The following is a 1,132,547-nucleotide window of genomic DNA, read 5'->3' as shown; positions in this document are numbered from 1 at the left end:
GTGAGCGAGCAAACAAACCAGACATTTTCTGTTTACTAGTTTCCTGTACAAACTGAAAACCTGTGGTTAATAGCTTTGAAACCAGGATATTAAGCCTTGTTTTGAAGATGGATTAATAACTTGGCTTGTTTTGAAGACATTAACCATAGTTTCCTGGTTCAGATGAAATGAAAAACTATATTTAATGGAAGGCTTCCTGGCTTGTGTGAAGAGGTTGTGTGCACAGCCAAAAAGCTTGTTCAAGTGTTCGGTTATAAAGCTGAGATATTACAGTCTGAACACAGCATCCTTGATACTTTTTTAAAAAATTGCTCCTATGGGGACCATCTAATGTAGTAAAATCTGATTATAGCATTAAGTTACAACATTTTTCAATTAAATCATACCTGAGTTCTTAAACATCCTGGGTGCATGTCTTGCAGACTGTGACTATTTCCTTGATTTCACTCCCCCCCCCCTTTCATTTAGTTCTAAAATGTCAACTGACAATTTAGAGCATTCTTCAAAAATCAGTGCTTGGGTGTGGATCATTCCACAGTACCCTGAATTAAAGACTAATGCAAAGAATGAGGTTATATTAGGGTGATCATATGGAAAGGAGTACAGGGCTCCTGTATCTTTAACAGTTGTATAGAAAGGGGAATTTCAGCAGGTATCATTTGTATGCATGCAGCACCTGGTGAAATTCCCTCTTCATCACAACTGTTAAAGCTGCAGGAGCCCTGCCCTCTTTTGTATCTGGTCACGCTAGGCAGGACACATGCAGTTTTAACCGTTGTGATGAAGGAGCTGCACGCATACAAATGACACCTGCTGATCAGCAGATCTTGTCTCATTCCCAATAAAGCTTTAATCACAGCATGTAGGCCTCTGTCTTCTGTGGTCTAGGAAAGCACTACTAAAACATGGCAGCAGACAGACAAGATCTGCTGAGCTTACTGAGGCTCTGCCCTCATGCCCTCTGTACTAGAGTTCAACTTCCAGTCTCTTTGCAGTCCCCTGATAAGATGGAACTGCTGTCTATTCTAACAGTTAGCTTGGTCATTGCCATTGGTGATGGGCCCAAAGCTGCAGCCTCCTTCCCTCCTGCTCCCGATGGTGCTTAACAACCAAGGCAGCCTGCCTCAGGCACTCTCCCTTCAGGCCCAGGATGGACAGCCAATTCCAGATAATGGCTGCCAAAGCCTGCTAAGTCTCTCTTCCTGCCCAAGGCATGCTGGGAGTTGTAGGCCTAAGCCTAGGTCCCTGAATAACATTAATCTTTGAACAACTGATGTGTGGTGGGAGACAATTGAAGACCGAGGCTTCTTAGTTGTGGCACCCTGCTTATGGATTTCTTTTTCCCAGGCAGGCTTGCCTAGTGGCTTTCCAAGGCCTTTTAACTTAAGATTTTTTTATGTTGCATTTTTTCCCCTAACTAAACCATAACATTCCAAGACAGATGCAGGAATTACTGAATAAATTTTATGAATATGATGTAAAAGACTGACTATATCATTGAAACAGAAGAGTGCCTGCAGGATTGACTGATAGCTGAGGCTATAATGGAATAGTGGGTGGTGTTAGTAGTAGTTGGGAGGAGAACAAAGACAGTGAGAGGTCAGGAAAGTGGGGGCTGAGTTACGACTGAGAGATGGTGATATGCATATTTTCATATATGTTTAGAAATTGATATTTTGCTTGAAAATATGTTCATATATGAAGCTTTGACAGATTTTTAAAATCAGATTAGTGTAGAAATGACACAATTGATGTATTAGCACATTTGAAATTGACATTTGCCAAAAATAAATTGATCTGCCTATCCCTATTTTCTCATGGAGATGGAAACCTGGGTTGGCAGCTGGCTGATCAGCACATTCTTCTTCCCAAAACCCTATTGAAAAGCCTTTGCTTGGAACATTGTGTGCTTAAACTAATAGACTAAATCAATTATTTTGACCTGCTTAAGGTTTGTAGGTATTAAATACCAGAATGCCAGTTCTCAGACCTAGATTAAGACATTCTTAATGTGTACCTTCTATAATCAGGAATTCACAACAAATGTTAATTATACTCTGGCTATGACCCATTTTTCAGGTAGTTTGATATTTGTGACTCAAAATTGTAGAAATAAGTACCAGAAATATAAAGGGTTTTTTTTCCTTTTAATTTGTTTTATTCAGATACAAATTGAAAGCAGTTGATGAATGGAGCACAGCCCCACACTTCCTCTGCCTCCTCTCCCTCCAAAAGTCTATGATCAAGAGGAGAAACAGCAAGAGAAAGATAGCAAGTTATAACAATGACAGATAAGCATCATGGTTCAGACCTCTGCTTTCTGGCAGCTGAAGGGGAAACCAGACCTACTCCCTACTACCAATAGGCCTGTTCCTCCTGTATGCAGTTACTTTATAGATGGTTATACTACCATCTTTAGGGTGATAGTGCTGCTGATAAATGCAGGAAAGAATGCTTTGTAAACATATGTGCCACCCGCAGCATCCATCACTGGAGCCAAAAGAATTTCAAAAAGGTCGCTAACACTTGGGGAAGTGGTGGGTCCTCTCCAGCCATTCTCATCTCTTCTAAACAGAGGAGCTCTACTGCTATTTTAGAGCACGGCAGCCAATATTTCCAGCCTAGGTAAGCCAGTAAATTAACCTTTCAAGGCAGCCAGAATGTGCCGAGTGTTTCTTTAGAACCTCACATTAAGAATCACAACAGAACTGAAATGAGTGAATATCACCACACAACAGAAGCTTAGCCTTGTGTAGTGTTCTAAGAGGGGAAAGTAATGGGGGTGGGGGGTGGGGGACTGCCTCTGACAGTAATCAAGCCAGGATTTTAAAATAGTTTTGGTACTAAAGCAAAACTAATTTTATATCCATGTACAATCTCCAACATTTCATGATCATATTGTAAATACAGGAAAGGGAATCAAAAAGAAGGAATCAGAGGTACTTTAAATTCAAGTGAGTTGGTGGATGCTTCCACCACCACAATGTTTTTATTAAATAGCAGCCACCGTATTTTTAATACGGAATAGAAAAATACCTGACAAACAAAGGTTATGCTTAATGAAGCCATGCCAGTTCATTTCCTTACAGGTAACCGTGAATGGCCTTTTGAGTTGAGTAAGCACCTCTCTTAAACCCTCCTTTACTCTAGATATTGAAAATGTCCGATTTCATCTTCTGTAATATTACTGTAACATTTGATGGGCTCTTGCAATTTCTAGAACACCACCATATGGCAGAGGTGTGATTTGTTTTTAATAAAGAACAATTTTGGAACTTAAAAGCAGTAATATGTCTGCTTGGAAGCACTTATATTGGAGATAAACTAAAGCACAAGTATTCCATCTTGAGAGCTTGTACGCCCAAGTGGCATAGAACATGTTCTTCAAGGCTAGGGAGACGGCTATCAGACAGGTATCTGCATTATTTTATGCTGGTATCCACTTCACACTACAAAAAGGGGGACAGAAGCAAACAAGATTAAATTCTCTCTAATAATGGAGAGAACTTATCAGAATCAAGCACCTAGAAGGGCTTTTTACTATTCTTGCTGAGCCTTTGGCCTGTTAACATAAAAAATAACCTTCAATTCCTAGGAAACACTGCATCCCTTTCCTGCAGGTACTCTTGCACTGAGAGAAAGCCTGACTAAAGCTATTAAGGCCTTAATGATGACCCGTTTCTTGATCCCGCTGCAGAAAATCCACTCTGCTCCAAGGCTGCACAGAATGCGAGGGTGGATGGGAGGCAGGGATGTCAACAAGCACCTATGAAAGCTGGTAGCCCGAGGCTCTCCAAGGAGCTCCCCTCCCCCCACAACACAAATTGGCAGAGTTAGCTTTTTTGTCTTGTTCTTTTTTTAGAGTGATAAGATTTCAAAATCTTCGTCTTCTGAATCAAAGAATCTTTCCAGTCTGTCTGCATCAGAAGAATCTGCAAGACAAAACAATGAAAAAGAGGGTAACCATTATTAATTTAACCCTACTCATATTCTTAGAGACAGTTATCAAATCAAGAACACAACTGGACGGAGTTTGTTTCAGGAGCCAGCAGGAAATAAAAGTATTGCTCAGGCAAGAAGAGGGGGAAATTGATCAGCAACACACCTAGGCCCATACTTGGTATACCTAGGAGACGACACTGATGGTAGCATATTTAAGATTATGTCACAATGCTGTATCCTTACATTGAAATAACTACATTCCCTTGCATGCTACACTTGCATAGGAGTACAATTTACACTACACAGACTTCTAGCTTTTGTTTTGAAAATTTGAATGTGTGGCTGGGTATATTAATAGTGATATGCAAGTCTATTCTTCCTCTTCCATGTGCAGAGGAAACAACAACTTGGTTATATTGGAGTCTTCAGTGCAAAGAGGGCAGTTGTAAATGGATGACAATAAGGCAGACTCACTAATAGTTTGCTAAGGACGATATCACAAGGAAAGATTTGGGTACCAGGTAATTTAATAGATCTGTAGTAAACTATTTCACCTTAAAGTTATTTTTTAAAATGTTCATACATTTCTCTGTTTAACCAAACTGCTAAACTAAATAAGGGAAGGGCTATAGCTCAGTGTGATAGAGCACGTGCTTTGCATGCAGAAGGTCCCAGGGAGAGGAGAGTCTCTAATACGCCGTATCCTATGGGCTCTCCAGTCCACTCCCTGCCTACTGAAAGGTAAGTCAGCAAGACAAGTTCAGAGGCCTGTCTCGCTGCTTTTTGCATTTTAAACAGAGGAACAAAGGTGAAATCGCTTCTGTCCCCGTCCCCGTCCCCCCTTTGGCTCTTGACAGCAAGGTATAAGGTAAGTGGAGGGCTCTGAACTCTTATCTTGTCTATCAGGAGCACAACCCACAGGATAGACTAAGGGAGATTAGTGTAGCAAATAGTAATAGCATTTCTGCGAAGGAAGATGTTGGGTTCATTCCTGCTAATGAGAGACTATCTCAATGGTCACTATATTGAATTTGCACAAGAGGCTCCATTTTGTCAGTGTTTCTGTACAGGGCTGACTATTCCAGAACTGCAAATGAAGTTAACAATAATCTCACTGGGTTTTTAAATGCCCAGCGCCTCATGTACACATCCAGTGCTGATCCTCAGACAAAGCAGATGCAAAAGCTATCACAATAATTATGCATTGGGAGTAACAAAAAATCCATAAGCTCTGAAATGCCCCCTTACTAACCCTTTTAAAATGGCCAAATTGGTGAGCATTACCTGGAGTGAGATTCAAAACATCAGGGCTAGAGAAGTGCGAAGGCTGATGTTCTACTAGCTCAAACATTGGCAAGGCTCCTCTAATCAGTGACAACTGTTGGAAGAGAATGGAAATGGGGTATGTTAGCTGGGCATTTTTAATCAAGGTGTCTGTTTAACTTGTTAATGCTGGACTGACACACTTTCACTACTATGTCACAACTTCAGTTATCAGTATATTTATTTATGTATTACATTTATATCCTGCCTTTTTTCCTCCTCAAGGAATCCAAGGCAACATACATAATTCTCCTCCATTTTATCCTCACAACAACAACAGGTAGGTTGGGCTGAGAGTCTGTGACTGGCCCAAAGTCACCCAGTGACCTTCCATGGCTGGGTGGGGACTAGAAACCGGATCTCCTGACTCCCAGTCCAACACTCTAGCCACTACACCATAGATTATTTTAAAATCAGAAATCTGCCCAATTTGGTGAGAGGGTAGGCACTGGCAGTAAAATTCAACTTCCTTGGAATTTCAAGGGATGGGAATTGGCATTTGTTTTTGTTTGTTTCTAGCCCTTACAATTGCAAAAATATGCTTGTGTTTAGGGGCTAGATGGAACTACTTAATAAGATTTGTAGTGGTTTCAGAAGCCCTGTACACTTCCTTTCACCTCCCCACAATTAGCAGAACAAAATTATGCACAAGAAAAATCATGCAAATGTATTTAAGCACCAAGTACAATAGCTATGCTTATGAAATAGGAGCAAAAAGTTCAACCAGCAACACACCCAACTACTTTGAGTGTCCTAACTGGATAAATGGAAATGACTATTCATATGAGATCTGAAGCCCTTAATTCACATTTCTTTTCCTTCTGGATTCACCACTCCCTCCATTTTTCATTTTTTCCTATTTATTTGAAGTCCTGAAGAAGAAGGGAGGCAACTATTTCCTAACAAGTTACCAGATGCAATAGTTACAGAATGCCCGATGTGTCTTTTAAGATAAATGGGGGGTTTCAGGCATTGTTACTGTATTTGTATTTTCCAGATCTGTCTTTTCTAAATGCTGAGAAACCAGTTTCTTAAAAGTGCAAACCTGTAAGAATGCTCACGACCCTCCTAAAGCACAAGAACTGAGAACCAAAACTATCATACCGTTTTGACCAATAGTATGCTTTTTTGTTAGAGTTTCCATCCCAGTGGCCTGTGGTGCAACCTGAAATCTCTTTTTCACCTAGTACAGCCTGCATTGTACCACCAGCATTCTTCCACTAAATTTTACAAACTGCAAACTTTGGGGACTTCTCCATCATGCCCAGCTCTTGCTCTGCTCTCCCCATATCTACCCCAATTTTTATTTTTTTACGCAATATGCAGCCTGAAGAAGAGTTCTGGGGTACTCAAAAGCTTATTCACACTTTGTGAAATTTTAGTTGATTGTAAAGGTATCACTGCCTCTACTGAACCAACACAGCCACCTATAATCTTTGTATGCTTACTGTTGTCTTTCATTCTGGGGTTTTCTTGATGATACCACCCCAAGTGTGGAACAATCTCCCCTGGGCTGCTTGCCTGGCACCCAGTTTGATGAGCTGAATGTGCCAGGCAAAGATCTTGTTATCTGCCAAAGCTTTTAAATGGCTGAAATCCAGAGAAAGTTTATCTTGCTTAAAAGCCCCACTGAAATCAATAGAGTTAGCTGTGACTAATTTATGTCCCATTAATTTCAGTGGGAAATAGCAAGAGGGTGGAGAAGGTGTGAGGCTCTCCTGATGTTAGGCCTGCAACTCCCATCAGTCCTAGACAGCACAGCCAGTGGTGAGGGATGATAGGAGTTATAGTCCAACAATATCTGGAGGGCCTCACATTCCCCATTCCTGACTTAAAATGTGACTAATGCTTTAGATTTAGGCCAATGTTCAGTAACGTCCCTGCTTCTCTTTTAGGTTTTATTTGTTATTTTAGTGTTACTGCTCTTTTTATATTTTGACATTTTATGGATTTGTATATTAAAGCTGTTGCTAATTTGTTGTCATCTTTTGAAATAAATAAATAAATATTTTTATTTCATTTTTGTTCTAAGGGACATATTGAGCTAATTTATTGTTATCTTACAGTGTGTTTACTTAGAAATGAAATACGTTCCATTTTATTCAGTTGGGCTTGTTCTCAAGTAAGCATGCATAGGATTTTGTTTGCAAGCTGCCTTGACTTTAAAAAAATGATAAAAGTGGGATAGAAAATGTTAAATAAATAGTTGAAAAAATATTGTAAGAGGAATTGCACAAGAAAAGCAGGGAAAGAGAATACAATACATTTCTCCAGAGTATTACAAACTGAACATTCATCTATCCTAATAGAGCAAAACACTAATGTCTTAGCTACCAGGAAAAGGCACGCCTCAAAACAGGTCAAGCAAGGATGATAATGGCAACACAGGACTTGAGATTAATGCTGTACTTATTCATATTTATTAGTATGTACTATTCAAAGCTGAATTCATGATTTATACATTTTAAAGGCAATATCTTATTGTCCTTTTGTACAAGGACCTTGCTCAATACAAACCTTCTTTATTTGCCGGCACCAGTCATTGAAGTCTTCCTCGCTGTTGCAGAAGAAACCCTGCAAAAAGAAAGGCAACATTTTTATTGGCCTAGAATACCTAAACAGAAAGTGCTTGGAAATAATGTTTAATATAAAGTGAATATATCTTCAATATTTTTTCAAAACCAGCCACATTTCAAAAGCTAGAAGATTAGTACAGGAATGTGTTTGTTCTATATGGTGAGAAGATGGAAGAGACAAGTCAGCACAACACCAGTGTCCTTCTAGGGAGAGGAATCAACTAGGAGCAAATAAAGGTTGTCCCAGATCACAGCCCTCAGTTGACCTGAAAGTGAGCTGCAGACACACACGCTCACCACTGCAATCGAAGGATCAAGTTCTGCAATGCTCATTCTGCAGGGTGGATGCTGACAGTGGAAACTCTCATCGGGAATGTAGCAACTGTCCATGGGCTCCACTGCAGGCTGAGTAGTGTGTGGATCGAGATAGATTAGTTCTTCACCTAAACAAAAATAGACAATGAGAAATTATATAAAAAAGGAAATACAATACTGAACTTCCCATGGGAAGAGAGCAGATCATGTGCACACTGTTAGATCAAGACTGGGAAAGTCACAGACGTCTTAGACACTCACAAAAGGACATATTGAAAAATTGCACAAGGAGGTAATCCATGGTGGATCACTCAGTATTTCCCACAATTAAGCCTGGATCTAAGCAAAGAGGATACATAGAGATTGGTCCTTTAGCAAAGTATTTTTCTTTAATGGTGAGGTGTGCCGTATGATGTGGCAGTGCACATCTGATACAATGCTGTTCTCTTGGTAGGCTTAGAGTGGCAGTGCAAACTTTTAGCTAGGTAACTCACTGATGTACTCAGTATACATGCTCCTGGGGATAACAGTTACTCACCTACATAGCCAATGAAGTAATGAGCACTATTAGGTTTTCCTCCAATGACTCCTAAGGACTGAGGCATCATAAAACAGTGCTAGAAAATAACAGATACACAACGAGTCACATAGCAACCAGCAGAAATTAGAGCAGCCATCCAAGGAGAGAGGAATACATAATTAGAAAAATGGGAACACACACTGGCCTGCTGAACATTCAGAGGGAGGGAATGTGGCTTACTGGCAGCACACACTCAGCATGCAGAAATTCCCAGGTTCAATCTCTGGCATTGCCAAGTAGAGCTGGAAAGAAGCCTGTCTGAAACCCAGGACAGCCCCAACCAGTCAGTGTTGATGGTACTGGGCTGGATGGGCCAATAATCTGACTCGTTTTAAGGCAGCTTCCTAAGAGCCATTTTGAGGACAGAGAGCTGTTACACTGCATACCCTTTTCAAAAAAGAGCAAGGTAAAAATGACTTAAAGTAATCTGAAAACTCGGGTGAAAGATAACTGACAAATACTGTCATAAAACAATGACTACACAAGCTCCATAAATATAAAACTTCGCAGCACAAGCCATGCATAATTACTCAGAACTAACCCCAACTGTTTTCAAAGGGGCTTACTCTCAGTGGCATATACATAGGACTGCAACCTTACTCATAAAGGGAGAAATGTAAGCACTTGAATGATTAAACATACGTAATTAAATCAAACATGCATTCTACATAGTTCACTGAAGCAGGTATCGAGACGACTCTCCATCCAACCTTAACTGCTCAGCTCACGCAGCTCATACACACTAAGCCTGCAAACACGATCGCTCCATCTGTGACAATCTCCAATATCCCAACTGAATTGCCACAAGTGGTTCATGTGTTTCAGACAAATTCACCCTTACAACGGAGCATGAAATTGGTCCTGAGCAGACCAGCACTGACGACAGTAGATTATTACAGACAATAGTGCTAAACTGTATGGAAGTATGTATAAACTGGTAGATTTAATAATGTGGAAGACATATCTGGAACTGGATTATATTAACTATCTCAGTAGTTCAAATTATTTGACTCCCCTCCCTCCCTACCTTCAGGGTTTCAATATAAGCTTCATTGATGTCTGTGAGCCCAAGGCGAAGAGGTATCAGCAGCACTAAAGGTTTCCAGAGCAATAGCCTGTCTGTACATTCTGCTCCATCTGGATACCCATTAGAAAGTATGTCTGATTCTGCAACAGGAAATGCTGAAGCTCCAGGACATGGACAGCTGAGCCTGCACAGCCTTCCTACCAAGACATAAGCAGAAACGGTCTCAGCAGAGGTGTCAAACAACTTCTAGACATAGAATACTCTAGAGTGCTTAAGAGAAACTGTTTGTGAAGGTCCCATCAACCCTTTCCGTCACCCTATCTGCTGCAGATGGAAGCAATTCTCCAAGGTATCAGGCAGACATCTTCATCAAAGAGAGAGTACACCTCTACAAACAACACAGTCATACTTACTTATCTCCTCCATCACAACAGTATTGTCCATGGCTATGTGTACTGCCAAGGAGCTCCATGTATCAAAAGTGGCAAGTTTTCTAGAGGGGGGAGAAAGAAAAGTTAGATGCAAATGCGTTAGAGAAGAGACACTGCAACTAAATCAGGGATTTAAAACTGTCAGGAGGTCTAGAGAGCTGCCTGGCTGTGATCACGTTGCATAGGTCAGAGTCTAGTTATGTAGTACAATATCAGATGGCAGCATCCCAAGTCTCACCTTTCATATTATTATGCAGTATTGCACAGGCTTTTACTGTTCTTATTGTTCCCAGTGTGTGCATATATGCAAAAGTTCTGCTAAAGGGTCAGAAGCCAGAAGGGGTCTAGGCATGTCTCCCAGGAAAAAATAATGTCTACACAATGCTGTCTAGTTTCCTCACAGCCTTTCCCCCCTCTATACATATATGGGGCAGTATCCAATGTTAGTCCTGTGTAGAGAAACCCACTGAAATGAATGGGACTTACTTTACTCAAGGCTAACATAAGCCTCATTCAGTTCTATGGGTTTGCCCTACATAGAACTACCCATGGACTACAATCCCATTCATTGCTTTCACTAAAACACCTACTCCTTGCAAAATACATATTTTGACCTGGAATAAATTAGAATTGTATGTCGTGATTTGGAGAAATGTATTCTGATCATATAATCCAAGTTTTCCAATTGCAAAATATTCTGATTCTTGGTTCAGTAAAATAGCTTCCTAGCCTACAGTTTCATAAACCCAGGTGCTGAACAGAATACTCACAAAATGAGCATCACAGGATCATTCCCATTCCCCTTTACCTCAAAAATGCCCAAGAGTATACTTGCAGTTGAGACACAAAAGGAAGTGTTTGCAGAAAAGGGATATTTCCAAGGTAAGGAAGCAGTATTGTTAATTGCCAGACTCTGTCGGAAACCCAGGAAACACTGTCCCACAAACATCACTCTACTTCACTATACCGTATTTCTTCGATTCTAAGATGCACTTTTTCCCCTAAAGTAACAGCTCTAAAAATTGGGTGCGCCTTAGATTCGATGGCGCCTTAGAATCGAAGAAATATGGTAAAATTGCTTTGCTGGCTGATTGGAGCCTACAGGGCGCCCCGTGCAGCTCCGGCCCTCGTCAGCCGCGCCGGGACGACACAAGAGGCTCCAAGAGTCAGGAGGCTCACCCCCCCCCAAGCACCGGATCCCCCCTCCAGCCACCGCGCCGGGAAGCGCGCGTCCCGCCTTGAACCCCTCACGCCCGCGGAAAAACCTGTTCTGCTCCACCTAAGCTGCTCTCACGCGGCAGCTCCATTGTCTCTCTCCTCCGTGCAGGCAGGCAGCCAAAAGAGGAAGTTCCTGCAGCAGCCGCAAGCCGGGACGAGGAGCTAGGAGGGTAAGCGCCTGTTTTTTGCTAACCCCTAAGCCCCTCTCAGCCCAGTGGCGCCAAAATCCAGCTGCCCAATAAGAATTGGGCAGTCTCTCCCGTTGCTCTGCCTGCAATCACTTCCTCACACCCAGGCTATGCCGTAGTCCTTAAAGTGGAGCTTGCTCAGTGACAACTAGGGTTTTCTGTTGGTGGTACTGAAATTAGTGTGCATCTTTTTTCCCCAAATAAACAGGTCTAAAAATGGGGTGCGCCTTAGATTCGATGGCGCCTTAGAATCGAAGAAATACGGTATTAATCATTCAACAGTCAGAGCATCATGGGCATGTAAAAGGCTCCCGGGATACCTCACTCCTTAGGTCTTCTCAGTGCTGGCCCCATGGTTGTGAAACACCTTTCCCAGAGAGACTTGCCTGGCATCTACATTATAGTCTTTTCAGCAAGAAGTGAAGACCTTTTTATGTCAACAATACCGGGCTAGAAGGGCAGAGTCTGACTCAGGGTGCCGGTTCGCATGATCACCATCTGTTGTGGTGCAGGTCTTAACATATTTGTTGTTGTTGTTGTTTATTCATTCAGTCGCTTCCGACTCTTCGTGACTTCATGGACCATCCCACGCCAGAGCTTTCTGTTGGCCGTTGCCACCCCTAGCTCCCCCAAGGTCAAGTCTGTCACCTCCAGAATATCATCCATCCATCTTGCCCTTGGTCGGCCCCTTTTCCTTTTGCCTTCCACTTTCCCTAGCATCAGCCTCTTCTCCAGGGTATCCTGTCTTCTCATTATGTGGCCAAAGTACTTCAGTTTTGCCTTTAATACCATTCCCTCAAGTGAGCAGTCTGGCTTTATTTCCTGGAGTATGGACTGGTTTGATCTTCTTGCAGTCCAAGGCACTCTCAAAATTTTCCTCCAACATCACAGTTCACAGCTCTGATTCTCAGGACTGAGGCTGGAGCTCTGTCTCTGACCTCAGACTTGGGAATCCAAACTATCCTATTGCTCCTCAGACGCTATCTAGGGGCCACAGGATTGCTCTCTAATTTTATGGTTTCAATTTGTTTACTTGTAAACTGCGCAGAGTATTTTTTTAATTTGGTGTACATCAATATGAAAAATAAATAAAAGGATCTAGAATAGCTGTGAAAATGTGGCTAAAATTTCTGCCTGTCCTGTCTTTGTGCCAACAATTTGATTCATCTTATACAGACCATCCCTACAGCACAGGCCCAAAGACTCCACAATTCTCAACATTCCAAAGGGGACACAACATTCCAGAGACATATCTTGAGTCGTGGGCCTCAAATGCATGATTCACCTTTGACTGATGGGGGCAATTCTCATTTGGAAGGAAAATGAGAAAGCAGCACTGAGCAGATTCTCCATGATTTGTCACAACAGAGGAGGGAAATCAACCTTTGATTCACTATGCATGAATACCTCCAAACAGATTTGTGAACTAAAGAATACCCATGAGAGTTTTGAACCACCGAGCACTTACTTGAGTACTTGTGCAACTGTGTTTGGTCCATACCACTGGCCTATGGATTTTCCCTCTCCGACTCCCATCTGGGCTGCAACAAACAAATTGTAATTGGTCCACAATATTACTCAAGGCCCATTCTGTACCAGTATGGGTACTTAACTAAATTGAACAGGTACTGAGGGTTTGCTAACACTCCGAAGCCAAAACCTCATTAAAAATAATTATGAGATGTCTCAAACAACAGTCTTTTTACCCAGCTAAGAAGGTATATTAGTAGGCTTTCGAGAAATGCACTAATCACTCTTGGGGTAAATGGGAAAGCTTTTGTACTCAGCAAGGATAAGAGGTTTCCAGGGACATCAAGAAAAGTATAAAAAAGGTAAATTCACAAGACCATTTTCTCCGACTGAGAGGTAATTTGCAGCTGCCAGAGAAAGAGAAACTTACAAAGAAATCAGTCTAGTAAAAACATCCAACACTCCCTGGCATCAGACATATAAACAACCAATTTAAAAAACAATGTTACCTCCATGAGTTGGCTTAAGCTGAATACCTGCTGGACCCTTTGTCAAGACTTTGTTTCATGCGAAACTCAGCACAAGGGTAGTAGCCAAGGGCAGGGGTGCAGAATCAGGCCCAGGGGCCCAACTCCAGCCCTCTGGCAGTGCTCCAAAGGCCCCACCCTCTTCTCTTGGCTCCACCTCCTTCCCCCTCCCCTGACCATTGATCTATTAATGGTTTGTTGACTTTTGTGCAGGGTTTTCCCCATTCCAAAAATGTTGAAAGGCCTCTCCTAAGGCTTAGTTACTGGCAGGAAGGGTTTTAAGCTGAAATATGCCAGTAGTTTTGGTATTTTGGCCCTGCTCCTTTTGCCTCCAGACCACTGGAAGGTAGCCTCTGAAAGCTTCTCCCAAATGAAATTTGGCCCTTGGACTGAAAGAGATTCTGCCACAGTGGGATAAAAAAAAGAAGCATTCCTAATAGCTCTCCAATGATTTTATTTCTCAAGGAAAAAGGGGCTAAAGTGTTTGAAAGGTTTTTCTTAATATGCTTTTATTCAGCGTGCTTGCCTCTGAGCATATGTCTTTCTACATTCTGAAAAACAGATACGCCAAGAGTTCTTATTTATACTGTTGCAGATGAAGATTTAATTCACTGCAGACTATTCTGTTCTGTAGAATAGGGTATCTTGACTCCAGACTTCTTCTCTGGCACAACATGTAGAATATTCATTAGGAAATGAATATAATCTACCGCAATTACACATACTCTAGTATTGATTGCATGAACTATGAGGGTAAAATTCAGGTGACACATGCATTTGCAAGAATTAAATTGCAGTTCTGTATATGTTTTTGTGGCAGTAAGTCACCCTGAACTCAATGGGGCCTATTTCTGAATGGACATGTATAGGATTGCACCATTATTGAATTAAATGTTATTCTGAAATGGCTGCCTTGTTCCACAAAATAGGAGATCTGGATCACTGCCATCACCATGTTTCCTTCTTTTTCAAGATGTATACACTGGCCTTTCCTTCTAAACGGCAGAAACAATATATGCTGTTTTGTTCATTCACAATAAATGTGAGGCACCTTTTTGCTTTCAGTCCAGGGCTGCATTCCTTTGGGGCCAAGTGTTCAGAGGCCCCATAACGGCAGTGGGTGGGTCTGTGACTAGTAGTGGATGGGGGCAAAGCTGGCAGCCGGCTGCATCAGAGCCAAAAGTGGGCAGGGATATTCCCTTATTCTTTCTGCCACACCCTTCTCTCTTCCCCTCCACATCCACACCTTCCCCCAAGTGGTTTGAACCTTCCTTTGTGACCCCCACACTCACTGCTGCTCAGCTGTTTCCTGCCATTCAGCTGTGCAGTGCAGACATAGGAGACATGTCAACCTCCCCCTGTGATCTCCCCCCTGCCCCCACTCAGCTGGATGGCAAAGAGAGGACTAATCAGCAAAGTGGGAAAGTTCTGCAACTACACAGCCTGTTCCCTGCAGCTCATCTTTTCCCTGCCCAGCAATCTCCCATCCCACATTGCTCAGCTGATTAGTAGGAAATAGTTGAGCAGCAGGGAAATGGGGCCAAGCAGTAGAGAAGGGACCTCGGAGGAGAGGCTGGCAGGCTGGTTGGGAGATTCCATTGGCCAAGTCTAGCCCCTGGGCCACCGATTCCCCATCCCTGATTTACAGCAACAGAGACTGGTGTTAGTAAGCATGAGTTTACATCAGAACATCCCAGGTTCTTAACATTTAGAAATGGTACATTTTAAGTAGGCTTCTTTGAAAAATGAAACCAGAAGAATCTACTACTGACAGAATATGCCAAGGAGCCACTTCTATGAACACAGTGTAGGTAACCATCTTACCTATTTGATGGATTGAGTAGTAGCTGTCTTTTTTGTCAATGAAGGCATTAAGAACATTGTAATAGTTGTCCGTCTGTTTCTTCCCTTTCAACCACCTCCAATCTGAGACACAAAAGGAGATGCTTTAAAACCATGTTCTCAACTCTGCACTTTATTTGTTTTAAGAATGTAAGAAGAAGGATCAGACCAAGGGCCCATCTCATCCAGCATCTTGTTCACACAGTGGAAATGTACAAGTAAGACATCAGTGCAACACCACCCTGCCTCTGATACTGGAGGAAATATATAGCCATCAGGACTAGTAGCCATTGATAGTATTACCTTCCATGTATTTGTCTAACCCCCTTTTACAGTCATCCAAATTGGTGACCATCACTACATCTTGTGGTAGGAAATTCCACAGTTTAACTATGCACTGTGAGAAGAAGTATATTCTTTTATCTTTCCTGAATCTTCAACCAATCATCTTCAAGAGATGACTGTGGGGTTCTAGTATTATGAGAAAGGTAGAAAAATGTCTCCCTATCCACTTTCTTCACACCATGCATAATTTTGCATACCTCTTTCATGACTCCCTTTACTCACTTTTTTCCTAAGATAAACAGTTCCAGACATTGTAACCTTTCCTCACAGGGAAGTTGCTCCACCTCATTGATCAATTTAATTGGCCTTGTCTGCACTTTCCCCAACTCTACAACATCCATTTTTTTAGGTGCAGTCAACAGAAGTCTGGTTATTTCCTCGGCCACCATTGGTTATTTTGCCAGCCACAGAGTTGCAAAGCAAGGGTGGTCAAAAAGGTGGCTGCCACACTAGTCCTGGCTGGATAGATTTTCAGCGGCAATGGCAAGTGGGATACTAACGGGAGGACTGAGGAAGGGGAGTGCAGGAGATGAATGAATCAACTCAGCATGGACTCAACACTGATCCTAATCCACACCAAGTTTGATTATTATCATGTTGTGTGGGGAGTATCCCTTAGATAAACAACTGTCAAGTTTATTATTACCCCACCACTGACTATCCTGTGGTTCGAATGCAGCCCATGTCATGCAGTTCTTGACAGCTGTTTTTTTAAAGGACATTAAATTATTTGTACACACTAACATATCCTGTCCTCTCACTATCATTGCATTTGACTTACCTCTGCCTAAGTGCTTGCAAACCATGGCCTGAGCAAAGATCATCTGTCCACACCTTAACATGCAGCCCCAACCAGTGTCAGATGTAGGACCTGTTCCCCCTGCAGCCAGCAAAAAAGAGCACAGAAACCAAGCTTTTAACCAAGTGTGCGACAAGTAGTGTGAACCAATAGGAAGTGTTTTTTTTTTGTATACCTGGACAGGACTTGGAGGACCCAGAAGCCAGGATATGGCTGCAACCCTATGCACACTTATCAGGGATTACACCACACTGAACACAGTGCGACTTACTCCCATATGAACACACATTAGATAGCACTGCATCGCACTGAGCCCTACCTATACTCCTGCCTCCAGTGTTGTGTTGGTGCCTCCAGCTCAGTAGACTAAAGGCAAAAAATCAAAACAAATGAGAAATTTAATATATAAAGAAAAAATACTTTATAAAACTATTGTTATAAAATGCAAACACCCTGGATGTGATACAAAATAGCTTGGGGAAATTACACTCCTTTATAACCATTTCAGAAGTCACAACAGAAAATCCCGAGAAGTCTGTTATCAGATGTTTATACCATATCTATTTCCAACAGATAAACCATCTAATCCTGTGATACTAGGGGGGAAATGACAACTTCTGGATGCATAGACTGAAACCTTTACATTCCATTGTCATTCATTTTTGCCTATCCATTGGATTAGTTTTTAAAAACATTGCACAGTTATATTATATGGAAGGTATCTCCTTCCTAAGAACTGTCTCTATCCTCATCATTCTTAGAATTACCACTTTGGCTTCCAGTATTCTTTGAAAAACTAACAACCTTGAAGGCAGATGCCAAGAAATGTAAGCTTAGCTCTGTTTTGTCAGTCACTTTTTAACCTATATGTAGATGTGCAACAAACAAGAGAAGCAGAAAGGCAGGCTTCCAAACAGCATACAGACTCCCTTGCAAAACAAATTTACTTTGTATTCTGCAATTTCCATACTTGTTCATATTTCCTATGTTCAAAGTGGGAGCATATTTCCTTTTTTCCCTATGAATGCTGGGAATGAAATCAAATATCAGCAACATACCAGAAGCAAATGTAAATTCATTTTCTGAACCTAGACAGCCAAACACCAATACATTTCTACACACCCCAAATGTTAGAATGGCCTATCAAATACTGGAGGGCAAACCAACACAAGACTGTTGGCTTTACTAGGCTATAGCAAAATCAGGTATTCAAGAAGAAGCCAGCCTCATTTACACTATTATCTGGAAAATTAACCTTGCTGCTTACCAATGGCTGGAAAGTTTTTTCTGTATGTGAACCAAAGACGAGAGGTCACGTCCAACAGGATCTCCTCTTTCTCTAAACAATTGAAAATAACACATATCAATATCCTTTCAGAAAATGGCATCATGCTAATTCAATGATACTGTCATTGACTTAATAAGCCAAGTTATCAGGAATAAGAAAATGTTCACTTTTAGCTAGTCCCATCAAAAATCTGGGCTGCAGACTAGAAAAGGCACAGGACATACTATTACAGCATATGTGTGGATGAACACTTTTTAACATTTCAGCTTATCTTGGGCACCTTTCATTCTCAACTTTTAGGTTCCAGAGACCAGAATTATATAGGGATATAGGGAAGGAGGGTACTCTCTAACATCCATATCTGAACAATGACTGCTTTCTTTTTTAAAAAAATATATTCATTAAAGCACATGGGAGTAGTTGAGAAAGGGGGGAAAAAGAAAGGCAGGGCTGTTAGAATAAGATGAAGACTACATTCATCATCCCATGTCAAAGCCTACAAAGAGAAAATGTGAGATAGCAGGGTTCATGGCAGCAGACTGGAATATTTATAGCTCTTCAAATTACTTAAAATACTTGCAAAATAAATACCTGTTAATACACTATATTTTTTCCCCAGGATCCAAACAGGTTCTTTGGTCTCTGGGAAGTCTTCATACTCAAACCTGAGAGTATCATACGTGAGGGTAGCTGTTCAAAAACAAAGAACACACAAGATAGTCACCAGCAGCTTTTAAGGTCTCTGCCCCATCCAAACACAAAAGATGCAGAGAATAACAATATAACAGAAGACTTCTGGATGCTAAACAAATAATTAATCAAATAAGAATTACTCAGAACTGAACCCAAACAATCTCTTTCTCCTCTCTAGGTTCCATCACACCAGCAATTTAATGCACTCTCGCCATGCCTGGTGTGCGGTTTTGCAGCATGGTACTCACATGATGCTGTGCCTGTCCTGCAGACACCCTACCTCTTCCCCAGCGTTTTCTGTCTTATCCTAGAACGAGGAAAGTCTGGATTATTTTCCTCAAGTGCATTTAATGCACCTTGAAGCCTCCATGGAGTGCTGTTCTCTCACTTTTTCCTTTGTTGGGGGGGGTGCGCTTTGAAAGGAGAGGGTGGGGTGATTCTCCTCCTCCAGCACTCTGTGTAGAACGTCCAAATGAATGGACTTTTTACTGGTCCAACCCCACCCTCATTGCCCGTAGCTCCCTCATTTTTAAAGATAAAGAAATGAAACTTCGGACCTTGAGAGCTCTTAAGTAGAGCTTTAGCCATGCAAAGTTTGAATCAGATCGGTTCATCCCTTGATTTTTTGGGATTTTAAATTACCCCCCCCAAACTATTTCCCTGATAGTCCACCAATGCAAAATTCCACCTGTTTGTATTTGTGAATGATCCATTTTCCTTTACTTTGATAATGCAAAGTTGTGCATCTCCAATTCATAAAACAGAGATCTGCTGGTTCCCTTACTCAAGAGTAAATCCCATTGATTTCATCTGTGTTTACATCCAAATCATACTAAAATCTGTTGCATGCTTACCTTTGAGTAAACCCCATTGAACAGAGAGACTTACTTCTGAGTAAACATGTATAGTACTGACTTTTAATAGTGTGATCACTCAGCAGCTTTTTTTAAATAGTCTAAAACAGCAACCTGGAAAGAAGTGCTCTGCAACCATATGCTTACTTCTGAGGTCTTCTGTTTACTCAGAACTCTCTCTGAGTAAATTATCTAGGTATCCGACCCACACCCCCAAAATGACACACACCCTTTACAAAAATAGCTACCACTTTAGAACCAAACAGCAATCATCTTCTCAAAAATGTATATGCTGTTCAGGTAATGAAGGCACTGAAATCCAGCCTTCCCCAAATGCTGGTTCTAGTATAGGAGCTCTGTTCTCGGTCTGCTTCTTGCTGGCAATCTGTCCCATCATTCTTATTGCTACTTGGAGGTAGCCCACGAAGTAGGAGAGCCAGCGAAATGTAGGAATCTTTGTGATTTGGTAGCTAAAGTGCCACAGTAACATTGGCTAAAACCTATTCTAAACAGCTGAACAAAGTGATGCTTTCTGCAGCAAGTTTATTCACGTTGTTGTCATGTGCTATGAATCAAAGATAATGGGATCCTCTGATATATTTTATACCTATAATCGAAGGACCAGATATTTAACTGCTGAATGGCATCATAACAAAATGAAAAACCTTCGCAAACCTGGTGCCCTCCAGAATATATTGGGCTATAACTCCAACCATCCTCCGCTACCACGGCCAATGGTTGGGGATTGAACAGCTCGACAAGAAGCCTCAGGACCAGCAACAAAACGCACACAGATTGCTCCATGTCAAGCTGGATCTTGTTTTTCCACCGCATACTCTCAAGTGGAATCCACTGGTTTTCAATTAGTGGATCACGCCAAAGTCACCCACTGCCCTTTTGTTTGTTTCGGGGTTTGTATGTGTGTTTTTAAGAGGGGTGGGGAGATGCAGGGACTGATGGGAGCAAAGAAGGCTTGGCAGGGGGAAGTACATAGGGTAAAAAATAGAACTGGGTCCCATGTTAATGCAGGCTGAGGTTTTAAAAAAAGGCAAGACCACAATTTTCCTCAAGTGAGAAGGTTGGAGTATTATTTAATTTTGAAAAACCACTGCCCCTTCAGGGATTCAGATTGCAAGGAAGGCTCCTTTCTCCCCAGAAGAAGACTATTTCTCATCACATTATGCATACACAGGCTGGATCCATTTTGGGATTCATGCTTTGGAAAGCTTCACAGTGCAATGGAAGAGCCATTCACCTGCAATTTATGTTAATCCCACCTTATGCAGCACTCATCAAGCTTCATGTAAACCCTCCGGCAGGAGAGGGGGAAGTGAATCATGCTTTCTACTACAGGTGCCACCATTGTCGTAAATATGAAGGACAGAATACCTCCAGCCTTCACTACTCCTTTCCACATGTCCCTATATTTTTGCATTTTTCTCTTAGAATCACTTATCTCAAACAGACTGCTCCAACTACCCTTCAATCTTCTGTAGAGCAGTCATCCACAACAATTCCTAGCAAACGTAGCTTTGTTTTCCCTTGCTTCACAATATAATGCCATTAGACATTAAACTATATGACAAACTAATCTTGCTTGGGATCTCCCACCTGTCTAAACACCACAGGTTAAGGCATGTCAGGAAAAGCAAAGTGAAACCTAATGAGAAAATGACTGCATGGGTATTATTTCTCTCCTGATACACAGGTTACGAAGCTGCCATACATAGCATTTTTATTAGAAGCAAAATCAGTACTCCCATACTTGTTTCTTATATTACATTTTACTTATTTCCCCAATGTATTCATAGCCACATTAGAAAAAATAATATCAAGTAGTCTTGAGTAGTACACACAGAGTATCGCAAGTAGCAAGAGGCTAAATCCCATACAAAGAGAAAATTCTAGGCCCCCTTAATAATAACAAAAAAGACTAGAGACCTGTGTGGTATCCTCACTTTTCTTATGAGTTGGAACTAGTCAACAAGAATAAGTTAGGCTCTGAAGTAAACCTGCACCTCAACATCACATCTGTCTCTTGTTTGCCCTCATTATTTTATAGTCCAAAAATCAATAGATCTCCAGATCACACATTCAGTTCAAATTTCACATGCTCTGCAACCTCGCCTTAGAGGGCATCATGTCCTGTGGGCCTTGTGATTCTGTCTGATATTTTATGCAAGAGGTTCTGAGAAATGCCTGCTGAGCCTTTTTCAACAAAGCCATAAATACCTAAAAGTAAATTAAGAAACAGTTCAACTTTCCACCTTGATTCAGACCCATCAGGTCCTTGCTGTGAAGCCTTAAGCATGCCACATCTCATACAATTACAGTATACATGTAGTACATTTCAACATACAAATCACACAGCAGTGTTGTTTTTTCTTTGCTAAATACCAGGATCAACACAGAGAACAAATGACTTGAGAATAGAATCTGCCTAAGACGAGCAATGACATTAAAGTGACAGGTACGTTAGAATGTCTTTAAGAGAAAGAAGAAGGGCAGTTTATTCCGTGCAACAATGACCTAACCCACATATAGCTTGAGAAACAGCAATACATCTCTAGGCAGAGCGCTAATATTGCAGGTACCTGAAAGATACCAAACCCTGTTCATTAAAGAAAAAGAAAAAGAATCTTGGGAGTCATTCCTATTTCTAAAAATGTTATAATTTATTTGATAAAGTTCTGTCAATATTTTTGTCTGAACAGTCTAGTTGTTATGAGTCCCTTTGTTTTACACCCCCCTCTATCTTTTCTACTTTCCCATAAAAAAAAGAAGAGAAAGCAGTCTCCGATCGTACACTGATCTGCAATGATCAGTGAAGTCAGACAGCCGAGAAGAAAGAAAAATCCCATACGCTTTAGGCCCTATAACAACTTGTAATTCAGTTTGCTAATCAAGTAACCCAGTTGATTCATGCAGGTTCTTTAGGATAATTAAGTAAAGGCACAATAAGTATGCTTAGAGAAAAAAAGGTCCTACATCTCCCAGCATTCCCCAGCAGCCAGAAAGTCCTATGGCCATTTTTTCTGTCTAACATAGGATTGCACCTTAAGCAGAGTTGCTTAGCCGGTCTGCATTACTGCTAAGCAGTGCAGCAAAGGACTTTGAGGGCCTCTCATCAGATCCTTCTTATCACAGTTAGTTAGAGCATCACCTAACTACCAGCTTTGTGCATGTATTATTATTATTATTATTATTTATTTATTTATATAGCACCATCAATGTACATGGTGCTGTACAGAGTAAAACAGTCAATAGCAAGACCCTGCCGCATAGGCTTACATTCTAATAAAACCATAATAAAACAATAAGGAGGGGAAGAGAAAGCAAACAGGCACAGGGTAGGGTAAACAGGCACTGGGTAGGGTAAAACTAACAGTATAAAGTCAGAACAAAATCAAGTTTTAAAAGCTATAGGAAAAAGAAAAGTTTTTAGCTGCGCTTTAAAAGCTGCGGTTGAACTTGTAGTTCTCAAATGTTCTGGTAGAGCGTTCCAGGCATAAGGGGCAGCAGAAGAAAATGGACGAAGCCGAGCAAGGGAAGTAGATATGATTGGAACCACAGGGCAGCTAGATTTTCTGTCATTAAATACCACCAAGACTTACTTTCCTTGCTAAACCATGTGCAGACAATGTAATGAATGAACTGACCTGGCAACCCGATTCTAAATACATTGATAAAAAAAATACTGCATTTCCTAATCAGCAAGCATACCCATTAAGCTACATGCCAAGAACTGCTCTGTGTTAAAATGTAGCAGCCATTGAAATATTGTGGCCAAGAAAGTAGTATGTTGTTAACCAGAGGGCAGAAAGATGAGCTCAGGAATCACAGACACATGGTTCAGATGATTAGTTTATTGTGGCAGCTGTGGAACCTTTCACCACATGATCACTGGCTCAATTTTGACCTTGGACATTGATATTAAGAAACTGTCGCTAGATAGTGATGGTCTCATGACTGACTTATGATTCCGAACAAGAAGTACTACCAAAAGTGTGCTTTGTTTTATTTTGATGGTTACATAAAAGACAGACCACTAGAAATGAATGGGGCATCCTCCAGAACCATATTCTGTAGATCAAGATGAGAGACTGATTTGTTTACATAGTGATTGGGTTTGGACGGCATACAAATACAACCTCTGCTCAGTAGTTGTCAATGTGAACGTGGTGAGTGTGGGTTATGTGAGGGTTAAACAACCCTCACATAACCCTAAAACAGACCATGGGTTATGTGAGTGCTATTTAATTCTTGCATAACCAATGCTCATCAGGTTCACATGACACAACAACCCCCAAGCAATAGTTGCATATTCAAAATGGTGGCCCAAGTGCTCTGCATGCACCACAGCTTCACTGTGGCTTAAATTACCCGTGGTAGGCTGTCATGTCATGCAAACAGCCCCACTGTGAAGCTCTGTCTATACATATAAGAAATTAATGCTGACCTGTAGCAAATGTTTTCCTCATCCCATACCACACAGCACGTTCATAAGACAAAAGATATCCTGAAGCAAGCATCCCATTCACATTGCCACTGTGATAAATCTGAGTTATGGAGCCCATAACATCTGGGTTATGGGGCCAAAGTGTTTACAGACATCTGGCAACTTTAACTCAACAAGTATACACTATATGAGGAAGAGTTCAAATGAAGTAACTATGGCAATGACCTGGTTCATACAACATGATCAACCATAGGGGGTTGTCACCATGGGCTGTTTTAGAGTAGCACATTGTGACGTCTGAACCCAGAGCATTTTTTGTTCATCATGAGTTGCTTTCCGTGAACAAGCCACTCTGAGAATCCATGTGACATCTAAACTGGGCAGGGTGTTTGAACCGGGCAGTGCATCTTCATGATGGGTTATCAAGAATAGCTAGAGATCCACCTGGCAAGAGTGGTGAAAACCCCTGCCATTCCTTGCAATCTTGCTAGTGCCAACCCCATTCTCCCTCATCCCTTGTCCGTGCCCTCCACCATGTGCTCCAAAAATCAAGAAAAAAAGAACACCAGAGTGCCCCAAAGACGTTCAGAAATTCTTAAAAAATCAGTCTTGTGCAAGTGCGCACATTTGAAAGTTCAGTGCTATGAAATTTGCATAATTTCCCCTCCACTTTACTGCTCTGCCATTGAATTTGCATGTCTTTACAATTTGCATATATTTACCAATCCCCCACACTCCCTGCTCTGCCTTAAATTTATGTATATTTATCAATCCCACTGCCTGCCCTACTTCCCTCCACTGTTTACCTTGAAATTTGCGCATCTTTACTGATCCCCCTCATTGCACTGTAACCCATATGTATCTTGCAGCTAGCAATGGAGAACAGTGGAGGGAAGCTACAAGTACAGGAGAAGGGGCTTTTCAGACAGATGCAATTGCTCTGGTAGTATGTGAAACAGCCTTTCTATTTGTTTTTGAAAGGTGTTCGCTAGCAAGGCAAACAGGGAAGAATAAAATTGACAAGAGGGGGATATCAGTTTACTGGGCTAAATAGTGGACAGGAGGTCTTGCGTTCTTGCACACTTACGGAAAACTCCAAATAAAATAATAATAATAATAATAATAATAATAATAATAATAATAATAATAATAATTTAAGTTTGCAAACACATTACTGCATTCATAAGGGCTTAGAAAATTATATGCATCTCACAATCTGATAGGGGAGTTTTCCTCATGAGCTGGCAAGCTCAGGGACCAATTGCAGAAAGGGTGCTCACATAGGGAATGAGGAAACGGAATTTCTGCTGTAAAGGCACCTGGGATACATGTCTGGAGTGGCAGGAGAACTGAGGGGGAAATAAGCCATGGCAAGGCGTAGAGCAGCCAATCATCTGTCAGGAGTAACTAGCAAACTACCAACCTACTGTGGCTTATTCTCAGAATGGCTTAGCTTGACATTGCATGTCAAAGAAAGGTCAAGAAATTAACTATAATGAGGAATTGCCACCACACTCCTAGAAATGGTACATGATTCTTGACACACTCTATGAAACATCAGCAAAGCAATATGAACAAACTCAAAAGCTCTTTGAAACAAACCCCTACTTTTAATATACTGTAGATCCACAGTAGCCCCTAGCAGGGCCAGTTGGCACCTTGCTGGGCAACCTGAATAGTTTTAGCTAGCCTTATATCTTCCTTTTTTGTCTTCCAAAATGCATACAAAATTCCTTTCCCCCCACTTGTTTTTTTGAATAAGCTGACTTGTTCCAACCCCAAAAACAAAAGGAGGAGAGGCATCCAATACAGGTCAGAAAAAGGGAGAAACGGGACAACCCATTTCTCTCTTTTTCTGACTGGTTCCAACCACCTTGGGCTTTTGAGTTGTAAGGTACCATCATTAAGAAGGTGGTTCCAGCCACTAGGTAATTTTCTGGTTTTCTGGCTAGACCACTGACAATAGAAATGGAGGCTATCACAGTATAGGACCTATCTCTGCAAAGGGGCAGCCTTTTACTGATTAGAGGTCCCCATAAAGAGTCCCTCAGTCCTTCTAGAACGTTTCCTATATATCATCCACCTGGAAGCCGGATGCGTTCTTTCTCACTCTCTTTCTCAGCCCATCCTTTCTACAATAAACTCAGCAGCTGAGTTTGGACAACATGCTAATCAACGGTTGATTTCCATTTTGCTCCTATTACCGCACCCCCATTGATTAGCATGTCGTCCGAACCAGCATATGGTCTAGGATCCAAAAGTATCGTCAGGTTGGTAATGTGACTAGATAAGTCAGACTGGCTTATTTTATTTGGAATTCTGTGTATATCTGTGATTGCTGCCTCCCTTGGTTTCCCTCCCCTCCCCAGAAAATAAATGCCATTTTTATAGTGGACATTTGACTGTTGTTTTAAAAGGGATTTTTCATTAAACTCTTCCCTACACAAAAGATTGCATGGTTACAAAGCTACCTCTTGTGTTTGAAGATTTTAAAAAGAGTTTGGGTAAACTTGCTATTCCTAGGTTTTGGGAAGGAAAATCCAAAGCGCCTTTCTTTTTTTCTTAGGTCTGGGCTGAAGGGAGAGGACTTTGGCAACAGCGCTCAGAAACTCCCCAAGCAGCTGGACAGACCAGGGTGTGTCAGGAGGTTCATCCTGATTGGTGCCAGCCTATTGGAAATTATTTTCCTGAGGAACCCTTGTAAAGAAGGGGTCCAAAAAAGAAGAAAAATTATCCCCCCTCCAGGACTTGTAACACTCTTGTTCTACCTGTTTTGTAACTTCCACACCTGGAGTGGAAAGAATACAGTCTCTTAGTAACATAAAAATCTTAATCGTACCTTGATGAAGGCAGTCAAAGATCAAAGCAAAACACACCACAAGTGTTTCTCTAAAGCCTGCTACAATAAAGCAAACGACCCCAATTACTGAGCCACCGCTTCACTATCTTCAACAGCAACTTCAGGGGCAACTGGTCCTTAGCAACCAATGTTAAATGGAGCATTCATCATAGTTCCCTTTTCACAAAACTAAGCAAACTTCAGGCTAGTTGCAGCGCATTGGAGATATAACCCAGCTCATAAAAGTAGTAGCAAAATATGACTGAGATAAAATCAGAACCTAGAAAACTCAAAAGACTATTAATCACAAAATGCAACAAAATGTCTATTTACATGGGGTAATAATTGTTAGAGTAGACCTATTGAAATGAATGGGACTTCAATTAGTCATGTAAGCCCAATTATTTCAACAGGTCTACATGCAAGCAACCAACAGAAAGCTAGAAAGAGCAAAACTCTATAAGGCTGCAGTCCTATATTAACTTACCTGGGCATAAGCATCACTGAACACCGTGGTACTTACTTCTGAATAAACATGTATAGGAGGGGAGCTTTACATTTTTGCCAACACTGCAGTCCTGATTAGAATTGGGTAAGAGGGGGCACATCTGTTTTTTAAAGGCACACTAAAGCTAAGAATGTGCTGCTGGCAGTGCTTTCCTTTTTAGGAAGGCATCCAGTTCATACAATTTTAATTTGCTGTTTTGATCAATTTCTATTGTTTGAATATTTTTAAATTTTTGATTGCTGTTGCATTGTGGTTTTCTGCTGCTATCTTTGTGCTTTCTGTTATGTTGTAAATTGGAATGGTGGATTTTCATAGTTCAATTATTGACTTTGTTGTAAGCTGCCTACTATAATGTCTACTAGGATTCCTCAGACCAATAGGATATATATGTTTTTAATTAAAAAAACAACAACTTCTTGTCTGGTCTGGTCCTTAGATGTGAAGCTCACTCAACAGTATTGGGGAAGTCACTATTTTTCAGCCTAACCTACTTCACAGAGAGATTCACTCTGAACTCCTTGAAGAAAAGGTAGCAGAACACAAATGTAATCAATAGTGGATTGCACCAAATATAAAGCAAGGAAGACCCAACAATTTGACCTGAACTAGAAAAGCTTCTTCCACAAGGAGAGTCACTAGTAAGTGATCACTGACACAATTCTGAGTTGTTTACGAGCATTCATATCAGACAACAGTGAGGAGCACAGATTTGTATAGTTTAGCAGCCATACATTTTGTACCATGATTGATCTGGAACAGTTGATTATCATGTGACAACTGATCACATGACACTAAAGAAAAAGAAAAGAAACCCTTGCAGTTCTGTCAAACACTAAAAATCAGTTAACTGTGATATATATGGGGGCTTTCAATACAGGTTAGCACAATACTTACTGCAGCATACTCAAAGATAATGTATTTGGATTTATTTCTTAGTTATCTCGTTTAGACAAAACAACCAGCAGCTTCAGCTTTTATAAAGAACATCATACATTTTTTTTTTCATCTGAGGAAAACCAGGGAGTGGATGGAGAATGAAGACTTTACCCCATTCAACATCTTATTCTTTACCATTATCACAGAGATTTTTTCGGTGTCACTTTGACAGACAAAAACATTAGGATCAGTTGTCAGACAGCCCTTACACACAACATGCCAGGTCCAATCCACCGCAGCTACTTATGTAGGAAAGCAATACAAACATTTGTTCCTCAGCTAGAAGGCCATAAACAAGACATCTGACATGAAGTTCCACTGATCTTTTGAGTTCTTATCAACTTTATAAAACTTTACCCCTACATAATGTCAATAGGTCAGGGCACCATGTGGTGATGAAGCACCAGCACTGTAGTCTGTAAGCCACACCGTCTGCTCAAGTTAAGAAAGAAAAGAACATGCTGGCATGAGCAGTGAATGCATAAGAAACATACAATGCCATGGCAGCTCTCTGTATTTGAAAAAGAGAGAGTGGGAGGCGAAGTAGCACGTTGGCCCGACTCTTTTTGACAACTTTACCCAGCCACCACCTCTATATACGAAGCGCGTCTCTTTTAGATGCCACCTCTTAGCCCCACGGAAAAGACCCTTCTTCATCCCACCCCCTGCCCCCACACTGAACAATCCTCTCACCCAGGCACAGAGACCTCTCGCTAGCCCACTCCGCAATACAACCCTCTCCTGACAAACCGTCCGACCCTCTTTCCTTTCGCACACCCACTGCCCTCAGCCCCAAATACAAAGAACCCCCCACTTCTGCCCCCCCCCGAGTAGCCTTCCCACCCCAGATATTTCCCCCCCTTCTCACCCGCATCCATCCTGCCCCCACTGAAGCGTCAGGGGCGGCCACGGCTATCTCCTGATAGACACAGATCACCACAGCGGCGCACTCTAGCCTACTCGTCCTGTCAACCCGTCTCTCGTCCAATCACAGAGCGCCTCACCGCCCATGTAAGTGGCGGATAGGTCAGTTGAAGAGGTCAACAAGCTCCTCTGCGCTGCACCGCTTCCTCCTGCCACTTGGGAGATGCCATTTTGCTGTACGGAGAGAGTGCGACCGTCAAACAGGCTCATTTAGGTCCGACTTCTCATTCTACTGAAGTGGGAAGAACTTTTTGCCCTATCTCCACTTTATGTTCCTAACCCCTTTGAGCCGTACAACTACCACAGGGTACAAAAAGGGCAGAGGCGGAGGCTGCCATCTTTCTGTACGGAGTATTCAAGCGCCACCCCCTTTCCCAATATGGCGTCTCAATTTGTTTACGTCAGAGTTTTATTCTAACGATGTAGGCCCTAGCAGAGATCAGCCCTGTCTGTCTTTAGTTCTCACGAGAGCGAATTAGATGGCGAGGTACAAAACAGTGGGGGCGGGCGCTTGCAGTTTACATAGCCAGCGCTGCTGTGACCAAATACTGTTTGAGGGCCGCCCTATTGAATGACAGCTCTTTCCGTACGGAAGTTAGACTTCAAGGAGTGGCGAGACTGCTGCGGTGACTTGACTGGCTTCGCCATCTTGTTGTACGGATGAAGTAGGGGGCGGGGAGAGAGAGGGGGTGGGAGAGGCAGGGCCGCCCGCGCGGCCTCCAGAGATGGTGATCTGTTGCGCGGCGCTGAATTGCTCCAACCGGCAGGGCAAAGCTCCCCGGGGTCGAGCGGCCGTCTCCTTCCACAGGTAACCAGGGGGAGGGGAAGAACCGCTCGCACCTGGTAGGCGAACCGAGCCGTGCCCATCTCCTCTTCCTCGGCATAATACGGCTTCTCGCACCTTCTCCGCCGGGCAGACGGATGCAGAAGCCTCCCGTCTCCCCTCCGCTCGCAGTACTCTGACAGATTGCTGCGCCCCAAAACGACACGGGCTGCCCCTCCTCACGTACCTGGGCACACTCGCTTTTGGCCACTTGTACTCCCCCATTTGCCTCACCTCCGTCTCTCCCTGGCAGCCCGAGAAGAGCGAGCATCCCATAGACAAAAGGGACCCCCCCCCTTCATGAAACCCTTTTATCCCCCATCCTGCTACTAACGCACATCATGTCGCCTAACCGGAGTTTAATTTTAAGAGAAAGGAGCCAGAGCTGTAACTTCTCTGAAAGTCACACCTTCTTCTTCCTTGGCTGTTCGACGTCATTTCTCTGTGAGGGGAAGGCAAAGCACTCTGTACATGCTTCGTTGTATGGTGACTTTGTCTTCTTCATCTCCCCCTCCTCCCACGTTTAATGGCAGAAGTCTAGCCCAGAAAACAGGTTCTTAAGCTACGTCTGACTCAGAAATAAGCCCTGCTTTCAGGTGTGTGTGTGCCTGTATCACACACATTTCTGTCAAAGTTCTTGAAATGGAGTATATCCATTCCTTGGAGAAAACAACTTGCAGTCAGGTGGTTAGTGGATGACTTGGTGAAGCAGTGCCTTTCATAGGCAGATGCTTGCTGAGTACTGCTTTTCCTGTAGGGTGCAAGCTAGTCCTGGCTGTGCTGTTGTGAGAGACGTGGCATCCTTGCCAGCCTTTGCAATAGATGGCTTCTCTTCTGGAACTCCAAAGACAGGTAGAAGAAAAGTTCCTTTCTGTTGGCGATCCTTAAAAGAGGACAATCTCAATGATAAATAGGGATTTTCTAGCATATCCTGAAGCACACATCCTTTTTGCCCTTTTTCTACTGGAGAAATGCAACACTGTGAGCATATAAACATTTTAACAGCCTTCCTTGCCTGTCTATTAGGGCTAATTTTGATACAGTTTACATGGTGCTAGTAAGAAATGTAATTAGACCTCCTCTGACTTTGTAGTGTCCGTTATAACAAATGTGTTCACGTTCATCTTTAAACTGGGAAATGTTGCAAACAAGATAAGATGAACAAGATATGTCATGTCTGTATATTTTAACATTTTTACTTTTCTGATAACATACTAGAGAAGCTCAAGTATTGGGGGATTTGCTTTAGAGTATGATGTTAAAAAGTTTTTGATACTGCTGTTAAACTTAATTTTTGGCAAAAGCTGTGAATAATGAATCCGTGTACAAATATTCTGTAGTACCACAGTTATTCTATACCCATGCATTTAGAAAATGAAAATAGCCAAATAATGAAAGTATGGAGAGTTTGCATAACTAAATTGAGGAAATAAGTATTGTGTGAAGATGAAACTAGAAACTGTCTTGCAAGGTCCATTTAATCCAGCATTCTGCTTCCAACAACAACCAGTCAGAAGCCTCTGGTAGCTCCCAAACAGATGTTCATGCCCTGTTTTTCCCTGGCATTTGGTACTTGAAACTTAATTCCCTCTGAAGGTAGAGGTTCCATTTAGCTTTTGTGGGTAACAGCTTTTGATAAACCTGTTCTCCCATGAAGATTTGGTTTTGTTTGTTTTTTGCCTAGCACTATATCAATTCTGAATCTGCCTGTTAGTATGGGGTGTGTTATATAGTAGCCGAGGAAGCCCACTTATTTTGAATAATCTGATTTTGGGACGTTAATCATTTCACTGCAGGCAGAGACTTTGACAGGTGAATTTATTCTGTTGGTATGACCAAGCCTTGAGTCAGCAAGAATGCTGTCTTGGCAAAACTAATATTTCTAGCTGAAACTACTTTGTGCCTGTTTCTTACATATAATTTTGCCCACATATCACTTTTTCTTTTTGTGTTATAATATTTGCAGAGTTAGATATTATAAGTTGCTGTTCTGTCTGTGAAGGTGACTGAAAGTCTATATTATGTATTTTCCTGATGATGTAGGAAACTTGTGATCCTCCAGCTGTTTTGGGCTACAATTCCCATCAGTCTTAACCTAGCCAATAGTGAGGGCTTATGGGAGTCCAGGCCAAACCATCTGAAAGGTCACAAGTTGCCCCCCCCCCCCCCCGCTTTAGATGGTCCAGGAAAACCATAGAGCTGATTGCCTGATTTTAATTTCCATCTGTCCAGCATTTCTTTGGTAGTAGGGATTCCAGAGGGTAAAGCAATGGCTATAACTATGTTTTATTGTGTGGTAGAGGGAAAAGTACCACTGGACAGGTGATAGATGAGAGACAGGCTCTGGTGCTATTGAAAAGTATAAAATCTTTAATAGTTCTTTTTGTGTCAAAGGCTCGACGTTTCGTATTTTAACCAAATCCTTCTTCAGTAGCTGACGCTAGACACAGGCTGCTGTAAAACAACCTCTTCTTGTATATTAGCAAATCTTAGGCTTTTCTTTCTCCAAGGTGTTCTGTGAACGAACTGCGTTGTGCCGAAGAGTTCTTTCTCGTGTCTAGACTTGTCATCATGAGAAAGAACTCTTCGGCACAACGCAGTTCATTCACAGAATGCGTTGGAGAAAGAAAAGTCTAAGATTTGCTAATATACAAGAAGAGGTTGTTTTACAGCAGCCTGTGTCTAGCGTCAGCTCCTGAAGAAGGATTTTATTAAAATCCAAAACGTTGAGCCTTTGACACAAAAAGAACTATTAAAGATTTTATACTTTTCAATAGCACCAAAGCCTGTCTCTCGTCTATCACCCATAACTATGTTTTGTCATTTCAGACAACATGCTAAAATGTAGTTTGCAGGTTGATAGCAAATCACAACATCATTTCAGACATCATGCCAAACTATAATAGTACGACTGAATAAGCCCCACTGAACATAGTAGGATTTACTTCTGACTAAACATGCATAGGATTATACTATCACTGAGGCAAAGAAATACTTTTTTATTATCTAGCTAGTCTGCATCCAGACATCAGTTTCTGTTGTAGCTGAAGTGGTACTGAACTGGAAATGGGTGGAAAAATGAAAAGCTGCCAAGTAGCATAGGAATTTGCACAATAGTCAATCTGATATTTTTACTTGTGGTAGCTCCTGGTGATCAGTTCCCAGTGCTAGTGATTAGCTTTGGGAATTGGCATAGTCCCCATCTAGCTTGCCAGTGTGTCAAGTGTATTGAATCAGTAAACCTGACACATTAATATTGTTTATCTAGAAGTATCTTTGTGTTGGGCCAGAAATTTTGGAATATTTTATATGTTGCCTTATATCCTCTCTTTATGGTTTGAGAGAGTCCATTTCACAATGCATGTTAATGGATTAGAGAGCCTCTTTCATTGTGGACAACTTGCCAATACAGCAGAGTCAGACACAAAGTTTTTCCGTTCATCACATTTGTACTCTTAACCCTATAGTCCTGGTCAGTATCTAGCACTTAACAATGCCCATACTTAGAATTGAACAAGGGCTGAAGTGTGAGTCTGTGGCTCCACCAGCAACACTTGGTGTAACTGCAAACTCATTCCTGCCTGAACCAAGCAAAAGACTCTCTTAACTTCCTCTTTCTCAGAATGACCTTGTCAGTCTGCCCCGTGCCCATTTCTATTTGCCCACATATCATCGCTCTCTCGCTCTTGCTCTCTCTCACACACACACACACGCACACATCAATAGCTGAGGTATCTAAGTGGAGGACTCTGGAAGAGCCTCTGTTGCTATTCACACTACTTTGGCAAGGGAAGCCCTCTTGTTTGTCACTTCAGGAGAAAGCTGCTGAAGGAACATAATGTGAGATATGGGTGGTCTTTGGAATCATAGAAGATTTGGGAGCCACATACAGCTCTCAGGCCTCCTCTCTGTAGATCAGGGGTAAGCGGGAGTTTTTGACTGGTGTAATTAAGCTGTAGCACAGTTAGTTGCTAAGCCCCCATGCTTTAAAGTCTGCTGGGGAGATTGTGGGTTGTATCTATCGTTGTTCCTATTTAGAGGATACCCATTGAAATGAATGTGGCTTAAGTTTCTCTTGACTAACTGAAGTCGTATTCATTTCAAGGGACTCCTTTAAGTAGGACTAACACTGGATGCAACCCTATAATTATGGTACCCTTGCAGTCTAAATTTCAACAAGAAATTACCAGTGTTTGGACTTTATCTGTGATGACTTTACTGTTGGACTTTCACTGGTAAGCTCCTCTGGCCAGCTCTGCAGTGTGATCTTATACAGAGAAAGTTGAGTTGGAGCCCCTTGGAAATGAGTGAGTGTAACTAGCTTTGTACAAGATTGCAGCTTTAGAAGAGCTTTTGGCTGCTAAAATTTTGATTTAACTCTGCTGGTTAGGTTGCAAAGGTTGTTAGCAAGTGACTATATGATACTATATTTTAGATGTCATTAATTTTGGAGAACTGTATATTTTTATAATAAGCTGTTGCACTTGCTTTGGGTTAGTCAAAAGGTATTACGTTTTAAAAAATGCATATAGGTCCAAGGTTCAAAACCAAAATGGACCAACATCCTTGTGAAATTTTGATTTTAGAAAATGTAGTAAATGCTGTATATTTTTGTACTTGGGGAAATTATCTACCAGATTGTGTATTTCAAGTGTCTTAAGCTTAGCTCCATATATCAACTACTTTGATTTGTTTTTTTAAAAAAGGATACATTAACCTTTCCCCCTTTTATACTGTGTTAAAGGTTCCCGTTAAAGGACTCAAAGCGACTGATCCAGTGGTTAAAAGCAGTTCAGAGGGACAACTGGACTCCCACCAAGTATTCCTTTCTCTGCAGCGAGCATTTCACTAAAGACAGTTTTTCAAAACGTCTGGAAGACCAGCACCGGCTGCTCAAACCCACAGCTGTGCCAACCATTTTCCAGCTTTCGGAGAAAAGTGGGGATAGCAAGGATTATGTCAAAAGGAGGAGAAAAATAGCAAGCCAGACTCTGCAAGGAGATGGCATTCAATCAAAGGAAGGAAGTGGTGAGGTAGTTGAGAGAATCTTATCTAACCAAGACTTGATAGTGGAAGGAGCTAAAGAAATGGAGCAAGTGACTCTTCAAGCTGAAATTGGGTCAATGTCTGAGCAAGGAGAGACTTTCCAGGTCCAGCTTGAAGGCTCCCTCAGAAGGATGTTGGCAGATAACCTAGTCACAAAGGTAGCTCAGAATAAGCCAGAAAAGCATTCTGTAGAGGATTGTTCTGAAACGGTTATCCATCCTGGGAGTCTGAAAATGGATAGAAGTGGTGTATCCGAGGATGACTTCACACCTCCTGTATCTGGTGCATGCAAATTTATTGGCTCCCTTCACTCTTACAGCTTCTTCTCCAAGCACAATAGAGAGAGGTCATCTTTTCCAAAGGAGCAACTAGAAAGGAAAAGGTTGAGAAGAAGCATGGAACCAAGCTGTAGTAGCAATACTGTGGAGCAGGACACTAGTTTAATGGAAACCTCTTCTACTTCCTCTCTTACTGCTGTCCCTCAGAAACCTGCCCAAAGCATGTCTGCATCCCCTGCGGATCTTACCCCTAAACCAGCAACAGAAGCTGTTGTAGGCCAGAAGGGAGAGACTGATGCCAACCCCATGTCAATTAATGAGGTCATCATGTCTGCCTCAGGAGCCTGCAAGCTCATTGACTCCCTCCATTCATACTGCTTCTCCTCTAGGCAAAGCAAAAGTCAAGTGTGCTGTTTGAGAGAGCAGGTAGAAAAGAAGAATGGAGAGCTGAAGCAGTTGAGACAAAAGATCAGCCGCTCTGACAGCCAAGTTAGAAAGCTGAAGGAAAAACTAGATGAACTGAAGAGGATCAATTTCCCTTTCCTGAGCAATCTGCTATCCCAGGACTGTGGTTAGTATTTTCTGCACTCTCGCAGCTGAGACAAATTGATACCAGAATTTTCAGTGATTTAGTTAAATATAATATACTGTCTCCAAACACCTTTTCAAGGTAGCTTACCTATTACTTCCCTCTCTGCATTACATTATTGGGGATATAGCTCCAATTGTTGGAAAATGGAAAAATCTTGCGAACTCACATCTAATGTTATTGAAACACTCCCTCTCTTTTGTAACACACACACATACACATGTATGCACCCACACACCATGCGCCAGTGCTCTAAAATTTGGTGAAAGGGGGAGTTTGCTCTTCTTAGAACAACAGATATTGATGGGGGATGTTAAATTATTACCATTACAGCCTGCAGGCAAACGATAAATATGCCAAATTTCTTTATCTAATTTGAAAGTTGCCTAGAGATGAGGTTTATCACCTCATTTTCACCTCATTTCTCTTCTTGGTGTGTGAATGTATATGTTGATATTCACCATGCCCAAATACAGTTCAGTCACCACTTGAAATGCAACTAGAATATTGTAATTATATCTCAAATAGAATGTTTTGTAGAACTTGTTCCTCAAGCCCTAGGCATGTGGCCATTTCTTGGGTACAGGAAGCAACTTGTGCTGCTACAGTACATATTCAGTAGTATACATTTTGCGAAGACCTGGCAAACAAGGTGATCAGGCCTGTGTGCGTGCACACTCTTAAACCCTCAGAGCAATGACGGGGAAGGACCAAAACCTGCCTATCATCTTTGTCTGGGTTTGGGACCAAGTTTTCCCTTAGATTTACTTGGAACAGCCCCCTTTGACATTTATAGGAGAAAGTAAAGAAACGGTAGGCAGGCACAGTTGAGGTGGGGACAAAACTCTTTCTTTGCCTCAGATATTGGAGATACCTAAGGGGTAGGTTTTGCCCCGAACTCAATTATATTGCTACTTGCTTTCAAAGAAGTCAGTGGGAGCCATTTGACTTTAGGGGTAAAAGAGAGGGAGGCATGTTGTACTTAATACCCCTGGCCAGATCGTGTTGAAGACATTTAGAATTCATATTAAAAATGCATTCACCACCACAGGGTTATAAATTGTTGCAGTGGCCATTCTGATTTATGTAGTTTCTGAACAGTTTTTTTAAAAGATAAAAGATTTAACTGTGTTGTGTCTTCTGCTTAGAGGAGCACAGTACATATTTCTGCTTGTGAATTATGACTTGACTTATTGATTACTTTGTCTCACAAGAATAAAAGAAACAAAGGGCACAGCTGTGTGTTGGATATGTAACTTCCCCTGATAGAATACCAGTTTCCTTTGTTAGATGTCATCTGATTTGAGATACTTGGGACCTGCCTTCACCTCTCTGTAATTTTCCCCACCCCTCTCAGGTGCTCTGTTCAATATCAGAAGTCTTGCTGCTGCTCTTGCCAAGTGAAGCTCAGGGGGTGTCCACTAGAAGCCAACCTTTCTCCTGATCACCAATCTTTAAGCTAAAATATGCCAGTATTTTTGGCTCTTCCCCTTTTGTCTCGCTCACCAACAAAATTTGGGCACCAAGATTTTTTCCAAAATGCAGTTGGGCCCTCAGGCTGAAAGAGGTTCAACACCCCTGCTCTAAAGAAATGAGCAAGTTGGATTTCTCTAGGAGACTCCACTAACTTTTTAAAAAAAAAATGTTGAGGTTTACTAATTTGAAGTATAATTTTTATAACTTTCCTTCTCTTTTGCCTTTGCCTTCGATTCCAGGGCTCATAGTAGTGTAATCTAAACCTGAAGGTTTGTCTCTGCTGATTATTCTGTAAATATGTATCTCATCCTCAGTCTATGAGAGGGTAGTAGAAGCTAAAAAGAATTATTAGTCACAATAACAGTGTGTGCCACAGTTGTATGTCAATTCTGTACAATTTGCTTAAACAAAACTACAAATCCCAGAAAGCACTTCAATGACCTTTGTATGTAGTCCCAAGGTTGTTTCCTCTCTTGCCTTACTAGATTGTTTCACAGTGTTTCCTGGAGTCTAGGGAAAGATTAGTGATTTAGAGTGAGCAAGCTAAAATAATCTTACAGGATATGGCCACCAACGAAACAAATACAGGTACAGTCTAAAATTGTAAAAAAAAAAAAAGTTTTATCAAAGTACTAAGGTTTTCTGAAAGTTTAGATTTGGGTTCCATTTGAGCTCTTGTTTTGTGTCTTTTGAATGATTCTGTGGGGATCATGTGCTTGATCTTTTGTCTGTCAAGAGATGTTATTTCATCAGAGAATGGGGCAGATGCACTTGGGGACTTTCATTATTGTTCAGTTTGGGGCTGTTTGCTCATTAATTGCCCCTTGGATTGTATCTAGAATGAGAGACCTCTGCGTTTTGCCTTTCCTCCCTTGCACTTTTCAGCATAAGTAGAAGATGACAAGTAAAGTCGAAGATCCTGGATGCTTCCTGTTCAGTTCTTGATTTCTATTTGTGGTGTTGGGAATTTGGCTGACTAACACTCTATTCCATTCTCAGGAGCAGCGTACAAGTGAGTGGTCTCTTTGTGCTATTCAAGATGTACAAGCCCTACATTTTTTAGGCCTTACAGGATAGCAGTACACACACCCCATGCAACTTCTGAGGACTTAAGATGCGCTAGAACAAGATATTCAAACCATTTCTATATCTGTTACTATTCTATCGCATTTTAGTACTAAGCACAGCGTACTGTCTGCAGAGAATCTATTCAACAACATTTTAGAGGAATGGGTGTGTGAAGTTGATATCTCAACTGAAATTGTTTACACTTGTAATGTTCTTAATATGTTAATTTTTAACCATACCAATGTGTGCTGTTCTACAGATTCCCATTTCAAAAAAAAAAACCAAGTCTTTATAAAACAGTAGGAGAGATTGAGGTTATTGATAAAAGGATAAAAATTCATGTAGCCATCTTAGTCTACACAATTCACAGGTTTAATAAAATATTTCGTTAAAACCAATATATAGGTGGTACTTGAGCAGTGTTTACAATGTGATATGGGAGTTGCACAAAATTGTATTTAGCATGTACTATATAAGGCACAAAGACTGAACAAGGAGATGTGATCCTGTGTTTCCCTGTCTGTTCAATAAAGGGGGTTATTAGTCAATAACATTTTTTACTAGCTAGGCATCTTACATATTGCAATTATTTGCACTCATGTTCTTTTTTCAAATCTTTATACATGCCCAGGATGAATAATGGGTTGAATCATGATCTTAACCTTTGGGTTAACATGCTATGATGTGTCTGCCCATAGTATAAAACTACGGCCAAAAGGATACTATCTTTTTTGCAATCGAATTTTGCTTTTCAAATTGGATGTGTTGTGAGTTTGTCATAAATATACACTTGTAAAGGATTAACAGAAGCTTTGCCTGTGTTTTGAGATGAGGGGCCTTTTTCAGTTAGTGTAATAATGTATATGAGAGGACTAGCAGTGACCACTCAATCAGATTTTGTTCTAGTTTAATGATAGTACAAGTCAGCCCATGCAACAAATAATTGCAGTGTAGAGTGCATCTGTTCAGGTTTCCAACAACTCCATGTTTTTCCCCTCTCTTTTTTCTATATTTGGGAGGGAAGATCAGGGGAGAGGGCACACTTATGTCTAATCCCTGCTATTAAGATCTTTGTTTTCTCCATTGATGTCTATAGGCAACTGCCCTGGTGACACTTCAAAATAGCTTCTTGGTGTAAATCAAGAAATGGCTTATCCTAACAATAGAAAGTTCTGTTTACCCTTTTTATCTCTATGTGTCCTTTCCTTCATCCTCCATGTCCAGCCACTCCATTCCGTTCCCCCTCCCACCCAGTTGTCAGGTTTTTCCTCACAGCCTGTTCAGCATTCCATGACACTGAGTTATTGCTCTGTTTTGATGCGTAGGATTTTCCCTCAGTTAAGGTTGGTTAAGATTTTCTGTACCCCTACAAGCCTCAGAATTGCACCCATTTGTGCAAGAACGGTGTGTCTTGGGCTACAATTGCACTGCATGGCGAAATTGAACTGGTATTAGAAGGAACAAGTGGACCCAGCAACAAAATGTAATCTGGAATGTTCAAGGCCCCAGTCACTCCATTCCAAGAGTTAGCATTCTGTGCCCACTGAGCATGCTCAGTCCTTATAGGGCTGCTTTTGTTCCCCTCTCTGTTCATTCGTTCGTTCTCTCTCTCCCTCTCTTTGGGGGTGCGGAGTGGACATGGTTATGCCCAATCCCAGCTACAAAAGTATTTGATGTTTCCTCCATTGATGTCTATGGGCAGCGCTCTTCCTTCCCTGGAAACATTTAAAAATAGTTTCTCAGAGTGAATCCATAAGTGACCTATCCAGACAATTAGATGATTCTTCCTACCTTATAAGGTAGAGGTGTGTGTCTTTATCGTCCTGTTCCAACCACTCCATTTTATTTCCCCCTCCCACCCTGTTTTCCCACCTCTCACTCTCTTAACATTTCATGCCATTTCATTAGGGTGCTGGTTAGTATAGATTTTTAGCTCCCTTAGTATATATTCTTTTCTGAGGAGTTGGCTGATACCTCTGTATTGTGCGTAGGTGGGTGTAGTTTTGGCTCCAGGTCCACATACATGGGAAGCCTTGAATCAGTATTTGTATAAGTGATCATTCTAGATAACAGAGGTAACAAAAGAAGAGAAAATTGTATGAGCCTGCATTACACCCTCTCAAGGAAGTTGATTTTGAATTTCAAAGATGTTGATTTGAATTGCTGCAATATGATTTGATCCACTAGGTGGTATCAAAAAACAAGTCTTCAGCCTCTTCATTTGCAAGCTTGGTTGTTGGTATTCATCTTATGAACTGATCGATTCTTAGTTCACGAAAGCTAATGGTATAAATTTGTTAGTTCTTCAGGTGTCACAAGACTCTTTATTCTTAACTGCATGTGTTCTCCAGGGAGGAAAGATCAAACTTTTGTGAGCTTTTACTAATTTTTGAGTAGAAATGGTACCTTGCCATGACATCAACACAAATTAACACTTACAATGATAGAAAGAAAAGAGATTTCCTTGATCTAACCTTGTGAAGTGGCCTTTTTAAAATAACAGTACCAGCTATTGATCCATGGGATGATTAACTCTAAATTTATCTAATTTCCTGGAACTGTAGCCTTTCCCCACTATGTATTGGGTATATTGTATACATGCTCTTTTCATACTTTTAAATGCCCCATCAAGTAGTGTTCTTTAAGGTGTACAAATGAAATACCTGTACTGAAATTTACTTTGCTACGTATTTCAGAGTGACTGACATTCACACAAGGATTTTAAATCCTTTTTCAACACCTTTTACTTATGATATAGCATGGTTGATGTCCAGGGCCACCACAGGTTTGATGGAGCTCTATGTAAAGTGTCCTCAAGACATAGCCACCCAGCACCAGAAAAAAAATACTTAAGGGGATCCAGGGCTGATGCCAGCCCTGTAAATGTTTTTTGGGGAAATTTAAATTTTGATTACTTGGTCTTCATCCAGATTTTCTGTACGTGATTTAAAAAAATGCCACGGAACTGTAGAAAATAGGTGTGACAGCATAATCATAAATTGCAATATTTAGTAGCGATAAACCACTCTCTTCATAACTTTACACTAAAGTTTTCATTGATATCCTGGCTGTTTTCATTGATATCCTCAACATCTGTTGCCATGTTCCCAGAACTTTATCTAGTGGGTTTATTAAAGCGTATAGCCAGAGTTTCTCTATTGTACTATAGATATGTAGCTTCACCAGGGAAGTGCTCTGAAAAAAGGCCATATTTGCCATACCAACATCTAGATAAAATTTGCATCATAATCAAGAATGAGAACATCCAATGCTACTAGGATTTAATTAAGAATAATGGAAGGCAGGTGTTCATGCAGAATCTCATTATGTCAGTATTTCATATTGGTAATAAAACCATTGATGTTTTGATCTATAATCTTCCTTTTTCCTATTAAAATATCCATCACTCACCTTTATAGTCCTGGTTCACGCATAACAGCAGCATTTGATGGCAAATCATGGATTAATTAATTAGCCGACGATCATAGAATTGAAGAGTTGAAAGGGGCCTATAAGGCCCATCAAGTCAAAACCCCTGTTCAATGCAGGAATCCACCTTAAAGTATATGGGAATGCTTTAAGGGAATGGGAATGATTTGCGGGAATGTGCACTGCACACAAGTTGCTTCCAATTTATTTACTTTTATTTATTTATTTGTTTATTTATTACATTTTTATACGGTTCATAAAAATTAAAACCATAATAAAACAACCAACAGGTTAAAAGCACAAATACAAAATACAGTATAAAAAGCACAACCAGGATAAAACCACGCAGCAAAATTGATATAAGATTAAAATACAGAGTTAGAACAGTAAAATTTAAATTTAAGTTAAAATTAAGTGTTAAAATACTGAGAGAATAAAAAGGTCTTCAGCTGGCAATGAAAGGAGTACAGTGTAGGCGCTAGGCAGACCTCTCTGGGGAGCTCATTCCACAACCGGGGTGCCACAGCGGAGAAAGCCCTCCTCCTAGTAGCCACCTGCCTCACTTCCTTTGGCAGGGGCTCACGGAGAAGGGTCCCTGTAGATGATCTTAAGGTCCGGGCAGGTACATATGGGAGGAGGCGTTCCTTCAAATAACCTGGCCCTAAACCGTTTAGGGCTTTAAATGTCAATACCAGCACTTTGAATTGGGCCCGGACCTGGACTGGCAGCCAATGAAGTTGTAAAAGGACTAGCCTAATGTGATCTCACCGGCCAGTCCCTGTTAGTAAACGGGCTGCCCTGTTTTGTACCAGCTGAAGCTTCTGGACCATTTTCAAAGGCAGCCCTTTTGCATCAACAGCCTATGAACTGTTAGCATGCTGATCAAACCCTGACACTTTGGGTTATTCCTGGGTTAAACAATGGGTTAACTTTTTGAACCCCAGTGGTGGTAGGTGACATGACTGGAACCAAAACAGGCCCACTGAAAAACATGGAGAAAACATGAGCAGGATCTTTCATTCAGTAACCAGGTTCGCACATAATGCTAGCCCATGGATTAATTTGAGATGATCAAACAGGCCATGGTTTGTTTTCTCATTCCCTGGGTTGTTTATTTCCCACCTCCTTCAGCTGCTCCCTCCATATATTCCAAAATCCTTTGCAGTGCTGTAGTATGGGCATGTAGAGTAGCTGGGTGTTATATGTAAACCGCCCAGAGAGCTTCGGCTATGGGGCGATATATAAATTTAATAAATAAATTGGGTGGGTTTTTTACCATTTTTGCCTGCCACCTTTGTAGCCTTGCAAAACAACCTACATGGGTTCATATGTAATAACTCATAATTTAAACAATCCAGAGTTCACAACCCAGCAACCTACCATAAATTCTCTTTCACTTAAATAACCATGGGTTAGCATTGTGAGCTAATACCAAACAATGGTTTGGCATTTATATCTGACCTAGTCCCTTGAGTAGAGGCTGAATGTAGCATGCCTTATCGGGTCTCTAAAGTGTGATTACAACTTCCTTTGGTTCCACTGGCCAACTCCTGCCATGATTAAGAGGAGAGGCTTATGTAATTTAAATCTACCTACTAGCAATTTAAGTATATTGCCTCCTGTCTGTGGCAATAGAGAACAATGGTTCTTTCTGTCTAACAACATTTTTTGTATTTGAAGATGATTATCAAGCCTGTCCTTAATTCCTCTAGACTAAATGTACCCAGTTCTTTGGCATATGGCATACTTTCCGCATACTTTATTGTCTTTATGAATCCCTTCTGAATGGAATCAGATCTTTTCACAATGCCTAGAATAAAGGACACACAAGCTTGCTTCTGACTTTGCTGAATATGACCATAGGAAAGCTGTCTTATATGAGCCAGACAATTGGTCCATCTAGCCCAGTATTGCCAACGCTGACTGGCAGTGGCTTTCCACAGTTTCAGGTAGGGTTTTTTCTAGCTCTACCTGGAGATGCGGGGAATTGAACCTGGGACCTTCTACATGCCTAGGAGGTGCCCTGCCCCTCCCTTTCAACTCTCATTGAGCCTAATAGAAAGTGTAAGTACATGGGGTCTTTTGCAAACAATGTGATGGGGGATGGTCCATGGACTCTAAGAATTTTTAGGCCAGCATATAGTGCTTATTTATTTTTCACTGATGATGATGATAATGAGCTCAGATTGCCGATCAAATTCATCATTAATAAAGGGCTAAACTACACCTTACTTGAGAATTCTAGGATCAGATCTCCTGACAGTTTTGGGGGTCTTTATTTAAAAGCGGTGTCAAAGGTGAGGCTCCAAATCTGATCGGAACAGCAACATTTGGTGGGTGGGGTTTGACCCTTTCCCCAGTGCTGTTTTCTCGACCGAAACCCCTCTACCCCCATTCCCCCTCTAAACACGTCTGTTACTCCTATTTCGGGAAATGCTGTACCTGTATTATTTCCCATTCAACAGTGAAAACATTAGGGAGTTGTTTTGTAATTTGGATTGGGGGGAAAGGATCCAGGATAAAGGTCCAAATACCCCCTTCCCCAGCTCCAGTCTGCAGCTTGGTTCTGAGTAGGTAAAAAGTGGACTAAGAGTCAATGTGCAGCTGTCTGGTCAAAAGAATACTCTTATGTTCCTACCCTAGTTTGTGATACAGGAATTTTATTTTGTTTGTTTCACATTTTTAACTTATCTCATCCCAAAGCTTGTATGTGAGCAAAGATAAGTGAAAAACACACATATACATACGTGTGTGGAAGTGTGTGTATATGTAACAAGTATATGGTGGCGAATTAAAATTGTATTAAAACAGCTAAATTGCACATTGTCAGAACATCCAATACTGCTACTGACAACCATGGATACCAAATGCTAACACAAAATGGTTTGACATAAGGCCCAAAATGGTTTGACATAAGGCTCTGGTAAAATCTAATTTTAGTTGTCAAAATTTGGCGCAGTTTGATATTCTCAAGTCTCTGTCTTTCTGTAGAAACCCCGCAGTTGAATCCTGTGATTAAACCTCTCTCCTGGATGCTGGGCACCTGGCTGTCGGACCCACCAGGAGAAGGTACCTTCCCTACAATGAAGCCCTTTGAATACCTCGAAGAAGTGCACATCTCTCATGTGGGGCAGCCCATGCTGAATTTCTCGTGAGTTTCCTTATTTTGGAGCTCTTTTTGAGATGGCTATGCCTTAATTCCCTATGTAATTTATCAGATGACACTGCCTGAATTGTCTGTTTATTCTAAATTGCTTCACTGCCTGCCTGTCTAGATATCAGCGAGATGAAAACTAAAAATCAATTAAAACATAACATTAATAAAGTCAGTACAGTAGAATTTAAAACACATTTCAGAAACAAACTCCCTAAGCTAGCTGTCTTTTTTGGCTGCAACTAAGCAGCCAAACAACCGTTGCCACACAGGCCAGGACTAATTTAGTTGTCTTTGTTAGCAGTGTAGTTAGATGTAAGTATTTAAAGGCCTCCCAGTTACTGCCTTCCAATTAAATCTTGAACATAACTGGGAGGCAATATCCTCCAGGTACCCACCAGTAATTCTAGTCCACGATATCCAAACCTGGGTTCCCAGGAGGTTCAAGAAACTGAACAGACAAATCAATATTTTAAAAGCCCTTAATAGTCTTGCTTTTTCCCCTGCTTCCCATTCCTTCCTTCCCAGAAGCAAAAAAAATTACTATAATAATAATAATTATAATATATTTATTTATTACCCGATTCTCCCTCTGGATTGAGGTGGGGAACACCAACACAATATTATACTATGCATTTTAAGCAGGCTAGTTGTTGTTGTTTTTTAAAAAAAATAGCTTTCTACCAAACAAATTGATAACAGGGTAACCCATCCTTCATCAGCCTGCTTCCTTGCCTGCATGGAATTCCAGGTGAGCTGTTAAATACAAATCTATCATGGCAACAATGGCTGTAGGTTGGATTTGGGAACAGCAACATGGAACAACTGAGGTTGTATGTCTGTTGGGGGAGAGTGCTGGTGGGGGCGGGGGTGTGATACAGGAGGTTGGGTTTGAAAGATTAATTGGGGCCTTCCTGGTAGCTTGAGGAAAGGATGTTTTTCCAGAGCCAAGCAAGAGTGGACATGAACAAAAGTGTGATATATTTCCCTCTAAGCCTTTCAAAGTATTTATGAAATATGATTAGTTTTCCAGTTCTTTTGACATGTGGTGTGTTGACAGACATTTATTTACCTATAAACAGAAAAGGAAATATAATATTGTTTTATGTTTTGGGGTTTTTTTGTGTGTGGAGAGACATTTACCTACAAACAGAAAAGGAAATATAATACTGTTTTATGTTTTTTTGGGGGGATTCTTAGAATTTTGTGCAGTGGAGTATAATGTATTTAAAATTGCAGAGAAGGTTGGAAGGGTGTTATTGCTGTGTAGGTGTACAAACATCTCCCTGATTATCCCACTTATACATGGAACTATTTTCTCAAAGCTGTTTGTTTTTACTCCTAGCTGTGTGTTACAAAAACTAATTTGTAGTCTTTAAAAAGCAATCAATTCAATGTGCTTTGGAATGCACTCTGCAACATGACTGTGCTACATCTTTAGGTCTTTCTGATAAACTGCTCATGGATTTTTCATTCATGGGAAAATGTTTAAGTCCTGTAGACCAGGGGTGGGCAGAAGGTAGATCTCCAGAAGTTTGGGACTTTAACTCCCAGAAGCCCTTGCCAGCATGACCAATGGTGAGGAATACTGAGAGTTGAAGTCCAAAACATCTGGCGATTTACTTTCTGCCCACCCCCTACTGTAAACTGGCTTGAAGGGGGAAGATGGTAAACTAGCTTGAAGGGGAAGATGGGTTTTAAATTATTTTCCTATCTCCTTAGGGAGCAACCACTCTGGCTTTATATAGTTTGGAAGAAATGCAGTGTAGGAACCTGTTCTCTCTATCCCCTGGTGTTTGTACAGTTTTGTACTACCTAGCTTGATGAAGAGTTCTGGAGAACTCAAAAGCTTGCACAATTTTTTGTGGCATTTTAGCTGGTCCTAGTAAAGGGACTGCCTAATTGAGCATTTTGATTTTTTTTCCCCTCATGGACCAGCATGGCTTACTGTTTTTTTGTTTTTATCTTACATGTACCAGATGGAATAAGAAAGCATGGGAGAAAGCATGCGTTTCTGCCCAGAAGGCATTTGGATCAAATGTGTCGAACCACCATATTCTGCTAGTTTTATAGATTTAAAACTGGATAAGATGGTCTAGAAAGATTTCAGTAAAGAAATCTGCGAAAATGGGGGTTTTTGTGTCCAGGAAAAAAGGCGCTACCATTACTCTGCAGTGTCTGTTACAGCTCAGTATTCCTGTAGCGTAACTGTTACTTGTCAGAATATCTTGTCAAAATATCTGTCAAGTAACTTATGGGACAGGCAAACATGCAGTACTTAGCCAAAAGAACAGTCCTAAGTTCCAGGAATAGAAAAGTTTTTCCAAGACTCTATCTGTCTTTAGTCATGGCAACAACATTCCTACACGTGCTTGAGCTTCTTAGATGGAGTGGAGTGAGTTCTAGTTTTTGTGAACAATTTGTTTATAGAGTCATGGTAATATCAGTATCTTCATATCCTTACAGATTCAACGCCTTCCATCCAGACACCAGAAAACCAATGCATCGAGAATGTGGATTTATCCGCATCAAACCAGACACTAACAAGGTGGCCTTCATCAGTGCTCAGAACACAGGTACTAACCCAATTATATTATTCTGTGTGTGTGTTTAAACCTGGCTTTTCTAAGAGTGGGCAGAAAGTACTTTGTTGCCCTACCTCCTTTTGTGTTATAGACCAATAATGGGTGTGTGTGGGTGTGGGTGTGTGGGTGTGGGTGATATATGGGAACTGCGTACAATTTTGTGAATTGTAATCTCTTCTTGATCCAGGTTTGGTAGAGGTGGAGGAGGGAGAGGTAAATGGCCAGGAGCTTTCTATAGCTTCCCACTCTGTAGCAAGGATCTCGTTTGCCAAGAAACCCCATGTAGAACAAGTGAGTATGCTTAAGCATAATTTAGCTGATAATTATGACAAATGGTCTAGCTTGTTGATAAACTGTACAAATACATACTCAGCGTCCTGTTGCCTATGCAAAGAATTCTATGAGTTAATTCTTTTCTTTCATAAATTATCATCGAAAGTTATCTGAAATAATGCAATACAACTTACCTAGAGATGGCATTTCCACCATTTAATCCCCCATGTGATTATTCCTCAGAAAAACTTATGGTTTGGGCCAACTCAAAGGTTCTATACATTTGTGGCTATTATTATAAACAATGGGCAGAATCCAGTGGAGCACAAATGTCTCCGGTGATTCCCTTGAACATCACTGATTCCCATCTGCAAGATTCAGCACTTCCGGAATAACTAGAAACGAGTGAAAACCCTCATTTCCGGAACAGGGGAGGTTGGTGAAGCTCACATAAAGGAGCTCTGCTGACCTGTCTCAATCGAAAAAGCGCTAAACAGCTGTTCTGCAAGCGGTGGGTCCTGCTCAGGCGACGGAATTGGCAGGACCCACCAATTGCACAACAGTATAGGGCATGTGTGCAAGGGAATCAGCGGAGGCATAAGCACCCTTTTGGATGATGCCCAATGAAGTGGCTCTGTACTTTACATACATGGTTTGTTTCAGAAGCAGGGGATTGATTATATGCCAAATAACAAAGCTACAGTGGCTGTTTTTGTTTTTAAATTTCATAACCTCAACAAATTATCTGTTTGTTTTTTGCAATTTGATAATGAATAATATCCGAGGTTTGGACTGTGAAGAAAACGTTCTCTCATTTTTTTTTAAGCCAATCCAAACAATAAATTAGGTTCACTGCTTTAGTGCATTATGAAAATACAAGTTAGTTGTTCGCTCTTCATCATTAATGGCTGTTTATGGATATGACTATTGCTTCCTTAGACAGACTTTTACTTTTATCCATGTGCCTGTTCATAGTTTTTGTAAACTTTGGTTTGGCTTTGTCTTATTTGGAAGGAGGTGTATCCTCTAATACTTGTACATTTTATAAAGCAGATAAAGTAGTTTAGGATAATCTACCTTACAAAAGGTCTAGTAAGGGATACTGAAAAAATGTATGTGAAGTACTTTCAACACTTGAAAACTATATAAATGTTATTGAAGTGATATTGTTTTATTTTAAGTTATCTTCATCCAGTTTACAGATCTTGAGTTATTGTAATATAGATTTACACATGAAGACAATATACATAAACTCATTTCTACCAAAATATAACAAAGAAGTTAGTACAATGTCAAAAAATGTATGTCTAAACAAAGTTTATTGTATATATTAACAATAGCAGATGAGGAATGTGACATCCATATTTCAAGGGAGAAATTAAAGACTTAGCACATTAGCTAAGTACTTGGTTTCATTCAGTTCTAACCTAGAAGTTCAAAAGAGACATCAATGTAGGAGATGCATATTCAATAAGATTGTATCTAAATTGCGGGAAATGTATTGATTTCAAGAAGCCTAAGCACATTAGCTGTGTTTGGGTCCGATTTCTGTTGGCACTCTCCCCTGTGTTCTCTGTTAGAAGGAGTGATGATAGTAGCCTTGTCTCATGCATTTATATAGACCCCTGTTCAGATGACACACTAAGCCATGGTTAGGCCACTAACCCTCTTGCAGAAAATGGTTCACACGACACTCTGAGCCATCATTCTGCAGTTCTTATCTTTATCTCTCCTACCAAGGGCTTAATGGCCCCAAATTTAAAATGGCACTGATCCCACAACAGTATGAAATGTAGGAAGTTTGGTTTCTGCTTTGTGGTTACTCATACACATGCAGGACCTTTTTGTCTTCCTTCTTACCAAATGAATATATTTGCTCTGCTAGCCTCTCTAATGAGGAGACCAAAGATTACCTGGTGAAGAATAATACTTTAGACCTTAAGCATTGCTACCAGCTGGCAAAACCTTTTACTAAAAGAGTCATATGCTTTTCAGAAATCTAAATAACCTGAAGAGGGATGGATGGATGCAGGGGGGAAAAAGGAGAGGAAAAATCTCATGAATGGAATGCTAGCAAGAATTCGGAAAATTTCATAAAAGGGTGAAATTCTTACTTGTTCATGCTTGTCTGCAAGGCGTGTCTAGAGCCAAACACATCAAGAGAATGAAATTAAGCATGCAAGAAAAATATTGAGGATTCTGAGGGGTATTGTTTTTGACCTCTGGTGATTCTGGAATCTGCAAAACCTATTGAGAATTGATGAGATTGCTTATATGTGCATCCATCTAACAATCATTCAACATAGTATTCAAAAAAACTATAATGAGGCCAGGCATTGTGAAACAACTTAGTAAGTATACAATATTTAGATGGCCATTCAAAAAAGATAGTAGCCTATGTTCCCCAGATGTCCCAAATGACCTCGTGCATACTGGCCCCTCACACTGCGTATTTTTTTTTTGCTGTTGCCTCCCCACAATCCCAGAATACACAAAGATACTTTTAATATCTATTAAGATCCTATGTGTTCAGCCTTCCACACTTAAGAGATGATTTACAAACATTTCCATCCTCTTATATCCCTGTTGCTTATAACTGTCAGTTCCATCATGCTAAAATATTTTTGTATATTTTGTACCATAAAGCTAATTTAATTTATCAAGACTTTTAATCTGTGTTATGTAAGCAGCCTGGTTCAGCAGCTATGGCCTCTCCTAGACAGGGATAGCTTGGTCACTGTGGTACAGGCATTAGTAAAACTCAAGGCTGGATTACTGCAATGCACTCTGTGTGAGGTTGCCTTTAAAGCTGTTCCAGAAGCTTGTCCCTCTTTATAAATCTTTAAGATACACCACACAAAATAAATCCATGCTAAAATTAGATAAACTTCCCATAAGGGTGAATGTGCTAAAATCTGCCCAAACCCCACAACAAAGGCAGCACCACATTTTCAGAGGTTGCTTTCAAAATATGTTATCTGTAAAGCATGGTACATACCAGTGTGTGAAAGGGTTATTGTACTAAATAGCCTGATAAATCAAGAACATTCTAATCTTAATCCATTGCTAACACTGCAATAAATAACAAGCTTCTCTGTAGTGGCAGCGGTTTGTTTATATCCTGTTACATCCCAAAGGCTTTGAGTGGCTTACATAAATATTTTTTAAAATGACATTTAAAAAATCTCGTTCTTGCTGAGTGGAAATGGATTCCCAACATCCCTTCTTCCTCCAACTGGTGACAGGGGCCTTTTCCATCAAGGACTTCTAGAGACGCTAGTCAGCTGACCCTTTCTGTTCTTAATGGGTGAGTGGGAGAAGGGAGCTGACTTCAGGACCTGTCCGTCTTCTGGCCCATAGACTCTGCTGGTGCTGAGCTGATTTTCCTATAGCTGGGAGGGAGAAGGGGGGAGAAGCATCCCAGTATCTCCTTGTCCTTGTCTCTGCAGCCACAAAGCAGTTTAACAATTTTTGCTCTAGTATTCCTGGGCACTTAATTAAAAATTGCAGTTTTCAGGAGTTTGTTTTAAAAAGGGGAAATGTATTTTGTTCCATAGAGACCTCTTCATACATAGATAAGAAATAAATCTTACTGATGAGCCTCGTGCTTCTTCACAATATTTGGTGTAAAATAACTGCTCCATTACCTTTAGGGCGCAATCTTATGGGCTTGGAAGAGTGTCCCGGAGAACATAGGATTTTTCAGAGTCCCCCTCCCCAGGCTGTAGACTTTGCTATGACCTCAGAAGGGGGGCTCTGTGTTCTGCTTCCTCCTCTACCCCCCCCTTCGCATCTTGCAGCTGCTGCAGAAAGAACTGCAGTGGCTGCTTCCCAAAATCACCAATGTAACCTGAGGAGAGGAAAAATGGGGGCGTTCCTGTAGGCAGGGAGGGGAATGAGGAGGAGAAGCCAGGATATGTTCTATCCTGTGGTCTCCCCAGCCCCACTAGACAGCCTCAGAGGCCATTTTCGCCCGTGCATCCTCCTTTTAATTCCCCCTCCCCTAGACAGTTTCAGAGGCCCATCTAGTGGAAAATCTCTTCTCCCATCCCGCAAGCAGTAGCAGCCCAGACCAGGAATCTTGAAAGCCTCTGAGTTTGGAGGCTTCCATCTAGTGGGCAGTGGCCCAATAGGACTGTGCCCTTAATTGGGTTGTATTCTGTATTAGCCTAACTTAAGCCCTGTTCATTTCAATGGGTCTGCTCTAAGTAGGACTAAGACTGAATACTACCATAAGAGGTTTTTTTCCCTGTTTTGATTGCTCTAAAAAAATAAAATGGTAAATAATTCTTTCTGCTGTTCTTTTGAACAGTTCCATTCAACAACCTTTGTCAGTGTTTCTTGGGCTGGGTTCCTGCAATCCCGGATATTTAATTTCCACGCTTTTTTAAGAATGATGGTAACTATGGTAAAAGGGCAAAGGACACTGATGAACATACACAAAACCTTGGATTGTGTGCAGAAATCTTTTACTGAAAGATGTGGAAAGGCCTCGCTGCAGACCAGTGCCAAGATGTACTCTAATTACATTGCCTTGTTGAGTGACCATGAGCTGCTTGATACAAGAGCCTGTGTGTCCAAAGCTACTGAATCTTAACATGTTTTCTGCACCCTCTCCTGTGAGAGAACGTAAATCCAATTCTCCACTGAGTTTATTTTTTATGACTATTATAGCATTGTAATTCCCTGTTTTTGGATTTTCGTACTCGGTTTAAATATGTCTTGACACATTAGAAGCAGGAGTAGTTTTCGGAGGGGACACAATGCCCAGTAGAGAGATCACAACTATTTGTCAGTGTATTTGTTTTCTTTTACTGTTTGGCATGTGTGTTGTTTTCCATTTCCAGTCCTGTTGCAAAGTTGAATCATCTCTATTTTGAAGCATGTATTCAGGCTCTTCCACTCTAGGCCAGCTCTTCACAGAGCAGGAACAATATAACACACACACCCTTTATTTTAGCAGTTTACCGTTTACTGATTTATACAGTATATTTTAGCAAAAAGGTGGATTTGAACAAGCTTTAATATTTTGCTCATGGAATTTTGCAAAGATGCCCAACTTGCTTCCCAGTCCTGAGGAAACAGATTTATTCAAGCCCTTTCATCACAGTTTTCTTTGTTGTTTGAATTCTTGAATTAGAAACAGGATCAAATACTGAGCCATGTGTTTTCTATTCTCCCTTAGATTACTAGAAAATTCAGGCTCAATTCCGACGGAAAACTAGAACAGACGGTCTCCATGGCAACCACTACACAGCCAATGACTCAGCACCTCCACGTTACCTACAAGAAAGTGACTCCTTAAAACAAAGAATGGTTTCAGCACAGAAGCATGGTGGCCTGTGTGGAGAGCTAGGATGCAAAACACAGTGACTTTACATATCTGGCAGAATTTGCAATTGCTGAAGGATTTTATTCTGACGTTTCTGTAATGGTAAACCTAAAAAGAAATAACCCTAATGCCAATAAAAAAGTCTTTATTTTTAAGGGTGTGGCTTTGAATGGTATTATGATGCATTAGAAATAACTTGGTCACTCATTAATGAAGCTTCCAGAGTTTATTCTTTCCATTGTGTGGAGTCTTTGACTCACGCACTCAGTCTTTGAGTTTCCCTTTTGGTGATTCCAGTGGTTTGCAAATAATATAAATGGTTGTGGAATTCCCTAATTAAATGCAGGCTAAAACTCGAACCTGTTAATAACTGTATGAAACTCGCAGGCTAGAACAACAAAAATCTTTCAAGTCTTCAGCCATCCCCAGAAAGATGCTGTCTCTTCTTATTTGCTAATTCCTTGGGTCATGATGAGAACTCAGAATATACATTAGTTATATAACCAAAGTTCTGTAGAATACAAACAATCAGTTAAAGTTCTTTCCTCTAGGGTTTTGTGGTGGCAATATGCACCTGAGACAACGATGGTGATAAAAACCGCAGCGCCAGTGTAACACAATATCAAAAATATTCTCACAGTTGGGGGGAAACCGTTTGATAAATATCAGACAACTTGCAATAATGGACAGATTTATGCTACATTTTGTTTCTTTGTTACATTTATACTCCGCCTTTCCATAACGAACACCCAAAGCAGGTGGCAACTACAGAATCCACAATAGAAATATAACCAATCCACATAATAAGTAATATCACAATGAAGCAACATAAAAATCAGGTAAGTTTCATAATGTCCCTTTTCCTCACCATTGTTCCCTATAAGTGTGTTCCCTTTCCCTTCTCCCCCCACTTCCCAGCCAGAAAAAAAACTTTGATCAAAGATGGTAATTCACTATCCCTGACAAATTTTTCTAACTGCTTTGAGAGGGAAATGTTTGTGACCTTGTACAGTACTGAGGACCTCACAATACCATCTCAAGGTCACTTTCTTCCTCTCCCCCTCCTCCCCTTTTGGCTTACCAAATCAAATATGTACAAGAGGAGGAAATGCAGGGGAAACTAAAATGAAATATATCAAGGAGTACTAGTATAAAGGCAAACACTCAGTTTATTCCCTATGTGTGTATTTTTAAGCTGTTGGTTCTGGAAACTAAGCATAACGCTCACCAAAATAACTGCTGATTCATAGTTGATGCACCGTTTATTAAATACCATGTACCAACAAGCTTGAAGCGGAACAAGGCCCTTAGGCGGAGGGAGGTGACTTTTAAATCAGATTGATCCATCTCTAAAGTCTAGCAGATTATAAATTGTTAGGATTTTGAATTTGCATATCTATTGCCTTGTTTCCAATTGTCCCACCAACTGAAAGTGTTCAGCTATCTAATCTGCAATATAGATGAGCAGATAGTCTGGTCAACCACATACCCCTTGTCCCCTATTAATAGCCTTTTGTAACATCAGGAGTGATTCTGGTGAAAGCAGTCTGATTTGGAGGCAAATTCATATGCTGAACTGAAATATGAGATTGAGTTGCATTACAGCTGCCCATGCAGTGTGTCTCTGCGATTGCCTTAAATGCAGCTCACACATACGCACCTACTACAGAGCTTCTACAAGTGGGCTATAGTAGCATGGTAAATGTGGAATATATTCCCAGCAGGGCACAGCCGCATGTTCACTCAATATGTCCAGGTGTGGGTCAACTCTAATCTACATTTTTGCTTCTGCATATTAGTTTGATCAGATGAACTCACCACTGCCTCTGCCCTGCTCAGGCTCTGAGGTATCATACCTCTTGAATGAAATAAAATCCTTAAGAATGAATGCCAGCAGAATTGAGCAGTTGCCAAGGGGGAAAACCTTTTTGTGCTGGTTGATCCAGTTACTCTTTCGTGACCATCAGCAGGAATAGTAGACCTGCTAGTGCCCATGTGCACCAGATGGTTAATGGAGTCTGTTATACTGAAGTATCCCTCCATATGCTTTGCAAAATTACATACTTGTACCCAGCAGTGTAGATTAGTTCTGACTAACCTGCATATGGGATGAACATGTGAAACCTCAGGAAAACGGTACTACAACATTCTTGATTAGAAATGTCTTAACGTGTTTTTTTAATGAGTTGGAAATTTAAATTTCCTCTAGACCTTGAACTTCATTTCTCTACCCTTCACCCCCATTTCTTATAGTGGGTGATTCATTCCTACACAGGAAACTATTAACAATGACAAATGATTACTGCCGTTTCTTTTAATGAACAGGAAATGTCAGTATATTTCATTATGCCTGCTTGAAAGCCAAGTAGGCTTAATGGGGGCTAGCAGCCAGTGGTTGGAGAAAGGATGCTGAGGTGATACTGAACTGCAGTAATAAATCTTTGTGAACATTTTAAAATGTTGGGGCCAAGCTAAATGTGACTGGATCTCTTGATGTCTTTTCCTTTTCTTAAAAACAGTGGTAGGACCCACTGATTTGAATTGGCAGGGCTTAGCTTGGGGGAGGGGAGATTTCTTTCAGCCCAAGGGATGAATAAAATTTTGGAGATGCTCTCAGGCCACATTCTAGTAGTGGGTGGGACCAAAAATATGGTTGGGGAGGAAACCACCTCAGCAAATTGTAGCTTAAAGCTCTTACATACCAGGAACTAAGCCTTAGTGGCTTTTCAGCCTTTTGGAATGGAGAAAAACTGTACAGAGGCCAAGAAATCACCAAATAAATGATCAGTGGTGGTGGAGACAAGGAAGTAGTTCTGTTTGGTCTGCAAGTTTTCTTCTCTGGCTAACAGCAACCATGTGTGTGAGTTCAATAAAAAAAGATTGCATGGAGGAAAGGGTTAACCCATTCCCATCTAAATCCACTCTTTGCCCCATAGCTGCTTTTAGGAAAAAAGAAATGGACAAGAGACCCAGTCACTGCTCTCCTGTAGTTTTGGTCCTTACAATAAAATAAAGAGTGCTTAATGTAGTTGGGTCCAATCAGTGTTCCATCGAAGGAGATTGTGCGTGTCTGTCCTCTCTTCACCTGCTGTATACAGTTGTACCTAATAAGAGTCATGGCTCAACTGCAGCTCTTTTTTACCTAGTTGCGTTGGCTTAAAAGGGGCCCCCCATGGGTGGTCCAGTGAAGAGCATTTTGATTGACTCTGGATATTCCAAGTTCCTTCTCAGACCTTGCTAGGCCGCTCTACTTCCATAGCCCATCTGGAAAGCAGAAGCACTGGGTGTTTTTTCTCTCTTTGGTGACAAATTATATGTGATGCTGAATCATGTGTAACTGAGATCCCCCTGCCGCAATCATGAAATCTTAAGTGGAAAGGAGTGGTGGAAAGAAATTTGATATCTGAGTCTTCTCTCTTCTTGCAGTTTTTCGGATGAAAATGGAATGCCCCCTTAGCTCCCTGGTCCTTACTGCAAGGCCCACAGGGCACTGGTGGCTTGCATAAGCTCTTCCTTCCCACATCTCTCTCCCCCTGCTTGACTTGACAGGAGCATTAGGTGGGGTGAGTCTCCTACTCCCCACCAGCAGAACCTGCTCTCGCTGTGCTCTTTCCCTTTGCTGCTGCCACCACCACTGCAGCCACTGCCATGTTTCCCACCACCCCCTACCTACCTATCCACCCTGTTGCCGCCACCCAGTCTGCACATCACCTCAGAGTGAGCTACCAGGCAGTCAAGCTCTGTGAAGAGCTGCATCAGCCAGAGAAACTCTTCAGAGAGGTGGCTACGGCCCAAATGCCTGTCTCTGAGGGGTTCTTCCTTAGAGCCAGGCTTGGTCTGGTTCAGCCAACACGCTAAACCATTGTGTTTAACCACAAAATGGTTAAGGGAATGCAATGCAGGAGGGACGGAGGCTGGGGGCAGGAGGGAGACAGAAATGGTCAGTGGGCAGGCAAGATAGAAGGGAGACAGACCTGGCAGGGAGGGAACGGGGGGGGGCAGTGGTTCTCACACATTTCCCCACCCCCTAAAGTAGTTCCACTTGAAAAACCATGGAGTCCATTCCTCTGCTTTTTGCTGCGTGATTCATGGGGAACCTGTATCTTTTCTCCTTCCCTTGAAAAAGAATAAAAGTGTTTGGGGAGGCAGTTTGCAGCAACTTCCAGAAAACCAAACTGCAGCAAGTGAAAGTTTTAATCACACACACACACACACACACACACACACACACTCTTTCACTTTAGATTGCATCCTTCAAGGCTGCATTTTGGGGAGGGGAAAAACATGTGGTAGGGACAGAATTACATGCAACTCAGCGCTAGAAATAACATGAGATCAAAGAGGACTAGTGGCATGCACGAATTAATTCTATGGTATTGCAAGCAATGAAGAGACTGCCAGAAATGCACTTCTATGAGGCAGAAAGAGGAAAGTACCAATTGATTTGTGTTTCTCTTTCCCCTGCTTCTGGCAAGAGGTAACACACGACTTCTGCATGTCATCTTGGGTGAGATGTCAGCAGGAGGCCATGGCTCTCACGGAAGGGAGGTGCTAGAGTCCATACTCTGAGGGTTACAGTTGACTCATGCCACTCCTACTTCTGCTTCCCCCATTTCTAGGGGCCCATGAAACAGCTCTGTGCCTTCAAAAGAATGAAGGTTTTGTTGAGTGGTTCTCCTTTTCTCAGTTCCCTTTGAACTGCAAACTAGCTGTAACACCACTATTAGGACTTTAATGAGAATTTGTTTCTTTGTTTACTCCTCCTGGGCTGGACTATTACTTTAGCTAAAAAGGAAAAGAAGTAACAGAATTACAGCTGAAAGCATTCTTTCCTACAATGTTTTCTCTCTTTATCCTGTATACAGTTCATGGAATATTTAACTGAATTTATTATTTACCACATCAGAAACAAAAGTCACGCATTGACTATGGTAAATGCACAGCAATGGACACAATTCATCGATGACTTTTTCTGTTCTCCTCCTGCGGTACAATTTGCTATTGGGATCTCCTGCATTCCACATTGATGTCCTTATTTATTTTATTTTATACATTTCTTAGGCACCTCTCGAGACTGCAATCTTCTCATGTGCCAGTTAGGAAATCTCTTCTGTTAAAATTCTCAAAATATTGATGCAAAACTGTGTTCTTTTCTTCCGCTACATAAAAGGCTTTTTAAAATTTACTCCTGATCTTCTTTCCTTGATCCCTCATGTAGGGAGATCTGCCATCCCTGCCCCACAATCCTTGTCTGGTTACCTTAAGCAGAGGGTGCCGTAGTTGTGGGGATTCTATAACTTAGAGGAGAACCATGAATTTCATCCTATTGGAAAAATCTTCCATTTTACATTATTAACCAGGTGATCAAGGACACAACCTTTAGAGGCGGCTGGGGGAAACTGAGTAACTGAAAAACAAAGAAGCAGATGACATACTGCGGTTTTCTTCTTGATAGCAGCTCCAACTAGGATTCTTTACTCCTCTTCTATGCATAAAAAATGTGACACAATTTGATCAAGAGAGAAAAATAAATAACTGAATGGCAAGCCCATCAGCCTCCTGAGCATGATCCCAAGCCACTGTGAAAGTACAGAGGGTGCTTGCTGCAAGAAGCAAGCTGAAGAAATGTCTCCCGTTGCTGAGGAAAGGAGTCTTTGCACTTAGGCAACTGGGAAAAGCCAGAAGAGCAGACAGAATGTCTGTTTGCCCGGCTCTCTTCCTCTTCTTGTTTCTTCCCCTTCTCTGTGTCAGCTGTGCCCATGAAGGAGAAGATGGGGCTTCACTGGGAAGACGGATGTCATCTTTCTGGTAAGAGCACAAAGAAGATGGCCTTCAGGAAGTGGCCAAAACTACAAACGGCAGCCACAAGCCAATGGGAGCGAAGGTTGGGATCGGTATTCACCACGCATTTTGTTATGTCGGTCTAGAGAGAGAGGAAACAAAAACAGAGCATCAGAATTGTGCTACTCTTGGCCCAGTGTTTCATATGTAAAATTCAGTGCCGCAACCTGGGTTCCAATATGGCACCCCCTTTCCCTTCCGGTTGACATTTCCCTACAGCAACTTTTCCCAACCTGCTGCCCTCCAGACGTTTTGGACTTCAACTCTCATCAGCTCCAGCCAGCATGGCCAGTGATCAGAAATGCTGAGATCATAGTCCAAAACATGCAGAAGGTACCAGGCTGGAGTGTTCCCCTGGCAGCCACCACTGGATACTGGTTCTGAAAATTCCACATCCCACCTGAAAATCCTAAAGTCCAGCAGACCTAGATTAGGTGACCAAGCTGCAGTCTGCAGGACCTCCACCAGCATGAGCACATGTCATACAGCCAAGACCCACAAAGCCACAGGTTGCTTGCAAGTATCTTTTTGGGGTAGAGGGAAGAGGGTATGGACAGAAGAATGGTATATTCAGCTGCAGCAACATACAGTTCTAATTTTTAGCTTTTAAAATATTTATATAATGCTTATTCCCACCCCCTTAAATTTTACTCCATAGTTTCCAACACGTGTTTAGCTGGTCCTAATCTGATGAAATATTTCCTAACACAGTATTATGCATCGCCACATTTGGGCTGCAATCCTAAACTCCTCCCTTCTTGGGAGTAAGACCCACTGAACTCAGTGGAGTCTGGTTCTGAGCAGACATGTCTAGGATTGTGCTGACAATGAACAGCTCCTAAGCAACTGGCTTTCAAAGCGTATTTCACCCCATGCAAGACTTTAAAATTTGGCTAGGGTTGCTCTGCTCAGAACTGTCTGGAAAAGTTTTCAAACCACTCTGAGAACTGAGGAACAATTGCTGTGCATTTCCAGTCAAGATAACAAAATGAATCACGAGGTTTTTCAGAAATAGATTCATAGAATCATAGAGTTGGGAAGGGGTCATTCAGGCCATCAAATCTAACCTCCTGCCTCAGTACAGGAATCCAGTTTAAAGCATCGTGGCAGACGGCTGTCCAGTCTTTGAACAACTCCAGCAAGGGAGGGCCCAGCACCTCCTTCGGCAGTTGATTCCATTGCCTGACTTCAGCATCAGTGTTGCTCACTTTCCTTTCTGAATACTGTCCAATAAATGTCACCATTGGTTGTTTTTGTTCCTACCTTTGCGCTTTCCTGCTCTTTTCGTACCTACAATCACATACCTACAAGGACCACTTCACACATTACAGTTTCAGCCTGGACATGCTAAAAACACACATCATGATGTGTAATTTGAAGGACATGTACACAAACATCATTGATGTGTACTCACATATCAGGTGGACCATGACTGGCCAGGATTCCCCCCAGTGTCTTTAATAGCATTAGGTGACCATATAGAAAGGAGGACGGGGCTCCTGTACCTTTAACAGTTGTATAGAAAAGGGAATTTCAGCAGGTGTCATTTGTATGCATGCAGCATCTGACGAAGTTCCCCCTTTATCACAACAGTTAAAGCTGCAGGAACCCTGCACTCTTAACCAGAAACAAAAGAGGGCAGGGCTCCTGCAGCTTTAACTGTTGTGATGAAGAGGGAATTTCACCAGTTTCTGCATGCATTCAAATGACACCCACTGAAATTCCCCTTTCAATACAACTGTTAAAGATACAGCAACCCAGTCCTCCTTTCCATACGGTCATCCTAAATAGCATATATGTTTCTCTCATAGCATGTACAGCAGCAGTCCTGAGCTTGCCTTTAAGCAGGGGTGACCAACCTCTTTCAGCCCGATGGCCAAATTCCCATTTCAGAGAAGCTCTTTGGGGGTGGGGCATTCCAATGGTAAACAAGGCCAAAAATACCCACAGATTTTAGCTAAAAGTTCTTACTGCCAGTAACAAACTTCAGGAGATGCATTTCAACCTTTGAGAATGGAGGGGGGGGGGCGTAATGGTGCAACAGGCAGGAAACCACTAAATCGATAGTTGAGGGGAAAGAGGTGTGGTCATCAGGAAATCCTCAGAGGGCTGGATTGGGGCCTCAGAAAGTCCAGACTTGGTCCTCGGGCCTGAGGTCCTATGGCCCTCCTTTAAGGTATGAGGACTGGATTTATAGAACAGGTGGTAGCAGGTCAGGAGCAAATCAGGTTATTGGAATTGGGCTGAAAACCTGGCGGCAAATATAGCCAGGGTTGCTGCAGGTCAGTCACAAAGCTGTAGGGAGATGTAGAGCTAGCGTAATCAGGATCACTGCAGGGCACGGGCCGATAGAAGAGTTGACTGGCAAAGCTCCTCCATAAAGGGGGAAGTTTGCTCAGTGCTTGGCTTCATTAGCCTGCTGGCAGCTCATAAGGTCATTCTGCTATTATTTATTTCAACAGTAGAGGCAGGTGGCTCCAATGTCAGTGGAGCAGTGAATCCGTTCTGGGTTTCAGTCAGAACTCTACAGGTGCTATCTAAGACGCTCGCAGCTTGGATAATTTCTTTAGAGTTCTGACCGAAATGCGGAACGGATTCACCGCCCCACTGACATCGGAGCCACTGCTTTTTGAGAATATTTCTGTTACTTGCACATTCACTCTTAAGAAGGGTTTTAATATGCACTGCTGCTTACCCAACCGCCTCTCCTCTTCATCCACGTCACCAAGGTCTTGCGTACAAACTCTCCCAAGCAATCCACAATGGTATGGACCATGGCAGGCTGGGCGTGTCTCACACAGTCCACAGCGAGGCCAGCAGCCACAGCATAGAGAGACACGACCTTACCCCATGTTATGCCTGCAGGAAAGGGGGGGGGGGGGAAGTTTCCACACATGGTTGGTACAAAGTGGTGGGAGAAAGGTCCTGATGCAATGCTAGGCAATTATGTCGGGTGGGCTGGATCCAGATGTAGTTATACATAAGTGAAGTCACAACCAACTTCAGTCCCATTGATTTCAATGTGTCTACTCAAAGCATGACAAAGTCTGGATCCATCCCTATAGTTTGTGGGGAGGGCATACATTTTTGCATCTGGAATGGTAAGCTGTCATAATTGGTAATGGCATTATCTCCCCCCCCCCCCCTCTCTTCCCACCCCCATATGAAAGCAGAGAATGCTTGGGCTAACATAGGACCCATCTGTACCCAATTGTGTTGTTTATATACAAGTTAATTATTTCCAGATAGTCTGGCCCAAGTCCACGGATGATCTAAGTATTATTTAGTGCACTCTGGAGGAACTGTGGAATTATGTTCAGTGCTACTTACCCATTTGATGCCAGTATACCAACATTTTACTGCCCAGGTGGAGATTGGCACAGAGGATTGAAAAGCAATGGGCATTGGAAATGACCCTTCTAAGGGTCAAGCTAGATGAGATACCATTCCAGCAATTAACAACCTAGATAAGATGCCATTCAAGCAACTTGCAGGCACAGGCTCCCAATCAGAATCAGATTAATGCCGCTTGTATGTATGTGTGTGTGTGTGTGTGGAGGGGGGGCAGGTGGCATTAACCCTTTGCCCCCTGTTGTTGCCCTGATCTGAACTGGGGGCCCCGCACCAATTTGCCCTGGGTGGGAGAACTCCCATTTGCTCCAGTTGGAGCTTCTCCCCACCCAATGTAAATAGCAGGCATGGGAGTCTCCCAATCTGGATCAGCACTGCAGTAGAGGCAAAGGATTAAAAAAAACCCCAAAAAAACCCAGACCAGGTGGGTCCTGATCTGGATTGCCAACAACGCCCCTCCCCACCCCACCCCAACATCTGCAGTCATTCATGCAATTGCAAATGGTGTCACATCTAGTTTGGACTTTATCTTCTCGTTCAATAAAATATCATTCCTGAAAGTACCCATGATCACCTCATTCAATTTCCTGCTCAAGTCCATTTCAACAACTTATCTAAAGTAGACCAGATAACTCCAGATGTTCTAAACCAAACCCTACGCTTAGGGCAAGGCACAATTCCCTTCTAAAACCCATAATCTTTATCCCCAGAGTTTTGCGGTAGAAATAATATATTTTATCATCAACGTTATTCAGACGTTGATGATAAATCTGGTGATGGGCAACAATGTTAGATTGGTTTATTCTCAAGGGCTTATTTAGGGTGTTATCACAGAATGCAATCTGTATTTCCCCACAACTTAGAGAAGCGACTAGAATAAGCATTGTACTTTAGGAAGGTTTGTACAGTTAAATAGACTAGAAATGGAAAATGTGGTTTTGAAAGTAAAAAATGAGGAATGTCTCTCAACAGTGGTTAATATTCCAGCCCAACTTTTCCATAGTTTCTTGTTTACCAGTTTTAAATTTAAACAGCATATAAAATTGCAACAAAGTATGCATTAAAACAAATATTAGAAGGAGGGACTTCCAGAACTGTGTGATTCCAGAGAAGAAGCCAAATAAAACCCCACTTCAGCATGAAGAATGTGGTTGAAGGGAGCAGCAATGAGAGGAAAGAGCTTTGGCTAATTCTCCACTTATTGGTGTGGACAGAAGGATGAGGTGTGTAGCAGAGCAAGACTACAAAAATTCCGCTTGTACTTTACAGTGGAATTCCAACAACTAGCAGCCGTAGGAGCCCTCCATCTGGAAGAGCCTTGACTGACAGAGGTGTTTTCCCCATCACCTCCTATTGGATCATTTTAACTGGAGATGCCAGGGACTAATCCTGGGGCCTTCTGCATTCAGATGCTCTATTGTAACAGCACCCAATCCATGAGCAATGGTCCCTCTCCAGCTTTCCAAAACCATGAGGCATTTTCTACATGAGGCATTTATTGCACACTCATGATTGGTCATTCATGGAAGTTTGCGGGTCTTTTACATGACATCGTCAACTTCCAGAGCATCTCCCATGCTTTTTGAGCTTTATTTCACTTTTTTAAAGATCGGGGATAAAGCAAAAGGAAAGGTTAATGCGACATATTGACAGTTTGAAATGTCGCCATTGCACTATAACTGAGACACTAAATGGCGCTGTAATGAAAGAGATAGAGCATTGCCAAGAAATGAAGTTTTCAATTCAAATCAGGTGTCTGCCATGTAAAGATACCCATCGTAGTCCCACAAAAGAAACGGGAACCAAAAAGCCATGGTAAGGATACAGGATTTCTGCCTGGTGTGGTAAAGCCCTTTATGGTAGGTGGACCTAATTTTAAGAATGATTAATGCTACTGCAGAACTTCCTTCTCCCCTGAAGTTGGAATCTGGATAACTTCAGCTTGCACTGGACCTTGCTTGTCCCTTTGGTCTGCTGGTGGGGACCAAAGTCAGGGCAACACACGCTGCCGCCCTCTCCTGCTGAATTCAGGAGCATCCCAGCCAGGGCTCCATGACATTTGCATGCTCTCTACGCAGTGCTACAATGTAGAGCTAGCTTGACCATACAGGCCAACTATTATTAATTATTATCATCATATATATATATACATACATATACATACATACACATACACACACCATCCCATAGCCCAAGCTCTCTGGGTGGTTTACAACTATGCCAGTGTCCAAAGCATGTATGTTCAAGGGAGGGTGCCAGGCCTTCTAGAACACTCTATGAGTCTATGCTCTTGCACTGGGAAACGTCACACGCACAAATATAGGGAGAGAGAAAGAGAGAGAGTTCTATAAAGCCCTTTAAAACAATCTTCCTCAACATTGTGCCCCCCAGTTGAACTGAACTGTAATTCCCATCATTCCCATGGCCATGTTGGCTGGGAATGATGGGAGTTGCTGTCCAACACTTCTGGAGGGCACCAACTTTGCTAAGTCTGCTTTAAAATGTCACAGGGCTCTAGTACACACACACACACTGTTGATGGCAATGTCATTGTCACTCTGCCCCTATACTGCCCTGCCCAAGGTGATAAAATCCTTGAGCCAGCCCATCTGCTTGCTTCCTTAATATGCTATGACAGATTAATACTATATCATCAATGCACAGTTAAACCATTATCAGTTTTGTCATTAGCTGCTGCCTACACTCTACAGAGGTGAACGAGATGCAGGCATCAGTACCTGGCAGGGGAATGGAATGCGGTTCAGCCAGCTAACCTGGCCTGCAGCGAAGCTTCCTGTGTGGCAGCCTGGACAGAAATGCCCTCTGGGAGAGATTCCAATCATGTCTATCTTCCTACTAGAGCTAACATTAAGCATTCTTCCCCCCCACCCCACATTGTGATCTCAGAATTGGGCAACTCCTGGGGCCCTCCCATTGGAGCTCTTCAGTGCAAATAAATCGTGGGCAGAAACTGGATAGTTTAGAGTGACCATGTGCCCTCTTTTACAGAGGACTGTCCTTTATTTGAAGGCCTACCAGAGAGGACCATCCTCTGTTTGAAGGAGTCCTTTAATTGAAGGACTGTCCTCTCCTGGTTCAAAGCATAAGAACATAAGAGCAGCCATGCTGAATCAAACCAAGGGTCCATCTAGTCCAGCACTCTGTTTCTCACAGTGGCCAACCAGCTGTCGACCATTGAACCACAAGGGACATGGTGCAACAGCACCCTCCCACCCATGTTCCCCAACAACTAGTGTATATAGGTTGGCTGCCTCTGATACTGGAGGTTGCACTTAGTCATAAGGACTAGTAGCCATTGATAGCCTTCTCCTCCAGGAATTTATCCAACCCCCTTTTAAAGCCATCCAAATTGGTAGCCATCACCACATTGCTGGATTGGTGCTCATCCACAGTTGTCATCTGAACAAAGGTCACCCAGTCCATGGTCTTCCACACTATGGTAAGATGTACTGGTTGTTATTTAACTTATAATAATTATTTCTAAATTTTCATCTATACATAGAAATTAGGACATGCAGATTTTATACAAAGCACTATGCTCTTTTTTTGATGATTCTGAAGTGGCCGCTCTACACTAAAGGAGAGCTGGTACCTGGAGCATGTTCTCCTCTCCCATCTAAGTTCACAGCAAAGAGCAGGGCTCTTATCTCTCTCTCTACAAAACTAAGAGATCAAATTACAGGAGTAAAGAAACAAAAGACAGCTATGCGCAGACTGATGTTCCCAATACCTTTTGAACATGATTTTTTTCTCAAGGAAGTATTTATGCTTCTCCTTGGAGATTGCTCAAGAAAACCTTCCTGCTACAGCTCACCAAAGCAGGGGGCCTTTGAGCAGCATTCAAAGCAGCTGACTTTGTTTTGGGATGCAGAATATCTCCCTGTTAGATACCAGCAGCACCCACTCCCTTTACAGAGCATGATGAATGCTATTTATTTAATTAATGTCTAAGATTTATAAGCAGATTTTCAGCAAATGCTCCAGAGCACCATACAATTAAAATTAAAATGCAATAAAACTCTTTATCCAAATGTTATACTCCTGAGATAGCACACCTATACGCACTAAGTCTCATTGTACTCAGTGGGGCTTATTTCTGAGTAGGCACGCATAGGATTTCAATGTAAGCATATTTACTTGGAATGAGCTCCAATGAAACCAATGGGACTTGCTTCCAAGTACATGCGTTTAGGGCTTGGGCACAAAACTGCTGATGTCACAATGTGAGAACACACAGAAGAGGTCCCTGATAACATGGTGTTTACAAACTCTCCCTGCTGTCAATAGGGACCAAGTTCCTGGTACTTGATTCAAGGATAAAATAATAATAATCAGCTCACAGCAACAGTAAAAGGAAATTAAAAAAGAACCTGCGTATCTGTAAAGCAGGGGTGGGGAACCATCCAGAGAGCTTCGGCTATGGGGCGGTATATAAATGTAATAAATCAAATCAAATCAAACATGAAGCCCTCCAGATCATCCCTAACCATGCTAGCTGGTGCTGATGGGAGTTTGAGTCCAACAACAACTGGAAGGCACCCCTGCTATAAAGGAAGGAAGGATGCTCTAGTCTAGAAACAATAGGACAGCACATTATAGCCAGCATATTTAGCATGGAAGATAAAGATTACAGACAGCTATTTACACATTGTGGGGGAGCTACAGAGGTTTCCTGCTGTGCCCTTACTGTGTAAGCGAGCTGGAGAAAGGAGCTGCTGTGCTAATTATAAGGGAAAAGCTCACAGCATTGCAATTTGACACCCACAAATGCCCCAACTCTGAAGATATTATAATGATTTTAAGTTTCACAAGAAAACAAAAACAACAACACAGGTGTAGGTGTTCCAGTTAAGGTGCAAGAAGAATGCTCATGGCAGGTTTCTACTTACAACTCTCTTTGCAACAATTCTTTTGAATAAAATTCATACCCAGATGCCTTCTCTACTAGGAGCCACAAAGAGGGTTTCCCTCTATAACACCCTACTTGTTTGGAAGTAAGAAGACTTTAAACATTACCAGTTCTTCTTGATGGTGTTTGGTGGTTCTCCCACTTGCAAACATGTGAGAGCCACTGCCTTATTTCCAAATGCTGTAATCTGTGTATACTCATTAGCTGCATTTCATATTTCATCAGAAAAAGACAAACGCAATGTAATCCTATACATGCTTACTCAGAAATAAGTCCCACTGTGATCAGTGGAGCTGTCTGTCAGGTAAGTATGCACAGGATTGCAGCCTAGAAAAATCAAGGATGCCTCTTCAACTTAGTGGAGCAGGGATAAAGAGCAATGAACATTTCAAAGATGAAGTGGGGAAATGGACATACCATTTTTGTACAAGCGAACCACAGATTGCAAGGAAGTTTAAAGTAAGACAACAAAATTTCAAATATTGTAATACAGTATGCAAGATGTGGTACAGAGCCCAATACCATTTTTTTAAAAAAAGACTAGATGTTAAACTCACCAATATAAGTGCAGCAACATCTATGAAGGATGCTCGTTAAATATATATATATCCTCTTGCTGTAGATGTTCCAAAATAAGATTGCTGAGAACTAAAAGCAATCAGCAAGGGACTAGAGTTCTGGATTAATGCCCTGTGCTCTTAAGTATATTCTTAAAAATCCTTAAGGATGTACAAAAGGTTATTCTTCCTTAAAACATCCAATAACTGGAAAAGTGATAACAAGCCTAAATGCTGACTTGATCCTTTAATGCAGCAATCCTATATATACTTACTTGGGAGTAAGCCCCATGGATTCAATAGGACTTGCTTCTGAGTAGACATGCATAAGATTGCACTGTTAGGCTGTTCATACATTCCAGATAAATAGTCAGAGAGACAAGACAAGGAATCATACAGTCCATATAGGATTTACATCCTACAGTCCATATAGAATCCTACATACACTGGGCCCAATTCAAAGCAAGTTAAATGCACTATATCCGACTGAAACCAATGGCACCAGTTAGTTGTTACTAACTTATAATCTATCGCTACCAATAGATCGTAGGCTGAAAAATTCTATTTGGAATTAAGCTCCAACTAATTCAGTGGGACTTAGTGATGATGATGATGATGATGATGATGATGATGATGATGATGATGATTTACATTTATATACCACCCCATAGCCGAAGTTCTCTGGGCGGTTTACAAAAGTTAAAAACAGTGAACATTAAAAAGAAATATACAAACTTTAAAACCATAAAAAGCATAAAATACATATTCAGAGCAAACACGTAGGGGATTAATTCAGAGCAAATACATAGAGGATTAAATTTAAGTCACTACTTTAGCTTGATCAGAGCCAGAACTTGCTCATAAAGATGTATTATTCTGCATATGCCTCCTTTATCATGCCTTCAGCATCTTTCCTCCATCTTCTTCCAACATTCCAGAGTACACATTTTGGGGCTGTTTGTCTGACCAGAACAAGGGAGCTCAACAGATGGAGTGCAGATAGGTTGCCCATTTGTTTGCCTGCCTGCCTCGGCCACCCACGTACAGCAATCTGCATCTCATGTAAACGCCATCAATTCAGATTCCAATGGGCCAAAAGCAAGCTGTTCTCTTTACAACTGCAGCCAAGAACACAATAACTTCTTTATCTTTTATGTGTGTGTGTCATGCTCGCAAAACCAAGTAAATAAGAAAAAAGCCCAGAGAAAGAGAGGAAAAGCAGCAGGGAGCCGTCTCTATACATCAGCCAAGGGACCTAGCAGCTAGATGAAAGCCAGCTGTGGAGCTGAGGTATGTAAATGCTCAACATCCCAGAAGAGAGAGAATAAATAACCGCCTGGCCGGAGGCCCCCTGCATCAGCCTCCTGCTGGAAAGCCTCCAGGAATCCATGTGGGAATAAGTGTTTGGTCAATCTCTGCGCTCACAAAACCACACTTCCTTTAATGACACAAATAAGTCTACCCACTTGATGATCAAAGGGCACCACTCTTCATTCAGACCTCAAAATAAATTGTTGATGAGCCCTATGACATGGTAGTGATGGTGGTGGAGATGGAACCAACACCTTGCAGACACAGCAGATGTCATCCTCCAATACTGTCCTCTTACTATTTAGGAACCTAGGAAGCTGCCTCCTATTGAGTCAGACCACGGGTCCACCTTGCTAAGTCTATTCCAGAAGGGCAGCCGCTCTCACAGGCTTCAGGCAGGATCCTTTCCTAGCCGTACCTGGAGATACTGGAGATCGAACCTGGGACCTTCTGCGTGCAAAGTCGGTGCTCTGCCACTGAGCTACGGTACCTCCCTTTGGTAGAAAGTATCTGAATGAAGACTCAGAGCTTGCTAAATCCAGTATTACTTGGCAGAGTTTTCACTTGGCAAGAGGTAGAAGGAAGGAACCTCCTCAAGTGGCCGCAAAGGAAGCTCAGGGCACTGTTCATTGCCCCCTTGTCTCAGGACAGAAAGCCTTTGGGAGCTATCTTACCCCAGGGCACAGTGAGATGGCTCCCCAAAGGTGCCCATTTTAAAGCACTTTATTCTCTAGGCCACCCTTGGGCCAACCTCCTACTCAATGCAGGAATCCACCTTAAAGCATACCTGACAGATGTCTGTCCAGCTGCCTCTTGAATGCCTCTAGTGTGGGAGAGCCCACGACCTCCCTAGGGAACTGTTTCCATAGAGTACCAGACATTCGCAGCTTGGAAATGTGAAGCTTTTTTTAAAAAAAAAAGAAAAAAGAAAAACCTCCCTTAGCAGTGGCTTGGCTTGTTTAACAACGTCCAGACTAAACAAACACCTTCCTCAAAGTTTATGGCTTTGAAAGCAAGCAGCTCCCACAGACTTTACTCAGAAGTTTTAGATCAAGCCCAATATTCAAGATTTGCAGTACAAACACAGGAAGAGAACTGCCGCCACTCTTGAATTTATAGTCAAAATCATCCATGTGGTTTCTCAATCACAGCATCATATATTTAACGCTCACCAAAAGAGGCAAAAAAGCAAATCTACCCACATGCCATTCTTAAACATCCTTCTATTTACATAGTTGGGATAGTGGAAAACACTGCAGGTGCAATTCAATTACCTGTAAACAACCCAGAGTTTCCAGGTTCACACATCATGAAGGAGCCCAGGAACAGGGGGTTCCCGAGTTGTCGAATAAAAGCGAAAATGATGAGCCCACACTCTGAGTGTCCCTGCAATTCCTGGATTAAACAACCCAGGAATTGCCACTATGATGTGCAAACTGGGTCTGTGTATTATTAAGCCAAAAAATAAATGCATGTACGAGGAACTTCACATCTGACACAACAGCTTCGAACATAGAAGCAGACTCTCAGTCACCATCTTTGCCATTTTGATGCCCCCCCCCCATTTAAGGCTTCAGTCCTGTGCACACTTACCTAGGAGTAAGCCCCATTGAATACAGTTGGATTTACTTCTGGGTAAATATGCACAGGGATGCATTGTAAGTTTGCTCATATAACTGTTTTCTGGAAGAAAAACAGGGAGGATGTTGTATTAAGCATTCTACCAGTGAACATTTTAACATTAAAGTCAAATTCCTGGGGGGAGGGGGGACCTCCCTGCAGCTGCATTCTGTCCTCTATCGCTGGATCTGTGGATCTGACCTTGGAATGTCTGGCTCAGGCACAGCTGGCGTATGGTTTGCTAGCTCTAACATTAAGCCTCCTAACTGTTGCTTGGATCTTGCCAATAAAGCCCCAGCGTCTCCTCCGATGCAAAAGAGGGTGGGGCTTGCGCACCAGTAATAGTTGTGTAAAAGAGGAAAGCATAAGTTACAAATTTTCCTCTTCCACACAGTCTTTAAAGGCAGACCAGCTCTGTTCTCTTTTTACATCTTGTGCACCTCAAAAGCCAATATGGATCCTTAGACTAACAACAAGGGGAATGGCAAGTACTAGTCACTTTTTAGGAGTTGGTGAGTTTTGTACAAGAGGGTAGAAAGTAAGCCTGAGTCACCATGTTACTCTAGAATGACTACCGCATCTTTCATTTCTGCTTACGATAGATTCAAGGAGACACTCTGAATTGCCAAGCAGATGGGAAGAAACCCCTAGCATGTTCCTGCCTCCCTCTGTCCGGCTAGGCCAGCAACTGCTAGATGAATTCAACCACAGAAACAAATGAGGATAAGGTTGATTCTTAGTTCCTTATTCAACGCAGAACTGCATGAGCAGCCTAAAGAATTAAAGTTTACATGCACCTCCACCCCATAATAAGCTTCGGGCTAGCTGCATCATCCATTCACCACCAGGTCTCCTTCAAGATGCATCCTCCATGCCACATGCCTAAAGGGGGGATATTTCTCCCTCTCCCACTGCAGAAGAATAATTTGCAGTGGAATCCTGGGGAACACACAATTCAGACAAGCCCTAAGGTTGGCTAGCCACGATATTTTCACAAGACAGGAGGCATCTCAGGAATTTCATGTATTTTAAGAGGCAGAAATATGTGTATTTATCTGAAGGCATATACACACACGCACGCACGCGTCTATTTTGGAGAGCTACCATGCAGAAACCATCCACAATTTGCACGTCTTCTCTTCCCAGTGTTATCCTTCAAACATCACACTTTTGTGCAATGTGGTTGCGACATCTCTAAAAGCAAGGTCATGTCTCATAGAAAATGGAGAGAAGCCCCAACTCACAAAACTTGCTAAACAGTTAGAGGAATGAGCAAGGGGTGCAGAAGCAGCTGCTGACTGGGCTAAATTCTTTTGTTTAGTCAAAATCAGGTATTTTGCTTTTTTACTCAATAGTTTCCAAACTTTTTGTTTTGTTTTGACTGAAGAGCCTCAGTGACTTTTCAGCACAATCCTATGCATGTTAACTCAGGAGTAAGCCCCACTGTTTTTAATGGGGCTTAATCCTGGCTAAGTGTGCATAGGATTGCAGCCCCAATCTTTGTTCAGAAATAATACAGCATCTGCACACACACACCCAGCAAGAGCACATTTTACTCTCCCTTGCTTCTTACACAATGCAATGCTTCCCCGATAGGCGAGAACACAACATTAATCTTTCTGTTATTAAATAAGTACTGAAAGAGTTAACATATAGTAAACTTCAGGATCTTTAACCAGTCAAAGTTGGTCCAATGGGGAGGGGGAAGTATCACTGTATCTACTTTATAATTCAGAATTTATGCTTGTCAAATCAGTGTTTTATTTAAACCTTAAAAAGAAGTCTGCAGTGCAATTATGGAAAAAGAACGTAGCAATGGCAAATCAATATACCTAAGTTAAATTGGATACCCAAAAAGAGGCTCAAGTGATGACACCCCTACAAGCGAATTCCAAGTCTTAGGCTTTGTTGCTGCGTTACCCTCCATAGCAGAAGAAACAGACCCACTGAATGAAGCAATAACTTGGAAGTTAGGAGTGTGTTCAATCCAGGAGCCAAGAGAAGAAGACATCAGAAAAACCAAAATAGATTTCTGTGTAGCAAAGGCCATAATTGCTGGGAGTATGTAGCAATCCAAAACTTGAAATTAAAGAGATTCCCTTATTCAGAGAAAAGGGGAGAGGCTGAAGGATCTCCTCACCTGGTGAGGTGTAAGAAAAGAAAAATGCACATAGGCTTGTGTTAAATCATTAGTGCTGCATCCACTGCCAAACTGCTTACAGCCAGGATCCTTTGCCAAGTGGGCCCCACCTTACAGGCTAACCTAAAACATGCCTGTGCTTACACACACCTTGCTTTGTCTCATTTGTCCTTCCCTCACCCATAGTGTGGATTGTAGTACAGCACCTGAAGAAAAGATCTGAGTTGCCACTGCCAGAAAGGCGTCTGTCACCACGGTTTCTGAGTGCAGCGAGATGTTCAGTTGTCGCGCAACGTTCCGATAAAGGTTGGGCCTAATGTACTCTAGCTCATCACCTAAGAAAACAAACACAAGATGTTCGTATAAATAATTTGTATCCCACTTTTCAACTGAACACTCATACAAATTCCTAAGGACACAAAAAACAAAACCCACAACACAGTTGAATCAAACGGCACAACAGAATCTAACACAGTAGCTAAAAACACACCCATTATTTCATTAATAGGATAAATAGAAAAAGAGTCTTAAGCCAGTGCCTAAACTTCAGTAGAGACAGGCCTGCACCAGGGAAGGTTTTCCAAAGCGAGTGTGCCACTACTGGAAAGGCCCTGTCTCCTGTCATTAGCATCCCGCTTATTGATACTGGACCCAGAACAGGGTTTCAAATGTGGATCAGGCCCATAGCCAGCCTGAAAGTTCTGGAGGGGTGGCGCCCAAAAAGTATGGAGAGGGCAGTTCATCTGGTTTGCAGGCCTTTTAAAAACAAACTTGTAAACTGCTCCTTAATTATTCTGGCTTAGTTTCAGTATGGTGCAGTTGACTCAGGTATTTTAACACCTAAATTTAAACTTTCCTGTTTTTATTCTGTATTTTAATCCTATATCAATCTCTGCAGTCTGGTTTCATCCTGGTTGTGCTTTTTATATTGTATTTTGTATTTGGGTTTTTAGATTGTTGGATGTTTTATTATGTTCTTAATGGTTTTAATTTTTGTGAACCGCCCAGAGAGCTTCAGCTATTGGGTGGTATAAAAATGTAATAAATAAATAAAAATAAATAAAATAAATGTCATAAGAACATAAGAAGAACCATGCTGGAGCAGATCAAGGGTCCATCTAATCCAGCACTCTCTTCACACAGGCAGGGAGATGACCCAATCTAGTTCAGTTATAGTGTACAGCTGCAACTATCTCAGATCAGACAGAAGCTCACCAATGAGTGCTTTAATACCATTAGTACCAACATTAAAACAGCCCAATTAACTGTGGTTCTCACCCTTGCCATCAGTGTGATCCTAATTCCAGAGCCAATACAACACATGGACCTGCTCCCTGTTATGAAGTCATGTTCCACCCCAGTTCTTCCATCCATGCCAAGGGGGGGGGACCAATGCTGGAGCAGCATGCTTCTCCCCCCACCCCTAAAACTAGAGTTGCATTTTACGAAAAGCATGTTTTAATAAGAGTTTTAGTAAGAAATTAATTATTACTCCAAACATGCATCTTCCTCCACATGTCTGTCTTCAGGCAGGCAATTACTCTTTTTGTATTCTCTGGGTATGTACATTCATTCACACATCCATCTCCATAATGTGTGTGTTCCAAGCATATACCGCTGTATATTTGTCTTCTATTACCCACAGTTTGTAAGTAAATGATAAATCAACATACCAATAAACCTACAAAAAGCCCCAACAAACAGATCTTGACAGGTTCAAGTACTCCACCTAAACAAGGCTACTGACTAAATATAAACATGTGGTTATGAATGTACATAGAAAGCAACACATAATACATTGAAATGTAAGAGCTGTGTTACTCTGGCCTTTTCCTTGAGTGTGCATGATCTACTGCGGGTTGAAGAGTAGCTTCAGTTATTGGGCAGTATAGGAATGAAATGAAGAAATATATGAACAGAGACATGGCTGTTCAGCATTTTCTAAAAGATATAGATCAACCTTCCCCATTCTGGTGTCCTCCAGACGTGTTGGACTTCAACTCCCATCAGCCCCAGCTAGCATGGCCAATGATCAGGAAAATGCTGAAAGTTGTAGTCAAAAACATCTAGAGGGCACCAAGTTCCAGAAGGCTGGGCTAGGGTACAATACATAGATCACTGTTATGGATGGAATTGGGTAATTGGGGTGATTCCACCCCCCCAGTGTTGGTCAAATAGTAAATCACATTCACCTGTTTCTGTGATAGACAGCAAAAGACAATCAGATCCAGGATTCATCCTCCTCTCATTCTATTATTTAGAAAAATGATGAGGACAGTAACATAAAAGAAATGGGAGACATGCCCAAGGGCCCTCAAAAACTGGCATTGGAAAGGACTCTCAATGAGCCCGCTCCCTCAGTGAGCCTACCTTCGCCACCACTGTTGTCACCATCTGCTATGGCTCCTCCTCCTGTTTCTCATCACTGCTAGCACTAGCATGCTTGACAGGCAGAGAGCCAATGAGCAAGCAGGCAATGGCACCTACTGCTCCTTCTTCTCACCACCATGGTTGTCTGAGTGAAAGATGGTGAGGAGCAAGCTCAGGGAGTTCTTGATAGTGGACTCCTACTGGGGTGTGGACCCTCGGCAGGTGCCCAACCCTTGACACCAGCCCTGGATACATGAACATGATACTTTTTTACACTAGTTTGTTTTCTGCTGTGCAGGTTTAACGTTTTATTGCCTCCACTGGTTACTGAATTTCATTTATTTATTCCTCTTGTAAGCCACTCAGATTCTTTTCTGGATGAAGAATGGGATATTAAATGTTTAAAATTACAACTTTGGCTTCAGAATGTGTCCTCAGAATTATGCTCTTGTATTGCCTCAGAAAGGGTTAAGGTTTGGGGAGGGGCTTTATCCTCCCCCAGACAAGATGTGGATAACTCGAGTGTCTCATCACTTTTGTGGGATACACCCTTTTGCAACGCCTTGTCAAGCTTGCAATAAAGTTGAAAAAGCATTTCATGGGCTGGGAGGGACATGACAGAAGCCCAGGGCCTGCCTGAAGCTGTGAATTAATTAGGCAGACTAAATGTGTCACCAGCTGTTTCACACTAATATGGACATGAGGTGTTAAGATCTGGAACCCTCTTGACATTTCATGTTCTTTCCTGGCTTGGCTGACTTTCTCAAAGCTCAAGCTCAAGCCTGCCTTCGGCATCAAGTGTACTCAGTCAGCATTTTTCTTGATCTCCTGTCATTCCCAGAGAAGCATAGGAGAAAGGCAGCATCAAACAGCAAGAAGAGCCACGTCCAATGTCAACTTTCCTATTCACACATTTTGAAAAAATCAGCGGGAGCAGAAGAAGATGGAAAGTGGCCAGAGACATATGTCTTCGGGCATGTCTACACCAGTTGATATCCTGGGGATCGTCCCAGGATCATCCCTGTGCGTCCACATGATGCACAGGGGATCCTGGGAGCAGGGAGGGATGTTCTCTCCATTTCCCCAGGATATCGGCAGGCCCTTTTTTCCCAGCTTTTCCCATGGTCCCAGAATGATCCCGAAGACCGTGGGTGGTGTGGACGCCCATCCCGGCTTCTTCCCTCTTCCCCACGAGTAGCGGGGGTCATCAGAGGGAAGGAGCCAGGACAAGAAGAGTCCAGGGCCATCCGGGGGTGGGATGGGGAGCAGGGTCAGGGCTTTTTTTAACCTTAATTTTTGCTGGAGTGAGCCACAATGGGTGCGATGCCCATGTGGATTGAGGGAGAGGATCTCGTGATCAGCATATTGCGAGATCCTCCCTGCTCCCTCCCATAGTGTAGACATGCCCTTTGTTGCAATGAGGGAACAGTCAGAGGCAAGGCTCAAGATGTGCGAACTCCCAGAAGCGTTACAAGAATTATGAGAAGGGGTGTAGCTCACTGTTTACAGGCTTTACATGCACAAAGCCTCTGGATCAACCCTTGAGAACTCCAGTAGGGCTTGAGAAGACTCCAGACTGAAACCTTGCAGAGCAACTGTCAATGTAGACTAACAAGCCAATGCCCTCCAGATGTTTTGGACAACAGCAGCCACAACCAACAGCCAATGATCAGGGATTATGGGAGCTGTAGTCCAAAACATCTGGAGGGCACAGGTTGCCTATCCGTGGTGTAGACAGTACTGAGCAAGAGGAACCAATGGTCTGAGTTGGAATAAAGCAATCTCCTACTTTCCATATCTAATTGTTAGCATGTTACAAAGACTAGTGGCTACAGCCACCCTGATCCCTATGCTAAATGTGCTTTCAAAGTGCAAGTAAGGAAATAAAATCATGATGAAAGTGTCCCAAGTGAGTGTGCTTATGCTTGTGGCCTAGGCTTCTACTATTGGGTATAGTTCTAGGATTGTTTTGCAGGATTAGTTCATTGAGTAAAGTCAAAGAATGTGCATTTTATCCTCCTTTACTGTATTGTTGTCTGTGCGTCTTCCCTCAAGGTAGCACTAGTGTTACATGGTTTTACATCTCCACTTGCCACAATGTATTTATATCAGGGTGGGAAGCAGAGCACCATGCTTCTTCTAGGCAGCATATTCATTTCTGTTGTGGGTGCTCTATGGAGCATGGCTCTGCACATGTCATGAAGGGCATATATTGCAGCCTTCCCCAATTGGAGGAGACTGATAAGCAACACAATTCCTTCTTTGTTGCACAGCCATCACTCTACACAACTCCAGCAGAGGAGCACACAACTGAGCACTTTTTAAACAAAAAGCTGGCAAACACTGGCCAACAATGCTTTGTCACCTTGGAAGCTTTCAATTTGGAACATTTTTGTTTGAACTTTGCCATGCATCCAACCAGATTAATAAAGCACTCTCTGCCCCTGCCAGCCATTATACACAAGATGGTTCTCGTACACATGGTCATAGATACCACACACTGTCATTGAAAAAGGACTTGCAAGGGCACTGCACAAAGATTATAAACACATTTGGGAGTAGTTTAATTAATGATGCAGATAGGACTCATCTGTATTATCCTCAGTCTTTAAGGAACAATGATTATTACATATTTTGGCCTCTTCTTTGCTGCAAGATAAAGCCATGAAACATGGATAGCCAGTGTGATCTGTGCCCAATGACCATGTTGGCTGGGGGTGCTGGTAGTTGCAGTCCAACACATCTGAAGAATGTTAGGCTTGGTATGTATTTACAAAAGGCCCTGACTTTTGTAAATATGTAATGTCTTTCTCCCACTGAATACTCTCCCAGTTGGGACCTTGATTTCTTTTTGGTACTAAATCAAAACATTCCTTTTTTGCCCAGGCTTTTTAAATGTTAAATGTTTTATTATTAATTGGTTCCTTTGTTTGATGGTGGAATAATTTGTATGCTTATTTTATTGTTAATATATTTTATTTTTTAAAATTAATTGGTTTTTATGTTTGATGGTGGAATAATTAGCATGCTTCTTATTTTATTGTTAACATATTGTATTTGTCTTTTCATATTATGTACACCACTCCAGGGCTCATTGTGGATGAAGGGTAATTTATCAATTTTAATAAATAACAGCACTGAACAAATGGAACTTGAAAGCCTACAGTTTATTCATCCCCTCTAGCTGGTTAAGGATTGCAAAAAGCAATTAAGCACTTGCCAGTTACGTAATCTTCTGGCAGCCTCAGCTAAGCCAATACTGAAGCAGATGAAACACCAGAAGGTTTTGGAGAAACCTGCAAGGAAAACATTTGACCCTCGGAAGGGCTGAATTGTTCCATGTGATCTGATAAAAAACAAAAGGAAGTGTGGTGCATACATGCACAGGCCTGATAAGAGGGGACGTTATTTGCGAGGGAGGAGCTCTTTACACAAGGAACGTGGGATTCCTTTTGAGAAAAAGAAAAGAGGAAGTCAAGGACAGCTGCTTCCTAATCGAAAAACACATCTGGTGTAAAGAAAGGATGGGGCATAGTGTAAACTCATAAGGATGAGATATTTGCTCTGCATCCCCTCCAACCACTAGATAATACTACGCAATTTGGCTTCAATTCTTTCGTTCTTTTTTGCGAAGCGCACCACCTAAAATTAATCTCTGGCTTTGCTAATATGAAAACTATGTTTGTTTTACTTCTGCTCTCTGCAGTGCCTACTCAGGACCCTGTGACCAGCTTTGGACGACATGCCACAGCTTGTTGGGGGTTATTTAATGCATAAGTTGCAGCACATACAGCTACCAAACTGCATATCCAAACCACCCTTAGGGGTCATTGTGTTGCATGAATCTGGTGAGTGTCAGTTATGTGAGGGTTAAGCATCCTCGCATAACCCTAAAACAGATCATGGGTTATGTGAGGGTTATTTAGCCCTTGCGTAACACATGCTAACTGGGTTCGCGTAACATGATAACCACAAATGGGAGCTGCAAGTGCTGTAGCCTCACTGTGGGTCAACTAACCCATGATGGTCTGTTGTGTCATTTGAACAGCAACTACGTGTCTCACCCAAGGCAAGGGACAGATCGGAGTTACAACTGGCCTGGCCTTTGTTTTCAGAAATGGGGTTCAGCCATTGCTTCTTTGTCCCAGAATACTAGGTGTAATCCGGTACCGGCAACATCTACCAGTAAACAATGCATTCTGTCTGCAATCTGCTCCTCCTTGGGCCTGAGTCTTTATCACAGACTTCATGGCCAAAACATCTGGCCTAATTTTTGTAGTATGTTCTCCCCAGCACTTCTCCCACTGTCTGCCCCATGTGTCGCACCATCTAACTTCAAGTCAGTCCTCTTCCAGGTTCATTGGCTGCCAGTCCAAGTCCGGGCCCGATTCAAAGTGCCGGTATTAACATTTAAAGCCTTAAACGGCTTGGGGCCAGGCTATCTGAAGGAACGCCTCCCCCCATATGTACCTGCCTGGACCCTAAGGTCCTCAGGGGTCCTTCTCCGTGAGCCCCTGCCAAAGGAAGTGAGGCAGGTGGCTACCAGGAGGAGGGCCTTCTCTGCTGTGGCACCCTGGCTGTGGAATGAGCTCCCTAAGGAGGTTTGCTTGGCACCTACATTATATGCTTTTAGACGCCAGGTGAAGACCTTTTTATTCTCCCAGGATTTTAACAGTCTATACATTAATTTTAACCTTGCTGTTTTAAATTTGTATTTTAAATTTTTATTTCTGCACTGCTGCTGATTTTATCCTGGTTGTGCTTTTATATTGTATTTTATATTATGGTTTTATACTGTTGTTTTATACTTTGAATGGTCTTAATTTTTGTGAACCGCCCAGAGAGCTTCGGCGGTTCACCACTATATTGGGTGGTATAGAAATGCAATGAATAAATAAATAACTTGATGAAGAGTTCTGGAGAGCTTGAAAGATTGCTCAATCTTTTATGGCATTTTGGTTGCTCCTAATAAAAGTATCAGCCAACTGTGGATTATGCTCTGCATAAACATCATAATTTTGTTACTCTGCTTGGAGTAAAAGTGCCTACAGTTCTTATTCCTAAACAGGCATGATGAAACTGAGAGTGATGAAACAAAATAGGAGACGGCTTGGGTGCAGATGGAGACGAACTGCTGGTAGATGCAATCAAATACTGGTAAGTGCCTATGGTAAGCTGTATTCAGGGGCAGTGAGGGCAGCAAAATAAAAAATAAAAAATACTTTGCTTCCACTGTCAAACCATCAATCTGCCTCCCAGTGGAGCTTTTCAGAGTTGTCCGGGGGCTTTTCTATGCTGGCCCCAAGGATGTGGTAGAACCATCTGAGGCCCGCTGTAACATATTTACTAGGTACTTCCAGAATAAATTCTTTGGCATCTGCCAGGACTTAGACTTCAGTATTATAGCCATTGAATCAAGTGAGGCATCCAAAGCACAGCTTTTCCCGACACGAACCTACCCATACACTACACTCAACATCCAAGGTCCTCCTCCGGGTGACTACTCCAAGGGAAGCTCGGAGGCTGGCAACAAGGGAGAGGGCCTTCTCTGTGATGGCCCCCCAATTATGGAATGATCTTCCCAATGAGGCCAACATGGCGCCAACACTGTTATCTTTTCAGCGCCAGGTCAAGACTTTTCTTTGCTCCCAGGCATTTGGCCTGGCTGAGAGTTTAAAAATTGTTTTATATTTTTATGGTTTTCAATTTTGTATATTGATTTTTAATGTCCAGTTTTTTAATCTTTGTAAACCGCCCTGAGAGCTTCAGCTATGGGGTGGTATATAAATGCAATAAATAAATAAATAAATTATGCATAAAATTTAATCAAACTGATTTTTTGACCTATAGCTATCACTATCAGTTTCAGTCTCTGCTTCAATGGCAGTGCCCCCTAAAGGCAGAAATGCATGTTGCTCTTGCATTTGAGAGTTGTAGTCTGTTTGCAACCTAGCACTTGCTTGTCCTCAGTGCACAGAAATTGTAATAATCTCATACTGTACATAGTTTTTAGAAATTATTTGGAGAAGTAAATATATGAACACCTTATCTTAAACATTTTATTCATCATGCTAAAATAAAACATTCCATAATTTATTTTTCCTTAATTGTATAAGATAAGGCATCTATATCTGCTGTTTTAGAATAAGTCTACTAGAAAAAAACATTACTTATTTAAATTGTTTTAGCTGTTTACATTGTTTTAACTTTTCTATGTTAAAATTTATTTATTTATTTATTTATTACATTTCTATACTGCCCAATAGTCGGAGCTCTCTGGGCGGTTCACAAAAATTAAAAACATTCAAAGTATAAAACAACAGTATAAAACCATAATATAAAATACAATATAAAAGCTCAATGAGATAAAAACAGCAGCAATGCAAAATTACAAATTTAAAACACCAAGTTAAAATTTATTTATAGACTGTTAAAATGCTGGGAGAATAAAAAGGTCTTCACCTGGCGTCTAAAAGCATATAATGTAGGTGCCAAGTGAACCTCCTTAGGGAGCTCATTCCACAGCCAGGGTGCCACAGCAGAGAAGGCCCTCCTCCTGGTAACCACCTGCCTCACTTCCTTTGGCAGGGGCTCACGGAAAAAGACCCCTGAGGATGACCTTATGGTCCAGGCAGGTACATACGGGAGGAGGCGTTCCTTCAGATAACCTGGCCCCAAACCGTTTAGGGCTTTAAATGTTAATACCAGCACTTTGAATCGGGACCGGACCTGGACTGGCAGCCAATGAAGCTGGAAAAGGACTGGTGTAATGTGGTCTCGTAGGCCAGTCCGTTAGTAAGCGTGCTGCCCTGTTTTGTACCAGTTGAAGTTTCCGGACCGTTTTCAAAGGCAGCCCCACATATAATGCATTGCAGTAATCCAAACGAGAGGTTATCAGAGCATGGATAACTGTAGCTAGGCTATCTCTGTCCAGATAAGGGCACAGAAATTTTCAGACTGTTTTTATTATGTTGTATTTTGTACTTTTTATGAATTGTTGTAAACCACCCAGAAAGCTTTGGCTATGGGGCAGTATAGAAATGAAATTAACAATACGATAACCACACTTGAAAGACACTGTATAGTCCTGGTCACCATATCTCAAAAAGGATATGGCAGAGCTAGAAAAAGTGCAGAAAAGGGCAATCAAACTGATCAAGAGGCTAGAGCAACCTTTGAGGAAAAGTTATTTTTTTGGGGGGGGCTTTTTAGCTTAGAAGTGCAAAAAAAAAAATATGCATGATGAAGAGAAAGCAGATAGAGAAAAGGTTTTCTCCTTCTCTCATAGAACTCAGGGACATCCAATGAAGCTGAAGTACTTTTTCCACAGAGTTCATAGTTAAACTATGGAATCCGCTGCCACAAGATCTGATGATGGCCGCCATCTTACACACCATCTTACAAGGGGGTTGGAAAAATTCAAGGAGGACAAAATTATAAATGCTACATGGCTGTATAATACCTCCATGATCAGAGGCAACATGCTTTTAAATACCAGTTGCTGTGGAACAACAGCGGGAGAGAGCTGTTGCTCTCTTGTCTTGCTTGTGGGGATTCCCGAGAGGCATCTGGTTGGCCAGTTGAGAAACAAGATTTTGGACAAGAGAGGCTTTTGGTCTGTCCCAGCAGGACTTTTCTTATGCAAAAGGTATTGTGGATATTCTTAGCTTTTTCCTCACAAAAGAGCAGCCATGGGACACTTCTATAATAGGTATACCCTAGAGCCAGGAATAGACCTACCCCTAGCAATATTACACTTCTGTCAACGCTGTACCACTGGAATGTCTCCATGTAATTGCACTTCTGCTGACTGATAACAAAAACATTCAAAAATTAATACTAAGCCTTCTGAAGTAATCTTGGTGGAGTAAGTGCCAGGAATCATCCTTGACTCCAGGCATACAAGGTGTTCCCCAGCCATTCTTACCAGGGACGGAACAGGTTTGACTTGTTACACCAGTTGGCGGGGCTGCAAAAGCGTGGGCCTCCGTGCTTCTGACACATGATTGGGAAGCAGCAGGAACAGCAGTTTGGCTCTGGTAACCTTATAGGATTGTTTATGACAGTAAAAGAAAGAGTGGAATTGGGAGCAGGGAGAGAGCAGGAGGTGATGTTTCCCTCAAGGTTTCTGTTAATGTTTTAGTTTCAAGCAGCATTGCTTAGATGGAATGCCAAGTTTTTGTACTCATCAGCCAAGTCCTAATCATAACATAACAGCCAGGACAGTTGTCAAGGAGATACCTTCAGGATTCGCAGCCACATTTGCTAGCCCTTTGAAACCACTCACCACCCACATAATGCACGGAATGCAAGTTCCACACCTGGCCTCACTCCTGGGCAGAAATAATGTGGAGAGGGGGAGAAAAATATAGGAGGAACTACAGAGAGAAAACCGAAAGTAGAAAAAGGAGATGAAGAAGATAACAGCTAGGGACAAGAGAACCAGGAAGAATCGGCCCGAAGAAAAAGGAACACAACCCCCACTGGAGAAGATAAGAAACAATTCAGGAAAGAACTAGAAACTGCTAGCAGCACAGGGTGCTACCCACCATACCCCATGGTCTTGGGCCCTCAGTTCTAGAACTATCAGCCTGGAGAGAAGGTTTTGAAAGCAAACCAAAAATTAAAGCCAGTTGTACAAAGATGCAGAAGCATACATTAAACAGGACAACTATTCAAATTAGTGTTTCCCCAATGGTATCATGATCATAGGAAATTATATGCATAACTCCTTGTAAAAGCTGCCAAACAAAACGGCATACTCCAAAAACCTCAATTTAGGCAAAGTAGTTCATCCTGTAACCTCCTCTTCCTCCTCCACCCCCCCCTCTCTCAGATAATGATATTCTCTCGAAGATGGATATGTCACTGGATATGAGAGATCTAGATCAAGGCCATGATGGACCCTGGTGCTAACAAGCTGTAGTGGATCCTCTACTCTGCCCCAATACTGAATTCATACATGACATTTATGCAGGCACACAAGGTCAAAGAAAGCTATTTTATGTTCAGTAATGCAAAAACATTTTTACTATATATTTCAGTGGAAACCACCTTCCATGGGAAACAAAAGGTAATACTAGCGCTAGGGAGAGAACTCAAATACAAGCGTAAGCTTCCTCTTTTACAACATACAGTACAGACACACAAAAAACACATATAAAATCTCTGTCTCGCACACACACACACAAACTCAAGAGACACTGACTCATTTAGACTAATAGCTAAACACCACACACAGACATACACATACACACACACACACACACACACACACAGAGAGCAGCGTTGGTAAGGGCCTTTCCCGCCTGAGGAAGTACCAGCTAATTCCTCCCATTCCTCACTAGATGACCTTGGGCCAATCACTACCTCTCAGCCTAACCTACCTCACAGGATTGTTTTGAGAATAAAAATGGGGAGATATTTAGCTCTTGGAGAAAAGGCAAAACATAAATGTAATAAAATAAAGGAAGAACGAAGCTATACTGAAAAATGTAATTGTCTTACATTGTTCCTGTTCAGATGACACACTAAGCCATGGCGGTCAAGCATTTTGGGCTAACCCGGTACTGTGGCTTAGTATGTCATCTGAACATGGTCATTATGGCTTAGTGGGTCATGTAAAACCATTCCTAACCATGGTGGCTACATAACCATGGTTTAAACACACTCACTAACCATTTGCTGCAAAAGGGTTAGCGGCCTAACCATGGCTGAACAGACCCACTGTGTTCATAATAAGGCTTCCTAGCATGTTAAATGGCTAACTATGCACTGCATGCTGCCTTACTATGTGCACATGTTTTACATCTCAGCAGGATCAACACCAAAAATTTAAACATGCAGAGGCAAAACAGTGCCATCCATAAGCACATAGTATGCTGCTGTTTATTGCTCACTCAGTTTTTCTGCCGCCCCCAGACTGTGGAATGGCCTGCCGGAGGAGATTCGTCGGCTTCATACTCCCTCTAAGTTTAAGACAGCCATGAAGACTAGTCTTTTACGGCAAGCCTACCCAGACAAATTTTAAACCTAAGAATTTTAAAATGTCGTGATTGTTATTTTAATATTGTATTGGTTTTATATGCTCTCTTAACCAGTTTTCTGTATTATATTGTATTTAATGTTGTTCCCTGTCTTGATCCAGAGGGAGAGGTGGGTAAGAAATAAATATATTATATTATTAATTATTATTATTAATTATTATTCTGTAAGCATAAATACCAGGACAAATTCTTACCATTGTACAAAACCCCAATTGGCCAGTAAACATTAGGTGCTGCCAGACAGGAAAGCTCCCAGCACTAATAGCCTTTCAAGGAATTGTGCAGATTCACAGCCTGTTTTTCAACACATTTTTCTACTAAGGAAAAAGACATTGGAAGCAATGGGGGGGGGAGGAACAGAGGGGCTACAAGCTGAAGAGAACAACTGGGGCGGGAGGAAACACCAATAAAATTCTGAGAATGACACAGGGTCATTCCACAGTAAAAGTCTTGTCTGGAAGCACCCTAAAGTGCCTCTTCAGGTATTGACTACTTCAGCCTTTCCCAGCCTGGTGATCTCCAGGCGTTTTGGGCTTCTACTCCCATCTGTCCCAGCCAGCATAACCAATGGTGAGGAATTCTGGGAACTGTAGTCCAAAACATCTGGAGGGCACCAGGCTGGGGAAGCCTGGGGTGGCAGCTGTCAACAATAACAGCAAAGCCCAAATATGAGAGAGAGAAGGTTGTTCAGACGATCAAGCAGGGGAAACAAGGGCAGCGTCAGCTGTTTTGCCCACGCATGCTGGTGTGCAACCAGAACTACCCGAAATACCCACACTGTAGGTTGCCGTGTGGTCAGAGTGCGGCATGGGCATTGTACATTTATGCCCACTCTACAACCCCTACAACAAGCCCACCCCTACCATGGTTAATTTTTGTGAAGTGCCTAGAAGGCTTCAGCTATTGGGTGGTATAGAAATGTAATAAAGAATTCTTTTTTAAAAAAATACACCCATGCTGCGTGCCGGGTTCAGGAGAAGCAGCAGGGGTAATTAGGGTAATCCCATTTGTGCGACTGGCACACACAGGAGAGGGGGATACAACTGACACTGATTTGTTTCTCCCACTTTATGGCCTGAATTTTGGACACTGAGTGGTGAGTATGGGGAGGCTGCTATGCTAAAAGAATGATTTCACAAACAGAAAGCAAACAACAGCAGATAGCTTGGGACATTTGGGAAGTGGGGTGCAGCTATTCTGCCTGCCTTAAATTTTATTTATTTTGCATTAATTACATTTCTGCGACAAATGCATAACAATGAACAGGAAAGTCCTTACTTCAGCATTCCTCACGTTCACCACCAGTCATAGTTAAGGCTAACTAAAACTCAAAATTTACCAGTTGCAAAAGCAGATGCAAAACTAATCTATGATGGGCAGGTGTGAGAAATCTGGCTGTCCCCCTCCCCATTTCTACGACACAGCCCTGACCAAAGGACATGCCCAGAAAAGTCTGAGACACCGTAGCCACCCAAATCTGCACTATTACACATCCACGGCTAAACTCATCCTCTTATCTCCCCCTGCTCACCCCATATAACAATGTACAACAAAGTGTCTTGCAGCCATTCCTACCTCGCAGGGCTGGAAGTGCACATACATGCTAGGCAAATATCAGTGAGCTTCCCATCCTGAAAGAGCTTTGTTTTACATGCATTTAGGCTGGATGCACAGATGGTTTTTACAGAAGGGTACAGCAATGGTATGCTAGGGACAACATTCCCTCTGGTGTACACATTCATTTCTTTTTGTCCTGCTACTGTCCCTGAGCAAAGAGGTTTTGCAGGTTTTTAAACACAATTAACTACAAATGTGTCTGATCCGGATGACAGCAGAATGAGCGTATAATCATACCATCTTCACTACTCTCAAGAAAATACTGTCTTGTCTCCAGCCACTGAAGTAAGTTACTTAGTAAGTCTGGAGTAACTTACTGAGGCTGTATACAGTTGTGCATGGAAACAAAAGTCGGTGCAGCACTGCAACATTTTTTTTGCTGCAGGTTAGGCTCTGCTTCCTCCTGCCTTTGCTCCTCACAGACTTAGTTCCAAATAGACACACATACGTAGTTCCAAATGAAATGTTGACTGTCACTCCCATATCACTTCCCTCACTCCCATGCTTCAAGAGGGTTGTCCATTTTGTACTTCAAAGTACTTACATAGTTATTTGATCAAGCATTTGTTGATGCATCATCATCATTATCATTGTCATTATATTTTAATTATTATTTTATCATCACCATTATTTTATCATTAATCATTTAAATATGCTCCAAGAAGAGGTGGAGATGGCTACATGATTATTATTATTATTTATTTATATAGCACCATCAATGTACATGGTGCTGATTAGCACATCTGATCTGCTTTGTGCACAGCCCTGATCTTTATAGTTAACAAATAACTTGGCCAACCAACACTGCAAACTGGATAAACAAGTTGCCCATGTACTCTGTCTGCAAGAAAATGGTACTTCCGCAGTACCACGAGAAGATGATACTGTTGAAGTGCACTTACTGCTGCCTAAAATGCATTAAGTGCATTTCTACAGTGGGCTCATCATAAAAAATACAGTATGGCTGTACAGTGCTCTCTTCTCAAGTACACATGGATAACTGGGAAGTCTAGAAGTCTGGGCTGAGCATACTACGCTCTTGTTATTCTTAGCCACATAAGACTGCACCACTGTGTGAACAGAATGCTGCACTAGATGGTCTGATCCAGCATGGCTCTACTTATGCTCACCAGATGACCAATTTTAGAGAAATATGAACAGGCACCATTCACTTGAAACTAAAAGGGGACTTCCTGACCTCTAATTGAGCCCCACAGTACAAAACATTTCCCCCTAATCCAGTAAGGAATTCTAAGAATCCAAGTTCATATTCTCACAGAGACAGTAGCAAAGCAATCCTGGGGTGGGGTGGGGGGAGTATAAAGTGCTTCCAAAAGCCCTGTTGATTTGCACTAGCAAATGTGGGTGTGGCAGGGAGAGGAGACCTTTTTTTTAATGTTTCCTCTAGTAATGGGAAGGGGGAATTTCATTATGCAGATCACAGCCAAGGGCCCTGATCCTGAGGGCCTGCAGAGTTTTGGATGGGCTTTGAACACACAGGATCCAAAACTGACTGTGCACCCACCCACCCCGAAGATTCTGTTTTGGGGCCTTATGCTAGCTATCACCTGCAGGAACAACAATACCTTTCCATGGGCAAAATTGGGCTACTGGGGGTACACAGAGTCCCCTGCCAGTAAGTGAGCACCCTGACACACACATCTTACCCCCTCTCCCAGCCAGTGGACCTAGGGATTAAGATTGCTCTGTGACAGCTGCTGCACTTACCTAATCTTAGAAGGATGTTGGACACTTCTGCTAATTTGCCCCCAGGAACAGGTGCACTGTGCTCAGGTTTGTTCCAGCCAATTCCGGCCCGAATCAGCCTGGAGTGGATGTAGTCTCTACAGAGCACCTTGGCCTGGGATACAAGCTCCTTGTCAGTGGGAGTCCGATCAAACACTTCCATCACCTCTGCAGCAAAGACGGAAGACCGGCGCAGTACTTCCATCTTCATCGCCTAGTCCCACGCACACAGGGTGGAGCCGTCATGAGGAATTCCCTAGTGGGAGGCCTTGAGAGGAAATCTTCAGCCGGACAGCATTTCACTGCAATTGTGATTCACTTGCACAAATGGTCTTTTGAGCTACCTAGTCGATAAAGAACAATCAAGAAATCTATGACTAAAAGAAGAACAATAGCTTGAAATAGCTTGGAACTCATTACACAACATGAACTGGATAACATTTTTCACCATTGGATCATTCAGTGCAGAATCCATAACAGAATGAAATATGTTAAAATTATTGATGTGTGATGTATTTGTTTCTTAAAATTTTCTCAAATATTTAAAAAAGAAAATTGAAATTTTCTCAAATGAAGTATTTAAAAAACAAAATCAACTGCAGCAGTTGATGCAGTTGATTAGCAATTAACACTATTTTATGCCAGAAATTGATTTACAGCACAATCCAATGCATTTTTATTCAAAGTAAGTCTCTCTGTGTTCAATGAGACTTACTCCCAAATAAGTGTGCATGACTGCAGCTTTACTGGCTCTTGCAAAATAGAAGAAGACAAACACCCCAGAACACAAATCATCCCCTGCAGATTTCAAGACCCCTGTAAGAATAATGGGGATGCAGACATGTAACATTTTACAAGTCTAATTCAATTTCTCCCCAGATCCCTTAGCCCTTTCAAGAATCAGCTGTATTGACATAAAGTTTTACAAGACCAGACCACTAGAATCTGGAAGTAATATTGGAGCCAGACACTCCCATCTTGTTTTGTGCAAAACAGAAAAAAGTCAGCACAGATGAAATCAAATCCCAGTGGCACTAGCATGAGAAAAATGTGCACACTCGATTCCATTACCCACTTAACCAAAACATGGCTGTCTGAGAGAGAAGGATCACAGCATGTCTGCATAACTTCTTCACAAAAACAGAAACAGCCACACCAAAGGACATCCTTGGAGTGATGGTGCTGGCAGGGACCCCAAAGGCTGTTTGCTTGGTGCAATACAGACACTGAATCTTTTATCTTTATCTAAAGGAAGAAGACGTTATTGCTCACATTTATAGCATCTGTGAGACAATGTAATTTTAAGAAACTGAGTCCTGTAGGATTGCAAGTTACACCTACAGTCATCTCTATAGTCTCCCAGCACTGAGCCATGATTTAGCAAACCCCCTCCAAGCAGTCCTAACAGAAAAACCCGCATAATAACAGATCGAAGATCTTGGTTTAACACAGAAAAGAGCAAAAACGCTCAAGTTTAATCCCTAGCATCTCCAATTGAAATATGCAGAAGAGCCCTGTTTTAGACCGTGGACAGCCACTAGAGATAACTGGACCAAGATGGACCAACAGCCTGACTTGACAGCAACCTTAAATCCTGACACCAGGGTCCGAGGAACCACAGAGGTTTCGCACAGGACAACGGAACAAATTGGAATTACCCCAAATGTTTCTGGCAGCAAACTATGTCACATGTTACAAAGCATCGAACCTGTAAAATCTTATTTTTCCAGCCAAGCAGATACTGAGAAAATTCCTTTTCAGTCCCCAACAGAACAACCTCGAGCATACAAAAAACGACCTTAGCCAAGCCTACATACACACGAGTCCTTAAAATGAGGGTCATAAATAGTATAATTGGGGCATCAAATAACCGCTTGTAATTTCAGCAAAAACCGCGGGTGACCAACAAAATAACTTTTTCCTTGAGGCGTAAGGCGTTTCCAGACAGAGGGATCCTAGCGCTACCCATCCCACCGGTTACACGTGGAAGACAACATTGCCTGGAACACCCATAAAACTCCGCAAACGAGGCAGGGCAATGGCACGATCGAAGGGAAGCCCCCAAACACATGGAGTTAGGAGGAGCCTAACGAGGCACCCACATCAGCCTATTCAAAATATGGCGGGGGCGGACGAGCGGCCAATCCAAACCGTACAGGTTTCCCCGCTCTTTACCTTCCCGTGGCATTTCCACCCCGCAATGATCTGCAGATGGCTTCTCACGCCCTAAGCCCCGCTTGCCCCTTGCCCAGGGCCCCGGATGCACAGAGACCACCAAGGCTCTTCGCTTTGGAAGTTACGCTCAAGCGCGCCCCAGCCACAGCCCCGCTCTTCTCTGCCGTCCGCTCTTGTTCTGCTCCCTTTCAGAAAGAGGAACGCGGCTTGCTGTAGCCTTGTAAGGAAAATGAATTATCGACGAGGAGGAGTTAAATCTCGTCCGAAAGACTCTTCCCGCCCCTTTCCCTGCACTCTTAAGGAGGCGCCGCGCGAGCTGAGCTGCTCGGACTGAAAACGTGCTGTTTTTTGGAGCTTGTGGATGGAAGCGCCGGCGGGCCACTCCCTGGAAGTATCCTAAGTCCACAGCCCTGGGGTGGTGGTTGTTTTTAAAGTGGTCGCTTCAAAGAAGAACTCTTTATAGAGCAGCAAAAACTGCCTCCACCGTTCTCAGCGTTATAGGGTTGTGATCTGATAAACAACAATGGCAATAGCAGTAACAGCAGTACACATTCCAAGAAGGCCAATAATGAACTATCAAGTGGAGATGACATTTTGTCATTGTTGGCTTCTACTCCATGTGGAACAATGAGATAGGCACAAGAACCTCCTTATCATTAAATGCCACACAGAATTTGATGGACGCAATCTCTTTTCCATTGACATAGCAAAAAAAAAAGTGTTTGTTTTTGGCTTATTTAAAGTGACATGTTACACAGAAGAAAAGAAAATGACACAATGAAGGCAGAAATAATGAAAAGAAAGGAAATCCTCTCTTTAGAAAGAGAAACATGCAGTTGAAAAAGAGCTTCCTTCTTTGGTTGTGCTTGATACATATATGAAGAAAATATTTAGATTATAAAGGCATGCCTAGAAACACCCTGTGCTGTTCAACATTTTTATAAATGACTAGGATGAGGTGTAGAAGGGATACTTATCAGATTTGCAAATGACATTAAGCTGGGAGTATTAGCTAACATCATAGAATACAGAATCAAGATCCAAAATTTTCCTCACAGAGTAGTTTCTGTGAGGTAACGTCTAAGTGTTGAGCATGTTGTGTAAGTCAAATGGTAAACATGCCAATTAACTCAATTTTAATTCTAGGTTGTAACACAACAAAATGCAGACAAGTCAAAGGCGGGTGAATACTTATGCAAAGCACTGTACAAGAAATTAGCAGTTTTGATTTTGAAGTGTTATTTGAATACAGTATACTCAAAGTATTTAATTCTGAAAGATCAAATATTTCTCAAGAGGTAGTTTGGACTTTTTCCATTTCAGGCTTTGGAAAAATTGGGGACGCACGTTCTCTCCTGCCCTTCCCATTTTTTTCTGACGTTTCTTGGGCCTTCACAGCTTTTGACATGACCAAGAAAGGAACCAAATGGAATTGTATAAAAGTCTGATGTGCTGATAATGGATTTTGGAGGCAACCGTTGCTTTCCCAATAGCTCTTTTCTCTGGAATAGTCACCCTTTGTTCATTTTTATGGAAAATCCAGATATAATTGCATTCCAGCATTTTCTGTACTGTCCTTCTATATTCTTTTAGACGTGATTTGTGGCCACTTTAAAAGTGGAAAAGAAATATTCATTAAAATACAATGGAAGCGAATTTTGAAAAAAGAAAAGCCATTCCACCAACTAGAAGGACAGGGGGACAAGATCCCACCACTGGTTTAAAGGGTAAGGGTCCCAATTCGGAGCTTTTAGTGTGCAAAAAAATCGTTGCCACCCAGAAATAGAAAAGAGCCATTTTGAGCCAGAGAGGTTTTCCCCATTTTGGTACTTTGAACTGCCATCCTGCTCTTAATATTTCACAAATCTTCTTGAAACATGCAGGGTATGTAAGACCAGCATTTCTTTCTGGCAGGTCTCCGTTTCAGAAAGATTGGTGAAACATTTTCCATTTTATGAACGTCAGAATGACCCACCCCCAATTTCGGCCTTAACATGGTGGAATGCTCTTTTCACTGATTGCCTAGCCTATAACACAGGGAAACACTCCCATGTTTCCCTGTAATACTCTGAACATGCCAGATCTCTCCTTTCTCATTTACACTGTGTAATAAAGGGAACCCACACTGCATATTTGTTAATATGAGACCCTACAGAGGAGTGGATCACAGTGACGGTTGAACACAGCACTGTGGCTGATGTTGTTGTGCAATGTAGTTGAAATACTCCCCATATGACTGGTTGGAATTCAGGTCCTGAGGGGGAAGGTTGGCCACCCACATGGCTCTAACCCTAACCAAGTATAAAGCCGCCAAGATTCCTAAGAATGTGACTAGATAGATCAGATGAATCAGCTTCTCTTCAGGGTAGTTTCTCCCACTCCCTTTTAAAGGCAAAGGGGCACCCTGTTGAGTGAATAATATGAATGTGAGAAAATACATGAAAGGAGAATATTGTGATAAGCAGACAAAGCAAATGAATACATTTTTTGTGGAGAGAAAACAGATGGTAGGGCTCCAGAAGTGGCTCTGGGGGTTATTTCCCCCCTCAGAAAGCTGCTATCTTTCATTTCAAAAGCTGGCCTGGGGAAAGTAATGTGAAGGGCAGGATATAAATCACAAAATAAAAAAGATAAATAGGACCTCTTATTTGTATGTCCTGCATAGGGTGTTATTTCTTAGCTTTCTAATATACCACATAGGCCAAGCAGAATACATGGATGCTTTCCATGTTGTACTGTCAATTCCCTCCCAGGAAAGGGTAATACACAGGTATAGAAAACAGGCCCACAGAGAACTATTATGATGAGAGTTGTAACCCAAAACTTCTCGTGGGCCACAGGTTGCCCACCCTTGCTTTACAATATCATGCAATACAAAAACTAAAAACAGAACAGGGATGCCAGACATAGGCACTGGATTACTTCAAGTTTCAACCCCATCTCCTGGGTTTCTAAAAGCTGAATATCTGAATATGAGATGGCTGCATCTAGACTCTAGCATGCATGCGTGTATATGGATATGCATGGACACAAAATGTCAGTGCATTGCTTCCAAATATAACTGCTTAGCTGCATTTGGACAACACAATAACTCATGATGGGTTAACTAAGCCATCATGGGTTATCGTATCGCCTAGTAGGAGTTTTTTTAAAACCCGTGTTATCTTATTTCACAAAAATAACTCACTCGGATAACCCATGGTCTGCAGACAGGGCCGGTGCCAGACTATTTTGCACCTTGGCAAGGTGAGCTACTTTCACCCCCCTCCAAAAAAATGCCAACTTTGAGTTTTAAGAACATATGTTTCCTCGAAAAAATAAGAAGCACAAAACTTGAAACTGCTAAATTTATTTTAAAGTGCAAGAAATACATCATGCCAATTATAGCAAACAAATTGGAAAGGAACGTCTATGGGTCTAAAATGCATTATTTAATAGGAATATCTTTATCATCCCCAACTCACACACGCGCACGCACACACACTCAGCATCACTCACTCCAAACAAACACACTCACGAACACATGCATTCACTCAAAGACCCCATTCACCCATACATTCTCTCTTTCTCTCTCTTCTGGGCACGTTCTGGAAGTCTGAACGTGGAGCCTCCCCACCCCCACCCCCACCCCCACCCCCACCCCAGCGTCCCTGGCTTCGCTTCGGCTGGACGGGCGCAGGGCGCCATCTCGGCCACCCAGGCCCAGCTGAATCCTCAGGCCAGGCCGGCTCACAGCTAATGCGCGTGAGTGCTGCGCTGTGCCCGGTGCCCCTCTTAGCTTGGCGCTCTAGGCGGCCGCCTGAATGGCCTCTATGGTAGCACCAGCCTTGTCTGCAGAGTGAGTTATTTAGGTTATTGTGTCATGTGGTGGTCACAGTGGGTTATTTTGGCTGGCTACAGACTGTGTGGCAACAGCAATCAAAAAACAGCTGCCCCTCTACTGTTTGCTGGCTTACTGATTAGGAACACGTTAAAGGGACCAAGCCAGCAGTGTAGAGGAGGCAGGCTAAGAGGTTTGGTCCCGATATTGCAAACCCCCAAGGTGTTAAAGGCATCTTCCCTTTTTAGCACATTTGAGATTTTCACTGCTTTTAGAGTTAGGGTGCTGAGTTTTCATAGTGCATTAGTGCCTCCTTAGTGGAAGAGGCTGGCTATGAGATTTGGTCCCAATCCTGAAAATCCCCAAGGTTTGCTAGCACTTCTCCCTTTTTGGTGCACTCAGGGTTTTCCCTTCTTAGTGAGTGATCACAGAGGTTGATGGATTTAGGTGTTTTCTGACTGGAGGAGGCTGTGTATGAAGTTTTGACCCAATCCTGCAAACCTCCAGCACTTCAGACTGTAGCAGGACAGGGGAGGGAGGGGTGAGTCAAATTACATAGAGTAGCTTATTTGTCTGATCATGTGGGGGATATCAGTAGCTTATTTTCAAAATGAACTACTGTGAGTATCTTATTAACCCATCATGGCTTAAAGTGATGTCCAAACACAGCCAGTAACTATTTACAGACGTGTTTGAGTTGCAGCTATTTTACTACAATCAGCCAGCCAGATCTGTTGTGAAATGGGCAGAGCAATTCTGTTGGTGGCTGGGCGATCCAAAGGTGGAGGAACCACCTTATCTAAATCACTGCTGGGCTTGAGCTGGCTGGGCAAAAGGGATGGAGAAGTGGCATTTCTCTCCACTGCTCCCTCCGCTTTACGGATTTTTTCTTTTGCCATTTCTCTCCTATTGGTTGCAATAAGAAGGAAATTGCAACAACAAGGAAAATGATTATGCCAGCTCCAGGGCTGGGTCCAATTTTCCAAATTCTGGAGGCATGTCTTGGGAATGTAAAGAAGGCTATAGATCCAAGCTTTCCCCAGACATCAGAGAGGCAAGAGCCATGGAACATTCTGCAGTGACTGAGAGGGGATTTGCAAGGTCAAATCTCTCTCTCTCTTTCTCTGAGGTCAGACATATTTCTCCACCCTTAGAGCTCCATCACACCTATCATCATGTTGTTCTATCAATAGTAAAAAATCCAAGTATATTCAAATTGACAAGGGTACAAGTCACAGCTGACCACTGTCTGCCTTACTGTTTGTAATAATGCATTGCTTTAACAATACAAGCTTCAAAGGCTATTACAGGAATTAATATATGATCACATCACAATTTTAAGTGGATCTTTATGCTGACGATATTTTATTCTACCTTCACAAGAAGCTTTAAAATCTGCGAGTGATTTTTTAAAGATCTTGCGATGTAAAATAAATGCATTCAAAACAGAGATTATTAGTTTAGATGTACAAGTGACACCTGCTGAAATTCCCTTTTCTATACAGCTGTTGAAGATGCAGGAGCCTGGTCCTCCTTTCTGTAGGGTCATCCTAGGAAGACAAGGCTCAGTTAAATAGACCAGAGGCCTGACTTTGTATATGGCAGCTTCTCATGTTGCTGTTGAATTCAGCTCTTGAATTTTACTTTATGGATGGGCAAGACCGAAGTGCAGTGGAGGCTGGTGGCTCCGATGTCATTGGGGTGCTGAATCCACTCCGTTGTTCAGTCCAAAGCAGTCAAAACTCTAAAGGAATTCTCCAAGGTCCTCTTTAGAGTTCTGACTGAAATCCAGAGTGGATTTCCCGTCCCACTGATATCAGAACACATAAGACCCATACTGGCTCGCTTGCATTAGCTGCTTGTATGTTTCCAAGCCCAATTCCATGCCTTACACAGCTCAGGACCACAAGGGAGAGGGCCTTTTCTGTGGTGGCTCCCCCAATTATGGAATGATCTCCCCAATAAGGCCCACCTGGCACCAACATTGCTATCTTTTCTGCACCAGGTTAAAACTTTTCTCTTTTCACAAGCATTTAGCAGTATGTAATGAGCTTCATTGATTCCGGATCTGTTTTTATAGTTGTTAATAAAGTTGTTTATAGTTGCTGTTATTAGACATATGTTTCTGTGTATGTTGCATTTTTTTGCGTTTTAAAATTTTGTATGATGTTTTTAATTGTTTTACTCTTATGTAAAACACCCAGAGAGCTTCGGCTATGGGGTGGTATAGAAATAATAATAATAATAATAATAATAATAATAATAATAATAATATCATAAAATGTCACTCCAAAAGTTAAATATTCCTTGAGTTTAGAGTGTGGGCTTACATGGATGATAAACCAGCAAGATATTTAGGATTTTGGTTGTCTGCAAATGTCTCAAATCTTTGGTCTCAGCTATGTGACAGTGATAAAATCTATTAATATAGATCCTTTTAAAAGTTCTAAGTTATGTATTTCTTGGCAAGGGCATATAGCCACAGTAAAAATGAATATTATTCCCAGAATTTTGTTTCTATTTGAGAATGTCAATTAATATTCCTAGGTCAGATCTATAAAACTTACAAAATACGCTAATAGATTATATCTGGGAACGGGGGCGGGTGGGAGAATCAAGAATACCTGTAGTAACATTGGAAAAATTCTATGATGCAATCCTATGCATGTTTACACAGAAAAAAGTCATATAACTCCCAGCATGGCTGGCTGGGGCATGCTGGGAGTTGTAGGACTTTTTTCTGTCTAAACATGCATAAAATTGCATCCTAAAGAAGGAGATCTACAGATTCCAAATTTAATAAAGTACTATAATATATTCAATTAAAAACGATTGCCCAACGGGATATGCCTTGTTTTATTATAGTACTACATTGCAGTAAAATTCTATTACCAATACTCCTGAGAAAATTCAATAGTATAGGTGTTTTAGTTCATCCAAACTGCTTTATTGAGATCATAATGGCAACTTCAAATAATCTTAAAAATATTTTGCCACCAACACATCTCTTACGTCATCTTTTATTTTTTAATGGACACTTTAAGTTTGGGGGAGAACAGTAATGCAGAAAAAGAATACCTGGTGAGGTTTTTGTTATTAGTAACGGGAAGTTCTTTAGATAAAAAGAAAGGAAATTGTTTCAAATCTAAGCAGGAAAAATTGTTAGGACATAAAATGCTCTCCAGGTCTGGCTTTGTCACCTTGCACCAAACATAAGAGAGAATTTTTATGAAATCATGTACGAATGGTACTTGATTCCCTATAATTTTTGAGTAAAAATTATATTAATGTCAACAATGTATGCTAAAAGTGTGGATTTTTGAGCTGATTTTGAGCATATTTGGTGGACTTGCCAAAAGACTGCAACGTTTTGGAGTCAATTAAATATTTGGAGTGATTTCAATGATGGTACATTTGAGTCTAGCCTTAGATCCCCTGTTAATCCTGTTAGGTTATTTAGAGCAGTTTGCTTATCTGACAAGTCCTACTGGGCTGAGGATTGTAGCAAAATAATCACACTGGCCAATATGTCTTGTTTCTGAAAATAATAGGAATTTATCTCCCCCCCACCCCTGAATATTGAAGATGTTTTCACACTTTGAGGGTGTCAAATTGAACACTGCCTAAGCAGGTTGACTTTGCTTGTGATTTTCCAGAAACCAGTTAAGACCTTTTGGGTTTTCTTTGACAAAATGATTTGCTGGGTTATAGCTGCTGTGGATTAACGTATTTTGATGCTTGGTTGTTGTTTTTAACTGTTTTGATATTGGTTTTATTCTGCCATCGTTAATTTTATTTTAAGTAAGCTCCCCTAACAATCTGTTTTACAAGTTAAAAGATAGAACATTGTAAATAGATTAATTTAATTATACTACACACACACACACACACACACACACATATATATATATATATATATATATATATATATATATATATTAAGTATCAGTGTGATTGTGTGTGTGTTTTATTGGTGTAGCATCTGGAGCAATTGTATTGGGGGAAAACAACCCTCCACCGATGCACTGTTTTGCCCCAGAGAGAAATAAGTGGAGTTCTGAGTGTGCGAAACCCCTCTGGGAGGCTGAGAATGAGGAACCAGCTCCAGACTCACCTCTCCCTTGTTTGCATGGGCAGCAGCCTCAGGGAGAGGTGTGGCGGCCGCAGCAGCTTTTCTTGATGGGATGTACTGGGCTTCTTGGCAATCTGAAGTCAGGTAATTACAGTATTAATTTTTTCTACGTGGGCAGATTCTTTAGCAAGTGCCTAGGGGGCATTTCCAAAAGGTCACTGCACAGGTGTGCATCCTTGCTTTCAGTGAGACAAGCAGACAACTGTGCTGTTAGATGGTGATGCCTTATTGCACAAACAATCTAATTAGAGGCAGCACTGAAAAGAAAAATAAACTACCTAGGAAGAAGTAGGGTATGAGATTAAATTGTGTTCTAGCATTCACTGTGATCACATTGCCCCAGTAAAGTAGAGCCACAATGCTCCAACATATATTGAACAGAGTTGAGAGCCGAAAAAGAAAGCCTACTCAGTACGTTCCTCCGCATCCTCCTCATATCACAAACCTTTTGAACCATTTCCACTGGTTGAGTCTTACATGGAAGAGGTTCCCAGTGGGTTACATGTCCCACTGAGTTCATTTCTCATCCACTATCCCCAACTGATTCTCAGTTTCAAACAGTTTTCGCTATGGGAAATCCTGCTGCACCTAACTGTAGGAATTTGAGCTCTCTAGAGAAGCAGAAAATAACAATGATATTGTTCAGAACTCTTTGATTTGTGGATGGGTGGCAGTTGCAGCCTCAACGATGAAGGGCACAGAGAGACAGGCACCAAGGGAATGGCAAACGTCAAAGAATTGGGATAATGCTGATGAGAGACCACTGCCACCTGGAGGATAGAAAAAAGCAAAACAGGTGAAAGCGGGTATTCTAACCCTAGCAGGAACGCAACGATTAAAAAAATGGTTATCTGCAATGAACGTTATTCATCTGTTCGACAGTGGAGGGGTTACATTCCAAGTTTCATTTTGCTACCTCAAACATTACATTTCAAAGCAGCATGCTTATTTATAAATTTGGCCATAAACCAAAACCCATCTCCACCCACCCACCCCCTGAAATATTCCAGAGAATGGCTATGAGTAGTACCCAATGTTAGTCCTATCTGGAGTAGGACCATTGAAATGGATGGGACTTAAGTTAGTCATGACTAATTTAAGTCTCATTCATTTCAATGGGCCTACTCTACGTAGGACAAACATTGGATACTACCCTATGGGCTGGTTTGGGGCTTCCTACTAAGGACATGATGTCCACATCTAATGTCCACATCTAAGACTGGGTCAGGAAAAGGAGAAATGGGTTCTCAGGATGAAAATAATTTATTTTCACAAAGCGCGATGTGTTTCAGCCTGTCTTTTATTCAAAGGCCTTCCTCAAGGGCTGTAACATTAATAATACAATAAATACATTATGATAACAGATAATAATAAAATATGTTTTTGTTATTAGGTTAATTAGGCACATTGCCACAAGGACCTATGCCCAGATGTAAGTTTTTAAATCTTTTTAACATAACAAGGTGCCACTAGGGTCTATGCATATATAGTATTAATAAAATCATATAAAACTGGTTTCTAACAAAAGTATAATGTACAAATTCTTACTTGTTAAAAGATAGTGCTTGCACATTTCCTCTAGCAAAGTAATTGTCTCCTGTGATATCTATGGCGACTGAAAAGAGTGATCTTCAAATCCATCTTTATATTCTTAGTTTGGGTTTTTTGGGTCTCTGCTAGGTGTTTCTATGTAATTGTGATAAATCCAAGGTCCCATAGTGAGACATTGCTGCTATTGCAGAGGAGTGTCTGCAAATAGTTCCTAAGTCACAGAAGTGGTAAACATTTCAGATCTTCATTCAGGCCACTCAGATTCAGAGTTTTTAATTTCAGAATCCACTCTATTTTCCTTCTTAGTACTTGTTTGTCATCCTGTGTATTAAGTCTATTCAATGCCCAACATTTTAAATCTGCGTAGGAATGCTATTGTTCTACAAAATGATTTACTAATGGAGCATCTGGTCTGTTGTTTTGTATGTTGCTCAAGTGCTCTCCTAGTTGTCTTTTTAGGATGTCTGATTGTCTAAGATTAGCATGTTAGGGCATAGTTCTCCAAACCTGGCCACCAAAAGCTTCGTTATATTCCCCTTCTCACCTTCCATCAAACCACAGATATGAATATTCTGCCATCAGTTGCCATTTTCCACATCCTCATGTTCCATATTTTGCAAAGAATGTGGTCAATCAAGTAGTTGCAGTGTTTTTGACCAGTCCTCTTGTAATTCACAATGGAGTTGTTGAAATAGCACTCTCAGGTTGTCATCCTCCTATGAAGCCCTGCTGGCTTTTGGCTGCTTTGAAGTCTTTGTCAAAATGGTGCCAAAACGGTTGTGGCAATATCAACATTTATTATAAGAAGGGCCAAAGTGTCCCTGGGATGCGACATGGGTTTTAACATGGGGTGTGATCAAAGCTCCACTTCCTGCCTCTTCACAAAATGCAGAGGGAGACATTTAACTCCCCATTGCAAGCTGTGTAAAGGTATTTTATGGTGGGTAGAGGCAGGAGCATGTTGGCTCATTTGTCTTGACATAGCAAGTACGGCAGGCAATTCAAGCCCTTGCCTCATCACACACAGAACCCAGACTCTGCTCAAATGGTCAAACTCCAGTTCCCCAAACTTTGAATCTCTCATAGATATCACGGTAGGATAACCCCCCTGAGAAGTTCTTTTTCCTATTTATTTTGCACATCTGCAAACCTCAGGGGTTCCCCATTTCTGCTGACATCTCCCTCTTGTATGTGGATGGTGCTCTTTGAACTACACTTGAGGCACTACCGGTGGAGGGATCCTAGCACTAACAATTGGAAGATATTGTGCAGCTATTCTGTCTTTTTTCCTTAACAGGTTTTCTGCAGCAGGAAAAGATGGCGGGGTTACAAGATTAGGAAGATGGTATCTCGAATCACCATAACATTCTGTGAATTAGGCAGGATGATGGTGCCCTAAAAACCTAATCTAGAAGCACCCAAGGACTGCCCCTTTGACAACTGAGATTACTATTAGTATATCTGACACTAAAGACCCAGTGCCAAATGCTATCTATTTCGATTCTCAGCAAGGCAGCATATATAGAATAGCAATTGCCTACCACTGTTATAAAACACACCACATTCTGTTTTAAACTTGGTAATTTAGGGAAATTCTGTTTTAAGCTCAGTAAGAATTGAGTCTCTGTACAACCAAAGGGTAAAAATGGTTGTACTGAGAGTGGGAAGTGAATGTGTTGCCATAACAACCAGTAAAAAATTTTTTAGCCTCACTAGGAATTATGATGTCGGGCTTCTTAACTAGAGACAGAAAGATGAAAAAGCAATTGTTTAATTTGCCTCCTGGATTTATACGCTTATCACAAAGAAGTGTGTTATTTTATTTGTAGTTATGGTGCTCCCCGGCAAAGTTGACCCCACAGAAAGTTTGGGAAGAAGTAGGTCGTGTAGTGGAGGCAATACTCACAGGCAGGCAGCTCCGGCACTTTTTTATTAGCAGGGGTAATTACATCATCTGACTTTCCTGTTCTCTCTGAGCTTAGCTGCAATCCTCGCAGTAGTTGGGAGGAAATTATATTTTCCCCTGTTTTAATGAAAAGCATTCTGGGGTGGCTTGGTCTGGAATGGGCAATGAAGACCCATTCCCTTTGCAAAAGACTTGCTCCTGGTGGAGAGGAAAACTGCTAGAACTTATTTGTTCATACTAATCAAGACAGCTGCCTGAATGTTCGGACTCTTCTTGGGTGCGTGGCTATGGGGACTGTCATGATGAGCCCCTGCATTTCAAAATTTACCACTATACCATTTAGCAGGTCCAGCAATTGAGCTGATGGGAAGAGCCATCAGCAAACCGGTAGGAGTTGTATATCCAACCCAAGATCAAGAATAATAAGCCAGGGAACAGCAGCAGCAGCAGATCAGTCCTCCAATATCTCCGTCCTCCAATATCTCCAGAGCAACTGTAGAGAGAAGACCACTTTTTTCAACAGATTCTTAGGTCCAACCGAGTGTTTTCATCACCCCTGGGCAATGAAGACATCATTCCCTTTGCAAAAGACCTGCTCCTGACGGAGAAGAAAACTCCTGGAAGTGATTTGCTGATATGAAAGGACTATGTCATGTCACTGTCCTGTGCAATTTCGAGCACAATGTAAAGTGTATTCTATGAGCAGCCATCTGAGCATGGAATTTAGTATGGGATGCTGAATTCAGTATCCAAGCAATTTAAATTTTCATTTGAAAAATATATTTTTAGCACTTATGGTGTTGGGTGAGGGCAATTTGTGGTCCTTCAGATGTTTTGGCCTACAGCTCCCATGAGCCTCATCAGCATAGCCAGTGTTGAGGGATGATGGCAGTTTTAGGCCAAAATATCCAGAGAGCCCCAAGTTGCCCACCTTATGGCCTTGAAGGAAGGCTTGAAAATATATGGGCAATATCTGGTGCCAATTGAGCAGGACTTCCATAGGTCAGTGAACAGACATCTAGGGGCGGGGAGAAGATATGTGATGCAAACTATTACAAATATATGCAAATTTGATTACTTTTCATAAATTACAGAGATAATAATTTGCAGCTTTAATGGAATAGAATTTGAGTTGTGGTCAGACCATGGTACAGAATTTAATTCATTTATTCATCCATTTATTTTTGATCAGTTACATTCAGTCCTGTGCTGTGTAGTCACTAAATACATGTAAAGGCAGCATTTATCTGCATCCATTACAAAAGCTAAGAACCTTGTTTCTTTACCTATTATAAATATAGGGAACTTTAAAACATATGTCAAACATATCTGCTTCTGCACTTTGGATAGCTCTTTTAGTTCTGACTGTAACCCAGAGCAGAGTCACCGCCCTACTGACATCAGAGTCACCAACCTCCACTGAATCCATTTTTTTTCCTCTTCAAAACTGGGCCCCTGTTTTTGCTCAAACATGCATTTGAGGATCCACTTTTTAATCTTTACCATATGTTTCTGCAGTGGTAGTTCTGCTTTTGCCACGCACTTGAGGTTAAACTGTGACCAAGTAGCTTTTAACCCATCAATTAATCACCACATATACCAACCCCATTGAAGCTTAAACCCCGTTGAACTCGATGGGACATTTTTGAGTAAATGTTTTTAAGGTCCAGCAGTCACTGAGTTAGACATTGTGTGCGCCATTGGTGTGCCCTCTCATGGCAACTATAAAGAATGGCATCCTGACATGAAAACATAGGACACCATCCATTATTTTGTATGAAAACTATAATACAACTGATACAGGATTGGTAGGGGGAAATGGCAATATAAGGATTTCTTAAGATTTTGGACAATGCTCATAAACTGTTCAGTACATTTTAGAAGGAGTATTAGAAGAAATTAGATTTAAGGTCCTGTAAAGGGACCGCCAGATCATCTCATTTAACTCAGTGTATGCAACTATCTACTACTAAAGCGACATTTGCACTAACTCTTTTTCATCCGGTCACTTCCAGATCTATGTGTAATCAACTCTATTTGCATAGTAACCCATACATACCTTGCATATTTCTGGTATCATCTGGACTGTCAGAAAGGAAGGAAGGAAGGGATCAGAAAAGGTGTTGAGTTCAATGGGCACCATCAAGGGTTGGTGTCAGCGTGGGGTCACAGCATAGCAGAGGGTCACATCTCTCTGCTATAATTCCTGCCCCCATAAAAAGGAGTTTTGTGCAACACACAGCCTATGCTGTTATCTCCACTTTTACATAAAACTCAAATGCAGAATGGAGTAACCTATGCAGCAATATGTAAGAAGCAATTAATAGAAGTAAATTAAATATACGCTCAGTCATGTCGCTTATGAGGTGGCTGGCATATCTGTACAGCACCAAGTACATTGATGGTGCTATATAAATAAATAATAATAATAATAATAATAATAATAATAATAATAATAATGTTGAGCCCATGGGAATTTCCATGCATTTTCTTCTTTTCACTTGAGCAATCTGACCCCACCCACGCCCCCGTCACCTTCTGTAAACCGAGAACCAGTAAGACCAGCCAAAGCAGTTCTGTAAACTGAGAAACAGCCACACCAGCCAAATACCCACCTTTTATGATTTATCTAAACCAAACCGAGCAAGCAAGGAGTGTTATCTTTGGAGGCTGTACAGATTAAATTGCCCGCTTGCTTGTGTAATTCAAATGCTTTCAGCAACACCTTTAAATTTAAAATATGCCATCTCACCTATTCTATTAAACTAAAACATTATATTAATTTAAGGCAATTAACAGGACAGTTCTAGGCATTTTTGCTTGGATATAAATTCCATTGTTTTCAGTGGGGTTTATTCCCAAGTAAGTGTGTTTAGGATTGCAGCCTATGCACACTTACTTGGGAATAGCTGCCACGTAAAATAATACGTTTTACTACGAAGGAAATGTGTTTAGAACAGGGGTGTAAATGTGCCCAAACTAATGGGAGATTTAGCTTATTCTAGTTCCTTTAGGAGTGACTCAGACATTCAGAATGCCTAATAAATACTTAAGAATGTTGATTGTTTTATTTTCACGCAACATTTGTAGGAATTGGTGGACCAGCCCTTAAAACAGACATTTGATATAGGGCAGGCAACTGAATTGAGAGAGCTAGGGGGAAACACCACCACAATCACAATGAGGCAGATGAGATCGAATGCGATTCGGCTTTACGCAAAATCAGTATCACTCAACCTCGCCACCAGAAGGGAAGACAACACATAGTGAGAACGCTCTCCTTTCTTTCCTCCGGGGCGCTGAGGACAAAGCCTAACAAACTACCTTTCCCAGAAGTCCTCGCTTTCCCAGACGCCTGCCCTCGTCTACTCGGGATGTATGACGGTTATTACAGTCTTTGGCTCCCACCATCCCACCGCGAGAGGTGGAGCGCAAGAACTACCTTTCCCAGAAGACCAGGCGGCGAGCTAGATTCCTGCGCATGGTTGTTCACATTCCCCTCCCTGCCTCCCCTGCAGTTACTGTTCCCGAGTTCAGTATCCTGGGCTGGTGCGCGCGGAGCTAGGATGGGGCGGCTGGGCGGGACGGAGCCTCGGGGTGCAGGTGAGGGGCGAAGAACACCCGGCGCCTGGCTGGTGTCTGGCGGGAGGGTGGATGGCGCTGGGGGCTAGGCTGGATGGCTGGCTGGCGGAGGCGGCGCCACCACCGTTGCCATGGCAGGTGTATCTGGAGGCTGGGTGGAGCTGTTGTCGGGGTGTGGGGGGGAAGGAGGGCAGAGGGCAACGTGGACCCGGGGCATCTTCTATTGTCTGCACCCTTTGAAACCGGGCTGTGTCTGCCATCCCCAAACCATTTGCTCCGGATTAGGCGCCCATCTCTTTGTAAGATCTTCAACTGCTAGGAAAGAGGCTCCCATTGGGTTTTTTCCCCCTCCCCTCCTCCTTCCCTCTCGTTGGCTCTTCCATCTGTGTTAGCATTCATTTTTGCGAACTGAAAGCTCCGTGGCATGCTGGATAAGCGGTTCTTTAGCAGCGGGGCTGGAGGTGGGCGATTTGTGCATGCACTGGAGAAGTGATTGCTGTAATCTGGACTGGTTTTTTCCTTTCTTCAAAGGATTAGGGTGCAATCCTATGCATGTTTAGACAGAAAAAAGTCCTACAATGGCTGGGGAATGCTGGGAGTTGTAGGACTTTTTTTTCTGTCTAGACATGCTTAAGATTGTGCCCTTAGGGACTTGTCCACAGTGGGTTTAGCCACGAGCAGTAGATTCCCTGTTGTGCTTTCCTTGAGCTTCACTCCTTATAGCAAAGTTATCTTCACTTAACCAAAATTAAGTTTTGGTTGCCTGCGATATCTCTGTTTTAGCATGCGATTACTAAAGGGTGAAACGTAAGTGTCATTATTATTAGATGATGGCACGTTTATTCAGCCCCTCCTCCAAGGTGCTCTGGGTGGTGTACCTGGGTATGGGTTACCCCCATGTCATCTGCACCACAAGCTGGTGAAGTAGATTAGCCTAAGAGAGCCTAACCTGGTCCCAGGTTACCCAGTCACACTTAAAGAGTGTGAATCTCGTTGGCCAGTAGAGGGTAGAGCTGTTGAAATCATTATTCAGCATTTATAGTGCAGTGGAGTGAAGTTCACAGGAGACTTACAATTCTAAATGGTTGCATTTTTGTGTGTGTTTTTGTCCTAGATTAAGTGATCCACAGAAAAGGGAGCACATTTCTCATTACTGTGAAAGAAGATTGGTGCATGGGTGTAGTACTGAAGTTCAGCCATGGCTCACTTGAGGGAATTTGCCAATCAGGTAAGTGAGAATTGGAGGTTATTCCTAAAGCAGACAAAATTAAACTGAAGCACCCAAGCAAACGAGCCTTCCATGTTGTATGAGAACTTGACAGAGATGCATATAGTTTAAATACATTCCCAATAAAGTGATCCTGGTTGATAATTGGCCAGTCTCTGGATAGCATCAGGAGTAGCAGGATTGGCTCTTTTAAAATTAGAATTGCAAAGATGTCATTTCTCTCTGCAGCTTGTTTTCTTGATAAAGTTGTGGGAAAGATGGGAACTTGCAGAAGATAAGTCCCTCATCTCTCTCCAAGGAAAGCATGGCCAGAAGTGTGTGTGCTACCTAATTGTGCTCAAGTGTGGAATTTGGTACAAAACTCAGTATCCTTAGAATCTCGGCTGTCATTTCATTTCTGGTTCTTGTGTCTTGATCGCCTTGGAAATCTCAGACGCGGGAGAACGTAAGAACATAAGAAGAGCCATGCTGGATCAGACCAAGGGTCCATCTAGTTCACACGGTGGCCAACGAACTGTCAGCCAGGAACCCACAAGCAGGACGTGGGTGCAACAGCACCCTCCCACCCATGTTCCCCAGCAACTGGTGCACACAGGCTTACTGCCTCGAACATTGGAGATAGCACACAACTATCAGGGCTATTAGTCACTGATAGTCTTCCCCAGGAATTTATCCACCCCCCTTTTAAAGCCATCCAGATTGGTGGCCATCACATCGTATGGTAGTGAGTTCCATAATTTAACTATGCGCTGTGTGAAGAAGTCCTTCCTTTTATTTGTCCTGAATCTCCCACCAATCAGCTTGATGGGATGACTCCAGGTTCTAGTATTTTGAGAGAGGGAGAAAAATGTCTCCCCATCCAAGATATTTCCTTGCTGTTTCCTATGGTTAAAACACAAATACATATACACTTGATAACTAATTCATATAGGACACAAAATTTAGATGATGCAGAAAAAACAGGGTAGTGAGCACATTAGAAATGGTGCAAAAGGTGTCTAGGGAACAGTTGAGCTTTCTATCACAACTGGATTTACAGTGGGTATTCTATGCCTCTGTGGTAGTAAGGCACACTCTCTAGTTGACATCAATCAGATAATTGATCTGATAACTAGGGCATGAAACCATTTCCAACTCAATGCTTACAAAAGTAATAGTGCTTAGATTTTGGCTTTATTCAAGCTGTTCTATAGTGACAAAATCCAGACGGGTAGCCATATTAGTCTCTTGCCACAATTTATTTGTTACATTTATATCCTGCCTTTTCCTTCAAGGAGCCCAAGGTGGCGTACATGAATCCCCCTTATTTCCATTTTATCCTCACAACAAGGTTGGTTAGGATGAGAGTCAGTGACTGGCCCAAAGACACACAGTGAGCTTCATGGCTGAGTGGAGTTTTGAACTTGGGTCTCCCTGGTCCTGCTCAAGGCTCCTGCAAGACCAAATTGATTCTCTGGATGTTTCACCCATTCTCTTTGCTAGGCTGCATCCCGCTACAGTGGATTTTAGATGTGCCTTTTTCCTTGGCGAATATTCTTGCCTCTACTAGTTTTTATACTAGATAACGCTTTCCTTGGATCCTTTTGTCACCTTTTCTTCAAGCATATGAGAAGTTGTTTACTTCCTCTCCTCATTCTTCTGTGCTCCAGGTGTGTGCTCCCTGCTCTTTCCCCTCTAGCACTCACATTTTGTTTCCTATATTTTGTGTGTGTGTTCATTCATAGGCCTGTGCTATTTGGGTGTTGCTGTGGAGACGCACAGATGTTTGTTGTCTTCACAACAGAATAGGGCAAATAACACTATTAGTGCGCAAATCAGGTGTGAAGTCTGCAGTTTGGCGGCATGTGCAGTCTTTGTAGGGCAAGTTGTTTATCTCTTTTACCCTGTCCAAAAGTTTCTTAACGGGATCTTATCAGTTTAATTATGCATGATAAGAGTAGTTGTCTTTACCTCTGATTAAAATCTCAGGTAGAGCAGAAACCGAAACAGGTGCGGTTCTTGTTGATGACACATTTATAGGGGAGTTTGTACTATAACTTCTCAAAGCAGCACTTTGGAATAATGTGCGGAAAGCTCAGAAGCAGGAAAATGTGTATAATTTTCCTGCTTCTGAGCTACATTATATGCTTTTAGACACCAGGTGAAGACCATTTTATTCTCCCAGCATTTTAACAGTCTATAAATAAATTGTAACTTGTTTTAAATTTGTAATTTTGCATTGCTGCTGTTTTTATCTGGTTGAGCTTTTATATTGTATTTTATATTATGGTTCTATACTGTTGTTTTATACTTTGAATGTTTTTAATTTTTGTGAACCGCCTAGAGAGCTCCGGCTATTGGGCGGTATAGAAATGTAATTAATAAATAACTAATAAGGAAGAAAGTGTATAGTCTTTCCTTCAAAAAAGAACTCTTAATCAAGAAAAGCTGAATCAGTATATATTATTCTGAAAGCTAATTTGCATGTTTGGGTATGATTCTGCCTCTCTGGTTTCATTATTACTGTAAAGATTTGTACTCTGGTTTTCAATCAAATGATCTCCGAGGTGTGGTTTACCACTATCTTGGTAGTGGTGTGGGGCAGGATAATAAAGTCTCTCCCTAGCTCTCTAGTGTTACTACTGCCATTGTTCTTGTGGGGCCTTTGGCAATCTCAGAAAAATAGCAAACCTCCCCCCCTCCCTAAGTGTGCTTCTAGGCAGCACTGGAGGTAACTGTCATTGCAGGTTGAGGCTTCGCCTCTCTCAGCCAGATGGAATGCAGCTCTTGCCTCTTCTCTTCGTGATGAGGCAGCCAGAAGAGAGGCATGTGTGTGTGAGAGAGACAGCAATATTAAATCCTCTTCCCAGCTTTCTGGAAGGGTAGCCATGTTCGCATATTGCAGAAAAGCAACGAAGAGACTTGCATCACCTCAAAGACTAATCAATTCATTCTGGCATAAGGTTTCATGGACATTCACTTCATCAGATGTATGTGATGAAGGAGGTTACAGGCCACAAACTTAGTTAGTTTTTAAGGTGCCACAAAATTCTTTGTTTCAACTTTCTGGGGACCCTGCTCCTTATGGGGCCTGTGGAAAGCCCATGAAAAATAGCATCTGAGTACTGGGCAAAGAACTGCAAAAATGGGTCCTGGGCAGAGAACTGCAAAAAGTAGGGAATCCTCATCCTGGACTACTGGGACTCCTAGTTATCACCTTTCCCCCACCAGCTTCAAAGATTTTACCTAATGTTGCCCACACATTTTTCATGTTTATCTTTGCATAAGAAAGGCTAGAAACTTTCCTTTTAAACACTGAGACTCAACAAGGCTGAATTCTGCAGCCTTTCAGATTATGTTCATAAATGTTACCAGCTGTTTTCCTCCTTCTGCAGGATCTTTTAAAAGTAAAAAATGTTTAATCTGAGATTCCATTATAGGAAATGCATGCACTTTTGTGCTCTCTCTCAATTTACTTCTAATGGCAAGCCATAATTGTTCCTGACTTAAACACCCATGCTTTTCTGTCAGTATTCACCCTGGCAGTGTTGGGTAAATGTGCTTATTCAGTCAGGTTTTTGCATCAACTCACCATTCATTCAGTATATTGGGAGGATGAGACAGAACAAGTTGAACTCACCATACATTTCCATTCTTGGGTTTTTGGGGGATGGAACAGTCTTTACTTTTAGGAAGGACCTCCTCTTGGTTGACAGATGAGGCTTTCAGAAAGAATGACACCAAGGGGAGGGGCTTCCCCCTCAGCTCCCGGCCCAAAAGAAAGCCCTTTAGCCTTGGTGTGTGTGTGTGTGTTTGTGTGTATATACACACACTCACCACACCACACATACAGAATAAGAAAAACATTCAATAGTATAAACCCATCTAAGTGAAAGACCAACACCACATCTAGCAAATTCCGTACATTATGTATGCTTTGGAGAAGTACCGTGTTTTGTCTGTTGGGAATGCTTATCATTTTTTATTGGATGATCCTGAGTTGTCATAATATGGAAGAGAGAAACATCTGTATCTGCTTCCTCCATACTATGATCATTTCTTAGGATTTCTTGGATGCCTTAAGATTTGTCGGGTACCTTTATAGTGCAAGGTGAGTCCTTTGCTTAAATCATAAGATGATTTTAACAGAGGGCGAGCAGTTGCAGGCATAGGTGTGTGTATGGGGCATGCCGGTGTGCCCAGGCACACCCTAGCATCTCCAGAGTTTCTGGAAAGTGTGTATTTCCCCCCACCATGCTAATGGCAGCTGCCTACCCTGCCCGCTGCTCCAATTGGCCACCATTCACGTGTTGGGGGAAATATGCACTTCCTGGAGGCTCCGGAAAGTGTGCTTTCCTGCCCTGCCCAGTGCTCCGATAGGTGCTTAAAGGCCCTGATTGAACCAGTTGGGGGGGGGGGCAGGAAAGCGTGCTTTCTGGAGCCTCTGGAAAGTAATTCCCCCAGGCATGCTAATAGTAGCTGCCATTAGCGTGCCCATGGGAACTGCACACTTTCCAAAGGCCCCAGAAGTCATGCTTTCCCACCCCTCAGTGCTCTAATCAGGGCCTTTAAGGCCCTTTTAACACAAGGCTACCTTTTAAGGCCCCGATTGTAGTGGAGGAGGGGAAAGCACGCTTTTCGAGGCCTCCAGAAAGTGCGGATTTCCCCCCACTATGCTACTGGCGGCCACCACCACTCCTGCTTGCCTGTGGTTATAGGGAAAGCACTATTCAGCTATCTAGAATGTTAGGATGTGTTTTGGGAGTTTGACTATCGCCTTTTTCTTTTTTCACCCCCCTCCCATTTATTCCTGCTGACTCAGCACTCTCGAGTTGATCCAGAGGAATTGTTCACCAAGCTGGAGAGGATAGGTAAAGGGTCATTCGGGGAGGTGTACAAAGGAATTGACAACCGTACCAAGGAGGTGGTAGCTATCAAGATCATTGACCTTGAAGAGGCGGAGGATGAGATTGAAGACATTCAGCAGGAGATAACAGTACTCAGTCAGTGTGACAGTCCCTACATCACCCGTTACTATGGCTCCTACTTGAAGGTAACTGAAGCACCCAGGGCAGTCTGGATTGCAATGTCTGTGGGGCAAATGACTAATGAGCAATGTCGCAATGTATGTACTGAAATGTGTTTTGCCAGTGGGATTTGCTGCAAGATGGAGCGTTTTGTTTTGTTTTATTCAATTCTTTGGAACACTTTAAGGATACCAGTGTGTCAAAATAATTTACTATTGCAACATAAAGGATCAGGCTACGTGATCAGGACAAACATATGGTGCTACTCTTGCTAGACATGTAGCTTCAGCCTATAGTTGAGGATCACATATTTGAATACTTCCCTATCTCCCTACACACAAGTAGATGTGTAAGGGAGAAACCTAAGCTACAACCCTTCTTCCCAACATGCCAATTCTCTGTATGCAGGAGTTTTCCGTAAAGGGAAGCATCGAGACCTGTGACTTCATCACAACCACCTGCAGCCTTAAATGAGGCTGTCTGTCTAGAGCTGTACCATGTAGTTATTCATGCACTTTATCTTTAGCAATGACCAAAAAATGCCATCAAAATGTGGTTCATGGTATTACTGGACTGCCCAGGTCTCATTCTGGTACTTGGGGGCTGTACAAGGCTGAGAAATGTATCTCACTACTTCTAAAGCAAACCCGGATGAGCTTGGGAATCAATTTAATCTCAAAATGGCTTGCATTGCCCTCACACATCAACTTGTCTAATTCACAGGGCACCAAACTGTGGATAATCATGGAGTACTTGGGAGGTGGCTCAGCACTGGATCTAGTAAGTATCTTTGTTGTTCAGTTCTGCTGCCTTACCGACCATTCAGCCTGGAATATACAATTTAAGTGAATTCAATATTGGTTCCAAGAGCTATGATTTCAACTCCTCATTCGGAACTGCCATACTCTGTAGACTCTGAGGAGTTTTATTCAATATTTGAGTCAAGTAGCTTATGTATGAACATCTCAGTTGCCCCCCGCTGTACTTGGGGTGGGTATAGTCTCTGTTCCTGCTTCACTTTATATATACATGCATATGCAATTGGCTTGTGTTACATTCCTCTCTCTCTTTTCCCCCAGTCAGCCACTGTACCAGACATCCAAGATTAAACTTTGTTAAGCAGGGGAGACTGGGCAACTTTTCTTGTTGTTAAGTTTGAATTCTTGAAAGCAACTCACTTCCTGACCATCTTTCTACCCTCTTCTTGCAGCTCAAGCCTGGCCCCTTGGAGGAGACCTACATTGCTACCATCCTGCGAGAAATTCTAAAGGGTTTGGACTACCTTCACTGTGAGAGAAAAATTCACAGAGACATCAAAGGTCAGCCTTGTAAAGTACATGTCCCTGTTCGTTTTGGCCAGTTCACCTTTGAGACCAGTGGAACCATGCCTGCTGTTTGCTTGCACTGATATTCTCAGGTTGGGAATAACTGAGGAGTCAGGACTCTGGCACAAATCTATGCACCTACCAGAAGAGTCTGAAGAATACCAGCTCTGAAGAATTCCAGAGAGTTATTTTTATGACTATTTTATATTTCATTGCTATACCACCCAAAAGCTGAAACTCCCTGGGCAATTTACAACAATTCATAGGATACTAAAATGCAGCATAAATGTATAGCATAAAATACAGCACAAAAATGTACACATACAAAATGTAAAACTATTTAGATAGCTAAAGACAGTTTCAATAAAATACTAGACCTGTTTAGACGATTGACATAAATGTCTTGTCATATGCCATTAAATGCCTGGGAAAAGAGGGCAGTCTTAACCTGGCGCTAAAAACCTGGCAGTGTTGGCCCCAAGCAGGCTAAGCAGGGAGTTCATTCCATAGGAAGGGGGGGGCCTCCACTGAAAAGGCCCTCTTCCTTGTCACCACCCTTTGAGCCTCCTTCAGAGGAGGCATTCAGAGGAAGTGTCTGGGCAAGTTGAAGTTGAGAATAGCGCTCTGTCAGGTATTGTGGTCCTGAGCCATGTAAGATTTTCTAGGTTAAAATCGGCTTTGAAACATACAGGCAGCCAATGCAAGCAGGCCAAAATTGGTCTTATGTGCTCAGACTTTCTTGTCTCAGTTATTAATCTGGCTGCTACATTTTGCATAACCTGCAGCTTCTGAACAATCTTCAAGGGTAGCCTCACATAGAGTGCATTGCAGTAATCTAACCTGGAGATTACCAGATCATAGGTTACTGAAACCAGGTTGTCCCTATCCAGATAGTGGTGTAACTGTGCCACCAGCCGAAGCTGGTAGAAGGCACTCTGAGCCACTGAGGCCACCTGAGCCTTCAGTGATAGAGATGGATCCAGGAGAACCCCTAAGCTACAAATCTGTTCCTTCAAGGGGAATGCAACCCCTTCCAGAATAGGTTGAGCACCTTCCATCCAGTCAGAATAACCACCCACTAACAATTTCTCAGTCTTGTCTGGATCAAGCTTCAGTTTATTAGCCCTCATCCAGTCCATTGTTGCAGCCAGGCCCCACCTGATGAAGATGAAAAGGAGAAGTAGAGCTGCATGGCAATGCACTCCAAAACTCCAGATGACCCCACTCAGTGGTTTCATGTAGATGTTAAATAGCATGGAGGACACAACTGACCCTTGAGGAGAGCTATGCTGGAGAACCCATGGGGCCGAGCAATGTTCCCCAAGCACCACCTTCTGGAGCTGGCCATCCAAGTAGGAGTGGAACCACTGCAATGCAGTATCCCCCACTTCCAGCTCAGACAATTGCCCAAGAAGGATACCATGGTTGATGGTATCAAAAACCACTGAGAGATCAAAGAGAATCAACAAGGTCACATTCCCTTTGTCTCTCTCCTGACATAGGTCTTCATACAGAACAACTAAGGCTGCTTCTATGCCAAAACCTGGCCCTGAACCCTGACTGAAATGGATCCAGATATTTGGTCTCATCCAAGAGTGTCTGGAACTGGTTGGCCACCACCCGCTCAAGGACTTTGCCCAGGAAAGAGACATTTGCCAATGGCCAAAAGTTCTTAAGATCGTACGGGTCCAGAGAGGATTTATTCAGGAGAGGTCTCACCACCACCTCTTTCAGTCAGCTCAGAACCACTCTCTCTTGCAAGGAGGTAATAATTACCTCCCTTGCCCAGGCATCTGTTCCCTCCCTAGGGGGTTTTATAAGCCAAGAGGGGCAAGAATCCAATATGAAAATGGTCACGTCCTCAAGTTCTACAAACTAAAACACATCCAAGAAAACTGGACCAGGCTGTGCTCCAGGAACCTCACCGGATTCACCTGCAGTAACATCAGAGTCTAAGGCCATGGCGGGTGCAAGAGATTTTATCTTGGAAGTGCTTAGCCAGTGTGTAACAGCAGGCCTCAAATGGGCCCAGTGTTCTTAGGGCCAGCATGTAATAGGTTCTGGAAGACCCCCAAAAGCTCTGCTGGGTGGTATATGGAGGATTAAATAGAGGCAGTGAATATTTTTCCCCTTGCCTCACTGACATAAGGAGTGTGGCCACAGGCACTCTCCAGGGTTCGATTAGGAGTTTTTCTCCCCCTGCACTCAAACTTTCTCCTGTTTTGTTTCATCGCTGTCAGCTCTGAGGCGTACCACAAAGAGCCATATGAGCTCTACTACCGAGAGCAATTGTGGCAACTGTCTAGGTAATTTCTGCATTCCACAGATTGACCAGGGCTTTGACAGGAGCACCAGCCATATCAGATGGAACACCCACGGCCCCACAGCCTCTCTCTAGGCTCATACTCAAGCCCTAAAAAAAGGAATCAATCCACCAAAAAGCCAGGCAGAGGAACAGGGTCCAGGTCCTGCAGGGCTCACAGCAGGATGGTCTCTTCAGTTGGCCAACTTAAATACATCACTGTTTTTCACTGGGATTTGTAGTGTGTTTGTACCATGTACTTTATAGCTCTTATGTTTGATGATCTCTTTTTATAAAGGCCTTGAAAAACAATAAAAGCCAGGGTTAATGCCCCCAAATGCTTGCCGTGGTATTTCCAATATGATAAAGAAAATGGAAGCAGCAAAGCAGGAGAGGAGATTGAAAATAGAGACCGAAATGGAGTTGAACAAGACTTTGTCGTTCACACAGGGCAACAACATAATCCCACTGAACTAGTTTGAAAGCATAAGTCTGCCTTGCCCAACCTGGTGCCCTCCAGATATTTTGAACTACAGTTCCCAGAATTCCTGCCCATTGGCCATGCTGGCTGGGGCTGTTGGGAGGAAAGTCCAACATCAGAAGGGCACCAGGTTGGGGAAGGCTGGCATAAGGGATTGGGCTGAAGTGGGGAGAAGGCTGAGCCACCTTTCTGCATGTGCTTTGCCATAATTTGTGCGCTTGCCAAAGGCACTGATCCTGTCTCCCCCTTGTCCCACCTGGGAATTGATACAAAACTGTTTTCCAGGCCTTCAGAAAGCCACCTTGTTGCAAGAGAGAGCTTTGTCCACCGCTTTGATTCAGGTTCCTCTCTGACTTTTTTGCATGAACAGCTGCCAACGTACTACTTTCGGAGCAAGGGGATGTGAAACTAGCTGACTTTGGCGTGGCTGGCCAACTGACAGACACTCAGATCAAGAGGAACACCTTTGTTGGGACTCCATTTTGGATGGCACCCGAAGTCATCAAGCAGTCAGCCTATGACTTCAAGGTGAGCTGAGAGGAGCTAGCGAAAGCATACAAGTCCCATCGGCTGGAATACATGTCATGTTATCTTGTCAGGTGATTGCCCTGCGCGTTAGGAAGAACAAAAGACACATATAGATGTTCATCTCTGAGAAGTTGGTGCAGGCGTTCCCACGCAAGCACAACCCACGCATCATAGCCTCTCGGGGCATGTGCCTGCTCTTGTTTTGCTTCCTCTGTCCACATCAGTGGTTTGAATGCACTAGCTGACTCATTCTCCCACCCCAGCCCAAGGGACATCTTAAAAGAATTACTATTTTTAAAAAGAAACCATTCTGATAGGACTTGAAGTCAGTGAGCATAAAAAGCTTGCTAGAGAGAATAAGGTTGATTACAGGACTACTTATTAAAAAAATAGAGAATCTGAGGTGTGCAGCAACTCTCCACTTCTCCTTGCTTTCCAATGGCCAACGCTCTTGAACTTCACGATTGTCTTCACTTTTAGTCAATCTTGGCTGAATAAAACTATGGATTTGCCGACCATAAATAACTCGGTCCTTTTGTTTCGACACAGATTAGAGAGGCGCCCACACGGTAACACACATTTGTCACACACACAGTTGCACACAGAAGCATTCAAGGAAGCATGTAAATGATTCTCTAGATGACCCCCCGTTTTCCTGTGAACAGGGACCAAAGCAGCATGTCTATGCAGTGTTGGCCTCTTTTGTGCCAGGCTAAGGCAGAGTGTCCTAAGTTCTTTCTCTTTCATTTGTCTTTCAGGCAGACATTTGGTCCCTTGGCATTACTGCTATTGAACTGGCAAAGGGAGAGCCTCCGAATTCTGATTTGCATCCAATGAGAGTTCTCTTCCTGATTCCCAAAAACAACCCTCCGACGCTGGAGGGACACCACAGTAAGCCCTTTAAGGAATTCGTGGAAGCCTGCCTTAACAAGGACCCCAGATTTGTAAGTCTTCTTCCTGCCTCCCCTTGTAAGCAGAGCCTGGGCATTAGGGTCAGGGATCGCTTGAGAGTCAGGAAACTTGACAACCGCCAGTTAGCAGGAAGCTTAGTGCTGGACCTTTGGAGACGAACCAGCAGGAAAAGGCACAGCAGGCCAGAGTCCTCTTCCAAATAGAAAGACTCCTCAGAAACCCACAGTGGCTGCCTACCTTTTTTGTTATGGCTTCTGCCAGCTAAAGCACCTTGTCTTGTCTTCTGTCTTTGCGCAGAGGCCCACTGCAAAGGAATTGCTAAAGCACAAATTTATCACGCGTTACACCAAGAAAACGTCATTTCTCATGGAGCTCATCGACCGGTACAAACGCTGGAAGTCAGAAGGGCACGGCGAGGATTCCAGCTCGGACGACTCAGACATGTATGTCTTCCTTGTTCTTTTGTTCCGTCCTCTTCCCCCCCTACCCCCGGATTAAGATAAATCACACGTGAGTTGTTACCGAGAAAGGTCTCTGCATAGCATAAATTGAGCTCTGGACAAATAACATCTGTGAAACCTTATTTTAAGGTAGAACTAATAACAGTTGGGGAGGGGAGATGGGAGCAAAAACTCTATAAGTTGCCATGGCTGTTTCCATTTTTTTTAAAAAAGATAGCAAAAGAGAGCCGCGGAGTAGGAGTACCCAGTTCTGGGGATTGAGTTGGGCATCTACTGGGGAAAGGGGGTGCGCTTTGCGTTTGGTACCAAGTGCATTGTAGTCCCTTGATATCTTGGTTGGGAAGTGGCAGACACTGAACTAATTGTGAAAAAGTGGGGTTAAGCTGGACACACCAGCAATTGGGGAAGTCCTGTGCCCCCCCCCCCAAAAAAAAAACCACTCTTGGCCTGCGCATAGCTTCCTATACTCAATACTACCTTTGGATATGACCTCTGTACCTCTTTTATTTCTAGTGATGGAGACGCAGATGAGCGAGATCAGGGACCCATCTGGACTTTCCCACCAACCATTCGCCCCAATTCCTTGAACAAGCTGCACAAAGGGATGCCTCATCATGGGTCCCAGAAGGTCAGTTTGATTCCGGTGCAGCTGAACAGAGTCCCAAGCTAGTGGGGGGTCGGTCTAGGGAAATTTTCAACCATGGCCCTGATATTACAACTCGACGTGATTTGGCATTTGGGGCCTGTGCTTACTCTGCCCTGTTCTTTGTTAACTTCAAAGAGTCCCTTTTAAGTAACCCAGCTCTAATATAGGATCTTTGCAGAGAATGGTAATGCTGCTTGTAATTTGCTACCAGAAAATAGCATAGTACAGAGGTAGACAACCTGGTGCCTGCCAGAAGTTTTTGACTTCAACGTCCACAATCCAAGCCAGCATGACCAATTCTGAGGGACTAAGGGACTTGTAAGCCAAAACATCTGAATGGCATCAGTTTTCCCACTCCTACTATACAATTATGCTCCCAAGAGATAGCTTGCTATTCCTACCAACGCTGGAGCCAGAGCGGGAGCTGCTGAGAGTCTGCAGCAGAAACGAGAAGATTCTTACACAACCCGCTAACCCACCCAATGTAGGTTGTTGTTGAAGTTTGAGTTATCGTGTCATCTGAATGCAGCACTTTTTCTGCATGGTGAGTTATGTTGTCTGAACACAGTACACTTTTTGCATGGTTGATTGTTAACCAAGCAGTGTAGCTTGGTAACCATCCTGAACTACTCAACAACAAGCGGTAGGTTTTTAAGGAGGCTTTTTTGAGAAAAATAGACCACACTTCATGGTTAGCGAGCCATCCTGCAGAAAATACCCTGCATTCAGACAACATAACCCACCCTGCGGGGAAAACACTGCGTTCAGACAACACAATAGTCCATGGTGGGTTAGCATGTTTTGTGAACCCAGTGGCTGCTGTCTCCACTTTGCTTGCCAATAGAAACGCCAGTCCTTTTACAACTTTATTGGGTGCCAGTCCAGGTCCGGGCCAGATTCAAAGTGCTGGTATTGACATTTAAAGCCCTAAACAGTTTGGGGCGAGGTTATTTGAAGGAACGCCTCCTCCCATATGTACCTACCCGGACCTTAAGATCATCTACAGGGGCCCTTCTCCGTGAGCCCCTGCCAAAGGAAGTGAGGCAGGTGGCTACTAGGAGGAGGGCTTTCTCCGCTGTGGCACCCCAGCTGTGGAATGAGCTCCCCAGAGAGGTCCGCCTGGCGCCTACACTGTACTCCTTTCGTCGCCAGCTGAAGACCTTTTTATTCACTCAGTATTTTAACACTTAACTTTAACTTAAATTTAAATTTTACTGTTTTAACTCTGTATTTTAATCTTATATCAATTTTGCTGTGTGGTTTTATCTTGGTTGTGCTTTTTATACTGTATTTTGTATTTGTGCTTTTAACCTGTTGGTTGTTTTATCTTGGTTTTAATTTTTGTGAACTGCCCAGAGAGCTTCGGCTATTGGGCGGTATAAAAATGAAATAAATAAATAAATAATAATAATAAAAAACTCCATAGACAAAGAGAAAATAACTGGTTGAAAAGATGGCTAAGGGGGTAACATTGATAAGCAACCTTCCTTTTCCCCTTTTCTAGCCTGTTGAACCCATCAAGAGGCAGCCACGGTCACAATGTCTCTCTACTCTCGTACGTCCTGTGTTTGGAGAGGTGAGGCGATGGCAGCGTCTGACTTCTTTTCATATACCAGCCTGTAACATGTGAACGGTTTTGCTGAGTAACTGTGGATGTTGGATTAGAATACGATAGGAAGCATCAGGGGCAGAAGCTGAAGAATAGGCTGTGTGTGTGTGTACACTCCCATAGTGCAATGCATTTTCTGCTTTTCTGCTCATAGTCCTTTGCTTGCAATGCCTTCTCAGTTTCTGCCAGTGCTGCCAAGCCATGCACTGTAATGCTACAGCTCCTCCTGTTTTCTGCCCCCTTCTCGGTATTTGGATGACAAATGGCTGTGGCTCACAAATCTAAACGTGTTCAAGCCAAACTACATGTGACCACGCAGCCATGAGTATTCACACACACGCACACACCTGCTCCACTCACACCTGCTCCTCCCCCGCCTTACCTTGCTGCACTCTGTTCAAGCAGTTCAAGCTTGCTGGGCTGGGAGAAATGTGCTTGAAAGAAAGGAATGCAGAGGCGGCGGCTGGATTTTGCTTCCCTCTGTGCTTAGGAAAAAATAGACCTTCTCCTCTGCTTTATGCATACAGTTGTGTGAAAAAGAAAGTACACCCTCTTGGAATTGTATGATTTTACTTATCAGGACATAACAATCATCTGTTCCTTAGCAGGTCTAAAAATTAGGTAAATACAACCTCAGATGAACAACAACACATGACAAATTACACCGTGTCATGATTTATTTAACAGAAATAAAGCCAAAATGGAGAAGCCATGTGTGAAAAAGTAAGTACACCCTTACTGCTTCCATAGGAATTAAGATGCTAAGTAGCAGACAGGTGCTGCTAATCAAATGCCTGTGATTAACTGATCATCAGCAAGTATGACCACCTCTATAAAAGCCAAAGTTTTTTTCAGTTTGCTGGTCTGGAGCATTCAGGTGTGTGTTAACACAATGCCAAGGAGGAAAGACATCAGCAATGAGCTTAGAGAAGCAATTGCTGCTGCCCATCAATCTGGGAAGGGTTATAAGGCCATTTCCAAACAATTTAAAGTCCATCATTCTGCAGTGAGAAAGATGATTCAAAAGTGTAAAACATTCAAGACTGTTGCCAATCTTCCCAGGAGAGGACGTCCCAGCAAAATCACCCCAAGGTCAGACCGTGCAATGCTCAGAGAAATTGCAAAAACCCCAAGAGTTACATCTCAGACTCTACAGGCCTCAGTGAGCATATTAAACGTTAAAGTTCATGACAGTACAATTAGAAAAAGACTGAACAAATATGGTTTGTTTGGAAGGGTTGCCAGGAGAAAGCGTCTTCTCTCTAAAAAGAATGTGGCAGCACGGCTTAGGTTTGCAAAGTTGCATCTGAACAAACCACAAGACTTCTGGAACAATGTCCTTTGGACAGACGAGACCAAAGTGGAGAAGTTTGGCCATAATGCATAGCGCCACGTTTGGTGAAAACCAAACACAGCGTATCAACGCAAACACCTCATACCAACTGTCAAGCACGGTGGTGGAGGGGTGATGATTTGGGCTTTTTTTTGCAGCCACAGGACCTTGATCGCTACCACAAGGTACCATTTGAATCGAGATTATGTATCTGTGGTCAACAACAAGTAGAAGACATAGCACACTATATGTTAACTTGCCCTCTGTATAGGGACCCAAGAGAGAGAGACTCTTGAAACCGCTGCTGACATATGGAGGCATGAATGACCAAGCAGAAACAGTTCTCTTCCTCCTTAGCGATACCAACAGTTTTGTCACTCATAAAGTGAACCTGTTTGCACTGGCAGCGAAAAAGATTAGGAAGAGAGAACTAGATAAAATTGCTATAAACTGCCACGGAGACTCAGAGTGCTGAGCGAAATGAGAGCTTTAGTCACAGTGAATTTAAGGTTGCCTGTATGGTTCTCTTGGTTATTTTAAACTGTTGTGTACTTTTATACTTGTATGCTTTTTTATGGATGTATTTGTCATGGCCTTCGGCTAGCACAATAAACTGATGATGATGATGCCACAGGACCTGGGAACCTTGCAGTCATTGAGTCGACCATGAACTCCTCTGTATACCAAAGTATTCTAGAGTCAAATCTGAGGCCATCTGTCCGACAGCTAAAGCTTGGTTGAAATTGGGTCAAGCAACAGGACAATGATCCCAAGCACACCAGCAAATCTACAACAGAATGGCTGAAAAATAAAAGAATCAAGGTGTTGCAATGGCCCAGTCAAAGTCCAGACCTCAACCCGATTGAAATGCTGTGGCGGGACCTCAAGAGAGCTGTGCATAAACAAATGCCCTCAAACCTCAATGAGCTGAAGCAACGTTGTAAAGAAGAGTGGGCCAAAATTCTTCCACAACGATGTGAGGGACTGATAAAGTCATACAGAAAACGATTACTTCAAGTTATTGCTTTTAAGGGTGGTTCTACAAGCTATTGAATCATAAGGTGTACTTACTTTTTCACACATGGCTTCTCCATTTTGGCTTTATTTCTGTTAAATAAATCATGACATGGTATAATATGTCATGTGTTTTTGTTCATCTGAGGTTGTATTTACCTAATTTTTAGACCTGCTAAGGAACAGGTGATTGTTATTATTTCCTGATATGTAAAATCATACAATTCCAAGAGCGTGTACTTTCTTTTTCACACAACTGTAGGTAGACAAATGAATGCACATAGCTGTTCCATGACATTTAGTCTGTCTCTTGCATATCCTGCTTTTTGAAGCTGAGGATGCAAGAAGCTGCCAAGTGTTGTGTGTATGTAATGACTGCAATCCAGCAAAGCTCATAGACTCACACACCACAGCTTTCCCATTAATTGTTGTAAAAAGTGGAATTACTGCATGCTTTGGGTTTTTGTCCCATAGTTCTTTAGTTCAATACAAAACAATACTCTCTTAAGGAGAAAACAAATTAAGCAGTTGGTACCAATCAAGTCATGTAATAGATGCACGTATGTTGTAAACCTTTAGGCTACTGTGAAGGCTTGTTTGGCTTTATGGTGGATGCTCTTCTATGCGCTCCAACAAAAGTCATTTCCGTCCACCAGGGGGACTAAGAATACACATTGTTCTTCTCCCAGACTGTTAACATTAAACTATGCCTTGTTCTACATCCTGATGATGTGGGAGGGAGCTTGAACTCGGCAAAGGACAACTAGTTGATCCCTGGATTACAAGCCAGGCTTTGTGAGGACAGGTCAAAGCCATTTAATTTCCACAGCTGATGAAGGGGAGAGTTATTAAGCCAAACAAGCTTTCATTTATAAAATGATTGCTCTTATCAATAATGGCTTTTGCTTTCAGCTTTGCTTTAAAGCTAGCTATGCTATCTCTAGAGAAATTCTTATAATGCAGCCTGACTGGAGCTACAGTCTAAATTTCATCTACAGTCTAAACTCCAAGAGTGTTACTGAAACATAGTAGGAGATTCCAAGGAAAGCGGGTGGGAAACCCATCCTATTATGACTGAACTATATATTTTTAATGGAACTCAGCTTTGTATTACCTAATGAATATTATGTTTGCATTGTTATACACAAGTTGGCCTAGACTTCTGCCCTAAATTCCAAGTTTAGGGCTGCAATCAAAGAGTTGGATCCAGATTTAGTCATACTTAAGAGCAGACCCGATGAAATCAATGAGGCTTAAGTTAGTCATGACTGAGGGCTGAATGTAATATTAGTCCTACTTCAAGTACAGCCATTGAAATGAATGGGACAAGTTAAAGTAACATTGGATACAACCCCAAGTCTAGATCCAGCCTAAAATTTGCTATCTAAACTTTGCTAAATGGTCTTGGTTGCAAAATGTGTTTGGCAATTGTTTTAGTCTATGGAGAAAGAAAATATAGGGTGTTCTGGGCAGGGGTGAGGTGGGAAACAATAAGTGCATAGAGTAGGAGTACTATAAAGAGGGGGAGTGATGGGGAAATGGACCTCCTGCTCCCTAGCCCCTACGTGCTGTAACCCCAATAGATAATGTTGCTCTCTCTAGCGGTCGCTTTGATTTTGTTTGAACGCTTTAGTCAAACAGCATGCTTAGATGGAGTTGCCAGTTTCCCAGGGGCACTGGCCACTGCATAACCTCTTACATGAAGCAAACAACTGGGTGCATTACAGAGTAGTGTTGGATGGTTGACTGCTTACTCTGACAAGTGTTGCCAACATCCACAAGGCTGTTCAAGAGAAAAGGAAACTCACACCCTGTTCTTAAACCCATATATGAAAGTAAATCTCAACGACAGCAAGTAAGCGAGCTCAGTATTGCAGCAGTAAGCCCTGTGGAGTTGTCCATGTTCTAGAGCAGGGGTAGGTAGAAGGTAGACCTCTGGGTCATTTGCAGTAGAACAGCAAGGGGTTCGGATTCTCAGCTGTTTAACAATGGCAGCAGTAGAATGACTTTTTTTCATAGAAATTAGGCTGCTGAAATGAGGAAAGCTTGGGGTAACCAGGAAAGGACTGTGAGCTCAGGTCAGTTCTAGTATTGAAAACAAGTTCATAGGCCCAGAATGTAATCAGAGACATCCTGTTGTTTAATTCTGAGTATACGTCTCTTGCACCTGGCTGCTGGAACTTAAGAATCTAGGAGTAAACAAAGTGGATCTGACAAGCCTGAAGCCTGCTCACTCCTGTTGTTATAGGCATGCAATTGGAAAAACATACTAATTTATAACTATGCCAATGAATGCTGTTGGCTCCAACAAAAACGAACGTTAATAGCTCTGTGCTGCTGCTTAGACCTTTCTACTGTTCCAACAATTTACTAACTCTTAACTTCTTGGCAGCTCAAAGACAAGCACAAGCAGACTGGAGGCAACGTAGGAGCCATGGAGGAACTGGAGAATGCTTTTAGCTTAGCTGAGGAGTCTTGTCCAGGAATCTCTGATAAACTGATCGCACACATGGTGGAGCGAGTGCAAAGGTGAGTGCTGAACACTGTTGATCTGACCAGATGTAATTTTGGTCTGGAGGATGAAGAGGGAGGCATAGCAGAAACCAATCCTATACCCTTCCCCAGTGCATATTCTGCTTGTGATACTGCTTAGTTTGGACCTAAGATAGAACTCTGTTTTGAACCTCAGACTCTCTTCTAAAGTCTGGTATTCAGGTAGAATGGTGAAATCCAGAACCAGGAAGTGGCCATTAATCCGGGTCAATTAATTCCAGTTAAGCACGATCTTCGATATTTGGTCTAAGGCCATCATTTTGAAGAAAGCTGGTATGGGGATGACAATGAGAGCTCACTAGGAAGAAACCTAGCAAATTTCCTTTGTTCTCTTTGTCCCTCAGGTTCTCGCACAGCAGGAACCACCTGACTTCAGCACGCTGAGGAGTTTGCTCTTGATTACTCAAAAAGAGGGTGACTCCCCTCCCCCCCCAGCTCCATATGAACTGCATCGTGAATCCATCACCATCTGCTGTTGGATGTTAACATTGTGCTATGGATTCCCAGACATTTCAGAGCCTTTGTGTGTGTGTTTCATGACCACCTAGGTTGGGATTTGCAATACAAATGATCATGGACTGCTTTGCAGAGCCCTAGGAGGGTAATTTCTACCGTGTATTTCATGGAGGTTTTTAATCATATCCAATTTTTCTCAGGTCAGACCTTGTTTCAAAGCAAAATCCTGACTGCTGGAAAAATGGAAATCCTTAGGCAAAAACATTCCAAAAGGGAAGTGGGGACCGGGGCAGCTCCCTGCTCTGACTAGGGACGAAGTATATGTGAGCATATACTTGGATCAGCAAGGAGCGGCCACCCAGTGAGATGGGCATATATGCTGGTGCTACTCGAGGGTTTTGTTTCAAGTTTCTCCTCAGCTAATAGAACAAGAAGATTGAGGCTAGCAGTTGCTGAGAAAAGTGAAGCTTGCCTCCTCTTTCTCCTGTCTGTCTACTTGCCCCCTTTTTTGAGGTAGGTTTTGACTGCTGCTGCATTCTGTTGACATTGGCTAGAGCTTGGTGTGAATGTGCTCCTACTCTGCTTAGTATCTTGAGTACGAACACACTCATACCAAGGCTCAAATATTTTGGCAGAGTATTATGCACTTGTTAAAAAGGGAAGCTAAATGCTTAATTACTCCTGCAGCTTAGAGAAGGGGCAGGGGTCTAACTAAAGTCTTCAAACGTTGTAGAGATTAAGTGATATTTGGCTTCCAATTAATCTGAAATATGTGTGGTGCCAACAGCTGGAGAAAGTCATAGCTGACATTCTCAAAACATAGCCCATGTTTCTCTCTCAATTCTTCACCCCATTTTAGACTTTTACTCATGTCCAAATTGCTAATGGGCATGATCTCTGATTCTGGCTGAGAAGTACCCTATCATACCTTAATCATCTGAGATTCCAACTAGTTCTTCCTCTGGAGCAGCGACAAGCTGAAAGAAATCATTTGGAAGTGTCATTTCCTAAATGTGTAGACTCAGTCAGTGGTATGGATGCCTTCCTTTGAGAAAGACATCTTCCAAGCTGCGTCTGCTGCTTCTCAATATTGCTTATGGATAGCTGAGTAGAGAACATGGGGAGGAAGATGAAGAATCCATTTACCTTTACTGTTATCCTCCAGGACTGCTTACAAAGCAGATGGGAACATTGAACAAAGGGAAAACAGGAAGCTGCTACTTTGTGCTATTTATAAAAGGTACCTTGCATTAGCTCACACAATGTCACCCGAAAGCTCTTAAACGTGTCTCCAGTATTCAAAGCAACAATGTCTTGGTTTTCAAATGAGCAATGAGAGGGATCTGCCACTTCCAATAAAATTAACTTGTCAAGTAAAAGCTGACTGGGTGCTTATTTATACACAAGTGTTAGAAGTACTGAGCCAAGATTAGAGTTTCTTCAGGGGAATAGAAATGGACTAATATTGGTGGACCTAATGCAATGCAATACTTCAATTACACTGATTAAGGGCCAGTATTATTTTTTCCAAAGCTCATATCTTCACCTCTTCTGTGGATGATCTTTTGTATTTTGCTCAGGATATGACCTGGATTGAGTTGTAGGTCAGCCATGGCTCACTAGTGGTCTCAAGTAAGTCAGACAACAATTAGTGTGACCTGATCTCTCAAGGCTATGAACAAGGAAAGAGTGACCTACTAGAATCATAGGAATAAGCCAGACTACCATCTAAAATGAGGCAGCGTGACTACTTTTGAAGGAGCTGAAGCCCTTTTTTCCATATTGACTATTCACAAAAAGGTAAGAGTTGGCTAGGTTCTGACAGACTACTTCCTGAGCCATATGTAAGTATCTACAATAGTTTATTTCCAAAAACAGACACTAATAAATAAAAAACACAGTTAACTTATATTGAATGGCCATTATAGTAGAGAAGAAATCTTTAGCACTTTGCAGCTTATCAATGAAGATGTCAAACGGAAAACATGAAATCTTCCCTTCGCCCTCTACGTAGGAATCCAACCCCAACCCCCTTCTACCTAGAAGATTGCTCTAGCCCTATGTAACTTTTGAGTCAATTCTGAGAGTAATGAAGAGGGGACTGTACCTGAATCTTGCCTCCTTCCATACCCCATACTGCAAAACACATTGTTTGATATATAGTGTTTTCACGTCAGACTGTTTCCTTTAAAGCACGCTACCCAACACCACACTGTTGCTTAATATTTTATAACATGATAAATAAACTTTGATTAACATCATCCATCTTCAAACCAGCAAACTACTTTCCACCTCTCTCTCTAAGGGCAACATAACAAACGATGTTGATCTGGGCCACAGAAGAAGCATAAAACTTTATAGCCAGGGCAGGTTTCTCAAGTCCATTAAACCCCCTGCACCCCACTGAATAGGCTCTGCCTCCATGACTTAGGACAATGGCACTAAGGGCAGACTATTGTGAGTGGGATTTCTGTTATCCCTATCTTGCAGTTCAATAGTACTTGAATTAGATAAGCCAACTAAATTACTGCTAATGTGCTTTTAAAGATATGTCTGCATCAATTCTTACACTGTCCCTGACTATACCCCAGGCTTGTCCTGTCACTGTTTAGTCTTCCACTTCTTGGTTCCTTTATGTCAAAGTATAATTAATGAGGTACTGACCCTTCCACAAGCTAATCATCCCAAAACTCTGCCTTTAATTGCTGCTTCAAGGTTGTTTTGTAAAGTAAGTTGATTGTACAATCATGCAGCAAAACATTTACTTTTGCTAGTGGTGGGAAGAACAGGGTCTGGTTATATCTGAAAGTGCTTTTCCTTACTCATAAAGTTGTCTGTGCATATTGATAATTTTAAAAAACAAAGATTGGCCAGAGCAAGTGCTGCTCAAAAGCTCAGGAGAAGCATACATGTACAGGAAACCTGTGGAGAGCAACATCAGGATAGGACAGAGAGAACTCAGAATATTAACTGCAATAGGGGCAATAGTGCAGACATACTAAAACATTCTCGGCTTTGCATTGATCAGACTAGTCTATTGGACTATCAACCTGTGGAAACCTTTTCTCCCATGCCTCCCTGTCTCCTTGCAAACAAAAAACTACCGTGTCAACTTTGGGAAAGTAAGAAGGACACAGTTGCTATCTGGCAATTTTCTGAAGCACTCTGTTGTACAACATGTAGAAAATCCATCTTAATATTAAGGTGAACATAGATTGTAGCATGTGCGGTTGGTAGGCTGAAAGAATACATCACATAAAGGTTATTTAGCCAGACTGAGCATTAACAAGCTTTAAGAAACCACTTGAAAGCCAGAAGACAAGGTCAGCCAAACACCACCAACAGCTGCTATTCCTGTAGTTTTTAAAAAATGCTGTGTGCCATATATAAATCCAGCAGCCACTATTTTTCCATGAACTAAGTTCTTCAGAGGCTTTGCAGTCCGTTTGGATGAGAGACCTCTTTTCATACTGCAGCAAAATCCAACATCTTCCATGAAGCAGGTAACTCAGCCCCAGCAGATGGTTTTTCTTTTTACTATTATCAAACTCATCCTCCTGTTCCCTTTTCCCCACGTTGCAAACAATTAACTTACAACAGAGACCCAGCTCTGCTTGTTTCAGTTTGTCATCTTGTCCTTTTCATCTTTTGGGATGAGGAGGCTGGATCTCCCAGGGGAACTTGTAGCTCTCTTTATCACTTCCATCCACCTGACAGGTGAGAAAAAAACAACACTCAAGACCTTAGGCTAAGTATCTGTTCTTTCACTGTTTCATGCAGTAGTTTTTGGTAGGAATATTAGTATTTCACATTCCTTTTTACTGAGCTTTTTAGTAAGTTTGTTGCAAAGAGGTACCACAATATCCCAACAGCCACACATTTCCTTTGCAGAGATCCGTACAATAATCCTAAATTCATTAATCTTATGCAGGGGAGGGTTAAAGTCACCCTCCCCTGCATCCTTATACATTTACTAGGGGGCTGGCAGTTAATATTCCTCTATTTTGTGAACCGCCCAGAGAACTTCAGCTATTGGGCGGTATAAAAAAAGGTAATAAATAAATAAATATTGCACTGCCTCTTGTAAAGTGTGACCCAGATGAACCTAAAAGGGGTCACAAAATAACAAAATGCCGGTGTTCCACCAGGGTGATTTAAAAAAATTCCCTCATTTTCCTGTTGTTACAGAGTAGTTTTAGGGGTTTATATAAAAACCCTTTGTGAAAAAAAAATCAAGGAGATTTTACTGTCTCATACGACATAGATGGAACAGGTAAGACTCGGTGGAGTCAATGGGCTACTCATTTGCGAATTTCCGTAATTGTGTGTTTTTAATGGTGAAAGACACATCAAAATTGGAAAATAAATGCAAAAAAATAGCCATGCTGGATCAGGCCAAGGATCTATCTCATTCAGCATTCTGTTCACACAGTGGCTAACTAGTTTCCTGTGGAAACTTACAAGTAGGACATGAGTTCAAGAGCACACTCCTGCTCCTGTTCCCCAGAAGCTGATACACGTAGGAATACTGCCTCCAATACTGGAGATTGCATATAGCTGTCGTGATTAGTAGCCATCGATAGCCTTATCCTCCATTAAGTTGTCTAACCTCCTTAAAGCCATTCAAACTGGCGGCCATCGCTACATCTTTTGATAGCAAATTCCATAGCTCAACTATGCACTTTCTATTATCTGTTGAACATAACTTTTCAAAGAAACTTTGCTGCATAAGCTAGACATCTTCCATCATGATAGCATCTTCACAGGCATGGTGTATGGCAGGCAGGGGTGCAGTAACTCTGGCTTGTGCAGCCTCTTGGGATCCCACCAAGCCCTGAGGGCATCCCCTCAGTATTATCAGGAATGGAACAATAGAAATACAACACGTCTGTAACTCTGTGAAACAACTATGGGATAATTATAGACGCTGTAACCCAGTGACCTCTTTCAAATTGTTTCTAACTCTTTTAAACAATAATGTAACTCTCAAGCCTAGCAACATTAATTTGAGTTGTATGTGTCTATCATATACAGGGATTGCAATTTCCTAAAGCTGACTCCTCTCTGACATTCCAGCAGATTCCTCATTGTTACTAGAACAGTGAACAGAAAATATCCATGAAAGGGCAACTTGCAGCTGCCAATTCACTTTGCAAACTGGGTCCAAGAAGCACACTCACCTCTCAAAAGTGTACTTGCTCTCAGCCCTGAAAAAATATACATGAGACTTAAACTGCAGTTTGAAGACATAATCCTTCTGAATGTCATCTGCCTCCATGGGGATGCTGACTGCGTAACCAAGGAGTGGTAAACTGGCCAATGGATAATCATCCTGAAAAACAACCAAGTTTGTATTTATTTAGTAGAAGTTTATACCTCCATTCAACAAAGGTTCCCAGGGTGGTTTACAAAATTATAAATAAAACATCCTATCTGTTAAAAAAAACAGCACAAAACATTGAGTTACATTATGTTATAAGTTGTTCATATATTAAGAAAAGCCATCAATTCTCAGTCAGCACCTAGATACCAGACAGAGAGAACAAACCAATTCTATTTATACTTAACTGCGTAGCCTAACTAAAGCCATGATTGGGAAACCCCAATTCTTCCCTGGACTGGCCCCATGCATTTTATTTGCAATTTCCTCCAGTGAGGTGCCTTTCAGAAACAGCTTGCCAGCAATCACCAGTTACAGAAAGCCTTCTGTTCATTTTATGATCAATATTAGCTTCTCGTGGGCTGGCAGTAGTGAAAACCCTTACAAGTGAAAATTATACTTGCTACTTCTATCCTTCCAAGAGGGCTTTAATATAAATTAATGTAACAGTCTCGATGCATTCACAAGACGCATGAAAATATTGTTTCTCATTTCAATATGTGCCTAACCCCATCCTGGGTGTGCTACACCCATCTTACCTGGTGTGTTTTGTAGAAGAACAGACAGAAGTTAGTAAAAACAACCCATAGCTTCTGCCAACCATTACTGTTCTTGAATTTCCTCAGGAGGTACCCTGATAACTGGTTCTAAATGGAAGAGGGGGAAATATGGCATGAGAACCTGAGATCAGTAGTCATTCTCCTTAACAGTTCAATAAAAAAACAACTATTGGTATTGTGTATTTAAAAACAGGTTGCTGTTCCTAGGGTTCCTAATCCCAATAAGACAAGGATTAGGAATCTGTCGCCTAGCAGGTGTTTTTGAACTGCAACCCCCATCACCTTTAGCTACTCTGGATACGGTTGATAGGAGTTGCAGTCCAAGAATATCTGCCCATTCTCCACCACTGCTCTAAGAAATGGAGAGACATAAACTATATAAACACTTACTGTTTCAGAGCCTCTTTGCATGTTTACATATTCTGTGCAAAAAGAGCACAAGTTATGTTTCTATGGTGAGATTTCATTTACCAGTTCATCAAAGTGCATTATTTTATACTTTGAAAACTCCTGGATTTCTCCAGACAGTGAACCAGTTGCTAATATGGTTATCATAAGGAAATGCAGGTTGCTTACCTGTAACGGTAGTTCTTCGAGTGGTCATCTGTGCAGTCACACAACAGTGGGCTCTGCGCCTGCGCGGAGTCTCGTTCGGGAAAAACTTCTATAGCTGAGGCATTTTAGGCGGGAACCCCTCCCCTACGCTGTGAGTGCGCATGCGCAAAGAGGGGGTTCCCGCCCCATTTCCTCAGTTCCTGGAGACCGACATGGTGGGCTCGGAACCGAGAGATTTCTCGGTATCAATGGAGACATCGACACCGAGAGAATGTTTTCATTACAATATCCATATAAGGACATCTACCTCAAATGAAGGATGTCAGTGAGGAGCAAAGAAAAGATTTAGTTATAGAACTCATCGACACCAAAGAGGGGGTGGTTGGGTGGGTTGTGTGACTGCACAGATGACCACTCAAAGAACTACGGTTACTGGTAAGCAACCTGCATTTCTTCTTCGTGGTCTCTGTGCATCACACAACAGTGGGAGATTAGCGAGCTGACTTACCGGAGGTGGGTCGGTGTCCTATGTCAATATAGATGATAGAACAGCCCTCCCGAAAGAGCAGTCGGCTCTGGCTCTTGTATCCAAACGATAGTGTTTAATGAAAGTAGATGGCCTCGACCAAGTTGCTGCACGACAAAGATCTGGAATGGGAACGCCTTTTCCAAATGCTGTTGACGTTGACATCGCTCTGGTGGAATGAGCTTGGATTGGCGTGTCCAGAGAGAGTCCCGCCACCTGATATGCCAGCGTGATGGTATCAACTATCCATGCCGAAAGTCTTTGAGATGTGATGGGCATGCCCTTGTGTTGTCCAGAGTAAGAAACAAATAAACGAGGTGATTTACGAAAAGATTCTGTTCGTTGTTTGTAAAAGGCTAGAGCAATTCGGACATCCAGTGTGTGAAGGGTGATCTCCAATTCTGAAGATGGGGAAGGAAAAAATGCAGGCAGGATAATGTCCTAATTTAAGTGAAAATCCGAAACTATCTTAGGAAGGAAGGTCACATCCGGTCGTAACACAGCCTTATCTTTGTGAAAAATTAGATAAGGAGGATCGATCCGGAGAGCTGCACTTCGGGCAGTGGTGATGGCTATTAAAAACGCTGTTTTGAAAGAGTGGAGTCAGAGGTCTGTCGTAGCTAGTGGTTCAAAGGGTTTTGAAGTTAAGGATTTCAATACTACTGAAATACTCCATGCTGGCATTCGTGAACGGATTGGAGGTGCTAGGCTATTAAGCCCCTTTAGAAAATGTTTGGAAAGAGGATGTGAAAACACAGTAGAACTATCAATATTGGAACGAACCAATGATATAGCTGACAAATAGACACGTATTGAGGATGTAGATAAACCTCTTTCAGACGTTAGTAGAAACATTAAAATTTGGTGTATAGTAGAAGAAAAAGGGTCAAAACTGTTGTCTTTGGCAAATGCCGAAAAGGAAGCCCACTTGCGGTTATACGACCTTCGAATTGATGGTTTTCTAGCTGCATCAAGAATGTCCTGTAACCGGGTGGAAGTTAGATCTGGGGGGACAGTTGTATCCTCCAAGCTGTTAACCGCAGCGTTTGTAAGTCGGGATGTCTGACTTTGCCGTGCTGTTGTGTCAGTAATGTTGGAAGTAACGGGAGCCATTGGTATTGAGTCCTCGATAGCCGTAGAAGTGTGGCAAACCACGTTTGTCTCGGCCACCATGGGGTGATCAAGATGCAGTTGGTCCTGTCGGCAAGAATTTTGGCGATCACTCTGGCTATGATGGGAAAAGGAGGGAATGCATAGAAGAGGGCGTTTGTCCATTGAAGTGTAAAAGCATCGCCCTGTGAGTGTTTGCCTAGACCTGCACGACTGCAAAAAGTTGGAACAACCTTGTTTGTTTCTGTGGCAAATAGGTCGATGTCTGGGGTATCCCATGCATTGAATATTGTCCTGACAACTGTTCTGTGTAGTTGCCATTCGTGTGCGAGATGATGAGAACGGCTTAGGAAATCTGCTAGTGTGTTTTCGGTACTGGCAATATGGATGGCAGTAATAGTAATGTTTCTCGGGATGCACCAGTTGAAGATGTTGATTGTCAATTTTAGAAGACGTTCTGATCTGGTGCCACCCTCTTTGTTTAGATATGCGACCACTGTCATATTGTCTGAGGTTATCTGGGTGAAGTGTCCCGTAATCTCCGATTCGAAGGATGTGAGCGCTCGTTGAACTGCTCGAAGTTCTAAGAGATTTATGTGGTGTTTGGTTTCTTTTTTGGACCATCAACCCTGAACGGTTAGTGAGTCTAAATGTGCTCCCCAACCTTTCATTGATGCATCTGTCGTCAGTATCCTGGTTGGTTGTTTCTGACTGAAAGGGATGCCCTGCGTCAAATTCTAGAACGTGCCTCTTGGGAGAGGCCCGCAGACTGAAGCCAAGCATGGCAACGGAGCGCTATAGTTCCTGTTAAGGTCTTTGCTATACAGTCGACCTGGTGTCTAGAGGTATGTCTTTGCTGACGGGAAAGCTGTGACGCTTCGGAATGGAAGAGTCTAGCCAGATGTTTCTTATCTTCAGGTAAGTGTTCCATTAATTTTCCCATTTTGTCCCAAAGAAGTAGTTGATAACCAGACATAGCTGCCTGGTAATTCGTAACTTTTAGTGCTAGAGAAGACGAAGTGTATAATCTACGAGCGAGAAGGTCTAAACGACGTCCTTCTTTATCTACAGGGGAAGAATGTTGATGTCTACTCTTACCCTGGGCTGCCTCGACGACTATCGAATTCGGTGGTGGGTGTTGGAACAAGAACTCGACATCAGACTGCTGGATCTTATACATACCCTCCAACCTTTTGGAAGTTGGCGGGGTTGTTGAAGGTGATTTCCATGACTGTTTTATAGTTTCAAGTAGAACCGGTAACATAGGTATGGATACAGGTTTTGTTGTGTCTGAAATAATCGAGTCGAAAACTGGGTCTTGTATAGTGGATGTAGACTGTTCCACCTGTAGACCCAAGGCCTGCGCCATTCTGATGACCTGATCTGAAAAGTGTCCAAGGTCTTCTGATGGAGAAATACCCCCTTGTGGGGCAACCTCTATATCAGGAGACACCATTGAAGGGTGTGCCGAGGATGATGAGGATGAATCAGAACCGTATTCATCCTGACCTGATGTTGGGGAGTTCACTGGAGCAGTTGGTATTTGCATGAGTGGAGCTGGTTGAGGTTGCAATAGCGCAAGAGCGTCAGGGGCTAGTGCTGTGGGCGGTTCGAGTTGCATTGGTTGTGGTCGTGTACTCGAGTCAATGGGTCGATTAGAGCGAGGATCAACGTGAAGTTGAGGATTAGAAATTGTAGCCGATGGTCTGGCTAAAGATTCCATAGGTGGTTGTTCACGAAAAGGCCGTTCTCGACCATAATGGTCTTGAGGAAAATTTTCCTAATGACCTTCGTAAGGTCGTCGGTAATATGGGTCGCGTTCCCAATATTGATGTCTATGGGGGCTTCATTCCCATCTGTCCATGCAGTGTGGTGAACGGGATCTATCCCTTGATCAAACTGAGCTATCATAATAGTAGTATCCTCTCCCGGAATGAGTGGAGAACATCGAGTCCAGGGAGTCATGTCTGTAACGCCTATCCTGAGGTTGCACCTGTCTAGGCGGTATAGGTGCTGGCAACAGATCTCTGATTTCGCCTTCCGATGTCGACGTTAGCCTTTGTTCACGCGCTGAGGCTAGATGTATTGTCGGTATAGGGGACAGTAGTAATGGTGGCGGTGGAGGAGGTGGTAACGTCTGTGTCGGTATTGGCATCGAAGCCGTGGCTTCGGTTGTCGAAGTTTGAGGTTGTGGTAAAGGGTCATTTGTCGGTACCGATACAGGTTGTACGGAATCGTCCATCGGTATCGGTCTATTAGGAGTCGGAGGAGGAATAGACGGCCAAGTAGGGTTCGACACACTCTTTTTAAGAGATTTTTTCTTTCTCTTTTTGTTTTGCTCCTCCGAGCTCATGGCAGTATGTTTTGCCTTTTTAGCTTTCTTTGTTAATTTTTTAGCAATCGAAAGCGTAATGCCTCTCCCTGGCGTAGCAGGCAATTCAGGTTGTTGTGTTTCAGCAAGTAATGGCGAGTTTGGAGAGGTTTCAACAAGCTCCATAATAAAGGATTTCGACGTAGATGGCTTGTCGACTGCTTGTAATGCTTTACTCCAGAGGACAGCTTTTAGTCTGTCTGACCTATGTCGCCGTGTTTGTTTAGAAAAAGCTTGACAAAAACGGCAGGTATGGACGACGTGGGCCTCACCTAGACACAAAAGGCAGAAGGAGTGCCCGTCGGATGGAGGGAGCTTACTCCTGCAATTTTTACATTTTCTGAAGGGCGCCTTGAGGGCCATGCGCCCTTTCGGGCGGTCGCTGTTCGCGAAAGAAAAAACAAAATAATGAAAATAAGAAGAAGAATAAAGTAGAAATATAAGATAGATAGAAAGAGAAGAGAAGAAAATGCCTCTAACAGTAGTTTGTTTTTATTTTCTACAGAGAATTTCCCAAACGATGTCACCACAATGGCGGTCGAAAGAGAACTGAGAAAATGGGGCGGGAACCCCCTCTTTGCACATGCGCACTCCCAGCGTAGGGGAGGGGTTCACGCCTAAAACACCTCAGCTATAGAAGTTTTTCCCGAACGAGACCCCATGCAGGCGCAGAGCCCACTGTTGTGTGATGCACAGAGACCACGAAGAAGAACATCGGTGTGTGTCTCAGGCACATCCAAGACATTCTCTGTGATGGAATTAATGACTTAGCGAAACAGACTCAACACCCCCTCCATGACAACATCATTTTGAACTTTTTATTTATTTTTCTTCAAAAAATTATTTGGGACTTTGTGCTCTCCACCACAAAGCTATAACCTTGGAGTTCTCAACCAGCTTTGTGTTTGGATGGTGTGTGTTTTTAATCACAGAGACCAGCAGTGCTATCTTTCTGCTGTTTTTGTTTTTTTTGTTTTTTGTAAAGTTATTTGAGACTCCACTTCTCTTGTATGTGGAATTCACAACCAACCAGGTTTTTAATTTTTATCCACTGGAGCAGGGCTACCTCTTCCCTTCCCATCCACATCTATTGTGCAGACAGGTCATTTCACGATTTCCTCTGGATCAGGACTTCTGGGAATACCACATAAATGAAATGCCATTAGAATCATGATTTGTTTGATTGTACAGAGAGGCTCTAAAAGGAGACTTTTCCAGGGTCTCCCAGGAACTACAGTATTTCTTCAATTGTAAGACGCCATCGATTGTAAGACGCTCACTAATTTCAGTACCACCAACAGAAAAAAAAAACCTAAGACACACCACAATTCTAAGACGTACCCTGTTTTTAGAGATGTTTATATGGGGAAAAAAGTGTGTCTTAGAATTGAAGAAATACGGTAATGTAATGTCCACTCATTTATTCACTTTTTTTATAGAGTGATAATTTTCCCCCTGTAACTGCATACATGCTACATTTCTACCCTGAATAGGGCTAGAATAGTAATGAATGCAATTATTCCCCAACGAATACTAATCATGCTAACACTTGTAGCACTGCTGTGAGAAGAGCACAGATTTAAATTCACTGGCTAGTTAAATCCTCTTTTTTCCAGTTTGTCCCCTGGTCCAACATGCTAAGAACTAGTAAGCGACACAGAGAACCTGAATTCTGTTAATGAGACAATGCAAGTGAAAGACAGACAATGTGAGAAAGAAAAGCACAGGGTAAAGAGAATTAGGAGAAGGCAAGGCAGAATACACAACAATGCCATATGTAAGGTAACATACTAGTAAACCGAAGCCTAAGCACACTGGGGGGGGGGGAAATAGTTTGCTATGATCAGGGTAAATTAAACACAGAATAAGAAACAATAAGAAAAGGCATTGTGTATTCAGAGTTGATGTTGTTTTGGTATGATATATCAAAGAGATTAACTGGGCTGGTTTTCACAATAGACTTAAAGCATTTCTTACCATTGCCTCAATATTTGAGATCCTATTTTCTGCACACTAGAACAATGTTTAGGAGAAAGCTATAGTGGAGATGCTACAAAGAGGAAATGCTGATTTACACAGGTCCTCCTATCAATACCGAGTGTGGTAGAAGCAGCTTTACCTGAATCATGCACAGATAGTCAGACAGGGAAAGGCTCTGGTTCCGGTACCAGCAAACATGGGTGATTGTGTTGGGCCGTTGAGTCTGGCCCAGCAAATAGCGAGGAGGAAGCTCTGGAGAAACAGCAAGAGAGCAGAAAACTGAGCAGAGGAGAGAGGGCGCAGGACAGAGAGAGACAAAGAAAAAAATTGAGTTTTAGAACAAGAAAAGACAGTATTTGAAAAAGTCTGTTAAAGAAATAGCATGAAAAAAGAAAAAGGGATGACGACGCCATCAGCTTCACGGTTGGTAAATCTTAAGATCATCAGTGCAAGGGGTCATAGTGCTTTGTGGAGAAAGCAGGAAGATTAACCAATTTACCCAAGGCAGGGGTAGGGGTCATCTTAGAGGAAGAATTAGTCAGCGGAGAAGATTATAGACGTTTGGTTTCAGAGCCCAAAAGCTAGTTTCCTCTATTAGCTTTTTGTGTGAAATGGCAGCCATGGATATTGAGGTGGTCTGTTTAACTGCTCAGTTTTAATTTGTTTTGCTATATTGAAAAACAATCAAACCTAAACCCTTCTAAGAACGAAGTTGAGGCATGTAGGAAAACACAACAAATAGCCTCAACAGGATTTTTTTTTTTGCTTATTCTGGCTGACAAGAGCATAAACGGCAGTGCAAGACAGAAGAATAAAGGCTAAGAAAGCCATTACTTCTATAGTACTTTTTTCAAGTAACTGTGTTCCTTACAATTTCTCTCTCATTTAGCTCAACAAGGTCTAAGGATGAAGCCTTGATGCGAAGTCAGGACTCATTAAGGCACTGTGTGCCTCAAGTCCAACAATGAATGAATACAGAGTTCTTTGACAAAATGTAAGGTTGTGCTACAATTGTAGATTGGAGTCTAATTGTCTCCATGTTAACCTTGCCAGTAGACCACACTTTTATGTATGATGCAGTCAGTTCTGTATCAGCCTGACAAAAGACTTACATGGTAAATCTGAACTACCAAAGCCACAGCAATGTGGATTTAGTGGTGGCTAGGAGGCCACATTTAGGTTCAGTACTTCCTGAGTGAACATAGCCAGCCAATAATAATCCTGTCCAAAATGTACATGTTCCATAAAAATCAAACCGTTGGCCCTTCCTTTTAAAGCCAATAAATACCGTGATGTGTGGAAACATCCATAAATCACAGGTGGATGATACTTTTAGTTTGGGAGCTGCACCTGCTTGTTCATCCCTGGCCAATGGCTGGTTGGCCACTGTGTGGACAGAGTGCTGGACTAGATGGATCCTTGGTCTGATCCAGCATGGCTCTTCTTATGTTCTTATGAATCCAACTCTGTGCATATAGGTGTGTTCATTTGTTCTCTGTTGAATGCAAATATGCATATACATGCAGGTGTTCTTTTCCCTCTCCATCTGCACCAGTTTGGCAGGGAGGGCTGATGGAAGATGTTTCTCTCTTCCCAATAGCAGTTTTCTCCATGAAAGGGCTTTCTATATCCTGCACAAAATATCTTTTAAGGCAGATGCTGCCTATTTCCCTTAGAATACCCATGAAGAAGGGCCCATGGGAGGAGAGGGTTGCAAAAGCCAGGCAGAAGTGAGGAGCCACAAGTTGAGCCAGAATGTCTGATGTTCCCCAACCCAGCCATACACATGTGCAATTTCTTTAAAAGATAACCGTGTCAGATTATAAAGTTACATCTCAAAAATGCTACCATGTGAATGCTATCCTGAAGCACAGATCCTCTCTTCCAATTAAGAATCTGGGGTAAGCATAAGAAAGCAGAACACCATGCAAATCCAGGCTTTGATAGTCCAAGCACATGCCAAAGGTCAGAAGAACAATGTGCAAGACCATACACAAAATCCGGAGGAGAAACTTGGTATCTCAGGAGATGGTTTTGGGGTTTTCTCTTTTTAATTTTCTTTCCTCAAAGCACCCCTTTGTTGAGAACACAATGGAAGCATGCACACATAAAGTACATGTTCAAACATTTTGTAGTCACTCAAATGCTCTCTCTCACATGGCCACTGAAATTATTGACAGCAATGAGGGGAATGGAGGTTAAAACACATGTACACAGTGCAGAGAAACCAGCCACCATGACAGAGTGGAAAATGAAAGCGGTGTGTGCTCCGCTGCTGCTGGGTACCTCGACGGCCACACTGTGATCAGTCATGGAGACACTGGTGTTGCGGTACCAGCAGACATGCATGGTAGTGTTGGCACGGTGGTGGCTCTGCCTGTCCAGGGAGCTACGAGAAGAATGTATGTCCTCTTCGGACTCCTGTTCTAGAGAAACCTCATCTGAGGATCCTGAGGGAGGAGAAGGGAGCAGACATTTAACAGACTATGGTACATGGATAGTGATAGCGGCAAGGATCCAATAGTATAAGAGCACCTTTCTCTAACAAAAGGAATTAGCATGCACGGGTTACTCTGCTTTGGCATCCGTGGCCTTCACAATCCAGAGTTTCTTGTAGGATATGACACTTCATAGGCATTACATAAGGGGAAAAAATCATAATGTAATATGTGCAAGTATAATATGTTTACTTGGAAGTACCTTAGCTGGATCTGATTTGTAGTGAGGGAGGAGGCATCTAAGGAGTAACTAACTGTGACCAGAGGAATGCAATAGGGTGCTTCAGTGCCGATGTGGTGGTGGGACCCCACAGATAAAGGAAGCCAGTCAGAAAATCAAGGGGAAAGAAAATCTATTCAACAGCTTCCCTAATTGGAAAGTGAACTGGGGTTTACAGGGATGGATACTTGCCAATGTAAAGGGTGGAAAAGGAAGATCACACACTACAAAATTCATTATTATTACTTTAACTGCTAGAGGTTCTTATTTGCCAAGCCTGCAGTATCCGGAGCATCAGGAAGAATATGGAAGTTTATTTAGTCAAAACATTTGTAGGCTGCATAATCTATATCAGTGGTCCCCAATGTGACACCTATGGGCACCCACAAAACTTTTTAATTCCCCCCCCCCATTTTTTAATGGATATATCCATTAATATCTGCATATATCCATAGCCATAAATAAATATGAAATGCATACAATTCTAGCAATTATACATAGGCTTCAGCAAAAGAGGACCAAATATCCAACCAATCCATTTGAAGGTAGCATCTATATGCCACCCATTCAACTAATGAAAGCATTGTAAGGTCCTCAAATCCACTGCATTATAGAAGGTGTATGTTTAGCCTTCCAATGTTGTAATGTCAGCCTTTCCGCTGTTAATAGGGTGCGGAGAATTCATTTACGGTAACCACTTGTTAATTTCCATGAAACAGGTAAATAATTTAAAGGAGTATGTACATCAGTTAATATTAAAGACTATTCTAATATAAATATATGTTTTTAAAAGGCATTACCTGTATTCGAACGCCAGCCATTAGCCAAATCATTAAAGAGACTTTGTGATGTCCAATAGACGTGAAACAAATGTTTTTTGCTGAATAAGATGCAGCCTAAGATCCACAGACATGACAAGTAGACGTCAAAGTGGTAATCCAATGATTAGGCAATTTATGGTGGCGCCTGCAGGACTTTTTCAAATTCCCAATGTGCCTACTGGTCCAAAAAGGTTGGGTCCCCCTGATCTATACTATTTCAACCCCCAAAAGCAGGCAGAGTGCACAAGTAACCAAGAGTCACAAATCATTAAGTCACACGTTTCTACTCACTATTTGAACGATTGCATAGGGAATTTTCTAGAAACATGTCAGATTTCTCAGTGATTTTCTTAGCCATTTCAATTGCCATGTTTAGATCTTCCATCCACTTCCCCATTTCCAGACGAGTGCTGAAAAACACAGACAGGACTGATGGCTACGCATAATGCTTTTGGAACTCAGTTGTAGTATGGCTCAGGAAAGGCATAGCTTGACCCGAACTTAGAGCAATTCCAAGTGCTTCCATAAATTCCCTCTGGAATAACAAAGCTTGCAGTCAATGTTAGCATTTTGGCAACTACAGAGGTTGATGTCAACAATCTTATTTTCCACACAGATTCAAGTTTGAAAAACCACATTTCAGGATCTTTTCCAATTTCTCTGGAAAAAATCTGAAGTCACGTAAGGACGAAAAGGAAAAACATACTACTGCACATTAATGTATCTCAACAGTCAGGATGTAGGATGCTATAATCTCTTCCTGGTTCTTCTTGGCTGGAAGCACCACTCCAGGCAGAGTATGGGGGAAAAGGGAGTGGTTTTGCCTCAACAGGTTACTGTGGCATGACTTGGAGCAGCAGGGTCTCCCAGTCTTCCTTGCTTAACCTGGAGCAGAGTTGGAGAGGCATATGCATGCATACACACATACACACACACACACACACACACACACACTCTGGTGGGTGAAATCTGTTTTAGCACTTATTTGCATTCCTGCTTTTCATAACTGAATATCAGAAAACTACTTACCTTGCTGCCACTACTATGGTTTTTTGAGCTGAATAGATTGTGAAGCAATGAGGGACAGACCACTCATTTTCACTTTCTTCCACCTGCAACAAGAGAGACTTGCCTCATCACTCACTGAGCAATGGTACACACATCTATACTGTGAATGAAAAGAAATGGCCCGACAATGGTGACAAATCTGCACATCAGCTACTTGTAAAAGCTTCAGCAAATTCACATCTATCTAGCTTCTAGTAGGAAAACTATCAGCTATAATTACACTGCCACTTCAGTAACTGGTAACTGCATAATAGTCACAGCACTCACTAGGTTATTACTCACCGGAGGATCCAGGACTATCAACTGAAAATCAAACACAGACATACAAAAAAGTTCCATTAAGGAGTGAGAGAGAAGGGAATGCCTTGCCTTAGTGTGGAACACCAATTAGCACCTCCACCTACCAAACAGCAACACCACAATTAAATGTTCTGTTTCTTTTTTTCAACTCTGCTGCCAGAAAACTGTCAGTACTTGCTCTTCTAACTAACACAGTCTAGCACAGATGCTTACGTATATAACAGTCTGAAGGAAAACTTCAGAACCATCAAGAAAACCTGACTAGCAAAAATCACTTAAAAGTTCAATATAAAAAAGAGGATGCTCAGGTTAAGATGACATGTTTTACTATTTTATGCTTGGTTGCTATATGAAGAATGTCTTACCAGCATTCCATGTAGAGGGAGATGACCGTGAATTTTGAACTGGTTGGTACCCGTGACTCCTTTGCTTGTGTAGAGCAACATATCTGAAAACTGAAGCATGGAAAGGTTTTTTCAAATTAAAATTTACCACACTCTTTAGTTATTTAAAAACAATAACAACAACCCTTCTCTTGTTATAGCTATATTCACTTTATTTGTATTCCACTTTTCAGTATACATTGCACTTAAAGTAGTCCACAACAAAGCGAGACAAAGACATAAACAAAAAATACACATGCCATCATTCACTATCTGTACTGTCTCCATATAAAAACAACATTTGCTTATTTCCATTCAAATTACTTCTCTAATTTAGCTTAGTATTGACACAGCTTTTTAAAAACCAATTTTATTCTCATTATATAAATCAGGATTTTGCAAACGATTATTGTGATTTCTCATTGTAATAGCACTTTTCAGTTAAAAACAAGTTATTTCCAGCCAGTACTTAAAATTACACAAGAACAGAGAAAATACGTTGACCTTTCCTGTGTATAATTAAGTCCAAAGATTCTGAACAGATGGCAACATCCACTATTGTAAAGGCCTCCAAGGTACATCAATGTACATTGATGGTGCTATATAAATAAATAATAATAATAGTTTTCTAGGAGCCCACTAAGAAATAGATACCAACAATGGATGAAAAACAGGAGCACAAATTACTTGATCACATGAAAATCAAGGAAGTGCCATCCTCTCTCCATCTCCTGACCCCACTGGCATATAGAATCTGGGCTTGGGGGTCAATGCTTGCAAACCCCTATGCCCATATCTCAGGAAACACACTGTACTCAAATGTGTATTTATATTTTTGTTGTAAAACAGACGAATTCACACAAACAATCCTGCCTTCCTCAGCAAACTGCAGGAGAGAATCTATAGGAATCGGGCTTTTAGCAAGGCCAATCCTCACACTATTCCAGTAGGGCAAACTCTGGAAAGACCGTTGTGAGTCACAATTTTGAGCAAAGGCATCAACTCACCAGAAAGAACATCCTTTGCTGCAAGCCCTTTTTGGTCAGCTTGTATAAGCAGCCTTCCCGGATAAATTCCTGTGGAAAAATTATACAAGGTTTAACTTTTCTCAAAGTAGATCATTTTTCATATAGCACCCTCAATCAGCCCTTTCATCCCCATTCTCAATCCAAAAATGAATGCCCTACGATAGGATGAAATAGTTGTCTCATGTATATGAGACAACTTCCTTTATAAGAAACCCATTCGCAATAGTTTCCAATGTTCTTTACTGATATAGCACACAACTAGGCTTGAAAAATCCCAGGAAGAAGCAGGTATTGTTTCCTCAGGATTTCTCCATGGTGAGAACATGGACAGACAGCTCAGCCATGCATTCATCCTATGCTGGTCATTGTCACTTCTATGGACCAGCATAGACTGAAGCACTGAAACTATGTTCCTGATCCCCTAAACAAAAGCCCTTCAAAGAGCCATTTCTCATACTAGGTTTTAAGAACCATGTTGGCAAAACAATCTCCATTAAGTATACATAAGTATAAAAATTCAGAATGGTTAGATGTGCATGTTTCAATGTTGAGATCTACTTTTGGCAATAGCAACTTGGCCTTTGCCAGCCCCAAAATAAAGTACTAAAACCTAAATCCAACATCCTATAAAAGAGGCAAGGAAAAAGCAAATTCGGAAATGTTGCTTAAAATACAGAGGGCTTAAATGTAAACTGAAAAAAAGACTGCCTACTCTGCCAGCTGCTACCAGGTTATCAATGCCAAGCAGGTCGTGCTGTAACTCTGTGAGCTTCTGGAAATTTTCCAAACGTATCAGGCTGTTTTGAAGCTGTGATGTCATTTCTGTGATTTCCTTCAGTGCATCTGCAGAAAAACAATACCCCAAACCATCAGATCAAAGCAGCACAGACAAAACTACAGACCTTAGTTTATCATCAATTAAAATACTGTAGAACCTGTTATAGAGTTCCAATATTATCTTTGAAATAAAGTCTCACACAACAATCAAGCCTATGAGATTCAGCTGAGAAACATTCACCTTGGACATGTTATATACTTCGATTACTTAGTAATTACAACTTGCAAATCTAAAAACATTTTCTAGGTTAACTAACATTTTGAGGAAGGTTTAGGACATTTGTTTGAGAGTAGATCTCTTTACAACTCCATAATCCTTATTTAACTTTATTTGTGAGAGATTATATGGCAACGTGTGTTTGCATGACTGATATAAACAAACTACAGTTAAGTATGTCAGCCTACTAATTTAGCAGTGGTTTTTTTTCATCCATAGCAAATAAATCCCTGGATCTAGTCTGAATGCTTCAATCTTTAGTTAGTTTGGGCTCACTGGTCTTGATATGGTCCTCCTATTTCTTTTGGAGGTGTTTTTTAAAAACGAAGTACTGCTGTTAAATCACATTAAATCAGTTAAGACAGCACTTTTAGGAGACCAATTAAGTTCAAAACAAACATTTCATACATGAATACCGTATTTCTTCGATTGTAAGACGCGCACTAATTTTAGTACCAACAACAGAAAAAAAGCTTTGATTCTAAGAAATAATAAACGCCCCGCGATTTTAAGACGCACCCTGTTTTTAGAGATGTTTATATGGGGAAAAAGTGTGTCTTAGAATCGAAGAAATACAGTACCACAAAAAATTCAATTTCATAAACCAGAAGTCCAGATGCATTAAAAAACTACAATTTTCTTGCCAGTTTTGAAGCTGTTAATTTAGCACTGATGCCTGCATCTAGTACACAATCCATATTATGATGATTTTTAAGGGGCTCAATACTCACTAGTCATACTTGGAGCAGACTCCCACCCAAGGCACTGTATTCAGTGCATAAGCACTACTTTTTCCTATAGGAAAAATGGAGTCCTAAATGTACTTATTTAAGAGAAGATACCATCTTGGAAATGTTTGGTAAGTAGGCAGGCTATTCAGAACAAATATAACAATGTTGTTTTAATGTAGCCTCAATACTTCAGAATTACCCAAACATCCCACAGTAAGAGTCAGAAGGAGCGGTTTATACTCTGTACTATAGTATCTAGTTTTGTGCTCAAAATAAATTCTGCAAACTCAAGGATTTTTACTTTGACATAATTATTAGACCTTGTGTCCAAGAATAAGGTTCTCATATTGCTCTAATCTATTTTGCAGGGGTTGGAGGAAGACAAGGAACACATGGGCAGAGAATTTGGAATTAAGTACAGAATACAAGCCCAGGGATTGGAACAGGGGACTGAGTAATACACTGAAGCACTACTCTGTGTCTACTTAAAATCCTCTCCAACCTTAATCTGTCTTCTGAAACTGTGTTATCCACATCTGCAAACTGCCCTTAGTTTTCCATTCATGATTAGAGATCCTGAGAGTGGCCAGTTTTACCCACGGAAGAGGGACAGGGAATTTTGCTGGGCACTGATGCTCCGCCCAAAACCCCCTTTTTTTTTACCTACATTTCTTTAGTCACAGCTTCTGTTTTAACCACAAGGACAACAAACAAACAAAAACAAAACAAACAAAAACCTTAGAAGTTAAGGCTGAGACTGCTAGGAAGGTTGAGACTGTTATTCATATTCCATCCTGGGAGGTAGAAGTTTTTAAATTTACATTTTACAGATGGGACAGAGAGAGAAATATGTGAAAAGCAGCATCCATGTCCAACGCTATTGAGCTAGAATAATATTGTTCTTTTAGCCTTGACAACCAATTTTGCACCATATATTACATCTGCAGAATATACATGGTCTTATCTATAAGAACAATGCGAAATCCCAATCACCAAACTGCACTACAACGTGCCAAGCCTACAGAAATGAAAACACTGGAATTTTCTCGAAGTGTGTTGTCTGGCAGTACCACACTGCTGGCTATGGAAAAACTGCAATATAGTCTTCTAAAATGGGAATATATGACAGAAAGTTAATCAAGACAAGTTCACACTTGTATGGTTATAATGTAATGAGTGCAATAGCCAAAGGTCTAATTCCACAGAGCTTTCACATGACCTCAAACTCAATACTTTCCAGTGAGAAGTATTCACATGCTCAACTATAAGCAAGCTGAGCAATGTGATGTCAAGGGATGCACATTAATGAATGCATCAGTCTTTGGCTACTGCACAACATAGAATGAGAATACAGAAAATGTCAACCAGGCGGTTCGCAGCTATCTGCCTTATCCATCACTCACTCCTGCAGTCGGTGTAGTCTCGATGATCTGGTACGTAGTGTTTGCAAAGTCTTCCCAGGATCAGTTTGTAGTGCATTAATCTCTGGATGGGTTTGAGCAGGAAGGTGTTGAGTGGCAAATAACAAACCTTCTGGAGTTCAAACTCCTTATAAACCATTTCCAGTTTCTTAATGCGCTTAGTTGCTTTCTCTAGTTCTGTCAAGACTTCATCATGTTTTTGCAGGTAGCTGGTAAATTCCTGTGGGATCACAGATACGGCCATGAGAAGAGGCACAGAAATATTTCATACATATTCTTGATCCGCTAAAGCGGCTGATCCAGGCTACCTGCAATACTGGACAAATTACAGAGGAAAACAAGAAATGCCCCCATTTTGTTTTTTAATGATATCAATTGTAACCAACTTTCAGTCATGTTTATTCAACCAATAAACACCCAAAATTTGGCAACTGTCAACATTCGCACACAAAGATTGGTTGCTTACCTGTAACTGTAGTTTTTCAAGTGGTCATCTGTGCATTCACACATTCAGGAACCTTCTACAGTTCAGCAATTTTTGGCAGAAGTCACCCCTACCATCTCAGTGTATATGTGGTCTCACCACTTTCTCTCAGTTCCATGTGTACGGGTGATCCCACCACAAACCCAAAGAAGATCTCGAATCTCAGCAACAAACAGGAGATGGTTGGTGAGTTGTGTGAATTCTCAGTTGTCCAAGCAAAGAACTATAGTTACAGATAAGCAACCTATCCTTCTTTGTGGTCTTTGTGCATCACACATCTCGATGATTAGCAAGCTAACTTACTGGTGGAGGATAGGTGTCTCAAGCAAGGACTGAAGAAAGAACCACCCAACCAAAGGAGGCCCATGTCCTAACATCCAATATATAATGGCGAGTAAAGATAGATTATTGTAACCATCTAGCAACATGGCAAAGGTCTGGTATCAGAACACTCAAGAAAGCTGTCAACATCTACACAGCTCAAGCAGAATGTGTCCATACTTGCTCCAGTAGCAAAAGTCCTATGAGCTCATAGGAGAGTCAGACTACCTGCACCAGAAATGCTGAGAGGAAAGGGGGCAGGGCTCATGCTCTCCCTCATACCGCAAGCATGCGGGGTGCACTCACTCATAACACAAGCAGGTGGAACAGTCAGGTATTGGGCTGGAAGATCATACCATCATTCTGCCCTCCCTCCTCCACATAGATGCTACATCTCTGCTTCTGTCTCAAAACCTCCACCACTGTGTCCTATGTCAACAGATACTCCTCCTCCATTGAGGTCCTCTCCACCCATCTGCAACTCTGCAATCTCTGGCTTTGTCTAGTGTTCTCACTGGGATAGCGGAGGCGAGTTCTCACCAAAAATTTCTGAACTATAGAATTTACCGAATGATGTCCCACCAGGTGCAGAGCCCATATCTGCAATGCCCAGAGACCACGAAGAACTTAATCTCAAAAAAATTCTGTGAATGTTTGAGAATTCAAGAGATACAACTGACAATTAAATGTCAAGATTAACATGCGTATGTCTGAAAAATAGGGAAATTTTCAGGCACCACAAAATTCACCCATGTTTAGCAGCATTCAGATGTGATTGTCAACATTCACTAAATCTCAGTTGTTCACTATAACACATACTTTAAGGAGGTGGGGGAACAAAAGGAAGACATTCCATGAATAAGGCAAAACAGGTTGCTTTGTACGTGGTACCATATGGATTAGACTCCTGGGCAAGGCCTATTTATCACTTGGTAGCATTTTTTGATTATAACAGAAACCCATGTCGAAGGTTCTTTGGGTAGAAATTGCCAATCATTTGTGGCTTAGACAGGATACACACTACCTTTACCATTAGATAGTTTAACGAACAAAAAACTACTCCAAGTAAAACCCTTAGTTCTATATTAATGAGAAAAACTGAAAATGGAGGAACAGACGGGTTCATGGAAGTTATTTATATTTCCAAACCTTTAAAGTATGCATATTTCTCAGCAGGACATCACCAATCCGTTGATAATCTCCTTTCGTGGAAGGATTGGAACGTCCCTCCCTACAATCAAATGTGAGAAGTTAGGTTCTAGGGAAAACTGAAACCTAAAATTGTTTTCCAGAGACCGCCAATATTACACACACACACACCCCAGAAACTGAAGGATACAAATTGTGAGTATAAAAGAAAATAAATTGCACCAAAACTCTGTTTCTAGCCATTTTGTAGCAAACTAACCATGTAGATCATGCTGATGTAATTATACGTAATAACCACAAAAAACAACAAAAGAAGAAGAGCAAAATGTTAACACAATAAGATGGTCTATACTTATATTTTCAAATATGGATATATCTGCAAGTGCCAGGTTTTAAGCACACAATGAGCGCATGCACACCATACTTCGTTCCTTTTTACCACTCGGTACTCTCTATGGAGTACTAACAGCTTCTTAAAATGAAGGAAAGGAAGCCAATGCAGACTAGAAAATCTTAAATTAGCATGGAATAGTAAGGAAGAATCATCAATTTTTATTCTCATATTTTAATTCTCTCATAAGATGTAAACCACATGCAAAAACCAATATGAATTCCAAAAACACAATGGTTTTCTTTAAGAATATGACCCTGTTCAGGAGCTAAACATTATGGCTTAGCATGTCGTGTGAACCATTCCTACGGTGGCTAGATAACCACAGTTTAAATATGCACACTAATCATTTGCTGCAAAAGGGTAAGAGGCCTAACCATGGCTTAGCATGTCATCTGAACAGGCCCTATATGTCAGTGGTCCAAGGAATGTCAGTGGTCCAAGATATTGTCTTTGGACAAAATTTTACCCGATTAAAAATACAAGTAAGGAAATATTCAGTCTTTGATTTCTATATGCCTCGTTTTCTAATTCTAATAGTTTCTCCTACAAATAGAACCCTTATTCAATCTCTGGAATGACAGCACATTTAGAGTCTCTGTAACATAAGGCTGGGCCACAAATCAACTTCTCAGCTGATTAAATGAAATATATGTTGCTTAGTACCAGAGGAAAGGAGTTTCATAAGAGAATATGAGAATTCAGGAATCAAACGTTCACCTTCACAATGCTCTTAATGCTTACCAGAGTGCTAGCCGCTGCTCAAGCTCTTTCAGAAATCCTCTGTGGAACTCATAGATAGGGTCTATGTTAGAGAAGAACAAGGTCATAAGACCTTCAGGCATGGCATTCTCCTTGACAACTGCACTGCGGAACCACTGCAGAGGAAAGATAAACAAGGAATAGATGTTTGGCTTCCTTTTCCCAGTATCAGCAGGCATCAAAGAACCCAGGGGAAAAAGCTATTTGCCCTACAAATAAATGGACAGACATATGAGTTAATTACCTCCCCTAAAGCACTGTGATCCTGATATAAATCCCAACCCCTCAAAACTCACAGCTGCTTTTATAATTAAAAGGCCACAGGAAATGCGGTTCAGGAATCTCCAAATCATGCCTAATTTGGCCCTAAAAACCAACTAATATTTTGGATTATCACCCAACCAAACTAATAAAGTTCCACTGCAGATGTTTACTCACTAAAGGAACAGTTTAGGATTGAGGATGGGCAAGATGACTCATGAAATATTTCTGCTGTGACTTTTAGTGCTAAACAGAGAACTAAATACTATTTGCATATTTTGGATGTATGCGAAAAAAGTAATTTATAGGGTTCTTTTAAAAAAGAAGCTGCAATTACTAAACTACTGTGGAAGAACCTTGATAGGGACATTTACAGATAGCAAAATTTGCAAACAAATTCACCAAAGCAAAACAAAAAGGTGTCAGGGAAGATGGAGGGTCAGAACAATGATCAAACAGGAGATTTTAATTCCTTCCTTGCAGCAGTAACAGCAGCAGACTACAGGAAAACACAGTTGTTTCAGAAGCGGACTTATATATACAATGATTAAAATTACTCTTCAGGGAGAGAAAATGAGTTGTAATAGGTTTAAATAACTTACTACAGTCAGGACTTCTAGGTCTTTTAAATAAGTTCGTTCAGTAGCGAGAATTTCTTTTGCAATGAAATACGCTTTATCTGCTGGGTATCTCTGAAAGAAACAAGCAAATCCCAAATAAATGAAAGAGAAAATGTTTCTTATTAACCATGAACTTGGCTAAGCTATAGTAAGACTCCTTGAAATGACCAGATGTAGCAATATAGCAGATAGCTGAAATCATGCTCTCCTGCTGTGAATGGCTTTTAAAGTTTCTTTTTAAAATATTTGAAGCAACTGTGCCAAAATGTATTATTTGGGAAACTAAATCCTGAACCTCAGCTGTGAACATGGGTTTCATTAAACCACAGCATGGCCCTAATCCAGAACTAACTGCTTGCTCTATGCTACTACCTGTATATAGTAGATATGAGGCATCATCACACGGGGAAAATTGTGTTTGCTTACCATCGCTTCTCTGCCACACGTCTGTCCCTCATTACTTCCTCTTTCAAAAGTAAACGTGCACGTGGCCCATTCATTGGGCCGTTTTGATCATGCTGCTTCTCCTGCACATAGCAGGAGATAGCAGCAACTTCTGTCTTTAAAAATAAGTCAGACTTACTGGGGCGAAGAGTGCTAGAAGGCGTGGGAGGCAGACGATGTCATGAGAGGGACCCATGAAAACCCATACGTGTCCAGTAACAACTGTGCAATAAAATGCTCGTCTGATGGAGCCCATGGTGGCTCCTAATTCACAGATGGAATACAAGTGGGAGTCACACTGATGGGAATCATGCTGGCTGGACTGCATCTAGATGTGTATGGAAGCTCCATCCTTTTGGTACTTCCATGAAGGACTCCTGATCCAGTTGGGCGGCTTGGCAAAGTACAGTTTCCCCCCTTCCCTCTGTTCTCCACTGTATGGGTAAGATGACAGGGGGAAAACACTTGGAGCGATGCTGTTACTATATGGCAGGGGTCTGAAACCTCTTTCTGCCCGAGGGCCAAATACAATTTTAGAGAAGCTCTCAAGGGCCAAATTTCAGGAGCGGAGGTGAACGCAAAGGCGCAGGGACAAACATTCCAGCCTATTTTAGCTTATATTTCTTACTGCCAGTCACTAAGCCTTAGGAGAGGCATTTCAACATTTTAGAAAGGGAAAAAAAACTGTGCAAAAGCTGGGAAACCACCAAAGGACCAGTGGTCAAGAGAAAGGTGCATGGCCATTTGGGGAAGTCCAAAGGGCTGGATTGGGACTCCAAGTGAGCCAGATTTGTCTCATGGACATGAGGTTCAACACCCCTGCTATATGGGAAAAGGTAGCGGAAGGAATGTTCCTCTCCTTTCTCTTTGTTTGGCCCATGCAAGAGTGGCAGCATTGCTCCTAACAAGGTTGTTTCTCTGCAGTAATACTGCTTTGAATGGCTTCCATTACTTAACCACTTTGAACATATGGAAATAGAAACACGAGTACAGAATTCACAAAGTGGCTTTTCAATACATAATCTATCCTTCAATAAGGAACTAGGCCACCGCCTTGCATCTTCCTATATGATTTTCTATAGAAAAAACCCTCTTTGCACAGGAATCAAACTATTTAAAACTCCTGGATTAAGATTATGAAACATGACCCTAACACATAAAAACCAACCCTAAACTTTCCCACGTTCAGTTAAATGGAACTAGAAACATCTCCTAGTTTTTGCAGTGGGGAAAATATTTGAAGCAACTGTGCCAAAAATGTATTATTTGGGAAACTTACAGAAACTCCTTTTCTGTAAGGCTAACTCCCCCCACCCCTGCTTAGTTTTCAGGACTTTTGCCTTTTGTTCTGAATAGTTTCAGGTGTACCCTGGTTGAATAAACATGAGTAATCAACATCAATGTTAATTAAGGTAAATTGCCCAAGGGTTGAACTGAAATTGCCAGATAAACAGCAAAAACTGGCTCATCCCCACCCTCTCCACAAACGTGTGTCAAAAAAAGATGAGAAACTTGTTTTTGAAAAGGAATGGTCCATTATTAGACTCCAGCGGAGTATCTGGAGTTGGATTTAAAATATTCTATGACTTTATATCTATAGTTTTACTTTTCTTTACACAGATGATGTTTTTGGGGGTAAAAAGAGGCACTAAGTTCATATCTGGTCATGAAATGAGTAGAAGAGAAGGCTTATTCCTTTTAGCGGTTTAACATCCTTGCAAAGTGTAGAGTACTTAGTTTCTCATGAATACATTTGTTGGAAAACCATGCAGAGAGAAAAAAAAGATGTGCGAAACAGTTGTAAGACAAGTTTCTTTGCAACAGAGCTACAATATGGCACAGGGAAGCTTAGACAGTAATAACACCCAACACAGAAAATAGCAACCCAAGCTGAAAATCATGCAACAAGCAGGGAGCAGAAAGTGCACTCCTTGTTAATGAGACTCCTCTTCCCCTTGACTTACCTTACGTCTTACTTCATCCTCTTCTTCTACCCTGGCGCCACCAACGTCACTCAGAACAGGACTCAAAAGGGGAGATGAGCCTTGGCCAGGAGCATTCATATTTGCATGGAATGGGGGGTTCAAGGTCACTGGACTCTTCATTTTAAAGGAAGACAGCTGAGGACCTAGGTATCACATCAGGAAGGAAAGAGGGAAGGGACAGAAAGAGGTTAAGGATTGGTTTGGCTTTTAACAGCATACCAGCCATATAACAAAACTTCATTGCACGTGCAGGCACTTGCCAGCCCCCAAATTAAGAAACTAACCCTCAAATATTTTTTAAACAATCTTTGAAAATAGCAGGTAGGACTTTCTGGAGTTCAAACTGAACTTAGATAAGAATTCTGACTTCTTAACAAAATGAACTTATTAACTGCCATCAACACAACTTCCTACGTTCTTTTAAAAGATAATGGGATAATATGCTGCTTTAACATGTTTCCTTTGGAGAATTACAGATCTCTCTACCATTGGCAAGGGAATAGGACAGATCAATAGAGATACAACGCCCATGAAAAATGGGGAACAGGAAGCAGGAAAGCCAGTGTAATGTAGTGGTTAAGAGTATTGAACTGGAACTCAGGAGATCCGGATTCTAGTCCCCACTTGACCGTGAAGCTAACTGGGTGACTTTGGGCCATTCACTGATTCTCAGCCTAACTTATCTCATAGGATTGTTGTGAGGATATAGAGAGCATGATATGGGTTCCTTGTGAGAGGGGAAAAGGCAGGATAGAAATGTAATAATAAATAAATGGGCAAGTCTCATGTTTTCAGAATACAGTTGATTTCAGAAGTTATACATCTTTAGCTTAGTTCACATGTGGTCATTGTATTCCCAGAAATATGCTTCTGGGAATACAATGACCACAGGCTGCATTCCCTTCCTGACTCTGTAACTGTGTAGGAGTGTTGAGCTAAGCTATCCACACTATATGCAATTTCCTTGACTGGCTTGAAACCACATTGCATCATTAATTGGGTGGAGATGGCACTTTCATTTGTCGAGTAGCTTTTGAGGGTGTGTTCGGACAGCCACAGCATTAAGGTAATTGTCATGTAGCAAGGCTTGGGGCTGGGGGAGGCAAGGAGGTTGTCAAAACAGTATCGAGCATGAGTCAAGTTTCCAAGCTAGAGTAAGTGTTTCAGTTCTTTTAGTTTTCTCTGGAACAAGCAAACAATTGAACAAAGTGCCAAGCGTTGTTCTGTACACAGAAGGTTTCCCAGCTCTAATATATTGAGCAACTAACTCCTAGAACCCTCATTTTGCAAGCAAATACCATGTTCAATTTCATATACTGGGTTTATAAAATATCTAGCAGGAAAACACTGGTGCAGATCAAAACTGTAATTTTAATAGTTTTGGCCCCTTAGCACTATCTGCTCCTCAGAACACAACATTCCTAATTAGGCTTTTCATATTTCATTGTCAAAACAAAACAGCTTCATTAAATTAATTTTGAAACTTCCTTATAAATGACTTTTTTAATTTTATAATTAAGAAATCTTTCCCACAGATAGCACCTACGTTGTCACCAGTAAATGCTCCCATAATATGTTGCCACTCCCACTCCAAATTCCATTCTGTGCAGTCTCAGCAAACTAGCACAAACCTCTGTGGTCTAGCCAAGATTTATTCTTAATTCCACTATTTTATTATTTTTAAAAGTCACGCCAAGCTGTCAAATAATGTCCACCCAAAGAGATCTTGTGGCATGGTAATGAACAGGCACGCAATGCTTTTCAACGCTTATTTTAAAAGCAGAGATTAAGAAGTTGGAGGACAGCCAGCTGCAAGCTTTCTGCTACTCCACAGAAAGGAACTGACTGCTGGTCTTTTGACTCAGGAAGCAAAGCCGTTTAAAAGTCATGAATGCAGCAAGAAAGGGGGAGGCAGCATGAAAAGGAGAGGAAGTTTCCCAGTGCATGTGTTCACACTGACTAACTCAGGAAGCTAAACAGTGTTACACTTAGTCACCTGGAAGAGATTCATAGTATCAGGGATGAAGTTAACTATTAACACTCTTCAGCCAAACCACTGTATATTGTATCGGCTCATGCAGTCCCTCCCACCTTCTTTTTAGTAACTATTAAGATCAACAGCATAAGAATTTGCTGGCATTTGTTCCTTTGAAGAAAAGCAATTTACTAGAAATCTGCTTTACAATTGAAAAACAAGGAAGAGGAAGAAACAAGCAAGTGCCAGGCAGTTTGCAATTGTCCCAAAGTGTTCAGTATCCCTTTAATTCTAATAGAAAATGCTTCTACCATTTTTTAAACATGAAATCTGAAGGTGCTGCTTTAAACTTTTACAGCTAAAATGTTCTGTTCCTTGCATATATGGGTAGGATGTGAGTAGATGGTACACAGTATATTGTTGTCACAATTGTAGAAAACACTGAGGTGGAAAAATCTCTCGAAAGAAAGTTTACCACTGAAAGCAGTGGCACATGTTGTCCATTAGCAACACTAAGGTTTTAATAGATGTATGACAATAGGATGTTACACTTTAAAACATGGGGTGGTTTTGAAATTTGATACAAATCAGCATGAAAGCTTAAATAGATTAAAATGCTTGTTCCCAGAATTGATCAGTTACTGTAAAATGCTTCCTGCAACCAGGGAGAAAACTTATAGAAGTATTTTGCAGCCTGCCCTGTTAGAAACTGACCGTGCAAGAATTTAGGAGAGAATTTAGAAGGGATGTCATCTCTATACTTTGATACAGCTCACAAGTCTCTTTCCAGAGAGAATGGTGTTTAGAGTGAGTGGAAGCCATTGATGTGAAGGCCTAGCAGGGGTTGTGAGGACCAGTATTTTGTGTTGACACTTCAATATCCTATTTCACAATTTGTGACATCTTTTTTGTGTGTGTCTATAGGCAATATCCCCTGGACATGTCAAAGCTGCAGTCCTTTACCATCTCTGTACTTCCAGAGAGGATTGCGCTTTGAAGCCGGAGTTTCAAGTAGGTTTTCAGTTTTATACACACACAAATCATGTATCAGAGAAGTGGAAATATAGCTGTACAAAACTGATGAGAGTTTAACACCTTCAATTTAATATACACCTGTCAATAGTTAAAAGGTGGTGGTGGAATAGAAGCAAATGTCTTAGTTCTCTTTTGACAAACTATATTCCAATGTATTCCCTTGTAAAGTACTTGGATAAGGCAAACTACTGCTAAGTAAACTGCTTTTCTTTAAAAGCAGGCAAGTTTCAGTAGTACAATAGATTAACAACGTACTTTCTACATTAGTTTAGGTCACAACAAATAATAAAAATCTACTTGGTAGTTTTTTTCAATGGATTCAACTCTCTGGGCAAGATTTCAGTGTCCTGGTTCACACAATCACTGTGGCTTGTTTAGGCTATGGTGCATGCCAGGCAACATTTGCCTAATCACCCACCCAGATGCAGCTTGTTGTGTCATATGAACAAACATGGCTTGTTGGAGAGAGAAACAACCCTCAAATAACCCAATAACAGTCCACGGGTTTAAGCCATGGTGACTGTGCAAACTGAGCAATAGTTCCAACTATGATTCCACTGAAATTGATGAATAATGGCTAGAAAATTCAAAGTGCTCAGATCTTGGTTAGAGATCTTGGCTACAGCAATGCATGAATGTTAGATAAAGTCAACATTTTTAAATGACTAATTATTTAGAAAATTGAGTAAGCCCTCTTAATGTGCTTCCACTACAGTTCCAAAAATGATACACCCACAGTAACTAATTGCTTCTGAAAACAGAGGGCTGGGTAGCTGTATTTTGTATATACACAATCTCTTCTTTCAAAATGTAATGTGATGGCTTCTCAAAAAATACAAAGAGATAGAATTCCAGACCTACACACATAGCTTAATACCAAAGAAATCAAACCATATCCAACTGTCTCCAGAAGGAAATGAAGGGTCTGGTTTATCAGACATGGGTTTTTTTTTGCACACTATTTTGAACAGGAATTTGTTTTCTAAGAGCTGCTCATTCTCTCCCCACCCCCACCTCAGTGTTTTGAGTAAGCAAAATTAATTTTAGCAGGGGTAATGGGATTTGTAATGGGATTTCGCTATTGGGTGGTAAAGATAAATTTGACAAACAAACATCACCTTAACATGAAACAACCAGGTGCTCTGAACTCCAGTTCTTTACTAGAGGTTTAATGTGGAAGAGTACGGAGACAGAGATGAGCATGAATTCAAACATCTACTATACTGAGAATCTTTTGAGTTTCATAAGGAGTACCAAATTTTTGTCTGAATCACATTTGCAGAATTAAAGCAAGTGCTGATGTAGTGTAGTGGTTAATAGCCTAATGTATGAGTCAGTAAGTCCCTGGATCAATCATCAAACTTAACTCAGCCATGAACTCTACTGCATGGCCTTATGCGAGGCACTTTCTCTCAGCCTCAACCCTCAAGTGTAATAAAGGGATAATACTAGCCTACTTACAGAATAATTTAAAGAATGACTAAGGTATTATGCAACATGCATTGATACCACATAGAAGAACAGCTAAGGAATGCTACTGCTACTAATTTTGACTAGAAACAGGTACTAAAATTCAATGACAACAATCAAAACTGTCAAATTTCTAAAAAGCAGCTTTATGTTTTCACAAAATTAACATTTTAGTATTAGTAAAGCCTAACTGCAGCCTATTCAATTATTCTTTTAAAACCCTTTTAGCCAAAATTTTGTTGTATCATTAGAACTATATGAAATGTCAAATTCTTAAGTTTGGGAACTTGCAAAAACTGCTTCAAAATTTAGCTTTAATGTTATGGTATACTTAAGGTATACACACATTTTATTCCCTTGAAAAACATTTCCTTCTACTATTTCCCCTGTCTCCACAACTCTATTGTAAAAAATAATTCCAGAACCTACTAAGAGTAGTCATAAATAGCATACCTCCAACTACCATATCACAAAATTGAGGCTAAGAAAGAAAAAGCTAGGATCTCTAGCAAAAATGAAGGAACTATAACCTCAAAAATCTTGTTTCTTTTATCTAATTGTTTGTAGATGTTCACACACTAGTAAACTAAAATATATGATGTGTGTAAAAATGCCAAGGGAAACATTTTACTTACCTGTAAGGGTAATTTGTCAAGAGCAGGTTCTGTACATTCATGTTCACAGAACAGTTTTGTAGTGTCGTTCCACAACATAATGAACACATACATTGAGGCACGACTATGAAATAACATTTTAAGGAGTAACTCCATATTATAAAGAGAACACACTGTGTATTTCATTGCCCAAACACTGACAAATCTATTTTTATTAGCAAAATTATATAAAGATGCCCGAAAACACAAAGGGTGTATGATTGACACTGAAAATATAAAAGGTTGGTGTATGACTGAAACTGGATGCAACTGTACTACACTGACATCAGTGTTACTCCTAAGGATTAATCTTTTGTGTAATTATATTTTTCAGACAGTACTAAGGGCAATTTAAATCACAGAGGTTCTGCTGCTGTGGTAATATACTATTCCTTACATCAGGCTACACTTTAAATTGTCAGAACAACTACAAAACAATGAACTACAAAACAATGTCACTGAAAGGCAACAAAAATAATTCAGCCTGAGGGCTAATGCTTCCCAATAGGCATGCCCTTAGTGACATCACATAGCCAAATCTGAATGGCTATATAATTACATCAATGTTGCTAGGAAGGCAGCTGATTTTAGCACACAAACATGGTGCCGAAGCTGTATCCAAGTGGGGCTGTGCAGAGCCCACAAACAAGTGCTACCACTGCTTGAATGATAAATACCACAGGGGCCACATCACACTTGAATATGTTAAACCTGTGTTGGAGACATTTTGTTTCTGCATCATGTATTCTAGTATTATAGCTTGCATTGTGAAACCAAGAAAAAAAAAGGATGAAAAAGGGCAAAATAGTTAGGAGTTTAAAAATACTGCATTTTTTTCAGTGGCAAGTTTCAAGGACTTTTGATCCCAGAGCTTTGCTAGTAAGAAAGGGGGGGTCCAACTATATGCAGTTCACTGAGCAAATTAAACTAGACTTTGAAAAATCAACAAAAATAGCCAAGTACAAAGAACGAAGGAGCAACTTTAAACATGAGGCCACAAAAATAATTGGATATGCAGAACCTTTTACAAGTGTAATAATTTGCATAGCCTGTTTAGGTTTTTTTTTGGTGTCCCTATCACCTAAGCTAAATGCAGATCACTTTCACAGCTCTTTCTGCATTAATAAAACCAAGGAGATTTTTAATTGTGTATGTGAATAATTTTAATAGAATGTAATAACTCCAAAATAATGATTTATGCTCATAGCTGACTTGTTCTAAAACGAATTATCAGAGAATAAAATGTCTCAAGAAAAATTATCTTGAAAATGTCTCAAGAGAAAGTATTCCATGACAAGTTGCTTACTTCAAATGTCTACTCTTCTAAAGATCACATAGCAAATCAGGAAAAGGCAACCTAACAGAATCAATAGTAAGTCTTCTTTGAAACAAAACTGTAAACATGAAAAAATGCTAAAAGAATATTGTCGTTCATATTGAATACTTCCTTATTTTATTGTATAAACAATTTCAAAACTATTCGTACAAGTTTGTAGATATATCATCAATAATTTCAACAGAAAACAAAATGTGTATAAAAACAAACATTTATGGTATGAAAATGATCATGATCAAAAAGACGTATTAAGGAATTCCAGTCCAGGAAATGTAGTTCTTTCCTGAATATGTAAGCACCAATTTCACTAAATAACTGCTCATACCAAGGCACAAATCATTTGGTACATAAAATTGTTATATATACTTCCTGTATGTTCTGAAGGCCATCTTTTGCAGTTTGTCACCAGAGAATCTGTTATGTGTCCCACGTACTGTAGCTATAACCTGACTCTGAATATGGAGTTTTGCAAAATGTTCATTATGATCTCACCGATATTCATTTTAATTACTGATGAATCACTGAAGATCGAAAGCATAGGAATATTGTTCATTATTAAGTGGATGAACCCTCTAATACCCCACAAATAAGGTGTGAGTGACTTAGCTACAGTTTAAGGTAAGCAAGTGGAATTGCAAAAAGCTCACAATGTTAATTTATTCAACATGTGCACACAATTATATATGCTGTATTTATTGAGAGGGAGGTTTAATATAAAGGAGTAAGTGACCAACGTGAAAATCAGTATTAAGACTTTTGCTGTCTAAGCTTTACTATTGGATATAGTACCTGAAATATTAAGACTTCATAAATGACAATAATGGGAATGAATTACCAACAGGTTTTGAGCTAATACTCTCCCCAAAGGGTGAAGAATACACACATATACCACCTATGTATATATCTGATAGGAAAGTTATTAGTGTTTAAGGTTAAAAATGTGTTTAAAGTGAACCTGAATGCAAAGAAGTATCTCACTACTCAATCCAAGTGGTAAACAATTGCTAAAAAAGCAGTTTACTATAATAACTAATTCTATATTTGATTCTACAAAGGATAACCACCAGAGATTTTGCTGAGGTACTTCTGCGAAAGATTAACTACAGCTCTTAAGCTGCAAAACACACATCCATATTCCACCAATCAACCCTTCAAATACTTTTAATTGGGGCAAAATAAATATGTTTAAATGCAAATGAATACAGACCTATAATAATGTAAAAAAAAGATTGTTTTGAGTATATCTAATTAAACTCTGAAGTATTTAATACTACCTTCCCATGTACCATAAAGTGCAGTCAAATACTTTATCAGTGTACAATGGAGCTAAACTCAATTTGTATGGATGTTTCTACAACTATGAAAATTACTACCTATCATGTACAGATCTTTCATCTCTCCTGGCTACCTCAAGTTTTTTCATGTCAGAGAAACATGGTGATTTTCCTCCTGCCTGATTGTTAACCCTGAGGCAATCAGCTGCCATTTACTATAAACTGCTCACATGCAGCCTTAAAAAAACAAAAAAAACTGCAATTCTAGACACATTTTTCTATTTAAAAATTAGGTTTGTACTTAAAAAAATGTCCAAAGTAGTAAAACAAGACTCAAATTTAAAAGCTTAGCAGAATAATTTAGGGCTGGATCCACATTATAACCACTGGAATCAATGGGACAAGACAGTCATTATTCATTTAATTCCCACTGATTTCAAAACGTCTACTCTAAGCATAACTCCATCTGGATCCAATCCTCAGAATATTGCAAGATGCTACTAGGATAAACAAAAATTGTTTCTGTGGCATAGGCAGTTTAAGATTAAACAGCTCTTGAACTATGGTAACTTCCTTTGAAAAAGGCAGTAGAATATTTATGGAGACCAAGAAGGTACAACAGCTCTCCCTCTTTTTCCTTGGAACAGAATAAAAGGAACACCTTTCTATATGATCACTTAAGTTAAGGCCTTCCATGAGTTCTGCTTTTGAGAGGGAGTGTTAACCTCTTGCTCTTTGTAACGACCAAATCAGCATTTCACTGCCCACTCCACTGCCCACATTCTGAATTCTCTAATAAAGCTAGTGAAGAAACAAATGAGTTTGTCCAACATATGTATTTCCAGATCTGCATATCAGAACTGATTTTGACTAACATAACCTTATCAGTACACAGGTACACAGTTTGAAGATCAAACAGATGTTGTGCAAACTGCATTTTTTTAATCATCTCACTAATAATAATTAATCATTTGGCACTTACCTAAAGCTTGTGAGTTCGGGGTTCTGTCTCATATGGGGCATGTAGTCAATTTGATATGTTAACAGTAAAAACTATTTTTGTTATAAAATGTTAAATGCTAGAAGTTCATAGGGAAAAGACCTTCAAGTCCCTACAATTGATTTCTTAAAAAAAAAAAAAAAAAAAGAGAGAGAGAGAGAGAGAGAGAGAGAGAGAGAGAGAGAGAGAGAGAGAGAATTTCTTCTCACAGGCAACATTTGTGTATGCCGATTCACGTCTGAATTCTTGGCATAAGAACTACATGCTTGTGATTTTTTAAAGACTTCTTACTGAATTGATTCAGTTGATAGAATTGAATAACCAACTCCATTTCATTTTGGGGAACTACATAGCATGCATATTTTGTTCAAGTCCTGTATTATTAAGTATGAGACTGTTCAAATCCAGATCATAGAAAACAATTTCCAGAAGGGTCTGAAAATATTGTCCGTTCCCAACTGTCCCAAACGTTTTCAATTGGCTGCTTGTGTATAAATCTGTTATCCTTGAAAAGAAGCAGAATTTTCAGAATTGATTTGAAAACTGTGCCTTTCTCATGTAAGCATTTAGTAACAGAAGCTGTTTGTAGGAATTGAGCATGTACCATCATAGTCAGTAGATCATGATCAATGCCTAGCCTACATCACCAGAGACGCATGTATTCCTCCAGTTTAAACTATTTACACAAGTAAAGCCCTTTCTGTCTGGCCTAGTAATCCAACTTTTTAAAAAAGTGTTCCTCTTTTTTCTGAAGTGTTTTTATGGCACTTTTATGATACTTACCTCCACAGGTATAAGAGAAGCAATCACATAATTAAAATCTAAAACGAACTATGGAAAGCCAAGTGTAGTCGATTTTCACACACCTCTATGTAGCACAGACTAGCCTTACAGAGCACTGGTGCTTCTCTTTGAGGAATTAACTACTAGAGAGGCAGAGATGTCAGATTTAAAGGAAATGCAACAGCCAAAGATTGCATTCTATGGCATGTACTTAACAAGTTATTATCCCAAGCTAATGTCTAATATAATATTTCAAGCACAAGGACTGTGTCATAACAGTTATTACAACTACTAGTGAGAACAAATCATGTATTTTTAAAGCTCAGAAACAAAAAGCAAACTAACAGGTAGCCAAAGGTAATAAACTCCATTTAGTGAGCTGCACACTGATAATAATAATCTAATAAAAATTTGGTCAGGAAGCCTATGCAAGTATTTTTAAAAGTATGATAGGAATCCAGAGTAAACAATTATCACAAGGTATACAAAACAGAAGCACTCTGCTTAGTGTTTATTTTTTAAAAAGAAATCTAATAAATTCATATATTGCACTCTCCTTTTATATAGACAGAGTTAGGAAATTATACCACAAAGCTACACAACCCTAATTAATTGCCTAAAGATAAAATCCTTTCAGACATAACTTTGACAGTATTTTAGTTTATTTCTTGTACAAAGTTTTGAACCCCATTCCCATGTTTATCAGGAGACCTAGGAGAACCAAGTTCTACAACTCTCTACCACTACAACACAGTATCACTTTAAATATTAATCATGTTATATGCTGCCTTCAGACTGGAACTTGTGCATTCACATTCATCCAACATTCATAAAGGTCATTTCCTTGAAGCAGCACAACTTTATAATAAAAGTTGCAGCAAGCATTTTCTTCTATCAAACAAACCTTTATGTAGATTCAGTTAAGTTATGGGCTTCTTTCTGCACTATAGCTGATTAAATTATAATAAAACTGCTACGACAAAGCACAAAAATAAAGTCAAGTGCCCTTTCAAGACATTTAGTGCCCAACTGCTGCAAAACAGTAAGTGGTTTGTTACTAGTAAAGTGTGCCTACATTCTGAATTCACAGTGACGCCCTACATGCAATAGGACGATGCATACAGGCTCTCTAAAACATCAGTTCCATTTTCATTCTTGAAAGCATGCAGATTTTTCTTGTATAGTTCAAAGTCCCTTCTGCTCAACCTATATCCATCTTGATTCCAAACATGCTACCGCTACTTTTGCTTGTTGCCCATTGATTATCAACCCTTAGGTCACTGTATTATGGTATCGGGGCAATTGTTGGCTGTGCCAGATTAAGTTCAACAAAGCCAGATGCAATGAATCTCCCACACTAGAGGCATTCAAGAGGCAGCTGGACAACCATCTGTCAGGGATGCTTTAGGGTGGATTCCTGCATTGAGCAGGGGGTTGGACTCGATGGCCTTGTAGGCCCCTTCCAACTCTGCTATTCTATGATTCTATGAATGCCAGCTGAGGTGCACTGTCTTTTACCACAGATGGTCTAATAATCTTCTGTTTAAAACATACTGTACATTAGTAAACTTACAGTGCCTACACTTCAATTTACAATTTATTTATGATGCCTTGAACAAATCAGAAGTATGAGGATCAAAAAAGGTCAGCTAAAACATACAGATTTTAAAAAATCCAATCACTGGAATGAATCAGGCAAGAAATAATCTACATCCTACTTCTTTTAAAATCTGATTCTAGATAGCCTAATTTAATGTACCATATCAACCAAAATATTAATGGTTTGTGTTTTCTGTTTTGTCTTCTTGGGAGAGATTCTTCAAATTATTCTGAAAATCAAGAGTGAAATTCTCTCCAGTAGCTTGAGCAAAGGGATTGCTGAAAAAGAGGTTTATATCTAATGGGGCTGCAGTTTCTGAATCCCACGAGTCATCAGAACTACTAGAGTCTTCTGTAGTGGTAGGAGGATAGCTCAGCTGTTCCAACTGGTCAATAATGTCAGTGAACTGAAAAGCTGAGCTAGACTCGGAGCGAACTGAATATGCTGGAAAGTTCACCATAGAACTAGCTTCAGAATGATTAGCAGAGCTGTAAGTGGGTAAAAATGATGTGCCATTTAATGTCAAATTGTTGAGAGAACTACTTTCAGATTGGTTGTTAATTAGTGAACTAGTTTCAGAAGGACTCAAAAGACTTTGCATTCTGCTTGCCTGAGCTTTAACCTCAAATAATTCCGAGGTATCTGATGGCTGCTCATTCCCATTAAAATCACTCTCTCCTTCAAATTCAAACTCATCATCCATGTTATCATCTACTGCTTCTATGGAATATCTGTCAGGACTTGACTGTGAAGATGGCATATTTTGTTGCAGAATTTCTTTAGTTAAAGCAGGTGAATCCATGAGACATTTTGACAGATCTGATTCCGGTAAATCTAAACCACCATACAAATAAGAAAATGCTTCAGACCCTCCAGCAAAAAAGGAGATTTCTGCTGGATCATCATCAATGAACTCTTCTGAAACCTGAAGTTGGGAGTTAACCAGTTTTACAAGTGGGGCACCCCTACGTTGAGGCTGATGCAGTTTAGCAGCAATAGCCATACCTGTGGTAAAATCATCCTCATCATTGTCATTTTTATAAGTAATCCTGCCTTCTTTGTCACACTTTTCTACTGCTACATCTAAACCACAGCTATTCTCAATATCAACACAAATGGGGCTGCAGTTTTCTGCAACATTACAAAACCCAACACCTTGGAATGACTGGAGCATTGGTGATCCAGGCTGCTGTACCACTTTCTTGCCTGTTTCTTCCGATATCCCACTATTTCCTTCTGCTGACAAGCTCCTTGTATGTGATATTCTGGGCTCCAAAAAGAATGGATCTCTCTCTGTGAAAGTGGGCAAGCTGGCAACATTTGTAGATAATACATTATCCGAATGGAAGGAGGCATATGTACATGCATTAGGCCCAGGGGGTTGTAACCCTTCTGTAAATGAGACACTCTGGGGAGAAAAGAAGAGAGATTGTTATTAAATCAAGTACTTGAGTACACATCTAAACAGATAACATGTACTATTTGTCTATAGGGTCAAGAAATGTATTTGGTGAAACATGAGTTAGATGTTTTACCAAGATGCCTTGCATGACCTGACAGTCAGGACTTGGAAACTCATCCTTGCCTATTTCCAGGATTTATAGTCCTACCTTGGCACTTCAGAATCTACCCTTGCAGATATGGTGCAATGCAAACATTAGCCCATGTTCTCTTCTACTGTAATTTCTATAGGAATATAAGAGCTAGTTTTATGTCACTACTACATTCCCTATATTTAGGAAATTCAGATTAATTTTATGTCTTTATCCTAATGGAAGAAATTAAGATCAATATTAAACACATAAAAAGAGCAATGCTGGATCTGACCAAAGGCTTAACTAGAGAAGCATTTTGTTCCCACAGTGACCAACCAAATGCCTATGGAACGCCCACAAATAGGCCATTAATGCATTAGTAACCTTCTGCTCATACTTCCCAACAACTGGTATTGGGGCATACTGCTTCTGATACTTAGAGGTAATATATTGTTCCAGAGGAGTTTCAGAGATACTGGCTCTCTGACATGTGCACTTGTGCACGAAGTATTTAATTGGCATTACCATCACACCTTGGCTCAAAAATTTATTTTGATTCCGAAAGGCATAGAAATGCTGCCAGGAATGTTGTTAAGGCTCTGAACTGGCCATAAAATATACTTGCTTCCTCCTTAATTAGGAATTGGTCCCCTAAGGAGGATAGAGAACCAAGCCGCTATCAAAAAGATACACAAACTCTGAATCTCACTTGAAATTCCAAGGCTCTCTGCCCAAATCGATTTTTAACCAAACTGTGGTGGCTAAGCCTCCATTCAGTTTTCCCACTATTGCACATCCAAATGGCTTTATTTTAGATGCCTGTGGACAACATGGTGCATCTTGTTGTCAACAAGGCAAGTGATGCTTACACACTATGTTTTTTAAAAAAATTGTAACAAAAATTGTCTTCCATTGCAAAGACTGTGAGAAGCCTTGGTGACCATCCCCTGGGTTGAAGGTACTACTGCTGAATGCCAGGTCAGTGACTGAGGGGAAAAAATACCATCTAAAATTTGATCCTGGATAAGTGTGCTGACTTGGGCGGGTATTCACAAAATAAATCCAACAGTGACTCAGCTCAGACAACACGTTAGTCAACATAGTGTGAAAACCCCACTCAATGGTTGAGTTTTTAAGGTGCACTCCCCACACATGTTCTAACTTTACCATTGTGTGAGTGTGGGCTGCCACGGAGTTGAGCAAAATCCATCGCGATGTTTGATTGACAATTCCTCTGCCCTCTCTCCTCTCCCGGTCCTCCCAATGGTTTCCCATGTGAAAAAACAATCCCCCATGAGTTGTGGTGGCTCTCCTAGAGCAGCACTCACTCCTTTTGCCGCTCTTGCCACAGAACTCTGTAGCCAGTGGGAAAAGTTAACTCAATGCATTAGAAAACTCCAAGGAGTGCACCACACAACACTCAACACAACAGTTGTGCAGGAACTCTCCTCTGCACAGCGTAGATATTCTGTGTGGAGCATTTTCCAAATAAAACCTCCACTGTTGAGTGGAGTTCCCCGCCAAACATCACATTTTTCTACAGTGGTGTAAAAACTCCACCATGGAGTTCTAAAACCACAGTTGAGGAAAATGTTGTCTGAACTGAGCCACTAAGTCTTATTAAACATAATTGAAGTTTTTTCTTGGTAGACATACATAGGATTTTGCTGTAAGGCTGCATTGCTATACACACATAACCAGGGGTAAAAGCAATTGAAAAACAGTTGTATTTAATTCTGATAGACATGTATAGGGTTGCGCCATTAATAAACGCCAGCAGATAGCTGTGTTAGTCTAATGCAGCAAAAACAACAACGGTCTTGTAGCACCTCACAGTTTACAATTCTTCCTCTTCACTACCGCCTTATGTACTGTATATAAAACTGAAACTCCCCATAATACTCCATATGTCTGAAGAAATAGGATATAGTTCATAAAAATTTATGCCAGAATAAATTTGTTAGCAGGCCCACGGCTCTGCAACAAATAAGTTTATTTGATATGTAAGCCCTGTCCATAATAACTGCTCACTGATAAGAAATACTCTGAAATATTCAGGACCACAAATTGGTCTGGATCCAAAGAACTGCTTTGTTCCAAGAGCCCCAGGGAAGTCTCAACTTGGACTTCTAAAACAGCAGCCCCAATTTCACTTGACACAGCTCCTTTAAAAGTAAGGGTTTTGGGGAGGGGGTCATAAGCAGTTTATGATATGCATAGAGGTCTGCTATTCAAAGAAAGAAAGAAAAGTTAAGGAATTCCACAGGGCATTTTCCCAAGGCAAGCCTGCTTTAGAGCCATGAATAACTTGAAAAACTATGACTTACTACAAGCTACATGGTACACACTTATTTAACAGGACTACCAGAAATGGGAAAAATGGAAGAGGGCCAATGATTAAAACACACACACAACACATTTTTGAAAAAAGCAAAAACTATCACTACAGAGGTTGACTTTTGTAATCTTTCTGTTATTGTTATTTTAAAAAGGTTAATTTCAGGACTAACCTGTTTGGGTGGATCAACATTCAAATTGTGAGCAGACATTCTAGTTTTGCTATGCCTCCTGTAAACAAAGAATATGCTATAAGAACCTGAGAAATAACCCAAATACATCATCAGTTATATACAAAAACTAAGTGAAAAAAGTGGGGGAGGGGGAGGTTGTCCTTTGGCAAGATGCTATCCCTCAGCCTAACCTACTTCATAAGGTTATTGCAACTATATAGGAAAGAGTGCTAATAAAGATTTATAGTAGTAAGTAGGTAACGCTCAGAATGATATCATCATAAATCAAATGAGTTTATCTATGAGAAATTATTCTTGATTAAAAATCAGAATTGCAATTAGAGAGAGTAAAGCTGGTCAAGATATGTACTATGCACATCTAAATTTTCATACCAATGCTTAACATACTGAGTAGAATTTGCAGGTACATTTATTATGATGGGGACAATCTGACCTCCTTAGGGAGGGAGTTCCACAGAAAAGGCCCTGTCCTGTGTCCCCATAACTTCTCTTGGAGATGGGACATGTTAACATGGCGTCTGGCGATCATATGAGAGCAGGCTGTCTTTCAGGTATCTTGATAACAAACTGTTTAGGATGTTAAAGCATGGGTACACAATTTTTTCAGTCCCAAGGGCTGCTTTAGTGTCTGCTGAGGTGGTAGTGACCACGCATGTGCACAGACATACACACTAGCACTCCCACCTCCCATCCTGACACTACCCCTATAATCCACATACCCCCATACACAATCCTCACATACAGCACAACTAACCACACACACACACACACACACACACACACACCATGAGGTGGGGAATAGAGAAACTCCAGGCTCTGACAGATTACTTCCAAGGGAATGCAGTACATGTTAAACTGAGTGAATCTGGGAACAATGGCTAGACCAGGCCTATATCCTGGGATCATCCTTGTTTATCCAAATGACATACAGGGGATCCCGGGAGCAGACAGGGACGACCCCTCCATTTGCCTGGGATAATCCTTAGGTCTAGCGAAGGCCTCTGGGGGTATAAATAAAGATTGCTAGGGAAAAAAACATGACCTTTGATTGACAGCAATGATATATCCTGTACGTGAGCAGAATTTCATTAATATAGAACAGACTAAGGAAGACACAAAATAGCCTATAAAGGTACATTAAATGTTCTTCACTTATAAAATAGCTTGTTACCTTTCATATGGAATTTTTTTCAACCCACTCTCTTTAACATAATCCACCAATTGTTTCTGTGTACGCCCACTGCGAAGCAATAAATATAAATGTTACCAAAAATCTCAAGAAAAGTCCACACAATTCTGGGTTTGGAGCAAAGAAATTTTGTACTTGAGGAATAAGATCCTAAATCTTTAATTTAAAAAGAATTACTTCAAAAGTTTTTTCTTGTTTTCATTTTTCTGTAGCAAAATGAACTGGGTTATATTATACCTGTATCTGAAAGATGAACCTCTGCTGAAGAAGACTGCTTTTGACTTTGGTTTTGGCTGGTCAAATAGCCTGAAGAAAGTGTGATATTCAACACATATTTTCCAGAAATTCTTGCACTCATCTCTACTGCCCAAAAGAAACTCCAGAGTATCCTGGTATGGACCCTAGAATTGAAACACAATGGTCTTAAACATACTAGCTACCATGTAACATAAGTAACTCCCATGGTTCAATGCAGGCATAGAGAATTTGTTGTAGAGCATTCATTAACTCACACCACAAGCTAACCCACCAAGTGGGTTGCTGTTGAACTGTGGGTTATCATGTTGTCTGAACGCAGTGCATTTTCCGCAGGGTGGGTTACCATGTTATCTGAATACAGTGCCTTTTCCACAGGGTGGGTTATCGTGTTGTTGGAATGCAGTGCTTTTTCTGCAGGGTATGCGGGTTAGGAAGTTGTCTGAATATGGCAGGTTTTCCACAGGGTGGTTTGTTAACCAAGCTGTGTGGCTTGTTAATTGTTATGACTAATTCAACAACAACCCATGGGTTCTCAAGGTGACTTGGTCGAGAAAAATAAACCACACTGCATGGTTAAGCAACCCTGCGGAAAACGTGCTGTATTCAAACAAGAAGTTAATGCACCATACGGAAAAAACACTGTTCAGACAACACAATAAACCATGATGCATTAACGTGTTGTGTGAACCCAGCCACTGGCTAGAGAGGGAACTGAACATTTGAAAAAAGGTTTTGCTACAAGCAAACGACCTCCCACTCCTATTTCTTGCTATCACAATTAAGACATAACAGGACAGATTGTTTGGGCTGGTCTGAAGTATTACTGAACAAACAATTAAGGCAAAATTTACCTGGAAGGAATTATTGATTAGTACATGAACAGAACCCCAGTAGTTGTGAAATAAATGGAATGTCACAGCGTTGAAAATGAGTTCGCAAGTGTTACAGACCCACAAGCATTTTTACTAGCCCATCAGGTCATAGGAAGCTGACTTACTCTGTCCATCTAATCCAGTATTGTTGACACTGATTGGCAATGACTCTTCCAGGGTTTCAGGCAAAATACCTGAAGATTCTGGGAATTTAAATTTCTAAATATAAAGCATATGCTCTACTGCTAAGCTACAGCCTTTTGTCGTGCACACTTATGTTATACACTTTTTTGACATAATAGCTTTGTGTGTTGGAGTGGGATGGGGTGGACAAACACTCTTCTAATTTATAAAAGCTTCCTTATTTGTTTGTTTGGAGGTGATTCTCACTTATCTCAGGTGGCTTTTTATAGGCATGGCATGCAATGAACATGATAACACTTTGAAATAAACTATATTTTCAGCTGTCAATGACAGAATCTTAGACTAGATGAATCAGTCTTTTAACACTGAGCTACATTTCTTTTCACAGCTGTGCTTGAACAACCTCAATTGCACAAAAACTGAGAACCAGCTTTTGAAGGAAGGTCTACTAAAAGTTCTAAAATACAAAGTTATGAAAAAGTAAGCACCAAAACTATGTAACACCCTTAAATAAGGGTAGGACAGGACCTGAAGCTAGATACAAATTTCCCCTATTCCTTCCTCCCATGTGCAGTTAGAATCAGAATGGCAGGACACCATCAATAAACCTGGTAACAACACAAAGCACAATGATAAAAAAGTAACTTCCTTTCTCTTGAAATTGAGCTGACTGTTATGCTGATCTGATAATGCATTATTTTTCTCATTCCAAATATTCTCCTCTAAAGTTGACTGTGTCTCCAATCCCATATTTTATAGATTATATAGAGTTGTATTGAATGACATAATCCTTAACAAATATAATCTGAGGTATGTATCCTTTATTAGCATGCAAACCTGACAAGTCCTGGGAATAACTGGTTCATGTGAGGAAAACTGTATACATTTCAATTTGGAATTGTGGAAGAGACATTATCATGGAAGTGCTTACATGAACCTCTGGGTGAAGTTTGATAAGGAACCGTTTTCTCTTGAAGCTTATTTTTCGGACTTTGGACCAGTTGAAAGTATTGATTTTTGTATTACCCTACATTAAATACAATAAAAATAAATAAAGAGATGTACATAATAAACATGAATAAATACAATAAAATAATGTACAGAAACACCACCAACTCTATTTTCTAAGTAAATTCTGTTCTTTGGATCCGAGTTACAAACACATTTAAATTCTTTAACTTTTAAAATAATAAGACTTTAAAAGAACCATACAATATATCTACAGGAATTTTCATGGAGAGTTAGGAAGTTAGGAGTTGAGTTACAGAAAATGCCTAAAAATTGTATGTTTGATCTTTTTTCACACCCTAAGGCCCCCAATGTTCTTTCTGCCTTCCTTCCTGAATGGGCAATTATGGTTTATCTTTGAATCACCCCTGCCAACTTCGTGATGCCGATGAGGCCACTATGTCAATTTCACAGGCAATATCTATAAATGCTTGACCAAGTCCTATGCAAAGAGTTCTTCAGTTGGAGTTTTCCATGTTGTTCATTTGCCAGGAAGGCAGAGAGAGAGATTGCTAATTCCAAGTTCAATTATTGTTGCAGCATGTAAGAGAAGTTATCTGTCTATGTTAATGATTAGGACAACATTTTTGTCTATATGAATTGACTACAATAATACATTCTGTATATTTTGTGAATATATAAAGCTGGGATGGTTTGTTTCAAGGGAATTCCAAATAACCTATAGTATCTCACCCCACACCCCTGCTTTGGGCCTTAGCCAACTTACTGTTGAGTGCTACTGCTCTACACTGATTAGGTGGTGGTGGTGGCAGCTAACAATTCATTTGAACAATTCGATTACAGGTTTAATTTAGTGACAAAGGTTGAGCACTCAGACACTCAATTAAGGCTGGCTTTTCTTGTGATCCTAGGGGGTGACAAGGTACAGATCCAGGTAAAAACTTCCTGAGATTTCCCAGGGTATATTACAGGAATATTTATCTCTCTCTTGCCTTTGCTCATCTAAATATACAAGAAACTGTGTATTTGGGTCAAGCCCTAGGTTAATTTCTTTCTGTTTATGAAGAAAGGAACATGATGTGGCTGTTGCCAAATGATGTAAGAAGTGAAATCGACACTGTTATGAGAAAGTATCTTTTCCTAGCCTCCCTTCTGCAGAGTAAGGCCAGATCTACACCAAGCAGGATAAAACACTTTGAAAACGTTTTGAAAACTGTATATGTTCTGTCTCCTGGGCCCCAACAGTTGTTAAAACTGTTATAAACCGTTTTAAAGCAGTAGTGTAGATCCTGCCTAAGTGAAAGAATAGCTACAGCCATGTACAAAAAACAGTCACATTTCAAGCTTAAGCACCATCCCAACATGGTGCCTGCAAGTGACAATATGCCCAGGATGTTCACCAGCACATGTGCAGCTTAACTCCCCTTCCTACTAATTCCACTGAGTTGTTCAGGCTCCTACCCAGCCCACTACTGCCTCCAACAGCACCAACAGAAACCCACTCCATAGACTTTGACCAACTAGAACAAAGAGGGGCAAGACATAGCTAGGATATCCTCCAGTAATGTTGTGGAAGCACAAGTAAAGTTACGGTGTGCTGCTCTTCCAACCAAGAAAGTTCACTTTCAAGAAGACATCTCCTGTTATTTCTTTCTTCTTTCACTTCACATTGCTGAACTTTTTCTTTCACCCATGACAGCCCCTTTCCATTGCTGTTTTTCTAGCTTTTCCAGAAACTTTATCTGACTCTCTGCTCCTCCCAGCCCTTCCCTTGCTGTTTCTCTGCCACTACCACCCCTTTCCCTCACTGTTTTTCTCCCCTTCCAGTCCTTTCCTTGATTTTCTCTGCTCTTCCATGGCCCTTTCTCTCACTGTTTCCCACCCCTTCTAGGCCTTTCCCTGGCTTTTTCTCTGACACCCCAGCTCATTCCGAAGCATGGGATCTGATGGTTGGACAGGGGCTGAGAAGAACAGAATGTCCAAGCCTGAGGAAAGCCAGGGAAGAAGTAAAAAGAACATTTTCTTTCCTATGGAGTGGGGGGATTTAGGGCTGGAGAGAGGGGTGGATGGGATATATACAGAACAATTCCTTGTAGGTTTAGTTCAATGGGAGCAGAGCCATGCAGCTGAGCTCAATGGGACCTACTTCCATGTAAGCTTACATAGGATTTCAGCCTTAAAGAGGAAGGATGGGTGGATAGATGAGGACAGGAACTAGTATGTAAGTGAACATATATGAGAGAGAGAGAGATGGCTGTGTCTATAACAAGGGGTGGATAATCTTTCAACTTCACCAAGACTTTCGGGCTCAGTCCCAACCACTTGTCTGCTACGGTTTCTTGGGCAAGTTATTTGTCCTTTGTCACTGGCCATTGCCCCCTGTAGACAATTTGTGGTGGTGATCATGACAGTTTTTCAAATTTCCTAATATGCCCATAGGCTGCCCCAAATAGTTGGAGACTCCTATTTTACATCAACATTGGTCACTTAAGGAAAAGAGATATGGCTACATTTGTGCTGGAATATTCCTCCCCAAATCAGGCGCTGTCTTAAAACTCCATCTCTTTTTGGCTTTCAAGGCCGGGAAATGAGACTACAACTACTCCACAGCACAGTTTCACAGCACAGTAGGATAACCATACTGATATCACATACTTTCCTCCACCACCTCAAAAGGCCAGGATAAAGAGATGCAACAATGACCTAGTGCTCCATCTGAGTAGTTGTCACTTAGGTCTTCAACAGTGAGCATTACATTGATATCTGGGTTGAAAACACTGCAGTAGCAAGGAGAAGGTGCTGCCTTTCATTCAGGAGCAACTGCTTCCTACCCTAGTGCACGCATATGGCTATTCTTATCTCTGGGATAAAGTAGGCATCCTGTCCGCATAAATACAAAAAAAATCACATATTAAATATTGCTTTCCTACCTGGAATACCAGTACACCCATGTGTGAAACAGCTAAGTTAATTTTTGTCCCCTCACGGTCAGATGCCAGATGAAATCTCATGCCATACATCTCCAATTTCCGAGCTATTTCAAGTACCTGGAAATCTGATTCAGCAGGTGTTTGGCCCCTACAATAATCAGAATAAACACAGAAAAGCTAGTAATATTATTATTATTATTTAAAAAAACACAATCTGAATTTTTAAAAAACTATAATCCAGCAAGGTCAATCGGATTACATCATGAAAACAGCCACTGAACCACACTGTCATTCAACTTGATTGTGCCAGACCAAAGGAAGAAACTTGTTCTTGGTAGAGCAAAAGGTTATTCATTTTGAAGATTTATAACCTGGCCTTCAATCAAATAATTCTCAAGGCACCTTAAAGGAACTAAAAACTCACACATACACCAACACAATCCAGCTGCCTTTAGCCTCTGGCTGATGAATGGGGATTGAGCATGCTTCCCTTTGGATAAGAATAAAAGAAGAGCCATGCCAGATCAGACGAAGGGTCTATCTAGTCCAGCACTGTGTTCACACAGTGGCCAACCAGCTGTTGACTAGGGACCCACAAGCAGGGTGTGGTCCAGAAACCACGATAGTTCTTCTGTGGTGCAAGTGTGATGGAACTGTTTCTGTACTATGATGTCTTACCTTTATTCTTCCTCTGTACCTTTTTTCTTTCTCTGTTCCTTTCCACTCTGTCTCCAACCATCTTTTCTTATATTATCTCTCTGCCCTAACTAACTCCTTTGCTTTTCTTGTCCCAACTTCACCATCACATACAACAACAATTCTATTCAGCCTGTGTCTTTGTACACATGACTATAGCTGCCTTACCCCAAGTCAGACCATGGATCCATATTGTCCAGCATTGTCATCACTGATTGGCAGTGGCTCGTTAGGGTTTTTATTATTATTATTATTATTTATTTATTTATTTATTTATTTATATAGCACCATCAATGTACATGGTGCTGTACAGAGTAAAACAGTAAATAGCAAGACCCTGCCGCATAGGCTTACATTCTAATAAAATCATAATAAAACAATGAGGAGGGGAAGAGAATGCAAACAGGCACAGGGTAGGGTAAACAGGCACTGGGTAGGGTAAAACTAACAGTATAAAGTCAGAACAAAATCAAGTTTTAAAAGCTTTAGGAAAAAGAAAAGTTTTTAGCTGAGCTTTAAAAGCTGCGGTTGAACTTGTAGTTCTCAAATGTTCTGGAAGAGCGTTCCAGGCATAAGGGGCAGCAGAAGAAAATGGACGAAGCCGAGCAAGGGGGGAAGTAGAGACCCTTGGGCAGGCGAGAAACATGGCATCAGAGGAGCGAAGGGCACGAGCGGGGCAATAGTGTGAGATGAGAGAGGAGAGATAGGAAGGAGCTAGACAGTGAAAAGCTTTGTAGGTCAACAGGAGAAGTTTATATTGGATTCTGAAGTGAATTGGAAGCCAATGAAGAGATTTCAGAAGTGGAGTTACATGGTCAGAGTGGCGAGCCAAGAAGATGATCTTAGCAGCAGAGTGGTGAACAGAAACCAACGGACTGATGTGAGAAGAAGGAAGGCCAGTGAGAAGAAGGTTGCAGTAGTCCAACCGAGAAATAACCAATGCATGAACAAGAGTCTTGGCAGAAGAGACAGACAAAAATGATCGAATCCTGGCAATATTATACAGGAAAAAACGACAGGATTTAGCTACTGCCTCAATATGAGGAATAAAGGAGAGCGAGGAATCAAATAGAAAGCCAAGACTACGAGCTTCCTTGACTGGAGTAAGTGTAACATCATTGACAGTAAGAGAGAATGAGAGATGAGGAGAAGGTTTAGGAGGAAAAACAAGCAATTCAGTCTTTGCTATATTAAGTTTCAAACGACGATGAAGCAACCAAGCTGAGATATCTGAAAGACATGCCGAGATACGATCGTGAACATCAGGAGAAAGATCCGGAGATGAAAGATATAATTGTGTATCATCGGCATACAGATGATATTGGAGGCCATGAGATTGAATAAGATTACCCAAGGGCAACATGTATAAAGAAAACAACAACGGACCAAGCACCGAGCCTTGCGGAACCCCTACTGAAAGGGGAAAAGAAGAAGACGAGCTGCCATTAGCCAACACGCTGAAAGAGCGACCCGCTAGATAGGAGGCAAACCAGTTATAGACAGAGCCACAAAATCCAAGGTCATGAAGGGAATCTAAAAGAAGATCGTGATCAACCGTGTCAAAAGCTGCAGTTAGATCAAGGAGAATAAGAACGGAATAATGGCCTTTAGACTTCGCAGTAAGAAGATCATTGGTAATCTTAGTAAGGGCTGTTTCAGTGGAATGCAAAGGACGGAATTCAGATTGAAAAGGATCCAGAGCAGAGTTACTAGAAAGAAAATCAAGACAACGAGAGTAGACCACACGCTCCAGGATCTTTGAAACAAACGGCAACAAAGAGACAGGTCGGTAGTTAGACAGAGATAGCCTATCAAGAGTAGGTTTCTTGAGAATAGGAGAGACTGTAGCATGTTTAAAAGCAGAAGGAAATGAACCAGAGGACAGAGAAAAAATAATAATATGAAGCAAGGAAGGGAGGATAGCAGGGATAAGATTAATAAAGACGCGAGAAGGAATCGGATCATGAGAACAAGTGGAAGGCTTCGAAGAGCGCAGTATTGTAGACAGTTCATCAGCTGAGACCGAAGGAAACGTAGAGAAATTTGCAGGAGGAACCGACAGATGAGGAACAGGAACTGGAAGAGGAGCAGAGCTGGCCAGATCAGAGCAAATAGTTTGGATTTTAGCATTGAAAAAAGAGGCAAAGTTATTAGCAGACAGAGAGGCGGGGAGAGATGGTGGATTAGGCTTCAGAAGAGAATTGAAGGACGCAAAGAGCCGCTGAGGATGCCTAGCATTTGACTGGATCAACGTTGAGTAATACTGCCGTTTGGCCAATGAAATGGCAGAAGAGAAAGAGGAGAGTACAAATTTGTAATGGACAAAGTCCGCCCAGTCCCTGGTCCTACGCCAAAGGCGTTCAGCTGCCCGGGAACAAGAGCGAAGGTAGCGGAGGAAAGTGGTGAGGCAGGATTATTTCCTAGCTCTACCTGGAGATGCTGGGGATTTTGCATGGACTTTCTGCATGCAAAACAAGTGCTTTAGTACTGAGCTATGCCAAAAAAAAGCAAGAGCAGCTAGACAGGCTGGACAAAGCCAATCTTATGAGAGGAAATAATGAAAGGAATGTCCATCTTTAACTGATAGGGAACTCAATGTGTATGAATATGACGGATCCATTAATTTGTTTTTAAGAGCCAGTTAAGTGTAGATTTAGCATGTTTGTGTTTAGATTTAATTGCAATTACATTATTCTTAAAAACAACAAAAAGCTTTTAAAAATCTGATTTAAATTTTAAAATCGGGTTCATTTAATTTATTTTTGAAAATAATCCGCCCTGCTCTAGGGACATTGTTTTATTCTGTTTGAACCTCACTCTGGATGTTCTACCGTCCCTGGGACTACATGACAACTGAAAAAAATCTCACACTCACACCCACCTATCATTTGCAATTGACTGGTGTCATCCTAAACACTGTTGCGCTTGGGCCTGCCTTCTGAATGACAAAGACTGTACTATCGTAGCTGTAGTTGTTCACAGGCATCAGGATCTCTTCAACTTGCCAGAGCAATCAAGTAACACCTCCTTGATAAGTTATTAGTACGTCAGCTCTGAAGTTGCATGCAACAGTGATTCCTCTTGGTATTCTGCCTGTCTTAGTACCAAAAGCCAAAGTTGTTACAGATTCCTTGTTGCCAATTCCAATTCCCTCTGTTACATATTTGTTTCATTTATTTAAAATATTTTAAAGACTTTGGAGCGGTCAACAGCAGATAGGATAAAAGAATAAAAATTTAATGTTAAAAATTACTATTTTAAAAAAGAAACAACGTTTTGATAAAACCGAGTTCTGGTAAAACTGCAGCAGGTCACTTAAAGAAGGCTTCCAGAAATAATGTTATGGAATGAGGACTACTATGGGGTGTCCTGTTTTATTCCCAATCTTTCCCACCATGATTAGTGTGAAACTGGAATTTCACACTAATTTCAAAATTCTTCCCTTTAGCATGGCAGCACTCAAACAGCGCTCATGCATGTAACAGAACACCATGGTAATTCCATTATGTCTGAACACAGCAATTATGTGGCCATAAATACCAGTCTTCTAGGCTATAGAAATACTTATTACAGGTTAAAATTGTCAACTTCTGTATTCTATTCCTGTGAAAAGAAGAAATTGCTGCCTAAAAATAAAGCAGCATTTCCTTACATCTTCAAAAGATACAATATTTCTGAAGTGGGAGAAAACAGGAATTATGTCAAGTGACCCACACTATGCAAACAACTGTTTACAAGTGTAAAGCAGTTTCAGAGTAATTATCTTCAGATGTTTTCAGTTGACTAATCCTCACTGACTGGCCTGAAAACAATCTGGTCTAATTCTGTTATCCGCTAAGCAGATAAATCTGCTTATCCATCCTACAACCAGGGGGAGGCCTATACAACATGTTTGAGGCAATGACACAGGACAAGCAGATGCAGTCCCATATCATCATGATCACACGGAGGCTAATACGTGAAGGGGCTAGAGAGATGATTCAGTTAATACAAGGGCACTCTCTCTAGAGTATGTATGTGTGCACACAAATGCAGCAGCTCTCACAGACTGAGCTACTATTCCCCTCCTACTGGTTTCTGCTGTAAACTTGCTATTTTACTTTGGGGATAAATCTCCACCCTGGACAGTTCATCTGCCAATTAGCCAGCACTTCCCCTTTTTGTTTTTGCCTTCAAAATCCCCACATGACATATATTGGGCAACCTCACCCTCACATTTCTTTCCTTTTTAAATGGGATTTTAGAAACCAGATTTTCTACTGAAGAGAATATCTCTGCCATATCCTTTAATTTTTCTAATAATCTAAACTGTCACAAGGGGGGGGGAATTGGAGGCATAGTTTGGGTGGGCGCAAACATGATCAGAAACATGGGAACCCTGAAACGCAACATTTTTAACTGTTGTAACTCAGCTATTAGTCAATGAAATGTTCTGAGATTTGTCCAGATTATACTACTCACCAGTTTAGATTAAATTTGCCAATCTTCATACAACAGACCAATGGGACAAAAATCAACCATCTTAACATACACCACCAAGAAAACCATCCTTCTATTATTACTTCAAAGCTACTTTTTCAATAAGGCATGGCAATGTGTTAAATAGCAGACATTAAACATTCCTTTTCACTTACATGTGCTTCCTGTGAAATTCAAGTATTTTTCCTTGCAGCCTTTCCTGATGTGGGAAATATCGGTTGTTTTTAAGGTGCTCTTGGTCCCCTGATTCATCAAAATCTCCTATTTCCGCTGTGATACAAGAGACAAATGTATTTAAAAGAAATATTATTACATATTGCAACTGTTTCCATAGACTTAGCAAACAAATCCTTAAAGGTATTTTCACTTACAAGAACTACATTTTCGATTTCCTTACTGTTTACTCCTAATTCCAGATCATTTATTAACAAGTTAAAAAGCACTGGTCCCCAAACTGATCCTTCATGGGACCCCACTGTTTATATCTCTGTTTTGTGAGAAGTGCCCATGTATTCCTACTCTCTTCTTCCTGTTCTTTAACCAGGTACCGATCCATAAGAGGACTTTGTATCTCATGATGGCTAGGTTTGTTCAAGTTATCTTTGGTGAGAGACATTGTACAAAGCTTTTTGAATGTCCAAGTATGTCCAAGTGCTGTCAAATTCAATGAAGCAATTATGTTTGCCCAGTAGGCACAACATGGCAGCATTTCACTTTTTCTTTTAAACAAGGAAATTTCTAAAACATGATTGATAAAAGCAAGTTGAAAGAGAAAAAAAGTCACATTTCTTCAGGATGTATGGAGATTATTTGAAATCATGATTATAGAAATAACAGAAATAGATATTTATTTATCTGAAGCAAATAATAGTTGTTTTTCAGGACTATGCCAGCACAATCACAAGAAATGCAAGAAACAAAGATTAAAATTGCCACATTAGCAACCACACAGAATACTTTAAGAAGCTGCTCTCGGATAACCTAATTAGAAACTCAGATTAATGGTAATATTGAAGAGGAAAACCTTCAAGACTCACTTTAATGCTTGTACATAAGACAGAAGTTAATATGAAGTGAGTGCCACACCTTAGGGCCACCCCTGAGAAGTCCTTCTCTCTTGTGTACATCAATCTGATCAATTTTAATAGTGAGCACTTAGATCTTAACATATGGGCAAGACTGAAGTAAATGTGGGCCTTTCAATTATCTTGGTCCCAAACCATATACGGCTTTGCATCCAGCAATTTGAACTGGGCCCAGAGGCTTACCAATAACCGGAGTAGCTGGCTCTAAATCAGATTTATGTTTCAAACTTCCTGGCTCCCTCCAGCATTTGGAGAGCTGCATTTTGTATGAGCTGCGTTTTGTATCTGCTGCAACGTCCAAACTAAATTGAAAGGCAGCAGTCTACTTTGGAGGTAACTGGTGCATTGGTAACAGAAGCCAGTCTGACTGCTCCATATGGGGTCTCAGCTGGCACACATCAGAGCTTGTAAAAGGCTTTCCTGGCTGCACCCATTACCTGCAACTCACCAGACAGCAATCCCCAAACTGCACAACAGTATTTTAACAGGAGTACAACCCACTATCCAGACCTGCTGACTTCCCAACCTAGAAAATCTCTGGCTTTCTCGGATTAAATTTCAGCTTGTTCTCTCTCATCCACCCCACTACCACATACAGACATTGTTTCAAGAGTTCCACTGCCTCCCTTGGATTCTTAGGTGGTAAAGAGGTAGAGTGCTGCCTGCATACTGGTGACATTGGAGTCCAAACCTCTGGATGATTTCTCCTAGCAGTTTCATATAGATATACAACAGCATGAGAGATAAAATAAGAGACTTGTGGCACCTCACAAGCCAAACACCATGGGGCAGAATAGAAATCACCAAAGTACTACCTTATGGTACTGAACATCAAAGCAGGATGGGAACCATTTTAATACTATGCCATTAAACCCAGGCCAGACAGATGAAAAACTACTGCCAGTTTCCAATGGTGTCATTCCACAAACTAAAACAACTATCAGAGCTCTGCTAAATCTTTCCATTGCACAAGTGGTTGCCCATTACGCTTGCACAACTGGCAGTGCGAGCAATTGCCCAATGGACTGCACAAGAATTACGTGCAATGGGTTGCATAACAGGTTGGCCAAAAGTTATGTGCAACAGGTTGCACATGCATAATGTACAACCGCTTGTGCAACCATGCTTCCACAAATGTAACTTTAGGCGGATTCTTCTTTTGTGCATAGTTCAGAACCTGGTTTCCACTAGCACAACATCATTTGTAATAATGGAGTGACACAGTTGGATACTGCCCCAGGATACATGACCAATAGTGTCAAACATTGTGAAAGGTCCAGAATGACTAAGAGGGCTGCAGTCCCACCATCCACTCCCTGGCATATGACTATCCAGAAGGGTAACCAATCTCAAAACCAGATTAGAATCCAGATTGGACTGGATATGGGTAATCACTTTCTTCCAAACTGCCTGGAATTGAGAGTCCACCATTCTCCAAGTCCTTTCCCCAAAAGGGAAGGTTTGACACTGAATGGTAGTTCTCCAAGTTCAAAGGGTCTAAAGTTGGTTTCTTTAGTAAGGGTTAAACTACTGCTTCTTTCAAGACAGGAGGGATCATAACCTCCCTCAAGGAGGAATTAATTTCCTCCGAAGTCTCAAGTCTTCAGCCCCACCAGGATTCTTTTAATAACCAAAGATCTAGGAACAAGTGGTTGGTCTCAAAATTCTAAGCAGCTAATTTCCATCCTCTGGTTAAACAAGCTGAAAACTATTCAGTTAGAATGTATCTCATTATTATTTACATCATTTGGTAAATAGCATTTACAAAAGCAAAACAATAATAAAAAGATAGTATTTGATAAGGTATATATGTCCAAGAAGATGTTGGTATGGTTAATGAACGAAGTCAAGAATGTTTTAGAGTAAAAGGTCAAGGTTTTCCTTTTAAAAAAATCAAAGTTCTTCAAAATGAAAAAAGATACGAAAAAGTAAAAAATTCTGGCAAAAGAAGTGCAAGTCAACAATAAAGCAAGCAGTATAAACTATTCCAGAAACAGAGAAGTAATAACCAGGAAGGTTGATGGACTGCTAATTTAGCAAAGAAATGAAATAAATGGCTAGGGCCAGGTTACCAGAAGGAACATCTTCCAAGATTTACCTGCCATCACATAAAGATCATAATCTAAGATTCTCCTTCAGGTGCCCCTGCCAATGAGAGCCTTTCAATGGTGGCAAAAGAAAGGGCCTTTTCTTAAGAACTTAAGAAGAGACATGCTGGATCAGACCAAGGGCCCATCTAGTCCAGCACTCTGTTCACACAGTGGCCAACCAAATGTCAACCAGGGACCCACAAGTAGGACATAGTACAACAGCACCCTCCCACCCATGTGCCCCAGCAACTGGTGTATATAGGCTTACTGCCTCTGATACCGGAGGTAGCACATAGCCTTCTCTTCCAGGAATTTATCCAACCCCCTTTTAAAGCCATCTAAAGTGGTAGCCCTGACCACGTCTTGTGGTGTTTAACTATGTGCTGTGTGAAGACGTACTTCCTTTTATCCGTCCAAAATCTCCCGTCAATCAGCTTCATGGGATGACCCCAGGTTCTAGTATTATGGGAAAGGGAGAAAACAGTCTCCACAGTATGCATAATTTTGTACACTTCTATCAGGTCTCCCTTTAGCCTCCTTTTTTCCAAGCTAAACAATCCCAGCTGTTGTAACCTTCCCTCATAGGGAAGATGCTCCAGTCCCTTGATCATCTTAGTTGCCCCTTTCTGCACTTTTCCCAACTCTACAATATATATATTTATTTTATTTATTAATTTATTGCATTTTTATACTGCCCAATAGCTGAAGGTCTCTGGGTGGTTCACAATTTTTTTTTACGTGTTTTCAGTTATGACATCCCATTTGTGGAATGCTCTCCCCAGTGAGGCTTGCCTGACACCTATGTCATGGACTTTGCAGTACCAGGTGACTACCTTTAAATTCTCCCAGGCATTTTAAGAGCTATTTTTAGTACTCTATCTTGTTACTGGTTATAAATTAGTTTTCTGATGTTTTAATGGTTTAAATTTTTGCTGCTGGTTTCATCTTGATTTTATTCTGCACTGTCTTTATATTTTGTTTTAATATTTGTACTGTATGCTTTTAACGTATTGTACAATGCCTCATCAACCATCTAGAGTTTTTGAGAGTATTAACAAATATGTAAATAAGAGGTGAATCAGCAAAACTGAGGACATGACACACTTTCTAGCTAAGTGTCCAGTGTATGTCGAGCTGAGGAAGCAATACCTTGTGCCCCTGATTCCCGGGTTCAACCACATGCCACCTAAAAATGTAACTCAGATATTATTGTTAGGCTCTGATCATTATATATCGTTCAGGACTGCAAAATTTGTACAGTGGGCGCTGGAGGTACGGAAGCTTCTGTTTGCCATATAGGATTAAATTTTACTAATCTTACTTGCGGGCCAGTACTGGTACTGCAATTGAGCCTACTATCAGTTTTATATTACTAGCTTGTATTCTTCTTCTGATTGTGGTGTGATGGAGTATGGATATGCTATTATGTTATTATGTTAATATGTTATTTTGCCACTTTTATTTGTTTGCGAATGGCCTAGTTGGCTAACAAGCAATAAAGATTCAAAGGAATTATACAAATGATAATGAAACAACTAAGGACAAAGTTTCGGTTTGCCTGACAGATGAACAAAAACTTAGCTATTTATATCATAAAGCAATTTGAACCAAAGAACAACATTTCTGCATATATGGTTACCAAATGAAACAGGAACAGCACCAAACACACCAATGGCAATCACTGTATTGAGCAGGATCCCAACTTACTTCTCTGCTCGTGGAAGAAGACTCCACTCATGAAAGTAGTCTTTCATGAATGCAGGCAGTTTTCTGTGAGTTGACCTCTCTTTCCATGAGCACAGCAGCATGTTTCGATCAAACCTATTTATTTAACTGCATTTAGTTATTAACTTGATAGGCTTCCTTTTCATTCACACATTGACAAAACCAAGAGTTGTTCTGATTCAGCAAACTTATTGAATCGTATGTAGTTAGACTATACCATATGTAATTCCATTATCTTTATTTCTGAGCATTTCTGAATTACTAAAATATAGTTATATGCGATTTTTAATACTAACACTGCAGAAGGTGAGATATGAGGAGTGCGGCTGTGTTGTCATTGCAGGTAAGTCGTTCCTCTGCTAGGTCTCTCTTGATCTGCAATGCAAACAGATACCTAAAAGAGAAGAATCAATAATATAATGTTCTGTTAATTGGACTGTGGTATATTATTCATTCTAGCAGGAAGGAGGAGTTCAAATACTAGCTTTAGCCAAAGGTAGCACCAGGAGACGCAAAGTGGCCCATGCAGGGTCCTATAAGCCAGTTAGCAACTGCATACCTACACAATACTAATGTTGAAACAGTTCACACAATCATGGCATGGTTAACAAGCCATGGTGACTTGTTAACCTCACTGCACATGTGACCAGATTTCCCTAATCCCCCTTGATGGCACAGCTTGCCATGTTGTCCAAATCCGAGTTGCATGGCTTGTTTAAGGGGGCAGCAACCCATGGGCTGTCCTTCGGTTATTTGAGAGTTGCTACCCACCTGCCCCCATCCCCACAACCAGCCATGCACAACAGGGGAAGTAAGCCATTGTCAGTTATTTTCCTTGTTGCAATCGTGTAAACCGGGTCCAATGCCTCTGAGTGACAGCAACAGGAGAGGGAATAGATCTTACCCCCAACTTGTTGATCAATGACAGTCATTTACTACCATCACCTCACCTTGCTAATTATTACTGTCCTAGGCATAAACCACTACCAGGCACAGGCTAGAGAATATTTCACCTACACCAAGTCATATAACTACACTAATTTTAAGGCTAATGGGCTTTATAGCAAGAGTAGCTAGGACTCTGCCCACACTGCATAATTCAGTGTCAAGTTGCCTCAACGTAAATGAGGTCTAGTTATAGCCACCACAACCATTTCAACTTACATGTATCTCAGTGAGTGGCTTTTGGTTTTTCATGGAAGAAAAAACAACACAAAAGCTTTCTAGTTAAGCAACATAATTAAGTAAACAAGCATCCAGTACTTTTAATGATTTTGTGGTGCTATATAGCAGGGATGGGGAACCTTGAGTCCCCCAGTTGTTGTTGGACTACAACCCCCATCATCCCTGACCATTGGCCATCCTTTCTGGAGTTGATGGAGTATTTGATATTCCCCATCCCTGCTATGTATATCTTTAGACACCATCCTACACAATGCAAAATGTTTCAAATCTTCCACAGTTCACCATAGAACATGCACATTCCCCCATTTCCCTTGCCTTGACAGAAACTATGAAAAATACACTCTTCCAATACAACAGTTCCCCTAGATCCTGTAGTCATACACAGCAGTCATTTAGGAAAGAGGAAGTACAAGCAAACTCAGAAAGTGAGAAAACAGCAACTGAAAAACAATAGACATAGCTGGGAAGAAAAACTGACAAACATTGAGATTCATTAATGGAAAGGTATATGCAGTTGGGCAGAGGAAGGCAATACTAGAAATATAAACAGCACAACTTGGCAGAAACTCAGGTATGAGAGACCTGGAGGTGAGTATACCTGCAAGACAACATGTTATTGAGTCTCAGGAAAGACATAGAAGGAGAATACATTTCCTAGGTACCTTACGATCAAAATATGCACAGAAGGCAGCACTACCAAACAGAGGCATAACAAGATAAATTGTGGGATGGGAGAGAAATCAAAAAACTATTCTGGAATTAGTGAGAACAAACCATGGGCTTCAGGGTAATTTGTAAACCACCCCAGCCACACATCCTTGCCAACTCTGGATGTCACAAGAACCTGTGCTTGGCAAGGTAATTAGGCGGCTTGCAACCAGCACATGTGGGGAGGGAAAATAAGCCACCATGGCTAATTTTCCTCTATGATTGTGTGAACCCGGCCAGAATCTAGTGCATCGATGTACTGAAATAATATTGATATACAGAAATAACATACAGAACTGTGCCTTGCTACCCTAAAGAGCTAGAATTTGTAAACTATGGAAATCTTATGTATATTTGCTCAGAAGTACTGCCATGTTTAATGGGATTTATTCCCATATATGTATATACAGGATGACAGTCTGAATTTTGTTCCCAAGGAAACTATTGCACAAAGCCACTTAAATAAGTTATTTTTCTCTTGGGAGAATTTCTAAAGCTTGACAGTTTGACCATATTCTTAGCATATCAATTCTCTTTGCATGCAGCTGAAGAAGCATCATTGCTACTAAATTAGATTAGGGGGGAATTTATGCCATTCAAGGCAATACCAAAAAAAAAAAAATAGAACCCACATCAGCTTGGGAAATAAATCTCCCAGGTCTCTTGACTTTAAAGGTATTTAATTAATTCTTATCCCCTATTCGTACTGTAAATCATTAGAATAGAGAGATTCTTTACCTGGTATACTCCTCTTGCAATTGGCCAGGATCAGGAGGAAAGAACTTTACAGCTAGACGAAGCATTGTATTCTTTGGTCCTATAGGAAAAGTTAAATCAATATATTCTAATACCATTTACTATTATAGTATAAACATTCAAACTGAATTGTAATTGCCAACTTTCAAAGTGAGGTCACAGGAATTAGGCATTTATATTGTCAATAGTTGTAGCTGACCCAATGACCCAGTGCTGTTCTTACAGCATCTTCTATAGGTTTGCCAGAGCTTGGGAGACCTCTACAATGAGTACTTCAAACTTAGAAGCAAGTGAGCAATAGGATCAGTACACAATATTTCAATGCCAGTTTGGCTGGCTTGGGGCAAGGCCAAACACTTTGCCTGAAAACAGCATATATGTACAGGAAGCATTAGAAGTCAACAAATATCCAGAAAGATGACAAGGAAGGCTTTACTACTGAGCTATGAATTGTGTGAATAAGCACAGAAAACCTGGTCTGTTGTGGCAGCAACAACCATGCAGTCATGTAAGAACCCTTAACCACTGGATTAGGAATCATCTGCCCTGTGCTTGGAGTGGAGTGTGTGTGCGTGCGTTTGTGTGTGTACGTGCTGGGGTGGGTGGGGGTAAAAAAGAGAATAGGATTCTGAATACACCATCGGTGGAGGTGTGTATTACATATGCAATGTTTTTCCTACTGACAGTGTAACCAAACAAAATTGAGGGTGCACACAGACAAAGCAATAGTGGAGACAGGTTTCTGAGTCTGGAACCATCTGCTGTCTACTCTGGGCTGCAAATGCTAAATGAAAGATAGTTCTCTTAGGCTTTCCAAAGAAATTGGAGACAAAGGAATTCTGAACAACAGAATTCATTTTATATGCTATCAAAGTTTAACAATATACAGATATTGGCTCAGTAACCACAACACATTAAAGTCAAGAGATGCTGGGAACAGATCACAACAATTGCTTACTGTACCGTTAATGAATACCAGCATTTGAATTATCTCAAGAAAGGACTTAGTGTTCTTTAGCCAATCTAGATTTTTAAAGTATATGGGAGTTTCATGAATATGTTGTTATCTGTAGTAATTTACAAGAAAACAAACTAATTTCCCTTGAACCACATGAGAAAGCATAACAGCAAATGCTTAGTAACTGCTTCCAGAACACCATTCCCCTACAAACAAAATTCAAGACCTTAGTTGTAATATTGCATATCTGATTACTTATCTGAAACTAGTATCTAACAAGTCATGCTGCTTTCTGCCCCCCCACATTATTGTGAAGTCACATTTATATAATGCCTTTATTAAGAATTTTTCCCATTAACGGAATTGTGTAAAAGGATTCCTTCAATATAGAAAAAAGACTGCTATATAAAAATCTCTAGAATTCTAGTCTTAACCAGTTCTAGTATCTTTTGGTCCAAAATGAAAGGCAAAATGAATGGATATTATCAGACCATACAATTCTGTCAGGCTAATAAAATATCATCCTCATACTTTCTATTTCTAATTGTTTTGGCATTTCCCACATAATATCAAGACTCTACATAATAACAAAATACTTCATGTTTTCTGCAGAGGTGTAATTGTAACAACTGTTCTGTATGAGTAATACTATCTACTGGTAATTCAGGAATTAGCAATTTTTAAAAAGGAAATCCTAAAGAACCCAGAATGTAATCAGTGAATTTCACAAATGAAATCACTATAATATAAATTCAATAATTGTGGGTTCCTATAATGGAAACTCTCTCATTTATGGTCAGATGTTATATACAACCGAGTGAAAACAAATCACATGCTATAATTTAGAAAAGAACACATGAACAGGACTAAAAAAACCCAGAAGTATCATTGTGAGCCTGAATATCTTTAACTGAGTAGTCCCAGTATCTCCAATTTAGGCAACTAAAGTTGAGGATTCCTAGCACATCTTACAACTAATTCTTTACTAGTAATCCATTCACTGAGAAAGCATCCCATTAGCTTCCCAGTAAAAAGAGGCAAACCACTGAAATATTATGTTTTTAAAAAGTATTACAATAGCAAATATGAATAGCTTAATACTGCAAATCTTTAAACTGGTAAATCAAATATGCAAAGAACAAATTTCCCCAATATCAGGTGATTGTAAGAACATATAGAGAACTAAAATCAAAGAGATACTACATCCACATGTTTAATTTTTTAATAGTTTTTAATGCTTTATGTGTGTATGTTCTGTGTTTTAGAGTTTTAAATTTTGTGTACTTGGTTTTATCTCAATTTTAGAATTTCTGTAAACCGCCCAGAGAGCCCTGGCTATGGGAGCGGTATATAAGTGTAATAAATAAATAAGTAAAATAAATAAATACTAGCCCTGAGGAATACTGATTCAATCCTGAAAACACCCTAAGCAGCATCCATCAAATTCCATCACTGTAGTGGAGTATAGTCAGCAAGATACATATACAATCAGCTACAAGCCCATCCTTTAGACCACATAAGACATCTGAAATACAGGGAGGAATATACACTGTCCAAGGTACCAATGTGTGTGGCTGCTAAAAGCTACTAATTAGCAAGGGGCAAGGGATTAAAATAATTAATTAGGGCAAAAGCTGGGAGGCCGAAGAATATTAGAACAAAGAGTAAAGTGATCTATTGAGTGTGGGAAGCTAGACATATGCGGGCACATAAAGAAACTGAAATGGGACTTTATGCGATTCATGAGGCGATCTAAGATGGCTACAGCCAGAAAAGAAATGTTAGTCTGTGGAACAGCTTAATATTTTATTTATTTTAGCATACGTTTAAATGTTTTGTTTAATTTTGTTGTATTTTTATTTTAACTGCAAGTCACTTTATTACTGTAAGAAGTAATTATTCCTGCAATTTGTTGTATGAGAGTGAGTGGGAATTTCATTTGCAAAACTGCTTTAAAATAGTTCCAGTCTTTTTTTTCTTTTCTTTTCTTGCCTTTTCCATATGAATAATCTTCAATCCTACTGCTTAAAGTATTCACAATGAGGCTTTGTGACATGCATGTTTGGTTGTCTTTGCTTCCTTTAAGTCTCTGGAACATAGTCTCTGATAATAGTAGCATAACTAAAAGCTGTATACTCCACCTACAGTTTAATTTTGGAAAGAAATTGTGTGGGAAATGTATATATACTTACTTCGTATTTGTTTAATTGTAGGTTTCATAGGCTCAAGCCAAATCTGAATAAGAAAAAAGAGAAGTTAGATAAATAATTAGATAAACTCTGCAGCAATATAGAAACTCTATAATAATTCTAACAGCTGTAAACATTGATGGTGCTATATAAATAAATAATAATAATAATAATAAACCAAATCCTCCGTGCATCCCCAGTTCTGTTAAAACAAATATTTTCACTAAACAGTAAACCTCAAATAAGTCTCTAAATATACATTACAAAAATATAATGAGGAGTGGTATAAGGAAAGGAGATTAGTTTCCCAAGTCAATGAAGGGTAGTAGTTTCTAGTTACAGCAGAGCACGTTTTGGATGACTCTCAGGGGTGGGGGGGACCCTATTATTTATATGGACACTTGGGCCATGGAGTCCACCACCCAAGGAACTTACAGAAATTCTCTCTGGAGGTTTTAAAGGGAGACTGAATCTGTTCTAGATAGCTATGGTACAAGGAATTCTGACAGTGGCAAAGAGTTAACTAAATTACTCTTGGGTCCCCTTTCAATTTATGAATGTATATATTCATGCAAGCCTCAGGAATAACTTCAGAGGCTTTTTCAGCTGCTGGGAAAGCAGCTGGCATGCCACCAGAGTCATTCACATAAATCTTTACTATAAGGCACAAAGAATTTGTACAACTGGGAAGCTCTTTGCTTTATAAAAAGCCTACAACTCTTCACCTAAATATGCAGATTCTACCATCAAATTAATCACACAAAGCACATTTCTGCTATGTAGTCAGACACAAAACTTTTTAAAAAAACCCACATCCTGCAAAATTATATTTTTACAAAGTTTGTTGTGTTGGGAATACTGCAACCTCATCTGCATGTTACTGGGAGGGGACAGAGTTGCATTTAGTTAGTACATGGAAATTTTGACCATAGCCAGCCTACAATGTGGTTTCCTGTGATTTCTTCCTTTTGTTCCTCCCCTTCCTTTCTGACCTTCACCATTGCTGGGAGCATGTGTGTTTGGTCTCTTGCTCCCGCCTGTGTAATGGAACACAAAACAGACTGAGCTAACTTTTTTGAAACTCTATGCTGTACCTGCATTTTTATGCAAGAATATTTGTGAGTAAAACTATTTTCTCTTTTCTTCATTAAAGAAGGGCGTGGTCTGCTACATTGTTACAAAATAACCCTGTGTGCATGTGGGACTGGTAAACACCTGTTCTGTTTTGCCTTTTTGTTTTTCGATGCTAATTGCATTTCTAACAGGAGGCATCATTACTAAATAATCCTATCATGTTATTGGAGTGGGGGATCCAACAGCTCTAAGAGACAAATGCATTTTTAGAAATCTACACCATGATCACTGAGTACTACATCCAGATGCCACCTGATGAAGACTAAGTCTCTCACTAAGTGCAAGGGCTCCTAACTTCTATTTTTAATTAACCATCTACCACTCTCATCATTCCTAGCCACCGTGGCCAATAAGCACCATGTTCATGCAAAGTGGGAAGTGTTTGTTTCAAAAATGGAAGGAGCAGAAAAAGAGCATTCAACAGAGCTGAGTAGGGCTATGATTAATAGAACAGCTAAGCCACTTTGATGCAGCTTTTCTTGTCTGTAATATACTCCTGTTTTCTCACATTAAAGGAAAATTTGATGCAATTTCAACTGTAATAGATTCACTGAAATCACAAAGCTAAAATGGAAATCCATTCAAAAGATTTTACATTCAGATGAAGACATGTTACATACCCAATATGACTGCATGTTCTGGAACTCAATTCCGAAGTAGTCAGATTCAACCAAATTCAAACAGTTAAATACTTCTGTCAGCAGTTTCTGGCCATAACATTTTGACTGGGAAAATAAAAGCAAGTAAAAATGTGAAGCTGGGCTGGTCACAACTGAGGAAGAAGATATAAATATTTAAAAGTCAATCGTTTTCTTTTCTCTCTCTTTTTTTAATACAGCAGAAAAAGAAATAAGAAGACATTAGCTCTCAATAATATAAGCAGATATTCAGCACTCATATCGTAATTATATGCATTAATATAAGCATTCAATATATGTGAATAGGTATCCAAAGGAGACTGACAACTAAGGATATATGTTCAAATGTAGAGAAAGCAGCAAGATCCTCAGACCACTGAATGATAGATGTTCATCCGCCCAAGCTTGCAATGTAAGTCACTTTGCAACTATAAGAGCTCTCAGAACCCATTTTCACTGTTCATCTGTTAGTCTCCATGTTGCAGGAATATAATTTAAAAGCATATGTGCATCTACAAGTCTCAAAAAAGAATCTAAAACAAAAATATCAGCAATAACCTCCAACCTAAAAGAAGCTACCAGAGCACATCCATATCATGTGCCTCAGCAAGGCATAATCCACATTACATTGCCAGTATCTAGCAGAACTAGCCAACATCTTCCTACCAAAGTGCTACATAGTTCAATATACAGGCAACATCCATTTTTGCTGAATTAATCTCAATTTTAATTCTAGAGGAGGAGTAGATATGGAATCTAAGGCAACTTTTTATTGTTTAGCCTATATAGGGTAATCTAGTTCCCTATTCCACTCAACACTAACATTCTGGACATTTAAGGGTGCAATCCTATTGAGACGGTAATAACCTTCCAAACTCAAGAGATATATTCACCAGACATGGGTTGTTATAACATCTAAACCCAGTGACAGTGGGTGGCTGGGGTGGTTTATAAACCACCATGAAATCCATGACTTATTCTAGGGTTTCAGGGTGGTTTGAGAACCACCCCAGCCACTCATCCTTGCCAGGTTTAGACAGCACAACAAGTTGCTCCCAGTGACGGTAATCATGCTAATTAAGCCACCATGTCTTATTTTCCCTCTGTGGTCATATGAATCCACCCTGTGTGTGCACAGCTGTAACTCAAAATATTCCAGTAACCACTTAATTCTAATTAACATAAGGAAACTCAGTCATCTTATTAATATAAAGAATAAAACTGAAAAGAAACCCATTTCCAGAATGTACTATACATAACACGCAGCAAGCTTTCCTTCAGACATCACAACTAGTTCCCCACAGACAATAGGTGTGAAAGACTTACTTCAATACTGTGTAAATGTATTGGGGTAACCTTAAATGCTAGAGAGATGCCCACCAGGTTGTGTGAATGTTGTTAAAGATGGAGTCTAGGCTCAGTGAAATGGTGCCAACGTCAGTTGCTCTTCCTAGTTGATTCTTCCCCCTCTTTTTTCTTGACTCTCATTTTCCCCCTCTCTCCAAACCTTGTGGCTCTTACCTCTAAGCTTCTCAGGTTCTATACTATGATAGTTGTGTTCCTAGATAGTAGTTGTGCAGGTTGCTTCTTACTTTTGTACTACCCACATTCAATCCTGCTGATTTCTTCAGTATGAGCAGTGTTGAGCATAGAGGCCAGGCTCTCTCCCATTAAAAAATGCAAGAGGTTATACATTCTCCATACATAGACTGGTTTCACATGATCAGCAGGTAATTAACAAGCCATGGTGGCTTGTTAATTATGCTGCATGTGCCGGTCAAATGCCAGAGGGATTTGTATAATTATCCTCAACAGCATGGCCTGACATGTCATGAGAACCTGGCCTAGTTCCTAGCTAACTGGAAACAGCAAAATTCAAAGAGATACGCTTCAGGATTGCTAGTAAATTCATAGCAAACAATTTTGAAGCACAAACTAAAACCTCATCTCATTCATTACTATTAGTCTGATTTTAAAGCTGCTAGATACCAAGGCTATGAAAAAGAGGCAAGATAAGTCAGTAAACTCATGGCAAAGAATACTTAAAATGAGCAAGAGATGAGGTAATCTCTTTTACTATGGCTTGAATCCTAAAATATGTTAAGTGAACTTCAGTAAGTTCACAGAAGTTTCTTGCCTCATCCCACATTGTTCAGGAGGGTGCCCCCAAACCTCTGGAGAGCCTTTTCAGAAGTTGCAAGGTGGAAGTAAGGATGGGAAACTCCCCTTCTGTGAACTTCCTTTTTAACGTATCTTAGAATCTAAGCCTATATCTTTATTTGACGGAGTCTCAACTAATAGTTTTATGGAGTCCAACAGCAACTGCAGGGCAACAGGTTCCCCACCTGTAGTGTAATTGGGTATGTTAAAGTGTTTTCTCGACACCCTGTTAAATTACAAATATCTTGTCACTACATTCCTTGTATTATATCAAAGTCTTATTATATTTTTGAAAATATCGTACAAATCTTTTAAAGCACACTCTCTTTATATATATATTTTTTCTTGAAAATCTGTGGGGAAGAAAAAAGACCGAGGGGACAGGAGCAGGCCGAGGAAACATTGGGGCCTGCTCCTGTTGGACTCTTCCCCCACCCCCACAGGGCAAACTGCCATCTTGGCCCTGTGGGGAAGAAGAAAGACCGTAGGGACAGGAGCAGGCCGAGGAAACATCAGGGCCTGCTCCTGTTGGACTCTTCCCCCACCCCCACAGGGCAAACTGCCATCTTGGCGCTGTGGGGAAGAAGAAAGACCGTGGGGACAGGAGCAGGCCGAGGAAACATCAGGGCCTGCTCCTGTTGGACTCTTCCCCCACCCCCACAGGGCAAACTGCCAGCTTGGCCCTGTGGGGAAGAAGAAAGACCGAGGGGATAGGAGCAGGCTGAGGAAACATCGGGGCCTGCTCCAGTTGGACTCTTCCCCCACCTCCACAGGACAAACTGCCATCTTGGCGCTGTGGGGAAGAAAAAAGACCGAGGGGACAGGAGCAGGCCGAGGAAACATTGGGGCCTGCTCCTGTTGGACTCTTCCCCCACCCCCACAGGTCAAACTGCCAGCTTGGCCCTGTGGGGAAGAAGAAAGACCGTGGGGACAGGAGCAGGCCGAGGAAACATCAGGGCCTGCTCCTGTTGGACTCTTCCCCCACCCCCACAGGGCAAACTGCCATCTTGGTCCTGTGGGGAAGAAGAAGGACCGAGGGGACAGGAACAGGCCGAGGAAACATCGGGGCCTGCTCCAGTTGGACTCCCCTCCTTCGGGAGCAGGACAATCCCATCAGCCCTTTCTCCAGTCCACTTAATTTCTCTCTCTCTTTACCTCTTCCCTCCTGAACTCCTTTTCCTTGTGTGTCATGTCTTTATTAGACTGTAAGCCTGAGGGCAGGGACTGTCTTTTTTGCTAAGTGTAAGCCGCTCCGAGAGCCTTTTTTGGCTGAGGAGCAGGGTATAAATATGATAAATAAATAAATAAATAAATACTTTATTTCCAGAATCTATTGCAGCAAAAACAGCAAAAAGCCTTGTGACACCTTGAAGACGAAACAAATGTACTATAGCATAAGGTGAGGGCTAGAGTCCACTTCAGATGCATAAACTCCTAGACCCTGTGAACTAGGCCTTAAGGTATGGCAATTTACTGTTATTGTATTTTAGTTCATAAGAACATAAGAAGAGCCATGCTAGGTTAGACCAAAGGCCTACCTAGTCCAGCATTGTTCCCACAGTATTTTATTTATTATTACATTTCTATACCGCCCAATAGCCGGAGCTCTCTGGGTGGTTCAGTAGCCAGGCAGATGCCTATGGGAAATTCACAGGCAAGAAAGGACTGCAAAAGCACCCATCCATTCGTATCCCCAAGCAACTACTATTGAGAGGAATACTTCCCCAAATACTGGAAATAATATATAGTCATCATGACCAGCAGCCACTGATAGGCTTATTGTGGATCACTGCATCTTGTGATAGCAAAGATGTGTTGCATGAACGCATACCTCCTTTTATCTGTCCTCAGTCTCCCACCATTCAATTTCATTGGATAACCAGGTTTCTAGTTTTATGAGAAGGAGAAAACATCGCCCTATGCACTTTCATCACACCATACATAATTTTTTACACCTCTACCATGCCCCCCTTACTTGCCTTTTTTCTAAGCCAAAAAGCACCAAATGTTTCCTCATATTGGGTGGTTGCCTTTCCCTGCACCTTTTCCAGCTCTACAGTATCTTTTTTAAAGTGCAGTGACTAAAACTATACACAGCATTTCAAACGTGTTCACAATATAGTTTTGTATAATGGCATTATGATATTAGCAGTTTTATTTTTTTATTCCTTACTCAATGATTCCCAGCATAGAATTTGCCTTTTTCATAACAGGTACACACTAGGTTGACATTTTCATTGAGCTCTCCACCACAACCCAAAGATCTCTTTCAAGTGAGTCATTGCAAGCTTGGACCCCATCAGCATATATGTAAAATTACAGTTCCCCACCCCTCAAGGTACATCTCTTTGCACTGGCTCATACTGAATATTGGTGGAAGGGACATTAGAATTACCATTCTAATGTCCCTTCCACCAGTTTGGAGAGATCCTTCTGGGCTCTTCGCATTTGTTTTCCGTTTTAACCACCTTTAATAATTTGGTGTCATTGGCAAACTTCACCACCTCAGTTTTCACCCTAACTCCAGAACATTATTTTTATCTTGAATAACACTTTCCACCAATTTACTCAGAATTGATGTTAAGCTAATCACCCTGTAATTTCCTTAATTCCTCCTGGACCACTTCTTTAAAAAATGGATGCTATACTGGAAACTTTCCAGTCCTCTGTTACTGAGGCCTATCTTAGGGAAATGTTATATATTTTGATGGTGTGGAAAATGCATTTATGAATATATTTTAATTCTTGATTTCTTATGAGAGTATCTTCAAGTCAAACTGAAACATGCAAGTGGATGAAAAGAAATCCTGTCCTAGAAAGCCCACATTCCAGTGGTTCTGTGCAGTATAAAGTTTCTAAAAGTCTATCTTGATCTTCTAGACTGATCTATTCCGGCAGGCCTATCCAGTGAAATTTTAGAATGTTTTAAGGATATTTTAAAGATGTTTTAATCATGTGTGGTATGTTTTTAATCACCTTTTAATGTGTATCTTATATCATGTTTTTATACTGTTTGTTTTATACTTTGAATGGTTTTAGTTTTTGTGAACTGCCCAGGGAGCTTTGGCTATTGGGCGGAATAATAATAATAATAATAATAATAATAATAATAATAATAATAATAATAATAATAGCAGCTCCTTATTTTACTAGGTTTGAAGTACAATCTATGGGATTGTAGGTGGCTACTAGGAGGAGGGCTTTCTCTGCTGTGGAACGAGCTCCCCAGAGAGGTTCGGCTGGAGCCTACACTGTATTCCTTCCCTGGCCAGCTGAAGACTTTTATTTTCTCAGTATTTTAACACCTATTAACTTAAATTTAAACTTTGCTGTTTTAATTCCATATTTTAACCTATATCAATTTTTGCTGTGTGGTTTTAACCTGGTTGTGCTTTTTATATTGTATTTTGTATTTTTGTTTTTAGATTGTTGGTTGTTTTTATGCTCTTCATGATTTTAATGTTTATGAACCGCCCAGAGAGCTTCGGCTATTGAGCGGTATAAAAATGTAATAAATAAATGAATGTTAGGAGTAGTACTTGAATAATGTAACTTTAATCTTACAATGGTAGAACAATGTAAAGAAGAGTTGGCAAAATCAGATTAGCAAATGAGCCAAAATAAGACATTCCTGTTGAAGCCTCTGACCTTGAAATAATCTTATGGGCTTTCTGCATTATCATGATTGATATACATGCTTCTGCTACATGGGTACAAAGTAGATGGCTTTGTAGAGTTAATATGTTAGTCACCTCTCTTAGCTTACGTCTGTAAAATCCATTTTAAAATAGACATTCTACAATAATAAGTGGTCTCTCTAGGCAGTTTTTGACAAGCCCTTACTTAGCACTTTAAAAATTACATGGCTATTTATAATTCGAGGTAATAATTTCCCTCTAAGTACTGAAGATTCTTCAAATAATGCTAACACAGAAATGAATGTTGACAGCTGCCAATATAACCTTTTAGATTGCTTAGTAAATGGCAAATTTTACTTTAAGTACAGGAAAGACATTTCTTGTTGGCTATAAAGCTATTAAGTAATAAAGGCAGGAAATAGGAAAATTAAGGACTTGAAACTTGCCCTGATGAGGGTGTATTTATTTATTTATTTATTTATTTATCATACTTATACCCCGCTCCTCAGCCAAAAAAGGCTCTCGGAGCGGCTTACACTTAGCAAAAAAGACAGTCCCTGCCCTCAGGCTTACAATCTAATAAAGACATGACACACAAGGAAAAGGAGTCAAGGAGGGAGGGAGGGAGGAGAGAGAAAGAAAGAGAGAGAGAGAGAGAGTCCAGCAGGAGCAGGCCCCGATGTTACTTCTGCCTGCTCCTGTCCCCTCGGTCTTTCTTCTTCCCCACAGGGCCAAGATGGCAGTTTGCCCTGTGGGGAGGGGGAAGAGTCCAGCAGGAGCAGGCCCCGATGTTACTTCTGCCTGCTCCTGTCCCCTCGGTCCTTCTTCTTCCCCACAGGGCCAAGATGGCAGTTTGCCCTGTGGGGGGGGGGGGAAGAGTCCAGTATAAAGGATGATACAACAGTACTTAAATATTATTCTGTGTAATGCAAATATTATAGGTTTTACATATAGTATTTTTTTTCTCTTTAAATACTTCAGAGAATTTATCTTGTTCCCGGGCAGCTGAACGCCTTTGGCGCAGGACCAGGGACTGGGCGGACTTTGTCCATTACAAATTTGTACTCTCCTCTTTCTCTTCTGCCATTTCATTGGCCAAACAGCAGTATTACTCAACGTTGATCCAGTCAAATGCTAGGCATCCTCAGCGGCTCTTTGCGTCCTTCAATTCTCTTCTGAAGCCTAATCCACCATCTCTCCCCGCCTCTCTGTCTGCTAATAACTTTGCCTCTTTTTTCAATGCTAAAATCCAAACTATTCGCTCTGATCTGGTCAGCTCTGCTTCTCTTCCAGTTCCTGTTCCTCATCTGTCGGTTCCTCCTGCAAATTTCTCTGCGTTTCCTTCGGTCTCAGCGGATGAACTGTCTACAATACTGCGCTCTTCGAAGCCTTCCACTTGTTCTCGTGATCCGATTCCTTCTCGCGTCTTTATTAATCTTATCCCTGCTATCCTCCCTTCCTTGCTTCATATTATTAATTTTTCTCTGTCCTCTGGTTCATTTCCTTCTGCTTTTAAACATGCTACAGTCTCTCCTATTCTCAAGAAACCTTCTTTTGATAGGCTATCTCTGTCTAACTACCGACCTGTCTCTTTGTTGCCGTTTGTTTCAAAGATCCTGGAGCGGGCGGTCTACTCTCGTTGTCTTGATTCTAGTAACTCTGCTCTGGATCCTTTTCAATCTGGATTCCGTCCTTTGCATTCCACTGAAACAGCCCTTACTAAGATTACCAATGATCTTCTTACTGCCAAGTCTAAAGGCCATTATTCTGTTCTTATTCTCCTTGATCTAACTGCAGCCTTTGACACGGTTGATCATGATCTTCTTTTAGATTCCCTTCATGACCTTGGATTTTGTGGCTCTGTCTATAACTGGTTTGCCTCCTACCTAGTGGGTCACTCTTTCAGCGTGTTGGCTAATGGCAGCTCGTCTTCTTCTTTTCCCCTTTCAGTAGGGGTTCCGCAAGGCTCGGTGCTTGGTCCGTTGTTGTTTTCTTTATACATGTTGCCCTTGGGTAATCTTATTCAATCTCATGGCCTCCAATATCATCTGTATGCCGATGATACACAATTATATCTTTCATCTCCGGATCTTTCTCCTGATGTTCACGATCGTATCTCAGCATGTCTTTCAGATATCTCAGCTTGGTTGCTTCATCGTCGTTTGAAACTTAATATGGCAAAGACTGAATTGCTTGTTTTTCCTCCTAAACCTTCTCCTCACCTCTCATTCTCTCTTACTGTCAATGATGTTACACTTACTCCAGTCAAGGAAGCTCGTGGTCTTGGCTTTCTATTTGATTCCTCGCTCTCCTTTATTCCTCATATTGAGGCAGTAGCTAAATCCTGTCGTTTTTTCCTGTATAATATTGCCAGGATTCGATCATTTTTGTCTGTCTCTTCTGCCAAGACTCTTGTTCATGCATTGGTTATTTCTCGGTTGGACTACTGCAACTTTCTTGTCACTGGCCTTCCTTCTTCTCACATCAGTCCGTTGGTTTCTGTTCACCACTCTGCTGCTAAGATCATCTTCTTGGCTCGCCACTCTGACCATGTAACTCCACTTCTGAAATCTCTTCATTGGCTTCCAATTCACTTCAGAATCCAATATAAACTTCTCCTGTTGACCTACAAAGCTTTTCACTGTCTAGCTCCTTCCTATCTCTCCTCTCTCATCTCACACTATTGCCCCGCTCGTGCCCTTCGCTCCTCTGATGCCATGTTTCTCGCCTGCCCAAGGGTCTCTACTTCCCCCCTTGCTCGGCTTCGTCCATTTTCTTCTGCTGCCCCTTATGCCTGGAACGCTCTTCCAGAACATTTGAGAACTACAAGTTCAACCGCAGCTTTTAAAGCTCAGCTAAAAACTTTTCTTTTTCCTAAAGCTTTTAAAACTTGATTTTGTTCTGACTTTATACTGTTAGTTTTACTCTACCCTGTGCCTGTTTGCTTTCTCTTCCCCTCCTTATTGTTTTATTATGGTTTTATTAGAATGTAAGCCTATGCGGCAGGGTCTTGCTATTTACTGTTTTACTCTGTACAGCACCATGTACATTGATGGTGCTATATAAATAAATAATAATAATAACATAAAAATTCAGAAATCTATGGTAGTTATGATCATTTGAAGATAAATTATATTTCTCTAATATGCTTCTGCATTGACTAATTGTTGTTTTATTGGTTTGTATTTTTATAGAATTTCAGTGACTGACAGAGGACACTTAGGCCCAGTTTGCATGAAAGAACCACCCAGTTGTTGTTTGTAAACCCTGGGTTGTCGTGAACAAGTCAGCATGCTAGTCACTGCAGCTTGAGCGTCCTTGCTTGATTCCTATTGCCAGCAGCAGTGGCTAAACAACTGAGGCACACTCTGTTCCTTGGCTCTTTATCGTGATGTCCAAACACAGAACTCTCTCTTGTCTCTCCCCTGACAATCCACAGTTGGAACTCAGGGTTTAGGCGCTTCCACTGGCAGGAGGAGCTAAGGGAAAGCACTCAAGCCACAATGACTAGCATGCTGGCTCATTCACAACTCAGGGAAAAAACCCAGTGTTATTGTTGCATGTGAACTGGGGGTTAAGGTGTTTGACTCATGGGAAGGTACAGAAAACAGTTTGAGAATTGAGAAAGTAGTCACGTGATCTGTAAAGTCCCTTAGATTGGTTTTCCTTTCTCAGAAGTGGATCTATTTTTTTTTTTAAATTTTTTTTACTACATGTATTATTTTTGCACTATTACTACATGTATTAGAAACATAGTAAGCTCCTTTATACTGAGTCAGACTCTTGGTCTACCTAGCCCACTACTGTCAACACTGACTGGTTGCAGCTCTCCAGGGTTTTAGGCAGGGGTGCCTTTCTGCCCTATCTGGAGATGCTGGAGATCAAATCTGGGACCTTCTTAAATGCAAAGCATGTGCTCTACGACTGAGGTAGAGTCCTTCCATTGCAGTATTACTATTGCACTATTCAAATCTGGGTTCAGGCCTGCCTTTGGGATGGAAACAACCTTGGTCGCCTTGGTATGACTTGCACTGCGGAATGGGCAGGGGAAGTGCAACCTAATCAGCAGTTTTTGATATCATCAACCATGGATCACTTATTTGTGTTAGGCATAGGATGCACTGTGTTACAATGGTTGTAGTCCTTCCTGGATGAAAGATCTCAGAAGGTAGTATTGGGGGACTTCTGCTCCATCCCATGGCCATTGGCCTATGGGTGCCACAAAGTTCCATCTTGTCTTCTATACTTTTCAACATCTACATAAACCACTGGGGGAAATTATTTGGAGGTTTGGACTCCATTTTTATTATATAAAAATGTAATAAATAAAATAAATAAATAAATAAATAATAAATAAATCAGATCTAGCTTCTGAAACCCTGTTAGATCTGAGGAAGGCACTATGCAGCTCAGCTTTTGTTTTAAATGTACTTAATAGAAATTCTCATTCTGTTATTAATTGAAATTGATGAAAAGTATGGAATCTACTTCTATTCAAGTAGAATTTGCCCATAATTATATTAGTGTATAAATTACAATGTGTTAGGAAATCTGTAGGCAACTTCACTGAAACACTGTAATTACATATTTAATAAAAGGGTTAAGCAACTGAAGAGAATCCCATCCACATCTTCAACATTTGAATTGAATGGTGCACCACAGGTCAGGATCAAACAAAACTGGAGAACATTCAACGTGCCCAATGGAATAAAGAGACAAAGTCTCAGGATGTTGAAAAAAATATTACTTTCATTCCAAGGTGCATCCCTGTGCATTTCAACCCTGAATAATATATATGGGCCTTCTTCAGGGGTCTGTATTTCTAAAAATGCCTAGCGAAATCTCTGAAAAAGACACTCTCCAAGATGAATCCTGAAATGCACGGGGCTACTCCTTTGAATATATCTTTTTTTCAACATCTGAGTCTTCACCTCTTTATTCCACTGCAGCGCAGGTCAGTCAGTAGGCTGGTCATATTGAGTTTTTATTTGTGAACTCCAGGCTGCATTCTTCTGGTATTAAAGCAGTAACAGCTAACAGCTGTAGAGATATTTGGGTCACTGCTCAAGAATGCAAACTGTGCTTGGAATGCATGAAGGTGTATTTAGAAAAAGAACTTCATACATTTAGTGAACTAGATGTTGATTACTGTAATGCTTCTAGAAAGGTATATCACATGTGAGTCTTTCTGTTAACTTCTAAGCCCATAAGAACAGCTGTACTGCATCAGACTAAAGGTTGGGAAGCCCACAACAGGACTTCAATGCAAAAGCACTCTCTTACTTGTGTTCCCCTGCAACTAGTATGCAGAAGCAAACTGGAGGTAATATATACTCAACTTGAGAGGGGTATATATGGAGAGTGCTGTTGAACCATGTCCAGCTTGTTCATCCCTCACCAATGGCTGGTTGGCCACTGTGAAAGAGTACTGGACTAGATGGACCCTTTGGTTTGATCCAGCATGGCATTTCTTATGTTCTTATGACTAGAAGCCATCTCCATGAATATGTCTAATCCCCTTTTAAATCTGTCCAAGTTGGTGGCCATAATTACATTTGTAGTAGTGAATTCCATAGTTTAACTATGCACTGTATGAATAAGTCCTTCTTTATCTGTCTTGCTCAACTTCACTGCATGGCCTCAGGCTCTAGTATTATAAGAAAGGGAGAAACACATCTCCTACTATTTATGTTCTCCATACTTGGGGCAGTATCCAATTGGGGAGCTTGTGTATGGCCAACTCAACTGGTCACAGTCTGAACGGTCCCTACTTCTTACAGCTGCGATGTAGTACTTCCGAGGTTAAGCCTCAAAAGGAGCAGAAACACTTGTTTCTGGAAGGCAAGACCTGCCCTTTCCAGAAATGAGCATTTTCACTATTTTTGGTGTTTTACCTCGGGAAGCACTACATCACAGCTGCAAGCAGACTGCAACCGGTGGGTCTTGCTGCATGTACAAGGACCTAATTGGTTACTTACCCATGCATAATCTTATATCTATTGCATGCTGCCCCTAGTTGCCTTTTTTTTCCTACGCTAAACAGGCCCCCAATGTTGTAACCTTTCCTCACAGGGGAGTTGCTCTAGTGCCTTAATCATTTTGGTTGTCTATTTTTTCCAGCTTTGTAATATCCCTTTTAAGATGAAGTTATCAGTACTGTACACGTATCCCAGTTGTGGTGGCCTCACCACAGATTTGTATAAGGGCATTATGATATTAGCTGTTTTATTTTTTAATTTGATCCCAAACAAGGGATTTGCCTTTCTCACAGCAACCACAGAGGGCAAGTTAACATATAGTGTGCTATGTCTTCCACTTGTTGTTGACCACAGATACATAATCTCGATTCAAATGGTCCTGTGGCTGCAAAAAAAGCCCAAATCATCATCCCTCCACCACCATGCTTGACAGTTGGTATGATGTGTTTGTGCTGATATGCTGTCTTTGGTTTTCACCAAACGTGGCGCTGTGCATTATGGCCAAACTTCTCCACTTTAGTCTCGTCTGTCCAAAGGACATTGTTCCAGAAGTCTTGTGGTTTGTTCAGATGCAACTTTGTAAGCCGTGCTGCCACATTCTTTTTTGAGAGAAGAGGCTTTCTCCTGGCAACACTTCCAAACAAACCATATTTGTTCAGTTTTGAATCATCTTTCTCACTGTAGAAATGATGGACTTTAAATGGTTTGGAAATGGCTTTATAACCCTTCCCAGATTGATGGGCAGCAGCAATTGCTTCTCTAAGCTCATTGCTGATGTCTTTCCTCCTTTCTTCTAGAAATCTTGAAGAAAGGACACCAGAGAGTATCCTGAACATGTTCACAATTTTTTTATTTTTAATCTGGGCTTTGCACAAATGCGCAAGAGTGAATGTCCACTAAGAGTAAATTTGCATAATTTCCCACTCCGTTTTTGCTTTGCCTTGATATTTGTACATTTCCCCCACAGTTTTACTGTTTTGCCATATTTGTGTATATTCAGCGATCCCACTCACTGCTCTGTAAACCTCACATACAGTCGTGTGAAAAATAAAGTACACCCTCTTGGAATTGTATGATTTTACATATCAGGACATAATAACAATCATCTGTTCCTTAACAGGTCTAAAAATTAGGTAAATACAACCTCAGATGAACAACAACACATGACAAATTACACCGTGTCATGATTTATTTAACAGAAATAAAGCCAAAATGGAGAAGCCATGTGTGAAAAAGTAAGTATTTGACTCATTTATTTGCTGTGCTACTATGTACTTCAAAGATAGTGCTTGTACATTTTAAATTAAACAAAAATTAAGAGAATATCTTTAGGGGATCTACCTTCTGTTTCAAGAGGGGGCTGTCAATGCTTAACAAGGTAGTATATGATGTCTGAAAATGAGGTAGAGGCACTTCAGTAGGTAGAGCTCATTCACAAAAAGTGCCTCTGCCCAATTTTCAGGAATCCCCCTTTCCTATCAGTGCTCCACATGACAGCCTACACCAATCAACAAGGCCCTCCCAACTGTGTAACATTTTTGGGGGGTTAGAGGAGCTTCCATGGAGAGAAGAGGACAGGATATTTGCTTCTTCCAGCCCGGTTGGATATGTCTAAATCTAGATCCAACCATAGGCACTTCATTTTCACCTGATGACAATAATCCATCCTAGGCAGAGGGCGCTGAGAAAGGATGAAGAAGAATGGCAGTGGTATTAATGAGATTACGATGAGTGACAGTAGTTTTCACCACTCTTGATGGCTGATTTTCTAGCCATTCCTGACAACACAAAATAAAATTGCCCTTCCGGATGTCACAAAAAGCCCCCCTAAAGAACTCAACTACAAACCATGGGTTTTCAGGGTCGCTTGTTTGCAAAAAACAAACCAGAATGGAAAAAAACACTCCGGGTTCAGATGTCACACTAAGCCACCCTGCAACCATTCACGATAACAACCCACCATTGCTTAGCGTGACTTGAGAACCAGGTCAATGCCTCTGCAAGATATATTGATTGGGTTCACATGATCGCGGAAAGGAAGATAAGCTTATTTTACTGGCTGTGCATGCCATTCCCATGCCTGGGGAATTTGCACAGTTACCCTTGCTGACACACCTTGCCATGTCATGCAAACCTGACAAGCGTTGTTGTCGTGGTTAACAAGCCACCCAGAACTCATAGGCTGCTTTAGAGTTCTGGGGTAAGTAAGCTATGCAAATAAATGTGCACCCACAGATAATTCATGCAAGCAGTGTATCCTTACCCCCTATCAGGAGTGTTCCTATTCAGAGTTCCAGCCAACTATACCCCACTTCTGCAATAGCATATGGTTTTAGGGGCTCTAGCAAGCCAATGTACTCACCCCCTTGTTTTCCATTTTTCTTTTCCAACTGATGCTCCATGGGTCTTAGAGCCCAAGAGTCAGTCACACTGGGCTATTTGGAGAAGTGGGGGGAGTGCTGCTCTCCTTTGGAATTTTGCTTTCTTTTTCTGTGGCTCTTTTTGTTTTGTTTTGTTTGTACTTCTACAAACCTCAGGATTCCCATAAGTATGCTTATATTCATGGCTGTTTCTCAGTTTCTCTGTTTTGGCTCCATTTCTGTTGGCACAGAGATATCAAGTTCACTGTTTGAGGGAATGATTATATAATTTGAGCTTCAGCTGTACAAAGAAAAAAGTCATTAATTTGTCTGGTCATGTGGAAACCCTTGGATGAGCATAAATACCTTATTGGTGCCCAGCCTTTGACATCAGTTATAACATACTAGATAGTAGATACAATGATATAAACTAATTTGAGTTTTTCTAGCTTTTAACACAGGACAGTCAGAGTTCACTGCCCACAGAATATTTTGTACTTTGATACTATATTATTAGCAGGTTGACATCACCATCACCTGCCCATAGGAAGGACAGGCAAGACTGCAGGTGTTCCTATCAAGTTCTGGTCTGAGCAGGAGCCCAAGGGGTGTATAGCCAGACAGCTCGAATGATGTAGGACCCACAAGAGCTCCTAGTGAGCAACTTGCCCTGACAAAGTCTGAATCCAGACTGAAGACTTTTATGCTTAAGTTCAGAAACTCCACTCCCACATTCAACCCCCTTCCTATAAAATGGAAGCATTAAAATGAAAGCATTAAAAGGACAAGCGTCTGACCTGGTGCTTAGCACTCCACCATGTCTTCAAGAGTTCATGCTGGGAAAGCTGCCAGCACTGGCACATCGACTCCATGGAATATGGAGCTCTTGGTGAAGGGTGTGCTGGCTAGGCTCAGGGTCCAGAGACATTTTCCCAGGCTCAGGGTCTTGGGCTTGAGGGTCTCTGGTTCCACACTAGTGTTTGTGCCTGGAAATTACTTCATTGACACTACTGGTTCTTCACCCTCTGAGTCCATGTACAGGTTATTCCTGGATTCCAGGATCATGACAATTCCAGACAAACCACACCTTGGCTTCCAAGACTATGCTAGAAGCTCTAAAAAAAACCCTGAAAGGACTAACGTACAACTTGTCGTGGTAAGAGCTCTACTGCCATGTTTTCCCCAAGTCTTCTAAAAAACATCAAAACCTGAAAGCAGTGTTTGTCTCACATTCTCTCTCAAACACACACACACAAGATCCAAGAATATGTTAAAAACCAATGAAACTTCAACATTAAGAGTTTACTATAAAACTAAATCATGAATATTGCCAATTACACTCTCCCTTAATTATGAGAACTATTTGGATATTCAAAATTTTCTAGAAATTCACATACTCAAGCAAGCCATTTTCATGATAGCCATGGTACTACAGTTGACATTTCCACTCTACAATTCCAACAGTAATTAAGTTAAAAATTACAATATTGTTCACAAGCTTATTCTTTTCCTCCCTTTCACCATCAACTCAATAAAGTAAAATTGTCAGCTTTACAGTTTAATCTTGTTCACAAATTGTTCTTGTGAACAACGTTTTTCATTTTGGTGTTTTATGATGCTATTGCAAGTCACTGTGGAGGCAATTAGTAGGATAAAACAGCAGGATGAGAATAACAGAAAACAAGAATAAAATAATCTGAGGACTCAGTAGCACAGAGATTGCAACTTTATTTTAGTGCTAAACCAAATACTTATAGCATTTTCACAGTGCCTTCAGCAATGTGGAATTATTCTGGAAGCACTATAATCCATTATGTAGAAGACAATAAAACAGCTTGAAAAATATACATGTATTTAACAACTTTAGATACTAGATTTACACACACACACACACACACAAGGTCCTGTGCTTCCTTAAGGTGTTTCCACTGGGATTACAGAAAGGAAGCCAGACAGCATGCCCCTGTCTGCTGCAGGCCAAATTATGTATCGGGATGTGAAACTGGCAAGCAAGGAGAAGAGGGGGTCATAGTTCAGTGGCAGGGCAAATGCTTTGCACGCAAAAGGTCCCAGGATCTTTCCTAAGCACCTCCATGTATGACTAGAAAAGACCCCAGTCAGAAATCCTGGAAGACTACTGCCAATCAGTGTAGGCAATACATCAATGGTCTGACTTGATATAAGGCATCTACATATGTCCTATGAAAAGCAGTACAAAAATTAGGTACTGGGGATTATGGCACTATGGCCCTTTGCTAGAGAACAGGTTTAATTACCCAAAAACTACTCAAGTATTATTAACTTGCAGAGTCCATTCTAAGGAAATTATATTAACAGTAGCAAAGGAGTTCCTTCCTCAAGGAAAAGCAAGCACTACCTGAAACCCAACTCCTACTTGGTATGACAAGATCATGGGAGGTAAAATGTTAGTTCTCAAACTAACTTTCCTTAGTTTCAAAGGAAAGTCAAACCATTAACAAAATGACAGGCTTAACAATATTGCAGACCAAATAACAGGGGGAATGGAAAGCCAAAATTACTTTTTTTAGCAAGAACCTGTAATATCCACAGCCATGAATTACTAACTCTCTTCTGAGGGCAGATAAAAATAAGCTCAAGTCAGTTTACTGGCCATATTTAGAGTATTCAGAGTCATGACAAACATCTGGCAATGATTCTTTCTGGAATTTTGTCTATTTTTTCCTTCTCAGGCAAGGGACACTGACTATGCTTAAAAGCATTCAAATACTTGTAGTATAGTATTTAATAGGATTTGAAAGAGCCCATCCTCCCACATCCCTCATTTTTAAAGCCATTAATACTTTCAATGTACAGAAGTCGTTTCAAGAAATAATAAAACTAATGCATTATGGAAGAACAACCAAAACAAGAATCAGAATAATAAAAAAGATTGCCTCTGCCAGAAAATAAAACTTAAAAATTAGTTTCCTTCCTTCTTTGGGAGCAGTTAGAAACACAGGGCATTTGCCAAATGCTGTCCTAAAATGTAGTATGCAGATACTGTCAAACAGTAACTTTCCAACACAATTGCCTCCTACAAGATTTCCAAGTAAGTCTGTAGATGAAATTATTTTCATATTTTTTTCTCCCATTGCTCTTTTGAACAGAAAAGTTATTTTTGTTTCAACCTAACTGCACAATTTTGTTTGTGTATTCATGACTTTTACATCTCCCTCTAGTTAGCAGCTGTATTTGTCTGTGAAACCACAGGAAATCACAGCCTAGCGCAAGAACTTCCAGATTACTTCCTGTATAGCTCAATTTTTTTTAAAAACTTCTAAAGTCCCAAAAACGCAGCTGATTTTAGGCCTCAGAATGTGGTGAGTCATAGTCAATTATATGCAGATTAGATTTCAAGTAAATTTGACAGCTAAATACTGACCTAAGATGACAACAGCTAGGGGTGTGCAGGGCTGTTGTTTTTTGTCCAATGCCTATAGAAAGTTGCATAAAAACCATGCAGACATGATAATAAAACCTAAACATCCTAAACTAAATTAATAAAATGGGAAATACTTGTTTAAAGTTTCCTTTTAAAAAAGTCAAACTATGGGATTAGGACCCCATCCGGAGAATTTCCTGACAAGCCAGGAAATCTAAAAAAAAAAAAAGTTTTGCAATACTTCAAATACAGAACAGTAGGTTGGATCCAAACTTGGCTCAGCAGAGTTTCACTGGTGCTGGAGAAAGGAGGTGGGCAGTGATTCTGGCAGTTTGGGGGTCCCTCTGGAACAGCTTCAGAGATGGTGCTAGAAGCTGTAAGAGTAGAGGGAAGTGGAAAAATATTGCTACCTCACCCTCTTTCTCCAGCATAAAGCCTCTGCTAGATCGTGAATACTGCCACAAGCAGAAGAAGTCCTTCCATTTGTAGAGGGACAAGTCTGGATCCAACCCAGTACATTTAACAAATCAAAGAAGAATGCTTTGGCAATTATGAAAAAAAAACCCTATGAGAATTGTTCTAATACCCAATACTTTTAAATAAATTTAGGAATGTTTTTTCCATGCTCTTCATGTGAGTGGAAGATGTTCTCTTCAACCAACTGCGTACATGAAGCACTTGCACCCCTGATGACATGTCACTTACTATATTTAATCAAGCAGGCATTAAATAGTCACCTCTAAAGAATCCCCTCATCTACTCATAGAAGTCTTACAAATCACTATTTGGAAGGTGGGTTTTACCTAGGTTCACAAATTGTTTTTAAGAACATAACCGGCTTTTATTTTAATAAGAGTTGATTACTTCAGAGGAAGAGGACTTAAATCAGGAAAAGAAGATGTGGGTGGGGAGAGAAGAATCCACACCAGACACAGTTATAGAACACAAGTAAGAGGTTCTTCCTCTACCATAGCACATCTGAAAATGCAGGTAACTGATCTGCATCAAATAGTGGAGGCATTCTTTATTATGGTAACCAAGCCAAACAACCTACACCTAATGACACATTTGGGAAGCACCTGATGTGGGAAAATATTAAGTCACACATCCAAGATAAAATCTGTACTTTTTGATTGCAAAACTAAATGTGACATACATTAGATCTTCTATCAGTAACTTTAACCAGATGCTACTTAGATGAAGTGTGCAGGAGAACTTCACATAGCAACATTTTTGGACCTTTGAACTGTACATCCATTTGTAATCGAGATTTATCTTACATGTGAGGTAAAACATTACCTACAAATTAAACCCTGGAAGAAAGCTGACAGGAGCTGGGAAGCATCCGTGTCGGGTTAAATCATCTGAAGGAGACAAATATGAAAATGTTTTTGATTGCCCCAATGTAGAAAGGAAACAAACAGGCCATGAATACAGAATAGAACATGATAGTCAAAGAAGCTAAAGTGCCACAGTGAAAAATGGACACATCAAAGACAACTGGGGAGGAACACCATGTACAGGTGATGCTATGCAAATACTAGAAGCCTCTGAGCCAAAATGGGAGAATTGGAGTGCTTGGTTTTAAAGGAGAACCTGGACATAGAAACCTGGTGGAACCAGTGAGATATGGTCATCTCTGGATATAAACTCTACAGGAAGTACAGGGAAGGGTGTACTGGGGGTGTTGTTGCTCTGTACGTCAATGAGGGCATAGTGTCAAGTAGACTAGAGCACCTAAACAGGGCAGAAGTGTTGTGGGTGGCAATACAGGGCTGTAAAACTAATTTAGCGCTAGGAACATGCTATCGTCCCCCAGACCAAAATGCTCAGGGTGACCTTGAGATGGAAAATGAAATCAGGGAGGCCTCCAAATGAGGAAACGTTGTAATAATGGGTGACTTAAATTATCCTCACATTGACTGGATAAACACATATTCCACTCATGACAAAGGGGTTAAATTTCTTGATGTCCTAAATGACTGTGCCCTAGAACCACCCAGAGAGCTTCAGCTATGGGACGGTAAATAAATGCAAGCAAGCAAGCAAGCAGTTGGTCATGGAAATGACCAGAAGGGAGGTGATCCTGGACTTAATCCTAAGTGGTGTTGCCCAGGACCTAATATGAGATGTAAATATTGTTGAACTAATCAGCTGCTAGTGCTCATTGCTATGTGCTACTTCCAGTATCTGAGGCAGTAAGCCTATGTGCACCAGTTGCTGGAAAACATGAGTGGGAGGATGCTGTTGCACCATGTCCTGTTTTGTTGGTCTCTGGCTGACAGCTGGTTGGCCACTGTGTGAACAGAGTGCTGGATTAGGTGGACCGTTGGTCTGATCCAACATGGCACGTCTTATGTTCTTATCAGGAAAAAAAATCTGCTCTTCGATATTGAGAATAATTGCTTAATGAGGATTTAGTATTATCTCTCTTCCCAAGAGAAGCTACAGAACATATTCAATCAGAAAATTCACAATAGTATACAAGTGTATGAGAATTCCTATCCTTTATATCAGATGGGGGAGCACATGGACTCCGTGGACCCTGCACCACGAGCAGGAATGCAGGGTGATAGTCACTCCCATATCTGCTGAAGTTGCCTACCTCTGCTTTATATTTATGAGCAGTGTGTGGAGGTGTGAAGATCAATTGGCTTTAACTAAGGAGTATATTGTCTCTATCCTCAAGACTACACTGCATACCAATGCATCTTCTTCCAGCCTCTGCAACGTGAAGAAATCTAATTTCAAATGGGGATGAGAAGGGAAGACTCACACCACGTTGCCTCTTCTCACCTCTTCCTTACCATTAGTCAAACACAAAAGGTGAACAGAGAAGCATTCTCTCCCACAATCCTCCTTGGGATTCCAAACACTAATGACCATCCCAAAACAGGGACACCTGACAATACACCATCTTCCTAGGATGCAGTGAATTATCTCCAGTATGCCTGTTTACATGGCCACATACAGACTATATGTGGTGTACACACAATTCAAACATGGTGGTAATCAATTTTTAACTCCCATGCGTAAAGAGGTTCAAGAGAAACAATAAATAAATCAGAGGCTTGATTCAATCTGCAGATTCCTGAATAGTACTTTCATGTGTGGTTCTTATATGCCTCAAAAGCATATCTCTCATTGGAATAGCTAAAGACCTTTTAACCTGGTTCAAGGTGCATTTTGTTTATTCATTCCATCTCAAATCCCTTCTCCAAGAAGTACCTTAAATTCTAGTGAATGCAAACATAATATCTAAAGCTTTACTGAAAGCTTACCTCAATATCAAGCACCTCCACAGTGTTGTCCAAAAGCTTTATCTTGATCTGTAAAGACCTCTCATGTGTTTTAGTGGGCGTTGATGCAATGGCAGAGGAGAGGTTCAGTCCTGGTTCCAGAGTACTAACTCCAGAATTTTTCTGCACTCCTAAACGAGAACCCGGAGTCTGCAGTACTCTGTACGTGCCTTCTATCTCCCCCATTTTTCACTATCAAGTGATAATCCAATGACCTAAAAGGGAAAATAAAATAAAGGAATAAATGCTTTAAAAACAATTTTGAGAGGGGGGGGGATAAATGAGCACACTATGCACTTGCACAAAAATGTGATGCTGGTGCCTAGCTCTCAAAATATTTTTTCTAGACATGAATGAAGCACTGTTCACTCACTGGCCAACCAAGTGAGGCTATTGGCTTAACACCTATCCAGCTTTGAACTAGTTCAAAACTAGTTCAGAACATAGTAACTCTACTGAACATTGGGATATTGAAGGAAAGCTTGGTATACACGTTCAGGATTTAATTCTATGCTTCGGGTTTAAACACCAGCTCAATCGCCATAACTATTCTCAAGGGAGCCAGAAAAGACACAACACAAACAACAGTAAAATTATCTTCCCTGAAGATTGGCAAAACAATCCAAAGTGAGGTCAGTGAGGAAAGAAGCAATAGATCCACCACTGTATCCCAAACTCTGTTGGCTTGCACTGGCATATACATGCTACATAAAAAAAAATCCTATGCATTGGATGATGTAGGGTCCAAGAATCAGGCCCCTTGGGGGGGATACACAACTACTCCCCCCCCCCCCGCAAAACAATTTGCTTTGCCGCTTTCTTCCAGTGGGAACACTGCTAGCGATTGTTTTCTGCAAGCAGAAGTGGGCTGCTGGGACATATGGAACCTGCCCCTGTGCCAGTGAAGCTCTTCTTCACTAGCAAAGGAGCACAGACTCTGCCCAATACTAACCCTCTCCAGCGAGCTGGCTCATGGGGTTAGAATTCCATTCTAAGATACTTATTATGAGTTACACTATAACAGTGTTCTCAAAGCAATGAACAGTAAGTAAAAAATTAAAAACAAAAGTCTATATATGATCAGGCTAAACACTAACACCAAGAAGTAAATAGCAGAACTATACTAATCTGAATTAATACAATGAGCACAAATAAAACACTAATAAAACAACTTGATGTTGTGCAGACTTCTACTGTTACTTTCTACTGTTAGTTTTACCCTACCCTGTGCCTGCTTACCCTACCCTGTACCTGTTTGCATTCTCTTCCCCTCCTTATTGTTTTACTATGATTTTATTAGATTGTAAGCCTATGCGGCAGGGTCTTGCTATTTACTGTTTTACTCTGTACAGCACCATGTACACTGATGGTGCTATATAAATAAATAATAATAATAATAATAATAATAATAATAATAATAATATAAAACGTATATTTTTATCAATACTTCAATAATATCTACAGAAATAAACTATTACAACATTAAGACAAGAAAACTTTTAAAAGCCTGTGAGAATAAAAATGTATTTGGAATCAAAATGTTATCAATATAAGCATATGTGAACCTCTCAGGAGAGAGCACTCCATAACTGGGGAGCTACACCAGAGAAGGTGCAGCCATCCTCTGAGCTTCTGATTGAGAAGGATTTCAGAGAAGGATTTTTGTTGATGATTCTAAGTTGCAGGTAAATACATATATGTTATTTTTAGATAGCATATAGCCAATCCATGGGCTGCATGCAGTGTTTTGTGGGCAAGGTCTCTCCTGTGGCCCACCAAGTCCTAGCCGCCCACCTCTCCCCCTGCCCAATGCTGATTTGCAGCCACCACTGGAAACGAAATATCCTATGCATTGCGTTGGAGAGGACAACACTTCAGCAGCTGCTCTCTCTGTTGTGGAGGAGGTTGGGAGTTATGCGTGTGTATGCATGTGCGCAAAAGACAATTGTATCGGTGGGGGGAGATGTGATTGTCTGAGGTGAGAAAAGGCTGTGTTGCAGAATGAAGTAGCAGGTTGATATACACAGAAAAGGGAAAGAGAACAAATAAACATTCGATTTAATTAATGAGACTTCCTGACAGCAACTAGAATAAGTCAGTATATGCAACTCTCAAAACTGAAACATACTTGTTCCAGCACATTGCATTTTGCTTAAAATTATTTGAGATAGTGGTATATAAAGTTAATAGGTATAATAAACAAGTTAAGATCCCTTCAATATGGCACGTCATGAATACTGCCAACCTCCCTCTTGATGCATTCATGGACTTAGGCTAGTCAATGCCACTGTTTACAGCATTTGCAAAGATTGCTCTAGTGGGGATTGATACAAATAGGTGTATCTATTTCCATCACTTGATGCTGTTGGACTGTAACTCTCATCAGCCCCAGCCAGCATGGCCAGTTGTCAGGGATGATGAGAGCTGGAGTCCAACAACATCTGGAGGGCCACAGGTTTCCCACCCCTGATTTAGAGCAAAAATAAGCTGTTATACCCTTACAGACAAAAAATTCAAATTCAACTTGACTTGAAAACTAGTAACTGGACAGCACCTGCACTGCAACAGCCAGATCAGGACCACTCATTTCAGTTATCCATAAGGTATAACACTTGCAGGGCCCTAGGACAACAGAATAGTGATCACATTATGAGTGATAAATACAGTGTGAGTGCTGAAGTAAGCAGTAAAATCAATGAAATTTTATCAGACATTGAAGTTTGTCCTTCGTAATTTCTAAACATCTGAGCAGCTTTTAGCAGCACCTTCCATGACTGAACTGCAAGGACATAAAGAAAAGCACTCTCAGTAGCAGTTTTCTTGCCTTTATTCTTTCAGAGGTCAGTTAAGTCCAGGTCTATCTTCTGAATCAATTAAGTTAGGCAGGTGTATTGTAATTAGAGGAGAGAGAGCTTTAGTGCCTCTTTAAAAAAATTGTATTTTGCTACCCACCCTATGCCTTCTAATAAAGGCAGACTAATATAAGCTTCGAAATTAGTAGCTAAGACAGAATCAAAGTCCTTAGACTAAAATAAACTGCTATATATAAATAGTAAGAAGTGCTTGTAAATTCCGCTGTTGCGGTCCTCAGCAAAGAGCACACAACTGTTGCAGACAAAAACTCTGGGATAACTAATGCATGTATTTTTGTGCCAGCCTTACATGAGACTGGGGAAGGAGGGGTGGAGAAGAAGTACAAGATGGAAAGTTAATTTTCAGACACTGTCTTATCTTATCGACCAGACTGATTTGGGTCATATTTTTAAACTGAAGCTTAAGGAGTATAGATGTACAGAAAATTTTGAAACTTTGAAAAAATTCAAAGTTTGACCTTTCAGAGCCAAACAGTATGCTTCCATACCCTGGCCAGGAGTCTGAGGTGGTTGGGTAACTACAGCTCCCACATAGCTCCATGCACAGGCACGCAGGGAGAAAAACACAAAGGCAGAGACAGAGGGAGGGCCTTGGGCTTTGTGAGTTGACACCCCCCCCCCGTCAGAACAGCCATATTGGCAGCAGGGATGGTGGCAGAGGTGGCGGCGGCGGCAAATGCTCTGAGGCAGCAGCAAAGGACAAAAAGAAGCAACTTTTACAAAAACCGGGTTTTAAATTGTAGACAAAGTGGGAAGGAGGTGGACTTGAGCAGAAGAAGCAAATTTTGTTCAGTGGTGATGGGTGTGAGGAAGCGAGGGCCAAAAGTAACTTCCATACAGTTCTGGCAGACTGACATAGTGAGAGGCATGGTGGCATGGGCTTTAACCAGTCTATATAGGAATTCAGTAGCGTAAGGCTTATTACTCAAGATGTATGAGACCAATTTTACTCATTTTTGTTTCAAATTGAAGCTTGAGCCATGTTGATGTGCAGAAAAAATGTAAACTATGAAAACCACCAATACTGGGTACGTTCAGACAACACAATAACCACCCTTGTCTTTCTAGTCCACTCCATGGATGACTATTAGCACGTTGCGCTTGACGACATGCTAATAAATCATCCGTGGAGTAGGCTATAAGTGCAGGGTTCGCTATTGCTCGACCTCTCCCCCACTGAATGGCAGCGCTGGTTCCCGCTAACCTTATCGTGGCACCACCGTTCTATGGGGAGGGGGGAGAGATGCTCCTCTGCCTCCTTCTTGCTGTCAGTGGAGGAGACCCGTCCACCGATTCTTGCTACAGCGGCACAGAGGAAGACATGCCACGGCCACTGCCATGGCAACAAGTGGCAGTCAGGTCTCCTCCACTGGAGGAGATCCATTTGCCGAGGAAGGAGGCAGCAGCGCAGAGCGATATCATCCGCTGTCAGGAGATGAGATTGCTCCATGCTGCCTCCTTCCCCAATGGGGTCATAGAAACAAGGAAGGGGGTGGCTATAGCAACGGTTGCTATACCCTCCCCTTCCTTCTTTCTATGGCTCCGCCAGGGAAGGAGAGGACACAGAGTAAAATGACAGGAGATGGTATCCCTCTGCAATGCCTCATTCCCCATTTGCACATATGCCAAGGAAGGAGAGAGACACTCTCAGGAGAGTCTCTCCTGACAATGCACCCCCCCCCCCAGTATAGCAACAAATTGCGTTCGCCGCAAAGTGTTGGCGACTGGGGAAGCTAGGAGCTCCTGCTACTCTCAAGCAGCGGTAGGAGTTCCTAGCATCCCTTGTCCCCAGCACTGTGCCCGTCCCAGGAAGTGCGTGGAGAGCTGCAGATTGCGGCGCCCCACCAAGGAACGGCATAATTGGTGGCTCCCCAAGCGTTTCCCAGACAGGATTATTTCCCCTGCCTACAGAGCCCCGCTGGGCAAGAGCGGCAGGGGGTTCTGCCGCTCTTGCCTCGCAACCCTGTAGGCATGGGAAATAATCAATGGAGCGCACTACACAACACAATCAACAGTTGTGCAGATAATCAACTCTACAAACTGCTGATTATTGGTGTTGGTTATTTCTGGGAAATAAACCATGCCACAGTTGGTTATTTCCCCGACAGATGACACAATAGTCAATGGTGAACAATTTAGTCTGCCGTGGACTTTTTAATCAACCGTTGACTATTGTGTTGTTCAAACCCAGTCACTGATACAAAACACTTTGCAACATAATTGGTTAAAGGAGGCTCTCAGAAATATTTATAAAGCAGCTTCACCAGCCTGGTACTCGCCATATGTTTTTGACTACAAATCCCAACATTCCTCAGCCAGCATGTCATGTGATCTGGGATAATGGGTGTTATAGTTCAAAACATCTGGCGGGCATGAGGTTGAGGAAAGTTGCTATTACAGAATCTCCACCATCATCCCAACCCGGCAAACAAAAAATCCATGGGTGCAACTGGTGCACATGCAAACGCAAATTTGGACTTGGAAATGTCTCTACACAGCAATGCTCACTGAGGTGCCAATGAACCTTAATTAATTTTATGTATAAGATGTATATCTTACTCTGAATGGTTTATTACAGAAAACAACAAAATGTCATGTACAAAACACAACCATCAAGGGTAACGAACAAAAGATGAAATATTCCAGCTAAAAAACCTAAACTCAATTGAAAAAGTACGTTAAATTAAAATGGTTTTCACCTGCCACTTGAAAGCCAGTAGGGAAGATTTTAAGTTAACCGCATAGGCAGAGTTCCACCCAGAGCCTATAGGACAGGACAGGCACACAGATGCAATGAGTGTGACTCTTAAAAGCTATACAAAGAATTAGTCAATCAGTTTTGATCCCTAGTAGTCCAAGTATAATACAAATTGACAAGATCAATGCATGAGGAACAGTGCAAGAGAGGCTGGTACACTAACTTGGCATTTCTTTTTTGTTATACCTTTCCCACTAGTTCCAGTTTAGCACTAACGTATGAAACAAGGCACAAGGGAAGCTACAGCCTGGACAATCCTTCCAGCATGTTTTACATACTGCATTTTTCTATATGGAAAGAGTGTGAAATTCACATATACATCATCATGTATAATCATTGTACACAGAAATATATCACTGTATACAAGAACTGCCCACAGCTTCACAGCACATATACATATACAAGCAGGTTTCATGCTATAAATTCTTATGCGGAACTGCTTTCTTTGCAGCAAGCCTATAACTTATGATGTGGCCTTTAGATCATAATCAAGCATATATGCAAAACTCTAAATGGTAAAATGAGCTAAGTTGAGCACGTAGACGCCTTATTACAGTTAAATGCTATCAAACGATGGATAGCAAGGCGTACATTTTTAGAAATAATTATCTGTGCATAGAGTTAAGCAGCTACAAGCTTTAAACATAGTGGGCAAGTGTTCTGCAAGCATTCTGGAAGGGCATTCCCCCCTCCCCCATCAAACATACCATTTAAAACCAACATCTTGGAAAGACTGGCGTGCTTGCACCAAATCTATCATAACGATAGTGGCATGCGCCAGGTTTGCTAAAAACCACAATCGGGGAAGCGCGATGCGTCTTTATATATTAGCAAATTAGGAAAACACTTGAACGGTTCAAAAGGCAATAAATAAATAAATAAATAATCAGACACTACCGGGAGGTTGTGATAAAAAAAGATTCTGACGGAAAACTCTTGAAAAAGTCGCTACAAAGCTCCGAATCTCTGAAATACCGCCAAATTTTAGTCCTGCGAGGTGCCAATGTGCTCACAGCCACAGAAACCCCCACTCGACACCTATCAGGAAGGGACCCGGTGCTGCTCGCCCCGCCCCGCCCCGCCCCGCCTCGCCCCAGGGAGCGGCGGGGGACGAGAGGAACGGCCGTGTTTTTATCCCGAGCGAAGGGTCGGGTTTTCCACACCCGGCCGACCTGCGTCCAAGGCCACGAACTCTTCGAAGCCGCCGGGAGGGGCATGGCGAGAAGCGAAGGGGCTCCTCGTCCAGGCCCCCTCAACTCGGCTCTGAGGGGAAGAGTGGGCGCCCGTTCCGACCTCTGCGGGTCCGCGTCGAGGGCACGCCGCATCGCCCGCCGCCCCTAGACCGCTCTCTTTGGCCCCGCTCAGTCGCGCCCTCACCTCAGGACGACACCTCAGCCGACGACGACGCGTCTCGCCGCGCGCCCGCTGCCTCGCCCGCTCGCGCCTTCTCTGCTTTCCCCCCTTCGCCCGCCTCGGGCGGCCAACGCCATCGCCGTCACCCCCTTGCCAGACACGCGCCTCTCATTGGCTGTCGCGGGCTTCCCGGGGCGGGGCTTCAGAGGCGCTCTTCCACGAGCCCGAAGTCAGCAACCGCGGCGGTGGGCGGCGCTTGCATAGTCCGCGTGCCACGCCCGGGGAGAAAGGCGGCTCGGGCGGCTCACAAATGCGTGGCGCCGGAGTCGTGACTTCTCCAGCCCGGCGCCCTAAACCTTGCCCCAGCAGGCGCTGGAGAAGAGTAATAGCGACAAGCCCCGGGCCTCTTCCAAAGTGAATGTTAGGAGCGGCGTTTTAGTTGCGCGTGGTGTACGCGTCGCTTGTGAATGCTGTTAATGCGGGATGCATGAACAGAAGGCAGGAAAGCGATCTCTTCAGACGAATGGAGCCAGGGAACACAACGCACACAGCATTTTAAGCGCTTGAATTAGCAGAAGAGATAATTAAAAGGGTCCTTCCAGAGGAGGAGTCCTAGCGCTAACAAGGAGGCACTATGTTCTTTCCTTTTCCTTAACGGATTGAGTTCAGGAAAAAGACGGAAAATGGGGAAACACAAGAGTGTTTCCAGACGGAGGAGTCCTAGCACTAAGGATCACAAGGCTTTTTACAGGGATTGACCATTTTTAACGGATTTCTGCTGTAAGAAACAAAACACGGAATTCGTGGAGGGGAAATATAGGAGGGTTACAAGTGCAAGGTCTGGACTTCCCGTAGAATTGCATGAAAGACAATAAAAGTCTCACCTGGAAGTACCCTAGCTCACCACCATTTTCTTCGTTGTCCCAGGGTGCTTCCTAGCACTGCCAGGCAAACGCAGTATACAGCTATTCCATCTTTCCTTCTTTATCTGACTTTTGTAGAAAATAAAAATAGAAGATGTGTTAGGAAAATATGGGAGGGCTAAAAGTGGAAGGCTACGTTGTCTGGAACATTTGTAAAAACCCATGAATAAGGCAGAGCATTGCATGCTAAAAGCCCCATCTGGAAGCACCCCCACACTTCACCTCTTCTGTGAAACTTGACTGAGGTCAAGCTTTTGTTGTAGGCAGCAGAGGGAGGGGGATAATGAGGGAAATCCGAGCTAGTGAAAGTGGCACTTCTTGTTATGAGGAAAGGGTAGAGCCACTCCCAAACGTGCACAGCTCTGTGGAAAAAATGGAAATGGACTAAAAATTAGATTCAGATAAAAACAATGCATGACCTATCTATATATTTTTTAAAACTGATACAACAAGCATATTTACACCTGCATTTCTCTGTCTTTCACACATGTAGAAAAGAGGTTCACAGCACTTGGGGTGGCACCTGTCAAATTCGTCAATGTGGTTTTATATTTGAATTACTGGTGGAAGAAATTTAAAAAAAAGTTTTACTGAGAAATTTATAGGAATGAATTGCCTTCCAGGATTGGATCAAGTACGTCATAATGGTAATGGTCATGTTTTCGCCCCTGGCATCTGGTGGTATGGGGTATGGAAGTCACAAGGGCCTTGCTGTACAAACTATTTATTTCACATTAAAAGCATGTTTGACCGTTGTAGAACACAGTACACATGTACTGTTGCAGAGCTGTGATTTTTCTGAGCACTCAGTTGTATCCAGGGAAATGCAGTAGGTCTCCCAGCCAAAGCTTTCTTTGCTACTGTCACTGCCATGTGGAATGCAGTTGTGTGAGTTTCATGGATAAATATACGATCCACAATATAGCTGCACAAGATCTCTTGACTGGCAGCACTAGGAGCCATTCATCCGAAAACACCCTAAAATTTCTGTGAGTACAGCGATCCGTTGGATTTGTCCTGTTGCAAGAGCTTCTGAGAAAATATTGTTGGTAATATTCAGGGGATGTGTCTCAATGGAAGCTAAGATGGCCCAAGACATGGGTCAGCCTTCTCCAATCTGTCCCTCCAGATGTTTTGGATTATTATTATTATTATTATTATTATTATTATTATTATTATTTGTTACATTTATATACCGCCCCATAGCCAAAGCTCTCTGGGCAGTTTACAAACTCCCAGCATCCTTTAGCATTAGCCCTAAGCAGGAGTTGATAAGAGGAAGTCCAAAACAAGTGGAGGCCACCATGTTGGTGAAGGCTGGCATAAGTGATGGGCAGAGATGGCTCTTCCTTATTTCCTACCCGAGACCTTGGGGAGGAGGCAAGCCAGAACTGCGCACAGTAGGAAACGAAGAAGATGGTAGTTTGGTGGGGGATGAGACACAGGCAGTGTGGAAGAGAGAAGCTTCAGCTTTATGACAACATCTTTATGGTGGCCTGAGCTTCCCTAGACGTGTAGTGGGGAAGCAGTATTTCTTGGTGTGTTATTGTTGGTAACCTCCATGATTTCCTCAACTTACATGGATTATTTACACACAAACACATCACAAAATGCCACAAGCCTCCAGGATAATGCTTGCACCCCTGGAGTTCTCACCACTTGTAGAATTAGGGTGCACAGGATATAACCCAACAGTATCCAAATGTGTTTACTTATTGTAAGTCCCATGAATTCAGCTGGATTTATTCCCAGGTAAGTGTATATAGGATGACAGACCCAAAAACCCAAAAGAAAAAGTTAATAGAATGATGCAGGATGGGTGGAGAAGGAGCAGTTGCCTTGCTCCTTACTAAGTACATCACAAACAATATCCAGCAGAACATTTAACCATATTTTAAGAGTAATAAAAAGGAGTGTATTAACTCAGGGACATTTTGTATTTCTGCAAATATGCTTTATTTCTTTTGAAAATGCACTATCCTTATACTACCTAAAAAGATGTAAAAAAAATGTGTGCAACAAATGCAAAAATAAAACTACAGCCATATTTATTTTGTTGAAACAGACAATGTGGAAAGAGCCTTTTTTTGCTCAAATATGTAGCATTTTTCTTTTAGGATTTGTTTTAGTTGTCGGATGAGTACACTGTCACTAATCAACTCACGTGTTAGCATGCATGTCTACTAAATTTAAGTTACTGCAACTTACCCATCCTATTTTCAGTTTCTTGATGTGCAATAAGCTTTATAACCATAATTAACTAAAACCACAATCCTACGGCAGCCACCTGCCTTGCATTTGTACTAAATGGGCAACTTTGCCCATCTATCAGCAACACTTCAGAGGGGAAGGGAAGGAGTCTGTGGAGGCCATAAGAAAGGTCATATGGCTGCCACCCCAGTCTCCTCCCCTCCCTACCCCCTGGGAACACCCCCTTTTCCCATCTCTGCACCCCATTCCCGAGCATGGAGATGTTGCCAGAACCATGTGTGTTACAAGGGGGCAGGGAGTGCAGTTTCTGGGCTCCGAGGTTGTAACCCTGTAACCCTGTTTCTAATCTGAGTCTAGAAACCGAACAATCCTATGTATACCCCACAGATGCTGTTGGGGGGGCATAGGATTGCTCCCTGATTTATTTTTAATTTTGTGTATTTCCTTTTGAATTGGCCTTCCACTCGTGAGTGCCACTTCATCTAAAAATACAAGAACAGCAGTAAAAACCACAAGCAAGCATGTCTTAGTAAACAAGTTCAGTTACCCACTAAAGTTATAAAGGGAAGTGGCCAATCTGATATCCAGCTAGAGAGAGTTTGAAAAGTGTGACCACCACAACAGAATGACCCATTCTGATCTAAGATACCACACAAAATGAGCAGAAATGAAACAAGGCCTCACCAGAACATTATTTTTACGGAGATTGCTGTCCTGCCTTTCCACTCCAAAAATAGTGTTCAAGGTAAATATATATATCTACACACAAACAGCACAAAAACAATTTACAAACAATAGCAGCAACCTTTTTTTAAAAAAAACTTTCCCCCAGGAAAGCAAACCAAAATTAACTAAGAGCCAGACAAAAGTCTTGCTGGAACAAAAACGTTTTAAGCCTAGAACAAATGAGATGGGGCAAGACCGATCTCCTGGGATAAGGGGTTCTAAAATCTGGGGTACTGCCACACACAAGTCAATGCAACAGAAGGTGCTCTCAAGTCTGAAGTATGCAAAACCCAGGCCACTGAGCTTCAGCTGCTTGATTTGGATCCAGGGTCCAGAAGCAAATTAACAGAGTGCAGCCTCCTCAACGTGGGAGCAACACAAACTCTTCTATATACTCCAGCCACTGGGTTCCAGGCTAAATTAACCTTCCAAACTTTTAATTTAAGGCCAGTTCCAAGCATGTTATATTAATTGATGGAGAAAAGAAGCAAAATCACCTGAAACAAGCAGTTATGGCACCAGCCAAAGCTAGAAAAAGAGATAATCTTGGTCACCAACACTTGCAAATCAAGGCAGGATCTAGGAGGACCCCATAGTGTGACCCTGCTTCCCTCACGGACAACTTATTGGCAGAAGTGTGCACCTAGTGGAATGTTTTAAAATTATGAGCAACATATCTGTTCTAATCCAACACACACACACACTTACGTGCCTGGTTCACATGCAACACTAACCCATGGTTTATTTAAAATGTGGTTTGTTGCCCTACCAAGGTTTGTGTGGCAGACGATCAAACAAACCATGGTTTGTTTTCTCAGCCCCTGGGTTGTTTGTTTACCTTCTTCAGCCACTCCCTCCTTGTATCCCAACCACCTTTGAGGTACTGCAGTACTGACATGTAAAGAGGCCAGATTTTTTTTTTACCACTCTTACCTGTTGCCTTTGTAGGAAGTGCTTCTTCTCACAGAGCATAGTTAAACTATGGAATTTGCTACCACAATTTTTAGTGTTAGACACCTTCTTGTTGTTGTTTATTCGTTCAGTCGCTTCCGAATCTTCGTGACTTCATGGACCAGCCCACGCCAGAGCTTTCTGTCGGCTGTCGCCACCCCTAGCTCCCCCAAGGTCAAGTCCGTCACCTCCAGAATATCATCCATCCATCTTGCCCTTGGTCGGCCCCTCTTCCTTTTGCCTTCCACTGTAAGACACCTTCTTACAGGGTTTTAAAAGGGGATGAACAAATTAATGGAGGACAAAGGTATAAATGGTGGCTCGAGTAGTCATGATGGCTATATGCTACCTCCAGGATTAAAGGCAGCATGTTGTGGGGGAGGTATAGTCTTCCCAAGTTGAATTCTAGTTGCTGTGGGCTATAGGCTCCCCAAGAGGCATCTCGTTGGCCAGTGTGGGAAATAGGATGCTGGAGACCAGATAGGTCTTTGGTCTGCTTTTATGTTTCAAAACTGGAAGGAAAAAACCCTAAGCAAAGTCTCTGACCATAAACATTTACAAGAGAGGTAGGATGATATGCACCTTCAAAAGTGAACATTATGCATTGGCTTGCTGTAGCTTTTATGCCTATGGCTGATTAACAATGAAAATGAGATACATTTGTAAGAATTAGATTCATTTGAATTGTCAACTCATTCTGGGATGGTCATTATTGTCTTTTTAATAATACAGATAAAAGACAGGAATCCTGACAACATTTCTGAACTGTTTTATTATAACTTGTCTGTGTATGGGCTCCATCACACCAGTGTTTTATTGCACTCTCGTCATGCCTGGTTTGCCATTTTGCAGCGTGGTACTCACATGACCTCGTGCCTGTCTTGCAGTCTCTTCCCCTCCATTTTCTGTGTTTTCCTAGAGTGGGGAAAGTCTGGTTTATTTCCTCCATTCAGGATTAAAGCGCCCTTCCGCCCCCATGTTTTGCCATCCTCACACTATGTCCTTTGTTGGGGGCGTGTGCTTTGAAGGGAGGTCTTGCTGACAAAATAGGAGGGTGGGACGATTCTCTTCCTCCCGCATGCTGTGTCGAATGAATGGGCTTGTGCTGACTCAGTTGAATGGACTTTTGCTACTCCAACCCCACTCTCATTGTCTGCAGAAATGGCACCCAGCCGATGAAATGTTAAGTAGGTGAAACGCTAGACAACGAAGCCAGAGCGAGGGGGCAAGGCACTTGTCCCTCACAGTGTCCATCATTGACAAGAACCAATGAACTGGAGGGGTAAGGAGAAGGGGTGGAGTGGAGTGGGAGAGCAAACAAGTGAAAAGAGATTTCACATCTACAGTAGCAATACCATAAACACATGTGAAAGGAACCATTAGTGTGACATGCTAATGAAATGGAGGTGGAAATCACAGAGGCAAACCAGGAAAAAAAGAGTAGATGTGATGGAGCCCTATGTGGGTCACAACTTTTAAAGAAAAGGTTTTGGAATTGTATATAAATAGGATGACCTGATTGTATCTCTTAAAAACAGGACTAACAGCCATATAGTGTGTGCTTGCTTTGTTTTTATCTGAGATTGCTGCCCCTCCCCAGCCCAACACACAATGGGCTACACCCATTACAGCATGCTGATGGCTTTTTAGCACTATCAGGAACAGATATAGCAAGCTTTTAAAAAATCAAGCCACCGCCCTGGAAAACTACATATTATGCTAAAGGATTAGGGAAAGACATTGTCAGAGACACCTAGGAAAAAGGGATAGTCATCCACAACAGGAAGAATGTTCCAATTTTTTCTTTATAAGTACTATTTTCCCCAGTCAGGTATGGATGGATTCATAGCCTAGAATCAAACTCAGAAAATAGGCACTGAAATAGGCACTATCCCCTGGAAGTCACACATTTAAAACAACAACGAAGATAATGTCATATTATCCTGATATCATCGGATCTCTCCACCACTACGACTCCTCTGCCTGGAAGCACCCTTAGTCTAGGAACATGTAACTCACCTTGTCATCATGCCTTTCCTGTCCCCTTAGGGAGGGGGTGTCTTCATCATCATCATCATCATAATTTCTTACCCACCTCTCCATTTTGATTGAGGCGAGGAACAATAGTAAATATAAAATACATAAAACTGAATTAAAACATAATATACATTGTCAAAACATCCTAAAAACATTCTAAAAGCATCCTAAAATTACACTGGATAGGCCTGCCAGAAGAGATCAGTCTTAATAGCTTTCTTAAATGCTAATAGACTGTTAAGTTGATGAGTCTCCTCCGGCAGGCCATCCCACAGTCTGGGAGCAGCAGAACAGAAGGTCCTCTGGGTAATATCTGTCAGCCTAATTTTGGCTGACTGAAGTAGATTCTTCCCAGAGGACCTGAGTGTGTGAAGCGGATTGTATGGGAGAAGGCGATCCCACAGGTAGCCTGGACCCAAACCATGGAGGGCTTTAAAGGTGATAACCAACACTTTATACTTCACCCAGAAACTAATTGGCAGCCAGTGGAGTGATTTTAATGTTGGTGTAATATGGTCACCCCTAGATGTACTGGTGACCAACCTGGCTGCCATATTTTGAAGTAGTTGAAGTTTCCGGACTAGGCACAAAGGTAGCTCTATGTAGAGCACATTGCAGAAGTTGAGCATGAACATCTAAACTACAAGCTCCTATGGCTAGGGGCCTGTGACTTTGCTTCCTTAACTCTGTGAACCACCAACTATTTTGGAATCATCATCACTCTAAATTGGATCATACTACCTCCCCACTCCCACCCAACTTCATCAGAACACTGGTGCCACTGTTGATAGACTGCTGGGCTAAATGAATAGTTTTGATTTATGGTGACCATATTGGAAATATTACCATTTTATTGTCTTGTCCCAATCAACTTCATGAGATGACTCTGGGTTCTAGTTTTATAAGAGTGAGAAAATGTCTCCTTATTCATTTTCTCCACACCATGCATAACTTTATAAATCTCAGTTATAGTCCCTACTCCCTTCCACTCACTTTTTTCTAAACTAAAAAGTCCCAGAAATTGGAGTCTTGTTTCAGTGGAGAGTTGCTCTAGCCTCCTGAATATTTTGGTTGCCCTTTTCTGCACATGTGCAGCTATAAAATATCCTATTTGAGATGCAGCAACCAGAACCGTACACAGTATTCCAAGTACAATCATACCATAGATTTGTATAGAAACATAGTGTTGACAGTTTTGTTTTCAAATGCTTTCTAATGATCGTTAGCATGGATTTCACCATCTTCATAGCTGCCACAAACTTGGACAGTATTTTCATGGAGCTATCGGCCACAAAACTAAAATCTTTTTCCTGGCTGTCGTCATCAGCTCAGACCCCATCAATATATATGTGAAATTAGGGCTTTTTGCTCTAATATACATCATTTTTATACATGCTTACACTAAAATGCATTTGCGTGTTATTACACATCCACCCAGCTTGGAGAGGTTTCTTCGCAATCGTTTTGTTTTTACCACCTGGAATTCACACTCTTGGCCACCTTACTGTGCATCCCTAATGCTAGGTCATTTATGAAAAACCTTTAAAGCACATCCCTAAGTATACAATTTCTGTTAGGTCACCCCTATCCACATACTTGTTGACACTCCCAAAGAATTCTAAAAGATTAGTGAGGTAGAAGTTAACCTTTGCAGAAGCCATGATATTCTTCTTCAGTAAGACCTTTTCAATATGATTGATAATTTTAGCCTTAATAATGCTTTCAAGTTTCAACCAATTTACCTGGAACAGATGTTAAACCAACTGGCCTGTTATTTCCTAGAGTCTCTCCTCTTCCCTTCCCCCCACCCTGCATCCCACTCCAATCCCTGTTTAAAAAATAGTTTTACATTGACTGCTTTCCAATCCTCTGGTGTGAAGTCTAATCTCAGATAGCAGTTAGATGTTTTTGTTAGAAGATTAGCAATTTCATTCTGGGGTTCCTTGTGAAGTCTCAGATGGACGAAGTGATTCAAGTTTGTTCAATCACAAGCCATAGAGGGTGTGGTGTGGAGTAGTGGCTAAAGTGTTGGACTACAACTTCAATCGCAGCTTTTAAAGCTCAACTAAAAACTTTTCTTTTTCCTAAAGCTTTTAAAACTTGATGTTGTGCAGACTTTATACTGTTAGTTTTACCCTACCCTGTGCCTGCTTACCCTACCCTGTGCCTGTTTGCCTTCTCTTCCCCTCCTTATTGTTTTACTATGATTTTATTAGATTGTAAGCCTATGCGGCAGAGTCTTGCTATTTACTGTTTTACTCTGTACAGCACCATGTACATTGATGGTGCTATATAAATAAATAATAATAATAAATAATAATAATAACTGGGAGTTGGCAGATCTGGGTTGGCCATGGAAACCCACTGAGTGACTTTGGGCCTCTTACAGACTCACAGGGTTGTAGTTGTGGTGATAAAATGGAGAGGAGGAGGATTATGTACACTGTTTCTTGGGTTCCTTGGAGGAAAAATGGCAGGATATAAATGCAATAAATAAAGAGAAGTTGAGTGAGGGTGACCGGGAAATTCCAAGCCCCTCTATATAATTCACAACCTTCATGATTTTAGAAAAGAAGTATCTAAACTTTAACTTATGTAAGGGAAATGTGCAACCCGTGTTCTGCCCAATTGCTGGTTAAGGACTTGGAAATGTACTCTTAGCTTTTTGTATCATGGCTAATTTAAAAGCACTGGCATAATTAACAAATACTTGCCACTTTAATAGTTTTGCTTGACCAAAGTGACCGATCAATTCTAGTGTGAAGCACTTTCTTCAGCTTCTCCCTCCTCTCAAATAATTGGTACCTGCAGTCTCTGGCTTTCGTAAGCAGTGAGATTTAGCTTTGTGCTATATAACCTGTGCTTCCTGGTTGATACTGCAACTAGTGTAATAATACCCTTCTTAAGTGCTGAGGCCGCTGTCTGGGGCAGACCTGCACAACTTGTTACCCACCAAGCTAAATGTAGCCTATTAGTTATGTACTGTGGCCTGCCAGGTACTTGATAATGTCTCTTGTTTTTACTGTCCCAGGTAGACAGGAAGAACCCATGCTTTATTGTGCTCCTTGTGGGCCACAGTATTATTATTATTATTATTATTTATTTATTTATTTATTTATTTAATTAATTATATAGCACTATCAATGTACATGGTGCTGTACAGATTACACAGTAAATAGCAAGACCCTGCCACATAGGCTTACAATCTAATACAAACAGTACACAAGCTTTTGTGCTGCATTCAACTTGGTGGGTTAACAAATTATGAAAGCCACATGTAAATTGACCATTTGTAATTTTGCACCAACGTGAACAAGTCTGTGTTTGTTTGGGCTATAAATGTTGTTCTCTTTAAAGCATGGGGTGGGCAGGAGAGAGGGAGGGAACTCATAGGAGCCATTCGTGGGTGGGAGGAACAAAGCATTAGAAAGGAAGAATTCCTTAGTTATGGAGTAGGAGAGCAGTAAAAAAACCTAAGAACTTCTGGCAGCAGCATGCAATTTTCAGGTACTATTATAGTAATAGAATTCCAAAAGCCTGGAATAGAAATTCTATATACAACTATGCACCTGCGCACGCACACACACACACGGAATAGAGCATATCCAATCTGTGCAGGGAAAATAATGCATAAAAATAATGGATAATAAATATTTTATATATTATTTGTGCTAACACTGAAATCGTCCTGACACTCAGCCAACACAGAATTTTCATGGAACAACTTCTCTTCTCAAAGCATCGGCTCATGCTTTCGTTGCTTCTTTTCCACAGAAACACACATAAATATTTTGCTATTACAGCATACATGTAATTGTGCGCACATAGCTACTATACATGTAGTTTCCTGCATGTAGAAGATATTTACATAAATTCTGCATCCCAAATTATACCCTTTCATTAATATACAAAGTTAAAATGGCAACATTATTATTATTATTATTATTATTATTATTATTTATTTATTTATATAGCACCATCAATGTACATGGTGCTGTACAGAGTAAAACAGTAAATAGCAAGACTCTGCCGCATAGGCTTACAATCTAATAAAATCATAGTAAAACAATAAGGAGGGGAAGAGAAGGCAAACAGGCACAGGGTAGGGTAAGCAGGCACAGGGTAGGGTAAAACTAACAGTATAAAGTCTGCACAACATCAAGTTTTAAAAGCTTTAGGAAAAAGAAAAGTTTTTAGTTGAGCTTTAAAAGCTGCGATTGAACTTGTAGTTCTCAAATGTTCTGGAAGAGCGTTCCAGGCGTAAGGGGCAGCAAAAGAAAATGGACGGAGCCGAGCAAGGGAAGTTATGCTCACAGATGTACATTATGAATAGATTTGCATGTTACACTTGCCAGTATTAATAAGTTGGTTTGTGTGTGATTTCTCAAGGGGGTGTCCCCCATTTCAAAATGGCCCCCGGTGCAGAATTTTTTAGACATCAAACTTCCTTAGCATAAGATGAATGTAGCCTGAACACTAAGTTAGGATTGGCTTAACCGTGCTTGATTTATAAGTTGCAAACATTATTTTACTTATATAGATTTGACATGACCTATAATGGGCTCTAAGATGGGGCAGGGGAGAAAAAAATTGCATCTTCAGTTTGTGGTAGTCTATTACTATCACCAAATCTGAAAATAAAAGGGCATGTTGTTTGCCAGAAGTGAACTATTTTTTTTTTGTGGGTTCTCCCAGCCTAGTATAGAAATGTTAACACCCTGTCATTTTCTCTGTTTAAGAAACTGCTGTTAGAGTTCCTGCCCACATGAACCAATGTAATTTTTTGAGCTCAAAGAGTATAATAAAAAATTACTAAAGTTAACATTACTCGTGCCCAAATGCCCAATTTAGCATTTCCGTAGGACCCGCACGAAGAGCTGTCCTGCTTGTGGCAGCAGTTCCCCCTTCCCTGGCATAGCAGCTCCATGTTCTTGAAGAACAGCCAAGAACACAATCCCAGTTTTGTCCACCACTGCTCAATTCACATTAAAGAGGATTGTGGTGGCATTTAAAAACAAGGAAACAGCAAGAGGGGAAGACATGGAGCTGCCCCAAACAGAAGAGAGAATATTCTAAGGTGCCTGAAAAAACCCCATTTTATTATGCCCAACGTGATTTGGAAAGGACTTTCCTTCATCAGGAGTCACTTATCTTTCCCCAAATGGGTCACAAACACATTCCCAATGCTTTTTAAGGAACACTTTAAGACAGAAGCATTGGAAAGCTTTTTTTGTTTTGTTTTAAAACAAGTTTCACTTATTTTTACATTTCTTTCCACTATCCACAGTCCAACAGAGCTAGTCCACTACTATGCAGTGCTTGCAGAGTGCATGTTTGTATATGGAGTATCACACTATTTCAGGACAGGGCTTTGCAGGATAGGGACCAGGTTAACTTTGTGGGACTCTGTCACTACTGTGACTGGTTGACAAAGGAAAGTAGCTCAAAAGACAGAATGCTCAGTTAGCAGAACCAATGTCTGCACTTTCTGTTGGACTCCAGAACCTGTCTTCCTTCTGCGGCCCAGGAAGTGGTCATATACGGCCATAGCCAGTCATCTTTGCTACTTGCCCCCACCCCCATTTCAGGTGGGGCTTCAAAGTAATAAAAAGAAAACCAGTGATTTTTTTCATACCTAATAGAAACTCCTATAATCTAGAGTGAGCTGAGCCGGTCCAGTAAGTGAAGTTTAGGGAACTATCATTTGTGGAAAGCACAAACAGTCACTGCTCTTAAAAAAATAAACACCCAAAGCAGCTTATGCAGACTTTTGCATGCTCCAATACATGTAAACACACACAAACCACATCCAGTGGGGCTAAACCCAAGCAAGTATCTGAGAGAAACTGGACTGTACCATTACAGACCTCTTAAAAAGTTACATTCAGCAAATCACTGGGATTAAGTGGTAGAGAGCTCTTTGATTACAAGCGGCAAGGGGACGCTTGCACCCCTTCTAGTGACTTTAACACATGCGTGCAGATCCCAGATCCATGCTTGCAGCCCCTAGCAAAACAGTGTGTTATAATGAATCACCAATGGGCAATTTATGTCATACTAGTCCGAATGCAAATATTTATTTATTTTTACACAAACATATAAGGGGTAGGGGTCATGGAAGAAGTTGAGACTATCAGTGACTCCAGAATGAGAGAGGATGCAAATGCAAAGGTATGAAAATTGGCAGTGTATGAAAAGGGGAACAGGAAAACAAAATGGAAAACAAAGGAACAAAATTTAATCTGTAAAGTTGGGAGAGATAGAAAAGCCTCCCATTTATATACATTATATTATAGTTGAACATAAATGTTGTTTATCCTTTAAGCCATCAACATGCAAGATAACAAAAGGGCCTATGTAAAAGGTTTTCTCGAACGGCATAGTGGAGCACACAATGACATCACCTACTATTATTCAATGCACCCCAAATGATATGTATTCTATATTAGCGAAAAATTGGAATTAAATATTGGGATCAGGGTCATTGTTATGCTTTTGATCAAATAAATACATTATTGCAATCTAATTTATTTGATTTTAATCGTACATCTTGACTCCTTATAAACAGGCTTGCTGTTTCAGCTAGTTCCTACATGAAAAACTTCACTGTTCAAACATACTGTGTTCAGATATTTTGGTACATGTTCACACACATACTTGTTCTACCACTTCTCTTTCATCAGTTTTCCAGTCCAAACAGGTTGTTTCTCCCTAAAGGATCAGTTTACAGCAGACGGAGCTAAGGAAACAATGCAAAAATACCTGCTGAGGTGCTCAAAACTAGAGATAGTTAACAGACTAACACAGCAAATAGCTGTTACATTGAAGCCCGTCCAACAACAGAAAAGACTGTTGGTCCTGTGAGCAAAGGAAAGCGATGATATATCGCCCTCTAGCGGGAAGAATTCCTGACTGCACGACACCAGATTAACAATGGAATTATGCATGTTTACTCAGAGGTTAAGTCCCACTAGGTTGAATGGGGTTTTCTCTGAGGTACATTTACAAGCTACATTTGAATTCTGGCATTTGTATGTGTTATCTGTATTTGTTTCAGGCTCCTCCTCCACCACCACCACTTTCACATGGTGAAGGTGCACTGCAAGCTGGAGGAACAAATCCAAAATGGGATGCTTCCCATTTTGAACCAGACAGCCACATTCATATCATTCGGTATTTGTTTCAGTACTTTACTTGGGCTCCCCAATCTGAAACAGTAAACACATACAGGAGTTTTTTTGTTCTTTTTTTGTCTTGCCCTCTCTTTATCCATTTCATTTTTCTTCTTATGGTACAACACAATCTGTGTACAGCACAAATATACTTAATTAGCTGGAGATTATACAAGAATGTATGGGGCGGACAGTCCTTCTCAAACCACGATATTAAGAACAGGGAACAAAGCCATTCACAAGCCTACCATGCGGGACCCATGCAACTTCTAAGTTCTCAACATCACCTTGGATGTGATGTGGAGAACAATGGGGTGACATCTGTCACCCCACTGATCGCTAGGGTTCATTCTATTGTCATCCGAACCAGCTCCCTATGAGTAGCCACACATGTTGACAATAGAAATGCTCCAGTGGTGGTTTGAAAGAAACTTTACTTTAGGGATAAGTAACTTTCCATCCTAGGATAGAATGACTCAGTTCAGCTATATGGTCAGCAACCCATGAGGCAGGGAACAAAAATAAGGAAATAGAGGAAGGAGACAGGAAAGGGGAAAGCAAGCATCCCAGTAATCCCCTCCCACATGGTTCAGGTACACATTAACTCTTTAGCTCCAGGTTTAGTGACCTGTAGCCCGAGTTCTGCTAACACATTCCACTGATCAGACTGGCTATGTGGGTGTCCTTTTCCTCCTTCACAGCACCATGTGTGTCCCTCCTGAAGCTGCGTATTCAGTGGAAGAGGACAACCACACCATAAGTATGCTGTTAATGCTAAACAGTCAGATACTACTAGGCTGGAGAGGTTAAGCAGAACCTGCACTTGGAATCCAATTTCTTTGTTTCCTGTTGTCCAAAGTGCAAACTACAGAGAGTTCAACACTGCATCATGAAATTGTACACAGTACTTTGTTCAGCATACAAATAAACACTCCAGAGAGCAAACTTACCTTTCTGATTCATATTAAACTTGGAAGTGCTTCAATAAATTCTCTTAATTTCCTTCCTTTGCTTCAGCACATTAGTTATTCCTTGTTGTGCCAGATTGGCTGGGGTGGAATTTAGGGAAATCTGGTCTGGGAAATGCTATTGAAAGCCTACTTGGCAGTGGAAAACTCTTTTACATATTAGGAAGAGTAATCAAGCAGACTTAATTCAAGTACTTTTAAGTAATCTTAATCAATTGTGATTCCAAGCTCTCCCCAGTTGCGAAACAATAAAGAGGTCTGCTATGTAATCCACAAAGCTTTACTCAGCAAATAAACATCCCTTCACACCTGAAGGGAGTGAGAATGCTAAGAGCTTTCCTCTAAGCTTAATTAGGCTAAATTAGGCTATTGTTCTTTCAACTAAAAGGGGCAGTTTCTCATGCAGTCGGAGCTACTTTAGCTCAGGAAGGGTCTTTTTGGAGAAGTCTTTGGTGAGTGGCTAGCTTGGCAGATTGCCTCTCACCTGCTCTCAACTCCGCTCACTTGATCCTGTAGCAGTCTCTGTTAACTCTGAAGTCCCCTCCCCCTCCTCTCAGGGACTGGGGGTGATGCACTCTGAGTTGTTGGTATTCTCTCAGATAAGCTCTTGGGAAGATTCCACCTTGACTCCTGAAGAGTCATGGAGGATCTCTTCCCCCAATTCCTATCTTGGCGGGTAAATTTCTACTCCTCCTCCTCCTCCAGATTCTGAGTCTTGACTGACCTCCTGAAACCCCTTCCCCCACATTAGTGAGAACAAGCTTGATCCTGACATAACCTATTATTTGAAGAGTGACATTTTATTTCCTTCTATAAATAAATCCCTTAATAAACATCTCAATGTAGTTAATCTTGAAGTTTTCTCTAGTGGTGGTGTCAAACCAATACCTACATCATAAGAACTGGGCTACTGAGTTAGTTTTAGGTACAAAGCAGGGGTAGGCAGAAGGTAGATCTGATCTACTTGTAGATCTCTGGCTGATTTGCAATAGATCAGCAAAGATTTCTAACTCCCAATTACTTAACAGTAGCAGCAACAAAATTACTCTCTGCAGTCCTAAATAAGAAATAAAGAAAACCTGTCCAGGAGTGGATTTTTGTGTAGATGGATTGTTAGCTCCATTATAGCTGCAACATTCACTAACAGAGAAGCATCTTTGGGAACTTTATAAAAAACTGTTGCAGGGAGTTGCATAAACCCAATCTTCAGCATTCTTTTAAAATTAACACAGGTGGGATAACCAACATTCTGAATATAAATGGACATTGGAATCTAGCAAGCCCTGATGTTTCAGTATCAACAAGTACTCCAGCATTTTAGATAACTGGAAAATTGGATACTCACCATAAGGCAGGGATCACATGACCAAGACTCTTTACCATATTCCACATTCTAATGCTTCAGCTATAACAATCTATGAGCCATAGTAGTGGCTATGATGGACTTAGCTGTGTATATAATAGCATCCTGTGTCACAGTGACCAAAGAATAAGTTTTATGGAGTTTGACCAACCTTCTGAACTGAATGTTTTTAATTAATTTTTAATGTGTATTTTATATAATGTTTTTATACTTTGAATGGTTTTAGTTTTTGTGAACTGCCCAGAGAGCTTCGGCTATTGGGTGGTATAAAAATGCAATAAATAAATAATAATAATGCTATCCAGATCTTTGTTATTCATGAGATCTTCCAGCTAGACTAGTGAGGCCCTTGCAAAAAAAAAAATCTATGCAGATGAAACCGTAAGATTAGGGTAGCTGCTTATGCAAGGCTGTGTTCCAGCACCTGTCTGATTGTTAAGTGGAGTGTCTCTGTTACAGCCCCTCAAAGGGCCTCTATTGGAGCATCTACTAATGTGGTTTTACATTTTTGAAAAATGATGGCTTGTGCCCACTTTAATTTCTTAGGAAAGTGAGAGGGAACTGAGCCTGAAAAGGAGTGCCACCTCTCTCTTTTGTGGTGCCATTTTCCTTTATCATGAGATGGCATCAAAAATCACCTTTTCCTTTCATTTCAGAGCTCTGAAGAGCTGAAGTGATAGGCTCAGGACATTGAAGCCTAGCATGGTAATCACCAGTTCCTCATTGGTAGAAGAGGGTCCCCCTCTGATGGTTATTACAGGTGTTGCGGCATAGAAACTATGAGGTTTTTTGGGTGTGAAAGAACACAATCACAAGAATTAACAAACTTTGGGGGCTTCCCCAGAAAGACCTGCCTGTTTAAAGAGCCTCAAAACATCCTTGGGTCTCCTGACATGACTCTTGTGTGTAAAGAGAATCCATTTCCTCTTCTGCCTGCAAGTCTGAAATTGCATCAAGGCGACAGACAAAATGGCAGCTCCCAATTGCTCCTGAAAAAAGATGTTGATTGCAGATAGCCGAATTGGGTGAGCCCTGAAGGTGGACTAGGCTGGCCTGGGCAGGTGTAGCAGAGCTGCAATGGTGTTCCCTGCTGGCATATAATGACTTGCCTGTCAATTGCAACGGCAGGGGAGATAGCCAAAATTCTCTCCAGGTGGTTCGCTAGAGCTGGAACAGTGTCTGCCCTCTAGAACATTAAGGATACATCTAATTCTCTCTTTCCAAATGCTTGCCTTTTTTTAGGCCAGGACCCAAGGAATTCCATGCACTGGAGACCAGGTCAGAGCAAAAAGGTTATAAGGAAAAAGAGTGGGTTTTTTTAAGAGAAAAGAATTGTGAAAAAAGAGATGGTTAGAAGAAAAAACACTTTTGAGGAATTGGGTCAAGAAAAGGTCTAGGAAAAAAATAAGGTAAAAGACCTGAAAAAAACTGAAAGAAGCAAGAAGAGTGATCTCTCTCCTATGCAAAGACAGGGAAGGAATAAGAGGTAGGTAATTAACTCTCTCTGTGATTTTAAGACAGCTTTGAAGACTAGCCTTTTTCGGCAGGCCTACCCAGATGAATAAAATGTGTTGATTCTTGTACTAATGTTGTTCCCCGCCTCAATCCAAAGGGAGAGGTGGGTGAGAAATATTTTTTTGATGATGTTGATGAAGAGGTAGAGCTAGCATTTCCAGGACCAAGGCAAAGATCCTTGACCATGCAATCCTTCCCTTGCCCTGGGTATTGGTGGAACTAACTCACACCAACTAAGGAAAATGTTTTCTCTAAAGACATGTGGTAAGGTGAAGTGCTTTTGATTACTGGGAATTAGGTTTGTTTGTTTTTAAAACTCATATTGTCATGAGTATTATTTGCAAAGAACCATCTTTAACTTGATGTTAACTTCAACTTCATTAAGTTACTCAAAGAATTCAGCACACATACAAATTATTATTTATGTTTATTAATAATCTTGGCTAATATTAGTACAGGAAACCAATGTTAAAGTTATCTTATACAAAAATTAGCCCTTTGAGTATCCAAATATAAAAAACCAGTAAAAGTATAATATACTTGTAAAATTTTAACTAGATTGAAGAAAAAACTGTTCTGAAAGCTCTGTAAATTGGCAGATATCCTAAAGGAGGACAAAGGATCAGTTATTCCCATTCTTCTTCAACACCAAATATTACAATGGGGTTTATTGCAGGGGAAAAAGTACAGACGTGTTTTTAGAACTATGCCAAGCACAGAGCAGGAAAATATTTTTCAGTCCCATGAAACCTAGGCTTCACATTGTTCAAAAACATTACACTTTAATCAAAAGAAATATGGAGTAATTTATAACTGTTTAGTAACAAAAACTTCGCAATCTGGATGGGTACAAGCTATCCTAAAAAGCCAAGACAGTTCAAAATGCAATTCCACAGGTAAAGACCATACTATGTAATAAAGATCTGATCATAGCAATCAACACACACATGCAGATGAACTGAATAGTTATGAACATATGAATTTTAGTTCATTTAATAAAAACCAAGGTATATATTATGTAGGATTATGTTTATACTCACTATTTGGCACTGACATTTAAGTTTTCACAGTTTTTCTAATACAGTTAATTATCTCAGTGTTGTATGGTTTATTATAGCAATAACCTCATATATATAACACCCACACTGGTGTGAAGATGTTTCTAGTAAAATAGTTTGCTGAATTATGCAATTTGTTCAAAACAAATAGCATAATTTAACCCCAAGAATATTTCTATATACTGCTATATGATGCCATAGAAGGCGCAAAAAAGATTTTAGCTGCTACATTTAATGAGGGGAGAGAAAGAGATACCAACCCAAAAAGTTTGCTCCATTCAGATTTTAGCAAACTGTTTGTTGACGGATTTTAAAACAAGCTTTGCTTTTGCTTAGCATATGAAAATTCTTTGTTGGATATAGATATCTGTGAGCAAGACACTCCTGCTCAGGAAAGCAGGGAAGGAAAGGAGATGGCAATTTCCCTCAATTCACTCTATAGCAACTTACTCCTCCTAAAAATCTGCTCCAGAGGGTTTGGAGACCCTCTGGAATAACATGGAAGATGGCATGAGAGGCTGCAGAGCAAGGGAGTAATTCGCAAAAATGGGCCCTTTCCTTTTGTGGGGTCTTTGCCAGAGTGCAGCCTCTTCCATGAATGTCTGCTCTAAATCTAATGCCATATGTTTTTGCATTTCTATTACTTTCCCAAACGATTCTGTATATTCAGATACATTTCATTTCTCACTAATAAACATGCGAGTTCTGCTTTATTTCTTATTTAAGATCAGCTGTGGCCGTTTTTGAAGAAAGCCTAAAAGCTTGCATAAAAGCAGCAGCTCTTACCTGGCTTAACTTTTTATTTTGAGTTTAAGTGACAATAATTTAGAGACAAAGGTCTCTATGGGTGCAACCTTATGTGATGTGCCTTAGGCACTCATAAGCCTCCGAATTTGGAGGCCTGAGTATCCTATGCAGAGTAGGAGGTGCCTTGCGCCTCCTGCTCTTCATTTAAGACAGGCTTTTTCACTTGTCTAGCAGAGTCTTCAGGGTGGGGGAGGGAAGGAGGCTGAGGCAGCCATAGGAGTTATCATATTGCTGTCCTCTGGTCCCCTCTCCCCCTCATCACCAGGAACTCACCCTTTTCCCTATCTCCATGCTCCGTTTTTCGAGCGTGGAGAGACAGACGGCATGGTTCACTCTACACCAGCTACAAGGGGGAGTGCGGTTTCCTGGCTGTGTCCTAGGTCCCCCAGACATTGTCTAAGGGGCATAGAATTACTCTCTACATTACAGTATTGAGAATTAAGTTATAATAAGGAAAATATATTTAATGATTAGAAATAGTTATCATAATAATGTAACAGTATCCATATTCAGTCTTTTGGCACTGGAGTGTAAACCATTTTAGTAAATTGTGAAACAGCAGTAGTTGAGTTGAGCAGTCTGCCAAACAGAGAGACAAAAGATAGGCAAAGATTTAAGAACACAAAATTGTGTTATCAACTTTTTGCAGCTCTACTGCTTCAATCTGAATGTTACTTTAATTATGGCAATGCAAACAGTTCAGAGCAAGCTCTTGATACCACTAGAAAACTAAGAATATTAAGCATGGCTTTAAGGACAAACAAGCATCTGTGATCTTAGGGCAATTATGTTATCTCTAAGGAAAAAGCAATTCAATGATTAAGTTGGGTCACTCCATATGAACTTTTTATTTTTTTTTAACTTCAGATGTGTGCGTGCGTGCATGCATACACATACATATACATACATACACTCACACACACATATGGACCCCCACAAAGCTAGTTCAAGTGGGAACTTTTTCTTCTATCCTCTTAGAGTGGAAATTATTAATAATTGCTGAAACTAGTTAAAATTTAAAGTGACTCTGTTTCCTGCTTGTTCAAGTTCAATGCAAGTGCCCAAGTGGTACCAACCATTCTTCAGGCTATGGCAACTCTGACCACATGTTTGTGGGTGTGTTTTGGTCCTATTTCTTTTTTTAAAAAGATATGTCCCTGAAGATGTGATCGTATTTGCTTTCTAAACTGTACCATGCCTTTAATGCTTCTATTGGTTTTTCTTAGTTCAGACACACAAAAAGTACATATGTGGTAGTTACTTGATACAACTATCATGCAATTTGGGAAAGGCTCAGGAGTGTTACAGGCACACTGTCCTATGGGCTACTAAATATAAGGAAAAACGGCACTGAAAAATTGTCACTTAAATTGCTCTTGGACAGCCTACATGCAAGTAATTCCATCCTAAGGCCCAAATGTTCACTCAAGACATTCTTCATAATCTTCCCCAGCAAAAACTCCTATCACTGATCTTTCATGTGAGCAAACAACATTGGATACTTGTAGGGATGGTGGTTTGAAGTAGCTTTTGCTTGGGTGCACACACATGCCAGCCATGTTAAGTATCAGGGAAGGCAATGGAGAAAACCCAAATCCCATAGGCAAGTTTTGGATGATGGAATTGCAGTTAAAAAAAAGATGAACTCTTCAGTGCAAATAAGAAACTCAAAATAGTGGTAGTAATCCATACTATTCAATGACTATTAGGTTAGGAAAAATCTTAGTATTTGTGTAGCCAGTGTAATAAAATCAGCTCAGTAAAAGAGTAATAACTGTCAAAGTTAATAAATCATCACATTACATCATAAAATTGAAATATTGACCAAGTTTAAGTTATATACAAAGTAGGCATTACATAAATGACCACAATGTATTTGCATGCTGAATGCAAATGGACCTTCCAAGTCACAGCAGGATAAAATGCGCCACTGCATCAAAGGTCTCAAATGGCTCCAATTAACGGAAGTACCTGCCAAAATGAAAAGGAGAATATTGAGAAGCCCTACTATTATCAAACTTACACTTATATTTTGAAAATGAGCTGTAGTGCAAATATGAATTTAGACATAACAATGAGCCAGCTTCTCAGCCACAGATCTTTGAAACATCAATGCCAATAGTAAGTTCCCCCTACAAATATCACTTTAAAAATAGCATGGCATGATCTCATACCTACATATACGTAGCTTATTTATTATATATGTATTTATTACATGAATTTACTTACTTCCCAGGATGCTATCAAAGGAAAAAAAACACTCCATAAAATATAATGGTAGTAAAATAATTACTAGTCATCTATGACCATAATGGCTGGGTCACCCATCATGGAAAGCCTGTATGAAGAAGTGAGTCTTGAGCAGATGTCTAACGATCAAGACTGAAGACACCTGTCTAATACCCACAGGGCAGGTGCTGCAATGCTAACATAGGTACTTCTGAGACAAACCTCAGGAGTAGGTGGCACCATCAAAAGAGGACCACAAAGACCAGGCGGGGACATATGGGATGAGACGATCCCTAGGCTAATGTGGTCTCAAGTTTTTTAGGGCTTTATATGTTAACAGGGCCTTATACCTGGCCCAGTAGATTACTGGCAGGTAGTGCAGTTTTTAAACAGAAATGTAACACATTGCTGAGAAGAGGCCCTTGTTAATAGCTTCTCAGCTGCATTCTGCACCAGCCAGACCTAAGAGTTGCTCCACACAGAGCACATTACAATAATTCAGTCTTGAGGTTACCAATGACTGAACCACCATGTTAAGCTATCACAGTTCAGTAATAGCTGTAGCTGGTGAACTAGCCATAGATGGTCAAAGGTGCTCCTAGTCACCAAGGCCATCCAAGCCTCAAATGACAAAGATGGATCTAGGAGAACCCCAACCTTCTGCATCTATTCCTTCAGGGAAGTGCAACCCCATCCAGGACAGGCAACTGGGTTATTTCCTGGACCCGTGACCCCCACCTATCCACAGCAGCTCTGCCTTGTCAGGATTCAAACTCGTTTATTGGTCCTCATCAAACCCACGTGTCCAAGCACCATGACATCTGATTCAGATAATATGGAGAACTAGAGCTGGGTGTCATTTGCACACTGATGGCACCTTGCTCCAAATCCCCGGATGATCACCCCCAATGGTTTCATATAGTTATTAAACAGCACTGGGGACAGGATAGTGCCCTGCTGCACACCACAGCACAATTGCCCTGTAGCTGAAATGTACTCCAACACCACTCGGACTGACCCCGTATCATGAGCAAAGCCACTGCCTTTGATACCCATCCCATGGAGACTGTCTAGGAGAATACTATGGTCAATCGTATCAAAAGTCACAGAAATAAAATAAAAGAGTTTCATTTCCCTAGTACCTCTCTCAATGAAGAGCACCCAACAAGGTGACTGTGATAAGATGCCTTTATAGCTGTTATTGTTATGTAATGTTTACTTTGCATGGTCCCTGTGAAGTTACAATATATTTGAGCAGACCTGAGGCCTTGCTTTATCACTGTTAAGTCTGTGTAGTTAGTGTGTTCAGTGATATTCTGGAAGAAAAACAATCACTTTGAATATTGTTAGATGGGGCCTGGATCAAGTAAACTCAATTCTGATTGGCTGGGAATTCTAGATAGGTGGAAAAGAGAGGTCGGGAAATGACAGTTTAGGAGCTATAGTTGATGGGAGTTAGTCAGTCTGTGGAAGTCAGTGAGGGAGGTCTGTTGATTGGTGTGTGGTGTTTTAAAAGAATTAGGAGAAAGCTGAGGGAAAAGTGAATAGCTAAGGCCTATATAGAAGACATTTCTTCCATCACTGCTAGAGGGAATCAAATGTTTACGAGACAAAACCTGCTGTTGCCTACAGTATTTTATACTTTCTCCTATTGACTCATTCCCACAAACCCCTCCTTTTACCCTTCTTCTCGACCAGCTTTCAAGACATTGTTTGTATTTTCTAACTGGAGGTAGAAAAATAATTTGCCCCCTCTGCAACAGTTCTTGAATCCTTCCTTCATACAATGTGTTGCAAAATAAAAGAGAAAAACTCCTATTTCTCTATAGCTTTTAAATTTCCCTTCAGATGACACATTGTGCACATCTTTCTTACCTCACAAAGACACTCTCTATGTCAATTACATGCACTATGACACTACTTCAGAGACAGATATACAGGATCAAATTGTTTGTGATGCAGAACTAGAGGGGAAATTCATTATATGGATCTCCTAGGATGAACAGCCAAGTTTGCAAGGCTGATTAAGTATTTATCACATTTCTAACAACCTAGATCAGGGAAGGCAGAACCGGTAGCCTTTCAGATGTGGGTGGAATACAACTCCCATCAGCCCCTGCCAGCATGTACAATGGTCAGCGATGTTGAGAATTGAAGTCCAGAACAGGGAGACATGCTAATTACAAAAAGAAAAACAAGTGACGGAGTCACAAATTGCCTATTCATTGTGTTCTTTGCCAGCCCCAAACATTTCCCCAGCTCTGTTCTAGACAGTTTGTTACTATATAGTGCTATTCGGGCATTTTGTACTTGAATAGAACAAACACATTACGAGAGAGCCCCATCCTTCTCCATCATTGCATTTGTCACCCTCTACTTGTGGAGGTTGGCAGTCTGAAGCGAAGAGTCTCCTGCATCCATTGAGTCTCTCCATGAGAGTAAGAACACTGGAAGCTTACCAAATAATTTAAACTTTGTGCCCATGGGTCATACTGCTGTCTCCTTCACCTCTCTGCATCTGCATCTGTGCCTGCATCCTCGCAATCATCTCTTGCATGCGACGGAGCTTAAAAACAAATACAAATTGTTACCGTCTTCACAGTACTTCTCTTTTGCAATATGGTACCTTTGTAGTATGGTATAATGGAGGGTATGGCATGCTGTTCTGTTCTACATTCCCCATTACGGTAACATACCGGACCAAAAAATAAAGCAAATAGTCTCAAAAAATAAAGCAAATATGCCCTTACTTGTAGCTGATTAAGCTTAGTTAATTTGAATCTAGCATTTAAAGCTTGCAGTCTCAATGATTAAAGCTGTAATAATGGAAATTTCATGTATGCTCTGGGGTTTGAGGCCCCTGAAAGCCCACTTCTCTAATGGAGGACCACACACCCTGTGACCAATCCAAGATATTCATCTTCTGTGTCTTTGGGCTGGGAATTCACAGAGGCAGTGCATGGGTACTATGTGGTTTGCAGGTCAATGGCCCAAGACAAACGCGACTGCTGTGGTTTCCTTGGGCTCTTGAGGGGACAAAGAAAAACATCAGTTAATAGATATTAAATATATTTTAAGGGGGAAAATCCTTACTTCAGCTTCCTTTTCCAGCAAGATTTGGTCTTTATTAACTTCCTCATCTTCTACCTTCCTACATTTAGAGGGAAAGGAGGCTTAATTATGACACAGAAACAGTTTTATCTCTTTACAACAAAGAAATTTAATTTGGGGAGGGGGAACCCTATTATACATATACTTATATATACATATTTCTATGAACGAGATTTAGTGAACCACTTTCCTGAACTTGCCATTTAAAGGTATTTTATACCACCAGCCAGTATTTATTTTAAACAAAGTGTCAAGATTTTAAAAAGGACTTTGGAAATACAAAAAAAATTGTTCAGATCCAGCTGCGTGAAGGTTGAGATGTACATGTATTAAGCTCTTAATATCTGTACATAGGAGACTTCTTCACAGGGTCTTTTGAAGTCTATACAAAATGTTTCCAGGGTGTTAATGATTTCAGCCACAAAGGGCACAATCCTATCTGGATAGTCAGCAGCCTCCAAACAATGAGGCTGCTGAATATCCAATGCAGGGCGGGAGAAGAGCGGAGGCTCCAGCTGCACTGCAGTTCTACTAGATGGGCCATTTCACCCTTCTAGCAGCAGCACCCTGGAGGCGGAAGAGAGGAGGCTGGGGCGGCCATACAGTATGTCGTACAGCTGCTGCCTCAGTCTCCTCGCCTCCCTGCCTCTGGGAATGCTGCCTTTTCCTCGTTTCCACACTCTGTTTTCCAAACGCAGAGAGGTAGTCAACATGGTTCTCTCCATGTTGGGTGCAGGGAGTGTGGTTTCCTGGTTCCGACCTCAGAGTCAGGAAACTATCCTATATCGCTAGATCCTGTCTCGGGTGGGGGATAGAGGATCGTTCTCTAAAGACACTTTTTTGTACTGTGCACAACTCAGGCCCATGCCATATTTGTCTACAGGATAGCATAAGTAGGGAGAATGGGGATTATTTATTGCATTTATTAATTTATTACATTTTTATACTTCCTAATAGGTGAAACTGAAATTTTGAAAGTATTTTTAAAAATCAAAAAGTATAGTCCACTGTCAGTTCAGATTCAGGTGGGGATGCTATTGCAGAATAGCAGAGACAGAAATCACCTGACCTAATTTCTACACTTATGTCCACTTATACATGTACAATGTTGAAAGTAGTTCACATAGGGCTCCCAGTGATCTTCCATCCAGTCCCTGATTAGGTCTATGCTTGCCATCAGAACTCCCAGATTTGTGTAATGTATATTCCATTTAAATGTTCAGGCTTATGTAACATATATTCCATTTAAATTCAACTAAACTAAACAAAACATAAAAGGTTCACTATAGACCAGTGGATGCAGTGCCCATGGAGGAATCCTAAGGGTACTTAAAAGAATTCTGTTTTCCCCCTCAGCACACACAGTCACTCAGCAAGCCAAGCTAGTTCAGACAATTGAGCATGCATTTCTTGACCAAGCAGAGTAGAGAAGAACTAGACAGGAGTAAGGGAAGTACGTACAAACTTCCCATAACCTGTTCGGACTAAAATAACCACGTGTAATGTGACAAATGGTATTTTATGTTATTGTTTATATGTGTATCGTTAAGTGTTTGGTTCAGAGTTGGATTTGCTGTGGCCAATTCTTTTCTTTTTCAGGAAATGGCTAAGTGGGAGGGGGAGTTAGAATGGTGAGCAGTATGAATGGTGCTGTCCGATTGGTTGATTTGAAAGAGAGAATAAGAGGGGGAGTGAAGTGACAGTTTGGGAGAATTAGGAAAGTGGGGTTATAGGATTTAGAGGTGGTTAGTATTCCCTAGGAGGTTGAGGGAGGTAGATTTATGTGTACAATTTAGAACAAAGTGTTTTTTAAAATCTATTACTTATGAATAAATTTCACTCTTATTTTGTTATTTCAATGTCTGCTCAGTCATATGCATTACTTCAGTTGGACAATACACTAGTACACTCACACACAAATTATTATTTAAAAGAAGGATTAGTGTCCCCTCATTCTTTTTAGAATATAAAGAATAGGGTGCTGGCAGCGAAGGAGAGGTTTAAATAGATGTCACAGAGGCTGGTGACGCCACATGTACATGCCCAGAAGCAGGGAAGCAATGAGGACTCAATTGTACACTCTGGGGATCCCTTTCCATGTACAGGCACTGCGTCCACAGCAAACCTGACTTAGTCAATTGTGGTGTTAGTTCTTCAAAAAATTATATGATTTCATTTATCAATATGAAACTTGATAAGTAGTTACTGCTTGGGTTTGGCATTTAAGTTACGTATTTAAAAATCTGGGGAATTAAAAAAAAAAAGCTTGCATTATATATATAGTCACTGTCTGCACTAGTTATAATTTAAGATGCTGGTTCTGACCTATAAAACCTTAACTGGTTTAAGACCTGCTGACCTTCGAAAACACTTCCTCCCTATAGTTTACTAACCTATTAGATCAGCTGAAAATGCCCATTTGATTCTATCAACTATGAGCCAGCTTTGGGAAGCAAGGACAAAAAGGCATTTGTTCTAATTGCTACAGAGCTGCGCATCTCAATGAGTCCCTGCATTGGATATTCAGCAGCCTAAGAGCATTTAATGTCAAATCCAGGAAATTTTCAGAGATGTTACAACATTTTCTTACTGACTTTTGACAGCCATGGCTAAACTTTAAACTCTGCAGGACTTTAACTTATTTAAGACCAACATTATTTTTAAATGGGAATGCTGATCCCCAATGGTGGAGCAGACTATATATATTTCTCTTCCATGCAAAATTCTGAAACACTAGTAAACAAGTGAGAAAGCAAGGCCACAAGCCTTGATATACCTGCTCTGTATGTAGGCTGGTTCTTGCAAGTGAACTGCATGATGGGATTAGAACGATGTATGTGCCATAATGCTGAAACTGCTTAACTGGAAGGAAATGCTTATTTGGAATTTGTAACTGTCAAGACCTTTTGATACAGTATAAGTCAAATAAACTAGCTTGATAAGGAAGACTAACCATCCAGGTCAATTTCACATTACAAAAAGAGCTATGGGCCATCTGTTGATAAGGTATAATGAAAAAGTTTTCTTTGATCTGTCTTTGTTTTGCTTTAGAGTTTTTCCAACTGCTAATTGGTTAAGATGCTACGGTGTATAAATATACCTGCTTTTCACACTGCCAGGAGAGAAGTTCTTTGTCTGTAGGACTCCCTCCATACAGCTGTATTACGCACAATAAAACAGAGTTGCTTTACAACCAAAGTAGATTTTTATCCTTGACAAGTTATATGCATGCAAAAAGTTAAGATATCAAAACAGAAATTCAATAAAATCGTAGTCACAAACACGAGGTACCAACCTGCCACCTTTCTTAAGTCTTTCAGAACGGAAGTTCTCATAATGAAGGTCTTGAGTCACTTCCTGGAGATCCTGCATGTGGGTACTGGAATGAAAGAAGCACCCCACATTCATAGTTAAGATGACCAATGTCATTTTAGATGCCAATGCTATATGAGTTGTTGTTAGGTGTTTTATAAGTGTTAAATAAGAACATGTTCTAAGTGTTGTGTTTGTGCTATGTTTTCTGTGGGAAAGAACATGGGATGAACTAACACTGGATTAAGTATGGAGGTAAAGGTAATATGCTTACATTAACATTGTTCTTAGTTTCAAGAAGTCATTATGCTCCGGGTTCTCCACTTCAACAACTCCCCAAGGATAGAGGCGACCTCTAACCTTTTTACCTTTAGCTTCAATTAGCTGATTGGATCCCACAACACAAAATGGAATACTGGTCTGGAATTTAAGAGGATTAAAAGTTATAACCATATATTGCTACTTTAAGGAAGTATAAGATACTCCATAGCAACCACCACCATCTCAAGTAATTCAACAAGGGAGTCAACGACTTCATTAGAGATGGGATCTTATTTATGATTACATTTATATCCCACTTTTTTCCTCTTGCAGGAACTCAAGGTGGCTTACACGTCTCCTCTCCATTTTACCTGCACAACAACCCTCAGATTAACCCGAGTCAATAGCTGGCCAAAAGTCACACAGTGAGCTTCATAGCCAAACAGAGACTAGAATGAGGATCTCCCATGAGCTAGTCCAACATTCTAACTGCTACAGTACACTGGCTCCCATGAACTTAGGAACATGAGCTTCAATAAGCAAATAATGTTAAACTTACATTCTGAAGACAACTGTGAACAATCTAGTAAGAGGACTGCATAAAGCAATGATCTCCATCTTTATTTTCTGCCCAATTAATAGACTTTACCTTCAGAAGTCTGGTCTGTTCTTTAAAGTCCTCATCCTCATCTGATTCAGCATCAGGCAAGTGATAAATCTTGATGCTATGCTCTTCAATTTCATCCAGAATCTGAAAGAAAAATACCCCAACAAAATACATGGGGAATATGGGTTGAGATCCAAAGACTGCAAGCACAACAGGCCTCATGCCATTATGCTGCAAAGCAGCTCCTGAAGGTCAAGGATCCTCTTGAGGAGGATTCAATTGGCACAAAGGGGTGCAGCTGGAAAGGTCTGAAACCCCATCTTCTTACAAGCACTTTACACATGTGCAAAGGGCTGTTTTGATTCCAAAGCCAATATGCACGCCAAGTTTGTTGCAAGGTAAGCAAAAGTATAGGGCACAGAATGAAGGCACATGCGTTAACCCAAAGTTCACACTGTGTCCATAAAGCAATACCCAACCAGGCCCATAAATTTCATTTCTTTCTCCTTGATTGCACCAAACATTATTTCATGAAGTATCACAAAAAACTCACCCTTTTCTTCAGCCTTTCCCGCTCCTTCAGAGTAAGAGTATCAGCTTTTGCAATTACAGGCACAATATTCACTTTGTTGTGTATGGCTTTCATGAACTCAACATCCAAGGGTTTAAGACTAAAAGATTAAGTGTTTATAGCATTTAGACTCTCAATTCCTTTACAAACTGATTCAGTCAGTCAACATAGAAATGTACATGTTCTGAAAACATACAGGAATTGTCAGATAAAACTATTTCTATTACTTTTTGTTATTTATCTTATTTTCCATTTATGTTTAAAGGAAATAAAATGTACTTTAGTATTGATTAGCTATTTAAAACAACAACACTTAGAACACACAAAGCTTAGGCCACTATATAAAACATTTTTTGCCACAAATCTATTAGTACAGTACTTACCCATGACCAAATGGGGAAATAAAATAGAAGCAGCAGTGAACTCGATTATCTACAATATGCCGTCTGTTCAAGCCACTTTCATCATGAAGGTAGCGCTCAAATTGCTCATCGATATAGGAAATAATAGTCCTGAAACTGTTAAGTTAAATATGAATCAGGCTTACTAAATCATAGAACCAGGCTTCATCACAAGACAATTTGTTAATAATTTCTGCAGACTTGATAACCGAAACTTGTTGGGCTTTTGTATAATAAAATTTTCCTAAAGTGTCCTGTACATCTTGGATGCTCACCCACCTTGAACCCTCATTTACACAGGTCACACTGCAATGGAGAAATCAGTTTTTGAAAGTGGACTCAGAGGAAAATGATGGTGGTCATGATCACAAGTATTTTCCCCCAGTCATGCCCAAAGCTGACATTTTTTTGAAAATACTTATATCCCATGTGTGGTAGTTTGTTAACAAAACAACACATACATGCACATTGTAGATGCCTAGAAGCTGAGAACATTTTAAAATATTTCTGACTAAAGATAATCTATCAATGATATAATTTACACTGGTTGCTTTCCAGTGCCTTGGGGGGGGGGGGTGGAAATTCAATTTCAGGAATTCCTAACACTAACTGTTAGAAGCATAAACAAGTTAACATGTCCACAGAATACATACCAATCTCGAGAATTGATGGCATCACCATATCCTGGTGTATCTACTACAGTTAGACGGAGCTTTACACCCCTTTCCTCAATTTCAACTGTTGAAGCTTCAATCTGCACAGTTCTTTCAATTTTCTCTGGAAAGGCAACAAAATTTGATTTCAGAAGACTGAAATACTGAGTCTTTGAAACAAGATCAAGAATTGTCACAAAACAAATGCAAGCTTTTGAGATCTTAAGATCTCATCAGGCAGTATGTTACAAAAAGCAAGGGGGATGAAGTCATGATTTCTACCTGGTCAGAATCTTAAGATGAATTAGGGGGAAAGCATTTGCAGACAACTCAAATTGGGCTCTAACGAGTGATATGATAGTTTCAGGTTCCGCCTACAGCTGCCCCTAGGACCACTGTGAACTAAAAAAAAGTAAGCAATGACTAATTCCCCAATTTTTAAAAATATAAAATCCAGGTGTTACTCAGAACTGGCTCCATTCTAGGGTTCTTCAATTGGTAGAAAACAAAAGTAGAGGGAAACTAGGCAGCCTTCCTATTAACATAGCCTGAGATAATTTTAGATACTGAACTACATAAAAAAGTAAATAGAAGTTAAACTTATTAGCTTTACTTAACAAATATTGGAAATGGAGAGATGGCTTCCATAAGACAGTTTTCAAATGTGTAAGAGTCTACAAAAAGGGTGGGCAACATGCAGCCTGCCCCCAGCCTGTAGTGCAGCCATCACTCCCCTCCCCCCCCTCCTGAAACTTGGTGATGCAGCAGCACCAAAGCAACTGGCGATCTGCTACCAGATTTCAGTGCTATAAATAATGGAGGCTTTAAAACTAGTTAAATTTGGTTCTTTTCAGCTTCCACTGTTTTGCACTGTTGAAATTTGGCAGCAAACCACCACTAGCTTTGTGGTTGCAGCAGGGGTGCAGCTTCTGGGAAGGTTGGGGGTGGGAATTGGCCTCCAGTTATCCTTCACAAAAAAGCAATAGGTGGGTTAGTGACCATGAAATAATTAAACAAAAATGGAAGAGGCAGCCATTGCTAAAAGCCCCCACTATTTATTCATGGGCCATAAAAGTTCCCTATCAGATGTGTAAGTGTACATTGAGATCCAGAAAGAAGCCAAAGAAAAAATGATACCAAAAACACATGTTTACCAGCTGCTCCTGGGATTATCCGTTCTGGATAGAGATCCGTTAAGAACAGGCTGTTTATTAGAGTAGATTTGCCCAATCCAGATTCACCTATGAATAAATATGAAAAAAATAATCATGAGCTGTTAGACATATACAACCAGCTAACTCATTTTTTGAGAAGTTCATTCATGAACCAAATGTGCTTGTACCTTTCATTATGTATTTTGTTGAAATTATGTTTGAAATTATGTAGGTAGCCAACAGTTTGTGTCATTCATGGTTATAGAGCATTTCTTCTAAATACAATTAGGAATCGCAGAATTATCATGTCATTCTTTTCTTTTTTTATGAGCCCCTCAACTATAAACTGCAGAAAACTCAAATTCTTAATATGAAAGGATATTCAAACTGAGTCTTGTCAACTTTGCGCAAGTTATTTCCCTCTGTAACATTGTATTCGTACATAGATTACATGAAGTCAAGTGTGGCAACCAACTTCACAAGTAAGATAAGAAAACATTATTCCACTATATTCTTAAAGTCATCAATCAGGATTTGTCAATCACTCATAATATAATTGGCATAATATTGTGCAACTGAGCTATAAACACTCCCATAAATTCAGATGTATGTTTGCTAGTTCTTGTGAATAACAAATAATTTAGCTATAATATCTATACGGCATCTTCAAGACACTGATGGTGCATTTTCCCTAACCTCTACTTAAAAAAAAAAAAAAAAAAAAAAGACTATAAAAACTACTCTTACCAACCACCATAAGAGTGAATTCAAAGCCTTTTTTCACAGATTTCCGATGAACCTGGTTTGGAAGGTTTGCAAATCCAACATAACCAGGAGTCTCTGGATTTGTAAACTTTTCAGCAGGCTGTTGCTGAAAAGAAAGAGATTACATTTAAACAAGATAATTCGTGTAGGTACTATTACATTTCTCAAGCTTATTTGTTCAAGGAATAGTCACTCACTTCCTGTTCTACTCTCTACTCGTCCCCATACAGCTCTTTTTCTCTGATACCGGCATGCACTGAATGTCTTTCACTTCAGCCTCAAAGCTGGTCATTCTTATAAGATTAATAACTGATTAAAAGCAATTTAACTTTACATGCTTAATGGAAAACATGTCTTTGGAATAGTTTCAGTCCAAGGATATAAAGACACATTCATGTTTCCTCAAAGAATTAAAGCATAACACTGAATATTCATTAGGTGATTTTTTTCCACTGACCACATTGCCTTAATGATAACCATTTTATTAGATTTTCTGATTTAATGTAATCTAGGGTAGCATCTAATCGGACACAAGGCTAACGTAAATTATGTTGCACTAGCATAAAGGGTCTCCAGCAAAAGAGCAAGACAGCATGATGGGTTTTCTAGTGAATCACATTGTGTCACCTAACACTATGTTGTGCTGGAGGTCCCTTACCTTAGTGCAACATAAAATACATTTGTGCTAGTGTCTAATTGTCAAAAATACAAAAGCTATAACAAAATGGAAATATATAATATTTATTTTCACATTTTTTGTAACTGTCCAATTACTAATTTAATTAGGATGCAATCCTACACATATTTAGACCAAAAAAAATTCTACAACTCCCAGGCAGCATGGGAACCTGTCTAAACATGCATAGGATTGTGCCCTTAATTAGTATATTAATGAAAAACAGATTTTCTTACAACAGTTAATCCTGAAGTGATCTTATTATGTTATTTGAACATAGTGCTATAAATTGATGTAGAATTAGCTAATTATTAAAAACAATGTTGAAGCCTACCCAGAAGAGGTCTGAACATAAATAAACATTTACAACTGATGGTACAATCACGATGCTTTACTGTATAGGTCAGATGCAAAAGTGTAACATATTCTTTGAACTGGCAATTTTTCACTATTGTTTATGAGAAAAAGTAGTTGCATTTTAACCTAAGAAGATCTAGGCATGCTTTAGTGGTATAAAATTGATGCAAACACGGAGAGAAAACAAGCAAACCACAGAAGAAGAAACTAATTTTGCAAGATGGTTCACCTGTATAAATATTGACTAAGAAGGGCAGAAGCCTACTCCTTGCATAATTTCACAAGCATTTTCTTTCAGAACAAGTATGTGTACATCTATTCATGTCAGTGTAGTTCAAATGTTCTAGAACATTTGTATTAAAATGACAATATGATCTACAATACAAATTATATACAAATCAACAAATATACAAACTACTAACTTAGTCAAAGACACTCCTTACCTTGGACATCTTTATGGAGGTTCAATCTGTTAAAAAAAAATCAGCACATTATGTGCTAGAATAGGTACTATTGTATATGGTAATTATATTCAAAGCAAGGCTTTTTGGTGCAATAAAATGCCTAGTTTTTGTCTAACAGCCTTCTTTTGTACAAACCACACTCCATACACACTTATTCACGATCACGTTTTACTGAACTCAATGGGACTTATTTCTGAGTAGACCAGAATAGGCTTGGGCTGTCCTACTCTTTGGTTGAGTTCAGAGGACAGGCTAATAGGAACAAAATGGAAAACAACCATTGATTAGCGTGTGAACTCAGCTTTTGTGGGAAAAGCAGGGCCACTGAATGAGTGTAAAGCACAGGAGGGCATCAAATTAGTATCAATGGTTGGGTTTCCTGCAGCACAATCAGCAGGAAGCAGGCATGGATGGGAGCATATCTGACCAGAAGAAGGGCTATACCTCCCACTTCGTTGCTCACTTCCTTGAAATGTCACCAAAGTTCAAACCTTCATCAAGTAGTGCAAGCCCTTTCTCTTTACGGTGGAAATAATCAGTTGGGGGCTACGCCAGAGAAAATAACTGAGTACAACCTGGCCTCTTTTTATTTTGTGTTTTCTACCTTGTTTAAAAATAGGTTTGTTAATAACTACTTGCTTTGTTGCTGTGGGGAGTAAAAATTGCTTTGTGCAACAGATAAGAGGGCTAGGTCACAAATGACTGAACACTGGTAAGGAAGCAACCTAAGTTAAGTTAAAAGTTTTTGTTGCCTAGACAATTTTGTGGGACTTATTAGGGAAGTAGTTTATAAGATCTTTAACTAATTGGGGAAACGGTGGGGTCACAGACAGCATTAGAAAAGGGCAGGTTGAATATATGATACAAATGCTATTTTATGTTTATGTATTATGTTTCTTTTATTTTTTTGTTAATTGTTGTAAAAGTTAATAAAAAGAATTTTAAAAAAAGAAAAAAAGAAAAGGGCAGGTAGAGGAATTATAGTGCAGAATTATAGTACAGCTGTGCACCTCGGCTAATTCTGTTGCAGTTGTTGGAGCCAATATGAAGACAACAGTAACTAGTGCTTTCTAAGGGAACCCTGGAAATGAGTGGAAACGCTTGTTTCCTTTCCTTTCTGATTGCTACTATGTTCTCAATGTGCTAGCAGTACATCCCACTAGCATTGGGGGCAGCACTGGATACTGCACAAAAGTTATACTTCGCCTTCACATAAGGGCAAAGAAAAAATCTCACTACATAAACAGCTAACTGTGGTTTCCAATCATAACTTGCAGATCATTGACAAACTAAGTTTAAATTTCAGATGATACTGTAAACTATTGTTTACCTCAAAACGAGTTAGAACACAGGAAAGTGTTTCCTGCAAGATGAATCTAGGTTGGATAAAAGCAGAAAAAAGTTCTCACACAATTTTAAAATTTAAGTTAGATATTTAAAATTTAAGTTGGATATTTTTAGATTTCAGCTTTAATAACCAGATTTAAAATGCAATCTCTTAAAATTAAAATTGTTACTCATAAATGTATGAAAGGTTACTCTTCTTTGTAATGAATTGTGGGGAAAAGATCTTACTTATCATACAGCACTATCATATACTTATTATTATGGCTTCATATTTGGGTCTTAGAGCATAGAAATTTAAACACACCATCTTAAGGTTGCATAAAATCTATATTCTGTTTTAAATCAAAATGAGTGTATAGTTATAACAATGTATTTTTATTCAGGAAGTATATCAACATTGTAAGGAAAACTGTAATTTAAAAATATAATTTAGAGGCAGCTGGACAACCATCTGTCAAGTATGCTGTAGGGTGGATTCCTGCATTGAGCAGGGGGTTGGACTCAATGGCCTTTTAGGCCCATTCCAACTCTACTATTCTATGATTTAAATTCCCCACCCTACCTCCTGGCAATACCTTTCAATCACCTTGATTTGGCCCACTATGCCCAAGCCTCACTCCAGGCTGATATATATACATGCTGCCCTTGGGCAAGCTTATTCAATCTCACGGCCTCCAATATCACCTGTATGCCGATGATACACAATTATATCTTTCATCTCCGGAACTTTCTCCAGTTGTCCACGATCGTATCTCGGCATGTCTTTCAGATATCTCAGCCTGGCTGCTTCATCGTCGTTTGAAACTTAACATGGCAAAGACTGAATTGCTTGTTTTTCCTCCTAAACCTTCTCCTCACCTCTCATTCTCTCTTACTGTCAACGATGTCACGCTTACTCCGGTCAAGGAAGCTCGTAGTCTCGGCTTTATATTTGACTCCTCGCTCTCCTTTACTCCTCACATCGAGGCAGTAGCTAAATCCTGTCGTTTCTTCCTATATAATATTGCCAGGATTCGACCATTCTTGTCTGTCTCTTCTGCCAAGACTCTCGTTCACGCACTGGTTATCTCTCGGCTGGACTACTGCAACCTTCTTCTCTCTGGCCTTCCTTCGTCTCACATCAGTCCGATGGTCTCTGTCCACCACTCTGCCGCTAAGATCATCTTCCTGGCCCGCCGCTCTGACCATGTCACTCCACTTCTGAAATCTCTTCATTGGCTTCCAATTCACTCCAGAATCCAATATAAACTTCTCCTGCTGACCTTCAAAGCTCTTCACGGTCTAGCTCCTGCCTATCTCTCCTCTCTCATCTCACACTATTGCCCCACTCGTGCTCTCCGCTCCTCTGATGCCATGCTTCTCGCCTGCCCAAGGACCTCCACTTCCCTTACTCAGCTTCGTCCTTTTTCTTCTGCTGCCCCTTACGCCTGGAACGCTCTTCCAGAACACTTGAGAACTACAAACTCAATCACTGCTTTTAAAACTCAGCTAAAAACTTTTCTTTTCCCTATAGCCTTCAAATATTGAATTTGTTCTGACTCTATACTGTTAGCTTCACCCTACCCGGTGCCTGTTTACACTTCCCTGTGCCTGTTTGCATTCTCCTTCCCTCTTTATTGTTTACTACAACTTATTAGATTGTAAGCCTATGCGGCAGGGTCTTGCTATTTACTGTGTTATCTGTACAGCACCATGTACATCGATGGTGCTATATAAATAAATAATAATAATAATATAAACTATGGCTTAGCCTTATATCTGAAGCTACTAAGTAATAAGTTTAAACTATATTGAGAGCTAGTCCAGTCCTGTGAATTAGTTAATTTAGTCCAATCTAGTTTGAACTAATCCAATGATTTCAAGAAATGAGATACACAATTCAAAGAGTTCAAGAAATGAGATATGCTCCTCTGCAATTTCATTTATGTGTTTTTCTAAAAAGTTTGTGTTCTTAGCAGTCTTATATTACCAACTGCTAAATTAAAATTTCACATGAAAGTAGATGTTATTCTATTATTCAAAAAATGAATTGAGAACATAGAATAGATGCTAGAAAAAAAGATCATTGTAATCTTTAGTCATTGCCCTTGGATGGCAACTCTAAAGTTACTAGTTGTTCAGTACAATGGTACTTAAATTAATAAAAATATGTAAGGTATTTAATGGCCAAATTAAAGGACATGAGTGATGAAGAACATCCTGAACACTATGGGCCTTTCCAGACCTTTTTTTTAATGGACAATGCCTTCTGACCATGTGTAGCGCTTTATCCCTGTGTAACGGAAGAGACAGAGGCAGCTTTGTTGCCTTTCAATCTTTTTTTCTTCCTTTCCCTTTTTTAAATGCCATACCATAGGAAACATACTCCCAGTGCTGAATACAGAGAAGCATAGCCTCCCACAAAGCAGGAAGAAGTGTTCTTAAGTGCCAGGCAACCAGAATGGAATAAGTAAACAGGGGAAGGGAATTATGACACTCTTTACAATAGATGCCTGCAAACCTAGAGCAATTGCTATAGATCAAGGATATTGAACTCTTTTCAGAATGAGGGCTAAACTCAATTTTGGAGTTATCGGGAGGCACAAATACAAAATACCAGTATATTTTAGCTTAAAGCTCTTACTGCCAGTAAGCAGCGTTGTTATTGCAGGGTGAGAACATCATTTACCCCAGCAACGTTAGTTTTAAGGGCTGGGAAATGCAGTTTTTCATGCTAATACGCTAGCTGGAAGAATGTCATCCCCTCCATAAGCGAGTACTGTACATCCTATGCAAATACACCTACGTCTTGTCTGGTAAGGCCCCGTATGTATCTCTTCCTAAGCAGCAGCACACACACATACTCTGAACCTCCAACCGGAAATCTGTCATTATACAGACAGCTGTTCTACTCTCTTCTGAAAAGGCATTTTTCAAGTTCTCCACATATGAGGGGCGAAGGCCTGTCCTTCCCGCTAAAGAGGAATATCTACCAACTTATGAGCACTGAGGAATTCTAGTAGAGCCCTCGTTTCTCATTCAAACGAGCTCGGAGGGGTGGGGTTCCCTTCTCCGAACACGCGTGCCGCGAAAGCATTTCCTTTGAACACGCCCCTCTCCCCAAGGCCCGGGCCCCCGATGCAGGCAGCGCGTTTGTACCTCCCGTCGTTCATGATAACCTGAACCGCAACACACCTACCCACACACCTTCAGCTCGGAACCCCCTTCCCCCAAATTGTGTTATCGCATTTTCCTTCCCACCCCATCCCAGTGTGCTGATCTGTTAGCTCTCTCAGCTTTGGTACCTGACACAGCTTCGGTTGCCATCCCTTCGCCCACCCCACCCGTCCCGCGTTTACCCACCCCCCGGCCCCACTGCCATCTGCTTTCTCATAGATCGGGCCCAAACCGAAACCAACACCCTTCCCCCCGGTTCTGGCGAACAAGGGGGCTGGGAGGCATCGGGAGGGCCTAAACTTAGAATGGGCGAGGAGCAGGATCGTCCCGCCCGAAGCAGGGTTTTTCACAGAGAAACCCCGCCCTTCTCTCGGTGGCTTTATAAACACTCTCCCAGGAAGAAGCCGTAACCACCACCACCACCACCACCGGGTTGCCCAACCCCAAAAGAAACCGTCTGGCAGGCAACGCCTCACCTGGTAGCCGCCCCAAACTCCTGACTAAACCGCCGCAATCTTCGAACCCGCCCAACCGCTTCACAGAGTTCCGCAGCGCATGCGCACTGGCGCCTCTCTTCGCGGTCTGTCTCCACCCACAGCGTGAGGCAAACACATCCCTCCTCCGCCCAGCAAAAAATACATTTAAAAAAATGCCTCGGGGCCTTCGCACGCGACAAAAGCGTCAAGGCGGCTAGTAACAAAAGCGCGTGCGCAACCCACTCAACACTGCCCCCGGTTGCTATAGCGACACTAGAGTGCCACGATGGGGGAGGAGTTTCCCCCCCTTATCTTGGCGGGTCACGCATAGCCCCTTCTTTCCTTTACCAAGATGGCGGCAGGCCCTTCGTATTCGGCATAGCTGTGTTGCGAGCCCATGCGAGGTAAGAACGTAGGTCTCTCGCCGTCTGAACAGAACATAAGGAGGAGACTAGTAAACTATAGATTGAAAAATTGCTATTTTCACTCAGCTTTTACGAAGGTTTTGTAGATAGAGTGGGATCGTTTTAGCGGAACAGGGCCTCAAGCGCGGGAACGCTGCGCTAACCCTCATTAGTAACTCTATGGTTGCTTCAACTTCAATAGGCTTCTGAGGGGCACGTGGTGTCCCTTGTGGCAATCTCACCCAGTACCATAGAGATCGCGGGAATGAGAGGTCCTAGAAGTGGTTAACCATGAGGGAGATTCTCTTCCTCGATTCCTTACGTTAAATCTTGCCCTGTTTCCCTTCCCTTCTGTAATTCACCACAAACAGCAGACATTTCAAATATCCTCGGACCTCAGTTTTCCAGCCCCTGGAAACTAGCTCCGTTGCATAATACTTCGCATTATATGGTGTCCAGATACAAAGGAAGACAGGGCTTAAACATTTTAAACGGTATATCACTACTACGAATTATGAATGAATTTAATGGCTACGCAACAGGGAATTGCAGCATTTATCACTTATGCTTGACAAACCACCTAGTAAAATACCGCAGTTTAAACACCTGTAGGTCCTATTTGTATTTGCATCTGGCCATCCTATTTATGGGATATTGCAAACCCGATATAATTTCTGCCCATTGATGGGTTTTATTTTTGGTTCTGAACAGCCCCTTTACCTGTTTTGTGTTGAAACTACTAGTGAAAGTGAATTCTTATAATGGTGACATTGGCATGGGCTGATTGGAAGCAGTGTTGTGACTTCCCAATGTGCTACAAATTACAGATTTTATCGTTTTTTATATATTACTTATACACTGAAGATTTTTAAGATGCATTGTTGCAGTTTGGTGTCATAGGTTAACACCTATTCATCACCAATAGGTTATGAATTAATACAGGAAGCAGAGAGTTGAAATAGATGATTTTCACAACAAAGGGACATAAATATTGTCGAGGCTCTGTAAATGGACAAGAGAGTTTTACTCAGGGTGCAATCCTATGGCAATATCCGTAAGCATCTGAACTTGGAGGTTTAGAAGCATCCTATGTAGAGCGGGAGGACCAGGAAAGATGATCTTCACCACTGTGCTCTGTATTTTGGCTAGATGGGCTCTTTCACCTGGGCTGGTGTTGGAAAGAGAGGGAAGGAAGATGGGAAGGCCTCAGGATACATCATATCCTAGTTCCTGTTCCCTTCCCGCCCACCGGCACATCCTCTTTACTCTTCTTAGAGGTTGCCTTTGCGACCTTGGAGAGGCAGCCTGCACAGTTCTCTCCACACCTGCTGTGAGGGAGAGGGGAGCGGAGATTCCCGGATCTGTAGCCAGAGCACTGTCTTCAATCTCAGATCCAGGAATCCGAGTTATCCAATGGCCCCTCAGATTCAGTCTAGGGAGCATAGGATTGCTCCTTTTATTCATAAATAATTGGGAATTGGAGTAAACTGTGAGGGTAGCTATTTGCAGACATTCTTCAGAATGGTGAGATCTTAAACCAATGGTGAATATATATATATATATATATATATATATAAAACAATATGTGCGTTAATCAACTCACAAATGCAAGGATGTCTTATCATCCAAAACTGTTTTGTGGATAGTCACTGTAAATAAGGTAATTATTATCATTGTTATTTCTTCCTGCATTTCAATTCCTTCAGAACTCACTGTTTACAGCATGGTTCTTCTTAAGTTCTTACAGTCTTTGAAAAAAACCAAACCCAGTTCTGTATGTAATAAGGAAAAAGATAAATTCAAGTGTTTGAACAAAATCTCCCCCTCCCCCATCAAAATGTAGACTGTAAATTCTTTTGCAGAATTAATCCTCACACATGGCCACCTTGAGGCCCAGTATTGGGCAAAAGGCGGGAATAATAATAATAATAATAATAATAATAATAATAATAATAATAGAGAACAGAAGCTGTGCTAGCTCCTTCTCTCCTTACTGGCATGTGTATAAAAGGAGGTCCATGTTCTCTTGCAGTTTGCTGCCTGTGGCCTTCCAGATGTTTTGACCTTCAACTCCCATCTTCTCTCACCATTGGCTATGTTGGCTAGGGCTAATGGGACAAGTAGACTAAAATATCTGGAGGGCCAGTAGTTGCTCGACCCTGCTCGACCCAGTTGGCTGCCTGAGACAGATGGGCTTCACACTGCCTTGTTCTAAACCCAGGTCTATTGACAAAATCCAATGTGCTATGAGCTAGAAGCAAGAGGATTTGGTTAAAAAAAAAAGTACATTTTTATATGCATGAGTATAAAATGACTTCTGCAGGAGACTCTTCATACTGTCTCATAGTACTGTTCCCCTGATGAAGAACTTACTCTACCTCAAAATGTGTTTGCTCCCATTTGATCTCCATTGATAAGGTGCTATTTTCTTGCTGTGTTGCAGTCTAATGCACATTAATTGGGAGTTTGTCCTACTGAGCTTGGTGGCATATCTAAGCAAACATGCATGGGATTTGGCTATTTTTATACTACTCAATATGTTCAAAATGCAACTGATGTTTAATTGGTAGTACTTGAAAAAATATCTGGAATCTTCTGCTTCATACTAAACTGTGGTCACCTAAGTAAATCAATATTCTTCCTAATCAGATAGTTGAACTCACATTATCTCATTTGTTTTTGCAAATTGCACAGCACTGATTTTTTTCTTAAATACTTGTTCTGTCACTTATACTTGTTCTGTGACTTCGCTGCTCTTAAGCAATGCATATAGCTTAAGCATATATCATTAATTATATATTTCAAATGAAGAAACAGTCTAATATTAAATTTGGTTAGATAATGTACTACTTGGAGCAATCATATCTCAGCATAATAAGCCAAGATATGAATGAGCCTTTTGCCCACACATGCAGCACATTTGCTCTTCCGTTCAGAGCTCAAGCAATCAAAATAGGAAGTATAAAATTAAACATAAACAACAAAGAGTCTTGAGGCACCTTAAAGACTAACAAATGGATTATGGCATAAGTTTTCATGGACTGTAGCCTTCAGCTGTATGATGAACTAAACATTGCTTACCATTTTGTCTAAATCAGGCAACTATAATTGCCAACTTTGGAACAAGCCAGGATATTAAACCATAGTGTGGTTTAATGTTCTGGCTTGTTCTGGACTTGATAACCATAGTTTCCTGCTTTGGATAAAATGGGGAACTGTGGTTTGTTAGAATTTGCTCATGCGAGGAAGGGAAGGGAGCGTACAACTCCCCTGTTAAAATAGCTCCACTGGCTTCCACTCTGTTTCTGGGCACATATCAAAGTGCTGATTATGACCTATAAAGTCCTATATGGCTCAGGTCCAGGTTATCTGAAATACCGTATTCTCCCCTACTAGCCTGCCCTGCTTTGAGATCTTCAGGGAAGGCCCTTCTCTAAGTCCCACCACCCATCACAAGCATGTCTGGTGGGAAGGGGGGAGAGGGACTTCTCTATGGTGGCTCCAGGGCTCTAGAATTCACTTTTCAGGGAAGCTAGACAGGCTCCCTCCTTGATGTGCTTTTGGAGGCAGGCAAAAACTTTTTTGTTCCGGCAGGCCTTTGGCGAATAGTCTGGACTTCTATGCACAGGACTCTTAAAATTGTTATGTATTTTAAATGTTTTAATATTGAAGTATATTTAATTATATTTTTAAACTTTTGTATATTTCTATTTATAGGTTTTAACTGTATATGTTTTAATTTTGTAAAGCCGCCTTGAGGCCCAGCATTGGGCAAAAGGTGGGATACTACTACTAATAATAATAATAATAATAACAACAATAATGGTGATGGAGCTGCAAATGTAGGCAAAAGTGTCCTTTATATCTTGTCTTTTTAAGGTAAAATATGATCATCTGAACATGGCCAATCACTTCAATGACTGAAGGAATTCTTAGCTTCTTCATTTGGAAAGCTGCCTTTCTCTTGATATGCTTCTAGTAGCAGATTTCGTGTACAAGGTGGTGTCGTAGATGAGACATACCTTGCCCAGATATCTCTTCAGTGAAGAAGTCTAATAATTAATAATAATAATGTTTATTTATTTATTTATTACCCGCCTCTTCCTTTGGATCAAGGCAGGGAACAACATTAGTATAACAAATTGACTCATCTTAAAAATTCTTGGTTTCACATTCATCTGGGTAGGCTTGCTGGAAAAGGCTAATCTTTAAAGCTGTCTTAAATTCAGAGAGAGAGTTAAGTTTACGAATCTCCTTCGGCAAGCCATTCCACAGTCTGGGAGCGACAGAAGAAAAGGTCCTCTGGGTAAAAGTTGTCAGCCTAGTTTTGGCTGACTGAATTAAGTTCTCCCCAGAGGACCTGAGTGTGAGGAGCGTAAAGATGTGAAGGCTTGGAAAAAGCTGGAAAAATTTGGGGGGAAACCAGGGTTTTTTCTCATTTTTTTCCAAAGCCTTTTTTGTTTTCCCCCCGAAATATTGTAAAAAATGAAGAAAAATTGATTATGGGATGTTTTATTTTAGCATGATGAATAAAATGTTTAAGACAAAGTGTTCAGATATTTACTTCTCCAAATGATTTCTAAAAACTATGTATAGTATTAGATAATTACAATTTCTGTGCACCGAAGACAAGCAAGTCCTAGGTTGCAAATTGAGGCTACAACTCTCAAATGCAAGAGCAAGATGCATTTCTGCTTCTAGGGGGCACTGCTATTGAAGCACAGACTGAAACTGATAGTGATAACTATAGGTCAGAAAATGAGTCTGATTAAATTTCATGTATATTCATTGAATCTTGGGCCCCTCTTTTTCTCATTTCTTTTTATGGGAATGGGTGCTTTATGTCTGCTTGACACTGTGGAGGATTAGCGGAGCCATAAATAATTTTGTTTGTTACTAATGTTGATGGTTTCCTCTGTTGTTGTTGTTGTTGTTTTAAATTATTTTTTGCCTGTTAATAAACTGGCAAAACCAAAGAGGTTCCTTACAGTTCAGGTGTTCCTAACAGTTCAGGAGCTTGTAACTCCATTTGTTACCAAAAAGGTGTTTTGTTTTGTTTTAAGTAAATTCAGTTTGTAATAATTGTTTGAATACACTGTACTTTTAATATACCAAATGTAATAATTTTATGCCAAACCAACTTGTACATAATTACATTTTATGTTCCTAAAGTAACAAAGTGACCTTCAAGCTGTAAAAAGTGCTAATATTGCATTATTCCAATTTTTCCGGGCCGGGGGTGGGGGGGAAGGAAAACAATTTTTTTCCTATGGCTTCAAAATTTCCGGAAATTGTACATCTCTAGCGGGGCAGACTGTATGGGAGAAGGCGATCCTGTAGGTAACCTGGACCCAAACCATGTAGGGCTTTAAAGGTAACGACTAACAATTTGTACTTCGCCCAGAAACTAATTGGCAGCCAATGGAGTGATTTTAATGTTGCGGTAATATGCTTAACCCTAGATGTACTGCTAGTGTCAGCTGGGACCAAAGTTTCTCACTTCTGACTACCAGTGTATATTACTTGAGAGAACATATTTGCACAACCCAGATCAAGCAGTTAGATCTCACTGACAAGAAAGCTGTATCATTTGGCATGGGCATACAAATATTGGCTTGGATTATGGTATTTGTGGTAAATCACCAACTTCTCCCTTCTCCCAAGGCCTCTGGCATTTGCCAGAGAAAGAAAGGGAGTGTGGGTGGGGTCCTCTCTTCTTGTGCTGGAGTATGGAGAAGATAAATGGCAGGAATCTCACCTTCTCTAATAAAGCTCCTGATACTTCTTTTGCCAAAGTGCAGCACAAACAAGAGCTCAGGGGAGGAGACTTCTCTTTGTTGTGGGGTGTCCTGCAAGTGTATTTATGCAAGCCTGAAACTTGGAATATTGATCAAACCTAACTTCACTATTTGAACTAGACTAGGGATGAGTAAAAGGTTGACCTGGATCTACTGGTAAATCTTTGGGAGATTTGCAATAGATCACCAATTCCAGTATATCTCCCAATTGTTTAACTTCAGCAATAACAAAAAAGATGTCCTACTCTCAATTAGGCTATTGGGATGGAAGAAAGCTGGGGAACGAAGAGTGGATTTTTATGTGATATGCTCAGAGGTATTGTCCTTTAATTCTAAGAGTATGTTTCCCCGGCCTTAGCTAGACCTAAGGTTTATCCCAGGATCGTCCAGGGGTCATCCCTGTTCATGTAAATGACACACAGGGGATCCCGGGAGCAGGCAGGGACAACCCCGGGGTGATCCTGTGATAAACCTTAGGTCTAGCTAAGCCCTCCCCCAGACACAACTTATAAGCACAACTTTATTCTCACAAAGATTGGGTGAATGTGATAATTGTTCTTTCAGATGGGTTTGGTTCACATTGGTGTATACAAATCTAAGCTTTAAAAATGTTATCATGAACAAGCTTGGCAAGGTTTGATAATGTGATGGCAGAAGCTGTTTTTGCTTCCTTGTGTCTGAATTGGGGAACTCTGGTTCAAAAGTGACCTTTTGGAGCTTATTTTTTTAAAAGGTGCTAAGAGCATTATGACTGTCACTTTACCTTCCAAAGAACTCCTAATTGCACAGTTTTGCTTTTGGTAAATTGACAGTTCAGACTTGCTTTCTCCCTGGACCTTGCTTGCTAAAAAGCTGGCATTCCCTTTTTAAGTGCACTCACCTGAGATCTGTCATACCTCGTAGATAAGATATCCTGTCTATAGTGTCATTCTGTAAATGGCAAGAGCTTTTCCTGTAAGGAGAAAATTGGGGTGAACAATGGGAAGTCAGTCTTACTGAAATTGTTGCATCCAAAGGGAGGGTAAGCAGGTCAAAACAGACCTCTTGTCTCCCCTGAGATTGCTTCTTTATCCTCCTACAGGATGTGTCTGATCTTGATGTGTGGGGGAAGCACAAGTTATGACAGGCTGTCCTCCCCCTTTTGAAAACTAATTCCTGCTGAAAACATGCTGTGACACCTTCACACAACCAGAAATTCCTCCTCTAGGAGTAGAAACAATGTGATGTGATGGGGCCCTTCCAAATATATTTCTTCTCCTGCGTGGACTTGATGGCACATTCAGTCTCATTTCATATTTCAATATGGATTTTGAAGAATATGAAATACTTGCTTAAATGTTAGAGATGTTTTTCATACAGGCACAATCTAGAGGATGAAACCTAATAACTTCGATAGATTTGTGTGGTTTTCTCTGAAGAACGTTGCAGCATGTTTAGGGAAGACATTACAAGGGAACATTTTGTGAACCGCCCAGAGAGCTTCGGCTATTGGGTGGTATAAAAATGTAATAAATAAATAAACATAGTCAACCAGTTTGGACAATTGTTCAGGTTTCATGGTTTATGAAACTGGGAATGAGTGTCAGCCCAAGTGCTGCTCCCTCCTTCTCCCACCACACATCAGTTTGGATACAAAGACCCTGGCGCACATTAAGCCAACGTTCTCTGTTATGTCTGAACTGAGGAACTCTGGTTCAAAAGTGGGCAGTGAAATGGAGATCTGGTGGTTAAATGCCAACAGAGTTTCAAGAACACGTACCTGCATCCTTGCACTGACAATAGAAAAAAGCCCATAAGTACTCTTTGTTTGAAAGAGAATACAACAACCTTCCCCAACCTTGGTGCCCTCCAGATGTTTTAGACTACTGTTCCCATCATCCCTTGGCTGTACTCCGGGACTGATGGGAGATGTAATCCAAAACATCTGGAGGGCATCAGGTTGGGGAAGGCTGGTTTAGAGTTGCTGTTGCTATTTGGAAAGGTGGTGGTATTCTTTCTGTGGGTTTTCAGAGTCTCTGTAAAGTAGCATGGGAGAACTTGCTGCAACAATATAAGTCCCAAGATTGTTCTATTTGCGGTGCAGATAGGCAAGTGACTAGAATGGCCTGAACACCCTAATGATATGGTTGTGTATCTAGCACCACCCTTTGTGCCCCATAATTTGTGCTTTACACACTAAAAAAAATGAAGGTGTAATATATGTGAAATGCTTTGAATAGAATCATAGAATAGTAGAGTTGGAAGGGGCCTATAAGGCCATCGAGTCCAGCCCCTGTTCAGTGCAGGAATCTACCCTAAAGCCTACTTGACAGATAGTTGTCCATGTGCCTCTTGAATGCCTCTAGTGTGGGAAAGCCCACAATAATTAGGTATGTAGTATTAACATTACTATACCTGTCTTTTTGGATTGAAAATGGAGCTGTAACATTGATTAGAATTGTTTTTTTTAGTTTTATTGATATTAATAGAAATAGTGGTCTCAGTCACTGAGGCTAAGATAGAAAAGATTTTGAAACAGTTAGCAAGTTGAAAATATTGACTAGAATTAGATAACATGCTATGGTGCCTGTGGGTGCCAGATCATATATACAACCTGGCTTGGGGGTTGTTGTGTCATGCAAATCCAGCAAGTGTGGGTTATGTGAGGGTTAAATAATCCTCACATAATTCTAAAATAGACCTTGGGTTATGCGAGTGTTGTCTAACCCTCACATAACTCATGCTCACTGGGTTTGCACGACATGACAACCCTTGTATTGGAATTGCATATTCAAAATGGCAGCCACATGTACTTGAAAAAAAACTCACAGTGGGCTGTCTTGCTGTGTGAACAGCCCCATTATTGTATTAATCAGTAACAGAATTCAGACTAGAATGTAGTTGACAATTCTTGCTGAGAATGTGGCAAGATATTGAGTATAGCTAGATTGTACCTTAACATATATTTATAAATTGTGTTTTTGTTTACTTGGGGATTCTGCTGAAGACTATGTCGTACTACATGGAGCAGAAGAGTAAATCATGCTTTTAGAAGAAGTAAATTGTTTATTGTATACCAAGCAATATGAAAGGATGAACAAGTTCTTTATGAAGTTTTAGTCTGTTACTTATGCCCAGCTCTTCACTCTTCTGTTCTCAGTTCCTCCCAGTTTTATATATTCTGCAGATTTGGTAAGCCTACTATCCACTTGTTTCATCTATTTTACAGAAGATGCTGGAATACAGTTGGAACTAACTCAGAACATTGTTGGATCCCTATTTCTGTCTGACATTGATCCATTTATTGCTGATTTTTGCACTCATTTGCTAAATCACCTCTCTGCCCAACCTTCAATAGCCTTGATGCACTGTTATTGGTGGACTGGCAGGACATACATTAAATAAAAATAAATGTTTAAGTAGACAACATGTACTGAGGTTTCTTAGAGAATGTCTTGTGGGAGTAGGGGTGCATTTTTAAGCACACTTACTAAGCAATAAGTTCCATTGAATTAACTGAGATTTATTTAGAAGTTCACATGCTTAGGATCAGGAACATCTTGTAAGAACGTAAGAAGAGCCATGCTGAATCAGATTAAGGGTCCATCTAGTCCAGCACTCTGTTCATACTGTGGCCAACCAGCTGTTGACTAGGAACCTACAAGCAGGACACAAGTGCAACAGCACTCTCCTGGTCATGTTTCCCAGCAACTGGTGTACATAGGCATACTGCTTCTGATACTGGAGCTAGCACATAGCCATCAGGACTATAGCTTTCTCCTCCAGGAATTTATCCAACCCCCTTTTAAAGCCATCCAAATTGGTGGCCATCGCTACATCTTGTGGTAGTGAGTTCCATAATTTAACTATGTACTATGTGAAGAAGTCCTTCCTTTTATTTGTCCTGGATCTCCTACCAGTCAGCTTCATGGGATGACCTCTGGTTCTAGTACTGAGACAGGGAGAAAAATGTCTCCTTATCCACATTCTCCATGCCGTGCATAATTTTGTAGACATCATGTCTCCCCTTAGAATCCTTTTTTTTCTAAGCTAAACAATTGCAGCTGTTGTAACCTTCCCTCTGTACACAGTATTCGAAGTGTGGTCACACCACAGATTAGTATAAACCCAGTATGATATTGTAGTTTTATTCTCAATTCCTTTTCTGATTATGCCTAATATGGAGTTTGCCTTTTTTTTCTTTTTTACAGCGGCCGCACACTGGGTTGACATTCCGCACACTGGGTTGACATTTTTATTGAACTGTCCTCCACCACAACCCCAAGATCTCTTTCTTGGTCAATCAACAGTGTCCTGTTAACCATGAACAATAGTACTGTTCTGCTTGGTCCTGGTTCTGAAATTGTATTCAGCTATATGTATCTCAGTTCAAGAAGTATATTGTCTAATTTGGATTTTTTTTAAAAAATATGAGCTTCACAAATGATAGGGTTTGTGAGAAACGTATAAAGAAGCTGAAGAATTTGTTTGTTGGGGTTAACTTGGACTGAGAAAAAGTGATGCATTGGGAGCAGATATGGTGACAGTTCTGAAATGCTTTAGATGTCAGAACAGGATACATAATTGTTGCCCATCTGCTGAAGTTAAGAGGCAATGGGGTTTTTTTTGGACTTGTGGGAAGATTTTGGTTATTATTCTATTCTGTGATTGGCTCTTCTATTACTGTAGCTTTGTTACTTAACTGCTGACAGGAAAATTTATAGTTGAAAATCAGAGACAACTGCTTAAAGCTTACCCGTTTGGTGCGGCATAGCCTATCACTGTGCCCCCTACACACAGTTCTTTTAAAGGGCACTATTTTCTCTAACTCCACGTACAGCCTGTGAAATGCAGCTGCCCTCGATATATGTTCCGCGCAAATAGCTGGGTTGTGCTGACAAGGCATTCCAAGGTAGCTATCTAGGTTTCTGCCTGCTGTGTGTGACTTGGGATTCTAGGAAAACAATTTTAATTTGGAGAGAACCTCGGGGAGTCCTCGATTAAACTGAACACGTGTGTATTTGTGACTTTGGCCTGCGACTCCCTCCTCCCCAGTACGTTTACTCAGAAGCAACTCCCAGTGAGTTCTATGGAACTTATTTCTGGTGTAACGGGGAGCCGGATCTTTCTCATATTTACGACAAAGTCCTACTAAGTTCTCACTCCCAAGGGGTACTTCCGAGTAAGCATGCACAAGATCGGGCCGTTTTCCTGGTGTGTGTGGGGGGGGCGGGGGGGTTAGTTTCTCAGCGTCTCCTTCTGCTACGAATGGGGAGAACTTGCCCTGATCCGCTTGGCAGGAGAGAGAGATGGCTACTGCTGCTGCAGCTTATTCCAACTCCTCCGGCGTGTTCCTCTGCGCTGCAGGGAAGCGCGGCTAGCGGGACTCGGTCAGACGGTGGCGTAGCGTTACGAAGCGCCGCTTCCACCCTTTCCAAGCCCTGCGGTTGCTGGCGGCTGGGCCGGGCCTTCCTACGAAGGGAAAGGGAAGGGGCCCGGCTCGTCTGACGTGTGAGCCTGCGATTGGCGGCCTCTCCCCCTTATAGCAGACGGGAAGGTGCCTCGCCGCTTTCCCGGGAGCGCTTCGGGGCTTCTCCAGCAGAGCGAGCTAAGCAGACACGGGCCGGAGTGAGTGCCACGTACGGGGCAATCGGGCGGGCCGACGGGGAGGAAGAGGATGTCGGGTCACGGTGTCGGCGGGGGGGTGGGTAAAGAGGCAGGCGATCGCCGCGGGAATGGGACGTACGGAGAGGGCAGCGGAGCCGGGTCTATGCCCGAGAAGAGGGGGGAGGGAGGCGGAAAAGGGGGGGCGGGGAGGGAGCCGATTGCCGACGTGGAGGCAGAGAGGAGGCGCTGGTACCGGCTGCCCTTCGGTGTCCTCGCCTGCAGAGCTCCCCCCCCCGGCTGGCTCGCTCCCCCCCCCCCCCCGGCTGGCTCGCTTCCTCCCTCCCCCCCAGCCTTCGTAGATGGAGGCTAATCCGAGCGGGCTGCACACTTAGCGCCCGCGCTCTGCCTCGGCGGAGGGGAGAGGCGAGGCGAGGGGGCGGGGGAACCGATCGGGCTACGTGTCACAGCCGCGCACCAGCCGATCTCCTCCCCCTCCCGACTCAGCCGCAAAAACTTTGCACTAACTTTCCTGGCCAGGCTCTTCTTGCCTCCTCCGAGGAATGGTGAAGGAGGAAGCCCCTTTCCGGACCAGGCGCAATCTAGGCTTCTGACCTGAAGGAGCCATAAGAACAGGCCGGTGGAGTGGGGGGAGCGGTAAGAGAGGCTTCTCTGTTCTCTCTCCCTCCCCCTCCAGTTCGGAGCAGGGCCCCAGACAGCATTCCTAGTCCTCTGGCAGGAGGCAAAAGGGGCGCGCGGACCTCAAGCCTGCTAGTCCAATCGCCCTCCACATTGCTGGTTCTCTAGGGGGTGCGCTTGGCAACATCTCTGGGGAGGGGCTCCACCTTCCTCCCCTCTTCAGGCTGCCCCACCCTCTTCACCACACCACCAAGAGAGAGAGAATGAGCAAGTAGGTAGAAGTGGTGGATCCCATCCTGTGGGTGGCATGGCAGGTAGGGCTGGGGCCAATGGTACTGCCCAGAGAATGTGTGGGAGCTACCACTTCTACCTCTTAGCATGTTCATGCTCTCTCTTTTGCTCTCTCTGAGCCCAGTCTCCACCATCGTGAACCCCAGAGGGAGAGCACTGAGGAAGTGGACAGAAGTGTCTGTTCAAATACCGTCCTTGTCATCAAATTTGCTTATCTGTACCTTCCCACTGGGCAGTGCATCTGTGGGAATTGGGCCCAGCGATTTGAATCCTTTCTACTGCACTGTCCACAGAGAGAGAGTTATCATAAGTAGAGCCATGCTGGATCAGACCAAGGGTGGCCAACCAGCTTTCGATCAGGACACGGTGCAACAAGCAGGACATGGTGCAACAGCACTTTTCCACCCATGTTTCCCAACAATGTTTATATGGGCTTTCTGCCTCTGATACTGCATGCAATATTGCTGCTCCTGTATTTGGGAAGCCATGCTGGACCTAATCCCTGGGTCAAATTCCATTTGACACTGTGAGTGTTCTGCTGCCCTCTGGCAAGCAGGTCAATTTCGCCAACCTCCATACATCTTTGAATCAGAATCATAGAATAGCAGAGCCGGAAGGGGCCTACAAGGCCATCAAGTCCAACCCCCTGCTCACTGCAGGAATCCACCCTAAAGCATCCCTGACAGATGCTTGTCCAGCTGCCTCTTGAAGGCCTCTAGTATGGGAGAGCCCACAACCTCCCTAGGTAACTGATTCCATTGTCGTACTGCTCTTAACAGTCAGGAAGTTTTTCCTGATATTCAGCTGGAATCTGGCTTCCTTTAACTTGAGCCCGTTATTCCGTGTCCTGCACTCTGGGAGGATTGAGAAGAGATCCTGGCCCTCTTTTGTGTGACAACCTTTTAAGTATTTGAAGAGTGTTATCATGTCTCCCCTCAGTCTTCTCTTCTCCAGGCTAAACATGCCCAGTTCTTTCAGTCTCTCTTCATAGGGCTTTGTTTCCAGACCCCTGATGTATGTATGATGTATATACATACATCATGAAATCTCCATTCATCATGTATGATGAATGGAGATTTCCACCACATCCTAATTTGGGGCAGGCTGAAGGTTGTTTGGCAGTGGTGTAACCAAGGTGCTAAGGAGCCTTGGCCATCCAGATCGTAGTCAGCTCCATCCCCCTCCTACTCCCACTCGCTTTTCTTCCTCTGAAGTAGGAAAGGTGGAGGGGTTGGAAGTGTTGCACACAACGGCTTGGAGGTGCAGCTTGGAGTTTCTTAAAGCAGTGGTGCCCAGCTGTCTATCCTGCCTATATTTCCCATGGGAAAAACCTGTGGGGGGGGGCATTGGCACTCAGGGTGCCCTCAAGCAGTAGCATCCAACCTGGCACATTCTCCACTAGTCAGCATAATAGATTGGGGGCGGGGAACTACATTTTTTGGCTTGGCTAGCAAGGCAAGCCAAAGAACGGTAGATCACTGATCAGTCTTCACCATTGCATTCCTTGAAAGGGAAAGTATATATGAACAAACAAAAAGGATGAGGCAGCTTCTCCTTGTGTGAGCAGTTGATGCCTGTGCTTTCCTTCTGGGCACTGAAGGGGTACGGATTGGATCCTGCAGGTCAGATCCAATGTAAGCCTATGCGGCAGGGTTTTGCTATTTTATTGTTTTACTCTGTATAGCACCATGTACACTGATGGTGCTATTTAAATAAATAATAATAATTTCTGCAGCACTGCCTAGAGAGAGGGCAAGTGGGCAAAGGCCCTAGCTTGTGTGCACCGTCTCTGGTCCCAAATCTCCAGGGCCCAAATCACCATGCTGCCCAGAGAGAGGCTGAGCAAGCTTCCTCTGGTTCACACACACTCTTTGGGCTGCTCTGCTGGCTCAAATTCTCTGCCATGCCACCCAAAAGTTGTCTCCTTTTGCTCACGTATGCTGTCTGGGCAGCACCACAGACCTACTTCTTTTGATTGTACATCCAGATGGCTGCTGAGTGATTGGAGGCAATGGCAGCTGTTTCTAGCAGCTACCACTTGTCTGCTTTTGGGGGTATGCAAGTAGCAGCCTCCCCTGCACCTTTGTAGCAGCTGGTTGAAGTTGGTGGCTTCTTCTGAGGTGCTGGGTCCTCACTTTAAGACGAGGCTGCCAGGAACTTGTAAAGCATTGGTTTTATCTCTTTGGCCCTTTTATGTGAGCTTCTGTACCTGTTGGCAAACTCCAGATCGCACACAAACAGAAATGCCCTGTAATGGACAAACTGTAACTTTCTGTGGGCTGCCTGCTGCTCTGAAGTTTATATGGGCACTTTTCCAGAGATTATTGCAAGTTGCTCTGTTGGAGCCAAGGATTTTGAATCACTCAAAAGCACACATGCCTGTAGTCTTCATGGAAACTTCACTCTTTTCTTCTTTTTTGTTCCCCGCCAGCCTTTTTGAGATTGGCTTTGCCCTGCAATTCGTGAGTAGTCTGTCAGTACACCATTGCTGTCCCAGCAGGACTGTGTTTCCCGGAGCGGTGGGTAGGCCTGTCAGAGTAGGGCAGGCTTTAATTACAGGCCTTGACCTTGTTTCTCAGCACATGTAAGAAACAGTGAAGTAATGGCCATGAATAAAAGCAAGGCCCAAGGAAATGGCGAAGGAGGGTTACAAAATTTGTATTCTACTCTTTAGAACAATGAGAATGAGGGAGGTTGACTCACAGAGCAAGTCTTATCACTCAAAATTGGATCTTATGCAAAAGTAGTGTCAGTGTCTGTCATGTAGAAGCCTTGCTGCGCTTTTGAAGTTCTTGGGCTGGGTGTTGTCTAGCAAGTAAGGGGTGTGTGTGTGGCAATAAGAAGTTAGGATAACATTGTGAATGACCTGGATGCAAGGGGAGATGCCTTAACTATGATCTTGGAAGTGCTTTCATGTCAATGGACTAATCACAGTGCTGAAGGCATATTTCAGCTTTTGTAGAATCAGTAGGTATTGGCTTCTTGAATGATAGGTTTGATTTGGGGATGGAAAACATTTGGTTTTTCTCCTGGTCTATCTCTGTGTATTTTTTCCTCTTCTTTTGTAAGTTTGGTGGAATCAAGGCTAAGGTTTAAAATACTACATAGAGTGCATCAGTAGGTATTTGTGAGCTGAGAACCTGCTGGTGGGTGATCTGCTAAGAATATGTGATAGAATATGTTGGATCTTTTGACTCATGGTCTTGTGTGAGACCATTCTTGCAAAACACTTATTCTCTAATATTCCAGTATATTTTAAGCTTTTCAAAGTTTTTTATCTGTTTCTCAGAATATTCAAGCCAAAAACCTTTGAAGGTTTAAGTTCTTAGTGTATAGATCAGGGGTGTCCAAAGTCGTGCCTCCCAGACACCCAATTTTTATTTTTTAAAACATTTTTTAAAATATACGTGCATTGGTTTTTATGAAATGCATGCAACTTTCTGATTTATATAGGCTTCTATCCAGATTCAAAGGGTTAAGGAAAAAGACAATTTTAACAAAGTTCTGTCACATAAATACAATTCAACAACAGTATTAAACAAAGTGCACTGGCATCTACTGTATACATCTGATTGCATTAATGTTATACAAGAATACCAAAAGCGAAATTAAAAAAGCAGGTCAAATGCGTTTCGACACCGGGGTGTCTTCTTCAGTGACCACTGCAAAGATTGAAACATACAAAAACACTCATTTTAAATACTCTACTAAGGGTGAAGAGAATAGCAGAAAGAGATGTAACCCAAATTGAACCAAATATTTTAATGTATTGCATAGTGCCTTGACCTACCAGGCTTCACACAGCTCTTTTAAAATGTATTTGTACAGGCTGACTTAATAGAAAAGCCCTGAAATGGGTAGTCAATGTCACTCCCGTCTGTCCAATAGAACAAGCCTCCTGTGGGTTACAAAGAATTCATATTCCAAATGGTGTATATTACTAAAAAACTTCTACTAAAGCTGTTAAAAAGCTAAAAGAACAGAGGCACATCAAAGTGGACCAAATACCCAAATAAGTATCCATTTGAAAGTGGCATTTATATACCACCAAATATTTAAAGTGTAAGGTCTTCATCCATTGCATTATAGGAGGAGATTGTTTATCCTTCCAATGTTGTAATATTAGTCTTTTAGCTGTCAAGAGGCCACAGAGAATCCGTTTATGCTGATCATTTGTTATGTCCATGAAGCAGGTAAATAAAAGAGTGTGTACATCAATGGATATTAAAGACTGTTCCAGCACAAAGCCTATCTGTGTAATAACCTCCTTGCAAAAAGAAAAAACTGCTGGACATTGCCAAAACATGTTTAAAAGAAGCATTAGCTGTATTGCACTACCAGCAATTAGCTGAATTAGACAGTCCCTTATTAAAGAGATGTTGTGATGTCCAATAGACATGAAACAAAAGTTTTTTGAAATAAAATTCAGTCCAAGATCCATAGATACAACAGGTCGAGACCAAAGTGATGATCCACTGATTAGGCATTTTGGGGTGGTGCACACAGCAGTTTCTCGAATTCCCAAATGTGCCGATGGGTCCAAAAAGGTTCAGAACCCCTAGTAAAGATCTATATGCTACTGATTCTCATCATCTGTATCAGAAATGGGTGGGCTTTGGGAATCCACTTCGTTTTTTACTACAACCCTAAGATTCACTAACTGGAACCTGGTGCAAAAGGCATACACTTAAGAATTAAAGAATTACGAGCCCAGGAATTTGTTTTGGGAATGAAGTTACAGTGCTACACAAAAATCCACACCTGATTAACCTAGCCTTTCTTCATTTGAGCAACACAAGTTAGGTTGGGGGATCATTTTGTTTTTCTATTTTTAAACAATTGGGAGTTGAAAATCCTTGCCATTGTACTACAGATCACCCAGAGATCTACGAGTAGACCCAGATGGTCCTTCTGCCCACCTTGATATGTATTATAGACCTAGTAGATTATCTTGTATCTTTCTCATTATATAGCACACAACCTTAACACATTTTTTAAAACAAAATCTGTACTTTAAACTAATGGAGGGCCTCCAAATACCAGTGCCAGCAGTGGAAGTCAAAGAGGCTGGGTGTGCTATAGAGCAAAGCTCCAGATGTGCCTGCTATCTTCTTTCCCAGAGGAAGATGGCGTGCACACCTGGAGCTCCGCTCTACAGCACAGATGGCCTCTTTTTAAAGTTAAATACGCACAAGACATTGTAGTGGCCAGTGCTGCTATTTGGGGGTCCTCTGGGCTGTGGGGCCTTGGACCAGCGCCCCATGGTCCAACCCTAGTGGCACCAGTGAGCCTGTCTGCTGCTAGCCCATCTTTCCTAGTTTTCCCTTGTGTTAAATTACAGATTTACAAGTGAATTATTGCTATTCTTATCCAGACCAGATTTAGCATGGTTTATATCACAAATAGTGATGGTTATTGAACTGAGTACCTTTGCATGTCTGGTGCATGATTTAGAAAAAATACTTGATGCAGTTAGAAAATTTCGGTTAGCTCTATGGTAGAGTCCTGCAGATCAGAAATGGTGTTTTGTTTTGGCGTTGCTGATGCTGATGGACAACTTTAATAAAAAAGCCCTCAGATCATAAAACCCTGCCTAAAAACAAATAAGACTTGGCTTTTTCAAGGTGTTATGCTTGTAGCTGCAGCGGACAAATAAAGATTGCTGTCCTCATGTCATTTCTATAGCATTCTTCAGCATACATTCAGGCCCTTCATAGTTTGTAACTCTTCTTGGAGGGTTACTAGCCCTTTAAGATTATCCTTTCCCTTCCCCCTCTGAAGCTGTGAATGGTCGCTGGTACAGGCAGTGCTGAGGTGGCATTTGTGAAAATTACACTCGGCTCTGTGCTGACACTGATACTCTGCAGAACACGTCTGAAGTTTTTCCTCTCTGAATAACAGAATGGTTGGGAGATCAACCTACACTTCTCAGGTGTAAACACGTACTAATTTTTAAATGATTTTGGGGAGGGGGGCATCAGGGAGGGAATGGCCAACGTTTAAAAAAATACTTTGTACTTAGGGAGAAAGGGTTTTTACATTTTTTCACATTTCAGAACAACACAATTTTTAAAAAATAATTTATTATTGCATTTATATCCTGCCTTTTTTCCTCCAAGCATTCCAAGGCATCATACATAATCCTCCTCCTCTCCATTTATCCTCACAACAACCCTGTGAGGTAGGTTGGGCTGAGAGTCTGTGACTGGCCCAAAGTCACCCAGTGGGTTTCTATGGCTGAGTGGGGACTAGAACTCGGATCTCCAACTCCCAGTCCAACACTTTAGCCACTACACAAGACTACCTCCTACCCTCTGTTCTGACCCTGTACATTAGGTATTGATGTTTACAATGTAATAATAAAAATAAACTGTATGCTTCCTTGATAAGTATACTCTTGCAGATATGTGGTTGAATAGAATTGGCCCTTAATAGAATACTTGTTTAACATACCAGGCTTCTGCGAATCTTATTTTTTTCATTCAGTATCTGATTTTTGACTCCTATTTTTGTGAAAGCATATTTCTTATGAGTGTCCCAGAGTTTGTATATTTGTTCCATTATATTAAATGTTGTGATCTTTCCAGTGATGAGTAGTCAACATCTGTGTTGTAGTCACTGTAACCTGGATCAATTTTAAATAATTGCATGAAGAAGAAAATAACACAACACCTTTTTGAGGGGATGAAATTCCTACAGGAGGTTTATATCCTTTATTTATTGATGAACCTGTACTCAGGTGTTCTGAATGACAGAGCATGCCCACAGATGTACAAATCATTTCCAGTTTTCCACACTGCCTCCAGTATTAGAACTCTTGTTTACAACTATATTGTATACTTTCTGAGGTAAAATACCAAAAATACATAACTTGGGGTTCAGTCCTGAACACCACGGGTGCTGAATGTCTTTCAGTCCGAAGGTCCAAATCCTATTTCATAGAAGCTCTTGGGACCAGCATTCCAAAGTAAAAGAGGTGGAGCCAAAATGCCAAAAACTACCAGCGTATTTTAGCTTAAATCTACTGCCTTAGGAGAGTCACTTCAACCTTTTAGAACAGGGGAAAACACTGCACAAAAGTGAAGAAACTATCAAACAATTGGTGGTCGGGGGGGGGAGGGGGGCTAGGGGAAGGGGCATGTCCTTCTGGGGCACTCTGGGAGGTCGGATTGGGGCTCTGGGCCTGAGGTTCTCACCCTTATGGTACACTCTTACCTGAGCCCCAATGTACTCAGTGAAGCTTAATGCTGAGTAGGCATTCCTAGGACTGCACTGTTAAGAGTAATGTGATTTTTTTAAGGTTATCATGACCTCTTGCATGACAGCAGGGGAACCAGACCAAATGGCTGACCAACTGTGATGTGGCAAGGTTTTTTTTGTGTGGTTTTGGCTAATGACCAGTGTCTCTTTTGCATAATCAAAGCTTCCACCCTCTCAGCACCTGCTTAAAAGCTTTCTCCTTTTAAGATAAGTTTTTATGAGAGAAAACTCAAATGTGGATGGTCTGTAATTTAGGATGGATAACTTGTGATGTATAGACCCCAATTAATCGCATGTGGGTAGAAAGGTTAGCAAGTCCAACCTTTGGGAGGGAGAGCTCCTATTTTATTAACATGACAATAAGCCTGCAGCCTAATCCTTCACATATTTAAGCACTATTAGCCCTCTGAGAACAGTTTTGAGTTGGCATTTAGCCATGTTGACATTTTGGGGCTGGCAGAAGTGCACACATAGCCAAAGGGAATGGAGTGGGGAGGCTTATTGGAATTATTAGGTTTGGGGGAAGTACTGCCAGACAGTTTATAGAGGAGGTGGTGGTTGACATTACAGAGCAGCTATCCATGCTGGCTGGGGATGACGGGAGTTGTAGTCGATACATCAGGTTGTAGATGGCTGTTAAAGAAAATGGAGCTATGGCTGTCTAGAAAGGAGACAGACATTTTTCTCCAGGTTCTGTTATCTTGTAGTTGATGCACAGGGGCTACCTTGCCTAGCTGTTGAGTTCAGACACTTCATTAACATAATAAGTAATGAAATACTGGGCTTTAAGAGGAAACCTGATAGATGGAATGGTGGTACCTATGAGTGCACAAAAGGGCATGCTCTCCAGCACTACTGGCTTTTGTTTTTCTAATGACTTCATACTGAACATTGAAAGCAAACCTATACAACTTAACCGCCCAGAGAGCTTGTGAACCGCCCAGAGAGCTTCGGCTATTGGGCGGTATAGAAATGAAATAAATAAACTGCATGGCAGAGTCAAATCCAAATTTGACTATATAAAACTTTTTTAAAAAGCACATTTTAAAATAGTCCTGTGTTTGCTTTTTAGTTGTGGTTGTCGCTTTCAAATGCCTAGAGTAAACTTTGATATGAGGACCAACAGAGTTCCTAAGGTGGAAGGCCACGTGTAAAATAAAATATTTGCATATGGCATATTGCCATAGTCCTCAACAATTTATTTAAATATTTATAGATCGCCTTCTAGAGTAAAAAACCCTCGCAAGGCAGCTTTTCAACACAATATCGTTAAAAACCAGCAATGTTAATTGTATCATGGTGTTATCTGATAGCTAATGTAGGAGGGAGTTCTTGCTCCTCAATTGTCCTCAGAGGCAGTTCCAGGCATAAAAGAAAGCAAGGAGTGGCTAAACTTCAGGCTTATAGAACCTTTTTCTTTTACTAAAACTTGTGATCCACTAACCGGAGCCTGGTGCAAAAGTCATACACTTGGAATTTTAAAAATTGGAATTGTTTTGTGTACCAGGTCTGAACAGATCTCACAGTCCTTCCATACAAAAATCCACTGATGGTTATCCCTAGCCAGGGATAAGTCAGCAGTGTAATTTAGGATGGTGGAGGGAGTAATCTTGTTTTGGCACCATTAAACAATTGGTAGTCCAGGAACTCTTACTGATCTACTGCAAATCACCCAAAGATCTAGTATATATAGATCTATCTTCTGCTCATCCCTGCAGTAGGGTTTGAGGGAATAAAGTGGGTGGTGCTGTATGCATGAATACAGCACCAATATATATATATATATATATATATATTGACATATGAGAGCAGAATAAGGAGTTTGGGCTGGACTTGAGTAGGCAGGAAGGCAATGTAGGAACATTACATGGCCAGAATTACAAAATAGGTGACTGATTTAGTGGCAGAGTTCTTGACAGTGGTGGAAGAGACTGGATAACTACAGAGGAGAAAGGTGCATTACTTTAAGACTTGCAACAGGAGTGTGAACCAATGTTTTCGCCAAGGGGACAGAAGGGAAGACCTATTTTTTTACACACAAAAAAGCTGCCCCCTGCCCCCACTGCTGCCAAATTTATTGCAGTGGCCAAATGTACAGTAGTTTTGCAGTAGCACATTCCTTGCTTACAGGCAAAATCGCTGTAGTTTTTGCCAGCAGCATGGTTTCAGTGGCAGGAAATACCATGGGGCCACTAAAACAGGGGTCTTTGTGTTGCCCACCTCTGTTGTAAAGTGATGGAATTTGGGGAACAAAGAGAGAAAAGAGTCAAAGAAAACCAAGCCTATATGCTGATTCAAAAGACTGGTTGATTATGTCAACAGATACAAAAAGTACACAGGGCTTCCTTCTTTCTCTCCCCTATCCCAAATTGTTTACAGCCCCCATCTGCAATTAGTTTTCCAAGAGGGCCACTTCGAGTTGCCGTTGATGGAAGACCCATCTCTCTCAGTTAGACACCCCAAGTCTCACTGGCATAACCACATGCTCCTCTTGCCTCTGGATTGGCAGCTGGAGGACCATTTGTCTACATGGGGCCAGATTGGGCTCTGGGATTGCCAGTTTCTGTACCTAGCCTACATAATGCACCTGCTACTATAGTTTCTCTGCTTCCCAAAAACTACATCCCAGCAGCTTCTACTAACACCTTAGGTCAATCTTTTGCTGCTCCCTGCCCTCTCCCATTGCCTGAGCCCCCTGCGGCGCTTCTGTCGTCTCCCCATTTTCTAAGCTCCTGTACCTTCATCTCCTGAGCTCTTTTGGACCCAGTTGTGGTTACGAAAGGGAAGAAGAAAGAGCAAGTGACTTGGAGCCATTGCTCTATACATTTTGACATATGTAATAAATATGGTATCCCAGAAGCCTCAGGCGGCATGGCCAGTGGTCAGAGCTTATGGGAATTGTAGTCTGAAACAACTGGAGAGCTCCAGGTTGCCTACCTGTGTGATATACAGTGTTTCTGAGATGGACAGGCAAAATGGAGGCTGGGCCAAAATGGAAGGATGAAAGTCTTTGGGAAGGGACACATACTACAGATTAGCTGTAATTAATCTAGCAAGATAAAGGTCTAGTTCTTACATGCAGCCAGCTAAGTAATAAGCCTGTGTCTAACTGTACCATTTGAGACTACAGGTGGAGGCTCCCATGATGGAATGTTCCTCAGTACACTTCTTTTCTTTCTTTTTTGCTGCACATAAAAGCAAGGTGTCACGGTTGTCTCTCTGATATATGTTAGCTTTCTCTCTCTCTCTCTCTCTCTCTGTGTGTGTGTGTGTGTGTGAGAGAGAGAGAGAGAGAGAGAGAGAGAGAGCATTCTAACATCTTATTCCTCACCTGTTGCCTGAATTGGTTCAGTCCAGGCACAATTTTATTACCTCTTCTGCTGATTGTGAGAACTAGGCCAGAAACACATGAACTTGATTGTATGATATCTTCATAGTGGGACAACCATATCTGCTTTTTAAAAAATTAACATTTATTAATGTAACACTTGATGTGCATAATACTTCAGAGAATAACAATAGAGTCTAAATGTAATTTTAATGCATAGCTTTTATCTGAAATATGTTTAGGAATTTTACTCTGATTGTCCAAAAGAGGTGTGTTAAGTTTCAAAAGTTTGCAAAGAAACAATTGCGAAAGTATCTGAAGGCTACCCAGTTGTGGATTTATTCTAAATGAGATGAAAATTTCTTTTGTCAGGATTGTGATGGTAAGACACTTGCTGTTTATGAAAAGGAGGCAGAAAACGTCACAATAAGCAGAAATAGTGGGTGAGAGAGTAAAATACACTGCAATCCCATTGATTAACTTGGTCTCCAGTTTAGAATACAACTCTTTTAAGGAATCACTTTAAGTCCTACTGTGTTCAATAGAGCTTACTGTAGTAACTGAGTTGGATCCAGATTTAGGGACGTGCAACTGGACTAGTGGAAGCAGACTTCCTTATACCCCTCCTCCCTGCACCCCACTGAAAATGCTATACAGAAGGTTGGGGGAGCCTGGTGAATTGGATGAACTGTGGTAGAGGGGAGATCCCCGACAATCATGTGGAAGCATTTGCCATGAGCAGAGCCCTTCCATTACAGAAAGGCAGATCCAGGATCCACCCAAGTGTGTTTAGGATTGCAGCCTCAATAATCGTAACATGAGGCTGCCTGGGTGAAGTGTGTTACGCAGTCTTAGGTCTTTTAATTTTGCGGAGAGCAAATTGATAGGGATTGGGAATGCTTGTTCTGTTTGACCTTGTAGGAATCAGCTGGATGCCGAAGTGTATGCTATTTCATTTCTTCTTGTAGTGCATTTAATGCCATGTAATAGCTTCTATTAACAAAACACCAACCCTTCAAATTAGTACAGCACATAATTTGCCCTTTGTCATTGAAAAGACTGTTGAAAATCTAAATTATGCCTAGAACTGTGGTTTGCTTTTGTCTTTTGAACGCAAATAATTTCTATAAAAATAACAGGAGTCAGTTGCTAGAGGCCAATTTTTAAAATGTATTGAAGCTTCTATGTACCATTTTCCCCCATTAGAGTTTGTGAACATAAGAAGAGCAATGCTGGATCAGACGAAGGGTACCATCTGACTGCCTACAGGAAACCCACAAGCAGGACATGAGTGCGGCAGGAAATGAGTGTAACAGCAGCCTCCCACCCATGTTCCCCAGCAACTGGTGTACCTAGGCATGCTGCCTCTGTTACTGGAGGTAGCATATAGCCATTGATAGCCTTACCCTCCATGAATTTGTTGCCTTTGAAAACCATCCAAATTTGGTGGCCATCACTACATCTTGTTGGTATTCAGGTCTTAGATTTTCACAGGAAATCTAAGTGCATATATCTCCTACTCCTTCCACTCTCATTTGAGGCTTTTATGGTCGTATGCCCAGTTCTGCAGTCCCTTGAGTTCCTCTTTGTTGTTTTCTTATATCCTTGCTCTTGAGATTTCTGTCCTCATACATTTTTGTGGTGCTGGTTGAGCCTTATGACACTGCAAAGTAGATTTGAGGATTGCCAGCAATGAATGCTCTGAATTCAGTGCCCTCTTCCACCTTTCATCTCCTTTGTTCAATAGCCATCACAATATCAGTCATCCTCTACCTCTTAGAACTTCCTTTTTTCCATGTCAGAGGAAAGGGAGTTCATATGCATGTGAAGTATCTCTCCCCATCTGCTGTAAATGAAATAAACAGCACAATCCACCAAGATATTTTCTGTCACAAACTCCATTGACAGAAGCAGTGTGAGAGCATTACTGTATCTTCATTTTCTTGGGTCTTTTACAGAAGAATATTGTGGTGGGCTTAAAAAAATGAACTTTCTTTCTGTATGCCTATTCTAATTCTTCCTGCTCTATAGTTCTTTGGCTAAAATGGGAAATAAGTGAGCTTGAATGATGTCTTGTCTCAGGGCGCTGTAACCTCAGAAGTCTGATCCTCCACTTGCTGATAATCTCAACTTCTGATCCTTGAAGCACGCTTCTTCTTTTTTTGGTTAAATAAAAAAAGAAACACCTCCCACTATCATACTTAGCAGTAGCCAAGTTTCCAGGAATAGTTAGCTTCTAGCTAGTACAGTATAAGATATTTGGGGGAATCCCTGCAGTTGTTTTATTATAAACAAAACCATGTCTAACTTTTTTATTATTACAAAATTTTAAAAGATCTACTTTTAAACAAACTGAAAAGGCTTCTAGTATTCATAAGGAAAGGAAAGTTAGAAAGTGGGCTGGTGTAATACAATTAGAAATAGCATGTAAAGCTATGAAATGTTGGGGTTTTGTTGTTTTTTCTGACAGTTATTATAGTAGCTACTAATGACAGAATCTTAAAGCTTTTGGTCACTGGAACTGCATAGAAAAAGGAACTGTTGAGGGAGAGAAAGCTTGTTGCACAGGAGCAGCATGGCCTTCACCCTAAAATAAAAATCAAGACAAGGCACAGAGTCACAGATAACATGATTGTGTTGCAAAAGTAGAGTTGAATGGGTGTCTCAGTTAAGAGAGAAGTAATGCTAACTATTATTTACCTTTTTGCTATGTCACTTGAGGATTTTAAGCGAAGAGTTATTTGACCCTCCTGCTGGATTAAGATAAAATGTAATTCTGAATCTCCACTATCTGAAATCTGCCAGTTGTAGAACAGGAAAAAATCCATACAAAGTACAAATAAAAAGAAATTTAGATTAGTTTTTTTAAAAAAAATTATAGTAAATTATTTTTAAACATAGCCTTTAAAAATGAAGGGAATTTGAATTGAATACAGCCATATTAAATCCTTCTCTTGTAATTTCTTAAAAACTGTATTATGACTAGCATATACATTGAGTTAAAATTGCCCTTGTCTAAGTATAAAAGAAGGAGGGGGGGTCCCCAGTTGGGAGGGGGGAAATGGAAAGTCATGAATTGTATTTTTATGAGATTTCTACTACACCCACAGAGTAACAAGAATCTAGGAAATACCAGATTATGTATTACCAGGATCCCCATATGTGTGATATTGGAGGGCAAAGAATAGAGCTGCACTAAACTCTTGAGCTTTGTTATGTGTTTATTTCCAAATAATGAGTATATCTGATAACTCTGCTAAATAGCATTTTTCGTCTAATTGTAAAGTTCTATGTTGTCTAGTAACTACTATCCCTTGCTTATGGGAAGTTATGAATACTGTCCAGTCCTGTGCATCTCTGCTCAGATATTCACTTTATTCACTGTATTTTGCTTCCAAATAAGTATGCATAGGTTTTCAGCCTTTGCCTTAAAGTAAATTTAGGATATAATCCTATGCATGTTTAGACAGAAAAGGGCCTACAACTTCCAGTATCCCTCAGCAAGTCATGCTGTCTGAGGGGTGATGGAAGTTGTAGGCCTTTTTTCCTGTCTAAACATGGATAGAATTGCCCTCTTAATTTCCTTGCATGCGTAGGCTGAAATAATTCTGCAGTGCCAATGGGCTGTGTTCTTAAAAGTTTTGAATTATGCCCCTTGGTTGTATTTAGTTACAAACCAATATGTTTAAATTGTTTTTATAGTAACCAATTAGTATACATGCTTGCAAAGGAAATACATGGATTTTGAAATGGGAAACATTATTTGCATCAATAATTGAAAACAGTCCTTTTTTGCTGATTTCAGCATGATTGAAATCAATTCACCCTGCAATATTTTGGGGTTTCTTGCAGCACTTGTATACACTTCAGAGAAAATGTTTCCTTTGCTAAAGCCTGATAACAACTCAATCAATAAAATTATTATAAACTTAAAAAAACAATCATTTGTATTTGGCAGTATACCAGTGGAAGTAACAGCAATGAAGACAACAACTTTGTCACTAATTTTGGCCTGACATCCATTATATTAATGTAGATTTATGATTAGTTTAATTGGAATGTGTGCACATTATATTATTCTATTGTGGGCCCTAGTACTTGATTAAACTGGCTGCCCTTTCTAGATGTAACTTCCCATGGAGCCAAGTTAGTTTCTTTTTCAGGTACCTGAATATTCCATTATAATTCCTTTCTGCTCACAGCCAGCATTACCTTGCACTCTTTCTGGAAGATCATACAAATGAATCAGTGATGACTTCCCCTCATTTGAAGTCAGGTTGCTTCATTTTTAACTTATCTGGTAGCTTGAAACTCCCTTGTCCTCTAGCACCCTCTTTTAAGATATAGAAGACAGACTTAGCACTGTTATGTCATGTTTTCAAACAGAAACAATCAGGGAAAGCTAATGATGTTTCCCCAAGTCTTGTCTTTAAAATGCACACAGAGAAGCATGGAAGAAATGACTGAAGATGCGGATTTCTGTGATTCTGGAATGGCCATGCATAAATCTGACACACAAAGTTGGCCAGCTTCCATGCACTTTGCCTGTTGTCTGTTTCTGACATTAATTCTTCATGTCTTTGTTCATTATCTCAATGAATAGCTCAAAAAAATGACTTCAGAGTTGCCCTAACTTCTTTAGAATTCTAGCTTTCCCATGTGATTTGCGGCTATTTCACCTCCAGTTTCCCAGCTACCTGTCCTCGTCCCTTATAAATCCTCAATGTGTCCAATAATATTTGTCTAACCTCTTCTAGAAGAGTGCCTCTTTCTAGCTTCAGCTATGTACAGCAGCATTAAAGATCACAGGTCTTCTCACTTAATAACCTTTGAATGCTGCTTCATTTTGACCAACTGTCTGGGTATACAGTAGTGCCTTTCTTTCTGTTCATTGCACCTTGGGTTTCTAAACCCTCTTTTTTTCATCCAGTGAAAAACTAGTTTCCTGCCATTGTCCTCTCTGATATTACAGCTGTTGCTCCCTGCTTCCCCATTATCCATACCCTTCCTGCTGAGAGTGGCTCATTGTCCAGAGTCCAATGGAGAAGACCCCAGTCAAATGGCCTTGTAGCCTTTTTTTTTACCAGTCACCAACCTTGAATTTTATTTATTATTTTTATGACAAACCTTTAAGCAGTGCTACCTTTTGATGCAGAATAGTTATTCTTTCCGCATGCCTACTTCACTCACAGCTATTTTCTGTAGTCTAGAAGCTTCACCCGATCCCTTCTTTGTACTGCGAAGGAAGAAGTGTTGTCCAGATACCTGTGTTACCCCACCTCCACTATCCCAGTGATTTGTTTCTATATTTTTAATGTATCACAGTGCTATCATCTTTGGTGAACATCCTAGTATTTAATTGATTCCATGGTGGATAGGATATCTTAAAAGCCAGTCTTTCTTTGTTGCATTTGTTTGCTTATAAAGAGGAATATTTGCCTGTATCATCAGACAAGGTGTATTAAATCTCTGTTAGACAATTATTTAACTTAATCTTTTACAATTCAGCTTTTCACCATTCTGCATGATGTAGTCAGAGGATTGTATTTTTATTTTAAATTTATTTAAATTTAGTTTTAGGCCCACTTTAAGGGTAGAACCCTCTCAGTTTTCAGTGGTAGTCTAACTTAAGTCCCATTCTTTGCAATGGATCTACTCTAAGTAGACATTAGATACAACCCAGATATATTCAGTGCTTGTAAGTAGAGAGAAACTGACGTTTCCATCAGAACCAGTCCCCATTCTGTCTTCAGTTACAGTGCCATCCCTTTCAGGGCACTGTGAAGTCAAAAAGGTGGAGTTCTTACATGTCTTTTGCTCAACCCAGCCTAAACCCAGGTGTGGAGTGTAGGTAGTATGTTTGGTGTCTCAGATTGACTGAGAGTACTGTTCCTGCCTCATTAGAAGTGTTTGCATGCAATGCCTTGCTTGTTTATAATCCGTTTTTATTCCTCCCACTCCACCACTTCTCAATCTTAATAGTAGCTGCCACCAGTTTTTGATGTGTGTTGTCTCTTGTAATTTTATAATAAAAAATGCTTTGTAAAAGAGTAGGTCAGTTTTTAGAATTTATTAACCCTTGACATCTTGAATTTATTACTAGAGAATGCATCAAGTAACCTAGTAACTCTTTACTAGTTTGCTAGCAACAGCCCTTTCTGACCTGACATGAACTTATGAGGATACCCTTTATTTCTCTAAATTAATGACAAAGCAGTAATTCACTCCTGGAGGATTTCTATTTTGTTCATAAATACACTGTCTCGAGTTTCTGGTGTTAACTGCTATGCAAATCTGTGCAGCTTCTGTGGGCATGATGAAACCAGCAGCTGTGCTGCAAGGTTACATTCCTGTCAAGCAGGCACTGAATGAGGTTATAGCACCCAAACTTCTTGACTTGAACTAGGCCTTTCCGGAGCATAGCTTAGAACACTAAACTCGTACCGAGCTAATGGGAAGGTCTAAAAAAAGGAATCAGAGCCAGAAAAACTGTTCAGTCATGTGGCGCCAGATCACGTATGAAGAAGGGTGGAAGTTACATGATCGATCATATATCGGTATGCTGCTGATTGTGTTAATAAGGGGAGCACCGCACAACTATTCTGACTTTGCAACTTGCCGAGGCTGTTGGTCCTGGTTAAGCCTGCAATGCCAGCGCCTTTCCCCTGAAACTCTATAGTGTTTTATTAAAATACATTGGAAAGGGTGTTGCGTAGTTAACATGCTGCTTCCTGGCCATATTATTCCACTTGGGGTTACAGGGCAGATTTGTTTGTTCTACAGGTCTGAGCAGTGGCCACATGTGCCAACAGAAGTACTTTCTATTCCACAGAAGGGCAGATGCCACATTGTTTTCCTATCAAGCCCTGCTATCTGAGGTAGTGACACATCTTGAATAGTGACATGAATATTCAAGTGTTGGCTGTTGCAGAGAACATACTCCTCTAGTCTATCCTGGCTTAACCTTGTGGCAAAACATACAGCATACCCCAGTTTTCCACACAGTAAACCAATTACTGTGATCAAGTATATACCTTCTTGATTACTCTTTAAAATCATACAGTTTTATATACCAATTCCAGGCCCAGCTTTATGTCCTAATGGCGCCCATACCTGATCCATGCAAAGTTTGTGGCAAGCATGTTGGCCCGGCCCAAATGTATGGATTTGCTTTAAATCTTGTTCTTTTTAAGCTCCCAACCTTGTCCCTTGTTTTCCTTCTGGAGAACTAAGTACACACTCAGGTGACTGAGTTGTGGATTTCAGATTTAGTTTAAAAGGTAAGGGAAATGCCCGGACACTACAGCTTCTTTCAGGACATTTTTCCTTGGAACAAATGCTGTTGCTGCAATGCTCAAAGTAGATAGTAGCCCTACCCATGAACACTGATTAGACACTCTCCCTTGCTGCTGTTTTGCAAGCTGTTTTGAGCGAGTTTTCCCAGTGGCACAGGTATTTGCAGTTAGACATCTGACTCCCACTGAAATCCTGTAGGGATGTTTGGAATCTAAAGGCTGCACAACTTTCTACAAAGAACTGTAATCTAGCTTGGAGCTGTTATCTCATGTAGAAGCAGGTAGTGTTTCCAAGATGTGATGTACACACATATGTGCCCAAGTTGAGTATTTGCATGTCTGTGGGTATTTCATAAAGCTTTGTATGTTCTCAGATTGTGATTTTAAGAAAGTGCCTGATTTACCCAGCCTCCACTAAACTACATTCCTATCTTCTGACTATGTCAGTTTTCTTGGCAAGTTTTTAATTTGTTAGTTTCTCTCTGTGTGTCACACAGTTGGAGATGCTTTTACAGCATTTAAATTCCAAATTCATATCCCACATCTGCTACTAATCTACTGCTTCTTAGCCTAACTTAGGGTAGTTGTGTGCAAGAGTATGAGCCCAGCCAAAGTTCATAGGCCAGCGTTCCCCAGCCTAGTGCCCTCCAGATATTTTGAACTACAACTCCCAGTATTCCTGGCCATTAGGCTGGGAGCTGATTGGAGTTACTGTCCAAAACAATTGGAGAGGTCTAGGATGGAAAAGTCTTCATGGGCAATCAATTGATGTTTGCAGTAGGACTTTGAGATAAAATATGAGATAATGCCTTACTGTTTGCTATACTAGAGCACGCATGACACTCTGACAGAAAGATTGATTTATTTAGAAAACAAAACCTTAAGTGACACTGTTATAACCTCTGTTTAGACAGATTTGTGATATTTGTCCTTCTTTTGGTCTAACACCCTGTAAATAGCAATTTGATTTATCCAAACTTTGGCTACGCTCCAGAGACATTATATGTGGGTTAGTTGGTTGGGGGGCTGCACACAGCTGGAGCTTTTGCTAAAAGCAAAGGAGATTATCCTTTCTGACTAAATTGAGGTTTGTCTCTTCAGCTGTGACAGAACTGGATGAAAAGGAAAGCTCTGATTGCATAGTTCTCAATATATTTTTGGTGATGTTTCACTCATAGAATTCTCTTGCAAAGGAAAGCCACACAATTTGCCCATTTAGATGTGCTTTAAAAACACTTCTGTTTTGACAGGATTTTGAACTCTGGGATACTGAAATGTGGGTGAACTGATACGTTGCCGCCTTTTGTGTGTGATAATTTAAAATATAATCTTGTGATTTTTACTGTATTCTTTTGTGTGTGGTGGTGGACAACTCTTGTTGAAAGGCAAATTTGAAATTTTATTTATACGTTGGGTCCTGGCTCAGATTTACCAGGGGGATTTCCAGGCCAATGAGATAATTATATTATTATATTTCTGATAATGGAATTTTAGCTCTCTTAGAGCTGAATAACTTTTTTTCCCCTTTCTGAAAAGCAGAAGCTGGCAGGCTGACAAACAGGCACCTCACAGGACGGACTTTCTGGCTACTGACCATTTAGCTGGTAAGTTTACAAATCTGTGTGGTGGAAAGTGTTGTATGTCAGACATTTGGCCCATAGTACTTTTGAACATGTGGTTTTTGTAGTGCCCATCAGTCATGCATGGACTTGCAAGTGTACATATTATGATCTCCCAATTACTTGTACCTCAGGGTGGTTTTTAAAGGGGATACACAGTGCACCTTTGTATCCCGGTTATTTTAACAGTATTCTAGTTTGGATTTAAACTACAAGTTCCACCATTCTGCAAGAAAAACTTTGCAGAATGTGAAACATTGTAGCAAAAAACTTTGACCATAGTTCTTTGGTCAACTTCTTTGACCATATTGCGGAAATAATAATAATAATAATAATAATAATAATAATAATAATAATAATAATATATTTCTTACCTGCCTCTCCCTTTGGATCGAGGTGGGGAAAAACATTAAGTACAACAATACAATAGTTTACCATATATGGATTGTCTTACTGTACTGAATACAGAAACCAAAGACTAATAGCTTCACATTTTTGTGTCTGTTTTAAAACAAGTATTTTAAGACTAGTAGTTTTACCCTACCCTGTGCATGCTTACCCTACCCTGTGCCTGTTTGCATTCTCTTCCCCTCCTTATTGTTTTACTATGATTTTATTAGATTGTAAGCCTATGCGGCAGAGTCTTGCTATTTACTGTTTTACTCTGTACAGCACCATGTACATTGATGGTGCTATATAAATAAATAAATAATAATAATAATAATAATAATAATAATAATAATAATAATCAAATGCCCTATATATTGCACTGGAAATGACTGGGACTACATAGTGGGCTAAGGTTCCTGCCCAGCACTGAAAGTGGATTCCAGCTTTGTTTAATGTGATTTATTCCTAACATTCTGGTAACTGCTTAGTGTTAACTCATACCTTGAATGCTCTGGTCCCCTTGTAAAAATTGTTGCCCATTGTTGTTCTTTTAAAGTACAAGAAAAAGTGATAAAATAATGAAAGGGAGAAATTCTACATAGATTCTTAAAATGCCTGTACTAGCTTAGAAAGAAGATAATTAAAGGGAATAGAAAAGAGAGATATAATAGCAGAGAGAAAGTGAAAAAGGATTATAATTTAGCTGGATATTGCCTAATTCTTATAATTAACAAGCAGCAGGGCTGAAAAGGAAGCACCTTTCACATAAAACACAGTCAGCCTGTTCCATAGGATATTTGAAGGCCAGCCTTGTCTAATTGGATTGAAAGTAGTGCTGGAAAGTTTTATGGAGTATAAGGCCTATTAGCTATCTTTTACTTCTTGTTGTCAGAAATAGGAAATGGATATTATTTGGATTGCTGATTGCAAGAAGCTTGGCAGGCATATCTGAAACTGGCTGTTGTTGTCAGATTGGCTAAGGAATTAGAATAATAATTTTATACTGTAATATTATGGATGGAGTGTCCTTTAGCTAAAAATATTGTTTCACATACAGCACTGTTGGTCATGAAAAAAAGAGCCTGTGGTAGAGGCTATAGAATTGTGGTAGGATAGTAATTGAGTCTATGAGAAATGGCCAAAGACCTTAACAATTGATATATAGTAAAGGATAGTTTTCCATACAGCCCTGGCATGTATATAGCAGGGTCTTGCACATACATCTCTATATGCTTATGGTCCTGGTCACGTTGACGGTTCTGTGCTTTGGGGAGCAGGGAACATTTGAGGCCAAAGTTCATTCCCATGCCCTGTTGAATGTAAAAGCTATGTGCTGAGGCTATGTGAGAACTGAACTAGAGTTACATCCGTTATAGCACAATATTTATGGTAGATGTAGCAGAGACACACTGATTTTCCTAGATGATAGCATCCTTCACTTTACGTTTTGTGACGCTACTTACGACGCTACTTTCCACCATTAGCTGACATTCCGCCATTATAGAAACTATTGCAAATGTTGTTGTAGCTTTCTGTCCTGGACCTTTAAGGCTGTTGGAGGAGAGTGGTGATAGCAGTTCAGTGCTATTTCTAGACAGAAAATAAGTGCAGTCATCCTATTGCAGCCATCTTTCCCAGCTTTGAAAAGTCTTCTAGGGGCAATACAGTACAGCAGTAATACAATACAATGCATCAATCTCTTGGTGGGTTGGCTGGAAAGGATACCATGACACCACTTGCAGCCCTGGGAAAGTTTGTTGTGGCTAGGAGGAGGTGATACAATTGCCTGCTCAGCCAAGGGCACTTTATTACATATGCCAGGCGAGTGGTCACTTGTGGTACTTCTATTTCAATCTAGCTTTCCCTATTTATATATGTATTTATTTATTTTAAATATGCCATAGTGACTATCAATGTGGTATAGTAACTAAAGTGTTCGACTGGGATTCAGGAGATCTTAGTTCTAGTCCCCACTCGGCCATGGAAACCCACTGGGTGACTTCGGGCCAGTCACAGACTCTCAGCCCAGCCTACCTCACAGGGTGGTTGTTGTGAGGATAAAATGGAGAGGAGGAGGATTATCTTCCTTGGAAGAAAAAAAGCGGGATATAAATGCAGTAATAATAAATAAATGACACCTTTCCTTTCCTATAACCAGTGGCATACCCGGATTGTGTGTGGGTGGGAAATCGACCATGAGCTCCGTGGCAGTTTTGACGCAGGAAAGTTTTGCTGAACATCGCAGCGGACTTGCTCAGCAGCAAGTGAAAGGTAAGACAGCAAGACACGTTTACTGTAAAATCACACTAGATAACTCCTGCACAGAAGCTGTTCCTTTGGCTACTGCTTAATTCCTTAATCTTCCTGGGAGCCTATTGTTCCATGATACTTAAATGGAACAATAAAATACTCGTGGGCATTGGGTTAACAACAAAATTGGTTCAGAATATAAATTACTAAATCTGTAAATGCTTCCCCCTAGATTCTCTGTCAACACATAGATGCCTTTTCTTTACTTTTTTTGCTGAGCTATGGCCCCTCCCTTTGCCATCTCTGTGTACTGGACCCTATTCATTCATCATCTCTCCATGTGGCATATTTATGTACTCTAGATCAGGAGTGGGTCACTTGTGGCCCTCTAGATGTTTTGGCTGACAGCTCCCATAAACCCTCCCATTGGCTATGCTGACTAGGGCTGACGAGAGTTGTGGATGAGAATACCTGAAGAATCACATGTTCTAAATCCTATGGATTAATGTGGGGCTAGATTATTGGCTATAAGATCCTCACTTAGAGCAAGGGGCTTGACTAAGCTACCTTTGGGTCCTTTCTAGCCCTATTATTCTATACTTGTAGCCTTATCACAGTACCATGTCCAGCTACTCAAGCGATTAAATATTTGTTGTTCTTCTCTGACCTTCAAAGTGCTGGGTTGAGCAAAGTACAGTGTATGAGCAGAAGGCCTGATTGCTCACATTTTTATTCCATTTAATTATTCTTCCATACTATCCAGCCAGCTGTTCTTATCAAGAGAATATAAAGACAATAAAAAAACTTTATGTTGCCACAGAATAGTATAAATTACAGCAGATATAGATTGAATAGTAAATGGAATTTAATAAGTGTGATCAAGTAGCAGGGCAGCTTATCAATGGAATCTCAGTCAGTGCATGACAACTATGGGAAGGTATCATAAATGAGTTGCAAAGACAGCCAAGGAGTCATCTAAGTCTATGGTGCAGCATAGCTGTATTAGTGGGATCAGTTTGCAAGTGAAAGTAGCTCATTCCTGACTAACCTCCCGCCCTAGTAAAATATTAACTAAACAAGCAGGGAAAAATCAATTGGTCCGGTTGTAGCTGCTGGTCTTCCATTTCTTAATAGAAATATCACTTGCCAATTCAGCAAACATTTTGAGTTCTTGTATTCAACTGCTAGTGTTCGTAAATAGCTTGGAGTTAATTCTCAGAGGGGCAGTTCTGACAGTAGAGATAATTGAGTGGATAATCTGTTTGTTCGTTATGACAAATATGCATGCCACACGATTCTGTTGACTGTAATGAGGAAAAGGTGCAATGTGCAAGGGTACCGGGCATATGATAAAGTCTGATTTCTACAAGAGATGTGGGCTTCCTTATTTTTATATAGTCAGGAATGACCACTGATAGCATGGCAAAGAGAAAGTAGATTCATTTTGATTCAGTGATTCTAATAGTGTGTGGCCTGCATTTTCTGCAATCAAACCAGAGAATGTTAAATTTGGGCAGGGGGAGGGGGGTATTCCGGTGACCACTGTCTGTCCATAAACTCCTTGGTTTCCTTGCTTGCTCCACTCTAGTTACAGCTTTAAATGCTGAAGAAGAGAATGATCCTCCAACCTACAAGGATGCCTTTCCCCCTCTTCCTGAGAAAGCAGCGAGTTCAGAGGCCACCCAGGAACCTGCTGGTGCCTGGAGCAAGATTCGACCAATCAAGGCTTCTGTTATCACCCAGGTGGGTACAAAGATGATTCCCCCCTGCACTTGTTTTCCTACCCTCTGTATAAAACAAAGATCAGGCGTTTAAAATTAAACTTATCTCGGTGTAACCTCTGAAGGTTGATGTTTTTCATTAACCCTGCCAGCATGATATTGCAGGGAAGAAAGTGTGGTAAGCAGGAGTTCTGATTGACTAGGCCTAAAGACTTTGCTTGGAAAAGGGCAGCATATGCCTGACCTTGCAGTTTGGGAGAATTCTGTGGGTGTAGAATGAGGCATTCGCATATACTGGCCTCATTCAGTGACTGACATTGTAGCCTGAAATGAGATCCTGCCGCATGACTTCTGTGTTAAACTAGGGGGGCATGCAGAGTACCTGACCTCTGAAGGTAAATTCAATCTGAAAAGTTAAATCTCTTTTTTGTAATGGCATAGAAGCTGCCCTTATTCACACAGTTAATGTGGTTCCCAGAGCTTTGACAGTGCAATGCTACACATGTGAGTGAGTTCAGTGGGGCTTGCTCCCAGGTAAATGGATCTAGGATTGCAACCTAAGTTTCTTCATTATAGTCTTGCCTGCTCAGCTTAAGGTGTGTGTGTAAATTTTTAGTTCTTTCAAGTTGAACAAAACTTTCTTTTACTTGAGCAGGTGTTCCATGTACCGCTGGAAGAGAGGAAGTACAAGGACATGAACCAGTTTGGAGAGGGGGAGCAGGCCAAAATCTGCTTAGACATCATGCAGAAGACGGGGGCTCACCTGGAGCTGTCTCTTGCAAAGGATCAGGGACTCTCGATCATGGTCTCTGGCAAGCTAGAAGCAGTGATGAAGGCTCGGAAGGAGATTGTAGCTCGGCTTCAGACACAGGTGACTGTCTTAGTCCTCCTTTCTTCTCCTTGTATGACCTTCCTAGGGCATGGAGAATTCAAGGTGTGGGTGCTCATAAAGCCTACAGTTGTTTTTAATGGCCAACTCACCTTTGCGCTGCATCTTAAGGCTGCAACAGGTAGGCTGGAAGGATGCCAGAATTAATCAAAATAAGGTTCAAAAGCTAATTATAGCCCATGCCTTTGATCTGGGGCTCTTCACATACTTTGCCAGCAACCACTCTAAGGCGAGAAATGTCTTTCCAGAAGCACAAACCTGATGATGCTTATGGGTGATGCATTTATTGCTGTCTTTTTTACAATGGTTGCGAGATACATTGGGCTTATTTTTCATAGCAAAAGGGAGGGATGCAAAGTATGTGTGTTGGGGGAAGCGAGGAGGTTCTTCGAGAGGAGCAGCGTTCCTGAGGGAAAAAATGGATCGGGACTTCCCTCTTTCTTGGCAAAATATGTCTCAATGGTAGAGGAGGGATGCCACTGGATGGACGGTGGCAGACATAATGGGGGCAGCAGTGGGCAGAGAGTCCTGAGGGCAGGGGGTGAGAGTGCCTTTTAGGCAAGGATCTCACTCTGCCTCATGAGAGAGCTGACTTTGCTACCTTTCACTAAGTCTAGACCAGGCTTCCCCAACCAGGTGTCTTCCAGATGTGCTGGATTACAACTTCCATCATCTCCCAACTATCATGGCCATCTGGAGGGCACCAGGTCGGTTTAGATGTTTTAAAGTGAGAAACCTCTTATTTTTAACAGTAGTTCAGCAAAGGAATGAACTGCTCAAGGCACTGTGGCTTCTCCTTCCTTCTGAAGTTTTCTAAAAAAACAAAGTTGCCACATTCTTGCTGTTTAATTGTATTAGTGTGAAGTCTGAAGACGAGAATGCCATCAAAGTTTTCTTAATGTATTTTTGTGGAAAGGTGTTTTTTTAATGTGGAACAATATTTGTCCTAATGTACAGGCTAATTCTCAGTGCTTTGCCCCGGTCTCAAAATCATAACCAGAGGGATTTCTGCCTAGATGCAAGTTGTAGAAGAGAACACACTGGAAAATCCAGATGGGTAGCGTCATTGTGGTTTCTCTGGCTTCCCATGGAGAAGATCATACATACATGTGTCCTCTTGGTAAAATGCCCTAAAAGTCACAAGGAGTGGTGGCCTGAAGAGACAAAATATTTCACTTGAAATATGTTAGAGTTATATTCATAAATTGAACATCTAATGAATATAAGCTAGTAACGAGCCTTGTGTGCATCATTTTGGGCTTGCAAAACCGTGTGGAGTCATTTCATTTCTCATCTACTTCATAATTCCTCTTTGTAAAGCTCTATTAGTTTGGTCAAATGAATGAAACAGTAATTTCTCCCATCAGAACGAGTGTGCGTGCAATTTACGGTTACATGAATAGTGATTTGCACACTTGCATGTCATCTTCCTACGGGCCAGTTGATTACTTTTTCTCTCTCTTTTTAATCATATACTGTGCCTTCATCCAAAAGAGGGTTTCAGGGTGGTATATACAAAAACTAGATAATTATTACAATAATGATAGCACAAAACCTAATATAAATACATTAAATATTAGAGGCATAGAAACTATTTCACGCCATCACAGGTTTGATCAGGGCCTCATCTCCAGGGCTTTGTAGCATCTTGATCAATTTCATAAGGCCCTCTGGCAAAGGAAAACTTTTACTTTGGCCAAGTATTGGTAGCCCACTCCAAATGAAATTTTAAGAGGTTCTGAAATGATGTAACAAATAGTCCATTCAACGTAATTGTGCTTTAACTATGTTAAAATATTAACCTTTAGAGCAGGGGTGCAAAAAGTACAGTCCGTGGACCATAAGCAGCACCTGCAGACCCCCAGAATATGGTGCTGCTGGAAAAGTGTGACAGGGTGGGAGGAAGAAAAACGCTCTAGGAACAGGCTTTATGGTTCCTGCCATAGAAGACTTCTTCCTTGAGTGTCTCTGGAACATCCTAAACTCTAGGGTAGTACTTGAAGGTTCTGCCAACTTCTGGGGATGCTCTAGGAACAAGGCTTCCTTGACAGGAACCATAGACTCCTTCTCCTCCCCTCCCAAAAAGGATGAAATTAAGTTGGGGTGGCTGGGAGAGGAGGGGGGTTCATCTTAATGTTGTGACAGGGAACAGATGTTGCTGCTGCAAGACCAAGTTGTGTTGCTGCTGGTGTGTGTGTGTGCACGTACATGCTGGTATGTGCAGCCTCCACCACCCTAGCAGACACCCTTGGGGCAGAAAAGGTTATGCACCCTTGGTCTAGATCATATGATCAGACTAGTTCATATATCAAGTTTTTCTGGATTGTTTCACTTCAGATTGAAGTCTGGAAGGTTTTTTCTTTCATTAATCAAGATTCAGAACGTCAAAGGAAGTTAGGGATTTGCATGTTTGAGTGCTTCCTCTCCCTCTTCACCCCCCCAAAACCATCCCCTGAATCTAGAAAAATAGTGTATTAGTGAGAGACATTGAGGCTGAACCTAATAAAACTGAATGGACAGAATGTGTGCATGGGAGAACTAGGCAGGGGTTTCTATTTATTTTTAATATGTGGGGAGAAGTAAAAAATGCAGTTCCCCCACCTGTAACATAAAGTAGTACAGTTCAGAAAAATCTCCATTTGGTTCTGCTGAATGTATGGACAGTTCTCCAGTCTCTCATGGTTGTTTACAATGGTGAACTTTGGCACATACAGTTTTCCCCCCACTGCTGGTTCATTATATGGTGGGAGAAGGTGCATCTTTTGAAATTCTCCCCTCCATCATGGCATTGAAGATAGAGAAGCACGGTCCACTACTGCATTGGCCAGTCCAACCTTTAAGGTGATAGAGATACATCTGTGTTATGAAAATGGACCTGGCTTGCAGATTCATCCTACTACTTGATCTTTGCTGTAGGCTTCAGCAACAGTGGGCATTCCCAAGGAGCATCACCGCTTTGTCATTGGCAAAAATGGAGAGAAGTTGCAAGACCTTGAGCTCAAAACTGCCACTAAGATCCAGATCCCCCGGCCAGAGGACTCCAGCAACCAGATCAAGATCGCCGGTACCAAGGAAGGGATTGAGAAGGCTCGACATGAGATCCTGTTGATCTCTGCTGAGCAAGTAAGCTGCATTTTCTCCTTCATTGCCTTTGGGAATTTGATTTAACAGCCCCTTTTTATCAACAGCAAAATATCTGAAAGAGCTTCAGCTATTGGGCAGTATAGAAATGTAATGAATGAATGAAGCGAATGAATGAAAGCAAGTTTCATTATCTTCAGTTACACTTACGTCTGAGCAAACATGCTAAAGGTCAGAGCACCTAGATGGTTTGCCTACAAAGCTATGTAGGGCCTAAGTCTAGATACACTCTTTTCTATTTCTGCTTTGTTGTGGGAAGACACGCAAGTCCAAAAACACTGAGAATCTGGCTCTGTCCAATACCCTTTCGACTCCTAATCTTAAACTGTTCCGATGAGGGATTTTTAATGAATTGTTTTATGTTTATGTATGTATGTATTTGCTGCAATTCCGGGATAATCACACTGGCACTTTCAGCCTCCTCAGACATCTGCATGTGACAGGCAAATGCAAACACTGCCCAAGAAGTGTCCAGGAGCACGAGAAAAGAAAGACGAATGGGGCGGGGAGGGGGGCACGTCTACTATCCCATTTACTGTGCCATTACGAAATCATTTGGTTCATGTGGACCATTAAGATTAAACACTGTTGCAGCTGCAAGATATCTGTATCACATTGTTCTCTACTCCCCACCCCCCCCACCCCAATCTCCTTGAGTTCCTGGACACTCTGTTCTGAATTCCCTCCGTCTTCAAGGCCCTTTCTTTCTCACACTCCCCAGCACTTCTAACAACCTTGCTCATTCAGGCTCTGTTTTTAACAGACCACATATCTCCAGCCCAGCCTGGTTATACAAGATGCCATAGGCATGGAGGAAAATAAAGTTTCGGAATTTGGATATGCAGAAGCTGCAGGCATATCAACATCAGATTTGAGAGCTTTATACTAAGAAATGTAGAAATTTCATTAAAATGTAAGGCTAGGCATCCTTTGCTACTGGCTTCACAGTACACCTTTTTCACAGTGCCTTAGGCAATACTGTATTAAATTACATATATGTTTGATTTTATTTCTCAGGATAAGCGTGCAGTAGAGAGGTTTGAAGTTGAGAAGGTGTACCATCCGTTCATTGCTGGTCCTTTTAACAAGCTGGTGAGCGAGGTCATGCAGGAGACAGGGACACGCATAAACATCCCACCTCCCAGCGTCAACAGGACTGAGATAGTCTTCACTGGAGAGAAGGAGCAGCTGGCCCAAGCAGTGGCTCGTGTTAAGAAGATCTACGAGGAGAAGGTATGGTTTGCCGTAGTCTCTATGCAGTGGCATATTGCATAGGCCAGCCAGAGAACTTCCCAGAGCAGTTCTCAGGACTGTCAAGTGCTCTCCCTATCCCTGCTGTAGAGATGCTTCCTGTCTTTCCCCTCTGATTTGTGTTGAGTTTGCCCTTGCTTAGTTTTCTCTTCACCTCTTCAGATGTGAATTGGAACACAGTGAGTGTTCTCATTAGCATTTTTCCTTCTGAAGCTTTGCTGCTGATGCTCTCCTTTAGAATTAGTCTGAAATTCCCGGCTATAGGATCATCAGTTCATGCATGCATTTTTGGTCACTGGCACAAAAGCATAAATGCAGAGCCGCTGGTCATTTGATTAGCTAACCAATCAAAATTATATAGTGGTAATAGGAATCTAGTACTAAAGTACATGCAGATATGGTCTCCCTCTGTGTGCGTCTCTTTCTCTGTCATATATTAAAAATATGGAAGCCCTGTTCAGGCACTATATTTAGGAGTAAGCTGAACATGCAAGCAGGCCTGTTCTGAGTAGCTTCACCCCACAACTTTGCTCACAGCAAGTAATCTCGCCCTCTGGCATTCACACGTGTAGGGCAGGGAGGACAGTTCCATGCATACAGCTGTACATGTGCAAACTCGAATATGACCTAGAACCCTGCATGATCAGCTTCCTTGCACTGTATAGGTGGACATCTGGGGGAACGGCTACTTGGCAAGAGCCACATTGGGGGCGAAGCTCCTTGTTGCAGCCCCACTCATGTACTTACCTTACTGTTAAATATAACACCTGAATAGCACTAGAGAAAGGAAGGAATCCAGTCTTACTATATTACTTACTTTATCTTATTATATTTTAAGGGTTTGTACTGCATGCGCAGACCAAACATTTCCTTTGCGTGCCTGCCTGTCCCTGCTCTGCCTTTACCTGGGCCAAGAGTTTTCCCCCAGCTCTGTCTGGTGACTCCTACACACACACACACACACACACACATTTTTCCTGAACCTTTGGAATTGATGCTCCAGCTCCTTTCTGCCCCCAGAAAAAGAAGACTACCACCATTGCCGTGGAGGTGAAGAAATCCCAGCACAAGTACGTCATCGGCCCCAAGGGGAACTCCCTGCAGGAGATCTTGGAAAAAACTGGAGTCTCGGTCGAGATCCCACCCACTGACAGCAGCTCGGAGACTGTGATACTGCGTGGCGAACCTGAAAAGCTTGGGCAGGCACTGACTGAAGTCTATGCCAAGGTAACCAGGATGCAGCTCAGCTAGGTCTTTGTGGAATTTCCCTTTTTAATTCTTTTACAAATACTAAATCATTAGAATTGCTATGTTGTTAAAGTGTAACCGTTCAGAACAAATATAGTGTGTTCAGCTTTACTGTAAACTTCCTCAAACGCTGCATAAAAATATAATAGGTAGCCAAAACCAATACTACGATGGTCTTTTTGTGTAGTTGTGGCTTGCCAGAGCCTGCACCTTCTCGTTTGAGAGCTTGCTTGAGAATGCTGCAATGAGAATTTTGGATTGGGATAGGAGCTAGAATGTTCAGTGCCTGTCATTTGGGGTAATACATATTGCTCATGGAATCTTACAACTCTTCCTTTCAACAATGTCTTTTCTAGGCCAACAGTTTCACAGTCTCCTCTGTCTCTGCCCCCTCTTGGCTTCATCGTTTCATCATTGGCAAGAAAGGGCAAAACCTGGCCAAAATCACCCAGCAGATGCCAAAGGTATGAGATACTGAGAGTGGCATTTTTCACATTAACAGTGGGTTCAAGGCATTGCTAAAGAGCAGTGGCTCTCAAAATATCCATGCATGTATGTTCCCTATAGCTGTAAAATGACTTAGAATTTGAGGGCAGTCATCTACAAAGAGCCTTGTCTTATCCCCCACTCCCCCAGAAAGAAGAGAGAAAATGAGTTGAAACCTTTTCAGGAAGAGTGTGTGTGGCTTCTTATAACAGCTTGCAGCAGTTCTGATACATGAGCTTTTTGTGGGGTTTGTTTAAACACCACAAGCCGTTTTATCACAAATAAGACCAAATTACAGCTAATAATATGGCAGCTAAAAATCTGTGAAGGCTTCTACATTTAAATGCCACCCAAAGCTTGGGTACATTTTTCAGGTGAATTCCACAGACGGGGTGCCACCACAAAGAGAGCTCTGTCCTGCATAGCCACCCACCTCTCATCTGAAGGTGCAGTTATCCAGAGAAGGGGCTCAGCAGATAATTTTACTGGTCAGTTGCCTAGGTTTCATTCATTTTCAGCCAGTGGTTAGGTCCTATTTCTGTGAAGTCTACCCCTCCCATCTCTAGAAAATATCTATACAAGGGATGCATTGAAAGAAACATATTTGCTTGCAGGAGAAAGTCACACATGCTCCCCTTCTATTACGTTGATCCCTCTTCAGTAGTTTTCATTTTGCTGCTGAATTTTCTCTCTTGCAACAAGGTTCACATAGAATTCACTGAAGGAGAGGATAAAATCACTCTGGAGGGACCCACCGAGGATGTGAATATGGCTCAAGAACAGATTGAGAGCATGGTCAAGGATCTGGTGAGTTGATAAGCCATAACATCTGATTGTGTAGCCACCCTCTCAATGGAGGAGGTTGTCAAAAGTTGCAAATACAGCATAGCTTTGTCTTACAAACCATTACTCAGACGGTCAAGTCTTGGATCTTTGCTTCCTATTTAGAATAAATATGCAGGTTAATTTTTGTTTAGTGGGATTTACATCTGGTATGCGTGCTTAGGACTGCGGTCTCGGAGACAAAAGGCGACTGTTAAGTTTTTCAATGGAATGACCATCAAGAGAACAAAGAACTGTGTTAAAACATGTTCTGGGTAGAGCAGTGGCGAAACTGCTGGGTGTCCCCAAGCTGTGTGCTTTCTATTCAGGCTTGAGCTACTTAGTTCAGTTGAACATCTGGATTAATGGTGGCTAGTTATCTATTGTATTGTGGCTGATATTGCTGTCCTGTTTTTTTATTATTATTTTTATTCGTGGGCATACTGTTGCTCCTGATTTTGGCTGATTATAGACTGTTCTTTGTATGTAGATCAACCGGATGGATTTTGCAGAGATCAATATTGACCATAAATTCCACAGGCATCTCATTGGAAAGAGCGGAGCCAACAGTGAGTTAAATATTTTTCATTGGCAAAATGTGTGCAAAATTAATATTATTGCTATTATTATTATTATTATTATTATTATTATTATTATTTTATTTATTTATATAGCACCATCAATGTACATGGTGCTGTACAGATTACACAGTAAATAGCAAGACCCTGCCACATAGGCTTACAATCTAATAAAGTTGTAGTAAACAATAAGGAGGGAAAGAAAATGAAAACAGGCACAGGGAAGTGTAAACAGGCACTGGGTAGGGTGAAGCTAAACAGTATAGAGTCAGAACAAACTCAATATTTAAAAGCTATTGCTGTTCCCCACTTGTACTTATTAGATAGAAGCTGCCTAGAATTTCATCTTTTCTCTCTTCTCATTCATGTTGGTCTCTAGAAGCAAGCTGTCACGGAAATTAAAATGGGAGCCCCTTATTGAGAAACAATTTGTTCCTAGTTAGAGAGGTTCAATATGTGTGGGAACTTTGGGGAAATATAACTTGGAGACATCACTCTTCTCCCCCCATCCCCCACTTTCCCGGTTATTTTGTTGTACACAGAAGGCAGTATCCAAAGCCGGCAGTCCACCAGCTCTCCATAGGTGGCACAAGCAGGAACGATCGTTAGCTTAATGCGAAATTAACGCTTCCTAGAGCAACCCCGGAAACTAGCATTTCTGGAATGAGGCAGGTCGTTGGAACTCCCTTCTGCAAGCTCTGCTGGCTTGTTCTGTTCCAGAAATGCTAGTTTTGGGCAGGGACGCCCTCTTCCCAGCAACACCCTTTCCCACAATGCCTGGCTCTGAGGAAGGAGCCCTCGAGCCAGGCATCTGGGTGGGGCCGCCGCTCTGAAGAGCTGCTCTGGCCACATTTCCACCCAACCCAACGTGTGTCTACAGAGCCCTTGGCTACCCTGCATAGTAGGAGGTTTCAGCGGCGGCAGCAATAATGCCACAGGTAGGTAGAGGGGTCAAGAGGGGCGGTGTGGGAGGGAGGGAGGGAGGGAGACAAGGCAGGCGGGGCAGGGAGGGAGATGTGGAGGGTATGGGATTGGGAGGGAGGGAGGGGGTTTGGGAGGGAGGCAGATGGGGGGAGGGGGTTGCAGCAATGGCAGCCAGAAGCAGCATATGAGCTTTCCCACCTCAGGAGGTGAGGTGTGAGAATTTCTGCTGGCGTTGCTGCAGCCCAAGTAATCTTCTTGTTCTGACACTCTGAAACCTGTATTGTAGAAGACTTGCAGTGGACAGGTGTTCTTAGCAGGATGTTTTTATTTACAGTCAACAGGATTAAGGATCAGTACAAAGTGTCCGTGCGGATCCCTCCAGACAATGAGAAGAGCAATCACATCAGGATTGAAGGAGACCCTCAGGGAGTTCTAGAGGCCAAGAGAGAGCTGCTGGAACTCGCATCACGTATGGTAAGCTGTGGAGAGCTGGACTGTGTGGGTGAATAAAGGGCAACATATACAAGTCTTCTACAACCTGGTGCCTTCCAGATGTGTTGGACTGCAATTCCTCATTCCCAGCCAGGTTGGGAAGGCTGGCATGTACTTCCAGCCTGTTGTATTCATCACAGGGACTATTTTTTGCAATATTTTTCAGGAAAATGAACGCACTAAGGACATGATCATTGAGCAGAAATTCCATAGAACGATCATTGGGCAGAAGGGTGAACGGATTCGAGATACCCGGGATAAATTTCCAGAGGTAACAAAAGACTTTAAAAGCCCAGCACAAATGTTATGTATTTTTACATGTATAGATAATCCCGCACTTGCAATGGATCTCCTTTGAGTTTCTCATTGAGGTCACTGGTGGGTTATATACATTTCCAACACATCCCTCTCCTCATAGGCTGGGCTGAAGCTGAAACAGGCTTTGCTGCATCTGCAGTGAAACCCCCTCTAGTGTCTTTAGATTTAAAAAATGATCCTTGAGATATTAGGTTTTCTCTCCCTGCCTCCATCCTGTAGGCTGGAAAAAAAGCAAAACCAGAGCTCGTTGGGGTTCTGAGAATTCCATGGCAAACCTCACTTTGAGTTGAGTCTGTATTGGGTTGCAGGCTTTTCTTCCCCTTGCAGAAATGTGTGTGCACTTAGTATGCATTTCCCCCCCAAAATGTATGCATTTTTGTGCACGTGTTTCAATTGTACACATATTTTCCTATTGACTCAAGGATGTGTGCACATCTTTTTTAAAAAGGGGGGGTTTTCTGTGTTCTTTCCAAAATGTACACATTTTTTTAATGCCATGTTGTTCCTTTCCAAATTGCATTGCAAGCTTGGAAAGGTACAGATTTTCAAATGCAAATTGAGTTCAAGTTCACGTTCTGTTCTGGGAGGTGCGAATTGGATAAATTCTGGTCAAAAACAAACAAACTGAAACAAATTTCTTACCCACCCACCATATAAGAAAATGGTCAAGATGTCATAGAATCATAGAATCATAGAATAGCGGAGTTGGAAGGGGCCTACAAGGCCATCGAGTCCAACCCCCTGCTCAATGCAGGAATCCACCCTAAAGCATCCCTGACAGATGGTTGTCCAGCCGCCTCTTGAATGCCTCCAGTGTGGGAGAGCCCACAACCTCCCTAGGTAACTGATTCCATTGTCGTACTGCTCTAACAGTCAGGAAGTTTTTCCTGATGTCCAGCTGGAATCTGGCTTCCTTTAACTTCAGCCCGTTATTCCGTGTCCTGCACTCTGGGAGGATCGAGAAGAGATCCTGGTCCTCCTCTGTGTGACAACCTTTTAAGTATTTGAAGAGTGCTATCATGTCTCCCCTCAAACTTCTCTTCTCCAGGCTAAACATGCCCAGTTCTTTCAGTCTCTCTTCATAGGGCTTTGTTTCCAGACCCCTGATCATCCTGGTTGCCCTCCTCTGAACACGCTCCAGCTTGTCTGTGTCCTTATTGAATTGTGGAGCCCAGAACTGGACGCAATACTCTAGATGAGGCCTAACCAGGGCCGAATAGAGAGGAACCAGTACCTCAAGTGATTTGGAAGCTATACTTCTATTAATGCAGCCCAAAATAGCATTTGCCTTTCTTGCAGCCATATCGCACTGTTGGCTCATGTTCAGCTTGCAATCTACAACAATTCCAAGATCCTTCTTGTTTGTAGTATTGCTGTATGTCATATAGCAATAATATTGCTATAGTATTGCTATATGTCATATAGTATTGCTATATGTCATATAGCAATAACCAATGTAAGACCCTGTCTTAGAGCGCAGAGGAAACCTGGGTGGCCTGTGGATTCCACAGTATGGAACTAGTCACCTGGAAGTCAGCTGCCTTTATAACCTTGCCTTGGGTTGGATATTTCTTTCAGGTTATTATCAACTTCCCAGATCCATCACACAAGAGTGACATTGTCCAACTTAGAGGACCCAAGAACGAGGTGGAAAAATGCACTAAATACATGCAGAAGATGGTGGCGGATCTGGTAGGAGATGATTTCTTTGGTGTTCACCCTTTTGCCACCCCTTAATTGCATCAGGATTGTAGATAACCTTAATTAAGAAATTGGTGCACTATATAACATTGCTAGTTGAGATTTCTTTACCGATTTTATAAGCTGTACTAGGCTCTTAAAAGCGTATCTAGTGTTGAGCCAAAGCCATCAATAGACCTTTCCTCCATGAATTTGTCTGATCCCATTTTAAAACCCAACTAAGCTGCCCATCGCTACATCTTGTGACAGCGAATTCCAAACATGAATTACGTGTTGAATGCATTTTTTCTGAACCCCAAAGCTTTAAATGCTCCACCTTAACACTCCAGCCTTTTCTTGTAGGAAAATGCTCCTATCCCCTGTTTGCCGTTCTCCAGTTTGTCAGTGCCCTCTTTGGGATGGGCTGACAGTTTGTGTACATTATACGGGCCTACTTGTGAGAGTTGAGAGACAAAAAGAGGGGTACAGAGAGAGAGAGAAATGGGGAAAATGCAGGTGCATTTGCATTTGCTAATACGACTTCATATCTATGGTTTACTTATTGCATTATTGTTGTTTTCTTTGTAAGGTTGAAAACAGCTATTCTATTTCTGTCCCCATCTTCAAACAATTCCACAAGAACATCATTGGCAAAGGAGGTGCAAATATCAAAAAGGTGAGACTTCCTTGACTGTTCTTATTGCCCCTGTTTTTTTCGTCGTCCCTCCCCAGCCCTCCCGAACATCCCTACCAACGAAGCTTCACTTTCAGTACTTAGAGCTGCCTCCTGTTCGGCCCAGGAGGCATTCCACGCCTGTCCCTTTAAACCTTTCATTGTCACTGTAGATCCGTGAAGAATGCAACACTAAGATCGATCTCCCAGCAGAGAACAGCAATTCGGAGACTATTATCATCACGGGGAAAAGAGCCAACTGTGAAGCTGCTCGCAACCGCATTCTCTCCATCCAAAAAGAGTTGGTAAGAGAAGGAACCCTTCTGAGCTCATTTGAAAGTGGTTCAAGTGGAGTCCAGTATATCTGATACATTACTAATGTCAGTAATTAAAAAGAAGAGTTGCCTGCAAGTTGATTCAGTTCCCTTAAAGCAGGGGTGGGGAACCTCTTTCCGCTCAGGGGCCAAATTCAATTTTGGAGAAGTTCTTGGGGGCCGCATTCCAGAGTGGGGAGGAGCCGGAAGCCAACAGGCTGGGGCCACACACACACAGAGCATATTTTAACTTAAAGCTCTTGCCGCCAATAACTAAGCTTTAGGGGAGACATTCCAACCTTTTAGAATTGGGAGAAAACTGCACTAAAGCTGGGAAATCACCAAGCGATTGGTGGCTGAAGGAAAGGGGATGGGGCTAGAGGCAGGGATTTGAGGCATCTGGGGATCTGCAGCCAGCTGGATTTGGCCCCCAGGAAGACGGGATTTGACCCACAAGCCTCACGTTTCCCACTCCTGCCTTTAAGGAACTGCAAGTCTCTTGGGTGTTGTTGTTTTTGTGGTTGGGGACGTCTCCTTTTATTGTGCCACTTTCCAAGGATTCCAGGTGAACGGCCATCTAGAAATCAAAAATGTAAAAAATTAATAACTTAATTCACATCACAGAGATGCCCTTCTTCCATTCCAGTCATAAAATTAAAAGGCCACTTGCATAAGATTAAAACCCTCAACTGCACCTGTTAATCTGAGTTGGCAAAACTCATCATACATTATGTTCGGAAGATGTTTAGGCTTGTTCTTTGACAGACCTCCAGTTCAACCTTGCCTAACTTGGTGCCCTCCAAGTGTTTTGGACTACAACTCCCTTCAGCCCCTGTCAGCATGGCAAATGGACGTGGTGATGGGAGTTGTAATCCAAAACATCTGGAGGGCACCACTAGGAAGGAATTCTGTAATTGGGAGAGTACCCGCCCAAAAAGCCTGTTTGAAAAGTTAGCAGTTCTGAGAAATCATAGATCACTATTCCTTTGCGAGAGTGATTTGTGGTGATAACTTTGTGGGAGGCTTGCATCAATTATTTATTGATACGTTTAAATCAGATTGTTTTTAGATTATGAAGAAGCTTTTCTCAAGGGATTTTGTTTCATTTAATTCCATGTACCAAATATATTATATTAAAGAACAGCTGAACAATCTCTACCTATGAAGATCTTGTTGACTGATGGGTCAGTAATTAGGTTGGTTAAATAAATACACTAAAGTAAATATGCAAAATGAACACTGAACTGGAAACCTTTCCCCCGTGCCCTGTGCAATGCACTGTATATCTAAAACATGTTACTTTGTCTGGAGGAGGCACTGCCTGCTTTAACTAAATAAAAGCCTCTGAAGCAAAAGGAATTATCGTATTGATTGGCAGGTAGAAAGGGGGAGCACCTGCCTAACTGTGCAGCCAACCGAATTTTATGGCTAATCCATTTGATCTTTGAGGGCGAGCGAGCAGAGATGTTTGAGGACGTATTACTGAACCGTTGTACTTCAGTGATTCTCTCCCCCTGCTCCTCCCATCTCTTTCACAGACAGTGGAGAAAGGTGCAGCCAAACAGGCCTTTATGTGTGCTCAGCATACAGTGAATTGGAGATCTCCCTTATACGTCCCAAAAGATGGGAAAGGGCAGGATATGGCAACTTATTACATGGCCTTCCTCTTAAAGCTGTAACCCAATTATACCTCTGCATAACTGCTGTTGCTCCTCTTACTGTAAGGGAAGGCTGTCCAGTAGAACTCTGCCTTGAAGCAAAGAGGAGAGCTGCGGTGGGAATAATGCTGCCTGATGCATTCAGGGACTGTCACTTGCTGACGGGTCCAGTCCCTTCCTCACCCCGTCAGTCTGAGCTTTGCATGAGAATACAGTCATGTGAAAAAGGAAGTGCACCCTCTTGGAATTGTATGATTTTACATATCAGGACATAATAACAATCATCTGTTCCTTAGCAGGTCTAAAAATTAGATAAATACAACCTCAGATGTAGAACAACACATGACATATTACACCATGTCATGATTTATTTAACAGAAATAAAGCCAAAATGGAGAAGCCATGTGTGAAAAAGTAAGTACACCCTTACTGCTTCTATAGGAATTAAGATGCTAAGTAGCAGACAAGTGCTGCTAATCAAATGCCCGTGATTAATTGATCATCAGCAAGTATGACCACCTCTATAAAAGCCAAAGTTTTTTTCAGTTTGCTGGTCTGGAGCATTCAGGTGTGTGTTAACACAATGCCAAGGAGGAAAGGTATCAGCAATGATCTTAGAGAAGCAATTGCTGCTGCCCATCAATCTGGGAAGAGTTATAAGGCCATTTCCAAACCATTTAAAGTCCATCATTCTACAGTGAGAAAGATGATTCAAAAGTGGAAAACATTCAAGACTGTTGCCAATCTTCCCAGGAGAGGACGTCCCAGCAAAATCACCCCAAGTTCAGACCGTGCAATGCTCAGAGAAACTGCAAAAAACCCCAAGAGTTACATCTCAGACTCTACAGGCCTCAGTGAGCATGTTAAATACAATTAGAAAAAGACTGAACAAGTATGGTTTGTTTGGAAGGGTTGCCAGGAGAAAGCCTCTTCTCTCTAAAAAGAACGTGGCAGCATGGCTTAGGTTTGCAAAGTTGCATCTGAACAAACCACAAGACTTCTGGAACAATGTCGTTTGGACAGATGAGACCAAAGTGGAGATGTTTGGCCATAATGCACAGCACCACGTTTGGTGAAAACCAAACACAGCATATCAGCACAAACACCTCATACCAACTGTCAAGCACGGTGGTGGAGGGGTGATGATTTGGGCTTGTTTTGCAGCCACAGGACCTGGGAACCCTGCAGTCATTGAGTCGACCATGAACTCCTCTGTATACCAAAGTATTCTAGAGTCAAATGTGAGGCTATCTCTCCGACAGCTAAAGCTTGGTTGAAATTGGGTCATGCAACAGGACAATGATCCCAAGCACACCAGCAAATCTACAACAGAATGGCTGAAAAAGAAAAGAATCAAGGTGTTGCAATGGCCCAGTCAAAGTCCATACCTCAACCTGATTGAAATGCTGTGGCAGGACCTGAAGAGAGCTGTGCATAAACAAATGCCCTCAAACCTTAATGAACTGAAGCAACGTTGTAAAGAGGAGTGGGCCAAAATTCCTCTGCAACGATATGAGAGACTGATAAATTCATACAGAAAACAATTACTTCAAGTTATTGCTGCTAAAGGTGGTTCTACAAGCTATTGAATCATAAGGTGTACTTACTTTTTCACACATGGCTTCTCCATTTTGGCTTTATTTCTGTTAAATAAATCATGACACGGTGTAGTATGTCATGTGTTGTTGTTCATCTGAGGTTGTATATACCTAATTTTTAGACCTGCTAAGGAACAGATGATTGCTATTATGTCCTGATATGTAAACTCATACAATTCCAAGAGGGTGCACTTTCTTTTTCACACGACTGTAGATGGGGCACTTCCTTAGTTGAGCATGAGGAAGAGAAGCTCGTTGTCCCCTTCCTCTTATCCCTCCAGGCTAGGAGAAGGGGGTGGGTGGGGAAAGGCGTTCACGTTTTCTCTCTCTCTCCCCCTATGCCTCATAGGCTAACATTGCAGAGGTGGAGGTCTCCATCCCTTCCAAGCTACACAACTCACTCATTGGTGCCAAAGGCCGTTTCATCCGTTCCATCATGGAGGAGTGTGGTGGGGTTCACATCCACTTCCCCACGGAAGGCTCGGGGAGTGATACAGTCACCATCAGGGGCCCTGCCCAGGATGTCGAGAAGGCCAAGAAACAGCTCCTGCAACTGGCAGAGGAGAAGGTGAGAAGAAATGGGGGAAATGCAGGTGCATTTGCATTTGCTAATCCGACTTTGTATCTATGTTTTACTTATTGCATTGTTGTTGTTTTCTTTGTAAGGTTGAAAACAGCCTTGTAGGCCCCTTCCAACTCTACTATTCTATGAGTCTATGAATAGCTTTGAATGCCTGGCCAGAGCACCATGTTTATGCTGAAGTGTTGGTAGAAGGTACTAGAGCAGCCTTCCCCAATCTGGGGGCCTTGAGATGTGTTGAATTTCAGCTCCCATCATCCCCAGCTGGGTTATTGTGCACGTTGGGATGGGTGCTGGAATTCTCAACTGACATGGAGGGCACCCTTTTGGGAAAAACTGGTTCATATTATTTCTATTACCAGCAAGGACTGGAGAGTTGGTATGTATTAATCATGGCGAAGTACAGTTAAAGTTACAGTATTTATATTAAGGGCTGGGCCTAGGATACCTTAAGGAGTGTCTGCTCCTGGGCAAACATACACATACGTTGACATCTTCCTCTGACATCCTGCTTCCTATTTCCCCCCCCCCCCCAATTGGGTGGTAACACAGGACAGGGCCTTCTTTATGGTGAGACTGAAGTCCAGGAGCGCCTTCTCTAAGAAGCTCTCCTCCCTCCTTATTGGGTTTTAGACACCAGTCCAAGTCTTCTATCTTTCCAAAGGCTTTCAGGCTGCTTTGATTGCCTCCCCCACTCCCTCTTTTTCTGATGCTCTGTTGAGTGTGGCTACTAATTAGCTTTTATTGGGAGTTTATAGGCATTAATCTGCTTATTCTGCATGTTAAAGAGGATGCTGAGACTAGTGCGTGTTAGTTTTTAAGGCCTATGATTCATGAAGGCAGTTGGCACAACTGCTGTTAATAGCTATAGTCCATGATAAACCAGGCAGCCATTTTCAGCTGACAGTTCAGTGTGTGATAGTGGGGTGCAAACTCAGTTTTAAGTGGTGTAATGAAAGATTTTTGCTACTCAGATTAAAAGGACTTTGTTCCTACTTGGTAAATAGGATATTTGAGTCATCCTCATCTTGTGTTCCAGGGCTATGGATTTCAGTCACTATGATCCAGTGAACAGAGTGTACATAAGAATGTAGGAAGCTGCCTTATACTCAGCCAGGCCATGAGCCCATCTAGCCCAGTATTGTTGACACTGGCTGGCAGCAGCTCTCCAGGGTTTCAGGCAGGAAATTTTTGAGCCCTGTCTGGGAAGGCTGGGGATTGAATCTGTGACCTTTTGAGCTATGGCCCCTGCAACAGAGCCAGGGGCCCTACTTGAAAGGAGGTAGACTACGTTCAAATCCTGTTTAATCTTTTAGTAACTGTAGGGTTGTCTCTCAACTCGTAATATGTGAGGTGTTCTCTCATACAGTGGGAATGTCTACAGCAGGGGGATGGAGGGGGAGGATCTTGTGATATGCTGATTGCGAGATCCTCCCCCTCAGTCTACACGTGGTGCACAACGTCCCAGGAGGGTTATCCCAGGATCATCCCTCTCTGCCCCTGAGATCCCCTGTGCGTCATGTGGATGCACAGGGATGATCCTGGGGTGATCCCCGGGAGATCCTATGATCTAGACATGCCCTGGGTCAAGCTAGTGTTGCACCTCCCTTAGCACTGTGTACCCTGGCTGGTATTGACACTCCAGGGTCCCAGGCAGAGGTCTTGCCTAGACTTGCTTCCCTAAAGCAATTGAACAGTAGATGCCAGGCTCGAACCTGCAAAGCCTGTGCGCTCTACCACTAAGCTACTGTGCCTCCCTAAGTTTGTTCTCTTTCTGCTAATAACTGACCCACCAACCCTGAGATAGTGAAATCCTCTCTGGTACCTTTATGTGACTATTGAGGTGGGGGTTCCCCCTAGCAGTGGAATCGTTGCTTTAGTAACTGCATGCTGAGCATATTTTAAAATGGAAAGGGAGGTAACCTGAACTTGTTCGCTCCTTCCTTCCCTTGGAGTCTTGTCTACATCTGGAAGAATATGTAGTTTGTCTGGAATTTTGGTTTCCTTTGATCCCTTCAGAGTAACTTCCTGGAACTTGACAGGCCCAAGCTTCATTTCATTACTCAGAGCTGACTCTCTGTTTACTAACCAAATAAACACCATTCATATGTAAGTCCTTAGTACTGGTTTTTTTTAAAAAAGAGTTATAGGCTTAAAAAAAAATAATCTACAGAACGAGTGCATCTCACTAGATGGAGTTTAATCACCTTGAGTTTAGCCCTGTCAAGTTACTTGTGATCAAGTGGTCATTCGGTGCCCCCTGTCTCACTGTACTATGTCAATCCGCTTGTCCGTTTAGCCCGGAGAACCAGATCTCCGCCAAAGCCAATTCATAATAGCAGCCCAGGAGCTCAAAGCGTACTTTGCTTTGGCATACTTCCTTCCCTGGGATTTACTTCTAGCAGACTAAATATTTCGCTTTGATTTTAATACGTTTGGGTGATCCTCATAACAATTGTTTGAGATAGGTTAGATTGAAAGAAAGTACCTTGCCTAAGGTCAAAGGCAGTGTCATGGATAAGCAGAGATTCAAACCCAGGCCTCCCAGGTCCAGTTTCAGCACATTCACCTTTTACACCACTGCTTGGGGAAGGGCAGTGACTCAGGATAGAGTATAAGTTTTCCATGCAAACATTCCCAGTTTCTGTCCCTTGCATCTTCAGATAGGAAGAATTCAGGTCCAATACCCTAGAGAGCCATTGCCATTCAGTGTGGACATGACCGAGCTAGATAGACCAGTGGTCTGACTCAATATAAACGAGCTTCCTCTGTTCCATCATATTTTTATGATTGTACCTTTAAACAAATTATTGGTGGCACAGTATGAGCACAGCTGCACATGGCATGGAGGAATTGCTGTAGAGTCCAGTGGAATCTTATCTGACAAGCAGAATAAGCTGATATAGGCAAACATCTTTAATTTAGCATGATTTGTATGTATAATTAATTTGGCTTTTCCCAGAGTAGAATTTCATTTCTTGTCCAAGTATTTGCAGTTCTGGTCTTATGGATGCCTATTGCTTACTCCTACCTTGAATTTTCTAAATTAAGACTTAACCTGATTTATTCTGAATGTCCGGATTCCAAAGCTCTTTTATCTCCACAAATATGCACTTATGGAAGAGTAGGCATCTTGGTTTTATTCCAGAAGTAATAACCCCACCCCACCCCCAAAAAAAAGAATTTGGAGAGGCATGTAAGTGTGTTATAGTGGTTAGCATGTTAGACTAGGAGTCGGGAGCACTGGATTCTAATCCGCACTTGGCTATGAATCTCACTGGGTGACTTTGGGCCAGTCACTGATTCTCAGGATAATATAGCGAGGAGGAAGACTCTGTGAGCCACCCCTCGAGTTCCTTGCAAGAGGAAAAATGGTGGGATATAAATGTAACAATAAATAAAGCAATTCTTCTGCATTGACTTTTATTTATTCCTTCCATGTAGCAAACCAAGAGTTATACTGTAGACTTGCGTGCCAAGCCAGAGTACCATAAGTTCCTAATTGGCAAAGGTGGTGGTAACATTCGCAAGGTGCGTGATAACACTGGTGCCCGGATTATTTTCCCTACCTCGGAGGACAAAGATCAGGAACTGATTACAATCATGGGAACAGAGGAAGCTGTCAAGGATGCCCAGAAGGAGCTAGAAGTGCTCATCAAGAACCTGGTGAGAAAGGGATTGTTTACTTATTTATTCTATAGGAAATGTCTTTGGATGCCGACAGGGACCTAAGTGAATACCATTCCTCTGGAAAAGCCCAGCCAGTGATATGCCCTTGTGTGTTTGCAGGACAATGTAGTTGAAGACTCCATGACAGTGGACCCCAAGCATCATCGGCACTTTGTCATCCGGAAAGGGCAGGTGCTCCGGACCATCGCAGAGGAGTATGGGGGCGTGATGGTCAGCTTTCCACGCCCTGGCACACAAAGCGACAAGGTCACCCTGAAGGGAGCAAAGGACTGTGTTGAAGCGGCAAAGAAACGCATCCTGGAGATCATTGATGACTTGGTGAGTGTCTGTCTTAGATGGGCTGTCCATGGGCACTGCTTGTATTCTTGTCCAGGTATGCTGATGCACATGCCTACAAAATGCCCAGTTATACACGCTCAGAGACCTGAGAAACAAGCCCATTGGGTGCGTTTTGACCTTCAGGTAGGAGTTCTGAATGTCTAATTACAGCCAAACCAGCATTCTGGCTGTGAAGTACAAGAGCCTGTCCTGCTTGGGTTCACTTCAGGTAACCCTAACGTGTCTTTCCTTGGGATGAGGAAACTTCAGTCTACCTTATTCCTATTATGTGTGAATTTCAGCTTTGACTTAATTTTTATTTATAGTGGGATGAGAAGTGTAGCCCTTAATTTGTATGTCTTGACATTTAATGAACAGAAAGGACTGGTGTTGAGTCTAATTTCTCTTTAGAGTTTTATGGTAAAACGTCCCTCACCTCTTATTCAAATCTCTAAGGTATGTTGGAGAGAGAGACAGAGAGAGAGAGATCTTAGAAGCAGATGTCCTTTGTAACATGGAAGCCTTGATGCTTCCGGTCTGCTTGGTGACACATGCTTAGTGTCATCCTGTGTCCATGACTCCAAATCTTGAAAACCAAATAGTTTACTCTTTCAGCTTGCAGTTTGTCTGTCCTTGTAATGGATATTGTGCATTCCTCAGAAGCTTGATCTCTGTGCCTCTTTAAAGTATGTGAAAGGAGGGGTGGTGGTTATTAGGTTAAATTAGACTTCCTTGTACAAAGTAGTCTACACAGATTGTTAATACCTGACAGAACACCTTTCCCAACATGAACCTACCCGTACACTGCGCTCAACATCTAAGGTCCTCCTCCGAGTGCCTACTCCGAGGGAAGCTCGGAGGATGGCAACAAGGGAAAGGGCCTTTTCAATGGTGGCCCCCCAATTATGGAATGATCTCCCCAATGAGGCTCACTTGGCGCTAACATTGTTATCTTTTCGGCGCCAGGCCAAAACCTTTCTCTTCGCCCAGGAATTTAACAGCATTTAACAACATATGCTAAGTTTGTTTGTTTTTTAATGGACCCCAGAACTGTTGTTGTTTAAAATGGATACTGTTTTATACTGTTGTTTTTATATTTTTGATGGTTTAAAATTTTGTATACTTTTTAATACTCATTGTTTTTAACTTTTGTAAACCACCCAGAGTGAGCTTTGGCTATGGGGCAGTATATACATTTAATAAATAAAATAAATAAATATCAAAATACAACATGTTTGTCAGGCAGAATAAATTACTGGCCGAATGGATTCACCTGGGCCCTTTTGCAGCTAGGTTTGCATTGCATTGTATTTTCCAGGGGGGAAATTAGTTTGGGGAATCACATTTGTACATCTCCCTTCTCTCCATACTTGTAGGAAGCCCAGGTGACAATAGAATGCACCATTCCTCAGAAGTATCACCGCTCTATTATGGGCCCTAAAGGTTCCAGGATCCAACAGATCACCCGTGACCATGGCGTTCAGATCAAATTCCCAGACAGGGAGGAGAGCACAGGTACGAGATCTTCCATGCCTGCCTGTAATGGCAGGTGTCCAGCGGGGTGTGGAACCTATATTTATCGGGTTGAATGGTGGACCAGACATTGGTATAGGAAATCAAATAAACTTGGACATGACATGGAAGGTGTCTATTATATTTTTAATATGGGATAATGATAAGAGATATTTCAGAAATGGCCTTCCTGCTATCTGCCCAAACTAGGATTTTATGGTGACATCGTTTGCAAGACACTACAGCCCACCATGGCATAATTTACCAGCAGGGACTATTGTCTTGTGCTGAGTGCCCATGAGCGCCATTTTTGCATGGCACCTGGCTTGCCCTGTTGTGTGAACCTAGGTGGCAGTGGTACTTTGAGAATTAGACAATCCTGAAATAATCTGTGGCTTGTTTTAGAGTTATTTAAGGGATGTCTAACCCTCAAACAACCCCCGCCAGCTGAGTTTGCATGACATGTCAAGCTGAGTGCCTGTGGGGCGGGCGCCTTGCAAAAACAGCACCCACTGGTATTGCATATTGGTGTTGCATATTGCAACAGCCCCACTGGTAAATTAAGCCACAATGGGCTGGCATGTTGTGAGAACCAGATACAATCCATACTCTTACATAACGTGGAGGCAGCAAGTTACATGATAGGTGAGAACGTCAAATGAATCAATCAGAATTTTAGTCAATGTTTTCACGTCTGTGGTCACAGCTCCCACTGCAGAGCAGGCCGCGCAGGAAAATGGCAAAGAGAGTGGAGAAGGGAAAGAGCTCAAAGAAACAGATCCTAACTCCCCAAAGAAATGTGACACCATCATCATCTCTGGTCGTCAAGAGAAATGTGAGGCGGCAAAAGAGGCCCTGCAGGTAAGTGAGATGGATGCTGGGTACCTGTAGAATCCTGTGGACTGCCATGTCCTGAAAAAAAGCCTGCGCTATAAAATAATCCACCCATATTTGCTCAGAGAATCACAGAGTTGGAGGGGGTGTCGGAGATCATCTAGTCCATCCCCTGTTCAGTGCAGACTGTAGGCAGCGCAGGATGCAGATGCAGCATCCATGACAGATGGCTGCTGAGGCTCTACCTAAATGCTTCCAGCTAAATGCTTCCACCACCTCCAAAAGTAGTTTGTTCCATAGATGACTCACTCTGTTAGGAAGCTTCTCCTAATATTTAGCTGCAGTCTGCTTCCCTCCATCTTCCATATAACGGCCTTCCAGATATTTCAAGGCTGCTATCATTATTTATTTATTTATTTATTTATTTATTTATATAGCACCAACAATGTACTTGGTGCTGTACAAAATATACAAATAAAACAGCGATACTCTGCCTAGAGGCTTACAATCTAAAATCACATTAAAATCATGCCTTCCCTTAATCCTCTCATCCCCAGGCTAAACATACCTAGCTCTTTTAACCATTCCTCATAGGATTTGGTTTCCAGACCACTCACCATCCTGGTTCCTCATCTATGGATGCGCTCATAAGGACCTGTTAATTGTGCAGGGCTCTAGAAACGTAGCTGCATTGACAGCATTACAGTATTAAGTAATGTCCACGGGCAAAAGGAAGATGCCCAGTTGGGTAGAAGAGGCGTCTAATATTGACCTATTGACATAATGAACAGTGGAGTATGTTATGCAGCCTATTATGCACTTACATCCTAGATTTCCTGCATTGAGCAGGGGATTAGACTCGATGGCCTTATAGGCCCCTTCCAACTCTAGTGTTCTATGATTCTATGTTAATTTGCCTTTTGGGTTTGGTAGCTTCCCAAGTTGCTGGGAGTGAGAATTTACTCGATATATTCTGGATTGAGTGAAACTGGGACTAGGCTTTTCCAAATTGATTCATATGAGTCTACGTTCTGTAACTTTCGCACTTGCATTTCAGGCTCTGGTTCCAGTTACCATTGAAGTAGAAGTCCCCTTCGACCTTCATCGTTTCATCATTGGTCAGAAGGGTGTTGGAATCCGGAAAATGATGGATGAGTTTGAGGTGAGCAGAATCTCATTTCCTCTCTTCCTTTGGAGAACAGATTGGTTGATCCTTCCTGTTCTGCTTGCAGGGGAAACCAAAATTTCCAAGAGTTGCCTTCCTTGTGAATTATTTGGGAGCCAGAATAAGAATGCTACTCCTGTGATTATCCAAAACTCTGCAAGACCATGGATAGCTTTCAAACACCAATTTCCTGGCATGTGCTCTCAAAGCCCTTTGAGATGCCCAGTATTATCATTCCTGTAGCCCAGGGGTATTTTATATTGCGGAGAACAAGAATAAACAGGCTAATTGACTAACGCTATATTTAAGCCCTTTTATTTTGTTATCTTGAGCACTTGGGAGATGCAATCCTTTGAAGCAATGGCGATTGTAAACATTGTGGGTGGCTATGAAGGTGCTCTCTTATGCAGCTGGTCTGAAGGTGTAATGATCACTTGTCTGGATTTTTTAGGTCAACATCCAAGTCCCTGCCCCAGAGCTTCAGTCTGACATCATTTCTATAAGTGGGCTGGCTACTAACCTTGACCGCGCCAAGGCCAGGCTTCTAGAGAGAGTGAAGGAGCTGCAAGCTGAGCAAGAGGACCGGGTATGTGTTGGGCCAGGACCACTGTGAATCCTGCCAGTTTCTCCCAGCTGCCTCGCTTTATTAAAACAATAACATTAAAGAAAAACATAAAGCTTCAATTTTTTATTTTTTATTTTGGTTATAATTTTTATTAACACAATTAAAATACATCAACATCACATTAAAACAATCAATCAAAGAGAACAAAAGAAAAAGAAAAAGAAATATTACATAAATTTGCTCAACAACATTTGTAATTTATCATTATTCATAATCAAACAATACAATTGCTCCCCTTCCCCTTTTGGGATCTATTCCTGCTTCCAAAATCTCATTACTTCTTCTGGTGGTGGTTTTCCACTTCCCTTAGAGAACACATATACCAGGAACTGTTTCCAAATTCCCTCAAATTCATTCGTGTTTGTTATGCCTCTTCTTACTTTAATATTACATGTCAATTTATCATTAATGGCAATATCCCAAATTTCCTTATACCACTCTTCAATACGATAATCTCCTTGAACCTTCCAGTTCCTAGATATAATTAATCTCGCTGCTGTCAGCAAATTTGTTATCAATTCTTTAATTTCTTTATTACACTTTAAATCTCCATATAATGATAGTAATGCCACTCTAGGTGTCTCTTCAATCTCCATGCCAACAATTTCTTTTATCTCATTAAACACCATTTCCCACAATTTTTGTACATATTCGCCTTCACATAAAGCTTCAATTAAGGATGTTGCGGTAGGAAGAGGCTCTGCGATTTTGGCAGCAACGTTATGCAGGATGAGTCACTGCAGACAGTGTTTTAGGGCTGTGAGGGGCTGTGGTGGGGGTTCTGGAAAGGAGGAAAGTTCCTGCCATGTAGACCTTAGCATTGTCTTAGCACTGCCTCTTTCAGAAGAACGTGACAATGCACCCTTGATTGAAATACCGCACCATAGACCAAAATATTGTTTCTGAAGTGTGAACGTTTGAGTCTGGGCAACCAGATGCAAGGAAAAACTTGGTTTGGGTGCAATCTGTAGTGCCGGGAATGAAGAAAAAAGGAGAGGGAGAGCAAGAGGGACTTCATAATTTGAAGCATCTTTCAGCCAAAGTCCAGGAGAACTAGGAGCTGATTTCCTATGGGAATGGATTTAAATCAGAGGCATGGTTCACAACGCAGTATGCAAGGGGATTTTAAGATTCAAGGAACTCTTTCTCAGATCAGATGTTCTAAGCCATTTTTTTAAAAAAGCAAAGAAAAAGAAACACTTGTTCAAGTGATGTGTTAAGCCCTTCTTCACCGACTCGTTGTTTTATTCATTGTTTCAGTGAACGAAGTTCTTGCAGACTAATAGGTTGCAACTTGGATTAGCATTTCAAGTTACACAGCGGTATGCTAGGGGGAAATTAAGTAGTAATGGGGAAGCTTCCTTGGAAAATATAAAAAAACAGTTGTAAGGCATGAAAATCTTTAGCACATGTTGGAGCAGCAAGAACAGAAGACACACAATCCTTACATTATCAAAGCTGGAGACAATTTTAGGATGAACCATACATAACATGAAGGCAGGGAGCTAAACTGAGTGGTGGTACCTGGTGGTTGGAGACCTTGGTAGTGTGGTGCCATCATCTCTCTAGATATTGGAAGCTGACAATTTCTTTCATTTATTTGAAATATTTTATGCTGTTTTCCAAGGCAAAGAATGTGAGCAAGGTAGAATTATAAAACAATAAAAAGCAAAATACTTAACTAAAGCAACAGCATTTAAAATTAACAGCAACAGTAAAACTCCATTTATTCAGCATCCACTCATTTAAAAGTAGACTAGAACATCCATGTCTTTAAGGCCTGTTTAAAAACTATTAGGGAGGGAGCCAGACAGGCCTCCCATGGTAGGATATTCCCCAAAATGGGGCCACCACAGAAAAGTCCAAATCTTTTGTGCCTACCAACCTAATAGATCTTACCAGCAGGCACATGAGCAGGGCCTCCATGGTTGAACTTAGGGCCTGGGCAGGTGCAGGTCATCCTTCATAGATGACAGACTTCAAAACCTCATTTGTGAACTCCCCTATCAGTGAGCTGCATTTGGTATTTTCCAAAGTTGTTATAAATTAGCTTAGTGAGAGGCAGCAGTTACGTAGATTTTTAAACATGTTCCTCTTGGTTATCCTAGGCCCTGCGAAACTTTAAGCTGACTGTTGCTGTGGACCCCAGATATCACCCTAAAATTATTGGCAGGAAAGGGGCTGTGATCACTCAAATCCGCACAGAACATGACGTGACCATACAGTTTCCCGACAAGGATGATGAATCCCAGGTGAGGAGTCGTGGGGGCGTATGGACTTGAATCCAAAGAATGGAGGGGGCTTCTCTTTGCACTGTCCATGGCGGTCTTCCTGGCAGCTTTGTCAGGCAGTTGGCCATTGCTTGCCAAAGAGGCTAGTTTGTGTGCTGATGTCTAGAAGAGCTTGCTTCTAACTGTCCAAATGCCCCCCTCAGGCCCAGGATCAGATCACCATCACTGGCTACGAGAGGAATGCTGAATCTGCCCGAGATGCCATCATGAAGATTGTCGGTGAACTGGAGCAGATGGTATCTGAAGACATCACTCTGGACCATCGCGTTCATGCCCGCATTATTGGAGCACGTGGGAAAGCCATCCGCAAGATCATGGATGAATTCAAGGTCAGTCAAGTGCACATGGTGTTTGATGAACAAGGACAGGTAGATGTACTTATTTGATAGTGGTAGTCAGGATGTTTGTTCTGCTGCATCAGACGATTGCATGCAAGAAACCCTGGTATTGGGTTGGTTGTGCAAAGAAGGGCAAGACCATGTCTGACTGACATACGATTTGAGAAGGAACGGAAGCACAGTGCCCTTCCACTCTTGCTTTCAGGAATAGCTACGGCTAAATTACTGGCAATTGGAACAATGGACCAAAAATTGGGTAAGAGAAAATGGAGAGTGTAGAGAGATGACAAAGTTCGAGAAATTAATTGATAAAAAAGAAATTGATAAGGGAGAGAATACAGTGTCAAAAGGTTTAATTAGTCAAATATATAATATACTACTGGAGAAAGGTTCGTTGGATAGTGTAGGAAAATCGGTTTGGGAGACAGATCTGAAGATACAGATAGGACAGCAGGGTTGGGAAGGACTATGGAGACAGAGAGTGTTGAGAAATATGTCAGTGAGAATAAAGGAGAATTATTATGAAATTTTATGGAGGTGGTACCTAACCCCGGTTAGATTAAACAAGATTAATAATCAGCATTCAGCAGATTGTTGGAGGGGCTGTGGTGAAAAAGGAACGTATCTTCATATGTGGTGGGAATGTAAATATGTGCAAAAGTTGTGGAAGATGGTGTTTTTAGAGATTGAAGAAATTGTTGGAATGAAAATAGAAGAAACACCAAGAGTTGCATTACTCTCACTGCAAGAAGACTTTAAATGTACTAAAGAAACTAAGGAATTGATAACGAATTTGTTGACAGCAGCAAGGTTAATCTTAGCTAGGAACTGGAAGATTCAAGGTGATTATTGTATTGAAGAATGGTATAAAGAAGTGTGGGATATTGCTATTAATGATAAATTGACATGTAATATTAAAGCGAGAAGAGGTATAGTAAAAACGAATGATTTTGAGGGAGTTTGGAAAAAGTTCCTAGTATTTGTGTTTTGTAAGGGAAGTGGGAAACCACCAGCAGAAGAAACTATGAGTTTTTGGAAACAGGAATGAGATCCCGTGGTGGGGGGTGCACTTTTATGTTGAGTATGATTATGTTAAATAGATTAAGCGTGAATATTTGATATAAATGATATTTTGAGTTTATGTATTATGTTCTTTTTTTTTGTTAATTGTATTGATGTAGGTAAAAAGTCAATAAAAATTTATAAAAAAATAAAAATAAAAAAATAATAAAAAAAGGAGTAGCTATGGATGGCGGTCTGAACAGGACAGTCAAAATTCTGATCATTCAGTTTAATCCCCCTTCATAGGACAGGGCTTCCACTCGATCAGTGCACAGTATGTAGGGCTCTATTTAATTGTTGACTTGTGCAGCTGCAACTATGAATAGTCCTTCCTTTACATGGGAACCCGAACACCTTCAACTGGGCCTTCTTATTTTCTGGTATCATCTTAATCTCACTCACTCTGTGCTCTTTGGGTTATTGAGGGAAGGAAGCCCCAAAGAGATGAGAAGACCTCTTAAATTGCCACTGTATCTGAAATCCTCGGTGTCATTGCAGGTGGATATCCGTTTCCCCCAGAGTGGAGCTGCTGACCCAAACTGTGTGACTGTGACTGGGCTCCCTGACAACGTGGAAGAAGCCATTGATCATATCCTGAACCTGGAGGAGGAATACGTGAGTGTTGTACTAGGTGGAAGAATGGCTTTAGAACTTGACAGTGGCAAGAGAGATGATATGTGGAACATACCTTGCCAGTTTGTGCCTCATATCAAGAAAATGCTGCTCCTGTTGCTACTGCTTTTCTTTTTTAAGAATAAGAAAGGATGATTGCGTTGAAATAAGCATCTCTAACTAGACTGCACTTGTTTGTGTTGTGTGGTGTTGCAGCTGGCTGATGTAGTCGACAATGAGGCGATGCAAGTCTACATGAAACCACCTGCCCATGACGAAGCTAAGGCTGCATCAAAGGGATTTGTGGTGAGAGATGCCCCTTGGACAGCAGGCAACACCGAGAAGGTAGGTTGCTGCTTACTGACTATTTATTTACAATTATATTTCTAGGCCACCGTTGACGATGGAGCTAGTTACTTTTCACTCTAACGCAATGGCAAGTGGTTCTGCTGTTCTGGAGTAGGCCTTGGGAAATCAGCCCTTCATTTATGAACGTAGGACTCCATCTTTTGTGAAAGTAAATGCTAAGGCAGGAATGTGTGTAGTGCATGGGCTGAACACGGGTACAGGATGGACTGTAGGAATCCAATGCACATCTGACCCCTGAAAAAAATACTAGACAATTGCATCTTTGGAGGAACTTCTTTCAGGCATCCTAGTTTTATTGCCCATCTGCCCTACCCTGTGGCAAATCTCTCTCTTCCCCTAAATTTTAAGAAGTTTTTGCATAAATATGCAAGAAAATAAGTTAGGTATTTTTTAATTTGTGGTGTAATTTACCTGGGTACTTCCTCTTCCTCCCTCCATTTAGAACCACCAGGAATGTTGCAAGCTCAATCAGCTTGTTTCTACTTAATGCTCCTATAGAAGTCTGTGGATCCTAGTCCTATATCTGACATTAAAAGCAGGCACCTTGCATATAAGTGAGGCAGTTAACTCATTCTTGAATGCATGTAACAAGTTGTGTGTTTTTTTAAAAAGCTTCACTTGATAAAAGTGGCGTTACTATCCTTGGAAAAATCTGCACTTTCTTTAGCATAGTGAGTGAGCCACTGCCTTGCAGGTTTATCGTCGTTGATGCATTATTCAGGGCTGGTAGTGGTTTGATTTCTAGAAACACCACACTCCTCTTCCTATACAGCCACTGATGTTATACAATACAACAATAGTACTTGTGTGAATTACAGCTTTTCCTTTTGTTTCCCTGCAGGCCCCTGACATGAGCAGTGCTGAGGATTTCCCAAGTTTTGGAGCTCAGGTGGCCCCCAAGACTCTACCCTGGGGTCCGAAGCGATAATGACTTGGAAGCAGCAATCTTTTCCAGCCACCTGCCACGAGGTTTCCTTTCTGAATTCTGACCTAGTGGCTGGATCTAGTGCAGATTGCCCATGGGGGTCTCTTAATGAAACTAGAGTGCTACCCCCTTTTAAGGTTCTCTGTTATCCCTGTGCTTAGGCCTCAGTATGCTTCAGTTTGACTCCCCCCACCCTTTCCCCCCCCCCCCTTGCCCTGGAAGAAACTTTCCATGTTGATTCCAACCTGAAATACATAATTTTTTCTTTCAAATTTCAGCCTCTCCCTTTCATGTTGGCCATGGTGTAGTAACCAAACCTCCCAGGTACATCTTACAAAGCACTCTAGCCTCCATTAGGAGATCTCCTTACCGCAGCTAGGAATCTTACTTCCTGTCTCTCAACCTCAGGAAACACATTTCCTTGACTTTCTACAAAGCCAAAATGTTTGCTCTTCCCCTCTCCAGCCCTGTTTCTCCAAGGCCTTACCTTTGTAGAGTGCAATCAACTCCCCCCTTCAACTGCCAAAAACAAAACACAAGATTCAACCCCACACCCATCTAATACTGCTATTAGAGAGGAGAGGTGAGAGGCAAATTGGCCAGAATGGATGAGTAGAGAGGGAGGTTTAAGCCCTGGAGTTGGAGGCCCCAGAAAGCACTGACAGGTCCATGGCTCTCACTGCGCTAGTCTGCAGCACTGAGCATACCAAAAGTCTTCTGCCGTTGGTCTGAGTATTGAATTTCAGCTCATTACCAGTGTTTCCCCCCCAGCTCCCATCACTTTTTTGTTTGCTTGTTTGTTGTTCCTTCCCAACAGTAGTAACGGCTGTGAGGAGCCAGAGAACTGACAGTATTATTGGGTCTAACAGAACTTGGTTTAACCAAAAGTGCCCGTGGTAGCATGCCGCAGAAGACGGCGGGTGATGAGGGCAGTGTTAAGAGAGTGCATTGCCCTCCACGCCCCCCACAGGCTTGATAGTGGTGGCATTTAAGTACCAGGGTTAAGGGTGTGTCTTTTGCTTTTTACTATTGCCTTCTTTCTACCTCAAGCCAGTATGACAGTGGCCTGCTTCTTCAGACAGCCCCCCTTGCTTCCTGTTATCATGACTATTATTCCTCCGTGTGAAGAGGACTGTATGTGTGGCTTCAGCCAGGATATATGGCCTCAAATTTCCCCTCCAACAGAGATGGATCTAACCGCTGCCACGTAATTTGGCCTGTCGTCCCGTGACAAAGGTTAGGCCTTGGAGGGAGGGAGGTAAAGGAGCGGCTCTCACTTAAATGGAAGAAGCTGATTGCAGTTGTCTTAAAAGTGAAGCCTCTTTGGGGCTGCGGGGGAGAGAATACCTACATTCAGCAAAAGCCTTCTGTAAGTCTGGCAGCAAAATGTTCTGTCCTGTTGTCTCAACACCAGTAGTTGCTGCATTCTAGCTGCTGCCATGTACCAATATAAGGCTGTTTGTATTTCAAAGCTGCTCTTCCAGCCATTACATGGTATCTGTCTCTCTTTCTCTTTCTTTCTTTCTCTCTCTCTCTCTCCTGCCGAAGGTGCTGGTGGCAGTGCTGGGTCTGGTGCCAACTCTGCTCTCTGCCTATCCCCCTCCCCTCCCCTCCCCTCCCAAGAGCTTTTCTGAGCCATTGGCTAGGATCCTAGCCCCAGGGTCATTTTATGCCCCATAATCCATACCGGGAAATGGTCTGCAAAGCTCTTGCCTTTCTAGACCACTAGCCCAACAGGAAGGAAAAGCCTCTCACTTTTCAGTGAGCCCAAGTGACGGGGGGAGAAATCACAATTTCTCTATGGTTTATTCCACTTGGGGCAGGTCAAGCCCTATCACCATCTGAGCAGGAGACTGAAACAGGGTAGTAGTGTTTAATGTCTTGCCAGTGGTACCTGGTGTCTGAATGTCACACATCACTTGCACATGTGTTTTAGGCTTGAACTGCCATTGAGCATGGCTCTAACCCTGCCATTTGTTCAAACTGTTGAGATTACTCCACCCACCCACCCTCTGTCCCCCGTAGTGTGCAGCAGATGCTCTGTGGAGGTGTGCTCCATGTCCTCTTAATGTCTTCCATATTATGTTTCCATGGCAATGATCCCTTGGCCTTAACTTTGGAATTTGGAGATTATATGCAAAACATGTATAAAGGCTCATGAGTATGGATGACACTGGAATTTTATAAATTCTAAAAAATAAAACCTGAAACAGCTTTGAGTGGTTATCTTTTATTTTTTGCATCCTTTATCGAGGGGAAAAACCCAAGTCACTCTAATTCAAGATTCCTACCTGCCTTTCTATTGAAATACTGAACAGTTCTTAATTCTGACTGTTCTAGATTCTTCCAAACTGTAATATATATATACCTTTTTTCATATTAGACATTGACAGGCTCTGTTCATTTGCTGTCAGCAGGGTTACTAGTCAAGCATGATTAAGATCACAAATCTCTGGTATATGCCACATGGCTGAAACCTGTAGCTTCCAGCTAATGCACACCCAAATGGATGTGCAGAAGATGGTTACAGTCTTGTATTGCTTTCGTTGGAGGAAGGGGAAAACTGGCTTCTTGTGAAAGCACTTGTTCTCAGCTACACACCTGTCCCCTTCTCAGTCAGTGATCTATATTAAGCTGGTCATCACATGGTAAGCAGACGATACAAGTTCTAGTAATCTGCCCTTGGCACAGCTCCAAAGGCACTAAGGTTAAGGGAGCAGCTCTCACTCCAATAAGCTGTCCTATAGTGTTCCGGATTCTAATCTCTTCATTTCTTGTACCTAACCACTATTTCACAAGATTCCCCCCCTCTCCCCAAATGGTAAACAGGAGTGGAGCATCGTGCTAATCTATACTCACTGCCAGACTTGAAGACATTCTAAATATCTACTGAAGTCTTTCTTTTATGGCAATGAAGGGGGAAGAGGGACAAGGTTCTTCACTTACGAGCGTGGCTGCAGAGCTGGTGACGATGCTGCTTAGAATAATTTGTTGTCAATGCAGCTCTTGTACTTCCACCAGTGCAACACTTTTCTTCACAAAGTCCTTGAAGCAGCTACACTGATAGGTGGCTGGATAATGGTTTAAAGTACTGTTATACAATGTAGCGCAATGGAACACATTTAACTTAGAAGGCTGACACTATTGCACAAGCTGTGCCATCCTGTTCTTTTCTTCCATGAAACTTGCTTCGCCAGAAGCTTGGTAACTTGGCCTGGACCAAACATGGTGTGTCTCTTTCTTAGTCCTGAGACTCCCACTATGGTGCCTTCTCTACCAGAGGGGTTGGCTTTCTCACATCTATTTCTTCAATGAGGGCCTGTTCCAAAGAAGAGAAAAGTTTAGACACTTCGAGGTCTTCATCTTTTTATACCACCTGGACCTGCATCTGCGACAAGAGTTTTGCATCTGCAAGGATTCTTCTTAATCATGGTCCTTTTAAGCACTTTACAGTTAAATTCGCTCATTTCCGAAACCACAGTTTAATGGCATTTGATATATACAAAAGCAATGAGAACTTGCAATTTAAGCAAAGAACTCACTCTTTATTCCAAAATACATATTAGGCCAAGCAAAATGTCAAAAAACAGTGTGCAAGTTTTCCAATTCTCTAGAACTCTTATCAGTTTAGATGATGGCCAAAGTGGTGGTAGGAGGGTGGGGGTGGGGACTGGCTGGTGTGGAAAATATAAAAACCAAAACTGCTTCCAAAATTGTTAATTGGAAAGGGCAAATTCTAAGTTTTAGTTGATAAATTACCAGTTAAAGCCTAGAATACGGACACTAAGACTTCCCAACGCAGTGACCAGGAAACTGGTTAATTGAGTAGTAAGGCACCATGCATAACTTACCTGGCTCGCTACAAATTAATAATTTGTTCTTTACAGAATTTGAAAGGTCTCTTGCTAAATGAACAAAACACATATGCACAGGTAGAGAAACAAGGCCTGCAGTTAAGGTTCTTCTGTTGAAATGCTGCTGAATGCATTCCATTCTTGATATCAAGCTTTTTCCAGAAACTGCCTGTTTCTTTTGCATCAAAAAGACTTTAAACTGCTCCATTTAGCTAAAATTTCAAGTTCTTAGCACTTACTAGCTTTTTTAAAAGCTCCAACATAGATGATTGTTAGTTACAAGAAAATCACTATGATGTAAACATAAATAATAAAAAGCAAACAACATAAAATGAGGTAAAACAAGGCCATTCAGCAAAAATATGTGTAGGATATAGGGGCACTCATGCTTTTGGGTATCTAGACATTGGTTCTCCATCATATTCCACAAGTCACTGTGTGGCTATAGTAATTTGGATTCCCTGCTTAAAACCAATGGCAGGAAGCAGGGCGTGGTGGTGGTGGGCATAAACAGGCAACTGAAGGACAGTGATATGGGTCTGTAGCAGCTGCAACCTAGTTTTTGTCAGGATTAGTCTACACAGAAAACAAATAAGGGGGCAATGCATGTTTCGATAGAAAAAAACTCCCTCAACTCCCACCATTCCACAATGAGCCATGCTGGCTACGGAATGCTGGGAGCTGTAGGACTCCTGTCTAAATATGCATAGGATTTCGCCTTAGGTGTTAATTTCCACTCATACAAATTCAAATTCATATATATATATATATATATATATATATATATATATATATATACACACACACACACACACATTTAGACCTGAAAATTTACCTTGTTCTCTGCTAGAGCTTGCTTCGCTAGATACTGTTCTCGTTTTACTTTTATCTCCACCACTTCTGGGATGTCAGGCACCATCATATCTATCATACGTGCAATGAAGAAAACCACATGCTAGGAGGAAGAGGCAAAATGGAGGAGGTGGTCAGTGGCTCACCTTACCATGAATGGGAGCAGGCAAATCAAGAAGCTAACAGGCCACAGAAACCAATTGCATGTATGGCCCGGAGGACTACATTTCCCACCACCAACACTCCCCTGCTCTGATTTGACATATCCAGCAGAAAGGTGGTTGGTTTGGTCTTGTTGTTTTTACCAAAATTGGTCAAGGATAGCCTAAGAAAGCTGAAATGTGGTAACCATATGTACCTTAAGATGCTCCCTGCTTACTAGACCAGTCTGAAAACGCAACACCTTTACATATACTAGTCAGAAACAAATAGTTGATCTCATAATCTAGATAAGCACAGAGCAAGCCAACATGGGATAGAATGCCAGGCTGTATTCCCATTTTCCCCTTGAATCAGCAGACAGGCCAATAATGTGCATTTGTAGTTGTCAAATGCAAGCCACGTTTACTAATTCACAAATGCAAACAGGACCCACTGCAGGTTTGTACAAATCTGCATTAAGTGAGTTTGGAACTTATTCATACAACAAGGCACAAGCTAGTGGCATGTTTTGCAAGAGTCAGCGACTGTCACTTGAACTGGATGGAGCAATAACCTCATCCAGTAATGATGATTTCTTTATGCAGCATTCTTAGGGCACACTCCTCTGCATGTTTAGCCAGGAAAAAAAGTCCTACAACTCCCAGTATGCCTAGCTGGGGCATGCTGGGAGTTGTAGGACTTTTTTTCTGGCTAAACATGCATAGAAGTGCAGCCTTCCCTGGTATTTGTGATCCATTTCTGGAATTGCTTGTAGGAAATACATTAAATTGATTATTCTTACAAGAAAATTATTTGGTACAAACTTCTAATATTTTTTTTAAATGGTTGAGCTTTTTATTTTTTAAAGTGTATTTTTTTATCTATTTACATGCATTTTATTAATGTTTTTAAATTGCCCCTGAAGAAAGAAACAGCGGGCAGTATTCTATTCAGCACTAATTTAATGTAAATTACGTTTTGCTAACATAGAATCATAGAAATGTTGAGTTGGAAGGTACCATTAGGATCATCTAGTCCAACCCTCTGCACTGTGCAGGAAAAAACCAATTCAACCATCCATGAGAGATGGAGAACCCACAACTTCTGGAGATAGACTGTTCCACTGTTGTACAGATCTTACTGTCAGGAAGTTTTTCCTTCTTTTTAATCTAAATCTAGGTAGCTGTAACTTATACCCATTATTTCAGGTCCTAATTTCTGTGGCCATGGAAAATAGTTCTTGACCATCTTCTAACAAAATTCTATGAACAAAATGATAAGCAACCTCTACCGCAAGGCCAGTGGTGTTTGCTGGCACAATGGGTTGTCTGTAGAAGCCTGTCATGCCAGCAAATGCCATCGGTGTGCCCTAGAGGTTGTTTATGCTAGTGCAATGTAATTTATGTTAGCGCTAATGTCAAAGAAGATACTGCTTTCCGTTTTACCAAAGGTTTTGTGCTTGAATAAATTTTGGCAGTTCCTTCCCTGCTCATATGGGGCATTCAGTGCCCCCCCCTGTTCTTTTTTTTTGTTTGTTTTTAGCTTCTAGTAGTCCTACATCCCAGCAATGACATCACATACAATTTGGATCCATGACAACAACAATAACTAAGAGTGAGGGTATGAATTAATTTGGTTTGCCTTCAATGTCATACATCCAGATTTGATTGGCTACAAACCATGTCATTTACTAGGATGTAGGACTATTTTTAAACACACAGAAACAAATGACACTAAAGCTGTGGACAAGTGGAGCTACGAACAGATCAGCTCGGAGGCCTTTCAAGAACCATTAAGTCCTGTGCAACCCCTATTCACACCAAAAATGTAGTACAGCCTCAAGTAGGGCTACTGTATATGTCAAATATTGTAATGGTTGGGTGGATGGGAATAAGGGACATAAATGTTGAGAGAGTGGCTTTATGGGGATCTTTGGAGGGAAACGTACCTCAAATACAATTATGAAGCCAAGACGGATTGCCAGTAGGTTCCAATAATCTAATGAATACCTGCCACTTTGTTCTCTATAGGCTCGGTACCTGTAGAGAGAAGAGTTGCAATCTGAAGAAGTATGCAAAGTAGCCACCAAGTGGCCAGCGTAACCATCACATTCTTCTAGGATCCAAATTCATTTTTTTAATTGCTTCTCTTCATCTCTTGCCATAAACAACCATGGAATTCCCTTTCGTTGACCTGGTGCAGACTCAGTAGAGCAATTGCAGTTACATTCCAGCTGCCACTTTAGGGATTAATGCAATATAACTTCTCTTTACCACTTCAGTATAAGCAAGGCAAGAAGAAGCCAAAGATAAGGGTTTCCAAGGCTGCAATTCTATACACACCTCTCAAGGAGCAAGCCCCACTGATCTTACCTGAGACTTGGTTCCAAGAAATCATGCATCGTATAGGACTGTGCATATCACTGTATTTGGTTTAAACCTTTTAGTGAATCTCAACTTAAATGGTATATTAAGTCACTGCGCACATATACCAAGGGTTGGTATGTTAAAATCGATACATCCAGTAATTCAAAGTAGTGAGGTGTGTCATTCCATATGCAACAGGCCAAGATCCATTCTTACAGACAAAATCAACCCCAAATTCTCATAACATCTGATCTGAGAAAACTTACTTTGAACCTCAAATCTATTTTCTAGAAGCTACTTTTGAGATTTACCCTATAAACTTTGGAAGCAATGGTAGCTGTCCTATATCCCTCATCAGATAGGGAGCTAAAACAGAAGGCTGTGAGATCCTACCTGCATGTGATATTCTGCTGCTCCAACACAAAAGATTTAGGGGCATAAGCCAGAGAAAAATCAACGTAGCCCTGCAGATCACTGACACGAGTGTACTGGTAATACAGCCGAGGAAGGAAGTCAGAAGTGAATGCAATCAGGAAGGCCTAAAAGAAAGAGGAGCAAATTCAGTCTCTTGCATACTAAAGCTGTTTACTGTGCCAGTTCTTAAGGGACTCTTAAGTGGAGGCTGGTGGCTCTGATGTCAGTGGGGTGGTGAATCCGCTCTGGGATTCGGTCAGAATTCTAAAGCTCCTTTAGAGTTCTGACTGAAACCCGGAGCAGATTCACCACCCCACTGACATTGGAGACAACAGCCTCCACTGGTGACCCTCTGCTAATTCTTGGCACAGGACCCATGTTAAGTTTCTGCAAGAGTCTTAAGAACATAAGAAACTGCCTTACCAAGTCTGACCACTGGTCCACTCATCCCAGTATTGTCTGCACTGACTGCCCATGGCTCTCTGGGGTTTCAGGCAGGAGCCTTTCGCGGTCCTACCTGGAGATCTTTTCCATGCAAAACCGGTGCTATGGCCCCTCCCTTTTCAATTAGAACTTCACTGTTGGGGCTTTAGTCATTTGTAATTGGTATTATTAGCCACCCTGTGAGAGTAGATACTCTAAAGGGTGGGGTATTGGACCATTGGAACATTGATGGTGCTATATAAATAAATAAATAAATAAATAAATAATAATAATTAGACAAATCAGTAAAAATCCACTGAGGATTTCAGGTTACAACAATTCATTATTTTCTACTGCCATGCTCAGGCTAAACCTGCCTTCTAGCCCTGATGGCTTCAATTACTCGTGGAAAAACAAAGTTGGCTGCATTTGCAACAGTCTTGTCGATTGCAGCCTGTCTGCTTTGTCTTAGAACATAACATGTGGGTCCCACCACAGAGCCATCAAGCATTAAACTCACTCTTTTCAGCATAGCACTACCTTGGTTGTTTCTTGGTCACAGTACAAGAAGCCACTGGCTAATAATATACAACAGAGCCGGGGTGGGGGGCCATTCTAGCCTGAGGGGGCCAGATTGATTCCCAGGTCAATCCCTAGGGGCTGGATGACATCAGGGTCCTTCCCTCCCGCAGCAGACTCACCTTCTGATGTCATTGGGCTCCTTTCTCCAAGTTGAGAGACGCAGAGCAGTTGGCTTCTTGTATCATGGCCAAGAAACAGAACCAAGATAGGGCAATGCAGAATGGAGCGTGCTTAGTGTTTGACAGCTCATGTTATGGGACAAGTAGACAGGGTGCAGTTGACACAATTGTTGGAAATGAGGCCAACGTCATTCCCTCCCCCCAAAGAAATTGAAGCCCTCAGGGCCAGAAGGCCTTTTCTCTGCACAGAGGAAGGGACACCCTGCTCAATACTCGAGATAAGGAGCCGTTATCACTCTGCAGGGAAATCCCACTCGCTATCTCTGATCAGTCATCAGAGATGAGAGTGGGGTTTCCCTACTCAGCACTAGGGAAAGGTTGCCTTTCTCTAATGCTGAGCACTGGGCAGAATCTGGGAGGAAAGCTGGTAGGCCGGATGGGGAAAACCCTTGGGCCAGATTCATTCCAGATGTTCCCCATCCCAAGCAAAGAAGTCCTTAGACCTACTCCAGCTGGACTGAATCAGCCCCCACCAGCCGCTGCCACCACCACCAACAGGTACCAATTGCCCTAGGGGAAGGATACCAACAAGTAATTTTTCAATATTTTGTTATTGTATTTTACTTGGAAGCCACATTGGAAGGCTTTGTATCCTTAAAAATTAATAAATAAAATTAATAAATTAATAAATATACACAACAACTAGCTGAGTGGGTGTGAAATAAGACAGAAGAGAAAAAGAGGCCCCCACCCTTTTTGTATTTGTAATGTATTTATTTACTGGGTTTCAATATTGTCCAAGAGCTGAAGCTCTCTGGGCAGCTGACAAAACAAAGGTTAAAACCTTAACATAAATTAATGCAGTAAAACAACGTAGTATCTAAAACCAATTTAAAAAGCCAACGATTACATCCAACCACAGAGAATGGCAGCAGTGCAAGGATCTGAAAAGCATCAACACATTTTTCAAACTGAAAGCCTGGGAGAATAAAAAGGTCTTCACCACCACATCGGGGCAAGGCAGGCCTCTCTCTGATGATGGCATCCCACAACCAGTGACCAACACTGAAAAGTCTCTCTCCTCTCTAGTAGGCACCAGCCTGCAACAGACTTGGGGGAAAACAACCCACCCATCTTAAGAGACCTCTAGGCCCAGGCAGACAGGAGGGTTCTCCTCACCCAGAGCTGAATGGGGAAATGCAGGCAGCTCCCTCTTCAATGCTTTCTTCTGCTGAATTGTGGCATTGCTGGGAGAGCTGGGACAGATCTCTCTCCCATCTCTCTTGGTCTGCTGCTGCTCTGGGATGGGCATAAACCTAGGGGGAAATATCCTTCTCCATGCAAATAAACTACTTGAGTGAGCAGTAACCCCAGGCAGTTGTCCTATTCAGTAACGTGTGAACGTGCTCTCAGATGGAACATTGTCCATTGGAAAGGGCCCAGTCTATTCTAGCACCACCAAGAGAACTGGAACTGGCTCATTTTGATTTCATCTTAAATCCTAAACCACCTTGGAAAAGGAAGCCACCGATGAGTAAACACAATCCATCGTAAGCATCCTTGGAGGCCAGGGTAATAATCTAGCTACAGACTTTGTAGGATGGAGCAGTAGTTCCCAGTAAGGGACTTCAGTCAAAGTAACCTCATTGGGAGGCTGTGCTTTAATTGCTTAGCCTTTGTGCCAGCACTACTCACGTTGCTAATGACTGCCAAGTGCGTGATGACCTCCAAGATATGGAACCAGATGCCAATGCCTTGGGCCCGCTCAGCAACCGGGCGCCGGTACTCACAAACAAACTTATGGGCATCCAAGCGAATTTCCACCCAGTTGTTGAGCAAGGCGAACAGAGGTGCCAACGGGCAGGCAGCCACAAAGATGGTGATGAAGCCAAACTGCAGGACTGAAGGAGGGGAAAAAGAAGACATTTCACCAACCAGAGGCTGAAGGAAGGCGAGCACAGAAAAATCTTATGCGAATAAGGTCCCGCTGGTGGTCCTGCATAAAAAGCAACAAGACTGGGAAATGTTCTACTCTGACCTTCCCAAACTTGGTACCCGCCAAATGTGTTGGAATTACAACTTCCATCATCTCCAGCCAGCATGGCCTATATTCACAGGCCAGCTCCTCAAAGAAGTTGATTAGAGCTCAAGAAATCAGCATAGCTGCAATGGTTTCACAAATAGGGGAATGGTCTACCATCTGTTTCAAAATCTCAAGCAGCTCAGCTTTTACTGAAGATAAAAGCAACCAGGATTTTCTTTTTAGCTCCCAGCATAGCAGAGTATTGGCAAAGTTTGCATTGTGAAGCAATAAATTGACAGTATCCCATACTGGATCTGGGGACAACGAGCACGCTGGAGTATTCCTGTGTGTGTATATCGTGGGAGAGATGGCAAGACGTTCGCCCCATTCAGCGCTCTGTCTCTCTCAGGCTATGCCTGCAGTAATGCTAATCCACAGCTCTGTATTGCATGGGAGGAATACTGAGGCAAAAGTAACCCGTGTGAGTTGCGATGAAGGTCAGCCCGCCTTTTATCATGAGCAGCCCTGGCCCACGCCATACCATTACTGTTATTAGAAGGCACAATGTGCATTTCTCCTCCCATGCTAGACCTGTGGGAGCCACCAGTGCAGTTACAGACTGAATCCCTGTCTTGTTTTGTTTCTGCAGGAGACCTCCAATTTTATAATATGAAGCAGGCATAAGAACTGAATATTATTTAGTGTACTTTTGCTATCTGTGTGTGTTTTTAGTGCAAAATGCTGAGTTCTTCTCTAGAATGAAGAACAGGAGACATACACACCCAGAGAGAGACATTGGACTAGAGATATCTAACTGCCATTAGATACATCTCTGGATTCTGGGATTGGACACAAGTTACAGAACTTCACAGTTCCCCCATGACAGTGCCACATATTTTGGGAAACTGCTGACGCTGGTGTGGAAACGCTGCATAACTGCATTTAAGACAGGAGGCTTTTAGACATTAAGAAGAAGAGAAGAGATCAGACTGGATCAGACCAAAGGCCCATCTAGTCCAGTACTCTGTTCGCACAGTGGCCAACCAGATGCCTGTGGGAAACGCACAAGCAGGGCATTATACTCATTCGTGTGGAGTGCAGCCATAGGGCAGAGATGGGCAACTTGTTGTCCTCCTGATGTTGTTGGACAGCAACACCTATCACCTTTCGCTATGAACTAGGCTGGCTAGGCCTGATGGGACTTGTAGTCCAATAATATCTGGGGGGGGGCACAAGTTGCCCACCCATGCCATAGAAGACATGGGAGATGTAACATTCCAGTCACCCTAGCACAATAATTTATTTTGTAATCACTAATCCTGTGACCGCTGCAATACATCTAGCAGAAGTGTTCAGTGAACTGTCCTCAGTGACTCATCCCTTTTTCCTTCTCCCAGATGAGTCGTACCCATTTCCAAGTATTCGTCGAAAAGCCCGACATAGGGCAGCAGTTCATAATCACTCTCCCAGTGCTGCTTCACGAACGTTTCTTGGCCCTCCTTTTTCCTTTTAGAGAGACCGCCTCGTTTATGCCACCATGTTTTCAACTTCCTGTGGAGAGCAGAAGATCATGGTTACGAACATCCAGGTCATTTCCTTTTCTGGTCCATGAGGCGGGACCAATTAGTGGCTGCCTTGTGCACCCAGACCAGGCCTTCCCTGACGTGGCAACCTTGGGATGGGTTGGATTACAAATTCCATCATCCCCAGCCACATCTTGAGGGGGCCAGGTCAGGGAAGGTTGCCCTATAGGAAGTGCACCCTGAAGACACACATGATCTTGGGCTCTAGATAGAGGGTAGGACAACGTAAGGGTAGCAGCAGCAGCTCCCACCCATTTCTGACCAAGGTCTGTGAAGATGGATATGGGATTTGGCTTCCTCTTCAACCTACACATTGTCCAGGGAGTTAGAACATTCCTCCCTACCTTGAGCTGTCAGCAGTCTCACACCTGGTATGGCACTGAAAGGCTGATTCTGCAGCAGCACTCCAATTGCCCCCCATTTGTAGCACTGGATCTGCTGTGGGCCAGAGCTGATGCAAGATGGGATGGAAAATGAACACTACTTGATTCAACGCTGGGCTGCTGCAGACCCTAGAAGAAGCTCGGTGAAAACGGTAGTGCTTGGGCCAGGAGAGGCTGTACCTAAAGCTGTGACTGCCCATTTTTTTGTCATCTAAAGCATTGACCTGGTTCACACAATCACTGTAGCCTTATTTAAACCACTGTGAGTTGCTGGGTCACTTTTGTTCATTCAAGCTTTGACTGTGGCTTGTTATGTTGTGTGAAGCCAGCGAGCATAGGTTGTTGGCACAGTTATCAAACTACCTACAATCCTAAAAACAACTCATGGATCGTGGGTAGTTTGTTAACCATACTAACAACCCACCATCACTGGGTTCACACAACATGGCAAGCAGTTGCAGCTTGAATATGCATGGACCACTAAGCCCCAGGAGTAAATTAAGCCACCATGGTTTAGCAGGACATGCAAACTGACCAGAGCGGAGTGCAATGTCTTGACCCGAACACAATATGCCAAGGTCACCCACAGACAAGCGCCTGCTGCATTGGCAGAAGCTTCCCTCGTCTGGGTCAGATAAAATATCAGATAAATAAATATTGAAGCTGGCTGCTAGTCTGATCTGCAAAAACAGAACTGGAGCACTGTGAAAACTTGTAAGTTCAAAGCACCTAGGACTAGAAACGAGCCGGGGGAGTAACCCACTCTTGGATCACCCCCTAGCTACTGCAACTAAAGAGAAAGATGTTTCAGAAGTTTTGGGCAATCTCTCTCTCTCACTGCCAAATATGATTTGTCCTCATTTTCCATGGCTACACAGATGACACTGAATGGACTATTGTGTGTGACACTGGCCAAATCTGGGTGTTTTTAAGTACCATGACTCTAACAGAGTACTCTATTCCCAGTCATCCAGCTCAAGCCTCTTAAGGTTTAAAATACATAGTATTATTACCACTAGCCCCTACTGTCCCAGCTCTCTTGGCCTCTTGGACTATTTCCTGTTCCTCATATGACTAAATCAAATAAGGCATATCCCCCATACCCTGGCTATATGACTAAACTATTGCATACAGTCACTCTGGCAATGACCCAGAGAAAATCCCCTGCGCTGAGCATAATTTTCACTATTCCAGCAAAGCACAAGGTCACTCACGGGATGAGGATCTCCTGTATGTTGTTAATGACTTGCTTTCCCACCATAATGATCAGAAGCTCCTGGGCAAGTTCAATGAGGCAGCCACCTGGACCACACTGGACAAAACAGAAGCATAATGTATAGTATGTGGCAGACACTCATTAGCAGTCCCTCAAATCATGCATTGGAGATGGAATATGAAGGCCTACATGATGGAATGCCACTCCATGAAAGAAAGCAAAACAAATATGACACAGAGAAAACTAGAACGTTTCTCCCTGGAATCTAGGATTTCTATATGCCAGGATAGGGATGCACAAGAATTTAGTTTATTTTGCAAACATGCCACGTTTGCAACCCCAAACGCAGATGTGAGCATGTTCTCCAAAACTTTTGCAAATTCTGAAAAATGCCTCCGTGTTTGAAAAAATGCATTAAAAAATACACATATTTAAAAATGTGTATCTTCGGGGGGGGGGGGAGTTTGAACTTTTGGAAAATACACAATTTTTTGCCAGATTTCTCTATGTGTTTTTTCCTCTTCTTCTCGCAATTTAATAGTTTTAATAGTTTTACTGCTTTTAAATTATATATTGTTTTAACTTGGTTTATGGTTTAATTTGTGCTGTGTATATTTACTGCTTTTATACTGTATGCTTTTATCTGTACGCAGCCCTGAGATCTTATTGATATAGGGCGGGATATAAATGTTTTAAATAAATAAATAAATAAATTTGCCTGTTCATGCAAAACGAACAGAGTTTGCAAACGAAGATGGAAAATGGAGACAAACATTTTAGCTTAAAGATTTTACTGCCAGTAACTAAGCCTTAGGAGAGACTTTCAACCTTTCAGAATGGGGGAAAAAACGCCTGGCAGTCAGGGGGAAGGGGCGGGACCAACTGGCAGAGTGATCCCTGCCCTACGCTCTTGAGAAATGCCCTATGGTGCACCACACCTATCTCAAAGACTTCCATCTCTGCAGAATATTGGAGAGGGCAGGATGGAACCTGGGCTTCCCACTGAATAGATGGAGCAAGAAGAGGGGATCTTTTTGGCCTTTGTGGAGAAAGTATGCTCTCAACACTGAGCTTGAGGCTGACATATGGCTGGAGCCAGCTGGACCCTATTTCCTTAACAAAGAGAACTCTGTGTTTTGTTTTGTTTGTTTATTACAGATCAGTTTTATCCCCCACCCTTTAATCAGCCACGTTCCATATAGTTTACTTGGGGTGAGATCCCATCCCATTTCCTAGTCTCTGCCGAGATACTCACATCCTCATTGCGGATGCCGAGCAATTTGTTGTAGTGGCCTGGGTAGCCTACAAACCTGAAGAAGAGAAGGAGGAAGAGAAGATTGAGGGGAGACCTGATAGCACTCTTCAAATACTTGAAAGGTTGTCACACAGAGGAGGGCCAGGATCTCTTCTCGATCCTCCCAGAGTGCAGGACACGGAATAACGGGCTCAAGTTACAGGAAGCCAGATTCTGGCTGGACATCAAGAAAAAAATTCTGACTGTTAGAGGAGTACAACAGTGGAATCAGTCACCTAGGGAGGTTGTGGGCTCTCCCACACTAGAGGCCTTCAAGAGGCAGCTGGACAAGCATCTGTCAGGGATGCTTTAGGGTGGATTCCTGCATTGAGCAGGGGGTTGGACTCGATGGCCTTGTAGGCCCCTTCCAACTCTGCTATTCTATGATTCTATGAGGAGGAGGCAGTCAATTGCAATACTTGGCTCTGGCTTTCTTTACTACTGGATTAAACACCCGCCCCCTCCTGCCGCACTCGCACATCGTGGGACACCGGGTGGCGTAGTGGTACATTTGGAAGTGTAGGTGATCATCATGACAGCCCATGTAGCCACTCTTCCAAGGAGAGTCCAAAAATGCAGGCAGCTGTATTGATCGATATCAACAAACCAATTCTAGCAGTTTTCACATCCACCACGAGCAGCTCTTTCATAAAGCTAATGGCTCAAGACCAAGGGCACCGCAAAATACTTTGTATTACAACAGGGAGAGCTCACAACAATATATCATTGTTTTACTCTCGTTTTATACCATAATTTTAAACGTTTAAAAGTTTTATATTATGTTTTATCACGTTGGTGTGTTTTAACTGTTGTAAAACACCCAGAGAGCTTCAAATATTGGGAAGTATGCAAATGTAATAAAAATAAATAAAAAATAAATTAACCAATGCCATTGCTGGGGAAATCCATCCCACACCCACCCCAGCTACTGAGAAGATTGCTCAGAATGAAATCCTGCATCAGTGTCCCTGTTAAACAAAAAATGCTGGTGGTCCATCTTTGTGAATCCTGGCTCCACTACACCACTGAGGACACCACCCACAAAAACAACAAGTTGGTAGAGGCCATGCCATCTACTGCCTCACCACCAGAACAAAGCTGAATCATTCAACCTGCTGCCCCAAATGACTCACCCTGGACAATCCAGGCTTGAAAGTGTCTCAGGGCTTCTCTACATTAAAGCAAAAATCCCGCACCCTTACTAGGCTTTCTTCTTGTCGAGTGTTTCCAGGATTACAATCAGCACAATACACATGCTTCCCCTTCCCCCCCTTTTTTGGCTGCTGCTTTTGTGGGGAAGTTTCATATATTCCATTTATACAGCCAGCAGATGGTGCTGCAACATTACAACAATATTGCGCTATCTGGATTACACCAGCTCTTTGATGGTGGTGTATATTAGTTAATGCATTTTGGGTGAGTTAAATCATGGAGGAATAAATGTAAAAATGGTGGAGAAGCACTGGAGGATGACAACGTTGTGAAAAGGACCCGCAAACGTCAATGAGTAACCAATCTTGATTGCACTACGTAAGCTCTGTGTGAAGGAGCCCATAAGCATAGAAAAGAGCAAAGTATTGAGGGATCCTGAGTAGAAAGAGGTTCAAATGGCTCAAGCAAGTCAAACCACACATGTGCAGGGTGTGGGGACAAAGCCATCTTCCTCCAAACTATGCACTTCCTTCTAAATATTGTGCCATTACTACTCTTTTATTTCTTAGCTTTATAATATTGGCACAAAACATAAACAAGAGAGATAAATAAGGGGAAAATCACATAGTGAGCAGTACACTGTGATCCCAGCTTGCTTCCTTTATGTTTAACACTCATCTCTACAGCAGTGGCTGGACTGAATCTGGGCCACTGCATAACGCACCATCCAGAAAAGAACTGTACAGCTCTCCTTTCAAATCAAGGGAGGTGGAGCGTAGTTCTGACATCAGATTAAAGATTTTCTGTCCAAATTCCTTCCTGTATAACTGTCAGTGGAAGTTATATGTGTGCTCCTCTTCAACCCAAGCCTAAGATATTAAAATCAATGCACACCTCTCTTGCAGACATTTTCCAATTCTCCCGCTAACTTTTTGATAACTGACATGAATCAAGCCTTTATCCCAACCCATTTGCTAATTTTCATTGGTCAAAGAAACAGAAGCTACCACACGAGATGCGAACCTCTGTGTATCATTTTATTCCTGGATCTAGACCCAATCCACACAGTGTTGCTTCTTTTCTTCTGTGTTCTAGTTCACCAAGGGATGAGTCCTGTGGTGACATACCATGGACGAAAGTCTTACAGTCTAACACTCATGCAACCTCCTGAATTGGGTTTACCAATAATGCACCTTTCCCAGCATGGTCTGATCCCCTCCTTAAAACCGCTCCCACAGCTCTCTTTGGGCCAAAGTACGAGTGATGATAAATGCATCATTAGCGATCATGTCAGGGATGTTTATGTATGTATGTATGTATGTATTTAACTAGCTAGCTTAATAGCAGGCATGTGAGGGACATTTTTTTAGGAACCAGAGCATTTCCCTCCCTCCACTGCAATCCCAATGAAAATCCCTGCATTGCTATTAGCCTTGGCGGAGGTGGGGAACTCTCATTGACCCCAATGAACAGAAACCAAGGAACCTCTAGAATCTCTGCAACCCACTAGAATCTCATGTTTCATTTTGAAGCAGCATACATGAAAAGAATCCTACTGGCACTGTAAACAGCAAAATCACACAATCACGCGGAGACACTTTGAATTATCTCTCTCTGAGGTGTAGCAAAATTGTATGGAACAAACCCCAGTGGCCCTTTTAAGAGAAAGGCTGCTTTGGGAGGGAGCAACTTAAAGCAGATAGATACCCAGGGAGTGTTCAACTATCCCCTACCTATCCATTCTTTGCTCCAAATTGCTCCTCCCACCCACCCCGAACCTCATGGAGTTTCAAATATGTCTTCAAGAGGGTGCGGTGGGCTTTGTTGCACACACTGATATGTAATATTTAGTTACTAAATAAGAACTCCCTCCTGGGTTTCTCAACTTCAAATGACCCCATCTTGAAGCAGGCTTTTTTTTTTAAAGGCCAATGAGGTTTCGCTATTTGTGCTTAATGTTTAGTTATGCCTGAAGACAGCGCCTTTCCCCCAAATTTGCATCCTGCGATCACTGAGATCCAGGGCTTTAAATCATCCTTTATACAGATCACAAACATCGCAAGCTGTAGCTAACTTATTTGACACATGCAGCCCCCAAGGCTTGTATATTGAGTCTGACCTGTAACAACAACTCACCCAGGATTCACATTGCTATACTGCATTGGGGCAGTAGATGGCCACAGTACTACACTTTTCTCCATCACTCACAACACTAATGGATTGTAGGCAGGACTGCTGCTGAATCTGCAGCTCTGGTTCATCTAAGCACTGTTCCAGAACTGCTAGCCTGGTCACATTAGGAAAATACTCACATTTCCACTGAACCCAGCTACTGATGAGGAGAGGGATGGTGGAGCAAGCAAGGCCAAATCTACACCAGCAAAGCAAAACCTGCAGGCCCTCCCCTTCCCACCCTGACCTTCTTGAGCTCTGCCCCCTCCTTAGTAGCCTAGAAAATGGTAAAGTCATCCTGTACCAACACAGAGTTTGCTATTGCCAATGCAGTGTGATGACATCATAGGTTTGTGCTAGGGTTAAAGGGCCATTTTGGTAAGCATGGCATTGTCTGGGACAAACCCCTATAGTCTGACGTAGCTCAACAGCGCCATCTAGAGTGTTTGGGTTTTCAGAACCCCGCTGTGAGGCATGAACCTGCCTACATCCTGGCTTTTGTCTCTGAATACCCGTCTAAATCAGGGGTGGAGAACTGAAATTGGGTGTGGGGCCAGATGCCCCCTCCATAGCTCTCCAAAGGCATGATGATATCAGTGTACATGTCCATAGCAAGTCATATCATTGGGTCACGGCTGAAGGACCAGCTCGGTGCACCAGTTGACGAGGGACTCGCCTTCACCTGCCCCACACTTTCCCCCATTGGGGAGGAAGCAGGGCAAGCAAAGCTGCTCTGACTAAGGCACCAGGTTTTATGTTATAAAAAGGGCCTTACAGATAGATAGGGTATTATAAAAATGCATGCATTTAGTTGGGGCATCCTATTTCTTTGGTACAGATATAAGGCTTTCAAGCATCTCTATGCCACAAAGGAGCGTTGCTTCCACTTTGAGTTAGAAAAGCTGGCCATCCCCAAAACAACTCACCTGCCCTTAAAGAAGGCAATGTAGATGGGAGAAGAGTAGAAATTGATGAATTCAAAGACAAACACCTTAAAGGTGAATGCATCTTCAAACATGGTCTGGGTACGATGCATCTCTGTGGCAGAAAAACATAAAATAGATGTCATGGGAATGGTGGGTGCCCTCCAGGCCTACCTGGTGATCAACCATGCTGGGGTGCATCCTTAATGGCTTATCTGAATAAGATTCTAGATGGCTCAAATCCCACCCCCCCACCCCCACGCATAGTCTACAAGTCACAGGATTCTAATGTACATTGTGGGTTACACGTACTTTGTAGAAAGAATCTGGAATTTAGTTCTGATTTAAGTCCTGCTCACACATTCCTGCTACACACAGGGCTATTGCATGGAGGGCAGAGTGGGGCAGCAACATCTTCCCCGCCCCGCAGTCTGCAAAAGGGTGCCTGCTCGTGTGTGGTTGGGACACCAGCACAATTGGCACTCCTGATACTCCAGTGTGCCTATGCATGAGGAGCTGCTTGCACATAGGTGCCCGTTTGCAGTCATTCATGCTCAATGTGCAGACATGGGGGGGGGGGGGCAGCGATGGAGCCATGAAGCAGAGCTCTGCTTCAGCCTACTAAAATTTCTCCTTATCCATTCTTTCTTCCTCTGGCAGTTTTGAAACTAGTTTATCAGGTCCTCCTTTCACATAATAGCAAATGGTAACGCAACTGCTGGAAAGCATTTTCATGGAGGTTTTCCTGACCACAATATTGATGCTTGCAGAGGTGAAGCATACTGTGGTCTAGTAAGACCACTCCTATTCCTGCTCTGTTTACAACTTTTTAGGATGAATTTTAAATGGTTCACTAATTGTCCACATTCCAACACCAGATAACCAGAAAGTGTAGTAGTCTAGGCACATAGTTTTGCAGTGCTCTATTTTTTAGAAAGCTAAGAGGGATCAGAAAAAGGGGCTTATAGATTCACGAAATTCTGTCCCCTATAATTAAAGCACTGACCTATCTGTAACTTTAAAACAACATATATACAAACAAGTAGGCAACTTTAGGCAAGAAACTGGTAACTCTTCCAGTTACTATCCAAGGGGCTGTCTATAGGTGTGGAAAGCCCCACGGTGGCCGCACATCTGCAGTGCGCCGATTAGACAATGCAGGAGCAGCTTCGCAGCCACTGCAGGGCTTTCCTGCAATGCTGCAATTTGAAAAAGTCGGGGCTTTATCTTGACTTTTTCAATCATAGTCATTATGTTGTTCCAAGGCCAATCTGGGGGTGGTGCCTGGTGGAAGGCAACTGGTGATTGGTTGCTTTCCACCAGGAAAAGGGCGGGGGCAGCTCTGGTTGCCAGATGGCCACCTAGAAACCCAACACTGCCCTGGGAGAGGGAAAGCACAGGGTTTGAGAGGGAGGCAGTGTCAACCCGGCGCCGTGAAGATAGCCCCCAAGAATCATGGACCACTTACTGCAAAACAGGCACCTGTATTAAAACAAACTACCCATTTGTATCTTTACTACAACACGGGGCATAGATGGGGTAATGCAAAGGAAGTGGGAGTGACAATACAAACTTTATTGGTTGACAGTAAATTAAAACAGCACTAGCGGGGGGGGAGTATTTTGGAAACTCACAAATTGTGGGCAAATTCATTATTATTATTATTATTATTATTATTATTATTATTATTATTATTATTATTATTATTATATCCCACTTTTTGCCCAATGCTGGGCCTCAAGGCAGCATCACAAAAATTAAAACATATACATTAAAAACCTATAAATAGAGATATACAAAAGTTAGAAGTATATTAAACATGTACTTAATTCTTAAGAAACTCTTGAGCAATTCTGATGTTGCTGAACAGAGACTGTCAATTCCTTAGACCTGTTTTCGGATTGGGAAACTTACTCCATTGACACCTAGTGTTCAGCTAGTGTTCAGCTATTTAAAATGCATTTAATGCAATGCTGAAATTGCAGAGGAGCTGAAGAGGCCTGCCCCCCTAAACACCTGCTTTTTAGAGGGCTATGGGGATATGCTTTGGCTATAAGTGGGGGGAGTTGGTCTTGTGGATTTCACTGAAGTTCCCATGTCCTTTCTCCTATAACTCAAGCGTTAGTTTTATGTTCTTGTTTCAAGAAGTCAGGGCGTGAGGCTCAGGACCTGCTCTAGCGCTCCCTAATGCAGCCCACTTACCCCACTTGGTCAGGAAATGTGCCAGTGCGATGTATATTTTGGAGAGGATGAGGATGAAGAAGAGGTTCACCACTGAGCCTGTGATGCTGGCAATACGAAACGCCTACGGGAGGCAAAGGGGAGAGAATGTGAGGTCCAAATGCAGATGGCACAACAAAGCCAGTCTGCAAGGGAGCCACACAGGTGTCTTACCGAAGCCACGATGAGGAAGTGCCCAGACCTGGATACGATGATGGTAATGATGGACCGGTAAAGGATGATGGAAACCAGGAACATCACCACCACAGCAATCTGCAGACAGAGCCGGGCAGAACAAACAGTAATCATGCAATTCCAGTTCTATTATTATTATTATTATTATTATTATTATTATTATTATTATTATTAGTATCCCGCCTTTTGCCCAATACTGGCCCTCAAGGAGGCCTTACAAAGTTTAAAACATACATTGTAAAACCTAGGGGAAAAAATGTACAAAATAATAATAATAATAATAATAATAATAATAATAATAATACATAAACGTTTAAAATACACAACAAAATTATAAGTCATTAACATAGATGGAGGGCCAGATTATTCTCCAAAGGCCTGCTGGAACAAACAAGTTTTAGCCTGCCTCCAAAAGCCCATCAAGGAGGGAGCCAGCCTAGCTTCTCCGGGAAGAGAGTACCAGAGCACTGGAGCAGCCACCGAGAAGGCCCCTCCCCCATGTTCGCACCAAGCTTGCCTGTGAAGATGGTGGGACTGACAGAAGGGCTTCTCCAGAAGATCTCAAAGCACGGGCAGGCTCATAAGGGAGAATACGGTCTTTCAAATACTGTGGGATGCATGTGGTCCTAGGGCTGTAGGCTGCCCACCCCTAGGTTAGTGTCTGGGATTTCACAAAAATGTAGTGTTTCTAGTGAATGAGTATCTCACTGCGGCTTTGCCTGATCACAGCAAGAGCAGACAACATGTTTTCTGTTGACAGCTGCATGTCAGCGGGGGATGGAGCTGAAACGAACAGTAATGAGGGCCAGAGCCAAAATGATTTGGGGTGTGTGTCACCCCCTTTCCTTTTCTGCCAACTCTTTTTCATTCTCTCCTGCCACCCCATTTTCTCTCTTTCCCTGTTCCTTCCTGCTCAGCAAGCTACCAGAGAACGGACAGGTGCCTCTTGGCCAAGGTCAAAACTGATCTCATCAAGAAGCCTTTGGAAATTAAACTGTGGGATGCATGTGGTCCTAAGGCTGTAGGCTGCCCACCCCTAGGTTAGTGTCTGGGATTTCACAAAAATGTAATGTTTCTTAACGGCCACGGATGTTCGTCTGAAAAGGCAATTCATCTGCAGGGGTAGGGGTCTGAGACGAGGGATTCAAAGACTGGGGCTGTTCACATGACAAGACAGCCCATTGAGGGTTATTTAATCTACGCTGAGGCTGCAATGCATGCAGGGCACGTCTGAACGCCATTTTGAATAGTCAACCCCCGCTCAGGGATTGTCATAACATGTGTACCCGGTGAGCATGGGATAATGCAAGGGTTAAACAACTTGAGGTGGGGTTGCATATGCAATTTGGCATCTGTGGGTGCTGTGGCTCATCGTGGGTTAAATAACACACATGGGTTATATAACACAGAGAGATCAAGGTTTTGAGAAATTTCATTCTTGATGGACATCACAAGTGCACCAGGCCCCATAATAACACAGGACAAGCCGCAGTGTGTCCAAACCTGGTGACTGCCTGTGAGAATCAGCCAATAGCTATGCTGGGTAGGAATTATGGGAACTGCAGACCAACACATCTGGAATGTATCATATTGGGGAAGGCTGCTTTAGAGTGTTTGAGGTACTACACAGATGTTATTAATCCTTACAAAAGGACTGTAAAAGGCTGAACCAGATGTTACCAAACCAGTCTTGTCCTCTTAAATTAGGGGTTCAGAATCTCTTTTAGAAAAGCTCTCAAGGGCCGGATGCCAGCAGTGGGCAGGACCAAAAGCAAAAGGGGGCAGGGTCAAAACTCACAAAAAAAGACAGAAAATACCAGCATGTTTTAGTTTGAAATTATTACTGCCAGTAATTAAATCTTAGGAGAGGCAATGCATCCTTTTAGATTGGAGAAAAACTGGTCTGGACCTCTGTCTGTCCAAGGACTTTTAAAATTGTCATTTTAAATGTTTAAATGTTTTAGTATTGGAATAAGTTTAATATGGTTTTAACTTTTGTGTATCTCTATTTATAGGGATTTTTTGTTCATGTTTTAAATTTTGTAATACCGCCTTAAGGCTCAGCATTGGACAAAAGGTGGGATATAAATAAAGATAATAATAATAATAATAATAATAATAATAATAATAATAATAATAATAATGGGAATCCACTGGTGGTTGTGGGAAGGGGGCATAACCTTCTTTGGACTCCCAGAAGACTAGATTGGGGTGTCTGGAGGCCTAATTTAAGCTTCTGCTCTCCTGTCTTAAATAGTCCTTCTTTGGCAAACACAGAATCACAGGATTGGAAGGTACTCTGAGTGATCATTTAGTCCAACCTGCAATCTTATAACTGCATTTTACCTTCTTGTTATCCTGTAGTTCTCCTATATGCCCTCCCATGAGATGCAGCTGGGGGTAATAGTGCCATGTCTCCACTCCCACCCGAGCTGCTGCTTTTGGCCACAGTCATTCAGGAGGAACAGGAAGAATGGCTGTGCCTGAACTTCTAAAATTAACTCCAAGGCATGCACCTTCTGCAACTTCCAGATAAGTGTTCCCCCCCACCCTCCACCTCAGCTGCTATGTTCTCCAAAGGGCTATGGATTTTACTCCTATCGCCTTCTTGTCTGAATGAAGATTAGCAAAGGAAATTGTGATTAAATGGGTATTCGCTAAAGGAACCTTTAGGCCTCGAGACTCAAAGCTTCGCCATGCGATCGATTTATTGCACCCTCATGATTGGCCATTCACGGAAGTTTGCAAGTCTTTTTCATGCCATCATCAACATGCCTCTCCCACTGTTTTTAAGTGGGAATCTGCCATTTTATAACCCCCCGAAAATGCAGTAATAAATGCAAAACGCGCTATAAAGCAGCGCCATGTGCTGGCAGTAAAAGTGAAACATATGGGAAGGAACCAGCAAAAGCAAGGTGGTGGGGAGCGCATGTATTGTGCTGACCCTTAAACCTGCGAAGACGCTGGAAATCAAAGCCCTGATAAGGCTGCAGGATCTTTGCTACCCATGGAGAAGCCCTCAGCGTTATCTGACAGCTCCACCCCCAAACAACAGCTCCCTCACCATCATGATGATGATCATTGATCCAGCAATGATTCTCTTGAAACGATTCTTCTTGGGGAAATAGGGTTCCTCCTCTCCAGTGATGGGATTTCTAGTTGTCATGGGAGCCATGGCAGTGAATTGGGGTCGTGGACGTTCCTATAAGAGAGAGAAATCTGAAGTGTACTCTATGTCAGTTTTGGATTTTAGTTGTGCTTAGGGGTCCCCAAAGCCAGTACCTCAATATCTTCAAAGTCTGAACAGTCCCAGCGGTGCGTCAGGGTAGCATTCATTCGCTTCCAGTACTCGAGGAAAGTGACTGCCCACAGAGCCATGAAGATGCTGAAGAAGACAGTCCCTCCATGGTCAAAAAGACGACCAGCCTGGGGGAAAAAAAACCCCAAACAGACAGGAATTGCAGTTGAATATGGGCCAAGACACACCCCCTCAAAAAAAGGGAGGTAGTTATATTATGCCCCCAAAATAATTAGTTATATTGTGCACTAAAACAACCACCAAATCCCAAAAGTTATGTTAAGTCATGTGAGAGGCTGAAACAAATTGTTTTAAATGTGACAGCTACCAGCACATGGTGAATATTTGTTGGGATTTCCTCCAAACCACGCACACAAGTGCACACACACACATATTCTCAAGGCAGGTAGCGTGGAAGAAATTGTCTGTACCAAATGGAATCCTCTAAACCAAGCTCCTTATCTTGGCATATCCTGTGTAGCAGCTTTCAGTAAGAAGATGGAGAGGGAAGTTACTCATTCTCAATAGGCACAGTTATGCAAAACAGGGGAGGATCATAGCTCACTGATCGGGCACGTGCCCTTGATGACTTTGTTGTATGCTGGTCTTAAGAACATAAAGAAGAGCCACACTGGATCAGACCAAGGTTCCATCTTATTCAGCATTCTATTCACACAACGGCCAACCAGCTGCCTGTGGGAAACCCACTGTGTTCTTGCTATGCCTATGTTGGTTTGTAGTGGAAGATCTTGAATGTGAGGATTTGTTATTAGAATAATTTGAGTCTTGGAGATGACTTACCCCTGTCTCTTTCTTTCTCTGTGTTTTAAAGGTTTTTTAAAGACCTATGTTGTTAACAATTCAATGCACTTTTAGTTAGATGATCCTTTGATTGTGAGACTTCTTTTTTTCTCTTTTTTCTTTTTAAAGAATGCTGGGATTTCCTCCTTGCCACCACCACCACCACCTCCGTCCTCTTTAGCTATGTTATGTCCCAAACCTGGCAGGGTTTTGCCCCCACAGGAGGACGGAGGAACTACAGTAAAGAAACATATGGTATGTCTGTTGCTTCAAATTGAGCACACACTGGGGGTATCATCTAGCACTCTGGTGGCTTTAATAACGTGTTAATAAAAGTATTACATGTTTTTAATCGGAGCGTTTCTTCACAGCTATGTACTGTACCTTAAACATTGTGCAGATGGAGGAGAGGTTCCAGTAAGGGCAGACTTTGCAGAGTGGGCACATCTGGTATTTACCACCGCTGGTACAGATCTCTTGTCTGTAGTTCATATGGAGAACAACAATAAAGGTGGGGGAAAGAGGACAGTTAACCCACCAGACTGACTCCTAGCTTCTCTTCTGAACTCTTTTGCTTCTTTAGCCATTGTTTTTCTGTTCCTAAGAGTGTTTTTCCTCCCATTTTTGCAGGGATAAGTGTAACCGCCTTAGGCCCCACTTAACTCTGGCTGCACAGATATCAGGTAAGTAGCAAAGCCACCATTCACATCCTGTCTCCGAGAAGCACATTTCCAATGAGCCTTGTGGATCTAAACAGTAGAAATCTGATTAGTCAGGTTATTTCACGCTGGCTCGTGGGAAACTTGGGATCCTTCCAGACGGAGGGCTCCTAACACTACCAATCAAAAGGCATTGTGCTGCAATTCCATCTTTTTTCCTTAATGGGTTTTCTGCAGTAAGAAAAGAGATGGAAGCAGCAGCGGGAAAACACCGGAAGGTTACAAGTGGAAGACAACATCATCTGACCGCCTCCATAAAATTATGCAAATAAGCCAGGGCAATGTCACCATAAAAGCCATGTCTGGAAGCATCCTTGAAAAGACACACACTGCTCCAAAACTGTGTGCAATGCCCATGTGAAAAAGGCGGTGTCACCAAACCATCTAGCTTGATCATAGTTCCCCTGAGCACAGAAGTGAGGAAGGAGGAGCAAGGAAAGAGTTGACACTTACGTAGGGATGTCATCAAACATCATAAAGATGCCTATTATGAAGACGAGTGTCCCTACAACAGCTGCTGGTAAAAGCCAACCAGTGTAGAAACCTAAAGGAAGAGAGAAAACGCATATTAGAGAACTACAGAACCAAGGTCTCTTCTGTCTACCTCCAGTTGTTGGCCATCATCAGTCTGCTTGCCACAAAGCATGAACTGAGTTTCAGCCATTTTGTGGAAAAGAGCCATCCTATGAAAATGCCTATATTTCCTGGAAAAAGAACATCAGGCAACAAGGTTTCTACAACTCAGGATGGCTCCAAGAAACAATACTGAACAAAGTTCTTAGAATATTTAGGAAAATGGTACCCATTACATACTTAGCAAGTTCTCATAACATCCTAACTGGAACCTACCCAAATTAAGAAACAGGTTTACGAAACTTGTTTGAAATAGGATGGATAAATAGCAGTTACTGGGAAATGGTCCCTAAGATAACAATTTTGCCTCCTATACACACACAGAATGGATAAACATAGGGGACCTGAAGAAGAACTTTGCATTCAAAAACACCATCCTTTGAAGAAGCCAAGTTGAGAGAATACCTTTTTGGAGTCTGAATGCATAGCTGGCAATTAGCAAGGAAGATTTCTGGACAACTGCAGTGATATATGTGATTGGAAACTAGCTCAATAAATTAGCTGCAGTAGTTTAGCAATACAAACTATGTCCATAAGTGATGACCGCTGGCCTTAGTGCAGGCACACCCACCCACCCATTGATAACACAGTGCCAATTCAGAACCACATGACCTGGGTGGGACACACATTAGTTACAACAAGGAGCTTTTAAATTTCACAATCATACTTGATTTCTCTTGAGGAAAGGAGGACATATGAACACAACCTATTCGCACAACCATTAAGAGCACTGCATCTGAGAAAAAAGTTCTTGACAACATAGAGAAAAAAACTAAACATGGCAACCATCATGTCCATAGTGAGCTGGTCATGTGTGAGCTCGGAAACAGGCGTCATTCAACACTCAAGCGCATTAAGCAAATATCGAAAATGGGATACTGAGCACCGAACATATGAAGCTGCTGTGTCTTGGCAGATCATTGTCCTCCTATCTAGCCCAAATCTGTAGAAGTTTCTCCAAGACATCAGGCAGGACCTACTACCTGAAATCCTTTAACTGGAGATTCCAGGGCTTTCCACAAGCTAAACTGTGCTCTGACAACAACCTGGCCCTTTCCCATTATACATTCACTTTGAAGACGACTGTTCTGCTATTTTGATTTTACTTCTAATACATAGAAGTTTGATGGAACAGTGCATATAAGGGGAGCAAGTGGGAAACATAGGTTTTGAGCAACACTGCAGTTCTGGAATGTTATTTATGGATACTGAAAAGATATGCTATCAGAAGTAAATCTGCACTTTAGACACCAGGCCCCCATCTTTACAGCGGTGCTTTGGCGCCGGGAGTCACCTTGCTCCTACACTTGCGTTCCTGCACGGCATCTGCATGGGAAGGAACACAAGTGCAAACTTCCCTGGTCTTTAAAAGTAAAAAAAAACAGGGGTGGGGAGAGGAGAGGAACATGGCCGTTCCTCCCCCTATTTTATTGATTATATCTGCGCAGCTGCACAGATACAGATAATAAAAATAAAAAACAGGGGGAGGAACAAGGCAGCCAGAGGCATGAAATGACGGCATGAAAAAGACTTGCAAACTTCTGTGAATGTGAGGAGGCAGGGACTCGGGGCGAACTACCTCTCCTTCCTTTGGCTGACCATTCATCTCCCCCCATTTTTTAATTTGTATTACCTGTACCTGTGCAGTTGCGCAGATACAGACAATAAAAAAGGGAGGGAGGAATGGCCCTATTCCTCTCCTCTCCCCCCCCTTTTTATTTGTATTTTACTTTTAATCGCACGGAGCTACCCATGGTGACCAATCAGGGGGCGCCATCGGCTCTGCTGCCAAAAAAGTCGGGGTAAGTGCCCAACATTTTTGGAGCAGAGTTTCCAGGGTTTGCCCCTGGATGGCTTTGCAATGTAGATGATGTGCGTCATGTAGATGATGTGCTGCTACTGCGAAGCCACCCTGGGGCAAACCCTTCGTGTAGAGGTGCCACAGAGGCTGCCCTCATGGTGCCGAGTTGGCGCTGCTCCAATGCCAAACCCTGCTGTATCACTGCTGCGGGATGGCAGAGAATAATCCCCACTGGAGGAGGCAGTGCGGGCTTTCCAGTGGCCATTAGGTTTGCTGGGCCCGCCTCCTCTCCCTCATGCAGCTTCCTGCAACGAATGGGAGGTTGTCTTCTGCCCAGGAATGTCCCTGGCGCAGCACCAGAGCGAGGACAGATGGCAGAAGAGCTGTGCTGACATCACTTGGGCAGGAAAAGTTGGGGTAAGTCCCCAATTTTTCAGCTGCGGATCTTCAGCTCTTTGCCCTGGGGTGTCTCTGAATTAGCGGAGCATCATATAACCAATGAAGTGCAGATTCAGAACCACCCCGGGGCAAAGACAATATATAGGAAGCCCCCAGGTTTAACCACTGAAAGACTTCAGCAGCACATAACAAAACAAAGCAAAGTTTTACTTTGTACAGCACCATGTACATTGATGGTGCTATATAAATAAATAAATAAATAATAATAATAATAATAAGCAATCAGAAACGGGTCAGGAGGGTGTTTTACCACAAATGAATATTGTAGGCAATCACTGATCTCCTCTCAGATCCTCAATGCTCTGCTTGTTATCAGAGTTTGTTGAAATGCACCTTTTGGCCAATTTGTAGAATATCCTAACAGTCTTCGTGGATTGTCACCTCCCTGCCTGTAGAGCCAGGAGGAGGAGTAACTTATTTAAAGATGACCTCCTCCACTGAGAGAGAAGAACCAAAGTACCACTGTGGCCTTGATAGCTCAGTTCAGACAACACGTTGGTCAATGCAGTGAGAAAACTCCACTCAGCCGTTGAGTTTTTAGGAGGTACTTCCCACACAACATGTTCTAACTCCACTGTTGTGTGAGTGTGGGCTACTGTGGAGTAAAATCCATTGCGACATCTGATCGACAGTTCCTCCACCCTCTCTCCTCCCCTGGTCCTCCCGATGATATCCCATCAGCCATTGCTGGAAAAAACCCAATCCTGGCGGCTCTCCTAGAGTGGCACTTGCTCCTTTCGCTGCTTTTGCCAGGGAACTCTGTAGCCAGTGGGAAAAGTCGACACAACGGAAAACTCCACAGAGCCCTCCACAAAATACGCAACGTAATGGTTCTCCAAGAACTCTCCTCTGCACAGCATGGATATTCAGCATGGGGTGTTTTCCAAAAAAAAAAAAACCCTCCACCATGGGGTGGAGTTTTCCCACCAGACAACACATTTCTCAATGGTGGTGTAAAAACACCATGGAGAAATGTGTTGTCAGAACTGAGCCAAAGTTTGAGATGTAGGGAGAGGACGCAAGGCAGCTTGTACTCACCGAGCCAGGCAAAGTAGAGAGCAATCTTCTCCCCATAGTACCTGCGGATGTGATCTAAGGGCTGGTACTTCTTCCACTTACTCCACTGGGCCCAATAGTGGAAAAGAATCTGTCTCTGGTTCAGCGGAGGGGGAGCCATCTCCTCTGAAGGCATCTTGTAGGGACCCTTTGGGCACAGAGAATACATTTGTTTAGCAAGTGTGGTATTGTACATTAGCACAGCCTTCCACAACCATGCTGGCTGGGAATGATGGGAATTGCAGTCCAATACACTGGGAGGGCACCAGATAGGGGGAGGACTCTTTTAACGTATCTTTATGAAATACAATAATGGATCGTTTTTAGCATTCATAAATAGATCAAGATTAAAATGTATTATCATGAAATACTTGCTCATTCGTAACAGCAAAAATAGTTTAGGAAGATTGAGACTGTTCACTCTTACACAAAATCATAGATACATCCCAAAACTAAACTAGAAGAATATGATTTGTCTGTTGTAGGACTTCTTTTCTGTCTAAATATGCATAGGATTGTGCCCTAAGTGATGGAAAAGTGGGAATCTAGTCAGATGCTCTACCACACAGACAAAGTTATTCATGAGCTCTAATCCAGGGTTCCCAAAATATGCCACATCAAATCTTCGGATGTGTTTATAAAGCAAACAGTTAATTAGGTCCCCAAATACAGCAGATCTCAAATTTTGGAAGCCCAGTGAGCCCTGCGAATCTTTATCCTGTTTGAAGGGCAGAGCAATGAAAGGAAAAGGCAAGCCAAACAGGCCTGATGTTTTAAGGCAGGAATGGGAAATGTGTAGCCCTCCAGAAGTTGGAAGACAGCAGCTCCCATCAGCCCCAGTCAGCATAGCCAACAGCAAGGGATGATGGGAACTGCAGTTCACCAACATCTGGAGGGCCACCAGTTCCCCATCCCTTTTTAGGGGTATAAAGAAAGGATCCCAGGGAGGCAAAAAGCCTTTTTAAAAGAGTGTAGTGCATTGATCCTGAGTACTGAGCGTCACCACTGACAGGGACTGAGCATCTCCACAGCGATGACCATGTTGCACTAACTGGAATGAGGCACTGGCTCTCCACTCCTGCAACAGCCCTCCCCAAGCTTGTGCCCTCCAGCTGTTGCTGGGATGATGGGAGTTCAACACATCTGGAGAGCTACGGTTGGGCTGGGCTGCCTGATAGCAATATAGAGACCTACAAGCATGGTGTGGTGAAAGCTTCATGCATCCTAGAAAAGGAGGGTCCTGCCCTGGTAGCAAGCCTTCTCCCCCAGTTAGGCCTGAACAGTTGCTATGTATCCTATCTCTGCAGTATTGGGCTAGATCAGCCTTGCCCAAGCTGGTGATTTCCAGATGTGTTGGACTACAACTCCCATCACATTTACTGGGGTGTTGGGAGTTGCAGTCCAACCCATCTGGAAGTCACCAGCTTGGGGAAAGCTAGATGGAACAATGTACAGCTGCTCATACAGGACAGCTGTACAGCCTATTGGTGTAACTATGGCCGAGGTATTCCTATGTATCCCAGCTGAACGCAGAGAGGGCAGAATGCTTGCCAACTTACATCGTGCAATGGGAATGCAGCTGTGAAGACATCCTCATTCAGCAGCCTTTCTATCCCAACATGCCCTGCCTTCGGGTCGCCGTATGATGTGGTGGCCAGGATCTCATAGAGCTGAAGGGAAGCAGAAAGACGTTCCAGAGAGTTGCGCTTGAGTTCCAGAGAGTTGCGCTTTGACTTCCACAGTTAGCAGCCATCAGCCTAACCGTATTGTTCTAAATCTGAGCCTTAAGGTAAGTCTGCAATAGCATTGCTCCACTATTGCGCCACTATTGTTTTTAATGTTTTGCTTTCTACCATACAATATGCAACACTGTGGTTGGCTATATAATCACACTAGCTGATATACCCAGCATTGCCCGGGTCCCTGAATAACGTGTATTTGATAAAAAAAAAACAACCTAAATATAGCTGTGACTTCTTCATCTTTAAGCTGGTAGGAGAGTTTTATTTTTACAAGAAGCATAGGGAAGCAGCTCTGTGTAGGTTCAAAGGTTGAACACTCAGTCCTTGAGAAATAGATCCTTCTTATTAACACAATTTTCCTTTTATTCTCACATCGTAATTTACTAACTCAACCAAAATAAAAAAAAACTTCTATCAACTTAAAGATGAATAAGTCACAGAAATTTCTTATTTATCAAATAAACGTTATAAACGTTATTCAAAGACCTGAGCAACGCTGGGTATATCAGCTAGTATGATTATACAAAGTGTTTTCTCACAAAGACTAGTAAGTCTGGCCTCCCACCCAAGGCATGCTGGGAGTTCCGCCAAAGGCATGCTGGGAATTATAAGAGTAAGCCTATGTTTATTAGCAAATTCTTTAAAAATACTTTAAACCAAAACATTCATGTTCTTAGATTTTTTCCGGTACATTGTACTGCCAGACCTATCAGTGTGCCAAATTTCTAATTTCTAACTCATCTGGAAGTAGGTAAACATTTCTGGACATACAAACCGGCATACATACCTTCAGCTTTATAGGTATAGATGCTTCCTTCTCTCACGATCAGCAGTCTAGTTGTTCTTTAATTTGGAGGACAAGGTTCACACTTTTCTTTTTCTTTTCATAATGCCAAATTATCACCTCCTCTACCTCACATTCAGGAAAATTCTATAGATCATCATACTATACAATGTCTGAGGAAACTGTTTTTTGTTTTTGCTTTCAACCCCAACTCTCAATTTTTTTGAACTTTCTTCTTCTTTGGTTTCCCACTAACTGCAGTGCAGCTTCTATGCCTACGCATATATGGTGAAATTCATCAAGCCCTAAGCCTCCATGGTTGGTAACTATATTGGTTGGATGGCTAAGCCTGTCAAGGTCACTCAAGAAGCAGACAAGTCCCCCTGCATACTATTTCCAGGCCTGCATTTGCCTCACCCTGTGCTCCGGACTTACTATTCTGTGCCGTTGTGTGCTGCTGAAGAAGGTGTCATGGCGATCACTCCCAAGAAACCTGGAAAGAAAACTTTACTGAGAAACATGAACCTCAGAGCCCGTAAGAAGGGAGGAGGGATGCTTCCCAGCCCAGGCTTTGTTCTCCACTGGCCACACCTAGGTATTCTTTCCACACACCAACTTACTATTGATATTGGCACAGTCAGGGAGAGCTCTGACCTCTGGGACCCAATTTTGAAGACAGGAAGAAGTACCACACTGAAAAAAATCTGTAGTTCCGCAGAGGACTGCAGAGATCATTAAAGGATTATGGACACTACTATTATTTTAGTAGGACAGGCAGGAACTCATGAACTAATCTTCCCTGCGATATTGTTACTGTAGATTCAAGAGGAATGGGATATTGAGCAGTGTTATAGCGGTTGGGTTCAACCCTTCAAAATGTATCATTACACCACTGAAGTATAATAAGAAAGGAGGAGGAAAATGGATGCTAGTGGTTGTGGTGTATGTGACAGACAGACTATTCCAATTGGGGGAGAGGGGAGATTAAGAGACAAGGACTAATTCCAAAATCTTACCAGGCTAATTTATTTGCCTTAAAATGGCAGGTGTAGTAATCCACGGGGAGGTCAGGTACCTCATCAAAAAGCAGATTATGAATGCCCAGTTTAATCAGAATCCTGTGAGACCAGTTCATGAGGCCAGCCTGATTGGGCGCAACCTGGGCATAAAGTCACAGAGAATTATGTTAGGCCGGAGGGCACATGGTCAGCACTCTGCATACAAGTGACACAGGAAAGGGAAATAAGGCACATCAGGCAGCCTCCCCCATTCTGGGAAGGCTAACATACATACAAACAAGCAGGAGGTGACAAAACGTAGAGATCTGTTAAGACCAAGAACAGAGGCAGAGATGCACAAAAGAGTTGAGGCAGTTATTTGTTTGTTTGTTACATGTATATCCTGTCTTTTCTCCAAAGAGCCCAAGGCAGTGTACATCTTCTTCTTCCTCTCTATTTTATTCTCACAACAATCCTGTCAGGTAGGTTAGGCTGAGCGTCAATCAGTGAGCTTCATGGCCAAGTGCGGAACAGAACCCGGGTCTCCTGAGTCCCTGTCCAATGCTCTAACTGCTACACCACACTGGCTCCGCACCCATTGCATTCCAACTGTATTTAACGTAATAGATAAAGCAGCTATTTTCTTCACCTGTGTATCAGCTGCCTGTGTGCAGTTAATTTGTCTCCAATCTTCAGTTAATTCAACTACAAAGGATGGAAATTGGATGTGTGTGTGCGCAGGGGAGGGTCAGTGTTAGAATCCCCTCTGCTCTTTCAGAAAAATAGTGGAGGATTGATCAGTTGCATCACTTACCCTGACCAATCCCGCAAAACAAACAACCCACAGATGCTTGAAGAGAGCGCCTATGCGCTTCCCTCCAGCCTCTGGGAAATGTCCCTGGCAATAGAGGAGACCACATAGCGGCTAGCCCTGAGCCCGCTGGGTGTTTTGCTCAGGGGATGAGCAGTCCCTTACCTAGAGAGAAGTGGGCAGAATGAAAAGGGTGGAGAGAAAGAGAAGGTTTAAGGTTCCCTTCTTCCCTCCTGCCTATTTCACCCACCCTTCACAGATGATTGTGGGTCCCCACTTGTTTGAATCTAATCTAGAGCAGGTCTACAAATTCTCCCTAGCTGAGCTGAAATAGTAGAAGTGAGGCAGCAGGCTCACAGTCACCAGTATCTGACCACCATCTGGAAAAAAACAGAATCTAAAGGCAAACCTAGACATCGCGTTAAGTGTGTGAAGGCATTTTAACATGTCTTGGTTTTACTTTAAAAATAAGCTGGGTGAATCAAGACTAGGGAGCTGTCTTCATGGCGGTGAGTTGAAACCGCCGCCACTGCCCTCTTCCTGGTGGAAGGCGACCAATTGCCAGTCACGTTCCACCACGGACCACCCCCGGATTGGCACCAGAATAGCCCCGGAGAGACATCAGAGGGCAGAAGAGCCATACTGACGCTGCTCCCATTGAAAAGGTCAGATTAAGTCCACGACTTTTTCAATGCACATGCGCAGCTTTGTGGGAAAGTTCTTCGGTGGCTGCAAAGCTGCGGTTGTGTCACAGACATCGTATAACTGACGCAGCACAGATTTGCAGCCACCATGGGGAAAGCCCTAGGTCTGTGGCAGTGGAGGAGATGGAAAGGAGGGATCAACCCTTTCCCCTGATGCTGCAGACCCAATGAACTCCCCCCACCCCCAGCAACAAAAACAGCCACTTCCCTTGAGAGGGAAGCTGCCATTACCCCACCCAGGGGAAATACCTGTTTGGGGGTTGGAAGAGTTTTCACTGGTACCGTAACTTGGTGGAAGGGGTTCTACCCACCCTGCCCACATGCCACAGTCCCAATCTTGATTATATACACACTCCTGGCAGCTGTCATTTTTAAAGTAAAAACAAGACACATTAAACGCATTCATGAATTTAATGTATTTCCCAGTTTGGCTTTGAGGCCAGATCTACATGCCACTTCAGACTGCAGGTGCGTGCGTGTATGCGTGTGTGTGTGTTTAAACCACATTTTAAAAAAACATGGCAGGATTTAGTAAACAGCCGAGTATAAACATATAGGGGGATTCCACATGTCGTACTGAGGGCGCTTCCATGCGCCCCCAAAGCGATCGTGTAGCTTGCCTGGAGAAGAGACGAGGAAGAGGCGTCCTTGCCGCTGCCGCCGCCACCCACCTACCTCCTCGCCGGCCGGGTCGGAGAGCTCGGCGGAAGAAGGCGGCCTCTTCCTCGTCTCTTCTCCAGGCAAGCTACACGATCGCTTTGGGGGCGCACTGGGGGCGCCCTCAGTACGACGTGTAGAATCCCCCTTAGATGTCACAGAAAAGGTTTCTTGCATCTATTTCTCTCCAATTCAATAGTTCTTTTTGTGGAGCCCTTTTTTTTATGGAACAACATCTAAATATATAGTCACACCACACACATCCATTACCACCAAATGCAAACTGGGGGCAGAGAATGCCCACCTCCCCTGCTACTAGTTTACACGAAAGCACAATGTACAGCCTAAGTAGAGAGCAACACTTGAGCCAACAGCATTAGGCTGAGTAACATCCTTACCTGCAAAGGAACCCGCAGCCTGAGATCTTCAGCGTAATAACAGAGCACACTCCAGGGAGCACTCAGCAAGATAAAGTGCACCAGCTTCTTCTCATACTGGGCCACATGCTAGAATGGGAGGAGATGGGAAGAATCAGGATCAAGCAGCTACCTGGAGTTGCTTTAATGATAAGGTGACCAAATGGAAAGTGGGACAGGGCTCCTGTATCTTTAACAGTTGGGTAGAAAGGGGAATTTCAGCCAGTGCCATTTGTATGCATGTAGCACCTGGTGAAATTTCCTCTTCATCACAACAGTTAAAGCTGCAGGCACCCTGACCTCTTGACCAGATACAAAAGGGGGCAGGGCTCCTGCAGCTTTAACTGTTGTGATCAAGAGGGAATTTCACCAGGTGTTGCGTGCATAGAAATGACACTGGCCGAAATTCCCTTTTCTATACAACTGTTAAAGATACAGGAGCCCTGTCCTCCTGTCCATATGATCACCCTATTTGATGCATATCCCCTTGCAGAGCTGTAGTAACTCCCAGAGGGAGAAGTAGCTTTCCCATGGCACTCAGCAATCCCCAGTGCTTAGGCACAGACATATCCTCGCTACTGCAACAGGCCTGGCGATAGTTCCTCTGCACGACTGTGCGCTGCTGTTCCCAGCTCTATTTATGGCCCAGTTTATTTATTTAAAATGGCTAATATTGAGCTGAAATTAAGCTTGATTCCTTTTCTCCCAGTGTGAACTGGGAGCGGGCAACTTATGGCCCTCCAGATTGTGGCCCTCCTTTTGGCCTACAGCTCCAATTATCCTTTACCAATGGGTATGCTAGCTAGCACTGATGGGGGTTGCAGGCCAAAATATCTATTAGTCTACACATTGCCCACCCCTGCCATAAAGATAGAGTCAGGCACACATTACTGGGAGACACATGGCTGCCAGCAGTGCATGGGTGGGGTGGGGGAGGAATGTGTGAAATCATATCACTGTGTTGGTGTTTTTTCTCCCCGCACCTGCTCTACTTCATTGGAAGGAAACATAGGTGGCCACGTGGCCTTTTTGAAAGCATCCTCTATTTGAAAGAGTGTCCATTCCATGTCCAGTTTAAAGATCAAGAACAGTAAGAAGGAGGCCAACCACAGTTAGCACTTGGACAGTAAACCGAGCAGGCACAAAGGAAACCTGCTTACAGACTTTCCCCTGTTGAGATGTATTTCTGTTTAAAGTAATTATTTATAAATTTGCATCTATGCATCTCAATTACTACATGCAAATGTTAGCCAAGTCTGCATCATCTTTGGTCCTCTTTTTGTGTGAGGCATTTTCTTCTTCTTTGGCAATGGATAAATTCCCACCCTACGCACTATAATGCGAAGATGGGTGCTTCCAGATGAAGGGCTCCTAGTGCTTACAGTCAGAAGGCACTGTGCAGCTATGCCATCTTTTCTCCCTTAATGGATTTTCCACAATAAGGAAAAAGACAAAAGAAGAAGTGGGAAAACACGGGAGGATTCCACGCGGATGGCAACAACATCTGTCCTCCACCCCTGGTAAAATGTAATGAATGAGGCGGGGCAACGGCATGTTAAACTCCTTGTCTGGGAAACCCAGCCTGTCACTGGGAGGCTATTTTTCAGTTACACCTTATCAGGGAAGCCTGAGGGTGAAATGCAGGTCGCTAGCATCTATGCTACTATTATTGTCCTGTAATGTGTAATTTGGACGTCAAACAATACTTTATATTGTTTGAGGCCCAAACTATACATTACAGGGCTAAATAATTAGCTGGAAGCCAACAGAAAGCCAGTTTTTCAACAGATGAGCTCTTCCTCAGACTGCATACACAATTGCTATTGTTCTAAGTCATGGTGATAACCATGGTTAAATTTAGCGGAGACAAGTTATGGTGTTTACCAAGCTATGCCGGGGTGGGGTGGGGTGTGTATACACTATTAACCCTGTAGGGTCTGCGCAGTTACACTACATTGTTTAAATGATGCAGCCGCCAACTCCCAGCCACACTGTGATTTTTACCTTCGAAACCGTGCTTTCTTGCAGTCTTTTACCACGATTTTTCTGTTTGCTCCGATGCTACTATGTTGTTCCTCTCATCTGTCAGTGGTGACTTCAGTTCGGGGGCATTCCTAGGAGCGGTTCCCAGTGCAGGGTAAAACTTGGGCGGGCTTGACAAGCAGGATGGCAGCTGGACAGCCATGCTCCCTCCTGCCATCTAGACTTAGCATCCCACCCTGCAGCAGCGATACTGCAGGGTTTTTTGGGGGGTTGGGGGGGTTGGGAAGCAGCTGCAAATTGGTGCTGTATAGGAACCCCCATGATCAATCTTTACAGTTATTGACTGCAGATTTATAAATGGAAAAGTGAGTGGAAGCGTAGTTATAGTGAGGCACAGGCCTGGCGGATGACGTTTAGGGAGACCACTGAAGGCAAATTTGATGGTGCTACATAACTATTGGAAGGGAATTACCTGTTACAGGGAAACATGGGTCTTCCAATCCCAGGTTTGTCTCATAATGGTAATGCACAAGTATTTGCAGGGGAGAATCAACAGGCAAGGAGAGCGGGTGCTTAACCCTTTCCCTTGCACATATCTCCACAGCATTTTTTGAAATCCTGGTCTTTCCCCAGAGAGGGTTTAACGAAAAGAAGGCAAAACGGGGGAAACGAGCCTGGAGGGACATTTGCTAGGAGGAACTGGCAGGCATGGGAAGGAATAAGCAGGAGATACTCACCTGCATGCATCTCCTTGACCCTAAACTGGTGTTACCCTAGCAAGGCCTTTTCCACAGTGGCACCAAGGGCTTGGAACTGCCTTCCTCGGGAGGAATGTTCTGTTCCTTTCTTGTGAAAAGTTAAGGCCATTTTAGGGCAATTTAGGGCTGTTTGATTTTCTGTATTAGGGTGATTTGGTTTTGCTGCCAATTGCATCAGTTGTTTTATTGCCACTTTACTTGGCGTGTGTGTGTGTGTGTGTGTGTGTGTGTTTTAAATGGTCTCAGTATGTTTTTCAAAATGCACTTGGGTTGATTTGGTGCAAAAGGTGGGGTATCAATAATTTAAGAAAATAAATATATAAATGCAGGTTTGGAACCTAATATTTGCAGAGATAACGTGTTGTCCCCTTATGGTGCGGTGCCTTCATATTCAGCCTTGTAAGTTGTCTAAAACCTCCAGAATTTTGAGCAGTGGAAGGAAAAACCCTGCACCCTTACCATTTTCTTCTTCTTCTGGGGTCTTTCTGGGTTGACTATGGCTCCTTCAGATGGTGACCAACAGTGGCTACATGATTTGTAATTGAAAACTTCACCTCTTGGCAAAGCTCCATAAAGTTAAATGAAATAGTGCCATCTAGTGGCATGTGAGATCCCGCAATAATTTTAAACCGTGCATTATCTCTGATCTTTTTCAAAGCAAGATTTCTGGGGGAAGGCATGGGAGACATCCTGGAGGTTATGGAGTTATGTAAAGCACCCACAAACTTCTATGACTGGCCAATCACGAGCATGCAATAAATTGCTCATGTAGAGAAGCTCAATACAGTGAAAAAGCTAAAGCAACACTATACACACAAAAACCAGAGTTTGATTACCTTTTCCATCCTGATGCCTGCAATCTGGAGTTTATTCAGAAACTTCTCTCGCCACAATTTGTGCATTTTAATCATTCTCTTTTGCTTAGGTTTTGAATTCCCATCCTCTTCATTTTCTCCCCCCAAATCCTGACAATCTGATTCCCATACAAGGATAAAGTCTGAGACAAAGCATACAGAGAGTACAAACATTACATTGGCAGTTTTCTCAGCAGTAACCAAAGTTGGAGATTAGTCACCAAAGGGGAATCCAGGACAGTGGGTTCTACAGGAAGGGTAAAAAAGGACCAGGAAAACTCTCTGCACTTCCTGACACCTTTTCCTGTTGCCCAACCAGAGAACAGAAAATGCCCAGAAAAACTAATCGTCTATACAAGAAAAAGTACAAAGGGAAAGGAAACCAGGGCAATTGAGTCACAGCTCCCAAAAATGTACTGCATTTCAAACTACAATTGTTTCAGGTCAGGTGTATTGTACTTGGGATCTGCCTAGATACCATAATAATAAATACTTTCATGTGTGTGTGTGTGTGTGGGGGGATACTAGACAGTCTCCTGATTTCCTCCTCACACAGAAAATATAGAGTAGTTCTTATTAAATCTTGAGATTCTGAGAGATATTATATAAATACCAAACACAGAGCAAGATTCTAGTCCTCATTATAAAAATAAAATAAAATCTTGAAATGCATAGGTGGTTTCTGCTGCAGACTCAGGACTATACAACATATTATCTTTGTATGTGTGTGGTCACAGCTCTACGTTTGCCAAAATAAGAGGAAAAGGAGGAGGGGACACTTACAGCAGAGGCTCAATGGGTCAGATGGAGGAATGTGTTTAATCCCTTCCCACACCTATTGATTCTCCCCTGCAAATGCTATCCCCTATAATCCCCTTAATAGGATGGGAGCCAGATGTGGCCCTCATGGGATCCTAATTCAGCTCTCTCGGGTTCCTATGATGGCCACACACTTTTTCCCTCAACCACCAATTGTTTAGTGGTTATCTGAATTTTGCAGAGTTTTTTCCCCATTCAAAAAGGTTGCAATACTTCTCCTAAGGTTTAATTACAGGCAGAAAGAGCTTTAAAGTAACATATGCTAATTTGTTTTGTATTTTTGGTCTCATCCCTTTGGTTAGTTCTGCCCACCGCAGGCATGTGGCCTCTGAGAGCTTCTCCCACACTGAATTCAGCACTTGGGTTGAAAGAGGTTTCCCATCCTTGTGCTGTGGTTAATTTTCTCCCAACCAGGCTCACTTATGGTTTGTGGGCCTGCCTGAGAGGGGGAAAAACATTTAAACTGGCTAGGGTGGTGTTGGTTTTGCAAGAGAGAATCTGTTGGTTGGGAAAGGGTTAAGCACACAATTGCACCTATTGATTCACCCCTTCAAATACTCTCTCCAGCCCTTGCATGGGTAAAATGATATATGGAGTTTGAAATCTAGTTTGTCTCTAAGCAAATTCTGGCAGTCAGGAATAGAAATTCCTGTTCAAGAAAATAACTGTGCTCCTGAACACTATTTTATTTTATTTTTGAACTTGTAACCAAAATAACAGAACATAAATTCACAATTTTGCAAAAGATAGGAGCCATATAATACTAGCTACTTTGCCCAACGTCCGTGAGACAAATGATGAGCTCTCAGGACAATGGAAAGGATGGTGTCAGGAGGCAGAATCTCTTCAATGGTATCTTTTCAAAAGGAATGTTCTGCCAGCTTGGGTGTTCTGTGGTGAACTATGTCCTTACTTACCTATCCTGGATGTCTCATCACTGAAGAAATTTGCAGTGCTCTTCACAACCCGGACCGGGGGTGGTTGTTTGTTCCACTAAAAACCAAAAGCTAAAAGTCAGTAGGAAAGCAGATGGACTCAGACTTCTCACCTGTGCAGAAGGAAAGGAAAAGAACCTCTCATTCAAGCACTTGAGTCATTGCTGACTCCTAGAGGGACGCCTGCTTTCGCTGATGTTTTCTTGGCAGACTCTGTAGCGGGGTGGTTTGCCATTGCCTTCCCCAGTCGCAGTTACCTTTCCCCCAGCTAGCTGGTACTCATTTTACGGACCTCGGAAGGATGGAAGGCTGAGTCGACCTGAGCCGGCTGCTTGAGAACCAGCTTCCACTGGGATCAAACTCAGGCTGTGGGGAGAGTTTCGGCTGCAGTAACTGCCGCTTACCACTCTGTGCCACACGAGGCTCACCTGTGCAGAATCAACTGGCAAAAGAAGACGAAAGCAGAGCCATTGGACAGTCTGTCACCCCTTTGCCAGAATTACTCACTGCTTTATCCCTGAGTAGGATCTCACACAATGGCACTACTCAGGTCTCCACAACTATGAATATTCTCACAACGAGGACCTCGTAGCTGGCCAAGTCCCACTTGTGGAAACAAGGCACTGGTCAATGAAGGCCCATTTTGTTGCCTGAAGCAGAGCACCAAATGGCACACACACACCCAGCACACACACACACACACACACACACACACACACACACACCCATCAGGCCAATGCTTTAAGAAGACTCACTTCACCATTCAGACCTAAATTCTTGTCTATCCATACCCCACCCCGCCCTGCTTCCACAATTTCCAAAGCCTAAAGCAGCCTGTTTCCTGGGGCGGCCATTTATTCATTGCCAGAAAAGAGGAACTGCTTCACCAAAAAAAAGACACAGATCTACATAAAATCTGCATATCTTAATTTATATGTACAGATGCCCATTCAGAAATAATGACTAACATTGAAAAAGAAGTACAGTACATCTCACCATAGTGGGGAAGAAGTCTGTGGCATGCGTGCCTGCTCAGCCTGCTGTCCAGGTCCTAACTCTTGGCGGGCAACGTCAAGGCCCCTGCTGCTCTCCCTTCTTGTGGTTCATTATCTTTAAACAGGACTTGGACTGGGCAGCCCTTCAAAGAAAGGACTGTCCTCTATAAAGCAGGACCTAAGACTACCCTGCTGCTCCACCTTGCTGCACACAGTAGATCTGCTCTTGCTACCAATTAGTTGTTGTGCCCAATTAGAAATCACTTTATGCAACCCCATCAAAATCTGTCAATTGTTCTGCCTTCTTCCCCAAGACAGAGAACCTAATTTGAATAATATACAAGTCAAATGTAGTAATCATGTAAATTATTCTAACCAGCGGTTTGCGGCCACCAGAAAACAGGGGCGTCTTATACCAGATCAGATATCACAATGCTGGTTGGTGAAGGGAGGGGTTGTTCTGCCCTAATATCCTTTCATTGTGTGGGCCAAAAACAGCTTCCTCCAAACTCCTGCTCCCTTCCTTTCCAATAGTTATGGATATTCCAGGAGATGTGCCAATTGTTTTAAAGACAACAACCTTTCCCAGGAAAAATGCAGAAACAAGAAAAGGACAAGCGGTTGATGTAACCAAAGTTCTGGGTGCAGCTGGCGGAAAGATAAATGAGAGAGGCTGGGAAGCATTTGGGTACTACCAAAATTATAAATAGTAATCCCAGAGGTAGCTGTGGTTAAGCACAGTCTCTACTGAAGAGGTTTGTTCTGATAAACTAATTTCTGCTTTAGATTAATTGCAGTTTAGCATGTTGTCCACACCCTAAATTGTGGTTAATATTAACTATGGTCTGTTGAAACAAGAAACCTACATAAACTATGGTTTTAAGCTGTCTTATTACAATGGATCTTAGTTAAGATTAAACATGGTTTGCCTGAGTTTGAACATCACAATAAATAAATGAAAGCTTCTGAATTCTAGAGAGGTTCATCAGTTGCCTATGTTGTACTCCTCTTGGCGCCTTTTTACTTTCCCAGTATTTTAACATTTTAGCACCCTAGTCTTTTAGCTCTGCTGTTTTAAATCTGTATTTTTAATCTCTGTATTGCTACTAGATTTTATTCTGGTTTTATTTTATTTTGCAGTTTTCATCTTCCATATTTTATATTTTATGCTGTGCCTTGTAGTTTTAATTTTTGTGAACTGCCCAGAGAGCTTTGGCTATTGGATGGTATTGAAATGGAATGAATGAATGAATTAAATTCTTCCTCATTGCTGCACCTGAGACCCACTATGGCTCATTGTCAAAACCATGGTGTGGCATTACGTCTGAATAAGGCCAATGTTAGTAGAAAGATGGAAAATCTAGCTTGTTCAGGCAGTCCTTAAGCAGAGCTCTTCTGGGATTATTTATAATTCCTGTATTATTCATGTGCACCTACTGCACAGATACTTCAGAAAACTTCAGAAGAAGTGGCCTGCAAGCTGGGCAACCACTGTAAAGGGTTGGCACTAACAAATGTTTACTCCATATTCCCAAATCAATCTGTAAACTAGTGCAGAGTTTGGTCTAGCTAGTGAACTCAGAGGCTCACAGCCCATTTTCTGAGCAAGTAAACTCTATTTATTATTATTATTATTTATTATTTTATTTATTTATATAGCACCATCAATGTACATGGTGCTGTACAGATTATACACAGTAAATAGCAAGACCCTGCCGCATAGGCTTACAATCTAATAATGTTGCAGTAAACAATAAGGAGGGAAAGAGAGTGCAAACAGGCACAGGGAAGTGTAAACAGGCACCGGGTAGGGTGAAGCTAACAGTATAGAGTCAGAACAAACTCAATATTTAAAAGCTATAGGGAAAAGAAAAGTTTTTAGCTGAGTTTTAAAAGCTGTGATTGAGTTGGTAGTTCTCAAGTGTTCTGGAAGAGCGTTCCAGGCATAAGGGCAGCAGAAGAAAAAGGACGAAGCCGAGTAAGGGAAGTGGAGGTCCTTGGGCAGGCGAGAAGCATGGCATCAGAGGAGTGGAGAGCACGAGCGGGGGAATAGTGTGAGATGAGAGAGGAGAGATAGGCAGGAGCTAGACCGTGAAAAGCTTTGAAGGTCAACAGGAGAAGTTTATAGTGGATTCTGGAGTGAATTGGGAGCCAATGAAGAGATTTCAGAAGTGGAGTGACATGGTCAGAGCGGCGGGCCAAGAAGATGATCTTAGCGGCGGAGTGGTGGACAGAGACCAGCGGATTGATGTGAGATGAAGGAAGGCCAGAGAGAAGAAGGTTGCAGTAGTATCATTTTACCTTGGTAGCAGCATTATTTCTTTAATTAAAGGATTTATATCCTGCCTTTCTATCTGTAAGGCCATTAACTGCATATGCACCAGATTACTACTACTACTACTACTATTAATAATAATAATAATAATAATAATAATAATAATAATAATTTGCCTAGGTTGTAACAATACACTGCCTAGATTTTCTATGTGTAGCTGTGTGCCTTTCACAACTCAAAAAACAACAATTGTTTGCCTACCTGTGGAACCTCAAGAAAGCTCATGGCTAGCGTCCCACGCTTGTCATCCTGTGTATTCGGCCCAGAGCACTTGGCATCCTGTGTATTATGCTCAGGGTTGTTGGCTAGGGTTTCATAACTGGACAATGGTACCTTTTTCTCAGAGCCTAAGGCTAAAGTTTCATAAATGTACTCTTTAGTTTTTGGCTCAGAGCTCGTCTTTAAGCTTCCATAAGTGGTCTCCTTGAGATTCTGGTCATCTGTGATCAAGTTGTCATCTTCTTTGTTCTTTCTCCGTTGCATCTCTATTCTTCATGCCACAGACAAGCAGGGCTCTTCTGGGATGTCTAGGAGAATATAGCAACAGCCTGAATTTGCATCACAGCACCCAGCATGGCTGCTGCAAGAGAAGAACTCCACCCCCTCCCCTCAGGTGGACATGGGCTAGCACTCTTTCAGATTCAACTCAAATACTGCTACTACTACTGCTCACAGATCTGCTTCCCTGACTAACTAGTCCAGCTGCTTCCAAAGGCAGAAGAATGTCCCTGTAAATTCATACAAGAAAAGTGAGGAGAGTTTACTGCAGTGCAAGCAAGCCGTTGGGTTTGAGACTGACTCTGCAAGGACAGCAGGGGAGACACTGCTTCCTCCAGTGACATCTAAAAGAGGCATTATTGTAAAAGTAACCTCAGATACACCCCCTTGCTTAACACTTCACTTTGTATGGATGCAATTTGGAAAGTAAGAATGAAGGAAATGGCCCAGTGTAGTTCATGCCGGAAGAGTCAATATGACAACACCACACCACAAGTCCTGAAACAGCTTGCTCATCCCTCCAAACTGGTATTTCCTTTAGGGTAATTGCTAAGCAAACTATTAAGCTAGATATGGATTTGACTTTCAAATATCAGGAAGTAGGTTAAAAGCTTGGGTGAATAGCATGTTTAGACCTATACCAATCACTGTGCAAATTGGTAAAAAAAAATCCTCCAAATAAGTAATGAGAAACCCAACAGGACTCTGTCGGGGTACAAATTTCACTGCATAGTTTAGCACTGCAGGGGTACTACAGACAATGAGCAAATTCTCTTCTTGAAATCTCCTAACACATATCCAATCCAGTGAGTGATATACAGAGGCAAAATTTTGCTAGACTATTTTTACATAAACAAAATGAAAGGTGTATTCTAGGACACTTTATAGAACACGCAAACACACATGCACACACACACACACCCCTCTCCGTGTTCCTAGCTCTTTTACACCTTGGTTTTAAAATTCAAATTGGGAGCCTAAATTAGAAACGGCGGAAATGAAAGGAGATTTCAGGCATGTGATAGGTTCCAGAATTTGCCAGCTGGCAGCACAGTTGAGGGTGGATAACAAGGGTGACTGAGCAGTACAAACCTGTCTGACCAGAAATGAGCCAGGGAAAGTACAATAGACCTGTGGTTATTGGCTCCATTACTTCAAATGTTAATTTCCGCATTGACTGGAGTATGAAATTAGAAACAAAATGTTGGTCTCACAGGAATAAAGAGATGCTATACAGTCCAGCCATCAGGGCAGGAATTTGGGGGTATACTCCCAGGGATCCATTTGGCAGAATGAGCAGGAGGGCCCCCAAATGCAGCAGGGCTGGCTTACCACATTTTGAAGTAATTGATGGTAATAGATATTGACTGGGTTCACACAACACACTAAGCCACACTCAATGGTTGTTGAACTGTGGGTTAGCGTGTTGTCTGAATCCAAGACATTTCCCACAGAGTGGCTTGTTAACTTGTTATTTTTCTTGAACAAGCCAACTTGAGAACCCATGGCTTGTTGTTGGGTTGTTCAAGGTGCTTAGAAGGCACACTGCATGTTTAACAAGCCACCCTTTGGAAAATTTCCTTGGTTCAGACAACACAGTTCAACAACCCACACTCAACAACTAGGTGTGGGTTAGCGTGTTGTGTGAACAGCCCCAGAACCATCTAAAGAAGATGACCCAAAAAAACCATTACATCCAGAGACTAAAAATACCCAGCTGCTCTACCAATGTCGCATTGTGGAATTATTAGGTGGAAGCCTCCTGGATGAATTGACATCAAACCTGAACTAATATTTTCTTTTAACCGTATGGAGGGACTTCTTGAATAGGTTTTGACCTCTAAAGTAGACTTCCCAAAGATGGAATCCAGCACCAGTGTTAATCCCTTTCAAACTGATGTGAACTATTTGAAAATAGTTATTTTAGGGTTCAGCAACTTGTGCAGTCCAGATGTTTTGGTCTACAACTCCCATCATCCCACACCATTGGTTATGCCATCTAGGGCTGATGGAATATGTAGGCCAAAATATCTGGAGGGCCACATATTGCCCACCCCTGAGTTATTTCCTTCCACTTTCTCTGGATTGTCACATACTAGGGCCGCAGTCCTACACACACTTATTATTATTATTATTATTTATTTATATAGCACCATCAATGTACATGGTGCTGTACAGATAACACAGTAAATAGCAAGACCCTGCCGCATAGGCTTACAATCTAATAAGTTGTAGTAAACAATAAAGAGGGAAGGAGAATGCAAACAGGCACAGGGAAGTGTAAACAGGCACCGGGTAGGGTGAAGCTAACAGTATAGAGTCAGAACAAACTCAATATTTGAAGGCTATAGGGAAAAGAAAAGTTGTTAGCTGAGTTTTAAAAGCAGTGATTGAGTTTGTAGTTCTCAAGTGTTTTGGAAGAGCGTTCCAGGCGTAAGGGGCAGCAGAAGAAAAAGGACGAAGCCGAGTAAGGGAAGTGGAGGTCCTGGGGCAGGCGAGAAGCATGGCATCAGAGGAGCGGAGAGCACGAGCGGGGCAATAGTGTGAGATGAGAGAGGAGAGATAGGCAGGAGCTAAACCGTGAAGAGCTTTGAAGGTCAGCAGGAGAAGTTTATATTGGATTCTGGAGTGAATTGGAAGCCAATGAAGAGATTTCAGAAGTGGAGTGACATGGTCAGAGCGGCGGGCCAAGAAGATGATCTTAGCGGCAGAGTGGTGGACAGAGACCAGCGGACTGATGTGAGACGAAGGAAGGCCAGAGAGAAGAAGGTTGCAGTAGTCCAACCGAGTGATAATCAGTGCGTGAACGAGAGTCTTGGCAGAAGAGACAGACAAAAATGGTCGAATCCTGGCAATATTATACAGGAAGAAACGACAGGATTTAGCTACTGCCTCGATGTGAGGAGTAAAGGAGAGCGAGGAGTCAAATATAAAGCCAAGACTACGAGCTTCCTTGACAGGAGTAAGCGTGACATCGTTGACAGTAAGAGAGAATGAGAGGTGAGGAGGAGGAAAAACAAGCAATTCAGTCTTTGCCATGTTAAGTTTCAAACGTTAAGTTTCAAACCTGTGAGTAAGTCCTATTTAATGCAATGGGACTTACTTCTGAATAGACATACATAGGTTTGCACTGCAGAACAACTAGAAATAGGAAGCACATCTCCACTACTGACATCAACTGGCATAACAGACGTTCTGCTTCTCAATGAACCCTGGGAATTGTAGTTCTGTGAAGGGGGATGGGCTTGGGATCTCAAACAGAATTCTCAGTAATCACAGACTACAATCTCTAGCATTCTTGGTGTGTTGGGAGGAGGTCTATGATAGTTAAACTGCTAATGCACTTGCAATATAGATAGGGCAATGAGACGCAATTCAGGAAAATGCAAGAGAATATATTTTGTACCAAGTCTTTCTGTCTCTCTCTCTCCTTTCACCAGCCCAGCAACAAAGAGGTATGGGAGAGCAGCTGTTTAAATGAAAAGAACAACATACTGCCATTGCACATACATTAAAAAGCTTTCTGGTTCACAGTCTTTTACCCCAGTAAAGTTTTCTTTGGGAACATATGGTGGTGGTCATATACTCAGGGTCTAAGGGTGTCTCTACAGTAAGGAAAAACCCCACATTGTTATCAGGCTTTTCCCCCTCTCGGGTCTTTCCGTGTTTATTATGGGCTCCTTTAGATGACAACTACCGGTGACCACATGATTTGTAATTGAAAACTTCCCCTCTGGACAATGCTCCATAAAGTTAAAATGAAACAGTGCTATCTGGTGGCTGTATTATAGCACAATGCCAGCTTTACACACTGGGGATATCCCACGATAATTTTAAATAGTGAACTATCTCTGATCTTTTTAAAAGTGAGATTACTGGGGGAAGGCGGGGAAACGTTCTGGAGATTGAGGGCAGCATGAAAATGACCTGCAAACTTCCGTGAGTGGCCAATCATGAATGTACAATAAACCGCTCATATAGAGAAACTTTAACCGACCTGATTTGGATTCTGGAAGGATTTCTCTAGCTCTATCCTTCCCCTGCAGCCCCCTGCTCAAATTAATTTAATAATCTGTCTGGGAAATTTTATGCCTTCCTTGCCGTTTGTGGCATACCTCACTTGCTTGAAATTTTGGTGATTGGGGTGAGATAACAACACATGTTATATGGAACTATGATGCTATCAATGCTTTACTGTGGTGCACCTGGAACACAGGAAGCTGCCATGCATCCATCTAGGCAAGCGTTGTCAGCACTGACTGACAGCAGCCCTCTAGGGTTTTAGGTAGGAGCTTTTACAGTCCTACCTGGAGATGCTGGGGAATCGAGCCTGGGACCTTCTGCAAGGAAAGCATGTGTTCTACCACTGAGCTATGGCCCTTCATCCCTTCCTGCTCTCTAGTAGTGGTACAAGAGGCCGAGGTTATATAAGGTGCCGACATACGGATGGGTTCCTAATTCTATAATGCCGGAAAAAATAGATGCATAAGGCAAGGAATCCAATCAGGAGACTGACTTGGTGTTTTCCAGGGTGCTGGCAAGTTTTCAGTTGAGGACAGGGTGTGTGAGGTTGGGACAATGTAGAACCTTTGGAAGTAGTGGCAACAAGGAGGCAATAGAAGGTTAAAAACCAGTCATATAGAATGATGCCCCTGCCCACACTTCTGCGCCTTGCTCCATCCCAGTTTACATATGTTACGCTAAAGAAGCATTTGCGTATAAATTACCTGACGGGGGTTATTGCATCCACTTCCTTTTCACCTCTGTTGAGTGGCTATCAGATGGCAGCTCCATTTCACAGTTCCCCAGGAGATTCCAAGGGAATACAAAGAACGCCAAACGTAGGCTTCCTCTCCTCTTCCTGATGACTTCTTCCCCCTTAATTTCAAAGACAGCAAAATGTCACTGGTCTGCTCTTCCACTCTGACACGCTTCACCATCCACTCTGGCAGATTGCTGCTTTGATAAATACCTCGGTTATGTATGCATAAGGTGGAGGAATTTGAAACTTTCCGGAAGGTTCCCAAGAGCATTCCTGTTTAATGGCTTTTAGCAGATCTTGGCCTTTGTTTGATATGAGGGTGTGGATTTGCAGATCTGTGCATAAACGTAAGCAGCCACATTTTATTTTTAACCAAATCTTTCCTTAAGGCAAATATTTAAAGGGAAAACGCATTTATGGAAAGGAGAGGAGGAATAGCCTTCATATGCTTTGGCCAATGTAAAAGAAGAGGGTTGGGGGAGAGAAGAAAAGAGGGGGAATGATTCTTTCTGAAGCCATTGGATGCCTCCTACTGCCCTTTCTTCCCTAATATGTCCTTCCACTGACAAGATTATAAATCTGCAGACAGGGCCCATTCCACTTGCGTTTTTGTACAGAGGTTTTAGGCATCATCATCAACAACAACAACATCATCATCATATGTAGGAGAGCCAATGTGGTGCTGGACTGGGAGTTGGGAGATCCAGCTTCTATTTTATTTATTTAATTTATTAAAATATTTACATCCCACCCTATATTCTCAAGGATCTCAGGGCAGCGTACAGATAAAATCACACATATAAAATAGAACAATAAATATACAATTCTAAAACAAATTAAACTATTAATATGTTAAAACCAATATGAAATTTTAAAACAAGCCATCAAAGCCTTTGTTAAAAAGCCATATCTTAACCTGGCACTGAAATAAAGCCTGTGCCAGTTGGGCCTCTAGCCCCCACTCAGCCATGAAAACTTACTGGGTGACATTGGGCCAGTCACATACTCTCAGCCCAACCTAACTCACAGGGTTGTTATTCTGAGGATAAAATGGAGAGGAGGAGGAGAATTAGGTATGCCACGTAAGGTTCCTTGGAGGAAAAAACATGGGAAATAAATGCAATAAATAAACTAATAAATTTTATAATAGGAGGAGCCAGTGGAGGCAGGTGGCTCCAATTTCAGTGGGGCTATGATTCCATTCTGGGTTTCAGTCAGAGCCAGCCAGACCTCTAATTGAACTATCCAAGGTGCTAATCCCATTTGGGGAATGAGGTTAAGCACCTTGAATAGCTCCCTTAGAGTTCTGGCTGCTTCTGACTAAAACCCAGAATGGAATCACAGCCCCACTGAAATGAGAGCCACCAGCCTCCACTGGTAGCAGGAGCAGCAGCAGTAAATGTAGGCACAGCTCCCAGTTCCTCCTAGCATGGCCATGTGTCCTACTTTACAGAGGACTGTGATTTATCTGAAGGGCTGTCCAGTCCAAGGCTACTTTTAGAAGAGGCTTGTATGGAGCAATCACCCAGTCCCCTTCATGGAACTTTACAGGAGTGGGAGCTGACATCTTCAACTTGGAGCCCTCCCACGTTTTCCCACTGTGTCACTTTTTTCCATACCTGGGAGGAAAAAAATCCATTAAAGAAGAAAAGACAAAATAGCTGCATAACACTTTTAGATTGTCAGTGGTAGGAGTCTTCCTGCTTGGAGGCAACCCAAATCCAGTTTAAAGATAAAATAACCATAAGAAGGGGAGAGCATCAGGGCTTTGAAGTTGTCCACCTGCTGTTAGCACCTGGACAGCAGATTGAGCAGGCACATAGGACGCCTTTGCAGGCCGCAAAACCCTGCAGTTTTGCTGCTGGTGGGTGGTGGCACATAATCCCCATAAAGGAGGCAGTGTGGGCTTTCTGGCGGCCATTCCTCTCACTGGGGACTGCCTCCTGCCCAGCTTCAGGAGCCTAATCAGAGGTTGCCTTCCACCTGGGAACGCCCCCAGCTTGCCGTTGGGAGTGAGGACAGATGGTGGAACAGCTGTGATGACTTTGCTCCAGTGGGAAAAGTCAGGATAAGTCCCCAGCTTTTTCAATGTGGAGCTTCATCTTTTTGCCCTGCAGCAGCTGTGAATCGGCAGCTGCATCATATAACTGACGCAGCACCAATTCGCAGCCACTGTGGGGCAAAGCCAACATTTAGACAGCAACCAGGTCACAGTCTTCCCCACTATTGAGAGAAGTATTTCTAGGCAATTAATAGAAATTATTTCTGAATTGGCATGTAAGTTATAAATAAGCATATAGAAATGTTATGCAAATATATGTCCTCTTTGTCAGTGATGCATTTCCCCTTTTTGGGCAGTGCATGTAGCTTGCCTAATCCTTCCTTTCATTCCCTGCTCAGCCCATCACCATTTTTAATAGTTTTATTAAAAATAGGGGAGGGGGGGCTGGGATATTGCGAGGCTGTGCACAACTAGAAAAAATGCTTACGAAGGCAATGCACTAGTTTCTAGTACTAGTGGCAACTACTAGGAGGTGCAGAGCAACTTCCAATATATTAAAATAATTGGAATTTATCAACAAAGCAGAGGGGGAAGACATAAGGGCGAGAGTAAAACAGGTAGGTTTTGATAAGTCAGCAGTTCTGAACAACAGAATTATGCCTTTCTGTTCATGAGCTAGGGTGACCATATGAAAAGGAGGACAGGGCTCATTTATCTTAGAGTGACCAGATACAAAAGAGAGCAGGGTGCCTGCAGCTTTAACTGTTGTGATGAAGAGGGAATTTCACCAGGTGCTGCATGCGTACAAATGACACCTGCTGAAATTCCTTTTTGGATACAACTATTAAAGATACAGGAGCCCTGCCTTCCTTTTCATATGGTCACCCTATCTTAACCCCACAAGATCAAACTACTTCCTTTAATGCACTCTTAAAAACCACTTTGGGGGGAAGTGAACAAAATTGCAGTCCTAAACAAATTCTGATACCAGTGGATCTTAACTTCCATATAAACACGCTTCTAGAATAGGGACATAAAACTGTAAACATCTAGTCAAGCCTTCTTCAACCTGCTGCCCTCCAGATGTTTTGTACTTCAACATCCACCAGCACAGCGAATGATCAGGAATGCTGGGAGCTGTAGTCCAAAAGATCTGGAGGGCATCAGGCTGGGGAAAGCTCATCCAGGCAGTTCTACACTCCTGTAATCCTAACTACTATAAGGATTATGCATTTGTCTCACTGTGCTTACTTGGAGTTCAGAAAGATAAATTATTACTATTATATAGGAAATTTAGGACAGAAAACTATAGCGATTTTACTGAAATTCTGTAGCTGCAAGCTGGCAAATTTAAAACCAGATTTTCCAAATTACAAACTGCATCTTAACTACCTAGACAGCTGTCTCTCACACAGAGCGTGGTTATAGCCTCACCTTCTGCTGCTGACGTGAGAGTTCTAATGCCATCATCTGTGAGATCATAATTGATGGAAAGCCTGGCATTAAGAGGAATCAATTCATCAGCTCTAAAGCCAGCAAAGCAAGCCCAGAACTCATCTTTTAGACTCCTGGAAAATCCTTTTAATGGGATCCTGACCAGCTTCTTTAAGTGAGAGGTATTGGCGATCGATTATAACTAGAAAAGCATCATAGGGTTCTGAAGCCAAGAATGCTTTATTTCAGCCTTCCCCAATCGGATGCCCTGCAGATGTTTTGGACTACAACTCCATGGATTCCTGACCATTGACTGTGCTGGTTGGGGATTATGGGAATTGAAGTTAAATAATCTGCAGGGCATCAGGTTGGGGAAGGCTACTTTGTTTCAAAGAAACAGGGAAGGATTAGGAAAGCTGGAGTGCTTATTTTTATAGGGTATGCTTTTGTCACTCCTGCATGAACCTTGAGGAATCTAATAAAGATTTGTGTCTAAATGTCAAGTAATCAGGTTTCAAATTAGAGCATTTTCCCTAATGCCTTACCTAAACCTACACTTCATTAGTTCAAACCCATTTTCCTTGCCTCCCTGTCGCCCCGCACTGTGGTTGGTGTCATTAACTGAACATCCCCTTATTTCCAGAAGAATGTTGGCTTCAGTATACACACCCTTTATTTTATTTTCTCCTGCCCATTCCATTGGCCTTTCTCCAAACAAGTTGTCTTCTCCCTTTTCAGGCTTAAGTGCATAGTGCATGGTGGTATACGGGTGCCACAGACACTGCAGAACAATTTGGAGTCAGAGTCTGTCCACTTTTGACAATGTGGAACAAACTCTAGCTGATCACTAAATTAGGGTGACTATATTTGGGAAACCAAAAAAGAGGACACCTAGTGTGTGTGTGTGTGGGGAAGCAGCTTTCTGAGTCCTGCAGAAAGTACGTTATTCCCCCGCCACCTTAAAGAACCCGATTGGAGTGGAGGAGGGGAAAGGATTTCATTCTGCACCACCACTATCCACTCCAATTGGGGCCTTTTCTATAATGTCCACGAATGACCCACTTTCCCCTTTAAGACCTCAATTGGAGCTTGGGGTGGGGGAATGATGTGCCTCAAGAAAGCATGTCACTCCCTCCTGCCATGCTAATGGCAGCCTTAAAGGGGAAGGTGTGTCATTCCAGGACATTATTGAAAATTATAGAAAATCCCCCCTGACACCATGGAAAGAACAAAAACCAGGACAAATCCGGGGAAATCCTGACAGTTGGTCACCCTAACTAAATATTGCAGTATCAATTGATGCCAAATTGTCAGAACTGAAACCTCTTTATCCTCAAAGCCAGTAAAAATAATAAATTATTCACCTTGATCAGTTGTTGTTGTTGGTTTGTGGGTTGTTGTTTTTTGGAGGAAAGCATTGCCACTCTTCAAAAGAGCCAGTGTGACATAGTATAGGGGTGAGAAGAAAGTAGATCTTCACATGTTTTGCACTTCAATTCCCAGAAGTTCCTAGCAGCATAGCTGATGGTCAGGAATGTTGGGAGTTAAAAGATGCTGGTAGGGACTTCTGGGACCTGAAGTCCAAACCATCCGCAGATCTACCTTCTGCTCACCCCTAGTATGGTGAATACAGAGTGGGATGTGAACTAAGGAGGGTTGGGTTCAAATGCCTGTGCAGCCATGACATTAACTTTAGACTGCATTCAGTTCCTTGGAGAGCAGAACATTGGATACTTACCATGAAGGTTCCTTCTGATTTGGTGTGATGGAGGTATCTATCTAGCTCCATGTGACCTAGGTAAGGATCATGTGACCTAGAGTTCTGTCTCTAGGCTTGGTGCTGCTGGACTCCACCCAGTTCTGTTCCATGATTGCGCTTGAAACAAAGTACAGACTCTGGACGTGTACCAATAAGTAGAACTAAGTGAGACAGACAGAAAGTCAGATGGAAGAGGAAGTCAGGGACACTTAGAGTTTGATTGAAGGAAAACTCTCCCAATCTTGAAGTGACACAGCAGTCAGTGACTCAGCACTCTCAGGAGTCAGTCAGGGTTGGAGAGAAGCTAGGTAGGAGAGTATATGTTTGTTTGAGGCAATAAAGGTTTTAGTTTTATACGAGTGCATTCCTCATTTGCAACAAACCCATCTTTGAAACACATAGGATCTTGGCAGAAATTTCCTCCCCAACTGGGCCTAGTGCAACCTGAAGCATGGAGGAGAGATTACTAGCATATCTGTAGTTCTTGGCTATGCCATATGTATGACAGCTACTCATTAAGCAGCAGTTTGGATGCTTCCATCACACCAAAGCTGAAGGAACCCTCATAGTGTCTAATGTTCTGTTTAGTATGAGGGAGCATCCAACAACAGGATTTGCAAACGCTACCCCAATGTCTAGTGAGAGTAACAGTGGCTGAAACAATGGAGGAGCAGAAATGTGCTGTAGCATTCCTCTCCCAAAGGTTGCCTCTAAAGAGGCAAGTGTTTGAACTGTGGAGTTTAGTGAAAATACTAGGTGGGGTTTATGTAGCATTCCTATATATTTCTGCCAAGGAGTGTGTGAGTCTATAGAGCTGGAGATGTGTGGCTGCTGAACTGATAAAGAAGCTGTGATGAGATTTCAGCAAGTACAGGGCTTCTTATGTTGTTTGGCAATACATGCTTTAAGCCATCTGGCTACGGTAGCCCTTTCCCCCAGGGAAGTGGTGTAAAAAGGAAAAAAATAAGGTGTCGTGTGTCTGAAGGGCTTTGTGCAACTTTGATTACTCGTCCCTATGGAACACTTCATTCCAATAGCCTTTGGCTGATATAACTGTGGCAAGGAAAAACCAGCTTGAGGAAGAGAAGTCCTACAAAATGGTCTTTAGCAGTTCAAATGGAGGCCTTAGCCCCATGCCAACATTTACCTGTTTGCATGTAGGGCTAATGTACATAGAGGTGTGTGAGCGTGCATGTAAGCCTCAGCCCCATCATCCAGTTAGACCATCGCATGTTATTTATTTATTTATTACATTTTTATACTGCCCAATAGCCAAAGCTCTCTGGGCGGTTCACAAAAATTAAAACCATGAAGAGCATAAAAAGAAACAATCTAAAAACACAAGTACATTCACCTGAATATGTTTACAGCGCTCCCACAACAAGGCATGGTTCAGGATCAGCTTCAGCGCGTTCACCAACTACGGCCTTGTTCTGGACAGGGATAGCTTGGCCACTGTGGTACAGGCGTTAGTAACCTCGAGACTGGATTACTGCAATGCGCTCTATGTGGGGCTGCTCTGGAAGCTGGGGCTAGTGCAGAACGCAGCAGCTCGGCTGTTACTGCCAGCCACCTCTTTTCAGCATATAACTCCTTTGCTAAGGGAATTGTACTGGCTGCCTATTGGCTACTGGGCCAGGTTTAAGGTTCTGGTACTAGTGTACAAATCCCAAAACAACTTGGGACCAGGATACCTGAGAGAGCACCTTCTCCCTTACCAAGCTGCCCGCTCATTGAGGTTGTCAGAAGGCATGTTTCTGGTGGTTCCACATGGACCTGTGGTCTGATTGGAGTCCACCAGAACAGCCTTCAGTGTGGCAGCCCCCTTTCTGTGGAACTACTGCCCTGGAGGTCAGACAGACGCCAACACTGCAGTGTTTCCAGCACTTCTGGAAAACAGTCTTATTCCAAGAAGCATTTCTTGACTGACACCCAAGGTTTTTATTGGCATTTTGTGTTGTTGTTTTTTTAGTATAATGGTGCTTTAACGTTTGTATCTTTTACTGTTTTAATTCTCATGTTCGCTGCTTCGGAATCTGTTTCAGATATGGAGCAGTAATCAAATTTTGTAGATAAACTCTGCAAGCATGTTCAGCTGAATGCTTTTACAAAGCTCTTTCCAGATTTTCATGCTCAATGCACAAAGGTCTAACTGGATACTGGGCATGTGGGGGTGCTTGGATAGAGCTCCTGTGTGTGCCCACATCTCCCTACACACAAGCAGGTGAATGCCTGCATAGGGCTCTTGTCAATATCTTAAGGGCCAGGTCGAAGTTTCAGGAGAAAATAAGAGAGCAAAAGCAACTGAGAGTAAAACCTGAGAAGAGAGGAGCTGAATAGCAGAGGAAAAGTACCGGGCGGAGTACATCAGCAGCACCAGGTCACATGATCCCTGCTTTCCTGGGCAATAGGGTGAGTTAACCCACTGTTGTACACCTCCTGTCACCAAACAGAGGAGGACTAAGGGCCCTTTCAGTTGCTGTAATGTACTTTTAACACGTGATGCCTTCCAGGATATTTGTTGAAATAGATGTCTGTTAATGTCAGGTATAGGTACAAGGCCGACCTTGTACCTGGTAGGTAGATCTATTAGGAAATAGTTTGAGAATTTCAGATGTCTCTGCAATCTTATCTCTGTTAGAAGTTCCCACAGGATCTAGCTTGCTTATTCCCTGTTGTGGCCTTGAAGCTGCTGGTTCTCTGGAACATGGGAGTGTTTGGAAAGGAGGGGGGCACTCTTGGAAGCTGTCACTCAGATTGTAGCATCACCTTGGTGGGTTGTGCCGTCCTGCCCTGTTGGCACATGGGCATGGTTTACAGGTCAGAGGACCTGTCAAGTGGCTTTGAATAGGCCTTAAATGCTGGTGCAAAGCTGAGAAAGCTTTGCTAGGTTTCATCTCTCGATGCAAGGCCTGACCTCCCTCCTGCTTCGGATTTCATCTCTGGTTGGGACTTTGAAAGCACTCTACACATGGATGCTTTGCTATTTGGACTTTGAATATCCAAGAACTGTGCCATGAAAAGTGCTGTGAGGCTTTTCATAGACTCGGTCTTGCATTTACTGTGGATTGTGTGCGTGTGGACTCAGGTGGCAAGAAAGCTTCCCCAGAGCTAATGTTACGTGCAGGGGAGTTCCCGGGCCTGAGATGTTACCTTCCCTGTGGTCATGGTAACCAGGGTCAGTTCAGTTGTGGCAGGCTGAGATTGACTGGTGCGTGATCTATCTTCTCTGCCCAGCTCTGGTGGCACAGAGCATACCCCTCCCTGGGATTTTGTTTTAGGCTGTGGCCATGTCCCTTGAGGTGCCAGCTTCTGGAGAAGCTCAAATTGATGGCTAACACCCCCACCCCTGCCCGAGTGATCGCCTTAAGGATCGTATCAGAAAAGGAGCCTAAAGCTTTCTAACCATCATTCAACTTTCAGTGTGTTTTGGAGACTGTAACCTTTAAGCCTGTCTACCATGTGATTTCCTTAATAAAAGAAGTCTCATTGATGTGTCTCGTGTCAGCTTGCCAGCACATGTGAATACCAGAGGGAACAGGCACAAACACGGCAGTTAATCTCCACTGCTAGCATGTTCAAGACGCATTGTTATGCTGAACATCCTCATGAAAACAAGTGTTGGTCTCAAATTTATGCCTATCTTGGGTCAATTACTCCTATAATCGGCATCTTTTCTGCCTACTGGAAATAGATATTTATCTTTCAACAACTTAAGCCTTATTTGTTAGAGATATTATGCTCCATCCTACCTAACTCATAATTGGTTCACAAAATTAGTCATAGTCCAGTCCTTAACAGGATTGTTCATGTATCCTCCATTCTCAAAATATTAGTACAAGGTGAATTCCACACGCCGACTGTGTAGCTTGTTCGACCATGTTTTGCAGAATGCAAGCTGCTGTTATACAGCTGCATAAGAGATGCACAATGTGTCAACGCATGGGAACTTCAAGCTGCTAGACACCATCCCACAGGAATACAGGTTTGGTTATCAGTTATCTGGAATGGTAAATAGAGGCATATGGAACATAGGCATGCTTGTATAATGAGAAGAACCAGGATGTGATTAACGATGTTTTCCAGTGCAAATATTGAGAGGTGCAAGCAATAGTCCTGCTCTTATGCTGTGAATGAGAATTTGAGCATCGGCTGGCAGAAGCTATTAAACTAAGCAATCCAGTCTGGCTTACATCTAGTTGTCTCTGTGTTCATTGGACAAGTGATGACTGATGGTCTCCCTGTCCTCAGTACAGTAAAGGGAATAGAATGAAAGATTGCTCTACTCTCCACTACTAGTAAATCTTAAAGTCCAGGGGTACCTGTCACTTTACAGAAAGACGATATGCATCTCTGAACTTGCTTTTTGGTTGACCAACAGAACAGACACCGTAATGACCAGGAAATCTCACACGTTAAGATTTAATAATAATTATAATAATTATAGTAATATTCAAAAACAACAAGAGTGTGCATTATATGCAAGGTCTGATATCAGTGCTCTTGGTTGGCCGTTTGCTCTGCCAGTGTCAGTGGGCTGAAGACAGAGGGTGCAGTGTGGATAAAAATCCCAGCTGTGACACTCTGAGAGGAAGGAAGGGGAGGGGGGAAAGGGAGAGGAGTAGGTTCAGAACCGGACAAAGGTGGCATCTATCTGCCGGACGGACGGAAGGGCCAGCATGATTTTGCGTCGGTATTGAGGATCTTTCTGGAGGGGGTTCCGCTCTAGATAGACCGTTTCCAAGTTCTTCGCTCCTTTCAGTTCGTCCAAGTCACTCCAACACTCAATGAGGTTATCATTCATCTGGGAAACACACACAGCAATTTTTTTAAAGAGGCAACGCAACAGCTATCATCCATGGACGCCAGCCTGGTGGCATTTAACCCACGCTCATTTCATTGCAAAAGAGAAAAAAGCAGCGGAGTTAACATGCTGTTCTGCTTTCCCAATATCCCATAGGTTTCAGGAGAAACCAGAAGCACAAATGAGTTCCTATCTCACCAATAATTAAGCTTAGAAAAAATGCTTCTATTGGTTGTAATGGAAGTTAAATTCTAAGCATAGCCGTCATGCCAAGGTGATGGCGGTGATGGGTTTCCAGGGGGTTTGCAGTGGGAGAGGGAAGGATTAACCCTCCCCTCCTTGTGTGATGTGACCCAAAAAACCACCCCCTCTACCTCTGTTTCCAGGCTCCCTCCATCTCCTCCACTCTGCCCAGTCCTTGCTCCATCCTTCCCCACCCCCAAACCTCCCTATTCCTTCCTGCCCCCCATTTCTACCGTCGTCCCTAATCTCTCTTTCTCACCTCCTCTGCTCCATTCTCCAGTCCTCACTTCTTCCATCCACCTAACCAATATTTTGAACCTCCACCCCAAATGGAATTGTGTTCTAAGATATTTTGTTGGAGATAATAATGATTAACGAACGAAGATAATGAATTGAACAGGAATTCTTGGAGCAGGCTCTGGGTGGGAACTGGAAAGTAGGGGGCAATTTGCCCTTGGCTTTCTTTTCAATTAGTGTTCTGTCAAATTTTTGAAACTCTGTTTTGGTGTAAATGTTGCCATTTTCAGGGGTGGGTGGAAACACTCATTTTGCACATTTTCTCATACCTTTTCACTGCTACAACAAGTTAATTATAACTGAAGAGGAACAACTGATTTGGGATGATTAGAGGTGGGGTGCAAGTTAAACAATACATTTTATTTGGTATGATTTGGGTGAGAGAAATTACTTGGCTGACTTTGCCTTCTGTGAAATTTTAAATATCCTAGTAACTATTCCAAAAGGTGTGCATAGACATAAATTAGCACATGCAAATTTTATGTAGATTTGTGTCCTATTGGCCTGTGCCCTGAATCCTGTTAAGTTCCCCACCCCCACCTCCATTTAGTATCAGACTTACCCAAAATTCCTGGAGTTCTGTTAGATGGGTGATATTTTCAATCTTTTTGATCCTGTTGGCTGCAATGTCCAGCATTGTAAGTTTATTCTAAAACAATTGTAGAGAAAACGTTAGTCTCAATGTTCCTTGCCTTTTGGCATTTTTATTAGGAGTTAAGGGACATGCCACATAGCAATGCATTCTGTAATCAGCTGCCATCCCCATCATATAAACTTGATTGTTGGCATCCAAATACAGAGACGTCAGGGTAATTTCTTCAACTGGTTGGGAATTAACTTAAAGGGCAAGCCAATTTGGACTGGAATAGTAAGACGAAGAGGCCAGGCACCCATTCCCTGGAGAGGTGCAACTCCTCCCCATATTAAGAAAGCACAAGCTATCTCCCAAGATAATTCTAATAGCTTGGGACTCCTTCAATATTGTTTTGTATAAGCAAGTGTGGTTAAAAACACGATGTGCCTGGATTGTGGGCAATGGTCACCACACAAATTCTTCGAGACTCTGAGTGTATGCAGTACAGCTTCACTGCCTAGCGGTTGTGCAAATGACTACCAAGGGGGGGAAGCGTGGCACCATCCAACCCTGTTGAGAAGGGGCACAAAGCCCTGGTGAACTTTGACTCTCCCTCCTTTGCCTCCGTATTCCAGTTCTTGTCAAATGACATTACTTCTCCCTTTCCAACAATTCAAAAATTCATCCCACGCCCCGGTTCTCTCCTCTTCTGTTATCTCACCTTGTTCTCTTCACTTCTATCTAGTACTCTGCTGCCAAAACTATTCTATTAACTTCAGAACCTCCCATGACCTTGCCAGCCTCCCCCTCTCTGCTCCTATAGCCAGACACATCCCTGCCTGGGTCTTTCACTTATCTAGTTCCACCACCCTCAGCAGTGCAAACGTTGCCTCCTCCCCTAAATGACTCCCTGCTCTTCCTTGCAGCTCCTTAGGCATGAAATGTTGCCCAGAATGCTGCAGTGGTGTTGCCTATTCTTCCCTTTCCTCAAATATCTCCTCAAACCTCCCCTTTTCCATGACGCCTTTGGCACACAGCCCAGGTCCCAAATCCCCAAAGCATGCCTTTCCAAACCTGGTGTCCTCTAGCTGTTTTGGACTACAACTCCCAGCATTCCTGATCATTAGCTATGCTGGCTGGGGCACCAGGTTGGGGAAGGCTGCCCTACTGTAACTAAGGCTACTTATGTGTAACTTAAATAAATGCATATTCTCCATTTCCATCCTTTTCCTCTGTTGTCTCCCTTGCGTCCGTATCTAGATTGCCTCTTGGGGTAAAAAGCTGTCCGCTCATGATTTGTACATGGATGGCACCAAGGACACGAAGACAAACAAAGAGCAGCTCACATTGTTTTCCAGTCCCTCAATGACTTCTATGCCATTATGGCTAAGGTACAGCTCCCGCAGGTTCCCCAGATTCTGCAGCCCTTCAATCTTGGTCAACCGATTGCTCTAGAGTAGACATAAAAACTGGGGTTATGTGATAAAACCAGACCTCTTAGATGAGAATTTTACACACACACCCCGAAACAAGCTACACAGGAGATTCGTTTATATGACAAATGCTATCTCAGAGTTGCACAATATCACACTGGGAAGTCACATTAAAAAGCTAGTATATGTGTAATTCCAATTTCAAAAGGTATAAACTATGACTGCTGCAAAGCTTATAGAAGGAGGAAAAGCAAAGAAGTTAAGTGATGTCATGAGTAATAGACAAAATGGGAAGTCCAGGACTGGTACCTGTATGCTGAGCACTGTCAAGTTTGTCAACGCATCCAAGTTCTGCAGCTTAGTGATTTTGTTCTTTCCTAGAAACAGGCTGTCCAGGTTAGTCAAGGTATCAATATTCTGAATTGCCTGTAAAATGACCACAACAAGCAACATTACAATCCTTGATGCTAGTAAGCAATTGACACGACACCAAGTTGTAACAGTTTCACCAGTAGACAAGACTGCAGCACAGCCAGCAAACCCGTTGCCTCACCCACTCCCTCATCATGATTTTGTCAATTCAAGGTGCCCAGAAGGTTATTCAGATCAGAAGTCCCATGCTACATGGCAGGCTATTTCTACTTTGCACTAACCAATCAAGCTGAATATATGTAGTATGCAATTAAGGTATGAGCAACTTCCCCATATTTATTAAGCTAAATAGCAACTTTCACATTTCAAGCCTGAGTTCTTGCCTTTGACCCTGTTCAGATGACACACTAAGCCATGGTGGTCAAGCATTTTGAGCTAAACATTATGGCTTAGCGTGTTGTGTGAACCATGACTTAGCCTATCATATGAACCATTCCAAACGATGGTGGCTACATAACCACTGTTTAATCATGCTCACTAACCATTCACTGCGAAAGGGTTAGTGGCCTAACTGTTCAGTGTGTTGTCTGAACAGGAAGTCTGGAAGTCACAAAGAGTCTTTGTAAAGGGATAAGGAATTGTTTGGCCAGCTGATTCAAAACATTAACATAATGTGCATTGTTAATAATGAAACACTTTGGGAATCCATGTGGAATCAGAGCAATGAGATAATAACTCCGTAGCAGAATACTTAAAGCAATGTCCTGGGGGTGGAGTCAGCACAGTCATCTTAAAAAAATAGTATCTAGGGTTAAAAGTATTTTCCAAAACAGGGTATTTAAAGACTACTCTGCTTGGATTTTTTTTTCAAGCTCACCTTGTTTGTCTCTTAAATTTCCACTTTAGATCTTTCATCATGAATTGTTAGCTTTTAGGTAACTAGTTCCACCACTCTATTTCACATTTCTTGTTGCTCATCAGTTTACTGTATTGTTACACTCCATTTGTGTGCTTGGAAGAGCTACTTGCTGTGATGTATTTGCTTCTTCCATTTTAAAATGTTTTCTGGGGTTATTTTTAGAAGGGGGAGTAACATTTTGTCTATAAATCAGGGAGGTAGCAGAGAAAAGGGTTTGAAAACTATATGGGCATGCACTCTCTCCTCATACTTAGGCTGAGTTTGAAAATCAGTGTTGCAGTCACAGCAGGTGTAACATGATCTGCAACACTTTTTCCGCTTTGTGTCTTGATATGGCTGGTTTCTCCGCTGCATCCAGCAAGGATCCTTACCAACTACCAGAGAGAAGATAATACGTACCCTGATTCGATTAGATCCCAGCTCTAACATTTGTAATTGCTGTAAGTTGCTTAGGTTCTCAATTTTGCTGATTTTGTTGTTGACCAGGAAAAGTTTCTTTAATTGAGTGAGCTGATCCAGCCCTTCAATGTGCCGTAGAATGTTAAACGAAATATCGAGGATCCTAAGAGGAAACCAAGGAAATTATTTCAAAACTGAGAAAAACAGTCTTGCTGAACATCCATCACATTTGTACCCCATCCTTCCTCCAAGGAGTTCGAGCTGCTGTACATGTGGACCCTGAAATGAAGCTACATTATTACAAATCAAGTCAAGGTTAGCACATTCTACCCTTTAATGTGCGTTAATATATTTCCTAGTTTCACTTACCCTCGCAATCACATTTAATGAGTTATTACTTTGCTAGGGAAATAAGACAGAGATAATTATCTCAGGCAGTTCATGGTGGAGCTTCGGTTGGTATACACGTCTCCTACGCAATCTGAAACATCAAGTGGGCCATGTTTGCAAAAACAATAGATTCCCGTAAGTACACATATTGGCTAAATCTGATTATGTTAGATTATGATTAAGGAATCTTAACTACGGCTTGGTAAGATGTTAGACTTAAAAATACCATGGCTTGCAACTGGCCAGTTAAGCGATTAACATGATTTGAAGGAGATTTGTACACCATGGTTTGTGCTAAGTATGCTTGGTACAATATCTGAACTAAAAGCTATAGATACAGCCATTACTCCAGTTCCAAACAACATAATCTGGGATGGGAGATGTATGGCCCTGCAGAGGCAATGTTGAGGGACAATGGGAGTTGCAGTCACCAACATCTGGAGAGACATACATTTCCCATCCATGACCTAAGAACTGAAGTGTTGAGCAGGTGGAAATTGGGGCAAATGACCATAGCTTGCTTGTATGTTTGGAAGCTCAAATCTAAGCTAAGATTAGTACAAGCCATAATTCAGCATGATGTCTGAATAAAAACATTGTCTTGCATGTAGCATCCATGGAAGCCACAGTAAGGAAAACTCTGTGACCCAAGACTAAACAAACCCACTTGTTAAACAATGCTAGTCATTCTCAAACAGATGGAAACTTATCTTGCCAGTATTAAATGAACGTCACTGGCTTCCAGTCCAGCTCCTGCCATTTCCAAGCACAATTCAAAGTGTTAGTGCTGACCCTTACAACCCCATACAGCATAGGGAATGCCTGCTGTCATAACAACCTGCCCATGTATTGAGGTAATGTCTTGAGGCTCTCAGTAGTGGTGCCCCATTTGTGCATTTCCCTCCTTCAAGAGGCCCAACAACATTCATGTGGTGCCAGGCAAAGATGCTTTTAATTTTCTAGGCTTTACATGTATGCCTCTTTAACATGTTGTTATTATTAGTGCATTTGAAGGGTGGGTTCAAGCTATCCTAGAAAGTCCACTGAAGGGCACCATATAAATTTTAAAATAAACAACATGCATGTGCACAAACACACACACACACACACACACACACGTATACACACAGCTCAGCAGTCACCATGAAGGAACACTAGATTTTCCCCACTGACAGTTCAAATGGCTTCTTTGTTTTCTGTCCAGGTACTCACTCAAGATCTGTCAGAGCTTCCAAGTTCTCAATCTTTCGAATCTGATTGTCATAGAGATCCAGCTCTTTGAGACTTTGTAACTGTTCCAGGTTCTCAATGCACTTAATCAAGTTCTGACGGAGACAAAGAGTCTAACAGGCGGAGAGAAGATAACCAGAGATGAGAAAACAAGGATGTGCAAGCCTCATTCCTAATAGGTGCATAGGTAAAACAGCTTTGAAATTTAGTTCCGTACTAGAGGTTGCTGCCTCTTGCTACAATCATTTGCTCTCCCGACCCTCCTAATCTCTCCCACCAGAAGGCTCCTGCAGCAGCCAAAATGTCCTACTGTGAGGTTTCATTTATTTTTTTAAAAAAGAGGTTCGAACCACGGATCTCCCGTGTTGCATGTAGTTTAGCCCACAGAGGAATGCTATTACTCAGTGCCCTCTCTCTCTCTCTCCTCCAACCACCTCGCTCCCAGGTGAAGAAGTTAGAGCACCATGCTACATTCCCCTAGTTAGACCTAGGGCTACCATGCACATACGCTCTCATGCAGCACTAGAGGATCTATTCCTGCTCAACCAAAGAGGGTTCCTTAGGATTCTCACCTTCACTTTCTTCAGTACCTCAAACCCCTCAATCTTGCCAATTCGGAAATGATTCAGATCAACATCCTGGAAGGCAAAAGAGCCATAAGCGGTCTTAACACTTATGCAAGGGTTGATTTCAATATTACTTCTAAACCAGCATGAAGGTAGGTAGGCTTAACAGGGCGCAGACCTCAAGTGGTCTCTCAAAACAAGCTTTATAGCTGATGCGCGCAGAAGAGCTGGCGGTAACTAAGGTAATGGAAATGTTTAGAGCACAAGACCGTTTGCTGTGCAGGGCCCAGATGTCTTCCCTAAAGGAAGGACATCTGTTCTGGGGCTATCACAACTCTGAAGCACTCATACAGGAACAATGGGTGCATGCAGGTATACCTTGAAAATCGGACTTGCCCTTGTCCCTCTTATGGGACAGGTCCAGCTTCTACCCACCTTGGCTGTGAAAGACACACCGTGATTTCAACACCAATTCAGATAACAGGCTATTGCCCCCTCCAATCTCCCAGCACAATTTAAAAAAGATATTATTGTTATTAATAATAATTCCGGTCTCGTGTCAGATTTTATACATATTTCCATTGTACAGTCATTCATATTAATATTCTAATCAAATACTGTAAGGGGGGAACTGAAAACAACCACCCAACGAGGACCAAGTCTGCTCAGTGCTCACAGAACGCAGCGGCTGGAAACCTCAAGGAGCATCCCACGGTTCGTTGCTGTTCCCACTTGTCAAGCATTTCCCCTTTATTTTTCTTTTTATCCAGGCACAGTGCAAGTGCTGTTATCTCAATGGTAGCTTAGCCTGATTTGAGAATCCTTTGGGGATGTGTGCCGACTGCATTAAGTTGCTCTTCAGCATTTATAAAGACGGACAGCCCCAGTGTCCCGCTTCTCCATTTTGGAGAGTGAGGCGCAGACACACACACAGTAGATAATATGAACCCTTTATGACCTGGCTCGCATGATCCGGTGGGGGCTCATGGGGTGTGTATGTTGAACTGATAAGCTGTGGTGCATGTGGGTGACATTTTGAATATAAAAGCCCAGATATTCAAACCTTGCATAACCCTTAGTTTGTTGTAGGGTTATGAAAGGGTTGTTTAACCCTCAAATAACCCTCAGTGGCTGGGTAATCCCCCTCAGGACTGCATATCCAAAATGTTGCCCAGCATCCTCTGGGACTCACTGGGGTTTAATAACCCGTAGTGCTATGTTGTGCGAACTGGCACATTAAATTCTGTAAATAGACTCTTCAAGCAGAACTCTTTGACCTGCTGACTAATCAAAATTTTCCACCTTAGCATGGATTTTAAAAACCTGTTGACAGCACAGATCTTCAAAGAAAAAAGGGAAAAGGCAGACACCTACGCTCCCTTTGGAATCAGCTTTTTCTCAGCAAAGTGTTTTGGTTAGGGTTTTTGTGTGTGTGTGCCTTTGAAGCTCTCTAACCTAATTTTTCAATTGCGGTGACTCAGCTTCTCTCATACAAAATATTTTGCCCACCATGCCTAGAATTCAGCTTCTTCTTTTTTAAAAAAGATAAATACATTTTAAAACGCTCAATAACTCATGAGAAGAAATGCTTGATAACCGAGATTTTGGAGACCTTTCCCCAGATGTCTTCACCTGTGGGCTGGTGCTCTTCCCATGTATCATCACAATCTAGCAGTGAAATCTACATTACCTCTGCTTCTGGATCCAGGCTAATCGTCTCCATATCCACCGGTGTTTCTGCTTCAGCTGCAAGAGAGCGAATACACCTTGCATTAGCCCATGCCGCTCATCAAATTGAAAGCCAATCTGCAAAGTCAGCTTTCCCACAAGAGAAAACATACCTTAAGGGCAGAGGGAGCATCTGAGGTATTCAGACTTTACTACAGCAATGCAAACCTCACAGACGTTCTTCTAAGCTAAGGGTCACCTGGTCAGCAACACGTGGCTATCGCCTGACATACAGTGCAAGAAATTGGCAATGCACCCTTGGGAATTTTACATTCACAACGTTGTGTCTCGATGGCTAAAGGATGCCTGCCAGATGGACTAATCACTGACAGTGCACAGAACATGCTGTTATAAGAAATGTTAGGTTACTTGTGCGCTTCGGCCATCTTCTCCATCTTCCACAGTGAAGAAAGAGCCTGAGCACTTTGGGTAACATGGTGCAGTGCTCATAGCGGTAGTAACAAATTCTAGTGGCAAAACACTAACCCCGTTCACACAGCATGGAAAGAGTGGTTAGTTTGGATTTTTATCAAAGTACAACAGGCCATGGATTCTGGGTGGTTTGATAACCACCCCAACCAACCACGCTCTTCAGATCTAGAAGTCAGGACAGCCCACGCCCAACGAGGGTAATTATGTAAATTAGGCCAGCACATGAAGGGTAGTTAACAAGCCACTATGTCTTATTAACCAACTCAACATCGAGCAAACCGGCCCACTGATTTGTGTGTCTAGTCGCCTGAAGAACTTCATCCGGAAACTCCTTGCCTAAAAGGTAGCCAAATATACTTGCAAGCCATCTTGCTAGTTCTCGCATTTCCATTAGAATACACTGGGGGCCATGCCCAGAATGGGCTGGGTATTGCTAGCTAGCAGGTGAAGAAACAGTTTCACCACTTCAGTGTTTAAAAAGAAGATCCTTGCTACTAAAAGCATTCTAAGAGTGTGCACGCAAATGGAGATGGGCCCAGAGATTTGCTCTAAATTATTCATACATGCTCTCCTCTTGGAAGGTGGGTAGATTTTTCTCCCTCGCACATTATTGAGCAACATATACAAAATTATGCAGTCTAGCACAGAGGATTTGCAGAAATCTATTGAACAATGCACTATCCTCCTTTCTTGTGCAGGTCTCCTATAAAACTCTGCCCAATCTCTCTTGCTATACCTTCTGTTTGAAACCCCCTTCCAGAACTCGGACACAGTGCCACCTCTCTCCCTCTTCAAATCTTTTCTCTGCAAGCCCTTTGGCTTCACTCTTAATCCACAGACACACACAAGCTTAGAAACATAGCAAGCTGCCTTATACTGAGTCAGACCATTGGTCCATCTATACCAGTATTGTCAACCCTGAGCGGCAGCAGCCCTACAGGATTTTAAGTAGGAACTTTTCCAGCCTTACTTGGGAGAGTCCAAGAATTGAACTAGGAACCTTCTGAATGCAAAGCATTTGCTTTACCACTGAGCCACAGCCCCTCTTCAGCGCATATAACTGGATCGGCTCAGTGTCTTCCATCATTACCCTTGCCTCTGTCTTCCCTCCGATCCTTCTGTTGTTTTCCCACCACAAATGTATTTCATAGGTTTCTTGGGACAGGGATCTGCCCTTTTTGCTCATATTACTGAAGGGTGAGGAATATGTTGACAACCTGAGAACTATGGTAACAAAAGCTATTTGGAAAGCCGGCAACATTTTGCCTGGAGAAAACTGTCTCAAGTGCCCCTTTCCCATTGGAAATGCATATGGGATTTGCTCCGCCTTCTGAGTCTTGGCAGGTCTTGAGCTTACACGTTCCATCGGCCCTCCTCTGGCACAGCTGCAAGGAGATCAGAAGCTTCTACTTTGCAGCCACACTATAGGAAACGAGGGGAAGGCGTGGGCCCAAGTCCCTTTGACCCATGGGCACATTTGGGAATTTGAGGAGCTGCTGCGGGTACCACCACAAAACGCCTGATCAGTGGATTGCTGCTTTGGCATCTACACCTGTTGCATCTATGGATCTTAGGCCAAGGCTTAAGCAAAACCTTTTTTTCACGTCTGTCGGACACTGCAACATCTCTTTAATAAGGTGGTCTAATTTGGCTAATTGCTGGCAGTGCAATACAGCCAATGCTTCCTTTAAACATGTTTTTGCAATGTCCAGTAGCTTGTTTTTTTGCAAGGAGGTTATTACACAGATAAATTTTGTATTGCAAAAGTCTTTAAGATTCACTCATGTGCACGCTCTTTAAAATTATTTACCTGCTCCATGGAAATTAACGGTCAATGTAAATAGATTCTCCATGCCTTTTTGACACCTAAAAGACTGGTATTACAACACTGAAAGGATAAACACCTCCTGTAATGCAATAGACTGAGGTCCTTACAGCGCTTTCATTATTTGAATGGGTGGCATACAGATGACATCTTCAAATGGATACTTATTTAGATATTTGGTCACTTTTGTTAAAGCCTATGTGTAACTGCTAAAAGCTGTATGCTTTTCGTATGGATATATATCCATGTATGTAAATTTAAAATATGAAATAAATAAATAAATAAATAAATGTTTTGTGGGTGCCCGTGGACTCTATGTTGGGGACTCCTGCACTAAACCATTGCTTAGCACTACATGCAAAGAGGCCCAGTGTCTTTTGGCATCATCAGCAATTACACCAAAACTAACCTACACAGATCAGCTTGCACATTTAACAACCAAAGGTGAGGAACCTCTCGTGCAAGCACTTGAGTCATTGCTGGCTCTACATTAAGGGGGAGTGGCAAAGGTTGCCATGAAGTCAGAAGCAGCTGGCAAAGTTACTGACCAGAAATGCAACTGAGTGCAAGTGCAAGACAAGGGGAAGGGACACATTCTATGCTTTGAGAGAAAGAGAGAATACAAACCTAATTCTGTTCATTATGGAAGGAGTTGTACACCTTTGGGTGACATGACCCCATACATTTCCCACCATTTAGTTGGCATGCCCTACAGAACTGAAGGCTCTTCTCTGCTCTCACTGCCTTTGGTGGAGAAGTGAATGATGGACCAGAAAAGGGTTTTTTTTCAGTTGCGGTGCCACATTTTTGGAATACCCTCCCCAGGGAAATACTCCTAGAACCTTCATTGTTAGATTTCAAGTGCCAGGGCAATAACATTTATTCTCTTGTGCCTTTGGCTGATTTCTTTTTAACTGGTTTGATCTGCTTTAGCTGGTGGTGGTTCTGCTGCAGTTATTTTGTCCTATATTCATTTTATGACACAATTTGTATTGTGATTATTTTATTGCAAGCTGTTTTGAACAGGCAGGGCAGAGCACAGAGACAAGAGTCCTAAGGAATGGAGAAAAGGACCAAGCAGGGACCAAGGGAAAGAAAAGTGGGGCAAAGCAACTGGGAAGGTAAGTTGAAGCTAGCCCACCCCTACCTGCTCTACTTCAGCCAACTTCTGTGCCCAACATTAACACACACACTTCCACCATTAGAGGACCATTTCAATACTGATAATGTATTCCAATCATATTGGTTAGATAATGGTCAAATTAAATATCCGCTGTCATGATTATTCAGTTGCCCAAGCCATCAGTTTTCAAGTATGTCAGGTCTTCCTGTATTTTGGGGGTGAACAGGATAGAATTCCAAGTCTAGAAGCCAAGATTCACGGTGAAAATATCATTCAATTAATATCGGGAACATGTACAAAGCTGCCACCTGCCTACCTTGCTAATTTGAACTTACCATACACTCATGATCAAAAACAGTATGAAGTCATGATCAAAATGGTTGTCACAATCTGTTGGGAAGTCAGGTGACAATTTTGCCACCATGTGGTAGAGGCTGAAAGCAAGCTCTTCCTGTGAGCGCTGCAGAGACAGGCAATGTACAATAAAAGGACCCAGAGTATCTGAATGCCAAAACTGCATGTGAGCAGCTGATGAAATAAAGGCTGCAAATAATTCTCAGCCGAAACAAACTGTTTGGAAGAAGTAAGCAACTGCACTGAACAAACAGCTAGATTATAAACCCTCCAGTGAGGATTAGAAAAACCAAGAGAGTTCTTGACGATGAATACAAAAAGAGTTCTCCATGTAATTGTGAGCTACCTCATTATTAACAACAGTCTGAGCGGCTGTTTCAGTTGGCTCAATTGCTCTCGGTCTCATCTATTCTGGCAGAGTAATTTGTTCATGAAGCTCCTGTCAGAGTCACTGCCAGGCAATTGTTGCCATTAGGCCCAAATTGAGAGCACTTGCTACCAATTCCAGAGAATGATCATGCTCTTTGAAAGAGGCCTAACAGGATAGGCAAGTTGGCAGGGAAACATCTGTTTTCTACAAAGATCCCTGAACAGAAATACACAAGTTCTGAAGACAAGTCTGAACTACAGGCCTCCCAAATCCCAGTTTGAAGTCTTTCCTACTAAGCCTAGTATTGTGTCTTTCCATTGTGCATATTTAAATGGTGTATCTGCCATATTAACAGCATGACCCCCCTCCGATATTCTAAAGAATAAGACTCTCACTGTCCCATACAATAAAAGCCATTTGAAAAATGTTCAAGGACCAAGAGATGTTTCCTATGCCGGAAAAGATACTTACTTGCTTTGACATTTTAACAAAACTTCTATTAATACCTGGGTTCCTAACACAGTGGTATCTAACACAATTGCTTTGGACTGGAAAAAATATATTCCATGCAATAATAAAGAATTTAATAAACAACAGTGAGATAGCAAATTAATAAAAGGTGCATCGGTGTATGTACGCCTATGAAATGTGCAATAAACAAATATTCTTAACCCATGTTTATGCTTTGAACAGCTGTGGGTTTAATCTCCACTGTTTTCTTGATCTTTCTGTTCTTCCATGAGTCTGCAGGACACCCAATGCATTTCAGAACCTGCAGTATTCAGGGATTCTGCTCACTCCAGTCTTGAATAACAGGTGGCTGTTATAAATGCCCATGTGTGTCTTTGCCTGAAAAGCCCAAAATTAAACTCTAAAGGAAGATATTCTTACCCCTGAATTGTGTATTCTTGGGCTTCTTAGTTAAAACAGAATACCAGTGAAAAATTCTAAGGATACTACCTGCAAGGGGCCGCCCAAAGCACCTGCACTATATCAGAGGGAGAGACTGAAGCAAAAGCTTTCCCCCCTGCAAAGCATGATGTTCCTCAAAATAGGCATAGGCTAGCTCAACTTTTGGGGGAAGATAATCAGGTTTATTCATTTCAAATGGTTATATACATCAATATCTCCAAATCCCTCTGACCCAGGGAGTTAAGTGATGCTTATTGTTAAAAGGCAGGATAGAATAGGCTATGCATATATTAACATGTTCATGCCAAGAGCTAAGGATGCATATAAATAAATTCAAACCAAGCATAAAGATTTGGCTGACACTTCAAAACATGACACATGAGAGGCGAGTCCCTCCTCTCTTAATGGCTTTGACTCAATCATCAAAAGTTCTGGATAAAAAGGCAATATTGTAGCTGTGACATCAGTTAGAGGGTTGTTCTACTATTCCAATTTTGAAATCTTATTAATTTCATTACTATGCTTAGGGTACAATCTTATGAATGCTTAGACAGAAAAAGTCCTACAACTCCAAGCATTTCCCAGCCAACAATTTAGGACTGCACCCTAAATTAGAAAGGAAAAAGGGTTAGAAGACTAAAAATGCCAAGTTCTATAGTAGCCTCACGTGAGTGATACACACTGGAGATTACTTAAGTTAGAAATACTGAAATCAGATGTTATGAGAAAATAGTGTATAACAGCCTTGCATAAGAACAAAAATATTATCGGCCCCTTGACCTGCATGGCCCTGTGTGTCATAGGATGGACTGAAAAAGTACCTGGGCAATCTATTCAATAGGGCCAAATTTACACCAAGCAGGGTATGATACTTTGAAAACAGTTTGAAAACTGCATATGGAGTGTGTCCTGGGCCCCAGCAGTTGTCACTACTGTTGTAAATCGTTTTAAAGCAATAGTACTATAGATCCTGACTTGGATGGAATGGTTGAATGTCAAAGTTAGCCAGCTAACTGCTAGGTTATTGAATTACTTTCACTAAATTTTAAATACTGTGTAGCAATATCCCATTTGACTTAAATCACCCTGTGAAGTTCAAGAACCTTATCACTACAGGAACCCCTCAAGTGCACTTTTCTTTGAGTATGTGGGAAACCGCTTAGCTCAGCCTTTCCCACCCTGGTGATCTCCAGATGTGTTGGCTACAACTCCAAGAATCCAGCTATGTGGCTGGGGGATTCTGGGAGTTGTAGTCCAACATTTGGCGATCACTATGTTGGGGAAGGCCAAACTAGTTCATTCCATCTGTGGTTCATCCAGATTCAGTATCAAACACAATGTAAGGCATTTGATTATTGTGTACGGTAGTAGTGCTCAGCACCAGAACAGCCATTTCCAGTAAGATTTTACAGTTATGGCTTGGAGTAAGAGGAAAGAGAAATTAAGATCAACGAGAGACTACTCTTAAATAATAAATAATAATAATGTGCACGCATACACACACACACACTTCTTCTATAGGAACATCAATAGGACTCTCTTGAGTCTACAGACTCATATTCATACAGCTTCAGGCCACCATTGCATATGAAGTAGATGTCACTCCATACCTAAATGGTTCCTCTAACCCTATCCTATTCCTGCTTCTTCAGTACATTGAGACTAAAGGGATTTGATTTATTGTTTAATCTAATACTAGGACAAGCGGCCAGACACTACAAGACTTTAAAGTAAAAAAATGTTATGGTGACCTAAATACAAGAAAAGAATTTTTTCAGGTTAACCATAAACATCTTTTGTCTTGGATTGCAACTGCACTTCACATTTTAGATCAGATTTTTAAAATAAGAGTTTTTAAAAACAGAGGACATTTAATGGTGTTCATATGACAGTAGCATGCCCAGACACTGCTCTTTGCCTCTAAGAGAGACATGCTCAAACACATATCCTTTTAGACTTCATAAAAATTCTCTAACAAGGCAATTAGAGGTCTTAAGCTTGAATTTTAATTTCAACAATGGTGGTTTTTCCATGTTCAACAGAAATAGAAGAAGAAAAAGTCTTGCTCATACAAACTAACCAATAGCCCAGCATGTTTAAATCGTGGGTGGGCAAGTTGTAGACCCAAACATCTGGATGGTCACAATTCCCATCAGCCCTAGCCAGTATAGCCAATAGTGAGGGATCATGGGAGTTGTAGGCCAAAACATTTGCAGGGCCACAAGTTGCCCACCCACTGGATTTTAAAATTAATTTATATAATCTGTTTTCTATTAAAAAGTGCACAGGTTCTCATTATATCAAAGAGCTACAGCAGGTACAAAACCCAACAGTCAATTGTTGTTAACTCAAAACACATAAAAGCACTACTAACTTGCAGGGTACAAACATAATGCAATATAAAAATAACACTCCTAAAACCTAATGCTATAGAACATTTATAGTTGCCTTTTAAAGCTTGAGAGATGGTTTTGGTGGGTTTCCAATTGTATGTCAGTCTCATTACATGAAATTTCCCTCTCTGGACAAGTTTACCTGTTGAGTTCTCCCCATTCTGCTCATCCCTTAAACTCTGTTGACTGAGGTCTGCTACAATGCAAACTGTGTGCTTCTTCCCTTCATCATCTCCTGACTCTTCAGACTCAATCCTCCTGTCAACTAAGTAAAAGAAACACACCATAATTACATCTATTTCAGAAAAAAAGGATAGAGGCAAACAATGAAATACATATAAATTACTAATGACAGTAAAGCTTCTATATTCAGAAAATAAGAGCAGTGCAGTCTGATTCTATGCATGCTTACTCAGAAGTAAATCCTACTGAGTTCAAAAAGGTTCACTTCCAGATAAATGTGCACATATTACAGCCTTAGGCCAAGTTCCAAAGAACAAGAGAACATGTTGGAAGGCTAGATGTACTGACATACCCAAGTTAAATCAAATGCTAACAAACTTACACATGCCTGAGGGCCTAGTTGACAAGTAATTCCTTGTAATTTACCTCCAACTGCCTCCTAGCAGACTCAGGCTCCCAGCACAGAACCATCTCACACACACCCAGCTGCAACACCTTTTTGGGATTGGGAGCTTATGTATGTTTTAAACTTTGTAATACCGCCTTGAAGCCCAGTATTGGGCAAAAGGCGGGAAATAAATAAATAAATAATAATAATAATAATAATAATAATAATAATAATTTCCCCCATGGATCCAGCTGGAGGGCTCAACTGCAGTGTATATTTAGTTGCAGGGCCATTACGTCTGAACTATAGCTGATTAATAAATAAATTTATCATAGAAGCCTTTACAGGCCCAGCCCAAGACATTTTGTTACCCATGGCATCTCCCTATTCCATGTAAAAGCCAATGAGACTAGCAGTTGAATGAATCTTAACACTGGTGACACATCACACTGTCTGTCACCACACCTGAGACCAGCAAGCTAATTTAGGCTACACTCTTTTCACTCTTAGGCCACCATTTTGCTTCTTAGTATAGCCACCATCATGAAAATCTACAATCCTATACTCACCTACTTAGGAGTAAGATCCACTGAACTCAATGGGATATATGTCTGAGTAGACAGAAATGTCTTAAACTGCCCACCTTTAGATGGCCATATTATTATTTCAGTTGTGAAGCACAAAAATAACATTTCTCTTCTCCCCTTCTCACCACCATTCCATGCTTTACAACTGTTTCTACATTCCTGATAGGTTAGAATAACCCCTCCATACAGTAACAACAACAACAATAATAATCTGGGCATGTATAGTTTCATATTTTAAACTCAGTTAAATCATAGCACCATCATGAGTACAGGAATAAATTGTAGTTTGCTTCTACTGTCCTAATGCAAAACACATGTACATGCAAATAAGTACCATTTCATCATAACAATGTACATGCCTGGCCAGCCACCCCCAACTATAGCATCTAAAAAAGAAAAGAAAAAAGATCAGCCCTGGTATGCCCATACTGGCACAGGTGCTGATCCCAGGCCAGTTAGTTAAATTCTGAGTGGTAATTTGCAGGGGACCCCTGAGGTCCAACCCTGGCTGCACCACTGCCAGCAGTCCATATGTTGTTACCTAAAGCATTTCATTGTTCTCTTTGCAATGTAAAGCAAAGCAGGAAAACACTGAAGTTGAAGCAATAGAGAAGAAAATAAAAGGCGGGGGATGAAATGCAGTTTTATGAGTCAGTAGCAGCTTAAACTGCCAGCGTCAAGGAGTCTTACAGCCACTCAGTGGTACCACTCGAGCGGCTGGAAGGCAGAACAGACGCCTCTTCTTCCAAAAGATGTATCCTATTTAAGATGACCGTCTCTTATTCCGAAACATCACAACCCATAAAGAGGATGGCAGATACACCACTTCTTCCCGTATGTCTCACCAGAGCATAACGGAAGTCGGGCGGGGGGATAAAATAAATAGGGAGGTGGAGAGATCTGGCAACCTACAGGAGGGTAAACAGGGTGGACTTGGGTGTCGACTGCGATTAAAGGTGGCTACAGTTGCCTCGTCTGTTTGAGAAGCACCCACAGCCACCACCCCCGCCACCAAAACAACACCATCACCAGCCGTCTGCAACGCATACCCAGCGCTTCCACCCAACACCCCGAAAACAGATTCCTCGCCAAGACATCGGAATCCCCTTCCAAAGCGCCCCCTCCTACATAAGGCCAGCGCCCACGGCTTCCGAGCCGCAGCCGCCCCCAACTCGCCCACACTCGCCGTTGCAGGCCTGGCCCGCCCTAACCCAGATTCAGACCCCGCGCGCTACCACCGGCCTCTCACCCTCCATCATCTCCTGCGCGCCCTCCCCACTCTCCGACTCAGATGCCGTCGTCGCCATAATGCTTTGCACCCCCTCCTCCTTCCGGCATCGGACGCAGCGCCCGGAACAGCCAATCAACACCCCGATCGCAACCTCCTCCAGCCAATCATAGGGTCAGCTTCGCCGCAGAGGCTCCCATGGGAGTCCCTGCGCCTGCGCGTAAGCTCGAGGCCTCTTGGGAAATGTAGTTTCTCTCAGGGACATTGGCAACTAGCCAGGGAAATACTGGCAAGAGGATCTCAGGGCAAGCGGACATCACCCCAGCATTGCTGACTGGGAAGTTGCAGCGACGCCACAAACGCATTGTCATTGCCACTTCTTGATTGGAATGAAAATGCCAGCTATTTTTTTTTTAATTCAGGACTAGATTAGTTGGCAAAAAAATAAGGTGTGCTGGATGGTGTGTGTGTGTAGAGAATTAGGGTGATGGAGGGAGGAGAGCCAGCCTACATCTTTTCTTTCATTCACCCCCATCCTCGGACTGCTTTGGAGGAAAGATGCTGCTTGCTCTTCCTGTTCCAGATACTCGTGTTTTGGTGGATGGCGTTGTGTGTGCAGTCTATGGGTGCATCTGATTTTCTCCAATTTCTCACTATAATGTTTTGTGTGCGTTCCCCCCCCCCCCCACTAGACGTTGGCCTTATATGTAAAATGCATATAACTATAGATAAAGAGATATAAGAAGAGCCCTGCTGGGTCAGATCAAAGATCCCTTTAAGGTACAATCCTATGCATGTTTAGACAAGAAAAAGTCCTACAACTCCCATAGGCTGTGGAATGCTGGGAGTTATAGGATGTTTTTCTGTGTAAAGATGGATAGGATTGCACTCTTAGGACAGCATTTTGCTTCTTAGGGTAGCCGCCATCCTGAAACCTACAGCAGTGGTTTAACTAATAGCCCTTCCCTGCTGTTGTGTCCCCACCCCACTCCACCCGCCTGCACCCCAACAACTGATATTTAGTGGCATTACTGTCCTTGAATATGGAAGTTCCTCATGTCCGATAGCTGTTGATAGATTAATCCTCCATGAATTTGTTTCCTTCCCTTTTAAAAGCATTGAGGTTTGTCACTATCCCTTTTTCTGGCAGTAAATTCCATAAATTAATTATATGCTGTGTGAAATTTTCTCTTTCTTTCTTTCTATAACCCTTAGCTTTAATGCTATGAGAGAGGGAGAAAAAACTTCTCTCTGTCCAGTTTCTCCATACCATGCATAACTTTTATAAACCTCTATCCTATCCCCTATTAGTTGTCTTTTGTTGAAATTAATAGACCAAAATGATTGTAAGGAAGGTGTTCCAATCCCTTTCTATTAATCCCTTCTTAGTGACTAGTTGGGGGTTAGGGCTCTTCAAAAATGGCAGATAAGTCACTTTCTCTACTCCAGACATGATGATAATGCAGATTATAATGTATTAGAAATATTTGGGTGACAGGGACAAAGTTTTAATATATCAAGAATATGAGCACATTGGCTTTTAAATTTTCCCCCCAATGCCAATAGCATACTTCCCATTGGAGTGGATGTGGTTTTCAGATGTAGAACAGTAGTGATTGTAGGCTGCAATCCCATACTCACCTACCTGGGAGTAAGTCTAACTTCTGAGTAGACATGAGTAGACTTGTGCTGTCAATGGTGAAAAGTCACCATTAAAAATACATTTGATGATATTTTATGAGCAGGGCTGCCTGTTATGTAGAGTAAGCTGTCTTACTGTCACAGGGGTTTCTGGTGCAATTCGTTTGGCTATGCAAGAGGTAGCATAAGAACCAAGAGTCATATGCTGTTTCTAATACAGCAGGCATCCTTTCGAATAGTGCCACCCAAGGTAGCTGACTAATCTGGCTGTATAATTAAATTGACCTCTGCTGAAGGAGAACTTTTAGTTGAGGTGTTAGATAGTAAAAAATTGAAATGTTCTGATAAGAAGGTCCACTTTTGAAGGATATATATCAGTTTTATGGTTGGTTTTGGATAGAGAGCCATCTTAGAAAATGCAAAGATTCAATACGTATTGATATAAAAATAGGAACCTGTTTTGTTTTAAAGTTTAAACTGCTCTATATCATACATATGGATGTGTGTTTAGCTGTTTCTGTGGAATTTGAGATCAAGGAATCTGTTTGTGAATACTGATATGTTTTTAATAATGTTTAATTTTTTAAAAAATTTTTAAAGTGTGACAAAATTGTGCATTCAAATAGGAGCAGAGGAAGCTGCCTATGGTCTGGCATAGGAAGTCAGATCATTGGTTCACCTAACTCAGTGTTGCCTACTGTGACTGGCAGCAGCTCTCCACGGTTTCAGACTGGTGTTTTCTTCAGCTCTATCTGGAAATGGCAGGGATAGAACATGGGAGCGATAGCCTTTTTGGGTGTTATAGACCTCTAAAAATCAAAGAAATGACACCAGAGACACTAATGGCACAATCCTGTGCATGTTTAGACAGAAAACAGTCCCATAACTCTCAGCATTGCTGGGAGCTGTAGGGATTTTTTTCTATCTATACTTGCATGGGATTGCATCCTAAAATGCTTTAAACTGGTGAGTAATTCCACTCTGGAGGATGACAGTGAGAAACAACCTGCACCTATACATTGCTCATTTTGCATCCTATGTCATGATACAAATGATAATGATTTGTGCTGCCATACAAATAAACACTAATGAAGCACATTAGGTAATGCAAGTTATGTTACTTTGGCCAGCCATCACAGATGACTACCCTCATTGATTTCCAAGGCTTTTACAAAGGCCACTGTAAAATGGGGATGAAACTTTTCTTTAAAGAAAAGCTAGCAGGCACAGTCCTATACATGTCTATCCAGAGGTGAATCCCATTGAGTTCAATGGGATTTACTGAAGTAAATGGGTATTGGATTGCAGCATAATCGGCACAAAAGTCTACATTGCAGTACAGTGTGCATTGTATTAAAATGTACAAAGCTCACATCACACAACTACACAGAATGTAGCTTCAGGCTACATAAAAGGATTTACTTTTCTACAGCTGATGACAAAAATGTAAAGAAGAAATTACCTATTGATCTATAGCAATAATATTGGTAATGCAATGAGGCAAGCTTGCAGAGAAAATTACAATAAAGTCATACTAGTTGTGATTCAAATTGCAAAAATGATTAGATGGGAAGTGGCTGAACATAATAGCATTTTTAATGGACAACTTGAGAATGGTTGTCAAATCAAATCTATAGCCAGAGGCCTGCTTGCTATCATGAATATGGATCACACACTGAAAATGATGACATTATAACTAAACTGGCTTTCATTTCATTGCTCCCTGTTTGTGAAGTCATTAGTCAACTGGAAGCTATATATATTTAATTAGGGCACATGTTTAGACAGAAAAAAGTCCTACAACTTGGAGTAGTAGGACTTTTTTTCCTGTGTACACATCCATAGGATAGCATCCTTTTAAAATTTATTTTAGGGATTTATACCCTGCCCTTCTATAAGTTTTCAGGGTGGTTTCCCCAAAATTAAGTTAAACAGAACAAAACAGCTGCCTGCTTAGGGTTTCCAAGTCCAGACCTTAAATAAGAGGGGCACTTGAACTTCTTAGACTTGCATAGACAAGAGAATTTTGCCAGGTGTGAATTTATATTTGTAAGGTCTTTAAGCAAAAATAGTTGGCTTTTCAAAGTATCACATGTACGTTCATGGTATTATATTTTTTAAAAAACACAACAACAACATATTAAAAGCCCACAATTCTAGTTAACACCTCTCTGGTGGAGGCTATGCAGGAAAAATCAAAGGAAAGAGAGGAAGGCCTAATCTACACCAAGCAGAATATAGCACTATGAAAGCGGTATATGGTATGTGCCAATGGGCCCCAACACTTGTCAGTGCACTTTAATACTGCTATAAAGCAGTAGTGTGGCTCCTGCCTTTTATATACCGCTTTCGTAGTGCAATGTTCTGCTTGGTGTAGATTAGGCTGAAGTGGAAATTAAGTAAATGGAAGCTGGAGTCTATTGAAATCAAGCACAGAGAAAGGAAAGATTTTTGGGGTGGTTAAGTGATCAGGATGAAAAGAGGTGCAGGTGCTGGATATTCAGAACTGCATGAAGTATGGGAGGTAATATATTGGCCTGACCAAAAAGTACACCGTTGAGCCTTTAATTGGGTATGTACAGGGACCAAACTCAACTTCAATGGAGCTTACTCCCAGGTAAACTGGTATAAGATGGCACTCTTATGACGGCTTTCCCCAACCTGGCGCCCTCCAGATGTGCTAGACTACAGCTTCCATCACCCCCACTCAGCATGGCCATACTGGCTGGGGATGATGGCAGTTGTAGTCAAACACACCTGGAGGGCATTGAACTGGCTGACTTAAAAAAAAAACCTATTGGGAAATTGTGGTTGTTTTAAGTCAGCCTTCCCCAGTTTGATGGCTATAAATTATCAAGACAATCCTACCGCTGTTTAGTAAGCAACAAGAAAGTAGATACATACAGATAACTTTATGAAACATGGCATCGTTACTGGCTTTGCTTGCAGAAACAAACCAACCTTGCTGCACAAGCACGTGGAAGAATCCGAAGGGAGCAAGTGTCTCAAATGAGAGACAAACGGATGTTCGAGTTTATTGATGCCCTAATAGTGTCCAGTATATACGTTTATGTTTTGATTTTCCTTCTATCCATGTTTAGTTGTAACTTGTTATCAAAACAACAATACCCAATCAAAATTATATTTTTAGAAAAGGTAAGCGGCAGTTACTGCAGCCAAAACTCCCCCCACGGCCTGAGTTCGATCCCAGTGGAAGCTGGTTCTCAGGCAGCCGGCTCAGGTCGACTCAGCCTTCCATCCTTCCGAGGTCGGTAAAATGAGTACCCAGCTAGCTGGGGGAAAGGTAACTGCAACTGGGCAATGGCAAACCACCCCGCTACAAAGTCTGCCAAGAAAACATGAACGAAAGCAGGCGTCCCTCTAGGAGCCAGTAATGACAAGTGCTTTGCACGAGAGGTTCCTTTCCTTTAAGTGTGTTTACTTCTTTAGGAAAGGAAAGGAACCTCTCGTGCAAGCACTGAGTCATTACTGACTCTTGGAGGGACTCCAGCTTTCGCTGACGTTTTCTTGGCAGGCCTTATAGCGGGGTGGTTTGCCGTTGCCTTCCCCGGCTGTTATTACCTTTCCCCCAGCTAACTGGGTACTCATTTTACCGACCTCAGGAGGATGGAAGGCTGAGTCAACCCGAGCCAGTTGCCTGAAACCAGCTTCCGCTGGGATCGAACTCAGGTAGTGAGGAGAGTTTTGGCTGCAGAAACTGCTGCTTTACCGCTTTATTTGCGTCCTACGGTATTCTGTATATAGGACGGGTATAAATTTAATAAATAACAACAACAACAACACAGCGAGACAATCGCCCAAATGTGTGGAATGTCTATTTTGAAGAGGAAAGGAAATTTATAATAATAACAACGAATGATTGTTAAGAAACGTTTCCCCTGGGCAGCACAATGGTATTCCCAGGCAGCCGGCTCCCTCCCCGTCGCTCTAGAGATCGCGTCCTTAGCAACCGTTTGCGCGGGATTTTTCTCTTTTTCCTTTTGGTCTTCGAGCGTTGGGTGAGCTCCTCCCCTCGAAATTGGTTGGCTGGCCAAGATGTCGGTTACCACTTCCGTCACGTCTCTGTGGCTCTTGACGCAACTGCGGCTGCCCTTCCCCGCCTCCTCGGGTCAACCCGCGGCCGGGCAGGCAGTTGGTGCTGCGATTTCGCAGGAGCAGAGCGCTTGGGGGATGAGCGAGAAGGAAAACGCGGCCGCTCAGCCCTCGAGCCTGTTTGCAGCACCACCAGGGACCAGCTCCGGTACATAGGATGAGATAGCATGGGTGCCCCTGACCATGTGCAGAGTGCGTTTCCCTCTCTGCCGGGTAACCCAAAGTTTAGCCCGGCTTTCCGATAATTTCTGAAGACCTCTCGTTGTTAGGAATCAACTACTGCATCCCAAGGAGGGCGGAGCGGGTTTTGCAGTGGAGGGAGGCTGCCCACCTACCTAACTCGGGGTTAATAGAGCATAGCCGTAGTGTCAACCACTCTTCCCCAATGTCTGGCTAGGTCTCAGCTCCTGGTTAGTTCTCGGTTGGCAAAGGAAACTGCCAGCCAGCTTGGCAAATAAGTCAATGTGAAACTAGTGGCGCTTGTGTGGACTTGGCTGCTGTTTGCTTGAATGATTACCTTCTCTGTATTTCCATTAATAGCATTTGTGTTTCTCCTGGCTTTTTTTGTGTCCACCTTAGCTCTGTCCCCCTGTTTCAGTAGTACCTGCTTCCCATTTTCCCCACTCTTCCTTGTCCTGCAGAGTGTTCTCACCGGCACCATCTCAGTTTGCTATTCAGCTCTCTTTATGTCCTGCCTCCCTTTTACCAATATCTGAGGGTGCTTCCAGGTGGGCGGCTCCTAAGGCGTTATCAATCAAAAGACGTTGTGAGGGTATTCCGTGTTTCCATCCTTAACAGGTTTTTGGCAGTAAGAAAAAGGACGGGAGAAGCAGTAGGAAAATACAGGAGGATAACAAATCGAAGGCAACATTGTATGGAACCTCCCCACCCAAATAGCATTACATGAATGAGACAAGGTGATTTCACAATAAAAGCCTCAACTGGAAGCATCCTTTGAGTCTGGTTAAGCCAAAGTGAATGAGATACTCAGTCTTATATCAGGCTTGCTTCTTCTCTTGCCATTACAGATGCTGGATGTTCCAGGAGGAAATACTCTAGTTTAGGCATGACCATGGCAGCCAAGGAGTGTGCTTCCTCCAAAGAAGCCCTTGCAGGCTCTTCATTAACTTTGACCCTACCTGAAGTCTGTGAAGAGTTGAGCAAGTCCTTTCCCTGGACCAACAAGAAAAGGATGAGCGGCCTTTCCAGGCTTTGCAGGAAGAAAACGTCTTTGTCAGGTGATTACTTGGCATGGTGGGATGTATGTATTTGTTAATTGAACAGAGAGGAGTCACTTTCAGGTTCTTCAGCTTGTTTTGCCAGGCAGTTGAATGAAGGCGTTTTTGAAAAAGCTATTGGAAAAGGGGACACTAAAGGAATAGGAACTATAGAGATAATTGATTGGAAACCGGGGCAGGAGCAGATCATAATGACTTTTGAATTGTGGATGTGTGTATACGGCTGTTATGACCCCTTGTTAGATGCTGACCCTTGTTCATCATAGAATCATAGAATAGCAGAGTTGGAAGGGGCCTACAAGGCCATCTAGTCCAACCCCCTGCTCAATGCAGGAATCCACCCTAAAGCATCCCTGACAGATGGTTGTCCAGCTGCCTGACAGATGGTTGTCCAGCTGCCTCTTGAATGCCTCTAGTGTGGAAGAGCCCACAACCTCCCTAGGTAACTGATTCCACCGTCGCACTGCTCTAACAGTCAGGAAGTTTTTCCTGATGTCCATCCGGAATCTGGCTTCCTTTAACTTGAGCCTGTTATTCCGTGTCCTGCACTCTGGGAGGATTGAGAAGAGGTCCTGGCCCTCCTCCGTGTGACAACCTTTTAAGTATTTGAAGAGTGCTATCATGTCTCCCCTCAATCTTCTCTTCTCCAGGCTAAACATGCCTAGTTCTTTCAGTCTCTCTTCATAGGGCTTTGTTTCTAGACCTCTGATCATCCTGGTTGCCCTCTTCTGAACACACTCCAGCTGATCTGCATCCTTCTTGAATTGTGGAGCCCAGAACTGGACACAATACTCTAGATGAGGCCTAACCAGGGCCGAATAGAGAGGAACCAGTACCTCACGTGATTTGGAAGCTATACTCCTATTAATGCAGCCCAAAATAGCATTTGCCTTTCTTGCAGCCATATCGCACTGTTGGCTCATATTCAGCTTGCGATCTACAACAATTCCAAGATCTTTCTCATTTGTAGTATTACTGAGCCAAGTGTCCCCCATCTTGTAACTGTGCATTTGGTTTCTATTCCCTAAATGTAGAACTTGGCATTTATCCCTATTAAATTTCATTCTGTTGTTTTCAGCCCAGCACTCCAGCCTATCAAGATCACTTTGAAGTTTGTTTCTGTCTTCCAGGGTATTAGCTATCCCACCCAATTTTGTGTCATCTGCAAATTTGATCAGCGTTCCCTGCACCTCCTCGTCCAAATCATTAATAAAAATGTTGAAGAGCACTGGCCCCAGGACTGAGCCCTGCGGCACCCCACTCGTTGCCTCTCTCCAGTTTGAGAAGGTTCCATTGATAAGTACTCTTTGAGTCCGATTCTGTAGCCAACTGTGAATCCACCTAATAGTTGTTCCATCTAGCCCACTTTTAGCTAGTTTGTTAATCAGAATGTCATGTGGTACTTTGTCAAAAGCTTTGCTGAAGTCAAGATATATGACGTCCACAGCATTCCCACAGTCCACAAGGGAGGTTATCCTATCAAAAAATGAGATCAAATTAGTCTGACAGGATTTGTTCCTAACAAATCCATGTTGGCTTCTAGTAATCACTGCATTGATTTCAAGGTGTTTACAGATTGACTTCTTTATAATCTGCTCCAGAATTTTCCCAGGGATGGATGTCATACTGACTGGTCTGTAGTTCCCAGGTTCCTCCTTTTTGCCCTTTTTGACAATAGGGACAACGTTAGCCCTCCTCCAGTCGTCCGGCACCTCACCCGTCTTCCATGATTTTGCGAAGATAATAGACAAAGGTTCTGAGAGTTCTTCCGCTAGCTCTTTCATTACTCTAGGATGCAGTTCATCGGGCCCTGGAGATTTAAACTCATTCAAGGAAATTAGGTGTTCTTTGACCATTTGTTTATCAATCTCAAACTGCAATCCTGCCCCCTCAACTTCTGCTTCACTTTTTCCAGGGGGGTCATAGACCCGCTTTTGGGAGAAGACCGAGGCGAAGTAGGAATTGAGCACTTCAGCCTTTTGTTTGTCGTCTGTTATCAATTTGCCATCCTCATTAAGCAGTTGAACCACCATTTCTTTCCTCTGCCTTTTACTACTCACGTATCTGAAGAAAGCCTTTTTATTGCTTTTAGCATCCCTCGCTAATCTCAGCTCATTCACAGCTTTAGCCTTCCTGACGCCATTTCGGCACTTCTGCGCCACTTGTCTGTACTCTTCTTTTGTAGCCTGGCCTTCCTTCCACTTCCTATATGTATCCCTTTTTGTTTTCAGGTCATCTCTAAGCTTTTTGTGGAGCCACATTGGTTTCCTCTGTTGTCTTCTATCTTTTCTCCTTGTTGGAATTGTTTGTAACTGTGCCTTTAAAATTTCATTTTTTAAATACTCCCACCCATCCTGCACTCCTTTTCTTATTAGGCACCCTTGCCACGGGACCTTACTTATTATAGTTCTGAGTTTATTAAAATCAGCTTTCCTAAAATCCAGAGTACGTGTATGGCTATGCTCGACTTTTGTCTCCTTCATAATCAAGAATTCAAGTATGACGTGGTCACTTTACCCCAGAGTTCCCGTAACTGCCACTTTATCCACTAAGTCATCCCTATTGGTCAATAACAAGTCAAGGATTGCCGATCCTCTAGTTCCTTCCACCACTTTCTGTAGGAGAAAGTTATCACCCATACATGTCAGGAATTTCTTGGAAGGGCCGCTTTTGGCAGTAATGGTCTCCCAACAGATATCAGGGTAATTGAAGTCCCCCATCACTACTACATCACACTTCCTTGAAACACTGGCAATTTGTTTCTCAAAAGTTTCGTCCTCGTCTTCTCCTTGATTGGGTGGTCGATAGTAGACTCCGATTGTCATATTCTTTTTATTCCTAGCCCCATTTATTTTAATCCAGACGCTCTCGACGGGGCTCCCAATCTCATCCGCCTGTATTTCTGTGCAGGGATAGGTATTTTTAACATATAGTGCAACTCCACCTCCCTTTCTATTTCTTCTGTTCTTTTTGAACAAGTTATATCCTTCAATTGCTATATTCCAGTCATGGGAGTCATCCCACCAAGTTTCAGTTATACCTATCAAGTCGTATTTGCCTTCATGTAATAAGAGTTCAAGTTCATTCTGTTTGTTTCCCATCAGATTTGTGACAAACTGCTGTTACTACTTATGTTTTTTCCTTCCTCATAGATGAAATCTTTTCTGTAGGTATTCAGAAATGTTGATATTCTCTGTAGGTGGCCTGTCTTTTTGAGACAGTAGTCCAAAGAAACTGAGCCCGCTCTTATTAACTCTGTCCCGTTGAACTAGGCAAGCATTCCTTCCTAATGTTTTTCTTCTTAGAGTGTGCCTGAAAAACAGTGCTTAGTCCCTTCACTGTAACTTTATTAACATTTTGGGACCTGGCAGTGTTGTTTGATACTGTTTGTAAGTTAAACTATTTTTTTTAAACTATTTAAGTTTTAACTGTGGTAAGTTTCAGCTATTTGTGGTTGTCCTGAAATCCCTCTCAGATATTTACTATTCAGATGATTGTAGAAGTTTTTGTTTTCTTTCTTTCTTAGAAAATGGATGGAATTCCTATTGCTTATCTTCTTTGGCTGCCCAGAACATCTGTACCAGCAAACTTCGTAGCTCTTGGACTCATTTGGAATCTGCTTCCCTCTCTTGTTCGATATGCAGCTCCTCTTCTTGTTCTCTCTCAAATACCCTGGCCTTGGGAGAATCTACTCAAGCCCCGCCAATTGCTGTGCGAAACCCAAACAAAGCCATATTCACTGTGGATGTCAGAACAACTGAGGTAGGAATTAGCTTTTGCACAGTGTGAACTTACATTCCATAATGTGCTATGTGTGTATGTAGAGGTCTGCTAAGAGCTCCATCACACATACTTTTTAAATCGGGTTTTCATCCACGGTTTCCCCCTGTTTCCTTAGCGAGTCGAGCGCTGGGCACTTTCATGTCTGTGCGTTGTTGTGCTCTTTCAGCTCATGTATCTTTTCACCTGGAGCGCTACTATTCCGGCGAAATCTCCTGCCTATGTTCTCCTTTCCCCTGCAGTTATTTTTTAATTTTTTAAAAATCATTTCTTTATTTCTGCCAAATACAATAGTACAGCAGCTGGAAATTGTGCCATTACGGTAAAACAACACACTATATCTTCCCTTAAGATCATATTAAACAAACTCCAAGGAAGGGAGGTTGTTCGTAGGAAGCAGGAGGGAGTGCATGGGCTGAGACTGTTGCTGCCCCTTGGCTAGGGAAAGGTTTACATGGGAGGAGGAGTGAAGGTTTGTTTTGCTCATACCAGGCAAGGTGAGTGTGCGATAAATCGCTGGTGTGATGGAGCTCTATGTATGAAGGTCTGTTGTAATTGCACAATATGTTGCAATAATTCATTTGTATTATATCGAGGGGAGTTTTTATTTGGTACAAGTTTTGTGAGAAAAGTCCAAACAAACCAAAGACAGAGAATAACATTGTGCTCCTTATATTCACTTTTGATTTTGGAAAAGAGGCTCTACCCCAAGTTTTTTTTCCAAAATGGAACTCCGATGGATTATTTCTTTTTCTTTGTTATTACATTGTTGCATGTGGTTTGTGGTAGAAACAACCTTTGTCACTGTGCAGCTGGCTGTGTCTGAAAACTGAAGATCAAAATGAGGCTGGATGTAGTTTGGTAATAACTATATTTGGTATGCCACTTTTGTTGTTAAGAGCCAATTAAGTAATTATTCTTTTAACTAAAGATTACTGCCTGGTTTGAGAGCCCATAATATTGTTGTTTGCTGGTTATTTGCTTGTTGGCATTTTAGCTTGAAGCGCTTACTCAAGGCAAGTTTGTAAACAAAACTATAATGCTGTGGTAATGGAATGTTAACTCTAAGGCAATCCTATAAGACAAAATTATAGAACTATTTGAGTAATACATAGAGAAGACATCAAAGAAAATAGTATATCAGAAGGTAAATTGTGAAGAAGTAATTAGCAGGCTCTGATCATATATCTTGGGCACAAAGTAGAAAAAATTAAAGCTGCCCCATTCAACTGAGAGCCAAACTATGCGCCTTAATGCATCATTAGCAACTATGTTTTCTTTAAATACATATATTTAATAGCAGGTTCGGTAGAAGAGAAATTCCATTAACCTTCCTTGTTCTTCTTAGATTCTAGTTGCAAATGACAAAGCCTGCAAACTTCTTGGTTACACTACTCAGGAAGTAATTGGCCAGAAATTGTCTCAGATGATTTCAAAATCGAATTGGGATATTATGGAAGCACTGAAGGAAGAACATGTTGGTACTGAAGAACATGGAGCAGTAGTTCCAGGAACAGTGGTGTGTGAGATAGAAATATGTGTGCTACCGTTTAAGTATAAGTGTCCTGAACATTATACTATTGCTTATACACGTGTTAAATAACCACAAAAGAAATGAATAGAGATCTATAGGAATCCTACTTGTGTCAATATCAGGCTGCTTTTGCTCAAATTTAACTAGGAAATATTTTAAAATTTGCTTGATTTTTAAACATCTAAAGCTGTAATTGCAGAAGTAAAAGCATGCTTGTTTGCTTGCATACTTACGTAACCAATGTAGTAAAGATGTTACATTTACTATGTTTAGCATTTCTGTGAAATGGTAAAATTGGTTAGTATGTATATGTGTATATAGGTATATATTGGATAGTGTTGTTTTTTTTACTACAATCAGTAATGTAGGGTGACCCTATGAAAAGGAGGACAGGGCTCCTGCATCTTTAACAGTTGTATTGAAAAGGGAATTTCAGCAGGTGTCACTTGTATATATGGAGAACCTGGTGAAATCCCCTCTTCATCACAACAGTTAAAGCTGCAGGTGCCCTGCCCTCTTTTAAATCTGGTCACAGTATAGCTGCAGTATAGCTCCTGCAGCTTTAACTGTTGTGATGAAGAGGAAATTTCACCAGGTGCGACATGCATACAAATGACACCTGCTGAAATTCTCTTTTCGATACAGGGGCCCTGTCCTCCTTTTCATATGGTCACCCTAAGTAATGGCCAGAATCACTACTGAACATGTCTGAAGATACATTCTTAAAGAATAAGCTGATTGCTCATGCTATGAATTTATTCAAATAAAAATACAAAGGTTTATATAGAAACTGGCACTCAAAGTCAGTTGCTGGACTGATGAAGATTTAAACTCTGCAAACTTAACTATGTATTTTATCAATAGGTAGATGTTATTTCCCGTAGCAATGAAAAGATCCCAGTCTCTGTATGGATGAGAAGAATTAAAAGCCATTGCAGTCATTACTGTGTGGTTGTTCTGGAGCCTGTGGAAAGACTGTCTGCCTCTGTTTTCTTCAAAAGCAACGTGAGTAAAATTACAAAACGATGGTGTAATTTAAGCGAAATAGCAGCTGTACCTATATTAGGAGTTATTGCAACAATTTTGATTTTCAAATCGCACATGAAGCAACAAACATGCCAGTCAACTTTGTAAAAAAAAAGAAGCTTATTTGATTATTATTTTTAACAAAATATTTGTATGGCACTCATGAAAGTGGTGATAGTATTTTATTTTATTTTTAAAAAAAATTAGGCCACAATCCTATGCATGTTTAGATGGGGGGAAAAAAGTCTTATAACAGCCAGCCATGCAAACATGCATAGGGTTGTGCCTTTAATGTGTTTATTGTAACTTACTATCTGCCTCCATGGAGGTTTATTGTAAGGCAAAGGTATCAAATATTTTAAATAAAATAAACATGAGAATTAAATTTTAGAAAATAAGGAATCCATATGGAAGTTCAGCATCCATCTTAAACTGGGATTTTATTAGGCTCCATCTGCTGAATCACTGGCCAGCATTGTCATTGCATCCCTTGTGTATATTTTGGTCATTTTACCTTTAATACTTTCAGAAACTGATGTTTTAGAATGAAGTACTCTGCAGTTATAACATGAACCTAATACTATGGAATTCTCATTTTAAGGGAGAGATTACTTCCTGTGATGCCCTTTTTGCTAATCTCCATGGCTACTCTTCATCAGAAGACATGATTGGTCAATATATAACAGATCTGATTCCTTCTATTCAAATTCCTGCACTCGGCAAGAAAATTCCAAAGGTACCATGGTATGAATTACCGACAGCTGTTTTCTTAAATGTTGCTTGGGTACTCGATTTCTGCATAGGCTGTTTCTTATGTATAACTCCCAACTTTATGATAGACATTTGAAAGCACCCAGTCAGGGAGAGCCAATTTGGTGTCATGATTAGAGTTTTGGCCTGGGAGTGGAGAGACCAACGTTCTAGTCTCCAGCCATGAAGCTCACTGGATTAGTTTGGGCCAGTCGCTGACTCTCAGCTTAACTTACCTCACAGGGTTGTTGTAAGGATAAAATGGAGAAGAGGCTTATGTATGCCTCCTTGGTGGAAAAAGGGTGGGATATAAATGTAACAAACAAATCGAACTTCATCTGGTCAATTTCCTGGCTGTTGCCAATGAACACTTTATTTCTTTTGATTTGTATTGCCATGTCACTATTGTCATGTGACTTCTTGTTTCAGAATATGAGGATTCAGAGATCTGTTGGCCGAGCCAGGGAGGGAACCACATTCCCTCTTAGCCTGAAGCTGAAAGTGAACTTCCCTGTTGAAGAAGTTGTCCCAGTAACAGATAACTCTGTGCCAGTATGTGATGCTGAAATTTTACAAGATGGCTCAACATCCTTACCCATAGATGGTACATCCTTACCCATAGATGGTTCTTTCTCTGCTACCATCTGGGTGTTCACCACCATCAGTGGGCTGATAACCATTCAGGCAGATGGTACAATTTATGGAGTCAACAACACATTTTCATTGATGCTGTTTGGCTATGAGAAAAAGGAACTGCTAGGGAAGGTAAAAGTTTTTATTTACTTTATCTCTAGATACGGACCTGTGTGTCGTTAGGAAGTGTTACTGTTTTGCTAGACTTGGAAATAATATCCACTCCACTGCTGAGTGCTGTGGTGTTAGACTGGCCATTTGATAGATGGGCAGGGGTATAATCTAGAGCAGAGGCCCAAATTCCATTTCAGAGAACCTCTCAGGGCCTGCATTCCAGTGATGGGCCAAGCCAAAGGCAAAAGGAGAAGTGTCCGCAAAACTGAAAATACCTGCTTATTTTAACTTAAAGCTCTCACTGCCAGTAACGAAGCCTTAGGAGAGGCATTGCCACCTTTGAGATGGGGAAAACACTGCACAAAAATGTGATGGTAGTGGAAGGGGCCTGGTCTTTTGAAGACTACCAGAGGGGCAGAGGTTGGCTGCTGGGAATATTTGCAAGAAATATTTACTGTACCTCCTGTCAAATAATTGGAAAAGCTCACTTTCAAGCTTTTGGCAGCAATGCATTTTACAATGGGGGTTGTCTGCATATTGGACAATAATTATTATATGTCCCTAAATTATATTGGTATTGATCACTACAAAGTGAGGTGGAGAGGATCAATATTATCTTGCTTCATTTTGTATTCTAGAACATCACATTCCTAATTCCTGGCTTTTACAAGTACATGGATAGAGTTAATGACTCTTCTTTACGACTTCCACAGTCTAGAGGAAGTTATAATGTGGATGCAGAAAATGTGGGCTCCTCCAGTGCCTTTAAAGGAATCCACCTGGATGGCTGTGGTACAGTGCAAGGTACTGAAGGTAAATTGTAAGAGGTGGGTGGGTGGGGAAACTAAACATAGAACTAAGTTTTAAAAATAATAATTGTGGGTTGCATTTGACTTTATAGTAGAAACTGCAAAAATAAAAAGATGCCAACTTGAAATGTTTACACTACAAGAAATGCTTTGCATTTGATAGATGGTGCTAAACTGAAATCATTCATCTGAAATCTGGTTTAGTTTGTTGTCTCATGGACCTTGATATTAGGATTTGTAATCACAATGAGATACGGAGCACTGTGAAGTATAAAAGTTTTCTACTGGAATCTAGCATCACTGCAAATGTATAACATAAACACAAGTTTTGCATTTCCTGGTCTTTGGGCTTTTAGTCATAGTAAAAAATAATAACTCTACCACCAGATACCTGCAGTGTCTCTGAATAAAAACCTACCACACTCTCTTCAAGCGTCTTTATTTGCATTGGGAGGGTCTTTTAAATAACATGTGTATCCAAAATCTTTTGCCTGACTAGGCAGTCCCCATTTCTGGGCTTCTAAAGCAAGGCTTTCTCGGGGATATGTTGGACCAAGATGGAATGAATACCATGAATTGTTTACAAATTTCCTTTTTCAGAGTTAAGTTATTTAATACTTCATGTGAGTATACAGTTTTGTCACAGTAGAAGCTACCTTTTGGTAATTCCAGGAAGTAAGGATAAAGTTAATTGAATTTTCCATCGTTTGATTCCCATAGAATCAAAGCTGAGATGTGTAGCTCAGATTGCTTTTTTAAAAAGAGCCAAGAAAATAGAGGTAACTAGTTGTATTTGTCCTCCATTCTAGAATTATTGGTCAAAATTAACGTGAAGAGAAGCATACAATCTATGGAGCCTTCATCTTCTGTCCCAGATAAAATAAACAATCTGAATTAGGTGAGCTTGTCCGTCCCTGAGCAAATTCCCCTCTTTACTTAGGAAGGCCTGCTAAGACTTCAGGATCTATAGCTTTAGTTAATCATGGTAGGTATTTTAGGGATGCCTGGAATGTTACAGTGGGCCTTTTCAGACAACACGCTAAGCCATGGTTAGACTGCTAACCCTTTTGCAGAAAATGATTAGTGAGCATGTTTAAATCATGGTTATGTAGCCACCATGATTAGGAATGGTTCACACAACATGCTAAGTTATGGTTCACATGACACACTAAGCCAAAATGTTTAGCTCAAAATGCTTAACCACTGTGGTTTAGCGTGTCGTCTAAACAGGGTCAATATGAACACATAAATGTTAAGACATACTTGCTAATTTTTTTAACATTTAACGTTCTTTTTCTAACCTTGCATATCAAACAGATAAATGCTGTGGACAGCCATGTAGTCATTAAAATGTCTAACATGTGAAGCGGCCCTTGGAGTCCTCCAGAGCATGGCTTGTTGAAAGAGCTGTTGCATACTGCTGTTTTGTTTCTTTGATCCAGGTACCAGCATGTTCCTTACTGCAGCTGTGGCTTTGCTGGGTCTCCAAGAACAACAGGAATTAACAAGGCAGAAGGAGACCCAGCTGGAAAGTGGGAGTAGTTTGCCCTCTTTTCCGTCATCTCCTTCAGAGGCATTGACATCACTGAATGGGTAGGTTTTACATGCTTGAGGAAGAGGTTTTGACAGTTGCAAAAGTCGATTAGGTATCCTAGTGGCTGTCTAAACCCCTGGAAACCCCCTGGTGGGTGTGCAGTGGCGTGGTGTCAATTATATGATGACGCTGCAGTCGCGCACTCACCTTGGGGCTTTCTGCTGAAGCTGTGAGGAAAAAAAGTTGGGGACTTACCCCAACATTTTTCTCCAGAGCGAGGTGAGGACGCGCAAGACGGCGTCAAGACAGCCTCAAAGCCTTGCTCCAGAGTTGCAGCAGAAGTGTGGTCGGGGGGTGCCTGAAGGCGACCTGTGATTGGTCGCTTTCCACCAGGAAGAGGAGGAGCAGCTCTGGTCCCCAGATGGCTGCCCAGAAGCCCTGCGCTCCCTCCTCATTGTCGGGATTACCCGACGCTGGGGGAAAGTACGGGGTTTCCGAAAGACTTGGTGCCAATCCAGCGCCGTAAAGATCCCCCCAGATGCCACTAATATTACACTAGAAACAGCTGGATTAGGGGAACATTTTGGGGAACCTATTTTAAAAGATGCTTCCTCATTCAACACAACATAACCAGTAACTGTTTTGTTTCACAGCAGAGACTATACACCTAGCAGCCATGCCCCAGCCCCTGATAAAGTCCTTTCTTCTGAGAGTCTACATGGTGGAGGCTGCTCAGAGACACAGATGACAGAACCTACTAACTGTCAGCAGTATGAAACACATTCTCTGAAAAGGTTTCATTCCGAACCATGTGTGTTGGAAGATAGAACTAAACTGCAAGACAGGAATCTTGCCAGGTGCGCTTTTGACCTAGTTCAGGAAGAAGATGACCCTTTGGATATCCACAGTTCTGGTTCACCAGATGAAATCATGAAGTGCCAGTCGGTCACTGCAACAAGGAATGCTGGAGCAGAGTGCCGTACGAGGAAGGAAACTGAGCTGGAAACTGGGGGCATCCTACCCTCTCTTGTGTCATCTCCTCCCGAGGCATCTACATTACTGAATGGGTAGGTTTATGTGCATTGGGGCTGAGGATTTGAAGTTCAGTGGTGGCCAAAATTGTGGACACTTTTTGAAATTTCATGTTTTGCAACTTTGCATGCTCATAGAAAATGTTCTGTTTCATGAAATTCAAATGTTTATATATATTTAATGCTGAATTCAATACAAAAAACAATGCAAATAACTGCAGTAGAAAAAAAGTTATGCTTACTTTAGTCTAAAAACACACAAACGTGATTCAGTGAAGACGCGGATTGGAATTGCAAACCCTACTGGCCAATCACAGTCCTTATTCTGGGGACCAATTACATGGAAGTAGCTGTGATACATCATGTTACAAGTTGGGGAAAGTCAGTTTTGCTGTTTGTTCTGTAACTGAAGCGCAATTGGAGATTGTGTGAATATTTGAAGTATTTCTCAAATTAAAAGTGTGCGTACATACATCATAAATAGAGCAATGGTACCAAAGAAAAGAGTTGATTGGACACCCAGGAAAAGGAGCAGGATTGTTGTATTACGTGAATCAGATCTTTCAATTGATATATAAATATTTGAATTTCGTGAAACAGAACATTTTCTAAAAAGCATGCAAAGTTGCAAAACATGAAAATTTCAAAAAGTGTCCACAATTTTGGCCACCACTGTATATTGGGCAGCCAGCTGCCATGGGTGTTCAGGACTGGCCGTCTTGTTAAAATATTTGGTGTTGCTGCGTGGTTTTATCCTGGTTGTGCTTTTTATACTGTATTTTGTATTAGCGTTTTTAGTTTGTTGGTTGTTTTATTATGTTCTTCATGGTTTTAATTTTTGCAAACTGCCCAGAGAGCTTCGGCTATTGGGCGGTATAAAAATGTAATAAATAAAATAATAAATAAATAAATAAATAAACCTAGCTGGCTAGCAACAGAGCTAAAAGACCTCCCCATACTGCTTCCCTGCTCCATATTGTCCTCAGCATTTTGAAAGCATGTTTGTGAGGCTGTGACTTAGAAGAAAGAATGGTGTCAGGCTCCTAAAGTGTGTGCATTTGCACATAATGTATAATTAGCCCCTTCACTTCAGTACTTTCATATATCTTCTCACATACCTGGAAACTGGATAAGGAGTGCTGCAGGTTTAATTAGGATATTTCCTATGTTGCTAAATGACATCCCTCCTTTGGGGTAATACTTTCTTCACACTGATGAGGAGTACTTTAATGATGGTCTTCTCAGACTGAAAGGACAAAAACAGCAATCAATTTATCTAGCACTTAATAGCTTTACAGTGCTTTTGGTTACAGTCATAACAAATGCTACAGTCTTTCTTTTCTTCTATAGAAGTAACTAGAAGCCTGAAAAATTAGTAGGGAGACATCCCATTGACTTCAATGGAATTTGATTGCATTCTAAAACTGTGATCCTATACATGTGTAGGAATCAGTAGGGCTTCTTACTTTGAGTAGATGTGTTTAAGATCAGGGATTGCACTGTTTTACTTCCACGAAAATGTATTTGTGTTTAAGGTGTTATATCTCACTGATTTCAGCAGGACTTGCATTCAGGCATAGGGGGTCAGTTCATACGCATAACTAACTGCAACCTCAAGTAATGGTTAGTATGTGTGAATAAGCTATCACCGATCAAACCTTCATAGACAGACGTTTTCTATCTCTTCCTGTCATCTTGAACAATATATTTCAATGGAGGAAATTTGTGAGTCATCATGTAATGTCGATGCTAGTGTGGTGAATTCACTCTAAAGTGCCGATCCTAAGCATTTACTTAGGATATCATCCAAGATGCTTCTTTCTAACATGATCCTACTAGGATTGTTAGCAATTCTTGTCTAAGGAGATCCTAAGTTGGAATTGTTGTGCCCATGACATTCCATGCCATCATGGAAGAATTCCTATTACAGCATTGAACAGGGGGGTTGGACTTGATGGCCCTTCTAACTCTACTATTCTATGATTCTATGAAACAAAGGGATTGCTGCATTTTATTTAAATTTATATTTCAACTTTCACCAAAAAAAAAAGGTTTCAACGTTGCTCATAACATAAATAATCCAGAAGAGAAAATAATATTAAAACTATAAACCAGTAAGATATATCTTAATCAGAAGTCAGTATGCATTCTCCCAAAAGATTAAAGAATTAATCTGTGATAGAATTAAAATGTTGATTCTGTTTTGACTGTATTTTAATTGTTTTGTTTTTGTATTGTGTTTTAATTAATATTCTGCTTTAATTTATATTTTTATTATTGTTCGCTAACTTGAGCACCAGTTTTGACAAAAGTGGGATATAAATTTAATAAAAATAAAATTGTCTAATAGCTCTTCTAAAAAGGGCCAATAATATGGACCTGGGGTACTTCCTTTTGGGAGGAAGTTTCACAGTGAAGGTACCATCACCTAAAAAAACTTTGTCATGTGTACTGACCTAGTGTCAGAAGGTGGTAGTACCAGAAGATCTCTCAATCTTGTAGATATTTTTGATGATACTTTGTTCTGTTCATTTTTAAGCTTTTTTGTCCATTTTTTATTCTGTTTAATTATATTTTCTGTTATGGTTATTTTATTTATTTATTTATTACATTTTTATACTGCCCATCAGCCGAAGCTCCCTGGGCAGTGCACAATTAAAAAAAACTATACAATACCGTACAATAAATTTAAAACATTAAAAGTTTAAAAGGCAATATAAAACTAGCTGCATTAGAAACCAGGGAAAGCCTGCGTAAAAAGGTATGTTTTCAGGAGACGTTTAAAAGATATTATGTTTTCCGCCTCCCGGACCGCACAAGGGAGGGTTTTCCAGAGGGTGGGTGCTACCACAGAGAAGGCCCGCCACTAAGGTTCTACATGGCGTCATTCCGTTCATTTCGGAATGGCCAGTAGGGTCTCCTCTGAGGATCATAGTTGTCGTCTGGGTGTGTATAAGGGAAGGCGGTCTGCTAGGTATCCTGGTCCCAAGTTATTTAGGGCTTTGTAGGATAACAACATAACCTTGTAGGTGGCTCAATAGCTAACAGGCAGACAGTGCAGTTCTTTTAACCTAGGTTTTATATGAGCAGAGGTAGGTGTTCCCGTGAGCACCCTAGCTGCTGTGTTCTGCACTGGCTGCAGCTTCCGAACCACACACATGGATAGCCCCACATAGATCACATTACAGTAGTCTAATCATGTGATTACCAGTGCATGAATGACCGTGGCAAGGCTATCCCTATTCAAGAACAGGCAAACATCCCAATTCCCAGACCTGGAAACCACCAACCCACAAGGCCTCTGTCTTATTGGGATTCAGTTTGTTGGCCCTCATCCACGCCAGAACTGTATCCAGGCACTGGTTCAGGACGTGCACAGCCCCTGCTTCAGATGTTCCAGAGAAATAGAGCTGGGTGTCATCAGCATAACGATGACAGCTTGCCCCAATCTGATCTGCTCCCAACGGCTTCATATTGATATTAAATAACAGTGGGGAAAGGATGGTGCCCTGAGGCACCCCACAGTTCAACTGCCATGGGGCAGAAGTACATTCCCCCAATGCTATTTTCTGGAACTGACCCCACAAGTATGAGCTGAACCACTGTAAAACAGTGTCGCCAACCCCCAACTCATGGAGGCGTTCCAGGAGAATACCGTAGTCAACGGTATCAAAAGCTGCTGAGAGATCAAGGAGTAGCAACAGGGTTGCACTCTCCCTGTCCCTCTCCCGAAGAAGGTCAACCATCAGGGTGACAAAGGCTGATTCCGTCCCAAAATCAGGCCTGAACCCAGACTGGAATGGATCCAGATAATCAGTTTCATCCAAGTACGCCTGCAGCTGAGATGCCACCAGTCTCTCGAGTACCTTGCTCAAAAATGGGGTATTGGCGACTGGATGATAGTTATCATAACTCTCTGGGTCAAGGGAGGGTTTTTTCAGGAGTGGTTGCACCACTGCCTCCTTCAAGGCAGCAGGGACCACCCATCACACAGTGATGTGTTCACCACTCCCCTGATCCAGTCAGTTAGCCCCCTGCAGCTAGCTCGAATAAGCCATGACGAGAAAGGTTCGAGAGAGCATGTAGTGGGTCGAACAGATGCAAGTGTCTTGTCCACATCTTCAGGCTCCAAAAACCGAAATTGATCCCACAAAACAGGATAAGACAGACAATGCACTGGACACCTCAACAGACACTGAATCAATAGCAGCATTCAAGTTAGCATGAAGGTGAGTGATTTTAATACTGTATTTCTATGTTTGCACGTCTATGTGTGCATAGTCTTATTCACACATTTGTATGCTGCCCTGAAATTCTCTGGATAAAAGGTGATTAAGAAATGTTTTAAATAAAACAAACACAATAATGAAGGGAAGATAATCACTTATTCAACATAACATAACCAGTAACTGTTCTCTTTCACAGCAGAGACTATATGCCTAGCAGCCAATTGCCAGCCCATGATAAAGTCCTGCCTTCTGAGAGTCTACATGATAGAGACTGTACAGAGACAAAGACTGCCAAACCTCTTAACTCTTCACATTATGAAGCGCATTCTCCAAAACGGTTTTATTCTGAACCATGTCTGTTAGAAGGCAAAACCAAATTGCAAGATCGGTGTCTTGCCAAGAGCAGTTGTGACCTCGTTCAGAAAGAAGAAGACAACCCTTTGGATATACACAATTCTGAATCACTGCATGAAGTCATGAAGTGCCAATTGGCTGCTACATCTTTGGGAAGGAAGGGTTCTATCTTGGGCAGTCCGAGTCCTATATTAGAACATGGTTTAGGATTTGAGACAAACAATGTGCCTTGTGATGCTATCCACATGTCATTTGGGACTCCCACACTAGATGAGCCAATGTACCGCAAAGCATCTAGTCCCAAACAAATCCATGGGGTGATGGATCACCTGCCATGTGGAAATCTGATGAGTGGCAGTAAAAGCATCAACTTTGAATGTATTACACCAGAAAATCCAGCAAATGATTCAGCAGCCTTCCTGCCTGATGAAAGTAGCGGTAGCCCTCCTATCCCTGCAGGTTCCTTAATACCTTGTGATGCCTCTGCCATTATGGGGGGAAGGAAGTTGGGTGAGGAAGTGGATTCTGTTTGCTGTGGCCTGATGGGCCTGACTCTGAAAGTTAGTGGAGAGGGGAGTTCAGACTCATTTGCTGCCTCGGGACCAGTAAAGCTTTCTTTGTTAAGTGAGGAAGATCTCAGTCAGGCAAATAATGCATCTTCAAATGATCAAGTCAAGTTCCTATCAAGTGACGATTCTCCAATATGCTGTCAGAAGAGCTTGCTCTCTAGTGAGAATTCAGGATATGGTGACATAGATTTCTCTACATGCCGTGCTTCGGAGGATGAAGGTACTGCAGGGCGCATGAGGGATCCTCTAGAAATACATTCACCAAACAACGATGTTCAGTCCCAAGAAGAATTCATGCCATCAAAACAGCAGAACATGGCACAGGTGACGTCAACTCCTGTGAAGCTAGAAGCTATGCTGTCCCCAGCAGCTGCTTTGAACAGTGAGATCCTTGAAGGCAGCTATTCAGGAAACTGCTACCACAGAGATGGTTCCCGACTCAGTAAGTTGGAAATAGTTGTTACTGCTTCCCCCTTGTGTTTTTAATTAATTGGACTCCCCCTTCCTTGAAAAGGTTTCAAGAAAGGGATGTTTAGTGCTAGCATAGTAGGAAGGAGATGATAAGGTAAACCTGTGGACACAAGATTTTGAATAAACTTGTGGTTTAACCCATTGTCCATCCAGGTTTACAATGGAAAACAAAAGTAGCCACAGAAAATATTAATGTGGAATTAGAGAGATACTTGATTGGCAGTAAAACTTAGGACAGAAAGCTTTTGGAAGCCTTCAACATGCGCCTAAAAACTTTAGGCTAAAGAAACCTCTTTCAGGCTGAGGATTCAATGTTGTGGAACATAGGAAGAGTCATGCTGCTGGATCAGACCAAGGGTCCCTCCAGTCCAGCACTCTGTTCACACAGGGGTCAACCAGCTGTTGACTGAGGAGCCCACAAGTAGGACATTTGTGCAACAGATCCCTCTTGCCCATGTTCCCCAGCAACTGGTGTATATAGCCTTAGTATTCTTGGGGGTTACATTCTAGGGGTGGGTGGGAGGGACTGCAAGCAAAGGGGTGGGGACAAAATACAAAACCCAAAGTTGCTGGGGACCCCCCTCCCAATGATCAGTGGTTGGGATAAAGAGTGGCGTGTTCATCTAGGGATACCTGGAGGGCCAGATTGGCCCCTGGACCTGAATTTCCCCACCACGGGGTGGTTGGTTATCAAACGGCTTGACAGTCTATGAGTTGAACAGCAGGGTACTTTGAAAGCCAAAACCATGGTGTTCTATCATGAGTTGCTTTAGAATTCTATTAGCCCTGTTCAGATGGTCTTCTGACCATGTTCAATCAACACGCAAGAAGAGGATGTGCTTCAGCCCCGCTCCTCTTCGTTGTTGCATCCATTGCCCTGTATGTGTGCAGGGTGGTGGTCTAAAGAGGAGAGCTTCCTGTATCCATGGATGCTCCCCACAGGATTAAATCGGGTTCTTAATCAGGTGGAGAGGGTCCATGGACACAGGAGGCTCTCCCCTTCAGACTGTTCACTGGATGCAACAATGGAGAAGGGCGAGGCTGAAGCACTCCCTCTCATCGTGTGTTGATTGAATAGGGCCGTTATGTTTAAGAATTTAATCAACTTGCCATTTAAGATTCTACTGGATGTTATCTATGTTCTTCTATGAGAGTCAGGCCAATTGGTTGCATTCTGTTTTTTAAAAAAAATTCTTGTATTTTAATGTGTTATTTTAATCAGTTTTAATTGTGTCTCTAAGCTGCCTTGAGTGCTGTCTTTGGGTAGAAAAGCACAAATCCAATAATTAAATAAGTAACTGATGAAGCTCCTTTACTCATTCTTTAATTTGCTCTTACTTAAGCCACTCTTGGGCATGTATTGAAATTGCCAAGAAATGGTTTTTAGCTACTCTGTTAAAATCTTCTGCACAATATTTGCAGATTTAAAAACCTTGTCCTGGGCTAAGAGTTATACTTTTGGGGGGGTTATTTTTGCAGGCATCCTCTTTGAAGTGAAACGTGTGGAACTGCACGACCCTGCTGCTCTCTTCTGTATTTGGGTTATGAGAGACCTCTTCCAGAGCCAGAAAGAAGCAGCAGCAAAGACACATTTACTGCTTTCCAGTTTGGCCAATTCTTCCCAAACACTAGGTGATGTTTCTGCGCTTAGCTTGGCAGAAGTAAGTATACTGGGTCTTCTGTCCATTTAATTCATGTCTTAGGGTGACAGAATAATGGTGAGCAAATAAGAATGCAGCCAGTTGGCTGGTTGGTGTGTGTATGTTTTCCGCAAATAACCTGCTGCTGTTATTCACATGAAGATGGGACGCGGTCCCATATTCCTGGTGGTTGTTTTTAATGCAGATGTTTATCTCATTCAAAAGGCCTAAGGTTCTTCTTGTGTTGTTCTTTTTCGTGGCTGTTGAACTGCCTCTCCTCTTTAATTATTGTACTACATTTATTTTTTTAAAGTAACCTGCACTATCGCACGCATGCACCCACTTCCACAGATACTATGTTTATTTTCAGCTGTTAATTAGTTCTAGCAGAAACTAACTTAGGCTCTGTCCTTCCTTCCATTCATTTGTCTTCCCTGCTCTGCCCACTACTCTGATATGGAAATGAGCCGTTTCTATATCTGCAAATAAAAACACACACACAAATGAGTCTGGAAGCAAAAAGCAAAACATGCCAAACCCATTAACGGGCTCCTGGGAGTGCCCTCAGTATGCTGGTCCATGCTGTACAGGATCAGGCAAAGATCTCTCCACAGCCCATATATACTGGTTGTCACTACCGTAGGGGCAATCCGGCACTGGCGCAACACCAGAGACCATGTAAGAGACCTCTACCTTCCTCCTGAGTGGAAAATGAGCAGGAGCGTGGTGAGAGCAATGATTCTCCTTTGACCCCCTTGTTTTTGTACCAACACAAGGCTCCATCTTGGGAGGACAAAATCCAGACCACCAGAAGGCTGTGCAAACCAGGGAACATAACTGTTACAAGGTAGCTTCTGTGAGCTTCAAAATGACTCCATTTTGAAGCGACTCAAAACCCCACCTACATACTGAGAGCATTCACAGAAGGCCTAGGTCAAGTAATAATTTCCTGATAGACTTCTTCAAATGCATTCCCCAGAGACATTCTGGTTGCTGACTTGGAGCTGAGCAGAAGCAGGGAAAAGCAGCTGGCCCAGCTCAAGGAGGAGCTAGAAAAGTAAGCCAGATTCCCAGGGAGCGAGCGAACAGGGAACGAGCGAACAGGAAGAGCAAACAGGAGTTTGGCAGGGGGAGTTCGGCAGGGGAGGCCAAGGGGGAGGCCTCTAAAAAATAATAATAATAATAATAATAATAATAATAATAATAATAAAAATAAATAAAATAAAAATAAAAAAGAGGTGGGGGAAAAAAGAAAAGCATAAAGAGAAAAAAAACCCCCCCACAAAACCACCACCAAACAAAAGCAAAAAAAAAACCCCAAAAGATTACTTTCCCTTAAGACATCCTCATATAGTTGTGTACCTTCAGAGAGGACACAACAAAGCAAAGGCAATTCTACTATAATCAAAAAGGAAAAAAACAAAAGCAGAAATCGACATTATGGATGGAAAGGAGTCCCTAGAGGTAGTGACCTGCAAAGGGTGTGCAATGTTCGTGTTTCTGCCTGAGCTCAACATGGCGTACACCTGCAACAAGTGCAAGCTGGTGGCACTTTTGGAAGAAAAAGTGAGAGGACTTGAGCAGCGAGTGTCCACCCTCCAAGGAATAAGAGAAGTCGAGGAGTTCTTAGACCGAACGGTGGAACTGCAACAGCAACAAGAAGCACATGAGATTGAAGAACAACAGCCAGCTGAAGCAGAAGTGGAGTATGCTGAGGGGAGGAAAGCCAATGAAGAGGAAACTCCCTGGAAAAGAGTGACAGTTAGAAGAGGAATTAGAGGGCGTTCTGCACCAGTGGAGCCATTGCAGTTAAGCAACCGCTTTCAGCTTCTGGAGAATGAGACTGAAGGACAGTTTGCAGAGGAAGAAGTACAGGAGGCACCATGCAACAGTGACCAAGAGACAGAAGGTAGGTCAACCAAGAAGAAGCAAAGAGTAGTCGTTGTGGGAGACTCCCTGCTGCGTGGGATTGAAACCCAAGTATGTCGTGAAGACCCATGGACTCGCCAGGTGTGCTGTCTCCCTGGAGCACAGATTAGAGATGTGACTGAAGGGTTACCGAAGCTCATAAAGCCCACGGACACATACCCCTTTCTTCTCATCCATGTGGGAACAAATGATGTCGCCAAGCAGAGCTACAAAGAAATCATTTCAGACTTTGAAGTTCTGGGAAGGAAACTGAAGAACTTTGGGGCCCAGGTAGTTTTCTCATCCATCCTCCCGGTTCTTGGAAGAGGATTAGAAAGGGAAAGAAAAATACTCCGGATGAACGACTGGCTTCGAAAGTGGTGCCGTCGTGAGAGTTTTGGATTCTGGGACCACGGGCTACGCTACTTGGAACATGGACTGCTGGCAAGGGATGGGTTGCACCTCACAAGGGCTGGAAAGAATGAGTTCGGCCACAGCATGAAGAACTTCATCAGGAGGGCTTTAAACTGAATCTTGCGGGGGTGGGAGACGTAAATTTTGAGGCAACAATGGATGAAGGCCAATGCACCACAGTACAGAGAACAGCTCCAACAGAGTCCCAAAATAGTGTCTGCAACAAGGTAGGAACAAAGCCAGACTATAAAACACATGGTCTTCGATGTCTATATACTAATGCCCAGAGCATGGGAAACAAACAGAATGAACTTGAACTCTTATTACATGAAGGCAAATACGACTTGATAGGTATAACTGAAACTTGGTGGGATGACTCCCATGACTGGAATATAGCAATTGAAGGATATAACTTGTTCAAAAAGAACAGAAGAAATAGAAAGGGAGGTGGAGTTGCACTATATGTTAAAAATACCTATCCCTGCACAGAAATACAGGCGGATGAGATTGGGAGCCCCGTCGAGAGCGTCTGGATTAAAATAAATGGGGCTAGGAATAAAAAGAATATGATAATCGGAGTCTACTACCGACCACCCAATCAAGGAGAAGACGAGGACGAAACTTTTGAGAAACAAATTGCCAGTGTTTCAAGGAAATGTGATGTAGTAGTGATGGGGGACTTCAATTACCCTGATATCTGTTGGGAGACCATTACTGCCAAAAGCGGCCCTTCCAAGAAATTCCTGACATGTATGGGTGATAACTTTCTCCTACAGAAAGTGGTGGAAGGAACTAGAGGGTCAGCAATCCTTGACTTGTTATTGACCAATAGGGATGACTTAGTGGATAAAGTGGCAGTTACGGGAACTCTGGGGGAAAGTGACCACGTCATACTTGAATTCTTGATTATGAAGGAGACAAAAGTCGAGCGTAGCCATACACGTACTCTGGATTTTAGGAAAGCTGATTTTAATAAACTCAGAACTATAATAAGTAAGGTCCTGTGGCAAGGGAGCCTAAAAAGAAAAGGAGTGCAGGATGGGTGGGAGTATCTAAAAAATGAAATTTTAAAGGCACAGTTACAAACAATTCCAACAAGGAGAAAAGATAGAAGACAACAGAGGAAACCAATGTGGCTCCACAAAAAGCTTATTGATGAACTGAAAACAAAAAGGGATACATATAGGAAGTGGAAGGAAGGCCAGGCTACAAAAGAAGAGTACAGACAAGTGGCGCAGAAGTGCCGAAATGGCGTCAGGAAGGCTAAAGCTGTGAATGAGCTGAGATTAGCGAGGGATGCTAAAAGCAATAAAAAGGCTTTCTTCAGATACGTGAGTAGTAAAAGACAGAGGAAAGAAATGGTGGTTCAACTGCTTAATGAGGATGGCAAATTGATAACAGACGACAAACAAAAGGCTGAAGTGCTCAATTCCTACTTTGCCTCGGTCTTCTCCCAAAAGCGGATCTATGACCCCCCTGGAAAAAGTGAAGCAGAAGTTGAGGGGGCAGGATTGCAGTTTGAGATTGATAAACAAATGGTCAAAGAACATCTAATTTCCTTGAATGAGTTCAAATCCCCAGGGCCCGATGAACTGCATCCAAGAGTAATGAAGGAGCTAGCGGAAGAACTCTCAGAACCTTTGTCTATTATCTTTGCAAAATCATGGAAGACGGGTGAGGTGCCGGACGACTGGAGGAGGGCTAACGTTGTCCCTATCTTCAAAAAGGGCAAAAAGGAGGAACCTGGGAACTACAGACCAGTCAGCCTGACATCCATCCCTGGGAAAATTCTGGAGCAGATTATAAAGAAGTCAATCTGTAAACACCTTGAAATCAATGCAGTGATTACTAGAAGCCAACATGGATTTGTCAGGAACAAATCCTGTCAGACTAATTTGATCTCATTTTTTGATAGGATAACCTCCCTTGTGGACTGTGGGAATGCTGTGGATGTCATATATCTTGACTTCAGCAAAGCTTTTGACAAAGTACCACATGACATTCTGATTAACAAACTAGCTAAAAGTGGGCTAGATGGAACAACTATTAGGTGGATCCACAGTTGGCTACAGAATCGGACTCAAAGAGTACTTATCAATGGAACCTTCTCAAACTGGGGAGAGGCAACGAGTGGGGTGCCGCAGGGCTCAGTCCTGGGCCCAGTGCTCTTCAACATTTTTATTAATGATTTGGACGAGGAGGTGCAGGGAACGCTGATCAAATTTGCAGATGACACCAAATTGGGTGGGATAGCTAATACCCTGGAAGACAGAAACAAACTTCAAAGTGATCTTGATAGGCTGGAGTGCTGGGCTGAAAACAACAGAATGAAATTTAATAGGGATAAATGCCAAGTTCTACATTTAGGGAATAGAAACCAAATGCACAGTTACAAGATGGGGGACACTTGGCTCAGCAATACTACAAATGAGAAAGATCTTGGAATTGTTGTAGATCACAAGCTGAACATGAGCCAACAGTGCGATATGGCTGCAAGAAAGGCAAATGCTATTTTGGGCTGCATTAATAGAAGTATAGCTTCCAAATCACGTGAGGTACTGGTTCCTCTCTATTCGGCCCTGGTTAGTCCTCATCTAGAGTATTGCGTCCAGTTCTGGGCTCCACAATTCAAGAAGGACGCAGACAAGCTGGAGCGTGTTCAGAAGAGGGCAACGAGGATGATCAGAGGTCTAGAAACAAAGCCCTATGAAGAGAGACTGAAAGAACTGGGCATGTTTAGCCTGGAGAAGAGAAGATTTGAGGTGAGACATGATAGCACTCTTCAAATACTTGAAGGTTGTCACGCAGAGAAGGGCCAGGATCTCTTCTCGATTCTCCCAGAATGCAGGACACGGAATAACGGGCTCAAGTTAAAGGAAGCCAGATTCCGGCTGGACATCAGGAAAAACTTCCTGACTGTTAGAGCAGTGCGACAGTGGAATCAGCTACCTAGGGAGGTTGTGGGCTCTCCCACACTAGAGGCCTTCAAGAGGCAGCTGGACAACCATCTGTCAGGGATGCTTTAGGGTGGATTCCTGCATTGAGCAGGGGGTTGGACTCGATGGCCTTGTAGGCCCCTTCCAACTCTGCTATTCTATGATTCTATGATTCTATGAAAGGTAGGGGTAAAACTAAGCAGAATATGAATGCTGGATGACAAGAGTTTTATCTGGCCATAGACATGCTAATGTAGCCCTGTTGCTGAACTCCAGGCTGCATCAAGTACAGCCATCATCCCAAATCACCCTCTTTTGTTCCCATAGCAAGTAGATCTTTAGATAAGATCACACACACACAAAAACCTCAAGTTAGGGGGAAGAAAGAGGCTAGCTCTCTCTCTTTAGAACCAGAAAACACAGAGCATACTACACATCCAGCTTGTGAGAGCAAGCTGCCATGAGTGAGTGCTTTGCCTGGCTGTATTCTTTTCCTCTTCACCTAAGACCAAGAGTTGCAACGCTCCCCAGTTCTGGTCTACAGGAAAGGGCTGCAGCCCAAGGAAAGGTATACTGCCTTTAAAGATCCCCTCTACTCTTTCCCCTGCTGTCTGTGTGTGTATGCTCTTAAGTTTCAAAAAGTCTATTTTTCAGACTTGAAACTGCTTTTAAGCTTCTACTTGCTCAGCTAATTTCCCCAAAACTAGCTTGTGCCTTTGTATTTGTTTCAACTTCAATAAATGTGCCATTGTGGCGTTATCCCCTTCAGTGCTGTAAGTTTCTTGAATAAGAATCGCCTTACTTAGCCACAGACGCTCTATTGCCAATGTCAAAAGATTCCTTATAAGTGGATGTAAGTCTTATTAGAACGTGTGCAAGTTTGTACATGGGTCTAATGAGAGCACATCACGTAACATAACATTAGGGTTAATTTATACAAAATATTAAGCAAGCTGTAATTAAATGAGTTGACCAGTTATTACAGCAAAATGGAGGCAGATATTTCCTAATGTAGAGCATGTGAGGATGATTTTTATATATTTTTTCTCCTTCAGAATGTACTTTTCTCTATCAAATGTATTAGTACACACTCCCCACTTCTCCAAGCATCATAATTTTCGCTTTTCTGGGTTTGGTTCCCTTTGTAAGGCATGTTAATGGGACAATTTCGTAATTGTGTTTTAAACTGTTGGGTGTTTTACTGTGGTTTTAATTTTTGTGAACCGCCCAGAGAGCTTCGGCTATTGGGCGGTATAAAAATGTAATAAATAAATAAATAAATAAAATAAAATGTAAGGCATTTTTGTAATATTTGGATTTCTTTACAAATATACAATTGAGAACTCCTACTGAGCAGCACATCTATGGCTCCACATCAGATCCCCAGAGCAGCCACCCCTCAAAGTGGCCTTCTAGAGCTCAAAGCTACCTCTCTCATCTCATCCTCACCGATTCATTTTTTCATACACACACACACACACACACACACACACACACACACACACACACGTGTGTGTCTGTTTATATATATTGTGTGTATACATTAGATCTGCTTCCATTCATTATATACACACATTATATATACATTATATCTCTCTCACACCCACCCACACAGACATATTTATACATATTCTCTGTGTGTGTGTCTGTACGTATATTACACCATCCTAAGCTAGGAGAAAGAAAGATAGGCACCCTACTTAATGATTTCCTCCATTCCCAACACCCAGTGACATTCTAGCTCAGCGTTCTGCAACTTGGTGCCCCCCAGATGTGTTTGACAACACAATGTTGGGAATTGCAGTCAACACATCTGGAGAGCACCCAGTTCGAGAAGCCTGCTCTAGCTATTTCCTGGCTATTCTGACCAGTTAACAAGGAATCTCCCTAACCTAAAGAATGATGCCTAGGACTGGCTGGCAAATTTGGCCAGTGTTGGAATTGCCAAGTTGCTGGCTCTGGTATGTTTGGTCACACTGGAGCAAGTTTGCCAAAACTGGAAATTTGTTTTAGATTATCTAGGTTTTTAAAATCATGTAATTATTAGTTCTAATGAGCAACCTGTTGGGTAATAAGGGTTAAATGTAAGAATTAATTTGAATTTATTCTAAATATATATTTGTTGTTGTTTATTCGTTCAGTCGTTTCTGACTCTTCGTGACTTCATGGACCAGCCCACGCCAGAGCTTTCTGTTGGCTGTTGCCACCCCTAGCTCCCCCAAGGTCAAGTCTGTCACCTCCAGAATATCATCCATCCATCTTGCCCTTGGTCGGCCCCTCTTCCTTTTACCTTCCACTTTCCCTAGCATCAGCCTCTTCTCCAGGGTATCCTGTCTTCTCATTATGTGGCCAAAGTACTTTAGTTTTGCCTTTCATACCATTCCCTCAAGTGAGCAGTCTGGCTTTATTTCCTGGAGTATGGACTGGTTTGATCTTCTTGCAGTCCAAGGCACTCTCAGAATTTTCCTCCAACACCACAGTTCAAAAGCATCTATCTTCCTTCGCTCAGCTTTCCTTATGGTCCAGCTCTCGCAGCCATAGGTTACTACGGGGAATACCATTGCTTTAACTATGCGGACCTTTGTTGTCAGTGTGGTGTCTCTGCTCTTAACTATTTTATCAAGATTTGTCATTGCTCTCCTCCCAAGAAGTAAACGTCTTCTGATTTCCTGGCTGCAGTCAGCGTAAATATATATGTGGGTGCAAATAAAAAAATAATCCACAAATGGAAGACTGGCTTAAATTACCTGCACAGTAATATATGGGGGGATTACAGGTTTTAATACCTTCCTGTCTGTGTGTCTTCCTTGTTTTGCTACCTCTTTTGATTATACACACGTTGATTAAGTTACTCAGATTTTGTAGTGCGTCTCTGTCTGTTCCTTTTTGCTGCAGTTGATCAAGCCAACACCCTTGCTTGAGAATTCACGAAAAGCTGAAGAATTAGAAAGACTGAGGGCTTGTGAGGGAGACTACGGAAAGAAATATGACACTCTCGCGCTCGTAGGCAAAGGAGCTTTTGGATTTGTCTGGACAGCCAAGTGCAAGAAGGATCAGAAGGAGGTGAAAGACCAAAACCTTACTTCTCAAATACTTTCTTAATGTATCACTCATTGATAGTCTTTTTGATTTTGAAATAAAGTGTCTGCAGTTTCCAAAAACATTCAAGTTTCTTCATTTTAAAGTTCAGTTAGGAACATAGTTATTGATGAGTATAATTTAATGCTCCTGTCAAATTATGTTTCTTGGCATTATGCTTTTTATTGGTGATTTGTATATTGTGCACTCTAAAGAGATTATGTTCAGGATAATTTCTTAATATCTGTTACAACTCTAGATGAATGTGAATGTAATTGGTATGTTAGAGGTGTCAATTCATCTCCTTTTCTGCATGCAGAGAACAGGAATCTCAGCCTTTTCTCCTTCCCAATAAGACATCTGCATACTTTAGTTGCCAGGGGACATGGCTGCTGCTTTAGGCGACATACCTAGGGCTGTATAGTGCCTAGGTAATATTCCAGTATCAGAGTCAGTAAGCCTATGTACATCAGTTGCTGGGGAACATGGGGGAGAGGGTGCTGTTGCACCTGGTGTCTTGCTTGTGGGTTCTGGGTTGACAGCTGGTTGGCCACTGTGTGGACAGAGTGCTGAACTAGATGGATCCTTGGTCTGACCCAGCATGTCTCTTCTTATGTTCTTAATATTCTTCAGGCTGCCTGGCAGGCTCTGCCCTATTCTGGCAGCAAAATCCTCTGAAGGGAGAGGTGGCACAATCCTTTTCATGGAGGAAAGGATATCAATGGCTACTAGTCATGATAGCTATAAGGAACACAAAAGGGAGGGTGGTATTGGTTTCATGTCCTATGATGCTAGCCACCGTGCAAACAGAATTCTGGACTAGATAGGCCTTTGGTCTGATTCAGCATGGCTCCCTTCTTATGTCCTCGCCTGAGATGAACAGTAGTGGGCAGAAGATAGATCTGGATCTCTGGTAGATTTTAGAATCATAGAAGTGTTGAGTTGGAAGGACCCTATAAGGCCATCGAGTCCAACTCCCTGCTCAATGCAGGAATCCACTTTAAAGCATACCTGACAGATGGCTGTCCAGCAGAATCTTGAATGCCTCTAGTGTGGGAGAGCCCACAACCTCCCTAGGTAACTGGTTCCATTGTCGTACTGCTTTAACAGTCAGGAAGTTTTTCCTGATACCCAGACAGAATCTGGCTTCCTGTAACTTGAGCCCATTTTTCCGTATCCTGCACTGTCTAAGTGATTTGCAGTAGATCAAGGATTTCTGAGTCCCATTTGTTTGACAATAGTAACAACAAAGAGGAAGAAAGCTGGTGTGGAAGTAGGATTTATAGGAGTAGATTTATATGTGGAATGACTGAGCTCCATGCTAGCACAGTAAAGAAATTTCTCAGGCATCCTCTTTCCTAATTCTAAGGATATGACTGTCCTCTTGAGCCATTATTGTAAATTGGGTTTTAGTTGATGGACTTTGGGTTCCTAGTAAAAAAAAAAGTACATCTCAGAAGCTTGAAATCTGCCCACCTCTAGGGCAGGAAGATGTTGATCTGCATGTTCAGTAGAAATAAAACAGCAATAGCACAGAAGGACAGAAAACCTTATATTTCTTCTCCATGAGCCCTGTGGAAATGGATGCATTCCTGTGTGTAGTGGAGTTGTTAATCTGATTTGTCTGTTACCAGTTAATGCCTGGGATTAGCACCTGTTTGGAACAGGCTTAAATTGATCTGTAATGGGAATTGCTCAGGCTGCCTATTGCAACAAACTGTTTTAAGCTGGAGTACTTGGATATAAGGGGATCAGCTGTGTTGGAGTCAGTAGGATATATAGTCCAATCCTCTCTAGCTGCGGGGCAGTGGAATAATTTGCTGCAGCTTTCAGTTTGTCTTTTTGTTTCTTTTTTGGCTAGTCAGAAACGCATGTGAGCACATATGCGCGTTGATTAAAACACAGCACTTAATGGAATCGTGATGTAATGGCAATGTTAGATCAAGATTCCATTATGCCCTGTGATTTAATCCATGGACGTGTGTCTTGGAAAACAATAAAAGGGACGGGGGAGAGGAACAAAATTCAAATTGCAGCAAGCTACATGTGCAGTAATCTGAACAAAGATTAAAAAGGTTAAAAAATGGAAGTTGGGGGGGGCTTGTTGATGCAATGATGCCACTGCAAAACAAGGTTGGGCAGTTTGGAACCTTAAAATCTTGGGAGAAATGTAGAAGGGAAGAGCTTCATAAGTGTTCCTGGTAACATCCTGTGGGTGGGTGTGGGGGGAGGGGCGAATGGGGCATAACGGCTCTCCCCTCCCATACTTGTCATGAAAAGCCCACAGACTATAATACATAGATCATTTGTAGCTTGTGGGCCTCTAAAAATTACCCCTTAGAATAATGTGTACTGTTGCACATCCACTGTATTTAAGTTGGGGAGAAAACACCAGTAATGGCAGCTGTTGCCCCGGTGTTTGTTTCAGGGAGTTTAATAACGTCTTCACCAATGCTGAGACTCTTAAGCTAAATACTTTGAGCTGCTGTCTCTCTGCAGTAGCTCATAGTGATCAGGTTATTCATTGGCTTAAACCTAGATAATCTGATGTAACTGAATTGTGAAATGGAAACCTGAAACTGAAATGGGTATTAGTATAGTTTGCTTTTCAACTATCTCTAAAACCCCTCCCTCCAATTTCTAATTTATCCCACTAAACAGCTTAGAGGAGGAAGAAATGCAAGTGTACCCAGAGCAAATCTTCAGTATGTGAAAGCAGAAATGTTTGTCCACAGCTATTTAAACAAAGCAGCTATAAAATATGCACATATTTGGGCTGTCAAATATACAGTTGAAACACAATCTTTTAACATCCATCTGCTCTGATCTTAATTCATCTGTTTTTAAAAGTAGCTTTCCTGTCCCAGTTTTGCCTGCTTAATATTTTTTATCCCTTTGCTTTGTATCATTCACAGGCTGTAGTGAAATTCATTTGGAGAGAGAGGGTATTAGACTACTGCTGGGTAGAAGATCCTGAACTGGGGACAATCACTCAGGAGATTGCAATTCTGAGAAAGCTTCAACACCCCAATATTATTAAGGTATAGTTCACTGAGGTGTAGTTCCTGCTCAATCTGTAAAGTGAGTTCCCTTTATGTTTGGATGTTGGAGCAAGAATTAGTTTTATTTGGCATTAGCAGTAGAAAGTATAATTGGATGGCAGCGATTTGCCATATATGACGATCACTACAAGTTTTTATCTGGTGTCGATAGCTGTCCATACAGTAAGGCCCATGCAACAGAAGTAATATATCTCAGATGTTAAGATTCCCCCTTAGTTTCCATTGTTCCTGATTATCTGGATCCTTTTTAGTCAGGGTTCAGGCCAGGGTTTTGCACAGAAACAGCCTTTGTTACCCTGTATGATGACTTGTGTCAGGAGGAAGACGGGGGTACGTGACCCTGTTGATTCTCTTTTACAGCTTGGCAGCTTTTGATACCATCAACCACGATATCCTTTTGGGATGACTATCTGAGGTGGGAGTGGGGGTGTGTGTGTTACTGCATTGCAGTGGTTCTGCTCCTCATTGGATGGATAGCTCTTGAAGGTGGTGCTTGGTGAATACTGCCTTGTGGATTTTCCAGAATGGAGTTCCACAGGGGTCAATTTTGTCGTCCATGCTATTTAACATCAACATGAAACAGTTGAGTGCAGTTGTCCAGAGTTCTGGAGCATGTTAGCATCAGTATGCTGATGACATACACCTCTGTTTCTCCTTTTCATCTTCATAAGGTGAGGCTGTGATGTGCTAGATAGGTGTCTGGTTGTGACTATTTATTTATCTATTTATTTATTGTATTTTTATACCGCCCAATAGCCGAAGCTCTCTGGGCGGTTCACAAAAATTAAAACCATGAAGAACATAATAAAACAGCCAACAATTTAAAAACACAAATACAAAATACAGTATAAAAAGCACAACCAGGATAAAACAACGCAGCAGAAGTTGATATAAGATTAAAATACAGAATTAAAACAGTAAAATTTAAATGTAAGTTAAAATTAGTTGTTAAAATACTGAGAGAATAAAAAGTGATAGTTCACAGATGCTGTTATTGGGTAGTTCTGACTGGATGGAGGGTTTCATTCTGTTCTGGATGGGCTTGCACTCCCTTGAAGGAGCAGGTTCGTAGCTTGGGGTTCTCCTAGAATCATCTTCGGCACTTGAGGCTCAAGTGGCCTCAGTGGAACTGAGTGCTCTCTACCAGTTTCTGTTGGTGACCCAGCTGTTCCCCTATCTGGACAAGAATAACCTGGCTTCAGTAGTCTATGCTTTGGTAACCTCCAAATTAGCTTACTACAATGCACTCAATATGAGGCTGCCCTTGAAGCTGCAGCTTGTGCAAAATGTGGTGGCCAGATTGATAGTGGGGATCAGAAGATATGAGTATATAACACCAATTCTGGCTGCCTGTATGTTTCCGAGTCCAATTCAAGGTCCTGGTTTTGACCTTTAAAACCTTACATGGTTTGGGACCACAATACTTGATGGAGCGCCTCTTCCAGTATGAAGCTATGTGTATACTACAATCAATATCTGATGCCCTTCTCCAAGTTCCTCTTCTAAGGGAGGTTCAGAGGATGGGAACAAGGAAAGTGGTCCCCCGACCCCGACTGTGGAATGCTCTCCAAGTGAGGTATTTCTAATGCCAGCAGTGACCCGATTCACACATCACAGTGGGAAATTGTGGCTTAATTAACCCAGGATTTCTGAGGATGTGTGTTGTGCATGAGCCACTTCGTTTTCATAAACAGCCTACAAATACCCCATTCGAAGGTTGCTCAGTGTGACAACCAATGCCAGACACTCTAGGTTGTTGTTGTTGTTGTTGTTGTTGTTATTATTATTATTATTATTATTATTATTATTTATTTATATAGCACCATCAATGTACATGGTGTTGTACAGAGTAAAACAGTAAATAGCAAGACTCTGCCGCATAGGCTATGGGTTAAATAATCCAGAGTTATGTACAGCACCATGAAAACTTGATGGCGCTATATAAATAAATATTATTATTAATAATAATAATAATAATAAAGTTAACTACAATTTGTTGTTAGCTTAATTCTTGGTTGTTTAACCCAAAAAACAAAGCCATGATTTGGCGCCATGATGTGTGAACTGGACCATGGTCACCTTTTTGATAGCAGGTTAAGATTTTCTTCTATTCCCAGGCATTTGATGACATATGGTGGAGTTTTTTAGTAGGTCCTGGCAGTTTTATTATGAATTGTTTTTAACTTCTTTTCAAACTGTTATAAATTTTTGAATGTTAATAAATAATAAATAATGTTTTATTACATTGTGAATAGCTTTTATTATATTGTGAATAGCTTTGGCTATTGGTTGGTATAGAAATGTAAGAATGAATTAAATGAATCTTCTTGTTAGTTCTTGATTAGGGGATTATTAGGGGATGTCATACCTACATTAATTCTCCTAAAATGTAAGATCAAAATGTCTCAACAATTATCTAAGGGTTATAATATAGCTGGGTCATTTCATTTCTTCTTTATGGAGGGATAAAGTGGAATACAGAATTTGTGACGTTCTTTTGAGAATCAGTCACATGGCACTCTTTGTCACTAGGTACTAGATGTATTTGAGAATCGGCAGTTCTTCCAGCTAGTGATGGAGAAGCATGGACCAGGCCTGGATCTCTTCACTTTCATTGATAGTCAGCCTGATTTGGATGAGCCTTTGGCAAGCTACATATTCAGACAGGTGAGATTTAGTGGAAATGAAATCTGCAAAGAGATACTTGAAAGAAATGGATCTGCACATTCTTAGCTGATAAGGTAATGGGAAAAGCTCTCCTGATGCAAAATAGCCATGGAGAATTATGGTTTGAATTTTGACCCATGGTGGTGCAAATGGTTAAAGCCTCCCCCCCTTCCCTGGATGTGGGGGCCCTGTAACTACTGTTTACTTTAAAAAGAAAATGATGCCGTTACTAATTGTGACAACATATGTAAATCTGTTTTTGGCCATGTTCACCATGCATTTATCAGCAATGCTTGGTAACATTTAGGGAGAAAAAAGAAGTAACTTAGTGGTAGGCAATGAAACAGCAGCTTAGTTTAGACAACACATTAGTCAATGCAGTGTGAAAACTGCACTCAGCGGTTGAGTTTTTAGGAGGTACCCCCCCCACAAACACAACATGTTCTAATTCCCCCATTGTGTGTCTGTGGGCTACTGCAGAGTTGAGTAAAATTCAACTGCTTTTAAATTATATATTGTTTTAACTTGGTTCATGGTTTAATTTGTTTTTAACTGTGCATTTTGATTGTTTTATACTGTATGCTTTTATCTGTACGCCGCCCTGAGATCTTAATGATATAGGGCGGGATACAAATGTTTTAAATAATAAAATAATAATAATTGCGATGTTTAATTAACAGTTCCTCCACCTTCTTTCCTCCCCCGGGTCTCCCAGTGGCATACCATCAGCCATTGCTGCAAAAAACCAATCCCAGGAGCTCTCCTAGAGCGGCACTTGCTCCTTTCGCTGCTCTTGCCAGGGAACTCTGTAGTCAGTGGGAAAAGTTAACTCAACGCAACAGAAAACTCCACTGAGCTCGCCATACAACATGCAACGGTTGTGCAGGAATTCTCCTTTGCACAGCGTGCATATTCACCATGGAGTGTTTTCCCCAAAAAAACCATGTCCACCATGGCGTGGAGTTTTCCCGCCTGAGAACTGCATGTGATGGTGGCTCATCCCCCCCCCCCCCCATAGAGAGAGAGAGAGAGAGAGAGAAATTGCCAAATGAACATGGGTATTATAAGATTTGATTATTCCTCATAAAGAACAGAGGTACTTTAGCATCCACTTTTTTTCTTGTAGAAGTGTTTATATGCATATGTTAAGTTTCAATCTTATACCCACTTATCTGGGACTAAGCTCCATTGAAATCAATGAGACCTATTTCTGAACAGACATGTATACTAGTGCATTGTGAGTTGCCGAAATCTAAGCCTGTGATGAACTACTATTCCTTCCCAAATTTTGTAAATAGTGCTTCTAATAAGATATAATATGGCACTTGCCTTTTGGGCTGTAGCATTGCAATACCGGCTCACTTTCAGTTTGTACTATAGAACTCTCAGGAAGGGAATTCGTCATTGTCGTCATCATCACCATCAGTTTATTTGTATACTGCTTTTTGATGGTAAATCACTTTGCCCTCAGCAACAAACCTTAAACTCCTCCTAAGCACTGAGGGTCTCTAGATAAATTGCAGCAGCAGGAGCAACCTTTGTAGCTGGGTTAGTCAGGATCTCACCCTTTCGTGCAGCTAGATGGTCTCCGCAAGTAGGCTGGACCCAAACCATGTAGGGCTTTAAAGGTGATAACCAACACTTTATACGTCTCCCAGAAACTAATTGGCAGCCAGTGAAGAGATTTTAAAACTGGTGTAATGTGGTCACCCCTAGGTGTACTGGTGACCAGTCTGGCTGCCATATTTTGAACTAGTTGAAGTTTCTGTGTAGAGCGCATTACAGAAGTCGAGCCTTGAAGTTACCAGCGCGTGCACTACCATCTTTAGGTCTTCCGAATCTAGGAAGGGGCGCAGCTGGCGTATCAGCCGAAGCTGATAGTAGGCACTCCTGGCCGTCGCATCTATCTGGGCTGTCATTTGAAGCGACGGATCCAGAAACACCCCCAAGCTGCGAACACAGTCTTTCAGGGGGAGTGTAACCCCATCCAGTACTGGTTGGCACACCTCCAAACCCAGGTTATGGCTTTTGACAGCAAACACCTCCGTCTTGTCTGGATTCAGCTTCAGTTTGTTTTTCCTCATCCAGCCCATTACCGCCTCCAAGCATTCATTCAGAGGAGACACGCTATCACTTATTATCACCCCAGCTTACTTCATAGGATTGTTGTAAGGATAAAATGGCAGGCAGGGGTGATATAGGTCACTCAGAGCTCCTTGGAGAAATGACTGGATAAAAAAAATGAAATAAATATTCTGCCCAATTACTATAAATAACAGTTTTTATATCTTCTTAACTAATAAAATATCTTTTAAAATCAAAACGCTGAAAGAAATTTTCTAGGCATTATAAATTACTGTTTTTCAAGCTACAATTAGTGAATAAGTAAATTACCTGCAATGGTGCCCATTCTGATTTCTGGTCCTGTCTGATCTCTGGCCAGCTGGTGTCTGCCGTGGGCTATCTCCGTTGTAGGAATATCCTGCACAGAGATATCAAGGATGAGAACATCATAATCGCTGAAGATTTCACTATCAAGCTGATAGACTTTGGCTCGGCTGCTTACCTGGAACCTGGCAAGCTGTTCTATACCTTTTGTGGAACAATTGAGTACTGCTCGCCAGAAGTGCTCTCAGGCAATCCGTATGTATGAGTTTGAAATAAAACTTCTATGCCTTTACAACAATATTTTGGGTTGTTGAGGGCAGGGCCTATAGAACAAACCCAAGAATGAAGTACAGAAAGAGTGGGAGAGTTCAGATCTTCCTATCTTGGATTAATAAGTGTGTGTACAACCAGTGGGCTGACAAACTAGGATACTTCCATTAACTAGAGTATCCTGGTTTAGTTTATGGATAATATTCTTGGAATGAACCAAGATATTAAGTCATGGTTTGAAGTTGGCATAATATCCTGGCTCGTTCCAGAGGTCTTAACTATAATTTCCTGGTTCAGATAAAATGGAGAATTAATTAATGAGAGACTCCCTGGTGTATTTGCTTGCTTGTGCAAAAGGAAAAGCAAAGGGTCTGCATGCTTAATAAGCTAAGATATGGCCATCCAAAACCGATCAGTATCTTCTTTATTGTCATCTCCTAACTCCTTTTGAGGCCTCCATGATCATTGACAGATGTGGTTTCTTTTGTTTGCATTAGTCTTTTACTTGAATGTTGGGGGAGCATTATGGACTTGAACTAGGTATTCCTCCACAGGTATCAGGGACCAGAACTGGAGATGTGGTCACTTGGCATTACCCTTTATACCCTCATCTTTGGAGAAAATCCTTTTTCTGAGCTGGAAGAAACCATGGATGCTGTACTAAAGCCTCCTTACAGTGTGTCAGATGGTGGGTATTTTGCTAAAGAATTATAAATGCAAAGGAGACGAGAGAGGCCATAGGCTAGGTTTTCTGGGCAAGACAACTTGAGCTTGGTAGAGGGACTTGCACCTCATCTGCACCATCTAAGGTGTGTACTTGGCAGGTGGTGGTAAAGCTTGGCTCTACTTCATTTTAATAGCCAAGTAGAAGCTGTCCTTGGAGAAGAAAGTAATTACATAAGAAAGAAGCTGTGTGTGTGTGTGTGTGAGAAAAGCTTTTGAAATGAGATGAGTGGATGTTGAATTTCATATTGTTCAAGTTGATGAACTTGTACTAACTCTGCTTAATGTAACTAGAACAATTGACAGGTAAGCTGGAGGCCAATCCAAAAGCTACTGACGTTTTTCCTCCTTGCTCTCCTCAGACCTGATGGATCTTCTGTCTGGGCTCTTGCAGCCTTTTCCAGAGGATCGCACAACTCTAGAAAAAGTAGTGAAGGATGCTTGGGTGACGCAACCTGTGAACCTGGCTAACTACACATGGGAGGAAGTATTTGCCACTGGCAAGACAGGTATGAGGACACGGTTCTGAAACCTACTTTCAAAGTTTTCTTTGAATTTCTAAATAAGCATGAACTACAAGGAACCCTATAAAAGGAATGATTTCCCATTCAACATAGTTGTTCATTTCAAATAGATCTGTATGGCTGTTGGACAGTGCAGGCCTGTGCATGTCTATTCATAAGTAAATCTGACTGTGTTCTGTGGGGCTTTAGATAAGAACTGAAGGAGCTGTGCTGGATCAGATCAGAGACCTATGTAGGCTAGAATTCTATTCCCACAGTGGCCAACCAGATTCCTATGGGAAGCCCATAAGCAGGATGTGAATGCAGCAGCACTCATATGCTATTACAGGATTTCAGCATTAATCTGGGGCTTTGCTGTTGAAGTATGTAATGGCTGCTGAACAATATTTGTGGTTCAATATTTATTAACCTTCTATTTCCTTTTTACATAGAAAGCAAAATGCATTCTGCTGGCTGCAGTCATGGAGGCATCTGGGCAGTTCCAAGCCTGGAGAGTGAACAGAGTTTTCATGATGATGCCATTTATCATGAGCTGGCTAATTCCAAGCCAGCTGGAGCTACCACTTCTGCGGAGCAAGAACCATCAACCTCTTTTCATATTCAGGACTAGTGAAATCTGTACTTGTGACACCTTGCGTTTCCTTAGGCGCTAAAAAAAATTACTATAAGGACATGAATTTTGATGTACTTACTGGTTATGTGCTGTAGAGTAGTGGGATCACACAGTTCACTTTGCCCTCACATCTACAGACTTTCTAGACTCTCACATGTGTACATCTTGATTTTCATAGTGCCTATTTGCAAAAAATCCAATATACATAGGCTCAAGCTGCAGGATAGATATCCTACTAAAAATCCAGGAATCAACCACATGATTCAAACCTGCATATTGGATTTTTTGTCTACAGGCACTATGCAAATCACACACACACGCATACACACACACACACACACATTTGGCAGCCCTGGAGACTAGATAGCAGGCATTCACAATGGACAGGGCAGCTAATCACAATCCGACTTCACTACCATGCATAGCTAGTAAGTTCATCTGAGTTAGCCATAAATGTTAATTTGGTTGTAATTACTGATCACAACAGAAGCCTTCATTGTCAGAGTAGCTTAGATTTACGAACTGATTTTAGGTAATTCCAATTAGTGTCTTAGATGTAGTTGTTTCACACTTCAGGCAAGTTTGGATCTTTTTGGAATGGAGGCCAGAAGCAGTGTCCTTTCGTGCCTTTCTTCTCACTGGAATTTGGGGCGTGTACGCTGGGTTGTTCTTTTTTCCTTTTCCTTTTAAAGATAACTGTGATTTAACTATGTGTTGGTGAAACTGACATCTGACTATTGCTGTTCCTAGGAAGGATTTCCTGTGACTTTAAATCCCTCCTGTTGCAGAAGATCATCCTACCATTTGAGACTGATTCATAGACATTTATAGCTAAGAAAATGATCAGCTTGAGCCTAAAACATTTCTTGGCTTCTCGGGTGAACCTGCTTCTGAGAAGTCCACATATTTTATAGCTGGTAGTTCTAAATGTGAGGTCCATATTCCTCTGCCTATCAAGAGAAAAGAAACTTTTTCTAAACAGATACGTTTTATTCAGTGATTGCACTTGAAACTGAAGGTCCTCTCCTACAACCAGCAAAGAGCCCAAGTCAGACATTTATACTATGATTTCATGGTTTGAAGACCCTGCAGAAAGAAGCAAGCATCAGAAAGTTCATATTCAGTTGCTTTGGCACATCTCCCCATCTTTTTTTAAAAATATATTTTATATAGATTCTGTGGATGAACTGTGAAATGTTAAAATTGAGAACAGCTATTTTTATATACTTAAAACTACATTTTATAGTTCTCTTTTGAACTGTTCTTGGAAAATAACATTGTTTTTTCAGGTGAGTTGTACTATAGCACAACACAGAATCATTTTCAGAACTGGCTGTATTTCTGGATGATGAAGGATTACCTTTCTGAAAAGAGTTGGTACACTTGTGTTTGGCTGTAATGCATTAATATAACTACCTTAAAACATTATTTGCAGAATAAGCCTTACTGCTTTTTTTAATTTACTGGACCACAGTTTAAAAGTTGTTTCTGCGGAGCACATTTCCAAATGCTATATTGGCTGTACTGCCTTTTCTTTCATCTTGAAGGAAGCTATCAGACAGTCAATACAGTACAGAAGAAAATACATGGAAGAGTCATATTTGCTCCATATATTTGTGTATAGCACAGGCCGGCTGCTTGGTAGCTACCTTCAAGACAATATGAACAATTAGTTCTACCTCTTAAAAGAAATGCACTTCTTTCTTGGTATTCATTATTGTGGGTGGGCAATAGTTCCTGGACAAACTGTCTACTAATGGTCCTACATTATAACTCTAAAGAGGTGTGTTTTGGAAAATTATTGTAGAAAGATACAAGTTAAAAGTAATCCAAGAAAGCCTTACTGGATGCTGCTTCCCTGGAGCAAAATGATTTTGACTTACTGTGATTGTTAGATATTAAACTAAATAGCCAGGCTAATCCTGTGTCTTGAAATTTTACTGTAGGCTATATTTTAAAATGAGAATATTTTAGAATAAAAAGTATGTTGTTGATCACTGTGGTTTCCATCTTAATTGTGCTGCATCTGAACAGAAGAAATGACAGTATTTTAATGTGTGTGCATGGACATACATGTGCACACTATAGATTTTTGTTATTGTGTTGCCAGCCTGGTTACTTTTTGTGCTACCTCACATTTTGCTCTCTAGACCAGTGGTTCCCAATTAGCTGAGAACTGCGGACCCCTTGTTTTTCAAATGCCAAGCCATGGACCCCCTACTTTTGAAAAATGTATTAACTCTATGGTAGTTACCTGTGCGAAGCATTTTTTTTTTAGAAAATAAGGGCTAGCCCCTAATAAGCAAAGGATTTTAGGTATACTAAAAAACATACCATAAAATCTGTGATATTACCATGCAAAAATGAAAATGATTTAGTTAGGAATGTAAAGACGAATTTAATTTTACTAACGTCTAGTTTACAATTGAACAAATTATGACTTGTCTAGCTGCTACTAAATGTAAATATGATGGGTGAAATCATGCCTCTTTTTGTCCTGAACAATCCTTTCCACATCTGGTTCAATATTTCCTACTTTTAATCTCAAATCTGAATCAACATCGAGACGATTTCTATGCTTGTTCTTCATGTAACGAAATGTCAAAAATGTTTGTTCACAAAGATATGTGGAACAAAAGGGAACTAGATGTTTCAAAGCTTTTTCACCTATCTTCTTATAATCAGGAAAAACCTTCACCCAGAATTGGTCCAGTCTATCTTTGAAAAATGATTCCAATGAACCATCACAAGTCAAGTCAACAAGTGCATCTTACTTGTTGGGGGAAGGGACATTTCCCCACTTTGCTTGCCCTTCAGGGAAAACAACAGTAATGGGGGCAGGGGGAACCACCGGGCTCTTGTGAATAGGACAGAGTCTGCCTGCCTGCAGTGAATGCTGGAAGTTGTCTGGGGGTTGAGGAAAGCAGCCCTTTCTCTTCCAGAAATAAGTTCAGAAGATTTCCTTCCTGACCCTGAAGAAGTTCTATCCCTTCCTTGAGAAGAACAGAAGTTCACTGACAAGTACAGAATCTTCATTTCTGTGTCCATGTTTCTAGAATATGGGGTCACTTGTTAACCCAAACTAACTTTTTCTGTGCAATGTCCTTAGTAATGTAATGGCCATTTATTTATTACATCTTTATCCCACCCTTCCTCTCAAGGGTAATTGGCTCAAGATTATTTTATTTATTACATTTTTATCCTATCCATTCTACCATTTTATCCTCACAATTGCCCTGTAAAGTAGGCAAGGCTGAGAAAAAGGGACTGGCTCATGATTGCCCATTGGGCTTCATGGCTGAATGGGGATTTGAACCAGGTCTCCCTAACCGTAGTCCAATAATAGTGCTGTTCAGATAACATTAAACCATGATGGTTTAGCATTATCAGCTAAACATGGCTTTGTAAGCTGTGTGAACCATGGCTTAGTGTATCGTGGGAACCATTGTGGCTACATAACCATGGTTTAAACATACTAACCACTTGCTGCAAAAGAGCAGCCTAACCATGGCTTAGCATGTCTGAACAGGCCCATTCTAAATACCACTTTCTCTGTATAGTTGTACCCTTGTACTATAATCAATCATATATAATATCACATTGATTCCAGCTTAATGTTAAATATGCTGCTTGTCTGAACCTGTGCTTTAATTGGGGTCTATTTGACCTTATATTTTATTAAGGTGCTTTTGAGTTAGTAGTTCACAAAACAGCATGTGTGGGAAGAGAAGTAGTTTGGTTATAATCAGTGGTATCAGAAGCAGCAGGTTCTGACATAACCATATTCCGTAAAGCATTTATAATAGCATCCATTGATCTAGTAATAGGAAAAGGAACAAATAATTCTAGAGAGGTGGCTTCTCTGACTATGCTGTTTCATAGAAATCCCCATATAACTTCAATAAATTCAGTATATCTGGTTTATACCTGTATACTAAAGTAATCAACAGCTACCTAGATAGGATAGGAAGTGATCTAGTTCATTGTATATGTTTCTATGCTTCTTGGTTTATTGGCTAAGATCAAGTTGTCCACGTTGAGTCTAAGAATACATAGACTGAAGTGCAGACAGTTTGTAAATTAATTAATGCAAAGTTGGCTGCAAGAAAGACAAATGCGATTTTGGGCTGCATTAATAGAAGTATAGCTTCCAAATCGTGTGAAGTACTGGTTCCTCTCTATTCAGCCCTGGTTAGGCCTCATCTAGAGTATTGTGTCCAGTTCTGGGCACCACACTTCAAGAAGGACGCAGACGAGCTGGAGTGTGTTCAGAGGAAGGCAACCGGGATGATCAGGGGTCTGGAACAAAGCCCTATGAAGAGAGACTGAACCAACTGGGCATGTTTAGCCTGGAGAAGAGAAGATTTGAGGTGAGACATGATAGCACTCTTCAAATACTTGAAGGTTGTCACGCAGAGAAGGGCCAGGATCTCTTCTTGATCATCCCAGAATGCAGGACACGGAATAACGGGCTCAAGTTACAGAAAGTCAGATTCTGGCTGGACATCAGGAAAAACTTCCTGACTGTTAGAGCAGTGCGGCAATGGAACCAGTTACCTAGGGAGATTGTGGGCTGTCCCACACTAGAGGCATTCAAGAGGCAGCTGGACAACCATCTGTCAAATATGTTGTAGGTGGATTCCTGCATTGAGCAGGGGGTTGGACTCGATGGCCCCTTCCAACTCTATTCTATGATTCTATGTTCCACATTTATTGCAGGGGATCTCTCTGTCTTTTTTCCAGGTAGTAGTCTGGTTCTAGAAATAACACTTCTTTTCAAGTACTCACATCACCACATGTTCCTACTGAGCACACAAAATGTGATGGTATCTCTTTAATGTCATCTGTGAAGCGGCCTTAAGATTCTACGGGAGAATAATCAAGCACTTCGTAAAGTTCAGTTTCCGCTGTGTCGATCTTACCGGGCTCAAGCATTTCACGGCATAAGGGCAGATCGAACAATCGGCCACGCAGCGGAACGTTCCTTTCAGCACCCGTTTCTGAGGAGGAGAGTGTTTGGGTGAACACCTTCCTCTTCTGTCCCTCTATCTCGCCTAGGAGAGGAGCTGCGCGGGACGCGAACATGGAATTGGGACGGCTGTGTGGGCAGGTGGGTGAGAGTTTATGTGCATCTCCCAGCGCGAGTTTGTCTGCTGAAAATGCAGGTCGGGGTCGGGGTGGGGGACGGCGGCGGCAGCGAGCTCTTTCCATACCCCGCAGACAGTCGCGGGGCGACAGCGAGAACTGCGCGCTGACCCAAGAATTACTTCGTGTCTTGAGCCTCGTTGTTTTGGTAGGCCGACCCGAAAGGCATCCCGGCTCGTTGCTGGCCCAGCTGGAGACAGCTCTACTCGAGTGCATGGCTCTCGGACCCCTTTCTCTTCCCTCACATTCCCATTTTGGTGTGCAAAAGATTGACCATATTTAGCTTTTTTTAAAAAAAATCTTAAGTAATAAAAGAAAAGCTAAGAGGGGCAGGGAGCCTGGAGGCACCATAATGGAGACCCCAGATTTACAGTAATGGTGGCAGAAGAGTGGTCTTCAGATATCACACTTTCTCAAAATTCCCCGTGCCCACTGACCCCAAAATATTGCGGACCCCTGCTGTAAATAGTGGAGGAATTGGATTAAAGTGCAGTTAACCTGCATTGTGATTTTGAAAGCACGCAAAGAGACTGAGCTTCATGGGAAGGTGAGGACTGCTTTGAAGCTGATGCTTTGTTAGCGTTACCACACAGACATATGAGATTTCCTCTTTCAAATAGAACAGTGTACCGCTATGTTCTGAGATGCAGCGGCAGTGCCATCGCGGAGCACCACAAAAGAGACAGCTTCTCTGTGTTGTAACAGTAACAAAAAGTGTATCTTTAAAATAAGCATCTGAAGTATTGCTGCTTGGTGTCCGATAGATAGCAAAATGTGTTTTAAGATTTTAACAAAACCAAGAGCTAGTTTTTCATATTGCGTTTGGGGTGTGTGTGTTTTAGTTTTATACCATATTATAAAAACAGAAATACATCAGTAAATTCTGAAATTCCAGTAACATTTTGCAAGATTAATGAATATTTCAATTTCCTGTACTCTCAATAACCAACTTTACATTTAGTGGTTGTTAATATTTTGGTTGCTGTAAGTAAATTCCAAGCAAACTCCTAATGTTTACTTACTCTTTTGCGTATTCTAATAATTGGATCTTAATAATATTGTTATCTTAACAATAACTTTTATTGTTCTTACTATTTGTTCCTCAAAATTTTACAGCCTTAGTAGGATAATCCTCCCATATGTGGTAAAATTGTGCATTTTCTTCTTGGCAGCACCAATATTGTTCTGTTCCATGCCTATACATCTTAAATACCCATACAGAAATAAAATGCTATATATAATTATACTGGTTCTCTAATGTTTGAGCATTGTGATAATACTGCTCCTCCAATAATGTCATACATTTACTAATTGTCTCCAAATGTATTATATAATAGTAATATATTACATTAGGGAATTTAAAACTTCGCTTTCCATACAGTTTTTGTAATGTTGCTATAACAATGCTGACCTTTTTTTTAACCAAAAAAATCCACCATCATTTTTTGGCCATCACTAAAGATTATCTATTGAGATTCCAATTCTTACATTTCTTATAACATACAGCAATCTAGGCAGAATATTCACTTTTAAAATTACCAGTCTTCCCAGCCATCCAATGTATCTTTTTTCATTTTGGCTTTTCAAATATATTTTTACAACACAGCTTTTGTAAAACTCATTGCCTTTGTTTGTGACTACTAACCAGTTCAGCCCTAGTATATGTGCATTGAAAATTGTAAGCCCTTTTTAATAGTTAGAATCTTAGTCCCTGCTCTGCAGAAATGTTATCTGCATGGTGTGAAGCACAGTGGTTTCCCAGTCTGGTAGACATCAGTAATGCAAACAATGAGTACTAATCACCACATAATCATACTTCCAGTTACAGGGTTTGAAGTACATGATAAAATGACTCTGGGATAGAGTGGTTTTATTTTCTTCAAGCCCTCTTTGGTCAGCTAGTTCCTATGTCTGATCATCTCTCTACAACACATTCTTTTGTAATATGTTGGGTTTTCTTGTCTATTGCCATAGGTCTTACAGAGGCACAGTTTTGTCCCCCTTGCCTGTCACTGTATCCGGTCAACTTCTTGGAAACCATCACCTGTTGCCTTTATTTGCTCTCTTCAGTATGTGGCCTGCAGATTGACTGGTTCCAGTTCTCCTGAACAAAATGAAGCACGCTTGCCTCCATGTAGCTCTAAAACAGACAGCAATGAAGGTGCTCAGCAGCTTCTGGAGACTCTCACTACTTCCCTTGTAGAGCAGGAGGGGCCAGCTGGTGTGGACCACTTGAAGCTAGGAAAGGTAGCAAATTCATTCTTGGACATGGGGCTCAGCCCTGCTCAAATAATGCACTTGTTCAGTTTACAGCCCAAACTGCCACTTCAGTCCAGGTTGGCTGTAGTTTCAGAGCTCCTCCTCTTGGGTTTAAGTCCGGACACCACACTGAAGGCCCTACAGAAGAGCCCTGAACTGCTGAGAATGTCAGTAAAGCATCTGAGGGACCGTACAGCTCTTCTGAGAAGATTCAGCTTTGAAGAAGGTAGTGCTATCTGTATTTTATCTAATCATTGACACGATTCACATGTAACAGAAATTCCTGGATTTGGCTTGGCCAAGCGTGAGCACTACCTTCTGCACACTCATCATTTCTGCTGTTATCATGCCATCCGAACCCAAGAACTCCAGGTTGTTTAGAAATTAAACAACCCAGAGTTAACCCAGCAATAAATCATGGGTAATTATTCAGTTAACTCTGTTGTTTGACCTCTAAATAATCCAGAGTTCCTGGGTTCAGGCGTCAATATAATGGCCCAGGATTGGTCCTGGGTTGATGGAAGTGATGAGTGCTCAGGATGCAACTCGCTCACTTGATCACAGCAATTCCAGGGTTGTTTTATTGCCGTTATGTGCAAACCAGATGAATATTGTACTCAATTGTATTCCCTGAATCATGTGGTTGAGGCCTCATTTGCTTATATTCAGTGAGCATTATCTTTAATTTCCTGGTGGAATAAGAGACAGAAAAGCAATTATTTAGGAAAAGGTGCAAATTAAGTTGTGTGTGCAATGATAGGAAGCACAGCTGCTTCATTCAGATAGAAATATGTTTGTGGATCAGTTTCTAAATCCACATCATTGACTACATCATATATGTAGGTGTCCTTTCAAAGAAGGGTTGTATCCTGCTCTGAAGATTTGACCCACAACCTTTTAGGTGAAACATAAAGGGCTAGTCCATATGCATTCCTTAGTGCTCCATGTTGTTACAAATTAAACAGAAAGGGGAAAGTTTGATTAAAATGATTGAAATAATGGATTCATTTTTTAAAAATGCTAGCTCAATACGTGTCAGAAATGGATGGAAAAACATCAGATTTTTTTGCCATTCAACCTCATGCTTATCAGCATTTGTTTTGTGTGAAGAGATTTAGTATTCCTTTCTCTCATTCAGGCTGTATTTTTTTCTTCAATGCAGTTCAAGTGTATAAAGAAAAAACTATATTTTTGCTTCTTTTTATTTGCTCCTCAGTATGCCCTTTATTTCGATATTTCTCTTGTGTATTTGTAGTACTTACAAATGTGAATGCACAAAGATCTGTGCATAAAGAACAATAAATACCACGGCCACCCTGGAAATGTGTTTACATTGAAGGGCAGGGTATACATTCATTAAGTAAAGAAATAGAAGGGGAAAATATACTGCATGAAATAGCAAATTAGGATGCCTACTCATAGGATGCTCCACGTCAGTGGCTTGAAAGGGTAATGTTCCTCAGTATATCTGCTCGGACTTCACAAAGAACATTTTAGGAAAGTTACTACCTAAGAAGAGCCACGCTGGATCAGACCAAGGTCCATCTAGTCCAGCACTCTGTTCACACAGTGGTCGACCAGGGACCCACAACACGCCCTCTCACCCATGTTCCCCAGCAACTGGTGTATATAGACTTACTGCTTTTGACACTGGAAGTAGCACATAGCCATCAGGATTAGTAGCCATTGGCCTTGTTCAGACAACACGCTAAACCATGCTGCTTAACCACAAAATTGTTAAGGGAATGCATTAACCTTAATATATTCCCTTAATCATTTGTGGTTAAAGCAGCATGGTTTAGGATGTTGTCTGAACAGGCCACAGATAGCCTTCTCCTCCAGGGATTTATCAACCCCCTTTTAAAGCCATCCAAATTGATGGCCATCTCCATATCTTGTGATAGTGAATTCCATAATTTATGTGCTATGTGAAGAAGTACTTCTTTTCTGTCCTGAATTTCCCACCAATCAGCTTCATGGGATGACTCCGGGTTCTAGTATTATGGAAGAGAGAGAAAAATGTCTCCCTGTCCAAGCTAAAAAATCCCAGCTGTTGTAACCTTCCCTTATAAGAGAGACACTCCAGCCCGTTGATCATTTTAGCTGCCTTTTTCTGCATGTTTTCCAGCTTTACAATATCTGTATTTAGGTGTGGTGACCAGAACTGTACAATATTCTAAGTATGGGTCCACCATCGATTTGTATAAAGGCAGTATGATACTGGCTCTTGAGCAAGCTATTCCCACAATATTGGGATGTGTTAAGCCTGGAAGTGGACATTGCTTTGGATAAGCAGACTACATTGGCCCTGGGATCTTTCCTGGGGATGGGGTGAGGGGAAGCCCTACCCAGTTGTTATGTGTGTCTCCTCTTTCTTTAACAGTGGGACTGAACCATGTGGCAATACATTTTCCAAGTATCTTCACTTTGCCACAAAAGAAAATTGAAGGCGTAGAGCGTCTCCTCAGGGAAAAATGCCTTTTCACAGTGCAGCAGGTATCGAAAATTCTTCAAACATGCCCAAATATCCTGCTAGAGGAGTTAAACGATGTGGAGTACAAATTCCAGGTAATGTATGTTGCATTATATTTTGAGAAAGTTTTTTTGCTGATATGGATGGCTATAATCGGTTTCCATATGGTGTGGTGCATCCCCCGCCCAAAGTATATTAGCTGGCATTGCTCAGCTTATGAATCCAGTGCCTGAGATTCCAGTAGCCCCCCCTCTCAGCTCTTGCACTGACAAGAGATATGGTTTAACAGGAAGTTCTGTTTTTGCAGAACTTGACTGTGCTCTTAACACTTGGGGGGGGGGCAGGAAAGCCTTCTCCAAATACTGACAAGGCGATACAGTAGCTAGAATAAACTTGCCTTGTGCTTCCCATTCATCTGCTTGTTGCCAAAATCTGTCACATGGACTTTGGTGAATGTACTCATTAAATTTCCTCTATCATCTAGCAGAACTGTCTTTGAATGTATTGTAGTAAAGGCTGTGGCTTCATATTTTTATTTTTTAGTAAGGCTTGTGTACTGATGTTTAGATTTTACTAATCCTTTACTAACCCCCTCCCCCTCCACTTTCTATCAAATATTCCCAAACCACTAAATCTTTCACTGGTGCATCCTATTTGTTGTAACAACTTCTGAAGAATGCAACAAGTAAAGGTTCTGAAATGTAATTCAGACAATAATACACCCACAACTCTTGGCTCACAATCCAGTATCACGTTAAGGGTACTTGGACACTGATTTCAATAGACTTAAGTATGTTTAAATCTGTGCAGGATTGTGTCCTTGGCATAGAATATTAATAATAGTTTATTAAAGAGTTGATTCCTTCCACTTAATAGGACATGTAATCAGAACCATTCTTTCTCAGTTTGCCTATTTTAGAATGGGAGTTCAACAAAGAGAAATAGTGAAAGCGGGTTATTTCCAAGCATCACTGGCTGAGATAAAAAACCGGGTCATTTTCTTGGAGCGCTTGGGACTCTATCAAACTCCTGATAAGAAAGGACAGACCCAGGTTGTCAACCCCAAACTGAAAGGCATCATCAGAGCCTCTGAAAGTGACTTTGTGGCCAGAATAGCCTGCTCCACAGTTGAGGAGTATAAGGTCTTTAAGGAACTGTTGGCCCGTGAAGAAGAGCAGAGGTGGAAGGAAGAGGTGGCAATGAAAAGTGAACTCTCAGATTTGGAGAGTGATGGAGAAGATTCTGATCCAGAATAACAACATGAAATTAAAAATCTGAATGTCTGTTGCTGATGGAATCAACTCAAGTCTCCAATTGACTTTTTGGGGGAATTAAAGTGTATCATCTGTATAACATAGATATGAGAAGCGGAAGGTGGTTAATATGGGTTCCAAAGAAGTTCAAGTTTGGAGTTAATAACTGGTTCTGATCAACTTAGGGGAGATATAAAGATAATGAAACCCAGAACATTTGCTGCCTGTTTTGTCATTACTTCGTCTGGCTTTTTCCTTTGGAAGCTCTGCACATTTAGGATTCTGTGGGTAAACTGGAGGAAGTTGTTTATCTTATAGATATAAATAAATGCTTTAATTAAAATACTTCCAGTAGTAAATTTTGGTTCAGCTTCTGATATATGCAAGTGATTATCTTTAAACCTTTCGAAAATGTCAACAGGTATATGGCTAATAACCCAACACCTGCCCTGGTAAGGACTGCCTGTAGTCTCCTGCTACCATGCTTCTATTATCTCACGATGTACCTGGGAATCACCCCAATTTATTCCCTTAATTGCTGTGACCACCCCTGTCACTGTCAGAATTATGATAGCTTTTCCCTTTGAGGTACAGGCTGCAAACTAAAATTTCTGATGATGGGAAGGACAAATCAAATTGGGGCTTTCAGAGCAGAGAGGTCTGTATTGCAGATTTTGTGAAGTACAGCATAGAAAAGGATTTATGGGAGAAGAAATGTGGGACCAGGTGAAGTTCCTAACCAGCAGTCAACTCATTTGGGTAGAAGACAGATTTTGTTGATAGTTTGAGGCTGCAAAGTGGTTAAACATGTGGTAAAGAAACAGGATTCCAGGAATCTTCTCATATTCTTAAATAAAGCAGACTGGCTTTTAAATAAATTGTAATTTTAATCTAAAATGCAAAAACAAAATAACTTTGAGAGAATAAAATCTTTTTTGTTTTGTTTATTGCTGCATTACATATGCCTCAATCGGGCTATAGAATACTGGCTTGATACAGACTCTTTTCTACCTTAAGACTGTGTTTGGGGGGCGGGGAACCAGTGTCACTGTGTGACAGACAACAAACTGACTATGAATACCTCTCTCTGCCTTTAAAAGCAGCTGCAGCTGCTTTTAAAGAAGCTCACACTGAGCTTGGAAAAACATTCCACCATCTTTTGTATCTTGGAAGTTGTATTTGTAATGGTGAGATGGTCTTGGCCTGTCCCCAAGCCAGTTAAACTGGAGTAGTTGAATTTAAGTGACTGGAAGTGGGAACTGCAAAAAATGTTGCAGTATGGAATGCTGCTCTTCCAAATTCTAGTCACTTTATTCCATCCGCCATCACCACTGCTTGGGCTACCCCAATAGTCCGCATTCTGTGGCCACTGAGCATTCTCAGTGTTTTAGGAAACTCCCCCCCCCCCCCAATCTTTTAGGGTATTTTTTTTCTAAAGATGTTTCATGGTTCTGCAAGCCTTGGGGGTTCTCGAAGACTGCTGGTACCTTTAGTGTGTGGGTTGGTCTGTTTTGGCTGTGTAAGCAGTGGCACTCGCAGTCTGAACATCAGAAATGGAGGAAATTACAAGCATTCTCTACTTGTTAATGGGATATGAAAATGCAGACTTTTCTGCTGCTTCTTCTGTTCATTTGTATTGGTATGATTGACTTCTCAGAGAACTCAGAATTTAAAATGCCAGAAAAAAATTAAACAGCAGTTTTAAACAGTGACCCTGTTCAGACGCTGTGCTAAGCCATGGTGGTTAAACATTTTGAGGTAAACATAGCTTAAGTGTATAGTACGAACCATCTTAGCGGCCCGAAGACAGCTTAAACCATGGTTTTAACCATGGTGAATAAGGCAAAAAGCCTTATTCACCATGGTTAAAGCGGCAGTTTAAGGTGTTTTCTGAACAGGGCAGTGTGGGGTGTGAACCATTCCTAACCATAGTGGCTACATAACCATGCTTTAACCATGCTCATTAACCATTTACTGCAAAAGGGTTAGTGGGCTAACCATGGCTTAGTGTGTTGTTTGTGCAGACTGAAGGAGGGAACCCTCCAAGTACCTGAACACAAAAGCACTGCTAAGTCGGAAGACTGTGATGTCTTTTATCAAAGCCTGACACGTTTCTTGTTATAAAAAAAACTTTCTCAAGGGCACTCTTGGAGACTCTACTCAAGGTACCTCTACTCAAGGTAAAAAACAACAACCAAGTTGCACAGTACACATCCCTCAAAGGATGTGAGAAAGGGTTTTTTATAACCCAAAATGCATTGGGCTTTGAATAAAAGCCATCACAATCTTCCAACTAGCAGTGCTTTTGTGTTCAGGCACTTGGAGGGTCCCCTCCTTCAGTCTGCATGGTGTTTTAGGGCCTTCCCACCTCGTTTGTTTGGCTTATAGTGTTGTGTCTGCCTGCCCCCTCACTCCTCCCCTTAGTCCATCCAAGCTGATCCACCTTCTTAAAGAGTCCTCCTTTTTAAAATTCTGCTCTTTAAAGGTGCCTCCCCCACAAATAAGAAATCCAGATCTCAGTTTCTTTCCATAAAGGCCAAATTACAGGCTGCCCAATTAAATACTATAAATCAGGGGTCCCCAACCTTTTTGGACCTGTGGGCATAGTTAGGAATTTGAAAAACTGTGTTGGGTCACTACCACAAAATGGCTCCCTTGGAGGATGTGGCTAGTGACATAATGGCTGCCACGAGGGCCTGGCTAGACAAAAGTGAGCTGAAGAGGTGGGGGTGGGAGGACAGAAATAGTGAAGGTAGATACTGGGAGAGAGGGGGAAATAGTAAGGTAGAGGGGAGAGCAAAGCTAGAAGGAGAGAGGAAAAAAAGGCAAGGGATGGAGAAGGAAGAAAATGAGTAAAGAAAAGGGTTGTGGGGAGAGCGAGCAAACGGGAAAAGTCTATGTGGGTGGAAAACTGGACAGGGTCAAAATGTAACTCTTTCCTTCTCTTCCTGCCTGTTAACTGCTGAACTGGAACAGGAAGGAGGCCACTGTGTGAACAGAGTACTGGACTAGATGGACCCTCGGTCTGATCCAGTATGGCTCTTCTTATGTTCTTATGAGGACCTGGTGCCCTCATGTTGTTAAAGTTCGTATTAAAAATGCATTTCTGAAAGTGGCAGGGAGCGGACAGCTGGAGGTCCCAGTGGGCACTACGTTGGGGATCCCTGCTGGAAGCAGCAATGGAGAGAGTGCAGAGATTCTGGGTCAGTTATCCCCTTATATCCCAAGTGTACTTTTCCTCCAAGCTGTAGTGAGAAATGCTATGCAGTCCACAAGATTTCTTGTGGGGTGGGGTGGGGGAAATTCTTTAGCTACCCCCACAAAACCAAATGTAAATAACTGCAACTAGCACTTAGGAATGAACCTAAGCATTTTTTGGTGGCCTTTAGGAGTAGGGATCATTAGAACCATTTTGTTCTACTTCTGGGAAGGGTGTGTTAGGGTTGTTGTTTTTCCTGCTGGGAATTGTATTCCCTTTGCAATATGTTCCCCTTCTAACTATATTTACAACTCTCAAAGTCTGCCAGGATGAGTGCTCCAGGCAACAGGGCTGCTTTTTCTACAATAACCAAATGGCCTGTTAGAGCCTCACCGCTGCTTATGAAATAGTAGTTTCAAACTATAACAAACTCTGGTTGTATTAATTTATAAAATATACAGTATGTATATTTGCACAATCTTATATTTTAACTAGTCATACAAACTCTCAAAAGCTAGGAAATATTAAGGCTCCTTGAGTGGCTGGCCATCCTTAGGTACTGTAGCAAATAAACACCTGGGAAGACGGATGGAAGAGATCTGTCCTTTTTTTCTCCTTTGGCATTAAAATTTCTATCTTTTAACAGGCAAAAGAAATGCTTTACCCTTCAAAGAAGTAGAGGCAGTTTAGAAGGGTTTTAATCATTTCTACTTATCAAGGCATGGTGTCCTCTTAGTTCTATAAAACATGTCCAGAGGCTGTGCAACTAAAAGCCTGCTTGATTTGTTTTTAGAGTATGAATATAGACCGTCACTGCTTCTTCACTAGATTAACTTTTGAAATGCTAATAATTTGTTAGCAATAGTAAGGCACTGAGGATAGCTGGCTGGCAAAATGATTTGTCCTTAACAATCTTCTTGCAAAGGGAGGAATGAAGGGGGGGGGGGGAGAATTAGATAGTCTCTTTTTAAAAAGCCACAGTGTTGCAAATAGGAATATTTTACAGTTGTGATCGGCTTTGAACTTCAAATTTTATGACGGTGTCGTTCTCCTTTTGGTTATAATCCAGAACAACAATTTTTTCTGAGCTAGTTTTTCTTTAAGGTGGTCCATTCGCCTCAGATGATATAACCAACATCACCACTGGTAACTTTGAGTCCTACCCCTTGCTGCAAGTGGCCCACAAAGGACTGCAGTCCTGAGAAACTTTTCTAAAATGATACTCATCTTGCATTAAAATTTCAAGTGCTATGAAGGAAAGGCAAGTGGGCCCTTACAATCCTGTCAAAGAGAGGGGGATATGGCTATTTGGTGAACGCCTCCTGAACAGGACAAACGGGGAAAAGGTCCACAGCTCTTGCTAGCGAGGTCCCCCTTTTTTCAATCCAGTTTGCAGAAATGCTGAAGGTTTTGGATCCTATGAGGAAAAAAAGAAAACATGAAGGCAAGAATCTGGATTGAGTGCCTGCACAACCACTTGTGAAATGATATTCCTGTTTTCCATTTCACTCCAAAATGGTTGTGTTTTGATAGCAACTGCATTTACTTCCCATTCATGTTTACAGTAGAAAATTTGTAGCAAACCAGTATGAGAAGGGATAGATGGGCATCAACGTTCCTGCAGTAAGCAGGTCCTTGCTAGTCCTAAAACAAGTAGAATCCTGGTGGAGAACTCTGCTGGGACCCATCAATGGAAGGATTGATGGGGGTATCAAACTAAACTAAGGGCTGTTTCTGACTTTTCAAGCACCATCACACAGGGGAAAACCATGTTTGCTTACTGTCGCTTCTCCGCCTGCGCGTTTGTCCCTCTTTACTTCCTCTTTTGAAAGAGGAAGTAAACAATGTGCCCGTGGCCCATTCAGTGGGCCGTTTTGATTGCGCTGCTTCTGCACACAGCAGGAGATAGCGGCAACTTCTGTTTTTAAAAATAAGTCGGATATGTTGGGGTGTTTTTTGTTTCGTGAAGAAGGCTAGAAGGGGTGGGAGGCATGCAGGAGGCAGACAATGTCAGGAGAGGGACCTGTGAAAATCCGTGGGTGCTGAGTATCAAGCATGCAATAAAATGCTTGTCTGATGGAACTCTTCATTTTTCAACATGTGCAGGGAAGCAAGCAGAAAGTTGGCTGAAGAGCATCTTTCTAATGTTAGAAAGGTCAGACACAAGCATAAGATTCACTTGTAAACTGTGGAAGTGTTCTCGGAAATTTTCTGAGAGATTGGTTATGTAGTCATGTCTGACCCTTCTGATATAGACACACCCAACATCTGCTTGCACTCAAAGAACCAAACATTCTTTTCCTGTCTCGCTAGTTCCACTCATGAACTCTTCCATGGTATTCAATGAACAGAGACACTTTTCTTTTAATGCCAGGCCAGCTATCAATATTTTAAAGTTTTCCCACGAGGGGAATGTAGCTATTTGCTCATCAGGGGTGCAGTTAGAGAACATCCACCCTATTCTCAGCTGTGGGGAATTATAAAAGGAGCCCACTGCAGGAAGCAGAATAAGGACACTCCCCAGTCAGGGAGCTCCTGCATAACTTATCCATAGCAAGGGCCTAGACTCTATGGTTTTTCTAATGGACTGCCTGTCCCATTATGAACACGTCCTGTTATTAAGAGTTGTAGGAGAGGCCCTTCTGGGGGCACCGTTACCCACAGGGGCTCCTTTCGTTGGGCACAAAGGAAAGGCCTTTCTCTTGCATTGCTCCAAAATTGTGGAATGCTTTCCCTCAAGAATTACAAGTGGTCTCAACACTTTGGCTTTCAAAACAGTTGTGGAGACATTTCTCTTTAATTATGCCTTTTAAATCAAATAATTGTTTTAATGCTTTAATGGCTCTATGTTATGGTTTTTAATTGATGTGCTTTTTAGCAATGCAGTGTATAAATGCTAATAATAAATAATAGTATCCATCTTCATAGTTCATGGAGCCCTCATCCCATCTACTTCCTAGTAGAGATACTTACTGTATGGCTTCAATGTCTGTTACTTTGTTTTCTGAAACAATAAGAGAAGATTTAATATATGAAACACTCAGACATTCTCTGCTTGTTCTGCAACACTGAGCTTCAGTTCTTCTATTTCTAGGAACCTCATTGTTCTGAAGACTGCTTAGCTCAAACAATGTGCTACCAGGAATCTCAGTCAATATTATTCCTGCTTTTTTCTGCTGTTGCTCAATAATCTTGAGTGACCACATATTTACAATGAAATTATAAACACAATTTCAGTGGGGCTTTCTCCCAGATACGTGGGTATAGGATTTGCAGTCTTAAGAACCCAAGCCGGCTAAACTCCCCAGAAATTAAAATCCAGACTGGATGTTTCTCCTATCAGAACTGAGAGCAATCCAGGGTCGGGTAGTGAAGTCTTTTGGATTTTCCCCACAGCAATGGTTTGCCATAAAGTCACCAAGAGTACTTTACCTGCGGAGTGCCTTATTTGTAACAGTGCTCTCACAGCTCTCCTTGTAGCAGACATCCTGGTGCACTTTGTAGACCCTCTTGTATCTGTCACAGCAACACACACATGTCAGAGCAGGGTGGATGGAAAGTGTTGGTCACAAAGCAGTATAGAGTGTCTGTTCTGAAGCACACACGCATGTACATAGAGCTTGAGCTTCCCTGATCTCCAGTAAATATTCCTACTTTGAAAGAGAAGCCTCCCACACCAACTGGACTCACATCCTCAAGTTCCTAGTTTCCCAAACACCCCACCCCCACCAAAACCACAGACTCCTGGCAGCCAAGTCAGAGTTACCCACCATTTCCTAAGAAGCCTCTGCCTCACTCATTGGGCATGTCTTCAAAACCCTTTTTCCAGGGTCGTCCCTGTGCATCCAAATGATGCAAAGGGGATCCCAGGAGCAAGCAGGGACGACCTCTCAATTTTCCTGGGATAACTGGTTGCTGCAACCGATTTTTGCTGCAATCCTGGGACCATCATGAGGACCGTGGCTGGTGTGGCATGGGCTTCTGGGGCCTGAAATGGGCATGGAGCTGTGCGGGGTGGTTCTGTGCCCGTGGGGGTGGGAGTGGGGCAGCAATTTCACCATCCCAGGGATGCGGGGAGCGGGCTTGTTTTTTTTAACTCACTTTTTTCGGTGGAGCACAATTGCACTCCTCCATTGTTTAAAAAAAATGGCCGCAATGTCCCTCTTTCCTTCTGGGATGTTGCACGGCCGTCAAGACGCTGGGAGAGGATTGCGGAAGCAGGTAAGTCCGCGATCCTCCTCCCTCCCTCCCTCTACACATGCCCATTATCTACGGCAACCTGGAAACTACACAGTAAGATTCCATGTGCAACCATTTGTGTATATCTGCACTACAAGTTTAAGTCTATGCTTACTCACGTTGAAGTAAGCCCCCTCGAACACAGTGGGACTAACTTCTGAGTGAGCAGGCATAGGATTGTGCCAGACTCTGGCTTATTGTCAGGTACTTTCTCAACTTCTGTTCATTCTCACCCCAGCCCCACTTCTTTCTGAAATCCAGGAAATTACTTTTGTGAGAGGACTAGGGATATCTAACAACCTTGCAATTCACCATTTCCCTTCAAGCAGGCTATGACAAAGCAGCTTTAGTTTTCTAATAAATATTAGACCAGCCTTCCCTCACAACCTGGTGCCCCCCAGATATGTTGGATTACAATTTCCATCACCATAGCCAGCAAAGTCATTGGCTATGCTGGGTGGGGTGATGGGATCTGTAGGCCCACAGATCTGGAGGCCACCACGTTGGAGAAGTCTACACTAGACTATGCAGGTAGCCTGGCTCATCTCCACTACAGATTGGGAAAGAAGGGTAATAACCCTAAACTGAACTTTGTGCTCACATTTGAAATCATGGATGTGGGCTTCTGAGGCACTTTGCATAAAACATTATAAATAAAGGTAGCTAAAGTTCCCACACGAGTGTATGGAGAAAGGGATGTTCTACCATGCATGTATCAAGGGGGAGGGAGAGAAAGATGCTGGAATGGCACCATTTTGTGTGTATTTAGGGCTGTTCCATGGCAAGCCGACCTTCTGGACATGAAGATGGTTTGCTTGCTGAATTTCAGTCTGCCATGCACTTTTTAAAGGTAAAGGAGTGTTACTAGGCAGTGAAAGGGAACCAGCCTAAGGAGATTTTGTCTTTTCACTAGCTCAAAATAAACCTGTTTATTAGTATTGTGCAGGTAAAATCCCTTTAAGCCACAATTAGACTGGGTGCAACACTTAAAACATTGCTTCTAGGGATGAGATGCAATAGGAGAGCAATCCTATGCTGTCCTAGACATAACAATCCTATGCCTGTGGGGCATAGGATTGTTCAGTTTCTGGGAATCAAGGTTAGAACCAGGGCTCCAACGTCAGAGCACAGAAACCACACTCCCCGCCCCCTCATAGCCAGCTCAGTTCTCTCGGTGGCGGCTACATCTCCATACCTGGAAACTGAGAGTGAAAAGGGCAAAAAGGGGGTGGGGTCTGGGGGCGGGAGGGGAGGAGACAAAGCTTTACACAGCTTCCTATCAAATTCCCAGGCTCTTTCTCTCGCTCTCCCTGAAGCCGCAGCTAGATGGGCAAAATGCAGGGTGGCCAGAGAGGATCCCCTATGCGCTCCCGCCTCCCTGCATAGGGTAGTTGGCAGCCTCTGAATTCAGAGGCTGGCGACTATCCAGATAGAATTGCATCCTAATAGTTCCTATATTTTTGAGGCGAAATCTGACAGGGAAATCTGACTTGCCATCCCATATTGCTGACCCCATAGTGTATGCCTGGCTACCGTGGTGCCGGGTTGCTGCCATCAGCACCACCTGCAGCTGCAACCACCTTGCTCATTTGGTCATGACAAAAGAACACCAACACCTGTGATAGTGGGGTTTTTCTCCCTTAGATTTATGGAGCTCATGTTACATCTAGCTAGAAGTTATTGAAAAATATAGAGAGTTAAATGTAGAACTTGTCCTCTGTGAAGAGGATCTTGCTGCCGAGTCCCTGAATAAATGTGTTTTTAGAACCATGGGCTGGGATCCTAAGTTACATTAACGTAGGCTGCCATCCTCAACCTGGTTCCCTTCAGAAGTTTTGGACTTAGCCCCAGTTAGCATAGCCAATGGTCAGGAATGCTGGGAGTTATAGTCCAAAATATCTGCAGGGCTCCAGGCTGGAGAAATCTCCTATGCATACATACTTGGGAATAAGTCCCAATGAATTCAATGTCACTTACTTCTCAGTAGAGATATATAGGATTAAGGAAATTCAAAGCAGGGAAATTTCTCTTCCCTTTGCCTCTGTGCTCCACCCCACGTTGTTCAGGAAGGCTCCCTATCCCTCCAGAGAGGCTTTTTGAGGGGAGACTGGTGTCTGCAGGGCAGAGGAGTGGGCAGGAAACTTTCTTTCTATGAACTTCCTTAAATGAACTTATCTTAGACTCAAGATATGCTCTCATATTTTCTAAAGCACTTCAATAAGTTTGATGCATCTGGTTAGGGCAACCAGCAACCTGACAGGTCCTTAAGCTGCTTTTGTCTAACGCCATCTTGGAATACAAGGCAGCTTGCTTGACCATCCAGTAAGGGCAAAAAGCTAGTTTGGTCTCCAAAGAAAAGTTCTAAGAGAGAGTACTTACAGATAGTGACAGACACCTCCTTCCCAGACTGGAAAGGATTTGCTTTCTGAGTAGAGCCGAGTACAAGACTGAGGCACCTTCTTGCAGGCTGAACAGAGAAATTGGGGAGGTAAGGGAAGATAGATTTGAGAGTTCAAGGCACTGTAGTAAACAGAGATCGATCTTTGGACCTCATTTGGTATGCATTAATGGCGCTATTATCCAAAGACGTACCCATCTAGAGTCAGTGCTTTCAAAACACATCCTCTATCCCAAGGAATTTAAGATGGTCCTGTGTATGGGAGTGTGGGGGGAAGAAGAGCAGCGGTTTGGAAGGAGGGAGAGAATCTAGCCCAAAGGCTACTGCAAGCCATACAAGTGCAGCCTGCTTCTCAAGGCTCATCTGCTGAACTTCAGGAACCCCGGAACATGAATACCCATTCATTCAATGACACCATGATTCATTCCTATTATTATGGCTGGGGTGGGTGGGTTCCCTTAATATCATGCAGCTGAGGAAATTCAGACAAACACATTCTTCTTAACTCACCTAGTTCACATTGTCTGCCCTTGAAACCAGGATTGCAATCACAGTTGTAGGATTCTGAGCCAGCAACACAGGTCCCCCCATTTTTGCAGAAGTTTATGGAACAGTTCTGCTTGTCACCTGGTGATGCAAAGGATAAGGTGAGGTATCCTGGGCTTTGCACGTTCAAGATCTATCAAGGGTGCCCTGGCATAACCTCTAACTTATTTCTCCTCTCTTCAGACTTACTTTCTCTCTTGCTGCTCTCTGGTTCTGATAGCTGTAATGCCAGGTTTGCCCGATTGGTTGATTCCTCTATGTTTTCTTCCACTTTCATGGGAGCTTCAGGTTCTAGAAGAAGCAGCCAACAATACTTTAGCCTGAGGACGTGCTGCACTAGGAGGCAAATAAGTCAAGCAGGACAAATGGTACCTACGTGTTCTCACAGTGACGGATTTACTTGGCGAGCTGCTGAATTTAGTGGTGATCCTCCCTCTGCCATCCACTAGCTCTGTAAACCTTTAAAAGAAAAATGTTAGGATGTCCCTGCTTGCGATGCAGTGCTGGCTGAAGCACCTCATGAACCATCCTTCAATCTATTGGCTTCTTTAAACAAGCGTTTTATAGGAGGCTTGTGACTGGCCACTCAAGGATGTTTGCGGGTCATTTTGATGCCGCCATGAGCCTCCTGTGAATTTCCCACTCCTTTCCCCAGTTTTATTGTCAAAAAATAAACCTCAGAAAACCCGACTCTTCTGAGATACCATGTCAAGTTTGTCAGGATTTCCTGCCGTGCGTTGGCAAGGTTGCACTATAAAATGTCCACTAGAGGGCACTGTCCCATTGAATTGTATGGGTCATGTGGTCACTGCTCTCTTCTCCATGTAAGTACAGCTCATTTCAAATACGGAGGAGAAGCAGGAAGAGTGCCACGGTAAGGAAACAATCCCCCCCCCCCGTCTGAAAGTCCTCTATATTTATTTTGTTTGGTAACCAGTCCCCCTTTTTTTACCTGGGTGCCAGTGAGGGTTCTTCAGGTGTGTTGTGATCCGCAAGCAGACGCAGCTCTGGCAGGAATGCTGGGGGGACTCGGTTTCTATGCACCCGAGGATGTCCTGTTTGGCTCCAGCGCCTCTCTGGGCTGCCATCCTTCTGCACTGCAGACCAGAGAGGGTTATGATTACTGGGGCTGTGTAAATGGAACGTACTGTGCCAGTTTGAAACAATTGCATTGGCTCCCGGTCTGTTTCCAGGCGCAATTCAAATTGCTGGTATTGACCTCCAAAGCCCTAAATAGCTTAGGATCTGGGTACCTAGATGGCTCCTCCCACATAAGCCTGCCCATATATTAAGATCTGCCTCCAAGGCCCTTCTCCAGCTGGATGTCCCACTGTTGGTTAAAAAGCCCAAGAATCCTTTCATAATACTCAGGAGGGGATGAAAGCCCAAGAATCCTTTCATAATAAGCAGGATTGGAAACTCAGTGCTGCAGAAGTGGTGGTGTTAAACTCCCCACCCCACCCCATGACATTTTCCTAATGAAACCCCTGTCCTCCTAAGTAACGGCTTCAGCATTGCTGTTTTCACGAGGAAAACAGCAATGAGGAAACTGTTAACTCCTGTCAGGGACACAATTTCAGTCAGATTCAACAGCTCCTACTCCCTGGCTGCTGTTAAAGTTTTAACAACAATGAGAGATCCAATAATGCAGCCTTCTAACAGTCTGGTGCTCTACAGCTGTCTTGGCCTTCAACTTCCATCAGCCCCAGACAGCATAGTCAGTGGTCAGGAATGCTGGGAGTTGCAGGCAAAAACATTTGGAGGGCATCAGGTTGGGGAAGGCTGCTATGAGGGATCTCCTGCAATTAATTTCGAATACCTGCAACAATTATTTCACCTTAAATACAAAGGGATGAACAAGATATCTGGTCGGGGGAGGAGCTTTCCAGTTGTATAATGGCTTTGTTTCTTGCCCACTCACACATCCGGGGTAGCAGATGGAAATGGGGATTCTCTGCTCTTGCTAAGAAAATCCTACTCTGCTCTCATCACAGAGAATAGCTGTGGGCCAACACTAACCGTGTTGACAGATTAGACAGGTATCCTTCGTGACATGTTGAGTACACAGGCTGCCACTCTAAGATTACCTTTCTCACATCATGTCAGACCACAAAAGAATTTAAATACTTTATGTATTACTCTGTCCCATATATTGAAATACTATTGTGATTCAATTGTTGATTGTGGTTGGAGGGTGGATACCCTAGGGTTGTTTGTTATTCATCCAACCATTGCCTCTAATTAGTCTAGACCACAAAGAAAGCAAGAGGCAGATAGGGAGCTATGAATATGAAGAATGAAGTCTGCACTTACAGGCTGTAATGTAAAGATGGGCAGGTTCACTGGTCACTTGTCCTTGATCTGTGTTTTGAACAGCCATCACGGATAAGCGGTACCTTTGACCTGGGTTCAGGTCACGCACAGTGTAGGAAGACAGCCTTCCATTGGGCACATAGCGGCTCTTCACACTCTGACTGGTGGTGACGTTGATGATGTAACCTTCCCCTGAGCCAACCAGGGGCTGTTCCCAGACCATCTGGACCAAAGTGGCTGTGACTCTGGATGCAGTGAGGTTTCTAGGAGGAAGAGGTCCTGTTCAAGGAGAAGGAAATTCAATGTTGGAGTTAATTCTGACTACCTTTTATCTGCCTCAACAACTGAATAGCTGTTACACTGGAGGAAGCCAATGGGGGTAAAGCTGCTCTCTCTTCACTTGCTTTCTGAAATGGGTAAACAAAGGCACCTTCTTACTCTTGCGCAGGCCTCTGGGTCTTTTCAGTTGTTATTTGGCCACTGGGATTTTACTTGAAAGCAAGCATCCCCCTTATGTCCCACTTGCAGGAGAGAGAGACAGAGAGTCACATGTGCACTAGGAGATCATATATTCATTTGGTCACCACTCCCTGTAGCGATAAGGGTCAGGGAATAGGAGTTAAACCAGCACATTCTGATGCGTCTTAAAACCAGGCAGCAAACTAAGGTATTTCGGCCTAGGGGGTTCATTCCCATTGAAAGCCATTGGTCTATGAGCTGCTCCTAGGGGGAAACAGTGCTCTTTAGTTTCCCAATGATTATTTATCTGGTTTCTGCTTCAGGGACAGAGCCTGCACCAACAACAGGGCGACTTCAAAAACCAGTGCTGCAATTCAGGCTTGTATGTTTTGGGATCAGCAGTGGTTACTTCCTTTATTTATTTATTTATTTATTTATTACATTTCTATACCGCCCAATAGCCGGAGCTCTCTGGGCGGTTCACAAAAATTAAAACCATTCAAAATATAAAACAACAGTATAAAACCATAATATAAAATACAATATAAAAGCTCAACCAGATAAAAACAGCAGCAATGCAAAATTACAAATTTAAAACTATGTTATTTAAAATTTATAGATTGTTAAAATGTTGGGAGAATAAAAAGGTCTTCACCTGGCGTCTAAAAGCATATAATGTAGGTGCCAAGCGAACCTCCTTAGGGAGTTCATTCCATAGCCGGGGTGCCACAGCAGAGAAGGCCCTCCTCCTGGTAGCCACCTGCCTCACTTCCTTTGGCAGGGGCTCACGGAGAAAGACCCCTGAGGATGACCTTAGGGTCCGGGCAGGTACATATGGGAGGAGGCGTTCCTTCAGATAACCTGGCCCCAAGCCGTTTAGGGCTTTAAATGTTAATACCAGCACTTTGAATCGGGCCCGGACCTGGACTGGCAGCCAATGAATCTGGAAAAGGACTGGCTTAATGTGGTCTCGTCGGCCAGTCCCTGTTAGTAAGCGTGCTGCCCTGTTTTGTACCAGTTGAAGTTTCCGGACCGTTTTCAAAGGCAGCCCCACGTATAACGCATTGCAGTAATCCAAACGAGAGGTTATCAGAGCATGGATAACTGTAGCTAGGCTATCTCTGTCCAGATAAGGGCGCACAGTGCACTACCGTGGTGTTAGTGCCACTCCTTGAACTATAATGTACTCACTGTACAAGCACCGCGTGTGTTGAGGGTTCAGGAGAGCCACACTGTGCTGGAGAAAAGCCTGTTCATTTTTTACAAATGAAGGGGGAAGGAACTATTGATGCTCCCTCTAGAGCCAAAGATGGACATTAGAAAATAAAAAAGTATATTCAAACTGTGTGGCACTGCACTTTTAAAATACCCTTTTAAAGAGCAATGTGACTCTTTAAAAAGAGTCACATTGCAATGTAGTCAGAGTGGCCAAGTATTGACCTGTTACCAAACCCATTTAAAACAAGAACAACAACAACAACCTTTTAAAGAACAGTTCCAAAACTGCAGGCAGTAGAAAGGGAGACTGCTCAAGGCCACAGGGGAATTGCCACATGGACTATCCAGTGAGTGCTTATCACAGTTCTACAAAAAACGTATAAATCACTCCCATGGGAGCACCGGTCGTTCTTTTGAGAAGAAATTTCAGTATTTAGCAAGTACCTCTTAAGTTACTTTGAAAACCCAAGAAAAACACTGCAATAGAGAATATTCAAGGAGCATATACATGCAGGAAAAGAGCTTTTCTGTGCTTCTGAAAATGTATTAATGGCTTTGTAAAGTAGCATAGTGGGACCTAAAGAAGCTTGGTGTTACACAGGTCTCTCTCCCTTCAACATCTTAGTCTGGCCTAGGCTCTAAATTTTGAGTCCCAACACTGATCCAATGCTAAGGCCAAGTACTGTATTACACACTGGCCCCGTTCAGAAGACACCTTAAATCACGGCTTTAACTATGGTGGTTAAGCCAGAAAGCCAGGCTGTGCTCAGAAGACACCTTAAATCACGATTTTAACTATGGTGGTTAAGCCAGAAAGCCAGGCTGTGTTCAGAAGACACCTTAAACCATGGCTTTAGCCATGGTGAATAAGGGTTTCTGGCTTAACCACCATAGTTAAAGCTGTGGTTTAAGGTGTTTTCTGAATGGGGCCATTGAAGATTTAAAGAAAAGCTGTTTGAGTTGGTTTACAGACAATAATGATGGGAAAGCAAGAAACACGTAGGAGAAGTTTCTGTCACACTCACGAGTCCACACATAGGAGGGTGCTGTGGCAAAGCTCTCAGTGGGATGTTCTTCTGTACTGAGGCCACTCAAAGTCCACATGTGGATAAGGTATTTCTGCCCTGGCTGAAGGTCCCTGTTGGATGGATTAGATACGCTGGGTAAATCTCAGTCAGATGCTGTGTTTTTGGAACAAAGAACAAGCTATTCCTTATTGACTGTTGCTGAGTCAGAGACTTGCATAAACTACCCACTCAGAAAAGAAATGTGAACAAATATCTACTGCACACAGAGAACTGTTAATACATGAGGCAAATACATGAATGCAATGTCAATTTGAAATTCCTTACTGACCCGTTCAAGCCTCAGCTTTCTGTTTAATCTGAGGAGTCTCACGTTATATTTTAATAGAAGTGAGCAAAAGAGGACTTAGACAGGATATGTAAAGCTTCCTAAAATTGTTCGCTGCCTACTCTCACTGGCCCAGCTCATCCCTCCGAGCTTCAGTTCTCTATCCAGGAACTCTGGAGCGTATTTTAGGGGTTGATAAAGAGTTCATAGACTGGAGTTCCCAGACTAGAGGAAGAACATGTGGGAGAGTGGAAAGTACAACCACCTGGCCTGAGATCTCTAAACTTGGCCCATTCTCTGTTGCTGACTTAAGTCTCCCCACAACTATGCTGGCCAGCTCCCAGAGGAGGCTGGTGGCTCCGATGTCAGTGGGGCGGAGAATCTACTCTGGGTTTCATTCAGAACTAAGAACCCTTAAAGGAGCTATCCAAAGGCCCCATTCAGACAATACACTAAACCATGCTGCTTAACCATTTTGTGGTTAAGCAGCATGGTTTAGCATGTTGTCTGAATGGGACCACTCTGGGATATCTCCTTTAGAGTTCCGATTGGTTCTGACTGAAAGCTGGAGCAGATTCACCACTCCACTAACATCGGAGTCACCAGCCTCCACTGCCAGCTAAGTCACAGACTGCAATCCGGACTACTTTATTGTGCGTTGATTCGCTGCCACCTCCCTCCTATCATTCCCAGGAAGCCTTTTGCTTCTTGCTCACCGGAATGTGTGTTTGGTCACTGTATTGTTTAACTCCACACCACGATCCTCCACATCTTCTGGCTGCCGTATGGACACGCGCACTTTGCTGACTGTGGCGTGCTTGAGCCTGTGGAGAGCCCATTGCACAGTAATGGTTGTGGCGGTCACATTGGCAATTTGAAATCCCTCCACTGGGTGAGGCCCTGGCAGGATGAGAGAGGGGAAATGCAGGAGGCAGTTACGACTCACCCCACTTGACAGTGACACACTCACTCGATCCTCCTGGGTGAGCACTGCCCCGCTGGTGGCCGCCTTCTCAGCTCAGTAGTTCCCTACAGAAGAAAAATGTCAGTCTGGGCTTTTCGCAGGATGTCTACAACAGAACGTTCCCTCCTTCACTGGGAGTCACAGTACATGGTCCCTGTTGTAACCGCACCACACCTTTCCGTTTCTAGCAGAAAGCATTTCATTCTACAGTCAAGTCTCCCATAAGACACTATGGCAGAGTCACTCAGCAAATAAAGCCACTCCCATAATTCGCATAGATAGGGGTGCCCTGCCCACAGGAAAAGTCATTCATGCTTCCCATTCAGCAGAGCCCATTTTAGCTAAGAAATCTAAGGCTCTATACTAGTCTTTTAATGTCTTACCTAACACCAAAAAGAGCTTAATGCCAATTCATATAGAGGACTGGCATAGGTCAGGATGAGCCTAGAACGTATAGAAACCACAGAAAAGCCCCAGGCTTCAAAGCAGGTTCTTTCAGCAGATGCTACTACCGTATTTTGCTTCTAAGACACACTTTTCCCCCTAAATAAACAGCTCTAAAAATGGAGTGCGTCTTAGAATCGATGGCGTCTTAGAATCGAAGCAATATGGTAGATGCAAAAAGACTCTATCCTATTAAAAAAGGGTCTGAAATATCCATTCTCTCTAGCTTTATTGCTTTTAGAAAGCTGAGCAAGCAGGGCTTTTTAAGATTGCTTTGCAGGCTGATTGGGGCCTACAGCATGCCCCGTGCAGCTCCGGCCCTCGTCAGCCGCGCCGGGAAGACACGCGGCTCCAAGAGTCAGGAGGCTCACCCCCTCAAGCACCGGGTCCCCCCCAGCCGCCGCGCTGGGAAGCACGCATCCCGCCTGGAACTCCTCACGCCCGCGGAAAAACCTGTGCCCAGAGGCTAAAGAAGTGCTGCCCCACCGAAGCTGCTCTCACGCGGCAGCTCCAGCTCCAGTCATCTCTCTCCTCCTCGTGCAGGCAGACCTCCAAAAGAGGAAGCTCCTGCAGCAGCCGCGAGCCATGCGAGCAAAGAGGAGCTGGGAGGGTAAGCGCCTGGTTTTTTGCTTACCCCTAAGCCCCTCCCAGCCCAGTGGCACCAAAACCCAGCTCTTTCTAAGAAATTCTAATATATTCTAAGAAATTCTACTCATAAAAGATATTCTAAGAAATTTATTTTTTCTTAGAATCAAAGCTTTTTTTCCCTGTTGGTGGTACTGAAATTAGTGTGCGCCTTAGAATCGATGGCATCTTACAATCGAAGAAATACGGTATTATACTCCTCTAAAGCAGGATTACTGTCATTTTCTAACTCTACACAACCTCACAGTGGTGAGGCAGATGAAGGATTGGCTATGTATGAACCAAGGATAGTGAGGACTTGTTCTTGACAGGTCACAGCAGGATGCTCCTCAGAACATGCAAAGTCATTTGCCAAACCAACCTCTGCTGATGTGCTGTTAGAAAGAGCATGCTGATTGTAAATCTGTGAACTAATGCAACTACAGCCAATTTAGTGCTAAATGAGGAGTGAGTACAAAAGTACCTAAACAAAGGGAATTAACTAGTGTGTGTTATATGCATGCATATATTCAATGAGCTCTAGAAGGGGTTGGAAGCCTACAGAGGAAGGCAGGTGGTCAACGTGCAGCACAGTCTCCTATAAATATCTGTTTACCAGGATGTTTCAGTCGGTGTTGCCACCCCATTAGTTCCTGGTCTACTTTTTGGACTAGCAGAAAAAGCTGTCATTTGGAAATGCCTTAAATAATGGATTGATACAGGCTAGAGAGATTATTGACAACAGCCAGTAAACCCCCTTCCACATAGTTCTCAATAGATCCCATACCAGTTTGACTGACAGTGAATGAATATTTATAGGAGACAATGCTGCAGAATGACCATCTGTCTTCTCCCTTAGGCTCTCAGCTCCTTCGACACCTCATGGAATATATGCATACTCCTGCAATACAACTGTTGAACATGACCTGTGCTCAATATCAAGGTCTCCTATCCCAGGTGGTAGGCAAGAAACATAGCATAATATCATATGCTTAGAGGAACAGCAATAGTCTATATCTGGTCCATTTTAAGAGTGAACATCACTAACAATTTCATTGCAAAATAATAACTGGTATTGATGCAATAAATCTATCCCTGGGGTGGTTCCTTTCTGACTTCATCAGTTCATGCCCTTGAGGAAGGAATACTTCTCTCTCTTCTAGAAAAAAAAAAGTCTATTGTTTGCAGCATTCCTCAGGGCATTCTCACTACCTAATGTAAAAGCTGTGTTTCACTTGGTTTTAATCATTATCTTGTTCCAGATTACAAGGATACAAAATCCTCTTCTTTCATCAGGTTTCAATATGTTCTCTTTCAGTTTTACCCAGTTTATCCTTGCACAGTGCGTTATAGATTTAGTGTGGGGGTCGGGGGAGATAGCAAATCCTCCCTAAGGTCATTTGTCATTTTGCTTGCATCTATTTTGCTGACCCACTTAAAAGAAATCCAGGCATTATATTCTCTGATGAAATGGAATTTTCCCCACCCACACCCACCCTAGGATTCGACTTTGAGTAAAAACATATTCCAAATGTCAAAGGCAAGAAGAATGATCCACTTATGCACATGTAAGCATTTGTAAGTGGTTCCACTATGGTGATATTTTTCATTCCTTTTTGTAAAGCATTCTAAGGTTTTAAAAATAATATTTTTTTTAAAAAAAATCTGCAGCTACATACTCTCCAGAGGCTGCTATTGAGGTGCTCAAGGTCTTTCCTTTTAAATGTTATATGTTACATTTAAGAAAACTAAGTATAGTATGCTGTTAAGGAGCCAACATCTTAATACCTTCTTGGGGGAATTTCAGACACCATTTGAAAACCCAAACAAATTAGCCTCTTCTGAATCAATACACCTATAGAGAAACAAATCTTCTTTTACAATTTTTTCTTGAATGACCAAGTGGAAACTCCTCTTTGTTGTTTTGCTAATTTACACTATACATTATTTATAGTGATGTTTACTTTTGTAGAATGCTGCTGCAAGAGAATAAGCATTTAGAAAAACAAGAGGAAAGCCAGGCAGAACTATTCCTTTACAGGTCATTTTTGCTTGCTCCTATGTTACTTGATTCATTTCCCTCTGGTTGCAGGCCAATATTCTTGTGATATGCATATATACGTTTAGACTGTTATGTGCCAGAAATGACTCTGGATTGGCATGGAAGAAATTCCCATCATGAATAAGAGACATGATGCTCCATTGTTCTTAGGTGAGCTTGGAAAACCTGCTATGGGCTTCTATGGGTCTGAAAGACACTTGCTAACATGGTGTCTTCATGGCTGCTGCCAGGCATTTCTGTACCCACAACTCTATTCCCCTGAAGGAGCTACTCACTAGTACGAGTGACGAGCATGACGGGCCTGCTGATATCATTCTTGTTGTTCGATTTGCGTTTGACTGAAAAGACAGAAATATTGTAGGCTTTGCCGGAGGCTAGTGCCCGCAAATGGTGGGCAGCACGACTTCGGTCCACATAATCAGTCCAGCGGTAAGAGCCGTCGAAGGATACGTACGTCACGGCGTAGCCATCAATCATTTGCTTGGCAGCTGGGTCCTTGGGAGGGCGCCAAGAGATTGACAGCCAAGTCTCCTCCACCTTTTCCACCTTTAAAGATGTTGGTGGCAGCAACTCTTCAGGGTGTCAATGAAAACAAAGAGAAGGAAGGGTATATAATCAATGTTTAAAGAGACAGAATTGTCTTCCTTCCATATTCCATTGTTAAATCTTTCCGACAAGAGGTAGCAGGTAAAACTAGAGCAATGCTTTTGTTAAATCATAGAATCACAGAATCATAGAATAGTAGAGTTGGAAGGGGCCTATAAGGCCATCGAGTCCAACCCCTTGCCATATGTCATATGTTCCAAGGGAAGTTCAATTAAAAAAAGAAAGAAAGAATGTGTAGAGACATCCCAATGAGCAGCTTGGGCTAGTGGGGCCTGTTTCAGATGCATCCCTATGGAAAAGCAGTGGATGAGCATGTCTTTGTCAACCACACTCATAAAGTGGGTGCCCTACACAGATGGCCATATGCACGGAAGTCAGAATTGTATAATCTTTCCCCACTTTTTTTTTTAACTGACAGGGAAGACACACACACTTTAGGCTGTTGTAAATATGCACATCTGCACAGAGCACCCACATCCTGTGGTGCATTATGGGCCTGGTAGAAAGCAACATGCCCATCCACTTCTCCCAGAATTGGTTCGTCAGCAGTCAGTTCAGACAAACGCATGCACAGGGCTTTAGCTCTGCTGCAGCAAGATTCTGTGAACCCTCTGCTCCAATTAGTTTACTGATCTGACTTTCAAAGATCAAGTACCCCATTTCCTTAAAGAATATTCTAGCTTCAGTTGTTCAATTTGATGCGTACCAAAAATACAATCAATATACACACTTCATCTTTAACACAGTGTGTAGTGAGAGTTTACTTGTTTTAATGTCTGCATATGGACTAGAGGGGACTGGATCAACTGAATGGACACATCTAAGATTGGGGCAGCCCCCTGCCAAAGTGGTCATGCCCCGTAAAAATGACTTTCCATTAGAAAGGTGGGCCATATAATGGAATGATCCACCCAATTACCCCAAGAGAACTTCATTAAACCATACTGAGAAAAATCCTTACAACAATACACTTCAGGATGGGCGAATGAGTGATGTTTGAGCTCACTGAAACTCCAAACATCAGCTCGCTGTTCGACTCACCTTGATTTGCGCTCGCAACAGCTATCGAATGTGAAAGTTGCACAAACATTCCTGATTTTGCGCACATTTCCCCCATAGACTAAAGAGTGGGTGGTTTTACAAATTGGTGCATTTCAGGGATTTGTGCCAAATTGAATGGGGAAATTTGCACAATTTGAATGTATTTTCCTGCTCACGTTTGGGGTTGCAAATAGGGCATGCTCATATGTTTTGCAAGCAGAAACACAATTCTCTTACACCCCTAGATATATACAGTATATATACTCTTAGGCAGGATCTACACTACTGCTTTTTAATGGTTTATAACAGTATTGACAACTGTTGGGGCCCATTAAACACTCTATATACCGTTTTCAAACAACTTTCAAAGTGTTACATCCTGCTTGGTGCAGAACTGGCCCTAGTTAACACCTACTCCAACACACTGGTGTTTCCTTAATGAGGTTCCATTCATAATCTGCAACCTGTACTCTATGAGATGAAACCCTGACAGAGATTTTGCCTGCCCTGAGTCAGTTAAAAAAAATTGACAAAAAAGTATTTATTGCCTGTTATGCGCCATCATTTTCTGGAACCAGCATGATTATTAATGGTTCTAGTCTAGATGATTATGGGAACTGCTTTTTGGACTAGTTACCTTTCTCACAGCTCTTGCCAGTATAGCCCACTTTGCAGGTGCAGATATGAGATCTGTTACTGGGCAGACAGTAGCCTTTGTTCCCACAGGGGTTGGAGAAACAGGGATCACTCGCTGGGGAAGAAGTGCACAATGAACAGTTCAGAACCGTAGCTGTTAAAGGCGATGCAGGCCTCATGGGCATTTGTCAGAGTGGAATCAAACTCCTCCATTAAAATGTTTATTTAGTTATTTACTGCACTGACCTTTCCCAAAGGCTAATGAGAACATCTGGATTTATTAAATGCCTTCCGAGTACAATTTAGCTCACCTATTTCACAATGGTAGCCAAAGAAGCCCTCTGGGCAGACACACAGGTAGGAACCACTGTAATTTTCACAATCTCCTCCATTCCGACAAGGGTTTGATTCACAGGCATCCACTTCTGGAGGGCATAAATACACTCACTCAGATATCTGTAGGAGGTGTCACATGGAATTAAGAGGATGACTCTGCATCTGGTGGAGAATCCCTTGCAAAGATGCCTGCCGTAGTGCAGTGCATAGCTCCAAGTGAAAACCCTCCCTGGGGCCATCCACACAGTATATTTCTCTCCCCAGTAAACATGAAATCAGTGGATGAAATCCCAAGACGGATCATGGCACACTTCCTGCAGCCTATCCTGCTTGGAGCATCTAAGCCATTTGCTTCCAGGTAGCATTTGCTAAGCCATTTGGTTCCCCTCAACTTTACAGTGCAAAATTTAGGAGCAGGGTGGAGAAAAGAAAGCATCTCTGCCCACTGCTAACGAGTCATGCACTCATGAACAAGCATCTGAGACCACTCTTCCCTCCTCTTATTCCGGTGGGAGGGGGAATGTATGCAGGGAAGCACAAATTTATATGCTGATGCACATCTTTGGGACGCAGAACTCATCCAATGCGTTAGGCAAAGTTCCGCAAGGCTTTTCTGCCATGCACATTTCAGACTAAGAAGGACTCAGACACTGCAGAGATGTGCATCGGTGGCCAGATTTTTAAGAACATGAGTCAAGAAAAATAAGCCGACAAGCATGCTAACGGATTGGTTCCTGTGACCATCAATGAGCTTAACCTTCTATAGCTGCATAGCCATCTGCAGGTGCTATGGGGCAGGGAGGACAAGGCATCTAGTTATGTTGAATTTATGGGCTATTTACAGAGAATCTTCCTTCTACCCAGGAAAGTCTAATGGCTGAGATGATTAGTATAATGGCCCAGGTTACTCTGCAATTCCAAATCTGACAACTAAAATAATTTAAAATGAAGTTGTTTTGAAGACACATAGATTAATTTTGTCTAGAAAAACATTCAGAGGTATTTTTTGAACACAGATCCAGAAGTTACATGGTAGAGGAAATAAGTGTGGGGATCCACTGTACGGGAAGGGAGAGTGACTGGAAATGAAAATGAGCTCAGAAAAATATAACCTGATTAAGCAATAGACTATCTGTATGGGAATCTGATGATCTGAAATGAATGACCTCATGGCAAAGCCTGTCTTACAGGACCTCATCTGAAAGTAATAAGAGGACATTAAAGCTGACTCAAACCATATCTGTTCACTACAGATGATCAGCTTCCACAGTGAGATTATGAGATGGCTGCTGTATGTCATCATGCCATCCAAAACCCCTCTAGACAGAAAGTATCAAGTCTGTAGATCTTCAAATAGCATTTTCTAGGGATTAGAGCAGTGGTACGTCCCATTCTACAACTGCTGTGTCCACATGGGCTGTGAGGTTTATATACACTATGGTAGCTGAATCGGTTATAGAAAATAAATCCTGACTTCCAAGGTAAGAGAGAATAACCTTTTTATAAGGCAGTGCCTTTGAACTGTAAGCAACATGAAATCTTGGCAAAAAGAAAGTGGGATCATTATTAGCAATGACATAGATTAAATAAATTAAGGATGCTTGGGAGAATCCAGTGATTTCTAATTGATAGTAGAAAGAAGTAATGGAAGTCTGAAAAAGGGTCTTTGTCAATTCGCTATTTACCCATTTCACATTGGGTTCCAATGAAGCCCTCGGGGCAATGACAGATAAAGGATCCTGGTCTATCTTTGCAAGTCCCACCGTTCTTGCATGGATCAGACCGACATTCATCCATCTCTGCAAAAGGAAAATAAAAATGTACAGTGAATTAAAATAAAAATACACAAGGGGACTATTGAAGGAAGTATCAGGTTAGCATCAGGTTATGCTTTTCATAAAAGCAGGACAGATTTCCCCCCCCCCTTTTATTAAAACCTATTGTGGCAAAACAGCTTCGTTGCTGCAAAGTAGTACAAAAAAAAGGGGGGGGGGTGACACCATTCACTCTTGATGGCTCTGTTGTTTGAGAACTGTAACAATAATTGAGAACTAGATAGTGCAAGTCTTGTCTGAAAGCAGTACTTATTCCGCAGCATGGGTTAATGTATTGTCTGAACACAGTGCTTTTTCTGCAGGATGGGTTAACAAGTTGTCTGAAAGCAGCACATTTTCAGCATGGTGGCTTATTAACCAGTGTGGTTCATTTCTCTCAAACAAGCTACCTTGAGAGCCCATGGCTTGTTGTTGGACTGTTCAGGGTAGAAAACAAGCGATACTGCATGGTTTACAAGCAACCCTGAGGAAAACAGGCTGCATTCAGACAACACAATAAACCATCTGTGGAAAAGCGCTGCGTTCAGACAACACAATAACCCATCCTGTGAAAAAACACTGCATTCAGCCAACACGATAACCCACAGTTCAACAACAACCTACACTGGTTGGGTTAGTGTGTTGTGTGAACCCAGCATTTGCAAACAACCAAGGAACTGCAGGGAGGTACGAAGTTAAGTATTTCTATAGCAATTAGTTCACTAAAAATGCTTTAAGGGTTAGTGTCAACTATACTGGGCTAGATAGACCAAAGCAGCTTCCTACCTCATTTACAGCTAGATCCTATACCGTCTTACCCAGCAGCAGGAGCATACAGGATTGGTCAAAAGGGCCCTAGCACCATGTCCTTTTTGTTGCTGGGAATAAGCCTTAGGAAGGTAAGAGTCCTGCATAAGCAGCCTGGAAGGTGGGATTGGAAAAGGAGTAGAGTCAACCCACACCTCTTAGCACTAAGGAATGTGGTATAGCCCTGTTTAAGTGCAAATGTGCAGTGACAAATAACTGTAGCAATGGGGTTCCCAAGGATTTGTAGAGGGCAAATGCCACCTATCTTGGCTAGAGGATGCTGATGCTTGAGATTGTGTGAGTTGCAACAGCCTGGTTTGTACATAAGAGCAACCCACTGGCTTAAAAAACAAGGAGTTGTTGGGGATGCATGAATGCACTGCCTGCAGTACGCATGTTTCTTGCTCTTTACAGCACAATCTACAATTGGCTCCTTTGTAGGTTGTGCAGTATGATACGTAAACCTGGACTGCTGGGTTGTTTAGAGGCTCAACAGCCTAGCAGTTAACCCATGTTTTGATGTTGGATTAACTGCTGGGTTGTTTAGCCCCTAAACAACCCAGCGCTCTGGATTCACATGTCACTCTACACAACCTATGAAGGAGCTGATCTTGGGGTTGTGTGCTAAAGTGGTAGAGGCAGGTATGTGCCTGACAACCCAACAGATTTTAAAATAATGGGTTGTCGTTATGTACAAATAGCCCTACACAATCAGCTAAATGGCTGAGCAGGTGTCTCCCACAGCCCAGCCTCTGCCACCAGGTCCGGACCAGGGTATTTTGCCACCCTGAGTAGTTACATCACACTGTCCGAGAGGTGTGCCCCAGAATCACACTGCAATCTGAGGGAATACCCCTCAAATGGCACACAGCTTCAGTGGCACCCTGAGAGATTGCTTGGATTGCTTCTGCAGTCAGGCTGGCCCTGTGCACCGCATCATCCCTGCTTGCATAAATATAGCCAAGATGAATCTACTGAACACCTATGAGGCTGTGACCCTGATAAAACTTCCAAGGCAGTCACAACAATAACCTGGAGGGAATGATGCAGTGGCTAGCAATTAGTTCTCATTTGGGGGACCCAAGTCCACGTCCAACCTTGAAATCTGTGAGGTTTTATAGAAAGTCTCGAGGCTCACAATGTAGCTTGACTGCTAAAAGCTAAAGTGATCTGTTTATGAACAATGCCTGAATGGGAGAAAACCTGGGAAATAGCCTAATTCATAAGGCTCTTGCAAGTAAAGATGAGAATTTGGAAGTGCTTTGGAAGTTAAAAGGTACCAGATAACTTATTAAATAACCACCACCTTATAAAACAACTTTCCTTTTGTTCAGTTAACAGATCAACTACTTTGTACAACACCCTCCTCTTGTCGTTAACAACGGCATTACTTCAAGCCTATATCACTCAATTCTTTAATAAGCCATCAGAAGTGTTCCCTGCCGTTCTTTCCATTCCTCTCAGAAGGCTGGGTTTTCTATGTCGCTTGTGTTTTTTGTCTTTACTTCTGTTATCTAATAACATAATTTTTATGTCTGAAAATATAAATATAATGGGAAGTTATGCGGTCTTCCCCTGTTACTCAGTTCAGCAAGTTTAAAGAAAACACTCTCATGAAAGAGATCACTGATCATCCAAAGCTTGCTTTTGCCAAATTTCCCTCCCAGTTATAAAGGCCTTCTACAGAGAAACAAGTTAATACTATTAAGGAATGCAACTGAAATATCATTACATAATAAAGATCCCCCCCCCCCCCCGGTTTTCATCCCTCTACCAGATTTTAAACTGTGGTTACTAGAGGAATGGAGCATCCCACAATGTATCCCAGGAAGTTTACTGGAGTACTTCAACTGCATCATTATTTTTCCTGCAGTCACCCAATGTAATTTTCTTTTAAAATAAATAAATTATTATTATTATTATTATTATTATTTATTTATATAGCACCATCAATGTACATGGTGCTGTACAGAGTAAAACAGTAAATAGCAAGACCCTGCCGCATAGGCTTACAATCTAATAAAATCATAGTAAAACAATAAGGAGGGGAAGAGAATGCAAACAGGTACAGGGTAGGGTAAGCAGGCACAGGGTAGGGAAAAACTAACAGTAGAAAGTAACAATAAATAATTTGGAGATCAATTTCCCCACCTTTTAAAAAATATATCTTGGAGATTGATATTAAATGAGCTGTCCAGTAGAACTGCTTTGGATTTATAATGTTGACCCTTCTTGTTAACTCAACTTTCAACTCACCCTTCTGAATTCTATACTAGTCAAACACATGCTAAATATGAACTGAACTTATTACTATCTTCTAAAGCAGAATCTGTGTTAATCTGTGCATGGCTGAAAAGCCTAGTAAGCTTTTAATATGCCAGTAGAAACAACAACAAAATCAAAGTATTATTTCCCTAAGGATGATCACAACAATTCACATACAATGTTCAAAGATATCAATATGCAATTCCAATATACAATTTTCAACAAAAGTGGGTTGTGAGAGCATTCATTGTAGCAAAAGACTTATACTTCAAAACTGGAAGTCCAAGTCCACATCATCAGTTCTTCAATGGACAGAGAACCTTACTTCTATATTTGAACATGCAGCTTACTATAGGCAGCAGTCTCCAGTTACATATTTGGTCATCATACACTGATATGTATGCTTGAATAGTAATGAGAACATATATAATTTCAATGTGTTCCAACATAGTCCCAACCCCCACAACCCATCCCCACAATTTTATTTATATTACATAAACAGAGAAAATCTAATAAAAATATTAACAACAATAATACAGTCAACTCTTTCAGTGACAGCAACAGTCAGGTTCAGAGTGTTTGAAGCAGCCAAGATAAGTTCAAGCAGCATATAGAACGTATACCCCATTGACATCCAATTCATCAAAATTGTGAAGAATTCTGCTAAGCCTCAGATAGTTTCCTGATGTTCTAGATTAGGATGGTCCACCAGCATAACCAAACTCTTTATTTACTAAACTGGGCCACCAGAACATTCAATTGCAGCTGCCTCAGGAACCAGCAACACCCCCCCCCGCCTTCCTCCCCCGCTCTCTCTTTCACACACACACACAAAATAAACAGAAGCTAAATTCAAATCAGGCAAAAATACTATTGCCTGATTTAGGAGGTGTTCTTCAGCCTGTGCTGGATGGGACTTTAAAAAGAGTCAAGTCATTCCTCTCCAAAAAGGCTGGCACCTTGGGAGGTGGTACTAGACCAGCCCTATTTTTGTACATCCAAGTGACATTGGTGGCATGATGTGCTTTTCACTACCTGAAAGAGAGCTTGGCATAGGTATCCTGTTTGGATTGCTGCCATACATTGTACATGGGCTGCCTTTGTAGGTTGCTCAGAAACTGCAAAATACAGATGCATGAGGGATTGGTGCTGATTGGGCAAATGGAACATATATCACAGTGTTTCCATGCACAATTTAACATGCTGGTTTTAATTGTTAAGCCTTGGGACCAAGGTCCTTCAAGGACCACATTTTCCTCACATGAACTTGCTTAGATATTAAGTTCATCTGCAACCTTCAGAAGCAAGGTGGGTAGTAGCTCAAGACAGGGCCTTTACAACTGTGACTTTCCCACTATGACTTTCCAACAGCCCAGTGGGAGTCTCTACCAATCGTAGAGTTGGAAGGGGCCGATAAGGCCAGTGAGTCCAACCCCATGCTCGTTATAACAGTCAGGAATTTTTTTTCTGATGTCCAGCCAGAATCTGGCTTCCTGTAACTTGAGCCCATTATTCCATGTCCTCCATTCTGGGATGATTAAGAAGAGATCCTGGCCCTCCTCTATGTGACAACCTTTCAAGTATTTGAAGAATGCTATCATGTCTACCCTCAGCTTTCTCTTCTAAGGGCTAAACATGCCCTGTTCTTTCAGTTTCTCTATATAAGGCTTTGTTTCCAGACTTCTGATAATCCTCATTGCCCTCCTCTAAACCCCCTCCACCTTGTCTGCATCCTTCTTGAAGTGTGGTACCCAGAATGGGATGCAATACTCAAGATATCCTCAGTTTCGGAATTTTGACTGAACTTCCTTGAGATGTAGAGTTCTTTTTTCAGTCACATCACTCCAAAAAGCATTATGTAGCATTAATGGTGCTGAATTAATAACACATTGTCATAGTCATGCAACTTTCTGGCAAATGCATTGGCATATTCTCTTACCCAACTCACAGTGGTGTCCTGTATATCCAGCTTTGCACAAGCAGAGGAAAGAGGCAATGCGATCTTTACAGAAGCCCCCGTTCAGACATGGCTGAGACCTGCACTCATCAATTTCTACAAGAGAGGGTGGAGAGACAGCCATTATCTATCTGCAATGTAAAGCCTGAAGTCTAGGAAAGCCCTGGAAAAGAGCTACATCACCCCCTCCCAATCTCACGTACAAAGATGTGTGGATATCAACAGCTTGCACATAAGATCTGGTGCATTTTTTAAACAGCCACTCCCAGCCCATCATGGGAAATGTGGACATCTGCAGAAAGAGATCCCACTGTATGGACAAAATGGAAAAATACAATCCCACCCTCGACACCAATTTCAGGACCAGAGCACAAGTCACATGGGGCCAAGCTATAACTGAGAGGTAGAGCACCTGCTTTGCATGCAGAAGGTCCCAAAGTCAATGTCTAGCAACCCAAGGCAAGGCTGGAAAAGACTCCTGCCTCAGATGTTGTAGCACCGCTGACAGTCAGAATAGATAATAGGAAACTAGAGGGGCTAACAGTGATTTAAACTGGAAATTATTATATGGCGGGAAAAGTAAAACTCTCCCTCCCTTAGCATCCCTGCTCTGATCAAATTTGGGGCATGTCTACACCACAAGGGTGTAGGGGGAGGATTGCAGACTTACTGGCTTCCGCAACCCTCCCTGGGTGTCCAGACAGCCGTGCGACATCCCAGAAGGATGTTGCAGCCGCCATATTTTTTAAAATGAGAGAGAGGAGCGCACGTGCGCTCCAGCGAAAAGGTAAGAACAAACAAACAAACCTTGCTTCCGCTTCCCCCCGATGGGCACAGAGCACCTGAAGAGCTCTGTGCTCGGCTCCTCATGTTTACTCACGAGGAGGAAGAACAAAGCCAGGAAGGCCACCCACACCTGATCCCAAGACTTATCATGACCAGTGGAAGGAAGTGACAAACATGAATGAACGGGGGTGCGGGGGAGAGGGGGAGCTGAAGGAAGTTAGCAGCTGCAAGAGGAGTTTTTCGGGTGGGTGTAATTACTTAGGTAGTGCATAAAAAAATAGTGTTCCCTAGGAAGGCAAGTGCCAAAGTGGAGGATGAAACTGACAAGGGCATTGACAAGAGGGGTATATCGGTATGATAGGCTAAATAGGGGACAGGCAGTCTTGCACTCCTGTGCACTTGCACAAGACCCCAATAGCGAATGTATTACCACATTCATAAGGGCTCAGAAAATTATATGCATTTGGCGATCTGATGTGTGTGTGTGTGTCCTTTGTGAGGCAGCAATCTCAATGGACCAATTGCAGAAAAGGTGCTGACGTAGGGAATGAGGAAACAAGGACTTCTGTGGTAAAGGTGCCTGAAATACGTGTCAGGAGCAGTTGGGAGGACTGAGGGAGAAACAAGCCATGGCAACCCACATAGTGCGTGATTGTATATCAGGAGTAACAAGCAAATCACCACCCCGCTGTGCCTTATCCTCAGGGTGGCTCAGCATGACGTGTGAACTTGTCCAATGTCTTGCAGCTATATCAGCATTGCCTGGTTTACACCTCCTGTTCTTTCACCAAGGCTTATCCGCACAATTATTTTCTTGAGTTTGAAAAGGATAATACACAATCCAGACCATTAGCATCTTCAGATCTAAACTACCTACAACGTTCTCCCCTTTTTAGCAACATTATGACTGGCCTGTCCAGTAGGATTCTGCTGGTATCAGAGAAAAGTGGGTACTAAATGGGGGACGTTCCAGAGGTAAGACAAGTTCTAGACAACTAAGAAGTCTCCCCATTTCCCTATGTCCATTTAGGGGCTGGGTACTGGTGGGGCCACAGATTTCCCAGAGAGGAAAGAATGTTATATATGTATATACATACACACACACAATACTCATAGGGCCAGTTGACACGACACAGCAATGATGAGCACGAGAGAATAGACATGCTGCCTCCCACGCTAAACAAACCAGTGGTTAACCCGTGGTTTGTTATAGGGTTAACCACTGAATTGTTTAGCCCCTAAACAACCCAGCGCTCTGGATTCAGGTGGCAAGCTAAGCAACCTACGTGGATTGCTGATCAAAAGTGGTAGTAGAAGGTGTGCAAGAGGCAGCATATCCATTCTCTACTGCTCAACCTGGATAGTCCAAGTGTGGCTTATCCCATGAGCTGTTATGCTGTGTGAACCAGGTCACAGAGAGGTCAATCAGGTAGAAGCAGAGGACATCAGCTTCCAAAATACCTGCTAATTTGGGGTGGCTCCATCAGGTAAAATAGGTGGCTACCTACTGGAAACCAGTTTATGCTATTTCTCTCATCCACCCATTTATCAGCAAAGTGGGGCATACTTCCAAGATACACAAGAATTTTAGAACAACTCAAGATGATCACAGAAAGCAAAAGAAGGGTTGGTTCCATTTAGTCGTCCCTCCAAGAAAAATAAGCAGGATTTGGGCATTATGGAGTACTATGGTTCTGCTGAAGTCTTGAAGTTGAAAAGGATCGGTGGGCTGTTCCTCTCTCCCTTCCTCTGACACACCCACACCCACACAGCATGAATCAACTTACCATTACACTCAGGAGGGTCACTCCAGGTGCCTTGTGCTCTGCACACAGTGGGGTTGTTCTGGGGACTCAGGATATACCCAAAATCACACTGATATTCTGCCAGAGTGCCTATCTTAGTGGAGTTAAATGCCACATGAGCATGCTTCACGTCATTGGGGATGCCACAGTCTACCTCTAGAAGGAAAATGAGAGAGAGCAATCAATTCATTATATTATCTATGAGCTGCACACTGAACAACACTGATATAACTAAAGGGTTTGCACTGATGAGCTGATGGGGGTAGGTGGTGCAAGTAATTTGCTGAGTTATAGTAGAAAAATCCCCCTGTTGCAGCCTGCCTTAATCAGAGGAGCAAAACCTATAGTCCCATCCTTACAATTAGTCACCAGGGCAAGCTCTCCATGGCTGGCTCCAAAAAGCAGCACAACTACCCATGCATGCTTGTTTTTAGGAACATTGTTCTTTGCTCTTGGCTGAAGTTTGTGGCACTCCAAATGATCAACACAGAGACAGGCCCTTTCCTGGGTTAACCCTAAGGGTTAACCCAGGAAAATGGAGGGATCATCCCTGCCTGCTCCTGGGATTCCCTGTGTGGCATTTGGATGCACAGGAACGATCCCAGGATATAGGGCTGGTGTAGACATGCCCACAGTCTCCATTCCATTGCTCTCTGAGGGATGAGCAAATTCTTTGCAAGGGGCAGGGCTGCATGTTCCAGCCAAGCTCTAAGCACAGGCTCTGGCACAAGTTCCCAAATCACTGGGACACTGAAATTTTCAGATATACCATTCTAGCACACCCTAAAGTAGTCTAAACCATTACTTGACTAGTTTCATTTCATGAAAATGTGGGCATTGCCCTCTATAGTAGGACAGATGACATCTCATGTGACACTATTCATGATAAGGAGAACGCTGTGAGTTATTCGGTGTATTTTACCTGATTGGCAGTGCCTTCCTGTGTAACCCGCTGGGCATTTGCAGACATAACTGTTGCCAACATCCTCACAAGTCGCTCCATTTTCACACAGATGCAGGAGACAAGGAGAAGGAGCTGTGAAAACAAATCACACACCACAGAAAATCATTCCATTTAGTGTTTCAAACAGAGCTTATAAAGGCACCTTAAAAATTATAAGAATGCAAGAACTGAACATAAATGATTTCTAACTCTAGTAATGCAATCCCACTAAGTAATGCAATCCCACACTAAGAGCAGCTATGCTCAGAGCATGCAGCTGGGGTTGAATCTAGAACACTGACCAGTACCCAGGACCCTGCCTTCACGGTGCTGGGTTGGCACCACATTCCTTCAGAACGCCACAGTTTCGCTCTTGCAGAGTGGCATCGAATAATCCCCATGCCAGGTCATCTGGGCACTAGTGCCCCCCCTTCCTGGATTCTGCCTGGAACACCCACCAAATTGACCATGGAACGAAGTCAGACAGCGGAAGAGCCAGGATAACCTTACTCTCAATGAAAAAGTCAGGATAAGTCCCCGACTTCTTTAAAACGCAGCTTTGCAGAAAAGCCCGCGGTGGCTGCAAATCTGCGGCTGCATCATCTAACTGGTGTAGTGCTGATTTGGAACCACCACTGGGCTTTGAACAAACAGTCCCCAGGAAAAATCCAGCTCATGAGTACATGATTTCTATCATGACTTCTATTGGTGTTATTTATTTGTTTTTACCTCTGCAATGGAAAGTAACCAAATCTTTAACATCATATATTAAATTTTGCTCAAGTTGACAAAGTAAAATGATGCATCTAGTATTTAGTGGGTCTAAGTTGATATTTCTAAAAAAGAAACTTCAATTAATTCCTATAGTTTTCAATTAATTAATTAAAAGATACTGTCCTGCAACAACATGTCCCATGCATTGTTGCAGGACAGTAGCTTTTCCTGGAAGAAAATGAACTGCAGCCTACAACCAATCATACATTTATCAAATTATTATAAGGACACTAAGCCATTATATAAGGCAGCCTTCCCCAATCTGGGTCCTTCCATTTGTGCTGGACCACAACTCCCATATAGCTGGCTGGGTGATTATGGGAGTTGTCATCTAACACATCTGGAGGGACTCAGGTTGGGAAAGGCTTATATAGGCCATGTTAAAACATAATAGGGCATGGATACAACAACACAGTGCTCAAGTAGCAACTTATTCTACAGCTATACAGACACACGCCCTGTGTATATGAAGATTCTTGAGGTTAGGATGAGGTAATTTGTTATCAGATTCCTTTCTCTAAAAGACAATAAAAGCTCTTTTAAAACTTTCTGAAGAACAGCTGGCAACCCCCTTAAGTACTCCTCCTCCTCCTCCTCCAACACCTACTACTTAAAGACTGAAGAGAGATAGGAAAGATCCTTGATGACTTGCCAGTACCCAATGGGCTGGAGGCCACACCTTTTGGTTCATTGATGCTACTCCAGTAAAAGGAGCACCGGACAAAGGCCCCTCGGATTCCATACCTGTCTCACAGTGCCGTCCAGTATATCCCGGGAGGCAGTCACATTTGTACTTGCCGATATAGTGGAAGCAGGTACCCTCATTCTGACAAGGCCCTGAGGCACAGGGATCAGGTTTACCTACAAGAACAGAAGATGCAGGTTATATGGTGAACCGTCCCAGGACACTCTCCATTTTTTGGCTCAGCTACAATTACTGTAATACATATGGTGAGGGTACCTATCTCACAGTGCTTTCCTGTGAAGCGGTATGGACAAGTGCAGTGATATTCACCATCCGATTCCTTACATGTCCCTCCATTACGGCAGGGCCCAGAGCTGCACAGCTTTGGCCTTGCTGTGAAGAGAAAAACATCAATTATTTGTTACTGGCCCTTTTAAAAGAAACCTTTCTTGCTGCAGAGAGGGGAAGGAGGGAGAAAAGGAGGAATTCTAGCCCAGTCTTCCCCAACCTGGTGCCAATGACCATGCTCGCTGGGAATTATGGGTTCACAGTCCAGCACGTTTGAAGGGCACCAGGCTGGGAAGGTTGGATTAGCCATTGATCACATTAAACAGGCCCTTTACTGACCACTTTAAAGAAAGGGAATGGCTAGAAATTCATGACAGAGAAAAGCAAGTACCGCTTCTTCACACAACACATAATTAATTTATTGAAATTGCAGCCACACAATTTGGAGAGTAACACATTGAAATTGCCAGTGGGATCTATCCTGATGTGTAGGCTGTGAGGCGTTCTGCATTACCTCAAGTCTTGCACATCACCCATTGTTTAGTCATACTTCTATGCTAAGCCAGCAGGGCTGTTCACATGACATGATAGCCCACAATAGATGAGGCTGTGGCATGTGGCATCTGTCAGGTATGCTTTAGGGTGGATTCCTGCACTGAGCAGGGGGTTGGACTCGATGGCCTTATAGGCCCCTTCCAACTCTACTATTCTATGATTCTATGTACAGGGTGCATGTGGCTGCCATTTTGAATATGCAACCCCCACTTCTCTATGGTCTATTTTAGGGTTATGCGAGGGCCATTTAACAACACGACAACACCTGAGCAGGAGTTGCATTATCAAACTGTTGCTCATAGGCACTGCAACTCATTGTGAGTTAAATAACCCACAATGAGCTGCAACATGTCATCCAAACCCAGTTATTGTATAATGGTCCTTCATGCTCCAAATCAGATTCTGTGTCCCAGCCACAGAGATAAATGCCATGACTGTCAGCACATGTTCAAATCGCAGCTTCTGGCACTGCTGGTTCACAGCTGCCATGCACAACTAGAAGTATGGAGAGTACTTGGACAGAAAGGGTAGTGCTTTCTCCCATAACATACTTGTGGGGAGTCCAGGAAGCCAGCCCTAAAGGCTACAGAGCCTGGCTTGGACCATGCTAGCTTTCATGAGCAGCCAGAATCAACATGGCTTAAAATATTCTCCACACCTACAGTGTAAGACTCAACAACTGCAGCTCTAGGCCCCAAAATTAGAATCACGTGGACAAGCCCAAATTTGTTGGCACCAGAGAGCAATACACCTTCCTATGTAAATTTCTTTAGAGGGACATAAAAGCTTTTGCTCTCAAATGGAGTTTGTGGCACTCTGAATTGTTAACATGGATATAATCCTTTCTCCACTCTTCTCTGAGGGAATTCTTTCCAAAGCGATGGGCTGAAAATTTAGCCTGCCTTACATAGGCAAGTTGATATAAATTCCCAAATCACCTGGAAGCTGAAATTTTCAGAGATTGCTTTCCAGAACATCCTGAAGTAATCTAGGGTGTCGCTCCAAATGTGAACATTACTGGACAAAGTCACAAAGTTACGAGACCATAAAGAGAACAACTACAAAATGACACTCACAGTAGTCCGATAATTCCCTTTCTTTGCAACTCAGCTCTCCCTAAAGATTTTTTCAAATTAGGTGCTAAGACACAGAAAGCTCCAAGAATTTATATTCTCCAATGGCAAATGTTATCGGATATTTTTACCTGAAAACACCAAGGATGAAGTTATGGTTGTTCTGAAGGAGGTGCACTGTTTTACTTGGGAGTCTTTTGCCAATCTCATACTATACAGTAAGAAACAGGCCTTGGCTCAGCCATGGGGCATCTCTTGCTACTAGTGGGAGTGGGGGGGTGGTGGCATCTCCCATTTATACCATCAAAGAAGCATTAGCCACATAGCTTCTGCTCTACCACCACGGGCTGGTGAGTACCTTTTTCACAGTGCCTGCCGATGAAGCCTCGAGTACATTCACAGGTGTAGGAGTCCTCTTGAGCTTCACATGATCCACCGTTCAGGCAAGGCTCCGAGTCACAAGGAGAGGGTGGTGGCTCCGCTGCAAAAGCAGACATGGCCTCACATGGGCTGATGCTAAATGAAAACCCCACCTGCCCCACGGAAAGGAGCTCAATTAAATGACATGGGTAAAAGGACACATATTTTTGAATTAAGAAGCCCAGAGGTCCTCTAACCCAGCCTTCCCCAACCTGGTTTTCTCCAGATGTTTTAGACTACAACTCCCAGCATTCCTGACCACTGGTTATGCTGGATTGGGCTTATGGGAATACACCAGGTTGGGGAAAGCTGCTTTAGCCTAAAATACCTTGTTTCTTAAGATATAATGTATGGGCATCTCATTGCATCTGCTACAGACTGAGAGCTAATATACTGCATGGGACCAATTACTATCCCATACAGGATATGTTTTCAGCCAAATACGTTTAAGCTACACAACTTCCTTAATAGTAGCATTCTTGCAGCACTTTCTAGCATACAAAGGGTCAAAGTAGACACAGGCCTAATCTACGCCAAGTAGGATATTGGACTATGAAAGTGGTATGAAAATAGTATATAAAAGGCAGGAGCCACACCAAGCAGGATATAGTGATATGAAAGTGGCATGTGGTATGTGTCAATGGGCCCATACTGCTATAAAGCAGTAGTGTGGCTCCTGCCTTTTATATACCGCTTTCATAGTGCAATATCCTGCTTGATGTAGATTAGGCTACAATGTTAAATATGCTGCAGGTTTTTTAAAAGCAAGTAGCATCAGCAGGGTATGTACTTGTGTATATGTGAATGAGAGACAGAGAGAGAATTGTTGGGATTGCAACAAGTGTGGATGGGGATTTTTAATCTTTTTCTCCCCTGCATCATCTAATTCCCACTGGTCAGAATGGGATCTGGATTGGCTTCTCTATGCAATACTGACACTTTTCCACCACCACGATTTGCACACACCGATGCTTCTGGACTCCCTGTCTTACTTACTGTGGTTAGTGCCATAATCCGTATGACACACGCAAAGGTAACTGCCACCGTACTCCATACAATAACCTCCATCTGGGCACTGGGTGTTCATATTGCAAGGTGTAGTAGTCACTTCTGTGGAGGGGTAAAAGAAACACAGACACGTGCAGTACAGATGAGCTTTTTTAGAGAACAGCAGTGTTACTAGTTAGATAGTCAGAATGTTCTCTAGTTGACTTTCTACCCACCCCCCTTCAGGTACCACCATCAAATGAGGCGGGTAGGTACAAGAGAGAGGACCTTTTCAATGGTGGCACCCTGTCTGTGGAATGCCTTCTCCAGAGAGGCTTGCTAGCACCTACATTATGGTGTTTTCAGGGCCAGGTAAAAACCTTTTACTTCTCCTAAGCATTTTAAAAACTATTTTTACTGCTTTTCGATCACTGCACTTTTATTTTTCTGCTAGTTTTACTTTGATTGTATGTGTTGTAGTGCTTTTACACTTGCTGCTGATTTTATCTGGATTTTATTACAAACTCTTTTTGTTTGTATTTTATACAAACATATTGTTTATACAAAATACAACTTATTGTTTGCGTTTTATGTTTTAATGTATTATAGTCTACTCTGAGAACATGTTATTTGGGAGTAGAAATGTATGACAGATATGAGACAGGCAGGCAGGCAGGCAGAGAGAGTAAGAGATAGAAAGAAGGAAGGAAGGAAGGAAGGAAGGAAGGAAGGAAGGATGGATGGATAGATAGATAGATAGATAGATGTACAGGACAATGCAATTGTGGTACGGGCTGCATGCTCTAAATCTTTGTTAGAACAGACCTTCAACCCTTATGTCATGCATGAAGATGAACATCCTTGGCTGACCTCAGTAACTGTTGACATTAAGATTAATGCCACACCAACTGCAAATTTTATTTCAAAGTTCCACTCCAAGAAACATAATCAAAGCATTTTGGGCAGCAAGTCAACATAGTGCCTTTTTTTCTTGGCACCACCAAAAATTATTTGTGGTGCTGGCAGGCAAGACACCCTTGTTTTATATTCATCACTGGTGGAACATCTGGGAGCCAGTTGTGTAGAAACAGGAATGACTTTATATCTCCCCATCTTCCTTGGCTTGTATTCACAAAATGAAAATGTCAGCAGTCATTTCGGTTTTCAGATTTCAGCTGGGGGTGGCAGTAGAGATGAGATCAACACAAACACAGGGAAGTTCACCAAAGGTTTGTGTGTGTGTTTGGTGGGGTGGGGAGGGAACAGGAATAGATGTTTGTGAGCTTCAGTTCAAGTTCTAAAAACAAATTCCTGGGTGAATCTTGTGCAAAGAAGCACCTTGTTCTACACCTGTACATCCACCTTCCTGAACCACTATTTGGAACCAGGCTGTAGTTGGTGGATTTGGGGGTAATGGTAAAAAACCAAAACAGATCCAGCAAGCCTGATATCAAACATAAGCTTTCATGGGCTAGATCCTACGTCGTCAGGTACATAAAAGGAGTTAAGTGAGCATAATGAAAGGTTTGAATAGATGAGAAGAACTTTACTCCTACCAAATTCACAGAGAAGGCCAAAATATCCTGGTGGGCACTGGCACATAGTGACATTTCCATCCAGACACTTTCCCCCATTCCGACACTCGCAGTCCTCTGAGAGCTCTGCGAAAAGGCAAAGAGAACGGGGGCAGAGTGGGAGGGGGGGAGAGTAATTAGGCTCATCTGTGCCAGCAAAAGCTCAGCTGTTAAGGCAGCCACGACCCCCACCAGGAACCAGTGCAGTGTTGTTCAGGCTGCTGTAAGGAGGGATCTGGATTAGGTTTGGCTACAAGCGTTGTGGTGACAGAACCTTTACTCCCTTTCTCATGACCTCACATATTTACCTTAATTAACACCCAAGAGATTGCAAAGTACTAACCAGCTGCTGCTCCCCACTGGAGTCATCACGTTCTACCTATCAAAGGCTCCCTTGTGGCCATCTCTGTGCTCTGCTCAGCAACTCTAATGAGCCTCGCAGCTTCTTTTAAAAGACGTCCCTCACACCCAGCCCGTCCCCCCTCTCCTTCTCGGGAATGACATGAGCCAGTGTTTCCTAGCATGGGTTAACTGCCTCCCCAAAATGGAGGAATGCAAAAAGCTTGAAGGGGTTGAACAGGGTGAGGAAAAGAAGATGTAGTGAAGTGACGGAGAAAATTGTAGCTCCCCCAATACTGTAGAAGAATTCTACCACAGGAGACGCTCCATTGCAATAAGCACCACATGGCAGACTGGATATATCAGAGTGAAACAACATGATATGTTAAATGCATAGTGTGCAGCTGACCCTCTCTTTGTTTTTTACTCATAAGTAAGTGTGTGAGACTTCAAGCCACTGTGGAAGGGGAGGGGATTTTGGAAAAGAAGCAGGTGGGGTGGGGGGAGGTTTAAACCTCCCCATCCAAGCATGTGGTGGTTCTGATTCGGATCGAGCCTTTATTTGCATGTTCTCTTGCAAATAAAAAACAACGATAGTGTCAGCTGCATGCTATGTATTTAACATAATGTGTAACATGATTCTCTGTGTGGCAAGTGCTGTCATGGAAATTGCTCTCCGCATAGGCCAAGGAAGGACTCTTACAGGGCCAGACTCCATCAAAAGGAGAGCTTATTACACACATAACATGGAAACATTGAGACCCCTTGACCTGGTTTTATAGTACACCTACACTTGGGGTATGATTTACCCAACCATTTTGACTTGGTGAGAACCACAAAACTGTAATCTTTTGGATAGGGTTGCCATATTCTGAATCCATAAAACCGGGACAATTTGTGTGTGTGGGGTGTGTTTTTTTTTTTAGGATTTTTATATAAAGGTCTAGGGAAAGCCCAATTTTTGCAAAGCTCAATTTTTAAATTAAAACATCAACAGCTGTAAAATCAGACATCTTAAATTCACTGCAACTTACTTCCAAGTAACAGATTTGAGGCTTGCAACCCAAATCCAACGAGGTGGATTTTTGAAGGGCGATTTTTGGGGGAGTGATTTTCCTTTCCTTTCTCCCCTCTCTCCTTTCCTCTCCTTTACCCCCTCGTCCCCCACTCGCTCTCTCCCTCTTGTCCCCCACAAAACTCTCTTTCTTCCCCCACAAATAACCCAGCAGCTCCGCCCCACGCTTACCCTAAAGGTCTGACCGCAACCAGCCAAGCTCACCAAACTCCTTTGCATTGCATGGGACTCAGGCAGCCTGAGGAGAGCACGTGCGCCCTTCCTCGCCATTTTCCCTCTTCTACGCATCTGCAGGCGCAATAAGGTGAGTCACGGTGAGTGACTCAGATGAGCCTGTGGAGCAGCAGTGATGCTCTTTTTCTCTGCTGCTGCCGCTCCACTGAGCAGGCTCAAGACACCATTTTGGAGGTTGGAATTTCTCTGGCCAGCTGGACCAGGAATCTGGGATTCTTGCCCAGCCGGTCGGGACATTTCAGAATCTCCTGGAAACCGGGACATTCCAGGTTTTCCGGGACATATGGCAACCCTACTTTTGGAGCATCAATTGATTCTGGCAAGAATCTGTCGCAGGTCTCTGGGTACTTTTCAGATCATAGGTCTCTTTGCCCTAGAACACTGTGAAGGTGTAGTTCAAATAGAGATGTTGCAAGAGTCCGCCCAGGGGATGGAGTCCAACAGACACCCCATGACCGGCCTCCTGGACCCCACTCGTTCACAGACCCGCTTGTTGAGCACCCCGTGGCTTGGTGAGAGCCCAGCAGCTGCCCATCCTCATAGCACACTGCCATTGTTGTGCAACAATGGTGGCTCGAGGGTTTCCAGGAAGGTTATGTTGCGTAAAGGGGCCATTTATGTAGCATTACAGGCATGAATGGAGCAGCCACATTTGTAATGTTAAATAAATGGCCCCTTTATGGCCACCATTTACGCAATGTGACCTTCGCGGAAACCCCTGAGGCACCATTGTTGTGAAATGGCGGTGTGCTAGGAGGATGCGGCCTCGCTGGACGATCGTCGGGCCAAGTGGAAGCTCTTGCAGTGCGCAAGCAGGGATGGGCAGCAGCGGCAGCTTGCCAAGCACCCAAAAAAGCCAGGTCCAGGTGAGTCCACCCATCCCTAAATTCAAACCAGAAGGTCTTGCCACACACACAGAGAATTCACAATTCTGGCTACCTTGCCTCTCTTCATCACAACTAACTTTGGGAAGGCATTACGATTTTAGGATTGACCCATGGCTAGATGAGGGGGTTGGAGGGCAACAATCTCCTAATTTTATGATCATGAGATTGTCACCCTTGTCTAAACGTGGTGTGCAACATTGTGGCTGCCATTTTGTTTTTTAAAGGAGAAGGAGCGCACGAGCGCTCGAATGAAAATCGTAAGTGTTGTTTTTTAAAAAACAACCTCCCCCTCCCCCCACCCCTGATGGGCACAGAGCTCCTGAGGAGCTCTGTGCTCCATGCCCAGCTCTCGGCTCCTCATGGTTACTTGCGAGGAGCCAAGACAACCGGTGACGCCTGGCCACATGTTCTGCGGTCTTGGGATCATCCCGAGACCACAGAAAAAGCAGGGAAAAGGGGTAGGGCAATATCGTGAGCCAAGAGAGGGATCATCCCTCCCTGCTCCTGGGATGCCCTGTGCGTCATCTGGATGCACATGGATGATCCCAGGGCGATCACCGGGATATCACCTGGTCTAGCCATGGCCAATGTTTCCTGTCAGAGTTTTGGTGTTTGTTTTTCAAAACACCAAAGCAGTTGTGGGAGCCTGAGTCTGAATCAGACATTTGCATAGAGGAAGGGACACATCTCTCTTTTCGTGAAAGCCATTTTTCTTCACAAAATCACCTCCTCTGACCTATAAGTACTTGTAGCTCTTATCTCACAGAGTTATAACCAGTTTGAAATGTGTGATATTGGTAAGAAAAAGGTTTCATGGGGAGAGAATTAATAATCCCCCCACCTCATGTGAACATTTTGTATCCAGACTGCAGCTTGCCAGAATTGTTTTAGATACAAATGCAATCAAAGCTGTTTGGTACAAGGCTCTTAATTGGCTGTTCATCCGTTGTATCTGTTTTCAGTTTCGTCACAGAATTGAGATCCAAGCACTAAATGAGGCGTGTTTCCTTTCCTTCTTTTCCACTACATACCCTCTAGGTGACACTGTGGCACAGCAGAATACTCCAAACACACGAGAGGATATTGTGCTTCCTTTCGCTTCCACAATTAAATGCCACATTTCCCCTGCTTTAAAATGTTAACTGAAAGTGACACTTAGACACAGAAGCGAAACTGGAGTGTCACAATGTAATCTCAAGAACCTGTAAGCAACCATGAGTAGGAATGACAAGTGCATGATAAATGATTCGAGTTAAAAAGCCCCACCCCCACCCCAACTCCAGGAAAACATACACATGATTGAGCAAAAGGTGTAGTTTGTTTGGCCCTTCCACTCAGATACTTACTGTCTCTGCAATCTGTGCCCATGTATCCCTCAGCACACTCACACACATAACCTTGGCTGGTTTCAAGGCAAGTACCCTCATTCTGGCATGGATTGGAGATGCATGCACTGGGCATTCTGGGCCCACCTACAAAATATTAGTCAAAGGTTCATGACAGAAGGAAAGAGCCAAGTTTCCTAAGCACAAAGACAGAAGACTGACTGTGCTGGATAAACAGTTTTCAAATACATGCAAAGTTAGCCTGAACAAGGATGGGGTCCAATTTTCCTCCATGACTATTGAGGACATGGTACCAGGTGCAAACTGCACCCCAAAGGACTTTGGATATCGAGGGGGGGGGAACTTATCCGATTGCTCAAGTGGGAAGAAGTATATAACCTTCAGATACAATGTACAGTGTTCAATAATTAGTTGGCAGAATTTATCCTCAGACAGGGCCAATGGAGAACAGCTGCCTCTCCCTACCATGGCCAACTGACAAAGAGCTGGATACTAATCCGCTTCAGTAAAGGAGAAGAAGATCACTTGGATGTCACTCAAAACCAGTTATTGGATGAAGTGACAAATGAAATCATTGCTGGCCATCCCAGGCCTAAGTGGGAAGAATCTGTGAGACCTCCATACTTCAACACACAGACCAGGGGCTTGGCAACCTGGTGCCCTCCAAATATTCTGGACTACAACTCCCATCATCCCTGACCACAGGCCACACAGGGGGCTTGTGGAAGTTGTAGTCCAAATCATCCAGAATAGTGTAAAGTTTGTCCTGCTCACCATATTGACAGTTGTTGCCATAGTAGCCTGGAGAGCATGTGCAGATGTAGCGCCCTGGGCGGATATAGTTGCACGTCTGCCGGTTCCTGCAGTTCCTGCCCTCACAGGCTGAAGGATCTAGAGCGGAGAAGAGGAGGGAGCCTCAGTACAGCCCAACGCAGCTGAATAATTAAACACAACAAGTATAGGGCTGGGCCTAAGCAGAAAGTCTGAAAGGAGCATCAGATTATTATTATTATTATTATTATTATTATTATTATTATTATTATTATTATTATTATTATTATTATTTTATTTATATAGCACCATCAATGTTCATGGTGCTGTACAGAACAAAATAAAACAGAATACAGAGCAGCGAGAGAGAGAGAGAAAGAGAGAGACAGTCTGGCTATGTGGGGAGGAAGGTGCCACCAGACAGTTATGAAATCAGGGCACCTGTTTCACAGCGCTGTCCTGTGAATGGCACCACACACACACAAGTGAAATTGTCCACCAGGTCTATACATCGCCCACCGTTCAGGCATGGGTTGGAGTCACATTCATTTATTTCTGTGAAAGAAACAACAAAAAGATCAAATCTGGAAACTGGCTACAGGCCTAGCCATGGGCTACTACATATTACATCTAAGAGTTGTCATTCATGAGCACGGAGCTATGTGGTTAAATAAAAGGAAGTATATCTTCACATAGCACATAGATAAACTAAGGAATTCACTACAGCAAGATGTAGTGATGGCCACCAACGTGGACAACTTTAAAGGAGGATTAGACATTTATCTATTTATGGAGGATAAGGCCATCAATTGCTATTAATTCTGATGGCTACATGCTACCTCCAATATCAGAGGCAGTACGCCTTTCACTTCCAGTTGCTGGGGACCATGAGCAGGGGTGGGGCAAGATGCAATTGCCCTCAGGTCCTGCTTGTGCGCTTCTTATAGGAACATAGTTGGCCACTGTGGGAACAGAATGCTGGACTAGATAGGCCTTTGGTTTGATACATGTGCCCTGGAGCAGCTTGATGGCTGACATGAACACCTGGGCTCCGTGCTGTCCAACCTCTGCTACCAGAAAGACGTTGACTTAACTTGGAATTCCTCCCAAATTCCCCTCCCCCCTCCCAATCACTGTTAGCTCACCTGTCTCACAGTTTTCTCCAGTATAACCTGGCTGGCAAAGGCACACAGCTGTTCTGTTTTCAGCTTGACATTCCCCACCATTCTGGCATTCTTTGGCTTCACATGGAGACTCCTCTGTAATGTTTCAGCAAAAGGAAGGAAGATGAAATTAGAACATCAAGGCATTGCTAAACCATTGATAGAAACTTGCATAAGCTGCAGGATGCTTCAGGCAAGGGATTTGTTTTGTCCCCTTAGTTAGGGTGACCAAATGAAAAGGAGGACAGGTTTGCTGTATCTTTAACAGTTGTATAGAATAGGGAATTTCATTTGTATGCATGCAGCACCTAGTGAAATTTCCTCTTCATCACAACAGTTAAAGTGCAGGAGCCCTATCCTCTTGACCAGATACGAAAGAGTTAGGACTCCTGCAGCTTTAACTGTTGTGAAGATTGATTTTCACCAGGTGCTGCATGCATACAAATGACACCTGCTGAAATTCCTTTTTATATATATAACTGTTAAAGATACAGCAGTCCTGTCCTCCTTTCCATATGGTCAGCCTACCTTAGTAGCCTTTAGTATGGACACCATTCCAACTGACAGAATTAGCAGCGTTGCTTGTCTATAATATCATAGACTGGAATGGTTATGTGGAGTATGGGAAACAACAGACTAGAATCATAGAATAGTCGAGTTGCAAGGAGCCTATAAGGCCATCGAGTCCAACACCCCACTCAATGCAGGAATCCACCTCAAAGTATACCTGACACATGGTTGTCCAGCTAACCTCTAGTGTGGGAGAGCTATGGAAAGTGCTACTTGGTCCAAGTGCCTTTTTTGAGTATATGCTTACATTTCAACTTTCTGCAGACTTTGTGGAATAGAAAAGGCCATTGCAAAAAGCCAATCTGGGGTGACTACCACCCCTTGTTAATTTGTTGTATACCTCCTTATTTGCAGCCAATGGCTCTTCTAAGGCTGGAAAAAATGCAAATGAACTTCTAAAAACAAAACAAAAAGTGTTTTGGGTTTAAAAAATAAACTATCTCATAATATGGGTAGGGATGATGATTTTATTGACTATTTATATGCCAAATTTATGTGCATTCTCCCTCCCACCCACTGTACAAAAGAATTAAGTGAACAAAGCATCATGACATGTGTTGCATAGTAATGTCTTTAGCTATTAACAGGTGAATAAATCAATTGTTTTACTTAATTTTCCTCTAAGGAATGCTTTGATTAGGAAATGGGACAAATAATTTGGAAGGCCCCAAACAGGGTGTTCTGTTCAGAGGTTTTGTCAGGGCAGTTTGTTTAGGCATAGATTCCATAGTTAATTCAGCCACTCTGAAAGTATATTTGCGTGGGAAGGTTCTTAAAAATCTGTTCTCATTTGCCACTTCCTTCTCTCCACCCTTATTCGCATCTATACTAAACTTATTTATGGGTGCGAGGGTACTGTTGCACCATGTCCTACTTTGTTGGCCATTGTGTTAACAGAGTGCTGGACTAGATTCTAGGAGTACATTCCCTATTTTTGTAGGGTCGAGTATGTATTTCTATCTGTCTTGCTCCACCCTTCCATCCTGGAGCCTGATAGAGCCTGCTGCCTTGCACAGCTTGCAGGGAAAGGGTGCTTGGTTGAGAGAGAATGAGTAATAACAGATCTATGAGTATATGAGGGGCTTGAAAGAAGATTGCCAGTCTTCCAGTGAGAGCTGGGGAAGGAACTGAGAGAGGTGACCCAGCTGAGAATTGGGAGGAAAGCTGCCACACGAGAGGTGTGCCTGCCAAACAATAGACCCCACCTTGCCTTTGTGGAATCGACATCTATTTGGCCTTGTAGGCCCCTTCCAACTCTGCTATTCTATGATTCTATGATAGTGTATTTTTATTTCAGTGTTAGGCTTTATTCTCTCTCCTGTTTTATACTAAGCTATTCGATTAGGTCAGTTTATTTGTACTGTTTTATTCAATGTCATGAGAATTGATTGATATTCCTTATTATGTATTTACCCATTGACACAATGGTTATTTGTAATTGTTCCTATTTTTTTTAACATATTTTATTGCTGTTCTTTGGATCTACTGCGAACCTCTTTGGGTGCAATCTTGTGGAAAAGCAACATACAAGTAACAAATAATGATGAATCATAGAATAGCAGAGTTGGAAGAGGCCTACAAGGCCATCGAGTCCAACCCCCTGCTCACTGTAGGAATCCACCCTAAAGCATCCCTGATAGATGGTTGTCCAGCTGCCTATGATGATATCTGTTTTACAGAAAGGTACTTTTATCTTTTGCAGAAAGATTACTTGTCCATAGGACTGCACACTAACCTCTCTAGTCCTTGAAAAGATGCATGTTGACAACAGCTGCTGCCATTGGAATTCAAGGTAACTATAAATTAAACACACCTTTATGTACGATCTGGTACCTCCTGCTCCAGAATATTTCATCAGAGTATAGAAGGGCATCCTTCATGTAAACTACCCTCCACATATCACATGTAAAATAACCTGTTTTCAAATTAAATCTTACAGTTCATGGAGAAAAATCAAATCTAATGAAAGGTTTAACTAAACTTTGACTGGGTTACTTTTAACTGTAGGTGTCTCTTAATCCCTTCATGATTTGTTTACAAGCCGTATGTTACTGGGCATATCGTTGTACTGTGACCTGCACCTGGTTTTATAAAAGTGTACAGAGACTTTTAAATGTTATTTTGTTAAATGTAACAGCTTGAAACTTCCTTTCTGAGCATTAACTAAACTTTGTCTGGGTTACTTTTAATTGTAGGTGTCTTAATCCCTTCATGTTTTGTTTAAAGGCTGTATGTTACTAGCATATCATTGTACTTTGGCCTGTGCCTGAATTAGGCTATCTTCTATAGCAAGGTACTATAAAGTTGTATTTTATAGACAACTTTATATACAACTTTATAGTACATTGCTATAGAAGATAGCCTAATTATTATTATTTTAAAGAAAGCTTTATGGAGATAAACTCCTAACTTTGAATTATATTGAAAACTGTTATTTGTGAAATCTGCATGTCAAGAGCTTTCTAATGAAGTATTTCATGAGAATCAGTCAATCGGAAGGCAGTAAAAAAGAATGAATATCTAACTCCCGTTCTTGAATTATTTATCTAAGAATTTAACTCAAAACACACACAAAGCGAACATACATGTAACTCCTTACAACTGAATTCATGGCCTTCTGTCAAATTACATTAACAAGCAGACAAAACCAGGAACAAAAGATATCTAACTTTTGAGGCCAAGTATTAAAGATACCATACAACAGGCTGTATATATTGTACTTCTATGCAAACTATGAATATATCGACTGTCAATCAAAGCATATGGATAGTTACTTTCCATGTCATGGGGAAAAACAGTCTTCTGCCCAGTAACTACAGACCTTTGCTTTTGGAAAGCTCTGGGTACTCAGTATTCAAGTATATTGTTTTACTTAATATCATTGCATGTTTATAGAGAAAGCCAAAAATAAAACATAGATTTCTTAATTCTTTACCCTCTTTCAGTAGTGCAAAAGACATTACGGGCAAATCAGTATGTTTTCCTTGTTTTAAATTGTGATGGCAATGAGGTAGCATGAATGCTCATTCAGGAACAGATAAATTAGAAAACTGGAAACTTGATTTAAGTTCACGATTTAGGCTGGCTATTTTTCTTGGCAATTTAAATCATGACTCTAGTCAATCCACCCTGGTTTTATGCAATTTGTTCTAGAAGAATTGAAATAAAGAGATGCTGGTGCAGATAGACTTCTATAATCACTTTGCCCACCCAGACCTAACCATACGCTATTATCTGATTTCCCTGTGCTTGCCATTACACAGTGTTTCTCACCAATCTCACATGTGGCTCCTTTAAATCCTGGTGGACACAAACAACTGAAACTGTTGATGTCATTGATACAGGATGCTTTGTTGCGACATGGGTTGGAAGCACACTCATCCACATCTAGAAGAGAATAAGATAAGAGTATGCTCACAGATACAATCCATCTCTGCACAGAGGAAGAAAAATACTTTGCTTGCATTGTCATGTGTAATCAACCGGGCACGTCTATTATGGATACATCATTCTTAGAAGCATACAAAAACAGAGCAAACTTCCTTTAAATGTTTTTAATTATGCTAAGCTGCTTTGGGTTATATACTCCTTTCTATGGCAACAGTTCAGATGCCTGTAGAAGACTATACAGTTGAAAGGTCACCAAGTCCAACTCCCCCAAATGGCGATAGCTAGCATTCACTGTGGTAGTAGCCACCAGGCTACTAGATGAAAAGCTATGATGTGTGTCCCTGCCCTAGCCACATTTCAATATGCAAGAAACTGTTTAATTACAGTGTGCAACACAAGCACAAAAAGTCCTTCTGGGCATTCAGTTCTTCAAGAAATGTGGATAAGAATGCTACAGTTATAGGTGTGCAGTAATAAGTCAACAAGAGCAGACAGAGAAAAACGATAGTGCAAAATGTATGAACAGATGACGTGAACTTATACCAAGTGAGTATCCTAGCCTAGTTCTGAGTACTTCAACTGGCTGTGGTTCTCAGAATCTCACAGGGAGATCTTTCCCAATCCCATTATCTAAGATCCTTGGAAGTGGAAATGTTGGTGACTAAGCCCTGACCTTCTGTATGCAAGGCAAATGTTCTACCACTGCACCATGGTCCCTCCATACAAGACTGTAAGCAAGGGTATGGGCAAGACTTACCAATATGGCATCGTTTTCCAGTGAAGCCAGCCAGACAAGAGCAGGTGTAGGAGGGATTCCCTGTGATGCAGTCCTCAATACACTTTCCTCCATTCAGACAAGGGCGGAGTGTCAGACACACCGAAGCTGCACAAAGAAGTAAACCCACTATTCAGCAGATTATGGCATGACTAGAGGAGAACTCTTAGACTGTGTAGCAGCAATAGTAAAATTGGACTGATTCGACGTCTTTTTTCTCTGTGGCCTCCAGCCCTTGTTTGCTCTGTAATCAACACACTAGGCTCTTGGACAGAAGTGTCATGTTCATTTTAAAATGTTGCAATTCAACTTATCCTATACATATTTAAACGGGATTGATGAAAAGTATGATTTAAAATTTATTTGATTGTAAAAAAAAAATGTTGATTCCTTTTTCCACTCAGCTGTCAATATTTTAGTTTGATCTGTTAAGGACTTACACTATCCTTTTGAATACCAACATTGTGACTTCCAAATTAATCTTCTTTTATAGACAGAATATGAATCTTTCATTAAGTGAACTTTAATAAGAACTATACCAATGTTCCTTTCCACTCAGAAATTGTGAATAACGTCCACACAAACAAAAATTTCAGCCAGTTCTATATCCTACCGCTCGCCTCATGCTGCATGCATTCTGCCTAGGCTTGCTCTTTGCCTTTAGTTAAGTTGTAATACTTTTATGACAAACCCAAGAACTGGGCAAATGCCAACAAAATTCTATAATAAAACACTTTTGGCAAAATTAAAGTGGTGTTGTTGTTTTTAAAGATAGGTTTATGTCTTGAAGGAAAATGGTACGCAGTGCCAGAATGGTTTGGGGGGAAATCAGTCACCAAACCACTGGAATTTCCAAGTTGGGGGAGAAAAAACAACAATAACCCAAAGAGCTGGAGGAAGGCATATAGCCCCAGTGTGGCCAGATAAGATCCATTCTTGGGCTGAGAGCCAGAAGAGCACTCGTGTGTGTCTAAGGAACCGTGACTTGGTTCCTGGGTGCATGTTTTTGTTTGGAAGTACATGCAGGTGATGGGAAATGGATGGTCATAAGAACCTGGGCACTGTTATTATCCTATAGTGGGCGCAAATACTAATTGCGAGTTTGGGAGAAGCTATTGCACAGGTAATATAAAGTCTTTAGTCCCCTCACCAATGTAAGATGTTATTTCATGAACAGATTTGTAAATGGCAACATTCCCAAGCAAGACCTTGTAGAATCTTCCCTTACGCAGAACGTGGAGGCAGAAATACTTCTAGTAGGATTCCGCCAAATGCTCACAGAGCTGAAATGTGGTATTTCATCACTACATTTAAGTTTATTAAGAATTACCCCATTCTTACAGCATTAAATAATGTATCTGCAAATGGCTAGAACAGTACTCTGGCCATGGAGAAGTCCAGGATGCTTCCAGTTTCCACCTACTCTAAATGCCATCACCACACCACAAACTAGCAGGGGCAGAGTGGCTGAAGCAATGCATAAGCGGCCACCCCAGATGGCAGGGTGGAAGCTGCTTGGAGAAGTACACGCCACTGCTCTATGGGAGACGTGATAGCACTCTTCAAGTACTTGAAAGTTGTCACACAGAAGAGGGCCAAGATCTCTTCTTGATCATCCCTGAGTGCAGGACACAGAATAATGGGCTTAAGTTACAGAAAGCCAGATTCTGGCTGAACATCAGGAAAAACTTCCTGACTGTTAGAGCAGTATGACAAGGAACCTAGAGAAGTAGGTTCCATTACCTAGAGAAGTAATGGGCTCTCCCACCCTAGAGGCATTCACGATGCAGCTGGACAGCCATCTGTTCAGGTATGCTTTAATGTGGATTCCTGCATTGAGCAGGAGGTTGGACTTGATGGCCTTATAGGACCCTTCCAACTCAATTATTCTATGATACTTACAACATTGTAAGTAGAGCTTAAATATTGTAAGTAGATTTCTGGGGGGTGGAGGAATGTGGTTTGAGGCTGTCAGCCAGTTAAAGGTTGTTTTTTAAGTGATTAATGATATCCCTTTTAGATTACTGCTTTGCTGATTATTTAAATAATTTTGCTTACTACTAAACTTTAAATAAAGGTGCATTTTTGAGACATAATTTAAATGAGAGCTGAGTTTACAGCCACTGTAAAAAAAAGCAATCTTTTACATTTATTTTTTTATTTCATGTTATGGCAACATACCAGAACCAAAATAGGTTTTAAAAAAATTAAGCGTCCCACCAATTAAAATCTGCCCTCATCAATTAAACTTGGGCTGCAGATCTATGCACATTTAACTGGAAGTAAGTCTATTGAACTCTGTGGCTCTTACTTCTGATTAGGCATGCATAGGATTGTGCTGTTGCTCTCCATAATCAATGAACTCCCATCGGATTAATCTACTGTTTAAAGTTTGCAGCCCTGGGCCTGAAGGCTCTTTTTATACATAGGCAACCCTAAGACCCATTCACCCCAAAATGCTCCACTAATATTTTATCTTCACTTGTTGCATTCTCAAGAATAACTGAAGGACTCTGATAGCAGAAGAGATCACAGCTTCCCAGCCATAGATGCACCCTTGAGTGTTATGCAGCTTTACAATCTTGCCACCATAATGTGTCGTTTGCACATAGATCCTGCATCGATGGATCCCATATCCTGCTGGCCAGATTTATCGTTTTGCATTAATGCACAAGAGCAAAAGTTTTGGAGGCTCATCTGCCACACCCAAACTACCCCAACTGCATAGCTGATGGCTCACACAGGCACTGGGCTTTTCACAGGGACCAAGAGAAGGGCTGGAAGAATTGGTTTGGTTAAATAAACCTAACTGCTGTCCTCTTACTTGTGTTGTTGCAGCCCCCCACTTGCACCTGGGCATCATCGATTCTGAACACCCAGCGCCCGGGGATACCCACATTTGTCGTCATCTCCACGTCGACAATGTCATCAGTGCGGGATCCGGGGATGTTAAAATACCGTTTTCCATCACCGGCATTGAAACCTGCCTAGGAAGACAAGGGCAGAGAGTGAAACCTCTCGCTGGGGAAAGCAGGGCAGCTGCAAGGGACTCCTCTCTTCCACCATGCCCCAGTGCCCTGCAGAGGAATGGACTGCAAGAACATAAGGAAGGGAAGCACCACATTGCCCTACTTGCTGCTCAGTGCTAACTGTACAACCACTTCCCACCTGAAAGCCTATCACTTTGCACAGGAGACAGTGTAGCCCCCCACCCACACCCCACAGTTCTTTTGATCCCTGGACAGAGACTAAGATGGCTCCTCTTTACTCTTATGGAGGTTCTGCTTGGACAAATTCCTTCCAGGCTCTGGATATCTTTCCCCACATATCCCATACTATTCAGGTCCCCAGGACTATGATCTGAAATCACATGAGGCAGCAAACATGCAGGGCCTGGGTCTGGTCAGTGGCTGGATGGGAGACACCCCTCCCCGCCCCCTCCCGGGACCCTATGTACATCACCTTGATTTTCACAGGGGGGGAAAGGAGGGCTATGAATGTAATAAATACATTCAGAATGCAGTTTCTTTGAGCAGCCTTGTAAATAGCCATTTGCCTGGCCATCTGTGATAAGAAAAATATCTCTGTGACTACCCAAGGAAGCTTTATAGAAGCTGTTTCTTTATTTCTATTAGGTCACAAATTTTGGCTGGCAGCTAGTACATATTTTTGTGGGCCACTAATATTAGGAGGCTTATTTGCAAGTCTGCTTTGAGGCAAGCATTCTTCCTCTTGGGCACCCATTTTGAAGAGCCCCCAATTTCAGCTACTTCATATGTGCAAGCAAACACTGAGTAGTTCTGCATCCTAGAAGGTATCCCACACTGTTTTGCATGTCATTTATGATTAAAGATCTTGGCTATGACATGTGTTGAACTGTCAGTATTAAAAAGGGGGAAAAGCGGCCGGGGGGGGGGGGAGGGAAAGAGGGAGATCAGATGGTCTACTTATTGCAACCCTTTTCCCAAATGGCTCTTGGCACCATAAAGCCTCTCAGCAATCCCCACATATCCATGACTCACTTGCTGGAAAGCACACAGAATGCTGAGCCTATTTTCATCCCCATTCATCTGCACAGGGTGAATCCAAGAGAATCTTGGACTCTCTTGCTCCTTTCCGTGAAACGAGCACAGCTCTGCTAGCTCAAGCCAAGTAGCAGCCTTTGCCATGCTGAGCCGCGAGGTGCTCGTGCCGAGCCACTCCATCGCCTTGCGAGTTCTCGCAAACTTGGTCACAAGCCGATGCTTGGTGAAAAACTTTTCAACTTCCTCTCTCTCCCCCTTTGGCTGGACCGGGGCAGGGTGTTCCTGAAGCACTGTACAGTATCCAAAGCATGTGGTTACTGCTCTGTTTACAGTCATAAAAGCTTGCACTTCTGAATTTCTGGGATTGAAAATGTGTCTATTTCCTTTACACCTGCAATTTCCTGCTTCCTGGAGACACTCAGATGAGAGCCGGCAACCAGCCAAGCACAGATCAATTAGTGGTAAATTTACACATCCGAACAGCTTAAAAGAAAGTACACATCAGGATGAAATTTAAAATAAAGAAAAACCCAGGCGAAAGCTGTATTTGCTAGACACACTACTGGATGGCTCTTTAAAAAATCTGCGGTTATGAGAAGGAACATCAAGGCACTAGCAAATGCGCAAAGCCCCTACATGGTTTTAGCTTTGAAGTGACAGAAGAAATACAGGACCACTGTTTAAGAACTTGGGGCTGAAGTGGGATCATCTTGCGACTGCATGATTCTGACGAGAAACAATAAAAAAGACTATCGTCTGGAAGAATGTGCACCACGTATTAGAAAGAAGACTTGCTTGCAAGGTGTGACCATGGAGTCTACCTGGGCCGCAATGCCTCCCAGGCCTGCCGGGTCTCCCCCGCTGCTGGCATGCATGCCAGTGGTCCAGGTGACTGACTCGTAGTTGAAGATAGTGAAGGAAAATGTCCCATCAGTGATGAGAACTATCTGGAAGGTATTTACCTAAAAGAAAACACACACACATATACCATAGCCAGAAGGAATTTCACAATGAATCAGAGCATTAGTTATTAGAGCAAAATTGTTTCTCTTGAAGGTCTGGATCAAGGCTCCTTTATCTCTTCTGAGATCTGCATTCTATAGAGTTTGGCTACAAGAGAAGCAGACGTCTGAATTGGAATTTAAGGGGCATTGATTTCTGGCAAGGGCATCCAGGCTTTTTATAGTTCATCCACCTTGCCCATTTCTGGTGCCTTTGCATTTGGGCTGCTTTATCCACTGTTACTATTATGGTTTTATATTTTATAGCTTTAGAATGGTTATACTATTGGATGTGGGTGTATTTTTTATTGAAATGTATTTTGTATTTTATCTTCTGATCCACCATGATGAGTTACATAGTGGACAGGTGGAATATAAATGGATGAAATAAATTAAGACTGGTCCGATTCCTCAACAGCTCGCTATCATAACTTGGCTACAAAACATGAAATATAATATACACTACCTAAAATAACCCTCTTATTCTGTACCCTTCACCAACACCCCTGGCCCTGGCCACTTACTGGAGAAAGTGAGTTTCCTCCAAAGAAGGTGACTTGGTACCAAGTAGCTACGAATACCCATTGGGCAGAGAAGTCTGGGAATTCTGGGAAATATTGCCAGATGTCCTTAGTGGCCCTCTCCAATATGTCTTCATCCTTGGTTTCCCGGTAATACACTTGACCTGCACGGCGGTTATCTACATCAGCCCAGAAAGCTGCAACCACACGCCTATCGTTGGAGATAGGGAAAGCCACTGGTGTAAACTGAGAGACTTCTTTCAAAAAGGAGATGATTCCATTGTTGTTTACCTAGGCAGAAAGTGGAGGGGGAGAGTTAGACAGAGTGAAAAATAAAGAATGTCAACAATCGGGGATTTGAATGAAATCAACCCCCTTTGGCCCTAACTTTGTACAAATGGAAGGAATATTACTGTGCCCCAAGGCTGTTATCTTCCATGCTCTCTACCGGTGATTTAAAAAGCTGCAGAGACAATAGAAACATTTATGGAGTATGTTTTAAAAATAAAATGTGTGTTCCTCTTCCTGGCCTTTGAAGGGCAAGCACGCCACTCTCCTAGCTTGTAGATGAAAAACTGTTTGCCAAAAAAAGAGCGAAGGAACTGCTTCTCCCTTCAGACACCCCCCCTTCCCACTCTCTCCTCCCCTGCCACTTGCTTGCTGCCTATGAGGGATTGAGAGCCATAGCTCAGGGGTCTGAGACGGAAGGCAGAACAAGCCGTGCCCTGTTCTCCTGCCGGAGATGGGCCAAAGGAAGGAGGAACAGCTGAGAAAACTGCAGCCGCCACAGTGATCTGAACAAACAGGGTGCAGTTCATTTGGGTCAGTCTCACCTCAGAAGGCAGCAGGGCTTAGCATTCACTCCCTTGCTTTAAAGAGATAGAATGGCTGATTCTGAAGGGACTAGGAGACAGATAAGGCTTTTGGTTTTTGGTCACCTCTTTGGTCAAAGCAGGGTTGCTGGAGATGTACATACAAGGAGTCCTGCTGGAACAGGATGCAAGTCACCACCCTCTATCAGAAGCAAAAACCTTCCTAATTACTCTATAGAGTTTCTCCCCATTCATATGCTCCTGTTGATCAATATAATACCCTGGGTCTACAACATCGGTGACTGCCACAACAGAGACTAGAGGTAATATGGCAAGAATATGGATTTGTATCTCAAATAGATTTCCCATGTAAAAGACTTGAGGTCAGTTTACACATTCAGGTAAGTCACACAATACAGCCCTCATTGAATGGGAACCCTTCAGAATGCAAGGAAGCAGTGCTCCCTTACATTTCATGCATCCGATGAAGTGGGCTCTAGTCCACAAAAATCGATGTCATAATCAAATGTGTTAGCCTTTAAGTTGCCACAAGACTCTTTGTTGTTTTTCCCTGTATATAAAAACTAGGGATGTGCAAGAATTTTGTTTTGATTCACTTGTGACCAGAACTTGCCCCTTTCACACTCGAGAATGCAAATGGATTTTGCAAACACAGGGCAGAATCCCAGAGGGTGCTCATACCTCAGCTGATTCTCTTGCGCCCCGCTGCTTCTGTTGCACAAGTACCGGGTCCTACTGATTCTGTTGTGCAAGTGGGACCCCCACCACTCGCACAAGAGAGATTTAGCATTTCCCAGAGGAACCCCTGAAATGAGCAGAAAGGCTTGTTTCTTGATGGGGAGAGGTCAGCAGAGCTCCCTTATGCAAATTCTGTTGACCTGTCCCATTCCAAAAATGAATGTTTTCGTTCATTTTTGGTTGCCCCGGAAGAGCTAAATCTTCCTTCTGCAAGCAGTGGGTCCAACTTGTGGATGGGGATTCGCAGGGCATAAGGGAATCAGCGGAGGCATGAGCATCCCACTGGATTCTGCCCAAACTTTGCATGTTCCTGAGCCTACAATGCTGGTTCAACAACAAAAACAAAAAGAGTATTTGGAAAAATGCACACTTCAAAAGTGTGCATTTTGGGGAAATATGCATTTTTATGCTTTAGTCAAACCGGGAAAGGTACACACTTAGCAGCACACTTTAAAGAAAAATGCAAACCCAAATGTGTACCTCCCCCATCCAAACAGCAGCAAAAAAACCTCACAATTGGGAAAGGAAACAACGCAGACCAAGCTTTGAGGTGGAACTCTGAGAACCGCTATGAGTCAAGCTTCACTAATTCTCCCATCCCTAATCAAAACTCCCTGCATGTAGATGCCTAGCATGCCAGAGAAGAGAAGGCTGGAATGGAAACTTACTCCCTAACCTACTAAGTTTTCAATGCTAAGCTTTTTGATGTGGGGTAGAATTAGCATTCGGCCATGCAGTCTGTTGCCTGTGTTGTATAGTGGTACAGTCCAAGAAGGATTATACCATATGCATTTTCAGAGTACACAGGCTAGCTCACAGTGGATGGTCTTTGCCTATGCACAAAGTCTTGACTACCATAAATGGTTTGTAAAGAGGTTTGCCACAGTATCCAACTGAGAAAATGTCCTGCTTCCCAATCTTCCATTACTGGATGGCTCTGCTTGCAACACCTAGAGCAGGAGCGGGCAACTTTTTTCCTATCAAGGGTCACAGTCCCTTGTAGTCCATCTCTTGGGAGCTACATGCAGATATGGATCCAGCAACCACTATGAGAAAGAGACAGGCAGGTGCACATGTGAGCTTGGAAGCCCAGTCATGGAGCATGGTAGCTAGAATGTCTTCCTGACAGATGCTACATCTCTCTAGATGCTTTGTGTTGTTGGGCCTCTATGCTCCCATGTACAAAATTAATGCATGGTGTGGAGAATGTGGATAAGGAGACATTTTGCTCCTGCTCGCAAAACTCTAGAACCCAGGCTCATCCCATGAAGCTGATTGGTGGGAGATTCAAGACAGATAAAAGGAAGTACTTCATCACACAGAGCATGGTTAAACTATGGAATTTGCTACCACAAGACATAGTGAGGGCCACCAATTTGGATTTAAAAAGGGAGTTAGACAAATTCCTGAAAGAGAAGGCTATCAATGGCTACTAGTTCTGATGGCTCTGTGGTAACTCCAGTATCAGAGACAGTAAGCCTATGTACACCACTTGCTGGAGAACATGGGCTGTTGCACTTGTGTCCTGCTTGTGGGTTCCTGGCCCACAGCTGGTTGGCCACTGTGTGAACAGAGTGTTGGACCTGATGGACCCTTGGTCTGATCCAGCATGGCTCTTCTTATGTTCTTATTGTTATGTTTTTATGTGTGCCTGCCTGCCTGCCAGGCATTCTCTTATTCACCTTGCAGGAGTGGTGGCAGCTGGTATGGAAGATGCCACATAAATAAGGCCGAGGGCCATCCACCTTTGATCTAAAGATATTTTCTTAATGCAAGATAACTGTTCCCTGACTGTTGCCACTGCAGCCTTGACGGTGTGGGTTGATGGGTGGGAAGCTGCTATGCATAAAATTCTCCCTCACAGCAGGGTCTGGAGACGATGCCCTTCTAATGTCTGTTATTTAATACAGTCCAACTTGTTGCTGGTTTGGGTTAGCTTTTACTAGTGCCTTGCAGATTGGTGGTTTGGTTAATAGTCTAGTAATTTAAGGATATTATGGTTTATGTAGCTTGTGCATCTGGTCAAGAACAAGATAGAAATGCCCTTGCCAACCTTAGAGTCTAAGGCAAGGAACAACTTGGCTCTTACTATGAACCATAAGCTCAGTTAAGTTTAAGACAAATGCTATGCTGCAAAGCATTTGCCAACGGCTTTCTCTCTGCCGTGGAGTTTTCCAAAAAGCAGGCAGGGAATTAGTAAATGAACCCCCACATCTTGCATGCCAACATTTTTGGAAGTAGCACCTTACTTTCCACCCAAAAGAGCATTTCACAAGAGAAGCCCGCCCCAAGTTAGTCCTTTGCCCCCCAAGAAGCCCCCTCTGACTTGGTGACTCCTTCGTGTTCCATGTGCACACAAAGATCACTCACTTCTCTGGAATGAGAAGAAACCACAAACCTTCTGAACTCTGGCCTGTACAGAAAGCAGCAGGAAAAATTCTGCTGGGGAAAGAAGCTGAGCCCTTGTTTGTGGATGGAATGTGGTCTGAGATGCAGGTGTGACATTTGGGGCGGGGGGAGGTAAAGGAGGTTGTTTCACACTGGTGAGCAAACTCAGAACTCAAATAATGCTTTGTGTGTATGCGCAAATGGCCGGTCATGGGCTTGGAATCTCAGCAGAGCCGGCAAATCACGGCATCTCTGTACAACTGAGAACAGCAAAGTAAAGGAAGGATCCAATGTCTCTGTGGATCTGAAACAGATGAAAGGCAGATTAACCCAGGCAATAATAAACCATGCGTACATTCTGCTTTGGAAGAAATACAGCTTAAAGAGGAGCATTGTTTGGCTAACAGAAGCAGTCACAATAAGGGACGGGTTCAGCTAGCATGGTATCTTTGATAGGGCTATCCCAGTTAGAAAAATCTTAGTCAATTAATCATAAGGGTTTTAGCGTGCAATCCTATTGTGTACACTCAGAAGTAAGAACACTGAATTCAATGGGGCTTACTCTCAGAAAGGTATGTACTGAATTGCAGTCTTAAGGTACAATCCTATGCATTTTAGGCCAAAGCTAGATGAGGCAACATCCCCGTGTTTGCCCTGGAATCATCCCTGTGCATTCACATGACGCACAGGGCATCCCGGGAGCAGGGAGGGATGATCCCTCCCTTGGCCCGGGATATCGCCCTACAGTTGTAGCCCGCTTGTAGACTGTGTGGCACGGCGGTTTGTCCTGGCTCCTCATGAGTAACTGGGGGTGGGGTGGGGTGAGCGGGGAAAAGATCCACACTACATGAGAAGGGGTCAGCCATGTCAGATGCTTTTGTTTCTACATCATGTCCATGTGTGTGTGCACATATGCGCATACAGTCTAATGGGCGCACAAGTGACTGTAACACTGTCCTCCCTCCCCCTGTACTTTTTTCCCATCCCAGAAGTGTGAGAAATCATGTCTGATTTGGCCCTTCACTCTTTAGTTATTCAGTTGTGCACCAACTTGCCACAGCCTTGGCAAACCCGAGAAAGGCATTGTGAAAAAAACTACTTCCTAGGAAGAGGCTCACCATGAATCATTTCCAAGATAATTGGGATGTTGAATATGTGTGCCCACCCTTTCCCAACCTAAGATTTTGTGGGACTATAGCTCCCAGAATCCCTGACCATTGGCCATGCTGGCTGTGGTTGAGAAAGACTGTCCTAAGCATTCTCCCGAAGTTTGTGAAGTCACTTTTTCATAATTCAGACTTAGTTCTAAACTTGGCTGTATAAAACATATAAAAACACAAAACTGAATATTTTTATACATTGTGCCACACATACAGTGTGGAACTGCTCTGGGGGGAAGGAAAAACAGAAAAGAAAAGAAATAGAGAGAGATGCAGGATTGAGGTTACAAACAGTCTACCTTGGAGGTCATGTTGGATGTTAATCAAGCACTGAAATGAAGAAGCCATTTTGACCCAATGAAATAGAACTGGCATAGGAAAAAGGTGAGTGTCAATCAAACTTCTGGCTCTGTTCATGAACATTATCTGGGAAAATTTAAGACAACATCTTACGACCCAAATAAAAGTAGAATCCATTAGGATTAGTTCATCAAACAGGCCCAGTTGAATTTACAATAGGAACCAAACCATGCAAGGTACTGGCAGCTAATAAGCTTTCATTGTTTTTCAGATCTATATTGGACAGATAAAAATCCATGGTGGGTATAAGGGTGGAGGGTGAACAATGGGCAGGAATGTAGCTGAAGGAAGGAGATCCATTTACAAGGAAAGCAGTGTTTTTTAGTCCTTATTATTTCATACATCAATAGCCTGTTTAAATGACCCCACAACGCCCTAATGCTGCCTGGTTTCTTCACTCAAAGAGGATTATTACCCATATGTATGTCCACATCTTGCAAACTAAATAGAGCTTCGGCTATTCGGCAGCATAGAAATGCAATAAATAAAATAAGGCAGCTTCAACAATGGATGCTTTGAAAAACACAACAGTTTATCTGTAGTTAGACATTATAATTTAATTTCACTGCATCACAGTTTAGGATATTCTAACCTCAGAGGCTACTGGATCGAAACAGAATCCAAAACAACAAAGAGTCTTGTGACACCCTCAAGACTAATGCATTTATTATGGCATTAGCTTTTGTGGTCTGGAGTTAATTGTCCTTAGGGAGCTTCCTGTGGACATGACTGGCACCCTGTTGTAGTCATAGCCAATCTCTGGAATAGAGCAATGATTTGAGCAGTTGACATAATCACTTCTAGACACCTTCTGCTAACCTGATTCTGTTTTCCTTCCATGATGTACTAAGGAGCAAAGGCAAAGAAGTGCCCTGGGTGTCATCTATGCTGTATGTGGTGGAATACTTGGGGCAAGTATGCCCAAATATGGTATATAAAATCCATTTTAGGGCCTAGCTGTTGTTAGTACTGGTAGCAGAGAGAAATTTCATCTTTGCCATCGCTTTGGCTGCACAATTAGCTAGCTAAAATTTGATATGGGAGAGGTTGCATTTGTAGTGAAGAGCATATGCTTGCACTGTGAGTGCCAAGAATGCAAATGCATGCACACTGTGCACTATATAGCTCTGCCCCTTAACATGAGGTCAACGGAAGTAGTTAGCATCTTTTTCCAATCTATATTTGGCAAGGCAATACACCTGCATTCTGGTTTCTAGGAAGGTATACAGAAAACGCAGCCCAGTTTAGTGCCTGAGTTTCTCCTTCTTAGTCAAGTGACTGCCTACCAGTTTACCCTCAGTTCTATCTCAGACAATAGTGGGAATGTTCCATTGGTTTATGGATGCTTCAGCTATATACTAACAGCTATGAGATAGAAGGGAATGCGAAGTCCCCTCTCCTCTCCTGATGCATCCATAAACTGACCAAAACAGATAAGCTATACATGAGTTAATGTTTGGTCTGAATGGAACAATTAAGAACAAAAATTTTCAGTGTTTTGTGCTATAATTTTGACCAATTTCTTATCCCACTGACGAAGTCCCTTGTGGTTGAAACGCGTATCAGACATGTGGATGTGTATAGCCTTCATATGACCAGTAGAAACAAGTGAAATGTGGAGTTTCCATTTAGTGCTTGTGGACTGTTTAGCTTCTATTTTGGTATAATTTTGTGTTATGTGCTAAATCATTAAAAATAATAATGAATTTTTACTATCACTTTTTGTGATTAGCAGTATGGATTAGTTATTTCATTAAATTTTATATGAGAGTAAACCAACCCTTGAATAACCCATTGTCTGTTTTAGGGTTACGCGAGTGGGGGTTGCTAGCATAACCCCCAACAAGCAGACCCCAGCCAGTGTATATGGGTCCATGAGCAGGCTGGGTGCAGGATGCCAAATTCCACATTCTCCAAATAAGCAAGGCAGCATTTCTTCCATAAAGGCACGCTGCACATGCCCAGAGGCACTTGATCCAAAGTACCCTAATGCTTGTAAGCAAAGGTGGCAACCCTATGCTAGACATGAGTGCCCCAGAGTCAGAACCCTCACCAAGCCCACTTGATTTACTGTGTGGGGAATGAGGCTTCCAGATGTCCTGGCATGGTGCTTTGTAAAGGTTTTGGAAGTGACCAGACTCTGGAGTTTTCTGGAAGACAGCAATTTGTGAAGTTAGCATTATTCTCTTTTTGTTGTTCTAATACATTAATGCTTTAATACTTGGCAATTTGACAACATTTGATCCGTCAAATTGACCAAGGATTATTTATTGGTTAAATGCCAAACCTACAGAGTAAGAGCATTCCAAATAAAAAGTATTTGCACTGGTGAGGATGGTTGAGAGAAGAGATGGCTTTGTACAATTCACCAAATGATCTGGGGCACACCTGAAATATTTAGATAGAACAAAGATAAACAGTTGATGTGTGCAGGGTTATTCTACGACAAGGTTATATGGAATGGATGCACAAAGTGACAGCCTATTCACAGGACTCTTTGAACCCAGAGTAACTACCACAGCTGCCAAATATGAAAAGGCCCTGAATTCAGATAACTAGAAGAGTTTTGAATGATCTCATCAATTCATAACTGAGGTCCTGCTTTAGTCAGTTACAAAATTCTGCAAGAGAGAGATTGCAAAATCATCTCAAGGCTTAGAAAATTCACTGTGGTTATGACCCTTTTGACATTCTTACCCAGATGGATCCATATATATATATATATATATATATATATATATATATTCTGACAAAGATTAGAATCCCAAGACATTTTTCACATGTTGCAGTTCATCGTTGCCTGACTTCTCAGCCTGAGAAAAACAGAAATGAAACCCCTGCATGCTATGGACATTAGGACTACAGCTTACCCGAACATATTGCTGAAGAATTTGGTATAGCAACCCCTCAGGTCAGCATTTTGCATGAGGCAACCCCTTCTGTGTAAACATATGTTGAGTTATTGCCATGACTAAGGGGAATAAGATTACTGTTTCATAAATTCTTAGTAACCTTTTAATGTCCACATGGGAACATTCTTCCTATTATTAAAGCAATATGGGATGAAGTAGAGGCCAAGATTTTCAGAAAGAGCTGCCTAAACCTTGTTGGGATTTTCAAAGCAACTCAGGTTATTTAGATGCTAGGAGCATATCCACAGAATAAACAGGAGATCACAGCAAACAGCTACTACAGGCCTAAACTGAAGAATTTCATTTGCCACAGTGTGACACCAGGTTGTAATAATGCCCGTGTATTCCGAATTGCTCACCATTAGATATGTGTAGAAATCCTTCCTGCATACATACACAGGAGAACTTGCAAAAACACCCTAATGATATAAAGTAGCAACATGGAATTGATGCCAACTCAAAAGGTACCTATCATCCTTTACAGGGCCTGTTCAGATGACACTTCAGGTTCTGTGGTTACACTAACGACAAGCCATGCTATCGCAGACAACACTAAGCCATGGTTAGAGTTGCTAACCTTGCTGCAGACGTTCTGACTGTGGTTAGTGAGTGAGCAGGGTTTAGCAAAACGCATCACACAAGACACCTTAAACCCTACTGCTTGATCAAAAGCCTTAACCAACAGGTTTAAAATGTCTTCTGAATATGTCCACAGTTTTAAATGACAACGTAAGATCTCACTCACTCCTATGTAAAGTGCTTTGGAAATAAGCTCCATCTAGATCACAGGCACTTACTTCCATGCTTAGACTTATGATTGCATTCTAGCCTCACTCAAGCTTAACCTGGAGAGAGCTGTGAATTGTGACTTTGGACCAGCATTCCCCAACTTGGGTCACTCCAGATGCTTTGAACTACAACCCCAATAACTCCAGCCATCGTGGCCAATGGGCAGGGATGGTGGGTGATGCAGTAGAAAACATTTGAAGGAGCCCCGTTTGGGGGAGGCTGCCCTAATGTCTGGAGGCAAAGACTGCATGCTTACTCAGTGACCTGGTTTGGACGACATGGCAGCCCATTGGGGATTAATTAATCCCTGAGGAGCTGTGGCATGTGCCAGTTGCCATTATGTCACCACTATGAATTCGTAAGCCTTGACTGGGATTTGTCATGTCATGCAAACCCAGCTGGCAGGTTTTATTTCAGGGCTAAACAACCCTTGGGTAACCTTACAACAGATTGTGGGTTATGTGAGAACTGTTTAGCCCTCAAATAACCCTCGCCAGCTGGATTCATACAACATCGTAACCCCCAGTCAGAAGTTGCATATTCATAATGGTGGTTGGAACATGCTGCAGCTCCTTGAAGGTTAAATAACCCACAATGGGCTGCCGTGTGGTCTGATCAAGCTCAATCGACTATTAGCCCTATGTAGTCCAATAGCCTCTATTTCCATGGTAGTGAACATAAAATGCTGCTGAGGACTGCACATAACTATGTGGCTTCCTCTTGCTTGTTTCCAATTTGCCTGGCGCATGCCTTTTTTTGAGGGATGGAATCTGCAATATTCACTGAGCCAGCAACACACATATTCTAGACCAGAGTACAGTCCGCTTAACAGCAGGACTCAGCTGGAGATGCATGGCGGGTGCTCTCAACATTTATATTTTATCAGAATTGGCTGAACTACATAAAAAAAGAAATATTTAAGATGTGGCTTCCAGTTTATAAATAACTATTTTTGAAAGCTGTTGCATCTAGATTCTTTTTGAAAACGCATTTCAAATTAAATGCAGATGCATTCCACATATGTATGAAGTAGAGGTATATGAATCACAAGATCCATACTCTGCAGATATTCCAGTAAGGAGTTCATAGGCTTTCCCCAGAGAATGCCCTCTGTCTCTTAACTGTTGCCATTTGTCAGAGCTCTAGAGAGCCACCTACTGATTACATGTGTCATGGATGATGCATTCATGAAGAAATTGTTTTCAGAATCTATAAAAGAAACTAACCAGGAAAATGATAAACACAACATGTAAGAGCAGAACAATTGGGGGTGGAGTTGGGGGGGGGGAGAATCTAAATTAAACCCAGAAACATGATGGAGGAAAAAATACTCCCAAGCCAAATAAAACCTAATCCCTAGAGAACAGATCCAACAAGTGACACACAAACACGCTGATCCGGACACCACCCATGTATCTCATGCAAGAAACACAATCCATCTTAGCAAAATGGCAGCTGGTGTGCTTATGGAGCAATGGGCCTCTCCCATTCACAGTTAGCAGTTTTCTCTTTATCTGGAAAAGTCACAGCCCCACAACTGAACAAACTTCTTTACTTATTCCAGATGAGCTTTGGTCACATCCCAGCCAATGTCTTTAAAGATAAAAATAGAACATTCCCAAGCTTCATACAGTGGTGCAGAGAACAGCACAATCTTCTGGGTGAACCCTGTAGCTTATTAACACTCACAGTGGGGTGGGGGAGGACAAGGGAAACAACGAGTAAACATCAGTTTAACGTGCTGGGAAACATGTGGTGCCCTTCTTTGGAGGCTGACATTTAAGAACACACAAAACACAGTTGCTTCAATAGCTCAAACAACTGGCAACGCAAAAGCCATTTGAAAACTCCAAAAGACTCCCCCACAAGATTATCACAATTTTCTTTTAGTGGAAACACAACAAACAAGTGGTGCTTGGGAATATTCTGTCTATGACATCTTAAATCAGCCTTCCCCAACTCAGTGTCCTGCCATCACCTAGCATCCTGCAGCCATCTACAGGGCACCAGGTTCGTGAAGACTGCCTGAAAGATGAAAGAACGTTTGGTGGCAATAAGCATTTGTGGGCCAAAGGCCGCTTTGACCATTGCATCTGTCAGAAACATGTTTTTGCTGAAACAGTCCTAGGCAATTTACCTCTCACTATAAAATCCTATGCTTCTCTATTCAGAATAAAATCCCACTGAACTCAAGGGGAGACACTCCCAGGTAAGTGTGCATAGATTTACTGCAGTTGCACTAATGCGTCCTCTTTTTTTGGTAACAAATTACCTGTTTATTGCCAGCATGTAAGTAGACACCTAGGGCATGTCTAGACCTAGGGAGGGGAGGGGGAGGATTTCGCGAAATAGTGATCGCAAGATCCTCCCCCTCAGTACACATGTGGTGTGTGACATCCCAGGGGGAAGGAGGACATTGCACCCGCCATTTTGGATTTTTTTTCTATTGAAGATAGGTGCACAAACGCTCCATCGAAAAGGTAAGGTTTTTTTTTTTAAAAAAAGATTCTGCCCCTCCCACCCCCAATGGGCATGGAGCTCCATGCCCAGCTCCTTGCGTTTACTTGCGAGGAGCTGGGACGAAACCAGGATGGCTGTCCACACATCCCGCGGTCTCGGGATGATCCCGAGTCCACGGGAAAAGTCAGGATTAAAGCTGTCCTGGTTATCCCGGGGAAAGGGAGGGATCTTCCCTCCCTGCCCCCTGGTTCCCACGTGTGTCATGTGGATGCAGAGGGGTGATCCCCAGGATAAGGCATGGTGTAGACATGCCCCTAGTCAAAAGCCTCACTCTCACAAAATATGTCCTGGAGGAAGGTGAATATTAGTCTTGCTCAGAACTAAAAAACTGAAAGACAAGGAAGCTTCAGGAGTTTACCACTGAAAACAAAGAGCTTCTGTCATATTTAGGGTCAGGTTTGAGATGTTCCTTCTCTCCCCTATCCCCATTCCTCCCAATTTAAGTGATTCAACAAGAACTTGTAGAGTAGTTTGGTTTGCCTCAGTAGTACAATGCAGAAAAAATGTAAGACAATTCAGGAAGATTAATTATTGTTGTTGTTGTTGTTATTATTATTATTATTATTATTATTATTATTATTATTATCATCAGAAGTGTTGGGACTACAAGCCCCACAATCCATGCTGTCTGAGGATTGTTGGACTTGTCATACCACACACCTAGAGAGCATCAGGTTGAGGACAGCTAGCCTAGAACATACATAGCAAACTTTGGTGGTGGCAAATTGACAATCTTAAAATCATGCTTAGGCTCCTTTAGAGTCTTCAGCACAGAACACTGCTGCAATGGTATCAATTTTGCCCAAAATTCACAATACATTCACATCTGAAGCTTGAGGAAAGGGAGCTCTAGCAAGCTTTTCATGCAGCTACTCCCACCGCAGCAGTCAGTGGAAACCAGAGTTCAGTATGTTAATGAGGTAAAACCTCCTTTAAAGTTACACCCCTCTCTTCCCAAAGGACCCATGCATCAAACTATTTCATTTTAGTGCATCCTAGTTCCCTCGAGTCATCCCCGTGTGGTTGCTGCCAAATAAAACACTGCTAAGGAGAACATATGCAATGCAGACTGTAGGGGTCAGCTCTGAAATCTCACGCTAATGGAAACTGAAGCTTAAACCTCCTGCTGTTAATACCTGTGAAAATGGGGAGAAGTACATTCACCTCCTAAAGCGATGGGAATTGCTGCTGCATTACTCAGGACTTCGTATTTCTACAATCTGCAGCATTTTTTTAATCTAAAGTTCAGGATACAATTCGTAGATACAAGTAGCTAGAGGCTACACAGAGTTATCGAACAGTAGCTCTTCAAACACTCACTGCCTGTTTGCCTCCTTTCCCACATACCTGTACAGTTTTTCCTTGGAACTCTGTCCCACAATACAGGAGACATGCATATCAAGAGTGCCCTTTGGGATGCTTTGGGAACGCATTGTTACCAAAATATTGTTATCAATATTTTTATTATCCCAGCAAGAGTGCAAGAATCAAGAATCCCCCAAGGCAAGCTCTTAAAGGCAATTATTAACAGAGCTGATCTATGCTTTGGGAACATCATTCATCTGAAACGATGACATTTCAAAAATGCCAGATCTCATCACTCCACATTTTTGGCTTATCCTCCTTAAAGAACAAAAAGAACAAAGGGGCATGCATCTGGAAAGCTAAGTGAATTCCCCTGCACAAATTGTAACCCTAGTAGAATTCCTCACAAGAGCAACCTACAGATAACTAGAGCTTAACACACCTCACTTGAACACATCTCATTCTGTGGTCCTAACACCACCACCCCCGTGCTCATTTGTAAAAACACAAACAAAAGCAAAACCCACATGCATATGGTCTTGGACAGAGGCAAGAGCTCAAGAATGCCAGAAGGAGAGGATAAACTATTTTGTTTAAATGCGTGTGAGAATGGAAGGCTGGATATGACAAGAAACGGATAAATCAATTCAGAAATATAGGAATCTGCCTTCATGCTAAGGGTAAAACTACACAATGAAGACATACCAACTCCCCCCCCCCTTTTATTACTCAAACGTAAGTACAGGGGACCCAATCTGGATCAGGACCCTAATGTGTGTAAGTATGTGGGATCGGGCTTTAACCCTTTGCTTTCATTGCAGTCCAAATCCAGATCAGAGGGGCCGCGTCTGTAATTTACATCACCAAAAAACCATGATCCATTTAAACAAAATGGAATGCTTTTTCATACTGTAAACTGCAGGCCTGATCCAGATCAGGACTGGGGGGCGGGGATGGGTACAAAGGGCTAAATCCCCATACACTAGGATACCAATCCAGATCAGTTCTTCTGCACTGTCTTCTGAGTAAAAAAGCCATGTCTGTTAGCTATTTCTTTAAAGTAATGTGTAGTTTGACTCCAAGTCAGACTATGGGCCTGTTTGAATAATAGAATCGTAGAATAGTAGAGTTGGAAGGGGCCTATAAAGCCAACGAGTCCCGCATGTTCACAGCGGGGGAAATAAGCCACCGTGACATATTTCCCCTGCCACGTGTGCCAGGTGCATGCCCATGGGTTCTGGGTGGCTTGTTAACCACAGTAACAAGCCATCCTCACCGCATACACACAATATGGCAAGCTGCACCTGTGAGGGTAATTATGCAAATTCCCCCAGCACATGCGGTGGGGAAAATAAGAAACCATGGCTTATTTCACCCTCCGTGATTGTATGAAACTAGTCTATGACTGGGTTCATTCAACATACTAACCCAACCCACACTTAGTGGTTGAGTGTGGGTTGTTGTTGAAAAGTGGATTGTATGTTGAACTGTGGATTAACATGTTGCCTGATCTCAGAACATTTTCTGCAATGAGGCTTATTTTTCTTGAACAAGACACCTTGAGAATGTATGGTTTGTTAGGTTGTCAGGGTGGTTAACAAGCTACACAGCATGGCTAACAAGCTACCTTGGGGAAAATGTCCTGGGTTCAGGCAAAACACTAATTCACGGTTCAACAAACAAACCTCTTTCAACAACCCACACTTAACAACTGGGTATGGGAACAGGCCCTATATATCCACCTAGCCCAGTACTGTCAACTCTGACAGGTAGCAGCAATCCCCATTATCAGATGATAGGAAATACTTTTGTCAGACATTTGAACTTTTTCTTAACTGGAGATGCCTGGGACTGCATGTACAACCTCCTGCACAGAATGCATGCGTGCTACTTGCTGGACTACAGCCCCTCCCATAATGAGAGCTGAGGGGAAGGGATGGGGAATGTGTATACCTCCAGATGTTGTTGGAATGTATCTCCCAACATCCCTCACCATTGACTATGATGGCTAAATCTAATGGGAGTTGCAGTCCGCCAGCATCTGGAGGACCACATGTTCCCCACCCTTGCTGCAGAGCAAAGGGGCAAGAAAGGAAGCTGTTTAAAATATTTTGCCTATAGTGGTGGTAAAATGCATTTGTTCTGGCAAGTATCTGGATCCAAAATATATGCTCAGTCCCCTCCATTTGCAAGTACCATATTAAAATGGTGCCCTCCACCACCACCACCCCGCTAAAACTCAGCTAAAAACTTTTCTGTTCCCTATAGCTTTTAAATATTGAGTTTGTTCTGACTCTATACTGTTTAGCTTCACCCTACCCAGTGCCTCTTTACACTTCCCTGTGCCTGTTTGCATTCTCTTTCCCTCCTTATTGTTTACTACAACTTTATTAGATTGTAAGCCTATGCGGCAGGGTCTCACTATTTACTGTGTAATCTGTACAACACCATGTACATTGATGGTGCTATATAAATAAATAAATAAATAAATAAATAATAATAATCCTGTACTGGAAAAAGCAGATGAGAGGCAGATTGGGGAGCTAAGGATGCTGTGTATATGCATCACAATGTTGAAGGATTTGTTCCTTTGTCTCCTTGTATGAAAGAGGACAACTTCTAGCACTTCTAGCCCCAGGAATAAGTCCTTATCAATGACTGGGACCAGCTGTGCAGCCTGTGAGGCTAAGGCATAGTTTGCAGATAGGACTTTGGGGTGGGGTGGGTGAGTGGTTCTAGCCCCTCTGAGAGACCCTTTCATGTTCCATGAGGAAGAAAGCCTTTATTGCACCAAGAAAATCTATCTAGCGCGGACTTCCTTAGCCTGACTCATCTTTGCCTTGCACTTGGTGTTGCCTTTTACAGCACTGCCAAAGGCAACCCACTAAACGTCTGGCTCTCTTACAAAGGATAGGAGCATTTTACAGCCATTCTGTACAAATTGGAGCTGAGCCAGTGTGGTCTGGATGTGGGCAGGGGAGAGGCTGAAGTATGCATGAGGGAGCTGCGTTTTTATTGATTAAAAACAACAACAACAACAACAACGCAAAACTCACTGACAACAAGCAATGAAAGGAAAAATAGTATGCAACTGATGTATGTACTCCAATAACATATGCTGGGCAGGATCTCAGGTGGATTATAAAATTATTACATAATACTATTACAACCTATAAAACTACACCCCAACACATTAGGGTAACAAAGGGAAGGATTAAACTGGTTGAAGCAAAGAACTATGAGAGAAGTGAAGGGCTGGGAAACATTTTAGCATTTTCAAATTAAACAGCTTTCAAGAACAGCCTCTAAGGGAGCCTGGGGCATTTGGGCAGAATGGGAGGGGGAGAAGGTGGAGAGTACTCTTTCTGCCTTGCACCACTGTGGGCCTGTGAAATCCTTCTTTAGTGATCGAAAATGGGAGCAAGGGGAGAAGAAAAAAACAAAGGCTCCTGCAGTCCGTGGCTGAATTTTGAGACTAGCACATCAACTTTCATTTACTGTGAAGAATAAATCTTTGTTTGGTTTTTTAAAGCTGCTTTTCAAGAAAAAGTGTCTTAATCTGCCTCAGGGTTACTAGGCCAACGTGTTTATTTTATCAATTATAGTTATATTTCCTCACTGACATTATACGTTCTACACAAAATCTCAATTATTACAAGGAACAAAAATCACCAGAGCATTCACCTTCCTAGGCACAACGGTGAAAATATTGGGTATCCCACAAATTCTGTGGGATCCCAGTTCAAATTCTGTAGAGTAGCGACTTGGCAAAGGTTTCTGCACATTCAGTACACTGTGGTCATGTTTGTGGTCTACTATTATTCACAAGGAGATTAAGCTGTAAGTACATCCTGGTTGGGATCCTTATGGAAGCTGGAATATGGGTGATAGCAAAGTCTACATGGAACTGAATAAGGGAACTAAATAATTGATTAGCATTGGCAGGATGTGAACCAAAATATTACAGAAAACTTTGGTGCTCTCACAAGCTAAAATGTACAAGATGAGTAGAAGTTCAAAGATGTTCACTCTCACTGTTCATCATGGCAACAGCCAACAAGTACAACAGAGAGTGTTGAGTAAATAAATAGTTATTGAACCTGGAAGTGACAGCAGGGTGCTGGCTAAAGAAAAACACCACCAGGCAGGAATGTGGACAGATATCTGGGATGGGAAGTATATGGAAGAGAAGTAAATACCGTGTGGTACTGTAACTATTGGCCTGACTTAGTACAGATTAAGGGCACAATCCTATGCATGTTTAGACAGAAGAAGTTCTACAATTCCCAGTATCCCCCAGCCAACATGGCTGGCAGGGGAATGCTGGGAGTTGTATGACTTTTTTTTTTAACACACTACAGTACTAAATATTGATGCATAGTGTCCTATGAATTTTGGAATGCAAGCACAAAGACTACATTTCCACACTGATCTGTGAATATTGGAGCCCAGTATTCCAATGCTTTGACAGTGGGCTATTTTGCATGCACCCGGGCTCCTGAGGAAGGTGTGCAATGTGAAACCATGCTAGAACCATGTTGGAAAGTGATGGTAGGGTGGAATAAGCAGACATTCCACACCCCCAATGGTGGTGATAATCAACAATAATGATGGGTTTAGGTGTAAAAGACCTGCATGTTTAAATTGGCAGAGAAAAGTGAGTACCTAGAGATATCGGAGAGAGGAAACCATCTCCAGGAACCTCAGAAAAATAAAGGAACAGTAGTTAGAAGGAGCAAGTAGTGATGGCAGTCAAGACGCAAGAGGCTGAGTAGGGGAAGAGTCTTAGGATTGAGAAATGCATAATCAACCCATGCACCTTGGGCATTTCGCAGCATGTACCAGCAACTTACAAGTGCTGACTGCTATGGATTCCTGGTGGGATAGTATTAACGTTCACATAGATTGTCTAGGATTCCATAAGAACCTGGCTAAAGAGTCATCCTCTTGCATATTGTAACAAGAGTTTCTGTTCGGAATTGTCAAAATAGAAATGTAACCCCCGTCCACTTTCAGGCCAAAATTCTACACACACGCATCTGGGAGTAAGCTCCATTGACCACACTGGCCCTAACTTTTGAGTAAACAAGCATAGAATTGTGCCGCACACCTTATTCTTCCACTAAACACAAGTACCAAATTAGTTTTAAAGTATATGTTATTGTCCTATGTCAGAGCTGCAACATTTCATCAGAACAACTGTGAAAGCTTAAAAAGCCTAACTAGCTCCACTCCTTAGGAAAAGAAAATGACTTCATGGATCAGTACACGGTTGGTTTTTTCTCTCGCTTAAATGCATAGGAGCCCAACATTTGGAAAGGCTAGAATGAAACTGTTTAAGATTTCTAACCCTCTGTATCTTGTAAGCAAGTCAAAGCAACTAATCAAGATACACATCAAGAAACACAGCAGCTGAACGAAAAGACAACTATACTAATTTCAGTGGAAACTCAAAAACCAACAATAGTCAACAGAAAAGGGAATAATATATATGGGGGAGGGGGGAAACAATGGGAAAACAGAATCTACTCTAGATGTCTGAAGTTTCTGTTTTGAAGGTGCTCCACAACACTTTCCCATAGAATAGAGTGGTTTGCTGTGCCAAAGCAAAAGGCAAGGAGGAAAGGATTCCCTGCTCATTGAAAACCAAATGTCAGGAAGAAGGGTTCTAGCCTAGCCTTCTCTCTGACATGCTAGTTTTTTACATGTGGGGAAATTATATATAAAAAAACAAAATCAAGGAAATGCAAGTCCTGTAGTCCAAAGTGGCATAATCCAGAAACAGGTTTATCGCCTCTTTTACTGTGTAAGAGAATCTAGCCCAACGCCCACTGGCTGTTCCTACAACACCCAGTGCGGCACAAAGACTACAGAGTTGGGTTTGGATGTGGGAAACAGTAGTTCACCTGCTCATGCAGCCATGAAGCTCACTTGGTGGCTTTGGGGAAGTCATAGTGACCCCATTCAGACAACATGCTAAGCCCTGGTGGTTAAGCATTTTGATTTCAATATTATGGCTTAGCGTGTCATGTGAACCATTCCTGACTATGAGGTCTATATAACCATGGTTTAAACAGGCTCACTAACCATTTGCTGCAAAAGGGTTAGTAGCCTAACCATGGCTTAGCATGTAGCCTGAACAGTCTTAGCCTAACCTACCTCAGAGAGTTGCTGAAGGAATAAAATTAAAACCTGATGTATACCCCCCTTGGACTTTTGAAGGGAAAGAATGGGATACAAATGTGATAAATGAATAATATGAAGCATCCCTACCAGATGCCTAGCCAATTTTTTCTTGAGATCTTCAAGAAACTTTCTAAATGTTCATAATATTTAACCACAATCTGCCTTCGTGCAAAGTCATCACATCTCTTGTCCTTTCAAAAGATTGTTCCTCTTCTTGTGACATTTTTTTTAAAAAAGCTGAAAAATGGCCAACCTAAAGCAACCCACCCCTCTGGCTCCCACCCAATCCATTTGATCTCCTTTTCAACAGGGGGAAGCCGTCCTCTCCCAACCTTTGGACTTTCCTCATGTCACCCTGTAGAGTCATCATTGCTCTTCTCCAAATTCTTTTGGTCTTGTCAACATCTTTCCAGGCATCAGAGCTCAGGAACTGAACACCATATTCCGGATGAAGTCTTACCAATGCAGAGTTGCTCATTAATTATATTCAAATGTGCAAATTAAACACAGCCTTCTTCCTAATTACGTATTCGCTGTGTAACCTTTTGTGACTAATAAGTCGCCACTCCTAATCTAATGAACTATCCAACGTTCCATCCACTTACAGACTCCTCGGGATGGAACCCATTCTTGTAGCATTGCGGCAAGCCAAAGCCACATTTCTGTGGAGTCCCTGCAACTAACTTTCGCTGATGCCTTTTTCCTCCCTGCAAGTAGTTTGCATTACCCTGGCTTGACCTCTTCTCCCCTGCATCCATTGTTTAACGCAGTCACCACTGTTTGCAAGGCACTATTTTTCAGATTAAGCACACAAACAGGCAGAAAAGCAAAACCTGTTTTCTTTTCTGGTTAAGTTGTTTGCCCCAACTTGACTCTGGCAAGCTAGATCCCTGCTTCAAATGCAGGGATCTACAAAACAATGATAAGCTCTCAATGGGAAGCAGAAAGGATGCCTTCCCCACAACTTTTCCTTCTCTTCCAAGCAGGCAGAAACATGCTTTTATTTATTTATTTATTTATTTATTTATTTATTTATTTATTTATTTATTAAATTTATTAAATTTATATACCACCCCATAACTGAGGCTCTCTGGGTGGTTTTGCCCCTTAGATCTCTCCAGATAGCTGACAAGAGTAAACATCTGAGAAGTGAATGCATTTTGTTTATTTGATTTTTTAATGGCATTTGCATCTCACCTTCCCTCAAGGGGTTCAAAGCAGCATACCCAGCTCCCACCCCATTTTATCTTAACAACAACCCTATGAGATATGGCAGGCTGAGAGAAAGTGCCACTGGCCCATAGTCACTGAGTAAGCTTCATGGCTGAGTGGGGATTTGAACCTGGGTCTCTCAAGTCCTAGTCCAATACTCTCACCTTTACACCACACCAGCTCACAATTTTACTTGTATCCTACCCTTTTCTGAATGGAGCTCAGGGGGCAGAATCCAACAGCGACATTTAGCAAACTCAAATAGCGCTAGCAGGGCTCTGCTGAATTTTTCCGCTGTGCAAGTAGTTGCCCATTACACTTGTGCAACCAGTCATGTGAGCAGTTGGACAACATTTTGAACAATGCAGTTGCATAACCAGTTGCACAATGGGAATGCACAACAGGACAAGTTATACAAAATTGCTTGCACAAATGTAACTTTAGTTAGATTCTTTTCTTGAGCATAGTTCAGAGCTTAGTTCCCACTAGCACAACGACATTTGCACTAATGAAATAACACAGTTGGATACTGACCATCATGGCATACAAAGTGGGTAAGTTATTCAATTCACACACACACACACACACACACACACACACACACACACACACCTTGATCCGGAGGGAGAGTTGGGTAATAAATTATTATTATTATTGGCTGAACATTTGAGCTCAAGTGTCCCCTAAATCTAGATCTGATACACTAAACCTTACACTGGCTCTACCTGTTCAGAGTCTACTAAAGTACAAGGTCTTACCCAAATAGGGACCCCTGTTGCAATACAGTTAGCTGAAAGCAGCTGTACACGGAGCTCACTTCACTTGCAACCTTTCAAAAAGATTTCTCACCACTAAGTACAAGAGGTGTTTCCTTGTATTGCACAGGGAATTGCGAGTCACATTCTTGGTGGCGATGTCTGTGGATTTACAATGTGCAATAGGCTGGGGCCATAGCTTAGTGGTAGACCATACACTCTGTATGCAAAAGGTCCCAGGTTCTGTCCCCAGTATCTCCAGGTAGGACTAGAAAAATTCCTGCCTGAAACCCTGGAGAGCTGCTGCCAGTCAGTGTTGACAATACTGGGTTAGATGGACCAATATAAGGCTAGATATATGGCAGCTTCCTGTGCTTCTATGGGTATTCAGCTAGTAGGAACAAGATGAATCTCTTCCTACAACTCAGTAAATTTCAGGTGTGGAGCAGATGTCTCTGTAATGCTCTTACTGCACCCCTTTCACAATTCTGTCCATGGGAGTCATACACAGCTGGCTCTAAGCCTGAAGCAGAATTACATAGACACTGTTCAGATGACACACTAAACCATGGTTAGGCTGCTAAGCCTTTTGTAGCAAATGGTTAGTGAGTGTGTTTATGTAGCCACCATGGTTAGGAATGGTTATAGCTAAGCTATAATGTTTAGCTCAACATGCTTAACCACCATGGCTTAGCATGTTGTCTGAACAGGGTCATTGGGACAAATGGGACCTCCAACAAAACACTGCACTGTGCAGAGCTCCTGTTCCCAGTACCAGCCAAATCCTGCGCTTTATCAGGTGACTCCACCCAGCTTCCCAGCCAATTCACATTCTATACCCATTGAGCATACTCAATCCTCGTTGGTCTTGTTTTAGGTCCCTCCCTCCTCAGAGTTTTGTATTTCCTAAATATTTTGGGTGCTTCTGCAAATCTTAGGATTCCCTCAAGCCTACTGATGCCTCCGTCTTGAGCATGGGTGAGTGCCGGTTTGATCATATAACAACTGGCACTCACCGCTGAGCACTGGGAAATAATAGGTAGGAATGCAGCAGAATGCCGAGGTTGTAGAATAGACTGTGCCACTTCATACTGCAGACAGAGGCAATTAAAGCTTTTGAATGCTTCCCCCACATTAAAAAAGGGGGGATCCAGAAAAGTAAAAAAAATAATTTTAAAAATAGCACAACAGGGAGAAAAAATTGCCTGCTGTGCTGGCTTTCCATTCACAGTTGAGTTTTAATCTAGGAACACATTCTTAAAAAGAGTGAGCTCCCACCTGCAGTCCATTCTATCTGAGGACTCTACCACCTCAGTCTCCTGCATGATTAGACCAGGCCCGGGACACTGGAAAGGGTGTGTGTGTGGTCAAGGTGGGGGAAACTGCTTTGCTTCCTGCTTTTCTGTTCCTCCCCCTTGGAGGCCTTCTGGTTCTAATGCAAATGGTTCAATCAAAATAAACCATTGCTCACAGGAAACTGTATCTTCCTTTCTCCCTGTAGAATGAAAAAAAGTTGCCATAACCCCTTACTAATATCAATACATCTTGCACAGCTCCCTGAAAACTCAAGGGCTGAGCCAAGACTGTACTCACTGTTTTACAGGAACAATTTCAGCCATGTTAAAAAGAGAGCACTTTTGGTAATAGTTCACCTACATTCACAATAACAGCTTCCAGAGTTGGTAGCCACGTTGGTTTGTCTCAGGAAACATAAAACAATTCCATGGCATTTTGAAGAATAGTAGATTTATATTACAGCATAAGCTTTTGTGGACTAGAGTCCACTTAACTCCTCATGCATCTTCTTAAATAAACTCTAGCCCATGAAGACTTATGCTGCAATAGATCTGCTATTCCTTAAAGGGTTTTTTACGAGTGTCATGGTGCCAGCATGCTTACTACGTGGTCGCCAATTTGCTAGGTGCTTGAGAGATTGGCATACTCATTATGCCCTAGCAAGCTCTATTTCACAGTTTTTACACTTTAGCTATTTTTTGGGTGCTTCACAACTTTAATCAGCTACAGTACAGTGATGGGGCCGGGGGGGGGGGGGAATGGGAGAAAGAGAAACAAAAAGAATAAGGGAACAAGAAACTGACTTTTCATGCAGTAGGACTGCCAATCTCACTCACCCCCAATTGCACCACCATGGCAAAGGCTTGTATCAGCCAGGCTCTGGTGAGTGTGAAAAGCCAAAAACTTCTTCCCAACACTAGAACTACAAAGGGGGATGGGTGATCACGGGCCCCTTGCCTAGGCCCAAGCATGGGTGGAGGCTTGTCTATTCCTGCTGGGTGGTTGGAGTATCAGCTAGCCAGCAGGCACAGATAATGCCAACACACCTCTGCCACCCCTTTCTGGCTCTGAACTGGAGAGGGCCAGCAGGGGTGGGTGGGGCTCAGGTTGTCCTTGACCTCATGCTGTGTTTCAGCAATTCAGCCCGAGGTCAGGGACAAGACAACCCCCACACCCTTCGGGTGGATGTCCTACTGGCCACAATCCAAGGCCACCCAAAATGTGTTAAATCCTGTGGCCCTGCACAAATGCATTGCTCATTTGTGAGTCAAACTGTATAGTACAGGTATTTCCTACAGCACCAAAATGTTGCCATGTACTAACAAGTCAAGTGAGACACGAGAGGAAGAACAGCTAAGAAAGAGCTGCATGCAATGTTCAAGTAGGAGACATTTTCAAAATTCCTTTTCACAAGCAGACATGTTTATAAAGGAAATGCCAACAAGTAGGTAAGCTGTACTGGCCTGGGGATAACTAAAGTTTCTAATTCTAGGACACTAGAACCTTAAGTCTGACTTCATACAAGATAAACTTCGGATATGAACATCACTTTCATGCAGGAGAATGCATTACTTTTACATGCATATTGTCACATGCAACTGTATTTTGCTCTGTGTGCACCTGTTGGGAGGCACTCATTGGCAACTAATTCCTTGACTGTGCATTTGCTTATGTCATGTGATAAAGGTGCATACAGTCAGACGCAAGACAGAAGTTGCTATGATGGAAATGTCTTGAATACTTAAAGCACCAGGATCAGTGCTACCCAAGAGGTGAAGCCTCAGGTTGGCTCAACGTCAATGGTCAGTTCCTTCATGTGCCTATTTACAGGCAAAGGAAAAGACAGCTCTTAAAGCTGCTGAATTACCTTGCTGCAGTAACAGACTCTCCAGAGGTAACTTCAAAATACAATATTCAGGAAATTTGATTTTGCATGGTCATCGCTGTAAGCAATTTCCTGTCCCTATTATGGCAGGAAGGGAAAACTTTACAGTCACCTAGCTGTTATGTCTACTCTTTGATAACATGTCTAGTTCTCATCAAGGGATTCACCCAGCAATACCAGTATTCCTGCAGAACCAGTGACAACCATAAGGTGTAATACTGGAGGAGTACATATTTCCAGAAAGTTTTCAAAATCCCTAGAGTTACATCAGCTGATGGGTCTCAGTAGCATAAATGTTTGGAGAGGCTAAGTCATAAGATAATTTTCCCTGAACCCAGAATTTTTAGGGATGGCTTGGCTACAGAGTGAAATTGTCTAATATAGCAAAGACAGTCCAATTCTCAACATCCTGTTACAGCTTTGATGCCTTAAATTAAATTAGACTGTTTGACTGTCCCAAGTAAATCCAGATGGCTTTGGAACAATTTGAAGTGACTTTTTTTTTAAATCGGAGACAAAAAACTTAGGCAGAAGACAGCTAGATATAAAGTCATTCATTTCTAGCATGGGATGTGCTTGTGAGACCGGGGCAGGGCGGGGCAGGGAGGGTTCCTCTAACCTTCTAGAGATGCCAGTCAGACTGGAGAGACAAAAAACAGCATTTAATATATTTATTATTAAATTTATATCCCCCTTTCTTTTCCTCTTGCAAGCAACTCAAGGTGGCTTACATAGTCCTCCTCCTATTCATTTTACTGACACAACAAACCTATGAGGTAGGTTAGGCTGAGAGTCAATGACTGGCCCAAAGTTACCCAGTGAACTTCATGGCTGATGGGGATTAGAACCCGTATTCCCTGAGTCCCAGTCCAGCACTCTAACAACTACACCACACTGGCTCTCCAGGCTCTCACACGTATAGCAAATATCATTGGTCTAAAGTCCAAGAATCAATGGATGCTGGAGATATCGGCTTGGATTCTAAAATAAGTCAATTTAAGGAAGTTTGTAGAAGGAATGTTCTATACCCTCCTTTCTACTGCAACCATCAAAAAAGTCTCCTGAGGACCAAAGCTCCTAGTGAGAGTCAGGGGGAAGGTATAGGGATGTGGGGCGGGGGAGGAGTCTAGAGGAACATTTCTTTCCATTAACTTCCTTAAGTTAACTTACCTTCAAATCCAATCACTGATTTTTGGATGCAAGTTCTCATTGGAACACATTGGTCAAGAGACTGGAATAGAAATGAGAGAGCCCCTGGTTCCTATTTGCAATGAATTCACCAGCAATTCACTTTCTGAACCTCAGCCCCACTCCCTTGTGTTCATTATGGGAATAATAATACTGTTATCATCATCAATTTATTTCTTACCCGTCTCTCCATTCTGATGGAGGCGGGGAACAACAGTAAATATTAAATACATATAACTGAATTAAAACAATATACATTGTTGAAAACATCCTAAACATTCTAAAACATCTTAAAATTCCACTGGATAGGTCTGCCAGAAGAGATCAGTCTTTATAGCTTTCTTGAAAGCTAATAGACTGTTAAGTTGACGAGTCTCCTCCAGCAGGCCATTCCACAGGCTGGGAGCAGCAAAAGAGAAGGTCCTCTGGGTAATACCTGTCAGCCTAACTTTAATGACTGAAGTTGATTCTTCCCAGAGGACCTGAGTGTGTGGGGCGGATTGTATGGGAGAAGGCGATCCCGCAGGTAACCTGGACCCAACCCATGGAGGGCTTTAAAGGTAATAACCAACACTTTATACTTCACCTGGAAACTAATTGGCAGCCAGTGAAGAGATTTTAAAACTGGTGTAACGTGGTCACCCCTAGGTGTACCGGTGACCAGCCTGGCTGCCATATTTCATACCTTATAGGAGCGTTGTAAGGTCTACACGAATTGCTTTGAGCAGTTAAAAACTCTATATAAATGCTGGTATTGTTGTTGCTACCATCAGGCTGGATTAGATCACACAGGCCATCTGTATGTACAACTGTAGAACACACTACAGTGAGTTTTGAGGGATCAAGCTACTCCCATTCTAATCTTAGTAGTACCAAAACTCTAAAGTCAACCTAAGCACAAGGCTGTGTTATTAACTATCTTGACTAGCAAAATTGACTTGGGTTGCACAGTATGACTTGGGTTGCCAGTAAGCCTGTGTGCACCAGTTGCTGGGGAACATGGGTGGGAGGGTGCTGTTGCACCATGTCCTGCTTGTTCATCCCTGGCCGATGGCTGGTTGGCCACTGTGTGAACAGAGTGCTGGACTAGATGGACCCTTGGTCTGATCCAGCATGGCAATTCATATGTTCTTAGTATCTGGTTTGTTGACTATGTGGTTTCCAAGGCAGTTAGTGGCATACTTACTCATTAGCAACTTGAAAATCTGTACTTAGAGAGGGAGGAAGAATATAAGGAAATCAAGTTTAATAATCATGATTGAAACTTGGGATGGGGTGGGGAGGCTTAAAAACATGGCAACGTGTTCAGAAGTCCCAGAATCATGTTGCCTTCCCAGATCTCATTTTTTAAAATCCACCTCGTGAATTTGTGGGATCAACATGGCAGTTCTCATTTGCAGCTAGCAAAACATAACTCTTTTGGTCACTGAGCTGGCTAGAAAACAGCCCTAAGAACAAAGGGAGAGGCAGGTATTAGTAGGAATTTATTACATGAAGACTGGCCAAAATGGATTTGGACTAGTGGTCTTTCTCAGGGGGCAAAAAGGTCTTCAAGGGTCTTATTCTAGTACACCAGTTTAACCTACTCATTCAAGGAATACACTTTCAAACTGGTATAACAAAATAAGACACACACAAACCCTTAGCCTTCAATGATGATCACCAATCTAAATATTAGAATGTAAGCCTATGTGGCAAGGTGTTGCTGTTTTATTATTTTCCTATGTACAGCACCTTATATGGTACTATATAAATAAATAAATACATTTCAGCCTGTCATTGCATGATCTAGCTTAAGGCCTGCTTTGTTCTTTCAGGATTTTTGGGGTGCCTTCCTATTTTCTGTCCACCACCACCTGGGGGCTGTCTATATGCAACCAAAGGCCTGTGGTGGCTGCGAAACTGCGCTGCATCAGCTTTATGACGCAGCTGCAGATTCACAGCCACCCAGGGCTTCCCCACAAAGCTGCATGGTAAAAATGTTAGGGCTTACCATGACTTTTTCGATGGGAGCGAGGTCATCATCCTAGCTCTTCCGCTGTCTGATCTCACTCCATGGCCGATCTTGCCCCATGGCGGTCGTGGTGGAAGGCAACCAGCGATTGGTCGCTGGAAACTAGGAAGGGGCGGGGCCCAGCTCCGGTACCCGGATGACCACCGATGCCACCCCGGGTAAGTAAAACCGTGGGGTTTGGGGGGGAAGGTGACGCCTACTCAGCGCCATGAAGACAGCCCCCTAGAAGGCAACCCTGCCACACTACTCCATTAAGCAAAAATTACCATATAATCCAGGGGTGGAGAACTCCAAGCCCATGGAACAAATCTGCCCCCTTTGGAGTTTCAATCTGACCCTCTGAGGCTAGGAACATAGGAAGCTGCCTTGTCCATTTAGCCCAATATTGTTAGCACTGAGTGGCAGCGGTTTTCCAGGGTTTCACGCAGGATTCTTTCCTTGCCCTAGCTGGGAAATTGAACCAGGGTCCTTCTGCTTGCCAAGCATGTGCTCTGAGCTATGGCTCCTCCCCCGGCTACGGCTCACACCCCTTTTTCCTGGCCTCACTACCTTTCCTGCAACCACTGATCATTAGGTGGCTTCCAGGCTTTTATTCATTTTTTTCTAAAAGGCTGGTGCCTCTCCTGAGACTTAGTTATGGACAGTAAGAGCTTTAAGCTAAAATACAGGTATTTTTGCCCCTGCCCCTTTTCCCTTTTGGCTCCGCCCACCATGGAATGCACCCCCACCCCAAAAGAGCTTCTCTGAAATGGAATTTGTCCCTTGGGCTGAAAGAATTTACCCACCCTGCCTTATAATCCTACAGGCAGGATTGTCATGTGAAGTACAAATGCTAAAGAGAAATAGTTCTTCTCTCTATGTTTTCTCAACGAACTCGGAGAAATCCACTAGTAAATTATTATTATTATTTGCATCTTAACATGCCCTCCTCTTTGTTAAGCCATAATAAGTGCTGATTCGCAGAAAGACATTTTTTTAAAAAAGAGACAAATACAAATGTGTTTGCAATGGTGTGCAAACAACCTGATTCTGTATGTAGCAGACATTTCATATGAGCATCCTGTTATGAACCCACACATCAATATAAAGTTTAACACAGCTGCCATGCACCCTCTGGTTCATCAGCACCGGCCACTCGAGAGCACCATACAGGATTTTAAAATGTATTTGAACTCTTGACTGTTGAAGAAAGTGACTTTGTGTGAATACAGCCTAAGGCAAAGGACTTTCCATAAAACCCCATCATCTTTCCAACATCAGGTCTAAGGAAGGAGGGAGGAGAGAGAGAGAGAGAGAGAGAGAGAGAGAGAGAGAGAGAGAGAGAGAGAAGAATAGCTGCTATCTAGCTTAAGTGCAAGACAGAAGCTTTTCTCCTCACCCAGCGGTAGCCATCAGAAAGCCAATGAAATTTAAATTCGCCTTTGGCCCAGTTCAGATGCTGGAAGGCTGCAGTCCTAAGCACTATTCCTAGGAGCAAGATCCATCAAGTGCAGTGAGAACTCCTTCTGAGAAGACATGTTTAGGATCATGCTACTTAACTTTTAACACAGAGCATCCCCGCGGATGCAGAGCTATACGGAGAAAGTCAGCATCTGACCCGGGGTGACCAGGCTGACAGGCGCCACTTCGTAGCAGCAATTCAGACGAGCATAGTAGGGAAAGGGGGAGGGGGACACACACACACCACCCTCTTTTACTACTATAAGCAAAAGACACAGATGCTTCAAAGGCTAAGGACCCCTTCATGGGGACTTGAAAGGATGCGCGCCAAGCTTTCCGGGGTAGATACTCCGCGTTAAGCAACCTCGGGATGGGGTGAGCCAAGCCCCGCGCTCTCCTCAGCCCTTAGACGGGGCGACTACTCACGTAGAGCGCCGTGTGAGCCGCGCCGAAGAAAGGGAACTTCACGGCGATGGGCCGGAGCCCGGAGCCGCCGTCGTCTTGCTGCGGGGTGGCCGCGTCGCCCTGTGCCGGGCCGAAGGGGTAGAAGTCAGGCAGGGGCACGGCGCCCTTCGCCCGCAGCCGGAGCCAGCTGCCCAGCGCCAGCAGCAGCACCCAGCCGGACAGGCCCCGCATCTCCCCGGCGGGCGCCGAACCGCGGGCAGTAGGCGAGACGGCGGCGCTGATACACGGGTGGCAAGAGCAGGCACGGAGACGGCGCGGCCCGGGGGCGGAGAGCAGCGCACCGGCCGGCCGGCCGGCCAGGAAGACGGAGACGCGGGCAGGCAGCGAAGGGACACGCAGCTCCCCGCGGGCTATGCGGCAGGGTCACGCCGGGGGACGTGAGAAGAGGGTCTGGCGGCGGCGGCGCGAAGCAAGCGGCTGAGGGGAGACCCGCGCGCACACTAAGCCTCTCTGCGCGGCGGCGAGGGAGGGGACAGCGGCTCATTCACACAGGTCAGGGTATACATATTCATGCCCTGGTCAGCCAATTAGGACGGGACCTGAAGGAGGCGGCCGTGAAGGTTAGGGGCGGGCTTAGGAGGATCAGCCTTTTCTTAAAGTGCTAAGAAGGCTGGACGGGGGAGCGAAGCCCCATCGCTCGCGCGGAGGAGGAGGAGGCGGAGCGCGTGGCAGGGGGGCGAGCGAGCGAGCGAGCTCAGGGCGCATCGGGCTGCAGGCGAAGCTAAGGCACGCTTGTTGCTCGCGCAGCCTTGCCCAACCTGGCGCCCTCCAGATGCTTTCAACTGCAACTCCCAGCATCCCCCTGCTGCCACGGATGGTGGGCGTTATAGTCCAACGCGTCTGGAGGGCGCCAGGCTGGGGAGGGCAGTAGGAATTACTTAGCCAGTAATTACTTAGCCCTATTGAGCTCTGCGGGAGTCACTTCTCAGTACACACCCCTTTGAGTTCCCTCTGCAAGCCACTGAGTGCTCTTTCCTTCTGGATTAATGCAATAGGGATAGAACCATCATTTCCCGCCACAGTCTTTGGGCCATTGTCCCTCTGATCCATCCTGGCGGTGCGCAGGCCTAGGTGTGGGGGTTATAGAGTGGCAAGGGAAAAATGACAAAGATCCCATTATTGCTTTGTGGTGGAATGATTGGAAACTCAGAAGCACAGGTGCTCATCATGAAAGCCCCCATAACTACACCCCCAAAGACAACTCAAAATGCAGACAGCTGTGTTGATTCATTAAGAGATAGAGAGATGCCCCAAAGACTATCAGTCCATAGCGTAATAGCTCATTCATTAGGATTGGCTGAAAAAAGTGCCAGAGCTGTGCTCCCCCACATTCCTGCTCCACTACATCAAGGCTTCTTTATCAGGGGGAAAGACTCCATAAATCAGTGGCAGAACACCTGCTTCGCTTGCAAAAGGTCCTGGATTTTATCCCTGGCATCTCCTGGTGAGGCTGGGAAAGAGTCCTGGGTAAAACACAGCAAGTATGTAGACAACAATGAGCTACGTCAGGGATGGAGAACCTGTGGCCCTCCAGATCTTGTTGGACTACAACACCCATCATCCTTTGCCATGCTGGCAGGGGTGATGGGAATTGGAGTCTGTCAACTTCTGGAAGGACAGTGGTTCCCCATCCTTGAGTTAGATGGAATTGTCAGAGCAAAAGTATAACCAAATGTCTGCCTGGGTATAAGGCAACTTTCTGTGCTCCTAGTAGCGAACCAAGGTGTGAACAGACAGATAGGAAAGAGTACTGGCCAAAGAGAGTCAGAGTTTAAGTAACACAGAACATTATGGGAGTTCCTGCCAAAGATGAAAGCCATTCCCTTTCATCACTGCCTTACGACTATTTCATGGACCTCACAAAATAGCATGTCTAGATTTCAAAACTGGTAAAAAAGGTATCTTCTTTACATAGAGATTCTTCCTATGTAGATAAAAATATATATGCAAGAAGCCTTCTTGGCACATTGGGGAGGGGGGCGGAACCCCCAAAGGTTACAGTAAGGAAATACCTTTATTAGGACTACTAATAAAGAAGCAAGCTAGCTTTTGAGTTCATCAAAACTCTTCGACAGGCTGGATGTAAAACAAAGAACAAACAAACTTCCAATCTCTGTGGAGATTTTTAAAAAAGTCTATTAGATTGTTAAACAGATAAGATGGAAAGCAGATATGCAGACATGTCTTTAGTTGCCACAGCCTGACACCAGGTTCTGAAACCATGCTTAGAGTCTGACACTGGGAACCCACAGATCAAGGGGGTGTCTGTATGCCACTGCCTCTCAGCTGCTTCCCCCCCAAACCCCAAAGCATCACTGCTGCGGAGTGGGAATGCTAACTCTAGAAGGCAGGAGGGAGCCTGGGTTTTCCAGTGGTTCATCCTGCTTGTCAAGCCCACCCCCTCTGCCCAATGCCCTGTGTTCCTGGGTTTACCCTGCACTGGGATCCACCCTTAGGAACACCCCCAAACCAAACCCACCACTGAAAGACAGGAGAAACAATATGGTGGGCATCAGATCAAACGGAAAAGTCACGATAAAAGGACACCATGAAAAAGTGCACTTTCGAAGGTAAAACCACAGTGTGGTTGGGAGTAGGAGGCTGCATCCTTTAAACACTGCACAGCCACTATGGGGTATATAGGGCATATGGACAAGCCCCAGATGATGTAACAAAACTAGTTGTGTCAATGTTCTGGTACCAGTTGAGAGGGAGAGGTTATTTATTTATTTAATTATTTATTTATTACATTTCTATACCATCCCATAGCCAAAGCTGTGTGGGCAGTTTACAAGAATTAAAACATCAAGGTTCAGCATAAAACAATATAAAATATAAAAGCTTAAAATTACATCATAAAAGTACAACCAGAACAAAACCTAGCAGCAATGCAAAGATTTAAAATACAGATTTAAAGCAGCAGAGCTAAAAGACTACAACACTAAAACGCTGGGGAAATAAAAAAGGCCTTCAACTGTCACCGAAAGGAGCGCAATGTAGGCGCCAGGCGAACCTCTCTGGGGAGCTTCTTCCGCAGCCGGGGTGGCACAGAAGAAAAGATATGTTGTATTTCCCCAGATGAAACATGAATGTGAAAGTGAGTGGATTTTATTCCAGTGGTCAGATGTTCAATGTAGGAGAAAGTGGGGCTCACAGGAGGTAGGGAAGGCCAACAGACTCTTCCTTATTCGCTTGCTGTCACTAAACCCAAAAGCTCCAGAGAAAGTTGGTCCGGTTGCCTTGTACTGAGTCTGACAATTGTTCCATCTCGTTCTGTACTGCTTACACCCTGAATGGCAGTGACGCTCCAGGGTTTTAGACTGGACTTTTTCCAAGCCCTAGTATTGGGAGATCCCACAGACTGAATTTTCCGCATGTCCTCTACCACTGAGCTACAACCCTTCCCCTCCTGATAATTAATTAATTATTGCATTTCTATACCGCCCAATAGCCGAAGCTCTGTTGGGGAAGGGCTGCAGTAATTGTGGGTTTCAGACCATTTCCTCTCCCAATTAAGAGTTTCATTTTATTTATTTAATAAATATTTATTTCATTTTATTTTTGATGCCTGAAGCCAGAATTTTTCACACAGTAGGTTAAAGATCAATCATCAACAACACCATCAGAGAGCTTGACTTGGCAAAGCCTGTCATGTTCATCTTGAAAAACCACCATAAGCATTAAAAGATAATAATAATAATAATAATAATAATAATAATAATAATAATAATAATAATAACCAAGACAGACCCTACCTAGTTTACAATCTAAAAGTTACAACATGAAAGGAAGAAGGGAGAGTGAGGGAAGAGGAAAATGAGCAAACTCAGGCACCAATTCTTAAAAGCAAACCTCAGCAGGCCTCTGAGTAATAGCTTAATAACCCAAGTTATTAGCCTTACAGCAGTGGTGGGAAGGATTTAGGGACCATATTCCAGTAGTGGGGCATGGGGCAGGGTCAAGGATAGCTATAATTCTCACCAATTTGGACATTCACCCACCAAACACACAAAACAGCTCAATTCTAAGCAAGACTACTCAGGAGTAAGGCCCAGTGCAACAGCTTTCATGCCAGCAAAGGGAAATTCAATTTTATGCAGGATATTTAAAGTTCAATTGCCTTTAAATATCCTGTTATCTCCAGTCATAGGTAACAGCTGAAGAAGCTGGTGGGCCAAATAGGAAACCCTGGGGGACACATTTGGCCTGTAAGCCGGAGATTCTCCATCCCTACCTTACATTGGAAAGTCCGGCGTAACTTAAAGCAGAGTTGCTTTATATAGAGAAAGTGTGTCAACACAGCATTTAGTATCAGCAGCAATAAACAGAGGCAAGAGCCAGTTTAAAAGAAGTTCAAATTAACTAACTTTATTAGTGCTTTTATACACATCATCAGAGAAGGCTATCTAACACCATTTAACTACAAGCAGTCCCTAAAGCTGGGTGTGTGAATATAAGCAAAGGCATGAGATATGGTTACTTGCTTCCTTCCCAGAGATGCCACATGGAGTTCATTGATGCAGAGGAAGAGGAAGGAGAGGGAGCAGGAAATTGAAACTGATCAAGCTACAGGACATTCTCTATTGCCCCCTATTGTCTAGTCTAAATATGACTAACTCTGGACATAACCCAAAGTATTTCCTGGGAGAATTCTATATTTTCTATATTCTCTCTTCCATCAGAAGGCACACATTGGGTTTCCCAGTGATCTTCCAACTAGCTATTGGCTAGGCCCAGTCAATTTATTTCCCCCAAGCGAGAATTATGATGATAGTTCTAGAGAAGAGCTTCCTCCTCCTCCTCCTCCTCCTCCTCCTCCTCCTCCTCCTCATTATTATTATTATTATTATTATTATTATTATTATTATTATTATATCCGCCTTTTCCCCAATGCTGAGACTCAAGGCGGCTATACAAATTAAAACATACACAGTTAAAACATATAAATAGAAATATACAAAAGTTAAAAATATAATTAAACTTGCTGCAATATTAAAACACTTAAAAACATTTAAAATACAAATAACAATTAAGAAAAAGATCCAACATGTAACTAATGTATAACCAGAAGGCCAGACTATTCCCCAAAGGCCTGCTGGAACAAAAAACTTTTGCTTGCCTCCAGAAGCATAGCAAGGAGGGAGCCAGTCTAGCTTCCTTGGGAAGGGAGTTCCAGAGCCCTGGAGCAGCCACCGAGAAGGCCCTCTCCCGCATTCCCACCAGGTGTGCCTGTGATGGCAGTGGGACCGAGAGAAGGGCCTCCACTGAGTAGCTCAGGGCAAGGGTAGACTCGTAATGGAGAATACGGTCTTTCAGATAACCTGGACCCGAGCCATATAGGGCTTTATAGGTAATAACCAGTACTTTGAATTGTGCCTGGAAACAGACCAGAAGCCAGTGGAGCTGTTTTAACAGCGAAGTTGCGTGCTCCCTGTAACCAGCACCAGTCAACAATCCGCCTGCAGCTCTTTGAACCAGCTGAAGTTTCTGAACACTCTTCAAAGGCAGCCCCATGTATAGCGTCTTACAGTAATCCAAACAGGATGTAACTAAGGCAGAGAGCTTTGGCTATGGGGCGGTATATAAATGTAATAAATAAATAAATACATAAATACATAAATACATAAATAAAAAATGTTACAATGGCCAGGTCAGAGATCTCTAGGAACAGACGCAGTTGGCACACTAGCTTTAACTGTGCAAATGCACTCCTGGCCACCGCTGAAACCTGGGCATCCAGGCTCAGGGCTGAATCCAGAAGTACATACAAGCTGCAGACTGGTGTCTTTAGGGTTTGTGTAACCCCATCCAGCACAAGCTGAATCATTATTCCCTGATCTGCCTTTCAACCTCTGACTTGTCTGGATTAAGCTTCAATTTATTTGCCCTCATCCAGTCCATTACTGCCAACAGACACCAGTTTAGCACCGAAACAGATTCCTTGGAATCGGGTGGAAAGGAGTAGAGTAGGGTGCCATCAGCGTACTGGTGGCACCACATCTCAAAACTCTGGACAACCTCTCCCAATGTTTTCATGTATATGTTAAATAGCAGGGGGGTGGGGAATGAACCCTGAGGAACTCCACAGGCCAAAGCCAAGGAGTCGAGCAGAAGTCCTCCTGCACCACCTTTTGGGTCCGTCCCTCCAGTAAGGAATGGAGCAACTGTAAAACAGTGCCTCCAAGTCCCATCCCAGCGAGGCGGCCCAGAAGGATACCATGGTGCATGGTAGCAAAAGCCATTGAGAGGTCCAGCAGAACCAAGAGGGACACACTCCTCCTGTCCAGTTCCCGGTGTAAGTCATCCACCAAGGTGACCAAAGCTGTTTCTGTCCCATAATCAGGTTGCAACCAGATTGAAAGGGATCTAGATAATCCATCTCATTCAGGAATCCCTGGAGTTGGGAGGCCAACACACGCTCCAATAATTTGCTCAAAAATTGAATATTGGAGACCGCCCGGTAATTGTTCAGTACATTGGGGTTCAAGGAGGGCTTTTTCAACAGAGGTCTTATTACCGCCTCCTTCAGGCAGGCTGGAACCCTGCCTTGGCTAAGGGAGGCACCGACCACTCAACTTACCCGCTCGGCCACTCCCTCTGGCTGCTTTTATGAGCTAAGAAGGGCAAGGATCTAGCATACACATGGTGGCTCTTACCTCTCCAAGGATCCTGTCCACATCATCAACTAGCTATGTGCACCTCAGCCTCGACTAGCACCAGGGCTTCTAGAACCTTTGTGTATGTTGTTTTAAATGTTGTTGCCAAGTCTGAGTACATAACAGTTGACACCAAGTACTACAATTTTGTTTCTTTTTTTTTAAAAAAGAAACTTTTGTTTTTTTGGCAAGCAAAATTGTTTTATTTTTTTCTTCTCAAGATGCTAAAATTTGATCTGGAAATTCTTTTTAGCAATGTGCTGCCTTAAGTTACATGTCAGACTCAAGTAGCCCTTTGTCTCAGCTAGAAAAGAAATCAACATTTATCTTAAGCAAATCGTTTTATCTAGCATACTCAAATTACCCTCGCAAAGGCAGCACAAAACTTCCTCACAGAGCTATGAAAGCCCCCTAGCACTCTAGATTATAATATAAATTTAAATACAAGCTCAGTTTAGATCACAAACACAGCAGCAATTTTCTGCTTAATGCTCCCCACTTATTATTAAAATATGGACTTTAGAGTAGAAGTTAAATACTTTTTAAATGTTGCAGCAATTTATGATGCTACAGGGGAGATTACACATCAGGTCTTTATAAAGTCGCTTTTCAGGGATTTCTACTATACCTCCCATAACCCTTTTTGATTTCACTTTTATCTTATAACCATGTCCCACAAATACTTACATGCACACACTTGGGAAATCCCATTTAAACTGGAGAATAGACATTAAACTATCCGCAAGACTGGAAAGTTGAAACATTCTCCCACTGGTTTCTGAATATGGCTTTTCTGATATTGGATTTGTGTTCATTTATTCTTTTATGTAGGGACTGGCCTGTTTGTCCTGTGTAGAATGTTGGGCATTGCTGGCAATTAACGGCATACATCACATTGGAAGATGAGCAGGGGAGCCAGCCCTTGATGTTCTGGCTGATATTAGGTCCAGGAACAGTGATGCCTGAGTAGATATGGGGACACAGTTTTCTCTACACCCAGGTGTATACACATTTGTCATCTTAGCATAACACATCATCCGTCTGATGGTGGACTCTAGTCTACAGAAGCTTATGCTATAATAAAATTGCTAGTCCTTAAATTGACTCAGTACTCTGTGGTTATTGCTGCAATATGGCTAATCCTGGAAATGGCTACAATGCATGGAAGAGCAGCTGATGTTTGATTGTGGAGAATTTCAGTCAGTGGCTGAGAACAGAGTCTTTGGTTAACCCTGCTAACAAAGTGAGTGAAAAATAGAGGAACCCAACAATTGCAGGGGGAAGTGCAGGAGTAAATACAAGACTGGCAGCCTGAGTTCTGAATGAGTGGGCCAGAAAGAGATCAGCTGGAGCCTGGATGTCATGGATGACAAAAACCTACATGGACTCCCCCAACCCCAATTTGTATTCTATGAAGGCCTTAGTGGAAGGGGCTGGGCCCCTACTGTGTGAGAGTGATCTAGGAGCCCATGAATTAGGCACAAGGTAAAACAGATTAAGAAGTATATCCAGCTCAGTTTCTGACCATCCCCAGTTGAATTATGACCAACACAAATCAGTAATTAGACATCTTACAGAAGCATAGTACTTTGAGCCTTCATCTTGGACTGACAAGTGCAAGAAGACAAATGTAGTTTCTCAAATACTACAGACTAGTTGGGTTGTCTGTTGTCCTGTGGATGTTCTCAGAGAAAGCATCCTAGCCAGCTGGAGGTATTCTCCACTTTCCTTGACAGCAGAGATGGAAGCAAACCCAGGCTTATCTTTGGCAAAAGCACCTCCAAATTGGAGTTTTGGCTGTGGACACACCTTACACATGTAGAAATGATTATTTCGTTAGTCATTTCGAAAGCTGGTTAACTGGAACCATGCACTTACTTACCTACTAGCTTATGGCACTATTAAAATCAACACTGAAAGACGAGTCCTGATATTCCCATTTGTGGCATCATTCGCATAGAAAAGTGATAGCATAGGCAGAATATGGGGTCACCACATTTGCCATTAATATGCGTTTCTTTGTACTACTCTGGCATCATATGATTGTTCCATCATTTATACAGCTCTGGAACAGTTTCAACTGAATCTCAAAATATATTTGCCTGTCTCTCTCTGAATCACAGCTGAGCCCATGGGTCCCATTCAAATATCTGAATATTCATAGAAAGGGAGTCCCCTACCTATTCAATCCTAGTTTTACCTGCAGAAATATTGGGAAATACACACAAAAAGACCTATTAATATTCACTCATGCAGCTTTCTGCTTAGGAAAAAAGAATCTGGAAAAGGGTTGGGAAAGTTATGTGAGAATTAGCTGAAAGAACAGTGAGCCTCTAAATACACACTCTGTTTCCTCAGAGCAAACTAATCTCTAATCCTAGCCTCTTTAGATATCTAGTATTTTTTCTTTCCTGCTTATTCCAGTTCTGTTCTTTTCCCCATTCCTCATTACAGCACAGTGATTTAGTTGCTCAGGTCCATAATTCTTGCTAAGTTCATTACCCTATTTAGGAAGTGGGAAAAGATGTGGTGGAGATCATCAGAACACCCTCACTGATGCCATAGTCTTTTGCTGATATGAACTACCTGTGGTTTTGACTAGCAGATGGCATAACATGAGGTATATAGATTTCTGAAGAATTCATCAGGTGGTAAAGGAGTGGCATGCTTGCTGTATCATGTCCCATTTGCTTAATTACTATGCTATGTGAATTCCCAGTTTCAAAGACGTGTGTGATTTAGAATTCAGAGCTTCTTCAGACCGGAGGGGTGGGAAGAAATCATGTTTCCCTCCCATTACTTTGAATCATGCTTCTGTCCCGCAATAGGGATGAGCAGCTTCTTCTTTCTTCAGACGCTGAGGAAAGACGAGATTAATCAGACGAGCATTTGATCCCACGCTCGCTACTGCCCACTTATGGATGTGCGCGTGTCCTTTAGACGTCATCCGCCTCCTGTGAGCCTCCCACTACTTCCACTCATTTTTCCATAGCAAAATAGACCCTTTTTAATGCGACTTTAAAACAAAACAAAACATGGAATGTGCTGTGATCTCCTGCTGCATGCAGGAAAAGCAGAGCGATTAAAAACAGCCTCTGAATGGGACACGTGGTCTTTGTTTACTTCCTCTTTCCCCTCTGGGAAGAATGAGGAAATGTGGAGAAGCGAAGATAAGGAAACACGTTTCTCCCCTCCCCTCGTGTGATGATGCTACATATGGCCCATTCAGTGGGCAGCTTTTTTCGCACTGCTTTCCTGCACACGGCAGGAAATGGTGGCACATTTCACTTCAAACCAAAAATGACAGATTTTCTGGGTATTATTTTTTCACAGAAAAAGGACCAGAAGGAGCAGGAGATGCATGGGAGGAGGATGGCATCGTCAAAAGGACCCATGAACATCTGTAAGTGGCCAGTAATGAGCGTGCTATAAAACAGTAATCTGATGACACTCTTAGTTCATTTAGTTTGCAAAACAACGAAGTTGAAGTGGTGGCACAGTAAGCGTAGGCTGGGTTGTAACCTGAGTTGCACTCAACTCTGCATGGATCGGCCTAGTCCCCACCCACCCTCATTCTCAAGTGGTCAATACGGTCATCAGAATTGGCCTTTGCGCTCCAATTATTAATTATATCTGGCGTAACCGTTAGTATGATTAAATGCAATTGAAGTCAATGAAACTTGTTAGCCATTACTAAAACTCAAGGGCAGTATTCAAACAACTGCTTCACCTCCACCGGTTCTGTTGTGCTTGTGGGAATGCCTGCTTATGCAATGGGGTTTTCGCGCTTCTAAAAATGACAAGTGGAAACTTCGTTTCTGGATCAGGACAGGCCTGCGAGCTCTGCTGATCTGCCCCCTTCCGGAAACCAGTGTTTCCTCTCGTTTTGGGTAATTTTTACAAGCGCAAAATATCTATTGCGCAAGTGGTAACTCCTGCGAGTGGATGGGTACAATAATGTATCACCCTCTCTTAGCCCACTTACATAGAAATAAACTTAACTGAAATCGGCAGGATGTGTTTCTGAATAAAAATGAATAGGATTGGGCTACATGCCTCATTTTATTGCTTTCAGTCAATGTCAATCCTTTTCCCTATGCACATGCATTCAAAGGTAAGTCTTCTGTATTCATTGGGACTTATTCCCAAGTAACCATGCCTAGGACAATATTCTTAGTTTCAACTTTGATGTAATGTGTGTAGGATCCTTGTTCAAAGCTCCAGCTGTCTCAGCTTCAGTGCTACTAGGCTGACCCGTAAATTCTTGTACAAAGCTCGTGATTCAGTGGGGTGAGAAGTGGCGTAACAAAGCTGACATGTTGTTTAATCTCCTTGCATTCTTAAAAAAAGAAGAAAAAAGACCACACAATTGCAACTGCTATGTTAAATTCAGTATTTATAACAAAAAAAAGAAGTCCTAGTGGTTTGTTGGTAGCAGCAACGGAGTGTTTAGCTTCCAGTGTTTTGAAGATAAAACTCTTTCCCACTGGGAACATGCTTTGAAAATGTGCTTGTATTCAATAAAAAAAAGCAATAGAAATATCCGCTGTAGTAATTATTGCAAGGTCCGTTTCAATGCTGAATGGAGGCCAAGGAACAGATTCCTATGTAAGAACTGAAACGGAGCAGAAAAGAACAGCGGGGCTCAGAAGGAACAGCAGCAGATTAGCTAAATTCCCCCATGGAAAGTTTCCTTCATTGAAACTTGACTGTGCCAGCAACGCATACACATTCGCTGGGATTTTCAGCTCTTTGCCTATGCATAGCTGAAAACCTGGTGGTGGAAACTGGGCAGTGTTCAGTTTCTCCTAATGCATATGGCAACTGAGTCTGGCATGACATCCTTCTTGCTGTCTGGCACTTAATGCTCTAGGCATCAAAAGGTTAACAAATTATCTGCTACTGATGTTGCTTCTGTGCAGAAATCTGGCCTACGTGAGATAGGGGGAGAAACTATTCAAGGGGGCTCAGCTAAATCCATCCTAACTTACATGAGTTTAAAGGATTAAACCAGCCACCTTTTTTGGTGTACGTGTGTGTATTTCCCAACTGAAGTCAATGGAACTGTGGTTTGACCAGGGCTGGCGTCAAGGGTAGGCACGGTTGGGCACCTGCTGAGGGTCCACACTCCAAAAGGGGCCCAATGAAAAGAACATAAGAACATGGGAAGTGCCAGGCTGGATCAGACCAAGGGTCCATCTAGTCCTGCACTCTGTTCACTCCGTGGCCAACCAGCCATCAGACAGGGATGAACAAGCACTACATGGTGCAACAGCACCTCCCACCCATGTTCCCCAGCAACTGGTGCACACAGGCTTACTGCCTCGAATACTGGAGATAGCACACAAACATTAGGGCTAGTAGCCATTGATAGCCTTTACCTCCAGGAATTTATCCAACCCCCTATTAAAGCCATCCAAATTGGTGGCCATCACTACATCTTGTGGTAGCAAGTTCCATAATTTAACTATGCGCTGTGTGAAGAAGTACTTCCTTTTATCTGTCCTGGATCTCCCACCGATCAGCTTCATGGGATGACCCCAGGTTCTAGTAGTTTGAGCAAGGGAGAAAAAGGTCTCCCTATCCACATTCTCCATACCATACATAATTTTGTACACCTCTATCATGTCTCCCCTTAGCCTTCTTTTTTCCAAGCTAAACAATCCCAATTGGTGTAAACTTCCCTCATAGGTGTGGTGACCAGAACTGTACACAATATTCTAAGTGTGGTCACACCATAGATTTGTACAAGGGCAGTATGATACTGGCCGTTTTATTCTCAATTTATTTTCTTATAATGCCAAACATGGAGTTTGCCTTCTTTACTGCAGCCGCACACTGGGTGGACATTTTCATTGAGCTGTCCACCACAATCCCAAGATCTCTTTCTTGTTTGGTCACTGCCACCTCAGATCCCATTAAGTTATACTTGGAGAGCCTCTGGTTGTTCAACTGCATCTTGTTCTAGCACAGACAATGGTGGTGGTTGCCTGTCAAGCAAGCAAGTGGTACCAATGATGAGGAAGAGGGTGAGGAGAAATAGGAGCTGGTGGCAATGGCAGTGAGAAAGTAGACTCACTGAGGGAGGGGTCATAATGAGGGTATCTTCCCCAAGAGCTCTAAAAAAACTTGAGCCATCTCTGAGTTGACACTGGGTTTGGAGGAGGCCTAGCCTTAAGGCTCCATACACCCTGCACCAGGTGTTGAGCCAAAGTGATTTACAACAGATACATAAACAACAAACAGTAGTAAAAATGGCTGCCAACATCACTGGGCACCAAATATCTCACTCGATGTCCATTGAAAGAGACACTACTGAACATTCATCTGCTCAAATAAATGTAAGCCAATCTGAAGCTGCTTTAATCGATAAAGGCCTCAGCTAGACCTACTGGTCTAGCACGACGGAGGGGTGAGGATCTCGCGATATTTTTCTTGCGAGATCTCCCCCTCTGTTTACATGCGGCGCATGATGACCTCTCGGAGGGAGAGGATGTCGCGGCTGCCATTTTTTTTGTTAAAGAAGAGCGCATGAATGGTCATGTGCAAAAGGTAGTTTTTAAAATTTAAAAATTTATTTCCCCACTCCCCACACCCTACCCCCAATGGATGCAGAGCTCCTGAGGAGTTCTGTGCCCCGTGCGTGGGTCCCGGCTCCTCACGAGGAACCAGGATAAATCATGATGCCTGCACACACGTTCTGTGGTCTCGGGATCATCCCAAGATAGTGGAAAAAGCGAGCTTGAAGGCGACGGCAAGATCCCGGGGCAAGAGAGGGATCATCCCTTCCTGCTCCATGAATCCCCTGTGTGTCATGTGGATGCACAGGGATGATCCCGGGATTTCACCCTGTTTAGCTATGGCCAAAGTCTTCTCAAAAGAACTTGAGGAACATAGTTTTGTGAGTCCTGAGAGTTCTTAGCAATCTTTAGCTCCCTATACAGAATTTCAGTTCCTGGGTGTGAATGCTGATGAATAAGCAGATTTGAACCTATTTAAATTTCTAATTTAGAGCATGACCTGAGTTACATGGGGTTATGTTTGGGCAGTGGGTCTTTATGGTGCATTTAATGAAGAAGGAGCACTTTTTTTTAATACAGAGCTGTACAACTTCCAGAAGGGTAGCTATGCTAGTCTGTTGCAGCAAAAAGAAAGGATTTTGTGGCACCTTAAAGTCATAACAGTGTTAAGGTGCAATCCTATGCACGCGGCTGGGGAATGCTGGGAGTTGTAGGGCTTTTTTTTTTGGTCTAACCATGCATAGGGTTGTGCCCTTATTGTAGCAAAAGCTTTTGTTGATTACAGCCCAGTCCATCAGATGTACAAAGTAATATTCTCAGTTGATATGAATAAATCTTTTACTAGTTAAAGTGTCAAAATCTCTTTTTGTTCTTAAAAGCTGTACAAGTCTCAGGGCTATATATCAAATACTAAATAAACCAGTGGAGTTTTCTGCAGCGTATATATTATATAAAACAGGGGAAATTGGTCTCTTCAATTTCTTTAGGAAACACTTCTTTATTTTAATAATTTGCAGTACATGTTTGGGAAAACAAACATTCATGACCAAAAAATGTGGAACAGTGCTAACAGGTGATGTTCACAGCAACTCCAAGAAGGTTCCCTGTGGTCACCAAGGAAACCAAAGTTTGATTCCTAAAGGGATTTCCTTGGAGCCTGTCAGCCGGCAGAGTGGGTGGAATGTTGAATGTTAACACTCTGACATATCTTGGGGCCAGCAAGTCATAAGATGGCTTGGCTTTGAGTTAATCTCAGCCACCTGCCACCATGAAAATGGCTTGATGTTGATAGACACAGCAAAGGATTTGATCAATCCCTGGGTGTGGTCACACTCTGCTTCCTAACTTCTCTTTATAGCATGGTGTGGTTTTGATGCCAGCAGAAATACCTGCCTCCTGTTTGCAGAAGGGTATCTGTTGTATGGATCTCTGGTAATGCAGACAGTGTGGCCACAATCAGACAGCCGTCATGTGTGTCACCAGCTAAGCGGGAAAGGTTCTTATGATACTACACGATGCACCAGAATGTACTTGACAGCAGCTCTTCAAACCCTGAGGGAGAATAAAATAATCTGATGAGTGCTGCAGTGGTATTTAAATAATAGGTGCTCCTGTCAGGCCCATGGAGTTTTACAATTTGTACAGCCTGCATACAAAACCCTACAGAGATCATGCAGGGATATGCTACCCAGAGACCGAAACAACAGAGAATCCCCTCCTTGTCAAATATCCTAAATTAATTAGTTAAGCATCAGTGCCCTGGGTTTCAAGCATCTTAGCGAGAACAGCTGCCCCCACAGCAGGGTTTCCTCTTGGCAGCATGCTGCCTAGTCTTGTGCTGTCTTTGCTGTGCCTTCCAAGTGTTCAGGGTATGTGCTACTCGGGTGGAGTGGGGGAATGTTACTTGCTAGCATTGCTAGGCTTGGAGCTCTGGTTTCTCTGAACGTCAATCAGACGAGGAGTGCCCCAATGCAAGAGATAGATAAATCCAAGGCCTGAGCTGTAAGGATCCTGCTGAAATTTGGTTCTGAGCTTGGTCATCCTAGATCAGAGCACAATGTCTGCTTTTGAATCATTTTACTGTGTGAAGCATCTGGCTCACATATGCTTGTCTTCTCCTCACTTCTTGGTCGAGTTGTTCTTTCAGAGCCTTTACCTGAGAAAACGTAACACAGAGACATATACAAACAAGGTTAGAAAGTGTAGCCTAATATTTTGTCTCTAACAGTGCCCAGTAGGATATCCATCAGAGAATCCACTGTGCTGTCCGAACCCAGCAAGAATGGCTTGTTGGGGTGGTTGACAAACCACCCCACAACCCTACAACAGGCCATGTGTTCTGGGTGGTTTGTTAACCACCCCAACAAGCCACCCTCGCCAGGTTTGGATGATGTGAGAAGCCTGCAAGGGTAATTATGTAAATCATGCCAGATCACAACAGGAACATGCAGGTTGGTGTCACCAGAACTGTCCCACTAGGTGGGCTTCAAGAGTGAGGATTTGAATCCAAATCTCCCAAGCTCAACGCATCCATTATATCACACTGGTTGTTCCACTTTCAGAAATCAAAGTTTTTGGGATATCCCAGGAAGCACTATCAATTACTTTCAATAATATCCATTAATGGATTCATAGAATCATAGAATAGTAGAGTTGGAAGTGGCCTATAAGGCCATTGAGTCCAATCCCCTGCTCAATGCAGGAATCCACCCTAAAGCATCCCTGACAAATGGTTGTCCAGCTGCCTCTTGAAGGCCTCTAGTGTGGGAGAGCCCACAACCTCCCTAGGTAATTGGTTCCATTGTTGTACTGCTCTAACAGTCAGGAAGTTTTTCCTGATGTCCTGCCGGAATCTGGCTTCCTGTAATTTGAGCCCATTATTCTGTGTCCTGCACTCTGGGATGATCAAGAAGAGATCCTGGCCCTCCTCTGTGTGACAACTTTTCAAGTATTTGAAGAGTGCTATCATGTCTCCCCTCAATCTTCTCTTCTCCAGGTTAACCATGCCCCCAGGGTGTTTTTGTTTTTTTGGAATTGGAGAACTCCAAACAAGTAGCTATAAAAAACATGAACTCATGCTGCAATTGCACATAACCCTGTGACCTATGATGAGCGCTCTCCTATTGTATAAACCCTGTCTGTCTGTCTGTCTGTCTTTTGAGGGGTAGTACGAATTCTCATCAGATGTGAACTCTCTCTCAAAACAGGGAAGGAACTAGTTATCCCAAACAAATCATGCTCACCTATTCTCACAAGAGTGGCACCTGTTCCAGTTTGGATTTACACTGGTATAATGAAAGAGAAAAGTTCATAACTCTTTTTCTTTGGACTGCAGCATGGCTAAGTGCTGTGAATATTAATTGCAATTAACACCACTATATCATGGTCCTAGTTTAGGGTGACAAAACTGAAGCAGAACAAGGGCATGGTACAAAGGTCCCTATGGTGAAAAGGTCTTCTACCGAGCAGTAGCCTGGATTTGTCCTCTGCCACATTCCTCCAATTCTTACACAGTCCTCCTCCTTTAGCTGTTGTGTTGTGAACTCTTGAAGGTTGCTCGACATATTGTGCATTGGCAAGTAACGTGGGTTTTTTTAAATAACATTTGTATATTTGATCAATCCCATCTCCCTAGCACTTGAACTTGTAATATACAAGAAACTGAACACATAAGTTTGTTAGAAGCTGGTGAGGCCTTTTGCTCCTCTGTGCTAGACGTTGCCTCGCTTTTTCTAGTGGCTTCCTAAACTGAAGAAGCCTTTCGAGCCAGACTACCTTTCATCTCGAGCATTTGATGGGCAGAATAACTCTTGGCCTGCCTCTACTTTAAACCATCTGGAGACCTGGGGAGCATTCCAGAAGGAGAAGGTATCTGGAGGCAGCAGCATACTCTTCTTCGGCCTCAATATCTTTACCATTCTACCTTCAAACAGGCCAGTTCCCCTAATACTTTCCCCAGTCTTTCCATCAGTACCCCTGTTTTGGCTCTAAAACTCCGTATTTCATGACAAATTTGGCACAACCCTCTCAATGAACACAACATTATTCTGTTTACAGAACTCAGGCAATCATTGTGGGATTTGGATATGTAAGCCAGTGCCAGCCCCAGGTTTTGAGGGGCAAGCCATCTTCAGTGAGTCCCTCAGTGAGTCTACCTTCTCACTGTCATTGTCGCCAACTCCTATTGCTGCAGCTCCTCCTTCTCCTCATTGCTACCATCTGCTTGCTTACCAGGCAGAAAGCCAATGAGCAAGTAGGCAATGGCATCTCCTGCTCCTCTTGCACAGCCCCACTGCTGCTGCCTTAGCCAGGGCAGAAGGTGAACTAGCAGGTGGCAACAGAGCAGTTCCAGGGGACTCTTATCCATGGGGCTCATGGGAAATGGGCCCTTGGCAGGTGCTTAACACTGTAACCTTTGATGCCGGCCCTGATGAAAAGAAATATCGTTTATTGCTCTGATCTACCTGTTCCTCCAAGCCTTTCACCCTCTGCCGATGGCTTCGCTCCCGAGAGTCCAGCGTTCGTTCAGCTTGGAGCTGAGCACTGTGCAGCCTCTCCGTTTCCAGCTCCATGTCTAGCTGATGCTGGGATGTGAGCTCCGCCAGCCGCTGGGCATGTGTCCGTTCCAGCTCTGCAATCTGGGCCTGGAATGAATACACAGTACAGCATACAGCGCCATGAGGTTGTGATCCTGGTAAGTTTGAACACATTGGTTGTTGCAAAATCCTCTGGAGTTCTAAGTTCTAAATATATTATTATTATTATTATTATTATTATTATTATTATTATTATTATTATTATTATTATTCCCTTATTACAGCACTGGGTAGAAAGTGTCTGCACAAGGAGACCAACGTATTAGTCCTTTTCTTATCTCAGTCCTGCACACAGGTAGAAGTTGGTAGCCTGTTTCTCACTTTTGTACCCTCTCTGCTCATAGAGGGGATGACTATCAGTAGCTCAAACTTATGCACTCCAGGCCCATAGCCTTAGTGCATTTGGAGCTAAAATAGAGACTGCCGCATGGAAGGGGGGCATAATCAGAACCTGCTTAGTTAGCTGCCTCTCCCCACCCATTTATTCCCCACAATATATGTAACCCTCTCTCAGGCAGCCCCCCAAAGCAGCCAAGCAACTCTCTGCCTCCCACTCTCTCATGTTTTTCATCTCAGCCTGTCTTGTAAGCAGTTTTATGCTCAAACCGAGTAATTGCTTTTTTCCCTAATGCAACAGGACTGAACAGGATTCACGGCTGGCTTCAGAAATGCTGGTGATGCCAAAGATGAGCTTTTACTGCATTCTCCTCTGGTTGTTGTGCTTGAGACCACTGAGCTGAGGAGGTGAAAGGTAAATTCTGCCCACTCGCCATTGCACAAGATGGAGGCGTTGGGAGGGTACGAAGCAGTTTGGCTGTCAGATCAAAGAACGGGGTGGATTTTATTTTTTTGCAAGACTAGCAACTGGCTTTGCAAAGCACTTGTGTTCAGGCAATAATCAGGGAGGTGCATGGTCCCCAAGTTCTAGGGAGCACTACCTTGGATGAAGTTAATCATGGTAATAATGCCCTGTAGCCAGTGGAGGCTGAGGGTTCCAATATTAGTAAGTTGGTGAAATCTTTCCAAGTTTCAGTCAAAAGTCTAAAGGGGCTTCTGCACCTTGGATATCTCCTTTAGAATTCTGACTGAAACCCGGAGGGGATTCACCACCCCACTGACATTGGAGCCACCTGCCTCCACTGCCTGTTGCCCTCCCCACAAGTTCAATGAGTCCAACTGACCTGCAGGCGTTCATTTTGCCTCAGGGTATCTTCCATTTCCTGCTGCAGGCTGTTCAGGGACCGGTCCAGCTGCCCCCTCATCTGACTCAGTCTAAAGGTGTCCTCTTCCTTCCTGAATTTCTCATGCTCTGCCTGAAGATGAGACACCAGAATCCCTGATTCAGTACCTGACAGTGCCCAGAGGTCTTTCTCATATGCCATTTTCTCCAGACTTGGCAAACACCCTGCCAGCTCTCCCAGTTTCAAGATGCTATGGTATTTGAAGGATGCTAGCAGGATTTTGCAATAGTCGTGAGAGAGGGCAGGAGACGTTTGTGTTCTTTGAAGAGATTGAGATATCTCCCACACCTTTTCAGTATGCATCACAGGCAGAAGTCTTGGTTTGGCACCAGCAAACACAGCCCAGGTAGTTCTAGGGCAGACGCACAAGCATAATCACATTTTGTTTCCCCTTTTTAAAAAATAATTGTCTCCAATATACAACATGTGAACTTGTCTCATGTGCTTAAAAGTCACCATTTGCTCTGCCATCTAATCCCTCTGACACTGCAAATTTGGAGTTAATGTGAAGAGCGCTGAGCAAGCACCTCCAGATCAAGCTAATTATAGAAGAGCTGGCTTCTCAGGAAAATGCCAAAGGAGCAGCCAGAAATGGGAAAGAATGAGGATGAGGGGGAATTAAGTGAAAATCAAATGTGAGGAGGGGTCCTCCTATGAACTCGTAACTGGTTCACAAACTGAAAGCAGAGGATAGGAAAAAATGGTCAATTCTCATAATGGAGGGATGTATACAAATCTGCTCCAAGGTTCTGTATTAGGATCAGCGCTTTTTAATTTGTTAAATGATCTGGAGGTCAGCCACATTTGCTGACAATGCCAAATTATTTAAGGTGGTTAAAACAAAATGGGATGCGAAGAGCTCCAAAAGGACGTCTCCAAACTGGGAGAATGGACATTAAAATGAGAAATGTGGTTTGATGAAAACAAGTAAAAAGTGATGCACCTTGGGGTCAAAAATCCTTATTTTATTTATATGCTGATGGGGACTGAGCTGGCTACAAAAAGCATTTATTTGCAATAGAAAAATCTGGCCAGAGCTGGACAGGGCCACCAGGAAGAGATTTGGGAGCTGTTATGGATAGCTTGATAAAAAATGTCAACCTAGTGTGTGGCTGCTGTGAAACATGGCAAATTCCGTGTTGGGGATCTTTAGAAAAAGAATAAAAAATAAAACGCCAAAATTGTTATACAAATCTATGGTGTGACCACATTTGGAATACTGTGTACATTTCTGGTCGCCGCCACTTCTCCAAAAGGATATTGAACAGCTAGAGAAGGTACAGAAAAGGGCAACCAAAATGATCAGGGGGGTTAGAGCAACTCCACTACGAGGAAAGGTTACAATGTTTGGGACTTTAATTTAGTTTATAGTTTAGGAAAAAATGAGTAAGGTGGGGGACATGATAAAGGTTTATACAACTATGCATGGTGTTGAGAAAAAGTATTGGGAGTTTTTCCTCCCACATAATATTAGATTCTGGGTTCATCCAATGAAACCGAACGGTGGATGATTCAGGACAGATAAAAGGAAGTACTTCTTTGCACAGTGCATAGTCATCACAAGATGTACCAACCTGGACTGCTTTAAAAGGGGATTAGACAAATGCATGGAGAACAAGGCTACCAATGGCTATTAGTCCTGGTGGCTGTATATTACCTCCAGGATCAGAGGCAATATGCCTCTGCATGTCAATTGCTGGGGAACATGAATGGGAGGGTGCAAATGCACTCATGTCCAGTTGTGGCCTTCCCATTGGCATCTGGTTGGGCTACTGTGTGAACAGAATGCTGGACTGGACAGGCCTTTGTTCTAATCCAGACTGGCTCTTCTTATGTCCTTGGGGGATTCCGCACGTCGTACTGAGGGCGCTTCCATGAGCCCCCAGTGTGACCCCAAAGCGATCGTGTAACTTACCTGTTCGAAGAGATGAGGAAGAGGCGTCCTTGCCACCGCCGCCACCCACCTCCCTCCGACCCGGCCGGCGAGGTGGGCGGCGGCGGCGGCGGCAAGGACGCCTCTTCCTCGTCTCTTCGAACAGGTAAGTTACACGATCGCTTTGGGGCCGCACTGGGGGCACATGGAAGCGCCCTCAGTACGACGTGTAGAATCCCCCCTTATGTTCTGTTTCATTGCCACAATGCTGCTTGATTACTAGAGAACAGAATTTCACAATCTTGTCAGTGTATTCAGAATTCTGAATATTTTAAACATTTTACCATTTTGGAAATGAGTTAGGTTGTGTTAATAAAACCGACAACTTTCTAAATGTTACACAACCAAACCCAGGTATTTGTTGTTATTTTGAATTTAATATTTCAATATTACTTTAGAAAAGCATGCTACTACTTTTGGACATTATCCAAAACTTCAGTTTTCTACATTACAGCAGAAATAGGGAAAAGAGGCACCCTATGTCATTCACGTGTTTTCTTTGCCTGCTTCTCAGTAATGTATAAATTGGCTTTACATTTACCACCACCCCCACACTAGATGTGAATGGAGTTTCCCTTCCTTTAAAAAGATTCTGGGTCACGGGAAAGCATAACAAATCCTGCCCGTGCCACCCTACTCCACCATATTTCTCCAGCTGTCCAGCCACCTGGAACAGTACTGAGATCCAGATTTAGAGAGAACAAACCATCATGTTGGAAAGGACAGGGATCCCGAACTAGAAGTGGGAATAGAGGGATAGGACTGAATTGGAGCAGGGGAGTTAACTGTGCTCTGCAAAGAGAGAACGCTTCCAAATAACCGTTGGGGTGATGGGATATTCTGTCTCTTTAAAACACTATACATACTTACTAGAAGAAAATATTAAATGGAGCAGAGAGAGAGAGGCGGGAGGGTGGGAGGGAAGGAGGGAGAGGCAAAATCCAGAATAAATAAACGGCCACGTCCGGATTTCCCCTCTGGAGACATCAATAAAGGGTTTTATGAGCTTGATATGAATTACCCTCCCAGGCCATTTACAGCTGATCTTCTGGAACTCATTAACTTAGCTTCTCCCCTTCCTCCAGCCCAGGGAAAGGGGTTGTGCATGGGGGAATTCAGGGGCACTATACACAAGGCTGTTTTATGCTTGCAGAGATAAATGCTTGTAATGCTGTTTTGCCATAACAGAAAAATATCACATTCGTCACCCTCCTCATTTCTACAGCTAGAACAATCCATTAAGATGAACAATAAATAATTTCTATCAAATGCCAAGCCTGACCCATCCTACTACTTCTGGAGGGGCTGGGCAAGAACATTCTTTAACCCTTCCTAATGAAGCCCACATCTGCTAGGGATGGCACATCCCCGTCAGCTGAAGCATTACTGTACAGTTTTAATATAGATCTTAAACACTAAATATTTCCAGGGTCTATATAGGAAGAATTAGATATTTGCAACAATCAGCAAAGTGGTACACTATCTCAAAACTGCTGGATCAAAATCTTTTCAATAAAAAATAAGGAATACTTTGGATATGCAATGTGTGACAAAAAGGAAACTCAGCATATCTCTTTTTTCTTTTCATCCAAGTGTGAAGTGTGGCAGTAAGGGATAATCATTGGCTGTGTTTGTACATCACAATAAGCCAGAATTTGCAAGAATTCTGACTTATTGTGAATGAACCAGCATGCTGATGTACACTGCCCAATCACATCTGCTGCAAGCAGAGCGGCTAAATAAACCCGGACCTTCTGTCTAGGGTTTATCACAACGTGCAAACTGGAAACTCTGGCTTGTCTCTCCCCAGCTGGACCAGTCTTCCTCAGGTTGTCTCTCTGCCCATGGATAGTTCTTGGCTTATGACTCTGGCATGTCTGAGGAGAGACAGGCCAGAGTTCCTGGTTTTCACATCATGATAAATAAACCATGGCTGGAAGAACCAGGGTTTACTTGTTTGCTCCTTCTTGTGGGAGCAGTTGAGTGGTGTGTACCAGCATACTGGCTTCTTTACAACAACATGTGATGTGCGAATGTGGCCATTGTGCTTTATTATGGGAATATAAGGTTCTATAAAAAGGGACGGTTCTTTCTTTTTTAAAAAAAAGGTCACCTTGCAAACGTCAACTGCTATTGTTTTTTTTCTTTGTATTCCCTTTCATAGAATCATAGAATCATAGAATAGTAGACTTGGAAGGGGCCTACAAGGCCATCGAGTCCAATCCCCTGCTCAATGCAGGAATCCACCCTAAAGCATCCCTGACAGATGGTTGTCCAGCTGCCTCTTGAACGCCTCTAGTGTGGGAGAGGCCACAACCTCCCTAGGTAACTGATTCCATTGTCGTACTGCTCTAACAGTCGAGAAGAGATCCTGGCCCTCCTCTGTGTGACAACCTTTTAAGTATTTGAAGAGTGCTATCATGTCTCCCCTCAATCTTATCTTCTCCAGGCTAAACATGCCCAGTTCTTTCAGTCTCTCCTCACAGGGCTTTGTTTCCAGACCCTTAATCATCCTTGTTGCCCTCCTCTGAACACGCTCCAACTTGTCTGCGTCCTTCTTGAATTGTGGAGCCCAGAACTGGACGCAATACTCTAGATGAGGCCTAACCAGGGCCGAATAGAGAGGAACCAGTACCTCACGTGATTTGGAAGCTATACTTCTATTAATGCAGCCCAAAATAGCATTTGCCTTTCTTGCAGCCATATTGCACTGTTGGCTCATATTTCCTAGGTGTAGAACTTGGCATTTATCCCTATTAAATTTCATTCTGTTGTTTTCAGCCCAGCACTCCAGCCTATCAAGATCACTTTGAAGTTTGTTTCTGTCTTCCAGGGTATTAGCTATCCCACCCAATTTTGTGTCATCTGCAAATTTGATCAGCGTTCCCTGCACCTCCTTGTCCAAATCATTAATAAAAATGTTGAAGAGCACTGGGCCCAGGACTGAGCCCTGCGGTACCCCACTCGTTGCCTCTCCCCAGTTTGAGAAGGTTCCATTGATAATTACTCTTTGAGTCCGATTCTGTAGCCAACTGTGAATCCACCTAATAGTTGTTCCATCTAGCCCGCTTTTAGCTAGTTTGTAAATCAGAATATCATGGGGCACTTTGTCAAAAGCTTTGCTGAAGTCAAGATATATGACGTCCACAGCATTCCCACAGTCCACAAGGGAGGTTACCCAATCAAAAAATGAGATCAAATTAGTCTGACAGGATTTGTTCCTGACAAATCCATGTTGGCTTCTAGTAATCACTGCATTGATTTCAAGTGTTTACAGATTGACTTCTTTATAATCTGCTCCAGAATTTTCCCAGGGATGGATGTCCAACTGACTAGTCTGTAGTTCCCCAGTTCCTCCTTTTTGCCCTTTTTGAAGATAGGGACAACACGTTAGCCCTCCTCCAGTTGTCCGGCACCTCACCTGTCTTCCATGATTTTGCAAAGATAATAGACAAAGGTTCTGAAAGTTCTTCCGCTAGCTCCTTCATTACTCTAGGATGCAGTTCATCGGGCCCTGGAGATCTGAACTCATTCAAGGAAATTAGGTGTTCTTTGACCATTTGTTTATCAATCTCAAACTGCAATCCTGCCCCCTCAACTTCTGCTTCACTTTTTCCAGGGGGGTCATAGACCCGCTTTTGGGAGAAGACCGAGGCAAAGTAGAAATTGAGCACTTCAGCCTTTTCTTTGTCATCTGTTTTCAATTTGCCATCCTCATTAAGCAGTTGAACCACCATTTCTTTCCTCTGTCTTTTACTACTCATGTATCTGAAGAAAGCCTTTTTATTGCTTTTAGCATCCCTCGCTAATCTCAGCTCATTCTCAGCTTTAGCCTTCCTGACGCCATTTCAGCACTTCTGTGCCACATGTCTGTACTCTTCTTTTGTAGCCCAGTCTTCCTTCCATTTCCTATATGTATCCTTTTTTGTTTTCAGGTCATCTCTAAGCTTTCTGTGGAGCCACATTGGTTTCCTCTGTTGTCTTCTATCTTTTCTCCTTGTTGGAATTGTTCGTAACTGTGCCTTTAAAGTTTCCATTTTTAAATACTCCCACTCATCCTGCACTCCTTTTCTCATTAGGCTCACTTGCCATGGGACCTTACTTATCATAGTTCTGAGTTTATTAAAATCAGCTTTCCTAAAATCCAGAATACGTGTATGGCTACACTCAACTTTTGTCTCCTTCATAAGTATCATCCTAAGTATCTCTTCCACCTAACATAGGAAAGCAGTTCAGGAGGAGAAAGTGGACAAGTAAGCAGATCCAGTTACAAACATGGAACATTATTTAACACAAATGGAAGAACTGAAGCGGAAAGATAACTTGCCCCAAACCCACACAACATATCCATGGCTGAGACAGAACTTAAATCCATGTCCACCAGAGTCAAGCCCAACTCCTCTATTCTGTCGGACTGCGCTGGCTCTAAAATTAAGTAGATGAAGATAAGGTAGCGCTTGCGTGTCCAAAACTCTGCCAAAGCACACACTGTGAGTCACTAGTGGGTTGCAGGCCCCCAGCAGTTATTAATGTATAATGTAGCATGGGGCTAAGCGAGATGGGAACGACTTTCATGTTGAAGTAAATTGGAGGGATGTGGGATGGATAAGCCTTAAACCGAGGAAAATTAATTGGTGGGAAACCGTATTTGAAATTTTGGGAACCAACTGAGTATTTTGGCTTTTGAGCAGAAAAGCCACATCTCCCCTCTCCTTCCAAAGTCTGATAATAATATACAATTAAGTAACAAACTTGCTACCCTTTAATGGTGCCCAAATGTATTGCTTTTGGCACTCCATACACTCTACCTCATGGCAGGGCTGTCTCTGCCACTGAGGGCCTAACTTAAATGAGTGAATGCACTTAATATATCTGTGTTTTGTTATTTAAATAGCAGCTAGGGGGAACGTTAACCTTTTCCCTTTACGTTTCAGATCCTGATGAAAATTACTTCCAAGCTGCTTTTGCCCCTGGAGATGAACAGCAGCTTCAGGGGAGAGAAATTTTCATCAGGACTATAGCACAGAGGAAAAGAGTTACCCTGCCAGCCTGCCCCACATCCCATGCATACCTCCTGATTCTGACCCCCTCCATGGCCACTATTAAAATCAGACACATTAAATGCATTCATGCACAACATATTGACCTGGTTTGAACATAACGCTAACCCATCGTTTATTTAACTTACGAATTGTTGAATTCTGGGTTGTTGTAATGTGTAAACCCAGCCACGCTAATAAACCATGGTTTGTTAACCTCAAGCAATGCAGAAAGAGAATCCATGATTTGTTGTTGTGTTGTAAACTCTTGAGTGGTTTAAACTATGGGTTGTTGTTACATATGAATATAGTACTGTGGGTTGTTCATGAGTTGTTCTGCCAGCCTACAGAGGCAGCAGGCAAGAGTGAATAAAAATAACACCCACTCTACATGCCAGTACTACAACACTGCAAAAGCATTTGGGATACAAGAAGGGCATGGGCAAAGGAGGAAAACAAAGCATGTTTGTATTGAGAAAACAATACATGGTTTGTCTTCTGCCACACAAACCCTGTGTAGGATAACAAACAATGGGTTAAATAAACCATAGAATAGCATTATGTCTAATTTTAGCCCAGTTCAGAGGTGAATTACCTACTGCATACGTTGGCCAGGATCTCTTCTTGATCATCCCTGAGTGCAGGACATGGAATAATGGGTTCAAGTTACAGGAAGCTGGACATCAGGAAACACTTCCTGACTGTTAGAGCAGTCCAACAATGGAACCAATTACCTAGGGAAGTAGTGGGCTCTCCTACACTAGAGGCATTCAAGAGGCAGCTGGACAGCCATCTATCAGGTATACTTTAATGTGGATTCCTGCACTGAGCAAGGGGTTGGACTCAATGGCCTTATAGGCCCCTTCCAAGTCTACTATTCTATGATTCTATTATGTTGAAAACCTGCTCTTGGCAAAGCAGGCTCCAGAATGCCTTATGACTGGGATGGCAAACATGTAGTCCTCCAGATATTGTTGGGCTGCAACTTCCATCATCTCTCACCATTGGCTATGCTGGCTAGGGCAGACAAGAGATTCAGTCCACCAATATTTGGAGGGGCCCATTTTTCCCACTGATACCTTAGCCTTAGGTCCAGCTTTAATGGCATATAGTGCAGCCTTACAGAAATCTACTCAGAAGTAATTCCCATTGAATTCAATAGGACCTATTCTCAGTTAAGTGTGTACAGGACTGCATCCATAGCCTCTTAATTCAAGAAAATGCACCTCCAAATTCTAACTTGCCCGGGAGGCAGCAGAGGCCCAAGATCCAAATACACACAGAGTCCCCGATTTCTTGCTGTTCCAGTTTCTCTTGAAATGAGTTCTGGAGGCAGCTGTCTGTATTGAACAGTTTGGAAATGGAGGCAATAAAAACTAGAAATGCTGCAGAGAGTGCAAGTTTACTGGCACTAGAGTAGGAGAAAGGGATAAGCGCTGACTAAAGATATGGAAACTTTTCCATATCACTATTTGGAGGGGTGTGTGCCATAGGGACAAAGGTCAGCTTGCATTCACTTTAGGAAAAGGATGATCTGCCACCTGGTTTGGATTTTGCTTCCCCATCACTAGAGCTAATTAGACTGATCCAAGAGTGCCCTGCTGATACCAAACACATGTGTGACAAATTATTTCTGTGAACTTGAACCAGTGCCTTGGAGCTGTATCTTAGTTGCTTCTCTGATCAGGAGAGGAAACCAGGTAGCCCAGGGATGTACATGCATAAGTGTGTGTGTGTGTATTTATTTGTGAAACCTGAGATTTGACTTTAATGAAGAATCCTGAAGAATGCACTGGGTCTGGATGGCATTCAAAGGATCCAAGAGTAGTAATCATGCGTGTATTGGGAGGTCACTGGACAAGGGCCATAAAACAAAAGTTGTGTTAACTTGCACACTCACTCCTACTCACAGAAAAGGACTAAGCTCTGGGCCACAAAGGAAATGGTTCTCAGTAGGATTCCCTATTCACCTCCACATTTTTCATGAAGACAACACTATCAGCAGTGTGAAAGGTCCCACCTCATAAGTTTATCCCTCCGAATGAACATAACATGTGCACTTACACAAGCAGGAGCTAGAAAGTTGCAGTTTCCTTAGTTATGAACATGAATTTCTGTATAACCTTTTTTATTTTTCACACGTCTTTACTGTAATCCTATACTAAAATGCAAAGCAAACGTGAAACAAGGAGAAATTGGGAAAAGTGCACATAACACTGTTTGTGCACATTAGAGTATCTGAGTACAAGTGTAGGATAAGTGCCCATGTCCATCTTGCTTATAGCCACCATTGTGCCATTCATCTTAAATGGTGCCAAAGCACCAACTCTTTAACCCTGTTAGGACAATTATTACTAACGTTCTAAAATGTTGGGCACATCTGGAGGAGGGCACATTAAGGGCATAGTTAGACGGGGTGATAACCCGGGGATTGTCCCAGAATCGTCCCTGTGCATTCACATGATGCCCAGGGAATCCCGGGAGCAGAGAGGGATGATCCCTCCTTTCCCCGGGATATCACCCTACCCTTTTTTTGTAGTTTTTCCGCAGTCTCAGGATGATCCCGAGACCACAGAAAGTGTGGCCCACCCTCACGGTTTGTCCCAGCTCCTTGCGAGGAGCCGGGCATGGGGCACAGAGCTCCTCAGGAGCTCCTGATGAGCTCCAGAGCTGCCCGGCTCTAGGGCTCCTGATGAGCACAGAGCTCCTCAGGAGGCTCTGTGCTCATCAGGGGTGGGGTGGGGTGGGGTGAGTGGTTAAATTATTTTTTTTAAAAAAATACTCATGTTTTGCTCTTGAACGCTCATGCGTTCTATCTCCTTTAAAAGAAAAAAGAAAATGGTGGCCGCGATGTCACGCGCTGCGTGTAAACAAGGGTGATGATCTTGCGATCATAAAATCACGAGATCGTCGCCCTCCACCACCCCACGTCTAGCTGAGGCCTAACTCTCATGTAAAACAAAGGTGGGAAGGGAAACAACTGCAACCGTTACTCAGTTTTGGCTTTCTTAACTGAAGAAAAAAAAACATATAAGCATTCCCAGGAGAAACAACACTCAGGTCAGAGAAGAGAGCAATAAGTAATGGTGGGACTGGAGATCTTCTGCCACAACTCTTGAAGAATAGTAATGAAAGAAGCCTCCTCTCCTGCCTGGAAGGTGTAGAACCGAATCTGGGAAAATGTGTAACAAGCTGGCTGCCAGGAGGTACAGTGTGACTAGGCCAGGAGAGCACAGGGCCCAAAGGTCGTCTTTAAGGAAAGTCATGAATTAGTGAGGTATTGTTGTGTTGAAAGCTGTTTGTTACTTTCTTTTCAAGGTATGTCTGAGTGCTCCTGCCTCTAAGAAACAGAAAAATAAAAAAATGTATTTGAAACTTCTATAAAATTGCAAAGGGAGAAGGAAGAGATTTTGCTATTGTCAACAGTGAAGTGATGTGCACTGGTCAACAGGTAACTATGACAGTTGGGCTACCACAGTCCACATAATCAGAAGTTTAAGGTGGAGTCCCACCTAGGCTAGAGGTGGATCCAAGATAGCTCAAACCACAAGTCTCTTATTTCATCCTCCTTTCTCATCATTACTCACTTCTTGGAGATGTTCCATCTGCTCCTCCAGGTTTCTGCACCGCAGCTCCATCTCACCCAGTTGATCTTGTAGCAAATGTACTGTATCAGTCAAGCTATGATTCTGCCTCTTGCTATCGGACAATGCCTGCCTCATGGAGTCCAAGCGATCCTGGCAGAGGCGAGAAACCCACAGAAACAGAATGGTCCAAAGCCACTTGGTTAAAGAGATACAGACTTGGCCATAGTCCATATTGGCCAATTACCATTTCCATGATTCAAGTATATAGATAACAAATCAACATGCCTCTTCTTCAGTCTGTTGTCAATTTAGGCCAGTGGAAAGAAAAGATTTGGATTGCAATAGTGCTGGAAAGTCTTCTTCCCTTGTATTGATATCCGTTCAGAAAAGGAGTAGGAACATCAAAAGCTGCCTTATACTGAGTCAGACCATTGGCTTTGGTTTGCCTGCTCTGACTGGCAGCAGCTCTACAGGGATTCAGACAGGGGTCTCTCTTTGTCCTATCTGGAGATGCTGGTGATTGAACCTGGGACCTTCTGCATGCAAAACATGTGCTGTTAACACTGAGGGCATTATGAAATGAGTGTTTTATTGTACACTGGTTACTGGGCACTCACAGATTTTCACGGGTCCCATTCACATTGTTGTCTGCATTCTGCGCGCCTCCTGCCCCTTCTAGCCTTCTTCGCAAGACCAAAAAAGACCCTGGTAAATCCGAATTATTTTTGAGATGGAACTTTCCGCTATCTCCTGCTGTGTGCAGAAGCAGCGTGATCAAAATGGCCCACTGAATGGGCCACATGCATGTTGTTTACTTCCTCTTTCAAAAGAGGAAGTAATGAGGGACAAACGTGCAGTTTGTTCTGACTTTACACTGTTGGTTTTGCCCTACCCTGTGCCTGTTTACACTTCCCTGTGCCTGTTTGCATTCTCCTTCCCTCTTTATTGTTTACTACAACTTATTAGATTGTAAGCCTATGCGGCAGGGTCTTGCTATTTACTGTGTTATCTGTACAGCACCATGTACATTGATGGTGCTATATAAATAAATAATAATAATAATAATAATAATAATAAGTGATGGTAAGGAAACACATTTTCCTCCCGTGTGATGACACTCTGAGTGACACCCTGCCACACTATTTACAAGTCTGGACACAGCTATCTCATGGAAGTGGCAAAGACAGCTTGAAAAAATAATCTGAGTTTTAGAATTTTCTCTGTGTTATTAGAGACAAAGGCACAATATTACTCAGTGAAAGGAGCTCATCCAAAACAGATTAACAGCTCATACCAGCTGATTTGCCATGCATCTAAGCGCTGTTGTAGGGCTTTGCCTAAGTGGATCTGGATATTGCCAACATCCATTTCACTTCCTATGGTCCTGGAATTTTATTGTTGAGCTTTAAATTGTTTTGTAAATTGTTTTCATACTACATTTTATATTGTATTTTAACGTTTTCAACCTTTTGTAAACTGTCCAGAGAGCTTTTGCTGTTGGGCGGTGTAGAAATGCAATAAATAAAGATAGTATTTCCAATGATTTTAACCACAGATATTATCTACAGCTACTCTCAACTTCAATAGGGCTTTCAAACCAGCAAAAACTCACCTCTTTCAATTAGTTTGCAGTTTCTAACATTTTATGGGGAGGGGGGCTGGGGAAGGGAGGCCTTTGTGAAAAAATAATACAGCCTGTAGAAACCTGTGTAGATCTAAGCCAAAGAAAATATTGGCACAAAGTCTCCTGGTGAGTCACCCAATGCACATTACTATGTTATCCTAAGAAGCTGCACATAAGCACACATGTATAGTGTAAACCGATAGCTGCTGCCTGTGGCCCTCCATTTTAGTTTACATGTAATATTTGAGTGTCGTCTCCCCACCCATCATGGGCTGTGATTTGCAGTATCATAAGGAGAAAGAGTGAGCACACCAAAAAGTGAGCTGCTACCTGCTGGAAGAAGCGGATGGTTAGCATTGGGGTGGGGCTGGTCTGCACAAGACTAATTAGAGCAGTGCACCTATGGCTTGGGATAGAAAGATGCTGACCCAGTTCGCACATCACAGCAGCAATTCATAGGTTGGTTAACCCAGGAATTGCAGTGACAAGTGGAGTGTGTCTGCCTCATAGGTGCCATTTTTTATTTCAATTTATAAGCCAGTTCCTGGGCATTGGCGTGCGGACAACAGGTTCAAAGGGTTCAGTTGAACACCCTAATCTGCCGCCGTGCTATAGTACCAGGGCCGGTGCTAGCTGTAGGAAAGAGCAACAAATTCAGCTGCTCCCCACCCCGCTCCTCCTCTGGAAGGCTTTTTTTCATTGGTGCAGCCGCTGCCCACCCCCAGCTCGCTCACTCTTTCACTCACTCACTCAGCCGCTCCCTGCTCCCAGCTGCTCTGCCTGACCTCTCGCGACAGTTGCTGAACAAGGTGGGAGCAGCAGCCACGCTGGGGCCAGGAACCAGCACGTGCTGGAGCCGAGGAGGGGACTGTTTCTGTAAGTAGTAAGATTGCCCTCCCCCCTTCGGAGCTGCTGCCCTCCTCTCATCATCAGCCCTGCAGGTACTTTAATGTTTGGGAGGGAGAGAGAGAGAGAGAGAAGCTGTATGTTTACGTGCCTTTTCTCCTCATCGCTGCCCCACTGCCCACCCCAGTCTGAACTCCAGCAAGAGAAAAGAAAGGGGGGAGAACTGCAATGCCCCCCAGGACCTCCTGGCAAAGGAGGGTTCATTCAGCAGCACGTTCTTTGGAATGCTTGCTAAAACAATTCCTATCTGCCCTTGCTTATTTTAGGGTGTCCAACCCCCTTTTTTCAAGCCGTTCTTTTGGTAAACATGGTATGTGTGTATCTTGTGTCACTTTAAAACAGAGCTGCAGCACAATCCTATGTATGTCTACTCAGAAGTAAGCCCCACTGAGATCAATCAAACTTACTCTGAGGTAAATGTGCATAGGATGCAGCCTGAAAACGAAGAGAGGATGAAAAAAAGACAGGAGAAAAAGAATTGTAGAAAAAGAATAGCAAGGTAACTGTGGGATATTTAACCATATTTAAAGACAATAAGTACAGTAAAATTAGTGCTCCTCTACTTCAGTCCCAATCAAATAATTACAACAGTGCAGTACAGATTAATTGTTAATTAAAAAAATACAGTTTACTTCAGTTTTCATTTATTTCGTTTGTTTGATGAATGAAAAAAAGTCCTTTATTACTGTATATTCAATCAATGTTTACCTTAAAAAAATATATCTCTGGCCGAACCACCTAATGAAATGTGCTGCACACGCCTATGTTCCTGGGTTGTTTTGTGAAGACCAAACCAAGATTAAACAACGGAGAATTAATCAAGGTTCACCAATCATTTATTGTTGGGTTGACTCTGGGTTGATTAACCCATACACAACCCAGAGTTTTCTGGATTTGGATGTCATGAAACAACCAGGAACTAAGTTAACTGAAATCAGAAATAGCTTGCACACAGAAGAAATGCTTTGCTCATTACCACAATTCCTGGGTTAAACAACCCAGGAATTGCTGCTGTAATGTGCAAATTGGGTCAATGTCTTGACACATATAGACAGGCAATGGCGGAACTTTCAGAGGGGGCGGTCCTACTACCTGGAGCAGCCGACGATCTTGCTCTGCAGCAGTCAGGGCCTTCTGTAGTTGTGAGATGTTCTCTTGCAGGGAGGAGGAGCCCGCAGTAGCATCAGATAGTGCTTGAGACAGGCTCTGCACCCGGTCCTTCAGGTGGCTTTCAGTGCCCTCTGTCCTGGCCAGTGAGTGGGTCAGATGGTCGAGCTCCTGCTGCAGGTGTGCAGTTTTGCTCTCCCTGTCTCCCAGCTGGCAATGAAGAGCCTGGGCCTGCTCCTGCAGTGACCGGATCTCTGCATCCCTCTCGGTTAGGCTGAGTTGGGCCCGCTGCAGCTCTCCTTCCACAGACCTACGGCTCAGCTCCACCTTTGTGGCCCTACTCTCTGCTGCCTCCAGGACTTCCTTTAGTTTCCACTTCTCTGTCTCTAGCTTGGCCTCCTTGGTCTTCAACTTATTGACTTTCTCCTACAACAGAAAAAGAGCTCGAACACCACATACTGATCCAATTTTAGCCCATTTCTCCCTCTCTCATACTTGGGGAGGAAGGCAAAAAACAACAACAAACTTTGTGAATCAGCCTGGGTGTTGCCACCACAGGGCTTACTACACATAGAATCATGGAGTTGGAAGGGATCTTGGAGATCATCTAGTCCAAGGTTGGGGAACTTCTTTCAGCTCAAGGGCCGCATGCAATTTTAGAGAAGCTCTCATGGGACGCATTCAAATGGTAAGTGGGGCCAAAATCACAAAAAATACAAATAATACTGTAGCTTAAAGCTCTTATTGCCAGTAACTAAGCCTTATTGTGCAAGCATGAGTGGTGATAATATGAACATTGGCAGCAGTGGTGTCATAAATACTATCTAACAGGACGCTTTCAACTCCAACTAACAACCTTGGATCCTGGGCTGAACATTGAAAAAGTGAAGCAGAAGTTGAGGGGGCAGGATTGCAGTTTGAGATTGATAAAGAAATGGTCAAAGAACACCTAATTTCCTTGAATGAGTTCAAATCTCCAGGGCCTGATGAACTGCATCCTAGAGTAATGAAGGAGCTTGCGGAAGAACTCTCAGAACCTTTGTCTATTATCTTTGCAAAATCATGGAAGACGGGTGAGGTGCCGGACGACTGGAGGAAAGCTATCTTCAAAAAGGGAAAAAAGGAGGAACCTGGGAACTACAGACCAGTCAGTCTGACATCCATCCCTGGGAAAATTCTGGAGCAGATTATAAAGAAGTCAATCTGTAAACACCTTGAAATCAATGCTGTGATTACTAGAAGCCAATATGGATTTGTCAGGAACAAATCCTGTCAGACTAATTTGATCTCATTTTTTGATCGGGTAACCTCCCTTGTGGACTGTGGGAATGGTGTGGACGTCATATATCTTGACTTCAGCAAAGCTTTTGACAAAGTACCACATGACATTCTGATTAACAAACTAGCTAAAAGCGTGCTAGATGGAACAACTATTAGGTGGATTCACAGTTGGCTACAGAATCGGACTCAAAGAGTACTTATCAATGGAACCTTCTCAAACTGGGGAGAAGCAACGAGTAGGGTACCGCAGGGCTCAGTCCTGGGCCTAGTGCTCTTCAACATTTTTATTAATGATTTGGACGAGGAGGTGCAGGGAACGCTTATCAAATTTGCAGATGACACAAAATTGGGTGGGATAGCTAATACCCTGGAAGACAGAAACAAACTTCAAAGTGATCTTGATAGGCTGGAGTGCTGGGCTGAAACCAACAGAATGAAATTTAATAGGGATAAATGCCAAGTTCTACATCTAGGAAATAGAAACCAAAGGCACAGTTGCAAGATGGGGGATAACTGGCTCAGCAATACTACAAACGAGAAGGATCTCGGAATTGTTGTATATCACAAGCTGAATATGAACCAACAGTGCGATATAGCTGCAAGAAAGGCAAATGCTATTTTGGACTGCATTAATAGAAGTATAGCTTCCAAATCACGTGAGGTACTGGTTCCTCTCTATTCGGCCTTGGTTAGGCCTCATCTAGAGTATTGCGTCCAGTTCTGGGCTCCACAATTCAAGAAGGACGCAGACAAGCTGGAGCGTGTTCAGAGGAGGGCAACCAGGATGATCAGGAGTCTGGAGACAAAGCCCTATGAAGGGAGACTGAAAGAACTGGGCATGTTTAGCCTGGAGAAGAGAAGATTGAGGGAAGACATGATAGCATTCTTTAAATACTTAAAAGGTTGTCACACAGAGGAGGGCCAGGATCTCTTCTCGATCCTCCCAGAGTGCAGGACACAGAATAACGGGCTCAAGTTAAGGGAAGCCAGATTCCAGCTGGACATCAGGAAAAACTTCCTGACTGTTAGAGCAGTACGACAATGGAATCAGTTACCTAGGGAGGTTGTGGGCTCTCCCACACTAGAGGCCTTCAAGAGGCAGCTGGACAACCATCTGTCAGGGATGCTTTAGGGTGGATTCCTGCATTGAGCAGGGGGTTGGACTCGATGGCCTTGTAGGCCCCTTCCAACTCAGATTCTATGATTCTATGATTGGGAAAACATCAATGGTGGTGCAACTTGGAGGGAAGATGTGTGTAATAACTGTACTGCAGGTTGTGTACTAGTGGTGTGCTGTCATTATTGAAACATAATTGCCCATAGACAGCTTGAAAGTGAGGCTAATGTTCATTTGTTTATTATTCCATGAAGTGGACTAAGCTGGAATATTCAAGACGGTCCCAACACTGACACTTGCCTCATGCACCATCAGCCTTGGCTGTCCAGATAAAAGCACCCCACACTTGCCACATTGTCAAGATCACAATGTGAAGGACAGAAACCATTTATGTGGAAAGTTACATCAATAGCCTCATGGTAGCAATAGAGAAATGGAAAGAATTAATGTTTTTTATGGAGTCAGGTGATAATGTACACAGGATGGAACTCCACCCAAACAGTTTATGTTAGCCTAAGTAGTAGCACAGCCAAGCTCTTGCTAAGGGTAAGAGTTGGAATAAAAAATTGCTGGCAAAAGCCCTCCTGAAGAAAAGGAAGGTGTGATTCTTTTATTGGGGTGTCTCTAGCATGAATACAAACCCACCACCACCAAAGAGGCATACTTATCTATACCAGCCCAAAAGACAAATTCAATTTCAGAGGGGACCACATTCCAGAGGTGGGAGGGGCTTGATGCAAAGTAGGGGGAGGGGGCAGGGCCAAAACTACAAGCCTATTTTAGCTTAAAGGTATTACTGACAGTAACTAAGCCTTAAGATGGGCGTTTTCAATCTATCAGAATTGGTGTGGGGTACGCACAAAAGCCAGAAAATCACCAAATGACTGGCAGACAGGGAGAAAAGTGGGAACCACCTGATAATGTGGGGAAGGAGCCGTGGCTGTCTGGGGAACCCTGGAGGTCTAGAACAGGATCCCAGGCTGGCCAGATTTTGTCACTTCTTAGGTTTGCATCTTTTGTCACAATATCATGAATCTGAACATCCCCCTTTCCATGGGCTCGTCTACACGGACGCTTTGCGCCTGGATTGCTTTGGAGTGGTGGCAGGTGATCTACATGACGCAGCTGCCATTCCAATGCAATCCAGGGGCAAAGCCCCAAAGCTCCTCTCTAAAACAGTTGGGGACTTTCCCCCAACTTTTTTAGCTAAGAGCAAGCCTCTGCGGAGCCTTGTTAAGAAAAAAAAAGAGAAAAGAAATAAAAGGGGACATGGAAATCCCAGTAGGGAAGGAGCACCTTGTTCCTACCCCTTGTTCCCCCCTTAGCTGTAAATACGATTCTTTGCATTTACAGCAAGGAAAAAAGAAGAAGAAAGAAAACACAGAGTCCCACTTTTTAAAAGACAAATCTCTCCTTTGAAGAGGGGAAGCCGATGCTCCCAGGCGCCCCTGGACTGGCTACATTAGTGCTTGTGTGGTCAGGCGCAGCGGCGACGGCGGGAAAGCCCGTGACTGCGCTGCTTCCGATGTAGGTGGTTGGAAGGAGCGTCAATGGCGCTGCGCCCCGGCTCCCACCGCCGGGCACAGCGTTAGCAACATCGTGAAGATGAGGGCCATGTTAGCAGTTTTTCAAAGGACTTTTTGCCCACCAAACACTCCTGGGAATGCTTTGAATATTATCCTTTTTTGGAGGTGTCTATCTATTTTTTTTTTAAGTATACACCTAAAAAACATGAAGTGTGAATGAGAGAAACCCATCTGGAAACATGTACTGCACAGGTACGTTCATCATAGAGCAAGGATTGGTTGCAGTTGCCTACACTCCAAAACCTGGCTTTGCTGCCATATAATGTGTGAAACGGCCTCTATGTTCTCTTTGAATGTCTTCTCCTTCCACAGAGGGTGTTTGGGCCCACCTGCAGCTCTCTGTTCTTTTCCTGACAAATGTGCAAGTTGCGCTCCAGGGTGGCCACCTGTTCCGCAAAGGCCTGCCGCTCCCTCTCCGCTTTCCGAATGGCCTCCTCTTGCAGCATCAATGCTCCCTGTGCGCTGCTCAGACGCCCATCCGCTCCACGTTTGCCTGGAGGTGAAAAGGAAAGGGGGCTTTTTAAAGAAAATGATTGTTTGCAAAATGGGGCTGGGGTGGGGAGGAGGTTGTGTAGAAAAAGCATTTATCCAAAGAGCACTCTGGTTTAATTATTGCGATGCTCTGCCTGCTTGACCAACTTGAATTCATGCTCTGGGAATGACAGGGGAAACTTACAGACAATTACAGATGGCCATTCATCAGGAAGGAAAAAAACACTATCAAGTGCCCTTCCAAGAGGCTGTGTCAGACAGAACTCCTTAATGGGAAAGATAGCCAGGTGGCATCCTTCTTCTTGTCATTTCCCCAACCCCATTGATACCCACTTATATACTGGACATTAGGTTGGTGTTTTTTTACATGGCTAAAGCAGCAATCCTATGTGATGACAGTAAGCCTCCAAATTCGGAGGCTTACGGTCATCCAGTGCAGGGCAGGATGAGTAAGCGAGGCGAACGTCACCTCTGCTGATCCTTCAGCACTGCATTTCCACTAGATGGGCTTTTTGGTCCTTCTAGCTGTAGTGACTCAGAGGGGGAGCAAAGCAGCTAGAGAGGCCCCAGGACGGCTCGTGTCCTGGCCTCTCCAATCTCTTCTTCCCACCCACCGAAACACCCCCTTCCCTCGTCTTCCGAGATAGAGGCCATGTCTACACCAGCCCAATAGTCCGGATTGGTCATGGCTGAGTCCCTGTGCGTCTAAATGACACACAGGGACTTACGGGGGGAGGGGGGGACAGGCAAGGGTTTTCCCAGGGATAAAGAAACTCTGGGAAAACCTGATTCTTCCCATGGTCTCGGGATTGTAGCCGGAGTCAGCAGAGGGAAGGAGCTGGGCTGGGAGGAATACAGGGACATCGGGGGTGGGTTGGATGGGAGAGCGGGGTCGGGCCTTTTTTTAAAACTTAGTTTTTGCTGGAGCGCAAGTGTGCTCCAGCTCCTCTTCTTTCTTTCTTTAAAAAAATGGCGGCCTCAACGGGCGCGACGTCTGGGACGTCACGCAGCAGTTTGGATGCAGGGCGACAATCCTGGAAGCAGGTAAGTCCGGGATTGTCTCTCCTGCGTCCCTCTACACCTTTAGGTGTAGAAAGGGCCAGCGTTTCTGACCTTGGAAAGCAGCCAGTGCAGTTCTTTCCACACCAGCTGTGAGGGGGAGGGAGGTCAGAACTCCAATTCCCAGCTCAAAGTTCAGAGAGTTGTCTCCAACCTTGGAGCTGGGAATCCAAACTATCCTATGGCCCCTCACCTGCTGTCTAGGGGGCACAGGATCGTTCCTACTATGGTTAAGGTTTTGATCTCATGAGAATTTGATTGGGATTGGCTTAGGACCACCTGGCTGCTTAAGAGCAAAGACCCCACATGGGCTTTGATGTATTTTTTTAAAAAAGTTTCTAGAAACTCCACTTTATTATCATGAAAGCTGCACATGGTATGCAAATAATGTAATCATTTCCCTTTTTTTAAAAAAAAAAATGAAAAGCAGCTTCGGGAGGCTGCCATTTTGAGAGGGGAAGCAATAAGTGAGAGGCATGCTTCATTCTTTCCTCCTCCTGTTTTTCACCCTGCAAGATTCCAGATACATATGCATGAGTGCACACACACCTGGAACCTTAATAGTACAGAAAGCAGCTTGGGGAGGTTGTTTTTGATCAGAAAAATACCCAGGAGGAAAAGTTTGAGAACACCCACCCGCCCACCCACACTCCTCCAGCCTCTCAAAGCTACTTTTCATTTTTCAAAGATCAAGGCTTCACAATGTAGCTATAATCATTGTCCCAGCAAACAAGCAAAGAGCCATATCATGAGGAGCAAGGAAGGAAACCACAGATAGACACAGGAAATAATATGGAGGGAGGGATAAAGGAAGGGGGAAATGGAGAACAGGCCTTCCTCGCAGTCTGCTAAGAACTTCTGGAGTTGCAGGATACGACTCTTTGTCCGGTCACGATCAGATTCTATTTCATTCAGCTGGTGGCTCATATTCATTACCTGAATTCTTAGATCGTCCTGCAAACATGAAGTATGGACATGTTCTTGATATCCTTACCCTGTAACCAGGGAAGACTGCAAAAGATATCCAGGGGTAAGAAACTCTACGTAATTTTTTAAATTAGTTTTTAACATCTAACTTGGCTTCATAGAACCCTCAGGACAGCTTACAACATAAACCTAAAAACAACTATATAATCCATCATTATAAAACATTATAATACCTAAAAATCAACCATATAGCTAGATAAAAACAGCTTTAAAAACTGCATAGAAATCAACTACATTTTCTAAGTAGACAATTATAAAAAAAATCAGGCTATGATCCCAAACGTCTGCCACAATATCTAGAATTGTCCTGACAGTTTTCCCTAGGGAAGGAGCTCTACCCAGAGGGCCCCACTCTCATCCCAATCAATCAAGCTTAGGAAACAGAAGAGACTCTAAAAACTCCATCACACCGGGGTTAACACGCTCGCTACCTTCGCTTCTCCACCCGTGTTTTCGTTCCTCAGTTACTTCCTCTTTCAAAAGAGCAAGTACACAATTAGCATGAGGCCCCTTGAGTCCGCTGTCCTAATGGCGCTGCACACAGCAGAAGACAGGAGCAATTCCATGTTTAAAAATACATCGGACTTAACCAGGGTTTTTTTTTTATCGCGCAAGGAAGGCCAGAAGGGGCAGAAGGCACACGGGAGGCAGACGACGTCATGTGAGGGACCTGAGCAAACTCCGCGAGTGCCCAGTAACAAGTGTGCAATAAAACACTCGTCAGATGGAGCTTTAAGCAAGACTTCACTTGCTGATCTTAGTGCATGAGGAAGCCTCATATGCGTGTTATTATAAATGTAACCCAAAGAACGTCTTCATCTGACAAAACCCAATTCTCACTGGTTCACACCCATCACTGAAAACACAATACTGAATTGTTTGGTGTGAAAGAACTGGGTCTTACGTATTTCAAAAATATTAGTGTTTGATCAGCTCTCGAGAACAGAAATATACCACCTGCTATGTACATCAAGCTCTAATTCAGTGCAGACAGACACTATCCTTCAGCAAGTATGATCATGGACGTTCCCACCCCATGGACTGGACAGTCAATCACTAGCTTTTGTTAGTGCTGAGCTGTCCATTTTCACCACGCCATTCGCAGGTGGGGAAAATGGAGAGAACATTTCATCCATGTTCTCGGAGGCCCCATAAATTTCCCCCTAGGTTTTGGGCTTTTCCTTAAGTTTGGCAGTGGCAAAATCTCCTTCGTTTGAAAAAGAAAAAAGAAATTCTGCTGCTGCTGCTACCACCAAGGTAAGGAGGGTCCAATGCTCTAGGAGAATTTTTATCTCCCATTTCTTTTCTCACATTTCCCCTCTCCGCCTCTCCCAGCCAAAGGTTTATTTGAAAGAACTTTTGACTCAGTTCTACTTGGTACTTTATTTGTGCCAAGTCACAACATCAGAACACATTTTAAATTTCAGGTTTCACACCTGGGACATATGGGGGCTGTCTTCATGGCGCACGGTTGCTGCCGCCTCCCTCAACCCTGTGCTTTCCCTCTCTGGAGTGGCATCGGATAACACCTACACTGGGGAGGAAGTGCAGGGTTTCTGGGCAGCCATCCAGAAGCCTTCCCCGCTGTCTTCCTGGTGAAAGGTGACCAATTATTGGTTGCCTTCCACCAGGCTCTGCCCCCGGGTTGGCCCTAGATTAGCTGCAGAGCGACATTATATGGCAGAAACACCGGGTTGACGTCACTCCCTTAAAAATGTTGGGGTAAATCTCCGATTTTTTCAGAGCGCAATATTGCAGGGAAGCCCCACGTTGGCTGCGAACCTGCGCCTGCGTCGTCTAACCGAAGGGGCACACAGCTACTGTGAGCCTTTCCCCACTTGTAAACAGCCCTATGGTTTCAATACCATTGACCATGGTATCTTTCTGGACTGACTGAGATGGAGACTGGAGGCATTGTGTTTCAATGGTTCCGATTCTATCTGAATGGCCATTTCCAGAAGATGGTTTTGAGGGAAGGGATGCTATTGCTTTGCCAATGGCAGTTATATTGTGGTGTGCCACATGGCCCTATTTTACCTCTCACACATACACACTGTTTAACATTTACACAAAATCACTGAACGAGGTCTCCTGGGGATTTAAGGTGAGGTGACATCACTATGTTGATTACAACCATCTCTACTGCTCCTTTTCATCAAATTCAAGGGAAGCTGTGGAAGCCATTAACCAATGTGTGAAATCAGTAAAGGACTGGATGAAGGTCAATAAACTGAAGTTAAACATGATGCAAGCAGTGTTAGTGGGTGGTTCATTTGACGTAGGAGGGCATACTACTCAGCCTGTTATGGACAGGGCTGCACCGCCCCTAAACTGCCAGATGCTATTAGATCCAGCCATATCTTTGGAGCCTTGTCCTGCTCATTTATGACACCCTGACTATAGAATGCTCTTCCCAGGGAGGCTCACCTGGCACTGAGGTGGATGTCTTTTCAATGCTAAGTAAAGACTTAAAAAAATAACCCACAATTTAAAAAAAAAACCCTACCCAGGCCTTTTAAAGCTCCTGTTTCCAGATTGCACTTTAGTATGGCATGATGCTAGCATATTTCTTTTCCTTTGGTTGCTCTGTTTGTTTTTATTATGTCGCCTTTGTTGTTGTTCTATGGTATTTTATATTGTTCTTAGCCATTGGGAGAGCCTTTGGGCTGAAGAACAAGATAGGAAACGCTGCTTAATAAGTAAATATAAATCAACGTGAACTGCTAACAAAATACCTCTGAGCAGATTTTCCTCACCATTAAACAAACATTAAACAAATGGCCTGCCGGTGCATTTAACATCTTGGGCGGCAGGAGACGTCGCTTCTTGACAGATCTCAACCTGCACTTCTTGCATACGCTCCATCTCCCCCTCTTTACCAGCAACGCCCCCTCTTTGTTGGCAAATTCCTGACTCCATTTTGTTCCCATTTTTGCTTTCTGGGGATGCCTTGCTAAAATTCTGCGGCTGCCTTGCTAAAAAAGGGACGCCTGCCATTTCACACACTGCAGCTGCTGTGGTATGTTTTAACTGTTGTTTATCAGACAATTAGTTTTTTCTAGTATATCTTTAACTCCAAGAACAACCACACTCTTGCCGTTTAAATCAGTGGAGCATAGGCTCCTACCGAATAAATGAATATAGGATATAGAGTAGAGCCTCAAGCAACATGGAATGGGGGTGGGGGAGGCTGAGGAAGTAATCCTTGATAAGGGGACTGGGGTGTTTGGGGCCAGCTCCATTTTGTGTGTGTGGAAACAAGGTATTTGTGTGGCCCCTTTGCCTCTCCTCTGTGACTCTACCCCTTCTTCAATCCACAGCCCTTAATACTTTGGCTCTTTAGGAAGAGCAAAAAATGCTACTTACATCCAACTGTGTAGCTGATGCTTGCTCTTGGCGGGTGCTGGCTGAAAAACATTTGGCTCCCTGTGCACAGGGACAGCCTTGAGCTGTGCTGCACTCAGCAGTGAGCCTACTCTTAAGCTTTCACTTCTGGCACAGCCAGAGCCCAGAAAGGACCTGAGACAAATGACGGTCTATGTGTAGATGAGCAGGGCTGGTGATGGAATCGCAGTGGGCCGTTCTGAGCCCCAGGGCTGTCGGCAGGTTCCACACCATGCTGACCACTGACCTCAACCCTGGCGGTGCTACATGCACGCCTCAGTTTTCGTCTACGAAATGTTAGAAGGCACGCTCTTATTTTATCAGTTAAGCACTGCACTGAATCTCCTTCCTTGAGGGTAGGGCCTAAGGCAGTAATAATTTGAAAATAACGGGCATTGAAGTATTTTCAATGCATCCTAACTTTTCCCCTCAAAGGATGCAATGGAACTGAATTTAGGCCTTAGCTAGACCTAAGGATTATCCCAGGCAAATGGAGGGGTCATCCCTGCCTGCTCCCGGGATCCCCTGTGTGTCATTTGGATGCACAGGGATGATCCTGGGACAATCCCGGGATATAGGCCTGGTCTAGCCATGGCCTAAGAGTAAATCTAAAGAGGCTAGAGCTGGAAAAGTGTTAACTGAAAAGATGTTGCTATTGACGGCAGATAGTCTTTTCGGTTACTCCAAGCTAACAGTAGATTCCAGGACTTTCGTGGGACAAGCCAACAAAGCAAGGAATGCCTTAAGATTTTTATGCAGTCCAGAAAGAACTAACTGATTTCTTCGTTTGTCAGGAAGGCCGTTGGATGATCTGATGCTATGATTATTGTGACAGCCCATGTTTTTTTAATTATTCTGGTACAGTATAAATATTTATGCATTTTTACAAGAGGCATGCTTTTGAGCAATAAATAGCACATGACAGAGAAAGGGCTGAACTGCCCTTGAATGTTGCTAAACATATGGCTTGGAAGTCAACTCCGGGTCAAGCTGAGCTAGGTTGGCTCATATGATCCTGCAAAACAGAGTTGGGATGGCGTGCTGGTTTTCAGTGCTGGGCAAACGAACTGGGTCCTGGGCAAAGCCAACACCTTCTGGGGGTCCTGGCCCTGGCCCTGGCCCCATTTGGGATAGAGTCTGCAGCACCCTTCCCTGGCCTGACTTCAGAGAAGTACAGATGCATTCTCCGAGGAACAACACGCCTTCATGACGTCTCTGCTCAACAAAAAATCTGAGCTAACAATAATTAACTTCTATAACAGTAATAAATCACATATCTTCGCACATATTTACTTAATTTGCATTCTTTTGCTAGCTACAAAAACCTTTTGCAGAAATTTGGAATATTTTTATGCTAGTTTTTTTAAAAAAATAATAATAATCATAGGCGTCCAGATGGGGCCTAAGGAAGAAAGGGCGAGCCCTTTCCAGTAAAATATCTGAGGTAGGAGGGAAAGGGGAAATAGATCTTTAAGGGCAGAGACTGGAGTCATAAGGAGGGACTTGGAACAGTTTACAAATGTTAGATCTCACATTTACCACCCTAATTATAGTACCAATAATGCCTGTTCTATGTTTTACAAAGCAAAATGGCTTTACAATATCTACATTGGTCTTCTGTACCCATTTTACACTTGAAGAACTGAGGCCAGTGGTGCAGCTAAGGCTGCACCTCAGGGTCAAGGTCTGGGGCCTCCGGCCCAGCGTCCCCCCCCAAATGACCACTCAGAGCATGACAGATGATGCAGCAAATAACCCGGCATCAGCACCTATGCAGGCATGAGCATGCCTGGACTCACTAAGGCTGATTTGCTGCAGTATCCTCTTTCTTATTTGTTAAAGCAATTTATAGTAAGGGGTTGGGGCCTGGGCATGTACATGGTTAGATGCTCACTTTATTATTTTTTACTTTAAAATATGAAAGTAAATGTGTTTAGCATCAAGGCAGCAGCAGAAACCTATTTATCCCTGTAGCAATGATGGTGTTATGATCTCTGTTTAAAAAGTGAAACTGCACATGCTCTGAATGTGGGGGTTGCTTGAACATATTAGGAATATCAGAACAACTGTAAAGCAAGGAAAGAAGGTGGGGAAGAAGAAGAAAATTACTTGTGTAGATACGGCCAGCTAATGGGTGCGTGCGTGTGTGTCACAAGACCATTAAGTCCAGTATCTAAAATTACCGAGCTGCACCACTGACTGAGGCCGAGATAGTACTTTGCCTAAACTCATGTAGTGAGTCCATGATTGAGGTGGGACTTGAACACAGGCCTTTCTGGCTCAAATGTAACATTTTGTATGTAACTACACTCATCCTTTGTTGTTTTTAGGTCCAAATATCTTTCAAAAGCCTATGTTCATCCTTCCCCAACCTGGTGCTCTCCAGAGGTTAAAGGGTGTCATTAGATGAGCATTTTATTGCACGCTTGTTACTGGGCACTCACGGATTTTCACGGGTCCCTCTCATGACGTCGTCTGCCACCCCTGCACCTCCTACCCCTTCTATCCAAATACATATCCAGAAACTCTGATAATAATTTCTGGTAACACCCTTAAAGCTAATATGACATTGAAAAACAGCATGACATGTTATCTTAAATGAGGTGCCTGGAAACACATGCTTGAGATGTGCAATTGTACATGTGCTGGGAAGCAAAAAGTAGACTTTGGTGCGTTCAATTAATTTCTGGAGCTATTTCACATCCTATTAAAATCAATGGGTCTTAAGTACCCATTCAAATGTTTAAATGCTATGGATTTCACTGAGACAATCCTTTGCCTTTTTTCTAAGAAGTAAGACTTTGTTCAATGGGGCTTACTTCCAAGTCCATGTACAAAGGATTTCAGGCATAGGAACATCCAACTTCCTCTGGACTGCACTCACTTTTGGAAGAACTGAGCCAGGATTCCAAAGGGTGGGTGCATTCTTATGGAAATCAAATTGTGACAGAAGAGGAGTGAATATATATATTTTAAATAACCACCTCAAAATGCAGATAGATTAAAAAATCACCCTTCTACAGATGTGAGAATGAAACTTTCTTTGTTTCCTGTGAGACATTTCCCCTTTTCCCCACAACCCTTCAGTGCTCATCAAAAGGAAGCCGGACAGATCTATGCCTAAATCGTGGTAAACACTGATATTCAACGCAGCTACAAGGAGGAGCTTCCCAAAGACCAAAACTCCACACTGTTTAAACCTCAGTATCTTGGCATCATGCTTTCCGTAGCATCAAGGAAGCAGAACTTTAAAAAATAAAACAAAATAAAACTGCACAAGGGGGAAAAAACCAGTGACAGAGATGCCCTTACTTACCCTCTCCCTTTGAGTGTCCCGCAACTCCTGAAGGAAGCCTCGCAAAGCATCTCGAACGACTTCCGGGTCAATTTCACTTGTGGTTTGCTCACCTCTGAGAGGAGAAGGTGGATGAAATGGAGAACGTGAGCGGCTTCTCTCAGGGGACTCAGTACAGGAGGCAGGTGTTTGCCGGCCACTGGCTCCTGTGGAAATTTATTTATTTATTTATTAAAAATATTTATATCCCACCCTACATCACTAAGATCTCAGGGCGGAATACAGCATTCCACATTTAAGGTGAAAATGTACCCCTGGTCATGCCTATTCAGGAGTAAGAACATAGAGTTAAATGGGAAACGGCGTTCATATTCTTAAAGACTCAGAAGCCAAAGAGGGAACCTGAACAGGATTGCTGGAGGTCAGAGGGAAGGGCTTCAGTGCATTGTGCTTCAGTGCATTGTATAACTCAGTAAAATGTTGTTTTAAAAGACTGAATATAGGGAATTGCCTTATCCCAGCTTAGTTTATTTGTCCACCCAGCCCAACATTGTCTACTCCAGCCTTCCACAACCTGGTGCCCTCCAGACGTTTTGGCCTAAAGTTCCCAGAATTCCATTGGCCATGCGTGCTGGGACTGATGGGAATTGAAGATTCCCATCAGTTCCCATTGATTGTGACCAATTTCTCAGCCAATTCCCAGAACTCAGACAGAGTTCTTTACCATCACTTGCTACCTGAACCTTTTCAACAGGGGGTTGTCTATATGGCGCCGCATTGGAAGTTGATTAGCACAAAAGCCCGCAGCATCTCTACTGCAAGGCAAAATCGAGAAAGAGCTCCATCACTCCAGCGACTGATCGCACATTTGCCATGCCTGGTATGCGGTTTTGCAGCCCGGTACTCACATGACGTCGTTTACGTCATGCACTCATTTCGCCTCTTTCCCTTCATGTTTTATTTCTTTTTGGAGCAGGAAAAATCTGGATTATTTTCCCTCCATGCAAAATAAATGCGCTCCTCCCTCCTGTGTATTGCTGTCATTGCGTTCTATCCGACCATCCTGTTCTTTGTTGGGGGCGTGTGTGTCTAAGGGTGGTCTTGCTAACAAAAGAGGACAGCAGTGCGGTTCTCCACTCAGCCATGAAGGGGGAGGGAGAGAGGTCCCATTTAACTCTATGTTCTTACTCCTGAGTAGGCATGACCAGGGGTACATTTTCACCTTAAATGTGGAAAATGCACCCTCCTTGACTGCAGCTCCCTCATTTTTAAAGATAGAGATCAAAATTGCCACAGTGATAGTTCTTAAGTAGAGCTTTCAACATACCAAGTTTGAAACAGATTGGTTCAACCCTTGATTTTTAAGGAATGTTTTAATTTCCCACCTCTTAAACCCTTTTTCGGATAGTCCACCAGTGCGAAGATTGATTTTCCTTTCCTTTGATCATATGAAGTTGTGCATCTTCAAGTTCATAAAATATAGATCTGCTGGTTCCCTTACCCAAGAGTAAATCCCATTGATTTCAACAGCATTTACATCCAAGTCATACTAAAATCAGTTGCATGCTTACCTTTGAATAAACCCCATTGAACAGAGAGAGTCTTACTTCTGAGTAAACATGTACACAACTGACTTTTAATAGTGTGGTCACTCAGAAGCTTTTTTTAAAAAAGTCTAAACAGCAAACTGGAAAGAAGTGCTCTGCAACCCCATGCTCAGAAGCAAGTCTCTTTCTGTTCAATGGGGTTTACGCAAAGGTAAGCATGCATAGGATTTTAGTATGACTTGGATGTAAATGCAGTTGAAATCAATGGGATTCACTCTTGAGTAAGGGCAGGAGGGAGTGTGGCATCAAACAGCTGCAAAGGGCTTCATGCAGAATGAAGAGCACAGACTGGGATCCTGGGGGGAGGAGGAGAGATGTGATTCAGGAAGAGACTGAGGAAGGGAAGGTACTGCTTGCAAAGAGAGTTTCTATGTAGCTGCACCCAGGCACCCAGGCAGGGTGTTGCAGGAAAACCTCCATGCCTCCTTCATGCAGGGAGAGGTGAAAGCAGCAGAAACGACTGCAACATGGAAATGTAATGGGCGTTCCATAGTAACCTATCCAGCCAGGAAAAACCACAGCGCCGGTGGCCATTCCTTCAAGACCGTCCCTTGGCCTGTATTCCTGTGCTTACGCCCACAAGCATGCAGCAGCTAGCAGGAGTTCCAAAGCAATCTTAGCATCCAGATAACCCAAATCAAAGCTCTCTCTCTGTGTGTGTGTGTGTGTGTGTGTGTATGTACTCTGAAAAATGTGGCGACCTCAGAGCACATGTAAAAGTTGTGGTAAATCGACACTTTGAAAATGTGCAGTTTTGAGGGGGGGGGGAAACCAATGTGGCTGCATCATATAAACAATGCAGCACCATTGTGCAGCCACTACGGGGTTAAAAGAGCATATAGACAACCCCTCCCCCGGCAATGCCAGGGATCAACCCTGGGGCTGTGTGGAGCATGTAGACTATGGTTCCATTCTTTGACTGAGGGCCTATTAGATAAGATATGCAATCATCAGGTGCATGGTGAATGCAGGAAATGTGCTCAGTGATGTAGAAAAAAACCCCAGCAGCTGGTGAGCTCTGAGTCTGCAGTAATCTCTTCACGAGCAATCACTGCCACAGGTGGGATTCAGTTTTCAACATAATGAAATTGGTATCCTGAGCACACTGGTGGGCACAGGCAGCTGCCATGTACAGAGTCAGACCAATGGTCCCCCTGGTCCAGCATTATCTATGCTAACCAGCAGTCACTCTTCAAAGCCTCTGTCAGAGATCTTCTTCAGCCCTGTTGCTCAGGATCCTTTTAAGTGGAGAAGCCAGGGAGGGGCTGAACCTGCAACCTTGGCCCTATTCCATAACTGCTCACTAAGGTCACTGCTTATAGGGCAGCAAATGACTTTAACTTCTGAAAGCAAGCACACCTCACGCCTCCTTTGCGACGCTCCTCATCCCTGGCCTTCGGAGTGTTTCCCATCACCGCTGTGAAAGGGGTAGCTAACATCTTCACGATGAGCATGTACCATTTACAGGATCAGAGGATGGCGACTATGCCCCAGTTACTGCCTCAGCTGAAACTCAGCCCACAATAGTAGCCTTCTGACCTTTGACTGGAGAGCAGGGTCTTTGTGGTGAAGGACTCCGGCTGCCAAGCCCCAGGGTGCGGCGTAGAGCGGAGTGCAGTGCCACCAGCTTCAGCTCAACCTCCCTCTTGGCGGCCTCAGCTTTGGCTAGTTCTATTTCTAAGCCATGACTGCGTCCCTCACAGGTGCTGAGGCGCAACTGGAGGCTCTCACTTGTCCTGCTGGCTTCTTGCAGCTTTATCTCCAGGCTATGGAGGTTATCCTTCAGCTTCTTCTCTTTGCCATTGCTCTCGGCAAGGCTCTGTGTCAAATCCTGCTCATGAAGCCGAGCCTCTGCCTCTGTGGCAGCCAGCTTCTTCTGCAAGCTGAGGATCTGGAATGGAACAAGGTCAGCAGGCTAAATGGCAGTGTACGTGTGCTGCTCCCTATCACCTCCCCAGGGGCATGGAATCCAGTGTGTGTGTGTGTGTGTGTGAGAGAGAGAGAGAGAGAGGCTGATCAAGATTGTGGAAATGGGGAAGGGGGAGTTAATCCTGGTCCCTACTGAAACTGGGTCCCCTTTCACCTCATTTGTCATTTTAACCTCCTCCCTGCCAGAAGATCCAATTATGGATCTCCCACCATCTTGGCTAGTTGAACCCAAAGCTAGACATCTGCGAGCACATGCCTAGAGATGTGAAGGCCCGGAAAAAAACTGAAAAAATTTAAGAACACACACGTCGTCGTCCCCGCCCCCGTTTTTTTCCAAAGCCTTTTTTGTCCCCCCCACAAAAAAAAACTGCAAAAAATGAAGAAAAAATTGATTATGGAATGTTTTATTTTAGCATGATGAATAAAATGTTTAAGACAAGGTGATCAGATATTTACTTCTCCAAATGATTTCTAAAAACTATGTATTTTATCAGATTATTACAATTTCTGTGCACCGCCGCACCAAGGACAAACAAGTCCTAGGTTGCAGACTGAGACTAAAACTCTCAAATGCAAGAGCAAGTTGCATTTCTGCCTCTAGGGGGCACTGCCATTGAAGCAGAGACTGAAACGGATGATAGCTATAGCTCAGAAAATGAGTCTGATTAAATTCCTTGCATATTCATTGAATCGTGGTCCCTGCCTTTTTTCTCTTTTCTTTTTATGGGAATGTGTGCTTTATGTTTACTTGACACTGTGGAGGACTAGCAGAGACATAAATCATTTTCTTTGTTACTAATGTTGAAGGTTTCTTCTGGGTTTTTTTAATTGTTTTTTTGCCTGCTTCTCATAAACTGGCAAAACCAAAGAGGTTCCTTACAGTTCAGGTGTTCCTTACAGTTCAGGAGCTTGTAGCTCCATTTGTTACCCAAAAAAGTAAAAATTTAAAAAAGTAAATTCAATTTGTGATAATTGTTTGAATACACTGTACTTTTCATTTACCAAATGTAATAACTTTATGTCAACCCAACTTGTACATAATTACATTTTATGTTCCTAAAGTAACAAAGTGACTTTCAATCTGTAAAAGGTGCTGATATTGTGTGTCCCCCCACCCCAATTTCCCCCAAAATGTCAGTTTCCCCCCGAACCCCCTCCCCGTCCAGAAAAAAACCCAGTTTTTTTCCCATGGCTTCAAAATTTCCAGAAATTTTGCATCTCTACACATGCCTAGAGTGCAGCACGTAACGCAGTGAATGGTTTCTTCAAAACCCACGCAAATTTTCTTTGATTGATATAGAGCAGTGGTTCCCAAAGTGGGCAGTACTGCCCCCTTGGGGGCGGTGGGATTGCATAGGTGGGGCATTAAGAGGCAAGGGGGTGGCATGGGGGCGCTAAGAGGCAAAAGGGCGGCAGAGGGGCGCTCGAGGTGGTCTTTTCCGAGAAGCCCCTCTCCAGAAGGTCTTAACTCGGACATTTTTATGGGAAAAGGTAGTTTGGTCCTAAGCCATATAGGGCAAGAATCCACACATGTATTAATACCGTTTAAGAAGAGTCCTTTTAACGTTGAATTGAAAAGTTTCAAAAGCCCCAAAACACTAATGAAGAGACATACCCTGCTTGGTGTGCCACGCCATGCCAGCTACAAAACAAAGGCGTGCACTCTCTTTTCCCTCCCTCCCTCGGCAAGCCTGCGGCGGGTGCTTCGGATTTTGAATAAATAGTAAATTAATTGTTACTGTTTTGAATTTTATTGTTATTATCGTCCTTAGTGGGTCACTGAAAACCGCTATTCTGAATAATGATTTTTATAGTGTAGGGTAGGGGGGCGCTGGGCATGAGTTTGTGGAACCAAGGGGGCGGTGACCTGAAAAAGTTTGGGAACCACTGATATAGAGATAGAATCTAGCTTCGAAGGAGAATAGATGCAAGAGTTCAACATCAAAGCATCTCCAATTGTCAGTTTGTTCTAACCGCATCCTCACCCACTTTGTTTCACAGTCCATTAGCACGTAGCCATACACCTTGATTAAAAATATAGTCCCGTCATTTCCTTCAGGAGCTATATATGTAAAACTCAGGTTATCATTATATATTCCATTTAGGTTGTAAGCTATATAATTCACACCCACACATGCCTTTACTTGTTTTCAGGGTCCCTATAACAATCATTGGGAGTTTTGAGGCAGTCATAAGTTAACTATTTCTGGGCCATGAATCATTCTAGTGAACTACGAACATAGATTGAATAAATAAATAAATAAATAAATAAATAAATAAATAAATAATAGATTGTGGTCTACCTGCAAAAACACCTGGCCTAACATCAATACGGAGTTTCACCCCTACACATGCAACCCAACTGTATACAAAGACACTTCCTCTAACCAGCCATACTTATCTGCATACATTCATCCACTACTGACCCGTGCAAAGACAGGCAGCCCTTTATGTGAACATCTCGATGCACAAAATGTACCTGCTTTATTGTTACATATTGGCACTTGATAAATCTTAAACAGTAAGATAAGTAGACCTCTGGTCCACACAGACACCCCTTCTCCCCACTCACGTATGCAATCCCCCCCTGCAACGTATCTCCACTGCTGCCTGTGACGGATCACTGCCCTCCTCAGCTCTCTCAGCTTATTCTTCAGCTCTTCTTCCATCTCTGACTAGCATCCTCCACTGCCTACCAGAATGTTACCTCCTTGTGAGCAGATTCTTGGCCAATCTCCAACACAGTTATTTTCTGCTTCATTTCCAGAGCCTCTTTGCTATTCTGCTGTTCCATCTGTTCTTCCTGCAGCAACCGATGCTGTAGTTCGTTAGTTTCTTGGGCTCTTTTGCTGTTCTCGCTCTCTAGGGCCTTCACCTGCAAAGGGACAGATGGAATCCAGAGTCTTCCCCAGTGCATGGTCTCTGCTTGGTAGAGTCCAACACATATGTAGACTCTTCTCCATTAAACCGTTACTCCCATAATTGGTAACCACTGTTAGACATGATTGCCCATGTCACATACTTATCCTGAGATTAATTTTCTTCCAGCAGAAAGTGACCAGATTCTACAATGAGAAGATTACAATTCTGCATATTTGTTGCAAATGCAACAAACTGTATGTGTTGCATATTCTTTTAAGGATAGCTGGTGTGAGGAAGCCCCAAATGGGGGAACACAGCACCAAGACTACAAGGGAAGGAACACAGAGCTTAAGATATTTGGAAAGAGAAGCTTCAAAGGCAGGAATTATGATGGATGATCATGGTTTGGGGGCTGTTTCAAAGAGACTTTTAGGTTCAAATTAAACAAGAAAGGCATTTGAACATAACATAAGAAGAGCCCTGCTGGATCAAACCAAAGGTCTATCTAGCCCAACAAGCTGTTCACATTGTGACCAACCAGCTGCATCTTGGGAAGCCCACAATTGGGACACAAGTGGAATAGCACCTTTCTGCTTTGGGATGGTGTTGCTGCTTCTGCCACAGTTCATTCTGTTCAGTTCACCCTAGAATCCGAGTCTAAAACAGGGGAGGGCAACCTGTGGCCCTCTGGCTAATTTCAAAAGCCCTCTGCGTGAGATTAGTTCAGAGCCCAGGCAAAAGTGATCTGTTCCTTTCCCTGGCAGCTCCTGTTTGGGGAGGAAGAGGGGCAGAGGGAAAGATGGTGGCAGAAAGAGAGAGAAAGGGGGAGGGTAGCAGAAAGAGAAAAGTGGTGAACCTTTGGCTCTGACCCTTCTTTGCCCCTGTCCAGCACTGCTGCACAACCCCTGACAGATTACCCTAGACAGAAAAAGTTGCTTTCCCCTAAATTGAAGCTATGCTAGGGCCTGCAGCAATGGCAATACAAAACCCCTTATCTGGCAATGTCAAGTGTCTCCTACAGCTACTCTTAAACAGCCAGAGTTCTGCAGGAGAAGAGAGACAGGGAGCATTCTGGGATGGAGCTACCTGTCTGCGCAGCTCCTGTAGCTCCCTGCGAGCTTCCATGCGTGACTTCTCCACTTCCCGTAGATTTGCTCGGAGCTCCCCCACCTCTCTCTCAACGGCTGCTTTTGCTTCTTCCAGGACAGCAATCTTCTGCTCATTCTCCCCCTTGGTTCTCTGCAAGCTACAGGAGATGCCAGTAATAAATGGTCTAAACACAAGCAATTCCTAAAAAAAATGGTGAGCTGGCAGCATCTAGCTCACCAAAGTTATATCCTTTTTTCTCTCTGCAGCCTTTCACAGTGTCAAGTTTACCTACCTGAGCCTCTCATTCTCTGCTTTCTTGATAGCTGCTCGTAGATCAACGTTGGACTTCTGTAGCGCTTCTTTTTCTCTCCTCTCATCTACTACCGCCCTATGAATTTCAAGCAGCTCCTTTTGTTTATGATCATGGGCTTCTTCAGACTCCTGCAGCCTGTGGTGAAGTTCATGCAGCTCCTTGCAAACTCCTGCATGCATATCCTCTGCTAGCCGCAGTTGTGCTTTTAGCTGTTCTGCCTTTAAGAAAAAGGCACACTCTGCTGAGCCAGGAACCCTAAATGGGCAAAACAATCCTAAGGCTTACTCAGAAATAATGGGAGTGAATAGTCTCAGGATGCAGAGAACAATTTTATTGATGAAAAGCCCTATGCATTTCAGCCTCTTTCAGGCCTTCTTCAAGGTCTGCAGAAATTTTTTAAACAGATTGGGCCTGTTCAGACAACACGCTAAGCCATGGTTAGGCCGCTAACCCTTTTGCAGCAAATGGTTAGTGAGCGTGTTTAAATCGTGGTTATGTAACCATCATGGTTAGGAGTGGTTCACATAACACATTTAGGCCTTAGCTAGACTGGGCAAAATCCTGGGGAGAACCCCGGGATCATCCCTGTGTGTCCACAGGGGATCCCGGGATCAGGGAGGGATCATCCTTCCCTTGCCCCAGGAACTCACCCACCCCTTTGGGCCCGCTTTTTCCGTGGTCTCAGGCTGAGACCATGGAACGTGTGGCCCATTGCCGTAGCTTGACCTAGCTTTGCACGATTCCTCGCATGGGGCACAGCGCTCCTCAGGAGCGCTGCACCCATCCGGGGTAGGTTAGGGGGAGCGGGAAAAGTACTTAAAATTAAAAAAAACAACACCTTACCTTTAGACCAGAGTGTTCGTATGCTCCTGTGTGTTTAAAAAATAAAAAAATGGCAGACACAACGCCTCTCCTCCTAAGGTCGTCACGCCTCACATGTAAACGGAGGAGGGATCTCGCATTAATCACAACGCAAGATTTTCCCTCCTCCGTTGTGGACTATGAGGTAGGTCTAGCTAAGGCCTTAGTCATGGTTCATATGACATGCTAAATCATAACGTTTAGATCAAAATGCTTAACCAGCATGGCTTAGTATGTCGTCTGAACAGGGTCATTGTCTTGTGCTGTAAACACTTACAGCACAAGACAATCTGTTTTAATAATCTCTGCAAATATTATTACAACCCTTTGAAGAGGGCCTAACAATAAAAATAGAGGCCAAGATGAATCGGGCTTTTCATCAATACAATTGTTCTCTGCATCCTGAGATTATTCTCTCCCTTTTGTGTTTACCTAGGATATTCAGATGCCTTACACCTTACTCAGAAATAAGCCCATTGACTTCAATGGGGCTTAATCTCCAGTAAGCACATTTAGGGTTACTCTCTTAGAGACACACAGTAAATCTGATGCTGACACATTGGAGGCTACAGTTGGTACAGTTACAGTGATTGGGACACAACACAATAACACATCTACTAATTATTTAGGGCATCCATGGGATTAAAGATGCTGGTGTTTGAGGGTTTTGTTTTGGTTTTTGAAACATAGAAGGTTTTTCCAGACATAGCTTTTATTGCACCATTGCCCTCATTTATGGAATTTTGCAGAGTATCCAAATGACAATATGACATCTTGCACTCATAACTCTCCCGTGTTTTCTCACTGCCTCTTTTGTCTGTTTTCTCACCACAGAAAACCCATTATGGGGGGTGGGGGTGGGAGGCAGAATAGCTACACAATACATTCTCACCGGTAGCACTAGAAGCTCTCTGTCTGGAAGCACCCAGAAACAGAATGAGATGGAGAAATGCTAAGAGTTGATGGAAGCTGGAAGGCATCTTGTGGTACATCTCTAGGGGTCTGAGAAAGGCAGTAGGCTTGCTGCTTTTAGGAGTACTTAAGCGGTTTGTTTCTGCCTATGCTGTATATTTCTACATAGAGCAAATATTACAAAATGCTGTACGATCTCTTCACAAAAGTAATCCAAACCTTAATAAGTGCTGGAACGTCTCACCACTTTAGGAAGTGGGGAGGTCATAGCAGTATCCTTTCTATTTTGATGCTGAGTTCTTTCTTGATTCACTGTCCCTACCTCTTTAGACTATAATTAACTCATAGTAGCTTCAGATACAAGCAGTAGAGACCATTGTGTAGGGAAGCTTATTTATAATAAACTCAGAGCAGTACTTACCAATACACAAACCAAAGATGCATTTGATTATGTTTTCTCCTTACCTGCACAACCCCCCACTTGATATGTCCCTCGCATAGTAATTAAATTGAAACTAACCCCTTCCATTGGCACCAAAGGACACTCAGGGAGCTGGGAATAGGTTAAAGGCTGGGGCTCCTTGGGCCCAGGTCTAGCAACACCCCTGGGACTGACTGTTAAAAGATGCTTTGATACAGATGTCTCTCTGGGATGATACACTTTCTCACCTACCATCCATCCAGGCCAGAATGATGTAAGGTAGATTGTTGTATGAAAATCACAATGGAAGCAGGGTTTGGAATACTGAGAGAAAAGAAGAAGAGAGAGCTTTGATTTTTGGAAGGCTAAAAGCACCTTGGGCTGTTTTGTTGTCTCTCTTGGGATCTGATGGGAGCCAGCTGCTTTGTAGGAGTGGCATGCAGTCTGCATCTGCCTATGATCAACTTGTATTATTTGTAAATAAATCCCAAATACTGCAAAAATGCCATGTCTGCAGTGATCTCTACTTCCAGGGTTCCCCACCCAAGTAAGTGCTAACGCTGGAACTTCTCACCACTTAGGGAAGGAGGGAGTGCATAACAATATGTAACATTGTCGCTGTTGAGATGCTAGGATCCTTCAACTCATGTAACTTTGGGCCAATCATAGCTCTTCTTCTCTTGGGGGCCACATGAGCGCAAAGCTTAATGTCCTACTCCAAAAAAGAAGTGTGTGCAAGACTATGTGTGAATGGAGAATGTAAGAACGTGTCAGAGTGTGAATATCGATCTCAGCTTGTACCTATATAAGAGTGTGAGCAAGAGGTGTGGGTGCGAAATGGTATTAGCCAGATTCTGTGAATACATAATTGGATCTGTCAGCAGGCTTATGGATTTCGGTGTAAAACTGTGCATGAGCGGAGGAAGATTATGTTTCAAGTGTGAGGAAGGAAAGAAGCTGGAGGAATTTGTTCCTTGAAGATGTGTTACAGCAGCAACACATGACCTCAGGTGATCTTAAGACCTTCCCATTTCATGCACTCTACAGATACAGTGAGAAACATCACATGTCCTGAAGATGCTGGCCTATATTAGGGTGTTGCATCATCATCATCATCTGTTAAAGCATCTGATCCGCAGCATAGATACTGAGAATATGTGGGAACTTCTAAAAAACTTGTGCTTATGCAGTCCAAGCTGTACTAATAGGAGAAGTATAAATGTTTCTGCTAATACTTAGCAACATAGGATGCTTCCAGATGCAGGGTTCCTACTGCTAACAATCAAGAAGGCATTTTGCAGAAATTTCAATTTCCCCAAATAATTTCTGCGGTAAGGAAAGAGACAGAAGAAATGGTAGGAAAACATGAGAGGGCTATGAGTGGAAGATGTAGTTGGCCGGGTCCCCTGTAAAATTCCGGGAATAAGCCAGGGTGATGACGCCATAAAAGTCTTGTCCGGAAGGCTTTTATGGCATTCCATACAGAAAAAAAGAAATGGTGAGATGGTCATTTGAATTAAATTCATGCTTGGGCATGGGGCCATGCTCCTCCTCCAGGGGATCTAGTCTTGCCTTTTCATGATGCACATGGCTCTTGAGCCTGGTATAAAAAGTAACTGTTTCCACCTGGTTCACATTTTGGGATGGGAGCAGACCAGGAAGATCAGCAGCAGCAATAGGCTTGGAGAAATGAGAGCAGTTGAAGAGCCAAGTCAGATCCAAAAGCAGTACCATATTTGAATGATGGTCAGCTGCAATGTAGATAACGTCCCTAGAGATCCAGAAACATGCACAAAGCCACAGAGCAATGCACATGCTCCCCTCAGCACCTTAGCCATACAGCTACAAGCAAGGTTGCATCCTGGTCCAATACAATGGGCCCCAGAGGCTGCAGAGTGAATCATTCCTGGGAATACTCCAGCTATTTCCTGCATAGGGTGCCTTAAATCGAGGGGAAAATAGCACTTTGCCTTCTAATTCTGCCTCTATGGAAAAGCTGAGCCTGCTTTTGCTCTGTGCCCTGTATATTACTGGGATTGGGGCCGGGCAGGCGAGTTCTGTACAAACCCCAGCCCCCAACCCCGCTCCTCCTCTTCCCAGTTTTCTTTCCTAATTCTTTACTCTGAAAGGCTCTAACATTGTCCAGATCCTCCCTGTTGGCCTGGCTCATTCCGACCAGCTCTCTGTTATTGTTGTTCTGTTTTTGGGAAGGATTAGGGTGAGCCCCCTTCCCTCCCAGCCCCCACCCACATATGGGATCCACAAACGCACTCCGCATTTTCTGCTGAGCTCAGCAGAAATCCGCTAAGAAAGGTCAGTGACCAAAGCGAGGGACGATCCATCATAAAATAAACTGTTTTTATTCCCCAGGATAAGGAAAGGGGGGTTAGCAGGGGGTGGGAATGAAAAGAAAACATTGCATACACACACACACACACACACACCCTCTCCTCTTCCTGGCTCGTTCGCTCTCTCTGTGTAAGGGCAGAACTTCCCTCATTTGCAGGAACATTGCAGCAAAGCTCTTAATGTGATTATTATAATTATATCTTGACTAGAAGTTTTTATAAACAGCCTCTTTGGAAATAATGCCTGGGCAGCCAAGACTCCAGCTGAGTCCTGGATACATAGAAGAGGGTATTTCAGGGTGGGAGAGAAAGAAGGCGTACAATTTGTATGTGTGTGTGTGGCGGGGTAATGGAAAGGATGGGAGCGTGACTGTGCATTTAAGTGCTTGAAGCGTACCAAATGATGTGTACCAGAACAACACGTGCACATGCGAGCGGATGTGAACTCATGCACTTATTTTCACATAGGAAGGACATATATCTGTCTGTGTGCATGGCTGCACAAGGATGTGTGCACTCACAAGTGGGTGACATGTCTAGGACACACGTCGCTACCTGCTCGTCAAAGTGAGTGACTCTGTGTGTGTGTGTGTGTGTGTGTGTGTGTGTGTATATATATATCTCACTCTCTGTGTTTAATTGTGAATGAGTTTGTATGTGCATTTACATGAGAGTGTGCTCGCATGTATGGGAAGGCTGCTCAATGAGCCTGACTTCCTCAAGTTAAAAGGCTGTGAAAATGTTATGGTTCCCATGGCGATAAGTAGGTCAATGCTGGCGCCTGTGAGGATTTTGCTCTGTGTTTCTTTGCCCTCAGCTTGTTATATTAGTCCCACAACTGTCCTCTCCCCTCTCCTCCCTCTCTCTCTCTCTTCGGCTGATGTCTCCCTTCCCATGCTGTGTTGGTCTTTCTCTGCCCATCCTCTATCTCCGTAGGGATATGCTCATCCCCTTCACCCCATCCCCATTCCTTTTGCCCTCCCTGCCCTCTGAAACAACCCTCTTCTGCTTGCTTGTGTGGTCCCTCCTGGGGCTGGGCTTTGAAATCTGTTGAAAGGAGGCCCTTTTTTTGCCAAAATAAACAGCCTGTCATGTTAAATTACTCTCTCTTCCTCTTTTATGTCCTTTAATTTTCTATTTCCCCCTCACCCCACCTCCAGTCTTTTCAGGCTGGGGTCATTCTCTTGTTCTGCTGTTCTGTCTTTGCAGAGAGCTAGAGTCCTGGAAGCATCTGGCAGTGGGTGAGGGTTACCACCTGGGGATGTTTTCAGAGCTGTAGATATTTTTCCACTCTATTGGTCACCATCTAGAGATAGATGCTAGAAAGAGGGGGAGACATTACAGGATGGGCAGTGATCCCTGCTTCCATTTTAACTAATAGCAGGCCACCACTGGGATTGGGTGTTGTTTCCAGATGGACAGCTCCTAGCGCTAAAACTCAAAAGGCATTGAGGTTCATCTGACGCTCGCTCGCAACTGCCCACTTACAGATGTGCACATGTCCTTTATTATTATTATTATTATTATTATTATTATTATTATTATTTATTTATATAGCACCGACAATGACCGCCTCCCACTTGTTTTTCCGTAGCAAAATAGACCCCTTTTAATCCGACTTTTTTAAAAAATGGAATGTGCTGCAATCTACTGCTGTGGGCAGGAAAAGTGGCATGTTAAAAACGGCCCCTGAATGGGCCACGTGGTCTTTGTTTACTTCCTCTTTCCCCTTTGGGAAGAATGAAGAAGTAATGAGGGACAAAAGCATGGATGGAGAAGCGACGGTAAGGAAATGCGATTTCCTCCCGTGTGATGACGCTCATTGTGCAGCTATTCTGTTGTTTTTTCCTTAAAATATGTTTTTTCCTGTTAAGGAAAAAGACAAGTAGCAGCAGGAAAACATGGGAGAGCTGCAATTGGAAGACAATGCTGTCTGGACTGTCTGTAAAATTACATGAATGAGGCGGTGTGCTTGCACAGTAAAGGTCTCAACTGGAAATACCCAGTGTAAAGGCACTGATAGGCTGGGATCACTGCCAATTATTCTAATCCGCACCTCCCTTGAGACTACATTGACTATTACCAATACAAGAAGTCACTTTTATCCAACCCAATTCTAACCCACAGACAGATGATAGCTCTTCAGAGAGGTGAAAGTGGTATGATAGAAGCATCATTGCCTGTAGGTGTAAACACTCATTCATTTGTCCTGTTGTCACCCCTGATCTAAGACGTTTTGCAGGGTTTTGAAGCCTGCAAAAGTTGTCTGATTAGTGATGATAGATTAGTGATGATATGCATCCTCCCAGCAACTTTGCCTTGATCCTGCTGCTTAATGTCTGAAAAACAAAGTTACGTGTCTCCAGCCTAGCACTGTTAAAGCAGTCCTTCTGGCTGAATCTGCAGTCATTTAGCACTCCTGATTTCAATGGGAGCAGAAGATCACAGATTTCAAATCGACTCTCTTGGAACTCACCCACCTCAAAAATGAGCAAATATTTCCACTGCAAAGTAACTTAATATACAACTCTATGCATTTTTAGACAGAAAAAAGTCCTACAACTCCCAGCATTCCTCAGCCAGCATGTCTGTCTAAACATGCAAAGTATTGTGACCTTATTCACAAGTTGCAGTGATGGCTCGAACTGGGCCAAACAGCTATCTGTTGACAAAGGGATATCCAGGCCATTGTTGGACTATGGCCCTTACTACACCTATGGGTGTAGAGGGAGGAAGAGGGGGCGATCCCGGACTTACCTGCTTCCGGGATCGTCACCCTCAGTTCACATGGGCCGCCTGTTGTAGCCACCATTTTTTTTAAAGAGAAAGAGCTGGAGCGCACTCGCACTCCAGTGAAAATTAAGATAAAAAAAGAAAGAAGCCATGACCCCACTCCCACCCCCGAGGGCCCTGGACTCCCCCCTCCATCCCAGCTCCTTCCCTCTGATGACCCCTGTTACTCATGGAGAAGAGGGAAGCTGGGATGGGTGTCCACACCGCCTGCGGTCCTCGGGATTGTCCCGGGACTGCAGGTAAAACCGGGATAACTGAGGTCTCAGTTATCCTGGGGAAATAGAGGGATCATCCCTCCCTGCTCCCGGGATTCCCTGTGCGTCATTTGAAAAACGGATGGTGTAGAAAGGGCCTATATTTAACAGGGACAAAGAATCCCTCTGTGGCCAGAAGACGACCATACATACCTCCCTCCCTGCAAGCTCCTTCTCTCTTGCCAGCTCCTTTACATGTTCATTCAAACGCTTGGCCTCTTTCTGATGGGCAGCCATTGCGTCCTCAAACTGTGCTTGGAAGGTCCGTAGCTCACCAGTGATACTGGCAACAGTGTTCTGTAATGAAGAAGCCACAGAAACAGGCATGGCATGAGCTACCATTGCTTCATGTGTTCTGTAAAGATCCAAAATGTGGTGGCACACTTATCTGTAGCTACTTTGCAACTAGCAGCCACTTCAATTAGGCCTAATCTACACCAAGCAGGATACTGCACTATGAAAGTGGTATGAAAGCAGTATATGGTATGTGTCAATGGGCCCCAACTGTTGTCAGTGCACTTCAATACTGCTGTAAAGTAGTAGTGTGGCTCCTGCCTTTTATATCCCACTTTCATAGTGCAATATCCTGCTTGGGGTAGATTAGCCCTTAGTCTCCACTACTCTTATTCCACAGTGCTCAATTCTAGGGTAGTTTAGCAGCATAGATCATTTGAAATTTGCTGAGCCAGGCAGGTAACAAGGCAGTAGGCCTGTTCTAAGACCCTAGTGAAAACTCTTTTAAGCTCTGTGGGGCAGTTTCTCTGCACAGGAGGAATCATAAATACCAGTCACCATGTGAAGGAATGGAAAATTGAACACATTACACGTAATAAAACTGTCCTCATTGGAATTAAGCAAACAGGAAGTTGGACAAGGCAGCCAGGCTATCTTACTGGTATCATGACAAGGCCATGTAGACACTGAACAAGGGTGTGTGGATTGCCAACACTTTTTGTAAGGGATGCCGCCACACTGCCCCCTGCAGCAATCATTACAAAGGCAATTAAAAACAACTCAAGTTCAGTGGCAACCAATCTATTCTTTTCTTTTTTGACAACCGTTCTTTGGACAAGTGAATTCCATTAGGTGAGATTGTGCCACTGTAGTGAACATTACATTTACACATGCAGGCTGATGACACAAAAAAGAGGCCCTTCTCACTTGCCAGCCACCAAGGGCGATTAGGCTGGTGAGCAACTCTGGAATAAGCTTCCATCAGGGGTTTTTCTTGCAGGTCTTCAGGAAGTCTCTGAAGACCCACCTGTTGTCGTTGGCCTTCCCATAATCTGTGGACTGGAGGTTTCATTGGTCTAGCCTAGATAGGGTGACCATATGAAAAGGAGGACAGGGCTCCTGTATCTTTAACAGTTGTGATGAAGAGGGGATTTCACCAGGTGCTGCATGCATACAAATAACACCTGCTGAAATTCTCTTTTCAATACAACCGTTAAAGATACAGGAGCCCTGTCCTCCTTTCCATATGGTCACCCTAATCTAACCTGTTTTTATAGTGTTTTATAGTATTTTATTGTATATTTAGTTGTTTATTTGTATACTTTTGTATGTGTTTTAATTCTCTACACCACGTTGAAAGGATTTAGCCTTAAAGGCATCCTAAAAATAATTTTAAATAAATAATTTTTTAAAAGCCTAAATATGATTCATTCAAGGATCCCAACACTTTTCAAATCCATTTTTTATCAGGTAAATAAATTCTTATACAAAGTGAATCCTGCTCTCTGGACAACTCTCAGACGAGTACTTTTTGGTCATATGAAGCTTCCTTTCTGCCTTGGTCATATGAAGCTTCCTTTCTGCCTTGGTCATATGAAGCTTCCTTTCTGCCTTGGTGTTCTCTTTGCCTCTGGCACACTTGAGTTTGGAAACAACTACAGCAGGCCTGACTTTCTGCCTCAGGCAGGCGGGCCTAGAACTTCCTGCTCCTGTTTGGGAGAAGCTCATGCCTTGTACCATCTGAAGCACCCATGCGGCAGGATGAATACCTACGCTTTACTTCATTTTGGATGTTTATTTTGTGGAGTTCCTCCAGTCAACGTAACTGTAGGAACAGCTGGTCCTTCTAGTTAGCGTAGTATTTTTCAGGAATTACTTCCCTGAGCAGCTCAGGGCTTACACTGGCGAAATCTCCCTCAAGGCATGCCCTAGTGGTATCACTTCCTGCCACAGCAGTTTCAGTTGGAATATGGGATGGTGCAGAAGCACTGCTACCCCATACCAACAGCGTGACAGACAATGTTACTAACAGCAGAGCAGGAGATCGTGCATCAGAGAAAGGAAGGAATGGGCCAATTTGCACAACACTCCATCTTGGGTTAATTTGCTTGCAAGGAACTGACAAGCCACGGCAATGCCCAGTCGCGACTTGCCGTGACTTGTCTTGTCATGTGAACCTGGTCAGCAGGGGTTATTTGAAGGTTAAAAAACTCTCACATCATGACAAGCCTAGGCAACCTCTGGTTGGGGGCTTGTATATTTATAATGGTGGTTGGCACACACCACAGCTTCTTAAGGGTAAATTAACCCACAATGGGTTGTCGTGTTGTGCGAACCAGATCAGTAATGTGGCCAGCTGTCATCTGCATTGCAGCAGAAAAGATAAGCAGATGCTTTCATTTCTATGGGAGTGGATGAATTGTTGGTCCCATCACATAAACATCCTCCACCCATCACTAGTAAGAACTACTCAGCAGCATGAACAGAGTTGAACTTGTTCCTCTCTCTATGCCTAAAATACTTGCCAATAACCTTCCATCAATAGAATTTTGTAAGGTACTGTAAGGTGCCTCCCATAAGTTTAGTATTTATTTAGGTTTTTTTTTGTCTGTAACAGTTAATGACTCTACAAGTTGAGCTACATTTTATAGAATCATAACATGCCAAAATGGAAAGTGACCTATTAGATCATACAGGCCACCCTGTCATAATACAGTGACTCCTTGGCAAAATGTGGACACTAACTCTGAGTTTCACTAGAGATGTACAAAGTAGGACATAAGCACGTTTTGATTCCAAACTGAAAAGAAGCAGTATTCAAACAGGCTCAACGTGAGCATAAGGGCTGGTGAGTTGCTCTTAATTTCTTGTTTCAGAACAATGAGGCTCCCTTGCTCAGCTCCGTATCTGTAAAACTACATCAGTTCAAAAGAGCAAAATCCAAATGTTAAGAGAAACATTCTAAACATCAATGGGCAGAATGAATGTTTAGAACTGAAACAGGGTAGGGTGGAGTAGGGGTCAGGGGGAGAGAAATAAAAATGCAAACACTCTGCCTGCTATAACCAAGGGCTGCGAGGTTCTTTCTCCCCATTGCCAGAGGCTCATCTAAACCAACAGAGCTGTGACATGCAAATTAGTCATCTAATAAAAGCTGTTAATTGGAACATTTGTTTCCTTTATGGGAAATGGCCCACTTGGCACAGAAAAGAGGGACAATACAGGAAATGGGGCCAAATGGTTTCATGGAGTTGGGAAATGGTGAGCAGGAGGAGGCTGACCTTTTGCTATTGCAAACTTATGGTAAGAAATAAGCCAAACCTTAGGGGAATGCTAATGTCTCAGACCACTTTCAGGAGGAACAAGAAAGGGTAGGGCTGATACCTATCATGCTTTTTTGTGTGTGCTCATGATAGGTTGCATCATGCAGTTGTCCCTAAAGGTGGATTATCTGTATATTTACAACACTAAGGCAATGTGTGGCAATGCATGGCATGAAGGTTCTGAACTATGACACACTGGAGGTTAAGAGCTATGCCAAGAACTTTGTATGCTGGAGGTTCCAAGCTATGGAGCTATGAGAAGAACTTTGTGTGGCTAAGCAACAGAATCTATATAAACACAGGAGGGAAATGGCTGAGGGGGGGGACAAAGCCCAGAGAGGAGGCTAGGCAGCTTGCCAACGCATGCACAGGCCTCAGGTAAGTCCCATGAGTCAGCGGGCAGGCGTGGGGGGGAGGGGCTCGGAGGCAACAGTGGCTGGGATGGAACGGGGGAAGTGCCTGGGAGAGGGGAAGCCAATGGACTCCTGGTCAGCCTCACACCTGGCTTTTCTGGGAGCCCACAGAAAAGCCAGAAAAGTATGATACTGAGCAATAAAGTACTAGCGAGCAGATGGTCTGCGCAAGTCAAGTTAGCATTGTAATAAAGTTCAAGGAGATACAACACATTATGACATAATAATAAATAACAAGAACTAACTGAAAACAGAGAATATTTGACATATATAAACAAAGACTTTGCCTGAGAGATGTTTGAAATAGGATTCAATATGGCTCCTGTCAATAATCAGGCAACAGAGTCTTTCCAAAAGGATGGATGGGGGTGATGAGTGAACCATAGCTGATTTATGTGAATCTTCTGTATCTTTAAGCCCTATCTCCCATTTCAACTAAAGAAGATCCTGGTTCAAATCCCGGTCTGAAGGCAAAGGTGGTATTTGCAACATACATGAAATCCCATTGTGCTTAAAGCAATGCTACAGCACCTGGAGATATCTAAGCAGGGTTGAACTTGGACAGTATAGATCTTGTTTCCAATTACATTGCCAATTATCTCCCTGTGTACCTTCAATCCTACTCATTCACCCCTTTCAAGATCTAGAAGGGTCATGCGTGTGCATGGTAAACCTCTTAGAAGGTTTAGAGAAGTAGCCTCATGCAGGAGCATCAGATATGAGTATCAGAAGAGATGCTCAGCTGTTCCTGAGAGGCATCCTGGATGCATGTCCCCAAATGGGTTGCTGCCACAAATACAGCTAGAAGGCAGAGTGTGAATGAAATGGGGTGTGGAGGAACAAAGTCCTAGGGAAACAGGAAGCTGCTTTACAAGAAATCAGGCTATTTGACAAAGTATTGTCTACTCTGACTGGGGCCCTTTCTTCACAGTGCTTCTTTGCTGCTGCTTCGCCACTAAACCCTGCACTTTTGCTGCTGTGGGGTGGTGGCAAATAATCAAAATTGCAGGATGCAGTGAGGGCTCTTCAGCGGCCATTCGGCTCTCCGCCCTGCCTCCCGCCTGGCTTCCGGCGAGCCATTGATGATCACCATCTGCCCTGGAACACCCCCAGCTCGCCACTGGTGCAAGGTCACACGGTGGAAGAACAGTAGTGATCACAGTTCAAAGGCAAAAGTTAGGGTAAGTCCCTGACTTTTCTAATGTGCAGCTTCGGGAAAAAGCCCCATGGCGGCTGCGAATTGGCAGCCGTGTCACATAACCGACGCAGTGCCTATTCGCAGCCACCTCGGAGCTTTGAAGACATATAGTCATGGATGGATATGGCAGGCGGTGGGCAGGGAGGGAGACACAGTGGTGGCAATGGCAAGTGGATGGCAGCAGGAGAGGTTGCACCAGCGCTGGGTGGCTGCCTGAAGTCAGCGCTGCATCTAATGGCCTTGCTTTAAGGCAGGGGTGCAGACCCAGGGGCCAAATCTGGTCCTCCTTGGGTCCCAATACAGCCCTCTGGGGCTCCTCAGATGGCCCCACCCCTTTCCTTTGACCATTGGTCATTTCCCGGCATTTCTGCAATTTCCCCCCATTCTAGAAGGATGAAATGCCTCTTCTAAGGCATTGTTATTGGCAGTAAGAGCTCCAAGCTACAATATATTGGGTTGTGTGGTGTGTGTTTTTAGCCCCACCCCTTTTGTTGTTGGTCCCACCCCTTTACTCTTGGCCCCGCCCACTACTGGAATGCAGCCCCTGAGAGCTTCTCCGAAATGGAATTTGGCCCTCGGGCTGAAAAAAAGAAGTGCTCCACCCATTTTACGGTCAGCTGATATTAAACCCTCATGCATTCCATGAATAGGAAACTTATATTATATCTTTGTCCCAAATCCCCAATAAATCACATTGCCTAGTATAATTAGAATAAGAGTGCAATTACAGTATTTTTCTACTCCTTTTTCCTACTTATCCTCCAAATCCTTACTAGGTTTAACAAAAGGTATTTCCACACCCAGCTCGTATTTTCCTACAAAATATTTGTCAATGAGATTTTTAAAACATGCTTTCACCCATCAGATAAATACTGACCAATTTGGGACTTTGAAGATGTCTGTGTCCCACTTTAAATTTGTCCATTGTTCTCATTCTTTGACCATATGAATTTTCACAATATTCTCCAAGATGGAACTGCGATGGGCCTGTGTTTACACATTTCCCACATATTTTTATCTTTATTCTCATAGCAGGCTCTTCTTTGACTAGGTAGGGGATTGACTCATGGATACTGAGTGCCCCCTAGTGCTATCAAAGCAGCAGCACTCCAAAATAGTGGCCCAACCCTGACCACAGGATACAGCCTACACAGGTATGAGACCACTGGATACTTCAAACTTAGCCAAAGCTAACCAATGTGTATAATATAAAATGCCAAACCATAGCTTAGAGTTGAAAATACTTAATATAGGTCTTTGGTATTTGGGGGTTCAGATTCCAGCTGAGCCATGATCTCACTGGGGAACATTATTAGGTAAGTCCCACTTTCTCATTCAAGATCAGTTATATCATTTATAAAATGGGTACAGCTGTCATCTCGGGATTTGTTGTGAAAAGTTAGTAAGGAAATGTCACTGCTCATCCTAATCCTGAGGGGTAGGATAGGCTATAAAATGAACTGTTTCTAGACTGAAGGAGACTTGTGAGCTCTTACAGTAGCTAATTGTAAAAGACACTCATGTGATTAGAACTGTGTGAAGGAAGAACGGGAGACATGCTAGATACGTAGCTCTGCCATGTCATGTCACCTACACAAGAACACCAGGCTTCCTGCTGCATACATTCACCCTCCAACACCTGTAGGGTGGTGGGGCCTGCGTTGGAAACATGATAGAGGGGATGGACCTAATCTACACTACTGCTTTAAAGCGCTTTATAACAGTTTTGACAACTGTATATGGAGTGTGTCCTGGGCCCCAACAGTTGTCAAAACTGTTATAAAGCGCTTTAAAGCACTTTAAAGCAGTAGTGTAGATTCTGCTATGGTTAGCACATCTTCACGCTCACCCGCGTCATGTGAGAAGGCTACATTCCAGTTCTGAGGTGCATAACTGTGCTGTTCGCAAGGCCTTTACTGCGACCCCCAAGGATTAGCCTGTTGCAGCCAACACAAGTGTTTTGTGGGACTTTAAAGACTAACTGATTTAGTTTTCCACTGAAGTGGGTCCTAGCATAAGCCACAATGTATTGGTTATTCTTTATGGTGCCACAAAACTCTTTGCTGTTTTAAACATAAAGGAGGTGAAGGTAATCTTTTATGAGAGAGAGGACCATGCGGCAAGTGGATCCTTTAAGCTAGAAAGAAGCAAAGGAACACCAATGGATAAGCCCATCTCCATCAGGAGAGCTTCTGATGTAACACAGAGGCAGGCAGATGTACCAAGGGTCTCAGGACGGTGATTAGAGTTGAATTTCTGTGCATCATTATATGCGAGTTAAATGTCAACTTTATTGGTGAGTTTGGTAGCCAGGCTCAGGGATTTGTTGACTCTGGGAAGAACCAAGTAACCAAACCTGGTAACTCTCCATTATTTTTGAGCATCATCAGATGGGGGAAAAATATTGTGTTTCCTTACCATCACTTCCCCCCACCCCCGCTGCCGCTTCTGTCCCACAATACTTCCTCTTTCTTTACACGGAGAAAAAAGAGGAAGTAAACAATGACCACGTGGCCCATTTAGTGGGCGTTTTTATCCTGCTGCTTCTCCAGCACACAGCAGGAAATGGCAGCACGTTTCGCTGCAGTTGAACAAATTTGGATTTTCTGGGTCTTTTGTTGTGATGGGAAAATAAGCAGAAAGGGTGTGAGACGTGCAGGCTGTCGGCGTCAAAAGGACCCATGAAAAACCGTGAGTGGGCAGTAACGAGCGTGAGATAAAACGCTCATCTGATGACGCTCTTTGTCTTGTTGGGTTTTGTTGTTTTTAATGATGCGCTGGTTTTAAACGTTTGAATTAGTTGTATGTATTTTATGGTGTTTTTATTTGTGTTGTACCCCACCTCGGGGGAGGCGTGTAACAAATAAATTATTATTATTATTATTATTATTATTATTATTATTATTATTATTATTATCATCATCATCATCATCATCATCATCATTCAGAGTCAGACCAAATCAGGATCCAGCCCCAGTAAACTTAATGCAGTAACACCCTCGTACATCAGGAAACTTATTTCTTTTCTTGTTCTTAAAACACACACGCAAGCTAGCTCCCCCCTCAGTACACTGCCTATTGAGGTCTTGCCATCAAAGTGTGATTGTTCACTCTTCTCTTTTAAATGGGATGCAGGTGACAGGGAAGCAAAGGATTATTACCCTACTGGAAAAGAAAGCAGAAATAATAAACACACAATCCTTCAACTCGTGTGGAAAAAAAGCACTGGCAAAGACTGCAGTTCCCAGAGTGGAGCAGGGAGACTCCTGCTTCCCTCGCCGAGTTTGCAAGGCTCTGTTTTGCCATCTAGGCCGAAGGGAACTCCCCTGGGGATGCAGGGAGGGGGAGCTCCAGGAAATGAGAGGCTCTTGGGCAAGATCTTTTCTTCTGGTGCCAGGAACTTGCTCACTGCCTTGCAAGCCACACACACGCTTCTCCAAGGAGGAGAGAGATCGGACCATGCATGGAACGCGGCCATGCAGCTTCCAGCTATGAATTGCAACATCCCCTGCCCCTGGGGAGGAGGGTCTGGCTTGGATTCACTGCCTCGCCCTACTCTGTCCCAGCTTGCAAGAGTCCTCCCCTGTCATGTGCGACCCTGCAAAAAAGAGCTTACTGTATCAGCCACGATCTCACTGACCCAGATGGACCACAGTCATGGGCACAGCTCAAAATTGTTCCATTGAGCGAGAACAGAGAGGGCTATAGCAGTTTTAGGGCTGGTGGACTAGAGCAGGAGAGACTGCCAGTAAATCCCAGCGATAGGGCAGGTCACATCCATTCCTGTCATTCTGTGCTGCTCTGAGCAGTTTGGGGTGGGGCTGTTGTTTACAGTCCTTCGGGGAAATTATTTGTTTTAAAGCTGGCTTTCCTTTCGTTTCCCAGTCAATCTTTCCAGCTGAAATGCTTTTCAAATTTGTTCTGGTAGGGGTTTCTCACCCTTGTTGTGCTGTTTGTTTGCTTTGTCTTAAGCGGCTGGGCCTTGTGAGCTTGTGAACTGATCTCTCCAGAGATACGGCAGGGCCCCGGCTGATATTGCCAATGTGTTTTTGATTTAAAGGCAGAACCAAACAATCCCACGTTGGGATATTACAAAAAAGAAAGGAAGGAAGGAAGGAAGGAAAGAAAGAGAAGAAAAACTAGCAGGGTATGATGCGAAACAAACTGAGAAGAGCGCCAGCGCCAAGGAAAGCCTGGGCTAACAGTGTCCCCACTGCGGTACGTCAGCCTTCCTCAGCCATGTTGGCTGGAGGATGCTGGGAGTAGGAGTGAAACACATCTGGTGGGCACCAAGTTGGGGAAGGCTATTACACTTCCTCACGGCATCGCCAGCATCTGCTACCTGATCCTCTCCTCCTCCCAGAGTTCATCACACCTCAGTATGCATATCGATACAACAGGGTTTATCTGCACGAGCTGTTTTCTTTTTTTACGTTTCCCAGGAACAACTGAGAACATAAGAAGAGCCCTGCTGGATCAGATCAAGGGTCCGTCTAGTCCAGCACTCTGTTCACACAGTGGCCAACCAGCTGTTGACCAGGGACCAATAAAGCAGGACATGGTGCAACAGCACCCTCCTGCCCATGTTCTCCAGCAACCGGTGTACATAGGCATACTGCCTCGGGCACTGCCCTGGCACTACTACTGTCTTGGTACCTCATCTTCAATGGGTTGTATCCAGTTGTGCAATTCTGCCAGTGGGAAGGAACAGCTGGAAGAATGGACTTCCCTCTCCTCACTGCAGCTCCCCACATATGCTCCAAAGCTGCTCGGGGTGGTGCTCAAACCATTTGGGGCACACATGGGGGGGGGGGGGAGAGTCAGGGAAACCCCATTGTGCAAGTGATTTTGCTTGAATGGCAGTTGGATCCAACACAATACTATCCCCTAATTAATTCCCCTAATTAATTAATATTTTTAAGCTTTTTAAAAATATATAAAGAGGCCACAACTAGATGAAATAATGGGAGAACCTTCATCACGTTTTCTACGAGTTTAGAAACAATTGCTGGCTTGTCAGGTACTTGTGGCCTGCAGCAATCCAGATGCCACCACTGCCACAAGAATGAGAGCAAGACCGGGAGGCTGGCAGGCCCGCACAGGAGTTCATAGGCCCAATTATCGAGTGGGGTAGCTAGAGTGTCTTTCTAAAGAACACTGTACTGCTCTAGCCACCCTGCTTTGTGGTTGTGCCTCCGAGATTGCATGTGCACCTGCCTCCCAATCTCTCTGCTGTTCTCTCTGTGGCAGCATTAGCAGCTGGTACATTGAAAGTATGGGAGTGGGGCACTGGAGCCCATATAAAATAAGGCCAAAAGCTGTATCCGGCCCAGGGGTTGCCCTCCTCTGCTTTAGAGTGCTAGAACCACTTGCTTTTTCTTAAAATTACAAGTAAAACTAAAATAAAAAAAATATCTGCCATGGCTGACCTTCTGCTAACCAGTTATCTCTCTGCTTCAATACTCCTTAATTGTAAAGATGAGTATTAATTGGCTGCATTTGACTGGGCCTTTGTGCATCTCAGCTGGCCATGGATACCAGGCTTGTGTTAGAATCCCTAATCTGTAGTAACTCAGATTTAGTTATGTACTTCATGAGGAACAGTAGGTAATTGGCTCAGCCCCCTGAGACACCATTTTGCCCCTGAGTCCAGTTGGAGGTTCTTGGGGTTCTAGTAAAAGCAAGTTAGATCCCACAGGTCTCATGTCTACCCAACGAAGGCATACAGTACACAAGAACCTACACACACACACACCTTTATTATAGGCAGGGGTCTACAATTTTTGACTGAGCTTGCTACCTAAGCCAAAAACTGTGATCAGCAGGTTCCTTCCACTCCTGGGAAGACCCCCCCACCCCTAGCCTTTCCAGCTAGAAAATGCCAGCAGGGAGCATGCCAGCTTGGCCGCTACTGGGAGGAGGTGCCCCGAGCGCTTCCACTCAGCAATTGCCAAGCCATCCCTCTCTTGGCCTTTTGTGCTGTAAAGGCAGCCAGCTGGCTTAGCCACTGCTGGGTGGAGGTGCTCAGGGCACCTCCGCCCACTAGCGACCAAGGAAGCCCCCCCTCCAATTGATTTCTCATGTAGGAAAGGCTGGTGGGGGCTTGCTAGCTTCAGCACTTCAAGGCACCTAGAAAATACAGCACCCCGCAACCAATGTAGTGGCCAACGAGTGAGCATAAACAAAACTTATTCACCATAGAAGCAGAGCAGGAAATATTCCTGAAATGAATATCCAGGTATTCCATTATGGTACATATAAAACAAAACTTTTCTAGATTTATTTTGGGGAAAGGAAATACCTGAAATATTATCAGATTATTGCATTATTGTAAATTAAGATATGAGTTCCAGAGATTTATGGAAAGAAAAGAAAACTATTAGTGGTAAGGAGTAAAAACAAAGTAAATTTCTACATGGGGGCTGACAAGCTTAGAAAATTATTTCTTGCTTCAGAATGGTTCAACACCCATCTTATTTTCTGCCAGACCCTCACCTTTTGTGGAAGGATAGCTTACGAAAGTAATATATAAAATACTTTATTAATCATGACTGAGAATGAATGTTTACAGATCTCTGCCACGATACAACGAACGTCAGAAAAACAGACCCTGTTCCCAACAATGACAAAAACAACCAGCCTCCCCCGCCCCCCGCAAATACCTTCACCTTCTGCAGGCTCTGTTGAACTGAATATTTTGTGAATAAAAGCTACTTGCTAAAACAATCTGATTGCTGAGCTGTTGGAAGTTTGGTTTTTGTTGTTGTTTCTTTTTATCTTAGTTACGTTTCTGCTGAAAACTTCAAAAAATATCATTTCAAAAAATATAGCTGAGCTACTCTAGTTAGCCTCTGAATGATTCCTACAAAGGCAACAAGAAGTTTTTTCTTTTAGATTTTTTATTCCTTCTACTTTAAAAGATGAACTCAAGAAGAGCTACAGCCATTCAAAATTCCATGAAAAAGCAAGACAGCAATCCATCAAAGCAGAATAAGCCGTGCAATGCAATTATGAGCAAGAATTGAAATCAACTTCTTCTTTATGTCTGAAAGAACAAAAAATGGTTTGACCATTTTTCTAAACGTCCTGAAAGACCCATCCTGTCTGGATTCCACTGAGAAGGAGTTCCAGAAAGTGTGGTGAATGTGAAAATGAATGTGAAAATGAGATTTTATCATTTGATCTACATGGTCCCAAAGAACTGTGAGGAAAGAGATTCTCTCACTGCTGCACTCTATGTGATGGATAAGTCACAAACGGCAATGCTCACCTTATCCTGCTCCTGGCGGTTCAGAGCTTCCAGTTTCACCCGGTCAATCTCTGACCTGACAACTGTGAGTTCCCGCTGCAACTCACTGAGCTTTTCCAAAAGTAGATTCTTCTCCACTTCCTTCTGGGACAAAGCCTGGAGATAGTGAGAAGGGAAACTCCTGGCCACTGTATCCCATGCATTGGTAACCTCACATTTATATTACTGTAATGAGCTTTATATGGGGCTGCCCTTGTGCTTGGTCCAGAAGCTGTAGCTGGTGCATAATGCAGAGGCCGGGAGGCTGACTGGGACGCTTGGATGTGCTCAGATTTGCAGGTGTTGAAACAACTGTACTGGCTGCCTATTAGCTACTGAGCCAAGTTCAAGTTTTTGTTGCTGGCTCAGAACAGCTTGGGACCAGGTGACGGGTGGATCACCTATCCTGATATAGACTTGTTTGATAGCTAAGATAATTGGAGGAGGCCTTTTTGGTTGTACACCAACCTACAGATGCCATACCGGGCAACTCAGAAGCAGGCTTTCACTCAGCAATATAGAGATCCCCACAGTTAAAGCTCCCAATAGGCCTTTTGCTGGGAGAAACCAGGACTAAAGTATAAAGCTCCCTAGTAGTGAATGTCCCACTTTCACCCCGTTCTCCTCACCTTCTGTTTTTCATTCTCTAGCAGGAGAAGGCTTTCATCCCGGTTCTGCTGCAAAGTGAGAATTTCCTCCATAAGTTCCCTCTTCTCTGCTTCAGACTTGGACACCAGCTCTTCCTTCTCTTGCTGGAAATGATGCACAGCTTCATCTTTCTCCTCAATCAGCGCCAGACGCAGGGCCTCCTGGTGTCAGCAGAGCAGGTTGTTATCTGGTAGACTGGTATTACTCATAAGCGAGATCTCCCTGGCCAAATGTCTGTCTCTGACCTTAAAGAGCGTCAGTGCAGTATGCAGAAACCGTGACAGAGAATAGCAGGATTCCAAGGAAAAGGGCACAATCCAAACACATTATGTATTTGGGAGCCATTTTGGTACACAACGTGGACTATATAAATGGCAAGTATTATTATTCATGTATTTATTAATAAACATTTTAATGCCATACTTCCTCCCAAGTCTGGGCACTGTACATGGGGGTTCTTGATTAATTTTATCCTCACAACAACCTAAAAAGGTAGCTTGGGCTGAGAGACAGTGACAAAGATAGCCAGTGAAGTTGGCTGAGCAGAGGTTTGGAACCACAATTCCCCATTCCTGTCCATCACTGTAGCCCATACATTACACTCTCCTTCAGTATTATCATTACTAGCCTCCATTAACATGTATTACGAAGGAAATAGCCCAAATTTGTACACCTGGGTGCGTTTCATAACTCATGTGACTTGTAATGCTTTGGCTAATGGGCAGTGTAGAAATATAGTAAATAAATACATCCTACAATATCCTGTCCCACCCCTCCAACTAATCCTGATTTTTTTTTACAATCAGAGTTACTGGGCCACAAAGGACCCCCAAGGCATCATCTTGATGTTCACACACCCATCTCACAACAGTGCTTCAAAATCAGCTCCTATCAATCATATCAAGCAGTCGTGAGATCAAAACTTCTCATAACAGAGAGAAGAATGCATAGTTATACAGTTTCCCCTAGCACTGATAGTGGCTAGGAAAGGAAAGGAACCTCTCGTGCAAGCACTTGAGTCGTTGCTGACTCCTAGAGGGACGCCTGCTTTTGCTGACATTTTCTTGGCAGACTTTGTAGTGAGGTGGTTTGCCATTGCCTTCCCCATTAGCAGTTACCTTTCCCCCAGCTAGCTGGGTACTCATTTTACCGACCTTGGAAGGATGGAAGGCTGAGTCGACCTGAGTCGGCTGCCTGAGAACCAGCTTCATATTAACAGGGACATGTTGAGAGCTGCTAGATAACTAGAGTGGAGTGGGCAAAGAACACTAATATCTGCACCAGAGTGTCATGATGTCTTTTTTTATTGATTTAATTTTGTTCAGATCACTGAAAACCAAGATTACCATCAATGGTAGAAGTGCATCTTCCCCACGATCCCTATGGCAAAATGTCACAGCAGATGCTACTGCCCCTCAGAAAGCCTGGGCTGGTCTCATTGTCCTCAGAACAGCATCCATTGGGAATTAGTTCATCTAAGCAAGAAGGGCAATCTCAGAAGCTGATGACGTACATGCAAATAGAGCTGAAAGATCTCAAAGCCTATTACAATTCAAGTTCTAGAAATGATGAAACAAGCTTATTATTGCAGATTAGAATCAAATTGTGATACCAAGGCACTGCCAGTCTGGTGTAATGGTTAGAGCGTTGGATTGGGACTTGGAAGGCCTGGGTTCAAGTCCCCACTCAGCTATAAAGTTGACTGGGTGCCTTTGGGCCAGTCACTGACTCTCAACCTAACCTATCTGACACAGTTGTTGTGAGGATAAAATAGAGAGGAAGAGGATCATATATGTCATCCTAGGCTTCTTGGAGGAAAAGGCAGGATATAAATGTAAACTGATCTAGGTCTAGGATCAATAGCTGCCAATTAATCTAGGATTGTCGTTTGGCATAAGGCCGGGGGTCTACAGCGCTGACCTTCTCCTTTCGGTGGCGCCCAAGGTCCTCTTCAAAGCCCAGCTTCTGGGTCTTTATGGTCTGTTGGCACTCCTGCTCCACCTGAGTCAGCTGGTGCTTCAACATCTCTGTCTCTCTTCTCAGCAAGGTCTCCTGTAGCTCAAGTTCATGAAGAGCTTTTCCCAATTCCACTATGAAAGAAATCAAAACCCATTCAAAGCACATCCTAGGACATTCTCCAGCATAGGCTGTGGCAAAAATTGCTTTCAATAATGCAAGGCACACCACCACTCAAGCAAGCAGCTCTTTCTATTTCATTATTGTCATTTTCAAAAAAATGGCAGTACAGTTTTTTTCTTTTTAATTGTTTAAAATGGTATGTTTGCTCAGATGTGTTTTATTTTACCTGGCTTTTTATGTATGGTTTTAATCATCTTGAATGACTGCAAAAAGGATAAGATGCAGGTAAAAACTGTCTTGTTCCGACAGCCCTTTGGCGAATAATCTGGACCTCCGTCTGTGCCAAGGACTTTTAAAATTGTCATTTCAAAAGTTTAGAAGTTTTAATATTGGAACATATTTAATATATTTTAACTTTTGTATATTTCTTTTAATAGATTTTAAATGTATACGTTTAAAATTTTGTAATGCCGCCTTGAGGTCCAGCATTGAGCCAAAGGCAGGATGTAAACAAACAAACAACAACAACAATAATAAAATACACAAATAGAGAGCACAATCTAATGTTGCTGCACTAGCAGGAGCGACTGTTAGTGCAATGGGATGCTAGTGCTGGCTAGCACAGCTGTAAACTAGTCAAAATTACCGCTTCTGGAATGGTACAATTCAGTGGAGCTCATGGAAGGGAGCAGTAGTTTTGACTAGTTTCTGGAACAGCTCCGGAAGCAGTACTTTAAGCTGGTTTCCTGGGTGGCACTAGCAGGTGTTAGCTTCTCATTACACTAGCAGTTGGTGGTCATTCCTGTTAGTGCAACATGCTTAGTGGTGGTGGATTGCCAGGAGTGGAATCTGGATATTGCCCCTGGACACCTCTCCATTGGCTAACTTTGATGGGTACTTATATTAAATGATAACCAGAATGTCACCAATCACCAGCTTTCAGGTGCAGTGTTAGCACAACCAGATCACAGGTGAGAAAAAAAAATGAAACAAATACTGTTTGACACTTTCATTGGACCTTTGGTATTCCAATCTGTTAACTAAGAATTTAAATGGAAGATTCGCTGCCCATGAATTACCATCACTGGATGCAAAAGAATTAAACTTGCTGATGTTTTGATTCAGACTCAATTTTGCATACACCATACCTTGGAGAGCCTTCCTGGAAAGGTCAATGCTCTGATTCTCTCCTTCTAGTTGTTCCTTGCGAGCCTCCAGCTGTGCTGCCAGCTCTTGTGCCTCAAAAAGGCTGGTTTCCAGGGATTCCTTCTCTACTCTAGAGCACATCAGGAAACAGTCAGCACCAACCAATGAAGCCGTCAATACCTTCTTTCTACAGGCAACTACCGAACAGTAGTTTTGGAAAGGGACTGTTGTGCAACCCGTTTATCTAATACCCCAGAAAGTTTGGTGGCACTGTGGCATCATCAACCACAGGTCCCTTGCCAGTCTCCACTCATCGACGTGAGGTCCGAAAAGCAGGAATTGTACAAGCAATCTACAGAGAAGGGTACCTGCTTCAAGGTTCCTACTTGGCTATTCTTTCAGGCTTCTAGTTTGGCACAGATGCAGAATGGGGAGCACAGGAAGTTGCTGTCCGAACAGGATGGAAGGAGAAAGGAAAAATTGTTTTTGGCTGAAACAGAGAACAAGGCCAACATCTTATGTGGTGTGGAGATAAGAGTGTTGGATTAGGACTGGTGGATCTGGGTTGAATTCCCCACTCAGCCATGAGGTTCACTGGGTAATCCTGAGCCAGTCTTTTCCTCACTAACCTACTCTACAGGGCTGTTTTGAGAATTAAATGCTGGAGGGGAGATGTCTACCATCTTGAGTTCCTTGGAGGAATGGCAGGATATGAATGAAATGAATGATGTTGCTGTGCTTAGGAGAGGACAATGTATGAGGTTACTGTATTCCTTCTGGTTCTCTTTTGCTTTTCATTCACTATACATGCCCTGCTCTGGATCCATGTAGAATTGTAGTGTAATTCATGGAGACTTCAGAAGATGGAATCACTACCTTTTAGGAGCTCTGAGAATGTATTCCCAAGGTGCCCATAAAAGGTGTTAGAGATGCTGACATACAAGAGGTTAAACCAGGATTTTCTGCTAGGACACAACTTCGAATTAACAAATAAAAACTTAAATGGCAGATTCTTATATCAAATGTTTTGGCATCACTGTACCGGGGCCAAAGATAAGTCAGTGACACAAAGTCACTGTTTTTTTGAGAACACGTGTATTCTCTTGTGTGAGTTATCATCCTGTTTCACTTTTACCTTTCCTGTCTTAAATCCTGAAGAGGGTGGCCCTCTCCCAATTATCTCCTTACCTATCTTCCTATGATTTTCAGTGACCTGTTTCAATCAGGGTTCCAAGCTGGTTATTCAATGGAGATGGCACTGTCTCATGTATTGAATGATGTCTTTGTGGCTAAGGCACAGCGCCGTACATCGCTGCTAGTGCTGCTGGATCATTTGACACCCTGCACCACATGATACTTCTGGCTCAGTTGGCTTTCCTGGGCATTACTGGTGCTGCTCTTTCTCGGTTCTCGTCCTTCTTGTCAAATCGCTCTTTTTCTGTGTCTTTGTCTGGAATTGTTTCGGATCCTTTTTCCCTCACTGTTGGGGTGCCTCAAGGATCTGTCCTTGCACCTCTCCTTTTCTCTCTTTTTACCCTTCCTCTGGGCCCCCCATTTCCAATTTTGGTTTCCAGCATCACATCTATGCCAATGATACCCAGGTACCTGTCTCAGGCAACTGCGGACCTCTTGGTTCAGACCTTGGTTGTTTCACGCCTGGATTACTGTAGTAGTTTCCTAGCAGGTGTTCCTCTTTCCTCTCTCCACCCTTTGATCCTCGTCCAGAACAGTGCTGTTAGAACTGTTCTCGAACTCCCCCAATTTGCCCATGGGGGAGTCTACACACCATTCCGAAGGCGCCCTGAAGCCACTTGAGGGCGCCCCGAAAACGCTTGTGTAGTATGTACCTTAATCGTCCCCAGAAGAGGAGGAGGAGGAGGCGTGTGTGTGTGTGTCGCCTGAGCAGCCCTGAGCAAGAGCGAGGAGGACAATGGATTGCGGAATTCAAAGGAAGACAGGAGAGAGAGAGAGAGAGAGAGAGAGAAATCCCTCCCCGCGGGAAATGCCGGGATGCCTCCTCCTCCTCTTCCTCCCCTTCGCCCTCCGCTGCCAGCAACAGTTTGCCTTGTGTGTCCGTGTGTGTGTGTGTGTGCGCGCGCGTGTGTGTCTCCAGCCTGCTTCCTCTGCCACCCCCTTCCACGCAGCCACTTGGTGTGGCTGGGGATCTCCCCCGCGCGCGCTCCTTGGAGAGGCAAACTCCTTGGAGAGGCAAACTACGGAAGAAGCTGCTGCCGCCCCCCCTTTCCTCGCCCTTTGGAACGCCGAAGCACGCCTCCTCCTCCTCCTCTTCTGGGGACGATTAAGGTACATAGTACACGAGCGTTTTCGGGGCGCCCTCAAGTGGCTTCGGGGCGCCTTCGGAACGGTGTGTAGACTCCCCCCATACTTCCTTTCATCGTAGGGCCTTGTATTGGCTTCCATTGAAGGGCATGGCCCAATATAAGATCTTACTCCTGGCCTTTAAGGCCCTTCAGTTTCACCACCCAGCTTACCTTTCCTCCCGTTTGTCCTGGTATGTTCCAGGCTGGGCCACCAGATCCATGGGTCAGGCTGTCCTGACCCGTTCTACCCCACAGATGTTGGTGTCCCGGTATCGTGCATTCCAGGACCTTGTCCCTCAGCTGTGGAATTCACTCCCCCTGTCACTGCAGCTGACCAAGAGTTTGGCGGTGTTCAAGAAAGGTTTGAAAACCTTTCTTTTTAAATAGAGGGGGTTGGCTGGGTGTTCCTGAGATAAAACGTGCCAATAGTTTTTGTGGTGACCACCATACATTTTATATGGGTTTTTAAAGTTTTAATGTTATATTTTTTTAATTTCAGCTAGGTGTTTTACTAGAATTGTTGTATTTATTGCATTTTTGTAAACTCCCTGACCTATTTTTTGTTATGTACTGCACTTTATTGGAAAGCACGATATAAAATTATTATTATTAAAATTATTATTATTAAAACAGTGCCTCCAGGAGTCACAGCAGCCAATGAGCGGAAGAAAAATCTATCCTGCTCATGCAGCCTTTGAACCAAGTCTCAGAGTTGCATCTGTGCACAGAATCTAATTTGAGCCATAGTTCTTCATTTAACAGCATATGCTGAGTTTTTTTTTAACTGACCCCAGAATAGTTGTTTTAAATGGATATTGTCCGTTTTTATACTTTTTATGGTTTTAAATTTTGTATATTTGTTTTTAATGTTCACTGTTTTAGTTTTTGTGAACTGCCCAGAGAGCTCTGGCTATTGGGCGGTATATAAATGTAATAAATAAATAAATAAATAAATGTAAATTATTATTATTATTATTATTATTATTATTATTATTATTATTATTATTCAGGGCTTAACCCTCTCAAATTCCATCCATACTGTAGCTGACCCTTTCCACCCAACTGGCCCTCTTATCATACTGACAATGCAAGATAAGCAAGTAAGGGTGCAATCCTATGCATGTTTAGATAGAAAAAAATCCGGGCTCAAGAACGCTGAGAGTTGTAAGACTCTTGTCTGCCTAAACATGCATATGATTGCAGCCTAAATAAATCAGGTATGGACAACACGGAGACTCTGAGCTGCCCTTCCACCCCTGTAGCAAAAGAGTTGAAATTAGCTTGCAAACAAGAATTTTATTCATTTATTGCATTTTTATACTGCCCAATAGCCAAAGCTCTCTGGGCGGTTCAATTTACCACTTTTTGGCACTCCGCAGCTGCGAAGGCCACCATTTCTTAATCATTTGATTTTTTAAATTTTATTTTGGTGCTGCATGCGTGTTTGTAGGTGGGGGGAGCAGTTGCCCATGCCTGAAGAAAATAAATAAATAAACAAACAAAAAAACAAACAAAAAAATCCTCAAGTGCAGTGTTTCCATGAGTGAGTGGCAAAACAAGCACCCTTCAGTGGAATGTGGCAGACCAGAAGAAGAGAAGGAAACAGCCAGGCAGAAGCAAGTAGCTGAAAGGAAAGGATGGTGGCAGCAGGGGAGATCACAGGAACTGAAAGCAGTGAGCAGAGTGGTAAATTGTTGTTCAAGCCAGTCCTGAAAGGGTGTATAAACAGGGGTAATAGAGCTCAATAGCTAAAAGAATAGGGAGCTCAGCAGGTGTCTTCTTTGGAGGCTGAGGCTGTGGTACAGCAGCAAGGTACATGGCCAAAACCCAAAGTTACTCCTTCAAGAGCTGTGATTAGATGGACTTGGGAGACACACAGCCTGCTCCAAAATGAAAGCGTATACAATGATGGTAATGCTATTTCATGTAGGAAAGGAAAACATCACCATGTGGTGATTTCCCCATATTATTTTTCTCCATGGTGAAGGTGTGGAGCTTTCTTTTAGGTGGCTCCTTATGCGGTCTGCAGAACTATGGATACATATAAATCTAGTCATGATGTGATGCATTGACAAGAAAGGCTCTTCTCACACTCACACACACACACAACCTGCAAAAGAAAGCTATAACATAATGACCTTTTCCTGTCATTAACTTACCCGAAGAAGAGAAACTGAAGAGACCCTTTCAGTTCCGCTGTCTCATACAATGTATCATGAAGAGCACAGCTCCCTTGCCTCTCTACTGTCCAGATCCTTTTGGTCATCACTTAAATAATGCTGTTTGTAAGCATGTGCACTAAAGCAGGAATGCCGCAAGACTTACCTGATAAAGGCAAGATGACTTCACCTCATGCCACTCCTCCCATAACCAATGCTACCCTTCACAATCCAATCCAATCTTCAGGGGACCACTGGCTGCTTATAGGAAGTGGGCATTACCTGAGAGTGTCCCCCTCCTCGGTTAACAACTTCCTGTGTCTCTCCAGTGCAGTGAGCTCCACAGCCAGCTGCGCTTTTTCCTTAGCCATCTCTTCCTTCTCTTGTAGTACACGGAGCAAGGAGTCCGCTTGCATCTCCATCTCTCGGTGGCTTTGGGCCAGCTGCTCACCTAAAGTTTGCTTCTGGCTGTTCAGCTGGCACAAAGCAGAAGAAAGTGAGGGAGAGAGACAGATATTAGGAGCAGGAGATGAAGAACCCAATGAGGACTCTGGCCACACAAGCCTGCAAACCATCCATCTTCGTTTGGTAGAGCCATGCCTCTGGCTCAGTGATCTCCAGGGCAGGGATTCCAAAGTGGACCGTGTTGCAGAAGCTTGGCTGAGTGTATCATGTGTTAGGGATGTAGGTGAAAGAGTTTCACTTCTTAAGTAACAACTTGAATCAACAACTGGAGTTTCTTAAATCCTCTTATAACCATTTTCCTAGGGACAAGAGTAGGTGAAGGGCAACTGTTGTTTAAATTTTGTCATTAGTATCGGAGGTTGTAGCCAGCCAATCCATGGCAGAGATGGCTGTTGGTTCTCTATTCTTATATAGATGAAGTCCTGTAGTGCCTAATTATGCTTGGTGCATATTGGCAATGCTGCATTGTAATACATCCAAGCATAAATCTGGAGGATTCAGCTGAGTGGTTCCAGGTTCCCTAATTTATATGCCTAAACCACCCAATATCTTCAAAACTACAACCCAGGACTATGGTCTGAAGACAAATGATGCAGTAACCATGCTGGTCAGTACCTGAATGGGACATCTTCTGGGAACATTTGTACATTGCCTTGAGTTATAAGACAGATGCGATTTACATGTAATAAATAAAATAAATTAATAAACCTTTCCCAAGGCAATAATCTTCACTTCATTTATATATATTTATATCCCACTTTTCTTCCATCGTGGAACTCAAGGTGGCTACATGTGGTTCCCTAGTGGTCTCCCCTTCAAGCACTGACCAGACCCAGACCCGCTGAGCTTCAGCAAGGTGGCTGCTTCATGTGCCTTCAGACCAGAGCCTTTGTCTTGTTCCCTCCATCAGATTTGCATGGCCATTTCCTACAACTTCCAGTGTGAGTCCTCTAACACAGCTTTTGGATTCTCTTGCCAAAACTTGCCTTTTTAATTATTTAAAAATGGGGCTTCTAGCCCTCATGGTTACAGAGAACTTCCTGAAAACGTGTTAAAGCAGCTTCTTCTAGGGATTTAGAAACCAGACAGGATTTGAATTGGAATAGCTTTCAGAGACCCTTGTCATATAGCACCCCATGGACCCGAATATTGTCCTCCTATCCTTATGTGGTGGTTGCTTCCAAGTTTTTAAGAGATCAAACCTGCCATGCCAGGACTTTGGCAAAAATGTGAGGGAAATGCAAAATTAGGCATTCTTTCTACCATTTTTTTGTGATCAAGAAAGCAGCAAATATGGCCATGATTTTGTGCTTGGCAAAATTTCACCTTTTTTGTTGTAGAATGTAAGTTTTTTAGTTATCTATCATGCCCTGTTTGTTGCATTCCTGGAAATATCTAGCTAGAGGCAGAGCGCTGAACCAGAAGGACCAAACATCCATAAGAACATGAGAAGAGCCATGCTGGGTCAAACCAAGGGTCCATCTAATTCAGAGTCCTGTTCACAAATTGGGCAACCTGCTGCCTGTGGGAAGCCCACAAGTAGGACATGAGTGCAGTAAAACCCTCTCACTCATGTTCCCCAGCTACTGCCTCTGATGCTGGAGGTAGCATACAGGCGTCATGGCTAGTAGCCATTGATAGCTTTATCCTCCATGAATTTTCTACTCCCCTTTTAAAATCATCCAAATTGGTTGCCATCACATCTTGTGGTAGTGAATTCCATAAGGTTAACTATGTGCTGTGTGAAGCACTTCCTTTTATCAGTCCTGGATCTCCCACTAATCAGCTTCATGGGATGATCCTGGGTTCTAGTATTTTGAGAGAGGGAGAAAAGTGTCTCCCTATCCACATTCTCTACACCATGCATAATTTTGTGCACCTCTATATGTCTCCTTTTATTCATTTCCCCCCTAAGCTTAACAGCCCCATACATTGCAGTAACCTTTCCTCATAAGGGAGTTGATCCAGTCCCTTGATCATTTTGGTTGCCCTTTTCTGCAACTTTTCCAACTCTACCATATCTGCCTTTTAGGTGTAGTGACCAAAACTATAAAAGCCAACTCTTATTTATGTTCTTACTGTGGTGATCAAAGGCCTTGCAGCTTCTGACGATGCCCTGTTCATACCTGCATTATTTGGTCCTGTAACTGGACCCTCTCCCGGCGCAGCAAGGCCATTTCCCCTTCCACTCTCTCCTGCTTCTCTTCTGAGGCCTGGCAGCTCTCCTCCAGCCCTTCTTTCTCCACCCTCATGTGCATCAGCTTCTGCTCCAAGTGTGCAAGCTGCTCCCGCGAAACAGCTTGCTCTTGTTCCAGCTCCCGCTTCCGACTTAGCAGCCTACTCTTCTCATCTTCAAGCTGCAGAGCAAGAGGAAATGCTGGGGGTTAGAGGTTCTAGACGCGGGTGGTGCGATGTGTGGGGGGAGAGGGTCTGTCAGGAATTACAAAAAGGCAGATTAACCTCAAAGTTACGCAGCTCAAATAGGACTGTTCTGAGATGTTTAGCTGAAAGCTGCTGATGACACACCCTGATTTCCCTTGCTCTCAGAAAGGCCTTTACTGCCCTCCATTTCCAAACAATGCCTACAGCTTATCTGGAGGGGAAGTATAAAGGGGTTCCTAATACCCAGAGGAGGTGGAAGATGTAGTTCATTACTTGTTACGCTGCTCTTTGTATAAAGATATTAGGAACTGTTTTCTGGGAGACCTTCTGAGAGCAAGAGCGGGTTGGCCCACGGCTGATATTATCTGTGGTCTGTTAGCATATTATAGTAAAGCAATTACAATCAAAGTTGTAAAATCCGCCAACTTTTTCTAAAGAAATCAGGCATAGGTTGCAGAGGGGACCACCTGCTGAAATTTTCTGTTATCATTGCTACTAGGGTCTGTGTCATTTTTTCACCAGTATAAATCTCAGCCTTTTCTCTCAGTTTGGTTCTTTTATATGCATTCTCTCCCTCTGAGTTTGTAAGAATTTGGGCTGTCATAGAGAAACCTTGTTTTATTGTTGTGGTGGTAACGGCCTTTGTGCCATAGACAAATAAAATGTATCGATTCACCCTTTCCCGCCCTTTCACACATGAGATCTGATTTGCCTTTGAGCCTCTGCTTCAATATTTATTGGAATGCGCAGTCGTTCACATTGCTGTCTTAGGCAAAGGAGAAGATGACAGAAGAACATAGGGAAGCTGCCTTCAACTGAGCCAGACTGTTGGTACATCTAGCCCAGTATTTTCGGCAATGACTGGCAACAACTCTCCAGGGTTTCATGCAAGATTTGTTCCTAGCCCTATCTGGAGAAGCTGGGGCCTGAACTTAGGGCCTTCTGCATGCAAAGCAAGTGCCCTACCACTGAGCTACAGCCCCTGTTGTCAAAGGCATAGGAACATAGGAAGCTGTCATACCGAGTCAGACCACAGGTCCATCTTGCTCAGTCTGTATCAAGTAGCAGCAGCTCTCCAGGGTTTCAGGCAGAATTCTTTCCTATCCTAACTGGAGATGCCGGGAATCGAACCTTGGACCTTCTGAGTGCAAAGTGCGTGTTTTACCAATGAGCTACGGCCCATCCCACACCTGCTCTCCCACCCCCATACCATGTACAGAAGCCAGCCAGAGTGGCAGTTTAATTTTATTACAATGCTGGCAATGGGACAGTGTCTTCCACCACACCAGAGGGCGGCAAGCGAGTTTAGGAGAGGCCAGGCAGGCCAAAGTAGCACACACAGTTCTATCTTCTAACACCTCACCACTGCTCCCAGCCCTCACTTCTGCTGCCTGAGGAGGCTGCCTCAGAGCTAAATTACATAACATGTTAAATACGTAGCATGAAGTTTAGCCTCTCTCTCTCTCTTACTTACAAGTAAGCACCTGAGCAAGAGAGATTTAAACCTTCCCCTTCCAGCCACTTGTTTTCCCAAGTTCGTACTCCTGTATAGGAGCTAAAGAAAGAAAAAAGCCTCCTTTGGTACCAGGGGTCTCTTTTGCCATTTATTTCTCCAGCCCTGTAATTATGAGAGCCAAAGGAGACGCAATGTTCATTACATGAATGCAATTTTTTAAAAAAAAGTGTAAATAGTTTTTTGGGGGCAGGAGGCAAAAGCAGCAGGACCGTAAGTAGAGAAGGTTTTACCTGTGTGTGTGTGTGTGTGTATATATGCAATTGGAACTATAGGAGAACATAAAGAATTCATTTTTCATCCTCAACCCCTTTGGTCCCACTGCTGTTTGGCGTAGGGCTGCAGCTGCTATTTGCATTTTTTAAAATCACGCTGAACATTAATTTCACTCATACAATTAATACTGCAACTAGTTTGACCCTAACCTCCCATCATCAATGTTCATTCTGCCTCCCTCTAGTAGAATCAAGAGCCTGGTTTTGCCCAAACACTTCAATGAAGGTATTTAAACAGTATTTATCATAACGTTTTCTTAACCTTCTAGGCTTATACCATCTCGGTTTCTGATTAAGAATGTTCATCCGTAACAGAACTTTGATGTCAATCCGGGCTACGGATTTCCTTTGGTTTTCTTTTGCTTTGCTTTCCCTGCTTGTAATAAATTAGTGGTTACAGGAGACATTTTGCTTTACTTTCTCACCAAACCCAGCAAGTGCAGCGCTGAGAGTGTGGTTTTGCAGCCTACAATAGCAAGGCTTGGGTGATTTTTTCCCCATGTGCTGCGTAGGCAGCTTACAAGCTTCCATCAGGCAGCAATACCAGGCCTGAAGTCTTCCGGAAGTTATAAATGCTGTTGGCATAAGCTGTGGAGTGTGTGAGCACTGCAAGTCCCCCCCATTTCAGGCCTCACTGCAAGTTACAAGCTCTCAGCGGTTACAAGCCCTGCAGGGATGGTGCTCATGAGGCTGAAAGCTTTCTGGCACACCATGGGTTTAAAGAGGCTCAAGGAAAGTGTGCATTTTGGCAGCCAGAGAAACCACTGAGGAGAGCCTTGTTTGCTCTAAGCAACGCACACTCAGGGACCGGCAGGAAAAGGCAGGATTCAGGGCACACTCTGCCAGCATATGGCCACCATAGTCCCGGGGAAAGATAAAACATGTTGGACAGGGACTCAGGAGAGCTGTATTTAGTCCTTATTTAGTCGTGTATTTAGTCTCTATCTATGCCAAACTAGTAGAGATGATGAAAATCTAGGACTGAATTTACATTTTTGTAAAAGCAGTGAGTGGGATGTGCATGACTTGGATTGAGACCATGGCATTAGGGGGAAAGATATTTTTTAGCTCTCCTCCCATACTATTCTACTGAGGAAACCTACACCCACACTCAAATCAGTGCTATTTGTCCTAATGGGACAAACTACAGCACCAGGGAGAGGTTTTCATAGGTAAAATGGCAAGAGGACAAAGGAGTATGCCCTCTCCTGCAGCATCATGGTCCCAATCCAAATTTCCTCCTTCTGCACAGCTGCTTTTTATAAAGAAAGAAAGAAAGAAAGAAAGAAAGAGATGGGAGATTCAATTAGAGATCACCATCTTCTTGTTTAGTTTGGCCCTCATTCTATCACGAAGCAAAGAGCCAAAGCAGACATTACTTATAATCTGTATCTAGAAGCTATGCCATTTTCCATTTTTATTCTAGAGTAGTCACAGGGCCCCCAATCCAGTTATTAAAAGCCCCCCGTCCTAGGTACCAAAAAGTATTGGGCCCCCTGGGCCTACTCTAGAATAAAAATGGGGGTACAGTTACAGATTTAAAGTAATGTCTGTTTTCGGCCTAAATCAAGGGAAGGACACCACAGCAATACTTTAGGGTTATCAGTAGTTTCCTACCTTCTGAAATGATAATTTTAATCTACAATGTCCTAAACATTTTGTACTTTGCTAATTCCTCTGCAACAACCTGTTGTGATCCTTAAAAGGATAGTTCCCATGGGTCAGACTGGTTATCTCTTGCTCCACCACAGTTAAAGGTATGCCAAATCAGTGGCCTGAAGTAGCTGCTTCAACCTGTCCTATGGTAGGGCCCCTTCTGCATGGGAACTCACATGCCGCTTAGCTGCAGAAGCTCTCTGCTATGGCCTGGCTAAGCAGGTTATTCTAGTGACTTGTTACCTGTAGGATTATGCGGTTAAGGCTGACTTTGTCATGAGCCAGCCCTTCATTCAGAGCTCCCATTTTGGCTAGTGAGTCTCTTAGCTCAGCATCTTCCGATTTCATCTTGTGTATGGACAGCTCAAGTTCAGCATTGGTGGCTTCAATCTAAGGGGGGAAATGGAGACATATCCACACTGAAATTTTCTGATAGTGGGATCAAATCTTATCAACTTAGCTATTCAGATAGTTGTTGGCTTTGAAACAATGTTTTATTTTAGTTTTTTTTTTAAATTAAGATCCTCTTTCCTTGCCCTGCCCTCCCAGGAAAACCTGAGGCTACAAAAGGATTGCAGACCCTGGTAGAGAATCCTCTCATATTCACTATATTCAGGTGCTTGCTCCAACTTCTTCTATTCCTGGTGGACATGTTCTCCTGCTCCTTTAAGGAGCAGCAATGGTGACTGAGAGAAGCTAAACTCTTTTAGCATACCAGAGTCAAGCTTGCAGAGAAAAGGTCCACTTAAAAATACACACAAACACTTTCTATAAAGTGTGCCTGATGAGAGTAATCTTTAAAATGAGACTTAAACCAAATTACAGAGATGAATGATCAAGGACTGATGGACATAGTACATTAAAAAAGGACAAATTTGTCCATTTAATTCCAACCAGCCCCCATGTTTTATCAGAAGCCAGAAGAGGAGAATCTTTAGCATTCATGTATACAGTTTTGAACATTATTTTTCCTCTTTAAGATCAATTTCATTATGTAATCAGGCAATATGCTGTTAGGAAATATGCTGTTTCCCCCTGAAATTTCATACTGGCCGAAGTGTGGGTGGCAAAGAGTTCTGCTACTTACTTCAGCTAAGCCAATCTGAGCAGCTTGGGCAGTTTACACAGGAGAGTTCTACCAAAATAGTTACTCATCCAGGGCCTGCCCTAACATCCTATTGGATCATGGCTTCAGTGGGCATGTTATTTCCAAGAAATGAGATTAAACTTAGCACACAGTTTACTGTTTTGAAATATCAAGCCTTGATGATGTGATGGCATGCAATGCCACCTCACCCCCAGTTCTGCTTTTATTATATACATAAGGGCCTACAGCTGTCAGAAATAAAATGTGGGTCTTCTTCTGGAGAGTCAGGCTGCCTCAGACACAGTAACTCTGCCCACTCTGGCTAAAACTCTAGGATTCACAGCCAGCGCTGAAATTGCTCCTCAGCCCTGGCTTTCAGAGATAATAGCTAAGATGTTACATTCTTTTCCCTCCCAACCTGGGAATAATGGGAACCCAGTGGAAAGCAAGTAGTTGTTGATGTTTTCCACAGTAGAAGAGCATTACTATGTCTTTCTGTTTTGGGACTGCAACTCTCACCAGCCCCAGCCAGCATGGCTATTGGATGATTGAAGTAGTAGTTCAATACAAATCGAGAGTACCAAGTTCGGAAAGGCTGGACTAAGTGTGCATTACCATGGCCAGATATGTGTTCTCCAGGAATAGGCATGGTTGATGTACTCGCCTAAACTGGGCAAGGCTGTGGCTATCACCTGGACACCCAGGGTCAAGACTTGGTCCAGGAGCACTCTTAAACTATGAACCTGTGATTCCAAGGGAAATGCTACTACATCCAGCATTGGCTGAATCTCTATTCCCGGGTTTCTTCTACTGGATTGGCTCTCCTTACCAGGAGCAGTTCTGTTTTGTCAGAATTCAGCACTGTTGGTCCCAGGAGTTCCATCTGTGCTCCTGCCCAGTTCCCATTTATCCAGGTATCCACATTCTTTCTCACCCAGTAGAGTTATTGTTCTGCCCTAGTGCCTTTACTTCTCAGGTTTTTGTACCTGCCATCAGTCTAGTCACTCTTGCATGACCTCTTGGCATAAATCATACCCATTTCTGCCTATGGTTCTGCACAATCCTATCAACTGTTCTTAGACTTTTACCCACTTTTTTAAACTGATCGGAATGTGTTGATATCCTCTGTAACTGGTATGGACAGAGACCGCTTCCATCTGACTGAGCAAGACTAAGTCAGATAAAAAAAAGCTTTGTAGCTTTTAAGGTGCTACATAGGAAAAAAAATCCCTTGTGAAAACATTTTGTAGAAAGGCCAACACTTTTCTCTCCAAGAAAAAGCAAATGGGTGCTTTCCTAAACAGTTCTAAAAAGAAAGTGAAAATATCCAGTCAGGTCAATAGACAGGAGTAGAGCTATTTGGCATGTGGGTCATGCCTATTACCCATCCTTACTTTGGAAAGTGCTCCACTTAAGCCTTCCTTTGCACTCTCTAGCACATCCTTTTCCAGCATGGCCTGGTTCAAGGACTCCTTGACAGTCACCAGCTCTTTCTTCAGGGCCGACATCCTTTCCTCAAGCTGCTCCAGGGACCTTTGCCTGAGTAAGAAGAAAAAGTCTAACTCCACCTTGCACCTTAAGCAATCAGCAATTGATTGATTTGATTTGATGTATACCCCACCTCTGTACCCAAAATGGCATTCAAGGCAGCTTACAAACACTGATAAAACCACAACAATAAGCAAATACATTAAAACACAATTAAAAACCACCACAACAGAGTAAAAACAGCATCAGCTTGACAAGCCTGCTTACACATCAAAGGTTAAAGCAATGGTATTCCCCGTAGTAACCTATGGCTGCGAGAGCTGGACCATAAGGAAAGCTGAGCGAAGGAAGATAGATGCTTTTGAGCTGTGGTGTTGGAGGAAAATTCTGAGAGTGCCGTGGACTGCAAGAAGATCAAACCAGTCCATACTCCAGGAAATAAAGTCAGACTGCTCACTTGAGGGGATGGTATTAAAGGCAAAACTGAAGTACTTTGGCCACATAATGAGAAGACAGGATACCCTGGAGAAGAGGCTGATGCTAGGGAAAGTGGAAGGCAAAAGGAAGAGGGCAAGATGGATGGATGATATTCTGGAGGGGACAGACTTGACCTTGGGGGAGCTGGGGGTGGCAACGGCCGACAGAAAGCTCTGGCATGGGCTGGTCCATGAAGTCACGAAGAGTCGGAAATGACTGAACGAATAAACAACAACAACAAAACAAGGACAACAAAGAGAAAGTAAACCTAACCTTCCTTGGGAGGGAGTTCCACAGCCAGGAAGCAGCCACTGAAAAGGCCCTCGTTTGCATTGCCAAATGTGCCATGGTGTCATTAGGGCAGGATTTTGGCGCAGATATCTGGGCCTGCACTAAGCAGTAGGGGCCCCAAACACAGCAAGGCCGGCTTACCACATTTTGAGGTAATACACATTACTATCAAGAGGGTAAGGCTATTAAGTAAGGCTATTAAGTCCAGGGTCTTGCCACTCATTGTTGATACTCCCTATTAATGAAACCCAGCATTAGCCATCTCCATGTAACAAAGTCTTGTGATGTCCTCTTAACACCACTATGAAGTAGAGAGGCAGAAACGCCTTGTGCATCCCAGTGCTAGAAACCAACTGCAGCACCTCACCCTCTCTCGAGCTCCTTTCTCATTCTCTCCCTCTCTTTAATCGCATCCTCCTTCTGTTCCTCCAAGAGTTTTCGCTGTCTTTGCAGCTCTCCATTCATGGTTTTTAGCCGCTCCACTTCCAGATGGGAAGAATCAAGCTGTTGAGTCAGGCTTTCCGTGGCCACCTCCAATGCCTCCTTCTCCCTGAGAAGTGTTGAGAAAGCAAAATATGAGCAACTTGGGGCCAAGATAATGCAGCCCATGGGACAGAGCCCAGCTTGTCAGGGTGGAAGTATCTGCTCTGTTTCCTTTGCGTGCCTTCAAAGCCCAACCACCACTTCTCTTTTGCAAAGGAGGGCTGGGTATCTGGGTGTCACTTTCTAGCAAAGGAGCAGCAGGTGGGAGGAAGGTGCTTAATCTTCTCCTCGCCCACCACGTTTCCTCTACTACTCCTTGCCCCTGCTACTTCCCACCCACCCACCCAAGTTGCAATGGAAATACAGGCCTGGAACCCCCTGACGAAGAAAAAGCAGCCTAAGAAGAGAATTGGAGGGGGAAAGTGGTGAGTGAGGAAAAGGGTCAAGCAGCCTCCTATTGCCTGTCCTTATCAAGGTTTGCCAACCCTGCTTTGCAAAGGACAAGAGGTGGTTGAGCATTTCAGGCAGGATGTGTTCTGCTCTGAGTTCTTCCAGCGTTTACAGTCTGAGCAAGGAAAAGTGGGGCAGAGTATGGATGCGGGATGTCTGGAGCATCTGAAGTCCATGCAACGAAAAAAGACTGGAACGAAGAAAAGTCTTCAAATAATTGACCGTTAAAAAAAAAGAGAGAGAGAGAGTCCTTTTCAAAAGCCAAACCATGGCCATGTTCAGACAAACAGACATTTTTTCCCATCTGGTATCAGAAAGGTGCAAGCCTCAGGCTCATGCACACCCTTGCTGTGCCTTCACCCCACTCTCCTAGGTAGAAAGTAATGTATGAATGAGCATAATAATGGCCCTGTTCAGACAACACATTAAGCCATAATGGTTAAGTGTTTTGAGCTAACTATGATGGCTTGGCATGTTGTGTGAACGGCATTTTTCATGGTGTCGACATGATATCTACATAACCACAGTTTATGTAGATACCATGGATACCACAGTAACCAGTGAAATTTTAGAATGCTTTTAGGATGTTTTAATCATGTATGCTATGTTTTTAATCAGTTTTTAATGTGTTTTATATTCACTGTTGTTCCCCACCTTGATCCAAGTGGAGAGGCGGGTAAGAAATATATTATTATTATTATTATTATTATTATTATTATTATTATCCATGCTCACTAACCACTTGCTGCAAAAGGGCTTAGTGTGTTGTCTGAACAAGCCCAATGTGTTCATCTGTACTTGGGATCTACCCGAACCTGCTATGCACACCTGGGTAGAAAAATACAGATATAGGATTCAGGGGCATTCCAGGTATAGACAAACCCAGTAATCTTATGATCCATATATCACTTTTTAACCAAGGAAAACAGCATGGAGCATGTATGAGCCTATGGTAGTCTCCTCTCACAACATTGAACGACATTCACCATTCAAATCTATTTACTCTATTTCTGAACTTCCTGTTTCAATGTCCTATTCATTAGAGCTGCTGTTGCTCCTTAAAAGTTAATAGCCATCCCATAGACAAAAAGGCTTTGAACAGACAGTACAAAATATTTTTCAGCAACATAGGTCAGAATCACAGAAACAGATTTGGAAGGCCACCTGTTGAAATTGTGACCCAAAGGCAGGACTATGATACCCTTCAATCTTGATTCAAATATAACAGGAGAGCAGGTAACCCAAGGGAAGGTATCTGCAGCAAAAAAAATACCTTCAAATGATTCAAGTGAAAGAAGCAACCCCACCCCAAAATGCCGCAAAAGGCAAACAAAAACTACTAACAAGTGGCAGAGGGTTTCTAACCCATTTTTAATCTAGCAGTAATTACTTTCCACTACCAAATAAGGTGACCAATCAGACTCTTCATTGTGATCAAAACCTATCCACCCCATTACTCCCAAAATAAAATTTTATTGGGTGCCACTCCATGCTGCACAACAACCTCCCTAGGATAAATTAATTACACAGATGCTCTTATATGCGTCCAAACAAAACAATAGCACTGTAATACTATTGGGGGTTAGTGTGGAGAGGCATTTGATAACCTCTGGCAGCAGCAAATGCTGATGCATGTTATTCCCAAGGCCACATTTAATCATCACATTAATAATCATGTTTCATTTCCTTGGCTGATGATCACAATGGAAAGTGGTGTGGAAGAGTGAAATTGCATCATCAGAACAGAAGACCCCTTAATATTAACATGGAAAAGTGGACTGTACAGCATTCTTCATCTACCCACCAGCCAGGGCCAAACTGTATAATTAAAGTGGGACCCATGAGTAGACTGTCACAGCCATCAGCCATTCCAGCAATCTGTTCAGAGGGGCCATAATGAGACTGGGAAGTGGGGCCATTCCACCAGCCCTACTGAAAGACCACTCCCATGAAGACTCCTCCTCCCAGCAGCCATTCTAGCAGGCTGAGCTGAGGGAGATGAAAGGGAAGCAGGGCCTTCTGCCCTGCTGAAAGATCTCCTCATGAAGTCTCCTCTTCCCTCAATAGACACCACCAGTGGCCATTCTAGCAGGCTGAGCTGAGGGAGATGAGAGGGAAGCAGGGCCCTCTGCCCTGCTGAAAGATCTCCTCATGAAGGCTCATCTTCCCTCAATAGTCACCAGCAGCATCAGGGTGACTGGAGGGAGATGGGAGGGAAGCAGGGCCATTCTGCTAGCCCTGCTGAAAGACCACTTCCATGAAGGCTCCTCCTCCCACAACGGTGAACACCAGTGGCCATTCCAGCAGGCTGAGCTGAGGGAAATGAAAAGAAAACAGGGCCATTCTTCAGCCCTGCTGAAACATCTCCCCATGAAGGCTCCTCTTCCCTCAACAGTGAACACCAGCAGCCCTGCTGCAAAACAACTTAGATTTTTCCTCTACCCTTCCCATCACTTTGCCCTCATGTGTGTCATGTCTTTTTAGATTATAAGCTGGTAAGCAGGGATGGTCTTCTTTTACTGGTTGTATGTAAGCCACTCTGGAAGCCTTTTTGGCTGAAAGCAGGTTAAAAATACTCTAAATAAATAAGCAAAAATATTAAGCAAGCTTTTACCAAGTCAGACCATTGCTCCATCTAGTTCAGTATTGTCTTCACTGTTGGGCAAGAGCTCTTCAGGGTTTCCATTTTCCTCAACCCTACCTGGAGATTCCAGGGACTGAACCTGGTACTTTCTGTATGCAAAGCATGTGCTCTGTACCACTGAGCTATGCCCCCTTCCCAGTTGTGAAGGGAAATGCATCACAGTGAATGTTTCCAGTTGCCGATACATCACTACAGAGGGAGACGGCTTCCTTTCTAATGTACCTATTTGAAGGCCACAATCTGCATAAGCATCAGAAAGGCTGAGACAGAGCCTTTTCACTTGAGATCATTAACAGATCTGGAGCCTCCCTCTTTCTCTCTGCTTTCACCTTCCTAGATCCTCCACCGAGGATTTCCAGCGTTGCAGTTCCCGCCTGCAATCCTCCAGCGTCCGGGTCAGCTCCTCACATTCCTGCCTCTGTTCCTGCAGCCCTTGTTTTGCTGCCTTTGTTTCCTGCTGGCAGTCGGAGAGCTGCTTCTTGACAGATCCCAGGGCATCCTGGCAAGACTCCAGCTGCACGTGCAACTCCTGTTCATAAAAAGAGGGATCAAGCAGGAGGCTCCTTCCACGTCACACAACTCACCATACGCAGGGGATCAGACACCCCATTTAAACAGATGAGCCAAGTGCTGTGATCAACACCTCCACCCGCCCCGAGGAGCAGAGCCTCTACAGCAAGAGAAGCTGGGGATTTCAAAGATAAACACTGAAATCCAGTTTGGGATACATTGAAAAGTGTGCGTAAGAGGCAGCCAATTTCTTGGCCTCTGTCATTTGGCCATGCTGCCCTTCTGATGGGGTGTGCCTCCCTACATTGGGGGGATGTACACATTGTTCCAGCTAGTCCACAAAAATTGTGGCAGCTGTTGGGATGGGGAGGGGAGGCCTTCTTGTCCTCTCCTCCTTTGGGAGCAGCTGCATCAAGTGCCATAGGTCCTCTGCATCCATAGGCTGTAGTGATGTTGTGTAATAGTTCGATGCACAAGTGGATGAGAATGTGTCATTATAAAGCGGTGACTACTTTTAACATTTATCTAGAGCACAAGAGTAGGCAATCCAGTATCCTCCAGGTGTTTGGGCTACAACTCCCATAATTCCAGGCAATTGGCCATGCTGGCTAGGGCTTATGGGAGTTGTTGTCCAAAACTTCTAGAGGCCACCATGTTGCCTACTCCTGATCTACAGGCAGCAGTGTGCTCCCAGGTGTGTACAGTACAAGGAAGAAAGGCAGACACTACTGGCAGGATCTACACTGCTGCTTTAAAGTGCTTTATAACAGTTTTGACAACTGTTGGGGCCCAGGACACACTCCATATATAGTTTTCAAAACGTTTTCAAAGTGCTTTAAAGCAGTAGTGTAGATCCCCCACTGTTCTGGCGTAGTTTATAAGTGGTATTGTGGCATACTCTCTTATTTGTGACTGAAGCTGGTGTTTTATACTGCAACACTTCACATTTTAAAATCTGTTTATATAATCTAAACATTTATAAACTGGATGCACTTCTGTTGGTCATTTGTTTTGTTTTGGAGTGCTGTGTCATACACATCACCTACATATCTGATTAATTTTACATACTATGTCTATTTTGCCTTTCCTCTGATGAGTTCAAGGCAGCATATGTGGTTCTCTCCTTCCACCATTTTATCCTCACAATGACTCTGTAACATAGGTCCAAGATCATCCAGTGAGATTCATGGATTTGAACTTGGGTTTCCCCAGTCCTAGTCCAACATTCTAACCCAGCCCTCCCCAACCTGGTGACCTCCAGGTGTGTTGGACTGCAGTGCCTATCATACCCAGCCAGTATGGTCAATGGCCACTCTAGCCCATATGCCACAATGAAAACTGACTTGAAGGGAAGGAAGTAGCTTCTCAAATAGAAAGGGAGAAGCTATGATGCATGGAACTAGACCTGAAGGTGACAGGTCTGGGTTTCCAAACACAGATGGCCATTGAACAGCTCTGACTCTATCTCTCCGTAGGTAGGAGATAGCAAGCAGAGAAGCTGAAGGGGAAAAAGGCTGCTTGAACCCTTCCTCCACCCACTGCTTTCCCCCACACACAATGCCACCACCAAGAGATCTTCCTCCTGTCTGGGCTTATTTCCACGCTCACCTGGCTAGCAGAAGACCAGATGGGGAGGAGAGCTGAAGGTGCAAGGAGAGTTCAACATAGCCCAGTGAATACTGCTTTTTCCCTGTGAAATCATTATCCACTTTGCTGCAGCTATTTAGCACAGTCTGTGATTGAAGACACAGGTCTGCAGCAGTCTAGTTCCACACACCCTCCAAATTCTAGGGATATCAGATAAATCTGCCATGGATTCAAACAAGTCCAGATTTCTATGAATCTAACCTGCAGATTCTGCAGCAGACCAGCTTTTCCCAAGTCTTGTGGATCAGTTTTTCACTTTGGGGAGGGGGAGGCAGATTTGAACTAATTCGCACAAACTGCAAATGCACACATGCGCTAATGTACACTGATGCTGTTTCGCATTAACTAATGTGCATTAGCACATTTGCACAAATGTACATTAGCACTAAAACAAATAAATGCAAGAAGAACAAAATTCTGGTAAAAAAAATCCGATCCCATCAATGAGTGAACAACGGAATGATAATCACCTGACAATCCATGAAACACAGACAGAATGGATTTAGCAAACACATCCCTACAAAATTCACATGGGAGTTACCTTGAGAAGTTCTTCTTCCAACACAAGAAGAAGAATATAATCTGGCGAACATCTTATATAAAAATATGGTAGTGCAAGGCTTCTTACTCGAGAGCTACTAGACTAGTTTTGCTCATTTTTGTTTTAAACTGAAATGTGGACAGTGTAGACATGAAGAAAAATTTGCAAGTTCAAAAAAGTTCAGAGCTCAAGCTTTAATAGCAATTCATTTCCTTCATGCCAAAGACAAGGCAGCCCCTCTGACAGTGGGGTGGTGGTCAACTTTGCTTGGGCCCTAGGTGCAGCACGTGTTTGGCTATCCCCGCCAGCGGGGAGGATGAAAGGGACAGAGGTGGCCAACCGGGGTGCACAAGGGAGGGGGTGGGGCCCTGCTGCATGCAAATTTGGTGGGGGAGATTCACTATGCATGAACCACATTTGCATTATTCATGAGCCCCTCTGTGGTGAGGGGACTGAGGGGCAAATAAGCAGGAAAGGAGCAGAGCTACTAGCACCTATGGCAACATGGGTTTTATATATGTGTGTGCCCATGTGCCCAGAGATGAAATCTAATGGTTCACAATGTTTACATTCAAATGTGGTCCATCCCAGACAAGTGTTCTGCATTTGGAAAATTCAGAAGCACACCAATGAATAATGCAATTGTCAGCATTTCCTTAGATATGTCTGAAAAGATATCTATTTCGCAATGTTCAACTGGAATGGCTTACATACATATATGAATATCAACAGTCAATGAATTTTGGACCATTCACTGTAACATATGTTAGATGCTCCCTGTTTCCCTGAGCAGTAAAGAAGTCCAGATAATTTAGTTTCCTTCAAATGAGAGAGTGCATTGGATATTTACAGGATTTAATTTACCATTATACTAGGGCTGAATGGCATCCGTCCCACACCACGTGCTTCATCAAAAATTCGGCCCCAGTGAAGATGAGTGGGGCAGGATATTGGCGACTTTGGGGGGAAGTGAATGTCACCACACTTTCAGAAGGAAGGGTCCTTAAAGTTTTAAGGGTTGGTTCATTTGTTTGATATTTTCTTTTGTAGTAAAAGTGGCTAAACTCTGGGGCTACCTCTGTGCTTAGTCCGGAAATTTCAATTAGTCCAAAATATGGCAGCCAGGCTGGTCACTGGTACACCTAGGGGTGACCACATTACACCAGTTTTAAAATCTCTTCACTGGCTGCCGATTAGTTTCCGGGCAAAGTACGAAGTGTTGGTTATTACCTTTAAAGCCCTACATGGTTTGGGTCCAGGCTACCTGTGGGATCGCCTTCTCCTGTACAATCCACCCCGCACACTCAGGTCCTCTGGGAAGAATCCACTTCAGCTAGCAAAAACTAGATTAACAACTGTTACCCAGAGGACCTTTTCTTCTGCTGCTCCCAGACTGTGGAATGGCCTGCCAGAGGAGATTTATCAGCTTGACAGTCTTTTAGAATTTAAAAAAGCAATAAAGACTGATCTATTCTGGCAGGCCTATCCAGTGAAATTTTAGAATGTTTTCAGGTTATTTTAAAGATGTTTTAATCATGTATGGTATGTTTTAATCCGTTTTAATGTGTATTTTATATCAAGTTTTTATACTGTTTGTTTTATACTTTGAATTGTTTTAGTTTTTGTGAACCGCCCAGGGAGCTTTGGCTATTGGGCGGTATAAAAATGCAATAAATAAATAAATAAATAAATAAATAAATAATAAAAACTGTCACTCCAAATGGCAGCTTAGTTCCACACAGCAGACAGCTGCTAAGTGCTTTGCAAATAGGGCTAGAATGATGTGGTAGCTTAGCTACTTTTTCTGTAAAAGAAAGAAACAAAACCTGGACCAACTCGTAAAACTGTAAATTCACCCCCCACTCGAATGTTTATTTATTTACAACATTTATATACCACTCCATATCTAAAATAGATTCCAGAGTGATGAACATAGGAATAAAACATTAAAAATATGTAAAGATTAAAACAGCTTATTAAAATTGTTCAATATAAAACAGAATACCAATTAAAACGGTGGATGGTCAGTTGAGGAATGCTTCCTGGAAAAGGGTTATTTTTAGGAATGTTTACCACCCACCCCAAATGTCAGGGAAAGTTCTTCCCTCCCAAGCCCCATATTTCACCCCAAAAAAGCTGGCCCAAATATTTCATTAATATTTGGGCAAGTGGAGCATACTGGAAGCAAATAAGGCATCCTTTCCCAACTTGGTGCCCTCCAGATGTTTTGTATTACAACTTCCAGATTTTTTTTTTTTTTAAAGCGTGTTGGTTGGGGCTGATGGAGAGATGGTTCAAAACATCTGGAGAGTACCAGGTTGATTAAGGCTGAAATAAGGCATTACTACAGCAGGCAGCAAATACCTTTAGGCTGTAATCTTATATGCATCTACCTGGGAGTAAGTCCTATTGAACTCAGTGTAGTGGACTTCTGAGTCAACATGCATAGGATTGTGCTTTTAGGGTCCCAGAGACAGTTCCCATGCCCTCAGGTGTTTCTTCTCCAGCCAAAGCACAGTTCTCTTTCTCCAACTCCAACACAACAAACTGGCCCCAAACTTTCTCTAGCTGTCTCTGTTCCCCCACCCCACCCCAAATGTTGAATGGGTGTCACATTCCAAAAGCTAGAACAAAACCATTCACTGTAACCAAGACAGCCCAAACTCCTTACACTATATATAGTCTGTTTCAATTCATCGAGACGTTTGCAATGTTATACATATTCTGAAATAAGTCTTAGCTATATGCACAGGATGGTTGACTATATCATTGTACAGATGGGTGGTTGTTGTTGTTTTACAAATATTTTAACGGCGAATACATCATAGGTAAAAACCAGGGTGTCCAACCTGCTCACGGTGCTGTGTTTTCTGAATAGCAGCCTGCACAGCTTGTAGGGCCGCATTCTGACATGATGGAGAGTGTATCCGAGATGGTGATGTCCGCTGGTGGTGAGGAGAGCTGGAGCGTAAAGGGGAGGTTTTCCAGGTGGTGTCTTCATCTGATGCACTTTCCAAAGAGATGAATCCTGTGCTCCTGGATTCAGACAGAGCCAACTAGGAGGAGAGGAGCAAGGAAGTGAATCTTAGTCAAGCCAATCACAAGTTCTTGCATGTACTGTGCTACAAAACTAGACTCAGCAAAGCTTCAAAGTTGAAATTCCGACACCTCTTATTTATTCAGAGATGCTGGAATTTCAGGTGGTATTATGGATGGCAACAAAATATCTTTTAAAAGCAAGGGCATATTTATAATTCTACCTCATGGTTATGTATAAGGGTAGTATAACATAGGTAATTGTATTGTTTGCTAATTTTACTGCCGTTTTCATCCAGTATTTTAAAATACCTTCTCTCTATGGTATAGCTTTCTACCATTTTCAATAATGTTATGAAATGAAAAGCAGTCCCTTAAAGCTGTATTTTAGCATTTGGCTGCTTGCTTTCACACCTTGGCCTCTTGACTGACACTTATTCAGCCTTGTTGGGATCTCAGATCAGCACTTTGGAGCCCTGTGTGTTGCATTCAAGAGGACAGCTGTTTGGATCCCAAATTTAGCTCAGCTCTAGGCTGTTCTTCTGTTGCCAAAGGCATGTTAGTGAAGTGGGAAGGCCCTTCTGCAAACCAAGAGAGGCTGAGGAGCCACCGATTTGCTTATGGACACGTAGAGTAATTATGTTTCAACGACAGTGATGATGTTTCAAGCAACTCTCATCAGCCCTAGCTAGCATAAGCAATGGTGAGGGATCATGGGAGTTCTAGGCCAAAACATCTGGAAGGCCACATGTTGCTCACCCCTAATCTAAAGGAAGTACTAGTCCCTTCGCTTCACTCAATAGCTCACTGTGAGAGGCAAGGGCAGTAACTTGCCTCTGCCATCTGAAACCATGGACATTGGGGATCTCAGAACATCATTATTTATAAAGTGCTTAAAGGTACAAAAGTTCCTCTCTCCTCCTTGAGGTCTCTTGATTACAGGCAAGTGAAGTCCCCACCCATACAAGGTTGGACCAAGTGTCAGATGAAAAATCTCTGTAATACGGGATGCTGAGTTATATGCCACCACAGGGTTCATTTACATATTTTTTTAGTTTTTAAATTGCTGTCCATCAGTTACAAAGTCCGTTTTAGACTTATGAACAAGCCAAGTAAGCTGTGCTGCAGATAAGCCTGAAGGCTCCTAGGTACTAACCAAAAAAGTTTATTCTTAGCATAATTTATAATTCTATTGCACAATCCACAAGGAATTCTCCTGTACAAGCCCCCAAATGCCCTCCCCTTTTAATTTTTTTAACAGTTCCCATCCATTGCAACGGAGCTTGGGTAAGAGAACGTCCTGAACTGTGTCTCAATTTCTATCAAAAACGTAGGTTTCTACCATCAAATTATATACAGTGAACCACAGCCACCTTCTGATTACATAACTACTTAACTAGATTATACTGCAGATCAGCCTTCCCCAAGGGGTAGGGGGTGGGGCACGGCTCAGTGGAAGAAAACACATATTTGGCATGCAGAAATTCCCTGGTTCAATCCTCGGCATCTCCAGGTAGAGCTAGAAAAACTCCTTTCTGAAGCTCTGGAGAGGCTCTGCCAATCAGTATCAACAATACTGGGCTGGACGAACCCATGGTCTAACTCAGCATAAGGCAGCTTCCCATGTTCCAAAACTGATGCCCTTTGGATATGTTGAGCGGCAACCTCCATGCTTCCCACATCTGGAGGACACCAGGTGGAGGAAGGCTGCTGTAGATTGAAATTTTACATACCTTTGTGATGCTGTTCAAGGTATGTTGCAAAGATTCAATTTCCTCTTTCAGGTCCTTTGCTTCTTCTAGACCTCCAGTCTTACTGGCCTCCTAGTGTTCAAAGATAAGCAGTTTCTCAGAAACGGACATGGAGAAAGAGCAGAGAAAGTATGATAGGGCAAGTGTATGGATGAGTGTGTCAAACTGAGGCTGTGCATCTTTGTGAGAATCTGTACGTGCTGCTAAAGGGGTGTGTGTGTGTGTGTGTTTGAGAGAGAGACAGGAAGAGGTTTGTGGGTACGTGTACCAATTTCTGAATGTCCATTTTTAGAGCAGAGATGGTCTTCTCTTTCTTTGTGTTCTGTTCTTTAAGTTTGTCTTCTAAAGAGGTCAGCTCTGTAATCCTGCAAGACACAAAACAGACATAGGTGGCAGATTGAAACTATCACCGAACACATATTATTAAAAAGACACAAAGCTGGAGACAAGACCACAAGTGTAAGTGTTTTTGAGATAGGCTTCCCTTCCCATGGTGTAATGACCAGACCAAGTCCACCGAAGGTTGGGAGGAAACAAATAGTGTTGCATCGATCCAGCAAGAAGTGTTGCTTCAATGGCATGAGCAGCCAATATGAAGACAAGAGTGGTGCATCAAATCCTAATTCAGGAACTGCAGACCAAAAAATAAGGGCCAAAACTGACATTACATTAAATGAGTATCAAGCAGCAGTGTCTTTTTTTCTCTTCCTTTTTACTGTAGAGTAGGTGCAGGGCTCCCGATTCAGATCAGGACCCTCGTGAGTGGGAGGGGGGGATTTTAAGATCCAGATTGGGCCCCTGTGCCTACTCTATAGTAAAAGTGAAAAGAAGACATAGCTGCTAGACATACTATTAAAGTAATGTCCGTTTTGGACCTATGAGTGGTCAGATACTGTCCTATAGTGTCCCCAATAGTTCCCAGGCAGCAGACTACTTTTTTCAACAAATACCAAGGTTAAATATGGCTCTTATGTCTCCCCCACGCCTAACTACCCCCTCCTCAGCTCTGTCCTCCTTCTTGAGGAGCAGAGAGCCTTAAAGGTTAATCTTTGGGCATGGAGACTAGCACTCCCATCACCTCTCCATCTTTCCTGCCAGGTGTGCTGCCTGCTCCAGCAGGTGAACACTGGGGAGTGTGAGGCCCTTGGTGTTGAGGGTGCCTTGGGGGAATCCATTTTGGGGATTGCGGTCTCTGAAGTCTCCAGCTCAGGGGGCCTCTGGCTCAAAGGGCTCCTGGCTCCTGGATTCAGTCTTGGTGTTGGGAGCCAAGTCCAGCAGCAAATTCCCAGCTTTATATCCTGGACTCTCCTAAATTGGCTGGGCCCTTTTTCTTTGTCAACCAGGTTTTTGAAACAACAAAAACACCTGCAGAACCTGTTTACCAGAAGCAACAGTTGGATCCCACAGACACTTCTCTCTCATTCAAACAGCCTTCATTTCTTTGTCTGTCTGCTCTTCTACAACATTCTTTATTGTGCAAGGATTCACAGAGCTAGAGTAGCCTACCCCAAGCTCATGACCTTCAGATGTGTTTGACTACAACACTTGTCCTCTTCCCCTGGCTGGGGGATTCTGGGAGTTGTAATCTGGATGGCAGCAGCTTGGAGAAGGCTGCGCTAGGCAGGATCTACACTACTGCTTTATAATGGTATTGAAGTGCACTGGCAACTGTTGGGGCCTAGGACACGTTCCATATACCGTTTTCAAACCACTTTCATTGTGTTATATCCTGCTTGATGTAGATCTGGCCCTAGAAAGAGAGAGAGGCTGTTTTTCTGTGTTGATACAGAACAAGGAGAGAGGAGGCCCTTTAAGCTCGAGGTGGAGAACTTCTTTCAGCTCTGGAGCCAAATTTAATTTTGGAAAAGCTCAGGGTGGGGTGGGTGCATTCCTGTTGTGGGTCAGAACAAAGGCAAAATGGGGCAGGGCCAAAAGCAAAAGGATTGGAACCCAAAAATGAAAAAAGAGAAAAACCCACCACAGCGTATTGTAGCTTAAAGGTCTGGGTGCCAGTAGTGAAGCCTTAGGAGAGGCATTTCAGCCTTTTAGAATAGGGGAAAACTGCACAAAAGGCTGAGAACCCACTAAATGATTGGTAGTTGGGGGAAAAGGGGCACAGTCCCCTGGGGAACCCCAGAGGGCCAAATTGGGACCCCAGGAGGGCCAAATCTTACCCCTAGGCCAGACGTTTCCCACCCCTGCTTTGAGCCTTTATGCCCCTTAAGTGCCGGTGTTCTGAAGGCCAGGGCACAGAGCAGCGCTCTCCTCACCTGGAGTTTAGTTCTGCCTTTTCTCCATCCCAACGGCTCTGCAGCTGGATCATCTCACGGACTTTCTCCCGAAGCTGCTTCTCCAGCAAACAAGCAGAGCTGCTCTCAGAGAGACGCAGGTTGGAATCCAAATTGAGACAGGCGGTCTGCAGGCGGCGAGCGGTTCTTGCCATGTCGGTCCCTGCCTCAGTAAGACCTCTGGTAATGAGGGAGTTAAAACTTTTCTCATTCAGAATCTACCCACATCACCATCTCCCATCAATCACCTTGGTTTGTGCCAACAGCCACAGTATTGTCACAGGACTGGGATACCAGCAATTGCCAGGAATCCAGATCACTACTCTATTCCTTTCCCTTTTGTGTGTGTGTGTGTGTGCACAAAACTAAAGGGATGCAACCTACCCTAGCAAAAACATATTGCCTCTTTCCCCATTCAAATTCTCTACAATCACATCCAAAATGCTGAATGCTGTCATTTCTCAGATGTGTTGCCTGGTAGTGCAGGGGTCCAATTTGCTAGCAGACCTGTAATATCTGGAACTTCAAGACTGGCTCTACGTTTCATGGCTTTGTTGGGATGTCATACTCCTGCATTACCAATTCACACAACAAGTTTACCCATGTACATGGCAGTCTGCAAAACATAATATCTGAATTGGCACGGAGATGTTAGAAGCACCTTGTGAATTTTGATGCTCCCATTTGAAAAAGCACTTAGGCTGTTTCTACATCCGCCTTCCCCCCCCCCCCCCCCGGGATCGTCCCAGGATCATCCCTGTGCATACAAATGACACACAGGGGATCCCGGGAGCAGGCAGGAATGATCCATTCATTGTCTGGGATAATCCTTAGGTGTAGAAAAGGCCTTAGTCAGTAGCAAGGCCAGTTAAAGGCAAGGGCACTAGTTTATACCTGTGATGGATTCTTTTAGGTCACAGATCACAATGTTCAGATATCTTTCCCTCACACAAGCTGATGACACCCAATGTTTTTATAAACCCAGCTCCTGTGAGAAGCTATTGGCTGTACTGTCAGAGTTTTAGGGTACTCCTTTCTTGGGTAATTTCCTACAGAGCAGGCAGGAGCCTTTTTTTATAATAGTGCAGTATTTAGATAGCACCCACCTTTCTAGTGTCGTGCGAAGCTCTGCAAAGTTACCACGGAGTGTGGCAGCTTGACGCCATAGCAGGAGGATCCCACTGTGCTCACTGCTTAAATATGAAGCATAGCTCTGGAAAGGACAACAGCAAGAACATGACTGGCACACTCCTGGTTCCAGCATGACAACATTTTAGGGACGGAGAGCTGCAGAAAGGAGAATCTCCCACGTTTGCAGCACTTTTACTGCTCCAAACTGATCTTTCAAAGTTTTGTCCAAAATCATATATGAAGCATGAGAAATATAATGTTGGTGCCCCTGGCACAGGCAAATAGAAGGGCTATCAAAATCACCTTTTGTCTACAACTGATTGAATTGATTTAATGGGTTTTCTTGTTCTGCAACCTGCTATGAACTTTTGGAAAAGCAGCAGAGAAAACACTAAATAAATAAATAAACAAACTTGTAATTAGCCTTTTCTTCTACTGCTGCATCATCCGCAAAACTCCTAAAATTAAAATACATATCAAGGCTATACTTCCACTTCAACGTTGTCTATTTGCTCGGCCTGATGGCATCACATCAGGCCGAGCAAATAGAAATTCTGAGCTCAAAACTTGGCCAAAGTATATATGAGCTAATATTTTACTATATAAATGAACCTATCTCAGTCCTTGTAAAACTACAAATAATAATAATAATAATAATAATAATAATAATAATAATAATAATAATACAAATTTTGCTGTTTAGAACTGGAGTTTTAAAGATTTCCCCGTGGATCCAGACTCCAACTCACAAAAGAGACCTTTCAAAATACTGGAAGAGTTCCAGCAATGCCTTGGTGGTCTCAGCTCCATAGAAGGGTAATTGAACAGAAATTTTAACTGGGGCACTACTATGGCAGGTTACCAGTATCTGGAAATGCTACATTAGTGGCAAATATGACACTGGAGACAGATGCGTAACTGGGTTAAATGGTGCAAACCCCCCCCCACAAAAAAACACAAAACACACCGTCAACATTCTGTATGGAATTAGAATAGCCAAGATCATTATCTGTGTTCAAAGAGCTAGGAATGGCTTTCTAATCAAGGTAGACAGCATTCAGGGAGAAACTGGGAGTGGGGCAAATCCTATCAAACAGGCCAGTGCCAGAGGTTGCGGGCTGGGTGGGTTAGAGCTTATTCTCTATATGTAGAGATAGAAATATTCAAAGTTATTTGTCTGAAACTCCTAAGATTAATGAATGAATGCCAAGTGAACAGGAAGCCAAGAAGTGCAACTGACTCCAGTGTAACAGCTCTCACATTAGTAGGCCATGTTGACCCAAAAAGAAGAATGATGGATGAAGGCCAAACATTACATATTTTGGTATACAGTTTGTTTACAACAGGCATTTACAGGCAAGACATTTTGAGAATTAAGAATAATTATCTTTGAAGTAGCAGAGTGAAGGTCAACTTGGCCAAGGGAGTTTTACTGTGAGTGTTGGAAGATTCCCTACTCTTCTGGTGGCCAGGAATATCTGTGTGGCACTGACCTTCTAAAAGCATAGATGATACTGAGATATCATCAGTACTACCCAGTGAGCTTTGGCTAGTGGGCGGTAGAGAATAAATGTAATAAATGAAATGAGATTTGTCAGGCAATTCCCAATGGAAGAAAGAATGCTGGGATTGGTCCATATGCAGTAGGCTCAATGCCATCAATTTAACTAGGAGCAAAACATAGGAGGACAAAAAAAATCATAAAGGGGAAGGCATAATGGAGGAGTATTAAATATAATGACATCCTGCCTAATCATAGCAGCTACAGAAGCAAAATGGCAGCAAGTGACACGTAGTAGTAATATGTCCAAAATCAAGTGCTGAGTGTAGGTTTGATGAAGAGGCAAAGTCGGGATATAGCAGAAGTATCCCACACTAGGGCATGCACAAGAGAAGAAGATGGAATTGTTCCTATTTGAATTTCCTACTTATGTAATAACTTTAATCAATTTCTTCTGCCATTTTCTCACCTAATCACCATGACCATCAAATGGTTTACAGACACTCTCCCCACAGGAACCAGCCTACTCTCTCCCATCAGAAGCTCTCTCTTTGCCTTCCTCAATAAGCTTACGTACCCTTGAAAGTAACGGGTAGGACAGACTCTACGTGGTAAAGAATGGGGGCAAGGTTATAGAAACCAATATGGAACCATATAAAAACAAACCCAAAGCAAAATGGTTGATTTGAGACAACACTGCTGAATTCACTAAACCTGTAAGATGTTCAATGCACCTAAGTCTTGTAGATCAGCCTTCCCCAACCTGATACACTCCAGATATTTGGGACCTCAGTTCCCATTAGCCCCAAACAGCATGGACAATGGGCAGGAATGCTGGGAGTTGTAATTTAAAACATCTGAAAAGCACCAGATTGGGGGAAAGCTGTTGTAGATAAACTCTTTGAGAGTTGAGCTGAGTACTCTTTCAGAGAAGAGGTACTTTATTCATGGGAACAGAACAGACTCTGCATTTTTTAAACCAGGAAATCTGCATTCTGTGAACAGGAATATATTATTAGAAATAAAATCAGCCAAATATTAGCTGGATTTCCATTGCATACTAAATTCAAACGATAGTATTTGCTCGAACAGCGATTTCCCTAAGCCTCCAGTTCCACTTATAGCATCAGATAAAATGGCTGTAACCTACAAAAGCTCATGCTAATTTAATCAAATATCTAAACAACTAAATCATTTCATCTATGTGTGTGCTACATTTAACCCTTGAATTTTTAAAGAGCAGACTATGATGAATACATTACAATATTGTTTTTCCAGACAGCTTAGTCAGATTTATTTTTTGGCTGAGAAAGAAAAAAGGATGCAGGAAGGAAAGAGGGTAAAATGAATCTCACTCCCAAAAAGGAGTGAGTGAGGCCAAATTAGGTTTGGGGGCCCTGATCCGGATCAGGATTGTGAGGGGGAGGAAGGGGCTTTAACCCTTTCCCCCTATTGAAGTCCAGTTCCAAATCACACACCCCCAACCAGCTATTTGCCTTAAGAGGAAGGCTCCTATTGGCACTAATAGTATTGTAAGAGAAGCAGGAAAATGGGCTATGGCATCCCCCAAAGAAATGGAACTGAGAAACAGTAATTTAATAGTTAATTCTGACACAAGCTGGAAACAACTTCCCTCTGGATTTCAATGGTACCAGAAAGGCGGAGAGAGACCAAAATTCATTACTCCACTTACCACTTTTCCAACTTCCGGCAGCAGAAAAGAAATAAGGAAATGGGAGTGAGTTCAAAGATTGGACCTGGCAATAGCTGCATTAAAAATGTCTCTTCCCTATCTCCCCCAACAAAAAAATCTGGGCTGAAAAGAAGGAAACAGTTTCTCCATAGTGAGCTGAACCAGAGAAGGAACAGCAGATGAAGGAGGGATAGTTGACACCCAGGAAATTCTGTGGTCCACCAAGAAGATTGACCTTATGGACAGTTAACCTAGTATGCATGCTGAATTGGTCAAGGAACAGGACATGCAGAGCATCATCAGATGAACATTTTATAGCATGCTTATTACTGGGCACTCACAGATTTTCACTGGACCTTTTCACGACACCGTCCACCTCCCATGTGTCTCCCGCTCCTTTTGCTCTGTTTCCCATCATAAAAAAAAGACCCAGGAAATTGTGGTCATTGTTTGCTTTCTCTTTCTTCCTCGCGTGAAGAAAGAGGAAGCTGGTCATCCCTATTGTGGGACAGAAAAGCGACAGTAGGGAAGCACGATTTCCCCTGTCACAAGCACCCTGGTGACCTGAGCCATGGGGTGTAGTATAATAGCGCAACTTGGACTGCATGGATCTCTAGTCATGATGTTACAACACACTGAAAAGCTAAGCAATACCTCCCTGCCCTTGTGCCACTGGGACTCCTTCTGTTCCAGCTCACTCCTCAGCATGTGCGCATCAGCAGCTGCCTTCTCTAGCTCCCCTGCTAGTCTCTGTTTCGAGGATTTCATCTGGTCCAGCTGTTCTCGAAGTAGAGCATTCATCTGAGAAAGGCTGGTGTTCCTAGGGCAAAAAACAAAAACCAGGCCAAGGACTACGTTTTCTGCCACAACCACCACAGGGCAGAATAGTTCTATTATATTCAAGAACTCCTCTGTGTCTTTATTCCCATCTATCAAGCGATCTTAATAACAACTCCACTGGAACATTCTCTGTTTTACAGGAAATATTTGGAAAAGGAACTCATCCTTTAGTCTCAGGGGGAGACTATACCAGCCATTTATTGCAGGATTATATAGTAGTTGGCACTAACGGGCCACATGACATTCACCTGCTGCCATGGCAATCTCGGCTCCACCTCTCAGTTTTCCTGGAATATCCCTGACTGCTTTTGTCATGGTTTTTCTGGCTCTCTCACATCCATCCCGAAGAACGTGTGTGGTGTGCCACCCCCCTTTGCGAGGTCGTTGCTATTATTATTATTATTATTATTATTATTATTATTAGTAGTAGTAGTAGTAGTAGTATCCCGCCTTTTGCCCAATGCTGGGCCTCAAGGCGGCCTTACAAAGTTTAAAACATACATTTGGTGGGGGGAACCATAAATGTTTAAAATACACAACAAAATTATAAGACATTAACATAGATGGAGGGCCAGATTATTCTCCAAAAGCCTACTGGAACAAAAAAGTTTTAGCCTGCTTCTGAAAGCCCATCAAGGAGGGAGCCAGCCCAGCTTCCCCGGGAAGAGAGTTCCAAAGCACTGGAGCAGCCACCAAGAAGGCCCTCTCCCATGTTCCCACCAAGCGCGCCTGTGAAGATGGCGGGACAGAAAGAAGGGCTTCTCCAGAAGATCTCAAAGCACAGGCAGGCTCATAAGGGAGAATACGGTCTTTCAAATAACCTGGACCCGAGCCAAGCTATTCACCGTGAGTTCTGGGCTTAGCGAACAGCCAATCAGCTGTGAGGGGTGTGTGCATGGGTATCAACATGTTTCACCACTGAGATGTTTTTTATAAACAAACAAACATGAGCAGGAGCATATATTCATCAGAGTTCCTATCCCCCCATGCGTTGCTGTGTATCTGAGCTGGTGCGCATCCCTCAGGAGGAGTTTTTTAAAAAATCCTGTGCCTCATAGTCATCTGCCTCGCCTCGCCCACTTCTACCAGTACACATGCAGAACTGCCGTAATGGAGCACACATGCTCCCGCAACAGCACTCCTGTTATTGTGGGAAACTTCGCTCATGTGTGCCCCGTGAGTGCCGATCACGGAAGTGGGAAAACTCGCAATCACCCCTCCTCCATTGAGAAAGGGTTGTAGATGTAGATTAGGCCTCGCTCTACCTCTTCCATCAACCAAAACTGGCAAAAAGGTACCTTCTCCAGCAAAATTGTTGATGGAATAAAACATATGCAAGGTTCTGAGATCATTGCCAGTGAGCATTTCACCTGCCTGGCCAGGATTACTGGCATAATGGGCGAAGCTCTGGGGTCACCTGAATTAGTCATTCTAAATCCTTGGTCTAAAGTCCAGAGTCTTACTGCATTAAGGCTCCGTATAAGCAACAGGACTCTACAAATGTTAATTGTAGAGGTTGTATCCAATGCTAGTTCTATCTAGAATGTACCCATTCAAATGATTGGGACATGGATACAACCCATTGGATTCTCTGGGACCTAATCACACACAATAGTAGAAAAGGCGCTAAAACTGTGGGTAACATCCTATTGTAGCTGTGTGCTCATGGAACCCGCCACTTGTACAATGGGGCTTTTGCGGTTCTAAAAATAACCCCATACAAGCAGAAATACTCATTTCGGGAATGGGGCAGGTCAGCGGAACTCACGGGACGAAGCTCCGCTGACCTGTCTGGGATTATTTTTAGAAGCACACAAGCCCTGTTGACAAGCAGTGGATCCTGCAAAAGCAGTGGAAACAGCGGAAGAGGAGAAGGAGCCCTGTTGGGTACTTCCTATGTCTCAAATGTACCACTTCGAACTACAAATAGTTGAATACTTTCCCATGGGGAAGGGAACAACTGATATTTTAATTTTGCAAGGCTAGCGTTTTTTTCTCTCCATAATAGATCAGCATTCAGTCCTGTGGTATTCCACCTGCCTACTGAAATGGTACAGTGCAAGAATAGTTTTACTGTCTCATCTGCAGTTTGCATGAACTAGGGTCCTATGCAATAGTACTGCATTGTGTACAATACATAAATACTGCAACGTGCTCTATGTGGGGCTCCCTTTGAAAATGTTTTACAAACTACCACTGTTTCAAAATATGGTGGCCAGGATTTTCACTAGTATTGGCTATGGAGACCATGGCCAGATCTACACTTTTCTCCCTCGGTGTGTTTGTATTTGCATTTGCGTGGGCACAGCAGACGAGTTCAGCTCCTGCCTCTCGCTCTCCCCCGTGGTGTCATCTCCCCGGGACTCTCTTCGGTGTGTGCTCGCACACGCGCACGCAAACGCAAATACAAACACACCGAGGGAGAAAAGTGTTTTGCAGGAGGAGCCGCCGCCGCCGGGATGCGCCAGAAGAGCCGCTGGGTGGGAGGGGGGATTATTCGAATGGAAGAACACGCGAGGGGGAAGCGCCCAGAGCAGAGCAGTGTCTTTGAATGGGGTAGAGATTCTTCCACAGGTGGCACTGCCTAGCTCACAGTACACACAGTAAAGAAAGAGGCGCTTCTTTTAGGTACATCTTTAAAAAAGAAGCACGGAAGCGCCTTCGCAACGACATGTAGATCTGGCCCATATAATCTGGTTCAGTAATGTTTGCATTGATTACTTGTTTAAAGGCCTACATCCCTATGTGACCTGAGCCCTCGGTAACTGAAGAAATGCCCCCTCTTATCTATTTATCTTTATTTATTTATTTATTTATTTATTTATTTATTTATTTATTACATTAGCCAAGGCTCTCTGGGCAGTGCACAGTTAAAACCATAAAGTACAACAAATATCACATAAACTTAATATGTTAAAAAAAAAAATTAAAAAAGCAATATAAAACCAGCTGAATTAAAATCCAGGGAAAGCCTGTGTGAAAAGGTATGTTTTCATGAGGTGCTTAAAAGATGTTACGTTTGCCAGCTCCTGAACCTCACGAGGGAGGGTTTTCCAGAGGGTGGATGCCGCTACAGAGAACTTCTGAGCAGAAGTTATAAACTTCTGAGCAGGCTTTGTTATGAGATCCGCTGCTGTCTGAAGAGCAGAAGAGGCCTATGAAATCTGGTCCCCTCAGTTGGGTCATCCCAAATATGAAACTTCCTGCCCAATGGCCTAGTCACCTGTCTTCTGGCATTTAGGAGGAAGGGGAAGAGTGCTTTAATTCAGAAAGCTTTCCCTGGAATAATCATTTTAAACTGCAGAACTGCATTTGACAGATGTTTTACAACTGTCTTGTGTTGTGTGTGTGTGTGTGTGTGTGTGTGTGTGTTTTAATTAAAATAGTTAGGCTATTCAGCAGCCTCTTAAAGCAAACACACAACAAATAATAGCCTTTACACCTGTTTATGAACATGACCTTGGAGAATTGCCTCTGCTGGTGGTAACAACCCAAACAACCACTTCTTGGCCAAACAAGCTAACGGAGTGAGATTTCAAAAGACTGACATGCCCCACACTGTTTGAAGCAGGAGACGTGAGAACGTTAATAGAGAAAGAAACTTCCGTTATTACTGCTGTGTAGGGTCAGAGAGAAGAGCCAAGGACTTAGCACAGAAGGTATCACATGGTCAGGAGAAGGAATGGAATATGAGTCTATTACATCTAAATCACAGTTTCAGATCTTGCTTGTGATCTGCAATAAGAGCCCATCAGGACACTGCTACTATCAGACGAATGTTCAATTATCTAAAGTTGCACACTTCAGGCTCAAACAGCCAGACTATTAACCCTTTCGTTTTCTATGCACAAGAGACCATAATCACCATTTTAAGAGGCCACAACCAGAATAATCTGGTTAATAATTTAGTGTGAAGAGCTCTGGGAGCCATTTAGCTGAAGGGCGGTAAATGAATATACCAAATAAAATAAATAAATCGACCAAAGCGAAGAGCAATGGTACCTCTGCTGCTCCTCCTCCAGATGGATGAGAGTGCTCTCCAGCTCTGTACTGTGGTCATGCTCAAAACGGCGTAAACGCAACTCTGTTGAGTCTAATCTCGTCTGCAGCTAGGAAGAAGGGAAGATGAGAGATAGAGGAACAGTACCATTAAGGCCCAGAATGTTGTTGTTGTTATTATTATTCACAATTATATACTGCTTTCCACAAAAGTTATCAAAGCGGTGAACAAAAAATACAATGACACAAAAACAATAATAAATACAACAATAAAAACAATACCATACAAATTAATCAGCATACACACCGCACCCTGTACTGTATGCTACAAACCATAGCTGTCTGGGGCCTTAGCTAGACCTACTGTAAAATCCAGGGGAGAGGAGGGGAGACCTCGTGTTGTGAATAATGCAAGATCTCGCCCCCATTTACACATAAGGCGCAGTGACCTCAAGAAGAGAGGCGTTGCACCCACCATTTTTTTTAAAGTCCCAACAGCGCAAGAGTGCTCGAGCGACTAAAGGTGTTTTTTTTAAAAAAAAAATTGATTTCCCCACTCCCCTCACCCTAGCCGTGATGGGCTTCCACATCCAATCCACTGTCATCCCTTCAGCATCTCCAAGATTCTCCTTTAAATTTACTGCTAAATCTACCATCCATGCTGGCTGAGGAATGCTGGGAGTTGTAGGACTTTTTTCTAACTAAGCATGCATAGGATTGTGCCCTCATACAATCATTCCCAAATTGACTTTCTTCACTGCAGCTATATTAAGAAGTTGCCTGATCATCAATGCTGTTTGAGACTGATGAAAAGCAAAAGAAAAAAGATCACAGGCATTTGTTCTTCCAGAGAGTTGAAAATGCTTTGACAGAGGCATAGTTGTCCATGATCTACCCGTTAATTCCACTACCATCACAAATTTTACAGAGTTTTGTAGTGTTTCTAACTGCCCCCCCGCCAAACCCTTTTGGAACCTATTAAACCAGAAGCAAAAGAAATGAGAATGTACATGGGAAGCAATGCCTCTATCATACTACTCCTAACTCTCTTAAAAGCAACACCTATTATTTGTCTCTAGCCTGAACAACGGTGGAATTGAAGGCTAATGGGGCAGTAATTATTTGGGTCCTGCCTCTTTTCCTTCTTGTATATGGGAACTACAATTGCCTTGCGCCAAATATGTGGGAGATGGCCTGTCCTATTGCACAGTGTAAAGCAAGGGGCTGAAAGAGAGGCCCACCAACTTACATTGCATTTTAAGAATTTGTTGGGATACTATCAGGTCCAGGGGCTTCATTGTTTTTGAGCTGGCTAATTAAATCGGTAATTGTTTTTGGATGAACATCAGGCCGCTCGGGTAGATCGTCTAAGCTTTCAGTTGGAGCTAGATTTACACAATCAGGGCCAAGGAAGATTTCAGCAAAGTGGTTTTCCCATACCGTTGCCAGAATACGCCAGTCAGGAGCCTTGCTATCTGATGAAGCTTTAGACACCAGCTTCCGAAAACATATAGTGGAATCGTAAATCATGGAGACTGGCAAACCTGTTGTTTTCAAGCAGGAGCTGTATATGATGTACAGTAGCTACGATAAATGTTGTACTTGTCTGGGAACCACCCAGAGAACCTCTCTTATGGGGAGGCTATATAAATAGAGTAATGAATACATTCTCCTTAAGTGCTTTAGCCTTAAACGATAGTTCATATTCTGCTGTGAAAAAGTCTCTGTGCTCAAAAAGCCTTTCATGAAATAAAGTACCCAGCTGGTTGCCTGTATGACCCATACATTACCAAAAACACTGGACATTCATAAAAACCTGTGGGAGTCTTTAAATGATATGAACTATACAAAGAGTATTTGTACCAGATATGCCATTAGGCTAGGCTGTCTGCCAAGCACTCACTCCAATTAAATGAGCATGGCATGATGGGACAGCGATATGCAAACTGCCCACAGTGCTAAGAGTCGAACCGCCACATGCTTTGCCATTATCATTTACATCATGAAAAAAGCCACACAGACCATCTGTTTCTGATGCTCACACTCGGAGGTTTTCTCCAGCAGTTGCTGTTCCAGTTCCCCACATCTTTTCTTGTATTGCAGCATCTAGGCAATGGGGTAGAAATAACAAGAGCACTGGATAAAGAGAATTGAAAGAGGAGGCAACAAAGAACAAGGGAAGGAAGTAGCAGCCTAGATAAGACTACTTACCTGGAGCAAAAGAGATACACTAGGCCAAGAGCAAGAACTAGAGTCTGATCCCTAGGCCAACTGCAATTGCTCTAACAACTTCAATAGGTTTATAATTGATCCTAAAAGGAAGAATGAAAACCTCCCTGGATTGCTAGCAATACTTTAATGGGGGTTGTTTGTGTGGTCAATGTAATAAAATATAGACTTGGATAGGAGCCAGACAAACAGAATCTACAGCATGCATTTACAATTTAAGTTGCTCTACGGCATTCCCTTTAATATTACCATTGCCTATCTGTATTTTAATACTAACCCCCGCCTTCTGACAGGCAGTTGGTTGGCTGCTGTGTAAACAGAATGCTGGACTAGATGGACCTTTGATCTGATTCAGCAGGGCTCTTCTTATATTTTTAGATGTTCTTTATCCTATGCGGATTCCATGTTGAGGAAGGTACTGAGCTCTGATCCTGCTGCTTGCTGGTGTTGTCTGAAAGCTCAAAGATTTTCAGAAACATTACACCAGGGCCAAAGCTTAGAGTGAAGAAGTACTCTCTCCCAGGCACATTTCCCAACCAAGTTATTCAGGCTCCATAGATTATAGGCATGCAAAAGAGGAAATGGCGGTGGAAGAGGAGGGAAAGTTCCCCTTCTTTAACTTGGGATGCTCCATGTACAACCCCCAGTCTCCTGTTCCCATCCCTAAAGTTCCAGGTTAGTTTATCTTCTGCTACAACTTAAGATCTAAATGAACTTATCATCTATAAGGATCATCTCCTCCTATATGTACCTGTCTGGACTCTAAGATAATTCTCAGTGGTCCTTTTCCAGGAGCCCCTGCCAAAGGAAGTGAGGTGGGTGGCTACCAAGAAGAGGCCCTCTTCTGCTGTAGCACCCTGGTTGTGGAATAAGCTTCCCAGAGAGGTTCACCTGGCTCTTTCCCAGGTGAAGACCTTTTTTAATTTTCCCAGGCATTTTGGTCTTTTAATTCTGTCATTTTAAATTTGTCACTGTATTTTAGAACTTGGTATTGCTGCTTGGTTTTTACTATTATTTCAACTTTTATCATGTATTATACTTTTAATAGTTGTGAACTGCCTAGAGAACTTCAGCTATTGGGGGGGAAAGAAATGTAATAAATAAATAAATAAATAAATAAATAAGTCTCCCCATAGAAACATTGAAGAATGATGTGGATGGGTTTGTGTGTGTTTTTGTGCATGCATATATGGTATGTGTGTGAACTCTCTGTGTGTGTATGAATGGCGTGTGCGAATGATGGTGAGAGAGTGGGGTGGCCAAACCCAGTGCTGGCATGGGCTCCCAGGAGACTTCTTGGGTGACAATTCAGCCCTTGGACTGAAAAATATTCCCCACCCCTGGCTTAAGGCATGAATCCTCTAATGTGTCACCTTCTCTCTGTCAGTGTAAAAGATGGAAGAAAAATGGTTGCATTGCTGGCATATTTCAGTCTGTGCCAAGCCAGGCCAGGCCTATAGCCAGAACTTTTGAAGAGGGGAAACTATCACTGGACTACCCCAGAAGGCAGAGAGGAGAGAAGCATTTGCAACTGAAGTGTATTTGAAGAGTTCTGGAGAGCATATTGGGCAGGATACTGAAGTTGAAGTACATAAGGCTGAGGAAAGCTCCTTTGGTGAGGAAGAGGAATTCCAATGTTACAATTATTGTCATGAAGCAATGCACTCTCTGAAATCTGTTACTACCACTGTAGCACAGGGGACCAGAAGCCAAGATACAGGAAGAACACAAGCATGGCTGATAAGCAGATGCAAGAAACACCTGTAGCTGTCAGAAGCCAGGAACAAGTGAGCAGAGAGGTTCCTGAAAGGGGAAGGGGATTCCAGCTCCAGCACCTTAAAAAGGAGCGAATATGTCCCTCTGATTATCAAGACCAAACAGTCCATTTGCTTCCAAATGCTTCCTGGCTCTTCCAGACATCTTAAGAATCATGGACACTATATTCGATTCCCTCTGGACGCTTCTTCCAAACACAACTAGAAAGGTTATGTAGGTTTAATGGAGGGTTGCTGTAATCTGCCAATTGGTGGGACCTCCATCATCCAATCCTTTTCTCCAAACATGTACAATTGGGTGGGGGTGGGGATGTTTAACTTACAGTCTAATCAAAAGTGCACGATGTGTTGCCCTCTCCTAACAACCATTGTCATCCACTGGCAGGCTCTTTTCCTTACTTCCAGCCTGGATTGTATTGTTCACAAGGCAAATTAATCATCTAAACATTACATTGTGAGCAGAACTGATTTGGAACACCACCGCTCTGTTTACATTATTTTGTTTTATGAAAAACATTCATGTCCTCCCTTTCTGCCTCAGTAACAGGCACCCAAGGCAACGTATAACAACAAAATTGATTTCACACACACACACAAATAAATAAATAAAAAGTAAAACTACCCCCACCTAAAAGACAGCATATAATATAAATCAAATAGCAACATGGGGGTTAGACAAAAACAAAGAAATAAATCAGCCAACGGTGTTATGCATGTTGCTGGCTAAATGCCTTCTAGAACAACAAAAAATGTTTTTCAGTTTTGACTTTTGTCATCAAGGAGGGGACCAAGTGGGTCTCCCAGAGTAGGGCATTCAAAAGTCAAGGTCTGGAAACAGAGAAGGCTCTGTCTTGCATTCCCACCAACCTGGCCTCAGATGTTGGCAGGATATGCAACAAGGCTTCCCCAGGGCCATGTCTATACGAGGTCGCATTGGTGCCTTGAGACACTCAGACAGCACTTGCGGTCCTGCCGGGTAGTCCCCACAGGAAGGAGCGCAAATGCGGGGTTTGAAACCTCACTAGGAGGAGGATGTGCCGACTCTAGCATCCCTTTCCTCCTGCCCCACCCTGCGTTGTTTCCCTCTTCCTCCCCACAGAAGAGAAAGCAGTTGTGGAGTGGGACGGTGGAGTGGGGAGTCCGTGCCTCGCTCCATTTTAAAAAACTTTTTTACACTGGCCTGCCCCCTCCCCTGTCCAGCCACTGGTAACCAATTAGGGATCACCATCAGCTGTGGCACACCTCTGCCACAGCTCTGGAGCAAAGCTACAGACGGCAGATGCCATTGTCACCTCGCTCCAAATGGAAAAAGTCCCCAACTTTTTAAAATCGGAGCTTCAGTGGAACGCCTTGGGATGGCTCTGCGATGATGGCTGTGTCATATAAATGACCTGCCGCCACTGCAGATCCACCCCGCAGCAAACCCCTCGTCAAGTCAGGTCCCAGGTGACCTCAGAGAGCGGTAGGATTATATGGAAGAAGGCAGTATTTTAGGTAAACTGATTTTGTGCTTTAAAGGTAATAATAAGCACTTTGAATTGAGCTTATACAGCAGCAGAGACGCATGCTCCAAATAACTGGATCCATTCAGCTGACGTTTCCAGGCATCCAACAAGGTAGTCTCATAGAGAGCGTAATATGGCAATCCAGCCTTCTCGCATTTCCCAGAAATGGGCACAACAGCCTAGACAACTTGAAGTCACTCCAGGCCACAATTGTTACCTAAACAGCTGTGGCTTACAGGAAGGGGCTATAGCTCAGTGTGATAGAGCACCTGCTTTGCACACAGAAGGTCCCAGGTTTGATCCCTAGCTTACCCAGGTAGGATGAGGAAAGAATTCTGCCTGAAACGCTGGAGAGCCACTGCCAGTCAGGGTCAACAAAATTGGGCTAGATGGACCAATGATCTGACTCAGTATAAGGCAACTTCCAAAGTTCCAAAGCAAAGCTTGGTCTAGGAACACTCCCAAACTGTAAACCTGATTCTTGATTCTCCATGGGGAGTGTAACCCCATCCACAATAGGCTAAACCTCCATTGTCAGCTCAGGAGTTCTACTGACCAAGAACACTTCCACTATATCTGGATTAAGCTTCAATTTGTTTGCCGACATGCAGCCCATAGGTGTTTCTAGGCACTTCTACGTTAAGAAGGGTTTGTGGTGGCCTGGAACATTGTAGATTATGCTCATGAAGAATAATTTGGATAGCTTATGTGCCACATATACAGACAGCAAACTGAGCTGGAAAGAAAATAATGCAAGGTGCTGGTTTTGACCTATACAGCCTTACATGGCTCAGGACCACAATATCTCTCCCAGTGTGAATCTACCCATACACTACATTCATCATCTCTGGCCCTCTTCTAGATGCCTCCTCTAAGGGAGGCTTGGAAGGCAGCAACAAGGGAGAGGTCCTTCTCAGTGGTGGCCCCCTAATTATGGAATGATTTCCCAACAAGTCCCACCTGGGGCGAACAGCGTTATCTTGTCAGCACCAGTTAAAGACCTTCCTCTACTCTCAAGCATTTGGCAGCATACAATGAGGTTTTTATCAACTCCTGGATTTTTCTTATTCTTATTCGTTTAAAATTGTTTAAGATATATGTTTGTCTGTGTTCTGTCTATGTATGTAAAAGGTTGTCATACTATGTATAGTGTATTTTTAAGGTTTTCAATCATTGTGAACTGCCCAGAGAGCTTTAGTGGTATAGAAATCTAATGAATTCCTTTATTACAAAAGGGGAGCTACAGTGCGACGGAGCACGTGCTTTGCATGGAGAAGGTCCCCAGTTCAATCCCCAGCATCTCTAGGTAGGGCTAGGAAGGAATCCTCCCTGAAACCCTGGAGAACTGCTACCAGTCAGTGTTGACAATATTGGGCAAGATGGACCAAGGGTTTGACTCAGTATAAGGTAGCTTCCTGCATTCAAACTGTGTTGAATGAATAACTAGACACACAGGGTGTAATAACTAGACATACATGTGTCAGATCAATTGATATAGAGCAGGTTAAACAAGTCTAATTAATTAATTCATTGTGAATTGGCCCCTAAATGAACAAACATTGAAAAAGAAAAAAAAAGCCAAGGGCACGAAGAGCCTGTGTTTCCTAAATTTATAAGATAGGACTAATAGAATTAACAGAGAGCTTCTTCACAAAGCCCCACAGTTCGTTCCTTATGGCAGCCTCCCCAATCTGGCACCTCCAGGTGTGTTGGACTACAATTCCCAGAATTCCCCAGCCAGCCTGGCTGGGGGATTCTGGGAATTGTAATCCAACACACCTGGCAATCTCCCCGTTCAAGAAGCCCGGCCACGGCACTGCCACCCACCTTGTTCTGCATCTTCTGTACTAGCTGGGCCTGGCGCTGCTGCCCATCCTGGAAGGCTTGCAGCTTGCGCTTGTGCGCCTTCTCGTCCTCCTTGAACTGCTGCCTCATGTGCAGGAACATTGCGCTTCCTTCCTCCTCTCCTCGCACCGCTTGCTCCAGCTACAAAAGCAAAGGGACCTTCCCTGATCCAAATGGCACAGCAAGGGTCAGGGAGCAGAACCGTGAGAAATCACGGGCATGCTTACAAGTACAATGCATAGGGACACAACCCTGCTAGTGCATAACCCTGCCTTTGAAAATGAACTACAGCTCTGTTGAGCTACGAAATATCCACCATGACTGTATCCAGTTAGGGAAGTCATGTGAAACCTGTCCCACATGTGTTTCATGGATTGTGCAGTGTCGTTCATTTTGGCATCTGCTCACATTCAATCTCCCCCGCACCCGGTTATGCAGAAAAATATGCAAATAATTCCGAAAGTAAGATTGGAACAATTTACATGATTTATGTTAGTACATAACATTTATTATATTGTCCCCTGTTCCATCTGACTTTTCCTCACATATATTTTCCAGCATGGCATATACCTCAGCAGAAACTTGCGTATTCTCCTGCGAATGAATTTGTGTACATTTTGGGAAAGTTTAAAAATTTTGGAAGTCCGCAGACTCCACACAGCCTGGGGAGGCAGAGCAGCAGGAGGTTCTGTACGTCAGATTCTTAGAAATCTGAACACATTTTAATCCATCTTGAAGTTCTCCAGCATCCCTACTTTTGGTGGCTTCCCAACGTTTGGGCAAGAGAACCAGCATTTCTCTGAAATGTGTAATCAGAACCTCAAATGCTCAAAATCTACATGCGTACTAAATTTGGTAAATGCAACAGAATTCATGCAAATAGGCACATTTTGCATAATTCAGTTTGCATTCTTCTTCTCTTTCTTGTAGTAATGGTCCTGAAATGTGCAGAATTCCAAAACAAATTATTTTATTTTATTTATTTATTATTGCATTTATATCCTGCCTTTTTTCCTCCAAGGAACCCAAGTTGGCATACATAATCCTCCTTCTCTTCTCTATTTTATCCTCACAACAACAACCCTGTGAGGTAGGTTGGGCTGAGAGTCTGTGACTGGACCAGAGTCATCCAGTGGGTTTCCATGGCCAAGTGGGGACTAAGACCTGGATCTCCCGACTCCTGGGCCATAGCTAGACCTAAAGTTTATCCCTGTATCGTCCAGGGGTCAAACCTGTTCATCTAGGTGATACACAGGGGATCCAGTGCTCAGGCAGGGGCGAACCCTGGATGATCCCAGGATAAACCTTAGGTCTAGCTGCGGCCCCAGTCCAACACTTTAGCCACTACACCACATTTTCACATTTTAGACAGAGCGAGGCTGAACAGGAGAGTTACAGACAAGTGAAAAGGTTTCAATCCTAAACATAAGTACTCGGGAGTTAGCCCCTTTGGACACACTGGGACTTACTTCTGAGTGAACATGAAGAGACTGATCTGGGCAGGATCTACACTACTGCTTTAAAGCGCTTTATAACAGTTATAAAGTGCTTTAACTGCTTTAAAGCGATATAAAACTGTTATAAAGTGCTTTAAAGCAGTAGTGTAGATCCGGCCCGCATATAACTCAAATAGTGCCCTAGATACTATACGTCGGGGTGGTCCTAGCAAATGATAAACAAGAGAAAAGAGGGCTTTGTGGTGATGGTAGGACGTTTCCAGAATGCCCTCCCTAAAAGGGCTCACCTGGCACCTATATTATGTTTCTTCTGGTACAGGAGACCTTTTTCTTTTACTACGCATTTTAAGTTTAATTTGAAGATCTGTTAAGTGGCTTTAGCTTTGTCTATTAATGTTTCCTGTTGCTGATTTTCTTTATTTAAGTTTGTCTAATTTAATTATTGTAGTTGCTCAAGTGTTGGACTGGGAGTCAGGAGATCCAGGTTTGAGTCCACACTCAGCCACAAAAACCCACTGGGTGACTTTGGCCCAGTCACAGACTCTCAGCCCAACCTACTTCACAGGGTTGTTGTTGTGAGGATAAAATGGAGAGGAGGAGGATTATGTACACTGCCTTGGGCTCCTTGGAGGAAAAAAGGCAGAATATAAATGCAATGACAAATAAAAATAATAAAAATAAACAATAATAAATTGTACAATTCGCAAGACTACTTTCCTTTCTATGTAACTTTTCTCTAAATCAGGGGTGCAAAATCTCAGGCCCCGGGGTCAAATCTGGCCTTCCTGGGATCCCAGTCTGGCTCTCCAGAGGTCCCCCAGATGCCATGCCTCCTTCCCCTGGCCCCAAATCCTCTCCCCCCAACCACCAATCATTCTTTGTTTTCCTGAGTTGTGTGGAGTTCCCCCTACCCCACATCCCCTGCCCCATTTTAAAAGGTTGAAATGCCTCCCCTAAGGCTTAGCTACTGGCAGGAAGAGCTTTAACGTGAAAATATCCTTGCATTTTTGCCATTTTTGGCCCTGTCCCGTCTGCCTTCAGCCTCACCCACCCCTGGAATGCGCCCCCGAGAGCTCCTCTGAAACGTAATTCGGCCTGACAGAGTCTCAACACCCTTGCTCTAATCTCTGGTTCCTAGATGCAAAACTACAACGCTGACGGGATAAAAAGAGGCCTGCTCTGACTAGGACCAGGGTGTCCTGCACCTACGACAGAGAGAGGGCATGGGATTCCAGCCCTGCATGAATCAAGACCTCGCCCATTCATTCAGCCTGCTTCTGCCTTCCCAACAGCATTCATTGCGTTACTCCCATTCAGCAACAGCCAGCAGCTGGGCGCAGGGCAGCAGTCCCAGTCTGCTGCTGGAATAGCTTTGGGGAGGGCTTGATGCTGAGTCAGGCCCGGGCCTTCATGCCTGTCATGAGGAACCGGAGTGAAGGATTGTTTGGACTTATAATTATTTATGCTCCTCTGGATGGGAACCTTTGTCTGGCTAAGAATGTGCCCCCAGTATGCGCTCCAGGCAGAAAACCAAGCATCCCTCCCTCCTGGGGAACTTTGGGGCGTCCACTGTCAAGCACTACTGCGGCCAGCTGCAACGGCAGGCTCCAGAAAAGAGCAGCGTGTGAAAACGGGACCAACATCCTGTCCGCTCTCGCACGCCTGAAGAGATGTCAATGGGCTATGTTTGCACACCGTAATCTCCCTACATTTGCACACCAGAATGTGATTCCTGGCTGTTCCCCTTCAAAGACTCATTGCTGCCACAGAATGCTAGATGGCTGGTTGGATTTAAAAGCCAGCTGCTCTGCCGTTCTATTTCTGAGACTTCCCCACCACCACCACCACACACACAAGAAATACTTCTTTTTTTAAAAAAGGAAGGAAAGTATTATCCTTATTCTTGCAGTGATGTCACACTGACCCACATTATGCCTCTTTAAATGTTAACATATTTTGCTCTTCAAAACAATTTGCTTTCCTGGATCTAGTGTGGGAAACACTCTCCATGTGCCCAAATGCAATCTCCCAAGGCGAAACTGAAGATTGGTAGTGGCTAACATACAACTCTTAAGGCCACATTTATTCACAAGAACATGGAAAACACATGCCCAGTACAGTATTCAAATGAAATGGCCACATTTTGAGGGGCACAATCTACACTATTGCTTTAAAACACTTTATAACAGTATTGACAACTGTTGGGGCCCAGGACACACTCCATATAGAGTTTTCAAAACGTTTTCAAAATGTTATATCCTGCTTGGTGTAGATCTGACCAGGGTTAATTATACAGACTAAAAATGGCCATTACCGTGAATGCAAATGAATGCAAATAATTTTAAAAAATAATAATCTTGAAAACAAAAAGGAGTTTCATGGGGCAGTATCCAACTGTGTCATTCTGTAAATGCAAATGATGTTGCGCTAGCAGAAACTAGGTCCTAAACTATGTGCAAGAGAAAAATCCAACTAAAATTATTTTTGTGCAAGAGTGGTTGCATAGGTGACCATATTAAACAGAGGAGAAGGCTCATGTATGTTTAACAGTTGTATTGAAAATGTTATATCAGCAGGTGTCATTTGTATGCATGAAGCACCTGGTGAAATTCCCTCTTCATCGCAACAGTTAAAGCTGCAGGAGCCCTGCCCTCTTAACCAGTTACAAAAGAGCTTTAACTGTTGCGATGAAGAGGGAATTTCACCAGGCGCTGCATGCATACAAATGACACCTGCTGAAATTTCCAATTTCAATACAACTGTTAAACATACAGGTGCTGCATGCATACAAATGACACCTGCTGAAATTCCCTTTTCTACATACAGGAGTCCTGTCCTCCTTTCCATATGGTCACCCTATGGTTGTGCAAGCAGTTTTGCATTGCGCTTACGCAGCCTCTTATGCAGTCCATTGCACATTCCGCTTGGGTTACACAACTACTTGCAGCCATTGTGCCACCCATGGATCCCTGCCCTCTCACCTCCCCCCATCCCACTGGCCTCTCACCTCCCCGCCCACACACATCTCTTCCTTTCCTGAGGTCAGCATCCTAAAGTTTCTTTCTGTAGCAGCTGGGAGAGGATCGTTGGGGAGGGGGGAATCCACAGACAGATCTCCTCTGAGGCTAGAGGTTTGTCTCCATCCATTGATAGGGAGATCCTCTGTATCTCTCAGAAGATGTCTAGGAATTCCCAGTGGCAGTTGTGAAGGTATTCCAAATTAAATCTCTCAGAACGGGTTTGAGGAATGGCAGATTAACAACACTCTCATCCAACTAATGCATGTTTATGTGATTCAGGCAGAACAATCCTAAAGTGGGGGAAGAGGTAGGTGGCAGATAGACTGCGATTTCTTAAGCTGGTAGGCTTCCAACCATCATAAGAGCCAGACCAGTCATCCCCAGAACCTGGTGCCCTCCATATGTATTGGACTACAGGTCCTGTCATCCCCAGCCAACACATCTGGAGGGCATATGGTTGTGCAAGGATGACTCAAGACCATTAAAAAGAAGCCTGACCCTTTTGTTAGAGTCTCATCTTGCCCTAGTTTAAGTAATTACCTAAGAGAGATATTCATTCTGCCTGTTTAAGTTTACATACTCCTAAAACACTACAAAGCCTAGTTGTTTAGCACTGAACAGTACAGTACATTGGTGTTTAAACCCAATCTGCAATATCAGACCCACTTTTAAGCCTTTTACCATCTTCTTTTCCCTCTGTCTTTCCTTTCCCATGTGTCCCTATCTATGTGCATTTGTCATACTTTTTCCTCCACAGACACTTTTTATTTAAACTATAACATATGAAGCAACTCTCAAAGGCTTCAGAAAAGAGCTAGATTGGCAACCATTTTGGAAGAGTATGGTCAGGTGTTCCATCAGTTTTACATATAGCTTGACTTTTGAGATTCAGACCGCAACTCCTGAAGGCCTCTCCTCCTTTAAAACTGTTCTTGCAAAGATTCAGAAGATGCTTACAATGTCTGAGGGCAGTTAGGACTCCACTTAGGAAAATAATCTCCAGTCCTTGTGGGAGAAATTAAATACAATGGAACTAAACACAGTTAAATACAATGTTAAATTAAATACAATGGAACAACCACCCATAAGATGTATATTGTCATGCTATGTTCAAGGCACAGGGGCTGCTCAGGACCTGGGGAACTGGAACAAAGAACTATAAAGACCCTGTTCAGACAACATGCCTAGCCATGGTGGTTAAGCATTTTGAGCTAAACATTATAGCTTAGCGTGTCGTGTGAATCATGACTTAGTGTGTTGTGTGAACCATTCCTAACCATGGTGGCTACCTATTGACAGATTAAACGCGCCCACTAACCATTTACTGCAAAAGGGTTAGTGGCCTAACCATGGCTTTGCATGTTGTCTGAACAGGCTCACTGGAGTTATCCAAGGTGTGAGTTCTGACTGAAACCCGGAGCGGATTTACCATCTCACTGACATTGGAGCCACCAGCCTCCACTGGTTCATGTTAATTCACTAGTAAGACCTCCAGCCTTACTCCCTGTGCATTGCCAGTCATGATGTCCTTAGCTGCCCATCTATACCAGCTGCAAGAAAGAATGGCGTGTAATCATTTTGACATGGAGCTCTCCACTGCATTTAAGTTTTGGGAAGTGAGCAGCATTGCCTAGGATTGTTCCAAAGAAAAATTAGATGGCTTTCTAACTCAGATCTTACCCTCTCACTAATGGCATGGTATTTGCTAGCCAGTTCATCCTTCTCTGCCCGGGTGTGTGCCAACAGGTCCTCAAGGCGCGAGAGCTCCTTCTGCAGCAGGCGATTTTCTTCCTGCATATTGACTAGAGGGGTTGCTTTCGAGAGACCTGGAAACCGCAACGAGAGGTGAGATTAGCTGAAAAACAGGCCGCATGTGTTACTAAAAGTGTGGAACTGACTCAGGATGTCCACCCTAGATATATCATCCTGGCACAGTAACTTGATTTAGCATTGTATAGGCCTGAAAACACCAGTGCTTCACTTGCCAACATGGATGTACTGGGGTTCAGAACTGGTTGCAAGCAAGCCCTGCCTCCTGATCTAAGATATGGGCACTGGCTATGTAGTGTGAAGGAGAGGCCCCTTGAAAATCAGCGGAGGCTCTCTCCCCTTCGGTTAGCATCCAAGATCTTGAGAAAAATCTGGCATTACAAGCCTTTAAAAGAGCTCTTAGGATTCACTTGCTTTCCCTGCCCTTTTCTGAATATATATATATATGGGCTGCTGAACCCATATTTATTGTTTACGTATTTGTTGGAGTTTTGTATTTTACAAAATGCAAAGAGCTTTTTAGGTATCCCAGATCAGTCACTTGTCACAGGGAAGCACTTAGCATGCCACTCATCCTCCCAGTGGGAGATTTCCTGTCCCTAGTGTACACCATCCCCTATGACAAACCCCAGGCATCTATTTTGCCATGTCATCAGACTAGAAGAAGCCTGGGACCTGAGGCAGAGAAGCTGAGCAACTCCCTAGCCCCCAGGAGGATTCTCACCTCAAGCAACAGGCCAATAGGGCTTCAGTGAGAAGGAGTGCTCACTTACTAAGAAGGATTCCTCAGGAGAAAACAATTCCTCATGAGTAAGGCTACCTCCAATATGAGAGGCAGTAAGGCTGCTGTTGCACTCACATCTTGATTGTGGCTTCCTGGTCAACACTATGCGCAAGAAAGGAATCCAACTAAAGTTACATTTGAGCAAACAATTTGCGCAAGCAGTGGTGCATTATGCATATAACTCTTGTGCATATAACTCTTGTGCAACCTGTTCTGCAACCTGTTGTGCATTCCACTTGTGCAGCTGCTTGTGTAATGGAAAGATTCATCAGAGCTCGGCTAGTGGTATTTGAGTTTATGGAACGACACCATTGGACACTGCGCTGAACTGGTCAGACAGCCTGCTTCTGGAAAGTAAAAGCTATCACATACATGATGGTAGTGACTGAATTTACTGACAAATGCTTTGAAGGAGGATGCCTTCAGAGACATTATTAAGCCAACCCTGCATGCCATGTGGAGATCTCAGTGGCTTCATAGCATCCGGCCCACATCTTCCTACATTCCTTTCAGTACACTTGTCATGTATGCGTCCATCCAGCTGAAGGGAGTACCTTGGGATGAAGGCTGAGACAAGCTCTGTGTGATAATCTGTCGGATCCTGGCTGGCACTGTTGTGGGCTCAGCTCTCTCTCCTTCACCCCGCACAGTCAACACTTTGTCATCTCTGCTTGCTCTGGGATGCAGTACTGTATCCTCTAGTTTCTGAAATACAGACATAAGTCAAACCCTAGCCAGAAAGCTTGCTGGATTTTATTTAGCCGCTGATGAACCCAGAGCGACAATGATTTCTATACAATGGATAAGCCCTATTCACATGTCAATCAAGTAAAGGGGAACTTAACTATGCATAGGATCCAGGCTATTCATTCACCTCATTTGTCATATGCCTAAGCACATTTGTCACAAAAACTATAATGTATCAAGTCTTATGAGTTTTTTATAAAATGTTGATTGAACCAGATTGCATATTCTAAGACCAATCACAATGAAGGGCTGTTATGCTATGAAAGAAATTATCAAACAAAAACACTAGCAGCCTTCAATAGAGTGTAACACAATTTAATATTTCAGAATTTCTGCATACAGAATTTGAGATGTGTTGTAATGTGTGTGCTACATGTGCAAATTACAATCACATACCACTGTGCAGTCCAACATTTTCCTTTAAAAATAAGCCCTGCTATGTAGTAAGTGGAATGAGGAAGGTACCTTATAGTAGCTGTGGAGGGCTTTGGGGGCATCAGGTTTGGCCCTGATCCCATAGATTCCACTGACAGCTCTACCCACATTAGGTGTCCAGAAGTGTGCACTCACATGTGCACATTTTGCCCCATTAGAATGTAAGCCTATGCGGCAGGGTTTTGCTATTTTATTGTTTTACTCTGTACAGCACAATGTACACTGATGGTGCTATATAAATAAATAAATAAATAATAATAATAATCAGTCTGCTGAGCAAAATTTCTTGGTCCCAACCAGGAGAAATTCCGTGGTTACACCCCTAATGTGAAGTCCAACTACTTTTAGAAATCATCTCAATTTTTCTTAAAAAGTATTCTACATCTGTTTAAAGCTCAATGACAGAGCTTTAAACACAGATTCCTCTTTTTTTTAAAAACAAACAAATAAACAAACAAACTTATTAGGGTCACCAGATGCAACATAGGTCAGGGCTCCTGCATCTTTAACAGTTGCACAGAAGAGGGATTTCAACAACTACAGCTTGTCATGCAAGCTACACCTGCTGAAATTCCCTCTTTTACACAGCTGTTCAAATGCCAGAGAAATCACACAGAGAAACCTTAAAAATGGCACCCAGCTTCTCCAGGACATGTTTAAAATAAGGCCAGAAGAATACTGGCTGATCAGGAGAAATGAACCAAATCACTAATACCTTCAATTAGATTAGTCTCTACTAGGTACTATGCATGCTTCAGGTTACACCTAGGACTGCTAGGACTGGGTAAAAATCTGGATTGTATCCAACTGTGTCATTTTACTAGTGCAAATGACATCACGCTAGTGAAATCAAATCCCAAACTGTACAAGAGGAGAACCCAATTAAAGGTCCTCTTGCACAATTGCTTTGTAGGTTTTCTATTTATTTATTTATTTATTACATTTTTATACCGCCCAGTAGCCGGAGCTCTCTGGGTGGTTCACAAAAATTAAAAACAAAGTATAAAACAACAGTATAAAACCACAATATAAAATGCAATATAAAAGCTCAACCAGATAAAAACAGCAGCAATGCAAAATTACAAATTTAAAACACCAAGTTAACATTTTTTATAGACTGTTAAAATGCTGGGAGAATAAAAAGGTCTTCACCTGGTGTCTAAAAGCATCTAATGTAGGTGCCAAGCGAACCTCCTTAGGGAGCTCATTCCACAGCCAGGGTGCCACAGCAGAGAAGGCCCTCCTCCTGGTAGCCACCTGCTTCACTTCCTTTGGCAGGGGCTCACAGAGAAGGACCCCTGAAGATGACCTTAGGGTCCGGGCAGGTACATACAGGAGGAGGCGTTCCTTCAGATAGCCTGGCCCCAAGCCGTTTAGGGCTTTAAATGTTAATACCAGCACTTTGAAGCGTGTATGCAACCACTTGCACAATGGGAAAAGACAGCAGAGCTCCCCTAACACAGCAATTTCTTCTGCCAATGGTTTTAGGATTCTAAGAGGAATGTGGTTTTTTAAGGTAATCGTGTCTCTTTAACAACTTAGCCATTTGCCTGTAAACCGTTTTAGCAGTGGAGGCTGGTGGCTCTGATATCAGTGAGCCGGCAAAACTGCTCTGGGTTTCAGTCAGAACTCTAAAGGAGCTATCCAAGGTGCTTCACAGCCTCCCCTGCATTTTAGAGGTTTTGCTTTTTAAAATAACAGAAGCCCCATGTGAGTATGAAAACTGCAAGATGCCGCAGGTGAGTATGAAAAGTGCAAGACTTGCAAAATATATTTTAATAATAATAATAATAATCCAGTCACGTAACTGTAACGCTCAGGCCACCTAGCAGCAAAGGCATTGATTAAAACACTTTGGCTGGATAATGAGTTGCAGCTGTAGCATGGAGACTCCAAATAGGACCCATGGAGATAACTATTCCCTCTGCAGCTGGTGATGTCAGCACAGCTGTGGAAAGAGCAACCACTGGTGAAGTATTTGCAGGTTAGCTGACACTGCCCATACACAACAGAGGGTAGGAAAGCACTAGCCACCAATAAGTATCACACAGGTACAAAATGATCCCCTTTGTGGGTGCCAAGGCCTATACTAAGCTGACACTCCACCTCTCTCAGGTAGCAAAGCTAAGGACAAGTGAGATAATTTAAACAATATCAATTCCATTTCACTTCAAGCAATGCCAGAAAACAGTGATGTAGAAAAGCCAGCTGTAAGGAATGAAAGGCTTCCATAATATGCAGGACATTTTTGGACATGAAAATGTCCAAAAAATTGGCTATTGCTTCAATCAAGTGTAAGGTGAGTGTAAAATCCCCATTGGGCAGAATGCTCACTTGCATTCCAAATGGCTCTCGTCCACTTTTGCTTCCACACAAACACAAATCAGACTTTATCATAAATTGCATGAGGAAGTCTCAAAGGCTACTTAAAGAAAACCTGGGGCTGACGAGTAGACTCTTTACATCTGCAGAGTTGAACCTCTTTCAGCCAAATTCCATTTTGGACAAACTTTTGGGTTCTGCATTCCAGTGGTGGTGGGGCCAAAGCAAAAGGGGTGGGAGCAAAAGACCAGCATAAATTAGCTTAACTATGGCTTTAAAAGGGGAATTGAATACATTCCTGGAGGAGAAGGCTATTAATGGCTACTAGTGTCTATGGCTGTGTGCTACCTGCAGTGTCCGAGGCAATAAGCCCATACACCAGTTGCTAGGGAACATGGGTGGGAGGGTGCTGTGGCTCCCGTATCCTGCTTGTGGGTCCTTGATTGACAGCTGGCTGGTCCTTGATTGACAGCTGGCTGACAACAGAGTGCTGCAGCAGATGGACCCTTGATCTGAGCTAGCATGGCTCTTCTAATGTTATGTTTTTAGAGCTCTTACTGCCAGTATGTAAGCAACTTTCGGATCGGGCCGATCCATTTTGGGTCGATCCGACCCTCCCCCGCTCCGCAGAGCGAGATCCGGAGGGACGGATCAAGCTTTTGCCCACCTTGCTCAGACTTATAGGTGTTTACTCAGAAGTCCTACAGAGTTGAATGAGGCTCATTCACAAATGTGTATGGAATTGCAGTCTAAGAGCACAATCCTCTGCATGTTTAGGCAGGGAAAAGTCGTACAACTCCCAGTGTTCTCCACCTTGGCTGGAGAATGCTGGAAGTTGTAGGATTTTTTTCTGTCTAAGCATGCACCCTAACATTGCAACCTCATGCACACATATTTGGGAAGAGGGACTTCCTGAGTACACATGCATAGAAGGTCTGTATTCCTGTTTAGTTACCTCCAAGGCCATCTATGTGCATCCTCTTTCTTTTGTTCATTACTCTCATTTCTGAAACCCTACTGCCCCCTAGTGTAATTCAAAATTCCTACAACTCCTTAAGTAATAAAGTAACTTCAGGCCACGTAAGAAAACAATGGAGCAGAAGGCAGCATAGAAATGCTTTATGCATGGATTTTTATCAATCATATCTCTACTTGCAAGAGAAGACAGGTGTGCACAAAAGATAACAGCTCTCCTTAGATTGATCTTTTTCTCTTCCCTTATATCTTTTGCATTCTATTAAACTGGGTGGCTCTGAATCGTGACTAATGTCTTTTCTGTATGATCCCATGATTTATTTATTTATTTCAATCAATTTAGGAGTTGCCCCAAAGCTGAAACTCTCAGGGCGACATACACACTAAAAGCAAGAATACCAATAATAAAACCAATAATAACACCAGGGCCGGTGCTACCATTAGGCCAACTAGGCAGCTGCCTAGAGCACAGACCTCAGAGGGGCACAGTACTGCTCTTTAAGGGTCACAGTTTTATACAAATTAGCTGTTTTAAGAAAAAACATAATAAGTTCATGTTTTGTGCTTTTTATTTTTTCTACAAAACATCTGTTCTTAAAAATTGAAGTTGGCAATTTTTTGGAGAGTGTGTGTGTGTGCGCGCACGCAAGTAGGTCGCCTTGCCTAGGGTGCAAAATAGTCTGGCACCGGCCCTGAATAACACACATTAAAATTATTGTTTTAAAAGCAGCAACAAAACCATCATTTAAAAGAGATAAATAACTGAGCATGGAGAAGATTTTAAAATGCTGCATTAAACATATTAAAAATAAATAAATAAAAAATCTCTAAACCCTCTTGATTTGATACCTGATGCATTTTTCTGCCACTATCATGTTCTTCCTCCAATTGTAACAAGCTCCCTCATAAATATTCTATTCAGGACATAGGTTGTTGCCTTATACCAAATCACACCACTGGCCCACCTAGCTCAGGACTGTCCATGTAGACTGACAGCGGCTTTCCGGGGTTTCAGGCAAGAGTCTACCTGGAGACACCAGGGATTGAAGCTGGGAGACCATTTGCAAGCTAAGCATGTGTTTGCAAGCTAACCACTGAACTCTGGTCCTTCCCTGGTTCTGTCCTCGCAACACTCCTGTGAGGTAGGCAAGGAAGACAGATAGTGAGAGTGGTCCAAGGTCCTAATGAGCTTCATCGCTGCGTGGGGATTTCAATCTGGGCCTCCCCCACCCTTAGACCAGCACAAACCACTAACAGCTCAATCCTACGTATGTCTTCACAGAAGTAAGCTCACAGAACTCAATGGGTGTTGCTCCCAGGGAAGTGTGTTTAGGATTGCAGCCTAAATCACAGTTGCATTTGCACACTATATCAACAGACCGCTGAAGTTGGGACGCATAGATTTAATAATTTCAGTTAGGATCTTTCCCTATCCCTTTAGCAGTCCAGGAACTATATCTTACTGCGATCTGTTATATGAAATTGGAAACCTGGATTCTTTGCCCCAGGGAAGGAAAGACCAACCTTTCCTTTGCTGGTTAGTGTTCTGCACGACACGCTGGGTATGTCAGGGGGCGGAGGCAGGGCATGCAATCACTTTGCTCTGAAATTAGCCGCCGGAAAGTACTAGAAAGCTGCTCTCTTACTGACCTGGATTGCAGCCTCCAGCCTCAGACTTGGCTTCTCGTCACCTCCTTCGCTCATCGCTCAAACCCCGGCAGGGCCACGGCCAGCGAGAGAGAGTCTCAGCGCTAGCCGAAAAGCTGCTTTCATTGCAGACAGAGCAAGAGGAAAGAGTGCATGTTTTATGTCCAAACACGTTCCCGGGGGAAAGAGATTTCCGGCCTGCAGAGTCCGGGACTCTCCGTCGATCCTTCGCCACAACTTGCTCGAATGGTAGAAGCGCGTGGAGGGGCCCAGCCGCGGTTTCTCAGACAACCGGGACGCCGAGTGCCCGGGGTTGCCGTAGAAACAGAACGCGGCCCGGGGTTGCCAAGGAGACCGAGGGACGCGGCAAACTGAACTGGTTCGCCAGGCCAGGCTGAGGAGCAAGCGGGAGAAATCCACTTCCCAGGGGAGAACTGGCGAGCAGAGTTTCCTGAGGAGACGAGCTGGGAAACCCGTCACCAGCAGCCCTCGCTGTTGTACATGTGCCCCCCTAACAGAACTCGCAATTAAAACAATAACCATTATAATTAATGCTTACTTCTCCCCACTAATGCTACATACAGGTTGCAATCCTAGGAAGTACGTCAGATTGAACAACCTACTGGAGTTTATTTCCATTTATAGGATTGATATATACATCTACTGGTGACATATGGAAAGAGAGAGAGAGAGAATTTCTTTTATATATATATATATATATATATATATATATATATATATATATATAATTTTTTACAGTACTTAAACATACACCATTACGATGAAAGAAAACAACATACTGCATAAATGTTGAGTAACATTAATATATCTATATAACATAATCAAACTTAACATATAAGTGCACCCCCCACCTCGGGATCTTATTCCTGATTCCAAAATCTCATACTTTCTTCTGCTGGTGGTTTCCCACTTCCCTTAGAAAACACAAATAATAGGAACTGTTTCCAGATTCCTTCAAAATCATTTGTTTTAACTATACCTCTTCTCACTTTAATATTACATGTCAATTTATCAATAATAGCTATATCCCATACTTCTTTGTACCATTCTTCAATACAATAATCCCCTTGAATCTTTCAGTTCCTAGCTACAATTAATCTTGCTGCAGTCAGCAAATTCATTATCAATTCCTTGATTTCTTTTTTACATTTTAAATCTTCAAGTAGTGACAGTAATGCAACTTTTGGTGTTCGTTCTATCTTCATTCCCACAGTTTCTTCAATCTCCAAAAACACCATCTTCCACAATTTTTGTACATATTTGCATTCCCACCACATATGTAAATACGTTCCTTTTCCCCCACATCCTCTCCAACAATTTGCTGAGTGCTGATTATTTATCTTATTTAATCTAACCGGGGTTAGGTACCACCTCCATATAATTTTAAAGTAATTCTCTTTTATTCTCACTGACATATTTCTCAACGCTCTTTGTTTCCATAGTCCATCCCAGCTCTGTTGTCCTATTTGTACATTCAAATCTGTCTCCCAAACCATTTTTCCGGAACTATCCATCGACCCTTTCTCCAACAATATTCTATATATTTCACTCATTAACCCTTTTGTCTTCCCAAAATATATGTCAATCTGCATATCCAGGGGTTCTGGGACAGAATTTGTCTTACCTTTGTGCAAGCTTTTCACTTGTTTAAGCACAACCCATGTTTATAGCAGTAATGGATAGACAGTCCATTCTACACTAGCATTTTTGCATGGGGTAAAGGATAAGCTAAGAGAACATGTCACTTAGGAAAGCACACATGTTTAGTATTCCCTGCTGCTATCCACATATACTAGGGGCAGATCCCCACACAGGCTTTGGGACGCCCTGAAGGCGCTTTAGGGCGCCCTGAAATCGATGATGTAGACCCTACCTTAATCGTTCCAAGAAGAGGCGAAGGAGGAGGAGGAGGAGGAGGAGGCCCCGCATCGCCCCTCGCGGGGATGGGACGAAGAGTTGCTGCGCCCGGCGGCTTCGCCGGGGAATCAGCTGCCGCCCACCTACCCGCCGGCCTCCTTTTGCCGGCGAAAGAGCTACCTGGGCCCACCCGGGTCGGAGAGCTCGGCAGGAGAAGCTACCGCCGGCTTCCACCTGGGTCATAGAGCTTGGCAGAAGCCGGCGGCGGCTTCTTCCGCTGAGCTCTCCGACCCGGGTGGGCCCGGGTGGCTCTTTCACCGGCAAAAGGAGGCTGGTGGGTAGGTGGGCGGCAGCTGATTCCCCAGCGAAGCTGCCGGGGCGTGGCAACTCTTCATCCCGTCCCCGCGAGGGGCGATGCGGGGCCTCCTCCTCCTCCTCCTCTTCTTGGAACGATTAAGGTAGGGTGTACATCATCAATTTCGGGGTGCCCTAAAGCGCCTTCAGGGCGTCCCGAAGCCTGTGTGTGGATCTGGCCTAGGACTATAATTATGCTCTTGCTACAGTTTACTAGCCCTGCTTCTGTGTCTTTGACAGCAACCTGGCATTCCAAAGTTAAAAGGCAAAATTTCCCCAAGGAGTTTCAGCTTCTAAATTTCTATATGTCATGTTGCTGTTAAAGATACATGATGAGGGCAAGTAGAAAAAAAATGACAAGTCTAATTTTAAATCTAAGATACATCTTAGGAAATCTAGGTATGCATTTGAATTAAGCAAGTGAGAAATGCAACTTGTAAAACAGCTTTTGAATGTTTCTGGTGGCATTAACAGCTATAGGACAAACAGTAGCTAGTTTGTAGTGCCTGAACTAAAGCTGCAAACAGTCACATGGCACAGTAAGGGCTAACCCATTTATGATGGCATATGCTTTTGTGGACTGGAGCCCACTTGGCACATGCATCTGATGAACTGGGTCTAGCCACAATTGGTTTGCCACAATACATTTGTTAGTCTTTAAGGTACCACAGGATTGTTTGGTTTTTTATGCCATAATGGACTATCATGACTCCTCTGTAATACAAAACTTAAAGCTAGAGCTTCAGCTAAGTTAAAAGCTAAGATTGCATCTTAAATCACACTTACTTGAGGGAGGTTTCACTGTAGTAAGACTTACATCGGACTAAACATGTATACGACTGCGTTACTAACAACATTACTACTGTGGAATTAGTCACGGTTCTTGAATAACACAGTCTTGTTTTACAGATATTCACATTTATCCTTCTGACATTATTAAGTTGTCCTACACACCCAGGCATTTTACTTAATGTTTAGAAATAGAATAATTAATGGATTTATTTTTGGTCTACGTCTCACTCTTCTCCTTGCAATTTATTTGGTATAATCAGTGTGTGTGTGTGAAATCTTATATTACACACACAGACACAAATTCCCACATATTATTTAGTTTTTAAGTATTTTACACCCTTCATTGAAATGCTCATCAATTATATACTGGACAGGTTTACAAATGTAACTTGACCAGATATGTGTCTAATGAGAAAAATGAGGGCTGATACCTTCATCAAGTCTGCAAAATTTCTAGATACCATTCAAAGTCTCTGTGGATGCAACCCGCCAGCCAACACAACTCCACTGTATAGACTATTCTAAAAACAAAAATCCCTACATTCATTTAGGCCCTCCATCTCATAAGGAACTATTTATTATTCACCAAGACATTTGTTTCTTGTTTGGGGACACTGCTGTGCTGTATAATAAAATTGAAATGTTAGACGTGTTCTTTGAATAGACAGGGATTTTGTAGTAAGAGTACAATTCTGATATAATAATTATATTGGAGTTCATATCTGTGCAACTTCCAAGGCAGGATAACAAGGGTCTAAGCAGTGCCGGCACCAGGTTTTTTAGGGTGCTTGGGCAAGGCACCCTCAATGAGTCTACTTTCTCACCACCATTGTCACCAGCTCTTCATCCTCTTTGTCATAATTGCTACCACTGGTTTGCTTAGCAGGCAGAGAGCCAATGAGCAAGTTGGCAGTGGAATTTACTGCTCCTCCTTCTCACCACCACAGAGTCTGAGCAAGAGGCAGGTGAACATGCAGATTGCAACGCTGTAGAGGACTAGTAAATCTAGGGGCTCCTCTCAGTGGGACCCTGCTGGAGTGTGGATCCTCTGCAGGTGCCCAGCCATACCTGCCTTTGATGCTTGCCCTGAACATAAGCTAGTTTGTTGAGAAAAGTTCACTAAGATAAAAGCAGCAGCACAGACTAACCGCAGAAGTTCACTGAAGCAAAGTCACTCCCATTCATGCCAGACTTCAGTTTACTGTAAATTTGTTTGTTGCTCAAATAAACTCTCTCTGTTGTTAACAGCTGAAGTTCACTGAGTCGTTTCGGCAAAGTCACACCCTTTCAGCCTTATCCACTCCACAGGTTTTTGTAAGACTGGCAATGCAATCCTATGCAAGTCTGCACAAAAGTTAGTCCCCCTGAATTCAGTGAAGCTTGCTCCCAGGTATGGATATAGGTTTGCAGCCTAATGCTATACATGTCTATTCAAAAGGAAGTCCCATCAAGTTCAATGGAGTTCACTCTCAGAAAACTGGGTACTGGACTGCAGACTCTATCACCTAGGTTTCTCAAAAGAAAGGCAGGGCATGAATGTAGCAAATAAATAATGGTTAAAATGTAAGTAGATTGCGCTTTCGTTCTACAAGCTTAAACCAAGGGTGGTGAACCTCTGGTCCCCCAGATGTTGTTGGGCTGCAATTCCATCAGCTCCAGTATCATGGCCAATGGTTCGGGATGATGGGAGTTGTAGAACAACATCTGGAGGATTGGAGGTTCCCCATTCCTGAACAGACCTACAATCCTGTCTGCTACTGGAAATCTCCCTATGGCTAAAACCTAGTTTCTACATCTTATCTCACTGAAAGTTCTTGTTTTTAACACACATTTCAGTTTATTGTTATCAGACACAGCATACATAATCATTAACTTCAACAGCATTTATATATTCTAAACCACTACTCCAAAGAACAGCAAATACTCTTAAGATCACACTGCATTGCATCTATTGGTGCTGATAGCTGTTCCAAAATTGAATAAATAAGGGTGCAATCCTATGCATGTTGAGAGAGAAAAGTCCTACAACTTCTAGCATGCCCCAGTAAGCATGACTGGTTGGAGCATGCTGGGTGTTGTAGGACTTTTTTTTGTCTAAGCATGCATAGGATTGCGTCCTAAAACACAAATCTGTTGAATCAGTCATAGTTGTTTGGTGGACGTTGAGGACTACATTCCTCACTGCCACTGCTAATCCTTCCTCTCCTTCTAAAGCTATTTGAAGCAGCTGAAGTCTTGAACAACTATGACACAGTTTCAGTATGAAATATTTTGGCTAATATGTCATGCTTGTGTTTCCCATTTTAAGTGAGAGATGAGATGTACAAATCCCTAGTTTTGGGATTTCCTTATTAATCAGGGCATATATTTCAAACTTCAGATGTCTGGGTCATGTAACCTTGGAAGGGGGAGATCCAACACCCCCTGCCCTACCCCCTTGTAATCAGCATGGAAAGAACTGCTCTGGTTGCCCTCCAAATTTGGGTAAGTGACCTCAGAGGAGGAAAGGGGTCATTCCAGTGAGTGGGGAGGAGACTGGAGAGATCAGGAGGAAAGATGTCCTGAGCCTCCTCCAGCCTCCTTCCCTCTCTTTTCAAATCACCCTCATGAGATGGGCTAAGAAGGCCCTCTAGTGAAATCTGTGGAATGGGAGGACAAGGAGGCAAAGGCTGCCTCTGTTGCTCCTCTAACTCTGCATAGGATGGTAAGATGCCTCTGAGTTTGGGGGCTGCTGATCACTAAATAATTTGTATCTATGGTTATAAGCCACAAATCTTAGCACGCTTAAATCACACAAATACATCGAGTAATTTCTCCAGCAGGTGTGGATTAGCCCCACTTTAACATCAACGACCCACATGGACTTATACGAGTTAGCCCAGTTTTTCAGGCTTGCTGGGTGGGATGGGTCTGTGGAGCCAGAATAGGTACCCAGACAACTGGATGTCTCAGTTGGTTCACCTGAACTTACCAGTTTGACAATGACTGTTTTAAAATAGCTTGGCACTCTATCAACTATGTAGCAGGAAAACACTCAGTCTATGAATGCTTCAGTGGAATTTCACTCTATATGCTGCTCCTCCCTGTTCCAACCCTTTGCCTTGCCTTTCCCCTCCCACTTTCATGCATATCTTTGTGCATACACAGCTGCATCAATGTTTTGTCTGCCAGAGAGATAAGCTGCGCAGCAAAGGAACTTTCAGTAGGGGGTTCTTTTCTGCCACCCTTTAGCCATGGCGGCAAAGGTCCCTCACTGGCATAGCTATCTACAGGTGATCCTGTCCCGTGAAAGCCAGAGAGTGGAGCAGTTCCAGAAGGCGGAGAACATTTTGCTGATTGTACTGGAGAGAGTCAATGCAATGGATCCCAGGTTTATAGTGGATTACTCAAGAAATCTGGAAGCCTTGGAATTTGCCCTCTGTGCTGCAGAGGAAGAAGTGACCATGGAGGTTCCCCTAGGTATTGATGCTGATGCTCTCTTGATGCAGGAGTGTTCAGGTGAACAGAGTGATTCTGAGAAGGTTACTCATGGGAGGTACCAAGTGCCAGGAACTTGTTATTTAGGTATACCCAAGGAAGGAACTCATCTAGAAAACTGGACCAAAGAAGATGTATTCAGTGTGGTGGACGATACCGAATCCAGTGGTCACATTGTACCAGGCAAGGTGCTTCATCTCCTGAAAGAACTGATTGTTGCTGCCATCGTTCATTGCAAGCGCCAGTTCCTCATCAAGCCAGGTACTGAGAGTTAAAACAAAGAGGTGATGTGTGTGTATATAAGAGAGAAACAGACAGAAGCTGCAACTCTATGCACACTTACTTGGAAGTAATACATTGAACTCAATGGGAATTCTGAGTAACTATGCGCGGGCTTGGGCTTAAAGAGAGCTTATGTGAGGGAGGAACTGAAGAAGAGTGCAGAAGGAGGCCAGATATAGATGGTCACTCTAACCAGTATGTTCCTGAACTGGGGTACATACATATTGTGACTCTAATGCAGGGATTGGCAACATGTACCCTCGAACACATTTCTTGGTGCCCCAGCCTTCCTACTTTTTATCTTTATTTCTTTTTAAATAACACATTTCTTACTGGTGGCTGGGATTGCTTCAAAGCAAAGTGAGGGCCTGTAGCTGCTCCCATCTTCTCTGGACCACACATTTGCCCCAGAGACATTCTTAGGAAGATGGTGGACAACTGCAGGCTCATGCTTTCATTTGCAACGCGCCCATTTTGTAGTGGTGCCCAGGACATTTTCTCAAATTGCCAAATATGCCCATGGGCCTAAATATGCTTACTCCTGCCCTCATATGTTTGGGACTCCAGTGCCAGTATGTCTTTATGCCTGAAGGGTGAATTGTATACGATAAGGTGGTGTAGAAAAGTTGAAATAAACCATGCACATTCTCTCTCATACACACATATAACCATGGTAATGCAAAGGGGGGAAAGATGTAAGCCAAGCTGGGAAATACTTTTCGTGTGAAGTGTCCACTAATTAAATTTTAGCGTTTGTTCAATACTAGTGCAAACAGAGCAATATACTGCCCTGAAATAATAAATGGGGTGAGGGGAATAGCTATGCTGAATAATAATAATAATAATAATAATAATAATAATAATAATAATAGCAATAATAATAATATCATAGCAACAACAGTTTGTCTAGATATGTAACTTTATTGTATCAGGTGAAGAAACTAAACATTTTAAAAATATGCTGACTTGAGATCTCTCTCTGAATGGCTCTGGTCAATGGATGGGTAAATGACTATTTGTTCCACTGAGTGGGAGAAACAAAGGTTCTCGATTGTGTTGCTGGCACAATGTGCCAGATGATGTGGGCAGATTATATCAATAACAGGAGAATAGCTATTAGCTACAATGGTGATAAGATCACATTCAATATATTCCAGACCAGGTGACACTTTGAGCCTGGAGCAGAAAACCTTTGTTGGAGTTGCAACATTTTATGGAATACAGGTTTAGGTCCTGATTTTTTGTAGTATTCCTTCTGTGTTACCTTTGGCAATTTTTCTTCCTTCCTTCTGTAAGGATGGGTGTGGACTCCACATAACTGAAAGCTTCCTAAGCTGCTGTTCTGGCAATAGTACACAGTACATCTTGTAAACTATTCCCTTAAAAGGAATATATCCAACCACAGGGCAACAGGTCCATCTCAAGGAATGTGACGCATGTTATGTCTGGTAAGAGCTGAGGCCTGAGGAGGCACAGTCAGGCTTGGCACTACAGATTTGGCAGCTCAGCAACAAACTGTACTCTTTGATGAATACACACTTGGAACAGTAATCAAGGCAGGCACGCCTCCATTTACGTGGAGAGGGATATGATTGGGGCATGAGGCTACTGCAAAATGTTTGAATGGCCATTTCAAGTTCAGCAGCTCGGCTATTTTCTGTGGTACCTAGGCCTGAGGACAGATGAAAATATGGTGGCCACTTAGGCATCATACAAAAAAAAAAAAAAAAAAAAAAAAGTGTGTATGTGCAGATTTGCATAAAATGTATATATGAGAATGTATAGATACACATTTAGAAAAAAATACTATAATTTAAGAAAGACTGAAATGACTGGGACTTTTTTTACTTTAGGGAGAAACTCCATGTGAAAGTGAGCTGGAAAATTAAACCTTTGGCAAGGGAGAAGTAGACAGAGAGAGGTTTTCTCCTGCTTTCACTAGACCTCTGTTCATCCAACGAAACTGATTAGCAGCAAATCCAGGACAGACAAAAATTAAGTACCCGCTCCCCCCCCCCCGTGCATAATTAACTTGTTACATTTATTGTTACAAGGTGCCATGCGGGCTGATCGCACTGCTTCTCTTGCACGCAGCAGGAGATAGCAGCAACTTCCGTCTTTAAAAATATGTCAAGCTTACTGGCATGTTTTTTTGTTGCGCAAAGAAAGCTAGAAAGGGTGGGAGGTACATGGGAGGCAGAAGTCGTCATGAGAGGGACCTGCGAAAATCCACGAGTGCCCAGTAACAAGCATGCATAAAACGTTTGTCTGATGGAGCTCATAGAGTTGGAAAGTACTTGAATCTCCCTGCTGATGAAGGAAATCCACTACTACTATATCACTTATCAGTGGCTATCCAGTCTCTGCTTTAAAAAAACGTAACAAAGAAGAGTCCACCACATTCCAAGCTGGTGTGAGAGAAATATTCTTACGATTTAGTATTGCATATATGTACTTCGCACCTGCAGTCTTGGCCATATTGACGAAACCAGCTCATAGAACTGGCTGTAATTATGGATAGATGTGAAAAGACAGGTTGTCCCTATAAGTGCACTTGGCCCTATAAGTGTGCCTATAAATGGTCTGTCGCCCCACCCCCCCTGCCTTACCAGGGCACTGCTCTTTAGCACAAGCTTCTTTCTTTGGAAAGTGGTACCAGTGTAGGCCAGAGGCATGGGGGTGGGGAGTGTTTCCTGGCCAAAAAGGCAGATGTAGTTCTTGCTCATCATAGGATAGCACTTAAGCTGCTGAAGGTTAGCTCATACACAGGACTGGGCTTCTCAGTTAACGTTACTATGAGAAGGGATCAGTGCAAATGGATGGATCCTGAGTAGGTTGCCCTATTCAGGATCAGCGGAAGGAATGAATGTTTGCTTTATTTAAAAACATACAAGCACAGCACAGCAGAAACAAACAGTTAAAGCAATCAACAACTTTGCTAACTGTGCAGCAGACACCCAGAGGGCACCTTGCATGGCCCTGCGTAAGACTTCATCCCAGTTTGTTAGAATTTCCCAACTCTTCCTTTCCCCAAATTCATACTGCAAACTGCCTCCAAACCAGTTCTCTTCCATTTACTTTAGCTCTAAGGGATGTCACTTTCTAAAGGTTGGGTCCCAGGACATTAGGAAAAACATCTGATATAAGGAGAATAATTAAGGTTCTTTGGTTAATGTCCATGGCCACTCAATCACAGTAAGCATGCTAGCCAAACTCTCAGTATATTATTTTCCAGTTAGTGGCTTTTGCTCTGTCTCCTCCATTTGGAAACAAACACAACATTGTTGTCATTTTGCTACCCTTGGCTTGTCAGTAAGGTTTTTCACGTTCAAGGAAAACCCTGGACTTGGTTCCTGCTTGCTTTTAGCTAAGTGCATTTTTCTCCTGATCCATCTGTTGTTTTTCAATCCATTCTGTGCTGCCGTTACACCCCATGACAATGTTGTCTCATTGCATCAGTCCAGGTGTCTATGTCAAGCTAGGAAGGAATTCAAGGAAATCGTTCCAGAAAAATGAATCAGGGTTTCGTAGGGTTGACAGATCTCAGAGCCTTGCTCAAAGTCTCAGGGGTCAGAGGCCAAATTCTAATTTCATGATCTCTTCAGGTACAACAATGTGGGGAAGAAGGAAGGGAGATTTGCAGGTCTGGAGCTAGAAAGTTTGTTGTGAAGAGGCCTAGTGAGCCGGGGAATCATTGCAGGACATCCAGAATATAAAGTTATTTAGCCTTTACCCCTGAGCATACTTTCTTGGGAATAAATACCATTAACTAAGTGGGACTGGCTTCTCAGTAAACATGCATAGGATTACACCATTAATTACATTAGCTTTTAGTGAGCAATTGGGTGGAATACCACCGGCAATTTGTTCCTTATTAAGCTGGGCATTCAGGGATGGTGCTTGGAATATACTGGACAGGGGACACAAGCCCTATGGTTCTCCTGAAAATATAGCACTGGAGCTTTGGATCTTAACTTATTTATCTATTAGATTTCTATGCTACCTTTCAGGACAAAGATTTCCCAGGCAGCTTATGGTAAAAACATAAAATCATAAAAGTAGAGTTTTTTAAAAAATCACACAACAATTTTAAAAAATCACAAAACTAAATCAGCAAAAAAGGAGAAAAGAAAGAAAAAGCAACAACAAAATTGTACAGCAAAGCTCCTCAATAAGAGCCCAGGAAAATAAAAAGGTCTTTGCTTACCATTACTATCACTATCAACTTTGGGCTAGTCATAGACTTTCAGCCCAATGTACCTCACAGGGTTGTTGTTGTGAGGATAAAATGGAGAGGAGGAGGATTATGTATGCTGCCTTGGGTTCCCTGGAGTAAAAAAGGTGGGATATAAATAAATAAATAAATAAACAAATAAGTTGTCCACCATGCCGTTTCTTATTTCTGCTAGAGCAGGAGTGGGCAACTGCTAGCAGTTTCCATTGGTTCTTCTGTGTGATTTCTGACATGAGTGCTGCTCCCAAACAAAATAAACCTAAAGGTTTAGACTGCAGCAAACCTACAGCCTTCTTACTCTCAGTGCATTGATTCCTTCTGTCTTGACTCTCTTTAGGAGAACTCAGTGCCGAGAGGCTAAAGGAAGATGACATGCAGCTGCCTTTGCTGGTGTCCAGTGGTTGGAAAATGATCTGCTTCAACATTGTCCCTGTAATGAGGAGAAAGCAGGGTGCTCTGAAGCTCGACAACAACGGGCAAGAAAAGGGTTTCCCACAAGGCAGCATGAGCAAAGTCACCCAGAAGGCTGACTTCATCCCTGCCAGCTATTATCACTGGAGGTAAAATGTGATGCTGTGTTGATCCCAATGTATGGATCTTAGGGGAAAAGGTCTATCTTGTAAGGTCTGTTTCCAGGGCATGCTGGTGGTGCACTAAGATTTCTTGTCAGTTGTGTGAAGGAAGGCAAAAGGTAGACCTCCAGAAGTCCTATACATTGGCCACTGGTTGCCATATCTAACCTACTTTAGAACAAACTCTTGTGCATCTGCTTTTGTGCATCTGCAGTCATGGTGTCCGAAAAGTAGCTCTTTTTAAATGAAAGCAGGAATTCAATGGAAGCCCCCAATACTCTCATTATGAATCTGAAAAGTTCTAAGATAAATAATATGTATCTCTATAGGGCAATGGAAGCAAAACACAGGGATGCCTTAGAATATCCTGTCAGAATAGGCTTTGGGTTAGACAGTTAATCGATTGCATCTATAATTTTATGATAACACACTGTGATGTAAGATGAGGATTGAAGGAATCCTGTATTGTTCATTATTATTATTATTATTATTGTTAATTTATTTATTTATTTATATAGCACCATCAATGTACATGGTGCTGTACAGATTACACCGTAAATAGCAAGACCCTGCCACATAGGCTTACAATCTAATAAAGTTGTAGTAAACAATAAGGAGGGAAAGAGAATGCAAACAGGCACAGGGAAGTGTAAACAGGCACCGGGTAGGGTGAGGCTAACAGTATAGAGTCAGAACAAACTCAATATTTAAAAGCTATAGGGAAAAGAAAAGTTTTTAGCTGAGTTTTAAAAGCTGTGATTGAGTTGGTAGTTCTCAAGTGTTCTGGAAGAGCGTTCCAGGCGTAAGGGGCAGCAGAAGAAAAAGGACGAAGCCTAGTAAGGGAAGTGGAGGTCCTTGGGCAGGCGAGAAGCATGGCATCAGAGGAGCGGAGAGCACGAGCGGGGCAATAGTGTGAGATGAGAGAGGAGAGATAGGCAGGAGCTAGACCGTGAAAAGCTTTGAAGGTCAGCAGGAGAAGTTTATATTGGATTCTGGAGTGAATTGGAAGCCACTGAAGAGATTTCAGAAGTGGAGTGACATGGTCAGAGCGGCGGGCCAAGAAGATGATCTTAGAGGCAGAGTGGTGGACAGAGACTAGCGGACTGATGTGAGACGAGGGAAGGCCAGAGAGAAGAAGGTTGCAGTAGTCCAACCGAGAGATAACCAGTGCGTGAACGAGAGTCTTGGCAGAAGAGACAGACAAAAATGGTCGAATCCTGGCAATATTATACAGGAAGAAACGACAGGATTTAGCTACTGCCTCGATATGAGGAATAAAGGAGAGCGAGGAATCAAATATAAAGCCAAGACTACGAGCTTCCTTGACCGGAGTAAGCGTGACATCGTTGACAGTAAGAGAGAATGAGAGGTGAGGAGATGTCCTAGTCATTGCATTGCCCTAAATTATGCTACTTTAACACTGCCAGAGATGAAGACTTTGCAACTTTCGTAAGCAACTTGTTCAGGCATGAGATTCACCAGCATTATCTACTCATAAAATCTCTGAAGGGTGGGAATCAAGGAGGAGGCCAGCCTGAGTAAAGTATGTGAATTTTAAAAGATGTAGCAGGTGCTATTTTAATTTCTTAATTGCTGTGCCTTTCATATAGGAATGCGTGAGATGTAACCATTTCTATAAGGAAAGGTGTAGAATTCCAACCCAGGTTCTGGTGGGTTTATAGAGCAGAAAGTTAAATGAGTTCTCATTCTTCATTCCGTTGGAGCCCAAAACACTGTTGCTAAGCATAGTCCTCCATTCTCAGAATGGAAGCTTAGGTTCCTATAGAGCCTTTGGGCAGTATCCAATTGTACCCCAGAGCTAGCATTAATGATGTTGCACTAGCGTAAACAAATACTTGCACAATGTAATTAGTGCTTGCTATGGGAATGGCGAAAAGTGGTGTGAACAGTGAAAAGCAGGTTGCGGGACAGACGCAAGAAATACCAAAACCCCTCCCCGCCCAGTGGCGCGAAATCCTGCCTAATGCAAGGTGGGCACGTCTCTCTCTTGCCCCGCCCGCAAATCCCTCCCCATGCCCAGGCTTTGGCCGGGGCATGGCAGAATGGGCATTGTAGAAGGAAATGGAAGATCTTCCAGATCTATTCATTCACTAGAGATCCTGAGCTGCTCTTTGAAGATCTTGGTTTTCACCATCCTTTCACTTTATGGTGGATATGAGTAATCTACTGTGGTCCGGAGAATGCTATGACTCTTGCACAAATGCTTTAAGCAGTCAGATGGGTTAGAATAGAAAAAAATATTAGGCATATTTCAATATAAATTTATCATTTGTGATCATACATGCCTATCTATTTTCCTTTGCCTCTATTCTAGGTATAGAGCATTTGAAAAATGGTTCTAGGTACATTTATGCTCTAATATTGGACCTATGCTTCTGAGTACAATACACAGGCAGCAAATTGAGCTAGTGGGTATTTGGTGGAGGCTCAGCTGTTCTAGGGATAATCTGAACTATACTACTTCCTCTGCACTGCTTCCTCTGTGGTCTAGAGAGCACTGCTGTACCTTACTGTGGGCAATTGCCCTAGGGTTATAATGTGGTCTAGCATACTGACAAACTATACAGTTGCCATCTTGACATGTGTCCTAAACACACTGGAGATGAACTCAACAACAAACTGTTTCCATACTGGAATGACCTGCAACCAGTTTGGGCTGCATGAAAATATGCAAAACTTGTTCAGCCAAGATCATGAGCATAAATCGGACAGATGTGATCTGTCTTTGTCAGCATCCTTCTCTCTCCCTCAGCCTGATCACTGTCTATCTTTTCAGAATCGAAGTCATCTGATCATTAATGATGTGCTCCCCTAATGATCAATATGTCCTCTTAGAATATGTCTTCGTGGAAAGAGTGGATGGAGAAGGAGTAAGAGATATGACTTGGGGTCAACAGCTGACCCAGGGGATGTTTTGGCACAGTTAATTCTAAAGATCTAGCCCAAAACTATACCATGGGGAGATAACACATTATATGGGGATTACAATCTGGCCAGATTGCAAGCAACCTTTCTTCCACAGTTTTTAGATCGACCATGGTTGTAAACAAAATCGCAATTGAAATGTATATGCATTCATTCAATCAACATGTGCAACTGAGAAATTAAGCATTTTTCTCAAAGAAGAGGTGACCTCAATGAGAAAAATGCACCGAGTTCTGAAGCATTTGTTTTCGTTGCAGTTGAGTTTCAGATGAACCACACTGTCAAGCACCCTCAGGCTTTCTCTCACAAATCAGTATCTCTCCTTTGTGCATGAATAAGATGCATCTCTCAGAGAGGTTTTAAAAGCAAAGCAGAAGAGCTATTAGATTTTGCCTGATCAGACATGAAAGACATGAAAGACAGTGGGTGGGAATGCCTTGCCTACAATCCAGGCCACACATGTCTCAGGAACATGAATGATTGCAGTACAAGGGAGGGTATGGGTTTGACTATTATGTTTATGGCTAATTTACATGTTCCATCTCTGAGAATATTTGCAGATGAGGGAGTGACTTGAACATCTGCATACCTGCAACAAAAATAGTGCACACTGTGTTTAAACTGTGTAAAGTCAACATGTGATGGGTATTCTATGGAATCTGCCTGTCCCACCCGATTGACAAGCCTACTTGTCTACATTGCATACACATGCATAGCATCTTGTGCATATTTATCCAATGATGCAAATGTTTAATCCTCAAAACTGAGAGGATAAAGTTCATGAATAAACATGTAGGACTCCACATACACATGTGCCACATAGATATTAGAGCAAATCCATGGTAGCCCTGTCTATCATGCATTGACTCTATCCTGTTTGCATATATCTCTTGTTTTATTGATATGTCTTATCCTTGCCTACAAACAAATCTGTATACTCTCAAAACATGGGGATTTGGGGGAACTGTGGTTGAGATCTCTGTGTTAGCGCTTTTCATTTTATGTGACTTCCTGTGTTATCAGTTTGGAAATAATGTATCCACCCTTGAATAAAAAATATATTTTTAAAAAGCTGGCAGTGACCATCATCTCCACAGAACCTGTATCCCATATGAAGTCTTCTCCTCAGAAGGGGATCAGCTTGGAGTGTTAATATGCTGATTTGATTGTTGACTTGTGTCAACAACCCACTTCAAGTCTGAGTGGGAATTTTGGCTCTGTTTGCCATGGGTTAACTACACTGAAACACAGTGGAGATTTCAACTTCAAGCTATATATTCTATACGTTTTTCTTGCTTAGGTACTCCACCAAGCGTCCCATCCTGAACCTTGTCCAAATTGTGAGTACTCTAAAGGGGCATCGCCTAGACGGTCTCTGTCTCCTTGAACAAGTCAACCATGAGAACTGGAGAGAAGAAGGCAAGAAAACAGGGCTTACATTTAACCACTTGAAGGTACTTTTTTCTCTCCAGATTGCTTATGTTGATCCTCTTGATGTGTTTCATTTGCTGCAGAGCAAGAAGTGGTTTCTGCAGTGGTAGCTAAAACACAATTGTATACTTGGTGAGTATGGAAAAGTCAATCAGCACTGCTTCGTCTGTCAATTTTAAAAAAAAAAACTTCACCTTCTACCAGGGAACCCTAAAGCAGGGTTCAGCTGCTATTTCTAACCCCTAAATTGGAAAACAGCCTATAAGACAGGGCTGTCGAAACTTTTTTAGCCAAATTTAATTTCACAGATGCTCTTGTGGGATGCACTCCAACGCTGGGCATGGGTAAAAGTAAAAGGGCCCAAAATATCATAAATGAGCTTACAGCTCTTATTGCCAATACCTAAGCCTTAGGAGAGGCATTTCAACCTTTTAGAATGGGGAGAAATGGCACAAAAGCTGGTAAATCACCAAATCATATCAGTACTCAGAGAATCAGGGTGACAAATCAGGTGGGCCAGATTTGACCTTCTACACCTCTGCTATAAGACATTGCATCAAGATCCTTACCCCTTCTCTGCCTTTGATCTGTTCCCTGCAGAGCCAGAGAAGGCTGCTGGGCAGCAGATGGAAGGCTGGGGAAACATTGAGAAGATTGAGTTCTAGGGGGTGTCTTCATGGCACCGCTTCACTTCCAGGTTCCCTTAAAACCTCGCAGCATTGCAGCTCTGGGGTGGGGACAGTTAATCCCCATGGCAGGAGGACATGCGGTGGCCATTCGCCCTCTGCTCAGCTTTCCTGCTCTTCTGGTGAAAAATCACTGGTTGCGATCCATCCCCAGAACACCCCCGGCTCGAAGCCAAAGGAAGGTCACCACTGACAGACAGTGGGTAGAATGTAGTGACCTCACAATAAAGCAAAAAGTTGCAGTAAGTCTGTGACTTTTTAAACTTGCAGATTTGGGGGAAGTCCCATGCTGGCTGCAAGTTGACAGCTGTGTTGTATAACCAATGCCACGCCACCGTGCAGCCACCATGGGGTAAATACAGCGTGTAGACTGCACCTTTCTCTCATATCAGTTCTGTAGGCTGATATGAGAGCCTACAGAACTACTTATGTGCAGTTCTGTAGGCTGCTTTCTCCACACAATAGTAGTGGTAGTGAAACAGGGAAATAGCTCTTCAGCTTTAATGTATGCAAATATATTTCCTTTTGGTCTAGGGGAAATGGCTAGCTCTCAGCCCAATCCCATATTTGCAAAATGGGAATAAGGGTGGCCTGATGTGAAGGCAAACACAAGAGCTCTGTTTAGTCATGCCTCACATGATTACAGCCACGTAAGGGAGAGAGGAAGGCAATTATTATTATTATTATTATTTATTTATTTATTTATTTATTTATATAGCACCATCAATGTACATGGTGCTGTACAGAGTAAAACAATAAATAGCAAGACCCTGCCGCATAGGCTTACATTCTAATAAAATCATAATAAAACAATAAGGAGGGGAAGAGAATGCACCAAACAGGCAGTATAAAGGTCAGAGCAAAATCAAGTTTTAAAAGCTTTAGGAAAAAGAAAAGTTTTTAGCTGAGCTTTAAAAGCTGCGATTGAACTTGTAGTTCTCAAATGTTCTGGAAGAGCGTTCCAGGCATAAGGGGCAGCCGAAGAAAATGGACGAAGCCGAGCAAGGGAAGTAGAGACCCTTGGGCAGGTGAGAAACATGGCATCAGAGGAGCGAAGAGCATGAGCAGGGCAATAGTGTGAGATGAGAGAGGAAAGATAGGAAGGAGCTAGACAGTGAAAAGCTTTGTAGGTAAACAGGAGAAGTTTATATTGGATTCTGAAGTGAATTGGAAGCCAATGAAGATTGATGGTGCTATATAAATAATAATAATAATAATAATAATAATAATAATAATAATAATAATAAGTGGAGTAACATGATCAGAGCGTCGAGCCAAGAAGATGATCTTAGCAGCAGAGTGGTGAACAGAAACCAACGGACTGATGTGAGAAGAAGGAAGGCCAGTGAGAAGAAGGTTGCAGTAGTCCAACCGAGAAATAACCAATGCATGAACAAGAGTCTTGGCAGAAGAGACAGACAAAAATGATCGAATCCTGGCAATATTATACAGGAAAAAATGACAGGATTTAGCTACTGCCTCAATATGAGGAATAAAGGAGAGCGAGGAATCAAATATAAAGCCAAGACTACGAGCTTCCTTGACTGGAGTAAGTGTAACGTCATTGACAGTAAGAGAGAATGAGAGATGAGGAGAAGGTTTAGGAGGAAAAACGAGCAATTCAGTCTTTGCCATATTAAGTTTCAAACGACGATGAAGCAACCAAGCGGAGATATCTGAAAGGCATGCCGAGATATGATCGTGAACATCAGGAGAAAGATCCGGAGATGAAAGATATAATTGTGTATCATCGGCATACAGATGATATTGGAGGCCATGAGATTGAATTAGATTACCCAAGGGCAACATGTATAAAGAAAACAACAGTGGGCCAAGCACCGAGCCTTGCGGAACCCCTACTGAAAGGGGAAAAGAAGAAGACGAGCTGCCATTAGCCAACACGCTGAAAGAGCGACCCGCTAGATAGGAGGCAAACCAGTTATAGACAGAGCCACAAAATCCGAGGTCATGAAGGGAATCTAAAAGAAGATCGTGATCAGCTGTGTCAAAGGCTGCAGTTAGATCAAGGAGAATAAGAATGGAATAAAGGCCTTTAGACTTGGCAATAAGAAGATCATCGGTAATATTAGTAAGGGCTGTTTCAGTGGAATGCAAAGGACGGAATCCAGATTGAAAAGGATCCAGAGCAGAGTTACTAGAAAGAAAATCAAGACGAGAGTAGACCACACGCTCCAGGATCTTTGAAACAAAAGGCAATGACTGCTGGCTCCACCCCTTCCATACATGAGGGTCATGATCTGCAGAGGGGAGCCTGTATAGGTTTCCAGAGGGATTTTGAACACTGATTACCTTGGATAGCTTCTTTAGAGTTCCACTTAGTTCTGACTGAGACCTGGAACGGATTCACCACCCCACTGACGTCAGAGCCACCAGCCTCCAATGAGGTACAGAGGACTTCCCTCGCCACTTGCATCATGGCTCTGATCCAAATCCCCCACCCCCACATTTCCTATTTGAAAATAATGGCAACCAATTCTTATGTCACATCTTCCTGTGACACATGTTCTGCCTGGCATATGAGATTATGGGTAAATTGGCATATTGCCACTGTTAGCATCTGTTTAGACTTTTCAGAGAAGCTGGCTTTACAATGCTGAAGGAAGCACAAGTGTTCTGCTCTGCGTACTGTTCATAGTGGTTTTAGGCTGTGCTGTATTTTCGATATCATACCATTTCATAGTTGACTTTTTTTTTTTTACAGCATCTTAATGTGCTAACAGCAGGGGATTCTATGCTGCTGAATGGTTTGCATTTCATTTTTGGGACGTGCTCCATCTCTCACCACTCCAGGGTAGAGAACATGGAGCAGCAGAACGTGTTTTGCAAAAACCTGGGTGTGCGCCATGTAGCTTACAGGCAAATTACCTTAGTTGTTACACTTTTTAATTCTAGCTAACTGTAAGATCATTCTAGGAAGGAAGCCAGTTTCAGAACAAACACATTTTAGAATTATGTCGTCTTTTTGTTCAGGTTCTTTGCAAATTCTATTCTTAACTGCTTGGAAGTTTACTAAGCTTACCTTATTTGCCTTAATCTCATAAATTGGTTTGGTTTGATAAAAAAAAAAAAAGCTGATTGCTTGCAATGTTTGCACCTTGTGTCTTTTCATTGCCAAAAGAAGTGCCTAGGAAACATTAATGTACCAAAACATTTCAAAAGGAACAAGGACAAGGCCAGCCTCTTCCACGAAGCAGGCTGGAGGCTCCACCTCAGTCAGGCCGCTAACTTTGGATGTCATTTAGGGATGGCTAAATTAGAATATTATTTTATTGTATTATTATTTAAAACCTTTATTGGCCATCTTTCAGGGCACAGGTCCTCAAAAAGTAGCTTACAACAATCAACTACATTAAATTCTAAAAGCAATAAAATATTAAAAGCAATAAAAACAAGATCACAATAAAATAGCAATTATAACAATAAAACCAACAGTAAAACCAGCAGGAACAACAATAGCAGCACTAACACATGGGAAGGCCATGGTAAAATAAAATGTTTTTAAGGCCTTCTTGAAAGTCTGCAAGGATGGTGCATGGCAGACCTCTGATGGGAGTTCCAGAGGTTTGGGGCCACCGCAGCGAAGGCCCTCTCCCATGTGGACACCCACCTAATTGCCATCACAGGTGGGCATATGAGAAGGTCTTAAAGTGCAGGCAGGCCGATATGGGTGAAGGTGGTCCTTCAAGGAACAAGGTCCAAAACCGTTTAGAGCTTTACAGTTCAAAATCAGCACTTTGAATTGGGCTTGGAAATAATATTTTTCAAGAACCTGCTTCCCCTAGTGCCTAACCTCATCTGCCTCTTGTGGGGGTGAGGAAAGCATGGAGATGGTGCCTCTATAGAGCAGCCACCCTAGGAAGCCTGCGCACTGTGTGCATGGTGCTCCTGAATGATGCTCCACCCAGGGGAGATGGACAAAGAAATTAAGGTAAACAGGGAAATAGATTGCGTACACCTTAGAGCTGGGCAATGATTTGCCTGATAGATTTTGGAGGCCTGTAATATAGTTTTCTCAGCTCAAAACGTTTATTTATGACATTACAGCAAATACTTCAAATGCTGCGTAAGAGTCAAGCGTCATAAGGCTGCAGCAACACCACTCCAGTTATCAGCTTACACAATTCAGCCAGCATTCCCTACTTCTCTTACATGCCAAGTCCAAGTCCAGTTTATTGTATTTAGCAACCAGCCATTATACAGTTTCACATAGATGCATTATCCATGCCCCAACACCTAGACCCAATTCCTTAATAAGCAATACTAAGACTGGCATTTTTGTTATTGAGAAATGACCTGAAAGTAGTTTCCCCGCCCCCTGAATTGTCTTTAGCAACTGTTCCTTTTCCCTCCTAGATGGTGTTGCTCTGGGCCGCTCACTTTTTCCCTACCCCTGAAGACTGGACGAATCTGGAAGGGTCAGTGTACCGTCTGCTAGTGATCTTGCTTTGCTGCTTGGTGACCAGAAATCTTCCTCATTTCTTGTATCCAGAGCAAAATATGTTCCAGGATGATGGTCTGGACCTGAGCTCTCTATATCCCAAAGTGGAGAGCTTTGCTAGCAACCCTGAACGTTTCCTGAAATTCCATTTTGCCATAAAAGACAACAACACATACCCACCCATGGACAATGGTCTCAAAACCTTACTTCATCTTCCTGCTGAAGACAGTGCCTACTGGGGCACTGCCTTCTTTGATATGCTCCTTAATAAGGTAATCTACCCATAAACACAATGTTTGCATTTTACAACAAGAGATTCAAATACTGTCTTTTGGCCTGTGAGTGAGATCTTGGGACTTGCGACCTATGGAGTCCCAAGTACAACCACTGTGGTTGTACTTGAGGTATTATTTATTTATTAAACGTTGTGCTCCCAGGGCACTTTACAAAAATAAGATCAAATATAAGAATCAAAATAACATATATATTACACATTAAAGTAACGATACATTTTAAAAGCTTGGGTTTTGAAAAGACAGTAATGTTTAGGCTGGGAATTCCATAAAGGGGATGTTACAACTGAGATGACCTACTGACAACTAGTTCAAATGGCTGGTTCTATGCTAACCATGGGCAAAGATAGTTTCAAAAAAGTATAGACACAGTATAGATACAGAAAAGCTTGTTGTACCTCTGTTAGATATGGCTCTGCATGTTTAAGCAGAAGTAAAACCCAGTGTGTTCAGTAGGGCTTACTTAGGAAGCAATTGCATGCATATTTAAACAGAAAAAACTCCTAGAACTTCCTGCATGCATGTCTAAACATGCATAGGAGTGTGCCCTGGGTCAGTTAGACTGAAGGCAGGTGTGAACCCATGTGGGTGAGGGAGCGGCAGCATTTCATTGGGGCCTGGCATGTTGGGGTCTAGTGGCCAAGAGACACTGAGAGGAGTGTGATGAGGATGCCACCACAAAGTGGTTAGCTGTGCAACTCAAGCAAGACTGTGTGTACTATCTATGCATGTGTGCAATTGAAAGAGAAGAGGCAGCTCCATGAGGAGGAAGAGCCATCAGATCCAGAGGATGAAGAATGTGTTCTGCAGGGAAGAGAACTGGGAGAATTTTTATATCATGCCCAAGATGTGAAAATGCCTGTCAGACAACTTGGAGAACACCTGTTGGAATAGCAGCCCCTTCCCCCTCTTCTGACAGATATTGGCCTTCAGTCTACCCTGGGAAACTGTTGAAGGGTGGGATATAAATCCCTTAAATAGGATATACATTCAATAAATCATAAATAGGTACTAGTCTCTTATGGATGCATACCGACAAGTTTACCCACCCCAGTTCAAGAACTGCTGGTAGCTTTCCCTTCTAAAGTGTCTGTAGGTCTGCTCAATTTAGAAATGTTTAGGGGGTGGTTTTCTTTGGTGCAGTTTTGCAGTAGTGGGGATATAATTTAATGTAGTTTAACATCTGTTTCTTTATTCAGTTTCAGGTGTACTCGATTAAGGACACACAGCGTATTTCTGCTATGTCAAACATCCTGTCAAAAACCAAGAAAATGTTGAATAACCAGAGCTGAAAACCTGATATTAGCATCACAGAGCTACATGCCTGCATGGACTTAAGAACATAAGAAGAGCCATAACAAGAGACTTGCTTTAAGTTTAGCTTATTTCCTATGATCAAAATTCCTATCTGCTGTTGACTGGCTCTCATCATAATTGCTCTATCAAGAAAATACACACATACACACAATGACAACTTGTGGTCGTAACCAGGTGGCAATCACTAGGTGGCAATTCCATTTTCCTAACTGCTGCCTCTTACAGAGCTAGTGAATGTACACAATCATCTTATTTTCTGTGTACAAATGTACTGCAACAAGTGAGTGACATGACATTCTGAGTCTAAGCAGGAAAAGCTAGGCCTGTGGAATTAGCAGAGGAAGAAGCAAGCTACCTACAAAAGAAGTGGGGCAACTTTCTTTCAACTTATCCCAGCTGTAGTGGTTACAAACTGCACCTTTGCTGAGCTCATGAAAATCTGGACAATGATCATCTAGCATTCATGCAGACATCCCCAGGTCCTTTTCCTGTGATGACTGAAGATGTGAGGGAGAAGCACGCCGGTTCCTTTAGACTGATGACTTTCAGGGATCTATTGCTCCAGAAGGAGGTTCCACTGCTCTCTCTTTCCCCCACTTCCCCCATTCTGACCCTAGTTTGTAGTGCGTCTGAGGAGAGTGTAATATCCGCAGGTTCTTCCTGTGCATGTCAGTATATACTTTAGATCTGGCACACTGAGGCACTTAAATGCAGCAGCCATTTTGAAGATTATGTTTGTGTCTAATACTATTACCTGACATTTAGATGTAAAATATGGTGCTGTGTTGGAAACAGAGCCTTACAAAAGCTATGCTGGGCCATATATCATGCTTGTTATTGCAACAGGATATATATGTATTTTTTCTGTATATGAAGAATTCATGAAATAACAGGTTCAGATTTTTGTGTGTGTACTTGTACCAAAGGGTATATGTGTTTAGGGTGGTTCCATATAGTCTGAGTTACTTTTAATTATGGTAAATATGTTAATTCATATTTGTGAGAAAGCATACAGTGCTAATACAGTTCTGCATAAAACATGAGATCTGGTAATTAATTTAATTCCTCCCCTCTCCCCAGTTCCCTGCTCAAAGTCTTATTCTAGACACTTGCAGTAAATATATAATTCACAGATGCCAGCACAATAAATTCACAATATGTCACAGCACATATGTAATAAGTTATCCAATATTTGTAAAGTGAGTCTTGGAAACAGGCTTGGGCCCAGGTTTGTCACATCAGTGAGAATTAGGCTCAAGATGCCAGTGTAGGATCAGTGTAGATTCCTGCATTGAGCAGGGGGTTGGACTCGATGGCCTTGTAGGCCCCTTCCAACTCTGCTATTCTATGATTCTATGACTGATGCAGAAGTGGACTGCCACACAGTGTGAACCCTAAGAACAAAAGAACATAAGAAGAGCCATGCTGGATCAGACCAAGGCTCCATCTAGTCCAGTGGTTTGTTCACACAGTGGCCAACCAGTTGTAGACCAAGAACCCCCAAGCAGGACATGGGTGCAACAGCACCCTCCAACCTATGTTCCCCAGCAACTGCATTTGATACTAAAACTTCTGTAAATACAATATGTCTGTAAGAACAGTTTAAAAATCCAAATATATTCCTTTCCCAGAACTCATTATCAAAAGCAATCTCCTTTTCTCCCCCCAAACCTCTGCAGCCTAATCCTTCACAAATTCAGTCACGTGAATATCCACTGGAGATTCAAGGACCACAAATTCCTTGAAGCTGTGAATGATAGTTCCAAATGCCATTATTAGGTCATGTTCTGTAGATTCTTTCTTTCTAATGCACCTATAAACACAGAAAAGTAAGGCTGAATGGTAATTTAGGACACCACCCAATAAACACACATAAGCGCATGGCTGCCTAAAGTTAATGTTGCTAAAGCCTTTCAGAGCTGGGTACTTCTCTTTGTTTGTTACTTATTTGTGAAAGATTTGTTTTAAACTGAGAAATATCTAAATGATGAACATGGAGGGGAAGGTGTGTGTATTTGAGTTTTCTAGGGGCAGTATCCAACTCTGTTCTGCCACTGTGCTTCCGTTAGTTCCGATATCCCTGCAGGGCTAGCGCTTCTGAAAGTAGCCCTGGAAATGAGAGGAAAGATATTTTGATGAGAAAGTACAAACCCTTTTTTATAAGCACAGATATAAACTTTGTGAAGCCCAAGCACCGGCACATTTTATGGTAAAATAATCAGGGTCAGCATTGTTTTAGATCCCACCAACTCGTGTACAAATGCTGAACTTTGGTCTGATTTGCTGGCATTTATGCAGAGGGGAAAGGAGACATATCCAGACCCTTTGATCTTCAAAATAACATAGGGTAAGGGATCAAGTGGGACAGATTAAAACAAGCGAGGCAGCAATGAAACAGCATCTAATCATGAAAGGGTTATCTGAAGAGAGAAGTTTCAACAGCTCATTTAAAATAGCCTTTCTCCTGGATCTGTCACTCAGAACTTGATAATTGATTCCAGCCTGACAGATTGTGGGATGACTAAAAGGTTTTTGTCCTCATATCTCAATAGAGTAGGAAGGAACATATGGAAGAAAGTGCCCTCTCAAGTATTCTAGGGCCAGATTACAAAGGGCTTTAAAAGGTAAGCACAAGCCCCTTTCATTTAGCTCAGAAACAAACTGGCAGCCAGTGGAGCTTATATACAGCTGGTGTTGCTATGTGCACATTGAAACTAATGCTATATATTAACCAGGCTGCATATTCCAGACCATCTAATGTGTCTAAACAGTCTTCCAGGGCAGCCCCACAGAAAACACAATTGCAGTAGTCAAGCTGAGAGGATGCTAGGATATGCACTATAGTTTAGATCCCTCTTTTCTAGGAATACAGCTGATGAATCAGGCAAAGTTAATAAAGTATGCTTCTGGCTACACCTTTACCCTTGACATCATGCCGGGATCTAGGCTCACTCCCAAACTATGAACCTGATCTTTTGGGTTGAGGAGTCTGACTCCATCCAAGGTAGGCATTTCCACCACCCCACTGAAATGTATTTGACCACAATTGTTGTTTTAAGGAGAAGATCAAGTCCTGGCCATACCAAAGCCCATTTAAGGGAGAGCCTTTCCTCCATGTTGTATTACATGGCATTATAACTCACAGCAATGTGAATTATGTAGTGAGTAAGTATGAAACATGTTAGGATCATTTACAACTTTAATGGGAAAAAGACTAGCTTATAAATATTTTTAAAATATGAATGAAGCAATTCAAATTTTAAGGTTCTTTTCATGTATTCCTGTGGCCATTCAGAAGGAATCAATGCATTCCAGTGGTTATTGTCTGTGGTTTTAGTACATCCTCTTGACTGAAAGTGTGGAAAGAACCTTAAAGCCTGGATTGTTTCATTTCTGAATGACCATTGGAATAGGAACATAGCAGTGGAGGCTGATGGCGCTGATGTAATTAAGGTGGTGAATCCTCTCCAGTTTTCAGTCAGAACAAGCCAGAACTCTAAAGGTGCTGAACCTTAACCACTCAAATTTAGGTTCAACACCTTGGACAGCTCCTTTTGAGTTCCGACTGAAACCTGGAACGGTTTCACCACTCCACTGACATCAGAGCCACCAGCCTCCACTGGAACATAAGAAGCTGTCAGCCCATTAGTCCATCTAGATCAGCTCTCCGGAGTTCAGACAGGAGTCTTTCCTAACCCTACCTGGAGATGCCAGGAATGGAACCTCTTTGCATAGAGATTGTGCATTCTATCACTTGAGCTATGGCTGAATGTACTTAAACAAGGGTGTTTGGCTGCTTACTTTTTAAAGGATTATTCACAAATAGCCAACCAAAAAAGAACTGACCTTGTAACTGACCACTGGAATATGTTGGGATGGGCCATGATTCTGCAAGCAAAGCCTTGTTTGGAAGCACCCTGAGAGGTGGGGGATAGACATGTGTTCTAATGCAGATGGTGCAATACCCTCTAAAGAAAAGGTGTCATAATCGGCAGCAGCTTCAGAAACTGCCAGCTCATTATTGCTGGAAGAGGAAAGGGGGTCACAGTTGTCGGTGCTCCCTAGTCACACACCCCTGCCATTATTATTTTTATTCCATTTTCACTCTCTTTCTCCCTTTTACACAATACAAATAAAACGGGTGGGGAAAGAAGTTGGTACATTCAAAAACATGTGTACATTATCTCATTAATATTCAAGGGTACATATTGTTGAGTACGCTGACCAAATATCCAAGTATGTGTCTAGAGCTTGGTGCTCACTATTTAATTTTTTTTAAAAAAGTGATTGGATGTGTATCTCAGCACTGGGACTGTCTGTCGAGGAAGCCCACACTGCCCTTAAAAAATAACAAAAAGACCATGGAGCCTCATGCTATTAAGGTGCAATCCTATGCATGTTCAGATAGAAAAAAAAGCATGACTGGTTGGGGACTTTTTCTATTTAAACATGCATGCGATTGCACCCTTAAAGTAATAGCCAATGTAAGTTCTTCATGTTTCTAGAGTCATATATCAATTTGGCTTGAGGCCACATCAATTTAGCTTAGAATTTAAATATAAATACGCACGCGGCAAAACATTGCAAGGGGAGGGGGCTCCAGAGTTCCAGCCAGCAATGCCCCTTTCCAGGATACTCTATTCCATTCCCGCTCCCCCCTGGCTTTCTGTTCCCGTCCTCAAAAACCCAGGCAGTAAAGGATGATCATGCTTGATCCTCATTGGGCTGATTTTGGACTCCCCTCCACCGCCTTAGGATTTCCCTCTTCAAGATTTGTTCTACTTTTGCAAACCTTGATCCTATTGATACCTCCCTCCTGTGTGTGGATGGGTGCCGTCTTCACCACTTAAGAATCCACACTTGGTATATGAGTTTACTATTACTATATATGGTTTGGGGGTTGGGGTTAGGGTGTGAGGCAGAAACAGATGAATATTTTAAAACAACCGTTTAAAATTAGACCCAAGGTCTGATTAGATTGATAGAGTGTACTGAGTCCAAAACAAAACATGATCTATTGTAGATGGACGTAGGGGTTATTTAGAATAAAAGGTATAAATGGTAAGGTTGTATCTTATGACTATGGCCTAATCTACACTAAGCAGGATATTGCACTATGAAACCAGTATGAAAGCAGTATATAAGAAGCAGGAGCCACACTACTGCTTTATAGCGGTATTGAACTCCACTGACAACTGTTGGGACCCATTGACACATACCATATACTGCTTTCATGGTGCTATATCTTGCCTGGTGTGGCTCCTGCCTTTTATATACCACTTTGATATCGCTTTCATAGTGCAATATCCTGCTTGGTGTAGATCTGGCCTTAGGGGCGGGAAAAGGAACGAAAGGGGAATGAACTGTAAAGTTATGCATCCATTCTTCATTGTACATAGCTAGTTCTTTGTCCAGATGTGTAAGAAACGTGTGGAGAAACCCTTAAAAGGACTTTCCTCAGAAAAAGGGAGGGATGAAGGCAGCCAGGGTAGTATGTATGGGAGCAATCCTACCCATGTTTAGACAGGGAAAAAAAGTCTTACAACTCCCAGCATTCCCCAGGCAGCACCTAGGCGTCCTTTCCCCCTGTCTAAACATGCCTAGGGGTGCGCCTTGAAGGAACCAACTACGTTTCTGTAGAGTCGGAGCCAAGGGAGGCCCCGCCTGCGTTTCGCAAAACTCCGCCTCGGTTTCTATGGCAATTCGGATGCGGCGCAGGCCAAGCGGGGGAGAGGGGTGGCGGGTGGTGATCAGTGCGGCCGTGGCGGGGCTGGCTGTCTCCTCAGCGCCCACCCCTCCCGCGTCCCACGGGCGCGTCGGCTTTACCGTTGACGGTCAGCAGCGCCCTCATCTCTCTGGCGCCTGGTTGTTTGTTACGTTCCTCTCCCTCCGCGGCCTTACCGGGGCTGCTGCTGCTGCTGGCGGCCAGTGGTGGAGGCCGCGCGGTCGAGGCGGTGTCTTCTCTACCTTCGGACAGAATGGAGGCTGTCCAGACGGCCACCCCGACCCTTGGGTGGGTACTCGCTCTGGAAGCGGGCAGCCCCCCACCCCTTGCCCAACAGCGATGACTCCTGCCTGATTCTGGCAACGAGATTTCGTGTCCTCTGGAGACCTCTGGCGGAAGCCCCGATGCTTCACAGTGCCTAGTGTGGCTGCTTCTTGGCGACTGCACGTGTGCACGGGCATCGTGTGAATGGGGAAACTGGTCTGGCATAAGTGGAGACAAGACCGTTTGGACACGTGGTGGCGTTGGTATCTGTCTCTGTGTGTATAAACGGATGGGCTGTGGTGTGTTTGTGGCAGTGTGTGGAGGATTTCTTTATCGCACTCTCTCACACCCCTTGGTGTATTTTTATTTTTTATTTTTGATGTAGAAATATATATAGTTTTTAACTTTTGTAAGCTGGTTTTAAAACAAAAGTGGGAATAACAACAACAAGTGTTTCCTGTTTGAGTGAATACCAAATAAACATAGATTGTACTTGGCATGTGTGTGTGTTTGCCAGTGTTTGACACTAGTAGCTTGCTGTATGGTGTACAGAACATAGAAGTGTTATGATTGCTGCCCCCTCAGTTTATGTTTAGCACCAGAATCAGGAGTATAGGCTTTCATACATACCAAGATTGCCTACTGCAGATATGTACCAAGCAGTCGATCTGTGTACCAGCAAGGGGCCATGGGAGGTTGTATGGAAGACCGTAAGGCTTGAGTGTCATGGTACTGAAGCCTTAGAAACATCTTGTCACAGGTAAACTAATTGGTATGTGGTGTGTCATATACAGGTACTGGTGTTTACCTGTCACAAGTACTGCAGGCTATTTGAAGGAGCAGTTTTTATTCGTCACAAATACACTGGATTATCTGACAGGTTTACTGTAAAAATCTGTTGGAAAATAAATAGATGGCTAGTTAGAGAATTTGTATGTTTTTATTGTGTATGTGTTTGTTTTTCTTTGTGGGAAGTGTTTGGGCATATTTTTTGAGATTTAAGTAGCAGATGAAATTGTGAAGAGGCTTGGGAGTTTTTTCTTCTGTGGGATGAACACATGTGTCATTCAAGTGTGATTATTGGCAATGCAGGCTTGATATTTCTATAGAGACAGGCATAGTTGTGTTTATAGTGGCTTAGTTGCATGATTTTTGGTTACGTTTGTCCTCCTTTCGTTTGTGTGCTATGGATGGCAGTACTTTATTAATTAATTGGACTCACACTTTCTAAAATTTGTCTTAACACAATTTGTTTTTAAAGTTTTTGTAAACCTTGATCTAAGAGCACTTAAGAGGTGCAATATTTATTTAATATATAAGATTTCAAGCTGGGGTGGGCATCTTGTGGCTCTCCTGATGTTTTGGCCTGCAAATCCCATCATTCCTCACCATTGGCAGTGTTGGCTAGGGTTGATGGAAGTTGTAGGCCAAAACATTTGGAGGGCCACAAATTGCCTTCAGGAAGATTATTTTTCTACTCTTCGTTGGTTCATGCCCTGTGAAGACTGATTAGTGCAACTTAATTCTTTGTTGATCTTTGGGATAGTTGTAGTGATAACCCTTTCTAATGCTATATTATACTGTGCTCTTGAGGGCTTGTCCAGATGACACCTTCATCTGCTCTGTTGCTAAATGGGAGGGCATTGTACAATAGAGATCCCAAAAGTAGCATAGGAATTTTATGCAACAGTCACCTCTGCTGATGCTATGCTTCAGTTTGGACTAGCAATGATTAGCAGTGGATTTAGTACAGTTCCTATATAGCTTTGAGAGTATTAGGTGTGCTTAATCAGCATGCCTGCCACTTGAAAAATCCTCTTACAAGAAGTGCACTAATTGCACAATACTGTGGTATGTCTACTCAGAAATAAGCCTCATTGAATACTCCCAGATGAGTATGCCTAGGATTGCACCCTATGTATATTTACTTGCAAGGGAGTCACTTTATAAACTTCCCAATGTTTGTTTGGGATTGCAGTGTTAGATTATCGTTGTTTGGTAAATGAACTTCAGTGGCTCTTCCTAATGATTTCAGAGTGAAGAAAGATGAAACAGGAGATAGCATATCAAGAGGAAACTCCTTCCATGGAGAAGGAAGAGAAGAAACTGAAATTGAGATTGAACGAGAATCTTCTCTTGATTATGATGGTGATGAAGAAGGAGAAGAAACTGAAGATTATGAGGAAGAATGTAGTGAACAGCAAGATTTATTTAGTGAAGATCTGAACAATAACAAGATTGAACGTAAAACTGGTGTGCAAGAGTGGCCAGATGGGTCTAGCTATAGAGGACAATTTGCATTTGATCTAAAGCTTGGATATGGAGAATTTGCGTGGGACAATGGTGAGGTAAACTGGTTTAATATTTTAAAAGTGTTTATATTGTATGTTCTTGCAGCCAAAACATTGTTATTATTGTACATAATAGTAATAAGAGTGAAGAAACAAGCTAAAGGTTGGGGAAGGTTGTCGCAGAATGTTTGCGATACCAAACATATCAGTTATTTTCCTATCCAGTCACCACTCCACATGTATTTCCATTGGTGAAAATGGTGGGAAATCTGTGTGTGCAAACATGTTTTAGGAAGAAGGTGGGAACATAATATACTGTAGATGGTCTCCTCCTTTATGCTCCATTGCACTTTCTCAGAACAACTGAGAACTTCCTTTAAATTATTCTATATGATACCACATTTAGACAGCAAGGGTGCCTATAGAAGCATTCTTGGAGGTTGTCCTATGGTATTTATTAGAATCCCTAGAGCACATGTGGGCAACTTGCGGCCCATGGGCTGCATGCTACTCTTGCAGGAAGAATCATCTCCATGCATTTTCCTCCCCAGGTACATAGTGCTCCTCCCAGCTTGTCAAACAGCTATTTGGCATCCTGGGAAAGCACAATCACAATGAGGAAGAAGAGTCATACCAGTGCACTTCGCCCCCCCCCCCCCCCATGCAGTTTACACTTGTGCCTGCATACCAATTAGTTGTTGGTGGGTAGAGAGGGGGTCTGTGCTTCTTCATTCCAGCATGGAGAACCTTTGAAATCGTCTGGTAGTCCATGAATGTGTGTGTGTTTGCACCCAGGCATTGCAATGCCCACTGCCAACTCTAGCCAGACTCACTGGCACGTGGCCTCTGAGTGCCCCCACCAGCTGCATGTATTGTATGGGGGATGAAACGTGTCCACCCACGTCAGATTCACCAGAAAATGAGCTTGAATATTTTCAGAAACCATTGCAAGACCATTTTTGGTTGGGTTGTTTTTCAGTGGTCAGACTTAAGCTTGAAAGAATCTGTGATTTTGATGGGCCTGTTCAGACAACACGCTAAGCCATAGTTAGAGCACTAACCCTTATGTAGCCACCATGGTTAGGAATGGTTCACATGGCACACTAAATCATGGTTCACACGATACACTAAGCCATAATATTTAGCTCATAACACTTAACCATCATGGTTTAGCATGTTGTCTGAACAGAGCCGATATATATCTTCATCTAATTAGAAACATAAGAAGCTGCCTTATACCAAAATTGACTATTCTAAATAACAGTAGCTCTGTAGACACTGTCTAGATGCTACCTGATGCATCTAGCTGGAGTCGCTAGGGTTTGCAACTGGGACTTTATACATGAAAGCATGTGCATTGGGTTGTGTTCTCTGCCCTATTTTTTAATTATAATTTTATTTGTATCTGGTGTTTTATATATATATAATCTGTCCTTAGCAGATGTGTGGGGTGCGCTAGAAATGTAAATAATTGATAGCTCTTGTCCCCAATCCAGATATCCCTCTGCCCACCTGTTAACTGGCAGAACAGATAATCAGTGTTATTCTGACAGCACTGATTCCCTGAGCATAGAGGAAGGAAGCAAGAACTGGTGCTTGAATTAAGATCCTCCATAAGTATTCAGTGTTGATCATATGTTGATCTTATGTACAGGCACTCCCCCCCCCCCAGTCTTTTGCACAGCTTTGTGTTTTACAACTTAACTGGTTACCATAAATGAAAAGGAATTCCATGCAGCAAGTGAGTGGGCCGTTGGTGGATGATTCTGTCGCTTTTCCGCCAACCCACTTGGCGGTTGGCATGGAAAAGCAGTGGGCTGGTGGAGGAGAGGTGGATTGCTTTGTCCTTCGTCACCTCAGTTAGTATCTTTTTTTTTTTTACTAGCACTTCAAGTTACTGGTCATCTGCATTTCCATGCTGACTGTGGAGGAGCAGACTGCTGCCTTCTTAGCAGTCTGGTAACCTTTGTGGATTTATTAACACAGCTGCTTTTGCCTACGTGGAATTTAATCCAGAAGGGCGTCATGCTTATAAAACCTGTGTCTGTATACTGATTGTCCATATTTGGCTTTATTGTGAATAATATTCACAAATGTGCATGTTACGTAAATAGTTCAGACCTGTTACTTTCATATATTCTATTTAGTCTTTTTGTCAAGTAGGTTACTCCACCTTCATTGTTTATGCTCGATAATACTTACTTGAACAGGGCTGAATAAATATAACATTATAGTGGGTGTACACTTTTATTTAGTTTTTCTGATTACTTTCCTTTTGCAAGGAAAGTAATTCACAGTAATAAATGTAATATTAATGAAATTTTCCAGGACTGTAAATCCTGGATTGAACAAGGTTACTAGCTTTGTTTGAACTTTATCCTCCATATATTCCACTTTTATTAAATGTAATTCTCAATATGTTTCTGTGGAGTCATTTCCACAGGAAGAAGCCAAGTGGAATAAGCCTCCCTGACTTGCAAATGAATGTTCATACCCTGTTCAAAATATTAGTTAAATCCTCTCTTTATTTCTTTCCACAGTATTCTTTGGGAGAGTGCAGTGGTATATACTTGCAGTCAGTTGTGGCCTGCCACTGCACTTCACCTATTTCCTGTTGACTTTCTCTGAGAATCATCAAGAAATATTTTTTGCTACCTGGTTAATTTGCCTACATGTCTGTACTGTGTGCACAGATGGCCGATTTTCATTTCTTGCTCTGGTCTGGTGGTGCTTGAATGTGGGGAGATGCTTTTCAGCGTAGAAGGAAGACTGCTGGGAGGGGGAAGGTAAAAGCCCCCCAAGTGTGTGATTGGAATAGTGTACATGATGTTTTGGATCTTGGACATATTTAGAAATCTTTAGATCATTTGGGCATGCAAACTGTTAGATAGGCTTTATAAAATATTCTTAGATTCTGCTTGTGTTCTCTCTCTCTCTCTCTCTCTCTCTCTCTGACTTAAGGTAAGCATTGCTTCACACATTGGCCAGTTTCAGTTGTCATGGTTAAATTGTGGTTTGTCTATCAAGTAGTGCCTTGGGTTCACATGCTCTTTCGGAGTTGTATGCAATATAATTTATTATTATTATTATTATTATTTATTACATTTATATACCGCCCATAGCTGAAGCTCTCTGGGTAGTTTACAAAGTTTAAAACATTAAACATTGAAAATCGATATACAAAATTTTAAACCATAAAACCATAATATACTTGTGGAAAAAGTAAAAGAAATAGTGTTTTTTTGCTTGTGGTTGTGCAGACGGTAACAGAACATTTGTAACTAGCAAAAGCAACATCTAACATAATAAAGTCATAATGAGTTGGCCAAGTAATTGTGCAATGGCTTGTGTAAAGACTTGCAAATCCAAGTACTGGATTTGACACTTGTACCTGGATGATAATGGGATTTCTGCAAGCAGTACAAGCTTTGTGCTAGCAGAAAGACACCACTAGATGCAACCCTGTATCAGTGAGTATTTTCATATATTTTGTTGTTTTACAGTTTGTGGATAGATTGCCTTCACAAGCAATACAAAATATAGAAATTTGTTTGTCTTGCGGTGGTGATGTGTTCCTGTGACCTGTGCGTTTAAATCTTAGCATTTGCATAATTTTCTCTCTCTTTTATTACAGAGATATGTTGGGCAATTTTATAAAGACCACCGTCATGGCAGAGGGGTTTACTTTTGGCCTGATGGCTCTAAATTTACAGGGTCGTTTTATCTTAGCCGTAAAGAAGGCTATGGGACCATGGAATTTAATGATGGAAGAAGATTTCAGGTAATTAGAAAGTTCTAATCACCATAGTACTACCACATAGTAAATATAAAATGGATAAATAATTCAATAAATAATTTCAGAATCCTTTTCTGTTCAAATTTATCAGAAATGTTTCAGAATTAGTACGAATTTGCTTGTTTAAAATAGAAAAATGAATATATTTCAAAGTTGGTTGATGTTGGATATCCATCTTGAGCTGGAGAACTGCAGTCAATTTGCACAGAATTTAGAAAATGTGTAAAATCGGTGGATGCAGGTAATGGCTATGCAGATATACGTGGTCTTTTCCCTGCATTGTTCATTCTTTGGCATAAAAAAGCAAGCTAAAATGGAGAGGTGCATCCCAAAAAGTTTCCATGTACAAAGTTGTAAATACCCAACTTTGTCCGATGTCCCTAGAAGTAGGAGTAGTTGTAGGGTTGCTGGATGAGTTGCTGGATGAGGGCTACTCCCCCCAGCCTTTGTTCTTCAGCTGACACTTGTATAAACTGTAGCTCAAACCCTGATTGCTTCTTCCTGCTTCCTCTTCTCCTACCCCATGTTTCAAGTGAGCTGTCCGCTAGTTGTTTTTCTCCGTGTTTTGCATGACTATCTGCTTAAATATTTATTCAAAGCTTTGTTATTTTAAAAAACCCAATCCTTGTTGTTATTGTTAAACTTGAAAATCTATCTGCAGAAGGTTGGGGAGATGGCTTGCTGATCGATGAAAGGGCAACTCAGATGACATGACAAGCTGAGGTTAACCTAAAATGGAAGCAAAACTTCTACTCATTCCTAAGGAGAAGGGAGGGGAGAGCATGAGTCCAAGCTTGAAATGTTGGTTTAGTGTTGCAACTGAACAAGGGTGTTGGGTGTGAGCCTGTGGGGCACCCTGGGTTAAAAGGCCTTTTGAAATTTACAACACAGTTTTGATTTTTTCCCCTATGTTCTGCTGCTTGCCCCATCTTTCTCCAGCAATTTTTAGTTTAAATCCATTAGGTAGATATTGTAAGCATTAATATGCTAGGGGAGCACATTTTAGAATAGGGGTAGAATTAGTTTTAAGTTTAGCAGAATGAAAATGAAATAAAATACAAAACTATGTGTGAGTTTTATTGCATTCATTTGGTTTATTTTTATTTATACCCCTCTGTTTGGTCCACCACACAACCTGAAGCTGACTTTCTTTGAGTTTGTCTAATATAATATTAAATTGTATCTAAAATTAGATGTAATTTCAATTTCTTCAACTTCTTCTTTAGTGTTGTGGATCCTACCTTATCTGATTTTAGGCATGAGGATCATACCATTGACTGTGTTTTGGTAAAGTGAGAGCAATTTTGTAAGTTGAATTAAATTATGTTATTTGGCTCGTGCTTTTCTCTCACAACTTCTGTTTTGAATATGTTTTCTCTGCTAAAGGGGCTTTACAAGGCTGATGAGCGTTTTGGACCGGGAATTGAAACTCATCCAGACGATAGTCAAGATGTTGGTTTGTGGCATCGAAGCCATATAATTAAATTGTGTACAGAAATGTCTGGATATTTTACTCTTTCGGATTTTCCAGAACTCAGTCTATATTTTGATGCTGAGTCCAATAGAGAGTATATTTCAGAGGAGAGCAGTACAAAGTGGGATCTGAATGAGGAGAATGACCCATTTTTCTACGACTACAAGCATCTTCTTTTAAATGATGATAGCTACACATTGCCTGAAAATATGTACATATACTCAGTTGATGCAGATCATCTTCCTCTTCCTCGTTCTTTCCTGAAAGAGTTTGATTTCCAGTATTTTAAGAAAAGGAAATGGTTGGCTTATGAAAAACTATGGCCTATAACGAATATAACACCTTTTCTGATCAGGATGCAGAAACACACATATAGATATAGGTAAGCATTGATGTGTGGGATGAAGTAGATCATTGAGTGTAAATTTGATAGTGGCACTGAAATCCTATTACTTATTACTTTTTCTTATGCATTTTCAACTTACGTGATTTTTTTTAAAGCTTACACTAGCCTTTCCCAACCTGGCTCCTCCATATGTGTTAGACTACAACTCCCATCAACCCCAGCCAGCACAACTATAGGCCACCACATCTAGAGGGTGCCAGGTTGGGAAAGCCTGGCTTACGTCATGTCCTTTCAGCTGCTGCCAAATTATTGTGTAAACATAGAGCTTCCTTATAATTCCTTATAATGGGCCTGAATCATTGTTCACTCATTGAATCATTGCTCACTCATTGTTGCACTCATTTTCTTCCCCAGCTGCCATTCATGGTGATAGTACTTGTCAGGCAGTTCTTTAAAATCTTCCTCCTTTTAATAGCCCTACATCATTGGCTTAGGAGATAGGAAGGAGGGAGATGGAGAGAGTCTGAATACCTGTTTTTTGGTTAGGTGTGACTCTTTGGTTGGGTTTGGACGATCAGCAGGGGAAACAACACAGTTTTGGTTGTTCCCCTGCCCACGCACGTGCTGGTTGTGTAACCTCGATTACGCTAATTACCCATGCTGTGTGTGGAGTTGCTGTGTCGTTGAACCCTGTCTGCAGGGCGGGCATAGTGACTTTTCACCCACTCCACAACTCCTACTGCAAGCCATGGGCTGTAGGGTGGGTGAAAATCCCTACACCCGTCCTGCACACTAGGTTTGGATGACAGGGTTAGCTGCAACGTGGTGTGGGTAATTAAGGTAATCCCAGTTGTGCGACCTGCATGGTTGAGGGAAGCAACGGATGCCTCCAAACCTGGCCTTTCTCTCTTTATCGAATCATTTGAGGCCATTGTCTCAGTGCTGTTGGAAGAAGGGAATTTGCACGGCATAAGGCTCTTCATATTTCTTTTTCAAAAACCCTTCTCCCTGTCTACTAGTTTTATGTGCAAAGGGTATATATATCACTTCTATACCACCCAATAGTCAAGGCTGTTGGGAAGTAATAAATAAAACAAACAAATAAATACATAATTTTGTATGGAGGAGCACTCAGCCATGTGTTACCTCATCACACATACACTTGGAGTCTGAATGAGTACAGTTGAGATATAGTTTTACTACCTCAGAGAGGACTAGACCAAAGACTGATATGTGCAAGTGAGGAAAGGGCTTGGGGAAAAGGGCCCATCCTTCCATCTCAAAAGAGTTTTGGGGAGTCAAAATCACTGAGACTATAAATACTTGTATTGGCTTTCTAGCCGTTTTGTGTGTTTTTCTTACCTGTAGGCATTGTCAGAAGGACATAGACTGGGATGCTAATTTAATTCTGGAAGGCCACCGGAATGGCTTTGGAGCCAAAGGTCTCAAAGAGCTTGCTGCCGAGGAACTGATTGAGAAGTCAGGAGAAGGAGATTATAATAGAGTTTGTGAGCTTCTCAGGGACAACCTGGTCAACCCAGACATAGCGGATATACATGGATATACTGCCCTTGCTGCTGCTGCTGTAAGACTCCAAATCTTACTATGTATTATCCCGACTTAAGACAAAATAGGCCTTATTTAATTCCCTACTGTGACGGCATTCTTCTCTTTTAATAGTAACTTGAGAAAAAAAATGCTGATAAACTTCACAATAGCAGTTGTGAACATGAGCAGCATGTTAAGGACAACTTTCCTACTGAACAGCATACATAGACTATGGCCATAGCTACATGGGGCTTTATCCCGGGGTGATTCCCGGGATCGTCCCTGTGCGTCCACATGATGCACAGGGGGTTCCAGGATCAGGGAGGGATGATCCCTCCCTTGTCCTGGGATCTTGCCCTCCACTTTGGCCCCGGTTTTTCTGCGGTCCTGGGCTGAGCCCGAGACTGCGGAACTTGTGGCCAGGCACTGTGGGTTGACCTGGGTCTGCACGATTCCTCGCGAGGAGCCGGGAGCTGCACCCATCGGGGGTAGGGTTGGGGGAGCAGGGAAAGTAATTTAAATTTAAAAAATTACTGTTTGCGCATGAGCGTTTGTGCACTGCTGCCCCTTTAAGTTAAAAGAAATGGTGGGCGCGACACCTCTCCTTGTGAGGTTGTCGCGCATCGCATGTAAACAGAGGAGGGATCTCACGATAAACACATCTTGAGATCTTCCCTCCTCTGTTGCGGGCTAACCGGTCGGTCTAGCTAAGGCCAGCATCTATGTACTGAGTCGACTCTACAACTTGAACTTCTTTTCAAACTGGGGTTTTAGAAGAATACTAGGATTAAGAAAATTGTATTATTTTGTATGAAAATAACTCATAGTTTCCTTGTGCAGCTGAATTACCAGGATGACATCATCAACCTCCTTCTTGATAGTGGGGCTGATGTGAATAAATGCAGCGATGAGGGATTATCAGCTCTATCTATGAGCATTATTCATTATTTCCCAGCAGAATCTTTTCAGTCCAATATTGCTGAAAGGATCACCAGTAGAAGAGAGGTCAGTCCTTCATAAATCTGTAAGTCTAAAATACAGTTCCATGAAATGCCTAATCGTTTCAATTTTTTTTTACAGTTGCTTCAAATTTATACTATTTACTTGCTACTCACTCATAATTTGTGAAGCTGCAAGACAGAGCATCAGAAATCTGCTTGCAGCTCAGAGAGGATGGGGTTGAGTGAATTGCCCCTATGGTCCTAGTGTTAGGAGTGGAATTGAGCACATTATCATAGTTATGCTCTCTGTAAATGGATGTGTCCCTATTTTAGATGGTTATAATGTGCTGTATGTGGAGTTGTCCATGAAGATGGTTCAGAAACTTCAATATATGAAATGCCCTGTTACCTTGGTAAAGGGCATCACTCAGTATAGTCCTGGGGGGCTTCCACACACAGTCTTCGGGGCGCCCCGAAAGCGCTTCAGGGCGCCCCGAAACTCCTAGTGTAGCTACCTGATCAGAAGAGACGGAGGAAGAGGCGGCGGCGGCGAAAAGTTCCCAGGGCTCGGCGGCTTCCTTGCCACCGAGCCCAACTCCCCGCTGGCCTCCTTCTGCCGGCGAAAGAGCCACCCGGGTTGGAGAGCTCGGTGGAAGAAGGCGGGCTCTTCCGCCGAGCTCTCCAACCCAGGTGGCTCTTTCACCGGCAGCAGGAGGAGGCCGTCAAGGAAGCCGCCGAGCCCTGGGAACTTTTCGCCGCCGCCGCTTCTTCCTCCGTCTCTTCTGACCAGGTAGCTACACTAGGAGTTTCGGGGCGCCCTGAAGCGCTTTCAGGGCGCCCTGAAGACTGTGTGTGGAAGCCCCCCTAGTACAGCAAAATTGAAAGAACTACATTGCTTACCATTTCGTCTTGTTCCGAGGCCCAATGGAAGGTGCTTGTTTCACTCTTTAAAACCCTAATACTTCCTCCCATATGAAGCTCCATAAAGATTGCTGGTGAGGTTCTATTCCAAACAACATCTTGTTTGGATGCCATGTTGCTATCCAAAAGTAGGAGCCGGGCTTTTCAGTGGAAGTCCCAGAGCTCCAGAACACCCTTCTGCAAACTTTTAATTTCCTCCACGCCCATTGATGTCATTCTGAGAACTAGAAAAGATGCTGTTGTTTTGGCTTGCTTTTGAGAGATAATTTCTACAGGTACTGCTGATTTTATTACGCATTTTCTCATATTTGTTGTATTGTTGAGGTTTGAATTTTAACTGCTTTTAGCTGTTTCATTTACGATTTTATGTGTATGCTACTTTGAGATCAGTTACTGAAAAATGGTACAGAATTCCAGAAGTCTGCCCGTTTACATTTTGCATGTTTGCTTACGTGGTTTGATGAGTTTTTTGTGATTATTTTTATTGTTTTGTTTTTCATAATAAAATAAAATTCAATACACCTTGATTATTATTACCATGTTTTACATATACTGGAATAAGACAAAAGATGAAGATCTTTTCCAGGAGTAATTTTCTCTGCAGTCAAGGAACAGCTTGTGATGAAAAACTAAAAGCAGATTTGAAGGACGGGTACATGTATGCCTCGAGCACCTTAATTGGGGGGATTCTTTCGTCTTTGTCAGGTGGCTCATTTATAGAAAAGCAAGCAAGCAAGCTAGAAAGGAAGTAAGGAAGCCAAAAACAAGCCTTGAGTGAGGAGCAATTCAATAGCAGGGATGCTCTAGGCCAGCCTTCCTCAACCTGGGGCGCTCCAGATGTGTTGGACTGCATCTCCCAGAATGCCCCAGCCAGCTGGCTGGGGCATTCTGGGAGTTGTAGTCCAACACATCTGGAGCGCCCCAGGTTGAGGAAGGCTGCTCTCGGCTTTTTAGGAAGAAAGCTAACATTTGAAATCATTGTGCAGGGCAATCACTGCCAGAACACTAGAAATTTGAGATACCTGGGCAATGGCTCACAAAAGTCTTTGTAGTTCCCCACTCCCTCTCCTTGCCCATATGAAACTGATGCCCCTGCTTTTTTTAAAAAAAGTATCCATTATATTTAAGCATTTCTTTAAAAGCGCACACTCTGTTTCAGTTCCTCCTAGATCCTATTAAAACCTTAGACATATAAAGGCATCCCCTTGATGTTTCAGATGCTAGAAAGGTCTTTCTGTTAGATTTCTATATTTTTTGTAGCTTCATGTTCTGCCACATGGTCCCCAGTATTTGTCCCATTGCTCTCTACTGATAGATCTCTGAGAGCTCCTTCATAAATAAAGTAAATATACATAGCCAGTATATACTTTGAAATTTAGAAATAATTTTATCCGTAACGAAAAAACCCTCTATTAATATATGCATTGCCTCTCTCATGTTGCATGTATAGGAGCAAACTTATTTACTTCTGGTAAGAGTTGAGTAGCAGTCGTTGCCACTGGATATTTTGGTCCCTTATAAATAGCTGCCCATTATCTAGTAAGTTGCATAAATGATAAGTACTCTGCCTTATGTTCCATGGAAGAAAGACAGGATATAAATGAAATAAAGGAATGAGCAAAATGCATTGGATTATTAGATGGCACTTTTTTGTAAAATTTTGGAAGAAAGTACCTCAGGTCAACCGTTTAACTATTTTGAATGAAAGCCTAATAGTGTTAGTGTGAATGAGAACGTGTTAAAATCAAAACAGATCCACATAATCCAGTGATTCCATGTCAGGACACAGCCACGCATTTTTTGAAGCAGTTATGTACTTGGTTTTGTGTTTTATATAGGTACCAGAAGCCATAGAAGAAATATCTACAGTCTCTATAGGATTTTCACAATGCGAGGATTCTCAGCCATCTCAAGCTAGTACCTACAACAAAATGTCTTCAAGTGCCAGCCATGCATCACCTGCTGAACTCCCTACTGAAAAAGCAGAATTTGTCGCGGATGTAGAGGTTAAGTCATCAGAAGATACAGAGGAAACTATTGGAAGAAAGAGCTCTGGGACAATTTGTGGTATTTACAATTTCAAGATTAAGGTTTCACCAGAAACCATGCACCGTGGTGCCGTTGTTCTTAGCCACCACATGTTAAAAGTATCTGGCTTACCTGACAATGAGATTGTCCATCATGAAGGCACCGTGAGAAGAATGGCAGTATCGATAACAGAGTAAGTGACTGTAGAAGAACACAGAGCAACCATCTGCCACCATTGACCACATTAGTATTGGTGTCTGGGCCCTCCTCAGGGTGGATAGTTTACACAGAGAAGCTAGTAGATTATACAGTGAAGAGGTTCTCCGAAGAACCATCAAAGGTCTTTGCATGGTGTCTCCTGCCCCACCTCAAACTATTCAGAGTTTGAGGTGGGGCAGGAGTGTGCAGCAGTGGTGTGTGTGGTGTGGTGGAGGAATGCATTAGGTTTTTGCTGAGCAGTGACGGAGAACCCGTGTTTGTGCCACTAGAGGAGTACTTTCAGTTTTGTGAAAAAGACTGGTAACACCTGCTGAATTCATCACACACACACCCCAACCCCAGCAACCTCTGTAATATTTTAACTGTATGTGAAACATAGATCAGGCTGAGATAGCACCTCCGGTCATCATCAGGATCACTCATAGTTTTGAATGTGGATAAAAAGGCCACTATATCCACCAGTAGCATCTAGTCCAGTCTTGTGCAGAATTCCAGAGATCTGTGCATGTAGCAGCAAGCTGCTGTTCCTTGATCCCTCTGTTGACTAGTGAAAGGGAGAGATTCAGGTGCTCCTTTCTTCCTCTGACATCCAAATGCTCAGTGAAGGGGAAAAGGAGGACTTGGACTTCCTTCCCATTTACTGGCTGGGGGAGGTAGACAATGTTTATATCTAGACATGGCTGCAAATTTTTATTAGTCCAATTACTGATCTGAATTCTTAAAAAGCACATAAAACCAAGATTTTGAGTGCACAAAACTTAGCCCCATATTTCTGAACCATGTTTCAAATCTCAAGGTAACAAAAAATATGCAAGTTGGCTTTGTCAGCTGTGTAAGGAAGGCAGTTGTGCTGTGCTAGTTGTTGAGTTTATTAGCCTTTAGTTTAAAATGCTTCAGCCAAATGCAAAAACAGGCATTTTGCTGTTGTAAGAGAAGCGTTGATGGGTGGCTTGATGAGAGATAGCAGATTACATGTTGCACTTTACAGCAATAATATTCTTGCAACTGTTAGTATGACTTGTAGAACAACTGCTACAGTTTAGTGAAATTTTGAAAGCTACCAAGAGGCTTAAGTCATCACTGTGAATTTCAGGTCTCTAATCCTACCTAGGGATTTGTTTCCTGGTTCTCACTGCTATCACAATTTAGCAAAGTGACTTAACTCCAGTTCTTACATTGAATGTGGTCCAAGGTATTCTTATTGTCTAGCATGAAATATAAACAATATCTTCCTAGCAGTGAGCATTGGGCATACAAGTTAGATTCTTATCTATCATCAATATAGTAGAACAGCATCACCACTTCCAGGTTTAGAAGATGATCTGTATCTGGTTGAATGACTATCCTCATTTCCAGAGGCAGGTTTAGAACATTGACCTTCTCAAAGTGTTTAACAATTGACAGGGCTCTGTTTTTTGCTGGTTTTTAGGCACAAAAGGAGACTGGATACAATCAAAGTGCTCCTAAGAAGAGGTGCTGATCCTAATATGTGCAGTATTCCTATGTATGTCCTCTTCTTTGCTGTTAAAGCTGCAGATCCCAAAGTAGTGAAAATACTTCTAGAAGCCGGAGCAAGGACTGATATACGACTTCCATCCAGAGTAGGAATACCTTATTTGTGTGTGATAATTCTCAATTAAAAAACAAAACTGGAGAATTTCAATTAGGGCCTTGCTAGACCTACCTGATAATCCGGTGGGGAGTAAGGGCGAGGCCGTGCTGCAGCTAGCGCGGGCTGTCGCCCCTAGCTAGACATAACACGCGATGGGGTAAGGGAAAGCCCCGTCACGTCGGCCATTTTTTTTAAATTAAAGGGGCCATGTGTGCAGGAGCGCACCAACGAAAAGGTAAGTCTATTTTTTTTTTAAATAAAGGGTTCCCCGCTCCCCCGATTTCCCCCCAATGTCTGATGCCCCCAGCCCGCTCGCCCGTCCGCCCCCCGCTCGCCATGTCCGCCCCCGCTCACTCTCCCGCCCGTCCCCCACTCGCTTGCCTGTCTGCTCCCCACTCGACATGTCCGCCCCCCACTCACTCGCTCGTCCGCCCCTCGCTCGCCATGTCCAATGCCCCGGCCGCCCGCCCGGCCACGATCTCCCCACCCTGGCCCCGTTCTTCTTCTCCCCCCCGGTCCCCGATAAGTTTGCCCTGGCCCTGTTCTTCCCCCCGTCCCTGATCTCCTTGCCCTAGCCCCATTATTCTTTGCCCCCATCCGCCATGTCTGATGCCCCCCTGCCTGCTCGCCCGCCCACTCGCCATGCCCGCCTGATCACCCACCCGCCCGATCACCCGCCCGCCATGTCCAGTGCCCCTTCCGCCCCCCCGTCCGTGATCTCCCCACCCTGGCTCCGCTCTTCCCCCTTCATCTCTCCCACCGGGTCCACTCTTTCCCCCCCCCCCCCCCGGCCCTCATCTCCCCCCCCCCCCGTGATTTTAACACACACCCCGGCCCGATGGGCACAGCTTCTCCCGGCTACTCGTGAGTAAGCGAACAGCCAGGAAAAGCCACGGAAACAGCTAGACCGGGGCTGTGGAAAAACCGGGCCACAAGTGGATCTGGTTATCCCAGGTCAAGGGAGGGTTTAGCCCGGCCTTACCCTGGGATCCCCTGTACATCATCTGCATGCACAGCAGGGAGCCCGGGCCTCGCACCAGGCTAAACCCTCATCTAGCAACGGCCTTAGTTACTGGACTGATGATGTGAATGCTCTGTTATGAATTTTAGTATCCTGTGCAAGCCTGCACAACTTGTGACCACCAGCTCAAATACAGCTCACCAGCCATGAATGGGGGCCTACAGGTACTTGCCAAATTTCTGGTTTTTTGCAGTTGGAGGTAGGAAGCAAAAACAGGTGTTTTGTTGAACCTCTGGTGTGTCTGGTTTGGTGAATCACAAGTTGTATAGTTCTGGGTTAGTGAAATACTTGACTTTCAGATCGAGCTTTGGGGTTTCAAAGGGATTATTGCAATGAAAATGATGAAGTGATCTATTAAAATGCTTTCCCCTAAAAGTAGATGTTTTAAAACTCACCATTTATTGGAATACATGACAGCAGCATTTCTAGCTCTTTAAAAAGACAGAAACATGTTTAAAACTACTTTGTTTTGATTTATGATCCAAGCCTATATACATATCTTGCCAACAAAATGGTGAATGATGTCCTCGATTCATTAAGAAGTGAAGCAAGGCCATTCTGTTGTGCTGTTGATTGCAGTCCCATTGCAACTGATCAAGCAGTTTAGCACCAGCAATCTATCCTGTTTCATAAGGCTGGTACAGGAATTCATGTGATAAGCCTTTTGGATTGCAATCCTATGATTACAGTGGGGCTGTTAAGGATTGTGCTGTAGGTCTGTTTTTCTTTATATTTTTATCAATGCAGAAGAAAAGCCTTTTTCTGGTTGTAACTAGTTTGTAACATATTTGCCATCCCTGGACATTCAAGGTCATCTCTGGACATTCAAGAGATATTCAATTTAATCGTTGTCATTAAGGAAAATTAATATGAACTGTGATGTCTAGTATGTATTGAGCTCGACCAAATCCTTTGTATCCTCAACTGATCTTGTGTTATGGGTTCTATAATGATATGGTGGATATGAGGTGAAGCTCTTCTCTTACAGAAATATAACGGCAGGGAATATTCCCAAAGATACGCTGCTTTGATATAGATTCTGTGGGACAGAAATTTGTCATTAATAATCTATCTTTGACCATGTAGTCTAACCAGCCCATCTAGTGGACGTTGACTGTGATTGTAGTTTAATCAAAGTGTTTAGCTTCTCAAAATACATGCCGCAGATGATAATGCTATCTGGAACTTACTTGTCTTTAATTTTAATCCTTAACTAGTAGCTGAAATGGTACATATATCTTATTAAAGTTGGAATGTCTCACTGCCATAATATAACATGCTAGTGAAGTCTTTGTGTGACTTGTGATTGGGGTAAATATGACTTGTAATTAATTTAATCTTGCTGCTCCTCCATTTTTATTGCTTTTATTGTAGTTGAAATTGTTTTAAATAGCATATTTTAAGCTGTGCTTTTATATTGTTATATGTAAACTGCTTAAAGATGTTATTGTGTTAAGTGGTAGATAAGTATTAATAATATATATGGTTTTTCAGCTTGGAGGCACAGCTCCTCTTCATATTGCTGCTGCCCTTCCTGGTGAAGAAGGAATTGAAATAACAGAATTACTACTTCATTCAGCTACAAACCCTGACATAAGGGCAGAAGATGGGGATGATATATATACACCAGACAGGGCTACTGTCAAGGTATGTCTGTCTCACTCCAATGTCATCTGTACAGGAAAACAGTTGAACAAGAAATTAACTTGTTTTGGGCAAAGTCGTGTGAAAAATAATTGCAGTGTAATATATAATAATTGTACTGTTCATCCTGACATACTACTTATAGAAGCAATATAATAAAAACTGGGGTCATACCAATGTATATATTGGAAGTGTGGTCGGTTCTAAAGATATACAGTGCTTTATAAGTCTGTCTATTTTCTCTTTCTGAACTGCCCTGCTGTCTTAGGCAGGCAGGCAGGTAGGTGGCGGGGTCTGACTACCAACATCTCCAGTTGAAAAGATAGCAGGGCTGGGAAAAACCTCTGTCCAAGACCTTGGAGGGCTACTGCTGGTCAAAGTAGGCAGCACAGAGTTAGATGAACCAATAGTCTGACTTGGTATAAACTGGCTTCATACGTTCATAGACACTGTACAATATGTGCATGGATTACATGGATAATAATGCCTTTAAGAGATCCTTTAGGGAGGATAATTCTTTCATCATTCTAAGCCAGGGGTTCAAAACATCTGGCTTGCGGGCAGCACCCCAAATTCTGGCTGGCACCCCAGATCTCCAGACAAAACCCGGGGGGGGGGGGAAAGGAAAACACTGTAAGAATGGGCTCTTTGGTTCCTGCCATAGAAGCCTCATTCCTAGATAGAGCATCCCCGGAACGTCCTAGGAAGCTCCTGCCTGCTTCCTAGGACATTCTAGGAACAGGGCTTTTATGGCAGGAGCCATCAAGCCTGTTTCTAGAGCCTCTTTTCCTTTCCCTCCTCCCTTGGTTTTTTCCTGAAAAAGTTCCAGGTAAGAGGATATCAGGATCCTTCATCAAGAGAGTGGATTAGCGGAGGGAGAAGAGCTAGGAGCTAGGATTCCAGATGGCTGGATGGTTTGAGAACACAGTTTTTTGAGAGGATTATTGGTTTTATTATCTGGACAAGGAAGCTGCCAGCCCTCATGGGCAGGAGTTGGATTTGAGTGAGGGGTGTGTAGGGGTGTGAGTTGTAAGTGAATGTGTGTGCACATCTGTGGCCTCTGCCACCCCAGGAGACAACCAATATGGCACTTGGGAATGAAAAGATTGTGCACCCACTGCTCTAGGGGAAACAGGCTGTGTGACTCCTTGAAGTACTTGTGATAACTGACTCCTGTTCTCATTTCTGCCTGTAGAACGAGCTCACAGAAGCAGGATCTATAATTAAAATGAATAATGAAACCGGACCACCCAAAACCTACCATGAGGAATGTACCATTATCCCAGAGGATGGTGGGAGGACAGCTCTTCATATTGCCTGTGAGAGGACAGATAATTTTAAGGTGAGCGGTCGCTGTGGGAATCCTCATTCTTACACGCTGAACTTGTTTGCTGGCTTTTATCATCCATGCCCCACTCGGTTTTCAAATGTTGCATTTTATCTTAGTAAGAAATTCATGTTTTAAAAGCAAGAATTTCATTTATTCAACAACTTCCACATTTTTTAGCATAGAAGATCTGATATTTGGGCCCAAGGTCTAGTAGTTTGAGGAATTCCAGTCATGTGGGCATAGGCACCCATCCTGGAAATATTACCTCTAACGCTCAGTATATACAGACAAAGGTCTGCAATTTTGTTGGCCTACAAGCACTCTAAATTCTTTCCCCAAGTCTGAACCCCAGACTTCCAAGCTATATAAATGTTTAATTGTCTTTTTATTAGCTTTTAAAAGGCTTTAACTAACAAAAGCAAATATATCGTTAAACATGGCTCTTGTCATCTTATGGTTGCAACGTATGAAAGACAATGGAGTTATAAGATACAAACTTATACTTGCCGTGAAACCAGCTGCATAAATCTAATAGAAAAGAGAAGCCCAGTTTATAAATGAAGTGATGCAGGACACAAAATTCCCCCTCTTTTCCCCCAGCACAAGTTGCAGGCCTAAAGTGGAGCAGTTCAAACAGGAAGACTGGCACAATTCAGTATTGCAGCTAGATCTAAGAGAGTGCATCCACACAACAGTGTCCCATATCCAAAGCCTTCTCTTTCACCATAAATTGCCATGAACATTAAAGAAGAGTGGTTGGCTCCAGACTTAGTCATACTTAGAGGAGACCTGTTGAAATCAATGGGACTCTTGTTACTGTTGACTAACGTGGATCTATTCTAAGACTGGATCCAACCCAGGTTATTCGTTATAAGGTTTGAAATAGCGGATCTCAAATTTCACTTAGGCCAAGGACAGGAACAATGCAGTCTACGTTGGGAGTTTGGATCCTAACACCCTAGCTAGGGATTTTGTCTCTAATCTGCAATAAATATAAGAGGAAATCTAAAATCACTTTTCTTAAACTCCATGTTAAAACAAGCGCTTACAAGTCAGACAGAGAAACATTGTGAGTGTCCACAGGTGATAATAAAACCTCAGGTTCCAGATATTAAAAGTTTTGCATACTATTGAGTCTATTTATTTACTGTACTTTTAAGACTGCTCAATAACGGATGTTCCAGAGATAGGGTGCCACCACTGGGAGGCCCTCTCTCTTGTAGCCACCCACGTTGCCTCATTTGACAGGGGCACCCAAGAGTTGCTTGCCAGGCTGCAAGGAGCACAGTTAAGTTCTGTCTGGAATTTAAAGAAGGGTTTTGAGTGCACTGTCTTTAATTGAACTGTATTATAAGATTATCAGTTAGTTGCACGAAAATGTTTATTTGATATTCACCTTATTGCAAGGAATCCAAAAGTCTTTAATCAAGAATGCAATTGTGTCAGGGTGGTACCATGTGTCCCCAGTTCTCGAATTGCAAATTCAGTGTTTTCTCTTCCTGTCACAGGAACTGCAATCGTTAGCACTGAAAATCGTTGCGTGTAACAAGTACAAGGTGCCTGTAATGAGCACAGTTCTTCCTTCCCAGAGCCTGCACAAATTTGTGAAAACGTGGTATTGTTGTAGTTGAGATATTGAAATAGAGTGGTCTCCTGTGGTGTGGGAAAGCTCATATTGCAAAACACCCCCCTTAGACATCCTCATTATTTAGGGAACCTTTTTGCTTTACATTGTTTTGACTTGATTCTTTGGATGAGGCTTATTTCCCATCTCCATTGCCTGCCTACCCAGTTTACCTCCACCTGCAAAGGTGAACATCAGGGTTGCTATCCCCCACCCCCTTTTACACAGCATACTGCAAGGATCTTTCTCTTGCTGATTATGTGGAGACAGGATATTGTGCTTTTGGCACTGATCTGAGCTAGAACGAGTCCAGTAGTAAGGCAGCAATGGAATAATGTCAAATTTTGACCACTAGAGGCCCTTAGCATTTCATTAAATTGAAAGGCAGCATCCCTTTTCCAGATTAGGAGACATTCTGCGTAATATTGGGTTAAGCAAAAGTTCAGCATTAACAACAGAGCAACATTTGTTCTGTGTTGTGAAAGGAGCGGACAACACAGCTAATAGCTAAGTTGCTCAGATTTGCCTTGACTTGGACTAGTATTGGGGCAGATCAGATTGCTGTAAGCTTGGCAATTGCTTGTCCAAATATTTTGGCTTATTTTCAGCTTGCAGATCTAGAGGATTTGGGCAGGGTATCTTAAGTGTACTCTACCCCTGCCCTTCTTAGCTAATTAAATCTGCCAGGGTGGGATTGATACCGTGGTTAATGGGAGGGTACTTTAAAGAGGCAGTAATAAGACTTCTATTAAACCTTCCCAGAACATGTGTCTAATTATAGGCCATCTCAAATGTACCATTCTTGGCTAAGGTGATGAAAAAGGTGTTGTAACTCCAGATGTATCTGGATGACACTGATTATCTGGACCTATTTCGGTTGGGCTTTTGGCCTAGGATTAAGACTGCTTTGCTTGCCTTGGTGGATGACCTACCTTTGGAACTGGATGTGGGTGAGAGTGGCCCTATTTATGCTCCTGGGGTCTTGGCAGCTTTTGATACCATTGACCATGATATTCTTCTGGACTACCTGGTAGGGCTGTGCCATGGGGTGCTGCTTTGCAGTGCTTCTGGTATTCTCTGGTGGGCTGTGTCCAGAAAGTGGTAATCAAGAATTACAGTTTGATTCCAGGGTCACTTATTGTATCTTCACAACCTGTGGTGTCCCACAGGTTTTTATCTCGTTTCCCATGATATTTAATATTTGCATAAGACTTCTGGGAGAGGTCATTCGGAGCTTTGGAGTAAGGTGCCACCAATATGCTGATGATACCCAGCTCTTCATCACCTAACACCAAGGAAGCAGTAAAAGCCTTGAACATTGTCTGGGTTTGATAACAGATTGAATGAGGATGAACAAGCTGAAGTTAAATCCAGGCAAGACAGAGGTGTTGTTGATCAGTAGAAAGCCTAACTCGGAGATTGGGATTCAACCTGTTCTGGAAGGGGTTGAATTCCCTTGAAGAATCAGGTCTGTTTCTTGGGAGTGCCCCCTAATCCTACAAGGAACGGTGGCAAAGGGTGCATCTGCACAATTACACTTGTTCTCCAGCTGTGCTCCTTCCTGAGTTGGTCTGACAGGGCAACAGTTAGGAACAAAAGAAGAGCCATGCTGGATCAGACCAAGGGTCCATCTAGTCCAGCACACTGTTCACACAGTGGCCAACCAGCTGTCGACAAGGGACCAACAAAGCAGGACATGGTGCAATGGCAACTTCCCACCCATGTTCCCAAGCAACTGGTGCACACAGGCTTACTGCCTCGGATACTGGAGGTAGCACATAACCATCAGGGCTAGTAGCCTTCTCCAGATTTTTTTCCAAATCCCCTTTTAAAGCCATCCAAATTGGTGGCCATCACTACATCTTGCGGTAGTGAAAGTTCTAGTGTGTTTGGTGGGACTTGCTTCCAGGTAGCTGGGCATCGGATTTCAGCCTAAGGCTAACTCTGGGATACAAAGAATGGTGAGCGAGAATTTCTGTAGGCTGTGGCAATTATTTGGTTATTACATTGGTAAAATATGGTCAACATTATATACAGATGAGCAACATATGGAAAGCATTTAGAGATTTTTCATTTAACGATTAAGTTTTGTGTTTGTTAATTACATTTGATGATTAAGTCTTATGTAGATTAACAAAACTGGAGAAGTCCCATTTAAGAGGCCATAATGTGGTTCCAATACATGGTCTCATTTCCAGAGCTGATCGCTTCATTGACATAGAATTCTTACTTAGCCATTTTGTATCGCTGCCATCAGTTACATAAATAAAAAGTCAATAACCCAACTTTACCTCTCTTATCTGCTCATGCATAATTAAATGGCTGTCATTGTGGCAGGCCTTTGTTTACAGTAATTTACAGTGCAATTCTATACATATCCACTTAGAAATAAGTCAGTTGAGTTCAGTGGGTGTTTGTTTCTCCCTGGTAAGTCTGTATAGCCTTAGTCTAGCATTTGTTTGCAGCTGTTGGATTTTCAAGTCACAATAAAAATGCAGCTATTATGCTTATATTGCCTGTTCCATCAGCCCAAAGGTATCAGTGCGCAATGTGCAAGGTACAATTTATTTTAGATTGAAATTCAGTTTAGTATTTTTGGCTGAAATTTCCTTCTTTAGTTCTGTATTGGATGAATCTCTCTCCCCACCCCCCGCTACCATTTTCTCTTTGAGCCTCTCCATTCGTAAAGAATTGCTTGATGGAATCGTGATCTTGCTTACTTCCTCCCACCCCCCAACAACTCACTCTGATGCAGCTTTTCTGCAAGGCACTTGTGTAGAAAAGCCACTCTCTCCTAATATTTTTTTAATTTACTGAGGAAATTTGGCATGAAAACTTTTAATGTTGACATACTATAGGGCTATCTTCATTGATTCAGTTCTACTGCTCCAAACAAATTCTTGGGCTCGGAATCTTTTGCGTCAGGCTCCAATTGTTGGATCTCTTCTCAGGTTCTAGTAAGAAACAAAGTAGATGCTTTAAGCCTAAAACCTACTCACTCCTGAAATAAAGCAAGATTGATACAAATGACATTTTTGCAGGGAGATATAAGCAAAAAGAGACAGAATTCTGCCCTGTGTAGTTTACAATCTAAATTCAAGAGGGGGAGGGGATGGCAGAGGCAAGAGTAAAATGGGGAAAATAGGTGCATATGGAGTTACACATGTTTTTGTAGGGCGCTGAAGGTTAAATGATTAAGCCAAAGGCTTTGCAGTTATAATATGGGATCACCAAAACACCTGTTTCAAAAGCACTGGATTGCAACTTCTATTAGTAAGTTCCCTGTGTAGTCAGTTACCTGACCCAGAACCCTGCATGTGTGTTTCTGTGGGTTGGCTCCTCCATTCATTCCAGGAGAGGGAAGAAATCTATGTGTGCAGAGAGAATTCATGTGCTTTCTCCACTGAATTGCATGAACAAGTTTCTTACAGCTGGAGGAGATCTGTTAGAATCCTCATGTCCGCTTAGTCTAGGAATATGTCTGTATTGTTTAATACTATGTCTTTATGTTGTTAAATCAAATCCTTAATATCTGTCATGTCATTCTGAACTGAAGCATTTTATTGGTGTTTGCATAGGTAAATGTCCAATTCAACATCAGCTTCAATATTTCAATTCAGAATAAGAAATGCCTGCATGTCTTTGCTTTAACATATTTTCTTTGAATATGTTATTGATTTATAAAATACCGGATCCCATTGTTAGACAAACATGCTCCCCCAATATTGACCTATCTTTGTTTTATTATGCCCTCTTAGCAAGCGGCCGAAGTGATTCATGTTCTTTTAGAACACAATGCAAATCCAAATGTGCTGTGGAGTGGTCATTCCCCTCTTTCTCTGGCGGTCGCTACTGGAAATGATCAGGTATGCATTATTTCCCCTCCTGCTCTATTTATTCTATGAAAATAGTGGAGAACAGAGTTTCAAATATAATTTAGATTACTGCAAACTCAGATGGCTGATTCTAATGCTTATTTAAACATTAACCAGTCACAAGTACTTCATACAATCTTAGCATGTCAAGTAGACAATTATAGTAAAGTTTCTCTGAAGTGCAGAAAAAAGCAGTCTAGCTTATGCAAAGAGGCGGGCCTGGTCAGATGCAGAGGAAAGGGGGGATGCCTCCATTGGAGCCTGATGCTGTCACAGCAAGAGCAGGGCAGGGTAGAACAGAAGCTTCTCCAGGCCCTACTCCTGTCATGTTGGAGACAGCAGCATCAGAGCTTAGCTCAGCTCAGAATGCTGCCACCTTTGCTGCAGCCATGGTGGGCCGATGGTGGTAGAAGATTGGCATTTCCCCTCTGCTCATGCCTCAGTGCTGGTGGCAGCCTCCTATTTGGGTGCCAGAGAGAGGGAACTGGGCTTGCTTCATCTGCTCACTTAGCCCTGGCTCTTGGTTATTTCTGCACCAGCCGGGAGTTTGAGGTAGATCATAAATTCTCCGAGTTGCTGTTCTAACCCAAGCTCTAGATCATATTGTGCTGTAAAAATATTTATAAGGAGAGGGTTTTCAATATTTTTTTCTTTCTTCTGCATTGACTCAGGCAGTAGCTGAGCTCCTGGCTGCTGGAGCTGACCCAAATATGCCATTAAGCCAAGCTATTGGAAGTGCTCTGTGTGCTGTTACTAACCCTGCATATGAACACAACAGGACATTAGCAAATAAGATGGCTCTGGTAAGAAGAGGGTTAAGCCTTCTGATACTGGGTTCTCAAATAGAGAGATCTGTGGGTGGGGAAACCCCAAGGGGAAAAAGGGGGGTTGCAAAGGTTGAGACACAGGCCTTAGCTAGACCTAAGGTTTATCCCGGGGTCGTCCCGGGGTCGTCTCTGCCTGCTCCCGGGATCCCCTGTGTGTCATTTACATGAACAGGGATGACCCCGGGACGATCCCGGGATAAACCTTAGGTCTAGCTAAGGCAACAGAGAGACCTGTAGTGGAGCAAAGAGATGGAAGTACTATGTGATGGAGATAGAAAAGATGAAGTAACTGAGAAAAGGGGGCTGCAGGGAGACATGTAAGGGAAGTAGAAACAGAGGGGTTTACTGAAAGATGGGCTGCAGACCTTTAATGGAGTCCTGGTGATGTACTGATACCAAGAGATTGCAGCCAGCTGTTCAATTGGGATATATAAACTGGTGAAAAAACACAAAATAGATAAACCTAATATTTAACAACTTAGCATTTTCAAACCTGAATGCCTTGAACCTAATAAAACATCCAAAGAAATTATATGCAAAAACAAACAAACTGCAAATAACCATGTTTTTTAATAGCTAACAACATGATATCTTCAAATTAAAATTTACAGTGATTGTATTGTATCGTTCAAGTGAAACTAAACTAATAAAACATAGCCAAATTTGTTTCGACCATAGGTCTTCTTCCGTGGCCTAACATGTAAAAAGTATATACAAAAACATATATGCATCTATCCACGCTTCCCACACAAACCCACATTAAGAAGGGTCTAATATCGACACCTGCTAATATAAATACATGCTTAATTTGAAATCAGCTACTAAACTTACTTTAAAAAGCAACAACAGACAGATGTGTAATTTGCACATAAATTTACCAGTTCAAGTTTGTATTTATAGATTTTTCCAAACTAAAAATTATAAAAGTGCATGTGACTATGCAAACATTCATAGAATCATAGCATAATAGAGTTGGAAGGGGCCTAAAAGGCCATCAAGTCCAACCCCCTGCTCAATGCAGGAATCCACCTTATAGCATACTTGACAGATGGTTGTCCATTATCAGACTGATAAGGGCAAAATCCTAGCTGAGGCGTCGGGGAGTGAGAGGGAAGGCGGCTGGGGAGGTCTGGGGAGACGGCGTAAGCCCTCCCCTCCCACCAGCACACACCCTTTCCCTTCCCTCCGAGGCCCCTGGTGTGGTTCTCTCCATGCCAGCTGCGAGGGAGCGGGGCGGGAGCGGAGAGCTCGGACTTCTGGGTCCAAGCGTGACCTCTGACCTTGGATGCAGGAATCAGAAGTATCCTGTGGCTCCCCCAGACTCTGCCTAGGGGCCATAGGATTGCTCTCTAAGAGCCTTAAGCTCCACTGTGAATTTCCACCTCTGAAAAAGGCCAGGAGCTATGACAGTCTGAAAAACAAATTTCTAAGTTTAAAATAAATTAATAATAATAAACAAGTGAAAAATGCACAGATTTTCTCTAAACAAAAACCACATGCTCACCTATGGCTAGTGTTACAACAAAAGACTTCTCTTCTAGAAACCTGCTCAGGCCGTTAACAAAAACTGAGATACCCTGGATCCCTTTTTGTATCCACGACTCCAGTAGATATCCCAATTTATTAGTTGGGATATATTTCCTTTTTGGTGGTACACACAGAGAGAGGACAGTAAGCACAGTGGGGCACCGAGAGAAAGGAAATGTCAGAAGATGGGTTAAAATGAAAATGCTTAAATTAGAATTGTGGCACAAATGCTGTCATTTGGTCAAGGTAGCGATGCAGCCAATAAAATTAAATAAATAGTGGCTCTTACAGTGGTTTGTGTTGTGTACCCTGCCATAAAGAAAAACTGGGTGATCCATACTTTAGGTGAACCAGCCACTGTATATTATCTGGTTGAAAAGAAAGACTTCAGTGTTAGGAACATAACCCTTAATTCAGCCTTCATACTGAGACATAGTACACATTTGGGCTGTGCGCGGTTTTTGTGTGAGTGGTCACATGAGATTCTTGATATTTTGCATTTATTTATTTTCTTTGTCTCCCCAGATTAATACTCTAATAGCAAACGGTGCGGACATGTTGATGCCAATTACTATTGGGGATGAGACTAGAAGTGCAGTGGGAACAGTAGTGGACTATGCATGTTTCAAATACTATCAGGTATGTTTATCGCCTAGAATGTCAGATTCACATTAAAATTAAAAGGATGTGAACCCTGTTCCTATACTTGACAGAGAAATTGGAGCTAAATGCTGTAGCTTCTTTGCTCATTTTTCTTTGAACTCAAATCCAGCTTTTCTTTGACCTTTTACTTCAATAAGGTTTACAGATATTTAAATCAGAGGGGATTAAATCAGAGGTGAAAATAAATTCACACTTCATATTAAGGCTCTTTCTTATGTTATTACAGGTAATAATCACCATACAAAACCAGAGGTGTAGATGGTTAAAAGCAACTCTTAATGGCCAGACTGAACATGATCAATTTGCCTATGTGTTTGACAGACACATTTTTTTAAAAAAAGCAAAAAGCAGCTGCTCTGCGGGAGGCAGGAGGTGATAATTGGAATCACAGCCATGGTGGAGGGGGGGTGGATTTAACTTTTTACTCCTCTACTGCAGTCCTGAAAAAAACAATCCTTTGAAGCTGGTATTGCCACCTTGGTGGAAATGACTGTGAGCTAAGCTCATACTGCATGTGCATTATTCTCCTACATGTGAATACAGCGTTGGATCCCAGCCAATATAACGGTTAGCCAGTGTGGGTTAATTCATCTGCAGCGCTCTGATACGTGCTCTGGCTGTCGCTTTGAAACTGCAACTGCGGCGGGGCTTCACCAGGGCTTGTTGCGTTACGCGAACCTGGGTATCGTGGGTTATTTGAGGGTTAAACAACGATATCTGTACCTCTTTAGCTATTTTTGGAATGTGAATGTATGCAAAATACGATCTATGCAACCGCTTCATATCTTACACGAACTTTCTTGTGGAAGTTATTACTAGGTAATGAGAGGGATTCTATATTTGTGAAAAGAAGAGCACCCATAAATCTTTGCCAGTTGCAAATGGTAGAGACCTGACTATTCTGGTTTTTTGTTTTTTGTTAGTTGTTAGTTGTTGTGTGTCTTCAGCTGGAGAATAGGGCAGGGCTAGCCAGCTTCTTCGTTCATGAGGATCACTCTGTTGGATAGAAAATGGCTCAGGAGCTGAATGTCTCTTTTCTTGCACAAACTGTCGTTGTCAGCTTGGGAAGTCAGGACCATTTGGCAACAAGGGCATTGTACTTATGGAGCATGTGCACTTGATGATGGCTGGGGGCTTGATTGGGATGCATGCCCTGCTTTCCTCAGTGGCATGAATCTTCCAGGGGCACAGAGCTTATCTGGCTACCGTTTCCCTTTGAGAATAAGGGATCACTGGAAATGTGTGGCATTTTTGTAATATTGGAGTTGATTTACAAATTAACAGGTGGAGCATATGTGGAGACATATTTCAACATTCCAACGTAAACAAAATTCACTGCCCGAGATCTCCAGAAAGAGGCGCTTTTGCATTCCCTGCCCCAAGCTCAGTTCAGCTCCCTCTTTGCATCTTTCTTTAGTTTTCCCTTGTTCCTTTTCACAGACCTACCCCAGTTCCAGAATCAAACAACCCATAGTCAAACCACCCATGGGCTGTTTGTGAGCACACAAATTTTCCGGTTTCTGCCTGCTCAACTTGTTCTGCTTACCTAAACAACCAAGAAACACTGAGTGGTTGTTGTGATGTCTAGACCCAGCTATGTGGGTTGTTTAGGGTTAAACAACCCAAGGTTTTAACCCATGGTCTGTTATTGGGTTTAAACTCAACACAACCCATGGTCTGTTATTGGGTCAACAACACAAAGTTTTGGGTTTGGATGTCATGACAACAATCCAGGAACAGTTGAACCCATGGTACTTTGAACCCACAGTTTTGAACACCAGGAGACACCTGTTTTACAGCAATCCTAGCTGCTGGTAAGAAAAAAAATTTTTTTTTTAAAGAAGTGGGAGGGGTAGGGCACCTTGGTGGGCGCCTGCCTAGAAAGATGTTTGGGGGCACATTACCTGCCCCTGCCCTAGATGTTCACCTATCTAGTTAGTTAGTTAGTTAGTTATTACAGTTAATTATATGACATCTTTTGGGATGTAAATCGTACCAGGCAGCTCACAAGTAACATAACATTAAATAAATACATAAATATCATCAGGAACCTTCCACAGCGAAGTAGGTGGAATATGGCTCTGGGGGAGGGAGACTCCAGTTGGACCAGACTAGGGGCATGTCTACACCTAAGGGTGTAGAGGGAGGGAGGGGGGAGAATTATGGACGTACCTGCTTCCGTGATCCTCCGCCAGCGTTTTTACGGCCACGCGATGTCACGGAAGGGAAGAGGGACGTCGCAGCCGCAATTGTTTATTTTTTTTGTAATGGGAGACAGAGCGCAATTGTGCTCCACCAGAAAGTAAGTTGAGAAACAACAACACCCGAACCCGCTCCCCACCCACCCCCATGGGCATGGAGCCTCCATGTACAGCTCTGTGCTCGTTTTCAGAGCCTCACTACTCGTGGGGAGGAAAGGAAGAGGCAGGAGCTTCGAGGACTGCAGGAAACATTGAGGTTTTTGCCGTTCCCAATATCCCGCGGAAAGCCCGTGACTGTCCCCGCTTGCCCCCGGGATTCCCTGTGCATCACAGGGACCCATATGAGACCAACCCAGATTTAATGGCTGGTGTCATCCTCATTTCCCTCCCTTCCTCTCCTAGAATCCTTCCCACAGAGCTGTTGGTTGGAGGTGGCCTGGAGGCAGGGGTGAGTCCAGCTTGTGCAGGCCCTGAGGTCTTCTTTGCCTTCCTCTCTTGATCACCCCTGTAATTAATATAAAAACACCTAGTAGAGCTGGTCAGCCTATGGAAAGCAATAAACTTGGAACATGTTCCAAGTCCTTCCCGGCTCACGTTATTGCATGTGCATAGCTCTGTACACGAGAGGCCATGACGGGGGTGGAGGGATATTGGTAATGAAATCCCTCGCATACACAGAACTGTGTACAGATGTGAGATGGGATGGGCCTTTATTTTCTAAACGTGTACATCTTGTTCTAAGAGAATTAGGAATTAAATAAAAACCAATAAAGATGAGCAAATTCTTTCATGTCAGACACAAATGGCAATTTAGTGAGTGTTCTACAGTGTATTTTTAGTACTTATTTTTACTAATTTTCCTGTACCATTTTCAGGCACATTCCCTGCTAATATTTATTTATTTTGTTCTTATATCCTGCTCCTTTCTGAAGCAGAACCTGAGAGCGGTTTACAAATATTGAAAACACAAATATCAATAAAACAACAATACAATCTGACTGTTATAATAAAACAGTTAAAACATTAAAATCATGATCTATCGGAGAGGCACAGAAACAGCCATGTGAGGAGCCAAACGCTTGTGTAAATAAAAACATCTTTAACTGCGGATTAAGAATATTCACAGTGGGGGCTAATCGCTTATAACAAGGAAGTAGATAGTTGTGATGCTACTGATCTTTACCCTTGTAGTGGCATGATGTGGTATTTATGTATTGCAGGATAAGAGACTATTACGGACACCATTCCACGCTCTATCACAAACAGAGCGGGATACCTTCAGTAGTCGCAGAAAGTTGTTGGAATTTCTTAGTGAACGGCTTCGTGAGTCTGTCACGTTGAAGGAAAAACAATGGGATAAAGAGGAACTTCGAAAACTCAAAATGGGTGAGTCCAAGTTAAACCTTCAAAATATAAACATATTTTAATATAGTGTATAGAATTGGCACAGTTATAGATTGAAAATAGAATGTGGAATAATAAAATACATTAAAACACAATATTGCATTCTGAGCTTCCATACCTCCAATCTATTGCCATTTTGGGGGCAGGGAAATTTGCAGTGTGATGACATCAGATTGCCACCTCTTTTGGCCTACTTGGTATTAAGGAGCTGAGAGGAAAGTGTGGGGTGACCACTTTTGGTGATGGCTCTGTCATCTTCATAACATCTAGTCTCAGCCAGACATTTGGCTGGTTTTGTTCCACTATTTCCATTAAAGGATTGGATAATTTTGCTAACATTTATGAAAGAATCGGGAAGCATTTGATGAAACAGTAAGACCCTCACACTGAATTCAAACATATGTGAAAAGTTAGTAATGGTCCTCAAGTGTACATAGTCTGGCTTTAAGTGAAACATCTTTAATTTTCATGTTTACATTTTTGTTGTCTTGCAGGACCAAAAAAAAGATCTGTACCTGGGCCTGTTGTGTTACCAGAAACAGATACATCAAGGTGAGATCAATAAACCAAATTATAACTAATTCAATTTGTCTTTAGTAGTTTATATAGTCTATAAAGTGGGCTGTGTCGTAAGAACCAGAATTTCACAATTGTTGGTTACTTTTGCATATGTGACCAAATTTCTATTTCCTATATTGAGCAGTTCAGCTTTCCCCTTCTTTAATAGCCACGTGATGACCTGCTATGTTAATACTCACAAATTAACATTTATACATTTTTACTGATAATAATGTTTCTCTTTTGCAGGCCGCTCTTCTTTAAATATTGCTACCAGTGTGGGCGATCAGTCGGTGTAATCCTCTCACCTTGTATGCGCTGTTTTGAGATCTTCACCTGCAGCAAGTCCTGTAAAGCAAAGGCTTGGAACGAGCGCCATAAACGAGAGTGTTTACTAGCAGGTAGGTTGGTTTGTCCAGTGGTGTGTTAAAGCATGGTGTGTGACCAATGCTTACTGCCTCGAATACTGGAGATAGCACACAACCATCAGGGCTAGTAGCCATTGATAGCCTTTGCCTCCAGGAATTCGGTTTTCATGTCCCCCGTCCCCCAGCTTACTGACTCAGAGATGATGATGTGTCTCTTTGCAAGTTTTATATCCTGTATAATTTGTCAATAACAGTAAAGAATATTCAGGTTGTACCAGAAAGAACATGTTCAGCAGATCATCATAGGATCTACATAGCACACCTGCAAGGTGTGTCATTCCATTGCACTTCCAGAGTCTCATGGGAAGGTAACATTCTCGTTGCTGTGGATACTACTGCAGGAAATCAGTTCTGTGGCCCACTTACAGTTCTGACATAAGTTTAATTGATTCTGGAAAGGAAGAATGGTCTATGTGAATAAGTATAACCTGAAGTATCACCAAATATGTAAATGCTTCCATTTTATTCCAGGTATAGTGGGGGAGCACTAGACTTAGTATGCAAGAGAATTGGCTGGGTTTGAAAAGAGAGAGACAGATGGATAGCATGTAAGGTGACATGTTCTTATGGCCATTGTAACATACAAAAAGGCAAAGTTAAAGCACACAGGTAGTGAAGACAGATGGCTTCATTCATAGACCTTGAACTCCTGAAATACCTGGACTTGAAAGGCAAATAGAAGATTGGTAAGAGAATGACTCTAAAGGGAAAGGTCAGACTCATTCATATAAACCAGAACAAAGCTGAGGGCTTTGGAAGAAGATTTATGCTACCTTAAACGGACTGCAAATATACCACACACCTAGAAGAGGAGAATGCCTGGCTTATACATGAATATGACGTGGTTCTAACCATTGCATGCTTTCCATAAAGGATATTGTTTACTTCTTTTGGAATTTAATTTGGCAGCTTAAAAGTTGTGCCCATATTTTTTTTTAAAAAAAATACAATTATATTATAGAAGAGTGAAGATACAGAGAAAAAATACTGCCTGTGGAGAACCTGGCCCAGCAATCCAACCATTCGGATGGAGCAACCATGGTAAAGACTTTCCCAAACTTTCAGAAACTGAAATAGGGAAGTATTAATTTTGAGCATGAGAAATGTTAAATCTATAGCTAAAATAGGTATTGGAAATCAAAGCCATAAGAAGAAGCTGTCTTCCTCTTTTTCTTTGTAGAAAAAGTGTGCCCTAGACAGTATAATTTAAGGTTTCCATATACTGTACAGGAATGTGTGTCCACTGAGAGGTTACGAACATAGGAAGCTGCCTTATACTGAGTCAGATCATTGGTCCATCTAGCCCAGTATTGTAGACTCTGACTGGCAGCAGCTCTGAAGGGTTTCAGGCAGGGTTTTTTCCTGCCCTACCTGGAGGTGCTGGCGATTGAATCGGGGTCCTTCTGCACGCAAAGCAGATGCTCTTTTGCCACTGCGCTACAGGCCCTCCTATAGACGGAAGTTAAACTTGCCAGATTGTCGTTGGATCTTTTGACTAGAAAGAACTGGAGCAAACATGCATCAAGCAGTTTGAAAATCAAGCATGTTTTTTATCATCCTATTTCATATCAAGCTTAATTACAGTGGAAACTATGAGCTGCAGACAGATGTGTCACCAGGCTGTTTAACACAGGAATCCGGAACACACATCCCAATCATAATCTGTTCCACGAAGCATTCACCGCAACCACCTTCTGCCTTTCAGTATGTATGCTGACAACATAGGAGAAAACTTATTTTTCTAGAAGAAACAATGCCTACAGCTCCGTTAGTCCTACTGTACAGATACAGAATGGTCAAATCAATCTGTCTTTATGTTGCTGAGTAGGGATTTAAAGAAAACGTGGAGGCAGTGACAGACTTTGTATTTCTGGGCGCAAAGATTACTGCAGACGCTGACTGCAGCCAGGAAATCAGAAGACGTTTACTTCTTGGGAGGAGAGCAATGACAAATCTCGATAAAACAGTTAAGAGCAGAAACACCACACTGACAACAAAGGTCCGCATAGTTAAAGCAATGGTATTCCCCGTAGTAACCTATGGCTGCGAGAGCTGGACCATAAGGAAAGCTGAGCGAAGGAAGATAGATGCTTTTGAACTGTGGTGTTGGAGGGAAATTCTGAGAGTGCCTTGGACTGCAAGAAGATCAAACCAGTCCATACTCCAGGAAATAAAGCCAGACTGCTCACTTGAGGGAATGGTATTAAAGGCAAAACTGAAGTACTTTGGCCACATAATGAGAAGACAGGATAGCCTGGAGAAGAGGCTGATGCTAGGGAAAGTGGAAGGCAAAAGGAAGAGCAAGATGGATGGATGATATTCTGGAGGTGACAGACTTGACCTTGGGGAAGCTGGGGGTGGCGACAGCCGACAGAAAGCTCTGGCGTGGGCTGGTCCATGAAGTCACGAAGGGTCGGAAACGACTGAACGAATAAACAACAACTACAAACAGCATTTCATCTATTGGGCCGCATTGGATGAGATCTCCATGCTACAGAACAAATCACTGAATGGACAGGACTTAAAGAGGAATTCTCCAGTGGTTCTACTAAAGAACAACAAGAACAAAAAATCTCATAACATGAACACCCAAAAGTATCAAATGGGATATGGCTTAAGGGAAGACAAATGAAAAGTTGGTGATGACTTTTCAATTGTAGCTGTCAATTTTCATTTGTAGATTTCCTTTGATCACTGATGTTGTAATCTAAGGCCATGGCTAGACCTGGCGATATCCTGATTATCGCCCCGGGATCATCCCTGTGCGTCCACGTAACGCACAAGGTATCCTGGGATTAGGGAGGGATCTTCTCTCCCTTGGCCCAGGATATCGGCAGGCCCTTTCCCCCCGCTTTTTCTTGAGATGATCTCGAGAACGTGGAATGTGTGGCCCGCCGTCGCTGGTATGTCCCAGCTCCTTGCGAGTAAACGTGAGGAGCCAGGCATGGGGCACGGAGCTCCTCAGGAGCTCTGCGCCCATCAGGGGTGGGGTGGTGGGAGGGCAAGGTTTTATTTTTTAAAAAAGAAACCTCACCTGTTCGTTTCAGCGCCCATATGCTCCTTTTCCTTTTTTTTTTTAAATGGCAGATGCGATGTTGCGCACTGTGTGTAGACAAGGGCGACGATCTCACAATCATGAAATTGTGAGATCATCGCCCTCCAACTGCCTCGTCTAGCCATGGCCTAAGACGGTGTACACATTAACACTGATGAACTGTTACGTATTAGCAGTCAGTGATGTCTGTACTGTTACTGCTTATAGATTTACAGAAGATTCCCCACTTTTCCTCCACAAGAGGGTCATGTTTAGAGAAACTATGGGTTGACATTTTAGAATTCTCATTGGTTTTGCTTTCTAGAGAAGGACGAGGGGTCAAAAAATCAAACCGTTCAGGAGTATAGCAATCCGTTTCTTTTTAAAGTAGAATACCCTTGCATCTGCTTCACTTTAACTTCCTCTCAGAGAACAAAGCTGGAGTTAAGATGTGTTAAGCCACATTAAAGTGAATTTCATTGTTTCTGTGAATGTGATTTAAGGAAATTGCATTTACGTAAAGAAAAAATACACACACTAAAGATTTAAAATCAGATAATTTATATTTGCTGTGCTATGTATGTTGAGATTCCTGTAAAATGAAAACATGTTATATTTTTAGAATGTATGTAAGCAGGTCAGAATCCTTTGTTAAAATTATTATTGCAATAAATTAAATTTAAACCTAATCATTTATGCTTAATGATGTATAGAAGTCACTGTAGTCGTCACTTCCATAGAAGGCACAGTTCCTTTGGGGTATTCATAATGTTGTCTTACTTTCCAACATTCTGAAATGTCTTTGCACCTTGTTTTATTGCTACAAAAGATGCTTCATCTTCAGTTGCGTCTGAGGAAGTAGGAAAGCTATCCATTTTGGATGGTAAGTAAATCATTAACCAACTTCTTTGATTAAGCACATTTCGTTTGGGTTTTCCCCCTGATGTTTCACATAGTAACCGTAAAAATTTGCTGCTGCTTTTCTGTTTGCTAAGACTGTGGTGCTGCGTATTTATATTATTGGTTTCATTGCTGTTGCCTAGCTCCTGTTTTATTGATTGTTTTTAAACATTCGCATTTTTATTGATGTTTTATGTTTTATACTGCTATGAGAAAAAGTGGGAGTATAAATTTACCTTATTTTGAGCAGTTTCATTTCTCTGGAAAGGGGAGGGAGAGCCAGAAAGGAGATAAGTGAGAATATCTACAATAATTTCCAACACCTTTATGGGTGTGTTTGCCTCCTTCTCCTGAACCACTTTGCCAAGATGGGCAGGAGAGATGCTGATTGGAAGAGGAGAGGAAGATGAAGGCAATACACAGTATTTTGGGAGCCTGAAATGTTCCACTGGTGAGAATGGAGAAATAGGGGAAGCAAGGGGCCAACAGAAAGGAAGGTGGAGCAAAGTTGGCAGAGAAGCTAAATTAACCTACTCATCTTCAGCCCATCTTCATGTCCACTTTTTAGAGGGCACCTGGATACTGCACAATACTACTCAGTCATGGTAGCATTTTTCCAAGTGCTAAAGGTGCTTCATATATGTAATCCCTACCAAAAAAATACAGTAAGTTTGGCTGGTTATAATCACCCCCATATTACAGATGGTGTGGGCTATGGCTGATGTTCAGAGAGGATGGCTTGCCAAAGGTCACCCAGAAGGTTCATGGCTAAGTGGGATATGAGCAAGTGGGTTTCCTGTCTCCCTCAGATAATTTTCTTAACTGTGACACTACGCTAGCAAGATGATCTCCCTTAGCACTCAAAGGTTCGTCTCTGCCTCATCCTTCCCTGTGAAGCTGAAAAGGGGTGGTGTAGATAATTATACCTTTCTCTTTGACTCCTTCTTCCATCCTCCCAAGCTGTAACTCAAAGAGAACCCTCTAATCTTCACAGAATAACTAAGGGAGGGTGGTGGGGTGGATTGGAGAAGAGCAGGTCAGCAAGAGAAGGAGAGAGACCTCTTTTCATGCGTATGTGTGTTTCCGCCCCTGTCTTTCCACCTCCCAGAGCTGTTCCAGGCAGTCAAATATTTCCTTGTTTATTTGACTTTCTACCAAAACATGGCACTCAAAGTGGCTTACAGAATCAGTTAAAAACAGATTAAAATAATAAAACACATTAACGTACAATACAAACATTACAATTACAAAATAAAAACAGCACCCAACCCACAGGCCCACTTGCAGACCAAGGGCCTTGTAGAATTAAATGTTCTTTGCCTGCTATCAGAAGCACAGCAGAGCAGGAGCAAACCTAGCATCCATTGGCAGGTTGTTCCACAGTCGGGGAGCAGCCACTGAAAAGGCCCTCTCTTGGGTCTGTGTCAAATGCACCTTTGATGGTGGTGGTCTTGAAATAAAGTGATGCCATGTTTCTGATGCCATGTTTCTCGCCTGCCCAAGGGTCTCTACTTCCCTTGCTCGGCTTCGTCCCTTCTCTTCTGCTGCCCCTTACGCCTGGAACGCTCTTCCAGAACATTTGAGATCTACAAGCTCAATCGCAACTTTTAAAGCTCAGCTAAAAACTTTTCTTTTTCCTAAAGCTTTTAAAACTTGATGTTGCTCGGACTTTATACTGTTAGTTTTACCCTACCCTGTGCCTGTTTACCCTACCCAGTGCCTGTTTGCATTCCCTTCCCCTCCTTATTGCTTTACTATGATTTTAGTAGAATGTAAGCCTATGCGGCAGGGTCTTGCTATTTACTGTTTTACGCTGTACAGCACCATGTACATTGATGGTGCTATATAAATAAATAAATAAATAAATAAATAAATAAATAATAATAATAATAATAATAATAAAGTCCTTTCCAGAACGGGCAGGCTTGTATGGGAGAAGGCGGTCTTTATACAGAAATATAGAAAGCCAGACCCTTCTCCTTTTGTCAATCATTACATGACATTGAAGGAAATGAATGAAGCAAGATATTACTTGTTCCATTGGTTGTCAATCAGCTCAGAACCTTCACCCCCACTGGCTGAGCACTGGAAGTCAGATGCAGGTTTACTTTGTAGTGAGCAACTGTTTCCCATTGATATCTGAACATGATGGGTCTCACATTGACCAGTGCTAGCTGCATTTAGTCATATAGGCAGGAAACAAGTGCAGGGACCATTTTTTCCATGAGTGATATAGTACATCCCCACTAGAGAGACTGTTTTGCTTTCTCCGATTTCTCTTTTCTGCTGTGCTGCTCAGCACATTGCTCTTGCAACGTGGCTACATTTATTTACATACTCTGATTTTTTACTTGTACACCAGAATGACTCTCCCCTCCACCACTACACTCTTACAGTTCTGTGTTCAGATGGTAAATCTAATTTATGCAAATACTTTGCATAAAGACATACTTGGATAATATGGAAAAGTCATTTTCAGACTGTAGTTTTATGTATAGCAGGGATGGGGAACCTCTGGTATGCGGGCCGAATCCTTACTGCAGAGATTCTGCATCTGCCCCATGGATCCTCTCTGAGTTCCAAGCCCTGCCTACCAGAGGAATCCCAACTGTTACCTCTGAGCTCAGGTTGGAGATAAAAGTGGAGCTGGGGGGGGGGGGGGGCTCAAGCTGGAACTAGGAAGAGGAACTGCTCCTCCCAGCCCTGGTCAAGGTCCTTTCTCCATGCTGAGAGAGGCATGGAGAAAGGTAAAAGGAGGTGAGGGGTGATGACATCAGTAGGCACGGCCAAGCTCAGTGACGTCCTCCTTCCCAGAGAGGGCCTAGTTGACTGGGGGGGGGATGTAATTTGGTCCCCCACCCCATTCTGGTTCAGCACCCCGATATATAATAATATGTATCAAAGGACTGGTGGGTCATGGGGCAAGTTCCTGCTGACAGTAGTCTCAACTCCACTGAGATGCCATCACTGTTGCCACAGCCCTACACTGTGCAAGTAGTGTGACTTTTGTTGTACATTGACACATTTTTGTTGTGCAACTTCTTTTTGATCTGATGTCGACGGTCATGGCACAGTGGCAGAAGGATTACCTCTGGGTACACTTTTTATATTTAGGAGACCTGAATCTTGGGCATTTATGCCTTATTGCTAAGTAGCATCTCTAGTCTGAGGCAGCATTCCAAGTCTAGACTTGGTTTCTCTCAAGTAAAAGAAAATTGTAGCAATAATTTTATAGGGTTAGCTACCTACAGGGTCATGAAGGACAAGAGGCAGACAGGAGTGATTTTTTAAAAAACCATACACCATGTTGTGCACTGAAAAATCCTTTTATTCCCATCCTCATATATCATTCAGTATATTCTTGCGCAGGTTTGTCATATAAGAATTATATTCTTTTGCTTTGCAAAATGCCAATTATATATCTATATTTGTTTGGCAGCTCGGCAGCGTAAGTCTAGTCGGGCAGCAAAAGTCAAAGGGACTCCTCAATCCAGGAAGCCGAAGGACGTAAGAGAAAGCAAAGACATATCAGCCAGTCTTAAAAAGAAGGATGGAAAAGAGTCATTGAAAGACGATACGTCAAGAAGAAGAAGCCCTGAGAAGAGTAGCAGTCGTGCAGATCTCCCTTACACTGGGAACTATAGTTTCATTTAAATGCCGGTACTTTGTCCTGGTATTGCTCAACTGTAATTTGATGTGGGAAATGCTATATAAGGGAGGATGGGGGAAAATGGAGAGTAGAAAATATAACTGAGGAAACCCTGCATTCTTTTGTCAGTGCTGAAAATCTCTTATTGCATTTAAAGTTATGCCAGGTAACTTTATTCATGGACATAGTAGTGAAATGCCTTTATCTTTCCAAAGTCAGTTCTTCTACGCAAGCATGGAACTCAAACTTTCCACATTTAAAGAATTTTGAAATAAACACCAGATCACCAGATGTTAATTTGGGATTTTGTGTTGAATCTCCTGGAGATGCAACACAGAAGCAATTAAAAGGCAAAATCCCCTTGTTATTTTTCAACCACTGTCATGTCCTCCCGATTACTGCAACTTCTGGTATAGCACTGATACTCCTGAAGGGCTTTCTTTCATAGGGTAGTCTATTCCTGGCTGCCACTTGGTGTGCTATACAGTCACCATAGCAATATGGACTCGGCCTAGCAGTTGATGGTTCTCATTGGAACTGTTCTCAAAGGACTAGGTGTCACTATGGAGATCTAACCACTTCCTGACAAACAGTATTTGTCACTTTATGACAAACAGATATTATTAGGAAGAGGATGGGGTAGAGTCTTTTCCCCTTATAGAGTTGGTAGGAGCATAAACAGAGCTGGTCCAATAAGCTCTTGAACAGACTCTGGTCTCTGTCTTTAATCCTGTGAGCATTTATTGACTTCAGGATCAAACCCTTGGGATCTGAGGAACCAGAGTGGAAGGACCTATGACTCAAATCCTCTAAGTTCATAGGAGAGCATAGAACGGACCTTAACTGAAGCTCAGCTGAACACATTCAGTAGCAGTATTGGCTGAAGACATTTGTTCCAAGTGTGGACTCTGTGTATGCAGTACCTCAACAACTGCGCATCAGGGTCCTGTGCACAGTTAGGAAGAACCTATTGCACTCATTGGAAATCTGGAGTGTGTTTGTGCTTGCAATTGTGTGTGAAAAGAAGCCAGCCCACAGCCTCTGGGCCCCAATTCAGTACAGAGTTGTCATGCTGAAGGCCACAGATTGTGGTCATAATATTACATTAGTATGTAAGTACCTGTTTATTTGTATGTTTTTGTGTCTGATGTAACAGGTTTTAATGTTGCACAATAAATATTTCTAAAACAATATTTTATTATTTCCTATCTTAGTCGTGAATATAATATTAGTTTGTAAGTACTTGTTTATTTGTATGTTTTTGTGTCTGTTGTAACAGATTTTAGTGTTGCACAATAAATATTTCTAAAACAGTATTTTATTATTTCCTATCTTAGTCGTGAATATATATGGAAGACTAGTTTGTTTATATAGGAGTGCAGTCCTTCCTGTGTCTACTCAGAAGTGTTGAGTTTAATGGGCCTTGGTCCCAGATAGGTATGTATAGGAATGCTACCTAAATGTTGTATGCAAGTACTATTCCATGTAAAATAATTTCTAGCGCATGCTCAACCTGGTGAACACAAATGAATGTTTGTGACTCAGTGAGCTTCATCTCCTTGATAACATTCAGACCAAATCAGACTCAAATCTATGCACTTTTACTGGACTGAGTTATGGTTTAGGCTATTTATCCTATAGTCTGGTATGACAATAGAACAGCTTGCTTGTATATCCTTCACTACTATATGTGTAAACAGTTGAAGATATACTCCTATTTGTCACTCCTAAGATAAACATGCACAGAGAGGCTTCACATCTTGAAATTGTGTGGCTTTGATCCATTGAACTATCAGCATGGTAAAAGGCTGTTTTCCTCTTTGGCTGCATGTAGATGGGATAGAGAATATTTACTCCTGGAAAGGGCCATGTGTCTGAGGCCTTAGCTAGATCTAAGGTTTATCCCGGGATCATCCCTGCCTGCTCCCGGGATATCCTGTGTGTCATTTACATGAACAGGGATGATCCCGGGATAAACCTTAGGTCTAGCTAAGGCCTGGAAATCCTCTTCCTGCCCTGTTCAAAAGGATTCAGATTGGGAGAACCGCTGTATCCTATTGATGTGTGTACATATACTGAAATTGTGCCCTAAATAATTGTGCTGGGTACAGAAGCAAGTCATTGGATGCAGGTGTCTCCATGTCCTCTCCTACCCCCCACCCCGTTCTGCCTTTGGTTACAGCAGATTTGTATATGAAAACCCAATTCCACACATGGATCACTGTTTCTGTATCTGGGCACCTTGCTCCAAAAGGATCCACATTGTGGATTGAAACAAGTGTATGAATTTTTTCCAGTGGTCACTGTTCATCCATGGTCCTCTGGATCATTAGAACACTTTATTAACTCCAGTCCTAAAAGGCCTGACTTGGAAATGAGTGTTGATTCAAACAGCTGGTATATGTGTGTTCTAAAAACAATCATGTCAGGGCTCCCTGTGATGCAAGTAGTACTTAAAAGTCTCTTAACCATGTGCTGGCCCATACATGCCTGGCTCATACTGTTCTGCCAGTGGCACTACTCAGCAATGCTGTATGGACTGGCATGTAGGCACCACTATGAGTACATTTTGGTGTTGGTCAAGTTGAAATCAGCGGTGACAATGTTCAATCATATGGTGCTAGAAAGCATGTTGTCCATTGCTATGGATATGTTTTCCACAGAGTTTGCTGTGTTCACACAAGAACCCATACTCAAGTTTGAAGCACAATGTTGCTTTAACCATGAATAACCCATGAAGAGAACCCATGGTTTGTTTTTCAGTTGTAAACTGTGGGTTGTTCTTGATTAACAAACCATGGTTTTATTAGCGTGGCTGGGTTCACACTACACAACAACCCACGGTTCAGTGAGAACCCATACACAAGTGTGGGTTGTCCTGTTGTGTGAACTCAGTCATTGGGTTGAATCCATGATCTGCCTTCCTCAAGAGGAAGGGCTCTGCTTGCAAAAAGTCCTTTTGCCTGAATTTTTGGGGATCTTCCCTCCCACCACCACCATGATCCATTCAGCAGGGCTTCCTCATGCTCTGTAGCATTTTGATGTGACTATAGAGGCTGCCATGGGAAGTAGAGGATAGGAAGTCCACTTCCGCCAGTGCAATTGGTTCAGCTGAAATCTTGATCCAAGCCCATATGAAGAAAGGTGCATCACAGACCAGATGGCTGTAGGATAAATAGCTAAGGCTGCAATCCTATGCACACTTACTTGCCTGGAAGTGAGTTGTGTTGAAATCAATGGGACTTACTTTTGAATAGACATGAGTAGGATTGCATTGTAACTGACTCATCATTTCCTCCAGGGCTACAATTCTAAATATACTTCTTTGGGACTAAGGCCAATTGAACTCAGCATCTTGCCTTTGAGGATTGGCCAATACCTATTGAGTGGTCATGATATCTCTGGTTGGAGCATATATTTTGGCACTATGTCAAGTTAGCAAATCACTTCTCCATGCTATTGTTATGAGTAGGTTAATCCATACTTTGATCTTCATTGGGCACTTATAGACTTCCTGTTGAAACTCTGTAAGAGCAGAAGAAATCAAACAGCATCTTGTTGCAATGGCATCCATGTAGATTTAAGTCTCCAGCCTTTTTTATTTATAGAAGGATTCAAAGAACATAGTTCAACAGTGCAAGATAGTTACAAGTACCTTGGTAACCAAAAGAAATATATAAATGGCCAAGTATGCCAATAACTGAAATAAATCTTAGTTTTGCAGATACAACTGCGTTGTTCTTTAAGCCAAGGTGTAATCTGGATATATTTGTACCTTAACTCCCTAACAAGCCCACCAGAAAAGAACAGGTTGTTTGTCATTTGTAAAGGATAAATATCAGTGCTTTTAAAGCCTCTATTGCCCCCCTCCCTCTGCTGAAACAGACATTATGGCACAAAAGAATAGGCTGTACATCCACGACTCTGGTTTCTGGTTGACAGTTTTGCAAGGGGCCTGGGTATTAAGTTCCTTTGCCCGATAACTAAACCCATCATAATACCCTATGGCACAGTACTTCTGAACATTCAAAGGGAGCACTGCCATCTTGGTAACAAAAGGAAACTAAATCACCCCCACCAAAAAAAAATTCAGATCCCATGAACATGAGATACAGCACTTACCAAGACACTTAGGCTCAAACTACATGGGGCAATAGCTGGGTCTGCCCAATTGTTTGGGATCGGGTTGGTGTACAGGTTTTAAAGAAAAGGGTGGCTGTGAGGACAGGGTCCGAAACCTCCCTGCTTTTGGCATATGTCTCCGAAGCCTCTCCCTAATGTCACTTTTTTCTCAGCTGGGCTCATACTGGAACTGAACTTGGCTGTGAAAAACATGTGTGGGGGTGAGGGGGGCAGACTATGGGGGGGGAAATGGGGGCATGGAGGGAGGGTAATCAGTCCTCATCTACATACCCTTTTGGCTCTAACAATTTCACCCTCCTGCCATTTTCCATTTTAGATGTAATTTGGGCAGGCCTAAGATTTTTTAAAACCAACACAGAGCCAGTATCTTGGTTGTATGAGAAATTCATTTCAGTTTTTTTAAAAATCTGGATCAACTCAGTTCGCACCTTGTGGACCAAACACAGACTTGGATGCAATCTGTGATTGAAGTCTTGAGCTTGCATTGTGATTTACGAACTGAAAAAAAAAGAAAGTTTCGCAGCATGCGTACATTTGAAAAATGTGCATGGAAAACGCATACTTTTGAAAAATGAGCACAAATATGCATTAATCAATGGGAGAAGAATGCATACATTTCAAAGATGCACACAAGTGATACCTACATTTGGAAAAATGTGCACAAAAATCCGCATAGATTTTCATGCCAAAAGCAAAAAAAAAGGAAAAAGTTCACAATCTGATATGGACTTGAGTTGAGATGAACGTTGCAAACTTGGTGAACTTGAGTTTTGTAGATTCGCGAATCCCTACGGGTATCACACATAGTTTGAATCTTAAATGGGCCCCTGGACTCTGAGTTTACAGCTTTCCAACACGATGGCAGAAGATTTTCAGTTGGGAAGGAAATAGCAACTATTTTATTTTCTCCTGCATTGTGTATAGTAGTTTATATCAGTATTTTTACCAACAGAAGGCTACATATACAACACTATTTGAATGAGGTACTCCACTTTTTCTGGCATTTGAACTTACATTCAAAGGAGGCAGGATATTTGATTTTCATGCCTCATTTGTATTCAGATTTATTTTAAGAACGGTATAGCTGAAAACAAAAATAAATGTATCAGATTGATTAACTCAATAATGAAAACGGATGGGGGTATTGTTCAACTCACAAGGGATTTAAAATAATGTGTGCAAAAGCGGGTGTGTTTCAAAACAAAGAATTCATGCTGGCACCAGACTTCGATATTGTGTTTTCAGGACTCAGGCTATTGGCAGCCTCTAATACTGATTGGGGTGATTAGGAAACTAATTTCTCCCAGTTTTGTATAGAAACAAATAGGGGCAAGAATGGGAATGATAATTCAACTGAATTAATTTGTTTGCATTCACCGTTTCACCATTTCTGATGCCACGGTGCTAGAAATGGTTCCCTAGTTTGTAACCGAGTTTGTTTCACAATTGATAACAGCTTCTGCCTTTCTGAACGCTGCTGTTTAGGGAACACAACAAATTTTCTTTGACAGAATAGAAATGTTTCAACATTTACGCAAAGCCGATATATTTTTAAATGTAAAAAATATGCTTTTACAGCCCCTGCCCCCGAAAAAGAAAGTCATGATATGAAACAAAGTAAATTAACAGCAAAGTTCATGTCAAGGGCTTCCTATCAATCAAATCAATAGCAACAGCAATCAAATCTAGCCTTGATATGCTAGATATTTTTGGAAAAGAGAGGAAAAGATGACTGTAGGTCAATTACACCTTAATGACCTGAAGCAAGCAAAGAACTGTGTAAGCACAGATGCCCCAACAGAGAAATACATGTGTATGTGTTTGTGTAGACCTGTGGTTGGCCATCCTTTCTTCCCCCGCATCCCAATCACCTTGATATCAGACATGATCCCTGGCAAATACACAGCAACAATCAGAAAATTAGCAAAAGGGATGAGCAGCCTCATCACTTTTAGCCTCTATAATGGCTAGACCGCATGGGCATTAACTATGCCAACATGAGATGAAATGGGATAGTGTTTGGTTGATTTGATAACTCAAACCATGGCTTTGATCTGCTTGCTCTTTCTAGCTTTCCATAATTGGTAGAACTGGGAGCAGGCTGAAGGACCAGCAGTTCCTTGAAAATCTAATGATTTGACCAAGCAAATTTCCAGGGGTAATATGATTGTGTCTAACTGCTCCCTGGGCTGGTCAATTCGTCCCTTTCAGGCTTTGCTAACAGGACAAGTAACAATACACAAAACCTCACAAAACAGTTTCTTTGCATTATCCCTTTGGTAAAAGTTGACCATTGTCATAGTTAATAATAGGAAGATTTTCAGCCTCAAACTGAAACAGAGCTCTCCAGACAGACGTCTGTCTCCCCCATGCATATTTCTATCGCAATGTTGCATATTATGACTCTGTATTGCATTTTTATCAATTGACTGCTACTTTCAAAGGATCATGCCAAACCGAAATCTCACTCCATTTCACTTGGATGTAGGAGAAATATCAGCTGGCTTCAATGTCTAACGCTAGCAGACAAAAATATTTTCAAATTAAAGAATTTTTGTTTCAAATTCCAGGATTATAAATCCAAGGATTGTTCAGAACGGGCACTCCTACATCAAAGCAAAGGAAGGACCATTTGCCACTTGCTTAATGGAGAATTAAGAACTGACCCCTATTACAGCACTCTGAAAATCTTTAAATTAAAAAGGTATATTGTTCTAAAGTGATGTAGCGGACTCCTGGCTACAGTTAAATAAGAATACGAGATACTTGCATATTTTATTACAGTCAATAAAAATGGAGTCGCCTTGAGGGTCATTTGTTCTTTTCCCCATTAAACCTATCTGCCAAGATCTGTTGTAGCCCCCAGGTGCCTCTTTGTGGCAAATTAACAACTTTTTAAAAAATGAGGTACAGAAAGAAGGGCCCAGCATTCAAAAAAGACCAAAAAAAACCAAAATAAAAAAACCACCAGTTCTAGCACTGCCAGGTTATCACAATCAAGAACTTTTAACTCCCTCATTTTGCCAAGATGAATGAAATATGTCCACATTTTTGGCAAAGTTAAGACCACAACCACCACAGTCTCTTTCACGGCTGCACCAACAAGTTACCGCCGGAGGTACTGCGTTGCAACAGCAGCCAGAGAAAGTAACAAGAGAAAGGAAGAAGGCAAAAGTACGCTGCTGCTATTTCCACCGATGCCTTGTCCTGACTGCTTAGGCATAGGATGTATCTCCGGTGGCCTGGTGCTTGGAACCTTGGCCAGTCTTTTGACGCAGACTTCGTCAAGGCAGCCGTCACCGCTTCCAGAGCCGCTAATGTCGTCACCTGCATGAGACAAGGTTCAAGTCAGCGCGGCCATTTTGAGAAGCTTGCAAGGCAGCCCGTGCCACGAGCAATAGCCCTTGTTGTAAAGCTGGTGAAGGCTGACTTGCAGCTGAGAGGATGAATGAAGAATTTGGTACACAGTGCAGCATGATTACCACCTGACCACATGCCTTCATCACAATGTTGCTCACATTTAAGAACCAACATTTCAGAATGTCAGGCATGGCCACGGTGACACATGCCTTAGTTACATCCCGTTTGGATTACTTTAACACGCTCTACGTGGGGCTGCCTTTGAAGACTGTTCGAAAACTTCAGCTGGTTCAAAAAGCTGCATCCAGATTGTTGACTGGGGCTGGTTACAGGGAGCAGACAACTCCTCTGTTAAAACAGCTTTGCTGGCTGTTTCCGGGCACAATTCAAAGTGCTGGTTATCACCTATAAAGCCCTATACAGCTCGGGTCCAGGTTATCTGAAAGACTGCATTCTCCCATATGAGCCTGCCCATGCTCTGAGATCTTCTGGGGAGGCCTTTCTCTCAGGCCTACCAACATCTCAGGCATGCCTGGTGGGTACGCGGGAGAGGGCCTTCTCGGTAGCTGCTCCAAGGCTCTGGAACTCCATTCCCAGGGAGACTAGCCTAGCTCCCTCTGTGCTATAAGTTTGGAGGCAGGCATTTTTTTTTTGTTTCGGCAGGCTTTTGGAACTACTCTGGACCTGTGTTAATGTATTAGATTCCCCCGCTTTTAATCTGTTACTGCTTTAATTTTATTTAACATGTTTTTAATTTTACTGCAGGGTTAATTCTATTTTAACTTTTGCAAATTTATATTTATATGTTTTGATTGTACATGTTTTAAACTTGTGAACCACCTTGAGTCCCAGTACTGGGAAAAAGGCAGCATATAAATAAATAATAACCCCAAAGCTGCTGAAAGTGGGTTCAGCAATGCTAAAATACAGGTGGGCATGGAAATTCTGCATGGATCCTTTCAACCCACAATTCTGGACAAGTTCTTCTTGTAACTGTGGTTACAGGAGGATTTGAGTCTGCAGTCTTAAGATGATGGAGCTACAAGAGTCTGATTTCAGAAAGGAAGCGGACAGCTCATTTTCGTTTAATCTGTAATAAGTACCATCCTCGAGTTCTGTGCTCACAGTCACAATTCATTAGGCTGCAGCAGAGGGAGATGGGAAGCAGAGCCATTCCATCAGCTCTGCTGGTTTCCTCTTCTACCTGAACGATTTCCATTCCCACTAGGAATTCCCACTAAGGCCAAATTTTAACTTTAAGAACTGGCGTCTGAGTTTGCTTTTTTCTTCTACCCTCCCCATCCCTTTTCTTTTTTGTGTCTTATCTTTAAGACTGTTATCATGCAGGCAGGGACTGTATGGCATTATTGATTGTATATAAGCCACTCTGGGGTCCTTTTCAGCTGAAAAGAGGTATGAAAATACTTTAAATAAATAATAGATCTCTACATCATTTGAAACCTTCAAGCTACTCAAAGTCTTGCATCAGTAGGGAATGACTATACCACTTTTGAACTAGCCTGGTAAGGAACAGAAGCCTCCCAAGCCTGCAATCGCTGTCACAGGTGTACATCCAGAGGAAAGCAGGAGCTCAATGTGGTGCTACCCTCTATGATGCAATGGGGAAGATGTTAGGAAGTTACCTGGGAATGGAAACCTGGATAGACACAGTGGGCCAGTTCGCATGATCACTGCAGCCCACCATGGCTTATTTCAGCCACAGTGGGTTGTGGTAAGTGCCGGCAACCATTTTGAACATTCAGCCCCCAGCGGGGTGTACCATGGTTTGCCATGTCATCTGAACTCAGGTGGCAAGGCTTGCTGGAGGGGGAAGCAACAGCCCACGGGTTATGACAAACCATGGCACCCCCCCCCCCACTCTGGCCATGGTGAGAGTAAGCAGCCAGTAACTGTGTGTCAGCAGGAGAGGTAACCCTTGTAGCAGCCACCTTGTCTCAGTTCATTTGCCCTATAATAAATACAGACCAACAGAATTATGAGCTGAACCTCTCTGATGTTCTGCTGCTTGCTGAACAAGTTCTACAGACCTCTTTCAGCTGTTAATCGTATAAACTGTGCCACCTTCACAGCGCCACACTGACCCATCTTCCCAGCCTTGTACTTACTTGTATCCTGGAAATTCACGTCATTCCCATTGTACGCATTGCGCAATCTACTTGTCATAATCTTTAACTGCAAGATTTGCTGGCGAACGGTCACGTCCGGTTTGGTGATGTCTACCTCAACTTCTGGGTTATTGATTTGATTTGCTAGACCGTCTCCCATCATGTCCGGAAGATATCTGCAAAGAGCATGGGTGTTCACTGCAGGAAGCTGCTTTTGGAATATTTGAAATCACTGCAAGTGATTCCACAGACTGACCCTATTTGCATGCCCTCTCCTCTCCAAAGCACCCACTTCTGCTTTTAACGAGCCAGAGTTCCTTCTTATGACAGAACTAGGGGGTGGATGGGGTGGGGACTCTAGTTAGTTTGAACTACAGTTTGTTGAAGCAATCCAGCATCAAACCGTTGTTTAAAAGAGGAAACGGATCCTTCTGATCTTTCTGTGACTGCACCAAAGGAGGTGGAGGCACAAAGGCTTTCTGTTGCTGATGCACATAATATTAAACTATGGTTTAGCAATACTTCCGAACTAGACAACTCCCTTGAAACCATATAGGAACCTTTGCAACTCACCAACATTACTACTGTTTTCAACACTGTTCTGGTCAAAACATTACACTATTGTTTGCTCCTGCAGGATAAGATTCTAGGGGTTGGTGCAATCATAACACTGAGGCTAGAATTCTGGCACTGTAGTTTAGGGATTGGGCTTCTTGGCTCTTCTCGTGCACAAATTTCACTCCCTTCCACTGAGGTTTGGTTTCACATCGGTCACCAACCCTGGCTATACACATTCTAACCTTGGTTAAGAGCCCCCTAAACTCCAAACTGGTGCTGAATTGGCATTTAGGAATGCTCTTAATTAGAGTAGGTGAGGATCAGATGTAATGCCAAGCTATGGTACAGTGGAATAGGGTGGTGTGGTGGCGAAAGGTATTTCCTGGCCAGCTCCCTAAACTATGGTTAAGCATTATGTCTGAAGTAGCTGTAAGGGACAAAGCGACAGCTGCTATCTTTTTTGCCTGTGAAAGTGTATGAGTGTGCGTGAATATGCGTGTGTGAGTGTATGTTGGTCTAAACAAGGAAGAAGATAGGATCTACTTCCTCGGCTTACTACGCTGCTTTCTCCCCCTCACCTGACAGTGCCATTCCTTCTTATATATGGTGACAGCTGAATTTCACTTTTATGGGCCCTAAAGCTTCATGAAACTAGTACATGAGAGGATTTCACCCTGGTAAGCAGGTTACTTTTCTTCAAATTTTGACCATCTCACATTTTAGCCAACCTTACCTGCCTTTGGTCATTCCATTCCAGCACCTGTCCTCATTCACGGAACCAGACGAGACCTTTTCATTGCAAAGTGTGGTTGGAAGTGCAAGCCAGAAGTCCCTGATTTCCCTCAGCTTCCCTTTGGCGTCTGAAACCTGCCAAATGAAGGAGAATCAAGGCTCAAGGAAGCATTTGTTTTCATGCTAAAGCCTTTGCAGTCTAAATGCCACAGTTAATCTAGGTAAATTGATCTAGAGCTTATAGGTGCAAACGCTCGGCTAAGTTGGTTGTCGTCATCCCTTAATACTCATCTTTTTGAATACGCAACAACAACTATTTTTTATTTTATTTATTTAAGGATTTTTATGCCGCCATTCAGCCAAAAAAGGCGGCTTACAAAAGTATTTCTTGACAGTCCCTGCCCACAGGCTTACAATCTAAAAGACATGACACAAAAGGAAAGGGGATTGGGAGGGAGGAGGAGGAGGGGGAAAAGGAAAGCAAATTCAAGCACTACAATCTCAGTTGCAAAGTTCAGCAGTTACAGTTGACAGCAAGAGGGAGGGGTGCTCTCAGCTGGAGCTGGACCCAGGCACGGTGGAGAGGTGCCTGGCTGCTGCTTCCTCCCTCACTGGTGGCCTCTAAAGATAACTAAAGACAGACTGCTCCACCAGACCTGTTATTTTAAAGACTAGAAAACTATCAAAGCAATATTTCTGCAAGTTCTCCCAAGAAAAATTAAGGAAGAAGGACAAAGACACATCGAACATTCAGGATGCCCACGTTGGGAGCAGAAGCACTAACATGGCAGAAGAGCTTGGGGATGAACACGGCCAAGAAGGAAGAGAGGAAAGTGGGCAGGTAACTGGGGATGTATTAGTAAGGTGAAGATCAACCTCCTCAAGAAGTAACAATTGTCAGAGGGGCAGCCATCTTAGTCTGTGGCAGCTAAAAACAACAAAGACTCTTGTAGTTACTTGACAACTTACAAACCTATTATGTCATAAACTTTTGCAGACTAGAATTCAAGGACCGTATGAAGTGGACTCTAGTCCAGGAAACCTTATATATGCCATAATAAATTTGATAGTCTTTAAGGTGCCATAAGACTCTTTGTTATCTCTCCTGAAGAAGGTGGCTGATAGTGAAAATTATTTTGGCCTACACCAGTAGAAAAGATGAGTAACTCCTGACCAAATATGCATTGTGGCACTGCAGCACTGGAGATGGAACCTCAATGACGGTATTGAGAGATGTTCAAAAAAACAAGAGGAAGATAAAGGCCATCTTTTAAAAGACTAATTGGAAACAAATAGGATGCTTCCAAGTAATGTGCTCATGATTAAGGCACAATATCATTGCAGGCTGTAGGGATATTTTTCATTTGAGAAAGACATAATTATACTGAAAGTACCTGTGAATGCTAGATTGGAAGGTGCAAAGCAGCGGTGGCTCACGTTCCAACTGGTGCCGAAGCTGTTGTGGTCTGAACATCTTATGAAAAGCCAACAGCTTATCAGTCGGTGCTCAAGAATAATAAAACCACCCAGAGTTTTTGTGAATCGCCCAGAGAGCTTCGGCTATTGGGCGGTATAAAAATGTAATCAATCAATCAATAAAACCAGGAAGTGGAATCTCATTGACAATGCAGTGTGGTGGTTAGTGTGTCAGACTACATCTGGGGAAACCTGGCTTACAGCACCACCGCCCCCCTATGAAGCTCACTGGGTGACCTTGGGCCTGTTGCTACATTTCAGCCTAACCTACCTCACAAGGTCGATGTGAAGAAGAAGAAAAATGAAGGGGAGAATCTTGGCCCATGTTCCTTGGGGAAAAGGTGGGATCAAAATTAATGCTGCCGTTGGTTCTTAAAGCAAGCCATGGATGTCCTCAGCACCCCTGGTGAGCATTCTAAGCAATAGGCTGCACAAATTATTCTTCTGGGCTGTACAAATTGTTAAAGCACGGAAGCTTTTCTAAAAACATTTGGAGACCTAAATTCCATACTTACAAGTTTCTCCGAACTGAGCCCCGAAGGTTTATCTTCACTGACATATTTTCCTCGCCTCTTCCTATCTTCGACATTGGAAGCTTTGGGGTTGAATTTGGGATTTCCACAACCCTGAAGGATCTGGGGAAAAACAAAATCAAAACTCCGTAGTTAATGTTTCCCCGTTACCTCACAGCTGTACAGTATTTCCCGTATTTTTCAGATTTCTTCCTAACATCACATTTACTTACTCACATACATACAATGTTTAATATGATGAAACTCCAATTTCCAGATATTTCACCTCTACAGTCCTCTGCTCTGCCAGCTGAGCTATTGAAGGGGCAGTAAACTACACCAGATGGTTTACGTATGTTTCCCTTTATGGATGGTAGAACACAGATTGTAGAAAAGCAAGCCCTAGTCTTGTGACCTCCTTAAACTCTTTACAAAGCTGAGATTCTCAAATGCTCAGGATTTCACACCTGTGTAATAATCCTATATGACTGCAGAAACTCACACACTGGTCTACAGACTTCTCTTGCTGGTTGTGCTTGCAATCTGATGATCAAATGATTCAGGGTGCTTGCATGCAGCCCCAATTTCAGTTAAATCTTGCACATGGCAGCCCTTAGCCATTAATTGGAGCAGACAACCATTTAGCTCTGGGGTCTCCAATGTGGTGCCCATAGGCACCAATGAGCCAATTGATGCCCACCAGGCTCCCTGGCCCAGTGTTTATTTTATTTCTCAAGATGCTTTAAATTAAAACTTTTTTTAAACTAAGAAGCTATCTTTCTGCAAAGCATATTGTTGTCCTCCAGTGCCATCTTTGAGTACAAATAAGTGTGTTTGTGTTTTGGAGCTCAGACTGCATCTCTGTTTGTACCTATGTTCTTGGGCAAGTTATTTTTTGTTTAGCCTCACCAGTTGGCTTCTGGGTAATCAGGTTTCAGTGACCAGCCACGCCCACCATGGCAGCCATTTTGTGACTAGCAAGCCATCCCCATAACAGCCATTTTTTGAGCACACCCATGACACTCTCAAAATTCTACATGTGCCTACTGACCTAAAAAAGTGGAGGGAATCTGATTTAGCTAGTTTCCCCTAGAACAAAGTTTCAGATAATTATTCTATACTCATAGATGGCGCAGACATCACCTATGAGCCTCCTTGGTCCATATCAGCTATTTACACCACAACAACGCGGGTCTGCTTTGCTAGCTTTTTAATAATTGCACATAAAATATTCTGACATTTGTTTTATGAAGAGACAAATGGATCCAGCTTCATCACTACAACTAACCCATGTATGGTTTATTACCGTGCTTATTACAAAGCAATTCTTCCAGGGGCATAAAAACATGCAAGAACAAAGAAAGATATCTTCTGGGAGGTATAGATTCATTCATCCCCTTGCGCTCTCTCCCTCTGAATTGATGGCTCAATTTCTACCTTGCATTAACACTGTATTTGGTGTGGCACTGCTGTGTTTTCTCTCTCCCTCTCCCTGCTGGCCTGTCAATGACTTATCTACTTGCCAGTCAGTTCCCGATTCATTCTCCATCAGCATCTGTTAGTTACTGTTCTTACGAGTCATGGGGAAAGCAGCTGGGCTTCAGGAACACAAATTATTCTGTTGTTAACATCAGCCTCAGTCAGATGGGGAGCTGCACAGTTTTAGGAATGATGGTAGAGTGAATTCCCTCCATGCAGGGCTAATGTATCACATTCTGCTCAGAATTGCAGCTGTGAAAATCTTTTGAAATCAAGAGGGAAGAGGGTGAGAAAGCTGGAATTCTCAGGAGAAGTTGGCGGAACAGAGACAGGATCTGGCAAATATATCTCAAAAAAAGGTGGGTCTGGCTTAGAAGACGTTTTTCAGATAACATATCTAAACCATCTCTACCTGTCCAGTACTGAAGAAAGACACACAACCAGGGTTTAATTGTTGGATTTTTCTCATTGTTTCTTTGCCTTGGATGGCAGATAGGAAAAAAATGGCATAGGCCAAAAGCTCCCTGGGCATGGATTGAAGGCACATGATACAGCAACCTTGGCCTAACAACACTAAGCAGGATATTGCACTATGAAAGCGGTATATAAAAGGTAGGAGCCACACTACTGCTTTATACTGGTACTGAACTGCACTGACAACTGTTGGGGCCCATTGACGCATACCATATACCGCTTTCATAGTGCTATATCCTGCTTGGTGTGGCTCCTGCCTTTTATATACCGCCTTCATAGTGAAATATCCTGCTTGGTGTAGATTAGGCCCCTGTTGAAGCTAAGCAGTTCTGTGTCTGGTCAATGTCTGGATGACAGACATACTGGGAACTCTATGCACCCTATCTCAGGTTCCATGGAAGAAAGAAATACATATAATAAAATATAGTTAGATATTAGGTGATCTACATTCTCAGCTTCACAATTGGATTATTACCTTGTTTGTTATAGAATCTTTGTTGTCCTGCATGTTAGACATGGCTTCTGCAATCCTAGTATGAATTGTACCAATTACTATGTCTACGTTGGATGGTGCATCAAAGCGGTCAGCCACCAAGAGCAGTGAATCTATTGGAGTAAATGACAGACACTGTTTAAGGATATAGCATGCAACTGCAAATAATGTTTCAAAGATCTATTTGAATTGTCATTATAAACCACTACCGGGTTATATCAATTGGCTATTTTGTATGTTCATTTATAATAGAGGACAAAATGCAACTAAATACAACCTAACCCACTCCTTCAGCCAAAGAGGCTAGAACAACATACAGTATGAATTAATTTATTATATTTTTGAAAACTCCCAGGACAATTATGGCTCATGTGGACTTTAGTCTCTAATCTGTGGCCCTCCAGATGTTGTTGGACTCCAGCTCCCATAAGTCCAAGCCAGCATAGCCAATGATCAGGGGTGATGGGAGTTGTAGTCCAACAACATCTGGAGGCCAAACTCTGGTCTTTGAGGAGCATCCATTTCACTCCCATATTCTTATGATTACAGCATCACTGGGGAAATGCTTTTCATAATCCTTTTCCCATGGTTGAGGCAAGAATTGAACCCATGACACCCAGGTCCTAAGCTGACTCAGACAATGCCTAGCCTAAATATGTAGCACATTATTATTATTATTATTTATTTATTTATATAGCACCATCAATGTACATGGTGCTGCACATATATTCTCACACAAACATTTTCAAACAGTGGGTCTCTTCAACAGATTTAAACAGAGAGATGTCAGCCCCAGAGGACCAAGGATCGGCAAGTCAGATTCCACATCTTCATGCAATTGTGTTAAAAAGAAATCATAACAATGGAACAAACACATTGGTGTCTTTTTATTGATCTTCCGTGTGTGTGTGTGTGTGTGTGTGTGTGTGTGTGTATGTGTGTGTGTTGGTCGCCTGTTCAGGACATTTTAAAAACATTTCTCCACAAAAATGAAGAACAACAGCTTGCTTTTAAAAAGCCATAGCCAGGAGGATAGAAACTTCATGAAGCTTTAAGACAGAGGTGGGCAACACATGGCCCACAGGGTGCAGGCCCGCCCTGGCCTTTTTTGCAGCCCCACTTGCCCTGCTTTAGGACCACACCTATTGCCACTGGACTCACAAGGTATTGTAAAGCTAGACTCATCTTCCCTTCCTTGCTAATCCCAGCAAACGTCTTGATTACTCTGCTGATAAATGTTCCTCCTTCCTGAACTTTTTGCATAAGTGCAGATATGGAGAGTTCTCTGAAGAAAAAGGAGGCACTGCTTGCTCATTTTAGCCAGGGTTCTCCCTAGATAGGCTGATGATATATACTACGTTTGATATATGCTATGTTGTAAAATTTAAGGTACACTTTTAATAACAGTATATTATTTCAATCTATTTTCGCTCCTGAAGAAGGATTCTTAGTAATCTGAAATGTTGAGCGCATCCTTGATAATTTGTCAAGAAAAACTTTTTAACAAAAACCACTTTAAAACCATTTTTACTTTTGACACTAGCACCAGAACCTAGCCTCTTTTTTCTCGCCCAGTGTCAATTAATTAACCAAAACAAGGGAGGGCTTTGGTCAAATGGTCTCATTTCCAGCCAGTGTGCATCCAAACTTCTTCCACTACCACCTCAATGCCACATGTTCCAGGGTCTTTAGCTAATGCTCATGTTCCTCTTCCTCAAAGTGTACAGACAGAAACCGGATCTCCAAGACTGACATAGTTTGCATAACCCACCGCCCAGTGTTGAGTCAGGGATCTTCCAGATGAAAGAGCTTCCTCCAAGGCCACTTTCCAAACCCTTTGTGCTTAAAAGCACCCAGTCCAAGAGCATGGGAAGCTATGATGCACACATGCACTTAGTCTAAGTGGTGCTTTAAAGACATCTACACATATTGATAATATTTAGAAGTTACTGCAAAGGGATATTGAATGCATTTATCATTTGCTCTGTTTGGTCTCCAAACTCTCTCTCTCTCTTTCTCTCTCTGTGTGTCTCTTGATTAAGAGGAGGAACATGAGCTACGTGCAAAAGCATAGCCAAAGTGAAATTATTTTATTCAGTTGTTTGGAGCCATAAGCGTGCGGACAGGATGTGCCCAGTGTGCCCAGGCACACACTAATATCTCTGGGGGCCCCCCCTCCACTTTCCAACCCCTCCCCCACTGCTCCCATCGGTGACGAGACAGCACGCTTTCCAGAAATTAAGCAGGCACACCCTGCATGACCAGTGTGCTGTCTCTTTAAGACCTTGAGTCCAGGTCTTAAAGAGGCAACGCGCATTGGCGATGCGGCGCACATGTCCCCGGCCTGCTAAGGGAAGTCAGCAGGCCAGCAGGGTTGGAAGCAGGTTGGACTGCAATTTCAAAAAGGGCTGGGAGCTGCTGGGAATTGTAGTCCAACACACTTGGAGGACAGGTGGCAAGTTGGCAAAGCCTGCCGCAGATTTTTATTTTTTAAAAATAGGGGCATTGAGCTTAGGATCTCAGTCTTTTCAACGCCTTTACACGGAAGCCAGTCCCCAGAATTAGACCAGACAAGTGCGCTCCTGCTTGGATCTGGAACAGGTTTACTTGGAAGTAAGCCCTACGGTTTATGTTGTCCTCTCCCTCCCTGTGTCTCTCTTTCCTTGGCGATCCTGGGATGCAACGGTGCATAGTGGGAGGCCCGTTTCTAGGGCCTCCAGAAACAGCCCCCAGCCCCTCTGCCCCCTCCCACATCAAGAAAGGTGCATGCAGCCAACTCATCCTCCAGCGAGGCACTAGCAAACACGTGTGAAGCTGCCCTTTCTCTGTGAAACGTAAGGCATGAATCAGCCCATGAGCAAACTTTGAAGCCCCGGTTCTTTGGAGTGTCGCTGTTCTCCCTTGTGTGGTGGACTGAGGGAAACAATGGGGCCATGATCTCTGGCCGAGGGGCATCGGCCTGTATGGCATGCAGGAGAGGTGGTGTCGTCGCAAGGCAGGTATCTCCTTTCGGGGCCTCGCAGGTGTGACATGGTTTGTCATGGTAACGGAAGGAGGGGAATAGAAGGGTGTGGCAGTTGGAAGCGGTTGGTGGAGGGAGAAAAGGGAAAAGAAGGAAGGAGGAGGAAAGAGGGAAGGAGGAAGGTTTTCAAGGGATTTTGGGAAGACAAGAAAGAGAAGGCAGTGTTGGACAGAATGGCTGTAAGGAGCAGGGGATTGGGCAGCCTGCCACAGTGAACAGCATTTCCGGAGCGGCATAAGAAGTTTACCCGGGCAACGCGCAGGGCCCTGCATGAAAGGCTAGACAGTTATTTAGGAGTTGAGATAACTCAGGGACTCACAATGTGTTAATGGTTAAGTTGTTACTAATAAATTCTTAAGTTTTGTAAAAAGAAGGGCTTCTGTGTTTGACTAAGTCCTGGTGCCTCACCCAGATTCCTTACTTACGGTCACACAGGCTTGTGCTGTTGCTTACCCATTTTGCTGCTGCTGCTGTTTACAAGTTTAGAACAGCAGCAGCAGTTGCACCGCCAGAGCCAAGTGTGCCTCTGGAAGGGAGGGCCCTGATTATGATGCACCCAGTTGGTATTAGAACGCTTCACCTCCTATTTATCAGCCCTCCACCAACTGCAGAGCCGCTCCATCTCTCTTGCTCTGTCTGCCGCGGAGCGCCATGCCTTGTCTCACCTCCCAACCCTGCCTGCCTGCTTCCAGGCAACTTACTTTCCCACTGCGCGCCTGTCCAGTGTGCCGCTCCAGGTCCTGGAGCCACACACTGGATAGGCACGCAGTGGAAAGTAAGTTGCTTGGCAGCGGTTGGGAGGCCACAAGGCGTGGCACCTGCTTCAAATGGCTGCATCTTTCTTGTACGTGCAAGGAAGGGGACGGGGACGGAGGAGGCCACAGAGGGAGGGATGGAATGCTTGTCCCCGCCACCCCTCCCCACACTTTCCCTATCTCCTTTGTGATTGACTATTCAATAAATGTTTACCTTTTAAAATAATAATAATAATAAATAAATAAAATTCCCTGGGAGCTCTTACCTATCAGGTTCTTCCACTCAGGGTCCAGGTCTGCTTGGTTGGCCAGACAGCCCTTCAAGACGTTGCGGCAGTAGTTGTTACATGGCTTCACGTTTGACATGCCCCGGCAGTGTGCACAGTACATCAGCTTCATAATTGCCCGACTGCAATACTGGCTCAGTGGAACCTTAAAATAGAGAGCTATTATTTCTTAAGTGTCTCTAAAGGGGGGCGGGGAGAGATGCTGCACAATATAAGCATAGAATAAAAGACAGCAGAGCCCTGAAAAGGGACAAAGAGGTGGCAGGCAATCTGTACAATTTTAATATTGTGCTCATTAAGTGGAAAGACAAATAATGGATTTATTATCTGAAACCCATCGGTGCAGCCTCTGACTTAACAAAGACTTCAAATTCTGATATATGGATTTTGGCTAAAAACTGATCTTGAAAATCCAAAATGGGTTGAAATCTGAATACTTCAGATTTCCTGGCCATCTAGATGTGTCTCTTAACTCTTTGGGCTTTGCTAGGTATGAAAAACCCAATGCCCAAAATTGTCAACTACCAAATACTGTTAAGAATTCTATCAAGTTCTGAAAATACTAAATATCATTGCGTGTCACCTATCAAACATTGTCAAATATCAAAACAAAATATGAAATTATGGACCCAAATATCAAATGCTATCAAAAGTCAAATAGTGACATAATCAGATCGAACCAAAGTTTGCACTAATTATAGTTTAAAACCAAAACCATCCTTTGAGCTTCCTGCATTTGCCTTTTGGTCTCTTAGCACGTATGTTCACACGTTCATAAATTCACTCCCATTTCCATGGTGCACCAGACTTAGGAAGTAAAGCAAATTTACCCATCAAGCCAAACCTTTGGAAGCACAGACCATGGTTTACAAACTCATTTGGTTTCTGAATCTGGTTTGTTAGCCCACGGAAAACATGGTTTGTCATGAAACCATAATTAAGGTTCCTTAACCATGCCTCAGTGTCATGACTCTTTGAAGCACACGAAGAATTCCTTGACACAAATGAATGTAGAGGGACATTTCCTGCTTACCCAGAGCTCTATGAGTAAACTGCCAGGCGACAACTATGGACGTACACAACCAACCTATCGATCCATCCAAGACATTTCCTGACATTTCTGTTTGTCTCTCTCCCAACATTCTGTCACTCCAATGTGACCAAGGAAGAGGACCCAGGCAGGGGCTATGCAGGGAGAAGCAGATTGGATTCACAACGGCTTCATTTTCAAAAGTTGGGAGTCAGCAAGAATAGGGTGAGGGTTTAGCCCATCCCAATGGTGTTCCGAAATGCACATCTTTACTTTAACTCGTATTACTTTAACTCATATTCACTCTCCTGTGGAAAAATTAAGTGGTGCATTTTGGGACAGATCTGGGTACAATGACAGCAAGACCAGCCCTCACTAACAGGGCCTATAGGAGAGGGCAACACAGCACACACACACACACGGCATCATAATGGTGGGCATTCTGATAATTTGATATAAAAATTACCTTTGGCCTCACAATCTTGGTTTCTTAAGATATACTGACTGACAGCGAGATGAATTATCATCTGGTATTCCTTTAAAAAGGCTTGGAAACCAAATAGCTGGCAAAGAGATGATCTAGAAGAGTATTTTAACAAGTATTTTTTAAAAATCCAACAGTCTGGAGCATTCCAAAAAGAAAAGAAAAAAGGAACAAGTAACCATCTACTTTCTATTTGCAAAGTAATTTGCTATTAAACATGAATTTAAAAAAGTGAGACTCCACCTATAATCTGAAGTGGTACAGGCTATCCAACCACCACAGGACTTTTACACCTTAGTCTGTTGTATGTGTATACCAGGTCTTAGACTGGGTGGATCATCGTCTGGGTAAGCCCTACATCTTTAAACAGCCTTCTCACCTGTGTTTAAATGTGAAAGACAGGTTCTACTCTGTACAGCTGGAAGGGTGTGTGTCAACAAAATATAAGTAAGTTTAATATTGGGTCAAAAAATCCTAACCACATAAGAACCCATGCTTGCCTGAGCTGGTGGTGACCAGGAAAAGATATTGGGGTCATGGTGGATAGTTCAATTAAAAAAAAAATCAATGCAGTGTGTAACAGCTGTGAAAAACGAGAATTCCATGCTAAGGATTATTAGGTAGGGAACTGAAAATATGTGTCATTATTATAATGCCCTTATACAATCTATGGTCTGGCAACCCTTGGAATACCGCATATAGTTCTGGTCACTCCATCTCAGAAAGGGTATTGTAGGGTTGCAAAAGGTGCAGAAAAAGGGCAACCAATATGAGCAAGTGGCTAAAGCATCCTTCCTACAAGGAAAGGCAGCTAAGGGGAGACATGATAGAAGTTTGTAACATCATGCACGGTATAGAGAAAGTCGATAGAGACATTTCTCCCTCTCTGTAGCACCAGAACCCGGGGCCATCCAATGAAGCTGACTGGCAGGAGATTTAGTATTGAAAAAAGGACACTTACAGAGCAATCGTACTTTGTTGATTCAGAGTGCCCTGAGATTGGGGGGTTCAATGTTTCCTGCTGAGCCCCTACTGGAAGGGCAGAAGTGAGGGAGAAGTGGCTGCAAGACAGGGTGATGGCCACTGAAGTAGATGGCTTTAAAAGGGCATGGGGCAAATTTGTAGATGGTAGGTTGGTCATGATGGCTAAATGGAATCCCCACATCTTAGAACCTGCATGCCACAAAACACCAGCAGTGGTGTAGTGGTACATTTCAAAGTTCAGAAGCTCAGTATGACAGTCCCATAGACCCAAAGGAGAGTCCAAAAATTGATCCATATCAACAAATCAGTTCTAGCAGGCTTCATCTCCAAGAGCAGGTCTTTTACAAAGCTTTGGGGTCTTAAGCGATCGCTTAAGACCACCCCCAAAATACTTTGCATAACAAGGGGAGCTCACAATTATATATTGCTGCTCAGAAAATGCATCCATCCACCCCCAGCGATTGTGAGGACTGTAGCTAAGTTTGGAAGGAACAGAGAATTCTGAGGGTGGGGTGGGGGGGAAAGATGATGTCAGTGTCCCTGCTAAGGAAGAATGCCAGTGCTGTCCTAGTGAAACCTGCCTCCACGACTTCACTGAGCACCATTTGCTAGAAGGCCACAGCGGGAGGGGGTTATTGCTCTTGTGCCCTGGACTTAGTCACTGCGGCAAACTGAAAGAAGTTGACAGGGAGCACTCAGGTGTGCCTGTGGTTCTAGGGATACAGACACATAGTGCCCCATCTACCTGAATTGGGGCATATGGGTCTAACACCTCTGGTTAGAGTTATCTAAAACATTTCACTCTCCCTTGGTTATCACTGGGTGGCGCTTTGGTCCTGCTGTAAATAGCAAAGCAAGAAAGATAGGAGTTTCAAGAACAAAAACATCAATCAATCAAACAAAACAACACAGACACGCAAAGACATGCGCACACACACACTCACACATGCACAGACAAATCCCATCCAATTCATTGTTATGCTAAAACAGCAAGGGCCATTAAAAGTGTTATTTAACATGCAAGGTTTTCATTTAACTCCCTGGCTTGACTGAACATTATGATGATGTCAAGTGAGGGTGACAAACCGGGATATGGATGCTTTAAAAGGGATAATGCATGATAGAGACAGGCTGTTCAGCTGGAAAGATAGTCTGCAAAGCACTAGAAGTTTATTCTTCTCAGCTAACTAGTCTTCACAAACTAGGATTGCACAGAGCTTGGCATAGTGGAGAAAAACTCAACTGGTAATTGTTGTCTTTATTTAAATGTACCTTTTAATGGCCCACGATGAGTGCACATTGAGTATCAGAACTTCTCAAGAGCTGAGGCCATTGAAGAAATACATTAACTAGGACCCATTTTACTTGAGTTTTTAACGCATCCAATTTCTAAAAGAGTGGGTGACAACATATAAGGACCACAATCTCTTATTTCAGCCTTCCCCAATGTCTTCCAGATGTTATGGACTCCACCTCCCATCAGCCCCAGCCAACCTGACCAAAAGTCTGGAATGCTGGGAGCTGAAGTCCATAACACCCAGAGGGCACCAGGTTGGGGAAGGCTGCTTTATTAATTCAAATCCCTCTTCAAACCTCACTTTCCCCATGAAACCTTTGACATAAGCCCTATGTTTTCATGCCCTACTGTCGGGAAGGGCAGAAGGTAGAGCTCCAGATGTTTGGGACTTGAACTCCCAGAAGCCCCTGCCAGCATGGCAAATGATCAGGAATGCTTGAGGGTTGACCTCCGAAACATCTGGGAAATCTACTTTCTGCCCATCTCTGCCCTACAGTAAAAGCCTGGAACTAAACCTAAGTATATGCATCTGAAACAACCATCTACTGCTACCAGCCCTCCCTTTCTCCCATCATCTGTTCTTTCCCCTGTGTCAAATTTTAGACTGTAAGCTCCTTGGGGCAGGAACCTGTCCTCTTGTATGCTACAATGTGCCAAGCACGCTGTTGGCAATGATATATAAGTAGCAATAACAATCCAATGCAGAATTTAGCTTTTTGATTTCACAGAAGCTGTAAAGGCCTTTATGAAAGGACCAAAGCGTCATTACCTTTGTCAGAAACCGGCCAGTTAATTGAATATGGAGTAGAATTAGGGGGTCAGATTAGTGTTGTTAAAAGATGGATGAGTAATTCTTCCTTTACCTTAGCCACTATCAGAAGACAGGAAAAAACAACACCTCAAGGTTGATGGAGTAGAGCTTGCCCACAGGAGTAAAACACACAACCCTAAAGAAGCACTGAATGGTGAAAATGGTTCTGTGTGTACGATAAAACTGGCAGCAAGAAACTACTTGTCTCATTTTAGTTTGTATGACACAATTCTTGTTCTTTCTTTTGTGCCTCTCCAATCCTTATTTATGGTTAGTTTTGATGTGCTTGGTTTCTTAAAACTGCCATGTTAACATTTTTCAGTCACAGGTTTGCTCTTGAGAACGATTTCTACTGAAATCTTAAAAACAACAAAAAACAACCAAAACCTTAGTCTTTGTGGTACCTTAAAAGTCTAACTTGTTTTATTTTCAGAGTATGAGCTTTCGTAAACTACAGTTCATTTTGTCACATGCTTTTTGTGTGTGTGTCCCCAGATGTCCATTTCAGCATCTGACGAAGCAGACTGTAGCTGACAAAACCTCATGTTTTAAAATAAAATAAGTTGGCCTTGAAAGTGCCACAAAAATCAAGTATTTTCTTTTTCAAATAAACAACTGAAGGTTACGTGGTTCTAAACCTAAATTTCCTGTGGAAATAATGAGTGAATGCGTTCTAGGAATGTGTTTTACCAACTAGTTAACACCAAAATCAGCTGTGGAGACCAGCAGCCCACCCTCTGGTAGGCAAGCAATCATCATTATTTATTGTTTATTATTTAGCTGGCCTATTTCTTATCCCCATTCTTCAGCCAAATGACTTTCAGAGAGGCTAACAAAGATTTAAAAGCAATAAAACTGCTACAATAAAAACCAACAGAGCAGTGACAGAGTACTGGTCCCAGACTAAGTTAAAAACAATTATACTGACCTAGCACTAAAAAGAAACTAAAGTCGGTGCCAGCCAAGCTTCCTTGAGGAAAATGTTCCATAACCAGAGAGCCACAACTAAAAAGGCTCTGTCTCAGGTAACCACCAACCTCACTTACTGACTGGGGGTGCCAAAGAAGGGCGTTTGAGAATGGTGTTAATATTCAGGCAGCAGCATGTGCAAGAAGGCAGTCTCTGAGGTAGTCTGCTCCCAATCCATGTATAGTTTTGAAAGGTTAAAAGCAGCACGTATTGTATTTTGTGCCTTGTGTAACTTGTGCCTCGTGTGGCGCAGAGCGGTAAAGCAGCAGTTTCTGCAGCTGAAACTCTCCCCATGGCCTGAGTTCGATCCCAGCAGAAGCTGGTTTCAGGCAGCCGGCTCGGGTCGACTCAGCCTTCCATCCTCCCGAGGTCAGTAAAATGAGTACCCAGTTAGCTGGGGGAAAGGTAATAACGGCTGAGGAAGGCAACGGCAAACCACCCCGCTATAAGGCCTGCTGAGAAAATGTCACGAAAGGTGGCTTCCTTCCAAGAGTCAGTAATGACTCAGTGCTTGCACGAGAGGTTCCTTTCCTTCCTTAAATTTCTGAGCAGTGTTCAAAGGTAGCCCCACGTACAATGCATTACAGTAATCCAAATGAGGTATTACCAGATCATGGATATCTGCGGCCTGACTATCTTAGTCCCGGAGGAGTTGCAGCTGGGATATCAATCTCAGCTGTGAAAGGTGGCTCGTGCCACACATTTGCCTTCTGCTTCCAAAGCTACAGCCACATCTAATGCCACCACAAGCTGCAAACCTGGAATTTAGGAAGAGTGTAACCCCATTTAGAACAAGCTGAATACTACCTCAGTACCTCTGTCTTCTGGATTGACTTTCAGTTTACTTGCCCTCATCTAGTCCATGTATAGTGCATCAATCTACACACTCTCAGGGTCCAGGAATGAAACTCACTTGCAGGAATGACCCCACAAGTGGAAAACAAACAAACCAAAGTGTGAATCATCCCTGAGCAGTAAGGCTTCTTGTTATCCTTTGGGCATGATACTTATGTAGATCTTTCAATCCTGCTAACAATTTACATCATTATTTACTTGCTGGTGGTGATGGTATTCTGATGTGAAAAGTACAGTCAATGGGACATGGCTAAAAATTGACATGACATTGTTCTGTGAACAAGATCAGTTAAGATTAGTGTGAGATCCTGAATATATTTTTATATGTACTCTGTTTTGAAATCACTTTCTGGCATTTGGGAAGGCCACTGAATAAAATCAACTTCTCCTACATTCATACATTAAACACTGGTGACTCTTCATCTTACTCCACAATACAATTCCTGAGGTCCCCATTTTATACAGGGCCACCCCTACCATAAGGCAGCGTGAAGCTGTTGCCTCAGGCAGCAGATGCTGGGAGGCAGGAGCAAGGTATTGGAGGAAAGATGTGTGCTATGGAACTTGCTGTGCACATCCAAAGTTAGCCAGGTGCCTTCAGGTGGAATGGAGGATGCTATCCCATCACCAGTGTTGATGAAAAATTCAACTGCCAGCCCAGTTGGCTTTTGTAGATGGAGTGGGAGGTGGTATCATCTTGTCCTTCGCTTCAGGCAGCAACATGACCTGAGCCACCCCTGAACTTATATTACACGGAAGCATCAAAGTCTCTACCGTGCAGCTATATCGTGCACTGCTAGGATACAGTAGTTATGTGGGATTTGCTTCAACCCTACTTCAGCATCACCCCTTTGGTGAACTGGGGCAGTGCTGGCATGGGGAAGAGTATGGGTGTGTTACGTTACCCTAGAGCTGGAGTAGGCAAGGCAAGTCCTCCAAAAGTTTGGGACTACAACTCCCAGACCCCCTGATCACTGGCCAAGCTGACCAGGGCTGATTGGAGTTGCAGTTCAAAACTTCTGGAGGGCACCAGGTTGCCAACACCTGCCCTAGAGGTTCAGGAAGGAACTATGCTACACTGCAGTAGCTCCCATGCTACCAACATAATCTCAGAAAGAGGTCCTGAGTGGCTAAATGTAGCTGTGACATGCACCAGCAGAAAGCAAAGTAGAACAAGGAGTTTTACGTGAGTTCTCAGAATGGGATTTGGGTGTATTTCATATGAATTCCTAGACGATTTCTAAAAGATTGAGGGCAGGGGAGGAGAGGAAAAAACTGATTAATGTTCCTAGCGTGCACCTGCACAAATAGCCTGAAGCCCAGTTCCATCCAAATGTAAATCCATGGATCTCTGTGTGCATGGGTCATACAGTGTCATCTCCAGATTTATTCAAGATATGTCATGGATATAAGAGATGCAAAAGCTGGAATTGTTCCAGGTGAGCTCTGTTTTCTAACAGAATCAAGCACCAGAGAATGGAAAGGCTTCCTGGAAAACAAACTATTTGTTCAGTTGTGCATCAAAGTCTAGAACTTTGTCCAACTCAGAGCATTTCACAGAAGTATCCAGGGATTCTGAGTTGATGCCAAAGTTTGCATAACAAGTATATGGGGAAAATCAGTGCACCTGCTAGATCAGGCTCGCTAATGAAATGCATTATGGAGGTACCATGGGCTAACTGAAGATCCTGGCGAAAGCTGAACTAACTCAAGAAAAATCTGAAGCACGGTCTCTTGAATTTTGCATCACTTCTTTGGGCATAGTTAATATTAGGGTACTTTAAACTGAAAGTAGTTTCTGTCCTGGTATGCCAAGTTCATGCATGCGTGCAACCTCTTGCATTCCTGAGGCTTAGAACCCAAGAACTATTAATCGACCAAAGTCTACTGGCATATCTATGTCTACTGATTACCCATATCCTTAGATCTGACATCTTCTAGATTTAGGTCAACAGTGGAGACTGTAGATAGATAGGTATATGTCAAAAACTGCATCAGTTCTTTTGACACAAAGGGATCTCAGGCAAAGAATAATTTGATACCTTCAAATAAAGTACAATATTACATTCTTACAGTGGATGTAACAGCGAAGCAGAGACTGAAATGAGGTTTTCTGGGTCCTAGTAAATATTCTGATCCCAAGCCAATCACACTCTTTGTATGTCTCCAAGACTTGCAGTATCACAGTTCAACCCATTCTTCACCTGCAATGCTTATTTTATTTATTTATCTACAAAATTTGTATACCACTCCACATCTGAAACAGTTTCCAGAGCAGTAAACATAAGAATTAAAACAGTAAAAGATACAAAAATTAAAACACCATTAAACGTTCTTATGAATAAGGCATTACCTGCTACTGAAATTATTTTAAATTCAATCCACTAGACCTCAGTGTTCCCCAGATAGTCTCTGATAAATGTAATGCTTCCTTAACACATCTCATTTGTGATTTGTTACACTCAGGCACAACTTTTAATCTTGACTTTGCTCCCTGACTCTGACTTAGATCTATTAGATTCAGTTCCTACCTTCCCAATCTGTAACATAACAGGTCCTGGTCAAGATGTCTGCTTTAAACAGCCTTAAAAATCCTATATCTAACTATGTATTTCTATTTTTCAAGTAAGAAATAATAAAACAAAGTGGGAGATCATTTTGATAATGTCAGTAAGATTTTTTTTTTTTAAGGGAGGGAGCTTTCCTTAAATATACAAATTAAATAACAAAGGATTAGAAACAAAACTAAATCTCTTGATACTCCTCAACCACTCTGGTTTGAGATTAAATCACAAAGATACATGTAAACAATAAAAAAACAACATATAGATCAGAGCTCTGCCAGAGTGTCTGTAAATGGGAGAACCCAATAACTAACCATGGCTTAACTCTGGGTTGTTTAACTCCTAACCAATCCACAGTTTTCATGTTCGGATATAACAATAAAAGCAGTTTAGGAAAACAGAAGCAGGTTAGTGGGCAGGAATCAGCATGCTTGCTTGCTTGCTTCTGTGTGCTCACAAACATGGTTTGTTAACCATGAGTTCTTTGATCATATGAACTGGTTCATTGTCAACCCATGATTCCTATAGGTGAAGCCCCCTGGTGGCTAGCTATAACTAATTTGGCTACAATTAAAGGATTAACATACTAAAGAGCTTTCCAGACATTTGGGCTCTCCTGCATGTGCTCAACTGAAGCATGTGGGGGAGTGCAGGTAAAGGATCACGTTTGTAGGCTCCAGTCCCCACTGTATGCACATAAAGTGTTATGGATGGCTGTTATTTTACTCTCCCACACTAGAGGCAGCTGGACAACCATCTGTCAGGTAGGCTTTAGGGTGGATTCCTGCACTGAGCTCGATGGCCTTGTAGGCCCCTTCCAACTCTGCTATTCTATGATTTCTCAGTTTCACGTCACAAAACAAATTTCCTGTGCATGCCAACAGTCCCAGCTTTCTGTTGCACACGAAAATGTAATAAGTGAACCTGGCAATAGCAATATGTGGCACAATGCAGTCAAAGCTGAACGCATTCATCGCATTGCTTCTAATGGGAAAGTCAACTACATGTACAATCCTTTCCTGTTGAAATCATTGGAACTTAAAAGCACTCAGCTTTGGCTGGATGATCAGCACCACGTGCTTGTTGCAAAGTGCTGCTTTGATCCAAGAAGTTGTTTCTAAAACATGCTCCACTCCCTTTCTGAATTGCTGAAATATACCTTAAAATGCTGCTTCACTCTTCAAACTGCTGCCCACTCAAATTTCTCCTGCTAATTCAAAACTGATGAAAAGTGATATGGGTGGAAAAGGAGAGGAATTTCTTAAACTACAATGTGCAGTGATCGCCAGATTAATAATCAGATTAAAGTCTGAGAACTGTAGCCTAGCATGAATTTGTTCATCTTTAAATAATTGGTGCAGTGTGAAGACAGTACATGACAACAGCGGACTTCGCCAAGCACCTTCCAATCCCGTTTTGGCAACTGCCTCTGCTGAAATACCTGGCTGAACTCCTGTCGATGACATTTCTATTAAGACAAGAATTTCATTAAGATCAGTTCATGCCAGGCCAAATCTTCAGGACAGCAAAGTCTTTCCTAATATCACTTGACAACTCAGTCAAGAGAAATAACAACGCAATCTTTATGCAAACACTGTCCCTCTAAGGTTTCTTCCTTATGGTCTCACTCATCAGCAGTCACTGCGGGGATAACACTTGGTGACTGGGCACCTCTCTCATTAAGATGTGTTCCTACATGCTTTCATTGAGCAGGTGTGGAGGAACGCTCTGACAGACACTGGAGATCTGTCTTTACCTTTTAATTGAGGGGAATTAAAGAGGCATTTTCCAAGGGTCATATTAGGGAGGGGTTAGGGTTATTGGCTTGCTCAGACTTGTCCAATTTTTCTGGTGAAAAATCTTTTTGTTCATGAGAAATAGGCACATAATCCCTTGGATATAAACAAATAATTCAGATAAGTAACAGATCAAGGGAAACACAATGCAATGTGTATGCATTTTAATGTACACATTTCGTTCTTTTCTTGTCAAGGTATTTTAGTAAAAAGTCGGCTAGAGGTTTGCTGCTCACTTTAAGCATGCCAACATTATACTGCTTTCCCCTCCTTTCTTTCCGAATAACCAGCCCAGAGACAAGCTTAGCTACATGAAGACTAGCTTTGACATGGATTCAACAGATGCCCAAGGAGTCCCCTTTCAAATTTGACATGCAGGCTTGGTAGCATGATGGCCTAGTCAGGTGGGCAGAATTGGCATAGCCTAAGGCAGCCTTCCCCAACCTGGTGCCCTTTAGATGTGTGGAACTACATCTCCCAGCATCCTTCAGCCAGCACAGCTGGGAGTTGTAGTCCAACACTTCTGGAAGACACCAGGTTGGGGAAGGCTAGTCTGAACTGAAGTGACCTATTGCCAAGAATCCATTATTTTCAATTACTCAGTTTGGATAGCTTTAAAAGGGGGTTAGGCAAATTCCTGGAGTCGAAGGCCATCAATAGCTACTAGTCCTGATGGCTCTATGCTCCCTCAGAGGCAGTATGCTTATGTACACCAGTTGCTGGGGAGCACGGACGTGAGTGTGCTGTTTTCAAATGATATTTTGCTACCTAGATCGTATTACAGGAAGGATAGAGAAAGGGATCAGGCTCCTGTGCTCCTGTCTGTTTTACCCTCCCCTGCAACACACAGGAGGCCCCTTCCACACATACTGTGCCCATCATAAAGATGGGCAAGTTTACCAGTTCAAATATTTCATGTCAAATATAATAGGTTGGTTCTAGGTTTAATCTTACTTAGGCCGTTTCTACAGCAGCCTGATAGTCCAGGCTGGTCTCCCCTGGACTCCCAGGGGCAGAGGGACGGGGAAAACCTGATTCTAGGAAAACCTGGGAAAACCTAGAAAAACCTGATTCTTCCCGCAGTCTCGGGATCATCACGAGACCACGGGAGGTGTGGGTGCCTGTCCTGGCTTCTTCCCTCCTCCCTGCAAGTAGTGGGGGTCAGCAGAGGGAAGAAGCTGGGGCGGGGGCAGTCCAGGGACATTGGGGGTGGGGTGGGGAGCAGGGTCGGGCCTTTTTTAAAAAACTTACATTTTGCTGGAGCGCAAGTGCACTCTGGCTCCTATTCCTTTTAAAAAAATGGTGGCTACAACAGGCGTGATCTCCCATCCGGGATATTGTGCTTCCATTTAGGCACACAGGGACAATCCTGGAAGCAGGTAAGTCTGGGATCACCCCCCTTCCTCTACACCCTTTAGGTATAGAAACTCATGGAAGTTAATGGGACATAAGTTAGTCAATCCCAATGATTTCAATGGGTCTACTCTAAATAGGACTAAATCTCGATCTAAGTCTTTACAATGAAACTTATTCAGGGCTTGAGATGATCGATTCAGGCTAGAAAACAACCTCCAACCTGAAGTGAGCAGGAAGATCCTAACTATTTGAGGGCACTTTTCTTCACTCTGAAATCACTTCAGTTTATGATAAACTTTGCAAAAACAAATCAGAGAACTAATGGCCTGTCAGGACTAGGGGTCTTATACATAAGAGTACACAAAACAGGATGGAGGGGGTGTGTGCCATTTTAATACATCCAGACCCTGATTGCAAAAGCTAATGGGATAGAACAAGCACAAACCACAGGTGCCGCACCTTGTTCACTACGCACACTGGCATGTCAAGAAGGCTGTCACCACCAGCCATTATGGTGAAGTTATGATCTGGTGAGAGATGCACTCAACTTATCTTCTGGTGTGTGTGTGTGTGTTTGAGAGAGAGAAAGAGAGAGTGAAGGTGGTTGTTGTTGTTGTTAAAACAAAGCAGCAGCAAGAACATCTTGTTTGGTCGTGTGTTCCTCATTCCACAGTCCACTGCAATCCAAGACGTTTAGAAAGCTCCATGTTACATTTGGCATGGTAGCACAATTTTAAATTCCACAGGACTTATTTTGCTTCCACACAAGGTGACTAATGCGTCAAGATTTGCTGTCTGACAGATCACCAGCCTTTAAAAAAAGAAAAGAAAAGAAAAAGCTAACAGATCTTCCATGGAAGAGAGGTGCACCTGGAGGTGGTGTGACAGCAAAATGAGATTGCATTATAATCTTCTGTATTTGAAGTGGCATTTTATTTTCCTCATTGCCTCCTCACTGCATTATTCAACTCAATTACGTTAAAATCTCTCTCTCTCTCTCTCTCTCTCTCTCTCTCTGTGTGTGTGTGTGGGGGGAGAGATGGGGTGGGTGGAAGAAAGAGAGAGAGAGAGAGGGGAGGAAGAGAAAGTTCACATACATAAGCAAATAGTTAATTTGGAATGAATTGGCAATAAAAATTCTTTCTATATGACAGATCTTTGCCATTGCTTGTTACATACAACTATTTATTTTGTTCTTTGAAAAAGAGGGATTTTCTACATGAAGTTTTTAACCTGCACCTTTACCAAGGCTTTTGCTTCCAGATTCTTTGTGGGATTAAGCTCAGCTCCTTTACAGAAGTTTTTCCCTTGGGTTTTTCTTTCTTTCTTTTTTTATATGTTCTGTTATACAACAACTAGGTGGTGCTTTGGTATAGCAGAATTGTGTAATTACACTAGTTTCTATGGCGTTATAGAGGCCATTCAGAAAAAATACCACAATTTCCCCATTAAGAAAGAAACGCGATAATAGTCCCAAGGCACACGAGAGACCCTGAAGATGACAATGTCATGTAAAGGGACCGCAAACTATCAAAAGTGAGCAATCATGAGTGCACAATAAAAGACTCATGTAAAAAGGCTCAGTAATAAATTAGTTCTTTGAAAGAGGAAAATAAACACATTTCATGGCTGTTCTGAGACTGATATACATTGAAGGAGAAGTACCAAAGTACAGATTTTCCAAGCCTCTACATCACATGGGGAGCTTACATAGATACAAAAGGCTCAGCACTTTGTAAGTTCATCCTCAGCACGTGGAGAGTGATGGGGCAGTGATGAAGGGGGGCAGAGCTAGTGAGCTCATCCTCGCTCTCTCCCCTTGCATGTTCACTGAATACATTAACATGGGGTTGGGGCTGAACTGGCTCCAGACAAGCACGTTGGGGCCAACATGCCAGCAATGGGTGGGGCCACAGCCCAAAGTGAGCAGAGCCACCACCACTACTGGCATGCATTCTATGTGCTCCTCCGCCCCCCAAGATCACAGACACACCAACACACAAATAAAAAGGAAAGGGAAGTGACAGGGCAACATTCCTTTCTTACAGTACTGTGATGCGTGAGCAGGCAATGAAACTATGGAAGCGAAGGCTTGCGTTCACACATTGCCTAACCAGCGTGGGGCATATTCCCTCTCTGTGAAGGTGGTTTCATTGCTTGGTTTCACTGTGCAGCACTGGAAATGAGGCAGCATCACCCAGTTCTCCCTTTCTCTCTAGATACACAACAATATAAAAACTGATTGGCTATATCCTGCTGTGATGTCATCTTGTTCACTATGTGATCTCTAATTGGCTCAGATCATGTAGAGAGGAAAAAGAGAAAATGGTGCCAAAGGGGTGCAGCAAAGGGGAATACTTTGCCTGTGAACAACTACTCAGAAATAAAAATGTAAGATATGTCCAGGGTGGTAGTTTTTTTTACCCCAGCTCCTCTTTTTTGCTTTGAAAACGTTACTTTGGATCAACCCACTTACATCTTTTATTGTCTGCAAAATTCTCCTTGAATAATAATTTGTCACTGGAAAGAAAACTTAGCTTTAAAGACCAGCAGTAATGGATGGAGAAATGATAAATTAAATGATAGCTACGAAGGAGGAAATGTGCAGGGCTCTCTGAGTAGCATCCTATGGATATAGTTAAAACCATAAATGTGATGACAGGAGAGAGAAATATATAAGCATATGAAGCCTGAAGATTATGCACCAGAATTTAAGATTTTTTTCACTAATCCATGGCTATATATATATTTCAAGCAGTAGTTTTCTTCAGATAGAAGTCTGATACTTGAATAACTCACTTCCATGCAAAACAGAGTGAAGTTCATCACAGAGAAATACATTTTGCCTCACTTCTGTTAGAAATAAATAGAAGTATACATGGTCCATCTCGTTTGCCTTTAAAAAGGAGGAGAAAATATAGAACAGACATTGTTATCTGTCTAGAGATCAACACAACTAAAAGACTGAGAGAAATTATCACCCTAATGTTAAAAAATCCAGTGTGTCACAAAGGAATGCAGGCTGTGGACCCCAGTGCATGCTGGGTGTTTCACTTGACCTACTTCCACATGGATCTTACCAGAGGGTGACTGACAAAAATCACATACCTTATGGGGCAAGAAAAGTAGTCATGTGAATCCATTCACAGTGTCTCTTCTAGCACTGGCCTATTTTATTTAATTCTGCCAACCTGCCGGTAGAATTAAGGAGCTATAAAAAAAAGTATGCTATCTTGTGAATATTCCAAAATGCTTTCTTAGGAGAAAGTAGGTGCTATTTCAGTCACAGAATCTGAGGTATTCTTGAGGAGAACCTGGCTAGCAATTCAACTGAAAAACCCAGATTCATTTTAGCAAAGCCACCAAATAGCAAAACATTCTACCGTTGTTAGGGAAAGGAAAGGAAAGGAAAAGAACCTCTTGTGCAAGCACTGAGTCATTACTGACACTTGGAGGGATGCCAGCTTTCGCTGACATTTTCTTGGCAGGCCTTATAGCGGGGTGGTTTGCCGTTGCCTTCCCTGGCCATGATTACCTTTCCCCCAGCTAACTGGGTACTCATTTTACCAACCTCGGGAGGATGGAAGGCTGAGTCGACCCGAGCCGTTTGCCTGAGAACCAGCTTCTGCTGGGATTGAACTCAGGCTGTGGGGAGAGTTTCAGCTGCAGAAACTGCTGCTTTACCGCTCTGAGCCATACGAGGTTGTTAACATAAGCTATATCCAAGTAATTAATCACGAAGAGTTTCGGGACCAATTATGAACTTTAGCAATCTAATGCTAGGCATCCCCTTAATCAAGGGTGGATTTCAAAGATTATCAGGAGAGCTAGGTCTGCATGCTCTTTCTGGACAAAAGACCTTGAGGTTGTGGGCTCAGTTGAATAGCTAATGTGCCATTTATTAGGAAGCCTCCATTCTGTTCTCTCTCTGCGAAGCCTACACACATGCCTTTCAATCATCAGAGGAGCGCCTGCGCTATATAGAGTCTACTGATGTGCAAATTGAAAAGGGAGATGGCTGTAATGCTAGTGTGACAAGGGGTCTGGCAGCTGGTAGCAAGGAAAGAACTTCAGCTTGGGCAAAATGTGGAGGCAAAAGTCATTAAAAGAAGATACATCACAGCCCTGCTTGACACACTCCTGCTCTCCAATTACTTACTGGCTATTTCAGAGGCCCTGTTATGAATAGCACATTTTTCTTTGTTTTGTTTGCACCAGATTTACAGAGGGAGGATCATCACTGCAGTAATGAAGAATAGGTTGACATATTCTTGTTTGCAAGAGCAAATACAAAAATGCAAGTTAATTTGCTGGGTTAAGACATCAGATATATTTTAGGATAAGAGGATAACAGAAGCTCTTGCTAACAAGACACATGGACCACGGTAATCCCAGATTTTCAGCCTTCAGCATGCTATGTTTTACTTTTGTTTGCTGTACTAAAGGGAAACTCCTCACTGTAGCACTAGATACCCACAAGTTGAGTTCTAATTGGTGACTGGAGGTAAATAATTAGAAGTGAGAGAATTCATAAAGATTACAGAGCAGGGGGAGGCAACCTTTTTGGGGCATGGGCACACTTCGCCCACATTTGTGAAACTGTCCTGGGTGCCACCAGAAAATGGCTGCCATGGGAGGTGTGGCAAAGGTCAAGTAGCCTGCCCAAATGACTGAATACAAGACAGAGATGGGATCTGAGCCCTGACACTAAACAATGCCTTTGAAAATGTGTGTGTGTGTGTGTGTGTGTGTTTAAGTGGGAATCTTGGTGGGTGCCGATAAAAGTGTCTGTCGGCACCATGTTGCATACATCTATATTACAACCTATCTCTTCTATGATATGGGAGCAGATGGCAAATAAGGCATGAATTACCAGTGTCTAGAGCCCTATATGTACTTTGATGCATATATGGCAGCCTTTGAAAGTGTGAGCTGCCCCTGTAAATGACCTGGGTATCACAGCAAGTGAGTACCCCATTCAGCTGCACCTGTAAGAAACGGCTGGAATGAGGGGTTGTCTACAGAAGTCCTGGATGCCCAAACATGGGTTCATTGCCCCCTCACTCCTTTGATTCTAGAAACACAGGAGAAAGGCGAAAGTCTGATGACGCTGGCCAGTTCATTTCTTCAAGCCCAGTTCATGACTAATGTTATAATGCAAATTAGGCTGAAATACCACCACCACCACCCTGCCAAAAATAAGAAAGAGAGAAAAAGAGAGAGGGAGAGAGAAAGAAAAGGGGTTTTAAATTCTAAATTGAATTATGTCATTTTCCTTCTGAGAGCATGATCCTAATGAGCTATATAAAGGCTTGGTCACTTTTGAATGATTTTATAATGCCACATTTATAAATCAAAGCTTTGGCCACTCTGTTACTATTTTAATGTGTCTCTTTCTTGAAGTTTGTACTTGTGGTGTCAAAGAGCACTCCCTTTGTCTAACCCTTCTGCCTGATGAGATCAAGTGCTAGCACAATCTGAGCATTCACAGTTGAGTCACACCCTTATTCCTCTTCAATACCAGTCAGTTTTGTGGTATAAAATATGTAAGTGATGTCAGCCTTCCTCCCACGTTTTCCTCCAACCTAATCCTTGCACCTGTAGTCTGAAGAATAACCACCATTTGACACAACACGGGGCATTTGTGCTAAGAAATAGTATAACTTTTCATGGGGAGATATACCAACAAAAGCATAGCCTTTAAATTGCATGCCATGTGCAGTGCTGTGCAAACCAGCAATCTCTCTCTCTCTCTCTCTCTCTCTCTCTCTCTCTCTGTGTGTGCTTCAGGATAAAGGAAGAAAGGGGCATGGCATTATTCATAGCAAAAGTGCAAATATTTAGTTGCCTTAGGGCCTTTCCAACAAGATTAAGTGTGGAGGCCGCTGTGATGTAGCTTCTTCCTATGCCACCTGGAAATGTCAGAAGACCTGGGCCAGCCTCCCCCAAATCTTTTGGACTACAATTGCCATAATTCCTGATCATTGGCTGTGCTAGACAGAGGTGATGGGACTTGTAATCCAAAACATCAGGAGGACATCAGGTTGGGTGAGGCTGAGCAAGGCTATGTGGGGAGGATCTGAAAGAGCACTCCCTTCCTATGTCACCTTCCACCAGTTCCTGGAACGATGACCCCAACACAGGAAGAAAGTGTAGTGTGGGCTTCTCCGAAGTGAACTGCAACTTCTAATATTAACAAGTGGCAGAGGAAGAAGCCATGCTGCAACAGCAACATTAGCATCACAGGGTTCTTTGGCAACTAACTATTTTGTCAGGATGGCCAAGAAATTTCTTCGAATCCTATAAAAATTAGCCATTTTTTTTTAAAAAAGATGTTAATTCCACTTCATGCAATGCTTGTGGATTTCCAAAAGCATTTAGCTGGCCACTCCACTTATTATAACTTAGCATTGCCATTTCTTCCCAATATCCCAGCATCAGCACTTGGCATCATGGACAACATCCAGGGTTACCTTGCTTATAGGGCCCATCATGCTGATGCCTGCCTGCCCATGCCTTCCTTAGAGGATTTGAACTTCAGAGGCCACCATGTCATTTGGCCCCTAGGGCACTGGATGTTGTATTGGCCTGTTGCATTTTGGGGGAAACAAAATGGCGTTTTCAGGAGCCTGCCTCTCAGTAATGCAACCATTCCTTACAGTGAATAGCAGAAGAAAAGGCCACTGTATTGCTGTACTACAAGATAAACCTCCCCATCATTAATCTCAAAGGTACAATCCATACAGAAGTGGGCCACCAAGAGCACTTTGCTGATGACACTCTCAACCTCGGAGATGAAGGAACCCTCAAACATTCCTGAAGCAATTATTTATATAAACAGGAGAATGACAGTTATCAACAAATCCATCTCATTTGTGTTATGTTAAATATGATTAACACCTATGGTAAATAAGAGTAAACAGATACTTGAAAACTTTTCAGGAAGAGTGAGCAACAGGGATTCTAAGTAATGACCTACCTGAGAGACCTTTCTGACGACATCGTTGCCCACACCAAGTCCCTGCACAAAGGAGCGGACTGCAATAAAGGCCCTTGTCGCCTTCAGCTTCAGGTCCCTTGGGACCTCTCCAAATGGTTTATTTTGCTCAGAGTGTTTCATCATGCAGTCCACGTACTCATCAGGAAGGTGGTACTGAGGATTCATAGACTTGAATAGCCGCTCTAGCAGACGAGTCCAAAACTCATGGAGAGCCTCTTCTAGGTTGATGTTGGAACCCCGGTAATAACGGCGCAACTCACTATACAAGTCTTTGAATAGCTTTATGTTCTGCTGGTAAAGGTCTCCATACATAGCAGGAAATGTGTCATAAAGGGCCTTCTCTGACTTGTTTAACAAATCCTGGAAATAACCTGCAAAGAGAAAAAGTAAGAGGAAAAAATCAATCGGAAAATCAGAAATTTCCAGAAAGTTTAAAAAGACACGAGAGAGACCATTTAAAAGATGGTGCTTCAAATTATTGTTGGATTACCCTATTACACCATTAACAAATGGCAAGTGAAAAGGCAAGAGATTTTCCAATAAATTGGCACTGAAAAGGAAACATTAATTGTAATCCCGTCACTTCTTTCTGTTCTCATGTAGATGCAAAACCGAATTCAAACTCAATCTGTGAATCAGTATTTCAAGAAGGCTGGTGTCCATATTACATTTTCACAATTTCACCATGGGGTGGGGAGACATAGCACCATATTTACTCTTGGTTAAGTACAACTGGAAGCCAGCCACAGTTTCAACTTTGGCAAAACTGATGGACCAGTTTCTCCCATGTGAAATGTGCCCAAACGTATTTCATGGAAATTTTAGGATAGTGGCAAAAGGTACCAGTTAAATTTAAATGCAATCACACTTCTTCTGACTATTTAATCCCTCCATATAATGTATGCAAAGCACTGTGTAAATCAGTATGACAAAAGACTGACAGGATTAAAAGATGCTAAAAGCTTCTTTTCCATGCCATTGCTCCTGATAGGAACATGTGCATAAGCTAACAATCCTATTTAAGAGAATATACCAAACATTAACACATCCAGGAGAAAAAGTCCAATCAGCTCTTAAAACCATAATACTTGCTCTCAGTTTTAAAAAGAGATGAAAAAAGTGCTTGATACCTTACAAAACATTTGCTTTTAAGAGAAACTGCACAGCAGACATTAAATTGCTACATTAGCACCAAACCCATAATTAACAAAAGAGAGCAAATGTTATGTCCTTTCAAAGCACTTTTCTACAGTGCTGTTGACATTTTGGCTGAGGTGGTATTTCCTTTCAAATCACACTGGAGTAGTGAACATTAAGGCCAGGATAGCAAGATGTTAAAAGTACAAATCAATGCTACGCTTAGAATATCCTGGTGCAAGAATTCAACTATCAAAGGAAAAAGATTGTTCAAAGCGGCAGGGCCTTGCTATTTACTGTTTTACTCTGTACAGCACCATGTACACTGATGGTGCTATATAAATAAATAAATAAATAAATAATAATAATAATAATAATAATAATAATAATAAAGATTTATCCAACTTCCTTGTGAACCCCTCAATGAAAGAATAAGGTCTCTCCCAGCTTTGGGGCCTGATTGCAGGTTGACATAAAATTAAGAAATATATTCAAGTTTGCCTATTATAAATTGTGTAGTATATAGGGTGGCCGTTTATACATTGCCACCAAACAGGAAATTCATCACCAAGAAATGAGGACATAATTTGCATAAAATTTGAATATGCTTACATATAGATGCACATTTAGAAAGAATTATGAGAATTCCCAAATTCATAGATGTGAAATCAGCTGCGCATAAAAACCTTCATCCTAAAGTTTATTCATTCATTTATTTTTCAGGCAAAAGAGGGAGAACACTGACGGAGGTGCCCCAGATGGTAACCAAGCAGCTTGCTCCTGCTTCACCAGGAGATTTATATTTTGGGGCATCACACTACATGTGCAACTTGAGGCACTGCAGCCTCTTGCATGTGTAATGGGCGAGATACATGTTCAGAAATTGGTCACCTCAACCCACAGAATTATGCACTGCTTGCTAACATAGGATCCAGCCACCTCTTCAAATAGGAAACCTGTTCTCATGCTGATTGCCCTTTGACTGGATTGAAGCCCATGGAGGCTCATGCCCTTTGAGAGAGCCTACCCCACTCCAATTTACATGTGATTGAGGCAGGCAAGCCTGCATTTAAAGACACAGATCTGCTAATGCCATGTATAATTTGGTCCTGTGTCTCCTCAAGCCATTTGCTCTGTAAGCAATTTCTTTTGCAAAGCACCTGCTCTATTTTTAGGTAAGTTGGCACTATTTCCGAACTTCACTGGTTTTCTATTTTTCTTTCCCTTTCTCCATCTGTCCCTACTATTAGATGGTTAACAAGCATTCCAGCAGTGTTCCAAGCAAACTGTTTGGGAGAACCTATAATATTATGCAAATATACAAGCCAAGCTTCCCACCCCTCCTGTATAAACAACATATATTCTGAAAGTAATTGCATCAGAAGACATTTGTGCAGTGATACCTATATTATTTAGACTGGTTATTGCAAAATATTCCAACTCTCTTGTGTAAACCATTCTTAGAGATTAGTAGCTATAGTGTATTCACTAATTTAATATATATAGAGATTTTGACAGGCAAACGCCCCTCTTGTTAAGGTCGGAGAACTCAAAGAATATTTTAATTAGGTCCCCAAAGTGCACCTGACTAATAGCCAAGTTAGCACATGAAGGAAATAAACTACGTGTGATAAAAGCAGGAGTGAGAGGAACAGGATAAATAAGTGAAGGTAACAAGCAAGAATTCAGCAATTTTGGTATATTTGATCTTGGGGGGGAGGAATCAAGAAACCCAGGTTTGTTTATTGACCGAGGATCAGGAAAGAATGAGTTAAAATCTAAGAGAAGTATCCAATGAAGTGCAACTGCTACATTACACCAACAACTTTCCATTGGTACCAGTGAATATTTAGGTCCCTCGAGGAATAGATCTGCAGCCAGGGAAAATAGCTTCAGGGCCAGTCCCTGTGCGCCAGGCCTAGCAATGCTCCTGAATGTCAATACCATGGGCCACCAGGGCATGAAGACATCAAAGGGCCCAATATGTATTAATTACAGGCCAGACCCTGACCACAGATGGTCTGGAGGTACATCCAAAATGGTTCCCCAAACCCAGGATGAAATATGGGTAGAGTCTGTTGAGATCTTTTATTTTTACAAATAAATGAAAATTCATAGTATTAGGTGTGAATTAAAATTTACAAATTAAACTCAACAAATGCATTTTGATTAATAGCAGTTAATGTTTTCAAAGCACACAATTCTGATCTTCTTAATAACTTTGTAATACCGGTCAACATTAATACTCCATCCCCCCCTGTTTGCACATGTAAGGCTACCAGAGTTCTGGGACTTCTTGTAATTATTTATCAAAATGCTGATATTTCAAAAAGAAACGTTTATGAATCCTCACATTTGTGATTGCTAGTTAAACCTAGGGGAGGCTAACTCTGTCCGAAGATGCTGCATACAGGGGGAAGATACATTTGCAAGACTATCATCTCACTGTTGCACATTCTATTTATGTTGAAAGAAGCCACAGAATAAGCAGTCTACAGTTGCATAAGGAAAAAACTAATTTCCAGTTGTCACCAAAGAACAGGCTTTAGGCTATAAATTCAGAGCTCCAAGAGCACTCGAATGCACTTGTCCTAAGCAAACTCTTCCTTGAACCCAAAGGCCACTTTTAAATAAGCAGATATTAATTTCTAGAGTCACATCCTCCCTCAAGCAACCTTCACAAACCCATGAACATTTCAAAGTTTACAGTGCCTCTCTGAGTTAGCATTCTCCCTCCTGCTGCTAGCTGATAGACTATTGCTCTGCTTAAAGGTACTCTTCATTTGCATCAGCTCAAAAAGAGATATTCATGGTGTGAAGCCCTATGAGTGAAACATGGGATCTTTTCAGTAGAACAACGGATATATAACCAACTACTGCATGAGATTATTATTATTGTTGTCCTTGTTTTTACTGTTTTATATGATACTTTTATACAATACTTTGATATCGAATGGTTTAATTCAATAGGGAAAGGTGGCTAATAGATATTTAATAAATAGTACCAGTACACCTTAAACAGCAAGATAAAAAAGGGACACTGTGTCCTTCTTTCATTCAATCCATCCATCCAGGGGTATACTATTAAATTGGAGTTCTTTTATTTAAATTATTTGTTTGTTTATTTATTTATTACATTTAAATCCCACAGTTTTTCCTCCAAGGAACCCAAGGCGGCATACATAATCCCCCTCCTCCATTTTATCCTCACAACAACAACCCTGTGAGGTAGGTTGGGCTGAGAGTCTGGCCATAGCTAGATGGGGCGATCCCCAGGATTGTCCCTGTGCATCCACATGACGCACAGGAGATCCCGGGAGCAAGGAGGGATGATCCCTCCCTTTCCCCGGGATATCACCCTACCCTTTCAGCTTGCTTTTTCCATGGTCTCGGGTTGATCCCGAGACTGCAGAACGTGTGGCCGGGCGTCGAGGTTTGTCTTGCCTCCTCGCAGTTACTCAAGGGGGGGGGGGGGACAGCAGGAAAAATTACTTAAAATAAAAACCCCTGACCATTTGCACATGAGTGCTCATGTGCTCTTCTCCTTTAACAACAACAACAATCACAAAATGGTGGGCATGATGACCTGTTCTTCGAGGCTGCCACGTGCAGTGTGTAAACAGAGGGGAGATCTTGTGATAAAAATATCGCGAGATCCTCACCCCTCCATCACGCTAGACCCTTAGGTCTAGCTGAAGCCTCTGTGACTGATCCAAAGTCACCTAGTGAGCTTCCATGGCGAAGTGGGGACTAGAGCTCACATCTCCCGAGTTCCAGTCCAACACTCTAGCCACCTTGTTTTAATGCTGCAAGACTATCCTTCCAGCAGAGAAAGGGTAAAATAAAACTGCATACTGGTAACACATTATTTTTCATTTCATCTTAAGTTTGTGTTTGCCAGAATGGTCTAACTCTCCGGAGAACATCAAGTGGAAAATACCATAGAATTCAGCTCATTTCTCAAAAGAAACCTCTACAAAGAAAGACGAATAGAAAAGTATCAAATGCTGCATCACTATTTCTCAACTCAAAATGAATGCCTGTCTTTCAGAAATGAGGCATGCTGACAAAGATTTTCTGTCCAAGACTACCACAGCGAAAGAAACACGAGCGAAATATACTTCACGTCTGTGCAGCAATCATATCTCTAGCATTTGGGTTTACAAGAAAAAAATAGTCTGTGAGTTGTCCTACATAACAATAATAAAGCAGAAAGAAACATCGGGATGTTTCTTTTTTGTAGTTCTCAAAATTTCCACAGACAGGTGACTGTATCAGCATGAAGAATATTTGAAGTTGGAGTTTATAACCTTAAATCCCAGCACCTTGTTGTCTCCAATGTACTTCTCAAAACAGGCTTTTATGTAGCAGAAGAAAAAATTATGGGTGGCAGAATGGAGAAAAAAAAGATTTCAACTTCTTGAAAATAAAATTGTGTCTGTTTTGTACAGTTGTGTGTCAGCAAGCAACCACTTACTTTTTAGGGAGAACATGACGACCCCCAATAGTAATCACCACAACTTGTAACAGCAAATTCCATATATTAATTATGCATTGTGCAAAGTAGTACTTTCTTATAAGAAGCTAGGCTTGGATCCAAAGAACGTTGCAACCAGTTCCATGTGCCCAAGAGGGCTTTGAACTTGTGTTTCTCAAAGAGCAGCTTCCCAAAGGAAGTTGAAACTGAATGTCAGAAGCAGTCTGTTATATGGCACGGGTGCTGGGGGAGTCTGTTGTTCAAAGGAAAACAAAACAAAAGGGCACTTCCACTGGGCATGCCCAAGCACTGAGTACACCTAAAACAGCTCTTTGAATCATGGCCATCACATAAGAATACAGCTATTCATTATTAATTTAAAGGCTAAGTGTGTTTGGCTTTGAAATTAAATATATTATTTAGAGTTATTCCCATCTGTCAGCATGCTGGGAGGCACATTTTCTTATTGCATGCATCCTTACACACTGAGGATAAGAAATAGTCTTGTCCCAAATCAGAGGTGCATATGCAGCATATCTTGGATGGGAAAGCGGTATTCCAATTCAAGGGTCAAATCTTATCATTCTTGAAGATAGCAGGGCTAATTCAATGGCTTGATTCTCTTAACTACCTTTCTTGAGCATCCTCATTAGGCTTCTATGGATGCTTGGTAGGTTAGTAGAAGTATTCAGAGGGTCTATTATCCCCTTTTCTTATGATGAGGGGCAGGGGAAGCTAGGTTTTTCTTAAATGTGAGAATCAATGTAAAATACAGATAGCCTTTACAGTATAAGAAGCAGTATATATAGACCAATATGGAGCCCTAGGTATTTGCTAGACCTACCTGTTGTTCCAGGATGGATGAGGGGAGAGCCTGTGATAAAACTATCGTGGGATCTCGCCCTCGTTTACACCCAAGATGTGACGAGCTCTGGAGGAGAGCCCTTGTGCCCGCCATTTTTCTTTAAATTTTTAAAGGGGAAGCAGTGCAGTAGCACTCCAGTGACTGAAGGGTGAGTTGTTGTTTTTTTAAAAAAACTTTCCCCGCTCCCCCCACCCTGCCCTAGATGGGTGCAGCTCTCGGCTATGTGCGAGTAATCGTGCGAAGCTGGAGAGAAGCCGCTTCAATGGGCCACACGCTAGTGGTCTTGGGCTCAGCCCGAGACCGTGGGAAAAACTGGGCCCAAAGTTGTGCCCATTATCCCGGGGCCAGGGAGGGTTGATTACTGCCTGAGCCCGGGATCCCCTGTGCGTTATCTGGACGCACAGGGGCGATCCCGGGTATCAGCCCGGGATAACCCCTAGTCTAGCTAAGGCCCTAGAGCCAATTTGTGGACCCCATGCTCTTTTACTCCTGTGCTATCTTTTGAGGGCCAAGCTAAACATTTTGCTAATCAAGCACAGCACAGCCTTTACATCTGTTGAAAGTATTAACCAATTTTGTGTTATAATGCTGTACACCATTGACTTTTGGCTGTGAAAAAGACAGCCAATGGACATTGTTAAAATAACCCAGTTTAACATATTCTGATCGCCTCATGGAGCTGTTCTGGGCCAGATCTACACGTCGTGGCGAAGGCGCTTCCGTGCGCCTTTTTTAAAGACGTAACCTAAAAGAAGCGCCTCTTTCTTTACTGTGTGTACTGTGAGCTAGGCAGCGCCACCTGCGGAAGAATCTCTACCCCATTCAAAGACGCTGCTCTGGCCGCTTCCCCCTCGCGTGTTCCTCCATTTGAATAATCCCCCCTCCCACCCGGCGGCTCTTCTGGTGCGTCCCGGCGGCGCCGGCGGCTCCTCCTGCAAAACACTTTTCTCCCTCGGTGTGTTTGTATTTGCATTTGCGTGCTCGCGGCGGACGAGTTCAGCTCCTGCCTCTCGCTCTCCCCTGCGGTGTCATCTCCCCGGGACTCTCTTCGGTGTGTGCTTGCACACGCGCAGATCTGGCCCTGGTCATTAAGAACTGTTTTGTTTCCTTCATGCTGTGGACTTTGTAAATGGAAAGATTTGAAAAGTTTTTGCTGTTAGAAGCTGATAATTAAAAACTTGAGCTGCCCCCCTCAAAAAGTTCTGCACTTCTACAGCTTTGTGTGGGAGAGAAGGTCTTTAAAGCCTCCAGTTAAATGCTTTTTAAAAGGAGTATCGTTAGGAACTTTGTTTTTAGTGTCTGTGTGTATGACAAAAAGCATCAAATTGGTCAGTTGAAGTCTGTGTTGTAGTAAACTCTGGGGACAATAATCCAGATTTTGGTTTTCATGCAGCTGTTTCTGAAACATAAACATGCCACTTTTGTTCTCTCCCCCTGCCCCCAATCCCTTCCCCATAGAAGGCACAGTGGATTTATAGTTGAACTTCTGCTTCAGAAAGCGCACTTGCTGCCTCCATGGAGAATACTGGGCTGAATCTCCTCAGTTGCGTTCTTACTCAGAATAAAAGCCCTTTATGAAGATGAGACACCATAGAAACCCGCAATGTTAAAGTTAAAAATAAATGTCTTGACTCAAAGTGAGTTAGATAAATGTGCTGCAAATCTCTTTCCTTTTAAAATACTCTATTTGGGTCAATCAAATAGGTACATGTTGGCATTTTTAAAAGCACATTTTCATACATTGATTTCAACATGTAAAATTAAATTTTGCAAACCAATTTGACTGTGTGTTGTTCTTTTTTTAAAAAAAATCTAAAATATGAGAGATATTACGCAGGGTAATATATTGCTTCACTGCAAAGCTCTGAAAAATTCCACAAATTTATTTTTATGAGAGGACAATTAATTCCACAGAACCCTAACGCTTAATATTATTCATATTATAATGTCATTTTTGCCACCTAGCTAAACATCTAAAAGCTCAGAAGTAGGTACTGCACACCATCTATTTCATTGGCGTGCAGACAGGGGGTTCAGGGGGTTCAGCTGAACCCCCTAATGCGCTGCCGCTGCCATGTTTGCCCCGTCCCTGCCGAGCAACTTCAGGGCCGCCGCTGCCCCTTCACTTCCTCACACTCACACACACACACCCAGGCCCTGCTTCCCCGGCGTGCGAGGAAACGTCCCAAGGTCACTCGTGCGAGGGCTTTTCTTGCCTCCGGGAGGAACGAGGCTCCAGCGCGTGGGATGAGGGCTGCGCGGCAGACATTCGCAGCGGCCGTGAGCCAGGCGGAACGCCTCGGAGAACAAGAAGAGGCGAACCTCGAGCAACAGCCTCCCTCCTCCTCTTCCTCACCTCGCCGTCTCTCTCTCTTTCTCCTCCTGCCCCTCTCCGCCACCTCAGAATGAGTTGGTGACTGATCCGTCTCCTCGGCGGGCCTGAGCCAATCCTTCCCTTGGCGCAGCGCCTCCCTGAAGCAGCGGCAGCCTGCGCTTGGCTGTGGTTTGCTCCGGGTTGGTTGCCGAGGTAACAAAAGGACACCCAGTGAGAGGCCGGAAGCTGACGAGAGAGCTGGCCTATTCCGGGCGAGGGCGGGAGAGGCGTCGGCGGGACTCGGGAGTTGATATCAGCGGGGCAAGTTGAGCGCTTCTGCTTCTAAGTCCTGCAGGGGATGCCACGAACGGAGGCCACTCGCATCTGGATAGGGAAGGAGGTGTCTCTCTCCCCGCCCCTCTAAATCTCCCCAGAAACTGAGAGCAACCTCTCCAACCAGTTGGCTGGGGATGATGAGAGTTGGAATCAACCCACTTGGAGAGAGTTGCCCTATTGGGGTGGCCTGCCCTGATAAGAGAGGTTGCTCACAATTTCTTGGGGGATTTGCTCTTCCCGGAACGAGAATTGGATGATGGGAGTTGGAATCCAACCCACCTGGAGGACACCAAGTTGGGGAAGGCTACTCTGTATTATGTCACCCCTTAAGTCCTTTCTCCTAAACTGAAGAGGCAGAATCTCTTTCAGCCTAAGGGCAGAGTTCAATTTCGGAGAAGCTCTCAGGGACCCCATTCAAGTGGAGGGGTGGGCCAAAGGCAGTGGGAGTGAGCCCAATGTGACCAAAGATAGCAGCATGTTTTAGCTTAAATGTCTTGCTGTCAGTAACTAAGGCTTAGGGGAGGCATTTCAGCCCATTAGAATGGGGGTGCAGAAGAGCTGGAAAACCAGCAAATGATTGGTGGTGGTTGGGGGAGGAATTTGGGCATCTGGGGAAACCCAGAGGGCCAGACTAGAAGACCAAGGGGACTAGATTGGGACATTCTGCACCCCTGCCTTAAACTTTCCTTACAGAGAAGAAGGTGCTCCAACCTTTTGATTATTTTGCTTATGTTTTTCTGAATCGTTCTCAGCTCTACTATAGCCTTTTTGAGATTAGACAATCAGACTTCTACATCACGAATGTAGCTGTACCATGCATTATAAAGGCATTATTGTATTTGCAGTTTTATATTTCATTTGCTGATGATCCGTAGCATGGAATTTGCCTTTCTCTTTTTTTATACCACTTGTGCACCTAAGTACAAAAGACAAATCTCTCTTCCCCACCCTATTCTGACCCATGCTACCTCAGAATAAATGTGCATAGCAATAACAGGGCACTGAATAAACGGTGCATATCTATCTCCATAACACGCAACTCCTTAACCCATTTAATAATGTTGACTCGTTTTGAAGGAAGTATGCTTAAGATTTCAGCTGTGCTGGGCAGTCCCTAAACTGGCTTACTCAGAAGTAAGGCTTTCTGAGTTCAATGATAATTGCAGTTTGATTAGAACTTGCACATTTTTACTTACGAGATCCATTGAGTTTGGCAGGACATGGTTGCTTCCAGACAGACTTTTATTCTGCAAGTTGTCTTGCTTCATTCACAGAATTTTGTGGGGGGTGGGAGGGTTAGTTCCAAGCAATATTGTCTTACATTTCTGACTCTCCTGTGTTTTGATACTCTTCTTCCAACTCCTTTTTCAGAATGCATGCAAAAACAATTCCTATCTGCCCTTGCTTATTTTAGGGTGTCCATCCCCCTTTTTTCAAGCCATTCTTTTGGTAAACATTGGATGTGTGCATCTTGTGTCACTTTAAAACAGAGCTGAAGCACAATCCTATGTATGTCTACTCAGAAGTAAGCCCCACTGAGATCAATCAAACTTACTCTGAGGTAAATGTTCACTGGATGCAGCCTGAAAATGAAGAGAGGATGAAGAAAGGACAGGAGAAAAAGAATTGTAGAAATAGAATAGCAAGGTAACTGTGGGATATTTAACCATATTAAGTACAACCCACACTGGGATATTTAACCATATTTAAAGACAATAAGTACAGCAAAATTAGTGCCCCTCTACTTCAGTCCCAATCAAATAATTACAACAGTGAACCAGCCAGGTCTTCCATAGGAAAACTCTGTACCAGGTGATAGTTATTTTTAAATTTTAATTAAAAAAATATTATCCTTTCCTATAACAAAATGGTACTTACTCCTAAGTAAGTGTGTCCCACTGAAGAAGGAAATCCTATTTGATTCCTGTATTCCTGTTAGTGTGACATGATAAGTTAAAGGCACAATTTTATGCATGTTTAGACAGAAAAAAGTCCTTCAACTCCTAGAATCCCCTAGCTGGCATGGCTGGCTGGGGTATGCTGAGAATTGTAGGACTTCTTTTCTTTCTAAATATGCACAGGCTTGCACCTTAAATGAGTTTAAAATGTGAAACTCCTCACATGTGTTGAATCATATATATACTATTGGTCTAGTATCAGGAATGTAGCAGCTGTCAGTGTGGAAGATATATCTGCCATTTGAACTGAAGCAATGCATTTTAAGACATAAAGGGGTCTATAAGACTATTACATATGGTTTCTAAAATTGCTTAACACCATTGTAAGCTACTACCTGATTATGCAGAGAGAGATGCCCAGGCAATTACTATACCTTGCCATTATAGGCAGCGTGACTCCTGGCAAGGGGAGGAGTGGGTAGACTGGCTGTTGACATGTTCAGTGGAGTGCTTTACTTGTTACTTCTTGTTGCTTCTTCCAAGCTGCCCAGGCTCCTTATCTGGGTCAAGGGGGCAGAAGTGGCACTGCAGCAAAAAGGGATATGAGCACCAATGTTTGGACTGGGGCAAAATAATACAGTATGTGGGTATGTGGTGTGGTTTGGCTTGAATTGCTTGTGTCTGGATTTCCTTTCTGGACTGTACTTGCTGGTTACATGACCCACAAGGCCAGGTTGTGGTATAGTCCTCTTCTTTTGTGTTCAAAAGCCGTAAAGTATCCTGTGAGATCTGGAAGACTCACAACTTTATTATGGCATAATAAGCTGTTGTCCACTGGCCTCAAGTGCCAAAACGACTTTACTGGCTTTGCACTGTGAGTTTGGGGGTGGGGTGGGGGGTCATGTCATTTGCTATTCCACTTTGGGCAGCAAAATGTCTTGGGCCAGCCCTGGCAAGAGCTGGCTATAATTTAGATACTGAACAACATGCATTGGGTTTCCTAGGTGTACAGGGCCCAGGTGTCTCAAGCAGGATCTACACTACTGTTTTCATAGAATCATAGAATAATAGAGTTGGGAGAGGTCTATAAGGCCATCAAGTCCAACCCCCCGCTCAATGCAGGAATCCAGCTTAAAGCATCTCTGACAGGTGGTTGTCTAGCTGCTTCTTGAATGCCTCTAGTGTGGGAGAGCCCACAACCTTCCTAGGTAACTGGTTCTATTGTCATACTCTAACAGTCAGGAAGTTTTTCCTGATGTCCAGCCGGAATCTGACTTCCTGTAACTTGAGCCCATTATTCCGTGTCCTGCACTCTGGGATGATCGAGAAGAGATCCTGGCCCTCCTGTGTGTGTCAATCTTTCAAGTATTTGAGGAATGTTATCATGTTTCCCCTCAGGCTTCTCCTCAAGGCTAAACATTACCTCTGTTTCCTCTCCCCTCCGGGACACTCATACCTCTCCTGTCTGTACCCTCTCTCCCTCTTCTACCCCCACACATAGGGGCATTTCTCTCTCTTCTTTCCCCAGGGCTCCCCCTACGCCAATCCTCTTCTTCTGCCCTTATTTTATTTAGAGTATTTTTATTTAGAGTATTTTTATCCCGCACCTCAGCCTAAAAGGCTCCCGGAGCGGCTTACAATTGATCAGTAAAGAAGACTGATGTGCCCTTGTGACGGTTTCCCATCCTCTCTTTTCTCCTTCATCTCCTGTCTTCTGCCAATAGCCCCTTCGCGGCCTTCCAGAGATGCCCCTAGTTCCAGATCTCCTACACTCCCCCAAGTTTTCCAAATCTTGCCAGCCAGCCCTCTCTTATGCTAGGCTCGCAGCCACCCCTCGTCCTCACTATATTCACCCCAGAAGTCTCTCTCCTGGACCTCATTCCAAATTCTTTGCTCAGCAGCACACAGGGCAATCTTTTAAAATCATTATTAGGGCATTTTATGTATGGTGTATTCTATGTATGGTGCTGGAACTTAAGATGACACTCGTTGTTAATGTGATAGAATCTGTTTTAAATGTGAATCTGTTTTAGTAAGTTTGGATTAGGTCATTATCTGATTAAATTTAAAGATGGTGAAAATTGACATGTATCTTTATATATGCCTGGTTATCACTACAGCAAAAAAAAAAAAAAAAAAAAAAAAAGTATTCAGAGTCTCCATTTTAAAATGTGTATTTTTAAAGTACAGATTACTTGTTAATTAAAAAAATACAGTTTACTTCAGTTTTCATTTATTTTGTTTGTTTGATGAATGAAAAAAAGTCCTTTATTACTGTATATTTAATCAATGTTTACCTTAAAAAAAATCCCTGGCTGAACCCCCTAATGAAATGTGCTGCGCACGCCTATGATCTATTTAGGTACGGCACACACCCTATTTTCAGTATTTAAAATGGAAAACAGGTACAATAACTGAGATAGTGTAAAGGAGAGGGCCGCAGAATGATAGTGGGTAAGACACTTTGAATGTGTTGGAAGAATGTGAAAGAAGTTTTGAAACAATAATTTAAAAATATACATTTTGCAATGCTTAAATACTGGCAAGCACATATCCATATTAGGATGTCACTTGCCCGTTCTTAATTTTCACCCATAATCTCACCTTCACACTTTTTAAAATGAAGAACTTCAGAATTCAAATGCATATTAGCCATGTTGAGAGAGATACAGTTCGGGAAACAGGCAGGAATTATTTGGGTCAACTGAACAAGCACATGTTGGCAGGAATGTGCTGGTTTAGGTATGCACTGAGTAAATAGGTGTACACTGAGGAACAGTGTATACTGCTAGCATTAATAAACAATATTCCAGGTCTCATAAAATTTGTGAGCAAGACAGGAAAACGTATGGGTTAGGACTGAGGTACTTGTTAAGAAGTACAGATGGTCCCCACATCTGTTCTGAACATCGTGAAACGTTCACCTATCTGAGGGACATCTACATGCCACATCAATCCATATGAAACTATGTGCCAGTTCTTTCTCTGTTGCAAAGCTCTTTTGGGAGAAGACACTTTGTAGCAGGAAAGAGGGTGTTTAGCTTATCTATGGCCAGATTCCTTTCCTGAAACTCCATTCTAGGCCATCTCACCATTTTGTATTGTTTCTTTTTCAAGATTATAACTGAACTTGAAACCTGAAATTCAGTGAGATTCCAGGAAGACTCCAAGCCTTTCTACCCAAGGCTTTTATTGTGTGCTTGTGATCCCTCATTCACAGGAGTTTGTGGGCCCTTTACATGGCATCCCCTTCCTCCAGAACGTCTCCCATTCTTTGCAACTATTATCATGTTTTTCACCCCTAATAAGGCGAGTCTGGTATTTTTCTCAATGGTGTTATAGAAACCAATTCTGTCCAATTCTGCCATACCACATCTCCCCCTAATGATCATGTAATGAACATACAGAAAGGCAGAAAAAGAACCCCCCTGGGGGAAAAACACGTTTAAAAGAGCCAATATTAATCCCACAAAAAATCTGGAAGCAGAAGCCTCAGTGAAGGTGTGGGTTAAAAACCTCATGTAGAAAAGTCCTACATGATATTGCACAAGCAGTGTGATTTAAGGGCAGTCCTGCCAGCAGATACTCTGCTTTATTGGCCTTTGGAACTCCTGGCATGATGTCTGTTTTTCCATCTCTAAACCCCTGAATGCAAGGAGATCCCAGAAGAGGTCATGCTGGGATAAATGTCCTCTAGCAAAATTGAGCCATGGCCACACTGGGGAGAGGTCCCCCAGCATTTGAGCTGAATTCCCCTCAGTCATTTGTGTACTAGACGGGCTTATTCACTGAACACAGAAAAGAAGTTTGCAAGTATGTGGAGAGATGTGTATCTTAAGTAACTGTGGCAACTGCCAATTTTAGCAGTGATCTTGCTTTTATTAGCCCAGAATCTTAGAGCCTACTTGTTCAGAAACAGAACAAGGTGTAGCTCTTGTAGAACTATATCACTGCAGAATGCATTTGGGAAATGATGGTCTCCCATGGTAAAGCTTGCACAAAGAAAAACAACCACACAGAACGCATAGCAAATCAGCATACCAGGAAAAATCGCAACATGCCAGATGGGGCAGAAACTATGAGAGAAAGGTTGTGAAATCACACACTTCTGATGATGAAGTCGTCAAATTTAGCTTTTGTTAGAAATGAAGAAACATAATTAACAAGGTGGTGAACAAGTAAAAAGTTGCAATTGTGCAAATTCAACATCCAAAAAGGAATAAAACAAAGGGCTCTAACAAAGGAGGAAGAATGGAAGAAAGACCAGGAAGAGCAAAAGAGGGGAGAATTATATTTTTAAGGGAAGAAGCGATATGTTGGGAGGATGTGCTTATGGGCTTTTCTACATGAAACATTTCTTGTACTCTTGTCATTCCCTACTCACAGTTGTTTGTAGGTTCTTTAGATAATGTTGTGATCCTTCAGTTTCACTTTTGTGTCTAACCAGCACTTTCACCATTTTTTTAAGAGCAGGAAAAATGCGGTATTTAATTGTGAAAGCAAAAGAAAGTGTGATTTCCTCTTGTGTATTTGCACTGTTCTGCCTTTCCTCACTCACCATTTCTCAGCTCCAAATAACTTCCCATGTGGATTTCCCCTTGCGGGATTGAAAATGTATGTTTACCCAATGTTTGATTTCAATGGATGAAAAGTTACTCTGTGTGTGTGTGTGTGTGTGTGTGTGTGTGAGAGAGAGAGAGAGAGGGAGAGAGAGAGACTTGGAGCAGGCATTAATGTAAATTATGGCGCCCCATGAAGCCATTTCTCCACTCAAATTGCTCCCCCACACCTCATTTTCTTTAAAAATACAAGCTCAGTATTGCGGCTCTGATTTTATGTGCATATATGTTTAACATATAATTAAATCTCTTACAGTGCAATCATATACAGGCCTATTCAGAAGCCAGTCCTATTGAGTTCAATGGAACTTACTTCCAGATTGTAGCCTTGGATTCTCAGTAATATACTGTGGACAATATATACTCCCCTCATCACCAAATGCTGCATATTTGATGGCTTTTCCTCCACTACAGAAGGGCTGAGAAGGTTGAGCAAGTGAAGGAGAAAAAAGACTGCTCCCAAGTTAGCATGCATGGCTGGGCATTTGGAGAAAAGAAAGAGGTACAAAGATCCTGTCTTCCCTGACAATAAAGAAATGGTCTGGTAAGATGTCTATCCATTACCCCTTCTTTCACTACATCTGGTTCTTGGCCAGCAGAGAAAGAGCACCTGTGGGAAATCACATAGATGAGGCATGCAAATTGAGAACATTAAATAAATTAAGATGCAAATTATCCTGACCAGTGTTGTGGACTTGAGATATTACAATCTATGTACCAGAAACTATACAACATCCACAGGCCCTCTGCTACCACTGTCCATAATGAATCCAGATATGAGACCTGCTTGGAAAATACAATACTTGACAGCATATCTATGGTGGTATCTATTTATTGTTCCATAGGATAGCTTCATGGTGCTATCCAAAGCCACTGGATATCCTCACAGTCCTACCTCCAGAGTTGGGGATCACCCTTCTCAAGTGTATTGTGGAGATTTGGGAAGGACGATCCTTGGTTCTGGAGATATGGGCGAATTCTAGGTCTCACATTAAACCTTTCTACACAAGGAATTTATTATGCACTCATAATTCCCTACCCATGATTGTTTACAGACTCTTGAGATGATGTCATGACCCTGCAGTTTCGCTTCTTTGTCTAAGGAGCACTTTCGGCGAGGTTTTTTTTTTTTTTTTTAGAACAGGGAAAATGCAATATTTATTTGTAAAGGCAAAAGAAAATGCTTTTTCCACTTGTGTAATTGCATTATTTTGTTATGGCACAGCACCACCTAGATGTTATGTAGCAGAAAAGCAGGAATGGAAATGTTCTTCATGTAGCACTCGGATCTCAATTCTGTGACAAAACTGAAAGTAGATACAGCAGAATAGCACATTTGTGTAAAAAAACACAACCATTCATTATCATTTGATACTTTCAACAAGAGTCCTCAGTGCTTACTACAATGCCACTACTTGTTCCTTTAACAACTATTATATGCTTGCCCAAAGATGCCTTTCTTGAAGATACAACACTATCAAAATTCAGAGATGAAAGGGGGAGAGGGGAGAGAGAAATAGAGCAGAGGCCACCATACGATGATGGCATGATCACACCCTGAATGGCAGCTTTGTGTGAACCATTTTAGCCCTCTGGTTGTGCCTGCCTGGCTCCCATGTGCAGCCAAGCATTTTGCATGCACAGAAGCCCTCACTGTGTTGCTGTGCTCTGCATGGAGCCCTGTTCCAATAGAAACACAGAGATCTTCCCCCGCACTCCACCCGGCAGTGGTGAAATTGTTATGTTTCAAATTGGTAACTGCAACGTGGGTAAAAGCTAAGGTATGTAGCAGCAGGGAAGGCAAGGGGAAAAAATTCAGCTCTATACCTATGTCCATAATTATTCCCTCATAAAATGCATGTTATTTTGTTCATGAAAAAAGTACATTGTGGTACTCTGGTGGCAAATTTCTCTCACGCAGCATACTAATTTCCTAAATTTTCTTACATAATCTATGATTAAATGATATGCTACAGCCATGCTGGTGCACCGCTGCAATCACCATCTGCTAAGACATGTGTCTTCAAAGCAGATTTATATTAGAGGCCTAAGAGTTCAATCCCAACCCTCAGATGTCTGGAGGTGGTTACAATGGGGAGAATGAGCCCCTCCATGGGAAGGAGGGCATGTCTGTCCCAGCAGACTCCGCAGAAAAAACTCTACCCGTGGTAAGCCCTGAAACGGGATATTCTAGGCTGGGTGTGGGTTGGAGGTGGCTTTGGATTAACTGAAACTAATGGGGCAGATTTAAAACATGCACCAAAGATCTGCTGGAGAAGAAAAAGGTGAGCCCTCCGCCCCATGGCATGAGCTGGCAGGGCTTTGGAAGTGGCGGACACCATTGCCCCCCTTAGGATTGCTCTGTCATTGTTGATTTTTAGCTCTTATGGTGGTGGAAGAAACTGTGGTGGAGTGACTATGTAAAAGTGAAGCAAACATTAGCAGTGCAGCATCTAGTGTATTTTCAATATTCTACTTCTTATTTTGTTATTATTTTCAGTGTGCCCCAAAGCTTTTTAGCACAATTTCGTAACAGAAAGCCAAGGATCTGTTATTTACTAACTTTCGGGGCCCTGTCACTGACTGACAGTGGAAATACATTATGTTCACCTCCAGCTCCAGTGTCTTCCCATGCGCATGAGACTAATGCTAATTAGATATGTCAAGTTTACACATGTTAGCAAGTAGCTCACAACAAGTTTCCAGAGAGGTCTTCAGGGCTGAAGAAGCTAGTCACAACTGCTTGAAGAACTAACCTTATTTTACAGATTCACTGATACAAATGTGTGATCTGGTGAAGAGATGGAGAATGTAAAATACAGATTACAGAACCAGTCACCCATGGGCTGATTCCAACCCATAATGCTTTTGGACTCAGCCTGTGACCTCCTCTCCTTGGTCTTGTCCCCTCAAGCAATCCAGGTTAGAAAACAAGCTACTATTGTCCATCAATAGAAGCCTTCCCTGCTAAGCCTGTTGGATACATGGGAGGGCAATTTTCAAGGGGATCACTGATGGTGGGTAAACGTCACCCCCCTCCCCACACACTGTGACACCTGAAATCCCCCCCCAAACACACACACAATGCACTGAGTCTAAATGGCTTATGCCAGGGGGAATTGTCATCAGGGACAGACAGAAAGACAAGGACAGAAAAGAGGAGAGAGAAAAGGGAATGCAGGGTATGGAATAATGGGTTCAAGTTACAGGAAGCCAGATTCCAGCTCGACATCAGGAAAAACTTCCTGACTGTTAGAGCAGTATGACAATGGAACTAATTACCTAGGGAGGGAATGGACTCTCTGACTAGAGACATTCAAGATGCAGCTGGACAGCTACCTGTCAGGCATGCTTTAATGTGGATTCCTGTCTTGAGCAGGGGGTTGGACTTGATGGCTTTATATGCCCCTTCCAGCACAACTATTCTATGATTTTATGAAAAAGGCAGGTGGCAGAGAGAGAGAGAGAAGAGGAGTAGTCCTGTCTAGCACAAGCTCTGGTCCCACCCCCACTATACAGTCCTTAAAAGATGATCCTGATGGAATGAAGTCCTCAATTTTAAAAAAGAAAAGAAAAAAAAGTTCCCCACTTGGGTGGAAATAGCAGCTTTGCTTTATTGCTATTACATTTTCCCCCAACCTACCATCCATACTAAGGACAGAGAAAAGGAAGGAGAGAAATAGAAACCATACTTCTTGCTGCCCTGCAGCTGAGATTAGTTGCTGTCTATTGTCCCTCCTCTCATGCCCATTGTTCTTACATCCTTTACAACATGCCCATATCCACCACCAAAGTGCTATTTGGAATAGAGAATACTGGGGGGATGTTGTTGGAATTATTCTTCTTTAAACGTCTATCCTGTCTTTCAAGTTTTTCTTTTTTAAAAAACTTGCAAGTTGGCTTAGAAGTTAAAAGAAAGCATGAGAACAACCACAAAACAGAGCTTGTACAACACGAAAACTGTAAGAGCAGAGGCAACAAAAACAAAACCAGCAGCTAAAAAATGGCAGATACCATAAAAACGTCAGCTGCTGAAAAATCAGAAATTAAGGGTGCAATTCTATGCATGTTTATACAGAGAAAAGTCCCAGCATTCTTCAAGTTGTAGGACTGTCTGTCTAAACATGCATAGCACCCTCAAGCATTTTAAGAGTCCTGCCAAAAAGCCATTGAATTCACCATCAGGCAAGTCTCCCGGGGACGAATTCTGTAAGCAAGGGTCTACAGCTGAAAAGACCATTGCCTGGTTTGCCTCCCACCTGATCTCTCATGGCCATTCATTTGAGATACAGCTTTTACATGTAGACAAACATGTAAAGAGCTACTATTTACTGTAGCTACATTTGTTTACATAATGGGCAGTTTATTATAGCACTTTAGAATCATCTTGACATGTAATCTCAGGTTGATGGAATTCCAAGTAGGCTTTGTTATTTATTCTTCGCATTACGAAACCTTTCAACATCATCTTGCAAAATATTGTTTCTTCTTTTTTTCTCATACCTTTTCCAAATTAAATAAAATCTTTCCTGAGTAACAGTGCATCACATTCTAAGGACAAAGGGTTTTTTTAACAAATAAAATAAAGTAATGATCTTTTAAGAGCCGCACTGATGACTTCGTTAAACTTTAAAACACTTTGTCACACTGTTCCATGACAGAACAGCACAGAAAGCAGCCCAGAAGAGAGCCCCAAATTTGTGATTACCCTCAGAGGCAGTTTCGCAAATGCTTAAGCCTTGCTTTAAGCTTTGCTACATTTAGTGAAACAAGGAGTAACTCTCCGAAATTTACATTTTGTTCAGTTCTGTTCTTTAGCTTCTAACCATGAATTCTGGAGAACAACTTGAGTACAGGAGCTAATCCACAAGGGATCTGCAAGGCTTAGGACTATACTTCTTCACACCATGCATAGCTAACTATGGAATTTGGATGGCTTTAAAATCGAATTTGACAAATTCCTGGAGGAGAAGGCTATCAATGGCTACTAGTCCTGATGGCTATGTGCTACCTCCAGTATCAGAGGAAGTATGCCTATGTACACCAGTTTCTGGGGAACATGGGTGGTAGGGTCATGTTGCACTCCTTTCCTGCTTGTGGGTTCCTAGGGCATGTCTAGACAACTGTTTATTCCGGGTGGATGGTGACTAGGAATAAGATATTTTCTGTGGTGGAGTCATTTGTGGAACATGCTTTGCCAAGACCCCAGTGAAAGCAGTGACTATTGTGTTTTAGGTAACCGGCACAAACTATATTATTTTCCTGAGCATATTGGATGATTTTTTTCTTTTTTTTCTGTTGGAGTTCTTAAGATCTTCAGGTAGTATTTTTGCTTTTATGTTTAGGTGTTTTTAATTTTGTAAGTGACCCTTAATACTGTGTTGTTGTTGTTTTTTAAAAAAGAGGAAAGGTGGGAGAAACAAATTTTAAATACATTAGCAAATAAATCAATCCATGCCTCTGGTAATTTATTACCATGAGAAAATGCAGTGCTTAAAAAGAATTTATTTAAAGGTAGATTATAAGAAACAGAGTTGAGGGGAAGAGTGCTGTTGAAAGACATGTTCCTTTCCCACCCTCCCCAACCACAAAAGTCAAGACATGGTATGAAACATTTACCTAAGTAATGGAAAAATATTTCAAACTCAGCTCTCAGGGTAATGGGAGAGAGAACACCAGCCGTGGGAGATAATGCAATCTCATTGTTTCTTTAAAGCTGCCTGCCTCAAGGTTTTCCATACCTCAACTCCCAGAGGCCACAGATAAAATTCTCCCTATGGGGGCTCTTTGCCTTGCACTCTTTAATATGTTTTATTAGTGAAGGGGACAGGCAGGAGTGAGGATGAATCTGCTACTGAATTGGATATTGACTTCTGGTGGAGCTCAGTTGTCTCTCCTGGCTCAGAAACATGTTGAATTAATTTGTGCTGAGCAAATAAGACAATAAACCTAAAAGACCCAGAACATGAGAGAAGCTTATTCCACATTATTCCGTCAAAATGAAAAGAAAACAATCTTCTATTTGTTTTGAAAGAGTCCAGGCTCTAAGATGTTCCCTGGTATGGGAAGTGATGAGGTCAAATAGCGGCTACCCACTCCCATAAGGATCACATGTGGGGGAATTCCATGACCATGATGCAATAAATATTGCAAACAATTTTCCTTAAAGGATGAATAACATTTCCCATGACCCAGTGGAGTAGGAAGCATGTGTATTATTACCTTTTCATCTACTTTAAAAGATTGCCCATGTTTTGTTCCATAGTACATCTGACTTCACTTCTACAGTTAGCGGCCTCACTACTTAGACTAGAGCTATCATGACTTCCTTGACCCACCCATTCCCAACCTTCTCAAATGGAAAGAAAATGTAGGTACATGTCACTGCTCATATTCACTCTTCATTATTCCTACCTCTTCCACTCTGATCTTTCTTCATTGTCAAGATATAGGCAACATGATAGCCCCCAGATGTTTTGGACTACATTTTCCCACAACCTCTGACTAAAAGCTGTGCTGGCTGGGGCTTATGGGAGTTGTAGTCCAAAACAGCTGGCAGGCACCACATTGCCTAATCCTATAAACTCTTTAGGATGCAGAATAATTGTTTTTTCTTATGCTACAAAGTGGTATGCCCTGCACACTGATGGTTCAACCTGGTTCAGTTCGTAAGATCCATTTGCCACATTCTGCATTCAGAGAAGATTTTTCCCCCCATGGTCATACCTAGCTGCAAACACTGAGCTTTTTGTTGTTGGCCACTTTAGATATGACTTGCAATGTAACATCTGAAAAACAACTCCAAGGTCAAACCACCAATTTCTTAAATTGTCCTTCAAAGTAGAAATTATCCAATGACGGATAATTGAAATCACCCAGTAAAGACGAGCCAAAATCACATGTTCATAGCATTTAAGGAAAAATACTCATATGCTTTCTGTTTTTTATATTACAAAATACCAATAATCTAATGACACATGAAACTGATATATGGGGTCCGACCCAGAAAAAGCTACGCATGTGCAAGTGCTAATGAAATTCAGTAAGATGTAAACGCGTAACTGTCACAACCATAATTAAGGACTGGTGTGATGTTTTTCAAATGACATGAATGGGACTGGGTTTGGGGGTTTGATTCATTTGGGTTTGTGGGTTTGTAGCCATAAGACAAACCCAATGTATTAATGGAGATTTAGGTGGTTACCTTCTACCTAAGATGATAATCACTGCTCAGACAAATGCTAGAAGATTTAGAATTGGTACAATATGCAGAAACTAAAGAGTTTGCCCTTGTAATAAGAATAGGCCACTACATTATAGGCATGGGGAAGATACAGAGACACATATCTTTCCCCCTCTCTATGGGTGGAAAAAGTAACTTTAGGGAAGAAGAAAAAATAACATCAGAAAAAATAATAATTGAACTCCACATAATGTATAATTTTAACCTATGATTAAACTATGTGTGATCTGTGATACTTACTTGGAACAAAGATGGCAAAGTAGGATAAAGCAACTAGCCTGCTGCAAAGCAGATGTCAAAAGAGAAAACAACAAAATACTGGAAAAAGGAGGCGACTTGCATTTTGTTTAAATTTGTAATGCTTGTTGTTCAGTTGTGGAAAATACAAAGACCAGAATAAATTTAAATGACACATGAATCCTACGCTACATTCCTGGGTAAAAGATCAGACATCCTAGCCTTAATCTGGAGCATGCAGAGGAGTGGAGCCACAGTTGTCTGTTCTTTAGGAGTAAAAGAGATTATGACAGACAGCTGTCAATTGGATTGCTACAGCTGGCCTTGCTTCTTTGGTTGTGGTACTTTTGGAAACAACTGTGTTGATCCTAACCTGGAGCTCTTCAAAGCTCCTTCCATCTGTTCATATCATAATAATCTAGCTTTGCATACTGACCGCAGCTGCCCAGGGCAGCTGGTCCCTTTTGGTGTTCATTCTCTCCAGTACTAAGGCAACTGCAAAGCCTGCCTGCCATTGCACCCTACAAGATCTGTCTACAAGGAACTGGAACTAACCCACTCACAATAAAGTGAGCATTTCTGAACTAATATATTCCAACTGTGACAACTAGAACATCTGAGCCTGACTTTTTGAACTAACCCTAGCACCACAAAGAGATCAAATCTTTATTTTAACAAGATTATTATGGTTTCTGAGGCAATCCAAGCCATAAAAACAATGGAAGTAACAAAACATCTTCTAAGAGACGGATCACATTAATTCTCTTACTGTGCAATACGATACATGTCTACTCAGAAGTAAGCCTCACTGAGTTCAACAGGACTTACTCCCTGGTAAGTATGTATAGGATCACAGCCTCAGACAGTATAATTTCTCTTGTCTCAGAGGAGCTATGTGGGGAAGAAAAGAGAAAATTCAAGGAACTTTTAGCGCCAATGAAACAACCTTGAGGGTGGAAGTCCAAACAGAGCAAACTTGCTACGGTGTACAAAGCTGAAGTACCACCCCCACTTTAATCAAATAATCTATTCAGCCTTTTCTTAACAGTCTGAGGGCTTACTAATATAGGCTAGAGAAAATGTATATGTAATTTTTCACAGAAGGATTCTTTGTACCTTTTCTTTGTCAATTTCAGTTTCTCATTTTTCTATTCTTAAATTTGGCTTGTCCTGAACTCTGAGATTTTGTTTCTTTAAAAAGTTTGCATTAAAAGTTGGATGCTTCATTGTGTGCATTTCTCCTAATTCATGCACTAATGTAATGCATTTTTAAACATTATTTTCACAAATATTTGCATTTTTGTGTTCACTTTTCCCCAACAAATACATTTTTGATTGGAGAACTCTACTGTAAAATCAGAGAATTGGTAACTTTGAAGGATAACTGAGTTTCAGTTCACATATTGGTTCAAAAATGAAAAATTAGTTATGTTTTCCTTGAAATGTGAACTGAATGAATTTCTCCCCCCATTCCCATCTCTAAGGGGGTCTTATGGAAGCTACATGCAGATTTCCAAATGGTATTCAAGATACTATTTCCACTTTATAGTCTTTATAAGATGTTTTTAAAAGGCAACACCTAGCCCGGGATCCAGATTTTATCCTTTGCCTGTGGGGCAGCTATTTTTCTCGCACAAAGAAAATCAAGCTTTACACAGAGACAGTGTTCTGTACACAAGCTTTTCTTTTCACAGAGAAAACTGTGCATTTCCTAGGCCATTTCCTGATTCACAGCATTTTTCTCTGTGGATTTTGTCCCTAACTTTTGCAACAAAAAGCAAGCAAGCATTGGTTTTAAATAACACCTTGTGTACAGGCGTCTCTGCAAACACCTTTCTGGGTATCACCTGTATATTCTGCAATGCTGGCACTAAGTAATTGCTTTCCTCTTCCATAGCATTCTTGTTCTCAGTCTACTGATATTTATTTGAGAATACTATCATTACATTTGGCTCAATTTATCAACGAATGTGTTCATTTTAAAGATATTCACTGGTTGTGTTAATTAATATTTCATTTCACCATAGAGTGAGAAAGTGCAATCTCTCAATAAGCCTGCATGTGCCTCCCTGCCTCTATGAAAGTCCATCAGCTCCTGTTGGCACTAGAGACGGGATTGTCCATAGTCATTACTACAACTGCATCTGCAAAATCACAGACTTTCAAACACGATGACAGCTCCATAATCAAAGTGCAGTCAGATATATGACCACGGCTCAGTCATCTGGTTTGTGTTGGAAGGTTGGAATTAACATGCTTTCTAACTGATGCAATGTCCAGATTGAAAGCTAGGGTTGGAAAACAGGAGCGGCAGCCACCCAGTGGTTTTCAGGCCCACCATGCATGGTCAGAAGGAATGGTTCAGAAAGAAGTTCCACAAATAGCTTTTAACCAGCCAATAGTTTCTAGGTAACATACACAGTGCTGGCCCACAGAAAGCAGACTTTTAACCATAATTGATGTTTAAATTCACCATGCAAACCTGATATAAACTCTTGAGACAAATTAGCTGCTTTTAATATATTATTAACATGGCTCAAAAATTGTGTGAGTGAAATGCATGTTCTTTCCACTCCCCAAAACCATCTTACTGCAATGATTGAACTTCTGTTATACAATATTAGCTTTTAAAGCTTTTGTTCAGTTATTCAATGGAGTATCTTAAAAGAAGGCATGGCTGGTTGGCTGGCATACTGCAAAATTTGGTGGCAAGCCCTACTTGCTATTTCTACATCTAAACCAGATTCTAACCATAGGACTACAAGAAGGCATTCAACACATGTTATAAATATATTTGCCGAGATCCATGCACACCCATTAATGTATAGAATTATATTTATTTTTAAAACAGGCCAGCCACTTGGATGGCAAGATCCATGGATTTCAGTTTACTTTACAATGTGTGTATATTCTATGTGCAATACTTTAGAAACTTCATCAAAATTTAAACCTCTACTGACCCAGGACACAGAAAACTGATGAAAAGACCAAGAAGGCAACTTGGAAGTCTCCTCTGATACCTTTGGCTTATATTAAGGTTCAACACCTGCTCAGGAGGATTTACTAAATGCTCTGACAATGAATAATCTAAGAGAGAATGCTAGGAACAGGAGAAAAAAATATACACTCTATCTGTGAAGGGCCTGCAAAACTTTATAAACAATACAAATTCCCTAAAATTCATTCACTCCCTAAAAATGGTGACTAACAAACCAGAGTAGTAGCAATTTCATAAGTAGCAATGGTGCGCTAGATTGCCATCAGGAAATCCGGAAATCATTCTGAAGGCAAAAGAACACTGTCCACACTTGAAACCAAGACTTGCCATATAGAACATCCCATCATTTTTGCTTTCAGTTAGCCACCTTTTAACTTCTTTAACCACCATTCGATATGGTGTTTTCATATTCTCCTAATTGCCTCTCCAAATCTTGAGGCTGATGAAAGAATTTGCTACTCTGCACAGTGAGCCTGCCTATATTTTCCTCAAAAGTAAATCTTACTGACTACGACAGGATTTACAGTGCCCTCCTATGCATGTTTACTCAGAACTTAAGGAAGTCCCATTGAGCTCCATGGAGCTTACTCCCAGGTGTGAGAGTATAGGGTTGCAACCTCAGGCATCCTATACATTAGCCTTCCTCAACCTGGTGCCCTCAAGATGTATTGGACTAAAGCACCTATCAAACTGAGCTAGCAGAGTCATTGTAGTCCAGCACATCTGGTCAGCACCAGGTTGAGGAAAGTTGCTTTACATGTAGCCCAATTGGCATGTCATTTCAATGGGCGTATCACTTGCTACAATTCGCACTTCCTTTAAGGTTGCTCGTACACTAGTTGGTGGTCAATTTAAAGATTTAGAGGAATCAGGTAGGCCCAAGACTTTACTGTATAAATCCCAACTCCCATGGAAGCAACCATACATAATATGGGCTTTGTTTAAATGCTGCCTAATTCCCAAGTAAAAATGCTTAGGATTTCAGCCTTTAGAAAAAATGATCCTTACGGATGTTCCCATAACAGACAAATTCCACCTAAACCGATTTTTTTAAAAAGTAGTCTAGCTTTTGAGTTTACAGTATAAACACTGTTTTTGCCTGCTGAATTTCACATAATTCTTCATAATTACGCAAACATTACAAAACTACCTGAAGGATACCTTCCTATAGATGGATCCAACTGAGTGGCATCCCTGCTTGTCAAAAGGTATCAATTTGATATGTATCGACCTAGAAAAATAAATCTTTTATTCAACGCAAAACTCAAGTAAATCTAGGAGTCGGGATTTTTTCCACCTAGTGCTCACAACCTGGTTTATCTGATTGGTGTGCATGAGTGAAATTTGAAAGGCAAATGCTGCACAGACACTGGGGCAGGGGGGCGGGGGCAAAGATGCAGAGATATAATAATAATAATAATAATAATAATAATAATAATAATAATAATAATAATAATTTCTTACCTGCCCCTCCCTCTGAATTGAAGTGGGGAACAACATTAAATACAATACAATACAATACAATACAAAAAACTAGTTAAAAGAGCATATATAAACCAATACAATATTAAAATAACAATCACAACATATTAAAATTCTTAGATTTAAAATTAATCTGGGTAGGCCTGTCGGAAGAGACTAGTCTTTATGGCTGTCTTAAACTTGGAAAGAGTGTTAAGGTGACAAATCGCCTCTGGCAAGCCATTCCACAGTCTGGGGGTGGCAGAAGAAAAGGTCCTCTGGGTAACAGTTGTCAGCCTAGTTGTGGCTGACTGCAATAAATTCTTCCCAGAGGACCTGAGTGTGCGGGATGGATTGTACGGAAGAAGGCGATCCCGCAGGTAGCCTGGACCCAAACCATGTAGGGCTTTAAAGGTAATAACCAACACTTTATACTTCGCTCAGAAACTAATTGGCATCCAGTGAAGTGATTTTAAAGTTGGTGTAATATGGTCATCCCTAGGTGTATCGGTGACCAACCTAGCTGCCATATTTTGAACTAGTTGAAGTTCCTGGACTAGGTACAACGGTAGTGTTATGTAGAGCGCATTGCAGAAGTTGAGCCTCGAGGTTACCAGCATGTGCACTACCATTTTTAGGTCTTCTATCTCTAGGAAAGGGGCGCAGCTGGCGTATCAGCTGAAGGAATGTTATTCAGAGGAATGTTATATCTTGTCTAAGAGAATAATCTTCAGGGCTGGCATCAAATGTAGGCATGGTTGGGCACCTGCTGAGGGTCCACACCCTAGCAGGGGCCCCCTGACAAGAGCCCCTGGAGTTGCTCCTCCTCTTCACCATGACAACCAGCTTGTCACTTGCCTCTTACTCTGGCCCGGACAATGGTGGTGGTGAAGAAGGAAGAGCAATAGGTGCCACTGCCTACTTGATCCCTGGTTTTCTGCCTGTCAAGCAAGCAACAAGTGGTAGCAATTATGAGAAAAAGAATGAGGAGCAACTGGTGGTGGTGACAATGGTAGAGAGACTCACTGAGGGAGAATCCTTCGAAAATCTTGAACCAGCACTGATAAGTCTTCAAAATTTTTAGAACTGGGACCTACCTTTAAACTCAATCTTGAATATAGGACTTTGGAACAAACATCTTTATACTACACATTTCCCTTTATCTCTTCCCCTCACTCTTTTTACTTCACCTTATTCTTTCTCCTAAATAATAATAATAATAATAATACTCTGAGCTACTGGTACAACCTACCTTAGGTTGGGAGATGTACCACTAGTTGAAGACCAATGGCCTAAGAAAATGGTCACCATATATTACTGAAGTGACATGCAAATGGAATTAATTCTGGATAGATTATGAGAATTACTTGCACTGTTAACATGCCAAAGGTCATATTTAGCATATGAGTCATGTAAACAAAATATGTAATAGCAAGAGAAAGCAGATTTGGTAGAATAAACTAAACTGAAATCTGGAAGATGCTATGGGAAAGCCAGCAAATGTTAACTTTTTAAATAACTTATTCAACACAAAAAACTCCCTCTGAATACAACTAAGCCTCTTGCACTGTAATTCTATTGCATCATCTACTTGGATGGAACTAGTAATTACATTTTTGGACGCAACTGCTTCATGCCATGCTACTGATAAATACAGACCATCCGAAGCTCTTGGTTGCCTCACATCTGTCAAGGCTTCCAATTCTAGTCTTGTGTATAATAGATCAAAATAACTTTGCTGAAGAAAGCAACAGAATCCACAAAAGATCGTTGATAGATTTATTTATTTATTTATTTATTACATTTCTATACTGCCCAGTAACTGGAGCTCTCTGGGCGGTTCACAAAAATTAAAACCATTCAAAGTATAAAACAACAGTATAAAACCATAATATAAAATACAATATAAAAGATGGACAGGTGCCTATCAAGCAAATATGCCTGGCAAAGAACACAACTGAATTACAAGATAGTCCCAATGTCTGATTATTCATACCAAGACTGCTAGTTCTAAGAGGGAATTCTGCAATCTAACATCAAATGTCATTTAAGATTATGATATGTGGGTTTACTATCAGATGACACATACACCAGAGATAGGGAGCCTGTAGGCCTCCAGATGTTGCTGGATTACAACTCCCATCATTCTTGACCACTGGCTATGCTGTCAGTGGCAAAATTTTAAGAGATATAATTTTAATTTTGCTTTAATTATAATTATTCATATCCTCCACTCCTCCCAGACAAACTATCTTTTTTGTAACTGCTGAATATGCTGTAACTCCCCATGAAAAACTAGTTCAATGCCGGGGTGGTGGTGGAGTATAAATGAAGATCAGAGCCGATTATAATCGAAGAAGAGCAAGGGAGAATGTAAAGGACTGTAGTCTAATATTTGCATTCATTGAGATGTGTAATTTAGTAAACTAGAGTCAATTCATTCATTTCATTTCATCACTTCCAAGAAGATACCTGTACTATAGAGATGATAAGGCTGCTTATGTATTGTATAAGCAACAGATGGATGAAAAACGCCAATGGTACCCATGTTGACCATAAGGAAAATCCCAAAATCCACATTAGTCTAATAGTTTTATTAGGACAACTAAAATAGATGGATGAAAGTTATTGTATTTGAGAACATATCTGAAGGGGTTAATTTGTTCTTGTAAATCAGAGGTGGGCAACTTGTAGCCCTCCGGATTTTTGGCCTACAAAAATTTTTGTAATAGCCCTAACCAGCATAGCCAATAGTGAGGGATCATGGGAGCTATAGGCCAAAACATTTGGAGGACCATAAGTTGCCCAGCGCTGCTGTAAATAATTCATATTTTATTAGCTATTTCTTTGGGGATTTTCTTTGGCTTCTTACAGTAGTCTCTTCTTGCTACTTTAGATATGATAATATGGAACAGATTTTTTACTTTATGTGTAAACATTACCAGACATTGTGTAAGAAGCTTCATTACTATTTATTTGCAATAGTAATATCTTTCTTTTATTAATTAACTAATTAATTCAATCAGTGAATAGACTATATCTAAAAAGACATCTTGAAGCGGTTTACAAATAAACATTTAAAATACAGAAGAGCTACCATTAAAACTGGGCATGTTTAGTCTGGAGAAGATTGAGGGGAGACATGATAGCACTCTTCAAATACTTGAAAGATTGTCACACCGAGGAGGGCCAGGATCTCTTCTCGATCCTCCCAGAGTGCAGGACATGGAATAACGGGCTCAAGTTACAGGAAGACAGATTCCTGCTGGACATCAGGAAAAATTTCCTGACTGTTAGAGCAGTACGACAATGGAACTAATTACCTAGGGAGGTCATTGTGATTTTAAGGCAGCTTTAAAGACTAGCCTTTTCCGGCAGGCCTATCCAGATCAATGTAAAATCAAGAATTTTTAAGATGTATTGATTCCTGTTCTAACGTTGTTCCCCGCCTCAATCCAAAGGGAGAGGCGGGTAAGAAATAAATATGTTGTTGTTGTTGTTGTTGTTGTTGTTGTTATGGGCTCTCCCACATTAGAGGCATTCAAGAGACAGCTGGACAGCCATCTGTCAGGGATGCTTTGAGGTGGATTCCTGTATTGAGCAGGGGATTGGACTTGATGGCCTTGTAGGCCCCTTCCAACTCTACTATTCTATGATTCTATGAAAACATTTTGAAACAGAAAATACAAAATGCCTCAATTAAAAACATTTAAAATCAAAATATACACAATAAAAACATGAAAATCAAAGAGCTTACAATCTAACTGGGCAGCACAATCAGTCAGCAAAAGCCTACATGAAAATGTAGGTCCTTTAACTGGCATCTAAAACCTGTCTCAATTGGCACCTCCTACAGATAGCTGTGCAAAACTAGGCGACAGAAGTGGTACTCTTTCAGCTATGTCCTTTGGCAATAACAAAACAGCACAGCTCCACTACACATCAAAGGGGTTGCACTGCCTTGTCCCAAAGGGGTATGTAGCCATCTTTGCGCTCGTTACACTGGGAAAGGTTGTACATCCCAGAAGGCTGTACCTTAACACACAACAGCTACTTGAGGAAGAAGTCAAAGGTTCTGCAAATAATTAGATGGTGTGTGCAAAACTGAAAAACAAATCCCCTCTATTACCTGCAGCAGAGTATAAAAATAATATTGTATGTGTGGGGAACTAGACCTAATGCAGGACACACAGCAATGCTGCCAACTGTAGGAATGTCTGCATCTGTTTGGATACATGTAAATCAAGCAAATATTGCAGACACCTGCGCTCTCTCTCTCTCCCTCCCTCCCTCCCTGTTCAGGGAACCAGGAAGCATGTAACAGCATGCTTTCTTTACTGTCTGGTCAATTGTGCCTCTTCTTCTCTGTGAATGTCTCAGTAAAGCATGCCGGTTTTACAGGGATGGTTTCCACAATACAGCAGATTTGCTTTCAAGTGCCATTGCTGTTAGGACACCTAGGGTGGTAGGGTCATGTCTGACCCTGACATCAACCAGGATGACTTGTCAGATGAAGCGCATGACCTGGGAGAGCATGACTTTAGCAAAACCCCAGGCACCTCTTGCATCAGTAGAGTAGATGTACAGGGCCCCTTTTCAGCAGCAACCTTGAGAAACCCTCAGAGCTGTTCCTTGCTCATGTGGTGGCAGAGAAGGAAACCAAGTGCTCACTGAGCCCTCGAGCACACCAACTCCTCGAGCACAGTAAGACTCCTGCCAAAATGCAGAGCACTTGCAGCTGAGCCTTGGGGTGGGGGACTCTGAGAACCCTGGCTATATCAGCTCTCAGAACTTGATAGCTTCAGAACAACATCTTAGGCCACAGCTAGACCTAAGGTTTATCCTGGGATCATCCAGGGTTCGCCCCTGCCTGAGCACTGGATCCCCTGTGTGTCACCTAGATGAACAGGTTTGACCCCTGGACAATCCAGGGATAAACCTTAGGTCTAGCTATGGCCTTACTTTCAGTTAAAGTGTCCTGCATCCCTGACCTTGTCCTGTGACTGAACCTCCATACTACTGACGTCTGGACTCCTGCTTGACTTTGCTTCTTGGACTGTGTTTGTGTATGACTGCTCACCTGTGTTTGAATTTTGACACCCCTTCAGAACTTTTTCTTGGAACTCTCCTTCTTGTCTGGAGACAGCCTTTGACCATGCCTGTTAACTGACTACTCCTGTCTTAACTGCTCTCTTGCTGAACTAATGCCACTGTGCTTTACTTTTTTGCCTTTTTACTGACTTGCCATTGGATTTCTCCCTGAATTTGACTTAATGCTGAGTCTGAGGCAGCCGTAGCAGGATGGCCATAAAGGAACAGGCACTTCAACCACTGCTGGCTCAGAGCCCAAGGAACTCTTAAGAGCTATGACATAAACCACTGGCTACTGACACCATCCATGCTACCACGAGCGGATAGCTATAGCAATTTTCCACAAGAGTGTAACAATCCTTTAAGGCAGAAGCATTGAGGGCAGTGCTCTACCTAGTTCAGACCACCCTCAAGAACTGAACATCCCTTAGTGCTATTTGGATATATTTATTCCTTCCTTAGTAACAGCACCAAGACATTTCCTAAACATTTTCACTGACTATAGGCAAAAGAAAGACATTGAAACAGAAATACCCACACCTTATCACTCACACATAGAATTTGTGAGCTCCCTGGACGTAGATAATTACGATTCATAATAATGAAAGTATGGAGTCCTCAGCCACCTATAGGAAGCATCTATATATACAGGGGTATATATGGCTTGGGAATCACCCCTGTATATATAGATGCTTCCAGCTGTTAGCTGGAATTAAATCTTTGTGAATTCAAATGTGAACTGACCTGAACTGCACTTTCCAGGCTTCTATGCAGATCAGAATGCAATTATCCTTCATATTGTGCACGTCCCCAAATTTTGCAGAGCACGTATAAATAAATAAAATAAATAAATAAATAGATGAGACACTGACAGGGACTAGAACTAGACTGAGCCATCCATCCCTATTCAATAGTGCTACCATGGCTCACCCTCTACAGCAATTTCTCATTTTCTCAGATAGATTAGTCAAGTTTCTCAGCAAATATACAAAGAACCAAATATCCAAAAGTTAACCAACTCTATTGCTAAACTAAGTCCAAACATTACAATTGTTTTACTATCATATTCTAGGCTGTATCTCTAGCAGAGTACTTATGCTACGAAGGAAATTATTGCGGTTGGAAGTGTCCCAAGCGCATGGATTGTGATACAAAGTGCTATTCCCTTAAGTACCTTGTCTTTCAAACACAAGCCCTCTGTCTTCTCAGGCGAGTTCCAATGCTATAAAGGTTTGTTAAGTGAAAATGGGATAAGTTGCTCTTTTACAAGCAGCACAAAGTAATAAGTCATGAATGATGAAAGCCTTTACAACAACCCATGCACAAAATACACCAGGGCCCAATGAGGGCCTGATAACAAAGCCGATGCAGTGACAACAAGTTTGGCTTCCCTTGTTTGGCCTCCTTCTCCATAAATATTGAATCAGTTGCTAAGGGAATTTTGCTTGACAATATGATATCACTTTGTTATTTCAATGGTAGACATAGATCATCCTTGGAATACAAAGGCGTGCTGTTTAAACCCAGGTCATAATTTCTTGTCAATACAGCTGGGGTGGGATAGTCTCAGGAATCCATTTCGTAAGCTCCTCTCTTGAGCAGCTAATCCTGCCAATATTGTTTTGCTCAAAGAGAGAATATGATATATTTCTAGTACAAGGGGATATTCTGGAATGCATTCTAACAGTGGGGGAATGGCATATTTTAATAGCTACTTCTTTTCCCATGAAGAAGAGTATTTACAAAACTGGAAGCATAGTTGACTTATTTCAGTCTGTTCCCAACATAAATTTGTCAAAAGTATACTTTCTTATTCCAAAAAGAGCCCTCCTGTAAAAGTGAATACATCTCAATTCATGGATGCTACGCCCTCCTGTGGAGTAGTGAGGCAGCAGAGACTCAAGGTGCAATCCACAATCTCTTTATTCATCTAGTAGCACCTGTCCACCTCTGAAGTGGCTACAAAAGCTTAGAGCTGTCCTCTAGGCCTAATTTGCAAAATAAATCCTTTGGTAAGAGAGCTACTGAAAGCAAGGTTTCTGCCATGTTCGGCTGGCTTTTACTGAGCTCCTGCCTTCATTTCAGGAAGGATTCTACTGACCCAACTTCTTTTGGGCAGCCAATCTGGTGTGATGCCTCCCACATCCTCCTCTCAACTCTGCCCACTTAACTCAACAGCGAGCTCTGGCATCTGTCAATCCGGAAGCTCCCTCCCCCTCGGACAGAGCCCGAGTTGCCATGGGGAGGGGAGAAGATGGTCTCCAAGCCTAGCCTTCCTCCTCGATAAGCCCCTGGGAAGGTTCTTAATTGGCTCCTGGGGAGTCTTGATAAATTTCCTCCCCCACACCCGGACTCTGGTTGGCTTCTTCTAACTCCGTCCCCAAATCTGAATCCCCAAATACAAAACAGAAGGCCTGGGATCAATCCTGAGACCCGGCTTCATTAAAATTAAAGCAGTCCTATCATAAATTATACTATTAAAAAAAGTAACATTAATTCTTTCTCTATAGCGTTCTGAATGATCACATCAACATCCATCTTAACTGAAAAACATGACACATTTAATTTAATTTCATAAATCGATCTCACTTTTGCTTATGGCTTTAAAGATCCTCATTCTCCTACCTCTCACTGCTTAAGTATTATACAGCAGGTAGGATTTAGCAGCTAAGGGCCATTCCTTACAGTGTTGGACACATTGATCAGGATTTAAAGACTGTGAAACTGGTTCCATGAGTCAAAGGGGGGCTATGCAGGATGTTCCTTGGATGGTTACTTGGAAATATGTTCCACTGTATTTCATATGCTTTACTCCCAAATAGGTATGCCTAGGATAGCAGCCTTACATTTAGTTCTCTTGCACAGCAACCCTAATGCTGCATGGAAATTGCTTTTGAAAGTGAGGTGAGTTTCAAAAGGCATGTGTGACAAGGCACAGAAGTCAGCCATGCTAAGGGGAAACTCAGTCGGCACAAGTTCCACCTGTGATCCTTTGGGTTATGCAGCTCTTTGGATTCTGCCTATTAACAACATGTATGGAATCCAGGAGTAAAACCAGAAGTAGTAAGGAGGTGACCTTTGAAGAAGGAACAGAGAGAGAGGAGGAGACAAAGGGGGAGAGTAAGGAGAAAACATAACTGCCCTGTAAAGAATATTTCTTAATACATTTCCAGAGGGACTACTGTGAGTCAGTTGCAGCAAAATAATGAAGAGTTTTAGTTAGAGTGACCAGATACAGAAGAGGGCAGGGCACCTGCAGCTTTAACTGTTGTGAAGAGGGAATTTCACTAGGTGCTTCATGCATACAATTGACACCTGCTGAAATTCCCTTTTCTATACAACAGTTAAAGATACAGGAGTCCTGTTCTCCTTTTCATGTGGTCACCCTAGTCTTGTGGCACCTTAAAAACTAACAAATGTATTTTTGCATAAGCTTTTGTGGACACTGTCCACTTCATCTGAGGAAATGGACACTGTCCTCAAAAGCTCATGTCAGAATAATGTGCCAGCAGTCTTTAATGTGCCAGCAGACATGTTGTTGTTTTTATCTTAATAAAGTACACCATTTATATTAAGTTGGGACTGGGAGCTGCTCCTTTGATTACCCAAATAGTGTCACATGAAACACTGTCTTTAAGAAATAAGCAGATATGTTCTTATGAAACTTCTTGGGAACTCCTTGGAAATTCATTTCTGAATAGCCCCAATTGGTTCATTTTCGTTCACAGCAAAACCCCAGAGGTTATGAATGCAACATACTTATGTGACACACACTGCTTAGTTAGGATCTGAAATAAGCAGTCTAGGACAAGTCTATCTAAAATGGGTGTTTATCCCATCATTACATGGCAGCATCCCCTGCAGACAGCAAATAGAATGACTTGTATCTTTTTTAGTACAGAGGAGTGTTAATCCGTTGCAACAAAACCACAAAGATCTAGTTGTTTTTACTGTCTGTACAAGTAGTTAAGCTAACACAGAATCCACATGTTGTGATGTGACAACATCTAATTCAAAATAAAAATCCACAAAAATGTTGGTTTCTGTCTCCTTTCTTTACTTTTCCATGGAGTAGTTTGGCAAGGAAGAAAAGTGGTCAGAAAGGGATACACACACACACACACACACACACACACACACACACACACACACACACCCTTTTTAAATTTAGATCTGGGGGAAAATCCTTCCTGTTTAACTATCCTCCAAACTTTCAATGCTGTAGGTGTTTTGATATAAATACAGCATAATGATAAATAAATAACTCCTGTTCCAGTTGATGAATTCATCAATGCTGCTTGCCCATTTTTTTATTGTATTGTATTGTATTCTGAAGCCTCCAGCACTGATTGGTTCAGCTAGTGTGATTTATTGCATTTGTATATCGCCCCATACCCAAAGCTCTCTGGACGGTTCACATAAGGTACATAAACATTCCAACTTCACAGTGAACAAAGCTATCAGAAGCAACATATATGCCAGCTTCTGTGAGATTTTAGTCAATTTTGCTTAGTTGTATACCTTAGTCAGACTCTAAGGAAGGAGGTGGTGTGGGTGGAAGACCTAAGGCTTGAATACTAACTTGAAAGAGTTCCCAGAAGGTAGGAAACATAAAGGGAAAACAGCCTGGTGATAGAGAGGGATGAAGATATATGGGGATGTTTGTGCCTAAATGTTTCGCTGTGTGATCCTAAGAGCAGCTTCTCAGTAGAAGGGGATCTGGTAGTAGCAGCATACTATTTATTTCTTCCTCTAAGTATGCCTCCTTATTAATATAAATAGTTAGTGAAGTTTAACAATTGGTTTATTCTATTTTTGATGCTGTGTTATTAATGCAAGAACACAAGACAGGCAGCACTGAGAGATATTGGAATCCACATGAAGGGCAGGTGGAAAGAGAGATTCCTGAGGATCAGGCTTCGAGGTGGTGCGCTAGGAACCTGGTTTCTTGCAATTGCCTGGTCTAGATCCCGAGAGGCCTCCTTTGCCTTTAAAAATTACATAGAAAGAAGAATCCCCTGGAAGAAATTTTATTATATTTAGTGATATAAAAATCTCACAAACAAATAAATATTTGAACTTATTAGCCAATTCTTTTAGAAACAATAAACTGGAGTCTCCAAAAATCAAAAGCAAATTCCTTACAGCAGGGGTGGGCAGAAAGTAGATCTCCAGATGGCTTGGCTTTCAACTCCCAAAATTCCTGACTACTGGCCATGCAGTAGGGAATTCCGGGAGTCCATAACATTTGGAGATCCACTACTGTTCAACCCTGCCTTACAGCATTTAAACCACCACTGCTGATTCTAATCGAAAATTCCAGTAATTTACGTTTGCTTTCAGCTTTTGCTTGCTGTTACATTCTGGGGAGAACACTCAACTAATATTAATTTCAGGAGAGTAAGTGTTGCTCCAGCCTCCCCCCTCATTATGGAAAGTAACAAATAAAGTGACTTGGATTCTGCTTATTTGTGAGCAGTACCCCTTTGCTTCTATTCCTTGATGGATATATTTGATCAGGAAAAAGGTCTGGCATGACATTACCAGTGTAACTCATGAACATGGGAAACTACAAGTAACATCAGACAACTTCAAAACTAAAGTCCCAGAAAAAAATGATGCCAGAAAATTATTTATATGCTTAGTACCATTTTGAGATTTATTTATTTTTTAAAAAGAGATCACCCCTCCTAAAACAATCACCGTGTGTGGTCCCTACTTTAAGTCCTTGCCCAATACTGCTGTACTTCAAGAGTATTTCCATCTCAGTGAAAGCTGTGTGTTTGCAATCTGCTGACTGTGTTTTTCTGTGAACATTGCCAACACCCAACTGAGAGCAATAACATGCATCAGACTAGGAAGGAAAGGTGTCATCCAATTTTTCTGTGGCTTGTTTTGCTTCCTCGTATCAGAGTTACTATGACTATTGGTCAGTCATATCACATTTTTAATCCATAAGGGTTTTATAATCTTAATTGCTTGAACTTGCATAATATGCTATGAGGTGTTAATAGACAACACTCCTAGTCATTTGCCAAATACCACAGACTACAGGCATGGGACCTGAATCCAAGTCTCCTGACACAAGCAAGTCTAGTCACCATTTCCTGATGAGTAAGAGAGTGAGCGAATATATCTTATTGAATGGTTCCAGATAGAGCCAAACCTCAACATTGGATGTCTTGAACTTTTGGACACATGGGACCCAGCTTTTAACACCTTCCTGAAACACATGAGCCTTAAAAAGCATCCTAATTCAAAATAAGAAAATGGCCTTTCCATCTTAGGTCCAAGCATGAGTCACAGCCCATTTGTGGGTCCCAGTCCACCAGCAGAAGACTAACACCCACACACCCCTTTATGACGAAAGAGGTGGCAACCCTGCAATTGGGGAAGGGTCATGGTTCAGTGCTGGAGCACTCGCTTCGCATACACAAGGTTCCTGGTTCAATCCCCGAAATCTCCAATTAAATGGTCAGGTAGCAGCAGATATGAAAGACCTCGACCTGAGATCATTGGAAGTAAGAATAGAAAATACTGGGCTAGAGGGACAAACAATTCCACCTAGTTGAAGGCAGCCGCTTATGTACAAAAAACTAAATTTGCCAGGGTTAAAATTCGATACATTTGGCTATTGAAAACTCTCCTGTATGAGGGAATGCTTCATCATACTGCCTTGAAATTAACTCTTTAAAGCAGGAATAGGCAACCTGTGGCTCGCCATATGTTTTGGCTTACAACTCCCATTTGTCCTACCGAGTGTAGCCAATGCTGAGGGATGATGGGAGTTGCACTCCAAAATATGAAGAGGGCCACAAGTTTAATTATGATTTTGTTTTTAACCTGTATTTTATTACAGTTGAGGGCCGTTTTTGATGGAAAGGTGGGATATAATATAATTAACCGAATGAATTAATAGATGAATCCTTGTAGAGCCTCACACACAGTTTGGAGGCAGTTTTTGTTGCTGTTATATTAACACCTGTCTCCATCAATTGCAGAGAGATACTTTCAGAGGGTCATAGTACAAGGATCTTCTCTCCAATACAGTTGGCTACAGACACAGACTTGATTCATAGGAAAGCATCTGTGATGATATGTTATGGGACAAACAGCTCTTATTTGGGAGTCTTGAGGAAAGTCAACTTTCTTCTTGGACTTTCAGCTCCTTTGTTCATTCCTCCCTCCCTTTTTCTCTCCTCTCCTCCACCCCTCTCTGTAGGATGAATTCCATTGGCAAATTCTCTTTCCATTCCAGCAATGGGTGGCTCCTTATATGAGAACAAACAACAGCCCTGCTGAGTATTGCCTAATTCAAATAAAACAGATTATTAACTGGATAATTGGTGATGACAAGACTGGCTTTTATGTTAGTTAACTTGCCCATAGTTATGTACAGCAACCTAACAGGGAAGAAAACATTTCTGGTGAGCACAACCATATTTGTTTTTACTAAAAAAAAGACATCATAGTTGCTTCTAAAAAGTCACAGCAAAGAGCAAGCAACAAATTCCAGCAACAGCTGGATGCTAACAGATGTGAGGGGAAGTGTTATGTAGAGATATGTTTACAGAAACAAATCATGCTGCCTTAAAATGTCCTTCCAACAAATAGAAAAATCAATGTTTATGTATTATTTGTCAAGCTCTCCTAAACTAATCAAACTGTTTTATGGTGTGCTTTAGCATACCTCACCCCCATGCTCCTCCCCTTCTGCATTAAATGAAAATTATGATTATGCAAGATGACAGATGCAATTAATGTTCTTGTATTTTCTGGAGTATATATGTAGATGATTCCCTTCCTCCATCATCTTCCTTCAGGGTAAAAAAAAAAAAATACCAAGACCAGCCCAATGTTATTTAATGTCTAAATTTGCAGTACAGCTGTTTGGAATGTACAGCTTAGGTTACAGCTGTTTGGTTTTTACAAAGCCTAAGGTGTGGCACCACCCACCCACTATGATTTACAAGATTATGAGTTTTCAGCTTCTCCTTCATTTCTGCACTGATGCAAAGCAGTGGCCTTTACCGGGCTAGGATTAAAGGCTCAAGGAAGTAAAATTCTTATGGTTGAGTCAAAACCAAATAGAGAAAACAACTTTTTTTCCATGCTTGAGGGAACCAAACATTTTCAATGAGTAGCGAGAAACAGGGCTTATTTCTACATCAAACATATCAGAGTATTTATTAGATCCTTTACGAGGAGATTTATTATATTCAAGCATAAACCACTTTGAGGACTTGCTGATCTAGAATGCTAGAATACTGATTGTGACTTCTGTTCTTAATGTAAATATAATGATAATCACATATATGTGCATTTAATTAATATTGTATGTACCTCCTAATTCAAGTAATTCTTCTAACACATGTCTGGAGGCAAGCTCCAACCAACCTGACCCCAGCCCATTTCTGATCGGTTCAGGGCTTGCTTCCATAACTGCTGAATCACTGTTCCACAAACGGTAGGGGGCGCTTGTGGTCCAGAAGTGGTAGGAATGGTTGTGCGTAGACCGGAATCGGATGCCAGCTCTGCTAGTGGATGGGCAGTGTTGGATCCTGTCCACTGGTTCAGAAAGCATCCAGAAATGACTAGCAAAGCTTGTTTCTGGAATGGGGCAGGTCAGTGGAGCGCGCAGAAGGGAGATCCACTGAGCTGTTCCGATCTAGAAACAAACATTTCTGCTTATTTCCAGGGTTAGTCTAGGAAGTGCTAACTCCCTGTTGTGCTAGTGGTGGGTCCCACTGATGCAAAAGAATGAGTGGGAGCGCAGCAGCAGCATTGGATACTGCCCTATACCACTGTATATTCAGAGTGGGTGGCTTCCAGAACTTCCAAACCATGTAGTGACTGGTTCAGTCTGAAACTCAACATACATCACAATGAAACCATTCACTGTGAAGAAATGAAGCGGAGGTATGTTTAACATTTGTCCCAGGCCCACATTACAGATGAATTTTTTACTTAGATACAGCATATTAGTTAATGCAGGTATCTAAAGATAACAGCTTTTGTTATTAATTGCAATATCAGCAGCACAAATATAGATATGAGCAGAATGCCGTATTCTCTGACTATATTGGATAATAATTTGTTTCAAACTTCCATTAACTAGCTATGCATAAATGTGATGCATCTTACAGTCTGTTCCCCCTCCCCCACTAAAAGGTTTCTAGAGATGCCAGATCCAGACATTTGTTTTATATACAATGCAACAAACAACATACACATTTTGAACCGTCTTCCTCGATATCCATAGTCTGACAGACCTCCTGCGTACTTCATTTGTTACAGCAAACCATTATTGCCAATAAAGCTCGCATGAACATTGCCAAAAAGCCAATTAACTACATACTGGCCAGGATCCAATCCCTCCCTCGCAATGTGTGCATGGAAACAGTTTTTGCATGAGCATGGTAGTGATGGTGGGGGGAAGTTTTTGCTTTCTGGTGGTAGCCTTTTATGGCTCATGGCGTGCCGCTCCTCGGGGGCTCTAACCTTGTGGGCGGTCTTTGTGGGAAATGCAGGAAGCGGGATCCGAAAGCTCCTGTGCACAAACAGAACACTGTGTGTGGTGTTTGGGATCCTTGCTTTCATTTACATGAGGGACAATTCGGCACGAAAATAAGAGTCACACCTCAGCTGATCTACAGAGAGGTTCATTCACAGAACACAGTCAAAAAACTTCTGATCTATTTAGCAGGCTGAGATATGCAATGAATTATGTATAATTTGAGTACAATTTATAGATTTACATGAATAGATAAACTTAAGGCATCCACACCCTAAACATGGGTGGGCATTAGGGATATATAATGTTCTGAGAAGTAATAAAAAGATAATTATGTTTTTAAAAAGTGTACCAGCATACATTTAGCAACCTCGGATACATTCACTAGGGAATTGTAGATTAAATTGCTTGGAACTCATAAACCAGAATAACACCAAGTCATACTCAATATGAACATCTTGAATTTATTAGTGAAAGTATAAACAACCTGAATAATCAGTTTTCAAAGGAATTTAATATTTCTTCTCCCTCTCTCTATAAACGAGAACAAGAAAAACATCTAGTTGTGCCACATTAGTGGACTTCTGAAGAGTTATTATCTATTGTAAAATATTGTAAAATTGTTTTATTTTAATTTTCCACAATAATACCATTTTATAAGATGTTGTATTCCCAGTGAGTTCTCTGGGAAATTCCTGACCCGTAGCTTAATTGTTTCACTGCGACCGTATCACTATCCTGGCTCTAGCAACCATGGCTAGGGTCACTGTTGACCCTAAGGGCATGTCTACACCTACCGGCGTTCCAGGAGGGAGGGGGGAAGATCTTGCAATATGCCGATTGTGAGATCCTCCCCCAGCATTCACATGCAGCGCGTGACATCCAGGGAAAAAGAAGGACATTGCCCACCATTCATTTTTTAAAAAAGACATGAGCTGGAGTGCGCTAGTACTCCAGCGCAAAAGTAAGTAAAAAAAAGAAGCCCCGACCCTGCTCCCCACCCAACCCCTGATGGCCCTGCACTCTTCCCATCATGGCTCCTTCCCTCTGATGACCCTTGCTACTCGCGGGGAAGAGGGAAGAAGCCGGGAAATAACATGTGTTCCTAGTGATAAGTTGGATAAACACAGTACTCATGAGCTGCAAACCTGTTCCTTCTGGAGGATTGCAATCCTGTCTAACACAAAATGAAGATCACAGAGTTAAGCAGATGAATAAACTATATCCATAGCACCTCTGTCTTCTCTAGACTGAGCTTCAGTATATTGGCTCTCATCCAATTTCCTACCACAGCCAGACACTGATTTAGCAATTCCACCTCTTCACCTGAATTTGATGAAAAGAGCAAATACAGCTGGGTGTCATCCACCCCAAACCTCCACATGATCTCAGCTATTTTATGTAGATGCTATATAACACAGAGAACAAAACTTCCCTGCAGGATCTTATAACATACATGTAAAGGAAGTGATGAGCAGTCCCACAGAACCACCTTTTAGAACTGGTTGTCCAGGTAGGAACAGAACTATTGCAACACAGTACTTCACACTTCAGCCAGTTGATCCAGGAGTCAATCGAATCAAAAGCTGATGAGAGGTCTAGGAGAACCAACAGGGCTATACTCTCTCTGACTTTCTCCTGGCTTAAGTCATCATTCATCATGGCAGCCAAAGCAGTCTCGGTGCCAAAACCAAAATAACTGAAACATGAACTGTGAAATAATAATGTATTTCAGATGAAATGAGAAACATAACTTATAATGCAACCAAGAAACAACTCTGACATAGGTTAATATCTAATCTGATACAGAGTGTATTTTAACACACAATTTTCACTTCTTGAAATACAAGCACATTCTGAGAAATTTATCTTTCCGAAATAATATTCTACTCCCTGTGGAATGCTTTTTACAGCCCTTTGGTTTCAAACTGTACCCATATCTGGAAGGAAAACATGTGTGAATAGGTGCTGGTGCATTTGTGGTAACTATGTAGTACAGAACATTATGTTATACTGTGTGTTGGTAGGATCTAGGGATGGATTTTGGACTGGAATTCTCAAAAGGCTTGCTGATAAAAATCCATTTGACAAAACTGGTTACTTTTTTGAGATGAAGAAGTTTGTTACATACAAAAGTGCTTTGTTTGCTCTCGTGGTATTCCCCCTCCCCCTCCCCAAAAGTCAGATAAATGTGCTGCAGAACATGGTATTATGCTTATTTTAAGATGGTATGTTGTATCCTTTCAGCCTTTCTTTCCCATTCCTTTGTGAAGATGTTTGCTTTTAAACAAACAAATTGAACTGAACTACCATCACAACATTTTAGTGAGGTTCCTTAATTCTGAGAACCAGAAATTAATTTATGTTGTACAAGCTATTAATAGGAGAGTGGAGAGACCAATATATACAAAATTAAATTAGTTTCTCAAACAAGACTGTTCTCTCTGAAATGTCACCAAACATGAAATTCATCATATAAAATTGTAGAAATAGATTTTATCACAAATGTAGTGCTGTGACCACTGAAATGGGCAACAACATTAGGATGAAACATTATAGATGGGCTACAAAAACAGTCAGCAGGTTGTTACAGGGTGGAATGAACTTCAGACAGAAGAGTCTAAAGTGAAATGGGGTGGGGGAAAAAGAATACTCTTTCAACTCTGATGAAGTCCAGCAAAAAATAAATCTGTGTGTGTGTGTGTGTGTGTGTGTGTGTGTTTACAGTAAAGGGTTAGTATCCATGTACAGAACATCTTTAAAACTCAGAAGCAGCTCAAAAACAACAACTAACAATTATACCAAGGCGGTTTCAGCAAATACTCTGCATAGCTCTATTTAGAGCCATTACAAGTCTTTAATTTGAAAAGCAACCATTTTCAGTTACTTTCTAAGTCAGACAATCATCAGGAGTAGCTTTGTTGCCATATAACACAGTGGGTCCGTTTACATAAAAATGTAATTTTCTGGAAGTAATGTTTGGTAGCAAGCATTTGAAATACAGGCATTACAGCTCCTCTGCTTTTCTTTCAGTCTCCAGGCAGTTTTTCAAAAGGTTTGTGAAACACTCCCCTCCCTCTAGCTTTCCCACTATATACATTGGTGTAAGGTTAAGGTAGGAAAACCAGTATCTGAGGGGAGGGGGAGAAACCTCAGGATCCTGAGAGAGATTTTAAAAGGCTCAGTGGCATACACAATTCAATGTGGGACTGCGTTGAGGACCAGAAAGAAGAATGTCACACAGAAATTGGCTTATTCAGAATATCTTTTTAATTTTAAAAAATAGAGTTTCAAGCCCTTAAAGAGAGTTTAACAAACCCAAACACAGCTAGGAAAGTATAGGAATATAGGCAGCTGCTTTATACTGTCAGGTCCTTGGATCATCTAGCTCAATATTGTCAACACTGACTGGCAGCAGCTCTCCAGGGTTTCAGACAGGATTCTTTCCAGCCCTATGAAGAGATACTTTGGACCTTCTGCATGCAAAGCATGTGCTCTACCACTGAGCTATGACCACTTCCACAGCATTAACTATGCATCTGAGGAAATATTGTGGAGGGTTTTTGCACGTTTTGATGCAATAATTCCTATGAAGAAAAAGTTCTCTCCATAGTTTACTTGTATGAAAGGGGTGACAGTCCAAGCAAGATGTAGTCTGGGGGGAAGCCACACGTCGTACTGAGGCCGCTTCCATGCAGCCCCAGTGCGACGTGAAAGCGATCGTGTAACTTGCCTGGCGAAGAGACGAGGAAGAGGCGCCCTTGCCGCCGCTGCCACCCACCTCCCTCCTCGCCAGCTGGCTCGGAGAGCTTGGCAGAAGAAGGCGGGGTGGAGAGCTTCTTCCGCCAAGCTCTCCGAGCCAGCTGGCGAGGAGGGAGGTGGGTGGCAGCGGCGGCAAGGGCGCCTCTTCCTCGTCTCTTTGCCAGGCAAGTTACACAATCGCTTTCACGTCCCACTGGGGCTGCATGGAAGCGGCCTCAGTACGACGTGTGGATTCTCCCCTGGAAAGGGAATACAGAGTTAAAATATTCCTGCCACACCAAATCAGAATCCTGCTGGACCATGTTGGTTTCTAAGCTCCTAATGGCTAAAATACATGCAACAGTTGCTGGCTTTAAAATGTGGGTGCTTTCTGCTTCTAACTTCTCAACATTGGTCATGTCTCACCCCACTGTGCATAGAACCATGGAGTTCTCCATTACGTCATGTGGCATCAGTGGTTTATGGTTCCCTCCTGAAAGTTATTTTTAGTTTTTCTGTTGGCACATAGGACAATTTAGGATTGTGGGTTGTCAGGAAAACCACTACGTTTGATGGAAATAACTCAAACTGCACTTCAGCAAATACTGACTATTCCCACATTGTAGGGAAAAACTAATGATTTATTGGGGATTTGGGGGGGCCTTTCACTGCTATTTTCCAAATGTCATTGTTCTCATTTATTCTTGACATTTCTTTTTGCCCTGCAAGAAGCTTACAATTTCAAAATATGATACAAGGAACAATAGAGCAGTGATGGGCAACTTGTGAAGATCTTACAACTAGTTTGGGAGCTTCATGCCTAATGTGTTCTAGATACGTTTTTTTTAAATTGTATACAGGTCCATAATTATTTGTGCTTGGTATAAATTGGTTGGATCAAAAACAACTCTAATGTGATTGAAAGGCAATTCTGTTTGCACAAGGGAGAGCGTCCATGATTTCCACCAATCCAACTGGCTACCAGAAGACCACCATTCCCCAAGTAACACCATTTCTGTGAGTCCCCTGACACAGGTTTTTCAGGAGCTCAGGGAAGTCCCATTACATGATAGATGTTTTGTTTATGGTTGTAAAAATCCATCATCATCATCATCATCATCATCATGAATTATCATCAGTGTGCATGACAATTTGTAGAATACAAGAGAAGAGATCCATGCCTCCAAGAAGCTTGTAATCTAAAATATGATACAAGAAAAAATACAGCAGTGATAGGCAACTTGTGGCCCTTCAGACATTTCAGCCTACAACTTCCATAAACCCTACCAGCATAGCCAATGATGAAGGATCATGGGAGTTGTAGGACAAAACATCTGAAGGGCCATGAGTTGCCCACACTTGCAACAGAAGATGGGGAGTGTCATGGGTCCAGGGGCAGAAGCTCAGCAGTGTACAGAGGAGGATTCAGAGCCTGATGAGCTACTGATAGCCCCACTTCAGGGAGAACTCTCAATATCCTCAAATATCTTCTAGACCTGAAGATCTAGCCTTTCCCTCAACCTGAAACTTCTCCTGTCCCTTGGCCTCACAGGAGCATGAGGCTACAAATATAACTATTGGCCTTTTAAGGGCTACAGCTACCATCCAGCAAGGGTGGAGGCCCTGAAAGTCTTGGGCCTGCCAGCCTTCTTAAGGTCTCTGTTGCCTACAGTCCTTTGCTTACTTATTTTAAGTAAGAAGAAACAAGTCTAGTCAGTATCCTCTGAAGTATACTGTCCGGGGTCTGGACACTTCCTTAGCTTGTGGGACCCTGCTTTCCTGGACTTTATGCTTTATCGATATGACTATTATCTTGACCTACATATTTGCTTCTGTTATGATGTGTGGTCAGGGAAATAATGTGAATTTGAATGTGTTCTATAGCTACAATTCCTCCTTCTGCAAGGCTTCCCAACTCTAGTACTTTCTTAAAGTAGGTGGAATTGGGAGAACCTGAAGTAACACAATAAGAAAAAATTAATAGGTTTCTAGATTTCATGTTTACAGGTTTGAAAATTCAACCCAAAGATGATTTTTTTTAAGTAAGTAAGTAAATAAATCTTTAATTGTTAGCAATTAGAGGCCTGTTTAATTTGGGTCATTTGGATAGGCAACAATGCAATCAAATGTTTAAATTCTCCAGTTCTAAATGCAATGATGACACTTTCATTGAATTAAATACTAACGTGAGATGAAAATTAAACAAATCCTGGCCTGCTGCCTGACTTTCAGACAGGATCTTTTGGGAATAACTGAAAAGGTATACCCACCATCTTATGAAGTGAATTTTGATGTAATGACCTTCCATAGAACTGTGCCAGCTATCTTATATTCATGTCTCACAGGAATTACAGTACTTCGGTTCATCAAAGAAAAGAAAGTACCATACACTCTATAATGGTAGAAATTATTTATAAAACCATACTCCACAAAAAGCAATTACAGTTACCTTAAAAAAGCTTGTAAAACACATAACACATTGTAGCTGGGTACTATGCTATTCTATCCTGTAAATATTTTAAGATATGTTAATTTAGTTCAGCTAATAAAGTATTTTTCCTCTCTTGTAACTCTGTAGGTAGAGTTCTCAAATACCTGACCACAGATAGTCTGGAGAAATTTATTAGCATTTATATGTTGTGGGTTTTATGCAGTACTCTCCTTCTATTCACAAAAAAGTTATTTAATCCAGCGGAGGCTTCCATGAGCTGAAAGTGAGGGGGAAAGGGCCATTTTTGCTGATTCCCCTTCATTCTGCACCCCCCTGCAACTCTTCCTCCCCACACATACACATCCCAGTGCTCCAGTGTGTGTGCGTGTGGGGTGGGTGGTGGCTTTGAAACAGCATAGGAAGTAGTGGGAGGTGCTGAAGAAAGAAGAGTTTTGTAAAAATTCCATGTGCCCCCCCCCCCCCCGCTCAAAGAAACCTCCACTAGATAAAACGGCCTTTCATCAGTTGAGGAACACTACTGGGTTCAGCCCATGTGCTAAGGAAGAGGGGGGTTATGAGGTATCTGTTTATGTTTCTGTGGTCAGGCCCCTAGGTGGCTGGGACTCTGACAATGAGCCCAGATGGAGAGCCTGTGTGGTAGGGAAACACAACACAAAAGTCATGTGGAAGCCTGAAGGTATCTGACAACATCTGGTAGTCCTGAGACATGAATGTTGAACACATCTCGGGCCACCACCAGTACAGGAAACCAGCTTGGCCTGCCATCCCTGGTAGGTGGGGGTGGAGAAAGCCACAAATGGTTCACTCCTCTGACTGACATGGGAAGGGACCACAGGCTCAGCCTGTTATGCCCAAAGTGTGTAGGTCTCAAACTGCTCCCTCCACCTTAAGTGGAAGAGAACCCCAGCCTCCCTCAGACTGGATGGGTGGGGGGCTAAGGAAACGTGAGCTACAGCAATCCCAATGGGTTTTCCTGCAAGTGGAGGTGGAGTTCTACTGGGCGACTCCAAGACAACTGAGAAGCCAGACATCTTTGCTCAACCCTCTCCCCAGACATAGGCCATGGCTAGACCAGGCCTATATCCCAGGATTGTCCCGGGATCATCCCTGTGCATCCAAATGATACACAGGGGATCTTAGGAGCGGGCAGGGATGTATCCATTTGCCTGGGATAATCCTTAGGTCTCTAAGGCCATAGACTCTGTACCAAATGAACTCTTGCACCTACCAACAGGTAATCCTGGAAAAGGACTTACATTCTTCCAAAGCATCTTATCCTCTACTTATCTCATTCTGACTAAGTACCAATTCAGAAAAGGTGAATTTTTTATAGAAATACTATTAAGTGGAATATTGACATAATAACGATTATACACTGAAAACTATGAGATATAATTTACCCTTATTTCAATTAGTAACCATAGCTACTCTTCCATTGAGATTAATATTGATTAAACCATAAACACACTAGTGGATGCTTAAAATTATATCAAAATAATGTGAAGGTGAGCCCAATCTTTAAGTTATGATGGCTTTGTATGGGTTTTCCCCTTTTTTTAAGTCCCAAAGCTACAGATGTTAACGCCTGCATTATTTATTTTAAAACACATGAATTAAGGTAAATAACTGGCCTTCTTCTTCTTCTTCTTCTTCTTCTTCTTCTTCTTCTTCTTCTTCTTCTTATTATTATTATTATTATTATTATGCCAGTTATAATTGACAAATATCTAAAGAAGGTACCAGAAATGCTCTGAAAATGTATGCCCTTAAAATAAACCATATTGCAGTTCTTTAACCAAAATCAGATAGTAATTCCACCATTTCTTTCTACCCGTAGGTTGGATCCAAATTTAGGTGCCTGCAACTGGGCAGGCAGAAGCAGACTTCTCTGCCCTGCTCCCCCTCCCCCTCCAACTTCCTAAAATGCTACAAAGTCTTTTAATTATGTCTGTTATGGTTTGTTTTACTTTTAAATGTTTGGTCCTTTAAACAAAGTCTGTTTTGTATATATGATTTATATTGTTCATTTTCTACAAAGATTTGTTTTTAGGTATTATAATTTGATTTACAGACATATTTGATTTACAAATTAAACATTTGTAAACATTTTTTTTAATAAAAATAGATGGCAGTAAGCATTTTACTTGACTATGCTGCATGTCTCATTTTCTGATTAACACTTTCTTTATATGTGTTATATATAATGCCCCTGAAGAAGGCTTTTCGGGAATGTCTTGAGCTTTAGTAATATGTAGATATTGGCATTTGGAGTTCAGCATCTCCCTCCTTTTTTCCTGTTTGTGGTGCCCTCTGTTGTTGTTGTTTTTAAAATTAATTTCATGCCTAATTTTTTAAATTCTTTGCATGCTATCAATTTATAGAATGACAGAGTTGGAAGGGGATTTTAGGTCCAATCCCTTGTTCAGGAATCCAGTTTAAAGCATCCCTGACAGATGGCTGCCCAGTCTCTGCTTGAATGCCTCCAGAGATGGAGAGCCAACCACCTCCCTAGGCAGAGTTCCATTGTCTGCCTGTTGTGACAGTTAGGAGGTTTTTCCTGATGTTTCAACTGAAATCTGCTTCCCTGTAACCTAAGCCCAATATTTAGTGTCCTGCAGCCTTGGATGACAGAGACAGGTTGTGGCCTTCTTAGGTATTTGAAAAGTGTTACCGTATCCCCCCATCCCACCCCCTGGTCTTTTCTTCTCAAGGCTAAACATACCTAATTCCTCCAATCTTTTCTTGTAGTTTCTAGTCCTTTGATCTTCTTTGTTGTCCTTCTCTGAACTCATTCCAAATTATCTGAATCCACTTAAAGAGTGGTGCCCATATCTGGACACAGTATTCAAGGAGAGGTCTGAGCAGCCCAGAATAGGGTGGAACTATTACTTCCCATGAATTTGAAACTATATTGGTGCAACCTAAAATTCCATTTGCTTTTTTTTGCAGCCACATCACATTGCTGATTCATATTCAGCTTGTGATCGACTACAAGGTCTTTTTCACACATGCTATTACCAAGCCAGGTATCCCCCATCACACAAGTTTGTTAAATTTCATTCTGTTATTTTCTGCCCAGTTTTCTAACTTACCAAATCATTCTGCAATTTGTTTCTGTCTTCTAAGATCTTAGAATGCTATCAATTCAGACCATTGGCAAGAGTGATCTGTGCCTTTCCTGGCAGCCCACTGCGTGAAAAGGAAGTGGGAGAGAGAAAAGTGATAGGCAGAAAGGAAAGGGATGTCCTGTTAGTGTGTTCTGTTCTGCATATTAGCCTGGGAAATGCGAATTAGGTCTGCTCGCTTAAAAATGTGGATCATATGAAATTCTACCCACCCTTAATTTTGTACAATAGACTCCATCTCCAGAGAACATTATACTCTTCTCATATATTGAGATTTGTAATCAAAATACAAGTGTTCCTTGAACAATAATTTGGGCTCATTTGCTTAAATGTTATGGAATACTTTTGTTGCTTATGCAGGATAGAGAAACTGTGACTCTTTCCCCTTAATTCCTTCTATAAATGCTGCACAGCTTTTTGTAATAAACTACTTTTAAACTGGGACAATGTTTAAGGAGGCAGGTGCTTTATTTCTGGATTTAGGTACTTGGTCAGTTACCATTCTGCAAAAAGTAAACTAAACAACAACCTAAAACTGGATTAATTTACTGTGGAAACTATTTACAGATTTATTGTAAAGATTTGCACACAATAAAATATACTGCTTGGATCTGCAAGGATATAAAACTGCCTCTGTTGCATCTAGCCATTGTGGGCTGATTAGCATGTGTGTGTGTGTGTGTGTGTGTGTGTGTGTGTGTGTGTGTGTGTACACACACACACAGAGAGAGAGAGAGAGAGAGAGAGAGAGAGAGAAGCAAGGAAATATCAAACAGTCCAATTGGAATGACAAAGTGATCAGTCCATGTGCCACAGCCAATTACTCTGGTCTGGTGGAGGAACATTTCAGCCACATTGCTCTTTGTGGCCTGCACAGATACCAGCAGTTATCTTGGAATTGTCCTTTTCAAATATATTGCACAAGAGGGAGGCAGCCATTTTTATGGCAGCACAGATTTCAATCTATTTAATCCTTTCAATGAAAATGAATCACTGCATCCTTTGAAAAAGGAAATATTGTCTGCTGACATGCTGCTGTAGCTCATTATTCCTTTAAATGTTTTTCACCGTTGAGGAATATTTCTCTCTCTGCCTCCCCCCACCCCCTGCCCTCACATCTCTCTGTCTGCATCTCTCATCTGTTCTAGAAATAATCAGTCACATTCTTTATGTTTACTCACTGTCTGGTAGTGTGGACCAACACACCTCTGCAACATTTCCTTAGCATTAGAAAGCCCAGAGAGAAGGCATCTGTGCACAAGTAGTGGGTAGCTTAACATCCTTTAGAATCCATTGGTGCTTGGTAGATTATCCAGGAGTGCAGGTTTTTGACAGGAAAATGTAGTGAGTGCTTAGTGAGACTTCCACCTCCAAGAAAGAAGTTTCATGAGACTTCTGTGAAATGGTTCTGACAATGCCATACGCTCCATCTATTTGGCAGGGGCAGCCCCCATTTTCTGGTATCTGACCCTGATGAATTCCTGTTCTCATTTTTGCCTTGTTAAAAAGTTCTTAATTTGAGTTGTTGCAAATGCCATTCTACATGGCTCCCCTCTGCTTTCTCCCCCGAGTTAACTATCTCCTAGGGTTAAACTTCTGAGTGGGGAGTGGTGTGCATGTGTGCATGAACACTAAAGGACCATGCAGTGCACCACCTGCCATTTCACACATTATGGCCGTGTCCAGGTGTAATGCTAAAGTATTACATGCACAAGCCTTCTTCCTCCTTCCCACTTCTCCTCTGGTGCAGCCACAAGGAGGTAACGGGAAGCATTTGCAACTAACTGCAATTTATTGTTTCATCCAAACTGAAATTGTGGTTAGTCTTAACTATGGTTGACCCACAAAGCCAAGGTGAGAAAACATGGTTTAGCCTTGGCTTGTTCAGAAAGCCATTGTTTAAACTAGCCATAGTTTATCATTGTATGAATGAAACAACAAACTCTAATTATTTGAAAACGGGATGCTTCTGATCTTCATCTTGCAATCATGCTGGAGGAGGAGAGGGAGCGCATGAGTCCAAGGCTCATACAGCACTTGGCTATAATTTAATACTATAGCCAAGCATAGCCTATGATTACTGGGATATCTTTAGAACGTCTGATAATCTCTGCATGTCTACTCAGAGATAAATCCTATTGAATTCAGTAGGATTTACTCATGGGTATAGGATTATAGCCTAAGTTTTTCTAGTGAATCTTCAATCATTTCAGAGTGTTCTGCAATTGTTTGGCCAACACTCAGGTGGCTACCCTCAGTATGGGAACTGTAGTATTAAAAGCATGTTTTTCATTGGAAATGTTGGGGATATGATATGAAGTATAAAACTGTTATTGTTCCGTGCCGGAACAAAAAAGTCTCTATATACAACTAAGTCCAAATAAAAACAACAGAACAATTTACTGCTTGAATTTCTTGTTTACAAGAGGAGGACGGTGGACAATGACTGTTCCTTTAGGGTTATATAAATCCATATTTATCTTAAATCTAAATTTTTAACAAACAAAATGTTTCATGCCTAAATCAATCTGTTCAAACTCTCCAAAAACAAACAAAAAACAAACTAAATAGCATTGCTATGGAGAATACATATGGAGATAGTCGTCAGCCTACAAGCCAAAGAAAAAGGATTGAGTATTTAGACTAGTAAGCAATGATTTACCAGTCACCAACAGTAAGAAAGGTCAAGCTTTTTATTGCCTGTGTAGTTTCTGTGGTTGAATGCGCTAGAATAATTTGAATTGTATTTCATGGTACTTGGAACTTATTGCAAGGAAATAAAACATATTTATATAGCTAACTTAATCTCTCAGTAATAAAAAAAAGTCATTGACACAGAGCCTCTGGTAATCAGCTGATGACCTTCTGCGCGTTAATTACAAGGGGATAACAATAGTGTGTAATTTTAGGCCACAAAATACCAACAAAAAATTACCAGACTAACGTGGAACCAAGATCAATGCAGAATGGAAGGCGGCAATCTTGCTAAACATATGGTATGCATCTACTGGAAAAAAGGATTGAAGCCAACATAGACTCAAGAGGAACTAGGGCACTGTCGACAGGTTCAAAACCACTTATCTCAAGACTGTCACGTGAAGCTGATAGAAATCACTCTTAGCCACTGAGGCCACAGGCCTCCAGTGATAAAGATGGTTCTTGGAGCACTTCCATACAAGGTATCCGTTCCTCCAAGGGGAGTGCAACTATCCAGAACAGGCAATTGATCTATTTCCTGGACCTGTGAACCCCTCACTAACAGGGCCTCTGTCTTGCCAGGATGCAGTCTGTTTATTGGCCTTCATTCAGCCCACCACTGTGTCCAGACACTAGTCTACAACCTATACAGCTTCACCTGATTCAGAAGTCACAGAGAAATAAATTTGCTCCAAATCTCTTAATGGCTTCATCCATTTACTTCATTTAGATGTTCAATAGCATTTGGGATAAGATGGTACCCTGGAGCACCCCACAGCACAGCTGCCAGGGGGGCAAAGAATGATCCTGCAGTGCTATTGTCTAAGGTCAACCCTGCTGATAAGAGGAGAACCACAGAGATACCATGAGCCATCTCATGGAGTCAATCCAGGAGGACATCGTGATCAATGGTATCAAATGCTGATCAATGGTATCAAGTCTCAGCAGAAATAACAGGATTGCACTTGCCTTAACCCTCTCTCAATAAAGGCCAACTATTAGGGTGATCAACGCTGATTCCATCCCAAAACAAGGCCTGAACCCAGACTGAAATGGGTCCAGATAACCAATGTCATCCAAGAATGCCTGCAGATGCCCCATCATGATTCTCTCAAGTGCCTTGCCCTGAAAGGGGATATTAGCAATTGGACAGTAGTTCTCATATGTTGTTGGATCAAGTGTGTGCTTCTTCAGGAGTGGCTGCACCACTGCCTCATTGAAAACAGCAGGCACTGTTGTAACACATTAACCACATTCTTGACCCTCCCAATTAATTCACCCCCCCGGCTAGTTTTAATCAGCCAAGAAGGACAAGAGCATGTGGTCAGACACATTGCTGCAAGCACCTTGTCCATGTCATCAGGCTGTGTCAACTGAAACCAATCCCATAAAGTTAGGTTTGGTTGCCTCCCTTGGAACAGCATTAAGGCAGCATCAAGTAGGTTAAAAAGATAAGCAACTTTATCCTCAAAGTGCCTAGAAAAAGAGTTACAGCTAGGGCTGTGCAAGACTTGGCTGTCAGATTCGGAAATCCGAATCATGGAGGACATTTTATGGCAGATCCGCCATTTTATGATGCATAGCCCTAGGCCCCTGTACAGCCTACAGCTCCCTGATAGGGCTGCACTTACCGGGGCCCAGGAATGGAGAGCACATGTGTACTCACCCCCACCTCAATTGCCCTCTCCTTGGTGCAAACCGCCGCTGCTGGAATCCAGGATACTGCAGTGACCTTGGAGGGGTCCCTGCACAAACCACAGGTGCCCCGCAGCCACTTGCTTTCCCCTAGAGCTGCCCACATGGCCGCCTAGGGCTGTGCAAGGAAATGGCGGATCTGCCATAAAATGGCCTCCGTGATTCGGATTTCCGAATCCAAGGCCTGAGGCTTGCACAGCCCTAGCCATAGCAGGCCATACAGGGTGAGGACGCCATTGACTCGGTTAGGGGTCAACAGGCCCCAGACTACCTGGAAAAACTCTGCTGTGGCTAGTTGAGTATGCAATGTAAGCAGCAAAATAAGCCTTCTTTGCTGCCTGCACTGCTATGCAGTAGGCATGATTACATGCTTCAACTCATGATCAATCAGTTTCGAGAGAGACTTATGCCCCATCTGTCATCCAGCCCTTTTCATCGTCTACAGCTCCCTGGAATACCAAGCAGCAATGCAAGCTCTGCAGCATCGGACAGGTCACTTGGGAGTATTCATGTTGATCGTCTCTCTAATCTCGCCATCCCATAATGAGGCTATGGCCTCAACAGGATCACCTACTGCATTCACTAGAAATTACAAGAAAGAAGGTGGGGCAAAGCTTTGGAATGTTGGGATGTGGAGATTTGCTTAACGAGGAAAGGATGTCAGTCTGTATATACACATTAGCCTGAAAGGTATACATACATTTCTGAGACAGCAGATTAAATTGCACCAGTTTTATCAATGGAGATGTTTTCCCCACTTTTTTTAACCCCCACCCCCACAGTGTGTGTGTCTATATGTGTAGAATTTTGAGATGAAAATGAAGGAAGCTTTAACTGCCCCCCAGAACACCATGGTTCCATTCTGAATAGGTGCAACATGCTTACACTGAATGGCAACTCCCTGGGAGCTCGCCGAGTGCTGCCCAGCTGGCCGAGCCGGCCCAGCGAGCGCTCGGCGTTGCACATATCCAAGGCCTCCAGAAAGTGCACAGTTCCCACAGCACGCCCTTAGCGTGCCGGGGGAATTGTGCACTTTCCAGAGGCATCGGACGTGCATTTTCCCTCCCTCCCGCCATGCACATCTGGGATTGAAAGGGCCTCATAATACTAGCATTAAGAGAACCTTCAGCCCCAATGGGCAAAGGAGGGGGGAGAGGCATGGGAAAGCACACTTTCTGAGCCTCCTGAAAGTGCACAGATTCCCCCGGCCACAGTAATTTATTTATTTATTTAAAATATTTAAATACTGCTCCCCATTGAAAATTTCAGAGCGGTGTACAAGATAAAATGAAAATAAAAACAAAATAAAACAGTTAAAACAAAATTTTAAAGAAGCAAAAAACAGAGATTCAAGGCTGCATATTAATGAAAGGCTTCTTGGAATAAAGATAGTTTTAGGAGGCGTGAAAGGAGTACAGTACAGTAATGGCATGGCTGGGGGAATGTGCACACTTTCTGAGGGCCCAGAAAGCACACTTTCCTTCCCCCGCACCCACTGGGGCCTGAAAGGGCCTCTTAAGGCTTTCATGCTCCAATGGACGTGGGTGGGGAGGAGGAGAAGGGCTTTCCTTTCTAACTCCGTGCCATTGGGGCTGGAAAGGGCCTCTTAATTCAAATGTTAACAGGCCCTTTCAGGCATCAATGGGGGCGGGAAAGCCTTAGGGCCTTCAAAACCCTTATTGGTGAGGCAGGGAAGCCATCGGCAGGACGGGGAGGACTACCACAATTTCCCCAAGGCTGGGGAAATTGTGCATTTCCCCCCACACCTGACACGACCAGCACCTCCGTTGTCTTTAAAGGAACCATGGGGTGAAAATCTTCCCCGCGCATTTGCCGGGGCTCGAGGGGGCCATGCACAGGGTGTCCGGCCAGCTCTCCGGCCCCAGTGGATTTTCGACTCATCCCTGGCTATCTGTAAGCATTTCTACATTACGGAGAAAACCCAGATTCTTACCATTTCTTCTTCTTCTGGGGTCCTTTCGTGTTGATTATGGCTCCTTTAGATGATGACCATATGATTTGTAATTGAAAACTTCCCCTCTTGACAGTGCTCCATGAAGTTAAATGAAACAGTAATTTTAGCTAAAAACTTCTGCACTTGGCAATGCTCCATAAAGTTTAATGAAACAGTGCCATCCCACAATAATTTTAAACAGTACATTATTCCTGAACTTTTTAAAAGTGAGAATACCAGAGGAAGGTGCAGGAGATGTCCTGGAGATTCACAGTGTCATGTAAATGACCTACAAACTTCTGTGAGTGGACAATCATGAGAGTGCAATAAATTGCTCATGTAGAATTTGAATGAGTTCAAATCTCCAGGGCCCGATGAACTGCATCCTAGAGTAATGAAGGAGCTAGCGGAAGAACTCTCAGAACCTTTGTCTATTATCTTTGCAAAATCATGGAAGACGGGTGAGGTGCCGGACGACTGGAGGAGGGCTAACGTTGTCCCTATCTTCAAAAAGGGTAAAAAGGAGGAACCTGGGAACTACAGACCAGTCAGACCGACATCCATCCCTGGGAAAATTCTGGAGCAGATTATAAAGAAGTCAATCTGTAAACACCTTGAAATCAATGCGGTGATCACTAGAAGCCAACATGGATTTGTCAGGAACAAGTCCTGTCAGACTAATTTGATCTCATTTTTTGATCGGGTAACCTCCCTTGTGGACTGTGGGAATGCTGTGGATGTCATATATCTTGACTTCAGCAAAGCTTTTGACAAAGTACCACATGACATTCTGATTAACAAACTAGCTAAAAGTGGGCTAGATGGAACAACTATTAGGTGGATTCACAGTTGGCTACAGAATCGGACTCAAAGAGTACTTATCAATGGAACCTTCTCAAACTGGGGAGAGGGAACAAATGGGGTACCGCAGGGCTGAGTCCTGGGCCCAGTGCCCTTCAACATTTTTATTAATGATTTGGACGAGGAGGTGCAGGGAACGCTTATCAAATTTGCAGATGACACAAAATTGGGTGGGATAGCTAATACCCTGGAAGACAGAAACAAACTTCAAAGTGATCTTGGTAGGCTGGAGTGCTGGGCTGAAAACAACAGAATGAAATTTAATAGGGATAAATGCCAAATTCTACATTTAGGAAATAGAAACCAAATGCATGGTTTGGGGGATGGGGGATACTTGGCTCAGCAATACTACAAACGAGAAGGATCTTGGAATTGTTGTAGATCACAAGCTGAACATGAGCCAACAGTGCGATATGGCTGCAAGAACGGCAAATGCTATTTGGGGCTGCATTAATAGAAGTATAGCTTCCAAATCACATGAGGTACTGGTTCCTCTCTATTCGGCCCTGGTTAGGCCTCATCTAGAGTATTGTGTCCAGTTCTGGGCTCCACAATTCAAGAAGGACGTAGACAAGTTGGAGCGTGTTCAGAGGAGGGCAAACAAGATGATCAGGGGTCTGGAAACAAAGCCCTATGAAGAGAGACTGAAAGAACTGGGCATGTTTAGCCTGGAGAAGAGAAGATTGAGGGGAGACATGATAGCACTCTTCAAATACTTGAAAGGTTGTCACACAGAGGAGGGCCAGGATCTCTTCTCAATCCTCCCAGAGTGCAGGACACGGAATAACGGGCTCAAGTTAAAGGAAGCCAGATTCCAGCTGGACATCAGGAAAAACTTCCTGACTGTTTGATCAGTACGACAATGGAATCAGTTACCTAGGGAGGTTGTGGGCTCTCCCACACTAGAGGCCTTCAAGAGGCAGCTGGACAACCATCTGTCAGGGATGCTTTAGGGTGGATTCCTGCATTGAGCAGGGGGTTGGACTCGATGGCCTTGTAGGCCCCTTCCATCTCTGCTATTCTATGGTTCTATGAACACCCTCTGTGATTTCAAGAAAATTTAGTTTGGCCCTCCCTTTGGAATGCAGGTTTGGATGGATGCTTCCCTATGTTTATAAAATCCCTGAAAATAAAGATCTAACACTACAGAGAGGGGACTAGGCTAGAACCATTCTCCCTAATTATCATTTTTTAACTTGCAGGAAAATTTGTTACTTGTGGGAGCTTTAAAAATGGAATCCTGAACTGCAGTTTGAACTGGTATGGTCCACTCTATCACCTTAGGAACCTTCCATCTCATTGTATTTCCTGTGTAGATCTATCCTCAGGGGAGAGACAAGAAGAGGTGTGTCCCATGGTTTGAATACTAGTTAAAGTGAATGATTTTGGCAGAGAAATGAGGGGATTGAGGTACGAAAAAGGCAAATCAGGCAGAAAAAGATTGCTGGAATCAAGTTTTTGTTCTTAAAGTTAGTTTGTGAAGCCATCTGGCAAGGGCAGCATAGCAGCATGGAGAGAGTTAAAAAAAAGTTCTGTGTAGAAGCCACTGACACCAGACATTAATGTGAGCTGGCATCAGCTAAGAGTGATACGGGCATTTTGAAGACTTCTTTTGAAAATGAATAATAGCATATGCTGAAGAATACAAGGATGGTGGCATAACACAGTTTGACATTGCTACTTCAGAGGCGAGAGTTAACCAGACAGCATTCCATTTCCTACAGAAGTGAATCTCAATAGCAAGTTTACCACATGCTGTAGAACAATATGTTTATTGCCATTTCTTACTCCTCGAGGACCAATTTATTCATTTTACTGGCATTAAACAGGGCTTTATGTTTTACAAGGAAACTGCTCTGCCGTTTCAGCCCATCATAACAACTTGGTTGGCTCCAGTATTTTCATCCCTGAATCCAGACACTGTAACAAATATTTTCTAGCATGATGGGAAGAATGACCTCTAGGTTCCTTTTTGTTTTTAATACCAACATGTAACTTGAAATTCATTTGAAGGAAGATGTTACCTTGATCAATAATGTTCTTGTAGTAGCCCTGAACCAGCAGCCATGCTATAGTGCATAACTTGCTGCCTAACAAAAGCATAACATTGTCATTTGGCAGTACCACTCACTTGAATGGGTGGAGGGGTAATGGCAAGAAAATACAGTCCCTCACCCTTCTCCATCTCCCCTATTGGAGGAAGACCTAGAACCAGCCTAGCTCATCAAATAGGACTACAATGGTTTTTCTACATGAGGTATTTACCATGCGCTAGTCATTCCCTACTCATGGTTGTTTACCAGTTTTTTAGATGATGTTGTGATCCTCCAGTTTCACTTCTGTGTCTAACCAGCACTTTCAGTGAGTTTTTTTTAAGAGCGGGGTAAATATAGCATTTAATTGAGTCAGCAAAAGAAACTGAAATTTCTTCTTGTGTATTTGTGCTATTCAGTGCCACCTAGAGGTTATGTAGTAGACAAACAGGAAAAACTACTTATGTAGTGCTCATCTCAGTTCTGTGACAAAACTGAAACTACTTATAGTGGATTAACAGTCAATTAAGAGCTTCATGTAGAAAAGCTCCAAGAGAACAAAAGCTGAACATACTAAGGGATTCTTATGCGATTATTGGGAGATTCAGGATTTTGTTTTTATAAATGTCTCAGGTGACTCTAAGGAACATAGGAAGCTGCCTTAAACCAGCCCAGACTATTTGTTCATTTAGCCCAGTATTGTCTGCTCTGGCTGGCAGAGACTCCCCAGCAGAAAGGAGTCTTTCTCATCACCAGTTATCTGCCTCGTTCAGTGTGTTTTTTCCTTGATGTAGGGTCCCTTCTCCAAAGATGCCATTTATCACCTAATTTATACAGCACAAAGACCATGCACTTAGGAGAATGCTTGCATTTGGGAAGTTTAGCAAAATAGCTATTTAAGAATTGCTACGACTGACCAGAACAAGATCCATCTTATCTATGATTATTTCTGCAAAAGTACTGTGAAGAGCCAATGACTCCATTTTTCTGATTTCCCGTCTTGCCCATGTCCGTTTCTGCCTAGATCAGGGATGGCGAACCTCTGGCCCATGGGCCTAATCCAACCTGTGGAAGTTCCTTATCTGGCCGTCCACAGATCCCATTCCCTCCCCTTGGAGTTTACCAAGGGCCTGCGGAAGAAGTGGGGAGAAGAACCCCTTGTTATCTCCAATCACAGCAAGAGGATTCTGCTTACTTAGCGTGCCGCTCCCCACCCAAATGGAGTGCTTCAACCGCCCCATGCCATCCCTGAAGCAGCAGCTGCAGAAGGTTCCCATGCAGAGAAGGCGAGGGACAACAAAACCAGCTAGCTCGGGACCTGATAACTTTAGGGAGAGGACTCTTACCATCTGAAGTGCAGTTGCATGATCACTGCAAAATTACCATGTGTGTAGTTCACATGATACAAAGTATGATGTGGTACAGAAGAAATCTTTGCCCATAATACACACTTGTATCTATTCCAGGTTAGCACTGAACCTGGAAATCTGAACTATAAGAAGCTACCCTTCAAGATAATAAGCTCTGCAAATTCTTAAACTATGCAAGAAAGGTTAAATAGTCTTTTTTGTTATTGTCCAGAATGAGCGAAGCCACACCGGAAGAATGTAATAAGAAGACCCGTACATCCCACATTTTTTGGCTACAGTTTCAGATGGAATCTTAGCAAGAGAGCCAAGATAAAGGCAGTACGGCATCTCTTTTGCCTTATGTCTGGAAGTTTGAAAACAGCTAAGTCAAAGCTTTCAAATGATTAAAGACCAGGGTTGCAGGAATTAATTGATTAAGCCGTGTGATTACAGTTTAATGACTTGTTCACATATTCAGAGTGAAGTTCTGATTAATTGGAGCAGGCCATCTGGATTCTAACAAAGGCACTGCTGGATCCTGGTCAGTTTTCCCCACTAGCTTCCCTCCACCCTGTCATCTCTGCAATTGCCCTTCTCCACAATCAATTCTTCTACATGGCTTTGGTGTTGCATGTGATCACAGGCCAGCAAAATTCATTGGAAGATGCTAGCCCAGGCCACCTGGATTCTCTTATGCAGTGAAACACAGGAAGAACTTCAGGGCATGAATTCTCTCTCCAGAAATGAATCAGCACAGACAACTGAGCTCCAGAGGTAGAGGGAATCTTTCAGTGCTCTTAGGTCCTGCAGTTTAACAATGCTGTGGAAATTCTGAGACATTCCATCCTATTAGATAACATGTTGGAATTATATCCGAAACAGTTAAGTTCAAGTCCTGCCTCTATAATAAGACCATGATTGTAGCCATGCTTTATCAGGGTCCCTGATTATGGAGAGTTTTACTCGCACTCAAGTGAATATGAGAACACCCTTTCAGATATTGCCATTCAACATGGCAAAGCCAGGGTGGGAGCTGGCATGCATAAGGACATGGGGGGGCAGACCAGCTTTCACAAACCCATTCCTCCCACCCTGTTTAAGCATTCATGTGTTGAGGCAAACACCTGAATTGGGCTTCTGAGACAGTAACAACACAACACACGTATGGCATTATCCCATGGTCTAGTCTTCCTTGGATTGTACCACTTCCGACTGTAGGTCTGCATGACTGAGTGCTTCCCCACATCAAAGTGACCTTGTTCAGAAGACACCTTAAGCAAAAAGCCTTATCCACTGTGATTTAAGGTGTCTTCTGAACAGGGCCACCCTGTCCTGATGTACAAAAAATTAGCAAATGAGATCAATGGCTAGGTTTAAACACTTCCCCTGCCATGTTAATTTCCCTTAGGTATTTATTTCTAATTAGGGAAATACAAAACAGAGGTATAATTTGAAAGTGGGGCCTACCCACATTCAGTACCACCAGTTTATCTCACAGAGATATAAGGTCGAATACAATGATACAAACATCCTTATCTATGTAATCAACTTTTTCTTTAATACTAGGTTTCTGATTAACAGCAGTTAACAGTGGAATTCATCATTTTAAATAACCAGTATTAGTATAGACTTTGCTGCAGCTCTCACAAGGAGCAACGTTTAACTGGATTACTTGTGTGTGTGTTGGTGGGGGGAGGAGGCAGAATGATAGGAGGTGTTATCTCGGTGTTAATTACTGCTAATCGTAATCTGGTGCATCAGACCTTGGCTGCTGTTAACAGGTTTCTTGGAAGAGGGATGCATAAAGAATTTAGCTGTTCCTATCTCACTTTACAGTCCTGAACCCAAGCCAGCTGGATGCTGTGCCCGCATTCATCTTAATGTCTCTTCAGTAGCCAATGGTCACATCACGCTTTTATAATCAAAGCTGAGCTGATTGACTGTATATACTCTATGAGACAGCCGGTTTCAAAGGGATTTAGACATTTGTCCCCTTAACATTAAAGTAAAATCCGCCCATGCTGTCCCCTCTGAAACAACTGACTGTATTTCATTAACTTCGTGTGCACAATCATATATCACCGTAAAGCTGGAGCTGCGCTTGAAGTCCCAAAACAGATGTCATTCCACTTTTGTCTGAACACCGCAGATCCATCTGAGACACAACATGGGAACATCTGCTATGCTGCTGTGTATAGAGACGAAGCAAACACTTTACTCTTGCGACCTAAATTTCAGCTTATTTTAAGCACAGCAACTCATGATACATGTCAGCTTCTGCTCTCTTGTTTTACTTTGCTATTCTTTGTCCAGTGAACCCCGAAGCACTGTCTTCTCATCCAGTCAGCAGACTTTTGAAAAAGTGTGTGTGTGTAGATTGTGCCCATATTATCCTTTAAAACAAGCTCTGCACACACACACATGAAACTATGCCTGGAAGCCTGCAATGGAAGCTGGCAGCTTAAATAGGAGGAGGAAAAGGGGTCTGTAAGAGGAAAGCAAGCCTCCAGGTGCTCCAGCTGTTACAGGTGAATAGAAGCCTTCGCTTCCCTGAGGCAGCTATCTGTCAGGTTTAATCTCCCCAAGTTCTGGAATGTGCTTTTGATAGACATCATGCCCCATTTCAGTTAAACCATAACTACTGGGAGGGATGCCACCGCTCGCTGTATGAGAAAGGCAACTCTTTGCCAGGGTTTGATTCCTGTTGAAAGCAGCAGCAAGACCATCCTAAATCACTTCCCGTTGTTTGCGTTTTTCCGTAGGTAGATCCTCCCCACCTCCTCTACCACACACAAACAGCAGGGCTGCTCAAAGCTTCCTCGCGCCTCACTTCCAAGAGGAATAAAGGGAGTGCTTCCCTTTGTTCTGAAGCTTGTTTACTTCTCCAATATAAGCCTCAGACTTACCACTCAGTGGGACAACACGCTGCGTTTGTCAAGTTCAAAACATGGCTTCCCAAACAGCCGCGACAGAAGAAAGCGAGACAAACTCACAGAACTGATGCTGAAGTCACCCTGCAGTCCCTGAGCCAATTTACTCCGTGGCCAACAGGGCTTCCGTGGGAATTTCAAAGGATGGGCTGCTTCTCATCTGCTAGTTTTCTTACTTACCAGAAGATGATCTCTGGTGTGTGCCTCATTCTGCACTTATTGTTCAGTACTGTGCAAGTGTGCATTTCGACACTCATGTATGGTTTGGGAAACAACCCATACGATATACTTTGCAAGTGACTGCATACATGTTTCCACCCCCTCCCTAAGCAGGGTTTGTCGTCTAGTGTGTATAAGCAGATTAGCAGAATTTAAAGGGTTGGTTCCACTATTTCAGAGGTTTGGCCTAGAGTAATTCCCCACTGCCCCTCCACGGTAATGCAGGGTCAACATGGGTTATATACCCATGTTCAGGATAACATCCTGAAAAGAGCATGGGGATATTCCACAGATGAAGTCCTTACATTTTCATGGGCATTTACTCTATGCCCCGCTGTGCTCTGCAGCACAGAGCCAGTTATCATAGAAATCTGCTGCCTACATATGCTGTTACAGCTCCAATTGCCACTGTGCCAATGTGACTATTGAGTTGTAAAATAAAGCAGAATCTGGCTCATCATAATCGATTACTGAATTAGAAGCCTACAGCCAATGAATTTGCTAGTTCACCCATAAAAGCATGTGAAAGTCAGCTGTCGTCTCCTTCTTCTTGGTCCTGTTGTCCTCTTAGGGTTCAAAAGTTACAATGCTGCAGTAAGACTAGAAACCACAAACGATAGAATCTCCTATCTATGCAACTGCTAATGGAACAGCAAATGTCAGGGTCTAGAGACTATATTCAAACTGTCAACGGGTCCTAGTCATGATGGCTATATATTATTTCCAGTTTTGGAGGCAGGATGCATCTGAACATCAGTTGCTGGGTCTAGTAACTCATTGTCTACTTAGCTCCCTGTTTCAGCCCACTTTCTCTGTCCCACCTGTTCCTTGCCCAGATTCTCTAGAATTCCCACTTTCCTTCTCTCATTGTACACAGTTGACCCTAATACTCTGAGATTTCTTCAGGGTCCCTTCTTGTCTCATTTCTTCATCTTCTTTGCAAACATTAGCATGATCATCCCCCTAGCAACTGCAATGTCCACACCAGCTTAGCCCATCAGTGCCAGAGGATTTACTGTCACTGAAACGTCAGCATAAGGGATGCTTATTTTTGTACTGGTCCCTTCACTCCTATATCTTCCATGTCTTCACTATTGGAATAACTGCACTGAAACCCTCGATATAAAAACCACAGTGAAGAATGCTGTGTGTTTGAAATGGCACATGCTAATGCAAATGAATTCCTTTTACAAAGGAGCAATTGTTGGGGCTTGAAATCTCATGCAAGTGCAAGCGAAAAACACAGTAATTTATTAATAGCCAGATTGTTACTCTTCAGGTCCTGACAACGTCCAACGTAACCTTCCTTCCTCTTACCATCTGAATTAGCGATTCAGTTTTAAAGAGAATATGTAACTGTCCAAATAAAATGCCACAGTCATGATTTCAGTTGTCCTCTTTGCCTTATTTATAAATGTATTCATTCATCAATTTAAAGCTAACAAGCCTTTTAGATGACATCAAATAATTTTGCAGACAGCCTTCTAAAAATACATAATTTACAACAAAAGAGCTTGAAAATACCCTAATCTGTCAGGCTTGTTCCATTCTATAAACTACCCAGATTCTTAAAGAAACCAGGATTATTATTTTTTAATTGCACATTAACATTTCCTTGAAAGGACTAAATGGTTTTGAAAATTCAAGTGTCCTGGCTCCCAGCTAAAGGTTAGGGAAGAGAGAAATAGTACACAACATTACAATCAGAGGAATAGAGGAGGGCGGGGAAAGATATATTAGGGTTTAACAATTGGGCTTTGATTAATGTCATAACAGCAGCCTTGTTCTGCTCAATGTGTAGCCCCTCGTTACTTATTGACAAACTCCTACTTTATTCATTGCTTTTATCCAGCCTCCACTAGTGGAAGAATTCCCCCCTTCCTGCTGCCCTTCACACACTCCCCAAATCTGCTGGGGGTGGGATTGGAGGGGGAAGGGAAAATCCAGTTGCACAAACAGATGTCTGCAGTGTTTGATGTAGGTCAATGCTACCATAGTGTATAGGATACAGCTGCATGCTTTACAAGTCTCATGGATCCCACTTCCGAAATAAAAGGAATAGCCCTAGTTTTAGTCCCATGAGTGATATTCAAAATATCTGAAGCATTAAGAGCAATCGTAAGGAACTGGCCTGCTGACTTTAGTACATAGTGTTTTGTGCTGTCTTACATTTTAAAACCTTTGTGTGAAAGGATCAGATTGCTAACTGGCTCAACAGAAGTTTTTGAACAAAACTGAACTATTGCCAAGTTTGATTGACAGGACCCTTGAAAATAATAAAATGTTTCGAAGTTGTGAAAATATCTGCCTATACACAGTTACTAGGGCAAAAGGTCTATACACAAAGTGATATTTACACATGGAAGACAGATAACATTTAGGCTGCAATCCTACATACCCTGCCTGGGAGTTAAATTCCACTGAACTCCACGGGACTTACTTCCCAATAGACGTGCACAGGATTGCATTGTTAAGGCTATAACACTAAGCCTACTTTCAAGGTTGTGAGTCCAACTGAAATAATTTAATTCTGAGTAAAATACTGTAAAATGCCACTTCAAAGGTGTTAAGAATTTTGTAGCTACTGGCTGCGGATGACACCGTTCGAGAAGTAAAGTTTGGAAAACAACCAGCAGAGGGCATCCCTGCCACTTTTTGCTGATTTGTAGAATTAGTTTGAGACAAACAGCACCATTTGTCAGTGCTTTGATGTCAAAAGTGGGTTTGGTTGTTTTTCCTTACTAATTTAAGACTATGTAGATTTTGAAATCAAATTCAGTGCCCCCATGTGAAGGGGGAAATGCTTTCAAAAGTGTTCTCTAAATGACTCTCACAGCCTAACAAAATTAATATAAGCGTTAAGCTTGGCAGAGCTAGGCATAAATGACTTCTTAAAATTCTCCACCCTACTTTTCGGCAGAGAAATTGGGGGGACAATTCTATCAAATTTCTCAAGGGGGAGAAGATTCTCCCACACTTTCTTGGAGGTGAGTCTCACCAGGAGCAATGGCAGTAGCACAGATTTTTTCTTTTGCCTCTGGGGTAGCATCCACTGTGTTGGCAGCATGGCCACCATTTGCATCCTCAACACTGGGGCTGGGGCCGTGTGTGTGTGTGTGTGTGTGTGTGTGTGTGTGTGTGTGAGAGAGAGAGAGAGAGAGAGAGAGAGAGAGAGAGAGAGAGAGAGAGAGAGAGAGAGAGAGAGAGAGGAAGGGAGAGAGATGGCAGTGGCCTGCCCCTCCCTGCCACAGGGTTGAGAAATAGAAAATCTGACGCTTTCTCAGAAAAAAAAGTATTCTGCTCAGATCGAAATTTGAGCTCTAGAGACACCAGTACCACCACACCTAGAACTGAGCTCTGCTGCCCATCCCAGCACCAACGTCAAGGGTAGGCATCATTGCACACCTGTCGAAAGCTTACACCCCAGCAGGGCCACCCCCCTGATAAGAACCTTCTGGAGTTGCTCCTCCTCTTCACCACGGCAACCTGCTTGTTCGTCTGCCTCTCACTCTGGCCCAGAGAACTGTGGTAGTGAGTAGGAGGAGAAGTACGTGCCACTGCCTGGTTGCTCACTGCTTTCTGCCTGTTAATCAAGTAAGTGGTAACAATGATCGGAAAGAGGGTGAAGAGCAATAGCATCAGTAAGGGAGTGGCACCCCGCTGTGGCACCCCGGTTGTGGAACGAGCTCCCCAGAGAGGTCCGCTTGGCGCCTACACTGTACTGCTTTCGTCGCCAGCTGAAGACCTTTTTATTCACTCAGTATTTTAACACTTAATTTTAACTTAAATTTAAATTTTACTGTTTTAACTCTGTATTTTAATCCTATATCAACTTTGCTGTGTGGTTTTATCCTGGTTGCGCTTTTTATACTGTATTTCGTAATTGTGTTTTAAACTGTTGGGTGTTTTACTGTGGTTTTAATTTTTGTGAACCGCCCAGAGAGCTTCGGCTATTGGGCGGTATAAAAATGTAATAAATAAATAAAAATAAATAAAATAAATAAGGGAGGGAGCCCATTAAGGATCTCTTACCCAAGGGACTGCAAAACTTGTAATTGGCACTGGCACACCTATCCCCACCCACTCTGCCATACCTTTCTCAACAGTCACCATTGGCAGATTTTGATGCTCCTGGATGAGGATGACTATTGGAGGACCTGTGAGTGAACATCTACCTAACCACTTGGGAAGAAATGCCATCACTACCTGAGCTCTGCTCCTCACCCAGCTCAAACCACTCTACGGTACCTCTTTAACAAGTAACCCTCTGCCTAAGGCACTCCTTCCTAGTTATTTATTAGTCTGGTTATTTATGGTGTTTTTTAAAAACAGATTTTATATTAAATAATGCCATTTTTGTTTCATTTGACTTATTTTATCTTCCAAACCATTAGATTTGCTTTTATTGTGAGCCCTTTGGGAACAGAACTATTAACATTTAGAAAAACTACTGCAAGCCACTCTGAACCTATAGAATAGAGCAGGATATAAATCAATCAAAGAGTACTAAAAGCATCTGGGATTTCCAGTATCACTGCTGCTGGGAAGTTAAAATATTTCAAATTGTTCATATGAATGACAGAACAGTCAATAAACAAAGAAAAAAATCCAACTAGGTCTGCAATCCTATACACACTTACCTGGGAGTAAGTCCCATTGAACTCAGTGGGGTGTCCTTCTGAGTAGAGATGTACAGGATTGCACTGTAAGATGATGTCCTTTAATGGGACTATCACCTGGGCATAATGCTTGGACAACTTTTGGTTCACAAAAATGAAAAGGAATTTTATTTATTATTTTTATTTATTTATTTATCATACTTATACCCCGCTCCTCAGCCAAAAAAGGCTCTCGGAGCGGCTTACACTTAGCAAAAAAAGACAGTTGGTTCATACATGCACCCTTGTTTGATCCACACCAGGCTGTGATCCTACAACTTGGAATGTGCGGGGGCCAGGGCTTTTTCAGTGGCTGGCCCCCGGTTATGGAACAATGTGCCACTGGAGATTAGACAGGCTCCCACTCTCAATTGCTTCAAACGCCTTTGCAAGGCGTTTTTATTTTCATAAGAGCTTGGGGAGGGGGTGGTTTAAATTGGGTTGAGGGCTTTTAATGGTTTGAGGGTGAGGGTTTTAATGGAATTGTCTTAATGTGGGTTGAGGGTTTTTAATGGAATTGTTTTATATGTTATTGTAAAGCGCCTCGATGCCAGAAATGGTGAGGCGGCGCTATAAAAATGCTTTAAATAAATAAATAAATAAATAAGCTCTGTGCACTCCTGGATGTGATTGCTTGGGAGTTATCAAAGGTCCCTAACATTTGACTTTTAAAAAATTCCTTAAAATACCCCCCCAAAAAACCCCAAAGCAAACAAAAACACCCCTGATGCAGGCTCCTATGACTCAATGCTAGTACCAAGGAATTTGAAGCATTTTGTCAGAATGGGCTAGTGATGTAAATAGACTTATGATATCATGGGCTACAGTGTGCGATGTTCCGCTGCCATTGTATTAACCACAGGTACTATCCCCAAATAAGGTGTAAATGGGGATATGAAAAACAGTTATCCAGCAGAGAACTAGGTACAGGGCTGGCACAGTAAAATGGAGGCAGAATTGGAGATGTACCAACAACCTGAACGGTTCTTGGCCAATGTGGTGCCTAATATAGTGGAGTTACCAAACATCATCCAAAGTACTGTTGTAATGTGCTCTAGTAGAATTGACAGCCAGCACATCACTTTACCCAACTATATTTACATAAGGCCTGTTTACACAAGCAACTGTCCAGGGGCAACAAGGGTTTGATCTAATTTCACCTTCCAATTTGTTTACACATTCAAGAGCTGAATGTGAGGCTGTATAGAGAGAGACTAGAGTCAACAGCTCCTCTTAAGACAAAAGGCTCTAAATTCACTGCTTTCATCACAGCAATGGAAAATATAACCCCAGGATTGAGATAAGGCACGGACCTAGCTATATCAAGGTAAGCCATTCTGTTCCTATATAAATAGAGTGATAGTTACCTTTTTCTCATTTAAGAAGATTCTTGAAAACTACTCCTTTGACACCCATTTTACCAAAGACACAACTGTATCTGAGTAGCTTGATAGTACTCTCATTTAAACCAATTTGTTTTCTAGTATATTAGAAACCATGTTACAATTTGGAAAAATTGGTGAAATAGCAGGATTCTTTCCATCACCCAACTTCTCATTTAACCCACAGAAAATTATGTCTCCATCTAAGTCTGTCAGAAAAACCAGTTACTGCTAACTATCTACTTTTCCAGCCCACACCTATTAGAGATGACTGTTGAATTTGGTGATCCAGTTGATTACTTCTGGCTTGATGACTCTATGGAATTTTTTAAAAAAGGATGTATACATGCACTTTTTTTTTTTCTGAATATTACTGTGGCCTCAAAATCTCCCTTTATATCTTTAGTAACAAGCAACAATCACTATATAGATGGATCCCATAATTACTATTAAAATGGATCACTTATAGAAGTACATTATAATCTCAGAGATACAAGTCAGCAGCAAACCCCATCCAGTGCCATGAAAAAAAACTAACCCTGTGATGGTCAGAACCCCCAAAACATTTGCTGAAACAGCAAAAGAAGTTGTTCTTGGGAAGAATTAAACTCACTATTTTGCAGGGTCGCCCCTATCGAGGCAGAGTGAAGCAGCTGCCTCAGGCAGCAGATGCTCCTAAACTGGAACTCCTGCGGATAGCTGGCCTAGTTGCTTTAGGACCAAACTGATGTTTAGGATAAATTCCCTGAAAGAATGTGCGTACTGCGGCACATCTCGGATTGCGTTTTGTGGGCATTGTAGAATCCCCTGGCACAGGGGACAAGGTCAGGCTCAGCTCAGGACATGTTTGACTTCTAAGAGTTGATGCTCTGGATGAGTCCTTTGAATTCCTGTGTAAAGCTAGCACGTCAGGGAGAAAGAGCCTAGACTAGCCTTCTCCCTTGGTTTCTATGTCTCAATGATTTTGATACGGGGGAAAATTCTTTTTTTTTTTAATTTTATATCCTGCTTTTCCAACAATGAGCCCAAAGCAGCATACATAATCCTCCTCCTCTCCATTTTATCCTCATAATAATCCTGTGAGTTAGGTTAGGCTGATAGTCAGTGATTGGCTCAAAGTCACCCAGGGAGCTTCATGGCCGAGTAGCGACTAGAACCCAGGTATCCTGAGTCCCAGTCTGATACTCTAACTACACTGCCCACATTCAGACAATCACGGGGGCAGAAGAAACACATGTGACGACGATTGTACAATTACCTGCAATGTGGCATGGGTTGCCGTGTCGTCTGAACCTGGTGTGCGGTGCAGCAGGGGTGGCTTCCCATCCACTTCATAACCTCTACTGCAAGTCATGGGTTGTAGCATAGGTAAGAAGCTACCTGTGCTGCACTGACGACATGGCAACTCATGCTACATCATGGGTAATTATGCAAATCATGATCGCAGGTGGGAAAGGGGCCAGGGTGGGGGAAGAATCCACGACTGGTTCATTTTCCCCCACGATCGTCCAAACACAGTCACTGTATTGTAAACTAGTATAGCCGTAAGAGAGACTCACAATATGTCAATTCTAAATGTGAAGTCTGGTACTATACAATAAACTATTCCATGGACTTCAGACATATTTATCTCAACATCCAGTGTCATTGCAGCCCAGCTCCAAAATTTTGCTGCTAGTATCAGGTTGCTTCTATCTGAAATGATTAGCAAACCTAAAAAGAACTAAAAGTATGGCTTTGGCCAAATAGTCTCTGAAAATCCAACCTTGAAGAACTTTAATATCATCTGTCTTATTTAAATCACATACCAACAAGGGATCACAGTGGTATTTAAGCAAGCAGAGAAAGACATGGTGGAAATAGGAAACATCTTCATGGGCCTCAGGCCTCGGCTGAGGTTATGGCTGCCACAGAGAAGTAGTGATTTATGTATTAGGGTTGGATAAAGTTGTTATTTTGTTTGTTTTATTGAATGCACACATTGCTTCAGGATCAGGATAAAATGTTAAGGAAATACATCCTAGAGAAATAAAAATAATACGCCCTGAACTGCTGATAACACGCAGATAAAGAAAACATGCAACTCCAATCAGCTTTTTTTTTTAAGGTAAAAGCAAGAGTTGGGTTCAGAAAACCTCGCCATCATTATGCAATGGTATACTTTGTAGTCCTCTGCCAGCAATCTGTTTGGTATGTAATGTATTATATGGCAGATTCTGCTTTTAATTACATCCAGGATAAGAAACTGGATTTCTTTGAGTGTCCTACATCATAAACACTGGCAGAATTCAGTTCACAGACCAAGGTATTATGTTAGCTAGTGATTTTGGTGCTGAAGCATGTCCCCCCCTCCCCCAATGAAAGATACACTTTCTAATCCTCCAGATTTCAATCCTTTTTAGACCTAGGTGCCCATACATATAAAGACATTTTGTGTTGGATACAACATTTAAATGGGGTGTATGTAGAGTCCCAACCTGGTTGGGTTGGATCTGTGTGCTCTTTGACTTCTTCATTTAGAGGTGTCAAGTTGGAGCTTGCATGCATGGATCCCATTTAAAATGATGCCCAACATATGGATGAAGCAGAGGGGAATCACGATTCCACTAGGATAGACCCTACACATTTATTTTATGTCCAAAGAGCTTTAAATGTATACTTGTCCTTAATTCTTAAACATCTAACAACTTTAATCACAACCCCTGCAGTCATCAGCCCCCTGCTGTCTGTTCCGTTCACCATGTGCAGTCATAACTGTCCTGTCCATGGCCTATTCAAGAAGTTTTCCTGTTTCTGTAGGCCAGAAATCATTAGAACCATTATGCGCACCTTGATGTCTCCACTTGCACTTTGATGTTTATTCCCTGCACTAGAATTTTTTTAACTTCCACGTCGAGTCAAAGTCAAACTCCGTTCTGCCAATAAACCAGCATGAGCTGCATGAAATCCCTTTGGAACAATAGCTGCAAGAAACCTAACTACATAGAGGGTGGTTAAAACCCTACACAGATTTCTTTTTTGTTTGTTTGCTTTTATTTCAACCACATGGTACAGAAATTGGAGAGTTTTCCTGAATTCTAGGTCTAAATTAATTGCCTTTTCCACTCTGTGCTACCCATTGTTTGGATCTGCACTGGGCACTTAACTTCTGTTTATATTGCAAACAAATGTGGGTAAACAGATGGGTGCAAAGTCAAAGGGGCCTGGGCCAGGCTGTACATGCTTTGCATTACTTACCATCAAAGTTCTTGTACTGGGCTGTTAAGATTATTTGCACTGAGCGCGTGGCCTCCTTCAACATCCATTCAAATTCACTCCTACTCTTGTTGGCAAAGTTCTCTTCCATCTCACTGGTACAGCAGGTATAACCTTGTGGGCAAATCCTCAGGTGTTCTCCTGAAAAGAGAAAAGGAGATATTTAGTCATATCATTTGTTATAGGAGTCAACATACAAAGAGTTTCTACGTGTGTGTGTGAGTGTGTGAGTGTGTGTGTGTGTGTGTGTGTGTGTGTGTGTGTGTGAGAGAGAGAGAGAGAGAGAGAGAGAGAGAAAGTGCACATATGCACACACACATAGTTCTTTAACCAGGTCTCAAGGATTGCTAATCCTATCAGTGGAAAATGAGAAACCAAGGCTGTCCATCTGCAAACACACCTCATATGCTTTCTCTTCTTCATGTGCTGAAAAGAATTTGCTTAAATAAAATCAAGCAGTGAAAAATATATCTTGTCTAGCCATGCACTAAAATAACCTAATTACACGTAAGTAGTCAACACGTACAATGTAATTTGATTGTGATTGCCACATCCTGCTCGCACTTTTACACAATGACTACCTTTAGTGTCATAACTGAGTTGGAGCACAGATGGAAACTCATGCCTCGTCTTGTCTTGTCGGTTTTGTTTTAGCAGCCCTATAAATGGGGAGTCTGCCATCAGAATCCATACACGTCCCTCCAAGCGTACACCTTTCAGCACTGGGGGCCTTAGGGCTCATGTTCTTGAAAGTGTCGAATCTCTTTTGGCCTGTAAATCACTATGTAACACTACGGCACTGAAGAAAGTATTGTAGGTGATATTTCAGACTGGCTGGATAGATACGCGTTCAATATCTGGCATCTATGAGGTAACCATTTATTTCTCTCTAGAACTGCCTTTCTCTGATCCATGACAGGAACAACAAGGCTGCAAGACTTATTTTTGTATAACCTTATGGTCTACTGGTTGCCTCCTTCCTGCCTCTTGGATAGCACTGAATAGACAGCATTAAACATCTGCTAGTCTCTTCTGATAACAGTAGACAACCATAAGGAAAGCATAAACCTTCTCATTTTCATCTCTCTCTCTCTCTCTCTCTCTCTCTCACACACACACACACACAGAGTGATGAAAGGTGGTGAAATAATTAAAGTTCAATCCTATGTTTAATGCAGGACTTGCACACCGGAAACATATTACTAAAATGCATCACTGTTCCATGGAATAATAGGCCAAGGTAGTTCCAAACACTTAAGGGACGAACACACAGAGACATTTCCAAAACGTTTGCAGAACCAATTTGTCTTGAGAAAAAACAAAAACAAAAACTTTGGGAGATGAAACCCAGAATAGTCTTGCTCTGTTAAGAGACAAGAAGCAAAAGCACAGACACCCCCACCCCAATCTTTTACAAGAGAAAGAAATCAATTAATGTAGAAATTATATTTTGTGAGTTAGCTGTCTAATAGCTGGATTGTCAAGAAAAGTAAACAAGAAGAATGTAAGCCTATGCGGCAGGGTCTTGCTATTTACTGTTTTACTCTGTACAGCACCATGTACATTGATGGTGCTATATAAATAAATAATAATAATAATACCAAACATTAAGATTACAATCCTGCGTATACTTAATTGGGGGTAAGAGCCATTGAACTTAATGGAATTTGCTTCCAAGCATTTATTTATTTTTATACGCACTGCTCTTCAATTAAGAACATCTTCAAGGCATTTCACAACATAATCTATAAAGTACAGCAACAAACAACAAAGCAATAATTAAAGCCAGCACTTAAAACTCCAATGCTGATCTCAGCACTGGGGCAGCCTGATCTAGGAGAAGACAATCACTCAGATACCCGACTCTCAAGAGTCGGGTACCTAAAACAACTATTCTTGTTTTATATTGGTCTGTTGACTGTAACTAATGAAATGAAATGAAATGAAAAATGAAATGACACAGGATGATTGTGCTGCACAAGTTGTAGGAAAAGTCACTTGTCCTTTTTTTCAGCCACAACAAAGTGCCCCTCTCAAGTTTCCTCGTTTCACCCAATTTCACAAGGTTCATTTCTCAAGGATGTCAAATGCCCTCCTGAAAAAGTGACAGGATATATCATAGACAAAGCGAAGAAAAAGCAAAGCACCCTTACAACATTCAACAAAATGTAGTTGTTAGTCATTGGTTTAAGCAATCAAACTACAAATCTATTTTTCCAAACAGCCTGAATAACAACATCAATTGTTTCATAAAATCTAATCTTAATCCTATTTGTTTAGGGACATATCTGTGGCATTTGGTGTTGCAGCATTTCAACCCAACAAGAAAGCAAAGATTTCACAATGCAAGGGAAAGTTTGTTTTCAAAGACAACTTTTCATGTTTGAACTGAGCCCAAGATGGTGGCATTTCCTGTCATTTATTCACTTTTATTGGCTGGCCAAGAAAATATTAACTGCACCCTTGGTTTTGCTTTCTCAGATCGTCTGGCTTTATTTTCTCATTTCTCCTTTGCTGAAATGGCACTCTAATAGGGGAAATTGGGGGGTGGGTTGGAGGGGGGTGCCTTTCTTCCTAGCCTGGAAGCATGCAATCTACCAGACTGGTAGCGGCTTTCACATTGGGATCATAGCCAGGAGCTCACAATGATTAACAGTCAATGATCCTTGGGGCAGGGCAACTATTTCCATCTCCGAGGCCACAGCTGACTAAGCAAAACAGCCATGCCGATTGGAATGAAATATTCTGAGAACAGTATAATGAAAGGATTAAACAGAAAGGATCACAGGTACTGGGAGGGGGAGTAGTTCTCTTAGCCACAGGCCTCTTCTGTGTATATAATATTTTGTTCATTTGGTTTGCATTTGGGGCAAGAATTCAAACAGAACGAAGGTGTGTCCCTCCCTCTCAATAGCAAAAAGAATGCCTCATCAACAGGGCCATGCTTTCCTATCCAAAAAGAAGAGAATCTGATATAAAGAATTCCAAAAGGAACTTAAGGATGAGCTAAAGGCTTAACTCACTCATTTCTGCAAAAATCTAAGGCCACTTTTCAGATGTTTTGGACCAATGCCCATCAGCCCCAGCCAATATGGCCTATGGTCAGGAATTCTGGGGTTGTAGTCTAAGGCCTGACTTAACAGCATCTCATAGCAATACTCTGATCCCTAAAACTGCCTCATATCCACCAAGTTCCACTGAATCAAGTGTTACTCAAAAAAGATACATTGGCTCCATTGGTTTTCTAAAGAGATGTGAATTAGCTTTTAAAGAATTCTGGATATCATCTGTTTCTGCTATCCTGAATGAAGAGAAATCTCTTGAAATCCATTGACACATGAATACATGGGGAATTAAGGCAGAAGGTCCCCCCAAAGAGTACATGGTTAACCCCCACCCCAAGCTGCACCTCCAGTTTCAGCAAATCCCTAGGATGGCCAAGTATCCTATTTCACAGAGGACAGTCTTCTATTTTGGACAGTTGTCAGACAGTTTTCTACTTGAAGGTGTTTTCTATTTGATGGGTTGTCCGGTCCAAGTATGGTTCGAAGTCAAAGAAACATAAGCAGAAAGAGCAGGGTCCTGAAGCTCCCATCAACAGTGAGCACCTGGGCAGCAGACTGGGCAGGTACACAGGTCACCTAGGCAGTCTGCTCCACTATGGTAAGTTATATCACATTTCTATTTAAATGCAGGCAATTATTTCTACATTTGCATCTATACATATACATGTTATTTTACCCTCTTTTTTTGATGATGTGTCAGTGGCGACCCTGCCAGTGCCACATAGAATAGGAATAGGCAACTTGTGGCCTTCCAGATGTTTCAACCTCCATCGTTCATCATTGGCTATACTGACCAGGGCAGATGGAAGTTGTATCTGGAGAAATATCTGGAGAACCACAAGTGGCTCACTCCTGACCTAGAAAATCATCATTCTGCTGTTTCTCACACATGTATTCGCTCCCTTTTCTCAAACTGGGGGGTTGCCACATCTAAAAACACAAAGAAATTCCTAATTACCAGGACACCATTTCCTAACCATTTGCTCCGATAGATGAAACCAACCATCCTGGACTAATAACTAGCAATCCTCTAAACACAGGAATGGTTTGTCTAGCAGCTATAAGACTTTTATTTAAGTAGCAATAGTTTGCTTAAGTACGAATAGCACACTCCATACCATGCGCCCAAGAAAACAATTTTGCAACAAAGGCAGGCATTTTATTTGATCCAGAGCATTCACATTTTTGTTTAAGATTGTTTTAAATTAGTCTGCAAGCCACTTTTAATTTATTTTATAAAGAAAAACAGGCTAACATTGCTTTAAATAAATAAATGAAGACAAAATAAATGTAGTAATACATTATTGCAACTATATAAGTGTCCTAACTTTGTGAAAGGACACTTCAAATGTGCAAGTCAATTTTTCCACTTGACTTTTTCCATAAATTGACTTCTTTTTTTCTTTTTTTTAAAGAGGAATGGTACAGTGACAGAAGAAAAGAGACAGGTGAGTGGCAGAAAGGGTAAATGGTAATGTGAATAACAGTCATGGAAAGGTAGCCAAATCAGGCACACAACTGTCACTCTTCGAACGTTGGAATATTTTGCTGATGCTGTCTTGAGATTTTCAAACGTATCCCCAGAACCATGACAGCAAGCATCTTCTTTTTAAATAAATAAATAAATAAATAAAAAGGAATAATTTGTGCCCTGACTCTCATTCAATTTACTCACAGGCCAACCTTATGAGCTGCTGAGCCAAGAGCCAAGAAATTCAAACAGCAATATAGGACTGTACCCTGGCACAGCAGCTATATTAGGCACTGATGCATCTGTGAACTCTTGTGCAGCACAAATGTGCAACATGGTAGTCACAGCATTGATATGGAGGGAAAGGAGCAAAACCTGCATTTAGGGAGATATGGCTTAGTGGTGCACAAAGAGACTGAAGCAAAGCTGTGCCAGCCGCACCTGAAAATAAGAGAAAAGATGCTTTATCTTGGGTAGCAAGGCAGTGTTCAGTTCTAAGAGAGCATTATACCTACAGTGGTGGAAATCCAATTAGACTGCTATACTTTAAGAGGATTTATATCACGGTATGAAACAGTGTTGGCAATACTTGGCTACATGAACCAATGGTTTGACTCAGTATAAAGCTGCTTCCAATGTTCCTGTGCTCCCCAGTGTTTATGTATTATGCTTTCTAGTGTTAGTGTGTTATGCTTGGTGAGGCCTCTATGAATAGGAAACTTATACTGCAGCAAGTTTTGGCTTTAAACAGACCTCCTAGAGATGTGAAGGCCCAGAAAAGAGGGGAAATTGTGTGATTCCATGGGTGGAAGCTACATTAAATTAGATATGCATGAGGAATTCGTTTCAGTTTGGTTTTGATCAGGATTCAACCAGCTCGCACCTTCCAGACTGAACATAGACTCGGATGCAATTTGTGATCAAAGTCTGAACATTTCCAAGCTTGCAATGCGTCCAAAAAAAGGGTTATTTGAAAGACGTGTATGGAAAAATACATACTTTTGAAAAACGTGCACAAATATGCTTTAATCAATGTGTACATTTCAAAGATGCGCACAACTGATGCATACTTTTGGAAAAATACTCAAAGAAATACACACAGATTTTTATGTGAAAAGGAAAACAAAGCTCACAATCTGATATAGATTTGAGTCACAATGAGCTTTGAGATGAAATCCTGAGTACTTTGGTGAACTAGAGTATTGCTGATTCTCACAACCATAAATTAAATGGTTGGACCCAGACTTAGCCATGCTTAAAGTAGAGTTATTGAAATCAGTGGGATGACCAATTTAAGTCCCATTTCAATGGGTCTACAATAAACATGTCTAGGTCTGAATTCAACCTACCTTGTCTTCTGAATAAACATACATAGGACTAGTCTTTCATCAATATGCCACTTAGTATAAATCTATCTGCTAATCGAGTTATATATGATTGTTTAAGATTGATAAGAAAGTAAGCATTGCATACTATTCCATTTTTGTTCAACAGTTTTAATTGTGTGTGTGTGTGTGTGTGAGAAAGAGAGAGAGAGAGAGAGAGAGGGAAAAGAACCCATTCCCTCGCCCCTAATGGCTTCAGAATTTCTGGAAATTTTACACCTCTAAGGATTTACTCCACAGTAAGAAAAAGCGATTTGCTGTCTACAGTATTGGTCATGGGAGAAAGGGATAAGCCTGATCTATAAATGCTTCTAAAAGTTTGGCTGATCATTGCTTTGGCTTTTTATAATTGGACTAAGCCCAAGATCCAAACCATCAATGCACCTAAAATCTCCATACGAGAAATTGGGGTCGAGGAATAAGAGAAGAAAGCATAATGTTTCAGCCCATGGATCAAGGTCGGATATCAAATGTTTTGATCCACCTGCCAAGGGATTCTGGAGTTATCCCACACACTCCCTTCATTAGTGTAGGGCCGAGAGACTGTCCTCTTACGTGCACTTAACTCCCATTAAATGCTAGCCAAAGTCAAATGTTGACACTGATAGAGAAACAGAACTGTCAGTGCAGGCATACCCTGCTGCTTGTACAGTTACAAGCCATGCAGGACAGCACCAGCATGTGAAAACATACACACGCTAAAAACATTCCTCAAGAAATGGGGACAGCAAAGCAAAATGCTGTGCCTGATTTTGGAAAATCCCGCCAAATAAATCCTTTTTTTAACTTGAAAGCAATGTTCTTGCCTTTCCCATCATCCCAAACACATGCAATCAAATCAAAGTGCAACTTGGGCTGCTTTCAACATTAAACATTGCTCTGAAAATGCATGCAGGCAAATGGTATGAGAATATTTATCACCCTCCATGTCAGGGTCACTTGGCAAAATGAATTATCAGTGGTAGCCAGACAGCCAAAGTATATGCTCACCAGTATATGCCCCTGTCCCTACACCTGAAAGCAAGGTCTTGCTTGTGGGGCCACACTGCTCTTCAGAGCAGCAGTGTGGCCCCACAAGGTTCAGAGCCAGGCCCAGGCGAAAGGCAAGAGGCATTTCTGTTGTGCTGAATTTCAGGAATGTACAGAAAGCAACAATGCACCTTGCTGCTTTCAGAGTGCTGCCAAGTCTCAGCGTCGTATCAGGGAGAGAATCTGCCCTCCCTGAATTTCCAAGAAATGGTAGGACTCTCACCTGAGTAAGCACAACTACGGAGCTCTGAACTAAATCCACCCAGCCCATGATAAATCAGCAAGTGTCACCTTCTATTGAGTGAGCAATGCCAGAGATAGGCACTGTTGGGTACCCGCCAAGGCCCACACCCAATCCCTGGAGCTTTCATGGCCCTGCTGCTGCTGCTCCAAACATGCAAGTAGTAACAAGAGTGAGCAGAGAGTGAAAGCAGCATCCTTCCCTTGCCTTGTGCCCATCCTCTGGGTGGTTGTACAAATTAGTCCAGAGGGAAAAGGCAAGTGCCGACAGAAGTGAAGAGGTGGACCCACTCAGGCTGGAATCCACTGAGAGCATCTTGTCCAATAGCCAATAAAACCTAGAACCAGCACTGAATGCGTAAGAAATAGAAGCTCCTATTATAAGGAGTAGTTACTTCAGTTAAGAAATCCAACTGGGGTAAAGGATTATAACTCTTGAGAGATTCCAAGCTCTAGCCACTGAACTCTCATGAAGGAATTAGGTGTATCATGGACACAAAACTTAACAGAGGTTTATATTTAAGCAGGCAACAACACTCCTAATTTTACATGATGGGGGGCAAGACCCACATTTGTTCAGCATTTGCATTACACTTTCAAATGTACCAGATATTGGGTTGTATCCAATGTTAGTTATACTTAGAGTAAATCCATTGAAATGATATTAGACTAGCATGGAATATCACCCATTGAAAGTGGTCCACAAAGGGGAGGGGGCTCTGAGACATTTTAAAATGTTTTAAAAGTACAATAGTAACTGCAGCATAGTAGTTCAGGAAACCTATAAATGAACAAAGAAACAAAAAACACACAACTAGTCAGGTACTCCCCTAGTGCTTGAAACACAGGGCATGCCTACACCATAGGGTGTAGAGGGAGGGGGAGGATATACTGATTGTGAGATCCTCCCCCTGTATTCATACGGAAGCAGGGATGTTGCAGGCACTAATTTTTTTTTGGAAGCAGCAGGGCTGGTCGCAAAGAGCGAAGCCCTGCTCCAACGAAAAAGTAAGAAAATCCCCCCCCCCAAATTTGCCCCCCAAACACCTCCCTGCCACCCCCTCACCTGATGGGCACAGAGCTGCACCATGCGGATCTGTCCCCATGTCTGGTGTCACGCTTACTCATGAGTAAGCGGGCACCAGGCAGGACAACTGTCCACACCTCCCAGGGTCTCGGGACAGTCCCAGGACTTCGGACACAATTGGGATCATCCCTAGTTGCCCCTGGGATCCTCTGTGCATCATGTGGATGCACAGGGACGAACTAGGGATGACCCCAGGATAAAAGTCTCATGTAGACATGCCCATAGAGAATGAAAGTTAGAACATATATGAATATGATTCATGAATCTTGCAAAGCTATTAATTTATTAGATTCTTGTACATTAGAACTGCCTTACCCTACTTGGTGTCCTCCAGATTTGTTGGACTACAACTCCCAGCATTCCTGACTATTGACAATGTTGGCTGGAAATAATGGGAGTTCCAGTCAAACATATCTGGAGGACACCAGGTTGGAAAAAGCTTCATTAGAAAACATATGCCATCAGCCATTCACTAGCCACTTCACTGCCTGTGGTTATACAATGAGTTCTGGGGAATGCTAATTCAAACTGATTTGCAGGATGTTTTCACAAAGCCTCAAGCTTTTATACTGCTGAATTCCTCCAGCACAAATAAAAACTCTTAGATAGTGATCTTCATCAACCAGTGTAATGTAGTGGTTAGGGTGTTGGACTGAGATGTGGGAGGTCAGGATTCTAGTCCCCTTTTGGCCATGAAGCTCACTGGAGGATTTTGGATTAGTCACTGACTCTCAGCTTAACCTACCTCACAGGGTTGTTGTGAGGATAAAATAGAGAGGAGGAGGACCATGTAAGCAGCCTTGGGTTCTTTAGAAGGGGGGGGGGAGAAGGGGTATAAATAGAATAATAAAACAAAATTAATGTTCCAATAACTGTTGTATAGTAAAAGGCTACTCTCTCTCTCTATGCAGCAGTTAGCAAATTCAGTATAAAGATTATTAATGCATGTGAGGACAAATATGGCCTCCTCCATATCAGTGACTAGGATGATGCAAAATGTTGGGTATGTGAGGAATTCTCTATTGTTTAAGCTGTTGCATCTGTTACGTGAATGACTGGAAGGCTGTTGTCTGCAGGGACCATCAAGACTGACAGCATTCACATTTGTTCAGATTTTAAAACTTATATTGTTCAGTCCTCGAGGAGGGAAGCATTCGTAGGGAATGTTACTATGGCAAAAATCAATCAGCAAGGCCAAGGAAGAAACCACTGACATGCTGCGTACAGCTAATAAGATAGAGAGGTTTCTAGGACAATGGTCTCTATTTTCTTTCAGCAACAAAATCCCTGGAGAGATGGTTGAAAATTGTCAACAAGTGTGGATGGCATTCTCGACTCTTACTGAAATTATCGATGCCCAAGAAAAGTAACTTACCTCCTACTGCCAACATCAAAAGTCTTCCATATGGAAGACATAGGCCCTTTCTGCACCATACGGGTGTAGGGGGGTAGGGGTGGAATCCTGGACTTACCTTCTTCCAGGATCGTCCCCTGTGTCCAAACGGCCAGCATGATGTCTGGGATGGGAGGAGATGTCACGCATGTCGAGGCACCCATTTTTTTTAAAGCTACAGGAGCTGGAACATGCTCATGTTCCAGCAAAAGGTAAGTGCAACCCCCCCCCCCAAAAAAAACCCCACTCCCCCCCATCCCTGATTCCTCCCAGCCTGGCTCCTTCCTTCTACTAATCACTGCTACTCACAGGGAGGAGGGAAGAAGCCAGGATGGGCAGCCACACACCTCCCGTGGTCTCGGGATGATCCCGAGACTGCAGGAGGAATTGGGTTTTCCCAGGGATTATAACAGATTATTTATCCCTGGGAAAATGTGTGCTTGTTCCACCCTGCCCCCGGGAGTCCCTGTACGTCATTTGGACACACAGGGATTTAGCTGTGACTATCCCGGATTTTCGGGCTGGTGCAGAAACAGCCATAGAAAGATTTGAGATTTATACCCCCATTTACATGAATATCAGTAGAATTAAAAGAATAGTACTGGTGGGCATAGTGAATTAGGAGAGTTATTATTACGTTACTTGGCAAATAGCAGGAACACAAATGGTAAAACCCCCAGGGCCTGCTCCTTTAGAGGAACAAAGCACTCAGGGTAATTGGCTCCGTAGCCATTTCCCACTATGAACCTAGTGATGGAAAGAGAACTACTGTAATGCAAGGAAGGCCAACTATCGTGACACTTCATTGCGTATGCAGTCTTGACAGGAGCTAAGCGTTGGTAACATACCACTAAAGCTATAATTCTAATGGTCAATACACACCCATCTACCACTGGCTGCTACAGTTTGTAATGTTGGGGGTCATAATGGCAGGTGTATGGGGGTGCGGTGGCCCATTACAAGAATCAAACATTGACAGAAAGTGCAGCAAAAGTGCTTTCACTTCATCAGGTGTATTTACAGCCAATAAATACAAAATTGCAAGGAACCCATTCTGCTAAGCACAACTGCAAGGCACAAACCGTGGACGTTTGCCAGATTTTGTGCCGCAAAATGGGCAGGGTTGAGCATTTCTTTCTCCCTCTCAAAGCATGGTGAAACTTATTTTCTATAAGTTACAAGGGTGAAAAGCACTGCACGCAAGCAATGAAATATTGCTGTTACTACAACCATGGTCTAATTAATTCCCTCAGTTTGAAAAAAGGCGCCACAATTAGGAGTGCAGCCAAATTCCCCTCCGAAGTTTGCCTCAGCTAGTAATTAGCTCGACCCAACACCAGCTGTCCCCAGACTTCTTTGCTGGTTTCTCTCCTTACCCAAACTTATATTGTGACAGTGAGGTGGGAGGTGAGATGGGGCTTGCTGTCAATTTCTATCGTGAAAAGGAGGGAGGTAACAGCAGGGATGACAGAACACATCAGAGGAAGCACTTGGAATGGGTCAGGACATTCCCACATTTATTTATTTATTGCATTTCTCTACTGCTTAATAGCTGAAGCTCTCTGGGTGGTTCACATTGCAGAGAATTCTTCGAAAAAGTTTGGAAAGACCTAGCCCCTTCTGAAGAGAGATGTGGGAGGGTGTCTGTCTCTAATAGCTGCAGGTCACTGGAGGAACAAAAAGATGAGAAGCAGGCCACCAAGATCTGGATTCTGTGTATCTGTAAGGCCTGCAATGGAGGCATGCAGTTATTAGCGATATCAAAGAAATAAAAATGCAAGTGGAGAAAGTACTGCTAAGAGACTCCTTCACTGGCAAATACAGCAACCTCTACAAATATTCTGGAAAAATATTTGTATGGTAAATTTTCTGGAATTGCAGAATACACAAAGGAGACACAGGTAGAGAGACTGAATGGAAACACGTAGCAGAAGGCCAAGGGACTGTGCCCATTCTTCTGTGGGGAACAAATCATGAAAGTATTTTCTGAAGGTCTTTACCAAGAGTTCAGTTCCTAATAAACGAAAAGAAATACCACTGAAATTAATGGAGGTTCACATTTGCCCAGCTTGGTCGATGTAGAGTACAATCCTATACAGGTCTGCTAAGAAGTAAGCCCCACTGAATTCAATGGGGCTTAATCCCAGGTAGTGCACAGGATTTTCTGTCAACAGAATGATTAAAAATGTGTTTAATGAGGCCTTCAAATAGATACAGATGTTAAAAAGAAATTCTATTGTGCTTTACTAGGCCTTACCTCTTGACAAATAATCTATTATTCTAAATTGTTCTCTATATGGTTGGCAGTTTCCTCTTACAAACATCAGAAAAACGAAAAAATATCAAGTAAATAAAATATAATAGATCAAGCAATAGATCAACATAGGTCAATGCCTCTATATAGTTTTCCATTCAGTTAGGAACTTGTACAGAACGTTTAAAATTCAGGATAACATCCCACTCAGAAAAAGAAGTTATTTTAGGAAACAGCCATTTGAAAACTTAATGAAAATGTGCTGAGTCTCAAAATACAGAAAGATCTAACTGTTCTGCATGGAAAGGCAGCAACAGCATATGACCAGGAATTTTTGCCAGAATTGGTCGTTTTGTAAAATTAGTGCTGGGATTCTGTGGGATCCTATATATATATATATATATATATATATATATATATATATATCTTTGACGAACAGCTTGCACAATCATTTTGTGGTTAATCATAGCTGTTTGCACTGCTCCCATCAGAGAAATACTTATTGAAATATGTGCGCCAGAAGTCAAATGAACAAAGAGAAGCAGACCACATAATAAAACATGCTCTCCAAACCATCAAACAGAAAAAATACAAGTTGTAGCATGATCAGGCCTTGGTAAAATCATGTGGGGAGTAATTACAGTGTCTTCATTCATAATACCATGTAGTTACAGAGTTAGTCAGGGTTTCCACTTAAGGATATTGTGTTCAGGAAAGTTTATAGCTCGGCTGCAAAATTAAAATTAGCCTCCCATGAAACTTGGAAACGATTGCGTTACAAGTAAGAGCTTTCATTTCTATTGGTGATGTATCAGTTTTTAAATGCATTTAATTTTTTTTTTTAAATGAAGAATCAGCTCATCTACTCATGCCTAGCCTTTAGGGGGTGCTTTTAGCTTGTTTATTTTTGCACTTGCTTTGACTAATTTACACAAGAGACATTGTATATCAATGCACCTTCAATGGTGAGGGTTGATGGGAGCTGTAGTTCAACAATGTCTGGAGGACTACACATTCTCTACCCTGCCCTATAGAAATTACATCCATACAGAACACTGATGGAGGAGGGCTTTCTCCGCTGTGGCACCCCGGTTGTGGAATGAGCTCCCCAGAGAGGTCCGCCTGGCGCCTACACTGTACTCCTTTCGTCGCCAGCTGAAGACCTTTTTATTCACTCAGTATTTTAACACTTAATTTTAACTTAAATTTAAATTATACTGTTTTAACTCTGTATTTTAACCTTATATCAATTTTGCTGCGTGGTTTTATCCTGGTTGTGCTTTTTATATTGTATTTTGTATTTGTATTTTTAACTTGTTGGTTGTTTTATGATGGTTTTAATTTTTGTGAATCGCCCAGAGAGCTTCGGCTATTGGGCGGTATAAAAATGTAATAAATAAATAAATAAATAAATAATGATGTTTTCAGAACAAGATGGATGTAAATACATGGAGCACTGGGATGCAGAGAGAGGATAAATTAACAAAAAAATCTGGAAATTTGTTTGGAAAACTGGATAGGTCTCTTTCTCACTTCAAAGAAAAATCTAGATAATATTTAAACCCATGCGTACAGGAACATAATGGAAGGGATGTCAAAACAAGGGCATATGTGGGGAGGGTGTTCTTTGTTGAGTAAATATTGAATGGACATTCTACACGTTCTAAGTATTATGAGTGGGTAGATCCATTACCAGTTGCACCTGAAGTACTAATTTTGGAATATATTCTGATGAATGTTAATCAAGAACATCATGACTTGATTTAGCTTATGATGATTGCACCAAAGATTTGTTATCGAATTACAAATAATGGAAACACATTAATATTCTGACTGGGTAAGAAAACTTGGGGATGTGGCCATTGTGAGAAAAATTACTGCCTATGTTAAAGCAATGGCAGGTAATAAACAATTGTTTACATTTTAAAATAAATGGTGCATATTTATATAGTTTTGGAAAGAATATGGACAAATTGCCAGTTTAGAAAACAATTGTAAAAGTGGAAAAATAATTTGTTAGGGCATAATGGAATGGGATGTCATTTGATATAAATATCTATTAAAAAATTAAAAATAATTGGCACTAGCATTTATTGAAACGTTTAGATGATCCTCCAGTAAGTGCTGGAGTATTTTGGGTAATGTTGATTTTCATGATAATGCTAAGTTTTGTACATGCTTCAAGCCTTTGTAACCATCAAAATGCTAAACCCTTAATCCACCTCTTAGGATGCTCCCAAACTGCAAGGCTCCCTGTCACAGTATTCCTTCCATATGTCACAGGATTACTGATACCACTTTCTAACTCTGGAAGAGCCCTTAGAGCCTCCCGTTTAAGATCTAACAAAGCCATTAGGGACCCCATCCTATCACGAGTTCAGAGGCTGATGGGAATCCTATGGAGAATGGGAGCAGAATGCTGTCCTGCATTTCTGCTAGCTGGGCGATTTTGCCTGTTTAGCAGCAGCACCTCATAGGGTGGGTGGGGGGAAGAGAACTGGGAAGGCCATAGGAAACAGTGTAATGCAGCCACCTTGATCTCCTCTCCTCCCTGCCCCAGGGAACGCCTCCTTTTCCCCATCTCTGCACTCTATTTTGTGAGCATGGAGAGGTAGCCAATGTGGTTCTCTCCATGCGGACTATGAGGGGGAGGGGGCGGGGAGCATGATTTCCTGGCTCCGAGCTCGGAGCCCTGTCTACGAACTTGGAGCCAGGAAACCAAACAATCCTATGACCCGCAAGACACTGTCTGGGGAACATAGGATTGCTCCCTCCTTGGCATAAGTTTAATTGCTGATCAAGAATCCTATAAGGACTCCTTATAATTTTCCATATTACAAACTCTACAGAACTGAAGAGTCCAAAAAACACAAGGAAAAAGGAATACTGTACTTGTTCAGATGGCCCAGCCCATTTTTTCTTCAAATAAGCATGGACCATCAAGGAATTACTCTAGGAACCCTTGTGGCCATTTTGCAGCTTTCTATAGCTTACATTTCAGTATTATGCATGATAACAGAAAGTATAATATGCTCTTTGTGCTACAGAGCCCACAAGGGTTGAAAAGCTCCTTTCCATCTGACATACATATTCTTCATGCATACCTTTACAAAGGCCAGAAAGCTTAATTTTTCAGTCTTCCTCCTCTATTACTCTGGAAAGCTCTGGCTTACCTCCACATTCAGCAATGCATCCTGCCAAGCCAAAATGAGTCCTTGCAGCATCCAGGCATATATCTATAGCTCTGCCCACAGCTGAAACAACTTTGGTGGGGGAGGGTTGAATGTCTGAAGTTTCTGTTTGCTAGAACAAGCTAGTGAGTAATATTATGGGTTCTCGATACTGCATCACCCCATATGCCAATTTCAAAGATCAGTTTGAAACACAGGTTATAAATAACATATAATCAATAATTAAAATATAATTCTCTGTTTAGTACATAAGGGGAGAAACAACTAGTCAAACACTGGTGGAGGAGATCTCACGTTCTATACTGGATGGGACATGACTCCTAAAGAGACATACCAACACCATCAAGAGCAGCTGTCATAACAGTTATTATTACAGCTTCTCATTTTCCAATGTATTGCTTTTTTCCATCTCTCTCAACATCATCTTCTTCCCTTTTTTATTTAGGTTCCTACAAGAGAGACCTGCAACAAAATGTTGCACTATGGAGTGTTCTTGTTCAGTGCTCTCCTGCAGGTCCATTCCATTCCCCCTTCCATCCAGGTTTCCATTCACCCATCCTCCATCCTCAATAGTTCAGCATTCCATGGCCAATGAACATGTTCAGCCCTCTTTGGTCTGTTTGTTGGAAGTTCCCCCTTCCTTAGTTTTCTTCTCCCTCCGTTTTGGCTACATAAGCAACAGCACTCGCACATGAACATTGGAAACAGAGGGAATGTTATCAACTTCACAAGGCATGTTCTGCATATGTGATCAGGACAGCTGTATCATTTTTTACTTGTGCTGCTGTCAAAAATACACCAGGCATTATTCCCAAGCTAACTTCACAAGAAAGAATATGTGAATTCAAATCTGTGTTTGAACTCTTGTCACCTGCTGATATTCAGCTCCATACAGTGATATATTCTCCGCAATGATACTATGTGCAATCATTTATGGGTTTTTTTAATTTGAGTGATCTAAGTTTCCAAATATGCTGCAAGAATTAAAAAAAAGTGGAATATCCCCACTGAGGCTTGCCTGGGGCCAACACTGTTATCATTTCAGCACGAGGTAAAGACTTTCCTCTACTCCCAGGTATTTGATGGCACTGGATTGCATATGATGTGGCTTTTAATGTCAGTTCTTTTATCAGGTCCTGGTACTGCACTGATAATTATTTTTAGCCATTTAAAATTGTTTTACAGTTTGTAAATTTTTATGGCGTTGCAACTTGGGTTTTAATTTTTTGTGAACTTCCTGGAGAACTTTGGCTATTGGGTGGAAGAGAAATGAAATAAACGAATGAATGAAAACTGTAATTGATAAATTTGCAATTCCAATTCTGTTGCCGTGCAAATGTGGTGCTCTGGGTGGACAACTCCCCCACATGTCCCAGTGAACATCAGGGAATGTCCAAACCACACCTTGGATCAACTGTAGCTTTTGTGTGTGGTCTACTGTGATAACACAATATGAGAAATAGGCATGGGAGAAGGTTAACAAAATTTGGCATGTAGGTCATTTCATCACATCACATTTGCCCAGCTTCAATAGAAAGAAGTCAGTTTTTCCTCTGGTTACTATAGAAGCTGTATTCTTTCCCCCTTCCTTTTCCTTCCTCTCTAATGTTTCTTGTGTTCATCCTAGATTGTAAGCTTGTGAGCAGGGCCTATGCTGTATTTTAATTGTTGTACAGCACCGCTACAGTGGAATAACAATAACAATGAAGTATATGGTACTACAGAAAATAGATGAAATAGAATGGGGAAAACAATCATGAGTGTCTACCTTGTGTAAAGTTTTGCTGACAATTTCAGATTCAGTCAGGGTGCAATCCTATGCATATTTAGACATAAATAAGTCCTACAACTAGCAGCATTCCCCAGCCAACTTAGCTGGCTGGGAAATGCTGGGAGTTGTAGGACTTGTTTTTATCAAAACATGAATAGGATCGCACCTTTATTTGCTCCCCATCCTTACTATAGACTTAGATTTCCTGGTTCTTTACTTCTGCTTTTACTGATCTCTAAAAAGCTTCACTTGAACATGATGCTTGAATGCTAGCCACTCATGAGCTTCCCAGAAGGCAGGATATGAAATCTCTAACAATTGGCAGCATAATTTGTGATAATCAGATTCCAAATGGGTAGATAATTCCACAAAGTAGTGTGCAAAGGCAACAGCTGATAGAATCAGCAACTCTCAGATGCTTATCAAGATCCTTAGTCATGCAGGCTGGTAGACTCATGATGTGAGAGGACACCACTAATGGAATTGCATGCATGATATTAAGTTCAGGCAAGCAACATTACAAGTTATGCATAAATAAAGAAACGACTGTTTACCTCAGGCCTGGTGCAGGAACATGAAATACTAGGGCAAATGCCTGCTACCACTACTGAATCTGGACCTTTATGCCCCTTTTAATGTTTTTTCTTTCTTTCAGCACTGATAGGAGTGCCAGTTCTCTGCCACTGGACTCACTGGCAAGGCATCATTTTAATCAACTTACAATGTAATGCCTGAAATGTATATATTGTGGGCAGTGCATTGTGGGAAAATAATGGTGGCAGCAATGGCAAATGCAGCTGCGTAGAAGTGGGGCTGAAAGTGTTGCCCAAGGGACAAGGGGGTTCGTTCCCCTGGAGGACCGTGCTCAATTTGTTCTTCAGAGTAGAATCAGACTCGTGGACCTACGGCGGATACAACTCAGCTTTATTTCTCGAGAAAGGCAAGACACCAACAAGCTAATGCCCTGCAGGGTCTGGCCCCGAACAATCTAAAGGCATTTCCTTATATAGGTATACAAACAAAGGAGATAGTCACAGTCACGTGAGGTTACATCAGAGTCATGAGTTTAAGCACCACGTCGCTGTTTCACTGTTTGCACTCGACACTCAAAGTTTGCGCACTACTCGCTGTTTTGCACTCCTTACTCCGGAGATGACAGTCCATATATGTTCATCCTTTGCACTAGGAACTTGAGGCTATGCTCCCGGCCCGCTACCTTAGGTGCAGCCGTGGCTTGTACGCAGAGTCTTGTGACTAGCTGATTCAAGCAGGTATTTTGCGACATACCTAACAATTGGAGTGTCAAGGCCTGCATACCTTAACTTACTAGCACAAAGGATATTTTAAATTTCCCACAATGCATTGCCTATGAGATACAAGAGATGAGCATTGTATTATGCAGAAATTAAAATGGCATCTGTACCATCAAGTCCAGCATTCCTTTCAGTACTTCTGTCATGTTCTCCCTGCTGCTGCTGGGCCACCTCTCACCAGCTGAAGTCAGGAAAGGGGCAATTACCACCAGGGAAGCTGCCCACCAAGTGCATTTTGTTCAGAGCACCTTGAAACTTGGCACAGGCCTTTGTCTAGCTCATCATAATACATGTGCAATCTGGTCTCTGGTGCTGAGTAAACTCAAGCCCTGGCCACAAACCACAGCCTTCCAACTATCTAATGGTTTGGCCTTACAATGAATTTTAATCCCATTTAATTACTGCCCTAGAAAGCAGTTAAAATTCACATTTCACCTTCAGCATTAGTTTCCACCTTACAAATCACTCCCACCCTGCCTTCAAGGAGTTCTACATCTGTCTCGATAAGATATTTATAAATAACAAAAGCTGCACTTTGATCAGCGGTTGCCTCAAGCAGAAGAGATGCTGAAATTACAGACATCTAAAGCTGCATTTGACGAAGCAAGCAAACGGGAATTTATCTGATCTCCTTTCAGAGGAGATGCCTTTTAAAAATCCTGATCCTTTTTAACACGATGGGAAGCATTTTCTTTAATTTTCACTTGATGTTCACCTAAGGAATGAACCAGCTCTTGTGCAAGTCAATGGCAAAACTCCCATCGGCTTCAAAAGGCATTGGATACGATCGCCTGGTGTTTCTAAGATGTTTGTAACTTGGTTGCATGGTAAAAGGTTTACGCTCTCTGTTAGAAATGGTACAAAAATCCTCAAATTTCAGTCTCATGGGAAATCATCTTGAAGAATTCATATCAGAATGCAAAACCTAGGCTCATTCAAATGAATACTGCTCTAGGATTTCCCACTAATAATGGAGCTACTCTGTTAGCAGTTAATCTGAATTTAGGATACCACCTGAACAAAACTCAACTCCAGGCAGCTTGTATAGTTTTGAAATTTTGAAAACAACCCTTAAAACCATGAGTGGAGCAATCCTGGAGAATGTCCACAGGATTTCTCAGATTAGCATTCCTGAAGCTGTAGACAATGCTATGACTTCGGGAGAGGGACTTAAAGATCCCTCCTGTCTCCCCCTCGCAGCCACCACATAGAGTCACAGAGGCTGCTCTCTGAGGTTGCAAAATCAGGCTTGGAAGACCCCGTAGAGGTAAAAGGGGAGGTATTTCCATTGGACTAGGAGGGGAGAAGCAGGGATACACAAAATCCTAAGGCCTTTCCAGCCCCAGCCCTTTGAATCCTAGATGGGTTCAAAGGGCCACCTAGAGAGGAAAAAAGGGGGAAAGGAAAGGTGGAAAATCACCTCCATTGCTCCTCCTGCCCTGTGAGCCACAGCCATAGAATACCTGGAATCCCTCCAAGATTTGAGGCTTTTGTCTAGTGTGGTCAGTCTGAAAGGGTTGAGCTCAAAAGGTATCATAAGCATCAGAATAATCCAATAAACACATGCACAAATGCACAAGAGCAGATTAAAAACAGACCTAATACGAATTAAACTAAGGCTCCAAAGGCTTTTAAAAACATTTCCTTTATGCATGCAAGGAGGTTTAGGTTGAGGCAGGTTGTTTAATGATTTTGCTCCATTGCATACATCTCTACAGGACATTATAAACCAAGAAAGGAAGTGTAATGGAACACCACAGTCATATGAAATGACATCACCATAACCGGATTCCCCAAACCTTTTGGTCCAGTGGGAACATTTGTAATTTTGAGAGTATGTCATGGGCACTCTCACAAAATGGCTGCCATGGTGGGCATGGCCAGTCACAAAACACCCATTTCCAACAAGACAAATTGGTAAGGCTAGAAGAAAAGTAAGTTGCCCAAGAACCTAAGTACAAGGCAGACGTGGTGTCTGAGCACCAAATCACAGAACCATTCTTTTGAAGACACCGTGTACTGCTCCAGCACCCATTTCCCAGATGTCAAATTGATAAGACTCAGAGACAAGTATGTAGCCAAGAAACTGAGTACAAGGCAGAGATGAGGGCTGAGCCCCAAACGCTAAGTCACATATGAAATACTGGGCTGCAGCCACCTGCTATTTTTATTTCTAAGATAGACCTCTTGGTTCCACATGGACCCAGAAGCATTCTTGGAAATAAAGATGCTAGAGGCTGACATGCCACTTTGTAGCACATCAACCTCTTATTTAAAAATCAGGAAGAGCAGGGAGGCTGTTAGGCACCAAGAAAGTGTCTATATAGGCACCATACTGGTGACTGACCCAGGCCAGATCAACACCTTCTGTCAAATCGTTACAAATGTGAAATAAAAAGCAGGAAAATAACACTATGGCCTAATCTACACCAGCCATTTATTCCGGAAAAATATAGAGGTCGTCCCTATTGCGCCACATGACATTCACCTACTCCCACGGTGATCTAGGGACAGCCCCTGTTATTCAGAAATATCGCAGACTGCTTTTGCCACAAGTTTTTTGGCCCTCTCGCTACGATCCTGAAGTCTGTGGCTAGTGTGTCCCCCATTCCCGAAGCTGTTGCTGTTTGGCGCAAGCTCCTGACTTGGCGAACAGCCATCCCACTGTCAGGGGCATGTCGAGCAGTTTTGGATGTGTGTGGGAGTGGGTGGCCGCCATTTTCAGCACATTTTTTGATTGGCTATCGGTGTGTTTTGGCCCCGACCGTGTGTACTTTGTTTTAAAAACACACACATATTGATGTGCAGGAGTGCATCTTCGACACAGTACATATTCCCACTCCCCTGCGTTTCTGTGTATTTGCACTGGTGCGCATCTCGGAGGTGGTATTAAAACAAAATAATCCATGCCCCTTACCCATCTGTCCAGTCCCACCCACTTCTCCTGATACACCTTCAAAAGCGCCATCAGGGGCGCATGTCCTCCTGCAACGGCTCTCCCTTACTCTTGGGAAACTTCCCTTGTGTGTTCCCCATGAGGTACGACCTCAGAAACTGGAAACCCCGTGATCATCCCTCCCCCCTCTTGAAAGGGCTCTAGGAATAGATGACCCTCATGAAAACAGTATGTGGAATGTACACTTCAACACCGCTATAAAGCAGTAGTGTAGATCTAGCCCCAGTTGTAGGATCAGCCTCAGTTCATTGACCCTGTTCAGATGACACACTAAGCTATGGTGGTTAAGCATTTTGAGCTAAACATTATGTTGTGTGAACCATTCCTAACCATGGTGGCTACATAACCAGAGTTTAAACATGCTCACTAACCATGGCTTAGTGTGTTGTCTGAGCAGGCCCATTGAGAGCGCCTACTTTCAAGAGTCTGTCAGTTCCAGTGTCCAATAGGATAACTTTATAAAGCTGCTCAGTGCTCTGCATAAACATCTTGGCTCATGCAAAGCATGTGGATACATCGAAAGCTGCCAAGAAATTGTCTGAAGAAAGAATTACATTAAATGGTTCAACAGAGAGAAATCCATCTCACGTCTCTTTATATTCCATCACATGGACCATTCTTGATTTCCACAGTGTTCACATGATTTCTCTTTTTAATCCACAGTAAATTCAACATCTGTCAGAAAGCATTGACTTGAAGAGGTTATTAGGGGACAGACATCCTTTACAAACAGAGGTTCTGTATACCGTGAAAGAACTAGAGATCTGGAAATAACTTCCGTTCTCTCCTTCCTACATGCATTCCTACTGGTAAAATGTTGTTATTTTTAAGTAGCAAAAAGTGTACAATTTTAGACAGTAGTCTGGGTAAATCATACAGAGTGCATCTCTTCTACCCTGTGCCAGGTTTTTACAGGTGGAGGGCTGATGGACGGGAACATCAACCCCCTCCATCTCATGACACTAGTGTAGTAGTTTAGCAGACGATGTAAACTGGGTTTAGCTTGATTAATGGTTTAACTTGTTTTTAGCTGTGTACATTTATTGTTTTATACTGTTTGTATGAGTTTATCTGTACACTGCCCTGAGATCCCAGTGATATAGGGTGGGATACAAATGTTTTAATAATATATATATTTTTGACACTGGCAGTCTTTATTCCTGGGGTGGAAAATATCAGACGCACCCACACCCACAAACATGCAGGTGGTGGGTGACAAAATAGTAGGCCCCATTCTCCTCCCTCTACAGGATTACAATTGAATAGAAGTGAATGTCTGAAATGGGCTTATGTGAGACTTTCAATTAAATTTTACTTATTTATCCTGCTCAATAACTATTGTTCTCTGGGTGGATTACAACCAGGTAAAAAAAATAACCCCCCCTTTTAAAACACAGTTAAAAATATAAAAATACAATACAAATATTTAAAAGAATAAAATACAATATAATGCAAACAGTAAACAGCAGAGGAATTGATAAAACTGCCATAATCTAGAACTAGGTCCCCAAAATGCATGGTGCCAATAAGAGAACGCAGGTTGCCAGGCAAACCTCTTTGGGGAGTTTATTCATTCCAAGAGTGGGGTGCCACCACTGGGAAGGCCCTCTCACTTGTAGCCACCTGCCTAGCTTGAAAGTAAATGAACTATTGAGATCAAGAATGTTAGGAAGTCAGTTGGAAACAAAACCGAAAAAAGAAAAGGGAAGGAAAATGGAGGGCAGGGAGAATCAGGCTACTCAAACCCCAGACAGTTTACAGTAAGTATCTTGCGGTAGAAAGAGGAGAGTTAAGGGAATGTGTGCCATGTTATTAAAAAGCTCCCCTCGTCCACACTATAAAGGAATGTTTCAGAAGGAGAGGAAAGGATAAGGTTACCTTTTCCCTTTCTGAACCTTATTCCCAGAGTCTTCTTATAAAGATGACTTATTATTAATAGAAAAAGAGTTTAAATTTTTAAATACTCATGTGTTCTCATTTCACGTGGTCTATACTTTTATTTGAATCTTCTCTTTCCATCTGATGTTATCTCATTCAATTAGAAAACTAAGATAGAGTTAATTTTATCCTTTATTTTAGCTTAACTGCTTCACAAGATGAGAAGTAAAATAAATCTCGAGAAGTCGCCTGTGGGTAAAGGGAAAGGTTTCTCCAGCAATGAAAGTGGACTACGTGTTCTGACAGACTCCCATAATGTTATCATGGTACTTTAAGCTTAGTGAGAAACATGGGTAAAATGTTTTAGATAAACTTTGTAATGTTTTTCAGGTACTTCATACCTGTCCCTTCCTGCCCACCATCACTACTGATGGTGCGCAGGAAGGGACTTTGTTTTGCTTTTTTGTGGTTGCTTTTTAATTATTATTATTTGAAAGATGGAAGATTAAGACAGATTTGTATTTGTGATGGGAAAAAAATGCTTAGGAAGAAAGATTGCTTCTAAAAGGTGAGAGCTGAAGGGAGGAGGGGTGCAGTGGAAGGGTGGGTTGGAAGAGAGAATCAGCCACTATATCCAAACCACTCATGTGAGTGTGGTAATTCCACTGAGGCCCCTCACTCAATTTTAAGCTGTGTTCTGAGGCACACAGCCACAATGTTTCTGTACCAACATTCAATACACAGCTTTCTGCTGTGTGCACCCCACACACTAGATTAAGTTCATTATTTTGCTGTGGATAAACACGAACAACAGTCAAACAGACCGAACTGTCTTAATCTACATGCCAAAGTATCATTGAACAAAGACTGTAGATTCAGAAGAAACTCTGAGGGAGATCAGAGAATACCAAGACTAAAGAGCTTTTGGTCTCTGCAGCAGTACTAATGAATATTTTTGAACTGGGATAAAAATAGACCCTCCTCAGGAATTGATACATTACTGTAAATTTAAGCAGTTTTAGAAACACCTGCTATCTTTGTTTTGATCCTGAAGGCCAATTTACACTTTGCAAGGCAGATGAGTCTGCAATAAGATGAGTCTGCAAAGCAAGCAACACTATAAAATGTGAAGGAGTAATGTGAGCATAAACATGAGGTTGACATGTGACCATATGGAAAGGACAGGTATCCTGTATCTTTAACAATTGCATAGAAAAGGGAATTTCAGCAGGTGTCATTTGTATGCATGCAGCACCTGGTGAAATTTGCTCTTTATCACAACAGTTAAAGCTGCAGGAGCCCTGCCCTCTTTTGTATCTGGTTACTCTAGTATAGATCCTGCAGCTATACTAGAGTAAATGAAGAGGAAATTTCACCAGGTGTTGCATGCATACAAATGAAACATGCTGAAATCCCCCTTTTTATACAACTGTTAAAGATACAGGAGCCCTGTCCTCCTTTCCATATGGTCACCCTAACATGTGTCAGGGAGCTAATCTCGAGCATATTTGCTAGATACTTGTAGACTCACGTCTCAACTTTATACTTTATAATGTTCACCAAGAGACATACATGTGAAAAAAACACGCTTATCCCCTAAACGTGAATTGGCCCTATGACACCAATACAGCCGCAACAAACTGTTCCCTTGAAAGAGCTAAATTTTGTTTAGAAATCTTGTTCAAAAAGGAAGGCCTTGGCATTAGATAGTGAAGGAACAACCTGACTGTATGATAGGACATAGCAGTTTCAGCATTCAGTCATCAAAACACACCTTTTGTAGGGCGCTGGGAATTGGTGATAGCATCGTTTTTAAATCGCCCTTGCTAAAGTCCTTCAGATACCATTTAACAACTCTATTCAAACCTATAAAGTACAATTTGGAGCTGTCTGTCATTGCTACTTAAATCAGTACTTGGCTGCAACATTTTAGGACAGTTAGTGACAGATAACTGAGTGGAGTGGAGTGGGTGGAGGGAACGGATTCAGAGAAGTCATTCTTTCTACATGTTCTTAGAGTCCTTTGTCCTTCCCCAAAAGCCTCATTAAAAGAGTTTGGTTTTCTTTCATCTGTATACAACATGCAATCAAATTAAACACGCACAAAACCAGATCTATACTTGAACATAATGTATCCAATGATGCATTGATTTGCAAGAAAAAGAAATGCATTATGCTCAGGTGAAATCCTCAGATAAGGCGAGCCATTGATGTAAAGCAGCAGTGGGTTCCTTCCTGAGTCATGTTCCACATACAAGGCAGCACTAAGCTTGCCCAAGGCAAAAACTTAAGCACAATCTTTACCTAAGGAACATCAGACTTACAGTACACGGTGGAATTTCTCTGCTCTCCATGTTGGACCTGAAGATATTTTTGCTCTTACTGCAGCTCAACTGCAAATGTTAAAATGTGATTGAAAGGCTACTCAGCAGCTTCAATTTTATATGAAGGATTTAAAAGCAACTTGCCAAAGTTTATTGCAGTCTGCCTGCATATGGATGGATCTTATCTGCCCACCAGGAGATAACGGCAAAGGAGACAGTTTTAATATCACCCACAATAGATGCTGCTGCATTGGGGTGACACACTGTGGATGTGGCTACTTCTACTACATTTGTGAAGAAACACAAAACAGACAGACACCACCTTCCCAAAATGAAATATAATGCAATTAGACTTCCTGTTTATTATCTAGATAAGATGGTCTAGCTTTATGAGTACCAGCTACTCCTCCCTTTATTAAACTTAAAATTGAAACCTACTACAACGACTAACTTTTTAGTTATGCTTAAGAACACAATTCTTAAAATAAAAGGCTTTACTGCTCTTACTATTTGTTATTTTTATAGTGCCAGTCCATTTGGTTCTAAAGGGTAAAATAAGCAAGAGATGAGCTCCTGTCCCTAAGCATTTACAATCTACGTTTTAGCAGAAGGAAACAACCAAGGGAGGTGAAAAAAATTGCTTGTAGCTGTTTTAGTTGCATTTGTTTTGAATTACAATACAAATAACTTCTAAAACTGGACGTACCCTAGCCAATAGGAATCTTAGATTCCGTAGAGATGAAAATGGGAAAAAATAAATTAACAATGGAATACATAACTTCTGGATTACATAATTTCATTTTCCCATGTCAGGGTGTATAATTCTCCTTTGGAGAGAACAGCCTTTCAAAGTAAGCCTGCTTATCTGTTTGAAAACCATTGCAATACAGCCCAAGTATAACTATTACATTAAGAAGTTGGCAACTATTACTAGCTCATTTCTATATGCCAAAGTATTACAATGGTTCTTCAATAATGGTGCAGATTCTGGCAGTCACTGCGCTCTTGCACATGTTTTCTGGGGCTGCCCCTGAGCTGCAGAAGCTCTGTTGATGGAACGTATGAGATAAGCAGAGTTTAAATGATTTCAAAGTGTTGCTGCTGTGATTTACTTGTGCCAAAAATGATCTGCTGTTTGCTCTTGTATAATGAATACAAAGTATGGCAAATTGGAAGATCAAAGTAAAAAAGGTGTCCGTTGACAAAAGCACAGTTCTAGCTCTACTGTAAAAGCTGGTTTTCCTCTCTTTGTTTTACCGCTCCCTCCTCCTCGAAGTATTCACTAGAGCCTGCGGCATGTTTTACAGATGCTGTTCAAAGACTTCTCAAACAACTACTAAAGAGGTAAATTGGGTTGGGGTGGGGTAAGGGTGAAGCAACTGAATGATTGTCCATCCAAAAATATTCCATGCACATAGAAAACTAGACAACAGAGAGAAAGGTCCTAGATTAGTTGTCTCCCTGACATGCTACTCTTCCATGCAAAGGGATTTTAAGATTTATGTATTTATTATGGAGAGATGTTTACTTATGTCAAGCCACATCTGTTGTTTGAAGTGGTATAAACTGGACGCAGGCTCATGACTTTAGTGAGGATTAGGCTCAAGTGTCTGCTGTGTATCTTGGGCAGGATCTACACTACTGCTTTATAATGGCATTGAAGTGCATTGACAACTGTTGTGGCCCATGACACATGCCATATACTGTTTTCAAACTGCTTTCAAAGTGTTATATCCTGCTTAGTGTAGATCTGGCCCTGGTGTCCCCTTTATCTGCTCCTGCACTGACAGAATGTGGGAGATGAGTAACTTATCTGTGCTCTGCAAGTCATTGCATGCCATGTTCTCATAACAATGCTATTGCTTCTGATCTCTTCCTGACAACTGGCGGTTGACAGTTTTTCTTTCCTGTGCTATCTCTGATGCGTGGGGAGGAGATGGCAGTTGAGAGAGCAGATTGGCCCAGCAACAGCAATCATTAAAGTGTCTGGAGAATTGGATGCAACTTTCAGTCATGTGTACACACTACAGAAAGGCAATTTTGGAACAGTAGCAAGAGACACTATTTCAAATAACTCGAATCTTGGGTGGGCAGGGGAGAGGAAGAATAGCTGTATCCATTTAAACTACAAAACACGGATGCAAGACAACACACTCACCCCGGTGATGGTATTGCTGAGCATAACTCAGAGGCTTTAAAGGGGACATAAAGCCCTTTCTTTTCTCACTTACTACGGTCCAGCTATTCTCAGCCCTGTTTATCTTCTCATGTTCAAGCTGTATTTAAAGAGCTCTGCAGGAAAAGCATAAGACTGCATCTCTAGTACAGGTTTTCTTCAAAAGAAGTGCACAGGGTCACATCAGAGATTACAGAATTAGACTATTGAGGAATGCACCAGTTATTGCAGCCATCATAATGTACAGAGCTGCCATTGGCTTCCAAAAACCAGACTGATAATTTCTTCCCAGAATGTATGGTGCCAGTCACAGCTCTGGTACGTTAATATACAATAACTCTTTCTCCCTCTCCTAGCCCCACTTAACCCAAATTGCTTCCATGTTACATTTGAAGCTTAGGGTGATCAATCCGCAGTAAGAAAAGTCAGGATAGTCCACATAATATTCAAAGGAATCCACAACAGGGTGTAACATTTGATTGCTTCCATAGTCCATGCAACATTCAAAACAATTTAAATGAAAGGGTAATTTCGGGCACGGTATGAATGGAATGACACAAATCTTGGGGTGCACAATGGGGTGCAATATACGATTAGTTCCACAGTCTATGCAACATTCAAAACAATTTCAATGAAAGGATAATTTGGGGGCCCGTATGAATGCAATGGCAGATATTTTATACAAGGAAGAGAACATTCCAAAATGAAGAGCCTCCATGGCATTCACACACAGGTCCCCTAAATAAGCAGTCTCCAGGTTTCAAACAAATGGATTTGGATATTTAAAGATCCACTTGGTAAGTTATGGTAACAACAAATGCTTATGGACAATGTAACATTTCCCTATATTTCAACTGCTGCACTTTGACAGAAAAAGGCATTTTTATGTGATCACTTCATTCACAATGTTTGTTTTATATTGGCCTGGTTCATATATAATGCGAACCAATGGTATGGGTAGTTAAATTCTGGGTTATCATGATGTGTGAATGCAGCCCTGTTAACAAATCATGTTTTTTTTTTTTTTAAACCTCAGCTCAGGGGGAAAAAAGCCATGATTTGTTGTTGGGTTCTGAACCATGGTTTGTTGTTGTGCTACAGAGGGTAGTAGGCAAGAGTGGTAAAACCACCAGCCACTCTATATGCCAATACCACAGTACTGCAAAGGCATTTGGCATAAGAGAGGGATCAGGTGAACAAGGAGAGAAACAAATGACCCAGAGATTGAGAAAACTGTTACCAACTGTCTCTGCAGAGGCCACCAGTGAGGGAGGAAGCAGCAGCCAGGCACCTCTCCACCGTGCCTGGGTCCAGCTCCAGCTGAGAGCCCCCTCCCTCCTGCTGTCACCTGTAACTGCTGAACTTTCCAACTAAGATTGTAGTGCCTGAGTTTGCTTTCCTTTTTTCCCTCCTCCTCCTCCCTCCCAATCCCCTTTCCTTTTGTGTCATGTCTTTTAGATTGTAAGCCTGTGGGCAGGGACTGTCAAGAAATACTTTTGTAAGCTGCCGTGAGAGCCTTTTTTGGCTGAATGGCGGCATAAAAATCCTTAAATAAATAAAATAAATAAATAAATAAAAACCACGGTTTGACCATCTGCCAGACAAAATCTTGGTAGAGCAACAAAGCACAGGTTAACCAAGGGTTAAATAAACCATAGGTTAATGTCAAGTACGTACTAGGCCATTGCCATCTCCTACACATCAACTGCTTTAGTGAAGTGGGAAGTCTTTCCACATATGTTTATCCAGAGCTAGCTTCAAGTGTCCCAAGGAGGCCCTGGGCTAAGGCTCTGGTCCTAGGAGATTTATGCAGTGATGAAATGGGACAAGTAGTGGTGATGGCTCAGAGAGGAGCACTGTGCAGGTGGACTAAGGGACCTACCATTTTAACACACACACACCAATGCTGGATGTAGTACCAGGAACATGGGGGAAGAATTAAATGGATGGCCTCTTTTGCTTCCTGAAACCACTCAGGGCTTTGCTAGACCTGCCGGGATAAGCCGGCAGGGAGGCGGTGCGACAGTGCGCTGATGTTAGCGCGCGCTGCCCGGGCTTCCAGACGCGGGACGTGCAGGGACGTCGGGATCCCTGCAGCGTCCGCCAATTTTTTTTTTTAAGTTTAAAGGGGCCACGTGCGGCCCGAAGACTGCGGAGAAGGTAAGGTTTTTTTTTTAGTTAACCCCCCCCATCCGCTCCTGATCTCTTCCTGATCTTTCTCTCCCTCCGTGTCCCGTGTGTGGTCTCTCCTCCTTCTCCCTCCGTGTGTGTGTGTTCTGTGTCGTCTGTGCTTCTTCTCCCTCCGTGTGTGTGTGTGTTCTGTGTCGTCTGTGCTCCCTTCTCTCCCCCCCCGGCCGATGGGCACAGCGCTCAGCGCTGTGGCCAGTCCGCGGCTTTTTGCAGCTACTCGCGAGTAAGCGAGTAGCCGCAAAAAGCCACGAAAGTCTCTAGACGTTCCGCAGCTCCGGCCTCAGGCCAGAGCTGCAGAAAAGGCGCGCCATAAGCGACTTCGCTTATGGCGCATTAGAGGAGGCTTCAGTGCAGCCTGGAGCCGGATTCCCCTGTGCGTCATGTGGAAGCACAGCAGGGAAACCGGCTCTCAAGGCGCGCTAAGGCCTTGTCTAGGAACGCCCTCAGTGCTGATGGGCAAAGGAACAACTTTCTGCTTGCACTGAGCCACTTAGGCTTCTTTCAGATTCCACCCCTTTTCCCCGCTCAGTGCTAAGAAAAGCTCAGAGTAGCTTCAACTGGCAGGCAAGACTGCGACCTCTGGAGGGCTAGGTTTGGTCACCAGACCTGAGGTTCTTTATCCCTGGATTACAGGTTCTTCTTCTGCGGATTACAGTGACAGGAGTCCTGAGCAGTTACAGCAAGCAAGGGAGAATTAAAACTAATTCACTGAGTTGCCAGTCCTCTTCAAAACATACTGGCATTGCTTGGTTAAAATTTTAGAAGCCAGATGGAGATCGAGCAGAAATTGCTGTGTTCAGGTGTGGGTTTTAGTGCTCCTTATATATTCCCTTATGCCTAGCAGAGGTGTAACAAACGATGCCAAATGCAAACCTCCATATACAGCATTTGTTCAATATCTGTGCTGAAAGCATAATTGGTGAGGTTGGAATGAGCGCTGAAGTAACTGTGATAATTGTAGGACACACTGTTACTGAGCAGCAGTCTGCCAAAGATCTGTTTCTTGGTAGGAGGTCCAAAGATTTGAGAATTCCATCACTACGCTCACAATATCTAATCACAGCAACCACTGTGCAGGGAGGCAAAACATGCTAATGATGTATTTAGTGGCAGCATTTAGCTCCAGCATTTAATATGCTGGATAAAATGTACTGATACAGATCTTATACAGTATGTGTTGCCTCATTTTTTAAAAAAACACTCCTATCTACAGCAGGAAATAAGCACAACTGGAAGTCAGCCAGCCCTGCGCCTCCTGGGTCAGTTCTTTGGAACACTACAGATCCGTTTTATCAGCAAGGCATTTCTAGGGCTTAGATAGTCTAGAATGACAGGGACAATGGGCTAAAACTGAGAGCATGAATTCCAGCTTTTAATAAGTCACAAGCCGTAGGCATTGTTCATTGTCCAATAAAAACATTGGACAGTTTCCGATCCATACGCCTTGGAAGCATTAAACGAAAAAGGAAAGCACTGCTTAAAGCCCAACTTCTGAAACAAAAAGCTCCTTTGTCAACTCTGTACAACTCATGTGGCAACAGCAAAGGACATTTATGTGTTCTAACTGTGCAGCCAACATGAGCAGCCTCAGTGGCAAAAGAACAGGATGTAATCATATTGCAAGTGCAGTGTCTGAGCAATCAAGAATTTGCCCCCTCCATTTTTAATGAACAAGACTCATACTGAGCTAATCTCAAAATTCACGCACACACACACCATTGGATTACCAATCAAATCCAATCACCATTGGATTACCAATCAAAGCCTGAGCCAATAATGTTAGCCATTAGGAAATTAAATGCTAGTGTTATTCCAATTTCCACAAGATATTTATGTCCTCATGTACAGTCCTGATACTATACTTCCTTGTTAAATAGGAGATGTACATGTGTAGGAAGGGCAAGTTTAGGCCCATAATTAGTGCCTAATTTCAGGCAGTTCCCAAGGTCTAAGCCAAGTTGGAAAACTCATGCCTATGAGTGTTTTTACAAATTCTGCACTGGAAAGATCTAATTTATATCTTTGACACTGAAATACAGGTCCTAGGTTTAAGCTTATATTGAGTTAAAGGTGTAGAGAGTACTTAACAACATTATGGAATATCAGCAGCAGCAACAATAACAACAACAATAAGACATTTCACTAAGGGGGAGGCAAGTTATACAAAAATATGTATGCATATTTGAAATAAACCTCTTGGTTTTATGCCCATCAGAACACTCTGCGAAGTCATGAAGACTGCTTTGTAATTTGGGAACACAACGATAAATGTTATGCCATTGTACATCTATCAGAAACTGTACTTAAGCAGTGCTCAACTACGGAACTGCTTCTATTTCATCAATAAATACACTAATGACACTGAATAATGACTGGAAAGTATGTAGAGGAAATTAGGTCAGATTTAAGTAACCTACAAATCATATCCCCAAATTCCCAGGTTTAGAACAATCTCTTCTGTAGCATCAATCACAGCCACCTTTCAACCAGATACCAAGTTCATAAAGCATTCAAATACATATCTTGGAAGCTTTATAACAAGCAGCTCTTGAATGGAGGTGTGGCCAGCTTGCTATTAAATAATAAGAACAGTACACAAGATAACCTTCAGCAAAAAAAGAATCAAATTTATGGAATCTATATTCAAATGAGGCATCAGTAGAAAGGTAGCTTAAAGACAAATATGCTAGGGAATGTAATATTTCTGGTTTCTTTTGGTTCAGGTTTCTTTTTGTACATCTCCCAATCCAGTAAATATATGATACCAACTATTCCTTTTTTTTTAGTGATGGTTATTTGTTTTAAATGTATATTACAAGGATATACAGTGTTCACTGATTATGGACTTGACAACCTGGTACCTTTAGATGTTTTGGACTACAACTTCCATAAACCCCAGCCATCATTTCCAATGGTCAGGGATAATGTGAGTTTTATTCCCACACATCTGGAGGGCACTAGGTTGCTGATCCCTTTTCTATAAGAATCACTCATGTGTCTGAAGAGTTATTGATTCACACAAGCCTGTGACTGGGTTCGGATGACATGATAACCAATAGTGGGTTAAATAGCCAACAGTGAGTTAAATAGTCAGTGGTTGGTTATTGTGTCATCCTTTGGGATTTTTTCACATCATGGTTGGTTATTCAGTCGAATTACCAATGCTGTGTAGAGTTGATTATTTGAACAATCATTGGTTATTGTGTCGTGTGTCGGGCATGGTTGACTATTTTGTCACACAAAGTTGGTTATTTTCGCCAACTACAGAGTCCTCTGGCAAGAGCAACCAAAGCGGCGGCTGCTGCGCTAGTCCAGAACTCACAATGGCTGATGGGATTCCAGCGGAAGGACCTAGGAAGGGAGAGAGGGCAAAGAATGTGTCAATCAAACACACAGTTCACTAATAGTCAACTCGACACTGGCCTTAACCCACACCACGGTTGATTATAATCATGTCATCTGGGGAGTACCCCCTCGATAATCAACCATGGAGTTGACTATTAACTCACCACTGATTATTGTGTTGTCTGAACGCAGCCTGTAAGTGAACAATGATGAAACAATCCATAAGAAAGTAACATCTCGGAACCCTACCTGAATTATTGACTGCTTATGCCTGCCCCTCCCTACATTCTGAGATCTGATCATATTCTGTTTCTTTAGGGTTTGCATAAAATAAAGCAAGCTGCACAAATGCAGGGAGGAGAGGATTTGATTCTAACTCATTAGTAGAAACAAACAAACAAACACCATAGAGAAGCTCTACTATATATGAGATTCCTCTTCAATTCCAAGTTTATATCCATTGGGATGCTCCTGCAGGTTCAGTTCTACATTCATGAAAACACTGTAAAAATGGAAGGCATCTAACATTTTCAAAAGGGTTTAAAAATGGTTTCCCTCCTGCTCAGTGCTCATCAGTGAAGATGCATTACCATAAGAATGGGAGGGGAATGTATATATTATATTCATACCACAGCAACTTTAATGAGCACAGCTACAGTTTGTGTACTGTTACATCACAGCGCAAAGAAAAATGCAGATGCAAACAGCTGACTTGTGCCTATTTAAAAACAACAAATGTTTCTGTAATGAACAGCCTGCATATCCCAATGCTAGTTGGAAAGCGGCCAGCACTTTTAAGATCAGAACTTGAGAAAACATTTCTTTCGAGTCAAAATGGAAGAACATCTGTACTCTTAGGCCAATTGTAGCTTCAAACCATAGTTCAAACTTTGGTTAGGAGGGCAATCCTGATTAATACTGATGTAGATGAAATACTATATCATAGTTAAAACAAATCATAAAAGGACTGGAGGGGAGAATTTGTGCAGGAAAGGGGAAGAGGAAGCATACAAGACATCACAATCTCTCAACCATGGTTAGGATAGTGGAAACGTTACATATGCATAGGATGCAAGTGGTGATGAGAAGTGTAAGAGTCAAGGCAGAATATATATTAAAAAGTGTAATTACATGTACGTATGCTGTATACAATAAAAATAGCTGCTGGAGGAGAGATCCAGAATAGGACTGTGGCAAGGAGCAGAGGGGTTTGACCCATTCTCCCTGTGCCTTTTCCCCCAGTGTTTTTTTTTGGGGGGAGGGGTCAGGAAAATGGTCCAAGAGAAAATGGATTCCATTTTGACAGGACTCACCACAGCTATTATAAAAAAATGAAAATGAAAATATAATACTGTGTTTAAATATTTCATCTTGTTTATCCCTAACAGCAACTTTTCCTGAGTTTAGAACATGTGAAAGTTTATATTATTTATTTATTACATTTATATACCGTCCCATAGCCAAAGCTCTCTGGGCTTAAAACAATGAACATTAAAAACAAATATACAAAATTTAAAACCATAAAAAGCATAAAAGCAGACAATATTCATTTAAAAACAACTCTAAGAACATAAGAACAGCCACGCTGGATCAGACCAAGGTCCATCTAATCCAGCACTCTGTTCACTGAGTAGCCAAACAGCTGTTGACCAAGGACCCACAAGCAGGACTATATAATTCTACTTCAGTTATATAGTAATCTGGCCAATTGTTTTCAAAGCTGAAAGTATCCTACAGCTTTTAGCAAAATAAATGATGCAACAATAAAAGAAAATTGCATGCCTTTAACTAACCAGAAAGCTAAGTGCATAAGACTCCTAATTTCGATTATGAGCAATAGAAAGAAGCCAGGGAAACCTGGCTGAACCACAAGAGGCCACACCATCCCAGCTAAGGGATGCAGGAGAATATGACTGATGAGCTCTTATTACAGTAGTGTTTTTGCACTCCAACTCTCATGAGCACAAATCCAAGATGAGCCACGTCACACTCCCTTAAGTTTATGGCTGAGCAGTTTTGAAGACCATCTGCTCCGAGTAGCAATATGACCTAATAGGCCTGCTAGCTTTCCTTTGAGCCACGCCGTGCATATTTATAGTTATCTGCATTTAACAGTACTCTTCATTTATCCATAAGTTCTAATAATATATTTGTTGTTTATTCGTTCAGTCGCTTCCAACCCATCATGACTTCATGAACCAGCCCACGCCAGAGCTTTCTGTTGGCCATCGCCACCCCTAGCTCCCCCAAGGTTGAGTCCGTCACCTCCAGATTAGAGACCTGAAATTTGGTACATATTGTGGGCTGAGATACCTAAGTACTAGGAAAATCTGAAAACTAGGTATTTTAACATTGAAAATGACAAAACACGGGGTACAAATATACTTCACAGTAGAGACCAACATTAACCAACCCAGATACGGGGCCAAATGTTACGCTTTCCATTGCCTCGTTGGATTTAGGGAAGGATGGGCATTTCCAGTTGCAGTCTAAAACATGAATGCATGATTGGAGAATATAAATTACACACACACACACACACACACACACACACACACACAGTTCCATTTGTGGGTATAACTAGTTCTCAACATTCTGTCTTTTTCTCCTAACATCCCATCAAAACACTGAAGCAAGAACATGAAGAGAATCCAAGACATGGCTACACAGAGAGAGGTTAGCTTGATACTCAAGGGCTCTTGTTGCAGCTTCTAAACTGGGTGAGGGAGGGAAGAGGAAAGGGCTGAGTTTGCACACAAAAGTAAACCAGGATTCTGGAGAACCTTAGATTACTTAGATCACTGTGAGCTACTCCATTTGGCTCTGCTTGGTAGTGTGAATGGCTAAGAAAATAAGAAATAATCTGAATCAGGAGTCCTTTGAACCGGGGCTTGTCAAAGAAATAAAAAGCCAAGATCTCTGGTTCAGAAAAACATGCTAAATAAACAAGTGGGACCAAAAGCAAAACGAACCAGGAATCTCCACAAACAAAGCAAATACGTTCATACAATGGTACGGCTGAAATTACGCCTTGTGTGAAGAGCATTTATGGATGGGCTCCCATCCACAGGACATAAGCCTAGAACCATGTGCCACATAAATCAGGGACATTGAACCTCTTTCAGCCCAAGGGCTGGGTTCAATTTTGGAAAAGCAATCGGGAATCTTATTCCAGTAGTGGATAAGGTCAAAGGCAAAAGGGGATAGAGCCAAAATATGAAAAACTGATGTAGTTTAGCTTAACCATCTTACTGCCATTAATTAAGCCTTAGGAGAGGCATTTTAATATTTTGGATTGGGGAAGAAATTGTGCAAAAGCTAAGAAACCATCAAACAGGTGGTCGAGGAAGGCAGGCAGGAAGCAGGAACCACTTGGTGACGTGGGGAAGGAGGTGTGGCTGCCTGGGGAACCCCAGAAGTTCAGATGGGACACAATTGGCCCTGGGACTGGGGTTCAACACCCCTGATATAAATTGATGGGGCTTTATTAACCACCATCTCCACCACCAAAGATAAAGAGACAGATGGGTAGCAACTTGAGCAATTAAATTAAGTGCCTTGTTAACAACAACTTATTAATTCCCTCGTGAACATCCTGATATTATTCTAATGCAATAGACGTCCACCTCTTTTAAACATGAAAAAAGGATACTATTTTCCAGCACTGGATCCATATAGACCACAATTTAGCCATAGCAAAGAAGAAACCTAATACTGAGATGCATTGAAGATAAATTTATTCAAGTTAATGTAAATTTTAATTTTTATAAAGGATTTTCATTATTGTGGAAAAGCCATATAGAAGTTGCATCAACACAACACAGTGATTGCATTAAGTGTGAGTCTCCACCACACTGGGTAATTTAAACCCTCGATATTTGGGATATGTGACATTTAATGTTTTCCTATTTGGTACAAATGTGATCCAAATACTAACCACTGGGGACTCCAAACAAAAAACAGAAATATGTAAGATTTTAATAGCTAAAACTGTTCAGCTTCAATATGCACAGGAGCCCATGAATGAGGCTCTCTGTCAGAGATGACAAACATTTTTCAGCCTGGTTACCATAAATTCCAATTTGGGAAAGATCTCAGGAATCACATTTCAGCAGTGGGTAGGTCTAAGGGCATGGGGTGGCGCCAAGGGTAGAGAAAGCAACAGGGGCAGATGTAATTCTTACCTATAGGGACATTGCCCCATCAGGCATCCAAAATACAGCTCAACTCTATGCATGTCTGCTCAGTGCAACAGTTTTCAGGCATACAAAGGACAGCTCAGTTCTAAGCAACAAGTTGAACACTTTAAAATACCCTCTTATCTCCGATCAGTGATGGGAGATACCAGCAGAAGAAGTTTGTAGGGTGTATGGGAAATCATGCGGGCCAGAGATTCCCCATCCTTATTGTATGTGTTGAGAAGCCTTCAAGTTAAATGTAGCAGCTGAAGGTTCCATCATTCCACCAACAGCTCCTACCTAGCACGACCCACTCTCCCTCTGGCAGCGCCTGGATTCTTGTTGGACTTGGAGTAGCAGAAGGGAAGAAAATTGCAATGAGCATTTTAGCAAGGAAATATAAGGGGACAGAAATGTCACTCTCCAGATGTTCGAATTCTTGAAGAAATGCTTGCAGATCTCATAGCCAAAACTATTTGGCCTGTCACCTCTGAAACATCCTGTCCCATATAGTTTAAGAAGTCTGTTCTAAGCTCAAAGAAAGTTGTGGGAGAGCAAAAATCTATTATGGAGTGGGGGAGCTGCTGTGGGGTGAAAGCAGAGACATAACCTTTATATTTCCACTATACAGTTCACATTTTCCTGGTTTGCATATAATGACAAACCAGAGTATTAGTTGAGTAATGGGTTGTTGAATCCTGGGTTGTTGTTACATGTGAACCCAGAACTATGAGTTTAACACGGGTTGTTAAGCATGAACAACCAAGGAAGAGAACCCATGGTTTGGTGTTGGGTTGTGAACTCTGGGTTGTTTTAACCTAGGTTGTCATTAAATGCAAACCAGAACCATGGGTTGTTCATGGGTTGTTTCACCATGCTGCTACAGAGGCAGGCAAGAGTAGTAAAAAAAAACCCCACCCATCCAGCCACTCTACAATGACGCAAAGGCATTTGGGATACAGGGAGGGAGCAGGCAAAGGAGGAGGGAATCAAACAACACACAAATAAAACACACCCTATTTGTGCTTTGTGAGATTGTCTGGCAGACAAATAATGGGTAAACTCTGGGTAAGGCAACAACCTAGCAAACCAGATCAATATGTTCATACCTGAAACACTTAAACACAGCTAGCCTAGGGTTAACTGTACTAGCCATGACGTACCAGTGCTCATGCTGGGCCATAGCAAATAACATCACCACAAGCCATATCCATTCACAGGGCTCATTTCGGTCAAGACACATGCCCCGAGAACAGCTCTGCCCAATCACAGCAATGCAGTCGTATTCACAGAGCTTATCACAACACACCCACTTAACAATAGAAAGTTGTTAAAGTATAGGGTTTTAATACATCTCCCACACAATTCAAGAGTTTACAGAATACATGAATTATGTCATATGTGAACAAAATTATCACTCTTGCACAAATCATTTTTTGGATACTTTTGTGACTTGGAAGAGGAAAAGGTCTAGGAACAGGTATGCCAAATAAACTTACTTTCTTTTTAAAAAGCAATGAGAAACCAAAAAATATGGTTCATCATTAAATTATATTATAATGGAAATCTAATACTTTAACATTTCCCGGCAGCACTAGAATGATACAATATACCTGTTAGCTATTCCATAAAAGAGCAGTCTCCTCTGACCCTACAACGATTTGGAGTGGGGCAGAGGGCGAGTTACACTGTATTATAAATCCTAGCTTATATGCTGAGCAAGTACAGCTATGAAGTATGTATCAGATCTAGCGCACACATAAGAAAAAAGCCTATAAAAGGAGGAGCAACTGTGTCATTAACATTTGCTCCACAAGTAGACCAGCTTAGTGACTGCAATGTAAAATATATATATGTATCGTTTCTCATTTCTAAAATAGGTCTTGCAAAATTGGATAATGACACTGGGTCTCAGGCAGACGCTGTCTGGAAAATGAAAAGATCTTTTAGATGCACTGTGTTAATTTAATGGAGACAAATTAAAGGTCAAATATGAATCTGAAGGTTGTTGAAGCATCTTGCAACCTTGATAGTACCAAGATGCTACAATACTGCATTTAACCAAACCAATAAGGTTCACCATCAAGTTATTTTTCACCTGAGAAGCATTAAGCTGCTGCTGTTGCTCTTAGCCTATGACTGCAGAGCAGAGAGAGATTCTGCAGGGAAAAATATATACTCCCTCGATAATCACTCGACAGCACTAATAAATTGAGGGGAAATAATATGTTGGCCATTTACTCTGTGCCCTTTGTTTGCTGTTCAAGGAGAACAGTTCATCTTAACTTATTCTAAACAACGTAAAAAAGGTTTATCCATGTAAGAACTGGTTGTCACTGTGAATAAACCATGAGATTTTATTTCTAACAGATGTGCTAATTACGAGTGTTTAATTAAGGAATATAACAAAATGATGAGGGGAGAGCAAGCTGAGATGTTCATTGACCCCCAATGTGTATACAATGTCAAGAGTTTTCACCACCAAAGATGTGGCAATCCACCAGCAAGTCGTCTCCATTGAAACAAATTGGAGTCACACCGATTTTCAAGAGCCAACACAACACAAGCTTCCTGACCTTGAAAAACAAAACCTGAAAATGTTCCCTTAATTGAAACATGTTTAGAATTAGGGTGGAATCCAACTCGTTCAATAGGGACTGACTGAACATCAGGCAATCTGATGATCAATGGGTTTGCTATAATCATCTAAGTCAACGACACACCTCAGATTCTTGGGTGATTCCAGAGGAGATTCAGCAAGCTTTTTAGCAATGCTCAGGCATCTGGTTCATTCAGACACAACTGTGTGGAGCGAGAGAGCAGGGCCATGCCCAGTGCCCCCACGCTCATTTCCCCATTAGTCCTGCCTTCACATATGGGGAGGGGCACTGCCGAGGAGAGCCCAAGCTACACAGGTAGGAATTGCCTCCCCGTGTTGTGAAACCCCAATGGCATGACCTCAATGCCCAAATGGGGGCATATGGATTTTGCACACATCCACTGAGACTTCACAAGCATTCACATTATGCCTCTCCAACAAAGGAGCAATTTTAGTTTTCTAACCTCCCATTGGCATATCTAGCTCAGCCTTCCCCAGCCTGGTACCCACCAGATTTCTGCACCAACTCCCAGCATTCCTGACCATTGCTCTTGGTGGCTAGGACTGATGGGAGTTGAAATCCAAAACATCTAGAGGGCACCATGTTGGAGAAGGCTGAATTACGTTATGAATCTTAAAAGTGCCACAAAACTCTTTACATGGTATAGGCCGATAAATAGAGACTATCATTCACACTAGACATAATCGTAAATTACAACTGGAGACAGTTGCTCCATAGTTTATTAGTTAACTGTTCAATCTTGATACATATATGTTTTTAACTGGGCCTCACATATTTGATACACTGAACTCCTGGCTATTAGAGTTCTCTGTGGCAACCCCCATATTATTTAGTTATTTTATTATTTTGCTGACTTTCCCTAAGTCATTTTGCAGGCTCTTCATGAGAAAGTTCTTTTTACATAAAAACAAAAAACAAACAAACCAAAGGAAGATGGCCATATTGTTTTCTGGTTATTTTTTTTTCACAGTAGGTTTCCAGATTGGTTTTTAAAAATCAAAACTTTTTTTTGCTGTACTTAAATGACCACTGCCTTTTATTAGACTGATGGATAGGATGCCCAATACTATTTATTCCACTGTAATAAAATATACTCTGCTTGACTCCAATAAAAATAAAAATGCACTGGAAGAATTTTAAGCCAGTTCGATTCATCATTTTAAGGGTTCCCCCGAACAAATAGGGGATGGAATAATGCAAATTTGCCCTTCTCTGTCCCCTCATCATCATTTATACAGTAGGACTGCAAACCACGTTCTGTAACAAAAAGGCATATTTTGCTCTGGGACTACTGAAGAGCAACTCTGTGTGACTTCATTTTTCACAGTTAGCCGCCTCAGGCTAATATTAGTGAAATGACTTCTATAACTGTTTTTATTAGTATGTGCTCATGGACTATAATTAAAAGCTGAAAGCTGGAGCAAAGAACAATCTAAATCAGTTAGCTAGACACCAATTGCTTAGGAAAGTGTATAACGTGCATAAAATAAAGAAGAGGCCATTGAAAGCTTAACCCTATGAACAAGCATCTATTTTTTAACGAGCTTGAGAATCTTCCTCAGCATTGAGGACAGCATCAGAAACCTTTACCATTCACATGTATCTCTTTAGTGATGAGGGCTACAAATACCATGGCAGTTTGGAAAAGCAAAGATAGGGTCCTAACAAGAGTTCTGGGAATATAAATGAAGGGATAGGGGGGAGAAGGCAATTGTGACCCAGAAATTGCCCACCAAAAAAGATTAGTTCACAGGTCCCCAATCTATTCAGGTCAGTGGGCACATTTGGAATGATGAGAGCACATTGTGGTACTTTCACAAAATGGTTGCCATTAGGGGTTTGGCCCATTCATAAAATGGTGCCCTGGTGGGCATGGCTGGTCACAAAACACTCATTTTCCAGAAGGCAAACTGGTGAGAATAAAAGAAAAGCAACAAACCCAAGTCTGAGGTGAAGTCTGAGCTCCAAAACACAAAGCATCTCTTTTTGAACCCAAATAAAGATGGCACTGGAAAGTAGCACTCCACTTTGAAGTATGCCAGCCTCCCAGGTATTTTTTTAAAAAACTTAAATAAAATAAAAACCAGGAGGAGCAGGAAGCCTGGCAGGCACGAAGAGAGTCATCTTTGGGCAGATTGGTACCTACAGGCACCAACTTGAGGACCCCAGGATTAGTTTGAACTGCATATTCTACTGCTGTCTTGTAGGTACACTGATGTGTTTTACACCAAACGGCAGCAAATCATGGGTTAATTTGGCCACAATTTGCCAGGATTATGTGCTGCAGCCATATGTGCAACTTCCAACAAGACCAAGCAGAGGTTGTTTCATGATGTGCGAAGCTGGTCACTATGGGTAAATTGTGGGTTAAACAGCTTAAAGTTTACCTCAAATTCGTTGTTAGTTTAACTTTAGGTTGTTGAACCCATGATTAACCCATAGCATCGAAGTTTGTACATGACCGAGCAACCTCCAATCTCTGTGGAGATTTAAGAGATTTCATAGCATTTGAGTTTATTTACAAATATACAAGGGTAAAATATACAAGGATAGGCGGAGACACAGCTTGATACTCCAGCAGACATCCAAATCCCACAGTTGTCCTGAGAGGCAGCCCAATTAAAAACAACAACTGCTGCTTCTCTCCTTTCCACAGACCTACAGTAATAACATCCTTATCTGGGATTGGTGGAGAAAGTTATCCCCCCTTCAGGACATTCTAGGTATTTCCTAGCTATTCCAAAAGAACCCACTGGACCCCTTTACCATCTTTATTAGAGAGATTGTGGGCAGCCACTAGAACTTTATTTTGAGGGTCACAACTCAATGCCCCTGAAATGGCTTCAGCGGAGGGAAGAAGTTTTGTCAACTTGTTTTTTCTCATTTTTTAAAAAATCTTTCAAAAGCTACCCGTTTCTGCGATTCCACCCCCCTATCGGAAGGATGTCAGCTACAGTGCCTCTGAGAAGGAAAAACGGGAAGTGGTGACTTTAAAGGGACAGTGGGAATGTTGGGAAGAAGACCGAGGGAAACAAGGGAAGAAAGACAAAACAGGAAGAAACAAGCCCCTCCCCATCCAGACTTTGTAAGCCCCCCAGGCCCCCTCCACTTCAAATCATTTTAGCCCCCAGTCTGAAATAACTTCCCTCTCGCATCCCATCCCACTTTGGGGGTTTAAGCAAAAAAAAATATCCCAAATTCTGACCCAAACCAAAAGCAAAAGAAAACAACTCTGCTATAGAACATCTGGCAGGACTGGCCAAATTTAAGCAGTCCTTCTGGTCCCATCAGCCTTCTCCACTCCAAGCCCCCATACATACAACCTTGATCAGAAAGGGGTCACAGAAAAGCAGCTTCAAAATGACAGAATTTTATAACAAATTAGGTTCCCCGTGTATTTTATTTGTATTGCTTTTTGAATATTTTTGAGACCTGTTTATTATAGGGTTCCCCATAATTCACCAAGCTGTCACCTCTTTTCACTGATACCAGTATCAATTTAACACCTTTCCCACCATGATAGGTTTTTAGGTTCCATAAATTGAAACACACAGGCCTACACAGCTAATAAGGCAAGACACGGGAAGACACATGGCATTATTATAACAGTACAGAAATCCTGCAAGTTAGAGCAAAACATGTTTAAAAAAAGGAACTTAAAATACTGCAGTAGCAGGGCGGGGTGTGTGTGTGTGTGTGTGTGTGTGTGTGTGTGTGTGTGGACTGGGGACACAGAGGCCATATGAAAACTGTTGTACAAGTCAACTTGGCTTTTAAAAAATAATATTTGTCTATGCTAGATAAAGATCCGATAAATTGCCTACTGCTTAGGGTGACCATATGAAAAGGAGAACAGGGCTCCTGTAAGTTTAACAGTTGTATAGAAAAGGGAATTTCAGCAGGTGTCATTTGTATGCATGCAGTACCTGGTGACATTCCCTCTTCATCCCAACAGTTAAAGCTGCAGGAGCCCTGCCCTCCTGACCAGATACAAAAGAGGGTAGGGCTCCTGCAGCTTCACTGTTGGGATGAAAAGGGAATTTTATCAGGAACTGCATGCATACAAATGACACTTGCTGAAATTCCTCTTTCAATACAGCTGTTAAACATACAGGAGCCCTGTCCTCCTCTTCATATGGTCACCCTACTACTGCTCAACTTCATGGATGAAGAATATTATACTGGATGAGATCTCAAGAGAAAGGTGGCAAAGCACAAGTTGCTGGCTGACCATGTTTTTTCACTGCTGGAGAAGAGAACAAACAGTTCACTTAGCATGGCTGTAGGAGACAGAAGGCCTCATAAGGAATGAGAACCAGACAAGACACGGGGAGCTGAATTAAAGGAAACAAAAAGCTGCAGAAATTGTTCTCCTCAAAATGCTCTGCAAACAATTCTATTACACTGAATAACACCTACAGTTAAAAATACATTAAAAATAAGAAAAAAAGAAAAAAATCCAAACATTAAGAAGGCTGCTGACTATTGTCGGTTCTTGTTGTGTATTCTGACCACAGGCTGTTAATAAACTGATGTGGAATAAAAAATGAGCTAGCATGCCTTCTAGCACATTTCCCTGGCAAACCTTTCTTCTTATTCAGGAAATTCTAGTAAGGAAAGCCTAACTGGTGATTCTTCCATATATATGCTATTCATTCACTCCACCAGCAGAATCAGGGAGAAGACCGTAGACACACTGGAGACATCTCTAACTCTTAAGGTTTTAAAAAGAGAATCGCTGTAACCCGAGTGTGCTTGGAAGCCATTTAAAAAAAATAAAAATAAAAATCTAATTCCAGATGTATGGCTTTGAAGGCTCTTGGGAAGGGAAGTATGCTCTGTAGCTGCACATGAGCATTCCTATTAATGTTCCAGAGCTATGGGGCGATTTTCTGGGCTGAGACTTGAACTCAAATTAAGCTACAGCTCCATCGTGGACCCTGACTAGTATGGACTAAAGGCCATGCCAAATGTTAGAGAGCTAGTTTGCATGATCCAATAAGCCACAGTGGCTTGTTTCAATCAGCAGTGCGTGCCAGCTATTAATTTCTTAATTACTCACCTCAGCACGGCTTGTTGTGTCATCCAAACCCGAGAGGTACGGCTTGCTTGTGGGGGGGAAAACCCTCAAGTAACCCATCGTCTGACTTTGTGACCCAGTTCACGTGTAACGGCAAGCCACCATGGGTGAATTTCTCCATGTTTTGCATTTTAAAAATTCAACCTGCAGCACACGTACATCATGGCTTGTTGTTACATGTGAACTTGGTGAGGCTGGGCTGTTGGGGTAATCAACAAAGCATCAAGAACCACCCCAATAACCCACCCTCACTGGATCTGCACATAATGACAAGCTGCAGTGAACTCCCTGCAGTGACTTGGATTTTCAAAATGGTGGCCACTGCTGTGACAAGACATCCCACAAGAAGATTCACTCATAGTGGCTTCTTGTTACATGCAGACTGGCTCAGTATAAGACAGCTTCCAAGTTGAAAGCTTCCAATGTACTCCAGAAAGCTTTGGGCCAAGACTGCAGGTTCCATCGGAAAGACATCCACCCTGGCATGTCATCTTAATGATTGTATGAAGACATGCCATAATGGCCAACATAATGCAAAATGGGAACCCAAGGCTCGCTCCTTTCCCTCATGACATGGGCCGGATCTACACTACTGTTTTAAAGCGCTTTATAACAGTTTTGAAAACTGTATATGGGGTGTGTCCTGGGCCCCAACAGTTGTCAAAACTGTTATAAAGCACTTTAAAGCAGTAGTGTAGATCCTGCCATGTAAAACCTACCTAGCAGAACCCACAGTTCCCTGCTACCACCTCTTAAGCTATTGCTGCCTTAACATTCCCAGATATGCTTAGCTATTAGTATTTCTAACTTTTTATTTAAAAACTTTCCCTGCTGCCTCCCTAATTGTTACACTGATGGTAATTAACTGCTATGTATTGCCGTAACCAAGGTTAAATTAATTTAGACTGAAAGAACAAGAGAACGTTAATTAAGGGCAGGCTAAACTCATCTCATGACAACTCCTTCCATCCTCCTTAGATTGCAAGGAAGACTTAAAACTTTTATGGATGGAACAGCAGCACTTCTATTTCTACTCTGGTTTTCTTATTGCTGTGTTTAACCAATTCTGACAGCCTCAAACAAGCTCCGCACATTGTGTTGGGTTTATTTAGAGGCACCACTAATGTGTTTGTGTAGCATGTTTCTAAGGCTACAAACTAAAACAGACCCAGGTAATAACTAAGTGCTGAGGAAATTCCCCCAGGGACAGACTTCAGGGCTTAGCTGCTGAATGCATCTTTTTCAGAAGAGAAGCTGAAGCTTCTTTAATTGTTCATCAATCAATTAACTGGACTCTCAAATGTCTAATTAAGCAGACAACTGGAATTAAACAAAGGGCATCTTTGAAAGGCCAGACTCTCTGCAGCATTCAAGTGACCACTTGATTAAGATGTGCTTACTTGGAAAGAGCCGTGGTGGTTTCAGAGTGCACTCAGCCGCAGGATTAGTATGCCTCTCAGGCAAACATATTTGGGGGGAGGGGAATCAATCCTTTGTAATGCAACTTAACCTTCACATCCACCAGCAAGTGCTTAAGAAAGACCGTGAAGTGCAAAATGAATTAGCCTCACTTAGCATAGAGGACTGTGGCACAAACACTGAAACGCCCTCTTAGGTTGAATATGCAAAATGATGGTAACAGCCACTGAGAAAGGACTGCAAAAGCAGAGATGATGATGATGATGGCAACAAAGGCAGCTAGAGGATCTCCTCTGTTGTTCCATCTACTAACAACCACCCAGCTGCAGGCATCCACGTCAAATGAGCGCTTGACCCTCTTACACATAAGGAGGCTGACAACCCTGAAGGGGAAAAGCTATCGATCAGTGACCTCCGCAATAGGAGCAAGAAGTTCAGTAGTTCAGCAGATATTGGTCAAGATATATCAGTCAAAAACAGGGTGGAGGCGAGGAAAGATGTATGTCAGCTTGCATGCAGCTGTAAGACAATAGATAGATAACTTGTTAGCGGGACATTAAATAAATCCTTTGCCTTATCTAAAGGCCTAGTTCCAACACAACATTTTCTATCTGCAGGGTGGCTTTTGGAAAGATTCCCTTGGGTGCATTCAGTTTCACCATACATTAGTCACCCTTGCAATCTGCTCAGATATGATCCTGTGAACTAGATATAAGGCTTAGTTCCCACAGACAATAGTTGGGTGATATTACTGTTTGGGGCTGCACCATTTCAGCCTGAAAATGAGGGACTGACATGACTGAATGCTCCCTCCCTTAAACCAGAAAATGGTTGAATGTTGAAAACTAAAAAAAACACAAAAAACTGAAGCTGGCCTTGCTGGTCTATGAGGGAAAAGAACACATTTCTCTTTTGGAGAAGGCTTATAGTTTGTACCAGGAAGAAATAACTCCCAAATAACCCTAAAACAATCCATGGGTTATTTAAGGGTTGTCTAACCGTCCAACAATCCCTGCCACCTGGGTTTGCATGACATGACAAGCCACAGCAAGTTAGGTGCCCATGGAGGCTATGCAAATATGGTTCCTGTGGATGCCCAGAAAAACACAACAGCCCCTGCAGGTAAAAGAAGCCATGGTGGGCTGCTGTGTTGTGTGAATCAGGTCATACTCTATGGGCCTTGCTAGACGGCAGGTTAGCCTGGTGTGAGGCCCAGGCTCGTCCCTGTGCGTCCAAATGATGCACAGAGGAACCCGGGCTCAGGCAGGGCTCAAACCTCCCTGGCCCCGGACTAACCTGCACCTCTTTTGGCCTGGTTTTTCCTGCAGTCTCGGGCTCAGCCCGAGACCGTGGGCATGTAGCCCGTTCCGCCACTTTCCCCGGCTACTGCATTTATGCCAGCTACCGCATTTACAGAGGCTGGGGTCATTGGGGGGTGGGAAACGGAGGCTGGGGGCATCGGGGGCAGGAAATGGAGGCTGGGGACGTGAGGGGGCGGGAAACGAAGGCTGAGGACATCGGGGGCGGGAAATGGAGACTGGGGACATCGAGGGTGGCAGGAAACGGAGGGTGGTGGTGTGTGGGAAATGGAGTGGTGGGAAATGGAGGCTGGGGACATGGGGGGCGGGCATCGCAGGCCGGGGGACATGGCGGTGGCGGGAAATGGAGGACATGGGGAGATGGGGGGGGATTGGAGGCCAGGGGAGATTGTGGGGGGAGGAAATCCAGGGAAGGGGATTGCAGGGGACCTTTTTTAAAAAAAACTCACACACCTACCTTTAGTGGTGGTGCGCTCCTGCGCATGCAGCCCCTTTAAATTAAAATAAAAATGGCGGACACAACGGGGCTTTCGTAGACTCCGTCGCGTCTGATCTGTAGATGGGGCCAACAGGCTGCGTTACTTAGCATGGCCTAGCCCCTCCTCACCGCCGGATTTTAAGTTAGGTCTAGCAAGGCCCTAAGTCTGTTTTTCTAGGTTAGAGGCCTTGTTAGGTTTCTACCAATCATCATAATCATCTAGCAGAGTTCACTGACTTGAAAAATCTAGATCAGTTTCATCTCAACTCTTTTGCTTAAACTTTGGAATAAAAATACTATTGTTGAAAGTTTCTATAATGCTAAAATATATTCTATTAATTAGAACAAGGAAACTGACCTTATACTCACTGGAACGCATTGGCTCCATTTTTTTTTAGAAACTATCATTTATAACAGCCAGGGTATGCACTTTCTTGTAGAGGGTTGTCCTGAAATGGGAGACAACTGAATCTAGGCATAAGACAGTTCGACAGATGAGTACGGTTTGCCACTTGCAATGTTGTACACTTGTTTGAAAAACTTGAACTGGCTACAGGGAGCAGACTGCCAGAGCATAACTTAGTGACTGTATTATAACTCCAAGTGCTTACAGACAAGAAGGGGTAGCCACTAAATCTAACCCCCCCACCCCCACTCTGCTGTTCCACCTGTCCCATTACCCACCCTCCTTTCCGACATCCAGGCGTAGGGAATTGGATATAGTGCATATAGATATTGGGAAATTATCTATATGCACTTTCTATATAAAGGATGAACTTTTTATAAGTATGGTACATGCATATGAAAAACCAGGGCACTGCTGGTGGCTGGAGCAAGTACTGATCGCCACAAAGTTGCTTCTTATATGCTTAGTAATATAATATAATCATTTTTTTCATTGTAAAAGACAAAAGGTGGTTCAAGTTATTTTATAGTAGACCATTTCATTTCCTGTACTAAATCCTCAAAGAGGACGGTTAATCTCTAATTCTTATATCTGTCTTCAAGACAGAAATCTCATAATCTTTTACATCTTTCCAGACCCCCATAAAATTGAGTGTGGGTACTGAGCCGGTTCCCCCCCTTGAGATGCAGAATGTTTCCCTGAATGTGTACACCAACTTTCATTCTAATGCCTAGATTAGGCTGACCATATGAAAAGGAGGACAGGGCTTCTGTACCTTTAACAGTTGCATAGAAAAGGGAATTTCAGCAGGTGTCATTTTTTTATATGGAGAACCTGGTGAAATTCCCTCTTCATCACAACGTTAAAGCTGCAGGAGCTATACTAGTGATCAGATTTAAAAGAGGGCAGGGCACCTGCAGCTTTAACTGGTGTGATGAAGAGGAAATTTCACCAGGTTCTCCATATATACAAATGACACCTGCTGAAATTCCCTTTTCGATACAATTGTTAAAGATACAGGAGCCCTGTCCTCCTTTTCATATGGTCACCCTAGCCTAGATCTTCTGGGGAGATATTGCATTGCACTGTACTCTGTACATTCTCCCCTCCCCTTGAGAACAGGCACAGGACTAAAGCTGGTATTCTGAACTTGAAACATAGAATTCTACCCTGAGCAGGCACATCCAATTTCATGTTCATAACTCAGTGTTCAATGCAGTTGTAGCATGGCAAAGAATCTGACAAACAGAATGCAAAATGGTTGAGTTACACCAAAGGCCTCACTTTGCTTGGCCAATAAAATGGAATTAAATTCTTCCCCTGGTAAGAACAATCGGACTGAAACAATGCTAATTGCTGTGTTAGAATTCCACCATGCAAACCCAAAACAGAAACCGACATTTCTATTATTGGCATCACCCAGTTTCACCCTGCATTTATGAGAATACCACAGAGCATCACTAAGAGAAAGAAAGATGCATCTGTAATACCTGCCAGTGTGGAAGCCCTTTGCAGTTACTTGATGATAGCTAAACAATGGCTACACAATTGCTCATGCACAAGAAGAAACAAACAACGACAAGATGTTGTGATTGGGATGGTGGTGGTGGGGTGGGTGGGGAGAGGAATGCTCAGTGACAAGAACAGTAAGGAGCTGGCGTGAACCATCGCAGGAGAGGAACCAGCTTGCAATGCTGAGGCAAGTGGCACACAAAAGAAGGCTAATTCTCAAGAGTGGAATTAAACAATTGCCAGTAACTGCATCAGCAAGCACAGCAAATCCATTCTGTTGGTTCTGAACATTAAAACTCCCAAGACAGCATTTTACAAAAGAGACCAGTGTTTATGTTCCACCATGGAAGGCTGCAAGGAAAACATTCTCCCTGCTAATCCTCCTTTTAAACCACTCCACCTAGCACATTGATTAGCTTCCTACTGCTGTTCTAACGACTCCAGTACAATATGTTGCCTGTCACTGTTTAATATGAAGCACCAGTGCCAGAACACAAGTGCCTTTTCCTGGCTCACAACCAACTTTTTTATTTAAAGCGTTATTTCTGGAGCCTTTGCTTGAAGATTTGCAGTCAGTCTTCATATCTGCGGAAAGCAAGAGGAATTGCCCGGCCTCCAAGCTTCCGTCATGCATTCTATCAGATACCAAACCCTCCTGTATCCCCTGCCAGCAAACCCTTTCACTGTTTCAAATAGCTGATAGATTAAACCCATACAGGTGTAAATAATATAAGGGAGGCTGTACACTTTGCTCGCCTGCTGCCTTTAAAACTAATCAATGAATTGTGTATGGTGGTACTGTTAGGGAAATTTCCCCAAACCCAGTAGGGAAGGAACGAGTTCAAACCGGTCCAGATGCAGAGGCTTTATTTTACTACGTATGTAGCAGAAAGCTCACCTCCAGCGAGCTGAAGACTGAACTCTCTGCCCATCATCCGCATACAATGTACTTCTATAACATTCATTCCATGTCCCTCCAATGAAATCATAAGATTCCCTCCTCCTATCTCTTATTGATTACAAGTTTTCTACATGTTCCATAAACGTAACTATTCTACTTAAAACAATGCCCTATATTGTGACAACTATGACCAGTGCATGTAACTCTTTGTACTTTGATATAAAAAAAAAACACCTCTCAAGGTCAATAGGAAAGTTTCTCCAGCCAGCTGCGAGCCACTTCCAATGACCAATTGGGGGGACTTAGGTGATAAAAAAATATGAGATGCGCCTCCATGTCTGTGTGATACGGAACTTCGTTCCGGGCCTCAAGGCTTTTCAAATATGTTTTAGGAAAGTAACATTTCTGACTGTGTCAGATTAGCAGGACAATGAGAGGGCGAAGAGTTTAGGACAGCCTTGAGCAGTTGGCCAGCAGGCTCTTCTGTGTCTCTTTGTTAGGAGGTACGAGGGAGGGGGAGAGGGAAAAGTGTCAGGAATGTGTTTTATATTCTTGTGCACTTTATTCACATCTGATTGAGGGGTTCTCAGTGGGGTACTTTCAGATTTCCTTGTCAGTACAATCACCACTTTCCAGACAGGATGATGTAGAAAAGCAGGATCTAGTGTGCTCTCTAGTGCATTTTTAAATCTAAGGGCCTACTCTAGCTAGTCATCCATGTGTCTGTGGAATACCTTTCCCCGTGGAGGCTGGTGGCTCTACATCTTGAATAGCTCCTTTAGAGTTCTGACTGAAACCCAGAACGGATTCATCACCCTAATGACACCGGACACACCAGTCATCACTGGCCATTCCTACAGCGATCTCCTGATGTACTTACTGTATACATCTAGATGCCAGGCTATGTCCTTCTTCTAGCAGGCATTTAATCTGTAGCTCTGAATATTAAGTGAATATTAACTGCTGGCTCTTTACTATTATTAATGTTTGGCTATTTTTAATGTCCTAATAAATATGTTGATATGTCCATAGCTGTATTTATTGTTTTGGTTGTTGTTTTGTTGTTTTGGGTTTATTGTTGTTGTTGTAAACTGCTCCAAGAGCATCTACCCACTGGGCAGTTTATACATTTATTAAATAAATAAAAATCCCATAAAAACTTTAACTTATTCACACCAGTGAACATCCTCTAAAACTACTTTTCAGAAGAGACATAATTATTATATTTTCATAATGAGTGTTTCTAAAACCACATTGACTGCTTTCACTGACCCTGGGACAATTCACGATAGCATTCATCTATAAAAGCTCTCTCAGAGCTAAATCCCAACAGACCACCTGCCTCTTTCTTCACCATGTTGGTCCTGTCAACTGATCTATAAAAGGGGAAATGGTAGATTAGTTGCCTGGTTTCCTAAATTAATGAGTATCTGGATCTGTGCTAATTGAAAGATGTGACCTTTCTCACTAAACATATAGATTTTATTTCACTGACATGAAAGGAAAAGTAACTAATGACATCTGACACAACACCAGAACAACAGCAAGCAAGATAATATCTTTTACTGGATCAATTCATTTTTAAGTTATTGGAGTAAGGTTTTGAGTGACACAGAATTCTTCCTCAGGCTTCAACTGTTTTGTTCTGAACACCAAATGGCATAATCCTAAGGATGTTTACTCAGAATTAAATCCAACTGTAAGCAGTGGAGTTTACCCCTGGCTAAGGACAGGATTGCAGAATACACATGAAACATTATTCTCTGCAATACACTTCCGGTATTTTAAAGAAAATTGATCCAAAACAAGATAATTCCACTTGCTTTAACTTTCTCATTCTATAGGGTCAATACTAAAACTACACATCAAGTAATTTTATTTATTTATTTATTTATTACATTTTTATACCGCCCAATAGCCGAAGCTCTCTGGGCGGTTCACAAAAATTAAAACCATCAACAACCAACAAGTTAAAAACACAAATACAAAATACAATATAAAAAGCACAACCAGGATAAAACCACGCAGCAAAATTGATATAAGGTTAAAATACAGAGTTAAAACAGTATAATTTAAATTTAAGTTAAAATTAAGTGTTAAAATACTGAGTGAATAAAAAGGTCTTCAGCTGGCGACGAAAGGAGTACAGTGTAGGCGCCAGGCGGACCTCTCTGGGGAGCTCATTCCAGAACCGGGGTGCCACAGCAGAGAAAGCCCTCCTCCTAGTAGCCACCTGCCTCACTTCCTTTGGCAGGGGCTCACGGAGAAGGGCCCCTGTAGATGATCTTAAGGTCCGGGTAGGTACATATGGGAGGAGGCGTTCCTTCAAATAACCTGGCCCCAAACCGTTTAGGGCTTTAAATGTCAATACCAGCACTTTGAATCGGGCCCAGACCTGGACTGGCAGCCAATGAAGTTGTAAAAGGACTGGCGTAATATGATCTCGCCAGCCAGTCCCTGTTAGTAAACGGGCTGCCCTGTTTTGTACCAGCTGAAGCTTCCGGACCGTTTTCAAAGGCAGCCCCACGTATAACGCATTGCAGTAATCCAACCGAGAGGTTATCAGAGCATGGATAACTGTAGCTAGGCTATCACTGTCCAGATAAGGGCGCAGTTGGTATATCAGCCTAAGCTGATAAAAGGTGCTCTTTGCCACTGAGTTCACCTGTGCCTCAAGTGACAGTTCTGGATCGAAGAGCACCCCCAAACTACGGACCCAATCCTTTAGGGAGAGTGCAACCCCGTCCAGGACAGGGCAAACATCACCTCGCCGGACAAATGAACCACCCGCTAACAGTACCTCCGTCTTGTCTGGATTGAGTCTCAGTTTGTTAGCCCTCATCCAGTCCATTTCTGTGCCCAGGTAATTCCTTTGAGAAAGGTTATATAAAGCTTTATTCGTTCAAAGTTGGCACTGCTTCCACAAGAATCTCTCGCCCATAGACAAAATATTTTAGTTGAACGTTAATTGATTAAACTGAAATAAATGTGTATATTATAGGCACATTCTGAGGTTACTAAAGAGCACAATTTCTTCTGCGTGTGAGTTAACTCACAGTTTGGCTTAAAAGCTTCTGTTAGGTATGAAGGCCATCTTTCATATTTTTTTTGTGTTTGGAAACTAGAGCCAAAACAGATTTTGTAAAAAGCAAGTTTGAATATCATTTGAGTTATTAAAAATCTACATTTCAAAGCTGCACTGTCTGTCAATTCACTCTTGCAAGTGTTTCCCTGCATGGATCTCCACTGGAAAGGGAACTGCATGTGCAAAAGAATACTGCACATGAGGTTGTCAGCGATTTGGATCCAGTACATGAATATGGGATTGCACTCCCAAGCCTTAATGCTAATGACAAACTCATTCAGTTATGATTCTCATGTAATCAAAATGGCATAAGAGGGAGGTATCAGCAGGCTTTAGGGACCCTCATAGTTTGCAGAAGTGCAAAGCCAATCTTTAGGGAGGGGAAACATTAGGGAGAGAAATCCGCCCGCCCCCCAAACAGCCCAATGAGTATTAACCATGCTCAGAGACTACAGAATACTGACTGGCAGGGGTGGGGGGTGGGGAGATGGAATGGAGCATCTTGGAAAAAGGACTGGCTGGCTGGACAGAAGCATTGCACACTGCAGCATTTTTTTTATAGGTCACACTTGTCCCTATTGCAGGGGAAGGGGGAGCCTATTCACATGGTATTGACAAAGCTCACTGTTCCGTCTATCTAATGAATAGTTGAACACACAGTCTGCAGCACTAAATTTATCTTTCTGGACTGGGGCCACCAATTTTAACTGAATGCTGTCAAACTAAAATGCCTGTGGGTTTTTACCACTGGAAGGAAAGCCATGTGGTTTCACCGTGAAATGCAAAATATCTTTTTTTAGCTTTTGGTTACAAACTGAAAGCCATCTTGAAGACTATTTTTCATCAAATCTGGTGTAAGGAAGAGGGAGCCAGTGTGTCTGGGCAGACAGATAGCCTCACCCATTGATTAGTAAGCAAATTTTAATTTGCGATTAAGGCTTCATCTGATTCAAAGCTTGCAACCTCTGTGTGTGTGTGTGTGTGTGTGTGAGAGAGAGAGAGAGAGAGAGAGAGAGAGAATGAGAATGTGTGTGCGTGTGAGAGAGAGAAAGATCACAGTCTTGTCTGATAAAGCTCAGTCATTAAGCTTTGCAAGCAAAGACAAAATTAAATGCCAGCAATGTTGCTTTCTTTTTGCTTTTGCAAGGCTTTTTCTCCCGACCACAACTTGTACTGTGAGAACTTGAAAGAAAACACTGCAAGGCTGCCAGCACACCTTCACACCATGGAACACACACTGGAGCATTCAATGCAGCCTATTAAGGGGGAGGAGGGAGTGGACTCTACATGTTGCTCTCTGCATACATAATAGCTATGGGCATCTTAGCACTGCAGATCAGCTGACTCACATTCCTAGGATAAAACATATGCGATAAGCATTGTGTGAATTAGTGCCAGAGGTCTAGATTAGTAACATGTGCCAAAAAGGTGAGCATAGCCTTAGATAACCCCTGCACACAAACACTCACATGTTCACACAAAGCATAACTATGCTATATTCATCCACCCCGATGACATCTTCTTCTAACAGCAATCGAAAACTGGGAAGAAGTGTTTGTTTTACACATTGGTGGCACTGAATCACGGGTTGTTTGTTGAACTGTGGGTTGGCGTGTTGTCTGAACCCAGGAGATTTTCCTGCAGGGTGGCTCGTTAACCACCCTGCACAACCCAACAACAAACCATGGGTTTTCAAGAAGGCTTGTTCTAGAAAAATAACAAGCCACCCTGCAGAAAATGTCCTGGGTTTGGACAACACGCTAGCATGGTTCAACAACAACCCACACTCAACTACTGAGTGTGGGTTATTTATTTATTTATTACATTTTTATACCACCCAATAGCTGAAGCTCTCTGGGCGGTTCACAAAAATTAAAACCATGAAGAGCATAAGAACAACCAACAAATTTAAAACACACATACAAAATACAATATAAAAAGCACAACCAGAATAAAACCACACAGCAAAAATTAATATAGGTTAAAATATGAGATTTAAACAGCAAAGTTGAAATGTAAGTTAAATTAGGTGTTAAAATACTGAGAAAATAAAATGGTCTTCAGCTGGAGACAGAAAGAAAACAATGTAGAGTGTTGTGCGAACCCAGTGACCAGTGTTCACACGCATATGGGGGAAGGGTGGCTAGGGGAGGGTGGCTAGGGGAACTACCCAGTGGGGAGACTTAATGAAATCATGACCTGTGCCCCTGTCATACGACCATGAAACCACACAGCACCACACGGTTCCCTTACTTCTCCCCACTCTGTGGTTAGTATGTCATCTTCCTGCATACCCCAGCAGCCACTGAGGTGGGAACTGGGTCACGCTGGATGCTATAGTCAGTGTGTGGTGCTCAACCATAGAGAAAGCCCAGGCTGGCTAGAACATTGCTGGAAGTTGTGGCCACTCTAGGAAGCTGTCTTTATGGTTGAGGCATTTTTTTTTCTTGGATAGCTCCTTTAGAGTTCTGACTGATCCTGACTGAAACTCAGAGTGGATTCACTGCCCCCTGTCATTGGAGCCACCAGCCTCCACTGCAGGTGTCCTGGAACGTGTGGACGAGAGTGATTAAGCTGTGTTTGTGTGTTTGTGAGTTTCCCCAAAGATATGATGTTGACCTCTAGCTAAAGAGGGCAGGGCTCCTGCAGTTTTAACTGTTGTAATGAATACGGAATTTCACCAGGTGCTGCATGTATACAAATGACGCCTGTTGAAATTCACATTTCTATACAACTGTTAAAGATACAGGAGCCCTGTCCTCCTTTCCATATGGTCACCCTAGACTATAAGGCAGCTCCCTCTGTTCCGAAGGCAAACTTCTGTAGCAAAATGGTATGGTGGTGTCCAGTCCGAGCAAATCTAAAGCAGCATCTGTTTGTGTTGATTACCAATCTGCACTCGACCAGAATTGTGAACCAACCTAATTTCCAAGGTTAGTTGCATTCACTAAAATGCCTGGCATATTTGGTGGAGGAGAAATGCTCAAACACCAGCTGCTTCTCTGACGATGGGATACAAGGAGAGCCAGGCCACTTTTCCACACTGGGGCCTGCTGCCCTTCCCACCCAGTGTCCACAGCCTCCAGTCCTTGAGAAGAAAGCCAACAAACACACACCCATCCTGCTCAGGAGCTGCCTTTGGGATGTGAGGGGGCGGAGAGGGGGCAATGTTCTGCATCCGTTCTTCTTTGGGACCTTATTCTTGGACTGGGAGGAGGAAGATGGAATATTGGAAACCCCTATGGCATCCCCCCTAACCCTGGAGCTGCCTTTGTATGTTACAAAGCAGAGAGGAATTCATTGGTAACTTTGGACTTGATCCTGAAGGCACTTAATAGGTTTGCCAATTGAACTGTGTATTCAGAGAAGGAATGGACTCTCTAGGGTGGTGAACAGACAAAGCTGTTCTGATTTCAGATATGTTTGTTTTTAGCAGAAGGGCAATGGTTTGTTGTATTTTGGGGCAGGAGTGGGTGGGTGGGGGGAGATTAGGTCTCGGAAACCTGAAAGCTTTTCAGTGAGAGATTCAACACCAACATTATTTGACTGCTGAATACTCTCCCATTGAGAAACTAATAAAGTAAGTTTAGCTCCAATCGTTTCTTTGCACATTCACAATGCTGCTGCAGGGCCAGTTAATGCCAGGACAAAGGCGAGAATTTAATAAAAGGCTCTCCCTTGGCAAGAAGAATCCACAGAGGGGAAAGAAGAAGAAAAACTTCAGTCGTATTATTGGGAAAGTTGTCAAAACCTCAGTTTTCTGAAGATGAACAATACTAGAAAGAGGAAAAATATGAGATCTGAAATGTTTCCTATTGCCTTTCCTCCCTTTTCCCACCCTTCCTAAATGTCAGCTGGAGCCACATCTCATAGATACGGAAGCAAATTATGTCCAATATCCAGAATGTGTCAATCATAAAGGGGGCTATTGCTCTCTGCCAATTATTTTACACTCATGAGCCTCCTAGAATACGAACAATTGGGAGTTTGTGCCATGTAGACAACTGTCTAGCAGCAACAGCATTTTAAAAACAAATCTGACAACACCACAAGCCCAAAATTAAGCACCAGATAAACAACAACAACAACAACAACAACAGGATGTTAACAACTCGGGGCAAGTCCAGCTAACAGTATCTCAAGATTCTGATTTAGAGTCACATAAAACCTCCCAAGGTGTTTCCAGCCCATCTTCAAATAATTAAACATATGACACAACCTTTCATTTCATCGTATTTATTCAATTAGCAAAAATGCCAATTTCTACTCCTCAGTCCAACCTTGCACTATGCAGGACAAGCAAGGGCGACAAGTTTGTGTGCAGACATAAACATGCTCCCATTGCATCCCTTTTGGTGTTGGCCAGCTCTGCAGACACCAACATAAGTAGGTGGGCTTTGGACCTTCAATACTGCTGCACAACAGCCATAATTCATCAAAGCCTTCTTTTCCATTAAAGAGGCACTGTCTGTAATGCTGAGGTGGAAAGCATAAAACCTGTCAGGAAACAAACTGTGGCATTCAAGGTGGGGACAGAATTTCTAAGTTATTTTTGTTCAGATGATCCTTGTCAGTGAAACATGCCATGGTGACTTGTTTAAGCCACACTGGCCCTGGTCAGAATACACCTTAAACCATGGTGGCTATGGCTTTTTTGTTAACAAAAAGGCCTTAACCACCGTGGTTGGAGGTGTCTTCTGAACAGGGCCACTGTGTGCTGGCTGTGATTTGCATAATCACCCACTTGGCTGCAGCTTGTTGTGTCATCCAAACCCAGGCGGCATGGCTTGTTTGAGGGGGACACAACCATCAAATAACCCAAGGGCTGTTTTGGGATATTTGAGGGTTGTTTCCCCCACAAACAAGCCCTGCCACCCAGGATCAGATGACACAAGAAACTGTGAATGGGTGGGTGATTAAGTAAATCGTGCCCATCACATATGGGCATGTGCCACAGCTTAAACAAGCCACCATGGCTTGTTTAGCTGATGATGGTCATGCGAACTGGCCTGTAAGTTCTTCTAACTCTTTGCTACTCCCTCCTTTACACTCTATGCAGCAGCTATTAAATGTAACTTCCAATCTCTCATGCTATCGCTATTCAAACATTTTACAACCAACACCTCCCTCCCTTCTTGTTTACTAGATAAAGCCTTGTGGGGCAGCTTCTCTACTGGTGCAATGAGGGAGGCAGTAGCAGATGGGGAAGGGTTAGGGAAGAAAGAATATGTTCAGGTTAAAAGTAGGAGCTAGCACAGGTACGATTGATGGGTGGAAACTTGGGGGGCAGTTCCATCACTGTATATTCATGTGAGAGTGAGTGGACTGGGATGCAATTTTGCGAGAAGCAGACCATTAAAGAGATAGCATCCCAAACGAACTGTATTCCCAGATGATGTCAGGACCTAGGGAAATGTATGTAGTTCACGAAGTACATGGAAGCAATCTTAAACGCAGGTGAAACAAGGCAGGTAAGTCAAACCTGAGTAGTTCAAAGGCTACAGCCACAGAGCAAGTAATAAGTCAGTGGGTGACTTGCCAAGTGGCAACTTAACTCCATGTGCATGTAAATCACTTGGATAAACCATTGTCTGTATCATCCTGACAAGTGGCAGGGAGAATTTTACCACTCCTTTGCTTAATCAGGCAGAAAATCAAAACAGCAGAGCAACAGTGACATGCCCAAAGATGTGTAGCGAATCAGCCCCGGAAGGCTTCCTAGCCCTATAATCAGTAATTTTGTACCCACTCACCTAGGAGTAAGTTGCATTGAACACAATGGGACTTACTTCTGGGTAGACATGTATAGGATTGTACTGTAAAACAGTGATTCGCCAGAGCATTTCAAAGTGCCTCCTGACATGAGCTGAGCTGAGCTGTTTCTTTCCAGTCTGTCCCCTGCTGCTTTGATCCTCTGCTTGTCCCCTCTCTTGACTCTTCTCCACAGGATCTCTCATCAATTCTAGGGATGTCAGAGAAATCCACCATGGAGTCAAATGAGTTCAGATTTCTATGAATCCGACCTGTGGATTCTGCAGGAGATCAGCTTTTCAAAGTCGTGCGGATTCTGCAGACTTACAGACCAGCTTTTGTTTGTTTGTGGGAGATTTGTGCAAATTTACACTTGTACTAATGCACACTCTCACCTTCTTTTTCTCTTCTTTCCACCCTCACCCTTCTTTTCCATCCATCTTTATTTCAGAATACTGTTCCTCCCCACATGCTAATGTTTGCTCATTGAGTACTATGGGACTTTCTTCAAAATAAACATGCACGGGCTTGTACTGTCAGTTGGACTTACCCATAGATGTGCGCAGGTTCAACCTGCCAAGCTGCAATCTCTTAGCAAACATTCATGGAAGAAAGCCCCATAGATTTCAATGGGGCTGAAAAAAATATGATTAGGATTAGTGACCTGTGTCTGTGAATACAAGTCATGCTGACTGGGGCATTATGGGAGTTGAACACCAACACATCTGGAGGGCACCATGTTAAGGAAGGCTGTGTTAAATAGCATGGGAGATAAGATAGAACACTACAGGCCAAAAGTCACAGTGTCAAACACGAATCCCCCAGCACCACCTTCTGAGATCACCCCTCCAAAAGGGACTGGAGCCACCATATAACAGTGCCTCTCAGTCCTACCTCAGAAGGCTACCATGGTCGATGGCAATGAAAGCTGCTGAGAGGTACAGCAGAACCAACAGGGACACACTTCCCAGTTTCCTGATGTCTACCAAGGCAACCCAAGCAGTCTCTGTCCCATAACCAGGCCTAAAACCAGGTAGAAATGGATATAGATAATTCATGGAGATTGCTCTGCACACCTCAAGGAAGGAGGGAGCCTCTGGTAACACAGGGGGCTGATGCACCATCCAATGTATGTATGTGCTAAGCTGGAAATATAGCAAGACACAACAAAATGGAATGGGCCTCTACACTAAAACTAAAGAAAAAGAAACAAGAAACTGTCTATTTAGAAGGAGAATGTGGTGGGACTAAATGGGATATGAACTCAGTCATGTGAAATTTTTAAGTAATTACTCTCCCTGCATATACACAGGGATCGTCATAAGCAAATACTGCCTGATATTTGCTCAGAGAACTATCGTCCCACATGATTACAGGGTCAGGCAAGCAGGGGACGGTATGCAAGTTGTGTGCAACCATTAAATTTCTTGAAGTGGAAGAGATTTATTCAGGGGTAGCAGCAGGGGAAAAAAAAAGGACTGTGTGACCTGACTTGCAATAATCTTCCATAAAAGAAGAGCCAAGACCTGAAAATGAGGACAGAGGCAAGAAACACACACACACACACACACACACACACAGAAATAAGAGTGAGGGATTTACACCTACAGCAGGGCTCCATCCCTATTACGCTAAACACTAAACGCACATGATGAGAATGGACAGTTGCTGAAAGTAAACATTAAAGCAAGCTGGAGATGAAATTTGCATTTGACCTTGGGACTCCTCAAGATCAGACTTCTTATCCATTAATTTTAAATGCCTTGCTTTAAAATTTAAAGTTTAAATCAATCAGCAGCCACAGCTTCAACATCAGAACCAGAGAAAGAAAGATAGATTTTTTTTTTACCTATAACAGAGGTGGGCAACCTAATTATCTCCAGATGTTTTAGACTATAACTCCCACAATCCCTGACATGCTGGCTAAGGATGATGGGAGTTATGATCCAAAACATCTAGAGGGCAACAAATTACTTACACCATACATACTGGCTTCTTACTCAATGCACAAACAATGGAGCAGGCCATAGCTAGACGGGGCGATATTCCAGGGCGATCCCCAGGATCGTCCCTGTACGTCCACATGACGCACAGGGGATCCCGGGAGCAGAGAGGGACGAATGAAAAGGTGGGGTATAAATGTTGCAATGGAAAGGTGGGGTATAAATGTTTCAAATAAATAAGATAATGAACCCACAAAGACTCAGAGAGTAAAAATCTCATAAAAGTCAAGGAAAGCCTTGTTACACTGAAAAAGAAAACATGTGGTTTCCTTGCCTTTATTTATCTGTACTAATTTGAGAAGAGCATAATTTTCTATATACCTGATTAGCCTTTGACATCTGTTGGAAGGTGGGGAAAAAACAAGCAAATTAAAGCAGCTACCTTTTATATGTAGTGGGATGTGCTCTATAACTGAATGGCTGCAGACTTTCATTAAGGGATCCAAGTCGAGCAGCATAATTGGATGCTATATAATATATCTGGGCAATATTTTCTGCTACCTCTTCAGAAAACAGGTGCTAGCTATTTGCTGCAGGCGCTTCTAGCTTAGATGTAACCCATGAGAATTGCAAGCAATTTGGGGGGAGGGGGTTATTATGAAGGTTTTAAATTTCTCATTTGCCATAAAAGTGACAACCAGGTCAAATGAGGGGCAAAAATAAACAAGCTCAAAACTCACACATGGATCCCCCCATTATATGCTGAAGGGATGCTCAGAAAGCACTATGAATGGAAGATGAATTAGTGCATGCAACACAGCAAACAAAGTTGTTGAGTTGGACCCACTGGAGCAATTTGGTGAACAATAAATGTCTCCCTGAGGAAAATCATATATTACAAAGACTACGCATCAGTGATTAAATGGCCATTCCCCTTTATTTCTACTATTTCTTATTATTTTCCAATAACCATTTAGTACTGTGTGGCAAGTCAGCAATGCAAACTCTTGCTGACCTTTACAATGTGAACTTGCAGGACAAGAGTTTATGATCCTCCTCTGCCCCCAAATGGTCAAAATTAAATAGGGGTATCCATTATTATTTTTGTAAAGAAGTTCTCCTCTTGCAACCACAAGCGAATACAAATTACAATCTTCCAAGCAGTAAATTACCTCAGAGTTCATACAAACAACCACCTGTAGGTAGTCTGATAGGACCATGACTTCTACAACACATCTGTATCTGATGTGTCATTAAAATCTTTTTCACTTGGAGGATGATAGAGACGGTCATGTTACCATAGGGTAAGGATGCTCCTTATGGACTGGGCAAATGGTTATCTGCACATGTATGAGTGGCCCTTGTCTTTGTTTTCCTGGCTTTGTATATTAGAAGTGGTCCACATGTATACACTGCTAAACAAAGTCCCTTAATGTTACAAATCACAGTACACTGTACTGTCGATTCAATGAAGATTTAGCCTATATTTAAAAATAAGATGACTTCAGTTTGTCCTGCTTTATGAAAATATGGTATGGTCCTGGGCTGAGTGCTCCTTTCAATTCTGGGTTGTTTTGATAGTTCTTTCAACAGGTTTCACAGCATACATGGTGTCATTTCATGAGAATTAAAGTTAGAAAGTAGTACGTTCCACCCACAGCAACTAATCACAATGACCCCAGTTGCAACTCTCCACTTCCTGTACTATCAAATTAGCTCTCATGACTTCAGGCAACTTATTTTAGGACAAAGGAGCAATTCTTCAAATGATTGCTTCTGAGACAGACTTATCTACATCCAAGGTGAGTTTCCAAAGAAAGTGCTATTTAAAGCTTGGTTTGATATGTTCCTATGTCCCAACATGTTTGTGCTTTAAAAAAGCAAAGAAAAAGATAACTGCACACCTTATACAACACTCTTCATTTTAAAGATGTAGCTGCAGGCAACATGAAAAGGAAAATAGCGTCAGTGAGAGGTAGACTTTGAGAATACCTGATCAGGCCAGAAAATGTGAATTATGTCAGATCCTGTTCTTTTTAATCACCCTTTGAAAACACGGGAGATGAAATCAGCAGTGTGATCATTTCCTGTGTAAATGGGGAAATTCATTCTACGATAATTCAAAATGCAAGCCCGATAAAATGTATACGCATTATACTTCATTCACTCATAAAAAGCCTTTTCATATTTGCACTGTTTAGTGGAAAGAAGGCTACAAAACTGAAGCTTGGGCAGGGGGTGGGGGTAAAGAAATTTAAATGCCCCAAAGCAAACAAATGCAAAATTGAGCAGTTTCTGCCCTCAATTTGTGCCCTGAAGTTACTGCAATTCCTGCTTAGGGTGACCAGATGACCCGGAAAACCCTGGAGGCCTCCGGAAAACAGGGATCTCTGAGGCAACCGGGACTGGGCAACCGGCCCCAATTTACCAGGGAAAAGGCCTGGAGGATGCATTCCCAGACTTCTGGGAATGCGTCCTCCAGCCCCCGCCCTAGCACCAATTTCTAGGTCACAAAGCTAGCATTTCCTTTATAAACAGTGCAACAGGACCTGGTTTGAAAATGATAGCAATAGAATTCCAAAACCAAGATCCCTTGACAAGCTGATGGGGCAACTGAGCAGCTAAGCTTAGCCTTTGTTATCCAAACAAACTCAGATCACTCAAGAGTATTTAATTGGGGGTGGGGCAGGTGAAGTAGAGGGGAAAAAACCCTCTTCAGCAATTTCTTCAGGGGTTCCTTCTTCTCTCAAGTTGCTCTGTTGTCTAGAATGTTGTCTAGAATGTCAAAAACAAACACACAAACAAAAAACGTCCAGTTAAAACAAATAAATCGCAATGTAATTCAAGGGACGTTAATCAGAACTCTCAAGATAAAAGGTATGCCAAACACCAGATCCTATCAGAGTGTGGAAATCAAGGGCCATTACAGTTTTATCAAGTTATCATACTAGAGAACAGTCATCCCCAGGAAATATGGCTTTTTGCTGGTTTCATTAATGCATTTAGCAAAGCCTTGTTGAATCACCCCTCCCCTCCTCTTCCACCTTTCCAAAAAGAGAACTTCTCTCTGACAAAAGCTCACAATGAAAAAGAGTACTGGAAGAAAACTACCGATGTATGTGCATGCAGATCAAATCTGGCACATAATGAACAAATCAGAAGTGAGCACTGTTTAAGATTAGCCTCCAGTTTTTTCATCTTCACTAGATATGTGAGGTAAGCTGACAGCAGAATGGCTTTTCTCACAGAGAAAAAGCTGTTCTACAGCCAGGAACCAGAAAAGAAAAAGAAAAAAGAAAAGCCCTGCAAACCTAATAATAGCTATCATTCAGATAATACCCAAAATGCTGTACCTGCTATATTCCGGGGCCACCATGGAGCTATTCATGAATAATTCTAATTTAAAATTAAGACGCCTTGGGCATGATCCAGCTAAAATCATGGCCCAACTGGAGTTAACCTGGAGAAGAGTCATTAGTATGGTGGCTCCCTTCCTGGGGAATTCCCTGTCTCTGGAGGTTAGGCAGGCAACAATATTGTGTTGTTATCGGTGCTTCATAAAACAGCTCTTTTCCAGGAAGCCTCCCTTTAGTTGACCAGCCTTGGTTTTATGGGCACTCTGTTTTTTAAAGAATATTTTAATACCACGTTTCATTCTTCTTTTTATCTTTTGTTCATTTTATTATCTCTTGTTGTTCACCCCTCTGAAATCGAGATGTGGAGCAATATATAAATGTAAGTAAGATAAATAAATAAATAAATAAATAAATAAATAAAATGAAACACTTTTCAATGTGGTTGATTTCACTGGAAGAGTGTTAAACGTATACTAAACTCCCACACTGAAATTTATAGTTTTTAAACATGCTCAACTGTGGTTGGTTGTCTTTAGCCAGGACTTTCCTTCAAAATTTCATCTGTGTTACTATTCTTTTTTTTTTAATGTGCTGCAGCACACCCTAGTTTGATAAGCCAGCAATACTGATCCCGATCCACACTGGTTGGAAAAGTCCATCAAGAGTTGGAGAGCTGTTAAACTGAAAACATCAAATCGCTGCAAGCATAAGGTGCTGTGTAAAGGCTGTATCAAATTATCAGGATGTTCCAAATTGCTGATATTAGGCTATGCATAAACGGTCATTTCTGTTAAATTGGTATTCAAAGGATTTTTAAGTCAAAAGAACAATTAAACAAAACAGAGAAGGTGGTTCCAAAAGAATGTATGAATTATTTAGATTTCAAGAGCCTGTTCTATCTATCCATGAGAGGAGTTCCACTGTGTTCTGTCTGTCACACGCAAGCAAAAACTGCCAGAGGATTGCTTGCTACTGCTGTAGAATTTTCCAACCATAGGAGTGGTTCCTGAAAGTCACTCCTCTGTCTAAATCATTACATGGAGAGGCTTTATATGCAATCTCTGCCAGAAACACAAGGGGACCACAAAGGCTATGGAACAGAGAGGCCTATAAATCAAATAAATGAAAGCCATACCAGGAACATCAGCACACCAGAATCATTCTTTCACATAGGTCCTTTCTACACCTAAGGGTTATCCCAGGAAAATGGAGGAATCATCCCTGCTTCCTCCAGGGATCCCCTGTGAGTCATTTGGATGCGCAGGAACGACCCAGGGATGATCCCGGGGAAAAAGGCAGGTGTCGAAACGGCCGTAGACAGTATAAATCTTTTCTGTTTAACCAACACTGCTTTAATTCAGAGAACGAGAGTTCCTTGTAAAACTGGTGGGTGCTCAGAGACTTCATGCCATGGCCACATTAGAGTATGCTACAGGAAAAAGAAACTGATCTCCAAATTGTACACCAAGGGCATGTCTACACGAGTGATTATCCCAGGGATCATCCCTGTGTGTCCACATGACACACAAGGGATCCCGGGGGCAGGGACGGATGATCCCTCCCTTGTCCCAGGATAACCGGGATGGCTTTAATCCCGACTTTTTCTGCGGTCTCGGGATTGTCCGGAGACCACGGGACGTGTGGGCAGCCATCCCAGTTTCGTTCCGGCTCCTTGCAAGTAAACGCAGGCATGGGGGTGGGAGGTTTTTTTTTTTTAAAAAAAGAAAATACTCACCTTTAGTGATCGAGCGCTCGTGCGCTCATTTTTGATTTTAAAAAGCCCCAAAACGGTGGGTGCGATTTGTTCCTCCCAGAACATCACGTGCCATGCGTAGACTTAGGGGGAGGATCTCATGAGCAGCATATTGCAAGATTGTCCCCCTCCGCTTCCCTGGTCTAGACATGCCCCAATAGTACCAAACTAAAAGTTAAGGAAGCTTTTCTGCAAGCACACCCCAACTCACGAGTGACCCAAGGCAGAATTCAGTAACGTCAAATTGTAACATGGGAAATGCAGACTGACAATGTATGGGTGTTGTTTTGAAATGAAATGCATACTGTATATAATGAAATGAAATGCATATAATATAATATAATATAATATAATATAATATAATATAGGTCTCAGTTAATATCATTCTCAACACCCTGCAGCTGTTTCTGGCATACATTTTTCTTTACAATCTTTCTTTTTAGGATGGCATCCCCAAAATATACATAATTAGGGTTCTCTCTTATATCACCACTATTTTCATTATTTATCCAGAGAGTATATTGATTGAGATGCTAATACATGGCTGCAGTGAAAAAGTACCACAGATTTCCTTTTTTTTTTTTTTTAGGGGGGCTCTGAGAGAGTTTGATTAGTAAATTGAGCAAATACCATTAACTAGCAAAATGAGCTTGAGGTGGGAGGGAGAAAGAGAATGGTTCCTGATTTTTTTTTAAAAAAAATAGCTTTAGTGATAGAAAATGAAACAGGAGAAGCTAACACAATACTCTTAAGAAACACAGTGGGACTTCTAGGTTCATATTTTACACAATTAGCCTGCTTCTTCTTTCTAAATAGGAACCCTTTTGTCTGACTAAAAGTATTTATAATTTAATCCCATCAATCACATACAGAAATGAAGGTATAGCATGTCTTTTATCATTTGTAATGATGCATACATGCCCTAGCATAAATTTTGCAACCAAACTGCAATGTTTCATAATCTGTTGCTGTTGCTATATAATGAATTCTTGAGCCAAATTCCTAGTTAATAGCACTGGTGTCATTGAGCAACATACCAATGAGTTTGGAAATTACCAAGTAAAAGGAGTTAAGTTCTCCCTTTTTGATAACACACATTTTTGTGCTAAGAATATAGAAATGGTTCCTGAGATGGAAACTGTCATCTCTGTGGAAGATGGGGCATGTGGGAGCCAGGTGGAGAACAACATTGCATCTCTGTGTTTATCATAGCATGACTTCCAATCAGGAAACTGTATGAAGCTCACAGAGAGGGAGATATTGCATCTTTAATCTTCTTCTATCAGTCCGAGACTATTTTTATTTGGTGCAGGCAGAGATCCTCTACAGTGCCCAGATTCTTCCCTAAATCCTCTGTCAGAATCCCTGAAAAGAAATGTACTCCCCTCTATGGTACCCAAATGTTCCCTAAAATTTCCTGCTTTACATCAGTACAAGCCAATTATATAAAAAAAGAGGGGGGGGAGCACAAGCTGGAGTGAAGGTTTTTTGTTTTGTTTTTTAAAGAAAGTTTAACACTTACTGTCACACACTGTTTTCAGTCAACATGCAACTGAAAAGACTATAGTATTTCACTGAAAATTCCAGGACATTAAAAGTAGGGTGACCATATGGAAGGGAGGACAGGGGTCCGGTATCTGTAACAGTTGTATAGAAAAGGGAATTTCAGCAGGTGTCATTTGTATGCATGCAACACCTGGTGAAATTCCTTCTTCATCACAACAGTTAAAGCTGCAGGAGCCCTGCCCTTTTGACCAGATATAAAAGAGGGAAGATCTCCAGCAGCTTTAACTGTTGCAATGAAGAAGTAATTTCACCAGGTGCTACATGTATATAAATAACACCTGCTAAAATTCCCTCTTTTATACAACTGTTACAGATACTGGAGCCCTGTCCTCCTTTCCATATGGTCACCCTATTAAAAGCCCAGTTTCTCCTGACCCTCTGGAGCCCAACACTGTTCCCAATATCAGTGGAGACCAGGTGTTTTGGAGAAAATGCAAGAGCCCATTCCTTGCTATTAGAGTCAAGAGTTTAGGGATTCATTTATTGCATCTGTGCCTCAGGGCTGAATTCTCTTTTGGTGAAATTGTGGGGGGGGGCACATTCTGTGGCATGCTGGGCAGAAGGCAAAAGGGGGCGGGGCCCAAATCAAAGCTGGGGCAGGGCCAAAATACCAGCCTGTTTTAACTAAAATCTGTTACTGCTAGTAATTAAGCCTTAGGAGAGCTATTTCAACCTTTTAGAATGTGGAAAAAACATTCAAAAGTAGGGAAGCTACCTAACTCAAGGGGTTTTCAATGTGGAGCCGACAAGCACCTAAATGTTTTTAAATCCCCCCCCCCCATTTTCTATGAGATGCGTACAACTTTCTAGCAATTATACTTGGGCTACTAGAAAAGTGGACCAAATATTTAAATAAATATCCATTTGAAGGTGACGTTTATATGCACTCTTTTCAAATACTGAGAGTGTTGTAAGGTCTTCAGTCCATTGCATTATAGGAGATGAGTGTTTGTCCTTCCAATGTTGTAATATCAGTCTTTTAGCTGTCAAAAGGGTACAGAGAATCCATTTATGCCAATCATTTGTTAATTTCCATGTAGCAAGTAAATAATTTAAAAGGGTGTGTATATCAGTGAATATTAAAGACTGTTCCAGTGCAAAATTTATCTGTGTAATAACCTCCTGGAAAAAAGAAGCTACTCCTGGACAATGTTTAAAAGAAACATTAGCTGTTCTGCACTGCCAGCAGTTAGCTGAATTAGACAATTGCTTATTAAAGAGATAGACACAAAGCAAAAGTTTTTGTTGAATAAGATGCAGCCTAAGATCCACAGATGCCAAAGGTACATGCCAAAGCGGCAATCCACTGATTAGGCATTTTGTGGTGGTACTCACAGCACTATCTGAAATTCCTAAATGTGCCCATAGGCCATCTGAGGAGAACCCAAGGACCCCAGTAGGGCTGGTTTTGGCCAATGGGCCAGGGGTTTTGCACCCCTGATTTATTGGATCTCCTATGGTTTTCGAAGTTACATTCTTGGCCTTTGCAATATTATACAACAATGGATTTTACTGTGTCTTACAGAAAAGCAAGCAAACAATTATCCTATCACAGCCCATCACAGCTGTACCTCAGATCGCACAAAATGTGCAGCCAACGCTCATCCTGCTGTAGTCCTGTTCATGATCTGTAGATTAGCACTGGCTTAAAGCACAATCAAACATTTGGACATGGTTTAAATTTGCAGCTTCCTAAGCTCCCCTGCCACGCCCGTGCTCTATAATCGAACGTCACTCAAGTTTTTAAATGCCAAATGATAAAAATGGATTTTTCTAGCGTTCTCCATCACAATGTAGCCACAATACAAATGCTTAAATCTTTTCAATTTCAGTTCGAGAGGATTAAGGTACTCTGTTTCCCCGGGCTTCAGATGAACACTGAAATACACCTAAAGCAATCATTTTTACAATGGAACTTTGAAAGCTGCTAGACTGTGTCATAAATAAGACAGTATGAGGAGGCATATTATGTGAGAGGCGCACCGGATAAAGCTCACCAGAGTAGCTGCTTTTCATAATGTTTTCATTACATAAGTGCAGTCTGTGCTTCTTGTACATTTGGAAAAAATGAAATTCGCTCTTCTTTGGCTAACAGGATGGCTATCCGACAGTTCATTCAAGCAAAGGATTCCTAAGCTCATTCAGGCTAAGGATTCCTAAGTTCTCATATCCCTTTGCTATGGCAATTGTGATGCAGGATTGCACAGTAATTAATTTGAATGGTAGTTGAAAGAATGGCAGATCTGCACATTCGTTCAGTATGCAACCAAGCCCTCCAATCCATGAATCCCAGATCTTCAAGCCAGCACTAGCCTTTTAACTGCCTGCACTGCAAAATGGCCTGCAGCAGGACTGGCATTGGCAGCGCATTGTGAACAACTTAATTTATAATACCAACATAGGATTCTAGTTTAGTGCTAACATTCCTAACTGTGGGCATGGCTAGACGAGGGGAGTGGAGGGGGATGATCTTGCGATATGGTGATCGCGAGATCGTCCCCCTCGTCTACACGCAGTGCGTGATGTCCCAGGAGAAAGAGGACATCGCGCCCGCCATTTTGTTTTGTTTTTTAAATAGAAGAGCGCAGGAGCGCTCCAGCGCAAAAGTGAGTCTTTAAAAACAAAACAAAAAACACTCCGCTCCCCCCACCCCATCCCCCACCTGGTTCCTGGCTCCTCGCAGTTACTCGCGAGGAGCTGGGACAAAACCGGGATGCCCAGCTATACCTCCCGCGGTCTCGGGATCATCCCGAGACTGTGGGGAAAAATGTGATTAAAGAGTAGGGCGATATCCCGGGGCAAGGGAGGGATCATCCCTCCCTGCCCCTGGGAATAGGCTAAGACATGCCCTGGGTATAGGCTAAGAGCACTTTCCTATATTGGTAGTTATTTGTTGTTCTGTTCACAAAATGGGGGCATTATGGGCATGTCCCTCCCTCTGCCCTATCTATATAGAATATAAAATGGCATTGTGGATATAAACCTGATTGCAGCGTATACAAGTACACTCTGAGTGACATAATAAGACCCCAGTACTGTATGCACAGTAGGCAGTGCAGGCAGAACACAACCAATTACAAATTGTTTCTAACTGGCAATTGTGCAACTCGTCCTATTCTTTCTCCCTCCCCAGTGTGTTTTATGCAACTGCATTTTACATATTACCTGTGAGTGCAGAGTGGGTTGCTGTGCCATCCAAACCCAGCATGCAGTAGGGGTGGCTTTGTACATACCCTACAACCCACAACTTGCTGTAGGAGATGTGGGTGGATACAAAGTTATTCTTGCCACGCTGCACAGTGTGCGGGGTTCAGACTACGCTGCATCCCACTTTGCATTGTGTGTAATTATGCCTGGTTTTTTGGGCTCATCGTTTCTAAAGTTGTGGTTTTTAATTTTTGTATATTGTTTTAAATGTTTTATCTTATGTGAACTGCCCAGAGAGCTTCGGCTATGGGGTGGTATATAAATGGAATATAAATAAATAAATAAATAAATAAATAAATAAATAAAATGCAGTAGTGACTAGCACATGGCGGGGTGGGGTGGGGAAAGAACCTACAATGGGTTTGTATTAATGCGGCCAGAGCTTCTCAAAATAAGGAGTGCTCAACACCAGCAGGCAACGGCCCTTTCTACACCTAAGGATTATCCCAGGAAAATGGAGGGATCATCCCTGCCTGCTCCCGGGATTCCCTGTGTGTCATTTGGATGCACAGGGATGATCCCGGGACAATCCCGGGATAAACGGCTGGTGTAGACATGCCCATGGTTATGAATTTTGAAGATGCAAAGCAAGAGACCTGTTTGAAATAAAAATGCAGAGTGTTTTGCAAGTCCAAATCAAGTGTGTTGACTGTGGAGAAAACTAAAGTAGCACAGAAGTCTAGCAATCAAATGCCAAACAGCAATATCTGTATTGCTTATGCAACATGTTCAATTTGTCCTTAGCAAACCTTCAGAGGAAGATCACATCGAAACATTAGTTATGCGTTATCTAAACAGAAAGAAAAAAAATGGCAAGTTTTGTAGAAAATGATCCTGGAATTCAGAGTACCACATTCATTAAGTTTAAACTGTATTAGGAATGTTTTATTATTAAGAATTGTTTCAATGGTGGAGAGGGTAAGACGTAAAGAAATAAATATTTTTGTAAGCCGTCTTGAGAGCCTTTTTGGCTTAAAGGGCAGGATAAAAATGCTAAAACAAATAAATAATAAATAAAGATGGAAGAAAAAGAGTAATACATGCTGCAGTATTTTAACTTATAACTTCAGGTTTAAATCCCCTGTAGTATCACCCTCCCTGCAAAGAAAAGGAATAGAAAAGCAATTCAAAGTAGTGTATGCACAGCAGTTTTTACAAATTTTGAAAATCCAGTCTGGAAGAATGGCAGGAAGCAAATGAATCAGTATCAATCCATAGTCAAGACAAGTTGAACTGGAACCAACTAACCTCGAGGGAAATTCAGAGTGTCTGTTACTCTGGCTTCTCCTACCTTTTGTACAAACACAATGCCAGTGCTGAAATTATGGGTAACAATTTAATTAAATCCGCAGAAACCACTCTCGACTTTCTCCAATTTTACCCATCTGTGACCCCTGCGGCCTTTTAGAAATAGTAGCTAAGAAGGGCTGCACAAAAGCTAAGAGACCCCCTCTGGCTCTCCTGGAATTCAAGCACCATGCAATACTCACATACATACCGTATCAATCGAGACGGGCACACTGGCCCAAGACATTTTGCTGTCTGAGGCAAAGAACAAGAAAAACCCACTCTCACATTCCATGTACCAACAGACTGGCAGTTGAATCTTACTTCAACATACTGCATTGCACTTGAGGGCAGCACGCTAGCTTGGAGAGTGCAGGATGGGGAATGTGACACACACAGCACTCTGTCCTCAAACTCCTTGTCCCCCCCCCCATTCATCACACTGCAGCAAACGCTGCCTGAGGTGGCCACCTCACTCTGCTTAAAGGTAGGGCCAACCCTACCACATGCGTAAAAAAGAGCCTTCCCTTCTAGAGCACATGGAACCTGGAACTAGAAAAAGCAAAGCCCCTTATTTCCAATTTCATGTCCATTTACCCTAGATATCTGTGACAACTAAAGCCAGATCTATACCAAGCAGGATATGACACTTTGAAAACGTTTTGAATACCATATATGGAGTGTGTCCTGGCCCCCAACAGTTGTCACTACTGTTATAAGCTATTTTAAAGCAGTAGTGTAGATCCTGCCTAACACAGTTCAGGTATATTCTGCAGTTGGGCATCAGTAGCTGAGTACAAAATATACTTGAGAAACTGCACTTAGTTATGGTATATCTAGTCCTTTTGATTGGGCCTGAACTGTCTGTTATGGTATATCTAGTCCTTTTGATTGGGCCTGAGCTGCCCCGCACACTCAGGTCCTCTGGGAAAAATCTACTTCAGCTAGCAAAAACTAGATTAACAACTGTTACCAGAGGACCACCTCTTCTGCTGCTCCCAGACTGTGGAATGGCCTGCCGGAAGAGACTCTTCAACTTAACAGTCTACTAGCATTCAAGAAAGCTATAAAGACTTATCTCTTCCGGCAGTCCTATCCAGTGGAATATTAAGATGTTTTTAGAATGTTTTAAGGATGTTTTTAAGGATGTTTTTAACAATGTATATTATGTTTTAATTCAGTTTTATGTATTTTATCATTTATTGTTGTTCCCCGCCTCAATCAAAATGGAGAGGCAGGTAAGAAATATATTTTTTAAATTATTATTATTATTATTATTATTATTATTATTATTATTGGCCCTTGCATTGTCTGTGGTATTTGCTACTCAATGGAAAATGTCAGGAGGGAAAACCCCTCCCCCCACCCAGTTTCATTTGGCTCTGCTGTGTGACAGTGTAATGCATCTGATGCCATCTGCAGTATTGTGACAAATTGCAGTACTTCAATGGTGTTCATCTTCCATAGATTTCCCTACATCTCATCTGCTATGTGACTGAAATAATTATGTCCTTGAATTCTCTAAGCCTGCACAGTAGACTGAGCAGGTTGGGCACAAACATAAATTCAACTCTTAGAAATGGAGAGACACGTGGATTGCATATGTCTTTCCAATTCCACTCCTCTTTCTCAACAGCTCTCTTCTGATCCTTATTCACCTTCAGTTCTGTGGAACGCGCCCAACCCTTCAATTGCTTTTAATTTATAATGCTCCATAATGACTGCAATTAGTCCTAATTAAGCAAAGAAAGTATGCACAGATCATACTGCACAGAAAGGAAATAGTTATCTTCTGCTGCTTTTATATTTCGTTATATTTATAGGCTGGATGCGTCACTAAATTATTCGGCAAAAACTGAGATGTAAGCCCTTTATAGTAACCCAAATATGACTGCTTCCCTCTACAGTAATTAATACTGATTTATAAACATTTAGGATTAGGGAACAAATACTTAATTCTCTTCTAATCCCTTAGCCAGCAGCACTTTGTATTCGATGTACAGGAATATAGATTAACCAGCCTGAAGTTAATAGCATTTGAAGGACAGAGCTGATCAGCCGTGCATAACACCAAGACATTGCGGTCTGCTTCTGGCACAAATTTACTGTAACCTGCGGGATTAGGACAGATTCAGCAGACTGCCATATTTCTGGTTTATGCCTAATGCAATTTCTAGCTTTTGCTGTAAACCCGTGTAACATGAAAATTAGAGGCATTAAGACCTCAAAATTATCAAATGAGATGATGTTTTTGCAGAGTGGTTAAGTTAAGCTGCTATAAAGATGGGCAATAACACAGAAGCCGCACTATTTAAAACATCCATTCTATTAAGGGCTGCTAAATTAAAATTTCAAAAATAAGGATGGTTAGCAACATGATATCTGAAATAGGCAGCATCCATTATTTCCAAAGGGGATAAGAAGACATGTACAGTATTTTTTAAAAAAATAAGGTTTATCTAGCAATTTTATGCTATCTTCTTGCTATATATGTATGACCTTGGTCCAGTTACTATTTTATCTCTACATTCCTCTTTCCCATGTACAGCTTCAGTTGTTGTGTCTATTTAAGTAGCAAGATTTGTAAAGCAGGGACTGTTTCTCACTAAGCAACAGTGCAAAGAATGCATGGTTTTCTAGGGTATCATGCAGCACAAGAATATTTATAAATACTAATGTATCTTACTTTGAATGTTTTGAATTTATACTTTGAACGTTTTTAATTTTTGTGAACCGCCCAGAGAGCTCCAGCTATTGGGCGGTATAGAAATGTAATAAATAAATAAATGAATGAATGAATAAATAATGTATTTAAATACATTGAATTGAAACAATAATAATCTATTTGCAGGGCCCACAAATTTTTGCTGGACTTGGTATGTAGCTAAAATGTATGGTCACAATGACCCACATGTTGACATCCTGTTGAGCATTAGAGATGCTCAGAGCACATCTGAAGTATAGCATGTGCCTGGGGATGAAACTCAACAGGACAGCTAGGGAAACCCTGCCTTCTTCCCCTATGTCCAAGTTCAAGAAGAAGGCAGGGGTTATTATTATTATTATTATTTATTTATATAGCACCATCAATGTACATGGTGCTGGGGTCTCACAGTGCCCAGAAAATCCACAGACACTTGTCATGCTGACTGAAGTTGTGGATCTCTGTATATTTGAATATATCACAGGGGTTGCTATAATATCACAAAATTACGTGAAGCAAACAGCTGTTGAAGCTTTCCCAAGTAAAAATGATTGCAAAAGGCATAACCTCTAGAATATGGATTGTTTACTAAGCATTAGCAGATCGCAAAAGAGCATGGTGAGACGAAGCACAGAAATTGGCACTTAAAGCATTCTTTGAAGAGTGTGTATGAGGTAGATAGTCCAGGAAGGAAAATCCTTTTGTGGGGACAGGACTGTCTAACCTAGACCTCAGATCGAAACTACATGAACCGTATATATGTCAGGGATGTAATGTATGGGAACAAATTAACCACGATTCCACGCCCTAGCCCAATCATCCAGACTTTGAACCAGAATAGATGCTATGGTCATCAGATGGTTGTCTCTCCCAGAGAGAGAGAGGCTTTTTGAGGAGTAGTGACAGCCAACCTGAGACACGGGAACAAATCCAGATGAGGACTGCAGTGCATGGGGAATGAGCGCTTACCATTTCCAATGCAATTTCCCTACCAAAAATACTACATCCCATCAAAGCTATTGGTCTTCTGAAGGTGCCATTGAAATAAATGGCACCTTTGGAAAAACCCAGAAGCTGGGGATAGGGAAGAAATCTTCAGCATGAAACCAACACAGGGGAGGATCAAAACCTTGCTTGCATTTTAGAAAGCAGCTGGGCTGGGAGGGTGGAATTCATAGAATCATAGAATAGTACAGTTGGAAGGGGCCTATAAGGCCATCGAGTACAAACCCCTGCTCAATGCAGGAATCCACCTTAAAGCATTCCTGACAGATGGCTGTCCAGCTTCCTCTTAAAGGTGTCTAGTGTGGGAGAGCCCATGACCTCCCTAGGCAATTGGTTCCATTGTCGTACTGCTCTAACAGTCAGGAAGTTTTTCCTGATGTCCAGCCGGAATCTGGCTTCCTGTAACTTGAGCCCATTATTCTGTGTCCTGCACTCTGGGATGATCGAGAAGAGATCCGGCCCTCCTCTGTGTAACAACCTTTCAAGCATGTACAGAGTGCTATCATGTCTCCCCTCAGCCTTCTCTTCACAAGGCTATAAACATGCCCAGTTCTTTCAGTCTGTCTTCATAGGGCTTTGCTTCCAGACCCCCATCCTCGTTAGCCTCCTCTGAAACCCCTCCACCTTGTCTGCATCCTTCTTGAAGTGTAATGCCCAGAACTGGACACAATACTCAAGATGAGGCCTAACCAGTGCCGAATACGGGGGAACTAGTACTTTGTGCGATTTGGAAGCTAAACTTCTATTAACGCACCCCAAAATAGCATTTGCTCTTTTTGCAGCCACTTCACACTGATCAGCTTGTGATTCCCCCAAAATGCCTGGTAGGAACAATCACAAGGCAAATGTATTGTCTTTTCAGGACTGGTACATACGTAAGGCCCTTTCTTGTATTTTGGCCGAATGGCGGCAAGGTTGATTGCATAGCCCTGCAACCTCCCTCATGTGGGCCTTTAATGTGAGGGGGGGGTTGACTGAACCCCTCAGACTGAACCCCAGTTTGAGACTGCTCCTCAATCCAATCGCTTGGTTCACTAGAGACAAGGGGCTGCTTTAGCCCCACCTTAATAATAATTGGAGAGCACTCCTTTACTTGCTCTCACATAAGTGATTAGATGTCATACATAGCTATGGAGGGGGTGAGGGCAGTGAATTTAAAGACTACATTGCAGTTCAGACAAAACACTCCATCCCTGACTATGGTGGCCCAGTTTACACTGGCAGGGATCGCAGGAGGGAAACACCTTTCCCTGTCAAGATTACCATTTCTGATTCCTGCAGTAGGGGACAAGGGCCACAGCTAGGCTTGAAGAACTGTGCTTCAATATCTTTAAAGTTAAACTGCAAAAAGCAGTGAATCTGTTGTGGTTACTTTTTATACATCATGGTAATCAGAGAGGTAGGTTTTCTGAGGAGGAGTCACATCCAGCCTGAGACACAGGGTGGGGGAGCAATCCTGCCCCTGCAGCCCTTAAATCTGGGGTGGGCAGATGGTAGATCAGGGTCTATCGGTAGTTTTCTGGGTATTCCTCACTGGATTGGCATGGGTTTTTGACAGCAACAATTCAAAGACCCTCCCCCACCCCTTTAAATAAGGTTTCTGAAAAAGAACACTGGAGGCAGGAGGGGAGCCAGAAGTGTTTTTGAGTGAAAGGACTTCTGAGCTTGGTTCTGGTACTGATAAAAAATTCCTGGACTAAGCACGTGCTCAGAGGCACTCTGTTCTTTAATAATTCATGTGTGTGCACCTGCTTGAGCCACTATTTTGCACCTGGCAGCAACTAGTGGATCTCAGGGTTCTAGCAAAAATCAGAGTAGACCCTAAAAGCCTGACTTCTGCCCACCACTATTTTAAATGGTGCCCTGGTCCATGTACACAGAACTCTCTCTCTCTCTCTCTCTCTCTCTCTCTCTCTCTCTCTCTCTCTCTCTCTCTCTCACACACACACACACACACACACACACACACACACACCCCACACCCCCCCCCATTCATTATGATTGGCACTTTTCTAAATAAGAATACAGAAATATATTTTGTGCTAACTTCTTTTAGACTCTACTCAGGTGCATTAAACTCTGCTTTGAGAACTGATAGGAAAATCAATGCAATTTTCTCGAAGGATGCTTCATAACTCTGCTCTGGTTTGTCCCCTCTCTTCGTCTTTCATACTATCCCCAGCATTTACTGTCTATTCAGTGCCCATTTGCCAGCTAAATACCAAGCCTAGAGTGAAAAAACTTTCTGATCTGAGCAAAGTTTTGCTTTGCTTTGTTTTAAAGTTTGTCTCCTATATCATTTGGAATAGAGGAAAAACAAACTCAGATCTCAGCCAAAGTGCAGTAAAATGCCTCCTTAGACTGTTTTAGGATGAACACAGACAAGGCCAGCTAAGTAACCAGAGCCAAGAAATAAAAAAGGCTTGTACAAAGTTTGCTAGGGCAGCAGTTTCTTAACACATTGTAAAATGAAAAGGAGGTGGGAGAGATGAAAAGAATCAATGTGTATCAAGATGTATTTGAGCTTTTAACTGGCTTTCGTTCTGAATGGGATACTGAGCACCAGGAAAAACACAAGAGAAACTTAAAATAAAGTTTAAATGTTTTCCTTCCATTAGTATAACGGGGAACTACTGGGATCACTAAAGAATCAGTAGCTCATTCAAATAACGGTCCACTAAAGGATCTTATGCATATCACAAAGCTGATTTCTGTCTACAATATGGGCACAGAGTGTAGTAGTGCTCTCGCTGGGTTTACAAAATGGCTTAACATAAAAAGCCCTTTTTAGTCATTTTCAAGCAACGGGGAAGTGGGGGGGGGGCAGACCTAGCTTGCTTGCCCCACTCCCACTCCTCACAGGTAAAGACGACATGCTTGAAGATGACTGAATAAGGCTAAAGTTTCCTTTTCATCCTGGTGGACTCATACGATCAACTGGAGCATGCACATTGCTGGCTTCCATCATGGCTCTTCATGGAAAAAGCCTACAAGAGTCATTTTGCAGATTTGAAGAGTATGAAATAAACCATTTGTACAGGGAGCACTTGCCTCACTAGTGAAATGTAGCCAGCTTAATGATGCACATCAGTGTTATAAATGGAAGCAAAAGACTTCCTGTAAAAGGTGAAACTGATACTTTGAATCGCTTGCTTCTCTTCCCCGTCCCCCATTGGGCCATGCTAATAGTTACAAAACAAGCTCACTGGTCTCGGTCTACCTGCTGATGTCAATGTAGCCTATTCAGCAAAAATCAACCCTGTATTCTCTTTCAGCTGAAATCAAGTTTTCCCTCCTACTGAAGTCACTTGAAGCAATGCCACTATGGCTCAGTGAATGAACTCCTTTGAGCCTGGAAATCCCCAGAGGTCCAGGATGAAGTAAACCATTTTAGACAACTTTGTATTCCTTTGCTGGGTACTGCCAGACAAATAACTCCAAATTGACTTTCATTAATATATCCAAGGCAAGTGGAATTAAAACTGCAATACCTAGGCGGAGATAAAGCTGAAGCAATCGCAAAGTGAGTAGCGAACAGGAGAATAGCTCATCTTTAGGCTACTTACATCACACATGGTAGCCTAATGAGAAATTATGAATACCCCATGATGGTTTGACTTGGGACTCCATTATAGAGTGTTGCAGTCCAGTTTAGTATTGAGGTGAGGAAGACGTTTGCACAGTTCTGAACTTTTGACTGAACAGGAGCAAAAAACCAGGAGACTGTGTTCCCTGCACCAATTAAAAAGAAGTTGTGACTAATTAATTCTTCTTGATGCAAATAGCTACTAATTGCTCACAGAACAAGTTACTGCATCAGACAATTGTTGAAGGTTGCAAAGAACAGCCGAAGACAGCAAAGAACAATATGATTATTATAAGAAGAACTCCTTATAGACTGTACAACTAAGCACAACAGACACAGAAATACAGGGTGAGCAGGGAGGGAGAAGTAACGTGTATCTAACAATGAAACACTATTTTATTACAGTATGTGGCACTTAGGGCATCATCAGACGAGTGTTTTATTGCACGCTTGTTGCTGGGCACTTACAGATTTTCACGTGTCCCTCTCTTGTCTGCCTCCTGTGTGCCTCCCACCCCTCCTAGCGTTCTTTGTGCGACAAAAAAATCCCCAGTAAGTCTGTCTTATTTTTTGAGATGGAACTTTCCCCTACCTCCTGCTGTGCGCAGGAGAAGCAGCACGATCAAAACGGCCCACTGAATGGGCCAAGTTCACGTTATTTACTTCCTCTTTTGAAAGAGGACGTAATGAAGGACAAGCGATGGTGGAGAAGCGATGGTAAGGAAACATGATTTCCCCCCACGTGATGCTGCTGTTAGAGTACAATAAGCAAGAGTCAGACCTCTGCCCTTAAGGAGCTTACAGTCTAAAATTAGGCTGGGAAAAAGGGTAACTGTGGGCACAGAAGTAAGGAAAAGGCAGGGCTAAGAAGGAATTAATGTGAGCATATGCACTTAGCCCTACTTTGGCTTTGTTTCAGTTTGGAATGAGGGCTGTGGGGTTAAACCAAAAGGCTTAATTCAAAAGGAGAATTCCAAAGAAAAGAAAAATGAAAAGAAGGTTGGGTGTCAGCTTTTCAATCTTTCCAGATCTATGGAATCTTCTTAATATCACCTCTTTTTCCAAGGAACCCCTGCCTGGCACTCCTACATGTTGCCAAGATCTCCAGGGACCCTCTGCTGTTCAAGGACGGAAGCTCAGTTCAGTCCGGGTATTGGTCCAAGGCTTCATTCTTACACCGTGTGAACTGAGCACAAGCAAGAGAATGCCCAACACTCCAGTGGTTACGCATTGCAGGAGAACAATGGCAGTGTGGTGGGCAAGCTCTTTTTCAGGAAAACTTGCCTGCTATTACAAATTTTATTATTGAATAATCCTTAAGCTTGCAAGGAAGCTAAGACACACTCTAGAAGTTAACAACCAATAGGTGGAAGGATTTTAAACAAAATATTATGAAATATGGCAGTGCCGTCTTATTCTTAAGCCACTATGAGCTTTCTAAAAGGAAAGTGGGACAAAAGAACTTGCTAGGTGTTATTTTAGCATCCAAGTTAAACCATAGAACTGGTAGGTGGCTACCAGAGAAAGAAGCCTTTTCTGTGGTTGGTCCCAAACTGTAAAAATCCCTCTGAAGACATTTTTCCCAGGAACCTTTATTGTCATCTTTTAGGTACCTGGTAATGTCTGCTCCATTCCATCAAGCATTTAATGACATCCCATTGATTTCATGGTTTGTCTCCCCACCTTTCCTCCTTTTGTGTCCCAACTTCTTTTACTTTGAATGTTTTTCTGCTGTTTTGAGTTGTTCGTAACAATGTAGTTTCCCCCATGTTTTTTATATTAGTTGTTGTTAACCATGAGGTTTTGTCAATAAAGCAGAATATAAATCTGTTCTGTACGGCACCATGTACATTGATGGTGCTATATAAATAAATAATAATAATAATAATAATAATAATAATAATAATGTTTGCAATTCTTAATATGCAACACATATTGGAGACCTAAAGTATGGCCACTGTAGACAAAGGAAATTGAGAGCACTGGTGGGCGTCTTTAGTTCAATTTAAGTTCTCAAGTCACTAGGCAAAGCCAGGCAGTATGTATAAAGATAAGTAGCTTAGTACTGTGATGGAAAACAAGGCTGATGCTGTGGAAGCAGGTGCCTGCTCTTTCATAATAGACCAATTTTGTTAGTAGATGAGGAGATGCAAAACCCAGTGCAAACCTCCACCAATATGCCATGACATCTATTATGTACATAAGGACGTAAGAGCCATGCTGGATCAGACCAAGGGTCCATCTAGTCCAGCACTCTGTTCACACAGTGGCCAACCGGCTGTCAACCAGGGACCCACAAGCAGGACTCCAGTGCAACAGCACCCTCTCACCCATGTTCCCCAGCACTTACTGCCTCTGATACCAGAGGTAGCATATAGTAATCAGGACTAATAGCGATTGATGGCCTTCTACTCCAGGAATTTATCCAATCCCCCTTTAAAGCCATCCAAATTGGTGGCCATCACTACATCCTGTGGTAGAGAATTCTATAGTTTAACTATGCGCTGTGTGAAGAAGTCTGCCCTGAATCTGCCACTAATCAGCTTCATGAGATGACCCTGGATTATAATATTATGGGAAAGGGAGAAAAATGTCTCTTCATCCACATTTTCCACACCATATGCAGATTTGATAAAATCATACTCTCTCAGACAAACCTACCTCAAAGTGTTGTTGAAGGGATCGATAAAAGGGGAGCTGTAAAGCACTTTATATTTTTATGAGGTAAGGTAATGAGGAAACAAGCATATATAAATTTCCAAAAACCAAGCAAGAGGAAAACAAAGCAGTTATTTCTAAATAAGGTAAAGATTTAACTAAATCCAAATCTTATCTACCTATTACTTTACTTAATCAAGATGTCAAATATGGACAAATATTAAGTAGTATAAGAAGGAAATATATTGGAGAGGGTCAGACTGATTTCATTAAATGAAGGTGATTCTCAACTAATATTTATAACGCTAAAAAAAAAAAACTAGGCAAGGAGGAATACATTGGTGGCATTACAGAAATCCTCTAAAGGAACAGTAATGCATATCCCAAACAAAACTATTCCATGCAACAAGATGATTTTGTGTTTTGACCAGATATAACCTACTGTAGATCTCGAACAGAACAAAGATTATAACCAGGAATGTCATGAGGATAAGCTAGTAAGATAGTAGGTTTCAGTTGAACAGCAAAGACAGGTACAGTCTGCATAAATATGTGGTTTCGGCAGATACAAGTATTCCCAGTTCTTAAAATTAATGCAAGTTGACAGTGCACAGAAACATCTGCTAGCTCACAGACCACTTCCTAGCTGCAATAACCTGAGGGTCAGGTATCTGTTGATAGAATTCTTCACAACTTTCCAGTCTAATGAGCATTCTGGAATAAAGCAAGGGACACACACACGGTAATGTGCTATCACAGAAATACCAATATAGTATATTCCTCGGTCTAGCTATTTATACTGCTTCAATAGCAAAGCAAAGCTTATGGCCATGAAGAGGAGCACCAGAGTTTATGCGCATGTTTGGTAAACTGTAAACCCCAAACATATGGTGGTGTAACAGGATGGCACCTGTTCGGCTATTGGGCAATATAAAAATGCAATAAATAAACAAATAAATAAATCCTGCTCCATCCCACTTTTGCAAGTTTGTTGTAACAAATAAGTGGTTGCATTATACATTATAAGGGCAGCTTCCATTCAGTTGACCAACTTGCAGGCACTCAGCTGGTTGTCCATTTTTCACCTGTTACAGCTTGCCACTGCTCATCAGTTTGTCATCACTTTTGCCAGGTACAAGCAAATATTAATACATCATACATGTTTTGATCATACGCATGAAATCAAATTCCCAGGCATAAGAAACTTGAACCCCTGCAGCATTCAAACAAGTCTGATGGGGACTGTTCAGCATTGTTTAGTTAGAAATTGCTTTTATTTATCTTTGTTCACCACCAACATGCTTGTTGCCAGTGGATCTTACAACTATACACATCAGCTTTTGTCATAAATTCATATATTAGTCACATGTGTCATATATACAAGGTACACATTTAAGCCACTGTTAACATAGAACAAGCATCTACTAGTCAAGTTCTGTGCTACATCACCAGTTGTTTAAATTAAGAATCATTTTGAATGTTTTCCCATTTGGGAGCTGGTGCAAAACATTTCCTGAAGAATGTTTGATTTTTGAACCTACCCCATGCCACTTGTTTCCCCTATCTGATGCTGCAGTTGTTCAATCCCCCCCCCACCCAATCAGGTATCACGGAGTGAACATGATGTCATAGTACTACGTAGCCAGATTTGGCTCCTGTGCCAAAATCACTGAGAGCAAACTAAATAATCTTCTTTAGTTGGTGAATTATTTTGGCTCCTTTCAAAGCAATAACCTGCCCCACAAAAAAGGAGGCACTAGTCATCAAAGTGTTTGCTACCCCACTTTTCTCATTCCACATTTAAATACTGTATATACCAGTAGCAATGACCCTTGTTTTCTCTCTGTCCAATTGAGCCTCCAAAACATAACGCCTCTGCCACCCCCAAATTATCATGCAGAAGATAAACATTGGATTAAAAAAAAATGATTACAGCTTTTGGAAAAGTACATCACTGTCTGTACTTTCTGCATTTCAATTCCCTCTGGCAACACAGTTTACATCCCTACCCTCCAGCATGTGTATATAGATCTGCCAAATGAGGTTAACATGTCAAGAATCTGATGGAGTGTGCAGTGTCCATGGAAGGTTATGCCAGAATAAAAAGCCCCAATAACACTAAGGCTGAACTCCTTCACCAGACGTACCCAGGAATAAGTCCCATAGAACTCTATAAGATTTACTTCAGATTAGATATGCATAGGAGTGTGCTCTAAATTAACTACAGTAAGAATTGTAATCATAATAAAATATTGCAAAATTAAAATAGGCAAATATACTGTATGTATATGAACAAATGACTGGCAGGAAACCAGCAGCTTTTAGCCAATTATCTCAAAGAAATCACTCAGATCTCCACACTCACGTAGGTAATGTGAGGGAACTTAATCCAGCTCTCCTTGGGATCCTGACCACTAGATTTAGTGTTTCTTTTTACCAAAAAAGAAATTTAAAGCCAATAAATTCAAAAGAGTTAATATTATAATTAACTCTTATAAGAGTTATAATTATAGCTCTACACACACAAAAAGCATATAATGGAGGGAAGGCATGCAATAATATATCTATTACCCTTAGTATGACTAAATTGTAACTTTACACATCTTAGAAGAGAAATTGTGAAATTGTCCCATGTTAGTAAAACTGGTATGGAAATGAAATATCACAGGGATAAATTGGAGCGTGCTCAGAAGAGGGTGACAAGAATGGTGAGAGATCTGGAAATCAAGTCCTATGAGGAATAGCTGAAAGAGTTGGGCATGTTTATCTGGGAGACATCGGAATGTTCTTCAAATATATGGAATGCTATCATGCAGACGATGGAGGATATTTGCCCTCTGTAGGCTTAGAGGACAGGCTAGAATGGGTGGACACTGCTGGGAAGCAGCTTTCAGATAAACATTGGGTGAAATTTCCTAATGGTGAGAGCTGTTTGAGAAGGGAACAGACTGTATTGACAGGTGATGGGCTCTCCTTCAGGAGGACCATCTGTCAGGAATGCTGCAATTGTATCCTGCATTACAAATCCAGCACTGACCAGAGGGTTAGATTAAGGTGGCATTCAGGCTACCTTCCAACTATATGATTTTACTTCCTCTCAAAAGGATTTTAACATATACCAAAGGACGCTGTTTGTAATTCTTTTAGTCATTGTTTCCATAGTTGGCTTCATACATTATACACTTGAAGAGGGCTGCACCATAACAAGGGACAGCAATAACACACAGCTTTCTTTCCCCAGGTGCAATGTCCACAGGCAAAGATGTCTGCAAGGGCAAAACCTACAGTTCCCAGGGAGGTCTATGTATGTAGACTTCTCCTCTGCAGTAATCCAACTATTACCTTCTAAGTCCTGGGGATACACAAGCATGTCTGTTGTTGTTTTAGTTCTACAAATCATTTTAGTTAGAACTCTCAGTTAAAAATAAATGAATAAATAAATAAATAAATACATAAATATGGCTTAATCAAAGCATTTTCACCACTCTATATTTCTCAGATAAGAAGTCAGGACAGTGAACAAAGTTCCCAAACTTGCCAAGATTTGAACATGTCAAGCAATCTGGATCAGCTTTAAAAGGGACAAACTTGAACTTGTTAAGAGGGTAGGAGGTCACGAAACTCATCTCTTGCTCCAGTTTAGCAGCAGATAAATTGCTATATGTTGCATAAGAGGACACTAGCAAATTAAGTCTAAACACTGTGTACTTTAGATGGAAAGAAATTAGCAAGTAAAAGGTTACAGAAATTGGAACTGAAATATTAATTTAATGCGAAGGCAGAAGAGACAAAGTAGGATTTTAAATGAAGTGAAACCAAGCACATTTACTAAGCACTTCCTTACAGGGAATACTCCTCCAAACTGCCAAGCCACCTATGAGCATTAGAAGCTGTTACTGTCTAGGGAGCACTTAAAAATAAATTAGCAATGAAAGTCATTAGAAGGGTAATAATGCCAAAGAAACCCGAATCTTGGTAGCAGAAAGTGAATGAAGAAATTGTAATTGCAGGCAGCAGGGCAAAATGACAGCTTTATCAGACATCCTTTTTTCTCCTAAGAGATCTGAGAAGAGGTATGGCATGCAACACAGTTTCGAGAAAGGGTTCGTTCTCTCTCTCTCTCTCTCTCTCTCTCTCTCTCTCTGGACATGTCTAAACCAGCCTGCTAGTCCGGAGGCTGGTGACAGCTGAGTCCATGTGCATCTAAATGACACATGGGGCAGGGGGGACAGGCACAGGTTTTCCCAGGGATAAAAAAAAAACCCTGGTAAAGCCCAATTCTTCCTGCGGTCTTGGGATTGTCCCAAGAGCTCGGGAGGTGTGGGTGCCCCTCCCGGCTTCTTCCCTCCTCCCTGCAAGTAGCAGGGGTCAGCAGAGGTAAGGTGCCAGGCTGGGGGCAGTCCAGGGACATCAAGGGTGGGGTGGGGAGCAGGGTCAGTCCTGGTTTTTTTTTAAAAAAAACCTTAGCTTTCCTTTTCCTTTTTTTTAAAAATGCGGGCGCAACACACGTGATGGTCCTCCTCCCATCCGGGATGTCGCACTTCCATTTAGACACCTTGGGACGATCCTGGAAGCAGGTGTCCAGGATCACCCCCCTCCCTCTACACCGTATGGTGTAGAAAGGGCCTCTCTCTGTGTTTATCTTGCAGGCTAGTGCAGGAGACTTTTAAGGGCACTTTTAAGAGTGTGTGTCTTAATTAAAGACCACCCTTCCCTCCAACTTTGAAAATGGGAAACACATCACATGGGCAGCGCTATGCCATATTAATATTTTTTGGAACCACCTTGAAGAACAAATTGTGTGGGTGGACTGCTAAGAATCAGGGTTGTAGTAGCTGGGATGGAACTAGTGAGTGCACCAGACTACATGGAGGACTAATTTGTCCCACTTATGATTTTTAAAAAGCTCCAGGCTTTGCAATTTACAATATGACTGTTTTCCTTTAAAGCAGAGAGGGGAATGCATGGCTCTCCAGATGACATTGGACTACAATTCCCATTATCCCTCACCATTGGCTGTGCTGGTTAGAATTGATGGGAGCATCATTAGTCCATGAACAGCTGGGGGGTACACTCCCTACAACTGCTTTAAAGCAGTCTTCCCAAACCTGGCTTCCTCCAGATGTGTTATTGTGCAGTTAATTGCATTATCCATACATGCAGAGAAAGAATTTCAAAAGAATCAACAGCACAGAACATAGACTATGCTTTACAGTGATGAAGTTATATTCTGATTTTTGAACAGCTTAACTAAGCTCTTATGACTTCCTTTCTCATTTTCAGGGAAAAACTGATGTTTTAAAGGTGTGGGTTCATGTAACTGTGAGGAAAATAAGGAACACATTTTGGAAGATATAATTTCCTGCATTTATCTCTAATCCCAGAAGCCATGATAACAACTCTATATTCTGATAAATCTTTCACATTCTCATACACAATTTTTAAAATTATTTTTTAAATTATTTTTGTGGTGCCATGGGCTGAAAGGAGGTATGGCCTGGGAGTGGGGTTGCCTGAGGGGGGCGAAAATGGATTCCAGATCTCCCAAAGTTGCCTACCTCTGCTTTATACATAAAAAATTCTCTCTCCCTCTCATATACACACAATCCAGCCAGCCAGTTACTCCTATGACTGAAGACATCTTTCTCGAATAAACCCTCTTTAAATAGCTTTAGGAGGGCTATAAAAACAAAGCATTTAGCACAGGGTATTTTTAACTGCTTAGCTTTGGATACTCCAGATGTATATTTTTCATGGGTTTTGCTATATTGAGGGATTTTGCCAATACATTTTGTTATTCTGTTTTTATTATATATTTAATTTTTTATTGATAACCCTTGAGGGTTTTTTTGAGTTAGAGGAGATAGAAATTAAATCTTAATACATATGTAACTAGGCCAGAATTAAACATGTACTATGAGAGTGTAATCAATGCTTTAAAACACAGCCTCAACTGGAAACTAGCAAAAAAATAAATATTTTTCCACATGTGACAGCATTCCATTTAGTGTAGTTAGAGTTGAAGGCCACTGAACGTTTGCATTGGCAAAGTAACATGTTTTCTCCATACTCTAGCATATGAGAAGGGTATACCGATGCGTGTCCTGTACAGTCCCTGGATTTGTATTTTACTGCTTGAATTAATGCTAAAGCATGTAATTTTCACACACATCAAAGATACCAACAAGACAGTTTCAGATGTGGAAGGAACTTGCAGAAGTTATAATATTAGATATCACTAATAGTTTATATATTCTAGGAGGGGGTGGGGAAACAAGTGAAGAAGAATGATCATGCAACTTCCAGAAATGTGCAGTCCCATACGGAGCTTATAAAATCAACTTCCTAATGATGGGGACATTAAACATTGTTGCTTAGTCACAGATGAAAGTTTTTAAGTTGGACAGATGTAGTCAAACTAGAGTTCAGTTTGTGGGAGTTAGTGGGAGTTTTCAGACCAAACTCATTAGTGTAGTACCTTTAACGTAACCTTCCCCCACCCACCCCCGTCTGCAGAAGAAGCACTGTGTAGTTGTGGAAAAAACCAACAGTGTTAATTCAGAGCACATTCTCACAAGGCATGGAAAAGGCTTGCTTTGGTTCAAAGCTGTCATGAGCCCTCCTTGATTTGGTGATTTCCCTGTTTTCCCATTTGGACAGAGTTTGGTAGTGTCATGCAGATGAATCTATGCTTCACATCCCATAGATCCCAATTTCAGGACTTGCTATGGGTTCATCTTTTAATTCATTTTGCCTTACAAGCTTTCCTGAACCTACTCAACCACACCGTGGGCAAAGAAAGCTAACTCTGTAGGTCAGGGATGGGGAACGTACAGCTGTCCAGATGTTGTTCAACTGCAGGTCCCATCAGCCCCAGCCAGCATAGCCAATAGTGAGGGTGAATGGGAGTTGCAGTCCAACATAATCTGGAGGGCCACATGTTTCCTATCCCTGACACTGGTTTAGTCAGGGAATCATCTGGCAGTGTTTGTTTGGTTTCTGCAAATCTAAGTTGATTACTGCTGATAAAGATTTCTTCTGGTTAAAAAAAGAAGGATGAATCCTGCTGGTTTCTGCTGTTTTATCCCTGCTGATACACATCAGCATCTTATGCAGACATACAAGGCTTGCTGTGGTTTCCAGACAAACACTGACATGTTACATCACTCCCCCACTCTTACCAGCCGGCACTCACCAGCTGTCCAGCAGAGCTATTTCTGCTTGAAACATAGCAAGCTGTCTCTCATTTGTCATGAGACAAATAAGTTTCTGAGAATGACTAATATTCATTTGGAAAGAAAAGCTGGATGCCTACAAGTTGTATGCTAGCCTTCTGCCTGTGCACCTTATCACCACATGTCACTGTTCTCTTACAACCGTCACATTTTAAAGCTCAAAATGGCTTTGAGCATCAGGTTTTCATTGAATGTGTTTTAATTGATTTTATTGCATCCCCTTTGTATGGTTTTTATTTTGTACACCATAGTGAGAGAGTTCCACACTTAAAGGTAGCCTTTAAATCATTTTGGATGGAGAGATTGGATGTAAAGGCAGGTTAGTACTTTTAGAACAAGTACAGCTGAAGTTAAGTATTACAACTTTTATTTTTACACTCCTTTTTTACCTTGCAGGGTGCATACCACAAAGCCAGCCAATGCACACCCAAGCCAATGTGCACCTTTCATTCATGTTCTATTCTGCAGTTGTGAATACACCACACGCTGGTCAGGAAATTTTAAATTGGCCGAGCTGGTCTTACTCTTTTCATCTTATACCAAGATACCAACCCATAAGACTAGGGCTTGCTCCACTATGAAAGGATGAACTTAAACAATCCATTGACTGAATAAGGGATCGTATGAAGGAACACTAAGCCCATTCAGGCTAAAACAGTGTAGGGTGTTTCCAGAGCAAAGACCTTGAGATGAGATCATACAGTCACCCCATTAAAACATCCCCAGTCTCCAGAGATGCAAGTCTTTAGAGAAGAGTGGGAATAAATGATTCAAACCAAGAAAACCTGGTCTGCTTACGCATGTCACAGAATCCAGCTTTTCCTAATACTACGTTGTTGTTGTTGTTGTTGTTGTTGTTGTTGTTGTTATTATTATTATTATGGTCCAGAATTTTGAACACTTTCCCCCACACCAAATGCAAAGTATAAAACATTCTACTTATGATTATAAACATGTCTATTTATTCCAAAGTGAGAACACATTACATAACTTTAATTACATGATCTTTGAGGCTAATTTTTAATTCCCAATTGTGCCTTTGAGCAAGTTGCCCAATAGGATTTTTTTTAAAAGCCTGTTACTAAAATTTCACTGAGGAAAAACAGGGCAGGGACCTATTAAGAATCTTAAGATATTTTAAAATGTCCTTGGAAATATAGAACGGATGTCTTTAAGAAATGCTCTTTTTTAAAAAAAATGAAAGGAAGGAACCTACCATTGGTATTTGATGGCTCAAAAGATTTTCATCACAACAGACATAGATTTCTGCTATTATAAATGTCCTTATAGCACGCCTGTTAACCAGCTGTGTAGAGGAACAGGAAATTTCCCATAAGAAAGTAATTAAATGGAACTGAGAAGAAGGAACATGAGGGAGCACTTGGCAAATATTCTGAGAATGTACCAGAGACTGAGATTGCCTATGAAGGCCTGAGCGTTTGGACCCTTGGTCTCAAAGACCCTGAACTACTGTACGAGTTAATTTCACCAGATGCTGTTGCTGCCCCCCACACCAATGAGGAGAGCACATCTTATAACAATGACATGTTGCTGGAAAAAACTAAACAGTATACCAGTGTCATATAAAGGACAATTGTACAAAAGGTTTTTTTTTTTTTTAAGATATCTGTTACACACAACAAAAACTGGAAGCATCGACTAAACTTGGTTCCCTTTGTTATAATACTGTGTGTTTCTGCTTCTCCCAAGTAAGGAGAGAATTCTTATTGCTGGGACACCACTGAAGCAGGTGTCCCAGAGACTAGACTCCACCACATCACGCATAAATATTTTCAACCTGTCTGCATATAGAGTGGCCAGAAACATCTCAAAATGTGAGATCCTGCACATTGTGAGCAGAATATACGCAGCTCGCCCTTCTTCTATTGAGTTAGTTGGTAGCAAAATGAAAGAAGTGTATGGGCATTGCAAGAGCTTTCCTAACTCTAACATGATTACTCCCAGATGTAATAAAATATCCAGCTGCTGCTTTTTCAAGGCCATATGAACCATGCTGCCTCAGGGTTTTGGGAGGGTCCTTGGCCAACTCAACCACAGTGGGCCACTTCCTCCTTGCTACCATCACCACTTCTCACTTGCCCTCTTCCTCTGGGCCCAAGCCACACCGCAAAAGGTGGGATGCAAGGAGCAACTACTGCACCTTCACTTGGCTTCCTCAGCTGGTTACTCCCACACAAAGGGAAAACTCAGGAAGGACAAGAAACGGCACTTAATATGAGGTAGACAATTCTTAAAACTTGGTTGTTTATGGATCATTACTCTGATTTGGTTTTTCCCTATTAAAACTGCAGACCACCAACATTTCCTGGCTAGGATCACCACATAGCAGGCCACTTGAAATAAAACTTAATGTACTGGAATAGAAATACTATCTCTTATAAACTTTGTCTATGAGCCAACCAAATGGGTGCAAAAGGGAGTGTTTTTGGTGCAACGGAACTAGCATTTTGCCTCCAGTTGGTGCAAAATGAAAACATCTTTACTATTCACTGGAGATTTACATGATGAAGAATATTTTGGTGTTTTGCTGACAGGCACAGACAAGAGGCTAATGAAGAAACATTCTGCAGCTTCCCTCAGTTCTTACCATTCATACATGCTCACACAATATGTGGTGCTTAAGGCCCCTTTGCACATTATTTCCCAAGCCAATCACCCTTTGAAAAGGGATTCCCATGAAATCTGTGACTATGTGCGTACAGTAACAACAAGGAAACTGTATGCCAGCAATTTCATGCAGATTTTTAATGAACGAGATCATAGCAAGACTGTCCAAGCCTACAAACTGGATTTCTTTTTTTAAAAAAATTGAAATTATCTTTTCTTTAAGTTATATAAAATTTGTTTCAACAATCAGTACAGCATACAATTACAGCACTGAGGTCAATAAGATAATGAGAATAGCAGCCATAACTTAAGATTGAAACTGAACTAAAGGGCGTCAAACTTGCATCAATGTCAAAGCTCTAAATGAAAGTAAATTGTAGACCAAGAATAATAGTTACAGCAAGCATACTGGGTAACAATAACAAATCTCAAAATTAACAGTTGAAAACTATTAGAGTTGACAATGCTTCACTTTCTGCCCCAAACTTCCAATTATTTGAAAAAAGAAACCCTATTGAGGTGTTCTGTAGCTGAATAAAGAAAACATGTGAGGAGACAGAGCACATACATTGTCTTCTACTTGTGGAGTGCGATAGCCTGAAGAGGAGAGATTCTTGCATCTGTGGAGGCTCTGAATGCAATGTTCTAGCTCATGTGGGGAGGTTCCACAGATACAGGAATTCTGTCTTTCCAAGTGAATTTCCTACTCAAAAACCTCTGTCACTTCTCTCTTGTAACCAGTGGTGGCTGGTACCCACAGAAGCTAGTGGGGCAGAGAGCAGGGTCAGCAAAGGCAGAGCCAAGGGGGAGCAGTCATTGAATCCCCAATAGCCTGCAACCCATACCACAGAAAGGGAAAACTGGGGCACATGAGCATTAAGATTGTACCTGCAAAGAGGTGGGTGGGGAAATCATGCACCACTTCTCTACATAAGTGATATATTGCACACTCATAACTCATCACTCTCCAAAGTTTCCGGGTCCTTTATATGATGCCATCAACCTCCAGGACATCTCCTGCACCTTCCCCCAGTAATCTCAGAGATAATGCACTATTTAGAATTATCATGGGATATCCCCAGTGTGTAAAGTCAGCACTGCGCTATAATATAGCCACTGGATGGCATTGTTTTATTGAACTTTATGGAGCATTGCTGAGAGGGAAAGTTTTCAGTTATCATGTGGCCACCGTTGTTCACCCTCTAAAGGGGCTGTAATAAATGCGGGAAAGTCCCCACAAGAAGAAAGCCTGGTAATGTTTTTTCCTTACAGCACAGCCACACAAAAGCACACCTTTGGACCCACATTCTCCTGTTCCAGCAACAAATCCCATTCCACAGAGAATCAAATGACTTTACGATCAAGAGAGGGGAATTAGAAGAAGTCATACTTCCACAGAGAATCATGCTGCTGCTAATGATATCCTGTGATTTCCTCACAGCCACACCACAAGGCCATGATGGCCCCCAGCACTAGCTGTTTCTAGAGAACCCTCTTCCCTGCCACCAATGCTGGACTTAGACACAGTCAACAATCTACAATAATAATACAAAAGCATTTTTCGCTACATATTTTACTGGAAATCATATTATATCATTTCTTGGAAGTAAAAGACTAATACCATGGAAGAGAACTCAAATACAAATATAAGCATCCCATTTTACAGCTGACAGGCACAGAATATATAAATACACATCAAAGCATTCTCTCTCTCTCTCTCTCACGCACACGCACACACACACACACACACACACACACACATTTAAGAAAGACATATACTGACTCATTCAGACACAATGGCCAAATATAACACACACACATACAAAGCCCGGGAGATTTTGTTACCTGAGGAGGACCAGCAAATTCCTCCCATTTCACACTGGATGATCTGGGCCAGTCACTACCTCTCTGCCTAATCTACCTCACAGGGCTATTGTGAGGATAAGAGTGGGAAAATCTTTAGCTCCTGAAGGAAAGACAGAACATAAATATAAGAAAGTAAATAATCCTATACTAAAAAACATGATCGCCTTACAATATGCTCATAATACGACTTCCTAGCATATAACATAGCCATCTGTTCATTGCATTACTATGTGCATCAAGTAGCCCACTTGGAAATTTATCTTATAGAAACCCTCTGGAGGGAGCCTGCAGACTGACACCAAACCTTATAACTCATATTAAACATTAAGAAAATTGGGGGGGGGGGGCGGGAAATGCTTTTGCTTCTCATTCGCCCCTGCCATATGCCGCCATCTTCTGCATGAACATTAATTTAAAGAAACTTTATTAACAGCTAAAACAATGAAGAGTCTTGTGGCACATTAAAGACTAAGAAATTTATTCTGGCATAGCTTTCATGGACTACAGCCCATTTCATCAAATGCATGGAGAATTATGGGGATTTTCAGATTTATATACAGTACATATGGTTTGGAGTCAGAAGGAAATGAAATGCAGAAAATGTTTAATGAAGGAAAGCATCCTTTTCATTAAATACTTCACAACACCCACCCCACCCCACTCAATGCATTTCCGTAAGGGAAACCCCCCCCAACCCACTAGCAGACTAGATAACAACACCGTATTACACTCCAGTGATGTTATACACTATTCTCTCTTGCAGCAATATGTACTTAAAAGGTTGTCACACAGAGGAGGGCCAAGATCTCTTCTTGATCATCCCAGGGTGCAGGACACAGAATAACAGGCTCAAGTTACAGGAAGTCAGATTCTGGCTGGACCTCAGGAAAAACTTCCTGACTGTTAGAGCAGTACGACAATGGAACCAATTGCCTAGGGAGGTTGTGGGCTCTCCCACACTAGAGGCATTCAAGAGGCTGCTGGACAACCATCTGTCAGGTATGCTTTAGGGTGGATTCCTGCATTGAGCTGGGGGTTGGACTTGATGGCCTTTTAGGCCCCTTCCAACTCTACTATTCTATGATTCTATGATTCTGTATAAAAGCCATGGACTACTTTGCAATGCTGATAGTCAGAGACAGCAGCAAGTTCTCGGAACATCCAATAATAACAATAACAACAACATTTAAAAAGGACGGAGGATGTCATGAAAATATGGCAAGCCAACCAAGACAGAATTAAGGAAGGGATAGCAGATAGAGACAAAAATATATATGAAAGGGGATGAGAGAATCAGAGAAAAGAGACATGCAGAAAAGACATGGGAATTTGAAGGAGGGTAAACTGTAAAGGGAGTCAGACGAACTTGGATTCCATCTTTGAGAAATTAGGGTGGGATGGAGAAAGTGAAGGAGAAACAGATTATTTCTCTCTTTTAATGCTGTTGGGGAAGATTCTAGAATATAGTTGGATCTGAGAGGGTAGATTAGAAGCCAGACACAAATAAATAAAAATGAATCAAAAGGCAGAGGGGTGGGGGGTGGGAGGTGAGGCAAAGAAGATTAAAATAATGAGGTGAGCTTGAGCCTCACAGGGTGTGAGTGGGAGTGAGCAGAGGAAAGCTAACCAGATACAAAAGAAGGCAGGACCCCTGCGGCTTCAACTGTTGGGATGAAGAGGGAATTTCACCAGGTGCTGCATGCATACAAATGATACCTGCTGAAATTCCCTTTTCTATACAACTGTTAATGATACGGGAGCTCTGTCCTCCTTTCCACATGGTCACCACTCCTCCTCCTTGCTACTTTTCCACCATGTATGCCTGGCCCCAACATTTTGAGTAAAACTGCACCCATTGTCTTCAGGGTGCCTGTTCTAGTGCCCCGATTCCTCTTCTCTGCCACCCTGAAAGGAGGCCTTTGGGGAAGGCCGATTACGCCTATTTATGACATCCATCAAGTCTGGCATACCCTGTCACTTTGTTGGATGACTGACCTGCTGTGTCAACTGTGCCTGTAAAAAGGAGGAGATTGGAGCAGGCACAAGAACTCCTTTTCGCAGGTGCATATCGGTAACTAATGGGAGAGCCATCTGATTGGATCGCTGATAACAGTGGTGCAGTTCCAAACTGCATGAGTAAATAAATAAAATAAATACAGCAGGGGCAGTGGGACAGGGATTGCAAGACACACAAGTGGGGCTTCACCCTCACCAAAAGGTGGGCTGCACATGGTTGTAACTATAAGATATTCATCAAAAATTGTCTTTGTAGCCACACAGACTCTTTATGGTTTCATTTATCTAGCATTTATGTCACAGATAGCAATAGATGAACATGTGCTGTTGAACATATAGCTTTTTTCCTTTCCCCTTTTTGTTTTAGAATTCCTCCAGTCCTTTGCTTGGTAGTCCAAGGAGGTTAGTTTCATTACATTAATTACCTCTCCTAATGTTTCCACATATATATTGCTACTACTTTATTACGTTTCCAAAACACTTGAAGCATAAAGCCAATTGGGATTTGGTGCTTTGAAAATAAAGATACATTTACCCTTGGGTATCTGTATATATTGTATTCTGACAAACTACTTCATCACAGCGGGATCTTAGCACTTTCCAGGAGAACATTCAGTAAAGCCTTGTCCCCCAAAATATATGAATGCTAACTTTATGACCTCATACAATCACTTCTCCAATGACAAATAAGGTATTGAGTACCTCATAAGACTGGATCCTAAACTGTATGAACATTTTTCATATAATGCTATGCTGAAGAATAATTTAAATAGAATGGAAGCAAAGGGATGACAAAAGCAGAGAACAAACATTCACCCAAATACTTGACAGTAATTTTCATCACTATGCCATGGTATGGTATGGACTGAGGCCAGCTGAGAAAGAGAAGAGTCAATGTAGTAACAGCTGGAGACCTCTTCTTGTGAATTCAGGGTATTGAAGAAAGCAGGATAATGCCCACTGGCTCCGCCTTCTGAGATATCAGCAGAACATGAGAACTGAATTTGCACAGGGTCTGTACTTCACATTTAGTTCCTTTCTATATGAGGCTTTTATTGTGCACTCATGATTCCTCAGTCATGGTAATTTGCAGGGCCTTTACACAAAGTCATCAACCTCTGCAGCCTCTCCTGAGCTTTGCAACAATTGATTCCCTCCGCCCCACTAATGACAAAAATCTCTTATTTTTCTCAATGGCATTATAAAAGACATGCATTTGCACAATTCCACTATACCACAGCACTGCCTAGTGGTTGTGTAATGGAACATCTAGGAAGGCAGAAACAGAAAATCCGGGGGGGGGGGGGAGTGTAAAAGAGCCAATCTTAACCCTGCAAAGAATCTAGAAGCAAGAAGCCTTGGTAAAGGTGTGGGCTAAAAGCCTCATCTAGAAAAGCCCTTACAGCTGTACATTCAGAGAGCCCCTCACATTCTGACCAATATGCAGGGGGTGGGCTTAGCATCAACTTAGGCCACAGCTAGACCTAAGGTTTATCCTGGGATCATCCAGGGTACACCCCTGCCTGAGCACTGGATCCCCTGTGTGTCACCTAGATGAACAGGTTTGACCCCTGAACAATCCAGGGATAAACCTTAGGTCTAGCTATGGCCTTAGTTGTCCATTTCCACACATTGATTGAATGCATGGACCAGAGCATGAGAAGCAGGCTTCAGATTTAAATGTACCATCTTTACTGTGCTTAGAAGCTAACATTTGGATTGGATTGGATTGGATTGGATTTACCAGGATTTTTCAATCTGGGGAAAGATTACAGGGTCTGGGAAATGTTGCAGTCCAACCTGTTTTGAATGTTATGTTCTACACATGTTAATAGGTGAAAGAATGGCATGCTCAGGCCAGAAAATTGCTCCTATTATTGGGCTGATCCTTCGTTTTGGGAAACAGTGTCTGAACATGCCCAGAGTTGTTTATTCCTTAGGGCACTGCTTGTATTAACAGCTTCTGAATGCACTATTTCTGCTTTGCAGAAAATATTTTGCCAGTAAAAATTGTTATCATTTCACACTCAAAAGCTGTCTGTAATAATTAAATGCAACTGCATCATTCAATTCTATAAAACAGTATTTTCTGTCAAGGTGAAAATTAAGATGATGGCCTACTTCCAATAGGCTGAAAATCAGTCTTCAAATAAAGCAATAAATATAACACAAGTTCAGATATCTCAACACCCACGAAAATACTTGCTAACATGCAATGAAGCTAGAAGAAGGTAAGTGAGAGATACTCAAAGGTTAAACCCTATCCTCTGTTTCTAACCTATGTGTAGAAGGACTCAAGGGTCTTGTTCACACTAACATTTAAAATGCTGTAAATGGCTTCAAGCTATCTAACACCAGGAAGCATTCACACCCATGTTCTTCCCTTTACAGTTTGAATGCTCAAGGCAGTTCCAATGCACACTCATGGCAACTTCACACATAACCAATTAAAAAACTCACTTCACATTCCTACTAGACCTGTAATCTTTGAAATGCACAGACACCCCACCACACGCACACACACAAACACCTGCCTTTCATCTTGCAAATGTAACTGCAGTTCCTGTTGAGTCAGTCATGGCTATTCCCGGTATTTTTCTATGGCCTTCCCAAAACAAAAGCAATCTGCAAGTGCTTCAGATCTAGCAGCTCCTGTAGATAAACAACATAGATCTTATATCCATTAATACTAAGACATGTGAAGAGACTCTTGAAGAACTAGCCATTCAAGGGCTTTTAATTTTTTTTTTTTACCAGAACTGAAACCAAGATTCAATACCAATTCTCAGCATGAACACCTGAACAGAACAGGCTGACTTTCCTTCACTCCTAAGTAACTACAGGTGCCACAAGTTGGACTGGGATAAAAGCTTGCATCCTGGCTGGCACCTCCTAGCTCAGAAGATACCAATGTTGTTGTTTAAATCACCATTTTTCTTGATGAAAATTTCTTTTGAACTGTGTCTGAGATCTACTACATTAGAATTTAGGGCATCTGCAGGACATGGTAAGTGTGTTCATTCATCATGTCCAAAGACACTCACTGAAGAAATATTCACTCAGTGAAAATCATGTGTAAAAGAAACATGATTTAATGACACCCGAAAAAACGTGAATCTATCCATCCTCAATGACTCGAGATCTTTTTCAGGTGAACAGTTTAAAATGCTTTTAAAGCACTTCAGACTTGGGTTGCTGTCTTGGGAGAGCCTCTAGCGAAAGGTGGTGTTCAGTTTTATTTTTCACTGCATGTACCAGCCTCTGAAGCATACTGAAATGCTTTCTGCCTTGCAGCAAGCAGAGCTCATTAGTCACCAAATTAAACCCAGTAATTAACTAACAATAATTGAGGGGAGAAACAGAGGGGGGTGGATTATAAAGAACTTTGTTATAAGCAAAGCAAATGGTTTGGATACCAGAGATTAGCAATGGCCAAAAAGCACCCATCTCAATTCAGAATGAACTGTCTTTCCAGGCCTTATTCGAAACTAGTTTGGGCTCTTTCTGAGCGTTCTGCTAAACTTGGGAAGACTCATTTGAACTCTGGGAAGTGTAATTTTTTTAATTGCTCCTGTTCAATGAGTCAGGAAAAAAATACACCTCCCAGAATTCAATTTGCCATGCAAGCTGGGCCAGACGTGGTTGGGCACTGCCCAGCCCTCCAGTAGGATCCCACTGACAAGAGCCCCCTGGAGTTGCTCTTTGCCATTGCAACCTGTCTATTCCCCTGCCTCACACTCTGGTCCAGACAACACTGGTGATGAGGAGGAGCAATAGATGCCACTGCCTACTTGCTCAATGGCTCTCTGCATGTCAAGCAACAATTACGAGAAAGGATGAGGAGCAATAGTAGCTAGTGACAGTGGTGGTGGAAAGGAAGACGGAGGGCTCATCTACACCAAGCAGGATATTCCACTATGAAAGTGGTATATAAAAGGCAGGAGCCACACTACTGCTTTATAGTGATGTTGAAGTGCACTACAAGATCTACACTACTGCTCTGTAGTGGTAATGAAGTGCACTGACAACTGTTGGGGCCCATTGACACATCTACACCAAGCAGGATATACCACTATGAAAGCAGTATATGGTATGTGTTATGGGCTCCAACAGTTGTCAGTGCACTTCAATACCACTATAAAGCAGCAGTGTGGGTCCTGCATTTTATATACTGCTTTCATACCACTTTCATAGTGGAATATCTGCTTGGTGTAGATGAGCCCCTAGACTCAGACATGAACTATCATCCCTATTTTCAACATGAAGAAATAAGTTGCACTTCAAACTTTATCAAAATTACAGCTAGAACCATGAGATTCAACAGTATTCTTTTTAAGATACAAGACTCACCACACTTAGCCTTCCACAAATCCACTTGTCAGTAGCAATGGACATGCTCCTCCCAGCTTTCCTTTATGAACTGTGTCTCCTAGCTTTCTTGGAACGTTACTTTTTTCCTCATAAAGTCACCCAAAACCTTACTCAGGGAGCTTGTTCCTAGCTGTCCCTAGTAGTTCCACCTTTCCATGCAAACTTACCCTTGCAATTAAGGGGTTGTGTGGCGTTACACCCCACAAGTCAGTTCCCAAATGTATGTCTGCAGTTTGTAAGTCTGTGGGTTTTAGAATGTTGGCCTGAGTGGGTGGAGTTAGAATGTCTTGGGATGGGGAGGAGTGATATATAAGGGGATGACTGAGGGGATTATGAGAGACTTTTTAGGTACTCTTAAAGTCTTTAGCGCTCTCTCTGTGTTAGCTCTCTGTGTTTAGAGTACTTGGGTCTGGAGAATTTGAGGTTCAGTGTAGAGAGTGGTGTCTTTTGAGAGTGGGGTGTGGAGATTATACACAGTTTATTATACACAGTTTGTGTATAATAAACAATACTGATAATAAAGTTCAAGAGTGATTGTGTGAGAGAAAGGAAAGCATGTATCTGAATGGGTGAAAGGATTGGATGAAAGGTTTCAAAAAGGTTTTTAAATGTTTTATTTTGAAACAAAGCTTGTGAACTTTTACAACAAATTTTAATCATTTTGTTTTAACTACCACAAAAATCCCATGTGTCTGTTTGGCATTTATCATCTGAAGTTTACACATTTAGCACCCACTCTGACAATAATTCACCTCAGCACATAAAATTCACAGCACATTATTCTATTATTGAAATCCTTCTCCATTTAACCCCTTTCTCCACATAGTTTGGAGGAAGGTGGTTTTTATCCCTCGCTTCAGGCGTATCAAGCGGTGGTGCTTGGCTTGAGCAGGGAGTAGCCGCGGCTGGGTCTGTTGTTCAGAGCCTGTGGTGGCAGGTTGGTAGTGTGTTGTGGAGAGAATCAGGAAGTAGTTGCTGTAAGGCCTCTCCTGTTTCCGTGTGCCCTCCTCGCCCCCCTTCCCGCCATCCCTTCCCAACTTTGCTTGAGAAACAGCAACTGGGAGGGAGGGATGGCTAGCAGAGAACCCATTATAACCAAGCCCAAATCCTGAAGCTCATAATGTGGCCCGGCTGTCCAAATTGTGCAGGGTGTGTGGCAGGACAGTATTTTAAATCCCCTATTTCTGAAATTTGCTACTGTTTCTTGACCACAGTCAAGTGTTTCAGGGAAAGAGATGGGGACAGCTCAGAATGGTCCAGCCATATGAATGAGCCCAACTCAAATTCAAATGGATTCTGGCTTACAAGATCCTCCTCCAAATTTCAGTATCACTAGCTGAGAGCAGGAGCCTTCCTCAGCGCTGTGCCCTTCTGATATTTTGGACTACATCCGTCCCAGCTAGCATGGCCAGAGAGGATTAGAGATGTGAAGGTGGGGGGTGGGGCCCAGAGAAATTAGAATCACCCCCAAATTAAAAAAAAAAATCCTGGAAAAAATAGGGGGGAAACCCATCCTTCTTCCATTTTTTTCTGTTCTCTTCTTCCTGCAGACTCCGCATCTCTAGAGCTCATGGGAATTGTAGTCCAAATCATCTGGAGGGAACCAGGTTGAGAAAGATGGATTAGAGCAGATGGAATCCATCCTGCTATTGCTCCTTTTCTGAACTTATTTCTAAATTATTTTCTGAAGCCTTATGATCCATGGATTTAAAGGTTGTCTAATTTAAATCTTTATCATGAACACTCCCTCCCCCAAATCTGGAAATCAATGATAAAGCAATATAACTATACTAAATGACAGCAATTAGAAGTGGCATCTCCTAGATGGAAAGAGGACAGTTAAATCTAATTCAGGAAGTCAAGATGCTGAAAGTATACTGGCAAGGGAATGAGAAAGCTGGGTATCGCTTTTGCAGGACACAGACACACGAGTTATGTTGCAGTTATATTTAGGAATTTGAGGCCTAAGTGCTGTCTTAAACATTATCAGTAACCGAGGAAAATATTTAATTTATGAGTGTGACATGAGACTGCTTCACTGCAATGCAAAAAGGAATGTTACTTATAAGGACACAATTCAACACCCTAGACAGCTGACCCAGAATTCAGTGACAAACTATGCACCAATGCACATAGCAGCTTCCTTTCCTTGGTAAAGATGAAACACACCTCAGATTAACAATATCGACTCTCCTTTTCTTTCCAAGAGAGAGGAAAAAACACTAACAGGCAATCTTTGCTTTGGTGTGATTCTAAACAAATGCATTAATTAAATACTTTAAAAACAAAGGTTGCTGTGTTGGCCAGAAGAAGGATCCCGAAATTCGTATTTGGGAAATACCTTCATTAGTCCAACTAAAGGTGACAAAATAGCAAACAAGCTTTGTTTGTTTGTTTCTCCCAAGTCCAATCTGAAACCAGTAGTTGATCATTAATCATCAACACAATGCTAGGGTGGCCAGGTGGCCTCTTTTACAGAGGGCCATCCTCTACTGAATGGGCTGCCCTGTCCAATTCCAGCTGAAAGATAATGAAATACAAGAATTGTTGCCCATCAACAGCACTTGGACAGCAGGCGGAAAAACCAGGCATACAGGTCACATGGGCACACTCTTCTACAATATGATGAGATATACTGTGGCCGTGTCTACATCAGCCATTTATTCCAGGATAATATTGAGGTCATCCCTACGAGGCCTCGTGATGCACAGCTGATCCCACTGTGATCTCGGGTTGACCTCTCAGTTATTCAGGAATATCGCTGACTGCTTTTGTCACAGGTTTTTCAGCTCTCTTGCTACAATCCTGAAGTCCACAGCTGGTGTGCCTCCCCTTTGCAAAGCTGTTGCTGTTTGGCACGAGCTCCTGGCTCAGCGAACAGCCAATCAGCTGTCAGGGGCATGGGCATTGGCGTGTTTTTATCACCGAGTGGGTTTTTTTTTTTACACAAACGTATCTCTGAGTAGGAGTGCTTTTTCAACACAGTACCTATCCCCCCTTGTGTTGCTGCGTGTCTGCACTAGTGTGCATCTCTCCATGCCCCGTAGCCATCTCCCTAGTCCCGCCCGCTTCTACTGATACACATTTGGAACTGATGTAACGGGGTACACGTTCTCCTGCAATGGCTCTCCTTTACTTGCGGGAAACATCGGTGGCATGTGCTCCGTTAGCGCTGTTTGTGGAAGCTGGGAACCCTCGCAATCATCCCTCCTCCATTGTGAAAGGGCTGCTGGTGTACATTAGGCCTATATTTCTATTTAAATGTAAATAATTATATCAAAAACTGCATATAATACATTAGCGTATGCAAATGTTAAGTAAATCACTGCCCTTCTTTTGACTTTTTTTTTTTTGGTGATTATTATTATTATTATTATTTATTTATTTATATAGCACCATCAATGTACATGGTGCTGTACAGAGTAAAACAGTAAATAGCAAGACTCTGCCGCATAGGCTTACAATCTTTTTGGGTAATTTCCTCTTTTTGGGTAATTCGTAAGTGGCCACTTAATCTGGCCTGGGAGTAGGCAACATTAAGAACTGTCTTCTCCCAGATCAGTCTGCCTACTCCCAGGCCATTTATAGCTTCAAAGGTTAATACCAGCAGTTTGTTTCCAGGTTTAGTTTAATCAGTGAAGATAACTTTAGTTCAGAAGTAATATGAGCTGATCTTCTTCTAGTCCTAGATAGCAGTTTGGCAGTTGCATTTTGAACCATTTGAAGTTTCCAAATCAGTTTCAAAGTCAATCCCACATCCAAGTAAATCAAGCACAATTTGACTAGGGTATGAGTGCCCAATGCTAAATCTGATTTCTGTAGGAAAGGGTACAGCTGGCATGCCATCCAAAATTGGTAAAAAGTCATCCTGGCTACCACTGCCATCTACCTGTCTAGGAACCAAATTGGAATTCAGGAGGATCACCAAATTGTGAATTTAAGGGAGACTGCAACACCATCAAGTACAGATTGTACACCTGATTCATATTGCCAGTACCTCTGCCTTGCCAAAATGCAACTTGTTTGCCCATCAAATCCATTACTGGCACCAAACACCAGATCAGGACTTCCAGTGTCTTACTGGGATTAGTCAGTAAATGAGTGAGTTTAGTTTTATATGCATATTGATGACAACTAAGCCCAAATTTACAGATAAATATATGAAACCATTGAGTGGTATTATTTAATTAATCTGTTAATGCGTTTTTACCCTGTTCTTCAGCCAAAAAGTCTTCCAAAGTAGCTTACATAAGATCAGTAAAAACAAGACACTTCCTGCCCATACAACGCAAAAGTAAAAAAAAAGGATGAGGGAAATGGAAAACCAAACAAGCATAGGCATCAGTTCTTAAAGTTACATCGCAGTTACTATTGTGACTAGCAGAAATTTAACAGTTCAGGGAAAGAAGAATCCAAATGGATCTGGTCTCTCAGGAGAGCTAATGGATTAGCTCTGCTTCCCAACTCTCCCTCTCTTACAGCTCTTTGGAATGGCTGCTGCAATCCTGAGACCATGTGCCTGATGAAGCTGGTCAATGGAGTGACTCCATATAGATGTTACACAGCATGATGGACAAGAAGGGATCTTGCAGCACCCCACAAGTCAACGGCCATGGAGTGGAGACATTCCACAGCAACATCTTTTGCAATGACCCTTTCAGAAAAGACTGGTAACACTGCAAAATGGTTCCCCTCCATCCTTTCCCAGCAGTTTGGAAAGTTACCAAACGCTGCTGAGAGAACCAGGGAAATCAACATGGTTGAACTTCCTGTCAAGCTCCCAGCATAGGTCATTCAGCAAGGCAATGAAGGTTGTCTCCATCCCAAGCTCAGAGAAGAAATCAGGTTGAAACAGATCCATGACATTCCATCAAAGCTGGTATCTAGCTCGAAATAGTAATGTATACAGTAAAGTAAAAACAAAACAGTATCTCTTAGACAATGTACAGCAGCACCGAAAGCTTCACGTTTTACCGAAATCTTGATCAACTTCCTTGAAAAGAGCTCTGCCGAACTATTATGCCAACAGGACATCTCACTTCATCCTAGCTGAGTCATGAATTATGTTTGGAATGACATCTCTCAAAGTCCCAGCCAAAATGGCTAATGGTTGGCAACATTAGAGCTGGCTGCCAAAAAGTTATCACTGCAGCCTCACTGCAGCAGACCAACAGTAGCTCCCTCATACTGTAGCATTTAAGTAAGAACCATTCACTGCTCTGATGTTCTGGATACAGCAGACACTTTCCCTATCTTACCAGATGGAACTAGAAACCACATGAGTGTTATTTGCTGTCAGGATGCTGTTAAATATGGTATGTTGACATCTTCTTGGAAAGGAATCTAATATGGATGATTTCCTTGTTGAGGTCACCTAGCCAGTGAGTGGAACATGAATCTGACAGAGGGAGCAGGGAGGCACTGTACCTTCTGCCATTCAGCCATTAAAAGATTAAAGTTAAATATGATATGGGCATGTGGATTAGTGCAAAAGGATGATGAGTTTATACCGTTAACAAGATACATCCATGAATCATCAAGTACTGCACACTGATATGAATAATATTAATTAATCTCACAGTAAATCTCCCTGGGCTCATTAATCACTGCCTACATGCTACCTATAGTTGTTAACAACGCTTTGGCCTTACCAAATACTGCTTTAAAATTATTCTTAAGTAGGAATGCCCACTAGAAAATCCTGCCCCCCCAAAAAAGCCTGTTTGATGAAGGTGGAGGGGGTGGTTTACTGGAGCAAACCACTTTTTCCTTAATGGCATGGGTTGTTCTCACAACTGTATATAACTACTGTAATGGGCCATACATAAAGATGATGATATTGGACATTTACTGCACTGTCAATTTTGGTCTCTCATGGTATTTCACATCCTTATAAATGAAACCTCACAGAGATCTATTCTGCGAGACAAGTAGATAGAGCTGCTTCTTATCATTATTTTGTGGGGAAGCGTATTTAAGCCACATTCATGACACATCATTTCCAGAACCAGCCCTAATATTAGGGCGGCTGAGGTAGCCTTCCTCTGACAGCAGATTCTGATATACTATTAAAAAAACAGCTGATGGAACTAGTGTACTATCCGCCTCCTCCGCCTCCGCCTCCTCCTCCTCCTCCTCCTCCTCCTCCTCCTCCTCCATTGGATGGGGTTGGCTTTAGGTTTTCTTATCTATGCTCCAAAGTGTCTAGGAAAGTCTAAGAATGTCTTTGTTCCCCAAACTGCTGTCCCCAGTTGTTTTGGACTACAACTCCCATCATTCCTGGCATGCTGTCCAGGGATGATGGGAGTTGTAGCACAACACATCTGGAGGACGCCACATTAGGGATGGCTGGTCTAAGGCAATTTAACACCACATGGTTCCAACTTCCAGAGGGGCCAGAAACAAACTCTGTGATCCTGTTCATGCTCTTCTCCCGACACCTTGACTGCACTGCACCAGCCAATACCTCCTTTGCACATTTTAAGCAGTTTGTGGTAATTTCCTGCTATCAAATAGAAAACCCTAATTTAAACCCCACAGGAGTAAACCAAATGCAAGACAACTCCTCCTCATGCATGCCAACTCGGAAGTAAGTCGCCTCAAGTTTAACAGGATTACCTCCAAGAAAACTATTTATCCTTATTCTTATTTATTACTTATAAAGCACCTAACATTTCCTAAATGCTGCACACAGAATAAAAGCTAACACAATCCCTGCCTTCAGGCTTTTAATCTAGTAGATACAATGGGCCTGTTCAGAAGATAACTTAAACCATGGTTTTAACCATAGCTTTTTACTTTATTCACCATGGTTAAAGCCGTGGTTTAAGATGCATTCTGAACACAGCTCGGCCTTCTGGCTTAACCACCATGGTTAAAGGCATGGTTTAAAGTGTCTTCTGAATGAGGCCAATTTAAAACTAAAAGGGAAGGGAAGGGAAGAGGAAAGCAAGCAGTACAGCAGTGATCTTTCTGGCAGAGAGGTGAGGAAGCAAGCCCCCCTGCAGCATTGCTTCTAGTTGATGTTTTTTCCCTTCCCATCTCAGTGGGGTCAGCCCACAACTTGCCCTCCAGATTACAATTCTTTGGCAGAGAGCAAAGACAACACTTCTGCAATCTCTTCATTTGCTTGGGGAGTACCCTTCATCTTCAGGGACCTGGGCAACCTTTTCCTCAAGGGATGATGATTTAAAACTGGTGTTTGCCCTCTACTCACCAGCCTACTGTTACAGCATCCCAGGATCTGACGAGATGCGCAAAGAATTTCAGCCAAATGAAACATCACTGTCCTAAACTGTCCTCAGGAACTCAAATGAAAAATAGAAGAAAACAACAACAACAACAACAGTTTTATGGTAGTAATATTGTGACCAGGTACAATATAGATCTCACATATTTATGGGATTTATACCCAAGCTTTTGACAAGTGCTCTCAAGGTGGCTTGTGAAACGAATCTATAGAAAAATGTATCAATCAGAAAGTTGCAAAAGGTGAAACGGCAACTGTGCAGAAAGATAATAGCAAGACGATCGTACATGCCACTAGAAGTCTGCAAGAACAAGGCAGACATTGCCTGGGGCCTAAAAAGGTAACAATGAAATAGGAATGAGTGACAATTTTGCTCAGTTCAGGTTTTTTTATAGGAACTTAACAAAATGTGCATTTCTTTTTCATAATTTAATTTTTTTTTCAAAAGCAGAATGGAAAAACGTTGAGAGGAAAAAGCCAGAAACCGATGGATTTGTCCATGCAGGCAGAGGGATTAGAATGGTTAGCTCTTAAAAATTTGTCTTTGAATCCCTGTACATCCAATCCTGTTGGTGGTGCTGAATCAGGGTTGCCACCTCTGTTGCCCTGATAGGTTCATCTTTAACAGCAACTTGGCTGGCAGGCACAACATGGTCGCCTCCACACTGGGAATAGCTGGACTGGTTGAATTTGGCCAGTGCAGATAGGTGAGAATTTCATTAGGATTGTGGTTTTATAGGAATCTACCAAAATTCACAAATCTCTTCATTACTGGGATGGAAATAATGTGTTTAAAAACTTTACATGTGGTTTGCCCATCCCTACAATGAAGTTACTTGGTAAACATGTCTAGGGTGAGCACTCCAAAGTTTTGGTGCCAAAGAATCAGCATTCTTTCCAGCAACCATTTGCCTAAAAAGACACCCATGTCCAAAATGAGGTTTAATAAAGGAAATATAATCAAGAGCTATTACTCCCACCACCACCACCACATGCACACACTGCCAGCACCAAAAGCCATTCCTTCTCCCAGCAGATGGAAACACGGAAATTGCTTGGTGGATCAGGAAACAGGCGTAAATTGGAAGCGCATCTGGTTGTCATCTATCTGCACTTCAGTACTTTTGCCACTGTACTTGAACTCAGTCAATAGGCTGAGAAGCAATTATTACTTTCAACTGGATGTATTTCCACATTCTGGCAGCACTAGAGCTGGATCACGGCAAAGTTATAAAATAAAAAAATTACAAAAACATACCAAGTCAATGATATAGCATAGTTTACAGTTCTATAAAACAGCACTGTTTTTGCAAGCCAAAATCACTTGCCATCTGCATTTTAGTCTAATAAATGGTTGATAGCTGATAAAACTGCTATTAAATTGTCCCTCTGTAACTACAGTAAACCTACTTGTAAAACAAATCCCCAGCACTGAACTTGAATGCATGGTTTTATTATAAGCTACCGTAACTGAACTTTTACATGTGCTCTCATGCTCCCTGGCATATACAAACACAAAAAGAAATAAAGAAATGTGTTCTACGGCTTTTGAGCAGGCAATGCAAATGAGATTAACGCATTATCATTTGAAAAGTTAAATAGCTGCTTTTTAAGCATCTGTTATGTAATTTTAAAAGAGTATGCTTACCAAATTCATTTTTAAAGTGTATGCCTACAAAATTAAGTACATATTACTGAAAACTGCAGTCACTAACATGGCCTGCTATCTGGTCACTCTCACTCATCACACACAGTCAAACATTTTAGTATCTGTTGTCAAAAGGTGCATTTTCCTATAGTTGGAGAGTGACAATGGCAGGGGAAGGGGAGGAAGGGAATGGAAAATCCTGGAAGAGGGCACAGTTGACTTACACGCTGAACAAATGTACATCACACTGCAACATTTTGTTGCAAATCCTACTCACTTTTCATAGCACTGAACCTAACCAAGGGGCTGTCTTGATGATGACACATTGGCACCACGAGCCTCCAAAACCTTGTGCTGGCACACTAAGGTGTGAGCATGGGGTTTGCATTGGAGGATGAGCTGCTGGTGCCCCATGAACCGCCACACGTCGCTGCACGTCTGCGCGTCCCTCCACATTTTTTAAAACTTTTTTTCACCAAGCATTTCCTCCTTCCCACGCCAGAGAAGCGCAGAGGAGTTCTGGCGGCCATTCAGCTCGCTGGCCCACCCCCTCCTCTCTGTCCAGGCAGATGGTGACCAATTAGGTGGCACCATCTGCCCAGCCACGCCTCTGCCACGACTCTGGAGTGGCGACAGATGGCAGATGTGCCATTGTCACCTCACTCCAGAGAAAAAAGTCATGGTAAGTCCCTGGCTTTTTTATTCCAGAAATTCAGGAGAAAGCCCTGGAATGGCTCCACAGTGGCTTTTGTGTTGTATAAACAACACAGCGTCACTGTGGAGCCACCCTAGGGCTTTCTCCACATATAGACATCCCCCAAGTAACCCAATTACAAGTAACAATGTTACTTATTGACCTGGTTCACATGTAATGATTGCAAATTGTGGGTTAAGTAAGGACTAATCATAGGTTTAACCCACAATTAACTCATAGCGTCTGGGTTTGAACGTCATGAAATAACTTCTGATTGGGCTGATCGGAAGATTAATATTCAAAATGCCAGCAGCACACACCACACATATGACCTGGCAAATCATGGATCAATTAACTCGCTATTTTCTACCATTACATGTGGGCAAGGCCAAGGACATGATTACAACTATCACTAACATAACATTCTGAAAGTCATCATTTCATGGTATCTGAAGGAAGTTTGTCTTTGAGTAAAAAGAAAGAAAATATTTTTTAGCTTTGTGAAAGATTGGGTGACTGAGATTGTTACTGTATGTTTAAGAAAAGAATGAAATAAATATCAAAGGTCCACTATCTAAGTGATTGCACTATCTTATGAGAGACCCCAATAGAAGCAATTACTTCAGAAATGACAGAATGCCTCAAAAAGTTTACAATGCAGGACACCGACCTTGTAAAAATTACAAGTATTATTCTGTATGGATTTATAATGGTAGTATAATAGCAGTAACTCCATTGCATTTGATAGAATTATACCAGTTAATAATTTACATCCAGAGAATCAGTGACAATTTGTTTTCAATTCCAATTTGATTTAGCCATAATTCATAACAGTTTCATGTGAATTTGTGCATAATTAAAACATTCAAGGCAACAAGATCCACAGTATATAATACACTGTCATGAATTTGTATAATGAAAATGTTTCATAAAAACATTCATCCAAACAGCATATGAATATTCACAAAGTTTTGTTCTAATTTGTCCTGCTTTGACCAGGGCCAATGTTAAAAAGATGTCTTCCTGGCTGAGCATGATATTTGAAAGCAAATAATATTTTCTGTTCTTTTTTTAAGTTCAATCAATGTGCACATCTCTTCAACATCTTAGGGAGGAATGTGATCCTCCGACTCTCTGTTATAGGGAAACAGAGTAAGTAGCGCGACAAATCCTCAATTTCTCCATCTCCACAGATGGTGAGGAGTACTGCGATATCTTCTATCTAAAACAGTGGATGGCATTAAGAGAAAGCTGAGAAGGGTGAGAGTTTTCTCAGAGCGCACTTACTAAAAACCATGAAATAATTTTCAGGGCCAAGCTAAAATGTAATATACCAGGGAGCAAAGACTGGACACTTTAGATGTACACACCGATTGCTATGAATTCCAGCTTGGTAGCACATTTCCTAGATCCATGAAAGTAGTTCATGGCAGTAGGGGAGACATACATCTGTATGAATCATCTGCACTCTCCTGTGATACCAGTTATTTGGTTCAGCCATGCTGGGTTGATCTTGTTCTAACAAGCTTTCTGTTTTGTTTTGGTACTCCTTCCTCTAGCAGAGACACCACCTTGGACCAATCATTTAAAGCCTCTTTGTTACTAATGTTGATGGTTTCTTCTGGGGTTTTTAAAAAAATGTTTTTTGCCTGCTCCTCATAAACTGGCAAAACCAAAGAGGTTCCTTACAGTTCAGGAGCTTGTAGCTCCATTTGTTACCAAAGGGAAAAAAAGTAAAACTTTTAAAAAGTAATTTCAATTTGCAATAATTGTTTGAATACACTGTATTTTTAATATACCAAATGTGATAATTTTATGCCAAACTAACTTGTACATATATACATTTTATATTCCTAAAGTAACAAAGTGACTTTCAATCTGTAAAAACTGCTAATATTGCATCCCCCCCCACCAAATTTCCCCACCAAATTCTGTTACCCCCCCGAAACCCCCTGGAAAAGAACTTTCTTTTTTTCCCGTGGCTTCATAATTTCCAGAAATTTTACATCTCTAGTCTTGATAGGCCTCAACCATGTAGCCTGGAGTTATCAACAAGAGATGATGGACTAACTCTCAGTGAGTGTAGTTTTGTAAGGCCTTTCAAGAACTTACCTTTTGATTGCCTGAGAGATCATTGCAGGAATCATTCCCATTCCTTGTCCAGGTTTTGGAACCTATGTTTCAATTGCCTGGGTAGAATTACATCAGGAATCCCGAGACCTTTCCCTTGTGTTCAGGGCCATAGAGAAGGCAACGGGGAGACCATGTTGATGAGGATCTCAGTTACGGTTGTAGTGATTAGCTTTTGACTGTCTTGGAATTACATGGTGCTTACAGTGCCTGACCACCAGCTATATGATTTCTGAAGCATGTAACCATTAAGCTTTTGCCATGGGATTTCCTGCAATACAGAAGTCTCACTGATATGAGTGTCCTGTGTCAGTTTGCCTGAGCGTGTGATAGCCTGAGGGACTGGGAAACTTGACAACCACATAATCTTTTATTATCAGAGATTAATAAGATAAATAAGAACAAAGCAAGTATACAGTATATCCCTGCTTTATACCATGGGTCACTAATACAGTGTTTGCTAAAATACCAGAGAAGGCAGATATAACTTTTGAACAAGCACCGGGATAAAGAATTTGCGCTAACAAACAGAAACAATGATCCAGCTTAATGATCATTAGTTTATCCCAAGGTCTCTCCCAAGTGAGATTATAAAAATTGCCTTCTGGTCCAAGAGCAAAAAACAGGCAACTCTTTCATACAGATACATGTTTCCATAAAATAGGGACAAGGACAAAACAGTTATCCATTCTGGAACAAGCAGATCTGAAACCAGCTTAGCAAAAATGTTATCAGGTTTCTTTAGTAGATGTTTTGCACACAGTTTTGCCATATTAAACAAACATAGCTCTATAGTTTGAGTAGCGTGCTAGACACTCTCCCAGTCTTACAGATGGGAATAACTATAAAGGAGATAGAGACACACAAAGAGACACTCTTCAGGGGTTACTCACTTCAAACAGCACATCAAAATAAACAATTAAAACATCTGGCTTATAGCAAAAACATAAAATGTCAGAGATTGTTAGAAAATTCTTAAAAGTGTTAGCTTTTAAAAGCAAGAAATCAGAATAGAAGCTCAAATGCCAATGAAATTAATGCAATATTTATGTTGTTACCAGAGCCTTGATCTCTAGCACAGATTATGCCTAACTTCACCTCACTATTTTTAAGCAAACCCATTTTAATATAAGTATGCTAATGTTTTCTAGGAATTACAACATGCATCTCTTACATTGCAATAGCAAAAATATTTGTTGATAATCTTAGGACACGCTGATATTATGATGATATATTGTAACAAGATTTTGTAGCATATAGCCATGTATCAGTGCCAAATTTGTGTATAGAATGTATTTAACTAAGATCATTTTCTAGATGACTGTATACTATTACAAGCAAACAGCTGCATAGTGCAAAGCAGTAAAGTACTCTCTTATTTAAAAAATATCACTTGTTGCAGGATTTGTCACATCTCAGAACAGACACTGAACATGGGCTTTGGCTCATTTCACACAGTTGTACAAGTCGGCCACATCTCTTTGGCAACAAATCACATTCTCACAATATTTTTGAACAGCTACATTCTCCATTTTGTATCATAGTAAACTGCTTAATGTTCTCATATATTAAAAGAGAAAAACTGTGCAGTCAGATTCTATGCTTGCTTAATGGGGTTCAATGGGGCTGACTCCAGTGCCCAGAAGATTGCACCCTAAATCTCAAAGAGCAGATAAATATTTGCACTTGATAGGGAGGGAATTGAATAACAAAAACCCCACACACAACTTGAATAGGAGCTAAGTTTGAACATGAGAAATCACCCACGTGAGTGACAAAACTGTACAAGTACTGACTACTCAGACTTGGTGTAGGTGTCTCTTTCAACCAGTGTGCATGTTCTAAAGCCTTTTGCTGAGCAGAACAGACTTACATCTTAGGCCTTAGCTAGACCTAAGGTTTATTCCGGGATCGTCCCAGGGTCATCCCTGTTAATGTAAATGACACACAGGGGATCCAGGAGCAGGCAGGGACAACCCGGGACAATCCTGGGATAAACTTTAGCTCTAGCTAAGGCCTTAGTCATAATCCTCTTTTAAAATCATAACTAAGATTGGACATTAGAATGTGCAGAATGTACTATAAATGGGCTAGAACTTCAGCAACTTCCATTAATTTATTCAGAGCAAGCAACACAAGAACACCTGACACTTGCCAGTCATCTTCACACATGGGGCTGAAACTGACTCTGACTTCAACTAGATTTATAATGTGAATGTAAAACCCACATGGCCCATAATAATCATTAATATTATAAAAACACTGATACTTTTGCTAAAGCAGATGATGGCAAGCTACACAGCCAACCTTATACTTGTGCAAAGGAAAGCTATGGAGCTTGATGCAATACATAGACTGGGTTTGTAGGATCACCACAGCCCACCATGCCTTATTTAACCCACAGTGGGTTGCAGTCCATGCCACTGCAGCTTGCTGTGTTGTCCAAACCCTGGGCTGCTTTAGGGCTATAGGTGGTTTGTTAACCACACAAACAGCCACCCTCACCGGGTTCTGAAAACATGAGGCTTGAATATTCAAAATGGCCACCCACACACACTGTTTAAAGCCAAGGTGGGCTGCTTGATCAGATGAACTGTCCTTTGGAAGTATTTGTCTTCATACAAAAGGTAACACCTTAGGAAGAAAAGCCTGTATGTATGTGGAAAAGATGAGATATGAATCTTATGAATCCTCTTAAATGTATTTCACATGAACAAGTTTTGCTTTAAACTTAATTAAGCAGCATAACATCAGACCAAACAGCCATCTATTCCAGCATTTGGCCTCTAGCAGCAGCTAAACAGATGCCATACGCAGGATGAAAAGAAACAGGCATCCTATTAGGATGCATCTGCTGCAGCTACCCTTCCTCTTTCACTGTCAATATGTTTGCCCAACCTCCTCTTCTGCCTACAGTAGCAAACAGAATTTCAGTTTTAATCCAAACCCGGAGGTGGAGAGAAGCAAAGTGACCTGTGGAAGAAGGTGGCCATAGGTTCACCTGCTGCAGCTCTCTCATTGCTTTGGCACTTTTGAAAAAAGCATATGCAGGTTCTCAAGATGGTCATGAGAAAACCCAATTTGCAGACCATGCAATCCATACCATCTCAGCCAAAATCAAAGCAGTAGGCAGAATCTATGCCCCAAAACATACAAAACAGGGACTAGGATAGTATGTGAACCATATGTAATTCCGAGGCAGCACTAAAGAACCATTCAAGAAAGTAGATCTTGGTGAGCAATATATTTGCTTACTACCGGACATGCCACACACTGGGAATGACTGCACCCAGAAAAAGGAGCTACTAATAGCAATCTCCATCAGGTACCTCACTTGGAGTCCCTCAGGATCATGAGTCTGTCTCAGGAAGGAAAGGAAGGAGGAGCAGTCTATTTGGGAACTTAGGGAAAGCGTAACAGTTTGTCTAAAAGCAGGCGTGTCAAATCACTCTTAGCCTGAGGGATTAATTTAATTTCTGGGAAGCTCTCAGGGCCACATTCCAGAGGCAAAAATGGTAGGGTCAAAAATATTGGCATATTTTTTCACCTTTTAGAAAGGGGAAAAAACCCTACCAAAGCTAGGAATCCACCATACAAGGAAATGGGGTGTGCTGGGGGAGGGGCCACATTGGAACCCCAGGTCCAACAGCCCTGCCCTAGAGCTTAGTTAAAGGGGGTAAGCACCTGTAGGGAAGAAGAATCAGTTCCAGTGGGGACTGGGCTTGGAAGGAAGGCAGAAGTAGTTCTAGAGTATGGAAGGGGGAAGTGTTACGTAGAGCCAGTACAATGCAGTGGAAAAGTTGAGGAACTTTGGAAACAGAACTTGCAATGAACCCTACTTGAGCAGCTTACAGCTCTAGTGGCATCTGCATGTAGCTCTTGCTTTTAGGAACTCCAACAATCACCAATATCAAATCCACAACATGTTGACTCCTCCCAAAGTCCAAATCACATCTTCTAGAAGAATACGCCGAATTGTGTAGTGTCACTAGACTGATATTAGCTCAACACAGATGTGACTTTCTAAATTCATAGAACTTTGAAGTACATATGGCAACCACCAGCTAGAAACATGAAGCATTCTTTTTAAAGTACACAGCTGGCAGTGCTAAAAGCAGATGGCTCATAAGACAGCACACTCCCATTCTCTGCTCATTTTCCATTGTACACTCTTTCTACCAGCTTTCATAAAGGTATCTGTATAACATCTCTGCTCATGACATCGCATTGTCAAAGAGGCACAGTCTGATATTGTTTCATACAACATATGGGTAAATGACTAAGGTAACTCTTTGGACATCACAACAGCAGTTCCTAAAATTAGCCCAGCATTACACTTGCTGTTCTTATAATACTGTTGGGATAATAACACAGTGTGCATTAAACTAAGGACGCATGATATTCATATCTGACCCACAATTCAGGTTACTGCATAATCACATCCTGGGGCATAAACCTTCCTTGCAAGCAAGATAGATAAAAAAATGTGATTTTTCTTTTAACTAAATGTATTTTAAAAATTAAATCAGAGTTTTATTTTTAGATTTTCATGTGGACGTCATGCAGCATTGCCTCTCTTTGCTACTATCTAGCAGCTGTAAACCTGGACTGGTGTTGAGGGACAATTTTGGAATGGATCATAGCTAACAAGCTGAAACTTAGTCCTCCATCTGCTAACCTAGATGGAGGTTTAGATCTGACTCTAGATGTGGTCACGCTCCTCCTGAAGAGCTAGATAGGCAGTCTGGGAGTGCTCCTGGACTCAGCACTGTCTATAGAAGTACAAGTAGTTTCAGCTGCCAGGAGTGCATTCTACAAGTTTAGGCTAGTTCTACAACTGCACCTCAATCAAGAAGAAGCTGACCTAGCCAGTGATACATGCCTTGGTCTACCCGGGGCTGCCCTTGAAGGCAGTTTGGAAACTGCAACAGGTATAGAATGCCGCAGCTAGAATGCTTGTTGAAACTAGGTACTCATATCATATTACTCCTATTGTGTATCGCTTTCAGGGGTTCTTTCTGGGTCCAATTCAAGATGCTAGTTTCAGCCTTTAAAGTCCTAAATGGTTTGGGACCATGTTATCTGAAGGACCGCTTACACCTGCCTAAGCATTAAGATTAGTATCAAGGGCCCTAATCTCTGGCCCACCAGCAAGAGTCATTAGGCTGGTGAGAACTAAGGATAGGGTTTTCTCAGTGGTAGCCCCACACCTTTAGAATTCTCTCCCCAGAGAGATATACATGGTCCCATTGTTGCTGTCCTGTGTGTGTATATATATGTGTGTGTTTAATTGAATTTGTATGTTCATGCTTTTGTAATATTGTAAGCTGCCTTCCGAGGGCAGTGCACCATGAAAGGTGGGTTAAAATATTTGAAATAGCAACAGGAAATCTAAGTTTAATACAAACATGTTAAAAACTGTACTTATAGTCTCATAGAACTGAATCATAACCATCTATCAACCACCTATCAAGAGGCTGCTTTTCTGTGTAAAAGAGAACCATAGAGGAAAATATTGAAGGGCGGGTGAGGCCAAGCATTATAAATGACCGCAAGGCAGGTATTGTGTTGTGGGCACCCAAGGACTAGCAAATCATCACAGACATAGAACGATCTTTTATCTGAAGTCATAAGGCTGGATTCCTACTCCTATTTGTTGCCCTCCCAACTATCCAAACTTTGTAATAAAGTCAGTTCTCAAACTATGAATTGTTATGACTCTACCAACTAAAGAACAATTGATATTTACTTTATATTTCCTGGAGAAACATTATTTCGCCCAGTAATTTCTATCCCCTGCTTCTGGAAAATTCCAAAAGGTTACAGTGTGATCCTACACATTTTTACTCCGAAGTAATGGTACTTACTTCCAAGTAAACATGTATAGGATGGTAGCCTTAGCTGTCAAGTAAGTCATTTTCCTTAATATTGATGTTCCACAAATGTACTTCCCAGCAGTGAAGGCATTTTTTATTCTGGTGAGATTCCCCCATCCTTCTTCAGGCTGTGGCCAACTTCCTGCTAAGCCTCAAGGCAATAGGGACAAATGGGGAACTAGAGAGAAGGGACGGGAAAACAACCACACACTGCTCAGTTGAGAATGCCTCCAAAATTCAGCATGATGCCACAATCAATATCCCACCCCTTTCCCTGAGGGAAGGGGAAAGATTGGTACACAGCACTAGTTTTGGCTGGCCATCAACGCCAACCAAATTATATAGACCCCTGATTAGTATCCTTCCATGTACTCAGATGGACAAAGAGAAATCTGTCTCTTGACTCTCAGTGAACTGCAGTAGATTATTGCTGAAGTTTGCAGACTTGATTAGCTCATAATAGTTTTTCTAGGGGTACTCCTAGATCCATCATTGTCGCTGGAGGTCCAAGCTGGTAAAAGGCAGCTCGGGGTGCCTTTTATGAGCTTCGGATGGCTCACCAGCTATGGACTCTTCTGGACAGGGATAGCTTGGTCACAATGGTACGGGCATTAGTAACCTCAAGACTGGATTACTGCAATGTGCTCTATGTGGGGCTGCCTTTACGGTTGCTCCGGAAGCTGGAGCTAGTGCAGAATGCAGCAGCTTGGCTGTTGCCGGGAGCTGCCTCTTTTTAGCATATAACTCCTTTGCTGAGGGAATTGCACTGGCTACCTATTTGCTACTGGCCCAGGTTTAAGGTTTTGGTACTAGAGTACAAAGCTCTAAACAACTTGGGACCAGGATACCTGAGAGAGCACCTTCTTCCTTATCAACCTGCTCTATCACTGAAGTCATTGGAGGGCATGCTCCTGGTGGTTTCACATGGACCTGTGGTCTGATTGGAGTCCACCAGGAGAAGAGCTTTGGTGTAGTGGCCCTTTCTCTGTGGAACTCTCTTCCCCTGGAGGTCAGGCAGACACCAACACTAGGCTGCATCTGGTGCCTCCTAAAAACAACTCTGTTTCAAGAAGCCTTCCCCAACTGACTAGCCACTGTTTTTCTGGTTACTTCGTTTTTAAATTGAACAATTTTGATTTGCTTTTAAAACCTTCTTTCTTTTACTGTTTATACTTGTGTTCACTGCTATGGAATCTGTGTTAGATGATTGAGCGGCATATAAATTTTGTAAATAAATAAATAATAAATGATGCATCTTGCAATACAAGAGTAAGCATTATGACCTGAGTTCTTCTCCAGCTCCAATTTTAATTTAAGCTGAATGAGATCTAAAGAATTTCCCTTCCTTCCAGGCAGCTGTGAGCCTCCAAACACTTGGCTCAACCCAGATTGTTGCTCCAGCGGCATGTGGGTCTCCCTCACTTCTCCCTTCCTGAGCCTGAATTGCTGCTAAGGGAATGTACCAAGCACCAGTAGGCTTAATAAAATTACATTTCCCAAGTCTAGTGGCAGTTGGGATGCTGCCACAGCAGCACTCCAGGCATCGGAACAGGCAGGGGATTGAGAGATCTCCTTCACTTCCTTCATTCCTCCCACCAAAAGAGCAGCAGCAGCAGCCAGGTAAGCAGGAGTGGGGAGGGAGGAGGTTTTTTTTTTGGGGGGGGGGTTCCTAGAGGGTTGGGAATAGGATTGGCTCCCATTGTACTCCAGGTGCACAACAGGATTCAGCTGGACTCATACCTACCTCAGGATAAAGCGACTTATTTCCCAATGATTTGGGGGTGGGGAGTTAATAGTTCAGCTTGCTGAACCCAATTATGAAACAGAAATCTCTAGACATTAATCTGCAGGGGGAAATGACTGGGGACAGGTGATCAAAGATTCTGAATTATGCTCCGCAGTTAAATAGAGTCTCTATGTTTTAAAGCAAACAATTGACATGCACGTTCAGGAAATATATTTATTTATTTATTTATTTTATTACATTTCTATACCGCCCAATAGCCGGAGCTATTTCAAAATGGGCAATATGATATAAGTTGCCTTGATTTAAATCAGTCATCCCTTCCGGCAAAAGTTTGGGCATGAAGCAGGTTAACAAAGCCTCTAGGTAGTTACATTAAACAGCCGTAATGAGATATTGGATAAGTGAACATATACTATACTTATCATACACCAAATACTATGGTACTCTTATTTCATTTTAGCCATACAGAATTCAGCTCTTCAGTTTTCTCTTAATGCTACTGCTCCCACTATACCTATAAAAGGTTCTGGCCTGTAACTGGAATAACAAATGAAAGTCATCCATGAGACAGTATTTCACTTCTGGTTTTGTTGCTGCCTAAAATAAGCCCTGTTTAAATGGCCAAAAAAGAAAAAAAACCATGTTAACTATGAAAAGATTTTGCTTACTCCTTGTGGGCACTTGAACATACATGACTCATTGGCCAATTCTATGTATGCTTACTTGGAAGTAAGCCCCACCAGCTTCCAAAGAACTGATGCCCAAGTCAATATGCACAGGATTACAGCCTCAGAGAGCAACTAGTCTCCTGACGCTGCAGAAAGTTAAAAAGAAAAGGCAGCATTTGCCCAAGTCTGACAAGCATCATTTAATATTTTTATTTCTTAAATAATGTTTGACTAGGAAAGTGAAACTATGTTAGCACTGAAGAAATAAGGAGCCCAGACATAACATGGGTGACTGCATACCATTCTGTAGGGGGCACTCTTTCTAGGCTCATCTTATTTAGCATTCAATTGAAGGAAAACTATTTTTCACATTTCCCCCCTCAGAACTTTAGTTTGTGCTACGTGCTAGCATCAAATCTGAAGTTCTTCCTATGTAAAACTATTACACACTTGTCTTGGTGCCTAAAATTCTATTCTACTCATGGAATAACCTACTAGACTGTAATCCTAATCAAACTTAGAGGGAAATAAGTTTCACTGAAATTTACTTCTGAGAAAACATAATTAGGAATTAACTCTGAAGAATAATTTTAACAGAATATCTGGGTGGGTTGACTTTGATGAGGTGCGTTCCTATGACAAAATTCCCACAAGCCAGCCACCACATTTGTATTTTTTTCATATATTTCAGAAGCAATTAAAAATGCTTCTGAAATATTCTGCAATTAAAAATGCTTCTGGTTCATTAAAAAGAAAGAAAAGGGAAGCCTCTCATATGAATGAGAGAGAGAGAGAAAGCAGGTCTTTTGCAGTAACCAATTTCAATTCTGCAACAGACTTTTTGGAGTTGCGCTATCTTCAGCTGTGGTTCACCTCCTTAAACAGCTGGGCATTTGTGTGTCATTTTTTCCCAAAAAGCCCAGCTGTCAGCTGCTCTTTAAGCTGCTTCCTTCCCAAAAGAGGATGAAGCACACCATCTCTTCTCTTATTACCTTGTGGCATTCTCTAACTTTGGAACCAATCACAACAGTTTTTCATTATCCACCACCACACTTCTGGCTCAAATCCTCCAGAGCATTAGAGCCATATGCTAAGGACAGAATTTTATTTTTAAAACCACAGCAGCCAACGGACCCCAATATCACACAGCGGGGCGGTGAGGCTGGGGGTGGGGGAGAGAACAAGGCAGAGAGAAAAGACCAGGCAACCTCTGCATCACAATAAAACTCAAGAAACATTGAACATTCTGAGGCAAGGGTGGCACCAGGAATGGTGGTGGTGGTGGCAGCGGCTTCTTGAAATGAAAGAATTGTCTCACAAAGAGAGATTTCAGCACTCCCTTCAAGAACAAATCCTCAGCAGATAGCTGGTTGTGCAAGAACAGCTTGGACGCAAACTAAGTAAATGCTGACTACTTAGAGCAGCTCTCTCCAACCTCACACCTTCTAGATGTGTGGAGACTACAGCTTCCATAATCCCCAGCCTAGCTGGAGATGATGGGAGCAGGAGTTCCAACACATCTAAAGAGTGCCAGCTTGGAAAGGGCCGACTTAGAGGCAGCGGAGGTATGGCTGACCAGAAAAAAAGGAGAAAAGGAGAAGCCACCAAATAAAGGAGTGGGGAGGGTTCCTCTCATTTCCCTCCTCCCCAAGCTGTGGCTAAAGGCACGAACATCAGAGAGAATGATTAGATAGTTCTTGATTTACAGGAACTGCATCCATAAGAGCCAGACCTCTCAACTTTAGGACGTGAAGCAGTGTGGAGTTCAATACAGAATAGGTACAGCACCTCTTTGAGGAACAAATCCTACTCAGTGCTCAAGTTTGTAAATGAAAAGTATCCGAGCGCAAGGATTCATAAAGTTATGTCCTTGCCCTAAGACTGCTCAGCTGCCAGGGGTATGATGGGAATTGCCATCCAACACATCTGGAGGGCACTAGATTGAAGAAGGCAGCCCTGAACCCGAAGCCCAGCAGTGCGAGTCCTGCTTGCAATTACTTAAGGGGAATGGGTTCCACACTCTGCACATGCTCGGAGGCAGACTTCTCTGTGACTACTTTAACGAGGCTAAAATAAGTCCTCCTCCCGGTTCTTCCTTAGAAGGGCTCCCCCAAAGCGCAGCAACTTGGTCCTGAACCGCGCATCCCCCCTGTTGATCTTGGTTACGCCCAACACGGGTTCAGCGGTTGGGAAGGGGCTGAAGGAGCCCTTCGGGTTCCGAGTCGCGGGTGCTCTCGTTGGTCCCGGCCCTGGAACAAAACGCAATGGGGGCGAGGATTGGGGAGAGGCTAATGCGTTTACTCACCGGAGATCTCCGCCTGGGGGACCCCGTTCGGGCTGAATCCTTTGGCCCCATAGAGTTGCCGGAGCTCGGAGCAGCTCTTTGCCTTGTTGCCACCGTCGCTCTTGGCCGAGGAGGACGCGGCGACACACAGCAGCCAAAATCCCCAGGGGAAGAAACGCATCCTGTCCACGCAGAGCCGGAATCCCCCACCAAGAAGAACCACCAGCAGCAGCAGCCGCGGGAAAAGGCGAGCGATCCCCAGCCGGTCTCGGCGCCGCTGCCGCCTCCTCTCGTGCTCCTCTTCCCTCCGAGATCCAGCGGGTTACGGAGAGGTGAAGGAGACCCGACGGCTCAGTCCCACCTTCCCTTTGGCATCCCTCCCGCCCTCTTCCTTCCTCGCCCCGCTTCCACCAAGCCAAACCCCCGCCCCCCCTTCGCCCCCCAGGGATGGGCGACGACGAACAACACGATCCCCGGCAGCAAATCCGAGCGGCGTCGGCGGGCGAAGGGCGCAAGGTGGACCAGAGAGCGCCGGAGTCAAGTCCCTTCCCGCTGGGGAAGGAGTGGCCGAGGGAGCCGCGAGGCAGAGGACTCACTTCAGTGGTCCAAAGGAGATCCCAGGGAAGGGAATCCGCGCGCCGGCTCCTGCGATCGCGTCCGAGAGAGGAAACAGCAGAAGAAGAGGAGCTGGGGGGAAAGGGCGGCGGCGGCGGCAGGGGGCTGGCATAGAAGAAGAGCCAATCTCAGTGTTGGGTTTGTTTGCTCAGAACAATTGTTTGCTTAATATGCCCGGCTGCATCCTTCAGGTTTTGCCTACAGCTGGAGACGAGGCGGTTGCCGACCGGGGATGCGAATTTGCAACGGGAAACGATCGCGAGTCTCAGTGGGCAAAGTTTGAGGATGGAAAGCGACGGAGGCACGCGATATCCGGCCGGAGTGGGATGGCAGTTCGTGCAGGCGGCAAGCCGGAGTGTGTAAAGCGCGCGCGCGCGCGCCTGTACGGGTCCGATCGAGCCGGCGAGCGGCGGCAGCGGCGGCAGCAGCAGCAGCAGCAGCAGCAGCGGCACCACCTGCAAAGAGAGCCAGACACAGAAAGAGGCTCCACGGCGAGGCAAGGCTTCCCCGCCGGACGTGGCATCACGCCCCCCGACAACCAATCAGAGAAGAGCGTGGCTCTTTCTCTCCTCTACCCCATCACCCAAGCTCCACCCCCCGCTTTAGCGACATCCTCAGCCCCGGGATGTCTCCTCGCCAGAGCGCTGCCGGTGGTGCTGCCGCAACGGTGCCTTGTTCGATTGGCGGACGCCGCCGCTCCAAGGAGCAAAGCGCAGATTGCCGATAGAGCAAAAGGCGGGGGGCAGCCGCTGCAACTTTGCCTGTAGAGCGCGGGGGGGGGGGGGAAGCCGGCGCTTGGTCGAACGCCCCTTCTGATGCGCTTGAACCCAGATGGTCTTGCCGAGGGGATCCAGAGCGAGGGCGGCCGCTCATTCTGCGCCGCCTGATCTGTTGCAAGGGGAGGGAAGGGCTGGCTGGGTTGGCACACTTGGAGCTCCAGACGGTCCGCGCCAGGCAAGCAGCGACTTGCGCCCATGCCCAGCGTCCTCCTGCAAAACAATAGCGCGGGCGGATAGGCGAAACTAGCTTCCTCCTTCGAACCCCCCGTTAAGTGGCCTCCGTTTCTCAGAGCGCTGTAATAGTCATATAGGATGAAAGCTGGCTATCGCCTTCCCTGATGCGTCTCTCTCCCCCCACCCCCCATCACCACGGAGGGATATTGATCTGATCTCCAGCGCTACCTCAGTACCCTGCAGTGATAAGAACTCCACCAGCTTTAGCTGCAAGTCAAAGGTTTGTGGCTTGCGAAAGCCACGCCACGCTCCCCCTTGCTCCCATGAGATTGCCTCAGCCTCACCGGAGCATCCCGTTAAAATCATGCTTGACGGACTTGTGGGCGCTCCTTTGATTCCGCTCGGGAGCGGCTAAAAAAGATTAGCGTTGATTGAACACGCAGCACTTATACAACGCTGCTTTCCAGAAAGGGAGATTCAGTCTGAGTCCGAGAAATATCTAGCCCCTTCAGTGGAACAGAGGCACAGGTGGAGGAGCAAGGAGAGACGGGTATTTATTTGTTTTCCCTCCAAGACGTTCTTCCTTCTGCACAAAGCCAATGTGTCGAGGCATGCTCCAGTATCAAGTGGCCTCTCTGTGGAAGACAAAGGGGGTCCAATTTGCTACAGTGTCATTGGAGCAGGACTGCAGGAAGGTTGTACCTCTATTAGGTTTAGAGGTATAGAAATTATACCTCTATTAGGCTTCTGCCAAAACAAGCCCATCCACTTCTTCTTAGGGAAGCTCTTGAGCTCCCTGCAGTGGAGTAGCAGGCATAAGGGAGGGCGACTTGTTAAGGTGTGATACCTAGAGAATGATCTGATTGTTATTTGATCCAGTTGTACTGGATTGCATTTAGGCTGTAAATCTAAATGCACTTCCTGGGGGAAGGCCCCATTGAGCGCAGTGGGGTTTTCTTCTGAGTTCACGCACATAGGCTGCATTCACATATAACGCCAAACCATGATGGCTTGTTAACCATTATGCATCGTAGATTATGCAGTCACTTCACTATGCCCATTGTGCAGAGCGTGAGTTCTCAGAGTGGGGTGTTTGGATGGATTAATGCATCATGGGTGGCGGAAACACTCCACAGATGACATATAAACCTATCATGGGTTCCGCTAGAAAATAAACCATCATGGCTTAATGTGTTGTGTGAATCCAGCCATAGAACAGCAGTATCAGAGGGAATGATCTCCATGAGGCCTGGAACAACAGCTACCTTCGTGTCCTTAATCCCCACAGATCCAAAATGTCAGGCAACTCAGAATATCCCTGCTCTGAGGCAAAGGGGTCCAACAATGGTGCAGCAAGGGAATTTTTAGACCCTGGACTTAATGGCCTTATGGGCCTCTTTTAGATAGTAATGCGTTGTGAAGCGCAAAACTAACATTTCTCTCTTTCCCCCTACCCCTGCCTCGCCACTGCTATTCCATGGTTTAAACTGCATTTGCATTCCTAATACATTAGAATAACAACAAAACCATTTGGCAACCGTGATTTAAAAACAACACTCTGAGCATATGCAGTTCTGCATTTTAAACTCACATAAATCATAGCACTACAATGACTACAGGAATAAAATGGAGTTTGCTTCTGAGGGAACCGTAGATAAACTACTGGGGTCCAGGGTGCAGAGCACTTCAGAGAGCAAAAGAATCTCAAGGTAATTGACAAAGGAAAAAGAAAAGGCTCCTATTGGCTATTCCAGGTTGAAAATTCTTAGGCAGAACATTGACAACCCTAGGAAATGACACAAGGAGAAGAGTAAGCAGAGGTAGATTATGAGCAGGGACCTACAAGAGACCGAACAAGCAGGGCCTCCCAAAGAGTAGTTTCTCTCTGTCAAATGTTCTTTGCAGGTTCTCCATCATGCCTGGTGGAAAGGAAGAAAGCAGCTTACTGTTTCTAGTACAAAAGGCCAACAATTGCTTTTTGTCTGGCTCTGGATTGTTGATTGTTACAGCGAGGGAGTCTTGGATTCTTTGATTCTATAACAAAGTTTGAGAACCCCTAAAATTTACAAGCAGGGCATTTTTACACAGATTAACATTCCCCCTTAACTGTGTGCATCACTGGCCCATTATTACACTCTGAATAAACATAAATGCAAGTGTGCTAAGTTCTGGGGACCCACACATCTGGCACAAAAGCATGGGGATGACATTATTTCTTTGTTTGCTTTTGGATTTATAGCCTGCCTGTCTGCCAATGTTCAAGGTAGATCCTTCTTTACATTCCTCCATGCTGAAAAGGGCACTACATTTTTGAGAGCGAATTCTTGAAACCTCAACATTTTTTTAAACCAAAAGATACATTTGGGTAATGAAAGTTGAAATAAATAAATAAATCCTAATTTGTAGATTTTGGCAGCCTGCAGTCACTTAAGTAATGTCTGGAGGGGCGGTGGTGAGACCTAGAAGAGAATAGAGGGTAGAGGCAGAACAGAACATGAGACAAGTAGGTGTATAAAGAAAGAAAGCGACAAAGAGAAAACCAGGGACAGAGGGAGACAGAAAATCCATCCGGCCACAAAGAGCACTGCTTGTCAGTCACCGTGGGAAAATGCCGTCTCCTGAAGAGCTGATTCAGGCATTAGAATGTGATGGGGTGAAAAACAGGGGCCACTGCACCTGGCACGAGGTAAGAATGAGGAAAAAGAACAACAAGGTGTCAAATACTGCAAAAGAGAACAATCTGTGATTTCTACAAAATGAGAAGGATTCTGTAGTCCTGCCTAGATAGAAGAATTAAATATACAGAGGTGTCTGGAGGAAAGATACAGCACTGGTATGAAAACCCTAAGCTTGAACAAAATAAAATAAGCCCTGTGTCTGCCCTGTAAAGCTCCCTCTCATTATTGTCAAATGCAGAATGTAGAAAACGGCATCACTCTATGATACAGTTTGGATGTAATGCTAAACTGGTTTAGCGTTACATGAATGAACCTGCTTGAGCTTCAGGCTCATGCACTCCCTCCTCTTCCAGCATGGCTGTGAGGAGGCAATTTGCTTTCTGCTTAACACTAACTGTGGTTTATTATCATGTCTGAATGACTGGTACAAGTGTAATTTATTAACAAGCCAGGATCATAAACCATGGTTTGATCCTGCCCCCAACAAACCATACTTTAAAACAGGGATGGGGAACCTCCAACTCATCTGACCTGCAAGCTTCTTTTGCTGTTCTCTCTAATCAGTGATTGGAGATAAGGCATTTAAAATAAATTATCCTTTAATGGCAAAGAATCAAGTACTTTGCAGTTATGAGAGCCCTTACAAAGGACTGAGTTGCGCATTTTGTAGGGAGGAGAGCTGATGCATTGCAGCTTCCTCCTGAATAGGCTTGCATAAAATTGAGCTGCATTTTGCAAGTTTGGTGAAAAAAAGTCCAAATTGGTAAGAATGACATCTGGCTTGGCCTATTTTGCATTTCTCTGTCTTTGGCCCCACTCCATGCCTGTAGCTTGGCCCACTGCTGGAATGCCACCCCTAAAACTTCTCCCAAATTAGAATTCAGGTTCTGGGCTGAAAAATCACCCTTGATTTAAACTAACCATGATTTGTCTTTTTCAGACGTAATGATAAGCTGTTCCAGGGATGTTCGAATCCGCAACACGTGCGGTATCAAAGTTTCCAAATTCTACCTCTAAGCTGTATCAGATTGCAAGCTTTCTTTCTTTTCTTTTTTCTTTTGCATGAAAAATTGTGCATAGTTTCATGCATATTTCCCCAAATATATGCATCACTTGCGTGCATCTTTGAAATATTCATACTCTTCTCCAACTAATTAAAGCCTGTTTGTGACCCTAGATAAGGACAGAGTGCATAGCCTTGAGTTCTCAGCAGGCTCATTTGTGTGGTACTAAAGGAACTGGACTAATACTACCATGTACATATTTAAGCAAAGGGGGAATGAGATTGTTTGCAACACCATTGGCTCTCTACTGTTATCAACACTTCATATATATGAGCTACGTCTCTAGCAACTGGTGTATATTATATAACACATGATTCTTTTAATTATTTTAATCCACCATGCAATTGGGGTACACTTGGGTTGAATAGTGTAGATTAAATAGTGTTTGAGTGTTGATTGCATCAGCCCTGTGCAATGCATCAAAGAAGCAATCTAAAGTAAGATTATGCTATCCATCAAGTATTCTTGGCATTTCCAATGTAAAGTTTTGTGGTTTTGGTTTTTTTTTAAAGGGGTTTCTGCCCAATTGTTATGGACTCCCACAGCTCTCTGCAGTTCTTACATTGATCAAAAGATGGAACAGATCAAGTGTCTCCTTCAAGAGCATCCACACCACAGCTCACTAACGCATTCAGCCAAAAATCCATTTTTCCAAATGAAGAGCTACAACTCTTGCCAGCATTTGTGTGCTCACACTGATTAGTCAAGGGGATATTAGTGTTTTGATCATCAAAGTTATTAGTCTATATTGGGATGTGGTCCAACAAAAAGGAAGCTCTCAAACCGAGCACAATACAAGGACACCCCATAGAAGAGTGAAAAGAGTGCTTATGAATAAAATTAACACCCAGTGTGTTCTGAGCCACAGATGGCCTTCATTGGGAAAACTAAGCAGAGTACTGGGAAAGGCAGCTATGTTCATCTGAAATATGTCAATACCTTTATCAGGACAAATTAACATGTCACAAAATAGTGAGCAATTTTCTGACTCCTTCAAAACTCTTAATCATGGAGGGTGTTAAACAAGAGATCGGATCCAACGTCATAATTCTGCCAGTGGAAAAGGAGTTCCCTATTCTCTCCTCCCCATACATCCTCCTCACAGCCTCCAAATCAGTGGCTTCTACTCCGCTGGCAGAACTACTAAGTTGGATTCAATCCAAAAGGATAGAAAAAAGTGGGAGTCATATAGTCGTTCCCCAAGCCTGCAGTTTCCAGCAATAGCCCTCTTCTGGAATTCAAGCTGAAAGGATGGGGACACAAAATGTGAAGTTGGGAGCAATGTGTGTGTGCTCCAGCCCAACTCCCCAAAATTGCTGAAGTTCTCCAAATTCTGTCCTGAAGCTGGGTCTGACTCAAGTCCATATCAGATTGTGAGCTTTGTTCTTTTTGTGCAAAAATCCATGCATATTTTAATGTGTATTTTTCCTAATGTACACATGAGTTGTGTGCATCTTTGAAATGTACACATACTTCTTTCATTGATTGAAGTGTATTTGTGTGCTTTTCAAGAAGTACACATCCCCCTCCCCCCAAAAAAGTATGCATACTATCGAATGAATTTTTGGGGGGATCCACAAATAACATTGCAAGCTGATTCTGTCTGAGTCTGTGTTTGGTCCAGAAAGTGCGAACTGGGTAAATCTTGATAAAAAATAAACTGAACTAAATTTCTCAGACATCACTACTTGTGTGTAGGATTGCACTGTGAATACCCAATGAGATTAATCATAATCTAAGCATCTCCAGACAAAGCAAACACTAAAGAGTAGGGCTGCAATCCTGTTTATAGTTTAGCTGCTTAAATCCCATTAAAGTCAATTAGATTTAAGCAGCCTAGGGATTCCAGCCTACATGGCTTACTCAGAGCTTATGACACTTCAACACTTGAGTCCACAACAATGTAACTAATGCAATTATCCTAGATTCTCGTCAAATGTTTACTGTTACATATGATGTAAAGTGCTTCCATCAGGTGCTTTGATGATACTTTAGTAGATGTTCCAAGAGACTCTCATTCATCCTAACGGACTTTCACACTTATTAAACTTTGTTGACACTGGCAAAATTATTTGCTACTGACGAGAGATATCAGCAACAAGTGCCAATAAACTAGAGCTGAACATAGCAAACCTGGACAATTATATACCTTCTTAAGTATTGTTTTTTAAAAAGAAGAAGAAAATAGTTTATTGTATACACAACTTCCCTTTGGCAATTACCTAGCAGAAGCATAAACAAGGTTGTCAGCATTTTGTGTAAATTATTATATATGATAATGCAAATTATACCATTGCATCAAATTATGTTAATACACAACATTACAAGCTGCACCACTAGAATAACTGGGTTTCTAAAAACAAAGCATCAGATGACTAGATGAAGAATAGTTCTATTTGTGGCTAGGGGGCACAGTAGCCAAAGGCACAAACTCTGCTTTTAGAGATTGTCTACTACTGACTTCCATAGGCTGAGGATTCTATACTGTTTTGTATTGCAGCCTTAAAGGTTGTCAATAAACCTGTTGTTTGTTTGACTTGAGCAGTAAAAATAAGGGGGTTATAATGCACCAGTCAGGCTAATATATGTGGCTTGGTATGCAGCATAGATGGATATTAGGTTTTTAGGGCTGTCTACAAGAAGAAGTACTAGTAGGGGGAAAGAGTTTTGACCATTTGACAAAAGGCCTTGTATATTTGGGGAGGAGGGGGAATTATAGAGTGGGAGCCATCTACCTCTATTGCTGACCTCAAATTCATAGCCTGTTTGGAAGTCTCTGTCTTGCTAGACCAATTGCTGTCTGCTTCAGGTGGTCATAATGGTAAAGTACTTCAATCTACACAAGATGCAATAAATCTATATCTATATACTTTTCAATTTCTGTTTTGAAAAAGTGGGAAAACTTCTTTAGTAGGACCATACATATTTTATAAAGGCGGATTTTGCAAGATACAGAAAGATATGGGCCTCAATTTCTTGAGATTAAAACAGTTGTCTATATCCCATTCCCCTTCTGACAAGAACAGACATTATGAAAACATGGAGAAACAGAGAATTTGGGGGAAAGAGCAGGTTGAATTTACTGGCATATCTGAAATTGTTACTTTCAGCTTTATAAGGTAGATTTCAAACATGGCATTAGTTTAAAATTGCTTGTAATTTTTGCCCAAGGCTAAAGTTTCTCCCTTGTGGCTAAGTAGAGTTTAGCATGACAGTCTCTGCTGCTGTGGATGTCAGCAATTTTTTTACCCCTGCAAATATGTTTTACATAGAAACCCGACTGTTGGTAAAATAAGATACAGGGCTTTTAAAATCCTTGTTCCTTTTTTTTTTTTTTTTTTTTACAAAATCTTGCCAGTCAGGTGCAATGACTCACTAAGACTGACATTTTGGGAGAGAATGCTGCCTTTTATAATAACGTTGATATTATATCCCCCCCCCCCGGATGTCTCAACACGGGGCAATTTATAAAAGAATCATGTAGTGCAAGGTTGAAAGGTCACAGGGCAGCCACAGAACTTATGAGATCATGAGACCATGAAAGAGAGAGAAGCTCTGGGAAGGTGAGGGGGAAAGCCCTTAGAAAAAGAGCTAACTTTCTGAAAGGTGAAATATCTAATTTGAACTCTCCCTCTGGTGTGCTGCTGTGCAAAAATGAAAATGGATCAGAAGCCCCACATAGTAGTGATACAGGGTAAAGGGTGCAGATAGGTATGTATCCAGAGTTTATTTTTACAGGTCATTGCTGATTGGGTTGAATGGGCATATACACATACAGAGAGTTTTTTTTCTCTCCTTTAGCTTCAGATCTTGGTGCTGTCAAGCTACAGCCATTCTCTAAGTATATTTTCTTTAGCATCTACAATTCTTGAGCTGCCTATTGACTGTGAAATTAAATTATGAAATATTAGAATGTTTGTAGCTGTCAAGTTCTGCTTCAGTCTCTGTTCCTTTATCTCAACCCCATTTTAATTTCTAAAGTAAAAAAGAGCTGCCTGCATTAAATCTATTGGTTTGAAACAATGGTGAGTTGTAGTTTTCCTCACTCTCATGTTGACTTCTGTCATTCAGGGCAGGCTGAACAATTATTACAGCAAGCCTTTATCTGTGCCCAGGTTTGCACAATAGTTGCAGCTCACCGTAGCTTATCATGTTGTGTGAACCAAGTGAGGGTGACTTATGCTAGGGTTAAACAAGTCTACAACTAAACAACACTTGCATAACTCTAAAAGAGCCCTTATACGAGGTTTGTTTAACCCTCACATAAGCCCCCCTTCAATGGATCCACATGACATGATAAGTCAAGCTACTTGCATTTGAATATTCAAAACGGCTGCTGATATACAATGCAACACACTGTGGCTTAAATAAACCATGGTAGACTTTTTTTTTAATAATATTTTTATTTTCAATACTTAAACATACATCAATACAATAAAGAAAACAACATAATACATAAATGTTGAATAACCTTAATAACATATATTCTAGCTTAATCTGTTAACATAATCATACTTAACATAAAAGTGCACCCCCCACCATGGGATCTTATTCCTGTTTCCAAAATCTCATTGTTTCTTCTGGAAGTGGTTTCCCACTCATTAGATAAAACAAATTCTAGGAACTGTTTCCATATTCCCTCAAAATCATTCGTTTTGTTATTCCTCACCTCACTTTTATATTACATGTTAATTTATCATTGATAGCAATATCCCATATCTCTTTATACCAAACTTCTATATGGTAATCCCCTTGAACCTTTCAGTTTCTAGATATCATTAACCTTGCTGCTGTTAGCAAATTCGTTATCAATTCTTTTGTCTCTTTGTTACCATGGTAGACTTTGTTGGTCATGTGAACCAGCCCATTGTCTTTCCCATTTTTCTGTCCCTGGTTTGGTTAGCATTATGTCTGAACCTGGAACACTGAGTTGTCTCTCCCCCAACAAATAAGAACTGTAATTCAGGTGCAATTTTTTTGTGTTTGTTTTGCCAGCCAATCGGAAGAAACTGCCATCACCTGCTCCTGTTTAATCCCCTTAAGTGGGGATGGGCAGGGTTTTCTCCAGCTATCAAGTTGTACTGCTTGAGAGTAGATAGCCAGCCAGCTCAGCCTAGCCTTAGGGCCTTCCTAGACCTGCCGGCTTACGCCGGCAGGGAGGCGGGGCCGAGGTGCGCTAACGTTAGCGCGCCTCCCCCACGCTTCCAGATAGCTGAGCCGCAGGGAGGTCGCAAGCCCTGCGGCGTCCGCCATTTTTTTTTTTTTGTTTAAAGGGGCCGCGGGTGGCCCGAAGACTCCGGGAAGGTAAGTGGCTTTTTTATTATTATTTTTTAAAGGGGGGGGCGAAGGATGGGAGGGTGGGTGGCATGGGGGGAGGGCGGGGGCGATCACGCCGCTGCCCCCCGAGCAAGCAGCCGAGCGGCGCTTGCCCGGGCAATGCCCAGGATGGGGCGGCATTGCCCGGGCAAGCGCCGCTTGGCTGCTTGCTCGGGCGGCGGCGGCGCGATCGCACCCGCCCTCCCCCTGTGCCACCCACCCTCCCATCCTTCACCCTCCCCTCTCTCCCCCCCCGCCGATGGGCACAGCACTCCTATGAGCGCTGTGCCAGGTCCGCGGCTTTTCGCGGCTCCTCGCGAGTAAGCGAGGAGCCGCGAAAAGCTGCGGAAGTCTCCACACTTCCCCCAGCCCCGGCCTGAGGCCGGAGCTGGGGAAAAAGCGCGCCATAAGCGACTTAGCTTATGGCGCGCTAGACCAGGCCTCACTGCGGCCTGCCGCCGGATTCCCCTGTGTGTCAGCTGGACACACAGCAGGGAAACCGGGTTGGAAGGCGCGCTAAGGCCTGGTCTAGCAAGGCCCCCAGTCTCCACCAGCTTGTCTTGTCCTAACTTCCCTTCCTTTTTATCTGACTTTGTAGCATGCAACGAAACAGTCAAGGCCCTGTGGAGAGAGAGAAAAGAACAACTCCTCCTTTGAGTTTGGTTAGAAATCAACTAGCAGTTTCCAAATTAAGAGACAAAGTTTACTACAAGAATACAATAAAGAAGAGGAAAACAAAACAAAATAGTCACTAAAGAAAACAAGATAAAAATAGCTTGTTGACTTATACTAAAATGTGGCAATAAATTACTCACATGGAGGAGGCACACACAGCATCTGGAACTAGCGAGGAGAGGCAGTGAATGTTCCGTGTCTCCCAACAAAAGATCCCTTTATTCATCTGGGCTGAGAGAGAGTAGCTGCCCACTTAATTTTCCAATCAGATGCAAAGGGTGGACAAAAAGATACCTATTATCATCTTTTAGGCTGAAAGGTAAAGCTGAGAACATGCAATTTAAAGGGAAAAGGCATTGCTTAGTGCTAACCCCAGACAACCACAGTTTCGCTAACCACAGAGCCTGAAGTGTTATCTGAACAGGCCCATTGTGTCATAATGGCCCTGTTCAGAAGACACCTTAAACCATGGCTTTAACCATGGAGGTTAAGTCAGAAAGCCAGGCTGTATTCAGAAGACACCTTAAACCATGGCTTTAACCACAGTGAAAAAGGCAAAAAGCCTTATTCACCATGGTTTAAGGTGTCTTCTGAACATGGCCCAGCTTTCTGGCTTAATCGCCATGTTTAAAGCCGTGGTTTAAGGTGTCTTCTTAAAAGGGCCAACACTTAGCTGAAAATGCTTAACCAACGTGGCTTGGCGTGTTGCCTGAACATAATCAATGGAACAACATCATCCAATGGAACAGCATCCTTGGATAAATGCCAAGTTCTACATCTAGGAAAAAGAAACCAAATGCACAGTTACAAGATGGGGGATACTCAGCTGAGCAACACTACAAACAAGAAGGAACTTGGAATTGTTGTAGATCACAAGTTGAATATGAGCCAACAGTGTGATGTGGCTGCAAAAAAAGCAAATACTATTTTGGGCTTCATTAATAGAAGTATAGCTTCCAGATCATGCAAGGTACTGGTTCCCCTCTATTCAGCAATGGTTAGGCTTCATCTTGAGTATTGTGTCCAATTCTGGGCACCGCACTTCAGGAAGGATGCAGACAAGCTGGAGCATGTTCAGAGGAGGGCACCAAGGATGATCAGGGGTGTGGAAACAAAGCCCTATGAAGAGAGATTGAAAGAACTGGGCATGTTTAGCGTGGAAAAGAAAAGATTGAGGGGAGACATGATAGCACTCTGTACATACTTGAAAGGTTGTCACACAGAGGGAGGCCAGGATTTCTTCTTGACCATCCCAGAGTGCAGGACAGAGAATAATGGGCTGAAGTTACAGGAAGCCAGATTCCTGCTGGGCATCAGGAAAAACGTCCTGACTGTTAGAGCAGTACGACAATGGAACCAATTCCCTAGGGAGGTCATGAGCTCTCCCATACTAGAGGCATTCAAGAGGCAGCTGGACAACTGTCTGTCAGGGATGCTTTAAGGTGGATTCCTGCATTGAGCAAAGGTTGGACTCAATGGCCTTATAGGCCCCTCCCAACTCTACTATTCTATGGTTTTGTAACTGAAGGCAACAAATTAGCTTAGGGAGCACAGGGCAGGCTGCTTAGCACTCAGCTCTCTCCTTACTGCCCTCCTCCCAACAACTGCTACCTGAAACAACTGCCTCAATCTGCCTAATGATAGGGTGGTCCCTGCCTGGCTTGTTTTGCCACTCCTGCTAGTAGGAGGAGGCAAGTTGCAACAATTGAGGCACATGCAGTAGCATGGAGGCTCAGAAAAGGTAAATCCGTTTAAAATAAATATTGGGCAGATAGCTGAAAATGGAAGCAAATACTTCTCTACTTGTAGCTGTGCTACAAGGAGGAGAGGGGAAGGTGGGAGCGGAGGAGCCCAAGACTCATTCATATAGCACTAAACCATAGCTTACTTATATCTGAACACAGCCAATGTTCCACTGGAAACTAAGCCCAGAGGTTAAAAAAGTATCATAAGTTACCATTTATATAATTGATTTGGATCTAGCCAAGTTGGGAGTATATTTTCATCTGACTCCTAATGGTGTCACTCATAACTAAACCCTGAAAGATGCCAACAAAATGCACTCAACATGATAGCAAGGGTGCTATTTTACATTTAAAAATTCACATTGGAATCTCCACCTTCCTGCTATTTCCCCTATCTTGCATCTGTCTAATTTCCTTCCCAAATGAAAAATGAGTTTCTGAACCCCAGAGCCCATGCTGCATTTTTAGAGCAGAGCGATGGAATTTCTCCAAAATCTCTCTTTGCTAATGTTTTGTGAAATGAACTGTTCAAGACCATTCACGTGAAAAACCTGAAAATCTCTTCAAGGAATGCAGTAATGAATGCATGGTTTTCTCCTCCTGGGATGTGTTGTATAAGCCATGAAAACTGGAACTCTGCTTCTTGATTCATATCATTTGCTGAATCCCATTACTCATTCAGTTCACGTGATGCCGGCAACATTTTCCAACCTTCTTCCTTTACTTTTATCCTTTTTAACTTTTGTTCCTAAGCAAAGGAGAGAAGGTACAGAGGCCCTGCACGAGGGAGAACTTGTACTGAAATGGCTTCCCTTTCAAGTCTTTCAGGTTATAAGAAATTAACACTTCATGCATCTTATGAAGTAGGCTCTAGTCCATGAAAGCTTATGCTATAATAAAGGTGTTAGTCTTTGAGCTGCTACGAGAGTTTTGTTGATTTGCCACTGACTAACATGGCCATTCCTCCGGAAGATTACTTTCTACCACTTTAAATTATAAGCCTGCTCATGTTAAACTGTTAAAAAACAAAACTGGAGTTGCTAACTTGAACATTGTGCCTAACATCCTAACCTTGTAATCAACACTAAACTATAGTTGTGTTTGAAAGCAGCCAGAAAATTCAGTGTGTGTGTGTGTGGGCGTTGCTAGACGGGGCTGTAGCGCGTGTTACATACCGTCATCGTCTTGACAGATCCACATGATGTTCACCAGGATCCGTGTTCATCCTGTGGTGAAACCTCTGTTTTCCGTGTTTTATGAAACGACTTTAAGCGCGACTTTTCCTGTCGGCGCGCGCTAATTTGAATTCGGGAGGCGGATGTGTGGGACGAAATGAGGTCAGTGAGGTTTCCGGCGAGGTCAGCACTGGTCAGGAAAAGGCGTGCTAAGGGGAGTGGTCAGCGCCTTCGGCCAAACCTCCTCCGCCCCCGTGCGCAGCTGTGGCAGCGGTGCGGCTGCTTTTTTTTTTTTAACCAAACGCGCACGAACAGAGGACTGGAAAAGTGGCTGGTGAGCTGTTGGGGGTGTGTGGTGAATGTGTGGGATATGTGCAGCTCTGTGGGTCACTTTTTGGGAAGGCGGGCATCCAACTGTAATGAGAAGTTGGTGACCTGTTGCGGAGGGCAGCCACAGGTACCCTCCTCATGCCAGTGGTTTAGGCTGCGCGGAAGATGTAAAGACGAGCGGGGAATGATGGGCACGGTAGAGGCACGCAGGGCTGTGTGCCTATTCGTGTGGCTACACAGCAGCTGGCTGTAAGGGGGCAACAAGCGAGGGTGGGCGGCCGTTTTCCAGGGGCCATGCGGCGGCAGACAGAAAGACAGGGAAGCATCAGCCCAAGGGTGGGCACGTGCCCTGGGGCCCCTTTGCACTGTGTCAATACACTCCCCTGTCCTTACGACTGCATTTGCTGGGGGGGGGGAGTGACGATGACAGGCTGTTGACGCCGGTTTTGCACCTCTGGTGGTGCGGAAACTGACGAGCCCCCTTCTCTCTGCTTGGCCCCTGTGTAGGTATCAGGAATGGGTCCAAAAGGAGGGGACCGACTTGGTGACACCAGGAGATTCTAGATCTGCTGGACATTTGGGGAGAACAGAGGATACAAGAGCAGCTGAGGGCTAGCCACCGCAACTTTAATGTGTTCCAACAAGTGGCAATGGAGATGGGCAAGAGAGGCCATAAACGAACCACAGAAGAGTGTCGCACTAAAACCAAGGGCATGCGGACAGAGTACCGGCGTGTGAGGAACCATAATGTGGGTTGGCTCCGTGGGATGGGGGAAGGGGGCAGGGCTGGTCATTGCCGGCAAAACTCAGAGGCGTGATGGGATGTGTAGGCACAGAGTGCCCATGCAGATGGCTGTCCTCGGATCACAGTACGCCTCTCATCACCCCCAAAAGCAAATGACAGCATCCCCGCCTTGTCAGTGTTGCCGCTCAACAATGCTAGTTGTTCCCATCCTCCTGCCACCGCTGGCCACGCCCCCTGTGGGTCATCCCCCTAATCCCAACTGGCTTCCCTGTGCCCAGCCTGAGGGGGGGAGGTGGCATGGAACAACAGCAGCAGCGCCACTTCAGCCGCCGCCGATCTACGCGGATTGTGCTCTTTCGCACTTGCGCAAATCGTGCGGCGGGCGGAAACCACCCCTGGAAATCAGGCCGGTGTGGCTGCACAACCCGTGCTCGACCCGACAGCAGCACAACCGGAGCAAACTCCCACAACCAGCCCCCTCCAATACCGGGATAATCCACACAAGGTGTGGACCATGAGGCGTCACACCTAAACAGGAAAATCCGGTTTCACCCCTCCTCAACCACGGAACACCCAGTAGGTCTAGCAAGGCCCTGTGTCTGGGTAATTCCTGGCAGTGGCGGCTTCTTCTTCTTCTTCTTCTAAATAATGTTTTTATTATTGTGTGATTCTGGTTACAAGGGTCAGCTAATGTGTCACTGCCACGACACAGGCTCTGAACACAGGACCTCACGTCTGCCACCACTTCTTATGGGGCGACACAGGCTCTGAAATCGAGACCTAGCCGCGGCTACTCCCTGCTCAAGCCAAGCACCACCACTTGGTATGTCTGAGGCAAGGGATAAAAACCACCTTCCTCCAAACTATGTGGAGAAAGGGGTTAAAAATGGAGAAGGATTTTTAATATATATAATAATGCGCTGTGAGTTATATCTGCTTAGGTGAATGATTGTCAGAGTGGGTGTTATATGTGTAAACTTAAGATGATAAATGCCAAACAGACACGTGGGATTTTTGTGGTAGTTTTAAAAACAAAACAATCAAAATTTATTTTTAAAAGTTCATAAGCTTTGTTTCAAATAACATCATTTAAAAACCTTTTTGAAACCTTCCATACAATCCTGTCACTCTCACATTCGCACTTTCCTTTTTCTCACACAATCACTCTTGAACTTTCTTTATTATCAGTATTGATTAATATACTTCCACTACGTGCACACCACACTCTAAAGACACCACTCACTACACTGACTGTCAAATTTCCCAGAACTTAAGTACCATAAATACAGAGAGCACTACAGACTCTAAGAGTACCTAACAAGTCTCCCTGAAAAGGTTTCCTGAAAAGGACAAGAACAAGATCAGAACTCTCAATCCCCTCAGTCATTCCCTTATATATCACTCCTCCCCCTCCCAAGACATTCTAACTCTGCCCACTCAGGCCAACATTCTAAAAACCACAGACTTACAAACTGCAGACATACATTTGGAATTGACTTGTGGGGTGTAACGCCACAGTCACATATGTACATTCGGAGCCAATACAGATACACACACACTTAAATTTTTGTGAACCGCCCAGAGAGCTTCGGCTATTGGGCGGTATAAAAATGTAATAAAATAAATAAATAAATAAATAATTACTTAATTATACAAGCCTGGGTATAAAATACTTAACATTGATTAGTTAATTTAATTTCATTTAAATTCCATTCAATACAATTCAATTTAGGGCATCCTGGGACTACCTCTCTTTACACTTCCACCTATGTTTTCCATATTTCTAAGTATGCCAGTGGGGGTGTTCTCCCACCTTCTTCTTTATTCACATGATTAATAAATTTTCACCATATCCCCTCAAATTTATCTTCACTTTGTTGTCCTCTTACTTTCCTCATTATTATTATTTTTTTGCATCAGCTTTTCTAAGAGGGCAATCTGCCAAACCCTCTGAAAACCAGTTTTCAATCGTAAGCCCTTTGCCATCCTTCCATCAACCATCTAGCAGCCAATAATAGATGGTTTATTAATTCCTTATTCAAGAACTTAATATCTGGTCCCCTATATAAATTTAACAGAGCTAAATGAGGAGATTGGCGGACCCATGGTACAGTTTTCGAACTGATCTCCTGGAACACTTTTTTCCAATAAACATTCTCCTTAGGGCAGGGCCACCATATGTGTATGTACGTCCCTTCTCTGGAGCATCCCCTCCAACACGGTGGGGATGACCCTGGACTCATCACAGATACTCTTCTGGGCGTCAAATACCATCTGTGAGTTAGTTTTAGCATTAATTCAATATTTTTACTTGATATTGATTTAAATATATCTCTGTCCCACAAAACATTCCAATCTTTTTCTTCAATATGGATTCCTAAATCTGCTTCCCAGACTGAGTGGATTGTTAGTACCGACTTCTTGACTTACTACTTATTAAGATTGGCTTGGCTTCTCATTATTAATATCAGAGAATCTGATTTAACAATCAGTTATCTGGTAAAAAATAGTCCCTGAACCAAGGCTGGCCCTCCCATAAAGCAGGGGGAGGAGCAGGAAGAGTGGCAAATTGCATCACTCCCATCCACCCAGGAAGGCCCACTGCTGCTGTTGCCCTGCCACCTCCAGCAGATGTTCTGCAGAGTCCCACCAGCCACTCACCTGCCATGGCATAGAGAGTGAAGCTTTCTAGAACAACCACCCACCCCCTGTTTGCATCAGGTGAGAAGAGCCACATGGTTGAAAACAGCAGCAGGGGAGCGTCTTGTAAGAGCTCACCTGGGTGAGCAGGTGGGTGGCAGCAGGAAAGGCAAAGGCAAGGACTGAACGAGATGGGGCATAAAATGTGGCAGCAGTGACAGGAAGGGGCGCAATGCAGTGGTGGCCAGATGTGGTCTCTCCTGCCTCAGGCGGCAAGAAATTGTGCTCCAGGGCTGCACCGAACTCACTTTAGTCTCTGATTTGTTGATGTATTCAAAGAATGAATCAGAGGATGACGATAGCTCGAAAGAAAGTCAACAATCATGGGTAAGAAGAGGAGAATTTAACTCACTTTGCTTTCATCCTCAGATAAGTGACTGTGTATAATGCCAGGGTTTCTTTATGTGCTTGGCAGGGTTTCTATAGCTGTGAGTGGTCCAAGATATTCTTCAAATAGGTATAGCTGAAACTTTGTCGAATCCCTCCCTATCATGAGATAATAGCCTCTCGACAATTATGGAAACAACTCCTCTTCTTGTGTTCATGTGCAGCCCACTCTCTGTAATGAACGATGTGTGTATCATGTGATGTTGACCACTACATAATTGTGGGTAGGCAGTTTACATTTAGCTAAAAATAGGGGGTTGAGCAATAAAGACTGTATGCAGACAAGTAAGCCTGTGCAGTAAACAATGAGAGATACAGTGGGCAAGATGGAGCATTAATTAGCGATGAGCCAAAACAGGGGGTACTTTGCATTAAGGCTTTCACCACACCCTGTAAGATGTCTCTGGCCCTGTTCAGAAGACACCTTAAACCACGGCTTTAACCATGGTGAATTCAGCAAAAAGCCATTTTCGCTGTGGTTTAAGGTGTCTTCTATTATTATTTATTTATTTATTTATTTATTTATTTATTTATTTATATAGCACCATCAATGTACATGGTGCTGTACAGAGTAAAACAGTAAATAGCAAGATCCTGCCGCATAGGCTTACATTCTAATAAAATCATAATAAAACAATAAGGAGGGGAAGAGAATGCACCAAACAGGCACAGGGTAGGGTAAAACTAACAGTATAAAGTCAGAACAAAATCAAGTTTTAAAAGCTTTAGGAAAAAGAAAGGTTTTTAGCTGAGCTTTAAAAGCTGTGATTGAACTTGTAGTTCTCAAATGTTCTGGAAGAGCGTTCCAGGCGTAAGGGGCAGCGGAAGAAAATGGACGAAGCCGAGCAAGGGAAGTAGAGACCCTTGGACAGGTGAGAAACATGGCATCAGAGGAGCGCAGAGCACGAGCGGGGCAAGAGGAGAGAGGAGAGATAGGAAGGAGCTAGACAGTGAAAAGCTTTGTAGGTCAACAGGAGAAGTTTATATTGGATTCTGACGTGAATTGGAAGCCAATGAAGAGATTTCAGAAGTGGAGTAACATGATTAGAGCGGTGAGCCAAGAAGATGATATAAGCAGCAGAGTGGTGAACAGAAACCAACGGACTGATGTGAGAAGAAGGAAGGCCAGTGAGAAGAAGGTTGCAGTAGTCCAACCGAGAAAACAGGGCCTCTGAACAGGGCCTCTCTTTCTCTCTTGGCAGTCTTTTGAAGGGCACTGCAAAAGGTGATGAAAACGTTCATTCATTGTGTGCAAGCAGGTATTCAGGGGCGAGGGAATTTTCTCTCCTCCCTATTCAAAATGAAGGCAATGTGATGGCCTTGTTTGCTCAGTACTATTTCTGCATAGCCAAATCTGATTGGCTGCGAAGAACCATGACATCTTCACGCTAGCTATGTGATCTCTGTCTGAAATCATGTAGCCCACAAAAATTCAGATGTTGTCTTGTCTCCCCCCTCCCTTCAAGACACTGAAACAGCTGCTAAGATGGATATCTTAAACTTTGAGGGAGAGGTTTTTGCGCTGAAAATATTTGCCCCTGAACATTTCACACAACCGTAATGTTAATGTATCTAGGTTTCAAACACAGTGTTTCTCACATTCCACTTCTAACTACAGAGTAGTGGGGACAAAGACATCAAGACCTCTACGCAACATTTACATGACTCATTCCTAAATTCTCCTTTGTGCAAAACTCACAATTATTCTATTACCAACTCTAAAATGTGTGTTGTCAAGGTCTGATGGGTCTGACCATGATCACTCCTGAGGATTCTGCTCATATGCAGAGATACCTCTGATTCCCCCCACCCCACTGCCTGAGTTGCTATAGCTCTCCTTCTTCATCCAGGCATCCTCCTGCGTGATTAAAGAGCAGTGCTGACAGTCTGTCAACACTGCTCTTTAATAAAGTGGAGGGCCTGCTGCTGGATAATGCAAAGCATTACTTTTCTTCCTCTGGCAAAATGGCCATTCCTCCCAGATGTCTGTGTGGACCCACGTAGTTCGCGAACCCCAGCTCAGCTAGATGACAATGCAGAGCGCAATGCGACAGCTGACCTTTCAGTTAGCTTAGTTGGTGTTCATTTTGCAATTAAATACATTTGGATGGAGTGTGGAGGAGGTTTTGTTTTCAATAAGGAGTCGGAAGTAAAGCAACATCTCTCAGTGTGTGCTTTGGCTTAGGTCCCAGATACAGAAACCCTGCAGCCACAGGTTTGAACTTGCACCAGGTTAATCAGGTTGCAAAGCAGACGTTCAAATCCAAATCCAAATGGTTTCATAAGTTTGACAAAAAGAAAAAGAAAAAAAGGAAGCCAAGCATGTCCAGTTAGTAGGCTTCAGGTCTTGAACTCATAAGCCAAATCAAAAGTTTTGAATGGCCGGTTTTCAGACAACCAAAGTAAATAAGAGCATTTTTTTAAAAAAGTCTGGCAGTGCAATACTTTGCATGTTTTCTCAAAAGTAAGTCACACAGTGTTCAGTAGGGCTTGCTCTTTGGTAAATGTGGAGAGGTTTGCAGCTGCAGAGCTTTATCACACCAGCGTTATACTGTGCAATCACTGTGAATTGCGTGCAAAGGACTCTGAAGTTTTCCAGCTGATAATCTGTTTTTATTGTGAAGTGCTCTGAAGATATGCAGATGACACCACTTTGATGGCTGAAAGTGAGGAGGAGCTGAGGAGCCTTATGACAAAGGTGAAAGAAGAAAGTGCAAAAGCTGGGTTGCAGTTAAACCTAAAAAAACCCCAAGATTATGGCGACCAGCTTGATTGATAACTGGCAAATAGAGGGAGAAAACATGGAGGCAGTGACAGACTTTGTATTTCTGGGCGCAAAGATTACTGCAGACGCTGACTGCAGCCAGGAAATCAGAAGATGTTTACTTCTTGGGAGGAGAGCAATGACAAATCTCGATAAAATAGTTAAGAGCAGAGACACCACACTGACAACAAAGGTCCGCATAGTTAAAGCAATGGTATTCCCCGTAGTAACCTATGGCTGCGAGAGCTGGACCATAAGGAAAGCTAAGCGAAGGAAGATAGATGCTTTTGAACTGTGGTGTTGGAGGAAAATTCTGAGAGTGCCTTGGACTGCAAGAAGATCAAACCAGTCCATACTCCAGGAAATAATGCCAGACTGCTCGCTTGAGGGAATGGTATTAAAGGCAAAACTGAAATACTTTGGCCACATAATGAGAAGACAGGATACCTTGGAGAAGAGGCTGATGCTAGGGAAAGTGGAAGGCAAAAGGAAGAGGGGCCGACCGAGGGCAAGATGGATGGATGATATTCTGGAGGTGACAAACTTGACCTTGGGGGAGCTAGGGGTGGTGACAGCCGACAGAAAGCTCTGGCGTGGGCTGGTCCATGAAGTCACGAAGAGTCGGAAACGACTGAACGAATAAACAACAACACTCTGAAGTTTTCCAGTTTATAATCTGCTTTGACTGTGAAGTACTCCCATGCATCCTGCTTTAATTGTGTTATAAAGGGTAAAGACCTGCCCTATTTTGCTACTAGTTTCTGAGTGAATCATTTGTTGTGGTCCGCCTGGCGCCTACACTGTATTCTTTTCGTTGCCAGCTGAAGACCTTTTTATTTTCTCAGTATTTTAACATCTAATTTAACTTAAATTTAAATTTTGCTGTTTTAATTCTGTATTTTAATCCTATATAAATTTCTGCTGTCTGGTTTTATCCTGGTTGTGCATTTTACATTGTATTTTGTATTTGGGTTTTTAGATTGTTGGTTATTTTATTATGTCCTCATGGTTTTAATTTTTTTGAACTGCCCAGAGAGCTTCGGCTATTGGGCGGTATAAAAAAGGTAATAAATAAATAAATAAATAAATAAATAAATAAATTGTTTTCTGAGCGGCCATGGGGCACAGGAGCAGGGTCTGATATGTTTAAAGAAAAATTAAACAAATGCTTACATCTGCGTAAACTTTAAAGATAAAGACATCAAAATTGGCACAGTAATAGATATTAAGGAGAGCTTTAAGCAAACCAAATTTGAATTGGATTGGGTCATCTGTTGATTTTTTATGATTTTTTTACATTTCCCCCCTTAAACCCTTTACAAAGGATCTTAGGAGCGCTGCCGCCCGGGGTGTGATTTAGCAACAGCAACAATGCCGACAGCTTAGTGCTGTAGGAGATAATTCGAGGGAAACAGGTACGTGGGATGAAGCTCTAAGGTGGGTAAAAGATGTTGCCCCCAGACTGTGGAATGGCCTGCCGGAGATTCATCAACTTAACACTCTCTCCGAGTTTAAGACAGCCATAAAGACTAATCTCTTCCAGCAGGCCTACCCAGATGAATTTTAAACGTAAGAATTTTAAGATGTCCATTTAAGATGTTATTTTAATATTGTATTGGTTTTATATTCTGTTCTAATTAATTTTTATATAGTTGATTTATGTTGTATTGTGGTACTGATGTTGTTCCCTGCCTCAATCCAAAGGGAGAGGCGGGTAAGAAATATATGATGATGATGATGATGATGACGACGATGATGCACAGTAGAGTCCATGGACACAAAAGCTTCAAGCAAAACCTGGCAGAGTAGGAAAAAATATAGAAACACAGAAACATTATTCACTAAGCTAAGGTACTGTGAGCTTTATTAACACCATTAATCAGGTATCTGACACTTAATGTGCAAAATGTGTTATAGTACTAACTTGGTGCCCTCTAGAACAATGCTATGAAGTAAGCTAGTATTATTATTCCATCTTGCAGACTGTGAACTGTGGCTAAGAATTGGTGACATGTTCAGAGCCATCTAATTAGGCTATGACCAAGATGGAGCTTGAAACTCATTGCAGCAAGTCCAAGTTGTTTTGTCCTTAAGTTTCAGTTCAGCACTGGTAACAGGACAGGGTCTCCACCACAGCTGAGGGCAGCAGGCTAGCTTAGGAGGCGCATGGACAGGCGTTGCAGCATACATAGCTCTGCCCTCCCATACAGGGGAGTGGCCAGGGGAGCACTCAGGGGAAGCATTCAGGGGACTGCTGCTGCTGCACCCCTGAGTTCAGCCTAATGGTGGGGCTGGTCCTGAGCAGGTCCAGCACTACCTAATGGACAGTATTGACTCTTCTTCCACTAGGAATTTGTTTTGTTACTGAGTCCAGTCAGTTCCCCTTCAACAATGAGCAGTCTAGGGCAGGATCTACAACCCTGCTTTATAGCGGTATTGAAGTGCCCTAACAACTGTTGGGGCCCATTGACACATACCACATACCACTTTCATACTGCTTTCATAGCATTATATCCTGCTTGGTGTAGATGTGTCATGGGTCAGCAATTCCAAAGGTTAGAATTATGCATCTGACTGCTGTGTCCTGAGGAGTGTGAAACAAGACTGAGAGTTGGATTTAAACCACATATTGCCACCACCTGGCAACAGGTTTCTGTGGATCTGCTACAAAAAAAGTGAATAAATCCATGCGTGGTTTATTAAACATTCCAGGCATATCAAATTTCTGTCTATTGCAAAGAAGTCCAGCTTGATTCCAGCGTCATTCTTTGAAAAAGCAAGGGCTTAAAACTTAAAAAACAACAACACACCAACGATATATGCAATAGTAGTTGTCAGTCATAGAGTTCAAATGAGCCAATGATCAATCTGCTGCAGAAAAGGGTAAAGTTTCAACTTTGGAATTAATTGTGGAGGATTGCCGTTGCTGGCATCATGGGAAACAATGTGCATGGTGCAGATGGAAGATATTTGTGCATGTATTCAACCATGGGAGTTAATCTAGAGATTGCCCAGTTCATGCTGGGAAATGCACCTCTAGCTGGGCAGGCAGTTTTGTTTCTAGTTGGGCTATGCAGTAGTAACCAACAAGAAGTTTCACATTGGCCACACTGGTTGGGGATTACGGAAGTTGTATTCCAACGCATCTGGAGGGTGCCAAGTTGAGGAAGGGTGGGTCACATGTTAAAAATAAGCAACACAAAATCAAAACAATGAGGGGCATTAAATGCAAGAATAAGCAGGAGAGAAACTGTTCTCAAAGTACCAAAGTGACTTAGAGCACAATATTATGCCCCCTAGACAGCATCTGGGGGACATAGGATATTTTGGCTTCCTGACTCCAAGCTCAGAGCCAGGAAACTACACTCCCATCTCCTCCCCTGCCCCCACTGAACCAAGGTGGAAAGAAATGCACTGGCTGCTGCTACCAGCTCGCAAATGCAAGATCGTAGGGGGAGAATGGGGGCATCCCCAGGCCCAGGGAGGGGAAAAGACTGTGGATGTGGGGCTATGAGGTACCCCTAGTCTCCTTCTCTCTCCCTCCTTGAAGCCTCCACTAGATGGGCCAAATCATCCATCTAGCTAAAATGCCAGAAAAAACCATTAGTGTTGTACCGTGGCCCAAGGGAATAAAGAGACAAAGTTTCAGGATGTTGACAGAAATATATAGCTTTATTCTTTGAATTGTCTCAGGGCATTTTTTTTTTTACAGTTATCCAGATCTTCAGATTTCATCAGCTTACAAATGTATAACAGACACTGTGAATGCACTGAGTCACAGCACCTGGTTAGACATGTGTGCTTGCACTCCCTAAACTCACTCCTTGTTAGCATGGCTTTGATGTTCCTTCTTTTAAGGAAATAATAGGCATTTCTTGGCAACTATTAATGCTCTCTATAAGGTGCCAGTTCTTTTTGATGCTTCCCTGTAAACTATTCATCATGTGATTAAATGTTAAGACGTTATTTTCTGTCCGTCTGTCCCTCAGGACCATTGCGCTTTGTTTCCTGAGCTTTATTAAAACAGTTGTCTATCATTGTCCTTGGATATCATCAATCTGTTAGGGTACACAACAGTACACAAATCTCCTGTACAACATCTCCTTCTCTGGTGCAGTTTTGTTTTAATCTGACAAACTGCTCATATGGGAGATTTTCCTGAGCATCCTAGGAGGCGAACTATCATATTTTAAATAAGTGTTTTTGCCAGAGGGATTTCTAAAGATGGATGTATATAGATGGTTTCCAGATTTTTTTATTGTCACATTCAAAAAACGAATCTCTCTGGAATTGAAATTTGAGTCAAATTGAATATTACTATCTCTAGTTTTAACCCATCTGAAGAAATTCTGCAACTCTCCTTCCCTCCATACAAGAAACACACAATTAGTATATCTATACCAGCAGACCAGAATCTCTCCAAAAGAATTTTAAGGAGAAGCAAAATCCCTCTCAAAGATCTACATTTACAGATTGGCTTTCTCTGGTATCATGGAGCATCCCATGGCCATACCCTCAGTTTGCCAGTTGAAACTATTATTAAATTTGAAGCCATTTTTGTTTAAGGCTACCTCTGCCAATGAAACCAAATTAAAAAGTAGGGGGGGTGATTTTCTATTCTTTTATCTCTCATTTGATGTATCACTGCTTAGCTTGGTCCTGGGGTATATTGGTACAGAGAGATCTTACATCCATGGTAACCAAAAAAATCCTTTAAATTATGATAGGATTTAGCTTATCAATACAATCCACAGAATCTGCTACGTTTGATGGAATCAATGGTATTTGAGAAAATAATGGGTTTGAGGAAAAAATAATCAACAAATAGCCCTGAAGAAGGCCCAGTTATATGATTCAGGGCTGAAACTTGTTGGGCTGCTACATATTTTTTTTCAACATCCTTCATTCCCTTGGGTTATTTGTATCTTCTCCAGTTTTGTTTGAGCCTGGTGTCCTACCATGAGACAAGATGAGGAAGCTAACCCAGGTAGGGATTTGGAGCACCATTAAATGGTAGCACAAATTCCTATTAATTGCTCATGCACAAGCCTCTTTGAAAAACAAACAGGTGCTGTGCAAGAGCATACCTGCACAGCTTGCTTTTATTTAAACAGACCTTGTGCAGGAGAACATCCCAGCAAGTTAAGCCCCACAAGAACATAAGAACAGCCAGGCTGGTTCAGACCAAAAGCTTATCTAGTCCATCATTCTACTTCCACAGTGGCCAGCCAAAAGCAGGACATGACCACATGAGCACCCCCTGTTTCCCAACAGCTGACACTGAGAATTACATTGTTCGTTATTTAATATATTTTTATGGAGTAGTGTTTCTAGGACCTTTTGTCGGAGGCCATACTTGGGTAATGTTCACCTTGAATTGTGGGAGGGGGACTGTTTGCTCTCCCACCTCAGACAACAAAACGCCTTGTCCTGAAACTGCACATATTACAGCTGTTTTTAAAGTCTCACTGGTGCTGTTCTCGGTATCAATTTTTCAGAGATACGACTTTATCTAAAGAGCAATGTAGCCGTCCTCTTCCCCCCACCCCCACCCCTTTTTTTGCAAGCTGACAGTAGTTTGTGATCCAGCAGCTGCTACAAAGGTATTACTAGATTTCAATTAAACCCACCTCTATTTAAAAGAAAATGGGGCTATTTTAAACGCCTGTCCCTGCCAACTTTTATTCACTAATAGCAGTAGTTATTTTACTTGATGTTCCTCATTCTAATCTTTGCCATCCATAAAATTAAGAAGTACTATGGCTGCAAAGTGTTTTATAGTCCCCTCTTTGGAAATAAATCATCCAAAGCAGGTCTTGTTGCAGAGAAGAAAATGTTTAAATATGACAAATAATAAAATGCTCTCTGCTTATAAAGCTCCGACTTTCCAAAGATACAAATGGATTTCCAGTGCCAGACGTAATATACTCCATGCGTTTTCACTGATTACACAGGCAGATTTGTAACATTGTCTACACAGTGTTTGGGGCTGATAGAACTATATTGCGTTCAATAGCAATCTGCACCGATACAAATAACTGGGTTTAAACCAAAGGATGGATGCAGGCGTTCCAATATAAATGCCTTACTCAAAATAGGATGTTGCTATATGTTTTACAGACATTCATTCACTAGAGATCCCAAAAACTTGCAAATGTACAGGAACAAGATAAACGGAAGCAGTGACATTTATATTGGTAGAAGAGCATCCACTCTGAATACTCTATCAGTGAACTAGACTGGGGGCCTTGCTAGACGAGGCCTTAGTGCACTGTGAGGCCCAGTTTCCCTGCTGTGTGTCCAGATGACGCACAGGGGAATCCGGGGTCAGGCCGTGCTGAAGCCTCCCCTAACGCGCCATAAGCAAAGTCGCTTATGGCGCGCCTTTTCCGCACCCCCGGCCTGCGGAACGTCTAGAAAGGTCCGTGGCTTTTTGCGGCTAATCGCTTACTCGCGAGTAGCCGGGAAAAGCCACGGACTGGGCACAGCGCTCATACGGGCTGGGGGGATCCGGGGGGGAGATGGGGGGGAAGGCCGGACCGGCAGGAGAGGGGGATGGCGGAGGGGGGCACAGGAGACGGGGAGGGATGGCGGAGGGGGGCACAGGAGATGGGGAGGGATGGCGGAGGGGGGCACAGGAGATGGGGAGGGATGGCGGAGGGGGGCACAGGAGACGGGGATGGGGAGGACAGGCGGCACAGGGGCCAGGGCCGGGGAGGGATGGCGGGGAAAGAGTGGGCATGGGGCATGGGGCTTAATTAAAAAAGGGGGGGGGCTTAATTTAAAAAAACCCACTTACCTTCTCCGGAGTCTTCGGGGCGCACGTGGCCCCTTTAACAACAACAACAAAAAATGGCTGACGCTGCAGGGCTACCGGAGTCCCTGCGCGTCGTGCGTCTAGGAGGCGGGGCGGCGCGTGCTAAAGTTAGCGTGCCGTTGCCCCGCCTCCCTGCCGGCTTATCCGGCATGGTCTAGCAAGGCCCTGGGATAAAATGGCAGCTGTAGCCAACATAAGGCTTTTCTCCATAAAAGTGAATGTAAGAAGAGTTCTGCTGGAAAAGACCAAAGCTTCCTCTATTCCAGCATCCTATTCTATATGCAGCAGTGGCCAACTAGAAGTTTCTGGAAAATGAACCAACAGGGAATGAAGTCAATGGACCTCCCCTACTGTTGTAGTGGCAGCACAAGGAATTTTTTTGGTGGGGGCAGAGAAGGGCAAAGTGCATTTCAGGGGAGGGGGAGCTTTATTTATTATATTTATTGCATTTATATCCACCCAATTTCCTCCAAGGAACCCAAGGCGGCGTACATAACCCTCCTCCTTTCCATTTTTATCCTCACAACAACAATCTTGTGAGGTAGGTTTGGCTGAGAGTCTGTGACTGGCCCAAAGTCACCCAATGAGCTTCCATGGCTGAATGGGGGCTCGAATTTCTCGACTCCCAGTCCAACACTATGACGCTACACCACACTGGCTCTCTGTCCCACAGGCCAGATTTCCCAAATGGAAATATTTTACATTAACGCTCCTGTTCTAAGCACATTTTCCTTACAGTAAGTCCCATTGATATGGATAGAGTTAACTTTCTAGTAAGCATGCTTAGGATTGCAGCCTTATTTTAATTTCCAGTGCATGTTTCAATGATAATGTGCATCTAATCAGTGTCTTTCCTTCAAGAAACACTTATCAGGGGCGCTGAACTTCTTTCTGCCTGAGGGCTGCATTCCATTTCAGAGATGCTCTTGGGAGCTGCATTCTAGTGGTGGGTGGAGCCAAAGGCAGAAGGAGGTGGGTGGGTGGAGCAAATTCCAAAAACTACCAGTATATTGTAGGTTAAGGGTGTGAGCTCATGCATGTTTAGACTGGAAAAAGTCCTAATATAATAGCTGTCTGGGGGATGCTGAGAGATGTAGGCCATTTTTTCTGTCTATACATGCATAGGATGACACTCTAAAGCTCTTACGGCTAGTAGCTAAGCTTTATTAAGAGACATTTTGACATTTTAGAATGGCAATAAAACCTGCAGAAATGATGGGCGATTGTGAGGAAAGGGAGTGGGGTGAGGATAAAGAGGATATGGCCATCTGGGGAACCCCGGGAAGGCTGGATTTGTCACCCAGGCCTGAGGCTCTCTCCCCTGCTTCAAATGATCATGGGCATCCAGGAATGTGGGGCGAGGGATGAGATACTTTGTGTGTGTGGGGGGGAAGGCTTTTGCCCCTTACTCCCCCCTTTACTCCCCATATATGTATTGTTGCCTCTCAGCAATTGGTACTTCGGCATACTGCCTCTTAACATGGGTGCTCCTTTATCATTTATAATAGACAAGAACATGCATCAATTTATCTATTCCCTTCTAATTTGGTATAAGGGATTAGTCTTGGATTGGGACTGGGAGGACCTGAGTTCCCATTGCTCAGTGGTGACTCACTAGGGCCTAATCTACACCAAGCAGGGTACAGCACTATGGAAGTGGTATATAAAAAGGCAGGAGCCACACTACTGCTTTATAGCGATATTGAAGTGCACTGACAACTGTTGGGGCCCATTGAGACATACCGTATACCACTTTCATAGTGCTATATCCTGCTTGGTGTGGCTCCTGCCTTTTATATACCGCTTTCATATGGCTTTCATAGTGCAATATCCTGCTTGGTGTAGATTAGGCCGAAGTCTGTCTGTCTGTCTGTCTCTCTCTGCACATCCTATATCACATGATTGTTAAAGTGGGATAACTTCTAGGGTGACCATATTTTGGAAACCAAAAAGGAGGACAACATGGTCAGCCCCCAAGGGGGCGTGTCCAGCACCAAATATCTTTTCTGACTGTGTCTTCACTCATTGCAAGCTGCTGTTGTTGTTAACAGGGTTTGCTACTGGCTGGACGGATGGCTGGCTTTTTTTAATTTCAATTTTTAAAAAATGCTTGTGTATGATTGTCACAAGTTTCTCTACTCTAACATTAGGGTGGGTGTTGTGGCAGTTTACCTAAAGACTGGAGATCCACTTAATGTCAAGGGCTGAAACTGCTCAATATGCAAAACCCCAAAAGGAGGTTTGACAACCTGATTTCGAAGGATATGGCTCCAGCAGTTTTAAAACACAATAATTTTAAAACTTTGAACTTTTAAAAAAAATCCTAAAAAAACAATGGATGAACAGATCTGATTCAAACCTGGCATAGCTAAATCTCTCCTTAAGAGCTATCATGGTGCCAACTTTCAGCCCTTTATCTTTTAAAAATGTCATTTTTAAAAAATAATTTTAAAACCTCAAACTTTTTTAAAAAATCCTAAAACTCAATGGATGGACAGATCTGTTTCAAACTTGGCATAGCTAAAGTCCTTGTTAAGAGCAATCATGGTGCCAAGTTTCATCTCTTTATCTTTAAATATATATATATATTTTAAAATTATATCCTCAAATTTTAAAAAATTCCTAAAAATCAATGGATGAACAGATCTGTTTCAAATTTGCTATAGCTAAAGCTCTACCTAAAAGCTTTCATGGTGCCAACTTTCAGCTCTTTATCTTTAAAAATGACAGTATAAAAATAATAATTTAAAAACCTCAATTTAAAAAAAATCCTAAAAAATCAATGGATGAACAGATCTGTTTCAAATTTGGTGTGGCTAAAGCTCTACCTAAATCCTATTATGGTACGAAGTTTCATCTCTTTATCTTTAAAAATGACGGAGTTATAAGCATTTTAGTTAACTCCCATTAGAGCTGCTCTTTGGAAAAATCCGGATTTCCCCTCCCCCTCCCGGATTTGTCATCAAAAACCCGGGCAAATCCGGTCATATGGTCACCCTAATAACTTCATGTATGGTATCCTGAAGGATTAATTACAGTTTACTAATGCATATGATTGTGCCCCCCCCTGTTCTTTTAAAGAGGGAAGACGTTTCAGAAGCTGATGTGTTTTTACCTCACTATGTAAATTAGTTGGACGGCAGGATTCATTTGTTGAAATGACTAATAAATGTATCTATTGAATTGTATTTTACAGGCTAAATGGCATTAATACCTCACAGTGGAAACTAAAGTTCTGCAGACTAACATTTGGAACATACCTGGTCTTACAAGCATGATTCAGTTGGTGGTCAGCCATTTTTGGATTTGACTTTAAACATGCTTTCTATATGACAATAAAATATGTTTGGCAGCATTGTAATGGCCACTAGGAAAAGTAAGTAACAATCATTGGGAGGAAGCCAAAAATAAAGGGCAAACCTCTGAAAGATGCCCCATAATCTATTCAGAGTGGGTAGTTCTCGCATAATGCCACTGTCATGACTGTATACCCTGGGAGCTGTCATCACGGAAGATACTGAAAGGGCACCTCGGGCAAATTGAAATCTGTGTTCCCGGCCTTAATGACATCTTGCAGAAGAGAGGGGAGAGAGCAAAGAGTCAGAAAGATAATGGAAGGATGAGGGATTTTATCTAGAAAAGTGAAAGGTGATTTACTGTGGTGCTGTTATAAGATCCTCCTCTTGCATTTGTCCTGGAAATGTCAGGCTCCTTTGTCTGAGAACAAGAGGGCATCCAGCTTTGAATTCTGGTTTTGCTTCTGCTTCTCTCCCACACCCACCTTGTCTTCAGTAGTGTTGGCATCCTGTTTCCTAAATAAATTCACAAATAGCCACAGAGGGCATGGTGCTCTTAAAATATCTTAAAGCAAAAAATGAATGATGGTAATGGAGGAGAAAACATATGGAGGAGATTGAGAGACATGGAGTGATCAGGATTTATTCTATAGCAAACTATGGGTCAGACATTGTTTTGTAGAAACATGATGTCGGAGCAATACTGTGATCTAACCATGCAGTGATATGGGAGAAACGCCAGAAACAGGAAAGAAAGTATGATCTCCTGGGCACTCACTTTCCTGCTAATATTATGGAATGCCTTAGGAGCTAACAAAGATCAGGTAAGCATTTTGACTGCCCTCAAACAACGTCTACAAAGCAAATAATGCAATTGAAATTATGCAGACTAGATTAGTTTTCTTCTTTAATGAAATAATAGGACTATTACCTCAAGATGTATGATGGCCACCAGCTTATAGAAGTATAGCTTCCAAATCATGTGAAGTACTGGTTCCTCTCTATTCGGCCCTGGTTAGGCCTCATCTAGACTATTGCATCCAGTTCTGGGCTCCACAGTTCAAGAAGGATGCAGACAAGCTGGAGCATGTTCAAAGGAGGGCAACCAGGATGATCAGGGGTCTGGAAACAAAGCCCTATGAAGAGAGACTGAAAGAACTGGGCATGTTTAGCCTGGAGAAGATAAGATTGAGGGGAGACATGATAGCACTTCAAATACTTAAAAGGTTGTCACACAGAGGAGGGCCAGGATCTCTTCTCGATCCTCCCAGAGTGCAAGACACGGAATAACGGGCTCAACTTAAAGGAAGCCAGATTCCAGCTGGACATCAGGAAAAACTTCCTGACTGTTAGAGCAGTACGATAATGGAATCAGTTACCTAGGGAGGTTGTGGGCTCTCCCACACTAGAGGCATTCAAGAGGCAGCTGGACAACCATCTGTCAAGGATGCTTTAGGGTGGATTCCTGCATTGAGCAGGGGGTTGGACTCGATGGCCTTGTAGGCCCCTTCCAACTCTGCTATTCTATGATTCTGTGAACTTGGATAACCTTTAAAAGGGGATTAAACAAATTCATGGGGGATGAGGCTATCAATAGCTACAAGTGATGATGGTTATATATTACTTCCAGTATCAGAGGCAGGATGTGTCTGAACATCAGTTGTTGAGGAACATGACCAGAAGCGGGCTATTGCATTCATGTCATGCTTGTAGGCTTCCCACAGGCATCTGGTTGGCTTCTGTGGGAACAGAATGCTGGACTAGATAGGCCTTTAATCTGATTCATCAGGGCTTCTTATTATTAGACAATAGGGATGTAGTTCATTTTATATACTTGACCTAATCCCTTGTGAGATCCTCATAAGAAAGTTGAAACCATATGGTCTGGAAGTAACTAAACAAATGGGTAGCAGTACATTCTTTGGTTATATGTTCATTATATTGAACAATTGTAGGCAACTGGAAGTGATAAATGAATCAACCACACTTGAAAGAATTAACCATGAGTGTTTTGCAGGAATGTCTGATAGGTTCCTCAACAATAACATGGATGAGGGATTCAAACATCCACAGTAGATCTTTATCAGGAACAGCTAAAATGTCACAAAATAGTTAGCAAGCTTTCAAGATCTCTAGAGCTCTTCATCAGGTTGGATATTAAGCACTGTAGGGTGGTGGGGTGGGGAGGTGAGGGGAAAAAACTGGCCACAATTCTGTGGAATTTTGATTGGTTCTAATAAATGTATTGACTTAGTGTGGGCTTTAAATTTTGAAGCTGTGTTTGGTTTTATGGGTAGGGGAGTACACGCTATCCGATTTCCAGATGATATAAAATGAAGATGTTGTGCAAACACTCCAGAGAATTTTGATAACAAAGCTATCAAAATAAATTAAACATCTGGATAGAGAGCAGCATATTAAGTTTCAATAAGAACAAATCTAAATTGTCAAACATATGAAAGAAGAACTAAATGCACAGCTATAAGATGGTGTGGGAAGGGAGATTCATCCAATACAATGAGAATACGACCTCTCCATGGAACAGTAGTAAGATCAAACACTATTGGTCAATCCATCTGTTTTTATTTCATCTATCAGTGCTTCACACAGGCTGTTTTGAGATGTGTCGGTTTAGTAGCCCTGAGTCCTACAAATCACACAGTGAAGGATGGCACTGTATTGATTACAGACTGAAGACCAGCAGGGTCAGGGTGGCACAACTTCTTCCACTTCTGGACAACTGGGAAGCTACTGTATATGCTTTAGTTAGTCTGTTGGAAAGACCCAGAGATTATTTGCTTGAACAGAAGTGGTTGGTATGAAATAGCTTTGGATTTAAGGACAGATAATAGTTTAAATTAGATGGGGGCATGGGCTATTTAACTAAAAGACAATATAACAGCACACGTAGCCACCAGAGATAGAGAAGGACAAAAGCACTGGATGGGAGGGTTCCACCCTTAAAGGTGGCCTAAAATTATATATAAAATTATATACCCATATATATATATATATATATATATATATATATATATACCACACTGACAACAAAGGTCCGCATAGTTAAAGCAATGGTATTCCCCATAGTAACCTATGGCTGCGAGAGCTGGACCATAAGGAAGGCTGAGCGAAGGAAGATAGATGCTTTTGAACTGTGGTGTTGGAGGAAAATTCTGAGAGTGCCTTGGACTGCAAGAAGATCAAACCAGTCCATACTCCAGGAAATCAAGCCAGACTGCTCACTTGAGGGAATGGTATGAAAGGCAAAACTGAAGTACTTTGGCCACATAATGAGAAGACAGGATACCCTGGAGAAGAGGCTGATGCTAGGGAAAGTGGAAGGCAAAAGGAAGAGGGGCCGACCAAGGGCAAGATGGATGGACGATATTCTGGAGGTGACAGACTTGACCTTGGGGAAGCTGGGGGTGGCAACAGCCGACAGAAAGCTCTGGCGTGGTCCATGAAGTCACGAAGAGTTAGAAACGACTGAACGAATAAACAACAACAAAATAAATATAAATAAAATTGTACACTGTTTCCTTTCTCTTCCCTTTTAGAAAGGAAGATTCAAAATATAGGAGAAGAGGATATGAATAATGAAGAGAAATCCCCATTCTTGCAAGATATGAAAGTCCTATTGTATTGAGACTTTTCAGTTGGACTGCATTAAACTATATTAGTATTTGGTATTTCTAGGACAGCCAAAATCCACGCATAGTATGCATTTTTCATTAGTGCAAATGCCAGATGACCAGCCTAGGGCTACAAGGTGAATAAATCACTCCACCAGCAGGATGTTTCGTGCTTGAAGGTAAATGAAATTCCCTCCTCCCCTTTACTTCTTGGACTTAGGCCTTAGCTAGACCTAAGATTTATCCAGGGATTGTCCCAGGGTCATTCCTGTCCATTTAAATGACACACAGGATATCCCTGGAGCAGGCAGGGATGACCCTGAGACAATCCTAAAATAAACCTTAGGGCTAGCTAAGGCCACAGAAGTTATGCTGGGCCATTGTTCTACTCTGCTGTAATTCCAGCAAATCTACTCAAGGGATAAATGTCAGTGTCACCAGTATATATTTTTTCATGATCAATTCCTCTGCAGGAATACTTTCCATTGATATCAGAGTGATATGAGAAGCAATGTGTAAGATGCTGGCTCTCCTTGATAATGTACTTTCATAAAAGCCTTGATCTTACAAATTAGTGTACAGCATTTAAGGTGTTTTTTTTTTAAAAAAAAATAGCCCATGAAGTTATTATGAGTGTAAATTTTCAATAGTCTGTCATTATTCTTCATTCCACCAAAATTCCTTTCAAAATCTGGCAATATCATGGCACATTTCTTGCTAAGCAACTAGCTATCATTCAGTTACAATTTTTTTATGGTCTGCTTTTGTGAAATATAGCTTTAAGAGCCTAGTCTGCATTTAACACCAAAGCAGAACTACAGAATTTTCTCAATGACATTTATTCCTTCATCCATTTGATTTGGTTCTTGTAATATCACCTCTCTGGGACACCTCTTAGGCTGAAGCTTTCAGCAATGATTTCCATCAGCTCACTGTATTAAAAGTTAAAGTACAATATTCCTTACTTTGCTGTGTACTGCCTTTTATTATTGATTGTCTTCAGAGGACCTTCCATCCAGCTTTATGATAGGAGATTAAAGGCAAGGCTGGTGCTACCATTAGGCCAACTAGGTAGCCACCTAGGCTGCAGACCTCAGAGGAGCTCAGTACTGCCCTTTAAGGGTCACATTTTTATACAAATTAGCTGTTTTAAGAAAAAAACATAATAAAAGGAAAATATAATAGTTCAGAAACTCTTCTTGAACAGCTGAATCGAAGTTGGCAATTTTGGGTATGTGTGTGTGTGTGCAAGTAGCTCACCTTGCTAAGGGCACAAAATAGTCTGGCCCTGGCCCTGATTAAAGGCTACAGATTTCTCAAAGGTGTAAAAAAAAAAATTGGGAATAAGTAACCACAGCACTTTATATTTTGATTTTTTTAAAAATAAAATCCCTAAGGATTGTATTCAGGGTGTCATACATAGTCCTTCCCCCACCTTGCATATTGTTTTCCCAACAACCCTGTGAAGATGGTAAGACTGAGGGAGAGTGTCTGGCCCATGGTCACCATCTGTGAACCTGAGGGCTAAGTCAAAATTTGAACCCAGGACTTTGAAGTCTGAACCCTCAGCTAGACCTACGGGTATAGCGTGATGGAGGGGTGAGGATCTCACGATACTGTTATCACAAAATCTTCCCTTCTGTTTACACGTGGTGTGTGACAACTTCAGAGGAACAGGACATCGCACCCGCCATTTTGTTTGTATTTTTCTTAAAGGAGAAGAGCACAGGAGCACTCGTATGCAAATTGTAATTTTTTTTTTAATTTTAAACAATTTTTCCTGCTTCCCCCACCCCACTCCCAATGGGCGCAGAGCTCTTGAGGTGCTCTGTGCCCTGTGCGTGTTTCCCAGCTCCTTGTGAGTAACCACGAGGAGCCGATACAAACTGCGATGCCCGCCCACACGTTCTGTGGTCTCAGGGTCATCCTGAGACCATGGAAAAAGTGGGCTACAACTATAGGGCCATATCCCGGGGAAAGGGAGGGATCATCCCTCCCTGCTCCCAGGATCCCCTGTGCATCATGTGGACACACAGGGACGATCCCGGGGTGATCCCCGGGATATCGCCCCGTCTAGCTATGGTATGGGCATCTCCTTGTGTATGACTATAGTACATTTATGCTTTCGCTGTGTTGTGTATAAGTTAAAAGTCTGTTTGCTTTGCCTTTTTGACAAATTGACTTTACAGGGCTTGCTTCTGTGTCTGTGCACACCAGAGGGGTCCAGTTTACACTGGACCAAGAAGATATTGTTGATTAAACCGGGTGTCTTGAACCCAGTATTGCCACACCTTTTTAAAATACCCTTTTGATTCTATCTTGACTAATTTGTGGGAGCTCCTTTTACAGTTCATTTAAAATAGTTGGGAACTTAATGGGAATAATTCTAAAGATAGCAAAGTGCAGATCACATCTTTAGAAACCAAACTGAGCAGAATAATACAATCATTCAAAAATGAACAATTTCATAGAAAAATTGATGGCAGGTTCTGGTATCCTACCCTCAGGCTACAATCATCAGTTAATTTAATTAGAGGAGTACTGTAAAAATGTAATATTACATTTAGTCACAGAATAAGCTGATACAGTTTATACTGTCTTTTGTTAGATGTGTGTCTACTGGAGTTAGAGTAGAAAGTGAACACTAATTTGCTTATTGTGTTGTATGGGAATACATGGCAACAGAGTCATAGAATGTGAGAAATGTACAGTAATTTATGAATACCAGGGCAATTTACTTGTTTTTCACTCCTAATTGCTCTTATTTTTTAAACAACATTATGAAAACAATGAAAGTATAAAGCTATAGTAGTAAAATAAATGCAAATTAAGAGCTGTGGAAATGTATGTCCTAGTAACTTCCCACAAAGAAAAATCCCAATGGCAAGTGGAAACATTAAAAATAGTAATACTTACAAAAATTTAACTGCTGAACTAGAAAATAAAGTTAAGGAGCTACCCAGGCCAGATTAAATCAGGAAAGGTTAAAAGTTTATTTTCCTAATGGATAAAATACACACAAAATTGGAATGGACTCTAAGGTCCATTTCAGAGATAACAGACTTAGGGAATGTCCACACCATGTCCCCCCCCCCCCTGGTCATCCTTGGATCATCACTGTGCATCTAAATGACGCACAGGGGATCTGAAAAACGTTTACATGTGGAAGCTAGCATTGGGTATCTAGATACAAGGAAAAACTGTTTAAAAGGTGTGTGTGTGTGTGTGTGTGTGTGTGTGTGTGTGTGTGTGTGTGTGAGATGTCAGAGAATCAAATGACACAAAGAAATGTGGACAACCTAATCCTAGCAATCCACAAAGATACACCGTTTTGTCCTAGAGGCAAAATGTTAATGGAAAACTCCCATTTGTATAAAGAGATAAATTAACAATTGTAAAGAAAGAATTAAAATGACATCTCCAATGACAGTCAGGATAATTTATTGGAGTAAAATTCAAAGAAATAAAATATACTTTGTTTATCATGTTTCTTTCTTATGTGATCATTTTGCAAAAGCACAGGAAGCCTCAAGGGACAACATAAAAGATGCCGTAAACGTTTCTCAGCATGCCCTTTGAAAAGGTAGAGAATGTAGAAAGGGTGTGTGTGGTTGTGTGTGTGTGTGTGTGTGTGTGTATAGGGGCATAGGGAAGGGTGCATTACATTGGAAGTTACCAAAATAGGTTCTGTGTAGTGCTGGGCAGGTTTAGTACCCTGTGAAAATAGCTACAGCAGCATGTTCATAATATGAATCAGTACTCAAAATAATGACTAGGTGGGACAATTGAGGGTGGAAGGAGCAGGTGAGTTGGTTGCATTTCACAGTTTAGCCTGTGGTCCACTCACCATCTTTAGAAGTGCATAAAACGATTTGCTAACATGCTGAATTTCAGGATGTGACTGATTATAGCCAGTTATCAATCATGATCATGAAAACCATCCTGGGGTGCTACCCAGGACAGGGTTACAGCAGTATTGAACAAGGCCACAGTGTGGTTTGTGGATTTGGAAGAGGCAACAGGCAGGCCCTGCAGAGGCATCCTCTTCCTCCAAGGCCTACATCTGGCTTTGGCTTCTGTTGTTGGAATAAGAGGAGGCTGTCTTTGCAACAGCATGCTTCTCTCAGCGCCCTAAAGAGCTGTGGTTTGGGCTGGGTGACCTTTTCCCATGTTGATGCAATCATGCTCTGTGTAGCATCCGAGGATGGTTTTATAGCCATCTAAATGAAATGGAATAGCATTCTTCCCCATTCCACCTGACTTCACGTACTGATACAAAGGCATGTTTTCTAAGGGCCAAACTATATGTCATGTGGGAGATCGATGATGGGATGTTCCACTGTGTTGTTGTAGTTTTTTTTTAAGTTTAAATCAATGGGAAAAGGGGCTCAGAAAATTATCAGCAATGGCATTGGGGAAGGAGGTCTTGAACCCTCCCCTCCATGACATTTCCCTGATCAAACTCTCTACCTACCAGCTTCTATTTAACCAGTTCATGTGTTTTTCCATCTCATGGAGCAGCTATGGTTGGGGGTGGGACTTATCATTGGGAAAATAGCACAGGGGAATGGATTAGACTTCCTTACTATTGTGTTTGGCAAGAACAGAGTTTGTCAGAATTACAGAACAATTGTTATGTAATTGGAACCTCAATCTTGCATTAAGGATTCAGATGGTAAGATGCTATGTGTTTTCAATATTATATTACGGAGTGGATGCTTGGACACATAGGAAGAACAAGTTGGGGGAAATTGAATCTTTCAAAATGTGGATATACTGACGTATTTATTTATTTATTCCATTACCATAGCGCCTAATAGCTGAAGCTATTGTTAAAGATATCGTGGACTGAGTGAGTAATAAATGAGGCTGTCCTACACAGGGTAAGTGAACAAATGGAATTAATAAATATCATCAAAAGAAGAAAATTACAATATCTTGGTTATATTATCCGAGGAGAAAAATATGCCACACTCCAAGTTATTGTACAACGGGAAAATTGAAGGAAAAAGATCAGTGGGAAGAAGACAAACATCATGGCTCAAGAACTTGAGGGAATGGTATAGCTGTGTTTTGTTTATTCGTTCAGTCGTTTCTGACTCTTCGTGACTTCATGGACCAGCCCACGCCAGAGCTTTCTGTCGGCTGTCGCCACCCCCAGCTTCCCCAAGGTCAAGTCTGTCACCTCCAGAATATCATCCATCCATCTTGCCCTTGGTCGGCCCCTCTTCCTTTTGCCTTCCACTTTCCCTAGCATCAGCCTCTTCTCCAGGGTATCCTGTCTTCTCATTATGTGGCCAAAGTACTTCAGTTTTGCCTTTAATACCATTCCCTCAAGTGAGCAGTCTGGCTTGATTTCCTGGAGTATGGACTGGTTTGATCTTCTTGCAGTCCACGGCACTCTCAGAATTTTCCTCCAACTCCACAGTTCAAAAACATCTATCTTCCTTCGCTCAGCCTTCCTTATGGTCCAGCTCTCGCAGCCATAGGTTACTATGGGGAATACCATTGCTTTAACTATGTGGACCTTTGTTGTCAGTGTGGTGTCTCTGCTCTTAACTATTTTATCAAGATTTGTCATTGCTCTCCTCCCAAGAAGTAAACGTCTTCTGATTTCCTGGCTGCAGTCAGCGTCTGCAGTAATCTTTGCGCCCAGAAATACAAAGTCTGTCACTGCCTCCACGGGTATAGCTGTACTTATTTAGAGCAGTGGTGTCAAAAACAAAAATAGCTGTAATGATAACTAACGTCTTATAGGAGAAGGCAGAAGAAGGAGGAGGCGGCGGCAAGCATTTACATATCACTAAACAAGAAGAAATGCATAATTTAAAAAATGGGCAAAGGAAGACTCCAGTTTGTATAACATTTGCATATGCTATGTATAGATGCCAATGTAGAAATAATTACAATAATTGCAATAGAAATACATCTCACTTTGGTAGAGAAGTCATTGGACCAGGTGAGCTGTGAGCCTGCTCAGTCTGCTGCCAAGGTGTTGACTGTTGTTGGGCAACTTCAAGGTCCTGCTGCTCTCCCTTATTGAGGGTCTTGATCTTTAAACTGGACATGGGCTGGACACACCTTCACGTTAAGGATGCCTTAAAACAGAGGGTTGTGTGAGAATTTTGTTTCAGTTGGCAAACCTCTTGGCAATGACCGTGAACACGATCACATGTTCTATGAAAACTATAGCAAATTCTTGAACTTGCATTCGTATTCACAAAATATGCCTTTGAAATATGCACAATTCTAACAATGCACATCTTTTAAAAAATCCATACTTTCATTCTTTCGTCAATGGGAGGAAGGTGCAAATGTAGAAATAATTACAAGAATTATTTGAAAAATGTGCATTTTCCCTGTTGGAACAAACTGAAAAAAAACAAGTCACAAATGAAAACAGAGTGATAAGAAATTTAAATCATTTTGGTCAGCTTGAGCATCCTTAGTTCTCCCATTTCTATTCAAATGGAGAAATGTCTTCAGACATCCCTTCAAATAGGGGACTGTCCCTTGTGAAGTAGGACACATAGCCAACCTACCAAATCCCTGTGGCTGCAGTTTAAAGAAATGTTGGGAGATCTAATCACAGCTCTCCTGTGTAACAGGTAGTTTGGCCCCAAGACTCAGTCAACAGGGTTGCTTACCTGTAACTGTTTTCCAAGTGTCCTGTAAATGGTTACAGTGCCAACTCCTGCTTGCCCCTCTCTCCCTAAACAGAAACCTTGAAAAATATATTATAAAAAAGCAGTAGCAGCAACAGCCGAATCACATTAAAATTTACCTATTCTTCCAGCTATTTTGCCCCTGAGACATTATCTTTAGCATTAATATGACTACAGGACATATTAAAGTTAAAGATATTATTTGTCTGACACACACACTTAGAGTTTTCTTTCTTTACACAACCATTTTCTAGTACTCACTGGTTTTAGCTTGGCAAGATATATGGGTAGCATATTTAATTCCATCACGATTGATGTCTTTGTAGATTCACCTCCTTGGAAATATTTTAAAGAGTTATCTGCATAGTGATGGCCTCATCACCTCCAGAGAACAATACACCTTAGGAGTCCTGAGGAAATGAACCAGGCAACATTAACATCCCACCAGCAAACAACCCTGGGGCTTTAATATGGGGCAGAAAAGGAGCCATCACTGTCTTTTCAGCTCATTAGCATAGCAGTTAATGGATTGGGAAGACTTGGCAGGAGCTACCAACAGGCTGGAAAGACTGTGAAAGCTATTTTGGTCATTTGAGCATTTTCTGTGCTAGGAGAAAGAAAGTCTGTGCCAGGCTTTAGAACTAAACTCGGAAATATGATTATTTGGAGTTAAAGAACTCTACCTAAAAATATAAGGAAATGGCAAAATTTCTGAAAGGCTAAAATTGGTGGTAGTTTTCTTTGCAGAATGTAGTGGGTCTTTTCATGTATTAAAAGCTAGACTGTGGCCCTCCTGGGAAGAGTTTGTTGTTCTGAACTTGGAATGCGAAAATGAGAAAATTTAGGGAACAATACAATGAAACCTTAGTGCTGGTGTCACTACTAGCATGTCTATTGTATACGGCACAAAAGAGGAAATGGAAAATACCTGCTTATTCAGATCCTTTCTCACATGGACCATTAAAAGTGAAATCGGATCTCTGGGTGAAAACCTGGTCACTAATACTTGTTCGGCTGCCACTTGTCAATTTCACACCACTCAGGCATGATCTCTGTGCCCCTCCTTGTCATCTTTGCTGTGTTCCTTGTCAATTTTATGCCAAAGAATGGAGAGGAAATTGGCAATCTGTACAAAGAGATCAGAAACAGAATAATTTGACTGGGAGAGTGGCAGAAAAACTCTGCAACGCTTGTATTTTTTTTTTTATGAACAGTGAAGAAACGCAGTTTGTGCTATTAAGACATCAGGAATGTTAAACTGTGCCAAACTGTGAGAGATCAGAAATGTTACTACTGTAAAAGAACTTGTAGACTTGGAATTGCACCAACCTATAGCTAGAGATTAGGCTAAAGAAGTGAGCAAATTGGAGATTTTCTGAGGATCTGCAGAAATGTATTTAATGTGCACTTTTAGGAGGCATCCAAGAGCAGGGAGTGGCTGAATGCCAAGTGCATTTTAACACACACATATGGTAGTGTTGTTGTTGTTGTTGTTGGGCATGGGGAGGGGGGATTGTAAACAGAGAGGTCAGAGAGAACTCAATACAGAAAGTACAGACAGTGATAATTAGTTACCTGATTTACAATGGGGGCATTCACAAAACGGTAGTTAGTTGATGCCACAGACATTCTTGCATTGGTGAGGTGATTAATACATGTAGTGTGATTTTAAAAAAAGCCTTTGTCCCTGTTCAGCCTGCAGGTAACACAGTTGAACCTCTTGCTGAACTGTAGCACAGCTATTTTGTGTTGAAATCTGTCTTGGAGTTCTTTTGTTCAAGAATGGCTACCTTAAGGTCAGTGAGAGTGTCCTGGGAGCAGGAAGTTTTCCACTGCTGTTTTTTTAAACTATTGCCATTTCTGATATAAGATTTGTGTCCACTAGCCTGTTTGTCCTACGTAGAATAAGGGCATATATATCATTGAGAGAAGAGCAGACGTATGTGTTGCGGAGAGGGATGTTGGGGAAATTTAGAATGGAATCAAATGAGTTCAGATTTCTATGAATTCGGCCTGTGGATTCCACAGTGGACTGGCCCTTCCCGAGTTGCATAGATGTTGCAGATTTTAAACTTTCTGGAATTTTATGCAAATTTTGTTAGAGAAGAATATGTAAAATAAAAAAGCGCTAGCCAAAAATGTGCATGAAAGCATGAAAATGTGCATTTTGGGGGGATTTGTGCGTTTTCACAAGCATGCATTTGCACAAATTGGGGAAACTGGAAAAAATCTGATTCCATCAGTGAGTGGATGATGGAATGGAAGATACCTGACAATATGCAAAATGCAGACAGAATGGATTTTTACAAAATCCATACTTGCCTAGTAGTGCATAACAGCATAGGTATCTGTGTCTGCCACAGGGTCTGGTTCTTGTGTTTGTATCTCTGTTACATGTTCTGTTGTTGCTGGGGAGTAGCTGTTTTAGGTTTTTTTACTTTCAGCAAGTACAGGCCTACCACCCAAGGCCTGTGAGAAGGAAGTGTTGTTGTCAAGGGTGCGCTGTAGATAATTGATCATACATTTGAGTGGTTTGGGCTAGAAACTGTAGGTGATCATGCATGGTCTTCTTTGATTTTCCCTTCTGGGTCAGAAGTAACCACAGAGATGGACTTGTAAAACACGAGCCTCTGGTTTCCTTTCTTCCTCCTTATAAGACTGGCTTAAATACTGTACTCTTTAAATACCTTAAAATGTTGAGGGTATTTAAAGAGCAAGATATTTAAAGTTTAAATGCCTTTAACTCCCCCCAATATCTTAAATCACTGATAGGAGATAAGACCCATCACTGACTGGAGATAATAATGGGATTTCCTTGCACTGTACTGAAGAAAAGCTGTCTTTCTTCAGTGATCAGCAGGGAAATCACAGCTGTGATCTTCCATCAGTGATCAGAGATAAGAGCAGGGGTTTCCTGCAGAGGGCTGGACAGGGGAGGTTCAGGGCAGCCTGGCGGGAATTGGGGTGGAATCTCTGGTCCACTTACTGTAGATCAATGGGTCTTGTGGCATGGTCTGGGTGGCAGCTGTAAGTATATAAGCAGGCAGTATCCAACACTGCCAGTTCACAAAACAATTGTCATAACATTAGTATAAGCAATTCTTGTGCAATGGCAGTTGCACAGCCAGGCAATCCCGTCATGCCAGCATACAGTATTGGTGTTATGCTAGATTTTGCTTTCACTAGTGCTATGTCAATGATATAAACACAACAGCAGCATTACATATACCCTGTATGTGTAGCACTCATTAGCTTTTCAATATAAGGTGTGCTTATATGTCCATTATGTAGCTGCAGAATTGTGTCCAGAAAGTGAAGCTATTGTGTGGTCTAAGCTCAGGTTGATGGTGGGGTGAAAGTCATTGAAGTCCTGGTGGAAGTTCATCAGGGTTTCTAGTCCATGAGTCCAGAGGAGGATTACGGGACAGGAACTGAGAAAGTATTGCTCAAAATCAGCCACTATCTCAAGGCAGAATATATATATGTAAGACATTCTGGACAGGGTTGCTGTTTAGCTTTAAAAAATGTGAAGAATGGGGGATGACAACAGTGGGAATCCCCCAAAGATCTGTTCTGGGACCGGTGCTTTTTTAACTTGTTCATTAATGATCTAGTGTTAGAGGTGAGTCGTGATATGTTCAAGTTTGCTGGTGACACAAAATGATTCAGAGTGGTATAAACAAAAAGCTTTAGCAAAAGGACTCTAAAAAGATCTCTCTGAACTGGGTGAATGGGCAATAAAATAAGAAATGTAATTCAATATAAGCAAGTGTAAATGATGCAAAATGGGGCAAAATATCCTAACTTCACATATAAAATGGTAGGGCCTGAGCTGAGCAAGAAAGCTCAATGAAAATATCAGTCCTGCTGTGAAATGCACTGCTGTGAAAAAGGCAAATTCCCTGCTGGGGATTATTAGGAAAGGAATCAAAAATGAAACAGCTGCTGCTTTAATACCTTTATACAAACCTGTGGTGTAACCATACTTAGAATACTGTGTATGATTCTGATCACCCCGGAAAGATCTACACTACTGCTTTAAAATGGTTTATAACAGTAGTGACAACTGTTGGTGCCCAGGACACACTCCAGATACAGTTTTCAAACCGTTTTCAAAGTGTCATATCCTGCTTGGTGTAGATCTGGCCCTCATCTCAAAAAGGATGTGGTAGAGCCAGGAATTATCAAGGTGTGGGAACAACTTCCCTATGAGGAAAGGTTACAAAGTCTGGGGCTTTTTAGCTTAGGAAAAAAGGTTAAAGGATGATAGAGATGTATAATAGCATGGTTTGGAGAAAGCGAATAGGGAGAAAATTTTCTCCTTTGCTTATAATAATAGAACCCGGGATCATCCCATGAAGCTGAGTGGTGGGAAATTCAGGACAGGTATAATGTGATACTTCTTCACACAGCAGTTAGTTTAACTATGGAATTCACTGCCACAAGATGTAGTGCCAGTCATCAACGTGGATGGCTATAAAGGGAGAGGAGAGAAATTCATGAAGGAAAAGGCTATTAGTGGCTACTAGTCCTGATATCTATATATTGCCTGCCATATCAGAGGCAGTTGCTGGGAAACATGAGTGGGGTTGCTCATGTCTTGCTTGCAGGCTTCCCATTGGCATTTTACTGGCCACTATGCAAACACAATGTAGGACAAGCTAGCCAGCTGTTCCAACCTGGTGTCATCCAGATGTTTTGGATCTCAACTCCCATCAACCCCAGCCAGTGGCATAGCCAATGGGCAGGAATTCTGGGGGATGTGGTCCCAAAGGCACCAAGTTGAGGAAGGCTGAGCTACACCTTTGGTCTGATCCAGTAGGGCTCTTCTTATCTTCTTGTACAAGCATCTTTTGAAAATGTCCAAAGAAGGGGATTTCATAACTTCTCTGGAGAGCTTATTCTAGTGCTAGGCTGCCATAGGAGTTTCTTATGATAATACTTACAGGGCCAAGAGCTGTTAGAGATAGAAACTGAACCACAGTCTGGAAAATCACTCCCACCCTAGATTTGTATTTTAAATCTCCCATCCCTGCCTGGAAATGACAGAGATGAAAAGCTGAAATACCATGGGTGGTGCTCTTGGAGTAATTGCTGTTATTTCGGGTCCATAATTTCCCTTCCTTTTATTGTTCTTCCTCAATCTGCTGCAGGTTGACTTTATGCAAAGCTGCTCCACAATCACTTCCCTCGTACAATTTATTTCCCATATTTCAAGCTGTGGGCTTTACCTTGCCAATGAAACCTACAATCTATCTATGCGGAGGCTTCTGTGTTTCTCCTCCCCCACAGTCAGCGAGGATCTCAATATAGTCTGCCAGATCCCTCTTGTTACTAAATTATCCAGGATGTCTGTGAAGGCTACTCAATAGGCAGTTTGCCCAGTTCATGGCTGTAGGAGAGGTTTCTTTAAATCACTTCTCTAATACAGAAAAATGAGGAGGTGTGCTCTTCGGAGTTTTTGTTAGCCAATGCTTCAAATTAATTTGCAAAGGATGCACCAGACCTCCAGTTGATTATAAGAGCCTTGGGTATTGCCATGAAGCTGCTGATAGTGTGAGATCTCAGATAAACATTTGCAGTAGGGCTGTGCTTTCTCTAGTTTGTGCCCGCCAGTTTGTAAATAATGTTCAGTGTAAGACTGAAACAAAGCCATTGAATGTAACAAAAGCCAGTCTATAGAACTGGGATACTCCCATATTAAAGAGTTTTCAATTAACACTTCTAATTGGCCACTCAGAAGAACTCCCAATGATCCCATGGCTTCCTAGTTCCAACCCTAGAACATAGGCTTCTAAAATGTGCATCATCATTGCTTATCTGGGGCCTTTGCTAGACCGACCTCTTAATCCGTGCAGCAGGAGGGGCGAGCTCGTGGGGCAGCTACCGTGGGCTGTCGCTCTAATCCAGATGTCAGACGTGACGGGCTAAAGGAAAGCCCCATCATGTCCGCCTTTTTTTTGTATTTAAAGGGCCGGATGTGCACGAACGCTTGTGTGCTTAGGCAAGGTTTTTTTTTTTAAAAAAAATCATTCTCCCCACTCTCCCCTGCCCCCAATCTCCCCCCCCCGGCTCCGATCTCTCCCCTGGCCCTGATCTCTCCCCCTGCCCCTGGCCCCAATCTCTCCCCCTGCCCCTGATCTGCCCCTCTGCCCCGATGTGTGGTTTCTCCTGGCTACACGCGAGTAAGCGGCGTAGCCAGAAAAAGCTGCGGAATGGGTTAGACTGCGGAAATACTGGGCCAAAAGTGATGCCTCTTACCCTAGGGCCAGGCAGGCTTGACCCCTACCTGAGCCCAGGATCCCCTGTACATCATCTGGATGCACAGGGGCGAACCCGGGTGTCAGCCTGAGCTAAACCCTGGTCTAGCAAAGCCCTTGGTCTCTTACCTTATATAAGAACATATGAAATCGCACACACAGGCAAATAAATGAGAAATGAGACTCAGGACTTCGTTAGACTTAAGGTGTATCCTGGGATCGTCCTGGGGTCATCCCTGTTCATGTAAATGACACACAGGGGATCCCGGGAGCAGGCAGGGATGACCCTGGGATGATCTTGGGATAAACCTTAGGTCTAGCTAAGGCCTCAGGGAATGGATTGAACTGAGGGCCACATTTCATTTAATTCAGGACCAGCGGAGAAGGAAAGATGTCCAGGGAAAGCTAACCACATCTGGCCAAAGCCATCCCCCACCCAGAGCAAGTGATGGGCATACTTGCTCACCCCTGCTCATAGATGACACCCATCCGGGTATGGAAGGTAACATTCCTAATTCACCCACCTCCTGCTCCAGCTCTGCCGCAAAGGCTATCTGTACTCTGCCCATGGGTCCTACAGCCCTGAAAGGCAGTTTTTGGGAATGGCTAATCACCTTAAAAAGCACCTTAATGTGCTCAACCCATACAACCCACCATATTTGATCAAATTAACCTACATAGGCGGTCGATACAATAATCATTCGAGTCTTGTTGCATTGTGCAGATTAAGGCAAAAAACTCATCAACCAGGTCAATCTGTTGATGATCAGAATTTCCTACTCCCCACCCTCTAAGGATAATTAACTTGGCCTACCTGACATGCAGGGTGGGAGGGAGGTGGCCACCACTGCAAAGAGGCTGAAGCTGGGGGCGGAGCTACCTTAAAGTCTGCTCAACTCCACCCCCTTCCATGCATCCACATGTCATCTCAATTCATCCCTCCCCTCCAGCCCTGTCTGCAAAGTTTGCTCCTGGACTGAGCCAATCGGACTGGTCAATGGAACGTGCGTGTTCTGAACTCTTCCCCACTTTGCAGCTAGAACAAAGCATGCAAATTAAACATGTCTCTATGAATGTAGCCAGGGCAGAAAGGGTAGAGACTACTGAAATGTTCCTTTTAGGTAAAAATGGGGACAAAGTATAGGTCAGCCTTACCCAAGCTGGTGCCCTTCAGATGTACTGGAGTACAATGTCCACCATCCCCAGCCGCCATGGCCATTAAACTGGTATAGATAAGAGGTAGCTAGATAGCGATGGCCTGTTTCTTGTACTAGGCTTACAGCAGCATCTGGAACCTGACTCAGCCTTTTTCAAATGAATGGGCTTCTTTCTAGGGGACTCAGACCCAGCACTCAGTCATGTGGAAACCTATACTTAGAAGTCCTGTGGCCACATTCACCTCTGACAGAAACATCTGACACTTTGCCAGAGTCCTATGAGATTATGGAGGAGGCAAATTGAAGACCAAATGCCATTTTAAAGCATGGTTGTACTTCTGCATGAAAACAGCAATGCTCACCACCTGACAAAAATGATTATCACTTTGACAGACTCCTCTCAGGGACTCTTATTTGAGGTCAGGAAGGGCTGCCATGTGAATACTAGGATTAGGAGACTCAGGTGTGCCTGATCTTATGCATGTAATTAGTAGTGCAGGTTTAGGACCTTTGCAAAGTTTGCCGTTTTTGCTGGGCTCTCATTTCTGGGCATTCAAATGTAGGACATGATCAGGAATCAGGTTACATAAAGAGCACAATTTAAAGGAAGCCATATTTGTTCTAAACATTTCAAACATGTCCGATGTTCGACTAATATGTAGGGTTTGCAATGCCCCAGCCTTGCCCTATGTCTACAGGCAGCTTCAGGCACAGCGGCGGCAGCAGCAGAGAGCAGGAAGTCCTTTCATGGCTTATCGTCATACAGCTCTCTCTCTTTCCCTTCCTCCCCCTCTCTGCTACAATGCAGTCTATGACTGAGTTTGGACGACACACTAGTCAACGGTTGTTTCCCATTCTGTTCCTATTACCCCCAAGCCCAGTTGATTAGCGTGTCATCTTAACTCAGCTTATGTGGGGCTGCCCTGGCAGCAGGTATAAAGTATGGCTAGTGTTACTGTTATCTGGTTTGTGTTACTATACCAGTCTTATAGCAGTTGCCTGGCTCAATTCAAAGTCTGGTTCTTACCTATAAAGCCCTAAATGGCTTGGGTCAAGGATATCTGAAGTACCACTCCTTACCATCATCATCTGAGTCCCTGCTCTAACGAGGTTAGGTTGGTCGGGACACAGAACAGGACCTTTTTGATGGCAGCACCCCATCTGTGGAACTCTTGTCCCAGGGGGATTGGACTGGCTTCCTCACTGCTTGTCTTCCAGTGAGCAGCGAAGATTTTTTACTTGGCTTAGCTTTCCATAGCTGTTCACAAATGCTCATATTCCTAATTGTGCTGTTCTGCTTTTACGTTCTGTGGGTTGAAGTATTTTTAAATTTTGAATTGTACACGGCCTTGAGAGTTTTTGATGAAAAGGTGCTATAGAAATAATGTTAATAAACAAACTAATCGATACCTATATTATTATTTATTATGATTATTTCTATAACAATTATTATTAATTCATTATTATTATGATTATTTCTATAACAATTATTAATTCATTATTATTATTATTATTATTATTATTATTATTATTATTTCTATACCACACAATAGCTTATATTCTCTGGGTAGTTCACAAAAGTTCCCATCTTTCTGCCATGGCTATACATGGGGTTCCCAGGTGGTCTCCCATCCAAGCACTGATCAACATGCTTGCTGCATCATTTACCTGCAGACCGTGACCTGACTCATTATGTCCAGACAAGCCAGAAGACTCCATTATGCTTCTCTTTATGTCAGCAACTGCCAAGATCATTGATCATTGATCAAACATAACTTTAGCTAGGGAGCTGCTCATAGCAATGCAATCATTTATGAAGAAAATATTAGTTCCTTAGTATTAGCAGAATACTTTGTGACTATTAGTACACAGAAGGAGGTTTGGTGCTTATTATACACTGAAATCAAAAGACCTTGTCAGCAGACTTCTTAGATGAAAAACAACAGCTCAATAGATTTTGGCCAAGTCAGTCTGCTCAGACTGTTTTATGTCCAACATAATAAAGGATGACACTCAGGGGGAAAATACACCCATTCTAAGAAAAAGCTATGAAAGGGGAGAATGAGGGACACACACACACACACACAGAGAGAGAGAGAGAGAGAGAGAGAGAGAGAGAGAGAGAGAGAGAGAGAGAGAGAGAGGGGTGTCTATTATTTGAAACACAAGATGCAGTGATTGGTTATGGCAGCATGGAAGAGCAACAGATAATCACTGGAAATTAAAGCGCTTACTTGGGGTAGTCGTGGACTAGTCACTGGACCCCCTGTGAATACATTGCTCATGCTTCTTTCTTTCTTTCTTTCTTTCTTTCTTTCTTTCTTTCTTTCTTTCTTTCTTTCCACTAAGAGCTACTCTCTCTTAGCATTTAAAATAAATGCACAATTTTTCATCACAATAGAATGCATGACAGACAACACACTACGCCATGGTTAGGCTGCTAACCCTTTTGCAGTAAATTGTTAATGAGCATGTTTAAGTAACAGTTATGTAGCCACCCTGGTTAGGAATGGTTCACATGACATGCTAAGCCATAATGTTTAGCTCAAAATGCTTAACCACCATGGTTTAGCATGTCGTATGAACAGAGCATGTCATAATCAACTTTATATCAGGACCCTGCAAATGTGCCTGTCAGGTGATCAAATGACACAATTGTATATTACCTCAAAGCCCCCTAGCTACCATGTACACTTGAAACTACTTTTGACTTGAGAAGCATCTTTAGATATTTCCACAAATGAATCTGTGGACACCATATTGATGCCGCTAAGCCACAGATGGGCAACTTAGTGGGCCAGATGTTTTGGCCTACAACTCTTATCAGCCCTAGCCAGTGTAAGCAATGGTGAGGGATCATGGGAGTTGTAGGCTAAAGAATCTGGACGACCATACATTGCACATCTCTGCTCTAAGTCATGGTTGGTTACATGTTCAGAGGCAGTCTGCTACTGGATATCAGATGCCAAGGATGAACAGGAGGGCTGGGCTGTTGCCAGCATTTTTTCCTTGTGGCCTTCTCAGATGCATCTGGTTAGACACTGTAAGAAACAGGAGACTGGACTAAATAGATCCTTGGCCTGATGCAGTAGGGCTCTGGTGTTCTTAATAATAAAAATAACTACCAATTTAATGCCTTTTCATCGCAGCCAAAATCAATTACCTCACTCTGCCTAATGGTGTCACATGGATCTTATTGGAGTTTTGTTTTATGAACTGTATAGAGAGCACTGGCTATTGGATGGCATGTAATTCATTCATTCATAGGAGTTACAAATGTAATTTATTCATCCACAGGAGTTACAGCAATACAAAAACTTAAAAACGGAATGGTAACATGTTGCTTGAACAATGTGGTCAGCCATTGCTTTGCAGTGGATCTGCAGCTGTTCTGAATCTACATTCTTTTCATAAGTGCAACTACCAATCATATTAAAGCTATTCTGTCCAATATCAAAACATTCCACCTGTAATAGGATTTTGTAGGCACATTTTCCGAGGCAACATTATTTGTCCTGGTTTCAGAGCAACCCATGCATGTCGAAAATGATAAATGATGCAGGTATTCCAAATATGACTTCCCCCTCCCTTCCCGCATTATTGAAGAAAATTTTAGGGAAGCTCTTCTATACCCCCATATGAAAACCTAATATTAAAAGCATATTTTGTCCCAGACACAAACATTGCTAAGTTTAAAGTAACATTGAGTACCTACAGTATGGAAATCTGAAAACAAAATTCTCATAGGAAGGTTCTTTATACCAGTCAGACTATTTTTGGTCCCCAGATTCCCTCTGTAGGTTGTGATTCCTCCATCCCACCGAAGTGGCTACAAAGTGGAAAAAAAATGTCAAAATTAGTTTGTTCTCAAGCTAATTTTGACCCTGGTGGCCACTGTGGATGCTATTTTTAGGATATACACACATACATACAACTTCGGGGGCAGAAGTGGCTGGTGGAGTCTGCACGTTGCCCACCCTTACTATATACACATGTGTGTACACACGCACACAAATATATCTTTATATCTATATGTGTGCCACGCACACATGCTCAGACTCTCTCACACATTTATTTATACGTGTATGTATAGATGTATGTGTATGTATGGAAATTTAGAGTTACTAAAATTTATTTACATTTCACTAAAGTTAGCAAAAAGTAACGGTGAAATGAAGAATGCTTCTGAACATAGGCAGAATGCTGTTCTGTCACCACTGAACAATTGCATTTATTTATTTATTTATTTATTTATTACATTTTTATACCGCCCAATAGCCGAAGCTCTCTCCAATTGCATCCTACTTTTCCTAACACATTTAATAGTGAACAATTGTATCCCACACAGATGAAAGCCTCAGCACCCCATTTTTAGAGATTAATCACTGACTACACCAGTTCCAAGAAAACTACAACCAGTTCCCATACATTCTGTTCCCCTCCAACAACCATCCCTGCTCATTTTTCTTTCCCAACTATCCTCCCCCTGTAATTCACACTCTCACCAGTATCCCCAGGGGCTGTTTTGTGGTCCAGTAGGGGTACGATTTACATGGGGCGATGGTATGCAAGGGCGATTCTCTACAATGGCACTTCCTGTAGACTGCGAAAGAGCTGTTTGCTGGGCTTGTGATAGCATGATTTACAGAGGAAGGTAGCAAAATTTGGTTGCGGGAAGGGAATTTGATGCTGTGTGTATGGCTTGGGCACAGAGACAGACTGCGCCAAGGGCCTCCAAGGGCCATGTTTGGCCTGTAGGCCACAGGCTTTGCCACAAGTGTGACAAAGCATTGGGCGGTAGTGGTGGTGGAATGAATAGCTTTGTCCCACTTGATTCTGATAGGATATTACTGTAGCTTTTGCACTGTATGAAGAAGGCTCTGCCAGTACAACGTCAGTGGAGGAGAGTAACGGACTGCCCATTACAATCAGCCTCGTCCTTAGTTATCAAGTGTTCTAGAGTGTTCAAAGTGTACCGCATACATAACCTCAGTAATTCTTATGACAACTTTGTGAGGAAAGGCAGTATTAATTATCACCACTCATGTGGATGGCAGGCCTGAGGCTGAGAGAACAATGGCTTGCCTAAGGCAATCTAGCAAGTTCAGAGCAGCCTTTTAGTCACTATGCTACATTAGCTAACAGAGAAGGAACTCCACACTTTGGAAATACAAAAGAAAAAAGAAAAAAAAGGAATAACTTTGCTCACATTAACCATGTCAGCAATATCATTAGGTTCCAAACTAATCTTCAAATGCCTTTCCCAGCAGAATATTCCCATGCGTGACAGTCTCATGCTGGGGTGGGTAAATTAATTGCCATGTCATAAACAGGCATGCACTCCCACATTTCTTTTGATATAGCATGTTATTTATGCATGAATAGCTATCACCTCTCCTTTATTTTTCCATAATTTCCAAGCAGGAGGGACTTGAGAGCTACAGGAATTAAAAAGAGATTTGTGTGGGGGGTGGGAAGGATACCTTTAGCAAGCCCTCTGGTCTGGCCAAACAAGGAGCCAATCTGTACTGTTATCTTACCTTGATTTAAAATAGGGGACTGCAACCTTTTTGGATCTATGGACACATTTGGAAATTTAAGCTACTACTGTGGGCATCACCACAAAATGTCTTCCACAGAGGATGTGGCCAATCACAGGATGCCTGCAATGAGGTCCTGGTTTGTCAAATGTGAACTACAGAATTGGCAGTGGTGGGGCGGGAGAGAAACAGCAAAGCTAGAGGCTGGAAGAGATGGGGAAACAGCAAGACAAATGGAACTGGGTAGAGGGGAGAGAAAGTGTGAGAACCAGTGTGGTGTAGTGGCTAAAGTGTTGGACTGGGAGTTAGGAGATCTGGGTTCTAGTCCCCACTTGGCCATGGAAACCCACTGGGTGACTTTAGGCCAGTCACAGACTCTCAGCCCAGCCTACCTCACAGGGTTGTTGTTGTGAGGATGAAATGGAGAGGAGGAAAAAAGGAACCACCTTGGGTTCCTTGGAGGAAAAAGAGTGGGATATAAATGCAATAAGAAAGAAAAAAAGAAAGAGCAAGGCTAGAAGGGGAGAGAAGGAAGATTGCCCTAAGGGGGCAGTGAGTGGAGAGCTTTGTGGGCACTGTTGGAGGTCCCCACAGGCACTGTGGCACCCATGGGCAGTGCATTAGGGACCCCTGCCTTAAAAGCTTGGAGCATGGACAAATAGTTAAGCACATGAATAAGACAAATCCTGCGATTTCACAGATACTTCAGTCAAGTCCAGGCTTCTAATTCAAGTATTTTTATTTAAATGGTTCAATATAAAGCGAGTAGGGAAACAGCCGTTACATCAAAGAAAGAAACCAGTGTTTTTCTGAGCTAAGGTTCACACAGTTACAATTCTGATTTAGTTCAACCAACTTACCTAAGCATAGCTTTCATTGACAAGGGAGAGGCTTAGCCTCCTCCAGGGCCAAAATCAATCAATCACTATACAGGTTGCCAAGTTTCTGAATCTGGCCATTCTCATCAGACCACATGTGATTGCTTGAATTTTCCTCCTATGTTCTGTTCAAGATCTAATGTTAACACATGTCCCATCCTTGCTCTGATCTTACTCCCTTTTACCCTTGATTTTTATGTATTAAAATGTATTACTAATGATATGTTTTATATGCTTAGGTTATCTTATTGACCTTTTGCTTGGAATAACTGTACCTTTCTTTTTCTGGTCAAATGACTGTAAATAAAGGATTGAGATTGACAAGGGAGAGGCTTGGCACTGGATCCTGAGATGTACTTCAGATGAGACAAACAGAGACAGAATCTCCAGGGATTCAAGTCGGAAAAATCCTCTTGTGCATTCATGCAGAAGTTGGGATCTATGTTTGTTGTTCACTTGGCTGTATGGATGGAAAGAATATATGGCAGACAGGGGATTTAAGGGGGAGAAGGATGAACTTTGTCGCATACCACTTCATAGCTGTACTATAAATCAATCTTAGGAGCCACTGTCTGAGCTCAATGGCTCTAGGGCTGAAAATATGAAAATAATGATGTTGAGACCCTCCTAGCAGCATAAGGAAGAACAGTTGGCATCCCTGCTACTTACCAAAGAGGGATGAAAATTGCTCTTCCCTGCAATAAGAGAAGGGTCTCAGCAGCATTATTTTTTATTTCTTTGCTATGCATTTATGGGGCTATTCCTATAAAGAGAGAAGGGATGCAGCTGGGCTTTCTTTCCTGCTTCCCACTCAGGAGTGGAATCTAGTTTCAAGGAAAAGTAGTAAAGCCCATGGAGGGTTTTCAGTGACAGATTGCTTCACCATTGCTGGAGTTTGCTCCATCGTTTTGGACCTGTTCAATGGGAAGACAACCTTGGGAGATTTGGGGAATTCTAAACACACTTACTAGGGAGTTCGCACCATTGAACACAATGGGATCTACTTCTGAATAACTCTGCATAGGATTGTACTTTTGGAAACCCAAAGTGGCTTGGCTCTGTTTGCAACACATGTGTCCAACTGGTTACTGTGGACAGCTGGATACTGTTATTTCAAACTGAGAAGGCCAAATAGTAAAAAATCCCTCTGACTTTCTGCCCATATCTGTGCCTTGATGTCTTTTTATTGCCACCTATCACAGATTACATAGAATAAAATAACTGTAAAATACTTATATTTTCTTCCATTAAAGTCTAGAGTGCTTTGATGTAACATTGAACAGACCATTATGCCAATGCTTAAAGCAGTTCTTCCATTTCCTAAAGGATCTCTTTTGTAATTTTACGTATTTTGCCAACTGTCCATTTACATGCAAAGGTGGTGTAAGGCAGTCAACGTTTCTGAATGGGACAGCCTCTGTCAATTCTCCGTAAGCCCCTGCCAAAGGAAGTGAGGCAGGTGGCTACCAGGAGGAGGGCCTTCTCTGCTGTGGCACCCCGGCTGCTCCCTAAGGAGGGTCACTTGGCACTTACATTATATGCTTTTAGACGCCAGGTGAAGAACTTTTTATTCTCCCAGCATTTTAACAGTCTATAAATACATTTTAACTTGGTGTTTTAAATTTGTAATTTTGCATTGCTGCTGTTTTTATCTGGTTGAGCTTTTATATTGTATTTTATATTATGGTTTTATACTGTTGTTTTATACTTTGAATGTTTTTAAATTTTGTGAACCATCCAGAGAGCTCTGGCTATTGGGCGGTATAGAAATGTAATAAATAAATAAATAAATAAATAAATAAATAAACAAATTAGTTTGCAAGCTTCAAAACTTCAAGGAATTATTTCCAGGTTTCTAGAGGCCACCTGGAAATATCTTTAAGTTGCAATCCTATGCATGTTTTGACAGAAAAAAGTCATACAACTCCCAGCAACCTAAAACCTGCATAAGATTGCACCCTTAATTTCAGTTTCTCATGATGTAGTCACTTCTAGTAGGGTGACCCTATGAAAAGGAGGACAGGGCTCCTGTACCTTTAACAGTTGTGTAGAAAAGGGACTTTCGGCAGGTGTCATTTGTATGCATGCAGCACCTGGTGAAATTTCCATGTCATCACCACAGTAAAAGCTGCAGGGGCCCTGCCCTCTTTTGTATCTGGTCATTGTAGTATAGCTCATGTAGCTTTAACTATGGTGATGAAGAGGGAATTTCAACAGTTGCTGCATGCATACAAATGACACCTGCTGAAATTCCCTTTTCTATACAACTGTTAAAGACACAGGAGCCCTGTCCTCCTTTTCTTATGGTCACCCTACTTCTAGTCTTTCAGGGGATGCTGCATGTGGAGTCCTTATTTGCAACAGTTCACAAACCTATGTAGGAAGTAAAGTTGCAAGTAATTTCAGGAGTTATAATAGCCCATAGTCAACTTGTAGTCAGGTATCAGCTCCAGATGAAGCTGTGTTTGGATGAGTCTTTTGGTACACACAGTGAGGAAGGAACATCCCCACCTGTGTGTCAAAAGGCACACCCAAGCAGTTCAGTGGAGCCCAGATGAGCGTGTTCATATGGTGCAGATTAATATCCTAATCTGCACTAGCTATGAACACATTTCTTCCTTGATGAAGCAAGGCAATTCTGTGGAACTTTGGCAGCTGACAACAAAAGCTATTCCTTTTGTGCAATGCCACACATTTTTTTTTAAAGAAAAGAACAATAGATTGAAAAGGAAAACACCCATTGTCCATTTATTAGGGTGACCATATGAAAAGGAGGACAGGGCTCCTGTATCTTTAACAGTAATATAGAAAAGGGAATTTAAGCAGGTGTCAATTGAAGAAGGTGAAATTCTCTCTTCATCACAACAGTTAAAGATGCAGAAGCCCTGCCCTCTTTTGTATCTGGCCACTCTACTATAGCTAGTGTAGCTTTAACTGTTGTGATGAAGAGGGAAGTTCACCCACTTCAATTGACACCTGCTGCAATTCCCTTTTCTACATTACTATTAAAGATACAGGAGCCCTGTCCTCCTTTTCATATGGTCACCCTACCATTTATTCAGTGAAACATTGACCACACCTGAACGATTAATGCATCTGAATTTCTTTCTCTCTTGCAAAATGGAGGCAAAGACTTGCTACAACAAAGTTAATTGAAGTTTTAACATTGGATCCTATCATCACTTGATGTTTCCTCATGAAAACAGTACTTAGAGATTATTCTGCTGTACAATTACCGTTTCTTTCTTTCTAATGTCCCAGTAGTGGTCCAGGCTAACAATACAACAAAAAGAACAATGTCAAGGCTGTATGCATTGCTTATCAGTAGGGTAGCCTTCCCCAATATGGTGCCCTCCTGATATTTTGGACTACAACTCCCAGGATTCCTGAGTCATGTTGGCTGGGTGATGATGGGCTACTATGCAGAGGAGGTGTTTATCAAAATTTATTCACCATAGTGATTAAGGGAGAAATCCTGTGTCCCCTAGACAGAGTCTGGGGCGAGGGCATGGGATACTTCAGATTCCTGGATCTGAGGTTGGAAACACCACTCAAACCTGGGAGCTCTCCTCTGCCCCCTGCAACTGGTGTTGGGCACTGGCTGCCTCTCTGAAGTCACAAAGGCTCCTGTGGGCATGAGGGGAGGGGACTGGTGAAGCAGGGACACAAGTGATCCCCAGCCTTCCCCAGCCTCCTGCTCTCCCCTCCCCTAAAGCCTAAGTGAAGCAAGTGAAAAACACCTGTCTAGCTAAAGTGCAGAGCAGGGGGAGTGACGAAGATCACCTCTGACTCTCCTCCCACTTTGCACTGGATGACTGAAGGCTTCTGGGATCTTATTCCATAAGATTGTACCCTAAATGGAACCTCCATATTCAGAGGCAGTATAGCACTGACTACCAGTTACTGGGAGACAATGAGCAGGGAACGGCTGCTGCCTCCATGTCCTTCTTGTGGGCTTTCTGGAAGCATCTGGTTTTGCCACTGTGAGAAACAGAATGCTGAACCTTTGGTCTGATCCTTTTGGTCTTTATTAAACAGAATGTGTGTGTGTGTGTGTGTGTGTGTGTGTGTGTGTGTGTGTACTTGCTTTGCATCTACTCCATGGCTTGTAAATGCTCAGAATGGCTTTGCCAGGATATATTTGCATTTGCTGTTCCACTCAAGATGCTTTGGTGCAAATATTAATTTCACCTGCATTTTCAATTGCCTGCTTTCATGTAGATGAATTTCTTCATTGCATTCCAAATCTCCTATGGAAACATTTCAAGTTTTTGTTCTTGATTTTAAAAAGGACAATCTCTCTATCTATATCTATACATCTCCCTAAATGCTTCTAAAAAGTCATATGTTTCTTTCCACGCACAGTATTGCTTTGCATTCCTTCTGATGGTTGTATAAATGATTAATAGGCAGAGGGCCTTCTCAATTTGACGAGCTTCCAGCATGATTCAATCGGGCAATTTTGCATTAAAATGAAGAATCCTATGTTTGCCCTCTCTGACATCTCACAGGAAAGTGCCAGATCACTGACTGAAGCTGCTATAAGAGGAGGGGTGGGGGTGGGGCGCGGAATCTTAAAGAACAAATGGATATACTAAAATATCTCATTGTTGCCTTCTTGGCTGCATGTGTTATTAATACATGAAGGGTCATCTCAGCTTTGCCTTCGTTTGAGCTGCAGATTCACCTTATTGGGTGTGAATAAAAGATGTTCCACTTACGTCTGTAATGTTGTGTAGATGATGGCCTTACAGCTGCCATGTGTGCAAGATTTAATTTCTGGAAGATGAGGAATCACCATTTCAAAAGAAAATGGTGACCCCCTTAAAGATGGTAAAGCCCATGGGAGCTGCTCTGACGGATCCAGGACTCCAGATAAGAAGCAAAAGGTTTGCACAGTTGGGTAGGCACCAGGGACGCATGGCTGCCTTAGGGGGGCATGCAGCTGGGCTGCCAACAGGAGTGTGTGGCTCACTCGTGGGTTGCAGGTTTGGATGCCCAAATCCCACTTTGGCTCTGAAGTCTGAAGCGAGTTGGACCAGGTTGGGGTGAGGCAGGTTAGGGGTCAATTAGGACGTCCCAAATCATCCTCCAAAGTGGGTTGTGGGGTCCGTGCACAACCCTAATTTCTACAAGAAGACAGCTAAGGACCTACGCAGTCTACATTCAGGAGAGCAAGAGGTGGCGGTAGGTGCTGGGGATCTGGAGTTGCCGAACGAAGCTTGGATGTGGGGTGCTGCCTAAGTCCCACACTTTTTGCACCCCTAATCTATGACAATCTTCATGCTAAGTTATCAGAGAAGCTTGTGGTAATTTCTGCTGCATTAACACAAATGTTTGTAGAACTAATGTTCAACAATACCACTCTTTCCTTGACCAGGGAGAAAAAAATTGGAACATATCCCCTCCAATTCAGAATTTCTTCAAATAGACAGCATTAACATTAGACAGCGATGTCCAGACTTTTCTTCTTAGTCCTGCTGTATTATGCATTATCTTTTGCCTAACAATCCTAATATATTAGCTGAAGATAAGGTGAGGGTAAGAAAACAGCATAAAGGACTTGCCTGCTCATGTATAATGATTTCCTGTTTAGCCCCAACCCCAAAAGGCAAAAGTTATAAGATGAATTTCCCTCACACTAGACAATCCCCTATGCAAGTGCAGACTAGCTTTTTCATATACTATTTTTTATTCACAAAGCAATTTTAAGGCTGCAATTCTACACGCACTTACATGGAAGTATTTCTGGGAAGACATGTTTAGAATCGCACTGTTAGTTCATGGAAATATGTATCCTGCAATTTCTTGTTGTGTTAAAAAAGCAAAACAAAACCTAGCATGCCCCTTCAACGTGGTATGTTTAACTAACAAAAACCATAAAGGCAATGCATAATACCCTTTATCTAGTGTCCTAAATGTCAAAGAAGTCATAAGATAGCAAACTATCTTCTCTGTGGAGGACTACAATAGAGATTATCTATTATCTACCCAGCGTATCATCTACACTGTAGATTTGACAGATAGGATAGAACATAGATTTTTGTAGACATGTAATGAGAAATAAAAGCTTTTGATCAATGCATAAATAGAACAAGAAATTGACAACTTTAGTTCTTTTCTAATTATTATTTAGCAGCTGTGGAGACAGATGAAGATCTTGTTTTTCAGACATGTCATGCATTACATTATGAAGGCTATGCATTCCTGAAAGTACTGATTATTTGGATGATTCTTTTGGCTCTATGTGCTATATGTGGGTAGTGTCCAACTGTGGCCTTAGCTAGACAGGGCAAAATCCCGGGGTGATCCCTGGGATTGTCCCTGTGAGTTCACATGACTCATAGGGGATCCTGGAATCAGGGAGGGATGATCCCTCCCTTGCCCCAGGATCTTACCCTACACTTTGAGCCCGGTTTTTCTGCAGTCCTGGGCTGAGCCTGAGACCGTGGAATGTGTGGCTGGGTGTCGCGGTTTGTCCCAGCTACTCACGGTTACTCATGAGGAGCTGGGACCTGCGCACGGGGCGCAGAGCTCCTCAGGAGCACTGCACCCATCGGAGTGGGAGGAGTGGGGATTTTTTAAATTAAAACGTACCTTTTGCACACAAGTGCTTGTGCGCATCTTCCCCTTTAAGAAAAAACAAAACTAAATGGCGGGCGCAACGCCTCTCCCTCTGAAGTCATCGCGGACTGCTTGTGAACAGAGGGGGAGATCTCGCGATAACAGAGGGGGAGATCTCGCGATAATAATATCGTGAAATCTTCACCCCTCCATTCTGCTAGAGTGGTAGGTCTAGCTAAGGCCTGTGACCTTTATTATTATTATTATTATTATTATTATTATTATTATTATTTATTTATTTATATAGCACCATCAATGTACATGGTGCTGTACAGAGTAAAACAGTAAATAGCAAGACCCTGCCGCATAGGCTTACAATCTAATAAAATCATAGTAAAACAATAAGGAGGGGAAGAGAATGCAAACAGGTACAGGGTAGGGTAAGCAGGCACAGGGTAGGGTAAAACTAACAGTAGAAAGTAACAGTAGAAGTCTGCACAACATCAAGTGTTAAAAGCTTTAGGAAAAAGAAAAGTTTTTAGTTGAGCTTTAAAAGCTGCAGTTGAACTTGTAGTTCTCAAATGTTCTGGAAGAGCGTTCCAGGCATAAGGGGCAGCAGAAGAAAATGGACGAAGCCGAGCAAGGGAAGTAGAGGCCCTTGGGCAGGCGAGAAACATGGCATCAGAGGAGCGAAGAGCACGAGCGGGGCAATAGTGTGAGATGAGAGAGGAGAGATAGGAAGGAGCTAGACCGTGAAAAGCTTTGAAGGTTAACAGGAGAAGTTTATATTGGATTCTGAAGTGAATTGGAAGCCAATGAAGAGATTTCAGAAGCGGAGTAACATGGTCGGAGCAGCGAGCCAAGAAGATGATCTTAGCAGCAGAGTGGTGAACAGAAACCAATGCCATTGTGCTAACGTAAAGCAATGCTTATGCAACATAACAGCCACTTACTAAGGCAATGGAAAAGTGGAGTGATTTGCTGCCGAACTAGCAAGTGCTAGTTACATTGCATAGTGTTTGTTTACTCTAGTGCAATGTCATTAGTGCTAGCACTGGGACAGAGTCGGAAACTATACCATATATACATATACACTCTCTCACATGCACATTCATACACACACACACACACACAGAGGGGATTCCATTTTACTTACAAAAAATGTTTCAGAATGATTCAGGAGCAAACACTTAATTTGGGGTTGGAGAATATAGGTTTAATTCTTCAGGGCACAATTTCCTGGAAGTCTCTTATGTACAATCCCAACTGAAATGTAGAGCCATTTTGCCAAGTTGAATCTGTTCAATGAAGCTTGTACAGGAGGATGTCCTGCTATTGGATTCTACCCTTGGGTTTTAATAACTACACATAGGAAGGATATTGGGCATTTGATTGCTTTAATCATTCATATTATTTTTCTTCTGAAAAGGAAAAAGAATCTTGAGGAAAGGGGTGAAAACTAGTACCACTTTAGATGAAAACTAGTACCACTTTGAGAGAATACCCCCAAAAAATCAAATATTGATCCATATTGCTCTTCTTGCAGTTCAACAGTGATAGAAGATCAACAGTTTGAGATGGGGACACACTCCTTAGCTCCTCTATGGGTAATGGATTTATGTGCAGTCTTTTTTTTAGCAGATGCAATTCAGAAAGCAGAGCACAAAGCCAAGATGACAAACATGAACTAGGACTAAAACTGAGATGTGCACAAAATAGAACTCATGCAAGAAGTGTTTTAGTCCTTTACCTTCTACATATTTGTTGTCTGCATATGTAGCCTACTAAGACTGGATATGAGATAATTAACCTATTAAGGAGCAGGAAATAGGTTTAGCACTGAGGATTAGATTACAAAGAAACAAACTGGAGGGCTGCAGCCAATTTAAATGTTCTTTTCTACATAATTAACATACCCTCTTTACAACAGTCTACATTTCTGATTGGTTATTAAGCCCAGATCCACCTTCTCCCTCTCCCAAATTTTGGGCCCTTATGGAAATGGCCTCTTGGTAGCAACTTCTGACAAGCTTGAATCCTTCACAGGAATTTGTATGTTTCATCCAAAACTGCAATTCCAGGGTTAGATAAACAATGCAGAGGCAGTCAGTTGTACTAATTCCTTAAAGCTGCAATCCTATAAACATTTACCTGGGAGGAAGTTGCACTGAATGCAATGGGACTTACATTTGAGCTGACATGTACAGAACTGTGCTGTAAATCAATTGGAAAATAAAAAGGTAGACAGATACCTTTTCCTATCAGATGAAAAAAAGAGCCCAGTTCATTGCTCATTTATACATATTAAAACTATGAATGAGCTTAAATTCATCTATTTAAACTAAATTACTATGTGTTGCATTGTTTTTACCATTTGCTACAGATTTTACTTTATGATTTTACATTATGATTTTATATCTTCTACTTTTGCCTGTACGTCGCCTGGAGAACTTGGGTTATTGGACAGTCTAAACGTGTAAAATAAAACAAAACAATTTAGCTGAGCTAAAAGCAATGGCTGGGAGGCTTTTGTGGTGCACACATAGTCAAAAGGTTAGCCCAATTGAAAACTGGCTAGGTAGCAACTCTGTAGGAGGCATTTATGATCATGTACTACAAAAGCTGAAGATGGAACCATCTGAGGCATACATGGTGAGTACAAGGCTTGTTCAGGGTCATAAAGGAATGTGCAGCACACAGCTGAGAATTGAATTAAAGCTGCACAGACCTCAGTCCAGTGCTTGAACTATAAAATCATACTTACAATGCCTCCTCTGTTATTCCCTGCCCCCTCAAAGCAATCAGTGACTTAAAACAAACCAAGGATAATAATGTACTACTTCATCCTCTTTTGATTAGCTGCTACTACCAATTTAGGTGGCAGTACATTACATACTTGAACTAACAGCATTTGCAGTCCAGTAAATGAACACTAAAACATGAGAAACATCTCTCTGATTTAAGATGCTTGAGAAAACATTCCCCGGGTAGCCCAAGTACTCAGCAATAACATGCTCCTTTGGGTAGGAGTAATAAAAGAGTAGGCAATGTGATGAGGAGATGGCAGGAAATGAAAATATAAAGGTAACCAGAACAAATACAAATAAACCAATCCATTCTTTTAAGGAAGAAAACAATCCCAGTCACCATTTATTTTCTACATTGCAGAGTTCTGGGATGTACTACTTGCCCAATCTTATGCTGGTGCAAATGTTGTCAAGGTGACTGAGACATATCAGAACACTTTTTTTGTCTTCCTAAGTAGTCCCATGTTTTATCCAAGGACACACTTAAATGGACAGATGGATTGCGTGAAGTGCACACTCACTAGGGGTGGATGAGATTTTTTTAAAAAACGGATTTACCTGATTTGTATTTCTTGGACTCGAATCTGAACCCAAAAGCAATTTGAGTTCAGAAATTCATACATTTTCAAGCTTACAATGTGTTCTGCAAATCAAAAATGTGTATTTGATAACAAGTACATATTTGGAAACTGTGTGAGGAAAAGGGCGTACATTTCCAAAATGTGCACAAACACACTTGTGTTTCTGCAGAAATGTATATCTTTTTAAACATGTGCACCAAAACGTGTACATAAATGTATACAAATGATGAAAAATGCATAAGAATTTGTGCCCAGGTTTTTAAATAAAATAAAAAAAGCTCACATAGAAATGCGACAGAATGAAATTGACTTTAACACATATGTCTGCATAGTGAGAAATAAAATGGCAAGACAGTTGGCAGACAGTCAGGACATGCAGGCCAATCCGTAGATTCACCTCAGGGTTTTTTCCCCCTTGGGGTCTGTCTATATGTGGGGAAAGCTGCGGTGGCTGCAGATCTGCACTGTGTCAGTTATATGATGCAGCCACAGTTTCGCAGCCACTGCAAGGCTGCCCTGTGAAGTTGCTCATTGAGAAAGCCCGGGACGTACCCCGATTTTTTCAATGGCAGTGACATCAGTACAGCTCTTCTGATGTCTGACATCTCTCTGGGGCCAATCCAGGGGTGGCTCGGTTGCCTTTCACCAGGAAGACAACGGGGGCAGCTCCAGTACCTGGATGGCCGCTAGAAACCCTGCACTCCCTCCTCTGCATGGGGATTACCCAACGCCACTGCAGGAGAGGAAAATCATGGGGTTTCTGAGGGAGGTGGAGCCAACACGGTGCCATGAAGATAGTCCCCAAGGCAGTTGGACTCGATGGCCTTGTAGGCCCCTTCCAACTCTACTATTCTATGATTGTATGAGTTATTTTATATGCCCAGGTAAATTATCTATACAACAGATACGTATCTCTGCTCCTTCACCTTTCCTAGGTGCATCTAGATTACCAACTTGTTCACAATTCAGTAATCTTTGAATTACCGTGCAGTGGAATCTGCAGGGATCTTGCCACTGGGAGTATTTTGTACTCAAGCTGCAAGAAATAAAATATTATAAATAAAATAAAGAATCACCTTGATTTTTCTGATTGGCTTAGCCCATCATATTTTCAGGAAGTCAGATTTTAAAAGCATGCCCAACATTTATTAGCTTTTGATTGGCTTATGCGCTTAAACCCCTCCAGATATACTGTTTTACTGTGGATCCCACTGTGCATGGTGTAATCTGAATCAATCCCCCATCTGTCTTTCAATCCTTCTCCCCATGATGATTCCTACGGCAGAGTACTTTGGAAGGCAAAGCTTCATCTCTTCATTTAGAGTGGAAGCTCTGGGTGGATCGAAGAATTTAGAAGCCTAAGAGCTTTCTTATGTGGGAATAAAAATGCTCCAATAAATGTAACACAGCATCATGGTCCTCACATTCTGAGGACCAACAACCTCACGAGGCACCTGTCCTTAGGATTTTGAGCCAATGGGTCTTTCCGGAAGCAGTATACATCCTGGGCTACTTCTGGGCAGATTGCCATAATTTGTGTCTGCTGATGGGGATTTTGAACTTTTAAACTTTTGTTTTACTACATACTGTTATTACCATGCCTCCTTATGCATCTGTGCTGAAAATTCTCCCTTGTGGCTGGCTTAGAAGATCACAGTAATAGCCCCTAGGTAGACATCCCATATGTTAGTTAACTGTTCAAGATGCTAGCAATGGATTATTCTAACCAATGGTTGATACCCCAAACAACAGGCTGAAGGAAGCTGGCACATTCAGTTTCCTGCATGAATCCACACACATTCTTTTGTACTCCTTCATCTTTAGTGTTCTTCTAACCACTAACTCCTTCACAATCACCAACTCACAGTGTTCTTTCCTACGTATTTCTTTCCAGCAACCTGAAAGAACTGCTTCAAAAATCTTAATACAGGGTGAAGAGTTTAGAATGAGCAATAACACAATGCTGAAGACTGAATGTGGACTTCGCAGGATGTTCACACCATGAAAAGATGCAGGGTGCCCATTACCCATACCATTCAGTAACCCAATTAACTATGCATGGCAGCACAAATAACTGCATCCTAGGTTATGCTCCAGTGACATGGTTTTAGGAACCACAAGTACTCAAGCCTGTTAATGGAAAGGGGAAGTCTCCATATGATTTTTGGTTTCCCCTTTCCCCAGGCAGCTATTTACAAACAAACAAACTCCTCTTAGGACTGGTTCATTCACCTGGTGGGTCCCGTACAATTGTTGCTGGACTGCAGTTGTTGCAAGGGCGCTTCTGGGCTTGCAATTATAGGATGCACACATGGAGGGCCATTTTATAGAAACCAGTATCTCTAACAAGGGGAGGGGAAGGGAGGGGGGAATTCAAGGGGCATGAACCACCTCTTGGTCCTTAGAATCAAGAGAAGTTTAAGAAGCAGTTTGGAGGCTTTTGCAGCAAGTAGCAAATGAAAAGGAAGGTGGAAAACTGCATTGCACACAATGGTAGATCACAGAGCATCATCAGACAAGTGTTTTATCGCATGCTCGTTACTCCCTACTTACGGATGTTTGCAGGTCCTTTTGATGATGTCATCTGCCTCCCACGCACCTCCTTCTTGCCTCCTTTCCATCAGAAAATAGACCTCTTTAAATCTGTTTTTTGTTTTTTTGGGGGAAATGAAATGTGCCGCCATTAGCAGTGTGATAAAACCGCACACACTGAATGGGCCATGTGGTCATTGTTTACTTTCTCTTTCTTCCCCTGTGTGAAGAAAGAGGAAGTATCATGTGATAGAAGCGGGGGGGGGAGGGGAGGGAAGCAATGGTATTCCCCCCATCTGATGATGCTCATAGTCTACTTTTCCAAACAGCATAGGCCAGCATAGGACTTAGCCAAAAGTTTCCATTTCTGAATTCTTGCCTCAAATTCTTTTGGGAAAAAGGGCCCCTGAAACTGAGGGGGGCGGGGGCAATTTCAAGGGGTAGTGGCATTCTTTCTTTTTTAATTTGCCACCATCCACCCCACTTAAATACCACTGGAGTGGCACCCTAGCATGATGTGGTGTCATTTGAAGAGGGCTTCTGAGGGGGGGGAATGGTGGCTGTCTGTGGGGTCACAAAGGAGAGAAATACATTCTCAAAAGGAGGAAGATCCCCCCCAATATAGGGGGGATCCACTAGCAAGTGACCTGTTAAAACTGGAGCTGACTTTGTCAGAATCCCCCATTTGAAACACTTGCCTCACAAGTTTAATGGGATTTTGAAAATTTGTATTAGCTGATACAAGACAACTTGCAATGGCTGGTTGTATTAGCTCTCCAATTGCCCTAAAAGAGATTTCAACAGCCTATGTCTTTGAACGCTTCCGAAAAAAATCATCCCTAATAATTACTTTGCAAGTTTAAATGCAATAAATTAAACTGCCATGGAAAGAATGTTCAAATTATGTGAATATGTGACTGCTTTTAATATTAACCACCACCACAACAGCAACCAAAATCTAACTGGATTCATTAAACAAAAAACCTACAGTTTACAAAACAACGTTAAGGCTCTACAGTTTTCAACCAAGCACCAAAAAGCAGGGAAATTGGGAGTTAAGGCTCACAAGCCTTAACACTATATCTTCCTTTAGGAGGCAGAAAGTGCCAGTGAAATTCTCATTCTCTCAAAGCAGATAAACCATGAGGACAGGATGGAGAATAGGATATGCAGAGGTGACTGTGGGGTTGTGGAAAAGGGATGATGAACAACTTAGGGCCACGTACTTCTCTTCTTTGTTTAGAACAGCCCATTCCCAACCTGGTGCCCTCCAAAGGTGTTGGACTACATCTTCCATCATTGCAAGTCAGTATATCCCATGGTCAGGAATGCTGGGACATCAGGATGGGGAATGCTGTTCTATATCTTTACCAAATACAGAGGCTGCCCAATATTTTTCTCTCACACACATCTCACATATAGCAGCATGATTGATAACAAAAGGGGCACTATTTGTTGCAGATGTAGAACCAGAACTTGTGCTGGCACTTTCAACTTATGTCATTGGGTGGTTGCCACATAGTTTTCATCATACCTTACCACTTAACAAGATGATACAGACAACCAAATTGCCCATGGCAAGAAAGCACATACTGGAGTATAATGGTTATCTGTAAGGATTCTTTCAGTTACTAGGAATCAAATATTTCCCTGTAACCAATTACAAGAGCAAATAAAGATGAGACCTAAATTATTAATTTTGAAGATCATAATACTACCTTGAAAACTGCATTGTAGACACTGTCTGAAATTCACATCATGTCAGCAGAGACTCCAGAGTTGTTAAGATCTAGGATGAAAATGTCATATATGCTGACATGGTATGGATTGTTTGACATTAATTCATGGGCTGTCAGTCAGAAGTACATATTTTGATCTTGGTTTCATCTCAGCTACAAACATTCACCTTTGGTTTTTTCTGTGAACGAGACCTAAGGCAGATGTTGACATGATTAAATTGTTCCATGAACAGCTTCTTGAGTGTTCCTCAATATGTAGATTGGAACTATGTAGATCAGAAGAAATGTCTGATCTGGTGTGTCCATAATACGGCTTCACTAATAAATATTCTCCACTTTTGATATTTTAGTAGAAAATAACAATATTGGGGGGAGAGAGTAAAAAGAGCTGACCAATAAAAACACTTTGTGTAGATAGTCACAGAGAAATACAGAAGTCTGGTTTATACATTCAATCAGGATTCAGGGGCAGTACTGCAACAGTGTGATGGAGAAGTGTCACCCCCCTCCCCCTAAAAAACTGGGGAGAATTGACTAGGCACCTTGGTTAACACTGCACGCTATCTATGTGGTAGAGGCAGTAGAATAGCGGAGCCACAGCTCACAGGGATGCTGCGCTGGCACTTTTTTTATTAGCAGGGATGCTGACATCATCTTCCGTCCCACTCAGAATTCCCTGTTCCTTCAGAGCTTAGCTGCAATCCTCAGCTGGGGGGGAGGAAGGGGGAGATGGATTTCTCCAGCAAAAATATATTGTTCCCTGTTGTAATGCAAAGTATTTTGTGGGGGCTTTGTCTGGAATGGGCAATGAAGGCCTACTAGCTTTACAAAGCTCCTGCTTGTGGTGGAAATGAAAACTGCTAGAACTGGTTTGTTGATATGGTGACATGAGCCATTTCTACACCAGCCCGAAAATGCAGGTTGGTCACGGCCGAGTCCCTGTGCATCTAAATGATGCACAGGGACTCCCGGAAGGAAGGAGGGATGAGAACGGTTTTTCTCAGGGATAATAGGATTTTCCCTGGGAAAATCCTATTCTTCCTGCAGTCTCAGGATTGTCCTGAGACCATGGGAAGTGTGGCTGCCCGTCCCGGCTTCTTCCCTCCTACCTGCGAGTAGCAGGGGTTAGCAGAGGGAAGGAACTGGGCTGGGAGGAATCAGGGGTGGGGGGAGCGGGGTTGGGGCTTTTTTTTTTTAAAAAAACACCTCACTGTTTGTTGGAGTGCACGAGCGCTCAACTCCTTTAAAAATAATAATTAAAAAATGGCGGGCACGACACCCTCCTTCCTCTCGGGATATCGTGCCTGCATTTAGACTAAGGGGAGGATCTCGTGATCAGGATATAACAAAATCCTCCCCCTTTCCTCCCTCTACACTGGACTGGTGTAGAAATGGACATCGTTAGGGATGTACAGATTTGGTTAAATCTGCTCCCTCTGTATTTCACAGATTGTCAGGTGTCACTGACGGAATTGGATTTTTTGTATGAGAATTTTGTCCGTTTACGAATGCACATGTGCATGAATGCACACTTGCTGTTGTGCAAATCCACTCCCCAAAGTAAAAAAGCTGGACTGCAAGTCTGCAGAGTCCACATGACAAGGGAAAAGCAAGTCTGTTGCAGAATCCAGAGACTAGATCCATAGAAATCCAAACTCATTTGGATCTGTTGAGGATTTTGCCGACATTCCTGGGCATGGCTATGGGGACTGGACTTACTACACACATTACACTTGATCTTAGCCAAAAGGCCGAGAAGCGATATGTTGACTGGACTTCAACATTTACCACTTCACCACTGAGGGGGGAGGAGAGGGGCCTGCAGTGCTCCTCCACCACATCACTACAGTCACCTCCAACTGAATGGGTCAAGCTAGACTTAGAGGCTGTATCAGTCAATGCCATTCTAACTCAGCAAGCAGTCGCTTTACTTCCATCCCATTTGGTCCCATTTATATCCACATGGGAGATTTCTGGGCTCCTGTTGATATACCTTAGCACACAAGCAGAGTAGTGGGAAGCAATAATAATAATAATAATAATAATAATAATAATAATTTCTTATATGGTCATGTTGCCTTTTCCCACATACAGAGGGTGCAATCTGTACACAGCCTACATCTCCTTGCAATTGCATGTAGGTCTATGATGGATATGTGTGGTTTGTGCCATGTGGTCTCTGTGAATCATTTTTCATTGAATGAAAACACCTACACATCTAAAAATGATGAAATATGGAATGTCATTACAAAACCTTGCAGTAGAAACAGTTAAATCTTGCCCTATGCCTAACGATACCCCCTTTGAACATTAAGGCCCCAGTATAAGCACATACAAAAATGTTCACTTGTCTTTTGTGTTATAATAAGAAAGGCTAGCTCTGGGAGTTCAGGCTGAGAAGTAGGATTTTAAAGACCACCCCGACTAAAAATTAGAATGAATAAATAATAACTTGAGGGATTGCAGATTTAACACTAAGTTCATGGTTTAGCAAAACAATATTTCAGTCTGGAAACTGGATACATTTTGTTTAAAGCTTGTACAGTTTTATAGGACAGTCTCCCGCACAGTACGGACACTTTCCCTAATATACCGTGACCTAACATTTGTCATCCTGGCATGTAGGATTAAACAGCAGGTCTCATATACAGTTTGAGAATATGCCAATTCTTCTGGCCATGCTCTCTGCCAATTCCCTAATTTTATGTTGCACGGGTGACAAATATACAGCAGATAGGTCGTGGTAGCAAGCCTAAGCTTTCAGCCCTAGATCAATAGATCATAGAATCATAGAATAGCAGAGTTGGAAGGGGCCTACAAGGCCATCGAGTCCAACCCCCTGCTCAATGCAGGAATCCACCCTAAAGCATCCCCGACAGATGCTTGTCCAGCGGCCTCTTGAAGGCCTCTGGTGTGGGAGAGCCCACAACCTCCCTAGGTAACTGATTCCATTGTTGCACTGCTCTAACAGTCAGGAAGTTTTTCCTGATGTCCAGCTGGATAAAAATAGGGATCAGCACCACTGCACAGCCTAAAAGTTGTTGAATTTAGGAGTTGACTTGTGCCTATATTAAGGAAAAAAGTTGTTTTTCCAGTGTTTCTTCTTGAGGAAACATAATTCCCTGTGGGACTGTTGACAATCTTGTCTGGACTAGGTCTTTGTGGAGACTGTCCAACTTTCATTGCTGTTTATACACACAGTCTGAATGATTAAATTTGTGAAAGACCAGTTCTTAATGAATGATGTTCCACCCTGCTTAAGTTATTTTACTGCTGGGAGATTTGCCTCTGAGTCAAATAGCGACAGGGAAGGACCTCAGCTTTTCGAAAATGCCTAGCAATTAGTGACATTTACTAATTGTCTCTGTAGAGCAAACATTGTGAAAAATGTGGAGTATTACACTTCCACTGTTAATCTTTTGCCTTTGTTACATTTGCTCCTGGTTTATAGGCCTCGGAGGAGGATAAATGATCAAGGCTTGAGCTTTTATTGTTATTTGTCTGTGGAGCAATACACATACTCAGCACTAAGCAAAAGTTATTTTTCATAGAGAGTCGAGCTTAAAGACTTTTCAAGGTCAGGAGGCTTCAAGAAAGAGTGTGTGTAGTTGAATCTGGCTCATTACATCCAGCTTTTCCCTTTTAACTAAGAGTGCACATTAAGATAGTCTGAAGTGGGGTCCTTCTTAGCAGCTTAAGATGCCTGAAGGAAGAGTTTCGGTTGAAGCAATTCTGCTATTAATATCTTAGTTTCACAATATGGTTCTAACTAATAATAGGAAGTAGAATAAAACTTCCTCTCCCGTTTCTTGATAGATGCAGTCCAAATGTCTAGCTATTCAAACTCACTTTGAGTCCCTACATTAGTTTAATCCTATGCAAACTGCTCAACTCTGTAGATGTTTTGGGTGTCTCCTTCCGTGATGCTCAAATGCTCAGTACAGCATGTATAAATGGCTCAACTCTTCTGATGGTGTAATTGCAGTAATTCATGCTCTTGTTTACACCACAGAAGAATTGGTTCGTGGTAGAGTTATGTCATACACTGAAAAAAAGAATACCACAGATTTAAAACTAGAGCCCCTGAAGGATAAATATACACTAATTAATGGATCCATATTTCTAGGATTTGACTTTCATTGAATAAGGAATGTTATTTTGTTCATGCAATTCATGATAAACATTTTCTGAATCATCATCATCATCATCTAAAGGAGGCAGAGATTAGTATTCTTTTTGGGTCAGGCACTGTATCATCATTATACGTACGTATATACTCTGTTTGTATAATGAAACTGTGATTCATGACTCTGGTCCCTCGGCAATTCCATTATACAAATAATAGTCTCAACTCCAGTTGTAGCTACACTGCAAGTTCATTTATCAAGATGGCCAAAGTTATAGTAAAAACATCCAAATTATTAAAATGTATGCACTTTGAAGAATAATACCTGGGCCAGATCTACACTAAGCAAGATATGGCACTTTGAAAAATGGGTTGAAAACTGTACATGGAGCGTGTCCTGGGCCCCAACAGTTGTCACTACTGTTATAAACCATTTTAAAGCAGTAGTGATTCTTATGGCAGTGTACAAGCAAGAGATTGTAATGATACCAAATAATGATACACATGCCTTACATCCTGTTTGGACTACTGTAACATGCTCTGTGTGAGGCTGCCTTCGAAAACTGCTCAGATTTAATCTGCGGCCAGACTGTTGACTGGGGCTGGTTTCAAAGAGCACGTGACTCCATTGTTACAGCATTTTCACTGGCTTCGGGTCTGTTTCCGGGCAGAATTCAAAGTGCTGGTTATGACCTATAAAGCCCTATATAGATTGGGACCAGGCTACCTGAAAGACTGTCTTCTTCCATAAAAGCCTACTCAGTTCTTCTGCAAAGGCCCTTCTTTCCAGACCTCCACCATTGGAGACGTATTTGGTATTGATGTGAGAGAGGGCCTTTTTGGTGGCTGCTCACAGACTGTGGAACTCCCTTCCAAGGGAGGGTAGGTTCACTTCCTCTTTGCTGTCTTTCTGAGGGCAGGCAAAGACTGCTTTATTCAAGAAGGCCTTTGGTCTGTAAGTGGGTTGGTGGGTTGGATTCTGTTCTTATACTGTATTTGTTATGTTTTTATTGTATTTTAAGGTGTTTTGTTGTTTTAATCTATTTTAAATTGTTTTGTAAACTACCTAGATTGCTATTTTTGGTAGAAAGGTAAGCAATCCAAATAAATATCCAAAAGAGCCAGTGTGGTGTAGTGGCTAAGGTGTTGGACTGGGAGTTTGGAGATCCGAGTTCTAGTCCCCACTCGGCCATGGAAACCCACTGGGTGACTTTGGGCCAGTCACAGTCTCTCAGCCCAACCTACCTCATAGGGTTGTTGTTGTGAGGATAAAATGGAGAGGAGGATTATGTATGCCACCTTGGGTTTCTTGGAGGAAAAAAGGTGGGCTATAAATGAAATAAATAAACACCAAAGCAAAACACCAAAACAAAAAACCAAACAAGTTCACACACGAACGATCCACAGAACCCAACAGCCTGTCCTCCTCTAGCTGATGGACTGTGCTAGAATATGGTTCCCTTTAGTTAAATGTGTCTTGCTGTTTAGTACATTTGTATCCTATTTACATCTTCCTCCAAGAAACTCATAATTTAACAGAATTACAGTAGCCTGACTCGTGAATGCTGGAAGTTGTAGGACTCCCCGCCCTTTTAACCATGCATCGGATTAGCTCCTTATTCAGTTATCTTAACAACAACCCTGTGTTATAGATTAAACTGTGAGAGAGTGAATTGCCCAACCACTCCAATGTAGCTGAGGTACGATTTGAGCCCAATCCTGCCCAGTCCATCCAATGCCCTCACCCACTAACACATCCATTACCACACTTATCTACACAGAAGCTTACATTGACAAAGGGCTACTATTTAGCCTTCCCTCTCCCATTGACCTGCAAAAAGCAAGGTGTTGCATCTGATTCACAATGAGAAGTAATCACAGCAGTCCTATTCATGCAGGTTGTCTTGAAATTTCCAGGAGCACACCTGTGGGGATTGTGTTTTAGGCACTTTAATAGAGGTTCCTTTAAAATAGTTGTACAGTTCAAAACAATGCGTTAAGAAAAGCATTTTGTAGAGAAACTCAGCAGTTGCAGCCATAACAATTCTTTAAATGTTGGGATAAGCTAGGGAACACCACTGTTTGTCAAATTTAGACAAGCCAAAATAGCAAACATTTGTTCCTTTCAGAAATGCAGCCATCAATATAACTTCCTCTTCCCCTTAAGCTGTGTCCCGTTTCAAGTGAAAAGAACAGTTTCTTCAAGGAGACTTAAGAAGCTCTTTGCAAAATGTGATCACCAGGGCAATGTCAGAGAAAAGAGAGATTATATTTATTTTTAAAGCATGTTGCCAAAATAGGTATCAGATAGTTTCAAACATCTGGTCTCTAGATTCTCCAGACATAGTTCCATCTACTCTGAAGGTAGTATCAAGTATTTATTAAGCACAAAGGGTGTCTCAAGAGCCCCCCCACTTTTTACAGCACCTGATTGCCCTTTGCTCCAGTGTATTTTCTCTTTCCTGTATTTGATTTCAAATCTGCTGAGGAAAGCAAGAAAATACAAGAGCAATGGTTCAGAATTATTTGGTAAAAGCTTTCTTTCTTTCTTTCTTTCTTTCTTTCTTTCTTTCTTTCTTTCTTATATATTGTTTAAATAAAAAGCTGCATGAAATTGTTTAGAAAAATATATATCTTGCAACCATGATGAATCCCAGGAATGCATTTGATGTTAATGAACACACTAAAATTGTTCTTATTCTAATCATGTCTTGGATTTTAAACAAAAAACAACAACGTATTGCACAATTGCAGAAGCCCCAGGTACAATCGAATTCTTTGATAAGGGGTTTGCTTGCAGGGAGTTAATTCTGCCTCTTCTGCCAGATATAGGGTGCTGCTTTATCTACCGGAAGGCAAGCTGCCATTTTGCATTGTTCCAGCTAACACGCTTCTACCAGAATGGGCTGCAAGGCTTAATTAAACAATACACAGAAATACATGTAGCAAAACCGTGATGATCAGAAAAACTTCTTTTGGAGAGGGCCCTTTGGAGTGGAGATGTAGTAGTGGGAGGGGCTGTTTAACATTTACCCCAACCATTGCTTTTTGTCTACAAGCCCTCTCCCCAAGCCAGCTCACACAAACTCCACCCCTGTTCTAGATACATGTTGGTGAAGGTAAACACCAATCTAGAACTGCATAGTGTGAAAAGAAGTTTGGGAGGGGGGGCCTTAGCTGGACCTAAGGTTTATCCTGGGATCGTCCCTGCCTGCTCCCAGGATCCCCTGTGTGTCATTTACATGAACAGGGATGACCCTGGGAAGATTCTGGGATAAACCTTAGTCTAGCTAAGGCCGGGGAGAGGGTTAAGCAGTGGTGGGGGAGAGGGTTAAGCAACTCTCATTGCTCCTGCTCTTCTCAACTCCAAGCAAAGAGGCTCTTCTCAAACCACTCAGTCATCAAAATTTTGTAATCATGTGTGATGATTAATTCCACTCATCAATTCATACAGTATGCATATTTAGACAGAAAAAATGGTCCTACAACTCCCAGGGTTCTCCGGCCAGTCATGCTGGGAGTTATAGGACATTTTCTCTGTTTAAATGCATAGGATTGTGTCCTAAAACTCTAAAAGCCATCTCATCAGCATGCCCTCTCAACAAATAAAAAACAAGTAAATGAGGCCATCCATGGGAAAATGTTCCCCTCTCCCACCAATAAATTGGTTAATTAATAATGGGTAAGGAAGAAGAGATATAAAGAGGGATTCATGCAGCATGAAAAAGTTGAAATACAATGCTCCTTAACCACTTCTCTCATGGGGTGAATCTGACCACGAGTATCACAAAGGCATCAGGTGGGAACAGAAGGAAAATTTCCGCTAGACTTTTCTTTTCATTTTAGCACCAGGCAGACTTTTGTTCTACACCATGACACCACCATTGGTGAATAACCTGTAGTCTTCCAGACATTTTTGGACCCCAACTTCCATCTGCTCCAGCCAGCATGGGCAATGATTAGGGACAGTGGGACTTGCAGTCCAACAATATGTGGAGAGCCATAGGCCATAGCTAGACCTAAGGTTTATCCCTGGATCATCCAGGGGTCAAACCTGTTCATCTAGGTGACACACAGGGGATCCAGTGCTCAGGCAGGGGCAAACCTTGGATGATCCCAGGATAAACCTTAGGTCTAGCTGTGGCCAAAGGCTCCCATCCCTGTTTTACCCCCACATTAAACAGTGAGGAGTTTCTCATCAACTTTCATAAAGGTTTTTGTATAAGGACAAATGTGTGGCCACTTACGCATTGCCAAAAACAAGGAAATACATCACCAAAAAAAAAAAAAAAGGACAAAGATTTGCTTAATGTTTGCATGTTTATATGTATGGACACAAATTACAATAATTTTAATTGGAATACAATTCATCTTGCTACTGAGAGAATAACTATGGCAGGTGATCTGTGTGTCAGCTCAGTTTACCGTTCAGGTTCTTATTGTTGATATACAACTTTAAGGCAATTTTCTCCCTTCTTATGGTTATTTATCTTTAAATCAGACTTGGACTGTACATCTTCTGTCCTATGCAGTAGGAAACATGCCCATCCTAATAGATGTAATCCAGGCAGGTAGCTGAATTAGTATGTTGAAGAAAAAACATCTAAGAGAAAAGGTGTCATAAGATTCTTGAGTTTGCCTCAATGCATGAGGGCTAAAACTGTATAGGGGGATGGGGGGCATGCATGTCGCCCCTCCTATGTCCTATGTCTTTGCATGCTCTCGCCTCACACCCTCAGTTCCCAACTTTACCACACTGAGTGGCAAGATCTGAAGAGGGGCTCTACTCATGTTCACTTGAATACGAATAGATCTTTCTGTGGGGATCTTTATCAAGGTCCTCGACTGGGCAGAGGGTTCTACTTGCATTCAAGTGAATGTGAATAATGCCCCTTTTCAGAACTTTCTGCTCAATGTGAGGAGGTTGGGATTGAGGGAGTGGGGCCAAAGCATGCAGGGACGTACAGAGGGGCAAGTGTACTTGTGTACTCTGTGTACTCTGTTCAGGCTGAATGTCTGGATAGGGCTTTCGTTGTTTTGCAGTGGATAATATTTACTAGGGGTAGAACTTCACTACTGCTTTATAGCAGTATTGAAGTGCATTGATAAATGTTGGGGCACAGTACACAATCCATATATTGTATATATATAGTGTTATTTTCTATTTTTATTCCACATCATCCAAAATACCACAACAAATGTCATTGTGGGTCCTACAAGGTATAAATACACAAGAGGATCTAGCGTTACCATGATGTGATCACAATGATTTGACACAAGGTGTAGATCTCGCTCGGTTCAGGGGAAGTCCATGTATATATATAATGGGCTAAATTTTATTCCCTCAATTCATTGGGAAATTTATTTTGGTTTATCAAGCTTAGCTGTTCATTGTGGAACATATATCAAGGACTGGAGTAAATGTCACCAGTTAGTTACCACGTGTAAACAAGAACATCTAATAGTTCTTGTCATGTGTCTCCATGAAACTTTTTGCATGCTATGCAACATGTTGGGCAGATGCACACAGTAAGAATCTGAAACATATTTCTGCTTGTGCTGGGTGCAACCAAGGGAAGGAAGGTTTTGGTGGCAGTAATGTCTGAACTAAACATAACTTGACCCTAATTGTACAATTTCCATAATTCCTTTTGGGAGAACTTCTACAGGCAGTTACGAAGAATTTACTGGATTCCACTCCATTCCCCCCCCCCACTTTCACACCATTATTTCCTATTTCTTGTACGATGTTAAGCAATTCATCCTTTTCTCTGAAAATCACAGCCATAAGATAACTGTAGAAGGTCACTGCATCATCTGTTAGCAATGCTATACATTTTAAGCTCTTTTTTGTTCTTTGCAGGTATCCTTCCAGTCACCTAATTGCTATTCTGTTCTCCCAGCTTCCTTCAATTTATCTTCATTTCTCTGATATCGATATGCTCATAACTGAATAGAGTTTTTGCGAGAGTTCAATGGGAAGGGGCTATCCACTCCCTACTTTCATGATGGGATAGCTTTCCTTCTGGGACCTAAAATTGCATTGACCTTTGCAGTAGCATTACAAAGTCATAGATGATTTAGTCTTCCACTATCATCTCTAAATGTCTCTTAGCATTACCACCAAATATCTGTGTAGGGTCTTGTTTTGTTAGCCTCCTTTCCAGGCTGGCTGGCTTTGGTTTAAGATTATCTTCATTTCATTATATACTATGTCTGTTACATTTCTAAGCTAGTAATTCTCTGAACACTTACTTGAGATTAAGCCTCATTGAACTTAATGACTGCCTTTTAAGTGAACATGCATATTTATTTATATATTTAATTTATACACCACCCCATAGCCGAAGCTCTCTGGGCGGTTTACAAAAGTTAAAAACAGTGAACATTAAAAAGTATACAAAATTTTAAACCATCAAAAATATAAAAACAACAGTATAAAACAACAGTATCCATTTAAACAACAACAGTTCTGGGGTCCAAAACAACAAATTTCTATATGTTGTTAAATGCCTGGGAGAAGAGAAAAGTCTTGACCTGACGCTGAAAAGATAACAATGTTTGCTCCAGGCAAGCCTCATTGGGGAGATCATTCTTTAATTGGGGGGCCACCACTGAAAAGGCCCTCTCTTATAATGCATAGAATTGCATTATAAATACATTATCAGACAACATAGATGCGAGTTCTGTGTCCTTAATACATTTCTCTTCCTTCTTTCTTTAACTTTTGTAAACTGTCAGAGAGCTTCGCCTATGGGGCTGTATATAAATTTAAATAATAATAATAATAATAATAATAATAATAATAATAATAATAATAGCAAAAATGTAAAGGGAAAACTCAGCTGCTTCAGATGGGCAGTATCCAATGAGGCTGGTGCACTACTGCTCGTTCCATTGCGCCAGAGGGGGCCACCGCTAGTACAATGTGGAGTTAACACCTCATATGCAAACCCTAGAAATGTGTGTTGTTGCCAGATTGGGACAGGTCAGCGGAGTTCCTTTCTGCGAGCTTCACTGACCTACCCCTTTTCAGAAGCATGCATTTTTGCTTGTCTTCAGTTGTTTTTAAGAACTGCTAGCACCCTGTTGCACTAGCAGTGGATTTCGTTGGCACACAGGCAACAAAGGCTATTGCCCAACTGTTTTTCTTCGGATGACCAACATCATTTGTATCCTCTTATCTTAATCAATATATACCTTCCTCAATGTTGGCATTGGAGGTCTTGCTCTCTATTCCACTGGGGAGAGCTATTAGGTTCATATTCAGAATTTCAGCCAAAGACTGTTGCCACATGCTCTACAGTTCCTAAAGGCAATGGGGGTACTTCTTTTACAGAGGTTATTCAAGCACCCATTTAGCAAATGGCTTGAAATCAGCAGAAGCTTCAGCATGAGGTATATTCCAAACACATCCCAGCCTTCAGACCGTCTTTCAGAATGGAAACACGTTGTGGATGCAGCTGTCCTTTTATGGTGTGATCAATTGATACCACTAGCTTTGCCTTCCTCTGTGCATTTGGGACTAGGAGCCATCCGCCAGTCTCTCTTACATGATTTGTGCATGAATATGAATCCTTGAATGGCAAAGTGCAGACTACATATGATTTACTGCCAGCTTATATAGAAAAATACTCTTGGAAGACTGCAAGGATTGCATTTTGATTCCAGTGCTGCATTTTTCTTCTTCTTCTGGAGCCCAGAATCTGATAATGTACAAATATTGAAATACCTAGCTGAAAAATATCAAATTTTACTGGAACTGGGTAAGTGGGTGGTCTTTGAATTCCAGCTACCTCCTCACTCAAGATTTCAGTGACTGTCGGCCGTGTAATTTTAAAACAGGGCTTGAATTCTTGGGATGTGTGCATTGTGTAGCATCCATTGTGTTTTCCATAAAATGGTCAATTGTCCCAGCATCATCTCCAAAATTCGGCAGGTCAGATTTTTACATCTGTAATTACATATGTGAAATTGTAATGATGAACGTGATATAGAATTGATGCAGATTTGGAAATGCTTAATATAGATCTTTCTATATTAAAAATATATGCTTAATACATCTTTCTCCTATCCGTACCTTGTAACTGTATCCTGTTACAGTCTGTTTAAGGCATTCCACATGCACCATATCTTATAGCTTAATGAATGAGGCATTTCCTCTCAAAACCCTTATCCATATGCAGATAGAAATCTATCCAAATCCTACCCACACACTGCATCACACAGTCCTGTCAATGCCTTCGATGACTTATGAACCCTTCTCCCACTCAGAAAGTGGGAAGGCAAATGTCTTATATAATAAGCTCAGGCAGAATTAGAGAGTTCTTTAATTAGAATTATTAGTAGAGTTTTCTTGAATTCTTCAGTTGTGGGAAAAGATAGATGTCATTGAAACATCTTCCTTTTCTGAAATTTAACTTTCCGATGATGAAAAATGGGTGGAGGCAGATAATAACACGGAAGTTGAGAGTGAAACGGTAAAGCAATGATGAAGTGCAATCTACACAATAGTCGTTGGTTTCTTTAGTTATAGTTTTTACCAAATAGTAAAATGCATAATTTAAATTCATGCAAATCCTACAAGGGCCCTGACGCAGAGACCCTTATGTGCATCTGTGGGCTGTTGCATGCCAGGGTAGTCCTGCCAAACAGATGCTCAGTTAGCATTGAAAGCATTTATCATGCGTCATTTCCAAATTAGTGATTGTCTTTGCCCTGATTGCATCCACTATCTTTTTGGCTATGGGTCCTCATAGGGAGCACTAGGCATTGCTCAGAGTGTTTGATGTGTTTTTTTCATCCACATAGCAGGGTTGGTTTGTTTTTTGCATGCACAGGACCCGACCTGGGGGCTGTCTATACGCAGCCAAAGCCCCACAGTGTCTGTGAATCTGCGCTGTGTCAGTTATATGACACAGCCGGAGATTTGCAGCAACTGTGGGGCTTTCTAGAGAAGCTGCGCTTTTTCAGTGGGAGCGCGTCTGACCTTGCTCCAGGACCAATCCGGGGTGTGTGTGTTTCTGGTGGAAGGTGACTTGCAATTGGTTGCTGGAAACCAGGAAGAGGGTGGGGGTGGCTTCAGTACTTGGATGACCCCTGGAAACCCCACTCTCTCTCCTTGGCATCAGGATTACCTGAAGCCACCCTAGGTAAGGGAAACTGCGGAGCATTGGGGGAACACAGTGCTAACTCAGCGCCATGAAGACACCCCTCTGGATACATAGGGCAGAATCCAATGAGGTGTTCATACCCCCATCCATTCTGTTATGCCCAACTAATTGCATTGTGCAAGCACCCCACCACCACTTGCTCAATGGTGATTTAGGGCTTTGCTAACCTACCTCCTTCCAGCAACAAGTGTTTCCATCCATTTTGGGGCTTCCTTTAAGAAGTGCTAAAGCTCCCTTCTGTAAGCAGTGAGTCCCACTTGTGCAACAGAATAGGCAGGGCCCAGCACTTGCAGAAGGGAATCAGCTGGGCAGAAAAGACTCAGTGGGAGTGTAAGCACCCCACTGGATTCTGCCCATACGTTCTGAATCTTGTTAGATCGGGATAAATTGTCAACTTTATGTATCAAAGTAGATCTCTCAGATTTTACTCTACTTTCTGTTCTGCTTTAAGCAAAGTCCTTGAGGCATTCATCATTGATCATTGCATTTTACTGGATTGTGTATGTATGCTGAAATCATGATTTCCTAAGAAATCTCACATAGAAATTTACTTCTACTTATTCAAAATAATCTATGTAATAGGTTGTTGATTTTCTAGTTGATACTTTATCGATCTCAGCATTTAGTGTAAAAAGTATTCATTTGGTTTATTGTAGTTTGCCAGCATTACAAGCAAGTCAGAAAGTAATTTGTTTGTGATTGATCTCTAAATATTATGTTAGTAATAACTTATCAACAATTCATTCCTACATATACATGACTTCTTTTATCTTTGTGATAATTGACAGGTTGATGCCTTTAAAGTTTATGACTTATACTGAAAAATCCCATGAAATGCTCCATAATCACATAACCTCCAGCGGCCCTGTTGCACAAGTATATCCTGAAGATGAGGTTTGGAAGGAGAATATAGGATTGAAACACGCTTCCAGAGGAGTCTGAAACCTCTTGGGTTGGTGGGCACATTTTCAGATATTTAGAGTGTGTCATGTGTGATCTTGCAAAATGGCTACATTGGGAGAGGAGGCTTGCCCCAGAGCTGGCCCCCTCATAAGGCAGGGTGAAGCACTCACCTCAGGTGGCAGCATGGGAGGAGTGGCAAATTGTGTGCTCCCTCCACTCCAGCAGGACCTGCCACTACCACGCTCCTCCCTTTGTCGCTTCTTAGAGTGAGCAGGCAGGCAGGTGAACTCTCTGAAAAGTTGTGTCAGCTCGAAAGGCAGTGGGTATGGCTTTTCAGAGAGTTGGCCATGCCCAAATGCCTGTCTTGGAGGGGTCCTTCCTCAGCACCAAGCATTGTGGGAGGGATGTCCTGTGATACAATGTGTAGCTCTAAAGACCCCTTTCCTTTTGTGTCATGTTTTTTAGATTGTAAGCCTGTGGACAGGGACTGTCTTAAGAAATATTTTGTAAGCTGCCTTGAGAGCCTTTTTGGTTAAAGGGCGGGATAAAAATGCTTAAACAAACAAACAAACAAACAAACAAATAAATAAAAAAGCTGAGGTTAGAGTATTGTGCAAGTTATGTGTAGAAAAGTTGATAGTTGCATGGATATCAGTGGTGGAATCTGCCACCCTGATCCAGCTCACCCTCCCAGCCCCCTGTTTAATTATCTCTGGTAGTCATGTAACTAGAGCCTAGCATCTGCCATGGCTGATAACCCTGACACAGCTTTTGTGCCAGGCGGCTGCGGTGTATTTTGTTCCGTTGCTGAGCCATTTTTGAGTCTTTTCCACATTTATTAATGTATTGGGCAATTCTGTTCTGTGCTGCTCCAGAGTTTTGATAAGCATAGAATAAATAATGATATTAATACTGTTAATAAACAGGCTAATGGGGAAAAAGAAAAAGAAAAGCCACATAGGCTCCATGGACTGCAATAGCCTGGAAGGAATAATTTTCTATAATAAAGTGGATACGGATGTGAACTGAGAGAAGGGGGCATAATAAACACTGAGTGAATATATGGGAGATGCCCTCACTGAATGATAAAAAAATGGTAATGTGTGAAAAGCACAATACCAAGGAGTTAATGTAATCATCATCAATTAAATTAGCATATGCCCTATGAAGATGGATAACTAAGTACTTATGTTAATTCATCTCCAGCCATTTACAAAATTATGTGCGTGGCTATTCTCCAAGTATGTGGAAGAAGTGAAATAAATGTGCAAAGTATCAAACGTTTAATACTGTATTTGTAGAAAGTTGTGCCAATGGGTTTCTTAGCCCATCAGCACAGAGCCAATGAGATGAGTACCACCATAAAACAGCCAGTGGGGCAGGGACAAAAAATCGGGGTTTGTGAGTTCTGTTCTTTTTTCTTTTTTCCCCACAGAATCTCCAATTGACCTTCACAATGCAATAGTTATGGATTAATGAGGAGTCTATTATGTTGTTGGTGTTGCTGTTATTATTCTTTCTACTTACTTATTTCTGTAAAGACCTCTCAAAAAGGAGTGTAAAATGTGAACCAGCAATAGATGGAGCAACTCTGGATTGAAAGGGAAAGGGAACCTTTATATTTGTAAATAAATACAAACATTACAAAGACTCATAAACTTCCAAAAATTACAAAGACTCATAAACTTCAAAAGGGAAGCAAACCTGGGTAAGTGCTGAGCCTTTGGAACTCCTCACCCTTCAGAAAGTTTGGGAGAGCATAACCTTATTTAAATCCTAGGAATTCCAGGAGACAAATAACCCTGAGGACTTTGAGGACTAACGATTTTAAAAACCAATATACTTAGGGATCTTATTTATCTAGGCCTATTTGAAACTGTGGCCAGATCTACACCAAACAGGATATAGCACTATGAAAGTGGTATGAAAGCAGTATATATGAGGCAGGAGCCACACTACTGCTTTGTAACAGTATTGAAGTGCATTGACAACTCTTGGGGCCCATTGACGCATACCGTATACCCCTTTCATACCACTTTCATAGTGCTATATCCTGCTTGGTGTGGCTCGTGCCTCTTATATGCTGCTTTCATACCATTTTCATAGTGCTACATCCTGTTTGGTGTAGATCTGGCCAGTCTGTTTTTCTTTTGTAAATGCCAATTAATCTTCTGAAAAGAAATGTTGTAGACAAGAAGTTTCACTCAGCATGCCTACATTTTGACATTAGCCATTTACAGCCCAACTGAGAGCAAGGCTCACTGCATTCAGTTGTATTTACTCCAAGGTAAGTGTTCCTAGGATTGCAGTGCAATCAAATATACACCCATGGAACTCAGTGGGACTTACTTCAGAGTAGACATGCCTAGGACTGGACTGTCAATCTTTGAGCAGAGTTCAGTAAGGCATAGAATACCAGCATTCAGGAATGAAGAATATCATTTTTAATTAGACTCTTGCAAGCTATTGCTGCAAGGTATGATTCACAGGAATCCAAAAATATCTCAAGATGCAGGTGACTTTTGTTGGATAGTAACATTTTAACTTGATACACAGTTGCTGATTGGAGGATGGAACCCTAGAGGAAAAATGAGGATTAGTAACTGTATTTAATGGATTAGCAACATGAGATGCATGTACTTGATATTTGCTGTCTCTAATTTCTGTGCACTGTAAAATATTTCCTTGAGAATAAAGCATAAAGTTCATTTGTTTATGTACTTGAAATACTCCAACATGGTCTGACATCCAGCCTTTGTTGTCATGCAATTTTAAATGTGGATGACATTTCATAAAAGTGTTTTCAAGAACTCAAGCATATTTGTGCAAAGGAGAGCTACATGTTTGACTGTTAAATCGCAGTGAATTAAATTCAATTACCATTTTCATTGTCAGATATTTTATTGTGTGCCAATTCTCAGGAACATAAGAGCAAAGAACTGTCAAAACCTCAGAAAACAGTCATAGAATTCAGGAGAAGTTAGATTTAGGTGTGAATAAGCATCCTGTGAGAAACATGGAAGATGTCCTTCAGGGAAGACAATTTATCAGGGTTCTTTTAAACATGTAAACTGGCTATTTATTTCCCCCTTACAATTCTTCCAATATAGTGGATACAGGTGTGAACTCTTCAATGTGCTGGGCTATATCCCAGCAGCCAATTCAACAATCAGAGTGGACTGGACCACTTGAATCTTCCTGTAGAGGATTGCATATTTGAATGCTCCTCAGGCCAAAATCCTCCCTTTTATGTGGAAAGCTAGCAGGAGGGAGACAGTTTGACCAAATGCCTTCCACTTAGAGGAAGAATATTCAAATATGTGACACCTACCACCCCAGGAAATTGGAGTAGTACAGTCCAGGAAGGGTGTAACATGCACTATTTGTGACATTCGAATCAGCTCTTGAATGTCAGGGTTCTTAAGTGCAATACATTTATAATGCAACCCTGAACAGGTCTGCTCAGAAGTAAGCCCCATTGAGTTCAATGAATCTTATACCTGGGCAAACATGTACCTTTAACTTTCAAAGTTATTGTTCTCAATAACTTTAGAAAAACCTTAGGAATAGATGTTGTGCCACGTTCCCTGCTAGGGCCCGAAATGACATGTTGATGTTGAAGTTCCAAGGCACAGGAAAATACTGTGACAAAGCATGAGGAAATAGCTAATACTGACAGTGGTCGATGGAACAGTGACAAAAAGAAGAGCTCATCCATTTCATTTAAGACCAGGCAAAATGCAGATTGAATAACCTGTAATAAAAGAAGGCACCAAATAGCTTGGACTCAATTACTTACATAGCATTTGTAGTTGTGCTATGTCATTTTGCATCACACCAAGCAATATTTCACATCCTTCATCAGTAAAATGACACTGCATGTCATAAGTGATATAACCAGTGGCTCCTCCAATTCTGAAGTTACAATATGTTCCTAGGGTTTGTTGATCATATACAAGTTAATAGGTCTAGTGGCATTTTACAACCAAACAGGGAAATCCGGATCTGGAAGCTTTTAAGGTGAGTTTGATTGACATCCACTCATGGGCAGATGATGCTGTTTAAGATTTTCTTCAGTCCTTTAATGTGCATTCAAAAACTCATAGCAATATGTGGCATTTTTCCTCTTGGGGAAAGAACTGTAGTTTAGGGGTAGAGTACATGCTTTGCATTCATGAGGTTAATCTCTAATTAAAAGGATCTCAGACATTAATTAAAGGAGTTCTGTACAGATAATTCATATTTGGTAGCTTCCTAGAGTAGTAACTTGTTTAATTCTACATAACATATTTTAGGCTTGTATTTCCAATGTTGACAGAGGACAGGGACCACAGCTAAGTGGTAAAGCATATGTTTTGCATACAGAAGGCCCCCTGATCCAGTCCCTGACATCTCAAAAGTAACAGGGAGCAAGTTACGTGAAGCATCTTTGCTTACTTCATTCTTACAAAGGCTTGCATCTCTAGCTTGCATCTCTAGCTAAACAGCTCCTGAAATAAAAATAATACAGTGATGGGAGGAGCAAGACAAGTTGTCAGCCTGCCAGATGAAATCCGTTACTTCTGTCCCCTTTGTCTCCTTCTGATTTATATAGAGGTGAATTGGCTACAGCAGAAATACAAACAGTGGCATATAAAATGATTGCTAAGCTATTAGTTAAAAGTTATCTTTAGAAAGCAACCCTATGGTCCCTGGGGAAACATCCCAGGAACCATAGAATGACTTGGAAAACCCTTCTGAGGTCAGAGTCAGTGCTAGAATCTCAGAAGGCACCCACCCACCCTGCAGCTGGTGCAGAGAGAGCCATGCCAGCTGCCTCTCCGAGGTAGGAAAAGTGACCCTAGAGGAAAGGGAGCATTCTGGTGCGTGGAGAAAGGAAGAGACCGGAGTGTTGTATTTCCCATTCCCTCTGGCATTTGCACATGCTGGCAAACTGACATGGGGCACCCAATCAGTGAGACTTCTTTTAATTGAGGAAATAACCTAGTTTCCCAGTTGCCTTCTCAATGGTTCCAAAAATGGGTTCCAAACCCAACCAAGGGAGGGGAATGATTCCTGCTCTGTTCCATCAGGCAATCACAATGGGACATTCCTGAAAGGCTTAACAAACCGTTCCAGGGGAGATAGTGTGGTGTAGTGACAAAAGTGTTGGACTGGGAGTCAGGAGATCCAGGTTCTAGTCCCCACTCGACCATGGAAGTTCACTGGGTGACTTCGGGCCAGTCACAGACTCAGCCCAGCCTACCTCACAGGGTTGTTGTTGTGAGGATAAAATGGAAAGGAGGAGGATTATGTATGCTGCCTTGGGTTCCTTGAAGGAAAAAAGGCGGGATGTAAATGTCATCATCATCCTCCAAATGTGGCCACATGTTGGTAACTCAGGGAACATGGACAAGTTTAAACAAGATTATGGGATGGGTAAAAATCTCAGACACAAGAACTCCCGTACAAGTACTTTAGCACCAGGATCTCTCCGCCACCTGAGACAGCAGAGAAAAAGTCCAACAATAAAAATCATCGCCAGTCTACCCTTACACTGAGCAGTTGATAACACACACAATCAAATGCAAGTTCAAGTCTATGAAAACCTCGCAGTACTTTTTATGGCATAGTCCTTAGAAATCCAAGGTCCAAATAGAAGAGTCTCCATGTGCAGAGTGCTTTCAAAGTCCCAAACGGTGATGGATCCAAACAGGGAGGGGTTTCAGGCCATGAGTCAAAAGATGATCCTAGCAAAAGCTCTTCGCCCTTGCTCCAGCTTATAAAGGATGGAGTGGGCCTGTTCAAAACCACTTGACAGACAGGGGCTCTGGCCTGTAAATTATGCCTGTGTCCAAACAGGGCAGCACTGCTTAGCCCACCGGGTGGGAATCTACACTGGTGTTATTCTAACGTTTTGAATGGGTTACTGTGATGCACAGCGTCACGTGACCCTGGGTCTCCAACGTTGTAAATGAGTTGTACTTACAGGTTCTGTTTCTTAGTTCCAGTGTGGCTACAGATTCATGTGCCTTGTTCTACCAGTAATTTTCCTCTCCCAACCCAGAGCTGCTGGGTTTGCTCCGCCCACTTCCTGTTCTCCTTCCTTCGCCCCGTTTGCTATCTTATCTGCTACAGCAGATAAATCACACCAGCGTTATACTGTGCAATCACTGACAATTGCATGCAAAGGACTCAGAAGTTTTCCACCTTAGAATCTGCTTTTATTGTGAAGTACTCCCATGCATCCTGTGTTAAAATTTGAATCAAATTGGGTCATCGGTTGATTTTTTATGATTTTTAAAAAACATTTTCCCCCTCTTTGCAAAGGAGCTGAAGAGCACTCAAAGGATCGCTGCAGCTTCGTGCAGGAAAATTAACAAGGGTCTCTTGCTCCCAGTCCAAAACTCATGACCAGCGGGGCTTAAAAGGGGCTGCTGCTAAAACTTTTCAATTTGGTCTCCCATCCAAACCCTGACCAGACCCAACCCTGCTTAGCTTCAGCAAAATGGCTGGTTTTTATGCATTCAGGCAATTCCCTGGAATTTGTGTTAAGATGTTTTGGGAGGAGTTGTGTGTGCTTATGACTATTGCCCTGCACTTCTGGCTAGGAATGAGGCAGGCAGTGGGCAGAGCAAACCCAGCAACTCTGCTACTCTCAGAGGGAGAACAACGAAAGGATTTAACAATGTGCCCTGCAATAACGTTACAGCTAAACGTAAGTCACGCTAGTATGCCCCGTGATACAGAGAACCGATACAGAGAACCACGTTAGAAAGGGACACTAGCAACGGTATAAGACTAGTGTAGATCTGGCCCAAGATGACGCTACAATTTGAGTGACTCCTTGAACAAGGGCCCCCATCTTTCTAAACACTCTATCAATTTCCCAGGGAACTCTAACCAGATTAATGCCAGAGGGCAGTGTGTGTGTGTGTGTGTGTGTGTGTGTGTGAGAGAGAGAGAGAGAGAGAGAGAGAGAGAGAACTGTTTCCCTGAGAATCCTGACAGAGATAAGCTCGCACAGACATTCCAAACTAGTTCTAATAAATCTAACTACAACTTGCTGAAACCTATACCTGGCACAGAGAGGCTAGAATATGAATTAGCCCAAGCCTCCTCCAGCCTCCTTCCCTCCCCCTCTGAATCACCCTTGCTAGACACACTGAAAAAGCCCATGTGGTGAAAATCTGGAAAGGCAGAGGATGGGGAAGGAAAGATTGCCTCCTCTGCTCCTCCCACCCTGCCAGCTTCAGCCCATCAGTGCAAAGGAAACTTCGAAGTATCTGAGTTTGGGGGCTTCCGAACAGTAAGGGCAAAATTGATAGGACAGCCTATGAAAAATGAACAATGGCTTGTTGAAGAGGTTTATTTCATTTTTAGTGGTGAAATTGGGCAGTTCTAAATTATATATATTAGGAGTCTGAGCATGGAGCTTGCTAAAAAGCTGTTGAGGCAGACTTTTGACATATCCTTTCAGACAGACACAGCAATAATAACAGTTTCTAAAATAGTGCCATTGTATAAGAATTTTCCTTACATACTTCTTGCCCTGCCTTGTTATTTAAAGGACTTTCAGAAACTCAGAGACAGGATGGCCTTTATCAAAGCCCAGTTAAACCTGATGACTGGGTGCTTTAGAAGGGAAATTTAGGAAGAGGCCATATTGGGAGTGAACCTGCTCTTGTGGTTTAAAACAGGTTGAATATCTTGCACATATTCTTGCCCACTGTATACTATAATAAGAAAAGTGATTGGGGCAGATTTTAAGGAGATATATGAGGAAGTCTGTTCATGAGTCTGTAATTAGTGTTTCCCAACCTGATACCCTTCAGATCGATTGGACTGTAACTCCCATAATTCCCAGCAAGTATGGCTGCATATTCTATTTGCCATGGGGCGTAACTGTGCAGACTGCACATTTTCTATCTGCAACAATTAATGTTAGGGGTAAATTTTTAAAAAGGGAATTATTTTTAAAGGTTCAGGATTTTATGCTTGTCTATGCTTTTTAAAGAAATTGATTTGGGTTTGTGTAAATATTATTTACATTAACTTAGGCTACCTTCATATGAATATGGAGTTTGCTTTGTTTGTTCATTTTTTCCTGATGAATAGATAAATAGAATAGAATAGACAAATCTGAATCTGCCAATTTATTTGGCAAATTTATTTATTTATTTATTGATTTGAAATATTTTTAGGCTGCCTTTTAGGGCAGAAACCACTCCAACGTGACTTACAACATTAAAATTAATATACTACTAATAAAGATGCCATAACAAAATTGTATTCAAAACTGTATGGCCATCACTTGCATCCTACATAGGGTGACCATATGAAAAGGAGGACAGGGCTCCTGTATCTTTAACAGTTGCATAGAAAAGGGAATTTCAGCAGGTGTCATTTGTATATATGGAGAACCTGGTGAAATTCTCTCTTCATCACCACAGTTAAAGGTGCAGGAGCTATACTAGAGTGTCCAGATTTAAAAGAGGGCAGCTTTAACTGTTGTGATGATGAGGAAATTTCACCAGGTTCTTCATATATACAAATGACACCTGCTGAAATTCCCTTTTCAATACAACTGTTAAAGATACATGAGCCCTGTCCTCCTTTTCATATGGTCACCATATCAGCCGGAATTCTGGAGATGCTATCCAAACTATGCCTTGAATAGAGTTCTGGCTGGTTCTAGGGTGACCATATTTTGGAAACCAAAAAGGAGGACAACATGGTTGGCCCCCAAGGCGGCGTGTCCAGCACCAAGGGGGGTGTGTGCCCACCCGAACATAGCCTTGGTCACATGTCTGATTTTACAGCACACATGTAAGACAAATCTGTTCTACATTGTTAAAATCACTGAAATAAAGAACAAGTGAGAGATTCAATGTATCTGAAATTAACTTCACTCACTCCTACTTTTGTAGGTTTTGCTGTACTTTGAAGCTTTTGCTATACTCTGTGTGTTATATTCTCCCCTTCCCTCAAATATCTTTTCTGACTGTATCTTCACTCATTGCAAGCTGCTGTTGTTGTTAACAGGGTTTGCTACTGGCCCCAGACCTGTTTCAAATTTGGTATGGCTAAAGCTCTACCTAAATCCTATCATGGTACGAAGTTTAATCTCTTTATCTTTAAAAATGACGATTTTAAAAATAATAATTTTAAAACCTCAATTTTTAAAAAAATTCCTAAAAAATCAATGGATGAACAGATCTGTTTCAAATTTGGTGTTGCTAAAGCTCTACCTAAATCCTTTCACAGTGCAAAGTTTCATCTCTTTATCTTTTAAAATTACGATTTAAAAAATAATAATTTTAAAACCTCAATTTTTAAAAAAATCCTAAAAAATCAATGGATGAACAGATCTGTTTCAAATTTGGTATGACTAAAGCCCTTCTAAGAGCTACCATTGTGCCAAGTTTCTTGTCTTTATCTTAAAAAATGATGGAGTTATAAGCATTTTTGTTAATTCCCATTAGAGCTGCTCTTTGGAAAAAAATCCAGATTTCCCCTCCCTCTCCCGGATTTGCCACCAAAAACCTGGACAAATCCGGGCAAATCCGGTCATATGGTCACCCTATATCTAAACTGAAACCCAGAATGGGTTCACCAAACCAAAATCAGAGTCACCAAATACCACTAATAAGACAGCTTCGTATGTTCCTCAGAAATACGTTAACATTTTAAATGTAACATGGTGGTGTTGGAGGAGGAACTTATACACTCAGTTCCCCACCCACCTTGATTTCTTCACCATTTTTAACAAGTGCCTTATTCCCCTTGACACAATCCTTTTACTAGAACATGAGAAAGGTTAGCAGGACATGCAGCATAGTATATCTCATGATGCAAGCAAAGTACCATGGCTAGGCCTACCAAAATCTGCATACTTGTGTTCCCTTTTCATTTATTATTATTATTTATTAATATAGTACCAACAATGTACTTGGTGCTGTACAAAATATATAAATAAAACAGTGGTACCCTTCCTAGAGGCTTACAATCTAAAAAACATATGAAGGGGGGAAGGGGTTCACAAAACAGAAATAAGAGAATAATCATAGTAATAAGAACAGTAAATCAAGCTAAAATACCAAAAGCTATTGAAAACAAACGAGTTTTCAAACGCGTTTTAAAATCTACAATGGAACTCGTGGCACGTAGTTGCTCTGGAAGAGCATTCCAAGCAAACAGGGCAGCCAGAGAGAATGGGCAAAGCCGGGCAAGAGAGATAGAAACTCTTGGGTGGGAAAGCAACATAACATTTGAAGAACGGAGGGTACGAGGGGGATGGTAAAGTGAAATGAGAGAGGAAAGAGAAGAAGGTGCAAGACCATGACACGCTTTGAATGTCAGCAAAAGAAGCTTATACTGAATTCTATATGGGATCGGAACACGCACATCACACCAGTCCTTTTCCAGCTTCATTGGCTGCCGGTCCAGGTCCGGGCCCTTTTCAAAGTGCTGGCATTAACATTTAAAGCCCTAAATGGCTTGGGGCCAGGTTATCTGAAGGAACGCCTCCTCCCATATGTACCTGCCTGGACCCTAAGGTCATCCTCAGGGGTCCTTCTCTGCGAGCCCCTGCCAAAGGAAGTGAGGCAGGTGCTTACCAGGAAGAGGGCCTTCTCTGCTGTGGCACCCCGGCTGTAGAATGAGCGTCTAAGGAGGTTCACTTGGCACCTACATTATATGCTTTTAGATGCCAGGTGAAGAACTTTTTATTCTCCCAGCATTTTAACAGTCTATAAATAAATTTTAACTTGGTGTTTTAAATTTGTAATTTTGTATTGCTGCTGTTTTTATCTGGTTGAGCTTTTATATTGTATTTTATAGTATGGTTTTATACTGTTATTTTATACTTTGAATGTTTTTAATTTTTGTGAACCGCCCAGAGAGCTCTGGCTATTGGGCGGTATAGAAATGTAATTAATAAATAAAGTATAAATAAATAAATCGGAAGCCAATGAAGAGATTTCATCAAAGGAGAAACATGGTCAAAACGACGAGCCAAGAAAATAATCTTTGCTGCAGAATCGTGAAGAGAGACAAAAAAGGAGAGATGAGCATAAGGAAGACCAGTCAAAAGAAGATTACAAAAGTCCAAATGGGAGATAACCAATGCATGGACAAGGGTCTTAGCAGAAGATTCAGATAAGAATGGACGGATCCTAGCAATGTTATTTAGGAAAAAATGGCAGGACTTGGCTACAGCCTCGAAATGTGAGGAGAAAGAAAGTGAAGAATCAAAAGTGAAGCCAAGACTACGAGCTTCTTCCACCGGATAAAGTGTGACATTATTAACAGTAACAAAGAATGAAGAGTGAGGGGACGGTTTGGGAGGGAAGACAAGCGAAACTGTTTTTGCCATGTTTAGTTTTAAGCGATGCTGAAGCATCCAGGCTGAGATATCAGACAAACAGGCTGAGATCCTAGCCTGAACGTCAGAAGAAAGTTCGGGAGAAGAGAGATACAATTGTGTATCATCTGCATACAGGTGATATTGGAGGCCATGAGAATGAATAAGATTACCTAACGATAACATGTAAAAAGAGAACAACAAAGAGCCAAGTACTGAGCCCTGTGGCACCCTAACTTGAAGGGGAAAAGAGGAAGACGAGTGGCCATTAGCACATACGCTAAATGAGCGACCTGCGAGATAGGAGGCAAACCAGTCATATTTTGTTCCCACTTGAGGAAAAATGTAAAATATATGATGCATTTCCCTAAAAAAGAAAAGAAAAAGTTGATGCTGCTGCCTAGGCAAACTGCACTCAGTCACTGGACTTCATCACCTTTTTCTGTTAGGGTAAATTGTTCTTCTACTGAGGCAGTAATTACTGTCACATCATGCTTGTTCTATAGCTCTAAAGTGTGACTCAGCTAATCATTACTATTCTCCAGCCTCATCTCTCTTCAGTCAGTTCCCTGGACTGACTACCTGACATCATTGATCTGATAAGTGCTCTGCTGGATCAGGGCCTAAGTACAAGAGTAACTGTAAGGGCATCATTTTACAAGCTTCTGGTGACTTCAGTGGGTGTTGAATCAGCCCCATTGATTTCCATGAAGCTACATGTGTGCTCAAATGTAGGCACATGCTTAAGTGTTTTGTTGGCTTGAAGCCATGGTATCTGCTCATTGCTGGCACTTGAAGGCTTTTCATTTCTGAAGCATCTCGTTCAATCAGGCGATTTCAAGGGGAATGTCTAAAGAGTATAGTGAAGACTCCAAAGCAGTTTTTGCAAAAGTTATAATTCCAAATTATAAAGATATGCTAAAGATATGCTAACAGAGTCACTGTGGCATTTCGTTATTAAAAATGCAGATCCTTCATGCAAAGATTTAAATAAGCAATGAGAGGGAATCCCTTGGAATGACTAGCTTTGGAACTTCAGGGCTAGCCTGGTGGGGCATCAAGGAAACAGATAGCCATGGACTGTGCAGGGTCTCATATAGAGCCCGTACCACTTCAGGTTTCATGAGGGGAAGGAAAAAAGCAAGATTGATAGGCAGTAGCAGCCAGTGAGGTCAAAGAAATTCATAACAAAGCATGCTAAAAGCAACAAATTCCTATTCTACCCATATTAAATATAATTCAGAATATTTTCATAGAAAGATACTTAATAAAGCAACATCAGTATCAAAACAATACATTAAAAATTCCATTGCCAAGAAGATAACTGGTATACAAATGGAGTAACTAACTATGACTTTGCTAGCTGCTAACACATTATAGTTTGAACCGATGGCTGCTGGGACAAAGAATTTCCCCCAGAGCTCCATCTTAGATGGTTGCAATGGTAGACATGAAGGCTCTGACATCTTGCTGGCTGATTCTCACCCTCTCCCTGTTTTTTGTTTTTTTAAAACATTCAGACTGATTTAGGCCTTAGCTAGACATAATGTTCATCCTCGGATCATCCTGGGGTCGTTCCTGCCTGCTCCCGGGATATCCTGTGTGTCATTTACATGAACAGGGATGATCCTGGGATAAACCTTAGGTCTAGCTGAGAGTGCCAAAGAACTTGAAAGCTTGCTCACTATTTTGTGACAGTTTGGTTAACCCTATAGAGGTATTGCTCTACTGCAGTAGATTATTTGATGCTTGCCAGCTAAGGATACAACCTAGGCAAACTTACTGGGAAAGAAATCTCATGAATCTGAATAACATGTTCTTATATGATAGTTAAAATGCAGTGGTAATCATGAGGATATAACAGTTGATCAATGATGAGATTTTATCTGTAAAGCCAGAAAAAACAAAGCAGTCAAGAGATATCAGCAAGCCTGAAGCTTGCAGAGTTTAAAGTTGAGTAGAGCTCAGACAATGGACTCCAGCAAATACATCTGGCATGAAAAAAGAACCCTTCAAGATCACCAAAATGTTTCCCTGAAAGACTCCTAAAAGCTTACATTTTCTTTGCCTGTTTGCTGGTGTTCACAGACTCAGGCCAGATCTACACCAAGCAGGATATATCACCAAGAAAGCGGTATATAAGAGGCAGGAGCCACACCAAGTAGTATATAGCACTATGAAAGCGGTACATGGTATGTGTCAATGGGCCTCAACAGTTGTCAGTGGAATTCAATACCGCTATAAAGCAGTAGTGTGGATCCTGCCTCTTATATACTGCTTTCATATCACTTTCATAGTGCAAAATCCTGCTTGGTGTATATCTCAACTGAGTTAGTTGCTGCTTCCGTTCAGTGGTTTTTTAACTGCCTTCTTCTAGTAACAGTAACATTAGGTGGAATCCAGATGCCATACTTAGAGAGTAGGCCCATTGAAATCAATAGGACAAGGCAATCATGACTTAAGTCCTATTGTTTTTCAATGGGTCCACTATAAACCTGAACCCAGCTCATTGCATTATATAGAAAATCAGATTTGACCTATGTAACAATTTCACTGAGAACAATTGAAACTAATCAAAGTGAGCCAATGCTTCCTGAATAAGCTTTGCTCTCAGTGACATTACATAACATCACATAACAAATACTGAATCAACCCTGTTAGCCAAGGTTCCAACGGGGAGAAGAAAAAATTGCTTTCTGATTGCCCAATCCACCCAAATAAACCTTTCCACTTTGCGCTCTCTCTCTCTCTCTCTCTCTCTCTGGCCTTAGCTAGACCTAAGGTTTATCCCGAGGTCGTTCCTACCTGCTCCCGGGATCTTCAGTGTGTCATTTACATGAACAGGGATGATCCCGGGATAAACCTTAGGTCTAGCTGAGGCCTAACTCTCCACTCCCAGTCTCTAGCTTCACTACTTCTCTCCTCACAATCCCTTTCCTTGTTAATTCTGTCCTTTCCCCATCCCAAGACTTCCTTTTTCTCTCCCTCCTTTCTAGACTCTAGCCTAGATCTTTTTATTCCTCCATCCCTTTCCCTAGCTATTTTCCCCTCCTGGCTTCTAGCCTTGCTATTTCTCCCCCCACCCACCTCTTTATACCATTTTTGACGACCCAGGCCCCCCCATGGCAGCTATAATGTGGCTAGCCACATCCACCATGTGAGCCATTTTGTGGTGGTGGCTGCAGTACTTTCTCAAATTCCCAGATGTGCCCAAGGGTCCAAAAAGGTGGGGACCCCTGCTGTAGGGTATCTTTGCCCTTAGTGACATCACATGGCAAAATTGGATTGGCTACATGTTGATGTCAATATTACCATTATTTATTTATTTATTTATTTATATAGCACCATCAATGTACATGGTACTGTACATAGTAAAATAATAAAGTCACCAAAGCTGTAGCTGATCAAGACTAGGGATGAGTGAATCTGTCAGTTTCACTTTCTTCTGCATCTGAATTTTTAACATCTCAAGGTCTTCCTGTCTAAGAGTGAAGAAATTTGCAAATTTTGGTAACTTCTGATAAAAGAAGAAGAACTGCAATGAAATTCTCACCCATCCTCACCTGCCAAATTCAATAGGTACAGCTATCCCCAGCATGGAAAGGATCAGGATGTGCCTGCCTGCCTTCTAACTGTTAAAGATGAGGCACCTGTCAGAAAAAAAGTGACCACCATAATTAAACACTAACATGGGGATTCAAACCCAGCTTTTTAATAGATAAGCACTCAAAGTGGTGGTCCTGGATGGACAAAACTCTCCATTTTGGTTTCTTCCACACTTGATTTAATTTTTTTTAAAAAAAAAATCTCAAGCTTTCTTTTGTTCTGAATATGACAAATTTGTGTATTTGGGTGCAAAATTAATCATCTCTGTTTTCTTTACAAATTAAAAATGTTATCCATTGTGTGTTATCCAGAGCAGGACCAAATCCTCCAAAGGGCCTGGGAAGAAACTCTTACAGGAAGTGAATATTTCTGCATAAACAATGGTTACCATAAAAACATGACACTATAGTTTGACTTTAGTGGTCAAACTGTGGCTAAGGGGATTAAAGGTTAGCATATGTTCCTAAGGGCTGTGATAATGGGCCTGTTCAGATGACACTTCAGGCTCTGTGGTTAGCAAAACGGTGGTTCCCTCATTAACCACAAGCCGTGCCGTCGCACACAACACCTTAACGTTAGAGCCACTAACCATGCTGCAAATGGCCCAGCTGTGGTTAGTGGTTAGTGATTAGTGAGTTAGTGAGTGAATGGTTAGTGAGTGAGTAGGGTTTAGCAAAACGCATCACACAAGACACCTTCAACCCCTGCTGCTTAACCAAAAGCCTTAACCAGCAGGGTTTAAGGTGTCTTCTGAACAGGCTGATACTCATGTGCTGAACGTCTGTGTTCAGTTCATGTACCTACAAATGAGTGCCCAAATCCATTGGTCTGAAAGGTCAAAGGAAAAGGAAAATAAAATCATCATCAATCATCATCTAATTGTTGGCTGTAGTAACTAACAGGCAGCCCTCAACCATATAAGCCTTTGGCTTTAGTTGATTATGTTTTCCCTTTTAAGGCCTATAGTAATTTAGTATAATTGGACTGAATATATACAAGTACCAGAAAACTGGCAACTTAGTCACCAATATATTTATATGTTTGTTACATTTAATAAATTATAACTCAGTAATGCTAAATAAAATTACTGTCATAAAATGCAGTAATGAAATATTAACTTTCCTATAATTTTATCTTTATGCATTTATATTTACTGAGAGACTAAAAAATATCGACTTAATTATGTCTTTGCAAAGAATATCTCCAGTTAAAATGGTAAAAGGCAAAATAAAAAAATGGATATGCTTTTTAAAGCACACAACTCCATATCATACCTTTGTTTGTCCATTTATGGTGTATGTCCTTTTAAAGGTTGAAAGCATTATGACCCCCAGGAGGAAACTTACTTCCTTGGCCTTACACTAATCTAGAATACTTCAAATGGATTATTTTATTATTAAGAAGACCCCTGTGAATTCCAATGAGGAGTTTTTAGCTATTTAAAAATCGTAGACTCCCCCCACCCGCTTAAGTGCTTCCGCTGTCTATGAAATATGCAAGCTTTAATGAAAAGAGAGTTTAGTTCTGGTCTCATTTCTTTCAATAAAAATGTACATCAAGAGGCACATTTGCAGATTTAGAACCTCCCCCCACCTTTTTGAAGGCCATTAAAAATGCACAATAAGATACAGCTGATTAATTTATGTTGGTTTAGCTCCTGCACGAGTGGAATAGTGGAAAGGGTATAAAGGCTTAGGCTTTTCAAGCAGCAGAATTGGAACCCCTGCTGCCTTGTTCGGGGAGCGGGGAGAGATTTTGCAGGATCGGCAACTGCTGTGGAGGCTGATGGGGAGAACCAATTGGGAGTTTGGGCAGGAAATTCAAATCCCACCGGAAAGCTTGATTGGATAGCACCGTCGGCCACCAGCCGTCCTTTCAGCTTTGAGCTAGCTGCGTCATCACATTTGGGGCTAGTTGAACTTATCCTCTGTTCCTCCCCAGTAGCATTTTGACCATCTTCCGACCTGGGGGTCCCATCTTCCGATGGTATACCGACATATCTCCGGTTGTACTGATCCATTTAGTTTTCACGGCAAGAATACTGGGGTGGGTTGCCATTACCTTCTCCAGGGATCGTATTTAATCTGACCTCTCTACCATGACCTTCCCGTCTTGGGTGTCCCTTCACGGTTTTATTGACTATTCTAAAGCCTTTGACTGTGTGGATCATAAATTGTGGCAAGTTCTTGGTGGTATGGGGATACCAAGTAATCTTGTCTGCCTCCTGAGGAGTCTGTATAACGACCAAGTAGGCAATGGTAAGAACAGACCACGGAACAACGGACTGGTTTAAGATTGGGAAAGGAGTATGGCAGGGTTGTATACTCTCACCTTACCTATTCAACTTGTACGCAGAACACATCATGCGACGTGCTGGGCTTGACGAATCCAAGGCTGGAGTTAAAATCGCAGGAAGGAACATTAACAATCTCAGATATGCAGATGACACCACTTTGATGGCTGAAAGTGAGGAGGAGCTGAGGAGCTTTATGATGAAAATGAAAGAAGAAAGTGCAAAAGCTGGGTTGCAGTTAAACCTCAAAAAAACCAAGATTATGGCAACCAGCTTGATTGATAACTGGCAAATAGAGGGAGAAAACGTGGAGGCAGTGACAGACTTTGTATTTCTGGGCGCAAAGATTACTGCAGACGCTGACTGCAGCCAGGAAATCAGAAGACGTTTACTTCTTGGGAGGAGAGCAATGACAAATCTTGATAAAATAGTTAAGAGCAGAGACACCACACTGACAACAAAGGTCCGCATAGTTAAAGCAATGGTATTCCCCGTAGTAACCTATGGCTGCGAGAGCTGGACCCCATAAGGAAAGCTGAGTGAAGGAAGATAGATGCTTTTGAACTGTGGTGTTGGAGGAAAATTCTGAGAGTGCCTTGGACTGCAAGAAGATCAAACCAGTCCATACTCCAGGAAATAAAGCCAGACTGCTCACTTGAGGGAATGGCATTAAAGGCAAAACTGAAGTACTTTGGCCACATAATGTGAAGACAGGATACCCTGGAGAAGAGGCTGATGCTAGGGAAAGTGGAAGGCAAAAGGAAGAGGGGCCGACCAAGGGCAAGATGGATGGATGATATTCTGGAGGTGACAGACTTGACCTTGGGGGATCTAGGGGTGGTGACAGCCGACAGAAAGCTCTGGCGTGGGCTGGTCCATGAAGTCACGAAGAGTCGGAAGTGACTGAACGAATAAACAACAATGCACAAAGTGTGGAGGTGTTACAAGGGCTCACAGGAACAGTTGTAATTATACATGCCGCTGTTGATGCTGACTGGAGAACTGGGCAGAATTTGTAGGTTGGTTACATATTATGGCTATTTAACTCATTTTAACTTACCCATTTTAAATTTTATGCAAAAGCCCAAAATGAAGTTGTGACCTGTTTATCCAAACAATGTCTGCACATGATGATAAGTCCCAGCAGCGCCAGCGGTGGTGGTTCCAGGTTTGGGGAGAAGGGAGGGAGTCAGGGAGGGAGTTGGGAGACCAATGGATTCCCAATTGGTCTTGTCCCTGGCTCCTGATACACCTTTCCTGAAAAATGATATCCCAGGGAAACATACAAAAGACATCTTTATAAAGACAAAAAAGAAACTGAGTAGATCCCAGAGATATTCAATAGGTCATATCTATTCCACTGAAACCCTCCATGAAGCTCTTGATATCTTTGCCTTTCTCACTTTATCAAACCTGCTTCATAGGTGATTGCTGTTCTCCCAGTTGTGGCCAGTTCTTTGGGCTCAGCCGCAATGATTTTTTTAACAAGAAAACTGCTGAAGTGAGTATATGTGTTCACAGGGTCTTCCCACACTAGATGCATTCAAGAGGCAGCTGGACAATAGCATTACATTGTACAATGAATGTGCAGTAGTTACTCTGTTCAGGTAGATCCAGGCACATTTTATCAAGTCTGCAGGGATATTATATTTTCCATCACTCAGACCACTGTTTTCTTGCTGGAAGGATGACATTTCTTCCATGCAAATATTCTGTTTAGATTGCACGAAATGAAATTTTGCAAGGATCACACGCACCTATTAGACATATAGCGCCTAGCAACACCGCCCGTATCACATACTCTTCCATTTTGTGCTCTTTTCTCTCTCTTCCCCTCTCTCCCTTGGTGGTTTCCTCTAGGGCTGTGCACTACCTGGACCCTAATTTCCGAATCTGAGTTGAGGTAGACCGATTCAGCTTGCTTTGGCCTGAATCTGAGGTGGTACTGGGTCAGCCCAAGGCCGAAGCAGATCAGTACCGAAACCTTGGGCCAATTTGAGGCAGTGCTGGGCAGCTCCCCCTGCCCACGCATCTGCTTGGGAAAGCTGGCACAAGGCCAGCTGTGAGTCTATTGAACTCATCAGATTCTCCTCTCTCTTCTTCCCTGCCCTCCCCAGCCACCTCCCACCATGGCTGTTGGTGATACTTACCTTCACATACATCCTCTTCCCTGAGCGCTGAGCCTCGATTTAAAGGTAAGATTGCAGGGGCTGTCTTTTTTGAATAGCTCTATGGCTACATTTCCATTAGTTTGTGGCCATAGAGTTATTAAAAAAAAGAGAGCCCCTGCAATCTTACCTTTAAATCATGGCTCAGCTCTCAGGGAAGAGGATGCACATGATAATAAGTCCCAGCGGTGGTGTTTCCAGGTTTGGGGAGAAGGGAGGTAGGTAAGGAGGGAGGTAGTTAGGTAGGGAGTTGGGAGTCCAATGGATTCCCAATCAGCCTTGTCCCTGGCTCCTGAATGGACTCCCAAATCCTGCTTTGGTGCTAAAGCAATGTGTGTGTGTGTGTGTGTGTTGTGTGTTGTGCACAGCCCTAGTTTCCTCCCTAGCACTGGATTTTACATCTTCTGCTTTTGCTAGCATATTACTTTGATTTAAGCACATGAGAATATATATGTGAAAGTTTGTGTCTATTATAAAAATAACCTCTGAAAAGCAGTACACATGTAAACAAAAATGTGCAAGTTCTAACTAAAAAAGAAAGAAAAGGTTCAGGCTATTTTAGGGTTCAAGGATAACTATTTGATTTGGCTTTGGAAAAGATGGTGCATATGGAATGGTGTAAGACTTAAAGAATCCAATGCAATGGACTTTCATTTGTATTGTGAATTGTTATTGCCTTAGTTTCGGCAATACTAAGAATAAATGGATACAACAAAGCAACGTCCCACCTTACCTTTCCTTAACCCATAATGTTTCTCAAAGTTAACAAGCAATTAATAGCAAAGAAAGAGCAAGTTGGTATGAAGAGCAAGTGAAAGAAGAGAGAGAGGGGGGAGGGACGGAGGGAGGATGAGGAAGAGGAAGATTATGGGGTGGGAATGAGGATAGCACAGAGGGATAAATCCATCCAGAAATAAAGGAAGTGCATGAGCTTCAGAACAGAAACAAGTCAACAAAGCTGGCAAATGAAAGCGTAACTTTCAGATAAATCTCTCTAATCAAGCTACACTTTTCTTGTAGTTGGACACACCACATTCCTTCTACACAGTTTGTTTATGTTTTATGTTTTCCTTTTTGGCCAGAACAGGAGCTTGGAGAGACTGGGCTCTTCTTCTGGGCCCAGGAGGTCTTCTCTCAAATGTTCAGAGCAAAGGCAAAAGAAAAAAATAAAATGAAATTTAAATGCATGGAAATGTGAATTATATTTATAAGGCTATGAGCAACGCTTGCGAGGAAGATACATCAATAAGCTGGTTTGCTTTTCTTCAGTAGAAACCTGTTGTGAGTAACTGATATGAGCAAGCAAGAAACAGCTGCTAAGATTTTGACAGAAAGTGAAAGGATGGAAAGACTGTAGCCATAGTTTTGAAAGAAGCATTTTATAAAGAGAGAGAGAGAGAGAGAGAGAGAGAGAGAGAGAGAGAGAGAGAAACAGGCCGCAGGGTTGAATTCCTGATATAGCAACCCTGTGCATTATGTTAGTTTAGAGCCTGGCTACATGTTACACTCACCTTAGCAGAGTAGCCCCCTAGTGGGGAGTTCTGAAGGCTCCCACACTAGGAAGTGCAGAAAGCTGGAGGAGGAAGTAATGATACATGCATGGAAGGAGCCACCGGCTGTTTTTCTCCATTCATTGTGTATCTTCCGTTATCTTTCTTCTGTCCCTTGGAGTCAGGAGTGGGACCATCAGGAAAAAGTATCTATAAGAGGCAAACTACTTTAAGGTGAGGGGGCTGAATTGCCCCCACTGGGTCCTCCTTGAGTCACATGAGATCAGCGGGCCAGATAACATCCCTCTCTCAGGACAGGGAAAGGGATGTGGCTGGTGCAGGGAGAAGTAGCTCCTCTCAGAACTGGCTGGATCAGGCACCTCCTTTGTACACTTCTTGCCATTTTCATCAAGGGGGGGGGGCATTGGAAGCACCAAGGGGCACACAAAAGAAGGCTCAGCCTGCACTGGGAGAGCCCACTTCTCCCAATTTCAGCCAAGTTGGGCACCTCCTTCGCATGGTGTTCACCATCTCCATCAGAGGTAGTGAGGGATGCTAGGAGGAAGATTTGAATGGCACTGGGAGGAGCCATTCTTCCTAGTGCCAGGTGAGTCCTAGGAATCATGTGCACCCATCAGTGATCAGAGATAATGGGTGTGTGTGTTTCCCTGTGTCCTGCCTGTCTTCCCAATTGGAGACCAGAGACTGGGAGTACTGCCCCCTGGAGGAATTCATGAAGGCTCTGCATGCTGGAAGGGGAAGCTTCTCTGGATTAGGCTCACAGGCTGGAAGATCCCCATCCCCACACTAACAGAAGAGATGAAAAGAGTAAGTTAGCTAGCAGCTTCTCCTACACTCTGTGTGGAATTTACTATTCCTTCCTTAGACCTAAAATAACATACAACCCAGTCCTAAGTAGGATTTTTCAGAAGTCACATCGAGTTTAATTAGACTTACTCCTGAGTATGTGTGCCTAGGAACTGTCATCCTATGCATACCTACCTGGGAGAAAGCATCACTGAACACAGTGGGACTTACTTCTGAGTAAACATGCAAAGGATTGTACTGCATATCACATAGGAGGATCCACTGACTAGTACAGCCTTCCCTAGTATGGCCAAAGGCCACATTGAATGAGGATAATGGGAGTTATAGTCTAATACATTTGGAGGGCACCAGGTTGGGGGAAGATTGGTCTAGTACAGTATGCTCCCCCATCTCTCCCTGTCTCAGAGGAGCCTACATCAGTGCTTTACTACCAGAAACATTGCATTTTCATAAGACCTTCATGAAATGACAGCCCGTAACAGAAATCGTCACTTCAAAGTAGATCTCCAGTGTAGTTAAACCACCAGTCTCTTTAGCGATAACTGTTCTCATGTTATTGTGACCACAGCTGACAAACTGTCTTGCAAACTCCAGGAAATATCGTCTCTAAGAAATAATGATTGCTTCATTTGTAAGAGTCACATTATCTAAGGAATGCTATTTGTCAAATTTCTATTATCATGTTCTCTAACAGAAATAGGCAATGTAATGAATACATTGTAGGCCAGAAAGCCCCAGGCGACACAGGCTTATATAAAAGGTTCATAATTTTTCAGTTCAGTTTCATAAGAAGAGAAAGAAATGTAAAATTATCTCATTGTCAGTGGGCACTGTATTAGACACCAGCTCATATTGCATTTAATGTAGGACTTCATCTTTCAGAGCAACAAAATCTGAAAGACCTCCAGAGTTCAGAGAAATCATAGCAGCAGGATCAAGGGTGATAGGCAGGTACTGAAAATTATTGATTGGACCTGAGTTCAGAGAGGACTGTTCTAATGCTAGGAATGCCTTTTCTTTCACTGCACCATCCACAAACCATTGCTAGTAGAGATGGACAAATCAGTCTATTTCTGGTTTGTGTTAGTTTCTCAGTTTCTGTGCAATTTCTGCATTTTTTAAAAAAATCACCTTTATTTTGTATGCAACTTTCCCTAATAGAAACATTTCTGTACACAGATTTTCCTAACACATACATTTCTGGATATAACTCCCAATAATATGTGCATTTTTGTATGCAATTCTATAAGGACCTATAGAAATTTCCCCCCATTTCTGATAGCTCAGCAGGTATACCAAACTGTTAGCTGGTTTATCAGTTATCCTGCAACCAATAGCATATTTTTTGATTTCACTATGTGGATATCATAGAACCATAGAATAGCAGAGTTGGAAGGAGCCCACAAGGCCATCGAGTTCAACCCCCTGCTCAATGCAGGAATCCATCCTAAAGCATCTCTGACAGATGATTGTCCAGCTGCCTCTTGAAGGTCTCTAGTGTGGGAGAGGCCACAACCTCTCCCACACTGCCAAACACTCTTCTAGAGTGACCATATGAAAAGGAGGACAGGGCTCCTGTATCTTTAACAGTTGTATTGAAAGGGGAATTTCAACAGGTGATATTTGCATGCATGTAGCACCTTTTGAAATTCCTTCTCCATCACAACAGTTAAAGCTGCAGGAGCTATATCAAAGTGACCAGATACAAAAGTGGACAGGGCTTCTACAGCTTTAACTGTCCAACACATTAATAGATTGACTCAATTCCCCAAGCCCTTTCTGATGTGGAGATTGCCACTTACAAGATCAAACAGGAAGTTGGTTTAAGTGGAAACATCTGTTAAGTGAATGCATAGTAGCAAATCAAGCAACACTTTGAACTGAGCATAGCAAAGAAGGTAGATCTGTCAGTACAGTGAAAAATAGCACTGAAGCTGTCTTACCATTCATTAGTATTAGGACTTGGTGTGTACTGCATGATGATGGCTATAGAATGGATATGGTACGAGCTTAGCCACACATGAAGATCGTCCCTAAAGGCCCTGCTGTATGTGCCCATTCCAATGGAGATACAATGGTTGGGCATGTGGAGCAGGGCCTTTTCTGTGGTGGTGCCAACTTCCTTCCCAGGTTTGTGTTATTTACTTCCAGTTTGCTATCCTTTAGGTGGCTAGCTAAGACTGTGTTGTTCCTGTGTGCTTTTGGACGGGTATGACAACTGCTATGGCTTTATGGAATTTCTGCTTAATGGTCTGCCGCTGTTTAGATGAATTATTATTCATCTAAACAGTGGCAGATTTTTTGTGAACCGCCCAGAGAGCTCTGGCTATTGGGCGGTATAGAAATGTAATAAATAAATAAATAAATTATTTTACATTATGATATACAAATATTTTGTATTTGACTTTAATGTTGTTAGGTGCCTTGTGGATATATTTTTTAAAATACAAAGTCAGGATATTAACTAAATAACTAACTGAATAAATGGGGTTGGTAGATTTTGAAATCTTTACACACTTTGCCAAGAAGAATCACGTGATCCTGGGATCCATAACCTTTTCCTGTTTCCCATTTGCTTGGTCATTCTGATAAGCCTTATGTCTCAATGCCTTACACCAAACTCAGTTCATTAACCTTCAGTTTATCCACCTAATTTTATCTGTCCTTCTATGTGTTTCAGCTACTTCCTTCTCAGCTATTAAAATATTTGCACTCACTTGCTTTCTCATTCTCTCTCTCTCTCCATTTAGGTTTGGAGTGCAAAGGATTTCTAGCCTGATCAGAATCCTATTCTTTCTCAGCAAGGAACAAATTAGCATAATATTGTGGTTTATGTACTCTGAGCTCAGCCTCACAATTCCTTCCTTTGGTATCTTTCCTGGAGCTGCGTGTGTATACATTTTTATTTGCACGTTGATTTATTTTGGACATTTTTACCTCTCTGCATTGGTTTAGGAAGCTTACTGAAAGTATTTGTCATGCTCCACCAATGTTCTGTTGCCTGGGACCAGATAAGATTTGCTCAGTGAAGTAGGGCCTTGTCATCAGCCCTGGCAGTTATGGGGTTTAAGTAGAGGAGGAGGACACTGACAATTTCCTGAGACCACCACTTAGGAAGATGTACTACCTGGAGATGCAGAATTGGAGGAGCTGATGCACCCTGACTGGTCCCACCCTCCTGCTCCATGCTTTTGGCAGCATGAGACCTTCCAACCCTGCACCCTACTTGTGGAGAGGGAGCCAGACCCACCACATGCTCCAGAACATGGCCCTGCTGACACTTTAGAATGGGGTGGGGCAAAAGGTCAAGTATAAAGCAGCTCAGTTGGCCCTAAGCCATTGCTAATGCAGCACCTTATGCTACTTAATTCTTAGGGACTTCTTGCTGGATAGTTCCTCTGCTATCATGAACACCTTGATCCCTGACCTACTGGACAATGTCCTCTCTGAACTACACGGCAGTGTAGTTCAGAGAGGAATGAGCTCATGGCTGGAATGAGACACCACCATAATACTGATTTTGAATTTTAAAAATTCACAAAACGTTAGCAACAAACATCTAGATCCATCTAATTGGTTAGCACACCATACAATTTGTCCACCCCGAGCCCCAACAGTTTAGCTTGAAAAATTGTGCAAGGAATTAAAATGGTGATCGTTTTCTTGCAACTTATTCTGGAAGTTCTTGTAGAAAAGACCCTCCTTCTCCTTCATTCCCTCCCCTGATTGGAGGAGAACAGAACAGATTCATGGACAGTGCTGTGGCAATTCCTAATTGGTTAGCCACAGATGTCAATATCAATTATCAAATCTACCCCACACCATGTTCCTTATTGGGTGGTTTTCAATTAGACACACACACCACAAACACACACAAAATGGTCGAATAATTACAGAGACATCAGAAGCACCGATGGGGCTTGTCTCCACTCTGAGATTATTCGATGGGTTTAGACGCGGCCAATCTCTGCTCTGGAAGATTGAATGCTCTGTGGATGTTTGTGGTTATCAGATCTTTCAGGAACAGAAAGCACACCTCTAAATTCCAGCTATTCCTTAGTCACTACCTACTAGGTAGTGTGGCTGTGCACTTGAACCATTCACCCAGTGCACTTGTATACATGTTTGGTGATAGGAAATGCTTATAGAGTTCAACACAAACATTCACCTGCAGTGTGTGAATTAGCTAGTGTTATAGAACAAAGCCCTTTTGTAGATATATCCATTGTTCAGTGATTTACAGTACCAGCACATCATTTGTACAGTTTGGTGGTTTCAAATCATTGCTGTAGTTTCCTTGACTTTGCACCATTAAGAATAGATCGACTCATCATAGCCATTACAAGACCACAAACTTTCTTAACCCCCACATATATTTCATGGAATTGAGGGAACAGGGATCAATATCTGAAAAATCCGGAAAGAAAAATATCTAGCTTTTCCTGAAACATCTTTGCACATAACCAGGGAGTGCTGTTACTCAGTTGTGTATATATTTCAAAGACTGGATACTTGAGGATGTGAATAATTGATTTTTCATTTTGGGAGAAGCAATGTCAAGTGAAGTTTATATGAACTCAGCTTGTGGCTGCAGCTTTGCACATAAACATATTTCAGGAAAGGGGAAATATACAAAGCCTGGAATGCCTTTTGCCTTAAATCTTGCTCGTATGTCTTCAAATAAGCCATTGCTGCAGTAAAGTCATTTTCCTTCTGGTAGGGCTTAGCACTGCTACTCAGGTGTAATTTTAAGAAGACAGTTTTGGAAGGAGGAGCTCATTTGTAACTTTGCTATATTCTCCTTCATAATAACACCTCAGAGCGGGCCCTCTTGTTTCTCATTTATCTGTTTTTGTGCAGATTTCTACCTCAGATGACATTCCTCAGGGAATTAGAGGATGCTGTAGAAGGAAACATTACTGCCGCTGTGTGATACATTGTTTCTTTTTCTTTGTGAAGTTTGCCATATTTATCTGTACAAAGGAAAGAGCACACATGGCATGGTAGCTGAGTTGATCTATTGCATTTTCATAAAGGAATAATATGGTGTTGTAGCTCTTCATTTCTTAGAAAACAAGAAACATGTTGCAGGTTTTTTGGGTTTTTTTTTTGCTAGTTACAATATGCTTGGTAGATATTTATCACATATCTACACTACAGAGCTAATGCAATTTTACACATTAAGTAATTTTATGTACATACCTAAGATTTTTAAGTGGACACCTTAAAATGTGAAATATTCAAGCTGTTGTTGATGACCTTGAGAAACCTCTTGAGAAATGTCATCACTCCCCTGTGCTATTTGCTGCCCCATCGAGTCAATGAATTTGGGGGAGGGCATTTTAGCAAACTTTTGGGAGGGTGGTGACATTGGCAGTTAGTAGCGGTTGTGGCGAGTTTCTTGTATAGCATAGCGGGTAAAGAACCTGGAAGGCCCCCATTTGAATCTCACCTAGGGTGTCCATTTGTAAATTGCCAAAAATGGGGGCATGCATCACTTAAAAAGAAAAAGGGAAAAAAAAGAGGACACTGCTAGATGGGCAAATCTCTCAACTAGCTAAAATGCAGGGTGACTGGAGAGCAGAGGTGAAGATCACCTCCACACTGTGGCTACTCTGCACTGTATACACTTCACAGGATTGTGGCCACCCTGCATTGTATACTCTTCATAGAATTGCTCCCTAATTTAAAATAACGGAAACTGAAACTGAAAGGCATCAGTGTTAACTGATGCAATGAGGAGAGAAGAAGAGGAGGAGGAGGAGACGACCCACCAAACTGCTGCTGCACACAAATGGTAATTTCCCAATAACATCTTAAAGAAATTTCCAGAGATGTAGCCATGTTAGCTTGTTGGGATACCTCACACTCCCACATGCTCATATCCATATACAATAAAGGGAGTAGAACGCTTGGATGTCCTGGTCACAGCTTTTATTGTACTTCCAAATGAACTGGAATAAAAACCTTATCAGTTTTTTAAAAAGTGTTCTCCAATTTCACGAGGACATTATGTTCCTCTTCATTTTTCTTTGAATTCAGTGGGATGTACTGCCAAATAAGAAACATATACCCTAAGTTCCTCTGAAAGTCGGCTCGATTGAAACATTTGTTGTGTTTATAAAGAACTGAGGAAAAGCAGGAATTGCAAATGTTCCTGAACAAACAAGATATTAATATTATCTCTGAAATATTGGGTTTTTAAAAAGATACCTTAAACCAGGGTTGGGGAACTTCAGTGCAGAGGCCAAATCTCCCCCTCCCCCAGAGTCCCTATCCGACCCTCCAATCTGGTTCCCTAGATAGCTACGCCCTTTCCCCCTGGCCCTTCTCCTTCCCCCACAACCACTGACTATTTGATGCTTTCACAGCTTTTGTGCATTTCCCCTCACCTATTCTAAAAAGGTTATAATGCTTCTCCCAAGGAATTAACTACTGGCAGTAAGAGCTTGATGCTACCATATGCTGGTATTTTTTTGGTATTTTTGCCCCATTCCTTTTGCTTTTGGACCCACCTTGTGCAGGAATGTGCCCCCCTGAATGCTTCTCTGAAATTGAATTCGGTACATGGGCAGGAAGAGTTTCCCCACCCTTGCCTTAAACCAATCGAAAGGCCCTTCTGAAACAAAAAGAACACATCCAATGACATGCCCGCATATCTGTTGTCAGTCCTTGATTCTAAATTGCAAAGAGAATAAAGGCAGCTAGAAGCATCTCAGGAGCAAACACCCACTGGTTGTATTTTGAGACAATAAAATCTATCTTTTGTTTTGGGGGGGGGGCTCTTGCCTTAAACAGTCTGCACCTGGCAAATGTTATTGTTCACAGTCCTTCAGAGAGCCTTTAGAGTACAGAACACATTCAGACCTAAAGTTTCAACTCATTGCCCTTTGCTTCATAAATGCAAGTGATTTAAGTGGAAGTCAAACAAACGCCCACTGGGATTTAATAATGATTAATTATTATAATTCTCTTAGCAGTGGGCAGAATGGGATAGCAACTACACTCAGGAGAGGCTGGTGCTTTGAGAGCAATTTATAGTTGTGCACAAAACCAGTGAACACACACACACACTCACAAAACTATGCTGAAAAATGTGCATGGATTGATATTCTCAAGGAGAAGAAAAGCCAAGGCAAATCACATGCCACCCAGGAAGATATTTCTGTGGTATGAGTGGCATATTGGAAAGCAATATATGTTTCTCATATTTTGCAGAGGGAGATGGGGAATTGTTTGAGCAAGAAGATTGCTAATACATTTCAATTACATACCGATGCTATATTTTGTGATACAAAAACATAAATCGTAAAATTGGCTATTGTACCTCTTCCCAAATACAGTACTGTCTGTGTGCCAAAGACAAAGGCTTGTCTCACACATAATGCTAGGTCACGATGTGGCTTGTTGAAATCTGGCTTGTCATTGTGTCTGAACCCATCCTTGCAATCCATGGTTTTTTAACCAGCCATACACCAAAAACAGAAACCATGGTTTGTTGTTGGTTTACGAAGTCTGGTTTTTTTAAACTAGTGTTTTGCAAAAAAATTCTCTACCTTTTAAAAACCTTTCTCATTCAGTAACCTTTGGCCTTCTTCAAGTTCTGGAATTCTCTGAGCATCTTTTATACATTTCAAAAAGTGCCCAAAACAGTGAGAGTGGAGTGAGCTACCACATTTGTGTGAAAGGGGAGTGGTGAGGTACGTGTGTTCCAGATGCACAGCTCATACATCTCCCTAAAGGGAAGATGCAAGAGGAGTCTTCTCTTTGAATAGTACAGCAGTCATGAGAAATGAGGATGTATGACCACTCATTGCTGTTTGTAAAACATAATAATATCTGAAGTGGTTGCATGATTTATGCATAGTCTCAGAGTATAGCGTAGCCCACTACAACTGGTTGCCATGCAATGCCTCAGGGAAATGACCTCTTGTGTCACATGGTAGATCTGAAAATGTCAGTGACTGGGGATGTGAATGCTGATGGTGAAGTACAGATAAGGCCCATTAGAAACATGGATGGTTGATACATAAATGGACTAGGATTATGCACTATATGGCAGCACCATCACCACCATCGGAATAGGACTGGCAAGGTTGAAAATATCAGGGTTTCAGGTATCTGGCTGACTTTGGGTTAGTTCATGAAGCAGAATGCCTCCACACATACATCAGCACAGAAAGACAATTGTGAATCAGATAGTGCATGTGGGAAGCTCTTAGTCATTTCTATGATTACAGCTGTAATGTTTGCAGCAATTCAATGATGGAGATGGCTGACAGCTTCCGCTTCCTGGTTTCTGGTTGGTTAAGGCTGCAATCCTAAGCATGATTACCTGTCCCTCTCCCGCTAACATCAGCTGGGGTGGGGGATGATTCCCAAGGGCTAAATGGCATGGGGCAAAGGTTAACCTCTCTTTTTAGTGCTGCAGCATTAATTCAAATAATACCTCACGCGTACTTCCAAGGCTAAAAAAAAGATTTCACATGCCATTTGATAATAGACAATAGAAAATTCCTTTTAGAGAACAGAACATTACCAGAAAGTATACAAATGTATCTTCAATTAAATTGTATAAATGATTGATTCATGCAGGAATACTTATTCAAATAAGTTGAGTTTGCTGGTTTGACAAAAATGGATGTTGCTGGGTGCCCTCTATAAGAGTATAAAAATATAATAACGGGTAATTTTGAATATGGAAGTCTAGATGAAAATATAAATTATGTGCAGCTCTATTTCTGAACTAGCAATAGGAAGTATTACATAAAAACTGCAATTTATTGTGCAGCTTGTTATTCAGCTAACATGGATTTCTAAAATGTTAGTCAACAAACTTTACTCATAAATGTTATAGGAAAAGATCAAAATCAAAGCAATACATCACTGGAAAATGAGGATTTGATCCTTGGTTCCCTAAAATTCAAAAAGAATACGAGAATCTATATAGAATAATAATAAAAAAGGAGATATGTTGTCTGTAACACTAATTAAGCTTCATAGATGCTACAGTTTGATGCTTGAAATCTAAAATGGATGAACTGGAGTGCCTGGCAATGAAAGAACGTAGATTTGGAGAAACAGTGGAAATCAAAGGAGTACTACTGTTGTTTATGAATACAATATGTGCAGGAAAGGCACACTAGGTTGTAGTTAATGTGGTGTTATTCCACATGTCAAAGAAGTTGGAAAAAGTCCAAAGAATGAGAAGCAGGTAAAGAAATAGGCTTATGTTGCTAATTACCAATTTATCAAATTGTTGGGGCAAACAATAGAGAATAGCTAACCTCAGCGTGTCCAACTTATTGGTGTCTGGAAGCAACTGGTTGGCTATTGTTGGAGAGAGATTGCTGGACCAGATTATATATTCATTTAAGGTTTTTTCCCCACTGTCCTTCATTGGAAAGATTCCAGGGGTGTATACAAGTATGAATAAAAACAAATATTCACACAAACATATAAATACAATATAAGAAAAACAGCAAATATCTACAATAAAATATAACAATTAATTATGCAAAATAAAGCAAACTAAAATATGAAGGTGGACATGGTAAAATTTCATCTAAAATGCCTGTGAAAATAGGAAAGTCATAACATTGTGCTTGAAAAGATTCTAATGTAGGTGCAAGTTGAACCTCATAAAGGAGAGCATTCCAAAGTCAAGATGCCACCACAGAAAAAGCCCTCTCCTTTGTGAAAACATAACACACCTTTATTTAAGAGGTTTGTGGAGAAAGGTTGCTATAGAAGATTGTAGGGTGTGGACAGGTTGGTTTGAGAAGAAGTGCTCCTTAAGGTTCTTGGCTCAAAGCCCAAATACCTGAAGGAATTAAAAGTAGGCACAACAGCTTGAATGGAACTGGGAAGCAAATAGGTAGGCAATGTAAATTCTTTCAGAATATGAATTACACTGGCTTGAACATTCTTGAGCACCATTAACCTTCATCTTAGCAGTGGGCCACCCACAGCTCAAGCTATGGTGGGTTGTACCACCAACACAATCACCATTTTGTTTTGTTAGGTTAGGCTGTCCCCGCCCCTACTTCTTAAATAGAAAAAAGACATACAAAATGGAGAGGAGAATTAGAACACACAAAGAAAAAAGTTGTATGGGTCTGAGAAAGAAGCCAAATATAACAGAGCAAGGAATTCTGTTACCCCCAATAACTGTGCAGAAGAAGGAATTTCAGCAACAGCTTTTTTCATTTTGCAGTAGAAACTGCACCTGCCCAAATTCCCTCTTCTATACAATCATTAGAGGTACAGTTCAGGCCTGTCTATTTTTACACCTAGGTACCTTGGAGAGAGGTGGAAAAGACGGACATATATATTGTAGGCTGGAGTTACAGATGGGTCCTGGGTCTGAGTAGCTTAGAGATTAGTGCTATAAAGGAAGCACAGTTAGTCCATCTTAGGCTTCCTCTGCCTCCGTCCAGTATTTTTTCTTATCATATTCTCACCTCACAATGTCATTTTCGTCTCTGCTAACTAATTAGCACACATTCTGTCTGTTTCTGTTCTTATGCACAGCTTGACACTGCCAATACTCTCCTGATTGTTCCGTGAAATAGATGTGTAAGGCTGGGGTGGGTGGGTGTTGCATTTCACAGGTAATAATTGAACGTGTATTAATTTCCTTCACAAAATTAGAGATTAGAAGGGTGAAGCTTATTTTAGAATGGGCAAGATATTTTTTTAAAAGTGTTTTGCATAGAAATCTCCATGTTCCCAGGTTAGTGCTTTAAGGTGCAATCTGAAGATGGAATCTTCTGCTTGCTTAGCTAGATCAGGCTGGACAATATGTGGGTCCTAATATTTGCCACAAACAGAAGTCTATATCCTAACTCAGAAAAGAAACTCACCATTAGGCAGCTATAGTTAATTTTTACATTTATCTGTTCCTTCCTAACATATTTTAGGAGCTTTCTGATATGATGAGATAGCTCTTGCAGTTCTTTAATGTTATTTTTATTTATTTATTATTTATTTATTGCGTTTTTATACTGCCCAATAGCCGAAGCTCTCTGGGCGGTTTTGCTCAGGTAGAAAGCCACTTTGATTGCACACTGAGAAGAAACTGTTAAGGTTAATGAAATGATTAACAGCAGAAGACACCTTGTGGTCAAATGTGGTGCAGTAACAGAAGGTTCAAGAATGGACTTTGTTCTGCCTCAGTGTTGTTGTACGTAAATACTCAATGGAGTGGACTGACATTTCTCCTAAATTCAGGATGAGGTATTGATCAACTGGGTCTTTAACACACACACAAAAAATCCATGTCAATGTCATTTTTATGAGGTAAATTCATCAGTGTTTCCATTATTATCCAGAGTGAATTGGCAATAATATCTGTACACTTCTAAAAAAGTTATGGGATCAAATAAATAAAAAAAGTGTTTTAGAGGGAGATTGGCTGGAAGTGGTACAGGCTTCCCTCACAATTTTGCATTGGGAGATTCCATGTCACCAACTCTGATAAGCACCATCATGGAGGAAAACATGGAAAAAATTTTTTTTTCAGCCCTGGTATTATTACATGGCCCTTAGCACAAACAAATCCAACTGAAAGCAATGGGGACAAGGGTGTATTCACCTGGCAAAGAGTTGGCACATTTTCCTTCCATATCAGGAGTGTTGAACCTCTTTCTGCCTGAGGGCTGAATTCAATTTCAGAGAAGCACTCAGGGCCCACTTTCCAGTAGTGGGTGGAATGAAAAGCAAAAGGGGGCAGGACCAAAAGAAAAAGACCCAAACACCAAAAATACCAGTATATTTTATTGCCCACCTGGGTACTCAGTGCAGCACCAACATAGATTGGAGGGACCGTGATTCATAGATCTTCCATCTCTATCACCAGGAAACCACTCCACCTTGGAGCGGGCCTTGAGGGTTTGCACCTGGTGTTGGGCCAGAGAGACAGATTGGGGATGCTGCTGGTGTACCGCCCACCCTGCTGCCCAGCATCCTCCCTGACCGAGCTGGTGGAGGCTGTCTTGAGTGTGGTGTTGGAGGAACCCAGGACGGTGGTTCTGGGCGACTTCAACTTTCATGCTGAGGCTGTCTCTGGAGCTCCGGCTCAGGACTTTATGGCCTCCATGACAACCATAGGACTGTCTCAGTTTGTCATTGGCCCAACACATGAAGCAGGGCATACCCTTGATTTGGTTTTTGCTCCAAGCTGTGAGATGGGTAGTCTGAAGATTGGGGGGTGGGGTCCAAGTAACCCCATTGTCATGGTTGGACCATTTCCTGGTGAGATTTGAACTCACGGCATTACTACCCTCCTGCAAGGGTGGGGGACCCATTCAGATGGTCCGCCCCAGGAGGCTGATGGAATCCAATGGATTTCTGAATGCTCTTGGGGATTTTCTAGTGGAGAGAGCTGATGATCCAGACAAGGCCTTAGTCTCACTGTGGAATGGTGAGATGCAGAGGGCCATTGACTTGATTGCACCTGTGTGTCCTCTCTTGTCCTGTAGAGCCTGCTCTGCTCCTTGGTATACTAAGGAGTTGCGGTCAATGAAACAGGCTGGATGTCGGCTAGAGCACAAATGGTGCAAGACTTGAAGCGAAGATGACCGAGCACGCTGTAGAGCGCATAATCGTGCCTATTGCATGGCAGTGCAGGCAGCAAAGAAGGCTTTTCTTGCTGCCTCCATTGCATCCTCGAGTAGCCATCCAGCGGAGCTCTTCCGGGTGGTCCGGGGGCTGCTAATATCCTCCCAAGCAAATGGGGCCCTGGCCCCATCGAGGACCCACTGTGACGTTTTTGCATCACACTTTGAGGACAAGATCGCTTCTCTCTGCAGCAAGCTTGACATTGTTGTTAGTGCAGCTTCAGTTGAGGTGTCCTATGCCACCATCTGCCTGATTTTGTGGGATCAGTTCCAGTTATTGCGGCCTGATGATGTGGACAAGGTGCTTGTAGCAGTGCGACAAACCACTTGCCCTCTCGATCCCTGTCCCTCCTGGCTTATAAAAGCAAATTGAGGGGGTTTGACTGGGTGGATCCAGGGAGTGATAAATGCTTCCCTCTGGGAAGGGGTGGTCCCTGCTGTCCTTAAGGAGGCAGTAGTGCGACCACTCCTGAAGAAGCCCTCCCTGGACCTGATGGTATTGACAACTACCTTCCAGTCGCAAAGACCCCTTTTTTAAGGAAGGTACTTGAGAGGGTTGTGGCGGAGCAACTGCAGGCGCTCTTGGAGGATACTGATTATCTAGACCCATTCCAGCCTGGGTTCTGATCTGGTTACGGGACTGAATCAGCCTTGGTCGCCCTGATGGATGACCTTTATCGAGAGAGGGACAGGGGGAATGCTACCCTGTTAATCCTGCTCAATCTCTTATCGGCTTTTGATACCATTGACCATGGTATCCTCCTGGATTGACTCCGTGGGATGGGCATCAGAGGCACTGTGTTACAGTGGTTTCAGTCCTACCTACAGGGTAATTTTCAGAGAGTAGCATTGGGTGACCAGTCCTCGGCCCCTTGGCAATTGAGCTATGGAGTGCCACAGGGCACCATCTTGTCCCCAATGTTATTTAACATCTATATGAAGCTGTTGGGAGCAGTCATTAGGGGATTTGGAGCTAAATGCCATCAATATCCTGATGACATGCAGCTCTATCTCCCTGTGACAACTGAATCAGGTGAGACTGTGCAGGTCCTGGACCAGTGCCTAGACTCAGTAATGGGCTGGATGAGGGCCAATAAACTGAGACTGAATCCTGGCAAGTCGGAAGCCCTGTGGATAAATGGTTCCGAGTCCGGGAGACAGGCTCATTGCCTGATCTGGATGGAGTTGCACTGCCTCTGAAAGATCAGGTTCGTAGTTTGGGGGTACTCTTAGAGCCATTTCTGTCGCTGGAGGCTCAAGTAGCCGCCACGACTCGGAGTGCCTTTTACCAGCTTCAGTTGGTTCGCCAACTACGGCCTCTCCTGGACAGGGATAGCTTGGCCATGGTGGTACAGCCATTGGTAACCTCAAGATTGGATTACTGCAACATGCTCTATGTGGGGCTGCCCTTGAAGCTGCTCCGGAAGCTGGAGCTAGTGCAGAATACTGCAGCTCGGCTGTTGTCTGGAGCTGCCCCTTTCCAGCATGTAACTCCTCTGCTGAGGGAACTGCACTGGCTGCCTATTTGCTACCGGGCCAGGTTTAATGTGCTTGTACTTGTGTACAAAGCCCTGAACAACTTGGGACCAGGATACCTGAGAGAGCGCCTTCTCCTCTACCAACCTGCCCAGTCACTGAGGTCATCCGAGGGTCTGCTCCTGGTGGTTCCACATAGATCCATCCTTCGATTGGAGTCCACCGGGGAAGAGCTTTCAGCGTGGTGGCTCCCCTCCTATGGAATTCCCTGCCTCTGGAGGTCAGGCAAGCTCCAACCTTGTACTCCTTTCGGTGCCTCCTGAAAACATCTTTATTCCAGGAAGCCTTTCCTTAATATGCAGCCTTGAGTCTCTGTATTTGCTTCTTTTAAAATTTGTTTTAAGTGTTTTATTCTGTTTTTATTTTCATTTTATCTTGTACACCGCTCCAAAAATTTTCAATGGGGAGTGATATATAAATATTCTAAATAAATAAATAAATAATAAATAAGCATGCTAGGTGAACATAGAATGCTGACTAATTGTGTAGCTGGACGAGGTGGTGACGGTAATGGAATACCCTGGGAAAGAACATGACTGGCTTAACTCCTGAATAGGGCACTCTACAGAGTACAACATTATGTTGCAAGTCCCACTTGTATTCTGTAATAGCAAAATGCTCCAGATCTTGCTATGATATTCCCTGTCTCCAGTTCTGGCTCTGAAAGGCAAATGATCATTTGTTGAGTTTTTCTTATGGCATCATTGATAGTGCTAAAGCATCTTCTAGATCAGCCTAGCTCCCCATGACAGCTATTGACGGAATGCAGTGCAACAGCCTCCATGGGTTCTGGTATTGTGTGTCACTGGGGATAGTGGGGAGCCTGCACTTTTTCTGATAACTGATATCCTTGTAATGTCAAGGGCATCTCAGTAGTCTGCTACATGTAAACCATGCTGGAAAATCATTCCTACTGTTAATTGATGTTCATGTACAAGCTGCATATGTTAGTTTTAGTAAAATAAAAACATGTGAGCTCTGCAAAGAATATGGCAAAAGAAACATTTGCATTGACAGGACAAGCAAGGCAAGTGAGAAAGTCTGTTTTTCATCCTACCTTTAAATAACCCTTAATCTGACAAAATTAGCTATAGTTGTATAGATGAGACTTGCACTGTTTTAGGTAAAAGAATAAAAAGAAAAGGAAAAAAAGAAAAAGGATTGATTTGTTTGTTTTATTTTATTTTGGAAATGCAAAGGATAGCACGCATACACACACACACACACAGTTTTAAAAAAACTTTTAAGGCAAACCACTATATTTCTACCATGGGATCAGTCATAAGAGCTTTCATCCTGCCCCACCCCCACCCCCCATGGTTCTTTAGAAAGAATGCCAGCTCCACTGATAACCACACAGGGATTTTCTACATGAGGCATTTATTATCCGCTCATCATTCCCTACTCACAATTGTTTATGGGTCTTTAGATGACATTGTGACCCTCCAGTTTCACTTCTGTGTCTAATTAGCATTTTCTTTTTCTTTTTCTTTTTTAAGAGCTGGGAAAATGCAGGATATATTTGTGAAAGCAAAAGGAAGCACAATTTCCTCTGGTGTATTTGTGCTATTTTGCTATACCACAGTGACATCTAGAGGTTTTGCAGCAGAAAAACAGCAAAAGAAATGTGCCACATGTAATGCTCTAATCTCAATTTTTCAACAAAACCAAGTAGATACAAAGGATGAACAGCCGATTAACAGCCTCATGTAGAAAAGCTCTAATAGTGCAACCCTGAGCATACCTACTCAGAAGCAAGTGCCATTGTTTTTAATGGATCTTGCTCACTGATAGGTGTGTATAGGATTGCAGGCTACATAAATGAGCATGAAGTGCCAAAAGATAGTAGAACAAGCCTCCCAATTCCATCCCAGTCGTATACATATTGAATTGGCTCTTCCTTCTGAATGGGTGTGCTTAAGACTGGAGTTCCTAAGAGATAATGAGTTACAGAAAGTGTAAATTTGTAAACTGTATGACAACATGTGATAAGCTGTGCATATCACACAAAAAAAGAGGGTACTGATCTGCAGGAAATCCGTTGCCGACAGGAGTAGACATTATTTTCTAAAGTCAATACAGGAGAATTTACATTCATCTATGGCTTGGCACTATCACCTGCTTGACGTGTTGTTTACGTGAGACCAAGGATGTATGTTTTGAGAGGGAATACAAAGTCAGACTTGACGTTATAGTGGTTCAACCGGGTGACACCATCTCCAAGAAAGAGATAAAATCTAGTAATTTTATTTGGAGACCACAGGAAGATTTATTTCCCAAATTACATTTTTTATCTAGGGGAGTTTTCCAGCAAGCCACTACTACATTAAAAGATGTAATGGTTTAACTGACACCATTTAGAAAAGAGTATTCCAAGAATCCAGAAAATGATCCAAGTGACCGTTTTTGATGTGCACCTTGATCCTTCTCCTGTTTGCTTGCTTTTTAATTTTTTAAAAAAACTAATAGCATTACTTGGGAGCTGTGAGTTTGAATGGGTGAATAATTGTATGGGGAGAGAAATGAGGGAGAAGGATTACTTACCCCTTACCCCTCTGACTGTTTTTCAGCTCAAAATCTCACCCACTCACCTATTTTGCTGAAGTTACTTTTCTTTCCATATAGGACAAGATACTGATACCTGTGAGAAGACATGGATATAAATCCTTCCTTTGTTATGCTATGATATTCATCATGAGAGTGATTTGCACTACAGTGAATGAGGAACATAAGAAATAATGATAAGACAGAAATGTTAACCTCTTGGAAGATGAATGAGTTTATAAACAAAGCCTCTACAATTTTATGAAGAAGGGCAGGATATGCATATTTAAAGAAATAAACACATTCCTCTGGTCTGTTTATTGAATCTTTATCTTCGCCATCCCTTAAGCCTTAATAAGTTCAGAGTAGTATACACTGGCTTTCTCCATAACTCTATAGAACAGTTTAGGGTTGAGAGAAAGAGACTGGCAAATATCACATACAGAGAGCTTCAAGGCTGATCAGGGATTTGACTCCAGTATAGAATATTCATCATGATATGGTGGAACATGATCCAGTGGAAAGTTCTCCTGTACAAACCCTATTGAAATGAATAGGAGTTGGGCAAGAGTATGACAGAGTAAAATCTCCCCTGCAATATTTATAAATTTAGATTTGAACATAAGAACATAATTAGAGCTACACTGGATCAGACCAAAGGTCCACCTGGTCCACCATGCTGTTCACACAGTGGCCAGCCAGCTATCAACCAGGAGCCCATAAGCAGGAGATGGGTGCAATTTGGTACATTCCCTGTTCACAGCTGCCCCCATTCTCGGTTCATGACTGCTCATTCTTGGATAGGAAGGGCTAGGAATGGCTTCCTGTGCATTCTTGAACCGTTCTTGAGAAACAAGGTGTTTTTGCCTTTGATGTGTTTCTGTGCATCTCCTGGCTCACCTCTACTGTCAAGCTACCATTTAAACCTACTATGCAAAAACTGGAATTAGTGGGGTGTGTCATCATTCACAAACCAATTCAAATCTGAACAAATGTAAACCAGTTCAGATTTGAATCTAATGCTTGGAATTCCAAGACACTAACCCAATTCCAAATGTTTGCAATGGTTTGCTTCACCTATACATTGGTTCAGAGAATGACTTTCCTTTTTTTATTTTTGTGATGAATTAATTGTTGAGTTTTCTCCTTTCCTCTAGTACCACATCTGACATTGAAAAATCAAATGAGATTCCAGATGTTGAAGAAAAATACTACACAAAACAAATGTTTTAAAATAGGTGATGGTCCTTCCTACGCCTTTACTGCAGGACCCTACAATGAAGGATGGGGATTTTACACCATTAGAAGTTGGGACTTCATTCCATGAGGGTTCATCCCCTCCAGCCACTAGGTAATGCTATCCAAATTGGCTTCAATTGAGTTTTATTACCTTCAACAGCATCTACAATTCCCTCTAGCTTTGCTAATGTAAAGACTGCCTTATTTATCTCTGTGATCCATGGGCAAAAGGAGCCCATGTGCTTTGACCAGGATGGAAGACACCATTGAAACTAGCTAGATTTATGTGCCCCAAAATCGAGGATGCAAAATTTTCCTCTCCCATCTCCTTCTCAGCATAACCAGACACAGCAGAGCCCTCCTGTAACTACTGCATGATCTGCTGACTCCTCCTCCCACACTACACCTGAGACTAACTAGTATGGATTTGCAGATAATATGACTTCAACTAGTCACTTTTCCCCTCCCTCTTTTCCTCCCCCACCTGCCTTTTTAACATCTAGGGATCTTGAAAGTTTGCACATTGTGTGCATGTGTGATCTTTCGGTTGGCCTAATAAAAGTATTACAGCAACATGGATTGTGGATTTCCCCCTTATGGTTTTTATTTATTTTTTTATTTTTTATTTAAGTATTTTTATGCCGCCATTCAGCCAAAAAAGGCTCTCATGGCGGCTTACAAAAGTATTTCTTGACAGTCCCTGCCCACAGGCTTACAATCTAAAAGACATGACACAAAAGGAAAGGGGACATTTTTAGGTTTACCTTTGCTCATTTATTTATTGGATTTCTGACTTGCTTCTCAACTGAACAAAGTAGCTCCCAAAGCAGGGATCGCTAAACTAAAAGCAAAACAGTGGGTGATTTATGCTCCCTCTCTACACAGCTGGGTTAGATGCTAAGAGGCTCAGACTCCATGTGGGCTATGCATAGTGCAGAGATGTAACAGAACCTGACAAGAGATTCAGCTTTGAACAACATAGAAGGACAAGGCCTGCACCCACAAGAGCTTCCTGACGCATGCAAGCATTAAAAGAACCACCTAATCTAGCTTGACATTTGGAAAATCTTAAATCGTTTTTGTCATTTTCTCACACTGCTTTCTTGAACAGCCAGTAAGAAAGATCAGTTTTGATGTTGAATCGGTGGGGGGAAATAGGAGAAGGAAAAGGAATGTTTAATTGAGATATGCAAAGTAGCAGGTTGTTGAAGAGATGACATGACTGTATGAAATAACATATATACAGACCTGCAAATGCTATTTATTAAACTAGAGGCTATTGTTATGAACGAGCTCCATTGACCCAGTCTGATTAGGATGTTAGACTAGAGTGACTATATGAAAAGGAAGGCAGGGCTCCAGTATCTTTAACAGTTGTATAGAACAGGGAGTTTCAGCAGGTGTCATTGGTATGCATGCAGCACCTGGTGAAATCCCCTCTTCATCACAATGGTTAAAGCTGCATGAGCGTGCCCTCCTGACTTGATACAAAAGAGGGCTGGGCTCCTGCAACTATAACTCCCCTCCTTTTCATATGGTCACCCTATGTTAAACTGGGAAGGCCTAGATTGAAATTGCTGCTTAGCCATGAAGGTGCATGGCCCTGGGCTGCTAAGGACTAGAGGTGTGCAGATCAGCTCTGCTCCACTCCTAAAATTGGAGCAGTGCTCCAGTGAGGTGATTCTCTGTTTCGATTTCTGGAGCATCTCTGTCTCTCTGCCCTGTTGGATTACTCATCGGAGAACTGGTCGTTTTCGGATAATGGGCCTATTATAGCCTATGGGAGACAAAAAACGCTAACAGCTCTGTCATTTTAAAGGTAAAGAGATGAAACTTGGCACCGTGAGAGCACTTAAGCAGGGATTTAGCCATGCCAAGTTTGAAGCTGATCACTTCATCCCTTGATTTTTAGGATTTTTTTTAAAAAAAATCCCTCAAACCCACCCACCCCTGTCCAGAACTGTGCAGGACCTTTTATCCTTTACTTTGCTGATGCATCTTCAGTTTATAAAAATAGAGATCTGCTGAGTTCCTTGACCATTTGCTGTAACGGAATGAAATGGGTGTGTGTGTGCTCTCGCTGTGAGAGGTCAGATAAGAACAAACATAAATATAATATTTTTATTTTTTATATTTTTTCAATGCATATAAACTGGAGTCCTGTCTTCAAAACAGGAGATCAATAGCAAACTTTTCTCTTGCTGCCCCTTCTTCTCTTGACTTTACGCCTGGTTGAGTTGTATCCATACTTGCAGTACACAGATCTGCCTTTGGCACAAGATTTTTTTCCGTATCCTAATATTAGGTTGTGAGACTGTATGGATCCACACTGTCTTCCAGTCATCATCACTTCCTGGGACAGCTCATTTACATGGAATGGTTTTCATTATTTTCATAATGTGAGCCATTTCCCCTAAATCCTTCCTTTCAGCCAACAACTATTTTTCAAGAAGTGAAGAAAATTGGTTGTAGTTTCCTACTAGTTCAGACACAGCTCCCATAATTTAAACATATGGTATAAGCCAAAATCTCCAGCAAAGGAGATCGTTACCTTGTTGTGGTGCTGGAGCTTGAGCACCTCAAGGATGCCATGAGCTAAACCGTGAAGGGACACCCAAGACGGGAAGGTCATGGTAGAGAGGTCAGACTAAATATGATCCCTGGGGAAGGTAATGGCAACCCACCCCAGTATTCTTGCCGTGAAAACTAAATGGATCAGTACAACCAGAGATATGTCGGTATACCACCGGAAGATGTGACTCCCAGGTCGGAATATGGTCAAAATGCTACTGGGGAGGAACAGAGGATAAGTTCAACTAGCCCCAGATGTGATGATGCAGCTAGCTCAAAGCTCAAAGGACAGCTGGCGGCCAACGGTGCTGGTGGTGAACAACGAATCCGATGTTCTAAAGATCAACACACCATAGGAACCTGGAATGTAAGATCTATGAGCCAGGGCAAATTGGATGTGGTTATTGGTGAGATGTCAAGATTAAATATAGATATATTGGTTGTCAGTGAACTGAAATGGACTGGAATGGGCCACTTCACATCAGATCACCACCAGATCTACTACTGTGGACAAGAAGATCACAGAAGAAATGGAGTAGCCTTCATAATTAATAATAAAGTGGCTAAAGCAGTGCTTGGATACAATCCAAAAAATGACAGAATGATCTCAATTCGAATTCAGGGTAAGCCATTTAACATCACAGTGATCCAAATATATGCCCTAACCACAGATGCTGAAGAAGCAGAAATGGATCAGTTCTATGAGGATCTGCAGTACCTACTGGATAATACACCAAAAAGAGATGTTATTTTCATTACAGGAGACTGGAACGCTAAGGTGGGTAGTCAAATGACATCTGGAATTACAGGTAAGCATGGTCTAGGAGAACAAAATGAAGCGGGACATAGGCTGATAGAATTTTGCCAGGACAACTCACTGTGCATAGCAAACACTCTCTTCCAACAACCTAAAAGACGGCTTAATACATGGACTTCACCAGATGGCCAACACCAAAATCAGATTGACTACATCCTTTGCAGCTAAAGGTGGCGGACATCTATACAGACGGTAAAAACAAGACCTGGAGCTGACTGTAGTTCAGATCACGAACTTCTTATTGCACAGTTTAGAATCAAACTAAAGAGAACAGGGAAGACCCACAGATCAGTTAGATATGAGCTCACTAATATTCCTAATGAATATGCAGTGGAAGTGAAGAATAGATTTAAGGGACTAGATTTAGTAGATAGGGTCCCGGAAAAACTATGGAAGAAGTTCGCAACATTGTCCAAGAGGTGGCAACAAAAAACGTCCCAAAGAAAAAGAAAACCAAGAAGGCAAGATGGATGTCTGCTGAGACACTGGAAGTAGCCCAAGAAAGAAGGAAAGCAAAAGGCAACAGTGATAGGGGGAGATATGCCCAATTAAAGGCAAAATTCCAGAGGTTAGCCAGAAGAGATAAGGAATTATTTTTAAACAAGCAATGCGCGGAAGTGGAAGAAGACAATAGAATAGGAAGGACAAGAGACCTCTTCCAGAAAATTAGAAACATGAGAAGACAGGACACCCTGGAGAAGATGCTGATGCTAGGGAAAGTGGAAGGCAAAAGGAAGAGGGGCCGACCAAGGGCAAGATGGATGGATGATATTCTGGAGGTGACAGACTTGACCTTGGGGGAGCTAGGGGTGGCAACGGCTGACAGAAAGCTCTGGCGTGGGCTGGTCCATGAAGTCACGAAGAGTCAGAAGCGACTGACTGAATAAACAACAACAAATAAGTCAACACACATGGGGGAGTTTGATTTTTGTAGGAGGTTAGTTTCTGAAACTTCTACAAGCTCTCTTGAAAGAAGATGAAGTGCATATGAGGAGTGGAACTTGGACTCTTTCTTGCTCCACAAGCTAGCAAACGAATGAGTTCCGGGGGGGGGGGGGGCAAATGGGTTATATCATTTTCAGTCCCTCCCCCTAAGCACTGTGATTGGAGAGGGGACAGGGAGGAGGCTGTGGCTATTGGTTAGCCACAGATGTCAATCTCAAAACTACCCCTCCCTCTCCCCTCAGCGACAGTGTCTTCCTAATATGGAAATGTTCAGTTAGTTGTCCTTCAACACGAAACAAGCCCTCTCATCGCTTAAAAAACCTTTGGATATCTAACAATCTTCTAACAGCACTGCAGGTTTCCGATGGCGTTGAAACTGCCCCCTAACCATACCATGATTTCGGAGGACTGTCGGAGGTCCATCATACCCCCACATTTTCAGTGTGGAGTGCACACCCCTACTAAGGATTACTGTTGACTCCAGATCATTGCTGGAGCAACATCCTAGCTTGCTGTTTTTTGGTTGCTCTTGATCCAGCTCGACTTGATCCAATTCCATCCAACCTGCTGTTCTGGCTGGACTCCTGTCAAACTTCAATTGGTGAGCTTCAGTTTTTGCCTGAAATAGAAAATAATGGTAGTGACTATGCTTGGACATTTGATTCATCATTTGTTTCTGTAGGCATATGGATGATTTAGCATTCTGCCCTAAGAGAATGAGTCCTAAACCATTTCTTTTGTCCAACTGAAGTGTAGATAAACCCAGTATCAAAGCACTGTGGTCATGTTGAATGGGAACCTGTGATTTCATAGCTGCTAGAGGCAAAAGCTACTGTTCCCTCGCCATAAATAAATGAAAACAAAATAATCCACCTTTTGTTTTATAAGCTGTTTGTTGAGGAGCTGAAAGCAAGCCAGGTTAAAAAAACAACAGTCTAATAGAAAAGCTGGGTGATTTACGGCATTACTATACATGTCTGCTCAGAAGTAATTCCCCTAGAATTCAATGGGGCTTACTCCTAGGTAAATGGGTATAGAATTGCTGCCTTGATATTACCAAAAAACAAAAACCTGTGATGATAATTAAAGTTCTATTGCAGTGATCAATTTGTAATAAAAATCAAAATCGAAATAAATAAAAAGCAAGCATTTCCTCAGCTATTGACAAATGAAGCTAAGATAGGGAGAGGTTTTCCTGTTTATTCATGTATATAAATGGGCTCTTATGCTTTGTCACATTATATGGACCTTGGAGACACCCATAGGAAAATGCTTCTAGGATGCTGCCTTCTGCTTCTTTTCATAAATTTTGTGTTCCTTCTTTAGTATGGATGTGACAGATCTGCACCAACCAAATGTCAAGACTGTGGCATTCTCTTCATTGTAGGGATGTGCAAACCAGCAAAACTGAATCTCACCAAAGTTCTCTGAGAGTCCATATCAGCTTAAGAGTGTTTTTTCCCCTATTTGCATGAAATTCTTTTTGTATTTTCATACGCATTTCCCCAAATGCATGCATCAGTAGTGTGCATCTTTGAAATGCATGCATTCTTCTCCCATTGATTAAAATGCACCTTTTTCAAAAGTACACATTTTTTTCATGCACATTTTAAAAATGTATGCATGCTGTCAAACTCATTTTTTGTGGTCCATGAATCATGTTGCAAGCTTGGAAATGTATGAACTTTAACTGCATATTGCGTTCAAGTCTGCCGTCAGTCCAAAAGGTGTGATCTGGGGAAATCCTGATCAAAAATGAACTGAAATTAATTTCTCATACATCCCTACTTCATTGTAATGGCATAAAGGTGTCTAGGCTCCTGTAGAATTGCTGCATAAGTTGGCAGCACTAAACCTTGAATTAAGGTGGAAATAAAGAAGCCGCATCAATATAAACCTGGGCAACTGACAATAGGTATTTTATTGCTATTTTTTTATTACTGATGTTTTTACTGTTTGTATATATTTTTTGTAAGCCAACTTTTGAGAAGGCTTTGGGGGCATCTCTATGGCTCCGCTTTACCTACTGATTCTCCCGAAACCCTGCAGCATTGCTGCTGCAAAGTGGCAACAATAGGGTTATACAGCAGGAATGAGCACAGGCTGGCCAGCCAGGAAAATGCACACCGCCATTGCCATAGGGCAGTAATGGGCAGCAAACTGCCAAAACCTTTTGTTATTTTTGTTTTTGGGCAACTCTGTGCAACATTATAGCTTTGAAAGCCCGTATCTGTGCATTGGTGCAGCTACAGTTCATTGAATTTATGTGTTATACATAATAACTGTCCTTACTTTCATTCCAGACTTTAATAGTGTCATGGAGGCCATTACTAAAAACTCACCTGGACTTGTCATCCCTGCCCTGCCCCCTGTATTCCCACACCTTCACTGCACTGGGATCTGTCCCCTAACCTTGCCCACTCTCTTAATCCGAACTGAAGCCACACATGAACAAGCAACCATGGTGACATCAGAGCATTGTAAAAAGTCACTGTAAAACCACACATCAAAAATGTGCAGCTTTGTGGGGAATGGCACAATGTGGTTGCGAGTTGGTGGCTGCATCATATAAACAATGGAGTACAACTGCACAGCCACCATGGAGTATCTAGAGTATATAGCCAAGCCCTTTCTAAAACATAGGGCATTATTTCTAAAGTAAAATAATAAAACAAAACAAAACTTTTTTTTAACATACTTTTCCAAGGCAGCATGTCTCCAAACTATATTAAGCTGTAACAGTGCAATCATAACCTCAAAATTGCTGGCTGGAGGGGCTTTAAATGGTGTAGGTGTACCCCCATCAGCAGAGAGATGCTGTGCCAGCCAACGGAGACCTCCACCATGGGGTGGCAGTTATGCCTGTGGAAATCTCTGTAGGCATCAATCTGCTGTCAGCAGTTTTCCTGCCAACATTAAGCACCGAACCAGGGCATTTTAGGTGTGAAGATAGGGTGGAGGAGGCCTGGGATCTGCTGGATCCCAAGCATCTTCTGTTCTGCTGTGAGTCTCCAGGACTGAGTCCCTTGCGTATTCTAGCCTCAGGCTAGAATGTATTTCTCCCTGCCAGTTCTTGCAAGAGCTCAGCCGTTCCCTGTGAGAATTTGGGCAAACTCTCACAAGAGTCCTTGATGGAGAGGGAGGCAGTAGCAGAGACAGCAGGGGAGGAGGAAGTGGAGGAGGCTGGACAGCTGGTAGGTGGGTTATTATTATTATTATTATTATTATTATTATTATTATTATTATTATTATTTATTTATTTATATAGCACCATCAATGTACATGGTGCTGTACAGAGTAAAACAGCAAGACCCTGCCGCATAGGCTTACAATCTAATAAAATCATAGTAAAACAATAAGGAGGGGAAGAGAATGCAAACAGGTACAGGGTAGGGTAAGCAGGCACAGGGTAGGGTAAAACTAACAGTAGAAAGTAACAGTAGAAGTCTGCACAACATCAGTGTTGGCAGTGGCAGGACATTTTATAAGATACCTCTGTCCAGGGCTGCTTGGTAGTAATAGGAGGGGAAGGGTAAATAGGGGCTACATTAGTTCATTTGCTCCTCTCTTTCCTGGTGTAGGCTATAACCTGCGGAGTGATAAACTGCTTATTATAACCCTCCTAGACTTTTCCTTGCCGTGACTGTCATTCTGGCACCATGCATTGAAATTACTAAGCTGAAGAACAACTTGAAAGAGGAAGCAGTGTTGTGTGATCTCTTCCTAATAGACTCTGTAGCTCGGGGTTTTTCTCCCTGCTGGTGTAGTGTGTGCACTGCTGGGGTCTTTCCCAGAGGATAGTAGAGGACTGTCTCCTCCCATTGCATTCTAAGCAGCAAGAAACCACCCGTTCATTAACTGGAAAGCTGTGATGTGAGTCATCATCATTCACAATAACTGTTAGTTCCAGCAACCATGGCTTTCCCATTTGCCATGAATAATACCCTCTATTCAGAAAGATAATGCTCACTTTCAAGTAGGTCAGAGGGTTTTTTGTTGTTGTTTTACTGTACTGAAAAGCAAAAATTGTTTGGCACTCACCTCAAACTCTCACTTCATTGTTGAAACAATTGAATGTGTTTCTCCCCGCCAGTGAGTGGTATGATCCATTTTTGGTTCCTAGCCACAATTGATGATGAAGTAAGAGAAGAAGAGTGGATCACTTAGATATGAATCTGAAAGACTAGCCAACAGCTGGCATAGACAACATGTCTCTTGTATTAAAGATACTTTTTTCTTGTAGAGAACAAGGACAGAAAAATTGACCCCAAGCCAAAGGGTGGGGTGGGAAGAATACACTTTACTGGGGTCCAGAGATTCAGGCACTCCAGCTTAGGTTACAACCCCATTGTCATCAGGAAAAACAATGAGGCTAAATTGTAGGTTATGCTTATTAATGTATTTCACTGTATCTGTGTACTGCTATGAAGTAGCACTCTCAAAATCAACAGTAGAAACTCTGTTTTGAGGCAAGGCCAATGAGCCAGATATCTTCAGGTTCAGTGAGGCAGGAAATTACAGGCACAGGGGTCAAGGGGTCTTTTATGTAAGACTAGATTGAGCAATTCAGTTTCTAACAGACTTCCTAAAAGTGCACACCCCAAGGTAAAGGTAGGGGGTAAGGTTAATCAAGGTGTGAATACACTGACTATGAAGAGCGATACCAGCAGATGTACCTGGTCATAGTAGGGATGCTGGAGACATCCTCAACCGATTTCAATGAAGTTGGATTCCTAAGAATCCGACCTCTGAAATCTGCAGCGGACCGGCTCTCCTTGCCAGCGTTGGCATCGACAGGGAGGGTTCTGCACTGCTTGCAGATTTTGTTTAATTTCCCCCCTTTAAAAATAGCAAGATACATAAATTGTGTGAGCAAATTATGATCATAATTAGTGTAGCTAAGCACTTTATGTTAATATGCTATTGAAGACCATAATTTGCCCAAGATACATAAATTGGTTATACAATTTGTTTGGCTGTGCACCACCTCAGTTCCGAACCCCGAATCCAAAGTGGATCGGGGTGATTCGGACCCTTCGGAACCGGATCCGAGGCGGTTCGGGTGAAAGCCAAGGCAGCCCGAAGCTGAAGCCAATTTTCTTTTAAAAAAAGTTGCAATGTGACAAGGCATCTGCCAGAATTGTGTAAAAGTCTGCTATTAATTCTCCCTCTCTCCCCCACCTCTTTCACACACAAGTCATCTCTGGAGGCTTTTCTCAGGGAGGCTCATGTGATGCCTACTCTGATGTCTTTTTGGTGTCAGGTGAAGACCCAGGCTTTTTAGTTTTAGTTTTTTCATTTAGTCTATGGCTCCCATATTGTTGTTGTCGTTATCATCCTCATCATCCTCATCAATTTATGATTGAGGCATGGGACAACACCAAACATAAAATAATACATAAAATTAGTTAAAGAATATATAAAACTGATACAATATTAAAATAACAATCACAGCATCTTAACATTCTTAGGTCTTAAGATGCTGCTGAACTGTCTTTAGTTTTAGTTATTATTCTTTTCGTATTTTTAAAATTGCTTTATTGAAATTCTGAAAGTTGCCCTCTAAATACCATGTATTGAAGGAAGGGCTATACACTTACAACATAAATCAAACAAACACACATTCTCTCCCTGATAAACCTTTCTTTCTTGGTTCTTGATCAGACTTCCCAAACCTGGTGGCCTCCATATGTTTTTCACTTTAACTTCTATCAGCCCCAGCCAACATGGTCAAGGATGATGGGAGTTGTAGTGGAAAACATGTGGGGTTTTCCCACCTAGCCCTTTCCAGAAGTCCTGATGAAGATAATTGTGGCACTAAGAAGTGTGTGTATGTGTGTTTGTGATAGTGCGTGTGAGAGAATGAAGGCATGGGCAAGTGTGTGTGTGTGTGTGTGTGTGCGTGTGTGTGTGTGTGTGTTCTGGCCCCAGTCATTGTCACCCTGCTCGTTCATGTGTGTCTTGAAGGATTCTGCTGGTACCAATGTAGCCCTCAATCTTGAGATGTTTGCTCATCTTAATGGGCTTGGTCCAAGCCGATTAAGGGCTAGTTAGGTTAAAAGCAACTCTTTAAATTGCACCCAGAAGCAGACCAGTATGATGCCTGGATTCAAGAGGGTCACAACATAAAAATACAGATAAATACTTTTTAAACATAGCCCAACATCGGTGTCCTTAATAAACTCTTCTCCAGAGACTAAAAGCTGAGATATAGAATTTGTTTCCTTCCTTTAGTTTAACCATAGTGTGTTCTGTGTGTTCTGTTGTTTATTGATTTGTGAAGGTATTTAAAGAACTTTACGCTTTTTCTTGCACACAACATGTGGTCATTTTCCAGAACAACAAGATCCAACCAAGTTGGTAAATCTGATGCAGAATGACAGTTCAGCAGCCTTTACTCACATGGCCACTGCAAGGACTATTTTTTATATAATTTTAAAAGCAAAGGCTGTTAAAACTATACTGCTTTGTTCTGTCCAAGTAGTATATTGAGTGTTCCGCTGTTGTCAAGTACATGACATTTGAGGATCGATTGAAACCTACTTTTTCTCCCCCACCCTCCAACTTGGTGGTGGAGGAGCTAGTGGACCAGGTAATACAGAGAATTATTGTAGACAACTGGTCTGGCAACAGTCATGCTGTATTTTGCTTTTTTGCACGGCTAGATCAGAAGAAAGCTGCTCATACCCCTCCCACCAGTCTCTATTAACAATCAGAGAAAGATGTTTTGTTGATAAGAAGATCTTTGCAGACATCTTCCTACAACCCCCTGAAGAAGGCCTTGAAAAGGTGCAGGCTGAAACATGTCAGGCTTTACAATCTACAATAAAAAGTTCAGCATCCTGGGAATCGTTTCTCACTTCTTTTCACCTCATTCTGATGAACCTACTACACATACCCAATATGCATGCACAATTTCTTTCTTTCTTTCTTTCTTTCTTTCTTTCTTTCTTTCTTTTGTCAATGCAAGAGCCCTCTGTGCCTACAGCTTATTTATTTATTTATTTATTACATTTCTATACCGCCCAATAGCTGAATAGAAATTTCACAAAAATTTAAACCATTCAAAGTATAAAACAACAGTATAAAACCATAATACAAAATACAATATAAAAGCTCAACCAGATAAAAACAGCAGCAATGCAAAATTACAAATTTAAAACCATGTTATTTAAAATTTATAGATTGTTAAAATGTTGGGAGAATAAAAAGGTCTTCACCTGGCGTCTAAAAGCATATAATGTAGGTGCCAAGCGAACCTCCTTAGGGAGCTCATTCCACAGCCGGGGTGCCACAGCAGAGAAGGCCCTCCTCCTGGTAGCCACCTGCCTCACTTCCTTTGGCAGGGGCTCACGGAGAAGGACCCCTGAAGATGACCTTAGGGTCCGGGCAGGTACATATGGGAGGAGGCGTTCCTTCAGATAACCTGGCCTCAAGCCGTTTAGGGCTTTAAATGTTAATACCAGCACTTTGAATCGGGCCCGGACCTGGACTGGCAGCCAATGAAGCTGGAAAAGGACTGGCGTAATGTGGTCTCGTCGGCCAGTCCCTGTTAATAACCTTGCTGCCCTGTTTTGCACCAGTTGAAGTTTCCGGACCGTTTTCAAAGGCAGCCCCACGTATAACGCATTGCAGTAATCCAAAGGAGAGGTTATCAGAGCATGGATAACTGTAGCTAAGCTATCTCTGTCCAGATAAGGGCGCAGCTGGTATATCAACCTGAGCTGATAAAAGGTGCTCTTTGCCACTGAGTTCACCTGTGCCTCAAGTGACAGTTCTGGATCCAAGAGCACCCCCAAACTATGGACCCGATCCTTTAGGGGGAGTGCAACCCCGTCCAGGACAGGGCATGTATGCTGCGTGCATGTCCTGTTCTCATTAAGAAGAAAGAAAAAAGAGAGAGGCAACAACACCAGAACACCCAACTGTTATGTGTAACAGTTTCACATATACATTTTATTGTACAATGAGGTGAAATTCAATTGTTCACAGTCAAAGGGAACCCAAAAACAAACAAGAGAGGGGTTCAACTGAACACAGTCTAAACCACAAAACACACAGGAATAGGGTGACCATATGAAAAGGAGGACAGGGCTCCACAGGTATCTCAGTTGGGTAGAAAAGGGAATTTCAGCAGGTGTCATTTGTATGCATGCAGCACCTGGTGAAATTTCCTCTTCATCCCTACAGTTAAAGCTGGAGCCCTGCCTAGCATGACCAAATACAAAAGAGGGCAGGAGGAGGTTCCATGAATGGTTCTCTCTGGTGGGATCTGCTCATAGGAAGACGCCACACTAAGTAGCCAGTCCCTACACTGATGCAGCAATGGTTCAACTAGCTATCCTTTGCCAGGTGTTTGTCTGTTTTTCAGCACTGCCCACCCTCACTGCACAAAACCAGGCCAGTTGAGCTCCCACTACAGCTGCATAGCTGATTTCAACATTCTTCTTCTTCTGTTTTATCAAGACAGAACATAAATGAGGATTACAGCAAGACAACCTTTGCTTTTTCATTCACCTGAATCAGATTGATATTTTAGATTGTTTGTATTTCAGCTACAGTTTGGAAAAATTTCATGGAACAGAAGATGCCTACCATAGGAGTCATCTAGGACTGGACCTACCATTAGCTCAAGAAAAGCTGCCGCCTCAGGTAGGAGATGCTGGGGGCAAGGAAGCAGCAGAGAGATGTTTGTGGATGGAACTGACATACAGCTTGCCCTGTGACCCCTAGGCTAGCTGGCTTCTCTCAGATACACTGGATGCTGTCCTGGAGCCAAGGTTACAGTAAGATTCAACTGCCAGTCCAATGAGCTTCTGTACCTGAAATGGTGGTGGAGGCAGTGGCGGTGGAGGAAAGGCATCTTGTCCTTCCCTCGGGCAGCAAAATGTTTGGTACTATTTCCACATTACTCCTAACTTTACCTAAACTTCCCAATCTGGCATGCTGTGGTGTACAATTTGGTTTTAGTGAAAACCTCCTTCCAGTGCAGAAACAGAAACATGGATGCTGTGGCTTAGGACAACTTCCAGGAATCCATGTGGTCAAAGAACTCTGTTGGCTTAGTGGACAACATTCCTTTGATTGAAAACACACCCACCCAGGCATAGTGAAATTAGTAGGGAACATGTCCAGTGAAATGAAGGCTCTCGATTATAGGCTTTAGATAGACTTTAGCAAAGGATAACATGGTCTTGCCTTAGGTAACTCCCTTTCACTACATTGGACAATTGAAATCTGCCATCTAGCTTTTATGTCTTTCAAAGCAGAGGCTTAACCTCAAAGCTGTCATTTTGTGGTTGCTTGCAAGCTCTTCTGCTGTCTTTGGATTTTTAAACCTTCCCATTTGCCTTTTCTGAAGTTAATGTGGAACCTTTAAATCAAGTCAATAAATGCAAATATAATTTTTTTTTGTTCCTCTGGGCAGCAGCATCCAGATTCAATAAATTAATTAAATTTGTAAACCGCCCAACTGGCAGAAGTGCTCATGGTGGTTACAAGCTTGATCTTGTTTGTCTTGATCAGTTTTGTTTGTCTTGATAATTTGGTAGTGAATCAGATAATTTTTGCATTCCAGGTCAATAAAGATGTGATCAATGTTTGTTTGTTTATTTACTTGATTTATATCCTGCCTATCCATCAAAAATTGGCACTCAGGTTGGGGGGGGGGAATAACAATAATAAAACCAAGATTAAACCAAAACTAAACAACAATAAAAGTACAATTAAAAACACAGCAAAAGAGAAACAGACAGCACCCAGCTCAATAGTACCGCTTTCAGCAACAGACCAGGGGGCTGTTTGTAGATTGTCTTTGTTCTGGACAGGGTGCTGGGGTGGGCTCTGAATCTGCTCTGCATTGGTTATATGACACAGCTGCCAATTCGGAGTCAACCCAGGGCAAAGATCTGAAGATCCGCAGCTGAACGAATCATTGACATGAATCATTATTCTCCCACTACCCACAGAAATAAAAATAGACCTAAGCCAGTACAAAAGCATAAGTTGACCTGTTGTATGTTCTTTTTGAATTACAAAGAACAATTCCCCACCCCTTCTTTTTTGAGTGCTGTGAGTGCTGCTTTTTCTGCAACTCATGGCAGAAAACTTTGGAGTGTCTTCTGTGCTACAGATGGTTCACTACACCACATTTGAGCTCAGGTGCTGATCCTACTGTTACTTACAATCAGCATTTTTTAATGTTATCAATAGGTGTTCAAAATGCATTGTATTCACTATTTTAGCCCAGAAAAATCTAAGTCATCATTAAGTCCATTTGGCCACATACTTTTTAAAGGAATAATGCAAAATAATTCTCTTTTACTTATTACTATGCCATTTCCATTCACCTTTTCAGTCCTGTTCCCTGCCTCCCCCCCCCCCCCCCCGCCCCGCAAAAAGAAGTCATTAGGTTTATGTTGTTTTTCACTGAAGTGCTTGATCATTGGAGCTCCCACCCTTTGATGCTTACATATGAGCTTAGGTCTATTGTTATTTTTATTTCTGTGGGTAGTGGGAGGATAATGATTCATGTTAAAAGTGAAACAAAAGAAAATGTTTTCAGTACTGTTAAGAAATTTGATAGGAGAAAAAACATGGGAACAATGTGTAATAAGTGGAAATGCATGATTATTATTATTTTTAAAAATTTAAAATTCTTTTTAAAGAAAATGTTGTATTCTTTTGTTGAAAAGCCTTTTAAAACTTTGTTTAAAGAATGAAGGTGTTGTCCACAATGATACTACTCTTATGGTCAATTTGTTTGTTTTATAGCTCCTGAAGAAGGAGGTAATTCCTCCAAAACACATAGAGCATAATAAATCTATTTCTGTCCTGAACAACAGAGTTTGCTTCTTCCTTTGCCATAGGTCTATGGTGCCTTTTCCTCCACATTTCTGCCGGGAAATGCACACTGGCATATTTTTGAAGTATCCTACTTACCTGACATTTACTGGATGACAATGAAAAACCATGTTTTTCAGCCACAGGTTCCCAGCTTCAGGAAGGTAAGAGGTATCTAATCTCTTACCTGCATGACTGTTGAGGCAAGTTTGCATAGTGTTCTTGTTGCTAGAACAATAGAAGTGAAAATTGCATATTCTAAAGAAAAATTAAAAGCCACCTTGAACCAGGTGCCCTGCCTTTCTCATGTTCTTTGAAGTGTTGGTAAAAAACTAAATCAATACCAAGTGGGAGAAAATACAAGAGCAGGAGATAAAAACCGCAATTATTAAAATCAATTTCCTAATGTGAAATATAAAGAAACAAGCAATGACTCTTAGGACAGCAAGGCAAGTGGTAATAGATCTTTTGAAGTGGAGAGAATCTAAATTTCAGAGTGAAACAGTGCCAAAGATTGTGGCAGCCATCTAATTAGGGGATAAACACAGAGCCTTCAATTTAAAATGTCTTTCTGAGGCAGCAGTATGTAGAACAAGCATTTTTCCTCCCTCAGCAGGGGAGAAACTGTATGCCTGTATTTTTTGATTTAGCTCATAAAATCTCTCAGGTCCAGCCAGTCCACAGAGTCCATTGTGCATCAGCAGCGAGCTAAGAGTTTTATATTTAATGAAAGATCAGCCATTGGGGAAAAATAATAATCAGACATTGGAGACATGTTGTAGTAACTAGGTTTATTCCTACTACCACTATTTAAAGCTCCATGAATGCACATTCACATTCCCTCCCTCCCTCCCTCCCTCCCTCCCTCCCTCCCTCTCTCTCTCTCTCTCTCTCTCACTCACACACACACACACACACACAGCTGAGCCAATTTTTCTTAACTTAATTTTTGTGAACCGCCCAGAGAGCTTCAGCTATTGGGCAGTATAAAAATGCAATAAACAAACAAAAAAACAAACTTTTGTGTCAAAATGTGCATGTTCAGTGTGGGAGAACGTTTTGGTGAACTGCAAAGTAAACCCCACAGAAATACCAAGTGTTTCTCTCCTTTTCTTCAAAGTCCTGGTCCCTAATTGCAACATACACAAGTCTCCTCTGAATAAATGATTGGAGGTGGTAATAGGCTGGATGAGGAAAAGCTGAATCCAGACAAGACTTGCTTGCTGTCAAGGGCCCTGACCTGGGTTTGGCAGTGTGTCAACCAGTTCTGGATGGGGCTACACTCCTCCCTGAAAGATTGTGTTCCTGGATCCAGTGCTCCAAATGACAGCCCAGATAGATGCGACAGCCAGGAGTGCCTACTATCAGCTTCAGCTGTTGCTCCAGCTGCACCCTTTTCTAGAGTTGGAAGACCTTAAGACGGTAGTGTACGCACTGGTAACCTCGAGGCTCAACTTCTGCAATGTGCTTTACATAGGGCTACCATTGTATCTAGTTTGGAAACTTCAATTAGTTCAAAATATGGCAGCCAGGTTGATCACTGGTACACCTAAGGGTGACCATATTACCCCCAACATTAAAATCACTCTACTGGCTGCCAATTAGTTTCTGGGCAAAGTATGAAATGTTGGTTGTTACCTTTAAAGCCCTGCATGGTTTGGGTCTAGGTTACTTGTGGGATCGTCTTCTCCAACCCACACACTCAGGTCCTCTGGGGAGAACTTACTTAAGTGGGCCAAAACTAGGCTGACAACTGTTACCCAGAGAACCTTATCATCTGTTGCCCCCAGACTGTGTAATGGCCTACCAGAGGAGATTCGTCAACTTAACTGTCTCTCTGAATTTAAGGCAGTTTTAAAGACCATCCTTTTCCGGCAGTCCTACCCAGATAAATATTAAACCAAGAATTTTTAAGATGTGTTGATTGTTATTTTGATATTGTATTAGTTTTATATGCTCTTTTAATTAATTTTATGTATCTGATTTATTCTGTATTGTTGTACTAATGTTGTTCCCTGCCTCGATCCACAGGGAGAGGTGGGTAAGAAATTATTAATAATAATTCAAAAGCTCAGAGGGAAGGGTTGTAGCTTAGTGGTGGAGCAACATACTCTCCCAGCTTCAATCCCTGAGTATCTCCAGCCAGGACTAGAAAAGATGCCTTGTCTGAAAGCCCAGAGAGCTGCTGCCAGTCAGCATGGGCAATACAGAGTTAGAGGAACTAATGGATTGAAATTGTACAAGGAAGCATTCTGTGGTTCACTAAACACTTATTTTCAAGCCTACATGGAACTGTGCACATCCTATGATAGCCTGGAGGGTATAGTTCATAGGTACACAGGAAGCTGTCCTATACTGAATCAGACCATTGGTCCATCTAGCCATTTATTTATTGATTGCATTTATATACTGCCCCATAGCTGAAGTTCTTTGGGTGGTTTACATTGCTGACACTGACTGGCAGTAATTTCCCGGGGTTTCAGGCAGGATTCTTTCCTAGCCCCACCTGGAGTGGAGATGCTGGTACTTGAACCTGGGATGTTATGCATACAAAGCTTGTGCTCTACCACTGAGCTACGGCCTTTCTTTTAAAGCAGACCTTGAGTCCTGGAAGATCTGTAGTCCTTGAGCCAAGTCATCTGTGAAACTGGCATAGCTCAAGGATGTTTCTGGACTAACCTAGCTAAAGCTTAGTATGGCAGGGGTGGGGAGTCTATTGTCTTCCAATTGTAGTTGGACTACAGTGGTCACTTAGGAATTGCCAAAAAAGAGGAACTGCCTCACCAAAGCCAAGGTCAAAGGGGGACAGTGATTTTCATACAATTTGCATAGGGTAATATGTATAGATGCAAATGTAGAAATGATGGTTATGGTTTAAATTGAAATGCAGTATATTTCACTGTAGTATGGAGGACTGTGAACAGGTGGGCCCCTGCACTCCTATTTTTTCAGTTTGCCAGCTGTTAATTTTTATTTCATGGTTCTGTATCTTTACACTGCAATTTAACGGGACAAGCTTTCAGACAGAGGATGCCTTCAAACACATGATGGATCTCTGGCAGCCCTGCAAATAAGAGGATGTTCCTCAGTAAAAGAGGACATACGGCCACCCTAGCATTGGTCTCCAAGTCACATCAGCCCCTGCCAGCATGGCAAATGGTTGTAGATGATGGGATTTGTAGTACAATCTCACAAGTTACCTTCCTTGCTTAATGTGACTGCAAGCAGGGTGGGGTGGGGGCAGCAAGCTGTGCCTTGTGGTTGTGTGTGTGTAAAGCTTGTTTCACAAAAACAGGAGGCTTATAAGCACCCCCCAGAGCCCATTTGATGCACGCCCTTCTAATGTTTGGGCCTTGGATGAAAAAATGGATGAAAACTAGAGAAAATTTAGAGGGAGCAGCCAATAGAAAAAGAAAAAAGAAAAGAAAAGAACGGAAGATGCTTTCTAACAAGAATGAAAGTGAAAATGAAAATAAAAAGACTCCTTTGGCACAAGTAAAGGCATGCTGCCAAACTGAGATGAATCACTATGATTCTGTTCTAGAAGTTGCCATGAGGAGGAAGTCTGATCTTAGGCCATCTTATTTCACAGGATTGTTGTGAGGCTAGGGTGACGTAAGAAAAAGGATGTGGTGTAATGTAACAGCTGGTTATGGAGTGGCCATTGAGCATCTCTCCTCCGCTCTCACTTTCCCAAAAACTCATTGGGCAGAATGATGTGTTATGACTTGTTCCACACGACTAAGACTTCCAGTGTGTATCCTTCCTCTATGGGGAACACTTGATTGGGTCACATCTCACACTTTGATCAATGGAAGTGATTTGAATTCCAAAGTCCCAATAACATACAAAAACTCCAGCAACAGATACAATTTCTGATTATTGTTTATTATTCATTATAATACAGAAATCATTGTAACGTACAAATCATCAGGCTATTGCAATTTTTCAGTGTCTCCTTTCTGGCCATTGCTATAACAACAGCTCAACATTTTAAAAAAATTGGATTCCATACATAAAACACACCAGAAAAAGTTGATGAGTTTGTTCAGCAGCCGGTCATTATTTGAATAGGATGGGAGAGAAAGAAGATCTTCCTTGGAATATATAAAATATCAGCAATAAAATTAATTCAATAATATTCAACAATAAGCAAATTAATTGCTATAAAGTCTTTCAAAACCTTCAAAAACTTTTAGGAATATTTTCTTAAGCCTAGGCTGTAATCCTTCATGTAGTTATGGGCTCTTTGTCCCATAGAATTTTATAGACAAGGTTCAGGAACATTGGTTGGCCAGTTTTATTTCTGACAGCAGGCAATTGTGTGAAGTTGTCTTTTAAAACTGTTTTTGAACACTGGTGTATAGAACTCTGTTTTTATTTTTAGTAGGGTATATTTGCCCCTATTAAGTAGCTTTACAGATGGCATTCAAAACATTTCCCCCCACGTCAATAGTCAATGTATTGATTTCATGGATTAGACTTGAAATTAGAAAACCTCTCTTGTTTTATCTGTGCACACTTGCATTGTGCTAGTTCATTCTGCCTGGCTAAGTTCTGAACAAGACATAGAGGTGATTGTTGGTAATGTTAAATCCCAACCCAAACTAGTGTTATAAAATGGAACTCTTTAAAATAGAGATGAGAAGGCTCTTCGGTGCAGGAGTTGGGACACACCTTGTAGTGTGATAATAACAGCACCATCAAAATTGATACAACTCTACACAATGCTATAGAAAAAGTCCTATGGTATTTGCAGGGCCTTACACATGTGCAAATTTGACACTATTATCATATGAGGAAGCTGATATTCTGATAATAAAAAGCAAGTATGATAAAACCATGCATTGTTTACACCCAGAGAGTTATGCCCAAAACAAAGACAGGCCAGCACAGAAAACATTAGTAACAGCTATACTTCAGCAGCATTGCAAAACATGACATAATTCCGCAATGCTATACAAGTGTCACAGGCATTAAATGGAAAGAAACTGAGTCAATATGTTGATCAGGATTTTTTATCTTGATTCAGCAAGAGCAATTTATGTGCAGAAAGACTCTGGAGAAAAATCAGCTTACATCCTGCATGCACAAAATTGTTGAGTGTGAGGGACACCCCTAAATCCAATACCCAGGTCTGCATATTAGGTTCTCTCTTGTGATTCCATCCTCCATTTCTGAGGTAGATTCACAGACACAGCAATGATCCTCTGTTTGGTGGGGAAAGTCTTAAATGCAGCAGTGTGTGCGTAAGGTTATCCATAGTGCAAGGGCAATTTAAGATCAGGTGCAGCAGGAAAAGTGAAGGGGGAAGTGGGTTACCGAGACCCCAAGACTTGATAATGTCAGGTATAAGTCTCAGCAAGGCTGGAAGGCCTTGCAAGTTGTAGTTAGATTTATTTAGGACTAGTTTGGAATGTCAGAATCTGTGCAAACTTATCTCTGTCAGAGTTCTCACGGCACTTGCTTTCTCACTCCCTGTCTCGACCTTGAAGCTACATGGTTTCCCTGGGAATTTGAGAAAGTTAGAAAGGTGGGCGGCCGTTGTTGAATGGGTCACTCAGTTTGTAGCATCATCTTTGTGGGCTGAGCGGTGCCGCCCTGTTTGGACATGGGCATGGCTTACGGGCTGAGCCCCTGTATTAGGGTGACCATATTTTGGAAACCAAAAAGGAGGACAACATGGTCGCCCCCAAGGGGGCGTGTCCAGTACCAAGGGGGCGTGCCCACCTGAACATAGCTTTGGTCACGTCTGATTTTGCAGCACACATTTAAGACAAATCTGTTCTACATAACATTTTAATGTTAAAATCACTGAAATAAAGAACAAGTGAGAGATTCAATGTATCTGAAATTAACTTCACTCACTCCTACTTTTGTAGGTTTTGCTGTACTTTGAAGCTTTTGCTATACTCTGTGTGTTACATTCTCCCCTTCCCTCAAATATCTTTTCTGACAGTATCTTCACTCATTGCAAGCTGTTGTTGTTGTTAACAGGGTTTGCTACTGCCCCCAGATCTGTTTCAAATTTGGTATGGCTAAAGCTCTACCTAAAACCTTTCATGGTGCCAACTTTCAGCTCTTTATCTTTAAAAATGACAGTTTAAAAAATAATAATTTTAAAACCTCATTTTTTTAAAAAAAATCCTAAAAAATCAATGGATAAACAGATCTGTTTCAAATTTGGTGTGGCTAAATGCTACCTAAATCCTATCATGGTACAAAGTTTCATTTCTTTATCTTTAAAAATGATGATTTTAAAAATAATAATTTTAAAACCTGAATTTTTAAAAAATTCCTAAAAATTCAATGGATCAATAGATCTGTTTCAAATTTGGTGTGGCTAAAGCTCTACCTAAATCCTATCATGGTACAAAGTTTCATCTCTTTAACTTTAAAAATGACGATTTTAAAAATAATTTTAAAACCTCAATTTTTAAAAAATTCCTAAAAAAATCACTGGATGAACTGATCTGTTTCAAATTTGGTATGACTAAAGCCCTTCCTAAGAGCTACCATTGTGCTAAGTTTCACATCTTTATCTTAAAAAATGACGGAGTTATAAGCATTTTTGTTAATTCCCATTAGAGCTGCTCTTTGAAAAAAAATCCGGATTTCCCCTCCCCTCCCGGATTTGCCATAAAAATCCCGGGCAAATCCGGTCATATGGTCACCCTACCCTGTATGTCAAATGGTTTTGAACAGGCCTACACTTCCCTTTATAAACTGAAGCAAAGGTGAGGAGTCTTTGCTAGGATCATCTTTTGACTCATGGCCTGAAACCCCTCCCTGTTTAAATCCATCACTGTTTGGGACTTTGAAAGTACTCTGTACATGGACTTTCTTCTATTTGGACCTAGGATTACTAAGGACTGTGCCATGAAAAGTATTGTGAAGCTTTTCATAGATGTGAACTCGCGTTTGGTGTGGATTGTGTGTGTTATCAACTGCTCAGTGTAAGGGTAGACTGTGGTTGATTTTTATTGTTGGACCTTTTCTCTGCAGACTCAGGTGGTGGAGAGTTCCCAGTGTTAAAGTACTTGTACGGGAGTTCTGCCTGAGATTTTTACCCACCCCATGGTCTTGTTTAAGCTTTGGCCATGTTCCCTGAGTTACCAACGTGTGGCCGCATTTGGACTAGCTCCCCTGGAATGGTTTGTTAAGCCTCTCAAGAATGTCCCATTGTGATTGCCTGATGGAACAGACCAGGAATCATTCTCCTCCCTTGGTTGGGTTTAGAACTTGTTTTTGGAAACATTGAGATAGCAACTGGAAAACCAAGTTGTTATTATAGTGAGTAGCATTTTGACTGTATGTTACCTTGTTGCCTAAAGCTTTCTGACCATCAATCAGCCTTAAGTATTTCTGAAGTGTGTAACTATTAAGCTTTTCATTGTGAGATTTCCCTCAATTAAAGAAGTCTCACTGATGTGGATGTCCTGTGTAAGTTTGCCAGCATGTGTGATTGCTGGAGGGAACGGGAAACACAACAGTTAATGGGTAACATGAGACTTGGAGGCTTCTGGGTCTATCCTGGTGTGCCAGTGTGGTGCTCACAGGTGCCACTGTACTTGCAAGGTCAGGCTGAGGCACCTGCCAAGCTATTCCTCACCTCTGCAAATGAATGGAGTGATTTCTCAAAGATTATTAATGCACCTGCAACACTAGATCAGTAACACTAGCACAATCACAGGCATAGCTAGGAGTATAAC

General features: G+C 42.3%; 16 protein-coding genes across 26 annotated transcripts; 7 read left to right on the top strand and 9 right to left on the bottom strand.

Annotated features, from left to right (window-relative positions):
* Positions 1-2,943: 2,943 nt before the first annotated feature.
* ATG4B (autophagy related 4B cysteine peptidase) lies at positions 2,944-29,131 on the bottom strand. Its single transcript, XM_063132274.1, has 13 exons — positions 29,029-29,131; positions 18,463-18,561; positions 17,851-17,922; positions 16,566-16,664; positions 15,422-15,523; positions 13,069-13,141; positions 10,177-10,256; positions 9,764-9,960; positions 8,695-8,773; positions 8,139-8,284; positions 7,783-7,839; positions 5,227-5,320; positions 2,944-3,932 (listed from the first exon to the last, which is right to left on the bottom strand). The coding sequence occupies exons 1-13, from the start codon at positions 29,036-29,038 to the stop codon at positions 3,859-3,861; spliced, it is 1,182 nt and encodes a 393-aa protein (XP_062988344.1). The 5' UTR covers positions 29,039-29,131; the 3' UTR covers positions 2,944-3,858.
* Positions 29,132-29,758: 627 nt separating this feature from the next.
* THAP4 (THAP domain containing 4) lies at positions 29,759-53,292 on the top strand. Of its 2 annotated transcripts, XM_063132272.1 has the most exons (6): positions 29,759-29,892; positions 34,652-35,802; positions 44,785-44,944; positions 47,414-47,523; positions 47,720-47,823; positions 52,991-53,292. In XM_063132272.1, the coding sequence occupies exons 1-6, from the start codon at positions 29,810-29,812 to the stop codon at positions 53,108-53,110; spliced, it is 1,728 nt and encodes a 575-aa protein (XP_062988342.1). In that variant the 5' UTR covers positions 29,759-29,809; the 3' UTR covers positions 53,111-53,292. The 2 variants fall into 2 exon arrangements, with proteins under 2 accessions (XP_062988342.1, XP_062988343.1); XM_063132273.1 differs by lacking the exons at positions 29,759-29,892; positions 34,652-35,802 and adding an exon at positions 37,768-37,884.
* Positions 53,293-57,570: 4,278 nt separating this feature from the next.
* BOK (BCL2 family apoptosis regulator BOK) lies at positions 57,571-91,011 on the bottom strand. Of its 4 annotated transcripts, none has more exons than XM_063131519.1 (5): positions 90,842-91,006; positions 88,649-89,010; positions 73,094-73,222; positions 61,674-61,837; positions 57,571-59,060 (listed from the first exon to the last, which is right to left on the bottom strand). In XM_063131519.1, the coding sequence occupies exons 2-5, from the start codon at positions 88,875-88,877 to the stop codon at positions 58,935-58,937; spliced, it is 648 nt and encodes a 215-aa protein (XP_062987589.1). In that variant the 5' UTR covers positions 88,878-89,010; positions 90,842-91,006; the 3' UTR covers positions 57,571-58,934. The 4 variants fall into 4 exon arrangements, with proteins under 4 accessions (XP_062987589.1, XP_062987590.1, XP_062987591.1 ...); XM_063131520.1 differs by having other exon boundaries at positions 88,649-89,006; XM_063131521.1 differs by lacking the exon at positions 61,674-61,837 and having other exon boundaries at positions 90,842-91,010.
* Positions 91,012-105,773: 14,762 nt separating this feature from the next.
* Positions 105,774-127,065, top strand: STK25 (serine/threonine kinase 25). Its single transcript, XM_063132271.1, has 12 exons — positions 105,774-105,853; positions 106,947-107,060; positions 111,862-112,092; positions 112,790-112,846; positions 113,277-113,385; positions 116,545-116,702; positions 117,461-117,646; positions 117,912-118,057; positions 118,589-118,703; positions 120,226-120,297; positions 125,070-125,206; positions 125,575-127,065. Exons 2-12 carry the CDS (start codon positions 107,031-107,033, stop codon positions 125,612-125,614), a joined length of 1,281 nt encoding a protein of 426 aa, XP_062988341.1. The 5' UTR covers positions 105,774-105,853; positions 106,947-107,030; the 3' UTR covers positions 125,615-127,065.
* Positions 127,066-127,547: 482 nt separating this feature from the next.
* FARP2 (FERM, ARH/RhoGEF and pleckstrin domain protein 2) lies at positions 127,548-221,234 on the bottom strand. Its single transcript, XM_063132270.1, has 27 exons — positions 221,153-221,234; positions 214,127-214,359; positions 193,289-193,393; positions 191,538-191,580; positions 188,370-188,448; positions 186,035-186,132; positions 180,994-181,108; positions 175,664-175,811; positions 172,696-172,791; positions 170,728-170,891; positions 170,473-170,541; positions 169,281-169,338; positions 166,391-166,643; positions 154,089-154,252; positions 151,663-151,752; positions 150,782-150,915; positions 149,647-149,728; positions 147,675-147,912; positions 145,199-145,329; positions 144,466-144,534; positions 143,441-143,530; positions 142,737-142,819; positions 141,999-142,117; positions 140,455-140,618; positions 131,606-131,713; positions 130,867-131,018; positions 127,548-129,396 (listed from the first exon to the last, which is right to left on the bottom strand). Exons 2-27 carry the CDS (start codon positions 214,328-214,330, stop codon positions 129,306-129,308), a joined length of 3,147 nt encoding a protein of 1,048 aa, XP_062988340.1. The 5' UTR covers positions 214,331-214,359; positions 221,153-221,234; the 3' UTR covers positions 127,548-129,305.
* A 21,259-nt stretch (positions 221,235-242,493) lies between these two features.
* SEPTIN2 (septin 2) lies at positions 242,494-260,814 on the bottom strand. Of its 3 annotated transcripts, none has more exons than XM_063132267.1 (14): positions 260,748-260,814; positions 255,400-255,425; positions 253,906-254,029; positions 253,159-253,245; positions 252,005-252,128; positions 251,334-251,468; positions 250,933-251,050; positions 250,422-250,523; positions 249,786-249,931; positions 249,495-249,578; positions 249,300-249,356; positions 246,182-246,239; positions 245,548-245,654; positions 242,494-242,830 (listed from the first exon to the last, which is right to left on the bottom strand). In XM_063132267.1, the coding sequence occupies exons 2-13, from the start codon at positions 255,406-255,408 to the stop codon at positions 245,556-245,558; spliced, it is 1,143 nt and encodes a 380-aa protein (XP_062988337.1). In that variant the 5' UTR covers positions 255,409-255,425; positions 260,748-260,814; the 3' UTR covers positions 242,494-242,830; positions 245,548-245,555. The 3 variants fall into 3 exon arrangements, with proteins under 3 accessions (XP_062988337.1, XP_062988336.1, XP_062988338.1); XM_063132266.1 differs by lacking the exon at positions 260,748-260,814 and adding an exon at positions 260,400-260,517; XM_063132268.1 differs by lacking the exons at positions 249,300-249,356; positions 260,748-260,814 and adding an exon at positions 260,400-260,517.
* On the top strand, positions 260,728-329,584 carry HDLBP (high density lipoprotein binding protein). 4 transcript variants are annotated; one of them, XM_063132262.1, is made up of 28 exons: positions 260,728-260,803; positions 292,537-292,601; positions 295,165-295,277; positions 296,845-296,999; positions 297,633-297,848; positions 300,783-300,989; positions 302,025-302,240; positions 303,279-303,485; positions 303,863-303,970; positions 304,695-304,799; positions 305,305-305,383; positions 306,651-306,790; positions 306,975-307,079; positions 308,705-308,818; positions 309,396-309,482; positions 309,653-309,784; positions 313,399-313,617; positions 317,074-317,295; positions 317,419-317,637; positions 319,014-319,152; positions 319,856-320,010; positions 321,041-321,145; positions 321,600-321,734; positions 323,882-324,025; positions 324,208-324,393; positions 325,963-326,079; positions 326,293-326,421; positions 327,287-329,584. In XM_063132262.1, exons 3-28 carry the CDS (start codon positions 295,202-295,204, stop codon positions 327,371-327,373), a joined length of 3,804 nt encoding a protein of 1,267 aa, XP_062988332.1. In that variant the 5' UTR covers positions 260,728-260,803; positions 292,537-292,601; positions 295,165-295,201; the 3' UTR covers positions 327,374-329,584. The 4 variants fall into 4 exon arrangements, with proteins under 4 accessions (XP_062988332.1, XP_062988333.1, XP_062988331.1 ...); XM_063132263.1 differs by having other exon boundaries at positions 260,740-260,803; positions 292,534-292,601; XM_063132261.1 differs by lacking the exon at positions 260,728-260,803 and adding an exon at positions 272,113-272,208.
* A 676-nt stretch (positions 329,585-330,260) lies between these two features.
* Positions 330,261-373,348, bottom strand: ANO7 (anoctamin 7). Its single transcript, XM_063132265.1, has 23 exons — positions 373,042-373,348; positions 369,493-369,568; positions 367,739-367,899; positions 364,144-364,251; positions 361,592-361,734; positions 361,011-361,068; positions 359,609-359,719; positions 358,032-358,197; positions 354,554-354,644; positions 353,766-353,862; positions 352,565-352,708; positions 352,347-352,484; positions 349,262-349,360; positions 349,070-349,172; positions 346,871-346,982; positions 342,582-342,636; positions 341,325-341,422; positions 339,553-339,695; positions 337,817-338,022; positions 334,977-335,122; positions 334,166-334,256; positions 332,060-332,179; positions 330,261-330,689 (listed from the first exon to the last, which is right to left on the bottom strand). Exons 1-23 carry the CDS (start codon positions 373,321-373,323, stop codon positions 330,630-330,632), a joined length of 2,808 nt encoding a protein of 935 aa, XP_062988335.1. The 5' UTR covers positions 373,324-373,348; the 3' UTR covers positions 330,261-330,629.
* Positions 373,349-387,701: 14,353 nt separating this feature from the next.
* On the bottom strand, positions 387,702-406,177 carry PPP1R7 (protein phosphatase 1 regulatory subunit 7). Of its 2 annotated transcripts, XM_063132259.1 has the most exons (10): positions 406,067-406,177; positions 403,802-403,924; positions 396,213-396,268; positions 394,529-394,594; positions 393,939-394,069; positions 392,337-392,499; positions 390,956-391,072; positions 390,560-390,664; positions 389,202-389,288; positions 387,702-388,099 (listed from the first exon to the last, which is right to left on the bottom strand). In XM_063132259.1, exons 1-10 carry the CDS (start codon positions 406,122-406,124, stop codon positions 387,923-387,925), a joined length of 1,083 nt encoding a protein of 360 aa, XP_062988329.1. In that variant the 5' UTR covers positions 406,125-406,177; the 3' UTR covers positions 387,702-387,922. The 2 variants fall into 2 exon arrangements, with proteins under 2 accessions (XP_062988329.1, XP_062988330.1); XM_063132260.1 differs by lacking the exon at positions 394,529-394,594.
* Positions 406,178-412,865: 6,688 nt separating this feature from the next.
* PASK (PAS domain containing serine/threonine kinase) lies at positions 412,866-450,346 on the top strand. Its single transcript, XM_063131518.1, has 18 exons — positions 412,866-413,037; positions 416,564-416,799; positions 418,166-418,336; positions 419,216-419,356; positions 419,979-420,113; positions 420,557-420,892; positions 421,513-421,678; positions 423,126-423,276; positions 423,874-424,284; positions 428,674-429,842; positions 431,351-431,532; positions 439,665-439,832; positions 442,763-442,888; positions 445,442-445,576; positions 448,020-448,219; positions 448,789-448,922; positions 449,320-449,466; positions 449,913-450,346. Exons 1-18 carry the CDS (start codon positions 412,866-412,868, stop codon positions 450,089-450,091), a joined length of 4,359 nt encoding a protein of 1,452 aa, XP_062987588.1. The 3' UTR covers positions 450,092-450,346.
* Positions 450,347-455,107: 4,761 nt separating this feature from the next.
* MTERF4 (mitochondrial transcription termination factor 4) lies at positions 455,108-461,438 on the top strand. The gene is made up of 4 exons (XM_063132258.1): positions 455,108-455,204; positions 457,214-457,724; positions 459,882-460,066; positions 460,877-461,438. The coding sequence occupies exons 1-4, from the start codon at positions 455,178-455,180 to the stop codon at positions 461,225-461,227; spliced, it is 1,074 nt and encodes a 357-aa protein (XP_062988328.1). The 5' UTR covers positions 455,108-455,177; the 3' UTR covers positions 461,228-461,438.
* Positions 461,439-465,288: 3,850 nt separating this feature from the next.
* SNED1 (sushi, nidogen and EGF like domains 1) lies at positions 465,289-546,988 on the bottom strand. Its single transcript, XM_063133226.1, has 34 exons — positions 546,871-546,988; positions 545,900-546,288; positions 516,496-516,783; positions 515,792-515,932; positions 513,770-513,932; positions 510,928-511,053; positions 510,054-510,167; positions 506,193-506,306; positions 505,489-505,602; positions 505,051-505,167; positions 504,277-504,402; positions 500,378-500,482; positions 498,831-498,944; positions 497,773-497,895; positions 495,775-495,891; positions 495,558-495,674; positions 494,019-494,132; positions 493,079-493,252; positions 490,488-490,601; positions 485,348-485,461; positions 483,638-483,751; positions 483,328-483,441; positions 481,319-481,615; positions 477,666-477,849; positions 476,622-476,734; positions 473,920-474,198; positions 472,559-472,703; positions 471,983-472,065; positions 471,796-471,897; positions 471,571-471,687; positions 471,042-471,129; positions 467,856-467,939; positions 467,397-467,427; positions 465,289-465,840 (listed from the first exon to the last, which is right to left on the bottom strand). Exons 1-33 carry the CDS (start codon positions 546,986-546,988, stop codon positions 467,406-467,408), a joined length of 4,644 nt encoding a protein of 1,547 aa, XP_062989296.1. The 3' UTR covers positions 465,289-465,840; positions 467,397-467,405.
* A 13,937-nt stretch (positions 546,989-560,925) lies between these two features.
* Positions 560,926-681,455, bottom strand: CROCC2 (ciliary rootlet coiled-coil, rootletin family member 2). The gene is made up of 35 exons (XM_063132255.1): positions 681,209-681,455; positions 675,634-675,784; positions 674,206-674,351; positions 668,031-668,189; positions 662,717-662,800; positions 660,698-660,804; positions 656,510-656,675; positions 652,637-652,743; positions 651,513-651,710; positions 649,511-649,607; positions 649,225-649,314; positions 647,305-647,511; positions 642,087-642,286; positions 638,548-638,730; positions 637,319-637,463; positions 635,081-635,227; positions 631,138-631,368; positions 628,829-629,022; positions 624,069-624,196; positions 622,762-622,931; positions 620,823-621,002; positions 620,176-620,310; positions 607,891-608,034; positions 600,128-600,366; positions 599,833-599,992; positions 598,592-598,759; positions 595,495-595,846; positions 592,370-592,554; positions 585,516-585,636; positions 583,461-583,624; positions 579,133-579,573; positions 575,507-575,660; positions 564,892-565,019; positions 563,579-563,758; positions 560,926-561,270 (listed from the first exon to the last, which is right to left on the bottom strand). The coding sequence occupies exons 1-35, from the start codon at positions 681,260-681,262 to the stop codon at positions 561,187-561,189; spliced, it is 5,799 nt and encodes a 1,932-aa protein (XP_062988325.1). The 5' UTR covers positions 681,263-681,455; the 3' UTR covers positions 560,926-561,186.
* Positions 681,456-687,335: 5,880 nt separating this feature from the next.
* Positions 687,336-704,024, top strand: MAB21L4 (mab-21 like 4). Its single transcript, XM_063131517.1, has 5 exons — positions 687,336-687,967; positions 692,560-692,782; positions 697,041-697,194; positions 702,232-702,588; positions 703,809-704,024. Exons 1-5 carry the CDS (start codon positions 687,463-687,465, stop codon positions 703,899-703,901), a joined length of 1,332 nt encoding a protein of 443 aa, XP_062987587.1. The 5' UTR covers positions 687,336-687,462; the 3' UTR covers positions 703,902-704,024.
* Positions 704,025-710,565: 6,541 nt separating this feature from the next.
* Positions 710,566-750,322, top strand: ANKMY1 (ankyrin repeat and MYND domain containing 1). Its single transcript, XM_063133225.1, has 17 exons — positions 710,566-710,675; positions 711,951-712,263; positions 715,841-715,987; positions 717,389-717,858; positions 719,191-719,407; positions 720,211-720,375; positions 723,071-723,453; positions 724,909-725,080; positions 727,607-727,759; positions 728,952-729,098; positions 734,469-734,576; positions 735,257-735,388; positions 737,465-737,578; positions 741,024-741,189; positions 741,702-741,759; positions 742,015-742,166; positions 749,567-750,322. The coding sequence occupies exons 1-17, from the start codon at positions 710,566-710,568 to the stop codon at positions 749,779-749,781; spliced, it is 3,222 nt and encodes a 1,073-aa protein (XP_062989295.1). The 3' UTR covers positions 749,782-750,322.
* A 3,033-nt stretch (positions 750,323-753,355) lies between these two features.
* On the bottom strand, positions 753,356-986,489 carry GPC1 (glypican 1). The gene is made up of 9 exons (XM_063132257.1): positions 986,197-986,489; positions 862,863-863,021; positions 788,319-788,710; positions 769,173-769,338; positions 765,112-765,242; positions 762,687-762,806; positions 760,697-760,830; positions 759,406-759,581; positions 753,356-757,246 (listed from the first exon to the last, which is right to left on the bottom strand). Exons 1-9 carry the CDS (start codon positions 986,354-986,356, stop codon positions 757,026-757,028), a joined length of 1,659 nt encoding a protein of 552 aa, XP_062988327.1. The 5' UTR covers positions 986,357-986,489; the 3' UTR covers positions 753,356-757,025.
* Between the last annotated feature and the right edge of the window lie 146,058 nt (positions 986,490-1,132,547).

Source organism: Elgaria multicarinata, chromosome 8 (assembly GCF_023053635.1).
Source record: "Elgaria multicarinata webbii isolate HBS135686 ecotype San Diego chromosome 8, rElgMul1.1.pri, whole genome shotgun sequence".
Classification (NCBI taxonomy): Eukaryota; Metazoa; Chordata; class Lepidosauria; order Squamata; family Anguidae; genus Elgaria; species Elgaria multicarinata.
Note: the sequence above shows the minus strand (reverse complement) of the source record. Positions and strands in the feature narration are given on the sequence as shown.

Coding starts and splice junctions, on each gene's coding strand:
- ATG4B (XM_063132274.1), bottom strand. Junction 16,665..17,850: donor AAAAAACTTTCCAGCCATTG/GTAAGCAGCAAG, acceptor TGCTGGCTGCAG/GGGGAACAGGTCCTACATCT. Junction 8,774..9,763: donor CTTATATTGAAACCCTGAAG/GTAGGGAGGGAG, acceptor GTTATTTTCTAG/CACTGTTTTATGATGCCTCA.
- THAP4 (XM_063132272.1), top strand. CDS start 29,810: ATGGTGATCTGTTGCGCGGCGCTGAATTGCTCCAACCGGCAGGGCAAA. Junction 47,524..47,719: donor CATCAGTGCTCAGAACACAG/GTACTAACCCAA, acceptor TTCTTGATCCAG/GTTTGGTAGAGGTGGAGGAG. Junction 47,824..52,990: donor AGAAACCCCATGTAGAACAA/GTGAGTATGCTT, acceptor ATTCTCCCTTAG/ATTACTAGAAAATTCAGGCT.
- BOK (XM_063131519.1), bottom strand. CDS start 88,877: ATGAAGATGGAAGTACTGCGCCGGTCTTCCGTCTTTGCTGCAGAGGTG. Junction 73,223..88,648: donor CAACATCCTTCTAAGATTAG/GTAAGTGCAGCA, acceptor TTGTTTTCTTAG/GTGATGAGCTAGAGTACATT. Junction 61,838..73,093: donor AACTCAGATCTTTTCTTCAG/GTGCTGTACTAC, acceptor CCTTTCCTGCAG/GCATAACATGGGGTAAGGTC.
- STK25 (XM_063132271.1), top strand. CDS start 107,031: ATGGCTCACTTGAGGGAATTTGCCAATCAG. Junction 107,061..111,861: donor TGAGGGAATTTGCCAATCAG/GTAAGTGAGAAT, acceptor CTGCTGACTCAG/CACTCTCGAGTTGATCCAGA. Junction 113,386..116,544: donor AATTCACAGAGACATCAAAG/GTCAGCCTTGTA, acceptor TTGCATGAACAG/CTGCCAACGTACTACTTTCG.
- FARP2 (XM_063132270.1), bottom strand. CDS start 214,330: ATGGGGGAGATAGAAGGCACGTACAGAGTACTGCAGACTCCGGGTTCT. Junction 154,253..166,390: donor AATGCTCCAGTCATTCCAAG/GTGTTGGGTTTT, acceptor TGTGATACCTAG/GTCCTCAGCTGTCTTCCTTT. Junction 129,397..130,866: donor AGCAAGTACACTTTTGAGAG/GTGAGTGTGCTT, acceptor CTCACCTGTCAG/GTGGATGGAAGTGATAAAGA.
- SEPTIN2 (XM_063132267.1), bottom strand. Junction 249,932..250,421: donor AACAGACCAGACTTCTGAAG/GTAAAGTCTATT, acceptor CTTAAATTCCAG/ACCAGTATTCCATTTTGTGT. Junction 245,655..246,181: donor TGCTGGAAAAGGAAGCTGAA/GTAAGGATTTTC, acceptor TTTGTTTTTAAG/CTCCGTCGCATGCAAGAGAT.
- HDLBP (XM_063132262.1), top strand. CDS start 295,202: ATGAGCTCCGTGGCAGTTTTGACGCAGGAAAGTTTTGCTGAACATCGC. Junction 303,486..303,862: donor TGACTGAAGTCTATGCCAAG/GTAACCAGGATG, acceptor TGTCTTTTCTAG/GCCAACAGTTTCACAGTCTC. Junction 320,011..321,040: donor CGGCAAAAGAGGCCCTGCAG/GTAAGTGAGATG, acceptor CTTGCATTTCAG/GCTCTGGTTCCAGTTACCAT.
- ANO7 (XM_063132265.1), bottom strand. CDS start 373,323: ATGCAACGGAGAAAGAACAAAGAAGATGACAACTTGATCACAGATGAC. Junction 341,423..342,581: donor TCGGCATCCGCAATGAGGAT/GTGAGTATCTCG, acceptor TGTTTTGTCCAG/TGTGGTCCAGGTGGCTGCCT. Junction 339,696..341,324: donor ATACAGGAGATCCTCATCCC/GTGAGTGACCTT, acceptor TGCTCTCCACAG/GAAGTTGAAAACATGGTGGC.
- PPP1R7 (XM_063132259.1), bottom strand. CDS start 406,124: ATGGCGACGACGGCATCTGAGTCGGAGAGTGGGGAGGGCGCGCAGGAG. Junction 392,500..393,938: donor GAAGCTCTGACAGATCTTGA/GTGAGTACCTGG, acceptor GTTTCCTCTTAG/GATCCTCGATATTTCGTTTA. Junction 389,289..390,559: donor TTGAGGGACTGGAAAACAAT/GTGAGCTGCTCT, acceptor CAATTGTTTTAG/AATAAACTTACAATGCTGGA.
- PASK (XM_063131518.1), top strand. CDS start 412,866: ATGACCATGGCAGCCAAGGAGTGTGCTTCCTCCAAAGAAGCCCTTGCA. Junction 419,357..419,978: donor CTGTTTTCTTCAAAAGCAAC/GTGAGTAAAATT, acceptor TCTCATTTTAAG/GGAGAGATTACTTCCTGTGA. Junction 445,577..448,019: donor CAAGCTACATATTCAGACAG/GTGAGATTTAGT, acceptor ATCTCTGGCCAG/CTGGTGTCTGCCGTGGGCTA.
- MTERF4 (XM_063132258.1), top strand. CDS start 455,178: ATGGAATTGGGACGGCTGTGTGGGCAG. Junction 455,205..457,213: donor TGGGACGGCTGTGTGGGCAG/GTGGGTGAGAGT, acceptor CTATTGCCATAG/GTCTTACAGAGGCACAGTTT. Junction 460,067..460,876: donor ATGTGGAGTACAAATTCCAG/GTAATGTATGTT, acceptor ATTCTTTCTCAG/TTTGCCTATTTTAGAATGGG.
- SNED1 (XM_063133226.1), bottom strand. CDS start 546,988: ATGGATCAGAGGGACAATGGCCCAAAGACTGTGGCGGGAAATGATGGT. Junction 495,675..495,774: donor AGGAAAGCACTGTGAGATAG/GTACCCTCACCA, acceptor CTGTTCTTGTAG/GTAAACCTGATCCCTGTGCC. Junction 494,133..495,557: donor TGGACGGCACTGTGAGACAG/GTATGGAATCCG, acceptor TTGTTTTCACAG/CTCCTTCTCCTTGTCTCCTG.
- CROCC2 (XM_063132255.1), bottom strand. CDS start 681,262: ATGAGCGAAGGAGGTGACGAGAAGCCAAGTCTGAGGCTGGAGGCTGCA. Junction 674,352..675,633: donor GTCTCAGCCTTCATCCCAAG/GTACTCCCTTCA, acceptor TGCGGTTTCCAG/GTCTCTCGAAAGCAACCCCT. Junction 579,574..583,460: donor AAAAGAACAGAGAGCTGCAG/GTGGGCCCAAAC, acceptor TTTCTGTTGTAG/GAGAAAGTCAATAAGTTGAA.
- MAB21L4 (XM_063131517.1), top strand. CDS start 687,463: ATGGCGGCAAAGGTCCCTCACTGGCATAGCTATCTACAGGTGATCCTG. Junction 697,195..702,231: donor TTACATTTAACCACTTGAAG/GTACTTTTTTCT, acceptor TTTCCCTCCTAG/ATGGTGTTGCTCTGGGCCGC. Junction 702,589..703,808: donor TTGATATGCTCCTTAATAAG/GTAATCTACCCA, acceptor TTCTTTATTCAG/TTTCAGGTGTACTCGATTAA.
- ANKMY1 (XM_063133225.1), top strand. CDS start 710,566: ATGTACCAAGCAGTCGATCTGTGTACCAGCAAGGGGCCATGGGAGGTT. Junction 719,408..720,210: donor CTGCCCTTGCTGCTGCTGCT/GTAAGACTCCAA, acceptor TTCCTTGTGCAG/CTGAATTACCAGGATGACAT. Junction 727,760..728,951: donor CAGACAGGGCTACTGTCAAG/GTATGTCTGTCT, acceptor TTCTGCCTGTAG/AACGAGCTCACAGAAGCAGG.
- GPC1 (XM_063132257.1), bottom strand. CDS start 986,356: ATGCGTTTCTTCCCCTGGGGATTTTGGCTGCTGTGTGTCGCCGCGTCC. Junction 863,022..986,196: donor CCCCCAGGCGGAGATCTCCG/GTGAGTAAACGC, acceptor TTCTCTTTTCAG/GAGAACACCTGAGGATTTGC. Junction 759,582..760,696: donor AATGGAATGACCAAAGGCAG/GTAAGGTTGGCT, acceptor TGCTCTTTGCAG/ATATCTTCCGGACATGATGG.